At 38.4% G+C, this 1,153,433-nt stretch overlaps 5 protein-coding genes and 1 pseudogene across 5 annotated transcripts; 2 read left to right on the forward strand and 4 right to left on the reverse strand.

Annotated features, from left to right (window-relative positions):
- Nucleotides 1-206,146: 206,146 nt before the first annotated feature.
- Nucleotides 206,147-800,422, reverse strand: ZNF804B (zinc finger protein 804B). The gene is made up of 4 exons (XM_036760257.1): nucleotides 800,315-800,422; nucleotides 288,080-288,223; nucleotides 216,714-216,844; nucleotides 206,147-209,837 (listed from the first exon to the last, which is right to left on the reverse strand). The coding sequence occupies exons 1-4, from the start codon at nucleotides 800,420-800,422 to the stop codon at nucleotides 206,147-206,149; spliced, it is 4,074 nt and encodes a 1,357-aa protein (XP_036616152.1).
- On the reverse strand, nucleotides 305,402-307,159 carry LOC118850685 (40S ribosomal protein S15a-like). The gene is made up of 2 exons (XM_036760261.1): nucleotides 307,088-307,159; nucleotides 305,402-305,683 (listed from the first exon to the last, which is right to left on the reverse strand). The coding sequence occupies exons 1-2, from the start codon at nucleotides 307,157-307,159 to the stop codon at nucleotides 305,402-305,404; spliced, it is 354 nt and encodes a 117-aa protein (XP_036616156.1).
- Nucleotides 347,400-347,837, reverse strand: LOC118850684 (60S ribosomal protein L30). Its single transcript, XM_036760260.1, has one exon. It carries the CDS (start codon nucleotides 347,770-347,772, stop codon nucleotides 347,425-347,427), a length of 348 nt encoding a protein of 115 aa, XP_036616155.1. The 5' UTR covers nucleotides 347,773-347,837; the 3' UTR covers nucleotides 347,400-347,424.
- LOC118850682 (serine/threonine-protein phosphatase 6 regulatory subunit 3-like) lies at nucleotides 487,632-490,284 on the forward strand. Its single transcript, XM_036760258.1, is given in 4 exon segments — nucleotides 487,632-487,895; nucleotides 487,897-488,189; nucleotides 488,191-488,387; nucleotides 488,390-490,284. Coding segments are annotated over 4 exon segments (2,598 nt in total). The 5' UTR covers nucleotides 487,632-487,682.
- Nucleotides 579,432-580,071, reverse strand: LOC118850686 (annotated as a pseudogene).
- TEX47 (testis expressed 47) lies at nucleotides 749,057-749,980 on the forward strand. The gene has a single exon (XM_036760259.1). It carries the CDS (start codon nucleotides 749,057-749,059, stop codon nucleotides 749,978-749,980), a length of 924 nt encoding a protein of 307 aa, XP_036616154.1.
- Nucleotides 800,423-1,153,433: the final 353,011 nt, after the last annotated feature.

Genomic DNA, 1,153,433 nt, shown 5'->3' on the forward strand with positions numbered 1-1,153,433 from the left:
ACCTTGAGAAAAGGGAGGGATTGATAGAGCCAGAGGCTACCTGATGGTCATATAACTAGTTTTTTTGGCTATATAAAAATAGTTCACATAAGAAATTGTAAAGGGAATCCTCTAAAATGAAAATAATTTTTGAAGGCAGGCAAGCTTGTGGAGAAGGCTGAACTCTCAATGGATGCTTGTTCATCCTACATGGATCTACCATTGTGTTCAGACAGCAGGTCCTTTATTCTACATGGGGGCCTGTTACCTAGAAAGTTAGCTTATTTTCCTAGCTTTGTTGTTACTTCGATGAGAAGTTCTGAAGTGAAATTGTCAGCCTATGAAGGGTATTTGCACTGTGTTTAGAACTATTATAATATGTTTATTCTCAGATCTCTACTGTTACTAGAACCAACACTGGCTTGTCTAGTGCCATATTGTCAACTGGGGAAGCAGGGGTCGAAAACTTGAACAGATTAATAAGTTATTAAGTGACAACCTAGCTCAGGGATAGGGAAAGTATGGCCTCAAAACCATATGTGGCCCTCTAGGTCCTCAAGTGTGGCCTTTTGACTGAATTCAAGCTTCACAGAACAAAGCCCCTTAATAAAAGAATTTGTTCTGTAAAACTTGGACTCAATCAAAAGGCTGCACCCAAGGGCCTAGAAGGCCACATGTGTACCCAAGGATGCAGGTTCACCATCCCTGGCCTAGCCCCTAGCTTAACTCTAGAGACTGGTGAATAGAGAAAAGGACCAACTTTATCTTCTGGAGAAATTTCCGAGCACTTGCCTAGGTTACCCATGCCTATTGTTGTAGTGAATGAATGTAATAGATGATTATGTATGTGGAATAACCAGGAGAGAGAAATGTTTTTTTTAAAAGCATTTTATACTCTCTAAAAACAATGGCTTTTTGTATATTCACTTATTATACTGGAGCATTATGAGTTATGAATAACCGAATGTATTCTTAGCCCCACTGCAGTCTCCCTGTGAAACCTTGGATATTTGCTAGTCATATTAATTTGCTATAATAGGATGTAAAGTTCTTAGACCTCCAGTGTTGTCTTTCATATATAAATATATTGATTTTGGCCTACATTCAGTAGAATCTGCCTTGAGTTGTTTTTCTAGGACTGGGAATGTATTTCCCATGATCTATGCTATGGGGAGGCTACAGTTTAACTGTAGAAATGTGTTGTTTGCAAAATATGTTTTAATGTTTAAAATTGTTCAGAAGAGAAATGTTCTTAAGAAATCAGCTTGGTTAAGCATTTTCCGTCAGCAAAAAGCCAAACCAGTGAAATCTATGAACTGCAGGATTTCCAAATAAACAAACTGACTTACTGGAGTACTAGGGAGCTCTGAGCTCTGAAACAACAGGGAAAACTGGCAAGAGCAGAGTCCTAGGAATGATGGTAAAGATCCAATACTCTGGACGGGAGAATAGCCAGAAGAAGATGGACTTCGGAAAGGGATTCAATAAGTGTCATTTTTTTTTCAGATTGGAAAGAGAAAGAAGGCAAGACAGATGAAAGAGTGGGCCTAAATATCTACCATGTTCTTGCCTTTGAATACAATTTAGGTTTAAAGCAAATGAAGCAACTTCTTTTTTTAACAGGTCATGTTTTGGAATGAATGGCCAATATTTGAGGAATTGGAGTTAATGAAAGATAATTCAAAGGTATAAACACCTACTACATCCATGATAGGCCAAAGCATTATCAGAGTGGTAGGGATGGGGTGAAGGAAGGAGAGAGAATACATAGACTCAAAAAAGGTTCTGATTGAAAGAAGCCAATTTGAGTATTTTTGTCTTGGTGATAGGAAAATAGCAGATGTTTACTTCAGAGAGTGTAGAGTGATTAAAAAGCTCTCAAAGCTAAAATTATTTTTTAAAAATTTTTAGTTTGAATTGGTATGTCACCTTATAGCTTTTTAAAAATAGAGATACCAATTAAACCTTAGATTTTGTTTTTAATAAAAAGACTAAAAATTAGGGGTTTCTATCAGTAGGAAATTTATCAGTCAGTAAACAAGTGTTTATAAATCGCACACCATACTCTAGGGCTAAACACTGGAGACATCAAAAAGACAAAAAACTAGCTTTGAGGTCCTCCTCTCAGGAAGCTCACAGTATAATGGCATCTGTGACAAACATCTTAAGATTGTGGTATATACTTTCAGACTAATTGCACTGTTTATTGGGGTTTACCCTGAGCAATGGGTGTAAGTATATTCTATATTTCAGACTCTGGAGAGTGTGGCTGAGGACTTGCAAAGCTCCAATGATATACACATGCAATAAATTCATGTATGTCTATATGTCTGTTTATGTATGTATACATCTTTTACAAAATGCCCATGTATGCATGTATGCATTGTATATATGAGTATACATCGGCTCATGTACATGTGTGTGCACATGCATATATTTCTAACATTCTGTAATATATTTTGTGTAGTTTGTAGAGTGCATATAATGCATATGTGTGTACACGTACATACATCCATGTATAATCCTTTATTTCTCTCTAATAGTGTGAATTTGTAGACTTGACTAGAACTAGGAACATAACTGAATGTGATTCGAAAAGATATAGTAATTATAGATAATACAATGCTATAAAAGTTAATAAGTTTGTTGTAGAAAATTATAAAACTACTCGGGAATTTATTATTTATTGAAATAATGTACTATTAGGTATAGCTAGAAATTGAGTATCTGACATATGGGGTGGTATTCATATGTAAAGCCCAAATAATTTGGTAATGGAAAGTCGTAGAAGCAGTGTCTGTAACTAGGTTGAAATGTAAGAAAAGGATACCACAATTGAGTTCATAAACGAGTGCAAGTTTTCTCCCCAAGGGAAATGAAATGAAATGTTGCCCTCAGCAGCAGAGGAAAATTATGTTTTTATTTATTAAAAATATTAATTGACTGCTTTTCAAAGAAGATAGGCTCCATATTGCAACTGACAGTGAGCAGAGAGAACATGGTCATTGCTCCTTTTTAAATACTGGGATTTTCTAAAAACCCATCTTGTAAATTCTGTAAACTAATCTATAGGGCAGTAGGTATGCGTTTAACCATTCACAAAGAAAGAAAGCACCAGTTTTCAGATTTTCCTATGAAGTAAAAGCCATCAATAATAATTTATTATTAAATGTCTACTGTGTTTAGGGAGCTCTGTTGAGCATTGGGGACAGAGATAAAGTTTGGGTATGACATAGTCCCTACCTACATGGAGTTTAGGGCAGGAATAGAATACTGATCCGGGGTCAGGAAGACTCATCTTTCTTAGTTTAAATCTGTCCTAAGACATTTACTGACTGTGAGACCCCGGGCAAGTCACTCATCCCTCCTAGCTCCACTTCCTCATTAGTAAAATGAGCTGGAGAAGCAAATGGCAAACCACTTCAATATCTTTGCCAAGAAAACCCCAAATGGGGTCACTAAGAGTCGGACATGACTGAGAAGGGACTGAACAACAAGAAGCTTGGTTTTTATAGTGGAGGACCTGGATAACACATTGGAGAGAGATATAATGTATAATTATTACTAAATAAGCACATTATAGGTTACAAAGGAAAGTGTTGTGTGAGGTCTGAGGGGAAAGTAGTTGCCAACTAGGGAAATCTAGGAAGCCTTACTGGAGAAGGTATTAGAAATGGGTTTTAAAGGATGGGCAAGAGTTCAAAAAGAGGACATGGGAAAGGATTTCATTCTAAGAACAGGAGGTAGCCTGAAAAAGGCAGAGATGTAAATGTACAATGCATATTTTGAGGCAAATAAATTGTGTAATTAAGTTGTACCATTTAATAGGATCTGAACAGATGTTCACTATGAGTTAAAGCTGGAAAGAATGAGTGGTACCAGGTTAGAGAGGGTCCATTATTTATTAAAAAATATGAATTGACTGCTTTTCAAAGAAGATTGGTTCCATATTGCAACTGACAGAATGGAGAGAAGATGATCTTTCCTCATTTTTGAATACTGGGATTTTCTAAAATATACATACCAGGAATACCAGGCAATTCAAGTATCCAACTTTACTCCTATACTTGAAAATCTTCTGTGGCTCCCTATTGCCTTTTAGGTAAAATGATTGCATCTATGCATAGGAATGATTTTCCGGTAGAAGACTGAAGGATGGATGGGTGAGGGGAGACAGGATAGGTAGGAACATCTCTAAAGATGTTGCTACAGTATTCTGTCTGGGTGGTAATGAGATGTTGAACTAGGGTGATGAGAGGATGGATTTAAGAGATGTTACAAAGGGACTTAGACTTAATAATTTATTGAATTTAAGAGTTGAGGGAACAGCAATGGTCATAACCCTAAGGTAATAAACATGGCTAAAGGGGTGATTGATGATGCCATAGAAAGAAAGAGAGAAGTCAAAAAGAGAGGCAGGTTTAGGGAGAGAGTGAGTTGAGTTTGGGGCATTATAGTTTGAGTGGGACATCCTGTTGGAGTTGTCCTGAACACATGTGGCTTTGGAACTCAAGTGGTTATAACTGGACCTAGAGATTTAGGAACCATCTGCTAAGAGTTGCTAGTTGAAGCTGTGTGAGTGACTAAGATTGCCATGGGGAGGGGAGAGAAATTGATGATAAAAGGGCCAGGGCCAGATCATTGGGGTCTGTCAATGAAGGAAAAAGTGAAAGAGTGATCAGAGAGACTGGAGCTGAGCGAAGACTATAAAAGAACTAATTGAAAATTTTCAGGGGACCCAGTGTCTCTGCTTAGTCATTTTCTGGGCTGGTATAAGTTTGGGACCTGTATTTTATCAGTGTCCTAAGGCAGATTTTCCACATGACACTTTTATCACCTACTATGCTTCTATCCTTTCCTATAGTACCTACAAATAAGAAGCAAAAAATCAGTTTATATTCCACTCAGGCTGACTAAGCGGAGAAATCTAGTAGGGCATGGTCTGATGAGTAAGATTGATGGTCAGTGCCTTCCCTTGCTGAAGATTAAGTGTATTGTGTCTGCAATTGTCCCAATTCCCGAGCGATCTGAGCAAGGGGCTTCAGGTTGAACAAACCTCCTTTTAATTTCTGGCAGTAAAACCAACCCTTATCATAATCTGTCAGAACCTGTTTGCTATAAGAGGAAATGGAACTATACATGTCAAAAAATGGAACTAAAAAGAGTTCTACTTCCACTTCCTAGGTACCCTAGCTCTTTTCAAGGCTCTATCCAGGTCCCATTTATTTTAAAGGAAGCACAATTTAGAGCTCAAGGGACTTTTAGAGTCCATAGTGTCCAACCCCTCATTTTACCAGTGGGGAAAGTGAATATGAAAGCATTTAAGTGACTTAGGAAAGGCTATACAGTTAATAGACAAATGAAGGATTTGAACCCAGGCAAATTCAGTGCTTTAGCTCTCATATCAGACTGCTTTTCCTTAGTCTTTCCTTGAAGAGGCTTATCTTAATCACCACACTTGTTAGCTGTGCCCTTCATCGTTGAATATTTCCTATATTTACTTATCTGGAAACACATAAGTTCCTTGACTGTAGGGACTATTTTTCCTTTGTATCTCAAGTACTTGGTATACACTAGGTGCACAATAAATACTTGTCATTCCTGTGAAAACTTGCATTAGAAATTAAATTTGTAAATGCTTTAAAATTTAGAATTCTAGAATCTTAGAGTTTGTAGGAGTCACAGATTTCATTTAGTGTAATTCTCACATTTTTTAAAAATAAGCATTAATTAAATGCTTACTATGTGCTAGGCATTGTATTAAGCACTTGAAACACAAACTCAAGTATAAAGAAAGATAATCCCTCTCCTCAAAGAGATCAAATGCTAATGGAGGAAGACAACAAATAAAAGAAAGCTGGAAATTTGATGAGGGGTTCATGAATGGACAAGGGTACAAGACATAGGGATGCTCCTGTAGAAGAAGTCTAGAGTGAAGCCTGGACAAGAATGAGATATGACTGGCCTGGTGATCTTAAATGGAGCTTATGGGATGTGCAGCTAGTGAGAAGAAGAGGCCTAGGGACTAGAGGATGCTTGCAATATGTGAATTCCAGGGCTGGAGTCAAGCTTCAGGATAAAGAACAGGGACATGGTAAAGAAAATCTGGAGTGAAGCTTAGAGAGTACTGAGGATGCATGAAGTATGCATCCCCTTAATTATATCTCTAGTAAGTACTCATCTAGGCTCTCCTCCACTATTTCCAGTAAAAGGGAACTTACTGCCTCCTAATGTAGCACTAATAGGCCTTACAGAGCTAGCTTCAAAGAATGGAAGACCTTAGAAGACCTGCTTCTGACACATATTGGCTTTTTGATCCTAGGCAAAGCCCTTCATGACCCTTTGGTATTCTAGGCAAACTCTCTAGGGCTGTAAGTTGCAGAAGAGTTACTTAGCTGCATTACGGAGGGAGTTCTGTGGTGCAGAGTTCCTTACACTGATGAGGTAACAGGTCTGGACCCCTACTTTTTTAATTTAAAAAGTGTTAGGAAAAAACTTGATGTTAAGCTAAAAACCAACTGTGTAACTTTCACCCACTAGCTCACGTCTCCATAGCTACAAGCAGAATGAATTCTATCAAGTAATTCAAAATAATAATCAAATATGCTGGTCTTTCCTTCTTCAGGCCTCATCAGTATCAGATCAATACTCATGATATGGTTTTGAGTTTCTTTACTATCTTGCCTTCTCCTTGACAAATTCATGATGGTCATGGTTCCATCTAAACATAGGATGCAAAGCTATAAACTCTACTACTTGAACACCCAACATGGTGGGTAACCCAGGGAAAAGTAGCCCAGGATAATGCATAGTTCACTAGACTTGGTGAGGTTCAAATTCTTCTTCAATGCCTAGGAGATCTCATCGATCAGTAAGCATTTATTAAGTGCCTACTATGTATCAGGCACTGTGCTAATGTGAGTACTTTCTCCCTCAGTGCAGGTTATTATCCATATATGCCTTCTCATCCAGTGTGATTCTTGTCTATAACCTCCCATAAATCCCCCATAGACAATTTTACCCAATGGGTGAGACCTTCCTTTAGGTCTCCTGACATTGCAATGGTACCACAAGGACATATTGTTATCATTATATAACTAGTTCACCTCTTTTCAGGTCATATATGCCTTGGATGACGTTCTTTACATAGCTTCTCCTACTAAATCTTTCACTACTAACAGATTAGCACCTACTCATATTTGCCATATGCCTCTGCATTACCCTTTGAGGCCCCTGAAGTTTTGTTTTTATGTTTTATTTATTTTCTTTTTAATTAACAAGCATTTCCATAACATAATATAATAAAAATAGATGATTGCACATGAAACTGCAAATCTATTATGAACAACTTGCTATTCCTTTTAAATATATGATAAAGTTATCATGTAAATTTATTTTTTCCCTATGCCCTGCCATAGAAATATCTACATTAGGGAGCAGAGTGAGTGAATCTTACTCTCATTGGAATCAGCTCAAAGAGAGAGTAACATACACATTCAATTGGGTATAGAAATATATCTTACCCTACAAGAAAGTGGGAGGGGAAGGGGATAAGAGAAGTGTTGGGGTGATAGAAGAGAAGACAGATTGGGGGAGGGGGTAGTCAGAAGCAAAACCCTTTTGAGGAGTGACAGGGTAAATGAGAGAGAAAATAGAATAATTGGCAAGCAATAGGAAGGAAGGAAATACAGTTAGCAATGGTAACTGAAAAAACTTGAAGCAAGTTTCTCTGATAAAGGCATCTTTACTCAAACATATAGAGAATAGAGTAAAATTAATAAAAATAAGCGACATTCCGCAATTGATAAATGATCAAAAGATATGATATGATTGGTTTTCACATGAAGTAATCAGAGCTATCTATAACCATATGAAAAACAATGTTCTTACTCACTATTGATTGGAGAAATGCAAAAGTAAAACAATTCTGAGGTACTACCTCATATCTATTAGATTGGTTAATAGGACAGAAAGGAAAATAGCAAATGTTGGAGGAGATGTGAGAAAAATGAGACATTAATGCATTGTTGATGGAGTTGTGAACTAATTCAACCATTCTGAGAGCAATTGGGAACTATGCTCAAAGGGGTATAAAACCATGTATACCTTTTGACCTAGCAATACCACTACTAGGTCTCCATACCAAAAGAGAGAAAAAACAAAAAAAAAAGAAAAGGACCTTTATCTACAAAAATATTTATAGCAGCTCTATTATGGGGCCAAAGAACTGGAAATTGAGGGGATGCCCATAAATTGAGGAATGGCTGAACAAATTGTGGTGTGGGATTATGATAGAATACTATTGCGCTATAAGAAATGATGAGCAGGATGCTCTCAGAAAAACCTGAAAAGACTTACATATGTTGTGTACAAATGTACTGTGTACAAAACAACAGCCACATTGTAAGTTGATCAGCTATGAGTGACTTAGCTATTCTGAGCAGTACAATGATCCAGGACAACTCTTAAGGACTTATGATGAAAAATACTATCCATCCCCAGAGAAAGAACCTATTGTGTCTGAATAGAAAGTAAAACATACTTTTTATTACATTATTTTTCTTAAGGTTTTTTTGCCTTTTCACAACATGACTAAGATGGAAATATTTTGTGTGACTACACATGTATAAACTATACCAAATTGTTTGCCTTCTCAATAAGGGAGTTGGAGAGGGAGGAAGAGAGAGAATTTGGAACTTCATGTTTTAAAGACAAATGTTAAAGTTGTTTTCACATGTAACAGGGGAAAAATAAGATACTAAATATTTTTTTTAATTTAGAGTAGGAAAAAAGAAATGGCTACCATTAGACCAAAATGTATGTGTGTGCAAGCAAAATCATTCTATACATCTATTTATCACTTTTTTCTCTGGATGCAGATAGCATCTTCTTTCATATATCCTTTATAGTTAATTTGGGCATTTATAATGTTATAAAGGCCCCTGAAATTTTAATTCTTTTGAGACTATAGTATTCAATTACTCACAATATTATACTATCAGAAAAATCATTGATAGTAAAAAGAGGCTTTTACGTCAGTAAGAAACTTGGGGTGATTTAAAGCACTATGCAACCTCTCAGGGGAAATTCTACCCACCTCCTTTTTCTATTCATTTCTAGAACCACTTCAGTGATCATATGCTGCTTCTATCTAAGATTTATGGAGTGACAGGCCAACTATATGGACTGACCATCAAGCTGCATATTATATTCTGAATGATGGACATTTTTTGTTTATTTCATTTTCCTTCTGTGGAGAGAATTAGGCTGGAATCTTTTGAGTGATTATGGATATCACTTAGAAGTCTCTGCAATGTTCCACACTAGAAAGAAAACACAATATCAATTACAAATAAGAGCATCTGGAGGATCACACAATCTACAGGGAATCCTTCTTCCATTTGTACTCTGATTTAGACATTCCTTATGACAGTGATGAAAGACTTTGGTGAGAATATATCTCCCTGTTCTGTGCCTCATTTATTATTAATTATTGCAGTGCTATCTAACAAAGTTATCTACGTTGTTTTATCTTTCAAGAAATCTTGTATGATATTAGTACAAGCTATTAAAGTTTAAAGCTGCACTAAGATTTGGCAGACATCCTGTATGTATGGGAGGCACATTCGGAGAAGAGAGTTAAAGTGCTTTTAAAAATAATCAACAAATAATATTCTAAGTGAGATCTTGTGTTCTCTATACATTTCAGGGAATTGTGTAAGAGGAGAGATGTTGGATAATGTAGGATATCATTAGAATATCCTTAATACACATGTAGACAATTACCTAAAATATTTTAGTAGAAAAGCAGACATATGGTTAAATGTTATTGTTATTTTACAAATCACCCCCATACCTTGGGAATAACAAGACCCATGATTTTAACTAGACATTTGGGAATCATCCCTTTAATGTCCCCTTTATCTTAGATTTCTTTAGTGTTATTTCTTCTTCACACAGTACTCTGAGGATGGCGGTGTTAGAGTCCAAATGTACGAGGGTTTCTTATGCACATTTGACAGATTGTTTCCATGTTTCATGTTTGCTGCCCTTGTAGTTTCAATCTTCAATGCTGTTTGTATGATTGATTGAATTGAGTATCTTGCCAAGTTTTCTGTAAACAAATTTTCCTTATACTGCTTTCCACTACTTGTGAAGTGATTGCATATGCAAATTTCCATCATCATCCTCCAGATGATTTCACAGAAAAGTTTCCATTCTAAACTAGTGTTGTCCTTGGCTGCCTTACTTCTTAACTTGATAATGATGGCAACTATTTATTGGATGTGGTTGTTTCTAGACTACTTCTAGTCTCCTTTTGTAATGATTGACATCAGTAAAACTTTTTAGGAAATAGTATTAGTCTGTGTTAGGTTCTGTTCTTATATTCATTTTCCATTTTATGTGTCAACAACTTGTTTAAACAGCATGCTATATTTTCTTATTTTTTAATTCTAATTTGGTATTGGTTTTGGTCTTTGTCCTACCAAATTGATGATCTCATAGTACATAAACAGTAGATGCAGAAATTATTTCCACATTGTTAACCAGTCATTTCTTGTTCATTAAAATATCATTTGTTATAGTTTTGTGGTGTTATTCATTGATCACTATTTCTAGAACATCTTGTGTCTTCTAGAAGAATGCATTCTTGATAGCTGGGAGCATTGTACAATGGGATGAAATCTATTCAAGAATCCTCTCAGCCTCTTTCCGTATATCTGCAAGTTTATTTCTAAATATTAAAGTTGATCACTGAATATTAAAGCAGGTATTGATTTAATTTTATAGAATTTCTCTACTTCCTCATCCTACATAACAGATATTGGTACATAAGTTGCTACCACCTTCATACTTATATCTTTTTAAATGATGATTTCTGCAATATGAGATGATCACGTATTCCATTTAAAGATGTTTCTTGTTGTCTTTGTTATATGACCAGACTGACTCTTCTCATTCTTTTATTTATCTCTTTAAGGAGAACATTTGAGCTATGTTTTTTTGTTTGTTTTTACTTACACTATCATCTATCTCATGGTTTTGTATATATTGAGAGTCTGAGATCCTTTAGAAAAGAAGGCTATGATTCATATAATTCTGGTATCCTAATAGTAGGGACAGGGATAGGGACATGGACTAGACTTTTGATTTTTATTGGCATGGGGGGGGGGCTCTAAGGTGAGGCACCTTCTCTGTATGTTAAATGTGGGAATTAGCTTTGCTTGATTAAAAATACTGGTAATATGGGTTTTGGCTTTTTTTTCTTTTCCAGTTGAGGGAAAGAGGTATGAGGAAGAGAAAATAAATACTTGCCAATTGAAAAATAAATTACTTTATAAGAAAGAGTACCAGGAGGCAAAGTGCCTTGCCCAGAGTCACAGAGCCAGTATATTTCAAAGGTGGAACTGGAACCTGTGTCCTCTGGACTTCAAGGCTGCCTCTCTACCCATTACATCAAACTGCCTTTCGCTTTTTGTTCATGGGACAAGAATTTCATGTCATAGTCCTATTAATACCAGCTATGGTTGCAGTAGCTCTTTTGGCTTACAAATGAAAACGTTGCCAGGAAAAGAACTCAGGCACTCCTTTTGGGGAGAGAGGAACATTTTTATTACCAATAGTGAAATTGGCAAAAATAATTACATAGTCAATGAGAGAGCTTGCATTAGTCTTACCCTTTGTTATGTGTTTACGAGGAATAGCATTCATAGCTTGACTATTTAGACAAAATCCATAGACTTCTTTGGAAAGGTCTATTTGCTCATGTCCTCTTAGTTCTTTGAAAGAAGGTCTGAGCAACTTGCACTGTGTGTCAGTTGTACATATTGAGATCTGTATGATGCTGGAAAATCTATTTGACATCTATGTCTCTCAGGCAACTCCTTAGTATTTACCCTATGTTCATTGCAATGTGTGTTGAATATATAGTGAAAACAATGGTAGATGCTTTGCTTGTCTGCTTGAGTATCATTGAAGGGATTTACTGTAAAACCCTGGCCTAACGTTTTGTGAGCCACACTAGTTCTTCCTTAAGGACACTATAAGGTGACATAAATAAATACAGAAAGAGACAGAGAGAGGAAAGTGACAGGGAGACAGAGAGAAAGACACACAGATGAGAGAAAGACATACAGAAAGAGAAAAATAGACATACAGAGAGGGGAAGGAGAGGAGGAGAATGAAAAAAATGGAGGAAATAGGGAAATATATTTGCCAAGAATTTCCTATATGCCTGGGCACAGTCTGGAGATGAACAGGAATTGGTATGGAGGCCTGGTTCTAGGCAGGATAGCCTTACCTGTCAGGAACAGGGTACCTAGGGATATAATACAAAGTTTCATTTGGAAGAAGGATGAGAATGATAGTTGGAGCATAGGTGGAATTCTGTAGAGATGGCCAGGAAGATGTATAGATATATGACTGGATGATTTCTGGAGTAAAGTGGAGATAGAAAAGAATGGAAAAATTTTGTTTTCTTGCATTAAGATTTTAAAGATAAGAACTGCTGCTGATGAGAATGTAAACTCATTGAAGGCAGGACTATTTGCTTTTGTCCCCGTTGTATCCTCAGCCCTTAGCACAATGTCTGACACATAGTAAGCACCTGAGCCATGCATTGATGCTTCTCGATCAGTAGGAACGGCTGTAAAGCCCCAAGGGATGATTAGCATGCCCACAGAGTATGCTTTTGCTGTGGATATTTCTCAATTTATGGGATCCAGTCACAGTTTTCTGTGCGTCAGCATCACTACCACAGCAATTGGCTTCTCAAAGCAAGAGATAATCAACACACATTTATTAAGTGCCTACTATATATGTGAGGCACTGTGGATACAAATACAAACATAAGATAAGAGAAAAAAGCCTCCAGAATCCCATTTCCCCTTATCTTTTCTCTTTCTCTCTCTTCCCTATTTTGTTAAATTTTATTAACTTTAATCACTAAAGTATAAATGGCACTGCATTACTATATACAATTCAAAATCAAAACATTTTTAAATGCCCACGAGGAAGGCACAACAACAACCATGCCAACAAGTACTTATGGGTTATGTCAATACTTATTTCAACAGGAGCTTTGGAAAATCACAAACATTTAAAATAATGGCTTTAGTTGTCAAAGTATACAAGAAGGAAAGTGAACTTTAATTAAATATGCATCTTACTGGTGATGCTGGCAAGGGTGGTGGTTTTATCCAATGTTATTGCTTCTCTTTCAACAGTCTCCCGAGAATACTCATTGTGAAGGATCTGAAAGAGTGACCTGTTTCCTGCAGTCTGACATAATCTGGGGAGACTTGGGGGTGATGTTCAGAACCCCTTCAGATCAGGGCTGGAGGAAGGGAAAAGATGAAACCAAACATCTAATTCTTCAGAATAACCTATCTTTCTGGATCACCCAGGGTTTATATACTGTCTGTGTAATCTGGCTATTTAGTTCTATACAGGCCTGTGGTTTAAGGTGCTTTGACAAGCGGGGAAATAAAACAGTTGCATATGTTGGAAAGGAGGCAGTCCAGGTTCTAAATGGGAACTGTGCATTTACCTGCCTTTGCGAGAAACACCATTGTCCTGGGACTGGCACGGAGAGAGATAAGCAAGCCTGGCCACCCCAGAAGTCTAATCACATAAGTGACTCAGAAGCAACTTCAAAGCTGCCAAAGGAGCTGTTTGAAAAGCCTGCCAGGGCAGCAGATCCTGCTGCTAGGGAAATGTCTTTCAAAGGCTGGCATCTGGGTCCTGTAATTGCGATTCCAGGAGGGCTGCGGCGACTTTGTAGTTTATCTCTGGTGATCAGGAGCTTGGGCCATTACCGGGCTATTTGGACGATGATGTCTTTGTTGTCTTCATTCACTATAAAAGAATATCTTGTGGTTTCACTTCTGAATGAGCTTCTGTAGAATGGTTTCCCCTACCACTCCCATCCCCCAGACTTTATTAGCTTAGATGTGTGTGCGCGTGTGCATGTGCATGTGTGTGCACACATGCTTCCTGCTATGGCTAGCAGTCTCTCTTTCTTCATAGGGCATACATTACAAAATTTGTCCATATGTGTATTTATAGATGCATGTATACACACAGGTCTATATACACATTGACAGATACAAAATAAATTTCTCTTAATCTATGTATACATATAAATTTCTTTAAATATGCACATGCACACACATGTGCACATATAACATACACATACCATACATGTGTGCATATACACATTTTGTCCTTCAGTCATTTCAATTGTGTTCAGCTCTGTCGTTCCATTTGGAGTTTTATTGATAAAGGTACTTGAGTGCCTTGTCATTTTCTTCTCTAGATCATTTTGTGGATGAGGAAAATGAGCAAACAGGTTTAAGTGACTTGCCCAGGGTCACACAGCTAGTATGTGCCCGAGGCTGGATTTGACCTCAGGTCTTCCTGACTCCAAGCTGCACACTGTCCACTGTGTTACCTAGCTGCCTACATATTGTGTGGTTTTTGTCCTTCATTCTCAAAGAGGGCCATGATGTCAAGAAGATGATGCCATGACTTGCAAGTGAATTGGATTACAGTGAGGAAGGGCTGTGCAAAGTCACCAGCCTCACCTTCTCCTCCACAGTCATCTGGGTCCAGGGGCCAGATATGGATCAGGCCAACTGGAGATGGCCCAGGATACAAGCTGCCCACACATGCGTATACACAATACATATATAGATAAAATTCCAAATCCACCTAATTTGTTCTCTAATAGATAATTAATGCATACATATACTTCTTTCTCTCTTTACATGAGCATGTGTATTCACACACACACACACACACACACACACACACACACACACACCAGAAAAGAGGCTGATGCTTGGTCAAGCTTTGGCAAAGAAGCCAATAACTGCAGATAGGGCAAGCTCAAAACAAAGACATAAAGGAAGAGGTCTGTGAGCAGTTAGAGATTGGAAAGGAGAGAGTCCTTTCCCTGCCAAAAAAACAAACAAAAAAAAGGTATGCTTTCAGCTTACTGAATAATGTCATCCATGCTTTGACAAATATTTCTCACTTTTTCTGGCTCTGGCCCGGTCTCTACCCTAGAGACCATGGATAATGATCATTGCAGTAGAGTTGAGGGCCATTAAAGTTCTCTGAGAGGATTTCTGCTGCCTTGTTTTATTTCACATGCATTTCTGCAGATCGAAGTCACTTTTCAAAGTTTAATCTGCAGATCACGGGGCCAGCTATAGTCTTCTGGGACTCCAGAGGTGTTGGAAATGGAGGGACAGGAGTTGGAGTGCAGGCAGCAGATTTAAAAAGGCCTTCATTTTTGTCCAGGTACTTCCTCAAAACAAAAACAACCCTAACCCATGACCTGAAAATGTAAAATAAAGATAGGCAGCTAAATTTCATCTTATCTACCTTTTAACCTTCTCTTTCATATGCTCTCACCTCTGACACAAGAGGAAAACAGCTTAGTCATCGTTTCAATAAGTCTTGCGTTCTCTGTTTTCTGTGTTGGAAAATCATCTTCTATATTTATTTCAGGGAATTGAATTGGGAAGCATGTAATCTCCCTGCCTGCTATCCTCCCTATACCCAGAGAATGTAAGCGATTTGAGGACAGAGGCTGTATCTTAGATCTTTGTATCTACCCCCACCTAGTACAGGAGCTAGTACTTAATAAATACTTATTGGATTCAATTGGGAGAAAGATATGGCCAATGGTGATTGTTTTAAGGTGAAATGCTCTCCCAAATCTTGGAAGCTGGAAACATTTTGATCATTGCCTATATATCTCAGATAGTTTGTTCCTCTGCTAATTTCTCTCTTTATATGTGCTATTTTCTAGTCTCCAAAGTTGTTTCTACTTCTACTCATCAAAGCCATTACACTATTTCATATAGGTACTATCCTCAGAACTCTTCCTCCTCCATCCCCAAATTCTCTTGTTGAGATTCACTTAAGACAAAATAGCTCTTGTCTTACTCAAAACACCTCCTCCTCTCCCCCCGCCCCCCTTCTGACTCCTAGCAGGTGAACATTTCAAATAAAAATCTTTTTGATTAGGAAAGTGTCAGAGGTATATTATTTTCCCATCTGTACACAATCTTCCCATTAGAGTTGTAATGAGTGGGAACCAAGTATTTCTTTGCATAGCTATTGTGTATCTGCAGTGTGGATCCAGAAGGAAGCTGATTGGAATTCGCAAATGAGCTGCTCAGATTGAGAAAGCTAACAGAAAAGGGAGCAGCTGTTCCTTGCTCCCTACATCTGGAAATATGTTCCCATATGCGCGATTGTCTATGGTAGGCAACAGTTGCTTAGTATTTCCCACTTTCTTTTATGTATGTTCATTTTGCGTCATTTTCTCTTTTACGATACAGGGAAGGATAAAACAAAGGATTGTAGAAGAAATGAAGGACAATTTAAAATGGGAACTTTTAATCAAACTTAGAATCAGGAAGATCAGAGTTTCAGTCCTCTCTCAGATTCTCCCTAGCTGGGTGGCCCTGAACAAATCACGTAACTGCTCTGATAGCACCTGTTTTCCAGGGTTGTCGTGATCATCAAATCAGTTAACATATGTAAGATGCTTTACAAATGTTAAAGCACCGTATAAACAATTATTATCGCTAATATTATCATAGCTAGTTCAAAGTATATATTGTTTTCTCTGGGTCTTGGCATGAGGCTTTTCCTGATCTCTCCACTGCTAGTGCCCTCCTTCCCTAACTTTCTTATTTTAACTAATATATATATATATATATATATATATATATATAGACACATATATGTATATATGTATACACATATATACATATCTATAGTCATATGTATATAATGACTTTAGATTTTTGCTTTATATGTTTTGTATACTCACTTCCACCATTAAAATGTAAATTCCTTATTAGTAGGCATTGTTTCATAATATGAACTTATATCCCCAATGCATAACACAGTTCCTGCCACATAATAGGCACCTAATAAATGCTTAGCCCTTGACTGATTGCCTCCCTGCAAAGCCAGATGCATTCTATTTCATTGATCTCTTAGCTAGACAAGGGCGGATCTGAATCTCCACCTCCCCTCCATTCCGTACTCTACCACTATGGTGTCTCTTTACAAATATGTGATGGAGAAGGCCATGTCTTTACCTCAATTTCCTTTTCCTTTTCCTACCTTCCATCTTGAAAATTGCCCTCTTTCTTCCTAGCATAAATTCTCCAAACAAAGAATTGTTTTAGCATATGTTTACCAAGGTAGTACTTTGCAATTTTCTCCAATTGCTGAGATATAGTCCCTAAGGAACTGTAAGTCACATTTTTTGTTTTGTGAAAACTTTTTGGTCTATGAAGAAAATCACTGTTGCATCATTAAGAGATGAATCACATTACTACTTCAGCTCCAGAAAACCTAAAATTTTATTAGTGGAAGAGGCATTGAATTAACCAATAGTCAATCAAAAGTACTTACTAAGCCTTTAAAATGTATGAAATCACCCTGCTTGAAATCTTTATTTTTCATATGAATAACTAGAGCACAGAAAAGTTAAGTGAGTTGTTCGATTTAGTTAGTAGCTAGATTGGGACTAAAACCCAGGTCATCTGACTTTAAATTCAGTTGTCTTTATACTACACATTTCTGACCCCTTGCCAGTAGTTGAACAAAAAAGAGATAGGAATGATGTAAGCGTCCAGAAAGATTCCACTCATGTATCTTGGTCTCTCTGATCCTACATATACAGTCCTATGTGATTCTACCTTATTTTGGAAATGGAACAATGCAGAGTAGTTGAGGCAAGGAGACTTAAAATTACTCTTTTTCACACAGTTTTCTAATGAATTGACCACATTTCTGAGTCCTTAAAGCAATGTAAGCTTGGGAGATCCATGCTTGTGTATGAGGATTGCAAATTGATCATATCATAAGGCATCATTAGGTGTTATGTTTTAGATCATATCTAATCTAAAAGATCAAAATCTTCTGCATGATAACAGAGTTCCTTGGAGCTTACTGGAAGGATGGTGGAGGTAAAAAAAGAATGAGATAGGGATAGACGTTGCAGGTAGAAACTCAGCTCCAAGAAATACGGATTTCACAGTAGACAGACGTCCTATTTCCTCTCAGATGATGGATATCCTGGGTGGTCATCAACTTGCTTGACTTTCTGTTGAAGATCTTCCCCTTCAGAATCAGGCTGAAAAGAGTCACTTCTAAGGAGTCTATATAGTCTAACTCAATAAGAGCAAAATCGTTCAGTTTTCTTTACTCAATTGACACCATCATAATTCTTTTCCCCCAGTTGCCTGACACTTGCATTATATCTCTGTAAACTGTAGTTTAGGCAGCTACATATGTTACAGTTCTTTATATAAATTATGTATATGCATTTATGCTATGTAATTAATTTGTAGTTGTAGTTTCATGACATCTAAACAATTGAGTAGAAATTTTAATATATAGATATGTGTTATTTAACATCACATCGATAATATTGAGGCACTGAATTTGGAGTCAGGAAGGCCTAGGATTAATTCTCTGGGCAAGTTAATTAACCTCATTGGCATAGTCTCTATCTCTGCGAAGAGATTGGATTCAATTACATCTAAGATCCCTTTTGGCTGTATGATTTTATGAAAATTAACAGTAGTGCAATTTAACCATTTTAAAACCAAATTCAATGAATGTTATATGCTTGCTAAAGGCAAACAATGCCATGTACTATGACAGTGACTACACAATACTAATCAATCGTGTTTGTTTAGTGCTTTGCCGTCACAAATGCTCTATGCATATCAGCTTATATATTCTTTTTGAAACCTGGATAGCACTTTTTCACACTAATACACTCTGGGCATTTAATAAATATTGTTGACAAAGCAGAGGCAGTTTTGTTTTGGGGAGGCTTGTCAAAGTGAACTGGGTACAGGGCATTTTTTCTTCATTTCTACTCTCATCTGATACTATGCCCTCTGCTCTTTACCATATGGGAAACTATGGAAGCAGCAAGGAGCCGTCCGCAGATGAAATTTAGTCAGAAGACTTAGAGAGGTAGATTTACACGCCAATGCTAAGGATCACCTAGGGGCAGCTAGGTGGTGCAGTGGATAGAGCACCGGGTCTAGAATCAGGAGGACACATCTTTGTGAGCTCAAATCTGGCCTCAGATACTTACTAGCTGTGTGATTCTTGGCAAATCATGTAACCCTGTTTGCCTCGGTTTCCTCATCTGAAAATGAGCTTTAGAAGGAAATGGCAAACCATTACAGTATCTTTGCCAAGAAAACTCCAAATGGGGTCACAAAGTGTTGGACATGACTGAACAAAAAAGAGATTGGAAGGAGGTAAGCGTCCAGAAAGATTCCACGCAGCGGTATTCTTTTATAAAACTGAACTCATTTGCATATGTGCTTTATTGGATTCTCGTCTGGCCCTAGAAAATATTACTGACTTGAACTCTTCTTGTTGGCACTTTTGAAACAGTTTCAATTTTTTTTCCAGAAAGGTCAGGGAAAATTAGCACTGAGGAAAAGAAAAAGACAACAACATTGGACTTGGCAATTAGGAGGTCATTAGCAAGTATGCCTTGAGTGGCAGCATGCCATAGTGGAATGATTTCTGGACCTAGAGTCCAAAAACTTGGCTTCTGATCCTTACTGTGTCACTTGGTATCTGTGGGACCTTTTCCTTATCTGTAACATAAGGGGTTAGGACTAGAGAGCCTCTGAAATCTCTCAGCTTTAATTCTAACTCTACAGCCCTAGATAGATTACTTAGCCTCTCAGTCCTCTAGACCAGTGGCATCAAGCTCAAATAAAAATATACCTAAGTAACCTTACAACCACATTTTGATTTAGAAAACTACATATCAACATCATCTATGTTTTGTTGTATTTTAATGTATTTTGTTAAAAGTTTCCTAATTTTATTTTTTTTCATTTATTTATTTTTAATTTATCAAATAAAACAAGAATTTCTATGACACGGTATAATAAAAAGATGATTGCACGTGAAACTGCAAATATATTATGTACAACTTATTATTCCTTTTAGATATATAAAAAGTTATCATGTAAATTTCTTTTTTTTTCTTTCTTCCCTCTGACCCTGACCTAGAGATGGCTACCATTAGACACAAATAGGTATATTCTATATATACTTCTCTTAATCACTTCTTTCTCTAGATGCAGATAGTATCTTTCTTCATATGTACTTTATAGTTAATTTGGATATTTATAATAATCAAAATGACTTATTTGCTCAAGGTTGCTCTTAAAACAATATGGCTGTTGCTATATACGATGTTTCCTATATCAGTGAAATCACAGATGACATCCTTATTGCTATCCTATGCTCTATTAGTCATTTTCCTTTGACCCCTTGCAGACTTGGAATCTTGAAAGGACTGATTCATTGATTTGAATGACCCACTGATTGCTTCTGTGTGTTTGCTTCTGCAATTATTGGTGCTGCTGACATCCTAGCTTTCGATATTTAGATCTCTCAATTTTAGTCTCTAATCTGGACTGTTCTGTCCTCCCTCTCAAATCCTACCCCCAGGCATGACCAGAAGGAGCAGCATAGCTCTGGGAATTTAGGAAATCACAGAATCATAGAATTTGAGAGTTAGAAGGAATTTTAGCAACCATTTATTATGCGAAAAGCACACCACACCAGTAGTTTTCAGCTACTACTTGACCTCCAAGAAGAAGAAACTTAATACCTCCTGAGGACATCCATTCCACTTTTGGACAAGTCATTTCACCTCTGGCCTTAGTTTGGCAGGACTCAACATAAACAGAATACAGATGTGCTTCATGAAACAGCTGGTTACTTTTCTATAGTGCTTTCAAGCTTAGAGATGTTTTACGTGGAGTATATTATTGGATCCTCACAATAACATGGCAAGGTAGGTGGCATTATTACCACTAGTTTACAGTTGAAGCAACTGAGGCTTGGAAAGATTAAAGCTTCCCTGAGGTTACACAGCTAATGCATGTCTGAGGTGGGACCTAGGGTTTTTTTTTTAATTCATTTCTGATACTCTATTCACTACACCATATTGCATGTCTAGATGCATTAATGAAATAATTCTGGGGGGAGCTAGGTGCCACAGTCAATAGAGCACCAGCCCTGGAGTGAGGAGGATCTGAGTTCAAATGTGACCTCAGACACTTAACACTTACTAGCTGTGTGACCTTGGGCAAGTCTCTTAATCCTGATTGTCTTGCCTCCCCCCTCCCAAAAAAGAAAATAACTGTGGATCATTCTGGATCATAAGTATATTAAAAATATTTCTAGGTATTTATTAGTTTTAATTTCTGTGCCCCAAACTCTAAAAAAAAAACCCAACAAAACAAAAAAAAATCCAACTAACTCTAAGAGGAAGCTAGGAAGCACAGAGGACATAGAACACTGAACCTGGAGTCAGTAAAACCTGAGTTCAAATCCAGCCTCTGATAAGAGCTATATGAGACTGGGTGAGTCGTTTCACCTTTCTTTACCTCAGTTTCCTCAACGGTAAAGTGGGAATCATAATGACACCCACCTACCAGAGTTCTTACAAGGGTAGAATGAGAAAAATATTTAAAGCCCGTGACACAATGCTTGATGGTAGTATGTGTAGTAGTAGATGCATAGTAGATTAGTTAAGTGTGGGGTTTTGGTTTAATATCTGAGTGCATGATGTGAAACCTAACTTTTAAAGCCATTCTATTCATGCAGCAGGAGAAAATTTCCTTTTTTGTCCAGTTTTATTCTCTGGGATGGGCAGTCTAAAAATCACTATTTCTGCTAAAGGTTTTCTTTTCTCTAACCAAATGTTCAATGGAATGACTAATGTGATTTGTGTCCTAAGTCTGTCTACACCAACCGAGTCTCCTCAGCCATCACAGTAAACGGTCCTTGCACATCTTTTTGCCGTAATCACTTTTAATTCTGAGTTCTAAACAATAGCAACTAATCTTGGACCTTTTCTAGGGCACATTTTCTCCCTAGACTTTTAATCTCATCTACCCTCTCAGAGATTTCACTTTTTTGGCATGGGTGCTCCATAGCCTCTGCAAAGCAATTCAGTGCTTATTCCTGGACCTAATATATTCTCAGACCCCAAGATGTAGATTCAGAATTTCCCATTCCTTTCAAAGTTTCACTCTTTTCAACAAGAACCACTTGTATTGTCTAGCATGTTTTGTAATTGAGTTTCTTGAAGAATGCATGGCACTTTGTGACCTAGTATAAAGGTATTTCAGAGTTATCCGTTCCCAGTCCCTTCATAATCCTCTAGAAATATGTTTTGCTGTCTCCTGTCCATGTTTCAGGAAGTCCCACCAATCTCATACTTTTTAATCTGGTTTTATTTCCTTCTCATCAATTTGAATTTTCAGGCTCTAGCAGAACCTGGTCTTCTTTGAATAATGTCACATCCATAAATCATTATCTCTGCTGATTTTCCCCAATGTTCCTTTTAGGCCCTAAAAACTTAAACACCTGGAATATTTTATCCTTGGTAGCCAGGATTATAGGCGACCTTTTCATTGCTACTGACTAAGTTTGCACTTAGTAATCCTGGACTGACCCTTGTCATTTAAAGAGGAATAATGAGCAGCCCTGAATGACTGTTGGGAAATGATAGAAGGAAATCAACATTAAATGAGACATTGCTATAAAAGTCAAGGGTGTTCCTGTTGGCATCCCCTCCCCTTTTATTTAACCTATCATACCTTCAGTTGCTTTAAGTGACTAGTAATCTTATAAACTGGGCAGCTAGGTGGCTCAGTAGATAGACTGTTGGGCCTGGAGTCAGAAAGACTCACTCATCTTCCTGAGTTCAAATCCAGCCTTAGACATTTAATAGCTATGTAACCTCGGACGAGTTATCTAACCCTATTTGCCTCAGTTTCCTCATCTGTACAATGAGCTAGAGAAGTAAATGACAAACCACTCCAGTATCTCTGCTAAGAAAACCCCAAATGGGGCCACAAACAGTTGCACAAGACTGAAATGATTGAACAATCTATAAACTCCTCTAAACGATTGTATCCTCTTGGAGATCTTAGAGGGAATATGTTTTGTTTTTGTTCTATGCATCTATCACAGTCACTTTCACTTTTTTGTTCTGTTTTGTGATTATGTCCTTGTAGGGAAACTCTCCATATGTAAAATTCTACCCAGGCAGATTGGTCAATCCTATATGACTCTAGATCTCAGAGAATTGCCTGGGGCAAAGGAGGAAGTAGGAAAATCAAGCTTTTACTAAACATTTACTCTGTGTCAAGGCACTTAGCTACAGATATGCAATCCAATCCAATCTCTGCCTTCATGGAGTTTATAATCTATTGGATGGAGACAACATATGACCTGCCACATTCACACATCATTAAATACGGGATAGGTACAAAATGAACTCAAAAAATTTGCAGGGTGGGGGCACCTTGTATTGACAGAGGTAGTATGATGCAGCGGCACTCAGCTAGTCTGAAGCAGAAATAGGAGCAGAATCTGGGTTTTCTTCCCTCAAAGGCTGACCCTCTCTCTATTTTGCCATATTGTAGGAGCTTAATCAATGTTTGCTGAAATAAATTGATCACGGGCTTCTTTCTGAAAACACCCAGTTAATATGAATTTCAAGTAAGAACTGGAAAAAATAAGTTCTCGGGATGTTATTTCAGGGAACTAATTTTCGGCAGGCATGGACTGAAAATGTACTGGAAACACATAGATGTTCACATACAATAGGGATGTATCATCCCCAGATAGCTCAACATAGAAAGTGTAGAGCAGTTAAACTTCCCACGGAAGTTGTATAATAGTTTCTTAGGACACCTTTGGAATAGATTTACCTTTTCTTTGAAAACATATTTTATTTCTTTTTTTAAAAAAAGTTAAACTTTGCCTCTATAGCCTGTTGGACCTGCTCAGCGAGCATAAATACTATTAGAACAATTGATGGATTTCCATCTTACCCACCTTCTACTGTGTGTGTGTGTGTTTGTATGTGTGTGTGTTTTTAATGATTTTCTACCCTCCTAATTCTTCAATTCACATTTCCATCACAATGCCTCAGTGCCTAGTGCATGGTAAGTCCTTAATAAATGCTTATTTACTAGCTATAAGCTGTGGCTATTCAAAGAACCTGGATGTTGTACTTAGGTTTCTATAACCATATAGCACATAAGATTTACAAAAAAGCTTACGTGGTCTCATCTGACTTTTACAATAATCTTTAGAAGCAAATGGGACAAATATGTCCATTTTACAGGAGAAAGCTAAGTTTTAGAGAAACAAGGTGACTCACTTGTTCAAGGTCACAAGTCTAATAAGTGGATGAATCAAAACTTGAACCTAGTCCTTCTGGTTGAACTTTCAGTGCTCTGATTAGACTGCATTTCATAGAAGAAAATGTGGGCAAGTAAGTGGGCAGTAAGCCTTGATTTAATGAGATTTCGATTAAATAAGTTATGCTTGCTTACTTGGGTTGAAATGTGAGATTATAATCTATTTGAATTGTCTGAAGAAAATAAACCTTTAATACATATCAGAGTTGGCCAGAAACCCGAAACAGAGTGAGAGAATAACCTTAATGACAATCAATAAAATTACCAAAGAAAATATTTTTGCCCATGTGTGCCGCTAAACAGAATATGCAATTGTGCTCTACAGTCTATCAAAACAGGCCTCAATTCTTGTTCTGATGGGATTTCACATACAGAGATTGCTTCTGGATGGAATTGGTGAAGTAATGAATTTGCAAAAACAACATAGACTTTAATATCTTTGTGACAGTCTTGGCAAAGTTCTTTTTCTTTTAAATCACTGCCATATTATATCCTATAAACAGTTTCAAAATCGGGCCCTTTTCTGGTTTTAGCCTATCCGCAAGTGTTTACAATGTGTGCAGCATGATGCTGTGTGGGTACAAAGGTACAAAAGAAGTAGAGGGAGGGAGAGAAGAGAGAATAGGGAGGGAAATATCCCCCCATTGCAAGGACCCCAGACATGTGAAACTTTGAATGGCATGACATTCAGTGGGCCAAATTGTACATTCTGAATTCCTATTCTTCTACCCCAAGGAGTTCAAAGATAGAGGAAAAGGTTTCATTTATACTGAAATATTCATAACATTTTTGTGGTAGCAAAAAAGCTGGAAACAACACAGCTTTTCATTGACCAGAGGGAATAGCTGAACAAACGTAGTGAGCTATTCTCTCACCACAAGAAATAATGAATATGAAGAAATCAGATAAACTCAGCAAGATTTCTTTGAACTGAGTCTGAATGGAGGAAACAGACTCAGCACAACAATAGATAAATAACTAAAATAGTTTTAAGGAAAATAATTCTAAAATTATACCAGGATTTCAAATAAGACAATAGCAATCCTTGACCTTAGACGATTGATGATGAAACAACCTGCCGTCAGTTTAGTAGAGACTCCTGATTCTGAACGAAGTATGCATTATTCAACATAATATGTCTGTTTGCTTTCCTTAATATATACCTTGGTTACATTTGGGAAGGTATTGAGAGGTGTAAGTAATGTAAGTAATAAAAATAAAATAATGTAATGTGGTGGCACGTAGGGTGGGACTTATGCTGTTTTTGTTTTGGAGTGTTTCTCAGCAGTAAGGCAATCAAGGGCCTTTGAGTCTTGCCCTTGTTTCAGTCAAGAGTCTTTGATGGAATCAGGTCTTTGATGACTTGCTTACGTCACAGGAAGGCCTATGTCACATGGGTTGGAGTTGCATGGTTGTGATGCCCTCTGACCCTGAAGAAGTGCATATATACTCTGAGGTTAGCATTTTGCTTGGAGGCTCACTCATTGGAAGAGTGTTCCCATGACTTGGCCAGACAAAAGTCTGGGTAGTTGTTACGGAGCGCCCCTGGCTTTGAAAACCCAGATGTTCGTGCTTCTCTCTCTGCTAAGTATGTACATATGTATTGCTATGGACAGATAGTTAGAAGCCCTCTCTGCTTATTTCAATTATTTGCTCTGTTTATATAATTTCTGCTTCTATTTTCTGTTTATGTTTTCTCTGAAGTTCAGGGTGTTGACTTTTTCCCCTGCACTAACTGAATGATATGTGTATCTTTAATTAAAGTGAGATTGTAAACCCCTTAAAGATGCTTTCCTTAGAAAAGCAGATCAAAGAACCTGTGCTAGCAGCCCTTCTGTGTGCTGGTGCTATTGGCCTTACACCTCCACAACAGCTAGCAGCATTGTTGTTACATGTAAGTAATGTAAAATGTAAGTAATATAACTAATGTAAAATGAAACATGAAAATGAGCATTAACCACATATTTTAAATATACATGTGACATAAATTTAAGGCACTGTGAGATAAGTTACGGGATGTTACTCTTTGACAGTTCAGGGAAGACTAGGATATTCTCCAATTTTCACAGAATCATAGAAGTTTAGCATTGGAAGAGATGTCAGTGGCAATATGGCAGCATACCCTATTCCCTCCAACAGTAGTTATCCCTCCCTTGTCTTGTCTTATAGAACCTTCTACATCTCCCATGCTTTTATAGGAGAGTCTCCTTCAGAGTTACTGTGTGTGTTTATGTATGTATGTATTTATGTATGCATGCATCCATGGTATTCCCCCTGGTAGGCTACATGCTTTATGAGGTTAGGGACTAGAATGTAATTATCAGGGTTAAGTGTCCAGAGTCACAGAGCTAGTTAAGTGTCTGAGACCAGATTCGAACTCAGAAAGATTAGTCTTCCTGAGTCCACACCCAGATCTTGACTCATTGTGCCACCTAGTTGCCTGTGGATGGAAGGTAGCACTTCAATATTGCCGTGGCACTATGGTGTATTGGAATGAATTCTAATTTTAGAGTCAGAGATTATGGTTTCTAATCTTGCCTCTATAACTACCTCTGTGATCTTAGATAAGTCATTTAGCACTATCTCCTCCCCCAGTTCTTAGTTTAAAAGTTGAGTGTTGGACAAAATGGCCTCTAAAGTGCCTTCTAGCTCTAGCTCTATGAGTCTGGTGTTTTTTGTTGAGTCATTTCAGTCATGTCTGACTCTTCATCACCCCATTTGTGTTTTTATTTTGCTTTGTTTTTTGGCAAAGATACTGGAGAGTTTGCCATTTCCTTCTCCATTTGCCATTTCCTTCTCCATTTGCCATTTCCTTTTCCATCTATGGGTCTGTAAGTGCATAATTTCAATATTTCAGTGACTCCTGAGATGTAAGAGTATGAATATTCCCTCTATGGAAGCTTTGGTAAGACAATACCCCTACATCCAAAGGGCATCAATTTCACTTTTAGCTTGTTCTTAGAAATACCATATTTCCTTGGCCCTTGATACAATAATTCTAAATCTGTCATTCTTGTCAGTGTACCTAGTTTTGCCCTTTGAGGCCAAGTAGAACATTTCTAATCCCTATCTCACATGACTTCCATTCAGATAAATATAGATAGGTTTGATGTCCAGCCAAAGATGAACTACATCCCTGGATTCTCAAAAAACTGGAGGACAAACTTGACTTCTATTTCTGGCAAAATCTAGAATATAGTATATATAGAATATAGAAAGAGAGGATTAGTAAGCCTCTGGAAAGGGGAGAAGTAGACACCAAGCTCCAGCAAGATTTCATAAAATTCATGCCAGACATATTCCTTTTCTTTGACATCCTACTAAAATAGTTTCTAGGATAGAGAACTATGAATTAGAACTGGGATGGATATTAGAAGTTTTCAAATCCAACCACCTCATTTTACTGATGAGAAAATTGAGGCTCAGAGAGACTGGCTTATTCTGCATCACACAGCTAGTGTCTGAGACAGGATTTGAACATAAGTCTCTGACTCAGGGAAATGCTATACCTGCTATACCTACAATTACCTAGATTCTTGTAACATATTTGATAAAGTCATTTTGTGTTACTTATGTTAAAGAGATGGAGATTTGATAATATGATTAAGTAGATTTGCAGTTGTTTCAATGGTGGATGTACAGAGTAGTTATTGTTTCATGTGAACATGGGAAGAAAGATTGGGTAGAGTGCCTCTGGAATCTGTGCTCAGTCTTTAGATGTTCAATATTTTAATTAGGTGAAGGGGTAGACAGCATGGAGATCAAATCTACAGATAACAAAAAGCTGAAAGGATAGCTGACATACTGCATGACAGATTCTGGATTCACAAAGATGTTTGTATGTCAGAATATTTGGTTAAGTCTCATAAAATGAAATATCCTATGAATCAATGTTAAGTTTTTATTTGGGCTCAAAAAATCAACTTCTCAAGTAGACAATGGTGGACTTCATGTCAAGACAGCTATTTGGCTGAAAGAGGTATGATTTTAGAGGAAGATAAGCTCACTATGAGTCAAAAGTACAATATGGTGGCCATGAAGGTTAATGTGATCTTAGGCCTCATTTAGAGAGATGTAGATCCTAGGAATGAGGATGGGAGAGCACCACTGGACTCGATGAGAAGTCGTTATCTGCAGTATCAAGTTCAATTCTTGATGCCACAATTTAGGAAGGACAATGACAAAGTGGACAGCAATCACACAAGAATAGGGAAGGACCTTAAGCAATTACCATATGAAGATTAGAAATGAAAACATTTACAGGTGGGAAGGAGGAGGCATGATACTTTCTTTAAATATCTGAAAAGTAGTCATGTAGAATATAATATGTTCTGTTTGGCTCCAGAGAGATCTAGGAGCAAGGGGTAGAAGTTGTAAAGACACAAATTTAGGCTTGATGCAAGTAAAAACTCCCTAAAATGTGGAGCTGTCCAAAAGTGAAATGGACTTCCATTGGAAGCAGTATGTTCCCTGTCACAAAATGTCTTCCTGCAAAGGCTTGATGTTGATGTTGTAGTGGGAATTCATTTTCCAGAATTAGTCAAATTGGATCACTAAGGACATCCCTACCAGTGCTGAAATTCTACGATATTTTAAAGACTTTAAAGCAGGGACTTGCTTAAGCTCTTCCCCAGATCCTTCCAAACACCTGTAAAGAATGGCTCTGAACAAATTCTAGAGCTGTGGAACCCACAAAATAGCAGAAGGAAGCAGGTCTCCAGCCCAGGACAGCCTGTATGGTTGCTGGGAAGGGTCTAACACATGGTGCTGGGAGAGAAGCACTGCCACCAGGACAGACCAGACCAGAAGGCAGCCAAGAGCAGGCCTTAGGGCCTTGAATCTTTGAGCTGCGACAGTTACTAGACTTCTCAACCCACAAATGCCAAAGAACACAGAGCAGGTTAGTGGGAAAACTGCTAGATTGGGTTAGAATGCAGTCTGGCCCCAGCCCTAGGGGTGGTGGAGGTGGTGTGTGGTGGTGACAGCAGCAGCAGGAAGCCCCTGCAGCTGCTTCCAGAGATCTAGCATCATCTGCTCCCAGAGTCCCTGGGAGGAATCAAGTGGCAGACCAGAGTGGGAGTGCAGGACTTGCTTTGCCCCGCATAGATCTGAGTAGCATTTCTGATTGGCAGTTTTTGGGGGAGGAAGAGCAGTGCTATGGCAGAGCTTGTGGTGACAGTGGAGTAGAAGTAGCTCTGAAAACAGCAGGGCAGCCCCTAAAGCTTGGGACAAAGCACTCTGTACTCTACAAGCAGTCATACTCTGACAAAAAGCTCAAAGATTGAGTAGTTGACTGGGAATATGGCCAAGTAGCAAAAAAGGAGGCAGACTCAGACTCTAGAATTTTTTTTTTGGTGACAAAGAAGATCAAAACATAAAGCCAGATGAAGTCCAGAAAATCATAGAGCCTACATCAAAAGCCTCCAAGAAAAATATGAATTGGTCTCAGGCCATGGAAGAGCTCAAAAAGGATTTGGAAAAGCAAGTAAGAGAAGTAGAGGAAAACTTGGGAAGAGAAAGGAGAGAGAGGCAAGAAAACCATAAAAAACAAGTCAACAACATGCTAAAGGAGACCCCAAAAAGTACTGAAGAAAATAACACCTTAAAAATAGACTAACCCAAATGGCAAAAGAGCTCCCAAAAGCCCATGAGGAGAAGAATACCTTGACAGGCAGAATTAGCCAAATGGAAAAGGAGGTTCAAAAGACCGCTGAAGAAAATACCACCTTAAACATTAGATTGGAGCAAGTGACTTTATGAGAACTCAAGATATTATAAAACAGTGACTTTATGAAAAATCAAGATATTATAAAACAGAACCAAAGGAATGAAAAAATGGAAGACAATGTAAAATATCTCATTGGAAAAACCACTGACCTGGAAAATAGATCCAGTAGACACAATTTAAAAATTGTTGGACTACTTGAAAGCCATGATCAAAAAAAGAGCCTAGATATCATCTTTCAAGAAATTATCAAGGAGAACTGCTATGATATTCTAGAGCTAGAAGGCAAAATAGAAATTGAAAGAATCCACTGATCACCTCTTGAAAAAGATCCCAAAAAGAAAACACCTAGGAACATGGTCACCAAATTCCAGGGTTCCCAGGACACGGAGAAAATACTGCAAGCAGCCAGAAAGAAACAACTTGAATATTGTGGAAACATAATCAGTATAAAACAAGATCTAGCAGCTTCTACCTTAAAGGGTCAAAGGGCTTGGAATATGATATTCTGGAGGTCAATGGAGCCAGGATTAAAACCAAGAATCACCTCCCCAGCAAAACTAAGTATAATGCTCCAAGGCAAAATATGGATTTTCAATAAAATAGAGGACTTTCAAGCTTTATCAGTGAAAAGACTGGAGCTGAATAGAAAATTTGACTTTCAAACACAAGAATCAAGAGAAGCATGACAAGATAAACAAGAAAGAGAAATCATAAGGGACTTACTAAAGTTGAACTGTTTTTTTTGCATTCCTACATGGAAAGATGATATGTGTAATTCATGAGACCTTTCTCAGTATTAGGGTAGTTGAAGGGAATATACACATATATAGACTGAGGGTACAGTGTGAGTTGAATATGAAGGGATGATATCTAAAAGAATAAAATTAAATTAAGGGATGAGAGAGGAATATATTGAGAGAGGGAGAAATGGAGAGATAGAATGGGGTAAATTATCTCACATAAAAGTGGCAAGAAAAAGCAGTCCCTTGGAAGGGAAGAGGAGGCAGGTGAGGGGGGGGAATGAGTGAATCTTGCTCTCATCAGATTTGACTTGAGGAAGGAATAACATACACACTCAATTAAGTATCTTACCCCACAGGAAAATAGGGGAAAGGGGATAAAAAGGGGGGATGACAGAAGGGAGGGCAGATGGGGGAGGATGTAATCAAAAGCAAACACTCGAAAAGGGACAGGGTCAAGGGAGAAAATTAAATAAAGGGAGACAGGATAGGATGGAGGGAAACATAGTTAGTCTTTCACAACATGAGTATTGTGAAAATATTTTACATAATGATACATGTGTGGCCTATGTTGAATTGCTTGCCTTCATAGGGAGAGTGGGTGGGAAGGGAAGAGGGGAGGGAATTTGGAACTCAAAGTTTTAAAATCAGATGCTCAAGAGAAAAAGTTGTTTTTGAATGCCACTGAGAAATAAGATATATAAGGAATGGGGCATAGAAATCTATCCTGCCCTACAAGAAAGTAAGGGGAAATAGGGTGGAGGGGGAGTGGGGTGACAAAAGGAAGGACTGACTGGGGAATGTGGCAATCAGAATATATGCCATCTTGGTGTGTGGGGTCTGGGGTAGAAATGGGGAGAAAATTTTTAACTCAAAATCTTGTGGAAATTAATGTTGAAAACTAAAATATTAAATAAATAACAAAATAAATTGAAAAAATAAATAAAATTAAGCAAAAATAAAAAGTAAGGAGGAACACAGAAATTTCAAAATAGCAAACAAAAAATGTACATCTTTTTATAAATGTAATGCTCCTTGTGACCATGAGCTTCCTCAGTTGTATTTGCCATCTTAGGTTTTATACTCCTTTGGCATTTTCGGTACCATGAGTTTCTTTTTGGGAGAAATCAGAACTGTACTCTAGCATGAGGAAGACACATCAGTAAAGGTACTGAAACTCTGACAATAAGTAACAGCTACAGGGGTGATTTTTCCAAAGAAAGCCCATGTATCAGTGAGGATTAAGCTGGCATTGGTTTATCGAAAGAAACATTATTGAACAAGAGTATGAAATACAAAGATGCTTCTGACCTAAGAAAATGGTGGGTGAGGGGGAAAAGACAGGCAAGAGTAATTGCTGTCTCTAAACCATTTAGTAGATTTGTCGTAGGACTGTAGCTGTAGATTACTCTTATGGAGTTATTTTCCACTCTGTAAGTCCCCAAATTTTCCACATAAGGAATGTCTGTTTGGTGTGTCTCACTTTTAATCTGGTTTTTGTCTCATGGACTTCTAGTTTCTAGGAAAGATTTCTTCTCTGTGTGTAAACCAAGGATTGGAGTAAAGGTGATGCAAGTTGCCGGAGGGATCAGGAAAAATATTTCTGGAACGTTCCCTTGTTATTTTCCCTGGGCCTATAGTTCTTTATGACATGAAAATATAAAAATCGCTGGGCCTGTTAGGGGAGCAAAACAATGTTTATGAGTCTTCAGTGGAAGGGGGCACAATGTTAAAAAAAAAGGAATGTAATAACTCAGCAGAAATTACATGAAAAATATTGGTCTGGCAAAAAGAGGAATTACTGACTTGAATCAAGAGACCAAATTAAACTGTTGGCACTCCCACTGACTCACATCACTTAAGGCAATTGCTTAAATTCCCTGTTTCAATTCTCCTACCTTAAGGGAAATTTAAGTAATGAGATGTTGGTCTAATCATTTAAGTTTATAAGGAGACTGATGGTCTCAATACATCAACAATATTTATTGAAATACTATTACCAGGCAGAGTAAATACAAGGTAATATTACTGAATTCTGTCACTGACAGTATTGGCTTCTCCTTCTTCTATTTATGTAATGGTAAATATATTCAGTAGACTATGTACTTATATTGTGTTTTATCTTAATTTTCACTATTCTTGTCCAGGCCTACGTGTTTATTGTATCTTGTCCTATTGTTAAAAATAATAATAAAAATAACATTAAAATAATAGAAATTATTATAAATATTAATGCAGGTAGTTAAAATGTCTGAAATGATTATGGGTCTCATTTAGGCAAGTTCAAAGACCTGATTCATTTAAATCAATGTCATACATAATCAATGGCTGGTTCCCCCTCACCATAGACAGGAAATCTCCCTTTGAATTGGCCTATGTGCAGAGTATTTTCCATAAAGGTAACAAATATCCTTAAGGAGCCTACCACAACTTTTGTTTCCAGGGTTTCCAGATAGTAATAGCCAGAGAGCTGTTGAACACAGCAGTGAGTGTCTATTGAAACATCAAAATACCGATATTAGAGCTTTCTTTATTTGCTTCCTCAGTTTTCTTCCTTGATTCTTCACTTCCACAGTTCTCTATTTACTTTGAAAATTCGTTGTTTCCTTTGCCACTTCCTTTTGTTCACCCTTCCTCCTCATCATTAGAAGTCCCCAGGCTGCCTGATTTCAGTTATCACCTCTGATGATGATTCCTAAATCTGCATCTTATTTCCCCGTGTTTAAACGTCCTGTAGGAGATCTTCACGTGAATATCTTTCCATAACTTCAAGGTAAATATGTCTAAATTTGAACTCACTCTCCCTTCTGCTGCATGAGCAATGAATTCTTCCTCCCAATTGTTTCATTTCTATTGACTTTTGATTCTTTTGATCTTTCAGTATAGAAATATGAGCATCATTTTAATTCTTCCCCCAAATCACATCACCTATATCCAATCTACCATCAAGTCATGTCGTATCACATCCTTTGAAATACCTCCAAGTGTTGCCTTCTGTTCTCTGTTCCTACAGCCACAACAACAGTCTTATCCTTCTCTCCCAGATTACTTCAGCAGCTGGGATTTTGCTTTCTATCTACTGCAAGCTAATCTACATTCAGCATAATGAGGCTGAAATAGTATGCTGGGGCCAGATTAGAAAAGGCTTCAAATCGAAACAGAAGAACGTATGTAAGGAACAATTTGAGTTTATTGAGTCAAGGAGTGTCATATATATTCAATAAATAAAAATGTTATCCAAAAATTATCTTGGATTCATAGCAGCTTTTGATCATCATATATTTTCCTCAGTCAGATAGAGCAGCCATTATTATGTAAAGGGTACCCATTAGTTTTGATGGTTAAGAAAAAGGGACCTTCATAATTGAAAAAATAAGGGAATCACTACACTACGTTTTCTGTTTGTTTCTTTAAGCTTGGTAGAGATGAGGTATCATGTATGAGACTCTATAAAGGTTCTCAAAGGATCATAAGCTTAGCACTTTTGAAAAAAAGTCTGGTAGAAAGAATGCTTGGTGGATTATTTCACAGAGTTTAAAAGTTCTGGAAGAGCATCTGTAAAGAAATAGATTTTTTGGCTTCTTCACATTTTACTGTTGACATGATGATGTACTTAACCCTAAAGAATCAACTAAAATTAATTGAAAGGATTAATAACTTTAGCAAACTTGCAGGATATAAAACAGATTCCCAGTAGACCTCTTACTGACGGGTAGAGCAATGGAAGAGATGAGGTTGAAGGACCAGGAGTTGAGACTAGGTTTCTACTGTGAACTTTGACAATAATTAGCTGTGTGACTGGACAGATCACTTAACCACTTTGTGGCTCAGATATTGCCTTAAGGCATTTGAATAGATTGCCACATTCCATTTCAACTTTAAAAGTTCTATTATACCATGACTTTATTCTTCTGTGATTCAGTTCTTGCGGGATTTCGTTGTGATTTCATTGGTATAGGGGACTCCCAGGTAAGGAAATTTCCTCTACCAGTGGAGGTTGGCACCTTCTCTGCAACTTAAAGGCTTAAAGAGTTACCTAGAGTATTTAGAGGTTGGGATTTGCCCCAAATCGTACAGCCTCTATGTATCAGAGGCAGAACCCAAACCCAGATCTTCCTGACTTCAAGGTCAGCTCTTTATCCACTATAACATGCTGCCTAACTTTCTTCCTCTATAAGATAAGCAATATTGTCTATATGCAGGGGTGGGAAACTTGTGAGTGAGGCCTTTGACTGAATCCAGGTTTTACAGAACAAATCCATTTATTAAGAGGATTTGTTCTATCACATTTAGATTCACTCAAAGGGTACTTAAGGACCTACAGAGCCCCATGTAGCCTTCCACCCCTGGAATAAAATTCTTCTATAAAATGACTAATATTATACCTGACTAAGAGACTCGTTCTCCCCAGTATTATTGATTAAACTCATGTGACAGAGGCCTTCCAAAAGGAGCATTCTTATTTTTATCTGTATTATGCATTTTATGCACTGCTATGTGATGATGAACTCAGTTTACATGAAAACAGAATGCAAAATTTGACCTGATAATAATTTCCAGTATAAATAGATCAATTTTTGAAATTTGGCAAAAATGGTCATTTATAAAATATCTTTCTTAGGTCCTGGATCTTGGGTCCTAGAACAGGAAGAGACTTCAAAGGCCTTTTAGTACAGTTCCCTCATTTTATAGCTGAGGAATCTGTGGCCCTAGAAGAATTAAGTTACTTGACCAAGGCCATGTAGGCAGTAAGGATCAGAGGTAGAATTTGAACTCAACTCCCCTGACTCTTGAAGCATAATTTTTGTCCCTGTATCATGATTAGTTTGCTTTGTAGTCCACAGTTTTCAAGGTGCTATGGAACTAAATATTATTAAATTGAGGTAAGAAATATTCCTATCAGTTATAATCATTGTCTTTATTGTATTTTTTTTATAGCTCTAAAGAATTGTGCTATCAGCGCTGGTCTCTTTAATCCTACTTCTCAACCTCAAGAAGACTGCCAGAGACTAGCTTTGGTTGAGAGAATAATTTCCTTGAAGTGACTAAATAGATCATAGCTATAATACTTCATTGCAAAGGTACATCCACAAAGAAGCTTAAAAAGTTCCAAGTGACAGTTCAGCAGGGAATGCTGGGAAGGAAGGAGTCTTGACTCATATTTCTCAACTCATCAGAAACCACGGTTCTGTAGTTAGGACTGATGTCTACAAAATCAATCCCATAATTCTTTAGTAAAAGCTTGGGAAGTCCATTTGAAAGTCCATTTTATTTCAGACAAATTCTAGCAAAAGTTTTTTGCCATGTGCGCAAGAATTATAAAAAGCATTACAACCCCTTTGTCTGTGTATCACTATAGAAACGCAATCATTAACAAATAGAGGATTACCCCTTTGTTAGAAAGCAAATTAAAATTGTGTTTCATAAAGATGGCTTAATGGAAAATTGTTCTCTTGATTCAGTTTTCCTTTGAGACAGATGACTGGGATATGTTTTTTTCATGTGGGTATTACAAAGCAGAACATTTCTGTCCTGGGGCAATTTGAATACCACATGTTATTGTGGGGAATTAATTTTGCCAAAGGATAAGGTTTCTTTATAATGGGAAACTGAGGCATGTGGCAGCTTCTTGACAACTACAGTCAGATGAGAGTTATGCCAGAGAAAGGTTTGTATATTATCATTGTTGGTATTTTCTTTCCTTTCTTACATTTATTTGTGTGGCAGACTCCCAAGTAATCTTAAGAATAAGCACAAAGTTGCTATTATCATCTTGGAAGTGAGTAAAATTTAAAACTAAACAGCTGGACCTCTGAAATTTGATTCTTCTGTAATTCAAGCCTGGTTTTGTCAATGAATGCTTCTACCTATCCAAAAGTATGTCCCTCATGGCCCAGTTGAGGTGCTTGAAATTCCCACTCTTGGAATCATGCTGTTTTTGAGTCATTTGTCAATCCTGTCTAACTCTTTGTGACCCCATTTGGGGTTTTCTTGGCAAAGATACTGGAGTGGTTTGCCATTTGCTTCTCCAGATATTATTTTTGAGTTTGGTAAAAAAAAAAATGGTCATTTGTAAAATATCTTTCTTGGGACTTAGATCTAGAGTGAGAAGAGACCTCAAAGCAATCATAGGATAATTAATAATAACAGAGTTAGAGCTAAGAAGATAACCTTAGGAGGTCATCTCATCTAAAGCTCTCATTTTGCAGATCATTAGATCGTAGATTTAGAGCTGAGATGTCAGAGGCCTTCCATTCCAGGCTCCTCATTTTACTGATGTAGGTGTAGAGGTGTGTGTGTGTGTGTGTGTGTGTGTGTGTGTGTGTGTGTATACATATGTACATCTTGCCAATGTATTTTGAGTCTGCATGAATCTGTGTAGATGTGGCTCCCTGCAGAGGTTTCATGACTTGTTTAAGGTCACACAGGTAGTATAGAAAAGCCAGGATTTAATCCCAGGATCAATAACTCTAAATCCATTGCTCCCTCCTTTGCATTGACATTATGTTCCCCAAAAGCCCATGTTAAAATATTGATATGTTATTTGTGAAGAACAACATATGAAACCATCTATGCTCATTCACACATAATTTATACAAATGAATCAGTTGTCATTTAGAAGTGAGCAGAGGCCTCTGAGGGGAGAAGGAAAAGTAAGGCCTTAGAGGGTGGGGCACTGGGAGTAGATGATCTCTGGGCAGGCACCTCAGTGGAGGATTCTGAATAATTAGAGTGATGGAGGAGGCGCAAAGAAATGGAAAGGTCGGGAAAGAAATGAAACTTATTGATAGGGGTGTTGAAAGGAAAATTCTTCCTTTGGGCTTTCACTCTGATTAACAGAGGCAAAACTCAGGACAAAGAGAATTAAAAGGATTTCATTCTAAGTATGTCAAGGGAGCAACACCTTAATGGGCTGATCACTGAGGATTAGCAATGGCTTCAAAGTGGAGACAGCTTTTATAGATAGCTTTAAGCATTCAAACTCTACTGCAGAGAGTGCAACTCTGATTGGCTGACCATGTTGTTATAATGCCAAAAGTATGCTTGCCAAAAAGACTATTTGATGGAGATTTCACATAGGGCAAGCACTCACATGGTGGTCAGAAGAAGCAATACAAGGACACTGTCAAGGTCACACAATTGATTGTGTGACATGGGAGACACTGGCACAGGACTACCTAGCATAGCATGCCCTCATCAGAGAAGGGTCTGTGCTCTATGAGCAAAGCAGAAGTGAAGTAACTCAAAAGAAATGCAAGAAGCACAAATTTAGAGAATCTATCCCAAGAGTTCACATGGACTATTTGTGCCCAACTTGTCATAGAGCATTCCAAGCTCATATTGGTCTGATCAGCCACAGTCGGACACACTGTACCTTGACTCTAGTATAGTGATGTCATTTCAATCCTCTTCGAGAACAAAGGACAACAACCAGCCAACAACCAAGATTATCCAGATATGTCCACCTCAGCAAAAGCAGTGGGGCCCTTGAATCTCAGTTCTTCTCCAAGGTAGCAAGAACATGACAATTTGCAGGTAGGAGTATGTGACAAAGTGCGGGTGGTACAAAAACTAGTGACTTGGTGTCTGCTTCCCCAACAGTAGTCGATAAGCAGGGCTGGGAACAATGAGTAGCTGAGTCAACATAATTTTCAACAGAGGCACAGGCAGGGTAGGTGCTATCCATAAATGTCACCTTCTCAAAAAATGTTAAATGATTAACTATAAACAACATAGAACATCAGTGCATTCAATTAAACTTGTTTTGCTGTTTTTTGCATTTATATATACATATATATATATACATATATATATATATATATATATATATATATATATATATATATATATATATATATGAAATTCAGCTCATTTAACTGTCATAACAACTTCTTAGTCTCTCCTTCTCATTCACCTTTAGGGTTCTTCGCCCATTCTTTGCGATATCTGACTGTATAATTTTAGGAGAAACAACACAATTTTCCCACTGTTTGCTATTTGATTTGCTTGTAAATATTCCAGATCTTATAAAGCTTAGCAATAGGCTCATTACACACACAGTGCTTTAAAATGGGGGTGGTGGAGGAGAGCCAAAAAGCTCATCAAAAGACATGCAGTTGGGGAGTTCGCTGAAAGAAAGAAGTTGGCATCAAATGTCTCTGAAGAGAGATTAAGCTGCAGCTTTTTACATTTGGACAATCACAAATTTTATTAGCTTAAATAGACTCATTAAAGAAATTCAGCTTGAAGTAAGACTTCTGGCAAATTTCAGTTGCAGTCTAAAGCTCTTCATGAAGTAAAATCATAAAATTTAACAATCTAAGTGTTTTTTGAAATCCATGAAAATAGAGAATCTGTGATTTCATCAACATGGGGAAGTCCCTTCACTAATGTAGATTACAGCCAGTTTATGACTAAGTAGATAAGTGCTAGATAGTTGTTTGAAGAACACAGAGGATATTCTACTATCATGAACATTACAGGTGAGGAAACTGAGGCCAAGAGAAGTACAGGAAAGATTCTTACAAATAGTGACAAAGGCAAGATTTGACCCGATTAATATGATACCAAATCTAGTACTTTCCCCATTGTTCCATGCGAGAATTGATTTTTTTTTAAAATGGTTCATTGAATTTCATTCTGGAAGGTACTTTAGAGCTCATCTAGTCAAATGTCCTTCTTTAGTGGCATATTTGGGGGTTCGAGAGAATTGACAGAGAGAGTAAAGGATCTGTCCAAGGTCACACAAGCAGTAGGTCACAAAGCTGGAAATCGAACCACGGTCTTCACACTCTTAGTCTCATGTTCTTTCCACTAGCCTTTGGGTCAGTAATTTTTAACGCTTATTCAAAGGAATGTTTAAGTGACGGGCAACTGACAAAATGCAGTCGAGATACTAAATAACTGAGAGCACTAGAGGAAATAGCACAAACCATACTATTTCAAGACTTTGGCAACCTGCCCCCAGCCTAACTTTCAAACTTTGTGACACTTATTTCTCTTTATTCACACTACAATCCAGCCAAAACAGATTTCTTACTGCTTCTTTGTACAGGGTACACCATTTCTCATCTCCACGTCTTTTTTTCAGGGGCTGTTCCCCATGTCTGGAATCAGGAGTGTGCTTAACAAATGGCTCTCCAAAAAAAAAAATACTATGCATGCACAATTTTAAATTCAATCCATGTTGCAAACATTTTATCTATCACTTTCTTAATTAAGACAAACCAGAAAATCAAGAAAACAATAGATAATCAAGAAAACAATAAAACAAACCCCGATTTGTAGTGTTTGCAGATTTCTAAGGTGTAAATGCTCACACTGAAAATTTAGCAATTGACTGGTTCCAACAAACCCATGCTGTTTTTACAGGGAATGTAGTCCTTATTCATCTCTGCCTCTTAGCATTTCCTAAGGATTTCTTAGCATTCCTTCCTTACCATTCTTCCTTAGGATTCCTTAGGATTTCCTTCCTTACCCAATTTAGGCAACATCTTCTACATAAAGGATTCTTAGTCATTTTTTTTCCATGGATCACTTTTTGGATTCTGGTGAAACCTATGGATGGAAGCTCCTCTATGAAAAATGGCTTGAAATTAATGAAAATGGGAGTTCTTTCCCACCATCCAAATTCATCTACCCTCTGAAATCTACCCACAGGATCCATGGATCCCATGTTAAAAATGCTTTTTCAATAGAAAGCATTTCCCAATCTTTCCACATGCCAGTGGCTTCCCCTTTCTCTAATAGTAGCTTTTATTTTTTTTTGAGATAAATTTTATCAGTTTATCAAAATATAAGTACGTAAGAGTATCTATGTCTATCATCTATTTCTCTCTCTATATCCTATCTATCCAGTCTGTTTAGCTCTCTCTGCCTGCCCATCTGTCTGTCTACCTATCTGTCCTCTCTACCTACCTACTTGCCATGTCCCCTAGCTAGGTGGTAAGGTCTACAAGGATAGGAAAAATTTTCATTTTGTCTTTGTATTCTCACTGCATAGGGCAGTGCCAGATACAAGTAAGCACTTAAAAGTGACTGAAATCTTGATTGAATGATACCACTTGCTTTATTAGAAAGACAAGCATACTTATAAAAATCATTGGGTTTGCCAGTGTTGTTTTTAAACAATGTCACCAATGCATTATAAACGAAGTGCATCATAGCATTGCTGTACTCCCACTGTAACATCATTCCAAAGTTCACCGATTTTTAATATTTTTCCTACAGCAATATATGACCCTTGTATTATTGTTTCACCTAACAACATAATTTTTTTGTGGAGCCACTTAAGGACTTTAGGCATGATGTAACCCAGAGGAGAGTTCAAAACTATATTGTTAGGTTAGGTTTTTAACTATGAAGGAAATTGGGGAATGATACCAGTTCTCCAGAGCTTAGCTAATTCCTTTGTCTCTATCCTTGTCATAATTAAAGAACATACCAGAAATCATTGTTTTCAACTCTCATGATATTGTGCTTACATTTGCTAGATTTCTGATTGAGTACTGCCTACAGTAACAATGAAGGCAGATGAGCATCTCCAGACAAATGGAAAGCTTGCCCAGCCAAGGAAGAACATGCAATCCCATGGAATTTACTTGAAAGTTAAGTTGCAATTAATATTTATCCTTTTTGCCATGTGTCCACCTGGAAACCTGACCCAGTGAGGTTGAATTCCTGCAAACCCTGCCAATCTCCTGGTTCAGTTTCATGCACCTGGCAGGTGCTAAATGAACAAAAATGGTAGTGCCTGGCATTATCTAATGACCATGATTCAATGACTAAGTTTCAGAAAGAAACCAGTATGAGGAAATTGTATGCAAGTGCAGAGAGGAAAATCCTGAGTTGCTGATACTAGACATAAGTACAGGAAAACTACATACTTGGTATAGAGGAAGAGTTGATGACAGGATATGGTGGAAGGCTGTGTTAGAGAAATAGAGGAATAGAGAAATGTTAACATGGAAGGTAGTGTGGGCTTGTGCCAAAGCTAGATTGGAAGGTCACTTGTTTCAAAGAGGGAAGATGTGGCTGTAGATGAGGGCTACGGTGACCAAGCTGCTTTGCACCCATGAGGCCATCTCAACCATGCTCTGATTCAGTTAGAGAGCTGAGGTAAAGAGATTGAGGTAATCATCCCGTCAGGGGGGTTCTTTCTTCTACTTGCTTGATATAAAGGATCTAGCGTTGAGGGTGAAAGGTCAGTCTATCAGCACAAGGAGCAGAATTCCTTACAAGCCACATCCAAAAGCTCGATGGGAAGGAAAATTGCTGAACGGTAATAGGACCCAGATTGACCCGTCCCCCAGCAGACAGCAGTGGCGATGAGAAAGAACCAGCTTGAGCCATAGTGGAAGCCTGCTCACTGTACTGAATAAAAGAAGCACGGATGATGAGTTGAAATAATGATAGTTGTTGCTGCAAAATCAGGAACACTTTTCCAACTGTAGAATTTCAGAGTTGGAGGGGATACCAACAGTGATTTAGGCCAACCCATATCTGAAAAAGACTTGCCCTTATCACCCATATGACAAGTAGGCATCTAGCCTTTCCCTCAAGACCTCCAATAAAGGAGGGAAAACATTTCGTTCTGATGAAGATAATTTTACTTTAGGAGTGATCTAATTGAAGAAGAGAATAAGCATTTAAGTGTCTACTATATGCAAAAGTAGGGCAGCTGGGCAGTGCAGTGGATAGAACTCTGGGCCTGGAGTCAAAAAGACCTCGTTCAAATTCAGCCTCAGACACTTACTAGCTGTGGGACCCTGGGCAAATCACTTAACTGTTTGTCTCAGTTTCCTAATCTGTAAAATGAGCTGGAGAAGGAAATGGCAAACCACTCTAGTATCTTTGCCAAGAAAATGCCCCAGTAAGATCACAAAGAGTTGGACATGAAACAAAGATGACAACTACAACCACCACCACAACAATGTGCCAGGCACTGTGCTAAGTATTTTAGAAATATTATTTTATCTACATGTTGCTTTTAGTTTAGCTATCTATGATCAAACAAAATTAGACTAATCCTTCTTTCATAGAACAGCCTTTCAGATACTCGCAAACAATGGAACCAACAAGACGGAGGGTTAAATATTTTATCTGATTCTTCCAAATTTTCAAAACTGCACAAAATAAAAATTATACCCAAAAGGGAAGGTAATTTTAGCTGCTTCTGCAGCCTAAGAGGTAAGAAGCCCAACAATATGATAGTGTGATGAATTAACATCACAGAAGTCTAACTCCTAATCTCTAATGCTCCCTCAGCACCCACTTCCATGCCAGTCCTTATGCTTTGGCGGGACAGCAAAACCTGGTTCAGGGATTTATGCTCTGGCATCTAGACACTGCCATAGTAATCCCTTCTGGCAGCCACTCTCTCTACCACTCCTGCCCTGAAGCTTGATCTTCCTCGCACTACAGCACTTTATGACAATAATATTCAGCTGGAGTATTAAATAACTGAGGTACCTGGGGCAGGGTCTCAATGTGTGAATGAGGCTCTACCAGGCCTGACAAAAGGGGATGGTCATCCAAGTGTGGCCAATTCTGTTCCTGTAGAAGCCATCTGGGGCAAGGACTGAGGCTGATAAAAAGAACTCCCCACATGGAAAGAGATTGAAACAATTTTGAGGTTTGGGCCTCAGAAGAACTACAATCAAAGAAGAAACCAGATAAGGAGAGAGAAAGGGGAACAAAGAATGGAAATATCAAAAACTTGAGGACACCTACCATGTTCCCCCTCAGGGTTCCCCACTAAGGCTGAATATCTCCAGTTCCTTCAATGGGCCATGAACACTCACAATTCTGGGTATCCTCTTATAGACATCCTCCGCCTTATCGATATTCTTTTTAAACTGTGGTACTTGGAACTGAATACATTATTCTAATTATGATCATGCTGGAAGAAAGACAGTAGGACTTAGTAGGACTACCCCCAGAATCTTCTCTTAATGACTTTTCGGTCGAGTTACAAATTACTTTATACAATATCTGAACAAAGTCACATCTCCCCGAATAGTACATTAAAGTTATTGTTTTTTTTTCCTAATAGTTCCTCTAATATTTATAATTTTCATTTTTTGTCAACTTTGCTTACGTGATTGGTGTGAAGTACAATTTCAGAGTTGCTTTAATTTTCATTTCTCTAATTATTAGTCATATGGAGAATTTTTTCATATGGCTGTTGATAGTTTGGATTTCGTTCTTTGAAAACTTCCTGTTAATATTTTTTGACCATTTATCTCTTGAGGAATTGTTTATTCTTATATATTCAAATCAGTTCCTTAAATATCTTGGAAATGAGACATTTGTCACAGAAATGTGCTGCAAATATTTTCCCATTTGTCTGTTCTTTTCTAATTTTAGCTGTTTTGGTTTTGTGTAAAAGCTTAAATTTTTTATATAATCAAAAATTGTGCATTTCTTCTAAAATCTTCTCCATTGCTTATTTGGTCATTCATGAATGCGTCCTTCATCCCTGCTTGTAATATAAATTTTCTTTGCTCTTCCAGTTTATTTATGGTGTGAACTTTTAGATCCAAGTCATGTATCTATTTGGAGTTTAACTTGATATATGGTTTAGATGTCCCTGGATCTAATTTCTGTGAAACTGGTTTGTAGTTCACTCAGTAATTTTGCCACATAGTGAGCCCTTACCCAGGAGCAAGAGCCTTTGGACATATCAAACACCAGGTTATTAGATTTACTTACTTCTGTATATTGTATAGTTAATCTGTGCCATTGATTGGCCTCTTTTAAAAGTAGTATTAAATATTTTTAATGATAACTACTTTTTTCTACTATGAAAAATTATTTCTCCTGATATTCCTGACCTTTTGTTCCTGTATATAAATTTTGTTATTATTTTTTGGTTCTATAATCTTTGGTAGTTTGATTCGTAAAACACTGAATAAGTAATTTAGCCAGTATTATTTTTTTTGTTATACTGTCCTGACTTACTAATGAGCAATTAATATCTCACCAATTATTTAAGTTAATTTAGTTTCTTTGCTAATATTTTATTTAATCTTTTCACATAAATGTTTATTAGGGATATTGGTAAATAGTTTTCTTTCTATGCATTGTGCCTCCCTGGATTAGGTACCAAGATCATATTTATATCATGTTAAGAGTTTGGAAAAATCTCTTTTTTCCATCTTTTTTCCAAATACTTTATGTGACATTGGAATTATTCTTTGGATGTTTAATAGTATTTATTTATAAATCAATCTGGTACTTTTTTCTGGCTTGTTCATTTTTTTTTCTGATAGTATTTAACAAATCCATTTCTTGCTATTTTGATCTAGGTATTTTATAATTATGTGATTCATTTATTTCATCTAAGCCAGGTATCAGTTTTCCTGCCATATAATTAGCCAAAATTTTTCAATACTTAGCTTTATTTCTTCTTCAATAGTCGTTTTTCTATTTTAATACAATTAGGTTTTTCTCTGTGTATTTTTAATCAGACTTGCTAAATGTTCATTTATTTATTATTTTCAGAGAAACAGCTCATGGTTTTATTAATCAGTTCAATGATTTTTTTCTTCAAGATTATTAATCTCTTTTTAGAATTTTAGGCTTTTAATTTTTTTTGTTTTTTCTTTTCTTTTTTTCCTTTGTTGCTTTTTGAAAGTATTTTAGTAGCATTCCCAATATACTAATATGCTTTTTCTTTCTTTTGTTTATGTGTACAAAGTCATAAATTTTCCCTTAGTTAGGGATTGCTTTATATGTATCCCAAAGGCGTTGATATCTTGTCTCATTGTTTTCATTTTTTGATGCCATATCCTATATTTTCTTTTTTTTTTTAAATGCAATTTATTTATTTAACATATTTGGTTTTCAGCATTGATTTTCACAACAGTTTGAATTACAAATTTTCTCCCCATTTCTGCCCTCCCCCCCACTCCAAGATGGCGTATATTCTGGTTGCCCTGTTCCCCAGTCAGCCCTCCCCTCTATCACCCCCTCCCCTCTCATCCCCTTTTCCCTTCCTTTCTTGTAGGGCAAGATAAATTTCTACGCCCCATTGCCTGTGTATCTTATTTTTTAGTTGCATACAAAAAGTTGTTTTGTTTTTGAACATCTGATTTTAAAACTTTGAGTTCCGAATTCCCTTCCCTCTTCCCTTCCCACCCACCCTCCCTAAGAAGTTGAGCAATTCAACCTAGGCCACACATGTATTATTATGTATAACCCTTCCACAATACTCATGTTGTGAAAGGCTAACTACATTTTGCTCCTTCCCAACCCATCCCGCTTTATTGAATTTTCTCCCTTGACCCTGTCCCCTTTCCAAAGTGTTTGTTTTGATTACCTCCACCCCCATCTGCCCTCCACTCCATCATCCCCCTGCCTTTTATTTTTTTTTTATCTTCTTCCCTCTTCTTTCCTGTGGGGTAAGATACCCAACTGAGTATGTATGGTATTCCCCCTCAGTCCAAATCTGATGAGAGCAAGGTTCACTCATTCCCCCCTCACCTGCCCTCTCCCCTCCTCCCATAGAACTGCTTCCTCTTGCCACCTTTATGCGAGATAATCCACCCCATTCTATCTCTCCCTATCTCCCTCTCTCAGTATGTTACTCTCTCATCCCTTAATTTCATTTTATTACTTTTAGATATCTTCCCTTCATCCTCAACTCACCCTGTGTCTGCTCTCTTTCTTTTACATATATATATATATATATATATATATATACACATACATACACATACATACATATACACATAGATACATACATACATACACATTCACTGATATATATACTTAAACATATATATATATGCATATATATATATATATATGCATATTCCCTTCAACTACCCTAATACTGAGGTCTCATGAATCATACTCATCATCTTTCCATGTAGGAATGTAAACAAAAGAGTTCAACTTTAGTAAGTCCCTTGCAATTTCCGTTTCTTGATTACCTTTTCATGCTTCTCTTGATTCTTGTGTTTGAAAGTCAAATTTTCTATTCATTTCTGGTCTTTTCACTGAGAAAGCTTGAAAGTCCTCTATTTTATTGAAACTCCATATTTTGCCTTGGAACATGATACTCAGTTTTGCTGGGTAGGTGATTCTAGGTTTTAATCCTAGCTCCATTGACCTCCGGAATATCGCATTCCAAGCCCTTCGATCTCTTAATGTAGAAGCTGCCAGATCTTGGGTTATTCTGATTGGGTTTCCACAATACTCAAATTGTTTCTTTCTGGCAGCTTGCAGTATTTTCTCCTTGATCTGGGAGCTCTGGAATTTGGCAACAATATTCCTAGGAGATTTCTTTTTGGGATCTATTTGCGGAGGCGATCGATGGATTCTTTCAATTTCTATTTTGCCCTGTGGCTCTAGAATATCAGGGCAGTTCTCCTTGATAATTTCCTGAAAGATGGTATCTAGGCTCTTTTTTTGATCATGGCTTTCAGGTAGTCCAATAATTTTTAAATTATCTCTCCTGGATCTATTTTCCAGGTCAGTGGTTTTTCCAAGGAGATATTTCACATTGTCTTCCATTTTTTCATTCCTCTGGTTCTGTTTTATAATATCCTGATTTCTCATAAAGTCACTAGCTTCCACTTGCTCCAATCTAATTTTTAAAGTAGTATTTTCTTCAGTGGTCTTTTGGACCTCCTTTTCCATTTGGCTAATTCTGCCTTTCAAGGAATTCTTCTCCTCATTGGCTTTTTGGAGCTCTTTTGCCATTTGAGTTAGTCTATTTTTTAAGGTGTTGTTTTCTTCAGTGTATTTTTCAGTATTTTTTTGGGTCTCCTTTAGCAAGTCATTGACTTGTTTTTCATGGTTTTCTCGCATCCTTCTTATTTCTCTTCCCAATTTTTCCTCTACTTCTCTAACTTGCTTTTCCAAATCCTTTTTGAGTTCTTCTATGGCCTGGGGCCAGTTCATGTTTTTCTGGAGGCTTTGGTTGTAGGCTCTATGACTTTGTTGTCTTCTTTAGGCTGTATGTTTTGGTCTTCTTTGTCACCAAAGAAAGAATCCAAAGTCTGAGACTGAATCTGGGCACGTTTTCGCTGCCTGGCCATATTCCCAACCAACTAACTTGACCCTTGAGTTTTTCAGTGGGGTATGACTGCTTGTAGATTACAGAGTTCTATGTTCTACGTTTGGGGGGGAGGTGCCAGCTCTGTCAGAGCCACACTCCTCCTTCCCCAAGGACCCCCAGTCCAGACTGGGCTCAGATCTTCGGCAGGCTGTGCACCCCTGCTCTGATCTGCCACTTAATGCCTCCCACCAGGTGGGCCTGGAGCCGGAAGTAACAACAGCTGTAGCTGCCCCACCTCCGCTGCCCCCCGGGGCTGGAAGCCAAACCGCGAACTCCTTCCACTCCCGCAGCTTTTCCCACTAACCTTCTCCGCAGTCTTTGGTGTTTGTGGGTCGAGGGGTCTGGTAACTGCCGCAGCTCACACATTCAGGGCGCTAGGGCCCCCTCCGCCCGGCTTCTGGTCTGGATCGTCCACGCCGCTCAGGCTGGGCTCTGCTCCACTCCGTTCCCAGCTCCCAGCTCCCAGCTCCGTGTGGAATAGAGCTCACCCAGAGACCATCCGGGTTGTCCTGGGCTGGAGCCCTGCTTCCCTCTGCTGTTCTGTGGGTTCTGCCGTTCTAGAATTGGTTCAGAGCCATTTTTATAGGTTTTTGGAGGGACTTGGGTACGGAGCTCACTCTAGTCCGTGCTTACCAGCCGCCATCTTGGCTCCCTCCTATATTTTCTATAATTTATTTATATCAGTCTTCAATTAATTTTAATCTTTTCTTCAAAGCCCTTTATTTTAATACAATTTTATTACCTTATGATCAGTAAAGATGTACTTAATATTTCTGTTTTTCTCCATTTTTGTGAAGTTCGTATCTCCAAAATAATAGTGAATTTTTGTAAAAAAAAATTTTAAAGCTAAATAAATGTCTTGCATTCCCAGTTCTATTCCTATTTCATGATCATTAAGATTGTATCATATGTAAATTTCCAAAAGTTTTTTTTTTTCAGGTACTTAACTTTTTTGGTTATATTTTTGTTAGATTTGTCCACATCTGAAAGGGGTATACTTACATAACTAACTATTATTAGTTTTATTTTATTATTCACTTACTATTATTATTAGTTTTACTGTATATTTCTCCTTCCAATCCTAGGAAAACTCTGTTTTTCAGTATTTTGATGCTATGCTATTTAGTGAATATTTCTTTGTTGCTTTAAAACATTATTTACTTGCTTGTCTCTTCTTATCTAGTCTATTTTTACTGTTGCCTTATCTGAAATTCTGATTGATATCTCTGCTTTTTGGTATTTCACATGAAGCAGTATATTTTACTGTATCTCCTCATTTTAGCTCTGCATGAATATGTTTCAAGTATATTTCTTGTTAAAAATACTTAGTGGATTCTATGTTCTATTCTACTATGCTTCCATTTTGAGCGAGTATATAACATTTATTTCCATGGTTAGAATTGTTAATTGTGTAATCTCCTCTATCCTGTTCTCTTGTGCTTTTGCTATTCTTGTTCTTCACCCTTTTTACAAAAAAAAAAAAAAAAGGAAGAGGTAAAAGAGGAGTATTCTTTACTTTAGTGATCTAGAATCAAAGTGATCTGTTTCCAATCAATTGCTTCTCTTTTCTTCCCTTTGCCTGTTGTTTTTTTACTTTCTTTCCTTTCACATCCCATTCTTCATTTTGTGATACTAGAATTTGTAACTACTCCTTTTACTATCCTGCCCTTCCTCTAAATCCCCCTCTTTCATTTCTTTGTTGTATGTATCTCTATACCAAACTCTCTCTGTCTCTGTCTCTCTCTGTCTCTCTCTCTCTCTCTCATTCTGTCTCTCTCTGTCTCTGTCTCTCTCTGTCTCTCTCTCTGACTCTCTCTCTCTCTCTGTCTCTCTCTCCCCCCTGTCTCAGTCTGTGTGTATGTGTGTGTGTGTGTGTGTGTGTGTGTGTGTGTAGATGTGTATAAGTAAATTCAGTTTTCCATTGTCTGGTTCAAGAGAAAGTGAAGTTCACTGGATGCCCATTCCCTCCTGCCTTTGTCCTCCATGTTTTTCTTCTTTTTCTTTCATGCCTTTCTCCCTTCGAGAGACAGAAAGACAGGTCTCATGGACCTCCATTATATGATGTAGTAATTTTACTCTTCTTTTTACTTCTGCCTCGTATTAAATTTCCTTTTCACTTCCTTTTTTTCTAAAGGCCATAAAAAAAGAATATAGCCACTAGTATAGTCTCTCTTTATTTTTTAAAATTTTACTTATCTTAAAAACATTAAAATTTGGAAAAGATATTTGTTTCTTCTTCCCCTATTACGAGGCAAACAGTTCGTCATTGAATCAACCCTTCCAAATGATCACATGCCTTTATCTTTCTACAATTATTCTGGCTCCTTCATTTGCATTTCGAAGTTTCTACTCATTTCTTGCATTTTTATCATGAATACTTGGCAGTCATTTATTTCATTAAAGATCCATTTCCCCCTGTATGATTACACTTAGTTTTGTCAAATAGATTATTCTTCATGTAAGTCTTTTTTCATTTTTTTTTGCCTTTGGAAGATGGCATTCCAAGTTCTACCTCCATTAAAGTGTTAGCTAGCAAGTCTCTCATGATCCTTACAGTGACTTTGTACTTGAATTCTTTGTTTTTGTTTGCCAGGAGGCTTTTCTAAACCTAGAAAGTAGGCTTTTGCTATGAAATTTCTTGATATTTTAATTTTGCTATATATTTCAGAATCTGACTAGAGGACTATTTCTGTTTTAACTTTATCCTCTGGTTATAATAGAGCTAGACAATTTTTGTTAATGATTTCTTGAAATATGACATGGAGGCTTTATTTTTCTGGTCATGATTATAATATAATTTGAAGATTTTTGTCTTTGTTTTCCTTGACCTATATCCCATATCACTGTTTTTTGGTAGAAGATACTTTACACATTCCTTTATTAAAAAAAAAAACCTTTTTATTTTGTTTTAATATTTCTTGTCCCAGTGAGTCATTGCTTTCTCTTTGGCTTATTCTCAATTTCAAATACCTCATTTCCTGAGTAACTTTTAATACCACGTGTCCCAAGTTATAAATTCTTTTTGTCAGTCTCTCCTTCTTAGTTGGCATTTCTTTAACGATATAATTTCTATCTCTTGTTTCATGTCTTTTGGATGCTCTTATGGTTCTTGTGGAAAGGACATTCTATTCTCTGATGTTTCACTTGGTCTTCTTATGGAGTTCTTTTTTTTTCTCAATTTGTTTCTTAGCATTCTCTCAATCCAAATTATTTTCATTTGTTCACTGTGTTTGGCATTTTCTTCTACTTGCTCATCATATCAACAGTTTCCATTTATGGTTTGGGGATTTATGTTTGAGTAAGATTCTGCTCCCTCTCATAAACTTTGATGGTATGTTTAGACCTTGCTTGGCCATGAATGTGATAGCCAATGGTGCACTCTGCTTTCTGTAGTAATTTATGGCTTGGGAACAGTCTCCTAGTGATTCAACTTTTGTATTTTGGTGTCTTGAGTCCTCCTCTTTATCTTCCTTGTATAGTCTTAAACCTAGAATTAGCTCTAACCTTCACTGTGACCCTGATTGACCCTAAACAAATGTTGGTTGTCCTGGTAGCAAGCCCCCTGCAAGATCCCAGGTGATTTACTCCCCAGCTACTGTCATAGACCTTTCTTCTCCAATGGCTCTTCTATATCTTGGTCATGTGACACAAACCACTCGGTTGCCTAGCCACTAGTCAGTCTTTGTTTCCTGCTATAGTTCATTCCTAACTGCCTGAGCATTCTATTAGGCATGGACTAATTTGATGTTAGGGTGGGCACAGGACCCTCTCTCCTGAAGAAGCTGCAGGGATAACCTTTCACCAGACATTGTTCTGCCCCTACCTCCTGCTATGAGTCCAAGTTACATGCAAACTTTGTCCATATACCCTAGTCTGTCTCCCTTGAGAGTTTTGCAAAACTCCAATAGTTTTTTTCTACATAATCTTGGAGTGGATGGAGGACCTTATAGCTGCTTATCTTTGCTTTTCATTAATATTATTTGTCCTGGTACATTCTTAGAGCTTTACTCAGGTGTTGGTGGTAGCCTTGGACTTTTTCCATGAGCTGAAAATTTAGTAAATTTAGTAAACATATCATCCATGCCTTAGCCTAAATGGATATATCAGGTACCATGGTTCCATCTATGCTGAGCAGTAAGCAATGGTTCCAGAGTTCTTTGATCTTCCTCTTTCTACTATTTTAGTTTCAGCCTGCCAGCTTAGCTCGTTATGGGCTTTAGCACTCCTGACACTGTTCTTACCATACTCTGTCACAGTTTTGTATTCATCATCTGTTGGCTCCTCTTGTTTCCATCTTCTGTGCAAATCTTGTTAAAAATTTAAGTCTGTGGTTAATTCTCTACGCATACATATTGGTTTCTTTGGATAACTTCGATTTTTCTTCCTCGTTGTAATTCTTCCTCTTTGTGTACTCAGAATTTCCTTCTTGGGGGCTTCCCAGTCCTCTTGGGATGAATTCTCCCATAGAATGTTAAATCAAGGGAGCCCACCTACCCTTCCTCACAATGCAGTTTAATCCAATTCTATCAGTATATATGAAGTGTCTACTATGTGAAAAGCACTGTCCACTGGTGAAGATGCCAAGACAAAACAAAGTAGCCTATCTCAGTGTTTGTATGGATCATCTCTTCCCTGTTCCACTCCATACCTTCATTCTCCTTTCTCCTCTCCCACCATATATACACTAATGATAAATATTGTCATTAGTTTACCCTCACATTTAAACATGAAGAGCAGAAAAAATCTACTTTCTGCATATCTCCTAGTTATTTATTAAAACAGCCCCTAAAATAGAATATCTTTTTTGCTTTAAAGAGAATGAAGGTGGGGCATCTAGGTGGTGCAGTGAGTAGAGCACTGGCCCTGGAGTCAGGAGGACCTGAGTTCAAATCTGGCCTCCAACAGTTGACACACTTACTAGCTGTGTGACCTTGGGCAAGTCACTTAACCCCAATTGCCCTGCCTTCCTCCCTTTGAGAGACAGAAAGACAGAGAGACAGAGAGAGAGAGAGAGAGAAAGAGAGAGAGAGAGAGAGAGAGAGAGAGAGAGAATAAAGTAAAAATATATTTAAGAAAAAGTTAAGACCAATCTTTCAGTGTTGATTTTTAAGTAATTCAAGCAATGAAATATGCAATTAATCAGTATTAATGCAAACTAAGGAGGATAAAATTAATCCAATTTTGCATAATCCTAAATGATGTTAAAGGGAGAGAAACATCTTTTTCAGCATCTGTGAATGTGGCAGAATTCTTTTCAGGAAGACTTGTCATTTGCAAACTTCCCTCCTTGGCAGTTTGTTTGGTCAGTTACCATTGTCTAATAAGGTTGAGCCAATTACAGCATACGAACCATATCTTCGAAACTCGTTCTGCTGCCCCAAAGGTCAAATGTCTCAGCAATCTTGTGTTGAAATACATTGATTTTACTCCTTTGTCCTAATGAGCTTGCATGCCTGTTTTCCTTTGGAAGGCTCGATTTCCTGGGGATGGCTATCATAGTTGAAGACATTAATCCCAGCAGTTGGCTGTTGGCTATAGCAGCAGGAGGATTGGATTGGCTGCAAAGATGTTCCCTTCCCTAATTGCATTCCCCTGCCCCCATCATGGTATACAGCAACAGGTGGTCCTTTAATCACCTGGTGAGCAAAAGCAAAAAGATTTTCTAGCAAAAGGTGTTAGTCTTGCCTCAACTTGCAAATGTAATTCAGGAGAAGCAGCACCCAGTTAATATAGATCTCTTATCTTATTACAGAGCTGACACATTAATTTGTATTAAGTTTCCTGCAATTTCCTGTTGAAGTATTTGACATGCTGTTTCATTTGACATCACCTTGTCTCAAGTTATTCTGGCCCATCAAACACCCCAGCATTATTCTGCTTGCTATTTCCATATGGTGACTGTGCATTTCAATTGAACCTTAAGGTTTATCCATTTGCAGTTTGGAAGTTTCATTCAGAGATGTCCAATGTCTCAGAAGGATAGCATTTTAAAAGCATCTCTCTGAGGAGAGACAAATGAAATTGGCTTGAAGAAACGTTCCAGCAGATTGGATGAGAGGTCATTATTTCCTGTTGTGACCTGGATCTCCAGAGGTTGGAAAGTATCAAGTGAAAAATTCAGAAAAGCTGTATATTCATTTGTTGCTACTGCTGCTTGCTGTTTACAGAAATTCTTTCTCATTTGTGTGCATACAGATTAATTGCTCTTGCCAGTAATGGATGGTTAGATGAGTAATTATTCAGTACTGTAGCAAATTTGCGTGCAGACTGATATGGCTGCCAACTTCTCAAGTTGCTTTATAGTGGTCCTTGGGAAATATGATGTAAATTACTATCTCTCCTAAAAGCATGGATATGAGGAACATCTATATTCTGTGCTGACAGAGTGGAGGGATGGCAAGGACTGCATGAAATATCAGGAACATTCCCATAGCCTGGAGTTGTACTTCTGGGAGCCAGGATGGCACAGTAAATAGTAAATCACTGTAACTCTTCCATATTCACCTCCAAACAACCATAAAATAGTGCTCCAAAACAAATCCTGGAATAGCAGAACCAGTAAAAAGACAGGGCAAAACAATATTTTAGCTAAAGGAACCTGGAACATCAGCAAGAAAGGTCTGTCTCACTTGGGTAAAAGGGGCGGTAGTCCAGGACAGGAAGCATCCCAGTAAACCAGCAGCAAACCCCACCTCAGCAAACCATTGGGAGATCCTGAGCCCTGGTGCAGTGGATCAGACAAAAGTCGACACCAGGATCCCCCACATGCCTCAGCATAGCCAGGGGAATGTGCTGACTCCAGCTCAGAGAACTGCTATGTGCTTCAGCATAAACCTAGGGAAACAGACAGCCTCCAGCAGCCAGATCCCCATGTACTTCAGTGTAGACCTGGGAAAATGCAGAACTATCCCACAGGCCTCAGTACATGCCAGATACCACCACTAGGACCCTGGTTCAGCACCAGGTAAACTGCCAGAATCCTACGGCTTCCAGCAGCACCAGCCACCCTCCACCTGACCCCTTCAGCACAAGACACAAGGGTCCCCTGCGGGCCTCAAGGCAACATCAGTATAGCACCAGACAAACAGTACCTTAGGGTTCTGAGACAGTGCCCCTTCTACTCTGGGAGTACAGCTCAAATTGAAAAGAAAGGAAAAAGGCCAAAAAAAAGATTAAACAAAGCCAACAAAAAAGAATGCGTCCATAGAAAGTTATTATGGTGAGAGGGAAGATCAAGACACAAACTAAGAAGAGGAAAACAATGTCAAAACACCTTTGGACAAAACCCTAAAGAAAAACGGGAAGTGATCTTAAGCCAGAAAGAACTCGTGGAAGAACTTAAAGAGCTCAAAAATCATATAAAAGGGGTAGAAGAAAAAGCGAGATAAGAAATAAGAGTGATATAAGAGAACTACAAAGAGTCAACATCTTGGAAAAAGAAAACACCTGCTTAAAAAACAGAATTGGTCAAATGGAAAAGGAAGTTCAAAAGCTAATGGAAGAAAACAACTCCTTAAAAAATTAAACTAGCTAAATGAAAAAGGAAGTACAAAAGTTAGCTGAGGAATACAACTACTTAAAAGTTAGAACTGGGCAAATGGAAGCTTATGACTCTGTGAGACGTCAAGAATCAATCACACAAACTCAGAAGAATGAAAAAATAGATGAAAATTTAAAATACCTCATTGTAAAAACAACTGACCTGGAAAACAGATCCAGGAGAGACAATGTCAGAATCATTGGACTACCTGGAAGCCATAATCAAAAGGAGGACTTGGACAGCATCTTTCAAGAAATTATCAAGGAAAACTGCCTTGATATCCTGCAACCAGTGGGAAAAATAGGCATTAAAAGAATCCACCAATCACCTCAGGAAAAAGAGATACCAAAATAAAAGCTCCAAGGAACATGATAGCCAAATTTCAGAACTATCAGGTCAAGGAAAAAATCCTGCAAGTAGCCAGAAAGAAACAATTCAAATATCAGGGAACCACACTGAGGATTATGCAGCTGCAACATTAAAGGATTGGAGTTCCTGGAACATGATATTCCAGAAGGCGAAGGAGCTAGAACTAGAACTACAACCAAGAATCACTTACCCAGTGAAATTAAGCATAACGCTCCAAGGGGAAAAGTGGCTATTTAATGAAATAGAAGGATTTCAAGCTTTCATAAGGATAAGACCAGAATAGAGCAAAAAATTTGATCTCCAATAAAAAGATCCAAGAGAAGCCTAAAGCAATAAAAAAAGGGAAAGAAAACATAAGGGATTCAATGGAGCTAAGCTGTTTCCATCCCTACTTGGGATTGTATCACTAGTAGTACAGCTAGAAGGAATATTCATAAAGGGTATGGATATACTGTGAACTTCAGAGAATAGCACAAAAATAATTAAAGGATGAGAAAGAGGAGTACACAAAGGGTGTTGGAAGAAGGGAGAGGTAGAATGGGGTAAACTATTTCATATGAAGAGGCAAGTTCTCATCAGTAGTGGCTCAAAAAGGGAATAATATACACAATCAGTGGAATGTAGAAAAATCCTTTTTGAGCTCTTCCATGGCCTGAGACCAGTTCATATTTGTCTTGGAGGCTTTTGTTGTAGGCTCTATGACTTTGTTGACTTCTTCTGGCTGTATGTTTTGGTCTTCTTTGTCACCAAAGAAGGATTCCAGAGTCTGAGACTGAATCTGGGTCTGTTTTCGCTGCCTGGCCATGTTCCCAGCCGACTAACTTGACACTTGAGTTTTTCAGCAGGGTCTGACTGCTTGTAGACTAAAGAGTTCTATGTTCCACGCTTGGGGGAATGCGCCAGCTCTGCCACACCAGCACTCCTCCTTCCCCAAGAACCCCCAACCCGGACTGGGCTTAGATCTTCAGCAGGCTGTGCACTCCTGCTCTGATCCGCCACTTAATTCCTCCCACCAGGTGGGCCTGGGGCCAGAAGCAACTGCAGCTGTACTTCTGTAGCTGCCCCACCTCTGCTGCCCCCGGGGCAGTAGCCAAACCAGGAACTCCTTCCACTCCCACAGCTTTTCCCACTAACCTTCTCTGTTGTCTTTGGTGTTTGTGGGTTGAGAAGTCTGGTAACTGCTGCAACTCACTGATTCAGGGCCCTAGGGCACGCTCCGCCAGGCTCCTGGTCTGGTTGGTCTGCACAGCCCATGCTGGGCTCTGCTCCGCTCTGCTCTGCTCCCAGCTCCGTGCGGGAGAGACCTCACCCAGACACCATCCAGGCTGTCCTGGGCTGGAGCACTGCTTCCCTCTGCTCTTTGTGGGTTCTGCAGTTCTAGAATTGGTTCAGAGCCATTTTTTATAGATTTTTGGAGGGACTTGGCGGGGAGCTCACTCTAGTCCCTGCTTTTCAGCCGCCATCTTGGCTCCACCCCCCAGAGTTTGGAGTCTTAATTGTGAATCTAAATGGGTTGAACTCTCCCATAAAATAGAAGCAGATAGCAGAAGGGAGCAAAAATCAGAATCCTATAACATATTGTCTACAAGAAACGCACTTGAAGCAGACAGACACACAGAGTGAAGGTAAGGGGCTGGAGCAGAATCTATTATGCTTCAGCTAAAGTCAAAAAAAAAGCAGAGGTAGAAATCCTGACCTCAGATAAAGCAAAAGCAAAAATTGACCTAATTAAAAGACATAAGGAAGGAAACTACATCTTGCTAAAAGGCACCATAGACAATGAAGCAATATCAATATTAAATATCTATTTACCAGGTGGTATAGCATCCCAATTCTTCAAGAAGTTAAGTGAGCTACAGGTTCATGACCAAACAAGAGATAGAGAACATCACGAAATGGATAATTTTGATTATGTTGAATTAAAAATCTTTTGTATAAACAAAACCAATGCAACCAAGATCAGAAAGCAAGCAAAAAAGCTAGGAAACAATCTTTACAGCAAGTATCTCTGATAAAGGCCTCATTTCTCAAATATATAGAGAGAATACAAGCCATTCCCCAATTGATAAATTGTCAAAGGATATGAACAGGCAGCTTTCAGATGAAGAAATCAAAGTTATCTATAGGCATATGAAGAAGTGCTGTCAATCACTTTTGATTAGAGAAGTGCAAATCAAAACAGCTCTGAGATACCACCTCACTCCTACCAAATTGGCTAATATGACAAAAAAAAAAAGGGAACCTGTTAAATGTTAGAGAGTATGTGGGAAAATTGGGACACTAATACACTATTGGTGGAGTTGTGAACTGATCCAACCATTTTGGAGAGCAATTTAGAACTATGACCAAAAGGAAACCAAACTGTGCATACCCTTTGATCTGGCAATGCCACTACTAGTTTTGTATCTCGAAGAGATCATCCAAAAAGGAAAAAGGACCTAAATATGTGAAAATATTAATAGCAGCCCTTTTGTGGCGGAAAAAATATTGGAAATTGTGGGAATGCCCATCAATTGGGGAATGGCTGAACAAGTTATGGTATATGAATGTAATGGAATACTATGGTATAATAAGAAATGATGAACAGGCAGATTTCAGGAAAACCTGGAAAGACTTGTACAAACTGATGCAAAGTAAAATGAGCAGAACCATGAAAACATTGAACACAGTATCAGCAACATTGTATGATGATCAACTATGAATGACTCAGCTCTTTTCAGCAACACAATGCTCCAAGACAAGTACAAAGGACTCATGAAGGAATATGCTATCTACATCCAGATAAAGACTGGTGGACTCTGAATGCAGATCAAAGCATACTTTTTTCACTTTCTTCTTCTTTGTGTTTTCCCCCTTTTGATCTGTTTCTTTCACAAATGTGACTAATATGGAAATGATAGCACATGTATAACCTATATCGAATTGCCTACCATTTTCAGAAGTGGGGGAAGGAAGGGGAACAATTTGGAACTCAAAATCTTGTAAAAATGAATGCTAAAAATTGTCTTGACATGTAATTAGAAAAAAATAAAATATTTAAAAAACAAACAAACCCATAGCCTGTAGAATGATTGCATCTTTCAAACTCTGTTTTATAAATAAAGAAACTGAGATGTGAAGAGAAGCATCCTGCCTCATATCCCATAAGCTATGTGGTGAAAAAGAATTCATCCAAAAAAAAATCCAAGATTGCTAATTAACTAGACATCTTTTTTTCCATCAGATTTAATAGCTTAGTCATATTTAACTTAAACGAATATTAAAATTAAGGAGGGAGCATAGTTGTAGTGGATAGAGGGAGACTGAATCAAAAACACTGGCTTCAGGCACTCACTTTCACATATACTAACTAGCCTGGTAGCCATGGACAAGTCAATTAGTACCCCAAGCAGATCTCTCTAAGAATATAACCTGCACATAAGTTGATTTGTAATCTGCATTAAAAATCATAGTTCTCTATAACTATGTGTACATATCACATGTATCAACATGCATATTTGCATACACATATACACATACACATATACTTATATCTATAGCCATGATCTATTATTGATATCTACATGAGAGGCAGTGTGGCACACAAGACAGAGTTAGCTTCAGAATTAGGAGGACCTAGTTTGAACTATTTGGTCTTATACATTGGTAGGAGACTGTGTCTTTTGAGGCAGCTAGGTGGCACAGCCGATAGAATGCTGTACTTGGAGTCAGGAATACCTGAGTTTAAATCCAGCTTTATATCCTTACTATATATGACCCCAGACAACTCACTTAAACTCTACCTCAGTTTTCTCATCTGTAACATGAGGACAATAATAGCCTGTACACCCAAGGATCGTTGTAAGAATAAAGTGAGATGATATTTGTAAAGCTCTTTGTGAACCTTAAATTGCTACACAAATACAAACAACAACAATAATAATAATAGCATAATAATATACATTTGGAAGGAGAAATACTTGAAAATACTAATGCAACTTATTATTTTCATTTAACTGTACTAAAATTATTGTTAACTGATCAACCATTTGGAAAGCAATTTGGAACTATACCTAAAGGGCTATAAAACTGGGCATACCCTTTGATCCAGCAATACCACTGCTAGGTCTATATTCCCATCCAAAGACATCCAAAAAGAAAGAGGAAAAGGACCTATTTGTACAAAAATATTTATAGCAGATCTTTCTGTGGTGGCTAAGGATTGGAAATCAAAGGGATGTATATCAGTTGGGAAGCAGCCAAACAAGTTGTAGTATATGATGGCAATGGAATATTACTGTGCTATAAGAAATGACAAGCAGGATGATTTCAGAAAAATCCTGGAAAGACTTGTTCAATCATTCTCTTCTTTATGGGCATCGCTTCATTTTCCAATTCTTTGCCACCACAGAAAGAGCTACTATAAATACTTTTATACAAATAGTTCCTTTTCCATTTTATTTGATCTCTTTGCGATATAGACTTAGTCGTGGTTTTCCTGGGTCAAAAGGTATGCACACAGTTTTATAATCCCTTGGGCTTAATTTCAAATCATTCTCCAGAATGGTTGGATTAATTTGCAACTCCATCAAGAGGGCATTAGTGTCCAAATTTTACCACATTCCCTCCAGAATTTGTTATTTTCCTTTTTGGTCTTGTTAGACAATCTGATAAGTTAGAGGTCATGTTTCAGAGTTGTTTTAATTTGTAGTCCTTTAAGCAGGAGGTATTTAGAACATATTTCATGTGACTATAGGTAGTTTTGATTTTTTTTTCTTCTAAAAACTGCCTGTTTATATCCTTTGACCATTTATCAACTGGGGAATGGTTCTTATATTTATGAATTTGGCTCAGTTCCTTAGATATTTAAGAAATGAGGCCTTTATCAGAGAAACTTCTTTTAAAAAATTTTCCCCAGTTTCCTAATGTTCTTCTAATTTTGGCTGTATTAGTCTCATTTGTGCAAAAACTTTTTATTTCATGTAACAAAAAAAAAATCATCCTTTTTATTTCCCATGATCCTCTTTTATGCCTTGTTTGGTCATAAATTCTTCCTTTATCCATAAGTCTGACAGGTGCATTTTCCCATGCTCACCTAATTTACTTATGGTATTACCCTTTATCTAAATCATTTATCCATTTTTGACCTTGTTATGTTGGGTGGGATGTTGGATACCTAGTTTTTGCCAAACTACTTTTCTAATTTTTGCAGCAATTTTTGTCAAATGTTGAGTTCTTACCCCTAAAACTTGGATCTTTGGGTTTATCAAACACTAGATTACTGAGGTTATTTACTACTATGTATTGTATGGCTAATCTCTTTCACTGATCCACTACTCTATTTCTTAGCCAGTATTAGAATGTTTTGAGGATAGCTATTTTTTAAATACAGTTTGAAATTGGGTACTGCTAGGTCACCTTCCTTCACATTTTTTTTCATTGATTCTCTTGATAATTTTTATCTTTTGTTCTTACAGGCAAATTTTGTTATTATTTTCCTAGCTCCATAAAATAATTCTTTGGCATTTTGGTATGGCAATGAATAAAATCATAGGTAAATTAACTTAGCTTAGAATTATCATTTTTATTATATTCTTTCAGCCTTCTGATGAACAAATGATATTTTTTCCACTTGTTAAGATCTGTCTTTATTTGTTTGAAAAATATTTTATAATCGTATTCATAAATAGTTCCTGGGTTTGTCTTGGCAGCTAGACTCCTAAGTATTTCACATTTTCTGCAGTTATATTAAATAGAACTTCCTTTTCTATCTTTTCTACTGAGTTTTGATGGCAATATGTAGAAATGCTGATGTTTTCTGTGGGTTTATTTCATACCCTACAACTTTGCTAAAGCTGTTAATTGTTTCAAATAGTTCCTTTGGTAGATTCTCTAATGTTCTCTAAGGATACCATTATATCATCTAGAAAAAGTGATTTACTCATTGCCTATTTTATTCTTTCAATGTTTTCTTGTCATTACTACTGCTAGCTTTTCTAGTATAATATTGAACAGGAGTGGTGATAATCCAAGGGTGCCATCCTAGCTTTGCCCTTGATCCTATTGGGAAGGCTTCAACTTTATCTCCATTATAAATAATACTTGCCCTTGGTTTTAGATAGATATTACCTATAATTTAAAAAAAGTTCCAGTGATTCTCGTGCTTTCTAATGTTTTGTGTGTTACATTTTGTCAAAAGCTTTTTTCTACATCTATTAATATAATCATATGATATCTGTGGGCTTTTTTTGGTCTCGCTATGGCCGATTATACTGATAGGTTTTCTAACATTGAAGTGGCCCTGCACTACTGGTATAAATCACACCTTGTCATATGGTATGATCTTTGTGAAATATTGCTATAATCAGTTTGCTAGCATTTTAGTTAAAATTTTTACATTGATATGCAAAATTAATCTTTTTTTTTTTCTGTTTATTCTCTCCCTGGTTTAAGTATCAAACCCATTTTTGTGTCATAAAAGAAATTAGGTAGGACTTCTTCCTTACCTATTTTTAAAAATTGTTTATATAATTGTTCCTTAAATATTTGATAGAATTCACTTGTAAATCTATCTAGTCCTGAGGATTTCTTTAGAGAGGTCATTGATGGCTTGTTCAATTTCTTTTGTATAAGATAGGGTTATTTAAACATTTTACTTCCTTTTCTGTTAATCTGCATGGTTTATATTTTTGAAAATATTCATACATTTCCCTTAGATTGTCAGCTTTATTAGCATATAATTGGACAAAATAACTCTTAGTAATTGCTTTAATTTCATCTTCATTGGTGACACATTCACCATTTGTCAAACAGTTGCTCCTCAGGCCTCTTACTCCGTCTTGAACAAAAGTGCTCCTCATGGTCCTTGAACTGTGACCCAGAAATGGGTATAGGCAATGGAGTTGCCAAATAATATGTTGTCCAGAATCTAGTACTTGTGCAGTGGTCCCCTGTAATTTCTTTCTGACCCATTGTTAGATCCCTTTACTGTCTTGAGAGCTCTTGAAGCCGTTGCTGCTTCTGTCACCAACATCTGGTCCCACCACTGGTGTTTCATCCATCAGGGCTGATCCCTGCCCCCTTTTCACAGATCTCTCCAACTTTCTAAGTTGTCTTAGACTAGAAGAATGTCTCATTCTGACCTATTGTTGACTCTGCCACTCCTTCTATTTAAGGTGTTATTTTAATTTTTTTTGCGTGTAGAAGATTGTTGGAAGAGGTTGACTGAGTGCTTTCCCTATGCTGCAATCTTAGCTCTACTCCCAGAGGGGGAAAACAAGGTCTTTCCAGTGAGAAACCTTGAGACCATTAAAAGTACTGGGAAGTTCCCCAAATTCATTCTAGCCTGTTGTCTTCATTCTCTTTAGTCTCGAGCTCAGCTCTTTGTCCACTTATAAAGGTCCATTTACCTTTCCCAAGAGTAAGTCCTGACATCAAAAGTAGACCAATCATCTAAGTAGATGATTTTGTAGACAACAGGAATTTTCAATCAATTTAGTTTTTCCTATATGGGTTTTAGGCTGATATCTTTTGAGTATAGATGCAACTCACTGAGGAAAACCTATAATATCCCAAACCTTGATACAAACAGCATAATATCATTCAGAAACAGGATCATCAAAAAATCACCATGTATGGATCATTTCTTTTCCATTTGGACCTTTGCAAGGAAATGATGGACACCTGTTGGGACATGTATCTTATTTGTGCCTTGAATGAAAATATTCAAGAGTTTATTTAACAGTTATCTCTGTGATTGCATTTAGTAAGATTTTAATATATGCTTGAGACACTCTTTTGGGAGGAGACTTTGTTAGTATTTTTCTCCATTGTGTAAAGTGCTTTTTCTTAATAACAAAATAAAACAGTGGATTTTCTAATTTCTGCACTTTTTACTTGGTTGTGAGATAAAGATATGAACTGCCATTGAAGATCACTCTGAAAAGTTGCCTAGTTGAGATGTATAATGTCATGCTAAGACTTGTACATATTTGAACTTAGTTTGCTCCCTTAGTCCTTCCTCTAAGGACAAGGGCAAATGGAAATGCTGTCCCAGGGTATGCTAGCATGCTCAGCTAATATTCTATAAGTCCCCCAAATACCAAGAGCCTTTCCACAAAAGATAATGAACAAAGAAGTCATAGGGCATTTACAAATTATTAATGATTGTTTAAAATGTTGCTTCAAATCACTAATAATTGGGGAAATGCAAATTAAAGCATCTTATACCCAGTCAAATGGTAAAAAGGGCAATGAATTTGGAATTATCCACCAAGTGGCCAAATTGTCCATATCCTTTGATTCATAGGTTGCATTACAACAGATACCCCAAGAAATCAAAGACAGAGAAGTCCCATATGAACCAAAATATTCATAACCATAGAAAAGACCCAGGAGCAAAGCAGTAGCTCATCAATAAGGATTTTCTCAGTTGACTAAAACAAACTGAGGCATATTAATTGAAGGAAATTTATTTTACCATAAGGAGTTAAAAATATAAAGAAATGAGGACTTTTGTGAATTGATGCAGAAGAAAGTAGGTAAAACCAGAAAATAATATATGCTATGACTACAACAGTATAAATGGAAAAAAGCATACAACAAAGCTAAATCATACTTAGATATAATGACTGATCTTGATCCTTGAGAATAGCTAAGGAAATGTACCCTTCTCCTTTCATTAAACAAGTGCGGGGAGCGGGGGTGGGTGGGATTAAAAGTGTGGAAGGAGGCTCAAGGTTTTTTTGGTTTTTTTTTTTTTGCCCCTTACCTTTTGCTACTTGTTACAAGAGAAAGCTGAAAGGGAATCTGGAAATGTCTATGATATGTAAAACAAAGGCATCAATAAAACTTTCTTCAAAAAAGACTGCCTGTTCTCTTCTCATTTTTTTAACTGAAGACACTTTATAGACATGTAGATAATTCTCATAAAAATTTTATGAAGATGAGAAGTTAGGCATATGACTTGGTAGTCATTGATATTCTCTTAATTGTCTATTGGGGAACATTAATATCATCTCTGATTTGTCCCATTCTTTTGCTATCTTCTCCTCTCTGAAGACAAAGTTTTTAAAACTTTATGAAAAGCCTATAGAATATTAAAACAAATCGACCTCTGCGGGCTGCTAGAGCCACCATTTGGAACTCAGACTGCTGTCTCAGCTTCCTTCAGTTACTAGACAACATACGAACATTGGCTGCCTCTCATTTGTCACCAAGAGGATAGGGGGAAAGAAAGTCGCTTTGGTATGCAGCATTTACCATGCAATTAGGCAGCACTTTCTCCCAAGCTAATGAAGTTTATCATGTCACCTGTCAAAACAAGGAAGAGGAAGCTAAGTAGCAGAGAAGTCACATGCACCTTGAATTCCAACGATCACAGACGCGAGGGTATCTCCAAGTAGGAAGCAATCTCAGAGTCTGTCAAGTTAACCTTTACCTGAACTGGAATGTACCACACAAGTGCTCAGCCAGCCTCTATTTAAAAAAAAATGCTGAAGGGAAAAAGGACCTACCACCACCTTAGGCAGCTCGTTCCACCTCGGGACAGCTCTCATTGTTAGGAAGGGTTTTTTATTTTCCTCCTAATATTAAGCATCAATGATTGCTTATTGTGTCAAGTTGATATCTACCTCCTTGGAACTTCTACTTCTAATTCTGCACCCTGGGAATATACAGAGAAGATAGATTTCCTCTTCTGCATAATAGGCTTTCAGATAGTTAAAGATAGCTGTTATGTTTTCATCCCCACTTCCCAACCTCATAGCTTTACAGCTACAAGAGACCATCTATCAATTCATCTAGTTCATCCCTCTCATTTTACACACAAGAAAACTCCAGGTCTACAGAGGACGTGTCCAAGGTCACACAGGCAGTATGTGGCAGAGTTTTTTCAAATAATCCTCAATTTCCCTTACTGTTATAGTCACACCCCTTCTTGAAATGCTTCAGCCTTTCAATACTCTTCCTAAAATGTTACGCCAAGAATTCTATTTGAAAAGGACAAAGTAGAGTAGATCTATTGCCTTACTCTTTCTGGATACTCTGTCCCTTGCTGTAGCCTAGCCTATGATCATGTCCACTATTTGGGCTTCCATGTTGTACCATTAACTCATATTGAGTTTGCATTCCACTCACCTCACCCTTACTCTAGTGTGTTATCAAGAAAACTAAGCACTGAAATTCAATGAAGATAGAGTATGTTTTCTTAAGAAGTGCCTTGCTGGTGTCGGGAGAAGAATAACTACTGAGTCAATGTGGTATAGTGTACTGTGGACCTGGAGGCAGGAAAGCCCTGGTTTACATCCCACCTTCGACATCTACTAGCTGTGTGAGCATGAGTAAATCATTTAACCTCTCTGTCCTCAAATGTAAACTGGTGGTAATAATACTTCAGTACCTACTTCACAACTTTGTCATGAAGCTCAAATGAGAGAATGTACATAAAATACATTACAAATTTTAAAACACTATATAAATGTCAGGTGCTGTGATTAAATGGAGACAGTGTTGGCAGAAATATGTCTTTCAAAAAGGAGTTCAGCTTCTTTTTTACTGAGTGCCCCAGAAAAGCTGGATGTAGCCTCAGGGTCTGTCAAACCAAAAGTAACACATATGTAGTTGCTATATCAGCAGAGTGGGGATGATATAAGTCTTAGAGATATGGGATGCTAACAGAGCTCAGAAAAGAAGGAGGTGTTTTACATTTGGTCATAGATCAGAGAAAAGACAGAGGATCTCAAATAGAAGAGACAGTTAAAAGTGGCACCTCCTAGAGCAGAAGCCAGGATGGAACCAGGCAGCTATACACCCTTAATAAATGGTGGACATTTTTTGCTGACCAGATGGTGAAATGGTAGCCTTCTGAGCCAATAGTAACCATGGCGCCAACGAAATACTTATATAAAATCTGTGTTCTCTAAGTCAATTGAAATACTTATTAAATGACATATATACAAGGCATTTTCCTAGACATTGAGAAAGCTAGAAGTATAATACAAGATCTCTACCTCAAGCTAATAATCTAGCTGGTAAGATAAGATGTCATCTCATAGAAAATTAAATGTTGATATAATGAATGCCATATGATAACTTATAATCAATTACTTAAGGATTACTATAAAGAGTTTGTGCCATGAGAACATGGAAGGAAGAGGTCATTTGGAGTTCACATATGCTTTTTGAAAAAGCTGGAACTTGAGTGAAGACATGGAAAATGGATGTGAGAAATGGGAGTGAGAAACTCATTGTGAGAGGAAGAGCCTGGAAAAAACCATGAAAGTAAGAAGTAAGAATGTTCGGAAGACACTAAATAGACCACCTTGTCTGGTGAAGAGGATTTATATAGAGAAATAATTTTTCCTTGGCTCTTTCTCTGGCCATTTTCTGTTCTCCTCAGTCTCCCTTTGGCATAGACCCATTTATACTCCTCAAACTCACATCCTCAAATCCTGTTATATTTGTGCTTATTCTAGTTGTGCTCATTTCTCATGCAGAGACTGCTGGGGCTGAGAACTGACCTCTCCATGGGCTCTGTCCTCAACTGTCCTCAAATGCTAAAATCTTTCCATGGGGATTATCAACAGGACCCAGCTCATGACAAATCCTGTTGGCTGTATGTATAGTCTGGGGGCTCCTGCCCCTATATATTTACTTAATTTTCAATCACTTTGGGGTCCAAAACATAACCTTCAGATGACCTAGGGATTCCCAGCCCAACACCTCTACTCATCCACAGCAAGCTATGAGCTCTGACTCATGCATCTTCTCTCAAAATCAGGTCGGTATTGAAGCCAAACAATAATTCTCCATTTACACTGTATTCTCTATACTCTGTGCTCCATAGTTCTTGAATTTCTGTCATGAACACCTAGATCCTGGCTTCCAACCACATTTACTCTACTAGTTGCCAGCATTGACAAATCATTCTGATATTCCTTTAGAACCTAGAGAGCAATCAATCACTGAGACTGTTGTGAGACTTCTTCTGCTAATACCCACACTTGCTACCTTCTTGGTATTTATCACCCTTGGTATTTATCACCTTGGTATGCATTACCATAGCATTACCATAACTCCAGTGATCCATTTCTATGCAGATGATGGTCAGATCTAAATCACTTGTCTGGCCCTTCCCCAGAGCTCTACTTCCATATTTTGAGATGTCTCTGAAACATTTTCCAATGAATATCACACCAAAACTTTTCATTTACCATTTCCAAACTTATCGCCTTCTTTCATAAACCTTTCTTAGTTTTTTTTTTCTTTTTTACAGATAAACCACTATTCTCATAGTAACCCATGTTTAAAATCTAGAAGTTAACTTTGATTCTTAAATATTTTATTTCCTATATTGAATTAATTGTCAAATTCCATAGATTAGGCCTGTTTAGTATCACTCTTAACCATGTTCTCTCCTTTCTGCAGGACTTCCACTGCCTACACTATCATTCAATTCCTCATGAACTCTTACAAGGACTTTTGTAATAGCTTCTTAACCAGTTACCCTGAATCTTGTCTTTCCACTCTCCAGTGTACTCCAATATATCCTTCATATTGTTGCCAAAGTAATTTTCCTAATGGACTGGTCTCCCTTACTTGAAATCCTTCATCAGCTCCCTATTGCCAGGAATAGAAATGGCTTAGCTTAGCATTCAAAGAAGTCTATAATCTGGATCCAACTTTCCTCTTCAGACTTAATTTATTGAATTTCCTTTCACAAATGGTATATTCCAGTTAAGTGAGCTTACTTGACATTCTGTGTTCTTCTTTAATTCTCCTATGCTTCTGGATATTCCTATAGTTAACCATTGCTGAAGTGGATTTCTCTTACGTATTCACGCATTAAAATCTTTCATTCTTTTTCAATGCACACATTAGGTGCCACATCCTCATGAAGCTTTTCCTTCCCTCTGCTGACAGAAAAAAATTCACTCTCCTTTCATCTTATTGCCTTCTTTTTCTTCCTTTCTATGAATGAATTAATGAATGAATGAAAAGCCTTTATTCCTATGCATTTCACCAAATTAGATTCTATTTTAGCTATTTGGAAATGTGTCTCCTAATGTTACTAGATTGTAAGACTCTTGGAAATAAGAACTTTGGAATTTGGGTATATACAACACCTAGCACTTAGTCTTAAACATGAGTCACTTAATAAATGTTTGTTATGTTAAATTAAAGTAGTGAGAGATAAAGCTAGTGAGATAGAATGGGAATAGATGTAGGGTGAATGAGAATGTTAGGCTACAGCATTTGAATTTTATGAGGATCCAGAGGTTGTGAATATGAATTCTAGAAGGGCTGAGACACCTACACCTTTGCAAATTATGATTGCTTGGCTGAAACCTGATAACTAGGATAAGATCCAGCTGGCTGACTCTAGGAAACTGTCTTTGAGAAATCGGATGCCAGCCAGAGAGAAGGAAAAGAGGAATCATGGAAAAACTAGACCTGGTTGCCTATGAATGCTTATGGGAGACAAGGATTGACGATGAAGATTTATGCAACTTCGATAACTTCACCCTATGACTGAGTTTACAAATCCCTGTTTGTTTACATGTAGTGCTTGATAGAACTAAAATTCTTAAATAGACCTTTTCTTTTAAAAAGCCAGTTACTGCCCTTGAGTACCAAGAATACAGAAGGTCCTGAATTTTCTACTGAAAGTTAAATTAAATGTGGGGGCCTAGTCTGAAGAACAAATAGTATCTTTTGAGGAAGTCATCTTAGGAGTGGAAGATAAAAGTGTGCCCTTGGGCAACAGTGGTTGTGTCTGAAGCCCTAGTGTATTTCAAGAAATAGGAAAAGGAATGAGTGAAGACAAGAGGAGGATAGAGAGGGAAGTGAAGATGGAGGATATGGGAGAGAAAGTTATTAATTAGGGCAAAATAGAAATTGGCAGAATCCACCAATCACCTCCTGAAAAAGATCCCAAAAAGAAAACTCCTAGGAATGTTGTCGCCAAATTCAATATATTCTATTCATTCTATATATATAGACAGAGGGCACAGGGTGAGTTGAGTGTGAAGGGATGATATCTAAAAAGATAAAATCAAATTAAGGGACGAGAGAGGAATATACTGAAAGAGGGAGAAAGGGAGAGATAGAATGGGGTAAATTATATCACATAAAAGTGGCAAGAAAAAGCAGTTCTGTAGGAAGGGAAGAGGGAACCTTGCTCTCATCGGAACTGACCTGAGGAGGGAATAGCATACACACTCAATTGGGTATCTTACCCCACAGGAAAGAAGGAGGAAGGAGATTAAAGAGTGGGAATGACAGAAAGGAGGGCAGATGTGGGGAGGAGGTAATCAAAAGCAAACACTTTTGAAAAGGGACAGGGTCACAGGACAAAATTGAACAAAGGGGGATAGGATAGGAAGGAGCAAAATATAGTTAGTCTTTCACAACATGAGTATTGTGGAAGGGTTTTACATAATGATACGCATGTGGCCTATGTGGAATTGCTTGCCTTCTTAGGGAGGGTGGGTAGGGAGGGAAGAAGGGAGAAAATTTGGAACTCCAAGTTTTAAAAGCAGATGTTCAAAAAAAATTTTTGCATGCAATTAGGAAATAAGATACATAGGCAATGGGGCACAGAAATCTATCTTGCCCTACAAGAAAGTAAGGGAAAAGGGGATGGGGGGAGTAGGGTGATAGAAGGGAGGGCTGACTGGGGAATGGGGCAACCAGAATATATTCCATCTTGGAGTGGGGGGTGGGTACAAATGGGGAGAAAATTTGCAATTCAAACTCTCATGAAAATCAATGCTGAAAACTAAAAATATTAAATAAAATTAAAAAAAACTAAAAAAAAAATCAGTAGATATGCACAGAAATGGGGAAGGGGTGTTTGCTCTTGGATTCCTGGTAGTGGATGTAGCAAGGGGCCTTCTGTTTCCTCTCAGGTTATCCTCTCCAGGGTGTGCCCCCACACCTATGATGAAAAACATTGCAAAATCCCCAAGGCTTAGTCATAGACCACAGCAAGGCAAATATTCTGCTAGTAATTTCCAATCTGCCTTTGTTATAGCAGTATTGAAATGCTTCATGCAGCTTCAAAACTCATGATTTGAATTTTGTAGCAAAAGTAAAACCAGAGGGGTGCTATCCCCAGATATTTCCCAAGATCCATTTGTTCGAGGCCTCTTTTATTCCTCCATTTCTTTTTTTTTTTTCCCCCTACACTGACAAATGGCTTGGATTGGACTGAAACCACTGTGTGTGCTTTTAGGCTTTCCTGGAATTGTGATTTGTGGTTAAATAAGTTATCCTTTCTTTCTTCCTTTGATTTAACATTTCATTAGTCAGGTCATCCACTGTTGTACCCGCTAAACCTTTCATTTAAATTTACCAAAGGGCCAGGTTGTTATGAAAATATGAGATGCTATAAACCATCCTCACTGAGTGGGTAGCACTGTTTAATTGTGCAGAGCCTAGATCCAATCTCCTTGAATGTACTTCTGCACTGGCTGGGATAGCTCGCTATTATTGCCAAGTAAATTATGTCTGTGTCTCTAGCACATGAGAATGTAAGAATATAGCATATCTATTTTTTTACATTTATTTTCTCATTGCTCATGACCTTGATTTGAGGACAAACTGATGGGTACAGCAAATAAATGCACTGTGCCTAACCCTAGCTATCCAAGCCTAACTGGGAGAGGAATCTAGGAGCTTCACGATCACCAGTGATAACTTTAAACTTCCCTTTGCTGGCTTTTAACTCTTTGTTAATTGATGACTAGACAACTATCCAGATTGTCTTGATGCATAAATCACATGCTGGTAGAAATTACAGATGTCTAGGCTACCAAAAAAGTGTTTTGTGCAATGCTTTGGTAATTGATTCAACCTTTTCAGAATGGTGGTTATTGTTGTCCTTTATTTCAAATAAGCTATGACTTTTGCACGATTATCTTAAAGATATCCTTTGTGGGCCTAAGAGAAAGTTGATATAATGTGCCACCATCATAAAGTGATGAACTTGGGAAGCAAAGATGATAGGTGAATTCACTTTCCTCTAAGGAATGATTTCACTTCTATGTATGCAGCTAAGTATTTGCCTTATGGTGATGAGGAATGTTTTGCAGTGTAAGACAATTGATTCATGATCAAAATAAAACAGTAATAAACACCAAGATAGCTGCATCTCCTTGGTGTTATGTTGTTGATATTCAGTTGTTTCAGTCGGGTCTGACTCTTTGTGACCCTATTTGGGGTTTTCTTGGTAAAGATACTAGTGTGGTTTGCCATTTTCTTCTCCATTTTCTCTATAGATGAGGAAACTGAGACAAATGGGAGTAAGTGACTTGCCCAGGGTGACATGACTAGTAAGTGTCTGAAGCCAGATTGGAACTCAGAAAGATGAATCTTTCTGAATTCAGGTTTAGTACTCCATCCACTGCACCACTTAGCTGCCCCTGGTATTAAGTACATGCATTTAACTAAACAATGTACATGTTTATTAATAATAAAAATAGCCAGCATGCAGAAAGAGCTTTAATGTTTGTAAAGCTTTATTTGATCCCCCCCCCCCATGTGATGTAGGTGCCATTATTGTCCCCATTTTGCAGATGAGGAAACAGAGGCAAACAGAAGTTAAATGAGTTACTCAGGGTCATTACATACCCAGCATCTGAGGCTGGATTTGAACACAGGTCTCTATGACCCCAAGTCCAGTGTGCTATCCACTGCACCACCTAACTGCCATCATTACCACGGAAAAAGGAAAACAACTGTAATCCTAATTCATGAACTAAACCGAGGTCTATATTCTACAATACTGACAAACTACCACCTTTCCCTCCTGAAAGTATGGCCTCTTGTCTTTTCATATAATTGTGAAATTATCCGTTAAGTTACACAGAATGGGTACCAAATTTTGGAGAAGCTAATTTCATAAACAAAACCAGTTTTTCCCATGGGGAAACTTTCCAAATATAGAAGAAAAAAAAATCACATTTCAAATTGATTTATCCTGCTTCCATGAGTATTACTTTCTTGATTGACTATTAATAAGTCACCATAAAATAGCTTTCTCTAACCTCACAAAAATTCTGTCAGAAAAAAAAAAAAGAATGATGTTCTTACCAGAATTTTTAAAAAAGAAGGCAGAGCCAAGATGGCAGAGAAAAAGAAGCCGCTTGCTTGAGTGCTCCCCCAAACCCCTCCAAATACATTCAAATAATGACTAAAAGCAATTTCTGGAGTTCCAGAATCCACAAAAGGATGGAGTGAAATAATTTTTCAGCCAAAGACAACTTAGAAGGTCAGCAGGAAAAGTATGTTGCACCTGGGTGCAGCACAGTCCAGGGAAGATTGTACCAGCACAGCTCCAGCCCCAGCAAACAAGGAGTAGGCCTTGGGAGCCACTGAATCAGCTGTGGCAGCAGCTACTTCCAGAGCTCTCAGCCTACAGACTGTAAGGGGGTCAAATAATCTGAAGAAGATTATAGGGGTCTTTTTACTGGCACCAGGGGCAGGACTCCATTGCTTTGCCCGTACTCAGATCTAGGTTGTAGTCATGGGCGGCAGTCTGAAGGCGAGGAGGAGCACCACCACACCAGAGCTTGCAGTCTCAGGGATCAGAGACCCTTCTCACAGTTCCAGGGCAGAAAAGAGTTCCTGTGGTCACCCACAGACCAGAGCACAGGCCAGGACAATAGTCAACATCCTCTCCTTAGATCATACCACCTTGGAAGACCTAAAAACTTAGCGGTCCCTGGAAGTATCTCTGAAAACAGCTTCATAAAACCTCTGATGCTTGGGACAATGCGCCCTCCATCCTAGAAGCAGAGTCCCAGTTTAACAGAGGGTTAAAAGTCAAGAAATAGACTGGAGAAATAAGCAAACAAAAGAAAAATATCTAACCATAGACAGTTACTATGGTGACACGGAAGCACAAAACATGTACTCAGAAGATAACAATGTTAAAGTTTCTACATCCAAAGCCTCCAAGAAAAATATAAATTGGTCTCAGGCCATGGAAGAGCTCAAAAAGGATTTTGAAAATCAAGTAAGATAGAGGTAGAAGAAAAATGGGAAAGAGAAATGAGAGTGTTGCAAGAAAATCATGAAAAAAGAGTTAGCTCGATAAAGGAGACACAAAAAAATTACTGCAGAAAATGACACATTAAAAAACAGACTAGGCCAAATGGTAGAAGAAGTACAAAAAGCCAATGAGGAGAAGAATGCCTTGAAGAACAGAACTGGCCAAATGGAAAAGGAATTACAAAAGCTCACTGAAGAAAATAATTCCTTAAAAAGTGGAATTGGGCAAATAGACACCAATGACTTTAGGAGAAATCAAGAAACAATAAAACAAAGCCAAAGGAATGAAAAAATAGAAGACAATGTTAAATATCTCATTAGAAAACTGACCTGGAACATAGACCCAGGAGGGATAATTTAAAAATTATTGGACTACCTGAAAGCCATGATCAAAAAACAGAACTTAGACATCATCTTTCAAGAAATTATCAAGGAAAACTGTCCTGATATTCTAGAACCAGAGGGTAAAATAGAAATTGAAAGAATCAACAATCACCTCCTGAAAGAGGTCCCAAAATGAAAACTCTCAAAAATATCATAGCCAAATTTCAGAGCTCCCAGGTTAAGGAGAAAATATTGCAAACAGCCAGAAAGAAACAATTCAAGTATCATGGAGCCACAGTCAGGATAACACAGAATTTAGAAACTTCTACATTAAAGGATTGGAGGGCTTAGAATATGATATTCTGGAGGGCAAAGGAGCTAGGATTATAACCAAGAATCACCTACTCAACAAAACTAAGTATAATCTTTCAGGTGAAAAAAATGGACATTCAATTTTTGAAAAAATTTATCCTATTTCAATATAGCATAAATCTCTGCTGTAGGTTGGCCTCAAATACAGGATTAATTCTCATTTTCATTCTTTTTAACCAAAAGAATTTGAATTACTTTATTCATGGCTGGGGTTTATTTTAGTTGTCATCATCTGAAAAAATAATCTTGCTGGGGTCAAAATAGTTGGAATCCAGAAGGGGAAAGTCCTGGGCCTCCCTTACTTTCTCCTGCAGCTCTGTCTCCCTCTAGGCCTATTCCTTCATCTTGTTGTCAGAGAGATAAGTCCCAAAGGTAGAGCCTGAGACAATGGCAATAGATAGAACACTACTCTCAAGTTCTGGAGGTCCAGTCTCAGTGGAAAAGTCAACTAGAATAAGAAATAATTCCTGACCTTGCTAGAGGGAAAATAATGTGTCTTAGGAAGAAGGAATGTGATGGTAGTTACTTCTTTACTCTGGTTGCATTAAAAAAAAAGTCTCTAAAGCATTAATCCTGCTCTGGTCTTTCAGTAGGAAATATCTGAGACAATACAAAAAGGTAAAGGTGAAATGCAGGTGGAAAGAGATCTAAATACCAAGAAAAATACAATTTTTGTTATTTTTTAGGTGGGATGCATTCAATATCTCAAAGCAGGGAAGTACTTAGAATTTATTAACACTCCCTTCTTACAAGATATTTAATTAGCCCAAGCTTTCATCATGAAAAAATAAATTGCTAAAAAGCTCTTCTTGAATATGATTTCAGCCCACCATTTTGGAAGAACTATTGGCTCTGCTCAGACTGTTTGTTTTTCTCTACTGTATATCCACTCCTATGGTCACACCTTCTCATAGGGGCACCACCTTCTGTGTCCTTTCCGGCTATTTCATTTGAATTTAGAAAGGCATGTTTTAAATGTAGTCAGGAAAGTAATTGGTCTTGATTCTAAATGCTTTCTTCATTTTTGGCGAAAACATATAGGCATCAGAATGTGTGTCAGGTATAGTGATTGCTTTAGTAACTCAATCACTTTTGAGCCCATTGCCAGTCCCTTGGTTTTTGTCTTGCTACTGGACTCTGATGACTGTGGAGAAGAGAGTGAGGCTGATGACTTTGTGTAGCTTTGCCTCACTTAAATCCAATTCATGTGCAAATCAAGACACCACCCTCATGATGTCCTTGGTCCTCTTTGAGAATGAAGGATAAACAACAACAATAACTCAGGAGATTTAAATTCAATAAACATACAAAAGCAAAAGTAGTCCCTGTCCTGGAGAAGATTACATTCCCAGGTGGTCCTTGTTGTTGTGTTTGTCCTTAGTTCTGGAAGAGGACCATGACATCAGGAAAATGATGACATGACTTGTAGTTGACTTTGATTTGAGTGAGGGAGGGCTGTGCTAGGTCACCAGCCTCACTTTCTCCTCCAGAGCCATCTGGATCCAATGGCCTGAGGGGGAGGAGATATACACAACTAATCAAATGCAAAACATATACAAAGGAACACAAAAGAGTCCCAAGAATGTGAAAGAGGAATGCTAGTTCTTTTAGCTACTAATTCTCTGATTGTTTTCATTTTATTTAACTTTTCCACAGCTTTTGATACTGTCAATCCTTCCCTGACCCTAGACTAATCTCTCCTTTCTTGGCTTTTCTCAGAATGCTGACTTTGAATACCTTTCTTATCTGTTTGACTTTGCATTCTCAGTCTCAATTTGCTGGATCATCTTCCTGCTCCAAGCCACTAAGCATGGACAGTCCCAAAGGACCTGTCCTTAGCCCTCGTCTTTCTTCTCTCTATCCTTTCTCTCAGTGACCTCATCAGTTCTCCATGGGTTCAATGATCACTTGACAAAAATGACTTTATATCCATCCCCCACCTCTCTTTGCAGTCACATGATACCGGCTGCCTGCTTCACATCTCTACCGTGATCATCCAAAACTTCATACATTCAAAACAACTCACAATTTTCCCTTCTGATCTCTCCCTCTTCCAAACATCCCTGTTTCTGTTCAGGGTACTACTGACTGTCATTCCACTCACACAAGTTTGCAATCTTGGAAACATCCTGGGGCGCTTCTCTATCTTTCGCTCCCATTAACCAAACTATTACTTACCTTCACAAGAAGTTCTTCTAATCTTTGTCATCTCTCCCCTCACACTGCCCAAACCTCAGTTTGACTCTATAGAATCTCTGCTTAGACTATTGTTTTACCCTCCCAAATGTTCTCCCTGTTTCCAGACTCTGCTTTGTCTAATCCATCCTCCAAAAAACTGCCAAAATAATCTCCCCAACACATATATCTGACCATGTCATTTGGTCAAATACCTTCTGTAGCTCCCTAGTTCCTCTGGGATAAAATATAAGGCTGTAAAAAATAGGTGCTGCAGAAGAGTCTGTTGAATTGAATGGAAAATGGCACTGCCCTAGCTTTCCCCCTTTATTTCAGATGATTCTTCATTTATGCCAGCTCTAGCCAAACTAGACTGCATTTGTTCCCTAAACTCTACATTCCATCTTCTTCCTCTGAACATTTCCATAAGCCATTGTCTTCCCTAGAGTGGTCTTTCTCCTTTTACTCAGTTCCCTCTTTCAAAGGGGACTGTGAGAGTCTACAGGATTCAGCTCAGCCTCAACTTTTAGCCATAAAGCTAGAGGCAATGCTTTCCAGTGGAAAGAATATTGGCTTAGGTCAGAGCAGGATATGAACTCACAACCTCTGACTTAAGTCAATCTATCTGTGTGATTTTGGGCAAATCACTTAAGTGCTCAGGCCTGGACTTAGTTTCCAGGATTGTAAAATGATGAGGTTGGATTAAATGGCCTCTGAATTCCATTTCAGCTTTTGATGTAGACATCAGCTTTTAGGTCTCTGTCCCTTCTCGAGTTACTTTGTGTTTCCTTAATCGCATACTTATTAGAACTTCCTTTAAGGGCTTCATTTTTTCCTTTGCACCATCGATGGATGGTATAGAAACTCCTACCCCCCCAGACAATGAATTCTGGGTAAAGTAAAAATTGCACTTGAATTTTTGTAGATCTCTATAATAAATCTACCAACATATTTTTCATAAATATGATGAGATTTATGTAGACATTTGGTAATATCTTTATGAATTAAAAGAAATGATAAGATCAAGGTGAGATTAAACCAAGGAGGTTCATTTGTACCCTTGCTGTTTCCTATGGCCCTAGAATTAGCTTAATAAAAAGAAAAAATGGAGAAAGTTGGCAAGCCATGCATGATGGATGAACAGAGAGCATCACTACTGACTTATACTGATGGTACAGTGTTAATGAGTGATAAATGGGACAGCATGAATGATCATATCAGTAAATTAGAAGTATTCTGTTGTCTGAGTAGAGGGAAAATATAAACTTAAAATGGCAAATTCTTTATGATTCTCATAGGGTCATGGATTTAGAGCTGGATGAGGACCTTGGAGCCCATCTAGTCCAGCCAGATGATAAACTGAAGTCTAGAAGGATTAATGACCTGCCCAGGGTCACACAGCTAGTAAGTGATTGAAGTAGGATTTGAACCCATGCCTTCCTGACTTCATTTCCTGAGTTTTATCCACTCTACCATGTTCTGACTTGACCAACAAAAGCCATATGTAAAAGTCCTTCTGCCAAGTTATTCCAAGGGAGCCTAAAATGCTAAGAAGAGAGTCAAATGGATTACATATCCAGGCCCTGAAGAACCATTTAGCAGCATACACTTTGGACCAGAAGCTAGTCTTTGAAAGACATGATTCTGACCCTACATTCCAAGTAAGATAATGTAAAAACCTGGTTGCATAATACTGGAAGTTCAAGATTAAGGATATGCCAAAACTGAGCATCTCAAATAGCACAATGCCAAGGTTTTATTAAAAAGTATCCGTAGAACAAATTTAGCTAAACTCTACAGAGTTATTTGATTGAATATTAGTAATATCTTTCTCTAAAGTGCATATTTGGACTAGGGGAAAAGTAATCCAGTTTAATTCTTGGATCTGTGGAAACATTCTCATTAATGTGCATTGCATCTCACCTTTATCAGTATTCTAGAATAATAATACTGTAATTGCTAATTAAAGCAATTTCATAATGAAACACAAGTGCATATGTGTCTGATAAATGCACAGTGAATGGATTCCTGATGCTGCCTGCTGCATACTGTGTGCTGGGGAAAATGTACTTTTATTTTTCATTTATTCTTAAGTATCTGGAGGTCTATTACTTACCTGAAACTATTTAGTTGGTATCATCTTAAATGCGTGATTAATCAAGCTTGTTTTCCTATTCTTTCATAATGAAAATCTGTAAGATAAGGACTTTTCTTGTTGCTGGGTTAGAAATTTGACAGAATCACCTGTTTCAAGGGGAAAAAAAAGAAAGACTTGCCCAGGGAAACTGGTATAAAAGAACAGCTCAGCTGAAGCACCAGACCTGAAAGTTTTAGCAAAGCAGACGTTGGCTTGGTAGTTGGTCCCAAAGGATACTAAAGAAAAGTATATGTGCTGGTTGTTTTTTGTTCTTCACATAAAATCCATTGTATACCTAGTTTGAGGGGAGAAGGAAGAATTTAATTTGCTTCTGCAGGGTCAAAGTCATATTCCCCTAGGTACTGAGCACAAGACATTGCATTGAGTAAGCACTCAATAAATATTTGTTGTTTGATTTGTTTAGAATCTGGAGTCTGGGGTAAAAATTTCCCGAAAATCTCCTGAGCAGTTTAAGTGAAGAATTAGGCCTTGAGTGGGCAGGGAGGGATCACAAAGATGTTATTGGGACTCCCTCCTAAACATTTACACTGATGTCTTATTATCATGTGAGGTTGAACCTGGGGTCTCAGGATAAAAGCTGTCAGGACCTACCAAATGTCAAAGACTTCAGATATGAACTCCAGGTGTCTGTCATGGGAGTATCCTTATATTCTGTGTCAAGGTGGCAGAGGGAAGAAGAAAGAAAAGAATGAGGGAATGAAAGGAAGGAATGAAGAGAGGAAGAAAGAGAGGGGAAAAGAAAGGCAGGAAGGAAGGCAGAGAGGAAGGCAGGAAGGCAGGCAGGAAGGCATGAAGGAAGGAAGACAGAAGAAGGAAGGGAGGAAGAAAGAAAGGCAGGCAGGGAAGGAAAAAAAGGCAGAAAAGTAGGTGGGAAGGAAGGCAGGAAGGAAAGAGAGAAGGAAGGAGGGAAGGAATTTAGCATCTGCTTAGTATCTGAAGCTACAAATGCAAAGAGGTTCTCTGCTTTCAAGGAAGTTACATATAAATGGGGAGAAAATGGGTAATTGAGGAGTGGTAGCAGGAAAGGTCTGGGGATTCAATCACAGGGACTGTGATGGGAGCTATAGGGGAGTTAATCACCACCCTTTTTTAAATAGGAATGCTGGTATTAATTTATTAGTCATGGAGTAAGAGGTAGAAAGGGGCAGAGAGAAGGAGTAAGAAGGGGACGCAAAGGGATTCTGGGCAAGTATATATGAAGTATCACAGCACCCAGTAAGGGGCCGAAGAAGGTTTCAGTTTCTTGGTGGATTGTTGCTGTGTGCGATGGTCCCAGATCCATGAAGAAATCAAGCATGTTACTCTGCTAAAGAGCCCCAATCATTTCCCAGCTGTTCTGATTTCAATCTTGTTAGCATATTTACTGTACCCTTTCTTTTGCAAGCTACCAACTTTACTGAGCCAGGTGTTGGGCCACCTGGTCCAGGTTTGGCAGGGGAATTCAGAACCCTGCATCATCTCCTTGCTTTAATATTGGATGGTTTGCATTTGGCTCGTTTGTTGCTTTGTTTTACTTTTCTTAAGTCACAATTCCTCCCAAATGTAAAATACAAACTGTGACACGCTAGGAAAACACTGTCTGATAAATTATAGAGTACATTCTGTTTGAGGTACCCCCAAAACAGTGCTTGTCACATACTAAGCACTTAAGAAATCTTTATTGATTGATTAATTAAAACTAATTTTATAAGAAACCAATACTAAACACAGACAGGGTAACTTTTTCTCTAGGGAAGAAAAATAACTTCTAGACCTTAAGCCCAAAGTTTTCCTGGCCAGTGATATATGTCTGAGGTTCCTTAAGGATAATGTATTTGTGTGATATGTTCCCTAACTACAGGTACTTTAGGAGAAAAGCCTTTTGTTTTCTAAGAGGGATACTTATAGAAGAAAGGTTGGGAGTTAGAACTTTATTGGCTTTATGTATTGAGAAGCAGCAAGAGTCATATATATAGAGTGGGCCTTGGTGTCTAGAAGACCTGAGTCTGACATCTACTGATTGTAGTGCCCCAGGTAATTCTCTAAGAATCATTTAACACATAGGTTCCTCAAGTGGGTGGTACCACCCCCTGGGGGGTGCTGGAATGATCCAGAGGGGGTATTAGTACCATTGGGTGCAACTGGGGGGCATTGAATAAAAATAAGGGGACAGTGGAAGCATAAGGAAAGAAGAGAAGATAAGAAAATTTTGAAAAGCCATCCATACATGTTTCATCTGTTGTGTAACAGAGTTAAAGTCATAGTGATTATATTATTTTCCAAATAAACACACAAAATGCAAGTTATAACCTTTTAGTAGTCAAGTCTGCTGACAGGTCTTAACAAGCAAGTGTCATGCATTGTTGGGAAGTCCAGCATGCATTGGCAGGAATATGTGCATGTAATGATTTGTTTACAATATTATACAATTACATAACACAATATTGCATCATCAAAATTTCAATGCTGGAAAAAAACCAGCAAATTTACAGCAAATTATTAAATTTAAGATTTGTCAGTTAAAAAAAATTGAAATGTTGCAAATTTAAAAAACAAAACAAAACAAAAAATAACGTTGAAGTGGTAAGGAAAGTAGATTTCCAGGGGTGGTGGTGCTGGGTAATTTTTAATTTTTTGAAAAGGGGGCAGTAGGCCAAATAAATTTGGGAACCTCTGACTTTACTTCTCAGGCTGTTTCTTAATCTGTACAATGGGGATACTAATCACACTTACCTCTGTGGGGGGGGGGGTTATTGGGATGATCATATATGTAAAGCACTCTGCATACTTCAAAGCATATATAAATGCCAGGTATGTGATGATGAGGACAATGCTGATCATGATGATGTCTAGTTGCCCTGCCATTGCCTATCTATGTTGCTAGAGGGACTTTGCTCAGCAATAATTTCCATAGCAATGAAATCATAGTTCCAGACCAAAAAACAAGCATAAATATTAGTATGGCTTGTTTTGCCTCATTTCTTAGCACACTTTCTTAGCAGCACTAGTCTTGGAGACAGGAGCTTTTGAGTCAATTTCTGCCTTTGACATTTGCCAGTCATGGGGCCCTGGGCAGATCATTTAATGTCCATGTGCTTCAAACTCCCAAAGACTTATCTACTAAGTCATAGATGTGTTAACGATCCATGTTGGTGAAGGGAATTCCCATATAGGAAATTCTCCTATGCAAAGATCACTGTGAAGGTCAAATGAAAAAATACATGTGAAGTGCTATATGTATAAATTGTGTTTGGATAAGGATATTTCATTGAAGGGAGCTGAGATTATATTGATACTGGGAATTCTTAGGTAAGAAAACTACTTCTACCCTTGTAAGCCAGCACCTTTTCTGAATGTTAGTCTTGGAGAATTGCCTGGATCCCTGAGATGTCAAGTGACTAATTCAAGATCACACAGTCAGTACTTAAACCCAGCCTTTTCTAGCTTCAAGGCTAGCTCTTTAAGATGCTTCTCTAAGACAATGAAATTTCCCCTAATTGTATTGTGCTTCTACTTTAAAAAAAAAAAATTCCAGCATTAGGAGTTACAACCCTTCTCCCTTAAAGTGTTTTTATTCCACCTGACAGTGCATCCTTACAAGTTGCCTCCAATGGAATTAGTGCCACTATAAATATCTGTAAATATATTTTCTACATTCCCTGCTGTCATATTCAACAATGGATCTTTGTCAGTGGTAAAGAGCCACCTAGCAGTGCCTTAAGTGATTATTTCCCGTTCTAATTGCAATGTGCCTGTTGTGATCTGGCTGCATAACCAGTTAATTATCCATTAAAATAATGTTCAGAGCTCCTTAGGGTTGTTCCGAAGCTTTGCCATGTAGTTTTTCAGACAAGCCTTGTCTCTGACATAAAGCACAATGGTTGAACACATTTCGCCATAGGACAAGCTCCTTTTAACAAAGTGAAAATACCTTTTTCTCCCATCACTGTGCACTACCATTGACAAGGAGGAGTGGAGCTGGGCAAACACTCCTTAACAGTCACACGAGGGAAATCTGTAGGAGATTTTCTATCCCTGGAAAGAGGCTTGGCATGGGATTTTCTTAGCATGACTTTCAGATAGTGTTCACTTTCTGCCATCTGCTTCCAATATTTAGAACTGGAGAGCCATTTCCAAATCAGATGACAGAAAGTCTTAGATCTTCACAGTCTTTGTACCTGGGAGACAGGTTTGAATTAATCTTGGATTGCTTTGGCTTGAATGAAATGAATCCTGAGAATAAAACTGAATCAACTGTATCTATGTTTTTTACAAAAGTGTATTCAGAAAGAAGTAAATCTAACATTTTTTTTCCTCTCTTCCTCCAAGGCATTGGGGTTTAGAGCTGCTTATCATGTCTACTTCTTTTCTTTTTCCAAAATACCACTTCACTTTAAAATATCTATCTGTTCAGATTCCAGTGAGTTATTTAATTTTCTTATTCTTCTGTAATCATCTTGCCTGATATAGCTTTCTCCTTTGTGTTCATGGCATTTAGGAGATAGAAGTAACCTCAGAGATCATCTAGACCAATTATATTATTCTAAAGATAAGGGAAATCACATTCGGTTAAATGACTTGTTCAAGATCACAAAATTTAGATTACAGCCAGTATATGAAGCAAACCAGAGAGGAATTATCATGAAATAGTGGAACGAGCGCTGGCTCTGGAGTTAGATGACATGGGTTCAAATCTAGCCTCTGCTACTAATTGCCTTCATTACCATGGACATGTCATGTGACCTCTCCAGGCTTCCTTTTCCTCTTCTGTAAAGTGAGGATATTAGAGCAGATGGCCTCTGGGGACTCTTCCCATTCTCTAGCTATGATTGTGTGTTACCTGACTCCAGGTTTAATCAAGCAAACATTTATTAAGGCAAGGCACTGGGCATAAAAGGACAAGAAGTGTACATGCGACTGGCATGTATGGGTTCAAGGTGCTTTCCACATCGTTGACCCTTCTGCCATTCCTTTTTCATTTATTTCTCATATACTTCATTTTTTGATTTCTCCCATCAATCTGTTGTCCTAAATCACTTCCTGTGAGAAAGTGCTCACTAAAGGCAGAAACTATACTCATCTTGCTTTTGGACAAGTCTAATAAAGTTTTTCTTTTTCCTTATGTCATCTTACTCTGTCTGTCTGCAGCTTCCTCTCATGATTTCTAGTTCTGCTTTGGGAGTGGTGGGCAGTAGTAAAAGTTATGCCAAACAACAACAAAAAATGAAAATGCATTAATGAAACATTTTTAGAATATACAGAGGAGAATGAAATGAAATTCAGAAGAGGACGCAGATGAGCAGATCAGTGTGGGTGCTACCATGTTAAATTTAGCATAAAAAAGTTTTGTGTAATATATTCATGGTTTTATGGACAGTCACCACTTTCTTCTCTTCTGTGTACATAGAAATGCTCATATATACTGATGATTTTCTAGTTCATAATAATGAAAAAAAAGAAGATTTCTAAATTTGAAAATGACAGCTTAAAATACTTGAAGAATGTTATCTAATTCTTTTATAAAAAGGAAGAAAGTATTTTCTTTAAATTGTTGTCTAATGGGTTTGACTTTTTCTGTCAAGTTTATAGGATGTTGCCATAGGAATCATTTGTTAGCATTTAGAAAGAGGAGATGTAACTAAGAGACAACATATGTCATATGACAATCACTTGATTCAGCCTGATGAAGAAAAGACTGGGGAGGTGGGAATGACTGTGTTTAAGTCTTTGAAGAGCTGTTGTGTGAAGGGGAGGTTAAACTTATTCTGGTTAACCCTTGAAAGCAGGAGCAGGAGCAATGGATGAATGTTGCAAAAGAATTAGCATTTTAAGCTTCAAGTCAGAAAGAAAGAAAAAAAAACAACAAACTTCCTAACAATAAAAGCATAAAAGTGGATTGGCTTCCCTCAGGAGGGAATAGGTCGCCATTCCTTGCATGTCTTCAAGCAGAGGCCAACTGACTGCCTGCCAAGAATGTTATTGGAGGGTTTCTTCTTTTATTTAAGTTGAACTAGATGGCCATTGAAGACCTTTTTGACTCTTGAAATCTATGATTCTGTAACATAGGTTTCTTAAAAATAAGTCATATTCAGCTAAACTCATTGGACATTTTTATGGGGTTCCTCAACTAGTAGATCCAGAAATATAGTGTATTTGGACATAAGCCAGGAATTTGACTGAGTCTCTCATGACATTGTTGTGGACAAGAAGCCAGTTGTATGAAGGTACATTCAGGCATATTGAGAACTGGTTAAATGACCAGACCAAGATAGTGGTGATTAAAGTATTAATGTTGACCTGGCCTAAATGTCCAGTGGGATGATCCAGTAATCAGTCAACCAATAAACATTTATTAAGTGCCTACTGATGCACTTACTCTGTGCTAAGTGCAGGGATGCAAAAGGAGGCAAAAGACAATCTATGCCCTTGAGGAGTTTACAGTTGGATGGAGGATCTATCCTTGAATTTTTATTGTTTAATACTTGCAATTGTAGCTTTGATATTATGCTTATCAAGATTGTATATGACACAAAATTAGAAGGAGCAGGGGCCAAAGCCCAGATATCAAAAGCTGTCAAATGGCTAGATTAATAGGTTTACTATAACAAGATGAAATTTAACAGACATATATGCAAAAGTCAACACAGGCACAAAAAGTCAGCTACAATATATGGGGACATGTAATCAAACTACTTATTATTTGAAAAAAAAACATATGGGGCCCATAGTGGACTTTGATATCAGCATAAATTCTTAGCGTATGATGGAAGCTTAAAAATAAAATGAGTAGGAACAATGTAACCATACTATATATTCAGATGAAAAATGTCCAGAATTAAGAAAATTATAGTTCCACTATACTCTGTCCCGGTGAGATCACATTTGTATATTTTTTCTGGATGCCAGAGTTTTAAATTGTATTGACATAATGAATTTTATTCAGAGAAAGATTAGTAGAAGAGTGAGAGGACTGGAGATCTTGCCATCCAAGAATCAATAAAAGAAACTGGGCATCTTAGCTTGAAAAGAGAATGCTTAGGAAGAATGGAGATTATCAGTCTTAATATCTTTTTGCAGTTGTCACTTAAACATGGGATTAAATTTGCTTTATTTGTCTCCAAAAGGCCAAATTAGGAGAAATATGTAGAAGTGGCAGAGAGGCAGATATAGGGTTTATGAAATGAAAGCTTCCTATTAGAAGTATCAGAAAAATGAAATGGGTTGCCACTGAAGTAGAGTTCTTTCTCATTAGAAGTCTTCCATGGGAGTCTGAATGACACTTTGTTAGAGATGCTTGTGTATAGATACAAGGACAGGTAATTTTCCTCATTGCAAAGGCACCTATACTTACATAGGCATTAGGAAGAGAAAGACCATACCCTCTTTCTTTCCAGTAACTCAGAGTGTGATCTCCGCATTAGACACTAGGTGGCTCTCCGAGCTCCCAGTCCAGGCCTCTTAGCACACCTGAGAAGAGGTGGATGGATCTCTGCTCAGGTACAGTAAAGTCTTCCCTTCTGGATCTCTGTAGCATCTAGCTGGAATTTACTGTTTTTGCCACTGGTGTAGAGGGAACAAAATGGCTTCAGTTCTCCATGATCCCATGCTCCTAGGACATGCCCACTTTCTACCTCATTTATTCTAGGGTTTAAAATTTAAAGTAGATATCATACAGTAAGAAGAAAGAAGTTTATCTCCCTTCTGATTTCAGGTGATGGAAAAGAATTAACTTTTCTGAGCCTCATTTATAAAATGAGGAGTTTGGACCAAGTGATCTCAAGGTCCCATAAATGTCTATATGTATGATCCTATGACTCATAGATTAGAGCTCATATATTACAAATTAAAAATAATACATTTTAACCCAACTCCCACCATGGAGATGGTGGAGGGATACATTGTACTGTTAACTAAATATGCAAAGTGAGACATGACTCCAGATTGGTAGAGAGAATGATGAGTTCTATTCCACATACCTGTTGTAAGAGACTGACTTGAGTGGTATCAGATATAGTTTGCAGTAGAGATATAAGGAGAAAGGAACTCCAGGGAGGACTTTGAGAAACATAGTCCACCTGTAGACCTTTGAACCACTGGGACCAGGACCCATACTTTTTTTGTCCTTTAAAGCCTAACAATCTAGTTAATGTTGAGAAGGGACCGTTTCCCATACCCCTACCCTAAATGAGATCATTCTTTCTTTCCTAAAGAGCTCATTTATCTTGTGTATTTTCTTGTACACCATAATCTATATAACTTCCATTTTCTACTTTACTTAAAGTGATTTTACTCACTATATATAATTTGTGATTGTGTGTGTGTGTGTGTGTAACTCGAGTGTAGTTGGGAAGGGCTAAGATGGTGAGTATCACTTCAAGGCTATTTTTTTCTCTTAAAAAAAATCTAGAAAGTAGCTTTCCTTCTGAACTTCTACCACTAGACCAGAGATATTAGTTCTCCTGTGGAATAGGAACAATCCCCCATTTCTTTTTCTTTTGAGAGCATTCCTTTTTCTAGTAACACAAGCTGTAAGCTTCAGTACTATCCTCAACTCTTCCTTCTTCACTCTACATATCTAGTCAGTTGCTAAATCGGTCACTTTCAACTTAACATCTCTTCCTTCCATCTGTCTCTTCTCCATCTACCCAGCCATCACCCAAGGTCAGGCCCTAATCAGTTCTCACCCGGATTGTTGCTATAGCCTCATAACTGGTCTCTACGCCTCACGTCTGTCCTCACTCTAATCCACCCTCCACATAGCTGTCAAAGCTGATTTCCTAAGTACCATGTCATTGCCTTATTCAATAAACTCCAGAGGACCCCTATTGCCCCTAGGAGCAAATATAAACTCTTCTGGCATTTAAAGCCCTTCACAAACTGGCTATAGCCTACATTTCACAGCCTTATTATAGGTTACTTCTGTGTATACTGTGGTTTAGTTAAATCGGCCTTACTGCCGTTCCTCAAACACGGCACTCCACTTCCTCTCTCCATTCCTTTTCATTACTTTTTCTCTCGCCTCTGTCTCTTAGAATCCCTAATTTCCTTCAAGGCTCAGTCTCTCTTTTCTTCGTCCCTGTTACTCTCATCTCCCCAAAAAGCATCTTATAAATAACCTTTTATCTATTTTGCATATGCTTATATGTGTGCATGCTATGTTCCCCCAATGGAGAATGTGACAGCAGTGTGGTAGTGCATAGAATGCCGGACCTGGAATCAGGAAAGCCCATCTTCCTGAGCTCAAATCTGGCCTCAGACATTTCCTAGCTGTGTGACCCTGGGCAAGTCACTTAGCCCTGTTTGCTTCAGTTTCCTCACCTGTAAAATGAGCTCCACTTCACTCCACTATTGTTGCCAAGAAAACCCCAAATGGGGTCACGAAGAGTCAGACATGACTGAAAAGCAACTGAACAACAGCAAACATGGAATGTAAGCTCCTTCAGGGACTATTTAACTTTTCTAAAATAAAAGAAAATGTTGGTATCTCAACAGCTTACCAGGCAAGATAAGCCCCTGATAAATGCTTGTGGCTTGACTGATAAATACTAAACGAATGCCAGATACTATTACTGAGTTTTAACACTACCCTAATTCTCTTTTTTCTTCCTCTGTGCTCATTACCTTGCTCTCACCCCCTCCTCTGAAGCTCCCTTATTTCACTCAGTGTGGTGCCATCTCTTCCTTTACAATATGTTTGATTCCCATTTATAAAATTTACTTGAGGGTATCCAAAGGGTCCTCTTTCAAGGACTTGGTGGGATTTCTCCTGAAAGACTATTAGAATGGATTTCAACTTTAATGTAGCACCCCTGCAGGGGTGGACTAGCCAAGTATCGCAGTACAATCTAATATTAATACAGAGTATTACAGCTCACATCAAAAGCCCCCTGCATACAGTTCCGAATGGAGCCTTTCAGCAGGTTGCCATTGCCAGCCAGGCCATAGAAATGGAAACAAACTCAGTCTGGTGAACACACTTCCTCTTTCAACAATCTCCTTATTTCTAACATTTTTTTCCCTCAGACAGATTCTGCTGCCACCACAGTCCTTCATCTCTACTTACAATTGTCCACTAAGTCTTTTTTGGCCAACGGTTAAAAGTAAATTATCGTTTGAGCTGTAAGTCAGATTCTGCCCTCCCTCCCTCAAAAAAAAATCAGCTGCATTTACCTGGAGACATTATTTCATTAAACTGTATTTTTTCTACACCTAAATTTAACCTTCTACTTAGCTAGGACATTTCCTTCATCTGAATTCAAACTTTTACAATCTCTGATCAATTTGAGACATTATCTATCTATCATCCATCCACCTTTCCTCCCTTCTTTCTTTCCTTCCTTCTCTCTCTTCCCTCCCTCCCCTCACTCCCTCCTTCCTTCCTTCTGTCCTTCAGTCCATCTGTCCATCACATCCATTCATCTATCCATCCATCCATCCATCCATAGACACACACACACACACACGCACACACACATACACACAAACACACGTTGAGCTGGAAGGGACTATTTAACCCCTTTGTTTTACAAATGAGGATATAGTCCCAGAGAAGTTGTCACTTGCCCCAGATCACACAGGTACTATGTGGCAGAAATGGAGGTCAAAGGCAGGTCTTGGCATCCATACCCAGAGCTCTTTCCACTGTACACTCCCCATGCCAGATGGGAGCAAGAGTTCACACATTCATTCCAAGGTCAGAAGGTACTAATGGAGGTTAAAGTGGCTAGCAAAAAGACAAAAGAGAGAAAGCATCTTCATCTTTGCTATTAAGAGAACGAGACAAGGGGCAAAATGAGGAGAAATACACATCTTCCTCTTCATTATCCTCATAGCTAGCATCCATATAATATTTTAAGATTCACAAAGTGCTTCACAAATATCTTACATTCCCCTCACCCTGGGAGATAGGTGCTATTATTATCCCCATTTTACAGCTGAGGAAACTGAGGCAGGCAAAGATTAAGTATTTGCCTAGTGAGTGTACGAGGCTGAATTTGAATTCAAGTCTTACTGACTCCATTTCCAGGGGTTCATACACTTATTTGACTAGTACTCACTTCACTGAACTTGGACCTCAGATTCTTGCTTCCACATTGAGAAAGTCTTAATTTGAGAAATAGAAAGATTTACCATCATTTGATCCTTGTCAGCAACTTGCTGTCTAATCATCTGCTTTCTTAAATTCTCATGACATAATGTATGCCTTCTGTACTTTTAAAAAATCTTCAAAATTATCATCGCACCCTATACCAAAGTCCTTTTTAGATATCTCATCATGACGTAGGTGTTGTTCGGTTATTTCAGTATCTGACTCTTTGTGACCCCATTTGGAGTTTTCTTGGCAAAGATATTGAAGTGGTTTGCCATTTTCTTCTCCAGCTCATTTTACGAATGGGGAAACCGAGGCAAATAGGGCTAAGTGACTTGCCCAGGGTCACATATCAATGAGTGTCTTAGACCAGATTTGAACCCAGGAAGATGAGTCTTCCTGACTCCAGGGCTGGCAGTCTATACGCTGAGCCACCTAGCTGCCTCCTAATCATGCCCTAGAGTTTATGCCCTATCCTACACCAATAGTACACCAATTTTCCACCAAGAAGTGAGAGACATTTTCTTTATTAGGCATCTGGTGCTTTGATGGCTTGTTTTGCTTTGTAATATTATGTAAACACAGAAGAACCATATCTACTGTAGACTGATTTACAAATATTAGCTGATTTTGACTTCATATCAACCTAGGCTAATGACCTGACCTTTGTGTTTCCTCAGTTATAAAATAGTGATAATAATGTCACCTACCCTTTCTTTTTGCTTGTATTTCTATTCCTAGTGCTTGGAACATAGGAAGTGCTTCTTGTCTAGCTCAGTTAGGGATCAAAGAATACCACTGCTTGTCTCTTCTTTTCATAATCTTCTCAAGTTGGCACTTAGGGATTCTCATCTTGATTTCCTAGATCCTGAGAAACTTGTTGTGGGTCTACAGCTCTGTCCCAATATGGGAATAATCTCATGCCTCTTTTAGCACATCAAAGGTTCATTGGTCTTTCTTTTTTCTGTTTATCTCATTCTTCTGCTGTCCAGCTTCCAATTACAGATTTGGAGTGCCTTTTGCCTCTTAAGACTCTTTACTTTCTCTCCTGATCCCTCCCCCCTCCCCCTTCCCATTTTAAAGCATTTCTGACCTAATTTCAAGAAATATTTCATATGTTTTGATAATCTAGAAATTTGAAAGAGAGTATAGTACGGAGCAGTAGAAAGAGGAATGAATTCAGAGTGAGAGGATCTGGATTTAAATACCACCTCTGTCAATTGCTCCCTGTGTGACCCTGGGTAAGGGAAGTACCTTACAGTGTCACATGGAGTAATTTAGGTGAGTATTTAAATCCAGATCCCCTGGGCCTCGGTTTCCTATCCTGTAAAATTAAGGTGTTGGATTAGGTTGGGTTCTAAGGTCCTTTCTAGCTCTAAACCTATGATCTTATAATGTGTGGGCTCTTTTCTGTCTTCCCACTGGGAGAATAACCATAGTGCAATTGGAAAAAAATGAATTTCTAGTCTGATGACCTATGTTTGAATACTGGTTCTGCCATTGACTGCCCATGTGATATTGGACTACTTATGAATTGCTCTGGTTTTAGCTTCCTAATTTGTAAAACAAGAGTATTCAGAGTAAGTGACCTCTGAGGTCGTTTCTAGCTTTAAATGGAGTTGACGATCCGGTAAGGTATAATGGACAAAGCTGGCCTTGGAGTCAGCAAGTCTATGGTTAAAATCTTGCCTCAGCATTTGCTAGCTGTGTGACCTATGGGAAGTCACTTAGCTATTCTGACCCTTAGTTTCCCGAAAAAAAATTAGGAGATAGGAGGGGATAATGTCCAAGCTCTAAATCTATATTCCTATGTTAAATTATGATCCTATAAACCTACCCTGCGTACACAGTCATTGTGTATATAAAATGTAGTCATTATGTGGAACAGAGAGAAACAAGGCACATACTTTGCAGGTCACTGAAAAATTACTATTGTCATTCATGCCTATTAGAATAAGAATAAAAATATAATAATAGTTAATTCTATATAACACTTACTACAGGCCAAGGACTGTGTTAAGCACAATACTTACAAATTTCTCATTTGATCTTTACAGCAATTCTGGGTGGTAGCCATTATTCCACTATCTCCATTTTACAGATGAGGAAACTGAGGCAAACAGAGGTTAGGTGATTTGCCCAGGGTCACACTGTTAGTAAAGTGTCTACAGCTGGATATGAACTCAGTTCTTCCTGATTCCAGGCCTGGTACTCTATCCGCTGTACCACCTAGCTGCTCCTAACTTAGAACTGAGGACCCTAGCTCTCTAACATTCTTGTTGCTAGCTCTTGTGGCTAACTCTCATATCAACCAGTCTGTTTACCCCACTGGGGAATCTTAAGCAAAGCTTTCCTGGTAGAAGCCATTTTTCCCTCCTTCAGAAGTTTTGTCTCTGTTATTCCTGATCCAACATTACTTATTCACTTACTCAGCCATATTTGACCCATTGTTAAAAATGCTGGCTAGCCCTAGTGCCCAGAGCAACTGTCTATGAGATCTTATGTAGAAATCCAACTTTAAGTTGCAACTTCTGTTCTTCCTTTACCATACTCTTTAGAATCTGTTGCCTCAGCACCTTCTGTCTTCTTCTGTTTATGTGAATGATGGACTAACGAGATGGGTTGTTGCTAAACATTTTACATTTGCTAGGTCCACATTTACAACTTAAAAGGAGCTACAGGTGGAGGAAGGAGGAAAGATAGAAATTTCTGGAGAGAGAATTTATAGGTGAATCAATCAATAATCTTTTTTTGTGTGAGGTTGATCAGAAAACTGGAGATCATCAGCGCTAGAGTCTGAATATGCTTAGAGAACCTCACATCTTCCCTTGAAGAGAAAATGGCTAAAAGGATATTATACTAGTAATGTAGCAATCTCAAACAGACCTCACAAATATTAACAATATAGAGTCTCCCTTGGGCTGTTATGAATCCTGGTTATCATGAATATTCTTATAGATAATGATAAAGACTGGACTTGTGAATTCATTGGATTGTTGGGGCCTGAGTGAGAAGCTTCCTTTATCATCAAAACTGCCCTTTAATTTGTAGACTTAGAAAATTGTCCACAAATCAGGTGACTCGCCCAAAGTTATACAGCCTTTATTTGACACATTTCCTGACTTCAAAGCTACCTGTCTCTCCAATATGCAATATTATCTCTACTTTTTATCATTCTTAATATTATTATGAATTAGACAATTGACTTAATTAGTTTAGAGAATACTTTGGGAAGAAACTCCTACTTATTCATACTGGCAACAGCTCTGCAACCTCAAAGTGGTGAGTCATTTGATCATTATATGATTTAGTTTCCAGATCAGTGAAATTGAATTTATAGTGATTAGAAGGGCAGTATTGATATTGTTTAGTCATTTCTGTTGTGTCTGACTCTTTGTGACCCCATTTGGGATTTTCTTGGCAACAATAGTGGAGTGGTTTGCCATTTCCTTCTGCCGTTCATTTTACAGATAAGGAAACTGAGGCAAATGGGGTTAAGTGACTTGAACAGGGTCATGCATCTAATAAGTGTCTCAGGTCAGATTTGAACTCAGGTGTTCCTGACTGCAGACCTGGTGTTCTATCCACTGCGCCACCTATCTGCCCAACATTGCCTGTGATCACAACATTAATCTATAAAAGATAATTATCTCACCCCTTTCACTGCTGTACTCACACCTTATCTTCATTTCACTTGCCTCCTCATGTAATTAAAAATAATTTTTTAGCATTTTCTAAAGTGACACTTTATCCCACTGTACTTTCATTAGAAAACTTGGACAAGTAACTTCACCTCCATTTCCTCATCTGAGAAATGAGTGACCTCCTGGCTCTGCTTCTGATTTTCTGGATTTCTTGAATACCACACACACACAGTATAACCCTTGAATTTCCATCAGCTCCTGGGACCTCTTCATCCTAGAACATCCTTCCACACCACTGAAGCCTCACACTCTAGAATATCCCATTCTCTTTACTTCCCCTTTCTCCCATTGGTGAATTCCTCCTAGGACCACCATTTTGGAAAAGGACCCAAGCCAGCCAAGCTTCATTCTGCTTTTGCCTCTAATTCTGACTCTTCTAACTTCACTGACACCACACCCTTAGTTTGTCACCATGTTAAAGTTTAATTAGCATTTCCATTCTGAAGAGTTTATTTTCAGGGCTCATGAATTTAGAACCTGCACAGGTGGAGAGCTAGAATCTTCAAAGAGACAACAGTGGTGTTCCTCGGATGCTTGCAGCTGGTTCTGCCCTGTTCAATGCTAAAACCAGTAAATATGCTATAATCATGTGTTATGCACAACTCATTATACATCCTCCTTTTGAATCATTAAAGTAACAAAACAATGAGCTTTCTCAAAGGAAATCGCCAGCTGTGTTTTGTATGTTGGAGTGCAGAGATTTGAATGTGAAAGGCAATAGAAAGGATAATAAAAATTAGTAATGAAATAGACCAGATAAATTCCCCCCAATTTAACCTTTTGCCAAAATTGCATTAATGCCTACTTACAACATCTGAAAGTGGGTACATTGCTTAGGAGCAGAGGAGAAAATCTCGATGAGAAGGGAGATTGTGTTTATGGAAATCAACCTCCCCGACTCCCCTGCCTAAGCAGCCTACTTCTCTCTCTTCCTGTTTGCCCCCTTTCCTTTCTTTTCTCTCTCTCCTGACTCTTTTGTTTCCCTGTTTTTCTTCATTTCTTTGGTTCTCCACGAAGGATGAATGCATACACCTATGTTTCTGTCTCATAGGAGAAGGGGAGGTCAATGAGTCTAGGTTGCAACATGGCAGATTTATGTTTAAGGAACTGAAGGAAACACTTCTTAATGATAAGAGCTCTCCAAAATTAAGGGAGACTCCCTCAGGAGTGGTTCCCACCCCCTCTTTAATCTCTGGGCTTAAATATGGGACATCAGTTTGACAGGAAAGGCAGGCTCTCCTCTATTTCACCTGTCAAACTGTGTTTCCAATCCCCTCTTCATTGTATCACAAAACATTTGTTATTCTCCCAAGCTAGAAGCCCTCAAGGCATTTTTCAATCTTCCTTCTACTGTGTTTCCTCCCTATAGCTTATTACTAAGAATTTTGGTGCTTAAAAAAAACCCACAACAAATCTCAGTTAAGTATTCCATCCCAATCCTCGTATCACTAATCACCTCTCTGTTTCTATCATTTGCACACACATACACACACGGATGTACACATGCATGCACATCATGCCTTTTTCTAGTTCCATGTTTATGCTCATGTATGTCTTTCTACATCCTTCCCATACTTCAAAGCTCAACTGCTGCCACACCATTGTTATGAAGTCTTCTCTGAGTGCCCCCCCCCACTCCCAGTTCTCACTAATGGTCTCTTTTTAAAGTTTCTATTGCTCTGAAAGGCAGTTCCCCACAGCTTAGTGTTGATTTCTCTCTCTCTAATTTTTCATGTCTTCTGTCTTCAATTGTCTTCATACTTTTCAAACCCATGGTTAGGCTCAATCTTCAGAACCTCTCGAACATCTTTTTTGCTCACTTTGTCCTCGCCCAGGATTTCTTTTGAGAGCATCCAATTTTGACTGATTTTTGTCCTGAGAACCCTCAACTCCCATCAAACTCAAGAAAATATCATATGTGGGCCTTAATGATCATAATAACAGTGATAACAGCAACAAAGCCTGCATTAACATGGCATTTTAAGGTTTTCAAAGTGCTTTTCATAGGTTATTTCATTTGGTCCTTACAATAATCCTGTGAAATGGACATTATTATCCTCTCCGTGTTACAGATAAGGAAACTGACTAAGGCTGAGACTTGCTTGGCATCACAGAGTTGTTGAGTGACTGATATAACCCAACAGAAAAATGCAAAATGCTTGTCCTGGGACCTATAAAAAGTCAATAAAATTCACTCTCCTCTGATTGGCTGGCATTCCCCAGGGGATACCTGGGGTACACACTCCCCACAGAAGGAACTAACTCGAGGATGCTAGAGAGTCAAGCAACCTACTCACTTTATTGGGTCCAGTGTCATAATAATAACCACAACCATTAACAACAACATTTATATAGTGCTTACTATATCTCAGACAGTACGCTAAGTGCTTTATCATCATCTCATTTGATTCTCACAACAACCATGGAAGGATGTAGTATGATTACACCTGTTTTAACAGATGAGCAAACTGAGGCAAACAGAGGTTAGGTGACTTGCCCAGGGTCACATAGCCAGAATGTGTCAGATTTGAAATTAAGGCTGCCTGAGTTCAGGTACTAGTAATGGGACTGGTGCATTTCATGATTCTCTGCTTTGCCATTCCTCTTGCTATTTCTATCTGGTGAGAATGCCATCTGTCGTTCATTATTTCCACAGTCCTTTTGATCTGTGCTTCACCATTGGCCTATGTCTCCATCTGGTTTCAATCCCTCCTCTCCTGGGTTTACTAAGGTTGGAACCCAGATATGAGGTCCAGTTTTGAACCAGAGACAGTGTTAGAACCAAGGCCTCCCAAGCAGGTCAATGAGGCATTGGGACACTTTGCTTAGGTAATTTACACCTTGTCAATGTGATAGAGGAGGGAAGAAGGCCTACTTGGCCACTATTGGGCCTTCCTTGAGCATTGCCTTTCACAGCTTCTTTCCTATTTATCACAGTGACTAGCACAGTATGGGGGAACATAATAAGTGCTAAAAAAACATTGTTGGTCAAACGATAGCTCAAAATTTAGTACAAATAATTCGCACGAAGACATTCAAAATTATTATAATTGTTTATTCTTAAATGTAAAAGGAGGAATGAAGACTTTCAGGCTTTGAGACTAAGGCATATATGTGATTTAAGGTCATGTTGGGTAAATTCTTTGACAAGAGACCAAAGACAAGGGTAGCCATTATCCCCTTTGGTGACATTTCTCTTTAAAGTTACAACTCACCATGTTTCTACCTGCTGTTAAGGGTCACTCATGCTAGAAGTGACTTCCTTTCCACAAGACATCAAAGAAATATACATCTGTCAGATGGAGTAGAAGAGTTTATTTGTATGAGTTCAGTATGAAGTGTCAAGTTCATTTGGTTGCCAGTTCACTAGTTAATCATTAGAACTCACTGCCTCAGATACAGATATACACTCGGGTGTGTGTAATGTGCATATGTGTATATACACATATGTATGATATATGATATAAATATGTATACATACATACACAAGTACACACACATATGTCTATATGTATGTATACACAAATCTATATATAGAGAGAGAGTTGCTGTTGCATTGCTTATATTGTATCCAACTATTCACGACCCCATTTGAAGTCATCTTGGCACAGATACTGAAGTGTTATATCTTCATCAGGCACAGTGGAAGAATGCTAGGCTTGGAGTCAGGAAGAACCTGATTTCAGATTTGGCTTTAGACATTTAGTAGCTGTCTAACCCTGGGCAAATCACCAAACCTCTTCCCGCCTTAGCTTCCTCAGGCATAAAATGGGTGTAGTAATATCACCTAGCTCCCAGGGTAATTATGAGGATAAAATTAGATAATAATTACAAAGCTCTTAGCATGGTGCCTGGCACATAGTAAGCACTTAATAAATGTATGTTTCTTTCCTTCACTCTACCATGGGCCAGACTAAAATCTATTTCATTGGTATTTTCTTCTTACTTCAGTTTCTTCATTACTATGGTATACAGTTATGGCCAAGTATGAGCAGCCTGGGATTTACGTCAATGGAGGGGAGGGACTACCCACATTAATGAAATTACAGATCCATAGAAATTTCACAGAGTCCCTCCACTGATACAGATTGCAACCCTTATTTGTCACAATAGAGCTTTTAATGGGTTGCTTTGACACAGAAATTAATTTGGTGTACCCAAACATTTGGAGATGAATTTCTGAATTTAGCTAGTCGTTAGATGACAAACACAGTTGATCACACAATTAGTTGAGTCAGCCCTTAGCACAGTGTTTGGCACATAGTAGGTGCATAATAAATGCTTGTTGATGCACAGTTTGTATTTGAAGTCTGTCAAGCTTTCAATCTTCCAGAAGTTTCATTTCATTTTCAGAGTGTTTGAGAACCTGGGATCAACACCATACCACCATGACGTGGCAGAGATGGCTTTTGGTAGAGGGTTTTCTTACCTATGATACTAATTCCCTGTTAAACTCTACCAAAAAAAGAATCCTTCTAAGAGGAATTGAGACCATTAAGGTAGATTTGTGAAAGTTGCATAGAAGCTGTGTGATGAAGTAGATAGAAAGTTGGTCTCAAAGTTAGGAAGATTTGGATTCAAATCCTACCTCTAAAACATACCTGCTGTATAATCTGGGGCCAATCTGTCTAACCTCTTAGATCCTGAGGTGGTATCTACAACTATAAATTGAAAATAAGGCACCAATTTGCTTTGGTAGAGGGAGTTCCTCACAAGGAGTTCTCCTTGCTTTCTGTTCCTCTCAATTCCTCCTCTACCTCTATATACTAACCACTGTGTCTAACAATCATGAAGCTACCTACATTTTCCCCATTCTCCTGCAATACTTTTTGCCTCCAGGTTCCTGATGTGTATCAGGGAACATAACTCAGTGTCTCTATACTATGTTATAGGAATGTCAGATTGGTTGGCACCTAAAGACATGTTGAGTTCTGGAGGGTGATTTTTAGAAAAACTGAGCTTCTCCCCCTGCCCCCAACCATCCATTTCTAACCTGGACATATTTACATTTAATTTCCAAAGACTAATAATGACATACCAACATTTTATTAATAACGTTCAGGTTATATATCTCTGGGTGATAAATAAACAATTATTTGTTTTAACAGTCTCTTAAATCATTTTTATGGCATTCCACAGTAAAATACATAAATTGTATATATTGAATCTCCTGATGAATATACATAGGTTGAAAAAGTTAGGTACATATCATTTCTATTTTAGAGTATCTAAAGCCCTTAATCATTTGATATAAGTTGAAGTGAATTATAAATCTAAATTAGATAGGCCTTTGATATCTTTAAGTTCCATATGCTACAATTTTGTTTTTTAAATTACCTATAGGAATCTCCTTTTCCAATTGGTTGATTTTGCCTCTTAGGGTGTGATTTTCTCTCTCTAGATTCTGAATCTCTGTAGCCATTTCGCCAATCTTTTTTTCCATATTTTCTTTTAGCTCCCTAATTTGGTTTTTAAAATCCTCCTTTAGCTCTTCCAGCAGTGTTTTTTGGGCTGGAGACCAGTTCATATTAGCTTTTGAGGTATCTGAAGTATCTACCGTGTCATTGCTATCCTCTTCTATGTTGATATTTTGATCCTGCCTGTCTCCATAAAAAGAATCTATTGTCCTCGGTTTTTTTGTGTTCTTCTTCATGTTGGTTTGCCTTTTGCTGGCTTTACCCGGAATTTCTAGCTTTGGGCTCTCTGTCCCAGCTTTCTTATTCTGGGGGTTGTGAGTCTAGAATTATAACCTACAGTTTCCTGAGGTGTGGGGGAGGGGTCTGGCTCCCTGGCGTCTCACTCCCTATGGGTGCTCTCCAGCACTTGCTTTTCAGCAATGGTCTCAGCTGTTTGTTGTTTGAGGTGATGTCTGGCACTTCCCCTGGGGGGCAAGGTTACGTCTGGGCTGTTGGCGTTGACCCCTGCTGACTCTGCCCCTCTGGGACTAATGAGCTTCTAGTATTTGTCCTGTGAGGCCCCACTATTTTCTCCTCTGTTTCAGTTCTCTTTTTTTTCCCCGAGGAATTCTCTGGGTGAGGGGGGGAGGGATTAGAGCCTTTTACCTGGCCATTGAGTCTTCCGGAAGTTCAAGAAGCTGAGTTCCTGGGTTTTGCAAGCGTCAGGAGTGGGTGTTTTCACGGCCGGTGGCGTTGCGCTGCCTCTCGTTGCTCCCACAGACTGCCGTCCTGTGTTGGGAGTCCTGGGGATCTCTGCCGGTTTCGGGCGCAAAACCACTTCTAGGGTTGTATCCCAAAGAAATCACACAAGTGGGAAAAGGACCCATATGTACAAAAATATTTATAGCAGCTCTTTTTGTGGTAGCTAAGAATTGGAAATCAAAGGGATGCCCATCAATTGGGGAATGGCTGAACAAGCTGTGGTATATGAAGGTGATGGAATACTATTGTGCCATAAGAAATGGGGATGATGCAGACTTCATAACAACCTGGAAAAACCTACACGACATAATGCTGAGTGAGCGGAGCAGAGCCAGGAGAACGTTGTGCACAGCCACAGATATATGGATTCCGTGAGGACCAACCCTGACATACTGCGCTTTTCTCAGCAACCTATGGGGCAAGGACAACTCCAGGGGACTCACGATGGAGAATGCTATCTTCATCCAGAGAAAGAACTGCGAAGTTTGTATACAGATCGAGGCGCACTACATGCTCGCCTTTTTTGCTTCTTTTCTTGTTTTTGCTTTTGGGTTTTTTTTTTGGTTCTGTCTCTTCTTTCTCATGATTCATTCCATTGGTCAAAATTCTTCTCCACGACTTGACTAGTGCATAAATTAATTCAATGCGAAGTTATACATGACAGTTATATGAGGTTCCATGCCATCTTGGGGAGGGAGGGGGGAGGGAGGGGAGAAAAACTGGAACTCAAAACCATGTAGAACTGTGTGTGGTAAACTAAAAATAAATAAAGAAATTAAAAAAAAATTACCTATAGGAAGGTGGCTCATTAAATATCTGAAGATGATTTAAGGTCCAAGTCACTTTGCTTTGCTGGGGCTCAGAGAGGCAGCCTGGAATAACAGGTACCAGGAGGCCTGGGTTCCAATTCTACCTATGTTACTTGTTAGCTGTGTGACCCTGAGAAAGTTGCCTAGCTTTTTTGTTCCTTAAGAATCTTACTGAGGTTACATGCTAGAGAGATAGATGCAGGGGTGGGGAACCTGTGGCCTCAAGACTACAGGTTCCCTACCCTTGGTTAGGGTCTAAACCCAAGGAGAGAACTTCTAAACAGAAGAAATCATAGGAACTAGATGTATTGACCTAAAATATCCCATGAAAGCGTACACAATCATATAGTTTCTCAGTTCAAGAAAACCTGGCATTTTAAAAAAATAAAAATGCACACTTACCAAATAGATCAACTTTGGTGAGTAATTATATCATAAAAGATTTTTTTTTTACTTTATGTAATATTTTATCAAAGGGTAAACAGGAAAGAACTGAGTGATTGCATTTGTTAATGGGTAATTCATTCCAATAAGGTCCTGCTTGATAGCTCAGCCTATGGTGGCGGAGGAAACCCTGTTTCTCAACAGCTATAGCAGAGAAATAGAAATGTGGGCAGGTGGGAGCAAGATGGCAAGGCTCTGATCATGCTCAGGGGATGGTTCACACAGCTGAAGAAGAGCCTCGCTAAGTTTAAAGAGACTAATCGCCCGGTTGGGCAGCAAGTTATGAATTTTTCATCTATTGAAACTCTCTAAAACCGTCTTTGCCGTTTCAGAGGGATTACAGCATGTGTCAGTGGATTAAGTCCCAGAGTGGATCCAAAACCACAATCCCTGGCAGTGTGGAAACAGCTACAAAGCAGCAGAGTTTATGTTGTAGCAGACTTTTCAAATAATAACTCACGTTTCTTTAATGCTTTAATGGCTTTATAGGGCTTTGCTCATGAGAGTCCTGTGAGGGAGCTAGGGACGGTCTTATCATTCCCATTTTACGGATGACGAACACTTTCTTAGGCTCTTTCTTATCATGCCTCTATCACTCCCGGTCTTGTAACTAAATACACACGCACACACACACACATACACGTACCTACACACATATGTACACATACACAGGCATACACATACACATGTACACATACACACACACACACACCACACCAGTTCAATTCAGTAAACACATATTAAATGCCTACTATGTGTGAGGCATTGCACGAAGCACTGGGGATACAAAAAAATACAAAGTCTCTGCCCTCAAGGAGCTTCCATTCTAATGAGGGAGACACATGCAAACAAACATATACAATACAAGTTAAATGCAAGATAAATATAAAAATAATCAACTGAAGGAAGGCACTGGAATGAAGCGGGGTTGGGGAAGTCTTCTTGCAAAAGATGGGATTTTAGTTGAGATTCAAAGGAAGCCAGGGAGGTCAGTAGTTGGAGTAGAGGAGGGAGAGGGTTGCAGGTATGGGGGATAGTCAGAGAAAAAGCCCAGAACTAAGGGATGGAGGGTCTTGTTTGTTGAATAGCCGGAAGGTCAGTATCATTGATCAAAGAGTACATCTTGGGGCATAAGGTATAAAGAGACTGGAAACGGAGGAGGGACTTTGAATGCCAAGCATTTTATATTTGCTCCTGGAGTTTTTAGTCGAGAGGTGACATGGCCAGGACCTTGGTTTAGAAAAATCAGTTTAGTAGCTGAATGGAGGCAGGCAGACTCACCAACCGGCTATTACAGTAAGTGAAGCATGAGGAGCTGAAGGCCTGCACCAGAGTGGGGGCAGTGTCAGGAGTGACAAGAGATGCTGCAGATGTGAAATCAGGCCTCGGCAACAGTTTGGATGGGGATGGGGTGGTGGTGAAAGATAATGAGGAGGCCAGAATGATTACTAGTTCGTGAGCCCAAGGGACTGGGAAGGCAGTGTTACCCTTTATATACAATCGTATCATATATTTGTATAATATACAACAAATGATAAATGATACACTACAGTACATAATAACATAATATGCAACAATATAATATACAACAAATAACATACAACAATTATGTTGTGTAATACCTACAACTATGTGTATTTGTAGACATAAAAATGTTTTACATGCATACGTATACATACATATATGTGTATATACAGACGCATATCTGATGCATATATGCATATATATGTATATATGTGTGTATGTGTGTGTGTGTGTAGTGAGAGAGAGAGAGCGTGAGAGAGAGAGAGAGAGAGAGAGAGAGAGAGAGAGAGAGGGAGAGAGAGAGAGAGAGAGAAATATATACATGTGTATATATTTAATACCAGTCAGTCCTCACCAGTAGAATGCAAGCACTTTGAGGATTAGGGCTATTTAAATTTAAAAAACTTTCCAAAGAGACCTTAAGTGCCTACATTGTGTAAAACGGTATTTCAGTGTTGTCTTCTCTCAAGCTTAGTACAATACCTTGCATAAGCACATAATATGTGTTTAATAGATGTGTATTGAATAGAATTGTGGCTCCAAGAGATGATGTGACTTACCTAAAGCCTCAGTGCTATTAAGTAGAAGGGCCAGAACTCAGGTTCAGGTCTTCTGCCTAATACTGCATCCCTGAGAAGGGGATAGGCGCCTCTGAAAATACCATGGGAAGTAAATTTGATTTATAGAAAAGTAAAATATTTTCTACATAATTTCTCTAGACAGATTTATTGTGCTTCAGAGAAATATTTAGAGAGAGAAAAGTGGCCATTTTTTAGTACTAGGGCTGAACGTTTTGGTCCCCAGGACGTAGGGATGGCCTCCTGCTGATGTTCAGACAGAGCCTAGGACTGGTACGTACTCAGAGAAATTTAAGTGAATTCTAATATTAGCTTAAAGAAAATGAAAATAACCCCAAATTCAATCCTATTGCAAAACACCAGACGATACCTTTCAAAGTTGTAACAGATGACTTGGGGGAATGTGTCTCTTTTGGTTGGTACTCTTCTGTTTCACTGATAACCAAAATTGATGCAGCTAGGTTTTTCAGTAGATTTCTTGCTATGCACCGTTCTTTCCAATTGGAACATTTACCTTTTCTCTTCTTATGAGGTCTGGGGAAAGAGGGCCTAATTTTCTCTGAATGTTTCTCTGAACAGCCTGGTTTTGAATCTCTCAATTTCAACTTAAGGGAATTTGAGACCTGTCACTTCCCACTGAGATGCTCTGTAGCTGTTCAAAAACACTTATTCCTGCCCCCACTTGTACCCATCAGGTCCAATGTTACAATTGCTAAAGAAAGAAAAGAATTGTCCCTTTTACTTTAGAGTCCTGATGGGGTTATCTGAGATCAGGCAATTTGGGAAGCAGCATTTTTAGAATCCACAGAAGTAGTAAAGACCTTCATTTGTGGTATTAAATGCATGAAACCAGTGGTCTCCAAAATTTTGTAGTCATTCATCTCTATTACTGACTTTTTTTCATACTGGTTAGCTTGGTAAGGAAGGGAGGAGGATTTTCCCAATGATATAAGTCCAGATCCTGCAGTAGATGCTAATCTTGGGATTGAGTTAAATCTGCTCAGAGAGACTGACAGCCTTTTTCAGAGGGGAAAGTTAGGAGCTTGCACATAGGTGGAATTGGGGAGTGTTGAACTGTAATGGGTGAAAGGTCAATGCTATTGTGTTAAATATTAGCCCCTTGATTATCTGCTTTGAAGAGGGTAGAATATCCAGCATCTTCACACCCTCCAATTGGTTGATCATATGCCTCTTGGGGGCCAAGTCAGGGCTCATTTCATTTAACTTTGTTTCATTTCTCACTTGATTTAGAGCTAGAAGGGATTGTTGACATATAGTCTAACTCATTCTGATGAGGAAAATGAAGCATAGAGAATAATTTGCCCAGGGACACAGAAGTAGCAAGTGTCTGAGGTGGAATTCGAACCTGGATCTTCCTGACTCCATGTCCAGCATTCTTCTTCATTACACCAAGAGATCCCTTGGTTGTACCATGCCCATTCCCCAGAGAGTCCTGGTCCCAACTTTGGAGACTGCTGTCATAAAGGGATCTAGAGACAGAGCTGGGTTTCATGTTTGTTAGCATTTTCAAATCCTCCTCCAGTGTCATTTTAAATGGCTTTGTGCTTGATTCTTGTGTGAAGTAATAATTTCTGTTACTTCAGTAATAGATCGCATTGTCCAGAGCCCAGTTGGGGATTTTCTTCTCATTTGTCCTTTTTCTGAGTCTATTAAGTGTTTCTATTATTCATTAGACTTTTATCTGTATGCTGTTGACACTCCTGGTGAGCCAGTTACATTTTCAAGAATATAAATTGAAGTGTTCAAAGGTGGGTCTTAAAACTGACATGGAGATTCTTGTCCAATATTTGTAGGTGTGTGCGCGCGCGCGCATGTGTGTGTGTGCAAATGTTTTGTAGCCCAGTATGTTTATTTTTTTCCCTGCTGGATGTTTGATGTTTATTAAAATGCTGAACTCATTTTTAAACTCTTTTCAAACACTCAAAAAATTGTTATCCACTTATGAAATAAACAAACTAGAGGAAGAAGCATTTCTGATCTTCTCCCATGGAACTCTCTAAATCTGGCTGTGACTCCTTGAGGTTTGTGAGAAGGGGAGCTGAGACAAACAGGGCACCCTCCTGTGTCACCAAATGTGTGGCCACCCAGGTTGCCTTTTTTTTCCTGTACCCCCTGTGGAGTTCCAGTTGGTTCCAAATAGAGCTCTATGGGAGGTGGAAAGCTGGAGGAGAACTAGGTAGTGTTTATGAGAAGGACAAATGAAATCAGGGCAGAATGAGCCAGTTTCTTGTCTTTTACCTACTCAGGATGTTGGGAATAAAAGACAAGGTTGTACTTATAGGGGCATCCATAAAGCCAACTTCAAGTGTTTTGGTTAGAAGTCTTGCTACCCCTCCCATGGGTTCAAATTCTCTCTCTAATGATTATTACTTGTGTGACTTTGCATAAGTTATTTTTCCTCTCTGAGCCCATTTCTTCATCTATAAAATTAAAGTCTTGGACTTGATGGCTTCTGAGGTAACTCCCAGGCTAATTACATGATTCAAAATCAGTAAACCAACAAGCATTTATTAAGTGCCTACTATGTGCTAAATACTGCACAAAGTTCTGGGTATATAAAAATGAAAGAAAAACAATCTCATAGAATATATGAGAAAACATGCACATATGTACAGAACATGTATAAAGCAGATTCCAAGAAATCTGGCATGGGGGAAGGAACTAGTAGGTGAGAAGAATCAGGAAACATTCATACAGAATTTGGCACAATCTAAGTCTCTAAAGAAAAAAAAAGGATTCTAAGAGTTAGAGGTAAGAAGAGAGGGAGAATATTCCTGGATAAGGGTAGCTGGTACAGAGATGCTGAGACAAAACATACAGAAGTGTTGATGAGGGCCGGCAGGAAGACCAGAATTATCAGGTCATAGAGTTAGCTGGCACAGTGGATAGAGCACTTGGTTTGGAATGAGAAAGGCTCATCTTCATGGGTTTGAATCTGGCCTCTGACACTTACCACCTGTGTGACCCTGGGCAAGTCACTTAACCCTGTTTGCCCCAGTTTCCTCATCTGTAAAATGAGCTGGAGACAGAAATGGCAAATCACTTCAGTGCATATGCCAAGAAAACCCCAAATGGGGTTGCAACTGAAACAAATGAACAACAAACATGACCCCCAAATGGAATCATGGAGAGTCGGACATGACTGAAATGACTTAACAAAGAGTTTGTGGAAGGCAATACAATGTCACATTCCTGGTCCAGGTTGTCAAGAGCTCTAAATGCCAAATGAAGTTTATCTTTATCCAAGATTCAGGTGATAGGGAGGGAACCACTGGAGCTAATTAAGCAGGGGAGTGATATTGTAAGACTGGTACTTAAGGAAAATTACTTTGATAGGGGTGTCAGGATGGATTGGAGTGAGAAGAAGAACAAGGCTATTGAAATGTCTAAGCAAGAGGTGATGAGAGCCAGAAATAGGGATGTGCCTGTGAATGGAGGAGGGGACAGGTGTGAAAGATCTGTAGAATGGAGATAAAAATAACTCTAGTAGCTACTTCATGGGGTTATGTATGTAAAGTGATGAGATAATGTATGTAAAGTGCTTTATAAATGACTTAAATGTCAACCACTGAAATTATAGTATAGTGATGCCCTTAGGATCTACTGTCCTATGCCTGGATTAACTTGTCCTTTCACTGTGGTTCTCATATTTCTATACTATTATAATTTGTATTTACATAATACATATAACTTATATGTTATACAATTTATATAATTATATACTATTATAGTTTCTATACTACTGTAATTAACACTTCCACTTTATCCTGTCCAGGGATGGCATTTGGTGGTGTTTGTGGCTTGTGCTTTGAGGATTTTTCTATTTACTTCTGGATTTCCAGTTGTGGCTAGATGTACACATATTTGTAAATGATTCTGAGCTCCTATTACAAGTAGCTGATTCAAAAGCTATTTCTGTTTGACAATGTGTAAGCTAAATATTTTCTTTTCCTTTCTACAGGTTAAACCCCCCTGGTTTTTTCTGATATGTTTTATATTTCTATCCCTTGGGAAAGCTATCTAGAATCCAGAGGGTCATAGGGTCATAGGATTATAGATTTCAAACTAGAACTGACCTCAGAGATCATCTGGTTCAGTTCCTTCTTTTTATAGATGAGGAAATAGGAGAGCAGGGAACACATCTTATTCATCTTTGTACATAGATTTAGATCAATAAAGGTGAACTTAAGACCAAGAGGGGCAGGGAAAGAAATTGCATTGTACTAATATCACAGTTTGTATAGAAGTAAAAAAGGATACCAATAGGAATCTTGTTGGAAGGAGGGCAGTTTAGAGGTCCATAACACCTTCTCTAAGTTTAAGCTGTGGCATGGCTTACGGAGTCTTGGGAAGTTACTATGGACTACAAATCTGTCTTTCTACTCTTTCCACCCTCCTTCCCTTAACACTATGTGTTCTATTTCTATCCATATTGCTTGTTAGATAGAGTTTGTTAAATAGAGATCTTCAGCTTAGCATCTTACTCGGGGAGACTGTCCAGAGTGATCATTAAAATATTTTTGTTTTGTTATTCAGTCATTTTTCAGTTGTGTCTGACTGTGACCCCATTTGGGGTTTTCTTGGCAGAGATACCAGATTGATTTCCTTGTCCAGCTCATTTTATAGATGAAGGAATGGAGACAAACAGGGTTAAGTGACTTGCCCAGGGTCACATAGCTAGGAAATATCCAGGGCCAGATTTTTACCCACAAAGAGGAGTCCTTCTGACTCCAGGTCTGGCATTCTATCTATTGTGCCATCTAGCTGCCCAATAGTCTTAACTTCTTGTGTATTTAAAATTGTGTAATAGGGGGAAAAGTGGCATAAAGAGTAGAGGGCTGGTCTTGGAGTCAGGAAAACCCACGTTCAAGTCTTGTTTGACATATACTGGCTTCATTGACACGGACCCCTTTGAGTGGCTAGCGCAGTGCTCAAAGATTTTTATTTATGGACCAATTGACAATCTGCAGCAGCGGAGAGTTTTCTTACTGAAAATATTCTACATGGACAAAGTCACAGATGTGGATGAAAATAAACCAATGAAAATGTGGGAGCATATAATGATTTTCATTGGGAGGAATGACAATTTGAGGGGGGGAATTCAACCCCTTTTATAAAGTTTTATAAAGTTCTATATTGTAGATGTATTTTAGTCCACAGTTGGGTATTGAAATTTTTCTCTATCACTGTGTTGGGCTTAATGTGGGCAAATGGATATACCTGAGAAATCTCTAACTATCCATTGGCTTTATTGTATTTTAATGTTCATGATCAAATTTTAGCCCTTAGTGCTATTAGAAATGGTATATCAAATGACATGTGTGATATGGATCGAGGAAACTGAGCCTACCAGTGCATTATGGCATGCTTAAATTGGGTTGTGGAAGCAATGGGAAAATATTTAACTTAAGAGACTTTTCTAGTTAGAGCAGGTGGTGTGTGAAACTTGCTAAAGAGATGAATAATGAGCCCTTTCTCCATCTGTCTATATTTAAACTAACTCACTTTTCTGAGTCTAACATTTTCCCTTTCATCTGGCCAGCTTTAGCTTTCTAAAATACAAATGATTGATCTCATAACCATTTACACTCATCTCAGTTTTCTCACTCATTACCAGAAGGGATTCAGAAAGTCTCACAGCATTTTAGATGAACCCCAAAGAAAGAAAAAGAAAGTATATTTCATTCATTAAAGTTGCAGTTTCTTCTGTACTCTTCTGGACTCTCGGGAAGGCCTTCCGCCTGGCTCTAGGCATTTTCTTTTGCGAATTCGTTTTAGAGCTTGCTGATACCCAGGGAGAAGCTTATTGCCCTGCTATACCCTGTGTGGGGGGGAATTCACATGGTGAACACTGAAGAATGAAGTAGCCTCAATTTTTACCCCAACTAGATAACAAGAAGAAAAAGTTTTGTCTTTAAAGCCAGGATTATGTTCAACCTCAGTTTTTCCTGGGCGTGGATTTCGAGGAGAATCATTCATTGGCCATTGCTTTATTTCCAAAACTACCAAAAAAGAGAACTTCAGACACAAACATATGCTTTGGTTAATTATTCATTTACAATTGTCTAGATAGCTGTGAGTATAGTTCAAATACCCATTACTTCCTAAAATCTATGAAATTCAATTTTAACTGCTGCAGAGAAGCTGCTAGAAGAACATTTTGACTGGAATAAAAAACTTCATTTATCTTATTTCAAACTCTCCTTATAAAGATTCTACATGTAAGGAATAAAGAACTAGGCAAGTAAAATGTATTATTATTGTGCAATATTAAAATGTATCTTTCTTATGGGTAAGGGTAGAATAGAGGCTAATGTCTTCAGGGAAAACCAAATGAATAATTAGTGCACAGTTTAGACCTCTTCCAGCAAAACTAAGATTAATAAATCAAAGTTATATAGAGGCATATTTTGGCTTAACCTCAAGTAATTCCTTTCTAAGAAATTGCATGGTCCTGCAGTAGAATATACTTCCTTACCTATCTCCAATTTAAAAAAAAATAGAATGCATTTTACATTATATTTTGCTCACAGTAACCTCATTAGGTATTGTTATTTCTTGCTGACAAATGAGAAAATCCAAGTTCAGTGATACAGTGACTTTTCCAGGGTCACACAATTTGAAAATGTCACATCTAGGGGATAAGACAAAGTATTTTTCCAGATTTCAAGTTGAAAGTCTTTGCCCAACACTATGTTGCTCCTTGACACATACAAATAAAAATCCACATCTTACAAGAGATACAAATTTTCTATATTTCTTTGTTGTATTATTTGCAAGAAACAATATGTGTATACATGTATAAATATATATGTAACTACATATATCAGATATAATATATATCATCTGCATGATACATAATACAAAATAAGATATGATACATGTATGTGATATATGATAATGCATCTTGTTATAAATAGGTTCATATGTGTATACATACAAATGTGTGCATATGTCTATAAATCTGTGTATATATACATATAAATGCAATGTATGTACAAATAAGATATATGCACATTCAAATGTATACATATAGATACATATGCATCCCATATTATCCCTGACGTGGCATATAGCAGTATTTCCACAGAGCTGAGCACCTTCATTTCTTGTTTGCCCTTGTTTGGCAAGCTAAAGAATATAGTTACTTAGAATATAACTGAACTTTTCAGTACTAATTTGCTTTCTGCTGAAATACTGTGGAAGCAAGAAAATTATCTGGACCAGCTTTTCTCTTAATGTGTCCCTTTATTTGAAGGCCATGTGAAGAAGGTTAAAACATTATAGTTGCATTTTTAATGGACCCATGATTTCATCATTGGCGGTAGAGAACTCTCAGTGAAGAACATCCTCTGTGAATGCGCATCAGAGCTTTTTTTGCAACTCAGAGCCTGAAAGATTGGCCCAGAGCATTGAGATGTTAAATGACTTGCCCAGGAATTCATTGCTAATTTGTTTCAAAGTCATCATCATTATCAGCACCATCATTATTATTCATTAAGCACCTACTATGTGTCAGACATTGTGCTAAATGCTCTTCCACATGTTATTTCATTTGCCCCTCATAGCAAACCTGGGGAGTAGGTGTTATTGGTATTCTCATTTAGTGGTTAAGGAAACTGAGGCAAGCAGATGTCATGTGACTTGCCCAAGGTCATACAACATGGTAAGTGTCTGAGGCATATTTGAACTCCCTGACTCCTATCCCAACACTTTATCTATGACTCCAACTTGACCCTAGGATTGTTTAGGTTCTGAGGGCCAGCTTTCTATCCACTATGCGAAGATATCTCTCAACAAATCTTTCAGTGAATCATTCTAGCATCAGTAGTTTCAGATGATGTAAATATGATTCCTGTTCCCTGTCCCAACTTTTGTGCATTACTGCTTTCTACCACTCTTTGGTAAGCAGAACAGGAGGGTAGGCTTATTAGCCTCATGATCCATTTTCAGGAACAGTTCAGTTCTTGACAACTCAATTCTACTCAATAAACTTTTTAAAGTTTGAGTCTGGGGATCATATTTTAGCCCTTAGTGTGATTAAAAATGTCATGGCAAATGAAGTGGGTGCTGTGACTCAAGGAAACAGAGCTCACTAGTGTATTATGACATGGGAGCACAAATTGAGTAGGAAAATCATATTTTAAAAATTCCATAACATTTTCATCTCATAGATCATGGAATGCATAAATGGGAGGCACTTCAGAGATCACCTAATACAGCGACCCTATTTTGCAGATAAGGTGAGGGATACAGAATTTTAACATTTTCTGATCAATATCTGCCAGCTAGAGAGACACAATTAACAAAACCATATGATAAGGTAATATATGTCATATCACAAACTTGCTGATCTCATTCTCCCAGGTCTATATGTGTACACCTTTCTCCCCCATATTTACCTGATCTCATTACAAAAAATAGTAATTGGCCAATCAAAAGCTTTTTTAGGACTTCCCAAGGCGTTAAAGTACAGGCCTATAGCAGATGGTACGCCTGTTGCCTGAGCGCAATAGTGGTAGTACTTCTTTAATGAATATTTCTTTTAATTGAATTGAGTAGCAGAGTTGGTCATAGCTCACAAAGCAGCTAGACTAGGTAAAATCAGTGGCTCATCCCACCAAGGATGGCCAGTGCATGCTGTAGTACTTTTTGTCCTAGATACACTAATTCATAAAGATGGTTTCTTAAGGTGTGGAGACATTGTGGAAAGAAGACCCACAATGATGAAATCATGGGATTCTTTGTGTTTTGTGGCCATCTGGGAGCATGTTCCCTTTCCTCTAAGGTCTGTAAGTGTAGGGGACAGCATCTGATATAAGTTCTGTATCTTCCCCAGTGCTGACCCAGTAGTATGTCCATAGGGATTGTTCAAGGATTATGTTTTATTTAACTGACTGAAGGTGGTAGCTTTCTTTAGGGTGGCTAAGTGGATAGAGTGCCAGGCATGGAATCAGAAATACTCCTCTTTCTAAATTCAAATCTGGCCTCAGATACTAACTTGTGCCCCTGGGTAACTCGCTTAACCCTGTTTGCCTCAATTTCTTCATATGGAAAAGGAGTTGGAGAAGAAAATGGCAAACCACACCAGTATCTCTGCCAAGGAAACCCCAAATGGGGTCATGAAAAGTTAGACATGACTGAAGGAAACAACTGAACAACAAAAATATCTTCCTTCAACTCTTTTCACCCCCCACAAAGCTATAACACACCAACCCCCATCACCAGAAAAATCCAGCTAAGCTGTAAAACCAATCACCAAAATTGCACAGTATATATACATACACACACACGCACGCACACACACACACACGGTTGGAACTTGAAAGACACAGAGGGAGGGTGTGTGCAAGCTATCTTTCCTGCTATTTTCAAAATAATTCTTCGTACTTACTACATCACAATAATTATACCACCATATCATCGTGGCTGTCTTATGGAATATGACCTCTATATGCTAATTGTCATCTCTAAATCTTTTTGTGTTGTTAGGAGACAGCAACCATTGTTGGGGATAGCTCAGTTTAAAAAAAAAGAACGCCATAGAATGTCTCTAAGATGCATTTAAAGGCTTCATTTCTTCAGCAGTGTAATACTAGGCTGGTGAGTTGTTGTAACAATAGCATCACATCGATGCAGCAGCAAGATCTGACTACAATGGAAGATGTTCCCTGCTCCACAGAAACATAGTAAGGGCAGAAAGAAATATGAAGGCACCCAGGAGTAGGTAATTAAAGTCACTTAGGTGACTGGAGGCAAATAACCTGTAAGCACCAAATACTGGAATAATAAAGAAAGACCACAGGTCTAGATCCACAGATCCTTCTTCCAGATGAGTTATTTACGTTGATGGCTTTCTAAATGGTCAATCTCAAAATATATATAAAATTTAAAAAATAAAACACAGAAACATCCTGGATATTTAGGAATGATGTTTTTTTCCTTGATGAATAAATATATAAACAAACAGTAAATAGTGTGATCTACTCTTGGCTTTCATATTAATTTCATCAGAATTTCTGTGTTAATTCTCATCAGTTATTTTGTCTTTTCATCATACGGTTATTTTTTGAGCACTTGATTTGTAAATACTTTAAGCGCTCGGGTATTTATGACAAACCTTGTCAATGGTTCCATATGTATGTGTATGTATATATGTAGTTTTTAATTCAACTATTGATGGGAATGTGTACTGCTAATTTTTATATAGAAAGAGGAATGATAAGATTACACATTGCTTTTCATCATGATCTTTCTTTTTTTCAAGAAAATGAATATTTTAAGTACAACAAATGTATTTGGTTAGGTACTCTCCATGTCATCTCCCACCATTATACCTTTCTGTAGTCTCCTAAAATCCCAAGATCACTTATTTCAGATGTTGCCTCCTGCAGGATATCTCCAGATGTTACGCTGTTCCCTTAAAATGGTGTTGTAATTATTATATGTTTGACATGTAGCATCCCTTCACATAAAATAAACTCCTTAAGAACAGGGTCCTCTATTCAGTTTTCATCTTTGTCTCTGCAGAACTTAACAGTGCCTTGCACAGAAGCTTGCTTAAAATGTATTTATTAAATCAGCTTGTCTGATATTATAGGTAATAATGAAGATTCCTATTGATTATTTTGGTACCATAAAGTCTATATAATTTACTATAAAATTGCTCTAAGGAAAATGATTCATGGAGGTCTCCTGCTTACATTGAATCATTTTTTGGATCTAGACATTCACATGATTAAGGATTTCATAGTTGGACTTACTCCACAGCAAAACTCAAGGTATAATATGGAGACAATTTGTTTTTCATTCACATTAAAGACTACTAATGATAGTCTACTAAAGCTGTTTGAGCCTATTTAGATGAATAAGTAAAAAAAAACAATGAAAGAAAGCAGACTTGAACCCAGACATTTTTGGAGACTTGAAAAATTTTGAGATCAGTACACGTTCCAAAAATGGAGGTATATTATATGCAATAAGCAACAGACAAGTGCTATGCAGGATTCTGAGAGAAGGAGAGAAAGAAAGAGAGAGAGAGAGAGAGAGAGAGAGAGAGAGAGAGAGAGAGAGAGAGAGAGAGAGAGAGAGAGAAAGAAAGATAGATTGACTCAAAATTGGAAATTGAAGTATGGAAGTCATAAGCTCATAGTACGTTAGAGCAGGAAGAGACCTTAAAGATCATCTAATTTGACCTCCTCATTTTAAAATTGAATAAACCAAGACCTCATGATAAGGGCAATAGGTGAATAGCTAGAGTGCATGACTGGTATCCTTATGACCTCAGGACAATTCAAGGCAAGCCACTAGCATATTGGACAGACTCTCCACGATGAAGCTATGGGAATACATGGTCAAGAGTTGCATGGGATAAGTAGACATAGATGGATCTGTGCCATTGGAGAGAATATTTACATTGATGAAATCTCAGATCTAGTCAAATAAACTGAGACCCAAACTTGTCCAAGGTCATAGAAGCAGTCAGCCTGTACTTTTTGCAGGCAATGGCTAACATAAGCAAATCTTGAAAATGAGCTCTATAGCTTGGGCCTGAACTTGGAAATTCCAATAACCAAAGAGTTTCATAGCCTGTTGAGGAGTGATGCCTCCTTGCTAAGGGGTAGGAGAGAAAGCATATTGTTGTTTTCTCTCAAGCTCTTCTTTTATTTTTGTATCTGGTTCTAAGCTTTAAGGAAGACTGGAGATTATATTATGAGTTTTCCTCCTCTATTCCTCAAATCCTTTGTACTGAGAGAAACAATGCAAGATTGTACATGTAATAATGTTTATTTGGGAATTGCTGTCTGATTCTTTTGAATGGGATATTTGGGGGATTTTTAGATTCTTAGCAAAACTTCTATTGTTTAATTACTCAAGCTATACCCATTGCTTGCTTAAAATGTGCAAATTCAGTCCCTCTTGGCCATGGAACTGAGATAACTGCCAACATTTCTCCCTAATTTGGACTCCATACAGTGCACACTGTGAGTAGAGTTGATGTCTGCAGCTTTTGAAATTTGAAGGTCAAGAGAAATTTCATTTTATAGAGCTGACCTTTAGGAAATACCATAAAGTTTATAAAATGCTGCCTATAGATTTTCATTTGATGCTTACAAGAACCCTCACAGGTAAGTAGCATCATTATTATTAGTATACCCATTTTACTGGTAAAGAAACTATCAGAGAGGTTAAATGATTTGCCACAGGACACATGGCCAGCGATAGTGGTCAAGAGACTGACAACTGACACAAAGGCTATTTTCATCATCCGTCTTGAGGATCAAAAGTAAATGATGAATTTGAAAAACATCTGGGGTCCTCAAAATATTTCCAGGATAATACACCTCAGTTACAACACACCATCAAAATACGAAATCATGAATTTTGCTGCAAACTCAAAGTAGAGGAGAAATTGAAACAATTGTCCATTTTTTTCATGCAATAACCTTTAAATACCCCTTCCAAATGACCTGCTTCTCCACAGTCAAACACTAGTTATTGGAACGTACTTTCTTATCTACATTGTTCTCACTAAACACTAAGTTTTTGAAACTTAATAACACTATTGATACCTGTTCAATTCTCCTTTTGGCAGTCTCCACTATCCAATTGTGGGTCTCCAAAGAATGGGGGTAATTCTTTTGAGACTAATACTAGTGATGATGACAAACATTTATATAGCACCATACAGCTTGCAAAACTCTTTATGATCTCACTATATTGTCACAACAACCCTCTGATATACAAATTTACAGACTGGCAAAGGGTTAGTGGTTTGCCCATAACTAGTCACATAACTAGTAAGGTTCTGAGGCAGAATTCAAACTTATTTCTCTCTGAATTCAAGTCCAGCCCTCTGAGGCACTGAACGTGTTCTCTTCCTCCCCAAAACATCCTCCATTTAATTCTAAAACTACCTACCATGTTTTTATTCCAGGTGGGTACAAATCAAACCTCCTGATTTTTCATTTCCCAACAAGCACCCAATGATTTCAATGAGTGACTTTGTTCCGGCAGGCAAAAAGCCTATCAGGTTATTATTAGTTTTAATTAAAGAATTCCATTCAAAGACAAGGGCCTCATGAATGAGGTTCTTGGTAAAGTGCTCCAAGGATGGTGAGGCTGAAATATGCAGAATCTCTTATAATGCAGTTTGCCTCTGAACTTTTCATTTATCTCCCAGGTGCAGGAAGCAACATATTTTGTTTTGTTTTGTTTTGTTTTTGCTATTTACCATCTGCAATTCTGGGTTACTCCTTAATTAGTACTGCGGGTCTTGTTTTGGATTCATCAAACACCCTATTACTTATTGTGCAACCCAATCGATGAGGACAGGAAATCGTTGCTGGCTGTGATGAAACATTTTCAGCGTCTATGCTTTCTGAATACATACTCTTGAAAGAGTGGTGGCTTTACCCCAGCAGAGGGAAAGCAGATATTGGAGCCAACCACTGGCCTCTTATATTGATAACAGGAATTCAGAGGAACAATGTACAGCTTCTGATTAGGACAGAGATACTTAACTTGGTATCCCTGAACTTGTTTGTTTCAATATTTTGATAACTGCATTTCCATATAATTGGGTTTTTTTGGCAGTTAGGTGGACTTTATTTTATGTATTTAAAAGCAATACTCTGAGAAGGGGCTTTTTGGTAGGCTTAACCAGACTGCCAAATGGGTCCATTACACACAAAAGGTGAATAACCCCCCAATTAAAGTTCGTTTAGTGAGCACACGATGGTGCCCTATTCAAGTAACATATTTCCAGACATATTCCATGTTTGTAATCTGCCTATGTTACTGCTTAGCACTTAGGCAAGAGGAAATGATGCTTCAGCAAAAGCTGTGTGATCTTGGGCAAGTCACTTAACCTTCTATTTGCTTCAGTTTCATCATCTGAAAAATAGGAATGAAAATATTACCTACCTTACAGGGTTGTTTGGAGGATCAGATGAAAGAATCTGTGTTCTGCAAATCTTAAAATGCTATATAAATGCTGGCTCTTCATATTTAAAAAACTGTAGTGGAGAGAAGAGCTATACCAGACTTGTGATTTCATCATTTTAAGACAGTCCTGGTGTGAAAACACCGTGCACTAGTTCAGATCAGTAACTGCCGAAATTTTAGTCTTAGAGAATCTTCTGTGGTGCTGGGAAATTAAATTAGGTCAGAGAATAATTGTGGGTCAGGTCAGAAGCAAGACTGAAAGCAACCTATTCCTGACACCAAGGCAGGCCTCTATGCATTCTTCCGGGTTGCCTCATTTTTGTTTTAACCTAACTATCTGTAACAAAATGGGCACAGGCCATTGGGTGTCAAGCACATACATTCCCTAGGCTTTTACAGGAGGTCTGTTTTTGTGGTAGTTGTAGGTTAGTGTAAGAAGTTTAGAGGCCACCTAAAGCAATGCTCTCATGTATTTATCAGGATAGAACACATATTGTTGGTTCACTAGGTATCAATATGATCTGGAACACCCCTAGGGGTGACAGGAGGTTGGTTTGAATTGTCTGAGGCATTTGGTCCCATCCTCTGGGGTCTGTATTAAACCTTCAAGCTGGTTGGAATCAGGATTCCAGCGCTTTGCAAAGGAGAAGAGGAGGTGTTCCTGCTAAGCTCTTAAGAGAGAATAGATTTCTCTGAGTCTCAGTTTCAATGTCAGTCTCTTGCCCCACCCCTCCTGAACTTTGAAAGGTCAGGAGGATTCGGGCTTTTCCTTCAGTGTCCTAGGATCATCCTCAGAATGGTTGATGGCAGTGTCTGCATTGGGAGCCAAAGACAGACTGGACAACATGAAGAAAATAAATTCAAGGCTTTTTTCTATAAAGAGCTTAGCAGGAGTGCTATCTACAGCTTATCTAAGGGGAATGTCTTGAGGACTCCAGCAAAAGGATTTCCAGGAGATGTGAGTTATCTCCTTGGCACATTTACTTTCTAAGTGTGAGCCTACTTTCCAGGCTCTGTAATATGCACACGTGAGAGAGAGTTACAGACTTAGAGGGAGAATGTTTCATACCAATGATGCTGACATGCTAAAATACCTCTTTCTAAAAACTAATTAAGGTCTGTCTTGCTAACGGGTACCAGTTGATAATCATAGGAGGCAGCATAGAGGTGGGAGCTGGTGAGCTACAGCCCCAAAAAAGACTCTCCTCAGGGTACCCCTATTCTCTGAAGGGACAAGTAGTACCCATGCCCTGAGGACACAGCCTGCCAGGAGGCGTGGGTGTGGGGAGAGAGTTCAGAATTTGTTCTACGCAAGCTTGCTATTTTGAGGGTGCTGCTGCTTCTATATTGAAATTGGAAATGAAAAAAAAACAAACTGTCAATCAAAAGAATTTGGGGGTTTTGAGCATTTTTGTTTCATGCCCTCCTTTGTATAAGGAGAAGTAGCAAAATCTAAAATACTGTATTGGAAAACAGTGAGCATTCTGAGATCTAACATGGCAATGCCAGTGAGCAGATTCATATCCATAGACATCTGTATCTGGAATGATTTTGAAGGGTTAGGAATAGATTCTAATAGAACTTCATATGGAAAGGCCCTTCTCTGTTGTTCTCCCCTCTTCCCCAAGCTGGATGTAATATTTTCAAGTTCTGATTTGTATTATTATCATGCTCCAGTTATCCACCAAGATAGACTGGAAGGTCCTTCAGGGAAGGATCTAGGTTTCTCCTTGGGTCTCTTCCAGAATCTAACATGGCATATTGTAGTCAGTCAATAAATATTTATTAAATGCCTACTATGCACCACACACTGTGCTTTAATCATACATAGCAAGAATTAACAAATGTTTGTCGAATTTTAATTTGGAAGCAACATGTAGACTTCCTAACAGAAAAGAAAAAAAAGCTTTCCTGGGAAATTTCATTAATATTTTATTAAGAAAGTCCATTCAAATGATATTCTACTTATTGTCTCTTTCTTTTCTTCTTTTTCCCTTTCCTGTCTTCCTTTTGCCTTTCTAATCCCTTTCCTTTCCTCCCTTTTTGCCTTACACTCTTCTTTCTATCCTTTCCCCTTCCTTCTTCTTCCTCTTTCTTTGTTTTCTCTTTTCTTCCTCTTCCTATTTCTCTTCCTCTTCTCATTGTCCTTTTTTCCCTCCCTTTCACTCACTCTCTCTCTCTCTCTCTCTCTCTCTCTCTCTCCATCTCTCTCTCTCTCACCTTTCCTTTGTTTCCCTTTTGCTTTCTTTTAAATTTTTTCTTCCATTCCCCTTCCTTTCCCTTCTTTTGACAATCCCTTTTCTCTCATGCCTTTTCCTTCTTTTTCCTGTTCCCTTCTTTCACTCCCCCTTTCCCTTCCCTTTCCTCTTTTCTTTCCTTTTCTGTTTCCTTTCCACATTCCTTTCCTTGTCTCTTTCCTTTGTTTACTTCCTTCATTTGTTTTCTTTTGATCACCTTTTTATTAATGTCTCCCTATGAACCACTTACTTTGATGTCATACAGTGCTAGTTGGTGCGTTACTGATCTTGACCCTTTAGACTCAGCTGCCCTGGCTACATCAATAGGCTCAGATTTGTGCACCTTTTCCAAAGGATTGCGAATGTCTAAAGGAAGAGTAGCCACCAGCTATCTTTAATCCACTATCTTGTTTATTCCCTTGATGACTACCGTCAGGTGAGGACAGCTTGCTGGTTTATTCCTATCAACATTCATACTCCCAGGTGCTTTATAAAGATAGGAAAATCTCCGAAGTTTGAGGTTTAGTTCAAAACATAGTCAAAAGTTTTGATCCTTATCATGAGCTAGAAATCTCTCAAGGTACTTCTGGATAGGAGCAATCTCCTAAAGGTTTCATGGGGATCAGCTCTCATTTCTGTCTGGGTGGATATATTTTCTAAATATTTGTTCCCCCAGAATTTCTGCTCCTGTTCTTGGGAGATATGATGAAACCCAGACACAGCTTTCTGTGTTGTTTTAAAGTGTTAAGTGGATTTTTCCATATGTCTAATTGCTACAGATTTTCATTACTTCTTCTGATTAGTTTTATTTCTGCTGTATTGAGTATTAGCAAAGCTTTCATTTTGGATTTGTAAGGATGACTTTTTGATGTGTTTCTTTCACACATTGTTCATATTATCAAAGAGAATTAATACATGTGCATTTGATTTGTTACCAGGTTGGGGGTGCAGGGAGGGAAACCCTAGAATTGATTGAGCTACTTGCTGACTCCAATTCCCTTTTTTCTCCTCTTAGGGTAATATATTATAAACTTACTTTTCATAGGACTTAAGATCTAAACCTGGTAGAGGTTATTTAGGTTGGTCATCCTCATTCTCAGATGTTGAAACTGGCATGCTGAGGTAAAATAATGTAAAATCAATTAAGTTGGGTGTCTTTGATTGAGTCTTACTAGGGGCTAAACCCCAGGCCCAACTCCCTGTCTACTAGGTGCTAAGCCTATGTAGGCGTGAAGCCCTCAGGGTCCTAAGGGGAGTTGCTAAGACCAGAGCCAATAGTATGAACCTGAGTTCTGGTCCCTCAGATGATATTTGGTGATGGCTAAAGAGTGTATAAAAAGAGAGAACAGAGCTATTTACTTGGGGGCTCTCACTCTTGAAGATGTGTTGATGTGGAGATTCTGGGCAGTTGTAGTTAAGAGCCCGCCAGCTTGTAAACCTAGATGTTGGGACTTTGTTAAACCCTGGTAACTATGCATTGAGATTTGAATCAGACAAGATCTGTCTGCTGATGTTTGTAATTTGATTGTATTTGCTCTGAAGTTCAGGGTGCTGGCTTTTTCTCCTGACCTAAGTGAATGATATTTGTATGCTGGATTAAAGTAAGATTGTTAACCCCTTAACGTTACTTTCCTTAGTAAAATAGATCAAAAGAACCTGTGTTGGCAGCTTTCTGTGTGCTGGTTGGTGGGTCTTGCACCACCAAAACAGCTGCTCGCAGATTGTTGCAACAAATAACCTGGCCAAAATCACACACATAATAAGTGACAGAATCAAGATTAGAACTTGGATTCTGTAAGTTCGGTACTACTCTGACTATATCATTACAATAATTTAAATTCTTAAAGATATTGTCATAGACTTGGACCTCTTTTCCTCACCCCAAACAAAAAAAAAGACCTTAAAATACAGAAATCTATGGTGAGTTATCAATCCATCCCTACCTTCTGGGTCTCCTTCATTGTTTCATGTATAAGTTCACTCCAGGATTTATATAAATGTTTTTCTTTGAAATAGTAAATTTTAGTATATGCACTAATCTTATATGTCTACCTTCTTTGCATTATTTCATTTAGGCTTTTAAATTTATCCATTTCCCTCACATTCACCATTTCAATTGTGTTATAATGTTATTTTTATTCAATTCATCATATATCTTTAATTCCCCACCTTTTGCCAACAACTGTACCAGGGCTGAAATTTCAAACACACAAAAGAAAAAGCCCTCATCTCAAGAAGTTTACATTTTACTGGGTGAGTGTGGTAAGATAAGGCACATTCATGAACAGAGAGCTATGAGGTAGAGGAAAAAGAGCAATAGACTTGGAATTCGGATGACCTGAATTCTACTACTTCCTCAGACAATTACTGGCTGTATGACCTTGGTCAAGTCATTTAAACTTTCTCAGTGTAACAACAATGTTGCTTGCCTCTGCTGTGGGGGTATAAAATTTGTAACACCAGCACACAGGAAGGCTGCTAGCACAGGTGCTTTGATCTGCTTTTCTAAAGGAAAGCAACTTTAAAGGGGTCAGCAATCTTACCTTAATCAAACAGATGTCGGTATCTATGTATCTATCTCTGTCTATATCTATCTATCTATCTATCTATCTATCTATCTATCTATGTTCATATATATCATTCACATAGTTCAGGGAGTCAGAACCCAGAAATTCAGAGCAAAATACAAACAGAAATTACAAGCAGAATTTATATAAACAGAGCAAATAACACAAACCAACCGACAGGGCTTCCAACCATCTGACCAAAAGCAACACATACATAGGTACCAGAGAGAGAAGCACCAACATCTGGGTTTTCAAAGCCGGGGTGGGGGAGCTCCTTAACTACCCAGAGTCTCATCTGGCTAAATCACATGAACACTCTTCCAATGAATGAGCCCCAAAGCAAAATGCTAACTTCTGAGTATATATACTCTTCTTCAGGGTCAGAGGGCATCACAACCCTCTTGACCCAGGCTCATGAGACTTAGACATCTATGTGACTTAAGCAGGTCATGTGGGCCTATTAATGGATGGGAAACATCTTCCCATCAAGAAATATACACATACACACATACACACACACACACACACATATATATATATATATACATATATATACACATATATATACATATACATATACATATATATATATATATATATATATAAACAATACCGTCAGCTCCTGTCTCCTCACTGGTAAAATGAGTATTTGTTGTTACTCAGTTGTTTCTGTTGTGTCTGACTCTTCATGACCCCATTTGGAGTTTTCTTGGAAAAGATACTGCAATGGTTTGCCATTTCCTTCTCCAGCTCATTTTATAGAGAAGGAAACTGAGGCAAATAGTGTTAAGTTGATTTGCCCAGGGTCACACAGCTAGAAAGTATCTGAGGCCAGATTTGAACTCAATCTTCCTGACTCCGGACTTGGAGCTCTATTCACTGACCCTAAAATGAGTATAGTAGTAGCATATACCTCACAGGGTTGTTGTGAGGATCAAATGAGATAATACCTGTAAAGTGTATTGCAAACCTTAAAGTTCTATATGTATTCAGTATTAGTATATTATAAAATAAATATAGTACAAGAAAAACTTGAGGAAGGAGAGAACACTCATAACCTGGGAGAAGGGAAGATAGGAGAAAAGAGTTCTTGGGGGAGTCTGCACCTGAGAGGAGCTTTGAAAAAAGGCAAGCCTTCTGAAAGGTGACAAGGAAAGATTCATTCCAGGCACAGAGAATGGCTCCTATGAACACACTGCATTGGTAACTAAGGTGGGACTTCCTTCCTGTTTTAGAATGATAAATTAAGTCTCTTTGATTGAGTCTTACTAGGTGCTAAACCCCAGGCTCTCACCCTTTTACTACTAGGTGCAAAGCTCCAGGCTGGTTAGCAAACTGGTTCCCTACTTTGAGAGGGGCAGGAAGCCCCCAGGGCCCTAAGGGGAGTTACTAAGACCAGAGCCAATAGCAGGCACCTAAGTTCTGGTCACTCAGATGACATTTGATGATGTCCAAAGATAAAAAGAGAGAACAGAATTATTTGTTAGAGGCTTTCACTCCTGGAGGAGTGTTGGCATGGGACTCTGGGCAGCCACTATAAGAGCCCCCCGGCTCATCAACCCAGATGTTGATGGTTTCTTGGTAACTATGAATTGTATTTGGTCTGTTTATAATTTACATCTGTAATTTGTTTGTATTTCCTCTGAAGTTCAGGGTGATGGTTTTTTACCCTGAACTAAGTGAATGATATTTATATATTGGATTGAAATAAGATTGTTAACCCCTTAATGCTACTTTCCCTAGTGAAGCAGATCAAAAGAACTCGTTCGGGAAAGTATCCTTGTTGGGCTTGTATTGGTTTTTCACCCCCACAGCAGCTGCTAGCCAAATTGCTGCAACACACGCTGAAGGAGACAGAGTATCAATAGTGGTCCAGTTTGGCTTGAAAATACATGTTTCAATCCTATAAAAGTGTGATGGGAGGAAGATTGTAGAAGGTCTTCAATGCCAGACTAAGGGTCTGTATTTCATCATGGATAATGGGGAACCGCTGAATGCTAGCGCGACGGGCCTGGAGTCAGGAAGCCCTGAATTCAAATGTGACCTCAGGCACTTACTTCATGTATGACCCTGGGCACTTAACCCTGTTTGCCTCAGTTTCCTCATCTGTAAAGTGAGCTGGAGAAGGAAAGGGCAAACCATTTAAGGATCTTTCTTTGCCAAGAAAATCCCAAATGGGATCCTAACTGAAACAAGTGGGAAAATATAATATTTGGATTTGTGTATTACGCAGTTGTTTTCTGTCAGCTGAATGGCAGACAGGTTGAAGAAGTTAGTATGGAAGCTGAGAGATTAACCAGGAAGTTACCATAATTTTTCAGTTGAAAGATGAAAGCCTCAAACTAGGTTAGTGGATGAAAATTAAAAAAGGAATAGTTGCAAGACTATCCAATGACGTTAAATTGGTGATGATGGATAGGGAAGAATCCAAGATAACAAAAGTTATGGAAGTGGGGGAATCATGTAACCAGGGTCCTTCAAAAGATATAAGACAGTCTAGAAAAATAGGTTTTAGTAATAAGTAAAAAGTAATTAGTTTCAATTTTAGCATGTCAAGTTTGAGATGTCTATAAGACTTCCAGAAAGCCAGAAATGTACCTATTTTTGCCCAGCCATGTATTAGCCAATTGTTGGGCATGTAAGTTACTTCTAGTGCTATATGTGTATATATTTGAGTTTATGTGTGTATATTTATCTACATAGATAGATACAGATATATATATATATATGTATGTATTATGTATGTACATTTATATACACATAGAAGCTATAGATAATTTTGAACAAAAATAAATTTGATAATGTTCTTGGTATATATTCCTATTATCAATTTATTAAATGAGACATTAAAAATTTTAAAGTATATAATTTTTGAAAATAATAAAAATAATTCCTAGAGTTTCCTACAGGATTCCACTCCAATAGCATTCCTCTAATGTGAAATGCATGAATGAATCTCTTTTTTCATAGCCTCAGTTACATTGAGGCTTATCATTAAAATCACATTTTCCCCCCAGTTTGATGAGTGTTAGATGATACTTCAGAGTTTTTCTTAATGTCTGTTTTATTAATTATTGGTAAAGTGGAAAACTTCCTCAAATCACTGCTTTTGAAATTTGTATAAACTATTTAACAAATAACCTGTTCATACTTTGACCATTTATCTAAAAAGGAAAAATACATCCTTTGAATATTTTATCAGTTCTTTGTGTATGTTCAATATAAATTTTTTAATATGTCATATTTGCCCCAGGTATTTTTGCCAGTCTCTTTTTATTTATTTTTATTTTTATACATATGTTGTTGTACAGACTTTAAAAAAGATTTTATGCAATCCGATCCATTTACCATTTCCCCTATAATTTCTCACTTTTATCCAATAGATAAAAATATCTCACTCCTCCACAGTTCAGATAAACACTATTCCCTTTTCTTCCAACATTTTTAGAGAAAATAACCTTTTTTGAATGTAATCTAGATATAATTGAATATGTTCATATGTTCAATCCAATTAAATACCAAACAAATATTAAACTGATTAGATTAATTCAAATAAATAGTATAGGATATCAGGGATGGATCTAAATTTGTTTTTTTCAATGTAGGTATCATAGCTTCCAAACAATATTTCTTAAAAAAATTTCTTTTAGTAGCTTTTATTTTCAACAGGTTTAAAAATATTCACTTCTAAAATATACATTGGAATCTAATTCTGATTATTTTGTTATGTCCTCTTGTTTTGTTCATTCCATTTCTTTTCCAATAATTGATAGCTCTGATAATAACTGCCATTTAAAAATCCTGGTAGTCAGGACTACCTTCTCCACATCTTTAAACATGACTTAAAAAATACTTCTTTATTATTTCCCCCATATACCTTTTGAACTAGTTCTATTTAAATCACAAACACATGCATTTTGAATAGATTTCATTAAATCTGGAAACTAATTTAGGTATTGTCTTTTTAACTATGCTGTTCCATTTCATCTATTAACATTTCAAAGTAAGTTTTATTTATTTTTATCACCATAATTTCCCCTATGGCCCCTTCCCAAATCCCTAGCCAGAGAGTCATCCCAGATAACAAATAATATTTTTGAGACAAAAAAAGAAGAGAAAAAAACCCAGCATCACTTGTTAATACATAAAAACCTGAAAACTTATGTAATGTATAACACCCTTGCAAAAGGGTGAAATCAAGGCAGAGATAGGATTGCTATATTTTCAGTTTGGGCATTTCCACTTTGGAAATTGGAAAATTATTCAGATTAGGGCTGGATTGATTGTTTTGTTGATTTGTAGACTTAAGAAAGCAATGGAGAAAATGTTAATAAATCAGATTGAATATAAAAGTGTGCTCTCCACCTCTAGAGAAAGAATCGATACATAGAGCTATGCACAGTATGGATTTTACACACTTACAAAATTACACAAATGCACACATATTATATATACATACATTTTACATACATATATAAACACACACACATCTATATCAAATGGTGGCTTTCTCTAGCGTAGCATGGGTAGGGAAAGAGGAAGATAGTTCAGAACTTAAAATGTAACAAAAATAAATTAAATTTAAAAAAATTCTACTTGGAAATGAATAAATTTTGATGGGTTCCTATATTCTCTTACTTCATTTTTCATTTAATGCACTTACATCTTTGTTCATTAGTAGGATTGATTTATAGTTTTCTTTCTCCAGCATTGTCTTTCAACCAGTCAATCAAGAAGAGTTTAAGTGCCTATTATTTGCCAGGCATTTTACTAGATGCTGGAGATAAAAAGACAGAGATGAAAAAATTATTGTGTATGAGAAGTTTGCGTTCTATTGTAGAGAGACAAATTATAGCCATGTAGGAATATTCAAGTGTGTGTGTATATATATATGTACATATACACGTATACATACATGTATACATACATGCAAACACATACATGTATTTAATCACACAGAATAGGTAGAAGACTATTTCAGGGTCAGTATTTGGAAGAGGAGTTTTATCAGGGCCCTTTTTTATTATTTAATTCACTCAATTTTTTCCATCTTCATGTGCAGTAATTTTCTCTATTAGAAATAAAATAACCCTATAAGACTTATTTTTCTTTTCTATCTTTCTTGTTTTTATCTGGACTAATGGGTGTCATTATTGGTGGTTTGAGGTGACAAAGGGGAACTGGACTTTATCTTGGCCCCTCATTCAATAAGCATCAGAAAAGGCCTTGTGAAGGAGGTAGAGTTGGAGCTGAGCTTTGAAAGAAACTAGGAATTAGAGGGTTCTTTCATAGATTTGGGGGGGGGCAGCAGGATAGGGGTCGAGATCTGTTATTCCATCTGTATGTGGAGCTGTCTATATGGAAATCCTCTCCAGCAATTCGCATCAGAAAATCACATTAGTCTTATAACTAGGTTAAGGTCACAAGGGTATTTTCCCAGGGTACAAACCTGAGGCAGGCATTCCCTTTCCCATCTCAGTGCTTCCAGTTTCCCTCCTGTGTTACCACAAAGATCCTGTCCTTCTTCTATGTTGGTATCATGTCTAGGCTTGTGTGTCCCCGTATTTGAAAGGATTGGCTCCTCTCCTGGAACCCTTCTATTGCCACCACCTTGCCCATGTCTTTTCTGGCAGTATCTTCTCTTCTTCACTTTCTTTCAATGTTTTGCTCTATTCTGGTGAATCATGATGGTCTTAAAATTTAAATTTATGGACTAAAACAAGCATTTCCATAACAGTATAATAAAGAGATTATTGTGCATGAAACTGCAAGTCTAATTTGTGTATATATACATATATACACACAAAAACGTACACATAACTTGGTATTCCTTTTAAATATACAACAAAGTTACTATTTACATTTCTTTTTTTCTTTCCCCCCACCCCTGCCCTAGAGAAGGCCACCATTAGACACAAATAGGTATATATATATGTAAAATTATTCTATACATCTATTTACAAGTTCTTTTTCTGGATGTAGATAGTGTCTTTCTTCATATGTCCTTTATAATTAATTTGGTTATTTATAATAATTAAAATAACTTGTTCACTCCAAGTCCTTCTTAAAACAATATTGCTGTTACTATATACAATGTTCTCTTGGTTCTGCTAATTTCACTCTTCGTTATTTTGTGCAAATCTTTCCATGTTTTTCCAAGATCATTGAGCTCATCATTTCTTAAAGCACAGATAGTCTTCCCTCTCTTCTTCATTCCACCTTCCACAATGAAGAACCCATCCTTTTGCTTCTCTCTGCCATCAGCCTACTCCACTCCATGCTCTTCAAGAAATTGTCCTGCATGCCTAGAACCAACAGGAGTGACTATCTTTTGTGTTCTATGGCCTGTCACCATTATTTCTCCAGAAGGTTATCAAAATAGCAGTTGGGTTTGGGCCTCATCTCTGAACCTTAACCAATTTCTTCCTCCTCCTTTTCCCCAGAGATTATCAGTAGAACTGCAATGAAAGAGGCAAGCCATCTTTGAGCCCTTATTCCTTCTCCACCCCCCACAACTGTTTGGTTGGACTACTCCCAAAGGGTCCCATCTTTTTTATGGGGTCAACCTTCACCAACTAGTATGTTCCTGCCTCCCATCCCACCACTATTTATCACCTGCGGTCCTCCCTCTTCTCTCTTTACCTTCTTCATGATGTTGCCCATCAGGACTGGGATAAGCAAACTGTTTTTATGCCTCTCACTCTTTTCTGTGACTTCCTCTGAGAGATTTCAGCACCATGGAGGGATTGTTCTCTGTGCTCCCTTTCGCCCACTGACTTTTAGGGTAGAGCAGTCTTCCTAGTGTGACCAAGCTGCACCTATTTATATTGTTGTCCTTTGCATCAGGTCCCTTCTCCCAACCCATGACTCTCAGTCCTAGACTAGAGAAGCCTTAGTTTTAGAGCAACGCCTGCCTGGGGAACTAAGAAGTTAGATGGATTATCCTCGATAGAATGCTTGTTGATTGAATAATCTAGTTTTTTATGGTCACACAGCTAGTACATGCCAGAAGTAGCACTGGAAGCCAAGTCCTCCTGATGCTGAGGCTATGTTTCTAGCCATTATTCTCAGGTGCTTACTATGGGTATAAATACGTCTCTTAAAAATTCCTGGCTACATATTACACATTATTACTAATGTTACATAATATTTAATTCCAAACCTTAGTTTGCTTCTTTCTTGAATTTCTTTTTTAAAAACATATGCCTTAGTTTGTAATTTCCACCATGCATAACAAGATGGCATCCTATTGTTTTTGTTGGGTACTTATCACTCCATTGATTTGGAGTCCTTGGATTCCTTTTCTTTCTTATTTTCTAAAAGATTGGGGGTCTCAGGCATACCCAAGCTAACTATTCAGGGGCTACTCATAGCCCAATCCAACCCTGCTCAGCCTAAGACCTCAATTTCTGACCTGGACCACTTTGCAACCTAGTAGCTACCCCTTCTTGGGGAGCCATAGGAGGAAATCCCAAGGGATATTCCAACCTCAGCTTCCACATCAACTGGACTACAGATGTGTACCACCATATCTTCCCCTCTGAGTTCTCAGTGCTCTTTATATTATTTCAAACTTTGTCTAAAAAAATCTTTGAGCTCTTTATTATTTTTGAATGCCATCATCCTGCCTTTAATCAGAATACTCACATTTACTAGGTGTTTCATTCTCACTTCTGAACCGTTATTTTTTACACCTTTTTAAAAAAGATTTTTAAAAATCAGCTTTGTAGTCTTTATGCTTTTGCTGAGAAATTCAGAATAATTTTTGAAAAATAATTTCTCTATTTTTATCTTAATGCTTGAAAAATTCTCTTAGTCTTTAGTTTTGTGTTTAATAATTAGTTGTCTTAGAGATTTTGTTTTAGCTTTCCTATGAACTCTTTCCAGTTGTGAATTATTACCTGTTGACCACTCAGAGAAATTTTACCCAATTAGTTGTTCATATATAGCATCTAATTGGTTTTACGTTTTTCTCTACTTTCCAAGTTTCCCATTAATCTAAGGTTTTAGTATCTTGATTTTTCCTACAAATTTCTTGATGACTGCTACATTGACATTAATTTTTTTTAGGTCTGGTGACTTTCACAATTTTATCTATTCCATTCTTATTAGATATTGATTTTTATACTTTTGTGCCTTTTTCTTCTCTCATTAATATTTTAATTCTTTGTTACTTTTCACTTCATAAATTGCTTCTTTGTCTCTAGCTTGAATTCTGTTGTTGAATTAAAATATTCCTCTAATTTATTTAATGTGCTCATTTTTCAGCTCTTTAAGAATTTTGGCATTTATTACATCTTTTCGAATAATTTAAGGTCTTTCAAAAGGTATTTCTTTTAATCCCAGTGTCAACAATGGTGTTAAAAAGGATGATGGTGTATTAGAGCTTGAAGGGGCTCAGAAATGATGAGGAGGAGGAGGAGGAAGAGGAGGATAATATTAACTAGAATGTATATGTATATTAGTTCTGCAATGTGATTTACATGTTATCTCATTTATTTTCACAACGATCCTATGAGAAAGGGTCTCTTTTCCATATGACACCATGAGACAAAGCAAAGCTTGAAACTGAGTCCAGTTGTTCTGCTTTTCAATCAATAGCTCTTCCTACTATTTGTTGTTCTGTCCAACTTTGTGACCCTTTTTGGTGTTATCTTCGCAAATATACTGGAATATCTTTCATTTTATTCTCCAGGGCATTTAAATGATGGGAAAATTGAGGCAGTCAGGGTTAATTGACTTGGCCAGGGTCATACTTAGTAAGGTCTGAGGTTTGATTTGAACTGGGGTCTTCCTGATTCCAGGTTGGATATTCTATGCCTTCTAGCTCTTTCTATTATTAGCACACAATTGCAGAATTTCTCCATCAGGTTAGAAATATTTTTATTTTACAATAATATATGAAATTTATGTTTTGAAGGGCAAATTAAACTTTGCACATGATTGCATTAAGATGTAAATGGTGTAGTAGGTAGCCAGTTGATGTAGTGGATACTGGACCTGGTGTCAGGAAGACTTGAATTCAAATCTAGCTTCAGGCACTTAGTAACTGGAGTAGCAATTTAGATTTGAAGATCTTTCCCACCCATTAATAGGCCATGCAACCTGCTTACATCACAGGAAGCCTAAGTTACATGGTGGGAGGAGCTTCCTGACAGGAAAAGGAAGTTGTGTCACAGGAAAATACTGAGAGAGAAAAAGATGTTATGGCTGCTAATGGCCGCCATATCTATAGAAGATATCCAGGCTTCTGTCCTTCACTACCTTACAAGAGGGTTGGAGGCAGATAAATGTTTATATAGTGCATATCATGTGCCAGGCACTGTGCTAAGCTGTGCTAAAGTCCAGCACCTCATTTAATCCTCACAACAACTCTGTGGAGTAGGTACTCTTTTATCTTCATTTTATAGCTGAGGAAATGGAGGCAAACAGAGGTTAGGTGATTTTCCCAGGGTCATACAGCTTGTGTCTGAGGCCAGATTTGAACCTATGTCTTCTTGACTCTCAGCCCAGTGCTCTATCCACTGATCCACCAAGCTGGAGGAAAGTCTACTTTTGGGACAGCTCACACTTCAAATTATCTCCAGAACCTCATTCTGCAAGATGAAATCAGCTCTCAAACTCTCAGCTCCTCTGGTCATTTTCTACTCCAACTACAGGACTTCATCATACCCCCATGTAGCCTCCCCTCTCAGGCAGTCCTGTGTCCAATATCCAGCCCCTCCCTTCATAATCAGAGTCAGTATCCACAAGGCATTGTACATCTCAGGATGCAAAAATGTCAATGACTCTCAGTCAAGCTATCAGCATGCTTGCCAGTGTTCTTCTTTCATAATACTTTTGCCTTGGCACATACTAGGCACTAAAGGATAAGACTCACTACTTGGAAATTTTGGTTTATCATTGGGTTAATAATGGACAAATTGGATGTCCTCTCTTCCCTTTCATCACTAAGTCATTTTTTTCTTGTTGAAACTCATCTAAATAACATTCATGTTATTCCACTTGACAATAATAATTACTTGCATTTCTATAGTGCCTAATGATTAAAAACTTCTGTTACTTACGTTTGCTGCTTTGACATTTATATCTTAGCTCTCATCCCCTTTTGCAGATGAAAAGCTGAAGCTCAGTGAGCTGAAGCAGGTGTCCAGTGTCATAGGCTGGCTCAGAACCGATACCGTCTAATTTTCAATCCTACCTCTTCCTTCCCTGCTCTCCACCATGCTGCACTTAACATTTTAAACAAGGTTTCCCATTGAGCTTCTTTTTGAAGTCATTTAGTTTTTTCAGCCTCTGCATCTGAGTTCAACCAGAGGTAGGGTCAGGACAATGGGAAAGTAGCCAGTCTTTTCTCATGAAGTCCACATTCAAGCTCTTTTTTTTTCTCGATGAACATTGTGATGCTTAGGACAGTCTGTTTCTTCTCCATGGAAATAGCACACCAACTATCTAAAAGCCATTTTCTTTGATGATACGTCTTTTTTTATCTCAAGAGTCTTTTCCCAGATTATAATAATTTAGAACTGAGATGATCTTTCTTTCCTCTCAGTCATTTTAAAGTTCTTTATGGAAAGGTACTCATGAAACAAAGGGGCTTTTTATTTGCACTGGAGTCTGGGAGCCCTGAAAGGGAAGGAGCACTCTGCTTAAAGCATTGGCAAAACTGGATTTCCATCAGGTTGATCATCTATTGACAATACTGTCTATTAGGTTTTTTCCCCTCTTTTCTGTGTAAGTATATTTCTTATTTTTCTTCTAGTAAAAAAGAGAAATAATGCTTCAGGGATCCATTTACGCATTAACATTTATGAAATAAAAGTATGTTTTCTAATTCCATTGACTTGACTCTGAAAGCTTCCCAACTCAGACAAAGGCATCGTCTCAGTGCAGAGATCACCTGGCAACAGTATCCAGGTGGAATCAATTTATTTTTTAAAAATATTTTCTCCTTTAATTTGTTTTTCTTTCTTTATGTAAAGCTATTACTTTGTTTTTCCTAAGTGTGTACTTTTCTGCCTCTAGTAATACTCAGTGACATAAGAATGGTAGCTTTTCCAAGTTTATTTGGAATCTAAAGGCACTCACTATGCTTGTCCTTTATAGAGAAACCCATGTTCAACTCACTCTGAGGAGTTGCATGCCCCTGAAAAATATTCCCTTGGGTGTAAAAAAAGAAGAGGAGAGGAGTTGGATTCATGTTTCTACCCTTAATTCTTTTTTAATTACATCTTTTCAATGAAACATAATTTATTTTTTTTCCCTCTCACTGGGGAAAAAAGGAAACTAAGACCCTTGAAAAAAAATACAGTTAAGCAAACCCAATTCCCACATTAGCCATGTGTGTGTTATTTAGTATATTTATTCCTTCTCCAGTTTTTCAAGGGGGCAGTTAGACGGCTCAGAGGATAGAGCACTGGACCTGGAGTGAGGAAGATCTGAGTTTAAATCTGGCCTTAGAAACTTACTGGCTGTGTGATCCTGGACAAGCCACTTAACCTTATATGCCTTGGTTTCTTCTTCTGTAAAATGAGCAGGAGAAGGAAATGGTGAATCATTCCAGTATCTTTGCCAAGAAACCCCCAAATGGGGTCACAAAGAGTTGGATGTGACTGAACAACAACAACAAAAGTATTTCAAGAGACAGGTATAATTCTTTATCATCAGTCTTCTAGAATCATGATTAGAAATTGTCTTTTAAAGTAGTTAATTTCATTTTTTACAATATTGTGGTTATAGTGCAAATTGTTCTTTGATTCCAGTCCCTTTACTCTGTATCAGTTCATAGAAACATTCCCAGGTTTCTCTGAAATTATCCTTTATTGTTTCTTACACCATAATGATGTTCCATCTTATTCATATACAATAATTTGTTCAGCAATAAGCAGAGTTCTGATTCTGGTTGTCTCTGACTATTTGGTTTCTAATCTGGGACCAAGAAGTGCACACCCTTTCTCTGTTTGTATCCCAAACAATTATCCTTTATTCTGAGTCCAACACACTAGGATATTACTACAGATATCATCCTAGTGTAATAAAGTAGAGTAAGTAATAATTGAATGCCAAACTGGGGAATCGATGGAGAACTCTACATATGCAAAGAACTTGGAATTGAAAGGTACATCTTGTAATATTGGCAATGATTATTCACAATCAGTCTTTCTATGATGTTTAAGAACTGGGTATGTAGAATTCAAGGAAGGATAAAGTATAAATGAGATGACAGGCAACAGAATTGAAAGGAGCCTTAGAGGTCTAATTCAACTCCTTTATTTTATAGCTGAGGAAACTGAGGCAGAGAATTATGATTTATCCAAAATCGCACAGGTAGTAAATGTCAGTGTTGGGACTCAAACCCAGGTCTTTTGACTTTAAATACTGTGTGCTTTTGCTATTCCACAAGCTAAAATAACTTTCTCATTCTTTATAAATCTACCCTTGAAATGCCAAGGAATTGAAGAGGAAAGGAGATAGAAGGTAATCTCTATACACCATTCAAAAAAGGCAATGGATTTGTTTGTGAGAGTTTCCCTTATTTTAGCCTTAACTCCACAAAGTAGGTGACATCCTGACAACAAGTAATCATTGAAGAACATCCACAGTCAAGAAGGGCTAACCAACTGCTGAGCAATAATAAGGCATTCACAGGAGTCAATCTCTGACTGCTGCTCTCAGCTGTTGTGCCAATTATGTAGGTATATGGGGCCATGATCTTTTCTATTGCTGTTCCTCATGGGACTCTGTCATCTTTGTTACCACTGGAAGGAGTTGTATGAAATCAATAGATATAGGAGAATAGCAGAGATGGTAAATCACCTTACAAAGTCTGACTTTGTGTTTTCACTGTTGACAGTGACCATGATGCCCCCCCCAGTCCAATTCATAGCTGAAGATGAATTTATTCTATTATGCAGCAAATGGTTATCAGCCATTCTTTGAAGATCCCCTCCAAATAGAGGAGAAACTGTTCCCTCCTGAAGCAAACCATTCCTCTTTTGGTTAGCTCTAATTGTTAGGAAGTTTGTTTTCTTAAACAATCCTAAATTTGCCTCTTTCTGACATTAAACTACTGCTGCTAGTTTTGCCCTTTTGGTGGTAAATAGAATACATCTAGGCTACTTATATGTGGGACTCTATGCCATTCAGTTCTTGAAAGACAGCTATCATGACCCTTACCTTCCCAACACCAGTTTTCTCCACCAGACTATCTCTACTCCTTTCAACAGATTTTCATGTGGCATGGACTTGAATCCTTTCAATATTCTGGTTGTCCTCTGCTTGAAGATCTTCACTTTATCAAGTTGCTTCCTAAATTATGTAGTCTTGAATCAAACCTAATACTTCAATTATGACCTCCATTGGGCAGAATATAGTCAGGCTAGAACTTCCTTTTCCCTGGCAGTTATGAGTCTCAACAGAACCTGAGATCACATTACCTTCCATGACTACTGTACCACACTGTAGACTCCTATTGTAATTATAAAGCATCAATCTCCACAGATTGCTTTGAAACAACTTTTTTTTCTAACCGTATATTCCCCATTCTATAGTTGAGAAGTTAATTTTTTGAAATTAGGAATGGAAAGTTAATTAGATTTATCCCGTTGAAATTTTATCACTTCAGTTGGCACAATGCTATAAATTGTCAAGATCTTTTTGAATTCTTACTGTCATATAGTTTTTTAGCTGTGCCTACCAACTTTGTGTACTCTACAAATCTCATAAGCTTGTTATCCATGTCTTCGATGACATTCATCCTTCCATCCAAGTCACAAGTAGAAATATTAGCATAGGGCTAAGCCCAAACCACTGGAAATCTTCTTTCAAGTTGAAATCCAAGTGGGTTGGTGGACTGATCAGCTGCACTTTGAGTACTTTATACAACAAAATATAAATCTGCAATAATCTGCCAAGCAAGGAACAAAATGTCTACATGTCTAGGATCTTGTGATAGTGCCTAACCTACTTTGGGATGATGTCCTTGCTGGTGGTGCCATGTTTCACTTCTTTGAAACTCAATTTCCCTGTCTTTAAGATGGTCCCTATTTCACATCATTGTGAAGATAGTACTTTTTAAACTTTGATCGACATTCCATGTAAATGTAAGCTTTTCCTGTCACTGTAGGAACTAGATGAAAATAGGGTGGAGAAAAGGACCACATTGCCAAAAATGTGGCAACAGATAAGAGAAGGGTGAATTTATCTCTGCACCCAGAAGAAACATTTTGAGCATAATCTTTAACAACAATCTTTTTTCCAGAGAAATAAGGCCACAGAACATAACATTCCTCTATAAGTAACATTTTTGTGTCTAATTTCAGTACGAAAGAATTTTAAAAGAGAGGAAGACCAATGGCCAAATTGTTTTGAATGACATGTAGAGAAATCTCTTTTTCAATTTACCCTACTGACATATTTTATTTGTCATTAGAAAATGGTTGAATCTCCCAGCATGCCCTCCCAGGGTCCCTTTGTTGACCCTGAAATATAGTATATTGTTCTCTGAACTCATTAGTTTAAAATGCATTGTTATAAGATTATCCATATGGCTCATAGACCATTAAAGTGATGATGCTAATGGCCAATGAGCTGAAGACTTTATCACAGGGGTATTTGTGTGATTTAATTGATTTGAACTTTGGAGCTGAAATTGTGCCATAATCAACTTTCTTTGCTATCGCTAGCAATTATTTCATCAGGGGACAAAACAATCTGCCTTTCTGGGACATTGTCTCCAGAGTTTTCTATTCTGAGAAAACAGTTACATATCATAAAATGTTCTAGCCCTTGGCAAAACCTCCAGAGAAATTTCATTTCATTGAGAAAACAGAATCTCTCAGGTGTTGTTCCACTGAATGTAACTTGTTGCTTTATTGATTGAGGAGAGGATATTGCTTATGCCTTTAACACTAGGCAGGTCTCATATATGTTCTCCTGCCAGCTGCCCTACTTGGAGCTTGTTTGCCCAGTTGTTTCATTATTTCTCTCCAATTTGCACCATAGCTGGCTGTCTCTTGTTCCAAAGCCAAGCAACAATATGGCACATCCTATGAGTACCCAGCCTACCTGGAAAAGGTCACCAATGGTTATTGCTTGATTGTCCTTTGCTAGAACAGAGTGACTCATTATCAGTGAGATTCTGGCTAATCGATAAGTAACTGAATTCCTCTCATGCTGATTATGTGGGAAGTCTTTTCTGAGGTTAATGCAGAACTTACTCTGATTTGCAGTGCTGGGCCTTCTCTTGACTTTGGTTCAAGCTGAGCAACCATATCCTGGATGGCTTTACCTTCATAGATTCTGTCATTGCCTATAGAGATATTTTATTGCTTCTGACTGGTTTCTGTCATGTCCTTGAAATACTTTGCTGGTCATCCTGGTCAGATCTATCCTTCCTTTCTCCCCTTAAACATTCTGTTCTCATTAATTTTCCTCCCATGCTATCCCTGACAGAGATTACTTTTAATGATCATTCCTTCAACTCTGAGGGAGTAAAGGCATTCTGGGACTAACTTGTAGGGATTTAATCACTTGGTGCTGAGTACACTGCATAGTTGATGGCAGGGAAATTTAGCTACCAGCTCTGATGTGGCTAAAAGTTTCATGCTCCTGGCTCTGAGATACACAACTGCTTTGTAGACCTGGAAATCAATGTCTCAAAATTGCGGTGTGGTATGGGAAGAGAAGAGAAAAGAGGAGAGAGGAAGAGAATAACGACAACATTCAGTTACCACTTTAGGCATTAGGGTGAGCATCATCTTCCTAGAATATGTTGACAACTCATATACATGGAACTCTATAGCTTCTAAACTGGGGTTCCTTAACATTTATTGTCTCATGGTTCCATTTGGCAGTTTGGTAAAACCTATGGACTTTTATATTTTATATATTTTATATGGACTTTTTTGGAATTTTATATTTAAGTGATTAAAATAAAATACATAGGATTACAAAAGAAGCCAATTGTTTCCCTGAAGTACAGTTATCAAATATTGTTTGAAGTTCATGGCTCCCAGGTTAAGAATCCCTGCAAGAATTTAAGTTAAGGATTATCCAATGGATGGTGGAAAGATTTAAAGTGGACAAGAACAGGATATAATGTATTATTTGACAGGGATTGTGGGATGAAGTATGTAGTCAGATCTAGGGGGTAAAAAGGTGGACTTTTTTAACCTAGTAAGAGTGAAAGATAATCAGTGGACAGTCTGTGCGCTACAGTGGTATGTCAAAAGAACATGACCAATGCTCTTTGCACCCTCTGTCGTAGAGTCTTAGGAGGACATGCAGGAGTTGCAATCTGTATTTTAAGAGGGGGATCCACACTGAGGAGGTCATAGATCTATTGAATTATTAGGAACATATTGCTAATTGGGTTGTCTTTTTAAGGCTTGTTCTCAGATATCTCACTACTTTTCTAAAACATTCATGGAAAATATAAGTGGCCAATGGCTTCAGAGTTTGGGGCTTAGGGTATTAGACAAATTGTTGCATTTTTAATAACATACTTGGAATGATTGAATCTCTATGTTGACTGGGACCTAAGATAAAATGCAGTCTAACCCCCAGCCACTCTATAACATCCTTGACAAGTGCTTATATGTAGATCAAGCAAACATCTTGATGCTTAGTATTAAAAAAATTACCAGTTCCCATTTGCTCATAGCCAGGATCGAATAACAATAGAAAGACGTTATATAAGACACTTGGTGGCCAAAAAAAGAGGAGGAGACTTTGGGGAAATGCCAGCATCTTATTTGATCTGTGCATCCAGCATGTTACCAGCATGGGGTTAGCAGTATCTTTAAATTCCTGGTTAGAAGAAGCCAATCCCCTAAAAACCCCAGGCATGTTTAACAATTAGAAATGAGATCTTTTTCCATAGTCTCAGTACCAAGAAAAGATATTGATCTCCTTGTGGAAAATGGACTATTTTAATATTACATCAACTAAAATAGGCTTGGATTATTTAGGGAAAATGCTAATGATACATTATTAAGATATGTCTAAAATTTCTTACATAGATGAAAAACCTGTTAATTCTTATCTCATATGTGTATGTGTGTGTGGTTGTGTGTGTATGTGTATATGTGCATATATTAGCACAAATTCCAAAGACTGAGATATAGTCCTTTGTTCATGTATATATGAGGATTGCATTGTATTTTGCTTCACCAGCATCTCAATGCCAGGCCTAAAGGCTGCTGGTCATACTATGACAAGCCTTGGGCTTCTGTGCAAACAGAACAAGACTTGAAGCTCTCTGAGGTCAAGCAGAGCATAGATTGGGCAGCCTTAAACCTGTGGGAGCTCTCCCATTAGTTGTTCCCCAAGATAACAGAGCATATGAAGCTAAATCTGGAGTCATTGAAACCCAGGAACGATTAAAGGCTGTTGTGGGAAAAGGAGGAGAAAGAGGATACAAAGGACAAAGAAAAGGAAGGATGTGGGAATAAGAGAAGAGGAAGAGACCTCCAGGCCTGCACAGCTCATTGGAGTCTATGGAGAACCTTGTTTTGCTTAGTCTATCTAGAGGGGAGAGGAAAAGGTCCTAGTGAATTTATCTTTTAGTCTTTGAAATTCCATTAAAAGTTTATGCATACCTTCAGATACATGTTCTGTCGAACTACTGGGACATCTACTTCTTGTGCCCTGTTTTAGTGAATGAATTGGACTAACATTGAAGAACCCTTTCCTTTGGGTAACTTCTCCATAGCTTACTGCCCTTGACCTCTTCCTTGTGGCCATGATTAGAAACTGCATCTTCCATCTTCCAAACTCCATGCCATATCAGATTGCTTGCTTCATTTAGGCAATGCTGCCCTTTAAGTAACATGGCTAATTGGTGTCAAATGTGTTCTGCCTTGTCATCAGCAGAAAGCTGAACTTTGATTCACCCATACATTACAGTAGTGCTCTTTGCCTGAAACCTACCATAGCTGTCCCTTTTGATTTTGGCCCAGATAACTGTTTAGTGAGATCTCAATTATGAGGAAAGAAGCCAGGACCAGTCAGCATGTTCCAAGGGATTGACCTCTTTTTAAAATTGAAGCCGCAGTTTCTTACCAACCCTGAGAGACAGGCAAGGATAATAGTGCCTATTTTATAAAAAAGGAATTTGAGCCGTTGACAAAGGTAAAGTGATTTGCTAACTCACATGTGGCTATCAGCATTATAAGCCAGGTCCTTGGTCTCCCAGACTAATTAATGTTCCCTTCCACCTTCCACTCTCCCTATGTGGAGTGAGAATAGGACCTGGGTAAAAAAAAAAGTTAATGAAGGAAGTGGGATACGGGGTGTGTGTGTGTGTGTGTGTGTGTGTGTGTGTGAAAGTGTGTGTGTGTCTATATTTCTACCTACCTATCTATCTCATGGCAATATCACCAGTGTTGTACAGATTTATAGCCCTTTTGATTTGATACCAAAAGAATGTTGAATAACAGAAGATCACCTGAAGGGAGGTCTCTAAGGATATTATACAGATTTTTTTTTAAATTGCCATCTCTCACAGTCAACGTTTTTTTTTTTTTAACCAGTGACTTGAAAAAAATAAAATATTCAGGACTGGATCTCTCTTTCCCTTATGTACCTACCTGTGTACAGATAGGCCATCCAGTATCAAGAAGAGTCTGAAAGCCTTGTCATATAATGAATGTTGGAAGCAAATGGGACATTTAGTATAGATTGGGGAAGACAGCGGGTATGTGTGTGATCATTCCAAGACAGTGTAATTATTATGATATGTAGGTGTTACAGACAGTCCACATTTGGCCAATGTAAAGGAAGAAATTTTTGAAAATTAGGGCTATCTGTTAAAGAATGTTCTGACTTGAAAGGTGGCAGTATAATGGAGTTTTCATGCAGATGGCGCATCTGGGGTCCCATTGTCCCTGTTCTTTTCCATTGGCCTCCATTTGTTTTCAGATATTAAGTTCTAGAACTTTCTCACTGGCTCCCCTACTGCTTTTTAAAAATCTTATTTTAGATTTAAATGCTAAAATTTAAAACATAATGCAAAAAGAAAAAGAAACATAAGCTTGAATATTAAATATAAAATAAGAAGGGAAAAATGTCATGCATAGCAGAATATAAGAGGATTCAAAATATGACAATAAATTTCCATTTCAATAAAGCCTATATAATAAATACTGCATATTGTGTTGAGAGCTGTCCATCTTTTCTTTTCTTCCTTGTAGGTTTTCTTTTGTTCTCTGCTGTACACATTTTATTTTGTTCTTTTTTTCCCCTTCCCCCTCCCATTAAATGTCCATTTTTTTCTCATTCAGAATTATGCTGGGTATTATATTTTTGACTGGAAGCCCAATTCTTTTGCTCTCCAATATATAGTGTTCCAAGACCTCCATTTTTCTTCAACTATTAAGTTCTAAGACTTTCTTGTTGCCTCCCCTACTGCTTTAAAAAATTTTTTTGATAACCTCTCTGTTTTTTTCTCACTAAAATACTTTCCTCACATACCCCATTATTATTCTTGTAGAACCTTCCCCTATAGCAAAGAAAAACTGGTAAGCAAAGCTGAATTACATAACAAGAGTAGGCAACTTCCAGAACCCACTAGGACTTATTACCCCCATACCAGAAGGAAGAGGTGAATTTTATCATCTGTGCTCTGGAACCAACATTGGCCATCGTATTTAACTGGAGAGTTATAAAAGTCTTTGTTGATACATGTTTCAAAGAATCTTGCATAAATTTAACATGCACATGGGAGATACTTTTTTGGAAGAGAGAATTTAAGAAAGCATTTTCCTATAAAAGTCACCTGCGTGCACCCCCCCCACACACACACACATTCTTCTATTGCCAGTAAAGAATAAAGGAATGTTTACAGTAGGATTTTGTATTCTCTATCCATTTCAGCCAACTAGGTCACTGTAAAAATGTGAAATGTTTCCTGCTATAGGTTATTATTTGTAAATACCAGATTCTTTCCTTATCAGAATTTCATTAATGATATCATTAAAGTATATGTGTCTATACACATATATGTGCATAATATATATATATGTATATATATATATATATGTATGTATATATACATATATTTGTGTGTGTGTTTTCCATGAAGGTTTTTTTAAATGGGAAAGTAGGTATATAGATCAGTGGCCACCGATGTTTTCTCGTTTATCTTTAAATAAATAAATATTCCATATAGTTAGGAAAAATATCCTTCCCATCAGCCCTCACTGCAAATAGAGCTTTAGACAAATCAAAAATACCCCCAAGTGGGAAATTGATAAAATAACAAATAGCAGCTTAGAGTAACACCCTTTCCTAAGGAAGCTTAAGTGATGTATGTCAGTTGCTACTTCAGCCAGCAAATATTTGATCTTCCTGCCAAATGGAGAGATATGGCAGCCAAGTGTAACACTAGCTTTAAATATAACCTCATTGGTAAGATCTTATAGAAGATGGTAGAAAATTGTGATCAGTGTTTCCTCATGACAAACAATGAGGAGCATGGAGCGGAAGAGGTCAAGCTTGTAGAAATCTGGAGGACATTTATTGACAGAAGTGTAAGAAGAACAAGCAGGCAATAAAGGGAATTACATAAAAAGATTATATCACAAACTCCTTTCTTCATCAATGACTGTGGAGCCATCACATTTGGAGTCTAGCATCCTAGTTCTTGATGTGTTCTATAAGAAAAAAGAATTTATGTATGTGTTTATATGTGCATATATATATGCATGCATATATACATATATAAACACATATGTGTATGTATTTATGAGAGAGATTTTTCCCTAAGTGTTTCTTAGTTTGCCTTCTCAAATATCTTGAGAATCAATCCCAATGTATTCTCAAAACTATGCAACTGTTAGTGAACACCCTCTGTGTATATTTGACCTAGACTGTGTGTTCTGTTCATATTTGTCTCTTTAATGCCATTTCTGCGCCCTCATATAGCACACAAAAAATCTAATCAACATACAGAAATCTCTGACATTGTTTTCGGTGTTCCACACCCATGGCATCTCTCTTCCCCCCACCTCTGTAGATGAATGGGTAAGTTGGCTTTTTAATTTTTTTTTATTTGGGAACAAACATGTTCATTATAATTTCACAGCACCCATTTTTAAACTGTTTTGCTGTTATTGCTCTTTCCAGGTATACATAATGTGAATGTATGTATACACACACATACACACATACACACACACACACACATACAGGTTCTGTATATTGCATTTAGCAGCACTTCATATAAATCTTCCCATGCTTCCTTGTATTCACTATGTCAGGAAAGCCACAGCCATCTCAACCTCACCAATCATGCTCTCTTACCCATCTCCAGTTCTGAACCATGAATCGTGATAATATAATCTCTGCCATTATTCCTAAATGGGATATGTCTGTCTATTACCCTATATCCGCATTCACCATCACTGCTGTAACTGGCACCAAACTGTTCCTTCAGGTCTACCATCCCCTATTTGGATGTAATTTCCTAAGGAGGAAGGACTGTCTTTACTTTAATATGTTTTTTCCTCTGGTGCTTATCATAGCAGTTTAATAAATTATTTTTGCCCTCTATTTAGTCATTCATACCCATTTATTCTCACAGCAAAGTGACATTCCATTGTATTCATGTAGCACAATTTGTTTAGCCATTCTCCAATTTGTGGGCATTTATTTATTTCCATTTCCTTGCCATTACAAAAAAAAAGTACTACTATAAACATTTTGGCATAAATGGGACATTTATTTTTATCACTGGCTTCCTTGGAGTATATGCCTATTAATGTCTTTTCTGAATCAAAGGCTAAGAGAAACTTAGTTACTTATTTTGCATAATTCCTAATTGCTTTCCAAAATTACTAATTCAGATCTTCACCAGCAATGCATTAATATTCCCATCTTTCAAAACCTTCTAAGACTGACCATTTATATTTTGTCATCTTTTTTAATTGACTAAGAATGTTTGCTTTAGAATATTCTTTCATATGGTCATAATTTTTTTAATTCTTTTTTGAAACTTTGTTTATATCCTTTGACCATTCGTCTATTGGGATCTTATTGCTTGACACACAGTAATACAAACTCTTTTATCCACCTCTCCAAGAAGAATCTGTGAGCTATCCTTCCTTTCAGTTATACTTTCTTTTTGTGTTTTGATTTCATTTATGGCAAGAATGGAAAATTGCATAGCAAGAAGAATGTTGGGGTAAGTGTGCTTTTGTTTGAGATAAATTCTGTGATTTGCTGCCCTACAGGGTGGGATGTAATCCACACTCCAATTAGCTGATCACTGACCCTGTGGAGTCATGCCAAGCCCCTTTTAGGATTTTGCTGCTGCCTCTACTTTAGAAGCTTCTACATTGAAAAAATCACACAACTGGACCAAAACAAATACAACATCCTTAGAACCTGTACTCCGTAGCTTCTTAATGAATATCTACGGAATTGAATTGATTATATATACATGTATATACATATATATATATATACATGTATATATATGTATATATATATATATATTATAAACCTCAAAATCTCATTTATGCAGAGATAGATAAAATAGTAACAAAATTCATCTGGAAGAACAAAAGGTCCAGAATATCAGGAGAATTAATGAAAAGAAATGCTAGGGAAGGTGGCCTAGCCATACCAGATATTAAATTGAACTATAAAGCAGCAGTCATCAAAACTACTTGGTACTGGCTAAGAAACAGAGTGGTAGATCAGTGGAATAGGTTAGGTACATAAGACACAGTAGTCAATGACCACAACAATCTACTCTTTGATAAACCCAAAGAATCCAGCTTCTGGGTTAAGAATTAACTATTTCACAAAAACTTCTGGGAAAACTAGAAAATGGTAGGGCAGAAACTGGGCACAGACCAATATCTTACACCATATACCAAAATAAAGTCAAAATGGGTTCATGATTTAGGAATAAAGGCAGATACTATAAGCAATTTGGGAGAGTAAGGAATAGTTTGCCTGTCAGATTTATGGGAAAGGTAAGAATTCATGGCCAAACAAAAGATAGAGAGCACTACAAAATGCAAAATGGATAATTTTGATTATGTTAAATTGAAAAGTTTTTGTCCAAACAAAGCCAATGCAACAAAGATTAGGAGGGAAGCAGAAAATTGGGAAAGAACCTTTACAACCAATGTCTCTGATTAAGGCCTCATATCTAAAATATATAGGGAACTGAGCCAAATTTATAGGAATATAAGTCATTCCCCAGTTGAGAAATGGTGAAAGGATATGAACAGGTAGTTTTCAGAGGAAGAAATTAAAGATATCTATAAGCATATGAAAATGCTCTAAATCACTATTGATTAGAGAAATGCAAATCAAAGCAACTCTTAGGTACCACATCTCTCCTGTCAGATTGGCTAACATGACAAAATAGGAAAATGATAAATGCTGGAGAGGATGTGGGAAAATTGGAACATTTTTACATCATTGATGGAGTTGTGAACTGATCCAGCCATTCTGGAGAGCAATTTGGAATTATGTCCAAAGGGCTATAAAAATATGCATACCCTTTGACCCAGGACTGGATCCCAAAGAGATCACAGAAATGAGAAATGGACTAGTATGTACAAAAATATTTATAGAAAAGAATTGGAAATCAAGGGGGTGCCCATCAATTGAGAAATGGCTAAACAAATTGTGGTCTATGAATGTAATGGAATACTATTGTGCTATGAGAAATGAGGAGCAGAGGGACTTCATTTTAACCTGGAAAGACTTATATGAACTGATTCAGAGTGAGGAGAGAAGAAGCAGGAGAACATTATGCATGATTACAGACACATGGTATCTGTGAGGACTAAGTTTGATTGACTTGGCTTTTCTCATCAATGCAAGGTTCAAAGACAGCTTCAAAAGACTCATGAGGGGAAAAGCTATGCACATCCAGAGAAAAACTTACGGAGTGTGAATGCACATTGAAGCAAACTATTTGCTGTCTCTTTTTTTTCCTTCCTTTTTGGTTGTTTCTTCTTTCTCATGATTCATTCCATTGCTTATAATTCTTCTTTACAACTGGACAATTATGTAAATAAATTCAATGTGAAGGTATATATAGAATCTATATAGGATTACATACCATCTTGGGGTGGGGAGGAGAGGGAGGGAGAGAAAATTTGGAACTCAAAAGTTTGTGCAACTGAGCATTATAAACTAAAAATTATATATATATATATATATATATACACACATATAATGTATTATATATATATTATATATATATATAATACAAAAATATCATTCAGGTATGATCTATTATTATTGGTTTCTGTGGCTCGGTTTCCCAAAAAAGAACATTTGGCTATGTCTTCTATAGTACAATACCCAGTGCTAAAATGCTCTTGTTTTATTTTTCTGTGTCCTTCTTTGGGGCTTCTATATGCAATTTACAAATAACAAAAAAGCCACAAGATAGAATGCAATGCAGCATACAATTACCAAACAGTGTTCCCTGCTGATTTTCACAAACTACTTTGTACAAATGACCTTGGTAGGGCTCAGTCAAGCCACCAGAGTTGATGATTTGTAGATTATAGCAATTTTTAAAAACTGAATTGTGTTGTCCTGAAATAGTGAATTCCTAGGAAAAAATAAGGCACAGTGATTGAATGACACATATGACTTGACAGGGCAGTAATGCTCCATGCAAAACCCAGATGCATCCATCTGGTACACTGACATTTAATTCCAAGAATCCAAAGCCACCTAAGCAGTAACTAGATTTGGACATTTACCTTGTAGAATCTGGGTGATGAGTATTGCTGCATGCTTTTTAACAGCATCAAGCCTTGGTCTGTAACAGCTTGTAGGGATCAGGCAAGGTTTTTGGCATTCCCTTTTCTTTATTGTTCCAAGATTTTCACTTTTAAATTAAAACACACACACACACACACACACACACACACACACACACACACACACCATCAACTGATAAATCAAATGACCAGCAATCACATAAAATTAGAGTGGGCTGACACTTTCTGTGGGTGTTCATCTCTTGCTGCTTTTGCCAAATAATCTACATCCTTCCACCCCTAAGAAATAAAACCCTGGTGAAAAGGAGTGTGGGCTCCCTATGCTGTCAGTAGCCAGAGCCACAAGACCTGACATTTGAATGGAAGAGAATCCAAGGGCAGGGCAGGGCAGGGCTGTTTCAGTTTTGTCTTTGTATGCCTAGCATCTAGTACAGGCCTTGCTGAGTTACAGTTCCTTAATACGTGTTTTTGGAGCTAATTTGCTTAGAGGTTTAAAAACTGCTTTTTATACACATCTTACCTCATGTGATCCTCACAACCTTGGGTAGTCAGCTCTTAGAGAACTAGAATGATGTTTCTCATTTGTTTTCTTTCACAGGAAGTACCTAGCACAAGGTCTTGTACAGAAAAAATTGTTTAATAGATATTTAATTACCTTAATTATTGGCTGACTGGGGCTTTTTACCCCCAAATATCCCAGTTGCCTCAAATGCACCATTAGAGAGCCTCATTCATTTCACTTGGTATTTTTGTCTTCCATTAAATTATGAATCTTCTTAGTAGGAGAAAGTGGCTTCTTATATGTTTTATATATCTATCTTTGTATATATATATATGTATATATATATATCTTTTACATATATATACATATATACACAAAACCACACACATATGTATCCATTTCTATATATAAAAAACACATACATATATACATATATATACACACATACCCACATATATGCATATATATATAGATAAAAGTAGGAGAACTTGGCTTCTTATATATGTTTTGTTATAGATAATACATGTAACATAATATATGTAACAATATATAACATATAAAAAGACACCTTCTACACACATGCATGTACACTTATATATGGGTGTGTATATACATATACATATATTCATATGCATATATACACATATACAAGCTAGGTGGCACAGTGGATAGAGTGCTGGGCCTAGAGTCTGGAAGACTCATCTTCCTGAGTTCAATTCTGGTCTCGGACACTTACTAGCTGTGTGACTCTAGGCAAGTCACTTAGTTCTGTTTGCCTCAGTTTCCTCATCTGTAAAATGAGCTGGAGAAAGAAATGGCAAACTGCTCCAGTATCTTTGCCAAGTAAACATCAAATGAAGGTACAAAGAGTCAGACATGACTGAAAACAACTGAACAAATATATGCATACACATATGTGTGCAGAAAACTATATATTATATATATATATATGTAACTTCACCTCTCATTGCCATATTTATTTCACATAAAGAATGCATTATATCAGATTCTTTCCATCCTGACTGCTGAAAATACATATTAGATAGTGGACATATGAGCAGAAACATAAACCTGTTCACTAAGTTGAGATGAAAGTAGGGGCAAAAACAGGGGAGGCTGGAGAGTATTGAGGGCTGACTTTGTCTCCATGGTTTGTATCAGGTTGACCCTGATTGCTTTGAGACAAGGTGGCCCAGAATTATACATGGGGAAGCAGTATGATACAGTGGACCAAAAGCTGGACACAGAGACGGAGAGAGGCAGTATGGCTAGAGCACTGGACTTGCAATCAGGAAGACGTGGGTTTGCATTTACTTTGTGTGACCCTGGAGATATCACTTCATCTGCCTGGGCCTCAGTTTCCCCATTTGTAAAAATAAGGACATGGGACTAAGTGACTTCTGAGGTTCCTTTCATCTCTAGAGCTATGATCCTATGATCTGGGTTCAAATTCCAGCACTCCTATTTACCGCATAACCTTGGAGAAAGTTACAACCTAACTGAGGCTCAGATTCCTCATTTGTTTAAAACAAAACAAAAAAGATTTTGAACTAGATGACCTCTAATGTTTCTTCTAGCTTTAAGTCTATGGTCCTGTTTCTTCCTTTAGTAGCTTTAATTCCTTTCCCTGGCCACAATGCAGAGTTTTCCTGGAATCTCCTCCAGCTTCTCTTCTTACGTTTTCTCCTTCCCTTGTCTTCTACCTCTACTACTCCCTCCTACAATGTTTTTCCCCTTCCCTCTCCTCCTCATCTCTTTCTCTTTTACTGATCTGTATCCTTCCCTCTCCCTTTTTTTTTTCTCTCACAGCTCCAAAGCCTAAGGAAAAGGAAGAGATGCTAAAGTTTGGAGACAAGGGCGCTTTTCCATAGAAATATACTGATATCTCTTACAACTGGAATTAAACTTGAAAGGTCATCTTGTCCTGTTTCCCCCCTTCAGCAAGGTAAGGATTTTATTTTTCACTTTTTGGAACCTAGCACAATTCCTTATAACTTTTACTGTCTTCTAACTACTCTAGAATACAAGGTATAAAGGACACCTAAAGCGACAACATTGGGGAACAGATTTCCTCAAGCAGAGATTTCATTGGTTATTTATCCCAGAGTAGGATAGCTAGCATAATTCCTTAACTTGAGTAGATGCAAAAAAAACCTAAACAATGGTTTGGGTTCCCAAGTTCCCTTCAGGATCCCAGGACTAAAGTTCAGATAATCTAAACGTCATCTCTAATTTGCATATCTAAGTACATGTGATATTGAACTGGCAAAAAGCAACATGGCCTGATGAATAGAAAGCCACTCAAAGGGAAGAACACCTGCATTCAAGTCTTGACTGTGATACATACTGGCCATGTGACCGTGGGCAATTGATCATTTAACCTCTTGGTGTTCTAGGCTATTCTCTAGAACTAGAGGTTGCAGAGAAGCTACCAACCAGCAGGGGTAGAAGGAGATCCCATACCTGGATGTTTCCTCAAGCACTGAAATCACAGGTCTCATTCCCAATTAGAGGGAACCCTTTTTAGTCTACAGGTTCCAGTGTCTGCAGAACCTCCATGTTATATCCTTGAAAAACCTTGAACGATGATCAGAATTTGGGGAGAGCCATGGCAGTGTCAGAATGAAGGTTTAGTATGTTGCTTTCCCAGTAGGTTAGAAGTTTAGAAGTCTGTGAGATGATCAGGGATTTTGTGTATCTGAGGGTGGACCGGGCACTTTGTCTACAAGAAACTATTTCAAACTTCAAACCAGTTGCAGAAGAAGCAAGAAAGGGGGAAAGGAAGAGAAAGGAAGGAGGAAGGCTATAAGCATTTATCTAGTGCCAACTGTGTGTTAGGCCTAAGTTAAATATCATCTCATTTGATCCTCACAACAACCCTGTGAGGTAAGTGCTGTTATTACCTCCCTTTTCCTGTTGAGGAACCTGAGATGGACCGGGTCAACTGCCTTCCCCAGGATCACCCAGCCAGTCATAATAATAGCTTATTTATGTAGTGCTTACTCTCTGCCAGGCACTGTCCTAAGTGCTTTACAACTATCTCATTTGGTTTTCACAACCACCATGGGAGGTAGGTGTAATTATATCCCCATTTAATGGCTAAGGAAACTGAGGCAAATAGAGTGTAAGTGACTTGCCTAGGAATCTAGTGTTTGAGGCTGTATTTGAACTCAGATCTTCGTGATTCAAAGCCCAGAGCTCTGTCAACTGCTAAGAAACTACACATCTCTTATATTCCAGAAAGAGAGAACATAGCTCACTCTGGAAGAGCTCAAGCATACTATTAAACTCCCTGGGCCTCAGTTTCCCCTCTATAAATTAAGGGGGTTGGAAGAGATCTCTAAGGTCTCTGTTAGATGTAACAGTCTGTGCCTACGATGATGTGCTTAATCCTTCTTAAGTGGAAAGTTTAGGCATTTCCATGATCTTGCCAGAACGAGCTTTAAACAGTCCCAGGGATGCACTTAGAAGACAGGCACAAGAATCAAACATGGAGAGAGAAAAAAAGCAGATGTTGGGAACTTGATACTCAAACATTTATTCTAGCATTCACACATGGAGTATTTCCCATTTAAGTTTCTGTGTCCATCACAACCCTTCCTGGGCTAATCTCAAAATGCTTTCTCCTATTCTTTTTGTGTTTTTCTTGTTCTCTGACTTCAAAATGTTATCTTCTTTATGATTCATAAAGATAGACTGGAGAGTTTCTATTTCCTTTACAAGAGAAACCCATTTTTTAAAATCTAGGAATAGAGATAGAAGGAAAGAAGAGGACCAAAAGGAGAAAGACTTTTGCTAAGAACTCCGACTTAACAAGAATCTAAAAACATTCTGATTTTCTGGTTTTGTTTCAGTTTAGTATATAGTTTGAGAAGAATTTGTTTTGTTCAGACTTGTGATTTCTTTGGAGTAGGGAGTATTTGGTTGAGGAAATTTCCACTATAGCTTGACTACCATTCTGCAAACCATAGTCTTAGACCAGCCAGTTAAGATCAAATAGAAAGAGGGGCCATTAATCCATACATAAGGATCCCTCTGGGCTGCATATCGACTTAGTTTTAAAATGTAATATTATCTGTTTTATTGTATTTTATTTATTTTGTTAAATATTTCCAATTAGATTTTTATCTGGTTCACCTGCAGTTGGGAGTGTTGCAGAGGGCCAAGACACTTCTGCCTTAGAGAATTCCCCAGGGCACTAAGAGGTTAAATGCTATGGCCAGGGTCCCACTTGTCTAGTTAGCCCAAGATTTGACTAGAACCCAGTCCTGATTCTAGAGCTAGTCCTCTACCACTACCACATTTCACCCCACTTGAGAAAATAAGAAGGTTTGATTTCAGCTGGTGCCGGGTTACTGCCTGGATGCCTTGTTGTTTGTTTGTCTTAATTAGAGTATAGTTCACGGTTGAGAAAAATAAATGAAACACTTGGGTTCCATTGAGGGTTCCAGGATTTATTTAATTAATTGCCAGTTTCTGTTCCTGTCAGGTTCTTTCCTGTTGCAGAAAACAGTGCTCTACATAGTGAAAATGGTGGGAGGGATAGGGAATTGATGGTTCCACCAGCTTGGTTCAGTCTCGAACTTTCGATTCAACTACTCCGATTCCCTTCTAAGTTGTGCGATGTTGTAAAATGAAGGACTTTGGGGAGAGAAGACGGCTTACTCTTTGGGAGCCAAGATTCAACTTAAATAACAAGGATTGGGAGAGAAAGAGGTTGGATGAGTGGTTAAGGTCCTTCTTCCTGCTTGGTGGTCTTGGCAAGTGGTGATGTGGCAGATGTTATAACTCCAGCTCATGGTGTCTTGGCTAAGCCAACAGTCAATAGTCTAGGCAAGAGTTTTCACCCTCTGTCAGACAAAAGAGCAGGGATAGGAGAATGGGGCATAGAGAAGCAGTTCTGTGATTAAGAGCAGGGAGCTCTTTTGCACATCTGGTGGTCTCAGTGGGAAACATAAGGCTCTTGTTATACTCCATGATTGAGAGGCATGTTTTGTTTCCAGTTATTTGCTTCCATAAAATGCAGCTATAAATATTGGGGTATACAAGGGGCCTTTGTTGTGTGTTTTTGACCTCTTTGGGTGTATACTCCCAGTAGAGGGTTTTCTGGGGCAAAGGGTATGATCAGTTTATTTTTTTTAATTCCAAATTATTTTACAGAAAGTAATTCCTCAACCTATCAAGAGTCTATTTATGTTCCTGCAACTTCTCCAACATTGACAGAGCCCTCACCTTTTCTCAATTTTGCCAATTTGCTTGGCATAAGGTAAAACTTTAGGGTTGCTTTAATTCACATTTTTCTTGTTAGCAGTAATTTGTAATTTATGTTCTTGGACTTATTGGATGCTGAGTTATTGGGCTCAATTGTTTCTGATTTAGGCTTATCTAGTATTTAAAAAAATCAAACAAGACACTCTGGCAGATTTCTCGATAATTGAAGTACCCCATCAGTAATATATCATACCATTAAATCAGACATGAATTCTCCTTTCCAAGGTGTCTATAATATATTCAAATGAAAGTGTCAGTTTGGTTTTTTCTTTGTTGATCTTCACGCAAATGAACTCTACCATGCTTCCTTCCTCCAGTGACAGGTTTTCCAAGCATGAATAGTTCTTCTTGATATACAATAGCATTTTACCTCTTTATCTATTCTGTTGGCTTTTTTGAAGGTATACCTTTCATTATTCTAGTTATCTGTCCAATTCCACCAAGTCTCAGTGTGTACCAGGGCTGAATTTGCCTCTTTGTATTAGCATTTTAAAGTCACTCTCATCATAATCCATACTTTATTCAATTTTGTATAAACCCCCAAGGCCATGGGAATTTTTTGCTGTCTCTCTACTTGAATTTTTCTCTTCCATGAATTACTGGAATTTTCTAATCATATTATTTCTGTATTGAAGCCCTTACATCCTGTGGCATCTGAATTGGTAGACTGTATTGGTGTTTTCTTCATTATAAGTTTTATTGATGCCTTTTTTATATAACCTAGTCATTTCTGGAAATATCTACCTTTCCATGCCTCTAAATAGGGCTCTTTTTTCTCTCAAATTAATTTTATTATTGTTTTGTGTAGTTCTATAAAATATTCTGCTGGCAATGTGATTGGCATAATTCTAAATCTGAAAATGTAGGTAACAAATTCGTCTTTGTTGAAATGGAATGGTTCAACCATGAGTACCAGGTATCCTTCCAACGACTTTAGTCTTCATTTATTTCAGTAAAGGATATCTTATAATTTGAGGCAGTATAGAACAGTGCAAAAAAAGAAAAGCTTCTTTCTGAGCTAGTAAGACCAGATTTAAAAGTCCCTGCACTGGTTGTGTGATTCTGGGCAAATCACCTAACCTCTCAGTGTTTTAGAAAACTGTCCAAGGTTCTGAATTTTAGAGAAGGTCATGAGCTGCATTGGTCTAGGGCAGGGGTAGGGAACCTTGGGCCTCAAGGCCACATGTGGCCCTCTAGGTCCTCAAGTATGAGGCCTTGAGGCTGCAGGCTCCCCACTCTTGGTCTAGAGACTTTTCTCATCAGGAAATTCCATATACCAGCAAAAAGAAATGATAAGATTTCTCTATATCTCCTATTTATTCATTCTTAGAAATTTAAAATGGAATTTCTTTTTTGAAAAAAAAAATAAAAATAGAGAGCAGATATTTGCTTTTATTGGCATAGAGAATTGCCAGGTAAGGACACTGTCTACTCATTCATTCAGGTTGGCACATTTTCTGTAACTAAGTCTTAGAGAGTTTGTTTGGAATACTGAGAGGTTGAGACTTGATCAGCGGCTCAAGGAACATAAATACAGGACTTGAACAGAAGTCTTCCTGGCTTCAAAGCCAACTCTCTGACTATTGAGCCACACTGCCTTTTTATTGTTAATATGCCAATGATTTGGATCTTGCTGCTTTACCAAAGCTTTTAATCATCTCTGTTTCTTCGATGCTTCTCTCGAATTTTTTAAATACAAGACCACAACATCTACAAATATGGATATTTTGGTCATCTCCTTGCAAATGTTTTTTTTATTTGGTTCTCTTGTTGTTATAGTTAGCATTCTAAGCTATGATGAACAGTATTGTGGAGCAGAACCACCTTTGCTTTGTCCCTATTTGTCCTCGAATAGCTCCAGGTATTTCTCCTCATGCAATTTTTTTCCCTTTAACAAACAATTCTCATTCTTGGCTTTGGACAATTTTGCTTAAATTAAAGCTAAATTAATTAACTACATTAAAGCATAAATTTGGTATCTATGATTTTTGTGGTTTTTATATGAATGAGTGCTGTATTTTGTCAAAGACTCTTAATGTATAATTTGAAATAACCACTGGGATTTTTGTTATTGCTGTTGTATTTTTGTTGGATCCAAATATTGAATGGACATACTTCAGAGATATTGTAGGTTTGGTTGCAGACCACTGAAATAAAGCGATTATTATAATAAAGGGGGTCGCACAATTTTTTTTATTTCCCACTGCATATAAAAGTTATGTTTATACTGAACTGTAGTCTATTAAGTGTGCTGAGCCTTCAATGAGTAGTAATCATTTTGCTGGTGGAGGGATCTTGCCTCACTGTTGATAGTTACTGACTGAGCAGGGTGGTGGTTACTAAAGGTTGGAGGGGTTGTGACAATTTCTTAAAATAAGACGACAATGAAATTTCCTGTATCAATTGACTCTTCCTTTCACTTGAACACTAGAGACCATTGTAGGGTTATTAATTGGCCTAATTTCAATATTACATCTCAGAGAATAGGGAGACCAGAGGAGCTGGAGAGAGACAAGGGAACAGCTGGTCTGTGGAGCAGTCAGAACACTCACAACATTTATGACTTAAGTTTGCTGCCCTCTTATATGGGTGGGGTTCATGGCTCCCCAAACAATTACAATAATAATGTCAAAGATCACTGATCACAGATCACAATCACAAATATAATAACAATGAAAAACTTTGAAATATTGTGATAATTAACAAAAGGTGACACAGAGACATCATGTGAGCATATGCTATTAGAAAAAGGCACCAATAGACTTGTTTGATGCAGGATTGCTACAGACATTCAATTTGTCAGAACAAAAAAAAACCCACAAAAACAAAAAAAATAAAAAATGCTATATATGTGAAGTGCAATAAAGCAAAGCATAGTAAAACAAAGTATGCCTTTACTCAGAGTCCAGAACACCTGAGTTTCAATCTTGCCTGAGACCATTTATGTGATTCTGAGCAAGTCATTTTAATCTAAACCTGTTTCCTCATCCATAAAAATAGGGATAGAATAGGATATCTTAATGGATATCTTGTAGTAAATAGATATTGATTGGTTAGGGTAATATTATATAGATAGCTTGTCGCATTACCATACCTTATAGGGTATCTATGAAGACCAAATAAGATAATGTATGTAAAGTACTTTTCATACCTTAAAAACACCATATAGACACTAGTTATTTATTTTTTAAGTATGAGGATAGGGACTTGTGATTTCAATGGTATAGGGAACTCCTGGATGAGTAAATTCCTCCTGCCACAAGGGTTAGCACATTCTCTATAACTTTACTCTTAATTGCCTGGAGTCCCAAGAGGTTAAGCAATTTGACCAGGATCACATACGCACGTATGTCTCAAGGGAAAGTTTTGAAATTAGGTCTTTCTGGCTTCAAGGCCAGTTCTTTCCTTACTCAATGCCATCTCTCATTTTTTTTCTTTTTAATTAGCTATGTTTTTTGTTTCTCTAATGTTGGACTGCCTTGCCATGGTGACTTTTTTGCTATATTTCTATAGTCTTTGAAAAAAATTCTATTTCAAATATTTCCCTCAATATTCCTTAGTGAAATAGGTCTATAATTTTCATTCTCTGCTTGTTCTCTCCATAGTCTAGGTATCAGACATGTATTTGCCATGAGAAAAGAATTTGACTGAGTGCCTTCTATTTTTGTGGATGATTTCTATAGCATGGTTTTTAATTGCAGTTTAAATATTTGATAGAATTCACTTGTCTGTTCACATGTCCTGGAGGGTTTCCCCCTCTTTGGCAGTTTATTTATGGCATCCTCAATGTCTTTGTTTGATATTCTGTTGTTTGAGATCCTGTCTTACATGGTGTTGTCACATAATCAGTAGACATTCTTTTCATTCATTTATTCATTATATTTCTTGTTTTGTTGATTTGTCAATTTGGGATTTTTAGATACTCATCCACTTCCTTTGAATTCTCAGAGTTGCAAGAAAGTAATTATGTATAGTCATTTCTGATAATTATTTTTATTTCCCTTGTTGTGAATTCATATGGTTCATTTTATTTATTTTGATAATTTGACTTTCCTCTCTTTTGTGCTTAATCAGGCTAGCCAATCATTTACAATTTTGTTGGTACTTTTATACACTTCTTCTTTTTGTAAATAAATTCTATAGTCTATAGTTCTTTATTTCTTATCATAATAGCTTGTCTAATAAAATGTTCAAGTTTTCTTCTTTTGCATTTTGTTTTTAGCATTGTTAGTTTATTTTGCAACATGTCTAACTGTGTGATACTCCTCTTTATTATTTTGCTAATGTAGATATTCAGAGCTATAAATGTTCTTCTGAGGATGGTTTTTGCTACATCACAATATGAGGTTTTGCTCTTATCATTATCTTTAATATGAGGCAGCCAGTGATACATTGAATAAAGCTGAGTTCCAATCTGGCCTCAGATACTTACTAGCTGTGTGACCCTAGGCAAGCAACTGGACTCTATTTGCTTGTTTCCTCATCTGTAAAACGAGCTTGGAGAAGGAAATGACAATATCTTTGCCAAAAAAACCCTCAAATGTGGTCATGAAGAGTTAGGTATGTCTAAAGTAACTAAACAACAACATAAAAATAGATAGATAGATAGATAGATAGACAGGCAATAAATCCGTGGGAGTTGAGTAAGTTATTGTGAGAAGGTATAGAGAGAGGAGTGAGGGACTTAAGACAGAAACTTGAGGAAGACCTGCAGCTAGGTGGTGTAATTAGCATGATGAACCCACAAAGAAACTTGAGAATGAGCGATCAGGTATGGAAGAAGAGAATCAGTAGAGAGTAGTCATAAAAGCCCAGAGGGGAAAGAGTACTCAGGAGGGGAGGACTGAAAAAGATCATCAGATCTTATATTAACAATTAGAGAACTGTATGACCCTGACAAGTCACTTAAAGCCATTGCTGGGAAAAAAAAACCAAACAAATAATTAGAGAAACTATGTACAAAGTCATTTTTATGATTAGATTTTTCAAATAATCTTATATAATTTAGATGTATGCATGGGAGATGTCTTGTTGGAAGAGATATTGAAGATAGCAGTTTGCTCTACCAAATTATGTGCTATTTCATGTGTTATCTAAATATTTAACCTAGACGGACATTAATAGGATATGAAAGAGAGTGGGTAACATAAAACATTGCTGATTGAGAAAGATCAGTCTTAGCAGGAGCAGGGTGTGCACAATCTCCTCTCTTATGGATTGGTTAGGTTCAGTAAGGCTGCTTGTGATGCTAAAACTCTCTCAGCATTCAAATGCCCTTGATTGCTACTGAAAACACAAAGAACTGTTTTCTTGAGTTTTGTTTTCTCTTTTCATTGGCATTTACTAATTTAAAGTTACATGACCTGTCTGACAGAATAGGGTGATGAAAATGAAATTAGTGACAGTTCTCCCTGTGCCCAACTCCCAAATGTGCATAGCCTAGGACTTTCTCATTAACTTTTCAAAGCCTACCAACTTTTGTGGAATCATTGCAGCAAGTTGTAAATGATGTATGAAATGAAAAGCTCCCATCCAGTCAAGATTTGGAGAAGCAGAGGATGAGAGGCAGAGAGATGGAAGTAGAAACAGACATAGCAAATGAAAACAACGCTTTATAGGGACTTTCTAGCATTTCCATTTGCTCAGAATGTGTTAGGAAAGTTAAAGGTTTTGTTTGTTTGCTTTCCTTATTCACTTATCAGTTGCAGCATCAAGAAGAAACTAAATTCAACATTTAACTAACCTCAATTGACAATTCAATTAAATTGAACAAACAAGAAGTGCTTACCTACTGTGTGCAAGATATTTGAGATACAAACAAAAATGAAATTGCTTCTATCCACATGGACTTTACATTCTATTGGGAGGAGATGAGGGAGGTGATCAAGATGTACCTAAGAAAGTGTGCTAAGCATGGAACGATGGGGTAAAGGGGAGATCCAGACAAAATGGTCTAGGGAATTTTAAAGGAGAAAGTATTTTCCAGGAGTTAGGGAAAGCTACACAGAAGTAGTCTTTAGAGACTGACAGCTGAGAGCTCAAAGAAGACTTAGATAGGGACACTCATCACCATCATTGACATTCGTTCTGTGTTCTGCCAGTACAGAATTTAGTTCTCAGGTTGGGATTAGACTGCAATTATATGTTGGAAAGGGGGCAGCTAGATGGCATAGTGAATAGAGTTCTGGATCTGGAGTCAGGAAGACTCATCTTCCTGAGTTCAAATCTGGCCTCAGATACGTCCTAGCTGTGTGACCCTGGGCAAGTCACTTAGCCCCGTTTGCCTCAGTTTCCTCACCTGTAGAATGAGCTGGAGAAGGAAAGGGCAAACCACTTGAGCATTTTTGCCAAGAAAACCCCAAATGGGGTCATGGAGAGTCAGACATGACTAAAAAACAAGAAGGATTGGGAACTAACTGGTGATAAAATTCCTTTTGCTAATGCAATTAGTCAGGAACCTTCTCTGTAACTTTGCAGTCTTAGCGACTTAGTTACCTACCAGTAGTGCTAAACTCAAAAAGGACCATGACTCATTAAATCATATGTAGCTCGATATTGACTTAGAAAGCCACATATTAGCATTATCTATGTTCTATTTTATTTTTGTTTCTTTTCTTAAATATTTCCCAGTTATATTTTCATCTGGTTTCAGTCACACTTGTACAGGCTGCGTGTTTGATGTTCCTGCCCTGGTACACTGGAAGTTAACTTGTCTAAGGTCACATAATGAGCTTGTGTCACATGTAGGAGCTTCACTCTAGAATGCCCAGCTCTGATTTCTATCCATTACGTCAAACTATTTCTCATAACCCGTTTTTGTAAGCAATAATATTATTAATATTATAATAGTGTTAATAATTATATCAATATTAATGGTGACATTATACCTCATTTGGAGATTACACAGTGTTTTCCTCTAAGTGATTCCAAGGAAGAGCCCTGGGTTTGGATGCAAAGGATCTTAATTTGGATCTCAGCTCTGCTCCTTTCTACCTAGTGGTCTTGGGGAAGTCACTTAACTGCTCCCAGCCTCATTTTCTTCATCTACAAAATGAAGGGGAGGCAGGGACTACAAATCCTCTGAAGTCCCATCTACCTGTTGATCGATGATTCTAGGAAACTTCACAACAGTAGGTTTCCCCACTGCACAAAACAATTTTAGGGATGGTTGATTCTTTACATCTCCATTACTTGAGTCCTTCTTACTGTTTTCTCATGCAGAATAATGGAATCACCTAAGGTCTGATCAGAAAGAGACTGTGTGGATTATCCAATCCAACATTGCTGATTTTATGGGTGAGGAAACTGACATACAGAGAGGTGAAGTCATTGGCCCAAGGTTTCACAGCCAGTTAGTGTCAAATCTAGGAATTAGAGCATCCATCACTTTGTTTCTAGTCACAGGATTACATCTGGAAGGGACAGTCCCATTTTACAGAAAACTGAGAAGCAGATGGCTTAAATGCCTTGCCCAAGCACAAAGGTCATTTACTGATTCTGTTTCTGTCTAATTTCATTTCCTCAAAAGAAAAATAGCAAATGGGTAGGTAGGTGTGGCTTTGTTGGCAGAGTCTGTATGACTTTGGTGTATGTGGTACTTAGAGTCATAAATGATAAAAGGATATGGGCAGGTCTGAAGTAGGTCCCAAGAAACACTTCTGGATTTTTTTCTCATATTTAAATGTAAATCACCTAGATATTTCAAAAGTCATAGTATGAGAGAAGCTAGTTAAAGTCACATTTGTTATTCTGCAAAAGTTAGAAATAGTGGGGAAAAAATCATGACCCTGAAATCAGAGACAAAAACTGGGCCATATGCTTGACCAAAACATCATTAGGCTGCATTGGGATTCTGGCTAGTCACAATATGGTGTTCTTTGCCCCAAGACTGTTTTCCCCAAAATATCACTTCTGCTCTTATGAGACCCAGAAAGACATGTCTTGGCCAATCAGTGCCAGGAATTTTTGCTCAAGACCTAAGTTTAAATCCCAAGTCCCTCCCTGCCCCACTCCACCTCTTCCCTCTATGTGACCTTGGGCATGGTAATCACTTCCCTTGGCTTCATTTCTCTTAAACAAAAAAAGGAAGAGGTTAGATTAGATAGTGTTTGAAGCCCCTTCCAACTACATACAGACACACACACATATTCACACACACACTCACACGCACATATACACATAAATACATACATACATACATACATATATATACCAATCTTGCCTTATTGATACAACACACATATGTATGTATGTATTTACATGTATATATGCATATTCACATATATACATATATACACACATACACATATACATATACATATGTATGAACTTATGGTCTTCTAGGAAGTACTACATCTACTCCTCTCCACTATCCAGGTGACAGAAAGTAGCACAGACTTTGACAACCAACAGGATGCACTTCTGGTATCAGGGCAGCAGCAGTAATCCAGGAGACTAGACAGGATGAATGCAAGAAGTCAGGAGAATATAAATAAATTTATTTTTGCCAGTCAGCCCTCCCCTTTTTCACCCCACTCCCCCCCATCCACTTTCCCCTCACTTTCTTGTAGGGCAAGATAGATTGCTATGCCCAATTCCCTATATATCTTGTTTCCCAGCTGCATGCAAAAAACAACTTTTTAAAATTTTTTTAAGCATCTGCTTTTAAAACTTTGAGTTTCAAATTCTCTCCCCTCTTCCGCTCCCACCCACCCTCCCTAGGAAGGTAAGCAATTCGACATAGATCACACATGTATCATTATGTAAAACACTTCCACAATGCTCATGTTGTGAAAGGCCAACTATATTTCCTTCCATCCTATCCTGTCCCCCTTTATTCAGTTTTCTCCCTTGACACTGTCCCTTTTCAAAAGTGTTTGCTTTTGATTACCTAATCCCCCTATCTGCCCTTCCTTCTATGATCCCCACTTTTTTATCCCCTTCCCCTTACTTTCCTGTGGAGTAAGATACCCAGTTGAGTGTGTATGTTATTCCCTCCTCAAGTTGGTTCTGATGAGAGTATGATTCACTCATTCCCCCTCACCTGCCTCCTCTTCCCTTCCAACAGAACTGCTTTTTCTTGCCACTTTTATGTGAGATAATTTACCCTATTCTATTTCTCCCTTTCTCCCTCTCTCCATACATTCCTCTCTCACCCCTCAAATTTATTTCATTTTTTTTAGCTATCATCCCTTCATATTCAACTCACGCTGTACCCTCTGTCTATATTCCCTTCAACTCCCCTAATACTGAGAAAGGTCTCATGAATTACACACATCATCTTTTCATGTAGGAATGTAAACATAACAATTCAACTTTTGTAAGTCCCTTATGAATTCTCTTTCTTGTTTAACTTTTCATGCTTCTCTTGATTCTTGTATTTGAAAGTCAAATTTTCTATTCAGCTCTGGTCTTTTCAATGTGAAAGCTTAAAGTCCTCTATTTTATTGAAAGCCCATATTTTGCCTTGGAGCACTATACTCACTTTTGCTGGGTAGGTGGTTCTTGGTTTTAATCCTAGCTCCTTTAACCTCCTGAAGATCATATTCCAAACCCTTCGATCCCTTAATGTAGAAGCTGCTAGATCTTGTATTATCCTGATTGTGTTTCCACAATATTCAAATTATTTCTTTCTAGCTGCTTTCAGTATTTTCTCCTTGATCTGGGAGTTCTGGAATTTGGTAGCAATATTTCTAGGAGTTTTCTTTTTGGGATCTTTGTCAAGAGGAGATTGGTGGATTCTCTCAATTTGTATTTTATCCTCTGGTTCTAGAATATCCAGGTAGTTTTCCTTGATAATTTCTTGAAGGATGATGTCTAGGCTCTTTTTTTGATCATGGCTTTCAGGTAGTCCAATAATTTTTAAATTATCTCTCCCAGATCTATTCTCTAAGGTAGTGGTTTTTCCAATGAGATATTTCACATTGTCTTCCATTTTTCATTCCTTTGGTTCTGTTTAATAATATCTTGATTTCTCATAAAGTCACTAGCTTCTGCTTGCTCCAATCTAATTTTTAAGGTAGTATTTTCTTCAGTGGTCTTTTGGACTTCCTTTTCTATTTGGCTAATTCTGCCTTTCAAGACATTCTTCTCCTCATTGGCTTTTTGGACCTCTTTTGACATTTGGGTTAGTCTATTCTTTAAGGTGTTATTTTCTTCAGTGTTTTTGGGGTCTCCTTTAGCAAGTCTTTGACTTGTTTTTCATGGTTTTCTTGCATCTCTCTCATTTCTCTTCCCAATTTTTCCTCTACTTCTCTTACTTGCTTTTCCAAATCCTTTTTGAGCTCTTCCATGGCCTGAGACCAATTCATATTTTTCAGGGGGGCTTTTGATGTAGGCTCTTTGACTTAGTTGACTTCTTCTGGCTGTATGTTTTGATCTTCTTTGTCACCAAAAAAGGAATCTAGAATTTGAGTTTGAGTCTGAGTTTGAGTCTGAGTTCATTTTTGCTGCCTGTTCATGTTCCCAGACAAATATTTGACCCTTGAACCTTTTGCCAGGATATGACTACATGTAGAGTAGAGAGTACTTTGTCCCAAGCTTTAGGGTCCAAGCAGTGCTGTTTTCAGAGCTACTTCTACTCCACCGTCCCCCCAGGCTCTGTCCCAGCAGTGCTCCTCCTCCCCCAAGAACCACCAACCAGGACTGCAATACAGATCCAAGCAAGAGAATCTGTCTTTGTGCTCACAAAGCTCTCCTTGCACTCCCACTCTGATCAGCTGCTAGATTCCTCCCACTGTATGAGCCAGGGACTCAGGAAGCATTTATGCTGGAGTCCTGGAAGCAGCTTCAGGAGCTTCCTGCTGCTGCTACCACCACAGCTGCATGGCCTCTTCCACGCCCAGAGCTGATTGCCTGGACTGCTCTGAACTTGATCCTGCAGTTTCCCCCTAACCAGCTCTTTGGTGTTTGTGGGTTGAGAAGTCTGGTAACTGCCACAGCTCACTGTTTCATGGCCCCAAGGCCTGTTCTGGCTGGCTGATTCTGGGTCTGGTCTGTCCCAGCAGGTCCCATGCTGGGCTGCCCTCCACTCACAGCACCATGCGATAGACTCTTCCCGGCAACCATTCAGGCTCTCCTGGGCTGGAGATCTGGTTCCCTCTGCTATTTTGTGGATTCTACAGCTCTAGAATTTATTCAGAGACATTTTTATAGGTGTTTGGAGGGATTTGGGGGAGAGCTTAAGTAAGTCCCTGCTTTCCAGCTACTATCTTGGCTCCACCCCAAGAATATAAATAGATAAATGGGTAATCTCATTATTTAGGAAGGGGATTGTATGGTACTATGATTGCATGGCTATACTCAGAGCCAAACAATGAGGTAATGGTGGAGGGTTGATGGGCAGGCAGGGAGTGTGGGGAGAAGAAGGAAGGGTTAGGAATATGCTTCACCTCATTAGGTACTTAAACGCCAGATATATCCCCCTTCAAATCCTTCTTGGATTTCAAATCCATGCCCCTTTCACTGCATGACATTGATTAAAACCCCCTTCAGGGAAATTTATGACCAAGCAAGAGATGGAGATGATCATAAAAAATAAAATAGAATATTTTGATTACATGAAGTTAAAAAGCTATTTGCACAAACAAAATTAATGCAACCAAAATTAGAAGGAAATCAAGAAACTGAGAAATTTTACAGCAATTTTGTCTTTTCAAGTCCTCATTTCTCAAATATATAGGGAAGTGAGCTGAATTTATAAAATTAAGAGCCATTTTCCAGTTGATAGTCAAGCATATGAAGAGGCAGTTTTTAGAAGAAGAAATCAAAGCTATCAATAGTCACATGAAGAAATGTTCTAAATCACTACTGACTAGAGAAATGCAATTTAAAATAACTCAGAGATACTACCTCACATCAGATTGACTAAGATTACAGAAAATTAAAATGACAAGTAATGGAGTGGATGTGGAAAATTAGAACACTAATTGTGTTGTGAACTAGTCCAACTATTCTGGAGAGCAGTACCCAAAGAGCTATAAAACTGTGCATGCCCTTTGACCCAGCAATACCAAAGAAGGAGGACCTATTTGTATAAATATATACACATATACATGTATACATATACATTTATATACATACACAGAAATGTATATGTATACATATACATTTATATACATACACAAACATATATATATGTATATATATATATATAATTTTTATGGTGGCAAAGAATTGGAAATTGAGGTGACACCCATCCGTTGGGAATGACTGAACAAGTTGTGATATATGATTGTGATGGAATACTAATGTGCTACAAGAAATATTGAGCAGGATGTTTCAGAAAGGAAGACTTATATGAACTGATGCAAAGTGAAGTGAGCAGAACCAGAACACTGTACACAACATTATTGTAAGGATAATCAACTGTTGATTAAGACTTGGCTATTCTGATCAAAACCATGATGCAATACAATTTCAAAGAATCCATGATGACAAATGTTATCCACCTCCAGAGAGAGAACTCATGACTCTGAATGGAGATTGAAGCATATTTTTCATTTGATTTTTTAACTTTACTTTTTGCCTGTTTTCTTTCACAATAAGGTTAATGTGAAAATATGGTTTGCATGATTCAAATGTATAATTGATATCAAATTGCATACTTTTCAAGGAGGGGGAGGGGCAGAAGGGAAAGAGAATTTGGAACTCAAAATTTTTAAAAAAAGGTAAAAAAAATTTACATGCATTTGGGAAGTATTTTACAAAACAAATAAAATATATTTTAAAAACCCTTCAGGGGTTAGTGTGATGGTCACTGTATAGTTGGTACAACCAATATTTCCTAGTTTTGCCATGGTGGTAATGATTATGACACTGGTTGGCTCTTCTTTCTCCCACTTGCACTTCAGAATAGAATTGTGATCCTTGCATCTTTGGCCACTTCTGTTCATGTAAGACCCAGAAAGACATGCCCTGGGCAGTCAGTGCCTGGAACTTCCACTGCCTCTCCTTGGGTGAGGTCCTCTATAGATGTAGCATGGTACAAGGGAAAGAGCACTCGTTCTTGGTTTCCTCACTTGTGAAATGAGGATTAGGGGGCTGGACTAGATAACCTTTGACATCCTTTCCAGGTCTAGATCAGCAATGCCATGAAATGAGTTCCCTACATGATAATTTTGCAAAACATGCTCCAGTAAGGGAGTAGGAAAACCATTTAGGATTATAGAACTAAATTCTGAAATTAATATGCACACCTCCAATGACAGTATGGGCAAATTTCCTTTCATTTGTTTATGTGTCAAGTTATTGGTAAGTGAATCTCATAGCAAATGACCCAGCAGGATGGAAACAATGTCTAATATATCTACTTTCAACCATGAATGCTAACAAGTTTAAAAAATAAAAAAGAAAGAAAAAAAGGGAGAAAACCTCTAACGCCATGCATTCCTCTCTGGAGAAACATTACTGTTCACTACTGCAATGGATTGCCAGCTGGCCTGACTTATGCTACTATAAAAGCAAAAACCTTTAAAAATGATGAGAAACAATAGAGGTGGCCACAGTGCCAGCTGCCAAAATCCCTCCACTCACAGCGTCAGGCCACAAACAAATGGTGAGAGGGAGCCACCTGTGTTATGGGCCTTAAAAGGGAAAATGCCCTAAAATAAAAATAAGTCTCAGGGAAAATAAAAGGCCCAGGCAACCTGAAGGTAGTTTGGGCTTTACCAGTTTAGGAGAGTAGGCCATATTGCTCTCCTGAGTAGGCCTCAATCCTGGAGTCTATTTCCCCTCCAGGTTCTATCATTACTTGAAATTGACAGGAAAGAGAATTATCTATATTTTGTCTTGGACCAACAAAACAAAACAAGTCTTAAAACCTTTTTGTTAATTTGGAAGCCCTCAAGTATGTATTTCTTACTGCAAAGCAATCCACAGAATTTAATATTTGACATTATTAGTAGAATATATTACTAAAACCAATGAAAGCAGACATAAAAATTATTATGCCATACATTTGAAATCCTATGTGGAATAGCTTAGTTGTCTTTCCAGCATGTGACACAATAAAATATCAGTCTCAATGACTTCAAATTCATGCCCTGAGGGAAATGTGAAAGGTGATTTCCTGGTCTCTTTCTTTTAATGATGCATCAAATTATAGAGAAATTTGATCAACTCACCAAAGGAGGAAGACTCAAGGTGAAGGATGGGGAACCTTGGTCACCTGCAATGCCTGGGCTCTGGTAGGATGATGATTAAATAAATTATTTGCATGTTAGGGTGATGTCCTGAGTGCCTCTTTCTATGACTATCAAATTCTCATTCCAAGGATTCTCTCTGGCATTAAAATATGGTGGAGTTACTTTTGAGCTGATAAATTCAACCCCAGAGCTGCAGGTACATTGTGATCTGCTTTCTCTTGCCTTATTAGCCTGCTTTCCCGCTGTGTGCAACTTTTCAGGGGCAATTCAGCTCAGGAAACTTGGCCTCATTCTCAGTTACAAAGGTTTCATCTGTATCAGGCCAGAAGAGATCAAGTCCATATGTCCTTACACTAAAAGGTACCCCGGGATTTATCTTGGGTCTTTTACAAATACTGCTATTCCACCTTCCTGGATAGACTTAGCTTTTTTTCCCCCAAGAGCTTCAGCTAGGTAGCGTAGTGGACAGAGGGCTGAGTGTGGATTCAGGAAGACCTGAGTTCCAAACCAGCCTCAGACACTTTTTAGATGTGTGACACTTGGCAAGTCACCTCTCCTGTTTGTCTCAGTTTCCTGATCTATAAAATGAGGATAATAGCACCTATTTCCCCAGGTTGGGAGACTCAAATGAGATATTTTAAAAAGTGCTTAGCATAGTACCTGGCACATGGTAAGCAACATAGAAACATTAGCTGGCTGTTGTTGCTGCTGCTGCTGCTGCTACTGCTATGACTACTACTACTATTACTACTATAACTACTACTACTACTTTCTTCTTCTCCTCCTCCTCCTCCTCCTCCTCCTTCTTCTTCTTCTTCTTCTTCTCCTCCTCCTCCTCCTTCTGCTACTACCACTACTAAATTATCTTTCTTCTTCCATTTTGGAACATTCATTCATTCATTCAATATATATTACTAACTTCCATTAGATTGATTGGATTTGAGTATTTTTTTAGTAAGGGATCTACTCTGTTTGATTTTTATGTAATTGGTTGGATAGATTATTAATACCTATAAAGGAAAAATCTTATTAATACTTATATTTAAAGTCTGTGAAATATCTCGGTTATTTTAATCAAATGTAATACTATAAACAATGAAGAAACATAACCTCCATAAAGAATAAAGGTGGCTTCAGAGTCAGGAAGATCGAGGTCTAAATGCTATCTCTGATATATACTGATACGTGATACTGGGCAAGTAATTTAATTCTTAATCGACCCAGGCATTGACTCACTAAGATTCTAAGTGTTAGGGAAGGTGTTATTCTCCTTTGGTAGAGGGAGTTCCTCACAGGACCTCCTTAAATCAATGAAATCACAGTTTTGATTTAAAAAATTAGACACTTCTAGTTTTAATAAGTGTTAAATCATGCTGCTGCTGCTGCTACATAAGGCATGCTTCTAGGTACTGAAAAGACAGAGAAGACAGAGATGGCCAAGTTATTTGGGGAGGAAATGGAGGATCAAAGAAGGGATAGGACCTTTGGTTGGGGTGGATGGACAATGACTAATGATAACAGAGAGAAGATAGCTCAATTCAATTTTGTTTCCTTTTTTTTTGTAAAAATGACTGACCTTTACATTGTAAATTACATCATAAAAATAATAGTTGACACCCAAGATAAGTAGAGAGAGTAAGACCGTAAGAGAGAACTTGATGAATTCAAATTGCCTGACCCAGGATCTGAAGGAACTAGAAGACCTGCAAGATGTGATCAAGGAGCCATTGGCAGGGATATTTGAAAGATCATGGAAAATGGAAGAGGTAGTGAAAGATTGGAGAAGGGCCTCTGGCAGTGGAGAAGACAGCCAACTATAGATTCCAAACAGAATTGACTGTGGCCCTCAGCTCAAGATGTAATCATAGCTAAATAGGGGGAAGGGAAGGGAATAAGCATTTATATAGCACATACTTATTCCGGGCACAAGCGCTTTACAAATATGGCATTTGCTCATCACAATAATCCATAGAGGTAGGTGGTATTATCCCAAACTTACAGTTGAGGAAAACAAGACCGAGATTAAGTGACTTGGGAAACACGACTAGTAATAGATAAAGGAGGTATTTGAGATACTGCTAAGAGGCATTAAACTTACTTTAAAGAGCAATATAAAGATAGAAAGTAAAGGAGAAGGTACAGAATTAGAGAAAGGTATTAATAATGTGTTAACAAGGTATAAACATTCTAATACATCATTACCACTATAGAGTTATCTCTGAAGGATTTATGGGAGCAGATTGCTATTGACTGTTGGATTGACCATACTCCTGGACCCCATTACAGAGCTAGCTTTCTGAAATCTGTATCCAGTCTAGGCAGGAACCAGTAGTTGAAGAAGAACAAAGACTCTGAGAGAAAATCCCTCTTTAAATCTTTGGGGAGGTTGATTCCTCTTTCCTCCCCAACCCTCATTGGCCATGGCATCTTTAAGTGGTGATTCAGTAGGAGCCACAGTTGAAATTCAAGTAGGGTGCCAATCTCAATGGTGGCATCAGAGAGGAAGCACCTTCAAAGAATGAGAACTCTGGCAGTAGAAGAGATAGTCAACTATGGATTCAAGAGAGAATCAGTCCTATAGATTGAGAGTTGAATTGTAAAGAAGAGAGGAATGATTTTTGCAAGGCCAGCAGAAATACACACATTAGGACACGGCATATGGACCCCATAAGAAGAGAAAGGGCATCAGGGTCCTGCAGTGACAGAAGTTAAGTGGCTTTGGTCATACATGTATCTTACGCAGTGATCCTTTCCACATTGTGGGGGTTGGAGGCATGGCACCCCCATGATATAGAAAATCCACATAAAATCTTTTGGCTCCATCTTCATAGCAGAGAAGAACTCTGATTTTTTTTCTTTTTTTTTACAATATCAAAAGATAAAATATGTAGATATTATGTAATACTATGCCTATATTTTAAGCATTTTTCTTTGTCATGTGTTAGCATTTGTATGTCATCTTCAGCTTTCAAAAAGCTCCCCCCAAATTCTCAATTTCTTATGCTAACTTGCAATATATCAAAACTGCAATGGGAAAAGTAGCAATGTGGAAGCAATAATTGTATACATATATCTATATGTCTTTGTGTATATATGTATATATATGTATGTGTGTGTATATACATATATGTGTGTGTATATATATATATATATATTTATATATGATGTGTATTACTACCAGTTTACTCTAAATTTTCACCAACTCTTACCATGGGTGCTGTGTGTATCAATGAGAGACCATACCCCAGGGTTATGGGAGGGAATATTTGTAGCCACTGTACTTAGTAAATGCCATTGCTTAGTTTTTGAAGTTCTAGTTTTAAAAGACCTGCAGGTGACTTAGACCTTGAGAGGTGCAGGTGCAACATAAGAGTGTGAGTGCAAATGGTAGGACTAGCCTGGAGGAGTACAACCTGTGAATGATTTTAACAGGGCAAAATATAAGTCCTGTGTGAAACTTTGTAAATAATAACTCACATTTCTGGTATCAGGTGCTTTAAAGTAAGAGGTGCAAAACACATCATCTGCGGCCACATGCAGTCCACAATGTTTCCCAGAGTGGCCCAAACCAGATTAAAACATAATTGATGAACATTTAACAAAATGAATAAAAATATGATCAAACATGGATAATATTACATTTTAAAATTGTTAGCATGTGGCCTGCAGGGGTCTCTTACGTGTAGAATTTTGGTTGTTGTTCAGTCTGTTATGTCGTGTCTGATTTCCTGACCCCATCTGGGGTTTTCTTAGCAAAGATTCTATAGTAATTTGGCATTTCCTTTCTTCCCCAGATCATTCTAAAGATGAGGAAACTGAGGCAAACTGAGGCTTAAGTGGCTTGCCTAGGGTCACACAGCTAGTAAATGTCTGAGGCCAGATTTGAACTCAGGAAGATGAGTCTCACTGACCACAGGCCTACTGTTCTATCCACTGAGCCACGTAACTGCTTCTTATGTATGGAATAGTAGCCATCATTTCTATTTGAGTTTTATGCCACTGCTTTAAAGTTTAGAAAGCCTTTGTCATATAACAACTTTGTAAAAGAGGTGGAATCATGATTCTCCCCCCCAACTTGTTTGAGATAAAGAAATTGGGGCTCCAAGAAGTAAAATCATTTGCCCGTGATCACACAATTGATTTGAAATAGAACCAGGATACAAACCCAGATATCTAGATTCCAATTCTGAAAGTCTTTCAACTACACCATGCTGCCTCACCAAAGAACCATATGAACATAAAAGATACAGACAGTTTTGGATTGGATGATCATAAATGGCTTTTTGGAATAGGTGGCATTTAAACTAGGACTTGAAGGATTTTAACAAGGCAGGATGATATGGAGCAGAGATTGGCAGGCAGAGGGAGGTGAGGGAACATACTGAAGACTCCATGCAGAGAATAACATAAGCAATTACACAAATAGACAAAGATCTTAGAGAACACCACAGACAAGTTGGCCAGTATGGTGGGCCTGCACACTAGGCATAAGGAAGTACAAGGAGGTAACATGGCATAGTAGATAAACTGCTTTGGAATCAGGAAGATATAACTGAATCTCACGTTAAGTATTTGGAAGGTCACAGAATCACAGAGTTAGAGAGTTGGAAGGGAGCTCAATGGCCAATGTAGCCCAGACTAATATAGATAGATAGATACATAGATACATAGATAGAGACAGATATAGATAGATAGATATCTATATCTATATATGTATAAATCTATATCTATATCTCTATCTATCTATCTACCTCTATATCTTCATGATAAGGGACCCAACTAGTCAGCATCTGAATGCTCTCTGAGGATCGTCAAGGATGGGGAACTCACCCAATAACCCATTTCACTTAGGGACAGCCCTGATTTTTAGAAAGTTTTCCCTGACATCTAGTTTATATTTGCCTCCATGAAATGTTCAGACACTCTTCCTGGTTCTGCCTTTTAGGGATGTTTCACACTCCCTAACAAACTGGAGTATGGAGAAGCATTCTTAAATTATTCCACCTTCTTCTCCAGGAGGGAGACCAGCCTACATTTGGAACATATACCACAGTCATTTGACTGTGACAGAAATATAAATATCATAGATTTGAAGGACATCACGATGCCAGTTTCATTACTTTTTATAATGGTTGAGATTTTCAGCCTTGCTTTTTAAAAATACATTTGTGGAGTGGGGGAAGAAGGAAAATAGTCAAGTTATTCAACAGTATTATAGGTTAACATTTAAAAATAAGTTTCCTTACCATTCATTAAATTATCTTTATAATAATATGGGGTCTTTTATAAATTAAGTTTTATTTCTTCAATCTATCTATAGTCTCATCAATATGGGTACTATTTCCAATGGTACAGGTTATAATGCTTTCATGGGCCCTTGCTTTCTTTGGGATTTTTATCTATTTCCTTGCAGATATCCTCCCATTGTTCTGCAATTCTTCCTCTATTTGTGTAGACATTTTGTGAATTCTTTTTTTTATAAAATATATTTGTTTATTTTTAGTTTTGAACTCACTTTTGTAAGATTTTGAGTTTTAAATTTTCTCCCCATTTGGTGAATTCTTTTTTTTTTTGGTTTTTTACTAGTGCAATTGGGATTAAGTGACTTGTCCAAGGTCACAGAGCTAGTATATGTGTCAAGTGTCTGAGGACACTTAAACTCAGGACCTCCTGACTCCAAGGCCAGTGTTCTACTCACTGTGCCATCTAGTTGCCCCCATTTTGTGAATCCTAGTGGAACATTATGCTATCTATTGGTAACACAACTCTCTACATGATTGCTTCCCCACGCTCCCTTTTCCTCATCATATCTCTCTCTGATGATCCTTTACTCCTTGTGTCTTGCTCAACTCTTCCTTGGCGATATTCTGCCCATCACGCACTTTTCCACAGAAATACCTAACAGAATACACTAACACTTCTTCCCTCCCTTATTGCCTTCTTACAGCCTTATTGCACTTTGTTGATCAATTTCCAATTCTCTACCTTGTCCCCTCTGTACCAGTTCATAGTGTTGTGGCCACTCTGGCCTCCTACTCTCACTGGATCCCTGGAAGGTAACTGGGTACTTTTGTACTCAGGGGTGCCAGAGGTAATTTTGAAGAAGTAATGTTGCTCACAAAACCCTATCCAATGTGTTTCTGATTAATTATCTGTTAGCAACCAAATGTATCCGCTTTCTATTAGAGTAAACAAATAGCTTTTCACAAAGGGAATTTAGTGAGAATGGAATAGTAAGGACAGCTATACCAAAACATAATCCCCTCCTCCAAAAATTATTCTATACACTTTCCTGTAATTACATACAAGATTCATGGAGAAGGTAAGGTCAGAGAGCAGCACATTTAGCAAAGGGATAACTCATATCTCCTAATAACTGAAAGTCCTAGAATTTACACTAAAGAAGTTTTCTCTACAATGTAGTTCAGCACTGTTTCATTGGGACAGCTAGGTGGTGAAGTGGATAGAGCACTGGGCTTGGAGTCAGGAAGACTCATCTTCCTGAATTCAGATCTGACCTCAGATACTTACTAGCTGTGTGACCCTGGGCAAGTCATTTAAACCCGTTTGCCTCCATTTCCTCATCTGTAAAATGAGCTGAAAAGGAAAGGGCAAACCACTCCAGTATCTTTGCCAAGAAAATTCCAAAATGAGGTCACAAAGAGTTGGGCATGACTGAAAAATGACGGAATAACAAAACAACCATCTCATGGACTTAAAGTTTTTGCAACGTTCTAGGGCACAGCTAAGTAACTTCCCCAGGGTTCACAGCCTGCATAAGTCAGAGGCAATATGTGAACCCATGTCTACTTGACTCCGAGGTCATCTCTCTATCTACTCTTTCATGCTGCCTCTTAATAATGTTCATTGCCTTAAATATGTTAATAGCCTAGCTACTGGTTTCTTTGCAAAGCAGTTAGGTGACTCAGTGGATAGATTGCTGAGCCTGGAGTCAGGAAAACCTGAATTCAAATCCAACCTCAGATGTTTCCTAGTCATGTGACCCTGGGTGAATCGCTCTGTCTACTTCAATTTCTTGAACTCAAAAATTGAAATAATAATATCACTTACCTTCCAGAGTTGTTGTGAGGAACAAATGAGATATCTGTAAAGTGCATAGCACAGTGCCTGGCACATCGAGTACATTTATTAAAATTCATTTTCCCAATATAGAGTAAACCACACTTTCTCCTCAAAAACCTTTAGTAGCTGCCCATAGACTAGCAAATAAAATGCACCTTTACCAGGCTGGCATTTAAGGCTTTTCACAGCGTAGCTACAATGTCCATTTCCAGCCTTATTTTATACTACTTCCCTTTACATGCTCTATGTATTGTCTACATTGTATTGTTCCTTGATTTGGCCCTTCACTTTCTTGCCTGTGAGCATTTATTTAGGCCATTCCCCATGAAAAATTCCCTTTGCATCTGTATTTCTACATATCAAATCAGTCTCTTCCTATAGGACCCAATCCAGGCGCTGTCTTCTCCATGAAACCTTCTCTGATCAGATCATATGAAAGTGATCTCTTTAACCTCTTATTCAGTATCAGAGAATTTAAGAGTTGGAAGGGATTTCTGTAGCCATCTTATCCAACCTACATTCCAAGAGAATCTCTGACATAAACAACATAACAACTTGGAAGTATCTGTCTAGTTGTCTGTTGTGACCTATCCTTTGTCCTTATCATTGTCTACTTTGCATCACAATACCTTGTGTACATGTAATATTTAATGTATTAGATTGTAAGCTTCTGTGGAACAGAGACTACCACAGTTTACAGCTTTATATATGTATCATCCAAGACAAAGACATATGCATAATAATAATTTAATAAATCTGTTGAATGGAATTGGTTGACTCCAGAAGGAATATGTTGGGCAAAAGATGAGGTGCTACAAAGAGGCAGATTTCAGTTAATTATAAAAAGATTTTCTAATAGAATCTTTTTTGTAATAGATTGGGCTGTCTTAGGAGTTAGTGAATTTTGTGACCAGAGAGTTGCTGAAACAGGAGTTGGATGGCTATTTGTCAGGGATATTATAGGATTCACGCCTCAGGTTGGACTGGCTAACCTCTGATGTCCTTTCCAACTCTACAGTTTCCCATTATCTCACCTAAAAGGAGCTCTAGTTTCTGTTATGGAAAAAATACTTGCTCAGGAAACAAAAAAGAAAAAAAAACTGCTCCTTCTCATTGGTTTGAGACGTCTTGCAGTAATACTTTGCCCTCATAATTAAGTACCTTTTTTGATCCTCTCTGAATAGATGCATCTTTTATAAACATTCTCTAAATATTATACATCCCTTGAATTACCAGCAGTAAGCCAAAGGCCAGAAATCTCATAGAATTTTTCTAGATGATATGATACTTTTTAAAAAACACAGTCTACTAATGTGAGACGTACGAAAGTTCAGGGTGATTGTACAATATTGTAGTTAAATGTTAAAATAATCCATCATTTTGGTGCCATGTTATATGACCCGAACCACGTGGGAATAATGTTGCTTCTATTTAATTCATATTCCTTTTCTTTCTCTCGGCTTCCATGGCTCATCTCAGAGTGCTTTCTTCTGGTTCTATTTTCCATTCTGCATATTAGCTAAAGAGAGTAGATTCCCCCAAAACCACATTTTTGTTTTAAATAGATAGTGTAAGGGACACCAGGATGGACAGTGATGAGGGAAGTAAGGCCTAAAAATAGATTAATCATGGATAAACTCAAAAGATTTGGGGAAATGAAGTGGAATATTAAGAGAAATTCAATTCAAATCAATGATGTCTAAGTGCCTATTGCTGTATATACAAGGCACTGTGCCAGCTGTTGAAGCTACAAACACACCCACCCACCCACCCACACACACACACACACACACAAACTAATAAAAAATAGTTCCTGTTTTCAAAGAACTTTTACCATCTACTGGAGGAAGTCTTCACCAAAGACACATTATAGTTATCTTTAGCTAAGTAATTAGTTGAGGGGGAAAAAGCTAGTTCTGGTTCCAATCAATAAGTAATGCATCTAAATAAAAATGTTAGCTTTTCATTAAAGTGGAATATTTCATTAAGAAATAGAGAAATTTTAGTAAAGTTACTTTTGATTGGAACCAGTCGCCATCCAGTGATCTGGGCCTGTGCCTTTGCACAGTGCAGCCGTGCCTTTGGCCACTGCATTCCCTAAGTGTGCAATGCCCTTTCTTTCTTTCATTCCAACTATTGAAATCCTAACCATCTTCCCAGAGTCATCTCGATCACCTCCTCCTTTATAAGTCTTCCTCTTCTGAGTACTCACTTTATGCCTCTTTTTACATAGTCATCACATTCTGTTTTGAAGTGCAGTTATTTGTGTTAACATGCCATTTCTTCCACTAGACTAAGTTGCTTGAGGGCAAGAATTATGTTTTATTTATCTCTGTATCTCATCTAGCGCCTAGTATAGTGCCTTGAACAAAGCAAACATTTGACAAACATTGGAGTAATTAATGAGTGAAATGAATGGACGATTAGTTGATGGCTTCAGGGATATAACTTCAGAGTAAATTTTGACCTTTATGTAAACTCTTGTTCCTTCAGATGCAGTTTCAACTCCTCACTGAGAAATGGTTCCAAGAAGTTTTCAAAGCATAAATTTTTAAAAATGCATTTTACTTCTAAATGAGAACACCATGAATTCAAAGGAAATTCATAAAATGCTCACTAAGACACTACCCAACTCGAGATTGCTTTTATTGTTCTATTTCCCGTTGATTAGCTCTCTGCAGCGTACATTCAGTTCTTTAGCCAGAATTCAGAGAATGGGGAAGATGAACTTTTAGCTACCCTTCGCACATGATCATTAGAGGGACTGGCAAGTTAAATTTATACTTGTGCGATGTGCTTTGCATAAGATAGCAGCATCTTTTGCAACACATCAGGACCTTACTATTGTGTGTGCGTGCGTGTGTGTGTGTGTGTGTGTGTGTGTGTGTGTGTGTGTGTTTGCATCATATCAATAATGCACCACCTAATCTTTTCATCTTTATATCAGTGTGTGAAGAAAAATCTATGCATTTCAGTGAACAGCAAGACTTACTTTTTCATTTTTTCTTGAATTAAAACAAAAACACAGCTAGGAAAACTATCAAGATGATTAATTATGCACCTCCTAACTCTTCAGTTGTAGGGAACCACCATAGTGGACTGGAAAGATTTCAAAATCAAAAAGATCTAGATGGTAATGTCCATGGTCCATTGCCACTTTTAGATTCTGCCTCTATTACCCTAACCTTCCTTGCTTTCGGTTTCATTCAATTCATATTTATTACCAAGATTCTGGTAGCTGGTATCTACCAACTTACTCAAACCCTAACTCCTAAGATATTATCCTTCCTTCTGAAATGAATTCATTGCCTACTTCACAGTCTTTCTTGTCACTTCACTATAAATATTATAATTCCTTCAAATATTCTAACTTCCTAATTCCTTTATCTACTCAATTCCCACGACCTCTTTCTCCACTCAAACTCAGCATCCTATAGATCTTGCCATCACCCTCAAGTGTCACACCTCTGTGAACTCTGAAATTCTTTTTTCTGGTCATAATCTTTCATCATTCCATCTTTCTTTCTGCCTTATGGCCACCAAACCCTGTTCATCCTCAAAGTTATATACAAACACTCCAGCCTTCATTTCTTTGATAATCATCAGCCCAGCACTGGTTATGCTCTCCTCCCATTACTATCTCAACCCTTTGGCAAATCCATTCATTTTGGTGCTTTACTCTAAAGTCTAAATCTTCTTTACCTATCTGCAATATCTGACACTATTGGTCACCATCATCTACTCTACACTCTAGTTTCTCTAGGTTTTTGTGCACTGTTCATTTCTGGTTCTCCTCTGATTACTCATCAATCTCCTTCCCTAGATATTCCTCTAGGTTATGACCTCTAACTGTTGGTGTCTCCCAAGGATCTGTCCTGGGTCTTCTTCTCTTCTCCATTTACCTCTCTTATTTATTTCATAAGTCCCTATGTGACCAATCACTAAGATAATTTATTTATATGTGTATATATAATGTATATATACATATATGCATATATACATATATATGTGTATGTATATATGTATGTGTCTATATGTATACATGTATGTATCTCCCCCAACCTCTCTTTTGAATTCCAATTTCACATCACCAATTAAGTTTTTGGCATTTTGAACTTTGTCTCATAAGCATCTCAAATTCAAGATGCCCAAGCTGAAGATATTAGCTTTCTGCCCATGCTCCCTTCTTCCAAACTCACTTATTACCGTCAAAGGCAAAACCATCCTTCTAATCACTCGGGTTTGCAGCCTCAGCACCATTCTCAACTCCTCACTTTCACTCACCGCACATTATCCAATCGGTTGCTGAGTTTTGTCATTGCTTCCTTCACAACATATTTCGTGTGTGTACCCTTATACCCACTTATACAACCATAACCCCGGTGTAGAACCTCATCGCCTCATGCCTGGACTATTGCAACATGTTGAGAGTTAGTCTCCCTGCCTCAAGTCTTTCTCCATTCCAATCTATCTTCCACTCAGCTGTCAAAATAATTTTCCCCTAGCATCATATTACACCATAATTTAATAAACTCCAGTGACTCTGTACTACCTTCAGGCTCAAACTGAAAATCTCTTAGGCTTTTAAAGCCCTTTACAACCTGGCCCCTTCCTACCCTTCAGTATTCTTACATTTTAGTACACTCCATGTACTCTAGGCTCCAATGGCACAGACTTCCTTGCTATTGCTCACACATAACTTTCCATCTCCTAATTCTCTGCTTTTTCCCATGCCTGAAATGCTCTCCCTCCTCACCTCTGCCTTCTAGCTTTAAATCCTCCCTTCTACGGGAGAGCTTTAAGCTTCCCCTCTCCCAGGGTTAGTACCTTCCTTCAGAGGTTACCTTCCATTTTCACTGCATTCATCCTGTATGTACGGTACTTTGAATTCCATCTACCCCATTAGAATGTGAGCTCCTTGAGGACAGAGGCTGTAATTTTGCCTTTCTTCATATCTCCAGTACGAAGACTTAGTACCTGGCACATAATGGATACTTAATGCCTGATGACTCTTTGACTGACTTATAAAAGATACTTTTATTTAAAAGAAATCCTTTATTAATTGAAATATAGGAATGAAGCCTTAATCACAGAATTTCAATAATCCTCTCTGGGTCTCAGTTTCCTTATTGGTGCGATGAGGGATTTGGGCCAAATTATTTTTAAGGCCCCTTACACTTGTACATCTATTGGGTATAGCAGAAAGTAAACTGGTCTTGAAATAAGGGGAGACTGAGAGTCTATGCATTTAACACTTATCAGCTGTGTAACTAGAAGCAAGTCACTATGTTTTCTGATTCTCAGTTTCCCCATCTGTAAAATGCAGATGATAGTAATACCTGCTTCACAGGGTTGTTATGTTATGTAATGTTTCAAATTGCTTTAAAAATCATAAAACATTATATGAATGTTAACTCATTTTTTCTCCTCCCTCCCTCTCTCTTTTGCCTCTCTCATTCCTTCCTCCATCCCTCCCTCCCTACCATTCTTCCTTCCAAATCTAATCAGTCATCTCTCATTTTACAAATGAGGAAACACAGGCCCAGAGAGTGTTGACAACTTGCCCAAGGTAATTCCTCCCTCCCTTCTTTCGTTCCCTTCTTCTTCTCTCCCTCCCTTCCCATTTTCTTCCTCCATTTCCTTCCTTCCTTTCGCCTTCCCAGTTCTAATTCTTCTATTGCTATTTTTATCAGATTAGAAAGACAGTCAGATAAGTCTTCCCAATGCTCATAAACTCATATTCATAGGTGGTCACCTATGCTGCCTAGCCATGTCTATCCTTGACTTTATCTCATATTGTTTTCCTATAGCCACTGTGTTCTACATTAGTCACGGATTCATAAAGTACTGGAAAGGGAAGCGATCTTAGATATCATTTCGTCTAGTTGCTTCATTTTGCAGTTAAAAAAAAAGAACGTGACACATGAAGTGACTTCTGGAGATCAGCTGAGCATATGATTCAGCCCTCCCAGACTCATATGTTTTTCTCGCACACCATTCTGAATCTTGAGGAATAGTCTTAGCCTGTTGCAGATATTTTAACATCCATGCTGTTACATTGTACAGATGCATTGCTGGGGTGTTGTGCTGGATATTTTAGAAGAAAATGTGACTTTAGAAGAACCCTGGAGGCTACTTGGTTATCTCACAGACTGTGAGGTTTAGGGAATTGTTATTTGAAACAAGTGATTAATGGGTAGCTGTTGAAAAGGGGCATAAATGTCTTTAGTTTTCAAGCCTTTGTTTATGTACAGACCACACTGACTCTAGCGTGGTTTTCATTAAAAAGTTGACATTTATCTTGTTGCAATATTTACCTTATTGAAGCAAGTGGCTGTTTTTGTCTTATTCCTGCAGTGAGGTATTATAGCAAGATAAAGTAGGCAAGACAAGTTAAATGCCAGATTTTAATGGAACTCACCAGTATGTGGCATGCATACCCATATGCACAAACACTCACCCATAGAGAGAATTTAGCAGGTATTAAAAATATCTATGACCATAAAACAAACTATAATTTTAAGGTACAGGTGAAGTTAAAAGGAACCTTGCCAAAATGAAAAAATCCAACTCTCTATTTAATGATTTTTGTAAGTGTTAGAAAGAGCCCTGGGCTTGGTGTCAAAAGACAAGGTTTGAATCGGGGACTTGTTTTGTGGCCTTGGAGAAGTTTCTAACTATCTTTGGGCTTCTGTTTCCTCATTGTAAAATGAGAGAGTATGGAGTAGAGTTGAGAGAAACTTCAGAGATAATCTAATAATTCAACAACCACATTTTATAGATGAGAAAACTGAAGCCTAAATAGGCCAAAGAAATTGTCCAAAGTCATAAAAGTGAGAAAGAGAGCCAGGATTTAAACCCCAGTTCTCCAGCTGCCAATCTAGCCTGCTTTCCATTGTACTAAAGGTGCCTCTCAGAGGCCTGGATTAGATGATTTCATAGCTTTCTTCCAGCACTAGCATCTTGCGATACATCTTTTAAATGTAATGTTCACCAACCAATGTTGCATAATGAAAACTGGATGTGGGATTTCAATCATTCAATCAATGTCTATGAGACTCCTGCTAAATGCCTGGCTCTGTGCTAGGCACTAGGTAAATAAATCCAAAATGCATCAGCCCAAGCTTTCAAGCTTATATTGAATTACTTGAGTAGTTCCAAAAAGGTGAGGATTTTGGGCCAGATTATACAAATCCTTGTGCAACATAGAGCAGAATTAGACCATAAGCCGGTGAGATGTCTTTGTTTGTTGTTAAGTAAGACAGATAACACTAGCACACAGGATAGCTTCTAGCACAGGTTCACTCTTGATCTGACCAAACAGGAAAGACAGCTTCAAAGGGGTTAATAATCTTACTTTATTCTAGTCTAGTTTTCTCACAAGTTGTTGAAAATGAGCATAAACTCCTACAGAATTCCCTAATCACCCTTTTCACAGGGGCCAGTGAGAAGAGGCGGTGGGGTGGGGCAACTACCCTTATGTCTCAATGGGGTGAACTGAGACAAACACAACTTGTGTATTCCCCTAATCCCCTCAAGCTTCAATGGGGACCAGTTGAGGCAAACACTAGATTTCCCCTAAGCCTTGATAGGGGCTGATCAAGGCACACATAGCATTCCAGTTTGTGCATTCAACCCTCAGAGTTCCCCATTCACTGACCAGTGCCTACCTGCTTTATAGGGCAACAGGCAAGGAAGGCATATTTCCAACAATAGCCTCACAAGTTTATATCACTTCATCCTACATCTCACTGTGCAGTTGCAGAGGATCTTTACAATTTTAAGACACATGTTTATATTATCAGTATATAATGCTGTGCAAGCATAGCGGGTGTGTTCTGAACCATGAGCCAGGGAAACTGAGATTGTTATGGCCATGGATCCTGGGAAACTGAACTCTAAGAAATAATAATAAAAATCTACTTCACACACACACTAAAATCCACCTTACACTAAAATCTACCCTACTTACATGTTGCATTCATACGCATGTTGGATTGTTTTTGTTTTTGTTGTTGGCTTATTAAGATTGCAGACAAACTGAATTTTGTCTTCTTAAAATTAAACAAAATAGACAACAATTCAAGATTGGAACAATTAAGTGATGTGGCAGCTTCTGCAAAAGGAGACCAGTGCAAATCAATCTCAATTAGTAACAGAAGTGTGCAATGTTTCCTTTCCATCTTGTGTTTCCAAAGCAGCATTAGCCAACTGTGCCCAATTAAGAGATGCTTTTTTCACCACTAAGTTTGTAGATTTAGGTGGAGATAAACATATTCATAGATACTGACACACGCTTTTATCAAATTGGAAAGTGAACTGATCATTACCTGAGGGATAAAATTACTAAATGAAGTTGGTAACCACTATGGCCCCTGACTTCTACCTACATGAATTTTTTCTGCCTTCATTACTGAACCTTATTTCTTGGGATAAGTTTTTTGGTGACCTTTCTTTCTAACCTTTCCCTCAGTCTCTCATGAAGTGGTGGACCTTTTCCTTTCTGAGCCCAGTATCTCTACAAGTACATTTGATCTTATATCCTCAATCTCATCCCCCATCTCCTGGAAGTTTCAACCTCTCCCTATCGACATCTTCTTCTCTACTACCTTTGAATATGCCCGTATCCTCCATTCTTAAATTAATAAATAAAAGACCTTCGCTAGATGCTACCATCTCCTCAGTTTATATATCTCTTTTCCATTTCTCAGCCAAATTTCTTGAAAAAAAAGTCTACATGCAATGCCTCCATTTCCCTTCCTTTCATTCATTCCTCAGGCTTTTGCAATCTGGCTTTCTTCTTTATCATTCAACTGAAATTGATCTCTGAAAAATTATTAATGATCCCTTAAATTTTTTGGTTAATTAAAAGAAAATCTACTTTCTTTCCCTTTCAACTTCTCCTCAGCAAGAAAAAAAGAAACCCTTGTCACCTGGATTTAAAAAAAAAAACAATCTTACAATACATTGTTTACAAGAAATACATTCGAAGCACAGAGACACACACACAGAAATGATAAAGAGCTTGAGCAGAATATGTCACACTTCAACTGAAGTAAAAAAAAACCCAGCAGGGGTAGCAATCCTGATCTCAGACAAAGCGATAGCAAAAGTATATCTAATTAAAAGAGACAAGGAAGGAAACTACATTTTGCTAAAAGGTAGCATAGACAATGAAGTAATATCAATACTAAACATGAATGCACCAAATGGTATGGCAATAAAATTTCTAAAGGAGAAGTTAAATGAGTTACAGTATACTAGTGGGCTATCTCAACTTTCTCACCTCAGAACTAGATAAATCTAACCACAAAGTAAAGAAGAAAGAAATAAGGAGGTGAATAGGATTTTAGAAAAGTTAGATATGATACACCTCTGTAGAAAAATGAATAGGGAGAGAAAGAAATATATCTTTTTTCAGCGGTACATGGCGCCTACACAAAAATTGACCATGTTAGGGCATAAAAACCTCACAATCAAACATAGAAAGACAGAAATATTAAATGCATCCTTTTCAAATCATGATGCAATAAATATCACTCTCTTGTCATCTCTACCCTCCTTGACCACTGTGGCAATGGACCTCCTACTTGATACTCCTATACCCCTTTACTACTTTTTTTGTATTACACGTTTATTTTTTTTTCAATTCATGTATCAAAACTTCACTGTCATGATTCTCCTACTTGCTATAGATTCTAATATTTCTCCTACCCTCTAAGAGTGGCTGTTCCCCAAAAATCAAAACTAGGCCTTTCTCTTTTCTATTTTTATATACTCTGACTTATTTAACTATACACTTAAACTTGCCTCTCCCCCAACTTCTCTATTGTATGCACCTGTGTATCTATCTGTCTGTCTGTCTATGTGTAAATGGCTGCACTATCCTTCCAATGTCAGGCTGGTAACCTTGAAATAAACTTTGATTTTTGTTCCTATCCCTAAGAGCATATGTGAATGGATGAATGGCTAGCTGGATGAATGACTGGATGAATTGCTGAATGGATGAAAAAAACTATTAGGCACTTTGTGCAAAGCATTGTGCCAAGTATTGAGGATATACAAATAAAATTATGGTGCTTGCTGCTGACAAAGAGATTATATTCTAATGGTAAGAGACATTGTATATTGAAGTTTTCAATTCTAGCTGGATGGATAGATTCCTTGGTCCTATCCTATGGTAATGGCAAATCATATGATAATATATCTTCTTTTACCTTCATTTCTATAGATAAAACCCAATATTTTTCTGATGCTGAACCATTTGACAGTGCCAAAGACTCTGGTATTTCTTTTCTGAGGCTTTAGTAACTATGGTTGCTGAGGAGCTGCCAGTCGGTGGCAGTTGATAGTTGGTGGTGTTCATACTGATTTGGCATCAATGGTGCATGCTGTTGCCAGATTCTTCCTCAGGATGAATTGCTGCTTCTGCTAGGCTGATTTGTCTGCCCCACAGGTGGTAGTTAGTTGGCACTTGATGGAGATGATTAGTCTCTTCTCCACAGGAGTTGCATCCCTAGATGATGACTGGAGATCAGAGTCTGACTGAGAGAGCTCTTATTCCCAGGGTCCTCGGGATTACCTGCCCAAAACACTATCCTATCTATCTTTCCAGTGTATCTCACATCCAACCTGTCCCCTCCTTCCTACTGTAACCAGCATTCTAGAGTAGACCTTCATCTCTTTTCACCAAGACAATGACCTTTTATGTATGTCTAATCTGCCTCTTGTCTATTCTTTCTCCAAATCTCCTTTATACAGCTTCCCTAATAATTTTCCTAAAATTCTATTACAATTATATCATACCTTTGGTGGCTTCTCATTATCTGCTGAATAACTATAACTTCATGAGTCTGAGATTCAAGGCCTTCTTAATCTAATTCTAACCTACTTGTCCAGTGTAATCTACAGCAAATGTTCTTAACCTGGGGCCTATGAATTAGTTTAAAAGAATACTTTGATGACTATTTCAGTAAAATTGTTTTCCTTAGCAATTCTATGTGTTATATTTTATGCATTTACAAATTTTCTGAGGTTCCATTGGCTTCACCAGACCACCTAAGAGGTCTATGACCCCCCCCCAAAAGATTAAGAAATGCTGATCTATGGTTCTAGCTAAAATGCAATCACATCTATTCCCTCTTCTCCTTGCCTTTCACATCTCTTGCCTTTGCTTATAATATACACCATGCCTGCAATGCAATCATGTTTCCCCATTTCCATTTCCATTCTCCTAAATGAAACTCAGGTGCTATTCTGTGAATCCTTCCCTGCCACTTTCAGCTGGAAGTATACTCCCCTTACTCAACTATCTCAAAGCAATTTGCCAAGATCTAGTCTTTATATTTATCTCATTCTCCATTACGTAATAATTGTTTTCATATATGTTATTTGTTCCACTACGTTGCAAGCTCCATTAGAATAGAGGCTATGTTTTATCTATCTTTTGATTCCCGTTGTCTAGTATAGTACCCTACCTATAGTATATGCTTAATAAAATGAAGAAAGACCTAGGCATGAATGACAGCTTTCTTAACTTACTATATGAATTTGGATAAATTACTTTTCCTTTCTGGGCTTTGGATTTCCGATCCATAAAACAAGATTTGAGTCTATATTACCTACAGGATCTGTTCTTGCTCTGAAAATTGTGATCCTATGATATTTTTTAAATTATTGTAATCATACAAAGTCTCTAAAATATAGAATGAGAATAATTTTTAAAAGCTATATTAATCACATTCCAGAGACCCAATTCTTTTCATTAGTCATTCCTCACAGTCACCTTGGGAAGTGGAGTAGTTTTTAATATTTCCATTTATAGGGGAAGAAATAGGAGCCCAAAGATTTTAGACCAATTGCTCAACCTCACTCCTAAAATATCATCAGTGAAGTCATGGAGTATTTTTTTTGTTCCATTTCCTGATCATGATAAAAGGAATCTGCCTTGATACCAAAGTTTTTCACAACAAGGACATTCTCCTGGGGACAACATAATTTAAAAGTTAAACAAGAGGGAAAAAATACAAAGCTTTATTTTTCAATGAGAAATAGAAATAGGAGCAGGTAAACATTCTTGGTATTTCAGCTCTAAATGATGCCAACGAAGACAGCTGAATTGCCAGAATCTCCCTAGAAGTGACAGATAAATTAACTGGGCTGGATGAGCTAAACTCTCAGAATTGCCTCTGATCTTCATTTCAGGCAAGTTATTGCATTTCTCAAACACATGGACTTATGTCATATCTTTTGAAACTTAGAAAGTAATTGCACACATAGCCCCATTTACCATGGGCCAGAATAATTATTCCTTCTCCTCCTCATCCTACATCTCAACTTCAAGCCCTTCTGCAGTGTGGAAATTGCCTTGCCAAAGTCACTTTTTTTTTGCTTGGCTTTAGGGAAGGATCAATCTCCTTGAGCTAGTAGTTTGACATACATGCAATTAGCACTGATTTTGGAATTGTCAAAACTGCAAGGCCATATGCTGGCAGGAGCTTAATGCATTCTTGTTAATTGATTGACAGGAAATATGTTGAGAAGGCCATATTTGAAACATAACTCTTGTAAGTTCAACTCTGGACATTTAATTTCTAAAATTTCTGCTTGACCTTGTTTCCTATTGCCTTGAAGAAACCACTCCTTGAGCTACAGTATGCAATTACAGTTACTTGCTGAGCTGTTCTGCTGCCCTTAGAGCCAACACTTTGGAAGTCTCAGTGTTAGTCCCTAACAGCATCAAGAGAAGCAATAGAAGCAGGGCATGAATGCAAGAATGAGGTCTTCTCCTTCCTCTCTCTTCTCTTCCATATTATTCTTTTTCTCTTCCCTTTCTCTGTCCTTCCCCCTCTCCTTACTTTCCCCCTTCCTCATCCTTTTCTTCCTCCTCTCTTTTCTCTCCCCTTCTATCCTTTATCTCAATGCTCTTCTCCCACCCCCTTTCCTTGTTCTCCTTTTCTCTCTCCCTCTTCTTTCCCCTCCTTCCCCTTTTCTCTCTCTCCCTCCCCCTCTCCTCCCTCTTCTCCCTATCCCTCACCTTCACCTTCTTCTTCTTCTTCTTCTTCTTCTTCTTCTTCTTCTTCTTCTTCTTCTTCTTCTTCTTCTTCTTCTTCTTCTTCTTCTTCTCTTCCTCTTTCTTCCCTTCTCTTTTCTCCCTCTCCCTCTTTTCATACATAGAACAAGAAGAAAATCAAAAGCAGATGGGGGATAGTATTAGAGAAATCAAGGCAGCAATCAAGGAACTTTAGGGAAATGCAGCAATCAGCAGCTTGTGAAGACTTGGTTTCACACTACAAGAAGACCTGGGTAGCAAAGTGGATTTTCAGAAATAAGGGGCACAATGAGCACTAATCAGAGATGAGTGATTGTTCAAAATCATATTTCCAAAATATGGATGTGCTTCTATTTCTACTCCTGCTGAGCCAAGATCACAAATCCCATCCTAAATATTTATTCTACATTCAAATTTTAAAATGCAAAAGGTCTTTTAAATAAAAATAAGACAAGTAATACTGGGAAAGCCTATTATTAGGCAACTTACCACATGAACCACGCATTTGTGAAATGAAAAGAACATTGGAGATGGAAAAGACCTGAGTCTTAATCCTGACTCCAAAACTGTACTCTGTACGGAGTTTGACCAAATCCAAAAGTGCTGGATAAATGCTATCTATTGTATTATTACTATTATTGCTACTACAGCTACTGGCCAAGTGGCTCTGGGTAAGTTATTTCATCTGTCTGAATGCAGGTAAAAGAGTAATAAAAAATAATTCCCCCATTTACCTCATAGAGTTGTTATGAAGATAGATAAACTTGTTAAACCTTGAAGGACTAGAGAATTCTTGGTTGTTATTACAATAGTTTTTAAAACTTGATATGAGACACTTGGGCTATTTTATAGGAGTCCATTACATTTAATTTTACATGAGGAACCCAGACAATTTTATGCACAGCCCAGGTTCATCACTGCTCCTTTTGGGTAGCAAAAGGAAAGCAAACTGTCACAAGTACAAAGACTTACATTGTCTCTTAACAAAAGAGGATTTGTGTCTTAAACAAACTGGATAGAGATGGAACTGGCATGATCCAGGGAATAGCTTCAATTATCATGTATGTCAAGGTTTGCCCACATACTCGTCTGCCCACATCACAGCCTTCTGGAACTCTATGGTAGGAGGAAGGGAGGAAACAATCATTTACAAAGGACCAACTATATGTCAGGCATTGTTCTATGCACTAGGGATATTCCTGAAAAGATATATAACTGAAAATAGCAATGGACAATGAGAATCAGTGGTGCAGTGTCCAAAAAGAACTGATTTGAGATTAGAATTATGTAGGGTCAATCTCTTTAAATCTCAGTATCTCCAAGAAGATATACATCACTGAAGGAAGTTTTACACAGGGGATAGTCCCATTACTATGAAATCACAGTTCTGGGGGCTTTACGAGGTGAAGAACTAGATAATAGTAGTATAAATATGATTGGTGATTATAACTCCAGTCAAAAGAGTGATTGTTGATAGTAGCACCCACCCAAATAACTAGAAAGGAACAGAAATAGAAACAAGTCATACAGTGCAAAAGTTTTGATTTTATGTAATGTGGAGGTGAGGGACAATACCTGCTTTTGTCAGTGTGAAGAACTCCTGGTGTTGAAACTCCATCTAGCATTCAACAGGACTTGGCAGCAGGTTGCGTGATTTTGAGGACAATCATACAAATATTAGGAAGAGAGGAGGATTTGGGGAGGAAAGATAATGAGTTGAGTTTTAGATATATTGAGTTTAAGATGTCTAAGAGACCGAGTTTGAGATTGCCAACAGGCTGCTGGAGATGTTAAAATGGAGAGTAGGAGATAGATATATTCGAAATCTATCAGGCTAGAAATAAGTCCAAGTAGATTTGAGAATTATCAGCATATAAGTGATAACCGAATTATGAGATTACCAAATACAATAATATGAAGGGGAAAGATGACCCAGGACACTTCCCATTACTGAATGTGACTTGGACAAAGATTGTACCTTTATAACATCTCTAGTATAGTCCTTCTTGTCTCCTGTGGCACTACAGCCACTCTGGTGCAGACCCTCATCACTAATATCTAAACAAATACAGTAACCTCCAATAAACTTTGGTGGTTACCTATCACTACAGGATCAAATATAAAATACTTTGACCTTCACAGTCTGTTATAGCTTGGTCCTCTCACCTTTCTAGTTGTCTTAAACTTTATACTCCATGACATTCACTTATTTGCTACTTCTTGTACAAGATATTCCCATCTTTTTACTATTAGTATTTTCGCTGACTTTCCCCCTTCCTGTAATTCTTTCCCTTGCGTCCCATATTCTTTCGAGTCCCAGCTGAAATCCTATCTTCTACAAAAAGCCTCTCTCAGTCCACTTTCATTCTGGTGCCTTCTGCCTATTAAATATCTCCAATTTGTCTTCTCTATTCCCTGTTTGTACATCATTGCTTGAATATTGTCTTTAAAATCAGACTGTGAGCTTCTAGAATGAGAACTTGTTCTGTCTTTGGCCTTTCTGTATATCCCAGGTGTTTAGCACAGTGCCTGGCACATAGACTGACTGACTGGCCAGACTCCAAATTATCTCAATAGGTTGTCAAGTAAAGAGAGAATCTTAAAGATCTAAGGAAAATAATCAAGGCAGCACCCTTATAACTCCAAGAGTTATTCTGTGGCATCTTGTATGGTGGGTGGAAACATGGTACACTAGAAAGCCTTGGATTTGGAGTCAAAGTACCTGATGTTGATTCCTGGCTTCATTAATTATTTTCTATGTGACTTTGAACAAGTCATTTATCTTCTCGGGGGGCCAGTTTCTATATCTGTAAAATGAAGGACTTCTAAGTATGCTCCCAGCTTTAAATCTATGATCTATGATCTAGGGGCTTCTGTTCTCAGACCAGCCATACATCACCAAGAATATCCTTGATAATAAGCATTACACAACCTCTATGGTTTCTTTTAGCTGTGAATATATATGCCTATGATTTTAAGTTCTAATAATCCCCAACAAGTGATTGTGTAGTCTTGACATAACTACTTTACAGGAGGGAAAACTCCCATCTTGTGACTTTGGGGAAATATTTCTTTACATAAAGCTTCAAGTTTCCTCTCTGAAGTTCCCATCTAAGCTCTCTTCCAAATTTTATCCCTTCAAGTATTTGGAGAAAGCTATCATATGCCCATAAAATACTCTCTTCTCCCAGATAAATCACCGCAGTAAATTCAACTGATCCTTATATGCCATAATCTTGTCACCATTCACCTTCCTGGTTGCTTTCCAGAAGCTTGGCAATTTGCCAGTGATCTTTACTAAAGTGCACTTCTAAGCACAATGCAGATGTGGATCTAACTTGGAAAACAAGAGAATCCCCTCCTTCAATCTGGACATTCTACACTCAATGTAGCCATCAATGGCATTAGCTATTTTTGGCTGCAATTTTATGTTTCGGGCTCATATTGATCTGGCAATCCACAAAACCTCCAGATCTCTTTCACATGTATTGTTGGCTAGCCAGGCCTTTCTGTCTTCTAGATGTGAATTTATTTTTAATCCAAATATAAAAAAACACAGAGATATTATAGAAAAAAGATCATTTGTATACATCATTAAAATAAGAAAATAAAGGTGCCAACGACATTAAGGGGTTTACAGTTCGAATATGTGCGTGTCACATATATGCATACTTACACACACTCCACCCTCCCACCCCCAAAGCCCCAGAGAATAGAGACAAGGTTTTGTTTGAGAAGGGTGCTTTATAGCATTACGTTTTGGGGCTGTGATCAGAGAAAAGATCAATGGAACTTGCTTTCTCTGAAAAAGTTTGGCTTGCTTGTTCAGTATTTCTGAGAACTGGAAGATTTAGCAATTCTCTTGTTCTTTGGCCTAGTAAGGAATTTCAACATACTCCAGAAAGAACAATCCAACAAAGGCTTAGGGAAGGTGCTTCTGTTGTTCCGTTCTGTCTTCTGAGAAATTTGTTTGGTGAAAGTTGCAGCCTGCACATGTCACCAATGTTTTTCTTTGTGTATGGACCTCTTTTCCCTCTCATTATCATTAGTCCTGTTCATCTCTGCCTTACTGAATCTACTCTGCTTCACTATTAAATTGTTAGCTATATTCCTCTCAGAAAGTAGTTGTCTGACTGAGCCAAATATCTAGTGGAGAGTTGACACTGAATAATTCTTGATCTACTACTCTGCTTTATCTGTGGAGTACACAATGTTGGAATTTCTTACTCTATCTTTGACTATCCTCCAAGATAATAATGTAAACAATTGTTGAATTTTTAACAAAATATATCTGTCACTTTTCTCCATATAAAGTATGGATAAATATTTTGACTTTATCATTTTAATTCCTAAGAAAATACTGAGGGACCTGACTATGAAAGCAGGACAGGTGGGAAAAGGACAATGAATGGAATTCCTAAAATTTCTCTGTAGTGAGTGAAGCAAGCAATTAATTAATGACATGGTAGGATTTCATTCTCAATTCTGAAGCCTCAATTCTACAACCAAGGGTAAAGAACTTAACCTTGCACTCTCTAAATCTTCCTTTCAGGAAGATGGAGGCTATGAGACAATGCTTAATTTGTTTGTGAGATGCGCCCGTGAGGATGCTATAAAAAGTCCAGCCTTATTATTAATGTGCCAGTTCTGCTGAGTGGCTCTGGCTTATTTATTGCTATGTAACTGCAATAAGTGCTGCTGTCTTTCTTCTCAATGAATCAAGGCATAAACAATTCACATTTGTGAATTCAATTAATCCTTCCATGAATAAGAAGGTTTCACTGCAATAGTATGGGACTACCATTGATTTGGCAGGTCTGTTCAAAAGTCATTCTCTCTATCCTCTCTATCATTCTTAATTTCAAGTGGTAACCCTGTGAGTTGATTTCTTCTGGGAGTAATAGATCCATTCAAAAGTTTAAAAAGTTGTATTTATAAAAAAAAAACTCTGGGAAGATGCTGAAATCTCCCATGTCTACTAGAGTTGGGAAAAATATTTCTGAACCTATTTATAGGACACTGTTAGGGCCATTTTACAGTACTTGATCATGTCTTATGGAAAAATCAGCAGGTCCACACATATGTGCACAAAATATCTCAGCAAAGAACACATCCATAGAACTTTTAAAGTATTTTTTTATTTTTGATCCCATGAAACAACCCAATTTTAACACTAAAATTTTAAGAAATAGTCTAAGAAATTTCAGCTTTTAATATATATATAATATAAATATATACAGTAATAAATTAAATTAATTTTCTCTTCTGCAGATTAAAATACAGAATACTTCCACACCATTTTGCATTTGACTTTGCTCTTATATTTTGGTATGCTTTATGTTCAAAATACGTGACTGACACTCATACCATTTAGCCTTTTATTGAAAAAAATATTATTGCATTTAACTACATTCCCAGGAATTCCTTGAATAACCTAAAAAAAGCTGCATTGCATATACAATAGTGCAATTTACTTAGCTACTATATAATATAAAACAGTTTGTACAGAATACAAAACAGAATTACTACTTTGTATATTATACTATCCAGAGTATTATCCAGTTCATATACAAAATAAACATTTTAAAATCAATTGAGTCATATGGAAATCAATGGGTAAAGAACAAAAAAACAAATGTATATATTAACTATTTTACAGCAATCCCTTCCCCCAGTGAAGAAATGAATACTTCAGCACCATGGATAGGGACCCTTGGTATTAAAAATGAGGTGGATATGGATATATGTGGATATGGTTTGAAGAACTTTTTAAATGTAATGTCCGAACACGTGAGCAGAACTCAAAGTAAGGATCATGGAGGGAAGGGAAGGAAAAAGTAGGGGGTGGAACTTAAGGGAAAAAGGAATTGGGGACTCTCTCAAGTTAGGCCTAGGGCATTTTCATAACTATTGCAAAACAGAAATGGAAGGGGAGGGGGGTGGCGGAAGCCCTCTGGCTTAACCCTTGAATATTTGTGTACTCTGAACTTAAATCAGTTTAGTCACAAGATCCATTTTTAATATAGCTTCTTCAGTACAGAGCACAAAACACCCTTCAAGTGTTTTACTAATAAAAGTAGTAGTTATCAATTCTGCTAGACAGAAATTAAGACCATTTGAAATCCTCTAGACACAAATGATGGAGGCAAAATTCATATTTTTACACTGGAGGATTCCATGTGGTGAAGAAATTTCAATTAGAGTATCAAGGTATAATTAACCACTTCTACTTGAATTGGGATTGAAGTTGTCATTTATATGTTTTTAATAATATTCACATGTTCTAACGAAGGCAAATTTCGCTTTGAATGGCTCATCCAATTTGAAGAATCAGTAATAACCTCATCAAGAAGACTGCTAGACTAGCCATAAATTCTCAACTTCATCAGGTCAATTTCACACATAGCCACTTCAGCTGCATGCACTGATGTTGAAGATTTGGTCCCTTAAATTGAACTTTCAAAAAATTGGAATCAATACTCTATGTTTTCCTTCTGAATATCAATTAGGACTTGTGTTAGGGGGCCAAGAGCATTACACAGATTTTAAATCACATTGAACCTAATTTTATCCATCAGTATGATGCCACTTGTACAGTGTTGGGAGGGGGTGGATGGGTGAGTGATACTGATGTGTTCACACCATGTAGTATTTACAATTTTGAAAGAAGTTTTATCTAAGTGGTACCTTAGAGGATTATACTTACACACACACACACACACACACACACACACACACACACACGCACATGCACACAGGAGATGTCATGTCCACAGGTGACATGATTTTGGACCATTTCTGTTAAATGTTTTATTATTGAGAGCATTTTATATTATCTCTTTAGAAAAGTTTTACTGTGAGATTATGAAACAGACTCTATTCATTCCTGGAAGAGGCCAGAGAAAGGGAAAGACTGTCTAAATCTTTGGATGACAGTGAGAAATTTCAGATTATGGGTATACAAGATGTCTACTTTGTAATCAAACCCAATTAAGGAAAAAATATACATATATACACATACATATATGTACATGTATGTATGTATACACTTATATATACACATACATGTATGTATATATACATACATATGTATTTTCTCTGTATTTTAAAATATTTTATATTTATCATTTGATTATATATGTGGGGATGTCATAAAGAACCAGTTCGGTCTAGCCCAATGAATCCCAATAAATCTATAGCTGGAGAAATGCTGTTTATCCTTTACTTAATATAAAAGGAAAAAAAAATCACACCTTTCCTTAGTAATCATTTCAGTTTTAAGCTATTTTGGTTCAGAAATTTAGGGTAGGCATGAAAATATATAATGCTTCTTTTACTATGTCCTAAGAGTAATCAGGCTTGCCTACTGAAGCTTAAGTACTTAGCATAAACTATTTCTAAAATTAAAGTTAAATTTTAATTATCTTTTGATATAAAGGCTACACTAGTTGGGTGGGCAGCTTACTGAGATGCTACTTTATCTCATTAATCTACATATTTTAAAGTATTTATAACAGGAAGAAGCAAATATAATAACTTAAAACATTGGGTTTTTTAAAAATCCAACAACCTTGCATATTTCTGCTTTGTTTGAGAGTAGCAGATAGCTGTCCTCCACCATCAAATTTTCCTTCTTAGATATGTTTTACCCAAAATAATATTAAAGGTAGTTTGTGTTCTGCCTGCAGATACTGATGGGTGGAAGGGTATAAATAGAGAGATGGCTTAAAAATATTCTATGTGGCAGGCCAAATCCAATTTGTGATTAAACATTTTTGGTCTGTAAGTCATAAATCAAACTATATCAATATGTTCAAATTGAAGCTCATTCTCAACTTAAGGTTGAAACTATTCTTGCGAATACATGTAACATGTAAATTTATTCTTGATTATGCAACCTATTACTGTCTTTTGGATTGTTTAAAAGCTGAATTGAAAAGTCCTATGTGCACTTAAATACCTTGTTTCTTTTCTCTCTTTGCTGGGTTCTCTTATGATTCTGAAATCATCACTCCTTTTAAGAATTCCCAATCAATCATAAGCTGTCTTTTGCTTTTAGAGATTCTGTCCAATGAATCATGATTATCTTTCCTCTGGACTTTTTGGAATTTGATTTCCTAATATCCAAAGTGGATATTTGATTATGTCTATTCCTCCCTTTCTGTGCTACCATGACCTCTGAGATGACGTAAGGCATTTTCTCTCAAAGTTCCCAAGACTTCCATTTCACTAAATTGCTCTTCCACATTGATCATGATGCCTGAATAGAAGTTCTGGTCCTTGAAACTTTAAAGAGATAAAATTGTCGTTTGGGGAAAGTATTTATTTTTAAAAAGGTACACATGAAAATTTGAATTGATTTCTAGATAATTAAAGTCCCACTCATCATGTCTATTATATCTCTTTTTCTGTGCTGGTTTATGACATTAGGAAGTTATATTACATATCCTAAGTATATCTACAATTGCTGTTTCTACTTTCTTACCCCCCATTTATTCCACCACATCTTATAGTGGACTGAAATGTATCTCAGAATTCCAATATTGCAAAATATCAAGGACTTCCTTTTCTAAATTCAATTATTTTTCCCTTAGTATTTATTCTCCTTGACCTTTCTGCAATACTTCTTTATTGATGCTCTCTCTTTTCTCAACTTTCCTGATGTTACATTCTCCTTATGATCATTCTACCTTTATAAGTTTCTCCTTTCCTTTCTTTTCCTCATAGTTATTTCACAATACTGTGTCTTTGGCCAACTTCTTTTTCTCTTTCCATCCTTTTATGACATCATCCATTCTCTCAGTTTACCTATCATCTGTATGCAAATGATATCAAGTATAGATCTGTAGCCTAAACCTTTCTCTTCTATACTCCAAAGTCAAATTCCCAAATAGCTACTAGGTATTCTTTCTTGGATGTTCAATCAACTCCTTAAAGTTAGTTAATCTTTCCAAAATTAATTCACCATATTTCCCCTCTAAACCTGTCAATTTTCCTGGTTTTATATTTAACTCCATTCACACAATCACTAAGGGAAATACATCCAGTCTTCTTTGAATTGTCCCTTCTTCTGGCCCTCCAAAGACTATCGGTCACCATACCCTTTCTCATGCCTGTTCTCTGAAATATTTGAAATATTTCTTAGATCTGCACCCTCATTTTGAGTCTCACTGCTACCACTTTAGCATAAATCCTCATTGCCTCTCAGATGAAACGTTGTAATTGTCTCCTAATCAGTTTCCCTAATCTTTCACTGCTTTATCCATATAACACATCAGTAATGAATCAATCATCTTAATGCTCAGGGCTAATCATTAAGCAAATATTTATTAAGTACTTATATTCATAAGCATTGAGAATATAAAGGTTAAACAAATACTCTCTTCTCTCATGGGGGGGGCGGGTTAAAACCTAATGGGGGATATAAAACAAGCACAAAGATATCATAAAATAGCTTGATATTATAGTTAAAAGTATAGGAGAAGTCAGAATGGTATGAAAAATTCAAAAAAGGAAAGATTGCTCCTACTTTTGGGATAAAGAAAGGCATCTATGGAGAATGTAGCACCTGAGCTGAAACTTGAAGGAAGAGAAGGATTTCATAAGGCAGAGAAAAGGACACCATTCCAGGCATGGAGGCTAGTTTGTGCAAAGGCACACAGGCAAATGTGAAATATATAGCCGAGGTAGCATTGACAGAACATGTCTACTGAGTGGACGTGGATGGAGAGAGGAGTCCAAAATGACTCTGAGGTCTTGAGGCTGGATGAGTAGGAGAAATGTGGCTTGATCAATAAAAATAGAGAAGAGGCTTTTGGGGGAGGGTAGATGATGTCAAAGTAAAGTTCAGACTTCTTATTTGGATGTTTAAGTCCTACTCAACTTACTCTGCTGAAATCTGCTTCTAATCTCCCATTCCAGACTTAATTCACAGCATTTTGCAATGGCCTGTGTTTCAGACAAACTAGATATGATTGTCCCCACTTCAAAAATCTTTACTCACATTGTCTCCCGTGGCTGGAGTGTTTGTCCTCATTACTGTGAGTTCAAATCTTACCTATGCTTCAAAGCCCATGGCACAAAGGTGATTTCTTGCTCACCCTTTGTAATTGTAATCCGTATCATGTTACTTAACACCATTTGTCTGTTTCTGTGATATTTCATATAATGTTTTTGAATGTGTCTTCCCCCTCTTGTATGGTACTCAGTGTGCGTATGCATTTGTGTGTGCGTGCGTGTGTGTGTGTGTGTGTGTGTGTGTGTATTGAACTGAACTGGTTTTCCCAAAGAGTTGTGTCACTTTTAATTTTCTCATATTTTATTGTCACCCAAGTTGTACATTTTCATAGAGGGAATGTACCTTCTTGACACCGGGCTATTCTCCCACTTCTTAGATTTTTCTGGACATTTCTGTCTGTTCTAGTCATAAGTTCCATCTCAAAATGTCTTAGTGATATGTATGGAATCCTACTGATTGAAATTCTTTTAGGAAAGCCAATTCAGAGGGATGGGGGATTTTTAAGGATAAAATTCTTATGACACAAAAAAGGAAACAATCATGTTGAGGAAGAAATCCTGGAAGTTGTCTGAAGAATTTGAAACAAATTACATTTTTAAAAGTTATGAACAGAAAAAGGAAGCCAGAAGATATATTTTAAAGGATGAATAGAAGAACGTGGCATAACCTGATAAAAATAGCATGAGGGATTCTAAAGCTCAGGCTAGTGAGGAAAATAAAGGTCAACGAAAGGGGGGTTAATTATATTGCAGAAAATATGAAGAGTAAAGCAGGCATATGATCAGTGCTTAGTGTGAATGTGATGATGACTCCTGCTCAATTTTATTTCTTTTCCTCTGGTGAAGAGAATGCATGTTGGACAGCAAACCACAAAGCAAAATGACTACCAGGGAATTGGTAACCAAGAGAAGTAAGGAAATAGTAATGACACACCTGCCCCAGATGAATTACATCCTCAAGAAACTGAAAGAAATGGTGGATGTGATTACCTGGGTCACTGGCAGTGATGGTTGAAAGTGTGGAGAACTACCTAACTGCCACAGAACTGGTGGAGGGCGTACGTTGTTAGGAGGAGGATGAGAAGGGAAGGAAAGAATCTGCAAACTATAAGCTAGTGGTCTTGACTTTGATTCTTGGAAAAAGGCTAGAATTCATTATTAGAGATTCAGTCTAGAAAAGGAAGTGAAGGTAATAGTCATATAAAGGTGACAACAAACTAAATTTGATTTGTGTAAAGGTTTTATGGGTGTGTCTATATACGTAGACAAATAAACATTAAATTTTTATAATATATTATGTAATATATATTAGATATTGGTATATAATATATTATATATACCCATATATACATTGTATATGAAGATGTTTATATAGATTTAAGCAAAATTATCCCAACTGTTATTATAAAAAAGAAAGATATGGACTGAATGATAATACAATTAGATTTGAAAATGGTTGAATGACTGTACTCATACATTACTTGTTAATGCTTTAACAACATTAACTAGGCAGGAGGTGTCCAGTGGAGGTCCCTTAACATCTGTGCATGTCCATGCATCGTAAAACATTTTAGTTAATGAATTGGATGATGGTGTGCATGCCATACTTATCACATATGCTGATGACTCAAAGTTGGGATAAATAACTAACATACTGTATTATACAGTGTGGATTTTTTTTAAAAACAATTTGACAGGCTGAATCTAATAAAATATGACCAAGAAAAAAAGTTTTATATTTGGTTAAAAAAATCAACTCAAAAAGTATTGGATGGAGTAGGCATAATTACTGTTTAGTCATTTTTCATTCTTGTCTGATTCTTCATGACTTCATGTGGGCTTTTCTTGGCAAAGATACTGGAGTGGCTTGTTATTTCTTTTTCCAGTATACTTTAATGATGAGGAAACTGAGGCAGAAAAGGTTAAATGGCTTGCCCAGGGTTACAGAGTTATTAAGTGTCCAGTACCTGACTTGAACTCAGGTCTTCCTGACTCCAAGCCCAGCATTTTATCCACTTGGCCACCTAGCTTCCTCTGATGTCATGAATAGACTTTAGATGAAAAAAATCTGGGGGCTTTAGTAGATTGCAAGCTCAGTATGAATAGTGATGGGAGAGTCAAAAAATATCAATTCAATCCTGGGCTACATTAAGGAAAGCATAACTTAAGGGAGATCATAATCCCTTTTCTTCTCTGCCTTGATCAGACTGTACCAAGAATACATGTTTAGTTCTGGATCCTATAGTTTAGAAAGAACATTGATTAACAGCACAGTGGCCAGTAAAGGCTAGGCCGAATGAAGAGGTGAAGAGCCTTGAGATTAGATCATCTGAATAGAAGTCAAAGGAACTAGGGATGTTCAGCGTGGACCAGAGAAGACTTGGTTTGGGTGGCGTAGTGTGGGGCAGATATGAAAACTGTGTCTGGGCATTTAAGGAAGAGCCATGGAGAAGAAGGAAAACAATTCTTTTGTTTGGCCCTGGAGAGCAAAAGCTGGAATAAGAGGTAGAAGGTGCAACGAGACAAATTTAAACTTGACAGCAGAAAACGAAGTGAGCTGTTGATAAGTGGAATGGTCTCACTTGAGAGTGGGTGGGTCACCCATCTCCCTCATTGCTAATTTTCAAGGACAAACTGGATAATCAGTGGTCGGATATATTATAGTGATTCTTTTCTGAATATGATATGGACTAGATAGCTCTTAAAATTCCTTCTGGGTCTTAAATTCTGTGATTTGTGATCATTTCAGTGACTTTCCAGCCAAAAACAATTCCTCCAATTGACTCTAGTCCACTTTTCAGATGTTTTTAGGTCTGGGCATCAATTATGCTATATTCCTCAAAACATTATATGTAGCCAACTGTTTACTCTCTGGTTACCTCCATTCTTTCATATCTGCCCCCAGACATTCATCCCCAAGAAAAACTGGTCTGGCAGCTCTAATGGGGACAGCAGTCTGCTGATTAAAGGTTTCTTAAGATGATATGCTTCAAAAAGGAGCAACACAATCTCCTGCTATCTGGGAGGTGTGAAACTTCAGATCATTTTAGGCTGCAGAAAAGCTAGTCATTTTTTGTAGTAAGATGAAATCTTAGCTTCTTTCAAAGATTTCTGGTTTCATTTTTCACATCTGCTGATATATACAGGGGCACAGGTGGTAAATGTTCCCAAAAGAGACCTAATTTTGAATCCTGTATAAAAGCACAGGCTTATAATAATGTGCTTTGTCAATTATATAATCTACTTTTGTTGAAACTGTCAAATTGCCAACAATAAAATATATAGGAGAAAAGAAAAGCTCTATTCACCTCAAACTTAGAAACTCTTCTAACTGAGCTCTAGCTGATGTACTTTCTTCATGATGGGAGCCCTGGACCACCATCAGCATAGGTGAGAAGAAAAAGGCCTGGATTTGGACAAAGAGAACTAGGATTCAAATCCCAATTTTGCCACTTATTACCCATATGACCTCGGGCAAGTGATTTAACCTTTTTCGGACTCAGTTTCCTCAATATAATGGGCAGAGTGTATGACCTCTAATATTCTTCCTGCCTCTTAATCTAGCATCTAGAAAGTGAAGTGTAGGCTAGTTGAAATACCACTATTAGGCAGTTTTCTTGTTTTCAGAAGATGTACTTTATAGGATTTTTCTGGAGTTATGTTGTTATCTGTTGTGTCAAAACAACATAGCACTGCATTTTTAAGGTGAACAGTTGACTCCATATACAGTGTTGCGGAATATGATGTGTTTTATGAATGCTGGCTTATGAGAATAGAAAAAATTAGTGAACAGGCCACTTAATATATCTAAACTTCAATTTCCTTGTCTGCAAAATAAGAAAAGAGGGTGCTGGACTAAGTGATCACTACAGATTTTTCCACTTCACAAGTTCTAAAATTCTTCAAGTGTCCCAGAGATGTAGCTTTTGAAAGGAAGAAAAGACATCTTCCATAGCCACAGGTCCTCTAAGATCACTGGTGATTCATTTGAGACTTCTCACTGTGCCATCTATTCCTATATAAATCAATCTAAGTGTGTGGTGGTTGGTATGTTTCATAAATAAATGGAGGACTTCCAATTTTGGAAGATTATACACTTTCCCGTAGGTAAGTAAAGTTTACACATGAAATCACATCTGTACCTCCCAGTAGAAAATGACCAAATGCTATCATCAGTCTCTTCCATTTAGGATCAATAGTAGAATGATGCAGTATAATTACTAGAATTGGTGAATCCTCCCCACCCCAGCCCACCCCACCCTGACCCTGACTCCCACCGGAACATAGGATTCAAATGCTTTTTCAGAAAGTCCAGTTTCACCTTCTACTGGAAGATCCTCATACCTGTTGTAAAACTCTAGTGATACATATTGTCATCTTTTTCCTCTTCTGTGTCATATTCTCCCATTTGCCAAATTTTTAACCTTAGGGTTGCTTCCCACTCCCTTGGAATCTCTCCTTGCCTCCCTCTCAGGGCTAGTTCTATCCCATAAGAAACTTTCCATGAATATAATGACCTAAAGAAGTTCCTGAAGTGCTTTCACTCTCTCTAGTTCCAGAATCCACCTGCATGTAGCTTGTGTAATGGGTAATTACTTCTATTTCTCTTGTTTGTGATTCCATCAAAGTGCTCTTTCATTCAGGTGGTACAAAGAACATTGGAAGGAATAAGCCATATTTTGTTCCTGCTGTTACTAAACTGATAGGTTCCTTTGACTACTCTTGAATAAAAGGATTCAGATGAATGAGCTGAGCTGTGACTGGATTCAAATCAGGCCTAAACAGAATTGGAATACATGCAGAATGAGGCAATGACTGGACAGTGAATTGGGATGGGTAAATGTGGGTGGTGGGGACTAGAAGGGAGAGGGGAGGATACCCAGCCAAGAATGTGGGATATGTAGGGACGAGGGCACAATCAGAGGTGAAAATAGATACAGGCAAACTGTGTTTAAGAAAGGGGATGGAGGATATTTCCCTTTTGTTCTGATTCTTCTTTCACAACATGACTAATGTGGAAATATGCTCTACATGATTGTTCATGTATAACCTATATCAGATTGCTTTGTGTCTTAGGGAGGATGGAGGGGAAGAAGGGAGAAAAATTTGGAACCCAAAATCTTACAAAAATGAATGTTGAAAACTATCTTTACATGTAATTGGAAAGAAATAAAATACTATTGAGGGGGATGCAGGTATTACCCCTATCTAACAAGGGGCAACATTGGATGATAATGATAATTTGTATTTATATCATACTTCATAATTTATAAAGTACCTGCTTCAAAACAGCCCTCTAATAAGATAATCTAGTCACCATTTTACAGATCATGACACTGAAGCTCAGAAAAGTTCTGTGGCAGGAGCCAAGATGGCGGCTGGAAAGCAGGGACTTGCATGAGCTCCCCACCATGTCCCTCCAAAAACCTATAAAAATGGCTCTGAACAAATTCTAGAACTGCAGAACCCACAAAATAGCACAGGGAAGCAGGGATCCAGTCCAGAACAGCCGGGATGGTTGCTGGATGAGGTCTATCGTGCACGGAGTGGAGGGGAGTGGAGCTCAGCGTGGGAGGCAGCAGGACCAGCCAGACTAGGAGCTGGGCAGAACAGGCCCTAGCACCCTGAATCAGTGAGCTGTGGCAGTTACCAGACTTCTCAACCCACAAACACCAAAGACAACAAAGAAGGTTAGTGGGAAAAGCTGCAGGAGACAGAGTTGGTAGTTTGGCCACCACCCCAGGGGCAGCGGGAGAGGTGCAGCTACAGAACTACAGCTACAGTTACTTCCAGCCCCAGGCCCACGTGGTGGGAGGAATTAAGTGGTGGATCAGAGCAGGAGTGAAGAGCCTGCAGAAGATTTGTGTCAGGTCCAGGTTAGTGGTTCTTGAGGAAGGAGGAGTGCTGGGGTGGCAGAGCTGGCTATATAGAAATAGCTCTGAAATCAACAGCACATCCCCTCAAGCTTGGAACAAAGTACTCTTTGCTCCACAAGCAGTCATACCCCACTGAAAAACTCAAGGGTTAAGTAAATTGGCTGGGAACATGGCCAGGCAGTGAAAACATGCCCAGATTCAGTCTCAGACTTTGGAATCGTTCTTTGGTGACAAAGAAGACCAAAACGTATGGCCTGAAGAAGTCAACAAAGTCAAAGAGCCTACACCAAAAGCCTCCAAGAAAAACATGAACTGGTCTCAGGCCATGGAAGAGCTCAAAAAGGAGTTGGAAAAGCAAGTTAGAGAAGTAGAGGAAAAATTGGGAAGAGAAATGAGAAGGATGCAAGAAAACCATGAAAAACAAGTCAATGACTTGCTAAAGGAGACCCAAAAAATACTGAAAAAATATTGAAGAAAACAACACTTTAAAAAATAGACTAACTCAAATGGCAAAAGAGCTCCAAAAAGCCAATGAGGAGAAGAATGCCTTGAAAGGCAGGATTAGCCAAATGGAAAAAGAGGTCCAAAAGACCACTGAAGAAAATACTACCTTAAACATGAGATTGGAGCAAGTGGAAGCTAGTGACTTGATGAGAAATCAAGATATTACAAAACAGAAACAAAGGAATGAAAAAATGGAAGACAATGTCAAATATCTCATTGGAAAAACCACTGACCTGAAGAATAGATCCAGGAGAGATAATTTAAAAATTATTGAACTACCTGAAAGCCATGATCAAAAAAGAGCCTAGATATCATCTTTCAAGAAATTATCAAGGAGAACTGCCCTGATATTCTAGAGTCAGAGGGTAAAATGGAAATTGAAAGAATCCACAGATCGCCTCCTCAAATAGATCCCAAAAAGAAAACTCCTAGGAATATTGTCACCAAGTTCCAGAGCTCCCAGGTCAAGGAGAAAATACTGCAAGCAGCCAGAAAGAAACAATTTGAGTATTGTGGAAAAACAATCAGGATAACACAGGATCTGGCAGCTTCTATATTAAGGGACCGAAGGGCTTGGAATACGATATTCTGGAGGTCAATGGAGCTAGGATTAAAACCAAGAATCACCTACCCAGCAAAACTGAGTATCATGCTCCAAGGCAAAATATGGATTTTCAATAAAATAGAGGACTTTCAAGCTTTCTCAGTGAAAAGACCAGAGCTGAATAGAAAATTTGACTTTCAAGAGAAGCATGAAAAGGTAAACAAGAAAGAGAAATCATATGGGGCTTACTAAAGTTGAACTGTTTGGTTACATTCCTACATAGAAAGATGATGTGTATGATTCATGAGACCTCAATATCATAGTAGCTCAAAGGAATATGCATATATATATATATATATATATATCTGCATGTATACATATATATATATACATATGTGTGTGTCTATGTATGTATATATGTAGGTATACACACACACACACACACACACACACACACACACAAAGGTCACAGGGTGAGTTGAATATGAAGGGATGATATCCAAAAAAATAAAATCAATTTAGGGGATAAGAGAGGAATATATTGAGAGAGGGAAAAAAGGGAGAGATAGAATGGGGTAAATTATCTCGCATAAAAGTGGCAAGAAAAAGTGGTTCTGTAGGAAGGGAAGAGGGAGCAGGTGAGAGGGAATGAGTAAATCTTGCTGTCATTGGATTTGACCTGAGGAGGGAATACCATACACACTCAATTGGGTGTCTTACCCCACAGGAAAGAAGGAGGAGGAAGATAAAAAAGGGGGGATGATAGAAAGGAGGGCAGACAGGGGGAGGAGGTGATCAAAAACAAACACTTTCGAAAAGGGACAGGGTCAAGGGAGAGAATTCAACAAAGGGGGATAGGTTAGGAAGGAGCAAAACATAGTTAATCTTTCACAACATGAGTATTGTGGAAGGGTTTTACATAATGATGCGCATGTGGCCTATGTTGAATTGCTTGCCTTCTTAGGGAGGGTGGGTGGGGAGGGAAGAGGGGAGAGAATTTGGAACTCAAAGTTTTAAAAACAGATGTTAAAAAACAACAACATAAAAAAGTTTTTGCATGCAACTAGGAAATAAGATACACAGGCAATGGGGCATAGAAATTTATCTTGCCCTACAAGAGAAGAAGGGAAAGGGGGATGGGAGGGGAGTGGGGTGACAGATGGGAGGGCTGACTAGGGAACAGGGCAACCAGAATATATGCCATCTTGGAGTGGGGGGAGTGTAGAAATGGGGAAAAATTTGTAATTCAAACTTTTGTGAAAATCAATGCTGAAAACTAAATATATTAAATAAATTAAAAAAAAGTTCTGTGGCTCACCTATGGTCATAGAGTAAATGAGCTGGAACTAGAACTTAGTTTTTTGTCTGACTTTGGTGCCAGTATTCTTCCCATTACATAACAATTTCTAAATGGGGAGAACTTAGATTTTGTGAATAGAAATAATTATTTTTGACTAGTGGCTCTTGACAACCATATATAACGTCTGATTTGTAGTTATGCCATTTGTGAAACTTTCAGCGAGTGGGACATTTTGTATTATTTATTGTGAAACAATGGAATAGAATTTTAATGGTTTACTTATTTTGACACTATATTGAGTCCTTGTTTCTTTAAAATTTGTCTTCCTTTGTGTGTGAAAATGACTTGATGTTAATTTTGTAAGCACTGTTAGTATTCTAGATAGAAGAGTAAAAGTCTATGTTCTCATTCCTTACAATGAATGATGATTATCACACTTTTATCCCAATTATAATTTATTTTATATAGCTTATGGAATATCAAGTACTAATTAGTTGTGAATACTTGTTTTCTTAGGAAATGATAGATATTAGGGTCTTTTGGTGATAGAAGAGCATCTGAAATTGACTTGACCAAACTTTTTGCCATTGCATATGGTCTTTTTCTACCCAAGCAGAAGATGGTGAATTAACAGTGATTTAAGGAATCTAGCCAATGAAGACAACTAATATGTCAAAAGATACTTACTTTTATTTGAATTAATTACTTTTTAAAAAAATTACCACTTCCCTTTGCCTGTGTAGATAGATCCATTGTTTGTTTGGGTTTAAGAGAACAATCAACATTTAGCATTTTAGTGGAAGAATTGGTTCATTGCTGTTGTCACTAAACTGATTGGTTGCTTTGACTGAGTACTCTATTCAATCAAGACAATCAGATTGTTTGTGCATGTCATATATATAGTTCATTATTTGCCATTTTGTCTTTGAATGTTAACACTATGCCTAGCAGTTCATCCAAAATGTAACATTGCCTCCTCATTTGTACCTCCTTTTTTGAAGAAATTATTTTAAAGTTAATGGTACTGTTCTTTCAAATGAAAAACTCATCTAAAAAACTGTGGTGATCAAATGCTTAGTAATTCATATTTATACATGAACCTCAATCTTGACAATTTTGCAAGTCCCAACAACTTTTGATTCTGACCATAATCACATACCTTGTTTCCAAAACATCTTTCAGTAGGTAGACACAATCTCTTCTTAAGACACAATCCCCACCCCCAGAATAGAGAGGTAATTGTTAGTTCAAGTGAGCAGAAACATTCAACACTTCTTTTACCCGATTGAACTGCTGGATTTGACCAGAGCATGAATGATGACAAAAGTCTTGCCCTTGAAACACAGGTTGAATTAATGGATTCAGATGAATGATCGAAGCCGCAACTGGATTCAAGTGAGGCCTGAACAAAGTTGGAATAAACGCAGCATGAGGCAATGGCTGAAGGGCTATGTGGGGTGGGTGAAGATGGGTAGTGGGGACTAGATGGAGGGGGTGCCCAGCCAAGAATGTAGGGTGTGTAGGGATGACAGCAGGAGTCAGAGGTGAAAATGAGATAGGGGTAAAGTGAGTTTGAGAGAGGGGATGCAGGTGAGCTATAGGAAGGTGGCCTCCATGAGGATTCATGGAAGCAGAGACAGCAAAGTGTTGCAAAAGGGTGTGATGGATGGTTGTGATGGACGTGTGCTGATGGACTGGGACTGATGGCATCCCGGTGGTAGAGGAAAAGGCAGGGGGACCTGTGGCTTTAAGATGTTTGGACAGGAACTGCTTCTGCATGTGCTGCTGGGCTTGCAGCTGAAGTAGCCTATATTTGTCTATTTCGTCAGGTGTAAATGTTATGGGCTGCTGTGTTAAAGGCGGGGAGATGGATTTGTGGTAGACTTCCCTTTCTGTTTCACCATACTTCTGCATAGTACTGTCAAAGTAAGAGTTGATACTCCCTTCTACTTCATTCATGTCCATGCTTACATCATGTCGCTCTAAGATTTTTTGTTCCTCTTTGGTCTCTGTTGAATTAACAACAGCAGAATGTCTAATGGATGGCAGAGCACCAGGGAAATTATTTGCTACTGGATCAGAGCTTTCTATAAAAGGTTGGGTTCCACTAATTGAGGGGCTCACTTGTTCTTTTGGAACAGTGTTCATTTTTATGTTTGGGGACCGATAGTCTGTTCCTATTTGAATTATCCCTTTAAAAAGACAGTTCTCATCGCCAGCATCTGACAAAGCAACATCATTCTTTGTCTGTGATCCTTCATCCTTGTCTCTCTCAGCACTTCTTTGAATCAAACTGCTTTTATTCTTGGTAACTGTACTTATGTTCTGTGTTTCTTCCAACAAAGGGAACACTGGTGGGCTATGTACGGGTGCTGGGAGTTTAATTGCAAAGTGACTTTGGGAGGGATCCTCCACTTCCATCTGGCAGCCATCTGAAAAGACCTCGCCCTTGTCTGTTTGTTCCTGACATTTCTCTGGGTGCTTTCCATCCAAAAGCCTCAGGGCTGGCAGTGATGTTTTGTCTCTTTCTAAAATGGGCAGCCCAGAGATCCTTGATATTCCACTGTCTCTGTCTTTCTGTGGCCACTTGATCAGTTCAGAGGTATACTGAACGAAGTTTACTTTTCCCAGGTTGGAACCATGAGGGTTTTCCACATCCTCCTGAATTGCAGCGCCTTTGTTTGGATAATCAGTTTTCTCTCTTAAGAAAGAACCTGAATTTCTGTCCCAAATTCCTAGATTTTCAGGGGATCTGTCACTGCTTCTAGAATGCCTTGAATGCAAACAACTTTGGGTGCTAGGGTCCCCAAGAGGTATACCAGCTTTGGGAGCTAGGCATAGGTTTCTAGTCTTCCCCTGCCTTGACTTATCCCTGTTATGAGTATATCTATATTTTGGTTGTTTTTCATTTCTAAACCCACTCCAGAGTTTGCAGTTTCCCTCTCTCTGACTTTTTGATGGGAAATGGCTGCTCATTTCATCATCATTGGAACAGTGTGGAAAGTTGTGCTTCCTAGACCATTCTTTGTGCCCTTCCTTGGCATGGCATTCCTTTCTACACACATAAAGCAATGAGTCTCTGCCATTTTCACTGGACTTGTGACTTGAACAAGTGCTTCTGTGGCTGCTTGTGCTATAAAGAGAGATGTCAGAAGAACTAGACTGTCTGTCCAGGGATGACTTTGGAGAGGAGGATCTCCAACACCTATCAGAACTTCCATTCCTTTTGCATTCTGAAGCCTCTCTGAATGCTTGAAGATGATTTTCACTCATAATTCCATGGAAGTCCTTCCCACCATCACTTGCATCACTAATGCATTCTGCTAGACTGGAACTGAATGTCCAAGGGTCTTGGCTTCCACATTTGTATCTCAAATGAGTATCCCATGTAGCAGATTTATGCTTTTTAGTCCTAGAGACATAGGGAGAAAAGCACTTGACCTCGCTGGCATTGTTCAGGGTTACCCTTTGGCAACCTTGCAAATGGTCCTTCAAAGGTCCCATAGATTCTGTTTCACATGGATGCCTCTCTACTGTACAATCCTTTTTAGAGGCATCAAGATAAGCAGGCACTTTAGGATTTTTTTCACTTAAATCATTTGTACTATATTCCTGTTCATTCACTTTTGGCTCAAAGTTATTCAGGCCTGATTGATATTTTTTCAGGGAACATTTCTCATCTAGATTACATTTCATCTTCTTTGGTTTCAGTGACTGATTATCTTCTTGTATCACTATTCGTTTGTCTTTGATTAAACCTGAGGCTTGGCTCTCCTTTTCTGTCTTAGTCCCAGAAGGCTCCATACAACATTCTGCATTCTCTTCATTCTGTTTATTACCTCCTTTTGTGTTCCTGGAATGTTTGAAATCAAAATACAATGGGTTACAGCCATAAGAGAGGCAAGGTTTTGTTTTTGTAAATAACAGAAGCTCTGTTGGCCACTGGAGGTTGGTGGTGCCATCTTTACTGAGCACATGGAGAAAAGGTAATGCTTTGGATTCTTCTCCATGGATTAATGTATCTTTTACAAATGTGTCCACATTTCTTTTAGCTGTCCCTGCTTCTTCAATTGATTTTATTCTGTTGTCCATTCTGGAGCTGGGATTTAGCTTAATTGAATGCTCTTGTCCCGTTGGTGATGGAAGCTCATCCAGACATTCAAATAACCTATATTCACTGTGCTTATATGTGTTCTGTGGTGTGCAAAAGGTATTTGTTTGGTACAGGTGATAGCTATGGCCTTTTGGAGAGTCCTCAATTTCATTCATTTCTTTTCCATGTTCTTTTTCTCTAAATGAAGAATTAAAGTCTATACCTGAAAGATGAATATGAGATTTGGACATGGAAGAATGGATGTTGATGGCATCTTGCAGTATTCTATCATTAGTGTCATTTTTGTCTTTTAAAACTTTAGTTCTAATGGGAACAGTGTTGGAGATCATTTTTTCTATATGACCTCGGGGGTTATTTATTACTTTCCCCCCAGTGAGTGTCATGTCTCCATCTGCAAATGTACAACCTTTCCAGCTTGCTGTTGCTTGTTTTGTTTTACGGGTGGGTGATTTGGCGCACTCACATGTTTCTTCCGTGTTCTCGTTGAAAACCGATGCCGAGGACTCCAATTTTAGGTGAGCCTTTTTGGAGAAAGAGAAAGAAACACCTGTCCTATGACAGGGATTGCTGCCATCAGAAAGTGGTTGTAGGACCCGACTTCCAAACAAATAATGTCTCTCAGCTTGGAACAAGCGCTGATTTTGCGTAACCTGACGTTGTTTGCTGGAAATGCTTCTAGGGATGTTTTTACCTTTAAGGAGAACAGAGCTCTTCACATATCCTGCATTTCTGGCATCCTTAAAAGGGATAACTTCTTGTTGGAACTGCTTTTCTGGGGCCACTCTTGGTGCTTTAAATACTGGTCCACTTCCAGAAACACTAAAAATGTAACAAATATGGTTTCAGTGACTCAGGAATTAAATTCAATACCATAGAAATTTGAGTAGTGCCACAAACATCTCAGGGAAGGATTGGACTGCTCTTTCTGTTAACCAGAGTTGTTCTAACAAATCACTTGCTCAGTTTTACAGACTGCAGGACTTTTCGCTTTGTAATGGCAACTTCTAAGCAACCATCAGGTCTCCACTCTCACCTTTATTTTTTAAATAGCCAATTACACAAAAGATAACCAGACCTTACCCTATCTTTTCTTAGAGCTCCAAGGGAAAAACAAAATATTTCCATTTTTTTTTTTATAAAATCTCCTTCAGAATTATAACGGGGCCTTTGAAAAGAGCTCTTAATTCATTTCCTGGGAACTAAGAAAAAGTTGTCCTTGGAGGAAGCAACAAAAGGACCTTAATAAAAAGAATTGCATCTTAGGGATATAAGGCTTGTTCATTTCTCTTTTCTGCTTCTTAATTAGCTTGCATTTTGGGGCATTTCAGTTCTATTTCTCACTCATTTTTTAGATTCATTTTTGATGAGGTGGTCTTGTTTTCTGACATGCCAGGGTATCAAATAGATGGTATTAGAAATTATACCATTCACCTAATAGTAGTAAAATCCAATAAGGCTCTGAGAATACAGAAATCACAAACATAACAAAAGCCCTTCCCTCAGGGAGGTGATATTCTTCTACTGTTGGGAATTTCAGCATCTGAAATATCTCTTTCTGGAATGTTTCCTTTTATTCTGTATTTGTTCCAGTGCTCTTTTTCTTCAAATTTTATACTATTTAATTATAAGTTGGCCTTTATGCCCCCAGGCTTTAGCATAGTGCCTGGCACATAATATGTACTTCAATGCTTGTGGACTTCTAAGTCTTATATTCCTAGTAATTTCTTTAGTTCAATTGATTCAAGTTATCTGGCTCAAGCCTACATTTCCAGGTTTGCTGAGCATAACCTTCCTTCACATACGTACTCTATAAGGCACCTAGGTGGTTCAGTAGATAAAACATTGGACCTGGAATCAGGAAGACCTGGGTTCAAATCCAACCTTTCACACTTAGAAGTTAGCTGTGCAACTCTGGACAAGTCACTTAACCTCAGTCTGACTTAATTGTTTTATCTGCAAAATAGGGATAAAGGCCCCTTTCTCCTAAGGTTGTTTGAGGATGAAATGAGATGATGTTTGTAAAGTACTTTGCAAATCTTAAAGTGTAACATAAATGCTGGCTATTATTATTGTTGTTGTTGTTGTTGTAGTCAATCCTGCTGTCTTTTCCCTCTTTTTGTATCTCCAGCTCTTAGCATAGTGCCTGGCACACAGTAGGTACTTAACAAATATTTATTGACTCTTATTATTACATTCTAGCCAAATTAGTAGGCTTGCTCTTCCCTATATAACATTTAGTTTCATGTTTACAAGCTTTTGTGCATTCTGTCCCTTAGGCCTTTAACGTACTTCCTCCTAATCTTTGTTGCTTAGAATTTCTACCCTCCTTCAAAGCTCAGTTCAAATTATTCTTCGTATAGAAACTTTGGACTTGAGGAATTTATAATCTAATGTGAGGAAATGTACTTTAAACATGTTAATATAAATATATTGAATATAAATATAAATTAATGAATTATGTACGAAAAATATAAAATAATTTCCAGAGGGAGCGGGTAAGCAATAACACACTACCTCATGCATAGGCAATGTTTTGTTTTTATTTTTGTACCTAGGGCATAGAATGGTTCCTGGCACATAAATGAGTACTTAATAAATGCTTGTTAAAAGAATGAATGAATTTAAAAATATGGTAACACAATAAATGAAACAGTAGCTTGAAAAAAAAATAACTGGCTCTGGTCCTATAGTTGGTGTGTATCACAGAAGCAACCATATTGTTGTTTTTGCTCTTCAGTTGTTTCAGTCACATCTGACTCTTTGTGACCTCATTAGGGGAACTTTCTCAGCAAAGATACTGAAGGGACTTGTCATCTCCTTCTCCAGATAATTTTACAGATGAGGAACTGAGGCAAACAGGATTAAGCAACTTGTCCAGGGTCGCACAGCTAGTAAGTCTGAGGTTGGTTTTGAACTCATGAAGATGACTCTTCCTGATGCTAAGCTCAGGGCTCTGTCCACCACACCACTTAGCTGCCCAGAAGCAACCACACCACTGCTTTTGTACAATATGTTATAAATGGATATTTCCCCCAAATCCCCAATTGTTTTTGTTTTGTTGTTATTATTGCTTTTATCATGCTGAAAGAAACATCTCTGGTTAAGGACCATGAAGTGCAAGCCATGGGTTAAAATTTAAACAAAACCCATTAAAGATATTGGTTGAAAGTTGGTATGTGGGCCAAGCCCACTGAAATACTTGGCAATAAAAATAAAGACCTGTTTGAACCCAAGTCCTTTGACTTCGAAACCATTATTCTTCCCACTACATCATGGTGCCTCTTCACAAAGTAGTGAGTTCCCTGTCATTGGAGGTATTCAGGCAGAGATTGTAGCCCATCTGTCAGGGGGTAATAAAGATGAGTTTCCTACACTGGAGTGAGGATAGACTTAGACCAGGGCTTCTTAAACTTTTTTCACTCATGACCCCTTTTCACATTTAGGCAGTGTTTTTGGGGCTGCATGGCATGATGGCACACACAGTAAAAAGTTAACTAAAAGTCCCACATGGAGTTGACACATTAAAATAAGCTAACCACAATTTCACTTAGAATGAATGCCTCAAAATGGAAACATTTTCCTATGAAATAAATCTGACTACTCTTCAGTAGTGATGTAATTAAGTCACTTACTACGAAGATTGTCTACCATTCATTTAAGCAGCAAATGCTTTTTACTGGGAAAGTGTCATGCATTTTATAATTTATCAGGTTGGTAGTGCTAAATTAATTAGCAACATTAGTGTTCTACATAATGATTTATAGGGTACACACATCTCAGCCAATAAATTAAATGGGTTTGGAGGAATAACTTCTCTTTTCTGAAATATTCAGTGAATGTGTCATAAAATCTCTGTTTCTTAGTCACAATGGTTTATTAGTATAACTCTTGGTTCCTTATAATTATTAATTTAGCCAGCACTAAGAGGAAAATGTAAATGAAGTAATTACATCTCTGTTTGTCATCCAGCCATTGATAATGACATTTATTCAAGGGTTTGAGTGAATGTAAAGTGATGTTAAAGAATTTACAGAATAATCAAAGAGATATTACCATTCAATTTTCTTCTGATGACATAAAATAAACCAAGTAAATTATAGTACTCAATTTATACTAGGAAAATATAAATTTAGGTCAAGTTAATGAGCTAAATGCTATTATTCCAGAATCATTCCTTCTTTCTTTCTTGGGGGATAGATTAAATGAATGGTTTTAGAAGAAGGGAAAATCCTGAAATGACAAGTGATCCATTTAGGAACTTTAAATATTAGAAGCATTTATCATGGTTCCCTCTCTTCTTTGCCAGGATGGTAGACTGTGGGTATGAGATACTTCATGTACTTTGGGGATCTTTGAAGAAGTGAGAGGAAGGATATATTTCAAAATGAAGGTGAGGTTAAAAAACAAAAGATATTGACACATGCACACATATTTACATGTATACATGTGTGTGTGTGTGTATACATATATATATATATATATATGCATGCATTGTATAGGTATATATGTGTATGGATGGCTATACTGAGCCAGCTAGGTGATATAGAAATTCAAGGGTGGGATAGTGGATATAGCACCTGGCTTCAGGGAAATCTGAGTTCAAATATAGCCTCAGATACTTACCAGCTATGTGATCCTGGGAAAGTCACCTCACCACTGTCTACCTCAGTTTACCCATCTGTAAAATGGGGATAATATCTCTCCCAGTGTTGTTGTGAATATAAAATAATATTTGTAAAGCATTGTAAACCTGGAAGCACACGAATGCCATATAAATATTAGCTATTATACATACATACACATAACACATTCATTATTTGGTGCTATTTCATGGGGCCCATGTGCATGGGTTTGAGCTGCTTGAATAATGTTATCATTGAGGAAAACCAAAGCTTTAAAATGTCATATGAGGGGGCAGAGCCAAGATGGCAGCTGGAAAGCAAGGTCTTGCTTAAGCTCTCCCCCAGGTCCCTTCAAACACCTGTAAAAATGGCTCTGAACAAATTCTAGAGCTGCTGAACCCACAAAATAGCAGAGGAAAGCAGGGTTCCAGTCCAGGAAAGCCTGGATGGTTGCTGAGAAGGGTCTGTTGCACAAAGCTGGGAGCAGAGCAGAGTATAGCCCAGCATGGGCTGGGCCAGGAATAATGTGACCAGGAGCCAAGCAGAACAGGTGGTAGGGCCCTGGATCATTGAGCTGTGGCAGTTACCAGTCTTCTCAACCCACAACCACCAAACACAACAGAGCAGGTTAGTGGGAAAAACTGCTGAATTAGAGTGAAAGGAGTGCATGGTTGGCCCCAATCCCAGGGGTGGTGGAGGTGGTGCAGCTCTAGGGCTGCTCCCAGAGCTCCAGCTGCAGCTGCTTCTGGCCTCAGGTCCACATAGTGGGAGGAATTAAGCTGTGGATCAAAGCAGGAGTACAGAGCCTTCTTGGATCTGGGTTGCAATCCTGGTTGGCAGTTGGCAGTACTTGGATGAAGAGCAGTGCTGCTGTGGCAGAGCTTGCTGTGTAAAAGTAGGTCTGAAAACAGCAGCGCAGCCCCTAAAGCTTGGGATAAAGTACTCTCTACTCTACAAGCTGTCATATCCCAACAAAAAACTCAAGGGTCAGGTAGTTGGCTAGGAACATGAACAGGCAGTAAAAATGGACTCAGATTCACACTCAGACTTTGGAATCGTTTTTTGGTGACAAAGAAGATCAAAATATACAGCCAGAAGTAGTCAACAAAGTCAAAGACCCTATATCAAAAGCCTCCAAGAAAAATATGAATTGGTCTCAGGCCTTGGAAAAGCTGGAAGAGGATTTAGAAAAGCAAGTAAGGGAACTTGAGGAAAATTTGGGAAGAGAAATGACAGTGATGCAAGAAAATCATGAAAAACAAGACAATGACTTGCTAAAGAAGACCCAAAAAATACTGAAGAAAATAACACCTTAAAAATTAGACTAACTCAAATGGCAAAAGAACTCCAAAAAGCCAATGAGGAGAAGAATGCCTTGAAAGGCAGAATTAGCCAAATGGAAAAGGAGGTCCAAAAGACCACTGAAGAAAATATTACCTTAAAAATTAGATTGGAGCAAGTGGAAGCTAGTGACTTTATGAGAAATCAAGATATTGTAAAACAGAACCAAAGGAATGAAAAAATGGAAGACAATGTCAAATATCTCATTGGAAAAAACACTGACCTGAAGAATAGATCCAGGAGAGATAATTTAAAAATTATTGGACTACCTGAAAGCCATGATCAAAAAAAGAGCCTAGACATCATCTTTCAAAAAATTATCAAGGGAAATTGTCCTGATATTCTAGAGCCAGATGGTAAAATAAAAATTGAAAGAATGGCTTCTTGAGAAAGATCCCAAAAAGAAAACTCCTAGGAATACTGTCACCAAATTCCAGAATTCCAAGGTCAAGGAGGAAATACTGCAAGCAGTCAGAAAGAAACAATTTGAGTATTGTGGAAAAACAATCATAATAACACAAGATCTAGCAGCTTCTATATTAAGGGATCAAAGGGCTTAAAATATGCTATTCTGGAGGTCAACGGAGCTAGGATTAAAACCAAGAATCACCTACCCAGCAAAACCGAGTATAATGCTCCAAGACAAAATATGGATTTTCAATAAAATAGAGGACTTTCAAACACAAGAATCAAGAGAAGCATGGAAAGGTCAATAAGAAATAGAAATCATAAGAAACACTAAGGTGGAACTGTTTTGCTTACATTCCTGCATGGAGATGATGTGTGTAATTCATGAGACCTTTCTCAGTATTAAGGCAGTTGAAGGGAATATACATACATATATATAGGCAGAAGGCACAGGGTGAGTTCAATATGAAGCGATGATATCTAAAAAAATAAAATAAAGGGATGAGAAAAGAATGCATTGAGAGAGGGAGAAAGGGAGAGATAGAATGGGGTAAATTATCTCACGTAAATTGGCAAGAAAAAGCAGTTCATTGGAAGGGAAGAGGGGGCAGGTGAGGGGGAATGAGTGATTCTTGCTCCCATCAGATTCGACTTGAGGAGGGAATAACATACACAGTCAATTGGGTATCTTACCCCACATGAAAGTGGGGGAAGGGGATAAAAAATGGGGGAATGATAGAAGGGAGGGCAGATAGGGGGAAGAAGTAATCAAAAGCAAACACTTTTGAAAAGGGACAGGGTCAAGGGAGAAATTTGAATAAAGGCGGACAGGATAGGAGGGAGGGAAATATAGTTAGTCTTTCACAACATGACTATTTATGGGAGTATTTTTCATAATGATACATGTGTGACCTATGTTGAATTGCTTGCCTTCTTAGAGAGAGTGGGTGGGGAGGGAAGAGGGTAGAGAATTTGGAACTCCAAGTTTTAAAAGTAGATGATCAAAAAACAGTTGTTTTGGCATGCAACTGGGAAATAAGATATACAGGCAATGGGGCATAGAAATCTATCTTGCCCTACAAGAAAGTAAGGGGGAAAGGGATGGGGGGAGGGGGAGTGGGGTGACAGAAGGGAAGGCTGACTGCGGAATGGTGCAATCATATGCCATCTTGGATTGGGGGGAGGGTAGAAATGGGGAGAAAATTTGTAACTCAAAATCTTGTGGAAATCAATGCTGAGAACTAAAAAATATTAAATAACAAAGTATGGGATTAAAAAATAAAAGTAAATAAAATAAAATGTCATATAAGCATCTCATTCTCACCATTCAGACTGCTGCCTTAATTCAGCCAGCTGATGTAGCCGCTTGAGTGCTTTTTCTTGTTTCTTCTCATCTTTCCATGACTTAGAAGCTACATTTCGAGCAAATTCCCGTTGTTTTAATTCTTTCAGTCTCTGGGGGAGAAAAGTTAAAATGAAAAGGAGTAAATAAATACATAGGATCATAATGTTTGTTCTTCAAACTGAAAGTCTTGTTCTCGTCCTTTTTTGCCTGAATGTGTTGTAGCCTTCTTGGAATGAAGAGGATGAAGATCTTTCTTTTTTTCCTTTCTTCTCACTGTCATTCTTCTTCCTGAAGTCCAGACAGAGGTTAATAGAACTGACCCTGAGCTCTATAAAGAGCTCAGGGATCAACCTTCCTCCTCCCTTCATTCTTATGAATCCCCTCACATTAAAGATAGCAGGCATGATATTCTGATGAAGTATGCGATTTCATCTAATCCCCTGTTCTACAATGAGTAGCAATCCAAAAAAGCTTGGATTTAGTGCCTATGGTTTTGCAAGGCGCTAGGTGAGCATCAATGTGTGGAACAGTGGATAGAAAGTTGACCAGAATCAGTGTAAGGAAGGCTTCTGCTTGCAATTCACCTCTAACATATCAGCTGTATTATCCTGGGCAAGTCGCTTAACCTCTCAATGCCTCAGGAAACTAAGAATAGAGACTTGTATGATAATTTCCATTGATAGAAGAAATTTCTTCACAAGTTCTCTGAATCAATAAAATCACAGGTTGAGGCCAAATATATAGATACACACATGTATGCACACATAGATTTGTAAATAGATATATTGATATATAGCCACAATTACACACATACACATATATATATACATACATGTATTTTTATATACATATATGTGTAATTATGTACATAGTGCATTGCACTGTATGAATTATCAGTAGATGCTAAGGATATAAAAGCAAAACCAAAAATAGTTCTTGCCTTCAATGAACTTATTTTTTCCTACTTCCTTTTAGCCTTTCTGCCAGAGGAAGAAATTTCAATTGCTTAAATTTAATTGAGAAAGAAAAAAATGTAAGGATAAGTACAAGAACCCAGGCAACTGTTAAAATTGCCCTCAAAGCATTTAAAGTGATTTGTTTTGTCTCTAATGTCAAGATGGCTTGGTATTTACATTCAAGGGCACTCCTTCCCTGCTCAGCTTTCTACCTCTTGGTCCTCTACTAAGCACAGATAATCATGTTTAACCCCGAATGTCACCAGGTTTCCATCAAAGATCAAATGGACATCCCCTTAGCTCTGGGCTTAGGCCTAGATTTGTAGCACATTTGAAGGTCAGTCTTTCTTAACCCAAATAGAGAAGTTTAAAATTCTCACTGCAATCTGTGAGCATTTACTCTATCTTTTTTCAAGGGCAAATTTAAAGAAAATAGATAGGCATCCAGATATAGTAGAATCCTCCGGCTGCCAGGTGAAATGATCATGCTATGGAGGCTTATTCCCTACCTGGAGGACAAAGGTCAAAACCTTTAAAGAACATTAGCTTCTTCCTTAAGAGAGTTAACTTGTGGGGAATTGCTGTCAAATGACTGTGCCCCAAATCCCAGACTGCCACTACAGCAGCAGAAAGAATAAGTTATAAATATGAACCTTTTAACGTGAGAAGTGTAGTGGGAATTCATGACAAGAGAGTTTACAGAGACCAGAGAGTAGCCACAGGGGAAATGGCGGTGTCAACCTGATGGTATAATATAAAAAATATACTAGCACCTCCTTCAGGAAAGAGAGAACTGGTAGAAATAAAAAGGTGGCCTATGTATTTGATAAGAAGCTTTAAAAAAAAAAACATATTTCATTATAGCATTGTCTTTAGGTAGGCCCAGAACCCTCACTAGCAGAACTTCCCTGTCTCTATTGCTATCAACATAGAGATTTTGGATAGCCCCAGAGGAATCATTCCTATGGTGCGCACCAGCCCTATGTCTTGTCTCGTTGCTCTATGCCAGCCACCCCTACCTATCATCCAACTATTGAGGGATAATTAGGGATTGGATTGACCTCTTAATCTAATTTAAATGTCTGATATTCTCTGCTTCCTGTTCCTTTCCCCTGCGTGATTTGAAGGAAAAATTCTGAATCTGGGATCAAAAGACCTGACCTCAAACCTGTATGGATGAACAAGTCACTTAACTTTTCTGTTTTCATTTTTTTCATCTATAAAATGAAGGCATTAGAATAGATTGCCTCTAAGGTCCTTTTCAAGTCTTAGCCCATGAGTTTAATAACCTTTTTATTGAATTTTTCAAGGTCACATAAGTAGGAAGTAGGAGAACTGGGACCTGAGCCTAGGAACAAGATTCTTTCTGTTAAATCACATTGCTTCTCCTAACAATATTATGATGATGGCAACCTTATTCCCATTAGAAGAGATACCTCAAGATTTAGTTGTTTGCAAAAACATTAAATTTTTTTGAAAAAAAACACATACATTTGAAAAATGCAATTTATTGACACTTGTAATATATCTGCAGTCACTAGAAAGTACTCTGGGGCACACATTCATTTGGGAAAACAGAAACCATTTCTACCTGTCATGGAGAGCAGTGTGGAAAGTAAGCAGGGTATTGTGGGAGGCAGGGAGTGAAGAGGGATGCCATTTCTTCTCTTGACAGTTTGAATGGTAATCAACAAAGCAAAAGGAACAGCTCTAAGAATAGAAAGGAAAAAAAAAACACAACGACAAAAACTAGCTGCATTTTCCCTTCTAACAATGCAGGGTATATGCCAGAGAAGTAGAGGGAAACAAAAAAAACTCAAATTATCACACTCAGAAGTTCACAAACAGGTATTTTGGGACTTGAAAATGAAAAATTAGGAGTCTGACCATTAAACAGCCATGTGACATTGGGCATGTCTTTAAATTCTCTGGATCTTAGTTCCCTTATCTGTTAAATAAGGTATTTAGACTGGATACATCTAAGATCCCTAAATCTGTGATTTTGTAAAACATAAGAAACAACAACAAAAAAACACATGCTTCTCTCTACTAGGCTTGGCTTGATCTCTAAGACAGTGGCAAACAGCTGGTATCTTCACAAAGGTCTCTAGATATAGAGATGGAAGGGACCCTCAGGTCATCCAGCCAGTGGTATCAAGCTCAAATAGAAACAAATCCCTGCAGGTAGCATACTGACTGAGAAAATCACAAATTCACATCATCTATACTGTATTGCATTTTCATTTATTTTGTTAAACATTTCCCAATTACATTCTAATCTGATTCAGGCTGCTCTCCTTAGTTTGGCCAGTGATAACAACAGGCAGGAAGTTTGACACCTCTCATAGACCCACCTAATCATTTCAGAGTTGAGGAAAATAGGGGGCCCAGAAAAATGAAGTGATTTGATAAGGGTTACCCAGACAGACCCCGCTTCTTGCCTTATAGTTCTCTGCCAGTGGCCCCTCCTGAGTTCCAACCAGTGGGGTTGGACTAACCCAAATGCCAGAACCAGAATTTGAATCCAGGTCTAATGACTATATATCCAACACTCTTTCATTGCATCCACCTTTGTTGGCCCCAAGACCACTACTGTGTGTGATCTTAATCCTATCTTGAAATAGACCAACTGTCAAAGGGCACTTCATCAATTTTATTCTAATTATCTAATGGGGGCGGGGGGAGAGAAGCAGGCTGTTCTGTAACATTTGGCATCTGAGGCCAAGAAACCAAATGTTTCCTTCAAAAAAAGCTTCCCAGAGGGCAGCCTTTACCTAGGATCTTTCTGTAGCATTTTTCATTTCGACACCTCAGACATTTTTTTTTTCAAAGAGGTCTGGAAACATCAATTATGTCTTTGGAAACTTTGTTTTAGTTTCTTTCCAAGAATAAAGGTTAATCTATATACAGATCTTCTCCTCCACCACCAACTCTCCTTTTCCAGTATAATGTCTGACACAATAATAATAATTATTAAAAATAATGGAGGAACCCTGTGAGAAGTTAAATGCTAATAAGGTGGTTTCCTGTTTTCTTTTAATTCTCTTATTTTTAGAAAACAAAATCGCATCTGAAATATGCTAGCTAATGAAGAGTAGAAAAATTAAGTTAATGAAAGAAGGATTGGGCAATGCTTTTAATCTCTCCCAGCCTCACTCTCTTCACATGTAAAGTGAGTATAATATGTTGATATTAATTATTATAATTATTAACAATAATTATAGCATTTATATGTCACTTTAAGATTTCCAATGTACTTTACATATATCCTCTCATGATGTGATAATAGCTCTGTGAAGAGGTATTGATATTATCCCAATTTTACTGATAAGGAAACTGAGGCTAAGAGGGTAACGGATTTACTTGAGGTCACATAGCTTAGTAACTATCTGAGGTGGGACTCTAGTACTCTATCCACTATGTCACTGAGCTGTTTGATAGACTCGATGGCCCCTTCCAGCTCTAAATCTATGACACTATGATATTTAGGATGCTATCATGGTAGCATCATTTGATTTGACCCCACAAAACAGAAGTAGAAGTAAAACCAGTGAAAATTAAAAAGATGGCAGGATAGCAAATAACAACCTTCTTCACAATCAGAGCTCTTCAAAACTGGAATGGGCTACATTAGATGGGGGTGAGTAGAGGGGAGGGAATATTGGGTTCCTCCTCATTGGAGGTCTTTGAGCAAAAGCTAGACAACACTTAAGCGGACACTTTGTAGAGGGAATTCTTTGACTAAATGGTCTTGGAAATCCCTTCCAATTCAGACATTCTCTGATCCTAGTTTTAACTACATTGGGCCCAGATCCCAGCCTTTGGCCAGTTATCTTTCCACACTGGCTTGTCTGCCTTTTCCTCCTGCAGAGTGCCTGGTTGTTTCTATGTCATGGTCCTTTATGCCTCTATCTCTTCCAAGAATAACTAAAACTTTTGGCAATTCTGGTGACTTCTTTTTTGTCCCTGTGACTTTCCTCAGTTAAGACATCTACCCTCCTCTCATTGAGAAGCTTCAGTTCCTCTTCAACTATCCCCCATGAAAAATTGATAAAACAAATTTTCTGCCAGCTCCAATTTCTTCCTCCAAAGCATCCCATTGACAGCTCTGATTTCTCCCCATCTCTCCACAAGTTAAAAATACTTAACTAATAAATAATAAGTCTGTTGGCGGGCCCAATTTTTCCGCCACGTCTTTCCATATTACTGCCACTTTCACATTTTATGCTCATGGGAACATGCCAATCAACCTGAAGAAGCAGTAGATACAACGTACCAGGAAAAGATGGAAAGGCCAAATTCATTCTATGAGTTTAGAAACAGACCTTTATGCTTAACCTGATCATTCATTCTGGGAATCTGGCTTTTGTATTAGACTATTTAATCACAGAAATGGAAGGCTTCATCCAGGGAGAATCATAGACTCTCAAAACCAGAAAGATCCTTAGAGTTCATTTAGTCAACCCTCTTTATTTTCCAAGTGAGAAAATGGTAAGTCTAGTAGTGATAGTCAGAATTAGAATCTAGATCTTGGAATGATCACTTAACTTTGATGGGTCTCAGTTTTCCTATATGACAGAAAAAAAATTAAACCAGAGTAGATGGCCTTTAATGTTCCTGTCAGCTCCAAATCTGCAATCCTATATAGTGCTGATTCAAGCCCATATCTTTGGACTCCAAAGTCTGGGCTTTTTTTTTACCATACATGGTAACCATTGAAAAGGAATACTATTTAGTGTGGGTTAGAAACTGTAACTGAATGACAAACAATGCCTGAAACAACTGAGCAATTCTTTACAATATCACCCCAGTGATGAGAAGCCAGGGGTGTGCTGGAGCCAGCTCAGTGAGCTATGAGATCTGATTTTTAAATTTTCAGTGTGAGCATTTACAACTAGGAAATCAGGAAACACCACAAATCAGGATTTGACTTGCATTTTTGATTTTCTCTATTTAAGAAAATGATGGAGAAAACATTAATCCTGCAGATTAAATTTGAAGGTGTGTCCAACATACTTTTTTTTTGTAGGGAGGGGACAACCACTTAAATATTTACCAGCACTCCCCTGTATGAGGCCCAAACAACCTTACTTTCAAAGGATGTATGTATATACATACAAACACATATGTACACATTTACATATACATATATGTATACACACACATGTGTATGTGTATGTGTATACACATATATATATATATATATATTTCAGAGAAGTCCAAAGACTTATTCTCAAATCTAGCCAAAAGTAATATTTTAAAATGTCTAGCTTCTGCCATATATCTCATCTTGTGGAATACCAGCAGCTGACAAGATAACATTACATAAAATTTACCATTCCTCGCTTTCCCAATCGGAGCCTAAATGTCAATCAAGCACTCGTTAAATACCTACTATGTGCCACTGGGATACAAAGTAAAAAGTGAAATAACCCCTGCCTTCAGGAAGCTTATATTCTATTCAAGGATGACACATGAACACATATAAGTACAAAGATATACAGAGTAAAATACAGGGTACATTTGTGGGAGAGACACAAATAGCTGGGGAGGGGGAAAGTCAAGAAAGACCTCATGTAGGAGACGATATTGAACTGAGCTTTAAAGCAAACCAGGGATTTTATGAGGTGGAGAAAGGAGTGAGTGTATTCTAGGCAGAAAGGAAAATTAGAGAAATATATTGAGTAAATATGAAGATTCAAAGGCATGGAGTTGGGAAATTATAAAGCAAGTGATATAAAATTCTATCCTTTTCCATTAAATATAAAGGTGATGAGCTTCAAGCTCCTGGAATAAGGCTAGGTGAACAGACATTGAGAGATGATTCCATTAAAGTTCTATTAGTGTTGAAATACACTGTTATGGAATACAGCTTTTACATTTTAATAGCCATCTCCAGCCATGAATCTTACAGTGCCCTATCCATAACCACCTGGGTCACGCTGGGCCATCTATCATCAGTGACTCAAAAGGTAAATGATGACAAACAATAGAGATTAATTTTATAGGACTGATATATGTTCACATCATGCTTAGCTTAGTTTTGTTTGGCAGGAGTACAAATGTGTGGGAATAAGGAAAACTGTGGTTTAAAAGAAACAAACAGAAAACCTTTAGGCTAAATCCCTTCTCCATCTTTGTTTATACTCAATTTCAAATACCAAAGGTCTAAATGCTAAATATAATTTAGCCAGCTCTCCCAGGAATCTTATTACTTGCCCTAAGCACAAAGAAACTGTGGCGAGGTAACGAGTTGATAAAGTTTTCTTATATAGGGCCTATTATCGTCAATGAAGGTTGAGCCAGGGATGTTTGCCCCAAAATGACACAACTCCACTAATACCTAGCTTGCAAGAAGATCCCGTAGGTTCTGTTTATTTAACATGGGACCTAATGGTTTTGTTTCGTTAGTTGTTGCAACATCTGAATTTTGTCATTTTACCAAGTTATTTATCCTTTTTTAGGAGGGTTGTTATTTTCATCAGCATAAGGAAAGCTAAAATTATTTTATTTTAATGTTGGGAGCAAAAGGAAGCTCTTAGAAGATATAGGGTTTCTTCTTAAGATGGGAGAGAGAGAGAGAGAGAGAGAGAGAGAGAGATTGAACAATGGAGGGAAAGCCCAGCTCCTTGACTTTTATTTCCCTTCTGTGTTACCCAGATTTCAAACTCCATGCCACTTTCAACTGCTTATTCTCACTTACATCTGATATTGAATATATTGTCAAGACTTGTCAATTCAGCTTCCACTATATTTCCAGTGTCCATCCTGTTCTACCCTTTGAAATAGCCACCATCTGAGTGGAGACCTCATCACCTCCCTGCTAGAGTACTGCCATAGCCTCCTAATTAATATGCCTACTTCATGTTTCTTGGTGTCCAATCCATCATCCAGTAGACAAAGTCCTGTTTCTAAATCTCTTGTCTGACCACATTAATTCCCATGGGTTCCCTGTTTCTTCTAGTTTACTCTGCAGTTTGAAATATAAAGTCTTCATAATCTGTCTCCAGTGTGCCTTATGTTTGGAATGCAGCCTCATTTCATCTCAAACACCTTTCTTTTCTCAAAGCTCAACTCATGTGCCACCTCCTATATAGGGCAGGCATAAATCCCTATGAAATAGAAAGAAATATAAAATTTAATGCTTGAGTTAAAAAAAAACTCCCCTAACAAATATGAGGGAGAAACACCTAGATAGCCATTCCTTGAAAAAAAATGATGATTTCGGTGGATTGCAAACAGTCAAAATCATGACATGGTAATCCCCCAAAGCTACTAAGATCTTACAAGGCATAGTGGGCAGGAAAAAAGGAAATGATTGGCCAGTTGTCAGAGCCCTTAAGGGAGATGGTGTTGAATTTGGAAGTCCATGTTTTAGGGACAACATTGAGAAACTCTAACATGTTCAGAGGAAAATTATCAAGTTAGTAAGGGGCCTGGACACCAGGATAGAGTCGGGGATATTTAGCATACAAAAGAGAGGAAGGCCGATAACAACTGCCTTCATGATTTTGAAGAGCTGTTACATGGAAGCAAGATTACCCATATTCTTCCTAGTCCAAGGAGATAAGCCTAGGAGCAATGAGAAGCTGCATAGCTTCTCATAGGTATAAGGAACATTTCTTTGGATGCAGATTGGCTAGTAGGCCTAGTAGAATCAATGACCTCAGGGCCTTTGGCAAAACCATGCTTCAGGCCAATGAGATGTGGGAGGGTAGAGGGGGAGCTTCAACCACAAACTGGTTTCCCTAAGAGATGGGGTATGACTAACTTGTATGGCATAAGATGAGGGCTGGGGGAGGGAACTTGGGAATCTAGTCCTACCACTATCTTTGGTGGCTAATATTTTTATGCCTGGGCAGCTAGGTGTCACGGTGAATAGAGTACCAGGCTTGGAGTCTGGAAGACTCATTTTCCTGAGTTCAAATTTGGCCTCAGACACCCACTAGCTGTGTGTCCCTGAGCAAATCACTTAACCCTGTTTGCCTCAGTTTCCTCATCTGTAAAATGAGCTGGAAAAAGAAATGACAAACTACTCCAGTATCTTTGTCAACAAAACCTCAAAAAGGGTAATGAAAATTCAGACACGACTTAAAATGACTCAACAACAATTTTCATACTCTTTTTTTTCAGGGCAGCTTTTAAAAGCAAGACTTGCAAACTTTTGCCTTGAAGGTTCCACTGTAAGCATATTTGCCCTGGGTCTAGAACAGAGTACATGATGGGATGTGAGGCAGTGCTGTACAATGATCATTGAACTTGGGCTCTAATCTTGACGTAGGTACTATTTGTTGGGCATTAATTGAATCCTGACCAGGCTTAATTTCTTCATCCATAAAATGAGGTGACCGGATGATCCCTAAGGTCCCTCCAGCTCTAGACTGTATGATTCTCTGACCTGTGGGGACTCTTCCAACTTGGGCATTCTGTGATATTTCAAAATAACATAGCTGACCATGCAGATAGAAAACAAGAAATGTGAAAGATGATATGATATAAATACAACATTGGGAGAACGACTACAGAGAGTATGGGGGGGGATAAACACAACAAAAACAAAAACGGGGATCTGGAAAGTTTATCCTGACTTCAGTCTTTGAACTTGTCAGATGTGTCACCTTTAGCTTCACACCATAATCAATAAAGCTTTAGCTTACACACTAGATACACAAGATCTGGATTTGCACGGGCATGCTTGGGTTCTATTTTTATTGCACCATCATGGAAGAGAACCCTTTAACATTTCTCTATTAAGTAGAGCAGTGGAAAGAGTGCTAGATTTGAAGTCAGGAAGACCTGAGTTCAAATCCTACTTCAGATACTTATTTACCTCTGTCTGCCTTAGTTTCCTCATCTTCAAAATGAAGAAAATAATAACTCCCAGGATTGGTGCAAGGACAAAATGAAACATTAGTAAAATGATGTGCAAATGCTAAATAATATCATTAAAAATAATTCCAATCTTTTCTTCAATATCTTTATGAAAGCTTTTCCATATATTTCCTATGAGAATAACAGGAACCAATTCCAAGCATGGATATCACATAGATCATAAGAAATCCCAAGAAAAAATAGTTATACCCGACCGGAAAGGAGTGAAGGAACAGAGACGATAGATATCAAGGAAACAGAGTTAATGTTGGGGAGTAGTAGGAGATGTTTGGATAAGTAAGGTAGGGTTACATTATAAAGGCCTTGTATGTCAGGAAGACAATTGTGGATTTAATTAATATGGAGAGAGGTCAACATAAAAGGGCCTGATATTTTTTCTCGGGGATGAAGGGCTAGAGTTGTTGGCATCAGAGATATTTTACAGAGACTGAGATCATAAAGTAATAGATAAAGAGCTAAAACAGACCTTAGCCCTCTCTTTTTACAGATAGAGAAACTGAGACCTAGGATGATTAAATGACTTTCCTCAATTCACAGAGATAATTGCCATCAGAGGTGAGTTTTGAACCCAAGATCTCTGATTCAAAAGTCAATGACATTTTCACTGAGAATAAAACAGCAAGGAAAGGCATAAAAGGTTCCTTCTTCTCTTGAAGGTACCATAGGAGCCGAAGGTTCAGAGACTGCATAGAAAAGATTAACCCAGGATATCTGGAGAAAAGATAAAAAGAGACAGTGACCACAGTGGAAAAGGATCTCAATACTTGGCAAATTTGCTATGTTCAACTTTTCACAAAACATATCTGCAGAAGCTATTTCTTGAGGGGTAGAATATGAGTTTTGCTGCCTATCTTTTAAATGGCCCCATAACCAAGAAAGAGAGCAGTATGCAGTGATATACTAGGAATGCAGACTCAAAGCTTTACCTGTTCTTTCTCTTCTAGGGGATAAAGCACATGAAGAAATGCCCATTGAGGGCATGTGAACTGTAGGAATTACATAGGCATCTATTCCCCATTGTTTCTTCAAGGAAATTCAAGGAAAACAGCAGGATAGATAGATAGAATACAAGTCTCGGAGGGCAGGAGCCATTTCATTTTGTTTGTCTTTGTAGCCCCCAAACCAAGCACTGTGCCTGGCATATAACAGGTGCTTCGCAAACAGTTGGTGATTGATGAATGATATTGGCAAAGGCAAGAGGGAAAACAGTTGTTCTAGCTTCAAGAAAGATAAAGATAAGGATCAATGTAGAAATAAAGTTTAGAGGCAAGAAGATATTCCTTTACTGCTTCTAACATAGAATTTCTTCACTATCTATTTCTCCTCTAACAATGTAGTAAAATTCAGCATGGCATAATGAATGGAGGGCAAGATTCAGAATTAGCCAGACCTGAGTGTGAATATTACCTTAGGAACTTACCAGTTGTGTGACCCTTAGAGAGTCAGTGGACAGTTGTGAGACTCAGTTATCACACCTGTAAAATGAGGAGGTTGGACCCAATGATCTCCAATATTCCTTCCAACTCTATATCTATGGTCTAATGATCCTATGAATTCCTCTCCAGCTCAGGAGGGTTTTAGTCTTTGCTATGATGAAGATTTGTGACCCTGGAACCAGCCTGGTGGTGATCTTCTCTGACCTTTCCTGGGTTGACATCAGATATGAAGTCTACCAGAAGGCCCACATTATGACTCATTAGCAAGGCCGATGATTGTGCTTTGCTGATACATCCTTTGAGAAAGCAGGGTCACACCTCCAGGCCACAAAGGAAAAAATATTAAAAAAAATATTAAATTTTAACAGCAAAACCGTTTGATTGTAGACGTTTGTAAAACATGTTTCAATAATCTTGGTAGCATTAGTTATAGGATAAGTTACTGATTATTTTTTCAAAATAATTCACTCAGAATCATTACCTTGGCCAAGTTTCTGATCAGAAAGGTGAAACTACACTGAAATTTTATTTTAAAGAAAAATATATTACCTTCAAGTAAGAAAGTATGCCATGTATTTTGCAAGTCCGATCCAGCTCAGAATATAATAAAAAGGAAATTGAGCAGATAACTCAGTCTCTATGTGTTTAGAATAGCAGTATTCCTGATATTTTTATCACTAGAAACAAGCAGGTGCTTGAACTCCTGCCTACCTTACACACTACCTTCTCTGCTTGGTATCACTAAAGCCAAAAATACATATGGCCAAGATTTCCTCCAGCTGATTTATTTCTTCCCTCTTAAAATTAATCATTGTTTCTATTTCTGCACCTTTTATTTACAGATCTCAAGGTGCTTTGCAGGCATTAATTAATTCTCACACCAAAACAGGACGTTGATGGGGGGGTGGGTCAGTATAATTAACCCCATTTTACAGATGAGGAAATAAACATTAAAAAAGTAAACAATTTGCCCGGAGCCACATGGCAGATCTCCAAAGGAGCTGATTTGAAATCAGGAACCTAATTCTGAGTTAGGTGGAGGAAAGAGTCAGAGAGCACAAACATGGGAGATTCAACACATTGAAAAGATTTCCATTTTCTCAATCAAAAAATGTCTTGCCCAAGATAGGTTCCTCAAGATGATTTTTTAAAAATTATATTTATGGGTCGATAAATAATCATTCTCAAATTTAACAAATTATACTTTAATGAGTACAGTTAGTCATCTGAGTCATATAAATATGTTTGAGTATATATAAATTGATCATTATTTCTTAAGGTCTCAAGAAAAAGTATTATTCACCTTCGACTGCCATTAAATTCTTGTTGCTAGAAAAACTCTGGGTTTCCAGAATCACAATGCTGCAGAGTTGGGAGGGGCTTCAGCAATCCCCTAAACTTATCTCCATACCAAATATGAATCCTGTTCTATCTCACCCTTTAGCATATGGTCACCTAGCCTATGCTTGAAGATTTCAGTGACAGAGAGATCATTCCCTTCACAAGTGGACCATTCCCTTTTGGGGAAGCTTTGGAGACATTCTCTATATGCCGGCTTCATCCAAAAGGCTCCCTCACTCCTACAGACTTCTTTCTGAGACCTTGAATTTACAGGTGTCTTTCTTGAACTCCAAACTCAGAAAAAAAAGGACTCTCCTCTCTCAAGCTTTTACTAGGTCCACCATAAAGCACTGAGTAATCATTATCTTGACTAAAAAGGAGAGTTTTTTGCAAATGTCCAGGCTTGAACTTTTGGTTACACATCTGTTTTGGGGAAGTTCTTCCTTATAGTAAATTGAAATATATCTTCTCATGCTAAGGGTTTATCTCCTGAGTCCGATTTCTTTTCTCTAGCAGAGCATACTGAATATCCCTTCTAGGAATCTCGTCCACATTAAAAGGGTAGCTCCATACCCAAAATAATCTAGAACCAACCTGTTTCTCCTAGAACCCTCCAAGTCACTGTTGTTGTTGCTGTTGTCCTGGTCTCACTTAAATCCAATTCACTTGCAAACCAAGACATAAGCCTCCTGGTATCATTGGTTCTCTTTGAGAATGAAGGAAAAACAAGTCACAGAGATCAATTTAAGGAGAACTTGTGGATTTTAGAGAAGTCCTGGAACAGACCCAGATGGAAGGGTTATATATCCAAGGAAAGACGGTACTGCTCCAGCCCAACCTACTAGCTGGGCCATCGTCATGTTATACCCTTTTTCAAAAATCTGGAAATATAAAAATACACTGAAATCGCAAATGTGGTCCATTCATGACTGAGAGATATAGGTGCCCTAAATTCTCCATCTTTTAGTTCCTTTCTCCAATTCAAGTCTGAGTGACATAGCAGGTGGGCAAAATGACTGTCATTAACACATGTGACTTTTATTTTCTTTTAACTGTAAGGTGAATTAATTTCATGAAATGCATGAAATCGATAATAGCCAAAGCTTCTAGTCACATTGCAAAGTTATTATGCTCCTTAAGGCCAGGAGAACTCCCTAGTCAGTCACCCAACAAGCATTTATTAAGCATTTACTGTGTCCTAAGCACTAGAGATAGAAAGAAAGACAAAAAAAATCATTCCTGCCCTCAGGGAGTTTCCATTCTAATGGAGGAGACAACATGCAAACAATTATGTACTTACAAGATATATACAGCATAAATGAGGGTATTCTCCCCAAATCCTTCATGGAAAAAAGTCAAAGGAAAGAGAGGTGACTTTGCGCTGATCACTAAGAACAAAAATTTAAAAGAAAGAAAGAAAGAAAAAAACATCCTAGAAAAATCCATCTTGCTCCCAGGAGAGTTTGTAGCTCTAGTCATGATACTAGCTATATTTAGAAGGTTATTATCTCCTCTGCAACTTTTCTTGCCCAGCTAAGGGATCTTGATAGACACACCCTCCACATTCAGTCCATAAAACAGAACTCGACCTCCTACACCCTTGACCCAGCTATCCAACTGTTTCTTTAAGAGCAATTTCTTGTATTTCAGTTTCTCACACAGCCTAACATTATATTGATTTTTAAAAGCTCTTTCAATTTCTACTTCATCCTCCCAGTCTTTCATGCCCTAGTTTAGGGTCAGTGTTACCTGCTGAGAATATCGCAGGCAAAGGTATTTAATCTGAACCATGCCTACTAATGAAGACTCAATGCTGAAGTGAAAGCATTCTTGGCATTTCATCAATTTCTCCCTGGATGGGAAACCCAATTTTTTTAAAAATCACATTCTATGAGAGATAAGGATTACAACACTAGCATAGCAATGGGACTTGGAATTAATGAAATAAATGGTTCTAAGAGTTGGAAAAATCTGACTCAGTCAAGAAAGAGAAATTTAAAAAAAAAAAAACAAACAAACATAAAGCTTGCTTTGTCTTGCCAGTAGTGAAAGGCAGGTACAGCTACTCTCTCAAATTTATGGTCTCCTCCAGGAACAAAATCTCCCCTCCACAACCACTGAATCATTGGTTTATAAAATAGAAGACAACTATTTGGCCCAACATAGGGGAGGTTCCAGATGGTTTCTAGCTGTATCTTCATGGATGGTTTAATTAAAATCCTTTCTCTCAGACGATCAATGGAGGCTGACAATTTGCTGAAAAACAGGGTATCACAGAACAGTTCCTGTCCTCCCTAGGGTAGGCGCTTCATCCTGTATTTACTTACCTAATGGTTCCTTTTACTTGCAGAGTCAGAAAAAGCATCACAGGTATCAGATTGGGGAGGAGCAGTCAGTGGAGAAAAGTGTATGTGAGTGTGCATGTGTGTGTGTGGAGGGGAGACATGGAGGGAAAATGAGCCTTTTATCTCCCTACTAGAAGTCCCTTTTTCTGTCACTTTTTTTTTTCTTTTTAGAGGACAATAATGGGAAGAACTAATGAGAGTAATAATATTGTGATGTCTTATTAAGTTTGCTTCATCTTACCAGCAATCTATCTCTCCTTGTCACAGAGTCAGGCTTTTTTCATTGAATGAAAGAGCAGTAAATGACCATAAAACAGGAAGAAGCTACCAAAATCCACTGAATGCACAAGAGATAGTTGATCCACAAGGCTGAGTCACAGAGCATGATGCTTGGGTTCAAATTCTGCTTCTGACTCGGTGCATGACCATGAGCAAATCACAACTTCTGAGTTGCCCCTTACTGCAACCCCTTAGTACAATAGTTAAAATCAAGCTGGGTTGCTGATCTATATCAGCGGATGGATTTTCTACATCAGGAGTTCCTTATACCAATAAAAATATGAATCCAGGCCAAAATAAGTAAATAAAAACAAGCAAGACCAAAGTTAAAAACCACATTTGGAAGAGAACTAGGTAGATTTTAAGTTTTATGCCATCTTCCTCCCAAGTCCATTGTCTGAAATAGAGCTGTTGAAAAAGAGGCAAAAGACAGAGATGACAATAGAAAGGGCCTGGGAAGTCTGAGAACTAAATGAAGAGCTGAATAACCATATGATCCCATAAAGCCAATTGTAAAACTTGTCTGCTGAATAAATATTTGGTAGCTCTCTTGATTTTGGTTTTCAAAACCAATGTTTTAAATATCCCCCTTTCAATGAGATGAAGGTGCCATGCTTCCCTCCGGCTCTAGAAGGAAGAACACAAAAGGAAGCCATAAAAGGGAGAAAAAGTGCCTTCCATTCCTCTCCAGAGCCCTCTGTTCAAAATGGGCTTCTTTGTTGGCCTAAGTGAGCAGCCTTTGGAGCTCCTAGTGAGTTCCGGCTGAATTTTGTTTTTTTAAAAAATTTATTGATGTGTACGTTTTCAACATTGCAAACATTTATAGAACACTCCCACTTCATCATAAGTTTCTCATAATAAATTAAAACCAATAGTGCCGTGACCTCATTTGAAAGTGCCCTCGACTTTTTAAATGAACAGAAATATATGTTCTCTCCCATCCCCACTTACTTAAAAATAAAAGAAAAACACATTTCTTGTAATAAACATGCATAGTAATTAAGGAAGAAAAAGTCCCCTCAGTGGGGTGTATACATACATACACATATGTGTGCATGTACACAGGTATGTGTGTACATGGGTTTGCATAATATACATGTTTGTATATAAGTGTTTGTGCATATGTACATGTGTGTTTATATATGTACATATTTGTATGTGTTATTCTACACCCTAAATGTATCACCTCTCTTTAAGGCATAGCAAGTTTCTTCATTGTTCCCCTGGAACCATGAATGGTCATTATATTGGTCATAGTTCATGTAGCTTTTTTGTTGTTTTTGTGGTATAGTTGTCACTGCATAAATAGTTCTCCTTGTTCTGCTCCCTTCTGTCTATTCAGTTTGTATAAGTTTTTTTCCATGTCTTTCACACTATCTCTTCTCTCACAGCATAATAGTATTCCACCTCTTTCATATAACACAGCTTATTTGGCCATTCCTCAATTGATTGGTATCTTCTTATTTTCCAGGTTTTGCCAGCATAAAAATAACTGGTATAAATATCTTTGTAGATATAAGACCTTTTCCTCTTTCTTTGATCTCTTTCAGGTAGAGTCCTAGCAGCAGTATATGACTGGGACATTTTAGAGAGAGTCAGTGAACGATTAGCTGTCCACCTTTTAGAATACTGCATATTCCAGAATGCCAATGATGAAGAGAGACAGGGAGGCCATGGCCTCAAGATTCACAATGACCTGGCCAATGCAGGAATTTCTTTTGCCTGACTATGCATTTCTTTTGCCTGATACAAATATTTTGGTTATCTCCCTCTTCCTCCACCACCCCTCACTTCAGTAGAGGAAAGTGAGTTGGGAACAAGTTCTCTTCATTGCTTGTTAACTGAAAGCAAGGATATCAGGATTTCCATGTGAATGGCCACACTCACCTGAGCTCTTCCTACACTAAAAAAAGCCTATCAGAGTCTGGTCAAGAGAATCTACAAGAACTGCTTGCACTGCCTAGCACACAATAAGGACTTAATAAATGTTTGTTGACTGACTATACCACATTTTACAGATAAGAAAGAGGAAACTCAAGCAGGTTAAGCAATAGGATTATCCAATTACTAAATGTCAGAAGCAAGATTCCAGCCCAGGACTTCTTGCACTAGACCCAATAACCACTTAGATATCTATGCATGGGGTTCTGTTGTAGTCCCTTACATCCTGTGGTCCAGGAAAAAGGATGACATAAATGATGTGTTATTTCATTTCAAATCTCGAAGATTGTCGTATCAAAGTGTTTTAAAAGTAACTCATCCACTTTTATAAACTGCCTAATTTTTCCTTTCCCTCATCATTATCCCTTTTATCCCAATTCTTTCCTTCCCTCAAAATGAACTATGTCCCAAATAAGAAGTAGAAGAAAGTCTTGGAAACTTGTTTTTACATATGTTTCTTTTCCTTTTTCCCTTTTTCTCCTAGCCTTCCCTTCCTTTCTTTTCCCTTCCCTTTCCTGTCCTTTCCCATTCTATCCTGTTCTTTCTTTTCCTGTTCCATCTCATCCTATCCTTTCCCTCCTTCCCTTCCCCTTCCCTTTCCCTTTCCCTCCACTTCTCTTTCCCTTTCCCTCCCCTCCCTTTTCCCTTCTCCTTCCCTTTCCTTTCTCTTTCTTTCCCTTGCCCTTCCCCTTCCATTTCCCTTCCCTATCCCTTGCCCTTGCCCTTCCACTTCCCCTTTTCCTTCCCTTTCCCTTTCCCTCCCTCTCCTTTCAATTTCCCTTCTCCTTCCCTTTCCCTTCCCCTTCCACTCCTTTCCCTTTCTCTTTCCTTTCCTGTTCCCTTTCCCTCCCTTTCCTTCCCCTTTCCCTCCCCCTCCTTTCCCTTTCTCTTCCCTTCCTTTCCCTTCCCCTTCCCCTCCCATTTCCCTTCCAACCCTTTCTTTTGTCCTTTTCTTTCCCCGTTTTCTCCTTCTCCTTTCCAACCCAGCATATTTCAATACCTTGCAGAGCAGATTTCATTCAAACTTAGAATCACCAGTGCTGTTATTTCTTTTTCTCAGGGCCAGAGTCACTTAATATCACTGCTCCAGACCCAATAAAACAGGAAAGAAGTTAGGAAATATGTAAACCAGTGAAATATTATACCTCACCTGGGACTTTTTCCACAATGCCACTGAGTCTAAAAAGGGTTGTTCCTCCGAATTCATCACCATATCAGAGCTTAAAAGGCAATTTCTAAACTATGAAATGGACTTCAATAAATGCCAAAGCATCAGCTCCATTTTGAGAAAGAGAATGGAAAGTGAAACTTAGAAAGCCAAATAGGAATCAATCAATTGTGAAATACAAATCTATCAGTGTTAGGGTAATGTTTCGGGTGCACATGGAATGCACATGCATGCGTGGGCACACACACACATACACAAACACACACTCACATATTTTTCTATTTTTTACCATCCAAATGAGCCTGGAACTGTCAGAGGAAATGTGGATTGAAGTGGTCTTGTCAGTATAATCTCTTCATCCCAATACTCTCTGAATACTATACTTGGACCCTTTGCATTAATAATGTACACATTCCACTCTAATTTGATTTCAGGGGAAAGTGAACAGATGTCTCAATTTGGCCAGAAAAAAATAATCATAAGAGATTTCTTCTCATGTCCAAGTTTACCAGCTTGCTATCACTATGTTTGTCATAGTCAACCATTAATCTCTCTTTCACCCTCTGATTTAATCATGGGACTGCTCTGTGGAAAAGGTATAGAACCTCTCTTTTAATTGGAGATGTACTTGTTCTTTTTTCCATGCCTCTGAAATGCTGTCTTTAAAGGGCTTTTCAGAAAGTGATTTTTCTTTCACTTTGCAAACTGGAAAATGAGGCCTAAGGAAGATCGTATCTTTTGTCAAATGTCACACTGAGAGTCAGGAGCTGATGGGGAGTGGGGTCTGGACTCTGTGGGCTGTGCTTCAGATATTAGGCCTCCCTGTAGCACTATCAAACCAAAAGCCATCAGCGGGAAAGTCTTCGAGGACCAATATTCCAATACATTCTTATTGTTGAGTGTCTGAGGGTGACAGGCACTGCTGAAATATGATCATCCTAAACCATTAAGAAAAAAGATATAAATGGAAAGCCTTTAAAAGAACTGAATCTTAACTCCCCTTTAGCCCATTTCACTTACAGTATCCTGCTTTTCATCACAGCTAAATGTCTTGGAAAAGTTGTCTACACCCATTACTTCTACTTTCTCAGAGTCTACTCTCTCTTCAGCTACCTTCAGTTCCCCCTACTACCCCCCCCAAAAAAAAACATTCATGGAGCATTTGTTAGGCACCTACAATGTGCAGGACACTGTGTTAAATGCTAAAGATGCACAGACAAAAGAAAATGGGCCCTAGGACTTCCATGAACTTACATTTGAAAAATGATAAGGGTGTGGCTACAACATGTAAAGAGAGAAATATGTGCATGAAAATGTGAGGAAAAGGCAGAAAGACTAATAACTAGGGGATCATGAAAGGCTTCCCAGATCAGAGGTTCCGTGAGCTAATCCTTGAAGGAAGCTAAGGACACCTACTTCTACAGAGGCAGAAGTGAGGAAAGAATTCATTTCTGGCATCAAGAACAGCGCAAAGGCTTGTAGATGGGAAATGATATACTGTATTAGGCCAGTTTAGCTAGATTTCATAGTGAATAGACATACATAGTTTGGGATGGTCTTTTTTCAGATCTCATCATCCTGGAACACTTTCAGTATTTGATGTTATTGACTTTCTCCTTTTATTAAATACGTCATCATCGCTGGACTTCAGACACAGCACACTCTTGTGGTTCTCTCTCTACATCTAATGCCTTCTTTTTTTTTAACAAAGACCGACTCAATCAGAGAAGCTCAGGTTTGAAAGGGAAGGCAGTCGCCATTTAGATTAGATATCCCCCAAAATAATCACTCCGCAGCCTGCCTGACACACACCAATTCAGCCTGCAAAGAGGAGGTATCCACCATCCTCCAAGGAAACCCACTCCAGTCCTTGACAAATTTAATGCTTAAGAAATATTTCTTGGGACAGCTAGGTGGCACAGTGAGTAGAGCACTGACCCTGGAGTCAGGAGGACCTGAATTCAAATCCAACTTCAGACACTTGACACACATACTAGCTGTGTGGCCTTGGACAAGTCATTTAAGCCCAATTGCCCTGCCTTCTCCCCTCCAAAAAAGAAAAAAAAATATTCCTTTTTTTTAATTTATTTAATATATTTAGTTTTCAGCATTGATTTTCAAAAGAGTTTAAATTACAAATTTTCTCCCCATTTCTACGTTCCCGCCCACTCCAAGATAGCGTATATTCTGGCTGCCGCATTCCCCACATATCCCTCCCTTCTGTCACCCCACTCCCCTCCTATCCCCCTTTCCCTTCTTCTCTTGTAGGGCAAAATAAATTTCTACACCCCATTGCCTGTGTATCTTATTTTCTAGTTACATGCAAAAACTTTTTTTTTGTTTTGTTTTTGAACATCTGTTTTTAAAACTTTGGATTCCAAATTCTCTCCCCTCTTCCCTCCCCACCCACCCTCCCTAAGAAGGCAAGCAATTCAACATAGGCCACATGCATATCATTATCTAAAACCCTTCCACAATACTCATGTTGTGAAAGATTAATTATGTTTTGCTCCTTCCTAACCTATCCCCCTTTATTGAATTTTCTCCCTTGACCCTGTCCCTTTTCAAAGTGTTTGCTTTTGATTACCTCCTCCCCCTGTCTGCCCTCCCTTCTATCGCCCCCCCCTTTTTTATCTTCTTCCTCCTTCTTTCCTGTGGGCAAGATACCCAATTAAGTATGTATGGTATTCCCTCCTCAGGTCAAATCTGATGAGAGCAAGATCTACTCATTCTTCCTCACCTGCCCCCTCTTTTCTTCCTACAGAACCGCTTTTTCTTGCCACTTTTATGTGAGATAATTTACCCCATTCTATCTCTCCCTTTCTACCTCTCTCAATATATTCCTCTCTTGTCCCTTAATTTGATTTTATTTTTTTAGATATCATCCCTTCATATTCAACTCACCCTGTGCCCCTCTGTCTGTCTATATATATATATATATATATATATATATATATATATATATATATACACATATATATGTATACACACACACACACACACACACACACACATATATCCATATGCATATTACTTTTGGCTACTATGATACCGAGGTCTCGTGAATCATAAACATCATCTTTCCATGTAGGAATGTAAACAAAACAGTTCAACTTTAGTAAGTCCCTTATGATTTCTCTTTCTTGTTTACCTTTTCATGCTTCTCTTGATTCTAGTGTTTGAAAGTCAAATTTTCTATTCAGCTCTTGTCTTTTCACTGAGAAAGCTTGAAAGTCCTCTATTTTATTGAAAATCCATTTTTTGCCTTGGAGCATGATACTCAGTTTTGCTGGGTAGGTGATTCTTGGTTTTAATCCTAGCTCCACTGACCTCCAGAATGTTGTATTCCAAGCCCTTCGGTCCCTTAATGTGGAAGCTGCCAGATCCTGTGTTATCCTGATTGTTTTTCCACAATACTCAAATCGTTTCTTTCTGGCTGCTTGCAGTATTTTCTCCTTGATCTAGGAGCTCTGCAATTTGGCGACAATGTTCCTAGGAGTTTTCTTTTTGGGATCTTTTTGAGGAGGCGATCAGTGGATTCTTTCAATTTCTATTTTGCCCTGTGGCCCTAGAATATCAAAGCAGTTCTCCTTGATAATTTCTTGAAAGATGATATCTAGGCTCTTTTTTTGATCATGGCTTTCAGGTAGTCCAATAATTTTTAAATTATCTCTTCTGGATCTATTTTCCAGGTCAGTGGTTTTTCCAATGAGATGTTTCACGCTGTCTTCCACTTTTTCATTCCTTTGGTTCTGTTTGATAATATTTTGATTTCTCATAAAGTCACTAGCTTCCACTTGCTCCAATCTAATTTTTCTTCAGTGGTCTTTTGGACCTCCTTTTCCATTTGGCTAATTCTGCCTTTCAAGGCACTCTTCTCCTCACTGGCTTTTTGGAGCTCCTTTGCCATTTGAGTTAGTCTATATTTAAGGTGTTGTTTTCTTCAATATTTTTTCAGATTTTTTTTGGGTCTCCTTTAGCAATTCATTGACTTGTTTTTCATGGTTTTCTCACATCACTCTCATTTCTCTTCCCAATTTTTCCTCTACTTCTCTAACTTACTTTTCCAAATTCTTTAGAGCTCTTCCATGGCCTGAGGCCAGTTCATGTTTTTCTTGGAGTCTTTTGATGTAGGTTCTTAGACTTTGTTGACTTCTTCTGGCTGTATGTTTTGGTCTTCTTTGTTACCAAAGAAAGATTCCAAAGTCTGAGACTGAATCTGAGTGTGTTTTCGATGCCTGGCCATGTTCCCAGCCAACTTACTTGACCCTTGAGTTTTTCAGCAGGGTATGACTGCTTGTAAAGAGTACTTTGTTCCAAGCTTGAAGGGATGTGCCATTGATTTCAGAGCTATCTCTATACAGCCAGCTCTGCCACACCAGCACTCCTCCTTCCCCAAGAAACCCCAACCTGGACCTGACACAAATCTTAAGCAGGCTGTGCACTCCTTCTCTGATCTGCCACTTAATTCCTCCCACCAGGTGGGCCTGGAGCAGGAAGCAACTGCAACTGTAGTCCCATAGCTGCACCACCCCCGCTGTCCCAGGGCAGTTTTCATTCTGCCCCAGCAGCTTTTCCCACTAACCTTCTCTGTTGTCTTTGGTGTTTGTGGGTTGAGAATTCTGGTAACTGGCACAGCTCACTGATTCAGGGCGCTAGGGCCTGTTACACCCAGTTCCTGGTCTGGTTGGTCCTGCTGCCGCCCATGCTGGGCTCCACTCCCCTCTGCTCCATAAGCGATAGACCTTATCCAGCGACCATCCAGCCTGTCCTGGGCTGGATCCCTGCTTCCCTCTGCTATTTTGTGGGTTCTGCAGTTCTAGAATTTGTTCAGAGCCATTTTTACAGGTTTTTGGAGGGACCTGACAGGGGAGCTCATGCAAATCCCTGCTTTCCAGCCACCATCTTGGCTCTGCCCCCCCACCAAGAAATATTTCTTGACATCAAGTCTAATTTTCTCTAATTTTTTAAAGTGCTACCCTTTGCTGTGACTTCTGCTGGTAGGGCCAGAATTTTAATCCCTCTTTCAAACACCAACTCACTTTGCTGGCCTGTTGTCTTCTTCCTGACTCCTTTGGGGTGGCTGGCATCCCCAGGTCTGTTCTTGACTCTTTTTTTCTTCTCTCCCTTGGAAATCTCATTCACTCCTATAGCTTTGACTCCTACTTCAATGTAGAAAACTACCAAGTCTAGCTATCTTGCCCTCACTTCTCTTCTGTTTGCCATATATTTCTTGCATTTCTGCACTCCTCTCCATGCACATGGCTACTAACATACTTGAGGCAGCCATTACTTTTGTTGACCACAAGTTCTGTGGTCACCTGAACATGTACTATCTGTCCCTGAAACTCCTGGTCAATATCAACAACAGATCACATATGACCAGGGGCTTAGAGATGGAAGGGATCTTAAAGGTCATTTAATCCAAACCCTTTATTTTAAAAATGAAGAAACAAATCCAGAGAGTTGAAAATGCCTGTTGAAGACTTTGCAGGAAGTAAGTGTTAAAGCCACTCATCCTTTGTCAATCTTTTGTCCATGCTCTTAAACAAATCTTCCATGTGGGCAGCCCCAAAATGCACAAAAGACCTACACAGCACAGTCTCTCATCTATTGTCCATTCCTCTGATCGTGTGACTGGCCTATTTCCTTTTCCATCCATAGATCTCTTTGAGGATATCTTTTCATGAGGTGGTGCAGTGGGTAGAGTGCTGGGCCTGGAGTCAAGAAGAGCTGATTTCAAATTCAGTTATAAACACTTAGCTGTGTAACCCTGGGCAAGTCTTTTAACCCATATCTGCTTCAGTTCCCTCAACTGTAAAATAGGGCTATTAATAGCACCTCCTACTCAGGGTTGTTATGAGGATCAAATGAGATAATATTTGTTAAAAAGTGCTTAGCACAGGACTTGGCACAGGATAAATGCTCAATAAATACTTTTTTCCTTTCTTCCTTTTTTGCATGTATATAATTCATCTCTCATAACATACTACAGCCTACTTGGGTCCACAATAAAACATTCTACTGCTTTGAAGGTGAATCACAACTTTTTAAAAATTTTTCAGAGACTGTGATATTCCATGATTCACAGCCATAGAATTTTGGTGCAAAGAGATTTGTGTTATTGTTGTTGTGATGTCAGACTCTACCTTTCTATCTTTGAAAGTGCTAGAAAAAATGCCCCAAATTATCATATTCCCTTTCTCCTATTCCGTTTTAGTGCCAATTCATTTTCTTTCCAAGACATATGTAATGATGGGCCAACTTTGAGTGTTGTCTGTCTAATTGTAATGTAAAACATTTTTCATCTACTTATCTTTGTTTTTGTTTTCCTTTGTGGATAGTTAAGCTAACTCTTGGGTAATTGTGGATCTCATTTAGGAGATTCTGGGGCATGATGCAATTAGTACAATAGTATCCTCAGGCACTTATCATAGTGCCTGGCATATAGATGCTCAATAAACACTTGGCTGATTAATAAGGTTGTCACTACCCACAAATGGTTGGAGCTACCATGAAAATGTCAGAGGCCCAGAAACAATAATTGAAAAAAAGTTGTGCCATGTATACATTTGACCCAATTAATAGCAAAAGCAAAACTAGAACTTAGAACTCCTGACCAGTTGTTGAAGAAAACCCTGGTTCTTTCTGTTTCCATTGCTTCTCCATATATAGAAAAGTATGTCCTTTCTCCCATTGGGTCCCATGTTGGAGTGATCATCTGGGAAAAGGATATATTGAGTAACTTAGCCTGTATCAAATCAAGTTTGAAGATAGAATCAGAGTGGAAAAGAAAATCAGTCTGGGGAGGATATTCCCTTAGCCAAGAACCTCTCATGCTAGCCATGGCTGGAGTCCAAAGAGGAATCATGCTCCCCTTTCTCCACATGGGATAGCTAGGTGGCATAGCGGATAGAGCACTGGGCCTGGAGTCAGGAGGACCTGAGTTCAAATCTGACATCAGACACAATTTATATGACCCTGGTCAAGTCATTTCACCCTGTTTGCCTCAATTTTCTCATCTATAAAATGAGCTGGAGAAGGAAATGACAAAGTACTCCAGTATGTTTGTCAGGAAACCCCCAAATGGGGTCACAAATAGTCAGACATGACTAAAACAACTGAACATATTGAAGAAAATTTGTTTCTAGCCTATTTTCAGGCTTCAAGGAGAGAGTCAATGTCTTTCTGTGATATGTATTAGAAACACACATTTTATTGCTAAGAGTATACACATGGAAATACCCTTTTTCCCCTTCCGCAATGGTGTAAGGTAGGGGGAAAAGGGAGAGAGATAGAAAATTAACTTGGATTCCTAATGCATCTTCCTTGCCGACCTCTAATTGTAGCATTCATCCCAAAATAAAAACACAGTAGCATCACAAAAAGGATGAAAAAAATTGCCATGATCAGAGCAGCATAACTCAATACCTTGTAATGTTGAAATACCTCTATAGTAACTCAATCAGTAAAGTGGTACTTCTCAACACAATATGAAATTTCTGATGGTCTGTTAAAAAATGTGCATTAGCATTTGAAGTCTCTTCATTAAAGATCTGTCTGGCATCCACCAAAATCATCTTGGCTGTAATGAAATCACTGGGTATTCACGTAGATGGTGCCTAGATTTCCTTAGGTGCCCTCATTGCAATTCAGTATTAGTTTGGGGACAACTTAATGAGTTATCAACTGATTCGATATAAGAGTTGTTGACATTCTGTTATTCGGAAATTGCTAGGGTGGTAAAATAAAAATTAGTCCAGAGTTGTCTTCCTATTCCTGGGAGGCAAATAAATGATTATTAACATTTGCAAACAACTTTTTTTTTAAAACTCCAACTAAGCTAATAGTTTGTAGCCATCACCATAATAAAGATGGAGGGGTGAGGCAGAGAGAAGGGACACCTCTTAAAAGAAATACAGCAGGGAGAACATTTTTCTAAGCACTGGGATTTATAGTCAGCATTACTTGAAAAGCTCCATAGGACTCAATTATGCATCTAACTTTTCAGCATTAATCACTAAATGAAAGATGCAGCTGGGAATGGTTTATTTGATGTTAATAACAGAACACCCATAGTTATAGAGGGCAAATTCAATATATCACATGTAGGTGAAGGTAGCTCATGGCTCCAAAGCTGGTCCTATTAGAAGTCTTGGACAGAAAATGCTGACATAAACGAATAGTGATGATTGTCATTGGACGTGCTTGGATACATTGGTAAGTTGCCCTTAAGGGATACAAAGCCAAAGTCATCAATGATAAGTGAAATTTAACAAATGAGCTTAGGTACTTGTGTGTGCAAACATGTCCACGTGTAAACCGTGAACAAGGAAAAAAAGAAACACCTCACTTCAGCCCAGAACAGATCCCCCTCCCAAAAGAAAGGAAAGCCTAAAAATAGCCTTGATGAATTAGAGCCTTAGTGACTGAGGCAGACTGAGAAAAGAAAAAAGCATGAGCCCATGCCTGAGCCTAAAGAGTGGAAGAATAAGATACTAAAATCAAAATTTTGTTCTAAGGAGAACATTTGACTAAATTATTTGCATATCAAAAACATCTGGGGATCTGAAATCCTAAAGTATTTAAATAACAATCAGGTAAATACTACTTCTGATTATTTTTGCGAGATTGGCTAATGTTCTAGACTTTGAATTTTTTAAAAAAAAAATTAGGATACTGTGATTCCATTTACAAAATCATTACAGTTATTTTAATGTCTTTTCTTTTTCTTCTACCAATTTCCCTCCTTCCCTCTCTCCCTCTCTTCCTTTCTTTTTCTCTCTCTTTCTTTCTCTATTCTTTCTTTCATCATTTCATTACTGTCATTAGTAAGATGAAACAAAGTTTGAAAAAGAAAAATCCTTTAAACAACTCACAAAGACTTAAGCACATACTCTCACAATGAAAATAATGTACTATACATGATGTCATAAAAGCTCACAACAATCTATAATTTAGAGATTATCCTTCATGCATTATCCAGGGGTGAGGAACTTACAATCTTGAGGCTACATGTGGCTCTCTAGTTCCTCAAGTGTGGACTTTTGACTGAATCCAAACTTCAGAAAACAAATCCTAGGATTTGCACTTGAGGACCTAGGGGACCACAGGTTCCCCACTCCTGTCTGTACTCTCTATGGAACACACAAACAATTTCTGGTCTCTGGTAACTTACATTTGAAAACAGCTTACAAAAAAACACACAAGAATAATAGAGAGTAATCTTGCTTGTACACTTATGCTCTGTTCTCACTCTTTCTCCCTCCCAAAATTTTATTTGTATATAGGACCAAATTGATCAACACAGACCAACTACATGCCAGGCACTGTGAAAAGCACACCAAGGACACAAAGACAAAAACAAGGTTGTTCTTGTCTTCATGGAACTTATATTCTGTCAGAGGAAACAGTGTGTACATATATAAGTAAATACAAAACATGGCCAACTAATTTGGGGGTCAGCATTAGCATTGTGGGTGATAAGAAAAGGCCCCATGTTGGATGTGGCATTTGAGCTGAGCTTTGAAGGGGAAAAGAGATGCTTAAGAGGTGAAGTTGGAGTGTAATCTAGGATTGGAATATGGCCTATGCAATGACATCAAGACAGGAGGAAGAATACTGTGCGTGAAGAACAGCAAGAAGACCAATCTGACTGTAATATAGAGTTTATGAAGGGGAGTGATGTGTAATTAGCATGGCAAGGTAGTCTGGAGCAAGGTAAGGAATTTAAGTGCTGAACACTGGAGTGTATATTTGATCTCAGAGGCAAAAAAGGGCTGCTGGAACTTTTAGTAACATGATCATAGCTAAATGTTAAAATGATATTGATGAACATATTGCTTCTGGGGCTCTGTGCAGTAGCTTTGGAGAGGGGAGTTATTTGTAGCAGAAAAATCAATTAGAGGGTTACTACAGTTCTGCAGATGAGGAGAAATGAGGGCCTGAACTAAGGGTGGCTGTGTGAGTAAAGAGAATGAGATATACAGAGGTTGTATTTACAAGGCTTGAAAATTAATTGGAGGGCAGAGTCAAGATGGCAGCTGAAAAGCAGGGACTTGCTTAAGTTCTCCCCCAAATCCCTCCAAACACCTGTAAAAATGACTTTGAACAAATTCTAGAACTGTGGAACCCACAAAATAGCAGAGGGAAACAGGTCTCCAGCCCAGGATGGCCTGGATGGTCTCTGGAAAGGGTCTCTTGCATGGTGCTGGGAGTGGACCGCCGCCCAGCGTGGGCCCCACCAGGACAGACCAGAATGGGAGTCAGCCTGAAGCAGGCCTTAGGGCCATGAATCATTGAGCTGCGGCAGTTACCAGACTTCTCAACCCACAATTGCCAAAGACCACTGAGCAGGTTAGAGGGAAAACTGCTACATCAGGTGAGAAAGCAGTCTGACACCAGCCCTGGGGATGGTGGAGGTGGTGCAGTCGGTGGACCTCCAGCTTCAGCTGCTTCCAGGAGTCCCTGGCTCACAGGGTGGGAGGAATCTAGCAGCTGATAAGAGCAGGAGTACAGGGCTTGCTTTGCCCTGCTTGGATCTGGGTCGCAATCCTGGTTGGTGGTTCTTAGGGGAGGAGTGCTGCTGTGGCAGAACTTGCGGTGACAGTGGAGTAGAAGTAGCTCTGAAAGCAGAAGCACAGCCCTAAAGCTTGGGACAAAGCACTCTCTACTCTACAAGCAGTCATATCTTGGCAAAAAGCTCAAGGATCAAGTAGTTGTCTGGAAACATGAACAGGCAGTGAAAATGAACTCAGACTCAAACTCAAACTCTAGATTCCTTTGTTGGTGACAAAGAATATTAAAACATACAGCCAGAAGAAGTCAACAAAGTCAAAGAGCCTACATCAAAAGACTCCAAGAAAAATATCAATTGGTCTGACACTGTGGAAGAGTTCAAAAAGGACTTGGAAAAGCAAGTTAGAGAAGTAGAGGAAAAATTGGGAAGAGAAATGAGAGAGATGCAAGAAAACCATGAAAAATAAGTCAATGACTTGCTAAAGGAGACCGAAAAAAAATACAGAGGAAAATAACACCTTAAAAAATAGACTAACCCAAATGGCAAAAGAGCTCCAAAAAGTCAATGAGGAGAAGAATGCCTTGAAAGGCAGAATTAGCCAAATGGAAAAGGAGGTCCAAAAGACCACTGAAGAAAATACCACCTTAAAAATTAGATTGGAGGGGGCAGAGACAAGATGGCAGCTGAAAAGCAGGGACTTGCCTATAGCTATCCCCCAGGACCCTCCAAACACATATAAAAATGGCTCAGAACAAATTCTAGAATTGCAGAATCCACAAAATAGCAGAGGAAAGAAGGGCTCCAACCCGGGACAGCCTGGATGGTCCCTGGGTAAGGTCTATCACACAGAGTGGGGAGCAGAAAGGAGCAGACTCCAGTGTGGGCTGCGCCTGGACCAACCAGACCAGGAGTCAGGAGGCATAGGCCTTAGGGCCCTGAACCACTGAGCTGTGGCAGTTACCACACTTCTCAACCCACAAACACCAAAGACAACAGAGAATGTTAGTGGGAAAAAAAACTGAGGGGACTGAGTGAAAGGAGTTCACAGTTGGCCACCACTCCAGGGGCAGCAGAGGTGGTACAGCTCTGTGGCTGCTTTCAGAGCTACAGCTTCAGTTGCCTCTGGCCCCAGGCCCACCTGGTGGGAGGAATTAAGTGGCAGATCACAGCACAAGTGCAGACCTGCTTAGATCTGAGTCAGGGTCTGGGCTGGCGGTTCTTGGGGGAGGAGGAGCGCTGGTGTGGCAGAGCCTGTTGTGTAGAAGAAGTAGCTCTGAAAACAACAGCACAGTGCCTCAAGCTTTGGACAAAGTACTCTCTACTCTACAAGTAGTCATATCCCGACAAAAGCCTCAATGGTCAAGTAGTTGGCTGGGAACATGAACAGGCAGTGAAAACATTCTCAGATTCAGACTCAGACTTTGGAATCTTTCTTTGGTGACAAAGAAGACCAAAACATACAGCAAGAAGAAGTTAACAAAGTCAAAGAGCATACATCAAAAGCCTCCCAGAAAAGCATGAACTGGTCTCCGGCCATGGAAGAGCTCAGAAAGATTTGGAAAAGCTAGTGAGAGAAGTAGAGGAAAAACTGGGAAGAGAAATGAGAGTGATGTGAGAAAACCATGAAAAACAAGTCAATCACTTGCTAAAGGAGATCCACAAAAATACTGAAGAAAATAACGCCTTAGCCCATGAGGAGAAGAATGCCTTGAAAGGTAGAATTAGCCAGATGGAAAAGGAGGTCCAAAAGACCAATGAAGAAAATACTGCCTTAAAAATTAGATTGGAGCAAGTGGAAGCTAGTGACTTTATGAGAAATCAAAATATTATAAAACAGAACCAAAGGAATGAAAAAAATGGAAGACAATGTGAAATATCTCATTGGAAAAACCATTGGCCTGGAGAACAGAACCAGGAGAGATAATTTTAAAATTATTGGACTACCTGAAAGCCATGATTGAAAAAAGAGCCTAGACATCACCTTTCAAGAAATTATCAAGGAAAACTGCCCTGAAATTCTACAGCCAGGGGGTAAATTAGAAATTGAAAGAATCCACTGATTACCTCTTTAAAAAGATCCCAAAAAGAAAACTACTAGGAATATTGTCAACAAATTCCAGAGTTCCCAGATCAAGGAGAAAACATTGCAAGCAGCCAGAAAAGAAACAATTTGAGTATTGTGGAAACGCAATCAAAATAATACAAGATCTAGCAGCTTCTACCTTAAGGGATCAAATGATATTCAGGAGGTCAAAGGAGCTAGGATTAAAAGCAAGAATCACCTACCCAGCAAAACTGAGTATAATGCTCCAAGGCAAAGTAAGGATTTTCAATAAAATGGAGGACTTTCAAGCTTTCTCAGTGAAAAGACCAGAGCTGAATAGAAAATTGACTTTCAAACAAAAGAACCAAGAGAAGCAAGAAAAGGTAAATGAGAAAGAGAAATCATAAGGGACTTACTAAAGTTGAACTGTTTTGTTTACATTCCTACAGGGAAAGATGATGTGTGTAATTCATGAGACCTCAGTATTAGGGTAGCTGAAAGGAATATACATACATACATACATACATACATACATATGTGTGTGTATGTATGTGTATAGACAGAGTGCACAGGGTGAGTTGAGTATGAAGGGATGATATCTAAAAAAATAAAATTAAATTAAGGAATGAGAGAGGAATATATTGAGAGAGGGAGAAATGGAGAGATAGAATGGGGTAAATAATCTCACATAAAAGTGGCAAGAAAAAGCAGTTCTATTGGAAGGGAAGAGGGGGCAGGTGAGGGGGAATGAGTGAATCTTGCTCTCATCAGATTTGACTTGAAGAGGGAATAACATACACACTCAGTTGGGTATCTTACCCCATAGGAATGTATGAGGAAGGGGATAAAAAAGGGGGGATAATATAAAGGAGGGCAGATGGGGGAAGAAGTAATCAAAAGCAAACACTTTTGAAAAGGGACAGGGTCAAGGGAGAAAATTGAATAAAGGGGGACAGGATAGGATGGATTGAAATATAGTTAGTCTTTCACAGCATGAGTATTGTGGAAGTGTTTTACATAATGATACATGTGTGGCCTATGTTGAATTGCTTTCCTTCTTATGGAGGGTGGGTGGGGCGGGAAGAGGGGAGAGAATTAGGAACTCAAAGTTTTAAAAGCAGATGCTCAAAAGAAAAAATTGTTTTTACATGCAACTGACAAATAAGATATATAGGGAATGGGGCATAGGAATCTATCTTGCCTTACAAGAAAGTAAGGGGAAAGAGGATGGGGGGAAGTGGGGTGACAGAATGGAGGGCAGACTGGGGAATGGGGCAATCAGTATATATGCCATCTTGGAGTGGGGTGGAGAGTAGAAATTGGGAGAAAATGTGTAACTCAAAATGTTGTGGAAATCAATGTTGAAAACTAAAATATTAAATAAATAATAAAATAAATTGAACAAATTAATTGGAAATGAAATGGGGTTCAATAAGAATAGGTAGAGACTTGACAATGACACTGAGATTGTAAAGTAGGTGGCTGGAAGGATGGTAATTGCCTTAACAGAAAAATTACAGTTATGGAGAAGGGTGGGTTTTTGTTGAACAATAAGGAATACAATTTTGAACATCTTGAGTTTGAGATATGTATGTGATATCCATTTACAAAATCCAACAGGCAGTTAGTGATAGATTGAGTGGATGATGGGGTCAAGTGACAGTCCCTTAAGGATGGAGGATAACTGAACATGAACCTAGGCAGCAGGGAAATTGAAAAGAAGAGAGAAAGAGATGATTATAAAGGCAATTTCCATTTGGGATAGGAAATTGGAATGAGAAAGGAGATCACACATACAAGTAAATGTATTGGCTTTGAGAAGGAGAAAGGCCACTTCTTTATTTGACACTGAAGAAATGAAGTAGAAAACTGGAGATGATGACAATATGCTTCAAGATGTTAATTTAGGGAGGTGAGAGAATTCAAGGCAAATGGCCTCTATTTTCTCATTTAAGTATGAGATGAAGTCCTCTGGATGGGGTGTGGGGAGTGATGTAGAAGGTTTGAGAAGAAAAGCACAAAGAGTCAATCAAATTGCACAAAAGCATAAAGAGTCAATCAAGGAAGAGTAAAAAGATTTTCTCAAGGTAGGGCAGGTGAAGTTGAGATTGTGTAATCAATGACTAAATTAGGAGATGGACCTAGTCAATATAGTTGTTTGATTTTCTCCCAAGTTTGGAGTTTGTGAAGTCATGACCAAAAAATAGGACAACAGGGGAAGGCAACAGAGAGTTCAAGGCAGTGTAAAATTGAAGTGGGGAAATTTGGGATATAGAGTCAAGATAGAGAAGATAAGAAATTAAAACCAATGTAAGGGTGATTGGAGACTTGGAGGCCATGGTGAGACTGAGGAATAGAATTAAGATGACTGGGACATGGGGATAGAGGGAAAGAGGGGAGGTTCTTGTTGGACAGAGGAATACCCCAATTCATAATCAAGGAAGTAGAACACTTGCAAGTGATGGTGAGACCAAGGATGTGACTTTCCTTCTTGGTGGCTGAGGTGAAATGAAAGAGGAAGTCAAAGGAGTCAATGAGATTCATGAACTGAAGTCCAGAATATTTAAGAGAACATTAATACGTATAATGAATTCCAGAAGTTTAAGGGCTGAGGCTAAGGTGTAGAAGAAGACTACAAACCAGATATTTGATGACTGAGGAAAGGAGAAAGAAGAATTTGGGCTCAATAGATAACTACCAGGCTTTTGACAGGGTGATAAATGTCATCTAAGTAACAGTTTAGCAAAGTTGAGAGATAATCACTATGGAAGACTCTCTTCTTGGATGAAGTTTCAAGGTTCAGAAATTTGTGAAATAATTTTTCCTTGGAGCATGATACTCAGTTTTGCTGGGTAGGTGATTCTTGGTTTTAATCCTAACTCCATAGACCTCTGGAATAGCTTATTAAAAGCCCTTCAATCCCTTAATGTAGAAGCTGCTAGATCTTGTGTTATTCTCATTGTGTTTCCACAATACTCAAATTGTTACACAGCCATTTCTGCCACACCAGTGCTCCTCCTTCCCCAAGAACCACCAACCCAGATGGGGACTCAGATGTTAAGCAGGCTCTGCACTCCTGCTTTGATCTGCCACTTAATTCCTCCCACCAGGTGGGCCTGGGGCCAGAGGCAACTGCAGTTGTAGTTCTGTCCTCAGAGCTGCACCACCTCTGCTGCCCCTGGGGCGGTGACCAAACCACAAACTCCTTTTACTCTATCCCTGCAGCTTTTCCCATTAACCTTCTCTGTTGTCTTTGGTGTTTGTGGGTTGAGAAGTCTAGTAACTGGCACAGCTCACTGATTCAGAGCACTAGGGCCTGTTCTGCCCAGCTTTCAGTCTGGTTGGTCTTGGCACAGTCCATGCTGAGCTCTGCTCTGCTCCACTCCCAGCTCCATGCAATAGACCCTTCCCAGGCTTTCCTGTGCTGGAGCCCTGCTTCCCTCTGTTATTTTGTCAGTTCTGCAGCTCTCGAATTTGTTCAGAGTCATTTTTTATGGGTTTTTGGAGGGATCTGGTGAGGAGCTCACACAAGTCCCTGCTTTCCAGCCGCCATCTTGACTCTGTCCCTCTTCTTTTTTTTTTCAATGAACAACATTGTCATTGATATTATCAATATTAAAAATATTTTGGATAAAAATGAAAGGAAATTGTCCTGTCCACTTAAAGAATTATAATCAACACCATCACCATCATCATTCTCAAAGCTAACAATTGTATGGTGCTTTAAGGTTTGCAAAGCACCTTATATCTTATCTGAAATGATCCTCATAACAATTCTGGGAAATGCAACTATTGTCCCCATTTTACAGACCAGAAAAGTGAGGCTGAGAGAGGTCAAGTGACTTATCCAGCATCATTAAATGTCTGAAGCAGAATTTGAACCTAGGTATTTCTCTGCCCCCAGCTGCCTCAGAATCATGGAAGGTAAAAGCTAGAAGGAAGTATCGACATTTTTAGTCCAAACTCATTAATTTCCTGAGTAAATTGAGGCTCAACCAAGGTCACACTGCTAATTAGAGCAGAGTCCTCACTGAAACCCCGGACAATGCTTCCAACTATATCACACTGGGTATTCAATATTATGATTCAGCTACCTTAAATCAGTTCAACTTAGCTTGGAAAGTCCTTGCTGTTTGAACAGAGATCTCTGGTTATAGCAAAGAAAAGCCTTTACCCACTCACCCCACCTAGCCGATTACATTTGGCTTTCATCCGTAACCCAGGAGATGTCATTAAAAATCCAGATGAAAGCATTCTTTGACCAAGAGAAAAGAGACTTCATATTTTCCTTTCATTAGTCATGGCATGATTTGCTCTGTGACGGTTTGCTTGTGAAACAGCACTGATTTGTAATTGTGTAGCTCAGGGTCACTGCTTTAGTGTGTGCCCTTTGAAGCTGACATTTTCTTTTTAAACTCTATTTTTGGTCAAAACTCCCCCTAAACTGAACTATGAGTAGAAAAGCTTGTGTTTACTCTTGGCTTCAGGACTGTAATGAAATGTGAGGGACATCTTTGCTGTTACCTACATGGAAGAAGTCTATTTATTTAGCTATTAAGCCATTTTCCAGACTCATATGGAAAATAGAAGAGGTCTGAAAACTGCAGAATTTATAGACCTTTGGGAATCAACTAGAAACATTCATTTTCTTTATTAATATTATCAGAATTTCCTTTAAAACATGATCAGAAAACATGCCAGGATAATACAGAGAAATTTGTCCAAAAAAAAGCCTGCATATTCCAGAATATTGGGATAGGCCCTAGTATCAGATGCTTAGGAAAGCCTAAGAAAGTTGATTATATCATAGTTTCTGCTTATCTCATTCATTCTTTCTGATCATGGTTCAGGCTATTTGCCTTCACCTCACCTACATACAAACAATTATTTCCTCATAAATGCAAAAACAAAAAGGAGAGTATATAGGAGGAGTGAGTAGGCTTCCTTCCCCTCTGCCTTCCTTACCAGATGGTTAAAATAGTTTGGTTAAAGGATCATTTCCAAAATTAATCATTACATTGAATACCACCTGCAAAATTCATCCAGGTTGTTTGTGCTTTGGGCAAAAGTCAGACTGCTGCAATAATCAATCTGGGTCTTCAAAGACCTGTGATTTCATTGGTGTGAGCACCCTGTCACTGGTACATATTGCAAACCTTCCACACTGGCTATCACAGAGAATCTTGTCCTTGTTTGTCCAAAAACTCTTCACCTGACACACTGCACTAGAAACCTTCTTCTGATACTTTTAACAGTTTGAGGATACCAATGAGATATTGGGGCTGTCCATCTGTTATCCCTTGTTCTTAGTAGATGATCAGTCCATTCACTGTTCTATGTGTAAATGTCTTAAAGACATTCTTTCTTATCACTATCCTTGAGTAAGCCATCATTGGTAATATACTTAAAATTATGTGCTGAAATTATATTGACCATAAGGTCACCAGAACTTTTGCTTCTTGTTAGACAGTAGTGTTCCCTGACTGTAACCATATAGAATCACCAGGAGGAATATTGATATTAAAAATATCGGATTTTATGGTAGTGAGAAGCTTAAAATCATTGAAAGTGCTGCAAAATTTCCCAAATGTGACCTATCTTACATGCTTCCTCTTATCCAATTCAGTTGCTTTTACCTGCCCAGAGTGAATGTCTTTTTAAATATTAATTTTAATTTTTATTTTATCATCATCTTCATTTCCAAATCTATGTACCCCCGTCCTACCTGAGAGCCATTCCTTGTAAAAAGAAAGGAGAGGGGGTGAAGGAGGGAGAAAAGGAGGAAGGAGAGAGACAGAGACATAGACAATGACAGACAGAGATACATGAACAAAAGCAATTCAGCACAATTGGCCAACACATCAACCAACTATGACAGAATATACACTTATATACACAGTCCCATTTCTGCAAGGAAGATGCATTTTATTAAACTTCTCTGGTGCCAAATTTGTTCATTATACTTACAAAATATTTTAGAAGGGTTGGGGTTTTTTTGCTTCCATTTATATTATATACATATTATTTATATTATATTGTTTTCCTGGTTCTTATTCTACTTTGCGTCACTCCATGTAAATCTATCCATATTTCATTATATCCTTCATCATTCTTCTAGCACAGTAACCCATTATATCAATGGACCCCAACTTCTTTAGCTATTCTCTCAGGTGATGGGTGTCTACTTTGTTTTCAATTCTTTGCTACAATGAATGTGTTATGATAAATGTCTTGGTGTAAATGCGGTGTTTCTTTTTGTCATTGACCTTGAGGAATATACCTAGCACCGGTATCTTTATGTCAAAGGTATGGGTATTTTAGTTACTTTCTTTCCAAAATTCCAATTGGTATCCAGAATGGTGAGAAGAACTCTCAAGGCCCCTCATGTCATATTTGCTAATTTGCTGGATGTACCATTAAAACCTTAGCATTGTTTTGACTATATTTCCCTTATTATTAGTGACATGGGACATTCTTCCATTTGGCTATCGATAATTTGTAAATCTTCTTTTGAAAACGGTTTATTTCCTGTAAACAGTCAGAATTTCTCTCGTCTTCCAAGATATAACCCAATCAACCCCTTCTACGCAAAGCTTTTCCTGATCCATCTTAGTGCTAGGGCCTTCTCTCCCAAACTACCTCGTATTTATTTGTATTTATTCTCTTTTTATTTACTCTGAATATACTTGCACCTAGGCTTATTGCCTCCCCTGTTAGAATGTAATCTTCTAGTGAGTAGAAATTTTTTCATTCATCATATTTGTATCTCTGGCACTCAGCACAGTGTCTGGCACATAGGTGCTTAAAATGTACATGTTAAGTAACTGGTTATTGGTTATCTACTAAGAGATGATATTTGGCCTTATATATTTGTGTAAATTTCCTTTAGAGCATGGATATCAGGACTTTATTAGAGACAATTTGTGCAAAGATGCCTCCCCTCTGCTCCATCAATAGCTTCCTTTCTTATCCTTCCTGTATTAATTCTGCTCATGCAAAGGCTTTTGATTTCATGAATTCAAAAAGATCTATTGACTCCATTCCTTCTCCTTAGATTAAGCTGCAAAAGAAACCTGATCTTATTCTCTACTAATTATTTTGAGGTATGACCTTTTATATTCATGTCACTTATTCATATAAGTTGATGGTTTAAACCAGGGATCAGCAAACCACTGCCTACAGGCCAAATCTAGCCCACCTTTTACACTTACATTTGCAGACACACACACACACACACACACACACAGCTCCCAGGCCATACAAAAACAGGCAGTAGGCCATGCTTTGCAAACTCTTAGTTTTAGCCTAATTTCTGCCAAACTATTTTCCCCCAAAAACATTTCTCAATCAAAACAATATTCCTTTTTCTGATCTTACATCTGGCCCCTTCTCCTTCTTTTATAATCAACAATTCCTAGGCTGAGTCACTCATCATCACTTGACTAGACAATTGCAATACCCTCCTAATTGGACTGTCTTATCACTATCTCTCTTCTTGACTCCATCCTCCACACAGTGCCAAATAACATTCCTATTCATATCTCCCACCATGCCCCTTGTGCCTCTAAGATAAAATAGTCAGGTTCAATGACTTTACGTTTGCCATTTTCTGTTTTCTTGAAGTCAATAGCTTTCTAAACAGGTCAGATTGGAGACGTAATAATTGCATAAAATGTTTTTCCTCATCTTTATCCTTTCTTCAAGTTTTATATTAGTTTTGACCTTTGTTCTAAACAGCCAATGATCTGGCTGTCAATAGATTCTAAAATGTTTCTCACATCAGTAACCACTCATTTTCTAAGAGGTTGTCTATATTATTTTTATAATGTTGTTTAGTGCTTTTTATATCCAACACATTCTGAATCTATTCCTGGAGCAAGAATGCATGAAGTGCAAGTGTGATATTTTTATTCAAACAATCAATAAAGGTCTGTTAAGTGCTTACTATGAGCCAGTTACTACATTACAGGCTAGGGATACAAGTACTAAAATCAAACAATACCTGTCATCAAGGCCCTTACAATCTAGCCAGATGAGCCAGTATATACATATATACATATGTACATACATACATACACACATGTATGTATGTATATGTGTGATGTGTATATATAGACACAATACATGTATGTATGTATATACACACATACAAATATATATACACATATATAGTTATATATTCATATATATAGTTTTACATATACACACATATGGATAGATAGATGAGAGAGAATGAGAAAGAGAGAGACAGAGAGAGAGACACACTATGGGGGGAGAGAGAGGGAGAGAGAGAGAGAGAGAGAGAGAGAGAGAGAGAGTGAGTGTTATGGCTATATAAAAAATAGATATAATTCAGGAAAAAATACTACCAGTTAGAGAGGGGGCACCAGAAAAGACTTCACAAAGAGGTTGGAGATTGCTTAAGCCGATACATGAAGACTATAAAGAAGATATTTAGAGATTCTAAAATGGAAAGGTGAAGAGGAAGTATATTCTAAGAATGGAGCACAACTAGTAAAAAGGCCTGGAGGTGGGATGGAGGGCCACATATGAGAAATAGTATGAAGATCAGTTTATCTGGACTATATTATACATGGATGGGACTGTTAGGTAATCAGGCTGGATAAATAGGTTGTGGCCAGGACTTCATAAGCTTTAAATGCCAAACAGGAGTTTAATGAGTGGAGGAGTGATACGGTAAGACCACAGCTCTAGCAACTCTCCAGGCAATGGCTGGAAGGGAGAGAGAGAGAGAGACCTGAGGCAGAGATTAGGAGGCTATTGCAATAGTCCATGTAGGAGGTGATAAGGGCCTAAAGAAGGATAGTGGCTGTTTGAGTAGAGACAAAGGAACAAATGGGAGATTTTTGTGGAGGTAAAAGTGATAAGATTTGGCCATTAATTGGATATATAGGATGAGAATGAAGATTCTTGCATAATGTTGAGATTATGGACCTTGTTGGATGGAAGGATGGTGGTACCCTGGACAGAAACAGTGAAGTTCCTAAGAGGGATGAGATTTAGGAAGAAGATAGTTGTTTATGTTTTGGACATAGTAAGTTTGAAATGTCAAATAGGTAGTGAGTGATTTGGAACTGTAGCTCAGGAGAGAGGCGAGGACTAGCTATCTGGATCTAGAAGTCATCAGCATACAGGTGATAATGAAACCCATGGTTGCTGATGACTCAGTGAGATTACAGAGAAGGAATAGTTTGCAAGCTAAAAGGACTCTTTGATTTCTTAATCTCAAAATATATATTTTTTTCTAACACGGTTTTTACCATCTCCCCTTGTACCTATCTTCCCATTGAAGTGTATTGAGGCTGACCTAGTTCTATGAATCTCATGAAGTTCCCCATAGGCTTCTCAGCTTCTTTGTGTTCTGCAGCATAAGGTTAAATAATTTTCATGGCAGTCTGTTTTCTTACATGCATAATAAGTAGGGCAAGTTTAGACTGTGTCCCATGGAATAAAGCCTTATTTTATCTTTGAGGACATGATGAAAGCAACTCCACAAAGTCATTTATTTCTCTCTCTGAGGAAGACCTATTCCCTATTCTTCCACTTAACCACATCTCTTTCATATATTTTTTGATTCATTTATGTTAATAATTCCAATATAAATGTGATCCATCTTCTCAAATAATTTAGCAACTCATTGGCTACTGGACAAATATTGTACACTAAAATGCTTACAATTAAATGAATGTTTACAGATATCCTAAGAACATGATGATTTTTAGCCCGCGTAGTCATTTGATGACCCCTATCTCTATCACCAACAAAGTGAGTGAGACAAAGTTGTCCAACAAATGGTCAACGTAAGGTCAGTTGTTGTATTTTTTTATTATTCCATAAAGTCAAGCATATAATTCCTCTTACTTACTATTGGACAATGTTTGGGTGATGAGCCTCTCCATACTCAATGAGATTGGCTTTCATCAATAGACATCCTCTGTCATAGGACCCCTGCTGTAAGTCTTTTGAATTTAGTAGAAATTATCAGGGCTACAAATCCACCAGGATATCCTTCAAGAAGCCATCTTATAGTGAGATATGGGTGAAATCACATTTTGTAAAAGTAATAGCAACAATAAAAGCTTAAATATACATGCAGCTTTGTGGTTACAAAACAGTTTGCATATGCCATTTCATTAGGGGACATGAGTGGGGAGTGGGAGTATTATCATTCCCAGCTGAGGAATTTGAGGTTTATAGAAATTAAGTCACTCATCACTTGACAGACAGTTAATAAGCATCACATTGAGGTTTTATCTAGCAAATCTAGTGGTCTTTTTACCACACTGTGCTCCAAAACAGTATGGAGATTTTTATAAATCCTAAATACAACTTTAAGTACCTGGATTCCTAAATATTAAATCAAATTTACCTTCTGTATATTTGGCAATAGCTACAATTAGCATATTGCAAATGGGTGTATAGGTGCTGGAAGGTTTCATCCTCACAGTTAATGTCAATTCTTTTTAACCAATAACTGTGGAATTAAGGGAGCAGTTTTTATTAATAAATTAACAGATACCAACAGCCAGCAGTAAGAAAAAGCCATGTAGATAAACTTATTAAGTGTAGCAGCTTGGAAAATTACTTTCCAGGAAAAGCAATTGTCAGCAAATCTTGACAGAGTCCCCAGTGAAAGAGTGAAGGAGTTAGGTGGTGTAGTGGATAGAGCATGAGGCCTGGAATCAGGAAGACTGGAGCTCAGATACTTATTAGCTATGGGACCTTAGGCAAGTCATTTAAACTCTGTCTGCCTCCATTTCCTCACCTGTAAAGTGGGGATAATAATACCACCTACCTCCCAGAGTTGTGAGGATCAAATAATTGTAAAATGTTTAGCACAGTACCTGGCACATAATAAGCACTATATTAATGTTAGTTGTCTTTATTGGTATAATTATCATTACACTTGGTCCTAAAGAAGTGTAGGAGCTGGTGTGGTAGACCTTATATTTCATTTTTCCTCAATGATATACCTCTCCACCCCCAAGTGGAGGTTTCTGTCCAGGGTACCTCCATCCTGCTACCCAACCAGGTCCACAATCTCAACATTATACAAGAATCATCATTCTCATCCTATGTATCCGATTAATGACCAAGTCTTATCACTTTTACCTCCACCCCAGGTTTCTTTTAATTTCCATCAAATGTCTTTGAGGTTTTCAACTGATAGCTCTATGCCAACTTGCAAAGTAAGTGTTTTAGAACTATTTTAGTGCTTGGAGCTCCTGCGTGCTCTTTGGAAAGTCAATATACGGCCATGGCAGTGTGTAGTTCCCATAGATGCTGAGTGAATCCTCTCATGGAAGAACCAGGGGGATGTCTGTAGTTTGGGATATCCTAGTACTGCAGGTTCTCCCAGAAGGCTTATAAAATGGCAATGCAGGTGAGAAAAGAATTTGCCTGATTTACTCATACTCAAACAGGGAGTCATTCTTCTGACAGGCAGGCAGAATAGTAATAATGCAAATTAAACTCTTGGAAGAAAAGCTTAAACATGAACTTGTATTTGGATTGAAGAATCCTGATGCCATTCTCTCTTTTTTTTTAATCCTGTTACTACCACTGAATAAGGTATAGGGATGACAGCAAGTTTGGGGCTGGCAGGAAGGACAAAAGTCACTATCAGTCTTGCTAAATGGCACTCAGGAAGAATAGTTTTCATGGAGTGGCCAAGGGCATCATGGGAGCTGAAAGAGGTTGAAAGGAATTTTCTTATTCCATCTTAATGCTGACTAAATTCAAGGAATGGAAACCAAAGTCTATGAAAGCCAGCTTTAATTCCCAAGGTTTTTTTTTTCTGACTGGCTTACTTGTTCTGGGGCTGAATAATAAAAGTTCTGAGATAGTCCCTAGAGCTATGAATTTAAAAAAGAACTGAAAGTCCCTTTTTTTAGAGGCTATATTTCAGCTAGGTGGAGAGAGTACTGAGCTTGGAGTCGGGAAAATCTGAGTTCACATCGGTTTTGAGCACTTCCTTATTGTGTGACTTTGGGCAAGTCACTTAATCTTATTTGCCTCAGTTTCCTCATCTGTAAAATGAGCATATCAATAGCACATACTTCCCAGGGTTGTTGAGAGGATCACATGAGATATTTTCAAAAACTGCCTGGCACATAGTAGGTGCTTTATGCATATTGGTTATTATTGCCAGTTATTACTATGGGGCAGATGCAATTCAGATGGCAGCGGAGAGATACAGAAGACAACAGGTTATTTCCAATGTCAACATTTGGCAACACAGAGTAGAGGATAGCCCAGCAGAGAAACTGCACTGTGCAACAGTGGAGAAAGCAGCTGATATAAATCAGCAGCTCTGCAGGGATACAAGCAGCAGCATCAACTGCATGGAAGTGTTCCAGGGGTGATGCTTCCCTTGGAACATGCATTCTTGTTCTTGCGAACATGCTCTTGCCATACATTTGTTCCCTATATATGTCTCTTTTCCATCAGTAGTGTAGTAATCTGTAGAGATAGGGGACCCATGGGTTCTAAGAAAGAGATGTTCCTTTTCATTTATTTGGTTTTGATGATTTTTAAGCTATTACACATCTTTTGCTTTGAACTAATGTATCCTCTGGTTGGTTTGGTAAAAAAAAAAAAAAAGCTGGTGGGAGCTCTGAGTTAAAAAAATAATTCATTGGTGCCATTTGTTTCAATATAGATTGCCCCCCCCCCCGCCCACAGCTATATCAGCTCCCACCATGAGCCCTCCCTTGTAACAAAGAAAAACAGTTAAATGAAGCCAGCTGTCACAGTAATCATGTTTGACCCTATAGTCAACATTCCATTACTACAGTTTTATCTCTCCACAGAAAGTAGAGTTACTGAGTAATGGCAAGAGGGAGAGCATCCAGAAATGGCAATGAAGAAAAAAGGGAATTCCAATTTCTCCTACTATGACGTCATGAATGTGAGTGAAAGTACAGTTAATGATAAAAAGGAATTCCAGAGGTTTCTGTGTTGTGTGTTTTTTTCACTCTAATCATTTTGACTATGGAATTCTGTTGGCCTATAGACCCACTTCAGGTATTATTCAACTTTGCTTCTTTACAAAGATGGTGGTCAAAGTCATTTGCACAGAAGAGATTCTTTAAGATACTGAGGAGATCATGGACTTCCGGCTTCCAGAGCCTGCCAAAAGGTGCCCATGCACTTGCCTGCAGAATTCCTCACACCATATTTTTTCCCTGCATGTAATAAAAGGTTGTAAATAAAATGTCTAGCAAACCTTTAAATCCCATATAAATATGAGCTACAAGTACATGACTAACAGCAGCAACAGCCTTTTCTGGCTGTTGGTCTGTATTTACTAGTGTCTCAGACCTTCGCCTGCTCTTGGGTTCATGATCCCACTTGTTCTTTCTTATTTTTTTTATTTCCATCTGTATATTCTATCTCCTTTCCCTATTGCAAGAGACACTGACTTTAGGCAGTCAATAAATGTTCCTACACTTATAAATAACCTCATCAGAGAGAACAGTCACCACTGTGTTTGTGGATTGAGATAAGACAAAGGAGTGATTCAAAGACTTCGATGGGAAATTGAGGAAGCAGAGATAACTTTTCCTAGGGGAATCAAAGAAAGCCTCATGGAGGATGGGACACCTGAACTGAATGTTGATGGATGACACGGATTGCAACAGACATAGATGTGACTGGGACACATTCCTAGCATAGAGGACTGCCTGTGAACATATCTTGTCATGAGAGAATGTAAAATCAGCTCTTAGAGTAACGGGAAAAAATACTAGCAACGTAACTTAGAGCCATTTCTGAGCAGAGGAAGGATATGCTCACACCTGTGTACAAGGTAAGTGCATTGAGTGGCTATGTGAAGAATGGGATAGAGAGGAGTGGGGCTGGTGGCAAGGAGACTTTTGGGGCTGTTCCAGTAGTATGGCTGAAAGGGGATGAAGGTTTGAGCTCAGCTGGTGATCTTGTGAGTAGAGGATAGAATAGGTGTAAAATAAATAGCAACATAAGATCAACAGGACTGGGCACGGATGGCAGGAGGAGAGAAGAAAAAATTCAAGATGACGCTAAGGTTTTGAGCCAGGGAGACTTCTAAAATGGTGGCACCATCTACAGAAATGTGAAAGTTGGGAGGTCAGGGGCAAATTGTTTTGTTTTTTTTTTTTGGTTCGGGGAGGAATGAGGTCAGTTTTTTTGTGTTTGAGGTTCCAATAAGACATCTAACTGGTAGAGCAAAAGAGAGATGGATTTGAAGTCAGAGAACTTGCTTGTGAATCCTGACTCTGCTACTTCGTATCTGTATGACCTCGGACAAGTAATTTCACTTTTTGGAGCTACAATTTCCTCATCCATGAAATGAGAGCCTTAAAGTAAATGACTACTAAGGTCTCCTACATCTCTAAGCAAATATTTGATCTTATGTTTAGCAAGCAGTGCAAGACGTAAAATTGCAGCTCAGGAGCAAGATATTTAGATTTGGAAAATGTTACATAAAAGTGATCATCGAAGGCACAGGTATCCAAAAGGCAAAGATTATACTGAGAAGAAAGAAGGAATGAAGAAAACTTTTATGAAGCACCTCCTATGTGCCAGGCACTGTGCTAAGCACTTTACAAATATCTCATTTGATCCTTACAACTCTTGAAAGTAGGCACTGTTATTGTCTTCATTTTACGGTTGAGGAAACTGAGGCAAACAGCAATTATGTGACTTGTCCAGGGTCACACAGCTAGTAAGTGTCTGGAGTGGAATTTGAACTCAGGTCTTCCTGACTCTAGCATCTGTGCGCTCTTAGCTGAAGAATGGGAAAGAGAAGAGGAGAGGTCAAGATAAGAGTCTGGGGTAACATCCGCACCAGAAGGTGTGAGGTTGGTAACATAAAAAAGTAGTCTCAGGAATCTAGTGATAATTCAAAAACTAAACTGAATCCAAGGTCAGAGACAGCCCAAGCACCCCCAAACAACCTGCTTGTGTTACTTCTAAGCTGTGGGACTTTGAGGAGGACATTTAACCCATCTCGCCTTACCCTCCTCCTCTGCAGAAGGAAAGGTGAAGTAAGTGAAACCAAAGGTCCTCTTTTAGTTCTGAATTCTGTGATCCTTCTCTTCCCTGGTGTTCCCTATCCTTAGCCTGTGGAAAAATGTCAACAGCAATTCCCTGGAAGAACAACTACAAAAACAGCCACAAAATCCCAATATTTCAGTCCTGTCAAGAACGCTGACTGTGGTGGGTTTCCAAAGATAGACAGATATACATGCATGGTACACAATTTCATAACGGACCAGAAATCAATTGATACCATGAAAGCCACCTCCAAAAAGCTATGTCAAAAGTTCAAACCTCTAACAAATACCTGGCTGAGGAAAACAAACCAACAAACCAATGGTGCAATGTATAAATTCCCTCCTTTTGCAAATGATTTTGGTGGCTTCTCCTTCTCAATTCACAATGTCCTGTGCAGGGGTGTGATCAGAAAGAAAGCCAGTCTCTGCCTAAAAGAATCTTAAGGGGGGAACTTGGGTTTTAGGCGCTACTGAGAATTCGTGGCAGCTGCTCCCACTCCAGGGCCAACTCCTCTATCTTTGCCAGTAGCCATTGCCAGAGGTCAACGAACAAACAGATGGTGTGTGGCACTGCAGACAGAAGATGTATGGCTCCTTCTACAACAATTTCATAATTAAGGCTGAAGGATGCTAGACCTACAGCAGTCTCCAAAAGCAGCCTTTTTTTCCCCAGCAGCATCAGGGATTATAAGGAGTGAGTTATAGGGAGACAGTGCAGAGAGGAATCAGACCGGAGATATTACCATTTCCCCACTTCATCACTGCTATTTTTCTCTTAGCAGTCATGAAACAGAAGAGATTAGACCATCGCGATAGAAGGAGTTTTCCAGGAATTCTTGTTCTTGGAGTAGTGAGAAGTGTATCAGACTAAGCATTTGAGGGTGTGTGGTCTCTTCCCAGTCGTACTACCTACAATTTGTATGATCTTGGGCAAGTCACAGTCTGGATGAGCTCCAGTTTACTTCTCCTTAAATGGGAATAGTAAAACCTTCCCTGGATACTTCACAGTTTTGTAATTTTTAAATATTTCTTTGAATTCCATTTCTTCCCCATAAGTTTTATTTTCCATAACCTTTTTCTTTTATAATGGCTCTTTCTTTTTACACTGTGTGGATAGAGGGATAGAGAGATAGACAGATATATTCTCTCATCCTCCTCCCACCCATGTCACATACACATAGATATACAGACACACACACACAATCCTCTCTTTTAACAAAGGACACTAGTTAAAACCACCAGAAACAGAAACTGCACTCAACAGCATCACATACTTTCCTCCACCTCCACCTCCCCACCCCCACCCATACAAAGACTGGATGCATATTTATGAAGCAGATTGAATTCCTCCAATAACTTTATTATAGGAGATATGATACACTTCAACTAAATTATCAGTTCTTAACCTGAGGTCCGTAGGACTCCCAAGGGCTCTTTTGATAGATTTGAGGGGGTCCATGAACTTACACTAGAAAAAATAATTACACCTTTATTTCAGTATAACTGATTTCTTTTGTGATCTGATATGTTTTATTTTTGCATTTAATGACATTATTCCAAGGAGGGCCTGACCAGATTGCCAAAGGGATTCATCTTTCTCTCTCATATACACACAAAGGTTAAGAACCCTTATCTAGATGGTACATTTCACAGAGCAGAGATTTCAAATTGTTTTTTTAAAGTTTTGTGTGGGACAGCAACTTCACCCAAAATTAAACTCAGAGGGTTCTCAAGTAGAAAGTAGAAATGAATTTTATTACTATCCTGTGGGAAAGGGCAGTCTCCCAAAAATAGACAATCAGTAGGGAGAGGAGGTACTCAGCTATATACCCTAGCACAAACAGCCCCCACCCACCACTGACCTTTTATTCTCATTGGTGGAGTTCAGGCTCACAATCTAAACATGGAAATCTACTACCCCAGGTACAAGTAACAAGAAAACGCTAATTTAGCCAATACCAACTCTTAAGAACTTTTATCCTTATTTGGCGAGACTTGTACTGGGGGAGGGGGAGGGGGTCAGGCTGATCTAAGTTTTGGATTCCTACAGGTCCTCCAGGTCAGGTGATTTTTAATAACTCGAAACTTAGGCCTAGCTGTCAATCAGAAGCCCTGAGGCACATTAAAAAGTCCTCACTTTTATTTATCCCACCCAATTTACAGAAAGGCTGAGGTTTAGATTTTATGAGAGGTCTTCACCATCCCACTCAGTTTGGTGAAATTTATATAATATGGACTAGTACATATAAAGGCTGAATGGAGAGAAGTATATTAGGCAGTTTAGAGCTCCTTTATTTTGTAAGCCCAAGTTTTCATCAAATCTTACTTTTTATAAGTACAGTTATTATCACTTAGTACTTAATCCATTTTAATCCTCTCATTCACTCTGTAAGAAGAGTTACTGAAAAGCTGACCCCAACTTGTACTAAAAGCTTAGAAGTCAGTCCCTGACTTTTCTGTTTGACCTAGAAAGGAAAAGCAAAGTATAGAAAAATAGGAGACTAAAAAGTGTATAAATCTACATGGGAATGCTAGGGAAAGGTGGATGAAGATTAGGAATTGGAGAACCTGGGTTTGAATCCCATCTGTGCTGCTTGCCAGTTATGTGACCTTCAGCAAGCCCCTTAATCTTTCTGAGACTTAGTTTCTCCAGCAGTAAAATGATCTTTAATATTGCTTCAGGCTCTAAATCTATTTAGCCTTGGCCCATAGTTTACCTTTCTATTAATTTTCAAAAGCTGAATTTCTCTTCCTTTCACTCTTACTCCTTAGTGATGAAGAATGGAATAGGATAGAATGGAAAAACATTTACTAAGAATGTACTGTGGTATTTAGCAAGCACTGGGGTAATGCCTAGGAATGACAAAAAGAAGAGGGAGCCCATTTTTGCTCTCAAAGAGCTTGCATTATAATTAGAAGAGACAACAAATGAAGGAGGGTCAGCTTCAGGTCATCTGGCAAGGCTATTTATGTTCAATTTCTGTTTCAATAGAATACAGAACCTAACCTGAGTGCCCTATTAACCACCCCATTTACCCCAAGCAATTTATCTGACTGATAGGATTTCATTGAATAGGAAGGAAAGGGAATGGCAGAGCCTTTCCTCACCTCAAATTTCTATTAGACTTCCTAGAAAATTGGTAACAGTAGTGATGGGGTACTTGGACCCCAGCCCTAGTACCATACCTTTCCCCAGCCCAAAAATCCTATCTCTGGCAACAACTTATGAGTGGGCCCCAGTGAGGCAAACTATCTCTCCCTGTTACAAGAACAAGCTGACCTCTATAGAATTTCCCCTGTATGAACAGGACTATCTTGTACCAGCAGAACTGTCATGTACTAATTCCCACAGTTACCTTATACAATCCAGAGGTGAAGCTGATGTGGTATAGAATCTGGGAACCTCCTTGGACTCACCTTGAATCTTCCTACTTTATCTGGCTTTTCATGTCCAAATAACCTAGCCTAGCCTTCCATTGTCTGATAACCTCCACATTTCCTCCAGCTGTTTCCCACTCTTGAGCTTATCAAAATATCTATATCCAAATTTGTTACCCTAGCCCTCTATTGTCTGTCATCTCCAGGTAGCCTTCAGCTATTTCCCACCCTTAATGCCTTTCTTGGAGTTTGACCTCAACCCAGTCCCTCCCCCACCCCAACCCCACCCCCATCACCCCAGTCCCATCAAGATCCTCCCTAAACCCCTCCTCCCATCACCTTTAGATCCATCCCACAATCTTTCTGTATATAAGTCTCATCTTGCCTCCATGAAGGTACTCAGATTCAATCTAGCTCAGCTCAGGTTGTTCTGATCCACTTGTCAATACAAGCATCACAAGTGCTCACGTTCCTTAAGAGTCTGGCCAATATGGCAAATCTTTAATAAACTTCGTTTTTCTTTGGATGTAAGAAGACTTGGGTCGAATTCATTCGAGCAGGACCCAGCATAGCGTGCCAGTATTTTGGGGTCCTGAGCACCCCTATAACCCTTAAACCTCAACAAAGCTATAGATGTCAATTCTCAAGGCTACCTTGTTACAGACTTAGCAGACCAAAAACACATCCCTTAGAAGCCCCCTTCCCCCTTTCAAGGGTTTCTAGTAGTAAATGATGCCTGCACCCAAGGTACAAAAACTTTATGTTCCTTTAGGAGCTAACCATTCCTTGATCCCTCCCCATACCACCTAACTATCCTACTTGGCACATTCACTGAACTTTTTCTATATCAGCTTTAACATCACCCTCATTAAGTTTCAAGTTCCCTAAAGAGATCTGCCTGCTTTATTAGCATTACAATAAATGTTTGCCACTTGACTCTTGAGACTGCTTGAGTCTACAAATTCTTTCTAGATTGTTACGGGCAGAGTTAGAGCCGAGCCCTGCCCTCCTTGGACCTCCACGTCCAGGGGCCTGCTGAGATAAACTCAGGACCCTGAGATATGGGTGGAGCCAGGAGGAGGGGTCTCGCCTTTGTTGCCTCCCTAGCAATTCCAGGTCTTTGCCCGGACCTGCCTGAGCACATGGAACTTCTGGCTCTCTGTCTGGGCTTGCCAGAGCACATGGAACTTCTGGTTCTTTGCCTGGACTGCCTGCCCGCAGGGAGCTTCGGGTTAGCACGGGAAGAGAAGGGGAGGAGAGTAGGCGGAGTCGGGGCGGTCCTAGTATCCAGGTGTTTTGATTTTTACCTGTCCTTGACCCACGTAACCAAAGAATGTACCTACGTCACTAAAGATATAAAAATGCCGCTTGCTGAAACAATAAACGGAGTCATTCACCATCTTTCGGCTCCTGCCCCATTCATTCTCCGTGAGATCAGGCCTTTTGCTAGGCAAAGGCCTGGGTCTTGGGGGGAACCCCGAGAAAGTTGCGAGGCCGAGCCGCAACACTAGATCACTCCACCCTGTACTTGATAGTTTTGGGGTCCCTGCACCCCTAACCACATGAATAGCAGTGACAAACAAGAAGGGATACCATGTGTCAGTAGTTTAATTTTTTATATATATATACATATATATATACATATATATATATACATACATACATATATATATATATATATATATATATATATATATATATATATATATATATATATATATAATACAAAGTCAACTTTGTTGAAGCTCCCTGTGAATGGGAAATAGTCATGTTTAGTTTTTGTGCCCCCAGGACCTAGCACAGGGTCAAATACCAAACAGTTGCCAGATAAATCCATAGGCACAGGGACAGGGGCTAGAACATTTGTAAAAAAATTAAGAACAGGGTTCAGAGAAAATCATCAGCCAACCAACAAGTATTTATTAAGTGCCAACTACATGCCAGCTGCTGGGAATACAAATACAAAGAATGAAATTATCTCCACTTCCAAGATGCTTATGTTTTAATGGGGGATATGAGTCCATATCTCAGTATATAGAGAATAAATATAAATAAATACAATAATTAGAGAGGAGAGGACTAGCAGTTGGGAGGATCAGAAACAGCTTCATGTAGGAGACAGTGTCTAAGATGAACCTTGAAGAAAGAAAAGCATTCTATGGGGTTGAGGTGAAAAAGGAGTGCATTTCAAGAATAGTGGACATCCACTGAAAAGATCCTAGGACCAGAAAGAAAGCACATTTGGCAGGATCATAAAGTGCAAGAATGTGAGTAATATATAATGAGACTGGAAAGATAGTTTAGGGTGAGGTTGTGAAAAAATCTTTCAAAGGAACACAGAGGCATTTCTATTTTATCCTACAGGCAATTTGTTGTTGAGTTATTTCAGTCATTTCTGACTCTTCATGACCCCATTTTGGGGTTTTCTTGGCAAAAGTATTGGAGAGTTTGCCATTTCTTTCCTCAGCTCATTTTACAGATGAGGAACTGAGACAAATAGGGTTACGTGACTTGTCCAGGGTCACCCAGCTAGTAAGTGTCTGAGGCCAGATTTGAATTCATGAAGATGAGTCTTCCTGATTCTAGGTCTGGCACTCAAACCACTGTGCCACCTAGCTGCCCTAGAGGCAATAGGAAACACAAAAATTTATTACCTTCAAGAATGGCATGGTGAGATTGTACTTAATTAAAATTTCATTGAACGCTATGTGAAAGACGGACTGGAATGGAGAGAGGTGAAAGGCAAGAGACCAATTCAGAAGTGATCACAAGAGTCTAGGTGAAAGGGCCAAGGGTCTGAACTAAGGGGATAGCAGGATGAGTAAAGAGAAAGGCTGGATGTGAGAATGTGGTAGAAGTGATGAAAAAGAGAGGGAATCCAATGGGGCTATTCTGTTGCATTATTATGCTCAATTATTAGATTCTACTTGAGTTTTTTTTTTTTAATCCCAAGTTGGATTTAATGATTTAAATACAGGGTGTTCCTAAAGTCCAGACACACAGGCAAAAATGCATATTTTCAAGAAATAAAATGAATGAAATTTTCAACCACATTTTATTTAATAAGAATATTAACAAATAACATCTTCAATATGATTTCTATCATTTGTGATGCAAAGGTTGATGCACTTTGCAAGATTCATGTGAACTCGATACAATAACTCCACATTGCTGTCAGTTTTAGCACATTCGCTCTTTATGCATTCTGTCAAGTGTGTTGCATCTGTGATTTTCATTGAGTATACCTTCTTCTTTAGCTTACCCCAGAAAAAGAAGTCAAGAGGGTTAAGTTCTGTTAATAATCCAAATATCTCAAAATATGCATTTTTGCCTATGTCTCCAGACTTTAGGAACACCCTGTATAACCTGAAGTAATGCTTTTTTAAAAAGCGATGAAAATATTCGTACTCTGTGACCTAGAGATCCCACTGCTACACACAGATTCCAAGGAGATCAAATGTGGAAAACAAGGTCCCACATATATCAAAATATTCATAGCAGATCTTTAGGTAGCAACAAAAAACCCAGAAACAATATAGATATGAATTAGTCAAGGAGTAACTCAATAAACTGTGGCATTTAATATAATACAATAACTTGTGCAGATCAATACAAGCTAATACTGGATGAATTAAACAGAGACAGGAAAATGAAATATACAATGGCTACAAAAATGTAATTGGAAAGAATAACCCCCAAAATGAAAAGAAAATGAAACAAAACTGAAGGCTATATAGTTAGAAAGGCAAAGAAGAGGTGAGAAAGTAGGCCTCCTTCCCTTCACTGTAGAACTATGGCTCCCTATGGTTGTGGAATCCTGAACACTCTCTTAGATGCTGTTGATATGCTGGCTAATCTTTGTTATAAGAGATCACTGGGGAGGGGAGAGGGAGAAATATATTCAAAAGCAAACTGTATCAATGAAAATAAGATAAAACTCTTTTTTCTTAAATCTAAGCTGAATATAATTATAAAGAATCTCTAGGGGTATTTTGCTTATTTTTGCCATTCCTCCAGAGCTAGCCTACATGTTGTGATTGAAAAGAAACAAAAATTGTCTTTGTAGTTCAGAAATCTATGTGCCTGCCTTCCTACCTGAAATTTCCAGTACTACCTCCTAAAGGCAATATGTAGGGAGAATACAATATGTAGGGTTAGCATTCATTTGCATTTTAGCTTGAATTAGCATATCAGATTAGACAGACTTTCCTCCCCTTCCCTTTTCCCCAACCCCAATGGACTTTCACACAATGCAACAAAGACCTGTTTTTAATTGATGAGTGGAAAAGCTCAGAACTTGGTATTGCCCAAGCTGGACAAGTCTGGTTGGAGTACCTTAGCATAAGGGTACCAGGTTCCTGAAATAGTTAACATTGAAAGAAGAGAGGGAGTGAGTACCACAGAGGGGCAGTAGCACATTCTGAGGGACCAACTTCACTTATATTAGCATTTCTCAAACTTTGTTCCGTGTTTTGTGAACTACGAATAAGAGAGCCATATGACCATTTCAATGTTGTTTTTCTCCCTGAAATAATATGGAATTACATTTTAAAATAATTATTACAAAGTATAGAGTAAGTATCAAAAACTTGTATTTTATGTAGCAAATTTCTAGCACAAAATAGGCATATTTTTTTCTATTTTACTCCAAGATTTCCTCAATTACCTATAATCTGATCTTCAGGACATCTGGACCTCTATTTAAGGTTTTTTGTATTATACTGAAAGCCCCAAAGTCATTTTTAAAATTGTACTATATTTTATGTCTAGGCAATCTTGTAAGCCTCTACTACAACAGGATTTTGGAGGCAAAAGACTTGGGTGCAAATCTTGGCCCAGCTACTTACTACACATGTGACTATGGGAAAGCTATTTTATGTCTATAGACACCCCAGACCTCAGTATTCCCTCATTAGGGAAACAGGGTTAGAAGAAACCTGAGTCTGAATATTGCTTTTGGATAATCATTAATCGTTTTAGTATTTATATAGTATTCTTTAAAGTTTGCAAAGTTCTTTACATAGGTTATCTCACTGGATTCGAGTTTTGTGCTATGATTAGCAAATAGTTTAATTAACCTCTCCAGGTCTCATCTGCAGAATGGGGACAATAAATATTGGTAGTACTTCCCTCCCAAGCTCATTGGGAGGCTCCTATGCAAAGGACTTAACTTAGGAAACTTCAAAGTGTTATGCAAATGTCAACAATTACTTCAATGGTGATGGAAGTATTCATTGACATTTCCAAAGCTTACTAAAGCTAGTGGAGGGGTTCCCTGGAGATGGCATGGTCCTCTACACGTCTCCATTGCATATAGCGTTTGTTACAAACTCAAGTACATTAAAGAGAGATCCAGGATCACTCAGGGGAATTTGGTTAAACAAAGGAAGAAAATCAAGTGGGTAAAGACTGTTGTACAGATGATGACAGGCCAGCTATGGTTATTTCTAAATAGAGGCAGTCGGACTGCATCAGTGGTGTCAAACTCAAAGAGAAACAGAAAATGGGCCATTATTCCGTATATAAGGACCCCTGAAGGCTGCTTATTGACTTAGTTTTGACATGCACTATTCATTTTGTTGTATTTTTATTTATTTTGTTCAATTTTTCCCCAACACATCTCAATCCAGTTTGGGAGCAATCAGGAGACACAGGCAATGTGTTTGATACTTCTGACCTGTATGATCTCTAAGATTCCTCTGAAAGTAACATTCTAACAATTGAACTCAATAGTCTAGTGTTTGATAGGAGAATAAAAACCTCTTAGAAGGATGTTTTTTTGGCAAGCTGTTGAGAAAATTTGTCCAAAGGAATATAGGAATCTTCTTACCTGTGATGAGGGGGAAAATTCTTAACCAAAGGACAGAGTGAATTACAAAAGGTAGAATAGATAATTCCAATTATAAGAAGTTGAAAAGGCTTTGCACAAATAAAATTAATACAACTATGATAAGAAAGGAAATTGTCAAATGGGAGAAAATCTTTGCATATATCCAAGATACAAAGGGAATTTAAATGAATATATATGAACAAGAACCTTTCTCTACTGCTGATCATAGACAAAGGATATGAACAAAGTCCTCAGGAACAACAGAGCATTTCTAATCAGGTGGAAGATGGGACCAAATCTCTACTAATAGAAGGAATGCTAATCAAAACACCTCCCACCCAACAAATTGGCAAAGAAGACGAGAGGGAAAGAGTCAATGCAAAAGAAAAGGCACCAATTTTAAAAAGATCTTATTCCAGGTAGATGGAATTTGTAAAAATATATCCATCACAACAGAGGCATCTAACCTGGGATACAAGTATCCCTAAGAGATTTAGTGATAGGTTTTGGGCCATCTCTGATGTTGGATATCTAGGGCCTGGAGTCAGGAAGACTTAAGTTCAAATCCAGCCTCAGACACTGACTAGCTATGTGACCCTGGACAAGTCACATAACCTGTTGCCCTCAGTTTCTTCATCTGAAAAATGAGCTAGAGAAGAAAATGGCAAATCATTCTAGTATCTTTCCCAAGAAAACTCCAAATGGGGTCATGAAGAGTCAGATACAACTAAAATGACTTGTACAACAAACTTGGATGGGGGGAAAAATTATATCCTTTAAGGTTCCTTTCTCATCCTATTTTATTTTCTGCATTAAAAATTATTCAGTGAGGGGTCCATAAACTTCTCCAGACTGGCAAAGGGATCCATAACACACTAAAAAAATTAAGATCCCAATGCACTGGAGGATATTCCATAGCATGACTCTGGAGATCATTGTGATACTGAATTCAATAAGTGCTTTATTAGAGCTAAAACATTCCCACAGTAAGACAAAGTCCATTGTCTCACTATGATTCAACTCAATATATGTACAAGATGCAAGAAAGAGGGCAGAATTTTGTTATTCAATCATGTCCCATTTGGGGTTTTCTTGACAAATGTACTAGAGTGGTTTGTTATTTCCTTCTCCAGCTCACTTTACAGATGAGGAAACTGAGGCAAACAAGTTTAAGGGTTTTGTCCAGGGTCACACAGCTAGTAAGTGTCTGAGGTCAGGTTTGAACTCAGAAAGATGAGTCTTCCTGACTCCAGGCCTGGTACTCTATCCACTGTACCACCTAGCTGCCTTTGAGAAGAGAATGCTATTATATAAACTCTCATCATAAGTACTGTTGAGCCATGCATAGCAACAACTTCTCAAACAGAATCACCTGGCCATCACTGGCATTTTTTCTTGGCATTATCATATGTTCTTTTAAAATTTTATTTTATTTTTAATTTGTGGAATAAAATAGACATTTCTGTAACATAGTACAATTAAAAAAAACATATACTCTTTAAAAAAGAAAGTCACATGTGCAAAATAGCCCATGCTGAAACTGATGGTCCAAGGCGTATTACACATTATGGGATACAGATATGTATGCTGCTTCAACCTTCCCAAATGTGGTAGGTTGTTTAGCTATGTTGCAGGTGAGTGTTACGTTATACATTTTCAACCAGATCAAAATGGTTTGATTAGACATCATTGTAAATCCTCATTTTTTTTTTCTGATTTCAAATACAGTAAGAAAAAATACAGACACATTAAGGTAATTAAAAAGAAGTACAAGAGAAGGTGTTTCCCTATGAAGAAATTATTCATGAGGGGCTGGTTAAAATGAAGAAAACTTTCCAATTTATCTCTCTTACGGTCAGTGGTATGAAAAGTAGCCATAACACTTTCCATTGAATGAACTTGGCCCTGAGCTCTTCAAGCTTGGTCTACAACCACCAAAGGGTAGGTTTACCTTATGGATTTAGGGTCAAGATAACCTAAAGTCAATATCCATTATGAATACACTGCAACAGAATATTGAAGGGACTAAGGATCACAGTTGCTTTCTTTTGCTTAACTCACTGACCAATATAGAGCCTGTGCCCCCAGCCAAGCGTTTTCAGAAAAAAAAAATCTCCTCCCTCCACCTCCATCCCTTGTCTTTGACACAGAATGGGATGCCAGCAAAAAGATTCCTTATATTTTTATTTCACACTCTCCATCCCCATTGTGGTTGTTTATAATTTATACTGATTACTTTTTTTTTCTCCTTTGCAGGGAGAAGAGAGGTCTGGACCTATGCTTTAATTAACATGAGGAACTCCAGATGTGGAACTCTCTCCACCAATGCATATTGGAGGATCACAGATCTACCACTGGAAGAGAGCCAAGAGTTTATCAAATCTAATTCCTCATTTTATGAAAAAAGAAACTAAGGGTCAAGTGCAGTAACTGATTTCCCAAGGTCAGACAGGTAGTCAGCATCAAAGGCTCTTTAATCTCTACACCAAGGTTGGCCCTCTGTCCTGTACCACTCTGCCTCTCACCCATTCCATATTCACTTACAGGATCAGGCTGTTATTTTTTTTAATTACCTGATAAACCTAGAAACTTAAAGCACCCACTCCTAAATGTTAGCATTTCATAACTCAAATTTATGTTATGACTATCAATTCAGCTTCATAGAGAATGTTTTTATTCTTATGCTACTGGTCTCTACTTTATTATGAGTAATGAGATAAAATGCTTTAATTAGTTAACATGGGATTTTGTGGAAGAGCAGGTGTTTACATAAGGGGATTAATGAGGAGGGGAATAATTACTAGACTTCCCTCAGCCATGCCAGCTGAAAATACAATTCTCATGCTTTCCACTGTTAATCCATAAAAAGAAGGGTAGGGAGGAAATGGTCCCAGATCTGCTATGCTGTGAGACTCTGGCCAATTTAATTCCTCTCCATGTTCATGTAAAGGGATTCTGTCAATAGTAGGGCTTCCCCATAGGATGGCACTTCAGTGAGGGGTTCATTATATCCTCCTCATCACCCAAAATGCATGCTGCCCTATGGGGCGGTGGGCTGTACAGACCCAGGGAAATGTCCAGAGTATCCACCCACAGGAGCTGTATCTCTGCCAGGCATCTGCTCTCTCTTGACCTTGAACTCTCAAAAACACAGCTTTTTTTTTTCCCTTGAATCTTAATTCAAAAGACAACTCCTAATATGCCATCCCCCAATCATTACTGTTCTTTCCCAACCTCCATTTTCCTCACACTCTGCCTTTTTGTGGGGGTAGCTAGGTGGTGCAGTGGATAGAGCACCAGGCCTGGAATAAGGAATACTTTTATTCCTGAGCTTAACTTTGGCCTCAGACACTTCTTAGCCCTGTGATTCTGGGAGAGTCACTTAACCCTATTTGGCTCAGCTCCTTATCTGTAAGATAGAAAGATAGAGCAAATAAATAAGTAAATAAACAATACTTCTTTAAAAAAACTGAGCTGGAGAAGGAAATGGCAAATCACTGCAGTATCTCTACCAAGAAAACCTACAATGAGGTCATGAAGAGTCAGACATAACTGAAAAGTAACAATAACAAATGTCTTTTTATGTGTATATCATATTCTCTAGGTAGAATATAAGACTCTGAGGGCAGGCAAGCTTTAATTTTTTAGGACTAGATCTATCAACATAACTAATATAGAAATATATTTTGCATGATTGCACATGTATTGGATTGCTTATGATCTCAGAGAACTCAACATTTCGAAAAAATGAGCATTAAAACATGCCTTTACATGTAATTGGGGGAAAATAAAATATTATTAAAAAAGAAGCCAGATCTGTAATTTTAGTGGAATAGGGACCTCTCAGTGAGGAAATTCTCTCTCCCATTCCAGGTCAGTACCTTCTTTATAACATGTAGTAATAGAGTATTGGCTGGGGACACTGAGAGTTTAACCAATTTATCAGAGTCACAAAGCCATTGTTTCAGAGACAGGAATTCATGCATCATTCATCCTGACTCTGAGGCCAGCTCTCTATCCTCTATGTCAGGGCTGTCCAAAATGTGGACCTCAGGCTGAATATTGCCCTGCTGCAATGCGATTTATGCAGCCCGCCTACAAGCAGAGTAATTTACATAAATGCTTTAGCAAATGAAGCTGATCTACCACAGAGCTCTCACTAAAATGGCAAATCAAAATATATTGTCTATTGTTTCAACAAAAACCTAAGGTTGAACAGCCCTGGTCTATGTCATGATGCCTTATACATATAATTAATATGGTATCATATAATAAAATATAATTAATATACTATAATGGAATATAAATTATATATTCATTTAAATACCTAAATATAAATTATATATTCATATAAACATATTCATACATAATAATAAGATGATGATGATGATGATGATGATGATGATAATGATGAATACATGTTTGTTGGCTTGAGTTGAATCAAAGTCCATTCCAGGTCTAAATCCTGGGACCCAATAATCTCTGGGACAGGGTCAAGGCAAGAGGGAAACAGGGCCTGAAATAGGTATTAGCTGGTCCACTATATAGAACGAGAAAACCAGAACAGATTCTTTATCTGCCTCCACACCTATCAAAAGGGAAAAAAATCATAATCTGTGACCGGGGCCTGGCCTGCCAGCAGGGCCTCATGACATACCCCTGATGTAGAAATTCACCAGCTTAACCTAGCCGTTGGTGGGCTCTGAGCAGAGCAGAAAGTCAAGTTGCAGAAAAAACTAACAGAAAATATTCTTTCTTCTGACAGAACCATCTGATTCAGGCTCTATTTTAAATGTTCCAATCTGATCCTACATTTCTGTAATTCCTTGCATAATGAAATAGTAAGAATTGTCTTACAATCATTTGGCCATCATTAACAACTATGAAATTAAGTGTCCCCTGGGTTTTTCCAATTTAAAGGGGGTTAAATTGCTCATTTGCATGTTAATTAGCATTCACTTTAAAGAATAGCAAGTGTAAGTCTTTTGCAACTAACATTTAATGACAAATTTAGCTTATCTAGCCATTAAATTTAAAGGAATCTCCACATTATTTCCTAGAGATTTCTTAAGTACTAATGATTAAAGGAATCTCATTATTCTAAACAACATGCAATTTCCAAAGATGAATACTGCTAATTTGTCTTCTTTGCTTACCAGGATCAGAAAGCAGAAATGCATTCATAGGGCACCTGGTGTAGCAGATTTTAATGAAGCCCACTGGACTTCATAGACTTGTGGCATTAAAATAAAGAATCGTGCAAGTTGACATTTAAAATTGGAATTTGTTGCCTGAAGACATGAGCCTGTGTTCAATGGCATTTGAAAATTCAGTTTCTGCTACTGAAACATGGCTATATTATATACAATTATTTCATGAGAAAGTAAAGAAAATCATCAGGTAGGACCATCAAACTAATAAGCTCCATGCCCTGTTATACCAGAAGCGAGTGAGACACTCCACAGAGTATAAGTTTTAAATGGAGAATTTATTAGCTGGCGGCCATCGGGGTGCTACCCAAATCAATGGCCCCATTTTGAGGTGAAGGTGTGGGTTATATAGGAAATTTACGTGCCAGGTCACAGGGTGGTCTGGGGGTACAGGAACAAAGGTTCTGACAGATCACAGATTCCGACTGTTTATCGTTAAATGGGATAATCTTATCTATTGACATTCCTTGGAGGAGTCAGGGAGCCCCAGGAACCTTTGCCAGACTCCAAAAGGTCTGAGTCCACTCTTTATTATGCAAACTGGGGTTTGTAGTTAGGGGCTGGCGGCAAGGTTTTTCTAGCAATAGCTGGCTACTCAGGTATCACAGACTGAACCTTCAGAAAATTAGGCCCTTATATTAGAAAATTATCAAACACCATGTCAACCTGGGAAGAGAAAAAGAATGGTAGAATTTCTATCACAAATGCTTTACCAAGGATATATGCTTTTCCTCTAACGTAGCGATCACTTGCTTTTTCCTTAAGCAGAGATACAATCTAATTTCAAGAGTGCATTATTTTAAAATTGAATTTGCTATAATTTCCTGGGTAGTACTACAGTTGAGGATCACCCAAAGGGTGAACAGAGAGGCGCATAAATGATAGGCCTAAGTAGATAGCACTATATCACAAAGAAAAGAATCACTCGGAAAAAGTGTTATAAAAGAATGTCCTCAAGGAAATGTATGATTGAAAAAGATGATGACTCAGTCATGTCACGAAAGGAGAGAGAGAGAGAGAGAGAGAGAGAGACAGAGAGAGAGAGAGGGAGGGAGGGAGGAAGGAAGAGAGAGGGAGGGAGAGAGAGAGAGGCACGGAGGGAGGGAGAGAGAGAGAGAGAGAAAGGGAGAGAGGGAGGGAGAGAGAGAGAGAAAGAGAAAGAGAGAGAGGGAGGGAGAAAGAGAGAGACAGAGAGAGGGAGAGAGGGAGGGAGGAAGAGAAAGAGAAAAAGAGAGAGGGAGGGAGAAAGAGAGAGAAAGAGAGAGGGAGAGAGGGAGGGAGAGAGAGAGAGAGGGAGAGAGAGAGAGAGAAAGAGAGAAGGAGGGAGAGAGGGAGGGAGAGAGAGAGGGAGAGAGAGAGACAGACACAGAGAGAGAGACAGAGAGAGACAGAGAGAGAGAGAGAGAGAGAAGGAGGAAGGGAGGGAGGGAGAGAGAGAAGGAGGGAGAGAGGGAGAGAAAGAGAAAAAGAGAGAGGGAGGGAGAAAGAGAGAGAGAGAGAGAGGGAGAGAGAATGCATGCACAGTCCTCCCATTTCGTTGCTATCCTTTTGATGGAGGAGAATGCAAAGAAGGCTTGGAGCACACTGGAGGAGCCCTGTGGAGAACATATGGGCCGTTATGGAGAGCTGCACAAAATGTTTAAGCATGATTGGATTGAAATTTGTGTCACTGAAAGGAATACTCCCGCTGATGAAACCACACATCCACTGGGATATTGGGCTTGGGAAAGGGAAGGGAATAAGCCTTTCTGTATTGCCTACCATGGGCCAAGTCCTATGCTAAGATATTTTTTTTAAAACTATGACATTTGACCTCACAACAATTAGGTGTTGTTATTATCCCTATTTTATAGACGAGGCAAACATAGTTCAAGTGACCCGTCCAGAGTCACACAGCTTGTAAGTGTCTAAGGTCAGATCTGAACTCAGATCTTCCCGATTCCACGTGCAGAACTCTAAACTCCATACCACTTAGCTGCCTCAGAGTATTGGAGTATTTACTGTAGTGATTTATGTTTGGGATATTTAAGATAACTGAACGTCTCCACCCTCAATTCTGGTCAAAAGAAGTCAGAAATCATACAGCACTGGAAAAACATTCTCCTTGCAACTTGGGTAAGTATAACATTGGCAATACATAGGAAAACAGAAGATGCAGATTAACCATTATCATCCTATCTCAAATTTGCATGTTACTTAAAGTGTTTTCCTCACAACTTTGTGAGATTATGATCGTGATGGCAACTTTGAGGTATCTCCCCCATTTACAGATGAGGAAACTGAGGCTTACAGAGCTTAAGGGACTTGCCTATAGCCCAGCAACTAGTACATGTTAAACTCAAAATTCAGACCAGGTCTCCTGACTCCAGACCCTATGTTCTATTCACTAAGGCAATGACTTTTGTCAACGTTTTATACGGTTCCTTTCTCCACTGTGTTTATATGAATATAGTTATTTGGTTTACACTTGCAAAGTGTACAGGACTATGAAAAAACCAATCATTCATATAGATGCCTCAGCTAGAAGAAAAGTTGCGCAGAGGAAAAGTTCAATTTGGTATCAGGAAAAACTTCCTAATAATTGGTGTTGTACAAGAGTAGGATTTGGGCAGCAAGATGGCACAGGCATGTAGTAAGAAAAACCTGAGTTCAAAACTGGCGTCAGAAACCTAATTGCTGTGTGACTCTTGGCAAGTTACTTCGCCCTGTTTGCCTCAGTTTCCTCATCTGTAAAATGAGGAGATGGCAAACCTCTAGTCCCTTTGCAAAGAAAATCCCAAATAGGGGTCAGGCACAACTGGACAACACAGAGTAGGATGTGCTGCCTTGGGAGGTCAGCTGGTCAATCAATAGAGATTTATTAGGTGCCCACTATGGGCTAGGTAGTGGCTTTGCTCTCACAGGAGGTCTTCAAGCAAAGACTGGTCAAGTAGATCACAAAGAGAACCCTTGTTCAGGAAGAGACTGAACCACATATATCTAGAAAGTAGCTAGATGGCTCAGTGGAGAGAGCACCAGGCTTGGAATCAGGAATACCTGCCTTCAAATCTGGCCTCAGAAACTTACTTGCTGTGTGACCCTGGGCCAGTCACTTAACCTATGTTTGCTTTAGTTTTCTCAAGCATAAAAGGGGAATAAGAATACCATCTACCTCCCAAGGTTGTTGTGAGGATCAAATGAGACAATATTTGTAAATGCTTAGCACGGTGACTAGCATATAGTAGGTACTATATAAATGCTAGCTATTACCATTACTATTAAGTTGCTTTCAACTTTCGAGATTGATCAACTATATATTGTAATATGATACTTAATATATGTATATATGCATATATAACATATATCGGTTAATATATAACTCATAATGTTGCAAAAAGTATTTGTATTACACTTTTTAAAGCTCCATATGGAAAAGACATCTAAACCCCAGCTGATTGTTCATTTATTTCAACTATTCTGTGAATAAAGCAAAGGTTCATACTATTACAGAATGTGGAAAGTGCCTTGGAAATCATTGCAATGGGATTGTACTACACACACACACACACACACACACACACACACACAGATATGACTGTAAGCATTTGTATATATGTGTGTGTGATAATTACTCTACAGTGGGCTAATGTCTAATCATTACTCCAATGTTCAGTGTCAGGAACACGAGAAAATCTTCCTTGAAATGCAGTTTAACAATTGATCAAACCAATGACTCCAGAGACTATCAGAAGATCAATTGAGATACTCTGAGGTGGATGTTTTCTCACATGTTTCTTCACGCTGAACATCAGACAATTTGGGGGGTGGGCATTAACACTGATCATTAGCTAATGATTCGACATTAGCTGGAACACAGCCTTCCAGCCCTTATTTCCAGAGGTAACACTATCAAAATTTATGTGCACGGGCTGCTAAAACTAGAGCATCACCAATGGTGTTTTTCCTCCTTGTCCATATATGAACACAGTTATTTGATTTACATCTACAAGCTGCACAGGGCTAGGAAAAAGATAAAGAATTTATATGGTTCCCCTCAGCTACCACAAAAGTAGCATAGATGACAATAATTTTTACAATGGCTATCACTGTGTCATTCAATGATGACATTTGGCGTATGAAGGCTCAGAAGGGGTCTGTTGCTGAGGAGACTGCATACTCCGTTTCCCAAGCATACACTGCATACTCAACTCTCTTTACAATATAAACCATTAGTCACTAGGGATCCAGGTGAGAGAGAGGGTGATTCAACATAATTCATCCCCACTACCAGAAGAATAAGAAAAGGTTATGTCTTTCTGACAGCAGAACATCCCTATCTACACTCATGTTTTCAAACTCTAATAAACCTTATTTGCTCTCTTTATGTGGGTGAATGGAGTAGAGTTGGTAACAGAGACATTATGCTCTCTGGATAAACCTGCTTACAGAAAGTTATTCCTATCTAAAGCTTGAGTTTCATTAATAACCCAGAGAATCTTCCTCATGTAGGAAAATGGAATAAAGCTAAGATTAATAGGAAGACAATGGCCTTGGAAGGAATTCTAATTCACATGAACACGAAATGTTTTTTTTAAATATAACTTGGAAATAGTCCTTCCTCTCCCTCTTCCTCTCTCACTCTTTTTTGGAAATCTGGAATTGGCTGGGATTTCCCAGCGAAACGTTACCTCTCTGTTTCCGCCTGATCCCTTGAAGATGAGTAACAGCGGCTCATCACCTACAGTAGCCATTTTATTTCAGTATATGAAGATGTCCTGAATCACAGTCTGGAGAGATTTGATTGTCTCACTATTATGGAGTCAGGAAGAAGATGAGTAACAAAAGGAGATACATGAAAAGAGGGGGTTAAAGTAATAGGAGGAGAACCAGGAGAGTATGATGTCTCAGAAGCCAAGAAAGGAAAGAATGAACAAATGTGCTATTTAAAAGAACTTTGTAGAAAGGATTACCACCAATAAATGGATGGCTGATGGTGGAATTTCAGTAATCAGTGAGCAAGATATATGTTGGGTGGGCAAGAATCCCTAAAGAGACTTAGGATCTGAGGATCAGACATTCAGAGCTAAAAGTGGCATTAGAGGTCAGTGAATTCAGCTCCCTCATTTCACCTATGAGGGAAATGAAGTCAAGGGAAGTTAAATGACTTTCTCGGAGTCACACAGCTACCAAATATCTGAGGTGAGATTAAAACCCAGATCTTCCTGCCTCCAGATCCAACACTCTCTCCTCTATACTGTGCCATAAAATCCTTAATTTTAGAGTGCCAAAAGATGAAAATCCTCTCTAGAGAGGACTACTTACTCTTAAAAGATAATTTCTCCCTTTTTCCCCCTTCTAGCACTCAACAATTATCTTCAGAAAGTTAATTTGCCTGACCAATGAATCCTTAACAGGAGGGAATGCACAGTACTTTATTTCCTTCTCCTCATCATAGAATCAAATATAAACTAAGGAGTGGTTTTTTTTCTTAATTTAACATTGTCTTCTCAGACAAGGGCAATTGATGAAAAGGAGAAAAAAAAAAGATGACATAGAATGGCTCCATAATAGCAATTTAAGTAAGTTTGTCATCAAGATAAAGCTGCAAATAGAAATGGACAAAACAAAGGAGAGCCATTACTGGCTTTAAAGCAATTCTGTCAAGTACATTTCAGATGACCAAAAACTTATCTTCCTGAAATCCAGTGGGAAAACACTATCGTAGGGAAGGACAGAATACAGAAAGTTAAAGTCTTAAGCAAGAAATTATTTTCTGCCACAGTCTCCCACCCTGCAAGAGTGTAATATTGTAAGAGATACATGAGGAACAGAGGGAGGACAAAGCAGGGGAAGCTATAGTAAGTTAAGAGAAAATGAATCTGAGTTCAGAAAAGCCAGTAGAGACGTACCTACTATGAAGTGAAGAACACAAGTCAAAAACAGAACCTAAAATATGTCCATTTACAGCAGAAGCAAAAAGTGGATGAAGTGGGAATTTTGACTACATGATTGCTAACAGACTTCACTCAGAAATACATGATCCCACTAGCAACACTGTTAATAGTAGACTGACTTTTTTTTTCTTTATCCTCAGAGGTAAGCCTATAATATTGAAGCCAGAAGCATGCTGCTTCTGTCTGGAATTCCTTCCGAAATCTTCATCTGTTCACTTCTTACTCATCCTTTAAGTCTGAGCTCAATTTCCATCATTTCCATAAAGCCATCCCATGCTACCTTAGCCAACAGTGATCTCTTCTTTCTCTAAACTAAGGTCAATCATTTAACTCTCTGGTCTTGGTATATTGCCATCTTGCTGTTCAGTTCTTATTATTTCTACTAAACTCTTCAACCAAACCTAGAAGATGGCTTATTGAAGACATTGGAGAAAGGACCCTAGGTCAGCTACAGGTTAAATAGCCTCTGCGGTCCCTTCGAATCAGAGATTCTGTGGTTTGGTAGTAACATATTTACTCATCCACTTTTACCACCAATGCATATCACTGAAGGGCTGAGGCAGAGTCCATGGCTTATAATATTTGGGATCTGTTCATTCCATTGTTATAAACTTATTACATTAATCAACACCTTATCTATAGTGTCAAGGGCTTTTTCTAGATCCTTACACCTGACAAGTATTTAAAAAATGTAAGTGTTAAGCATCAGGATCATAGAGGTAAGATACAAAATTAACCTTAAACAATGGTAGGAGAGGCATTATTGCTATGTTATAAAGGACTGATATGATATTCAACTCAGGCATCGTGGAACTGTAACAAAACAAAAGTCAATACGGTATTAGAAAACTGGGACATGGGCTAAAACAATGTTGAAAGGAACGGTGAAAGAAGAAAAATCATAGGCAAAGATTTTGCTGGGTTTTTTTTAACATCTTCAGGGTGTAAGAAAAGAGAATATATCCAAAATGCCTTGTAAATAGGTCAACAGGATCACCAACTAACATTAGACAATGTTTTCCAGGAAAAAAATTAAAATAATAAATGCTTAATTACATAACAGATATTAATGAGGGAATTGGACTACTAAAAGAAGAAATCTAATACAAATATAGCTCTAAGAAATTTTATATTTATGTTATATTTCTTGAAAAATACAGGGAAATTTTTTAAAAAAGAAATTGAACCAGTTGTCTATGTAAAAGAAGAAACAGTTTAGGGCATGAGCAAATGTAATAGATCTTATTATAATTTGCACAACCAGATCTGGCAGTTTCTCACAGTTCCACCTTTGTATCGGACATAGACAAAGGAGAGACTAAAATCAACAAATCCAAATTTATAGAGAATAAAGGCATGAACTCTGGGCCAAGCACCTGTGGTAGATTCTTATTTCCCCTGATATCAATGGTAGTTTTCAATCCTTGTCTAAATTTAATCTAAGATGGAAGATACTCTGATAACTAATATTGTGATTCATTCTTTTATTCACCAATAACTACCTATCAGGTGTTCACTGTATGCAAGGCACTATGCTAAGAAAAACAAAAACTTCACAAATTCCGAGAGCTTTCCACACTATCTTGTCTGTGTTGTTTTGCAGTCTTTTTTCAGCCATGTCCCACTCTTTGTGACCCCAATTACGGTTTTCTTGGCAAAGATACTAGAATGGTTTGTCATTTCCTTCTCCATCTCATTTCATAGATAAGGAACTGAGGCAAACAGGGTTAAGTGATTTACCCAGAGTCACACAGCTATGAAGTGTCCGAGGCCAGATTTGAACCCAGAAAGATGAGTCTTCCTGACTCCAGGTCTGTTACTCTATCTTCTGTGCCATCTAGAAAAAGCCCTGAATTTGCAACCAGGACACCTGCATTAGAATCCCAGCTCTGACACTTAGAAAGTGTGTAATACTGACCAAACCATTTCATCTCTTGAAGTCTCCATTTCCTTATCTTCGAAATGGTGCCACTGATACTTCCACCATCTACCTCACTGAGTCTTAAAACACATTATCAAAAATAAGTTATTACTGTTGTTGTAATCTATCATTTCATTACTGTTCCAGGCTGTTGTCTCAGAGAACATTTTGTTTGGGTCTGATATTAAACTACTGGCTTTAAAAATCAGCAAATGAAGATAAATGGTTACCTGTATTAAATAGCAAAAACAAAGAACTTTATATCTTCCTGTCTTCCTTCCTTCCTTCCATGTGCATTTCTAGTATTTAAAAATTCCCTATATTGCTTTAGAGCAATCCAATAATGGGATGGGTTAGGCCAGGGGTGGGGAACCTGCATCCTCAAAGTCACCTTCTAGGTCCTCAAGTACAGGCCTTTGACTCAATCCAAACTTCCCAGAACAAATTCCCAATTGGGATTCAGTTAAAGACCTGCACTTGAGGATGTAGAGGGCCACATGTGGCCTTGAGGCTGCAGGTTCCCCACCCATGGTTAGGCTCTCCAATGGTAAGGTGTTTATCGCTAGAAGCATCAAGCAGAAATTAGATGATGTACAGGAAATCCCTGTATCAGGTGAGAGTTTAGCTTCTATAACCATAAGGATCATCTTTAGTGTCAAGATTCCATTGATAGGTTTTTACCCAATTAGCACAAATCATAATTCAATCCATGTTCCCAGCTTGAACCATTTGAACCATTTGAACAAATTTGAAAGTGCAGGAGAAGTCAAATTAAAGGAGATATTTTTACCTTGCTTAGTATAGTGCCTTGAACGTAGTAGCCAATCAATAAATATTTGTTGAATGAATAAAAGAAAGAGTCATAATACTAGGTAGAGACTCTGCATTCATGTAACCCCATCCTAGACTTAGATACAGAACCTTACATGCTCTTATACCTTCTAGGATAAAGCTTTCTACCCCTCTCCTCTAAAAGGCCATAGTAGAATTACAGAACATGGCAGGCTCCATCCCTTCTGATTTGTTAGAGTCCTGTGCTTCACATGCCATAGAACCTGAGCTTCAGATGTGGAGCCAGGAGGCAGATTAGAGACAGAACCATGATCTGGCACCTGGAATTACTAGGCATTCAGTTCTGCCATGCTCTGTTCAGCCATTGCTAACGGATTCAATGGAAATTTAAAGGCAAGATAGTCCGGCCTGTTAGTACCATCTCTTTTCATACACCTTTTTGATTCAAACACTCAACTAAACAGCAACCTGGGTAGATAGAACCATGTAGGGCCGCATCGCAAACCAGAGCAAATCATAATAAATGACAACAGAAATCATGAACTAAATCAACCTGCCCACTTTATCCCTGTTAGACTGAATTCCTTCTATGGGTTATAGGTCACTGCACCCTAGGTTCAGCACATTGAAACAGGACCTCTTCTGTGCTAAATCTTTCCAAGTAGACCAGCACAGGCATAGTAGGATCACATGTTTTCAGAATGGACTGGTTTGAATTCTGAGGCCTGACACTGAAATGAACCACTTGAGGGGGAAAACAAATCCTTTTGTGAGGCAAATGGAGATTATAGGGATTAGCTTCATATGTGGAAAAGCAGAAAGTAAATGGCTTTTGTATTATGAAAGACAGTTTTATGTACTAATTGAACAGGAGCTGAAGCAATTGGTTTTTTCTAATTTGAGATGAACCAGGCTTTGTAGAGGGCAAAGAGGGACTTCTGCCACTCTCGACTATAATGATGTAAATGCTACCCTCAAAATTGCATGGGGTAGGTAGCATAACTGTTCTTTTCTGGAATATGTCCATCCCTTCTCTCCTCTGACACTGCCATCTCTCTAGTACAGACCATCATCACCTCATGTCTCAATTACTGCAAGAGCCTGATGGTAGGTCTGCCTGCATCAAGTCTCTCCCCACTTTAATCCTCCCTCCATTCACCCACTAAAGTGATTTTCCTAAAACATAGGCCTGATCATATCCCACCCCCCACCTACTCAATAAACTCCAGTGGTTCCATATTGCCTCCAGAAGCAAATACAAAATGTTCTGTTCGCATTCAAAGCCCTTAGTAACTAGTCCCCATCCTACCTTTACGATCTTCTCACACCTTCTCCTTCTCCTCTCCACCCCAGGCAATACATGTTCTTCAATCCAGTGACACTGGCCTCCTCATTGTTCCATGAACAAGACCCTCCATCTCTCAGCTCAAGGCATTCTCTCTGGCTGTCCCCCATCTTTCAAATATTTTCTCTCCTCCACTCCATCTACTGACCTTCCTGGCTTCCTTTAAGTCCCAACTAAAATCCCACCTCCTACAGGAAGCCTTCCTTAAGCTCTTAACTCTAGTGCTTTCCCTCTTTTAGTTATTTCCTGTATAGCCTGTTTATAGCTTGCTTTGTATACATTTGTTTGTATGTTTTCTCCCCCATTAGATTCTAAGCCCCATGAGGGCAGGGACTGTCTTTTGACTATTTTTGTATCTTCAGTACAGATACAGTGCCTGGCACATAGTAGGCACTTAATAAGTGAATTGAAGTGGCAGAACTGAGTTGCAAATTCATATTAAACATAAGGGTTCCAAGGGTTTTACTTCAAAATGGTTTTTGTTGTTGTTGTTGTTGTTTTAAATAGGTTTTATTATAAATTTGAAGAGGATACTTAGAAACCACTTTTATTTTTGGAAGTTAGAGCTTTCACTTTAAGCGGTTGGAACATTAGTAATTTGATAATAAAATTTGATTTTTCTTGAAATTTATGTGGCCATGAACCTAGGTTATGAAATGTCACAAGGTTTAAAGAAGAGGACTAAAGTATCATCCAACCTCCCTTAAGTTCGTAAATTTCTTTAGTAGGGTTTATTGAGGACTTATGCAAATCATACCTTACAGCAAAAGGACAGACCTATCTGAAAATATTTCTAAGCCAATATGACATGTGATTAGAAAAATGAAACACAGCAGTTTTTAAAACAAAGATATGCAGTGTTTTCTTCACCAATTTTGACATAAAGAAAAAGTTAAGCAGCTTTGATGGTGGCCTGAACTGCTTAGTAAAAATGGCAGTTATGTTCCATTTCAACTTACCTGCTTGTGGGCGTGGTCATAAGAATTAATGTGATTATCAAACTCCTGATGTTTGTGGTACTGCTTGTCACACAACTCACAGTAAAAGTTTGCCTTGACATCTTCCAGAGCCTTGGCTGTGGCCTTCTCCTTTTCAGCATCATCCTGAAAAGACAAAGGCTCTGGTTAGGGTTCTAGTTAAACAGCTTTACCCAACCCTGATCTCAGATGAATTAGCTGAATGATTAACTTGGTTGTAATAAGAATTTGTACAATGGTGAGAATCAATAGACACTTGGGATCACTTTCTGAGGTTCACTGTTCTAGAAACCTATGACAATGGGGAAATGGATCAGACCAGCATTTCCAACCCAATCAACTGTATTTCACACCACGTTGTAACTGAGTGTATGTGCCTCTCTCTCCTCTAACACTGCCTCCACCCTCGTGCAGGTCCTCATCACCTCATAGAATACTGTGATACCTGATTGGTTAGTCTTCCTGCCTCAAGTCTGCATCCATCCTCATCCATCCCCCACTTAGCAATCAAACTGATATTCTGAACCTATCACCTTCCCATTCAACAAATTCCAATAGATCCTTATCACCTCCAGGATCAAATATAAAATTCTTTGTTAAGCACTGAAATTCCTCCACATCTTGATTCCTTCTTACCTTTCCAGTCTCCTTACACCTTACTTCCCTGTGATACAGTGACACTGGCCTCCTTGCTGTTCTTCTCCCAGGACACTCTATCTTGTGACTCTCTGCATTGTCACTAGCTGTCCTCCATGCCTGGAACCTTCTCCCTCCTCATGTCTGCCTCCTGGCTTCCTTCAGATCTAAAGTCCCACCTTCTGCAAGATGCCTTTCCTAGTCATTTTCAATCTAAGTGGCTTTAATCTGAAATTATCTCCATTTTATCCTTTGTGGCTGAGGTTTTTTCAATCGTGCTCAACTCTTCCCATTTGGAGTTTTCTTGGCAAAGATACTGAAGTGGTTTGCCATTTTCTTCTCCAGCTCATTTTACAGATGAGGAAACTAAGGCAAACAGGGTTAAGTGACTTGTCCAGGGTCACATAGCCAGCAGCTGTCTGAGGCCAGATATGAACACAGGAAGACGAGTCTCCCTGACTCCAGGTATGGCACTCCATGCACTATGGCACCACCTAGCTGCCAACTTTATCCTATATATATCCTCATTGTAAGAAGGTGGTCTTCCCCATTAGACTGTGACCTTCTTGAGAACAGGGGTTAGGTGTTTGCCTTTGTATTCCCAACATTACACAGTATTTGGCATGTAAGAGCACTTAATAATGCTTCTATATTTGACATGACAAATATGCTCCAATCTGTCCCTTTCCATTTCTAACCTACCACCCTCACCCCTGTATTCTCCTTCTTACATGCATTGTTAACAAAGTAATAAAATATAGAAAACTCTAAGATGAAGAACCTCCCTCTACCAATGCAGATCAGCACCTTCTCTGCAACTTATAGAAAGAGCTGCTTAGAGCAAAGAGAAGGTAATGACTCAACCATCCTCACATAGCCAGCATTTGGTAGCAGTGACATGTGAACCCAGGTCTTCACAGCTTCAAGGTCAATTCTTGACACATTATACCACATACTGCCTCTATGTTTGCCTTTTTCGGAGTACAGATGCTGATAGATCTGTTTGTCTATCTATCTATTTATCTTTCTATCTATCTTTATTAAGTACCTACTTTGTGCCAAACACTGTTCTAGGGGCTTGGGATAAAAAGAAAACAAATAAGAGGAAAACAGCCCCTGTCACCAAGAAGCCTACGTTCTACCAGGAGAGACAAATATTTTTACATATAGGAATATTAGAAATATGTATAAGATAGAAGGAATTTTGTGCTTATTCATTTTTGATGTATATGTGGTAGAGAAGATTAGGACAGACCTAACATAAAGGGTGATAAAGAAGCATCAGTGAAAGAGGAAGTGTGTTCTGGGCTTACAAGATAGCCAGGGAAAGGGAATATCCATCCATCTGCCCATGTCTATTTATCTATCTGTCTGACTTGTCCTTCCGTCCATCTGTCTGTCTGACTGCCTGCCTGTCTGTCTGTCTGTCCGTCCATCCATCTATCTATCCATCCATCCATCCATCCATCTATCCATCCATCCATCTTAGCCTGGATCTATGATTTTTATCAATGTGAAGAACTCTCAATGTCGAGACTCACTTCACCAATGAATATTGACAATTCATTTAAAACTTAGATTCTTAGAGAATGGTCTCAGCCACTGATAGTTCACTCTAAATAATCTACCCATGATCACATGACCAATATGTGTTGGACTTGAACTTAAGTCTTCCTGACTCCAAGACTATCTGTCCTATGCAAATTAAACTGTTTTTTTCTGTGGATGAAATGCCCATTCTGACATTTAATTTTGGATAGACTATCCAATGAAATAAGAGTATTCCCTATTACCAAGTAAAATGTAAGCCTCTCACCTTCTCCTCAACAGTAGAATGGAAGCTCTCTGAGGGCAAGGGTAACCACTGTTATACTGGAAATTCCTCTGGTCTATGGGTTGGACGGACATGATGTTCCTTTTAATTCTCAAATCTACAATTTTACTATTGCATTTTTGTCTCTGTCTCTTCAATACCTAGCACAGTACCTTGACTGTAGTATGGGTATAATTTTTGAATATTTCAGTTCATTTGAAAAAGAAAAAAGGAAGTGATAAAGTAATGCTTTCCAAATATCAGAGATTTTTACATATATTCTTCTGATATTGTTAATAACCCACTGGTTGTTTTCAATTGAGTCTTTTCAGATAATCCTTCTCACTAATTCCTAGAGGAGACAAGTTTTAGTAGCTCATGTTAATATAAGCAGAACATTTTTAAATTAAAAGAAAACTTCTTGTTATCCATTCTCAATGACTCATAAAATGGTTGAAAAATGAATTATTCAATTACTATGATAATTTTCTTAATGAAATTAATTTCAAATGATTTGGTAATAGTGGTTCTTTTTCATTATTGCAATTTTGTATGAATTCTTTGGCATTACATTTCACAATTAATGTTTGGGGGAATAGGGTTAGAAAAAATATATTTGTCTAAGCAGGGGATTTGGTATTTACAGAATCATCGATATGGAAACAGAAGGAATCTTAGAAGATATCTAATACAACCCCATCATTTTATAGATGAAGAAATCGAGGCTCCAAGTGACATTGTCAAAGTCATACAAGATAACACTTAGGGGAGTCAGGATTTAGTCTTCTGACTCATTCTCATACAGAAACAAAAGAATCATGCCAGAAATCCATGTTAATTATTTAGTAGACAGACATATAGGATCTTTGATTGAATTATTCACTTTTTCTTCAAAGTATCAAGGCATATGGACATAGATATAATTTCTGCCAGCCTCTGATACTGGTAGTAGAAATATCGGGTTGCAGTTTGGGGTTGTTCCATCAACTCACTGAATGACCTTGGGAAAGTCCCTTTGCAATGCTGTTTTTCAGTCTCATCATTAATGAAACAGAACCAATGCTATCCAAACCATCTCTTCACTCACAGAAAGAAGTAAGAGGAGTAATCACATTGTTTCAAACAATTATGAAACCTATAAAACTCCTGAGCCCCTTGGAGACTTCAGAGATACAAGGTAGAGGTATCATTTCCAGTGATACTGAATATGTGCTGAGTATGAAACTGAAGTAGTTGGAAATCAATTTCTGTACTTCATATCTCTTTGATGGTAATACCAGCTCAGAGCTTTGAGGATTGAATTCATATTCCTTACATGAAAGCCCAGATTTGACCTTTTACTCTTATGTTCAAGGGACTACTTCGCGGATTCCAGCATAATCTAACTTGGCCTATTATCTTCGCTTCCCAATAAAATTGCTTGATCTTACACACACACACACACACACACACACACACAGAGAGAGAGAGAGAGAGAGAGAGAGAGAGAGAGAGAGAGAGAGAGAGAGAGAGAAAGTGATTTAGAAATAGAACCAATTCTCTCTTCAACTACAGTTTACTCTGGGAAGGAACTAGCTCAGGAGGCTAAGGAAAACCAGCTATGGAGAACAGTACAGCAATGGAAAGGAGGGAAGAACCAAAGATTTTGGAGGAAACCAAGAGAAAATCAACAGAAATTAGGAGAAGGCTTTAAAGATCAAGGGAAAAAGTCCACATCAAAAGCTAGTTCACAAGAGGATTAATTGGAAAAGAAACTCATTAAGCTAGAAGGAAAAGGGGGGGGGGGGAATGAATATAAACTCAGAAGCCAGAACAGAAGGAAAATGAACCAAAATTTCCTGATCAAACAGATAGTTCCGAAGACCCTATAGGAGTTATAGAACAACAGGAGCAAGGAACTCCAGAAGAAGGAAGGAACAGATAGAGGGAGGAAGGGAGGAAGAAAGGGAGGGATAGAAGAAGGAGGGAAGAAAGGGAGAGAGGGAGAAAAGAGAAAAAGAAGAGGAAAGAAGGGAGGGAAAGAGAAAGAAAGAAGGGAGGAAGGAAGGAATCAAAAGAAAGTATAAGGAATGAAATAAATTGGAAACAAGAGTTCTCAATCAATGCAGTATTGGAAAAAAAATAAAGACCACAGAGTATAGAACTTATAATTTATGACAGACATTCTCACCAAAAATGTGGAGGCTTTTAGAGTGGAAATAACATTTGGAACACAAAAATACAGGAATTGAAGAAAATTAAGCAAAATGCAACAATGTTAGAAGAATTAAAGAAATATTTTCACAATTTTCATGTGTTTTGAAATCAAAATATTATGTTCATAGATAAGTAATAATGCATTTCCAAGGAGATATGTTTAACTTGTTGAGGAGGTATGAAAAGAACTGGGTTTAATCACCAGGGTGACCTTAGGCAGCTAGAGTTAGGTCAGAAAACCCATTGTTAAATTTTTAGTGCAAGCATTTATAACATAGAAATTGGCAGGCACTACAAATGAGGGCTTGATTAATCGCTTTGTTGATTTTGTAGACATAAGAAAATGTTAATAATGCAGATTAAATGTGTGATTTGTACTTTTTTTTTTTACCCAGAGAGCCACTTGTTAAACATTTACTAGCCCACCCTTGCCTTAGGGCATCAATTTCACTGATTGTCAGTTGAAAAGGGTGGACATGATGTTTTCCAAGGCCCTTCAACATCTGATTGTGATGTGATAGAGCTCCAAGATATCTGACATCTGACTACATCACCCAAGGTGGAACAAAAGTGAGCCTTTGTTCAGATGGAGAACCCTCCACTTGCAGCAGCAGAACCATAGAACTTTAGATCCAGAAAGGGCATTAGAAAACATCTAACCAGCTCCCTTATTTTATACATGAAGAAGATCAGAACTTGAAATATCAAGAGTCTTGCCCATTAGAGTACAGCTAGTAAGTTACAGGGTCAGGACTGGAACTCAGATCTCCTTTCTTCTAGTTTAGCACTCTTTTCCTAACTTCATATCCCCTGCTTTCCGTATGTTTTTCCTTTGAAATGGGAACACAGAAGTGGAAAACACTTGCTAATTTTCTAATTTGCTCCAGGCATGCCTTTTTCCCTAGTGACCAGACTTTTAACTTCCTGAGCTTGAAGGGAACAACTCACTCTGGTCCAGGCATTCATGATTCCCTAAACCTAAGGGAAAATCATGATACCTAAATTTAAGCCTACATACAAGCGCAGTGAATAGATGAAGATTTCTATGGACAGCAGGATTTAGGGGCAGCTCACTTTTCCTTCTGAGATGGAAAGAATGTAGTTTCTGACTTCGGGGCAAGTTTCCAGGGCTTTGTTTTTGATTTTGTGTGTGTGTGTGTGTGTGTGTGTGTGTGTGTGTGTGTTTTTTCCCTGCTCATGGATTGACAAATGCTTAGTATTTGCTTATGTAATTACATAAATCAGAGGAACTCTGTAATTGGTGGAGGTTGAACATAAGAGATTATTTTTGAGAAATACATATTGCGCTGAAACTGCTGTTCATTGGCATTCTCTCCCACCAACTTCATCTTCCTCAGCATAAATGACTACACAGCTGGTCTACCAGGAAGACACTTTAGAAAAGACACAAGGCATTTCCCAGGTGCACCCTAAGATAATCACAGAAGCAGCTACTGCCTTATTGCTTAATTATGCTTGTCTGCCATGGGAGAAAAAAAAAGATAATTTCCTGCTTGCTTATCGATCAGATACAGATGCCGCATCACACAAGTTGATAAAGGTCAAGGATTGCTTCCTAGAGTTGTTTAACAGGCAGTGTAACAATGAATTGCACATAGGCAAATGAACTCCCATGTCCATAGCACTGGGACCAGCTCCTTTGAGCTGCAGAGAATACTGAATCCTTCTGAGGAGAGCTGCTAGGCTCACTCCGTTGGAGCTGGTCTCTGAAGGGTTTGCAGGATACCTTTTGTAGTGAAAGAGAAGGGAAAGTGCTTTGAGCTGGTTTACAATTTTCCCTCCTGATCATGGTAGAGACTTCACCTATCAGAGGATAGCTTCTGTTCTCTTTCATTAGTAGCAAGGGAGTAGAGGGAAAATGTGTTCCATGATAAATAGAATACTCCTATGTTTCTTGCAGTATACAGAGCTGGAATTTAGGCAGGGTAAAGGACAGGTGTGAGCCTGTAGATGGAATGGATGGAAGACTTTCAGCAACAGACCAATAAGTAGGATGGGACAACCAGAGCTTTGACCTATAATTCCAAGTCCTTGACAGCATCCCTCTAGGAACATTTCTTGTCCTACCCACTCTACATCCAGGGCAAGAGCTTCGGCAAGGGACCCTTTTCTCTGCCCACCATGACATCACAATGGTCTCATCCCAGAAATACTTCCTACTTCTTCAGTGATACCCACCAACACCTCCTCCCTCAATCAATCAGCAAACACTTATTAACTGCTTAGAAGGGACTGTTTTAGGAACTACCTGCTACTTGCCCTAGGCAAAGAAAATAGTGGTTATGGGACTGTCCAGCATCCGGTCTTTTCCTCTCTGGCCCAAAGAAGCAAATTGCTGTCCAAAGTCGTGCACCCAAAACATCGGGCTGCTGAAGAGACCCTATCCTCCGTGCTTTGGCCTATCAGAAATCAAAGGTAAATGTCTGTGCAAGAAAGGGAGCTTATAGAATATGCTGCTGTGTGGGAGTGAGAAATGTGAAACCAAAATGGGTTTTCTTCCGGAAACCTGCAATACTGTCTCATTTATAAAGATGGCAATTACCACCTCATCAATTCAGCCTACAGATCTGTATAATGGTAATGAATATAGACATGTTACATTCATCTAAATTGAATACGTTTAAATGAATACATCCATTGTGCATTAGACAGGAAGTGCTTTCATTTAGCTGTTACTCCTGCTGTAACTGCTTATTGTGAAAATGCAATTAATAGTTCCTGACATTTCATTTTCTAATATACGGAAAATCAATGAAAAATGTCACGAAGCTAAGTTTTCAAGAAAGTTACCGATAATACCTACTCAATTAGGAGCCATTTATTATATCCAACATTTGTAAGAGATATCTAATAGAGTAGCTGGCCATTAAGCAAAGCTGACCTAGACATTGTTCAATTTTTACTTGAAAAAAGTGATTGCAAATATATTCTCCATTCACGCCCACATGGGTATTCTCATATATTTCCATAGAGCAGTGTCTCCGGTGTCAAACATGCAAAGAATGAGTCTGTAGCTTCCTGTGGTGATGAATGAGTTAAAATAGTTAAAAGCCAATGATTTTGCTTTTAGAGAATGGCAAGGCAGATAAAGGCCAAACAGGGCAGGTATTCCCTCTTTTCTCCTGAACACTGGTTATCAGACCTGAGAATAAAGACACTATATTTGGTCTACTTGTTCTATAACAAGGGATGTTTAAAAAGTTATTGTGCTCACAAAGGCACCCCATTATTTCTAATTGGCTGTTCCAGGCTTCTATCAATTGAAATTCTAATAGGTAATTTACTTTCAGACTTAGAGAAAACTAGCAATTGTAGAAGAAATGTGTTCTATGCAAGTGCTACGCTTCAGATCTTGAAATATTAACTTCATGTTGGGAAAATAGGTCCAAGTGGGGTAAGCCTATTTAAAGGAGGAGCTTTATTTGCTCAGAAAGGCATTCCTATGGGCAAAAAATGAGAACTATCAATTCCACGATCTCCATTTCAAGGTCTTGACCCCATTTTGATGTTACCTAGTGAAAACATGCATTACCTAACCTTCATCTATTAGCTATCCACATTGCTAGTAGGTTCTGAAAAAACTTGTTACTACATTATGTGGACCTCTCAGAAAGGAGAACTGTATATCAGTCTTGAGGATTTACAAGTCCTTCTTATGGGGGAAAAGGGGATGGAGACTCATATTAAACCAACTGTCTTAGTAAGGGAAAGAAAGATAAGACCAAGTTCCTACAAGACTGCTGGAAAGGTAAGTTAACTAAAGTAATCCCCATGGATGGCTGCTTCGAATCTATAAGGGAAAGAGGTTTCGATAGCTGTTTCACGAGTTTATATTAATACCCACAAAATCAATTCAATACACGCATTAAGTAGAACATGCTTTTGTTTCCTCTATCCACCCTCCACACCCAAACTATGTATATATAATATCTTGTTCAGGACCAGTAGGAGAGAATTTATTGGGACATTAGAAAATAATCCTAGGGGGAATAGTAGACTCATACGAATCTATGATGATCTAAGAGATCATATAAGCCATCCCCTGCCCCCCTTCTACAACTGAGAATTTTGGGGTCAAGAGAGAATCAGTTATATATCTAAGGTCACTCAGTAGGTCAATTGGGACTCAGGACTAGCTCCTATGTTTCCAGACCTCTGGTCTTTCTGTCTCTCTGTGGTCTTTCCATCACTATGTTATATAAAAGAAAATTTTGGCCTTATCCTTAAACTTACAAAACTCAAGTTTCACAACAACCATGTAATGTAAGTTTTACAGCTATATTATCCCCATTTTGCAAATGAGGGAACTGAGCTTGTCATGCAACTAATAAGTTTCAATGTCAAGGTCAGAATTCACATTCAATTTTTTGTTGTTGAAAAAATTACATTTTAATTTTTATTTAACTGTGTACCAGATACTGTGCTAAGTGTTGGAATAAAATATGATTTTAAGAAATGATCCCATTTGTACCCATGAGGACCTATTATTTAAAGAGCAGACAACATGCAAAATCTGGGAATACAAAGATAATTATGGCAAAAATAGATGAGATAACAGTGATATCCTTTTATGCTCTTTTGAAACAAATGCACCAAAATCAAGATACAACAAACTTGGAAAAATTTTGTACTCTTTCAATCGTGAGATGTTTAAGATGTGGTCTACTGTGAGATATGTCCAGGGAAAAGTTGATTCTTCCCTACTAAAAACCCTCATTGACGCATGTGAAGCAAATTCTCATAAATATTTTATGTAGGTAAGAAATGTATACTTAAGTTTAGGCATGATTCATACCAGCGATTGGCCTGTTCAAATTTTTAGTACTTTTCTGGCTGCTCCACCAGAAGCCTGTGTCATGGATGACAGTGGTCCATTAACCACTACTTACTCTTTTTTATGATGGCTGTTCAACCATCTATTATTTAATCTATGTTTCTGAACTTATTACATAAGGATATTATAAAAGATTTTGTCCTACACCTTGCTGAAATTCATAAAGGCATCCCCCTGTTATCAATCTAATAATCTTATCTAAATGAGAAAGTAAGGTTAGTTTAACAATTAATCGATAAACATTTATTAAGTGCCTCCTATGTGCTAAGTGCTAGAGTAAGTTTAGCCTGACCTAATTGTTGCTTAATAAATCTAGTCTGTCTGTCTGTCTCTCAGTGATTATTAATATAACTAGACTAATCCAGGTTAAATTAACTCCAGTTCTTCTAACCCATCTACATGCAACAGTCTCTTTACTCTCCTCTGGGCATGTTCTAATGTACATCCTAAAATAGCACCCACAATTGAACACAATGTCCCAAATATGGTCTGGCTAGTACAGAGTCCCATGAGACTTTCACTTTCTTTGCTCTGTATAGTATACTTCTCTTAGAGCCGTAACTAAGGAAGGAACACCGGAGCCTTGCCATTGGAAGGAAAATTCCTTGAGGACAGGAAGTTTGGGAGATATCAAGGGATATTCACAAAACAATGTTATTGCTCTAAGGTAGAATGTGACCGGTCTGGGCCTGGAATGGGAGTTGAGGTGATCCTGTGTCCCAGCCCAACCAGCAGCAAGATGTTGAGACTAGAAGAAGCAGGAGCACCTTATGACTGAAGAAGAAGCTTCATTATGTCATAGGATTTCCCTGAGAAAGGCAGAAGTTGGCTGGCAGGACTCACATGAGAAATGGGAAGGAAGAAGGCCAGCCCTGCCCACTTGCCCAACCAGCCCAATCCTGCAGTGTCAAAATGGGCAGATCAAAGCCTGCCTTACAACCTTGACTGGGGAGAGGTGACAATCCAGGGGCCAGAAGCAGTTGCTAATGCATCCCCCTTTTCCCACATATGACTGTCCTAACACAGGGGAGCATCAATAAATGTTTCTTGACTAACAGAGAGACTGTGGCTGCAGACAGGTGAGCCAGTCAGATGGGTCACAGCAATGTTGTGAAAGGGAAACACTGCCTCCACTGCTGCTGGAAAGTCATGCCCTCCTGGAGACACAGAACCCATCACTGAGCTCCTTTCCTATTCAGAGATTACGCATCTTAAAAAATATCTCTGTGTTACTGATATCTATTTTTTGCAGTCTCTGTCATACTAATGCTTCTTTACTGATATGAGCCATGCCGTGCATTTTGCCTGGGTTGTTCATTCTTCTTTTTATGTGTCTGTTTTAAATTTGAGCTCATCAAAATCCCCTGTCCAAACATGGCGCTATTTCCTTTAGATGACCTTGACTTTTTCCACTCAATGCTTAGCTCACATGCCACGTTCTACAGAGGGCCTTTTCTGGGGTCTACAATGCTAACACATCTAAGGTTATCATCCATCTGCTCTTTGTTTCTTTCATATACATATTTTTTCCATGTTGCTTCCCCCATTAAAATGTTCACTTCTTGAGGGCACAGACAGCTTATGTTTTTAATTTGTATCCCCTACTCTAGGCACACAGTGAATGCTTAATAAATGCTTGGTAACTGACGGATTGATTCTTATTCTTCTATAATCATGTCCCAGTTTGGGTTTTTTTTTTTTCATCCGTGACATCATGTCCATCACAATCTGAAAATTTTGAAGGATATTTTCTAATTCAACAATCATTTATTAAGCATTTACTATAGGCAAGGCACTGTGCTAGGTCCTGTGGGTATACAAATTAACATGAAAGAAGATGGCGGCTGGTAAGCACGGACTAGAGTGAGCTCCATACCCGAGTCCCTCCAAAAACCTATAAAAATGGCTCTGAACCAATTCTAGAACGGCAGAACCCACAGAACAGCAGAGGGAAGCAGGGCTCCAGCCCAGGACAGCCTGGATGGTCTCTGGGTGAGGTCTATTCCACACGGAGCTGGGAGCTGGGAACGGAGTGGAGCAGAGCCCAGCCTGAGCGGCGTGGACGATCCAGACCAGAAGCCGGGCGGAGGGGGCCCTAGCGCCCTGAATACGTGAGCAGTTACCAGACCCCTCGACCCACAAACACCAAAGACTGCAGAGAAGGTTAGTGGGAAAAGCTGCGGGAGTGGAAGGAGTTCGCGGTTCGGCTTCCAGCCCCGGGGGCAGCGGAGGTGGGGCAGCTACAGCTGTTGTTACTTCCTGCTCCAGGCCCACCTGGTGGGAGGAATTAAGTGGCGGATCACAGCAGGGGTGCACAGCCTGCTGAAGATCTGAGCCCAGTCTGGACTGGGGGTCCTTGGGGAAGGAGGAGTGCGGCTCTGACAGAGCTGGCACCTCCCCCCCAAACGTAGAACATAGAACTCTGTAATCTACAAGCAGTCATACCCCACTGAAAAACTCAAAGGTCAAGTTAGTTGGTTGGGAATATGGCCAGGACGCGAAAACGCGCCCAGATTCAGTCTCAGACTTTGGATTCTTTCTTTGGTGACAAAGAAGACCAAAACATACAGCCTAAAGAAGACAGCAAAGTCATAGAGCCTACAACCAAAGCCTCCAAGAAAAACATGAACTGGCCCCAGACCATAGAAGAACTCAAAAAGGATTTGGAAAAGCAAGTTAGAGAAGTAGAGGAAAAATTGGGAAGAGAAATAAGAAGGATGCGAGAAAACCATGAAAAACAAGTCAATGACTTGCTAAAGGAGACCCAAAAAAATACTGAAAAATACACTGAAGAAAACAACACCTTAAAAAACAGACTAACTCAAATGGCAAAAGAGCTCCAAAAAGCCAATGAGGAGAAGAATGCCTTGAAAGGCAGAATTAGCCAAATGGAAAAGGAGGTCCAAAAGACCACTGAAGAAAATACTACTTTAAAAATTAGATTGGAGCAAGTGGAAGCTAGTGACTTTATGAGAAATCAGGATATTATAAAACAGAACCAGAGGAATGAAAAAATGGAAGACAATGTGAAATATCTCCTTGGAAAAACCACTGACCTGGAAAATAGATCCAGGAGAGATAATTTAAAAATTATTGGACTACCTGAAAGCCATGATCAAAAAAAGAGCCTAGATACCATCTTTCAGGAAATTATCAAGGAGAACTGCCCTGATATTCTAGAGCCACAGGGCAAAATAGAAATTGAAAGAATCCATCGATCACCTCCGCAAATAGATCCCAAAAAGAAATCTCCTAGGAATATTGTTGCCAAATTCCAGAGCTCCCAAATCAAGGAGAAAATACTGCAAGCAGCCAGAAAGAAACAATTTGAATATTGTGGAAACCCAATCAGAATAACCCAAGATCTGGCAGCTTCTACATTAAGAGATCGAAGGGCTTGGAATGCGATATTCCGGAGGTCAATGGAGCTAGGATTAAAACCTAGAATCACCTACCCAGCAAAACTAAGTATCATGTTCCAAGGCAAAATATGGACTTTCAATAAAATGGAGGACTTTCAAGCCTTCTCAGTGAAAAGACCAGAACTGAATAGAAAATTTGACTTCCAAACACAAGAATCAAGAGAAGCATGAAAAGGTAATCAAGAAACGGAAATTGCAAGGGACTTACTAAAGTTGAACTGTTTTGTTTATATTCCTACATGGAAAGATGATGAGTATGATTCATGAGACCTCAGTATTAGGGTAGTTGAAGGGAATAAGCATATATATATATGCATATATATATGTTTATGTATATATATAAGTGAATGTGTATGTATGCATGTATCTATGTGTATATGTATGTATGTGTATGTATGTGTATATATATATGTAAAAGAGAGAGAGCAGACACAGGGTGAGTTGAGGATGAAGGGAAGATAGCTAAAAGAAATAAAATGAAATTAAGGGATGAGAGAGTAACTTACTGAGAGAGGGAGATAGGGAGAGATAGAATGGGGTGGATTATCTCCCATAAAGGTGGCAAGAGGAAGCAGTTCTAGGAGAGGAGGGGAGTGGGCAGGTGAGGGGGGAATGAGTGAACCTTGCTCTCAGCAGATTTGGCCTGAGGGGGAATACCATACATACTCAGTTGGGTATCTTACCCCACAGGAAAGAAGAGGGAGGAAGATAAAAAAAAAAATAAAATGCGGGGGGATGATGGAGGGGAGGGCAGATGGGGGTGGAGGTAATCAAAACAAACACTTTGGAAAGGGGACAGGGTCAAGGAAGAAAATTCAATAAAGCGGGATGGGTTGGGAAGGAGCAAAATGTAGTTAGCCTTTCACAACATGAATATTGTGGAAGGGTTATACATAATAATACATATGTGGCCTAGGTTGAATTGCTCAACTTCTTAGGGAGGGTGGGTGGGAAGGGAAGAGGGAAGGGAATTTGGAACTCAAAGTTTTAAAATCAGATGTTCAAAAACAAAAAAACTTTTTGTATGCAACTAAAAAATAAGATACACAGGCAATGGGGCATAGAAATTTATCTTGCCCTACAAGAAAGGAAGGGAAAAGGGGATGAGAGGGGAGGGGCGTGATAGAGGGGAGGGCTGACTGGGGAACAGGGCAACCAGAATATACGCCATCTTGGAGTGGGGGGGGAGGGCAGAAATGGGGAGAAAATTTGTAATCCAAACTGTTGTGAAAATCAATGCTGAAAACCAAATATGTTAAATAAATAAATTGCATTAAAAAAAAAAAAGAAAAAAAAAACAAACAAATTAACATGAAAAACAATCAAAGCCATTGGGAAGCTTATACTCTATGATACAACTGAATATACATGCCTGAATCCTTCACTCTCCTTAGAGTCATCTGTTATAATTTTCCCATGAACAAAAAGAAAAACTTTTTTTTGATCCTATCCTTGCCCTCAAGATGACTTAAAATATGTATTCAAATTATGCCATTTCTCCAGGTACAAGCCAAAGAGAGATTTTTGAGAGACTGAACCCAAGTAGGAGCTATTTAATCCCGAGCTGCGTTTCTGGGCAAGTGACTACATATGACAACTGGATATGTGGGTAGCTGCAGTAATATCATGCTCTGTGAAAATGTAAACTCCTTGAGAGCAGGGGTTCTTTGACTCTTCGTATTTGCATTTCTAGTGCCTAGCACATAAGAGGCACTGAATAAATGTTTACTGATTACATATCATATTTCTGTGCCAGGTTTAAAAATCTGTCTCCAAACTCAATCAATCAACAAGCATCTATTAATTGTTGACTGGCAGAAACTTTGCTAAGCACTGAGGATACAAACGGGTTAACCTAGCCTGACAGGACTTCTGTAAGGTTGGCAAAGTCCTTTACATATAATATGATCTCATTTGGGGCTCCCAACACCCTAGTGAAATACATGCTATTATTATCTGAACTTTACAGATGAGCAAATTGAGTTCAAGAGAGATTGTCACTTGTCCAGGGTCATACAGATAGCGTCTGAGGCTAGATTTAAATCCAGGAGTCCTAGCTCCAAGTCCTCTATCTATTATGTGCTCTCTCTATTATGCCCTCTGGCCACCTTTCCAGATTGGTAGAATATAACAGAGACTGTCATCTTTTGGGAAACCTCTGAGAACATAGGCATGCTTTGATTTTAGCAGAATTTTCGACTGCATAGCCTACAATGAATAGAGGTACTTGGCATTTATTCCTCTTAAATTCATCTTATGAGATTCAGTTCATTGTTTTGGTCTGTTGGTTTTCTAGCTTTCTAGATGTAAATTCCATCATCTACTTTATTAGGTATCCCTCCTAGCTTCTTGTCGATCCAAAATTTGCTAATAATGCCACCAATGCCTTCATCAGAAAATATCATGCAGGGCAAGGACATAAACCTCGGAGGCAGAGAGCTTCCAGTTTTTCTTTATCCTTTAATCAAAATTAGTTGGATCTAGCCAGTTGATCAATTCATAAACCCCTCATAAATGCTCTCTCATTCCCATCCACATCTCCCAATATTATCTACAGAGCTATCGAGAAAGACATCATTAAGTGAATTATTGAAAAAAGCATGGATGAATATGTTGTGTCTTGTTTTTGTTGTTGATGTTTTTGGGTTGGTTTTCTTTTGGCTTTGTATTCCAAGGACTTTGTACAGTACCTGACATACAATAAGTGCCTAATAAATGCTTGTTAACTAATGGTTTATTATGGATGTCTACTGGAACACCAAGACAACGTTCAAAATATATTTGGCAACAGGAGCAAAAAGAACAGGAGCAGAAGTATAGTAATAGTGTAAAGGAAAAGAAAAATTGACCAGGTTAAAACAGAAGGGCTGTCATGGAGAATAACTAATAGTACATTTGCATTAGAGAGGAGAGGAAGAGGAAGGGGAAGATATGGCAAATTAAGAAGCGACCTTAAGTGCCAGGCATTCTAATTTAAATTTGGTCTGATCATCACCAGAAAGCCCAAATTTTCCTCCATACATGCAAACATGCACTATAAGCAAATAAAAAAAACAGCCAGAAAAAGTCACATACTATTAGATTTCTCCCCACAGGGAAGAGATGTAGTTTTCTGCGTCCAACTGAGTGAAACACTAGGCAGCTGACAAGATTTTATTCTTGTGGGACCAGTCTTTGTATTGCAAACTGAATAAAAAAATCAGACTACATAAACAAGTGGAAGCCTCAGCCAGACACTTAATCACAATATGATGAGGGCACCAGTGCCCTTACTGCTGACTCCTTTATTTTCCAACTCTCCATGGTGCCGTACATGGTATAAGTATGCTTGTTAGAAATAATGCCCCTTATGTTACACATACATTTCCTCTTTTTATAAACAGGCTCTACTTTATAACAGAGAGTGGATGGTCTCCTGGCATGGCTTTTCAGCAGCTTAATGCCTTTAGCCACCATGCACAAGAGTTAATGCCAAAAGGACACTTTTGTTATCAGAAATAACTTTTCCTTTTCTACTTTTTTTATTAACAATTACTAGCTATTGATGAAAGCATATTCTTTTCTTACAATTTGCAATATCTAGGTGCCTGATGAAAATGTTTGCTCAACACACAACATGAATTCTATCAATAAATTAAGTTGTGCATTATAACTATTTCTTGAGCAATTGCCAAATGGATCAAAAAATCTCATTTCTTTGGAGCAACCCAGGGGAGAGTCTCATGTTCTCAAGAGTTACAAAATGAAGCAAATATTTGTATAATAGGAAAGGAAACTTTTTTAAAAAGTATTTTGTTTATACCTTTGTTCACTTCATTGTATTAGTCCTTTAACTGATGTCACCTATTCTCAAAAACATCTTACCATTTTTTAGCTGCCATGTCTTGGCTCATGTACTTAGGGTCACAGGATCCTACAAGGACAAATCCAACCCTCTTATTTTAGAGATGAGGAAACTGAGACAGAGAGAAGTTAAGTGACTTGCCAGCGCAAGAGAGCTAATAAATATATGAAGTGAGTTGTCTTGGTGTTCCAGTAGACGTCCATAATCAACAATTAGTTAACAAGCATTTATTAGGCACTTATTGTATGTCAGGTCTTCCAGACTCCAAGTCCAGTGCCATGTCTATTGGGAAACTTGGCCTCATATCTTTATGTGTAGGATGCACAAACTTCCTATGTGAAAATTTTCTTTTCTACTATGATCTTAAAAATTAACATGAACATTTCATTTCAATGTACAAAGAATAGATTTGTATATGAAATGGAACTTGCGTCCAGTTTTCTTTTTTCTTTTTTTTTTGTCCATTGGAGCATTTTATTTATATGTATGTTTTACACCCTTAGAAAAAGCATCCCAGGATTTTTCCTCCTGTGTGTTTTCATCTTGCTTCCTCATGGTCCATGATGCCAGCTGAGGTTGTAAGCACAATAAACCCAAATTGATGGGATGGTAGGAGATTATTCTGCCACTTTTCCAGATCTTTCAATTGAACATCAAATCTGGGGCTGATTACACCACACTTGTTTAATATGCCCATGAGGTTCATAACAATTTTTCCTACTCTGTGATCATCAATGATCTCAAATTCGCCAGTATAACCATGCTTCATCATCACAGTTAAGAACCAGATGATTACTTTGGAGCACGGCCTAATGAGAACCTGGGTTCATGATTTAGGAGTAAAGGCTGATACTATAAGTAATTTGGGAGAGCAAGGAATAGTTTACTTATCAGATTTATGGAAAAGAAAAGAAAAGAATTCATGACCCACCAAGAGATATAGAGCATTACAAAATGCAAAATGGATAATTTTGATTATGTTAAACTGAAATGTTTTTGGACAAAAAAAGCCAATGCAACAAAAATTAGGAGGGAAGCAGAAAATTGGGAGAAAATCTTTACAACTAGTATCTCTGATAAAGACCTCATTTCTAAAATATACAGGGAACTGAGCCAAATATATAGGAATACAAGCCATTCCCCAACTGAGAAATGGTCAAAGGATATGAACAGGCACTTTTCAGAGGAAGAAATTAAAGCTATCTATAGGCATATGAAAAAATGCTCTAAATCACTATTGATTAGAGAAATGCAAATCAAAACAACACTTAGATACCACATCTCTCCTGTCAGATTGGCTAAAATAACAAAGCAGGAAAATGATAAATGCTGGAGAGGATGTGGGAAAATTAGAACATTGTTACATTGCTGGTGGAGTTGTGAGATGATCCAGCCATTTTGGAGAGTAATTTGGAACTACACCCAAAGGGCTATAAAAATGTTCATACCCTTTGGCCCAGCAATACCACTTCTAGGGTTGTATCCCAAAGAAATCACACAAGCGGGAAAAGGACCCATATGTACAAAAATATTTATAGTGGCTCTTTTTGTGGTAGCTAAGAATTGGAAGTCAAAGGGATGCCCATCAATTGGGGAATGGTTGAAAAAGCTGTGGTATATGAAGGTAATGGAATACTATTGTGCCATAAGAAATGGGGATGATATGTACTTCATAACAACCTGGAAAAACCTACATGACATAATGCTGAGTGAGCGGAGCAGAGCCAGGAGAACATTGTACACAACCACAGATATATGGATTCTGTGAGGACCAACCCTGACAGACTTTGATCTTCTCAGCAACACAAGGTGCAAAGACAACTCCAAAGGACTCACGATGGAGAATACTGTCTATATTCAGAGAAAGAACTATGAATTATGAATGCACGTTGAGGCACACTCCACGCTCGCCTTTTTTTCCGCCTTTTTTCTTCTCTTTTGTTTTTTTGGGTTGCTGTTTTTTTTTTTTTGGTTCTGTTTCTTCTTTCTCATGATTCATTCCATTGGTCATAATTCTTCTCCACAACTTGTCTAGTGTATAAATTAATTCAATGAGAAGTTATACATAGTAGTTATATGAGATTCCATGCTGTCTTGGGGAAGGAGGGGTGAGGGAGGGGAGAAAATCTGGAACTCAAAATTATGTAGAACTGTGTGTTGTAAACTAAAAATAACAAAAAAAAGAGAACTGGGTGATTACTTTGGAGCATGGCCTAATGAGAACCTGGTGTTTTCCTCTCTTTTCTGCATTGTTGATGCTTTTGAGAGCATCTGCCAGGACATTCATGCGCACCATAGTGGCAGCGCTGCAAGATGGCAGAAAGAGGTGTAATGTATATTACAATTAAAACAATTAGTAACAAAACTATCTGGCTTGTTTGTGTCCCCTTATGGACTTCTACTCTCTTCTGTGTATTTTTAACATTTCATTGATACTCTTTTCTTTATTTGTGTATCACCATCATTATCCATTTCTTCCCAAATTTTCTGCTAATACCCTCAATAGAAGCCCTGCTCTGGAGTAACTAGTGTAGTCAATCCTAGAATCACACATTGGCCATGTCTAAGAATGTTTATCTCATTCTATAACTCTATCCAATCCTTCTCTGTTAAGAAGTAGGAGACATGATTTACTACTAATCATCTTAAGTCTTTACTAGTCATTGCATTAATCAGTTTTTAAATTTTTCATGGTTGTTTTCCTGTAGTTACATTTTTCTGGTTCTTTTTTTCCCTTTCTTCAGGGATTTTTAAAAAAATATTCTCTCTTTTCATTTTAAGTTCCATATTATTTTTTTTCCTTCTTTCCTATCTCCCTACTTGAGAAGGCAAGCAATTTGATATATTTGATGCCATCATGTAAAACATTTCTATATTAGCCACATTGCAAGAGAAAATTCAGGATCCTTCCCCCCTCTCCCCCCAAAACACAATCCAATAATAAAGTTTAAAAGTATGCTTCTGCATTCAGATTCCATCAGTTCTTTCTCTGGAGGTAGATAGTGTTTTTCATCATAAGTCCTTCAGAATTGCCTCAGATCATTGTATTGCTGAAAAGAGCTAAGTCAGTCATAGTTGATCATCACACAATGTTACTGTTACTGTGTACAGTGTTCTCTTGGTTCGACTCACTTTGCTTTGCATCAGTTAATATAGGACTTCCCAAGTTTTTTCTGGAACTATCTCCCTCATCATTTCTTAGAGTAATAGCATTCTACCACAATCTGTTCTGGTTATCCTTAATACACTCTTCATACAAATCTTCACAGATTTCACTAAATCCATCTGTTTGATCATTTTGTACAGTGTAATAATATTATATTACATTAATAGGCCTTAACGTGTTCAATTATTCATGCAGAATAATTCGTTCAACAATTACATGCCTGATGGGTACCCACTTTATTTCCAGTTTTTCACTAAAAACAACCAAAGAAAAGACTGCTCTAAATGTTTGTACGTATGGGTCTTTTCCTCTCTTTATCCCTTTTGGCAGTATCACTGGCTCATAGGGTATACACAGTTTAGTGACTTCTGGTATATTTTTCCAAATTACTTTCCAAAAATTTTGGACAAATTCATAGTTCCACCAACAATGCATCAGAGTGTCTGACCTCCATCAGTTCTCCAACAATTACTTATATCCTTTTTGGTTGCCCATCTGATAAGTGTGCAGTACAATATCATAGTCATATCAAGTGGTACTTTTCTTATTGTTATGATATGAAACAGACAGGCTAAACCTGGTTGAAGGCAACCAACAAGCCTCAAACCTATGAGTGAATTAGGAAGACGTCTACCCCAAGTACGTGAAGACTTCCCTCAGCAGAATGAGTGAATGAGCTCAATTTGTTCCAATGGCCATGATGGTGGCTGAAACAGGTGCTGTGAATCACTGAGAGAATCATCATTAGATATCATTAGATATCTAAAGGTCATCTACTGCACCCCAAGCCATTGCCAGTCATCTTGATTTTTGTCATGACACTGGATTTGGATGACTCTGGAAGAGAGACTGAGACTGACAACTTTGCACCACTTTGCCTCACTTTAATCCAATTCATATGCAAGTCAAGATATCACCTCATGTCGTCATTGGTCCTCTTTAAAAATGAAGGATGAACAATAACAATGACATGAAGCATTTTTTTTGAAAACTTCCTATGCACATCCTTTAGCTATTTATATTAATACACCCCCACCTTAATTGCTTATGTATCTTGGGTATTATCAGATGATTATCAGAGAAATTTGCTGCCAAGATTTTTTCTCCAGTTAACTGTTTCTTTTCTAATTCTAACCACACTGATTTTTTTTTGTACTCAAGATTTTCAATTTTATGTAATCAAAATTGTCCAATTGTCTTTTACAATTTTCAAATTTTACTTTTTTTGGGCCAAGAACTCTCTGCCTATCCAAATTGTGAAGCATATCTCTTTCCCTTCTTTAACTCAAAGGACCTTTTATCTTTAACTCATGTGGGGAGTAGAAGATTATAAACATTTAAATGCCTACTATGAGCTATGCACTGTGCTTACCACTTTATAAATATTTACTTTGATCTTCACAACAACCACAGGAGTAGGTACTATTATTATCTTCATTTTACAAAAGAGGAAACTGAGGCACACAGAGATTAAATGACTTCCCATGGGTCACATAGCTAGTAAGTGTGTAAGGGCATCTTGAGCTCAGGTTTTTCTGACTCCAGGCCCAAAACTCTATCCACGATAGCATCTGGCCATAATACTGTATTAGGTGTCTTAGGTGTGAGTTGTTGGTCTAATTTTAAACCTAATTTCTGCCAAACTGATTTTCAGCTTTCCCTGCAGTTTTTGTTGAATAGTATTTTTACTAAGTCTTATGCTACTATGTTTATTTGCTTCTGGGGCTTATTTACTTAATCTATTCATTCCATTAAGCAAATTTTCTATTTAACCATTACTCAATGCTTTTGTTGATTATAATTTTACAGTATAATCTGATATGCCACATTGCCTGGAGGAGAACTTACATCTTTTGATGATGGCAATGATGATGTCCCTTGATGTCTTGATCCTCCAGTTGAATATTGTCTTCCTGGAAATGATGTCCCTTCCTTTAAACTCCTATAAAACTTATGCCCTTATATTCTTATTTACTTCAAGGTTTTAAGAATCTGATTTTAGTGTAAATTTTCCTTTATTGGAGCAAAATATAATCCCTCTGTGTTAGGGCCTTCTAACCTAGAACCTGAGAACTTTTTAAATATATATGTATATATATAAAAAAACCGTATTTTAACCTAATTTATTTCTTTGAAATTCTATGTATTTTTTGCATTTAAAAGCATTATTTGAGATTCAGTCCACAGGCTTCACCAGACTGCCAAGGGTCCACAGCAAAAAAAGAAAAAAAAAGCTAAAAAAAACAAATAAATCATTAAGAACCGCTGATCTACACCCTCTATGGGCACAGACCTATAGTCTTTGAAAGTTTCTGTGGATAAAACCTTGTAGTCAACCGGCTATTAAGCCTTCCCTACCTTATACAAGCTGGACCTTAAATAAGAGGCATAAAGTTCATCACTAGGGCTATCCTTAAAAACATTTTTTATTTGGTAGGGTATTTATGACTAAGCTCCACTAACATATTCTTCATTCCATGAGGAATCAAATTTTTATTTGGATTCTGATTTGCCTTCTGTTTTCTCTACATATTGTACATAATCTCATAAATAGGACAGGCTCATGCATTATCTATCTTTATACCTCCCTCAGTGCGTAGTCTAGAATACAGAAAAGGCACTCAATAACTCTTTCCTGAGTTGTTGAAGTGAATCAGATATGTTTATTTTCCCATTCGAGACTGTCAAATAGCAAAAGATGGTAGAATTAGCAAGGCCATTGACTGCTTCCAATTATCACCTACAACAAACATATTTACCATCCTATGCAAGAAAATTTGCTGGGCTCTATCACTAGAGCCATTTCTAAGTAAACAAAATGGCACTGAGATAAATTAAGAGACTTAGCTAGTGTCACAGAACTAGTAATTATCAGAGGTGGGACAGGAAACCACACTTCCTTGACTCCAAGATAGTACTATGCTGGGAACAGTACTGTTCTTCATTAACTAGTTAATACTACTGAATGGTCCTTAGTATAGGTGTGATAATTAGTTTATATACTTTCATGCAACTCAAGCATCACCTTAGGCACCTGTAAGGCTAATCCCTCCAATTATTAATGCTCTTTCTGCAAACTAGCTTGAAATGAAATACTTGATATTTATTACCTTTATATTTATTCTGTATGTATTTTCATATGTATTTGTTGTATCTCTGTTGGAATGTAAGGTCCTTGTAAGTAGGAATCATTTCATTCATTGCAGTTGCACTCCTAATGCTCTGAATACTGATTGAGTGAACCCCCCCCAAAGAGGCTCTTTCCCCAATATTTAGCACTATTATTAAAAACAATTCTAATTCTCTATGCTTTCATTTAGCTAAATCAAATCCAGTTTCAGCAATCTATTCAGAAACAGGTCTATTGAACCAAAAACCAAGGTTCTAAGCTAATGCCTCTTTGAATGCCTTTATGAATACAAATGAATTTGCAAGTGGTCAAATACACTGGACCGAAGAAGATGACTTCAGATTTCCATTTCTTTGCAATAAGAACTCTAAAAGCTTCTGGAGTATTCTTTTATTCTATGTGAGAGTTGTATAAAATGGAGAACCATGGAAAATGTGGCTATTAACAGAGAGTAAACAGGAGGTAATAGAAAAAAGGAAAAGAAAAGAATATTATTCAGATTTTTGTTCATGATGTAAGTAGACAATAGGGAGGGACCACTAGCCAGTAACTAATTCCCTCAAATGTAAATGTTCTCGGATTTTCATCTAACAGACAACTATACCAGGCAGCTCAAAGACATGGAATAAACTCTTAAAATGTTCTCTTATGGCAGCAAACCAGATGCAGAGCCAGTGTAGCCTGTCCTTTTTCTGTCGATAGCCTGAATTTATTTTCATGACTTCAGCAAGAGAAAGTGATACCATGGACACACTAAAAAATAGCCACCTGTGTCCAGAACCATTTACAAAATTGACAACAAATGCCATATTGTGCATGCCTTTGGAAATTTTCTCTTTTTAAAACCTAGTCATTTTTAGCTACCATTAACTATTCATACAATCCTGTGGGAAACTGTCCAGTTTTTAGCTGCTGTAGAGGTTGCCCTTGAGTAAATCTGAAATAGGTTTCACTGATACTAAATTGATGCCAAACTGAGAAAGACAATGAACAGAAGTATGGTGAAGCATAGCAGTTCTCAAACTTTTTGGTCTCAGGACAGGACCCCTTTATATTTTTAAAATTATTAAGGACCCTCCTGAAATGCTTTTATGTGGGTTTTATCTATGGATATTTATCATTTTAAAAATTAAAAGTCTTGGTATTTTTATGAAAATGCTTTTGATCCTGTAGACCCTTTGAAAGGGACTCAGAGACTCCAAAAGGTTCCCATAACACACACTGAGAATAATTTTTTACAGTGAAAAGAGCTCTAGAAGCCAAGACGGAATATTAGGGGAAGCCAACCAGGTTGAACTCTTCCAACACCCCCCCCCCACCAAACAACTTTAAAATCGAATTTTGGAGTGGCAGAGCCAACAAAAGGTCAGGGAGAGACATTTTTTTCTGACTCAAGCAAACTTAAGAGGTTGACAGGAGATGCCTATGGGAGTAGCAGGAGTCATGATGATGACTGGTATTCCGTTGCATGATATAGAGCAATTTCAGTAAGAGCTACAGTGTAGCATGCAGAGCACAAAAGCAAGGGAGATTCCAGATCTTGGAAAGGAAGAGGCAGGCAGCTATCACCTTAGTGGTTCTTGGAGCCTCACCATAGTGGTTTATCAGTAAGGACTTGATTAGCTGGTGCCTTGAGTTTAATGGCAAGTATAATGGAACCTTTCAGGGCAGGGAGAAGAAAGGAAAGTGCATTCACTAGAAGGCAGTATGTAACAACTCCCTTGCTAGCAAAACTCAGATTTGCATCCCATTTCTGTCCTTTATGTGCCTTTTAACAAGCCTGTTCTGTGTCTAAGTCCTTACTGTTAAAGTAGTACTTGAAGTGGAACTGAGCACTCTTAGCAGCGGGGTAGAAATAAGTTAAAATCATGTTGCAACATAAGGATTCAGATCTGGTTGAATTACTGGAATCAGAGTTGCTCCTAATAGCTTAGGGTCAACATGGTGGGATGTCTCAAGTAGAATACCTCAGGGATCAATCATTTTTATCAGTGGCTTGGATAAAATCATAGAAGTTATACTCAGCAAATCAGCAGATGGCGCAAAGCTTGGAAGGAGAGCTAACTAACATAAAATATGATAGAGCTGGGATTTGACAGGCTAGAACTTTGGGCCAATCTAATAGGAGGAAATTCAATAAGGATAAATGTAAAGTCTTGCACTTGAATATAAAAAAAATTCAAGTCAATCAACACAAGGTAGTAGAGATAGAAAGCAACTGTTTGAGAAAATGCTTCCCAACAATTAGACCTATCTAAAAGTGGAATGGCTTTCCTGAAGAAGCAGTGGATTCCCCCTCCTTGGAGGTCTTCAAGCAGAGTTTGGATGAGACTTGTCAAGAATATTATAAAGAAGTTTCTTTGAATAGGAATTGGACTAATTGGCTGCTGAGATCTCTTCCAACCTTCAAATTTTGTGATTTTGTTTTCTAGTGGCGACCTGAGTGGGGACCTAAATCTTATTGAGTCTTTACTGGGAGACCTTCAAGTTGAAACACAGTCTGTGTGAATGAAGAGTTGTGGTTCTGTGCTGTCTACATATGCGTACTCAGTGATGACATTAGAAGGCTTTGGTCTATGTATAGTATGTTCCCCCAAATCTTCACCACAACACACTATAGTAACTAAGGAATTTGATGTGGTTAGTCAGATTTCATAAACTGTCCTACTTCTCATAAATGGAATCATTCAAACTGCCTTCTTATGTGAACAATTTGTAATTGTGAAATAACAATCTAATCAGACCTTAAGGTCTGAGATTTTCTAATCTATATTCTACTCTTATGGCAATTGTATTTTTTTGAAACAAACCTTAGGACGTCTGGTTTCACAAAGGAATTGTCATAGTCATTATTAACTCCTGGTGCAATCAATTATCTTTAAAATTGGAATTGTCCTTAAAATTATAGCCTCTCCTAATCAACACATTAACTCTCTCATCTATTTGGAAAGATCTCTGGACAGGCATTAGACTCACACATGACACCACCATTACTATTTCCTTCAAGTAGATGGCTGATTCATTTTCCACTCCAGCTGCTGAATCTCTTTTGCATAACTTTATGGAAAACTCAAGATAATAATTTTGTAGATAGATAAAGTTTCATCACACCAGGAAAAGCTTTTCTGAGATAGGGGCAAGATTTCATGCAGAAAACATGCTGTGTTTGTTCCCCTGGTTGTTATGGGCAATCCAGAGGACACTTATTTCAGAATTTTTCTCTTGCCACCTTGTTGCAGTTCTTTGAATTTCTGCCATCTACATAATGTCCCCAAGCACTTTCTTCTCTTGTACCATGCAGGGCTGTTCATGCTGTCTCTTCATTTCAATCTATCTTTCGGGAGATAGTGGAGAATGTTTAAATGGTTGATGTTAATGCCACTTAATTTTATCTATGTAACTGAGGGTCAGATGTTGCTGTGTGTTTTTTTTTTCTTTTTCTTTCTGGTAAATAATTTTGTTGATTCCCTATATCTCAGTTTGGAATCTTCCTAAAGAGCTAAGAAGTCTTGCTGTTGATGAGATAGTTAATTTATACCCTGCAGACACGACCCTGACACCTGATGAGGTCCTCTGCATTCAGGTGAAACTTCTGTAATTTGGAGGGCAATTTCTCACACTTTATCAACATTGATGAGGCACTAATCATGTTCAGGTGATGCCCCTGTGAGAGGAGAGGTAATTATTTGTACCTTATAGCCTCTTGAAAGTGGACCCTTTGCAACCTGGTTAATCAAAAATGATTTATACAATAGATTTAATAACAAACCAACCTCCTTTACTGAACGATAATGAATACGTCAGGGTAGTTTTCAAAAATCTTTTGTTCTTTTAACAATTCTCATTGACAAATATTTGTAATATTTTACATTTCCTTTTTTGGTGGGACAGGGGGGAGGTTACAGGTTTTCCTCTGGTTTTAGATTCTATTGGGATCCATCAGGGTTCACTTATTCTATTCCATGGTCAGAGAAAGTTCCATCTTGCCTGGACCTCTCTGCAGTCTTTGACAATGCTGATCCCTCTCTCTTCCTCTTTAGGTTTTCACATCTCTGCTCTCTCAGGTTCTCCCCCCACCCATCTGACTGTTCCTACCCTCAGGGTTCAGTCCGGGGTCCTCCACTCTTTTTCCTTATAAACTACTGCACTTAGTGATCTCATCAGCTTTCAAAGATTTAATTACCATACCATACTGATAATTCTCCAATCAATTTATCCTGCCTCAACTTCCCAGTGACCTCCAATCTCACATCTCCGATTACCTTTCAGACATCTGGAGCCACATGTCCAATAGAAATATTAAACTCAGTATGTACAAAATAGAACTTCTTATGTTAATGGAACTCTCCCCCACACACATACACCTTCTCTTTTGCTATATAATACAACACCATCCTCTCAATCGCTTAGGTTAACATCCTAGGAATCATCCTGGATTCCTCACTATCTCTTACATCCCCATTTTCAAGCTGCTGCCTGGCCTGTCAAATTTGCCTTTGCAACATCTCTCAGTTATGCCTCCTTTTCACCCTCACACCTGGATTATTACAAAAGGGGTGGGGGGAGGTGGCTCTGCCAGTCTCCAGTCTCTCCCCATTCCCATCTAGCCCTCAACCAGCCACTAAAGTGATTTTCTTTAGCACAGGTCTGATCATGTCACATTCCTCCCCCCACTCAATAAACCCCGGTGGCTTCCTGTTGCTTCTAGGTTGAAATACAAAATTCTCTGGCATTCAAAGCCCTTCATGACCTAGACTGCTCCTACATTTTTTGTCTTCTGATACACTTTATTCCCCAAACTATTTTCTTTAATCCTGACACTGGCCTCCTTCCTTTCCCATAAACAAGACTCTCCACCTCTCAGCTTTGGCCATTTTCTCTGGTTATCTCTCATGCCTGGAATGCTCTCCCTCTTCTGCTCTCACTGTTCACTTCCCTTGCTTCCTTTAAGTCCTAACTAAAATCCTGCCTTCTACAGGAAGCCTTTCCCAACCCCTCTTAATTCCAGTGCTTTCCCTCTCCTATTTATCTCCTATTTATCCTGTACATAGTATCTGTATGTATTTGGTTGCATGTCATCTCCCACATTAGATTATAAGCTTCCTGAGGGCAAGGATTATCTTTCGCCTCTTTTTTTTTATCCCCAGTGCTTAGCATAGTGCCTAGTATATAGTACATGCTTAATAAATGTTTATTTATTGATTGATATATGTGAACATCTGGCTTAGAAAACAGCTGGGTGAAAAGGAGGCTAAGTGACCACATCAGGCCAAAGAACTATAAAGATTGTCTGGTCCTTGCCACCATCTTTTAGGATCCCTATTTCTAGTCAAGATTCAGCTAGTGTCAACTACATAAACGATAAAATATTAACTAAGTGCTTACTACGTGTGGGTCATTGTGCTAAACATTAGGGGCACAAAAATAAGCAAGCAAGGCAGCCATTGCCTTCAAAGATATATATTCTAATGAGGAAAGCCAACATTTAAAGGAGAATGAGAAGGGGAGAGGGAGGTTAATGTGGGTGGCACAAGAAGTGGCCAGGAAGTGACCAAAAAGCTCGGTTTTGAACAGGATGATTAGAAGCTGGCCTATCAAAGGCCAATGTGCCAAGGAGAGATTCGAGCTTCCAGTGGGAGAGGGATAAGGAAGATGATCCTAATGTGGATGACATCTTACTAAAATCACCTAGAAGCCTTTCACGATCTCCCCAGCTGCTTGATCCTTCCTCCACCCCATCCCTATATTTTCTCCTATTTATTTTGTATGTGTTTCATTTATGTCCATATATATATACATATTGTCTTTGCTGAAAGGATATAAGCTCCTCGAGGGTGGGGTCTTTTCATCTTTGCATCCCTGACAATTAGCACAGTACTTAGAAAATAGTAGGTATTGAATGAATGCTTATGAATCAATAGGTTGAAAAATTAATGATGAGTCACTAGTGTTAAGATTACAGACACAGAGATGATCACTGAACATATATTTGAAGCCTTCCCACCTAATAGCGTTGCAGTATTTTTGCTCCACTTGGCATATAGACTTAAGAGGCCAAGATTCCCTTTATGCCACAGCAAGGCATCGAACAATGGTTTTGGTGTGTAGTCCATTTTTAATATACCCCTTTTAGTAAATGTATTCATAGTCATCAAAGAACTAAGCATCTCTAGCAGAGTGAATGAATCAGGCTACTGGATATCATTTTAAGTGTCTGAAAATTAGTCTGTCTAGCCGGCCTTTCTTCCTTCTCAGCCCAGAGCATCTCCAAAGTAAATAAAAGCAATAATTGAGATAATGCACTGTCACATTTGCAATCTGCTGGTGAGATGAACATGATCCTTTAGAAAATTTAGGGTAGAAAATAGATTCTTTTTCTTGCTTGTGAAAATCTATGTTCCCCAAATTAGGATTTTTTTTCTGAAAGAATTGGAAATTGAGAAGATCAATTCTAACCACTTAGAGGCAAGGTTAATTCCCTGTCAGGACCCCATTGAATGCAATGATTAGAGATGTTATGCCTTTGCATTTCAAATGGAGAGCCCAAAAACACAACATTCAAAGACAAGTGCAAAGTTCTTGGCTATGTTTTGTTTTGTTTTAACTCAAAGGACTTTGGGATTTGTGCTTCTGCAAATAAAATGCTAGAAGTGACTTTGGAATTACATTCTGAGACAGTCATCAAGGTTGACAGAATCTATCAGATCTTTACTAAAAGACCTAAATTAGAAAGGCAGTGGGTTGCAGGTTTTGCTTATCTATTGAAGTTCTTGGGCCAATTGATTCCTTAGAGATCATTTTGCAAAGAGTTTTCATTATTTTCAAAATGCAGCTTAAGAAAAGTGATTTTCTGAGTCCTCAAAAGATGTATTTATTGATGCAATAAAACAATCCAGTTACCTCACTGTAGTTCTCCTGGGTGTACAAATCTATTGTGCTATATATTTTTTAACACCTTACTGTTTTAACTAGAGATTACTATTCATGAGAAAGGGAGAGAAAACCTCCATGTTCCAAGATACAATGACTAGCATATAATTTACATGAGTTCTTCCCAAAAGCAAATGAAGCAGTTTGTCTTGGAATATAACACAGAAACAAATGAACCAAGCCTTTAAAAACTCAAAATTCAAGGGAAAAGAGAAAATTGGTCAGCATTTGTTATGAGGTATTTGACTTTGTGCATTTGGTTCTATAACAGGGAGAATTTTTTTTTCCTGTATGAACTTTCAGTCCCTACTTTGGGATGGGTACTTCTGAAAGGAAGAGAGTCAGACAGATTTTATGATATGTTGTTGAAGATATTAGCTAAGGTAATACAAAGCCCAGTTCTTACAACCAGGTGTCTTCTTCCTTAAACCCAAACAAAAACTCCCATAATTCACAAAGGAAATTCACTTCCCCCCCAAAAAAGTCTTGTTTGATAGCAAAGTAATCTGAGATTTTTTTTCAGGAGAGCAAGAGAGAAGAAGAAGAAGAGAGAGAGAGAGAGAGAGAGAGAGAGAGAGAGAGAGAGAGAGAGAGAGAGAGAGAGAGAGAGAGAGAGAGAAAGAGGAGAGAGAGAGAGAGAGAGAGAGAGAGAGAGAGAGAGAGAGAGAGAACCATCTAAGTAGTTCAATGTCTCTGCCTCAATACTATCTGCTTCTACCGGTGGAAGAAATATTTTATTTTAACAATAAAATATCTTTCATGCCCACACTCACAGAGATATTTTCATTTGTTTGGTTATTTGATTGCATGTGTCCTATGTATTCATACCAAAAAACTTGAACATTGATTAAACTCTTGGTACAAAATTACCACTTATAGTCAAATGATTAATTCCACCTCCCATCCCATTTCGGTAAAGTTTAATTCAACATTTTCTAAAAACATAATCAATTGTGTGTTCAATATGTTACAGGCATTGTGTAAGCTCTAAGAATATAAAGAAAGGCAAAAACAATCCCTGCTCTCGAGGAACTCATATGAGTTTACATATTCAGTATCATATCAATCAAACTCTCAGAGAACTATTTTTTATAGAACAACAAAAACTAATGACCTAATCCATCTGGATAAATAAAAGGTCAAGAATAACAAAGGAATTATGGCAGGGGGGGCAGGAAGAAAGATCAGCAGTACTAGACCCCAAATTATACCACAAAGTGTTATCATTGAACAAATCTAGTACTGGGTTTAAGAAAGAGAGAGGTTGATCACTGCAACAGATCAGATATAATAATATGTATACAGAAACAAATGAGCTCAGTAGTCCAGTGTTTGAAAAAAAAAAAACAAACTAAAGATTCCAACAATTGGGGCAAGAACTTGCTATTTGACAAAAACTATAAAGCAATCTGGCAGAAACTAAGGAGATACCAACATAGTGTACCTTATATGAAAACAAGCTGCAAATGGCTACATGACAAACATAAAAGGTGACATCAGAAGCAAAGTAAAGGAGTGTAGCAGAAATTACCTGTCAGATCAATAGATCTAGGAAGAGTTCAAGACAAAACAAGAGATAGAAGGTTCACAAGAGGTAAAATGGACAATATCGATCGCTTAAAGTAAAAAAGATTTTGCATAAACAAAACCAAAGCATTCGGAAGAGAAGCAAGAAACAGAAAATCTTTACAGCAAGTTTCTCTGATAAAAGTCTCCTTTCTAAGATACATAGGAAACTGAGACAATTTTTAAGAATAAGAATCATTTCCCAGTTGATAAATGGTCAAAGGATATGAATAGGCAGGTTTCAAAGGAAGAAAGTCTATCTATCTATCTGTCTGTCTACCTTTTTCTCTCTCATCTATCTATCTATCTATCTTTTTCTCTCTCATCTATCTATCTATCTACCTATCTGGCTAATGGTGGAATTTTTTTTGTTTGACTAGACATTTTTGTATACTGTCATTTATTCTTACTCTCTCAATAGATGGGAGAGGGGGAAATGAGGAGACAGTTAAGAATTGAAAATAAAATATATTTTTAATGGCATCAAGATTTTTGGAACACCCTGTTCTAAATTCTACCCAACCTTCTTGAAAGTTTTCCAAAACCTTACCGTGCACATTGTCACAGAGATACTTCCTAGACTCCAATAACACTTGAATTCTCTAAGAAATACTTGGCTAGACACAAAAATATTGTTCTCAGACCATTTAAAATTTTTTTTCATCTTATTTTTTATCCTGAATCTACAAAACATCAAATAAGATAAATATTTCTGTATACACTGCAGAACAGGATAGGATTGTACTTAAGATTGCGAATTTCTATTATGCAGAGCTTTCTGTCTACTATATAAGACTGGCTGTTTGCCAGACCTGGAACACTCTCCCTCAACATCTTTTCCTCCTGGCTTCCTTCAAGTATAACCTGAAATCTCTCCTCATATATGAAGCCTTATTCTGTCCTTAATCTTAGTGTTTTCCCTCTGAGCATCTTCAACTTTCTCTGGGTATACTATATCCTTTTGGTACATAACAGCTCACATGCTGTCTCTCTCTTTACATTATGAGCTCCTTGAGAATTTTTGTCTTTCTTTATATCTCTAGCACTTAACCCAGTTCTTGTGATATAGTAGTCACTTAATAAATGGCAGTTGTCAGACATAAAAGGTGGATATTCATCAAAGCTGAAAACTTGAGAGGAGACAGAGAAATAGTTATTCCCTACTTTCTCCAAGCCTCCAATGGAACAACACCTGATCACAGCTACATGTGAAAGAAAGAATTTCATAAATACTCAAACTTCCAAACAGCAACCAATTCTAGTGTTCAGCTATGGGAATGGAAAAGTTGTGCTTCCTTTCCTCTCATCAATATCTTACACTCATATTATTTACTGAAGTCTGGTCTAGCTCTAAAATTCTAAATTCTAACTCAGGTGCAAAAAATTACATAAAAGAACAGGTTTATTAATAGGTACAAAAGATCAGGGATAATTTAATCATCACTCAGGTTCTAAACCCGGAAGTTATATCCTAATTTTTCTTCTCCTTCATCTTCCATATCTCATTAGTTGCCAAGTCATGTTTACTTTACCTTCATGACAACTCTCATATCTGTCCCATTCTCTCCACTCTGATGGCCCCCCTCCCTTGCTCATGACCTCATTACCTCACCTGGACTACTGCAATAGCTTCCAGGCTCCCCTCTCTCCAATCTGTCCTCCATATAGCTGCTGAAGTAATTTCTTTTTTAAAATTTTTTTAAGTTTATTTTATTGTTAATTTATGGAATAAAAGAAGCATTTCCATAGTGTAATAAAAAGATGATTGCACATGAAAATGCAAATCAATTTTGTACAACTTGCTATTCCTTTTAAATATATAATTAAGTTATTGTGTAAATTTCTTTTTTCTCTTCCTCCCCACCACTGCCCCACTTTAGAATGGCTACCATTAGACACAAATAGGTAAATATATGTAAAATTATTTTATGCATACTTCTATTGATCAATTCTTTCTCTGGATGCAGATAGCATCTTTCTTCATATGTCTTTTATAGTTAATTTGTGTGTTCATAATAGTCAAAATGACTTATTGCATACAATTGGTTCTGCTCACTTTGCTGTTTACCATTTGGGGCAAGCCTTTCCATGCCTTTCTAAGATTATTGCACTCATCATTTCTCATAGCACAGTAGTATCCATCACAATCATACACTACAACTGCTTCAGCTATTCCCCATTTGACGGACATCCCTGTGATTTCCAGTTCTTTGCTACCACAAAGAGAGCTGCTATAAACATCCCATTCACATTCAGAGTTATAATTGCCATCTGTGAATTTCCTTCCATCTTATTTTTACTCACAGTTTTCTTTCTCAGACCCTTTTTAAAATCAATATCAAAAGAATATATCACTTCCTAGTCCAAAATACTTCAAGAGATCCTTCTCACCTTTACATCAAAATACAAACTCTGGCATTCGAAACCTTTCAAAATCCACCTTCAATCTAGCTTTTTAACTGACTTCAAATTAGCACCATCCCCACCATGTTTCACTGAAACTGTCTGTTTGCTGTTCCTGATGCATGAGATTTCATTGCCCACCTCAGTGCCTGCTGATAGACGATCACACTTCATACCCCTCACCCCCAGGGCTCTCTCTCCTCATATCCACTTCTCAAAATCCTTCAATTCAAGGGCCAGCTCATTAATGAGATCTTTAGGAGCAGTGCTACACTCATCCACACAAATTTTGTATTTCCTTTTTATAGATCACATATATTTTTAAGCTGTGTACATGTTGCATCCTCCCTACCAATACAGTGACATTTTTTTTGTCTTTGCATTCCCAGAACTTAACATAATGTCAAGCATGCAGTAAGGCCTTAATAAATGTTTGTTAAATTGAATTTTATTTTTAAATTATATAGAAATTAAAAAAATAAAAACTCTTGCTATTACATCTCAGGGTTGAAAGGGACCTCAAAGGCTAACCCTATGTAATTTAATAATTGAGTACTCACAAAAGTATTTAAGAACCATGATTCTATTTCTGAGTCCTCCAGTGCTGAAGATTTTCACTTGCCACGTGTATATATAATCATATGATAATATGGACCATGTTATTAACAGTGCTATTCAGAACAGACCTCTACAATATCCATTTTGCAACTATTAGTATATGTCTGCCCCATTATAATTTGGTTGGGTGCATCTACTCAATCAAACCTTTCCTTGTAAAAATTGTAATGCTTTAGCATTGCATTTGGGTTTGGGAGACCTGGGCTTGAATCCCAGATCCAAAAGTTACCAACTGTATAATTATTAGCAAGGTCCTTAAATTCTCCAAGCCTCAGTTTCCCCATCTTTAAAAAAGGAGAATTAATATCTGTGATAGTTGACAGGTTAAACTGTTGAAGAAAGTTTTTCATAAGGCTTAGCTTATTTGGTGTTTCTTAAAAGACAGGTCTCAAGAAGCCAGTCTTGCTGAACTTTCATCTTCTCAACTGACCCTCTCGGTATTAATGCAGGCTCAGGAGTGGCAGCTACAAGGATTTTTGCTGAACCCCACAGTTCCTAGGTATCCCAGAGAATATATCTGATGAAGTAAAATCACAATCAGAGCCAAAAATGCAAAGGGAAAAAAACCTGCAACATCCTCAAAATGTCTTAGCCTGAAGGGGAGTCATTTGGAGGCAGGACCCCATTGGGCAGAATTTGACAGTATGACTCCCTGAGGACAAAGCTCTTTGCAGATCCTGGACCCCTCAAGGCAGTGTGCAGAGCTATGCAGTCCAAGAGCAAGCAGCTGAACTTGAAAAATGCCAGAGAAGCAAGAGAGACGAGGAGAGGTGAAGGGCGCTAAGGGATGCTTCGCAAACATGAATCACACTTGCCCTGACTTCCCAGGCTATTTTCAGGTTCAAAATCAGTGTCAAAATGAATGTTACTTCCACCTTTCCAAAGCTTCCTGCTTTCCTTTAACTGTGCTCCCTTAGGAAAACAGTCTCAGGTAAAGTTATCAAGTGGAATTCAACCTGATCAGGAGGCCCCAATAGAAGATGATTCATCAATTAGGGGACTCTCAGAGTAATGGTTTCAATTAACATTCAGTTGGGCCAATAAGCTTGAGGGGAGATGTATTCTATTCTCATTTGCCCTCAAAAGTGAATAAACTATAAATATCAGAAATGTTTTCAAAAGGATGATGGGGTTCAGGAGAAAGTTTGTAGCAAGTGGCCAGACAGTATCCACAAAATGGCTCAAGGTCTATAGGATTTTAGAGTTAGAAGAAGCCACAGAGATCATCTAGGCCAGGGGTTCTTAAAAATTTTGTGTGTGTGTGTGTGCATGCATGTGTGTGTGTGTGTGTGTGTGTGTGAAAGAGAGAGAGAGAGAGAGAGAGAGAGAGAAAGAAGGAGACAAGAGAAGGAGACAAACAGAGCAGGAGGATGAGAGAGACAGAGAGACAGACAGAGGGACAGAGAGAGACAGAAAGGGGAAGAGGAAGAGGAGAGACACAGAGAGAAAGACACACACACACAGAGGAGGAGAGAGACAGAGAGAGACTGACTGAGAATCTTCTCTGGTAGTTTAGTGAAGCCTATGGGACCCTTCTCATAATAATATTTTTTAATTGAATGAAATGATAAACTTTAGTTAAACATTAATGAAATTAAAGATGTATTTTTTTTCCCATTCAAGTTCACAGACCATGGAGTTCAGGCTAAGCACCCCTGATCTAGTCTCAATTTTCTCATTTTACAGATGAGGAAATGGAGACCCAGGGAAGGAAAGAGACTTGGCCTAAGTTGATAGAGATAAACTGTGAAGGAGCTGAGATTTGAAGCCAAATCTTCTGTTCAAAATCCAGTATTCTTTCCACTACAGGCTGAATCCTCCAAAACTCAAAGAAAGGATTCAGAAGCTAGCTTCTGGATGTTCCAGAGTGGCAGATTCCATAGCTTAGGCAGCCGTACCAATTGACCCCTCATTTACACTTATGTATATTAGGTCACTAACCCAAAAGTTCTATTTTCCTGTCTCCAAGGTTCTACAGAGAAGCCATCTGTGACTCACACTGCCTCATCCCCCAATCCAAGATGGCAACGTTCTATCTTCCTGCCAATGTGCCTTGAGCATTATCTGCATCTAGGCTTTGTCTCCATCACATTCTACCTTGGGTCATCCATATTTGTGCACAGGCTGCAGCCCCTCTAGGATATCCTAAGCTTTTTGCTAGTAGGATAGGTTTTTATTTATTCATTTTTTGTCCTTGTATCCTTATCAATTAGCATTGTAAACAGTAGGTACTTAATGTATTCTTGATGTATGTGAACAACTTGCTATGCCTGTTTTTATTGTTATTTTCCGTCATTTTCAGTCATGTCCAATTCTTTGTGACCTCATTAGGGGTTTTCTTGCAAAGATCCTGGAATAGTTTGCCATTTCCTTCTCTGGCTCATTTTACAGATGAAGAAAAACTGGCAAATATAATTAAGTGACTTGCCTAGGGTCACACATCTAGTAAGTATCCGAGGCTGGATTTGAACTCAGGAAGATGAGTTCCTGACTTCAGCCCTCCCTCCCCACCACCACTATGCACTATGGCTCCCCCTAGCTGCCACTCTACCTGTAATAATAACAGTGATGTAGCAATGGATAGGGGAACATCCTTGATATTACAAAGATTTGGGTTTAAGTTCTGTTGCTGATACATCCTAGCTGTGTAATGTAAGTGTGTCTAAATCACTCAATGCCCTCAGCATGCAACTCTCTAAGAAAGGTACTCGTGGAGCCCGTGTATTGGTGAGGGGAATTCCCTCATAAGCAATTCCCTACATCATCACATCATAGACTTAGAGCTGGAAAGGACCTCAGAGGTCATCTAAAGTGACCCCTTTCTTTTAGAGCTGAGGAAGTTGAAGCCCAAAGAGGTTAAGTCAATTGCCTAGGATCATTCAAGCAGTGTCAGACGCTGGATCCAAACGCAGGTCCTCTAACTCAAGAACTAGCACTCTTTGTCTGGTACTATATTAAGACAATGAAGTCTCAGGTCATGTCAATTAAAATAAACAATCATTTAGTAAGTAGTTGTTATGTTTCAGGCTCTGTGCTAAGTGCTAGGAATAGAAAGAAAGGTAAAAACAGTCTCTGTGCTCAAGGAGTTTGCGATTGTGAGACAACATGCAAAAATTATGCACAAACAAGATATATCCATGATACATGGGACATAATCTCAGAGGGGAGGCCCTTGCACAGAGGGGGAGCAGGAAAGGCTTAGTGCAGAAGACGAGATTTTAGGGGCAACTTGAAAGAAGGCAGAAAAGCCAGGAAGTAGAGAGGGAGGGGGAGAACAGGGAGAGAATTCAACATGGATAAGCTCACACTGTACCCCAGCATTTCCATATAGAGACTTGGGGTATGAGACTAATCAGAAGAATTGTGAAATAGCCCAGGTGAGTGGTGATGGGGGCCTGCATCAAGGTGGTGGCCAGTGTAAATGGAGAAGAGGGGATATATAGGAGATTTGTTGGGCAGGCAGAAATAATTAGCTCTGGCAACTCACTATATATGTGGGATGAGATAAAGTGAAGCAGCAAGGAAGACGTTAACATTGTTTGTCTGGGTGATTGTCAATAATATCATCCTTTAAACTGGCAAGGCAGCAAAGGCTATCAGAAAGTGCTGCACCCAAACCCCCCAAATAGGCCAGATACTGTGCCACAAGACAAAAATAAAGGTCCTCAAGGAGCTTACATTCTTTTAGAGGGGATGTGTAATACTGATCAGTAATTACAAAATACCTTTTTAAAGCACACACAAAGATATATGGGGAGTAGGGACCTTGTTGTTCATCCTTCATTTTCAAAGAGGACCAATGATATCACAGAGTGATGTCGTGACTCACATGTGAATTCGTTTAACTGATGTAGAGTTGTGTAAAGTTGTCAGTCTCAGTTTGTCTTCCACGGGCATTGAAATCCAGTGGCAAGGCAAAAGTCAAAATGATTTTTGGGATGCAGAAGATGACCTTGGCATCTTTGAGGTCTGACCAAGCTCTAAGCTTTTCATAGCACCTACTTCAGATGCCATCATGGCCATTGGAACAGTTAGTTGTTTTTTTTTTATCTGCCCATTCCTCCAGGGCAGGAGGGAGCTAAGATCTATAAAGATCAGGAAAATTCTGGTGTGGAAGGTAACTTGAGCTAAGTCTTGGAGAAAAGTAGGGATCATTAAAGAAAGGGGTGAAGAGAAAGTGCATTCCAGGCAAGAAGGGGAGGAATAGACTGTACAGAGTATTGGAGATGGAAAATGAAACTTCATGTCTTGGGAACGGTAAGTAGGCCAGTGTGTCTAGAATACTGACCATGCCAAGGAGAGTAATATGTAATAAGTCTTGAAAGTTAGGCAACTCAATAGACAGCCAATTCCCTAAGAGTTGATGATCTGCTTCTAAGAAGAAGTCTGAATATCAGGAAGTGGTCACTGTATTAATTAAACCATTGCTATTATAAGAACTGCACATGTTAAGTTAGACTTAGTGTAGTGGAAAAAGCTTGGACTTACTAAACTATGCATTCAGATCACACTTCAGATAGTTCTTTGTAACCTTGGACAAGTCATTAAATTCACTCTGTGCCTCAGTTTCCTCATCTGTTAAGTGAGGGGTTTGGACTCATTGGCCCATACATAGCTCCTTTCCAGCTCTAATTCTATGATCTAGTGATTCCATGGCAATGTCCAGTAAGAGCAAAATGATCATTGGAGCTCTCCAAGAAGTATAGCTTGATATTTATTTAAAATTAAAGCAATGGATATGTATCCTCCCTTTCAATATTCTAAAACATAACTTTAGTATCTGAATCTACCTCAGACCAAGAGTTTAAATAAACATGTTGTTGAGCCAATAAAATATACTCCATTCCCAACTGCCCTCCAATGAATAACCTATAAAATGTAGAGCTAATTCTATTATAGCTACTTGGTGAGAATACATTACCCAGACAGTAATGAGCACTTCTAGAGGAGCCGCAGAGACCCGGGGCTTCCTGAAACAACAATTCCAAGAGCTGATTACAGTTTGATGCTGCTTCATGGGCCCTCCTGGGGCGCCAATTAATCCCTTGAACTCATCCTGTTCCACATTTATTTACCAAAAGGACCTGAAATTAATGACAAAAATGTCTCTGTCTCAGAAAGATGATCCCTGTCTATCAGAAATAAGTATCTGTGGCTCCACCAGCAGCTTACATCAATACATAACAAGTCTTTGATTCAAGGTTAAAAACATTTAACTTTATAATTTTTTTCTTTAGAAAATTCCATGGGTTGTCTTTATTTCCATGAAGGTATTAATTCAAAAAGATCTGATGCTATAGAAGTATCTGGATCCTCTCTGGGCTTCACCTGAGATTTCAAATGAGTCATTTCAGAATGTCTAAAAAGGAGTATAAAATATTGAAAATCACATTGGTGTTAAATATGTTTTATTTAAAGCCTTTGCACCACATGCAACCTACTAGAAGACCTGTTATATGCTAGTTTACTCCTTATTAGCTACCCAATTGATAGCATGTTTCTTTAATGATTAAATCTGGAGGCTCTCTAAGTAGAGAATTAATTGAAACAGAAGCCACAATGAATTAACATTGAACCGATGACATTTAATTCCAATTGAACTATATAAGAAATAACCCATTCTGGAAGATGACACTATGGTGGGCATTTTTAATCATGAATGGTACTATTAATCACTAGTTTATTCATCTTTTATTTTTTGTTTTAATTTTCTTTTCAGAAACCTCGTTTTGTGGCAAGCTTGAAGGATTCCCAAATCAAGAATACAGATAATCAAGGTCATCAAGGTATGACTCATATATTTTCCTCAAAGTGAAACTAAACTAGCTAGACGTGGTTCTTATCAGGAATTCATATTCAAGAAATCTAACTTATATTCCGTTCATGGGAATGTTAATGGGGATATCTTGGTTGTTGCTCTTTAGTCATTTCAGTCATGTCCAACTCATGATCCCATTTGGGGTTTTCTTGGCAAAGATACAGGAGTGCTTTGCCATTTCCTTCTCCAGCTCATTTTACAAATGTGAAAACTGAGGCAAACAGGGTTAAGTGACTTGCCCAGGGTCATATAACTAGTAAATGTCTGAGCCTAGATTTGAACTCAAGAAGAAGAGTCTTCGTGACTCCAGGACCAGCACTCTATCCCCCGAGCTTAGTTCATCAGATGTCATGATACAGTAATCCTATACTGGTACAGGAACATGTACTCTCAATGATATATGCATACTTGTTTATGAATGCTTGCACACACACACACACACACATATATATATATATATATATATATATATATATATATATATATATATATATATATATATATATATGTATACCTCTAAACTACTTCCAACTACGTCTCTTAATTCCATGCTCAGTGTTCCTTCTACCACAGGATATGTTTCTTGATTTGTTAATCACCCAAGACCATTATCTCAGTGCCACCGTTGGCTCTTTATTCTTACTGATCCCCCTAGGCATTCCCCAGCTGGGGTTATTTTGCTATAGCTATAGCTGTTATGCTTACATCTATAACTATACATAGCTAAAGATTTGCTATCTGAATGGGAGCATCTAGTAGATATGTGAGGTGAGGAAGAGGGAGGAACCAATGATAACACCCATATAGTGAGCTTCTGTGATTAAGCCAGAAAGAGCTTTATGTATTAGAAAGAACACCAAACACAGAAGAGAAACCAGGCTTCAGTCCCATCCGAAATAATAACTACTTACAAGAATTTGGGAAATTCATCTAAGTGGGACTCAGTTTCCTATCTGAAAATGAGCAGCAATTAAGTATAATTTTTAAAGTATGGACTTTTTCAAAGGGAGGAGTTCTATTCTTATTTTATTTCATTCAAAAGTTTCTTTCTAAAAGCTTATTTAGGGGAAAGCACCCAAAGGACCAGGTACAGCAAATTCCACCTCTGAATCTAATTTGGAATTCTCTTAATTTTCCAATAATATACTCTTTGATGGCATAATAGTTGTAACAAAATTAGCCAGAATTATAGTACTCATTTTATGATGAAAAATTAAAAAAATCAACAACAGCCAGTTTTATTTATGTCGCCATCTGCACAATCGCTAAATCATTCTGTCATTTAAAATCAGAAGCTTACATTGTGTGGGTTCTAATTGTCAAATATACCTCCAATGATCCTAATTAAGAATTACCATCAACAGGGAGTCAAATGCACTCAGGTAAAATAAAGTATTAAATGCCTTCTCATTGCTTCCACGATTCAAAGCCAGTCTAGTCTAAGTCCCAAAGATGGAGTTGAAATCATGGAATTTTAGAGCAAAGATGAAACTAGGGACTTCCATCCATTAACTCTTATTGTCTTTTAAAATGGTGGTGCCAGGGGGCAGCTAGGTGGCGCAGCGAGTAGAGAACCAGCCCTGGAGTCAGGTCAACCTGAGTTCAAATCTGGCCTCAGACATTTGACATATGTACTAGCTGTGTGACCTTGGACAAGTCACTTAACCCCAATTGCCCTGCCAAAAAACAAAAAAAAAACAACAAAAAAAATGGTGGTGCCAAACTCAAATTGAAATGGGAGGCCAGTAATCTATATGTAAGGAACTCTATCGATTACATATTGACTTAGTTTTAAAATGTGTTATTATCTATGTTTTATTGTGTTTTTATTTTGTTAAATATTTCCAAATTACATTTTAATCTGGTTTAGTCAAGCATGGCTTGTAGCCTATGACTTTGGTCAAGTCACAACTTCTCAGGCAACTCTCCAAGAGCCGTAGAAATGGCGCCTATCTAAATTGATAAAGTGACTTTCCTCTTCAGGCATTCACTCAATCAATGGAATCAAAAGTCTAATCCGAAGCAACAACAACAACAAAAACAAGCTTGACTGTTATTCTCTATGACCAAAACAACTGATTTCTAGAGGCATCATAGCATGGTGAATAATACCGATCTTGGAGTCAGGAAGATCTAGGTTCGACTATTGCCTCTGAGGCTAGCTGTGTGACCATGGTGAAGGTTCTGAATCTCCCTGAACTTCACCTTATTAAGTTATTATAAGGCCCCAGTGAGATAATGTATATAAAGACCTTTACAAACTTTGATATACTGTATAGATGCCAATTGTTAGTATCATTATTGCTTCTTCTTTATTAATATTTCTGGTTTAGATCCAATCTGGGGTAAGAGCAACAGTTTACTTCGGTCCAAGCCTTCCTATGCTTAAACTCGATCTACTGTTATATGGATCCAAAGGTTTGCTTTTGTTTAAGATCGGACTTGGAATCCCAGGGATTCCCCCATAATGAGGCCTCCAAACAACTTGAGCCAATGGTGGTCAGAGCGTTCTGGTGAGAAGCATGTCAAGCTCAGTCTGTTTGCTCAGACATGTACTTGCACAGTGATGGTGATTCTGCATTAAAACCCCTAAGATGATTGATCCAAGTTTTATCCAGATTTCTACTTTGTACTTGATACAGATAGTAACGTCCTTTGAAAGTTCTCAACATGGCAGGAATGGGTGAGGAAGGGTCTAGCAAAGTTTGATCTACGAAATAGTTGAGTGACTGATAAGCCCATTAAAGTGAAGGGGAATGGAATGTCTACACCTAACTCCTCTCTCTTCACCAGCTTCACCCCACCAACCCCATAATGACCACTCACATACCAAAGTATACACAAATAAAACAAACTGCCTTCAGTGCTCATTTATTTTAAAGGGTCAATAATATTATCTAGTCTGAGATGACTGGTCAGTATATTCCTGCCCCAGTTTTACTCACTCTTTTTACAAAGGAAAGACACAAGGAAATTTAAGCGAACATGCATTTCACACTCAGATGATCTCAGTTAAAGAGGAAAGCAGGATGGAATCCTATAAAGAGCTGAATACATTAAAAGCACAAGATACAAGTTCAGTAATCCTCACTATAATTCTAACCTGTACAAACATATTGTATATATTTCTCACATCGTAAAAATTATAGGACAAGAAGTTCATAAAACGAATTGCCGAAATGAATATTAGAGGCTGTCAAGTTGAATTTTATCATTATTATCACAGAAAAGTTATTTGATTTGACTAAGTCACAAAGCTAGGAAATTTCTCAGGTGAGATTTAAATCCTTGTCTTCCTGATTCTAGGGGCAGCTAGATAGAGGGCCCAACCTGTAATTAAAATGACTCATTTTCCTGAGTTCAAATCTGGCCTCAGACACCTGTGAGCTGTGTGACTCTGGGCAAGTCTCTTAATACCGTTTACCTCTGTTTCCTCATCTGTAAAATGAGGCAAAGAAGGAAATGGCAAACCACTCCAGATCTTTGCCAAGAAAATACCAAATGGGGTCATGAAGGATCAGGCATGACTGAAACACTAAACAACAACTTCCTGACTCTAAACCCAGAGTCCTATTCACTTTGCTATATATGTCCCTCTAAGTCCTCAAGCATAACCCTCAGGGCCACATGTGGCCTCAAGGCTGCAGATTCCCCACCTCCTCACTCCCTACCAAATCATCTCAAATTTCAAATGGAGATTTTTATCTCCATGCAGAACTTCCAAAGGAAAATAAAGCCCACATTTTCATTCCACTAACCAGTAACATCTCACAACTGCCGTTCCCCAAGTCAGCTCAGTGTTGGGTTTAGGAAGAAAAAACTTGGAGAGGAAAACATGCATGAAAAGTCAGTAAGAACTACTTTCTCACTTAACTCAAGGCTCTATGAACAAGATTCAGAAAGTCTGAAACAAATAGTACATGAGACCCAGCACAGAGAAATGAGCTCCAAGTTTTCCTTCGCAAACCCAAATATAAAATTTTAAAATATCAGCCACACTCCTGGCTCAATTGACCAGCTTCTGAAACTACCAAGAACTTAGAATGAATAAACACTCCAGGGAACCTCATTCTGGGTGGGAGGCTTCAGGTGTTCAGCTGTTCATTATAGTGGTACAACCACTCAGGTTTACTTAGCAGGAAGAACTTCCATATGATCTTAGAGTAATTAGTATGTAACAACTATAAAAACAAATGAAAGGAAGAAGTCCATCTTGAAAGAAAGAGTGATGGTACAGTTATTTTTGTCTGTGACCCAGGCTGACTCTATTAATGAGGATGTGAATTCCCCTATCGTTTCCTTGAAAATCATGCTTAAATCCAGATCACTACTATGCTTTGGAATTAACCATTAACCCTGATTTTGCTTGAACAAGTGCCATATATTATCATTAAATGTTAAAATTTGTACCTAATGACTTAAAACTTTATTATTATTGCTAGAAAAGGTGTCTTTTTGTGGTTTCTTTAGTTTTTATTTAAAGATGTAATAAAAAATGAGGCTACTTAGCGTAATCAGTGAGTTTATGACCAGTTGTATAACTTAATGATCAGTACTTGTGTCCCTCATTTTCGAGCTGAGATCTCAGCCCAGCTTAATAGCGAATGTCAGCATTTGCCATCCTACCTAAGACAGAATGTGCATAGTTCAATGAACCCTAACACAATTTTATAGTAGGGTTTTTTTAATTCTTCTCATAAAAATCATACTTTAATTCTAGCAAATCTTATCCTAACTATTCAAGATCTCTTAAGAGAGCTGCAGTTCTTAAGTCTTAAAGACTCTAATCAATGCAATAACCAGTTTGATTCCAGAGGAAGGAAAATAAGATACTTCATCCCTGTGCTATCAGGTTACCCCTCTCCTGATGGAAAGGTAAAAGACTCTAGATGTGAAATGAGACCTATGCTTTTGGATGTGGTTGGTGTCAGTGGGACTTTGTTTTGCCCGACTCAGATTATTTGTGATCAGAGCTTTGTTTTTTGTTTTGTTTTTTTTTCATTGGAGGGACTGGGGTGAGGAGAGAAAAAATGCATGTAAATTTAAAATAATTAAAAAGATGGTTGTAGCAGTAAGCAGGTGCTGGACTGCCATGTATGATGAAGTCATGATTTCTTTAAGACTTTGAGGCTTTCTCCAAAATGCAAATAGGCTCCATGTTTGCATGATACAGAGGAGCACATCCTGAGTCAGAAAATGTGCACACACTATGGCGGGTACACCACAAAGCAATATGAAAAACAAAACAGGAACCCAACAACAGCAACAAAAAATGCCCTGTTAATGGGTACAGTTATAGACTCTATTTGCAGGGATGCGATTTAAGGATTATTTTTCCTCCCATGAAAATGCTCATGAAGCTGAACTAAAATGTGAAGTGTGTGGTTACGTTGGTTCTTAATAAATGCCCATTGATTGACTGACACGCTGATTCTCCTCAGCCCCCAAGGGAAGAAGTTGCAAAGGAGCAAATTTAAATTTAATGTGAGGAAAATATTTCTAAAAATTAGAGCTGTCCAAAAGTGGAATGGAGTGCCTCAAGATATACTAGATTCCCTTTATTTATATCAGGAATTCTTCAGGTTTTTTTTTGGATTGTAGACCCCATGGCAATCTGTTGAAACCTTCTCAAAAAAAGTTAGTGTGTGTGTTGCCCTCTCCCTATATATAATGTATATCTGCATATATACACAACTATACATATGTATTTATATATACACATGTATATATGTGTGTGTATACACACAGAGAGAAAGAAAACAAATCATTGAAGTTCAATAACCAATTTTTTAAAAATTTTTGAGCACCAAGTTAAGGACCCCTCTCTTATTTCTTTAAATAAAGGCTTCAGGTATACACATGAGGTATGTGCAGAAGGCATCCTTATTCAGGTGTGATTTGGGCCTACTGGATCCTGAAGTTCTTTCTTATTTTGAGATTCTGTGGTTCTTATGTTTCCTCAATAGAAGTCACACAGAGTTAGAAACAATTCACATGGAAACATTCAGAATTCATGGCATGTTTCAAAAAGCACAAAGAAAGACAATAGAGAGGACACATGGTATAGAATGGTAAGAGCATTGCATTTATAGTCAGAAAGATCAGAGTTCAAATCTTCACTCAGACACTTTGCTCTTTGACCCTGAGCAAGGGCCATCACTTCTCTGAATCACAGTTTCCTTACCTAAAAACCAAGGATAATGATAATAACTATATTACACAATGGGACTGTTGGGACCTTTGTCAACCTAAAATGGAAGGGACAGTGAGTAGACCTACGAATGTGTACATTTGTGTATACAGGAACTCCTGGGTCAGACAGCTCCCTCTGTCAAGGCAGATCCAAGCATTCTCTGCAACTAGGGTTAACTCATTTGACTAAAGCCAAATGCTGGCGAGCTAGCTAGCTATTATTTCCTGCCTCCAAGCCATGCCTGAAACCTTAAAATATTATATAAATTTTAATTTAAAAATTAATGGGCATCTATTAATGGCCTACTATGTGCCAGGCTCTGTGTTAAGTGGTTTTAGAAATGTTTTCTGTCTCATTTTATTCTCACCACAGCATTGTGAGATAGGGGCCAATGATACTGATAATTTTTTGGATGAGGAAACTGAGGCAAAGGCAGGTTATGTGGCCTGCCCAGGGTTACAGGTAGTAAGTGTCTGAGGTTAAATTTGAACTCAAAATGCTATTCACTGTGCCACAAGCAGTCCCTAAATAGGGGCAATTAAAGGTAGTTAATTTCTAAAGAGTAGAGAGGAGGAGCGAAAAGTTCCATTGCCTATTAAGAAATGCCAAGCAAGTTGTAAGTAAAAAGTAATATGTATCATATTCTAAGATGAGCTTTTTTCCCCTAAAGGTGATGTTGACCCATTGGGCAATAAACTGATACCCAAATCAACTCTAATTTGCTATGTCAGAAACACTAATAATCACCGATAAAATGGATGCGAAGTGGTTTTCCCTGGTCCCTCTGTGAGCACACACTTGTTATCACTAGTATATGAGTACTTAAAGAGAAGATATGGAGATGGTGGCTTTCTTCATTATCTGCAGGTTGGTTGTCAAACAGAAGGGAGATTAGGCTTGTCCTGCCTGAGCCCAGAGGGTGGAATAAGGATTCATTGATGAAAGTTGTAGAGAGGAAGAGTTAAGGTTCCATGTAAGAGTTGAGAGATATAAAGATTCAACTGGGCATTTTTGTTCCAAGTGAGGAGTATTATGCAGATACTCCAGAATGGAAGTCAAAGTTCAATTAGAAAGGACTTCCTAATAATTAGAGATGTTCAAAAGGAGAATGGTTGGCTTACGGATGGGCTATGTTCCCTCTACCTGGAAGTGTTTAAATAGAAGCCAAATATCAAGGATATTATAGATGGGTTTCCTGTGTAGGCAGGGATGACATTGGGTGGCCTATAAGTTCCTTTCAATTTTGAGGCTTTGCTTCTCTAGATTTGGCTTCAGAGGCCCTGGATTTGGGTCCTGTCTCTGCCGTTAAGTAAAAGTGGTATGACCTGGGGCAAGTCACAACCTATATGTGTCAAGTCACAACCGCTCTGGGTCTGTGTTCTTTGTAAAATAATGAAGCTGTAGTAGATGTAGTAGATGACATCTAACATCCTTTTTTGCCTCTAAATCCTATTGCTATCTACTAGCAATTATATTTAGAAAATTGTTCCTATCTAGAAAATTTTAAAATCCACCACCTTGGAGTTTAGGTAATTTATTTTTACCCAAACATCATGATACATATTTTATATTTCCTAGAAAAAGAAGTAAAAGATACTTGCCTTAAAAAAACTGTACCCCATAGGGTTAGGCTATATCTTTTAATCCAAAATATTAGAAATATTTTTTCAATACACATCAATTTCTTCAGGGAATCTATTTAGTATATCAGTTGCCAAAGTAAATATTGATGAGCTTTGAAGACTCCATGCTATGATGTTTTGCATATGTAAGTTCTGAGCTCCTGGTCCTAGGTATATCACTGTGCTTTTAGTAATAAAAGACACATTTCAGGAGGCTTTCAAAGAAGGGTGGAGTTGGAGTCAGAGTCATGGTTCCCAGATCATTGGAAGTAGTTAATAATTAATAACTGTTGGATGACCTGATTGAGAAGACCCAGTTCTAAAGCCTAGTTCTACTAATTTGCTACCTATGTGACCTTTGGCAATTTCAACATGTCACCTCTTCATCTGTAAAATGAAGCTTGATTAGATGACCTCTTAGGTTCCTTCTGGCTTTAAATCTATGATCTTATGAACCTAAGCAAACAAGAAGAGAGACTTTGATGGACAATTACCCTGGGCCAAGTAAATGTTATATCACGGTAATATAGGAATCAATTTTCCTAGCTTAGAACCACTTGTCACTTTTTAGATCCAAGAATGGAACTGACAGAAAATTTGCTCAAAGAATTATGGCTTAATATGTATAGCCTATATCAAATTGCTTGCTATCTTGGGAAGGGGAGGAAGAAAAATTTGGAACTCAAAATCTTTCAAAAAATGAATGTTGAAAATTATCTTTACATGTAATTGGGAAAAAATAAAATATTATGAAATAAAATAATTATTGCTTACTCTCAAAGTTACTGGATCTAGGAAGTTTCAGTAATAGTAGTAACAATAAGCCTAGCTAAGCAAGGAGTAGTGATAACAAGTATGGCACTTTCATTGGGTCTCACTATGTTTTTCTTACATCCTCATTATTAGGTGCTATTATTATAATTATTTTATAGAGGAAGAAACTGAGACAGAGAAGGGCCAAGTGATTTGCCTAGACTCTATACAAAAACTCTAGGCAAAAACCAAATCCTTTTATTAAGGGGATTTGTGTTGTGAAGTTTGGATTCAGTCAAAGGGCCGAGGACTTAGAAGGCCACATGTGGGCACGAGGCCGCAGGTTCTCCACCCTTGGCCTAGAGTCACACAGCAAGTAAGTGTCTGAAGTAGGATTGGAGCTCTTCTTGCCCTCAGCCATCTCTCCATTATTCCACTTAGAAGCCTTTAGTAATATGTATTCACATAACAAACTAATGAATCAATAAGGATTTATGAAGAACCTACTATATTCCATGTGCCGTGCTAGACATTGAAGATACAAATACAAAAGATAGTTCCTAAACTCAAGAAATATACTTTAAACTCCAAATAAATCATATTAGAACAAAAAATATTCGATCACAGGCTCGAAAGTGCTTACCAAACAGCAACGGATTGTTCAGGGTCATGATTTAGCCATTCTTGGTTAACAGAGCCTCAAACAAAAATGTGTTCTATGAATTTGATTATAGTCTGACTTTTATTACACTCATCAAATAGTCCTAGGCCACAAGCCCAATGAAGAAAGGGAAAGCCCCTTGTCCCATTTTCTGTCCCCATCAACTAACATAATGCCTTAAAATGCAGTAGAATTTACATGAACATGTTTTGAAATGTTGTTAAAGGTAGGTTAGAGACCTCCAGGGTTACATGTCAAGAACTAAAAACTGTAATTCCTTCTTTCAGCATTCACACAATTGATGCTTGTTTCAGAAAGGAGGAGAATAAAGGAGAAGCAAGGAAAACAAAATAGACTGAGCTTTTTACTATTTGATGGATTGTTTTCCCCTTGTTATCAGGGCCTCTTACATCTTCTGTCTGCTCATATGAGATATTGACACTCTCCAAATCCATCTGAACACAATGGTGACGATGAAAAGCAATTAATTTCATAGGCTGAGGATAGTCAGAAGATTAGATTTTCAGGTTTTGGCCCTGCTGAGATCACAAAGGTTTTGAGTTCCATGTAGCATCATTCCTAGAGATGCTCTGCTTTTATCTTTCTCTGCTGTGTACTACTTTGGCTTCTATCTAAATCTAACTGTAAACCTTCTTCAAAGATTCAGGGACTAAAGCCCTAAATGTTGCTTTTCATGGATCGAAAGTTTTATTTCACTAGAGTCCTTTTAACTTTGTGAAAGCATGGCTAAAGCACTGAAAGCACCATAAACAGGATACTTTAAGTATATTTCCCAAGGTGGCACCATTGATAGGGATACAACACCCTATCCTCTAGCATTGTTCATTTTATTAACAAGATAATAGAATGTGGATAAAATTGACAGCATTAAACCTGAGTCCTTGCGGGGGATAAAGAAAAAAAAATTACAAAGAATTTGTCTTAGAATAGCAGGCAACAAAATCACATTTTTCTCAGGCTAAATTAAATGATTAAGAATAATTATTAACAAAGCCCCTTTTAAAAGACTGGTTATAAAGTCAGTGACCTCATCTGTAAAATGATGGTATTAGAATGGTATCATATTAGGGAGAGCGTGCTGGATTTGGAATGTAGATAATCTGGATTTGAATCCTGCCTCGGACACTTATTAGCTGTGTGATTTGAGGCAAGTCAATACACTTATCTGTGCTTTAGGTTCCTCATCTATAAAATGAAAAGATTAGTCCCTTTCAGCTTTAAATCTATGGTCCCATGATACTTTTACTAGATGATCTCAAAGCTGCCTTCTTTTTTTCTAAATTTATTTAATTTAATATATTTAGTTTTCAGCATTGATTTTCACAAGAGTTTGAGTTACAAATTTTCTCCCCATCTCCACCCTCCCACCCACTCCAAGATGGCATACACTCTGGTTGCCTCATTCCCCAGTCAGTCCCCACCTCCATCACCCCACTCCCCTCCCATCCCCTTTTCCCTTCCCTTCCTGTAGGGCAAGATAAATCTCTATGCCCAATGCCTGTGTATCTTATTTCCTAGTTGCATGCAAAAATTTTTTTTTTTGTTTTCGAACATCTGTTTTTTAAAACTTTGAGTTCCAAATTCTCTCTCCTCTTCCCTGATGCCTTCTTTTCTTTTTTTAAAATTTATTTATTATATTTAGTTTTCAGCATTAATTTTCACAAAAGTTTGAGTTACAAATTTTTTCGTTTCTACCCTTCCCCCACTCCAAGATGGCATATATTCTGGTTGCCTCATTCCCCAGTCAGCCCTCCCATCTGTCACCCCACTCCCTTCCCATCCCCCTTAACTTTCTTCTCTTGTAGGGCAAGATACATTTCTATGCCCCATTGCCTGTGTATCTTATTTCCTAGTTGCATGAAAAAACTTTTTTTTTGTTGTTGTTGTTTTTGAACATCTGCTTTTAAAACTTTGAGTTCCAAAATCTCTCTCATCTTCCCTCCCCACCCACCCTCTCTAAGAAGGCTGCCTTCTTTTCTAATGGGGCTCTGAACTTTTAAAAAAAAACTATCAAATCTATTATCGAGTCACCACTTCTCTGATGTCCAACAAGGGGGAAACTGTGGTAAGAGTAAACTTTAGTGTTATCTCTGAAGAGCAGCATATTAGAGAGAAGTAGAAGTGTTCAGGCAAATCAGTGCATTTATTTGAGAGTGTTTATACAAATCACTTGGCATAAAGGCTCGGCCTTAGTTGAGTTAACTGGCAAGTCCATCAGGATTAGGTGTGAGTGTATGTTTGTGGCAGAAGTTCGGGATATATTCCATGTCCTAATTTCTCCTTCCCCCTCCCAATGCAGCCATATCAATATTGAGGAACTGTGCTAATTCCCCTCACCCCCACTCACAATTTTTTTCTTATTCTACTGACTCTAGAAGGAAGAACTAGCAAAAATAACTGAAAGTTGATTAATACAAGGGATTCTTGCATGGGTATGAGATGAACTGAAGGGTCATCAAGATTCCTCCAAGTACTAGGATTCTGTACACCTACATATTATTCTATATTACCACATATATAGCCCAAGGTTCCAGCTCGGTACATTTCTGTGTGAGGAGATAGAATTACTGAAAGCTTGGGAGAGAAATCTTCTTGATTTGGGGTCTGAGGCATTCCAGGCTCACTTCAGTAAGAAATCTACTAGAAATAGGGACATACTTTTTAAAATCTCTCTCTCTCTCTCTCCCTCCCTGTCTCTTTTTTAAAGCATATGTAGAGATGAGGGGAAATCATCCCAGGCCCAGGGTCCTAAGTCATATGGTACAGTCATAGGCAGTGAGCACTCCCTCCTTTTGGCTTGAGTATAGAGGACATGAAGGGGACTTTTGGGGGAGAGCTATATTTGGAACAGCTCTGTGGGACAATGCAGGAAGATAATTATCCCACAGTGATTAATGAAACCTTTTCAAAACCATGTAAAACAACACTTGAAGTGTGGCAATTTTCTGACATCAAAGAAGACTTATCAAGTGATTCTTTTCATCAGGTTGGGAAAAAAATGGTGCGTGTCATTACATCTTCCCAAGTAACACCATATTCATCATAACCCTGTTTTAGGACATTTTTGCAGTTTCAAATATGAAAGATGATAGCAAAAACAATGAATAGGCTTCACTATTTTGGATAAAAAGTGATATTGCCAGGAAAGCGAATCACTAATTAGCTTGGCAGATCTTGACATTTCCCTTTTATTAACTAGGATGTATTAATTTGTGCTTCAGGATTCAAGTTTTTGAGTTCAAGAGATTTCAAAGTTGTATGGGCAATACTTATGTCTACCCTCTTCTATATGAGAAGCCACCCCTGCTGGGTCCATCAGACAGGAAAATTTCTTGTTGACATCACTGAGATCTCTCCCCTCCTTCTTCTTACCCTTCTTGATGTTGTTTGACTGCCCTTGGCAATATCCTAATTATCAACTGACATTGAGCTACTTTCTACAGGAATGTCACTCTTCTCCCTGGGATTCTGACAGAACTCTTATTGACACGTTGGTCTCAAGAGAGTGGACTAGAAAAAACCATGTGGCTAAACAGAGAGTTGCCACTTCAGTCATTACAGATCCTCCTTGAACATAGGCTGTTTGTCCCTTGAAAAAAAGAGGACTTACATCTGGCACAGAACTTCTAATGAAGAAAACTCTCCCATTGTCTCCAGGTACTAAGAATAGGCCTAGATCCCACCAAGAAGAAATATGATTAAAAAAAATCCTAACTAGACCATATGTAGTTTCTGTGGCTTATGTATCCTCTTTATGTTAGAGAGAATACTGGATGCAAAGATCCTCTGGTGAGCAGAAGAGAACCCACTAATAGCTTCTCTCTCTTCTCTACTTTCCTCTTTCTTCTTCTTCTCCATCCCCTATTCTTGGTTTGAAGTAAAAACCTAGTCTATATCAAGTTGACCTCAGTAGGCCCAGGAGAGGCAATTTAATTTCATCCATTTTTCAGGAATGCTTAGGTGTCATATCTTTAGGGTTATTATTGAAAGCTTTCATTTTAATTCATCAGGATAGGATTGTAAGTTTATACTGAGCTAGACACTTTGCTCAAACTCCGTATGCTTACTAGTCCTCATTAAACATCTCTTCCCCATCCTGAACACATTTCTTCATTTATGCAATGGGGTTCAGGTTTCCAAGCATTCTTGGTAAGTTACAAATAAAGTTGTTCATCATATCTGATTTCTTTTGCGGCCCTTTAAAACTATCTTATTGTTTACAATTGTGGTCAGTTTTTTCGTATACTTCTTTTGATTGTGCCCTTTTACTCTGCATTGCTTTTACAGGATAACTCATGTTTCCTTAAATTCTTTATATTCTATTACAGTCATTGAAACAAACTTGGAAACTGTTGCAGAATAAAGAAAGCAAAACTAGGAGAACCATTAATAAAATATCAACATTTAAAATGCAAAAACTTTGAAAGATTTAAGAATGCTGACAAAAACAATGACCAATCATGATTCTGGAGTTCTCATGATGAAACATGTTGCCCACCTTCTGAGAGAGTAGTGATGGATTCAGGATGCAGATGGAGACAGATTTCTTTTGACATGACTAATACAGGAATTTGTTTTGCTTGTATGATGAACCCAAATACTCCAGCTTCTGGGATAAGAGCTCACTATTTGACAAAGACTGCTGGGAAAACTGGAAAATAGTATGGCAGAAACTAGGCATAGACCAACATCTTACACTGTATATCAAAATAAAGTCCAAATGGGTACATGATTTAGATATAAAGGTTGATGTTATAAACAAATTAGGAGAACAAGGAATAGTTTATCTGTCAGATTTATGGAGAATGGAGGAATCTGTGACCAAACAAGAGTTAGAGAATATTGTGAAATGCAAAATGGATAATTTTGATTGTGTTAAACTGAAAAATTTTTGTACAGATAATGCATATCTGTTAAAAGCATTTTGTTTTTCCTTTCTTTTTAAATGGGATAGAGAGAAAATAGATTTAACTAGGGAAAAATTAACTAAAAAAATTTAAAATTTTCTTGGATAATTATAAATTATTTTCTAAAATTGTTGGGCAAATTCATAGCTGTATTAGCTGTGAATCATTGTGTTTATTTCCTATGTTTCAGTCAATATCTACTTTTTCCATCTTTTACCATCTTTGCCAATGTTAAGGTTTGCTTCAGGTTTCTCATACTTTGTATTTCTAAGATTACTAACAATTTTGAGCACTGGTTATAGACATTTTGAATTTTTTTTTTGGAAAACTATTCATATCAATTAGCTACTTTTCTTTTGGAAAAGGTTAATTATATAGATTTGTGTAAATATATATGTTAGAAATCACATATTTGTCGGAAATGATTAGTGAAATGAATTTCCCTTATCCATATATTTTATTCTTATTCTACCTGCATTGTGATTAGTTGTGCAAAATATGCTGTTACGTAATCAAAATTGCCTATTCTTATTTGTATTCTTATTTTTTTTATTCATCCAATATTCATTGTTGAAAAAGACAGAACATTTTATTCTCCTCTAATTTTTATGGTGCCCCCATTTCAATTTAATTAATTTCAAATTTATTTGGTTTTTAGTTTCCAATGCTGACCTTGGCCTATTTTCCACCAAATAATAACCCATTTTACTAACTACTCCTTTTTAAATATGGGTTTTATTTCTATGCACAATGTATTCTTTAGGGTTTATGGAAGCAGAGACTGTGGTGAGCCTGGCCTTCAAAGTCTCATTTCTAACCTGCTTCACTTAACAGCTTAAAAAACCTTTTATTCTGTATCAAAGCGCGTTGACGATCATTGCTTTATAACATAATGAGATTTAGTATTGCCAAACCACATTCATTTCTCCTACTTTTCCCTGACCAACTATTCTCCTTGATAGTCTATTTGTTTTTTCTACATACAAACTGTATCTCCAAATAATTGTGCTATTTGTCTATTTCGGAAGCATCTATTTGGTCATTTGATTGAAATAGCACTATCTAAATTAATTTGGGTATTATTATCATTCCTACTACAATGGAATAGCCAATTCATGAATATTAAATCTGTTCAAGGTTTTGGTTTTCCTTTATTTCTTTGAAAAAAAAATGTAATAGTTGCAAGAGTATTAACATTTTAGTAGTGACAGCTAACGTTTATATGGCATCTTCTAGGTGCCAAGCACTGTTAAGTATTTTACAGATATTATCATTTTATCCTCACAACAACCGTGTAAGGAGGGTGCTATTATTATCCTTACTCTACATATGAGGAAATTGAGGCAAACAGGAATTAAGTAACTGGCCCAGAATCACACAACTAGTAAGGTTCTGAGACTAGATGCGAATGTGGGTCTTCCTGCCTCCAACCAAAACACTCTAACTAATGCACCACCCAGCTGTTTATAAAATGTCTTTCTGTGCCCTGGCAGGATAACCTCTGGACATTTATCTATTTTGTTGCTATTTAATAGGCCTTTTATTTTTTTCCCTTCTTTATGGTTTTTATTATTACTATGTAGAAATGCTGATGATTTTTTGTGGAATTAGACTTTGTGAAGCTATTTAAAACTGAGGCCCTGTATCATGGGTTAAATAGAATTTTGTGAGCTTGTTCTAAACTCAGTTATCATTTATAACATTGTTTCCATGGGAAAATATTTTCTGAATCCCAATCAAATGACTTGCAAATGAACTTCACACATTGGAACTACCTGTGGTTGGAGAGTAAGAAAATGTGGTAAGTTGCTGAGGTGAGAAAAGCATACATCTCTTTATCCATTACAAGTTATTATTTTTAATCATGGATATGGCACACTTAAAAAGGGGTACCAAATTTTGGTTACACTGGACAAATTTCTGAATATAATGAACATACAAACTCAACTTTTAATTGGTCCAGAAACTTAAGTCACTATCTATTTACGTAGCTTTCCATTCATCAAAGTTATATGAAGCCTGATATAGGAGCCAGCCTTCAGGCTTCACAGACACCTAGATGATACATGAGTCAGCATAGTTGATCAAGTTAACCCACTTGACTGGGTACAATTCCTTGCCTTTACAGAAATAAGAGGAGCTGCATCCAACTAAACCAACATGATGTCTTTGCTCAATGCTCTTCATATGTTATTATCAAGTACAAATCCTTATATAAAATTTTAAATGTTTTACAAGTGTCTTATTTTGTTCCAATCCAGAACTTGAACCACCACTAGACTGGCTTGAGTCAGACCTTCCCCAGAATACTAATGATGGATTAAGCAATTGAATCATTGGAAATTGACATAGAAAATGTTAAGAATTAGTATTAGCAAAGGAATCACAATTATTAGTCCATTCTTCCCAACTTATTTAAATCTTTCATGCACTATGGTTTTATGGAACCATAGATTTAATATAAAAGGGATTCTATCATGGATTCTCACAACACTAAGAGGTAGTGAGTGCAGGAATTACACTCATTTGAAAAAAAGAGGAGGGATCCAAGATCCAAAGAGGTTGAGTCATTTGATAAAGTAATACTTCCATTAAATGGCAGACCCAAGACTCTACTTTGATCCCTGAATACTTATTCCGCTGTTTGTTTTTAACCATGCCATGCTTCCTGCAATTAGAAACGAATGTAGTATAACAGAAAAAGCACTGGATTTGGAGTCAAAGGACCTGGCCTTCCCACTTTGCTATGTGACCTTGAGTGCATCATTCCCGTTCTCTAGGACTTAGATTCTCCTGCATGATGAGTGATTGGACTAGATAATCTCCAGAGTTCTGCTAAAATGATTATATTGCTATCCCTTTACCTCTCTATCTGTTCTTTCCATGTCTCCATTGGCCAGTCACCCTCTTTATGGAGTATACTGGTGTTCCTCAAAGGTCTGCCTTATTGCTCTTCTTTTCAATCTTTACATTTTTTCCCCTTCAGCAATCTCATTTACTTCTATGGCTTCAGCTCTGACCTTTATGCAAATGACTCTCCAATCTATATCTTTGGGCCCTAAACTTTTGGAATACTTGAACTTTTTTCTCCATCTACCTCCTGAACACATTTCCTTTTTTATTTCTCTCTAGAACAATATGAGCTACAATATGAGCTTATTATCTCATTCCCTATACCTGCTTCTGTTGGACACCACTACTTCTGTGGCATTGCCAATAATTTGGTGTTATTTTTGATCCTTGAATCTCCCTTATGTAAAACATACAACTAGTTTCCACGTTCTGCTAATTCAATCTCAGCCTCCTATTTCATATTCAGCCCCCCTTTCTCCATTTCCTTTTCTCTCACTCTAGTGTCAATCCCCATTAGTATCCACATGCACCATTACAATGGTCTTCTAACAATTGTTTCTTCCTCAATTCAGTCTTTCAAAAAAAAAGTAGGATAATCATTCTTACACATAAGTGTGGGTTCAGTCATGTTTCTGCTTAAAAATCCTGGATTTTCTACTATATTTTTAGGGAAGTTCAGATTCATATGCCTGGCATAGAATGATCTAGAGCCACCCAACTCCTTACATTCCTTTAATCTTCTCAATGTTGCTAACCCTTCAGCCAAGCTTGTTTGATCTCAGCTTCCCCAAAGTGCTATGACACTTCCACCTCTATGTTTTCGCTCATTTCCCCTATATTTGGAATTCCTTCCCTTCTTCAGATGAGTTCTTCCACATTTTTTAAAGCCCCATATATGTCATGTGTTTGGGAAAACTTTCTTTGATCCCATTCATCCCCAAAAGCACTACAAAAACATCCAAGTCAGTAACAACTATACCCCTCAACAGTACACTTACCGAAAATTCATATGCACCTATACTGAAATGTATATTATAGTTGCCTGAGTTTTTTATTACTTTATTTGATTATAAGCTCAACAAGGACAGGGACTCTTTTATCTAAATTCTGACAAATGAGATAATATAGGTAAAGCCCTTAACATACTTTAAAGCGTATATACATGTTCATTCTTTTTATCATTATTATAGACATTATTTATTTCCTTTAGCACCTTCGACTTCGTTTTACATATAGTTGCTGCTGGTCCCGCAGACAACTCAAAATCAACATGTCCAGAACAGAGTTCTCCCCACCCCAAATCCATTTTACTTAGGAAGGTTCTCATTAATATCATTCACCACCCTCACAACCACCATGTCATTCTCCATCCCTCATTCTCCTATATCCCACATAGTCAATCGCTTTTCCAGTCTTATTTCTTTGTCCTCAGCATTCTTTCTGACCATCCTCTTCTTTTTACTCACACAGTCATCAACCTAATTCAGACTTTCATCACCTCTCACCTAGAGTCTTACAAAAGCCTACTGATTAGTCTTCCTGCCTCAAGTCTCTTCTCATTATAATATGCCCTCCACACAATTGCCAAGGTGATTATCCTAAAACCCAGATATGATTATGTCCTTCTTAGGCTCAATAAGCTTCATTGGCTCCATGTTACCTTGAAGATTCAATATCTACTCCTCTGTTTGGCCTTTGAAGCCCTTCACAATCTGATCCCAATTTACCTTTTCAGTTTAATTACCCATCTTTGCCAATTATTCACTCCAATGTCCAGCTATTCTAGCTTTCTTACTTTATCTCTCATCTCCTTATATTTGTATATGGCTATCTCACACCTTAGCCATGCATCAGCTCTTCCTTTCTTTTTTTTTTTAAAACAAGTTTTGGCCCGTTTATTAAAGTATATTTTTGTACAGTTTACTTCTCACTGGTCTGTTCTGGCATGCTTCTAATGATATCAGAATCACCTGGATCAATGATAGCCAGTGTACATACTCTGTAGTACTTCCCACATGCTGTACCCAATTCAATGTTATTGCCACTGTAGTGATGTACACCAGTTTTGGCCAACATAGCGTAATATTCAATCTCTGATTTCCTCAAGGCTGGGCAGTTGTTGGCTAAGATGACCAACTTGGCTTTGCCTTGTCGGATCATTTTCAGGGTCTGTTTGTAGCCCAGCACGTATTTGCCGCTTTTCATGACCAGCTGGAGCCTCGAGTTGATGGACTCCAGTGACTTTTTCGTCTTCTTTGCGGCCACCATCTTCCTGCCTGCGGTGCGGGAGGACCCTCAGCCAGAGACCTGCCGCCAAGATGGCCGGGAAGCGAGAAAGGCTCCTCTTCCTTTCTACCTCTTAAATTCCTACTTTTCTTCAAGGGTCAGTTCAAGTACTGCTTGAGATATATGAAGCCTTTCCTGATTCCCCAGCTTCTAGAGCCTCCCCCACCCAGTTCACTGCATATCTATTTTATGCACACACAGATATGTACATTCTATCTTCTATGTCTAGATTGCAAACTCATTGAAGGCAGAAGTTAACTATTTCTTCCTTGTCTGTGGCACAGTGCCCAACAAGAAATAGGTGGCTAAAATAAGCAGATATTGTTTCGTTATAAATGATCAAAACATAATGCACAAAGCGATGTGAGAAGTTAACGGTTGTTGATGAAGGTGTCAAAATTGAATTCATTACTTGGGATATCAGTTATTGTATCCAAAGTCCAAAATATTTGGTTCTCCTTCATTGGATCTTGACTCTTACATTTAATTTCTTCTTTAAAGAATGAATCAGCATCAACTAGAAAAGATTTCACTTTATTTCAACTGGTTTCTGGGTGCTTAGGCTTAATTTCCTTTCCCTTCAAGACACGTAGTTCAAAGTTCTCTAAGGAGATGTAGTTCCCATATATCGATTCAGGTCGTATTATTCAATTGCAATCTATTCTCCTCTATCTTAATAAATGCTAAGTAATGAGCCAGAGTCTCTTAGAGCCTTAACTATATGCTGGGTACTGAAGCAGTAAGTCATTGAATAAAAGCTTAAGAGCCAAAGAAAGTTAAAACAATTTCCCAAGGTACCTACCAAATTGTCAGGAAATAGCTTTTTCCACAATGAGCTTCAGCAGAACTCAACAGCCTAGTATCTCCAAACCCATCAAAATTGTCTCTTTTTTTTTCTTTCCATGCTTTCTCGGTATACATTTATTGGAGTACATTTCAATTCTCAATCCTGTCTCTTGAATATTATAGTCATTCTTGATGGCAATAGAGAATCATAGTTTTAACTAGAAGGTGCTTTGGAGGTCATTTAATTAAACCCCATAATTTCGTAGATGAAGTAACTGAGGCCAGAAGAAGTTAAGTGACTTGTCTAAGTTCACTTAGTTAGAAACAGAGCCAGATCTATAACCCAAGTCTCCTGGTGTCCTTTCACGGATGTGATGTAGCCTCCTCTATGGCACTAACAGGAAGTGAAATCACAGAGCTAGGTTGATGTTTGGTTTTCTTTTTTCCATTTCTATTAATGTCCTTTCTTTTTATATTAATATCATTCCCATATATATTCCTTCTACCCCCTTACCCAGAAAGCCATCTCTTTTAGTAAAGAATTTAAGGGTGGGGGGAACACAATTCAGCAAAACTAACCAAATGAGATGTAAATGTTTGTAAGAGGAGAAATTCCCTGGATCTAAGTAGATATACAAGATCATAAAAATAAATTTAAGAACATTCCAACAGAGATTATGCATATAGTTTTTACCTTATGTTTATGAATGGTATGGTTAAAGCTTGAGATTTTCCTTAAATTTCTGTAATGAGTAACTTACTCCACCATCTCCATCAGATATTTTCCTGTATAACTGTCCTCTCTTTTAATGTCACATTATTGGAAGTAATCTTCTACCTCCAACCTCACCATCAGCCCAAGTCCTAAGGCTTTGCTAATTCTTGACCCCAACTCTCTGAAATGCCTTTCTCCAAAGACATCGATGATGTGTTAGCTGCTAAATCCTGTGGCCTTTTCTTAGTTCTCATCCTCTTTGGCTTCTCCACAATATTAGGTACCAACTATTTCTGCTGGATACTCTCTATATCCTTGGTTTCTTTCACATTGTGCTCTCTTAATTCTACTTCTTATTTGTTTGCTACTTTTCTACGTCTTTTGCTTAATCATTCATCCTTCTCCTGACCCCTTAGGATGGATGTTACTCAGGCCTCTGTTCTGGGTTTTCTTTTCTTTCTACATGTGTTCCCTTCTCTTTTCTTTCTAGATAAAATCTCTTGAAGATATCATCAGCTCCCACAAGATGAAGTATAATCTATATGGATAATCCTGAAATCCATATGTCCAACTTTATCTTTCCCATGAAGTCTACATGTGTGACCATCTGCCAATTGGAAACCACCTCCTGATCTTGAACTAAATCTGTCCAAAACAGATCTCATTACTTCCCAACTCATCTAAACTTGCCCATTTCTAATCAGAATACTGGCATCCTCCTAGTCACCCAGATGAACATATTTCAGATCTAACATTGATTCTTCCCTATCCTTTACTACCGTATCCAATTAATTCCCCAGGTTTTGTGAATTCTACTTATACAAGTCTCATACTCCATTCATATGGTCACAACTTTAGTAAAGGTTCTCAATAACTCTTACTTTGATTGCTGTAATAGCCTTCTAACTATTCTTCTTACTTCTAAGTATCTCCATTATCCAATCTGTCTTCTCAGCAGCTGCCAAAACAATCTTCCTAGGGCAGAAGTCTGACCACATCAGTGGCAAGATAATATTAAACTCCTTAGCATAGCATGAATTCACATTTTCTAACTTCAAGTGGGCACTCACTGCCACAAGGTAGTCTATTTATTCCTCCCTAATTGAGTCTCTATATCATTTTCCCTTGGAAACTATTCAAATCATCTCTTCTTAACTCAAGCATTATACATCTCTCCTCTAATCTTTCAGCTGAGGACATTGCCACTTAACTGAGAAATTGAGGTCATTCAATAAGAGCTCCCTCTTTTACTGAGAAATTGAGGTCATTCAATAAGACCTTCCTCTTTTCTCTATTCATCTTAAAATCTGTTCCCCAACCCCCTTACACCATCCCCAACCACTTTTCTTGTCTTCCATTCTCTGACAAAAAAGACATTTCTTTCCATAAACAACCCCTCTACATATACATTTCATCCTAATCTCTCCCATCTTCTTCAGCATTTTGCAACCCCAACCATGATCCTGCTCAAATCTTTAAACTTTCTCTGTCTCCTGACTCTTTTCTTACTGTCTCCTCCATCTGTAAAAATCTTTACTTGATCCTACCATCCCCTCAAGCTATTATTTTGTTTCTCTCCTCCCTTACTCATCCAATTTCCCTGAAAAAGCTATCTGTACTTTCTCCTTCCATTTCATCTCTTCTTTCTCACTTGTCAACCCTCATCGATCTAGATTCCAACTTCAGCACTCATCTGAAAATGCTCTCCCAAAGGTACCAATAATCACCTAATTGCCAAATCTGAAGGTCTTTGCTTAGCTTCATTCTTCTCAACCTAACTGCTGCAAATGACACAGCTGACCACCCTACCCGCCTAGACACTTTCTCCTGTCTCAGTATTCTTCATAATATGTTTCCCTGGTTTTTCTATTTTCTGAGTATTCCTCCCCCATGCCCTTGATTAATTATATTCCATATCATTACCCCTAACTGTGGGTACAAGGTTCTGTACTAGACTTTCTTTTTTTTAAATCATTATTTTTAATTAACATTATATTTATGTTACAATGTAATGCTTTTATTCTTGTCATTTTAGAGTGAATTAATAAATATTTTAAAATTTTGTCAGTTTTTGTTTTTAACAAAACAGACACAAATTTGTATAATCCAAATAAACAAAAGCTTTTTGTGATCCTCAACAATTATTGGGAGGCGGGGTTGTTCTTTATTTATTTATTTATTTTTCCCCTTCAAATTTATTTATTTATTTTTAGTTTACCACACACAGTTCTACATAATTTGGAGTTCCAGATTTTCTCCCCTCCCTCCCACCTTCCACCCCAAGACAGCCTGGAATCTCATATAACTACCATGTATAACTTCGCATTGAATTAATTTATACACTAGTCAAGTTGTGGAGAAAAATTATGACCAATGGAATGAATCATGAGAAAGAAGAGATATAACCAAAAAAACCAACCAAACAAACAAACAAAAAAAACCAAAACCAAAAACAAAAGAGAAGCAAAAAAGGCAAGCATGTAGTGCGCCTCAATCTGTATTCAAACTTCACAGTTCTTTCTCTGGATGAAGATAGCATTCTCCATCGTGAGTCCCCTGGGGTTGTCCTTGTACCTTACGTTGCTGAGAAGAGTGAAGTATGTCAGGGTTGGTCCTCACATAATCCATATATCTGTGGTTGTGTACAATGTTCTCCTGGCTCTGCTCCGCTCACTCAGCATTATGTCGTGTAGGTTTTTCCAGGTTGTTATGAAGTCCGTATCATCCCCATTTCTTATGGCACAATAGTATTCCACTACCTTCATATACCCTTGTCAACCCTCATCGATCTAGATTCCAACTTCAGCACTCATCTGAAAATGCTCTCCCACAGGTACCAATAATCACTTAATTGCCAAATCTGAAGGTCTTTGCTTAGCTTCATTCTTCTCAACCTAACTGCTGCAAATGACACAGCTGACCACCCTACCCGCCTAGACACTTTCTCCTGTCTCAGTATTCTTCATAATACTTTTCCCTGGTTTTTCTACTTTCTGAGTATTCCTCCTCCATGCCCTTGATTAATTATATTCCACATCATTACCCCTAACTGTGGGTACAAGGTTCTGTACTAGACTTTCTTATCTCTCTATACTCTCTCTTGTCAATATCATCAGATCTCAAGGATGCAGCTATCATTCCCATACAGAGGATCCAGAGGTTTATATCCAGTTGCAGGCTCTCCCTTGAGCTCACTCAGGTCCTGCATCATTTATTTCCTCCTGGACATTTCAAACTCGATGTCTGAAAGACAACTCACACTTACTATGTTCCAAACTCAACTTATCTTTCCCCCCAAACTCTTCTCTTTCCAAATATCATGATGCTTACATTTGTAACCTGAGCATCATTCTGAACTCTACTCCCCTCACCTCAAATTAATTCCCATTATAATATACCCAAATAGTCATCCAGCCTTCAAGACTTTCAAACGGAGGAATCACACTATCTCCTCCCTCCAGCAGTAGACCTTTTCCTGGGTCCTTCTTTCCCACCCATCCCCATCCCAAATCCTGGTGCTTCACCTTTCAGAATAACTAACATCTACTCTGTGTATGTCCTTTGTGTACACAGTTGTGTGCATGTAGACTTTGCCACTCAGATGCAGCCTCTTGAGGGCAGGGACTAATGTTTTTTTTTTCATTTTGGGAAGGTGGGTATCCAGAGCACTTAGCACAATTCCTAGTACATAGTAAGCACTTAATAAATGTTTGTTGCCTAACTGACAACCTCTTAGAGCAGTTCATTTCAATGATGTATCATTCTCATTTTTGTGGTTCTTAAATTTTCCTCTTTGCTCCTTCCATCCATTATCCCCCTAATTCTGTCCCCTGGGTCCAAGCATAAAACAATCTCTCTTCCATGTGATTGTCCTTCAAATAGTTTAAGACAAATACCATGTCCACTTAAGTCTTCTTTCCTCTACTTCTTTCCACTGATTCTTATCTGGCAATAGATTGAAGAATTTCACCATCATGGCTGCCTTCCTCCAAGAACTCTCCAGCTTATCAATGTTTTTTTTCTAAAATATGCCACCTAAATTTCAACATAGTAATCTAGATGTGATCTGAACATGGCAGTGTTTTACACATATTATTTCTTCTGCTAATATCTCATAACTTCTCATTGGAAAGGGAAATGGCAAACCGTTCCAGTATCTTTGCCAAGAAAACCCTAAATGAGGTCACAGAGTTGGACGTGACCAAAACAACCAAACAACGACAACGTAACTTTTCATAAATCCTCCAACAGTCCTCCAAATGTGTTAGGAGCCAATTCAACTCAGAGACCTCATTTACTTTCCATCATTTCTGCTGTCTGACCCGCTCATTTTCTTTTTCAACAATTTAGGGGCTTTCTTTGTCATGTTTTAACATCTTGAAGGTAATAGTAATGTCACTGAATTCACTAACATTACTTTAATAAAGTTCACTGGCTTATGCTTTGTAGAATGGGTTGTCTTTCTTTTTTAAGTTTTTCTTTTTGAAAATAAGGACAGCTGCCCTCATCCTATTCTGCTGTACCTTTAACTTGCCCCATGATCTTCCAAAGATCACTGACAATGCCCCGATCCTCAAACCTGCTAATTCTTTCAATACCCTAAGTTCCAGTTCCCCTGAGCTCATGACTTGAGGCAGCTGATCGCTCTCAAGTTCTTCTTCTTCTTAACTTCATGACCATTCCCTAATGAGCCATTTTGGTTCCGTCGCTACCAAGACAAGAATCATTCTCAGCAGAGAAATCAGAAACAACTTAAAAGTTGGATAGTCCTACCTTCTTTCTTTTATTCATTATCATAGCTTTGTCCAGGGCAACAGTCCCATCTCTTCCCTGATCTTCCAAATTTTCCTAATATAACTAAAAACAAATGGAAAATAAAATACAAGAGCTTTCCTGTCATCCTTAGCTTTCATCATGAGCCTATGCATTGCTGACATTTACAGAACCATATCATGCTTTTGCATTCATCCTTTGTTACCTATCCTACTCACCTGCTTTTAACAAAATGAGGTTGGTTGGGTTCACAATTATGTGTTATGTGTTAGCTTTGTGACCTTGGGCAAATCATTTATCTCTTCTAGGCCTTAGCTTACCCTTTTGGAAAGTGGGGGTAATACCACATGCACTACCTAGATCTGCAGAGATCAATCTGTAAATGGTAAAAGACCCATTAGATAAATATAACATGTCCCTAAAGCCTTAGTTCAATTTTAAAAGCTGAAAACTACACTAAGACTTTTGGGACACAATGTATAGAGCAAAAACCAGGGGATTTGGAGTCAAAGGACCTGGGTTCCTTCCCTGGTTCTGCTATCTAGGACTTGTTTGTAATCTTGAATTTACTCATTAGGGCTTCAGTTCACTTACATGTACCACAGGGGGATTAGATCTAGTGGCATCTAAAGTTCCTTCCAGATCTAAATCCATGATCCTACTACACCATCAAGGGGAGTCTGAGACAGAACATATTGTTTGCAGTTGGGTAGAATGAGGGAAGTCATGATGAAGGAGAGAATGCCTGAGTTAGACCCTGAAGTATGGGAGTGAGATTTAGGGAAATATAGATATAAAGCCGATGCCTACCCCAATACCTTGCACATAATAAGGCACTTTATAAATTATTGGTTGCATAGAATTGAATTAAATGTAAGTGTGGAGGTGGCAAAGTGTAAAGATGCTAAGTAGCCAAGATTAGCTAGAATGTAGTATGAGACAAGAAGGGAAGGGAGGGGCAAGGAAACAAGCATTTATTAAGTACCCACTGTGAAGCAGCTAGATCGTGCAGTGAATTGAAGTCCTGGAGTTAGGAAGACTTGAGTTCAAATCCATCCTCAGTCACTTACTAGCTATGTGAAAGTGGGCAAGTCACTTAACACTGTTTGCCATCTGTAAAATGAACCAGAGAAAGAAATGGCAAACCACTCCAATATCTTTGCCAAAAAAACCTTGAACGGGGTCACCAAGAGTTGGACATGACTGAAAAATAACTGAAGAGCAACAAGCACCTATTATGAGCCAAGTGCTGTGCTAAAAAAGCTTTACAAATATTATCTCGTTTCATTCTCACAACCACCCTGGAAAGTAGATGCTTTTTGAAAATAGATTTTTTCACAGATTTTTATTTTTTAAATTTTAACAGATTTTTAAAAAAATTACAGATGAGGAAACTGAGGCAGACAGAAATTAATTAACTTACTTAGGATTATACAGCTAGGTAAGAAGAGAAAGGCAAGTCATTGCCCAGTGGTGGAAGGCATTGGATTTCAAGATGAGGAGTTTAAACTATTTGGTAGAAAGGAGAAGCCACTCAAAGGTCATGAGGAGGAGGATGATATGATCAGAGCTGCAGGCTAGATTAATCTGGCAGTGAGTGTAACACAGTTTAGATCCTGGAGAGACTGAAGCTAGGGAGGCTGGTTAAAAGGCTAATACAATCGTCTCAGCAGGAAGTAATGAGGGCCTGAGGTCAATGTCTCTGACACCAGTTTTAGCTTTCTTGCCACTGAGTGATAAGCCCTTCCCTAGAATAACTGGGTGCTAAACCAAAAGCAGAAAATTAGTCTAAATCCTATTAGGGGCAGGTACTCGGTGGTTCTCCCAGAAATTGATCTCGATAGACCAAATGTTCCTGTCCTTACGTATTTAACCGACGGGTTTGTGGTATAGATGTTCTCTTTGCAATCTAGAGAGAGGAGGGGGAGGGGGGAAAAGAAAAGATACTAAAATAGAGACTCTGTAACTAGAAGATCCATCAGAGAAAATAGAGCAGGACACTTAAGAGATTGAGGTGAATTCACTTAAGAAACAATTCATCAATAGATGCAGTCAGTACAACGTAAGTTATTAGATTCTTCTAGGTATTGTCTGTCTGAAGCAATGGTCTGTGGAGTGTGATTATTCTGAATTCTATTAGTAAATCCCTAAGTGCCTGCATTTCTGTTATGAAAGTTTTCCTGTGTAAGCCAGGTCTTTACCTTATTCTTTAAAGGGATCATGGATCTAATTTTCATTTTATCTTAGGAACTACTGATCATAGCTCTCCAGGCACATAAGTTTATTAGGAAATCACTCAAATGGCCTCATCCAAACGTTATTTTTGACTGGTGAGCAGGGTTAGGAGTAAGGTAAAAACGAAGCTCTGAATTTTCCCAGGAGAAGCACTTTGACTTTTTCTCCAGTGGGTAGCCAGATTGATTTCTGTCTCTCATCAGTGACTCACTTTCCATTCCACTTTCTGGTAGTACTCCAAGAAAAGGACCACTGGCCCAATAGCATGACTTTAGGTACAGTCATCCCCCACTCCCACCTCTGGGAGATCTGCTGAATGTGATTATTCAACTGTAGGACCTTCATGCCACATTCCCAAATACCCCTAGGGACATGGGAATCTTTCACATGGGCTGGATATTTCAGAAGCAAAAAGTTAAGTGCAGAGGAGTCTGTCCTGCTTTGTTGGGCTACAACATATCAATCCACAGGCTACGCCTTTGTTAGTAAGGCTTCCCTGTGCCAATACCTCAAATGTTTAACTCCTGATTAATGTATATGCGTCTTTCCTCCTGACATTAATGATGTTCCTATCCATTCTGCCCTGGCTACTCTTTCCTTCTTAAAATTGCATATGATATAAAATACTTGGGAGTCTGTCTGCTAAGAAAACCCAGGAACTATATGAAAAATATTACAAAACATTTTTCACACAAATAAAGACAGATCTAATCAATTGGAGAAATATTAATTGCTTATGGGTAGGGTGAACCAATATAATAAATATGAAAATTTGTTCTAAATGAATTTGTTTATTCAGTGCCATGCTAATCAAACTAAGAAAGCATATTTTATAGAAGTAGAAAAAATTGACAAAATTCATCTGTAAGGACAAAAAGTCAAGAATATTTAGGGAATCAATGAAAAAAATATGAAAGAAAGTAGCCTAGTAGTATCAGATCTCAAGTTGTACTACAAAGTAGTAATCACCAAAACAATTTGGTTCTGGAGAAGAAATAAAGGAGTAGATTAGTGGAATATATTAAGTATGCAGCACATCTTAGGAAATCACAATAGCAATCTAGTACTTGATAAAGCCAAAGATCCAAGCTTTTCAGACAAGAACTCATGATTTGACAAAAACTGCTGAGAAAACTGAAAAGCAATTTGGCAGGAACTAGATACAGAACAACATCTCACACCATATACCAACATAGGGTCAAAATGAATACATGATTAAGACATAAAGGGTGACAGCATAAGCAAATTACAGGAGCATGAAAACCTTTACTTGTCAGAGCTATGGATAAAGGAAGAATTTATGACCCAAGAGATAGAGAGGATCAAAGATGGTAAAATAGATAAATATGAGTAATTAAATTTAAAAGTTTTGTACAAACAAAACCAATATAGCCGAGATTAGAAGGAATGTAGGAAGCTGGAGGAAAACATTTTACAGCAAGTTTCTCTGACAAAGGCCTCATTTCTCAAGTATATAGAAAACTGAGGCAAATTTATAAGAATATGAGTCATTCCCCAACTGACAAATGGTCAAAGGATATGAACAGGCAGTTTTCGGAAGAAGAAATCAAAGCCATCAATTTTTGTTGTTGTTTAGTTGATCAGTTATATCCCACTCATCTCCTTCTCTACTTCATTTTACAGATGAAGAAACTGAGGCAAACAGGGTTAAGTGATTTGCCCGGTATTGTGCAGCTAGTAAGTGTCTGAGGCCAAATTTAAACTTAGGTCCTCCTGACTCCAGGGCTGACAGTGCCACCTAGGTGCACCTAAGCTATTAATAGTCATACGAAAAAATGTTCTAAGTCACTTTTGATTAGAGAAATGAAAATTAAAACAACTCTGAGGTACCACCTCACACCTATCAGATTGGCTAATATGGCGGAAAAGGAAAATGACAAACGTTGGTGGGGATGCAGAAAAATTGGGACACTAATACACTGTTGTTGTAGTTGTGAACTAATCTAACCATTCTGGAGAGCAATTTGGAACTATGCCCAAAGGGCTACCAAATTGTATATACCCTTTGGCCCAGAAATATGACTACTAGGTCACCATTCAAGAGAAATCAAAGAAAAAGGACCTATATGTACAAAAATATTTCCATCAGCTCTTTTAGTGGCAGCAAACAATTGAACATTGATCAATTGGAAAATGACTGAATACGTTGTGGTATATGTTGGCTTAGAATACTGTTGTTCTCTAGGAAATAACGAACATGATGTTTTCAGAAAAACCTGGAAAGACTTACTTGAACTGATGCAAAGTGAAGTAAGCAGAACTAAGAGAACACTGTATACAGCAACACTGCACCATGATGATGTGAATAATAGCTATTCTTAGCAACACAATGATCTAAGACAATTTCAAAGGGCTTGAGATGAAAAATGCTATCCACCTTCAGGGAAAGATCTGATGGAGTCTGAATGCACAATAAAACACTCTGCTAACTTTTTTCTTGCTCTTTTGTTTTACATGATTTCACATGTGTAATTGATATCATGTTTCTTGCCTTCCTAAAGGATGAGAGAGGACTAGGAGAAAATCTGGAACACAAATTTTTCAAAATACGTTAAAAATAAATAGATGATTTTTAAAAGAAAATCACTTTGAGGATGATTGATTCATGGATAGTTTTCTTGCACTTCAGATATACACTTGAACGAGAGAGTGAGGGAGGGAAGGAGGGATGGGGGGGAGAGAGAGAGAGAGAGGGAGGAAGAGGGAGAGGGAGGGGGAGGGAGAGAGAGAGGGAGAGAGAGAAAATCAGAATGAATGAGAAATAGAAGAGCAAAAATAACATGATCAGACTTCCCGGAGACACACTAATTCCACAGAGTGTCAACTTGCAGAGACTATCCTCAAGCCTGCAGCCCCTGTTGGGAGCCATGTAATATCAGGGGAGCCACATGGCCTCAGGAATGTTGGCTAACAAGGGCAATGTTGCAGTGATGATGAGTTTTTGGGCCAAGCCAGAAGCTGGGGAACAAGGGTTGGCAACAGCAAAGTGACAGTGGAATGGCAAGAGTGGTGCTGGCAGATCAAAATATAGGTTTCCCAGGCACACAGGGAACATCTTGGATCAAGGCTGCTGGAGAGAAGAGGAGGTTTGGACCAAACCGATGAGTTTGGGAAGAGAACAACAGTCAGAGTAGCCTGCTCTGGAGAGACTCACAATGTGGCAAAATAAACTTAGATCTTGTCCTTCACTAATCATAAATTTTGCAGGGCTAGGATGAGGGAAGAAGAATTGACTCTATAGTAAGTCAATGCTTTCTCCTGAAGGGATATCTTCAACCCTAGCATACTATAGGATTACTGTATTTTGGTTCTTGGGAAGCCCTTGGGAGAAAGAAGAATTTTTTTGGGGGGAGAAGGAAGAGGAGGGTTGTTAATCACTTAAGGGTTCTCTGGTCTTTTGAGGTTTATTTTTGTTGTTGTTATTGTTGGTTTCTAAGGATCATAGTGGAATGGAGGACTGGCCAAAAGACTCAGTCCTGAGACCATGCGTGCATTTGGCAGGCTCTTCAAAGTGTGTTATAATGTGAATTGGAGGGGCCCCACTTTCTATTTCAGAATTCACAGGTACACTATAACTGTTTCTAGCTCGTTTACCATTTGATGAAGAAATAGGTTTTTGACTGGCTGCTGGGTGTGCATTTAGAAGGCATGAAGCAGGGTCTTTCCCCTCACCCTGACTCCAATGGTGATCAAAGCAAGGACTAATGTAAGCCTCCAAATGTAGTCCCTGGTTACACTAGACAGGCAATTTGCACAAGGAGGTCACTGCTTCCACTGCTATGATCTCTCTCTACCCAAAAGCTCATAGGAGTCTCATAATGAGAAAACATCTAGTGTAATAAACTATCCTCATCTGTAAAGTGAGTATAATAATAGCACTTTTCTCCCAGGGTTTTTGTGAAGCTCAAACAAGACAACAATTGTAAAGCACTTAGCATGGTGCCTGGCACAAAGTAAGTATCATATAAATGTGAAGAGGAAGAGGAAGAGGAAGAGAAGAAGAAATAGTAGTAGTAGTGGTGGCAGAAGAAGAAGTAGTAGTAGTCGTCGGTGTGGTCATCGTCATTGTTGTCATCATTGTCCAACCCATTCATTTTATAGAAGTGAGGATTGAAGCCCAACAGGTTTAAATGAATTCACCAAAGTAACACAGGTAAATAAAATCAGAGGGGAAAAGTGGACTCAAATCTTCTCACACCAAATATAGCCTTTTCTACTAAAGACATTTCTATAGTTGATGTATTGTTAGCCCTAATGCTTGCATGGGTTCTAAGAGCCTCTTCCTTTTTCTCATGGGGACTCAGATGTATGCCAAATGCAGATGCTCCTACATGAAAACTTTATTGAGGGATGTGAGTAAAAGAAGACTTTAACTAAGACAATCCCAGGATTGAACTCTGTCCATGAAAACATAAAGCCAAGGCTCCAGTCCAGAGACTATACAGGTTTATGTATGTCTGGCAGACTAACCACAGGTTAGGAAAATCAGGTAACAATTGCTTGATATTAATGGAAAATTAGGTAATTCTAAATAAATGAAATTGGTATTTCTGGCTGCCATACAAAATCATTACTTTGATTTTTAGTACAGTGGGAGAAGGGGAAAGGGGGAGAGAGAGTAAGAAAGAACTGAGTTACAGTGACCAATATGTCATAGCTACCCCCTGTAACTGACACATAGCTTTATTGATCTCTGAGCTAGGAAAATAAACTATGGTTCTTTGTTGTCATGGTTTCCATGGTTTCCAACAAGTTCAAGTTTCACTAGCTCCTTAGAATTCCATGGCTGCCTCTTCTGGAGATTATCCATTTCTATGAAATTCTCATTTTTATTTTTGAAAAATTATCTGTTAATTGCTTAATGCTTTCTTAATCATGGAAACAATTGAAATGTAAGGAGTGTTTTATATGTGTGAAACCTTTACATATATTATTTCATTTTTATCTCACAAGCACCCTGTGAGGTAGATACTACTCGATTTCAGCTCTATTTTGCAGAAGAGGACACTGAGTCTTAGGGAGATTAAGGGATATGTCTGTGGTCTCACAGCCTAACCACCAGAGGCAAAATCTGAATCTAAATTTTGCCTGGTACCAACTCAAGCATTCTTGCCACTACTTTATTCTGATTCCATTGTATTTCCATGGATTTTTAAAGGTTTTAAAAAGGGAAACTATAGGCAGTTTATTTTGCATCACCACCTACTTACCAACCAGGAAGGTGGAATTGACTGAATTTAGTGGTCCTACTTTGTGATAGGATAAATATCTACCAGAGTTCTGTTCCCTCTCAGGGAGATTAGGCTAGTATTTTGTCTGAAAGTGTAAAAATTCTTTTGCAAAAACATTTGACTTTCCCAGGGGAACAAGTCTCAATGTTGCCATGGAGTCTTGGTAGACTCAGGTCATGTTGAGCTATTCCTGATCTTTGAAGGACTTAGAAAGACCCATCTACCTGGAGGAGAGGACCTTCAGACTTGTCAGATATATCAAGGTTTTAGAAGTCACTGTCTTGCCCTAATGGTCAAACCATCTATGTTTGGAGACTATGGTGAGGTAGGGGAAACATCTACCCAAGCTGAGTGCTACAGCCATGAAACCTTTCTTTCGTTAACTATTGAATCACCTATGGAACATCCCACTTCCTTCCAATATTCGACTTAAGCCATCATGTAACAGACCTACATAGACCTATATAGGTCTGACCATGTGACAGACCTGATATAGGCCTAGCTCATGATGTACTCTCTCCTTCCTTATTTCAGCCTGCCCCCACCCAGGGGCTTCCCTGACTTCCTTCAAGTCTCAGCTAAAACCCCAGCTTCTTCTGTAATAATATTTCTTAATGCCAGAATGTTCCCTTTGTTGAATATCTCCAGTTTATCCTGCATACACCTTATTTGTACATAATTGTTCGCATGTTGTTTCCCTCATTAGACTGTAAGCTCTTTGAGAGCACAGACAGCCATTGGCCTTTATTTATATCCTCAGCACTTATCGTAGTGCCTACAGAGTATATGCATAAGATGCATTTTATAAATTCTAGTTAAATGACCAGCTATTAATACACTTTAATAGGATTTTTAAAAAGAGATAAAAACATTGTTTGGTCATTCCCCATACCAAGACGATCATAACCCTTCCAAATGAACTCATGCACTCGTTCTGTTCATGAGTTACTTTGGGAAAAAGTAAATTCCTTACTTTAAGATTCAATGAGGGAGGGAAAAGGGCCAAAGGGAGTTCTTTTGCATTTCACTAGGCTGGTCCTTTTGATGTGTGGTCTTCCCCCTATCAGAATGTAAGCCCCATGAGGTGAGAGGCTGCCTCTTTTTGCATGTATTTGTATCCCCATCACTTCATGTATTGCCTGACACATGAAAGAGCTTAAATAAATGTCTGTGCCTGCTTGATTGCCTGGTCTACAGGCAATTTAGAACAATTAAAATAGACTTATATCAAGCAACACAAATAGATGAAAGTTATGTGACCAATGCTTTACTTTCTGCTGTTAGTCCTGTTCTTGAAGCTTTTCTGTCCCTTTGTGTCTTGGTAAGAACTCCCTCAACATGCCCTTCAGAAAGCCCAGGTCATGTTCACACCACAAGGAGGCAGCAGAGTAAGATTTGAGTCAAGACTGTCAATATGAAATTTCTTAAAGATTCCAGATTGGGTTTTAATGATTTCAATTACTGTACGTCTTTTGCGCACAGCTAGATAATCTTCACATCCTGATACTCTCAGAAGTAATTCTGTAGTTCGACAGGTACATTATCACATCCCTCCAAGAGGGATTAGGCTATAAGACCCTCTTACAGTCTCATTACTGACAAACATTCATTGATTTTCTCTTCTTGATCATCTTTTGGGTATGTTGAAATTCACGAAAAGTAGATTCCATCAACATCCCTGACCACGTACTGATGTTTACAGATGTTACATGGTAATAATGCTCCTAGGGGATGATGGTTTAATGTCTCTCTGTTGGAGGATAATGAGTTTAAACATCATTTGGAAGCTCAATGATCTCTTTATTTGGAGACTGATTCAGAGCATGTTGAAGATCCCAATTCATTCTGGTTCCCTGCCAAAGGCTTCATGAAAGGGGCTAACACAACATAGGATGCAAGAAGTAAAAGGAAAATATGTTTCACTTTTGCAACTTTAAATTGGAAAACAAGAACATTCAAAACATGTCCTAGCCTAAATGAATCTGAGTAGATAATTTTGGGCATTGGATCTTTGACCCTATAGCTATTTGAATTAATTTTCTCATTGAAATTACTTTGTATCTACATGCTTCTGGATTAAAGCTATCTTGTTTTGAAAGTACCATTAGTATTAAGAAAATCACTTGTTTCTCTCAAAGTGCTTGTAATTCATTTTAAATATAGTGAACTGTCTTTACAGAAACCAGAAATAAATTGATCATGTCACTGAATTTCTGAAATTTTGTCTACGTGGTGGTCTTAGGCTCAGTGTAGATCCAATTTTAATCATCCTATATGCTGAAATCAGGATTGAAATATAATTGTTTCACACTAGTGCAACATTTCCCCCTCATGTTTTCTAATTTATTCATGAATCTTTTGTTCCATGACCAAATGAGATATTGCAAACCCTTTGGCTAATAAAAGATCGGTGAAATATTAAACACAAGAGTTCTAAATATTATTTACTTCTTAAAAATATTATGGCATTTTGGACCTCAAATCCTTCTTAAAAATGCACATAACCCCAGATCTGAAACATTGTACTTCTTACCAAGGATAGAAGAAATGGAAATTCTCATTTATATGTCTTTTAGTTTTAATACAATTGTTCCTTTAAAATAAAGCTAAGATCCTATGACTTAATTTATTACCATATATAAACTATAGCAATTGTGGAGTTGTTTGTCTGGCTAGGAGGAAAAATAATAGAGCCAGGTTAAGACCTCTTCAGAGCAGAGCTATGAGGCACTGGGTAATTTCCCTTGTGTATCTATGTTTGAGGATATTTCCCAAGGGAAGTCTTATGCATTATAAGCTGAATGGGGTCTTGGACACAAAAAACGCTAAAGAGCTTGGGAAATGATGACTTTGTGTCTCAAGGTCAGCAGCCGCTGGGTTCTTGACTGGACGTAGCTGTTTTAGAGATCTGTGGACCATCAGTACAGGTCATGACACAGATAAGCTGAAACTGGAAGAACTCATCAACTCATTTCTAAGTAACTAGAGAAAGCTTCATTGAACCATGTCCCTTGTCCTTTAAAGAAGAGCCTTCAACTACAAATTCAGAGCTATTTGATGAACCTGAGGCACAGGTTATCACAGAGCATTCCCTAGGTATCCTATATGGGGCAGCAAGCAGTATGGCCACAGAATAGTCAGATGCTTAAGGGTTCTAACTACCATAGGCTCACTTACAACTATGAAGGGAGGTGATCAACAGATATACAGATGGAAGCAACACAAGCAGGAAACTCAAGGGCTGATACTTATTTTCAAGATGATATGATAAGGATGTAGTATCCCTAGTTGGGATGTTTTCTCTAGTCTGAATTATCAGCTAAGAGTGTTGGGCTATACATAGAAGTATACACAGGAAGGTTTACAACTAATTCGGTTCATACTACATTCTACACTGGGTTAGGATGGGTGGATGGATGGATAGATAGATAGATACACACACACACACACACACACACACCACCAGTTCTTCTCCTTATTCCCTATATAAGTCAGTTTCTGATATCTCTCTCATCGAGTACAACTAAGCAGGAGGAGAGACAATTCGTGGTTTCTGTTAGACATGAACATACTGAATGATGCTTACAGATGATAAAGGGACAAAATATATTTTTCATAACCAAAGCATATTAAAAATGAAGTTAGATAGTAGAAGCAAAATGACTGCAAATATAGAAGCTTCATCTTAATATCGTATATTTCGGTACTGGATACCACACCTGTTTGTTTTTGAAGAGAACAAGGGAAAAAAGAAAGATGCCTCTCATATCCTTTGGGCTAATGTAACTGAGCAAATATTAATTCAAAAAGTACCTCTGAAACTTGAGTTTCCTTATAGGTATAATAGCTACATGGGGAGTGGGCACAGAATTAAAGAGTATGGGTTGGACACAGGGCAGATCTCTTTACTTTTTTTTTTTTGACAAAGCCAAAATTTTATTTTCCTGTTTTTTTAAAATTTATTAAATATATTTAGTTTTCAGCATTGATTTTCACAACAGTTTCAATTACAAATTTTTCCCCATTTCTACCCTCCCCCCACTCCAAGATGGCATATATTCTGGTTGCCCCGTTCCCCAGTCAGCCCTCCCATCTGTTACCCCACACCCCTCCCATCCCCCTTTCCTTTCTTTTGTAGGGCAAGATAAATTTCTATGCCCCATTGCCTGTGTATCTTATTTCCTAGTTTAAGCAAAAACTTTTTTTTGTTGTTGTTGTTTTTGAACGTCTGTTTTTAAAACTATGAGTTCCAAATTCTCTCCCCTCTTCCCTCCCCACCCACCCTCCCTAAGAAGGCAAGCAATTCAACATAGGCCACATGCGTATCATTATGTAAAACCCGTTCACAATACTCATGTTATGAAAGATTAACTATGTTTTGTTCCTTCCTAACCTATCTCCCTTTATTGAATTTTCTTCGTTGACCCTGTCTCTTTTTGAAAGTGTTTGTTTTTGATTACCTCCTCCCCCCGTCTGCCCTCCCTTCTATTGTCCCCCCTTTTTTTATCTTCTTCCTCCTTCTTTCCTGTGGGGTAAGATACCCAATTGAGTGTGTATGGTATTCCCTCCTCAGGTCAAATCCAATGACAGCAAGATTTACTCATTCCCCCTCACCTGTACCCTCTTCCCTTCCTACAGAACCACTTTTTCTTGCCACTTTCATGTGAGATAATTTATCCCATTCTATCTCTTCCTTTCTCCCTCTCTCAATATATTCCTCTCTTATCCCTTAAATTGATTTTATTTTTTTAGATATCATCCCTTCATATTCAACTCACCCTGTGCCCTTTGTGTGTGTGTGTGTGTGTATACACACACCTACATATATACATACATAGACACAAATATGTATATATATGTATACACACATATGTATATATGCATATTCCTTTCAACTACTATGATATTGAGGTCTCATGAATCATACACATTATCATTCTATGTAGGAATGTAAACAAAATAGTTCAACTTTAGTAAGTCCCTTATGATTTCTCTTTCTTGTTTACCTTTTCATGCTTCTCTTGATTCTTGTGTTTGAAAGTCAAATTTTCTATTCAGCTCTGGTCTTTTCAGTGAGAAAGCTTGAAAGTCCTCTATTTTATTGAAAATCCATATTTTGCCTTGGAGCATGATACTCAGTTTTGCTGGGTAAGTGATTCTAGGTTTTAATCCTAGCTCCATTGACCTCCAGAATATCGTATTCCAAGCCCTTCGGTCCCTTAATATAGAAGCTGCCAGATCCTGTGTTATCTTGATTGTTTTTCCACAATACTCAAATTGTTTCCTTCTGGCTGCTTGCATTATTTTCTCCTTGACCTGGGAGCTCTGGAATTTGGTGACAATGTTCCTAGGAGTTTTCTTTTTGGGATCTATTTGAGGAGGTGACTGGTGGATTCTTTCAATTCCTATTTTACTCTCTGGCTCTAGAATATCAGGGCAATTCTCCTTGATTATTTCTTGAAAGATGATATCTAGGTTCTTTTTTTGATCATGGCTTTCAGGTAGTCCAATAATTTTTAAATTATCTCTCCTGGATCTATTTTCCAGGTCAGTGGTTTTTCCAATGAGACATTTCACATTGTCTTCCATTTTTCATTCCTTTGGTTCTGTTTTATAATATCTTGATTTCTCATCAAGTCACTAGCTTCCACTTGCTCCAATCCCATGTTTAAGGTAGTATTTTCTTCAGTGGTCTTTTGGACCTCCTTTTCCATTTGGCTAATTCTGCCTTTCAAGGCATTCTTCTTCTCCTCACTGGCTTTTTGGAACTTTTTTGCCATTTGAGTTGGTCTATTTTTAAAGTGTTGTTTTCTTCAATATTTTTCAGTATTTTCGGGGGGTCTCCTTTAGCAAGTCATTGACTTGTTTTCCATAGTTTTCTTGCATCATTCCCATTTCTCCTCCCAATTTTTCCTCTACTTCTCTAACTTGCTTTTCCAACTCCTTTTTGAGCTCTTCCATGGCCTGAGGCCAGTTCATGTTGTTCTTGGAGGCTTTTGGTATAGGCTCTTGCACTTTGTTGACTTCTTCAGGCTGTATGTTTTGGTCTTCTTTGTCACCAAAGAAAGATTCCAAAGTCTGAGACTGAATCTGGGTGCATTTTCGCTACCTGGTTGTGTTCCCAACCAACTTACTTGACACTTGAGTTTTTCAGCAGGGTATGACTGCTTGTAAAGAGTACTTTGCTCCAAGCTTGAGAGGATGCGCCATTGATTTCAGAGCTATTTCTATATAGCTAGCTCTGCCACCCCAGCACTCCTCCTTCCTCAAGTACCACAACCCAGACCTGGCGCACATCTTCAGCAGGCTCTTCACTCCTGCTCTGAAACACCACTTAATTCCTCCCAGCACATGGGCCTGGAGCCGCAAGTAACTGCAGCTGAAGTTCTGTAGCTGCACCTCCCCTGCTGCCCCTGTGGCAGTGGTCAAACCGTGAACTCTGTCCCCAGCATCTTTTCCCACTAACCTTCTATGTTGTCTTTGGTGTTTGTGGGTTGAGAACTCTGATAACTGCTACAGATCACTGATTCAGGGTGCTAGGGCCTCTTCTGCCCAGCTCCTGGTCTGGCTGGTCCCACTGCCTCTCATGCTGAGCTCTGCTCCCTTCCACTGCGTGCGCGATAGACCTCATCCAGCGACCATCTAGGCTGTCCTGGGCTGGATCCCTGCTTCCCTCTACTATTTTGTGGGTTCTGCAATTCTAGAATTTGTTCAGAGCCATTTTTTATAGGTTTTTGGAGGGACATGGCGGGGAGCTCACGCAAGTCCCTGCTTTCCAGCCGCCATCTTGGCTCCACCCCCGGAAGTGATCTTTTTACTTTTTACAACTACAAGTCACTTAAAATTTCAGAATATTTAGAGGATCATGGAAAAGTTTGACATATCAGCCTCCTAAGAAGAGAACTAGGAATAAATGTTTAGTACCAGTGGGCATTGGGACAGGGGGAGAATAGAAAAAGAGAGATTAAGTAAATGGTACATTAGTTTCAGGGATGGATAGCCATTGAAAAGTAGATGGAGAAGCTTCCTAAGATATCAAGCCAAGTCTCCATTATTGTTTTCTACTGAGACTTCATTGAGGTATAGAGAGATCTCTGGGCTCTCTAGGACTATTTCAGAGGAGCATGAGTCAAATAGGCAATTAGTATGGACCTGTTAGTCGACCATAAGTCAGTAATCTTAGCACTACCCTAGCTAAGGGTAGACATGTTGATGAGGTCAGGGATATATGACTGTATTAAAGTACTCATTAAGAAGAGTAAGCCTAAGTCAAGGTGGCAATTGACTCATCTAATCCACTGATGCTTTGATGTCTTTAGAAAGCCAACTTTTGACCAGAAAAGGGACAGATATCTTCCTGTGCTTCACATATTATTCAGAGTGAATTAAAGAACAAATGTAGAACATTTACCAAGAGCTTCCTAAGAGCCTTCCTCTCTAAGTAATTAACTAACAGTATTTGGCTGTAATTCAGCAAGCATTGATCAATTGTGTACTAGGTGCCAGGCACTTGTTATGTGATGGCGATACAAAGTCAGAAGTGAAATAGTACCTACCCTCAAGGAGCTTATATTCTCCATTAGAGATATATAAAGAGAATAAGGGTGTGGGGCAGGGGGGAGTTACAGTCTGGGAAATCACAAAGAAGATGAGCAGAGTAGCTTTTCCAAAGATAGTGGAAGTGCTGATTTGACTACTATTCCTTCAAAAGGAGATTGGAGGGAAGGAGGACAGTACAGAACCTTAGACTTATTTTTATATCACCTACATTTACAAATGTATTTATCCCTATTCCTCTAACTAGCCATGTCTTTTAACAAAAAGGGGTGGGGGAGCAGTTCAGTAAAAGTGACTGAGACTTTACTCTAGTCTGACATTGTATTAGTCTACACTCATTTTTCCCTACCTTGGCAAAGAATCACCACACACTTTCAAATATAATTTTTCATTATCAATAATATTAGGGGTAATTACTTTCCTGCCTAAAGTCAGAATGTGAGCTCTGTTCCAAGCACCCTCTGAATCAAGCAATATCCATACATAAATAGCTAGCATTTATAAAGCACTTTAAGGTTTGCAAAGTATTTTACATAAGTTAACTCATTTGAACCTCATAGCAAAACAGGTAGGTATTATCATTCCCATTTTAAAAATAAGAAAACTGAGACTAAGAGAAGTTAAGAAATTTCTTAGGGTCACACAGCTATTAAATGTCCAAGGCAAGGTTTTAAAATTAAGTCTTCCTGACTTCAAATCCATCTAGTGACCTAAATAATGCTATACAAATAATTACTTGTGTGTGTTAGGGTGTGTGTGTGTGTGTGTGTTGGGGGTGGGGTGAGGGTAGGGGGTAGGAATCATGCAGGAAACACCCAAGTTAATTCCTCAAATTTATGAGTTATTTCAGAGAATCAGACATTGATTCCCTGAATAAATCACTCACATTAGAGAAAGAGATCAGAGAAAGATGTGTTGCTATACATCCTACCAGCTCTACTCTGTCAATGAGACAATTCTAACAATCAGTAACTCAATTTCCTTGTCTGGGAAACTAGAGAAAGCAGTCCCTACTTCTTCCTTCACGTGGGCATTCAAAGGAGTAATGAGATAGTGTCTTTAGAACACATGGAGTTCCCTGAGGAAAGGCACTATATAAACTCAAATTACCACATCATTATGATTTATCTCTCCTTTATATAACCAGATTACCATCCACTGCAGTTTCCTTTCCAAGACTTTTTTATGTTACTAAAGTGCATTACACATGATGCCCATGCTTCCCTTCTTCTTATAAAGGCTCTGAGGCGATATAGCATTGGAATCACAAAAAAAATGCAGTAGGAAAAATGGTTCTCTTGAAGGACTACTGCAGCTCTCTCCCTTAAGCAATTTCTGTGGGGTAAGGCCACCCATAAAAGGTGAGTAGAAAATGCCAAGGGGCAGGCTGAAATACAGCTTATAGCAATATACTAGACATTGACTAATTACGAAAAGGGGCCGAGCAGATAGACCAAATAAGCAAGCACACAGGCAATACTTCATTTTGAATAATAACAACAGCCATTTATATAGAAATTTACTTCACAAAACACTCTTTGTACATTGTCCTAATTTGATTTTCACAAAACCCAGGAAAGACAGTCCTTCTGCTCTTGTTGTACACATCATACAGATGAGGAAACAAAGGTTGAGTTTAAATGGGACACACTGATATAGCTGGGAAGTGCCTTAGGGAGGGTTGCCAACCATTCATTCACTCACCCATCCATCCATCCATCCATCCATCCATTTATCCATCTATCCAATCGCTCCTCTCTACACATCTGTAGACAACGAAGTAGCATGGAAAGAGTCAGGAAGTGCCCTAAAGTCAGGAAGCCTGAAATCCAGTCTTGACTCTGCCACTCACCAGCCATGTTACCATGGGCAAGTACCAGCCTCTTTTCCCCTTAAGTTTCCTCATCTTTAAAATGGAGACACTGATGTGCATATTACCTACCTTAGAGGCTTGTTCGAGAAAAGCAATTAGTAAATCTCAGAGTGCTATATAAATATGAGTGATCATCATTAGAACAATTCCCACTCTCATTTTGTTTTTTCCCCCAGATACACATGTGTGAGTATGATGAATGTGGAGGATAAGAAGGCTGAGGTAAACTCTGTCAGTAGAATTACTATTCCCTAAGCCATTAAGGCTCTAGACCTTGCTCTTATCTTTCATCAAATCTTCTCATTTGTCATCTATAGCAACATACTAGACATTCACTAATTATGAAAAGGGGCTGAGCACATAGACCAAATAAGCAAACATACAGGTAAATTTCATTTTGAATAATAATAACAGCCATTTATACAGAACATCACAAAACATCCTTTTTACGTTGTCCTTATAATTGTCCCTTTTTCCCCCACCTCCCCCACACTAGTTCAAGCCTGGTCATCTCATAATGCATTCACTACAGTAGCCTCTTGCCTGGGTCCTTGACCCAACTAAGTCTCCTTTCTCATCTCTCTTTTATTTTTCCAATTTTTAAAGCATTTTTATTTAAAGTTTTGAGTTCCAAATTCTATTCTTCCCTCACTCCCTCCCTTCCCTTACCTCTCCCTGAGATGGTAAGCAATCAGATATAGGTTATACATGTGCAATTATTAAAACATTTCCATATTAGTAATTTTGTACAAGAAGAATTGAAAAGAAGAAAAAAGAAAGTAAATGCAAAACAGCATGCTTCAGTCTGTATTAAATAAATTTCAGTTCTTTCTCTGAGGGAAGATAGTATGCTTCACCTTTAGTCCTTTGGGATTGTCTTGGATCATTGTATTGCTGAGAATAGCTAAGTCATTCACAGCTTTTCATTGAACAATATTGCTATTACTATGTACAATGTTCTCCTGTTTCTGTTCATTTCACTTTGCATCAGTTCATGTAAGTCTTTCCATGTTTTTCTGAAATCATCCTGTTTGTCATTTCTTATAGCACAACAATATTCCATTAAATCATATACCACAGCCTGTTTAGCCATTCCCCAACTGATGGACATCCCTTTCATTTCCAATTCTTGGCCGCCATAAAAAAGAGCTGCTATAAATACTTTTGGACAAATAGGTCCTTTTCCCTTTCTGTGGATGTCTTTGGGATGCAGACCTAGTAGTAGTATTGCTAGAGCAAATGGTATGCACAGTTTTATAGCCCTTTCAGCATAGCTCCTAAATTCTCTCCAGAAGGGGTGGATTAGTTCACTACTCCAACAGTGCATTAGCATTCCCGTTTTCCCACATCCCCTCTAATATCCAACATTTTCCTTCTTTTTCATATTATCCAATTTCATTGGTGTGAGGTGGTACCTCAGAGTTGTTTAAACTTGCATTTCTCTGATCAATAGTGATTTAGAGCATTTTTTCACATGACTATATAATCTCTTTTGTACCACAGTGAGAACAATTGTACAGGATATCTCTTTAAGTGTGCGCTTCCTCTACTCAAAATCTTTAACAACTTCTGAAATTCTATTCCATTAATTACATTCTCTGTTCCTTATTTTTCTTCCTCTAAGAAAAAAAATTTCTAAGGTTTCTTTTGATTTAATCTAAATCTTATAAATATGAACAGTGTACTAAGAACAATATTATCTACTGCATTCTCCTGCCATGCAGACTGGACTAACTTTTCTTGAAAAATCTGCCCCATGAAAATCAGAATTCTTTTCCTTTAAAAAGTACTGAAACTCTCCTGAAAATTATATCCCTAAAAACATGCATTAATAGGATCAGGGTAAGAAAGAGGATTAATGGACTAGAGGCAGCTAAGTGGTTCAGTGACAGAGTGTTGAACTTGGAGTCAGGAAGACTTGACTTCAAATATAGGTTCAGATATTTACTACCTCTGTGACCCTGGGCAAGTCATTTAACCTCCCTTTGCTTCACTTTCTTCAACTGTAAAATGAAGATAATAATAAAACCTACCTCCCAGGGCTGTTGTGATGATCGTTGTTATTGTTTTAAATGATAATATTTGTAAAGCACTTAGCACAATGCCTGGCACATAGTATGTACTATATCAATGCTAGCTATTTTTATTATCAACTGCATATGCATTTAAAAAACTAGAAACTCAACAAAGAAGAACCCTGAAAAAAGCACAAAAATAGAGAAGAAAATGGATAAACTCAGAACTACAAGACACTGGAAATAATAAAAATAAAAATTAATGCTTTGAAAAGGCTAACAAAATTGATTAATCCTCAGCCAATCTGATTAAAAAGACAGAAAATCAAATAAAAATAGCAGAGAAAGTAAAACCACATCAAAGTCAGAAAAAAATAAGACTCATCAAAACCTACTATCCAGTTTAATGCTAACAATATTGAGAACACAAAAGAAAAAAGATGATTCCTTTGAAAAATATAAAATGATCAAACCAACAGAGAACCAAGTAGATATCTTAAATACTCCAATTTCACTAAAAGAAAGAGAATTGTAAAGGAACTACCAAAAGGGGCACAGGGGCAGGAGTACCTGTTCCAGATGAATTTACAAAAGAATTCCTCTGGTACCCAAATTACTCAAGTTATCCTCAAAAAATGTATCAGACTCCTTCCAGGAGACAAATATAGTATTCATACCAAACCGAAGAGGAATAAAGTCAAATTGACTATAGCAATGTTACCAAGAAGTTATAAACAAGTTGGATTTACGCTAGAGATGCAAGGATTGTTGAACCTTAAGAAAACAATCTATATGATTAATCATAGTTTTTATTTTTTTTTATTTTTTTTTTCATCAAACTGCATTTATTGAAGAACAATTTGGTGGCATAGTGGATAGAAGACTAATGCTGGAGTCAAGAAGACAAGTTCAAATGTGACACTTACTAGCTGTTTAACCATGAGCAGGATAATATTTGTAAAATGCTTTGCATACCTCAACAATGCTATAAAACTTTTAGCTATCATTGCTGTTTACTGAGCTCCATTTGAGGTATTCTGTAAGGCAGTGAGGATATAGCTAAAAAATGTCACTTTTCCTATCTTCATGGAGCTTACCTTTTTTTAAATATTTATTTTTATTTTTAGTTTACAACAGACAGCTCTACATAGTTTTGAGTTCCGGATTTTCTCCCCTCCCTCCCCACTCCCTTCCCAAGACGGCATGGAATCTCATATAACTACCACGAATAACTTTGCATTGAATTAATTTATACACTAGTCAAGTTGCGGAGAAGAATTATGACCAATGGAATGAGTCATGAGGAAGAAGAAACAGAACCAAAACAAAACAAAACAAAAAAAAACAACCCAAAAACAAAAACAAAAGAGAAGAGAAAAAGGCGAGCATGAAGTGTGCCTCAATCTGCTTTCAAACTTCATAGTTCTTTCTCTGGATGTAGATAGCATTCTCCATCGTGAGTCCTTTGGAGTTGTGCCTGCACCTTGTGTTGCTGAGAAAAGTGAAGTCTGTCAGGGTTGGTCCTCACGGAATCCATATATCTGTGGTTGTGTACAGTGTTCTCCTGGCTCTGCTCCGCTCACTCAGCATTATGTCGTGTAGGTTTTTCCAGGTTGTTAAATCATAGTTTTTAAATATAAATCATATAAAAATTTTAAAAAAAACATAAAAAATCTAAAACATGCAGGAAAAACATCTGATGAAAAATATCCTCTAAAGTATAGGCATGGAGGGACCTTTATATGTCACAATAAATATCTAAAACTAAATACAAGCATTGTGTGCAATGGGAATACAATAGAAGCTTTCCCAACAAATGAAGGAATAAGACAAGGAAGCCCACTCTCACTGTGATTGTCTGATCTAGTTCCAGAAATGCTAGCTGATATGTTTGCCATTAAATGTTTATACAAATAAATCTGACAACCTAAGTGAAATGGATGAATATTTACAAAAAATATGAATTGCCCAGATAACAGAAGAGGAAATAAAATGCCTAAACCCCATTTTAGAAAAAGAAATTGAATAAGCCATCAATAAACTCCCTAAGAAAAAATCTCCAGGGCCAGATGGATTTGTGAATGAACTCTTCCAAACATTTAAAGAACAATTAATTCCAATACTTTGTAAACTATTTGGAAAAACAGGCAAAGAAGGAGTCCTACTGAATTCCTTTTATGACACAATTTGGTGCTGATACTTTAATCAGGAAGAGCCAAAACAGAAGAAGAAAATTATACACTAATTTCCCTAATGAATATTGATGCAAAAAATTTAAATAAAATATTAGTAAAGAGATAACAGCAATTTATCACCAAGATAATACACTATTACTAGGTGAGATTTATACCAGAGATGCAGGGCTGGTTCAATATTAGGAAAACTATTAGCATATTGACCATATAAAAACAAAACTAACAGAAATCATATGATTATCTCAATAGATGCAGAAACAGCTTTTAACAAATTACAGTACCCATTCCTATTAAAAACACTAGAGAGCATAGGAATAAATGGAACTGTCCTTAAAATGATGAGCAGTATCTATCTAAAATTATTGGTGAGTATTATCTGTAATGAGGATAAGCTAGAAGCCTTCCCAATAAGATCAGAGATGAAACAAGGATGCCCATTATCACCACTATTATTCAATATCGTACTAGGAATGTTAGCTTTAGCTATAAGAGAAGAAAAAGAAATTGAAGAAATTAGAGTCAGCAATGAAAAAACAAAATTATCGATCTTTGCAGATGATATGATGGTATACTTAGAGAATCCTAGAGAATCAACTAAAAACTAGGTCAAATAATTAGCAACTTTAGCAAAGTTACAGGATATAAAATAAACCCACATAAACCATTGGCATTTCTATATATTACTAACAAAGCCCAACAGCAAGAGATAGAAAGAGAAATTCTATTTAAAATAACTGTAGACAACATAAAACATTTGGGAATGTAATTGCCAAGACAAACCCAGGAACTGTATGAAGACAATTACATAATGCTTTTCACACAAACAAAATCAGATCTAAATAATTGGAAACATCAATTGTTCATGGGTAGACTGAGCTAATATAATAAAATGACAATTCTACCTAAATTAATTTACTTATTGAGTACCATACCAATCAAACTACCAAAAATATTTTACAGGGCTAGAAAAACTAATATAATTCATCTAGGAGAGCAAAATGTCAAGAATATTAAAGGAATTAAAGAAAAAAATTAAAGGAAGGTGGCATGGTCATACAAAATCTAAAATTATATTATGAAGTGAAACTCATCAAAAGTATTTGGTACTAAGAAATAGAGTGGTGGATCAGTGGAATATAATAGGTACACAAGACACAGTAGTAAATGATCATAGTAAACTAGTGTTTAATAAACCCCAAAATACAAGCTTTTAGGATAAGAACTCACAATTTGACAAAAACTGCTGGGAAAACTGGAAAATAGTATCATAGAAACCAGATATAGACCAATATTTCACAGTGTATCTAACGTAAGGTCAAAATTGGTACATGATTTCAACATAAAGTGTGATACTATGGACAAATTAGGGGAGCATGGAATAGTTTACCTGTCAGCTCTATGGATAAGGGAAGAATTTGTGGCCAAACAAAAGATAAAGAGCATTACAAGATGTAAAATGAATAAATTTGATCATATTAAATTTAAAAGTTTTTGCACAAACAAAACCAAGATTAGAAGGAAAGCAGAAAGCTATGGGGAAAATCTTACAAGTGTCTCTGGAAAAGTCCCCATTTTTCAAATACATAGAGAACTGAGTCCAATGTATAAGAAAATAAGTCATTTCCCAATTGATAAGTAGTCAAAAGATAAAGAGGCAGTTTTCAAAGAAATCGAAGCCATTTAGAGTCATATCAAAAAACACTCTAAACATATTGATTAGAGAAATGAGAATTAAAACAACACCTGTCAGATTGCATAATAAAACAGAAAAGGAAAATTATCAATATTGGGAGGATGCAGGAAAATTTGGACATTAACGCACTGTTGGTGGAGTTGTGAACTGATTCAACAATTCTGGAGAACAATTTGGAACTATGCCCAAAGGACTATCAAACCGTGCATACCCTTTGACCTAGCAATACCACTATTAGATCCTATTAGATCTGTATGCCAAGGAGATTAAAGGAGGTGGGGAGGGGAAGACCTATTTGTACAAAAACATTTGTAGTGGCTCTTTTTATGGAAGCGAAGAATTAGAAATTGAGGGGATGTCCATCAATTGGGGAATGGTTCAACAATTTGTGGTATATTATTTTGATGGAATTTTATTGTGCTATAAGAAATAACGAGCAGACAGATTTCTGAAAATGTGGAGACATTTATGTACTGATGCAAAGTGAAGTGAGCAAAACCAGGAGAACGTTGTATATAGTAATAGCAATTCTGCATGATGACCAGCTGTGAATGACTTAGCTGTTCTCAACAATACAATGATCCAAGACAATTCCAAAGGACTCATGATGAAGAATGCTATCCACCTCCAGAGAAAGAACTGATTGTTTTAACAATCTGGCTAGCAGCTTCTGTGGGGGTATAAGATTCACCCCACAGCCAGCACCCAGAAAGCTGCCAACAGCACAGGTTCTTTTGATCTGCTTAATTAAGGAAAGCAAGGTGAAGGGGTTGACAAGCTTACTTTTAATTCAACATACAAATATCATTCACTTAGTTCAGGGGAAACAGCCAGCACACTGAACTTCAAAACAAAATGCAAACAAATTACAAACATCAACAGACTGACTTTGTCTGATTCAAATCCCAACACATAGTTACCAGAGTTCAACAAAGTCTCAGCATCCGGGTTTACAAGCTGGAGGGCTCCTTAGCTACAGCTGCCCAGAGTCTCCTCATCAACACCATCTCCAGAGCCCCACACAAATGGCTCTGTCCTCCCTTCTTATAGGGCTTCAGACATCATCAAACATCATCTGAATCACCAGAGCTCAGGCTCTGGTCATTGATTCTTGAGTTGGCCCCTCCCCTTAGGACCCTGGGAGGTTCACATCCACATGGATTAGGTTAACACCTAATGGGGTTTGGGCCTGGGGCTTAGCACCTAGTAAGACTCACTGAATTACTCAAAGAAAACAAAGGCCATTTTGCTTATCAACACACTGATGGAGTCCGAATACAGATGGAAACATACTATTTTCATTTTCTTCACTTTTTTCTGCTTTTTTGTTTGTTTTTGGTATATGTTTTCTTTCACATGTCTAACCTACATCAGACTCCTTACCATCTCAAGAAGCAGGGTGGGGGGAGAGAGAGGGAAGGAAAAAACTTGGAATTCAAATTTTTTTAGAAAAATGAATGTTAATTGTTTTCAGAGGTGTGGAGTTTACAATTATGTGACATTGCATAGCTAGTCAATTTTTTCAATACATTGATCAGGTTTGCTGATTTTTTTCTATTTTCTTTTTTTTTTTAATGTTACAGGTAATGGCTCTCTGGGAGAGGGGAGAGAGAAGAATATAGCAGAAAATGTAAGCTATTTAAAATAAATCAATAAAAATTCATTAATGAAGTAAAAGAAACCATCCTGAATATTTGATTGGCTTAGTGGACTAATCCTCACTCTAGATATGCTTCCTGACGTGCATGTGGAGCTACAGATTTGGCAGATGGCTCACAGCAAAGTGAGATACTACATTTTTCCCTCCTGAGCAGACCACGAGAGAGTGACCATATCTAATAAAGACATATACTACATATGTCTTTTTTGAGCATCCTTCAAGGAAGCCTCCTTTTGTTAACTATTAAATGAATGAAAGTGTTGTATTTCATTACCTCTAAAGTAATAGGGGACCAGATAAGGCCCGGCTTATCACAAATGGACTGTTCCACACAATTTAGCACTTCATCATTTACAATCGGGTTGCACAGTGCTATCTAGAATCTTAGCACAATGCCTAGCAAAGAAATGCAAAACAAATGATGGATTAATTCACGTGTATTAGTCCTGTCTGTTCATCTGATGGTAAGCTCCTTGATGGCAAGGATTCTCTCTTATACCAACAAAGCTCCCCCTTTTGTCTCCAGAGAAGTTAATATAGGCTCACGTTGTTTTGGTCTCTTTCTTTATTCTTTAACATACAGGGCAATCAGTCTCACTGATTCCTATTGATTCTTAACTCCTGAGATTTCAGAAAGCTAATCATGCCAAACCTCCAGACAAGGGAGGAGGTCTGCCTCTCCCTGGTTCTTTTTTCTTAATCCACTCCTTTATAGCAAATAGTCATTCAGAATGCAATAAAAATGAGCTTATCTCTATCTGGAGACAAAACCCATTATAAAAGTACACAGGAATTAAATGAAGCTTAAAACAGCAGTAAATGGAGGCCAGTTGTCAGGGCAACAATAAGGCAAGGAGGAGGGGGATGAAGACCAGGTATGGTCAGCCAAATAGCAAGTTCCATCCTCACATTTCTCAAGTAAGCCAAGTAAGCTTCCAGTTACTCATAATAGTAGTCAGTAGCATTAGCAGCATCCTTCCTTTGTGATTAGCTCTCACTACTTTTTACTTTTTTCTGCTTTTTTGTTTGTTTTTGGTATATGTTTTCTTTCACATGCAAGTCCACTCAACACCATGCAACCTGTGTCGCTCCCCTTATCCCATCCCATCAATCCATAGTCAAACTCTGAATTCTCTCCCAATCTCCTGTTCTTTTTTAAAAATAATAATAATTAATATTTATTTTAATACAAATTATGTCTTCATACTTTTTTTTTAAATTATTTTGTTCCACAACATATGTATTTTAGCAATCTAATAATTTCAAAACACAAGTTATCCTATTCTTCTTTAAAGCCACATGATGCCTATCTAGGGTACAAACTCTCTGCCTTTCGAGGTATTGAGGATCTTCCATTCCTCAGCTACATTATACTATATTTTCCCACCATATCTAAGAAAGTGCTGAGCACATAGTAGGTACTGGATTAATAATGGCTAATTACAGGTTGGGTTGCACATGTGAGGTTTGGTCTTTGCTGACAGAGTTCTGACCTTCGTGTTATAGACTAAAAGTAGATGGAGTACTCTCTAAATTCTCATTGAAAAGCATCCACTGTGGAGGTACTGTGGTAAGCTGGAGGTATTTTGGAAAAGGTAAGCTTCTTAAGGGAAAGAGCTATTTTCTCCTTTTGTCTTTGTATCTCCAGTGCCTAAATTTTAGTATCTTAGGGCTAGAGATAAAAGGGACCTTGGAGACCATCCAGTCAAGCCTCCTCATGATTTAGATGAGGAAATTAAAGCCTAGAAAGGCCAAGTAATTTGTCTAAAGTAAAACAAATGAAAAGGTATAGGATCTTTGGATCATAGATACAGAGAGGGAAGGGACTTTAGAACTCCAATCCCCTGCATTTTACAATTGAGGAAACTGAGGCCCAAAGGGATGAAGTGACTTACCAAGTCACGTACATATTAAACAGCAGAGCCAATATTTCAATCCAGGCCCTTTGGCTCCAGACCTTGCTGGTGTTTAATAATGGGTTATTTAATTTAACTGAACTCTCCATTCCTCCTGGAGAGTTGAAGGGTTGGTGACAAGTAGAAACAACATCACTGAAGTCATCGTTGAATACAAAGAATGACCCACAAAGTACTTAGCCTTTTCAAATTTAATGTGATTTGAGAAATTCCCATTTCCTAGGGAGACAATTTCCTCTGGGAGTCTGACATTAGCAAAGTTCTGACCACTGAGTAATTTCCCCTGACATTCATTTCAGATCATCCCTTTTCCCCTTTATCAGATGGCTCCCATTTGTATCTCTTGGTGCCATGCTCAGGACTTCCTGTCCCCTCCTCTGTGATTATACCCTTCAAACATTTGCAGACTGTTATGAAGTGTACCCTTTAATCAACATTTGTCCAATGTATGCATATCTGCTTCTTTTAATCTCCAAGAACACATGTTGTGGACACTGAGCTGGCCATGCCGACTAACAACATTTTATTACTTCTGACTCATCTCAAGATGTCTATGCCAGCCGTGATTTCACTTGTAGATTGAGGCTGGCGGCCTTTCCAGTTTCCAAATAAATCAAACTAAATCCAAAGCCATGTTTACTGATATATTTCCCACTGTGTTTCGGAAGTTTGATTATCCTTTAAATTAGTACAAGGAGGGGCTTAGATGTCTTGGCACAGGAGCTATAGGAAACCAATTTCAACCCTATGTTCACTCAAATCAAGAAGATCTTCACAGCTGGGTGAACTTTCTTTTATCCTGTAAGGGGAGAGCAGATTTAATCCCATTGACAGAGTTCTTCTGTACCTAATACCTAGATGACAACAGCCTAAAGGACAAGCAATTTAGAGAAAGTGCAGGCAGAGTCATAACAGCGCAGAATAATTGGGGCTGTGCCCCAAGGGGCTGGATTTAGAAGGTGCAGACAGCTTTTGCCCACCCTTTAGCAGCAACAACACCACAAACATTAGCACAGGGGTTGTTGTTGCTTTTTTCTTTTGATTTTATCAGTGTAGAAGAATTCCCTCTAATAATGCAAAAGGGCATTTTCTTTGCAATTTATAATCTTGGTCTTAGAGCTGTATGGAATGCCAAGAGATTATTAAGTGACTTCCTGAGGGTTAAAAAGCTAGCATTAGTCAGAGGCAGGATTTGAACCCAGATTTTCCTAGTCCTAGACCAGGTCTTTAACTACCACACCATGCTTTATCTCTCCTGCTAGGGGTATAATGTATAGGTGGGAGGAAGGGGGACAAAAGGTACTAAAATAAATACTTCCAATATTTTGGAATGGATTTGTACAAGACCAAGACAGACGAGTATGTAGACCACATACTATTCAGAACTCATACGAGGCAGCCAGCTGGCAGACTATTGCTCATCCTAACTATTCAGCCACTAAGAGAACTACAATATTCTGGTGCGTTTACATTTTCTCTGTTTCGCTGTTTCTCCAGATTTCCAGATGCTATGAAAACATTTGGGAATTAGATGGAGAATACAACCTGGTCCAAAAGAATATTCTGCTCTGTACTTTTTCTTTCCCCCTCTCCCCCACTATGACAGGAAGCATTCAGGACTGCAACAGAAAGACTGCTTTTCTCCTGTGTCTGCTGCACTGCTTCAGAGATTTTTCATTCTAAACAACTCTAACTTGGATCAAAAAGAAGACTTGAAAAAATTGTTTTGGAAGCTGTACTCTTTGAATGTTCTAGGACAAAAAGAATGATAAAACAACTTAAAAACAAAAACAAAAACCACTACCCACCTCTACCCCTCTTCATGTTTCCACTGGGGTTTACAGAAGTAATTTCTAGAAGAGCTGATGTTCAAATTTTCAAGAGACCCCCACAGACACAATCACATCCATATTTACCATGTCCTCACTACTATGTTTTCCAAAAGGGGAATAATGTTTTCTTTCAATTTTCAGCCTTAACACAATTTATATTTGAGCTATTGCATTTCTTTCCAAATATTGCACAGTTGCCCCTTGATGGTATCAAAGATGAAATTTCAAAATTGGTCCTCTTTAAACAGACTAGCCATTACTTCAATAGAGCTTTATTTAATTTTTAAGAACATAATGATATAATGTATAAGGTAAGGTGAAGTATACTATGATATAACACATTATAGTAATATAAGACATTAAAGTAAGATAAATCCATACATTGAGCATAATTCTTAATATTCCATGAAGTAATAGAAAATACTTTCTCCCAGATATACCTACAACATGATGAATACCACTTAGAATTCACTCTCTGAATCAGATCTCTACCTGAAGCTTAACCCAGCAGATGAGAACAATGGATATGACCGGTCCAATTTGTGACAGAGTAAGATGGCTCCAGGAGTGATGAGATAGATGTTTCTGTGTTCTTATTAATCTCAGGGCCATGGGTAAATGACCTGGTCCTCTAACCACATTTCATTTTGCTAAGAATCATAACCATAATGTTACCAAGTAAACAATTTTTTAATCAATAAAATACCTATTTCTCATCGTTTTTAAAGATTGCCAATTGCCTTCCACTCCCAAAGTCCACATTTTTAACAATAATATACTCTTGGTGATGATATATGGCTAAGAATCATTATATACCACATATTCAGAGGAACCAATTTACAAACAAGCCCCCCAAAACCAGTGAGAATGTTTCATGGGCTGGGTAGTAGGTGTCATGGTAAGCAGAATTATTTACTATAACTTGCATACAAGAAGTAAAGATATAAAAAATCATGATGGAAGATATGAACAAGAAACTTGTGTGATCATTATTGAAAATGAAATATAATACATTTCCTGTGTGTTAGATTTGTACCTGATGAGATACTTACAAACAAGAGGAAGACCTCCAGAGCATTCAGTAGACTTTGATAGACAATGCATGGGAAAACATCAATGAGAATGGAATGTGATCATAAGGCGCAAAGGGAATAAGAGGTACATTAATGGAAAAAGTACTCACACTAGTAAAATCACTAATCTATTTAAGAATCAAAATAATAAAAGAACAGATTTTGGTCAAGTAATTTTTTTTAAAAAAGATAAAAATAAAACAAATCATAAACAGGAAAATAGACACATTGTGATAGTTAGACACTTGAGGACATTATGATGAGGTCTCCTTATTTTGAGAAAATAATGATTTAGATTCCCTAAAGCAGCTGAACAATTCTACAATCAAGTCAGGCACATCAGAAAGCATTGGCAGTAGCCACTTTTAATTTACACCAAATACTTCATGAATAGGTAGGGCTTCATCCACAAACACAAATGCAGAGTCTCAAAGTGCCAGATTTGCAAGTGGAAATGAATCTGACTGAAGAGGATTTTCAAAGCTTGCCACTCATTAAAAAAAAAGTATGAAAACATTTGTGACCTTCAGTGCTCTTGAAATCATGGGGGCAGCTCAAGAGTTTATTTTAATGTTTACCAAATAGGTTGCATAAAACAAAAGAACTTCAACAGTCTTGAAAATACCAGTGCTATATAAGTATAGAAAATAATAATAATAAATAATAAAGGAATGATACAAGGAAAAGGCCACTGAAGATTTTATCTTTCAAAGCATTTATAAAAAGACTCTAGTGACTGATGTTCAAGATTAGGAAGCAAACTGTAAGCTTGGAAACCCATTATATGCATGGGTATTACTCCATCTAATCGCATACTTTTAGGGGTACCAACATCTGAAGGGCATGCCCTATGATTTCTTGCAATTCTTATACATGTGACTGGAATCATGGCCAAATTTGCTACATCAGAAAAGTAAAGTGAGGGCCTTGAGAGATGTTGTCTTCCATGAAAACGTTTGTCCAGAAAAATAACCTTTATCTATCAATATGCATAATTAATATAGTTGTGGAAAGTTATCTGCGGGCATTTAGAGGTTAAGGAATTTGCCACGGTTCAATATATATCAGACATATACATGGAACCACGTCTTAACAACTCCCTATCGACTACACCATGGTGCTTCTTGCTAAATCACCCTTAGTCTGTAGCTTTGAAAGTTACATGTTGAACTGGTTAGGTGGCATTAGACTGGGAATCTGTTCAGAGAAGAGACTCTTTTTGCCTTCCTTTGTGTCTCCCCTGCTTAGCACAGTGGCTGCCACATACTAGACACTTGACAAATGCTACTTGAATGATTGACTACCTAAAACAAAAAATGCCACACATAATACAGATTCACAATTTTGTGGACAATCTTCTTTCTCTGTTCTACTTTGCATATGGAAATGCCAATTTTCTTCGGTGTTCATTGAGTTCAGAAGTTTTCAAAAATAATTTAAAAAATTTTCATTAGTACATTGGGTAAAATAAGTAAATAAATAATGCACACTCCTTTAGTATCTCACTGCCAGGCTTACAGTCTGGATATCTGGGCTCAGCACATTTGCTTTCTAAAAACCTAAGGAGCTTTCTCTATAGGAAAGTACCATTTTCCTCGGGAAAATGTTTAAGGGTGGTTTATACATTTTTATTTATATGCCTATAGAACAAGATTGCACACCTGTATCTTCTGCATGTGTGGAATGATTTTGTTTTTGTTTAAGGGAAGCGAAAGCTTTGTGCAGGAGCCTTCAGGCCTAACTAGATTAAGGACAGATTATTTTGTGGATGTAGGTCTTAAAAAAATAAACCATGGAATGGCTGCACCTGGAGCTGGAGCTCTGTTCCCAGCAGCATTGTCACTCGGCCCCCACCTTGGCCAGCTGTGTTAATCACCCATCACAATAAAAGCTCTACCTCCCTCCCCACCAACTGTGCTGATATCATTTCAGGAGGCAAGTGTTTTTGTTTGGGAAATGCCTGCTCTGCCTCAGCAGCAGAGTTAATTGGTTTTCCCAGGCAGTCATGTCCCTTGCTTCTACCTCCTAGGAGAGTCTGTCAGGAGGAAAGAGGGAAGGAAGACAGGACCAAAGAAATAAAGCCTATTTGTGAATAGGTAGGTAGGAGGTTTTTTTTTTTAATTTGTTTTTGTTTTTTACAATGTAATTGAGTATATGGGGTGAAAACATGCATAAAACACATACATATATATGTATATATATATATACACATATATACACACATGTATAAATGCTAATGTTCTTATTTCTTTAAAAAGGAATTGGAAGTAATTTATTTTTCAGCATGAGCAAGTTCTTGTCAAAAAATCATCAGATCTCCTGCTTTGATCTAGTCACTCATTCAAGGCAACTGGATTTCTGGTTTCATGTAAACTGGGCTTAAAGAGGTGGGGGGAGGGGGATGGGAGAGTGGAAATCACTGAACCCTTCCCAGACCTGACATATCCTCCTCCACCCTGAATAGAATGTAAGCTCCTTAAGGGCAGAGATTTTGTCAATTTCTCTGTATCCTTGTGGACTAGCACAATGGCCAAATCTCACTACATATTTATTGGATTCAGGGCATGCTTAAGGTGCCTTCCAGGTGCAAAATCTTATCATTCTATGGAACATAGACAAGGAAAAAAAGTCACAGAACTGAAAGATGTTAGATGCCATCAAGTGAAGCCTCCTTATTTTAAAGATGAGGAAACTGAGGGCCAGAAAGTTGAAATGTCTAAGATCGCTTAACTAATAAATTGCGGAGCTAGAAATCAAACATATGTTTTGTGGTTCAAAGTTGAGTATTCTTACCATCATACTCCAGATCATTCATTGTGATTAGTCATCTCAGAGATACATGCGTTCTGGCTGTGTGTTTTTTTTAACTATATATATATATATATATATATATATATATATATATATATATATATATATATATATATATATATATATATATATATATATATAAAACCAATTACATGGAAAAACAATTTCAATATTTTTTTCAGATTTTGAGTTCTAAATCCTCTCCCTCCTCCTGCCCCCTCATTGAGAAGGTAAGCAATTTGACATTGGCTATACATGTGTAGTCATACAAAGTGTTTTTTTTTAATAATAAATTCTAGCCGGTATATCACACAAAACCCTAGTATGGTCACACTTGAAACCCCTACAACACATAATCTGAAAGCTTATACTTTACATAAAACCTTGCTCCTTGGTAGTTTATCATTTATTTTTTTAAAGTTAGAAATGTATATTATTAATGCACAATCAGTTCCAACATTGACTAGTGTTTCTGATGAGTTCCATTACTGCTTAAAGTCAGCTTTGATTACACGGTAAGAGTAACTGAAAATACCATCCTTTCGGGACTACTTTGTTTTCTCTTCGCATCAATCATTTAGGTCTTTCCATATTTCTCTGAATTCCTTGTAGTCATTATTCTAGTAACAATGCATTGCCTTAATGTGCCACAATTTTACATGATCTCTCAATTTCTTTGTTTTTGTTTTTGGAGGGCAAGGCAATTGGGTTAAGTGACTTGCCCAAGGTCACACAACTAGTAAGTGTGTCAAGTCTCTGAGGCCGGATTTGAACTCAGGTCCTCCTGACTCCAGGGCCATTGCTCTACTCATTGCACCACCTAGTTGCCCCAAAGGTAGGATTTTAATTGTGAAATTTTTTTTTGGAGTGGGAAGGCAAAACAATCGGGGTTAAATGACTTGCCCAAGGTCACACAGCTAGTAAGCAGCAAGTGTCTGAGGAGAGATTTGAACTCAGGTCCTCCTGACTCCAGGGGCTGGTGTTCTATTCACTGTGCCACCTAGCTGCCCCATCTCTCAATTATTAAGTACATGTCCCCACTAAATCTTTGAAACTGTACAAAAGGGCTGCTTTGAATAGATACAATAGTGAAATCATTGGATCAACAGGCATGGAAAATTTCATAAGTCAGCTCATATTATTCCTAATTGTTTTCCAAAATAGTTGGATTAATGCACAGTTACACCAGTGAATCAGTGTTCCTATTTTCTCACATTCTACCAATACTGATGTTTCATTTTTTTAAATCAGATACTGTCCTTGCAAATTGAATGTGTACAATTTGTTATCAGAGAGTCTAATTTGCAATTCTGAGCATTTATTTGGATAGCTATTTATAGTTTGTCCTTCTTATTTTGAGAGCTCTTTATTCATATCATTTGACCACTTCTCAATAGGTGGATGGCTCTTAATTTTATGGATTTTTTTAATTTAATTTTTGGATGTCAGGCTTTATTGAAGATATTTATGCAAAATTTTTGCATTCCACATATTCTCTTATTCTAGAATTTCTTTCCTAGTTTTTCCTTTTATTGATAATTTTAATAAATTAGTATTCAGTGTTATAATTTTAAAGTTTCTATTCACTTCCCTTAAATCCTAAGGTATTATCTCTTTTGTTTTTAACAACCTAATCTTACTCTCTGTGGTCACAAACAGTTATTACCTATCTTCATTCACCTATAATACAAATAAAGTTTATCTTTCTTTATTACAATACTGTTTTAAGCCCTGAAACCACACACAACCCACCTTTCCTCTCTGAATTCTCTTACTGATATGATCTTTTTATAAAAATTGTTTTTCCTAGCTTAAGCCAGATACAAAGGTGGTTTAAGAGTCACCTTCCCTCCCACATCCCAGAACTCTTCTGACACTCTTAAAAAATATTATTTCACTTGACAACTCTTCCCTTCTCCTTGGTCCCTCCAGATGATTTAACGCTGTCATTTCCAATTTCAAGAAATTTTTCATTCAATTGTCTAGCCTTTTTTATTTTTAATGACCATCACACTAAACATGACTTAAAAGCTGTAGAATACTTATAGCTTACAAATGGTGTCAGCCTTTACTTGTTATATGCAAATTAATTCAGTTTATCTTAAGTGTCAGATTATTTAGTCTCTCCATGTTAAAGACCCTACCTATCCGTCCATTTCTCAATAGGAAAGAATGAAAACTCTAACATTTTGGAGAACTTTCATCTCTCAAAAAAGAGTACCCTCCATTTTAAAAGACAAGTAATTTGAAAATTCAGGCTAATTTCCCTCATATAGATGCAAATATGTATGGATACATATACATAAATAATCACATCTAAGGTCAACTATGTGTTGACTTGTATTTTCCATTTGATATCAAACCAATAGCCAAATAAAAAAGCATGTTAAGCTTTCAATTTTAAAGAGGGTAAAGGAAAAGGGAAAAACATGATGAATCTTGAGAATATATCAAAAGCATAACATAAATGTATATGTGGATATATAAATATATATTTCCAGCCTTTTCAATTTTTCATTAGTATGATTAAGCAGTTTTGTGAAATTAGAAATTCTTACTTACTTTTAAACTGTTTCTTTCTGAATATTAAAAGTCGTTTTAACACAAAAATCTGCAATATGGGCATTTTTAGATTAGTTAAATTTGGGGTTCTCTGTCATTATAGTACAAATTCTATAAAATTTTACTTACCATTCTGTCTCCAATACTTCCAAACATTTTACTTGAATGAATATTTCCTTGTATTTTTCTGGGAGATCAATAATTCTCAGAATATCTCAACAAGCTCTATTCTCTAGCTCCAGTACATTGGTTTGTAGAAATCTAAAGCATTCTCCAAATTTTGCCATTTTTATCTCAATCTCTATTATTTCTCCCATTGCTGCATTTCCTTTCTTCCTGTCTGAATCACACTGCTCCTTAGACAGTCCACTACTTTACTGAAAGATCCCTCTCTCTTTCTTGGATTGTGAATTCTCATGTGTGTCTTCTCAAAGTCTTTCCATGATCTTTTTATCTAGCCTTATAGGTGCCATATATTCGTTTACATCTCTTACTGTGATTCACAACTTCTTGGATGTTCTTGGGTTATGAATACCTTTTTTCCTCAGTGAGGTGTAGCTGAATTCTCATTCTTAATTTCTTTTATCCCAGCAGTAATTGTTCATTGTGTTGGGAAGTTGTTTTACTCTTTTCTTTAATCAGCTGGCTAGTTCCCTTATGATACTTTTTCCTGTGATAGCCCTCTTTTCTTCTCACTTCTATTTGGTTTTATTTTATTTGCCATGTTTTACTGTTTGCAATAATGTGGATGGGCTTAGTCATGTGCATTCATCTGCCATCTTCCCCAAGCAATGAGCAGGTGAAACTCTAATGATTTTTAACTTGAAAATGAGGAAGAAGACCAATGTACAATGAGCATCTGAACTTTCATTTGAGGAGATGACCAAAAACAAACAAACAAACCACAAACAAAAACTCTACATTAGAGCTTTTCAGTGGCTAAATTTTCTTTTACTTTCATGAGTGAGCCAAAATGGATTTAATATGTAACTACCTCTGTCGAGCACTTGGTGGCTATACAGAAAGAGTATGAGTGCTCTCAATTAAATTCTGATGAAAGTGAGCCAATAATTAAAATATTCCTGGTTTCCTTCAAGACTTAACTGGACCATAATGCTCCTTAAAAGCAGTCATTGCTTCATTTTTCTTTATAATCCTAGTGCTTATTACAGTGTCTAGAAAATAGTGAACGTTTAATAAATGCTTGATGACTTGACAACTCAGCTCAAATCTTGCCTTCTACAAAAGGCCTATCTTGGTCTTGCCCTCTCCTTCTCTCTGTCCCCCACTGCTAAATCCCTTCCTTCTGAGATTTTTCACATTTATACTGTATATGTACTATAGGCACATAGTTGTTTGCATGTTTTAAAATATATGTAAATTTTATATAAAATAATATACTATCTTATCTGATGATTATGAGCTCCTTGAGGCTAGGGACCATGTTTTTGCCTTTCTTAGCACAGTAACTATCATATATTAAGTACTGAATACTTATTGATAATGATAATTTTAAAAATATGTGAAGTGCTGCAATACACAGGAATGAATATTATAACTTCTCTTGTCTGTCTTAATTATCCTGTCAACGTCAGAGTAGGATTAGAAAATAGATCTCTGTCTGTCCCTATAGCAAAATTTTCAAGAATTTAGGGCTATTGTTGTTATTATTTGAGAACCCCAGACTCCTAAAATATTAGAAACTTTAGTCCAAGGGTTCATAACTGGTCTATTTTTAGTAACCTTTTGTCAGTCTGGTGAAACCTCTGGATCCCTTATCAGAATTAAATACACAAAATACATAGGATTATAAAAAATATATTCATATACAGTTGTCAAAATATTACTTAACACAGAAAAGGTTGTGGATTCCAAGTTAAGAACCAATGGTCTAGTCTCATGTCTTTGTCTTAGAAATTGGAACTTGAAGACTAAATTAGTGAAGTTACTTGCCTAAATTCTCATAGATACCTGGGTCCATTACCATTCTAAAAATGTATAGGCCTGTGCCTCATTTACACATGGGATTATAAAGTACTTTATAAACAAAACAGTATGGGGGACAAATATAGGATCTCAGAATTCTATAATCTCTGACAAAAGGGAATTTAAACATGTTGGCATTTCAGCCAACTATTAAAATCATCTGGAAGTAATCCATAATTTTTGAGTGGCTTTGGGATAGAACTTTCTGGTTAAGGACCTAAGGAACTTAATTTAATAGCATATTAAAAGTGAAAGGGCCAGGGGCACATTATGTGGTGGCTATTTTTCCTGTGCAAAACTCATTACATTGCCTTTGAAAACTCAGGAGATCGCATGTTGTTTTCATTTAATCAACTTTGTGCCCTTGTTCCACTATATGCTGAACATGGTGACTCTTTTCCTATTGTTTCAAAAAGAAGGTAGAAATTGCAATACACACAGGGAATTGAAATCCATTTTCCCCTCCTGCATGTAAAACAAAAATTAAAGTCTTAGAAGCAATAGGGTTGCTATGCTAGTTATTTGGTACCATATTGTTATATAGATATTTAGTTATATTAGAGTTAGTGCATTGCTACACATGTATCTCATTCCTTTTGAGGACTGCAAGCTTCCTGAGAGCAGGGTCTTAGTCACATTTTCTCTTTGTAATCTCAACAACTAGGACAGTGCTTTGCATAAAGTAAGTACATAATAAAGTATTTTTGAAATATTTATTTATACTTTGCAGAGGAAGATCCAGCCTTGTATAATGCTTAAGGACCATCATTATCATCATAATAATAGTGATAATAATTATAAGACCTAGCATTTACATAGCACCTAAGGTTGGCAAAATGCTTTACAAATATCTCATTTTTTTGTTATGGTTAAGTCATTTTTCAATCATGTCCAAATCTTTTTGACCCCATCTGGGATTTTTTTGGCACAGGTATTGGAGCAGTTTACCATTGCCTTCTCCAGCCCATTTTACAGATGAGAAAACCAAAACCGAGGGAAACAGAGTTAAGGACTTGCCCAGAGTTACACAGCTGAGGTGTGCCTGAGGACAGATTTGAACTTAGGAAGATGAGTCTTTCTGGCTCCAAGTCCAGTGCTTTTCTACCTACCCCTACCCTCACATGAACCCTGGGAGTTCTCTAGCATTGTTATCTCCACTTTATAGACAATGAAACAGAGAGAGGTTAAGTGACTTGCCCAGGGTCATACAGCTAGCAAAGTGTCTTCAACAAATTCGAACTCAGAACTTCCTGAATTCAAGCCTAGTGCTCTATCCACTGTGTCACATAGGTACCTACTTACTAATAAAATCAATGATCTGGGGTTGGAAGGAACTTCAGAATCCAAATTACTCATTTTGTAGATAAGAAACTAAGGTCCCAGAATATTAACAGTGTTCCCCAAAGGAAGATTTCAGAGTTGGGATTTAAATCCTGGTCTTCTGACACAAGTACAAGTCATTTTTTTTTGTTTTGTTTTTTCCACTGTATGTTGTTGCTTTCAGATTGGCCTTGGGATCAGCCAGACCTGGGTATATGTGACCTTGGACAAATCATTTACCCTCTCAGTGACACAGACTATATCCTTTAAGGCTCTAAATTACAGATGAGGTATTGATCCTTATTAGTGAGGGGAGTTTTCACTCTGGGATTTCCCCCACACTGATGCAATCCCAGCTCTGATCAAAATGTGAGTTTCTATGCTGGGGGATGTAGAAGACAGAAATAATTAAGTCATGGTCTCTATCCTAGAAGAACCAAATTCTGCTTTCAGTGGTAAGGATAGGACATGCAACTAGAACGCACACATACACAAACACACGCATACACATGTGAGTGTATGTATATGTGTATATGTGTGTATATTTGTATGGATACATGCATGGATATATACATATGCATATATACATGTATACAGTGTATGTGTATGCATCTCTCTATACATACATATATATATATATATATATATATATATATATATATATATATATTTCTCATTAAAATTTTGTGAGGTAGGTACCATCATTGTTCCCACTTGAAAGATGAAGATACTGAGGCTGGAAAAATAAATTCTCCAGGGTTGTACATATAGTGTCAGAAGTGGGATTAGAAAAACACTTTCTTCTAATTTCCAGGTTCAGGACTCTTCCCACTCGCATCTCTTTGACTTATAGTATTATAAGGACAATGCAAATCAGTTTTGAAGGGCGAAGTAGAGAAGCAGTCAAAGTTCTAAGAAACTTTGTAAAAGGAGAGACTGTATTATCTGGTAGAATCAAGGAAGGCTTCATGGAAGAAGTAGTCTTGATGGAAAATGTAGTTTCCGAATGCAGAAATGAAAAGCGAACACATTCTACTTATGGGGCATCCATAGAGAAAGCGAAGGTTAGATAATAGCTAGTTCTCCAGTTTGTCTAAAACGTGGAATAGATGGAGGATTTTAATGTGAAATAATTCTGGGAGGGTAGGTTAGAGAAAAGTTGTAGGAGGCCTCAAACAGCAGCTTTGCTCCCTAGCAATAATTAGGAGCCACTGGTTTCTGATTAAGGGAGAGGCATGGATAGATGCATAAAAATGACATTATTTTGGCAAATGTGCAGAGGACAGGCTGGACAGTAGAGACTAGAGGAAGGGAGACTATGTTAGGAGGCTAATAATAGCCAGGAGAAGGAGAGTGAGGGCCTAACATATGTGGGGAAAATGAGGGGTGAATGTCATGTTTTTATGCGGATCTACTCCCATATACAAGAATATTTTCCATTTGAAATCAAACCAATAGCCAAATATAAAAGCATATTAAGCTTTCGATTTTAAAAAGGGTAAAGGGAAAGGGAAAAACAGATGATGAATCTTGAGAATATATCAAAAGCATAACATTTTCAAAAACTTTCTATGTAGTTTTTGAAACCCAGTGCTATGACTGGCATTATGTTCTAAATATGAATTCAGATACTATAGGCTTTGAAATCTTATCCTTTAAACCAAATAGACATATGTTGATGGTTGTACATATATATGTATGTATGTGTATTTTTTCATGCGTATAGTAAGCTTAATAAGAAGTATCTGTACAGTCAAAGATGCCGTAACTTCATGATACCTATATCACTACGAATAACGAAGTAGGGCATCGGTAGTAGAATTCAAAGCAATTTGAATATTTTTAACCTTAATCCTATAAAGCAAATTCCTTGAACTTGGCCAACCATGTGTCTCTCTGAATAATGACTGCTCTTATGTTTCTGATTGAAAAGATCTTTCACAAGGCAAATTTTTAATTATTTAAAAAGGTGTCCTGGAGTTGATCAATTACCTCATTTGAAGAATGACAGTAGATAATACAGTTAAAATTGTAGGGAAAACATCAGCACTTTCTCATCTATGTGGTTTTAAATTTAAAAGAAACACAAGAGAACGATAATAATGAACAATTTAATAATCACCTGTGCCCTGCAAATGTGATTTTTCTCCATAGTTGTCACATGATCCTCATCCGTTTTAAAACATATTTCTGTAATAGGAACTAACTACTCATTGGCCTGCCAAGCGGGAATTAAGATCAGAGATACAAGAATCAGAGATACAAGAACATAACTTGTTTGACAACGGAGTAATCTCAATTATATACGTGATAACTGAGAGAGAATAAATGTATAGCCACATAACTGAGAGCCCATGTGTCAACACTTCAAAGAAATGCTAAAAGTGTACTCTTTAGTCCACTATTTATTTAAGCATGCATATATCTCATAAAATTACTTGTTTGTAAATTTTTATTTCCCTTTCCAGAGTTTACGTATCACATGACTATTCTAGAGACTTTTGATTCGGAAGTCTGTAAAAAAAGAAAAGGCATTGTTTTGGAAAAGGAATGGATGGGCAAACATAACAAAAGATGGGATGGCAAATATGGAAGGGGTTTTAGGAAAACAAGAACATGAATGTGTTGATGGATCTATGGATTGGTTCAATCATTCAGGAAAACCCTTTAGAATTATATTTGAAAAGTCACTAAATTGTGCATATCTGTTGACCCCAGGATATTGCTACTGGGACATTTAAGGCAGAGGAAAAATCCAAAATATCCAAAACTACTTACAGTAGCACTTTTTATAGCAGCTAAGAATTTGGAAGGAATGTGAGCACCCATCAATAGGGGAATAACTGTACCAGTTGTGAATTCTGGATGATTCGCAATGGAAGATTATTTGAGCCATAAGAAATGGTGAATATGAAGAATTCAGAAAAACACAGGAAGACTTACACTTACACAGAGCAAAGTAAGAAGAAAGAGACCAGTTTATATGATGAATACAAACAATACTGAAATAACAGTGAAAGATCAGAATTATGGTCAATGCCATGACCAATCATGACTTCAGAGGAATTAGGGTGAAGCTTGTCTCCCTCCTTTCAAAAAAGAAAGGCTGAGCTGTCCATGCAGAATGAGGCACACATTTTCAGGGTGTTGATTTGTTCTTTGCTTCTCAGTTAAAGGCAGCCAGGTGGCACAGTGGATTGAGTGCTGGACCTGGAGTTAGGAAAACTCATCTTCCTGAGTTCAAATCTAGCCTCAGACACTAACTGTGACTTACTGGCTAAACCCTGTTTGCCTCAGTTTCCTCATTTGTAAAAATGAGTTGGAGAAGGAAATGGCAAACTACTCTAGTATCTTGCCAAGGAAACCCCAAATGAGGGTTTTCAGACATGGCTGAAAATGACTGCCCAGCAACAATCACTTTTTAAAGGGTGGTTTCCATTGTAGTAGAAGGAAAGGCATTGGAAAAGATATCTTAAAAGATATCCAGAAAATAATTTTAAACTAGATCTGGGAACACTGCTGCTGAATTCTCCAGGCCCTGACACAGCTCCTTTTGCATATTCAGTTAGGGAAAATTAAATTAGCTTGTCTTTTGCCAATCCTTTTAATTAACATGCTAACCTAAGATTCCTAATAACTATTCATGTCACAACCCTTGTACATGTTGAACCATAGGAAGCTCAAATATTTTATTCAATAAACATGTTCTCTCTTCTCTCAACCCTTTTTATTTTAAATTTGACTGTGGCCTTTGAGCCTCTAATAACTGTTTCTAAGTAATATTAAATACTAATGATGACAGTAATAAGCCAAGTTTGACCCTATCTTTGGCCTGTGGACCCTGGACTTTATGAGTTTCAGGGTTTCCTTCTACAGTCTTACCTTTATTTTAATTTCTTAACAAACCTGTAATAGTAGTGGGTTTATGTTCAGGAAAATAGAAAGAAACCAAAGGAGAGATACAGATGCAAGATTGCACACACGAGGATTCATTCCATTGGTCTTATTGAAAAATAAAACCTACAACTACAGGGGTTGAAAGAAATAAAAGTTTGATAGCTTGGGCAAGTGAAGACATATGCTTTGGGAAATTTCTTTCATACTTTTTTTCCCAGAAAAAGAAAACATAGTACAACAAATACAAAGATGCAAAGAGGACAAAAATTTTACCAAGAGTAATATTCATCATTGGTCAAAGTATGAGTCAAACAGAAGTCAGCAAAATATCATCCAGAAATGGATGTGCACCATTTTCAAGAGAGTTGTAATTTTGCTCTGATCAGGGATGCTAAGATCCTGAAAAAATATTTTTCTTGTCCACGTTTGTAAATGCATTTGAACACAAACATATATGTATGTACACACATACATATACGTGTGTGTATCTACATGTCGGTGTACATAGGAGGAGCAAGCCTCTTCCCACTACCTACTGCTTTGTTCTAAATGCTACAAGAACAAGAACTAGGGTGAGGTAATGTAGGCTTTGCCCTAGAACACCGGATTTAATGACCCTTTCAATATTTCTTGTCCTTCAGGAGCATTTGGCATAACAGAGTTTAATATCTGATTAACAAGAACGATTATATGTACACACATGCATGGATATGGATTTGCATGTGTGTATAGATGTATGTTATACACGTATGTATATGTTCCAAAGCTTATTTCATCCTAAATAAAATAACTCCTGTTAGTGCCAGAGAAAAACAATGATTTTAATAAATTGCTCTTGGGTATCATAAATATGAAAATATCAAGATCTGGTTAAATTTGCATCATTTGGCTATTAAGTCCACATCTGGACAAGCAATAGAAACGAAACATTAGATGCATTGAAAGAGTTTATAAATGCATTGTAATTCCTATCTAAAAAGACTGTATAAATTAAGGAGGGGTAAGGTTTTACAGCTACATAATGACATCAGTAAAATGTTGTATAGATAAAAGAATGACAAGAAAACATGTAAGAAACCTACCCCCCAAGCACACACAGACACATATAAAATGTTAGTGATGTCTTTGTTTTTACAACAATCATTTTCAAATATCCACCTATATGCATCCCCAACAAACCCTCTGTGATTTTTTTCTCCCCAGAGAATTATTTCCTTTAAAACTCCACAGAATACAAAATGGATCCTAAATAACAGGGTATTTCCACTCGCAGCATTCTTATTCCACAATCTTTCAGCAATACTTCATATTTAAAACACATGCCAAATAATTTAGAAACTCAAAACTCCTACCATTATGTATCTATAAAATCTCTCCCTCCTTAATTTATATACTTCTCCAGGATGTAAATTATAATACATTTATAGCCTCTTTCAAAGCATCTGATTTTTTTTATTTCTTGCCCAGATGTTGGACTTAACAGCTGATTAATGCAAATTTAACCGTTTGACATTTTTATATCCATGATGCTCAGTGACAATTTATTAATTCAATGTTTTTCTCCTGCATGACCTACTTCAAGTTTCCCTAAACTCCTTTCAAATAAACTGATGCTATGTGGGAACCGTGTCATATGAGACCAAGCAAATATTTATGTTGTATATACAGCAGAATAATGCAAATTTAACCCTGTCCTATTTTCATACCTATAAAACTTAATCATAAGCTTTGGAGAGAAGCACTTTAGCATATTCAGAGCTGGGCTTAGAATCAGGAAGAAAGGGCTTCAAGTACTGCCCTTGATACGTTCTGGTTGTGTGACAAATCATTTGAACCATCAGTTCTCCTAATAAGTGTCTAAGATTATACATCATAGAAAAGGCTCTAATCCATACTCATGGAGGAAATTTCTCAATCAGTTGTTCATTAAACCAACAAAATCACAACTGACAAAAAAACAACTTTGCAGAGAAGGAATCATTATTCCTGAGTTACCAATTCACCATTTACCAGTTTTGTCTTGACCCAAGACCACTCCAGGACACTTTGGGGCAAATCTGATCCCACAAGATTGATCTCATGTTTGGTGTTGACAAATGAATAAAGTTAGCCTCCTTCCACCATATCCTCCAACCCTAGCATAAGAAAGAATCAAGACCAAAAAGTATCCTCAAGAGCTTTTGCATTGGCAGAAAGGTCTCCAGCCCCCTAAGAGTTCCTTTATCCCCAACCCAATGAAACTCCCATCCCTATCCTTCAATTCATCTGGCCCTAATCCCTTCCCAATATTTTTATACCTGCCTTAAATTCTCCAACCATAGATGGAGTCTCAAAGAGATTATTATCAGGGACTTAAGAGTTGGAGGATTCTAGTGCGTAGTTAGGAAAAGTATTCAATTCCAGTATGATGGAGGAAAACTGGGTTCATGTCATGCTGAATTGAAACTCTGAATGCATTTTCTTCTAGAACAATGATTCCACCTGGAGGTTAGGATGTATATATCTTAGCATCCTTAGTACAAGATTATATGTTTCTGCTGTATTGGAGGTAAGTCTGCATTTATGGTCAAACCTGGGAACATAATAACCCACTAATCACTAAATTCAAGGGTTTCTTTATGGTTTTCATCTTAGCCAAACCTTCTTAAATGGATGCGGTATTAAATTAATTTTTTTCTACATCAATACATATAAACATGATTTTTTATTCTTGTTATTAATATGGTATTTTATGTTTGTGATTTTGTTTTTTTTTAACATTGGATCTACCTTGGATTCCTAGTATAAATCCAATCTAGTCATTGTATATGATATTTGTAACGTCTCGGTACCTCTTTAAGATTTTAAGCATTTGATACTCCTCACTTCCTTCCAGATACCCAATCCTCTCTTGGTTCCAGGGCCATCATATTTTCTGAGTTTCTCCTTGCTCCTCAATCTCTTTCTGACTTCTTATTCTTTTCTGAGTCCTTAGAGTAGGCCTTCAGTAATCCTTTTTATTTTTTCTCTTCACATTTTTTTTCTCTTCTCTCTCCACACTCTTCAAACCACACTCTATCACAACAATTTCACTCCTTTTTAAAAGGATGACTTCCAAATTTATATTTCCATGCCTGATCTTCCAGTGGAGATCCAGACTTACATGCATTTCCCAATGGCAGCTCTGGCTCAAAATGATTTAAGAAAACAAACATGTCCTCTGACCCACTTCCTCTTTCTGATTTTGCTAGTTCTGCTATTGGCAAAGCTATTCAGTGAATTACTGGTGTAACTATTTTATTGCTTCAGATTTGTGAATAAGCACATTTGTTTAATTGTAATAATAGTTGGAATCTCTATATTAGCTTTCAATTAACAAAGTGATTTGCTTATACTATTGTATAGTTTCTCTCAACCACAATCTGAAGTGGGTAGTGCAGGTGTTATTCTGAATATCCAGAGGAAGAAATAGTGGGCCAAGGAAGAGGAGTAATGTGATCCACCATCTACTAAACTACACACCTGGTACTCCAATCTAGTTCTCTCATATTTAAATGCACTTGATATATTACATCACATCCTTTAGCCTGCTTCCTGTGATTCAGAGAACAACGAATAAGTATTGATGAAGCACTAGTCATGTAGAGGGTCAGGTCTCTACTGAGCTCTGTAAAGTGGCCCTCATGGAATTTATAAACAATATGGGGAGACAAAACTAGCTCATATGAAACAACAAAAGAATACTGAAATACGGAATTGTGTAGTGCTTTTTTGCTGGAAGAGTAATAGGATTCAGAGAGAGCTATACCCTGGAATGGTGATTAAGACATCTTGATTTAGCCAACATTACTCAAGGCTATAATTAGCGGTGGATTAAATGCACATCCAGCAATTTAGGTAATCATCATTTTAGATTGTCTGTGGCCTTTTTGGGGTCACCTCAATGACTCTCCAACTAATCCAGAGGAGAGATTTTTATAGGCAGTAATTTTGAAGATAGGTGACTAGGTGTTGCAGGGGATAAAGCATGACTTTGAGTCAGGAAGACTAGAGTTTGAACCCTGTCTCAAATAATTACTAGATGTATGCCTTTGGGCAAGTCATTTAATATCTATTTGCCTTGGTTTCCTCATCTGTTTAGAGAGGATAATAAGAGCACTTCATTCCCTGAGTTGTTGTGAGAATCAAATATTTATAAAGCAAAAGTGATATGCTGGTACTCATTCATTTCAGTTGTGCCCAAATCATTGTGATCCCCTTTGGGGTTCTCCTGGCAAAGATAGTGGAGTGGTTTGTCATTTCCTTCTCCAGCTCATTTTACAGATGAGGAAACTGAGGCAAACAGAGGTGAGCGACTTGCCCAGGGCCACACAGCTAGGAAGTGTTTGAGGTCAGATTTGAACTCAGAAAGATGAGTCCTCTTGATTCCAAGGCTGGGGATCTATCTCTTAAGCTACCTGTCTGCCCAAAGTCATATATAAATGCCAGTTAATAATGTTGTTGTTGTTTTCATTATTATCATTGTATTGAAGCATCATTAATCAGGTAAATTATATTGATGTAAGGAATAACTAGGGGATTTCTCTAGTCATATAGATATGTAAAGGAAAAATCAGTTGGTCATTTCAAAAAGATCCTTCTTCCAATCTCAGTCCTAGAGAGGCAGCATGGTAGTGGGTAGAGAGGTGCTGCAGAAACAGGACATCACATCCCCCTTCTGACAAAAACTAGGAGTATGACCTGGGCAAGTCATGCAACCACATAGGGCTCTAGGCATTTCTCTATGATTCTAAGTTGTAGAAAAGGTGCCCACATACATTGGTAGAAGGGTTTACCTGATCATGGAGTTCCCTGTCCCAATGAAATCACTCATCTAATTTCTATCCCTATTGTACTTCAATGCTATCCCAAATGATAATATAAAATTTAAACTTCAGTTTTAATTTAAAAGAGCTAGCTAAATTTTTAAAAAATCCTACCTTCATCTCTTTTGCAATATTCCAGGAATTCTGCCAGTCACTGTACCTCGATGCATGATTCATTTCAAGGGCTATTAGTAGATTAAAAATATTTCTACTTGATCAATGCTCTTTTTTACTAATTATATCCAAACGATTTATTTGACTTATTAATATATCACAACTATTAAGTGGACACCTTTCACCCTTACCAATGCTATAATTCTAGTTAGGTGTCATTTTATTTTTCTTTTAAAAATCCTAATACATTAAATAAGCAATTCTTCAACCCTCTAACACCATACCTCTTTCTCATCTTCAGCCTCTTCCTCTCTACAGGTTTCTCCGTTTTTAATCTGTGAAGGTTTCCTCAACTTTCCGTTCACCTTCCTTCACCTGATTCCGCTACCCCATCTAGCATCTAAGCTTTTGCTGCAATAATTCTTGAGCTGAACTTATTGCCTTCATTTTCTTATCACTTCTTCCCTACTTAGAAATCATTATGCTAAGTGTTGTCACCATCACTACTGAAACAGCTTTGCTAAAGGTCACTGGTGATACTTTCCCAATCAAATCCAGTGAAATTATTCTCCTTAGCCTTCTGTGGCATTAGACACTATTTAAAGATGCCTCCTTACAAATCTCTCTTTTCTTGGGTTCCATTATTGCACACTATCTTACTCTCCTACCTCTCCAGGCACTTTTCCGTACGCCACTGAATATACTATTCCTCCTTTTTCAATAACTGCACATCCCCTCAGTCTTTGTACTTAAATGGTTCTCTTCTTCTCCCTCTATATGTTTATCCTTGGAGATCTTAGTAATTCTCAATAATTTGATTTTTGTTTATACCAAGAACTCCAATGGATACCTCTTAAAATGTGACATTAATCCCTAGGAAAATCATAAAATGGATATTCAAAGGAATAGTTATCGACCATATAGGAAAGTTGTGACCAATAGTAATCATAACTACTTTATCAACAACAGGGTATGTCAAACTAACCTCATTGCCATGTTTACATAGAGTAGACATAGATTTCATATGCTTGAATGTTGTCTCCTCCATTAGATTATAAGTTCTTGGCAGGGACTGTCTTTGGATTCTTTTGGTATCCCCAGAGCTTAGTATAGTGCCTGTCACATAGTGGGTGCTCAGTAAATGTTTATTGATTGATTGAAAGTTGGAGAGCAGCCACAGAAATTCAAACGCCTGGTGTTTATGCCAGATGAGGATACCTTAAATCAGAAGAATGCATTCGGGGGGAAAAGGTAACTACCTTCAAATATGTGAATGTTACCATGTAGAATAGAAATCAAAGCCTGTATAATATAAGTTTCCTGGGGATGGGGCTGGATTGTCTTTTCATTTTCACCACCTAGCACAGTGCCTGGAACATAGTAGGTGCTTAATAAATGCTTGTTAAATTGAATCATTTTGCTTAGCTGGCCCCAGAGAATGGAACCCTCCAAAATTTGCATAAATCACAGAAAAATTTAGGTTTAGACTAAAAGTAAAGAAAGAATGCTTTCACATTAAAGCTATCTAAAAGTGAAATAGACTGTCTTAGAAGTGAGCAGGTTTCCATCACTACACACCTTCAAGTGAAGGATGGATCACCACTTAGAAGAGATGTTGTAGAGCAGATTCTTATTCTCCTATGAATTGGTCAACAAAATGTTTAAGGTCCTTTCCAACTAAATTTCTATGATCATCATTCTATGAACTTTTTCTGAGCTCAACCTCAATCTACTTCCAATCAATCTACTCAATCTTCTTATTTATTTTATCTCCAGTATAAATTTAAACCTCATGTATACCAAATCAAACTCACTTCTTCCTCCTTCTTCCCTTCAAAACAACCTCCTTTCCCAGATTCTCTATTTATATCAATATTAGACCACATTTCCAGGTTCCCCAGACTGAAACTTTGGAGTCTTTAGATTCTAACTTAGCTGGTTACCAAGACCTATATATTTCTTCTGTGAAATATCTCTCATAGCCACTCTTTTTTCCTACCCTCTCACTGCTAGAACCATTACTGTTGTGGTGGTATTACTTTCTACTCTACTGTCCAGTCCACACTGCAAGATATGAATCCTGTGAAGTCTTTTCATTCTTCAAATTTGCACTATTCAAAGTCATCAGAATATGTAAAATATAAGTAATTGGTTCCAACCCAATGGAAATACGAAATGAACATTCAAATAATGATACAATTACTAGACAAGACCTTTACTGTTGTGACAGTACTACTTTCTGCTCTACTGTCCAGTCCACTCTGCAAGATAGACCAAGATTAGCTTAAAAAAATAAAAACCTACTTTCATTATGTCAGTGCCCTGCTCCTGAATATACAATATTTCCTCACTGCTTGTAGGCCCAACTCTTAGTTCCTCAGTCTAGTACTCAATAATAGGGCAGCTAGGTGGCACAGCGGATAGACTGCCAGGGCTATAATCAGGAAGACTTGAGTTAAAATCTGGCCTCAGACCCTGACTAGCTGTGTGGCCCTGTGCAAGTCACTTAGCACCATTTGCCTCAGTTTCCTCATCTATAAAATGAGCTAGAGAAGGAAATGGCAAACTACTCCAGTATCTTTGTCACAAAAAGTCATGAAGAGTTGGACAAGATTGAAACAACTGAACAACAACAAAGTATTCAAAACCCTGCATAGTATAACTCCTGTCCTTACTCATTTTATCATCTTTCATGATATGTACTACCAAAAACTATTTTTTTTTCAGTCAGGCTTGCCTCAACATTCTCCCATGTATCTCCCATGCTCATTCCTTCCTCCATCCAACCCTGTTGTTATCCCTGCTTGGAAAGCTAGTCCCCATCCTCTGCTCCCTTTGAAATTCATGACTTAGTTTTAGCCCCAACTCATTTATGAAGCTTTCAGTGAATACTGAAGCCCTCATCTATGATTTCTATGGCTTCTAACATCTAAACGAGGCACTAAAGTCTAGTCACGGTGGTGTAGTATAAATTGTGGAAAATGGGAAAGGTTCCCAGGACTGAAGAACAACAAATGTTATGCCAAAAGTCAAAAAATAGAAGAGCATAAAGTCTCTAAAGTATATGCCAGTGAACTTTATTTCTTTTTCTGGGAAAACTATAGAACACACTGTTAAAGCGATTTTTTTAGTATAATCAGTGATCATTATAATGCAGCATAGCTTCATCAAAGGACACATGATCATGACCTACTTTATTTCCTTTGGTGAGGTAGAAGATGGGAGAAAGAAGGGATATTAGATCAGAGAAATGGCATAACCTCTTTAGACTTCAACACAACATTGGACAGCACTTTTCTTACTATACTAGAATGAAGAGGAATCAACTCAAAGTTCTACATCACAGTTCAAAAAAACAACTTCAAAATTGTGACTGGAGGCACCTTGGATAGAAAAGAATCCCTGTGAAAAATTATATGTTCATTTTAGTAGCTTGAAAGTACAATAACAGTATCATATCTCAAAAAAGGTAAATATTCTTTTGAGAAGTGCTGAAAGAAATAATGTCCAGATGAATGCCATAAAGCAGTATCATTATTTGAATGTTCATTGCATATTTCCATTGCGCTGGAACCAATTACTATATTTTACATGATCTGATAACTCTGAATAGTGCAAATTTGAAGAATGCAAAGACTTCACAGGATTCATCTCTCCTCGTTTGCACAAATCATGATTTAGCTTTACTGTATTCTAGTCATACCACATATGGAGTATCACGTTCAGTTCAGTGCACCACATTTTAGAAAGGACAGGGGGATAGGTTGGTGAGAAAAGTCTACCACACTAGGATCCCCTGAAGCAACTAAGGGCAAAGAACTAAAGGAGAACATATTATTGTCTTCAAATATTTCCAAAACTCTAATAATAATAACAATAATAAATATTATTAATATTATAGCTAGTCTTTTTATATCATTTACTATGTACCAGGCACTGTGCTAAGTGCTTTATAATTATAATCTCATTTGATCCTCACAACAACCTTGGAGGTAGGTACTATTATACTACTATACTATCCCATTTTTACAAATGAGGAAACTGAGGCAAAGGTTAAGTGACTTGTCCAGTGTCACACAGCTAGTGAGTGTCTCGAGTCAAGTTTGAAGTCAGGTCTTCCGGAATCCAGGGCTAGCAGTCTATACACTGCACCACCTAGAGGAATTCAGCTTGAATGACTTCTCCAAGATTTGACAATTCCTCCATGGTAGAGATAGTATATTAACTCATGGCTTCTGATTCCTAATTGAATATTCTTTCCACCATGCAAGGCCGCTTCTCTGTCTTCTATGTTTCTCTATTTCCCTAATCTAGTCTATATTTTATATTATGATTCGGACATATTCCCAAAGAACAGAATATAGACTATGCTATTTGTTTACTTTTCCTGAATCTGGGATTTCATCAGTGTCTGGAACTTCCAACAAGGGAAACTCCTACTTAAAGAGTTTCCTGGTAACACTGAGATCTTCAGCACCTTTTTCATGGTTACAAACTAAAATGTTCCCAAATGAAGACTTGAACCTGGGTCTTGATGTTATAGAAAAGTGTGGAAAACAGTATAATGCAAGGATATGCTATGTAATGTATGTGATGTATACCTAAGTGTATGGATGTAATAGAAATGCATATCTGTAAAAGCATAATGTAAAACAGAGTAATGCAAGTGTATGATATGTAATATATATATATATATATATATATATATACATATATATATGTATCTGAGTATGTATATAATATAAATGCAGGATATGTAAATTGAAAATAGTGTAATGAAAAAAGTGTATTGTCAAAGGTCAGGACTTGAACCTAGGTCTCAATGCTATGTACAGCAGAAAGGGCACTTACTACTTTTGGAGTCAGAGTTCTGGCCCTGGGTTCAAATTTTACCTTTTAACCCTACAACTTATATGACTATGAACATGTCATTTCACCTTCTGACACCTCATTTTCCTCATTTGTAAAATCCTGGGGTTGAACTAAGGTCTTTCTGCATCTAGGTCTAAGAGCCTTTTAACAGATCATGTACGTGACCTTTGGAAAGCCTCCCAATCTCTCTGGATCTCAGGGTCTTCCCCTATAAAGTGAGGAGTTGCCTCTCCATGTAAAGGATATACACTCAATAAATATTCCTAATTGCTTGGCAAATATATGGAGCAATATAGGAGAGTGGAAACAGGTCTGGTTTTGAAGACAGAGAATCCATCATTAAGTCCTGAACCTGCCACTCATTACCTGTTTGACCTTGCACAAATTAATTAATGCCATTGAGCCTCAGTTTACCATTCTGAAAAATAGGATCAGATTAGATCTCCTCTGAGATACATTTTAGCTCTCAATTTCTGCTCCCCTCTAACACATTATTACTAGAACTAGGATGCTGCAAATCTAATCATTTGCCACAAATTGGAGGAAGCAAGGGCATGTGTTTTCCATTTCACCTTAATATAGTTGTATCAAGGTCATCATTTTCTGCTTTTATAAGCAGAGATCATTGTCTCAATATCTAGTCCTTCTTTGGAAAATCAGTTTCTAGAAATAGGAATTCCTATTCCTCATAGGCATATACTTAGTGGATTTTTATAGTTTTAAAAGTAGAGAAGGATTAAGAAATTTAAAAGGTATAAAAATTACTGACCATATAATTTAAAGGAGAGGGCAAGTGTATAGGGCCACCATTAAAACTACACCAAAAGCCCAGCTAGAGCAGAAAGAAGTTTATGTGGTATAATATTTCATATTAAGAGTTTCTAAGGAAAATTAATATGGTAATAAACTAAGCATATCTGATAAAAATGCAAAATCTTCACTTTGGATGCATCTGCTTTGAATACCAACTTCACCCAACTGGTGAAGTGCACACCATTAAAAGCCGTTTCTTGAGAGCTGAGTGTGCCTACTATAGGAGGCTGCTTGATGTAATGAATACAGATTACCATGATTTTCAGTAAGTGACTGTAAGCAAACACAGCATCTTTGAACGATCTCATGTACATTAACAAAACTGTGACATTAAAGTAGTTCTTTCTAAAATTGCACTGTATTTTCTTATTCATTAATGAATTTTTGTTTGGGAATAAAAAAGAGAAAAGACTGGATTCATGTCTCCTGAACGTTGGCTGATCTGAATCCCAGTGGAAATTTCCTGGCAGAGCAAAAGCAAATCATGAATCTAGTTACTATATAAACTTGATATATAGATTGTATATGACAGTGGAATCACCCTGATAATAATATACTCTTGGGCTTTTTTGCAAAGTTAAAAAGATAAATAATTCAAGAGTAAAATGAATTTGTCTGGAAAACTTACTTTAATAAATGCCAAGTTGTTTAAATATAGCATATTGAACATGTAGTACACAAGAGAGAAATCTAAAAATCCAGGCACTAATCTTCTACTCCTCTTTATCCCATTTGTTTCATGGTATCTTTTAATGCCCTACTTTTCAAGAAATAATTATAAAGTCTTAAACTGTGTCCACATAGGTACTAGTTACTTGATTGCTTAGGCCAGGGGTGGGGAACTTGTAGCCTTGAAGCCACATGTGGCCCTCTAGGTCCTCAAGCGTAGCTTTTGACTGAATCCATACTTCACAGAATAAATCCTCTTAGTAAAAGGATTTGTTCTGTAAAACTTGGACTCAGTCAAAAGGCCACATACAAGGACCTAGAAGGCCACATGTGGCCTTGAGGCCACAGGTTCTCCACCCTCCTGACCTGGCCTAAACCTTCACCCTTCTCTGAACTTCCTAACAACCTCCAGAGTCCCATGGTCATTATACCTCTCTGGAGCCTTCCCACAAAGATCAGAGAAGAGGGCTTCCTGTCTTCCCCCACTTCTCCTGCTGTAATACCCATCCTAACTTCCCACCCTTCAGGGAGACAACTGGAATTGGTGCAAGATCAATACAGGAGACAAATTACCACCCCTTCTCCAATACTTGCCTAGTCCTGCCCCACTCACTTAAGGATGATCTTGGTCTCTCTTTCTAGTATACCCAATAAGAGCCTTTCTTTTTCATAGGACAGAGAAAAATAACTGGCCTTACAATTAAAAAACCTGAATTCAAATCAACAAGTTCGGTCACTTAATACATATGTATCCCTGGGAAAATGTCAATGGACCTCAGTTTCCTCATTTGTAAAATGAGAGAGATGCACTAGGCTTCCTCTAAGGTTCCTTCCTACTCTAGAGTTATGATCTTAGGATCCCAGGCATCTTGCTTTCAAGGTCCTTCCATCTTGTGAGGCATACTTACAGCTAGTCTACTCTTACAGATACTGTATCTCTTGGCATGTTCTCCAGGGCTGGCTCCTCCTTCCTTCCTTCCTTCCTTCCTTCCTTCCTTCCTTCCTTCCTTCCTTCCTTCCTTCCTTCCTTCCTTCACACTCCTTCATCCACAGGACCTCTCTAATGGGCATGGTCCTTCTTTTCTATCATTATCATCTGACCATCCCTTTTGTCTTTTCCAGATGCTTGTTGGTATCATCTATGGAGCTCAAGGTCAATCTCTCTCCTCCCCAATAAGTCTGGGGACTCTTGACTTTTAATCTTGTGGGTTTTCTCCAGTCTAATGCTTTCCTTTCAATTGTTACTTTCAAAATGCCTTGAGGCTTCATGAAGCCCCCATCTTCTCCAAGATTAGATTCTAACCTTTCCTCCTCTCTGCCCATTGTACAAAATGGGACCAAACTGATGGAGGGAATTATACAGGGTATCCATAATGTCTGTGTGCAATTTAAAATAGTTGTAACTTTAAATTGCACATGGAATTTATGAACACACTGTACTAAAAGTAGTAGACAGAAACTTTATAAGGACCTTACCTACAAAGTAATTCATTCACCTGTCTGTTACATGTTGTTGAATAACTGAGATATACATTAACTTGAAATCTATAGCTCAGTCTCCTGTCATTAGAAGCTCTCCCCAAAAAAGTGTAATTATTTCCCTCTCCCCAAAGAGGAAGGAGTACCTACTTCAACCATACCCTTGATTCAATATTTTGTGCCAGTGCCTCCATATTCCAGAGGGGACATGAGTAAACGAGTTGTTTGCTTATATAAAGTGGCACAAAATAGTTGATCCATATTATTTTGGTTAAGAATTTTGGTTCAATCTGATTATTAAGATGAAACTAGTCTGTTTTTAGGTTGGTATTTTTCTGTCTCATAGACACAACTATAAATGTCTATGCCCTACTGAGAATAAACCAAATGCTCTTCTGATTTAAATAAATTCCTGTAAAATTTGTAATTTCAAAATAAATGTAGTTAAAGATGGAAGCAATTCTGTAGACCCTTTGCAATTTCATGGATGAGATGGAAAACTGTAAGGCGGATTATTGCTAGTCAGTAAATCAATAAGCATTTATTAAGTGCCTACTGTGTACCAGGCAATATGCTAAACACTGGGGATACAAAAATGGCAAAGGACAGTCCAAGTGCTCAGGAAGCTCATGTTTATAACAAGATGGAAAACATGAAAACAACTATATACAAAAGAGCCATATACAGAATAAATTAAAGATAATCACCAAGGGAAGGCACTAGAATTCAGGAGAATTGTGAAAAGTTTCTTGTAGAAGGAGGAGGGATTTTAGCTGGAACTTGAAGGAAACCAAGGATATCAGGAGGGAGAGATGAAAGAGAAAATTCTAGGAACGGAGGATAGCAGGTGAAAATGCCCAGAGTTGGAAGACACATTCAAGGAAGAGCAAGGAGAGGCCATTGTCATTGGACAGAAGAATATATAAAATGTAAGAAGAAAGGGATGTGAAGGGGGAGCCAAGATGGTGCACTAGGGGCAGCCACATGGCTGAATTCTTCTAATATTCCCTCCAGATAACTTTAAAATCATGTCTCAAGTCAAATTTTAGAGCAGCAGAGCCCCAAAGTCTAGGTGAGACATTTTTCCAGCCTAAGGAAACTTTAAGAGGTTAGTAGGAGACATCAGTAGTACCGGGGTAGAGGTCTGCCTGGAGCCCATGTAAGCAAGGTTGGCAACAGCAGTCACAGAAACAACTGCAGAAGCTTCAGAAGTTCTCAGCCCAGAGATAGTCAAAGGGTCAGAAAACTGCTAAGACAGAAATTACAGGGGACCCTTTGCTGGCACTGAGTATAGCTAGGATTGATTGACAAATCTATTGTATATACACAATTCTGGTTCACAGGTCCAGGGTGGAGAGAGGGAGTTGGTCACAAGGGAGCAGGGGCTATGCTCACAGTTCAAAGGTAAAGAGGAACGCTAGCACTTGGGACTGTAGGGGACCAGGGATCCTTCCTAGGTAGAGACCAGAGAATAGACCACGAGAGCAATGACCATACCGCTCCCCAAATTGCACCACCTAGGAAGCACCAAAAATTTGCATACCCCCAGAACTAGCTCTGAAAATAGCAGCACAAAAAGCCCTGAAGCTTGGGACAGTGTATCCCCACCCACAGATGAGCAAAGCTCAATTTTAACATAAAGTTCAAAGTCAAGAAATAGGCTAAAAAATGAGGAAAGAACAAAGAAAGAAATTGTTCATAAAAAGCTACTACTGTAGCAGGAAAGGCCAAAACATAAACTAAGAGGAAAACAACAATGTGGAAACAGCTACAAAAAGCTCCCAAAGAATGTTATTTAGACCCAAATCCAACAAGAATTTCTGTAAGAGTTCAAGAAAGAGATAAAAGTAATAAAGGACAAATTGGAGAAAGATGAGATTGATGCAAGAAAATTATGAAAAGAAAATGAACAGTTCGGTCAAAGAGGCACAAAAAATACTGAAGAAAATGATGCCTTAAAAATAGAATTGGCCAAATGCTAAAAGAGACATAAAAATCCACTGAAGAGAAGAATTCCTTAAAAAGCAGAATTAGCTAAATGGGAAAAGTCATACAAAATTGAAGAAAATAATTCCTTAAAATTAGAATAGGACAAGTAGAAGTTACTGATTCCATGAGACATCAAGAAACATAAAACAAAGTCAAAAGGATGAAAAAACCAGAAGGAAATATGAAATATCTCACTGGAAAAACAACTGGCCTGGAAAATAGAGCCACAACAGATAATTTAAGAATTATTGGACTGCCTGAAGGGCATGATGAAAGAAAGATATCATATTTCAAGAAATTATCAAGGAAAACTATCCTAATATATTAGATCCAGAGGGTAAAACAGAAATTGAAAGAATCCACTAGTCATCTCCTGAAAGATATCCCAAAATGAAAAGTCCCAGGAATATTATAACCGAATTCCAGAGCTCTCAGGTAAGAAAGAAAATATTTCAAACAGCCAGAAAGAAACAATTCAAAGAAAAAAGAAAAGACCTACATGTATAAAGCTATTTATAGCAACTCTTTTTGGGTTCTAAAGAGTTAAAAATCAAAGGGATACTCATCAATTAGAGAGTGGTTGAACAAGTAGTGGCATATAATTGTGCTATAAGAAATGATGAGAGGGGGTAGTTTCAGAAAAAAAAAAAAAACATTGCAAAAACTGTATGGACTGATGCAGTGAAGTGAGAAGAACCAGGATATTGTGCAAAATAAAAGCAATGTTGTAATGTTGATTAACTGTGAAAGATTTGGTTATTCTGATCAGTACAATGATCTAATTCCAAAGGATTCATGATGAAAAATGCTCTCTGCCTCCCAAGACAACTGATGAACTCTGAGTGCAAACTAAAGTATCATTTTCTTTCTTCATTTTTCTTGCTTTTTCTTGCAATTTGGGTAATATGGAAATATGTTTTGCATGATTTCACATGTATAATTTATGCCATATTGCTTGCTTTCTCAATAGGTGTGGGAGTGGGAAGAAGAAAACTTAAAACCCAATTTTTTAAAAGAAGTGAATGTTAAAAATAAATAATAAATTGAAATGTTAAAAAAATTAACCTAAAAAAAGAATTAAAGGATGGGGCCAACCAGCAGTGAAGAGTTTTGACAGCCAAACAGAGAACTTTATATTTCATCCTACAGGTGACAGGGAAACATTTTTTTTATTTGAGTTTACTAAATAGAGGCATGCTATGATCAGGAAGACTAATTTGACAGATGAATAGAAAAGGGATTGGAGTGAGGAAAGATTTAAGATATGGTCAACAACCAGCAGGCTATTTCAACTGTTTAGGAATGTGTATTGGTAATTAAGGTGGGACTTTTTATGTTTTCTCTTTTAGAAGTGCTAAAGTAATCAAATGCCTTTGATTAAGCCTTCCTAGCCCCAGGCCCACACCTTTTTGCTAAGTAGGCTCTGCGCCCTCAGGGCCCCGAACAGGATGTAGAAATGCAAAGGTTAGCATTTTGTCTGGGGCTCTCAGTCACTGGAAGAGTGGCATGGGACTCTGGCCAGCTATTTCAAGAGCCCCTGGCTTGTAAATCCAGATGTTGATGCTTTCCTGGTAACTATGAATTGTGATTTGGTCTGTTTCTAATGTATGTTTGTAATTTGTATTTGCTCTGAAGTTCAGGGTGCTGGCTTTTCCTTCTGAACTAAGTGAATGATATTTGTATGTGTGATTAAAGTAATATTGTTAACCTCTTAAAGTTACTTTCCTTAGTAAAGCAGATCAAAAGAACCTGTGTTAGTGGACTTTTGTGTGCTGGTTGTTTTACACAGCCACAATAGCTGCTAGCAAAATTGTTGCTACAGCATGAGGTGATAAGGGCATGCACTGGGATGGTTCCAATGTCAGAGTTCAGAAGAGGAAGTATACAAAAGAACACATGAAGGCAAAATCAACAGGACTTGGCAACAGGTCATACATATACCTATACATATATGCATATGTATGTATATGTGCATACATACATGTATACACACACACATATATATGTGTGTGTGTATAGATAGATATACATATACTTATACGTATGCATATGGGGGTGTGACAAAGTGAATACTTGAGGATGACATCTAGGCTGCAAGCCTGAGTGACTAGGAGGACAGTGGTGCCCTTAACAGAAATAGGGAAGTTCAGAATGTAGGAGAATTTGAGGGGAAAAGATAATACAAGTTGAATAGTCATAACTGAAGGTTTGTAATTTGTTATTTTATGTCTTCTTAGATTGAAGTCTCTCGTAGAGTGTCTCATTGATCGATACTTGCTTCTGGACTACTTAATATTTTTTTTTCAATAACTCAGATAAAGACAAAGATGCTTATCAAATTTACAGATACAATGCTCAAGGCATAGTCAACATGATGGGTGATGGCAAATAAAACGATATTGACAGGATAGTTGCTGTGACTAATCAAATAAGATGAATTTTAATAAGGATAAATATAAAGTCATAACTCCTTTGTTGAAGAAATCTGAAAGCTCTAAATTAAATTCAACTATAATTCATTAAATAGTCATTATGTAAAAGGTATTTTGCTAGTTGGTGGGAATGAAAAGACAGTGAGTCCCATGTAGGGGGTTTCATTCTCCTGGTTGAGTGGAAGTATTGGATCATGTGGACTAGAAAGTAAACACAAGTTATTCTGAGGCCAGGGAGCGCTGATAACTGGTGGGTGGGAAGGGAAGAGTTTGAGAAGGCTTAACCAAGAAGGTCATACTTGACCAGAGTCTTAAAGGAATGCAAGGATTTCACCAGGCAGGGATGAGGAAGGAATGCCTTCCAGGCAAGGGGAATTGTTTGTATTGAAGCAAATACACAGGAAATGGATTGATAAACTCTTGAAATAGCTATAGTTCAGCCAAACCAAACTACTAGAGCTGGTGGGGGTATTGATAGAAAGTATAACTGGAAAGTTATGTGGGAATCAGATCTCTTTGGCTACTTTTAAAAGAACCATAAAGTTACATAAGAGTTTGACCTAACCTACCAGAGAAGGAACTTTTTTCAATGATCTAATAAGCAGAGATATCAAAGAAGGAATAGCATTGGAAGGCATGAAGTCACCTAAAGTCTTTTCCACATGATTTGTGTGAAGGTCAAACAAAAGTAGCAGCATTCATTCATGACAAAGTATTTTCAGATGATCCTGTACTCACTGCACTGAAAACCTGAACACTGAAAAATTCTCAGCTGGCTATATACAGTGTGAACGTAGGCTCTGTGTGTATGTATGTTTGTATGTGTATATACATATATGCATACAATTTATATATGTATGTATGTATACATTTAAACATAAACACAAATAAACATATACAGGTATTATACATTATGTATACATATGCATATACATTTTATGCTGTTGTTCAGTCATTTCAGATGTGTCTAATCTTTGTGAGTCCATTTGGAGTATTCTTGGCAAAGATACTTGTGGTTTGTTATTTCTTACTCTAGTTCATTTTACAGATGAGGAAACTGAGGCAAATGGGGTTAAATGACTTGCCTAGAGTCACACAGCTAGTAATTGTCTGAGGCCAGATTTGAATGAAAGTCTTCCTGACTCCAGACCTGACACTCTATCCACTCCACCACCTAGTTGCCCTACACATTTATATCGATATCCATCTATACACCTGTATACATATATACACATACACATATATATGAGCACTATATAGTGTATATATATACATATACCTACTCTGCTCATATCACGACATACAGCTGTCCTGATGACCTTTTAAGTCAATCCATTAAAAACATGCATATCTTTATGAGTATGGTACGTGGATGATGAGCTTGGTCCAAAAATGAATAGCTTGAAGAGGTAAAATTAGAATCCTTGAAAGCAATTAGAAGTTTCACAAATTTGACCCAATCTTAATTTGGGAAACATCACATTGCTTTCAAGGATTCCAAACTACCTACTGCTGCTAAAGACCATCTCTTTTTTTAAACACCGACTTTTCCTAGTGACACTACTTGACTCCCAATCATGGAACACCACAGTCTTGGAGGAAATTAAACTTTGCTCAAATACTAAGGAAAGACACATATGGTAGATATAATGTAGATTGTGACATACTTGCAAAAGTGATTTATATTTGAGAAATGGTATAATAGACACCCACGCCATATACACCCAGAACAAAAAGACAGGCTGTTGATGTAGAAAAAATGAGAAATAACAGATCACTTATCTAAGTGTTCTATTTCTATTATGCAGACAGTAATGAGCCAGGCCCCCATGGCATCATCTACTCTTGATATAAGGTGGAGACCATCATGCATAAGAAAAATATGAGCTGAGAAAGCATGGTGAGGACATGATCCACAAAAGTAAAAGGAATATTCACAATAATAAAATCATATTTCCCAAAGAATCAGAAGAAAATAAGTTGAATGATGAACTAATCACGATTTTTAAAAAATCAAGAACCAGGAATTCAGTTCTGGTGGTTGGTATATGAGGGTTGAAGGTGGGGAGAAAGAGGGTAATGTATTAGATTGAGGGGTTATTCCTTTACAAGATTTCTCCTAACACCAATTATATTTTGCCCCACTAAATATACCAGCCAAGGTAAAAAAAAAAACTCCTTCCAAGTTTTTGTAAAGAACATTTTGGGAGAGGTATAACTGGTATTATATATCATAATGATTTTCACCTTTTTGATTAGTATCTTCTCCTTCTCAAGCCACAAACTATAATCTTATTTATATTCAACATCAGCTGCTCTTCTCGTTGCCAATAGCTTTGGTGATATGCCAAAGTAGCTGTCAAACCCTTTACCTTTTCAGCATGTTAAATCATTGTTCCACTTAGCAAACATTCCGTAGCTTGATTCTCTGCTCCCAGACAAATCATTTTCTGTGTGGCTCCATTTAAGTTGATTTGGTGTCGGCTGGCCCTGTCACCTAAACCCTCTTCTCCTTGAATCAGGTTTCATCGTCCCTCATTATTTTCCCTGCTTCCTATTTGAGGCTAATTTTCAGTTTCAGAGATTTTGTTTCAATACCTTCATCCAGCTCATTTATGCATATTATAAACATCCATGCTACTAAAATTGATCTTTAATCCAAGTACAGAAAAGTCAGTCGTCAAGTGACAAAGGGTGATGGCAAATAAAGAGGAAATGAAAGAAAATATGGAGCCTGCTTTAAAGCAATTGCTACAGCCCTGGAGGGCTCAGCTGATAAATGGGGCTAGCTGCAGGGAACACTAAGACACAAGTTCCACCTGGAGATGCGCCCTCACGTTTCCCATTAATTTGAGTTGGAGATCAGCTTCAGTTCCAATATAGGATTTAGCCCAAGGCCATCTTGGAGGCATTTGGAAAGTTAGTCCTACAACTGAGATGGTTTTTGCTTTATGTACAGATTAAAGATCAGAAATGTTAAAGATGAATTATAGGGAACAAATAATTCATCACCAGAGATATGAGGATGGTGTAGGAGAGGGAATATGGAGGTAAGAATTATAATGACCAAGTTATTGAGAGTAGACCGGAAAGTCCCCTGGATTTAAAAATAGAAGATTTAGGAGCAGCTGGCTGAAATTGCACAGTGGGATAGAACATCCGACTTGTAGTCAGGAGGACCTGGATTTGAATCATGCTTCTGATGCTGGTAAAAATCACCTAACCTATCTCAGCCTCCATTTCCTCATCTTCAAAATGAAAATAATAATACATCTGCCTCACATGACTTTTGTGGTGATCACATCAAATAGAATAATGTGGAAAGTGCTTTGTAAACCTTCAATCACTGTGTAAATGCTAGCTATTATTATCATCATTATTAAATAGGTTGAATTTATATTTTCAAATTCTAGCTTTTCTAATGATTCAGTGACAGACTGGAGGTTAGAGGCAACCCTCTGAATCTCTTTTACCAACTGTATTACATGACAGGGTTTGACTAGACACCTATGATTCTAAGCCATCTTCATTCAATGTTTTTAAATGAGCTCCAAAAAAGTTATATTTCTACATGGCAGTATCATTCCAGAACATGTTCACTCTCTCTCCACACACACACACAGGCGTATGCAAATATATATGCATGTGCAGGTATGTATGAATATGTATTTATATATACATGTATATGTACATACATGTATATGTACATACATGCTTGCTCTAGAAGACAATTACTTCTATGGCAATATCCATCATCCTCACCATGAGATACTTTGGCAAAACACACTGTTATTTAAAGGAGATATAGTTGGTAAGTTTTCAAATTTTCCCAACTCCTCTAAATGGCCCATCAGGTTGCCTGAGAACACTATCATCAGAAAATAATTTGGGCATCAGAAAATAAAAGGGCAGTGGAATCCACTTAGAACAATGCCCACATAGATATCTTGGAATCATAGGCAATGCCTACATCAAAGACCTAGAAGAAAGGAGATAGTTGGCATATACTGGAGGCCCTCTGAGTAGGCCAGTGCAATGGGTATCTCTGAGCAGGCAGAGGGTATAGTAAGAGCACTGGGTATCTAAGAGAAGTGAGAAAGGAAGAGGAATATAAAAAGGAAGAGGAGGGAACAAAATATAACAAAGAATGTTTGGATCTGAGGCAAGTGGTTGAAAGCTTACCTTGAATAAAGAAGGGAGATGATCTCTCAGCCTCTATACTCGCTTCCTATTTTATTCTCAGTATATTAAAAATTTCATTGATGTCTATTTTTTTAAACAACCATTCTCAGATATACCTATCCATCTGTCATTTTGATACATTTCCTTGTAACAAAGGAAAAAGGAAAAACAAAATCAGTTAACTAAGAGACCCTATTTGACAGCACATAGAACAGTCCATTCTCATAGACCCCCAGCCTCTCCATCTAAGAGGTAAAGGTATTTTTAATATCTTCTCCATGGTCAATCTTTGTCATTGTTATCATAAAACATCCAGTTTTATTTTATAACCTGTTTAATTTACATTATCGCAGTTGTTAGATAGCCCAGTGAACAAAGGGCTGTACCTGGAGTCAGGAACACAAGTTCAAATCCTGCCTCAAGATAGCAGCATGATCCTAGGCAAGTCACTTAACTTCTGTCTGCCTCAAGTTTCTTCATCTGTAAAATGGGTATAATCATAACACCTATTCTTGGTTCTCTTTATTTCACATTGTAGCAATTCATGGACGATTTTCCATTTTTGTATGAATTCAGCATAGGAACTACCTATTAAGGCATGATGTTCCATTCATATAAGATGCTTTGCATAGCCAAACCCTGATAGCAATAGCAGTAATAGCAATAACTGAAAATAATCATTGTTTTCACTTTTTTTGCTGCCACAAAACATGATGTAATGGCATACATTGTACCATTGACCTCCCCTGCAGTAGGTGTCTCCACAAGCTCTGGTCCACAAGCTATGAACAGTGCGGTCGCTGTTTTCTAACGACTTCAAATTGGTTGTTCAGTATGCTTGCAAAGGACAGCTCTACCACCGTGAACTATCTTCCCAAAACTGTAGCAACATTGACCCTTTCCATTTTTTCTCATCTCTGCCAGTTTGCTGAATGTGGAACCTCAAAGTTCACATTTAATTTAGATTTCCTCTTATTCTCCAAGTGGCTATAGTTGTGAGAAATAATTCTTTCCATTTTCTTCTATTTGTTTAGTTATATAGCCTTTTCTATTGAGTTTATTCATCATTTTGGAGTTTATCGTGGTACATGATATAACTTACTGGTCTAAACCTATTTTGCAACAAACAACTTTCTAGTGTTTTCCTACTTCCTCCAAACTCCAAATTGAGAGTCTTTCCCCAAGTAATTTACATCCTTGGATTTATCTAACATAGAATTACTGAGTTAATTTGTTTTTGATTATTGCTTCATTCCATGGACCTACTTACCTATATTTTAAACTAATGTCAAATAATTTTGATGCTTACTACTTTAAAATATTAACTTGAGGTCTGAAGGTGCCATCCCCCTATCATTCCTATTTTTCCCATTATTTCCATTGGGATTCCAAGTAATTTCTTCTTCTAAATAAATTCTGTTATCTCTTCTGGTACTATAAACTGGTACTTAATTATTTTATTATTATAGTATTAATTAGTATAAATTAATTTATATAGTATCATAATTTCCATTATATTGATGTGACCTAAAATTGAGCAAAGACTGTGTTCTCTCCAGTTATCTAAATCTTCCTTTATTTCTAAAAAATGTTTTGTAATTTTACTTAAATGTCTTGGGTATGTCTCAGTAGGTATTCAGCTTGTCATTTCGAAAGGGATGTATCTCTCTGTCATCTCTTCTTGTATTTTATGATTGCCATATAGAAATGCTGATGATTTCTATAGATTTATTTTGGATTGTTAATTGAGTCTACAAATTATTTCAGCTAGTTTACTGTAGATTCACTGGGATCTTCTAAGTAAGCCATTGTGTCATATTCAAATAAGGGTGTTTCTGGTTTTTGTTTGCATATGTCTTTGCTTACTCTTTTCTTTTTCCTTATTATCACTTGCATTTCTGGAACTACATTCAATATCAATGGAAAGAGATAGCACCTTTGAGCTCACTTGTTAAACATGGTAATTTTTCCCTATTGAAATTAAAGATGGATTATGTTATTATATGTATACCTTTAATAATATTAAAATAGCTCTGCTTAGTGTATGCTTTTGGGGGTTTCCAGCAAAATGAGTGCTGAGTTTTTTCAAATGGTTTTTACTATAAATTGAAATGATAATGGTACTATTGAAATGATAATGGTATTTTGGTTGGTTTGGCTTTTAATAATATATTTAATAACATATTTATTATATTTAATTTTAAATATATTATAAATATATTATACAATATATGTAATACAATATATTATGCATAAATAAAATGTAATAATAAATAAGCAATAATAAAGGAAAAATAAATAAAACACAAATAAAATAAAATAAAAATGTATAATATAAAATATATTATATTTAATAAGTTTAATTATATTTGTTATTTTCCTAATATTCAATCAACTCTGCATTATTCTTTTAAAACCAATATAGTTAGAAAAATTTTTGGCATATTTTGCTAATATTTTATTTAAAAGTTGCTGCATCAATATCCATTAGCTATTCTACTGTTCTATTTTTCTTCTTTATACCACTTTAATTTAGGTATTAGGATCATATTCACTTCTTAAAAGGAGTTTTGAAGTATATTCTCCCTCAATTACAAAGATTAATTTCTATACCATAGATATTAATTACTCTTTCAAAACTTAGTCTGTTAATTTGTCTAAAGTTTCTGTTCTTTGGTAGTTTCTTTGCATCTTCTTCAATTTCATTAAGACAACTCTAGGCCTTGCTTGGTTAAGTTGTTTGTTAAATAATAGTTTTATAGGTAATTACCTACATATAATGTATGTGTGTTTATATGTATGTGTGTGTGTATAAAATTAAGAAATAAGTTTTATATATGTGTGTATATATATGTATATATATATACACATATATATGTAATATATATCTACACAGACAATTCTGATAATTCTTTTGATTTCTTCTCTGTGAAGAATTCACCTGAACTACTTTTGATAAATCAATTTCCCCTGCTCTTTCTAAAAATCAGGTGAATGAAATAATTATTAATTTTGATAGTCTTTTCAAATAACGATTTTATCCTTATTGTTTTTATAATCATTTGGCTTTTCCTTTATTTCTTCTAATTTTCAAAATTTCACTTCTAGGGTTTATTTTGATTTCTTAAGGTGTTAAATTTTTACATGTTTCAGTTCATACTCTGTTCATTACTCTGTTTTGCTAATGTATATTTTCAGAGATGTAATTTTCCTCTGAAGACTGTGTTATCTTCATCACACAAACTTTGGTATTTTGTTTCATAGTTATTGCTTTATTACATAGCCATTAATTTTATATGATGTTTGTTACTTTGGATCTCTTCTTTTCTTTGTGATCACTGTATCAACTACTATTTTTATTGTTTTTATGGTTCATTTCTTTATTTTTTGTTTTCTTATATGTAGCAAATTTCTGGATTTTGTTTTCTTTACACTCTGCCATTCTCTTTGGTTTTATTGGATTGTGAGACCAATTCCCATTTAAGATTATGATTTTTAGGCTGCTGTTTTCTCACATTTATTTCTGTTCTATTGATTTTTATCCATATCCTCTTTTAAGTCAGCATTTTGTCCCTGTGATTATTGTTAGATGAATCATTTTGTCACTTATTGATTCTCACAGGTTTTCTCTCTGTTCCCACTCTTACTTTCCTGTTTAATTTTAACTTCCTTGAAAATATTTTAAATTTTACAGTTTCTTTCTTTCTAACCTTTTTCTTCTTGCTTTGTTTCCTCCTTCCTTCCTTCTTTCCTCCCTTCCTTCCTTTCTTCTTCTATGTGTTTGATTGCCTATCTCTCTTCCTTACTCCCACCTCTTTGAACTCTTTATTTTTTCCCTCCAGATAAACGTGTGCTTCAAAATTCACCCTACTAATTTTCCTTCAACCTCTTGCTTCAAGGAGCATTCCATTGTAGCCTTTTTTTTCCAGATAATTTTTCATTTTTTTCCTCTCTTTATTCTGTCCTTTTCTAATCTATCTGGATTCTATCCCACCATTTATGAGGATGCTTCTTCTTTTCTATTGTTATTCATGAGATATAAAACCTTTAAAGTATCAAATTTGAGTTCTCTTCTTTTCCCCATTTCCATGTTAGCACATTTATAGATCTGTCCACTATCTTTGCTTTCATCTTTTGTGTATAAGTGTGTTTCTTTTTGTTTTGGGTGGGGCCTTCTTACACTGTATGTTACACCTAGAAACAGCAGCTCATACAGGAGTTAGGAAAGCACCGTAAGACTCATTTTGTATCTCAATCATGAAGCCCGGTCCTACCCTTGTCCATACTATGATCACTCACTTTCCTAAGACCAGTATATACCATGCATCTACTATGTATGAATCTAATATTAATTCAGATCTAGTTTCAGACAAAGACTAAGCTGTGTGACCCTGGAAAATTCACCTAACCTCTGCCTCACTCTCCTCCCCTGTAAAATCACAACAAAGCATCACCCTCCCAGAGTTGCTGTAAGATCAAATGAGATAGTATTTTTTTTGCTACACTTTGCAAAACTTAAAGTGCTATGTAAACGTGATCATTATCATCATTGTTGTTGACTTCCCCTTGTATTTACACACACGTGTATCTTTATGTATACACAATACATACATGCATATTGCACATACATAATTGTAACAACAACGCCACTTGCAGGTACTATGGCTGTATAAGGCCAATAACAGCAGCACACAGGAGAACTGCTAGCACAGGTTCTTTGATCTACTTTTCCAAGGAACGCACCTTTAAGGCATTATCAACCTTACTATAATTAAGCATACTTATATCATTCACCTAGTTCAGGGGAAAAAGGTCTGCACCCTGAACTTCAGAGCCAATACAAACAGAAATTACAAACAGAGAAAATATAAACAGAGCAAATAACACAAATCAACAGATGAGCTTTTAGCTGTCTGACCAAAGTTATACATACATAGTTACCAGAGAGAGAAGCACCAATATCTGGGTTGTCAAAGCCAGGGGGGTGGGGCTCTTTAATGGCTACCCAGAGTCTCCACACCAACACTCTTCCAATGAGTGAACCCCAAGCAAAATGCTAACCTCAGAGTATAGATATAGATATATATAGTTTTTCAGGGTCCGAAAGGCTTCACAACTCTCCAGGCTTTCACACCTCTCAAGACCTAATTAGCGAAAGAGCTGTGGGCCTTCCTACAAACAAAGGCAAGACTCACTCAAAGGCACTTGATTGCCTTAGTGCTAACAAGTATTCCAAAAGAGAAAACAGCAAAAAGTCCCATTTTGCTTGCCATTACAATAAAACATACATATGTAATATAGGTAATGTGTGCGTTGTATATACATGTATATGTATATTCAGCTATAAGAGAGAGGGTGAGATTTAATGTACCATTAATTCAGTTTTTTCCTCCTATCATCTAGATTATTTAGGTCCCCTTAAAGGTTTATCCCTTTTGATCCTCTTTGTCCTTTTATGATACTTCTTTGTGCTTTTGCTTACCCTTCAATCCAGATTAAAAACAAACCAAAGGGAAAAAATGCAGGCTGGAAACATGAAGAAATTTATTCTATTGTTCAATCATTTCTTGATAATCATACTTTGTTACTCATGTGTTTGCAGTCTGAATGCTCTGCTCAACTATTTCTTTGCTATTGTTATTTTTTGCAAGAATTACTCGATATAGGTTGTTTCTGTTTAATATCTTTGAGGATTCATCTTTTTCATTGATTATTAGGCAAATCTTTGTAGGATATGCTATTCTGGACTTCAGAATGGGCTCTTCGCTTTTTGAAATATCCTACTTCAAGATTTTTTCCTCTGATTTCTTAAGGTTGTGGAATAATTCTGGACTAATTGATGTTCTTTCATCTTTTTTTTTTCCTAGATGCCTGTAAAATGTGTTTTTGGCCACTGAAATTTCCAAATTTAATGACTGATGGTTCAATTGTCATCACTTTCTCTTGAGCATGTCTGTATATTTGGCCAATCTACGTATTGTCCCTTCAAAACTTCTGGCATGTTTTCTTATAATTTTCCCCAAAGTACAGAAATCAGAGTTTTGTAACCTCATTATTATTCTGGGACACATAAGCTACGTATATGAATCCTGTTTTCAAGGTCTGTCATTTAATCTGGTATAGAATTCATATTGTGTGTATGTTTATGTATTTCAATATTGCTGGGTTTTGTCTCTCTTTTGTTCAGTTTCCTGCTACTTCTCAAATTTATCCGTCACTTTTTCAGAGCTTTTCTTTGTTTGAAGTTTCCATCTTGTCTTTTAAGTTATATGCACTATTTTATGTCTTCCTTATTTATACTTTGAGAACTACAACTTTTAGGTCAAATATCTATTTTAATGCATTATTTTAAAGGTGGTACTGGTTTTTTTGAACCATTCTGAAGTTTCTTATTATTTCATAAGATCTTGGAAGTGTGCAAAATTATCTTTGTTATTGAAGCTTGGGGGCAAATTTCTCTTTATTGTTTAATATCTATACAATGTTATATCAGTTTTAGATTTTTATTAATTCTCCTTTATTTGTGATTCTCTCTGTTGGCTTATTTGCTTGAGGTATAGTCTTGTGTCCACTCTCTTTTAAAATTTTCATGTTTCATCCTTTTTCTTACATTCCCAGTAGCTTATCTTGGTGGCTTCCTTCCTCACTATTTTGCTTTCCTTTTTCCATTTCCATAATGTGCACATACATTCTATCCTGCATAAACTCCTTGAGTTATGAACATAGAAATACCTGCAAGATCTGTGGGTTTGCTGGAATTCTCTGCACCTGCAGTGTTCATTTTCTTTAGTCTTACCCTTCCTCTCAGGAGAAATAGACACTAGTGGATATCCCAGTACACTTTCTAGGCCTGCCTATTAGACTTTTTTTTTGGAAAATACTTTTTAATGATCTTTTGTTTTTATATTGCCTATATTTCTCCCTCTCTCTGTTAATCTTCTTACTTCCAGAAAGCCAATCTTTATAATAAAGATTTTAAAAAGAAAAGAAAAAGGGAAAATTAAGAGAAAACATATTGATCAATGCATTGAATATATCTGAATACACACACACACATGCATAGTATTCCACACTTGTGAGTCCCCACTCCATCTCTGCAAATGAGTGAGAAGATGTATTTTCTCTATTCTCTTCTTCAGAACCAAGTTTGTTATTATTTTGCAATAATAACTTTCAACTGCTCTGTGTTTATTCTTTCCATGTACATATCTCCTTGCATGTGCTTACTTCACTTTGCATCAGCTCATGTATATTTTTGAATGCTTCTCTGTATTCAGAATAATATTCCTTCATGTGCACTAATCGTTTAGCCATTCACTAGCCATTGGGCATCTACTTTGTTTCCAGATCTTTGCTACCACAAAAAAGTGCTGCTATAAGTATTTGGTAAATGTGGAGCCTTCCTTTTTATCAATGACTTCTTATGGTATATGTCTCACATTGGAATCTCTAGGTCAGAGACTGTCAGTGTTTTAGCTCCTATATTCGCATGATTTCAAACTGCTTTCCTGAATGGTTATATTAAGAATATAATAAGACAATAAGACATTAGTTTGTATGTCTTTCCACAAATTCCCAACATTAATTGTTTTGGTATTTGGTCATCTCTGCCAATTTCCAAGCTAGGTTTCTAATACACTCTCTCTTTGATACAGAAGGCCCCTTTCCACCCTCTAGTCAACTCTGCAATACCATATCATCTCCCTTCCTCACTAGCACCTTTCCTTTGCATGGCCAAGTAAAATGAGTGTTTTCCACCTCTTATAACTAGTTCAGGCTAAGTCACCGTGACAGAGAGCCAAGCTAGCTAGATGCTGAAACATAAATTTGTGACTTTTCTTATATTGACTTCATCAGGCATGTGGAATGCAACAGTCCCAGATCCAAGCTACATGTCTCTGGTCTGTGAACTCCAGGACCTCCTACAATGCTTTAAATGCAACTGCAGACCCACTAAGTGTCCAAATTCACCAGACCTGGTTATGTTTGCTATGAGGCAAAGAAAAAAAAAGCAAAATTGCAACAAAAAAACACTACTACCATGAGGGTAGACCTAGGAGCACCTTAGACAATCTAACCATTTGCCTCCCTTAATAGACCTCTATCCATATATGAACATTCTGCTTGGATTCATTTCTCAATGGTTAGTAGACTTCCCCCACCTCAACACTCTCCCCATCCCAGAGATTCTGAATGTAACAAATCCTGTCTCCCATCATGAATTTCCCCACTCTCTTACTCCCATGCCCTCAATGGTATCTCCCAAATGTCCCATTCCAGATCTGCCTGCCCCTTATACTGTGCTCTCTAGAATGCCTATTCCACAACTAACAAGCTTACTTTCATCTTAAACCTTTCCTTTTTCCACTCCTTCCATCTTCTTGGACTCACCAAGATTTGGTTCCCTCCTGCTGTCTATTTGGCTACTTTTTAAATAACTGGTTGTATTTTCACTCTGCCTGTGTGTCCCCTCATATGAGCATTATCTCCTCCAATTAGAATTTTAGCCCCTTGAGAGCTGTACTGATTTTCTATCTGTATCCCTAGAACTTAGTATAGTGCTTGGCACAGTGAAAATACTTAATAAGTGCCTTTTTAAATCATATTGCTACTATTATTGAAAAACCATCCTCATCTTATTCAACTGGGTTCAGGTGGAAATGTTCCTGGTCCAAGCAGCTGTATGAAACTGTATGAAAATCACTCTGCAAGGTACAAGAGATAGCAAAATAAGAAGGAAAGAAGGAAAAGATATAGCAAATACCCAGATAAGTAAATATAAGGTCATTTTAGGGAGAAGAGACAACTCTCGTTGACTGCTGTATAACTATTAGAAGGTTCAGAGAACCTTGAAGGAATTGAAACCGGAGCTGTCTCTTGAAGGAAAACAAGATTTTTTGAGAAGTGGAGAGGGAGATACGGTTGAAGTGATTCCCAGGCAGAGGGATGGAATCAGTACAAATGCACAGAGATGGGAACTTAAGAAGCTGTGTGTCTTTTTTTGCCATCTTTCATTTGACCTGTGTGATTCAGCTAGGTTGTCTTCCCTATCAATTATAAGCACATTTCTTTCCAAGTCTTTATCATTCAAATATCACATTTTCCCATCATAAAACATATTTCATCTGCTTCAATTAGTAGAATTGTAGAGCTAAGATTCAATAAGGTTCTGCTGATAATCCAAGACAAGCATTCTTTCTATCTTTTTCATACTTCCTCTATTGGTGGATGTTAGAAGGTGGAGGGTAGAGATGAAAGGAGAAGCAGCTAGTGGCAAAAGGGAGAATTAGGCTCAATGCTTACCAGACAGTCTTACACGTAAGAAGGAAAATAATAACAGGAACATATGAGCATGAATATATTCATGTACTATGCCAAACCTCTCAGTATAGTTAATAGTACTTTTAGTTACATAGTTGTGCTTAAAAAATAAAACATCACCCAGAATATGATAAAATAACCAAATTATGTCATAATAAAGCTCTCAACTGAAAAATTGGAAAAATTAGCAAGTCGAAATTATCTAAAAACAAACCAGAATATAATCGACAATTTTCTTTATCATTATTTGCACATTCGAAAAATATCTAGTAGGAAAATGTATTCTGTAGATATAAAATTACATCCGATCCATACTTCTTTTTAATGTACTTTTCCAGTGCTCATAAACAGAAAAGTTGTAATAAGCAACATGCCAATAAGATCACCAAATCTTTCTACTGAACTTTAAATGAGAAACAATAGTTGTAATGAGGACAAGGATTGCTCATCTAATTCACCTCAATATTTTACTAACGAGTTTCTATAATTTAAATCCTCTTAGTTGCATTACCGAAAATGAAATCCATTTAATCTACCAAGGATACTTCAACAGGCAGTTACTTCCCTGATAGAGACTAAAAATCAATAATACACCTACTCCTTTGAAAAGTCTGCCTTCTTTCATTTCTAAGGTTCTCTGCTGTGCACAGTAAAGGAACAATTTGGCATGAATTCTATTTCGTATGAAGACAAATGCCTCTTATAACTGCATAACAAAATTACTTATATACAAGCTTCCCGGCAAAATTAACTCATTGCAACAAACATGCAATAGATCACACTTTATAGAACTTTGGGGAAAGAGCCTCATAAAAGGTTGCATCCTGTAATTCTACCATCTGCTGGTAGAATATCAAGCATAAAACCATTGCCAGATACTGTTGTTAAATAGTTCAGTTGAACATGCATCCTAGACATTTGTCTCCATAATGGATTAGACCGAACCCACAAAATGGATGGTTAACATTTTCTTCCTGAAAAACCCAATTCTAGAGCTGTTTCTTTACCTTGCAGCTATGAAAACATTAGAACATCTTACTCTGATCTCTAGAATTCAGCAATGACCATGTTCCCTGTAAAACAGACTCATGGTTAACACGAGTAATACAAGAATGCCAACTGATCACAGGACATGCATTTGTACCCAAGTCACTATGACAGTTTTTTAGGATCCTACAATGATAGCTTTTTAGGATCCTACACAAGTTCTTTCTCAAATAAATGATGCCTGAAGGCCTGAACCTGATGTTTCTATAGGCTGAAAACACAAAGAGCTGGGCTTTGAAACAAAACACACTTTTACAGTAATACAACAGACCTTGACAAATTTCACAAATATTTTTTTCAATACCTGAATCATCTGTTAGCCGAGTGGCACAGAGGGAGCCTATCGCTTTTAAGTAGGAAAGTCAAATCACAGCAGACATGTAGAACAGGAAATGGTAACAGGTTCTCTGCTAGCTGCCTCTCCAACTGTCTTATATTTAGTAGGTAGATTAAGGCAAGGAAGATTAGAACAGAAGCTTGCTCAGGGCATGTATGAAAGGAGCAAATGCAAACACGTTCCCTCCACATACACACGAATATGTAACATGCAAAACAGGAAAAGCTGATTGGAAAAGTAATCATCTTTAAAATGTCCCCAAAGACTATAAATATCCCTCGATTATATTTTATGAAGTATCTCCATGGTATGAAGACAACCCATTAACTCAATCAGAATAACGACAGGAGGGCCATCAGGATGATAAAGCCAGTCTAATGAAATGCAGACAAAGATTAAAAAGAATTAAAAGTGACAAGTAAAATCCATTAGAGAACAGCCTTTAGCTACTGTAATCAAAGGATTATTACTTACCTTGTCAATTAGCAGCTGTGGGCCTCTTGTATTGTTTCTCTCAGTGGAAAAAAGGCCTCCACTAAGTGCCATAAAGGCATTGGGAAGTTGCCTCAACTGGAGTTTTGTACATAGCATGGTCTATACTTCTACCAATGTATAGAAGTTACAAAAATCACAATCAACTGGGCTCTCCTGCATTCATAGCATTTTTACAAATGGAACATACTAGAGAAAGGAGGTATTTATCAGGAGATCCAATCGTACCTTTATCAATCACTGCTAAGAGCTACCTTTCACCATCCATAAAGGCCTAATGATGCAAAAGTTTTATGTAGCGGAAAAGAGCCAGGCAAGAATTTTAAGCACACAACCCAAAGGAAACAGCAAGTTCATTTCCCCTTGCTTGATGTCTGGAAAACAAAACAAACCAAAAAAAACTCATTCTTTCATCCTTAGAAACACCACAGCAAATGGTGAAGAGGGTGAAAAACGTAACACCCAAGTTGAACGTCACTAATGCACAAACTGTGTCCATTGATAACTACTGGCCACAATTGAGAAGGCACTGATTCTTCAAACAGGTTTTGATTTTGACAGTTATGTTCTAAATGCACAGAATGAATGTTGAACAAGTAATTTAATTTGTGAAGATTAGCAGAAGAAAACAAGGGAAAATGAAATTGTGAACTAAATCAATCCATTCCCCTGAAATGAGAAAGCCACATTACTTCCCACCCCAAGTCAATATTTTCTTTTTTTATCATTCTAATAAAATGATGGTATGAATGACTCTTTACAGAAATTTTCATGTTCCAAGCTATTTAGAACAATTGGAAATCAATAACATATTACCTTGTACTAAGAAGTATTCTAGTTTGAATACTTTTGAAATTAATGGCCAACAGAAACATTAATCACTAGTCATTTATTAATTGTCTACTACAGGCCAAACTCCATGTTGGACACCAAGAACAAAGGCCAAAGAAAAAATAATCCTCAAGATATGTATGTTCTTTGTGGGAGGGGACAGATGGATGTAATGAGATATAATATGTATTGTGGATAAATTAATTCTACAGCCTTAAGATAAGCAAGCACATTCCAAATATGAAGGCATCTCCTGTCTCTTTAAACAGAAGGTAGAAAATAATGAATGAACCAGAACAAGTTTCATTAGAACATAAAGTAAGCCAAGAGGAATAATGTGTAATAGTGCCTTAAAAATAGGTTGGAGACAGATGTAAAGGACCTCAAACTCTAAACAAAGGATTCTGTATTTTATCACAGAATTACTGAAATTTTGGGTAATGAAACAAATATTAATTTAAATTATTCACTTGCCAATAAACACAATGCATTTGTTAGTATGAATGTTGGTCCTTCATTATCTCTTTAATGGATCTGTGATCTCATTAACTGAGGAGTTCCCTCCAGGATGCATATGGCAACCTCCACCATGAATGCCCATCCTAAGTAACTCTATTCCTTGAGCTCTCCAAAGTTGACCACAGGTGGTCTGCCCAATGAGGTAGAAGCCAAAGGTACCAATGAAGTACCTGTGATTGATTAGGTATCACCTCCAACTCTTGGCATATGACCAGCTCATTTTCTTTTCCAGTCATTATGTCTTCTTGATGAAATCTTTTACCCCTGTCCTTTGGAGTTCCTCAGTGATTATACATTAATATTATACATGTTCCCACTTGACCCCCTCCCCACTCTCCTTGATCTCCTTTAGGCCAAAGATCTCTATTTAAGCCAATAATACTGATACAGAACGAACTCACATTTCCTCAATATTTTGGCTGTCTTCCTCTGGGCACTCTCTAGGTCATCACTGTATTTCCTAAAGTGTGATGACCAGAAAGAACCTACTATCTAGATTTGGTTTGACCAAGGAAGGATACAGGAGGATTACTACTGTCATTTGATTGATAGAAGCTTCCTCTTTTAACGTTCCACAAAATCACGTGAGATTTCTTTGGTTGCCGAATCACACTATTTGTAACACACATGCAGCTTACCAAAACCACATATCTTTCAGATAAAATGGTTGTCTGAATTTCCCCCATCACAAACACACTTGTGGAGTTAATTCTTTCAACCCAAGTATAAGACTTTACATTTATCTCTATTAAATTTCCTCTTATTAAATGTGGCTTAGTATTCTAGATTTTATTAGATCCTGTCACCCAGGGTTTTAATTGTCTCTCCTGACTTTGTGACATCGCTAAATTTGATTACAAGCCATCTACACAATTCAATGAGGAAAAAAATGACCTGCAATGTTTATTATCTTTGTCATCTTGGATGAGACCTTTAAACTCTCTACGCTTCAATTTCCTCATCTATAGGTTGAGGTTAGGGTCCTGTTTTTGGCAGAGCTGAGGACTGTGGGTGGCTTGAGTTTGGGAGTTCTGAGCTGCAGGAGAGTAAAAGCATTCTGGTGTCTGTGCAACAACATAGTAAGCCCTCAGAATGGGGGCCAAAGTCTAGCCTGCCTAAGGAAGAGCGAATTGAGCTACGTGTCAAATGGAGCAGGTCAGGCTCCTGGATCTCAGTAATTCATATGTACTAACATGCTTCTACCTCAACATGACGGCATACCCATTAATTCTCAGAACTTGTGCTGCTTGTCTGGTCGGGGCAGATATTTGTTTTAGGCAACAACCAAAATTTGTGAACTTTTCCCCAAGTGTAATTATCCTAGAATACTCTACTCTAGCTCCAGAAAGGTCATATAATGGTTAAACAGGTAGGAAGGAGCAGAATTTAAATGTAAATCTGAATCCTCTCTTCTCAATAAGCCAGTTTGTATGAGAAAGAACTAGTGAACACTATATATGAGTTCCCTGAGAGCAGAAACATCTTACAGTATGTGGGACATAGTGGGTGCTTAATAAATATTAACTGATTTAACAGATCCAGTACCAGCACAGTACCTGATACAAAGGACATGCTAAATAAATAACATTAATTAAATTGAACTTAAAGAAGAAAACTTCGCTTTGTCAGCCATTCATCCTTTGTTTATTTCACAAGGTTGGAGAAAATTCTTTCATCCACTTTGTTTACACAGTGTAGGTTATAAAAACACCTTGGGAAGAATATTAAACTTGGTCCATGGTCAGTACCTGTATACCATAATTGCCAAAAGCCACTGGGCTCCCAGTATTATAACTGAAATGGCCAAGATCACCTTATCTTCTAATGTCTTCATGGAGACACACGGCCCTGAAAGAGGAACACCAGCTGACATTGTGCTTAAAGGTTTACAAAGCACTTTGTATGTGCTTGATACAATCCTCTGAGGTATGTGTTATTATTGTCCTCATTTATAGATGTAGAAACTGAGGCTGAGAGAGCTTAAGAAGATTGCCTTGGTCACACAGCTAATATTATGTCTGAGGAAATATTTGGACTCTGGTCTTCCTGACTCCAAGTCCAGCATTCTATCCTAGCTGCCTAAGCAAACAATTCTTTTTGACCTCATGAAACAAAGGAGTACCATCAAGAGCAGATCCACTTAAGTTTTATTACTGCCAAGGGATGAGGACTTGAGGGGATCAGGAGGAAAAGGAGCATCGGTTGAATCTGAGAGGTTGCAGAAAAAGGCTAACCCTCGGGTCTATTCAAGAGCATCAGGGAGTACCATCAAACCTGGTGTTTGTTTCATGGAATAGTCAGAGATTGGCCCAAGTGTGGGGAATATAGGAGCATGAATAGAGTTACTCTTTGGGGTCAGAGTGGTAGAGGTAGTGCTCAAAATGTGAATGGTGACGTGATTAGAGATTCAATTAATCTGAAAGGGTTCTGACAATGACAAGAAGCATAGAGTGATCCAGTCTGCACATGAGGCAGAAGCGGAGACAAGCAGGGAGGACATCAGGGTACATACTGACCATTGCAGAGATGGAGCCCCAATGGTCCACCGCTACCTGCAAAGTGAGAAAACCTATCTCCCCTGGGTCCTAGTGCTCCCAACTCCACAGCATACCAACAGAGAAGTGATGAAAATCTATAAAATCAGATTTACTCTTATACAACCTGAGTCATAAATTTATGAGCTTCTCCTAGTTCTGTTATAGGAAGAACACATCTGAGAGGCAATGGGATAAGGGCAGAATGCACATGTGACAGTCTCATGGCAGTAAAAGCCCACTTTTAAATGTGTTCCATTGGATTAGAAAAGTAGGCAGAGGGAAAGGATTGGGGCAAAGAAGAGATTGGCCATTTAGAATCCCTCCTCCCAACCCTCAATTATTGTATTGCTTTTCCAGTCATACAATGTGAGGATGAAATAAAATAAGAGATATTTCTCAAATCCAGAGAAATTCTCTAGGTGACAGATGGTGAGGAAAAGGGTATGATGAGTTAAGTATTGTCAAAAAGAAAAGAAAATACAACTTAACTAAATAATAATATTTCTTTGATGTGTACACTAGAACTGTATTTCACTCATTAATTTAACCAAGTTTTCACTAATATTCCAATGGGAGGAGAGTGGACTTCCAACCCAGTTTTCATTACATATGTTTCCCCAGTGTTTCAGAAATAATGGAACATCAAAATGTGTATAGAACAAGTCTAATGTAGTCAGCTCCCCAAAATCGTAAACAATTTCATTTTCTCCCTAATATATTATTTCCAGTGACTGATACACATATCCTTAGAGCATACAGAAAGTTAGCAGCAAGATCAACACATTCCAAGACTCTTAATTGAGCATTTCCTTTGAGATCACAAAAGACCAAAGGGAATCTAAATGTAGTGTGTTCTCTTCTCCTTCCACATAATGCACTGATTAAACTTTATTCTCTTCAGTGCCCAAGTTGCTGAAGCAGTAATGTAGTGAAGAGGACCTTGGGGGCTTGAAAGAGTTAATATGCTTTGCTCAGTGTGTATCTAACTTACTATGGGCACCATGGAGACTCTCACTCATTCTGACCTTAATAGTATTGTAAACATTTGATGATACTTGGTGAAATCATACCCTGGTGACTTTCTGTGGCTGAAGGGGTATAAAAAGAAGACTTCTAAATAGGGTCCTTATTGATTTTATTTACATAGGAGTATGTGGGTAAATATTTAATCATACGCTCTTCAAAAAAAAATGAAAACAACCTGCTACATACTTTTAAATTTAATCTGTATTAATTTTCTCCATCTCTGTAAGTCAAGACAATCAACAAAGCAATAAATCAAGCCCTGATTTGTACTGTGGGACAACTTCTGAGGTATAAATGTTCACACTGAAAATTTAACATTCAGCTCTCCAGTTGGAAATAGTTCCAGAACACCAGTGATATGAACTCTGACTCTTGCTGGGAACATGTGTACACACACGCGCGCGTGCACACACACACACACATATAGAAAGATACACACACTTATACACACCTGATATATACATATAAATATATGTGATGTATGTATATATAACATACCTGATATAAACATATCTATCTGACATATATATATCTCTGAGATATATACCTGATGTATATACAATATATATGCATATATCAGATATATACCTATATCATAAATATATATATATATAATATCTAGATCAAGATATCTAGCTATATACCTAATCCTAAATAATTGTGGTGTGTGAGCTCCCCTGGAATCTGAGAGTAAAACTTGCTGTTAACTCTTTCATGAAATAATCTTTTACTGTAGTTACAGCCCCCAGCTCCTCTCTTTTAAATTTGGGGATAGAGTCAGTCACTTTTTCTGTGATATATTCATCTGATATCATCCAGAAAAAGAAAACAGTTTAGAGAGGTTCATGTAGATCCAAATTTTGGAAAAAGCACTAGCTACGCAGTGAAAGGGCCTGTTTTCAAATCCCACCTCTGACACTATCTCTGTGACCTTAGCTAAGCTATTTAACCTTCACAAGGCTGAATATACTTATGTGTGAAATGAAAGGATTGGAGCAGAGAGCCTTTTATATCTCCTCAGTTTCTAGATTAGAAATTCTCAATTCCCATCCCTAATGTTATAAATGGAGAAATAGAGTCTCAGAGAGATCAGACTTGTTTAAGATTACACAGCAACACTATCTCTAGTGTTAGGAATTTTAGAAGGAAGAGAGGGAGGGAAGGAGAGATAGAGGAAGGAAGGAAGGAAGGAAGGAAGGAAGGAAGGAAGGAAGGAAGGAAGGAAGGAGGGAAGGAAGGAAGGAAGGAAGGAAAAAACAGAGAGAAGGAAGAAAGGAAGGAAGGAGAAGACTACTAAGCATTTACTACTGTGCTAAACTCTGGGAATAGAAATATAAAAAGTAGACAGTCCCTGTCCTTTAGGAATGTACATTCTAATGGGGGAAACAATAGATACAGGAGAATAGGGCCACCAAAGGGTGCTTTCACTTGGGAAGTCACAAGAGGGGATGGCTAGTGAAGCCATAGGGGAGTCTACTGACACGCCCTTCCAGGTAGCAATTACAGTACTGATTTCTTGGATTATCAGGGCAGAGATCATCGTGATAAAAAGATCATATGGTCAAAGACAAGTTCAATCTGATTGTCCCTATCTGATAATTTTTTTGAAGCTGACTTAAACTCAGAGTATTCTCTTTCTGGCATGAAAAAAATCCTTCCAGTCTTCCTCCTTCATCTGTCTCTTCAGTCTCTCATCCCCTGCCATTTACCCTAATTACACTCTCCAGCATCCTGACCCCTCACTCTTCTGAGTCCATCTTCTCTACTTTGTAATCTCTTGAATCCGCACTTAGCTGTAACTCATGGACCACCATTTTAATGGGTTACTATCTAACACACTGGATTCACTTACCCCCTAGACCTTCTGCTGTTGCCTACTCTAGTTACCTCTTAGGTGCCTACTCTATACCCACCACCACCATGATTCATCATCCGTATTTCTGCTTTTGGATTGTCGAGTGTTGCTGCAGAAATTAATGAAACCAAGCTGATTTCACATACTAAAAAAACATGGTGCATAAATAACCTCATATACCATAGGCAACGTGGGAGTCATCAAGGATGCTAAATTGACAGCTTTATACATGAAGAGACTAAAGCTCAAGGAATTGAAAAGACTTGGTCAGAGTTGTGCAAAGAGGCAGTAGGAGAGGTGAAATTAGAACCCAGATCCTCTAATTCAAATTCTAGCCCTCTTCTCACTCTGTTACAGTATTATGGAATAAAATAATGAAGGAAGGCGCAAAGAACGACATCAAGCTGGAGACGGTCCTCTATGTAAAAGGAAGCCAACCTTAGAGACCAGAGGAAATAAGGGCAGGTCAAATATGCCCATTGAGAAAGGCAGGAGAGAAGTGGAGTGAGTCTACAGGGAATGGCGTCAATATTCTGACTAGAGTAGTAAGGATTGGGACTTAGACTGTGATTACCCTGGTAGAGGGCATTCAAGGTGAGGAAACTCTACTAATAGAAGTTGCCAATCTTGTAGGTTAAGTTCTCAAAGGAGAAAAGGCAGAGGCAAAACTTGTACCCAGATCTTTCTAACTTTATCTACTCTGCCATATTGCCTCTCCAGTGCCAAGGTAATAACAGTCAGCACCTAAATGGTACTTTAAGATTTACAGAATGCCATATATATGTGTATATGTGTGTGTATATATATGTATATATACACACACACACATATATGTACATATACATATATATGTAATATCTTGTTAGATCCTTATAGCAATCCTGTGAGGTTTGCCAACCATTTTATAAATGAAGAAATGGGGTCTCAGAGTTATAGGGAGTAAATGTCAGTGTTAGGATTTGAACTCAGGTTTCTTCTGATTGCACTTCCAGTATTCTTTTAACTGTACTATACAATTTCTCCAGCCAGAGGAGGCAAAGTCATCTCCTGAGAATTCCAAGGCCTGAATGTGAAGGTAGAGACTGGGAGAGAGAAGGGCAGGTTTAAAAATACCATTGGAGAGAACACGATAGAGAGTCACTAAGAGATGGGGGGGGAAGGAATTGCTTTGTTCTATTTTGTACCTTATCAAAATGTTTAAAAATGTTCTAAGAAAACAAGCAGTGACACAAGAAGAGGAAGAAACCATACCCTTAGAGCTTAAGGGGACAACTCTAGCCTGAGGGAAACAACAGGACTTGGTTATGGCCACGCCGTAAGTACTACACTTCAACAAACCAAGTCTCTTATAGCTGGACACAGAAAGAGGAAGCCTTCTTTGAAAGAAGTGATTTTTTTCCTTCCCCAAGCACAGTGATGCTCATTATGGATCTATCAAATTATGGATGAACTCTGTGGAATTTAAATTCTTTGTCTTTTGTCTTCTTGCCTATGCTATGCTATGGTTTTGCTTCTTGTGCGCCATTAGGAAAATGTCCTCCTTACTATTTTGGGTCCAGCCCATCCTTTTTTCTAGATTAAACGTTAACAATGTTCAGAGTTTCCCAATCACTGGGCTTCAGGGCAAAGACTTCACTTTTCTTTATTTTAGGGGAGATTCACATAGTTCTTCATAAAATGCCTAGATCTCATCAAAGCTTTATTTTTATTTTTTTCCCTTAGAACTCAATTTTTACAATAGACTTTCAGAGGCCTGTTGGCAGATTTCTAAGAGTTCTTAAAATTTCTGGTTTTTCCCGTTTAAAGTCTCTGCAGACTAACTAGCTTCACCGCTAGCATATTTCTAAATCATATGTCCTTGGGCTATCTGCAAAAAACTTTTAGAAGTTGTAGAGGAAATCATTATTAGGAAATTTCACAGACAATACCATGACTACCTTGTAATTGGGGTTTGGCAATGTATGGTATGTGGCACAGAATACACATATGACATAGACCTTGATTTTTAGGAGTTGCATCATGCATACATGTTATTGCTCCTACATGGAAATGCAGTAGACAGAATTCTAGCATGGTGTTAGGAAAGAAAATCAACCTTGGTGTTGGAATAGGCTATATGAATTGTGTCCCCCATTCTGCTGTACAGACTGCAAATGCAAAACTACCTCCATCTTGTTTAGGCTAAAAACTGGAAACCCTGCTGCACACAGTTGGAACACAACCCCACAAATATTGTGCCCAACATACAACTAGGGACTTTCCAAACCAACTACTTCATAGTGAAGGATTGCATACCATTAGTCCATTCAAATTATGAGTGTTACTGTTTGGCTTTATACATTAAGCAGGGCCTGAAAAGGCTATAAAGGCCAAAATCTTTACCCAGAAAACAAGCTTCCTCAGTACACTAACAAACATCCTTTCAATCCGGCATTCCCCTTTTTGACCTTTTGTCTTACAGTTCCACTTCTGGATGAGATTCTTCTTGTGCTCTCTAGAAACCCAGTGTTAAAAATTCCCCAACAAAGTCAGGAGGATCTGGGTTCAAATACTATCTCTGATACTCAATAGCTATGTGACCATATGCAACATTGAACATCCCTCCACTCCACTTTCCTCAACTATAAAAGGAAGGGGGCCAGACTAGTTGACTTAGAAGTCGCTCTGAGCTCCATATTGTTAATCCTGATGATCCAAAATGTTTTTGCTTTGTTCATGACTTAGACATGAAGACATTGTGATTAAAATCTGCGAGAGGAAAAACAGTACTGATATCAATGAAATCACAGGTTATGCAGAAATAGGCATCCAGATATCCACAAGCAGTGGCCACAATTCCTTCTCCAGTAAGATGGGAGCTTTTTGAGAGCAAATTGTTTTATTTTTGTTTTCGTCTCCACAGAAATTAACCCCCATGCTTTACAACTACTGCTACTGCTACTGTCACTGCTACTGCTACTACTACCACCACCACCACCACTAATGACAACAACGCATGTAATGTCAACTATTTTGCCAGGCACTATGCTACGTGCTTTATAGCTATTAAACCTGAGTTTAGTCTTCATAACAACCCTGAGAGGTGGGTGCCATTATTATCTCCATCTTACAGATGAGGAAACTGAGGCAAATAACTATTAAGTGACTTCCCCATGGTCATACAACTAGTAATCGTATGAGGTCAGATTTGAACTTGTCTTCCTGACTCCAGGCCCAATGTTCTATCCACTGAAGTAAGTTATATAAATAAGCACCTAATATTTGGTTGCTGAATTGAATAGAATTGGATAAAATTGGAATGTAGGAAAAGCTGACTATCATATTGTAAACGATATCTGTCAGTATGGGACTTCTGTCTTGAGGCAGATTTCCTATTCCAAAAGCAAATCAGCTGATCAGACTTAGGGGAGTTAGAAAGAACTGAAGAACGGATACTGGTAGTAAATACAACTCATGAAGTGCTGTCCTCACAACAACCCTGGGAGATATTTGTGGCAAATATTACTATGCCCATTTTATGGACGAGGAACCTGAGACTCAGAAACCTTAAGTGACTAACTCAGGACGACAGCAACAGGGTCAGGGCTAGGCTTCTTTGCAGATCCTGTCCAGAGCTCTTTCTGCTATAACAAAGCCTTCAGAGTCAACGAGGCTATTATCATTAACTGCTAATGTTATTTCGTCTCATCTATACCCAACCGAACCATGATAGGATTTATATCTTCCCATATTCAACACTTCTCTTCCAATAAAAAAAATGAGGAGGATGTTTACAACTTTTAAAGCCCAGAACAATGCAAGCTTTCCTGAATAGTTTGGAGGAATATTCTCTTCTTCTGCTCACCTTCACATAATTTCTCTAATCAATTTTCTAGATAAATAGTTTTTAATTTGTTGAGGACATACATACCAGATGAGCAGCAAAAGACAGACTAGAAAAGAAAACTTGATGAAGAAAACTGATAAAATGGATAATCAATCAGGGATTCTCCAGAGCAGGCTGTGTAGACAGTGAATGGATATTGTCACTTTCATTTAACCTCAACTATTTTTAAAGTTCATTAAATGCGATTAATTTTTGTTAAGAAATTGAAGGAAATGGTGCACTACCACCACTCTTTGCCTTAGGAAGCCAGTTTGAGATGTGAAGAAAGCTTCTTCAAGAAGCTATGGGATGGGGCAGCTAGGTGGCGCAGTGAGTAGAGCACTGAACCTGGAGGCAGGAGGACCTTTGTTCCAATCCAACCTCAGACACTTGACCCACTTGCTAGGTTTAAATGTGTGACCTTGGGCAAGTCACTTAACCCCAATTGCCTTGCATTCCCCTGCAAAAAAAAATGAAGCTATGGGACATATAATTGCATTCAATTCAACAAACAATTCCTAAGCCCCCACTTCTCAAATGTTAAGGGATATACCAAATTAGTATAGTATAACGAATTAGAACAGCCCTAGCATTTGGGAAAACCAACAATCTACTTCTGCTAAACCTACAAGAAAAAGAAAAATTCTGAAAAGCAAAAACTGAAGAGGGAATCCTTTTAGGCATGAGGAATAGACAGCCTTTGGAAGCACACAGACATAGGAGAAAGAATATTGATTTTCGGGGAACGTCTAGTAGTTTGGTTTGGCTAAAACACAGAGGATGAAAGGCAAGTAATGAGATATGAGACCGGAGAAAGTAGGTTGCATCCTGAATGGCAGGTTAAGGACTCTTTTCTTTCTTTCTTAAAAGAAAATATGAAACCATTGAAAGTTTTTGAGCAGAGTACAAACAAAATAAATACAAATGGTTCAGGACTACCAGGAATTTACAACTTATTTGCTGGAAGTAGGGGAGGCAGAGTAAGATATATAGATGCATACAAACATACGCACACATATACACACACACATATATATATAATATGTGTGTGTGTGTGTATATATATACATTATATATATATAACAATTAGCAAATCACATTATATATCTATAAACATCCATATTATATTCTGATATAAATGGATACATTATATGCCAAAGAGAATATAAGAATAGAATGATATTAGATAAAGAAGCTAATTATACAGTGTAGACAATAAATGCAAAAGGATCAAAATTGACGGCTATAATGTTTGGACCCAAAGAAAAGATATGAGATGGCAACTTCTCTGACTTTTTGTGGAGATGGGGGGCCTATGGGTATGGAACATTGCACATAGCGTTAAAATTTTTTAATTCATTGGTGAATTTTACTAAACTTTCTCCCCCTCTTTTTTATTCTCTGTTATAAGGGCTTGTTATATAAGCGCTGTTTTTTGGGGAGGAAAAGGGGATAGAGTGAGGACATATTGGGAAATGCAGATGATGTAAAAACAAAGCAAAGCAATAAAATTTTATTTTAAAAAGCACACATGGCACAAAGCCTAGAGCATGGGCCTTGCAGTTAACAGGACCTGAGGTCAAATCCAGCCTCAGACACTTATTAGCTGTGTGATCTTGGGCAAGTCACTTAACCTCAACTGCCTCCAAAAAAAAAGTACACATGCAGTCAGACAAGAAAGAAATCAGTATGGACTACAGCTTTCCCAGAAAACTGCAGAGAAGCTGGAATTTGAGCTAGTTCATTAGGGATGGAAATAAAAAGGCTGGAGAAGGAGGCGATCCAGGCGGAGGGAACAGCATAAGCAAAGAATAAGGAGACTTCCCTGAGGAAAGAAGGTTTATGTTTAGGATGATGGAAAACGAGTACAAAATTTAAATTTAAATAATGAAGGGGAAACTCTATCATGAAAGGTTTTGAAAGTTAATCAGAGAAGTTTAAATTAGACAATAAAGGACGGAGATCAATAAATGCTTATCTCAGTTTCCTCATTTGTAAAACTAGAAAATAACTTTCTCAATATATTTTAACACAGGATTACTGTGAGGAAAGAGCTTTCTACAGCTTAATACACGTGTGTGGTTGTTGTTGTCACTCTTAGTGAATAAAGGGAGCATTTTAGTAAGTTTAACCTGACAGTGGTATGCAGTATGGGTTAGGATGAAAAGAGAGAGTGAATGCGGAAGGAATTCTCTGAATAGGAAGACTTGGCAGGGATGGATCTGCTAATTGCCTCCAGGTATCTGATGGTCTGTCATATGGAAGAGGGATTAGGCTTGATCCAGGGGCACAAGGAGGAGCCATGGATGGAAAATGGGAGAAGCTCAAGTTCCTGCCAGTTAGAGTTACAGAACATTGGGATGGTTTACCCCAGGAAGCAGTGAGATCCCCTCCCAACAGGAGCAGGACAGCAACCTCTCTGGTTTCCTTATTTCATTTCCAATGATATTTGCAGGAACATAATGGCATAGCTCTAGAACTCGAGCTCTCTTGCAATGCTTCATTTTATAAGTGAGTTAAACAAGGCTCATGAAGGTTGAATGAAATCTCCAAGGTGACACACAGGTAGATTTTGAACTCAAGTCCTCTGACTCCGTTGTCAATGGTCTTAAGAGGAAGTGTGACCGTATGGATAAAGAGCTGACTTCAGAGTCAAGACCTGGGTTCGATTCCCAACGGTGACACATACTGGCCATGGCAAATGCTACAGTTAGCTCAAATTAGCCCTGTGAGATAGGTAAGACACGTATTATTTGCATTTTGGAGATGAAAAACACTAAGGCTCAGGATGCTTGTTTCTTGCTCGTCATTATAGAGTAAATTGAAGGAACGGATGGAATTAGAACCCAAGGACATGTAGACTACACGCCTAGTGCTTCAGGATACAGTTAATCAGGTTCTGGAAATTGTTGGTACAACTCATTCCCGGGTAAGGAAAATCCCTCTACTCAAGTGTCACCTTCTCTTCAACTTAGAACTTTAGGAAATTATCTAAAAAGCTAGTATGTGTCAGAGGAGGAGCTGAACCAGGCTATCTTGGATTTAAGACCTGTTCTCCAGACAGTATATGAGTATGTGTAAATGCACACACACATACATTTATGTGTGCGTATTCGCACGTGTGTGTACATAAACACACAGATACATAGTATATATGTGTGTGCATAGATATACATACATGTATATGTGTGTGCACATGTATGCATAGACATGTGCGCACATTTGTCATGTTTACATAGGTAATGTCTGTGTGTGTATGTTTACAATGCTTCCTCCTCCTCTCAAATTTAAGTGGGCAAAAAGTGCCTCCTGAAATTCATGACAAACAACCCGGGAAGACAAGCTATTTTGCATCATCCTTGCCTCCCCTCTCACCCATCTACACACCCACCCACGTTAATGTATTGCAGAGTTCATAGAATCCTAGATTTAGAGCTGGAGGAGGTTTAGACGATAATTGAACTTTCATCCGCTAATATGATGACCGTAGGCAGTGGGTTATTTTATGGGATCTTAATTATCACCACATAGCTCCCCCTGATTCCCCCATGGTTACCTTGTGTTTAAAAACACCCAATTTGCATCTTCCTATTCACCCCCTCCCCCATGCATACCTGTGGAGTGGCCACTAGAGAAGCTTCAGGATTATCAGTCCCTGTTCAGCATAACTCAAGGGGAATGAACATCTGGTCACCAGAGAGCAATTTGGCCACGAAACAACAATCCTAGGAGGTTGTTAAAGTACGTCATGTTGTCTTACACCAGTGGAGTGTGGCCATTCATCGTTAAACTTGCAGCATGTGCCCAGGCTTCCCTCCTCCCTTAGAGTATCATGAAGGCCAAGGTACTGGGAATTTTAAGAACCCACACTTTCTCTTTAGGTAAAATCAGGGTTAAGTTTGCCCAGCAGGAGCAACAAATGATTGACCCAATTCCCAGATATAACAGCATTAAAGGATAATAATCAAGTGTATGCAGGGGTAAAAAAAAAAAGGAAATCCATTAAACTGTTTCCGCATATCATTTTTATGGTGATAGTATCAATATAAAATTATGTTATATCATAAAAGCTCTTTTTCTATCTTGTACTAAATTTTCTGTTTTATGATCTTTAACAATTAAAAAAACATAAAGGTAGAGACCGGATGACAGTAATCATGAAGACGTCATTGGAACCATTAACCTTTACTCTACCTAAACCATTTTGAAAGTTCACTGTATTCTCTCACCCCTAGGACAGTACCATATATCATTTGGAGCCTTCTCCCTTTAACATAGCCTTTTTCTAATGAGAACAAGGCATCCATGTCACTGCCAATCATCCTCGGCCAGCAAGGGGTATTAAGACAGAAATCAAAATGCGAGGCTATTTTAATATTCCTTTGGCTTTTTATTAAACCAGCCACCTTGACAAATGGGCCTCCCTCTGAGAGCACTATAATATCCCCTGGTGTCCTTCCAGATAAATATCAAGATAAATGCCTAAATTTCCTCCTTTGCTCTATATGCATAGACAGACTCATAATCTCAATTAATTATTTTAAAATAATGATCTCCTTGGGTCTTTGCTCTGACAGTCCTCTATTCTTCATAATGGTGCTTATTTAATTTCCACCTATAGTGTTATCTTGTTCTTAGGTAGGAAGAACGGGAGGAGGGATAAATCATTGACATACACCATGGAGGGAATCACGGGCTCATGGATTGAAAGTTGTAAGTTGCAGTTATCTAATCCCTCCCATTTTAGAGATAAGAAAATTGAGGCTTGGAGAAACCAAATGATCACAAAGTTGGTGTAAGGTCAGAATCTGAACTGAGGTTCTATGACTCTAAATACAACATCTATTCTACTATGCTACAGAATAGTACAGAACATTCTAACCAGCCTAAAGGTAAAGAGGAGAGTTGGAATGGTGTAACTGGAGGTAGTTTAAGAGGCTGATCAGGGTAAGTCAGCTAACTGAAATTAGAGACAGTTGTCCAAGAGCCCTTTGTCCCATTAAGTTGACCCACTTCCCAGACAGGGATTATTTCGCTCTCCTTGAAATCCCAAAACAAGAACTCATCCTTCAACTATCTGGCAACCTCACTATGGGAAAGAGATGGATGTTCTCATCAAAGATGCATGTAGATACTGCTCTCTTCTTGCCCCACTGCTTACACACCTGCCTTCCATATTTTGAGAGTCTGACAATTAACCCAAGAACAACCTATCAGGACCCAACTCTTTAGACACGTATGAAACTAATTCTGGTTATTTTATGTCCCCAAGAAGACTGGAAACAAACACAGTGAAGAAGTAATTACCGTAAATGATGAATTCTGCAAAGTGATCACCTTCTTTGAACCTGCACTATCTGAAGGTAAAATTATTAGTAAAATGTCTTAATTGGTTCTAGTCCAATGGATATATGCAACGAAAATCTGAATAATGTGACCAGATTCACATTCACACTAGCTATTTTACAAAAGAACGAAATGTCTGCTTTGCTTCCCTCTCTGTTGTCATTGGTAGAATGGATTTAGAAACATCTCCTTATGTAGATATTGTGCTAGGCCATTTAGCCTGGTGCACAGAGCACTGGCTTTGCATTCAGAAGACCTGGGTTTCCATCCAACCTTAGGCATTTATTATGGTTAAATAATTCCACTACTGAAAACCTCAGTTTCTTCATCTGTAAAAAACACAGGTAAAAATACTCATTATACCTCAAAGGGTTGTGGTGAGGAAAACACTTTGCTGATGACTGGAATTTAAGCTCATGGAGGGCAGTTGTGTCTCACACTGTGCCAGCACATAGTAGGCATTTGGTAAATATGATACTTCACTGTGATGGTGCAGTGGACAGAGTTCTAGGCCAAGAGTTAGGAATGACCTCAGACATTTACTAGCTGTGTGATCCTGAGCAAATCATGTTATCTCTGTTGGCCTCAGTTTCCTTAATTGTTAAATGGGGCTACTAATAATCCTTACGTCCCAGGATTATTGTGATGATCAAATAATATATGTAAGAAGTATCTGGCACACAGTAGTTGCTTAATAAATGCTTGTTTCCTTCCTGATTAGATAATGAAGTCTAGTACCCATGGGGCCTACTCTACTAATGATGGCATAGAACCTTCTTTCTGATAAGAGTTGGGTTTCAGTAGAATCAGGCCACGGTGAATGAAACCAGCTGCACAGAGAACATGGAACTCAACAAAACAACACTCCCTCTGAGCAGGAGAAAATGGTCCCTGTTAACAATGGCAGTCTTGGGGGACCAATCTGGTGAGAGCCTTACTTCCCAAAGAAATGGGAGGCAGGAGTACCTCAAGGCAGTTCAGTGTGGACTGGTTAACCTTAGACTTATACCATATTTAGAATCTCCTAGCGCACAGGCAAATGGGGTAGTGCTAGGCTGACCATGTTAAATTTGAAATACATAGCTATAGATGTAGAGATATTATTTAAATGTATTTTAATTATTAAATTTAATTTTAGCTAACATTTATATAGTGTTCGCTTTGTGTCGGGCACTGAGCTAAGCATGGCACAATTATCTCATTTGATCCTGATAACAGTGCTGCGAGGTGGGTGTTCATATTATCTCTGTTTTATAGATGAGGAAACTGAAGCAAACAGTGGTTAAGTGACTCGCCCAGGGTCACCCAGATAGTAAATGTCTTAGGCATATATACACACATGTATGTACATATATATGTGTGCATACACAATATACATATATGTATACATATACATACATATATACAGAGACAGTACACATACATATATGTGATACATTCCCATATGTACGATAAATGTATATATATATATAATTTTGCACATAATGTGCGTATACATATCCATACATGTGAGCACATCTATACACATACTTTATATGTGCATGCATGTGTGTGTAAATATGTGTATCAATCTGAGTATCTCTGTATGTATGTATATATTTATCTTCAAATTCAGCATGGTTATTCCAACACTGCTTTATTTGTCTATGTCCCCAACATGGGAAAGTCAAAAGGTCCCAGGCCAGCAACTCATCTACTCAACACCAGCCCTGCCTTGACGCCTTCTCTGTCCCTTTCTTGGGCTCTATTATCAAAAACCCTACTCCTGACTTATCCTTTGCTAAACAACATTTTTTCCTTTCTAGAGAGGCCGTTGCTGACAGGAAAAGCATTGTCTCTAATGCCTTTTTCATTTTATATGATTCTTCCTAGATTAGAAGTGCATAGAGCTGCATCGATGGCCATTATCATTATTTTATGGCTAGTTTTGCTGTTGTCATTACCATATTGGAGACTGGCTCTTCTTTTCTCCAATAGGCTGGAAGGCCTCTCATGGGCCCGATCACACTACTCACTAGCATGGGAACTTTAAATTCTTCTCTTTCTAGTCTAGGCCAGTTCACTCATCCTTAGGCAGCTTGGTGGACCCTGATCCACATCATATTGGTGCCACATGAGTGCATGCACCTGATTAGCTTAGCTCGCAGCCGCTCAGGATTCCTGAACTCAAGCAATCCACAGTCTCAGCCTCCCAGGTAGCAGGGCTTGCAAGGAAACACCACCACATCGGGCCTAAGCATTCATATTCTATGCACTCAAATGCATAAAAATCAGATTTGCGGCTATGTGGGATGCCAGCTTAGGAAGACATTTAAAGAACAAGACACTTAGTTAAAACTGAAGATTAGGAATGCAAAGATGATACTGTACTATCATCAATATCCCAGGTCCATGATACCCCCTCATCTCATCAGGAAAATTCCTTCTCTCTATTTAACTACAACTAACTATCTAGTACGGTGTCTTTCAACGGTTCTTAACCATTTTTGTGCCATGGACTCCTTTGGCAGCCTGGTGAAACCTACAGAACCCTTCTCACAATTATGTTTTTTAAGCACATAAAATACTTAGAAATACAAAATAAAGCAATTACATTAAAATACAGTTATCAGAATATTTTCTTTTAATATTTTCTTTTATACACCCTAGGTTAAGAACTCTGAGCATAGTGCAAAGATGACTGGGTACTAGTGCCTACAACTATCTGTGACCGTGGAGCTTCTCTGGCCTTCAATTCTCTCATCTATAAAATGAGGCAGTTGGGGTAAGTAGTCTCTACAGTCCCTTTGGGCCATAAAATTAAATAGCCACAAGCAAAGCCACTGCTGCATCCTAACAATATCCTGTAATAGAGGCTATGGGAAAGGCAAGTTAGAGGCATGGTTTGGTGGAAAGAGAGCTTGGCTGGAAGTTGAGGGAGAGTGAACAAGAAGGAAGAGAGAAAGAATCCTGATGGAGGCTTAGATTTGAGGGATTGGGACAGTGTTGAGATATTTTTGTATTGAGATTAATCAGCTTAAAAGTAAATAATTACTAAGTAAGGTTAGTTGTTTCCATTTATTTTCAATATTAATAAAACACAATTGAAATTTGTTGTTCAGTTGTTTCATTTGTGTCCAATTCTCTGTGACTCCATGTTGGGTTTTCATGGCAAAGATGCTGGAGTGCTTTGCCATTTCCTTCTCCAGTTTATTTTACAGATGTGCAAACAGGGTTAAGTGACTGGCCCAGCATCACACAGCTAGAAAGTCTTTAAGGCCAGATTTCAACTGGGGGAAGATGAATCTTCCTGACTCCAGGCCCAATGCTCTATTCACTGTACAACCTAGTGCAATTAAATACAATTTTTTTAAAAAGTATTCTAGGGGGAAGCTAGGTGGTACAGTGAGTAGCACACCGGCCCTGGAGTCAGGATGACCTGAGTTCAAATCTGTCCTCAGACACATGACACATTTACCAGGTGTGTGACTTTGAGCAAGTCACTTCACAGTTTTATCCTGCTTGATCGTTGTCTATTTCTTTTAGCAATTCTTCCTAGGGGATTCAGCAACAATAGCTCACTTTCAGCTCTTCCAACATGGCACTCAGCGTCCTATCTCTGAGTTTTGCACACCTGGAAATATTTTACCCCCTCACCTAAGCTTTTTGGTTTCTTTGACTTCCTTCAAGACATCTCCAACCTTACCTGTTCACAAAGGCTTTCTCCAGGCCTGGCCAAGAAGTCAATGCCTTTCCTTCTAAGAGCACCTTCGATATATTCTGTATTGATTCTTTTTAATCTGCCTAGTTGTTTATTTGTTGTCTCTTCTATTAGAAGGTAAACTCCTCGGGAGAAGGAGCTATCTTTTTGTCTTTCTTTGCAGCCTCAATTCTTAACATATAGCCTGACAAAAAGTGAACACTTGGTAAACGTTTGTTCAATTGACTTGACTTGACATAGGCAGAGATTCCCAAAGTGGGCAATACCTCCCCCTGGGGCGGGGTGGGGCCCTGGAACAATCTGGGTCAGGGTGGGGGTGATAGTAGCCTCAGGTACAATTGGGGTGTTGAATAAAATAAGGGGCAGTGGAAGCATAAGAAAAGAAGATAAGAAAATTTTGAAAACCTGTTTGTACATGTTTCATCTGTTGTGTAACAGAGTTAAAGTCATAGTGAGTACATTATATTCTAAACAAACACACAAAATGCAAGTTATAATCAGTTGCTGGTCAAGTCCCCTGACAGATCTTAACAAGTAAGCATCAGCAGGTGAGTGTGTCACACGCTGTTGAGAAGTCCAGCATGCATCAGCAGGAATATGTGCGTAATGACTTGTTTACAATACAATACTATACATTGCAAGATGCAATATTGCATCCTCAAAATTTTAATGCAGGAACCGCCCCCCAAATGTACAATAAATTATTAAATTTAAGATGGGTCTTTTTTTTTAAATGATGCAAATTTCAAAAAAAAATATTAAAGTGTTAAAGAAAGTAGATTTATGGGGAGACGCTAAGCAATTTGTTTTTAAAAAGGGGGCTGTAGGCTGAATAAGTTTGGGAACCTCTGTCCTGGGAACTGTCCTCTGTTTGTTGTTTCTGGTTGTACACACCACTGCCACACTCAGACTGTCGGCCTTTTATCCTTCACTCTATCTCCTTTGTTAGGCATTTTAATACCAACACTAGTAATCAGCTGACTTTATAAACTACTTTTAAGACTTACAAAGTGTATTCCATACATCAAACCATTTAGACCTCATCAACAAACCTGTTAGGTAAACACAATGGGTATTATTGTACCCTTGGGCAGCTAGGCAATGCAATGGATAGAGTACCAGGCCTGGAGGGAGGATCCTGAGTTCAAATCTGTCAACAGACACTTACTAGCTGTGTGACCCTGGGCAAGTCACTTAAACCCATTTGCTGCAGTTTCCTCATCTGTCAAGCGAGGTGGAGAAGGAAATGGCAAACCACTCCAGTATCTTTGCCAAGAAAACCCCAAACGGTGTCATGGAGAGTCAGCCATGACTGAAATGAGTGAACAACAAAAAATTAGATGCTATTTTATAAATTAGGAAACCGAAGTTTAAAGAGCCTCATGTAACTTGGCAAAGGACGCCAAGTTAGGAAATTTCAGAGGCGGAACTTGAATTCTGCTCTCTCAACTTCAAATCTGATTCTCTTTGGTGTTTTTTATGTAACTTATTACACACAAGTCGACCTTGTTGCTATCATTGGGAGAAATAGCAAACAGAACAACAATAATAGATAGCATTTGTGTAGCGCTTTTAGGGCTGCAAGCACTTCATACGTGTTGTCTCCTTTGACTCTCACTGCCCTGTGATGAAGTTGTTATCGCTATGTTATTATCTCCACTTTGCTAATGAGGAAGCTGAGTCTGGGCTATGTGGACTTCTTCCACCGTGCCCTATGGCTGTGATGGCAGTGGTCGTAGGGGTAGCGGTAGTGGTAGTGGTGGTGGTGGTGGTGGGTGGCTGTAGCCTACTCATCTACAGCATATAGCTTTCTTTTTCCCTATTGGATGACTTGCAAAGTGGTTGTTTTTTTTTTTTTTTGCAATTGTGGCATTCTATGGGTTACACACACACACACACACACACACACACACACAAAATGTATATGTGTGTGCACACATACATGTATATGTTTATACCTATGTACACAGACCATGTAATTATGTGTTTATAACATGCACGTGCTTATTATATATACATATATATATATATATAAAACACATATGTATATATGTATACAATTATAGCATCTCTACAAAAATAACGGTGTTAAATATGAACTTTGGGGACCAAAAATAGCTTAGAATCACTGATATTATGCACACTTAATCTAAAAAGAAAAGCATAGTTCATAGAACAGATGTGAGGACACAGTCCCACCCTACCCATGTGCAGAGGCAGAAGGTTTACAAATACTGTGTACATTGCACATATTTTCAGAGTTTTCTGTTATCCTCATAACTTACGCTGTTTTTTCCATCTTTTCCTTTCTTTGTCTATAATATATACTATTGGGTATACATACATGCTGGGTTTCTGGGAGTGGGGAGGGCAATAGGTACTGGGGGAAATTATAGCTATGTTACAAAATACCCAAAAGACATTAATAAAAATTGTTTAAAACAAAAAACCCCAAAAATATATTATGTACTTTTTGAAATGAAATCTGGCCTGACCTCTTCTTTCTGTTGAATTCTGAGCCCAGTTCAGCGTCCATCAAAGGTATAAACTGGCACACAGGTTACTTAGGCACAGGTTTGTAATCTAGATTACATGCATTTTTCATCTGCTTTGTTGTTGGTGGTGATGGTGGCAGTGGTGGTGATGGTGGTGGCAGTGGTGATGGCAGTGGTGGTGGTGGCAGTGGTAGTGGTGGCAGTGCTTTCCTGTTGTGGAAAGTTAGGGCAATATGTTTCCAGTGACTCTGGATCTCACTGAAGAGGCCTTCCAGGGTTCTGGAGACAGTGCCATCTGTCAAAAGCAGCTTCTGAACAATTATACCTCCTATAGGGAATCCTTCTTCCATCTGAACTCTTCACACGATCTTTTACCTGACAGTAGTGAATACATTAGATGAACATATGTCTTCCTCTTTCATACCTTGCTTGATTTTGATACTCAGTGGATTGCTGAACAAAGTTATCTCTCTGGTTACATCTGTCATAAACTCTCATATGAATTTAATATATGCATAGAAGACACGTAGTTGGAGAAGAGCCTGTAGCTCTGATTTTTTTTTTGTTTCTTCCAAGTCAAATGAATTTTTTTTTCAGATCAACAAAAAATAACATGAAGTAGGGGAAGGGATTCTCACTTTAGAATCAGAAGATTTGAATCCTGGCTCTGCCACTTGCTACCTATGTGACCGTGGGTAAGTCATACACATTTTTCAGGCCTCAGTTTCTTTATCTGTAAAATGAGAGATTGGACCAGGTGACCTCTAACATCTGACAAAGTCTATATCCTTCCTTACTTAGTAGTCTTTCCCTCTTGAAATTAATTGGTTTCTCCTTATTTTTTAAACTACTCATTCTCTTGTAGAATGTAAGCTTCTTAAAGGCAAAACCTGCTTTTTGTTTTCCTTTGTACTCTGATTTAAAAAGCACACTTTCACTCTTTAATCCAGAGATAATGAATTCTTGTTCTTCAATTAACAAGCTAGTTACTCTATCTCTCAGCTCCCAGCATCCTCTCTAGCTTGTCCTCTACCTCCCTCCTCAACTCTGCTTCCTGGCTTCCGGTGCCTTCTTTAAGTCCCAACTGAAATCCCACATTTTACAGGAAGCCTTTTCCAGCTTCTCTTAATGCTAGTGTCTTCCCTGAGGATACTATGCCGGAGGGAATAAATGCTATCACACGAGGAAAATCACTCAGGTTTATTTGTCCCACTAAACACATTCATTATTGCTTCTCCTCAGCACCCAGACTACGCACCCTACATAACAGTGATGTAGCAAACACTTCCTGAATTGGAATAAATGCTAAATCTGGCTAAAAGCATCACATGTTGTCATTAAACCATTTTAAATGCATGCTTGTACACACAATGTGCTTCCTATGCCACTCCTAGGGAAAGGGTAAATCAGTCCTCTATTTAAGGAGAGTATCATCTTTCTCCTTTATAAATATGCTAAGTTTTACATGTTTCTTTTTCCCCCCATAATTTGTGGTTTACTTTTATCTCTGCCTCAGTTTCTCCATCTGTAAAATGGGAATGATAATAGCACCTCCATCACGGTGTTTTTTGGTGAAGATCAAGTAAGATAATATTTGTAATTATCTCAATTTGTAATGATTATGTAACTGCAGTAGGCCGTGTAGCCCAAATGCCAACTGTACATTTTCCTAAGAGACTACTGAACAGAGAACTTACACAAGGCAAATTCTCACATGGAAAGAAGAAGGCATGGTGGAAGGATACTCTGCACGTCACTCTGAAGAACTTTAGTATTGACTGTGAGATGTGGCTGATGCTGCCACAGGACCACCCAGCATGACACACTGGTATGTCAAAGAAGGCGCCTTGAGCAATGCAGAATCACAGGAGCACAAAGGAAAGTGGAGACACGCAAATCTAGAGACATCTCCACCCCAAATGCTCAAATGGACTGTTTGTGCCTGACCTGTGGAAAGTGGGGTACTTTCCAAACTCCTAATCCACTGATCAGCCGCAGTCAGACACACCGGATACCCTGACGTCAACATCATGATGTCATTGGTCCTCTTTGAGTATGAAGGACGATGAACAAAGACAAGCAGGTCCTATGTGATTGTTAATTATTATATTACTAGTTTTAATTATGCTCTCAAATATTCTTTCTAGATTCTCAATGCTTAAAGAAAAATAATATAATACAATACAATATATAACATAACATAAGTGATATGATATGATACAATATGGTACAATATAATATATAATATAATATAATATAATATAATATAATATAATATAATATAATATAATATAATATAATATAATATAATTCAATTCACCTCTCTCTTCTAACTCACATAATTTTGTTGATCATGGCAAAAAAAATTTAATCTATTTTTAGGAAAATTTGAATATTATTTTTATTTTTTTTTGCTTTTTGGCAGGGCAATTGGGGCTAAGTGACTTGCCCAAGGTCACACAGCTAGTAAGTGTGTCAAGTATCTGAGGCCAGATTTGAACTCAGGTCCTCCTGACTCCAGGGCCGGTGCTCTACTGACTGCGCCACCTAGCTGCCCCTTGAATATTATTTTAATACTTTTCTGTTCCTTCTCTCCCAAGACAAAGATCTCTCAAGCCTTGTTTTAAAAGTCCACCCAGTTTTTAAAACTTCTACATTTCCTCCATGTTCTCTTTTGTATCATCCAACCTTTCTAGTTACTAGCCTGTCTCCTGACCTATATTGGCATTTTCAAACCTGACAAATGACACTCACTAGATCTTAGGTACTTTCTGGTCTTAGGATTATTCATCATACATGGCTCATTTCCAGTTATTAGATCGAGAATAATCTATGTCCTTCTAGCCCATATGACTTATAACGTAATGAAATAATTCTCTTCTTTCTCAAAGAATAAGTATCCTTTTACTAGTAAATATCTGGACAGTTAACATCCCATATAACTGCCTCTCTGACATTTTTACAGCCTTCCTTATTTCCCAGCCCAACTTTTTTCATTCCATTGAAAAGATTTATAGCAACATCCAAGTATCCCCCTTTTATTCTTTATATTCATCGAAGCAGGCTCTGCTGTGTTACACAGGACAGCAATACCATAGCCTTCATTTGAAAATTTTAATTCTATTCTTAAGGAATTTCCCTTGAAATGCCTACTGCATCTCCCTCCTCATGGCTTATTTTGACTTAAACTTTTGCAAATGTTATCCTTAAACACAATTCCCAGTTTTAATGCATTGATTCTATTAGATGCATAACTTTTTTTAGCATTACTGAATAAATATATAAATTCTCTTTTTCTCTCTTTTAAAATTTTGCTGTTGGTTGCCTTCTTCTTATCAACAACCTCTCTCTCTCTCTCTGTGTATATATACACGTATATATATACGTATATATATATATACGTATATATACATACATATACACACCCATATATGTATATATACACATGTATGTACGTATATACATATATACAACTGCACACACATACACATAGGTGTGTGTGGATAGATAGATGTGTACACACACGTATATATATGGACACACACATACATATATAGTAAATAAATAAATACATCTATATATATTTAAAACCATATTCTATAACCGTACCGATTGCAGATGTAGAGACATTAATCTGAAACCAATTTTCTTCTAAATATATAACTTAATTCTGCACCAGAAACAAGTGCCTAACTTCCTAATTTAGACCTCTTTTGTCCACTGGAACCTGAAGAAGAGAAGACTTGGTGCTAGGGGATGGTTATAAGATTTGCAACACTTGGAGCCAAGAAGAGTTGAGTTCGAATTCTACCTTAGACACTTTCTAGCTGTGTGAACCTGGGTAATTTATTTCTCCCTCTCTCTCTGATTCACATTTTTCATCTTCAAAATGGATATAATAGCGCTTACAGTCAAATGAGTTAAAGCATGGAAATCATTTTGCAAACCTTAAAGTTCTAGATCAAGGCTAAGAATAATAATAACAATAATCCTATCATTAATAATAATTTACTAGTTATTAATAATAATAGCAATATTATTATCATTGTCATTCTATCTTGGAAGTCATAAGGAAGTGTTAGATCAGTGGGGTGCCACTGTTAGACCTGTGTTTTAGGAAAATCGCTTTGGAAGCTGAATAAAGGATGGATTGTAGTCAGAAGAAGTGAGAGGCAGGGAGATCAATTAGAAGACCATGACAATATCCCAGGTGAGGGATGGTGAGGACCAAGACAATTGTTTTATAAGTGGAAAGAATGGGACTTCTTATGCAAGAGTTGTCATGCAAGGTCAACATCACATAGGACTTTATAGGATAGTCTGTTTTGTTTTGTTTTTAATTTTTGCCTCCATTCTCTCCCCTCTCCCTCCTTCACACAGCAGCCAAATGGATATTCTTAAGTCATTGATTGGTCTGATCCTGTCCCTCTCTTGCTTAGGAAGCTTCAGTGTTTCCACATTGCCTTAAAATAAATACAAACTCCCTGCTTTGCATTTAAAGGTCTTTACAACCTGGCTTCAATAAATCTTTCTAGACTGATTTCCAAATTTATTCCTCACACACAAAACTTTTAGCAAAGCTGGCCTATTTGCTTTTCTCCATGTATGACATTCTATCTCCTGCCTCCATGGTTTTTTATAGATCCCTACCCACCTACCAACTCCAATGTCCTTTCTATTTACCTTTGACTTTTGGAATTTCTAGTTCTAGGTTCCATTTTAGGACTCTATATATACATATATATATATATATATATATATATACACATACACATATATATATATGTGTGTGTGTGTGTGTGTACATGCCATATATATATATATATATATATATGCACATATATACATACCATATATATGCATGTATCTGTGTGTATATACTTATTGTGTTATATGTATATACACACATATATTAAAAACCGTATTCTATAACTCCACCAAGTTATATTTATTCTGCCTTTTTTGATATAGTTAAGTGATAGCTCTTCTGTTCTATCCCATCCCACCTTTTGAAAATCTCTTTGTATAAACTTTGTGTGTATTTGAAGCCATCATACAAGAAAATGTAAATTCCTTGACTATTGAATTGTTTGTATTCTTATCTTAGCTTGGCCCATTGTCTGGCATAAGTAGCTGCTTAACAAATACTTGTTGAGTTAAGCTGAAATCATCCCAGAAATACACCAGAACTGTCTTAACACTAGAAGAACTAGGTGAGTTAATTCTATTTAAAATAACTTTATTATAATTTGAGACAAATTCTACTCTCTTTGCAAATGCACAAAATACCAATAATTAAATGAAGATATTATAATTTGACTTTGAAATAAATTTTTTTCATCCTACTATTCCTATTTTCTTTGCCTTATGTATGAAAAAATAAAAGTACTCTATCAATTAACTTAGCTTTGTCCTTCTAAATATTATTTTTAATACTTTCCAATTATATGTAAAACAAATTTTAACATTTATTTTTTGTAAAGAATTTGTTTTTATTATGGATTTAATGAACATCAGCAACGTGCTCATTTTCATGTACAAAGAACAGATTGTGTATGAAACCACAAATCTCTGTAACAAAGTTTTTTAAAAGCAGAACATTCTTTTTAAGATTATCTTTTTTTTCTTTTTCCCCAGTTACATGTATTAACATGCATTTAAAATTTTTTTGAGTTTCAATCCTTTCTTTCCCTCCCTCCTCCTCCCTCTCCCTGAGATGGCAAGCAATTATTTATAAGTTATACATGTGCAGTCATGCAAAACGTATTTCCATATTAGTCATGTTATGAAAGAAAATACAAACCAGAAAAAAATAAAAAAATTAGAAAAATAAAGTTTTTTAAAGTATACTTTGATCTGTATTCAGACTCCATCAGTTTTTTTCTCTGGAGGTGAAAAGCATTTTTCATCACAAGCCCTTTGGAATTGCCTTAGATCATTGTATTGCTGAGAACAGTCAAGTCATTCACAGTTGATCATCATACAACATTGCTATTACTATGTACAAGGTTCTCCTGGTTCTGCTCACTTCACTCTGCATCAGTTCATGTAAATCTTTCCAGGTTTTTTTTAAATCATCCTGCTCATCATTTCTCATAGCACAACAGTGTTCGACCACAATCATTTACTACCACTAGTGCAGCCATTGATAGGCATACCCATAATTCCCAATTCTTTGCTATCACTAAAAGAGTTGCTATATTTTTGTACATAAATATCATTTTTCCTTTTTTTGAATCTCTTGTGATATAGACTTAGTAGGGGTATCACTGTGTCAAAGGGTATGCATAGTTTTATAGCCCTTTGGGCATACTTCAAATTGTTCTCCAGAGTGGTTAAATGAGTTCACAATTGTACCAACCATGCATTAATATCTCAATTGTCCCACATCCCCTCCAATATTTGTCATTTTCCTTTTCTGTCATATTAGCCAATCTGATAGGTGTGAAGTAGCACTTTAGAGTTTTTTTTAATTTGAATTTCTCTAAACATTAGTGATTTAATTTTTATATGACAATAGAGAGCTTTGGTTTCTTAATTTGAAAACTGCCCAGTCATATTCTTTGATCATTTATCAATTTGGGACAAGGCATTCTTAAACTTAGCTTCAGACACTTCCTTCTGCCAACCCTAGGACACTAAACCTTTACCTTCTTCATAGTTTTAAAAGAACAGAAGCCCAAACCATCCATTAAAGTTGCAAATGCCATCACCACTGTTACCACCATTAACTTCTTTCATCCCTTTCTTAGCATGAAAAGTTAAATTACAGACCCTTGGGTTTTGTCTAAGTCAGAGCACATATTTCACACCTTTGCAATTTTAGGAAAAATGGTAAATATAACAAATAGATAAGCAGAAATGCCTGGGGGCAGGGGGAATTGGCAAAGAATTGCCTAAAGTAATAAGATTTATATTGAAATTTCCTTTGGTCCTTGTAACAAATGGGTTTGCAGCTGCTAATATTACTCTTTATCTTAACAGCTATAGAGATTGAATATGAATATTTTATGTCTGAATTTCCTCTTACTGACTTTCTAATATAGGATAAACTATTTTATGTATGCTTTCTATAGAGCAGAGAAGTCTTGATATGAGAAATAAAATGACCAGGAACACCTCCAAGTTGAGCCACAAGATATCAAATGTCTGTGAAATCAAAAATTATGCAGAGTAGATACAAAGAAGATGAGGAGTTAATGTAGTATAAGGACATGTTTTGGATGCAAGGAATGTTATTTCTTCATTTTCTTGTCAGAAGGAACTCCTAACAGTCCATTGCTACTGAAAATCCAAACCAAAACATCTTTGGCAAAATTCTTACACAAGAACCAGAATCCATTTAATTTAAAATAATGCATAAGGCAAAGCCAACAGCTTTGTAACTAAAAAAAATCTGAACCATTTTGGAAGAGATAGAGGTAGCCTACTTTTCATTAAAATAGTAATGTTGTAATAGTATGCAATATGTATTTCATAACAATAAAACTTACTAGTATTTAATAATGCTTTATGGTTTGCAAAGCACAACGTATTTTATCTCATTTGAGCTTCACAATAGCCCTGTGAGATAGATTGTCTTGTTATCATCCCCACTTTACAGATAAGGAAAATGAAGCACGGAGAGATTAAATGATGTGCCCAGACTCACAGAGTTAGTGACCCAAGATTTGACTTGAGATTTCCTGACTTCAACCTCAGATCTCTTATCCACTTGGCCACCTAGCTCATTACATGTTACTTTAATAAAGAACTAGTAACAAGTATTTTCTTTAAGATCTCTAGCTATAAAATGACTATCAGAAATCTAATCTGCTTCATCTTCATTTAATTTATTACGGAAAGTTTGTGAATCACCATGTTATACTCTTGGCCAAAGTCTTAGTCATGCTGATTTAGAGGGCTCCATGTTGTGGCAAGATACTTTGGAATTACTCCAATCCAAAGTTGCTGTCCTCTGAATGAGGCAGAGAGGCATTTACTTTCCTCCTCAAACACCACCATGCACCCACAGAGACACAAATAAAGCATAAGTGACCCTAAATTTTCATCTACTGACGGAGGTTGGAGGATAAGATGACAAGATAGAAATAAGGTCCATTGGGTCAAAAGAGGCACCACGAAGGGAAAACAACCACAAAGTATTTTGCTTGATTTTTGAAGTTTGCATATTTTGTTTAGAGAATTTCAGACAGCTTTAAAGTTCCTATTTACAGGTCATTATTTACTCTGCTGAAGAATTCGTATGCTTGAGAAAGTAGAAGCCTCCTAAATTGTATTCTACTTTGTCTCCTCTTCCATTACCCACGAAGAGTATGGCTCTCAGGTTATAAATGGAGTCTTGTGTAAATAGAGTACCTGTTTTTTCTCTTCGAGAAATATCTTACTAACCAGTGTCCTAGGGGAAAGGGTATTAATGTACTTTTACAAATCTGTATTCTACTCCCCAGTTACCATTAGCAACTTTAAAACACCTTCAAGAAGAATGAGATCTCATAAATGTAGGTCTTGATGGAAAAGTGAACTAATAGAATGACCCTCTGATAATCAGTGAAATGAATCTGGGGATCAGGTTTGTGTGGAGTGAAGAATTAGTTGAAAAACTGCTAACTCCAAAGCAAGCATTGGAACCTTGCCAGCCTCTGATTTGAATTTTATTACAGACGGAAAATGGTGTGGCTTTGTTTTACAGGCAGCAATTATTTCAGACCACATGAATATTGATTAGTTTGAAGATTTTGATTCTATGCTTTCTTATGTGGCAATAAACCATTATCCTTTTTTTTAAATCTAGGACTGGAAAGGAAGTCTTATGGGAAGTTCATGATACTGCATTAATGGATAAAACTCTGCTATCTAAGTCCCTTGGTAATAACACTAAAATCTTTTTCATCTCCATTAGAACTATAATTCTAAGTTTCTAAAAGTCTAGCTTCTTCAAAATAGGATTGTAGACAGGCAGAACCATAGTTCCTGGGCAATATGGTGGAATAGACAGAGAACTCAAATAAAGTTGTTAAAGTTCAGTATTTTCAGTTGTGTCAGACTCTTCATGACCCCATTTGGAGGTTTCTTGACAAAGATAATGGAATGATTTGCCATTTCTTCCTCCAGCTCATTTAACATATCAGGAAACTGAGGCAAACAGGGTTAAGTGACTTGCCCAGAGATCACACAGCTAGTAAGTATCTGAAGTCACATTTGAACTCAGGAGAGTGTCTTCCTGACCCCATACTCAGCACTCTGTGCACTAAGGCGCCATCTAGCAGTCCAATAGGGCAATATTAATTCTGTGCAATTGTAGGCAACTGTTCATTCTGTCATAATGCTTCAATTCCAGTACAATTCATTGGTTGACTTCTCAAGGATATTTAAAGTGTGTACTTGTAGAAACTTAGAGAATATGTCAGCATAGAAGTAATTGCAAAGAAATATCTGTCTTACAGATTTGTTTGTTAAAATGGAGCTGTTTATGATAGCGATTCAGTCTCAGGTCCTTACTAGCTGAAATCACAAACGATTGTTCTAGCGGAGGTAAGGCTTTGTGGTGAATGTAGAATCTGCAAAGAAATGGTTTAACTGTGTAACACATAACTTCCGGCTGCAAAAATTTAGCGTGCACCAAATATCTACCCTATATGACCTGGTAGTCAGAATTATACATGAGAAGCTATTTGTGGAGAAGGGATGTCTGCTTGCTCCAAAAATATTTGTTTAATTTATTCAGTGTGTGCTCACAGAATGTCTATCGATCCTCTTTTCTAATTTTTGGTGACAAAGTTTTAATCTTTCTATAGCCCCCTTAGGGTGATGGGCCCTGTTGTTATTGCCCAGGTTTTGATTAGAATACTTTCAAAATCTGCTGTGTTTCATTTTATAAATGACTTTTTTAATAATAACATTTTACAGTGGCTTGCCTGAAGGCGACCAAGGTATTTGTAAAATGTTGCCTTCATCTACTGGTTAAATTTGACCTCTAAGTTCAAGCCTGAAACCTTCTCTATCTTTCCTTGTCTACATTAAAAATGTTATGCTTATAGAATACAAATTTAGTGTTAATATCTCATTGAGGCAGATTATATGAGGGGATGGAATTTTTAAATTTGTTTCTCAGTAGAGAAACTTGCTCTTAACCATATGCATTACATGATTAATAAGATGTTTTGGTTCAACTTTCTTAATCTGTAAATCATATTTGGTTCTATTTGGAAAAGATAAAGGATTTAAGACTGGTAAGTACCATAATGGGTTTAAATTATCTCTCTGAGAATGCAATATTTTTAAACAATTATTCTCAACTTTATTATGTTGGAGGCAGGTTTGTAAAAAGAGATCAATTTTCCATAAGGATACAATATTTCCATCAAGTACTCTAGTATTACTGCTATACTTTTATTTGTAGAACATAAGCCAAGAGTTTGTGATAATCAAGAAAGTCAGAGTAGATGTTATAGCACTTTGGGACCACATATAAAAAGGCCACAAGACTTTTACCAGGGTGGGAAAATAAGGACTTTGTCCCAGGTCACCGAAAATTTTGTGACTGGTGAAAGTATTTGTATTCTTTCTGTGGAAGAAAAAAATAAGTTTAAAAGATACTCTGCAAGAATAATTAATGTTGAAGATGTGGGAAAATTGGAACATTAATTCACTGTTAGTGGAGTTGTGAACTGACCCAACCATTCTGGAGTGCATTTTTGAACTATGACCAAAAGGGCTATAAAAATATTTATAGCAGCCAAGAACTGGAAATTGAGGGGATGCCCATCAATTGGGGAATGGCTGAACAAGTTGTAGTATGTGACTGTAATGGAATACTATTGTGCTATAAGAAATGATGAACAGGTGGACTTTAGAAAAACTTGGAAAGACTTATGTGAACTGATGCTGAGTGAAGTGAGCAGAACCAGGAGAACATTATACAAAGTAACAACCACTGTGTGATGACTGATTTTGATAGATTTAGCTCTCCTTAGCAATACAAGTACCTAAAACAATTCCAAAAGACTCATGATGGAAAATGCCATCTACATCCAGAAAAAGAAATATGGAGTCTGAATGCAGATCAAAGCCGACCATTTTCTTTTTTGTTTTGTTTTTTATTTTTCTTTCTCATGGTTACTCCCATTCATTTTGATTCTTCTGTACAACATGACTATTGTGAAAATATATTTAATAGGAATGTAAAAAAATAATCATTTAAAATAGCGAGCTACCCAATAGTCCACTTTCTTCTCTGTCCCTAATGGGCCTCAGAGAAGCTTCTCTGCCATTTAACCCCACTGTCGGCCTCCTCAGAAGCAAACTCTCAATGTTCCTGGGTCTCTTGACTCTTTGTCTCCCTACCACAAGCAATGTTCCAGAGCCTCTCTGTCAATGTATGTAGTCATCGGAATGACTGCATGTAGGATGTTATTACAGCCGGTTACTTTTGGTACTGAGAGAATAATGCTGCTGATAATAATAATAACTAGCATTTACACAGCACTTTAAGGTTTGCAAAGAAATAACATATGCTATCTCAATTGGTACTCACAACAATCTTGGGAGGGAAATGTTATTATTAGCCCCACTTGACAGATGAGAAAAGTGAGGCTGAAGGAGGTCAAGTGACCTGGCCAGAGTCACACAGCTAGTAAGTAAATGATGACAGATTTGAATTCAGGTCTTCTTGATTTCAAGTCTAATGCTCTATCCACTGTTCCATCTAGCTACCTAAAAGCTTGACTTTCCTTGTCCATTTCTAATTTCTTTCATATATATCTGCATGGGTTACAGTAAAGGTAAGCTTTCTTTTGCCCAACCACTGCTAATAATTAGGATACTAGAGGTATGCACTGATTAACCAAGTTAAATTAAAAATGACACTGTGTGTGGCTTTTCCTGTCAGTAGAGTCCTGGATTGGGCTAGCAGCCTTGTCCCCTATCGTTAACTCCTTTTGAATAATCTTGGATACATCAAGTAAGATTCTTTACTTAACTCACTTCGTAGACTACCATTAATTTGTAGATAGCATTTAGTAAAAGTTTTTGAACAATGGAAAATGATGCTGCTAATGAGAGATAGCATTTACTACATGATATACAACCCGGTGAGTCAATAAACAGCACCTGCTATGTGCCAGGCACTGTGCTATGCACTGGGGATACAAAAAGAGGCAAGAAACGGGCTTCAAGGACCTTACAGTCTAATAAGGGAGCCAACAAGCAAGCAAATACATACAAGTTATATATGGGATAAATAGGAAATAATTATGAGGAGAGGGATTAAAATAAGACAGCTTGCAAAGCTCCCTGTAGAAAATGGGGTTTTAGTGGGGACTTAAAAGAAGCTAGTAAGGGATGAGGAGGAGGGAAGGGGTTCCAGGCATGGAGGACAAGCTGAGAAAATACATGATACTGAAAGATGGGGCATTTTGGTCATGGAACAGTCAGGAACCAGTGCCACTGGATTGAATAGCATGTGTTGGGGAGTAAGGTGCAAGAAGACTGAAAAGCTAGGAGGGGCTAGGTTATGAAGGGAGCTGAACACCAAACAAATGATTTTTCATTTGATCCTGAAAGTTATAGGGAGCCACTGGGTTTTTTTTTTTTTGAGAGGGTGAGAGCAGGGGCTGGGGGAAGGGTGTGTGACATGTTCAGACCTATGCTCTAGGAAACTCACTGTGGTGGGTGAATGGAAGATGGATTAGAGTGGGAAGAGAATGAAATCAGGGCCACCCACCAACAGGCTACTGAAACAGTCTAGAAGGGAGATGATGAGGCCCTGCACCAGAGTGGGGACAGTGTCAGAGGAAAGAAAGGGGTGTATTGAAGAGATGTTGCAAGGGTAAAATGAACAGGGCTTGGCAACAGCTTGAGTATGGGGGGCACGAGAGAGAGTGAAGAGTCTAGGATAACAGCTAGGTTGCCAGCCTGAGGAACTGGGAGGATGATGATGCCCTCTCTAGTAACAGAGAAAGTAGGAAAGTGGAGGGCAAGATGAGGGCAAGACAGTTAAATCTGGGGATCATCAGTACAGAGATGTTAATTAAATCCATGGGAACTGATGAGATCACCAAGTGAAATAGTATAGCCAGAAAAGAGAAGATGGCACAGGACTGAACCCTGTGGGACACCTACAATTAGAAGACGTGATCTGGATGAGGATCTAGCAAAAGCCACAGAAGAGGAGAATTGAGATGGGTAGGAAGAGATCCAGGAGAGAATTATATCCTGAAAACCTAGGGGGAAAACCAGATTGCTGTAGCTCAAATCATCCTGTATTCCTGTGGGGTGCAGAGTGATTTGAGCTTCAGCAATCTTACAATAAATAGTTACCAATTTTCTGATTAAAAAAACATTCAATTTTACCTTATCAGCAATTATTTATGTAATGGCTTGCCATTGAAACTATAGTAGAGGGCATGGCAATTTCTCTACAACATTCATATTTAAGAATGAACTGGGCCTAACAGAAGGGGAAAAGCAGTGGATTTCTCATCAGAAGACTTGGGTTCAAATCCTATTTCTGCTACTTGCTATGTATATGATTGTGGGTGAGTTACTAGATCTGAATTCGTGGTTTCAGTTCTGAAAATAAAAGAATAGGACTAAGTGACCTCTAAGTTCTCTTCCAGTCCTAAATCTCAAGGTATCTTTTCTATTTGTTGCTATCTCACCACTCACTCAGACGCCTTCCTGCCAAAAGCTCTTATCACTTCTCACTTGGACTACAGCTATTGCCCCACCTCAAGCCTCTTCTCCCTCCCATCCATCCTCCATTCAGCTGCCAAACAGATTTGCCTAATGTGCAGATCTGACAACATCACTTCCCTACTCAGTAAATGCCAGGGCCCCCAGGTACCTACAGGAGTAAATTTCAAGTCCCGTGTTTAGTATTTAAACTTCACAACCTGGGCCCTTTTCATTTTCCAGTCTTCTTACATTCAACACTGGCCTTCTAGCTGTTCCTTCTGTACCTTGGTTCTAGCTTTCCCCCATCACCTACTTCTTATTTTCACTCTTCACCTCTGTCTCTTAGCTTCTCTGGCATCTTTCAATACTTGTATTGAAGCTCACTTTTCTTAGGAGAGTCTTACCTGGCCCCCTCAACTGCTAGTCCCTTCCACCTTTGAGTTTGCCTTCCTTCTTAGCTGTTTATATCTTACATATACAAATATGTCTGTATATATGTGTTTGTGTGTATATAATATATACATACAGAGATAGAGAGGGAGAGAGATGGAGAGAGGAGGAAGAGGGAAGGGGGAGAGAGTGAGTGAGCGAGAGAAGCAGAGAGAGAGAGAGAGAGAGAAAGAGAGAGAGAATATTGAAAATATTGTGTGTGTATAGTATACTCCTGGTCATTTATATGTGCCCACCCAAGGCCACTAACTCATGATTTCTCACTGGTCTCAACTCTTTTGGACTTTGGATCTCATCACCCAGCAATATCACTCCAACTCTGAAACTTGCACTTCCTCCGTGTCTGGGGCCCCTCTGTCTCTCCCTACCTCCCTCTGATTAGAGGGAAGAGAGTGTGATCAATGGAGAGTTTCTCTCAGCCAGATTCTTCATTTAAGGAGGATGCCCAAAGCAGTCATCTCAACATTTCCCAGCAGGCTGCGCTCCTCTGATTTTATAAAGCCCCACCCCCACCAGGGACACCCCTTAACTCCAACCCCCTTTGAGCTTCTTTTATCTGTTTTCTCCCCCATTCAATTGTGAACTTCTTGAAGGCAGGAATAATTTTTTGACTTTGGTGTCCCCAAACTTAGCACAGTGCCTAGAACATAGTAGCCACTTAATGCTTTGTTCTGGTTTGTTTTTTACTATTATTGACTATTATCCTTGTCTCCTCCATTATTTTGTGAATTCTTTCAAGAAAGGAATTATATTTTTGTGTTTGTTTGTATCCCTAGTGCTTAGTATAATGGCTGACAAATAGCAAACATTTAAAAAAACACTTGTTGACTGGCTGAATAATTGTCATCTTATAATATGATAGAATTCCTTATTAAATACCTGTTATGAATCATACTGCTCAGTGATAATATGGGAGAGTGGGTCTGGAATCAGGGAGTTTGAGTTTAAACCCACACTCTGGCATTTTTCATGGGAATTTGGGGAAGTCACTTAACCTCCCTAGACATGTTTCCTCACCTCTGAAATGAAGATATTGGACTACAAGACTGCTAATGTCTTCTCTGTCTCTAAATCAATGATCTCATGATCCCCCTTTTCATTTAAAATCTGAAGAAGAGGTAGGCAAATTCAAAACTAATGTCATGCTGAGAGGAAATAAGAAAGTGATTGTTCTCTCAGAATGGAGGTAAGGGTTGGGGAATAGCTTATTGGGTATCATGCATAAAATCCGGGAGGCAATGTTGGTATTTTATCACATCCAGAGAAGAACGGCTGCTAGCAATTTAGATCACCATGCATCAATGGTAAGTCGTTTCTGGGTTGGAAGATGTTTCACTAACTTTCAACCTAGTAGTGGCTGAATTTCCCACTGAAATTGCTACCTTAAGCATTTATACATAAAACACTGAGTTTGCTGCATTACAGAGATTGACCTTTATTGATAAGGCACTTATACACAAGGTTTGTTGGCTGTTCTATATATTTTATGAGATGTTGTAGTGGATATATGAGCATAATCTACTTTATGCTTTCATGGAGATCCTTGGATTCAGTTACTACCTGCTATTACTTTGTGGGATAAATTCATGTGGTGAAGTATATGGCTGTTATTGAAATTTCTATTAATGCTGATAAGTGGTAATATGTTCCTTTTTACAATCTATATTAAACAAATGTTAAAGATTTTTAGTAGATCTATTAATTGTTGCTATAAATAGAAAGCTAATCTCTTTTGTTTCTTTTTAATCAGCAGAGGAGACACAAAGCATTTTTCTAGCTGAAGGTAGTATTGATACAAAATGGAAACTTAAAGAAACACTAATCTTGGTCATCTTGAGATGGAGAGAATGTTAGAAAATTTTGCACTTATTCATAGTAAATCTTTAAAATACACGAGCTTCAGTATGATTTGATGACTCTTCTAGTTGGGGTAACATTTTAATCTTTTTGTCCCTAGTGTCTAGCACACTTCCTTACACATTGTTGGAGCTTAATAAATGATCGTTGATGGATTGATCTGAATTAAAATTAAGTGGGATCTTTTTTGAACTTTTACAAAATTAGGAAATTAACTTGTTAGAAATGCCAATGTTCATGAATAGAATATATGACGTGTTACTACTAATTTGGAACACATACAAACCATCAAAACAGACGCTTGCAACAATCATACATAAGGTCATTAGTGTTACCATTTCAATGGAACATTTTTTTAAATTACCATCTTCCATGAAGAGCTACTTTTTTCTCTTCCTTCATTTTCCAACAAGTAGGAGGTCAGTCACTTAAAGATCTCAAATAAGTCATCAGCTGGAAATATAAATTTCTTTACATAATATTTTTTCCACAAGTAAGAAATGGTAACATGAATTTTGCAAAAATAAAACAAATTTTAAAATCGATCTGTGATCATGCTGATTCAATGTGTCCTTCAATAATGCAGGTTGCAACCGATCCAGGCTTGCCAATCCTATGAGGCTCTGATCCATGTTATCCCAAATGTTTGACACGACCTGCTGGAGACAACCCCGATTTCTCTTACTATATCACAGGAATTGGAAAACTTGGGTTACCTACCAGTCCTCCTTCACTCATGACATGTGAGGTGACATTATCAGCGCGCGCGCGCACACACACACACACATACAATTTCCTGAGTTGATAACTTTTTACCGTGAATGCCACTATATGTGTACTGATGAATGAAACCATTTTCCCTAGTGAATGGTTTCTAATGAACTTTGAATATTCATATTCCTTTGGAAAAAAACAATAGAGGCACTTAAAATCTGCTTAGATAAATTAAACAGTCTTCCAAAAGCAAACAGAAATATATATTTAATTAAGGCAAAAGAGTTTCAGTAAAAGTTTTGAAGGCCCATTCTCTCAATATACCAACTTCAAAATACAAGGCAATGTGGTGTAGCATTTAATTTTCATCTATATTGTTTATGTCAGCTGAAAGGTAATTACCTTACAACAGTGTTTTTCAAAAACAGGTAAGGCAAAGTAATTTATTTAAATTATTTATATTTTCCAAAGCAGCTCCGTTACTTTGTCTCAGAAAAAAAGATTAAAAACCGATTTACATTGATCAAATAGAGTATATAATAAACTACAATATGTTGGCATCCGAGGGTAGCTTGTATCCTTTATAGCTCTAAGTTTAGAATATGGAGATGAAACTCTATAGAACGAAATATTCATTATCTAGTGGAAAGGTCTCTGGGTCTGGAGACACATGACTTGAATTCCAATCTTAACTCTGTCATATATTGCTATCTGGGTGACCCAGGGCAAATCAGTTAAACTCATAAGTTCTCAGTTTCCACATCTCTAAAATAAGGGGACAAGACTAGATAGCCACTAAGGGCCCTTTTACCTCAACATCTATGATCATATCATCCTAAGAGGTACACACAACAGATTATTTAGAACATCTGTTTAAGAGACACTTGAGCACCCTTGAATTAATTCCATTGATTATGCTTTGTACATATATACTGTTATATATATTGAAAGTTTATGTGTGGATATGGACAGATGGATGGATGGATGGATGGTTGGATGATGTCTATTTTTTCCCGTGATAACTTTTTACAAAGGTAATTAATGTTCAAAGTATTAAGAATGACTTCATCCTTTATCCTTTCCTCCAAAAGTTTTTTTTCCTCCCAGTTTTTGTTCAGCCATATCTCTTTGGCACAATTTTAAAAATCTATTTTATTTCTATGCTTAGTTTATAAAGAAATACAGCCACGTGCATTAATGACCTTTAGCAACAACACCTTGGAACGTTATATGGTGACAGATGAATTGTTATGAGATAATGTTCTTCTACTTTGTCAGGGATGTCATTCTTGTCCAATTTACAGATGACCCAAAGCTAGGAGGGATAGCTCATAGGTTGGAGGACAGAGTCAGATTACAAAAAGTTCCTGACAGATTGAAACACTGGGGCAAAATTTATGTATGGATTACTAAAAGCAACTGCACAAATACAATATGGAAGAAATATAATTATAAGAAAATTGTCTGGGTAAAAGAAGTAGGAGCTTTTAATGGATTTTAAGTTCAATATGTCAACAGTCAGATGAAGAATTAAAAAAAGGTAATGTGATCTTAGATTGAACTAAGAGAGGTGTAATGATGAGAAGGGAAGCAGTGCTCTTGCTGTACTCTCTCTTATTAATATAACAGGAATATAATGTTGAGTTACAAGGACCTCATCTTTAGACACTAATAAACTGGTAAGTATTGAGAACAAGGTGACCAGTTTGTTGAAGTGCGTTGAGGGTTTATGAAATGATGATAAGCTGAAGAACCTTGGGGATTAAAAGACCTGGGGGAGTGTGGTAGCCATCTTCAAATATTGAAAATTCTTCAGATGAAAAAGGAATTAGATTTCTTCAGTTTGACCCCAAGGGGGAGCACCAAGAGTCACAAGTAGAAGTTATGGAAGGCAAGTTAAGGCTTCATATAATAACACTAATACTCAAAGTGAACTTAAAATGACATTATATGGGGCGGAGCCAAGATGGCAGCTGGAAAGCAGGGACTAGCATGAGCTCCCTGCTGAGTCCCTCCAAAAACCTATAAAAAAATTGGCTCTGAACCAATTCTAGAACTGCGGAACCCACAAAACAGCAGAGGGAAGCAGGGCTCCAGCCCAGGACAGCCTGGATGATCTATGGGTGAGGTCTATCCCACACGGAGCTGGGAGCAGAGCGGAGCAGAGCAGAGCCCAGCATGAGCGGCACAGACCAACTAGACCAGGAGCCAGGTGGAGTGTGCCCTAGCGCCCTGAATCCGTGAGCTGCGGCAGTTACCAGACTTCTCAACCCACAAACACCAAAGACGGCAGAGGAAGGTGAGTGGGAAAAGCTGCAGAAGTGGAAGGAGTTCACGGTTAGGCCACCACCCCCTGGGGCAGCGGAGACAGGGCAGCTACAGAAGTACAGCTGCAGTTGTTTCTGGCCCCAGTCCTACTTGGTGGGAGGAATTAAGTGCCAGATCAGAGCAGAAGTGCACAGCCTGCCGAAGATCTAAGCCCAGTCTGGGTTGGGGGTTCTTGGGGAAGGAGCAGTGCTGGTGTGGCAGAGCTGGTGCATCCCCCCCAAACGTGGAACATAGAACTCTTTAGTCTACAAGCAGTCATACCCCACTGAAAAACTCAAGGGTCAAGTTAGTTGGTTGGGAATATGGCCAGGCAGCGAAAACGCACCCAGATTCAGTCTCAGACTTTGGATTCTTTCTTTGGTGACAAAGAACACCAAAACATACAGCCTAAAGAAGCCAACAAAGTCACCGAGCCTACAACAAAAGCCTCCAAGAAAAACATGAACTGGCCCCAGGCCATAGAAGAACTCAAAAAGGATTTGGAAAAGCAAGTTAGAGAAGTAGAGGAAAAATTGGGAAGAGAAATGAGAAGGATGCGAGAAAACCATGAAAAACAAGTCAATGACTTGCTAAAGGAGACCCAAAAAAATACTGAAAAATACACTGAAGAAAACAACACCTTAAAAAACAGACTAACTCAAATGGCAAAAGAGCTCCAAAAAGCCAACGAGGAGAAGAATGCCTTGAAAGGCAGAATTAGCCAAATGGAAAAGGAGGTCCAAAAGACCACTGAAGAAAATACTACTTTAAAAATTAGATTGGAGCAAGTGGAAGCTAGTGACTTTATGAGGAATCAGGATATTATAAAACAGAACCAAAGGAATGAAAAAATGGAAGACAATGTGAAATATCTCCTTGGGAAAACCACCGACCTGGAAAATAGATCCAGGAGAGATAATATAAAAATTATTGGACTACCTGAAAGCCATGATCAAAAAAAGAGCCTAGGTACCATTTTTCAAGAAATTATCAAGGAGAACTGCCCTGATATTCTAGAGCCACAGGGCAAAATAGAAATTGAAAGAATCCATCGATCGCTTCCTCAAATAGATCCCAAAAAGAAATCTCCTAGGAATATTGTTGCCAAATTCCAGAACTCCCAGATCAAGGAGAAAATACTGCAAGCATCCATAAAGAAACAATTTAGGTATTATGGAAACACAATCAGAATAACCCAAGACTTGGCAGCTTCTACATTAAGAGATCGAAGGGCTTGGAATGTGATATTCCGAAGTTCAATGGAGCTAGGATTAAAACCTAGAATCACCTACCCAGCAAAACTGAGTATCATGTTCCAAGGCAAAATATGGATTTTCAATAAAATAGAGGACTTTCAAGCTTTCTCAATGAAAAGACCAGAACTGAATAGAAAATTTGACTTTCAAACACAAGAATCAAGAGAAGCATGAAAAGGTAATAAAGAAACGGAAATTGCAAGGGACTTACTAAGGTTGAACTGTTTTGTTTACATTCCTACATGGAATGATGATGTGTATGATTCATGAGACCTCAGTATTAGGGTAGTTGAAGGGAATATGCATATATATGTATATGTTTATGTATATATATAAGAGAATGTGTATATATGTATATATCTATGTGTATATGTATGTATGTGTATGTATGTGTATATATATGTCTGTTTATATATGTATATATATGTAAAAGAGAGGGAGCAGACACAGGGTGAGTTGAAGATGAAGGGAAGATATCTAAAAGAAATAAAATGAAATTAAGGGATGAGAGAGCAACATACTGAGAGAGGGAGAAAGGGAGAGATAGAATGGGGTGGATTATCTCACATAAAGGTGGCAAGAGGAAGCAGTTCTGTGGGAGGAGTGGAGAGGGCAGGTGAGGGGGGAATGAGTGAACCTTGCTCTCATCGGATTTGGCCTGAGGGGGAATACCATACATACTCAGTTGGGTATCTTACTCCACAGGAAAGAAGAGGGAGGAAGATAAAAAAAAATAAAAGGCGAGGGGGATGATGGAGGGGAGGGCAGATGGGGGTGGAGGTAATCAAAACAAACACTTTGGAAAGGGGACAGGGTCAAGAGAGAAAATTCAATAAAGCAGGACAGGTTGAAAAGGAGCAAAATGTAGTTAGCCTTTCACAACATGAGTATTGTGGAAGGGTTATACATAATGATACATGTGTGGCCTAGGTTGAATTGCTCGACTTCTTAGGGAAGGTGGGTAAGAAGGGAAGAGGGAAGAGAATTTGGAACTCAAAGTTTTAAAATCAGAAGTTCAAAAAGAAAAAAGGTTTTGCATGCAACTAAAAAATAAGATACACAGGCAATGGGGCATAGAAATTTATCTTGCCCTACAAGAAAGGAAGGGAAAAGGGGATGAGAGGGGAGGGGGGTGATAGATGGGAGGGCTGACTGGGGAACAGGGCAACCAGAATATAAGCCATCTTGGAGTGGGGGGGAGGGTAGAAATGGGGAGAAAATTTGTAATTCAAACTGTTGTGAAAATCAATGCTGAAAACCAAATATGTTAAATAAATAAAAGAAAAAAATAAAAAAAAATTACATTATATGGGGTGGAGCCAAGATGGTGGCTGGAAAGCAGGGACTAGCATGAGCTCCCCTCTGAGTCCCTCCAAAAACCTATAAAAAAATTGGCTCTGAACCAATTCTAGAACTGCAGAACCCACAAAACAGCAGAGGGAAGCAGGGCTCCAGCCCAGGACAGCCTGAATGATCTATGGGTGAGGTCTATCCCACATGGAGCTGGGAGCTGGGAGCAGAGCAGAGCCCAGCATGAGCGACATGTACCAACTAGACCAGGAGCCAGGTAGAGTGTGCCCTGGCGCCCTGAATCCGTGAGCTGCGGCAGTTACCAGACTTCTCAACCCACAAACACCAAAGACGGCAGAGGAGGGTGAGTGGGAAAAGCTGCAGGAGTGGAAGGAGTTCACGGTTAGGCCACCACCCCCTGGGGCAGCGGAGACGGGGCAGCTACAGAAGTACAGCTGCAGTTGTTTCTGGCCCCAGTCCTACTTGGTGGGAGGAATTAAGTGCCAGATCAGAGCAGAAGTGCACAGCCTGCCGAAGATCTAAGCCCAGTCTGGGTTGGGGGTTCTTGGGGAAGGAGCAGTGCTGGTGTGGCAGAGCTGGTGCATCCCCCCCAAACGTGGAACATAGAACTCTTTAGTCTACAAGCAGTCATACCCCACTGAAAAACTCAAGGGTCAAGTTAGTTGGTTGGGAATATGGCCAGGCAGCGAAAACGCACCCAGATTCAGTCTCAGACTTTGGATTCTTTCTTTGGTGACAAAGAACACCAAAACATACAGCCTAAAGAAGCCAACAAAGTCACCGAGCCTACAACAAAAGCCTTCAAGAAAAACATGAATTGGCCCCAGGCCATAGAAGAACTCAAAAAGGATTTGGAAAAGCAAGTTAGAGAAGTAGAGGAAAAATTGGGAAGAGAAATGAGAAGGATGCGAGAAAACCACGAAAAACAAGTCAATGACTTGCTAAAGGAGACCCAAAAAAATACTGAAAAATACACTGAAGAAAACAACACCTCAAAAAATAGACTAACACAAATGGCAAAAGAGCTCCAAAAAGCCAATGAGGAGAAGAATGCCTTGAAAGGCAGAATTAGCCAAATGGAAAAGGAGGTCCAAAAGACCACTGAAGAAAATACTACTTTAAAAATTAGATTGGAGCAAGTGGAAGCTAGTGACTTTATGAGGAATCAGGATATTATAAAACAGAACCAAAGGAATGAAAAAATGGAAGACAATGTGAAATATCTCATTGGAAAATCCACTGACCTGGAAAATAGAACCAGGAGAGATAATTTAAAAATTATTCAACTACCTGAAAGCCATGATCAGAAAAAAGAGCTTAGATATCATCTTTTAATAAATTATCAAGGAGAACTGCCCTGATATTCTAGAGCCACAGGGAAAAATAGAAATTGAAAGAATCCATCGATCGCCCCCTCAAATAGATCCCAAAAAGAAAACTCCTAGCAATATTGTCGCCAAATTCCAGAACTCCCAGATCAAGGAGAAAATACTGCAAGCAGCCAGAAAGAAACAATTTGAGTATTGTGGAAACATAATCAGAATAATCCAAGATCTGGCAGCTTCTACATTAAGAGATTGAAGGGCTTGGAATACGATATTCCGGAGGTCAATAGAGCTAGGATTAACACCTAGAATCACCTATCCAGCAAAACTGAGCATCACGCTCCAAGGCAAAATACGGATTTTCAATAAAATAGAGGACTTTCAAGCTTTCTCAGTGAAAAGACCAGAGCTGAATAGAAAATTTGACTTTCAAACACAAGAATCAAGAGAAGCATGAAAAGGTAATCAAGAAAAAGAACAAGAAAAAGAAATTGCAAGGACTTACTAAAGTTGAACTGTTTTGTTTACATTCCTACATGGAAAGATGATGTGTATGATTCATGAGACCTCAGTATTAGGGTAGCTGAAGGGAATATGCGTATATACATATATATATGTTTATGTATATATATATATATGTATGTATATATATATATGAATGTGTATGTATGTATGTATATATATATATATTATATATATGTATATATTATATATATGTGTATATATATATATATATATATATATAGAGAGAGAGAGAGAGAGAGAGAGAGAGAGAGAGAGAGAGAGAGAAAGAGAGAGAGAGCGCGCACAGGGTGAGCTGAAGATGAAGGGAAGATATATGAAAGAAATAAAATCAAATTAAGGGATGAGAGAGAAATATATTGAGAGAGGGAGAAAGGGAGAAATAGAATGGGGTGGATTATCTCACATAAAGGTGGCAAGAGGAAGCAGTTCTGTGGGAGGAGGGGAGAGGGCAGGTGAGGGGGGAAGGAGTGAATCTTGCTCTCATCAGATTGGGCCTGAGGAGGGAATACCATACATACTCAATTGGGTATCTTACCCCACAGGAAAGAAGAGGAAATAAGATAAAAAAGGGGGGGATGATGGAGGGGAGGGCAGATGGGGGTGGAGGTAATCAAAAACAAACACTTTCAAAAGGGGACAGGGTCAAGGGAGAAAATTCAATAAAGCAGGATGGGTTGGGAAGGAGCAAAATATAGTTAGTCTTTTACAACATGAGTATTGTGGAAGGGTTATACATAATGATACACATGTGGCCTATGTTGAATTGCTTGACTTCTTAGGGAGGGTGGGAGGGAAGGGAAGAGGGGAGAGAATTTGGAACTCAAAGTTTTAAAAACAGATGTTCAAAAACAAAGTTTTTGCATGCAACTAGAAAATAAGATACACAGGAAATGGGGCATAGAAATTTATCTTGTCTTACAAGAAAGGAAGAGAAAAGGGGATGGGAGGGGAGTGGGGTGAGAGAAGGGAGGGCTGACTGGGGAACAGGGCAACCAGAATATACGCCATCTTGGAGTGGGGGGGAGGGTAGAAATGGGGAGAAAATTTGTAATTCAAACTCTTGTGAAAATCAATGCTGAAAACTAAATATGTTAAAGAAATAAATTTTTAAAAAATGACGTTATATGTCATTTTAAAGTTTTCAAAGTGCTTTACAAATATAATCTCATTTGTTGTGAAGGGGAGAAAATTCCTAATTAAGCTGTCACAAGTGAAATCTAACAAAAAGGTGAACTGGGGCAACTATACAAGCAAGATAACACTTTATTAACAGGGTGTCATACCTATCAAGAAAAGGGGTCAATGGATTGCCTCCTTTTACTCCAAAGACTAGATTGAAGATGGAATTCATTTTTATAAGCATAGAACAAAAAACATCCAGCATCACAGGGATGAGGGATTATGATTGGTTACATTTTTGAAAGTGGGTATAGCTCCCATGTGGGATGAAGCTACCTTTCTTTATCTCTAAGGAATATTTTTTGTAAATTTGGTGGGTTTTTTCTGTATCCTGAGGTCACTTATAAGGACCCAGGTATATAGACTGGGGGATTAGATAAGACCACTTTTTTAATTGCTAAAGATGGGAAAGGGTCAGTTAGTCCAGCTTCTCAAGCAAAACACACAAACCATGCAAGAAATGCTTAGATAATGCTTTATTAGAGTATTGAGAAAAGTTTTTCTTTACCGATCAGTCATTGAGGGACAGCTTAAGACTTTGGTATCTAAGGAGACCGAACTTTTGCACAAATGAGCTTCCTCACTGAGATCCAGAAAAGAAGCTTTGGGTTTGTTATTTAGAATATAGAACATGGTTACAGAATAAAATCATTACAGAGTAAAATCAAATCTAAAATGCAAGATCAAAATTAATTCTCTCAAAGCTAACCAAAAGAGAAATAGGATGCCTTAGTGAGTTCCAAGCCACTATGGTGAAAGCAGGGTGACCACTTGTTATTGAGGGAGCTCTCAGTTGAATACAGGTTGCATTGGATAGTTATTCTCTACAGTCCATTCCCACCTTGAGACTGTCAAAGACTGAGACTGTCAGAGAAATTCTTACAGTTTCTGTTGCTTAATAACAAAAGGGCCATCCATGTTATTCAACTGGAATTTCACCCACTGACATCTTCTGACCTGACATCTTATATGAACAGCTAAGGGACAGCACACGATAGGTCAACCATGTCAAGGATTCTATTTTTTATGAGAGTGGAATGAGGAGACTTGCCATATTAAGCAATAGCTGTCCTCCATTATGTCAACCTCAGAAGGTAAAGTAATATACATTAAATATGATCAGTTTCTCTTAACAATTCTTTATGATCCCAACATTCATGAAATATTTAAGTCCCCACCCCCACCCTGCCTTCATTTTACCTCTCACTAGTTGGAGTCAAAAGATGTGGTTGGAGTCACAACTCTTCTAATTACTACCTGTGGCACTGTGGGAAAGTCACTACATTTCTGTAGTTCATTTTCCAGTTTGTCTTTCCTGAGGGATAGGATGGTATACTCGATCAAAGGTGGCAAAAGGTAGCAATCGATCTAATGCTTGGAGACTACAAAGAAATAAAAAAGGAGGGAGGGAGGAAGAGAAGAAGGAAGAAAAGAGGAAGAAAAAGGGAGAGAGGCAGGGAGAGAAAGGAGGAAGGAAAGAAGGAAAAACATGGACATAAGTCATCCTTCCAAAAGGATAAAAAGGCACAGAATGATTGAAATCTTCACCACTGAATGGGATGTCTACATCGATGAGATCAGAGATTCAATAATGTAGCAAATTAACCACTTTACATCACATCTAAGCACTCTTCATCTCCTTGGACTATTTTCTGTCCACTCACAGACCCTCTTAAGATCTTCATGTTCTTCTTCCTTACCCTACTTCTTGACTTTTTTCTATCCAAAAAGGCAGATATTTTATCATCTGAAAACTTAGAGATCTATTTACTCCTTCATCTTGATAATTTAAAAGGTTGAATTAGGCCAGAAATGAAAGAGCTGTTATTGTTGCTGTTTCTGGGGTGGGTAGAATGAGGGGACGTTGTTAGACCTTTACAAAGAAAGATGTGAAGTCAGGTCATGAATGGATAGCTCATCCACTGTTGATTTCAACCAGCGTAGAAATAGCCATGGATCATGGCAACAACTTGATAGTGTAATTAATCGACTTGAGTCTTCCCTCTTTGTCTCTTTCCCTCCCTTCCTCCACCCTCCTCTGTCTCTTGCTGCCTCTAATTTCCCTCTCCCTCCCTCACTTTCTCCTGTCCCTCTGTAATCCCTCCGTCTATCTTTCTTAATCTACTTCTGCCCTTCTGATCACTGTGACCTACCAGCTATACTCTTCGAACAGCTTCACGTTGTCCTTACTCTTTTCTCACAGACATACCCCGCCTCCTCCATTCTATTTCCACTACAGTGGCACAGTTCATAAGGTAGAAGGTACCTGAATAAGTCAGAGGGTCACCAAACCCTCTGAATGTGAAAATCAGCAATTATTTAACCCTCTTGAATATTTCACTTGCTGTAGTTCACTGGTGATCTTCCCATTAGCCAGATCAGCAGATACATTGAATTGTTATTGCTTTTATAAATAAAAGCACAGCATAATTGTTAGTGTGTGTCCTCATAACGATCTATGGAGACAGAGTATTCATTTCCCAAGTGCTGGTAATGGGGTCCTTTGTATGGCTCCCAATGCATTTACTTTCAACTGTTACTCTTTATAGTGGGCCCTATACCACAAATAGTTTCAGGCTCTTTCTTAACTAATTTTAGTCAACAACCCACAACTGAAAATATAATTCAATTTAATTAAACATAAAAATAATTAGTTGTTTGTAATTAAATCTGGAAGTTAGTTTTGTTTAGCCGTATTTGAATCAATGAAGGTTGATGATGTGTGATAATATGAAAAGTGCTCTGCCTAATGGTATAAAAACCACAATGAAGCAATTTGCATGACAGGTTGTATATATTTGTGATTAAGAGAAAAAAATACTGTCTGCATATCTTTAAAGTGGTCCTCATTTTACTTCCAGAAATGTGGTTGTTACACTGCTATCATGGCACCCCAGAGAACCTTGATCTTAATCAGTAGAAGCATCAGGTAAGCAGAAGTACATAGTCTCCATTGGCCATGGTTTTCCCATTTGTGACATCCTGCCTCACTCTCCCAGATTTTCCAATGGCTTTAGTTGAGCTGTGACAGTCAACTCCATCTCCTCTCTTCATTATAAAGCAGTATGGTACAGGGGATAGAAGACTGATTCTAGAGTTAGAGGTCCTGGTTTAAAATCCAGCCTCTGATACTTGTTACCTATGTCATCTTGGGTAGGTCACTTAACCTCCCTCAGCCTCAGTTTCTTTCACATATAAAATGAAATGGTTGGGCCAGATGGTTTCTATGGCCCTTCCAGTTCTTGACCTATGATCCTCAGAGACTTCAAGACTTATGTGAACCATGCCTCCAAAAGTCTGGCCATTGTTCAACCTAAATGGCTTCAAGGACTTCCTCCCCTACCCCGGCTCAATCACACCCTAGTACAATCATTTCTTAGAATCTCAGATGGGCCACCTCTAATATTGTAGCCTATTACCATATTCTCCTATCCTTCCATCTCTCTCACTTTTTCAATCACACTAAAGTTTGTCCTTGATCTCGTTCTGACTTCCAAGCACTTGAACCCTGCAGATTCTTTCAGATCATCTTTCCCAACATGGCTTCATTGTCATCATAACCAGCCTTGAGACCATGGTCAGCCACTTTAATGATTCACTATGATGAAATTTCCCTTTCCACCCCTTCTTGCTAATCTTCATTCCTGGGTCACCATGATAAAATTGGTTCTGCCAATTCTGTTCCTGGGCATCCCTGGAGAAAGAAAATATTGAGCTTTCACTCAGTAAAAATTTATGGGCATAACCTCAGCAGGACATTCCTTGCTGCTCAGCAATCTCCTCACTACTCTCTTATTGACTCCCTAGCTAATTAGCCATAGCAGCAGGTCCAGAGCCTTCCCTCTTCCAAACCACTCAATCACCCCATGATCCTTATTCTTGAAGCAGAATACTGTGACTCCTATTTCACAGGAGAGATTCAAACTATCTGAAAAACCTCCTCAGTCTCTTCCTGTACTCCCCAAAATTCCTTAGCTGCACCACTGAATTCTACACCCTTGATCCCAAAACCTTTGCACTTCCATCAAGCAACATTTATTAAGCACCTACTATGTGCCAGACACTCTATATAGTAAGTGTTGGGCCTTCCTCTAGTGCCTTGTTCCAAAAATAATTCTTTCTTTCTCAGGTACCTTTAATCTCTCCCTACCCACTGGCTCCTGCCCACCTTTCTATAAATGTTCATATATCATTTTAAAATGTAAATTCTATTCAGTCCACCTAAAAAATAGTCTATAACCTATTCATCCATTTCTTTATCACCCAGTGTCTCCTCAATCTTTTGAAATCTGGTTGATGCCCACCCTATCTACCCCCGCCATTCTACTGAAACTGTTTCCCCCAAGTCACCAAAGACTTCCTTATGAGAGAAATTATTATTAATAACCAATGATTTGGGGAGATCCAGAGTTCCCTCTTTTTCTATAGTCCTCATTTCAAAGTTCAGTCTGTTGAAGTACATTACTGATGATGCTGTTGAATTAACTCTCCTCAATCTGGGTCAGATCCCACCCAACCTTCTACTCAGGTTTGGGTGGGGATAAATTCTTTGAACAGATTGAACAAGACAGGGGTGGGGTGGTGGTGGATAACTTAGAAGTAAATAACATAGTCAAAGTTCATTAGCATAGGTCCAGCCCCTCAATGTAACATTCATTTTATCATTAATTGTTAACCAATCAGAGCTGATTGCCACCCTCTTCCAAGGGCATATAAACCATGAGCCTGCTGCCATGACTACCTTTGCCATTTGAGAGTGATGTTGACCTTTTATGAAAATGCTAGCATTATTAAGAAAATGACTAATCACCCAGAAATTGTCTTTCAAACTTTTTAAACATCACTCTTATCACCAAATCTAATTCAGATTTTTTTTTCCATTTCTCAAAGTTACTAACTTTTTTACAGGATTTGACACTATTGAAGCACCCCCTCTTCATTTCATATTCTCTTTCTCCCTTGGATTTAGAACATAGTCCTTTCCTGGTTCTGAACCCCACCAACCACCCTGACTGACATTATATAGTAGTATAGGTGAATTTAGTGTTGGAAAGATCTGACTTCAGATCTTCCCTCTGACACCAAACAGTTGAATGTCATTTCACCTCAGTTCTCTTATCTGTAAAATGGGGGCCATAATATCCGTAGTACCATCCTTACAGGTTTATTGTGAGGATCAAATGAAATAATGCATTTAAAGTGGTTTGCAAATTTTAAAGCACTATAGAAATACTCGTTATCATTTGTCATTCAGTCAACAAACATCTATTAAGATTTTATGATCCAAAAACTATGTGAATCTCTGGAGATACCCCAAAAAAGGCAAAAACAGCTCCTACCCTCAAAAAGGTTGCATTCTAATGGGAGAGACAATGTATAAATAGCTAGTTGCATGTCAGATGCATTTCATATAAAAGGATGATAATCTCAAAAATGAAAGTACAAGGCTCTGTGAAGACAGGAAAAAGTTCTCCTACAGAAGGTAAGGATTTGAGCTACCTCTTGAAAGAAGACAAGTAAATGTGCAGGCCAGGGTAAGGGGGAATGTTGCTTTCTGGGCATAGAAGACAGGCGATAGAGGTATGTCCTGTTCCCTCCCCCTTGATATGAATGTTCTCTAAGGTGTCTGGTACTGGACCACATTCTGTTCTCCCTTGGCAGTCTCATTCACTTGACTCCCAATGTTTTACCTATGTTACACATGACTCTCAACTCTGTATTCCTGCACTTGTTCTCTGACCTTCAGACTGACAACTCCAGCTACTACAGGCCATCTTTACTTAGAAATCTCAGAAGGAGATCAGATGCAATATGTCCAGGACTGACCTGATTTTGTTTCTCCTCCTCCTCCTCCTGACTTCATACTTAATGTGAAGTATCATTGTCAAGCATTGCCATTTACTTCTTATATGTTAAAATATTAAGATCATCTAGAACTCTTCCTTTGCACTGCTCTCTTATATTCAATGGGTGACCAAGTGTTCTCAATTCTTTCTCTATAACATCTCATGAATCTGTTCTGTCCTTTCTAATTCCAATGCTAACACTCAAGTATAGTACAACAAACGTGGACCACTGAAATACCCTAATAAGAGCATTTCCTTTAACTATTTCCACCACCCCCCATCACCCTTGAGTATGACCTTCATACTAGTGCCAGATCATTTTTCCTGGTATGTTAAGCAACATGCTATAATACATGGAATGATAGGCTTGGATTCAGGGAGACTGAGGTTGCTTCCCACGTCCACTTAGCTGTGTCTATAAATAAGTCACTTAATCCCACTGAGCCTCAAATCCTTTATCTGCAAAATGGCCATAACCATAACTATAGAACTCATTTCTCAGTATTGTTGTACAGATTAAAATCAAGGCACCTTGATGTCACACTGCATCGAACATTGGGCCTGGAGTCAGGAAGACTTGAGTACAAAACTGACCTCAAACACTTTCTGTATGACTATGGACCAAGTAAATCACTTAACCTCTGAGGTCTGCCTCAGTTTCCTGATCAGCAAAATGAAGACATTCATAGCACCTACATCTCAAGATAATAGTGACAGTAATGAGATCTTATTTGGAAACCATTAAAAGACTATATAATGCTAGCTAGTATTTTATCATCATGAAATATTGGAAGAAAGAGAAAAAGATCGCATATGTTGTAGGGAGGAGGGGAAGAACCACTGACCCTAAATCCAGCAGTCTTTCCAATAGATCCTAATACTAATGATTCTTATTCTTCTAAATTTTGGAGTTGAACAAAGTTTCCCAGTTCAAAATCTGAGATTCCCCCTTGTTTCTGAAACCGTATGATCACAGATATTAGTCTACCTTCCCAATGCTTAATCCCATTTTATTTGGACTTTTAAACAGGTGAATAAAGACTAAGAAATGCCTGGATCCCTAATTGATGGCTAGAGATAAAAAATGTACCACAAAGTGAAAAACAGTCATCAAACATGTGCCACTCTAAACCAAGCCTGGTACATATATTTTGTGTTTTCAGACTTTCATTCCGAAGATTTATATCTTACTCAACTTACTCTGTTCATGGTGTATGGGACATCTATATATATAACTCCCTAGCTATAATCATAATAAAAAGTCAGAGCAGCTGATAAAAAGAAGGAAAAAAAAAACAATACGCGCTTTTGTTTTGCTAATAGTGAAACGGACTCCTGTGGCAAGAAATCAGAAATTGCACCCTGGGGAGGCTTCCGAACTATAATGAAATGAAATTAAACTCTTTTCATTGTTATCAACAGAATCTATCCAAAGAGTTCCTAACAAAATTGCCTTCACATCCTTACTTGGAACATCCTATCTTCATACATAATTAAGGCAGCAATTAGGGTTTGCTCCTTTTAAGCAGTAAGACTTTTCTAACTAGGTTGATTAATAAAAATGAGTGATACTTTATTTAAGATAATTACTCAAATTTAAAGCTCAACCCTACCAACATATAAAAAGCAACTTTACTTATGAGTGTCTTCAAAAAGAAGACATAAAAGGAAAATACTACAGTTACAATCTGGATCTACCACTCTATGGAAAATATAAGGGCCAATGAGCTATCAGCCAGGTAGCATCCCTCAGGTTTTCATACCAGATCAAGGAAAAGGAGATGGCTAAAACCAGCACCAAATTATAGGAGTTCCCTGAGTTTTACTTTAATGTGGTATAGGAGAGACAGCATGGCATAGGGTGTCTAGAGCTGGCCTTGAGATACAAATCCTACCTGTGAGACACAAAGGCTGTCTGACCCTGGGTAAGTCACTTAGGTAAGTGGTGTTAAAATGAAAATAGAAATGAGAGCCATTAAACCTTACATAAGGATCCTTGTAGGCTGCACATTAACTTAGAAAATGGCAGATTAACATTATATATGTTAATATATATTATATATATAATATATATATATAATATAATTATATTTTTATTTACTTTGTTAAATATTGCCCAATTACATTTTAATCTGGTTGGGCCACACTCAGGAGTGTTGCAGATTGGCAGGCATGTTTGGCACCTGTGGTCTAGGGAACTCTCTACACCTATTCATTTCAGAGATGCTCCTGGTCTACATTGAAAGAAAGCATCCTCTATACTAATAAATCACTGTCCAGTCTCTATCTCTATTCCTTAAACCATATGTGTGTGTGTGTGTGTTATGGAAAATCATGGGATTGAATATAGGAAAACCTGGGTTTGGCCTTGTACTTCTGCTGCTTGGTAGCTGGGCAGCCATTGGACAGTCACTTCACCTTCAAGAGAGGCAAGCTTTCTAATCCATGAAAGGAGAGCTATAACACTTGAATGATCCACTTCACCTGATAGTTGTGAGAATCATAGCTTTCAAGCTGGTTGGAACCTTTCAGGCTTTCTTGTCCAACCCCTTCATTTTAAACACAAGGTCACACATGTAGTAGCAGATGAAATCAGTTATATAAAAGTATTTTGAAAATCCAAAAATACTAAAGAAAGATAGGCATCCAGGTGGCACAGCAGATAGAATACTGGCCCTGAGGTAATGAAGATGTAAGTTCAAATCCAAACTCAGCCACCTAGCTGTTTAAACCCAGACAAGTAATGTAATTGTTGTCTTCCTCAGTTTCTTCATCAGTAAAAAAACTTATAACACCTATATCTCATGACTATTGTGAGGATCAAATGAGGCAATGTATATAAGGCATTCCACACATCTTAACGTACTATATCAACGCTAGTCATTATTATCATTTATCATCACATCTTTATCATTGTTATTATAAAATATTGTGTGACATGAATTAAAGGATAAACTTCTTTCCTTCCATAGAAGGGGACCTATATCATGCTCATAGCCATAACTAGAAAAAAATATTCAGGTGGAACTACAGGATGGGATTGCTCACCTTTGATGAGATATAACCTAGAAGGTGCAAAAGCTTGTACCTGGGAACGCTAAAGTTTCTGCACTGCTCAGGTATTAGAAATAAAGGGGTTGCGACCTGCTATACTGCCAGGGGTAAGGGCTGGGTGGGGAAGTAAGCATGGACTCAGCAGGTTGAGGGAGAACAGAAATATATTGGACTACAAGAGGTGAGGTTGGGCAGAGAGAAGAAAGACAAAGGTAGAGGAGACCTGTAGCAGACTCCCAAGTCTGTCATTGCTGGAGGCAGGATGGGACATAGAAGCAAGAAGGCTGCTAGATAAGGTCAGTAGCAAGGTAGACAAAAAGAAAGCACCTACATAGAGGGGCTGTTAGCATCTTCTAAATTTACTACCTTGAGGCGAAGCCTCAGCTGTCCTACCCTAGTTAAGGCACTGATGATGACTTTCTTCAGCACTATAATACCCAATGAATACTATTCATGAAAAAGGAATGAGTAGATGAAAGGGAAAAAAAAGATTTCTCAAAGACCTAAGATCTTTTGCAACACCAATTCTATTTTTATGTGGATAAATGAAAGGGACAATAAACCCTTTCCAGTTAGAAGCTTGTGTGAAAATGTCATAAAGCTGCATTAAAATGGATGTAAAAATGTTTCGGATGCTAGTTGATTCTGATTAATATTTATAATAATATGATTGAAGAAAAAAACTATAGCAAAAGAAAAGAAAATAAGGTGGTAGCTCTGAGGAAAGGGTGAGATACGTTCCTACTCAATGAGGAATCACAGAATATAAAACCAAATCCTGTCTTCTCCACACTACCTTTGTAAGCTTGGGAAAGTTACCTAAACCCTCTGGGACTCAGTTTCCTCATGTGTAAAATGAGGTTGTTGGATGACCCATCCTTTGAAGTTTCCTTCTACTCTAGATTTGTGAGCCCTCAGTTCCTAATATAAGCCTCCAAACCCTTTCTCCCTCTTAAAACTGCCTTGATCCCTGGAGCAACGAGTCTTTTCTTCATCCTTGTATGATTTTATTCCTACACAGAAAAAAAAATTGTTTTCCTCCCATTGGGCAAAATAAAACATTTTAAATTGATTTTCACAAGTATGTGTTAAGATTGTGATTTCAAACAAGAAATCAAACATAGTACATCATTTCCTAGGGTGTTGAGAAATACTGTTCCTATTTCCAGGTGTGTCCTGATTTCTCAGTCCTAGCCTTTCTTAGAAACTCCTGCTTACATTGCAGTTCATTCAGTTTATAAATTGACTTTCACTCTCACATTTTAAGCTTGTGAGGTAATTAAGGCTTTCCCTTGAGAGTGGTATAAATTCACCTTTCTTTGTACACACAACTTTGCCTTGTAAATGCCATGTTCTGAAAGGGATTCAGTGGTATTCAGAAGTGACAATTTTTTTATTCTTTTTGACCAAAGGGTTATGGAAAAGGAAATAGCAACTAATATATGAATATAAATATAGCTATATAGAATAGAGGTGGTATGTCATGGTGAAGAGAACGCTAGGGTAGGGGTCAGATGCAAATCCTGGTTATGACACTTACTAGAGTGCATGCTTCTAGGCAAGTCACATAATCTCTTTGGCCTCAGGCAACTCCCTAGGATTTACAGGTCTGTTCAAGGTTACACGGGTCGTACGTGGTAGATCCATCTACTCCACATTCAGAAGGAAAGGTTAGATTCTTGGATATGGTACAGTATGTTTTGTAGGAGAAAAAAACATTTCCACAATGGGAGCTCAATCATGTTGATGAAATTACACATCCTTTGTATATTCACTTATATATAGCTCGGAGCATTCTGGATAGAAGACTGGACTTTGAGTCAGGAACATCTGAATTCGAATCTTGCCTTGGATATCTATTGCTTCTTTAACCCTGGGCAAGTTACTTAACCTCTCTCATCTTCAGTTTCTTGATGTGTAAAATGAGGATAATTTTTAAAATTGTCACAGAATAATTTTTGTAAAAATCAAATGAAATAATGTATGTAAAGCTATTTGTAAATCTTAAAGCAATATATACTTGCTAGTTATTCCTTTTATTGTTGTAACTATGTGTATCACTCTTCTTATATATATGTGTGTGTATATATATGAATAATATAATTATATCTCTATTTAATATTTTCTTACACATAGAATTCCCTTTGGGGAGAGAACAACTTGGTCAAAACCTACCTATGTCTGAGACTCCCCTTATGTCACTTTCAAAAAAAAAATCAGTTCCCTGGAATGTATTATAAAGAATTTTCAGGGCATCATTTCCACATATGAAGCCACAACATTTTTGTCCTTTGAAATATTTATATCACTATGAAATGAAAACTATTTTTCCCTTAAAGTGAAGAAAAAATTAGTTTCCTGGAAATGTTGCAAAAGATAAGCTTAGTCCTACCATATCATGCAGCTTAGGGCTTATTTCAACAAAAGATATGTCTTAGGTGATCAGGGCTAGAAAGTTAGCTAATATATTATTCATTCTTCACAAAGAAAACTTAGCAAAGAAGAGAGAGATTGCTGTGTCTGCCTTGGAGCCACTGAACAGGTTGCACTAGAGAAAGCTAGTATAGAAATATATCAAGCAGAAACCAAAAAGAGGGTAAAGCTAGTGATACCAAACAAATCCAATGCCTTTAGGGAAGTCAGCCATGGATCCCCCATGAGGCTACCTCTTCTCCTGAGGTGTGAAGCAACCTTCTATATACCTATTCTTTTAGTATGTTTCATGAGAGCAGAGACTATCTTATTTAATAACTTGGTAACAATCCCAGCATCCTTCACATAGTAGGCTGCTCTTTTAAAAAAAAAAATCCACCTTTTGTAGAAGCTAGCCTAGGGGGAAAAAGCAAAAAAAAAAACCAAACCTCTAAAAACAACACTTTAACCACATGCTATTTTTTTTAATCCAACTCCTTATTCCCCCCACCACCTCCATTTTCTTTCTTATAAAAAACATTGATTTATCTCAACAGGATGCTCCATTTGGACAGCTCCCTACACTTTATTCATCTCTGCCTACAGAGTTTAATTAACTCTTTCTCTTTCAGTGATGACTATTTTTTTTTGGCAATTGACCACAAAAATGACCCATGAACCTTTTTTGAACATCAATAATGAACTACTTCGTTTTGGGTGCTTGGCGGATGGTATCAGGGAGGGCGCTTTGCACCTGAGCGCAGCCAGCGGCGGGGCTGGCAAGCCATCCTTTTGAACAAGCTTAAAGAAGGAGAAAAGGAGATCTTCTGCCTGCCGCGTCCACCTTGGTCACCTTGGCCAGTCCTGCTTGATTCTGCACCCCTAGGTCCCTGCTTCTGCAATGAAGGAAGTTGAGCCCTGTGTCCCTGTGTCTTCACCCCTGCTAAGCTGCTAATGCAGTAAAGTGGCAGATTGCTGTTCCCAGGATACCCTGTAATGGTCAAGGAGCCACAAAGTAGAACATCGTTCTTTTACTTTTTAAGCTTTGGTTTGAAAGACCAGCATGTTTTGGAAATTTGATCTTCACTCATCATCCCACATAGACACACTTCTAGAGAGAGAAGATGTAACATTAAAGGAATTAATGGATGAGGAAGATGTTTCACAAGAATGTAAAGCTCAGAATCGCAAACTTATTGAGTTTCTGTTAAAAGCAGAATGTCTTGAAGATTTAGTCTCATTCATTATAGAAGAACCACCTCAAGATATGGATGAAAAAAATCAGATACAAGTACCCAAATATAGCTTGTGAATTGCTCACTTCCAACATCTCTCAGATGAACAATAGATTGGGAGAAGATGAATCTTTGCTAACTAAACTGTATAGCTTCCTCCTGAATGATTCCCCTTTGAACCCATTACTCACCAGTTTCTTCAGCAAGGTGCTAAGTATTCTCATTAGCCGAAAACCAGAACAGATTGTGGATTTCTTAAAGAAGAAGCATGATTTTGTAGACCTTATCATAAAACACATAGGAACTTCTGCTATCATGGATTTATTGCTCAGGCTACTGTATTGAACCTCCACAGCCCAGGCAAGATGTGTTGAATTGGCTGAACGAGGAGAAGATTATCCAGAGGCTCGTGGGAATAGTTCATCCATCTCAAGAAGAAGACCGGCATTCTAACGCCTCGCAGTCCCTCTGCGAAATTATCCGCCTCAGCAGAGACCAGATGTTACAAGTCCAGAACAGTCCAGAACCAGACCCCTGCTCGCCACTCTAGAAAAGCAAGAGATTATCGAACAGCTTCTATCAAATATTTTTCACAAGGAGAAAAATGAATCAGCGATCGTCAGTGCAATCCAGATACTGCTGACTTTGCTGGAGACCAGACGGCCCACATTTGAAGGCCACATAGAAATCTGCCCACCAGGAATGAGTCACTCAGCATACTCAGTCAACAAAAGTGTTTTAGAAGCCATAAGAGGAAGACTCTCCGCCTTCCATGAACTCCTGCTCGAGCCACCCAAGAAAAGTGTTATGAAGACCGCATGGGGTGTATTGGACTCTCCCATCAGGAACACTTGATTGAATGTCATCCGGCTGATCTCGAGCCTCCTATACACCAACACAAACAGTGTCAACATGGACCTCATGGAACTTAACAGCATTGGCGTGATACTGGATATGTTCTTCACATATACATGGAATAACTTCTTACATACTCAAGTAGAAATCTGTATTGCCTTGATTCTTGCAAGTCCTTTGGAAAGCCCAGAAAACAGCACTGTTACTGATCAGGATTCCACTGGTGACAATCTTCTACTGAGACACCTGTTTCTTAAGTGCCAATTAGTGGAACGAATACTTGAAGCCTGGGAAATGAATGAGAAAAAACAGGCCGAAGGAGGAAGACGCCATGGTTACATGGGCCACTTAACGAGGATCGCGAACTGTGTCGTGCACAGCATGGACAAGGGGCCAAACAGTACGCTTGTGCAGCAGCTGATTAAAGAGCTTCCAGACGATGTCAGAGAACGGTGGGAGACCTTCTGTACCAGCTCATTAGGGGACACGAACAAACGGAACACAGTAGACCTGGTTACAACCTGCCATATTTATTCATCCAGTGATGATGAAATTGACTTTAAAGAAACGGGTTTCTCGCAGGACTCTTCTTTACAGCAAATGCAACAAATGACATCCAATTTTATTGACCAGTTTGGCTTCAATGATGAGAAGTTTGCAGATCAAGATGATATTGGCAATGTTTCTTTTGATCAGGTGTCAGACATCAACTTCACCCTCAATAAAAATGAAAGTGGAAATATTGCCTTGTTTGAAGCATGCTGTAAAGAAAGGATACACCAGTTTGATGATGGTGGTTCTGATGAGGAAGATATCTGGGAAGAGAAGCACATTGCCTTCACTCTGGAATCCCAGCGATGATCGAGTTCAGGGAACACAGACAGTGAAGAAAGTACAGACTCTGAGGAAGAAGACGGAGCAAAACACCATTTATTTGACTCCAGCAATGCCAACCCAGAGGACAAGATGGAAGTGGATCTGAACGAACCACCTAACTGGTCAGCCAACTTTGATGTACCCATGGAGACGGCACATGGTGCCAGCCTTGATTCAGTGGGGTCTGATGTTTGGAACACAGATGAACCGATGCCAGCTAAAGAGACTGGGTGGGCTTCATTCTCTGAGTTTACATCCCCATTGAGTACAAAGGATTCTTTAAGGAGTAATTCTCCAGTGGAAATGGAAACCAATACTGAACCGGTGGACCCGTTAACTACCAGTGCTGTTTCACTGACGGCACCACCAGAGGGCCCAGGTAGTGTTGCTATGGAAGGCACTTCTGATGGAGAAGATGATATAGAAAATACCGACAAGGTAACTGAGACAGTGATGAACGGCAGCATGAAGGAGACGCTCAGCCTTACGGTAGATGCTAAAACTGAAACTGCCGTCTTCAAAAGTGAAGAAGGAAAATTGTCTACCTCTCAAGATGCTTCTTGTAAATATGTGGTGGAGGAGAGGACAGAAGGTGCTTACACCAGTCCTGCTGCTTCCCAGCCGGTGGGCCTGAGCCCAGAGCAGATGACTGATCAGCTAAGCCTTTTAGGAGAAACCTCTGTTAATGGCCCTGTATGATATGTAATGTCTCCTGCTGTTGACTGAGGTCTACAGACTGATAGCCATGGGTTAAAAAATGGTGTTTCTTGAGGATTTCATCCAGAGCCTGTCCAAGCCAGTCACTGCTGCACTAACTTAGCAAGGGATCAAGACCAGCAACGTTTATATTCTAGATTTTAAGACATTGTACAGAGAAATTCAGAAGTGTAAAACTCTTGCACATTGACAAATACCAAGCATTTTTGCCTATGTTTATATTGTATTGTCATGAATCATGGGTGGCCTGTGGAAGAAGACCTTGCCCCCCATGTAATGATAGTAGGAATACTAGAGTCCAAATGGCTGTAAGATTAGTTTTATAAAAGTGAATACACAGATCCATTGTATTGGAGACATAACTATTGGACGGTTAGTGTGACCAAAGTCTTTAGGCCATTTTCATACATTTTTTCACCTTGCACAAGATTCTGAACTCATTGTTCTTCCAGGTTGGCAAGAACCTGTAGGATTGAAATGCCCTCTAAGGGTTCTTTTGGTTGCTCTGACTCTCAAAAGTGATTTTCAATAAGAAATTTGGGGTGTTCTTTTTATAACCAGTTTTAATTGTTAACTGTTTTCTGTATTGTTTTAAACAGATCCAAATGTAAGTCTCTTGGTAGAGATTTTAAGTATTTACTACTATGACTTAGTTGACAAATTGATGTAACTGTAAAGCCATATGTTCTGTTCAGTCTTGTTTGCTTGCCACGATTCCTCACGCCGATGAAACACTAGGTTATTTGGAGTTGATGTGGCTTGTGATTTGGGGTTGGGGTTTGTTCTTTTTCTTTTTGGTAGTTCACCTGCCTTTTAACCCGTTCATTCACCAAATTGTACCTTGTTAACCAAGCATTACAAATGAACATTTCAGAACCATCTGCATATTTATAATACGCTCCTCATAATAGGCAAGCCACAGGAGTCAGTGCACCCACTGCTAATAGAATTAGCATGAGGTCGTTTTTTGGGCATAGCATTTTAAAAGTACAAATCAAAATTGGACACCTGAGCATGTTAATTGTTTTCCTGTACCTTGTGAAGTTTTCACTCATAAATTCTAAGCCAGTGTATTTTTTTAGACCTGGTTTGTGTATATATAGTGATTATGGATACTAATTCATTGTAATTTATACTTTTCTACGTCAGTATAAAAACCTACCCGCCTTCTCCAACAGCAGAAGCGATGGGCTGCATGTCGCTGTATCGTCCGCCTGGTGAAGGGGTCACTTCAGCGTTATCTCTTGTACTTTTAGATGCAAATCAATTTTTCATTTCTGTAATAGAAAGTTCTTCACCTATTTTTATGTCATTTGTTTTTTCCTGACCAGTATTTAAAACCAAAAGGATGCTCTGAATGATGGCCAACGATTTTTTAGAAATAGCCTCCCAAGCAGCATGCCTAAACATTACATTACATACAGAAATAAAAAAAATCAAACAGAAAAAAAAATTAAAAAAAATAATGAACTACTTCTTTCTATACCATCACCATGGTTCATGTGACACAAATGGCAAAAAAATTACTAACAGATTATACATTCAAAACTCTTGTCCTATTAACTCCTAGTAATCACAGAAGTTATATTACCATAGAGATTCTTATCCCTGTGACCATCAACTTAAAAAAATATGTTGGTCATTATATTTCAATACACTTCACTTCTTTTGTGATATTATGTATTTTAGTTTATGTATTTAAAACATCATTTTGAGATGGTGTCAGTATGTTTCAACTGTATCAAAGAGGTCCATAATCCTAACAAGATTAAGAACTCTTATATTACTGAATGGAGGGGCAAATTAGAACAGAGATTAGAATGTAAGGGAACTAGAATCTAAGAGAATTAGGACCTAAGACGCCATTTAGCACAGCTGTTTCATTTTGCAAATGAGGAAACTGAGGCCCTGGGTGGCAAAATGTCTTGATCTAGGCCACAAAGACAGTAATTATCAGAGGCAGGATTTGAAACCAGATTCTCTGCCTCCAGACCCTGTACTTTCCACCTCTACCACACTGGTTTCTTAAAAATATAGTAATCTTGCTCAGGAGTTCCTTTTTCAAAAATGTTAAAGTCTTGTTTCAAGCCCTACCTTGAGGTCATTAAAAGAATTCTGAAATTCCCACAAGGCAATACGATCCCTCTCTTCCCCTTTAACTATGTACCTAGCTCATTATAACAATGGAATGCAAGAGATGGGAAGAGAAACTAAGAACACCATGTTGGTTGGACCATGATGGGTGAATTTGTAGGAGGACATGGGTGAGAATCACACAGGTTAGTCAGGAATATACAGGATCTATCTGCATGATTGAGATTATTGAAGTGGTAGTGAGGGACCTGAAAGCTTTAGAGATAAAGAATCCAATCCATTGATTCTTCTTCTCTTTCTATTAGTCTTTTTTTAAGGAGAGGGAAAGAGGAAACCTCAAAGGTAATGAACTGTGAAGAAACTGAAGGATCAGTACCACACCCAGCTTATCATTTGGAAGCCAGTATCTATTATATAGTGAAATGCAGAGCCCAGAATATTGTTCTATCTTGTAAAATGTACCTTCTTAGAACAATTCAGCTTGAATTTGGATTATAGTGAATTTCTGCAACCTTTCATTTAAAAAAATGAGGCTTTTAAAGCTATTTCTTTTCATTATGAACTTTACAAATCTGGTAAGTAATTTCAAAGGCATTTTTTTGCTGGTATCTTCTTCCTTGGATCAAATTTGAAAATGTCATGAAAATTCAAGCACATATTAATAGAATGATTATATTCATTACCTCATAGCTTCCCAGGCTCCCAAGATAAGCAATGATTTCATGCCATCCTTCCACTCTGATTTCTCCTATAGGAATTTTTCTTCTATTTGTAAATAAGAGCAAAATTCCTGGTCTTTGGTTCACTTATGTTCTCCATACCTGGTCCTTTCTGTTCCATTTAAGAACACATGCTTTTTTTTCCTCTTGGATATCTCATTTTAATTTTCTGTGATGTTTGTCAGATTTAAAACATTCTGAAGTCCTATTAGCTCATATTCGATTCATGGTGAGTTGAGAATAAAGTATAGCACAACTAACGGCCAAGTTATCATTTTATCTCCGACATACCACTCTGTGACAGTCAAAAAAGAATGCAAAGTTTCAAGAAAGGTTTATTTTTTAGGACTATAAATAACGAGAGATCTAGTAATATCTGAGAAAAAACCTGCATGCAAGTCAAGTAGGGAAGAGGCTACCAACCAGCCTGTCATTTGCTAGTGTCTTCCCCTTCCCTTTCGCCTCAGAAATGACTATCCATCTGCTCTGTATATCTTTTTATATACCTAGGTATTTAGATATTTCCCTCATTTGGATATAAAATTATTGAAGGAAAGTCCTGTTTGTTAAAAATTTCTCTTTGTAGCACCTACACTTAACTCCTGACAAATAGTAGGTACTTAATAAATGCTTGTTGATTGAATCATTCCTTTCTTCTTTTTGTTTTGGATACTACAAGGCTCCATCAATCTAAAAATATTTCCCACACTGCCATTCTTACTCATAGATTCTTATCTTTGAATTGTAGTATTAACTACAAAATTCTCACTGTATAAAATTCATTTTACCAGGAAGTAGTAATATGGTTCAATCATTTTGAAGTCATGTCCAAAACTCTTCATGACACATTTGAGATTTTCTTGGCTGAGATGCTGGAATGGTTTGCCATTTCCTTCTCCAGCTCATTTTACAAATGAAGAAAATGAGGCAAACAGGGTTAAGTGACTTGTCCAGGGTCACGCAGCTATTAAGTCTCTGAGGCTGGATTTGAACTCATGAAAATGAGTCTTCCTGACCCCAGGCCTGGCACTCTGTGTTCTAATTTCACTTGGACTCTGATAATATTCCCCTAATTAGTTTCTCTGCCTCAAGTCTACGGGCTTTTTATCTTTTGTGTATGTTGTGCACCTCTCTGAGCAATCTGGTAAAATCTATTGACCGTTTCTTAGAATAATGTTTTAAAGCAAAAGGAAACATAATTTTATAAGGGAACTGGCACTTTTCTAGTTGCTATTAGGACAACATATTTAGCATCCATACTCTAAAAATGATTAATTTGTGCTATTAGCAATAAACAAAATATTTTACTTTAAATATATGCATATTTCATGTACTAATTTTATATTTTTTTCATTAAGTACAGTCAGAATACTATGGAAATAAAACATAGGAAAGGTAAATTGTAATTGTGAAGAATAAATTTGATGTAGATTTTTAATCTTGCCTCATTCCCAGAGAAGGAAGTCTGGATGGAATGTGGGACCTGAAGAGCCTGGAGACAGTCAATATAAAGTCCTTTGGCATTGAATATTTCCATTTCCAGGTCTCACTGCCTCATAAAGTTACTCATTCCTTTGACTTTAAGTTATTTTTTACATCAGTGTTTATATTTATGTGTAATGTTTACCGAATAGTTCTGGTTCTATCTCCTGGAATAAAATAAAATGATTCTTTCTTCTATATGACAGACTTTCAAGTATTTGAAGATAACCATTACTTTATAGGAATCTTGTGTATACAGCCATATGAGGACATCTTGTCTTTGTAGTAGTTTGTAAGCTTCTTGAAAGCAGGAACTATTTTGACTATTTCCTTCATTTTTGCTTAGCCTAGCACTCAGAAATAGTAAACATGATCATGGTCACCATCATCACCACCCTCACCATCCTCTTCATGTTCATGATAACAGCTAGCATTTATTTAACTTTTTAAGGTTTGCAAAGTGCATTACAAATATTATCTCATTACAACAACTCTCAAAAACAGGTGCTATTATTATTTCATTTTACAGAGGAGGAAACTGAGTCCCACAACTAGTATGTACAGGGGAACAATGGATGATATGACCACAAAGTGAGACTACAACCAACTTGTCCAGGAGAGGCATTTGTATTTGACCCTATAGGCAACTAGGACCCACAGGACCTTCTTGAGAAAGTGACGCTATGGTTATACATGTGTTTTAGGAATGGTAACTATATTGAAGGATTAGAGAGGACAGAGAGACAAGAGGCAGAGATTCTTAACCTTGGATCCATGAATGTTTTTAAAGATGATAACTATAATTCAATGTTCTTGGTTTCCCTCATAATCCTATATGTTTCATTTTGCTTTAAAACAATATTCTAAGAAAAGGTCAATAGACTTAACCAGACTGTTCAAAGGGGTGCACGACACACACAAAAGGTAAAGAGCCCCTAGATTAGAAGCTGAGCAATTAATTAGGAGAATATTATCAGAGTCCATGTGAAATTTGATGAGCGCCTGAATTCTGGTGGCAGATGTCAGATTGGAGAGAAGAAGATGGCCGAAAGAAATGTTATGGAGGTACCACCACATGGAGAAGCGAGGGCCATATGTACTTCATAATGAACCATGTGATTAGGACAGTGGATAGCTCATGATGACTACAATTACGGCAACAACAGAAATCCTAAAGGAGCCAGGATGAGAAGCAAACTTCTGAAGCTGGATTAATGGCAGGCATAAGGATGTTTGCAGTGGTGGGACTGGTTATATAAAAGTTAAGTGGCAAAGGTCATGTGGAGACTTCAGGCTTGCTGTGAAGAAGAACCATTCTGTCCAGGTATTATCTGGGAAAGAAAAATGAGGCCCTTGACCATGTTAGAGCTTTGGTTAACTGCTTGTAAAGGATGTGTATCTCTTGACTCTGTACACTGGTTTTCTCAGCATGTACTGGGAATGAGGCAGATGATTATCAGTGAGAAGAAAAGGCTGAGATTATTACAGCAGCAGAAGAAAAAAAAGAAATCTCTACAATCATCCACTGGCAAGAGCAAAGCAATGAAATATTCTGCTCTCTGTCCTCTATGTATTAGCTGGAAAAATAAACAGTTATCTGAGATTGGAAAGGAAAGTATGGGGTTGACACTGTCAGGAGGAAAAACAATGTGCATGTCGCTCTTCAGACAGATGAAAGGTTACTCATGGCTAGGTTTCACCAGGTCGAGGCAGTAGCTTGTCTAGTCAACGCTCTGTTATTAGAAGAGAACCTCACAAAACCCACAGCTGCGGCTATCAAATAACTCACTGTTCTGAATGGATCATTTGAAGTCTATAAAGAGTCCAGCATTGGATGGTGATGAGAAGACCACAAAGGGAGGGCTGAAGTCTAGCTCCACACATTGTCAGTGTGGCTGGGTGACTGGCCACAGTCTGGCTGGGAATCTGAGGTCGACATGAGCCCTGGTATTTTTTACACTTTATTCTGAGACAAAACTTTCCTATTCCAAGGGGGGAAGTGAGAGAGGACAAGGGTAGCAGGAATGGGGCTATCATATCACTAAGGAAATTACACTGAACCATATACCCAGAGCTTCCAAGGAGGGGTTGGCTGAACTGATATTGAGCATGGGGCTTATGAAAGGCTCAGTGGGTCTAAAGGAACTTTAATGTATGCTCCCTCCCCTTTTGCAGGATTCTCACATGAAACCACGTGCGAATCCATAGAGAAGCCCTGAATATTTTTGCAGTGGACATATTTATATTTATTTTGTCTGGGGAACTGAGGAGCAGTAGAGCTTAGCATAGTGATAATTACATACTAGATCCTCAACAAACGCTTGATGAATAAATAGTATTAACAATTCCCACAGCACAGCTCTTGAGTGTTCATAGAGCACAGCCCTCCCTGGTGAGGTAAGGAGTGTAAATATTTAATACTGATTTTACAGATGGAGAAACTGAGGCTCAGAGAAGTAAACAAGAGTGGGCATTTTTCTAAAGAATTAAGGTTTTGTATGTACTCGACACACTGTACTTCATTTGAGCTTCACAACAACCCTATTACAAAGGTACTATTATTCTCCCCGTTTTGTAGATAAGGAAACAATCTCAGAAATAACAAATAATAAAATTAAAATAATAGCTTGACTTTATATGTAAGGCTTTACATTTATACAGAGTGATCTATGTACATTATCTCATTTGACACTCATGATAGTTCTGTGAATGAAATGTTATTATCATCTCCCGTTTCAGAGATGAGAAACCTGAGGTTAAAGGTTAAGTGACTTTCTCAAGCACTCACAGCTAGTGAGCATGTGCCTTAGGCAGGATCTGAATCCAGGTTTTGCTGACATTAAGCACAGTACTCTATCCACTGTACCATATGGCCTCTCTAAGTGACTTTCCAAGGGCTAAACATAATAATTTTATTTGACTTGATATAAAATGATTGGAGGAGAGGGTATTATCAGATTGGAAAGAGGTGATACTCAATTTGCCAACATGCTATGATTTTTGTTGTCTTTTATACAACAAGGGTATTATTTTGTTTTCCTCTAAGAAGTTAGAGACAACATGAAACAAATATGCATAACTTCCAGGGAAAACAAAGGTGGAAATGATCTGATTAAAAAAGCCATTTTTTTTTTTGTTCAGTCACTTTAGTCAGGTCCAGCTCTTTGTAACTACATTTGGGGTTTTCTTGGCAGAGATATTGGAGTAGTTTGCCATTTCCTTCTCTAGCTCATATTGCAGATGATGAAACTGAGGCAGAGTTAAGTGATTCCCCCAAGGTCACACAGCTAGTAAGTGTCTGAGGCCAGATTCCAACTCATAAAGATGATCTTTCTTGACTCCAGGCCCTATACTCTATCCATTGCACCACCTAGCTGCCCCTTTATGGCTAAAGAGCCATATCTCACTTCAAATATGTTTGCAAGGGTAGAAAATATGAAAAATATTCAATAAACAATATGAAACCTCAAGGGAAAATTATAAAAACTAAATCTCAAAGCAGAAACAGAAAAGTAAAAACATCTACATTGTCACCTGAGATCAGGAGAGAAAACATTTTATATGTAAAGCTGGTTCTTCAAATACATGTGACCATACAATTGAACCATGGCCATAAGGAAAATAGCAGTATTTCTGACAAAATTGATGTCTCAGTTTGAAACTCATCTATAAAGGAAAGCTGTTCACTGGTTACTAATCTTTCTCCAGGGAGCAGTAACCTTCTAATTCCCCAAAGACTCTTGACTTTTTAATTGAACTCATGAGTACAGCTAACTTAAAACTGCTATTCTCTGATAAAAGCACATATTTCTTGGCAATAGTGCTAAAAATAAGCATATCAGGTCCCAATAAAAATTCTTGTTTGAATTCTTTTCCTTTCAACTCAGTAATCCAGTCAACATTCTTAAGGCATAAAGAACACTGCACTAGGCACTGAGGGACATAGGAAAATAAATATAATTTCTGTCCTCATGTGGATTATAGTCTAGTACAGAGGAGTCCAGTACTCTACCCTCAGGTAATTTAGTAATCACATTCCTGCGTGCATTAAAATGTAATTGAGACAGCCCTCAGGGATTCTTCTATGTGTTTGAGGTACTACTGTTTCTGTCTGAGTTTGAGACTACTGGTCTACTAGATCTATTATAGAACACAATGAAGGAGCATTCTTTTCACATTTCATTAATGAATTAATTAATTTAAGATACTGTTAATTAATCACAAAATAAATGATAAACAAAAATTAATAACTTTTTGTTGCGTGGCTCTTATGAGGAAGTTGTCATAGCCACTGAAATCAAATGTGTTTATAAATACCACTATCCATTTCCCCAAACTGGGTTAAGGTGACAATCAATTCTATATGACCTCAAAAGCATATTCAACTGCTCTTGTCTAAAGCAGGTAACAATTGCAAACCCTTAATAGCACAACAAGCAGACAGCCCTTTAAAAAAAAGCACTGGCTTTATAATATACCTTGGCAGCTCTTGCTGGGCAAGAAAGTATTGCTTTAGGAAAATAATTGTTTTCCTGAAGTTGCCATGGACAGAAAGAAAAGCAAGAGATTCTCCAGAGATGAAACTTTCAGGGGAAATGGGGTGATGCTTATTCAGAGGGCAGGGAACCTGTAACAGGCACTGAAGGTGATCCCGACCTTGGTTTTCAAATGTGCTTTCTATGTTTACTCTCAGGATCCTTGTCTTTATTCAGCAGTTCTCATGCTACCTATACTCAAAATCTCTAATGGTAGCTGGCATTTACACAGCACTCCAAGTATGCCATGCACTTGATATACATCATGCTATCTCATTTAAATCTTACAACCAACAGAAGAGGTACTTAGCATGCATATCTCCAGACTCATATTGCAGACACGGAAACTGAGGCTTGCAGGTATTAAGTGACTTACTCATGATTAAATGGTTTATAAATGTCACAAGCCTTCCTAATTCCAATTCCAGACCAGTGTATTGTTGTTGTAGTCAAGTCATTTTAGACGTGTCTGACTTTTTGTAACCCCACGTGGAGTTTTCTTAGGAAAGATACTAGAGTGGTTTGACATTTCCTTCTCTAAGACCAGCCTGCCTCAAAGCAAATGAAAGAAAGGGAGGAAGGAAAGAAAGAAGAGAAAGGAAGGAAAGAAGAGAAAGGAAGGAAGGAAGGACAGATGGACTCCTGGTCCTGCGAAAGAGAGCAAGTACAGGGTTACAGCCTTAACAGTTGAATGCTCTAAATTAATATCTTCAGTTTAAATCTATCTTTCATTTGTTTATTTCCAGTGAAGACTACCCATTCACAGTACTGACGAGAGCTTAGGGGGTACCAAACTATGTGAACGGGTGCTGTAAATGGTAAAGAAGTGCAAGAGATAGAATGACCATAAAGAACACATGGTCCAGAGGCTCTTAGTATTTTTTGTGTCATGGAACAAAAGCTATTCATTTTTGTTTTTTAAAACAACTTCATAGACTCCAGGTTATGACCTCCTCCATTCCCCTCAATTTTTGCATTTGAAGAAACTGAAACCTAGAGAAGATCATAGATTTAGAGCTGAAAAGGACCTCAAAGATCATCCAGTCTAGTCTCCTCATTCTATAAATGAAACAACAAAGGCCCAGATAATTAAATAATTTTTTTCTCAATCACCCAAATAAAAGGTAGAGCTATGATTTGAACGTGTGCCCTTTAGTTCCAGACTCTTCTTCTTGACTTCAAATCTGATCTCAGACACTTATTGGCTGTGTGACCCTGAGCAAGTCACTTAACCCTGTTTGCCTCAGTTTGTTCATCTGCAAAATGAGCAGGAGAAGGAAGTGGCAACCTCTCTAGTATCTCCGTCAAGAAACCCCAAATGGGGTCAAGAAGAGTTGGATATGGCTGAAAAATGACTGAACAACTACTGTGCACCAGGCACAGTGATAAGTACTAAGGTTAAAAGCAAAGTAAAAACATCCCCTCTACCCTCAAAGATCAGAGAAATATTATTAAAGTGCTTGGGGCAAAAATCAGATATCAAGGGTTAAGAGGGCAATTTATGGATAGGAAGTGGAGGTAGCATGTATTATACCCTAAAAGGCAGCATAGTGCTGTAGAAATGCCAGATTTGGCATTTGAGGTCCAGAGTTTAAATCCATGATCTTCTACTTACTGCCTTTGTTTCTTTGGACAAATCTTTCAACTTCTAGCAACTTATTTCCCTAATATGTATAATGAAGGGGTTGGACTGGATGATCCATAAGGTTTCTTCTGGCTATGTATCCTGATGATCCTTAGAAGAGTTTGTTATTGACTGAAGAAAGAGATTAAATGTTAACTAAGTTGAGCAGGATCAAGAAAGGGATTTTGATAGTCTTCTTTTCTCTCATGACTAAGAAGACCAGAACGTGTTTGAAAACTGAAGGAACGAGGTTGATGGAAAGCAAAATATCAAAAGGATTAGAGTGGAAATAGTTAATCATTGAATCAAAATTCAGGAGGAGGTGGGAAAGGGAAGAGGTCCAGAGTATAGGTGGAAATGTTACCTTTAGAGAGGAGAAGAGAAATCTCTCCCTCTGAAACTAGAAGGATAAAAAGGGGAAAAGACAGGATTGATATATTAAAGTAAAGGTGGAGGTATCCAAAGAGCCTAATGTCAGGTGGTCTGCTTCGCAAAGCCCAAAGCAACCTGGTAAGGATGAAGATGTTTTAGTAAAGAGGAAAACATGAAGAGTACTAAAGATGAGAAGCAGGCCCCAGGGAGAACCTCCTCCGTATGCTGCTGTTAATACTGAATTTCCTCCCTCTATTCTCTGATTTGCACCCCCAACTTGAGTTTTCTTCAGCTGGCTCTGATGTGGAGTGGGTAGAGAGCCAATGAGAGGTAAGGGAAAGGGGTGATGAGCTGCTACACCCCAAGATAAAGCCCAGCAATATGAATTGCCAAAGTCTCCTCTGTCCTTTGTTTTTGTTTGTTTGTTTTGGTTTTTCCCCAACAGCCCTTATACCCATGGTATAAATTCCTGGAGGGTAAGGACTGTCTTTGTTTCTTTCTGTGAATATCTGTCTTCAGAGCTCAGAAGGCTGCTTGACACGTAGTAAGATTCAATAAATGCTTTTGGGTTTGATTTTACTTCTATTCTTTGTTTTTAATTAACAGGATTCTTAGAAAGAAATTCTTGTGCAGAGCTTTGAGGAAGTCATCTCCTCTCTGCAGGCCACTATTTCAGTCTCTCATAAATGAAAGGGTTGGACTAGATGACCTCTAAGTAACCTTCAAGTTCGAACATTTTTGCCTCTATAATTCTAAGACTGTTATCAATTTTTTTATTAACTTGAAATATACACTTTAAGAGGGCAGAGCCTTAATGGTCTATTCCATCTCATTCAGTCTTAAACGTAGGTATTTTATATCAAATGATTAGAATGGAAATTTTTTTTAAAGATTTCACTATCTCCCCCACACCCAAATCAAACCGAGTCATTTGAAGACTATAGATTGAATGTGTGTGCATATATGAAGGGGGGGGTAGGATTACCAAAAAAAAAAACTTTTGAGCTGTCCTACCTATAGTTTAGATGACATGTCCAGAAGACACAAGTGGAATCCTTCTGAGAAGAATTCTTTATAAGCAGAAAGACTTAATGACAGTAGCTCAACCACAAGCTTGTTGACTGTGGTGACTGTTAAGTAGAACAAAGACTGAGGACCAGTACTTGAGAAGGAAAGAGAGAAAGGAAATCTCCATGGTTTATGGCCTTTGGGATGTGACAATAATTTTGGATCCACACCGAAAACCTCCTACCACAAGGAAGATAATAGTTCCGTCGGACCTTATTTTCTTCAGATCCCATCTGGAGTACTGTGTCTACTTCATGGCACCATATTTTAGAAGAAACATTAAGAAGGTAATGCACAGTCAAAAGGGAACAACCAGGATAGCATTATGCAAGTACCAATGGAGGGAAATGGGGATGTTTAGCCTAGGGAAGGGAGATTTAGAAGACATATCACAGCCATTTTCGAATATCTGAAGGTTCGTCAAGTGAAAGAAGGATCAAGGTTCCATGTTTTAGTGTGGTAGAGAAGAACTCTGACTGGTGGAAGGTAGAAAGAGAACTTTCTGCTCAGCGAAAGAGGAGAAGAAAAGGCAGTTTTATCTAGTGAATAGAATGCTAACCTTGGAACTATGAAAACCTGGAATCTTCTTGACTCTGATATATACTAGATGTACAGTCATGGGGAAGTCAGTTATTTAACCTCAAACTGCCCAATCTAATTCCATAAAACCTGTTTTGATTACAGATTTTCATTAAGGGGAGAGTTTTTCAATCAAAGAAATCATAGATACAGACATAAACATTTTAAAGATAAAGGATTTACTGGATTACTCATTCTCAGAAGGGAAGGGAATCAGCATCTATATAACAGCCACTAGGTGCTAAGGATTGTGCTGAGTGCTTTTTTTACAAATATTATCTTTTTTGATCCTCACAACAACCCTGGGAGATAAGTGCTTTTGTTATTCCCATTTTAACACTTGAGGAAAGTGAGACAAACAGAGGTTAGGTGACCTGCCTGGGGTCACAGAGTTAGCAAGTATCTGAGGCTGGATTTGAACTCAGATCCTCCTTACTCCAGGCCCTTCAAGTTCTATCCGCTACACCTGGTTCCTAGATGCCAAAAAGGCTTCAAGTAGAAACTGGATGACCTTTTATTAGGGATGTTATAAAAAGAATTCAATTTGGGGAGGGATTGTACTAGAGGACCTTTAAGATTTCTTCAGTAATGATATTCTATGACCTCAATACTGAGATTCTCTGATCCTATGACTGCTTTTGAGTCTAAGTTCAAGGGAAGGCACTAGGGAAGAGACTAATATCTACTACGAGAAACATTTTCAATATAGGAAAAAAGGAAGGAAACTTGATAGCAGCAGAACACATCCATAAGATTAATCAGAGGAGGTGTCCCCAGGTGTAATACATGAGCTGAACCATTTGTCATTCAAATCTGGTAAAGTCATTATGCCTCTGATTTCTAATTGGTTAAGAAGCAGTCAATTGATGTTTGCAAAGTGGCCACTGGACACAGAACACTTTAAGACAGAAACATCCAAAATTAAAAACAAAGCTTATGGCTTAAGTAGTGCTACCCAGAAAATATATGTTAAAAAAAAGATGACCTTGTTTATGAAAAATAGCAAATTGATATAACAGTAAGAGAATACATGAATTCAGAGGGAACAAAAACAGAGGATTAAGGGGAATGAGACTAAATGAGTCAGAGATAGCAGCCACATGGAAGTACATTCTGAAGTGGATGTTCAAAGAATGGAGGGATATAGATTCAGGAAAGATGCAGAGGGTAGTTTTGGCCATAGGAGTAGAAGACCACAAACTGTTACAAAGAAAATTAAATTCCTCTCCTGGATCTTCTGACTCTGGACTTACCACCATACCTCAGGTGACCTCTGACCTTGGAACTTCTCTCATCAGCTGTGGCCTTCTCACCTGGGAACATCTCTTAGTCCTGAAGCCTTCCCACCCAAGAGCAGGCTGGCCTTTACTCTTCTAGACTCCCCATTCCTCACTGCTGAGCCAGAAATACCATTTTGAAGATGTGCCCCGGCGCTACCTGTCATCCTTCATTCCTCTCCAGGCTATGCTCCTGAATCTCTAGACCTGAATACCATGCTCACATTCAAGAACATCCTCTTCCTGCCTCCACAGCTTTTCAGATCTCTTTGAAGTGTTGTCCTCCCCCATTAGAATGTAAATTCCTTGAAAACCAGGACTGTCTTTCTGCTTGTTTGGATTTCCATCTCCCCTGCTTGGCATTAACTGCTTTAGAAAGTCTTTGTTTGATTTTGGTGGAGCTGAGAATCAACAGCAGAGAGTGATAGGAAGGAGCTAGGTGAGATGGGACTGTCCATTGGATATAGGAAATTTACATTAGCCATAACAGAGTGTTTGACCAGGAGGGTAAAAGATAATAGGATTGTTGAGGAAAACTCTTCTAGCAGTAAAAAGCATAATGAATTGGTGGAAAGGGGTGCTAAGTTATAGCAGAGTAGATAGACTTAGAATGAAAGGAAATCATAAACCATCTAGTCCAACTCCCTCATTTTTCAGATTATGAAACTGAGTCCCATAGAGGATGTAATAAGTTGCCCAGGGTCCAAGTGAGAAAGCTAGAATTTTGAACCCAGGTCCTCTGACTCCAAATACTATACCTTTCTCACTATACCACACTGACCCCCTAGTAAACTGGAATGAGCACTGCTTCTGAAGTCAGGGGACACAGGTTTAAACCCCACCTTTGATGGTTCCTACCACTGTGACCTCAGGCAGGTCACTTGACCTCCACAGGCTTTAGTTTTCTTATCTGGAAAAATGAACGATTTGGGCTAGATGGCCTTCGATATCCTTTTCAACTCTATATCTGGCAAAAGCAAGAAATGATATATTTGCAATAGCTATGTTGATGATCCTACACTTTCTTTGGAAAGAGAACCAAAGGGCAAGAAATAAGAAATACTTAGGAGGAAAATATTTGCTAAGACTTAGACAAGTAAGGGAACTTTAAGGATAAAGAAGAGGAAGAACCCCAAAGTCCTGGAACAACTAGGAGGATGATTGGACCAATGACAGGGAATATTTTTCCCTGGACCAAAAAAATTCAAGTCTCCTATTTGGCATTCTAGACTTAAGCATTTGAAATGGAAACAACACTACAAAATTATGCAAAGTTACCCCTTGAAAAAGACTTATATTTTAGATGCTTTATTAAAAAACCACCAAATAATAGGAACACTAAAAATATTCCCAGCTGCATAAAAAAGCAAATGAATGAAACAATAGTAGTCGTCATGGTTACCTGCATGCCATCATCACTCTATGATTATACAATTCATTCCAATGAATAACACAATTATAGACTAACATAATACACAACAATCTTGCAAAAAAAGAAAAAGAAAAATTGCAGAAGCTATTTAAATCAATTCCATAATATAGACTCACACTCCTGACATGAATAATCCAAGTACTCTGCATGAGCCCCCTCAATTTCAAGATCACACTTCATGTAATAGTGACTAAATTATTCATGGAGGCCCAAGGTTCACAAAGCACTGGATAAAGCAAATGGAAATATAAAGGAAGCAAAGAAGGGCCAAATTCAGAAGGGAATCTACAAATAAATGGAGTTTTAGTGCGCTAGGTGTTTTCATTAAAGATGATTAAACTTTTATTTATGGGTTTTATAATTTGCATTGACTCCTTTTGATTTTTGCATCAATCCTTTTTTTCACAATTATCCCTTAAAATCTGCAGCCAGAAGGTACCAACATGCTGTCTATTTTCTCTTGATCATAAAGTTTCTAGCATTTTATTTCTAAATTCCCCCTTTTGTGTTTAGATGGCAAAGGAGGAAGTTTCAGTACCATACTGTACAAGCTGAACTTCATATATTGTCAGGCAACTGTTCATTTTAAAAATAAATTTTAAATTATGTTAAAATACCTTTCGTGAAATGGTTACATGGGGGCTGAAGGGGTTGGGGTCATGAGGAACATGTTGGCTAGCTATGGGGTCTGCTGTTTGATAACTACTACCAATATAATAAGTAGTTCCTTAACTAGTTTTCCCTCTAAGATGGCAAGTCTTCATCCTATTGATAAGAAGACCTGATGACTTTAGCCATGTGAAAGTAGGATGGCCCCTCTTGTCATCAACCCCTTAAAAGGTAATGAGCTCCCAGTACTTGGAGATATTCCAATAGCGGTTCAGTGACCACTTTGGGATTTATGTTGACTGGATTCCTGTTTTCAATAAGGGTTGGACAAGAGCTCTTCTAAGGAATCTATGATTACCACTGCCCCCAGTAAATCAAGGTGTGGTTAAGGGGATGAACTGAGGTACAGTGAAATGAATGTTTGATTTGGATAAAGAAAACCTGGGTTCAAATCCTGACTCCATCACTCATTACTCATGCGATCTTGGCCGAATCACCTAACTCCTCTAAGCCTCAGTTTCTTTATCTGTAAAATGAGAGGGTTGGACTAGATCAATGGTGTCAAACCCAAACAGAAACAGAGCTACCAAATCTTACATAGAGATCCCCTATGGGCTGCTGCATAGCGATTTCAATTTAAAATGTAATATTATCTACGATCTATCATTGTTGCTGTGTAGTTGTTTTCAACTTTTTGTGACTCCATTTGGGGTTTGCTTGGCAGAGATACTGGAGTGGTTTGCCATTTCCTTCCCCAGCTCATTTTGAGGAACCTGAGACAAACAGGGTTAAATGACTTGCCCAGGGTCACACAGCTAGTAGGTGTCTGAGGTCACATTTGAACCTAGATCTTACTGACTCCAGACCTAGTGCTCTAGCCACTGCACCACCTAGCTGCTCCATGACTTATTATATATCATATGATTTAATATATATATTAATTTTGCTAATTGCATATTAATCTGGTTTGACTGTGGACCAAATGTGGCCTGCAGGGTGCACCTCTGAAGTAGATGGCCTCTGAGGTAGATGGCCTCTGAGGTTTATTTCAGTTCTAAATTGATGCTATGATTTTATGAAATCAGTGAGAGCAAAGATGAGAGGACCAGTAGGATGATACACGTAGGTGAGGAAACACCAGACTAGTAATTAGAAGACCTAGATTCCACTGTTGCTTCCAACATTAATCAAGTCTGACCTTGGGCCAGTCACCTGATCTTGATGTGAACTGGTTTTCTCTTTTCTAAAATGAGCAGGTTGGCCTAGGTGGTCATTACAGTGCCTTCCAACTCTGATATCTTCTGATTAATTGAAAGTGGCTCCTCACACAGGCTAAAGATACTTTCCTCCTTTGTGAAATACCCCCCTAACGTTTTCTGTTTATCAACTGGTCTCAGTTATTATATTACAAACTGTCCAATGGTACATTGTGAGCCCAGAAAAGTTAAGCAATATATGCCAACAAATTGATATGGTGTTCAAGAATACCAGCACTAAACATGAAGTTTGAGCAACATGCTTTAAAAACAGAGATGCCGAATAGGTTGCTAGCTGGCTTCCATACTCCCAAATGGATCAACCAAATTAAAATGTAAGTGGGAAATAGTTAACAAAATTAAAATACAATAGAACATAGGTAATGTTACCATGTGGTTTTCTAAGTCAATATGTGGTCCCATAAGCATCCTTATATAGAATTTAGTGAGCTCTTTCCTATGTGACTGTGACACCACTGCTTTAAGGCAAAGAACCCTAGAGGCAGTTAGAGGACCTGATGAAGTTCCGCCGCTGAGCAGTGGGGTCCCTTGGGCAGCAATTTAATCTCTCTGAACCTGTTTCCTTGGGTGTGAAATGGGAGTACAGCCCTTTTCATTGCCTGCCACACTACGTGCTAAATGAAGATTGAATCATTGAAGATCTAAGGACAGAATATAACATACTACATGTTAAGTTTTAAGCCTTACAACGAGTACAGGGATATAGAGATAGTAATTATAGGGTGTGGTTATTGTTGCTATTTCTGTTATAACAATTTCATACTGGAAGATCTTGGCCAGAGTGGGAGTGGGGGTGGGGTGGCAAATTTTTCTCCTATTTTGTCAAAGCCATTTTGAGGACTAGTGAATTGTATTCAATTTCCTTATAGTAACAGAGACTAGTCACTGATATCCATTCAATACTTGCCTATTAGAGGAAACTTTTCTCAATAATGAAAATCTATTAGCATTGAAATACACAGAACTAAAGTGTATTTAATGATGCTTTCCCTCAGCATTTATATGGTGGAGACATCACTGGATTTTATGCTAGAGAACCTGGGTGAAAATCCTTTGTCTGCCACTTAAATTGAATGACTGTGGACAGATCATTTAACCAGAGGCAGAAACCTGTGGCCTTGAGGCCACATGTGGCCTTCTAGGTCCCTGGGTGCAGCCTTTTGACGAAGTCCAAGTTTTGCAGAACAAATTCTTTTATTAAGGGTATTTGTTCTGTGAAGTTTGGATTCAGTCAAAGGGCAGCACTTGAGGACCTAGAGGGCCACACGTGGCCTCAAGGTCCCAAGTTCCCAACCTGTGAACTAACCTCTCTGGGGCTCCATTTCCTATTCTGTAAAATGAGGGGTTTGCCCAGGCCTGCTGAGCCTTCCACATCTGTAATCACAGCTACAGGGAAAGCTGACCGATTTCTGGAGCTTGTGAGTTGTAAGCTGTCCTGGGTAAGTCTAATCACACGTCTATATTAAGTATAGCATTAATAATCCTGGGAGCCTCTGGAGTGGGGGAAGGGTGGTTGTAGGGATCGAGCGAGATAATACGTTTAAGAGCTCTTTAGTAAACTTCAAAATGCTATATAAATATAATCTTTGTGTGTGTTTATACGTATATATATACACATATAATTTTCTAAGTTCTACTTTACTGTTCTGCACCAGTTCATACGTGTGAATGTCTATGTGCATATACACATATACATATATGTTTATGTACACACACATATGTAGTATACATATATGCGTTTGAGTGCGCCTCTGTGCGTATACACATACATACCTGCATGCATACTTTTCTTAGTTCTACTTGCTTTATTCTGCATCAGTTCATATATGTCTTTCTATATTTCTCTGAATTTGTCCAATTTGTCATTACTTACTATTCAATAATGTAACATTATATTCCATGTAACAATTATTTTTAGCAATTCCACAATGGGAAAGGAACACACTTTGTTTCTGATTCTTTGCATCCACCAAAAATGTTGCTACAAATATTTTGGAATACATGAGACATTTATTTCTGTCTTTGACCTAGCATATATGCCTAGCCTAGGATGCCTGGGCCAAAATTTAACATATTTTTGTCTTTTTTGTAAACAATTGAAAATTTTTTTTCCAGAATGACTGAACCAAGTTACTACTCTACCAACACTCTATCAGAAGATCTGCCTCCTGACATTCCTTCTAACATTGATTTTCTCCCCATTTTCTGTGTATGAAATGAAACTTCAAAGTAGTTTTAATTTTCATTTCTCTTAGCATGAGTGATTTGGAAAAAATATTTTATGGTCATTAATAGTTTGTAATTTTTCTTTTGCATGTTAATTCCTTTGATTACTTTCCTATTAGTTTTGTACATTTCTAATAAATCCTTATATATACTATATATCAGAAACTTAGAGAGATTTGATGAACTTTTCTCCCAAATCAGTAGCTTTCCTCTTGTCCAAGCTTCTTTGGCTTTTTGTTCGTGTAAAAGCTTTTCAGTTTCCTATTACTAAAATTATCTAAGACTACAGGCAAACAACTATGCACAAATAAGAGACAAGGAGAGAGAGAATTTCAGGCATTGAGTACAACCAGTGAAAAGCTTGGAGCTGGGAAACAGAGTATCTTGTGTGAGAAACAAATGATTTGGTAAGGTGTCAAGACAGTGGCAAAGGATTTTAGGGCAGAAGACTGCGTTGAGCTGAGTGGTTAACAAAAGCATGGAATATTTCTGGGTAATAAATAGATCGATGGTATGACTGTCCCTGTGTGCAGCTAGTTGTAGGTGAGGAGGAAGTCATGAGAGATGAAGCAACTGAGGAACTGGGAGGTAGAACTTTTGAGAGGACGTTAACCCGTAGGTTGATATTCTCCTAATTTAAAGGCAAGTGGAGTTGGAGTGAAGACAAAAGTTACAAGCAAAGCACTGAATCCCTTGAGAAAGGAGGGAAAATATTTTTGGGTGCGAGGGTGCACACCACAAAAAAGAACTACGCTTAGAATTTTGAGTGAATCCTTCATTTGCAATGTCTGTCCCCCATCCCCAGAATGTTCTCTCTCCTCATGTCTACTTTCTGGCTTCTCTGGCTTCCTTCAAGTCCCAAATAAAATCCCACTTTCTATAATAAGGCTTTCCTGATGTCCTTTAATGACAATGCCTTCTCTCTATAACTTTGTACATCTTGTTTGTGCACATATTGCACACACATATGTATATTTTATATTTATATTTATATTTTATATATCTTGCATGTTGTCTTGCCCTTTGAACTGAGTTCCTTGAGGTTGGGATTTTTCTTTTGCCTTTTTTTGTAACTCCAGAGTTTAGAGCAGTATCTGGCCCATAGCAGGCACTTGATAAATGCTTATTGACTGACTAAATAGTAAATTGGAATAGAATGAACTTTAAAGGAGGAGAACTTGCCAAGACACAGTGGCAAAAGGAGAATGAGTATGTTGGGGGGAGCAAAGAGTAGTCTGCCTTCCCCTCCATGACCAGGTAGAAAGGAGAAGAGGAGAAGGGAGGGTATAGCCAATGACATATAGACAAGAGAAGCAGTGTTACCTGGGGAGAGGGGAGATGGGATTGAGGATTCATGGGAGTAGATGTAAGGAAAATGACTAAAAATGCCCCCCACATCAATAAACAAGTGAATTAAATCACCATCCTTTTATCAATACTGATACCAAGTAATCAGTTTGAGAGGCTTTCTCTCTGCCTCCTGCCCTTTTGGCTAGCTTTTAATCATTAAAAATAAACAACTTCAAAGTTTCCTTAAAAGCAAGATGAGAAAATGATAGTAATTTTGAGTTCCTACGGGTTATACCAGCATCCTTCTTTAGATGAAATAAATAATGTTCAGGGTGGGGGGGAAATGGAACCTTGGAAATGTTAGATTTGGATGTTATTTTTAATATGAGACATAAAAAATTATTCCATGAAAAACTTTTTTAAAAATAAAATCCATATGTTAACATTTTGGCTTAGTTAAATTCAGCACTGAGCTTAAACCTTAGGGTACACTTAACATAACACCCTCAGAGCCTTTCTTGCACAGCATTTCATTTGTAAATGCTTTGAATTTAAATACATTATCAAATGAATTTTTGACATTTTCTGAAGTTGAATAGGTAGAAAGTTGGCATCACACTCCCACAGCCTTTCTGTAGCTCCCCAATGAGCAACATTTCAATGTGTTTGGGTAAAGAACCCCAGCCCTCTCTTTGGAGCCAAATGATGGAAAATGGCCTGATGCCTCTATTCATCTGGTGGTGGTTTGAGAGGGCCTACTTTACGGTTTCAATCATCCACTCAATTTCTATTGCATGAACTGTGATTTCTCAAAGGAAAACCACCTAACAAATGGGACTCACCTTCTGTAGTACCATAATTTTAGCTGTGGCAGGGACCCCAGAGGCCATCTAATCCATTCGCCTACTTTTACAGATGAAGAAACTGAGATCCATGGAAACAAATGACTTGCTTATAATCATATATCTAGTGACTGTCAGAGACAGATCTGAAGAGGTCTTACTGACTACTGGTTCAGCACTCTATGGACTAAACTACCCACCCTTCTCAACAGTCAAGAATGTTTTTCCTGAGTGCCACGGTCTTGAATAGTGAGGTAGATTCGTCTTCAACTCATCAACATCCTCCTTAGGGACTATGAGGTGGCTTTCATTACATGGAGTGTGTTTCAAACTGCCAGGATAGGCTTAATAACCTAAAGTGACAAAATCTTGTTTAAATATATGCTTAGCCACATGTTTCTTCCTAAGTTATCATGCTTAGCTGATAAATTTTTGCTATCATCAGCACAGCAAAACTAATAGATCATGCTAACTATAAACCTCAAGATTTCCACCTTTCTTTTTAATGGAATCAAGAAAACCCCACTCAAGTTTTCATGAAAGGATATTATCATTTGTAATCTATGAAGTTCATGGTACAGTTTGACTTGCAAAGGCTATTCTAAGCCTAAATTAGAAGGAGTTGGGACAATTTAATTTAGACTTCCAGAAGAAAGAAGTTTGATAGGCTATATACACTGAGTATAGGATGGGGAGAGGGATTGAAAAGGAAGCCCTTTGAAACGGTGGGTATTTGGTTAAATAAAAAATTATCCTTTTTTTTAGAAAATTGGATTAGTGGTAGTAACCAAAAGCTTGTTGCTTATCTAGAAAAGTTTATTGCCTTCCCTGACCCAGCCTATGACCCGTCCAAAGGAAGTTCCTTCTTCAATTGAAAGGGAAGCATCCTCTCCACCTTGTATTCAAGTTAGATCCTCTAGAAAGATCACTGGGAGGAGCCACACTGATTCCTTGGAGGAAGTGATCCAAGAGAAATGGGATGTCATGTTAACCCAGACTAATTTTAAAGTATCTTTTCCTTCTTCAAGATTTTTACAAATGTTACCAGAAATCTTGAGGCAGTTTAGCCATGTCTCACCAAGCTAGAAATGGCTTGGGTAAGGATTAATGATGAACTAAATAAAATTGTTTGTGGCAGACAAGGAAAAATCACAGAATATAGTAGTAGTATTAATATTTTTTTCTTCTATACTAGCCAACACTAACATTTGCAAAGTCCAATCCTATTTTTAGGCCTCTAATCAGATTGTAAATGCTTCCTGAGATCACCTCACTATCTGAGAAAAGTGAAACATTTCTATTTTCGCTGTTGCATAAAATTCTGCTTTAGATGAATAACTGTGACGGGTGAAAAATCACTGATAATTATCATTGAAGGTGTTGGGTTCTCTTCACTGGAGATCCTCAGGCAAAGGCTAGATGACCTGTCAGTAGGCCATCACAATTCTTTTTTTTTTTAATATTGTTTTCACTAGAGGGCCACTGAAGTTTCTTTTGGAATGTAAACTCTTAAAAGAAGGCACTGATTTATCTTTGATTTTGGTCATTGCTTCCCTAGCAGCCTAGAACAAATGCCTCATACAAAGTGAAAGCCTGGCCAGTGTTTGTTGGGTCGAATTCCATCCACGTGAATTCAAACTCTGAGATACTAGGATTCAGTTGTCGTGTAAGCAGAAAAACAATTAATACACATTTACTACAAATCATCAACACCACATACATCCACCCTTAGAGAGCCCATTTTTACAGAACAGACCATGATGAGGAATTGAGGCCACACATGCATCTAAAGTATTCAACAACATCTTTTTCAGCTTCTTTTCCCTAGACTTACATACATACAACCACATTGAATACATAGCCTAGCCAAAGGAGGATACAACCCCTGTATCCTAACTTTTCCCTAACTCTTTCTAACTCTTAAAACCTTCCAACTCTTCTCTTAGCTCTGCTCTAATCAAAGTTAAAACTGTAGTCCATTCTGGTCAGATCTGACTGCCAAAACTCTCTAGCAAATGTCCCAGACAATTCCACTTTCCTCATCCTGCATAGACTTTCCTAGTTGAGTTTTGGAAACTCTCCCTCTCTTTTGCTATGGGCTCATGCTCTCTCATCTCCCTGGTTAACTAATGACATGACAGCTCCCAACAGGGATCCTTTGTATAAAACCCTCATGTAACCCCGAGCCCCTGGAAGCTTTATGTTGGAGAACACATCCCACTATTTGTCCATACCACCACTAAGTATACTGCCTGATGAGTTGATCAGTAAGGGAGGCCACATTTGACTCCATCTCTGACAGCATCTGTCCCTATCTTGTCTCAAAGAATCAATAAACCTCACTAACCAGTATGCCTAAACTATTCACCTGAACCCTCCTTAAATTTACATGGCAGTCAGTGAAGTGAAACAAAGCACGAAAAGGAAAAACTAATCTTGTAAATCATTTCTGCAAATTCGTATATAACCCTTTTCTGGATCCCAATGAGACACTTAGTGGTTCTAAACCATAAGCAACATGTCAAGTGTCCTTTAGATAGTGGCTCCTTACTTTTCATTTAGCAATTTCTTATTTGTGCTAATAAAAATGGGTCAAATATAGTTAAAATTATATAGAGATCTAGCATGGCTACTTTGTTGAAAGAGTTTTTTTTTTCTGTTTATCTATCATTGCATTGTCCATCACCACAATCTTGCCCAACTTATCTTTTCAGTCTCACTATTTATTACTGGAATCTAAACAAATTGGTCTTCTCTCCCTTCCTTACCTAAGACATTCCATCTCCTGACTCCTCACACACTCCACTCCATCTCCTAATTCTGTACTTTTACACTTGGGCTCTGCCCTTCCCCCACCTCCATGCCTTGAATGCAGTTCCTTCCCCATAATATCATCCTCTTCCTCCAAAACACACTCAAGCACCATCAAATTCCTGAAGACTTTCCTAATTCCTACAACCACCAAATGCTAGCACTCCTCTTCCTCTGACACTACCTTGTATTTAACAACTTTGTATTTTTCCTCTCTCTCTCTCTCTCTCTCTCTCTCTCTCTCTCTATATATATATATATATATATATATATATATATATATATATATATGTATGTATGTATATATATATATACATATACATATATATATATAAATTATGTATGAGTGACTAGAATGGATAGAGTGGCTGGGCCTGAAATCAGGGAGACCCATCTTCCTGAGTTCAAACCTGGCCTCAAACACTTACTAGCTGTGTGACCCTTAACCCTGGTTACTTCAGTTTCCCCATCTGTAAAATGAGCTGGACAAGGAAACAGCAAACCATCCCAGTATCTCTGCCAAGAAAACCCCAAGAATCTGACATGATTGAACAGCTGAACAATTATTATATATATACCTATATACATAATATATGTGTTATTCATATATATGAACAAAAATTAGGTATGTACTTATATTTTGATTAGTTATATAAATATATTTTACATATTTATGTATTACATACTTTGTTATCTCCTTTGTTAGAATGTAAACTCCTTGAAAACAGAGTTTGTTTCACTTTTTGAATTTATATCTCCAGCACCTAATACATAGTAGGTGCTTAATAAACACTTAATGGATTAGCAATGAAAACCACATATCTTAACACGTTGGATCCAACAGTATGCTGCAAAAATTATAGAAATAATTTTCTTTTTGGTAACGTACTGCTAGTCTATCTATACCATCTATATCTATGTATTTATAGGTGTAGATACAGCCATACATGTATAAACGTAGACAAGTGACTCTACTAACTCTTGCCAAGTTCTTCAAAACTATTTTTAAATAGACTTTCTTTGAAAGAAAAAAAAATCTTTTAATGTATCAAGTCACAAAAAATGTCATTTAAATTTCAAACACTCTTTCATTTATTCCCTTCTGAAAGATTTCCAACTTTAGCTAGCATAAGGCAATAAAAACTCTATGATTACAACAATTTTCTTTTTTATTTAGAGAATTAAATGAGATACAGAATTCTCTAGCAGAGAAACAATACTCTAAGTGGCAATAATCACAGAGCAGCCGATAGGCACTCTCTTGAAAAAACTAATGTTCCCCTTTCCACCTATTCCTCTTTCTGCCACCCCATTTTTCATAATCACATTGCAAGAACTCAATCAGAGATGATGTATAACCAAGCCACGAGACTCCTAGCTCATGTTGTGACAGCCACTTTGGGAGATTCGATTCTATTCTATAAGCTAAAAGAAGAACTGCAAATTTACTTAATGTTGATAAAACAAACAGTGAGTCTAACCTGGGAAACATACCCTTCCTTTCCTCCAGATTTTCATTTGATTTGGTTCTGTTTGAGATTCTGTGTCTCAGGCAGCCCTCTAAGATTAGAGGTTGGGAATGCTTTTCTGAGATTAGTGATTGAGACAGTTTCTGTTTTGGGGGAAGCTCCCCACAAAAACAAACAAACAACTAAAGTCCAGACTCAAAACAAAACCAAGAAATCTTGACAGTTAAATTAAGTAGGTAGTACCCACTGTAAAGACTGAAATGATTTTTCCCCTAAAATTCTTAGCCTCCTATACTGAGACTGATTGATCTAATTCTTACCTGATAGACAGGATTATATCCCCTTGTTGACTTGGCACTCTACCCTTGTCAAACCCTTCACAGCTAGGTGATAGTTACTCCCCCACAATATACTCCTCACTTTAGAAAAAAATCTCAGCAAATGTTTATATGCTACTTTAGTTTTTTTTTTTTTTTAAAGCAACATTCCTTGCAACAACCCCCTAAAGTAGATGATGCAAGTACTCTTATTCCCATTTTAGAGAGGAAAAAACCTGAGGCTACCTCTCTATCACTTCCACTGCTGGCAGTGTATTTCACTATGCCATGGTGTACTATAATAATTTTAATAAGGTCCAAACAAAATGGCATGAAGGATCTAAGAAGGGGTAAGATCATTTGTAGCTAAGGGAATCAGAGAAAGCTTCATAGTTCAATGACATATACTGGCCACTATATATTAGATTTAAAAGTCACAGAATCACAAAATTTCAGAGGTGGAGGGACTGCCTGGTCCAAACTATATCCAATAACAGATCCCTTCCACAATATAAGACCCAAACTTTGCTTCAAGACCTCCTAAGTGGCCTTCATTACATTCCTTACATCCTAAAATGGTCATTTCCACTTTTGTACATATCTAATTGTTAGAATTTTTTTGAATTCCATTCTTTATTATTTAATATTTTTTTTAGATTTCAGCATTGATTTCCACAAGATTTTGAATTACAAATTTTCTCCCCATTTCTACCCTCCCCCCCACTCCAAGACGGCATATATTCTGATTGCCTCATTCCCCAGTCAGCCCTCCCTTCTGTCACCCCACTCTCCCCCCATCCCTTTTCCCCTTACTGTCTTGTAGGGCAAGATAGATTTCTATGCCCCACTGCCTGTATATCTTATTTCCAAGTTGCATACAAAAACATCCTTTTATGAGAATCTCCTTTTAAAACTTTGAGTTCCAAATTCTCTCCCCTCTTCCCTCCCCACCCACTCACACTAAGAAGGCAAGCAATTCAACATAGGCCACACATGTATAATTATGCCAAACACTCCCATAAACAGTCATGTTGTGAAAGACAAACTATATTTCCTTCCATCCTATCCTGTCCCCCTTTATTCAATTTTCTTCCTTGACCCTCTCCCTTTTCAAGTGTTTGCTTTTCATTACTTCTTCCCCCATCTGCCCTTCCTTCTATCGTCCCCCTTTTCTTATCCACTTCCCCCTACTTTCATGTGGGGTTAGATACCCAATTGAGTGTGTATGTTATTACCTCCTCAAATCAAATCCGATGAGAGCAAGACTCACTCATTCCCCCTCACCTGCCCCCTCTTCCCTTCCAATGAACTGCTTTTTCTTGCCACTTTTATGTGAGATAATTTACCCCATTCTATCTCTCCCTTTCTCCCTCTCTCAATATATTCCTCTCTTATCCCTTAAATTGATTTTATTTTTTTAGATATCATCCCTTCATATTCAACTCACCCTGTGCCCTCTGTCCATACATATATATACATACACAGACACACACATATGTGTATATATATATATATATGCATACACATATATATGCATATTCCTTTCAGCTACTATGATATCGAGGTCTCATGAATCATACACATCATCTTTCTATGTAGGAATGTAAAAAAACAGTTCAACTTTAGTAAGTCCCTTATGATTTCTCTTTCTTGTTTACCTTTTCATGCTTCTCTTGATTCTTGTGTTTGAAAGTCAAATTTTCTATTCGGCTCTGGTCTTTTCACCGAGAAAGCTTGAAAGTCCTCTATTTTATTGAAAATCCATATATTGCCTTGGAGCATGATACTCAGTTTTGCTGGGTAGGTGATTCTTGGTTTTAATCCTAACTCCATTGACCTCCAGAATATCATATTCCGAGCCATTCAATCCCTTAATGTGGAAGCTGCTAGATCTTATATTATCCTGATTATTTTTCCACAATACTCAAATTGTTTCTTTCTGGCTGCTTGCAGTATTTTCTCCCTGATCTGGGAGCTCTGGAATTTGGTGACAATATTCCTGAGAGTTTTCTTTTTGGGATCTTTTTCAAGAGGTGATAGGTGGATTCTTTCAATTTCTATTTTACACTCTGGATGTAGAATATCAGGGCACTTCTCCTTGATAATTTCTTGAAAGATGATATCTAGGTTCTTTTTTTGATCATGGCTTTCAGGTAGTCCAAAAATTTTTAAATTATCTCTCCTGGATCTATTTTCCAGGTCAGTGGTTTTTCCGATGAGATATTTCACATTGTCTTCCATTTTTTTCATTCCTTTGGTTCTGTTTTATAATATCTTGATTTCTCATAAAGTCACTAGCTTCCACTTGTTCCAATCTAATTTTTAAGGTAGTATTTTCTTCAGTGGTCTTTTTGACCTCCTTCTCCATTTGGTTAATTCTGCCTTTCAAGGCATTCTTCTCCACATTGGCTTTTTGGAGCTCTTTTGACATTTGAGTTAGTCTATTTTTAAGGTGTTATTGTCTTCAGTATTTTTGTGGGTCTTGTTTAGCAAGTCACTGACTTGTTTTTCGTGATTTTCTTGCATAACTCTCATTTCTCTTCCCAATTTCTCTTCTACTTCTCTTACTTGCTTTTCCAAATCCTTTTTGAGCAGTTCCATGGCCTGAGACCAATTCATATTTTTCTTAGAGGCTTTTGATGTAGGCTCTTTGACTTTGTAGACTTCTTATGGCTGTATGTTTCGATCCTCTTTGTCACCAAAGAAAAGATTCTAAAGTCTGGGTTTGAATCTGAGACTGTTTTTGTTGCCTGTTCATGTTCCCAGCCAACTACTTGACCCTTGAGCTTTTGTCGGGGTATGACTGCTTGTAGGTAGGGAGTACTTTGTCCCAAGCTTGAGGGGCTGTGCTGCTGTTTTCAGAGCTACTTCTACACAGCAAACTCTGTCACAGCAATGTTCCTCATCCCTCAAGAACTGCCAACGCAGACCACAACCCAGATCCAAGCAGGCTATGCACTCCCCCTCTGATCAGCTGCTTAATTCCTTCCACAGGGTGGGCCTGGGGCCAGAAGCAACCACAGATGGAGCTCTGGAAGCAGCCCCAGAGATGCACCACTTCCGCCCCCCTGGGGCTAGGACTGACCCCACACTCCTTTGAATCAGATACAGCAGTTTTTCCACTAACCTTCTTTGTTGTCTTTGGTGTTTGTGGGTTGAGAAGTCTGGTAACTGTCACAACTCAAGTATTCAGGGCCCTAAAGCCTGCTCTGCAGGGCGCCTGTTCTGGTTGGTCCTGGGGCGGCCCATGCTGGGCTCTGCTACACTCCGGTCCCAGCTCCATGCAATAGACCCTTCCCATAGAACATCCAGGCTTTCCTGGGCTGGAGTCCTGCTTCCCTCTGCTATTTTGTGGGTTCTGCAGCTCTAGAATTCGTTCACAGCCATTTTTTCCAGGTGTTTGGAGTGACCTGGGGAAGAGCTTAAGCAAGTCTCTGCTTTCCAGCAGCCATCTTGGCTCCACCGCTAGAACTTTTTGCTTTTTAAATCAAGGCTAAATTTGTAACTTCAATAATTTTTATTAGGTCTTTTGCTTTTTTAAAAACCTAAATTGTAATTTCATTGGCTTAAAAAACTACTGGTAAAATAACTCTGTCTACCAATGCAGATGTTCAAATGCTCTAAAATTTAACAGTTGGCCTGGGCCCTGAAAGGGTCACACTGGCATTATGTCAGTGGCAGAACTAATATTCCTTACTCAACAGAAAGGTCTGACTTTCTACTATCCTATGCTGCCTACCCTAGGTAATACTTATTAGGTTAAAATGAATCAAACAAATAGCATTTACATAGACCTTTAAGGTTGGCAATGTATTTTAAATATTAATTAATTTGTTGTCATTTCAGTTACGTCTAACTTTTCACGACCCCATTTGGGGTTTTCCTGGCAAAGACGTTGGAACGGTTTGCCATTTCCTGCTCCAGCTCCTTTTACATATGAGGGACTGAGGCAAACAGGGTTCAGTGGCTTGCCCAGGGTCCCACAGCTAGTAAGTATCTGAGGCCATATTTTACTTCCGGAAGACAAATCTTCTTGACATCAGGCCCAGCACTCTACTCATTGTGCCCCACAATTCTGTGAGGTCAGTATTATTTATTTTTACAGACAAGGAAACTTATCCTTGGGTTAGGCAGCTTCCCTCAAGTCACTCACACAGCTAGTAAGAACGTGAGGTTGGATTTGAACTCAGACCTTTTTGACTTCAAGTTCCATACTCTGCCTACTGTGACACTTGGCTCTTTTGGAATAAATTCCCAGATGTTCTGGGATTTTTGTGTGTGCACTAGAATTATGAAAAAATATTTCATAGAAATATTTCACATGTATCTTTTCTACCACATTCTTATCAAACGCACAGACGCACACAGACACACAATAAATCCCCCAAAGGGAGTTCCTTCAATGGTTTCCTTCTTTCTACAGGAGATTTTATACAAGTTTTGTTCTTTCCCACACTTATAAATAGTTTCCAATGTACAAAAAGACTGGGCTTCAAAAGTTTATTTCCTAGTTGTTTGAAATGCAAAACATTTCACTGTAGAAGTAATGATGATTAGGGTCACAGGCCAGCTGGAAATAAATGTCTGTCAGCTATAATGTCACTGAACTATTCTACATCTGCAATGAAAGATAGTTGGAAAACGCTGTTACAATATGAACAATTATAAAAATACAATTAAATGGAAAATAATTATATTTATATTTTATTCTGAAGCTTAAGCAACAATAACTATAAAGAAAGATAAGGAAATAGATGAAGAAGTTTGTGGGGATTTTGAAGGGGGCTCCTGGGTATTTTTAACAGCTTCAAGGTTTGCTACAATTGTTCCTTTGTTATTAATAATTTGACTTAAATCATAGACATTCTACACTTTGATAGAAGTATACTATTAACACAACTCATTCAAGTCTACCATGATTCGTGAGTTTCTGGAATTCAAAGATGGAAAAAAAGAAAGGAAGAAGAAAATAGGAGGTAAAAAGAAAAATCCTAATGAGGGCATTTTATTAAGGTAAATGAACAGAGGCTGGAAAAGAGAAAAGTTGGAAGTCATTAATAATAACAATAATTCTCATTTACATATAGCTTTAGTGCTTATGAAGCATTTTACATACATGAGTCCATGAAATCCTCACAACAGTTCTATGAGGTAGGTACTATTATTATCCATATGTATACATATATATATATATATATGTATACACACATATGTATGTATATGTATATACTTACATATGTAGATGGAAAATAAGGTTCAAAGATTTTAAGTGGCTTGCGCAGGGTTGCATAGCTTATATGAATTTGAGGAAGGATTCAAATCTAGGCATTTCTACCTGCAAATCCAACAATCTTTCCACAATGCTGTGTTGGAGATATGAGTCTAGATATGAGAAGAGTTGAATGGCAAGAAACTGATTGACCTATGACCAATTCAAGGGAGAGAAAATGGGGACTATAACTGGAGAGGAAGGGAAAATGTTGTGTTCATAATCTACCTGAGGAGGAAAAAAGATGTTTTTGAGAAGAGACCTTGGTTCAGAAGAGCTGATAAGTAATAGTGGCCACTCATTGCTGTTAGGACAGGGCAGCTTGGTTGCTGTCCAGAGATAACAAGAAGGAAGGGGAAAGTAAAGGAGAATGGACATGGGGGAGAGTTGAGTAAGAGGAAGGAGAAGCAGTGTGCTAAGAGAAAGGCAGACAGATAGGCAGAGAGATAAAACATTGACAAGTCTGCTCCTCATAACTAAGTGAAGGGCACTGTAAGTGCTTTTGCAATAACTTCCTTCATCATGTTAATCACGAATTAGGGAACTCACATGCACAAATAAGTTAGGCTGTCTTGGTTCTACATCAAAGGACTTTATGGATTATTTATATGTCTCACCGTATCTAGGCCCACGTGACTGTTCATTTCATAAATTCAAAATCGGCTTTCCATCTAATGTACTTGAAAGCATGATAACAATGTCAAATCTCTCTCATGATTGAAAATAGGTGACTACTCAATATGCATTTATTTTAATTATAAATTATTCTCTATTGTTATCTCCACAAACTGTTTCCTACTCACTTTCTACTCTTTTTCTCCTCACAAAACCACTGAACTACTCAATAACTTCCATTGACTTGAACTTCATATAAGCTTTCTCACTCTCATTCATTTACTTTTCCTCCAATGCACCAAACCTATTGTCAATCTTTTTGCTATTTTGTTGGACTAGAAAATGAACCAATTAAATTAGTTTGTAATTCAAAGCCCAGCAATAATAACTGCTGTTATGTAGCATTTCAAAGTTTGTAACTTTCTTCATATATATTGCTCCCTGTGTTGGTAAGCAAAATGGGCTCTTAGCACTTAAGCGCCCTTGAAGAGTTTGGTTTGTTTCCTTTGAGTAATTCAGTGTATTTCATTGAGCCTTACTAGGTGCTAAGCCCCAGGCCCAAACCCCTATTAGGTGTAAAACCTTTGTGGGTGTGGACTGGTAACTAAGGTGGGGCCCAAGGTGGGGCTAACTCAGGGGAGGGCCTAGTTTACAAATGACTTTGAGTGATAGGTTTGGGACATCAGAGGCTCTTAGACCACATGGGTTTGAGTTGCCTCTTTGTGACAATTTTAGGGCACGTGGGTGAGTCGCATGTGTGACTCACCCCTGACACTGAAAAAGATATAAAACCAGGGGTTGGCCTTCTCTTCTTTGGAGCTCTTTCCCACAGCAGTGGTGACACGCGTGACTCTGGGCCAGCCCTTGTTCTGAGCTCCCGAGCTGAACCTAGATGTTGGTAACTATGAATTGTATTGCGTCTGTCTGTTTGTAATTTGTTCAGGGCTCCCACTCATGATGGTGCTGATGCAGAGATTCTGGGCAGCCGTAGCTAAGGAGCCCTCCAGCTTGTAACCCGGATGCTGGGACTTTGTTAAACTCTGGTAACTATGTGTTGGGATTTGAATCAGACAAAGTCCGTCTGTTGATGTTTGTATTTTCTTTGTATTTTGTTCTGAAGTTCAGGATGCTGGATTTTTCCCCTGAACTAAGTGAATGATATTTGTATGCTGAATTAAAAGTAAGCTTGTCAACCCCTTCATGTAGCTTTCCATAGTTAAGCAGATCAAAAGAACCTTGGTCTGTGCTTTTGCAGTGTGTTGGCAGCTTTCTGGGTACTGGTTGTTGGTGGATCTTGCACCCCCACAGAAGCTGCTAGCTGGATTGTTGAAACACTCCCTCTGACTCTCAAAACAAACCCCCCTGGGCCAAGCACTTATAGACATTATCCCAATTTTGTAGAATAGTAAGTAGAAACTTAGAGCTGAAGTGACTCAATCAAGGTTGCAGTTATTATGCAGGGTGTACTGAAAGTATCAGAAGAGTTTCAAGCTAGCTTAACTAATGCATCCTGCATAGTTTAATTAAAACTCAAACCCTGGTCTGATTCCAAATCCAAAACTCTATCCACTAACTCATATGCCCTCTAATGCCTATTTGAAGAAATCTCAGAAAAGGCAGCTTTGTCCTGTTTCCCTCTTACATAAAACAAACAAGCAAAACTTAGCTGGACTGCTTGCATCGATCCAATATTCCTAGGTGGTGATGTGATCTCACTTAGTTTTTCCAACCTAGTTTCAGTTGTACACATAGAATGACAGAATCAGGATTCAAGAAGATATTGACTTACTAGAGCAGTGGGTAAATCCTAATAAGATGAAACTTAATAGGGAGAAATGTAGTATTAGATTGGGTTCAAAAAAATCAGCTTCAGTAGTATAACATAGGAAAGGTATGAATAGATAATACTTTATGTGAATAACAATTTTAATAAGTTAACATTTGCATAGCCATTTAAGAAGAGCAAAGCATTTTGCATCTCATTTGATTCTCACACCAACCTTGTGAAACAGGTGGTATTATCTCCATTTTACAGATAAGGAAACTGAAGCTGATAAAGGGTGGAGGGCACACTGTTCCTAGCTTCAGGGGTTTTGTGCAGCTGTTTTCAGAGAGACTTCAAGGGACCTGTAAGTCTTCATTTCTTCCAAAGTGGTGTCTTCTAAGGAGAGGCATCTACTCCTCTCCTCTCCTGTACTCTGATCTGTGAGTGACCACAAGCACTCTTTTCTGCCCTGGAACTTTGAGGAGGGTCTCCTCTCCACTATGGCTGCAAGGTCTGGTGTGTTAGGGCTCTTCCTCACCCTGGGACTGCCATGCAGGACTGTGACCCAGATCTGAGTATGGGCAGAGCAACAGGATCCTGCCTCAGTACTAGCAAAGAGACCCTTATAATCTCCTCCTGACCAGTTGTTTGACTCCCTTCCCATCTATGGGCTGAGAGCTCCAGAAGCAGCTGCTGCCAGTACAGCTGCTGACTCAGGGGCTGCCAAGGCCTGTTCTGGGTTTGCTGGGGCAGAGGCTGTGCCACACATTGCTCCACTCTCACCCTGATGCAACAGACCTTTACTGCTTACCTTCTAAATTGTCTTGGGTTGAAAAGTTATTTCATTCCATCGTTCTGTGGGTTCTGCCACTATAGAATTTGTTTAGAGTCATTATTTAAAGGTGTTTGTAGATGTTTGGGGAGAGGTCAGGCGAGTCTCTGTCTTTACTCCACCATCTTGGCCAAGACAACTATGGGTCATTTTTAAGGGCAAGGGATTAAGTAAATGGCATGAATTTCTAGTAAATATAGACTGCACTTATAAAAAATTTCAAATATCCGTATGAAAATGTTAAAGTTCAGGCTTTTTATATTTTAAGTATATAAATGTTGGATATTATTCATGCCAATCACTATTTTTTTAATTCTTTTCTATATATGTCTTGGTAGTATGCAGTTATGGTCAAATACTTCTATTACAGGTCATGAAAAAATGGTTTCTGCTTTCTGAGACTATTTCATCATAGATATAATATCAGGCTGGTGAATTCAAACAACAAAGAAAACAGATGTAACCTGGATAGATTTTTGGTTTTTTTTTTTTTTTGGTGACCAGTATGTAGGTGAATCTCCCTACATAGTCATATATATATGTGTGTGTGTGTGAGTGTGTGTGTGTGTGTGTATGTGTATGTATATATATATATATGTGTGTGTGTGTGTGTATATGTATATATATATATATATATATATATATATATATATATGACTATATAGGGAGATTCACCTACATATACATACACACACATATGGGTATATATTTAAATCTACATATTAAAATAAAATATTTCAAAATATACTTTGGATCTCTTATTCATCTATGCAGTGGTTTGTAGTTATAATATTTCCTTTTCACTGTTGTTTGAAGTCCACCAAGTTGGAATTTTAATTCAATTTAATTATGTGCATACATATATATGTCTCTGTATATATACATATATATACATACGTATAATGTATATATACATATACACATGCATGTGTATATATATATGTATATGTGTGTATATATACACATACATACACATAATAAAATATATACACACATACACATTATATATATATAAAAATGAATCGAGTAGTTGAAAACACTTTGGATCTCTAATTCATCTATCTAGGTTATAGTTTTCCTTTCTTGGTTGTTCAAAGTCTTTCATGTCAGAATTTTAATGCGTGATCACATATAGGTCTAAAGTTAGAGACTGGTTCACATCTGGTCTATGACACACATAATCTGAGAGATGGGTGTGCGGGGGGGTGGGGGATAGGCCAGAGTCAGGAGGACCAGAAGAATTTTCAAAACTCTGAATCTAAGTCCTAAGGTTGGTAGCAGTCTTTCTCAGGAGGACTTTAAAATCAGACGAGTCGTACTTACTAGGAAATGATTTTATAAATAATTTGTACTTTTAGATTTACAGTTAGCCAAAGGGCACTGACAAATCACACAACTGCGAGCTTCCCTTATCTAATGGGAATTTTGTAAAGGAGCTTCTATAGAAATAAATGAACCAAAATGATGTATTTTTATTATAACATTGACATTAAATCGTTATATAAACATGTAGTGACATACTAGACTGCAAATCAATTCCAGAATCACCTGCATTAAACAGGAGGTGGTTAATATTAAAGGAATTGGGAATGTAGAGGTATCATATGGTGAAAGAATTAAATCATTCACAAATAAGACCATTAACTCAAACAGAGAAAAATTAAGAGTAAGGCAACATGTCTTAAGGCGAGGTCAAACAGGGAAGAAAAAAAACAAATCAAAACAAACAAGGCAGCAATGGCCAAAAAGCATTTATTCAACACAAAATATGTGCCATGTGCTAAATACCAGATGCTAGAGATTCCAGAGCAAAAGTAAAAGTCTCTACTAGCAAAAAGATCTCTTTCTATTGGGGAGAATAGTGACAAGTAAATATATCCAAAGTAAATACAGTGTATTTTTCCATTTGTTGGGTACGGTGCTATTAGTTGGTGGATCTCAGAAAAAAAAAAAGAGTTAATGGCTAACACATATAATGTTCTAAGATTCGCAAAGCATTTTTAATATTTCTTATTTGATAATAATCTTGTAGTTGTTTATCCTGATTTTATTTATAAAGAGAGGCTAAATCACACAGCTAATAACTCTGATTATGACAACTCAGGTTTTCCTGATGTGAAATCCATCATTCCATCCACTGTGTCACCGAGGGAAAAAACTTCTTTGGCTGAGTAATGTCTCCCTGCTACTGCTGGAATCAGAAATAAAGTCTTCTCTTTGCTGTTGAAAGACCTTTATTATCTGGGCCTTTCCCACCTTTCTGGTCTTCTCGTGTTATTTCTTTCTGTTCCCTCATTCCTCCTGATTTCTCACCTGGCTACATCATTGTGGGATATCTGATTTTTCTACCATGTCCCAGGAAGCTCATTATTGAGAAAACCTCAACACCCTGAAAGATCCTATCAGCCTTGATACTCCACCTTATCATCACCCTATGTCCTTCTAATTGGAGGGTGGAACCATGAGCTACAAAATCTCCATTTAAGGACGGAGTCCAGCTCAGAACATCTCCTCATTTCTTACCTGGATGATGGAGTAGGAAGAGCGTTTGTAAACCCTAAAGTGCTATAGAAATTACAAGAGAAGATGGAAGGGACTAGGAAGAGAACTAGGAAGGGACTTGATTTAGAACTATATGTCCTATATGCATTAGCTGTGTGAACATGGTCAAGTCTCTTAACCTTCTCTGAATTTCATTTTCCTCTGAGCAAGTGTTTATCTCATAGGCTTGTTATCAGTCTCAAATAAGACAATGGATGCTACTCTCCAGAAAGGGATTCATAAATGTGAATAATAATGGTGGTGATGGTGGAATAAGAGGCAGAGTGTTTTAGAGAGGTGGCCTCAGAGTCAGAAGTCCTGGCATCAAGTATCTCAAACATATTAACACTGTGGCCCTGATCAAGTCTATGGTAGCAATGATAGGTGGTAGTAGGTGGTAGTAGGTGGTGGTGGTGGAATTTAAACAAAAAAAGGCAGAGAGTGTGATGACAATTTAGAACTGAAGATCTTTCCCACCTATTAATAGGCCATGTAACCTGCTTACATCACAGGAAGCCTAAGGCACGTGTGGCAGGAGGAACTTGCTGAAAGGAAAAGGAAAGTATGTCATCGGAAATGCAGACAGAGAGCAATTAGAGGTGAGGGAAAGAGCAGACATGTGCTGTGCTGTGAGTGTTGCTGGTGGCAAGGCTCCAGCAGTGAAGCAGATGGCTTTGATATGGAGTGGTTCCCTGCTGTTATATTGTACATGGAATTCTTTGCAGCTGTGATAGATTGGACTTAATGGTTTTGAGATCTGGTTCTCTGGTGTCTGAATAAATGGTTTACTTCTTCTACCTTCTAAGTGGATATTCTCTTATATTTTGTGATACAGAACCACATAGGCATTTGTATTGGTAATTGAGGTGAGACTTTCTTACTGTTATAGAATGCTAAATTAATTAAGTGTCTTTCATTGAGTCTGACTAGGTGCAAAGCCCCAGGCTGGTTAGCAAACTAGTTTGCTAGTTTGAGAAAGGCTAGCTTAAGAGAGGCAGGAAGCCCCCAGGGCCCTAAGGGGAGTTGCTAAGACCAGAGCCAATAGTATGTGCCTAAGTTCTGGTCAATCAGATGATGTCTAAGGACTGTACAAAAAGAGAGAACAGAGTTGTTTGCTTGGGGCTCTCACTCATGGGGGAGTGTTGATGTGAAGACTCTGGGTGCTGTCATTAAGAGCCTCCCAGCTTGTCAAACCAGATGTTGATGCTTTCCTGGTAACTATGAATTATGATTTGGTCTGTTTATACTGTATATGTTTGTAATTTGTTTGTACTTGCACCAAAGTTGAGCTTATTGGCTTTTCCTCCTGAACTAAGTGAATGATATTTGCACGTTGGATTAAAGTAAGATTGTTAACCCCTTAATTTTACTTTCCTTAGTAAAGCAGATCGAAAGAACCTGTGCTAGCAGGCCTTGTTGGGTCTTACACCCCTACAGCAGCTGCTAACCCGACTGTTGTAACAGCATTTTGACAATTATCGTCTATACTGTGATTATTGCCTTGCTAATACAGGGGATTTCCCTGATTCAAAGTTTAAAGAGCAGGTTTCTTCTGCTAATTTTTATTAACAAAAGTTATCTCCATGATGATGATGATGATGAAGGTGGCAGTGATTATTAATATATTAAGGATGTTTGTACTAATAATAGCATCTATGCAATACCTTAAGGTTTGCAAAGCATCTTACATGTCATATTATTTGATAACAATGGAGACAGGTAAGTGGCTCAGTAGATAGATTGCTGGGCTTGATGTCAAATCCAAGACCTGAGTTCAAATTTAGCCTCAGACAATTACTAGCTTTGTAACCCTGGGCAAGTCACTTAACTTGCTGTCTTCCTCAATTTCATTGACTCTAAAATGGGGACAATAATTGCACTTACTTCTCTGGGTTGTTGTAAAGATCAAATTAAATAATGTAGGTTAAATACTTGCTATATAAATACTAATTATTAATATCATTATTACTAGTATTATCATCATCATCACAGTCATTATTATCTTGCAAAAACAGTGGCCCCCTTAACAGTGCTAATAAATTCAAAAGCACAAGGGGCAGGAAATCATTCAGGCCATTCCCTCAATTCTTTGCTCTCTAACAAAAGCAAGACAGGCCAGATTCATCAACAAAATAACATAAATAAATTCAGCCCAACATAAAATGGTTCTTCCTATCGTAACAATTTCTGAATTTTAATGAAAATATCTGTAAATAAGAGCTCTACTTGCAGTATTTTGAAAGTTGACATCAGATTCCTCTACTGAGAAACAGCACATATGTAAAGAATAGCACGAGTTAAATATTTATAAGCCACTATTTTTCCTAAGAGATACAAGGATCTCTTGGTGTTTTGAATCTTTTTTTGGTTAAATCATTAAATCATTTCCTAAAAAAAAAAAAAAAAAACCTCATAACTTTTAACAGTAGAACTTGAGAAGCAGGAAGTGTTATTATAAGACAAAACTCATTTCTATATAAATAACAGTTAACAGAGAGTGAGTATTATGCTCCAACAGTATGCTCACTGCTCCATAACACAGTAAGAAAAATCCTTCCAAAGATGAAATCTACCAACTTCTGTTTTAGGTGGCACCTCTTAAATTGTGGGTTACCAGCTCATGTGGAGTGGGGGAAATTTTAAAAGCCCTGATTAGAGGACTGTATGAGATATTGAGAGGTTGTAGTGACTTGCTTGTAGTCACATAGCTATATGTGTCAAAAGCAAGTCTTGAACCCAGACCTTCCTAACTACAAGCCCTACCCCACAAACTCTATATCATGCTATCTCTCTTATAAAGCATAAAAGGAGAAAAAATTTAAACTGTTCATAAATCAAAATAAATGTTTGGATTGGTTGCGTGACATTTTCCCATTTCTCCTCTATGACTTTCTTATTACTGAAGCAAAATGTTTGGGTTTTTCTTAGGTTGAAATGTGTCTTCTCACATAAGGTGTCATGACCACAGCTATAGAAGCAGCTGACCACCGAGATAGTGGCCAGCAAACGACTGAAGGTTACCTAGCTCAAACTCTGCCTACATGAACTAGCTATTTGGTCAAGCTTCTTTAGAGTCAATTTAGTGAAAACTGGGGAAGGGAAGGGGAGGAGAGAGGGAAGGAGGAAACAAGCATTTATATAACACCTACTATGTGCCAGGCATTGATTAAAGAATTTTATTAGTATTATTTGATTCAAACAACAAGCAAGGGAGGCAGGTGCTACTATTATGTTCTCAGTTTTAGAGTTGAGAAGACTGAGGCAGATGGAAGTTATGTGACTTAGAAGACCAAGGTCATTCGGTTAGTAAGTATTTGAGGTTGGATTTGAATTTAGGTATTCTTGACTCAAGACTCACCATCTATCCATCTAGCTACCCCTAATAGATAATAGATGCTTGTATGTATGTATACATATATGTTTGTATACATAAATACATACAAACATACACACATAAAGTGGGAATGGTGGTTTCTTCCCTGTAGAAACTCTCCCACATAATGCAGATGGGCTATTCCTTTTAATTTATCATCTTAGAGAGTTGCTTGGGACACTTTGATATTAAAGGACTTACACACAGTCACTTAGCCAGTACGTGTCAGGGACAAGTCTTGAGGTCATGCCTTCTTGACTTCAAGGTAGTTATCTCTCCATTCCACTATGCAGCCTCTCATGATGAATGGGTGGATCATGAAAAGAATTTATTTATAGAGCACTTTGTTTGCACAGTGCTTTTCCATAATCTATCTCATTTGATCCTAACGACCATGTAAAGCAAATACTAAAATTTAACCCCATTGCAGATGGGGCATCTGAGGTTCAGAGAGGGCTAAGGGCATACAACTACAAGTCTGAGGCAAGATTGGAACCCAAATCTTCCTTTCCCCAGTCCAGAACTTTATCCTGTACTTTACACACCCTCATTAATAAGAAAATCCAGCTCTCTGAGAGATGCTCTAAGTGTTTCTCAGAGACTTTCTAGCTTAATTTCATAATTCTCCTAGCACTCCAATGAGGTAGTAGCTAGTGTGTGTGAAGTAAATTTGCTATCAAAAAGTCATGTGAGCAGGATGCTCCAACCTTGCCTTCCATCTTGAAGCCATTATCTCTAAGGAGGAAGTAGGGGAGAAGATTGATGGGTCACACCTGGCATAACTGTAGGACAGATATTTTATTATAGTTACTTCTTCTCACCAGGACTCATTATACTCTGAAAATTCTGCTGAAGCCAGTCTTCTCATATCCTTTCCCCTAACTAGAGAAGGAAGCAAGTGACCTTACAGGCCCATTGGAATCATGTGACTCTGGTTGTTGTCAAAGAGTAAAAGCAGTAAGAGAAGGGACACTCATCCTCCATTCCCCCACCTTGTACAAATTAAGCAAATGCACAGATTTCCAATATCATATAGAGCCTTGGAGAGAGCCCTCAGGAAAAGAGTCCAAATGTACTTGCTGGCTCTCCCATAAGCACTATTAAGAATGCCATCCTATTTTCCCCTTCTCCGACTGGGGAAAACAGGGTTTGCTCACATCCCAAGATGCAGAGGCCACAAATGGGACATAGTTCTTTTCTTCTGGTCTTTGGACAAACCGTCTAGGCCAATGTTTACTCATTTGCAGGAAGACTAAATAAAGCTGGCTTCGAGACAATCGGACTGCGGAGGCCTATCGGAAATGCTGCGGATCCACAATGGAAGCAAATTACAGCCCTTTTGTATTATCTATTTTGAAAAGATTTCTTCCCAGCTTCTGAGTCCCCTTTTCACACAAAATTTTCATAGCTTCCCATAGAGGTAGCCATGCTCATTCTTTTTTAATGCCCTCTATTTCCATAATTGCAAAAAGTCACGCTTTTACAGAGAAAATAAAATAAACAAATTGAGGCCCAAAGCCCAACAAGATTGCTTTGTGAAGGCATCAAAAGCCATCATAAGATAATATTTTGTATTATGCATAATTACCTCTTAATAAATACAAAGCACACTGTCTGCCGTCTTTGCCCAATCCCCACTGCTTTCCCTGGTTGTTCTGATGGTTCTGTTATTGTAATTAAAGTGTTTATGCTGTGTACACAGCTCCACCATTAGGCCCTCCCCCTCTTTGGGAATGGGCTATAAATTACACACACAGATGATAGCTAATGCCATTATATGCAAATGAAACAGCAAACATCTCCCTTGTTCACAAACATTAAGGCAGGAGTTTCCACATTTTCTGAATAAGGTTAGCTTTACTTAATCCCCATGTGAGTGCCCATTTTTATTCCAGGTGTGTTGTTTTAGGCCATGCTTTCAGGATGTATCATTTCTTCTTATGCCATGTCAAGAAATCTGTGCATGGTCCTTTCATTCAATAAGATGCAGACATTGTAAGAGGCACAGATACAGAACACTTTCTAATGGTGACACTAAAGAGAAAGCAAAACATGAATGATCCAGTCGACTAAAGTCACATGGGCAATGTGTCAGAAGTTGTATTTGAACTCAAGCATCCTTGTAAAATCAAGTCAGAAAGCATTTATTAAACATTTGCTATGTGTGCACCTAAGAGTCAAGAGTGCAGTGTGGAGAAGAGTGACCATTGCTGGTCTGATCACTTACTCAAAATAAAAGTTCTGGGATAAACCCATTAATCAAGTTGTATTCAAAGTTATCTTGGTTTATTTCCAAGGGTATACAAAATATTAAAGACAGTTTATCATAGTTCCCATGCTAAAGCAAGTTATTCATTTCTAATTCTCTTTTATCAATGTAACTAAATTTGTGTCTGTAAGTAAATATCTACCTGTATGATCTTAGTACATCAAAGTGTTCCACACACAAGTTGTATCTACTACAAAATTAAATATATGATTAGAAACACTTGGCATATAGATCATGTTGATACTGTTTTGTCTTTCATCAAAAGATGTGCTTAATATTTTAGAAAATGACATTAAAATATATACGTAATGAATATAGGTTGGCCAGTTTCCCTTGAAGACACCTTTTTTTGCTTCCGTGTGCCATTATTACTAGGACATGAAAATCTTTCTAAGTTTCAAATTCAAGGATTCACAGCCCCTGGCATGAGATGTTTATATTTCCAATAGGACAAGATGGGGAACAGAGTAGATACACTGTAATTCAATGAATATTTAAAAGGGACTTGATAGGAATTACTAAAGATATAATCAAGTGTAAGCGAATGAATGAAAGAAATGAATGGAAAGTATTTAAGTGGTTACCATGTTATAGGCACTATGCTAAGTCCTGGTACAAAAATGAGACAGTCCCTAGCCTCAGGAAGCTCAAGTTCTAGTATAGGGGTAGGGAACCTTAAGTCTTGAGGCCATGTGTTAGCATCTAGCAACAAGGCTAGCCATCAAGCATTTATTAAGTACCTACTATATACCAAGCACCATGTGGAAAAACAAAGTACACAAAAGAAAGTAATATGAAATAAGTCTGGAAAGGTAGACTGAAGCTAGCCTTGTAAGCAGTTTTAAATACCAAATAGGTACATTTGAATTTTACCTTAGAGCCAATAGGGAGCCACATAAAATCCTTGAGCATTTAGAATTTCTTTTTCTTTCTAGCTTCATGTTTGAAGGGTTATGTAAGTTTCTTAGCACCATTTCAGGTATAAAATAGGTGCTCAATAAATAGATTGATTCTAGAGAAAGGCAGCTACTGAAATTTTGCAACCTTAAATTACCCAATATTCCTATGGCCTCCCGCCTCCATTTTTTGTTGACTGATTAGCAGCCTCCAGGGCTGGTTTTTCTGGGGTGTCTCGGCCAACTATTTTGTCACTGTCACCATTTCTTCTCTTGATCTATGTTTCTAGTTACCCAGTTTCACCTAAAGGAAAAAGATGCAACTTTCACCTGTATCCATTGAAAATTCTGGAAAGATTTAGCACAGATAAGAATTAGGGTGGGATTTTTAAAACTGAGGTCAATTAACTTTTTAAAACTATTATTATATTTTAAATTATTATATTTACACAATCATTAATTATTTAAAATTATAATTATATTATGATTACTAATATATCATATTATAATTATATTATGATCATTATATATCATATTATAATTATAATATTCAAATAACTTTTAATTTAATTATTTAATTATAGTTCAGTATAACTATTTTCTCTTGTAATCCTCTGTATTTTATCTTAGACATTAATATCCTGAGAAAAGGTATCTAGGCTTCCTCAGATTGACACAGGAGTCTCTGACACAGAAACAGTTAACATTCTCTGTCTTAAAGGGAAATGATCAAATTTCTTCAAATATTTTAGGGGTTTACAGGCAGCAGGAGTTGTCCTTGTTCTGTCTGTGCCTGGCCCCACTACAGCCTCCAGTAGGAGGAATGACAGATTAGACATAGAGGGAGACAGATTTCAGATCAAAATATACCGACAATTAGATCTGTCCAGAAAATGACTGCCTTGGGTCATAGTGAGTTCCAAGTAACCGCAGGGCTCTGAGCACGGGTGGATGACCACTTGTCAGGAATTCCAACGCAGGATTTCATGATGTGGGTAAAGGTTGAACTCACTGACTTCAAAGGTCTTTTCCAATTCTAGCATTCTTACGCTTCCTGTCTCTTTGGTTGTGCTCACTGAAAAAAGCAAATGACCCTTTCTAGTTTTTGAAGGATTTCACTCCTAAATACTGCAGGGGTTTAAAATAGTAAAGGGAGGGGTGTTGACAAGTTCACACAGCTGTTGATGTTGCACATAAAACATAGTCCTCAGTCTTACCTGGGTCACTGTTACTTATTTAGCAACCTGTTCTTACAAGTCTTGCCTTAGTCAGGGCTGTCTGGGTTGGATGCTAGATCAAGCTTCAGATTTCTAGTAAATAAGTTTGATTTGAGACGATGCTATGAATCAATCCCTCTAGAATCTCTTTTTCCAAGTTGGTAGATAGAGACCTAGGCTTGGAGTCAACACATGAATCCAAATCCCACCTCAGATATATCCTTAACTATATGACCCTAGCCAAGTCAATTAACTTTGTGTTTCTATTTCCTCATCTGTGAAATGTTAGGGCTGAATTCAGATGGCTCCAAGTTCCCTTCGAGATCTAACTCTATGCTCCTGTGATCCTGTAGAAGGAGGAGCCCCAGGCTTTTGGCAGATACCTCTCTCTTTGGTTCCTAAGTTAAGCCTTTCCTGGGATTTAGGTCTGCAAGGTACTTATAAAAGCTCCCTTCAACAATGTTGTTGCTGGCTATGGATCTCCCTAAGTCTTTTCCTTGCCTCCTGGTCATGTGAGGAGGAAACATTTCCTTATTTGGCTTCTAAAATGTTCTTTGTGTGAGCTTTAGGCCATCCTGCATTAAATCCAGACTGTCACATCCTTCATCCTCCTGGAAATCATGTTTCTGGCTGCCAAGAACATTCTCTTACACTTGGCCCATCAACTCTCTCCTAGTTGATTTTCCTGAAATGGATTTGGTAGACCAAAATAACAACTGGTTTTTCTATCAAAAGCTCCACAGGTGAAGTTTTATAGATAAGCAAGGCATTGGGTCTCACAAAAATCTAAATAGACAGGTACCATAAGTATCAGTGGAAGGCAGTGAGTTTGGAATCAGAGGGAGTGAGTTCAAATCTCAGCTCTCCTTTTAACTTCCTGGTTGATCATAGCCAAGTCAATCCACCACTCTGGGCTTCAGTTTGCATATCTATAAGGAATGACAGTGTTGACCTAGATTACCTCTGATGTCCCTTCCTTCCACTTCAGAATCCTATAATCCCTGGTTATGCATCAGGGAGGATATGGAATTTGAGATAGACATTGAAAGATGCTTAAGAACTGGTCAAACAGAAATGGGATTAAAGAGAAAGAAAGGGAAGAATATCTAGGTGGGGCACATAGTCTGAGCAAAGGAATAAAAGGAGAGAAGTAAGGAATGATTTTAATCAAAAGGTAAATTTAAAAGGTTGACTAGTAAATAGGGTAAATAAAGGGAAATATTGAAAATAGTGGAATGGTGGTTGGATCCAAATTAAAGAGGGTCTTCAATGCCAAGCAGTTCAGATTTAAATTTATAAAAAGATGTGAATGTCTCCATTATATGATTGACTTTTTAATTATTGCTGCTAAGGTAGCACAGTGGATAGAAAGCTTGTCCTAGAGTCAGGAAGACTCATCTTCCTGAGTTCAAATCCAGCCTCAGACACTTGCAAGCTGTATGACTCCGGGTATGTCACTCAACCCTGTTTGCCTCAATTTCGTTATCTGTAAAGTGAGCTGGAGAAGGAAATGGCAAACCACTACAGTATCTTTGCCAAGAAAACCTCAAATGGGGTCACAAAGACTTAGACACAACAGAAACAACTGAACAACAATAACACATTTGCAGAGAAAAGGTACTATAATAGAAACAAAAATTAGCACATTCTCTTCCAGCCTATGTAACCCACCAAATGCGTAAATAAAACTAAGATTCATCCATTTTCTAAATTATATAAAACACGATGCTAACCTAATTTTGACAATCCCGATGTCTGTGTGATTCAAAATGAAAGTTTGTCCCTTGTTTTAAAATTGGTAGAAAACAATGAATGATGAATAAGTTGCAATGAAACAACTATATTATGGGACACAGCTCTTCAAAAATCGTCTCCCTTCTTAGGCAAACAATCATGGGAATGACATGTAATGGTAACTAATAAAACGCAAAGTGTTCTGAGGCAAGGTGTCATCTCCTGCAATTTATTTGTTCCTTAGACTATACAAGTAAAATGAGTTTGACTTATGCTCCACTGTGGAACATTCGGCGTAACAGCCTGTCCTCCTTGTTGCCTTCCTCTCACTTCCCCCATATCTGACTTAAAAGTGAAAGGGTAAGAAATGCTATTTTAATGGTAATAATTGTTGCCTAATGGCAAGCATGCTGTCAAATTAACTGAAATACCCATTGAACAGAAAACTTGTATGTGGTTTGCCAAACTATTAGGGCTATTATGGGAAACATGAAATTGATTTATTTTGCTCATTGCATTAACCTCATCTTGCATACTCATCAGTTCTTCATACAGGGCAAAGTAAATGCACCTTGATGTTTTAAAAAATTAAATTGAACATAAAGTCGTTCTCTTTTAAAAGCTAGACATTACTATAATAACAAGAGGGTGACTAAGCCTGCTGGAATCTCCATTACTCGTAACTAAATGAAGCTGTGGTAATAGAGTCCTCATGGAAAATAAATTTTGTGTCACTGTACACCAAATGTAATTAGTAGCATGCAGGCTTTATTTTTCTGGGTTATGGGATCTTTGATCCAGAAAGCCAAGAGACAGGCACTTTTTCACCTAACTACAGGCAATTTAGGGGAAAATATCAGCTGTCTGAACAAAAACTCAATTTTGAATTGGCAATTGCAAAGTAAATGATGTGGTCTGGTAATTTTTGATATAACAATGAGTCCATACACAAATGCACATAAAATAAGTGACTCAAAGAAAAAAAAGTTTAAGAGGTGGCACTCTGGAAAATATACTTCATGTATCAAAATAATTCCACTTTCTGAAGTGGTTAATCAATTTAAATTGTGCTTGTCAAGTATTCCATGGTATAGTCAACTAATATGCTGCTACTGGTCATACTCTTTTGTTGGACAGCTGTTCTGGATTTAATCTTCCACCTGCCATCCTTTGTTCCCCAGGCCAATGTCATTTTGAGCATGTAAATAAGCATTTGGAAAGAAAGTTTCTCACTTCATTTTTTAAAAAAATCTTATTTGTTTAATATTTTATAGGCAAAAGTACGTTTATACTAATTTGCTCATTCAGTTAAATTTATTCAGTGCCTTTGGCATACAATACACTGTGGGAGAATACCAAGATTCATAGGAAAAGTGCCTCTAATGCAAGACAAACATAAGGCATGTATAGAAATAAGTATGCTAAAAGATAGAATATATGAAATTTCATATAAGTAGTATGGTTAATAAGTGAAAAAGGAGATCAAAGGAAAATTCAATCACTTCAAGCAAATCTAATCAGGGAAGATTGAATGGAAGAGATAGCATTTGCTTCGAGTCTGAAAGTATGGATAAGTCTTTCGATAAGCAGGAGTGGGGTAGAAGAAGGGAAATGATAAAGAGATGAAATGGAAAATCACAGACTGTTTATACGATAGCAAGTAGACCACTGGGGTTACCAGTAACCAATAATGGAAGGATGTAGTAGGATAGAAGTCTGGAAAGGGGCATAGAAATGAGCCCATGGAAATCTTGAATGCCAAGCTTAGCATCTGGACTTTGTTCAGGAGGAAGTCACTGAAGACATCTGAGCAAAACACAGTTGCTGTCCAAATTGCATTTTGGGGAGATTAATCTCGTAGTAGAATATAAAGTAAATTAGAGGCAGGAATCAAAGAGAATCTGGCTGAACCTAAGAGCTGGAAGGGACCTCAGAGGCCAGTTAGTCCAAGTCATACCAGACTCAGTATACCCTCTAAAACATGTAAAGCATGAAGCTGTTGGTTGGATAGCTGTCCTTCATTCTCGAAGAGGACCAAAATGGCATCACTAAGTTGGCATCAAGGTACAGTGTGTCCAACTATGGCTGATCAAACCCATAAGAGCTAGAAAAGCTCTGCCACAGGTCAGGCACAGATAACCTATATGGACATTTGGAGCAGAGATGTCTAAACTTACACATCTTATATTTCTTTTGAACTACTGCAGTTCTCCTTCGCTAATAGAACACAGCATCTGCTATGATATAGGTATGCCATGTTATGTGGTCCCATGACAGTTTCTCCCATGTCACACAATTGATTCTAAAGCTCTTCAGAGAGACCTTGAAGGTGTCCTTGTATCACTTTTTCTTATCTCTGTGTGAGTGCTTGCCCTATGTGAGTTATATAATAGTCTGCTGCATCTCACCCTCAGAGGCTGCACTAAATAAACAATCGTATGTGAACAACAAAATCATGAACCAACTTGTCCTCTACTTTAGTTTTGGCTTACAGCCTTTTCAAGGTAAATAATTTGCTGTCAGTAGAGTAGCTGACCTTGATGCCATTTCTGTTCTCATTGAAGGTATCTGATAACGTTGCTGAAAACATGATGCTAAAAAGCATGGAAACAAACACAAAGCTCTGCTTCACTCCATCATGAATGGGAATGTACGAGAATGTCCATTATCCAGAACCCATGCAAACATACCATCATGAAATTGTTGTACAATACCGATGAACTTCTGTGGGCAACCACATTTTGCCATCATTTTCCACAAGCCGTCATGACTGACAGTATCAAAGACCTTAGTCAGATCAATGAACAATGTGTACACACCTCTGTTCTGCTCCTGGCAGTTCTCCTGGAGTTGTTGAGCAGCAAACACCATAGCAACTGTTTCTTGGCTCTTTTTGAAGCCATACTGGCTCTCAGGTAGGTGACCATTTTCCAGGTGAAGGATCAGCCTATTAAAATAGACTCTGACAAGAAGCTTGCCTGTAATGACTAAGAAAAAGACCACACCACTGTGATTGTCACAGGACAATCTATTTGCTTTATCTTTATAGAGATGGACAATGGAGGCATCCTTGAACTCCTGTGGGATAACCTCTTCTTGTCATACAACCCGGAAAATTTCAATCAGCTTTTGTATGAGCTGTGGGTACCCTGCCTTGTAAATCTTAGCTGGAATACAATCAGCACCAGATACTTTGCCACTTGAGAGGAGTCTAATGACATTCAAAACTTCTTCATCAGTTGGAAATTTAGCTGGAGAGGGATTGACTTCAACCTGAGGTAAAAGGTCAATTACTGCAGCACTTCTGATGGTTTGTTAATACTATGGAAGGGTTCAGCCCATCTCTCCAGTATCATGCCCTTCTCTTTAATCACTGTGGTTCCATCAGCAGTGAGCAGCTGAAGTTATACCATAGGTCTTTGTCCCATAAATAGCCTTCAGGACTTCATAAACACACTTTGGATTATTAGCATCAGTGGAAAACTGAATTTCACCTACCTTCTTACTGGACAAGAACTCAGTCTCTCTCTAAGTTTCACTTGCACCTTACTTTTAGTGGAGTCAAATGATGACTTCTTAAAGATGGATGAACTATCCTGCTGATTAATCCTGCAGAGGTCTCATTTTTCATTTAGCAGATTTGGATTTCCTCATCATTTTGATCAGGCCAATCTTGATTTTTGCAAGTGCTCAAGCCCAGGTTAGTAAATGTGGTGCTATAGACAAGATCCCTAAAAGCTGCCCTTTCCTTTTCTGCTCCACTGTTGCCAAGTGTGTGTCAGATCAGCTTTTCCCCAAAGTTAGCAATGAACTGTTCCCACTCAGGGAAGCGTTCTAATCTGTTGACATTGTCTTCTGACAGTCCTCCTACCTTGGGGCCACCACTTTTGTTGAAAGTAAATATTTAGCTTGGAGAGGATAAGTCTATGATCAGTCTAGCACTCTGCTCCACACATCACCTTCCTCACTCACATCCTGTCTGTCTCTTATCTTTACAGTGTCAGAGTCTGCTGAATGCCAATGTTTGCTGTGAAGGTGCATGCACGAAGTTTTATAGTGCTTAGGTAAATGGAAGACAGCATTAATGATAAGATGATGAGACACACAAGTCTTCAGTAGTAAATGACAATTGTTGTTGCTATTTCTGATTCCATTCCTCCCAAGGATTCCCTACCATATCTGGTAGTCTGTGCCTACTCCTACATTAAACTCATTCAGAACTATAAGTTAGTCCTCCTTTGGCATATTAATGATGAGGGTCTCCAGGTCTTTGTAAAATTTTTCTTTGACTTCATCAAGTTTCATCATAGTGGGAGCATACACACTGATCATGGTGATGTGGCACTTTCCTGCAAGTGATAACCACATTGTCATGAGTCTATCATCTATTCCTTTTGTGGGCATAAAAGCTTGTTGACTAAATTAGTTTTTACTGCAAGACCTATGTCAGTTTCACACTACTCTCCTACACTGTGGCTACTCCAGGGAAAAAAGACAAAAACATGTACCCAGCTCTAACTTCAGGAATCTGGCCTTCATTTGTCTGCCTTGTTTCACTCAGGGCTGGTATTTAAATGCTATAGCTGTTGATTACGACAAAAGATGTTTGCCTTTCAGGTCTATTGGATTGTGTGTTGTCCATAAATGTGCTCACATTCCACGTACTGATGGTGAGTGGAATTATCTTTGCAAAAGATTTTGTTTGTTTTTTGTGCTTCAGTCATAGGGTGGGATCCCTGCCTACTGTATTAAGCAAGCCAGAGTTGGGCGAAGAAGAAAATTTTTAGGGAACCTTTTTTCTAGCCCCTTCCCACCAGGAGGTAAGCAGTGTGGTCCTTTAAAAAGGCTACTCAGACACCCAAGAGACTGCCAAACCCCACTGCTGCTTCAGCCCTTTGAGAAGAAAACCCTATGGCCCAGGCCGTCTGTATGCAAGATTGTGACCACAGCTCCCAGTGTATCTGCACCTGCTGCTTCATCATTTGCCTGTTGCCACAGGACTTTGAGATAAGTAAAAACGGTAAAGTGGTACAGGTGATATCTTTTCATTTGTGCATAAATTGTATTTAAGTGAGGCAGAGTTGTGCAAAGTTGTTGGTCCCATTCTCTCTTATGGAGTCATCAAAGTCCAATGGCAAGACAAAGTTAAGACAACTGATGGTGGTTCAGGATGCAGCGGAAGATCTTGGAAGATCTTTGATGTTTAGCCAAGCTCTAAGTATTCCATAGCACCTGCTTCAGTCACCTTTGAGGCTATTGGAACAGATTGTTCTCATCTGCCCAATGCCTGGCACATTGTAGGAACTTAATAATTGACTGACTAATAATTACTTATTGTACAGGTTCTACTGAAAGACCTGCAGTAAGGAGGCAGTACATTCCATTCTTGAATAATTATAAAGAATTTTAATCTTAAAGGAAACCAAAATTATTAATTTCCACTATTTTTCCCTCTCCTGCTATCTAGTACCAAGTAAGAAAAAAATTTAGACATTTTCAACATGATGAGCCTTGGAATTTTTGAGGGCACATATCATATCTCCACTGTCACTCCTCCAATCTGAATGTCTTAAGGTTCATGCAACCTTTCATTGGACATATGACATAGTCTCCTATCTTCTCCTTATCCTTTCTACTCTTTACCAAGAATGCTTCAGTGTGTCTGAATCAATAATCCTGACATGAAACAATTATAACAGGAATGCTCAAGAAGAAGGAAGTCTTTGGAAGAACAAATAGAAAAGCCTCAATGACTGATTGTATGGGTGGGATGATAGAGAGGGAGGGGACAAAGATAACTGAATTTTTAAACCTATATAACTTGTAAAAATGATTCAAACATTAATAAAAATAAGGAAGTCAGGAGAAAGTGAAGCTTGGGGAGGTAAAAGGAAGGAAACAATAAGTTTAATTTTATGTATGCTGAATTAGATGCAATATAAAGATATCAAGGTATAAATATCCAATTAGTAGTTGGAATTTATTGTTTCTAAAAATAATAGCCCTTTAAAGTTTGCAATATGCTTTACATATATTGTCTTATTTGATTCTGTATAGAACTATGGTTTGGGAAAGATGTCAAGACTGATATCAGATTCAGGAATCATGGATTCAAATGAATATATTTTAGGAAACCAAACCAATGAGAGAAAATATACATCAACATCTTAAGGTATAGAAACTGGACCTACAGACATAACTTTATTCAGTGGGCTCACGTACCTAGTTGGAAATAGAGCTGTGACTGTAAAGTCATCCCAAATGCCCAAGCAAGTGTTCTTTGCAAGTAAGAGTTCTGGAAAGAGATGAAGAGAGCTCCAGGGGAGAGGAAATACCAAGATAATCCATGTAAAGCTACTCTGAAACCTTAAAATGTTATATCAATGTCAAGTCTATTATTATTTTATTCTTAAAATCTGCAATGACAAAAAAGAAGGCTGCCAGGCAACTTTATGTAACTTCAGTGGGTAGAGTGAGAAATGGACATCATTTATAACTGAAAATTACAGAAATAAACTTAAGAGGAAAAGGCAAACCGCGAATCAGTGATGATTTTATTATTGAATGTAAGCTTAATATAAAATTTAAGTGAAGTTCTAGAAAAAAGAGGAGAGAAAAGTAGAAAAGAGGGAAAGGAAGAAAAGGGAAAAAGAGGAAGGTGGATAAAGGAAAGGAAAGGAGGGAGGAAGAAAGGAAAGGAAAGGAAAGGAGGGAGGAAGGAAGAAAGAAAGAAGAAGGAAGGGAGGAAGGAAGGAAAGAAAGAAGGAAAGAAAGAAAAGAGAAAAAGTGACAAGGGGAAAAGGGCAAGGAGAAAAGAGCTGTGGTCGATTTTATGTGCTAGCAATATGAACAAGACCCCACCTATGAAACTACGACCCTTCCCAGCATTGGGTTATCCTGGCTATACCCTGTCCTTGACTTTGATGTAGAGGCCCATGATGTCTTGGTAGTATCCATCTCTAAGTGCTACCATCCTGTGCTCTTACTTCTAAAATTTCCTTAAGTCCAACATTACACATACTAAACCATACATAAAGGATTATTATTTATATTAAGCATATATTGGCCCAGCTGATAAAAGTTTTGTAAAACTTTGTGTAACTCTCAAAATTACCAAAAACAGCTGGGAAAGTCAGTTATTGGATGATAAAACCCAAAATTAAGAGGTAGCAGCAGTAATCAAAGGAACAGGAAAAACAATGCAGATATTCTAAAGAAAGAATAATTAGTAGTCAGTGAATGATTGAATATGTACTATGATGGAGAAAAATGAGTCATGAAGATATGCCCTAACTAATATTACCAAAAAGTTTGTAGATAATTGCATCTCTCACATTTTAATACTTTAAAATGACTGTGGGAGTATTCCTTTATCAACTCTTTGTTTTGCTAATAATGGGTGAGAATGTACCATAGACAACCAAGCCAGTGGGAGGAAATGGATGAGACCTTTAGGAATATAAACCTGATATGGAGGCATAATTACTTGTTAGAAGATTTTAAGTATCTAGGACTCTGCTGGAACTCTTTATGCTATAAGCAGAGAAGCTGAAAAATTCTTGAATTTCTTTAATGATTTCATTCTTTTAAAGGCAGCAGAAACAAAGAAAGAGGACTTTGGTGCCTGAGTCTAACCAAGAAGAGGGAAAGGGTTGTTGATTTATAAATAACAGGAACCCTGGGAAGAGGTTCAAGATTCCTTTTATTCTTTATTACAGATAAGGGAGAGATAGTATGATAAATTTTAGGGAACACATACTGAAGTGTTCAGGGAAGGTTTAGGTGAGATCTATGGCCTGAAGTTCTTTTTCAAATTAATTAATTTACTTTTTGTTTTTAACATTCATTTCCACAAGATTTTGAGTTCCCAATCTTCTCCTCATCTCTGCCTTCCCCCCACCCCAAAATGTCATGCATTCTTATTACCCCTTCCCCCAATCTGCCCTCCCTTCTATCACCCCACCCCATCCCTTATCCTCTTCCCACCTACTTTCTTGTAGGGTAAGATAGATTTCTGTACTCCATTGTACGGCCTGAAATTTTAAAGGAGAATTAGTTGGCCAAACCTTTTTTTTGCTGTTTTTTTGGTGGGGAAAAAAAACCTAACAACCCCCAAACAAATGAGTTTGACAAGGAAGATTCTGTCTAAATTGAATGACTGATCCTCAGGGTATCTGCCAATTATATGAGACTTTTTAAAGACCATTCCAGAAGATGTCTGCAAAGGCAGGTAATTGAGGAGGAATAAAAGTTGGCACCATCCTCTAAAAAATGTGTCAGTATCCAGAGTATTAACTCACAGAATGAGCTCATACTAGCAACGTATACTAAGAGTACCTGAAACAGCTTAAAAAAGAAAATGATGTCATAGGCAACAGTGAGAGAATGGAAGAGAGGAATGGTGTTCACAATAGACTATGGAAAGACTATAGAGGCAGAATCACTGGGTTCAAGGCCCAAATATGTAATTCCTAAACATATGACCCTGGGCAAGTCACTTAAAATGTCCAAACCTCAGTTTCCTCATCTGTGAAATGATGATAATAAAACCTTGTTGTGAAGAAGGTGCTCTGTAGAGCTTAAAGCACTACATACATATGAACTATTACTTGAACTTCTTACCATCCTGTGAGACAAGCATGGTAGAGATTATTATATGTGTTTTACAGATGAGACAATCTAGAGACCAAAAGGTCCTGAGAAATTTCTCCAAACTCACAATTAGTAGCAGTGCCATGACCAAAACTTAAGCCTCTAGATTCATAGTCTAGCGTCCATTGCCCTGAAATACCTTCCATATCCTATCTGTTTAAATTATATCAATTTCTTAAGCCTATTGGTTAGACTGTTGGCCATGTACTAACCTAGTTTATTTCTTTTATTCCACTTAGCAGAGACACTTATTCTCTTTTATGTTGGCACTGCACAGATTCCTGTGTCAGTCACTTGTGCTATTCTTTTTTTTAATTATATTTTTTTATTTTTAGTTTATAACACTCAGTTCCACAGTTTTGGGGGTTCCAAATTTTCTCTCCCTCCATTTTCTTCCCCCTCCCCCAAGACAGCATGTAATCCAATGTAGGTTCTACATATACCTTCACATTGAACTTATTTACATAATAGTCCAGTTGTAAAGAAGAATTATAACCAATGGAATGAATTATGAGAAAGAAGAAACAAAACCAAAAAAGAAGGAAAAAAAAGAGAGCAAATAGTTTGCCTCAATCTGCATTCAGACTCCATAATTCTTTCTCTAGATGTGCACAGCTTTTTTTTTTTTCCATCATGAGTCTTTTGGAGCTGTCTTTGAACCTTGCACTGATGAGAGGAGCCAAGTCTATCAAAGTTAGTCTTTACAGATACTGTGTGTTCATAATGGTATATAATGATCTCCTGGTTCTGCTCCCCTCACTCAGCATCAGATCATGTAAGTCCTTCTAGGTTATAATGAAGTCCGTCGGCTCCTCATTTCTTATAGCACAATAGTATTCCATTATATTCATATATCACACTTTGTTTAGCCATTCCCCAATTGATGGGCATCCCCTTGATTTCCAGTTCTTTGCCACCACAAAAAGAGCTGCTATAAGTATTTTTGTACTCCATTTCCACTTGTGTGATCTCCTTGGGATACAGCCCTAGAAGTTAACCTAGTTTATTTCTGATATGAATGCTAAATGCTACAGCATCTTTTTTTGCAATTGCTATGGAGACTTTCTTTCCCCTGTTCCAGATCCCTTCTGTCCATGCAGGGGAATGAGCAATTGGTGCACCTTTACTGGCCCAATGGTATAAAGTTGACCAGTTGCCCATGACTATCCCCTTAAGGAAAGGCACATATTTGAATATTGTGCACCTCCTCTATATAAAGTCAAGCATGTTCTATGAAATATGTGAATGATAATTTCATCCCCTGGAAAGCATGTATAATGACCTTCACATGAATCCTTGCATATTAAAACATTCATGTACTGATTCCCAGCCCTCACCTTGATTCTATGTAGGAAGGGAAGAAATGAGACCTATCATCTAGAAGCCAGAGCTAAAGTGTTGAATCTTAGGGCATTTGGGAAAGGTGAAATAATTCTGGGGTTAGCAGCGCTTTCAAGTTCCTAGATTCTTTGAGTTTCTTAAAGACAAATGTTGCCACATAGAAAGGAGCCATTAATCCTCATAATTGTTAGATATTTTCAATGCATGGATCTAGTCCAGAAAAATAAGAGAGTAAAGAACAGCTAGGGCATTCAGTCATAAATGGCTTGTAAGCACAAAACTTATGGGACTTACAATGCTCTTGGATTTCAATTTATGTGATTGACGTTTCCTTCAAATGTTCCACGATTCACATAGACAGAAACAGATGGGCCATCTGTTTTCAAGTTTTGCATCTCTTTATAGCTCAGATGTACTAGCAATAGCCAAACATAGAGAAAAATGACATCCTCCACATGTGATTTGCTATACTTTACAATCTTTCTTCCTACAAGACATTTTTATACTAATGCCACGGAGGGATACTGACCTATCCCACAGGAGAGAATTCTTTCTGCTAATGAGCATTATCAACACAAGGTGACCTCAAAGTAGACTAAAGATAAAAGAGCTTCTGGCCAGCATCCTAATCAAATTCTCAAAAATATCAGACCCTAAGTGGGACTTCTGATGGGGAACTTCTAGGAAGGATATAATGTCACTAGACCCAAATTCATGAATGTATTTTTTAAAGAACAAAGAGATACACATGAAAATATATAAGTAATGATAAGAAAGTGTCAGGGAAAAGAGAGATTTGTAAGAAACAAACCCACATGAAAAGAATAACTACATGTTATTGATAAGAAAAGCCTCAAAACAATTTACAGAAGCACTATAATCTGTACTAGAATTGTTAGAAAAAATCATTCAAGACTTTAAAATGATTATGTAGAAATATGAGAGCTCTAGAGAAGAGAATGGAAAAGGAAATGAAAATATAAAATTTGAAGGAAAATAAACAGATTACTATAAGAAATATGACTCCTTAAAAATTAGATTAGACTAGAAGGACATAAATGTTTCTTTGAGACATTAAGGAATACAAGGGGGAGGAAAGTTTTAAAAATTTTTAAAAATCAGAAAGTGTAAGGTGTAACTTATCCCTTCTCAAAACAACTGAGATGAAAAATAGGTCAGGGAGAGATAATCTAAGAATCAACAGACTACCTAAAAATCTCAACCATTAAAATCCTAGATACCATAGCTCAAGAAATCCTGAATACAAACTGCCCAGACCTATTAGAACTAAAAAGAAGAGTAAAAATAGAAAGAATACATGGGAAGAATGCATCAGAGGTTCATCTAATGAAAGAAGCCTCAAAATCAAAACTTCTTGGAATGTCATAGCAAAATCCTGGAATTTTTAGGTCAATGAAGAGGGAAAATACTGTGAATAGCCAGGGGAAAAAAATAAAGTTTAAATACTAAAGAATAACAGTCAGTATTACAGGAAATCTGGCAGCTACTACCATTAAGGAGAAGAAAGCCTTGAATGCAATGTTCCAGAAAGGAAAACATAAAAGCTTACAACCAAGAATAACTTGTATTCTAAAGCTGATTATAAACTTAAAAGGGGGGAAACAGGGCTTTAATCAAATAAAGAACTTTCAAGTATTCCTGATGAAGAGAATGGAGCTGAGTAGATGCTTTGAAAGGAAAAAAAGGCAGTAAAAGAAACATAGAAAGGTAAATTCATCTGTGCAATTAGAAGACATTATACACTGATGAAATGCTTATATTCTAAAAAGGAGAGAAGAAACAAGTTACCCTGCAGAACCAAAGTGTCATAAACTGAGTAAATAAGGAAAAGAGAATAGGAGTAGTTTTGTTATGTTTTTGTAATCTTAATCTTTAAAAAGTAGAAAAAAGAATCAAGTATCAAAGAAAGAAAGAAGGAGATAGAAATTGCTTCCATAATTAGATGTGTGATAAAACAAACCAAGCACTGAGAAAGTTGGGTTGGAAGAAGCAGACTACATGAGCTTCACTTTCATCTCAACCTGACAAATGAGGATTGAATGTATACGGGAGTGCGAGCATGCACACATGCGCACACACACACACAAGTTTCGTGTAGAAATACACTAAACTCAAGAGGGACTTAGGGACAAAAAGATGGGAAAAGGAAATCAAGAGTGAATCAATTCGTGGACAAATTAGTTAAAACAAACTCTTACTATGGAAGATAGAACATGAAAAGAGAATGAAAGAAAAAATGAAAAGAAAAGGCAATAATCCAATCAGGAACTAGGCGAGGGAAAGAGAAAAGAAATAAAGGATCAGAAGCAGATTTCATTAAACATAAATCACTAATGTTGAGCATATTCTTTTTTTATATAAGGACTTTTACTTGATAATAACATATGAAAAACATTGAGCAAAGACGTCATGTTGGTTTAGTTGGATGCAGTTCCTCTTAATTCTGTCAAGGCATGGAATTTTTTGTATTTTTTATTTTTTTTAATTTAAATTTATTTATTTAACATATTTAGTTTTCAGCATTGATTTTCACAATAGTTTGAATTACAAATTTTCTCCCCATTTATACCCTCCCACCCACTGCAAGATGGCATATATTCTGGTTGCCCTGTTCCCCAGTGAGCCCTCCCCTCTATCACCCCTCTCCCCTCTCATCCCCTTTTCCCTTCCTTTCTTGTAGGGCAAGATAAATTTGTACACCCCATTGCCTGTGTATCTTATTTTCCAGTTGCATGCAAAAACTTTTTTTTTGTTTTTGAACATCTGTTTTTAAAACTTTGAGTTACAAATTCTCTCCCCTCTTCCCTTCCCACCCCACCCCTCCCTAAGAAGTCAAGCAATTCAACCTAGGCCACATGTGTATCATTATGTATAACCCTTCCACAATATTCATGTTGTGAAAGACTAACTATATTTTGCTCCTTCCCAACCCATCCCGCTTTATTGAATTTTCTCCCTTGACCCTGTCCCCTTTCCAAAGTGTTTGTTTTTGATTACCTCCACCCCCATCTGCCCTCCCCTCCATCATCCCCCCGCCTTTTATTTTATTTTTTATCTTCCTCCCTCTTCTTTCCTGTGGGATACCCAATTGAGTATGTATGGTATTCCCTTCTCAGGCCAAATCTGATGAGAGCAAGGTTCACTCATTCCTCCCTCACCTGCCCTCTCCCCTCCTCCCACAGAACTGCTTCCTCTTGCCACCTCTATGTGAGATGATCCACCCCATTCTATGTCTCCCTATCTCTCTCTCTCAGTATGTTGCTCTCTCATCCCTTAATTTGAATTTATTTCTTTTAGATATCTTCCCTTCATCTTCAACTCACCCTGTCTGCTCTCTCTCTTTATATATATATATATATATATATATATATATATATATATATATATATATATATATATATATGTATGTATGTATACATATACATACATACACATATATATACACACACATAGATATACACATACATACACATTCACCTATATATACATAAACATATACATATATATATGCATATTCCCTTCAGCTACCCTAATACTGACGTCTCATGTATCATACACATCATCTTTCCATGTAGGAATGTAAACAAAACAGTTCAACTTTAGTAAGTCCCTTGTAATTTCTGTTTCTTGATTACCTTTTCATGCTTCTCTTGATTCTTGTGTTTGAAAGTCAAATTTTCTATTCAGCTCTGGTCTTTTCACTGAGAAAGCTTGAAAGTCCTCTATTTTATTGAAAATCCATATTTTGCCTTGGAGCATGATGCTCAGTTTTGCTGGGTAGGTGATTCTAGGTTTTAATCCTAGCTCCATTGACCTCCGGAATATCGTATTCCAAGCCCTTCAATCTCTTAATGTAGAAGCTGCCAGATCTTGGGTTATTCTGATTGGGTGTCCACAATACTCAAATTGTTTCCCTCTGGCTGTTTGCAGTATTTTCTCCTTGATCTGGGAGCTCTGGAATTTGGCGACAATATTCCTAGGAGATTTCTTTTTAGGATCTATTTGAGGAAGCGATCGATGGATTCTTTCAATTTCTATTTTTCCCTGTGGCTCTAGAATATCAGGGCAGTTCTCCTTGATAATTTCTTGAAAAATGGTATCTAGGCTCTTTTTTTGATCATAGCTTTTAGGTAGTCGAATAATTTTTTTTAACCTTTTTTTTTTCCTTTTTTTTAATTATTTTTTTTTATATCTTATTGTATTTTTATTTATTTCTTGAATATTTTCCAATTACATTTTTTTAAAATGCAATTTATTTATTTAACATATTTGGTTTTCAGCATTGATTTTCACAACAGTTTGAATTACAAATTTTCTCCCCATTTCTACCCTCCCCCCCACTCCAAGATGGCTTATATTCTGGTTGCCCTGTTCCCCAGTCGAATAATTTTTAAATTATCTCTCCTGGTTATATTTTCCAGGTCAGTGGATTTTCCAATGAGATATTTCACATTGTCTTCCATTTTTTCAGTCCTTTGGTTCTGTTTTATAATATCTTGATTTCTCATAAAGTCACTAGCTTCCATTTGCTCCAATCTAATTTTTAAAGTAGTATTTTCTTCAGTGGTCTTTTGGACCTCCTTTTCCATTTGGCTAATTCTGCCTTTCAAGGCATTCTTCTCCTCATTGGCTTTTTGGAGCTCTTTTGCCATTTGAGTTAATCTATTTTTTAAGGTGTTGTTTTCTTCAGTGTATTTTTCAGTATTTTTTTGGGTCTCCTTTAGCAAGTCATTGACTTGTTTTTCATGGTTTTCTCGCATCCTTCTCATTTCTCTTCCCAATTTTTCCTCTACTTCTCTAACTTGCTTTTCCAAATCCTTTTTGAGCTCTTCCATGGCCTGGGACCCGTTCATGTTTTTCTTGGAGGCTTTTGTTGTGGGCTCTATGACTTTGTTGTCTTCTTTAGGCTGTATGTTTTGGTCTTCTTTGTCACCAAAGAAAGAATCCAAAGTCTGAGACTGAATCTGGGCGTGCTTTCGCTGCCTGGCCATATTCCCAACCAACCAACTTGACCCTTGAGTTTTTCAGTGGGGTATGACTGCTTGTAGACTAACGAGTTCTATGTTCCATGTTTGGGGGGGGGAGGTGCCAGCTCTGTCACACTGGCACTGCTCCTTCCCCAAGAACCCCCAGCCAGGGCTGGGCTTAGATCTTCAACAGGCTGTGCACTCCTTCTCTGATCTGCCACTTAATTCCTCCCACCAGGTGGGCCGGGGGCCAGAAGCAGCAGCAACTGTAGCTGCCCCACCTCCGCTGCCCCCGGGGCTGGAAGCTGAACCGCGAACTCCTTCCACTCCCGCAGCTTTTCCCACTAACCTTCTCCACAGTCTTTGGTGTTTGTGGGTTGAGAAGACCGGCAACTGCTGCAGCTCACCGACACAGGGCACCAGGGCCCACTCCGCCGGGCTCCTGGTCTGGTTGATCCACGCCACTCAGGCTGGGCTCTGCTCCACTCCGTTCCCAGCTCCCAGCTCCCAGCTCCGTGTGGAATAGACCTCACCCAGAGACCATCCAGGCTGTTCTGGGCTGGAGCCCTGCTTCCCTCTGCTGTTCTGTGGGTTCCGCCACTCTAGAATTGGTTCAGAGCCATTTTCTATAGGTTTTTGGAGGGACTCGGCAGGGAGCTCAAGCTGGTCCCTGCTTTCCAGCCGCCATCTTGGCTCCGCCCCCGGCATGGAATTTTTTTAAATTATTTTTTTTTATTTTTAGTTTACAACACTTGGTTCTTCATAATTTTGAGTTCCAGATTTCCTTCCCTCCCTCCCACCCTCCCTCCCCTTCAAGAAGGCATGGAATCCCATATAACTTCCAGGTATAACTTTGCATTGAATTAATTTACACACTAGTCAAGTTGTGGAGAAGAATCATGACCAATGGAATGAATCATGAGAAAGAAGAAACAGAACCAAAAAAAAAAAGAAAGAAACTGAAAAAAGGTGGTGGCGGGGGGGAGGCGAGCATGAAGTGTGCCTCAATCTGCATTCATACTTCATAGTTCTTTCTCTGGATGTAGATAGCATTCTCCATCATGAGTCCTTTGGAGTTGTCTTTGCACCTTGTGTTTTTGAGGAAAGCAAAGTCTGTCAGGATTAGTCCTCACAGAATCCACATATCTGTGGTTGTGTATAATGTTTTCGTGGCTTTGCTCCGTGTTGAACATATTCTTGATCTCTCAATACTCTTATATTTAAAAAAGAGAGGGACAGAGGGACAGGGAAAGCTGTAAGAGAATAGTATGGAGGTAAATATAAAATTAATCATTATAACTGAATGAATAATCATAACTAGTAAAGTTATACCCATAAAATGGAAGACAGTAGCAAAATATATTAGAAATCAGATTTCAACAATATGTATTTACAAGAAATACTTAAAATAGATTAACACAGAGTTGAAATAAGGGACCAAGGAAAAATCCATTATCCCCCAAGTGAACTAAAAAAACAAAAAGGGTAAGTCAATTATCTGACTGGGTAGCAATCATAGTTTCAGAGAAGACAATAAAAATAAAATTTAATTTAGAGAGATAAATAGAAAAACTACATGATGCTTAAAGACATCACAGAGGATGACTTAATATCAATATTTCCATATATTTCTGTGTATATATTGTATTTACCAAATGGCATAACATCTAAATACTTAAAATGTAATCGATTTTATAGGAAGAAATGTACAATAAAACTAATTGTGGGGATCTCTATATGCTTCTCTCAGATGTGGAGCTAACCAAAAAAAAATAAGAAAGTTAAAGATCTAGACAGAATTTTAGAAAAAGTTATATATGATGGGTCTCTAGTGATTACTGAATATGAACAGAAAGTAGCTTGCACATGTTTCAGCCATTCATCACACCTTTATAAAAATGGAAAATGAAAGCCCATCGCTTATCATTGACAACAAAATAAAATTAGATTCAATAGAAAGCCTATGGAAAAAGGATGAAAATTAGCTGGAGAATTAATTTTAAGTTCGAGGTCAAACAACAAATGATAGAAACAATTGAAAATTTCCTCAAAGAAAAGCAAAGAGAAAATAATGTCAGAATGATAAAGAAGAAGATGAAGAGGAAAAGAGTTATAAATGAAATGGAATCGAGTACCTAGACATCCAAACCAATCCATACAGAAGATAAATATTTGGTGAACCTAGAAAAAATAAATATTGGGGAAAGGATTCCTCACTGAAAAGTATTTGGAAACTTGATTAACAATATAATATGGTAGGAAATAGATTAGAAATCCATCTTACAATGTATGCCATGTTGAACTGTAGTCAGATAATAAACAAAGCATAAAAAGTAACTATACAACAATTAAATAAGATAAAATCATATACTTATCTTAATTGTAAAGAGGACATAAATATGTTGTCTAGTAAACATTTTTATGGGGTGGCACTTGTCTGGACTTGTGATTTCATCAGTGCAGGGATTAATTTCCTGGTGTGGGAATTCCTTAAGTCAATACAGATCATCAACTTATCTTTAACTTATGGCACAGCGGATAAAGTGCTGGGCCTAGAGTCAGGAAGATTCATCTTCATAAGTTCAAATTTGGTCTCAGACACTTATGAGCTATCTGACCCTGGACAAGTCACTTAACCCTGTTTACCTCAGTTTCCTCATCAGCAAAATGAGCTGGAGAAGGAAACGGCAATTTGACATTTATCTTTTGTTGTTGTTGTTGCAAGGCAATGGGAGTTAAATGACTTGCCCAGAGTCACACAGCTATTAAGTGTCAAGTGTCTGAAGTCGCATTTGAAATCAAGTCCTCCAGACTCCAGAGCTCTATCCAGGCCACCCTGCCACCCCTTGCCATTTATCTCAGCCAAGACAATGCCAATGGGGTCACAAAGAGTCAGACATGATTGAAAATGACTGGACAGCAACAAACGGTCTTAGAGAGTTACCTAAGAACCGAAATGCCAAGTGACTTGTACATCCTTATATAACTAGTTTGAGTAAGAAGCAAGACATGAACACAAAACTTCCAGGGTCCAAAACCAATCTTTTACCCACCATGCCACACAGATATTTGCTAGACAAACAAAGAAATAACTGGGAATAAGATAGATTTCTTTGACTTCATTAATTATTTTGAAATTTTTTAAAAAGAAAGATTGAATAAAAAGAAAAATAAGAAAGGAAATTGGTTAATAAGACTGATAAAAATTTTTAATTTTTAAAATAAGCAACTGGTAAAGAAACTATTCAAATGTAAATACCAAGTTCCTAATGAATAATGATCAATGGGTATAAAAAAAGTAAAGACTGTTAAAAATCATTTTTTAAACATACCCAACCTCATTGATAATCAAAGGAATACAAATTAAAAAAAAAACTTCTTAAGTATTACCTTACCTCTATCAAACTGCAAAAATAATTAAAAGTAACCAAATTGTTGTAGAAACTGATGCATTCATCTACTATTGGCAGAATTGCAAACTAGTGGAATCTTTAAAAAAAAACAATCTGGAAGCCTGCAGAAAAGCTACAGATACTGTGTAGGTACTTTAATGATTCCATCATCAGAAATACATAGAGAAGTTACCCCTGCCCCAAATGAAAGTTACATGTTGAAAAATATTTCTATTAGCATTAATTGTAATTTCAAAAAATTTGTACCACCTACAGGTTAAATAACTTGTGGCACATGACTCCCTACTTTCCAGTCATCTTCTCCATAGCCTTGCTGTCTCCTTCCATACACTTCGGAAACTTCTTCCCCTGGACTGCTACTTCAGGAAAGTAAGAGCATATTTTATTTACTTCACTCAGTGTCCTTCGTCTCCACAGCTTCACTTCAGTATGCTTATATCCTACCCCACCTCAGTTCTATAATCACAAACTACGATAATCAACTCCACCACTTTTCCTGATTAAGTATGCCAACAATTTTCCTATTGCCCCACTAGCCACCTTTGTAATCTTCAGTACCAAGAACACTTCTTGACTACCACTCCCTGTGTATTCTCTTCCCCATACGAAAGTAAAGTCCTTGAAGGCAGGCATAGCAATAACTTAATACATGCTTTTTCATTCACTCACATTCATTCAAGTCAATATTATAATGCAGTTAGTATAGATAAGAACAAGGAATATGAACAAAACTGGAAATAATTTTATTGAAGTCTACTGAATAAGAAAATAAAAACCAGAGCTAAGTACACATTAACTTTGACCATGTGAAAGTAAAAGTGAATGAGAATTAACAGAAAATTAAGGCTCATAGAGATACAGAAAGTAATGATTGATAAATTGCTATGGAAATTTTAAATGTTGAAATTCATTTTTTAAATGTGCATAGTTATAACCAAGTTCAGTTGGCTATGTTGACTTTCAACTGTTTGCTATAAAGTATTTTTTGAAAAAGCTAAAGTAAGGTAATTACATCTATTCTTTCATTTTGCCAATGAAGAGGTTAACTCTTTAGCAACAATACAAAGACAATTATTATTTTTATCTCTATAGTTACTGTATGTGAAAATTTCACTATCCTAATTCCATTATTTGAAAGTGTGTTTTTTGTCCAGAAAAAAAGTCACATCACATGTTCCAGAAAATGCAGTTTTCAATTCCATTAATACACTAAAACAAATAACTTTTGCAACCTTATTTTACATCACTCTCTTTTTCAAACTCTAAATTTCAGCAAAACTGAAGTAATGGGGATTTACTGACCTTAGACTGTCCTAATTGCCTACAATGTATTTACTTCTTATCTCCATCACTCCAAATCCTTTTCTTCCTTAGAAGCCCAGCTTTGGTGCAATGGTTTCTATGAAGTCTTCCTTATTTCCCCCAAATGAACATGTTTTCTCCCTCCTCAAATTTTCTAAGAACATTTTGTTTGGATCTTGCTCCTTTGTCTCCTTCTCATTACCCCTACCTTGAATCATATCCTGCTATGTAGTAGCATATTACCTCCTTGAGCTTACTGGCCATTTTTTATCTGTATCCCAGCACCTCAAATACTGCATTGTACACAGTAAGAGCTTAATAAATAAATGCTCGGTGAATTGAAACTCCACTACAGCATTCCTAAAGCCCTCTGTAGCATCAATTGGCTTATCTCTGAAAGCATAAATCTTTGCATGGTGGCTGAAGCAGTACTAGAGTCCCACCAACATTAACACCCTTGTCTACTTACTATCCCATGTTTAATTAATCTTGTTTCTATGGAGCTGCCCCCTTTAATGTTGTCTCATCCAGCTCTATGGCTTCCCAGAGGCAATCAATTACTTAGATGAAATACAGATCATGTGATCATAAGCACCTCTTTCATAGGTAACTATACATCACATTTCATAGGAATAATAGATCAAAAAGTAGATGGGACCTCAGAAGTTCATTCAGTTTATCCTCTTTATTATACAAACGATGACAGTAAAGGTCCAAAAGTTTGGGTGATTTGTCCAAGGTTGCAAGGATTCAAACCCAGGTTCTCTGACTACAACTATTTGTGTCTAGTGTCAAGGTGGAATGCTCTTCTCTAGTAAGAATATTAATTCATTAATTACTACTGGAAATGCTTATAATATTTAATAAATGAGGCCAATTGTCTATACAAATAAATTGCATGGGGCAGTTTGGTGGCACAGTAAATAGAGCACAGGCCCTGGAGTCAGGAGGACCTGAGTTCAACTCCAGCCTCAGACACTAGCTATGTGACCTTGGGCAAGTCACTTAACCCCAATTGCCTTGCCTTACCCCCTCCAAAAATAAATAAATTGTTAGCTATCCATGTTTGCCCATCCTATGCAATCTGCCTTGTTGGAGGGAACATCCACACAGAAGAGACCAGAGATCCCTTTGCATATTCGAATCCTGAAGTTTGAGTGGTCTTTGAAAGAACTGGCTGACAGTGTTGGCACCACCCCACTTATACATGGGACTTGCTAAGTTGATTGCAAGGGATCTCATCAAATTGAACTTTCTGATCCTTCACCAAAATGAAAGTGCTATTCATTGGGTCCTGTCCTAAATCTCTAGGAATAATCCCCTGTTCATTGGTAAACCTTGACAATCTGTTGGGAAATCTTATGTGCTAAGTGCAAAAAGGTCAAACATAGATTGACCATGGAATAAGTTCCACCTAATTGTCCTGGGAGCTGAACCATAAAGAATACATTCTAGTTGGACAAGTACCTGGAAGGATTCTAAGATTCCATGCAGGACAATTTAAAGAGACTAGAACGTAGGATCTTGCCTGCCCTGATCAATCAAAGCCTTCATATTGAGGAATGGCAGAATTTCTCATCTGAAGCTGAGAAAGACTGGGACCTTCATTCTATTGATTTCCAAGCCAATGATAATTGGAGCAGGAAGGTCTCTCTCTCTCTCTCAATCTCTCTCTCTCTCACGTTTCTCCCTTTCTCCCATTTTTCTCTCTCTGCCTCCCCAAAAAGAGAAAGATCACCATACTTGCTCCAGTGTGTGCTATTATTAAGAACAAATGGGACCTTATGTGTGCCTGCCCTTTTCTACTACAAATGGAAGAACCTCACTGGGCATGCTATAAGGCAGGAGTGCCAAATGCTCACAATATTCTAAGTTTGGCAGATTAAAATATTTGGAAATGTTTAACAAAATAAATTCAAATACAACCTAGAAAATGTATTTATGTTTTTTAAGTCAACATGAGGCCCACACAGGTCCATTTCTATTGGTGTTTGACGCTGCTGCTTTAAAGCATCTGCAGCAGGGTGACCTAACTATCATGGCCCCCACATGTGCCATAAGGCTTTCCCCTTGTTCCTCCCTAATAAGAGATAGCTGGTGGTGTGATGGATGGAGTACTGGGCCTGGAATCAGGAAGACATAAATTCAAATATGGATTCAGACCCTAACTAGCTGTGGGACACTGGGCAAGTCACAACCTCTGTTTACCCTCTCCATTTCTTCAACTGTAAAATAGGGATAAAAATGCCACCTACCTCATAAGGGTTGTTATGTGGACTAAATGAGTTTATATTTGTAAAAAGTGCTTAGCACAGTACCCAGCACTTTGTAGGCATTATATAAGCATCTTATGTAAGCTCTGTAAGGTCAAGATAATCTGTCTTATTAGGTCTCAGAATACAATGATGGCATGTGTGTGTGTGTGTGTGTGTGTATACATACACACATATATCATCATCATCATTTGGAGTTGAGATACAATAGCGTCCCACTGATCATCATAATATTGGTCTCATTGGATCTCAGCAAATGACATAATGATAAGATATATATGTGTGCGTATACATATATTATCATCATTATATTTTATTCCAAGACACACACACACACATATATATATGCACATAATACACATATATGTAAAGTTATCCTCCTCCTCATCATTATTATATTGTATTCTGAGACTCAATGAGATACCATTATATTGATCAATGGGCCCAGCATTTCCACCTGAGCACCAGCTCTCCAGAGGAGAATATCATACTTGACATGGCTCTTCTATCACCTCCCTGTCAAGTGACTCAGGTCATATACCACAATTATCATGAGGCATGGCAGCAAGAGGACTTTTCCTTCTAGGCACTGCTGCCCTTTCCACAGATATGACCAGCAGCTTTTGAACGGCATGACCCATCTCTCAACTCTCACCAAAGTCCTCCCCAAACCAAGGCCAGCTTGCCAAAGCTTCAGCAAAACCAAAAACTTCTTCCCCAAAGTACAAAAGATTATCATTTACAGACAATCATAAACCTTCAATAGATAATTCCTTATTCTAAAGAAAATGAGCTAAGAAAGTGACTGAACTGAACAAGTTCTGAGAAACTATTTAAATAAAATATTCAATACAATAAACGTAGTATCATGTTTCTCCAGCACAATTAAAAACATTGTAGTCAGGTAGATGAACATTCCTGAAAGCCAATGTGCTTACCATCACATTTAGAACGCTATCTATAGAACTGGCCCCTGTGATTTTGATTCGTCTGGCCCCATTCATTCTCAGAACCAGTAATGATTTTGGTAGACTATGTCTATATCACCAGAAACAACTGTAAAGCATCTCTTTCATACGTCACCGTATAGCCATTTTTGACACTAAGTTCTTCCTGCTCAGAATTTAAATAGAATGTTCATTTAACATATGTAAAGTGTTTTACAAACTTTGAAGTGCTATATCAATGTTAGCTATTATTATTAAAGTACTAATACACAAATATTAATACTTAGTTTGTTAATGATGGTAGTTCTCTGTATAGATTCAAATGCAGAGTCCATAAAATGTAGGGTTTCTCTATATCTGAAATGGTCCCCCAAATATTTGCAGATACTTCAAGTATATTTCAACAATATTCAAACATTTTCTTATGCATGAAAGCAAACATCTCAGTCACCTTTGTAAAAACACATCCACCAATGCATGAAAGCAGGTTTTTTTTTTTTAATGACCTTATTTCTTCCCAATTAACTCCAAACCTCCCATCACAGTTTCCAGGAGAGAGAAGTATAAATCAACACCGGGGCAAATGTGCCCTTCAAGAAGCTGGACAATAAAACTGGGCAGCATGTACAAATGCAGGCTTTCCTACTCAGCATAGTATGTTTTAATCAAATTTCACCTTAAGAGTTTATGCACTAGAGGGCAAAATCTGAAAGAAAATGTAAAAACAGGCCCCTTTTGAAAAATCAACTGCTTGGTATTCCCTAAGTGACTGTGAAGTCCCCCTTTCACAGGAGATCTGGTTCCCCAAAGATTTATGAGATGTGGCAGGGCAGCTCAAGGCATGAGAGTCATTAATTTAAAAAAGACTTTCGTCTTCTCAGTCAGGCAGAAACTGCTGAGTCATCATCATTTTTCCCTCTACCTTTGGCTTTTGGTGATATACTCTGTCAAGGCAGGATCAAAGTTCCCTGACATTAATTATACACAACTAGAATAAACTTTTTTTCCTTAAATCTCATGCCCATGAGGGAAAGTTTTGTTTTTTGGGGGGTGGCGGAGGGACATTCAGGCTAAACAGAATGAGCAAGCTCTTCTGGAGGAATTTCGCTTGTGCCCTATACGTCGCACGCTAAGGTTCCAAAATCCTTTCATTTTAAGAACTTAAAGAGGTCACTGCCATACCCAGGGTAACATACAGCAGAAAATCTAAAATATTAACTGATCCAGTGTGAGAAGCAGTTCTGAGCCCAATTCACTGATGAATACCTGAGACATCAGACTTAGACATGCCTTCCCTCTCCTCCCCATATCCAGTCAGGTGCTAAGTCTTGTTCTTTCTGCTTCCAGAAACATCTCTCAAATGTGTTCCCTTTTTCTATCCACAAAGCTACCAGCATAGTTCAGACACCTAGACTACTACAAAAGCCTCCTACCCCTCTCATCTTCTTTATTTTTATTTATTCCAATCCTTACCCACAGCTGTGAATCCTAAAGCCCAGGTATGACCGTGTCACTCGGCATTTAACCACATGATTCTGGGGAGTCTATTGGCTTCAGCAGCCCTGGTGCAAAGTCCATGACACATGAGGTTATTATCCCCTGATTCAAGTACTCTCCTGAGAGATGTAGATTATAGCCATTCTTATGAGATGGTTTTCAGGAGTTATACACAAATAGCTTTAATACAAATTAGGAAAAATACAAAAGAGAAACTTATGTATAGTGGCATGAAAAGTTCAAAGAAGGAAAAATCCATTTCAGCTTCAGAGAGAGAAGAACAGGAAAGGCTTGCTGTAAGTGGAATCTGAGTCCTGTCTTGAAGGAACACAAAGATTTCTCTCTTTTTTACTAGTTAAAAATCCATTTACTCAGCAAAAAAGTGACTCAGAGACACCAAGATAAGCCACTTGGAGCTCTTTATAGTCAATTTCTCTTAGATAAGAAGTCACTTCACCCACTCCTCTGTTGACTCCAAAGAATTCAGTATAGTGTCTGTGTATGGCCCTCAGAGGTCTCCCCCCAGCCTCCCCACCAAGGACAGAACCTGCTCTAGAACACTGTCAGAATAAACTGATTCCAAAATGTGGCTAGGCATTGGGCTTGAACCTCCAGCTGTCATCCTTACTGAGGATTCTATGGACTGTGTACCAATGGGATGATGGGCTTTTTACACATCAGTGAAAACACCAAAAGGACTTCAGCTCCTATTCTGTGAGGTCTTTGATATCATGGGTAAAGACTTTAGGACCCAGGGATATCTTAGCAAGCCCATTGTGATGTCCTTTCCAACTAGGCTATTTTTCAATTTCCTTTCCCATAGAACTTATTTCCATAATTGACATAAAGTATACTTCCTTTCACTAAAAGAGAAAAGAGATGGTCTCCTTCCTACCCTAAGTAATGGACCAGCTCCTCCATGAAGAGCAACACAGTGGCCCCACTCTTGAAGGACTTGGCAACTAACTGGATTTGGGAACACTTGAATTCCAGTCACCTCAGATAATTACTAGCTATATGACCCTGTGGGAGTCACTTAGCTTCTGCTGGCCTCAGTCTCATCATCTGTAAAATGGGGATAATGATAGACGCTCTCAGATTGTTGGGAAGATCAAATGTGAAAGTATTTGTAAAGCATTTAGCATGTTGCCTGTTGTATAGTAAGTTCCACTTAAATGTTAGCTGCTGTTGTTGTTATAGTGTGGCAGCTGTGTTAGACAGGCTTGGGACAAGTATCAGCATTAGCAAGCATAACCACAACTCTAGTAAGTAGCCACCATGGTAAATGATGGAAGGTATAGGGGAATTAGAGTGTGGAGGGGATCAGGGGAGAAAACAGAAGAATGCCCACAGGCAGAAGCTGGGGAAGCTATGCTCCAAAAATCGATCACTGAAATTTATAAGAAGCTAACTATATATGAGGTGTCTGGGAGCAGACCTGGAATCAGCAAGATTAATCTTCTTGAGTTCAAATCTGGCCTCAGACACTTACTAGCTGTGTGACCCTGGGCAAGTCCCATGACCCTGTTTGCCTCAGTTTCCTCAACTATAAAATGAGATGGAGAAGGAAAGGGCAAACCACTCTAGTACCTTTTCCAAAAAGAAAAAAACCCAGATGGGGTCAGAGAAGGTCAGAGACTACCGAAAAATGACTGAATGACAACAACTATATGAAGATCTGTGGTATACTCTAAGGGTAAAAAGAAAAAAGTAAAAAAAAAAAACAAGTTCTTGCCCTGATAGAGCATATATTCTAATGAAGAAGACAGCATGTATATAAATACGTACATACAACATACATACTTAGAGGGAAGGTAAGCTTGAAGGGGAGGCATTTTCAGTTGAGCAGAGACAGGCAAGTTTTCTACAGAAGGTGGTATTTGAGCTGAACCTTACTGGAAACCTGGGGAGGTGAGTAGGAAGAGAAGTGCAGGCATGACATGGACATGGGAGACAGAGCCATTTCAAAGGCACAGAGGGGAGATGGGACATAATGAGGAAGAGAACATAGGATTGTAAAGTCCAGTTTGTCTGGAAAGTGGAGCATATTGAAAGGAACTAATATGAAAAATGGCAGTCTATAAAAATCTATGAAATAACACCCTGGTTCCCAACTTTGGGAGTATCCCTAGACTGCAAAATGATCTAAACCTTTCTTTTCATTCCTGTGCTTGCCATAGACCTCTATCACTTTCATCCTGTGCTACAGGCTTGTCATTGCACTGATCAGAATTCTAAAGTCTTAACAACACTGAAAGACTTTAGAACCATTAACCCAATAATCAATCAACCCAATGGTGAAGAACACTTTCTCTGTCTTGGCAAAAAGATAAGGGACTAGAGATGCTGAATGAGACACATACTATTACTTATTCTTATTATTAATGTTGGTATTGTGTTCATATAACTTGCTTTCCTTTAATTCTTTATTGGGAGGCTGTGGTAAGTTAGTGGGTAGTGATAGAGATTGTGGGGAAAAAAAAACAAAGCATCAATACAATAATAAAAATACACCGATGAAAAAAATCCAGGTGAAAAACACACAAAAATTTTAACTTCCTTTCAAATTTAATACTTTTTAATAAGATACTGTTCATAACATAAATCTATCATTTCATATATGAACCACTATTTTATTCTTTGAATATTAGAACATGTAAGTTTCCCAGTTATTAAATTTAAATGCAATAGACACAATACAATATGATTCTTTCATATGAGTAAAATATAGAGCATTGGCACATCCTCTAAACTAACATGATGCCAGTCCATAGAAAATGTGTAATTTACGTATTGTTGGGTTATCTTCTTTTTTTCCTCTACAACACTCAACTTTTCTCCTGGAATCACAGATTTTGAAATTAAAGAGATATTGGTTATTTTTAAGTGCTACCCCTTCTTTTACAAATGAGGAAACTGAGGCAAGGAGCAATTCAGTGACTTACCAAGGTCATTCAGATAGCCTGTTTCAGAGGGAATATTCAAAACAAGGTATTCTTAACTCCAAGTCCAATGTCCAAAGCATTATACTATGATTAGCTAAAAACTATGACAAAACATTTGAAATGTAAAAAACAGTGCTCTGTGTTTAAAAATTACAGTTGCTAAAGTCCATTTGAGATGTTTCCTTATTTCTAGCTCTTTGACACTTGACTTTTGGAAACTACTCGATGGTTAAAAGTAAAAAGGAAGGAAGGCAAACATTCTCTAGGGTAATTAAAAGTCAGGTCATGTAGGACTTCCTATCCAGAATATCCCTAAGATTATATATGTGAACGGTCTTTCTCTCCAAACACACCTTAAAGGGTAAACTTTCCATAAAACACTGGTGACACGGAAAACATTTTCTACGAGTTCACAACAAAAATCTATGAATCATAGTCAGTCTGAAGGAAAATATTTCAAGGAGAATGATCTGGATATGCAAATGAGAAGTCAGGAACTAGATGAAAGCCTAGAATGATGGAAACCATATTATAGTAGGCTAAGCTGAAAATGCCATGCATTTGAGTGATTCACATTACAAAAGAGATTGAAATCTTTTTTTTTTCTCCAGTCACAGTTGAAGGAAGGCAAGACTGGCCACTACGTTTCTATCTAGGAACTAAGATCCCATTTACAAGGACATCATTTGGATGCTAGTGCCCATCTTGCAAGTACCCAATCTAAAAAGGAAGAATCACCACCTCCCTCCCATTTTGCAAATTAATGCAAAGTACCTTGGACATTCAATCAGGAGAACCACTCCTAATATCTGCACTAAATAGATCTATGACTAGAGCAAGTCACTTAACCTGACATTCTGTTCTTTTCTCTGTCTGGGACAAAGAATAATAATGGATCATAGACTAAAGAGGCAGAAGGGGCCTTAGAGGTCATTGAGTCCAATTTTCTCATTTCATCGATAAGGAAATGGAATCTCAGAGAGATGAAATGACTTGGTAGGTCAAACACTGCAGTATATGGCAGAACCAAAGGCCAAACCCAGGACCTCTGATTCCAATAGTAGGTTACTATTGTCTCTACCACATTGTTTTATAATGAGAATTGAGGTGTGTAATGTAAAGGATGCTATTGAATACTGCAGCGCAGAACAATGGAACAAATATTACCCTAAGAGTGCTACGTTTTTATAAAACAGAGTTTTAGTGCCAGTTCTGCCACTTATATACTACCTTACCATGCCAAAGTCACAGATGAAGGAAGGCACAGACCTCAGTTTCCTCAAAGGTAAAATAAGAAGTTTAAATCATGCAACCTCTAAGATCCTTTTAGTTTCAGCCATTTTTATGGTAGATATAATACCACATTCCCTAGAGCAGAATTTAAGGGCATATAGTATCTACCTTTAAAAATGTGAGGTGATGGTGATAATGTGTTCTCTGAATGTTATGGTCCGTCATGGTGCAATGTGGCCTGCTATTTGAATACTGCTGAGTACTATGACATCTAAGAGAGAAGAACATAAAGTGACCTCATGATATCAAACATCACATCTGAGGGTGACTTTGTGGGTCACACATCAGGCCAACTTCTCCCTCAGTGAGCCATTGAGTAGATGTATTCGACAACAGCCAAAAATATATCATTTAATACCCAGGTGACCTTAATCAAGTCACTTAACCACTCAACCTCAGTTCCCTCTTCTGTATATTGAACTTGTGCTACAGTAATTTTAAGGTCCCCTCTACCTCTACTGTGATAAAGACAAAATAAAGAATCTTTCCAAAAGAATGATAGAATGCAAAAATGAAGCATTAGCATTATTTTAAAAATATGTGCTTAGGTGTGAATGTATATGCATGCATTTGTACAAGAGACGTAGTGAAACATGAATGATTTAATAACGATACATATCCATAATGAATGACTACATACTAAATTTTTATTTATGTATTTTGGTTACCTTTAATAACATGATAAAATATCCATATAATTAAAATGGAAAAAGAAAAAGATAATTTACCACCTATTACCACGAACTGAATGTTTGAGTCAATGTCTTTGTTTCACGTTTTCGTTGTTGACTATGATTTTCTGTCGTACAATTCAAAGTTTCATTTGCTGAGTTGGTGAGTCACAATACTGTTCATACTCAGACATCCCAAAACACAATGCTATAATGTCAGTATTATTGCTATGAGAAGACTAGCTGTCTATGAGAAAAGGGTGGGTCTGCTGTTATTCAATAGTATTTGTATCGATAACTATAGGATATAGTTTTCTTTTTTCTAAAAACAAAAACCAAATCGACACTGAAGAAAATTTGATTTATCAGGCCCAAATATATAGCCTACTTTGCCTTTAAATATGGTGCTACTTAGCTTATTGTATGCAAGGATCATTATGTCATTTCAAGCCCAAGTGACAAATTGGATGGCTTGTTGCCTATGAAACCACGAGCAAATAACTTAACCTCTCTGGGCCTCAGTTCTTCATTTGTAAAATGATGGGGTTTTAATTTGTGGTAGACGAGGTCTCTTTCAATTCTTAATCTATGATCCTACCAGCATAAAGAACAAGCGTATAAATTAATTAGTGGGATCATAGGATTTGAAACCAGAAGAGATCTTTGAGACCATTTAGTTCAATTATTTCATTTTACAAATGAAGAGACCCAGAGAGGGGTGGAGAACCTTGGGCCTTGAGGCCACATGTGGCCCTCAAGGTCTTCAAGTGTGGCCCTTGACTGAATCCGAACTTCGAGTTCAGTCAAAGGGCAGCGCTTGAGGGCCACATGCAGCCTTGAGGCCAAAGGTTCCCCAATACTGGTAGGTGACTCAACCAAGGTTTTACAGTTACATAAGAAACAAAAGCAACATTTGAACACAGATCTTTAGACTGCAAATCCAGTACTTTTGTGACTTTGGCTTGAATTTATCACTCCTGACACTGCCAAAACTTTTATCTGAATTTCTTTTTTTTTTCTTTTTTTGATGGAAGTTTTAGTTGCCTTTGGAATCACATTCCTACAATTAACAAACTTAGTCTAAAAAGTGAAAGTGATTTTTATTGATTTTCTTTCACAAATATTGCCAAAAAAATCTCCAAAATGACTTTTCATCAATTAAGTTGTTCAAGAACTTGAACATTTTACCTTTTCCAAGTGTCATATCTCAGATGAGGCAGACTTCATTTCCCTTGGATTGGCGATATTTACAAGGCTATGCAATATCAGGGTATAAATGTATTTTAATGCAGAAGGCAAGTTATGTAGAAGAATCCACTTTAGACTCTTTATTCTATGGAGAAATATGTACCTATTGATGCAAAGAGACTCATTCTCATAGAAAACTTAATGTGATCACTTTTAATCCAAGGTTCCTTAAGCACTAAAATGGAAAGGAAGCTAAGTTTAGGATGGCCCACTTAATGCCAGGACTACATATCATTTTACCTTATCATACTCCTTGAGGTGAAGAGATAGTAGACAGATACTAAACCAATTGTTATTTCCATTTACGGAGAAAGAAATCATAAAGCATGAGGGATGGAAGGCACTTAGAAGTTCCCCATTTTAAATAGACCACTTGGTCTAAACACTAAAGGCTGGTGACAAGATGCTAACTTAAAAAACTCAAGGCAATGAATATAAATTCTCATTATTAAAGTTTTTGTCTTTCACAAATCTTGGTGTTTCAAGGGAAAATTATGTTAATTTAGGGAATCATAGGAGACACAGAATAAACTTGTTTGCAAGAAGAATTCTTGGACTATGTCAGGAGGAGGAAAGTGTTAGCCCTGCTTACTACGAGATATATGAGATATTTAAAAAAAAACAAATCTTAATCATAACTTCATGCCATGGGGGAAAGAAAAATAAAGATGCAATACAGCAAACACAATGTAGCTAGAATGTGTGCAGCACTTTGGGAAATTACTGAATACAAAAGCAACTTTCAAACATAATCCTCCACTCTCATACTCTTACAATGGATCTCTAAGCAAAAATGTAAGCTTAATTTTGCTTACTACAAATCCCTCCTTTCTACATTCCTCTGATCTGTTTTCCTATATCCAGCTGTGTTATCTATTCAGGGAAAAGTTGGACTTCCTGAGAGCCAGTATTGTCTTTGTATTACTTTGGCTCAATCAAGCAATCACCAAGCAAGGTACTGTCTGCTTTGTACCAAGCAAGGTACAAAGTGCTGGGGCTCCCAAGACATAAAAGCAACAGTCTCTGACTTCAAGGAACTTCCATTCTTTCAGGAAAGATGGAATGTATACATAAAGTTTATACAAACTATACATAAAATAGATGAGTTAATAGGGGGATACACCAATAGTGCAGTGGAGGGTTGGTAGGAAACTGATCGTGTGGGGGGATGGCTTTTGATTGGAGCTTTGAAGCAATCTAGGAATTCTAAGAGACATAGGATGTACATTCCCTTACTGAATTTATGTGAAATAGCATGTGCTAGACCACACCACCAGAAACAAAATCCACAGTCCCTTGGGGAGTTAATAAACCAACTAGGATATAGCTATTTTGATTGGTTAGGAAGTATTACCATCTCCCTTACTCCATTATATCTAACTAGCTGCAGATCAGGCCATACTTCACCACCATTTCCATCCATCAGTTAACTCCAGACATCCTTTCCATATCTTGCTTTGGGCATAGTAATCAAATACTACAATTTTTTCTGGAAATCATGTGTCATTCTTTTGCAATGATAAGATGGACTCATCATCTCCATGACAAGCAAAACAAAACTCCTGACCTTGACCACTATGTCCCTCTATGTGTTGTCTCCCACCATTAGACTATAAGCTTTGTGAAAGCAGAGAGTGTCTCACTATTGCATTATTATCTTAGCACTTAGCCTGAAATATATGATAAATGCTTTTCATTCATTCATTTATTCATTCTAGATCAGAATGAATCCTAAACTTATGTTTTTGTAAATCCTTGCAAAACACATAGAGATGGGAGATAAGCATGTTGTGTTCCTGAGGAAGAAAAGATGGATAGTTTGGCTGATTTTCAGTTAAATGAAGCAGAATAATGTGTGATATACATAGAAAGGTAGATTAGAACCAAATAGTTAGGGACATTAAATTTCAAATTAGGGAGTTTGAATTTGATCCTAGAGGTCAAATGGGACCCCTAGAGATTATTTAACAAGCCAATGACATATTCACGCCTCCATTTGAGAGATGTATCACTTTGGAAGCTATATAAAAGGATGGGTAGGAGAAGGAAGAGATCAAACAGAGACAAATTAGGAGTTCATTTCAATAACATTAAGCTATTAAAATAGTGAGCAGTCATATGGTCATAAACTAGGATAATATCTGTAGGAGTGAAGAAAAAGACATAGGAAAGAAATGTTAAGAAGTTGGAATCGACATAATTTGATTGTGAGAATGAAGTAGCAGGTACAACCCCAATGATATGATCCTGGGTAACTAGAAAGATGGGGGTGGTTTTACCAGAAACATTGAGGTTCTTAAGAGGAGTGGGCCAGGGGAGAAGGGTAGAATGTTCTGTGTTCTGTTTTGGACATGTTAAGCTTGATGTGCCTATTGGATATCCAATTTGAAAAGTTACTGGTATGATATGGAGCAGAATATATAGACTGAGTGACATTCAAATTGAGATTATAAAAGAACCCACGGGAGCTGATGAGGTTATCAAGTGAGAAAGTAAAGAGAAAAGAAGGTCAGGGCACAATCTTACAGTATAGTCACATTGAGGGGGCAGGATATTGCCATTGGATAAACATCACTTTCTGGTTGCCAGGATAGGTTTACTCAAAGCAGCCTAAACTTAAATAAGCTTCCACAAAATGGGAAATGTCCTTTAGGAGATTGTTCCAACCAAGTTAACTAATCATTAATCAATAAATGAGGATAAAACCAATAAACCCTTCAAGCTTTTAATAAGTGTTTACTACGTGTCAAGGACTGTGTTAAACCTTGGAGAATCAAAAGCATAAAAAGTTCCTGCTATCACATAAAACAAAATGTGTGAATAAGCAAGATGTCTGTTAAGTTCAAGATTCCCTTATTACCAAAAGTGGGATATCATAAATGCTGAAACAAAAAAGTGGCTAAGGTAAACACAAGGATATAAGGGGCTCCAACGGATCATATAGATTGAGGGGTTTCTGAGGCTGGGTAAGACCTTCCAGGGCACCAAAAAGTAAAATATCACATGTTTATGAGAGAAAAATGTAAAAACTTAGTTAGATGGTCAAGTATGTTCCCTAACAATAAATCTAATAAAGGGCAATTTCAAAATAGAAGTATTTAAACCAAGATGATGTCTATTGTCTGGATGATGGAGTAAGGAAGAATCAAACAACTGTCAGATAGGATGAGAAACAGCACAGAGTAGTATTGTTAAAATCCAGGGAAGAGAGGAAAACAATGAACTATTCAATTAGGAATTGTAATGGGAGAAATCACACCTCCCCCTCCCTCCTCAGCTTCCCCCATCCAAAAACAAAACATAGTCGTATTTTGAACATGAAACTATATTTTATAATAGAGTTTTAGAAATGGAAAGGAACATTATTTCAAATGTTCCTTTGAACAGCACTAGAGAATTTATTGTAAGCTGAAAGGCATGGAACTATGGCAATAATGGATAAAACTTTTGCTATTGGACTATAAGCTCCATGAGGACAAGGGCTTTTATGTCTTCCCATTCTTTGTGTCTGACAATGTCTGACATAACAGCTCACACAGGGCTGGCACACAATTAGTCTACGTTGAATTGCAGTAGTGAGACAGACCTCTGGGAAATGGTAAATTATATGAGTTTTGCTGTCATTAATATGTCCTAAAATCATAAAGATAAAGGAAATGCTGAAAAGCTTTCCTCTATCCTCCAGGGCACATGATAAAGCATCTTGCTTTCTTTTTGTTGTTGTATCTTTGAAGGCAAGTGTATACAAGCCTGAATATAAAAGAAAAAAATTACTTTGTTAAAACAGGATAGCTAAAAGTCGATGATTAAGCTTGATTCAGACAAATGAGTTAGCAAATGATACTTCAAGGACTCAGAAGGCCAAAAGAGAAGTTGGAGATGGAGCTAATGACTGATGGGCCCAGTCTTCTAATTGGGAAGAATGAGGCAAGCAATGCTTGTGAAAATCACATTGATGAAACTGATCTGACTGAAAAACAAAATTAAATGAGCAACAGTCTGTCACTAGATATTCTCACAGAGTGGGGAGAAGGAAAAAACCCTGAGCGACATTTCTATCTTTGCTGTTACGGCATTGATAAGTTGATATGAAATCAAAAAGTATAAAACTATTTTACCGATAAACAAAATTTTTAAACTGTTGTGTAAATTAGGTCAGAAATCACAGTCTTCATTTGGCTGAGTACAGGCATTTCTAATGATATAAAACTATGTTTAACTCAACTAAACAAACATTTATTTAGCATCTATTTTAGAGAAGGTATTGCTATAGGATAACAGTATAACTAAAATCCCTTGCCTTCAAAAAGCTTACAGTCTAGCACAAACAATAAGATACTGTATAACTGAGACTCATTTTTTCATATCTAAAGTGAATATAATAACTACCCTGCCTGCCTCACTGGTTTGCCAAGTGGATCAAGGGGGATAATATCTTTGAAAATGATTTGTAAATTGTGAAGTCCAAAAGGTATAATTAAAAGGAGCACAGAGATATGGAATCCCCCTTGGGTAAGGAAAATTTCCTACCAATATACTTTCCCTTCAATTTAGTCTTATGAAGAGTCTCTTTAGAGGGTAAATCACTCACACAAGGTCATTCAGTCATAATGTATCAAAAGCAGGACTTGGGAACACAGGTATAAGGGGGGATTAATTGAATAGATAATGGCACCCTACTTAAAGAATCTACCTTAATTAGCTGGGAACACTTTTGCTGAATCAAAGGAACATCTCTATTGAATCCATCAATCAAAGCTATCAAACTACATGTGAAAGGTTTAATGAATTTGGAAGGAATTGAAGCCATTGGGTGAAATAAATTGATGCTACACAGAAATTATATTAGGATTGGCTGAAGAGATTCAGTCATGTCCTGTAGGATTTTTTAACAAAATAGCAAACCAGTTATGAACATAATGTTTGAGTGATAGGTAAGCTCAGTGTTGGAAGCAGTTCCAGGGAGCCCCTGAGACTGAAATGCTTGTGGGAGGAGAAACTCCATTTTTTTCTCTTTCGTCCCCTACCTTTGATTAGAAAGCTACCAAGTGAACTTCAAAAAATTGGAAGATTTGGGACCTCCCATGAGGGTCCCTAGGATAGTACAGGCTAAGGCAATACCAGATACCTTGAGGAAAGAAAGCTTCAGGACTCTAGAAGCAGCCTAGCAGGAAATTACATCATACCTAAGTACAACTTCATGAGGGAAGGGAAGGGCTTTCAACAAAAGAACTCCCAGGAGTTGGGAATTCTCCCATTTGCTACACATATACTCTAAACTTGAGCCCACTTTTCCCTGGGGTGTGGGTATACTTGTGGCACAGGGGGCCCCCAGTTTGGGGGGGGGGTGCTTTACACCTTAGTCAAAGCTCCCAGATAATCCTTTTCACTGCATCATGACAGAATTCAGGAGAAAATGTTAAGACTTCCTGTTACATAGGGGTAACAACTGCATCCACTGAAAAAAATGAAATAAAAAACATATTTTTTTTTAGTTTTAAGAGATATTGGTGATCATTTAACCCACGGATTCTTACCCATTTTTTTTATGTCATGGAGTCCCAGCCCTGGCAATCTAGTGAAGCCTATGCATTCCTTCTTAGAAAAATGTTTTTAAATACACAAAACAAAATATATAGGACTGCAAAGGAAACTTAAAATGTTGATTCATAGTTATCAAAATATCTTTAAAAAGCAAATTTATGGACCCTAGTTAAGGACCCCTGCTCTAGTCTAATCTCCTACTCAAGGCAATAATTCTGTCTACGTCATGCCTGATGAGAGCTCATTAATTTCAATTAACGGGGATGTTGAAGTTTCACAAGACATCATACCATTTGGAAAGACTCTACTCATTAGGAAAGTTTTGCTTTCCCCCTTCTATACTGAACAGTCATGGTGCTAACCCACCAATCTCAGCTTCTTACTCTAGAGACATGCAAATTTAAACAGATTTTTTTTGAGATGGGAACACTTGAAACAACTATCATGGTGTCCCCCGACATGGTAAACGTTCCTAATGTGAATGATGCCCAGAACTGGCCAAAGCATGCTGTAAAGTGACCAGGGAAAGGATGGTGGGACAATTATCTATTTTGTTCCGGATGTTGGGTTTAAAAAAGGAAATCTGGTGGGAAGTAATTCCAGGCAGAGTGAACACTATTAGCAAAGAGAGAAGCAAGTCTCACATTGTACAAGGGTGGGGAGAGGGGGTGGAATCCAGCAATCAACCACTCCCTACCACTTTACAGGTTTGAGTGATTCAACTGACCCCTTTCCCTACCCACCCTGACAATTGTATTAACTTTTTTTGGCTTCCACATCATAATGTTGAATTTTATTGAGTTTCAAATTATCTAAAAATATAATTATTTTGTAATTTGAATTGTTTAAAAAGTAGCTCTCCTACCCACACAAATAATTTTAACTCTATCTTCAGAACTTTACTTTCATCCTAATTATCTGATTTTTCTTGTTGGTTTCAGCACATCAAGAACTTTTTGGATTCCATTTCAATTCTCTAATGCATACTAGCTTTATGCCATCCACAAATTTTGTAAAAATACCACCCACGTACCCATTTTAATCAGTGACAAAAAGAGATGAACAGGACAGAGGCTAGGACAGCATGGCCTAGCTAAGCTAGCTTCAATTTATTAATCAGCTATGCTTGGGGAAAGATGTTCAATTCAAAAACACAAACATTTATTAAGCACCTGCAACAACGCTGGGAAAATTAATTATGACAAAACAAACCAATTAGATTCACTGACATAAAATGAACTTTAAAACTGTTTCCATAAAACCATCTTTTAATGTTCTATATTCCATTTATTTCCCAGAGTTGTTGTGAGGATCAAGTGAGGTAATATGTGTGAAGCTCTGAGCACAATGCCTGGCACATAGTAGGTGCTTAATAAACATTTTCCCTTCTCCTTTCTTTTTCCTCCCATATGTTCTCTTAATAAAATCACTTGTTTTTTCATGATTGACACATAGTCAAGAAAATTATGACATGTATTTTTAAAAATTCTTCACACAATCAGATTTTTAGTACTCTGGATATTATGTGTACCTTTGATGAACAGTTCAGTCTATTTTTCAAAGATTTTAAATAGACTAAGTCTCAGGACATTGTAGCATGTTTATCTCTAATCCTTGGAAATATTCCTTAACCTTTGATGACATGTAGAAAGGTGTAAAGTCATTTGTAGTATCCCATCTCCAACTGGGAAACCAACCAATCTTGAATAGGAGGAAAAAATACAGCCAGCCCAGCTCCCCCTACAATTATTCCAACAATGGCCTAAGATGAGAGCCAACCAAGTAGTGATCAGGGAAGATGAATGAAAAATGCAGTAAGTTATCTTCCCATCCCGTAATCACAAATTCAACCCGCGAGCAAGTGACCAGGGCAGGAACTGTGGAACAAAGGTGAGCCAAAATCATGCACTCACATCCAGGAACTCTGAAGAGGGCTGGACTAGCAACACAGTAGTAATAGTGGATCTTGAACTTGTCCCCAGGTCCAGAGAAGAGACAGGCCAGCAGCACTCCCAGAGTGGATCAAGGACTCAATCCTAGGTCCCAAAGAGGGCTAAGTCATCAGTGTGATCTCTCTTAACCTGTTGAGATTTCCAGTTCATCATTTGATGAAGATTACAAGATTTTATTGGTTTACCTGGAATTTTTCTGACAGTATAGACTTGAAAAAGTGGACTGCATCAATAAAATACCACTTGGTTTTTGGTTTGTTTTCTTCAATCTCTGCTTCTCTAGTCTTTGTATTATCTTCCCCAGTGACAAGCCATTTTCTTCTTAGCAATAGTTAGTGACCAGTTGTTTTTGTGTTGGCCTTACTCACTTAGAACTGGGAGACCACTTAGTAAAGGGACAATGCATATTTTGGGTTGGTTGATTACATTGGGGGAATAGGCATATAAAATATATTCCCTTCTCAGCAAGGAGAAATGTGAGGCTTATTTCTGTTGCAAAGTATGATCAACTATTGTGTTTACAAAAAATAACTATAGTTCATTTTTAAGGGGAGAAATTGAATTTTCAAAGTAAGTTTAGAAAGCTTCCATGGAGGTGTGTGTGTGGTGGGGGGAAATCACATTACAGCTTTGCAATTATGACTTCTGTCTGATGTATTTCAAGTCTAGTTTCCTATACACCTATTAGTTTAATAGTAATGTACTAAGCAAGAGTGAGGGAGGGTGATGATCTGAAATGATCCACGTTCCCATTTTGCTTGAAATGGCTATTGAGACAGACAAATTACCTTTGTCTGGCCCTTCTGAAAAAAAATCAATTCTTATTCATTTTAATAATGCAGTTAGATTGAAATTAAAACCAGATCTTTAAACAATTAAATTCCAAAACACATTCTGGACTTTTCAAAGGAGACAGCATTCTTCCTGTTGGATTTGTACTTTAAATACTTTTGCAATCAGACTTCTAAAAATAAATTGAGGTCCTTTCCCCCGTGCATTACTTTACTTCAATCCTTGGGTCAAATAGATTTTTTTTCAATTGTTAAGCATTATTTTTTTTTGCTTCCCACCCTTCTATACCCTAAAGGAAAAAGGAATACAGGAAGAAAATAAGGGAGGAAGAGAAGGAGAGAGGTAGAAGAGGAGATAGAGAGAGTCTTGGATCATCTTAGAAGATGATCCAAACAAAACATAGCTATCAGATTGTCAAAAATGACAAATGTTGGAAAGCTATAGGAAAACAGACACATTTATACCCTGTCATTGAACCTGTAAATTAGTCCAACCATTATGGAAAGCATTATGTACAGCAAGTTGCTAAACAGTGACCCAGCTCTACCACTACTCAAATGAGAGGAAAGAAAGACAGAAAGATCCTATATGTGCAAAAATATCTCTAGTAGCATTTTCTGTTGAAGCAAAAAATCCCTGGAAATTAAAGGGATACCAATTAACTTGGGAATAGATAAACAGATTGTGGTATATGAATGTGATGGAATACCATTGTGTTATGAGACATGGGGAAAAAGTTTCAGAGGCATGGAAAGATATATGAACTGCTGCAGAATGAAGAGAGCAAAATCAGAAAACAATTATAAAAATGAATAAATTTAATAGATAAGAACTCTGATTTCATAACTAACTATGATTTCAGAGAACTGATAGTGACAAATTTGCCCACCTCATGACAGAGAGGTAATAGTAGAATATACAAAATGAGGTCAATAAGGTACTCTCCACTAACTAAATTCAAATGAGCAGATTGTAACAAATGTGCCTTTTTCTATTAAAAAAATCTTCCATTTATATAGATTTATACATAGCTATTTATTTATCTGTTGTCTCCCCCATTAAAATGTAAGCTCTTTGAGGGCAAAGACTGTTTTTCCTTTCCTTGTATTTAGGCCAATGCCTGGCACACAGGAAACCTTAATAAATGCTTGTTCTCTGGCTTCCTGACCCAAGGGTTCAGTTAATCAATACTAGTCAGTTACCTAGCATTTATTAAGTGCCTACTATGTGCTAGGCACTGTGCAAAAGGGTTCAGTTAATCAATACTAGTCAGTTACCTAGCATTTATTAAGTGCCTACTATGTGCTAGGCACTGTGTAAAATGCTAAATTACCACACACTAAAGAAGCAAACTTCAAAAATATGGAAACTATATTCCTTTGCTTCTGAATCACATCCTTTTCTGCTCTTTGCCCTCGCTAACTTGGCTGCGAAATTACTATTACTATCTCTCTTTAAAATCACAGCTAAGTAGTGTTTCGGCCTGGACCCTTGCCAGCGATTTGTTGTGTGAGGAGCTCTGGAGGAGGACGAATACATATCAATGATGTCAATAACAATAATTGTATTAGAAAAGACACGGCGTCTTGCCAGGGCCATCACGATTCCACCTACAAAACCCATGCTAAAGCCATTGGAAATTCCAAGAACCAATCAATTTGAGAATTGGGCTTTATGCAGTCCTGCCAAGCTATGGTAATATTTCTAGCCTCTGCACTCGGTTACTCCTCCAAATGACATTTTAGAGCTGGAAACACCGTGGAGCTAAATGATAATTCCCCCAAGTATTGCTTTTCAGGACATGAATTTCCAGGAATGAGACACTGCCCACAGCCAGCTGGGTACCAAAGTAAATAATGGGAAATCTACACAAAGATCAAAGATAATCATTCTTAATGTTTAGAGATTTTGAACTTGTAGTAGTGGACAGTTTGTTGAAGATTCAGTCATTTAAAAAGTTACTCTGAAATATGTTAAAGAGAACAGGAATTGCTTACATTTGCATTAATTGGCATTTATAAAAATCTTTGAGCTAAGTGCAGCTGGTGAATACCTGATGGCCATTTTGTTTATCTACATATGCCATTCCACCATGGCCATATAAATTGTCTCTCAGAAACATTTTGCAGTGCAAATCATGCTGAATGTCATTTGAATGTAAAAACCATTACTTTCATATGAAATGAGTACACTAGAATAAAGCCTTCAAGATATTTTCCAAAATCCACCAAAAGGGATCTTAAAAGAAAGGCAGAATGAATACCCTAACATAGTAAAATAAATTTGAAAAGCAAGAATTGTCACATGACTGAAATCATCTTCTCAGTGGAAAATGTTGGTCACCATCATCTTCCATGAATAGTAAATTACCTAGTCAAGATCTGAACAAAATCAATCCAAGAAGTTAAATATAGTTACCAAAACTGTACAGTTGTGCCATAGGATCAGCCTAATCTTCCCTTTTTATGGTTAAAACAGTGCATGCTTGGGGCAGCTAGGTTGTGCAGTGAGTAGAGCACCAGCCCTGGAGTTCAAATTCAGTCTCAGATACCTGACACACTTACTGGCTGTGTGACCTTGGGCATGTCACAGACCCCAACTGCCCTGCCTTTCCCCCTCAAAAAACAAAACAAAAACAAAAAAAAAATAGGGCATGCAAGTTGTAAAAGGACAGACGAATGGTAGAGCTGAGTACCAACAAAGGATTCCTATTTCAGAACGTGTTTGGACTATATCCTCTAATGTCCCTTTCAACATATTTTAAAGGGCTAGATTGCCTTTTTCTTCCATTTGGTACAACATACTTCATTACCAATGAAATTGTTTATTTTTTCTGAATTAGACCCAGAATCACGGATTCTTGCTGCCCTTTCCCCAGGATGACTGGTCACACACTAATCTTGAAATCACAGAAAATACTGACAACTATTGTGTGACCCAATAGGGAAAAAGCTGAAGTCATGGAGAGTCAACCTAACCTTTGATCACATGGACATATCCATGACTCTTTCATGACAATTTTAATAGTTAAAATACATTCTAGAAGGTAACAAAGGCAGGCTCAAGACACTAGAGACCTAAAAATGACTTTTCCTACTTATAGAAACATGAAGTAGCTTTGAAAATGTCTAGACTTTTGGAAAGCTATTTCTTTTCCAATAAAGCACAGTGTATAATGGGCTAGAACTGGAGTCAAAAAGACTTAGGCTATCAATCTTGCCACTGACATTTACTAGCTTTGTGACTACTTGACCTTTTGGACCTCCTTTGGAAGGAAGGGAAGAGTTTCAAGACTTATACATCATCATCCCTATCCACTACTTCCAATAAAACAAGGAGTTGTTGATAATTGTCATGCTTATAGCATTATAGGAGACTCCAGAACAATAACGTGGAGGACCAAGGAGAGGCCAGTTATTTCTTTCCCCTTTGAAACTCTATGAAACTTTTTTTTAAAAGACCACCCGAAAGTTTTACAGGATTATGATATCCCATATTTAGGTTACGTCTGGACCATAACCTGAAGAATACAGATCATGCTTATCTAAACTGCAACAATACTGTAACAATTATATTTCTTTTTTTATCAATAAAACAATATTTTTTAAAAAACTTCCTCTGACACTCCTCCTCCCCACCCATCTTCCCAGAGCCCCAGGTAGGGGAGGGAGAGGATCAGGCCCGGTTCCTTCCTTTGCCAGAGGTGTTGGGCAGAAACATCTCAGAGACGCCAACAAAGAACAACAGGGCAATGGGCTTCCAGGATAGAAAAGGTCCACTGGAGCCTGACTGGTGGAAGGCACAGTTTTACAACAGAGGTCCATTCACCCCTGGGTGGTAGAAGGCACAAAGATCCTCATAGCGACAGTGGCCCTTCGAGAAGTGTCTGCAGACAGGGCAGTTAGACTTATCTGTTCTATCACCTTCCTGGACTCCATCCTTGAACTGAGGGGCGTTCTTAGGCCACGGGAGTTTCTTAGATGGAGGGTGACTACTGCCCCCTCCCAGGTTTCTCCATCCATTGGGAGGACCATTCCTGGCATGGTCCCCATAGCCTGCTCCCCACCTAGGCTCTGGATCCTCACAGGCCCAATGGCCATGTAGGTATGGTCAAGGCCTGGGTCCTGGACCCCCTCTCATCGGGCATCCTCCCCAGAAAGGAAGTGGGAGGCTCAGGAGTGGTGGGATCACTGGTCCCCTTAAGCCCTGAGGGCCTCTGTGGAAGCCTGGATCAGGGCCACCAAACTTCCCATTGGCTATGGGGGGAGGGCCCAGGAGGCTGAGTGGACCAATGGGGCTCCCACTCTCCTCATCCCCACTCTCCTCGGGGTCCGGTGGCCACTGCTTTCCCCTCTTGGGCATCACAGCAAGCATAATAGCAGGTATCAGAGTCGGGGCTGGTGGGAACAGGGGGCGGTATATGGAGGGAGAGAGAATCCAGTTATTTCTGGTTCCGGCAGACCAACAATGATATTTCTAACATGCTTAACATAGTGCCTGACACATAGTGGGTGTTTAATAAATATTTTCCCCACCCTCCCCACACAATGTTCTGCTCATTTGTTCTTGTTCATTCGAATCCAACTCTTTATGAACCCCATTTAGGATTTTCTTGGCAGAGATTCTGGAATGGTTTGCCATTTCCTTCTCCAGCACATTTTACAGATGAGGAAACTGAAGCAAACAGGGTTAATTAATTTGCCCAAGGTCAAAAAGCTAGGCCAGATTCAAACTCAGGAAGATGGGTCTTCCTGACTTCAGGCCCGGTACTCTATATATTGGGTCACCTAGCTGCTCTGTTCATAGTAAATGTTAAGTGTTTCCTTATGCATGTATCAGTAACTACTTCCATTCTTCCTGAAGGGTGAGTTAGACTAGAGAGATTATATTGAATAAAGGGCATCCTGAAAATACAAGTTTTAAGATGAACAAAAGCTAGTAACTTTTCTTGGTCAGTTTCTGATCACTCTTGGTGATTGTTGCAATCACTTTCTGATTGTTCTGTCTGCCTCAAGTCTCTCTCCACTCCAATCTCTTCACCACTCCACTGCCAAAGTGACTTCCCTAAAACACTTGTCACCATAATTCCTCCCCTCCCCGAATAAACTCCTGTGACTCCCTATTGCCTACAAGATTAACTATAATACCCTAGTTTGCATTTAAAGCCTGTAACAGCCTGGCCTCTTTCTACTTTTCCAGTTGGCTTATACTTAACTCCGTTATATACACTAAGCAGCTACAGTCATCTACTTATTTTCATTCACTTAAGACACTCCATCTCCTGACTCCATGCATTTTTCCTGGCTCTTCCTAATGCCTAGAATCCTTTTCCTCTACTCCTCTGACTTCAAGCTCTCCTGCCTTGATTCAATATCTGGCTCAAATTCCACCTTCTACAGGAGGTGTTTACATCATCGCTGAGTTACCATCATCCACGCTAGAGGCTCTTAACCTTTTCTTCTCTCATGGATATCTCTGGCAGCCTGGCAAAGTCTAGGGAACCATTTGCAGAAATAAGTGATTAAATGCTTAAAATAAAATGCATAGGATTAAAAAGGAATCCAATTGTAGTTATTGATGTTTTAAAAATAAGTTTATGGACCCCAGGTTATGAATCCCTCATACTGTGCATATATCTGCATTCCTAATTGTTCACATGTTGTCCCCTCTATTAAAATGGACACTCCTTAGGGGTAGGGAGTATATCCCAAGAATTTAGCACAGCATTTTATCAATCAATCAAGTATTAATTAGGTATCTACTATTTGCCAGACCCTCTGCTAGGCTCTTGGGATACAAGTACAAAAAAAATGAAATGATCTCTATTTGCAATAAGTTTACATACTAATGGATGGGGGGAGGTTACAAGTAAATAACACACACATACACACATGTAATACACCTGGATATACATTTATAAACATATAGACAAATAATATATATACATAATATACATATATAAATATATACTAAAATATAATAAACATAAAATACATACTATAAAGAGACAAAGTAGTTAGAAGATACAATGGAAGGCAGGGGCACAGCTGGAAAAACTAGAATATACTTTTTGTGTTTAATCTGATTTAATCAACAGTTTCTCCATCACCAGTTTGGAACAGGCAGATGTGACCATCACATACCCCACTGTGGCCAATGGAAATTAAAATGTAATTGGGAAACACTAACAAAGTACATAAAAATAAAATAGAACATAGATAATGTTAATATGTGGTTTTCTAAGTCAAGAGATCCTTATGTATTGTAGTTTCTATTTAAGTTTGAAACCACTGGTCTAGACAATCAACAAAATTAATCAAATCCTAAATTGAAGCATTTCTGGATTTTCTAGGTGTAAATGCTCAACTGAAAATTGACCAATCAGGAGCCAGTATGAGCTGGCTCCTGCACACACCAGGATGGAGGGCTGAATCAAGAAAGGCTTCCCACAGAAGATAGAATTACATCTTGAAGGAGAACAGAGACTTTGAATTGGAGGAAAGGAAGAAGTGCATCAGGTATTACACAAGGTCAGAAAAAAGGCATGAAGATAGTAGATGTAGGGTCCTGAGTAAGGAAGGGAGAGAAAAACCAGTGTGGCTGAATCAAAAAAGAAGAAATAATGAACAATGAGGTTGGCACATAGTAAGTGCTTAATAAATACTTAGTCACAGAACCATTTCAGATTTCATACATCAGAAAATTCTGAATCCTATCCAAGTCACTGGTGACTGAAAACCATGTGATAATTGCTTGGTGGAACAATGAGAAATGAGACTGGAGACACAGAGTCCCATCAGAAACCTTTTCACTACTGATCCTTATTGGCATTATATTGGGGTCTTGCTGAAGTGACAGGTGTTAGACAGTGGCATACTGCTGAGAATCAGGTAATGTAGCACACACAGCACGCAGGTAAGGTTTTAGAGCACTGAGCAGACAGAAGGCCTATGAAATTTTTTAAAATCAATAGTGAGGTAGCCCTAAGTGAATTTTCTTAAGCTACAAAATTTACAGGGTATTATTTTTTGTGTATTTTCAGAGAGGATGTTCATCAATTTCAGGAACTTTACCTGAAACTGAATAGAATACAAGCAATCTTTCATACAATTCAAGAAGCATTTATTGAGTGACTACAATATACAAGGAGTATGAAGACAAAAAAAATCAAATAATCTCTGCCCTAGAAGAGTAAACATTTTACTGTAATATTTTCTTCAATTAAATTCCCTACATCCTTCCACCACTGGTTGTGATTTTTATTTTAGATCAGGAAATGATAATAGCTGTAGGTTACATCAGTATTCATGGCAAATCAGACCCATGAATTTACTTATGCAACTGTCATTCTGATCCTCTGGAGAGGACGCCATTAATGAACATTATTGCCTTTTAAATGTTACATGACTCTGGATCAATGCAGGTTAATATTGTCGCTATAAATGAGCTTGGCTGGAGTCAATGTCACAGCAGATTCCAGGGTGAATATAAAAAGGGACAGAATAATGAGGAAACTTGAAAGAGAATGAAAACATTTTTGGAAATAAAAATCTAGATGAAACAATAAACATCTTTGTACCCACAACTGCATGGAACCATAGGAAACTATCACTTCCTATGGCCTCCCACGAGGATAAGCCAGCCCAATTTAAAAGTCCATGGCCTTTTCAACCATTGGCATTTCTTTACTCTGAACAACACACTTTTAATGTATAGTTAAAGGTTAAATAAAACAGGTTAGTGGATTCAACAGGGACCTCGAGTACAAAGAAAACCTTAGGGAGAAGTATGATCAACAAAGAGCAAGAATCAAGGAACCATTATGGTTGAATAAGTACAATTAAAATTAAATGTAGTAGGAAGTTGAGGGTGAATCAAGGGGAAAGGAGTGATCAATTGATTGCCCCCAATCCATTGCACCCAGTTAGGTAACAGAGGCTATCAAGGGTAAGGATCGACCTTTCATTCTTGTAAGTCTGATTAGCCCAAATGAACCTTTTAAAATCCCCTTCAGTCTTTGATTGGCACATTCACACCTTAAACCTGGAGTAGCCCTAGGAGAACTCAACCTGCCTGGGCAAATTAGTGACATAAACCCTATAAAAATAATCTACTAGAGTTGTTATGAGAAAGGAAACTATGTATCTCTATGTAACTTATGAATTTATACTTTTAAAAAATTATTGCCATGCTTAAAATTCTTCCTGCTTCTTTCCTGCCAGATATAGTGAAATCTGAGAATTTAGTGAAATATATATTTGATGGGAATAAACAAAATCAAATGTATTCATTAATGCTCGTTCTAAAGTATACCTTTAGAATTAAAAACTATTCCAATCTTGTTTCTTTTATTGAACACCAAAATAGGAGGAAAGCAAAAATAAAATAAAATAAAAAGTTTCTCGATCTGACTTCCACCCTTATTTTAGGGAAACTGTTCTCTCAAAGGTTACTAGTAATCTCTTAATCACCAATTCTATTTCAGTGCACCTCCTCTCCGATCCATCTGTAATACTTGATATTATTAATGGCCTGCCTTTTCTCAACTCTCCCTTCTTCTTTAGCTTTGATGTCACCATGTTGTCCAACCTCTCTGACTACTTTTTCTTTGTTGTTTTTTACAGCTCTTCATTCTGTTCTGGATCCTTTAGAGTACACGTCAAACATTTTTGTCCTTAGATCTCTTTTCCCTTTATATTTACTCTCCAGTCAATCTCTATTCTCCCCATGGCTTTAACTTCTGCTTCTAGATGGATGGCCCCAACATCATAATCCTTATCCCTGACCTCTCTCTTGAGTCTCAGACCTGTCTCTCTACCTCAATGTCCCACCATGACTTCATTATAATATCTCCCATCTTTCCTTTCATTGTCAGTAGCACTACCATTCCTCCAACCCTCCATGTTGGAAGTCTTGGTATTATCATTTACTCCTCCCCTTTCCTTGCTTCTCAATAAAACCATTGTGGAGAGAAGGCAAACTTGGTCCAAATATAAATATCAATTAGTAAAGAATGTGTGATTTTGTTGGCTTTAGCAACTCCTGACAAAAGCAGATTGCTATCCATCTAGGGCTTAGAAAATCACTGGATAACAAATTTATAGTGGGAAGAGACCTTAGAAATCACATAATCCAATCCTCTCATTTTAAAGATGAAGAAACTGAGAGATTAAATATTTTTCAAGGTCCCATGAGAAGTAAATAACAAAACCAGTGTTCAAGTCCAAGGTCCTAAGTCCAATATGTATTTTTTTCTATTTCTTAGGAAGCTGCCTAAGAAATTTGATGTTAGGTTGAGTGGCATAGCACCTAGGTATCAGAGATAGGGGGCAACTAGATTGTTCAATAGACAGAGCACTAGATCTGGAGTCAGGAAGATCCGAATTCAAATTCAGCCTCTGACCCTTGCTAGCTGTGTGACCTTGGCAAATCCTTTAAGTTGGTTCAGTTCTTCGTCTGAAAAATGGGGACAGACTGGTGAAGGAAATGGCAAACTACTACAGTACCCTTGCCAAGAAAACACCATGGACAATATCCATGGAGTCACATAGAGTCAGATAGAGCTGACTGAACAAGAACAATCAGAGACAGGGATTAAACCTAGGTCCTCCTTACTTCAAGTCCAACACTTCATGCACTGAGCATACACATAGGTACCAGTAAGTAATATCCCCAGTCTTCATTTCTAGTTTTTTGATATTCTGGATGACAGGATTCTTTTTCCAAAGAAGTAAAACCCCAAAGACAAAGCAAAATGCTGTACAGCCACGATTTGTACTCTACATGTATTTCTCACTATGTAAAATAATAGATCTGACTTGCTGAGGCAAAGCATGGTAATAAAATCTCTATCCTAGTGATTAAATTGACAGGTACCATAGAATCTCCTATATTAGCAATTGTTGAATTCCTAAGTTGCTGACCAAAAATAAGAAAGTCAAGCTAGAATTGAATATTGATGTCTCCAACATCAAACCTTGCTAAGGTAAGAAACCCTCAATCTATCACTAGGATGTACAACATTATGTTATTTCATTAACCCAGAGTCTAGGTCTGAGATGTACAATATTATGCATATATGTTGAATGCAGGGACCCTTCTATGATGGTGGGAACCCAGGTGACAATTTTGTTCCTTTCCTGTTGAATGCTCTACTGAACAATCCATAAAAGGTCATGAAAGCTAGGACATTTACCTCTCCCTCCCCGCCTCTACCCACCATAAAATAAAGTTACCTATCATCCATGCATATACACGTAATAATTCTCATTAGTGTTAATGGAAGTTCAATGCATGCATCATAAAGATAATTCACAAGAAATAATTTGAAGGCTGTTTCAAGTATAGTCAGGGGTATTTTCTAGGAGTCATAAGCTTAGATTTATATCCAAATGCCATTTCAGCTAGAAAGAAAGTAGTCCTGATTTTGTAAGGTATATTTTTCCCCAACTATCAATCCATCTTAGAGATGAACAAGTTCAATCATTTTAAACACTGTCAGAGATTTAGCTGTCTATCTTGATGAAGTCAGACACTGGGACATCCTTACATTTCAAGTAGAAGTCATTACAGATCATACCATAACTGTTTAATTATCTTCAGATTACTTAATTGTTTCACTACTTCCCAAGAAGACAATCAAATCAAGTCTCTCTTCTAGTTGATCTTTGTGGTATGACAGGAGAAAAAAGTCTGAAAGATTTAAGACATTCCCCAATTTTATTATAGCCTGAATTCATCCCCTAGTGGAAACTGAATCCCAGATACTAGGTTTTCTGAGCTGCCCAAGAAATCCTGTAAAGAATAACAAGTGAAAGAAATTCATACATCAAAAAAATCATTATATGTACACTCCAAGCTTCACTGAATTTAACTTAAAACATCACCCATGTCCAATGCAAAATCTTTTTGCAAAGGTGCATGGAAATCATAGCAGATGTTATTTGCAACTAAAAATTCCTAGTCATCAAAAAGTTATAGTCTCCTTTGGAGTTATATATTTTTCTGTTTCTGAAACCAAGAAATAATTTTGCCTAAGATGAGTATCTTATGATAAATAACAAAGAATATCTGAAATATATTTCTTTATAATATATAGTAATATATTGTTATATATGAAATATTAATACATAAGGAAATGCATTTCAGGGATATATGGCTATATAGATCTATAGACATACCTATAGATTTACATCTAAATAAATATAGATCTACATCTAAACCTAGATTTTTTTGTTGCTACTTAGTCATTTCAGTCATGTCTGACTCTTCATCACCCCTTTTTGGGGTTTTCTTGGCAAAGATACTGGGGTGGCTTGCTATATCCCTCTCCAGCTCATTTAACAAATGGGGAAACTGAGGCAAACAAGGTTAAGTGACTTGCCCAGAGTCACTTAAGTGTTTGAAGCTGGATTTAACCCCAACTCTTCCCACCTCCATGCCCAGCACTCCATCCACTGAACCACTTAGATGACTGACAGGTAGGGGGTGGGGAACGAGAGAAAGACCTGTGTGACTTTGGTTGGATAAATCATTTCATTATTCTGGACCTCAGTTTCAACATCTGTAAAATGACTCTGGCTAGACAAAAGGTCATTTAAGGTACCTTTCAGCTCTGAGTATAAGACCTATGCCAACCTGACCTTCTAATGTTTTGTCCTTTGTTCCAAAGCATAAATTATTCCAGGAAATGGAACTATGTTTGTTGGTGAATCAATAGTATTTCTGTCCTCAGAACATTGCATACACTCTCAGATATGGTTCATGTACTGATTAGTTTTGCTGATCTCCCCCCACCTCCCACAACACACACACACACACACACACACACACACACACCCCTTTTATTCTTTGCTATAAAAGACAGTTCTCTAGACAGGGGAAATGAGAAGGATATACTGGGAAATGACAGTGATATAAAAAGAAAGGATGCAAAAATAAAGAAATTAAAATCTCAGCAAAATTTTCTAACTCTAAGTGAATACAAAAGCAGGTCATATCAAGAAGAGATTAATAAAATCTCTTCCTCTGAGAATTCATAATATCAGAAAATTTTCTAGACCTGCAAGGGACTGTATAAGTCTTCTAATTCAAAGCTTCCAAATTATCAGTCCAAAGAAAATTGTTACCAGTTATCCCAACCTTTTATTTCAAATAAAAATTTTCTATGTCTTACAACCAATAACACTGATAAATAATTTTCTCTCCCTGTCCTGCAACTCTATTTTCCCCCTTCTTCTCTCTGGCCCTGAACCCCACTCCCTAAGCTGCTAAACCAGCTAATGGAGGTCCATCATTGAAACTAGAAGAATTTATCAGGCTAAAGTATAATTGGAGTAAAAAGCACTAATTTACTCTAATCCTTCACTTTACAGATTAGGAAACTAAGGCACAGAGAAAAACTACCTGCCCAATTACTTGAAAATGAAGAGATGGGAGGGGGAGAAAAGTCAAAGTATTTTCAGCCCTGAAAATCAAATGCCTTTGCCTAGGAAATCAATGATTTTTAAAGCTCCCCTGTCACAAGGTATGAATGTGAGATGAAACAGTCAGCAGAAGTTTAGTGACCCAGCATACTTGTGAAAGATGAAGGTGACCAGCACCAGTTTTTCAGCTGATCACCTCCCAGTTTTCAGCCGGCATTAAATTTCTATTAATTAACAAACCTCAGTTAAACATATAGCTCAAAGGTATAACTTAGCCCATTAGCTTTTCTCTTACTTTCTGCAGCTTGCTACAGATACAGCAGACAACCAATAATGAATTTTCCCCAAAGTTTTTTCTTCAGTTTGGTTAAGAATTTTCTCTGGCGCCATTGGCCTTGGACCAGGGTAAGCCTACATATTGAAAAAGAAATGATGCCTTAGCTCAAATTGCATGTGGAACAAAGGTGGAAGCCAGACATAATGATGCTAAGGATTAGGATCTGATCTATCACGATAGTTGCACAGGGAAGTAGGAAGATTTCTAAATAAAATGTAAAGTGAGGTAAACTTGGAAAACAAGTCCTACAATTATTACATTTTAGAGAAAAACAACATTGACAGATTTGAGAACTCTGATCAATGCTGCATCCAGAAAATGAAAGATGAAGCGTGCCAATTACCTCTTGCCAGAGATGGGATGGATTTAAAATGCAGAATCAGACATAAATGATTTTAGACATGAATAATGTGGGGATGTGTTTCACTGTACCGTATATATTTGTTATGGGAGTTTTATATTTAATTATTTGTTATTGCTGTCCACTAGGGGCAGTGGGAGGGAGAGATTGTAATGATTGTAAAAACAAATAAATGTACATGCACACATATATACATGTACTTTTTGTGTTCAACTGTTTCAATCACATCTAACTCTTCATGACCCCATTTTGGGGTTTCTTGGCAAAGATCAGTACAGAGTGGTTAGCCATTTCCTTCTCCAGCTCATTTTACAGACAGGAAAACTGAGGTAAACAGGATTAAGTTATTTGTCCAGGGGTCACACAGCTAATAAATATCTGAGGCCAGATTTGAACTCAGGAACATGATTCTTCCAGAATCCAGGCCAGGAATTCTATTCACTAAGCCACCTAGCTGCCCCTATACATGTATATAAGTATATACAAGTATATACACATTCATTTTTAAAGAGGATTAGAAACAGAACTGATGCCAACAAGCAGGCTGAGGGTTGGACATTTGATTTTTTTTTCTGTTTATGTTGCTTGAGAATCTATTCAGTTACTTAGGCTGGTGATAGAATGTACCTAGTTTGAGGCAGATGTGAACCAGCCATTTAGAGGCAGCCAAAGCCCATGGTTTTATAAAAAACAGACAATAAGGAATGTTTCTGACTCCTTGATATCAAAGAATGGTACCTCCCATGGCATTCATGATACCAAATAGAGGGATGAAGCACTTAGGGCAAACCAAGTGATGGAATAACTGAATGCTGAAATTGGAATTTCAAGATTCATGTGTGGACACTATGTAGCATTTTTCATCCAGGGAGACTGAGACTGAGCTATGGAAGAGGAATCAAACCACCTCGAAGATGCCAGCCTCTGTTTGAGGAGAAAGGATTTTGAGGAGAAAGTCAGAAGACTTTGAGTATCAACTTGTTCCAGCATACCATTCCTTGTCCTTTTCTGGGAAATACCTTTAGATCCCTGGTGGTATCAAAGCATAACCTAAAAATAGCACACAGTAAAACGTGTGCCAGATGTAGCCGATCTGGAGCTTTTCTCACCCCGGGGTATTCGCCAGCTCCCACTTGACACATCCCAAACATTTTTAGCTCCCCAAAGTCTTTTACTTATTGCTTGCACAGCTGGTAGCTAAAAATACCTTCACTTGGTTCAGTGTGTATCATGCTACTTTATAAATCAGAGATTTTTTTTCCCTGTACAATTTCTACAGAGCATGCTGTCATAACCAGGGCTGAAGCTGCCTCTGGGTGTTCAAAGAAGGCATATTCTCAGAGTTGGACAAAGGATAGGCATGTAAACAAGGAACCAAGGTCAGAGAGGAGGAATCCTAGGGACAAGTGCACAGGAAGCCTGAAGAGAGTCCCCAGAAAGAATGCAAACTTTTTGAAGGCAAAAACTATTTTTTTTCTTTTTTTGTATCCTCAACCATGAAGATAATACCTTACATATAATATGTGCTTTACAAATTGTGGTTAGGAGGGCCAGGTGGGAAGTGAAAATTTTTAATAAAAAGATTCAAACTAACTAAAGAGTTGGGACGAAGCTCCCACTAAATGAATAGCAGTGGTCCAAGGACAAGACATCGAGTGGATGTCATCAAAGGATTCCAGAAAAGCACATCAAGGATGCAATTACAAGACAGGCCCGGAAATGTTCAAGACACTAGGAAGTGAGGCATGACATTCATGAAACTGGAAGTAATGCTAAGGAAAGGTCAGTAAGGAACACTGGCACTGAAGAACTTAGATACAGGGTTGCGAACCCAATGAAAAGGAAGAGGAAAAAGAATTTAGATATAAGTTAAGATCCCAAATTGTTGGGGAAATGAGAATCCAACTCAATGCTCAACTGGTGAACCGCTGACCTTGGTTTCCTTCTATTCCTCTTCAGCAGCACCAAGAGTAGTTTCAAAATATGGAGAAGGGCTGCACCTACAGGCAAATCTTTTGTGTTCCCAGGTTTGAAAGATAGAAATGTGTAGAGGTGAGGCATCAAACAGGTCATTACACAGGCTTAATTAATGACTTTAAATAGGTGGGGGGCACCAAGTTTAAATACGTTTGTTTTTTCTTTTTATGCACATACAACAACATTCATTCCTGCCTTTTTACTTTATAGATAATTCTCTCTTGTAAAAATCTGTTGTTCTGTAAAACCATTGTTGATTTAAAGGACCTCTCGGAATTATACCTAATTTTTTGACAATTTTATGTAAATTAATTTAATTATTCAGGGCCATACCAATTGAATTGCCAAAAATTATTTTACAGAGCTGGATAAAATAATAACAAAATTCATCTGGAAGAACAAAAGGTCCAGAATATCAAGGGACTTAATGAAAAGAAATGCTAGGGAAGGTGCCCTAGCCATACCAGATATTAAACTGTATTATAAAGCAGCAGTCCTCAAAACTATTTGGTACTGGCTAAGAAACAGAGTGGTATGTCAGTGGAATAGTTTAGGTAATAAGTTGCAGTAGTCAATGACTATAGCAATCTAATCTTTGATAAACCCAAAGAATCCAGCTTCTGGGCTAAGAACTCACTACTTCACAAAAACTGCTGGGAAAATTGGAAAATGGTAGGACAGAAACTGAGCATAGACCAGTATCTTACACCATATACCAAAATAAAGTCAAAATGGGTTCATGATTTAGGAATAAAAGCTGATACTATAAGCAATTTGGGAGAACAAGGAACAGTTCACCTGTCAGATTTATGGGAAGGGGAAGAATTCATGACCCAACAAGAGATAGAGAGCATTACAAAGTGCAAAATGGATAATTTTGATCACGTTAAATTAAAATGTTTTTGTGTAAAAAAGTCAATGTAACAAAGATTAGGAGGGAAGCAGAAAATTGGGAGAAAATCTTTACAACTAGTGACACTGATAAAGGCCTCATCTCTAAAATATACAGGGAACTGAGCTAAATTGATAGGAATACAAGCCATTGCCCAACTGAGAAATGGTCAAAGGATATGAACAGGAAGTTTTCAGAGGAAGAAATTGAAGGTATCTATAGGCATATGAAAAAATGCTCTAAATCACTATTGATTAGAGAAATGCAAATCAAAACAACCCTTAGGTACCACATCTCTCCTGGCAGATTGGCTAACATGACAAAACAGGAAAATGATAAATGATGGAGAGGATGTGGGAAAATTGGAACACTGTTACATTGCTGGTGGAGTTGTGAACTGATCCAGCCATTCTGGAGAGTGATTTGGAACTATGCCCAAAGGGCTATAAAAATGTTCATACCCTTTGACCCAGCAATACCACTTCTAGGGGGAAAGAGACCCATATGTACAAAAATATTTATAGCAGCTCTTTTTGTGGTGGCAAAGAATTGGAAATCGAGAGGATGCTCATCAACTGGGAAATTACTAAACAAGTTGTACTAAATGAATGTAATGGAATACCATTGTGCTATAAGAAATGGGGAAGATACAGATTTCATAATAACCTGGAAAGATCCACATGATATGATGCTAAGGGAGAGGAGCAGAATCAAGAGAACATTGTACACAACCACAGACATTGATTCTGTGATGACTAACTTAGATAGACTTGGCTCTTCTCAGTGATACAATGTTCAAAGACAGCCCCAGAGGTCTCATGATGGAAAAAGCTATCCATATCCAGATAAAGAACTATGGAGTATGAATGAGGATTGAAGGAAACTATCTCCTATCTCTTTTTTTTCTATATTTTTTTGTTTTTGTTTCTTCTTTCTCATAATTCACTCCATTGATCATGGTTCTTCTTTACAACCTGACTATTGTGTAAATATGTTTAATGCAAAGGTATATGTAGAACATACATTGGATTTCATGCTGTCTTGGGGAGAGGGGGGAAGGGAGGGAAGGGAAGAAAATTAGGAACTCAAAAACCTGTGGAACTGAGTGTTATAAACTAAAAATTAAAAAATTAAATATTTAAAAAATAATAAAAAAGGAAAAAAGAATTATAACTAATTTTTAGATCCAAGTTTCTCTAGACGGAGCCAAATCTAGATTGAAGCGAGTGGGCCTTTGCTTTTGTGTCACTATTTAATTTTAAATTTAAGTATATTAAATTTAAATAATTAAATGAATTAAATTTAAATATTATACTACAGAAAGAAGCAGCTTAGCACTCAGTTTTCAAGAATGGAGTTGATTACCTCTTCCCTAGCCCATCCCCACTTTTCCCTTGCTAGTTACATATGGTATCCTGGATTCTCTGTCTCTCATTCACAGAATATCATCCAGTTCTAATCTATCTAATCTACATCTAATCTATCTAATTGTAATGTATCTAATCTAATCTAATCTATCTAGTCTATCATCTAAATTCTCTCCCTGAAGTCTCTCTTCCTCCTCCTGCCCCTGAATTTCTCTTTAAGAATTTGAGGGAGACTCTTGTTGTCCATTCTCTGAATGTGTTTCTTAGTACTTGTCCCAGGTGCCAAAGTTACTAGCTATGACTCCAAGTCTTATGAAATGGAACTGACAAGTTTTCTAGCATAGTATACCAGTGCATGCTATCATTTTAATAATCAGCTCAAACAATGCTGAGCTTACATTTTGGGTTTGTATGACACCAGTCTCTTTTTCTTGGGAACTAGTTGCTTTCCTTCCATGGTTATGTCTCCATTGTGGCCCTGTCCAACTCCTTAGAATTCAGAAAACAAAAATTTCATGTTTCTTTCTGGAATCTCTACTAAGAAGAAAGGAAACAAACATTTAAGTATTTACTCTGTTCTAGGTGCTGTGCTAAGCACTGGGGATGATAATACAATAGAAATGAAAGGCATTTTCTGCCCTCAAAGGCCTTACATTCTAATTTGAGAACACAACACACAAAAGTGAAGAGGAGGAGGGAGAATGATGATATCTAGTGTGGGGAATGGCTTTTAAACTCCAGAAATCAGGAACAGGACTAGAAAGAGAATGAAGGCTGGCTTGGGACCCTTCACAAAAAGAAGCTCCCAGAGGAAGTCACCCATAGGAGAAGAGAGTGGGCAGATATTTCAGAGTGATGAGGCTCCAGGCACTGCAGGACAAAATAGCAGCAGAAGCATGCTCTTGAAGTTCAAAAATCAAGAAAAGGACTGGGAGGGGAAATAAGCCTGGCTTAGGTCAATCTTCACTCTTCACTGTCTCCAAATTCTTACAAAAAGTTTCACTCTTTTGAGAAGCACTTTTGTAACAAACTGCACTCTAATAAAAAAGCAGTTGTTTATTTTTTATTTTTTTTTTGTTTGTGTGCTGGCATAAATCAGACTTTGGTTTGTAATTTGTTATTACCTTAGAAATAAATGTGTAGCAGTCCTACAGAAAGAAACAAAATCATAGTTTGGGAAGCACATTAAAAAAGGGCTAACATAACTAGGGCCAATGTCACTGGGGTATTGTTATCAACTAGTGTGGGAACCAAGGTGGCTCCTACAATCTCAGAGCCTGTACTTTTAAATTTGTGAGCAAGGAGGTAAGGGAGAGAGATTTTTGGTATCATTCTCCATCATTATCTTCCTACTTATTCATTAAGAGCTCTGAAAAATACTCACAGATAGCTGGCAACTCATGTTCATTCACTCCAGTATCCAAGGCTGAGTCCCATACAAATGATCATGAGCATTTTCCAACCCAGAAATGGGTTACGTTGCAAGAGTTCATTTTAGATTCAGTTGTTTGGAACTAAGAACATATTTTCCTATAGAAACTGTGTAATAAATGGTGGTTACAGTTCCAGCTGGCCCACAGATGCCTATTTAACCCATAATGTATATTAATAATAGGATTATTTTTCCCTTATTTCTGTCAACTCTACTCTGCTGCACCCGGTCTCCTTCCTGCTTCCCTGTACCGCCCTGCTCATGGGAAGAAATTTCTCCTGATGCAGCAACAAGTAAGAAGGTAAAGATTCCAGAAGTAGCAACAATAGGTTTTATGGTGAGGACAGAGTGAAGGGGTGTTGGTGTGAGGCCTTACACGATCACAGATTTTTAGAAATGGAAGAGACTTTGGATATAATCCCCCAAAACCCTCATTTTAGAGATGACGAAACTGAGGCCTAAAGATAGATTAAGTGATTCGCCCAAAGTCAAACAGGAAGTACATGAAAGGGACAAGACTAGAAACCATTCCTCTGAGTCACAAAACCACAGCTCTGACTCCATTTCATCAATCTGCCCCTTGACTTCACCAGGCTCACAACCTAGTTATTGGTAAGAGAATGGACAAGAACCCAAGTCTTTTGACTTCCAGTCTTAAGTTCTTTACCGCATAAATCAAGACAAATAAGATTCTGGTAAGAAAGGCACTGGCAAGCTAAAACAGAAAGGACCTCAAACGTCGTTTAGTCTAACTCACAGCTGAAAAGGAATCAGCTCTAAACTCTAAAATATGCTTACAAAAATACAACTCAAGTCAGACGCTCATCTCCTGTATCAGAAATTATCATGTCTTAGTGGCAGAAGCTCACCCTCTTTGCAAGTGATGGAGAGTTGTTGAACAATATATACCCCCCCGAGCATGGCCAAAGAAAGAAGGCTGAACTTTGGACACTGCTATCTCAAACGATTGTAAGATTCTTCCTCCTAGTCAAGAGGAGTGAATATCCACAAGCAGCCATTTTTTGAGAGACAAAAAAATATTTCCCTTAATGTGATGACAGATTTAGCAAGAAAAACTACAGCATGTGGTGATTTTTGCACAGAGGGAAAAATGTACACATACACACACATATGCACACGCACACACAAATATATACACATATGCATGTGTACATATGGAACTCTGCATAAATATATACGTATACATTGTGTACATGTACACATATATACATATACGTATATATAGCAATATGTTCATTTACATGTTTATATGCATGTATATTGTGTCTATCTATGATTTGTGTACCACATTTCATATATACATATGTGTGTTTATATGTACATGTATTTACACATGTGTGTACGCATGTATGTATATGAAATTTTTAGCCTTAGTCAATGAATTCAATGTATATCTCCAGGTGTACTCCTTGCCATTCCATGAACTCCAGAGACCATGCTGGGGAAGAGCCAAGCTTTCCATTTTAATTCTGGCAATGGAACCATGTTTCTTCCCATTGGCTATTTTCTGCCCTTGAGGGGATCCTTAGAACTATTATCAAATTAGCCTTATTATTATTTAAATTCCCATTATTTGTTTTGCTTTTGTTTTATCCCCAGTGATTAGTACAGTGCCTGGCACACAGAAGTCAAGTAATAAATGTTTATTGATTGATCCATTGGCCTCTGGAAAGGGCATGTCAAGTGACTTCCCTGTCATGTCAAATGACCTCCACTCCTGTGATTTTCCAGTCTAAAACACTATTCTCAGTCACCAGTGTCTTCTTGTTTCTCTTTAGAGAATGCAAACTCCTTGAGTACAGGAATGACCTCACTTTCTATAGCCACAGCTTAGCACAGTGCTTGTGTAAGTGCTTAATAAATGTGATTTTATTTTCATGTATCCATCCCCAACTGAGCCCTCACAGCAGCAAGGCAGTCCTTTATTCTTCCCTAACTGATTCTCTGTCTCACTCCCCAGAAAAGCTATGTCATACCTGCTCTTTTCCTCCCATAGCTGACCTCTGCTCTTCACACATTGCTACCACCTTAGACCCTCTTACCTGAATTACTGCAATAACATCTTAATTGGTCTCCTTGCTTCAAATATCTCATGACTCCAGGCCATTCTAAACATTTGCTGCCAAAGCAATTTTCCCTAAAGACAAACTTGGCCATCTGACTCCCCTACTTAATAAACTCAAGTGGCTTCCTATTACATCTAGGGGAACACATAAATTTCACAGTTCAGCCTTTATAGGCCATGGCAATCTGGCCCCAGTCTATCTGTCCAGCCTCATTCATCAACAGACTCCATCCTGTTGCCTCAGTCAAAGTGAGAACTTGGAAAGACTTTAGTGTGAAAAGGCCAAGGTCTCCCACTGAATCCTGGACCATCTCCAGTCGTCCTGATCTATATCTGGCCACTGGACCCAGATGGCTCTGGAGGAGAAAGTAAGGCTGGTCTTTGCATGCATGGCCCAGCTCACTTAAATCCAATTCATTTGCAAGTCATGTCATCTCCCTGATGTCATGGCCCTCTTCAATAAGGAAGGACAAACCATAACAATTCAGTTCTGTAATCCAACCAAAAGGCCCATCTGTGCCCTTTTCCTGGCTGTGCTCCATGCCTGGAGAGTAATCTCTCCTTACCTCCACCTCATAGGACTTCTCTCCTCTTTCAAGAAACAGCTCAATCATCATCTTCTGCATGAAGTCTTCTCTGATCTCCTCTCCCAATTGCTAGTGCTCTTCTTCCCAATCTATTTTGTATTTAACTACATTGAATATTATAGATATATGTATGTATATATGTATGTGTATGTACATATGTATTCATTGGCTATTCATGCTGCATATATACATAAATATATATATATATATGCATTGTTATCTCCCCCATTAAAAGCTGAACTCATTGAGAATAGAGATTATTTCATTCTTTGTTTGACAGAACCTACCATAGTACTTGGCACACAATAGACGCTTAATACTTGTTGACTGAATGATTAATAAATGTGTGTTTTATTTTTAATTCATTCTTTCAAATTGACTTTGATCAATAAAAACAGGTAAACAGAATGACTGAGCCAATTGGAATAACAATACTTCAAGGAACTATAATTTTGTCCCTATGGTTAGCAGGCCCTCTTAATTAGTCTCCAAATTAATGGAGGAGACTTTGGGGATTCAACTGAAGTCAACAAACACTTATTAAGCCCCTACCCTGAACAATGAGCTAGAAAGAGAAAAACTTCTAAAGGTCCCTGCCCTTTGGGAGCTTACATTCTAGTTAAAGAATACAATCTGCACAGAAGTCAGTAAATCTAATTTAGACAAAATTATACAAGTGTGAAAAACTACTCACAATGGTAGGGGGCGGGGAAGAGGGGATGGAACAGAAGGGAGAAGAGATCAGGGAAGACCTCACTGAAAAAATGGCCCATGAGCTATACTTTGAAGAAAGCTAGGGATGTTACAAGGCAATGATTGGGAGGAAGTAAATTCTGGATGGATGATTTTGGGGAAATGTGCTTGGACATCAGGAACTTTGTGTGATCTAAAATAAAACTGTGGAAAACTATTGATTTTGAAACCCATTGCAAAACCATTTCAGGCAGTTTCAAACTGGGCAGTTTGTACCAATTGGCCAAGATAAGAGAAAGTTCCAAGTATAAAGAAAAGCCCATTTATATGCCTCAAGTGGTATTCACATCAATAGGCGAATGAATAAGGAAGTAATTGAGATTCATTCACCCCTTGAAACAAACATCTGCATAGCCCTTCTGGTTATGTAATGACCCCCTTTTCCTTTTTGACATCAACTATTCAGGAAACATGAATTTAAGAAAAAGGAAAATATTTATGATGAAGTCTATTTGTCTCTTGCAAAAAAAAATGGCAGAAACTTGAGTAGAGATAATTTGTCAAGCTACTTCTTGGTAAATTGCTTCCAACATTTCCAGCTATTGTACTTTTAAATAAATATCTCACCTTATTTTTAAAAATGTATGTTACTGACGAATGAACTAAGCTCACTAGGTAGCCCTTAATAAGGTTTATCAAAGAACTCAGCATAAAGAGTGCCTGTCACCCAGATGGTAGAAATCACACCACTGATTATACTTGAATTAGTTCATGATAAAGAAGCTTACGTTTTCCCCTATTGATTCTTGTACAAAATAGCGAGTTTGATTTATGCTATTTTTCTTCTCGAAGTTAATTGAATAATAGTTTATTTTTGGTATTTTTCGTTAGAGTCACAGGCTGCCTTGCAGTTGGCTAAAACTGTTTAGCTGAGAGAAAAAGCAAGCCTTTTGAATATAAATCCTCAATTTTCTAATGACTGTGAAATGCAATGTTTAAACCCTTCACATCTTTATCTTTTTACAACTGTTATACTCTCATCCGTCACCTCTTTTAAAATTCAATGCACTGTGGTATATGAAAATAATCGAATATTACTGTGCCATAAGAAACAGTGAGTATGAAAAAGACAAAGAAGTATAGGGAGACTTAGTATAAACTAGGGCAGAGTAAAGTAAGCAAAATCAAGAAAATGATATAGAAAATGACCAAGATAATATAAAGAGAACAACAGCAACAAGAATTGAAACTCATACTATAAAATTGTAATGACAAGGTTGGCCGCAAAAAAAGATATGAGAATGCAGTTCCTCCTTTCTTTGAAGGAACAGGGGATTATGGGTGAAGAACTCTACACACTATGTGGGACTTACATGATGTGTTTGTTGTGCATGCAAACCTTTTATTTTCTTTTTCATTCTTTGTTATAAGGGGTGATTCTCCAGAAGGGCTAGGGGAGGAAAGATATACTCAGAAATTAAAAATGAAAGACATAATTTTTTTTGGTCTAATACTATTCAGAGAACATTTTAACTCCTACTATAGACAGAACTCACATAGGGGTGCTCATGGTCAGCAATCATAAATAGTGATAGCACAAAAGGACATACTGTTGGACAATCACAGAAGTAAAAAGCAATCAATTCTTTTCCTGCTTTCCAGAACGGAAAGATTTACATTTATTTGAATATATTTTAACACCACTAGTTTCCTTGAGATAATGCCCATCAGAGTGACAAAAGCTATTCACTACATACTTTCCAGGCGTGGTAGGGGTGATTAGAGGCAGGGTAACACCATCACCTTTTGCACAGGGTTGTCTATTATTAATTTAGCTATACAAGATTGTCCCTCAAACAAGATGGGTACAACATCTTCTATTGTTAAATTAAAAAGAATGTTTGAGATTGTGATCCTACAGATTCCTCAGTGTGTTGGCAACCAAAAATGGGCTCCTTAGCACTTAGTCAACAAGTGCCCTTGACTAGTTTGCCTTTTTTCCCCTGAACTGAATGCTGTTTGTATGTTGGACTGGAGGAAGCTTGTCGGCCCCTTCACCTTGCTTCCCTTGCTTAAGCTGATGGAAAGAACCTGTGCTTTCCTGGTCAACCCCTTCACCTTGCTTAAGCAGATTGAAAGAACCTGTGCTTTCCCCGGCGTACCTTATACCCCCGCAGAAGCCGAATGGTTAAAAACAGCTTCTGTTAGAGCCAGAGGCTGCTATAGCTACAGCCACAGCCGAAGCTGAAGCTGAAGCAGGAGCTGCCAGTAGCAGAGCTGACCTACGGGAGGAAGCTGAACAAGGACTTGAGGCCAGTGGGTAATCTTTTTACCATAGAGGGGGAAGCATGATTTTGTTTTACACCATCATGCTTCTCTGTAGCCTCCTGGTTACTCTTGTGAGGCATACTTATTGGGCCTGGAAGCTTTTGATCAATATGTCAAAATGGGGATGCTGGTTCATGGGTTGGTTGCTGTGGAGCCTAAATATATGCTTTGATTGTTCTGCCTCCTACTTCGAGAGTTTCTTATATCCAGCGGTTCCGAACCTTTCAGACATATATATGATCCTCTTTGAGATTATAAACTCTGCCCTCCTAATACACTCAGGTATAAGCACACTTTACAAATATATTTCTATTCTACCAGAGACTGAGGCCTTCATTCCCAGGCCTTCTACCTCGTGCATCATTTTTCTTCAGGGAGCCATCATATTGCTTGTTTCCCCTTTTGCCAACTCTAGTCCCGTTTTTTTTGTTTTTAGCTTCTCTTACCTTGACTAAATCTCTCCAGTGCTGCCCTTCTTAAGCTTCTCACACTTCTGTTGTCACTGTTGCCCAGTAATGGCCCTAAGGCCAATCAAGTGGTATAAAATCCTTTAAATAGCATTTAGGATCTGGCTATCAACAGGTAGGATATGGTAGGAGCAACACCTGCACTATATGCCAGACCAGCAAGTCTTTAAACTGTGCTTCGTGACCCCATATGGGGTCACATGACTAAATGTGGGGGTCATGAAAAATTTGGCAACAATAAAAGATTTCTGAAGGTACAACAACCAAAAATTAATTCAAAATCATCACATAATAAATATGAGATGTTTCTGGAAGCATTTCCCTGTGTTGCATCCGCAACTTCACCGCAGTCTGAGTTCTGAACACACTTTGCATTTCTCATCCCTTCTCGAACGCCAACAAACACTGCCAGAAACACCTCAGTTTAGATTCAAGACTATTGTGTGGTAGGAACTGCAGTGCTTTTACTGTATATACAAAATTGTTAAATGAATTTTGGCTTGGGATTAAGACATAATTTCCAACAATTTTTGAAATGGCCTTAAACGTACTTATGCCATTTTGTACCATGTATTTATGCCAAGTGGGATTCTCATCATTGACAATTATAAAATCAAAATATTGATCAACTCTGAAAAATGCTGAAGATGCTCTATGGCCTGCAGTATCAATATTCTGTCAAGATTTAATTCTTCATGTAAAAAGAAACAAATACATCCATCTTGCTAGTATGCAAATTTGCTTTCGTCTTTAATAAATGGTAAAAGTATATGTATACCAAAGAATTGTTTTAAAATAAATTTCTTTATGATTTATTATCAGTAAGTTTTGATTTGTATACAGATTTTATATGCCTATATACCCAGACTCACGTAAAAAATTCTTGGGCCAAAAAGGGTCATAAGTGGAAAAAGTTTAAGAAGTCCTGGGCTGGACTATTTTATTTTTTCTTCCTAAAAGGTAGGTAAGCTCTCAAGACTTATGTCAATCAAGGTCTAAGGTTCAGCCACTCACTAAGCCTTCCAGCTGCCCAGGGCAGTGGTGTCAAATACAAATAGAAGTGGGGGCCACTAAACCATATATATATATAAGGACCCCTATCAAGTATACTGGAGAAGGAAATGGGAAGCCACTCCGGTTATCTTTGCCATGGGCAGTATTGGCATGCTATTGTCCATGGGGTCATGAAGAGTCAGACACAACTGAACAACAGGGGGCATACTGATTTAGAAATCTATATTAACTTAATATAATAATAGTGTATATATTATATATAATACATTATAACATGTTATATTGTATATAAAATATATCAACATATTTTATTATATATGATAATATATTATATAATATATAATAACATAATAAAACACATATTAACACATTATTTAGATTTTATTTTTTAATTTATTTTGCTAAATATTTCCCAATTACATTTTAATCTAGTGGGCCTCAATGGGACTACTGCACCTCATCTTCTGTCTGATACTTCTAGCACAGGATATAAAAGGCCAGCCCACAAAGAACCAATGCATCTCAAACTTACAAGATTTTTCACTGCTTTTTAAGTTGCTGTACAACATATCCCACTGACCAACCACATTTCTGTATGGGACGAGTGAGACCAAATCTAACTGAACCAAGGGTCAGACCTTACTGAATCTCCTTTCCATGCCATGACTAAGTAAACCTCCTTCTATAAACTATTAGATCATATGCTATTATTTCATTCCATTTCAACCCTAAAAATGAAACACCAGGATACCTTGAATGAAACCCAAACAACACACTGGGTACATATGGCTTATAATGAAAGTCATTTAATGGTTTTGTGAATTACTGAGTTAATATGAGTCACCATGGTAAAGTGGGAAACAACACTGGATTTGGATTCCGGAAATCTTGGTCGCAATCTCAATTCCATTACTTACTAACTATGTAAGTGGACAAGTCCAATAATCCTTATAGGCCTTGGTTTAATACTTGCACCTACCTCATTCAAGTGTTGTGAGGAAATCAATTAACCATTAAAGTAATACATAAATTTGATGACAATGATAATGATGGTGAACCATGTTTCCCTTACTGGTGATATACAGCCAATATTTAGAGGGTTCTTCATTGGAAGAATCACGTGAGGTGTCTTTTATTTGCTGTCTTACATGAAATAATGAGAAATTATCTCAAAATATCCATGGGTAACATACCTTCTAATGATAAATTATCCATCGACTTGCCTAATTTTTATGGGGATAATTTCTCCTAACCTAGCAGTTCCCAAGTTATACATTCATTACCCACTGTGTGAGACAGCATGCACTTATTATTATATGTATGTATCACTGAAACAAAGTTGTGCTTTATAACCGATGAAGCAATACAAATACGTTAACGTAGATTAGCAGCTATTCACTTTCTGTGGAACAAAGGGAAAAATATTTGGTATCTACATTTCAATCAACAGTCAGTTCTTCATCCACACTAATAAAAGGGAAAATAAAAGATGAGATAATCCATAATTATTTACACTCATGCACAATTTGAAATTCAGACTTCGAACAGAAAAAAATGAAACTTCCTCCTTTGGATTTAACTTCATTTATTTCATAAATGTTTGTTTGAGGATCACTGGAAAGCTTCTTAAGAAACTGCCTCCTTCATTTCATGGGTCATTTTTTTTCCTTAGCTGTCAGAACTATAACCTGGAGACCAATTTCTTTTGATATCCTTCATTCAAGTAGTGGGAACACTTTAGCTACCAGAGGGGGACAGGTAGAGTGGGGCATTCCCTTCCACCATGGAGCATCGGAAACTTGTTCACAAGTACCCTGCAGGAAGTAAAGAGGTCAAGCCCTGGGGCAGAGAGTAGGGAATGAAGTTGGTGAAAATTGTCTTCTTTAGGGCTTCCATTCTTGCCTTTCTATGGCCTCCCACCCCCAGTGCACCTCCTACATGATGATCTACCAATACCAGTGCCCTGAATCTTTCCTTTACTTTCACTCTGTTATCAAATCTGGTCTACATTCAAGATCTGTTACCAGTTGTATATACACATTTACAATGATGAATTACCTCTCCTAGTGGTTTTTCCTTATTGCATCAGATTTCTGGCTACAGAAGGAAAAGCTTTGACCATAACTAAATAACTTTCACCTTGTTTTTTTTCTCTTTCATTATTATGGGATCCAACTGGACAAGATGTTGAATTGTCAAAACATAAAATGGTCTTCCTAAATACAGGAAGTCCCAGGCAAGGTTGATTTGTGACAAAGGATGATGGTCATAGAAGATGCCCTACTCCTTCTTCTCTGGCCATTCCATCCATAGCCCTTTGCCTCTCATCCACTCTTTCTTCTAAGCCTAAATTGTTTATAAGAATTGTAGATAACCCTAAAGCTTTTTCTTTGCAGGAACACTTTTGGACCATTTTGGTTAGTAAAGTGTCCCGAGGCACTACATAAAAGTTGCCCTGACAATGAGCCCTATGATATATGTTTCCAGTGTTCTGCTCTACAAGTGTCTTTATGGGAGTTGGACCGGGGTTCAAGCTCTTTTACGGATGGTGTGGTGAGAGCAATATCCCAGCTCATTCCCGGTGCAAGTTATATTCACTTTTCTTTAAAGGTACTGAGAACACCCTAAAGACTTGATTGGCTTAGGGGACAAAAGGTTCAGGCACATGTTGACATCACTTCCTGATCATATGAGTACAAAACAGCCACCAGGCCCTCTAAGTGACTGATGTTTGGTTGGAGGACCACAATGGGAAAATCAGGCAAGGGAGTTTTACTGAGCTGAACTGCATCAAGGGTCCCCAAAGACTTTCCTTATTGAACATCCTTCTCTGGTTGTGACTAAGTTTATTCCCTTTTATTAACTGATAAATGACCTACTAGTGTTTGTTCTGTTTCTGTATCAAACACAACTTACCAGGGGACTTTCTCAAGTCGGGCACAGCCCAAGAAAATGTTGGCATAGCAAGAACTCCTTACTAACCATAGTAAGGGCTACTGGGTAAAGGATATGACAGTTGGAGCTACTTATTAGTAATATTCAGTTTTGGGGAGACTCCATAATAGTGCAGAGTAGATAATCCATCAGCAAATGACTGGAAGTTGACTATAGTAAGTAGTGCCAAGTGTACTACATATTGAAACCTGAAAAAGAACTTTGCTTAGATGCTTTAGTCTACATTGGGACTCAGGAAGACCTGAGTTCAAATCCAGCCTCAGACACTTATTAGCTGGGTGACCCTCAGCACTTCATTTAACTTCTGCTGCCTCAGTTTCCTCATTTGTAAAAAGGGAATAACAATAGCACTGACTTTTTAGAGTTTTGTGAGGATAAAATAAGAATATTTGTAAATGGTTTTATAAAACTTAAAGTTCCATATAAATGTTAGCTATTATTTTAATCATGATTATTATTAATATTAGGAGTAGTGGAATCCTCTCATTAGAGATCCTTAAACAAAGGCAAGATGAATTCTCATTAAAATTATTGTAGAGGGGACTCTTGAGGGGTAGATTGGACTAGAGATCCTATGAAATACCTTCCAATACATATTCAGGAATTCTGTAATTCTGTAAAGAATGATCATTTTTGAAGAGATTTCTAATAATTCATCTCACACTTAATATTGAATAAAAATCTTAATACACAAAAAAGCAACAGGGGGCCATGTTGCAAAAAAGTCTGATGCATGTGGATTTGGGTCCCCTACATCCTACTAAAGCCCCAAAGCTTTTCTCTGTATTAATGCTCTTTGATATTGGGCAAAAGATCTGGTAACTCAATGAAACCCAAGGTACTCCTGGGAAAATTAGTCTAAGTATGACATATTATAGTGAGTTTATGGCATCACGTCCCTATGAAAAAGGAAGCATATTTTCCCTTATTATTTTAAGCATTTCTAGTTATTTAATAAATCCTGGGCAGTTCAGTAAAGATATTAATTATGAAACCATACAAATCACACACAAAAAACTAAATTGATTTTTTATTAAATTATTTTTATTCTTAATATATAAATTATTACTACAGGAAAATATTACTCAATGTGGACCTCCTAATATAGCCAGGCTGTTCTTCCCTATTCTTCACACAGACCTTACTGCTGCCTGATTCCAAACCTTTGCTCATGGCATTCCCCCAACCTGGTACATTATACTCCACCATTCTGCCTATCCAAATCCTACTCAGCCTTGAGAACTTCCTTACAATCCCACCATACCACCTCATCTGCCAGGTGTTCCCCTATCACTCCAGTCCATGACAAGCTCCTTTTTTGAAAAGACACCAGAAGCAGTGAAAAAGCCAGAAAAATGTTCATTTATGCAATGAAGCGGTATAATAGGAGTCAGGAAGACATGATAAGAGTCTTGCCTTAGTCACTGATTCTTTGTATGACCTCGACAGGTCACTTCAGAAGATCACTGATCACAGGAAGACTGACCTCTCATTTAAATTTAAGACATGGAGAGGCTAAATGCCCTGTTTGGGGTCACAAGGCTAATAAGTGACTAATATAGTATTTCAAACTCCTACTTTACTCACTCCACTACTAGTCCTCAGTCTACCATGCCATGCTGCTGCACATTTAGCCTCTCTCAGCCTCAGTTTCTTCATCTGTAAAATGGAGATAATAGCTACTGTGAGAGGGTTATCACAGGGCTTTTATTAGGATCAAATATGATAATATACATGAGTGTTTTACAAACCTTAAAGCGTTTTGTCCTTTGTTAAGGTCATTATTTATCTATTCTGTATGTATTATAAGCATTACAATGTCTGAACAGAGAGTCCTAATAGTTTTGGTACTCTAAAGCTGGCTAACCCTTTGGTTTATGCTTTTTTTGTTTGTTTTCTGGCTTTTTGTTTATTTTGGTTTTTTTTAGTAAAGTCTTTGGCAATGAGCCAAAATTCACTGACACCCTCTTCCAGACTCATAGAGTCATATAATGTCACAGTGAGAAAGTCTTTGGAGAGTTTCTAGCCTGAAGTAAGAATTTTCTTAAAAGTAAATGGGGCCCCCCAGATTTAAGTGGACTGTCCAAGGGAGCACAGCTAGTTTGTAGTAGGACAAGCAATTTTTTCCCCTAGACCAAAGCACTCATGGGCCTCTACTATTCATTTTGGCATTTGATTATATATGCTAACCTATATCATTAGGTCACTGCGTCTTTTAATTTTTTATATACTCTCACCACCTTGCAAGGTGTGATATACTTGGCAATCACTCAAGAAACTCTTGAAATGAATGTTTTCCTGGAAGTTCATGTCTAAAGTAAAAGAGCTTACCAATACTCTTACAAGTTTAATTATGAAGTAGTATACACAATATAATGCAGGAAATTTAATTTCTATCTGAAGAAATTTTAAAATGAAGGAAAGACTTACAACATGCACATATAATATTATTTATATTGGTAGTGTTTGGGGGTGATAGGGTTAACTGGTTTTATAGTCTATGTTTCAGAGATTCATTTTTTTTGAATGAATTTTTTGGGGAGGTCATTATTTTGACTGTGTTATAGATGAATTTGTATAATAATAGGCCACATTATTATGAAATTCCTCTGTACAGTTCACTGACAGGAAAGAAGACCATTTCTTTAAAGGCCTTTCCATAAATATTTAAAAATTCAGTGGCATAGACAAGGCAAAATTAATTAAATTTGGGCAATGCATATAAAATAAGTAAAATGGAAGAAAGGAATTCTTGAGGGCCAAAGTAATTTTCCTGCCTCAAAGTTCCCTATGAACTTATTTTAATTATATCAATTCTAATTGAAAATTACTCAATTCTAATGTAATTCCAATTATTCCAGACTAATGTAATAATAATAACAAACATGGTATTTGAATGCTCTCAAAGTCCTTTTTATCCATTATAGTCTTGTCCACATTTTACAGATAAAAAGAAAAAACAAACATCAGAGATGTTGTGTCACTTGCCTGTGGTCACACAGGAAATGTTGGAGGTGAATTTGAACCTTGGTCTTGCCAACTCCAGGCCTAGCACTCTAGCCAATACAAAATGGTCCCTCAAAAGAAGGCTGTGTTTCATTTTTTCCCCTGAATCTCAATTTTCTTTTAAAAAAAGGAGCTTCTCCTAGAAGAATAAATTTTCTGAATAGTACTTTCATTAATAAATCAATGATATGGTTAATGTGGAGTTATTTTTAAATTCAACATTGCCCCTGGAGTGGCTGCACTGTTCCAATTTGTACTACATATTTATGTTGGAGTAGAACAAATTACCATATTCTACATTAATACAACTTCAAATAGCGCACATTTGAATATATAGGACCACTTCAAAGGAATCATGATTCACACTAATTGGGAACTAGATGTATAGTCAGACCCTTTAGACATATTGGTTAGTTTCACTGAATTTCTCCGTTTCTGAGAGAAGAAAATTAGACTGGCAGCTTCTTGAGAACAGGAATTTTTTGCCTTTCTTTGTATCTTCAGTGCTTATAGCACAGGGCCTGGCACAGAAAAGGTACTTAACAAATGATTGCTAAGTCGATTTTCTATTCATTTTATTGTTGTTGTTGTTGCAAGGCTTGGCTTGCTTCGTAGAAGGGGAAGAAATATATTCAGAATTAAAGTGATAGAACACCGTGACATTCTTTTAAAAATATATGAATGCAAAATAAAATCAAAGTTTTAAAAAGTATGCCTTGAAATCCCGTTAAAGACCTACTTCAATGTATCATCCTGGCATGCAAAGGATCCTGGGATAGCCAAGGTTATGTCATCAAAGCCAAAAATCTAGCAGGTTCTACCGAGTTGTATACACTTTGAGTAAGAGATATGTAAGGAGTTGTCCAAGGATTTAGATGAGCATGGACAGATTCACCACCGGAAGGTGGTAAATATCCCTGGCCACAGAGACACAACAAAGAGTCTACTATGGCTTAGGTACTTCAATCTATTTTGGCAGAAGGAGCCGCACAGTCTCTGAGATCACAGCTTTCTCAGCTACTGAATTATACGTCTCTTTAAAACCCAAACCTATAATAGTTTTATCTTGTTGATAAAAGTCAATATGACCCCCTTACCCTGGCTGAAATGATTTTTTTTATGTTCTCATTTTCTATATTAAGGACCAAATCATAACACGGAAACATTGATGCCTTAGATGTGTGTTTCTCTTTTGAACTTCTCTGAAGGTGATGCCTTCACTTTGGGTAGGCTGCTGCACTTAACACACATCGGAATACAAATGCAACCATTTTTCTTCTATACTGATCTGTGTAACGGTTAGGCCGTAGGAGGTACATGATTGACTTTTAGAATCACAAATGGCTTGGGATTTGGGTTGTTAATCAGACTTATTATATCAGGGAAAAACTTTTCACTTTTGAAGTTTAGAAATGTATTATTGCAGCCACATCTCTGGATCATAGCATCAATGTCAGAAAGACAGCTGCATCTCTATGACCACAAGCCAATGAGAAGTGGCGATAAAAATGTTTCAAGTCAGTCACCGTATGTGGATAGAGAGGTGTCAGCCTTACCAAATCCTCCCTAGGGATTAAAATAATTTTTGAAAAGTGAACTCCATTCTCTTGCAGCACACATGCACGGCATAAAACCAAGCAGGCTTCTTTTTGTAAGGTGGATATGTTGTAAAAGTTATCAAGCATAAGATTTTTAAGAATAAATCCCATCCTTTGGAAGGAAAATCATGAAGAAAGGAAAAGAAGGAAGGGAGGAAGGGAAGGAAAGAAGAAAGGAAGCAAGCAAGAAAGAAAGAAAGAAAGAAGGAAGGAAAGAAGAAAGGAAGGAAGAAAGAAAGAAGGAAGGAACAAAGGAAAGAAGGAAGGAAGGAAAGAAAGAGAGGGGGAAGGGAAGGAAGAGAGGAGAGAGTTTAATGACAATAGATTAAGTCATGTGTCTATTATAATGTACCAAGCACTACATATGGTTACATATATATGTATGTGTGTGTACATATACATACACATATACATGTGTATATACACATACACTTACACAAACATCCACCCCCTAAAATCCGACGCTGATGTTTCATCCTGGTGTAATGGTGCCCTTGGGTTCCAGAATGTAATACAAATGGAGCGCAAGCTCTGCCATCCCCATCACCCATATAAAAAGCTTCCAGCATGAGCCTAGTGTTTGAGTTCGAATTCTGCTGCAGACATTCACTAGTTTGTGACTTTGGGCAAGTCAATTAATCTTTTTTTTTCTGTCTCATTTTCCTTATTTGTAAAATGGTGCTAATTAATAGCACTTGCTTCACAGGTCTGTTGTGAAGATCCAAAGAGATAATAAACATTAACTGCTCTATAAGCTTTATTGCTAGCTAGTATTATTATTACTACAGTATTTCACCGAATCCTTCCAAAGAGCCTATGAGGTAGCATATGCAAGGGACAATATCCCTGGATTACAAATGAGAAGACTGAGGCCTGTGCTGACCACAGAACCAGGAAGGCTCAGTTTGAATCTTTACTGCCAATTATTAGTCCTACAACCTCTCTCAGCTTCAACTTCTTCATTGGTTCATTGGGATCAGTATGTATATTTGTACTGCCTACATCTCATGGTTGGTGTGAGGATAGAAGAGAAGATAAACCTTAAGGGAATATGTAAATGGAGGTAACAAGACTGAGGAAGATGGCAATGATGATGAATGACAATGGAACAGCAAGGACTTTGAGGATGTGACTTGCCCAAGATCATTCTGGGAAACAGGGGCAGTTGTGGGACAAGAACCCAAGTCTTCAAAATCCAAGCCCAATATTCTTTCTCCTACACAATTTTGCCTCTGTGCCTTGTTTTTAAATAAATATTTCATAGATTATAAAGAAAAGCAGAGTTCTTTCCCTCTTAAACAATTTTTTTTCAGTAGCAAATATCCTAACTTCCAGTCAGTTATGGGTCATGAAGCATTTATTATTATATGAAAGACAACACACTAGAATAGTGATACAAAAAAGGCAAAAATTCTTTCTCTGGTCTCAAAGAACACACATTCTAAAGGAGGAGACAATATGGAAATAAGTTTTGTGTGTCTATGTGTGTGTTTGTGTGTGTATAATGTGAACTGAATCTTGAAGAAAGACTACTTTTATTTCTACTTCTAGAGTCAGTCTTATTTCTTCTTCTATTCCCTGATAGGCAGCCATTTATAAATCCTTTTTTAAACTCTGTTTTTGCTTTTTTTTTTTTTTGCTTCCCTGTCACTTTTCTGCATCTCACCTAGTCTGAATAGAATCCTCCCTTCTAACAAGGAAGGACAGGTATGCAAAATAAAGCAACATACTGACCGTCTAACAAACATATGACTGCTATGAGTAGAAACCATCTCCTAACTTTAAGAAGCTGAAGGAAGAAAGTTTTATCATGAGTCCTCATTGAATCAAGATTGATCAATGTATTTACCTGTGTCCTATTATCTCTTCTCATTTCTTTTACATTTTCTCTTGTTTCTATATATTTTATTCTGCATCGGTTCAAACAAGTCTTCACATGTTTCTCTGAATCCCACATGTTTGCTACAATACTACAATAATACTAAACTACATTCATGTATCATAATTTCTTTAGTTATTGCCCAATCAGTGGAAACCCACTTTTCCCCATCTTTTGCTATCAGGAAAAGAAATGATGCTATGAATATTTTCATCTATATGGCATCTTGCACTCTACCTCTGACCTGCTAAGAGCAAATGTCCAATACTAGCCTTGTTGGGTCAAAGAGTATGGCCTCAGACATATGTTTGCCAGAATGGTTGGACTGATCCAGAATTCCACCAACAGTTTTTATTGAGTCAGCTTTTCTACTTCCCACAGTTGGAGGCAAGTTTCACTAATTTGGTCTTCTGTATCTTTGCCAGTTTTCTGAATGTGAGGGAAAATTTGAGAATGGTTTGAACTTGTTTTCCTTTCATTAGTAATTTAAAAAATATTTTCATTGTAATTGTTGATAGCTTGAATACCTCCTGTAGAAAACTTCATATGCTTTGATCACTTATGCATTGGAGAATATGGATTACCTTATATTAATATAAAAAAGCTGCTCCTGATAAACTATGATCTAAGGAGATTAAAGAGGAAAAGGACCTATATACATACAAAATATCTTCAGCAGTTGTTCTTGTGGTAGCAAAGAACTGGAAACTAAGGCAATGCCCATCATGTAGGGAATGGTTGAACAAGTTGTATTACATGAATGTGATAATATTATTGCACTGTAAGAAATAATAATAGGCATGGTTACAAAAAATCTAGGAAGACCTGTATGAACTGATGCAAAGTGAACAGAATCAGAACAATCGACATGGTAACAGTAATATTAGGATGATGATCAACTATGAAAGACTTAGTACCTCTGACCAACACAATGATCTACCACAATTGCAAAGGACTCAAGATGAAATTTGACAGAGAAATGATAAACTCAGAGTATAGATTGGACCGTATTTTTTTTCTCTTTCTTCCTGTTTTGAGAGGGTGGGGGTGGAGAGGAATGGGAAGGAGCATGGTGTGATAGCCATTTAGATTTGAAGATCTTTCCCACCCATTAACGGGCCATGTGACCTGCTTAGGTCACAGGAAGCCTAAGTCACATGTGGTAAGAGGAGCTTACTGAGAGGAAAAGGAAGTTGTGTCACAGCAAAATGCTGAGAGAGCACTGAGGGCAGTTGTGACAGAGCTGAGGGAAAGAGCAAGGAGCTGAGAGGTTTGGGGATGGCCAGGCTCCATGCTGTGACATTATGTATCAAATTCTTTGTTGCTGTGATGGATTGGGCAGATGGCTTATGGGATCTGGTCCTCTGGTGCCTGAATAAATGGTTTACTTCTTCTACCTTCTATGTGGAGAGTCTCGTATATTTCGCGATACAGAATCACAGAGGCATTTTGACAATATCATCTATAGTGTTATTCTTGCCTTACTGATGCACATGGCTATTGTAAACATTTGTTTTGCATGTCTATACATACTTGTAATAAGTCTTGTCTTTCTTGCCTTTTCATTGGGTAGAAGACAGAAGGGAAGGCAAAGGATTTGGAAATGGAGGAAAAAAAGAAGAAAGTCTTTGTGCTTTAAGAAATAAATCTAAATGAAAAAAAAGTACTGTCTCAATATGCTAACTTGGTAATCAATGGAAAATGACATTCATTAGGATGCAAATATGGCTCAACAAACCAGGGTAAGGCTTACAATACTTTCCACAAAAATGTGTTTTGCAACAAGGTCCAGCACTCCCTATGACTTCCTACGATACTTATAGTGAAATGTGGTTTCTGATCAAGATACTGAGTTATAAATTGAAACACAAATGAAATGGGAAATGACCATAAGTATCCAAATAATTTCAGGCAAAAATAAAAACAAAACAAACTATCATCACAATTATTGATAGGATTTAGACAAAGCTTTAATTAGAGGGGGTGAGAGGGCAGGGAAACCTAATGCTCTCAGCTCTTCTGTCTGGCATTTAAAGCACTTTACAATCTGGCTAGTCATTCTATGTAGGTTTCTTTCACATTACTACCACTCGTGAACTCTATGTCCTATCTAAACCAACTTCCCTTTGCCCAATATTCATTTCCCAGCCTCCACACTTTTTGCACAAACTGTATTCCATGCCAGAAATGCTCTCCTTTCTCTCTTTGCCCTTTGGAAATCCCAGGGCTCCCTTCATGCCTCAGCTTAAGTGCTTTTTCTACTCAAAGTCCTTCCTGAGCTTCTCAGCTGTTGTATTGCCACTTCCTCCCCCAAATTATTCTGTAGGTATTTTTTTAATTTACTTGTCTGTGTACATGTTGTTTACTCTCTGCACAAAGTAAACTCCTTGAAGAGATGGACTATGTAAGTTTTTTCCTCTCCATCCTAAATGTCTATTATATAATGTTCTGGCACATAACAGGTGTTTGATAATTGAAATGAACTGAAATTGTCTTTCCACATTACCTTTGTTTCTTTCCAATAAAATAATAATAATGATAATAACAGTTAATAGTTATATAGCACTTTAGAGTTTGCAAAGTGCTCACTTATCACTCACAACATCCCTGGGAGGCAGATGTTATTATCATGCCCATCTCACAGACGAGGAAACTGGGACAAGGAGAGGTCAGGTCACTTGTACAGGGCTGCATGGCTAGTTGAGTGTCAGAGGCAGGACTCATACTGAGGAGTTCCTGCCTCTAAGTTCAGGACTCTCTTCCCTGCACCACCTAACTCCCTGGAATCCCTACAATAAGATCATGGATTTAGAGCCAGAAGGTACCTCACAAGGTCAGCTAGTCTAAATCTTTCTTTCTACAGATGAGTCGACTGAGGGTGAGAGAAGGTGCAGAGGCACAAACCTTGTAAGTGCCTGAGATGGGTATGGAATTCAGGTCTTCTTAATTTCATTTTCAGTACTGTATAGGAAGACACATATACGTTAAAATTGAAGAAGATGGAAAGGCATAAGACATAGAGAGTAATGCAAATTCACTTAAGGCCTTCCTTTAAATTAGTTGCATTGTTAAATCTCCTAAAACAAACTCTGTTTTCTTCCAGGTCTGAGAAAAAAAATATTGCAGCTCTCTCCCCTTCAGTCTTCATACCTAGCCTTCATTACAGCTGCTTATAATGTATGCCGGGTCTCTCTCTCCTACCCCCAACAGACCATAAGATCCATGAGGCAGATATAGATCATTGTATTTGGAAATCTCCAGCACCATGCATACCATAAGTACTTGATAAATGGTTGCTGAGTTGTGTTCAATTTAATGAAACTTAATATACTATCAACTTTAAGGTCAACCTCTGCATAATTCTTTTGTACACACACACACACACACACACACATACCAGTATAACCAGTTCTACTAAACATTATTTAGCTTCTTCCATCCTAACTTTATTTCTGCTTTGTTTCTCTCTCAAAATTACAGGCAACTCACAGACAAATCTTGTCCTTACCATACCAAATCCAAGTACATCAGAAATGAGCTCTATAAAAAACATGAAAATCAATGGACATTAGCTGGTAATTATTTTTATTATTTTTGGTCCACCACTGTGATTTTATCATCAGTCTAGGCAACTCCTTCTACTTAATTTAATCTTAGTTGCCAGGCGGTACTGAGAGGTTGTACGTTGTGGGCACAAGGTCACAGAGCTGACTTTTGTCACAAGGAAGACTGAAATGTTCATTCTTGGACTTAATGGCCAGCCTTCCTCATATCACCCCACAACACCATTTCTTTAAATGTTATTTGATCACAATAGACCAAATGAGAAAATAATTATAAAGCAGTAACACAGTGCTTGGCACATAGTAAGCTCTTTATAAATATTAGGAGTTATTATCATTATTATTGATATCATTAAGTACCCAGTTCAAAATAAAGCTGTCACTGCTATCTGCTTATATATTCTTAGTCTGAGATTTTTTAAGCCTGAACTTTATTTTAATTACTTAATTATTTCATTAACATTGTTCTGAGATAACCATTTTTAGATGCGTGCTCAGAATTCCAAGTATAACCCCAGTGAAATAAAAAAGATACCCTTTTTTCTTAACTCAGTTCAGTACCAGACAACACAATAGAGACACTGTCAAATTTAGTACAACAGCCGTCACACGAATGAATCAGCAGAGAAACCGAATTCTGACTTCACAGCATGAGAAATCCAAAAGCACCTAATCGTATTGCAACTGAACAAAAATGTCAAGACAAAAATGTTTTTTTTTTCCAAATCTAGATCTTACCAAAAGAAAAGCAATTCTCAGAGGCTGAACTAGATGACCTCAAAGGTCCTTTCCAACTTTGAGATGCCAAGATAATTCTATTATTTTTGTATTCTGTCATTTTCCTTTCTGTTCAAATTGTTAGCCGATTTTTATGTTTCTTTCTCTGAAAATATTTATAGAACACTGAAACTTAAAAAAAAAAGAAGTTCCAGTTGCTTATCTGGTCCTTCCTATGGAGCCAAAGGAGGACTTTAGGCAGTTTATCCAACTGAGTTTTAAAGTGTCTTAAATGAAGAGAAATTCTGTTATCTTTCCTTAAGTTCTTCTTTTAGTGCTGAAGTTTCATTGTCAAGAAAGTTTTACCAATAACACTGCCCACATCTTCCTCACTGTAACTTCCTTCTATTATTTCTGGATAAATCTCAGGTTAATTATTCCTTTCTCTAATTGGTGCTTTCTCTTTCAAATAATAAGAATAATTTCCTATGTTCTCTTAGTCATTACTTTGCATAGCTATATATTCTGAGCTGTTCCAATCTTTACTGTCTCTGGATCCCCTCCAACTCACATTTTTCTCTCCATAGGGATTTTTTTTTAAAGTGAACTGAAGTCCAGGAGCAATTTCACCAAGATTATGTATGACAATGAGCTATTTATCACTTTTCCTGTGATCCAATCACTGCTTTGTGCACTGTGAGAACTTACATGTGATTTCCAATAATTCACTCATTCATTCTCACAAAGTGAGATGGTGACAACTGTTACAATTCTCCTCTTAGAGCTGAAGCAGGTAAGAGAATCAAACGATCACGGATGTGGAGCAGTCAAGGCTCTCAGGCTGTCTGAGCCAATGCTCTCACTTTATACATGAGGAAACTGAGTCCCAGGGTGGCCACGTGACTTGTCTGAGTTCATACATACAAATAATACATATTAAAAGCATCCAACACTTCTTTTGATTTCCCTACAGAGAAAGTTCTTCCCTGGCTATTCTTCTTTATGGTTACAGAGTGAGCTTCTCGAGGTCAGAGATTATATTGCTTATTTTTGTATCTCTGTCTTGTAGCACATTGCTCAGGATACAGTAGCAGGCACTTAATAATTTTTTTCACTTATTTTGATCATGTTTTCTGAATGGGTGGTGATTATTTCTTTTTCCACAATTCATTATAAAATCATGCTTCACAAGGCAATTGATTAAGATGTCCTTTCCATTAATGACAGTGTTGACTTGATTATTCTCATCCAAAGGTTTATAGGGAGATGAATGCTCCCCAATCAGAATTCATGGTCCTGATAGGGATAGAAGTTGGAGAACAAGCTACACAACATAGAGAGGGGTGGCAAGGGGCATGGCAAGCCTGAGGCCAGGCAACATAGGGTGAATGCTTCCAAACCAGAGGATAGGAAAGCTTCCATATGGAAGTCTAATCCCTGAAAAACAGCACATGCTGTCTAAGCAATATCTTAAGCAATAATACCATGTCTATGCCATTATTACCAGTCACACGTTTTTCCTTCCTTTACTTTTCTGGGTCAGGATTTTCTTAAGCAGTTGCACAGTACTGAAAAATGGAAAAAAATATGATCACCAAGTAGCCTTAAGTCAAGAGAGTATTCTGTTGCCTATCTCATTATCACCATTCACAAAGTTTAGCATTGTAGCCTTTAGAGCGGAATGAGACTTTAAAATAATCCAGTATAAGACCATTGCTTTACAGTTGGGGAAACCAAGGCCCACAAAGGAGTTGTGACTTGTCCATGATCATACAAAGAATAAATGGCAGAGCTGGGGTTGATGCCTGATTTTCAACCCACTACTTTGCCCTTGGTGTTTATGGTTAAATTACTCAAATTTACAGATAAATTGAAACTGTCTACGTCTCAGTTGCCCATATCTTGATCCCATCTTTAGAAGAATTCAAATTGGCTTAAGACTTTACTATTATATCTACTGTTGAAGGACCAGCCATATTCAATGCCAGCTCAATGCCAAGACAAGTCCACGAAACCATTTGGAAATTGAGTAGTCCATGCATTCCATCAATGGATAGGTTTTTGTTTTTCTATTTGTTTCAAAAACAGCTTTTGTAGTTTACAGAAACATTTTTGTCATGACTTTAGAAAACCTTTAAATTCAACTTGAAATCTGAAACACATATTATAAAAGTTCCCAGCAGGTAGGCCTATTTTGATTCATTCACTCGGTCAACAAACATTAATTGACCACTACATATAGAAAAATATCTTAAGTGTTGAGAGAAATACAAAGCTCAGATACCGAAAGACATGGCCATGGCCCTTCAGGGTTTACAGTCTAAAGGAATGTAAGTTACAGGCACAAATAATTTAGTACATGGCAATATATAAGTGCATTTATAGAACTGGACCACAAAATGCCTCCACAGAGTGGTTATTTCTCTTATCTGTATTAACCACTGCTGTTCTATTATAGGGCATGTGCAGCTATATTTGGGGCTTTGGACCCAGTACTGCTGGAAATCACAGTTATCACATTATTCCTCCTCTACCATGTATGTTTGCATCTGATAAGATTTCAGGCTTCATAAAATAACTCAGTTACTTGATAAAAAACAACTTATGTTGAGGAAACAGATCCTGGGATCTTGGACTCATAGGTTTTGACCTGGAAGAAACCTTGGAGATAATCTAATCTAAACCCTTCAAATGACAGATTAGGATATTGAGGCTTAAGGTTAGATTGTTATGCATCTTACACATAGCTAACCAGGGAGTAAGGGACAGAGATGGGATCTGAACTCAGCTCCTCAAAATCCAAAGACAATATTAATCCTACTACACTGCAGTTCCTGTCCTGTTCTTGAATAAATAAATACCCACAAATCTCCCTCCTCCCCTTGGTCACCTCCAACATTCCACTCTATTTATGAATTTTCTAATGTCATTGCTAAGTGCTATCACTGAAAAAAAAAATGTTTCTTCCCATCCTTCAATCTACATTTAAGGAGATAATTTTTCCCTGTGACAAAACATGTGAAGTAGAACTGTCCAAAAATCAAGTTTTGAAATTTAATTACTTTTCAATAAATTCATAGTGCAGTCTACCAGATACATGGGACAATTTTCTTCCATTATGGTTCCTTCCATTTTGTGAAAGCATAGGCTACCTCAGCCATTAAATTCAGACATATGTAATTTGGTCTTAATGTGTGCTCATTATTTGCTGGCTGGATGTGAAGTTAGAATTTCTGTCCAGAGCTTTTGTCTAAGTTCATTTCACACATCTTTAAAAAGAGGCTTTTTTAAAAATAGCACTGTCTCTGTGCTTGACAATACACATCCTGTGCACTCAAGTTTCAGGTACCAGCTTTGATAGCCCAAAAAGACAAAATGATTAGCTATTCTTAATTACAGAGACACCTTCACAGGTGATATAATGCATACTGCCAAAAAACGATGTGATATTATAAGTACTGTCTGAAAAAAGTTGCCAGGCTAGATCTAAATGTCTTCTCATTTTTGTAACTGTTTGAATGTCCAAATCTATGAAGTTTAAAAATAACTAATTTACCTTCTCCTCCTCCCCAAATCATTTCCTTACTTCTAGAAAGGAGCACTAGAATTGCTGCTAATGCAGAATATTTGGATCGTGGCTTCCTTCCGAAAGTCAGACAGAAGTTTAGGAGAATCAGTAAATGTACCTAGTGTATTAGTGCCAAAATAAATTGGATATGAGTTACAATGAGGTCCCTTTGGGATTCTTTTGGGACAAATAATTGCACAAGGGGTTAATTGACTGTGCAGCTTCCCCATTTGACTTATTCATTGCAAGTCATGCAAATGTCAACAAAAATTAAATGTGGCTAGTATCTTCTGAGCAATTATTATATAAAGGAATTGAGCAAAAATACCAAAGATGGGGGGAAGGGCATAGGAGTGTGAGTACTACTGTGATTGAAGAGTAACCATTCTGGCTCTACTTGAATATTTCCAAGAACAGAAAGCTCATATTTTGAAATGACCCTTCCATGAATGGACAGCTCCAGTTGTTAGATTATGTTTCTTTAAGGTGGCATAGTAGTGAGAGTTCTAGACAGTTAGGAAAACTTCCATTTGAATTCTGTCCCCAATACTTACCAGTTGGGTGTTCCTGATTAAAATACTTAACCTCTCTCACAATTCAGTTTCTTCATCTGTTAAATATGGATAATGCAATGGATAAAATAATAATTTTCTCATACTGTTGATGGGGGAATCAAATGAAATAACATATTTAAAGTGCACTCTGAATCTTAAACTGTCATATAGATGGTGGCTATTATTATGAACTTGAACCAAATCTGCCACCTCATCACATTTCTTTTACTGGCTTTGCCCCTTTGAACTATTTCAGAATATTATCTCTCATTCTAGATAACAATCCTTCAGGGGAAATAGAGCACAGTTAGGGGAACTTAGAACTGATCCAATGACTGAGTGACTACTGGGATACCAGCCTAAAGAAAGGTAACTAATGAGATTCCCCAAGGTTCTCTGCCCTTGGTTGTGATGTTCTCAACATGTTAAATTAATAGCCTATGAAGACATTACACAATGTTGCAAAGTTGTAGATCTCACAAAACTGAAGAGGGATAGATAATGTATTGAATGATTTAAAAAAAAACTCTTAAAAGAACTACATAATGAGCCAAAGCAAAAAATATATATTTAACAGGGTTATACTCAAAGTCCTATAAATGAGATAAACTTACATCAACTGCACAAGTACAAAATTGGTGAGACAACAAAAGGACGGTTCATAGTGAAAGATCAAAGGGTCTCAGCTCTTTGATTCTGGTTCTTTATAGCATCTGGACAGGTAGTGGACCTTGGTTTGTCATTTCTGACCTCCTGATAATATAACAATAATAGCTAATGGCTAACATTTATATAGCATATACTATGTGCTACAAATGTTATTTCATTAGATCTTCATAATAACCTTGGGAGGTAGATGCTAGTATTGTCCCCATTTTATTCACATTTTACAGATGAAGGAACCAAATCAAACAGAAGTTAAGTGACTTGCCTAGGGTCACACAACTAGTAAATGTCTAAAGCTAGATTTGAACTCAAGTTTTCTTGACTCCAGGCCCACGATTCTATCCACTGCACCACCAAGCTTCCTCTGATGTATTTACAAAATCAAGAGAGACAGGTTAGAGGGATAGCTGTCTTGACTCTTCCTTTTAACTGACAATAACTGACCCATTTGCCAAGTCAAATCTTTTAACAATCTGTTTCATTGCTGAAATACAGCCTGTGGTCAAGTATGGTGGCACCAACCTGTAATCCCTGCTCCTGGTAGATCACTTGAGCTCAGGAGTTTTGAGGTTCAGCTGAGCTAAAGATGATCATATGTCTGCACTAAGTCTGATATATGGTGAGCTTCTGAGAATGGGAAGGGCCAATGCTCTACCCATGAAGGAACAAACTAGCCCAGAATGGAAAAAGAACAGCTCAAAGCTTCCCTGCCGATCAGCAGTTGGGATCAGTGCCTGAGTGGTCACTGCACTTCCAGCCTGAATGAGATAGGAAAATCTAGTCTCAAAAACTAACAAAAAAGATATAGTGTGCTGTACGCATCACTGAAATAATTTTAATCCTCAACAAAATATATGATGGTCAGGGGTCATTTCACTTTTTATATCCTAGAGTTATGCTATTTTCTGTATAGTTATTGTATCTTGTACCTATTCACATGTGAATGAACTGACTTCATGGAAAGCATAATGTATTTTTGTTAAAAAAAAATAAACCACTAAATTTGATATGGTACTACTTAGGATAAAATAATTATAAAATTATTACAACATATAATTATAAAATGATTCCAACAACAACAAAAATTATATTATTAATCTGAAAGCTTGCTCTCAAAACATCTAACTGATTCAAATCCACCACCTAGGTTTTATTGTGCATCTTTTTTGGTCAAATGTCACTTTCATCAACTATCTACTAAGTTAGCAAAGGAAGTGTTAAAACTGTTATCCAAAGAAAATGAGAAGCAAAATGGTAAATAAACCATATGCATATTAAAAGTTGCAGCAGTCATTTCAAAATACTCTAAATCTTTATGCCTCTCTCTGTACAAAAAATCCTGTGTAATTTTTCAACAACCAGATAGTTTTTTTTCCTATAATTCCCTCTGAGGTTGCTACTTCAACTTCGTGGAAACCTTGAAGGAGAGGGCCAATGCATTTCTTGTGCTTGAATGAAATTAATGAAAAATTTACCAAACTGACTTTTCCCTTGGCTTAATTAGTTGCCAATAAGATCGTGTGTGCGTGTGTGTGTGTGTGTGTGTGTGTGTGTAAAATGATTCAAAATCAAGTGCCTTAACAAAATGAAGGGTTAAATGTGAAGGTGAAAAAATGTCTGAAGATTCATGAGAGTGATCACTTTGGACAAAATGGTGCCATAATCACCTTTGTGTTCTACCATTGTACATGTTGAGATCAATTCTGCACCTGGCTTTACAAGTTTGTTTAGGAAAATTTAACAGTTGTAGAGTCGATCATCAGTGCCAAGTATTACTATGGTATTAATATGGGATCATATGAAGGGTGTATGACTTTTTCAGTGGGAGGAACTCGTTCCACTGCTAGATATTGAAACTAGAATTTAACAGTACTCTAGGGCTCAAGTGACTTACATGCATGAATCACAAATATTATACTGGAAGGAACACTGGACAGGAGGGCCAACTAGTCCAGTCCCTTCATTTCACAGAACTCAAGTCCAGAAACTAAATGAATGGCTCAAGGTAACAGAAGCAGTAAGTGGAAAGCCAGAAATTTGAACGAAGGTCAACTGGACTCGAAGTACAGCACTCTTTATGTGACGTCATGCTATTTCTCCCATGGCTAGTAAGTGTTAGAGGCAGAATGTGAACCAAGATCTGCTTGACTTCAGGCCCAGTATTCTATCCACTATGACAGGTTAAGCTTATTGTAAGTAAAGAAAAAAAACATGGCTTCTGCTCCACAGGTCAGTAATTTTCAGTCACAGGTATGTTAAAAATGAATTGATGTGGCAGAAAGCCCTATTCATAGGGTAAAATTCAATTCTACTATATGAAGTTGTAAAAATTATTATGGAGCATGATTCTGTTGAGAAACCGAAAGCTTTCAACAGAAATTGACTATTCACTAGTGTGAATATTTGCTGTTACGTCTCCTTAGAAGGGACTAGCTTAGCCTTTTCTAGAGAGAGGGGACTGAACTGTAGTGGATAATGTACCAGGTCTGGAATGAAGACCAAAATTCATAGCCCACCCCAGGCATTTGTTAGCTGTGTGACACCTCTGTTTGCCTCAGTTTCCTCATGTATAAAATAAGAGTAACAGCAGCATATACAGCACAGGGTTGTGGTAAAGATCAAATTAAATGATATTCGTAAAGCATTCAGTACCATTCCTGGCCTAATGTAGACAGTACACAAATGCTTATTTCCTTCCTCCTTCCCTGTAGAGTCAAGTCAAGAAGAATTAATGCCTACTATGTGCCAGGAGCTATGCTAAGACCTGGAAATAAAAAAGAATAGAAAAGAAACAGTCCTTACTCTCAAAGAACCCACAGTCTACTGGGAGGGATGACATACAAACAGCCATAGACAAATGACATACAGGATCAACTGTTGATAAACTGGGAGGAAAGGCACTAAGACTTAGGAGGGCTCAGAAAAAGCTTTGTGCGGAATATGGAATTTTAGCTGCAACTTGAAAGAAATTATGGAAGTCGAAAGGCAGAGAAGAGGAGGGAGAGAATTCCATGCATGGAGGATAGCCAGTGAAAATATATGGAACCAGTGAAATGGAGTGTCTTGTGCTAGTAACAGCAAAGAGGCTAGTCTCACTGGATCACAAAGAAGAGACCAGATTCTGAAAACACAATGTTGTAAGGGTCAACCTGCTTCCTTGGAGTCAGGAGCCACCCGGATTCAACCCCTGCGCCTCTGAGTAAGTCACTGGAGCTTTGAGCCTCAACTTTTCCATGTCTCAAAAGATATCACAATACCTGCACTAACTCACTGGGTAATTGTGTAGAAAATAATATATAGATTATTATATAAAAGTGAGTTATCACAGTTCACAAATTCTCAAAGTTCTTCCTAACTCTGCCATTTATTTTTAAAGTAATAATGAAGTAAAATAAATTAAATTAAAAAATAAAATAATAGTGTCTATGTTTGTGTTACAGTTTTTATTTTCAGTGTGCTTTCAAATGTAAAATTATCTATATCATCATGAAAACCACATGGAAAACACGTATTGTGGTAGCTAGGTAGCATGGTGTATAGAGAGTTAATTGCTTTTACAAAATGAAGGGTTAATTTAAAGGTAAAGAAATTTAGGGTTAGAGTCAGAAGTTAGAAGACTTATAAGAGAAGTATGGCTGTGTATATTAGCATCACTATTCAGCCTTTCCGTGGCTGTCAATGACAGTATGGCACCTACTCTCCAGCCCCTTGTGGTCAAAACCGTTGGTATTATTGGCCATTGCTTCTCCCTCATTCCCAGTGTATGGCATGGAACAGTGGAAAGACCTCAGGATTTGGACTCAGAAGACTTCTTCTCTAAGGCTTCATTTTTTTCCTCTAAAAAGTGAGAGGGATGAATAAATGTCCTCTGAGATTCTTCCTAGCTCTAAATCCATGCTCCTCTGATTATGCCTTTCAGGCAGAATCCTGGCCTGTCTTCTCATCAGATGAAACCAGGATTAGTATGCAAGCTTCCTGGCTGGTCTCTCCAGTCTCTCCTCACTCCATTATATGCAGGAAAGAGCTATCAGTATCATGTTCTTCCAATGGTACTTTCATTATCAATCAGCAAATAGTTATGGAGGATTTACAACGTATCCTTGCAGTATGTTAGATGTTGTGGGTTAAGCATACAACAAAGACACACATCTCACTGCTGTCCAGAAAATTTCCATCTACTTAGAACAAGGAGGGACACATAAAAAGTTAAATTATAATGCATCGGATAGAAGATGGCGGCAGGAAAGCAGGGAGCAGTGAGCTCCCCGCCGAGTCCCTCCAAAAACCTATAAAAATGGCTCTGAACCAATTCTAGAACTGCAGAACCCACAAAACAGCAGAGGGAAGTAGGGCTCCAGCCCAGGACAGCCTGGATGGTCTCTCGGTGAGGTCTATCCCACATGGAGCTGGGAGCTGGGAGCAGAGCAGAGCCCAGCATGAGTGGCTCGGACCAACCAGACCAGGAACCGGGCAGAGCGGGCCCTACCACCCTGAATCAGTGAGCTGCAGCAGTTACCATACTTCTCAACCCACAAACACCAAAGACAGTGGAGAAGGTTAGTGGGAAAAGCTGCAGGAGTGAAAGGAGTTCAAGGTTTGGCCACTGCCCCCGGGGCAGCGGAAGTGGGGTAGCTACAGCTACTCTTGCATCTGGCCCCAGGCCCACCTGGTGGGAGGAATTAAGTGGCAGATTAGAGCAGGACTGCACAGCCTGCTGAAGATCTAAGCCCAGTCCGGGTTGGGGGTTCTTGGGGAAGGAGGAGTGCTGGTGTGGCAGAGCTGGTGCATCCCCCCCAAAAGTGGAACATAGAACTCTTTAGTCTACAAGCAGTCATACCCTGCTGAAAAACTCAAGGGTCACGTTAGTTGGTTGGGAATATGGCCAGACAGCGAAAGAAAACACCCAGATTCAGTCTCAGACTTTGGATTCTTTCTTTGGTGACAAAGACCAAAACATACAGACAGAAGAAGTCAACAAAGTGCAAGAGCCTATACCAAAAGCCTCCAATAAAAACATGAACCGGTCCCAGGCCATGGAAGAGCTCAAAAAGGTTTGGAAAAGCAAGTTAGAGAAGTAGAGGAAAAACTGGGAAGAGAAATGAGAAGGATGCGAGAAAACCATGAAAAATAAGTCAATGACTTGCTAAAGGAGACCCAAAAAAATACTGAAAAATACACTGAAGAAAACAACACCTTACAAAATAGACTAACTCAAATGGCAAAAGAGCTCCAAAAAGCCAATGAGGAGAAGAATGCCTTGAAAGGCAGAATTAGCCAAATGGAAAAGGAGGTCCAATGGACCACTGAAGAAAATACTACCTTAAAAATTAGACTAGAGCAAGTGGAAGCTAGTGACTTTATGAGAAATCAAGATATTATAAAACAGAACCAAAGGAATGAAAAAATGGAAGACAATGTGAAATATCTCATTGGAAAAACCACTGACCTGGAAAATAGATCCAGGAGAGAGAATTTAAAAATTATTGGACTACCTGAAAGCCATGATCAAAAAAAAGAGCCTAGAAATCATCTTTCAAGAAATTATCAAGGAGAACTGCCCTGATATTCTAGAGCCACAGGGCAAAATAGAAATTGAAAGAATCCATCGATCGCCTTCTCAAATAGATCCCAAAAAGAAATCTCCTAGGAATATTGTCACCAAATTCCAGAGCTCCCAGATCAAGGAGGAAATACTGCAAGCAGCCAGAAGGAAACAATTTGAGTATTGTGGAAACCCAATCAGAATAACCCAAGATCTGGCAGCTTCTACATTAAGAGATCGAAGGGCTTGGAATACGATATTCCGGAGGTCAATGGAGCTAGGATTAAAACCAAGAATCACCTACCCAGCAAAACTGAGTATCATGATCCAAGGCAAAATATGGACCTTCAATAAAATAGAAGACTTTCAAGCTTTCTCAGTGAAAAGACCAGAACTGAATAGAAAATTTGACTTTCAAACACAAGAATCAAGAGAAGCATGAAAAGGTAATCAAGAAAAAGAACAAGAAAAAGAAATTGCAAGGGACTTACTAAAGTTGAACTGTTTTGTTTACATTCCTACATGGAAAGATGATGTGTATGATTCATGAGACCTCAATATCATAGTAGCTGAAAGGAATATGCATATATATATATATATATATATATATGTGTGTGTGTGTATATATATATGTGAATGTGCATGTATGTATATATGTATGTATATATATATATATATATATATAGAGAGAGAGAGAGAGAGAGAGAGAGAGAAAGAGAGAGAGAGAGAGAGAGAGAGAGAGAGAGAGAGAGAGCGAGCAGACACAGGGTGAGTTGAAGATGAAGGGAAGATACCTAAAAGAAATAAAATCAAATTAAGGAATGAGAGAGGAATATATTGAGAGAGGGACATAGGGAGAGATAGAATGGGGTGGATTATCTCACATAAAGGTGGCAAGAGGAAGCAGTTCTGTGGGAGGAGGGGAGAGGGCAGGTGAGGGGGGAATAAGTGAATCTTGCTCTCATCAAATTTGGCCTGAGGAGGGAATACCATACATACTCAATTGGGTATCTTACCCCACAGGAAAGAAGAGGGAAGAAGATAAAAAGGGGGGGGTATGATGGAGGGGAGGGCAGATGGGGGTGGAAGTAATCAAAAACAAACACCTTCGAAAGGGGACAGGGTCAAGGGAGAAAATTCAATAAAGGGGGATGGGTTGGGAAGGAGCAAAATATAGCTAGTCTTTCACAACATGAGTATTGTGGAAGGGTTATACATAATGATACACATGTGGCCTATGTTGAATTGCTTAACCTCATAGGGAGGGTGGGTGGGAAGGGAAGAGGGGAGAGAATTTGGAACTCAAACTTTTAAAAACAGATGTTCAAAAACAAAAAAAAGGTTTTGCATGCAACTAGAAAATAAGATACACAGGCAATGGGGTGTAGAAATTTATCTTGCCCTCCAAGAAAGGAAGGGAAAAGGGGATGGGAGGGAGTGGGGTGACAGAAGGGTGGACTGAATGGGGGACAGAGCAACCAGAATATACATCATCTTGGAGTGGGGGGGAGGGTAGAAATGGGGAGAAAATTTGTAATTCAAACTCTTGTGAAAATCAATGCTGAAAACTAAATATGTTAAATAAATAAATTAAAAAAAAATAAACTGAGGCAAACAGGGTTAAAAGACTTGCCCAGGATCACACAGCTAGTAAGTGTCTGAGGCCAGATTTGAACTCATGAAGATGAATCTTTCTGATTCCAATCCTGGCACTCTATCCACTGAACCACCTAGCTGGATGGTATAGTAAATAGACCTCTGGACTTGGGAGTCAGGAGACCCAGGCTCAAACCCTATCTATCTCTGACATTTACTAAGTGTAGGATCTGGAACAAGTTATTCAGCCTTTCACATGGCCATGTACACAATGGGGACAATATTTACACTACTTATTTCATAGGTTTGTTATAGAGAAACCATTTTTTTGGCAAACATTAAAATACTATATAAATGTGAAAAAATAATGCATCGGATAAATAACACTTCAGTTCTACAATGGAAAACGCATCACAAAGCAAGACATGATTAATTGCTGAATGAGTACTACAAATCATAAGTACCAAGAGAATCCAGAGAGGAGAGAAAATGTTTGCTGGGACTCGGTAAAGCTTCACAGAAGAGACAGGATTTGAGGTAGATTTGGAAAAACAGGAGGGCATTTAAGTAAAGCTAAGAGTACAATGTGAAGCCAATGGAAAACTTACACATTACTTTCTTCCACAAAAATCTTTAGCATCTCCTTATTGCCTTTAGGAGAAAATGGATATTCAAGCTAGGAGCCAATCATCTCATCTCAAGTATCCAGCTTCATCTCTAGCTATTCCTTAAAGCAACTTCCCCATGTTCATAAGGACTCACTCTCATTTTTCTTGTTAATGTCTCACTTATTCCCATGTTTTATCCTTTGATTATGGTGGTTCTTCCCACTTCCATTCCTGTCTTTTTCCCTGTGTGAGGAATTCCTCTCCCACTTAAGTCTCCATACCCTGTGACCTTTAGTTCAACCATCTTATAGCCCCTAAGGAAATAAATTACAGAGTTTACTGTGCACACACACACAAGAAATAGATTTATTCATTTCAATTAGTAGTTATACATCTTCATAAGATTCCCTAGCATATGCAAACTCCAAATTGGGAATTTTTATTCTATTCCAATCCATTTCCATTAATTCTTATTAGATGTAGATTTCATTTACCCCATCTAGGAAGTTTTTCCTGGCAAACTCTGGCAGATATAATAATATTAGAAGGTGACACAGTATGAGTAAGCTCCTTGAGGGTAGAGACTCAATTTATTTTCTTTGTATCCTGTGGTTCTGGTACAGTACCTGACACAAAGCTAGTGCATGAAAAATCCGTATTAATTGTTAACTATCTCTCCCATGCCAGATCTTCCCTTATTCCACTTTTTTCTCAGAATTTGTAAGCTTTAGCCTTCATGTTGAACTTTTGTCTTATAATAGTAGGTTAGCTAGACTTTGAGTTTTATAAAAACAGAGACGATACAGAATCACAGATCACAGGAGCTGAAATGAACCTCAGACTATCTAGTCCAGGGGTGAGGAACCTGGGGCCTTGAGGCCACATGAAGTCCTCTAGGTCCTCAACTGTGGCCCAGGACCTAAAGCACTGCATGCGGCCTCGAGGCTGCCGTTTCCTCACCCCAATCTAGTCCAACTCCCTCATTTTACAGAGGAAGAGTCTGAGGCCATGACAACTTCAGTGATGTTTCCAACATCTCACAAAGAGCAAATTGCCAAAATAAGATGCTGTATCTCCACTTCCATTTCAACTAATCCCTGTAGTAACACAATGAAAATTCAAGTAAGGCTTACTACTGGATGAATATTTTTAATTTCACAACAACAACAGCTGGGTCCTTGATAAGATTTCCACATGGAAAGACACAAAACTCTCAGAGTTGATGAAATGACACTTTCACCATTCAATCACATCTGACTGAGGGGAGATCTGTACTGCAGGCAGCCTCTATGAGGTACCACGGTGATGGAACCAATCTCTAGGATACAGGGATATATACAAAGATGCATAGATTCTCAAAGATGACAGTCGGTATAATAATATAGACAGTGTTGTGGTTTTGTAGTCAAGAAGACCTTGGTTTTAATCTTAGCTCTCATTTATAAAGTGTGTGACCACAGGGAAGTCCCTTCACCTTGCTAAGCCCCAGTCTCCTCATCTGTAAGTTACAGTCCCATTTTATAGCTCTAAAACGAGGCAAAAACAACTCCAGTAATTATTGTACACAGTTGTTGTGAGCTTAAATGAGCTAGTATCAAAAGCTTTGACAATTTTAAAGTACTCTATAAATGTCAATTATTTTTATTATTAAGTTGAATTTTTGGAGCTACAAAATGCAGGCCACAGCATGTGTTCTGCTGTTGGAGGCAGAGACTAAAAATACCTGTTCATCTTTTTTATTATTATTATTCAACTGCAATAATAATTTTTGGAAATATTTATTATAAATGCTGTTTTTAGAAAACTGAGTTTCCATCTTTCCTGGTTATTGTCGAGAGTTGTCTCCATGTTTAAACATGTATTACAATGAAATGTGACAGTTCAATGGGGATAAGCATAGCATTTATCTCATCTAAGAGACAGGGCGCCATTCCCTCAAACACCTCTGAGAGCTATTAAAAGTACGGTGTTCTAAAGACGAGCATTTCCTCTTCATCTCAAAGCAATCTGAACTTGGGGGCACATGCCACAAATGCAGAAATTTGGGAGAGATTGCCCTGTTTATTGTCAAAGATGGAAATCACTTTCAGAAACAGAAAGTATCTTTAGTGACCTAGTTTTAGGAAGAAAATAAAATCCACAACCATTAGAGATAAACTTGAAGTGCAGGTTAAGTCTTCTCTGTGCTGAGATAGCCTTGGGCTGTGTCTCCACTTTATCTGTTTCTACCAACTCAGTATATTCTTTCTCCTACTTTTTATGTAGCAGGATTTTTTTTTCCCTCTTACTAGTTACTGTGGTGTTCTTAGAGATAAAGCAATACCTCATGTCAATATGTATATTTCTCATGCACCATGGGAACCTAAAGACAGCATGATTGGGGAGGCCTTATCACGTGTCTATGGATTAAGTAGGCAGTTATCCACATGAAGCCATGTAAAGACAACAACATCAAACGTGCCAGTAGAACAAAAGCCATATATTGACACATGGCAGGTAATTAGTCCCATTAAGGAAACGTGCTCTCTCAACAGGTCAGGAAGTAAATAGCGATCAGGGCCAAATTGACTGCAGAAGAAATAAAGAGGGGGAAAATGCAAATGAAACCCAAATGAAGGGAACTTACTGGGTCACATGATGAATATCCATGAGAGTAAATTGATTGCCAGGGAATAAGGACATTAACGAGGCAATCAAGCAGGCTCTGAGTCTTTGCAACATAAAATCTTCTGAATTAAAGTAACTACAATTCGACAGATGAATGAAAGCCCTGTAATATTTACAAAATGTGTGATAACTACAGTATTAGAGTATTCCACGGAAAACCATGAAACCTGCTGTGGAAAAATGGATCAGACAAAACAGAGATGATAATTTAACTCTTCGGGCCAGTCTTTAAATATTCTTCTGCCATCTCACTTCATACGAGGAACAAATAACACAAAAGTTAATGTTGTTGTTGTCCATTTGTGTCTGACTCTTTGTGACCCCTTTGCGGTTTTCTTAGCAAAGATATTGGAGCGATTTGCCATTTCCTTCACCAGCTCATTTTACAAATGAGGAAACTGAGGCAAACAGGGTTAAATGACTTGCCCAGGGTCACACAACTAGTGTCTGAGGCCAGATCTGAACTTAGGCTTTCTTGACTCCAGGCCCAGCATTTCATCCACTATGCCACCTAACTACGCACCCGAAACACACAAAAGTACTAGTCCTCATATACGTTGACCCTTCTTCCTGGAAAACAGCTAATAATTCAAATGTGAGTCACTAATAGAAAGGTAAAGAAAGCTATGGATGGATTCTTTAGCTAGAAAACCAGTACAATTTTTGTTGCCAAACTCTCATAACTTTTATAGCTATAGTACTATATAGCAATAATCAATATTTGCTATGATAACTCCAAGTTAAAGCAATATTCACAACTGCCCTTTGAAATCCAAACAAGACTGCTTTTGTTCAATAGAGTTGTCATGTTAAGTGCCTTTTACTGTATTGTGACATAAAAATTGGTCATCTTCATATGTATGCACAAAAATCCATATATGTATACACATATACAGATTATCCCAAAAGTCTTAGTACATTTGTACATTGTAATAGATTAAAACTGCCCTAAGACTTTGGGACACCTTTTATACATCACATGGTAGAAGATTCATTTAAGATAATCACAAAATTGATTTGATTAATCAGACATTCACTCAGGAAGAATATGCTATTCTTCAACCGTTCTCGATAAAGTGGAGTTTATCTTTTATATTTAAGATATTTATTCTGTTTTTCAATTATATCTTTTTACAAGGATTACATTTTCATCAAGCCAAATTTTTTTTAACTGATCTGGAAAATAATGAGAAAATGGTGATTTTTAACATCCACAATAAGAGATAAAGAGACAAAAAAGCAAAAAGATATTTAGATTTCTTTTATATTGTCCTCAGTCATTAGAAATTACTCCCTTTTTTCTAATGCATTCAAGTAGCTTTCTGGGCTATACTGTGAGAAAATCAGCACCCAAAGTGGAAAAAAAAGCCGCTCAGACCAGAAGGAAACTTTAAAATTTCTCCTAGATTTTTAGAGATATTTAATACTTGTACATGATGGATGGCAAAATAAACAAACAAGGAAGTTTTCTTAGTCTCTTGAGTTTAAAACACAATTTCACCCTCATTCAATCAGACAATAAAAGATATGCTTGCCAAAATTTGTGATCGTTGTTTTCAGTCATCTGTGAAATCAAAGATGCGGTATTTATTATTTTCTCCAATTTATAAAATGCATACATCAATTACATTTGCTAGAGCAACTATAATATACAGCAACAAAAATACCAGAAAAGGCAATATCCTGGAAACATCAGCCAGAACCAAGCTGTACTGTCACACATTGACAATCTGTTTCTACCAAATCAAATGGCCTTAAGAGGAAGAGGCCGAGTCAGACACAGAGGAAGAGAGACAGGGGCTGTGCATCATACCCTGAAGGTTGCAGAATATGACTTTTAGACCCATAATTTTAAAAATTTATGGATAAAGATTATAAGCTCTCCAAGCACTTTATATATGGGGCCTGGGCTCATCTCTGCTGTGTTTTCCCAATTTCTCAGTGAGCCTTCAGAAAATGTTACTAACTGGTTAATTGACTGACTCAAGAATTTCACCAAGGCTGCTTGTCCCAAACATTTACTTTATAGTAACATAGGCTACCTCTGCATTTAGCCCCAGCCACTTCAGTGTAACGCTCCAATACTTTCTAAGAGGTATGATTTAAATGGATGAATACTCCTTCCACTGATGCAAAGCCCAGTCCTTCCAAATTTCATCCTATACGATCCATGTTTTCTCATTAAATAGTGCCTAGGCAGGGACCTATTGTTGCCCAATCTATGAGCTCCAGAGTGAATTGGGTTTAAAGTTTGGTCTTTGAGAAAGAAGCAAACTTGGCAGCTTTTGGCCATCAAAATTCGCCTTCCTTTGAAGAACAGAGGGAGATGGAAAAGGAGATGAAAAGGTAGATTACCCTACTAGCTGGGTCACCATTCAGGCATCTTGGACTACTCACAGGTTGTGTTTGTCCTTCATTCTCAAAGAGGACCATGACATCAGGGAGATGATGACATGACTTGCAGTTGACTTTGATTTGAGTGAGGAAGGGCTGTGTAGTAACTGTTTCTCTTTTGGCCAGCAACACTGAGGGTCTTCCCGTCCCATTTTAATTTTTTTTTATTAAAAGGGACATCCCTTGACTCACTTCTTAAAGAGGTCTATTCACTGAATGGGCACTACCTCATTCAAAATGAGAACCCGAAAAGGCCTTAGCTTAAAAGGGCCAGGGTCTCCCACTCCATCTTGGGCCATCTGTAGTTATCCTGGTGAATATCTGGCCACTGGACCCAGATTGCTCTGGAGGAGAAAGTGAGGCTGGTGACCTTGCACAGCCCTCCCTCCCTCAAATCAAAGTCAACTGCAAGTCACGTGATCATCTCCCTGACGTCATGGTCCTCTTCAAGAATGAAGGACAAATACAATAAGAACAATGATGTTTTCCCACACTCTTTCCATAGAGCATCTACCCCAACTACTAAAGAGCTTTCTCTAGTCTTGGAAGTATCTAGTTTAGAGGTTCCCAAACTTATTTGGCCTACCACTCCCTTTTGGAAAAAAAAGAACCCCCCCCCCTACAAAAATCTGCTTGCTTTAACCCTTTTTTTTTTAAATTTGTATCATTTCAAAAAATTAAAATTTTTAAATATGATGCATCTTATATTTAACAATTTATTGTAAATTTGTGTTTTTTCCTGCATTGAAATTTTGACACAATATTGCATCATGTACAGCATCATATTTGTAAACAAATCATTACATGCACATATTCCTTCTGATGCATGCTGGACTTCCCAAAAATGTGCAACATACTTGCCTGCCAATACTTGCTTGTTAAGACCTCTAGGTGGACTTGACCACTGATCAGTTATAATTTTATGTGTTTTTATGCAAAATAATGTAATCACTATGACTTTAACTCTGTTACACAGCAGATGAAGCATGTAAGAATGGTTTTTGACATTTTTCTTCTCTTCTTTTCTTAGGCTTCCACTGCCCCCTTATTTTTATTCAATGCCCTCCAGTTGCACCTGAGGCTACTGCCTCCCATATGGATCATTCCAGCTCCCCCAGGGGGTAGTATTGCCCACTTTGGGAACATTTGATTCTAGCTAATGCTCAGAATAACCTAATGTTTTTTTTAAGTCTCATTACATGCCAGCAGACTCTTTTCTGGTCCTGAATATTTTAATCAATATTTTATTTTCACTATATATTGTACATAATTTGATACTGATAATACTGTGCATGAGACCAAACAAGTGAGTAGATGGAGATGTTTTTAACCTGAGATCTCATGAATTTTAAAATATATCCTGATAACTGTATTTTAATATAAATTCTTTCCTTTGTAATCCTAGGTATTTTATTTGATACAAGAAAACATATTTTGAGGTGTCCATAGGCTTACTCAGATTGCCAAGGGGGTTCATGTCACCAAAAAATGTTAGGTATCTTTGCAATAAAGAGCCAGTCCTATAGTCCAGAAGACAATTTCCAGTTCAGCCACTGACACATACTGGAACTGTGAGCCAAGACAAGTTATCTAACACCTGGGTGCCCCAGGTAACTCTCTAGGACCATAAATGCACTGAGAGATTCCCACATTGAGAAAAATCACAGTTTGGTCAGAAACAAAAATAAAATCATTGTATAACCTACTCATGACTCTCATCAAGCTTTCTATTGTCCTCTGGTTTACTGGTAATTGTAATTCTGACATCATGATGTTCCACCATTCAAAGCCATGTAGAATCGCCAGGAGCCTATTCAAAAACAGTCAATTCAGACAAAAACATCAAGATTTTTAAATAAAATTTAAAAATCGGTAAAACAAATACATATTTTTAAATAAAAACTGTTGTCTGAATGAATTAAATTGACTTTTTCCTTATTATATTCACTGCTGTATCTAAATTGTTAAATGAATATTTCATTGTATAATGAGGTCTAATTTAAAGTGCACATAGTGGACTCTCTCTCATATATTCTACTGTGACTAAAAGGATTGCAAAAGAAGTAGCTAAGACAATACCAACTTTAACTTACAGATGAGGAAACTGAGGCACAGAGCATTGGAATGAATTGTGATCACACAACTAGTAAACATCAGAGCCAGGATATAAACTCAAGTCCTTTTTCTACTACACAACACACTAAACCAATAAAAAAAATGTTTTACCCAAGACTAAACAAAAAAAATCATTTTAGTCAATCAGTTGGTAAAAGTTGCTTTACTGATAAAGGGGATAAAATAGAAAATAGGGTTTCAGATTCATTCTGAAAAGGTAAATGTCTCTTTTCACACCAGAAATTCATAGTCACATGGGAAGAAATGCTGAAAGAAGAACCAGAAAAAAAAATATATACAAAGGGCTACAATAATGTAAATGGGAGGAACAGCAAAGAAGCAATTATACATCATGTTTGGTAATTATAATGGAGAAACCTGGCCCTGGAGAAGAATTGAGAAAGTGCACGTCCCGCTTCCTGCTTTGCAGAGGTAGGCAATTATGTGTGTGCATATAATATCAGACATGGTTGAACTCTTAGTTGGTTTTGCTAAACTGTTTTTTTTTTCTTTTTCTTCTCATTTTTTTTTGACAAGGGATGGTTCATTAGGTATAGGAGGGGAAGAGATATAATCAGAAGGGAAGGTAATGTGAACACAAATTATATGAATAAAAATAAAGGTTTTCCTTTTTAAAGAAAGGAAAAGCTGCCTTTTATCTTTTTTTAAAAAAAATAAAGTATACCTGTATAATTGTTTTCACATCAAAGTAATTTCCAGATATTACCTTCTTTTGCCCTGTCTCTTTCCTAAGGATGTCATCTTTGTAAAAAAAAAAAAGTTAAGCAAAACCAATAGACAGAATAATGTTTCCTTTTATTAAAATTATTATTTATTTATTTAATATTTTTAGTTTTCAGCATTGATTTCCACAAGAGTTTGAATTACAAATTTTCTCCCTGTTTCTACCCTCCTCCCCACTCCAAGATGGTATATATTCTGATTGCCCCATTCCCTAGTCAGCCCTCCCTTCTGTCACTCCACTCCCCCCATCCCCTTTTCCCTTACTTTCTTGTAGGGCAAGATAGATTTCTATGCCCCATTGCCTGTATAACTTATTTTCTAGTTGCATGAAAAACTTTTTTGAATATCTGCTTTTAAAACTTTGAGTTCCAAATTCTCTCTCCTCTTCCATCCCCACCCACTCTCCCTAAGAAGGCAAACAATTCAACATAGGCCACATGTGTATTATTGTGTAAAACCCTTCCACAATATTCATGTTGTGAAAGACTAAGTATATTTCCTGTCCTATCTTATCCCCCTTTATTCAATTTTCTCCCTTGACCCTGTCCCTTTTCAAAAGTGTTTGCTTTTGATTGCCTCCTCCCCCTATCTGCCCTCCCTTGTATCATCCCCCTTTTTATCTCCTTCCTCCTTCTTTCCTGTGGGGTAAGATACCCAATTGAGTGTGTATAATATTCCTTCCTCAAGTCAAATCTGATGACAGCAAGATTCACTCATTCCCCCTCACCTGCCCCCTCTTCCCTTCCAATGAACTGCTTTTTCTCACCACTTTTATGTGAGATAACTTATCCCATTCTATCTCTACCTTTCTCCCTCCCTCAATATGTTCCTCTCTCATCCCTTAATTTAATTTAATTTTTTAGATATCATCCCTTCATATTCAACTCACCCTGTGCCCTCCATCTATATAAATATGTATATTCCCTTCAGATACCCCAATCTTGAGGTCTCATGAATTATACACATCATCCTTCCATGTAGGAATGTAAACAAAACAGTTCAACTTTAGTAAGTCCCTTGCAATTTCTTTTTCTTGTTCTCTTTCTTGTTTACCTTTTCATGCTTCTCTTGATTCTTGGGTTTGAAAGTCAAATTTTCTATTCAGCTCTGCTCTTTTCACTGAGAAAACTTGAAAGTCCTCTATTTTATTGAAAATCCATATTTTGCCTTGGAGCATGATACTCAGTTTTGCTGGGTAGGGGATTCTTGGTTTTAACCCTAGCTCCATTCATATTCCAAGCCCTTAGATCCCCTAATGTAGAAGTTGCAAAATCTTGTATTATCCTGATTGTGTTTCCACAATACTCAAATTGTTTCTTTCTGGCTGCTTGCAATATTTTTTCTTGATCTGGGAACCCTGGAATTTGGCAACAATATTCCTAGGAGTTTTCTTTTTGGGATCTTTTTCAAGAGGCAATCTGTGAAATCTTTCAATATCTATTTTACCCTCTGGCTCTAGAATATCAGGGCAGTTCTCCTTGACAATTTCTTGAAAGATGATGTCTAGGCTCTTTTTTTGATCATGGCTTTCATGTAGTCCAATAATTTTTAAATTCTCTCTCCTGGATCTATTTTCCAGGTCAGTGGTTTTTCCAATGAGATATTTCACATTGTCTTCCATTTTTTCATTCCTTTTGTTCTGTTTTATAAGGTCTTGATTTCTCATAAAGTCACTAGCTTCCACTTGCTCCAATATAATTTTTAAGGTAGTATTTTCTGCAGTGGTCTTTTGGACCTCCTTCTCCATTTGGCTAATTCTTCCTTTTAAGGCATTCTTCTCCTCATTGGCTTTTTGGAGCTCTTTTTACATTTGAGTTAGTCTTTTTTAAGGTGTTGTTTTCTTCAGTGTATTTTTCAGTATTTTTGGGGTCTCCTTTAGCAAGTCAATGATTTGTTTTTCATGGTTTTCTAACATCACTCTCATTTCTCTTCCCAATTTTTCCTCTACTTCTCTAACTTGCTTTTCCAAATCCTTTTTGAGCTCTTCCATGGCCTGAGAAGAGTTCATGTTTTTCTTGGAGGCTATTGATGTAGGATCTTGGACTTTGTTGACTTCTTCCGGCTGTATGTTTTGGTCTTCTTTGTCACCAAAGAAAGTTTCCAAAGTCTGAGTCTGAATTGCTGCCTGGCCATGTTCCCAGCCAACTTACTTGACCCTTGAGTTTTTCGTAGGGGTATGACTGCTTGTAGAGTATAGAGTACTTTGTCCCAAGCTTGAGGTGCTGCACTGTTGTTTTCAGAGCTACACAGCAAGCTCTGCCACACCAGTGCTACTCCTTCCCCAAGAACCGCCATGAAAAAACATTTGATAGAACGATCACATCTGACAGGGCACAGAACATTCTGCCCTATGAGCCCACTGCCTCTCTGCTGTTAAGAGGAATAAATGTTTCAGCTGCTCCTTTACAGGACCATTGATGGTTTGTTTTCTCTTACTGAGAGTTCATCTTCCTTTAATAGTTATCTTAAGTTTCACATTGTTTTAGTCATTTTATATATTATTCCTTTGGCTCTGTTTATCTCTGCATCAGTTCATACAGATCTTCCCATATTTCCTTGAATTCCTCACAATCATAACTTTTACTGCTCATTGTATTCTGCTATACAGATATACCATAGTTCTTTCAGCCATCCCTCTATTGATAATCATGTAATAAGCCAACATAAAGTATTTGGTACATTTAGACCTTTCGATTCTACACTTTGTCTCCTTGACATCTGTGCCCCATGGTGTGATAAATGGGTCAAAGAGTATAAACAGTTCACTTTTTTGCATGATTTCAATTCAATAGGCAGAATGGCTGGACAAATTTATAGCTGCAACACAGTGTTAAGGCACTAATCTTCTCATACTCCTCCATCATTGACTGTTTCCACTTTCTATTATCTTTCCCTATTTGCAAGGTGTGGCTGAAACCTAAGAATTATTTTATTTTCCATTTCTCTTTCTATTAGTTTAAATTTTCTAAATATTCATGAATAGTTTGAAATTAAAGAAAACAAACATTAATTATATCCATTGATTATGTATCTTTGGGAGAAAAGACCTTAGTGTCATATGTTTGCATCACTTCCTTATATAGCTTGAATAGCATACTTTCTTCTCTGATATTTTTATCACTTGATAATTTCTCTTCTTGTTATAGGTTCCTTGATTTTATTCATACAAAAGCATTTGAATTGTATTTAATTGAAATTATCTGTTTTGCCTTCTCTAATCTGTGTCACCTGTTTGCCTAATTCTCCTCCTAGCTAAGATTGTGAAATGTATCTTCCCTCCATCAACAAGTTTTTACCAAGCACCTAACTTTGAGGCAAAAACTACTCAAGCCTGTAGGCATTAGAAAACATAAAAGTAAAATAGTCCCTGCCCCCAAGGAGTATACATCTATCAGAAGAAACATCAGCATGTGAGTGTGAGAGTGTGTGTGTGTGTGTGTGTGTGTGTGTGAGAGAGAGAGAGAGAGAGAGAGAGAGAGAGAGAGAGAGAGAGAGAGAGAGAGAGACAGAGACACTGGGGGATGGGGAGAGCGGGATGAGAGAGAGAGAGAGAGAGAGAACAAAAAATAGATACACTATAATTTTGGAGGGAAGGCAATATCAGCCAGTGGGATCAGAAAGGACTTCTTTTAGAAAGTAGCTTTTAAATCACTCTCAAGGCAACTAGAGATTTTGAGAGAAGGAGTCGATGAGTATTTCAACCATGGAGGAGAGCCAGTAGAGAGAAAGGAAATGGGAGACAGAAAGCCATGTATGAAGAAGAGTCACAAGGCCATTTTGGCTAGACCATAGATTATGTGCAGAGGTGTGATGGGCAATAAAGCTATAAATATTAGCTGAACTATGGAGAGCTTTGTTTGAAATTACATTATTTAGCAACTGATTGGATATGTGGGGTAAGAGTGAGAAGCTGAGAAAGACACCAAAATTAGTTGAAAAAGAGAGTACCTCAGGAGAAAAATGGGATTGGGAGAGGAGGAAAGTCAAGTTCTGTTTTGGAAATGTTGAACTTGAGGACCTACATTCACTGTGTATTTTTTTCAGTGATATGACTTTTTATATTAATCTTGCATAAAAATTTTTAATTTTATTGTTGTATGAGGTGTTGGTTTCTTGATTTTATTGTATCATAGACCAATTTGGCAGTCTGTTGAAGGTTTTGGACTCCTTGGAATAATATTTTTAAAGGCATAGGATTGCCAAAGGGAATCAATCACATTGAAATACAGTTATTATTATTTTAAGTTTACAAGCCCCTGAAAGCTATCTACCTTTCAGGGTCCACGGTCTCAGGTAAAGGACTGTTGGTTTACATTCATTTTCTACCCATTTTCCCAGCAGTTCTCAGAGTCCTTCCTTCCCCTCATTTTTGATTGTTTTAAGTTTCTTGCTACTTTAGTTTGTTCTAGTAATTCTGTTGTCTCCGTTTTTCAGCAGGTAACAGATCATTTTGTTTTCTACTGTTTTACAAAGCTCTGGTTATACTTTGTCTTCATTCACACTTTCTCATCATTCCCTTGAGTTTCCAGATCTTTCTTTCTCCAAGTGAATAATGCTATGGTTATGTCTAGTTCAATAAAATATCTACATGATAATTTGATATTAATAGCTCTGAATCTGAAAATAAATTCGGGTAGATAATTTTTATTACATTGCTAGTACCCAACTAGGAGAACTGAATACCTCTCCAATGCTTTTTCCACCATTATTCTGAAATGCATGTGCTGCATTTGCTGTATGACTATTGTATGTATTTCAGAAGGTTAACTCACATTTTTAATGTATTTTGTAACACTGAATGAGTGTTCATATCATTTTCCCCATGTGTAGTGGGAGCTCTGGACTCACTCTTCCAACTCCTACTGAGACTGGCTTTTGTTCATATTATACAGAAATGCTGATGATTTTATGGATTAATATTTGATAAAACAATTTTACTGAAACTATTAATTATCCCACTCTGTTTCTTCACTAATTCTCTGGTAAGTACATCATTGGGTCATCAGCAAATACTGATAATTTTATTGTCTTTTTGCCTATGATTATAACTTTAATTTCTTCTCTTATTATTATGGCTAGGATTTCGAGAACTCTGTCAAATAACATTCATTGCAGGGACAATAGAAAAGACTTCTTTACTTTAACCAAGTTGTTATTAACAGAGATTCTAGGGTTATTGTTTTTGATTGTAAATTATGCTACCTTTTGGTTGTAAATACATGATGCTTACAATAAACATGGATCCTTAATGACTATTTTTATGTTTTTAAGATAAATAAGGACTTTATGTTATTAAAGGATTTTTCTTCATTGACTTAATTATATGTTGTTATTTTTACTGTCTATGTGATTGACTATGCTAATTATTTTCATAATCTAATTTTTAAAGTAGTATTTTCTTCAGTAGTCTTTTGGACCTCCTTTTCCATTTGGCTAATTCTGCCTTTCAAGGCATTCTTCTCCTCATTGGCTTTTTGGAGCTCTTTTGCCATTTGAGTTAGTCTGTTTTTTAAGGTGTTGTTTTCTTCAGTGTATTTTTCAGTATTTTTTGGGGTCTCCTTTAGCAAGTCATTGACTTGTTTTTCATGGTTTTCTCACATCCTTCTCATTTCTCTTCCCAATTTTTCCTCTACTTCTCTAACTTGCTTTTCCAAATCCTTTTTGAGCTCTTCCATGGCCTGAGACCAGTTCATGTTTTTCTTGGAGGTTTCTGTTATAGGCTCTTTGACTTTATTAATTTCTTCTGTCTGTATGTTTTGGTCTTCTTTGTCAGCAAAGAAAGAATAATTATTTTCATAATGAATCTTTAGTATGAATTTAATTTGGTCATAGTATATTGTCAAGAAATACTGCTGTTGTCTACTTGTGACAAATGTATTTTAAAATTTTGCATTATCATTCATTAGTGAAATTGGTTTTAGTTATCTTTCTCCCAAGTTTGCATATTAGAACCACATTAGTCTTATACAAGTACAATGCTTTTTACCTTTTTATTATGATGTTGCAGTATAGCGCTTACTGCTCTTTAAATATTTGATATAATTAAATACACCTAGCTCAGAGTTATTCTTGCTGTGTTTTCCCCTTTAGCAACATATTTATGACTTCTTCAATTTCTTTTTCTTCAACTAAATTTATGTATATTCTATAATTTACTTGTGCATTTTGTACTTTTGAAGATGTTTATCTACTTTTTTACTTTGAGTTCTTGATTTTGCTAGCATATAAGTTTGAAGAGCAACCTCTGATACGTCTTTCTTCTCTACTCTAAAATCACCTTACTCAGTGTTTTTTAAATTTAATATTTTATTTTATTTCTTATTTCGTGTTAATTCTAACTGGCCAGTTCTATAGTTTGCTAGCTTTCGAGTTTTTCCATTTCTCTCCAGTTTCCAAAATTCATACTTTGTATATGTTTGGGTTATATCAGAAGCTATCTAGAATAATTCACTTAATTTTCTTTTTTTTTGCTTTTTTTTAAAATTTATTTAACATATTTAGTTTTCAGCATTGATTTTCACAAGATTTTGAATTACAAATTTTCTCCCCATTTCTACCCTCCCACCCACTCCAAGATGGCATATATTCTGGTTGCCCTGTTCCCCAGTCAGTGCTCCCCTCTGTCACCCCACTCCCCTCCCATCCCCTTATCCCTTCCTTTCTTGTAGGGCAAGATAAATTTCTACACCCCATTGTCTGTGTATCTTATTTTCTAGTTGCATGCAAAAACATTTTTGTTTGTTTTTGAACATCTGTTTTTAAAACTTTGAGTTCCAAATTCTCTCCCCTCTTCCCTTCCCACCCAGCCTCCCTAAGAAGTCAAGCAATTCAACATAGGCCACATGTGTATCATTAGGTATAACCCTTCCACAATACTCATGTTGTGAAAGACTAACTATATTTTGCTCCTTCCCTACCCATCACCCTTTATTGAATTTTCTCCCTTGACCCTGTCCCCTTTCAAAAGTGTTTGTTTTTGACTACCTCCACCCCCATCAGCCCTCCCCTCCTTCATCCCCCCCCATTTATTTTTATCTTCTTCCCTCTTCTTTCCTGTGGGGTAAGATTCCCCAGTGGGTATGTATGGTATTCCCTCCTTAGGCCAAATCTGATGAGAGCAATGTTCACTCATTCCCCCCTCACCCGCCCTCTCCCCCCCTCCCACAGAACTGCTTGCTCTTGCCTCCTTTATGGGAGATAATCCACCCCATTCTATCTCTCCTTATCTCCCTCTCTCAGTATGTTCCTCTCTCATCCCTTAATTTGATTTTATTTCTTTAGATATCTTCCCTTCATCTTCAACTCACCCTGTGTCCTCCCTCCCTCTCTCTCTCTCTCTCTCTCTCTCTCTCTCTCTCTCTCTCTCTCTATATATATATATATATATATATATATATATATATATATATACACACACACACACACACACACACACATAGATATATACATACATACACATTCACCCATATATATACATAAACATATATGTATGCATATTCCCTTCAGCTACCCTAATACTGAGGTCTCATCAATCATACTCGTCATCTTTCCATGTAGGAATGTCGACAAAACAGTTCACCTTTAGTAAGTTCCTTGCAATTTCTTTTTCTTGTTCTTTTTCTTGATTACCTTTTCATGCTTCTCTTGATTCTTGTGTTTGAAGGTCAAATTTTCTATTCAGTTCTGGTCTTTTCACTGAGAAAGCTTGAAAGTTCTCTATTTTATTGAAAATCCATATTTTGCCTTGGAGCATGATACTTAGTTTTGCTGGGTAGGTGATTCTAGGTTTTAACCCTAGCTCCATTGATCTCCAGAATAACGCATTCCAAGCTCTTCGATCTCTTAATGTAGAGGCTGCCAGATCTTGGGTTATTCTGATTGGGTTTCCACAATACTCAAATTGTTTCTTTCTGGCTGCTTGCAGTATTTTCTCCTTGACCTGGGGGGCTCTGGAATTTGGTGACAATATTCCTGGGAGATTTCTTTTTGGGATCTATTTGAGGAGGCGATTGATGGATTCTTTCAATTTCTGTTTTGCCCTGTGGCTCTAGAATATCAGGTCAGTTCTCCTTCATAATTTCTTGAAAGATGGTATCTAGGCTCTTTTTTGATCATGGCTTTCAGGCAGTCCAATAATTTTTAAATTCTCTCTCCTGGATCTATTTTCCAGGTCAGTGGTTTTTCCAATGAGATATTTGACATTGTCTTCCATTTTTTCCATTCCTTTGGTTCTGTTTTATAATATCTTGATTTCTCATCAAGTCACTAGCTTCCACTTACTCCAATCTAATTTTTAAAGTAGTATTTTCTTCAGTAGTCTTTTGGACCTCCTTTTCCATTTGGCTAATTCTGCCTTTCAAGGCATTCTTCTCCTCATTGGCTTTTTGGAGCTCTTTTGCCATTTGAGTTAGTCTGTTTTTTAAGGTGTTGTTTTCTTCAGTGTATTTTTCAGTATTTTTTGGGGTCTCCTTTAGCAAGTCATTGACTTGTTTTTCATGGTTTTCTCACATCCTTCTCATTTCTCTTCCCAATTTTTCCTCTACTTCTCTAACTTGCTTTTCCAAATCCTTTTTGAGCTCTTCCATGGCCTGAGACCAGTTCATGTTTTTCTTGGAGGTTTCTGTTATAGGCTCTTTGACTTTATTAATTTCTTCTGTCTGTATGTTTTGGTCTTCTTTGTCAGCAAAGAAAGAATGCAAAGTCTGAGACTGAATCTTCGTGCGTTTTCGCTGCCTGGCCATATTCCCAGCCCACTAACTTGACCTTTGAGTTTTTCAGCAGGGTATGACTGCTTGTAGACTACAGAGTTCTATGTTCCACGTTTGGGGGAGAGGTGCCAGCTCTGCCACACCAGTACTGCTCCTTCCCCAAGAACCCCCAACCCGAACTGGGCTTAGATCTTCAGCAGGCTGTGCACCCCTTCTCTGATCCGCCACTTAATTCCTCCCACCAGGTGGGCCTGGAGCCGAAAGCAGCAACAGCTGTAGCTGCCCCACCTCCGCTGCCCCTGGGGCTGGAAGCCAAACCTCGAACTCCTTCCACTCCTGCAGCTTTTCCCACTAACTTTCTCCGTAGTCTTTGGTGTTTGTGGGTTGAGAAGTCTTGTAGCTGCCGTAGCTCACTGATTCAAGGCACTAGGACATGCTCTGCCCGGTCTTGTTGGTCCACGCCACTCAGGCTGGGCTCTGCTCCACTCCGCTCCCAGCTCCCAGCTCCATGTGGGATAGACCTCACCCAGAGACCATCCAGGCTGTCCTGGGCTGGAGCCCTGCTTCCCTCTGCTGTTTTGTGGGTTCTGCCATTCTAGAATTGGTTCAGAGCCATTTTTTATAAGTTTTTGGAGGGACTCGGTAAGGAGCTCAAGCTATTCCCTGCTTACCAGCCGCCATCTTGGCCTAATTCACTTAATTTTCACCCTATATAATGCTATGTATTTTAGATGCATTTTCTCATGAAGCAAATTACAGGGTTTTTGTTTTCTTATTTTAGTCTTTCCTCCAGTCTCTTTAATTTTATAGAGAAATTTAAACCATTTACATTTAGGGTTATGATCGTTAATATTGTGTCTTTTTTTATTTAAAATCATGTATATTTTTGTGTTGTGTGTATATCTATATCATCTTTTAAAATCATCATTTAGTCTCTGCTTTGTTTAAACTAAACCTGATCCCAGCCATGCCACCTCCACTCCACCTCCAACTTGTTACTTTGTCCGGTTCCTTCAGTTTTCTTTTACTGATTGTTTGTCTCTATGCTTTTTACTGTCTCTGTTTATCTTGTTTGACCATCACCTTTCCCAACTCAAGTAAAAGAGTAGTACCCAATTATTTTTTTTCCTCCACCTCAATGTCTTTCTTCGTTTCAATGTTATATTCATTTCATAGCTAAGAATCATAGAGGGACAAAGGAAACATAAGCTGCATATCCACAGTCACCACTCTAAATGTTTTAATGAGCTATTTGTGCCCAATCTGTGGTTGTACCTTCCAAATTCAAATTGGATTAATTGGCAACAGCCAAACACACTATACACTTATTACAATATCGTGATATCATTGGTCTTCTTTGGAAATGAAATTTGAACAACAATAATGCTTTAGAACTGGTTCCCAGTAATGTTAATTCTTTATAGAGGTATCAGGGTGAAGTGGTAGTTAAGAGGTCTTTAACCTGGATGCCCTGGGCAAAAGGATAGGCTATTTTTTTACTAGATTTTTTCTCAGGGACTCAGTCTTTTACAAACATCTTAAAATGATTTTGTCAAATATTTTGTCACTTAGATTTCATAGCCTTTGAAAAAGGAGAGAAATGCAGACTCTATACTTTTGATTCATTTACATTTAAATATGGTTTTTAGGGTATCTTGATTTGCTCATCATGTATTACTACTATTGCTGATTTTTTTAACCTAGCAGAAAATAAAATGAGATTTGGGGAAAATGAACTAAATGTTTCTAAGAAAAGTTGTTAAATTACTTGAACTTCACGTTTCAGACAGGTTTGAAAATATATCACTTTGATATGCTCTGAATTACTACCAGCTTGAATGTTAGATTTTTATAACATATTCAAGAAATCCTTATTTATTTTTCGCTTGATTTTACATTGGTCAAAGTGCTTTAAAAAGGCATTTTTTTATCATTAAAAATATAAAACAGAATTCATCTGACTTCACCACTGCTTTGGGAAAAAATTGCATGATAAGTAATATAGACAGGATATTTCCAATACATGCAAATAGCATTTCCTTCAAATGTTTAATTTCCCAAAGCTGGAACAAGGCATCTGCATACTCTTGGCAAGGTTTGAAATTGTCCCCCTCCCTTTCACCTTTAGTGACAGCAGTTAAATAATTTTACATCCAAAAGAGTTTGCTTATTTCCATCTCTAAAAATGAATTTGGTATTGGTACTTCAAGTATAGGATCCCAGAAGATCAGTGGTTGGCTATGTGCTGCTTGTCAATGACTTGGATAAAAGCATCGATGGAATACTCATTAAATTTGCAGATGATACAATCCTGAGAGAGATAGTTAGGATGCTGGATAACAGAACTGAAGTCCAAAACTCTTGGAAATTGACATTGGACCAAACTGAATAAGATAAAATTTAATAAAAATAAATATAAAGTCTAACACTTTGATTCAAAAAGACACCTCCATAAAAACAAGATGGGTCAGGTATAGGTATAGAGTGGTTAGTCTGTTAAAGATCTAGGGGGTTAGTGGGTTTTTTTGACCACTAGGTGGCACAGTCAATAGAGTGAAAGGCCTGAGTTTAGCTAGCTATGTGACTGGGCAAGTCACTCAACCTCTGTTAGCCTCATTTTTCTCACATGTAAAGTAGGGATAATAATATCATCCACATCCCAGTGTTGTTGCAAGAAACAAATCTGATAATAATTGTGAAATGCTTAGCGCAGTGCCTCACACATAGGTGTGATATAAATATTAGTTATTAGTGGACAAGCTCATAGCATCAGATAGAAACCAAAGAAAGTTATTGTGAGCTTAAGCTTCACTAAAAGTGAGCAATAGCCATACTGCACTCTCCCCAGGTTGGATCACATTACTTCAGTTCCATCAAGATTTATTATGTATCTACTATGTAGAAGTCGCTTTGTTAATCACTAGTGATATAAACACACACAGTCATACATGTGCACATGTATGCACATACGCACAGGCACTGTCCTCGAAAAGTTTATATTCCACACAGTGGATAACATATACACATGATTTACTCCAGACCAATGAAAAATTACTATTATTCATGTGTTAAAGAACGTTGATTAGAAGGGAAGGCTCTACCAGTCACAAAGCACACAATCCTCCCTCTGATCAAGAAGCAACCAAAAAATTTAAGGATTAGTTTGAATTCCTGGATTCCAAGAATACTTTCCTAATTCCTCTGTCCTTCATTCATTCATTCATCATATTGGCAAAAATGACAAAAAAGGAATTCATAACTTTTGAAGGTGTTACAGACAAACAGGTCCCATGATACTTTGTGGGTAATGATGTGAATTGTCAATTATTGTAAGATTAGAAAAATATATCTCCATATCTGAAACTATGTGAGATAGACACACTTTTTATCTTCATTTCTCAGAAGAAGTAACTGAGGTACAGACAGGTTAAGTGACTTGCCCATGGTTGCACAACTATTAAGCGCCTGAGGCTAACTTTGAACCCAGGTCTTTTCTCCAAGTCCAGCACCTTAACCATTGTGCCACATAGCTTCTTGAGACAGACTTTTCTCATTTGAAAGATAGACTTTGTAACTTTTCCATGTGTATTTCTAGCCCTAGCATAGAGTTTGGCAAATAGTAAGTGTTTAATAAGTTCCATTCCATTCATTCAATCAAATAAACTCTTTTCTTAATTTAAGTAAAACCCTCTGCTATGATTATGAAAGCATTAACTAAGCTTTGGCCATTGATGTAAAAGGAAAGATTCATTCATTCAACAAGTGATTGAATGCCTATGCAGGCAAGGCATTGTAGGAAATACAGAGAAGAATAAGATTATATCTACCCACAAGGAGTTTACTGTCCAGTAGACATTAGAGGAGGCAAGGGGAAAGACCAGGTCTGCCTGGTAGTGGTTCCAGGGAATCAAGGAAGGCTTCATAAACAAATAGCATTTGAATTAAAAAGATGGGTGGGAACCAGATAGAAAGAACCAAGGAGGAAAGCTATTGTAGGTGGAGAGAAGAGTCAACGAACCACCAACACCAAGGAAGGAAAGTCAGGAAGGAACTAAAGCAATAGAGTATGGGGTATGTAAAGAGGAGAAGTACGAGCTGTGTATAAAGGCAGTTTGAGGCCAAATTGTAGATGGCCTTAAATGCCAGGAAAAGGAGTTCAGAATTTATTCATCAAATGATGAGGAAGAGACTACGGAGAGCCAGCCTTGGAGTCAGAAAATATAAGCTTAAATCTTGCCTTTGTACATATTAGATAAGTACTCATGGTCAAGTCTCACAGCTTCCCAGAGTTCTAAGCATCTCTCTCTGAGGTTACAAGTCACAGAGCTGCCAACTTGGATTGGCAGAAGGAATTTCTACACTGGGAATTCCTTACAGCAACAAAATTGTTGTTCAGTCTATCAAGCACACCACACATTAACTTGTTCAAGATCACACAGGAAGTGGTTGAGCTAGAGTGTGAATCCAATATTCTTTGATCCATTGGAGTAGAGAGGCATTGAAGGCAAAGGAGACCCCATCAGGTAGTTACTGTGATAATCTTGAAGAAGGATAAAGATATGGCCTAATAGGGTAGAAGTGGGAGCACAGAGAAGCAGAAGGTTTGAAAGAGAAAAACATAGTTGTGAAATTTAAACAGTTTTCATTTACTCATGAGAATTGGTGGCTTTAATGAAGCCTTAATATAACTCGATTCATTCACACTAGATAATGATTAACCTTGACAATAGGAGTATAAACAGGCCCTTAATTAATTAAATATCCTAATTGTTCTTCCCTGTAGGCATTAGCTCCTTTCAGTCTTTAGTTGAAACAAATACACACTCCAATGCCACTGTCAAATATTGGTCAATATCACTTAATATCTTTTGTCTTATTTTGTAGTTAAATTAACATGTAACTTTTGTCAGGGCTAAATCTCTTTTAGAATAGTGTTTCAAAACTAATATTATTCTTGTCTTCATTTATTATGAGAGTAACCCAATCTATAACCTCATTCTATTCTCCCCTCACCTGTAAAATTCTCTCTAGGGATGATTCACTTGCAGATGCTTTCTGAACAGATGAACTGTTTTGCATGTATCCTTATTAGAGCTCATTTCATTCACCTCTGCTCATCCCCTGAGCCTTGTCAGATTTTTAAGCTACTCTCTATAGCATTAGTTACTGCTTGCAGCTTACTCTCCTAAAGAAACCAGAGTAATATACAACTTTATTTCTATTTGGAATGTTATGCATTATTACTGAATAATTATAGATTATGTCAGATTTCTAGGGTACTATTCAAAGCCCCTTTACATTTTGTCACAAGACCTTATATAATTGTTTTCTCTGCCTGACAATTAAGTCCCTATATAACCATTTTATAGGTCTAGTGAGTTCAGGAAATATATTTTTTCATTTTTTTCTCCAAGAATATCAAGTGGAACTTTTATAAATGCAACAAGAAAATCAGAGAAAAACACATTTCTGACTGGATGTGCTTTTTTCCAGGTTCATTTCTTTTATAATTATAATAAATTCATGCTGCTCACTAATAGCTGAATAGAGAAGTTCCTATTCCCCAAACAGGAACAACATAAAAGCCTAGATTCTACATTGTTCTGGAAATCATTCCATTTCCATGTGCAATGACAAAAATTTCTTCGCAAAAATGTACTTTTGTTTTTTCAGGCAATTAGACTGGAATGGGTCTGAACACATATTATTAAGGTACAAATTAAAGTCAGTTTTTTGAAATCTGATTTGAATATATGTCTACATTGATACATTACTTCATACCTTATTTCAAAGGCAATTCAACAAACTTTATTAAGTGCTGACCCAGTACAAGGGACTCTTCATTCTCTCATTTACTATTCATTGTGTACATCAGGAAATTTCAACATAGTGTTTTAGATTATTGGAACCTTAAAAAATTGCAACAGAGGCAAGCATGGAGAAGTGGGAAAGTAAGGGATATGAAATCAGAAAGACCTGAGTTGAGATCCCACTTAAGTCACTTATAGCTATGTGGCCCAAGCATTTCATTTTTGGTTTTTTTTTCTTCTCTGAGCTTCAGATTTTTCATCTATAAAATGGGGGTAGTTGTAGTATCTACCTTCCAGGGTTATTGGATGGATGAAATGAGATAATGTATAGCAAGTGCTTTGCAAACCTTTAAAAAGTCATGCAAACAAGCTATCAGCAGCAGCAGCATGTTGAAATAAAATCCTCTTTATTGCCTTATCCTTAAACGTCTTCAAGCAAGATCTGGAGAGCTACTTCTGACCCACTTCCAAGCCATCTTGCCTGCTCTCCAGCCTCTATCTCTGACCCATTTCTAGAACAGTGATTCCCACATTTGTGATCTTGGGTTCTGAAGGGCAAGATTTATCTTATCTTCCCCTGTCTCAGGATCCCCGTTCCATTTACTCAATATCTCCATACCATGTCACAGTGTGCTTAAACCTCCTCTCCTTTCCTATTTTAGCTGACAACAGTAATCAAATTAACCCCACCCTTCTTGGAAAGGACCTGCTAACCACTGGCCTTTTACTGGAATCAGCATTCTCTCTGACTTTACTTCCTCTCCAGCCACCATTCCCCTATGTTTCATTTCCTTATTAGAATGTAAACTCCTTGAAGGCAGGGGCTGCCTTACTTCCTTGTATTTCTCTTCCCAGCACTTAGTATACTGCCCATCGCATGGTCATCCTTTAATAAAGGTTTTCATTAGTTCGTTCATTCATTCATTAATTCATGCATTCATTCATTCATTCAATGGTTGATATCTGCTCCAAGCAAGGGTTGAAATAGACTTTTAAAGTCCCTTCCAACTCCAAGAATCTATGATTCTAAAAAAGTTTTTCTGCTGGTATAACAGATATTGAAACTAAGTTTTAAAAGGCAACCTCCATTCTTTTCACCAGCCACATGATAAACTAATTTCAACACATAGAGCTTTTGAGCTTTCAAATTATGCTAAAGAAAATCAATGACCAGTTTGAAATCCTTTCTTAATAATGTAATATCTAAATCAGCCCAAAGTATAGTATTCGCAATTACATTGCTTTTCAAGAGACAGAAGAATGAGAACTTCCCACATCTCCAATCCAGCATGTTGAAATCCTTCATTTTAATGGATGCAGACACTAAAGCTCATATAGAGGTAGGGTATGGGCATTTTTGTCTTTATATATACAGTTGCTACTATAGCCCCCATAATTGGTACTAAAAATAAATGTTTATTGAGTGATTGATTGAGGTGACTTGCCCAAGGTCACACAGATAGTAACTACAGAAGCATAACTAGCTTCTTCAGTCAAGCCTTCTGACTGTGGTCCAATGAGGCTAAGTAGTATAGTGGAAGGAAAGATGGATATAAAGTTAAAGCTGGGTTCAAATACTAAATCTGTGATTTACTTTGAGCAAAAATATCGTATTAGTACTCACAGCCTTACTTTCTCCATGTATAAAATGGGATGTCATACTTGAACTAGCTACCTCAAAGGGTTACAAGGAAAGCATTTTGTAACATTATTAATGTGATGGACCTTTGAACTTATCCACGTGGCTACCTGTCATCCATCCATAACCTTTCCTACCCTGATAACTATCAAGTGATTCTAGAGTCTAGGCAATGGAGTGTAGGCTCTGGCAGAATCTACCATATTGGAAAGACTTTGTGTATGGTCAAAAATTGACTATATTTAGATAGTCAAGGCCAGCTACTTACAGAAAAGATCACCAACAGGTTTAGTAATGAATTATTTAATCACTGCAAACCAAAATAAAAACAAACAAAAAAATATATGTGTAAACTGCTGTTATTTTTTCTAAAGATTTGTAAACATTTCTGATTTTTCTATCATTGCAAAGTGATCAAATACACAACTGGGCTATCCTGGTTCTTCTAGGGGCAAAAAGATTTTTCCTTTTCTATTAGCAACAAGGCTAAGGAATTTAGGCCCAAGAGGTGAAATTCATATACTATGTTTTGTTACCTAAGAGATCAGGTAAAAAATAAATGGTAACGGAAAAAAATAATTGAAGCTTTTGGCTAAAATGGAATTATGAACAAGTATTTATTAAAAAGTCCCCACCATGTGCTAGACATTGTGCTATACGCCAGGTTCAGTCCCTGTCCTAGAGGAAATTATATTCTTGAGGTAATGATCTCCATGGATATGAACAGAAACATCAATTACCTTAAATCACATCTACTTGGAATCAGAGAATCTTAGGGTTAGCAGAGGCCATCTAGTCCAAAGCAAAATGACATAATTAAATCTTTGAACCCTTTTTTACCCTTCCTTTCTCCTCCAAAGGACACTGACTGGACATTGACTACATTTAGCATGAATGACTGTTTTAATATGATTTTTAGAAAATTATACTACTATTCACTAAGAAATTGTTTTAATGGATTATAATTTATTGGACAACACTCTGAACTGATCCTGAAAGGTACAAATAAATTCACTTCTGTTCTAATAAATGCACTAATGCTGACTTTCATTTGGAACCCAAGTCTGGTCTTCATTTTTATTTCAAATTCCTTTTTTTTTTTTAGAAATTGTTTATCAAGCCCTATTTTCTTTGAAGATTCTAACCTCTGTCTTCTTTAAATTCTGTTTATTAACAATTTTGGCTGAGCAATAACTTCCCTGGCAGGTGCTACTCAGCTTATTCCCTAATGTGCCAAGTACAGCACATCAATTGCAGCCAAGCTGTATCTGTGTTTGTTCCCTCCTCAACTAACTCTCAGATCTATGGAGCAACCAGATCAAAGAGAAAGGCCTCATCTCTAGACCTAAAGCAGGTTTTCAGGCTAATCTTACTGCTCTCAAATGGATTTTTTTTTAATTTACATCTGGATTATTTATCTAAAAATGTACTAGCATCAATCGTTTTCTTTTTTTGCAAAGTGTATTAGCTTCACTATATAGCTGAGTTTTAGATTCTGAGACTTACCACATCCTTATTAACATATTTTCTATTCTAAAAATTTGACATTACTTACTGTGTGCATGTTTCTACCATATCCACAATGTATATATTATTTTGAAAATCTGCAAAATACCATGCTGAGACTAGCATTTTACCTTTTTCCTCTAGTTTTATGAGAATTTATAGACTAGAATGATGATTTGCACCAAGACATACACAGAGTGAAGTTATCAAATCGAAGGGGGATAATAATTTTGACAATGTAATGCTTTAGTTCCTTTTAAAATACATTAAGAAACTTTCATAGACAAGAAAGCCAGCAGAATAAAATCGAAATTGTTTCACATACCCAAACCAAATCACAAAACTGGGGAAATCTATAAGAGTTTCTGGATCAATTGTGTTTGTGAGGTTAACAAAAACTCTTTTTTATTATTATTATAAATTTGACAAACATGAACATTTCCTAACAGAGGACAGAAAAAGAAAACTCTGTAAGACACCATGAATTTCTATAAAAACAGTTCATTTTTAAGTGTATATTAAATTTAATACAGTAGTTTCAGCAGTGAATTTCTTGTCTGTGTGTCTGTGACTTTTTGCAATAGGGTGTTTTGTGCAGGACCCATGATTTCATTGGTATAAAGAGCCTTTAGTGTGGACACTGTCTCCATGGATACAGATCAACAATTCCTCTATAACATATAATCTCAGAGTGCTGCCTAGGGACTGAGAGGTTAATATAACTTGTCCACACTCACACAAAAAATACTAAATAAATACAAATAAATACTAAGATAAAATTAAAATCAGAGTGAGGACTTGAATCCAAATCTTACTGGATCTAAGCCCAATACTCTAACTCTACCCATCATGGCATGCTGCATCTCAATAATTTCTTAAAAGGTGGAACTCTTATAGTTTGATCAACAAAAAATTACTATGTCCATTTTAACCTTAGCAAAATATTTAAAAACTGATACAAAAGGTCCATAAGCCTTGAATACAGAAATAAAAGCGTTTAAGTGAGCTCCTGATCAATTATTCTGTCAACAAGCCCTTTTTTAGTTCATAGTAAGTGCCAAGTACCCTATTCTGGGTATTAGGGATAGAAAGACAAAAAATGTAATAATTTCTACCTTTAATAAGCTTATGTTCTATTAGGGGTGAGAGGGAGTTAAGTGCACATCAAAAACTAAAATTATAGACCAAATTAGTACAAGATAATTTGGAAAGGGGTCTAGAAATGCCACGAGAAGCTATAGGAAACAGAAAACAGAATGCTGCCCCAAGCTGAGTTCTGAAACAAACCAGGGCTGCTGAGACCATGTTTTTAAAAGTCTATCAACAGAGGAAGTGATGCATTTTTAAAAAGTTACCCAAAAGAACACAGATTTCTTTTTTGTCAGTGGGTTTCACTTAATAAATGTTTAATAAACATTTGTCAAATTGAATTGGAGCAAACGTTCCCTCATTTGGGGTCTACTTCCTGTGTACAGACCATTCTTTGAGGACCTCGCTCAAAGGAGATTCTGCATTAAATACCTGGGGGCGAAATGCCTAATGAAAAATCTCAAGGAGAGATTAAAGAAGGACAAGACCAGTTTTACTTTGCAGTCTGTCTTCACATAGGGAATCATCACAGATTCTTATACATAGATCTAGAATGGATCTTAGATAGCCGCTAATCTGACTCTCACTTATCTTACAGATGAAACCAGAGCACAGAGGGTCTCTCAAGTGTGTTGGCCAAGTAGTGACTGGTAGAGCTAGTATGTGAATTTATGTTTCTGAGTCAAAATCCAGTGGTCTTTCCACTGTATCCCACTAACTGCCGTGCATTGCAATATATTCTAAATTAAAAATAATGAGCAAACCAGCAAAGTCAACACAGCATAGCAGATAGGGAACTGAATTAGGACTAACAAAGACCTGATCTCAAATCTCACCTCAGATACTTACTAGCTGGGCAAGTCCAGAGCTGGCTAAGCCTCAGTTTACTCATCTGTAAAATGAGGATAAAAGCAACACTTCATTCACATGGTCAATTTGAGAAATAGGGGTTATTCTATGCAAAGACTTTTGCAAACTTTACAATGCCCTGTAAATTTGAGCTTTAAGATGATGTAATAACACATAAGAATAGCACCACAAAAAACCATTGTAAAACACTAACCAACAAGGATTTCCAGATAGTACAATGAATAGATTTGTCTCTCAACCTAGAAGTGAAAGACATACATAAAGGAAATATATAAAATTTAAAAATACTCTGACAGCCACATTTTTTCTTCAAATTATTGTCAATATTCCAATAATTGAGAGGTTCACAATTGTAGTAAAGTATCAGGAAATAAACAAACAAACCAAAAACATCAGCCTATCTATATGTTACCAAGCAAATTCAGCAGAAGGACCTAGGAAAAAATCCCATTCAAAATAGCTACAGCATGTACAAAATAGCTGAGAGTCCATCTTACAAAGACAGATATAGAAATTATATAAATACAATTATCAAGTGGTCTTCATAAATATAAAAAAGACAAATAAATAGACAATAACTAATTGTTCATGGTTGGATAAGGCTAATAAAAAACACAGTAATTTACATAGTTAGTGCTTTATGAAACTACCAAAAGAATGCTTTATAGAACTAGACAAAAAAAACAAAATTCATGTGGAGGAACAAAAGATTGAGAATGCCAAGAAAAATAATGAAAAAAAATGGGAAGAAAGAAGGATTATATAGTACCATCTTTTACATGACACACTAAAAACAGTAATCATCTCAACAATTTGGTACTGGTTTAAAAATTGAAGACTACATCAATGGAACACATTAGGCACACAAGATCTATAAGCAAACGAACATAATGGCCTAGTGTTCAATAAATTCAAGGACACCAACCACTGGGATAAGGACTTACTATTTGACAAAAACCTCCAGGAGAATTGGAAAACAGTTTGAGAGAAATAAGCTTCTATATACTAACATAATATCCAAGTGGATATACAACCTAGATACAAAAAGTAGTATCATATACAATCTACCAGGGGAGGGAAGGAGATATATTTCACAACTATGGATAGAGTAAGAGTTTCTGACAATACAAGGGATATAGAGAGCCACTGAAGATAAAACTGGTAATCTTTTACATAAATATAATCAATAAAGTAAGAATTAGGAGGGAAACAGTTAAATGGAAATATTTTGCAGTAATATACTGATAAAAGACCAAGATTCAAAATATACAGGGAGTTGGCATGAATATGAGTGGGGGAAGCCATTCTATTAAAGACAACTGGATGAAGAATAAGAAAAAACAATTTTCAAAAGAAAAATGCCAAAAAGAGATGCCTTATATCAGTAATAATGAAAGAAATACAAATTAGAATGACTCTGAAGTCCAACCTCTCATTAATCAGATTGGCAAAGATGACATAAAAAAGTAAAGAGATTATAGGAGCAAAACAGGCTGATGCACACTGTTGGTGAACCTGTGAAATGGTATGACCATCAAGTTGGAATTATACAACAAAAGAAGATGCCCTTTGATCTAGCAATGATACTACTGATTGTATATTCCCATAGAGATTTTTAAAAAGGGCAAAAGATTTATATGTACAAAAACTATAAAGAAAGCTCTGTTGATTATAGCAAAGAACTGGAAATAAAATATGAACCTAACAGTTTGGAAATGGCTGAACCAATTATGGTATATGGAAGTACGGTATATGGTATATTCTTTCATAATAAGAAATTAGAAAAGTTTCTAAGAAACTTGGTAATATTTGCAACCAAGATTAGGAAGGAAGCAGAAAACTGGGAAAGAATATTTACTAGTGTCTCTGATAAAGGCATCATTTCTAAAATATATAGAGAACTGAGTCAAATTTACAAGAATGCAAGTCATTCCCCAATTGATAAATGGTCAAAGGATATGAACAGGCAGCTTTCAGAGGAAGAAATTAAAGCTATCGGTAATCATAGGAAAAAAATGCTCTAAATCACTATTGATTGGAGAAATGCAAATCAAAACAACTTTGAGGTACCCCATGACACCTATCAGATTGGCTAACATGACAAAACAGGAAAATGATAAATGTTGGAGAAGATGCAGGAAAGTTGGAACACTAATTCATTGTTGGTGGAGCTGTGAGCTGATCCAACCATTCTGGAGAGCAATTTGGAAATATGCCCAAAGGGATATAAAACATACATACCCTTTAACCTGGCAATACCACTTTTACGACTGTCTACCAAAGAGATCATAAAAATGGGAAAAGAACCCACATGTACAAAAATATTTATAACAGCTCTCTTTGTGGTGGCCAAGAATGGGAAATTGAGGGGATGCCCATCAATTGGGGAGTGGCTGAACAAGTTGTCATATATGAATGTAGTGGAATACTATTGTGCTATAAGAAATGATGAACAGGTGGACTTCAGAAAAACCTGAAAAGACTTATATGAACTGATGCTGAGTGAAGTGAGCAGAACCAAGAGAATGTTGTACACAGTAACAGCCACAGTGTGTGATGACTGATTTTGATAGACTTAGCCCTTCTCAGCAACGCAAGGACCTAAAACAATTTCAGGGACTCATGATGGAACATGCCACCCACATCCAGAGAAAGAATTATGGAGTCTGAATGCCGAGCAAAGCAGACTATTTTTTTTTGCTTTGTTTTGTTTTTTTCTTTCTCATAGTTTCTGCCATTTGTTATAATTCTTCTTTACAACATGACTAATGTGAAAATATGTTTAATAGGAATATATATGTAGAGCCTATATCAGATTGCAGGCTATCTTGGGGAGTGAGGGGGAGAAAATTTAAAATTTGTTGAAGTGACTGTTGAAAACTTAAAACAAATAAATTAACTAATAAAAAGGAAACTTTGTAATACTTGTAAGAACTGATACAGAATGAAGTGAGCAGAACCAAGACAGCAGTCTATACAATGACTCCAACATTTCAGAGGCCAACAGCTTTGAAAGAATGAGAATTCAGATCAATGCAATGACTGATCAAAACTCTAGAACACTGATGCTAATGCATGCTTTCCACCTATCAGCAGAAAAGTGATGGATGGTAGGTATAGAATAAGATAAACATTTTCAGAGATAACCAAAACAACATAAATTTATTTTGACTACAGTTGTTTGATACATCAGAAGAGTTCAACTGAGAGAAGAGGGAATGTTGCCAGGGAGGAAGGGAGAGGGGGCAATAGCAATGAAAGAAAGAGGAAGGGGGAAGGGAGGGGAGGAGAGTGGAAAAGGGAAGTAGGGGGAGGAAAGAAGCAAGAAACAGGGAAGGCACAATGGATAGAGTGTTGGACTTAGAACCAGGAAGACCTGAGTTAAAATCCTATCATAGCAGTGTGCCAACAGGTAAGCCATTTAACCTCTATTTGTTTATCTATATAGTGGAGGTAAGAATAACATCTACCATATAGGACTGTTGTGAGGATCAAATGAGGTAACATATATAGCACTTTGCAAACTGTAAAGTTCTATAGAAATGCTAGTATTGATGATGATAATGAAGATGATGATTATGATAGGTAAGATGTTATGGTTTGTTTTCTAATATTACTAGTTTATTTTAAAATTTTAATATGAGGTAGAATATTTAATCCACTTAGTTTTGACTTCCTACCCTGGGGTCCATATCTACATCCAGATTGGTGAATGTTTGAGGACAAATTCAGATATCCAACAATATATCCCCAATATTCCTCAGAAGTTTCTGTCATCCTAAGACATTATAGTGCCATCCACCTTGCCACCATTTGTCCTCAGGAGATTATGTCACAGGAGACAAACCTATGAACCCCTACTTTAGGGTCTCTACTGATTGTTTGCTTGTATGCATGTGTGTGAATGCAATTTGACCCATTATTCCTAATGCTCCCCAGCCATGCCCAACCACCATTTTCTTATCAGCCCTGTCATTATACATCATCTTCCATTCCTCAACTCTGTCTCTTGTTTGGAAAGTATAATCAAATAAATCCTGCCATTGTTACTGGAAATGCCATGTTAATCAACTCTCCTTTGATTCTCTCCACTCCCAATCCCTGTAACATTCCAGATGAAAGTACCCTTCCAAGGCAACTACTTTGGTATATGTGTGGTCTTCCCCCACCCATTAGAATATAAGCTCTATGAAGGCAGGAACTATATAATTTTTTATATTTGTATCTCTAGAATTTACTGGAGGGCTTGGCATAGGGCCATTATTCAATATTTTTTTCATTGATTGAATGATTGATCCATTCATTCATTCATTCATCCATCCATTTGTGTATGATAAAATCCAGGCCTTCAGAGAAGCAGGGAGGAGTCACATATTGGAATGAGATTCTAGAGATAGATTACTAGAACCCAATGTCTGGGCTCACTGAAAGGCCATCAAACCAATCAAACTGTTTGTTTATGATCAATTCTCCAAATATACAAGGAACCCTAGATAATGAAAAATCAAATTAGCTTTTATTGAATCTAAAGTACAAAATAAATTTGTTCACAGATTAAAGGAACTTCATTTTATGGAGCTTCTTGACAATTTTGAGTTAATAAACAGTTTTGCCAATTTATATATTTCTAAAGTCATATTTTTTAAATTAGACCCACAATCTGCAAGTTATATGGATTTAAAAATATCCATGTGTAAATTTCAGAGGTTTGAATCTCTATTTATTTTACTCTGAATGGGTCGTTGTACTATTTGTCTACAATAATGTTCATTTGAGTAGGAAAAATACTGATTTAACTTGCAACCTAAAAGTATCTTCCATAATATAAAATTAAATGATGGATTAGCAAAACAATTTTCTTCTATATCTATGTGAATTTTTTCCATAGATATTTCATTCTGAAAGAATATTTCATTAAAGAAAGAAATACTTATTAATTGCATAAAAACGTCAAGAACTACCTTCCCAATCTTTTGTTGAATAAAAACGTAGTTGCTTTGGTGAACCACAGGTAAATGTAAATGAAATGGTCAAGTGGTTTCCTAATTCCTAGAACCTCTATAAAAAATTTCCCTACATAATCCTCAATCGAAAAATTTTCAAGAGTAAACCGAAAATCTGAATTACATTTTTAAGAGTCAAACCAATCCATTAGTGTAGTTTCTAGGATTACTTTGTTTTCCTAATTGATTCCATTCTTTTCCAAAATGTGGCTGTGAGATAATAAATTTAGAGAATGACAATAGAATATGCAGCTCACTACTCATCAATGACCAAGGTCTCAAATGAAATCTAGAAGTTGCTAAAAAAAAAAAAAGCATGTATAGGAATGACATAAAGGAAAATGCCCTAATGTCTATAAGTAACCAAATGGGCAATAGGTTGTTTGGGGAGGTAGGGGATTCTCCCTTACCCGAAGTCTTCAAGGGAAGGCTAAATGACCAATTTTGTCAAGAGGGGATTCTTGTTAGCTATAGCTTGGAAAGGATGCTCTTGATGGCCCTTCCTAACTCAGTGATTCTGTGATTTTATGGAAGGCACTTAGAAAGAAATAATCCTTGCAATGAGCCTGAAAAACATCGCACATCTAGTTGCCATTGCTTTTCCTGATTTTGATATGCCATTTACAAACATTCTACTAGAAATTCCTGGAGATGGGATTTAATGAGAGTAAAACCAAGGAGAGATGGGAAGATGACAAGAGCACTGGCTTTCATAGCAAGCCCACTGGCAAGGAGAGACAGGAAGGTTCCAACTTTGGTCTGCTTGGGTATGCATAGTCGTTAAAAGAAATAATTTTTTTCAGTGGGGTGGGAGTGGGAAGGAGGGAAAAAGATTTCTTTTAATTCTGAAAAATAGGAATGGGGGTGCTACAGAAGTAGAATGTTACATGCAATTTCAGATGAAATACCTGTATTATAATTTTACTTAACTACCAGAGAACTTTCACAAAGTCAGAGCGATCTGTAAATGTTTTAATGTAGAAACAAAACACATGAGTGAAACTTCTAAAAAAAAGAAAAGTCCCTACTCTTATCACAGTTTATAGACAAAGAAGAAGCAAAGCAAAGACAAAAAAAACTTCCTGATTCCCCATTCCAATCCCCATTGGTCCATTTTCCAATAACATTTTTAAAGTATTTATTTAAATGAACACATTCCTCCATGCCCTCTCTGACCATAACAGAACATAAGCCTCTTGAGGGTAGGTTCTTGGTTGTTTTTTTTAATATTTTTTGCTTCTGTATCTGCGATGTCTAACACACTCCTTAACATAATAGCTACTTAATAAGTGTTTGCTGAAGCTGTCCAAAGAAGAATTAAGTAATTTAAGCCAAGATGTACACACATAAATGCCTTATGAGCTGTGCAGCAATTGTTTATCACCACAAAATAAGGAAAATGCAGATATAATTCTGTGTCTTGTGAATTACTATGGAAAAGGAAAGAGTGAAAATGAAGATAATTTATGAAGGACTTAATAAACAGTTATCTCTAATGACAAGACAGTGCAATATTTGCTTAGTGTGCCTCTGTAAATACGAAAACTAAATTTTCATGACTTCTTTCCTCCCTAACATTCACCTCTATAAAAATCAAAATTTATGTAATAGATTCATTGTGTTTTAAGTCAATGTGTTTCAATATTTTCTCATAAATTCAAACATAAGTTGTTTTTAAAATGCTTGTTAAGCTGAACTGAATCAGCTGCCAACTAGGACTCTATAAAAGTGGAAAGCTGCCAACACCTTGTAACACTTCCCATGTTATTGGGTTGGTAGGAGCTAGATGGTATGGTGAACAGCACTGGACTTGAAATCAGGAGGACAAGCTAACTCAAATCCATTCTCTGAAGTTTATTAGCTATACAACCCTTGGCAGGTAACAACCAATCTCTGCATCAGTTTCCTCATCTGTCATGTGTGTATATATAAATGTGTGTATATATATGTATATGTATATATAAAATACCTATAAGCATATATGATATAAAGTTTCCTTGTTATAATAAGAGAACCCACTTGCTAAAATACTGAGAAGACTAAATGAGGAAGCATATGTAAACCTTCAAGCAGAACCTGAAATTTGCGAGCTTTTTAAATTAGTATTTTGATAACTGTACTTTAATAGGATTGGTTTCCTTTTTGATCCTATCCCTGCCTTAAAGGGCTGTATAAATGATAGCTGATATTACAATTAAGTACTACAGAAGCCGAGGACATCATGGGATATCAAACATGGACACTGTGCTGAGTTCTAAATATTACTATTTAGGAAGGATACTGACAATGAGGACTATTCCACAGAGATCAACCAAGAGGGTAAGGGCACTCACAACCTTTCTACACAAGTATCTGCTGAAGGAATTGGGGACATTTAGTCTGGAAAAGCAAAGACACACATAGGGCAGGTGATCACTGTCTTCTGTAAGTTGAAGAGATCACGGGGAAAGGGGATTAGACTTGTTTTGCTCACCCACTAGAGCAGAAGTAGGTGCAAAGGCAGAGGTTTCTGAACTGTAGATTTTAACTTCTGATATGAGGGGAAATATCCTAGCTATTAAAGCTGTTTAAAAGTAAAATGTAAGGTACTGTGTCTTCCATCACCAGAAGACTTCAAGCAGGGCAGCCCGGCCAGTTGGAAGAGCTCTTGTAAAAGAGATCCCTGTATAGATTCTCACTGGGGCCTTCAGGCCACACGTGGCCCTCTAGGTCCTTAAGCTCAGACTTTTGACTGAATCCAAACTTCACAGAACATAAATGTTCAAAGTGCCACACTTTAGACCTTAGAGGGCCACATGTAGCCTTGAGGCCGCAGGTTCTCCACCCCTGGACTAGATGGTCCCTGAGAGCCCTAAGATTTTATCCTTATACAACCTTGGTGAATATTCTGAATTTTCACTTTGCAGAGTTAACTTCTCTTCATTTTTCTCTTGAAAAGGGTATTTTTGAGAGAAACAGCCACTTTATATTCCAAATTTCCTATCCAAATGAATTACAGATAAAAAGCCCTTGGATTAACTTATATGTTAAATAAGTGATAAACAAACAGAGGCTTTTTGTAATTCAATTCCACTCAACTCAACAAAGCCTTATTACTACATGACTATGATCTATTAGGTGTTTTTGCTGGTGGTGGTGGTAGTGGTGGTTGTCCTTCATTCTTGAAGAGGATCAAAATGCCATTACTATGTTGGATTCAAGGGACAGTGTATCCGAATGTGACTGAACAGACTAATATGAGCATGGTATGCTCTACCATGAGTCAGGCACAAATAGTCCACATGAACATTTGGATTGGAGATGGATCTAAACTAGTGCATCTAACATTTCTTTTGAGCTACTGCCATTGATTTGGTGCAGGCACATCATGCTGGACAGTCCTGTGCCAGGGTACCCCGTATCTCACAACTGATTCCAAAATTCTTCAGAGACACCTTGAGAGTATAGGCATTTTAAATACAAAGACTCCCTGCCCTAACAAAATCTATTTTCTATTATGCAACAAAAGGACTCATAGCGCATATAAACAGACGCATCCACATTTATGCTAACATTGTATGCTAACTTAAAAATGAAAATAAAAAGTTTTTTTGTTTTTTTTTAGTGTGAAGAGTTGAAAAGTGCAGGATTAGCCCTAATATCTACCAGGGCCTAAATTCCACCTAAATAACATTACAGAATTCATTCACTTCCATGACATGATTAGATATATGGGACTGGCCATAATGGAAGTGTATCGTATTTGTATATATAAATTGATTTAAATAAGAAGATGTGTTGCAAATATCAGTTGAAAGAAGTAGGTATATGTGTTTCAGAAAAAAGGGGCAGTTCAGTGGTACAGTGGATAGAGTGCTGGGCTTGGAGTGAGAAAGAAATGAGTTCAAATCCAACTTTAGAAATTTCCTAGCTGTGGGTCTTTGGGCAAGTCACTTAACTTCTGTTAGCCACTAGAAGAGGAAATGACCAACCATTCCAGTATCTTTTTCAAGATAGAAATTGACAGAGGTCCACTGGGTCACCACTGAAGAACAAAAATTTTAGAAACAAGAAGACTTGGGGAAGGGGGACATTATAGATATCTTCAAGTTTTGAAGAGTCAAAATACAGAAGCACTCTTAGAATTATTCTTCTTGGCTACAGAGAAAACAAGAGCAACAGGCATCAGCTGCAGAGAGAGAGAGAGATTTAGCCTCATTTAATGCGGGGGGGAGGGGTTGGGGTGGGTTGAGGAAGCTAGCAGTTAGAGCCATACCAACCTGAAATAGGCTGGTAATGGGTTCTACTTCATTAAACATCTTTGATGACATTGAAGATGTTAGAGTGGAAGCTCCTTACCAGGCCCAAGTTCCCCACCCCAGTGCCTGGGCAAATCAATTAACATTTCATGGCCCTCAGGCCATTGCCTAAGACTACAAAATGCAGAATAGTTTACTCAGGTCAAAGGATATGAACAGGCAGTTTTCAGAGGAAGAAATTAAAGAGATCTATAGACATGAAAAAATGCTCCAAATCACTACTGATTAGAGAAATGCAAATCAAAACAACTCTTAGGTACCACATCTCCCCTGTCAGATTGGCTAAAATGACAAAACAGGAAAATGATAAATGCTGGAGAGGATGTGGGAAAATGGGAACATTGTTACATTGCTGGTGGAGTTGTGAACTGATCCAGCCATTCTGGAGAGCAATTTGGAACTATGCCCAAAGGGCTATAAAAATGTTCACACCTTTTGACCCAGCAATACCACTTCTAGGGTTGTATCCCAAAGAGATCACAGAAGTGGGAAAATGACCCATATGTACAAAAATATTTATAGAGTCTCTTTCTGTAGTAGCAAAGACTTGGAAATCAAGGGGATGCCCATCAATTGGGGAATGGCTGAACAAGTTGTGGTATATGAAGGTAATGGAATACGACTGTGCTATAAGAAAAGGGGAAGATACAGACTTCATAATAACCTGGAAAAACCTACATGATATAATGCTGAGCAAGGGGAACAGAGCAAGGAGAACATTATACACAACCACAGATATACGGATTCTGTGATGACTATCCCTGATAGATTTTGCTCTTCTCAGCAATACAAGGTTCAAAGACAACTCCAAAGGACTCATGATGGAGAATACTATCTACATCCAGAGAAAGAACTATGAAGTATGAATGCAGATTGAGGCACATTTTATGCTCGCCTTTTTATCCACTTTATTTTTTCTCTCTTTTGTTTTGGGTTTTTGTTTTTGGTTCTGTTTCTTCTTTCTCATGATTCATTCCATTGGTCATAATTCTTCTCCACAACTTGACTAGTGTGTAAATAAGTTCAATGCGAAGTTATACGTAGAAGATATATCGGATTCCATGCCATCTAGGGGAGGGAGGGGGGGAAGGGAGGGAAGAAAATCTGGAACTCAAAATTATGTAGAACTGAGTGGTGTAAATTAAAAATAAAAAAATAAAATTTAAAAAAAGAATAGTTTACTCATGTACAACATGGAGTTTTCTTCATGGGAAGCTCACTATGCCAGTGCAATTAATAGTAGTAAAGACAGAGACTAGATCTAATATGTCACTGAAGTAAGTAACTCCCAGACATGCAAAGTCACTCTCCCAATGCATACTGGCATTGTATTTCTAACTTAGAGTCTTATGATAGCTTTCTAGAGCCTTTGAGAAATTAAGTAACTTGCCAGTATGAGTCAGAGACAGAACTAAACTCAGGTCATCCTGGTTTTGAGATTGCTTTAGTGTTGAAAATTGGAATGCCAATTTTATGGTAATCTTTTGATTACAAAAGATTATTAATCAGATAAGAAACCAATTCATGTTCTCAGGAATTTGGGTAATCTCTACAAATACAAGTCATTTGATATCATTTCATTCTTTTTTGATGCATCTCCACATACTCACAGTAGGTACTTAAATGCTTGTTGACTGATTAGTCGATATCAAAACAACAATGATCTCAAACATCTGCATGAGAGAAATCATACATCAAATTCAGTCAATAAGAATGCAATGACCTTTTTTTATGTGGATGGAACCTAGGAGATAAGGTGGCTACAAAAGAAATTGTAATCAGTCTTGTCAAGAGAAAAATAGCTCCAAATTCTCTAAAGATTTTTCTGTAATTACTTAAAAATCAAGTAAGATTATATAAAAGCAAACTGACCTCATGTAAGCTTATTTCAAATCTCAATAGGAAGGAATAGTGAATAGCTTACTTTTTATTTTAAGTACTAGCTTGTCTGCCTACTATCCAAGACATGAGTCTGGGATCAATAACACAACTCCCCATGATGCTATAAATGATAATGAAAATACCTTTGTACAGTCAGAACAAAAGATCCTAACACATTCTTTTCTATTTCGAGAAAATCTAAGCAATAACTTAAAAATCATGACAAAGATTCCATTCTTCTTATCTCACGGTACCTAGCTGATGTCATCAACTAATTAAATGTGTCCATCTTTATGTCATGAAATATATTTCATGTGTATTCAAGGCTACACAATCAGTTATTCAGTATATTTTTAGGAAATAGTATGCTTACAGATTGAAAACATTGTCAAACTTCATGTATAGTGTACAAAAAGCATAAGAACTACCTTCAATATTCAAATTCTTGGAAAAATAAGGGTTGATTCCAACATTTATTAAAATTATGTGATCAGGCATCTCTTTGAAAAGAATATAATGCTTTTGGCTGAAAGGCACATTATAAAACTTTCCTGCACACCAGGCTGTTTAATTGTCCACAATGAGTAAAAATGTAAGTATTTTTGACAAAACTAATACACAAATTTCTCTGGTGAATTTTACTTTGAGGTTAAAATTAAAGCTTCATTTATTTGATAAATTTGTCTCAATAAAATTAAAATAAAAGTAGGAAAAATACTGAGGTACCACATTAAATCTATCAGATCAGCAACATGACAAAACAGGAAGATGATAAATGCTAGAGAAGATTAGGGTAATTGGAACAATAATGCATTGTTGGTGGAGTTGTGAACTCATCCAACCATTATGAAGAGCAATTTGTAACTATGCCCAAAGGCCTATAAAAATGTGCATACCCTTTGACCCAGCAATACCAATTCTTTTCTAATAATTAAGATTTTTTATTTTTAGTTTACAGCACTCACTTCCACATAACTTTGAGTTCCAGATTTTCTTTCCCCACCTCCCTCCCCAAGAAGTCATGGAGTCTGATATATCTTCTACATATAACTTCACATTGAACTTATTTACACAATAGTCAAATCGTAAAGAAGAATTATGATCAATGGGATGAATCATGAGAAAGAAGAAACAGAACCAAAAACAAAAAACAAATACAAAAACAAAAGGGTAAAAAGGGGGGAAAAAAGGCGAGCATAAAGTGTGCCTCAATCTGCATTCATTCAGACTCCATGGTTCTCTCTCTGGATATAGATAGTATTCTCCATCATGAGTTCTTTGGAGTTGTCATTGCACCTTGCATTGCTGAGAAGAGTGAAGTCTATGAGGGTTAGTCAGAATCCATATATCTATGGTTGTGTATAATGTTCTCCTTGCTCTGCTCCCCTCGTTCAGCATTATATCGTGTAGGTTTTTCCAGGTTCTTATGAAGTCCATATAATCCCCATTGCTTATAACACAATAGTATTCCATTACCTTTATATACCACAACTCGTTCAGCCATTCCCCAATTGATGGGCATCCCCTTGATTTCCAAGTCTTTGCTACTACAAAAAGAGACACTATAAATATTTTTGTACATATGGGTCTTTTTCCCACTTGTGTGATCTCTTTGGGATACAACCCTAGAAGTGGTATTGCTGGGTCAAAGGGTGTGAACATTTTTATAGCCCTTTGGGCATAGTTCCAAATTGCTCTCCAGAATGGCTGGATCAGTTCACAGCTCCACCAGCAATGTAACAATGTTCCCATTTTCCCCACATCCTCTCCAGAATTTATCATTTTCTTGTTTCGTTATTTTAACCAATCTGACAGGAGAGATGTGGTATCTAAGAGTTGTTTTGATTTGCATTTCTCTCCCACCACAACTATACCTATGGCCTATATGTCTTTGTGCTGGCTCCCAGCTGAATTTGTCCTGGATACAACAATTCCTATATATTCCAATACAATTATACCCTAAACAAAGTGTATGTGCCCTTATGGTCTTTACTTTCATGAAAAATTCCAGTTATGCAGTGAATTCTTCCCTTAACATATAAACAAATTTTCTGAAGTTCACTTAAAAGAACGAATCACCAAAGAGGGAATGGAAAGCTAAGACTGCCATCCTGGTGATAAGCACTCATTCTCTCCCCGGCACTGAATTGCTTTGTCTCTGGCATTTGTTGACAGAAGGATTTGGAGTAGCCATGCATTCTGGAGCCCAGAGTGGAAAATCATTAAGGACAAATTATTGGGAGCAGCTCTCTAGGAAGGAAAGATAAGCTGGCTAAAGCTAATAAAAATAATTGAAGTGTATGTCCAGAGTGACTTTCAGTCAATGGATGTCTGGTGTCCACATTCTGCAGAAAATTTCTTCCATAAAAAGATGAAAAATATTTGCGCATTGCTTATCATTACAAAGAATCTTCCCAAGAAATCTCCTATCTTGTGTGTTAAAGGGGGTGAAAGAAATGAAAAACAGAGCATTTCAAATTCCCATTTGGTATAGTTGAAACATCTTACTTAACTATCTTCTACATGTGCTTAGCCTGTATGGATAATAGTCCAAGATACGGGATATGCATCCTTCCATCATCAAAGCAGCAGTATATCCCTAGTCATTTAGATAGTTCAGTCTAAACCATTGCCCATATTGAAACCATTTATATCCTCATCTACTATATAAGTCAGGAGACCCTGGAAAGAACTCACTGCCAAATGGGAAGGAAATATGTAACTTTCACTTCACAGCTTTAAAATTGTACCCCAGAGTTATACCCTGACACATACTTCTATCACTAACTCAGTGTGACAATCTGTTATTCCTCAATGTTAAATCTAAAGACTTGTGGTCTGTGATAAAGGAAATGCAATCAGAATGCAATATATGTGTGTATGTATGTACATATGTATGCATGTGTGTATATATGTGTATGTGTAGATATATATGTATGTGTGTTCATGTATATACATGTGGGTATGTGTATGTGTGCATATAAAATTTATTCAAAAGCCAGCTTTCTGTCTGATTTGTATCAGCTGGACCTCTAATAGATGAGTTTATTTGGGTTGCTTTCCTTGTTAAAGGTATGACAGGTTTCAGAAAAGAGTGGCAAACATGATTATAGGGATGGAAACATGATTTGAATGGGGGTTACAAGAATTATCTTAGAGTGATTACCTTAGAAATGAGGCCATTGGTGGCTGGGTTACATGATTTATTGAGACTACTTCCAGCTCCTTTACCAGAGAATTTTAAGATTGTATTTCCTTCCTTAATTATTTAACTCACATAATCATCTTAGGGGAGAAATTTTTTCAATCATTTCGGTCAGTTTGATTCTTCATGGCCCCGTTTGGGGTTTTCTGGGCAAAGATACTAGAGTAGTTTGCCATTTCCTTCTCCAGTTCATTTTACCAATAAGGAAACTGAGACAAACAGGGTTAAGTAATTTGCTCAATGTCACATAGCTAGTAAGTGCCAGATTTGAACTCACAAAGATGCACCTTCCTGACTCCAGGCCTGGCACCCTATCTACTGTACCACCTAGAGGCCCAGGGGAGAAATAGATGTGAGTAGATATTGACTTTTATGGATATAATTCTTTTATTGTAACATGTTTTCCTTTTTGACTGCCACCATAAAATTTATAAACATAAAGATTGTTGTACCTACCTGTCTTGTGAAAATAAGCTGGTCACAAGAAATGCCTTTGAAAAAAAATTTTGAGGCTCTATATCTGGGGAGATAGTGACTTCTTCAAGGAAACACCTCAATAAAGCTAGGGAATTCAAAAAATGCTTTTTCCCCCTAGAAAGTTTTTTTTTTAACTCTGGGCTCAACAAAGCTATAATTCTTCATACAGAATATAATAGTAATCACTAAATATATATATTTCAGTATACAGAACATGAAAAAACCCCATCAATTATCTCCTTTTAATGAGATAATCAACCTTCCCCATTTGATTTTTTCTTTAACATTTCTTGAGTTTTGTTGTTACTGTTGCTGTGGTTATCTTCTATGTACAACTTTTTTTGTCCCATAATAAGGTACTTTGTATCTCTTGGCTTCCCTTCAGGATTATATTCGCCTCAATAAAGAATCAATATCTCTAAGAAGTTCAGAAGAAGAAAAAAATCTTTGGAAAGGAGTCACCAAGCCAACTCCTATAAGATAATTTTTCTTGCTCTACAATACTTCAGAGCTAAAAACAAATATCAAAAAACACTTGAAAACTTCTAGAAGCTTACTCCCTAATCAGTAGTATGATGTGATAAAAAGGGCATTATTCCATAAATCATTTTTAACAAGATTTTCCTATAATTCCATGAGCTTCACCTTTTGGTGCACTGCCAAATGTCTTCTGGTTCAGTTTCCTTTAGAAAAAAAGGAGTTTTCTAGAGGTGAAGAGAAAAATGAGAAAACAGGCACCGGTCCTTCCATTCTTCTGCAAATAGAGAGGTAAACGTATTCTTTCCAGGTTTGCTTAGATGGTCCCAGTGCTTTACTGTTTATCCTAAAGCATTTTAAAAGGAAAAAGTAATTTACAAAAGAATTTCTTCATTTATAAATTTTATCCAAAACCATAGTCAGCCATAACTTTGTATAAATGAATAAATTTAAGTTTCCCAGTATAAGGTACTCTCTTATATACTGTAAGTGACATATTAATAATTATATACTTTATCTTCACAATATCTTTCTGAGATATGGAGTAGCTGGTACAATTGCTACCATTTTATGTATGAGAAACTGAGGTACAGAAAACCCAAGTGGTAGCCCAAGGTTACACAATTAGACTGTGATGAATCTAAGACTGTCGGTCCAATAGTCTCATGACTCTCTTAGGCTACATCACTGTTGATCTAGGGGCTTGACACTTTTCCAATTAAAATGACACTTGCTGACCCCAATCAGCCACTACTAAGAAAGTACATGCTTTCTTTCCCTTCAAAAATGCAAAACAATAATTGCATTTTTAATCATGCTGTTAGAACTTCAGTTCGCAAATTTTCACCTTAAAAATATGTTCCCCTTGGTTTGACTGGCAACTCCTAATAAGCTCCTACGTAGATTCTCTCCCTATGTTACTCTACCAAGTCTGGATCCTGGAGTTATGCTTAGCCTGCTGTGGTTTCTACAATCATAATGGTCTTCATCAAAGACAGCTCCCCTGATGTAGCTTTATGCAGTAAAGCACTAATAGTCTGGAAATCTGGACTCCCTCAAATGATTACATCTCTCTGGAGAATTTCATTTCAAAAATTCCTTTAAGAAATCCCCATTATTGATCATAACTTTTAAACTAAACTATACACACACATATATTGCTAAAAAGAAATAGATGGTAGAGATATGACAGATCTCCATATGTGTAAAAATGTATAAACTATATATCCAAGTGTATATGTTATATACTACATACACATATATTTTGTTGTTGTTTAGTTGTTTCAGTTGTGTTGAACTCTTCATGACCCCATCTGGGGTTTTCTTGGCAAAGATATTAGAGTGGTTGTCCATTTCCTTTTCCAATTTGTTTTATAGCTGGGGAAACTGAGACAAACTGAGTTAAGTGATTTGCCTGGGGTCACACAGCTAGTAATATCTGTGTGGCCAAATTTGAACTCAGGGTGATGAGTCTTTCTGACTCCAGGTCCAGCACTCTAACCACTGAGCAACCTAGCTGCCCACACACATATACACATGTACTATGCCAGGATATCGCAGAAGCAGGCCTTGAATGCACATCTTGGCTTGGGGATTGCTTCCATATCCACTCTACCACATTACCTCTTTTGTATTTATTGACACCTTCCCCCTCCCCCCCAAATTACTTTATCTGGTGAGATCTACCAATAAAGTAGAGCCATTCACACCTAGACAAACTATTCAAATACTGTTTTTAGCACAGAAAATCAAATTTTCATCTATTTCAAAGTACATTTCAAAATCATTATAACAAAATGTTTACTATTAAAAAAAATTTACAAATCCCCACCACTGGTACAAATGTTCCTATGTTCATTTGCTCATTCCCTTTTGGGGGGGATTAGGGAAACTGGGCCTGTGAATTCATCAGCATAAAAAATTCTTCTGCAGATGAAGAGATAATTCGTCTGTAACTTATAGTCTTATGGAGCTGTCCAAGGTCCTGAGAGCTTAACTTGTCCATGGGGTGGTGGAACTAATAGGTATCAGGGGGAGATCTTGATTATGGGTCTTACTAGCTCAAAAGCCAGCCTTCTGTCAATGAACACCATGCTTGGCTCTCAGGCTTATGCAGAACAATACTTTATTGATCTGCTTGAAACAAAAGTCAATTAATCAGTATTTATCACAGTATGAGTAAGCTCACATCAACATGTTTAGCATTCTGGAGGACATAAAATATAAAATATGGTCTCTGAACTTAATGCCTTAGAATCTAGTTGGAAGGACAAGAAATAAGCACATGAAAAGTTAAGTAATAATAGATGAGCCAATTAATAATAGAAGACAACAATACATTATGATATAGCAGAAAGAATTCTCACTTTGGAGTCAAAGAGACCTAGGTCAAACCTTGGCAATACTATTCATGACTTCTATGACTTTGAGCAGGTAGATTTACCTATCTTGGTCTCAGTTTCCTTATCTGGAAAATGAGGAGATTTTACCAGATGCCTGCAGATGCCTTCCTGTTCTAAATCAAGTATTTATTAAGATTCTCCTACATCCCAGGCACTATGCTAGCAATTGATAGTAGCTAACATTTAAGATTTTCAAAGAAATATATGTATCTCTCTATTTTATACATGAGGAAACAGAAGCACAGAGAGATTAAGTGACTCTCCCACCTTGTAAAGTTGTGAAATAGGATTAAAACTGAGGTATTTGCTGAAGGGACCCAAGATGGCAGTTTAGAAGAAGCCACTCAGCTAAACTTTCCCAATATTCCCATCCAAACAACTTCAAAACAATTCCACAAATAAAATTTTGGAGTAGGGGAGCCAACAAAAATTCAGAGTGAGATATTTTCTGGCCTAAGACAATTTAGAAGGTCCACAAGAGGGGTACATAATATGGCAGTGGATACTAGCCAGTACATACTGTGGTAGTACCAGTGGTAGAACCTGGAGACAGCTATGACAGCAGCAGCAGCAACTTCAGGAGGTCTCAGTCCAGAAATGGTAAAGGAGTCAGACAACTGGTCAGAAAGAGATCATAGAGAACCTTTTGCTGGCACTAAGTGCAACTGGCACTGGGTACAGTGCTGAATGGCAACTCTATTGTTCACAAGCAATTCTAGGTCGCAGTTCCAGGGTGGAGAGGATCCAGTACTAGGGCAAAGAAAACTATTTGTGATTGGTCACAAGGGAGCAACAGCCTTGGTCACAGTTCCAAGGCAGAGAGTAGTGCCAGGTCTTGCAGCTGCAGGGGAGCAAGGACCCTTCTTGAGTAAACATCAGAACACAGATCAGGAGAGCAATGATCATACCTCTCCACCAATCACACCACCATGATCCCCAGAAGTATCTCAGAAAACAGCAGCATAAAAAAGCACGTAGCTTGGAACACTGCCTCCTCACTCCCAGGTAAACAGAGCCAAACTTTAACATACAGTTCAAAGTCAAAAAAGCAGACTGGGAAAATGAGCAAACAACAACAACAACAGCAAGGAATTGGACCATAAAAAGCTACTACGGTGGCAAGGAAGACCAAGATATAACCTCAGAAGAAGAGAATAAAACAGCTCAAAGCCTCACAGAAAAAGATTGGTGGAAATAAGCCCAACAAGAATTCCTGGAAGAGTTAAGAAAGAAATCAGAAAGCTAAAGGGAAATTTGGGTTAAAAAATGAGAATGATGCAAGAAAAACATGAACAGACTATTAACCACTTGTTTTTAAAAAAAGAATGGAAAACAAAAAATATTAAGGAAAATAACTTCAAAAAACAAAATTGACCTAATGGGAAAAAAGCACAAAAATTAACTGAAGAAAAGAACTCCTTAAAAGCAGAATTGGCCAAGTGGAAAAGGAGGCATGAAAGCTCACTGAAGAAAACTATTCCTTAAAAATTAGAATTAGACAAGTGGAAGCTAATGACTCCAAAGGACATCAAAAAGTAATAAAAAAAAGTCAAAGCCAAAAGGATGAAAAATAGAAGAAAATGTAAAATATCTCATCAGAAAAAACAAGTGACCTGGAAATAATTTAAAACTTATTGAACTACCTATAAGCTATGATCAAAGGAAAAGCCTAGACCTCATATTCCAAGGAATTATCAAGAAAAAATTCCCCTGAAATCTTAGATCCAAAGGGTAAAATAGAAATTGAAAGAATCTACCAATCACCTCCTAAGAGAGATCTCAAAGTGAAAACTCACAGGAATATTATAGCCCAATTTCTGAACTCCTAGGTCAAGGAGAAAATACTTCAAGCAACCAGAAAGAAACAATTCAAATATCATGGAGCCAAAGTCAGGATCACACAAAATTTAGTGGCTTCCGTGTTAAAGGGAATACACAAAAAGACAAAAATAGTCCCTGCCCTCAAGGAGCTTATATTTGAATTAAGTGAGATAGTGGGTAGATAAAAAGGTATAAGATCCATTTAGAGTAGACGAAAGGTAACCATATAAGTGAAGAAGCTAGCAGAATTCAAAAAAAGTTCCTGTTTCTGAGTGGTAGAAAATAATTGGGGTCAGAGAGCTACACACCTCAACTGAATTTAGATATAGAGAGTGGCAAAGCGATTGGCAAAACCAATCCTATATAGACTTGGATTAGATTGAAGGTCTTGCCTTCAGTTACCTTGCCCTGCAAGTCTGTCAATAAAATTCAGTTCTATGACAAGGACATTTCACAAGTGTGCTGTTCCCCTGGGTCTTGATTCAACTCTGGAGAATAGCTACCTTCCTCCCAAACCCCATGCTGCCTCAGGTTAGATATGCGTCAGTTATAACTGCTAATATGTGTTGTGTTTCCTTTAACCTGATCAAGCTTTCATTAATTTCACTAGCCTAAATTTTTGTTTTAATTAAAAACTCTCAAATAGAGTTGTCCACTTTGGCTGAAATTACTGTATTTTCCTTCCTGGCCCATTTCACATTGCAGTTTCTCTCACAAGTCACATCATTTCTCTCAATTAAAATCCACTTGTTTAACTAGTTGAAGGTTGCAACAGTCCTAATTCATCTCTTATGGCATCCTTTCGACACCCACAAACCTTCAAGTGTGCTATTCCCTACTGAATAAAGGCCAAACTCTTCATCCTAAGTTCAAGGTCATCTATTTTTAGATTCCAAAGTAGTTTCTCAGTTGTAAATCAGGAATTCTCACATGACACTATTCTGTAAAAACACGTTAGGCGAAACAAGTCAAAAGGCGATAGTTTCATTGGAGCAATGATATAAAAACAGCTGTGCTCACAATAGACACTTCAAAAATGCTTGTTGAGTTGAATTAAACAGTAAATAAACTGACATTCATGGGAGGAAAATGCTTCTTGGTCTCAAGGGCTAGCTCAAATTGTTACCCACCTTCCAATTTCCTTCACAGTTGATTGTCTCAGTGATATCACAGGGGGTGTGAGTTATAATGTGTTAATGATTTTAATGCAAACTACTAAGGCCAAATTATGTAGGCTGTCATCTCCCTCATATAATCTATGCTTTCTTTCAATTTACAAGCTCCCTTTGGCATGAAAAGCCCCTTCTAATCTAGTTTCATCCTTTTTTAACAGTAGTTTCACATTCATCCCCCTCCCTTACTCTATTTTCAAGTTAAACTGACATCCCCATACATGTCATCTCCTGAATAAGGTCTTTCTTGAATCTTCTCCCTTGTTGATATCTATTCATACACCAAAATGAATTTATAAATACTTTGTACACATAAGTATAAATGCTGATTTACCTCAGTAAATTGTAAGCACCAAAGAGGGCATGACTATTTCATCTTTCTCATTGCATTCCCAGTATCTAGCACAGTTCCTGGTATATAGTAAGAAACGGACTGTAATTTCACTGTTACAGGAAATTCTCTGATGAGAATACTCCTATTAATCCAGATCAGCACCTCCTCTTCATTTCAGTCAGTCAATAAATATTTACCAAGTGTCTACTCTGTGCCAGATGGTACTAAAATGCTAGGGATACAAAAAGAGGCAAAAGACAGACCTTGCCCTCAATGAGTTTACAATCTAATGATTTCATAGTTTTAGAAAGTTGCCTAGAGCACTAACAAGGACACAGAATCAATATGTATCAGACACAGATTTTGAACCCCATCTTCTTGGCTTTAAGGTCAGCCCTTTATCCAGCACACCATAGATGTCACACTTATAGCCAACTCCAGCTGAAACCAGATTAAAAGGTAATTGGAAAATGTTTAACAAAATAAATAAAAATGTAATACAATGTAGATAATGTTAACTTGTGGTTTTCTAGGTCGATATGTTTATTGGATTTATTTGAATTGAAACTGGACTACTGCTTACCACCAAACACATCCCTAACTTTCTTGTCTCTATGAAGTTCCCCAGACTGACATGCCCTCATCCATTTCTAACTCTTAATATTCTGCCCATCTTTTGAGGTTCAACTCAAATAACATCCTTCATGAAGCCTTTTTTGATTCCATCATCCAGAAATGACTTCTTCCTTCTCTGAAATTCCATTACACCTTATTCTTACCATTTGTATGCATTTATTATATTCTACTTGGTACTGTAGATACTTATGTATGTACCTCACCACCCTACAAGATTATAAACTCCCTAACAACAGGAGCTGTATCTTTGTATCTCACTGGTCACTTATACAAAGTGCACACAGTAGGTACTTAAAGGCCAGTTGCCTGATTGATCAATAGGTACAAAATTAATATCTGTTGAGCAAATCAAAGCAGAAAGGCAGAGCAAAATGTATTACATGTCAGGCAGTTTGAATTAAATACAATTAAGTTTATGCAAAATAGTTATTAACATGGGTATTTTTATAAATATAGTTATATATTCAAAATGAAGAGCATGTTCATTTCATGCATAGTACATGAAACATACAATCACAGGTCTCATATGACTTCTTTCATCATGCATTTTTTCTCTTAAATGAAAGGGGCAGCAGATCTCCAACTTATCATTATTGGCAGAGAGCTATAGATTTAGTTCCCCTTCTCATTTTCCATAAATCGATCTTTCTCTCCTTTAACCACTTTGGTGCTCTTCACTAAGTGCCCCTCCAATTTTTCTACAGTTTTGTTAATGAGTTGACCGATATTGAACTCAATGTTCTTCCATTGAGCAAAAACAGGAGATGGAGAGAATGTTACTTTCCATTTCATGCTCAATCAATACCTTGAGCCACTCAAAGCAGCCTTAGCTCTTTCACTCCTGCTTAGCCATAACTATTTCCCAAATTTCCCTCAAATAATCAATTGCATGCTTCAAGCAATGCTTCCAAGTTACATCTCATTTTGCTATTTTCTCCCTGTGCTTTTTTTCTCCCTATTAGCTACCTATTCTCGATGTGCTTCTCTTGACACCCACCTTTTCTCTTTTCTCAAGATTTAATGATGGTGGCTTTCATCCCCACTTACAGATTAGTTTGTGTTGCTTTCAATTTTTTCAATGGGGGTGGACACTATCTATTTCGATCTCTTTATATTATAGCAAAAACAAACATTTATTGAACTGTTTTTTTTTAAATTAGGCATTATGGTATATACAGAATAATTATAGAACTATGAGTCATGTCCTTAAGGAGTCTGTCTTTCTTTACAATGATCTGTCCCCTTGCATAGCTGCCATGAGAGCTGGGCTAGGAGTAAGTCTGGTGGTCTGGGGGAGACCAGATAAAGACACATGCTCTTCCAGGAAAAGGACATCATCAGGAAATTCATCCTTCTAAGCTTCAGCACTGGTACTCTCACCTAATCAGAAGCCTCAGTAGCTTCTGCCCCTCTGATGGGAGGGCCTGGAACAAACAATTCCCCTCAAAGCTTCCATATAAAGAGGACTGGGAAAGCCAGCTAACTCTTCACTCCTCCTCAATTCCACTTCAGGCTGAGTACTTTCTCTGGGACCCTTTCCATCTCCCCATTGTGTGCTGCCTTTCCTGATTAGATTACTTACCTTTAGGGCAGGGACTGTCTTTCTGTTTCTTATTTGTAACTGCAGTGTTAACTCAGTCTTTTTCATTTAGTTCCATCATTTTCATTTAGTTCAGACATTTTCTTTTTATGTTTATTTTTTCAGTAGAGTCCAGCTCTTCATGACCCCATTTGGGGTTTACTTGGTAAAGACACTGGAGCGGTTTGCCATTTCCTTCTCCAACTCATTTTCCAGATGAAGAAACTGAGGCAAACAGGGTTAAATGACTTACTTGCCTGGGGTCACACAACTAGTAAGTGTCTATAGCCAGATTTGAACTCAGGAAGAAATCTTTCTGACTTAATGCCTGCCACTCTACTGCAGCACCTCACTGCCCCCAAACAAGATAATAGAATCCCCCAGAATGGAGCTCTGTAGCCATCCCTGAGATAGAAAGTGACTATGCGGTTAAAGAATACAGAGTCCCTACGCATAAACTTAGCTGGCTCGGTGAATAGAGAGCTAATTCTTGAGTCAGGAAGACCTGAGTTTAAATTCAGGCTCAGACATTTATTAGAAATGTGACCCAGGGTAAGTCACTTAACTTCTGTCTGCATTCTAAGTATTACAAATATTTGAATCAACTAAAAAGGACCTATGAAGGCGCATCCTATCTACCTCCAGAGGAAGAGCTGATATATGGAACTACGCACTATATATAGTTTCACATGTTTATCTGTGTCAAATGTCAGCCTTCTCTAATGAGGGGTGGAGGCGGGAGAGAGAGAGTGAAATACCTCAGAACTTCAAATATAACAAAAAATAAATTTAATTTAAAAAAAGTATAGTAAAGCACAAATTTGCCTTGTGATACCAAAATGTTCTATTGCTGCCTTTTGTTTTTACATCATAGTTAATTCTGAAAATATCCACCAACCATTTTGATTTTTAAAAAAGCAAATAAAAAACCCTCATAAAACAACCACGTCTGACAGCCTTAGTAGTCCTCTACTAGGTGGCACTGTGGATAGAATTCTGGAAGGCAGAAGTCCAAATCTGGCCTCAGATATTTACTTGCTGTATGACTCTGGCCTAGTCCGATTATTAATACTTAGAATAGTGTCTAGATTAGTTGTTCATAATTATTATTCAAACAATACTGTTGTTACTGTTTACAACATTCTCTTGTTCTGTTCATTAAATTCTTCATGATTTCATGCACTTTTTTTTGTAAAAATCATCCTGCTTATTATTTCTTACTAAATAGTAGTATTCCATCACAATCATATACCACAACTTGTTTAGCCGTTCCCCAAATGGTGCGCATGCCTGAAATTTCCAGTTCTTTGCCACCTCAAAAAGAGTCCCTATAAATATTTTAGTACATAGAGGTTCTTTTCCTTTTTCCCTGATCATCTTGGGAAAAAAACCTAATAATGGTATCGCTGGGGCAAAAGGCATACACAGTGTTATAATTCTTCAGGCACAATTCCACATTGTTCTCCAAAGTAGTTGGATCAGTTCATAGATTTTACTATATTTTTTAAAGACCTCTACTTATATCTTATCCTGATGCCTCATTGTGGTATGGAGATAACCCAAGGTTTCTGAATACATGCACAACCTCTGGCATTCACTACCAAACTGGGAAAGGTTTGAGATCATGCCCATTGATAAATAAGATATCTGTCATACAAGGAGCAGCCTCAGTAATTTCAGAGAGGTTTATCACTACTTTTTGTCATAGAGTCAAAGAGGGAATGAGCCCTTTTGACCACACAAGCTCTCAGAGACTAATCTACTAAGAAAGGATGAGAATATTCTTAGAGGAGGGAAGACTCAAGATAATAAAATCACAGATCCTTGAGATATTAATATATATTGAATTATACAACAAAGTATGATGTACTTTAATTCTTATTATCTTCTATTTACTGAAGGCATGCACATGTCTCTTTAATGCTACTACTATTAATAATAATAATAGTAATAATAGCTAACACTTACATAGCACTCGCTGTAAGCCAGGCACCCTGCTAAGTGGTTTACAAATATTATTTCATTTGATCCTCACAACAACTTTGAGAGGCGGATGCTATTATTATTCTCAGGTGAAGAAACTAAGGCAGACAAATTTAAAATGACTTGCCCAAGGTCATACAGCAAGTAAATATCCAATGCCAAATTTGAACTTGTCTTCCTTATTCCATGCCCAGCATTCTATCCCCAGCACCACATAGCATCCCCAAATTGCCTTGCGGGTAAGCAATAATTCCCTATGGAGCCTTACATGCTATTCTTAATCTCTATATTGCCCCTTAACAGAATCATATTGTCTTATTGTAGTTTCTATATTGTAAAACCAAGTCTAAACACACAGTAAATTATTATGAATCACCAAAGTCCTACTAGAACAATGGCATAAATGAGTTGACTGGAAATTTCCTGAAGATAGGCATCCTAATTCCCAATGGGTCCCAAAGAAGCCTTATCAAGGTATAGTTCAGAAATCCAGGTCAAGGTCCCAGTAGTTGTTATGTATGATAAGGTCCAACAAGATTGAGTGAGTGCTGTCCAGTGCCCAGTACTGCACTAGCTGCTAGGGATAGAACGACAAAAAAAGGAAAATTCCTGCCTTTCAGCTTCCATTCTGTTGGAAGAGGCAAGGAGGGTGAAACAGATAAGGCTAGGGAGAGGGGGCGAGAGGAAGGGGTGGGGGAGAGGGAAAATGGGAGAGGGGGAGAGGGAGAGAGAAAGGAAGGGATAACAGATAAATATACAAATATATATGTATATATATATGTGTGTGTGTGTACATGTATGCACACATATACTTACTTTTCTCTGTTATATATTTACTTATCTGTGATATATCTATATAGAGATATATACATGCACATGCACACACACACAATCTTGATAGGTGGAACTTGGACTAAGCTTTGAAGGACTTTAGGTATGTTATAAGGCAGAGGTTAAAAGGGGTTGCATTCTAGATGTGGAGGAATGGGGGGTGCGAAGTATAGAGATGGAGAATAGAAAGTTGTATGAAGAGAAAGTTTTTCTGGACAACAAAGTATTTAAGGAGAGTATCATGCAGTAAGCATGGAAAGGTAAGTTGTATTCAGATTAAGTCTGTAAAGGTCAAAGAGGATTGTTTCCCAAGGGCAATGAGGAGTCACTAAGGCTTTTTTGACAGAGGAGTAGCATGGTTAGTCCTGCATTTTAGGAATATCATTTTGGCAACTGTGTGGAGGGTGGATTGGAACCAGGGTAACTGGAGTGGAGGGGGAGAAAACTCAACGAAGAGTCCACTGCAATGATCCAGATGGGAAAGGAAAACGAACAGATCTTAGGTGGTCATCAAATGAGTGGAGAGAAGGAGATGAATGTAAAAGAGGTACCAATAGTATATATAAGACTTGCCAAATGATTTGGATCTTAGGGGTGAGGGAGGGGAAAGAAAAGATGACTCCAAGGTTCTGAACCTGGGAGACTGGAAGGATTGTGGGACCTCAATAGAAATAGGATATATAAAAAGAATTAAGAATTAAGGGAGGGGAAGATAATGAGTTCTGCTTTGAACTTACCAGTTTTGAGATACTTTGGGAACATTCAGTTGGCGACATGTGATTAAGATTCAGGAAAGAAACTTGGATGGAAAAGGCATATATAGAGATCTTGGAGTCTTCTGCTTAGTAGTTGAACTTCTGAGAACTGATGAGGTCACCAAGAGAGAATATGTATGGAGAGGAAAGAAGAGACCACAGGACAGATGCTTGGGATACAATGACAAGGAGGTGGTGAGACAGAAGATAACTCAAGAAAGGAGACTGAGAAGGGACAGTCGGATAGGTAGGAGGAAAACCAAGAAAGAACAGTATCACTAAAATCTAAGGAATAGAAAGCATCCAGGAAGAAAGGAGTGGTCAATAGTGGTAAACGTTGGCAAAGGTCAGGAATAAAAAACTCCAAAAAGACCCTGAGATTTGGCAACTGTTAAGATCACTGGGTGAAAGCAGTTTCAGTTGCATGATGAGGCAGGAGCCAGTTTGCATATTTTATAACTTAGGTGCTCTTTTACTCCTAGGCTACAGTCATTTCCATAAGATATTTGTTAATTCCCAATTGGTTAAATCAACTTTGTCTTTATTTTTCTGTTATGGCTAGATTTAGAAAATTAGCTCATTATCCAAGTAATTTAAATTTATCATTAATTTCATGTTCCTCTTCATTTATTAAATGGCCTATTTCCTCTCCTCTGTCTTTTTTTACTCCTGGTAAATTTGTAAGAATTCCCATTTCTAGTTTTAAATCATCCCAACGGTTGTATTCTTTCTTCTCTTTTCTTTGTCTTTCCATTTGAGAGTCCACTAAAGAAACTTGGCCAATTTTTTACTTCTTAGTACTGTTCAGATCACTAAGATACAAAAAAGATGGTGGAATTCCTACTGTGTGAACTCCTTCTACCAAGGCAGATCACAACCCTTCTAGGACTTGATAGTTGATGAGTCCTAGAGGGTATCCAGGAAATACATAAAACAAAGGTTCCTAACCTGGGATCTATGGACCCCCTCCCATCCCCCTGGGATAGATTTCAAGGGAACTCTGAATTTAGATGGGGGAAAATATATCTTTATTTTCACTAACCTCCAACTGAAAAATAATATTACCTTCAATTATGATTTTTAAAAATTATTCTAAAAGAGAGCCCATACATATTATCAGACAGCCAAAAGGGAGAGGAGAGAGAGAGAGAGAGAGAGAGAGAGAGAGAGAGAGAGAGAGAGAGAATAAGAATGGCTGTTACAGAAGCTAAAGAAGTTGCCCAGGGTAAAGGGATTTGGATACCCAAGTCTTCTTCCTGACTTCAAGCCCAGACCCTGTCAATCAATCAATGAACCATTTAATAAATATTTGTGCTACTGCCTTACATAACCAAAACCCTATAACTACGTCATCAACTTCCTGCAGTTTTCTACACTCTCAATGGCTTTCATAAAACCACAGATATTACTTGTTTTTTTATTTGTTTTTTGAGGGTTTAGTAGTTATAATGTAAACTGAATTAACTGCCCTGAAAAAAAAAAATCTTGTTTCAGTTTGCAATCATACTGGTAGGTGGTAGCTAAGACTCTCAATTGAGAAGAAATCACTAATCTGATTGGTAAGGAGAGTTTTCTCACCAGGAGTGCCCTATAGGCCCAAGCCAATGAAATCACAGATTCTGTCCAAAAAAAATTAAGTAGTGAAGTTGAAAGGGTTTGCTGAGCATGTTTCTGGACACAGCTCCAAAGGACCCTCTAGTGTGCCCTCCCCTAACTTCACTTAGACCTTCATTACTTGCTGGATGAATCAAGTAGTTAATTAACATTTCCATTCTTGTGCTCTCACCGCATCCCCATTGCAACCTCTGCTTGCAGTGAAATTTCACCAAATGCCAGAGTTGAGTTTCCGCCAGCAAAACCAATCTGTCATCCTTGGGCTATTTTTAGCTCTCTGTGCCTTCAACCCACTTAACCAGCTACTTCAATTAACTTTAGGAGACAATTCTTGCTGTCAAAAGGCTGGTGGAAATGCTTGCTACCCAACTCTGAAGTACCACTATTGAAGAAGGCTCTTACCCCAGGTAGGTGGGAAGAATTATGGCATATCACTAGGAGAGTCATTTGAGAGAGGATTCAGACCATGGATATGGAATCCTGCACATGTTTCTTACACAAAGTTGCATCTAATAAATATCACTTGAAATGACATTGTTACCGGTACCACTCCAGCCTAGGACTGGCGTCTGATCCCCAGTCATGTGTGCCTGGTCCTTCATGGTGCCATCTTTGCATCATGTTTTGTTTTTTTTTTCCCCCACAAATACAAGCCTATCCATCTTTACTAGTTTCTCAGCAATTTCCCCTACTGTTGATTAAAGAAAATGAATAAATGGAATGCCCAAAGTTCATCGTATCCACCACAGTTTCTCCGTTTAACATTTTAAAATCATTTCAAGTTTACATTTTGATGAGTGAATTTGGCTGCCACTCTCTCATATCTACAAATGAATAAAAAGAAAAAACAAAAATACGATCTGGGTAATATTTCAATGACACTTGGTCCATGCTTTGATGTCTCAGGGATGTTGGTTTTCTCACATCTGAAGTTCTAGTATGCTGAGCTTTTGTCATTTTTAGCATCTTTATGCTACTAAAGCTAGGGGGGGAAATCATTCATGTGTAAAATTCCTTGAGTCACAAAAGCAGTATTGCCAATTTGAAATTCTCTTCATGTAGCATTCATCTGAGAGGTTTTTATTTTTTCCATCTCCAGTCACCTAACAAGAGAACAAGATTGAACATTAACGGAAAGAATGAAGAAACCAACTCATTGGGAACACACATTTGAAACTGGTAACCTGTTCTTCCGCCACCCACTTAGGTGTGGGATATTAAAAGGATATTAAAATTGAATAGGTAATAGGAAAGGCTTATGACTTTTATACCTCAGCATTCATAGCTCACCTACGCACAGGTGAAATGGCTCTTTATAAGAAATGGAGATACACTTATTTAAAGAGATTTCATTGCCAAGTCAGATTTTTACTGCTTCCACGACAAAATGAAATTAAAGACATGCTTATATGTAAAAGAAGGCTGAAAGACAACATTCATTAAAGGATTTGTGGAAACTAGAGACATAAAATTGACAATAAACATTAAGTCACTAAGCATTTGTTAAGACCCTACTATATGCCACAAACACTGAGGATACAAAGAAAGGCTCTTCCTCAAGGAGAAGCTCATGGTCTAATGTCTAATGACATTAAAGGAGCATTACCATTTGTTTTGCTGCTGTGTCCCAAACACCATAGGACTCTCCCATCTGACTTATGGCTAAAATTTTCCATATGTGTTTCCTACAACATTAGAGCAGGGACTGTCTTACTTTTTGCCTTTGCATCTCAGCATTTTGCACAAAGTGCTTAAAGAATGCTTTTATTCATTCAAATGTTTCATTCATGGGTCAATGAAATTTTGGGCAAAAAGATGCAAACGTTAATGTTCTTATGGGATAATTAAGATATTAACTCAGTTTTTCTTTAAACCATATAGAAATGACCCAGACAGCTAACTATTCAATAACAGGCAACTATGTGATGGGGCATGTAGGTGGCATAGTGGTAGGACTGTTGGACCTGGAGTCAGGGAGATCTGAGTTCAAATCCAGCCTTAGATACTTACTAGCTGCGTGAACCCTGAGCAAGTCACTTAACTTTCTTTGCCTCAGTTCCTAATCTGTAAAATGAGCTGGAGGAGGAAATGGCAAACCAGTCCAATATTTTGGCCAAGAAAACCCCAAATAGGATCATGAAGAATGAGACACAACTGAAGAACAACAACATGATGAGACTGTGATTCAGTAAATGTGGGAAGCTCCCAGTGCCAAAATTTCCTCCACAAATGTCAATCACAATTCATTTATGACTTAGTAGTTAAGAACTTAGTAGTTTTCTGGGGGCATTCAGAGTGTATATGACTTCTCCAGATTCACACAGTCAGAAAGCAGGCTCAGATTCCCCTTGTCCCCCACTCCAAGCCTACCTCTCAATGCTCTCAGCCATAGTGTCAAACTCAAAGAGAAATGGCAGCTACTGAACCACACATATGGGTAACTGTGGAGCACATATGGACAATTTTAAAATGTAGTGTTATCAATGTTTTAATATTTTAAAATTTATTTTGTTAAATATTTCCCAGTTACCACTGTTGCCATTTGACACCTCTGCTCTAGATGATTCTCTAAGTCTGTAAGTTGCAAAGTGCTGACCTGCATTTAAATCTGTACCTAGCAGTTCCCTATATTAATGAAATCATGGGTTCAGTCCCCATCCTTTGCCCCTATAACAGGGTTTTTTTGGGGGGTCCATGGACTTATTTTTTAAATATATTGATAACTGTATCAATAAAATCAGTTTCTTTAGTAATCCTCAGTATTTTATTTTATTCATTTAGAAACATAATTTTGAGAAGGGGCCCATAGCCTTCACCAGATTGCCAAAGGAATCCATAGCACAAAGTTAGAAATTCCTTATAAGGATAATCAAGTGATATATTTTCTATTTTATATTGTAACACATATAATCGTTCATAATCCTTGTTCTTTATTCAATTTTTGCATCAACACACAGAGATAGTGTGATATCAGAGAGAGATTTGGATTGAATAAGTTCTGAATTCAAGTTCTGACACATGCTATCTCTGCGGCCATGGACAAGTTTCTTTACCTTCAGCATCGACAAACAATTCTATATATCTTATTTTAAATTAAAATTTTATGTTTTTTACTTAAATGAAATCTATTTTCTCTCTCTTCTACCCCCCCATCCTATTGAAAAATATATCATTACAAACTCATACAGAAAATTTGAAGGTGTCTCCAGTTGGTTTCCCATATACCTGACTACAGGCTCCTATTAGGTTTCTAGCTAGGATGAACTCACATGATTTTTGTCCTCAGTACATACATTATAATAGTATGTGAAAGGGCTAAATTAGAGAAGGAAAAGCATCAAATATGTAAAGAAAGGGAAGCACATTCAGAAAATTATTCTTGTTATTTACCTTTAAAACTTTGTTTTTGTATACCTAGCCTAAATACTTAAAGGAACACACATATACACAATAGATAGATAGATATACAGATATATGTATATGTGTATATGTGTGTATGCATGTATAGATATGTATATCTATAGAGATATATCGATAGAGATATACATATCTATACATGCATGCATATTTATGTACATGTATGTATGGGTATGTATGTGTAAATGTATATGCATATGTATACATATATATGCAGGAATTGACATCTGAGGAGACTTTTGTTTCTTTTCAAACCAACATTTCAAAGGTCTTTTTCCCCTCCCTGAAATCTAGATTTAGTTCATCAGTTTCAACTACTGAATTCCAGAGCATCTCTAAATGACCCAGCATATTTGCCTGCCTTGTGATATGTGGTACAGAATCTGAGATAAATAAAGAACAAGAATAAGAAGGTGTTGGGTCCTGTAGACATCAATAATGGAAACCAACCAATCAAAGTTGGCAATCAAAGCCTGGAATGATTCAGATGAACAGCCAACAAACAGGGTTGCTCTACTAGGCAGAGGTTAAAAAAAATCATCTCTGTTCACAGCCTCTTCCATCCTGCTCTCAGTATATACAGTAAAAAAGTGACAAAATAACAGTAAAGGGAGTATTTTTACTACTTTTAAAACTGAGGGCCCAAAATTGTTGATTATACAATTAGCAGAGAGTAAATAATATGCTACAAAAAACTCACTGCTTCTTTATTCAGTATCGTCCTGCCTGAGGTTGCCAGAATCTTGTCCTCTCAATAAAAGGGCATTCAGATTCTCCTTGGCTACCTGAATTAGGAAACAACAAGTTTGGGACTGAAAAATGCTTAGCAATTCATTCTCACTAGGGTGGAGTACCTGTATATTAGGGAGTCAGGACATACTTAGAGCCGAATGATTTGTATGATGTCCCAGAACAAACCCTCTTTAGTTAAGGCCTGGAATGTTTAGCATTGTTTTGTAATATCAGAGCCGGAATAGGAAGGGAGACTGGGGGTCATCTACTCCAGCTCCCTCATTTTAAATATGAAAATATTAAGGCGTAAGACTATTAAATGATTGGCCCAAGATAGCCCAGGTAGGAATTGTCAGAGGCAGTATTTGAAGTGATTCTCAGATGCAAGAGATAGCTTTAGATGGCACAACCTAGTGTTGAAAAAATAAAACCACATAAAGTACCTTCTAAAACATCAAGATTAAGTTGTACTCTTTAAAAATTTGCCCTTAAAGTCCATTTTATTTTTTTCTATTTTTAAATGTTACATAACGATATGACATTTTGATTAATCTCTATTAACCAGAGTGTTTGGTTCATTATTCCCTAACCATCTTGGATAGCTGAGTTTACTGTATTAGTATGGTTCCATATATACTCAAGCGGAGCAAGGAGTCATACCTTAAATAAGCCAGTGAATGTCAAAGGAGCCAATATGACCTCACTATATTAACATTTATTATAATAGCATCTAAACTATGTAATGTACATATTTGTATATGACATATAATATCGTGCATATAATACATGAGTATGTAAGATATTATGCACATATGAGTGTATATTATTATATATATACATATAGAATGGGCATTGTATATAATAGATATCAGATATAATATACAACTAAACGTATATATTATCGATGTGAAATTATATATATAATAGCATATTATATACCTACACATGCATATAATCTAGCTGGTAGAGTAAATAAAGCCCCGTGACTGAAGTCAGGAATAACTCAAATCCAGCCGCAGACATTTAGTAGCTGTGGAACTTTGGGCAAGTTATAATAGCACCTACCTCCCAGCGTCATTGTGAGTAAAAGGTGAGATGATAATGGTAAAGTGCTTAGCCCAGGGTCCAGCACATAGTAGGTGATATATAAACATTAATAATAATAATCATAATAATTATTATTTCTGATATAAATAAATATATTAAAACATCAAGTGTGCCAGGTACTGCATTATATCTATATATCTATATCTGATAATAGATTTAGAGATGGATATTTACCTATCTTTACCTTTATTTCTATATCTAGATAGATCTAGGCGTCTATCTGTACATTTTTTGGCATGGCATCTCCCTCATTCTTTGGAGCCTCAATTCTTAGCACTGTGCCTAGCACGTAGTACACACTTATTGCTTGTTGTTTTTTGAGTCTGAAGAATGGAGGATGATGCTGAGATAGATAGTTTTCTCATTAATGCTGGGGAGATCTAGGGTGAAGGGGAGCATTGTTCTCGTTGGAAATTTCCGCAGACCAAAAGAGTTGCAGACTCAATTACTTTAAACAACTACTGAAACCTTATGCATGTTCCACTAGCGCTTCCTCATGGTGAGTCCTTTAACGCTCTTTATCCTCTTTATTTCTTCAAATTTCATTCTTTTTCTTTTTCTGAGAATCAAAATTTGTACTACGTAACAATTGTAATAATATCTTAGGCACAGGTGTATAAATACACAACTTTAGGTGTTAGGCCAAACAAGCATCTTACACACACTACCTGGAATTTAATTTTAGGTCATTTCCTATTATGGGCTATGGAAGAGAATTATGCTCTGAAAATACCAAATAACCAGATCAGCAAATGAGTGATCCCCAGCTGTGGATTCACAGTGTTCTAGGGCAATGTATCTCAAACTTTTTTGGTCTTAGTACCTCTTTATAATCTTAAATATTACTGAGGACACACACACATACACCCAACCCCTCCTGCAAAGAACTTTTGTTTGTGTAGTTAATATCTACTAATGTTTACTATATTACAAATTACAACATCTCTATGATTTTAAGTTGTATTTTATTTTCTCATGTAAAAACAATTTTTAATATTTCTTGGTTTCGCTTTTAACTTTTGAGTTCCAGATTCTATCCCTTCCTCCCTCCTTTTCCACTTCCCTGAGATGATAAGCAATCTGATACAGATTATACGTGTGCAATGATGTAAAGCATTTATATATTAGTTATTTTGTTCAAGAAAACCCAAGAGAAGGGAAGGAAGGAAGGAGAGAAGGAGGGAAGGAAGGAGAGAGGGAGGGAGAAAGGAAGGAAGGGAGGAAGGAAAGAAGGGAGGGAGAAAGGAAGGAAGGGAGGGAGGGAGAAAGGAAGGAAAGGAAGGAGGGAGGAAGGGAGGAAGGAAGGGAGGAAGGAAGGAAGGAAGGAAGGAAGGAAGGAAGGAAGGAAGGAAGGAAGGAAGGAAGGAATTCTTTTCAGGTTTTTCTGTGATCATCCTGTTTGTCGTTTCTTATAGCACAATAATATTCCATTACAATCATATACTGCAACTTGTTCAGTCATTCCCCAATTAATGGGAATCACCTCAACTTCCAATTTTTAGTTATCATGAAAAGAGCCACTATAAATATTTTAGTACAAATGGGTGAGTTTTTTGCTCTTTTATCTCTTTGGGATACAGATCCAGTGATGATATTATCATAGTATTATTTTGAAAATAGTTTTGACTTTGTGGACCCCCTGAAAAGAAATCCAGGGGCTACAATGGGACCCTGGGTCACACCTTAAGTATTCTGCCTAGTACAAACCAAAATTCTCAAAACAAAATTTATTTTAATTCACTTTAATTACAAAAATACAGGACCTACATCACTTTTTAAATGGGGGGGGAAGAATTTCATGAGTAAAAAGCAATTATAGAATTTCTAAACTGCCAAATGGGCTGCTAAATATAGATATTGTACAATATTCCAATATCAATAAGCCATCATCTTACAATTTTACAAATAATGCATTCACAGAAATTCTAAATATTTCATTCTAATTTTTGAAAATGTAGTTTAGATGAATGGCCAAATTCCCAGGGGTGGGGAATCTGTGGCCTTCTAGATCCTTGTGTGCAGCCTTTTGACTGAGTCCAAGTTTAATAGAACATTCCACCTTCTGCACAAATATATTCTCTATCCCTCTTAATGTTAGGGCCTTTCCTCTGAGGTTGTCTCCAATTTATCCTCTATATTTCTTATTTGTACAGAGTTGTTTGCATGTTATCTACCCCATTACAGAGTGAGTTCCTTTTTAGTTTGCTTTGCTTTTTTCCCCCTGTCTTCATATCCCCAGAGCTTGCATAGTATTTATCAAAAAAATAGTCACATAATAAAAACTTTCTGACTTGACTTAGGCTTCATTAATAGGCAGGAAAAGGAAATGGGCCAGCTATCAAATGAGAATATGAAATGAAAGGCAGGTATCCTGATTGCTACCTTCGTATCTTCAAGAAACTTAAAAAAATGAAAAGTCTCTTGTATGTTGATAAATCCTTTCTGAAGGATTTTAGTTTATAGGGGGAAATGGACGAGATATATGGAATGAGAAGGTATGGAGGGACTGCAGTTCACATCAACAGGAGGGTAGAGAATACTCAAGAGGTAGAAACTCTGATCCATCAAAGAATCAATTATACTGTAGCCCCCTAGTGCTTTCAGTGGAGATAAAGACGTGCTTACTTCCATTATCACTGTCTTAAATTATGACTAACAAAATACAAAAGCACTTTGACATTTGCTTTATATCAGCCCTTCCAGAACTAAAACTCAATCTTTTTGTGTTTGTTTTTGTTTTTAATTCTTCGTTTTAGGTAAGCATAATCTATTAGCAATTATTTCTCTTATGGCCATTTTCAGAGAAGTATCATTTGCAAATGGGCAGATTATTCCAGTCCAAATTCAATCTAGTTCCTCCTGTCTCCTTCCCATTAATGTTGCTGTCTCTGCACTAAAGTGGAATTAAAAAGGAAATAGTCTATGCATATTTGCTTTATATGCATCCCATGTGCAAGTAGATTATTCTGGAAACTATTCTTGGTTAGGAAGGATGGTTTATGTACATTCCGTAAACAATCATATCTAAACTATATTATCTTCAAAATCAACTGCCTAATTACTTATTCCACCTGTAAGCTGGAGGGACATGGAGCTCCAAACTCAAAGATATCAGATGAGATATTAGTAAGAGGTAGTAAACCCTGAATGACAGATTTCAGCTTATTCTTTTAACTGTTTTCTCAGTTGCCTCAAATAGAATTTCACTCTGTTGTGTATGCACAACAAAATGTCAATTTTCCTATGTCAGGTTTTCAGAAATAAAACAAGTTGGAAAAACTATACTTTTAAACCCGAGAAGTTTAACACTACAAATAAAGGTGAGGGCCTTTTTTACACAAAAGTTTGTATTTATTTAGTCAGGCAGGTGGAGAGGTAGCCAAACCTGATGCTGAGATGTCTGTCTGGTTAGAATTCTTACCTATGCAGTCGGTTTTTAGGGTGTTATTGCTTATATTTTATATATCTGAATAAAACACTTTAATAAGCATTCATAGAGCAGTCTCTCTATTAAAATACTACTCGTTCCATTTTAGGGGAGGGGAAGGCAGAAGAAAGGGGAGCAGAGTTGAGGGAGAATGAAAATTTATCTGGGTGTGTATATGTGTATGTACACATGTTAACATATGCACATGTGTATGTGTGTTTAAACATAATATAGATGTACACATCCTTCCAATTTATGCTTCTGTGGATCTGTGATTTCATTGTTGCAAATATTTCCTCCAACAGTACAGGTATAACTCACCCATTCTTTCTCATCTCGTGATTCTTATCTATTTTCTCCAATAAATGCAACCTAGAATTTCTTTTTTATTATTATTTTTTTTGGAGGGGGAAGGCAGGGCAATTGGGGTTAAGTGACTTGCCCAAGGTCACACAGCTAGTAAGTGTGTCAAGTGTCTGAGGTAGGATTTGAACTCAGATACTCTTGACTCCAGGGCCGGTGCTCTACTCACTGCGCCACCTAGCTGCCCCCTACTCAGCACATTTGAGATGTTCCCCTAGGACTTTTTAGCATTTCATGGGTGTCAATGCAACACTAGAACTGAGTCTCTAAAATATTTCCTTCTTTTCTGATCGCACATTTCCTGAATATTTTCCATGTCACTTTTTATTCACAAGTCACCATCATGACCTATTATCAATAACCTAATGGTAATAAAACAGGTCATATAACCTACATGCATACAAATACACACATGCCAATGAGATATCCAAAAGGAAGCCAAGACTTAATCTGTTTTCTCCCTTTTAATTAAATCTTAACACTAATGATGGGAAGACAGAGGAAACTAGATTTCTGTTTAAATGCATCTAATCTCCCCATGGACAGAGTCAGGATATTTGTAAATGGAGACATCTATGTAAACAGACCATTAGCCCAATTACTCCTTCTTGGTCTCTTTCCCTAGGTTACCTTTCTCCTGCTATTCTTTAAATGTGAGTGTGTCCTAGTCTAATTCTGTATTTAAATATTACTTCAATTTTGTACTATCAAAGAATTAGAAGCAAAGCAACTGCCCATTAATTGAAGAATGACTGAACGTATAATTATATATAAATGGAAGAGAATATGTATATATAATACATATAACATATATATCATATGTAATATATAATACAAATGAAATATCATTGTGTTCTGAGTGAATATGAAGAATTCAGAGAAACTTGTAAAGATGTGTTAACTGATACATAATGAATCGTGCAAAGAAAACACATCATACCATGACCACACAAAAAATTTAAAGGAAAACATTATTGAAAGACAGTAGAATGGTAATCAGTGGAATGACTAATCTTGACTTTAGAGGAGAGGTGCTGAAGAATTCTTCTCTCCCCTTTGCTGAGGGAAGATGAACTATAAGGTGTGGAATAAGACAGAAGCTAAAAGACATGGTCCGCGTGTTGGACTACTTCATTTCACCCTATTTTATTACAAGGGACAATTTTGGAATAGGGGGGGTTTCAGTGATTAGAAAGTGACAGCAATATGTGGGGAGTGGTTGGATCATAAATAAAATGTGTATTTAAAAATATTATCTAAGTCATACTTCTAGACACCATGGCTAAAGATAGGAGCAAAAAAATCATCAGTTTCATCAACAAAGGGTCATCATACTCATATATCATACAAGGACATCCCTGATGTAAAATAAGAAAGAAAGATCTAGGTTCAACTCCTATCTCCGACACACACTCTAGGCAACTTACTATGACAAAAAGTTTCAGAGGAGTTGCTGAACTATGGGAAGGGGGAGTTTCCTCATCTGAAAGTTGCCTACAGCAAAGAAATCTCAGGTCTATTTCCTGTGATGATTAATCATCTCAAACTTATCCTGTATGTTTCTTCTTTGTACATGGCTATTTTCATGTTGTCCCTCCCACAAGACTTTGAGCTCCTTAAAACCCAAGATTGTTACCTTTTTTGTAGCTCCCTAGATTGTTACAGTGCCTGGCACATATTAGGCACTAAATAAATATTTTTTGACTATGTGAGTGTGTGTATTTGTGTATGTGTTAAGAACTAAAACCTACATGTTTTCACATCCATTTGTCGGAGTTAATCCATGTATCTATTACAATATAATCTTTTTTAAGTTATAATATTACATTTAATCATATCAACTCCATGTTCATGCACACACTATTCACAATTCCTATAACTGTCTCTTCCCACACCTCTGCCTACTGAAATCAATTTTTTTTCTTCAAGGCTCGGTTCAGATGCTTACCTCCTCCATTATACCCTGTCCTTATTTCCATTCATCTATTTCTTGCGTGACATATTTTCCTCTGATTCTCCTCCACAATTTCTTGTTAGTAAAGTACTGCAGCCTGTTTATACCCACAATGCCCCTCTGCTTTGCCCTTTGCGTGAAACCCATTTTCAATATTTTGGAGACGATAATGTTCCATGACTCATAAAAATACAGCAAATCTCTTTCAAGTCTGTCTGTTCCTCTACCTCTTCTGCTCTCAAACAGCTCAAAAGCAGTAGTCTTGATACCATGTTATTAGCCCACAGTGGGAACACTGAGATGATTTAAATGATGGAATGTGAGCCATCCACACCTCCAAAGCACTAATTCTGCAGACAATGAAAGTTTAAACATGAGTCAGAGCATCCTGCCATCATTCTCAGACTCTGAGAACAACAACGTTCCTAATGGAAAAACCCATCTATTTTTAATCAATTTTCCCCTACTTGATAACTGACATGAGAGTGCTATCAGCAAGAATTCTAGCACGGAAAGAAGGATGTCTAGATCTAATCCCAAGCCCAGAGCCCCATCCACTATGCCATACTTCCTCTTCATTTATAAACATTTCCAGCAGGTCCTTTTCTATTTCTTTTCCCTCATCTATAAAATTTCCTAAAATAATCTCAGTAATAATTTCATATTATTCACTTTCAAATCTATCTATTCAATTTTATTACATCAACGTCAAGTTTCACGTTGTTTTCTTCATTTTAAGGGTTTCTGCTATTCCTCTCCCTTCTATTTCTTTCCTTTCTATGCCTCATCTCTAAAATCTTATGCACGTGTTCTTCGACCTTTCCCTAGTGTTCCTTCCACTGCTGTCAATCTGACAAGCTCTTTCCCTAAATATCCTTCTACCCGTTTTGTAAGAACTCTGAGCATCCTAACCACAGCTACCGATGGACAAGGTGGAGTGAACTTGAGGGCAAGGCTAGAACTAAAACTAACATTTTATTCATGGAATCTAAGAGTGAAAGAATCCAGACTACTTTAAGAGTGATACACACAGTAATCACAAGGACAATGGGCTTCCAAATTCTACGTAATTGTTGCTAGTCTTGTCGAACAATTACTTGCCATGTTTCTTCTGCCTCGATAAAATGCCAGCCAGTAAGCATTCGTTAAGCATCTACTACGTGCCTGGTACTGTGCTAAGTTCTAGGGATACAAAAAAGACAAAAACCATCCCTGCTCTCAAGGAGCTCACAGGCCACTGAGGGAGACAATATGAACCCAGACACATAAAAAGCTACATACAGGATGTACTAGGGACAATCAATAAAGGGGAGACTCTAGCATCAAGGAGGAAGCACGCTATGCCATGCTATCTTATGGAAGTACAATTTTTTTATATGCAACAAATAACTTCTGGCCAAAAAGTTTTAGAAGCTACATGAAATTTTTAAAAGTTGGATTAGAAACTGGTAGAAGAATTATTTATAGATAATCCATTGTATAAGAAGCACAAGAGATCACAATATAATAAAGCTAGAGAACAAATCTCCATGCACACCTCCCCTCCCCAAGGGAAAAAAAATGTTTTTACTCAATTTGAAGACAGGAAAATGGTAGGTGGCACTGTGGAGAGAACACTGAGGCTGCAGTCAGGAAGAACTAAAGCCCAGTTCAAGTCCAGTCTCAGATACTTTCTAATTGTGTGACTGTGGGCTAGTCACTTAATCTCTCTTTGCCTCAACCTCCTTATCTGAAAAATAGGGATAATAATAGTACCTACTTCCCAGGGTTGCTGTGAGGATCAAATAAGATAATAATTGCAACATGCTTAGCCAATTCCCTGGACCATAGTGGGTGCATATAAATATTAGCTGTTATAATTATTATGAAATGTATTAAGAAAAAAATTAAAAAGACAAATTTTAAAGGTTAAATTATATGTCCCTTCCTAAAAGCCCAGGAATAACAAGTTGAACTAAAAGACCTGTTACTACAGGGGAATACATACATATACATATATACACATATATACATGTATATATAGAAACACACACACACACACACATATATATACATATATATATGTATATATACATATATATATATATGTATATATATATATATATATATATATATATATATATATATATATATATATATATATGTCACGTATATATTCATTTACTTCTGTATATGCTACGTTTCCCCAATGGAATGTAGGCTTCCTGAAGGCAAGGACTACATTATTTTTGTCTTTGTATTTCCAAGGCATACTTAAATAATTAATAATCCAAGTCTCCTAATTCCAAGTACAATGATCTTTTTTTTTTCTATTCTGGGCTTCCTGATTTACCATAGTACTATGACATCACTTCCCAAACATCTCTAATCATACCACCTGGACTCCATTCAGGCCATCATCTCCACTCCAAGAGAATGAGATTGCAATCTTAGAACCATTCTGGTATTGACGGGCTAGCTCTGTTCTTTTTCTTAGGTCCAGGCTCCCACCCTCATCTTCTGCAGATCTCAAGCCATGTCATCACTATCTTCCCGTCACCTTCCCACCTCACCTTCCATATCCCCCTTATATGTTTTCTTTTCCTGTTAGAATGAAAGTTCCTTGAGGACAGAAACAGGGCTGCTTTTATTTGCATCCTTGCCACAGTGGCTAGCACAATTAAAATTCTTTAGTTATGTACCTCTCCATCTATTTGTACATCTATCTATCCAAGAGCAAATTAAACACTGATCTCTAAGCATAATCCCAAGAAAGACACCACAGGTTTATTAATTATAGCCTAGTTTCTCCCTGTCTCAGGACTGATCAAAAGTTTTAATGTTTAAAGGTGATTTTTTTAAAAGAAGAAAAGTCAAGCTTACTTTTTAAATATTACCTTTTTTCTTCTTCCATGAACACACAAACAAGTGCACACACACACACTACGCAACTTTTCATGTGGGAATTTTTTCAGTACCTATGATTAAGACATAAAATGTTTTGATTTTACCCCATGGATTTTCTTCCTACCTTTTACATTTTTTTCCACAAGATCGAAGGAAGCTTAGAAGGTCCTATTGAATTGACAACATTCTTCTTTTCTCCTCAGCTTTAGCCAAGTTTTTACGTGACCAGTATGGTCATTTTGCGTCTCTGTAGTTGAGACGAGGTAAGAAAATATCTGGACAAAGTTCAAAGCAGAGTAATACAAATTGCTGAAGATGGTCCCAAGAAAGAAAGGCCATGGGAAAAAAAAAACTAAATAGTATATGTCATGTATATGAAGAAATATTTTAAAGGCAGCAATGAATAACTATTCTGCATATAAATTAAGGATCGGTTTCCTGGCCAATCTGTCTCAGAACTCATTCTCTCTTTGCCCCAATCCACCCAAAACATAGCTACTAAAATAATGGCCCTCAAAGGCCGAATCCATGCATTTTTATCCAGCATAAGAACCACACAATGGCTTTCTATATTCTACAGAAAAAATTCTCAACTCCTATGCCTAGGATTTAAATATCCCTATCACCTCTTCCATTTATCTTCCAACCTCCTGGCTCATGACTTTTCAAGATTGGCCCCCACATTATTTGCCACATAAATTTATCTATTGTCCCCCACATACAAATTTGCCCATTTCCGATTATTGGCCATTTTTCCGACCTGAAATTCTCTGTTTGCTAAATCATGCCCATCATCTCCTCCAAAAAGCAACAGACAACTCCAAAGTGCCATGGCTAACTTCAAGAAATGTGAATCACTGTTCTAGTGTCTGCACTTACACCAACTTGAGAATGGTTCCCTGAAAAAAAAAAAAAAAACTTTTTTTCAATTAAGTATCTCTCTCCCTCATACTTCCCTCTTCTCCGGTTGAAAAAGAAAAAGGAAATAAAACCCTGGTAATATACATGCAAAGTCAAGCCCCCCCCCCAAAATCCTGCATTGGGATTGACTGTAAGAATGTATTTTTCATTCTGCATCTTCAATTGATTACCTGTGTAGAGATAAGTTGCCTGCCTCATCAAAATTTCCCTGGAATTGTAGTTGGTCACTGGATCCATCAGTTAAGTCTTTCAATGTTCTTTGTCTATAATGTTATCATAGAAATTGTTCTACTGGTTTTGCATATTTCAGTCTACATCAGTTCATGCAAATCCTCCCTAAGACCATCCCTTTTGTCATTTTTTATTGCACAATTGTATTACCTTTCATTCATATAATTTATTCAGGCATTCTCTAACAGGTGGTCACTCCCTTAGTTCCCAGTATCTTGCTTCTAAGAAAAAAGCTGCTATATTTTTTGTACACACACACACACACACACACACACACACACACACATATATATACATACACACACATATACATACATATGTGTATATATGCATATATACACATATGTATACATATACATACACATATATATATTTAGGGGTTTCAAAATTACAGTTGTCATGGTCTAGAAACAGAGTAAATCAGCAGTCACAGTACTACATATGTAGTAAGAGAACTGTAATTGAAAGACTCCCTGAATTAATGAAAAAGGGTGGGGTGGTACTAAGAAGCCAAAAGAGACTCCCTAAGACAGTTCAGCCTCATCTCTAATCTGTCCATTTTCTATTCTGCCACCCAGGAAGCACAGGGTGGCTCCTCCCCTCCCACTCAACCCATCCAACTCTCATCTAGAGAATTTTAATCAAATCTATTATTATCTGTGGAAAGGGATGGCAATTAACTACCCTATTGTTTTGCTTACCACCTTTTGTACTTCCAAGACTATAAATCCCCTCCCTGACCACTCCCCTACATAAATGGCCTTCCCATTTAAATGTAAGCCCCTCCTGGGCAAAGGCTGTCTCCATTTTGAGTTTGTATTCCCAGTGCTTAGCACACTGCTTGGCCCATAGTAAACAGGGGATAAATTATTCATTGATTCAACTTGAGGGATTTATATAAGTTATTAGAAAGAACCTCATTCTAAGGCTGCTAGAGGCTGTCAGGATTGTACCTCAACTCATCTTCTTTATCTATCCTTAATTTTATTTTATCCCTACTCACTGATGCGACTCTTCCTAATCCCTCCAAATGCTAGTGCTCTGCTAAAATGCAATTAAACTGAACTTTAACATAGTGAATTAAATTTTCACATATATTTATAATGCTTATTATAACATAATATATAATATATATTTAACTTTTAAGAGACAGAAAGACTATATATATGTAATATAATATACATAATATATAATATACATGTATTATATATTACATATATATGTGTGTGTACATATATATGTATATATACATATATATGTATATATATACATATATATATGTATATATATATATATATACACACATATACATACACATACACATACACACACACATTCATCCTTGCCTCCACCCATGAGATTGTAAATTCATGGTGAATAGGGACTGCTTCCTTCTTAAATATATGTGTCCCCAGCACATAGCACTGGACCTGGCACACCAATTAGCAATTAACAAATATTTGTTCATTGACTGACCAGGGGGTCTTTCTTCTAATTGTTTTTATGCTGAAATTCTCATTCCTATTCTTACATCATCCTCTCTCAGAATTTCAGTTTTTCATTGTCTAAATATGGTCAATGAAGCCTAACAAGTGAGGAGCCTGTCCTTTTTAAAGTGTTCAACCCTGTTTCCCAGAGATGTCCCTATTTGAATAAAACATCATCTCCTCAAAGTTGAGTGTTCCCTTCACATAAGTACAAGCTAAAAATCGTGATTAGATTACTAAGGATTGGTATGATCTCTCCTCTCTAGACATCATTTGAAAAAAAAAATAAAAACTATAGATTTGTTTTGTTTTGTTTGTCTCTATCTATTTGAGGCACCTTTCAACTTTATGAGTACATGATTCATTATACCTATTACCCAGGATACCCAGGAATAGAAAATCTGATTTTTCTATTCACCCTTAACCCAATAAAGGGAGGTTTCTCAATTTTCCAAACCCGAAGTGAAAGCTTCTCACATGGAGCTGACCCTTTTGCCACCATTCACACAAATCCTTGTCCCTTTGTCTGAACACCGATTCTCTCATTTGAAAGTCTTTTCTTGTCCGTAACCTTATCATACATAAGCGCATTGACATCTGCAACCTTTCTGAAACCTCATACCATCAATTTACCCTCTTCCCTCTGGCAGAAAACTTTCCCCCAGGATGTCTGATATTTGAATAGTTCATCATTCAAGCCAAAGAGTCAGTGGCATTCACATATCCTGGGCTACATTCAAATTTGCCTTTTTCCAGTTGAGGTCTTTAGCGTAGTACTATTCACCAGCTCTGTTCTCACCAATCTCAAGGCTTTTAAGGTCTATTTCAGCATTTATAATGCTTTTTTTTTCCTCTTCCTCATCGTGAGTGGCATGTTTTAGGAGGATTTTCACATTGGAAAATACATTGGTTCATAGATCAGAGCTGCCAGAATCACCCAGCCAAGGCCGCTCATTTTATAGGGAACTGGTATATCTATAGAGATGACAAACCTGCCTGAGGTTTCAAGGATTATAAGCAGCAGAGTTGAAATTTGAACTTGGAACCGCTAATTCCAAATCATGTACTCTTTCCACTGCATCATAATCTTTTTACCTGCTCTCTCTATCCCTTCCCTGTCACCCTCAACTTCATGGCCAACGTCATACACAAGGTTTTATAATCACAGGAAAATACTCTTTTTAAAAGCCTTTAATGTTCAGTGTATACACACACACACACGCCATTTTCAAATGCCTTATTATTCTATAGCAATCTATGCAATGCAACAGGGATTCTTAACTTTTCTGTATTGTGGACCTCTTGGTCAGTCTGGAGGGGCCTAAGGAACTCTTCTCAGAAGAACATTTTTAAATGCATAAGATAAAATACATAGGATTGCAAAGAAAACTCATTTGATTGTCACATAGGAATGATTGAAAGGACATTTTTAACAGATTGATGGTGCCCAGATTAAGAACTTATGTACTAGGAGCACATGATTCTGTCCCCTACATAGGGGAGATGGGGCTGGGATGTTGAGGGGAGAGAAAGGTAAAAGATGGAGAAATGAAGGGGCAAGGAGAAAAAGGAGATAACAATTACTGAATCTGCACCTGTGTGCTGATTCGTGTTAGGGAGTGGCATCTTCATTCTCCCCCTTCTTCCAGCCCCAACCACTGCTAAATGGGCAAGTCCAGTAACATCTCACCCTGATGAAGCTGACATTAACAACTGAATTGTATATTCTAAAGCTAACCCCATAGATCAGATGCAGTCAGGAAAATCCAAGTTCAAATCCTGCTTGAGATACTTACTAGCTGTGTGATCATGGGCAAGTCGCTTAAACTCTGCCACCTAAAGTTTTCTCATCTGTAAGAAAGGGAAATAATAGTACCTGTCTCACAGAGTTGTTGTAAAGATCAAAGGAGAAAGTATGTTTAAAATTACTTTGCCAACCTTAAAGTGCAACATAAATGATAATAATATTATTATTAATAGTAAAAGTTTGCAAAATGTTTTAGTGCATCTTATTGTTTTGTAGCTGAGAAAAAAGAGACATGAATTTTGTTTTGTTTTGTTTCTCCTTTTTATTTTTCTCTAGATTGAGACTGCCCTGCTCAAATAGCAAAACACAACAGAATACAGAGGGGCTAGCCAGTGCACACAATTAGATTTTCCAGCCAGATTTATGCGTTCCCTGGAGACCATCTGCTGTCTTCCTTAAAAGTATATAGCAAGAGCCCTGGGGCCATTGCATAAACCCACGCAAATGAAAATAAGACTGCAAGGGGAAAAGAAAAATTAAATGAGAAGTCAAAATGAGAAAAAGGCAGTAGAAAATGGGATGGGGGATTTTTTTTTCTGGTTACGACAATATCAAGCCTTAAAATACCTCCACTCTATTTTTTAAACTCAGGTATCCTATCTTAAAACAAAATTAAAACTCATAGGGAGAAATTAACTTTCTCAACACTTTACATACTCTCTGTACAGGTTTAAAGTCAGAAATTCCATCGTTAGACATTCGTTCCTTTGCCATACGCCATGGCCTTCCCAGGAATCTTTTTAATATGTACTAGCTTGAATGAGCTTGTCACAGAGTTGTCTAGTTCCTTTGGATAGTGGATAAGGATAACTTGTAAGTGGTATATGAATTGAATATGTGTAAAACAGAATCCTTCTAAAATGCTTGAAAACTTTGTTTTGAGCATTTTATTTGCAACCTTTCTAAAGTATAAGGCTCCTGGATTTTATAAGTACCCGGTAATTGCATAGTCTTGCTTCTTCTGGCAAAGTCCAAGCCCAGGTCAACATGTTCGTGGAAAGTCACCAATAATTAGAGAAACGTAAACTAAAGCATTTCTGAGATTCCACCTAACATCCATTAAATGGGGAAAGATAACTAATAGTGGAGAGATTGTGAGAAAACAAACACATTGGTGCACTATTGGTATAGCTATGAAGTGATACAACCATTCTGAAAAGTAGGATGGAAATATAACCAAAAAGTCACTAAACTTTGCATATCTTTTGACACAACTATAACACAATTAGGCATTTCCCCAAAAAGATAAGATAAAAAGACCAATATGTACAAAATTATTTACGGTAACTCTTTTCATATTGGAAACAAACTAGAATCTGAGGGAGCGCTCATCGTGGGGTATGGCTGAACAAATTATATGTAAATGTAATGGGATACGATTGTGCCATTAAAAAACATTGAAAGAAGAATGATTTCAGAGAAACCTGGGAGAACTTATATGCAGAACTGGGAAATCTGGGAAAACTAATGCAGAATAAATTGAGCAGGGAGGTGGAGCCAAGATGGCAGAGAAAAGGCAATGACGCTCCTGAGTTTTCCCCAAAACCCCTCTGAATACCTTTAAACAATGCCATAAAACAAGTCTTGGAGTGGCAGAACCCACAAAAGGGTGGGGTGAAATAATTTTCCAGCTCAAGATAACTTAGAAGGTCAGCAGAAAAAGTCTGTTGCACCTGGGGGAGGATGGAGCATAGTCCAGCACAGGCTATACCAGCACAGACCCAGACTGGGCCACAGCAAACCAGCAGTAGACCTTGGGAGCCATTGAATCAGCAGCAACAACATCTGCTTCCAGAGCCATCAGCCCACGCAGATGGTAAGCGGGATGAACAAATGATCAGAAGGGGATACTGGCACTGGGTGCAGGACTCTGCTGCTTTGCCCATACTCAGATCCAGGTCACAGTCCTGGGGGACAGTCCCAGGGAGAAGAGGAGCGCTAGCACACATTACATTGTGACCACAGTGGAACAGGGACCCTTGTCATAGTTCCAGAGCAGAAAAGAGTGCTTGTGGTCACGCACAGGCTAGGCCAGAAGAGTAGTAAACAACCCTCTTTTTAGATCATACCACCCTGGAAGAACCGAAAACTTACAGAACTCCCAGGTCAAAGAGAGAATATTGTAAGCAGCTGGAAAGAAATAATTCAAGTATCATGGAGCCACAGTCAAAATAAGACAAGATTTAGCAGCTTCTAGATTAAAGGATCGGAGAGCTTGGAATATGATATTTTGGAAGGCAAAGGAGCTAGGATTTACAACCAAGAATCACCTGCCCAGCAAAACTGAGTACAATCTTTCAGGGGGAAAATAGAAATTCAATGGAATAGAAGGATTTTCAAGCGTTCTTGATGAAAACCCCAGAGCTGAATAGAAAAATCAGATTTTCAAATACCAGGACTCAAGAGAAGTATGAAAAGATAAACAAGAAAGGGAAATCATAAGGGATTTAATAAGGTTAAACTGTTTACATTCCTACACGGAAAGATGATACTTATAACTCATAAGAACTTTCTCATTATTAAGGTAGTTAGGAATATATCTAGACTAGGCCAGCACAACATATAGCCCACAGGAGGTATATTGTGCAGGCCTATTTTACATTTTTTACATTTTTCAAGGACTATTCAAAATCCTTCACAGAGTACAAGAGGCATGCAGCCATACGAGGCCCACGGGCTGAATATTGTACAGGCTTGAGCTAGACCAGGGCACAGGTATAAGTTGATATTAAAGATGATATCTAAAAATATAAAATTAAGGGGTAAGAAAGAGAAATGCATTGGTAGAAAGTGAAAGAGAGGGGTAGAATAGGGTAAATTATCTCACATAAGGGGGGCAAGAAAAAATTTTTACAGTAGAAGGGAAGAGAAGGGTTTTGGAGGGGGAGTGAGTGAAACTTACTCTCATCAGAACTGGCTCAGAGAGGGAATAACATTCCACCTACTCCTACAAGAAAGTAGGAGGAGAAGGGGATAAAGTGGGGTGTGACAGAAAGGAAAACAGATTGGGAGAGGAGGTAGTCAGAAGCAAAACACTTTTGAGGAGGAGAGGGTAAAAGGAGAGAGAGAGAATAGAATAAATAGGGGTGGGGAATAGGATGGGGGAAATACATTTAGCAATTGTAACTGTGGAAAAAAAATCTGAACCAAGTTTCTCTGATAAAGGCCTCATTTCTCAAATATACAGAGAACTGAGTCAAATTTATAAAAAAAAAATTGGAGATACTCCCCAATTGATGAATGACCAGAGATATGAACAGTTTTCAGATGAAGTAATCAAAGATATCTATAGACATATGAGAAGGTGATCCTAATTACTATTGATTGGAGGAATACAAATTGAAATAATTCTGAGGTACTACCTCCTACCTATTATATTGTCTAACAGGACAGAAAAGGAGAATGACAAATGTTGGAAGGAATGTGGGGGGAAATGACACATTAATACATTGTTGGTGAAGTTGTGAACTTATTCAACTATTCTGTAGCGCAATTCGGAACCATGTCAAAGGGCTATAGAACCATGTATACCTTTGTCTTAGCTATACCACTACTAGATCAGTATCCAAAAATAGATAAAAAACAAAGCTGGGAAGGACCCATATATATGGATGTATTTATAGCAGTACTTTTCTGCTGGCAGGGAGCTGGAAACTGGGGGGATGGACATCAACTGTGGAACGGCTAAACAAATTGTGCTATGTGACTGTGATGGAATACTATTGTGCTGTAAGAAACAATGAGCACGATGCTCTCAGAAAACCCTGGAAAGACTTACATGAACTGATGCAAAGTGAAACATATTATCTACAAAGTAACAGTTATATTGTTAAGTGACCAGGTGTGAATGCCTTAGCTATTTTCACCAATACAATGATCCAAGACAACTCTGAAGGACTTATGGAGAAAAATGCTATCCATTCCCAGAAAAAGAACTGATAATGTCTGAATGCAGACTGAAACATACTTTTTTTTACTTTATTTTTCTTGAGGTTTTTTTTTGGAGGGGGGTGCTCTATGTTTTTTTTTTCCATAACATGACTAATATGGAAATATGTTTTGTATGACTACACATGTATAACCTATATTGAACTGCTTGCCTTTCCAATGAAGTGGGGTAGAAAGGGAGGAAACGAGAGAATTAGGAACTCAAAGTTTTAAAAACAAAGGTTAAAATTGTTTTTACATGTAAGTGGGGAAAAATAAAATACTAAGAATTTTTTAAAAATTTAATTTAAAAAAGAATGAATTGGGCAACAACCAAAATATATATAACACTGTAAAGACAAATAACTTCGAAATATTTAAGAATTCTGATGAACGGGCTGACAAAGCATAATTCTAGAGTACTGATGGTGAAGTAGGCCACCGACCTCCTAACAGAGAGATGAGGGATTCAAGATATAGATTGAGAGTGGCATTTTTGGACATGGCCAATGCTCAAGGCGGTAATTCATTTTGATTGACTATGCGTATTTGCTACAAGAGTTTTCTTTTTGTTTTTCCATAAGGGCAGAGGGGATGGAGAAAAAAGTAATGTTTTTTAATTGAAAAGAAAAAAAAATTTCAGGAAACATATAGCCTTGTCCAGGTTATTACTTATGTTACTACATTCTTCCCACTAGAACTATATATTGGCTATTAATTCAGCAATTCATCAATGGCTAACTACTAGCAATTCACCAAATAGCTAGAGATTTCTAGGGGAAAAAAATCTTTGCATGACCTCCCCTCTTTTTTCTTTTTTTTTAACAAATCTCCAATGTTTGTGCTCCATGGAACACCAGCCATTACTTCAAAAGTAGCATCAAAATCCTTAACGTTTTCTCTACCATGAGGCCCAGGTCATCCGTGAATCTTTACAGTTCTGTAAAGAAGAATTTCTCCTTGGCATTTCTGCTGTTGAGCCTACATTATAAAAACGGCAAGATGCTCAAGAAATAATACGCAAACACTGTATAAAAATTTGAAAAGGTACCAAGCGAGTTTTCCCAACAGATTTAGGTTAGAAATTATACTGTTGTGCAAGGCAGCACAATTATTTCTGATATATTTTCTTTGGAAACAGCGGGCCCCAACAAATCTCTGGACTATCCCTTCTAGAGAACACAGCATGTTGTTTGAAAGTCTCAGTTTCCTAAAACAGCTGATTTCCTTAGCTGGCTGCCTAAATAGGCAGATTATAAGCAGGAAGGTTAGGTAGTGACCTTCTTTAATTGATGCTAAGCCACTCTATTATTATCTAACTACCATACTACCATTCATACAACTATAATTAAAGTCCCAGGATTCCCATTTCCACCCCCAGGTTTTTAGGGCTTTTGACCCGCTTGTAAATGCCTGCTCCAGGCTGAAACCCACAGCACAATGTTATATTAATAATAGATTTGGGATATAACTGTGATGGAGGCTTGATGCCCCTACAGGGCTGGCAATTTTCCACTTCTTAGGGGTCAGCTTCCCTTAGAAAGGTAAAGTCTGGAGCTAGATGGCAGTGGTCTAATCCAATGGAACCAAACCATTTGGCTGATGCCAATCCGCTTTACAATAGACACTGGTAGGGACATGCCAAAATATCACCACTCAAGAGATCCCTAGGAAGAGAAAACAAACCAAAGTCTGGGATCCTGCCTCAGTATGACCCGAACTATTCACCCAATTAATCAACACGTATTTACAAAGCATCTACTGTGGGCCAGGCCCAGTGTTAGATGCTGGGGGTACAAAGACAAAGGTCAAACAGCTCTTGCTTCCAAAGAGCTTATAATCTAACCAGAGGACGCAATATGTACTTACGTATACAAAATAAATGCAAGATAATTTGGGAGAGGACAGTGCTAGTAGTCGGGGGGAAATGCTTTCCTGCAGAAGATGGTGCTTGAGTGGAATCTTGAAGGAAACACAGGATCCCAAGAGACAAAGGAAAGGAGCACATTTCAGGCATGGGCAAAAGACACAGGAAATGGAATGTCATACATGAGAACACCAGCATGGAAATCTTAACTGTTCATAGATAGAAAGATATAGATATACACTCACCCGCTCTGTGTGTGTGTGTATATATATATAGACACACATATATGCACATACATATACATATGTGTATATATGTGTACATATGTATATGTGTGCATATGTGTATGTGTATATGTGTATGTATATATGCGTGTGTATATATGTATATATGTGGCTATGTTATTATATTATATATACACATTATATACATACACATGTATACACACATACACACACATATATATACATATATATATACACATATATATATCTCAAGTACAAAAACTCTAGGCACTCAATAATCCTTGTGAATGGACTAATTAATGTTTTTTTTCCAAGAATTAGAATATGATCAAATAGTCAACACTAAACCTATGAATATGCAAAATTATGCACATACACATACGTATACACATAGGGTATCCTGGATGAGGTTTGAGGAAGTTGAGCTTGTGTAAGCAGTATATTATAGTTGATAACATCTCTACAATCACAAAATTGACTAAAAGCCGTAAAACATATAAGTTCCCATTGTATTCATGGATTGTTGATTATTGAAACAAAACAAAAAAAAACCAGTCTGGCAAAATGCTGGCTCTCCTCCAAGAGAGAGAGCCTTCATATGTCAGTCATATAAGAGATTCCTTAAAAGAACTCACAGCAGAAATAACTTTTAACACTCTTCTAATGCTTAACATCAAGAAAGAGAATATGAGCACACACATACACACACACACACACACACACACACGAATGTTCATGACATTTAGAAATATCCTCAATCTAGTGAAGTCCTCCTCATGTTCTTCTCTTTGAAGATGGCATTGTGTTCATTTTATCAAGTCCAGAAACATGGCAGACTCACTAAAAGACATCCATAATTAATCAATTGAGTTTGGTTTTACTATCCACAGTGGAAAAGCATGCAGACGAAGACAATGCATTGTCCACTATGGCGTGAAATCATACAAACTAATCATAAAGTTGGTCCTTGATTAACTTGAGCATCCACTGCCAAGAGACAATGAGCTAGGCCCAGAGCTGAAAATAAAGAATAAAGTGGAAGGAAATGCCTTTTGGAAATTGTGCATGGTTTTTTAATGATCCCAAGCATTTCTCTGAAATGGAGATATATTTTTTAAAAGCAATATTCTCCCGGAAAAGCCATATGGCTATGAGTCATGGAATCCAACAGTCTCTGAAAAACTAGAGCTTATGGCCACCCAAAGGACAATGGAGAGGGGCACAATGGGGGTGAGCAGGTTGCAATGTTATGAATGAAGAATTACACAGCAAATATGGAATAAAGGATGTCACTGAAGAGATCTGTGATGGCGGTGGGGAGGTAGAAAATACTGGCCAGGCACACAGTGAAAGTGAGGGATGACACATGAACTGCCTATGTGATCCATCTAAAGAAAGGCCTGCAGCATGCTGACTTGGATCCCCTGGGAAAGATTTAACTGACAAGAGACACACAAGTTGAATAGGCATAGTTCAGTTGCAATCTACATTGCTAGAAGAAAAATCACAGATCTATCAAAGTATAGAAATTAGTCACAATAAAAATATACTGAATTTACGTGAGTCTCTGGGTGACTCAAATGTTACTTTAGGATCTGTCTGGAAGCCAGTTGTTTCAGATTTTATTATGGATGTCAACTGTCTCTGTATTTATTAGTTTGGAGGTGCCAGTTAAAAGATAGGCCCAGTTGAAAGAATGCCAAGTGCCAGAGAGTGTACTGCACTATATAATTTCCAGATGAAGACACTGTAATGGACTCTTTTGGTAGTACAACATTACCATGTACAATGCTATATCAATAAGTGCTCTATTCCCTATCTATAAGTGTTTTATTTAATTTGATTAATAAATCATTCACAGTTGAAACTTCTGAATACATTTGTAATCTAAACCAATCCTATTTTGACTCGATTTTATGGGTGTGGCCCATATTGCCATTCAAAAATTATTGTTTGAAATTACAAATACATTTAAAGACTCTAGCACTGGAAGATTTACTAATCAAACTGCTCAGTTTTTAAAAAAATGTTCATAGATCAATTCTTATCCTGAACCATCTCCTAACTCAGTAAGATTCCCTCTGTTTCCTATCCCTGAGAAGATATCTCACTCTAAAATAAAACTAGTGTTTAACAAGTGAACTATAAACAGGCAAATGTTTTAACATTATGGGCTGTTGTGTCTAATGAGATCCAATACATGCCCTAGTGTCCCCCCCACCCCCACCATGTTTAAAAATTCTTCCCCAATAGTATTAATGTTTGTGCATAAGTAACATAATTATATGACGGAACTCTGATGAGAAACAGAATACAAAGCATTTTTGTTTAACAAGAAAAAATTGTGACTGAATATTATTCCTGTTTCAAGAAAGATTCCATTTAGAGAACATTCATCCAGATGGGAAATACTCATTAGTGAAAGACCACATAATAGAAATGAACAGGATGCCAATCAAGGGAATGACTACCATGATAATGTTAATTAGGAAAGGAAATACTATAGATGAATAGTTAATTGTGAAGTCATGCAGCCAGAACACAGCTTTTCAAGTGAATATAAATGAATAGTAATATTAGACTCTTTGGAAAGGCAGCTTGGCACAGTGGATGGAGGGCTGGCCTAAAAGTGAGGAAGACCTGGTTTTGAGCTGCCTCTAAGACATACTCATTGTGTGGCAGTGGCCAAGTCCCTTAATTTCTCAGTGCCCCAATCAGCATCTAAGACCAAGATGCAGAGTAGTTGCCAACCTGCACAGGTGGAGAGGATTTTTTCACTAGGAATTGCCTATAGTAGAGAAATATCATCCAGATTCCCCCAAATTGAGGGAAATAGAGGACTGATAATCTTATTCTACCTCTGTGACTTCAGGATACTAATAAACTTGCAAGAATGATATCTCCAATTCTGGTACCTTTTAGTTTGCATGGTATTTTACATCCTTTATAACATGTAGGCATTCGCTATGAGGTGGCCAACATGCCAGAGATTGCAATGAGCATTATTATATAATTGACACAAATGACTTGAGAAAATAATTGCTAATTTCTGAACTCTCCCCTCATGGGGAAAAAAGGCTTATCCATACAATGAATACAACTAAAAATAAATAAAATAGATCTATCTAAATAAATTTTAGATGTGTATATCAATATCCTAGTTGTCTACCTAATTACTCTAAGATATTAGCTTCCTCCAGACTTAGACATTCGATCCAGTTGGTTGGATCTCCACAGATGACTACTTTGAAGTCTCCTCCTGGCATAGAGGAGACCTCTATGGTCTGTATTCAGAACAAAAGGAGAGATTTTTTATCTTGGGCCTTAGGGGATAACTCCCCCCCAGCTCCTGGAACACCTAAGGCCAATGGTTCCCATCTTCTAGCTCCAGCTCTCCTCAGCTTACCCCCTGAAGAGTTCACACCCTACTCCTACAAAATCATATTCTCACATTCTAATACAGATTCTCATTCATGTGATTATATTATGGAAAGGGGAAAGGGGTAGTCACCTCTTTCCCTCAGCTGTCTCCATATATGTACCATTATACAGACCCCTCCCCAAAATGAGTTCAGTTTGTAAAAAAAAAAATAAACAAAAACATGGATTACAGAAAATGTCCCTTAATACACAAAATAATATATATTACCATCCTCTAAATCAAACAATGATCATTCAGACTATTGCTATACTTATGTTGCAATATATTTGAAAATACAAGCATATAACCTGTCTTCTGTCCCAAAATGAAATTATCGGTAACCTCCTCTATGATTAGCAATGATGATGCCCCTTTACAAAACTTCTTAAATTCCTTAGTAAAACCAAATTAGGTATTTATTTCAAGACTACAAAAATGTTTTAAATAACTCATGTTATATTCCTTATATCAAGTTGATTTATACAAGTAGAAAGTAAAAATTTTAAAAAGATAAAATAAAAATCAATAATAAGGAAGATGAATGTGAAATAGATTGAAGGTATATAAATGTTATAAAACCTAGAAGGAGTTAGATGATTCAGAGGACAGAACCTCAGACACTTACTAGCTGTTTGATCCTGGGTAAGTCACTGAACGTCTGCCTCATTTCTCAATGAAGTCTTCATTGAAGATATGACAATGCTTCCCATTTGCTACTTCCTACTTCCTCAAGTCAGAATTAAATATGGTGCAATGAAAAATTTCCTAGTAACTAGAACCACCTGAAGATGGAATGGGTTGCTCCAGACCATCACTGGAAGACTTCAAGTAGATTGTAGAAGGATTCATGTTTAGGCACAAGGTCAGTTACCTGCTCCTTCCTAACTCTGGGATTCTCAGTCACCTGATATTTGAGAGGTAAATGTCATCCATTCAACAATAGCTTAATCTAATAGGAAAGTGCTAGACTTGGAGTGAGGTCTCTTAAGCCTGAATACTAGGCTCAGTAATAACCAACTTCCCAGCTGTAAACAAGGCATTCAAAGTTTCTGAACCTCATCTGTAAAATGGAGGTAATAATATACCATTCACCTCAAAGGGCTGTTATAAGGAAAGCATTTTATAGACATCAAGGTGCCATAGAAATGTGACATTATTATTCTAAACAGCTCTCACTGCCTTGCCATTTCACGTCTCATGTGGTAATTCCCCATTAGACTATAAGCTCCTTGAGGGCAGGAATTGCCTTTTGCCTCTTTTGGCATCCCCAGTGCTTAGCACAGCACAGCATATCACAGGTGCTTAATAAATGTTTACTGATTGAGTGACTGATCGATATGCTGCTCCCACACTGAATCCAACCCTTGTTGTCTCTATCGAACTCCCTCTTTACCAAGTCTATCACGACCCCTCCATAAATTTAAGAGATACATCCTAGAGAACTATGTGAGGAGCAGAGGGGTTATATGGTGCATCCACAGCCACAAAGATAATGTGTGCCATAGAATAGATTCAGACATGAGTTTCAGTCGGAAAAGCCCTAGATTTGGAATCAAGGGACCTGAGTTCAGATTTTGATTCCATTACTTACTACCTACGTGACCTCGGACCTCAGCTTCAACACTTGTAAAATGAAGTGGTTGAACTCAATGAAACCCAAGATGCCTTCCAGCTCTACATACATATTCCTGTGATCTCTATGGGAAATCTGAGACCCCAACTGAGATCTGATCATCCTATCATCGGAATGACAGCCCATGGTCAAAGGGCAGAGCTGCAGAGCCTAGAATATTCCCAATATTCACACCTCACACTGGGACCTATATTCTTGTGTACAACAAAATATAGACCTATATTCTTGTGCAACCACAAATAAATTTGGTGTGAATATCAGTGATTTGGAAGGAGTGCTTGCCTCTTCCCACACAACTTCACTTTAAACAAAAATCTATTTTTTTTTTTCATAACACCAGCACTGACACTCAAGGTAACTTGCCTTCTGAAGTTAAAATTTTCTCTGCTCATGGCTCCCCTTGTGGAATGCTGCTTCAAAGCCCAGCAGGCTAGAGGTAACCGACATATATTATTAATAAACAAAAAAACAAAGGCTGTAAAAATGAGCCCCTTTTCCATATCTCTGTGGACTTTTTCCCCCTTAACATCTATTGCAATCTTTACCTGAAAAAGGAACTCTCTTCATGCTTACAATGGCATTTCTGCTAAATGATAATAAGGAAACATAAGCAGCCAGGTAGAAATACCCAAAGAAGGCCTTCAAAAAATGTCACACCCATAAAATCGCTGAGCCAACTCCTGTTCCTGAAGGGAATCGTTCTTTTTTTTTTTTTTAAGATGTGGAATTCTTCACTGACATCCTATTGTGAGGACTCATCATGCCTGGGGATGAGCCTGGGTCCATGCAATGAAGCACAAACTCAGGAACACCCTCCCAAAGCAGAAGGGCTTTGTCAATAGGCCATCTTTATCTCTGTGGGGGCTCAGCCACTGGCTGCAGTACATCTGTGAGATGTGTCACAGATTATTTTATTTTGTAAATGTCTTCTCTCCTTCACAAGGTTATTAAATCCTGATCTAGCACTAAATTATTAGGTTATATTCTAGTCAGTTAATGATGAAAGAAAATCTGTGCGGTGTAGGGAGTTGGCTGCAAAGTCGGGAAGATCCAGGTTCAAGTTTCACCTGGGACATACTGGTTGTATGACCCTATGTCAGACTTCTCAGTGCCCTAGGGCAACTTTCAGCAAAATGTGGTCTGGGATCAAATCTGACCTGCAGTTTCAACTAAGGATGATTTTAATATTTTAAAATAAATTTTAAATAAAACTGTATTTTTACAAATGTAAAAACCATTCTTAGCTCAAGGCAGCTAAGTGGCACAGGGCTTGGAGTCAGGAAGACTCATCTTCCTGAATTCAAAGCTCATTGTGTGACCCTGGGCAAGTCCCTGTTTGCCTCAGTTCTTCATTTGTAAAATGAGCTGGAGAAGGAAATGGCAAACCACACTAGTATCTTTGCCAAGGAAACCCCGAATGGGGTCATGAAGAGTCAGACATGACTGAAAATGACTGAAAAATAAAATAGTTAGCTCGGTATGTACAAAAACAGGTGAGGATTGATTTTGGCCTTCTGGCAGTAGTTTGCAGACCCCTGACCTGGGCAATTCTTTAAGATTATAAATTTGAAAGAGGAAAGAAAAGAAGGGAGGGAGGGTGGGAGGGAAGGAAGGGAGGGAGGAAGGGAGGGAGGAAGGAAGGAAGGAAGGAAGGAAGGAAGGAAGGAAGGGAGGGAGGAAGGAAGGAAGGAAATACATACCAATCTACATTGGTAGAAAGAGTTTACTCATCGAGGAGTTCCCTGGACCACAATCTAATCTCTTTCCCTAATAATAAAAAGTATATTAGTATCTCCTATGCTCCCTTAATTCTAATGCTTTCCCTCTATCAAATATCCCTCATTTATTCTGTAGATATCCTGCATGTGCATAGTTGTTTGAATGCAGTTTCTCTCATTAGACTGGGAGCTCTTTGAGAGCAGAGATTGTCTTTAGCCTTTCTTTGTATTGACAATTCTTGGCACAGTGCCTGGCATTAGGAGCAGCAAACAGGAAAACCAATGAATTCATACATTCTCTGAACCAGGCTAAATCCAACTCCCCGGGATCCAAATTTGAGGATGATTTTGCAAGTTTCTTGAACAGATATAGGCATGGAAAGCCCTCAATACAATTAATAAAATTCAAACAACCATTTTATCAGTTTCTCTCCTCTGGGCATTCATGCCACCAAAAGGGTCAAGGAGAGAGGTACAAAAGTCTCACTACAGGATTTTTGGAGCAAGAAGGGATATCAAAGAGTGTACAATCACAAACTTGGGAAATCGTGGCCCAGAGAAGCTGTCATCTACTTAAGGTGACGCAGATCCTAAGTTAGCACAGCTTGCCATTCAACCTTATTGGCCGCCATATCAGATATCTAATCAAGACGTAATCTAATTCAGCAGATTCTAATTGAGATTATACTTTACTAATACCCACTAGGCCTCTTTATTTTTCATATGAACTACTCTCTAGTTAGTCTTCCACCATTTTGTAATATTAACTTGATTTGTTTAACTCAGATTTAAGACTTTTCATTTTCCCCACAATACATTTTATCTTAGATTTAGCCCGACATTCTAGCCTGGTGAGATTACTTTGGATTCAGAATCAGTTATTCTTTGTGTTAGCTATACCCCCAAGATTTCCTGCAAACTTGATAAAAGTATCACTTTGCACTTATTTAACTTATTGATAAAAATGTTAAACAGCACAGAGCCAAAGGTACTTCACAAGAATACCCTTTCGTTGTTGTGGGTATTCTTTCTAGAAGTATAACTCACAGCTTGTCCATTTCTTCTCATGTTTTTTGCATTTCTTACCTAACATTTTCCATAAATATTCCATAGAGTATCTACCCAATACTACGTAAACTTTCCTCTTTTCTTCCATATACCAGTACAAAACCTGGGCTGCCTCTCTGTTATTTGCTACTCTCATTTACATGATCAGCCCCCTTCCTTTTCTCCTCAATGCGCTACTTTCTGCACATAAATCATCTCTGTCAATGTACATAGCTACTTTGTATCCGCCATGACTCTTTTTGTGAGAATAGTCTCTGTGTTTCATCCAGAATGGAAGTACAGTCTTTGTTTTTTTATCACTTCCTCATATACCCCAGTTGGTAAGCAAGATGGAGAAGTTCCATGGTGGTGGTCCAACTATCGCTAAGGATAAGAAAGGATGGTGGATACAGAAACATTAATCAATCTATTCCTTTCCACAACTTTCTGTTCCTCTTCTACTTTCATTGATAAATTTCCTTGAGATTTCCTAGCTTAGCTAGACCTCATGCTAAGTTTTTCTTTGGGTTCTTTTTCACATTCCAATGATTATGATTTGTGTGAAGCAATATTATACTCTTTTAATGAGCTTCTCTGTAATATTTTGCAGATGAGCTTATACTTGAAGCAGGTATTGCCTTAGACCACCATGTCTCTCCGCTTTGCAAGATTAAAGGTGTGGTAATGTATATGTATGTGTATTGTGTGTGCATGTTCACATATATGTGTTACTATACATATGTACATAAGTTTTGGGGGGGACTTTTGGCCTCCCAGTTATATTGATTTATGCCAATGCATGCATTAGTTAAATTTTTCTAAGAAATAATGTTAATCTGACAGTATTGTTAAGCTATTTCCCATGTTCCAGAGTAGTTAAACAGGTTACCTAAAAGCTGCTCTGATCACATACAATGTCTCATCTTTTATCCTTTATTCCTTTCTGATTTGGATTTTGACCTTTGCCCAAAGCAGACAATGATCTGAGTACACATCTAAGTACACATCTAAAAGAACTACTACTTGGGCAACCGTAAGTTTCTTGTCTTTTAATATATAATTTCAATGTGGTGTGTGTGTGTGTGTGTGTTAATCAGTGCACTCCACGTATGTAATTTCCTGTCTTCCTTCTTGAAGCAAGTATTCAAGTTAGGTGTTCATATTCCCAGCACCTAGCACACTGTCAGGCACATAACAGGCCCTTAATAAATGCTCAGCAGGTGATTGACATCGACATCTAAGGTTTCCAACAGTCTATAAATTTTGGGGTGTTTCATAATCCCCAGCAACATTTTCTCACATATTTTCCATCACTCACTCTTCTTGTTCCCTCTTTCCGGGACTATCAAGATATATGTTGGCTAACTTTGGAGGAGATTGCTAAGCTTCTTCACAGACTTTCAAACAGAAGGGTCTTCTAAATGTCCACTAATGCATGTGACAAACAAACACTCATCGGTCACATTTTTAAAACAAGGACCCACTCTATGGGAAACATTGGTAAAACTTTGACTGGACTATCCTTTAAAATCCTTCCTTCTGATCATTATGAAGCCCAAAGCAAAGAGATCTTAAAATGTCATCAACGTAGACAGCTAAACTGAGTAATTCGGTACCATAAATTATATTCTTGATATAAATTGGGTGTTCTCTAACACCCAATTTAATTTGTTTTATAGAAGTCCTATAAAAATAAGTAATTATAATATTTTATTTTTTTCTTCCTAGCTCCATCTGAGCAAAATGATTAAAACAAATCATATGAACTAATTACTAGAAATGTCAGTGAGCATAATAGAGGTTGTGTAACCATTAATCAGCTGATGAAATATCAGATGAACCTTCCCCAAACAGCAGGGGCATATTAGTTAAGAGTGAATTTAATGGGCATGATCCTCAAAAACTCCAACTAAACTAAAATGATTGCCATCAGTGGCATAACTGAATGTTTTATTAAGCTAATACTTGTATGAATTTTTGAGAGATATTTGACTACAATACAATAAAAGAACTAAACCATTTTCCCCTCTGTCAAATAAGAATACTCCAAGGTGCTATAACTAGGGATTGAGAGACTATAGTGATTAATAAAATACAAATTCTTTATACTTAAAAAGAGTGGGAAACAATAAACCAGGGCTCAATTTATAAGCCTGGGCATCATTCTGAAGTATTTTAGAAAGGAAATCAACACAGGAGAATCTAAATAGGATTTTTAGAGCCACATACTCACAGATCCAGATCTGGAAGAGATTCTGGAAACCAAGCAGTCCAACCCCATCATTTTACAGAAGGGGAACTTGGTCCCAGAGAGGTTAAGTACTTATGTGTTGCCACTGGGCTCCAATGACTCTGGAGGAGAGAGTGAGGCTGATGACTTTGCATGGCTCTGCCTCACTTAAATCCAATTCACTTGCAAGTCAAGACATCACCCTCCTGATATCACTGGAACTCTTCAAGAATGAAGGATCATAAACAACAACTTACCCAAGGTCACTCAGGTAGATAGTTCGTATTTGAACACAGGTTTTCTGACTCCAAATGACAAAGTTCAATATCTTGTCAATGAGCATTTATTAAGTGCCTACTACATATAAGGCACTGTGCCACGGTTACTATAGGAACTTATGTTTTAAAAAATATATTTTTCCTTGAAGACCTTGCTTATACCTTGTTTCACTGTGGGATGACATGACCTCTGTTTTTATTGCCTTTTAATACTGCCCTAAGTAAGCTGTTACACTGCTAGAAAAGGATCTTTTATTACACAATGGTACACAGTAGGTTCAACCAATGGATTTTAAATTACAAATATAATCAGCGTAGAAACTACTTTTTTTTCTTAATATGGTAGCAAGACATAATGCCTGAGTTGTGTTCTCACTGGTTTCCTGCCCTTGGAGAAAATGAGTAGTCATTGTAAGGAATCCCAAAACTACCTTTCCATTCATATTACACATCACACTACTTCATGCACTCCTTAGTCCAGCCCAACTGGCCATCCATGATATGTTCACCTCTTATCTCCAGGACTTCCCCCTAGCTGTCCTTCATTCATAGAATGCACTTTCTCCTCCACCTCTTGCAATTTCCAGTTTCCTTTAAGATTCAGCTCAAATACCACCCTCTGCTAGTGTGTCCTGCTAATGCTAACACAACTCTGCCTCAGTCCTACAAAAATTATTATTCAATAATTTTTGAGTTCTAAAGAAGGACAGGGAGAATCTAGCACCTGGATGAAAGGGCACCAGGTTACACAAGTTTGAAAAAGAAATCCTGTGAAAGAAGGTAAAAAATAAACCGACCTTCTAAGACATATAGGCTGCACAGGGAATAGAACACTACTATACATGGAGATAAGAAGACATAAGTTCAAATCCCCCATCAGACACTTACTAGTTGTGTGACTTGACATGTTGCTTAAACCTTTTGGCCTCCATTCTGCCATCTCTGAAGTCATGATAGTATTTGTAGCCCTTTCCCCACAAGGTTGCTATAAGGATCAAGTGAGATGATATATAGTATACAGGGTATCCCTAAAGCCTTAGTGAGGTTTGAAATAGCTTAAAACAGTGCTAAGAATTTTGGGACACCCTCTACTCTCTATAAATGTTTTAAACCATTTTAAACCTTAACTTGTTTGTTGTTGTTGTTTCAGTCACTCTTCATGACCCCATTTGGGGTTTTCTTGGCAAACATATTGGAGTGCTTTGCCATTTCCTTCTCCAGCTCATTTTATAGAGGGTTAATTGACTTGCCCAGGGTCACACAGTTAGTGTCTGAGGTTGGATTTGAACTCAGGTCTTCCTGACTCCAAGGCCAGTGCTTTACCCATTGTACCTTAAAGCAAACCCAAAATCTAGGGCTGCTTCTAGAATCACATGCAATAAAGTACTTTGTAAACTTCCAAGTAACATCTGGATAAAAGTCAGCCTAAACAAAATCGAGGAAAGACACAATAAGCTTCCTGGTTTTTTCATGATAGTGCTTATGTGTTTGTGAGTGACAACAGGATTAAAAGACAGACTTAAAAGGCACCAGCCTGAATTGGGCTTAGATACTGGGGGACTTTCCTTAACTATACAGATTGTGAGAATTCACATCAAGCTCCTAAAAACGGTTATAGAATATGTTTTCCTAGAGATGTTAAGGAAACAAACAGAACACAAAATTTAACAGATGGAAGTAACCTCATCTATAGCAGGGGTTCTTAACCTTGTTTGAGTCACGAACGACTCCCCAGAATGTTTTTACATGCATAAAATATAACACATAGGATTGCAAAATAAAACAATAATATGGAAATGTATTTGTTAAAATATTATCAGACACAAGCTCACAGTTTCCAGGTCAAGAACTCTAGGTTGAGTGAAAGCAGGGCAGCTGAGTGATGCAGTGGATAGAGTGAGGGCCTGGAGTTAGGAAGTCTTATCTTCCTGAGTTCGAATGTGGCCTCAGACTCTTACATAACTGTGTGATCCTGGACAAGTTGCTTAACCCCATTTACCTCAGTTTCCTCTTCTGTAAAATGTGGAGAAATGAGAAAGGAAATAGTAAATCACTCCAGTAGCTTTGCCAAGAAAACCCCAAATGGGATAATGAAGAGTCAGGACTGAAATGGCCGAAAAAAATAGTTAGATGAAATCTGCCTAGAAACAAGATTAGCTTATAATTTCATTTCTGGGTTTTCCCACATTCCTTTTCAAATGTTGGATCAGGAGGGTGGAATTGGAAGGAAGAGATTAGATCCTGCCATAGAAGAGGATTTCAGATGCCTGAAACCTGGAAAACTGAGTTGGATTTCTGAATCCTCCATAAAAATCATTCAAATAAGACCAAGGAGCGGTAAGCTAAAGCTAATCAAATCTAATTCAAAGTAGTCAAATACCCCCAAAATAATTTTTGGTTAGGCTTTCTGTGCTTTTGGAACCTAACGTCTTCAATTTACATACTTGCCTGCTAGGAAGAATTTTATTCTCCAGGAATTTTTTTATGTCTATACAATGGCCATCAAAGAGTAGGGAAAGTTTTTTAATCTTGTCCCACCCACCCCTTCTTCCTGCTTCTCAACTGTCCTACATACTCACACCCTTTCTGCTCTCTCCTGCAACACTTACTAGCTCTTTGTCTGATGTAACTTAGGTTCCACTCATAGATGTGGTATGTAAAAGATGAAATGGGGGGGACCTCACTTAGGGGGAAAGCCGCTCCATGGACCATGGCCAGGGAAATATGAATAAACAGGAGCTGATTAGCAGGTTAGTGTTGTTTCTATGCACTCAGAATTCTCAGTATGCTGGATAGAACACACACATGGGCACATATGGTTGGAGGTATGGATAGAGAAAGAGTTGGATCCATAAGTATGTCAGCAAATCCTCTCCAAAAACCCAGGACACGCTCATTACCATTTTCTCCTCCACATTCCTGAGTCTCGACTATCAACACAGCAATAAATCAAGCCCCATTTGTAGCCTTTACCTGCTTCTGAGGCGCCAATATTTACACTGCAAATTTAACTATCCAGTGACCCCTCCAAACCCTGGTAAGACTATTGCACCCCTGAAGAGGAGAAAGGAAGGAAAAATAAGTTTTTTTCCCCTCCATATCTTCCCCATTTCTTTGACTCAGTATCTCCTAGCTAATTTGCAGGTGTCGCTGACTGAAAAAGACAGGCAAACATTGAGCAAGATCCTACCAAAATAGTAATATTAGGGTTGTGTAAGTGCTTTTAGAAATCATCTATCCCAGCTCCCTCACTCTGAGGAGAAGGAACCTGAAGTTGGCCTGCTTAAGTACAATAGCTCTGGAGTTAAGAATCAAAGGGCCTGGGTTTGAATTTTAGTCGTAACACTAAATTTGTGATGTTGGATGAGATGATCAGTGTTTCCAGGACTAGGTTAAAAGACTAGATAATATTGAGAAAAACAAAGCAGTGGTGTTAATAATAATAACAAAACAGCAGGTTCCATTTATATAGAATTTTGAGGTTTGCAGAGCACATGACATATGCTATCTTATCTGACCCTCGCAACCACTCTGGGAGGTAGGTGCTATTCTAACCCTCATTTCACAAATGAGAAAACTGAGGCAGAAAGAAGTTAAGTGATTCGTCCAAGGTCATACAACTAGTAATTGTTCAAGCAGGATCTGAAAGCAGGTTTTCCTGACTCCAAGTCAAGAGCTCCACCCACCATGTTACTTAGCTAATATATTACCAGGCTTTGAATCTGGAGGGACTAACTTCAAATCCTGCTTTGTGGCACTAATCCTGTGACTAGAAGTCATTGAAACTCCAAGGGCCTGTGAACCTCAGTTTTCTCATCTACGGAATGGGAATAATATTTCACAGGGTTATTGCGAGGTTCACAATGAGATGATACATCAAAAATACTCTATAAAGTGTTCTATAAATGTCACTTATTATTGTTATCTCTAAGCATCTTCTAACTCTAAAATCTATTGTTTACTCAATGTCCCATGGAATGTTAGTGGAAGAGCCAAAAATTGGCTCCTGGTCTCCTAACTGGACTTCAAGCCTAATATGCTTTCTGCTACACCAGGGAAAGCGAGTCAGTCGATAAACATTTATTGAATGCCTACTATATGTCAGGCACTGTAATGAACTCTGGGGACACAAAAAGAAGCAAAAAAAAAATGACTGGGCTTTCAGGCATAGGAGTGTATTTCCTTGTGATTTCCTTGGAATAAGGACCTCCCAGGTGAGGAAAACCCCTCTACTGGTGAACAACTTCTCTGCAACTTATTGTCCTAGAGGACAGTTTCTTAGTATTTTTATATAATGGACCCGTTTGGCAGTCTGCTGAAGTCTATGTGCCCCTTCTCAGGGTCATGGTTTTTACAGATGTTAAGATAAAATACAAAATATTACAAAGGAAACCAGTTATATTGAAATACCATTATCTATATGTAAATATATACATGAGCCAAGAGATGGATTGTCTTGTGTCAGAACAGCAAGGAGGCCGGTGTCACTGGTTTGAAGAGTTTGTCGTGAAACATAAGGTGTAAGAAGACTGGGCAGGTGACAGGTGGGGGTGCAGGGTGGGGAGGGCAGCTAGGTAATGAAGGGTTTTGAGTGCCAGAGAATTTTGTATTTCATTCTGGATTTTTAGTGTGTATGTGTGTGTATACACACATATGTATAAAATATACATATACACATATATACAGCTACACATACATATACATACATGTATTGATGAGTATATATTTATATATGCAGATACCATAGAGAATACATACATATGTGTATGCCATAAACTTAGTTTGCTCATTTTAAAATGGTGACACTTTACATTTTATTATCCAAATGAGGCCTAACTCTAAAAGAGAATAGCAAAATTCTACCACTTAAGACAAATGAATAAGTTAAACAACGAAAAGTAATCACAGCTTCCAATAGTTGCTAATAAGCAGGCCTGGAGAGCATGCTGATACTGCAGTTCCACTGAATAGAAATTTTAAAGAAAATATAAACATATTATACACATATATACATATGTGTTTATATATATATATATATACATAAAAATTTACTCTATATAAATGTGTATATATGTACACATAGGAATATATGTGTATATCTATATTATTACACACACATGTGCACACACACAGTTCACAGACCCCAGGTTAATAACCTTGTCTTGCAGAGCTGGTCAAGGCCAGTTCCCAATCCTCTGCATTATGCTGCCCTAGATCTCATTATACCAACTGTCATCAAAAGGCTTTCTCTTGCCTTTCACCAGTCAGCTCAGAACTCCATACCACTGGACATAAGAGGAGAAAAGAATGTATTTGGGTACAAAGCTAGTTATACCCCTCCCCCAGCAAAGGCACGGGGCTGAGTGCATCTGCGGTCACTGCTCAGGCCGGCAGCTGACCTCGCCGTTAGAATAAGCTGAGAATCTGCAGAGCCGGTGGGTGGGCAAGCTTCTGACCTCAGGGGCACATCTTTCCCTTGCAATTTCCACAAGCCTGACTCCTATAAAGGCTTGGAAAGCAGGAGGGAGAAAAGAGCTTCCTCTCCTTCATTTGGGAGGAAGCATTTCCTTACTCTCCTCCTCAGGGCTGAGAAGTAAATTGGCCTTGGTGGTCCCAATGGTTTTATCCTGAACCCAATCATTAACCAACCTCAGGATCCCACATGATGTATAACACGTAGAAAGCAGTTAATTTTCCACCAGGATTTAGAGCCTGTGTCCCTCTGTATTTTACAGTTCTCACTAACACAAGAGAACTCCAGTTTTATCTACAGCATGAATAAAAAGGCATAGGCATCCAGCACCAGGATATCATGTGCCTACTCAGAAAATGATTAATTTAAGATAAATAGGCGCTGGTTTCAGACACCCTGATTGTATTCCCCATCCCGCTGCCGCAGCAACAGTATTTCCGATGCGATGTTATAAAACATATGCAGGAATCATTCTTTCCCACTCACCCACCACAATGCATCACAGATTTAATCTAACTCTCCACACTCTATGCTGGGACTTAATTTTACTTTGCCATCTCCCAAGTATACAAAACACTTCCTATTTAATTTTAACACATAAGCCATAAACTTAGTTTGCTCTTTTTTATTGCCTAACTTTATGCTTTATTATCCAAACATGGCCTAATTGTAAAAGAGAGTAGCAAAATTCCACCACTTAAGACAAATTCATAAGCGAAACAAAGAATGACAATCACAGCTTCTAACAGTTGCTAATAAGATAGGCCTGGAGAACACACTGATACTGTAGTTCTGATGAATAGAAACTACAGAAAATGATATTGGTTTTTTTTCCTTGAAGATCAAATTTTTAGCACAATAAGGGGAGGGGTGAAGAGGGAATGTGTAGCTCTTTTAGGCCTAAAAGATTATTGATTTTGTGTTTTTAATTCACAAAGAAATTGAAAGGTAAAAGTAGCACATGACATGTACTAGAATGGAAATGTTTGCTAATATCCCCACATCATAAAATAAAAAAATGACCAAGTAGACTTTTTTCTCCTTTTGCAAGGCATAGGTCTTGGAAAAGGATCTTATAAAATATTTATGAATGACCCTGCTCTCAAATAGATCACTAGAGGCAAATTTCTAACAACTAGGAATGAGTCATAGAACAAGTCTCACACCGCTGACCTCTCTCTGGAAATTTCAAAGGTCTTGCCTTCTGAAACTCTTCAGCTAAGGAACTGAAATTGAGTCCTCAGTTTGATCAGGAAAAAAGGCAAGACACAACAGATAAAGCGCTGGCCCTGGAGGCAGGAAAATCTGAGTTCAAATCCTGCCTCAGACAATTAGTAGCTGTTTGATCCTGGGCAAATCACTTAACTGGTGTCTGCCTCTGTTTCCTGGTCTGTTAAATTGGGATAATAGCACCCACCTCATTAGAAGAAGCCTCTAGAATGAAGATGAGTTGGTGAAGGCTTCCTATAGGGGATGGGATTTTAGTTGGGGCCTGAAGGAAGCCAGAGAAACCAGGAGGTGGAGATAAGGAGAGAAAGCATTCCAGGTGTGGAGGACAGCAAGAGAAAATGCCCAGAGCTAAAAGATAGTGTCTTCTTTGAGAAATAGCCAGGAGACCAACGTCACTGGATTGCAGAGTATGCGGCAAGGAGTAAGGTATAAGAAGAGTGGGAAGGGAGGGGGCTGGTTATGAAGAACTTTGAATGCCAAACAGAGCATTTTGTATTTGATCCTGGAGGTAGGTGATAAGGAGCTGGTGGAGTTTATTGAATAGGGATGGAGCTGAAATTTAGGAAAAGAACTTTGGTGGCTGATAGACTGGGGTGGGGAAAGACTTGAGGCAAGCACGCTCCCTCCTCTCCTAGCAGGCTATTGCAATAGTCCAGACATGAGGTGATGAGGGCCTGTAGCAAAGGGGTGGCCGCGTCAAAGGAGAGAGGGGGGCATATTGGAGAGATGTTACAAAGGCGAAATCAACAGACCAGGGTAAGAGAAAATGAGGAGTCCAGGATGATTCCTAGGTTGTGAGCCTGAGGGATGGTGAAGGATGGGGATGTTCTCCATGGTTCTAGGGAAGGTGAGTGGGGAGGGCCTGAAGAGGAGAGGTAATGAGTTCAGTTTTGGACATGTTGATTTTAAGACGTTTACTGGACCTATATGGACATATCTCAAACTCCCACCCAAAAACCATATCACCTGCAATGTGAACTCAGAAATTCCACCCTCTGACCACAATGTCCTGTCCTTTTACTTCCTCTCTTCCCTTGATATACCAGAATCTATTTTTAATGTCCTGTCCTTTGCTGCTTCAGTCTTTTCTCTTTCTGCCAGTCTTTCTGTTCAGTTACTCATTCATGTCTGATTCTTTGTGATGGCATAGATGTTTGTCGGCAGGGTTTTCTTAGAAAAGATACTGGAGTGGTTTGCCATTTCCTTCTCCAGTGGATCACCATTTTGTCAAGTGATCCATGAGGCAAAGAGAGGCTAAGTGACTTTCCCAGAGTCACATAGACTGAGAATGGATTTGAACACGTATCTCTTTGTCCAGTGAGAATCCATGATCAGCTTCTTCAATGATTTAGTTGCTGCCACCTTAAAACTCAGATTTAGAGCCTTCTGTTATGCTTGTCCTCAAACCAAACCATTAAATTGATCTGCCCCATTGCCAAACTACTATAAGCTCCTGGAGGAAATCACTAAACATGGCCAACTGGCCCACTACAAATCTGTGCCATATATCTTCTGTTCTATCTAACCTCCCTGTAATTGATATCCTATTATAATCTACCACACTGGATGTTTCAAACATTCTCCTTTCTCAAGCCCCAAAACTCTAAGTATTCAACAGATGAATCATCACCCTATGATGAAGGCATCTACACCCACAGTTTAACTTTTGTTCAGTGCACTCCCAAATTCCCACCACTCTCCTGGGATCCAAACCTACCTTTCCAACTCTCCGTCAGACAACTCACATCTCTACCTGGATGTCCTATCACCACTACAAATCTGAAAGACCTTTCAAACATGAACACATCCTCCTCTTCAAATCCAACTGTCTCATGAACTCATTTTATTATTTTAATAGCATCCCTATTCTCCTATTCACTCGTGCTTGAAAATCCAGGGGATTGATTCCTTGCTATCAGCCTCTGCTCCACATGATGTGCTGCTAACCCTGCTTACAGAATCTCTCTCTCAAGTGTCCCTTCCTTTCTATCTCACATACTTCCACCCAGTCTAAGCTTTCCATTTTCTCTTGCTGAAATTTTCGTAACAATTTTTGTTTTGTTTTGTTTTGTTTTTAATGAACCTCTAACCCAGGGATTCTTGGGTAGAATTCAAATCTACCCCATTCCCCTCCGCCACAGGTCTGCGCACTGATTTCAGGAGTTCATGAAATTGGGTGGAAAAAAAAAACAATTACTTCTTTAGTTTCACTAACTTTTGATTTCCTTTGTAATCCTATCACCCTGCTTTACTAACAAAATTATAGGCACTTTGTGGGCAAGAATTATATCCTAGCTACCATTGTATCTAAGTCATTGTCTCTTTGTATATAGCAGTATTTAATTAATCATTATTACTAACTGCTGAACAATAGATGTATTTAGGTTTTTTCCCCAATATTTCAACATCTACAATCTTAGAAAACTCTCAAAATAGCTAACCTCCAAGGCTACTCTGACACTGCCACCTGTGTGAAATGTCAAAGTTAGTATGGTTTTATTCATTAATGGTTCCAAGACAATACCTTCAATCAATACTTCTACTGATAATCATTATTTCTACATCAGAAAGAAGCAACAAGGGTTTAGATACTTCCCAACAGGCAAAGCTTTAGTGAGACCTGAACTGGAAGTTTAAATTTACCTAATGCTATACTCACAGGCATGAATGAAACAGAAAAATCTTAACTTCATAATAATTCAATAAAGATTTTCACATGTAGATAATTTGGATTCTTTTGATAAGATATTTGCAATTGGTTCATAAAGCATACGGTTCCAAAGCCTCTTTAACTATCCCAAATTTCCCTGCACTAAGAAGTGCCAAGGTCATTAATTTGGTTTATCTAAAAGAGAGTTTGGACTTTAGCAAATTCAGCAGCTTCCAAGTGTTTGGGCTGTGGAGGGGGGTGGTGCAGAGGAAGGGTGAGGATCTATTTCTTCACAGGTCTCTTGGTATCTTAATGATTTTCTCATCAATGATCTGACAGGATAAATGAGGAGAATTTACTTCTGGAAACTGAACAGTGGTCAATTTCTCCAGGGGTGGGGGAGAAGGAAGTTCTTAACAGTATAATGAGTTGCATTTTTGTCACCAGATAAACTTTATATGGATATAAAGACATGTAGATACACATACATGTTTATACGCATCGGTACATATACACATATGAATATATATTTTTTCTCTATGCTGTAGTCTCTCAAGACAATAAGACAATATCAAAACTCAACACAGGGTAAAGCAGTGGTGTCTGATTCAAATTCAAAGGGGGTCATTAAACTATATATAAACTATAAACAAGATCCTTGTGGGCCACTTAGTAACTTAGTCTTAAAATGTACCATTCTTTCTATTTACTGTATTTTATTTGTTAACGCTTTCTCAAGTATATTTGAATCTTGTTTGGTCTGCACTCAGGGTTATTGTGGGCCACATATCTGACAGTGTCAGCTTGGAAATCAAGAAAACCAAGTTTGTATTTCACCACTGAAATCCACTGCCCATGTGACCATGGCTACTTAAGCCATTTAAATCCTTCAAGACCTCATCTTACCTGTGGGGAAAAGTGGGAATAATGAAACTCAGTATGTCCATTTCACAGGGTGGATGACTATAGAGAAATGATTTTATAAAACTTAAAGTACTATATAAATGTGAGTTCTATTAAAGATTCAGGAACAAACTTATTAAATTTATTCCTTAGGGATATGCTTTTAGACCATTATCATTCAATGCAATAAAACAATGAGGCTGTATAAATGAATCAGACTGACATGTCAACTACTGTTAATGTCAGAGAGATGGGCTAATTCTAGAAGAAGTATGGAAAATTTGAGTGATATAGGCAGTTGTGGCTCAAAGCATAGCTAAAAGTGTCTGTGATCATTTAGAGCACAGGTTCTTAACCTAGGAACCATGAACTTGGTTTTAAAAAAATAATTTGAGAACTATATTTCAATATAATTGGTTTTCCCCAGAATCCTATTTATTTGATTTTATGCATTTAAAAATATCATTCTGAGAAGAGGTCTATGGGTCTCAGACTGCTAAAAAAAACTTCCATGGCACAAGAAAAGGTTAAGAACCCCTGTCTTAAAGGGAGGTTGTTAAAAATGCTTTTAAAAATGCCTCTCCAACTTTTGCTTATCTTACCCTATTTCCTTCAGCAACTAACGCTTATTAGTCTCCTTTTCACTGACAAAATTCATGAATGAGTTTAGAGTTTGGAACCAGAATAGAGTTTGACTCCATTCCGTCATTTGACCTTCTTCCTTAATTCTTAGAAGTTTGACCCATGCCTCTACTGTAATTGCAACTTTAAAAATCATCAAAAATGTCCTATTTCTTTCAAAAGTCCAATGACCCTTTCCCCATTCTCATTCCTGTTGACATCCCTACTGTAATCTGGAATATTCTCAAGTAAATGAATCACGCATGGCCAGAAATCTTCCATACCACATTCACCTGGAAAAAGGAATGTTGATACTGAAACATTTGCAATAAGACATTTCCACTTTGATATTTTGCTGTCACCACAACTCTTTATGTCTGAAGTGTATGTCACTGCTTTTCTTTACAAAGTACATCTTCCTCAATCATTTCCCATCGATGTGTTAAAGACACCATTCTCAAAGTTACCCAGATTCAATGGCTTATTATCATCTCTGATGTAACCCTCTCCTTCAGTTTAGATGGCAGTCTCCAAAATAAAAGGCACAGCTCCTTAAGGGAATATGACTTGAACCCAAAAGCTGTGTTATCAACAGCTGGAGAGTAGGAAGATGATTTGCATCTTACCCTCCCCACAATAGCCAATCACGGACTTGAACTGAATACAACCATAGCACTCCCTTTACCCGCTCCTTCACTCTACCCATGTATATCCCTTGGCTCCTCAGGGAATATATAACCTAACTACAATCCAGGCACCTGAATCACCTGAAGAGGCAAAATTCCTCACCCTACACCCAGCATTCCAGCTCCCTGACCTTCCTGCCCAGATTACTTAGTGGCTTCTACAGAGGACCTTTAGCAAACTGCCCTATAAAATAATGTTAGATAAGGCACTGCCCCACATCTATCACTTTTCTTCAAATTATTATAGGCATTAGACATGATCAGGTGTGAGTGGGTTGTGATCTCCATTGTAACTGTTTTAACAGTACAACCAATTCTTCTTTCTAACTTCTCTACTTATGTTGAAGCACCCCCAATCCTTTCAATCTCTCAGGTTCTCAACCTCTATCCTTGACTTTTCACTCAAGTGAAATTGCCTTCTTCAAAGGTGCCAGTGATCTCTGAATTGTCAAATCTGATGGCCTTTTCTCAATTCTTACTCTTCTTGACCTCTTTCCAACAATTATACTGCTGTTCACCCTCTCTTCCTGGATGCTTACTCTGTCTCTCAAAATATTTCACACATTAATCCCTTTTCTATTTTTACTGTCACCTCCTAGCCCAGAATCTTATCACTTCAGTCCTGAATTATCAAACAAATTCTTGGCTGGCATTCCATTCTCTAGTTTTTCTCCATTCCAATCCTTTCTCTCCCAGGATAATTTTCCAAAATATTGTTTTCTCACATCATTCCATCACTCAAAAGCTTTCGAGGGTTCTTCATTGCCAAGAAGATAATATCCCAATCATTCCAAGTGACTGCCTAGGCTCTCCACTCTCTACCCTCTTCTGACTCATCTAACCTTATTTCCTAACCATTTACAACATAAATCCTCAGTTTCAACTCCTCACATCCCTTTAACAAATTATATTCGTTCCCTCCTTTTCAATGATATTCCCCTTCCTGTGATGCCCATGTCCTACACTATCTTATGTTCCCTTCATGACACTGAGAAGTAGAAAAGTAAGTAAATAAATAAAAGCCACATTTGTATTCAGGGACCCTGAATGGCAAACAAGTGTCTGCTATTAATTACTTGTGTGACCTTGGACAAATCACATAATCTCTGCAGACCTCATTTTCCTCATCTATAAAATTAGAGACCTGAACTAAATAATTTCCAAGGTCCCTCCTATTCTGAGATCACCACTAAACACTGCCCAATTACTCTAGTCCACATCAATTTCTTTTCTCTAAAGTTCTATTATACTTTCTATCTGAATCACGTAGTAAAGAACTTGATTAAATACAGATTTGTATTGCTATTTAGGGCAGCTAGATGGTGCAGTGGATACAGATCTGGTAGAGTTAAGAAAACCAGAGTTCAAATATGGCCATGGACACATACTAGCTGTGTGACCCTGGATGAGTCACTGAACCCTGTTTGCCTCAGTTTCTTCATCTGTAAAATGAGCTAGAGAAGGAAATGGCAAACTACTCCAGTATCTTTGCTAAAAAAAAGAAATCCCAAATGGAGTCAAAGAATCAGAAACAACTGAACAACAACAAAAAATGTTTTTTATCCACATTTATTTTTATTCATACATACATACATATCTTCTTAGTTGAAATATACATATATATAAAATATACTACAAATGTATATATTATATAATTATATTTATATAATTATACATATATTATATATTTACATATATATATTTACATATTACAAATTACATATTACAAATTACATATTACAAATTACATATTACAAATATATACATATATTTACATATATTATATATACATCTGTACATATATACACACATGTGTACACATATGTATACATACATACCTAGGATGTAGGCTTCTCAAAAGGAAGGATTGTATCTCATAATTAACCCACAGTATTTCATATAGTGTTTTATCTCACCATGATAGGCCTGAAGTCAAACTAAAGTCCGTAGGTAAGAAATGCAACAACACTCCTCAGTGAGGTCAGCAAGGGCCTGCCATGTGTGAAGGAAGAAAAGAAGGGCCCATTGACAACAGAGGAGCAAAGGCAAAAAGAATCTTCATCACTGATCCACAGTTCAAAACTACCATCAACCAATCAAGAGAAAAGAGAAGGCCCTCTAACCTGAGCCAAGAAATCTAAATAGAAGCGATAAATATCAGAAAACACATCAGAGCAGCGGTGTCAGGGGAAATGTCTAAGCTCCCAGAGGAGCATGACAAATTTTAAATATAACCTGAATTATTAAGATTTTCTTCATCGCTTCCTTAATTCTACACAATCAACAAAACAATAAATGAAGTCCTGAATTGTATTTGCCCATTTCTAAGTTAAAAATGTTCATACTGCAAATTTAACCATCAAGCTCTCAAAAGCCCATTAGAATCAGCTCCAACACACCCCTGATTTAGGGAAAATTAAGGTCCAGGTGCAAATTCATGACATATCAACACCAAAGAGATAAGCAAAATCAGACTTCTACTTCACATTCCAAACCCCACCCTCTCTTCTGCACAACACTCACAGGAGTTCTTTTTAAAAACCAGGCCAATAACCAAGTCAAGAAGCATATGATTGATATGATTGCATAATCATTGATTTAGCATTGGATGAGACCCCTAAGTTTATCTAGTCTAACCCTGTCTTTTCATAGACAAGGATAGTGATGCTCAGAGGAATTGTAACTCGTCCATGTCACCAGCTATTAAGCAGGACAGATAAAATGAGAACTCCAAATCCAGTAAGCTTTATGCTCTACCATGTTACCTACTATTCTTGTGCATGATTTTCTAAGACCTTCCAAAATGCCTTCATTCTGACTTTTTAGCTTTATTCAATGTTGTTCATTATACCTGGAATGTCCTCTCCTCTTTACTAAAACTATTCAAATTCTCTTCATCTCTCAAAGCCTTTTAAAGTCCCAACCATTCTATGAATTCTTCCCTGAGACTTCTAGACCTCATGGATTCATTATATTGGACGCTGGTTTCCAGAGGGTCTCAGGGACCTTCACTTTACCCTGCACTATATACCATTTTTATCAATAACTTGGATAAAAGCATCAAAGGAACTAGTAAAGCTTAGCCTAAAGAGCAGAAGGCTTTGCGGGAAGGGTATGGGGAGATTGAGAACTTTATACACATCTATGAAGAGCTGCCATATACAAGAGGGTTTAAATTTGTTCTTCTTGGTACCAATTAGTAGACATTAAAAACGAGTCACGGTTAACCAACTTAGCCAAGTAGAAGGAAGAACAACCTAGAAGCTTAAGAGCTATTCAAATGAGAAATGGACTTCTTTAGTAGGCAGTAACTTAATTGGAGTAGGAAATGGCAAACCACTCCGGTATGTTTGCTAAGAAAACCCCGTGGTTACTGAACCCCAATTTCCATGAGGTGGACACAAGTAAATGACTGAACAACAACAAATTTCTCTTTTTTGTGGGATTTATCTTTTTCACTATAAAGCAATCATGGCATAGAAGGGATACGTCTCCCAGATTAGGTTGAACTAGATGGCCCCTGACGTCCCTTCCAACTCTGAAACCCGATGAAATATCAGTGACTCTCTCCCTTTATCCATTTCTGAACCAGCTCAACATTTATATTGACCCACCTAAGTTAGCCAACAATAACTGTAATAATAGAGACTTATAAAGGACCTCACAAATTATCTAGTCAAATGCTTTCATTTTATATATAAGCAAGCTGAGGCCCACCTAGGCTAGATAGCTTGCTTGAGGTCACAGATTCATAGGTCTAGAGCTAAAGAGTTCTCACAGGTCATCTAGTCCAATACTCTTTTACAAATTGAGGAAACAGGCTGGGGGACATTAGGGGACTTGTCCATGATGACAGAGGTAGTCAATATCAGAGGGGATTTGAATCCATAGCCCATGACTCCAAATTCACCATTGCTTCTATCATACAATGCTTTTACTGTTGTTCAATCCTTGAGTCATGTCCGACTCTTTGTGACCCCATTTGGGGTTTTCTTGGCAGAGATATTGGAGTGGTTTAACATCTCCTTTCCAACTATACCATACTACTTCTCCTATAATTACAGGAAAATATTGAAAGTTCCTAAGACACTTTGTATACATCATCTTCTTTGCTCCTCCCAGCTAACCCTTATTATTGTATAACAGGGTTTTTCTTATCTTTCTTACTCTAACATAAGCCTCTTGAGGACAGAAAATCCGTCTTTTCCAATTAACCTCCCTAGACCTCAGGAGGATGAAAAAACTGTATGTTTATTAACCGACTGATTACATTACATAGTATAACAGATGTAATCTGGACTATTTACACGCACTAATTGCAAATTTTAGAATAGTACATAATCTCATTTACATAGCATATTAAGTTTTAGCACTTTACATTTAACAAAGTGTTTTCCCCACAATGACCTTGTGAAGGAGGTAGGATAAATATTATTTTCCCTACTTTATGGACTGGGAAACTGAGGCCTAGAGTGGTAAAATGATTAACCTAGGGTCACATGGAAGATGGGTTTTGAATTCAACTCAAAATTCAGCAATTTTATTGAGGATTTTTTTAAATTGTAAAGAAATTGTGCTAAGGGGTGTGTGTGTGTGTGTGTGTGTGTGTGTGTGTGTACAGAAAGCACTTTCTCCATATACCAAGGAAGGGAAAAAAAGCCATCCAAAATTAAATTAATTTGTGTGAATGTCACCTGACATAGCACATGCCAAGTGTGTTAAGGAGTCATATCTTGTTATAGCAATGCCGTCTGTCCAAGAGGCAGAAAATAGACTTGGTAACAAAGAAAAAATAAACATAATTAGGAGCTCAGTGGTTATTTTGTGTTTTTCAAAACTCCTTTTATACTTTTGCTGAAGCATTTGAAGTTTCAAGGGCTTTTTATAGCACACAATGAAGAATTCTAAAACCAGGCTTCAAACCAGCTACCCAGGGGAATCCACATTCTTGGCAACAAAAGCAGTAGGGAAAACAAATAAACAGAAAAACCCATTGTGTCCATGTTCAGTTGGGGAAATTAAGATCCCTAGCTCAGACCACCATCACCTCTTGTCTATCACCTTCCAATGTGGCTTCTTGCTTCTAGGATGCCCTCTTTCCAATCCACCCTTTCTACACTCAGCTGCCAAATGAATACATATGTCAAGTACTTAAAAAGTTTTGGCAGCTCCCCATTGCCTCTAGGTTAAAAGACAGACCCTTCTGGACACTGCGTCTGGCCTCTAAAACCTTTCATAGTCAGTCAGGGTCTAGCTTCTATTTACTCATGAGCTTTTTGGATCAGCCCAAATGGTCTATTTCATCTTCCATCTCTGGGATGTTGCATCTCTCATCTCCATATTTTGGCACAAGCTGCCCCTGCCATGACTGGGGTCCTCTGCCTGCTCACCTCCAGGTCATGGTATCCATAGTTCCTTTCAAAACTCAGGTCATGTCAACTCATACATTATGTCTTTCCTGACTCCAGTCCTGGCCCCCATTCCCTCTTGAAACTATTTCGCATTATTTTATATATGCTTTGTTTTTACCTCTCTCTGCACATTTCAAAATTTGCAAAGCACCTTACAGACATTATCTCAATCCCCCACCCCAAACCTTATAGATATGTTTATTTACCTCCATTTTACAGGTTTGTTACAAAAAAAGAGTATGCAAAGAAACAAGAAGTAGGCAAAGTCATTGGTCATATGTTAGTTCCCAACTGAGTGAAGACTAGAGCTATTTATGACCCATTATCTCCACTTAGAGCTTAATGGTGGTGACCTTCTCACTCACACTTTTTGCTTTCCCCTCTCTGGTTTAGAGGGAAAAATACAAATGGGAAAGCGTTTTTGGCTTGGTTTTTGGCAGCTGTTTTGTTGAATGGGAAGAGATGGTGAGATGTAACTGGATGATACAGGATTCCATCAAGTAAAGAGCTGGCTAGCATTCACCTTGCTCGAGAGTCAACTTGAGATGTTTTACTTTTAGTTCCAGTTTGAGGATCTCTCATTGGACAATACAACATCCTAGTGAATAGAGAGCAGGCTGGTCTGGTCTATGGTAATCAGAGATAGCCAGATTGTTGAGCTTTTAAGTTCACTGCCTTAAAGTGAACTATTATCCAAATCAAGAGTGTCTCAATCTCCTCTTAAGAGTGATTGCAAATTGAAAGAATCTGTAAATTGGTGTTGCTTTGAGAGATGAGGCTCTGCCCAAGTGTGAAAAGCAGAAGAGAAAACAAGCAGACAAGCCGTAAACCAATGAGGAGCTTTGCATTGTGCAAATGTTCCCAAATGGACCAAAAATATCAAAAACTATAGTTCAACCCTAAACATTTGGGTTTTCTTTCTTCTTGTTCTTCCCTGCTCACTTTCCCTCACAAATACTGAGTGGACTGATGAGAGAATGTGACCCTATTTCCAGTGTTTTATATTTTGATTTTAATATATTTATTTGTTATGGTCTCCTTTGGGGGTCCTTGACTGGCAAGGACCTGTCTTGGTACACGATGAATGAGGCGAGAGTCAAGATGGAAGCAACTCCAATTTATTGGGGGAGATCATCCCTTCTTATAGGGTTTGCAACGCATGATTATAAGCAAGGGGCCAATGATTATGACGATGATAGCATGGGAAAGAACAGAAATGTTTCGGTACAGGTATCCTCATGGGCATGGGAATAATCAGGCGTGTTACAATACAGGCAGCATCTCGTGCTGTATCAGAGCTACATGGACTACGTGAGACATGAGGCAAGATGTCCCAGTAAAGTATCAAAAGATGTCCTAGTAAAGTAACAAGGCACTGCATTAGGTAATGGTTCAGAAGCATTAGGCAATGGCCAACTGGGTCTCTCCTTCGCGGCTCATGTCTCCCTCGTGGACAGGCTCTGCCTGCAGGTATAGGTAGACCATAGGGGCTTCCCAAGGGTGGAGGCCCTTCCTCCGGGCGCCATGTTGTTCCACTCCTACTAAGCCTGTCTGGTTTACCCAGGAAACAGGCCAAGTGCTAGTGGTCCCACCAACCCCAGGGTCAGCACCAACCACTTACATTTATTATTCCTGAATTTACTTCAACATGGAGGTACTTAGAATGTTACTCTTCTTTCAACTTATTGCTATGTAGATGGTTATGTTTCAGATTGAAAAGCATTATCATTATTATGAGTGGTTGGTTTATATAAATGGCTGCACATTAGGTCGGGCGTGGGTGGCAGTGAATAGGTTGAGAGTCACAACACTGAGTAGCAAAGCGTGTGTGTGTGTGTAAACACACACACACACACACACACACACACACAAAACAGGGTTACCCCAAGGACCCTGAGATAACTTGAGTGTAACCTTCTCTAGAAATTTAGATTACCATTGTGTATCAGCAAGTACCCTAGCACACCCAGGATGGCCTGCTAGCACGGGTTCCTTGATCTGCTTTTCTAAAGGAAAGACAGCTTCAAAAGGGTTAATAATCTTATTTTAATTAAAGATATGTAAGTGAAGAAGGTTAAGGTCATTCACTAGTTCAGGGGAAAAGTCAGCACCCTGAACATGGAGAGAATACAAGCAGAGACAAATTAGCACAGAGATCCAATAGACAGGGCTCCAACTGTCTTAACAAGAGTAATACATCACCAGCCCAGGGAAGCACCAACATCTAGGTTCACAAAGCTGGGGGCTCCTTAACAATGGCTACCCAGAGTCTTGTCTGGCCAAATCACAAAGACCTCACATAAGCATCCTTCCCATGAGTGAACACCAAAGCAAAATCTCACCTCAGAATATATATATATATATATATATATATATATATATATATATATACATACATACATACATATATATATACATATATATATGTATACATATATATATATATACATACATACATATATATATATATATATACATATATATATATATATATATAATGCTAATAGGCTCAGAGCCAGAAGGCATCAAAACCCTCGTGACTCAGTGCCTAATTAGTTTTGTGTTCCTAATTAGTTGTGTGTTCCACACACCATAAAGTGTGAAAGCCTTCCTGCAAGGAAGTCGCCCCATAAGCAAGCTTCCCCTAAGCAAGTTTCCTCTTAGGCAAGTTCCACCCCCAGTGGGCTCTATGTGACACAAGATGGATCATTGCTACAAACTGGGTTGGAGCTCAAAGCAGCAAGACATCTGTGGTTGAAATACCTATGTATCTTTACACCTGGGAACACGGCCCCTGTTCCAAGAAATGAAGGGGAAATATGTGGTCACAGAGGCGTATTAATGGAGGGGGGAAGATCTTATATTCCATTAACCCTACACATTGTGAAAGCAGTTGGAATGTGGGAGTCAGCCCAGAGAGTGAGTAGGTATGTACACACTAACGTAAGAAGCATGAGGCAACATAGTGTGGGTTTAGACATACCATACAGGTGTTAAATGAAGTGAATTTGAACATAACATGCTGCTCACAGCACCAGCTTCTTCTTTTTGCTCTAAAACATAATTCCTAGATGTTTGTGAAAAATGAATACACTTTCTGAAGCCCATTTCTTTCTGTAACTAGCAAGTCCACCTTTTCTGACACTCTGTTTAAATCTATAATTTCCTTATTATTTATCCTTTTGTGAATTTTGTCAAGTTCTAAAGGAGAAACATTAAATTCCCCTACTATTAATACATTAATGTCTAGGAATATTTTTGCATTTCAGTTAGACTTTCAAGTATTAATTTGTTACAACATTCCTTGTATAAAGGTATAATATTGATACTGTTTCATTACTTGTGGGGCTTTCAAACCTAATGGAAAATGGTTTTCCCATTTGCCTTTTCTTTCTGGATGTGGTTTGTATTTCTGTTTTATCCAAAATCATGAGTGAATTAATGATTTCTTAGATTCAGCTGAAATATAAAACATTCTAGGTCCTCACTTTAAATCCATATATGCTCCTTATACTTTAGGTATATTCCATATCATTGGGTTATTCTAATCCATCCTGCAACTCTTTGTTCATTACAGGATAGCCTCATTTAACATTTGTCATTATATTAAGCTTTGTTTTCATCAGCACAAGGTATAGCAAGTCTTCAGTTGCTTCTACCAATCTAAATCTAGTCTCAAAACAAAGACATACAATACTTTTCTCCTCTACTCACATCACAGAGCTTCCAGGATTCTCCCTTTTGCTGATGTATGTCCTCAATTTTCCTAACCTTACCTTGGTACCAGATAGGAATAATAAAGTTTAGGAACCATCTTCTCTCTATCCTACCCCACCCCCACACCTTTGTTTATTCTTCAGTTGTAGACACTGTATTCCAAATATAGTTATCCTCTCCTCCCCTCTATTCCACTTATGTGGATTTTCCCTTAACTAATAGTTTCTTTAATGTCAATTTTTCCATCAAAAAGATTTTCACTCACTGTAGCATACTATGAATCATCGCTTATTCCTTCCTTTGGTCTTGCTTACCGTGTTATGCATCTGATTTGTGGTCAGTTTACAAATCCAAGAGCACAATACACTGAGCTTTTTTATTTTTTTTAATTTGACTTTGGTGGGAAGCTGTTGAATTCTTTGATTAAAAGCCTTCACCTTTTTCTCATAGAGGAATATTTTCAGTTTTCCTGGATAGGCAATTTTGGGGTGATAGCTGATTTCCCTTGACTTTTCTTTTTAGCATGTTTTACACGTCTTCTCATTTCTGGTCATGAATGAGTAATCATGTGGAACTTGAATGAATCTTTTTTGATGTGTAACTTGTATCTTCATGTCTGCTGCTAAGGCTTTCTCTTTTCACTGAAGCTCTGGAGATTGTCAGCTACTTTTCCAGATGTTAAATGTAGGGTTCCTCTCTAATGTTGCCCTGTGGATAATACTGATCTGCACTTTGTCCACTGAATTCAGTATTGCCCAGAAATTTATTTTGTGTGATTTCCTGAAATACTGCAGTCATTATATCTGTTTCTTCACATTGGGAACAGTAGTCTTCAAATAGGTCAGTCCTCGAAATTTCTTGCTTCCATCTGTAGAGATCATAATCTTTTCAGGTATGCTTTTTTTGTTGACTTCATTTTCTTTTGCTATTTGATCTAGCACATTCTGGTTTTCTACCTGGTACAGTCTCTTACTTAGAGAAATGGCTGATTTGTTTAGAGAGACTGCTGATTGTTCCAAACAGTCAAGTCTCATGCTCATCTTTCTCTGCTCTCCTTCCAATGCTTTTACATCCATTTTTATCTGGGCCAGTTCTTCCCTCATTTCAACTACTGGGCTGATTAGCCACTCCAAATCTATTTGCTGTGGACTTGGATTTGATTCAAAGCATGTTTTGGTAAATGATGTTCGATTACTTTCTGTTCCTGGAGACTTCCCACTCTCCTTAATAGTATCATGTTTATAAGAAGCATCAAATCCCCCCACTCTTTTTGGCTCATTCATTTCTTCAGTCATTTTTTTTTTCATTTTTCTCAGGGGTGATTTTTATCAATTAGGACATCACTCTTGTTTCCTTGTCACTCTTTTAATCTCATGTGTTGCCTTGGCTGTGTTTTTGAGATGACAAAAGGGAACTGGACTGTACATGACCACTCACTCAGCTGTTTTGTCAGAACTGCTCCTTCCTCTTGGGTTGTTTCTATGGCGATATCATTCATTAGCTTCCTGGGGCTTGGAATACAGGGGACATAATAATGAGCCCCACCCCCATTATGCTTTAGACATAACAACTAACTGGTCTTGAAAAGTGGGGCAACAATATTGACATGTAGACTTTCTGATAAGATGATTGGATCTCCTTGACTCAAAACTGGGTTGTTCCTTCAAAAGAGACAGTACACGTGCAATGGCCTTCATATCTGGCATATAAGTCTAAATTCAGAAGCAACAGTTTTTCCTTTTAGCGTCAGAGGACTCAAAAGTTGATGACAGAGGCACTGAAAGAGGGAAGGTGATATGATCCAATATATCTGAAATAGTGGGAATAACATAGAAGGGTTTCATGTCTAGTGGAGTTATCATGTCTTCCTTTCTGTCCTCTCTCCCTTCATTTTCTAACAAGCAGAACAAGCTCCTACAGTAAATGACCTTCTGTCCTCGTCTTTAGGTCTAGAAAGTAAAGAAAAAACCTTTTGGTCACAGGCTCACATCCTTGGGAAATTTATCAACTCCTCAGTCTCACACATACCATATAGCCAATCCATTATCAAATCTTGTTTCTACCTTCAGATCTGTCCCCTTCTCTCCACTAGCATGACCACCATTTTTGCTAGGTCCTCATCACCTCTCAACTGGATTACTGCAACAGTCTTCTACCTGGCATCCCTAGCACAAGTCTCTTCCCCCATCCTCCAGTCAAATACAAAAAAAAAAGATTTTCAGAAAAATTTAATTAATTCTAGTGTCTCCCTATTGCCTCCAGGATCAAATATAGAGTCGGTTTGTTTGTCACATAAAGTAAACTCCTCTCATTATACTCTTTGATCCAGCTACAATGGCCTACTTGTTAATCCTATCACATGACATTACATCTCCTGAGTCTGTGCCTTCTCTTTTCCTCCCACAGCTGGAATGCTCTGTCCCTCTTACTTCTGACCTTGGCTTTGCTGCCTTCAAAAATCAGCTCGAAACCTACCTTGCTTGCCTTCTGTAGGAGGCACCTCTTGATTCCCTTAACTGCTAATGCCTTCCTCTCTCAGACTACTTCCCATCTACTCTTCATATTTCCAATATACAATTAGTAATTTACATGTTGTTTCCCCCATTACAATCTGAGTTCCTTGAGGGCATGGACTTTTCAACTTTCCATTGGTATCTCCTGTACTTAGGTTAGTGTCTGATACATAACAAGTACTTAATAAATGTTTGTTGACTGACTGTGAGTCTCTTCATCCCCTGACTTTGGCTCTCCTCTCCTTCTCTAAACATGTGAAGATCAAACCACATCTAGAACAGATACTAACTAGTGATCTGTATCTATCCTATTTTCCAGAAAGTTTACATGTTGGTTTCTTTAAGCTTCAGAATAGTATCTTCAGCAAATCAAAGTTATTTTCAGTGATTCTGAATGTTTATGTTGAGTTAGAGATATTCCTCAAAGTGTATTTACAAATTATTATTAACTATTATCACCCCTCCTCTGAGGAAAAAATGGTTGTTCATTCTAGAAGCATTGGTCAAGGCCAGACTGCTAAAATCCATTGTCTAGAAATGTAGTTTTCAAGTTTCATGATGGCATGTTTGCTGCGGTCCTGGATAATGGATGATGCTCTTGTGCCTTCCCAGTCACCAATGAAGTGAAGCAGAGCTGTGTGCTTGCTCCCATGCTTTTTAGCATGACATTTTCAGCAATGCTGTCAGATATCTTCAATGAGGACCAAAAGGGTGTTAGGTCAGCTACCATACTGATGGTAAATTATTTAACTTGAAAAGGCTACAAGCCAAGACCAAAGCAGAGGGAGTACTGGTGCACGGTTTTGTTTGCAGATGATTGTACACTCAATGCAGCCTCTGAAGTTGAGATGCAACAAAGCATTTTCTGCCACTTCTATTAATTTCAGTCCGACAATTAACACCAAGACAACATAGGTTCTCCACCAGCCAGCACCACATCCATATGGGGAACCATTGGTCACAGCAAATGGAGAAATATTGAATGCTGTGGATAAGTTCACTTACCTTGGCAGTACCATGCATGTACAAATAAATGATGAGGTTGATGCATGCATTGCCAAAACTAGCTTGATGTTTAGGAGGTTCCAAAGGAAAATATGAGAGAGAAGAGGTATGATACTGCTTACCACATTGAAGGTCTACAGAGCCAGTGTGCTGACCTCATTGCTGTATGCCTATGAAACCTGGACATTATACCAGTGACATTGCAGGGAACTGAATCTCTTCTGTTTGAATTGTATTTGGAAGATTCTGAAGATTACATGGCAAGATAAGGTACTGGGCACTGAGGTCCTTTCCCGAGCTAAATTGTGAAGCATTTAAAGTCTACTGCAGAGAGTGCAATTCTGATGGGTTGGCCATGTTGTTTGAATGCCAAAAGTGTTTGCCTAAAATACTATTTTACAGAGAACTCACACAAGAGAAAGTATATGAGGACATTCAAGTTCTCTCTGAAGAATTTTGGACTTTATTGCATGAGGCGGGAGATACTGGCAAAGGACTGCCCAGCATGGCGTGCCCAACATCAAAGAAGGTGCCATGAGCCATGAGTAAAGCTGAATTACAGTAGCTCAAAAGAAACACAAGATGTGCAAATTTAGAGATATCTCCAGTCCGAACGTTCATACAGACTATTTGTGCCTGACCTGTGGTATAGCATTCTGAGCTCATACTGGTCTGATCAGCCACAGATGGACACACTGTACCTTGGCTCCAACATAATGATGTCATTTTGGTCCTCTTTGAGAATGAAGGACAACAACCAACCAAAAAGAGATCATTTGCATTCCCACATTTCAAATGAAGTGGTGGTGTTTTTAAACAAATATGTTTCACTCAATTTAAACTTTTCTAGTCAGAGCCTTCAGTAAAATGCTACCAGATACCAAACCAATGTTATCACCTAGAAGAGAGGTTAGAGTGATATAAGCCCAGAAGATATAATTATGGCTGATGATCACATTCCTCACGGACTGTTACCTATACCAGTGAAATCACTGGTGGGGAGAGGAGATGGGAGAGTATTCATTCTATAAATATGAGCTGTGGTTATGATAAGGTGACCACACATACTTACAGTGAGTTTGGGTCATAAATGCTGATAATATTATTTTGAAATGACATGGCTTTGCATGGAAGACTAACAAGAGACCTACAAATTATGCACTTTAAAATAGCTGGGGAGTGGGAAAGGGATAGAATAAGCATTTATTAAGTGCCTAGTACATACCAACACTGTGCTACACATTAACACATTTGATTTTAAAAATAACCCTGACAACTAGGTACTATTATTTTCAATTTAAAGTTGACAAAACTCAATCAGTGGTTAAGTGATTTTCCCAGGGACATAAATCTAGCGATTATGTGCAGCAAGATTTGAACTTAGGTCTTACCAATTCTACTCCCGGTACTCTGCCAATGACACCAGAACCTGCCTCTTGTTGGCTTTAGGTGATTCAATAGGATGAGATTCTTGGAATGGCCAAAGCAGAAGAGGAATTATTTCCTGGGTAGGAAGCCATAGGCAAACAGTGAAAACTCCAAAATACAAAGGGTGCTGGCAGGAGACCATAACCACTAGAGTTACCAATTGATGGAAACCACATTAGCTGATCAGAGAGGATGACTCAGCCCTGCCCTTCTCAGGTACTCATATTGTAGGTCTCCTCCTCACCAACAAAGAGTCTACAACTCACTCTAACTTGAATCACTACAATAGCTCTATAGCCTTTCATTTCCACTGAATACTCAAGGACTAGATTGGAAATCTTGAACCTGCTGCCACATGAAGAATAACTCACAATACTTCCTGTTTCAAGATCAAATTTCGAGTCAAAAGAGACCAGAGAAGCCAACTAATTTAAATTTTTAACAGCTGAGGAAACTGAGGCCCTGAGAGGTTATGATTTGTCCAAAGCTAAGCAGGCATGACTTTGAAGCCAGCTGCTCTGAATCCAAATCTCCAGCAATCTTTCCAGAGCCTCAGCCATTCATCATCTTTAAATTTCCAGTGGGACTCTGCCCAGGCCTCTGGCACTAGGAGCTCCTTAGGAATAAGCCTCAGAAACCAATCCAAACCAAGAAGCCAGTGCATGTACTACACACAGTGTTATCTTCCCAGTTTGTATTGTCTGCTACTTTGGGTTGAGAAAATGGGCACAGTGCAGAATGTGAGCTCTGATAGGCTCTGGGGATCTGACCAATGTGTATTTATACTCTGAGATGCCTGACTCAATGTCTCTTCTATTCTAAGGTTTTAGAGAAAATAAGTTGATTCCCCATCCTTTTATCATCAGAGAACTCTTTAACAAGGGAAAGCTCCTGTTCCAGATTAAATGAAATAATGTTTATAACATGTTTAGAACAGTGCTAGTATGTAGTAGTTACTATATAAATGCATATTCCCTTCCCTTCCTACCCCTCCTTCAGCCAAGCCCCAGGTTGGGGATATTTCCCATTCTCACCCACTATTGATTTTTGCCTCCTCTGTTTTCCCTCTTTCCTGTGCTCTGTGTACACCCCTTCCCTTGCGCCTTCTGGAATCCTGTTCTAGCTTTCAAAACTTCCCTTCCCCTTCTTTCTCCTGCACATCTCCACATTCTTATATACACAGAAACCTAGATCTCTTGAGGAGACATCATCCTTATCTAAACCCATACTGTCCCTTCTTTTGTGCCTCCATTGGATAAGGAAGAATAATGGGTAGAGTCTTTGAAGGAACAATCTCTCTTTTAAAATTCATTATAACTATATCACTGTGCTCAGTTATTGTTAGAGGCATCTACCAGCCCCAAAAGAAGGCATTCTTACACATTTCTTAAGATAGTCAGTAATTGGCCCTCAGTTACCTCATCAGTGGAAGTTATCGACATAACATGGAACACATTACTTGTCTTTTGACATATTATATCTCCCAGTAGAATATACACATCTTAAGGGCAGGGAATGTTTTTCATCTTTGTCTTTGTATTCTCAAGATGAAGCAAAGAACCTTGCACGGTAGTAGGTGATTAACAAATGCTTGTTAATTTAACCTAGATAACCTAGATGGCAGGAATCCAAAAACCAAACCAAAGAAATCCAGATACAAAAAGGACACTTTGGCAATAATTAGGTTAAAGAATTTAATCAGATTTTTTTTCCTAGGGAGCAGGAATATATATGAAAACAAAACCTAACAATTTGATGCATATAAAAAATTTAAAACCAATATATGTAGAGTTCAAATGAGAGGAAGATAAGAGCTACTTCAGGAGAGTCTTTTAAAAAGCAAAAGTTATGATAATCAGAATCTTGGATAAGGCAACAACAAAAAATGATAATGCCAAAAGAGATAAATGTGGAAATTACATTATGCTCAAAGGCAACACAAACATTGAAACTTTTAACTGTACATAGACCAAGTGGTGCAGCAGTTAATTTCATAAAATCTAGGTGGATTAAAAAACTATATGACTACTAACCCAAAAATAAATAGCAGACTTTAATAGTCCTATCGCAGAGCCAGGTAAATCCAAAAGAAAGATAAAAGAGAAGAAAAATTTAGAATTGCACATATTATTGAAAAAAATTGCCTAGTCTAGATGGGAATCTTAATACACATTTTTCAGCATCTGATGGTATTGTTGCAAAAACTGATTCTGTGCTAAAGCATGAAGGTATCAAAAACAAATATAAAAAGGCAAATTTGATAAACATTCTTTATAGACTATAAAATAATACTAACAAAAATTAAGTGAAATGCGAGGAAAAGATGCAGATTAAAAGGTGACTAAATGATGATTTCCTGAATAATGAGTAAGTTGAGGAAAATATCATAGAAATAATAAATGATTTTATCATAGATAATGATAACACTAAAAAAAACAGTAAACAAAAAACAAAATACCAAATTTTGGGGGGCATAGCTAAAGTAGTTTTCAGAAAAGAAAATGTCTCCAAAATGTATTAATAAAATTTAAAAAGAGCCTCAGTAAATTGAGAAAATAATTTAAAAGACTAGAAAACAAATTAGCACTCCTAAAACATGAAATACTTAAAAATCTTGAAAATTCATCCAGAAATACAAAAATTTAGAAAATAAAAAGACCACTGAACTAAGAAACAAAATTGAGTGTTTTTGAAAGGCTCTCAAAGTTAATAAATCATTAGCCTGTCTGATCAGGGAAGAGCAAAATGAAACTATAAACATAAAAATGAATGCAGTAAATTCGCCATAGAGAGGACATAAAGAGAATCATCAGCAATTACTACAGTGAATTATTTGACAAGAAAAATTGATCATTAGAAGGAAATTAATGAACATCTCTTTAAAAAAATACAACCTCCAAAAATATAATAGAAACCTTAATCTATCCAATCTTAGATGCAAACCATAAATGAATTTCTGAAGGAAACAACTTCGGAATTCAGGGATTTATAAGAGAACCATACAAAACAGTTAAAGTTAATGCCTATATTATAATATTATAATAAACTATTTGCCAAAATACAGAAAGTACTCTAAACAAACTCTTTTATGAAACAAATATACATTTGATACTCAAAGAAGATAAAGAGGACAATGAGCCACTTTCACTAATGATTAGTGCTATAAAATATTGAAATTCTCACAAGAAAGCTAAAGAAATATAGTTAAAAAATAATGCGCCATGACAAATTTTTAGCCATACCAGAGGTGCAGAGATGGCCCAAAAAAAAATCAAAGTTTTTTTTTTTTCCATAATAGGAGCAGTGATCTTGGGCAAAACACACCACCCATTTATGTTAAACAAACAAAAAAAAACCTTAAAACAGTTTAAAAGTGGAAGGCCCCTTCTTAAATATTATTTTAAAAAGCAAATAGCTAAAACTAAGAATTATCACTTTCTGCAATGAAGAAACACCAAAAACTTTCTCATTGTCAGCATGTGACAAACAGTATCATGATGTCTGACCCACCAAACCCGCTTAACCAAAAGCTACCAACAAAGAAAAGAAATTCTTGTTTCCCTGCACCAACTGAGCATGAAACTGTTTGTGTATTTGTGTAGATGTGTACACACACACAACCCAACATTCATGGAAAGATTGATAGTGTAAATTCAGTACTGGCCCTTTAAAACTTGCTGGAATTTCTCATCAACTGAATGGTCCACCAATATATGGAATGGAATCTAAGATCAACCAGCAATACTTTGGGATGCTGGCAGTTGGAGGTAAGTGGAAGGGTAAGTTGAGTCTAAGTAAAATATCTAGCAGAAACAAATTGAAGAAGCTTGCCTGAAGGTGTATGAGAATAAAGACAGAAATGAACAACAAGGGGAAGAAGGGAAGAATTTTTAAGAGAATAAATTAAGGATTTATCAAACACCACTAAGTACTTAGAAGGGGAAAAACAGATAAAAAGCAGTCATTTCAGGAATTACAGTGATGGTGACCAGTAACAAAAGTTAGAGTCTCAGTTATCCTATCATTCCATAATAAGAATTCAGTAACATAATTTGGTTTTAACGTCCTGGACCAAAGATTAAAAATCAGATGGTCCACCATCATCGGCAAAGATAAGTCTGCTGAAAGCATCTGTACTTGCAAAGGTGGCTATTCTCACTCTTTAGGATATAGTCTACAGCTCACATAATTCCTCAGCTGATTCCAAAGCCCCAAGAGAGAATTTTGCAAGATGACTAGATACGAAAAATTAAAAAGGTCAAGCTAATATTGCTCTTGATTGTAGCCATATCTGCTCCCCTTGGATTCTTTTAGAAATTATTCCCTTCAACTTATTCCTGAACTCCTACGCAGAGTAGTGGGTTGTGACAGTTTATCAAACTACTACTCTTTGTAGTTGATGAATTAGCCTATATCAGATGCCTACTACATGCCAGGCACTATGCTAAGCACTTAGGATACAAAGAAAGGCAAAAAACAGTCCCTGTTCTCAAGGAAATCACAGGCTAATGGGAGAAACAATCTGCAAAAAAACACTATGTACAAAAAAGATATATGCAGGATAAATTGAGAGTAATCACAGAAGGTAGGCATTAAGATTGAAGAGGACCGGGCAAGGCTTTTCACAGAAGTCCCATCTATTTTAGTTTCCTCTCATTTATCAAGTAATCGTTTGTCATTATAGTTAAAATTCTTACTATGTAACAATCTTGATAAAATATCTGGAGCTCTGTGGCTCCTTGTCTTTTTGTCAGACAGGGACAAACCTGAGTCCTTAACTGAGAAGCTAACCTGACAAGATGAATGTCGAAAGGAAAAAGACATCACGGGCACAGAGTGAAGGCTATTGGGACTATGTTGGTTTCTCTGGGATCCAGCGTGGGACCCTCCGCGGATCCCAGCTTGGGCCCCCCCGCGGGTCCCGTGGGGTCCAACATAGCCTCCAACATGGCTCTCGCGTTAGCTCATCACACCCTTTCCACCACCACCATCTAAAGCATGGAGGACGGCACGAGAAGATAATAATCCCACAAGTTCCACGAAAAAATTACCTATATTATCTGGAAGAGAAACGAAGACTACAATTCAAGAAATTTCTCCTCCACAGAATGTTTCTTGTGGCCAAGATATCCCCAAATGTGGAGAAGAAAAAAATTATTGAGTACTATGAGCAACTACACCAACATATACTCAAGTTTCACCAGGGAGAAAATGTTACTGGGATCATCCTTGTCTATCCTACAACCATTCTCCATGTCATTGAGAGCTCCACTGGGACTCTTTACCGAATTCTTCAAGACTACGTTTCTCACGAAGAAGACGAACCTAGATTTTTGCTCTGTGACCTTAAAATTCTAGTTATGTCTCATAACATTCCAACAAGACTCTTCATGCAATGGTACACTTCTGTGATTAATGTACCAGTGATGTACCTGGAAGATATCACACAATCGCAATCTAAAGATGAGGTGGTTACTGATTGCCTCACCCTGGTGCTCAAGCTTGGCATGTATCTTTCAAGGAATGTTAAAGTAGGCACTAAAGGACCAGGAGATAACCTGCACAGCCTTGTGCCTGAACTTCTCCTCCCTGAAGAAATCATAAAGTATCTATGTAGAGCTGAAGGCTTCCTGACCCCCGCAGAGTTTTTAAGAATGTATAACAAGCCTATTCATGTGACGTTGGATGCAGAAGTTGTGTGGCCTACCCCCACACCTCTTTAGGATGAAGATGTATTGCTTTTAGACTGTTTTAGTTCTCTCCAAGCATCGGCACATTGACATAGTATATAACATTATAACTAGGGCATTTTTAATTACTTGTAATAGAGTAATAGCTTATAACAGTCACCTATCCACTGATGTGGGTAAATAAATTCATATAACATAGCAAACTATATTTATTTCCTTTTTACTACCTGCATAATTTCCATGAAAAAATTTTGCAAAATATGTTAACATAGCAATTTTTTCACACTTATTCATAAACTCAGACTTAGACAATAAAGATAAGAGTTAGACTGATGTTGTCGTTAACTTGTTTCTGACTCTTCAAGACCCCATTTGGGGTTTTCCTGGCAAAACTACAGGAGCATTTGCCATTTCCTTCTCCGGCTCCTTTTACACATGAAGAAACTGAGGTCAACAGGGTTAAGTGACTTGCCCCGGGTGACATAGCTAGTAAGTATCTAAGGCTAGATTTTAACTCCCAAAAATGAATCGTTGTGACTCCAGCCTCAGCACTCGGTCTTAACACCACCTAGTTGCCCAAGAATTAGATTATGTCGGACTTAACGCTGAGTGAGGTGGGTGAGGAAAAAATCACACTTATCCACCTAAATATTCTTTTCTCTCTAGTTTTTTTTATAACACTGTCTCATAATTCAACTCCTACCTATAAAACTGCTCCTCAGTCTTCCTTGTTGGTTAATCATTCACATCATATCCCTAATTGTGGGTGCTCCCTGTGATTCTGTCCTATATTCTTTTTCTCATTTTCCCCATACTCTTATCCTGGTAACTTCATCAGATCTCATTTGATTAACTATCATCTCTAGGTAGATGACTCCCCAGCTTATATGTCCAGCCCCCAGAGTCTCTACTGTGCTTCAGACCTGCATCACTAATTTTGCCTATTGGACATTTTGAACTGGATATTTGAGAGACATCTTAACGTTCAAAAACTGAGCTCATTGTCTTTCTCCCAAATCTTCTCCTCTTATATCCTTATTTCTGTAGGAAATACTACCATCCTAGATGGATAATCTTGACGTGATCTTGGACTCCTCTCTATGTCTCTCATACCACATAGCCAAAAACAGTTACCAAACCTTATTATTTTCAACTTTATAACACCTCTTTTCAATCTCCTCTCCCACGGTACAAATACCCCATCAGTTCCAGCTCTCCTCATTTCTCACCTAGAGGACCTCAGCAGCCAACTAATTGTCCTCCCTTTCTCAGGTTTCATCATTTTAATCCATCCTACACACTAACAAAGTAATTTTTCTTAAGCACAGATCCAGTCATATGACTCTCCTACCCAACCAACTCAAGAGACTTTCTTATGCTTCTAGAAAAGAATATAAACTGCTCTATTTAGCTTTTAAAACTATATAACCCGATCCCAAACCTATCTTCCTAACCTCATTGGATACCGCTTTGCCTTTCTGAACTCTGTGATCCAGTCAAACAGGCCTTTCTCTATATCTCACAGAAGAAATTCCATCTCTCATCTCCATGTCATTGCACTGGCCATCCAACATGCCAATTATGTACTCCCTCCTTCCCGCCACCGCATAGTCTCTTTCTTCCATAAGATGCAGCTGAAGTACCATCCTCTACAAGAAACCTTTCCTGATCCACCCCAATCTACCTTGTATTAAACTACTTTGCATTTATTTATCTAATTGTGTATGTGTGTATATGTACTACATATATTTTATACATAGCTTCTGTCTCCCCCATTAGAACATAAGCTCATTGTTTGTACCGATTGTATCATTTTTGTATTGGTATGTCCAGTGCCTAGCATACTACTTGACACATAGTAAGCTTTTAATCAATACTGATTGATTTATTACATGTAGCAGATGCTTAATAAAATAGTTGACTGTTTAGCAGTCATGATGATAACATGAAACAAATATTAACCACTTATAGCTAAGATCAGATTAACCAGTAAGACAATAGAACAATTTCTCTGACAGTGAGATTCTTTTGTGAAAAGCCTATTTTAGGTAGATGCGAGATGCTGTAGGGACCCTCTATATTTATCAGCACTTCAAAGGCTATTTACTCTCAACCTCTAATGAACTGAAGAAATTCTTTTGATTAAATTGATTATCATAGACCAAGTACCCATAAAACACGAAATAAATGAGTAGTTATCAATAACGTAATTATATGACTCCTCACATAAAGAAAAATTCATTGTTGGGGCAAGACTGCAAAAAATATGCTTGTTTGGTGTCATCTGTTAAGAAAAGATTAAGTGGGAAAGAGAAAACCAGGAAGTCAAGGGTACGGGAGCAAGAGAAAAATAATTCAGACAAAAGTGAAAAAGTACAAGTCCTTTGAAAGGTTAAATGTAATGTCATTAAAGACTAAGGATCTTGAAGGGAAATAATAGATAAAACAATTAATACAACTTTGAGTGAAGATGGAGTTGTTATGTTTAGAAATATATTTGTTTTGGTTGATTTATTAATGAAATCTTATTTTTCCTGGGACATAAAATAATCAAGAAAAGAGATATTTATCTGATTTTTCGGGCTTAGAAATGACTGTTTTTTTTCTCTATCCTGGTCAAAATACTCCCATATATACCTTTTCCCATATTTCAGGATATGAGGAAAGAAGAGGAAGTTTCTCATTTTTGTCATTCCTTGCTTTTTGTTAATTGTTAAATTAGAATGAGAAATTAAATTTTTATGAGTTTTGTTGTTTTTCTTTATGTCCCCCCAAAACGATTTGCATAAGTACACTTTGCATTCATCAACCAAAGAGCAGGGGGAAAAAAGATTGCTTTCATGTACTCATTTCATTTCTATCACAATTCTTCACCAATTTCCATGGAGATTTGGATGTGAAAAATCCATACTAAGAATCCTGCATTCAGACCACAGCCATGTAACCTTTGCAAATAAGTTTCAAAATCACTTTCTCCAGACTGCATAATCAAGCATCATTTGGGAATGTTTATCTGGAAACGTAATGAGGCTAATGGCTTATTGCAAAGCCAAGGGACACAATAGCTCATTGAAAGCTACCAGAAGGTAGGCTGTCAGCTGGTTATTTGACTTCTTGCAGGAGTTATTTCTAACCAGCCATAGTCAAATAATATGGAAATTAGTCATTGTCTACCAGCTTCCATTTACTACCTTCTGAAGCAATTAAGCAAATATTGGTTCTGCCTGACCACTTTTCAAAACCAAACTTTTCTTTAACAAAGGTCGACATTTATTTGCAAATTTTATCATATTTCTCGTATCTGCTTATATAATTTTAATGAAAGCAGCACTTTGTCAACTTCAATGATTATCTCTAAAAGCACCTGAATAGCTTACTGGATAAAATTAGTCTTTAATGGAAATATATTATTTCTCCTTTGACAGTCATTTCTTTAGAGAGGCATCGTTGGGGTAACAGATCGGGCACTACACTTGGGGTCAGGATCCCCAAGTCCCCATCTCCTTTAAGTCACTTACTTTAAGGTAAATAGCGATGGAAAAAAATTTACTCTCTTTGATCTTATTTCTTCATCCTTAAAATTGGGGATAATAATATTTCACTTCATATAAGTGAAAACAGTTTCATAAACACGTACTTCAGTTAAAATTATTATTATTGCTTTGTCCTTTGGTTGCTTAATTTGCTTCCAAAATCCAGAAAAAGAGACCAGTTTGCATTTAAATTTCTTCACTTGCCCTTAGTTCTGTGTTATTCTGTGCTGAAATGAATTCTCTTTTTAATAAAAATTTTTTTGGTTTGATATTGCAAACGACTGTTTTGCAAACATATAGGGGCCATGCTGAGATTTCTTTCCACCTCTCTTCTGTGGGAACACATGAACATCTCCCAAGGTCCTTTGAGTCATAGGGGTCCCTGCAATAAAAATTACATGACCTGTTACCAAAATGCAGGATACAGACAAGATGTGAATTTTTTAAAAAGGGAGGCAATCAATGTGGGAGATGGAAAGACTTCACAAAGGATTAGAAGATTATATATTGAGAAGTCATCTCAAACCTGCAGCCCTCCGAACTCCTAGGGCCTGAATCATATTAAAATATTATTGAGAAATATTTTTAAAATAAAAATACAATAGGACATAGATATGTAATTTCTAAGTCAATATTCACAATGATTTTTACGTACAGCTGAGTGGCCCTGTTTCTATCTAAGTTTGACATCACTGATCTATGTCCAACATCCTTATTCTAAAGTAGTAAGAAATTGGTTTGACCTTTAAAAGATGGGGATAATTTGGATAGGTAGAGAAGAGGAAAGGAAGCCCTTTCAACTGGAGAAATGTTATGAACAAGGAAAGGCAAGGAGGTCAAAATGAATACAACATGCTCATGGGGCAGTGAGGAGTTCAGTCTGGTGGAAATGATTAGTCTGTTCTAGGAAGCGATGTTCAATGAATTTGGTTAACTATGAAGGGAGAAGGTTATAATGAAAGAAACATTAAATAAGTGTATCTATGTCTGGAGTACTGTAGTAAGTACTAGAATCTAAAGATAAAAATGAAACATTCAATGGAAGAGAGGGGTAATAACTCATTTTTTATTTCATTGCCATCATCTTATTCAATGGAATTCAGAAACTACTGGGACAAATCTCCTTCCTGCTATTCCTCTTCATGTTTAGTATTCAAAAACCATTGTACCAGTAGATATGTTGATTGATTGTTGTAACTAAATAAAAATCCTGGGATTCAAGCTCATCTTGAGTAGATAAAAACTTGAAGCATCTTTGGGACAACTCCAATAGTGGACTTGACAGTGGGAATCAGGTCAAGATGACAATTCTTGCTTGTATGTTTGCGAAGAGAAGGGACATGATGCAAGAGGTTCTGGACTTGAGTCTTCATCTGGATAGAGATCTCCTAGTGTAGAAACTCCATCGTTACAGAGAAAAACTTCCTCCTAACTTAAAAGTTTAGAAATTTGCCTGGGCATTTATAATTTAGTAATTTATCCAGGGTCATATGGCTAGTATGTCAGAGGTAAGATTTGAATCCAGTTCTTAACTCCAAGGCTTGTCCTCATCAGCTCTCAATTCAACTCCAGCTCCTACGCCATTACATATTACCCATAATGAATTGTAGGTAACAAGTGAAACAGAAAAAGAAGACGTCATCCAAGAAAAGGAGGTGGGCTGGTCATGCAGGCAGAGCAAGGGATTACAGTCTAACAATTTCTACTGGTAGCCACAGAAAGTTAAGACATAGAAGTGGGCTTCTAAAGAACTGGGTAAACTTTCTATACAGAATTTATTGGTTAGAGGGAAAATCACCATAGAGAAGAATCACATAGGGTGAGAATAAATAAATAATAATGACAACTAGCATCTGTATAAAACTTTAAGGTTTACAAAGCACTTTACAAACATCTGCTTTTGCTCACAGCATCTCTAGGAAGCTGGCACTACTATTATATTCCCAGTTTACAGGTGAAGAGATTGAGGCAGAAAGAGGTTAAGTGACTGGCCCAGAGACACACAGCAGCTAATAAAGAGTCTGAAGCTGGTTTTGAACTTGGGTCTTTCTGACACTAGGTCTAGTGCTTAACCCACTGCACCCCATAGGCAGAGGGTTTATGATCTGTGCTGTTGGAAGGTGTCATCGTTTCCATTGCCATGTTGAAATATATTGTCAACAGTACTAGGGCATAAAAACCTCACAATCCAGTGCAGAAAAGCAGAAGTAGTCAATGCATCCTTTTCAGATCATGATGCAATAAGAATCATTTTTAATAAAGCACCATGGAAAAATAAGCTAAAAACTAATTGGAAACTAAATAATTTAATTCTAAAGAGTGAGTGGGCCAAAGATCAAATCAGAGAAACAATCAATAATTTCATTCAAGAGAATGACAATAATGAAACAACATACCAAAACTTATGGGATGCAGCAAAAGCAGTTCTTAGGGGAAGTTTTATATCTCTAAATGCCTACATGAATAAAATAGGGAAAGAGGAGATCAATGATCTGGGCATACAGCTGAAAAAGCTAGAAAAAGAGCAAATTGAAAACCCCCAATTAAATACCAAATTAGAAATACTGAAAATCAAAGGAGAGATTAATAAAAATGAAACCAAGAAAACTATTGAATTAATAAATAAAACAAAGAGCTGGTTTTATGAAAAAACCAATAAAATTGACAAACCTTTGGTCAATTTGATTAAAAAAAAGAAAGAAGAAAATCAAATTACCAGTATAAAAAATGAAAAGGGTGAGGTCACCTCTAATGAAGAGGAAATCAAAACAATAATTAGGAATTATTTCGCCCAACTGTATGCCCATAAATTTGACAACCTTAGAGATATGGATGAATATCTACAAAAACATAAACTGCCCAGACTAACAGAGAAGGAAGTGAAATTTCTTAATGACCCCATATCAGAAAAAGAAATTGAGCAGGCCATCAACGAACTCCCTAGGAAAAAATCTCCAGGGCCAGATGGTTTTACATGTGAATTCTATCAAACATTTAAAGAACAACTAATTCCAATACTTTGTAGACTATTTGGGAAAATAGGAGAAGAAGGAGTCCTACCAAATTCTTTTTATGACACAAATATGGTACTAATACCTAAACCAGGCAGAGTTAAAACAGAGAAAGAAAATTATAGACCAATTTCTCTAATGAATATTGATGCAAAAATTTTAAATAAAATATTAGCAAAAAGATTGCAGCAACTCATTACGAGAATAATACACCATGACCAGGTAGGATTTATTCCAGGAATGCAAGGCTGGTTCAATATTAGGAAAACTATTAGCATAATTGACCATATCAACAACAAAACTAGCAAAAACCATATGATCATCTCAATAGACGCAGAAAAAGCCTTTGACAAAGTACAACACCCATTCCTATTAAAAACACTAGAAAGCATAGGAATAAGGGGAACCTTCCTCAAAATTATAAATAGCATCTACCTAAAACCATCAACAAGCATTATTTGTAATGGGGATAAACTAGATGCATTCCCAATAAGATCAGGGGTGAAACAAGGATGTCCATTATCATCCCTATTATTCAATTTGGTACTGGAAGCATTAGCTGTAGCAATAAGAGAAGAAAAAGAAATTGAAGGAATTAGAATAGGAAAAGAAGAAACTAAATTATCACTTTTTGCAGATGATATGATGATTTATCTAGAGAATCCTAGAGAATCAAGTAAAAAACTACTTGAAATAATAAACAACTTTAGCAAAGCTGCAGGATATAAAATAAACCCACATAAATCCTCAGCATTCCTATACATTACTGACAAAGCCCAACAGCAAGAGATAGAAAGAGAAATTCCATTCAAAGTTACTGAAGGCACTATAAAATATCTGGGAGTCTATTTGCCAAGACAAACCCAGGGCCTATATGAACATAACTATGAAACACTTTTCACGCGAATAAAATCAGATCTAAATAAATGGAGAAATATCAGTTGCTCATGGTTAGGCCGAGCTAATATAATAAAAATGACAATTCTACCTAAATTAATCTATCTATTCAGTGCCATACCAATCGAACTACCAAAAAATTTTTTTACTGAGCTGGACAAAATAATAACAAAATTCATCTGGAAAAACAAGAGGTCTAGAGTATCTAGGATATCAATGAAAAGACATGCTAGAGATGGTGGCTTAGCCACACCAGATATTAAACTGTACTACACAGCAGCAGTCATCAAAACTGCCTGGTACTGGTTAAGAAACAGGGGTGTGGATCAGTGGAATAGGATAGGTACACAAATAGGTGAAATCAACAAGTTTAGCAATCTACTCTTTGATAAACCCAAAGAATCTAGCTTCTGGGCTAATAATTCACTATTTCACAAAAACTGTTGGGAAAATTGGAAAATGGTAGGGCAAAAACTGGGCATAGACCAATATCTTACACCATATACCAAAATAAAGTCAAAATGGGTTCATGATTTAGGAGTAAAAGTTGATACTCTAAGTAATTTGGGAAAGCAAGGAATAGTTTACTTATCAGATTTGTGGAAAAGTAAAGAATTCATGACCCAACAAGAGATAGAGAGCATTACAAAATGCAAAATGGATAATTTTGATTATGTCAAATTGAAATGTTTTTGTACAAAAAAAGCCAATGCAACAAGAATTAGGAGGGAAGCAGAAAATTGGGAGAAAATCTTTGCAACTAGTATCTCTGATAAAGGCCTCATTTCTAAAATATACAGGGAGCTAAGCCAAATATATAGGAATACAAGCCATTCCCCAATTGAGAAATGGTCAAAGGATATGAACAGGCAGTTTTCAGAGGAAGAAATTAAAGCTATCTACAGGCATATGGAAAAATGCTCTGGATCGCTGCTGATTAGAGAAATGCAAATCAAAACAACTCTTAGATACCACATCTCTCCTGTCAGATTGGCTAAAATAACAAATCAGGAGAATGATAAATGCTGGAAAGGATGTGGGGAAATTGGAACATTGTTGCATTGCTGGTGGAGTTGCGAGCTGATCCAGCCATTTTGGAGGGCGGTGTGGAACTATGCCCAAAGGGCTATAGAAATGTTCATACCCTTTGACCCAGTAATACCACTTCTAGGGTTGTATCCCAAAGAAATCACGCAAGCGGGAAAAGGACCCATATGTACAAGAATATTTATAGCAGCTCTCTTTGTGGTAGCCAAGAATTGGAAAGCAAAGGGATGCCCATCAATTGGGGAATGGCTGAACAAGCTGTGGTATATGAAGGTGATGGAATACTATTGTGCCATAAGAAATGGGGATGATGCAGACTTCATAACAACCTGGAAAAACCTACACGACATAATGCTGAGTGAGCGGAGCAGAGCCAGGAGAACGTTGTGCACAGCCACAGATATGTGGATTCCGTGAGGACCAACCCTGACATACTGCGCGTCTCTCAGCAACCTAAAGGGGCAAGGACAAATCCAGGGGACTCACGATGGAGAATGCTATCTTCATTCAGAGAAAGAACTGCGAAGTTTGAATACAGACTGAGGCACACTACATGCTCGCCTTTTCTGCTTCTCTTTTGTTTTTGGTTTTGGGTTTTTTTTTTTTGTTTTGTTTTGTTTTTTTTTTTTTGGTTCTGTTTCTTCTTTCTCATGATTCATTCCATTGGTCAAAATTCTTCTCCACGACTTGAATAGAGCATAAATTAATTCAATGCGAAGTTATACATGACAGTTATATGAGACTTCATGCCGTCTTGGGGAGGGAGGGGGGAGGGAGGGGAGAAAAACTGGAACTCAAAACTATGTAGAACCGTGTGTGGTAAACTAAAAATAAATAAAGGAAAAAAAAAAGAAAAAAAAAAAAAAGAAATATATTGTCAACAATGACATTGTGAGTGAGGACTGGTGTAAAAGACATGAGCAGGAAAAGACATAGGTCATCCATTTAGCCAGCTTGAGAGGCAAATGATGAATAGCCTGCATGGTGCCCTGGTACTTCTGGGATATTCCAAGAAGCCAAAAAAAAGTCTCAATCTCATTGGGTCAATTCTCTTTGGAATAAGGAAAGATAGAAACGAGAATTTCACAGAATGAGCAAGCATGGAGGTATTAAGACCTGTCTTGTAAAGGGAATAAATATAACAACAAAACATGAAATCCAAGATCTTCCAAAGTGGGAATGGCCCACAAAGATAGAGCCGTAAAAATGGTGTCAAATCAGGCTCATATGTAAAGGAATGAACATCTTTCCTTTTTTTTTTAACAAACCCATAAAAACTTGGCAATCAAATAAGTGTGAAGGCAGAGACAATTTTATTTTGGCCTTTGTATGTACCTAACACAGTTCTTGGTACACATTGTGTATTTAATAAATTTTAGATGACCGATTATATCTTTTAAACCATGGGAAAGCTACCACTGATTAGGATCACTACCACTGATCACCACATCCTGGATCAGAACTAGTTTATTGGTTGCCTAAGAATTCTCTCACTGCTATGTAACCATGCCACTTTTGGACCAAAAACAGGATCTCCCACTTTATTCATGGACTTTGGTTTAGAATGATTTTTGGCCATTTCAAAAATCAGATCCATCTTCAAGGAAGATTTACCCCCACTTAGGGTATTTAAAGAATAAGTCATAAACATCAGAGCTGGAAGGGCTCTAGAGATCACCTACTCTGGCCCCCTCATTTTACTGATGAACAGCACAGTCCCTTTGGGACAGAACTCAAATCTAAAATTCTGGAATCCCAAGCCAGTGTTCTACTAATCCTGCTTTGAGGGTAAGCCTGAAAAAGAAATCCCCAAAATGCTTTCAACTAGAACAACATAGCTGGGACAACTGCTTTGCTTCTCAAGATGACTTCTTTTGGCAACAATGTTCATTTGGATGCTTAAATTGAAGTAATTTTTTAAGTCAGTCATATAATTACTTCTATATAATAGAGTAGAAAACATGACATGTATCAGAAGGCCTTGGTTGGAGGTTCTGCTTGATGAAAATCCAAGAGCAATAACGAGCAGATATTGCAAAGGAATAATGTTAGGAAACACTTCTTAGCAATTAGAGCCATCCAAAAGTGAGATGGGCCACCTTGAAATACCATGGATTTCCCTTCCTTGGAAATCTTTAAGCAGAAGCTATACAACCACTATGTCTGTTAAGTTATAGCGGGGATTTCTTTCACATATAGATTGGACTAGATGGCCGCTGAAGTCCTTCCAGCTCTCCAAGTCTGGGTCTCTGAGACCCTCCTTTGCAATTCAGCCCTTATGTGATCCTTGCTAAATCTCGGCCTCTCTGCATCTGTTTCCTCATTAAGAGTATTAGTAAGTGTCAGATAAGGAACATAAGAGCTTTGTAAATTCTCAAGAACTATACAAATACACATTATTATTGATATTAATAAAGTTAAAATTATTGTGCAGCATAATAGAGAGCTTGACCCCAAGTCAGGAAGATTTGGGGGTTCAAGTCTTAATCCCTCTGTGTCCCAGGCAACTCCTTGAGAATATAGATTGCAGAGAAGAATATGACTCACATTGGTAGAGTGAGTTGTGTACACCCAGTGAGGTCACAGGTCCAATTCCTATCCATATCCCTACAATTATAGCACAGTTGAATGGGAGCTAGCTCTGGAGTAAGGACCTGGTTCAAATCTCACCTCTGATGCTTTCTACTCTGTGACCATGCACAAATAACTTTTCCTCTATTTGCCTCAGTTTATTTGTAAAACATAAGGGTTGGACCAAATGGTTTCTCAATTCCCTGTCCATCCTATGATTATGATCCTCACAGATCATTTCACATGATGTAAGAACGAAATGCCCAAAATGTTAAAATTCAGAGAGCCTTTTAGGACAATTTCAAAGGCATGTTACCCGTGTGCAAGTACTAGAGCAGATAATGTCCAAGCAAAAAATCAAATCAAGCAAAACATCATGCATATGTAACATTAACATTCATTTTAATTATGAAAATTACAATCAAATTACAATCAAATCCAAAAATATCATGAAATTTCTATTTAACAGAATTGATTTTGCTATTGAAAAACTTATTTATTTGATTTGAGTAAAGTCTAAATGATATATTGTCAACTCACACACTCAGACAAGTTGTAGAAGTGTTGTGTGGTGGTTCATTTTTTTCTGTAAATGAAACATGAATTTTGTTTGAAAGGGAAAAAGATACCTTCTTGAATTAGAAAATTCTATTGTCTTCAAATTCACTGTCATGAAAGGAGACGTCAATACCCTTCTGTGAACATGATGACATAACAAGACATATAATTTTTGTTTCTGTGGTATTTCTGCTCAAATAGTTAAGCCTGTTGTGGTCGGTAGGATTTACCAAAGGGAAATGAGGCAGCATATTACAGAATTCAAACTTACTCATCCTTCCCTTTAGGTTTTACACATGATATTAAAAGTGTGCATGAAGAATTAGAGTTCTCCCCCTTGTGGTCAATTATTTAAAAATTGCAATTCCCAGCTTTAGATTCTGCCCAAGATAGAAAATTCACATATGAAAATTTTCAACCTCCTCTATTTGGACAATTTTTGGACAATTTCTCCATGAAGTTACTGCATCCCTTATTCACGACATATGGACTTGTAGTCTATAATGCATTTTATATACACATATAGAAACTGCCCAGGGACATCTGAGATTGGCCTTTTTCCTTTCTCTGTTGCTGCAATTTGTTTTACTCACTAAGATGCCAAGCTGAATGACTTTGGCTATTTAGGTTAATACCACTCTCTAACAGGAGGACAGAACAGCTAAAATTCTGATCAGTACTACATGCCTGCATGAATAGTGCACCAAGACGACCATACGGTTAATATAAGACCAAAAAGATAGCTCCTCATTGTAAATAGCCAGAGAATTTAGACAAAAGGCCCTGCTTGGACTTTAGCTTCCTGCTAAATTTCCTCTATGATCTCTTATTAAACTAAACCCAGAGGCTTCCTAGCAGATCTTTTTAACAAGGTCTCCAACAAAGATGGAAGGGAGGAAGGGAGAGAGGAAGAAAGAGAGGGAAGAAGGAAGGTGGAAAGGAGGAAGGGAGGGAGGGAAGAAGGAATGAAGGAGGGAAGGAAGGAAGGAAGGAAGGAAAGAAAAAAAAAAGGAGAGACTCTTGAATCTATAGTTTCCTTCGAGACACATGCCAAGCCTAATCATGCACATGAGGCCTTTCTTGATCTGTTTAGATTCCAGTCTCTTCTTCTCTAAGGCCACCCTGTATTCATTTTCCTATTAAGTATCATATACTTATATTTACATGTTATCTTCACCATTAGAATATAAGTTGCTAGAGAATGGGGATTGTTTCACTTTCATACTTTTTTTAATGTCCTGTGCTTATCAAAGTACCAGGTGCATAGTAAATGTTTAATAAAAGCTAGTTAATTGATGGCATAGTAGTGGATAAAGAGTCATCCTCAGAGCCAGGAGGACCTGGGTTGGGCACATACCAGCTATATGACAGTAAGCTAAGAAATGAATTTCTCAGAGTCCTCAACTCCTTGAGGAAGAAGTTTACAGAGATTTGGAAGGAATTTCCACACCAGAAGTTTCCCACACTAATGAAATCATGGGTCCAGAACAAAGGCCATCCTTGTCTGGGTGTGCAATTTCCCTGCTGTGGGGACTTCTGGTAGGGAAGGCCCCTCCACTGGTGCAGAATGGCAATTTGGGTTAGAGGCTGGACCTGTGATTCCGGACCAATGTATATATATATATATATATATATATATATATACAGCTGGGTGGTATCATGTACTGAGTGTTGGAATTGAAGTCAGGAAGACCCAAGGTTGAAGTCTGAGACACTTTTACTTCCTTTGTGACTTTAGAAAAGTTACTTTAAGCTTCAGTGTAATGGGAATAATAATAGAGCTTACCTCACAGGGCTTTTATGAGGATCAAAACAAATAGTGTCTATGTATGTATGTATGCATACATGGATATACGATCATGTGTGTCTATGTGTCTTGTGTGTGTGCATTTCATAAGTGCATATATGCATGTGTATTGTGTGTATATTATTTATTGTGTGCATGCATGCTTATATGCATGTGTGTATACGTGTATGTGTATATGTATGTATGTGTGTCTATACACACAAAGTGTGTTACAAATCTTAAAGTACTCTGTAAATGCTAGCTAGATATTATATGTATATGTGCCCAGAAGGGTTTATTAATCATTCCCTCTGTATACCCTTGTCTTCAACTCTATTTTCACAAACAATTTTTTCCTCTTTTTTATAGTCAGTATAGACAAATTTTATCATAGGCCGTGATTACATTACAAAAGTGTTGCAGCATTTCTCTATAAGGCACATTTTACTTGACAATTCCTTAAGGTAGGTGCTATTATATAGGGTCAGCTAGGTGGTAAAGCGAATGCAGCGCTAGGCCTGGAATCAGGAAGACTCACCTTCCTGACTTCAAATCTGATCTCAGACACTTATTATCTGTGTAACCCCGGGCAAGTCACTTCACCCTGTTTGCCTCAGTTTCCTCATCTATAAAATAAGTTGGAGAGGGAAATGGCAAACCCCTCAAGTATCTTTGCCAAGAAAACCCCAAATGGAGAGTCAGACACAACTGAAAAAGGAACAGAAACTGGTGAGCTCCTAGCATGAAGCAGGGGCACAAAGATGAAATTGGAAGACTGAACATTTATACAACCTTGGGCAAGTAAATTTACCTCACTGGTCCTCAGTTTTACCATCTGTAGAATGAGAGGTTTATACTAGAAGTGACCCCCCCCATCCTTTCCAGATCTAAATCCATCATCATACCAACAGCAAAGCAGTGGTAGGGAGCGTGGGTAAAAAAAAATAGCCAAAAGAAGAATCAGTCTTCTGGCTCCCAGATCCTTCTCCCTTCCAGGAGGCCACGGGCAGAAAAATAGACGTGGCCATGCTTTCTAACTCCAATAGTGGAGACATTTGCTAGCTCCCAATGGGAGTGGCCATAGGTGGTGGTGGATTTATTGTGTATATTCCTAAACCCCTCATTTGAGGCCATGCCTAAAAACTGATCAGGTCTGCCTACAGTTTGTGCAGAACAGCCACAATAGGCAGTGCATGTAGCAATTGTTTCCTATATTTGATTTATTCCTTTAGCTGCTTTAGTCACAAAAATCGTATAGATAGCCTACACTTGTGTGAGTGACTATACTATGTATACTATACACAATATACCATACTACTTGATTAGTATCAATTAAAATACAGCAAGTAGGTGGGTCAAGTTTTTCCTGTAGGGAAAGACTTTGGCCAAAAGAGACTAATTAGACAAATTCACACAGACAACACCCTTAGGATAATGAGACCAGTATTATCATTAGGGCAAGAGTGGAGCTGGAGGTTACAAGCTCTATGAGAATCACAGAAAGATGAGGATTGCCTAAGCACCTGTCGGGGTGAGTATGAGGATGCCCAGTATCTAGCACCTGTTGTTGCACAGGATCAGGCTAGGGACCAACAGCAGCCCCTGGTGTTTTTTGTTCAGCTTGATTTCCTTCATTTGAATGTGGCCATATGAAAAGTTGATTTGTTTTTGTTTTCAAATAGATTAACTTTTATTGTGATCTTTTGTTTGTAGGTCAGGTGTATCCTTCTATCTCTCTCCTTCACAGACAGCCATCCTTTATTTATTTTAATTTTAAGTCAATCAATTGATAAACATTTACTAAGAGCCTACTATGAGTCAGGCACTTGCTAAGCCCTGGGGACACAAAAAGAGGCAAAAGAAAGTCTCTAGCCTCAAAGAGATTACAATCTAGTAGGGGAGATAATGTGCAAACAAATATATACAAAGCAAGATATCTACAGGATTAGTAGGAAGTAATAGAGAGAAGGTACTGGCATTAAGAGTAGTTGGGAAAGATTTCCTGCAAAAATGGCAGAGCTGAGAGGAAGAGTGTTTCCAAGTATGGGGGGACAGCCATAGAAAATGTCCCTTAGTACACTTTACCCCAGAGATGTCAAATACAGAGCCCAAGGCAAGAAACACTCTGGAGTGCATCCTTCATTTTGTTTTTTTTTAAAGAAGAAGAAATAGCAAAATCAATGGATACATCAAAATGGAACTTTAAAAAGAACATCAAACCAAGACTTTTAGCATATTTGTCCATATAATTAAAATCCTAAAGCTAAATATGCTCAGAACTAACCAGAACACAACTAGTCAGGTCATCTATGTTGTATGATCATCTTAAATTCCAAGCAGTATTTCTAATAAAAAGCAGCCTTGCTAATTTAGACAAGAGTACAAAGTAGATCTTCATTTAGTGATTTGTTTGTTTCTTACTGAATCCCACATTCTGGAGGTAATTCCAATACACAATCAATACTAAAATATCCCAATATGTCTGCACAGTTTTGTGAATCTTGGTTGTGTCCTCTGATAAGTTAGTAAGGGAATCCCATCATGCAGTCATTCTTCCTCGCTTTCTCTTATATTATGAGAAAAAGAAGAGTACATGGCTTGTCCATGGATTATACTTTGTTCATAATCACCATCTTTTTTCCTCCAAACCTTCTTTTTTGCATTCTCTACTCCGAGTCTCCTTTATAGTTCCTTACCTGTTCTCTGTTGTAACCTACTCATTCCCTCCATTGCCCTCCAAGTGATACTTATTTTAATGTTTTGGAGTCAGGTGTATCCCATGACTAATAGCCATTTAAAAAAAAACATGAGCAGAATACTCAAAGTATTCAAAATTTGGATCTTTGTTTCAAAGAAAATTTGGGGCCATTAAAGGAGATATTTGTAAGTAAAAATATCTTTTCTGATACCAAATTATATTTTGTCAGAAAGTAAATACTTAAATAAAAACAAAATAAAATAAAATAAACCAAAATCAAAGGTGAGTAAAACAAATGAATAAAATAATGCAAAAGTGTCTTTCATCCTATATCCATTAGCTGTATCTTCATTTACTCATTCGGCAAGAGCTAGGACTCAAGCATCTGGTAGATACAATAACCATATGTATTTAAGCCAAATTCTCCTTGGCTATAAATTTTTTAATTCCCTCATTATGTCAACTGACTAGCTAATGAGCCAAAACAACCATTCGTCAGCATACTGTAACATGCCCTGGAAGTTTAAATGAAAAGGTATCAATCTCTTGGAACCAAAACTCACTTGCTTATCCAATGCTTCGGGAAGATTTCTAGTGGAAGTCATTATGTGGGCAATTAGTGGTGATACTAGAACATTGGGAAGAGTGGGAAGACTTGGAGGTTATTTTTTATAATTATTTATTTAAACATTATCAAGCCCCTACTCATGTGCTGCATTCAGCACAATTCAACATTTATCAAGCTCCTACTGAATGCAGAGTACATACTGGAGGACATACAAAATTTAGTTGAGATGAAGACATGGGACTAGGGATGTAAGGTGACTCACCAAGTCACGTGGTAAATTAATGAGTGAGCCAAGAATAGACCTTGACTTTTCTGACTCCTACTATAATACTCTTTCCATTACACTGCTCCCCCAAATATGCAGTCTCTTTCATTAGATAAGTAATCCCTTTGAAGGCAGGGATTGTGTTTGCTTTGGTATTTGTGACCCCAGTGCCTAGCCCTGAGAGGGTTTGGAGCTTAGTAAGAGATCTCTAAATCTCTAAAAATTTCTTTTTCATTCATCCATTCATTCATAACACCAAAAATGAGTGCCAGTGTAGTTTAGCAGATGGAGGGCCAGCCTCAGCATCAGCTAGACCTAAGTTCTGAAGTCTTACCTCTGACACATATTGACTGTGTGACCCTGGACCAGTCACTTAAACTGTCAAGGCTCCAGGCAATGTGACTCTCCGTTGCAAGAGAAGAGGAGATCTGCATGGGTAGAGTTAATTTTCCCAAAGGGAGTTCCTTATACCAGTGAAATTACAGCGTAGCCCTATCCCAATACCACAGTACTCCCCTCCTAAGATCCTTAGGCACAACAATTCTGTCTTCTATTTGTCTCTATCCTTCACCCTGACTACCACATTGCAGCAGTCAAGTATTCAGTAAATGTGTCTTCATTGTGTTCCAGGTTGAAAAGGCCTCTTTTTCACTGTCAAAGCACAGAGACTTCCACTGAACTTTTTCTTGAATTTTCATGCCATATCACCTCATGGAGGTGACCCTAGATTCTCAAAGGTTATGCCAAGTGCATGTCAACTCTTATAGGTCCCAGCATGCTGAAGAGCCTTCATGTGTGGGCTGAAGGGTGAATAGCTAGATGGTACAGTGAGTAGAGCCCTGGGCCTGGGGTTAGGAGATACTTCCCAGCTGTGTGACCTTAGGCAAGTCACTTAACTTTTGTTTGCCTCAGTTTCCTCATTTGTAAAATGGGAATAATAACAGCCCCTACCTCTAGTGTCTGTTTTAAAGACAAAATAATGTCTATAAAGCATTTTACAAACCTTAAAGTGCTAAATAAATCCTAGTTATCATTATTATCAATTGTTCATCTTCTCATTATGTAACTCTAATCCAAGCACCAGCCTAGCTAAATACAGTCTTGTACTAGGACCTTGGCCCACAGTTTTTTGGCTAAATCAAATGATGAAAACCATGTCCTAAGACAGAGAGATGCTAATCTGTTTCAGTGGAGTAAAGACCCACACAGGATAAAATAATGGATTTTTTTTACTATATTTAAAATTCCATTAAAAACAACATGGAATAAAAAGTAAATGACAGTCCATAAACATTTATTAAGCACCTACTGTGTGTCAGGTACTGTACTAAGTGCTGTGACTATGAAGACTGGGTGGGAGTGACGGAGCAGGGGTGTGGAATGGAACATGGTCCCTGCTCTCAAGGAGACGACATTCTAATACGGGATATAATGTGCAAGTAACTATCCACAGCATAGACAGACAAGATAAGTAGAAGGTTGTCTCAGGAGGAAGGGACCAGAAGTCGTTGGCCACTTTGAGCCCAATTCTACCTTATAGCAAGAAGGGGCAGGGAAAACTCCAAAAAAATGGTGAAACACAAAAAAACCTAGCATAGCAGTTGGGACTTGAACTGAGCTTCCAATGAGAGAAGCCAAGGACTCTAAAGGGAGCCTGAAATCTGCAATTCAGATAGTCAAAAATTGGCCATTACCCCAGCATTAAACTAAGCCAAACATGATTAGGAAAATCGTAACTAAGCAAAATATATTCCACCCTCAAATGCTAGTCACATCCCATATAAATAACCTCTGGATCACACACAACATCATTTTGTCCTGCCATCATATTGGACGGTTGATATTGGACATGATGGGCATTTGTGGAAATTGAAGATTTGCCAAAGAGTTAATTTGTAAGACCACCAGGAAATTACAGATTCAATGGGTTTTCTTTGTTTTTTTCCATAATTAATACTTTGCACTATTTCAATAAAGAAATAGTCCAGGAGAAATGTCGTTGGCACAGTAAAAATCACACTGATAAAGTTGGAGGAGCTATGTTCAAATCCCACCTCCAACATCTACTGCCCATGTAACCTCAGAACCTCGATGAGTGCCAAATTCTTCACCTATAAAACAGGAGTGCTGTACTAGATGGCCTTCTGAGCTTCCTTTCAATTCTAACTCTATGACTCTATGACTTAATTAACATTTTATCATGAATAGCACTCTATAATTTTCAATGCTTTTACATGCATATCTGATTTGATCTTTACAACAATCTTGTGAAATAGGATGGTTATTATCCTCCACACTTTACAGATGAGAAAATTGAAACACACTTAACCAAGGTCACATAGCAAATCAATACTGGAGCTATTATTATAACCTAGATCTCCTTATACTTACTCTAGTATGCTTTTCACTAGCTACTTTCGATGTAGAAAGGAGAAACGGGCAGCTCCCAAAGACTACAAATTGCAGAACTCTTGTTGCTCTACACTGATTAATAGAAGGATATTTATCATTTGGCATCCCCATGCCAATAAAGTCACAGGTGACACCGTACCTTCCCTCCTCCCAAAAAAAATAGTTCCTGGGCATAGTCAACATGTGCAAATCCAATAGCATCTAACAGAATTCCAATGCATACTTTTCTAGTGCCAATCAGATGATTAAATTTGATTGCTAGAACAAAGAGGGACTCTTGGGAAGTGATAGGGACCAAATCTTTCCCTACCCACCAAATACTGAACCATGTTCATATCGCCAATCTAATGTTTTAATGATACTACATAGTACCACAAGCCTAATACAATAACAACACTTTCCAATTTTCCTTTGCCAAGCTAGCCTGGGTTGGTTAACATCATGCAGCCATGTGTGCAAATCAAAAAGGGAATTTATATCAAGCAAAAAGCCTTTGCAACTGAAAAAGTGTTGGAAGCTATCATCAAAATTCACCATAGAAGGAAATACATGCTTTTCCTTCATTATTTCCTTCCATGGGGGCCTTCTAGGAAGGTCATTTACCCCACCATCCCTTCTTTCAAAGATCTGCCAAATGTCACAAAGATCGCAAACTAAGCCTGATAATATTAAAGCTTTTTTAATTTTACATATAGGAATAGTCTATAGACTGCAGCTCTATTTCTTATCTCTAGTGCTAACTGGTACCTCGCTTCCATTATTAGCTTGACACTGGCACTTTAAGTAAAAAGACATGAGTTTACAAGAAATTCGGACAATGAGGGCACTTCCTCCCACTTCTGTGTGACCTGAGAAGCATAGGACTATTTCTTTGATTGCCTGGGGATGGTTCCCAGTGGATTAACATGTTTAAAATACCCACATGTGTAGAACTGTAATTGTTTAGCCATTATCACTCTTAAATCGCTGCTAGAGAAACCAATTAGGATTCAGAGGACTGCCCCCAGTCAAGTGGAAGGACAAGGGTTTTCAGCTGTCAAGAACATTAAAAAAAAAGAAGCTGCCACATCCCTAATCTTACTTTCACCTACTAAGCTCCTTAATCTAAGCTGATTAGACTACTTTCAAAGAGAAATATTCAGTTAAAAGAAATGTGTGGACATCACTTTTTTAATGTATCCTATTCAGAATATCAAAATATGAAAAGTGACTTTTGACTTTTTCTTATTACAGCTAACAGTAAATGACTATATGGTATAAATAACTTTCCTTCATACCACAGACACAACTAAAGGTTCTTTTGCCTTTGTCAAAAATAGTTGGGATATAAAAGACAGTCCAATTGTGGACACTGGGAGATAGATCAGTCTGGTCCCAAGAGACCCTTGAGTCTCCATGCCTTCAGAAGGGTTGGAGGAGAATCATTTAATCAGCAAACTATGATAAGTGTTACATAAAGAGGCACAAAATAATCCCTATCCTCGAGGAGAAGGCACATCTTGATATAGAAGCAACATGGTGACAGGATCCTGGGAGTGATGGCCTGTGGGTAGGCACACCACTGAGTGGTAAAGTGAAGAAGATGACTGTGATATTCAGGGCCAATGGTCACCACAGGGAAGAAGCTTACCCTCACAGGATAGAATATTGCCCTGTTGGATATTAACAATCTTTGGGCAATGCCTTATTCCTACCATACCAGTTCTTCTTAGTACACAAAGAACAGCACTAAATATGAACAAATTAGCCAAGACATAGGCAAACTTTGGTACGACTTTGAGTGTGTCATACAAATCGTACTTAATCATACTAATTTTCCAGCCCATTGTGTCTAAACTATTATCTGGGCATTACCTTCTGCAACACTAGTTAATCTTTCTTTTATTGTTCAGATACTCATTCACTAAAGAGTTTGAGTATAATAAATAATTTATGTATTTCAGATAAGGAAGGATAATAACTTAGCTTCCCTTTTTCTTCTGGTCTTCCATCAGTGTCCCAGCCACATGCCCTCACCATGATCCTGGGCCTCATTTCTTCTTGAAACCAAATGCCTGTCACCAAAAACAATGCCTGGCATATCATGAGTGCTGAATAAATGCTTACCAATGGATGAATTCAAAGACTAGCTTCTTAAAGGAGGTAACCCTCTATTTTCAAAGGCCAATAAAATAGAAATTAGAAAGTGTCTCCAAAGTATGGCCCAAGGATAGACAATATATACGCCTGGTTTCTAAAGACCAGCCCAACTAGGTTGAGAGAAGTTGATGTCCAGAATATCCATTGGGGAATAAATTTTTGAGGCACAAAAATTCTTAAAGAGCATGTACTGAGGTGTAGAGCGGTCTATGTTAATGACTGAAGCACCCAGGCTAACAAAGTTACAAATCCTCAAAACATACAGTCATTTCTGACCCTTTGTAACCCCATGGACCATACTGTCCATGAGGTTTACTTGGCAAAGATAGTGAAATGGTTTGCCATTTCCTTCTTCAGTGGATTAAGGCAAACAGGGCTTAAGTGACTTGTCCAGGGTCACATAGTAAGTGTCTGAGGCTGGATTTGAACTCAGGTCTTCCTAATTCCAGGCCCAGCACTCTTTGTCACCATTTTCACATGGTATTTTTATTCAAGTACATAAGATTCTTACCAGAAAGAAATAGTAAAAAAATAAACAACTACTATTGTATTTTTACAATTTGAACTTCTTGAACTTGCTTTTAACTAAAACAAAAATTCAACTCCTTTCCAAGCAGATGAAGCAAAATCATAAAGGTGAGGTCAACCTCTTAAGCAACTGCGTTACTAATGAACATATAAACGGGTAACCTACTATAGATGTTTAAAAACAAACACATTAAAAAATGTTTAAATGTACTGGCTCAGGGTCAAATGACCTGAACTAGCATTTTATTATAGATGATATATTTAGCCCGCGTCCCTTAAAAGGTTACCCAGACACCACCAGGGGGAGAAAGCAGCAGCAACAGCCAGCTGACAAATCAGAGAGACTTCTCCAAAGAATGGCGCCCATCTGTGGAAGTCACGGGATGTTCTGTTTCACTCAAAATCCATTTAGCAGCCTAGCATAATGGAAATCTGTCCAGATTGTTGGTCATAATCCATCAAGTCTTGTACATCAATACCACAAAAGATGTGCATCTCTACTTTGAGAAGCCAGATTTAGTAGAAAAGACACTGGGCAATCAGAAAACTCCTCGACTCTGACTCTTCACAGTTGCACGAGTTTCGATAAATCATTTAATGCCTCTGAACCTCTGTTTCCTCACCTTTAAAAAGAGGCAGAATGACGTATCAGCTACAACAGTGGGCTTCAAATCCTACTATAAACACAAATGGGAAAGCTAGGTTGCACAGCGCCAAGCCTGGGGTCAGGAAGACTCATCTTCCCAAGTTTAAATCTGGCCTCAGACACTTACTAGCTCTGTGACCCTGGGCAAGTTGCTTAAATTCTGTTTGCCTCAGTTTCCTCATCTGTAAAATGAGCTGGAGAAGGAAACGGCAAACCGCTCCACTGTCTTTGCCAAGAAAACCCTGAAAGGGAGTGACAAAGAGTTGAACACAACTGAGAAATGACTGAACAACAGCAAATGCCAACTAGCCATGTGACCTCAGGAAAAGTTTGTGTTTCAGTTTCCTCATTTATGAAATTAAGTGGCTGGACCTGATGACCTCTAAGGTCCCTTCCAGCTCTAAATTCACGATCCTCTCATTAATGTCTAAAGTCACTTCTAATTTCTTAAAACTCAGTTGAAAAGGAGAAAAAGTACCAAGTTTGTAAGCTAACTGCAGAATCTACGAGTCTCAATTACATTCTTTTAGTGTCTGACTGGGGATAAGAAGTACATAACTTAGAAGGCTGGCAAATCAAGCTAAAAGTTTAGGGAGAAATTGTGCAAGACTATTTAAGTCAAACAGATAATCTGCAGTTTTAGATCTGTAGTTCCTGATGACCTTTACCCAAGAGAGTGAAAGAACCCTCCCATATTATTATGGGATTCCAAAGCATCTTTTTTTAAACAGAAGAAGGGCATAGAGGGAATTAAGAATAGGAAAGTAGCAGGATGTCTGTCTTTTATAAAGGGAAAAGGAGTGACCCTGGAAGCAGTTATAGGTTTAACTTTTTATACTCATTTTTTTTACCTGAATTTGTAAAGCTCTTGAAGAAGACTGGGATCTGGGTACCATCTAGAGGGAAGCAACGCTCTTAATCATCCTCAAGGGCAGAGTGAGAATTTGGTTTGGCAAAAAGTGATAGATGTTATCCATCTTGACTTTTTTCCAAGGTTTTTGATTCAGTCTCCCTTGACATACTACTCAATAAACAAAGAAAATGGAGTCTACAGGACACAACTTCAGCGTGATACAAGTGCTAAAATAAAATGTTTATCAGCATCATTTGTCGATCTGACAAACCTAAAGTATAGGGAGAAGTTCCCACAACCTTAGAATTCCTCCCTAAGGTGGCGACCCTTGGCCAATTTAAATGAACAAAAAGACTTTGCCATACTGGGACCTTCCACCCAGTAGTCTATGGCCAACATCATTCCCCATGGCCATGCTACAAAAGAGAACTGTTGCCCTGACAACCATCTTAAAAGTGAAGTTGATGGCAACTTCCCTTAATGGTCATTGGCATCCCTGTCATTCATTAATTTAAATGAACTCTTTTTTTCCAAAGGCTTATTGTTTTGTTTTTACATCACAAATATATCTATTAGTTACCTCTACTTTGTGAGAGATCTTGTCAAACAAAGTAAATAATTAAGTAAAAGTAATGACACGCATAGGAAATATATACAATATTCCACACCTACTGCATCCCCCATATCTCTTTATTTTTTTAATTAACATAAAGCTTTCTTTTTCCCTGTCTCTCACCCCATTCCTTGGAGAAGAAAAGAAAAACAAATTCATTGGAAACAACATGCATATTCAATCAAAACAAATTCCTCAGATAGCTGTACATGTGTATATGTGGCGGGGGGAGGTGTATATATGCACACATACATACACCCTACACATATATACATATATGCACATACAAACATGTTTATTCTGTAGGCTCTGAGTTCTCCTCATCTCTCTGAATTGGAAGAAATTTTTCAAAAAGACACATGAAGATTTATATAAACTGATGGAGTGAAATAAGCATAATCATAAAAATGTATACTACAGTATCAATATTATAAAAATAAGCCATTTTAAAGACTTTTGTAAGTTGGTGAAAAACGAATGTGCAGAAACAGAAGGACTCTATATATATGTGTGTATAAGTATACACACACCTATATATACATACGTACATATGAAAATATGTAAATGTGTGTACATGTGTATATAAATGTGTGTTTGTGTGTATATATATATACACACACACACACACACACATATATATATCCCCGTGTGTGTATGTATGTGTGTGTAAAATTTCCCACAAGGCTGCCCTCCTCTGAATTTCTCCAACATGCTCCAGGAACTTCTTCACACTAGAAGATCACTTCAGCCCTGGAACTCACGCCTTGTCAGTACCCTCCCTGACCTAAGGTCCCTCCTAGAACCTCCATTTCAGAAGCAAGCCAAGGCCAGTTTTTCTGCATTTCTCCCCAGGCTGTACTCCTCTGGACTTCTCAATCATGTCTCCTCCATACCTTCTCCTCCCTCTTTTTTTCTCTCTTTTCTATATTGTATTCCTCATTGGAATGTTAGCTCCTTGAGAGCAGGAACTGTCTTTCCTTTTGCTTATAATCATATTTCCAGCATTTAGCACAGTGTCTGGCACATAGTAAATGCTTAGTAAATGCTTGTTGACTGACTGACAGAACAATAGCACTATAAAAACAAACAACTGTAAAAGTGGTAGTTCTGATTAATACAATGACCATTTGTGTTTCCAGAGGAGTGATGATGCATGTCCTGATTTTGAATTGCTCCTTATTTCCCACCAGTATTGTCCCTGGAGCAATTAATAAGTTCCATGAGTTTGTTATACAGTTGTATGAAGTAATATTCCTCTTATTTATCTTAAAATTAACTTCCGTTTGCAAAGATGTCTCTTGACCTAAGTATCTGGTAAATAACGCTCCATTCACCTCATCTACAGCATTTGAGACTTTACAAGACTTCAGCCTTGTCCCTACTTAGCCTTCATCTCTTTAGGACAAAGAATCTTTTTTTAGCCCATTCACATATACCTACAAACATTTTAGCAGTCAAATGTGATGGAGAAACCCAGTTTTATTCAAAACTTCCTGATGCAAATATTTTCCTTCTCACTAAGCACCTAATTCCCTCCCTTGCCCCCTTCCTCACTCCTCCCCCTCCATCTCTCTCTCCCCTCTCTCCCCTCTCCTTCCCCTCTTTTCCTTCTATATGATGCACCAAATGTAGGAGCTGGAGAAATAAGTGGAATCACAGTAGGTGCTCTTCAATTGGGAAACGTATGAACAAACTAGGGCATGTATGAACCTAATGGGCTATTATTGTACTGTAAGAAATACTGAATATGAAGAATTCAGAGACATTTGGGGAGATTCACATAAACTGAAGCAGAGTAAAGTGAGCAAAAACGTGAAATTAATGCAATGACATAAAAATTGGAATACAGATCATCAGTGCAGTGACCAACTCTAACATCAAACTTCTTACTGATGGCAAAGGATGTCTCCCTCTTCTGGGTGGAGCATTGATGGACTCAAGAGGCACAGAACAAGGCACATGTGGTCAGAAATGATCAATGGGTTAACTTTTGTTCTTAGCTACACTTCTCTGTTACAAATGAGGTTCTAAGATGAGATGTGGGAGAAGAGTCATTAGAAAGTGAGGATTATGTTGAAAAAATTCTTTTAAAAAATTAGAGCTAGAAGAAATCATCCTCTGATCCACTACTGTCTACTGCCAAATTTTTATTCACAATCATTTCATCATTATGCTGAACCTCCAAGACAACTAGACCTTTTGGGAGAAAAGGGGGGAATGGTATTTATTATATATGCCACTCCTCTCTCTAATGAAAACTACAAGTTTAAATATTATGGATATTTTCTTCAACAGATTTTTAAAAAAAATAAAATTATATCCATTTCCAAAACACTTAGTAGGCATAATAAATGCAAGTTTTAAATCAAGTATTTATTTGTCCATTTGAAATATAAGCTTTTTAAAACAATAAAACTAAAGGAATTATTTCATCCAAATCAGTCAAAACTTAAAACACTAGGTTGTGAAAGTAGCTGTAGCTCCCTCTTTCTCTTTCTGCATATAATCGTTTGTTTCAAAGCATCCAAGCTCTCATCTGTGCAGGTACACCCATCAGCAAAGCAGATAACCCATCATGGAAACTGTCATTTTTTTTGTCCGTGTTCTCCCAAAAATCCTCCACAAAGGATCCACCCAATGTGCTAGAGACCTTCTCTGAGTCTTTATTACATCGTATAAATATCATATATGTATGTGTATATATATATATATATATATATCATATATCACGTAAGTACCTGTGCAGTACTTTCCATCTGTTTGCTTGTCTCTCAATACATGACCAGCTTTTGTGATCCTACATTTCCCAGAGAATATGTTTTATGCTACTTTTAACATGCAACAGCCTATTTATGCCAACTCTACATCTCTCCCTTGCCATTTGGGTAACCTAGAGTTTTGATTCTTCAGAAATTGTATTTTCCATGATTTACATACGTATAGAATTGTCAAGGTACTGTTGTTAAAAAAAAGATGCGTTGTTTAGAGGAGCAGTTTAGGACGACAGGATGGACCATGTAATTTTCCAAATGTAATCAAACCTACTCACTTCCCCTTGTTAAGGTCTAGGACAGTACTGTTCATTAACCATCTAACGTGTCCAGCCACAGTCCATACCCTTTAAGCATGACTTCAGTAGGTGGTCAGTCCATCCAACTATACATACACATACACACACACACACACACAGAGTTGTGATGACACTAGTAAAGTTCAGTAATGTTCTGATACTTCATTCAGTCAACATAATGTCATCTATAAAAAAGGGGCAACTGAAGGAGCTCATTTTCTGCACTGGACAACATCCATTAAAGGCCAAACACCTCTGACAAGGACACCTCTCCCTGTTTTATGCCTCACTTGATTTTTATAATCAGAGGATCACTAAAAAAAAGTTCTCTGTTGTCTCTGTTGAGGAACATTATATGACCTTAAAATGAGTACAGGAGATGCCTCATAGGAAGAGAGCCCTTAAGGCTATGTTTTGCTCTAGCAAGTCAAATGAATTATATAATCACACAATAAGCCCAGTGGGATCTTGGATTCTTTTCACCTTTCAATCGACTGTGAAGGCTATGAAGATATGATTTCTGCTATAGAAAATAATTAATATTTTAAAGGCCTAAAAAAGTGTAATTGCTAGCATCCTCTTCCTCCTTTTGTGCTAGTCCAGCACCATTACTGCCAAGCTAGAAAGAATCCATGAATTGAGAGCCAACTCTCAACTCAGAGAACCATTAGGAGGCTCTCGATCCAAGATGGACTGGATCACTGATGGTCTTAAAAAATCGTGGTTCAGGGAACAACATCAGGGAATCACAGTTTAAAAAAAATGCAAGGTAATTGTGTGGGGATCAATGATAAGCCCTTTGAACTGTTATGAAAAGCAGAAAGAACCCAAGCTAAATGCTCAGCATTGGACCCCAGAATCGGCCATTCCTAACATTTCCTTCAACACCTCAACCTTCCACACATCTTGTAGACTAACTGATAGAAATTAATTTCATAAAATGAAGTGGCAAATATAAACTGTCTTTGTTGTTGTCATTTAGCTGATCGGCTATACCCAATTCTTTGAGAGCCCATTTGGGGTTTTCTTGGCAGAGAAATGGGGTGGTTGATCATTCCCTTCTCCAGTTCATTTTATAGATGAGGAAACTGAGGCAAACACGGTTAAGTGACTCCCTCAAGGTCACACAGCTATTAAGTGTCTGAGACTGGATTTGAATTCAAGTCTTCCTGACTTCACCCCCAGCACTCTAACCACTGCACCATAACTATCTTTAGCTAATTGTCTTTAGCTGCCTTTTGGCTAAGGTCTTGGTTCCTATAGGTGTAACTTAAGGGATCTATTTGTAGATAGAATCTTTGTTCATACAACCTCTTTTTTTTCTCTCCCACCCCTCCTCAGGAATGCTGCTGATAAAAAGAGAGCTTTTGTTTTACGGGGAGGGAGGATGGAAATGGAAATTATAAAGCAATATTGCTTAGGCAGCCTGAACTGTGGCAAAGCTGCGTGACTGATGCATGGAGGTGGGATAGGACACACTGGGATCATTAGTTGCTACAGGTCCTCCAGGAAAGGGAGACAATCAGGCAAATGAGCATCAGCTGCATTCCCCTGGTTAATCAGAATTTCCAAAGACAGTAGAATTACAGCTGAAACTACTGTGTCTGAAGTATTTTGGAGTTTTTAATCCTTATAATAATTAGGGAAAGGGACTTCACCTGTGATTTCATTGGTACAGGGAACTCCCACAAAAGAAAAAAAATTCCTTCCCCAATGTCAGCACTTTCTCTGTAAGCGACAGAATTTCCTAAGGCAATGTGAAGCTAAAGTGACCAGCTCTGGGTCGCATGTGTCTGGGGAAGATTTGAACCTAGGTCTTCCTACCTTTTTCCACAATGTCATAGTACTTCTACACTTATCTCAATCTTATATCAAAGACACAATATTTTAAGTTTAATTTTGAGAAAGAGGGGAGGGAGGCAAGGAAAGGGAAGAGAGGAGGGAAGGAAGGAAGAAGTAGAGAATGAATTCTTTCCAGGTTGCATCAAGATCACAAAGGAATATTTTGTCTCTTTGCCTTAACTGCATAAAGTGAAAAACTAAACATAGGAATTGTGCAAGAGGAGGAAATTTAAGCAAATATTCATTAAAACATCACACATCACATAGATCTTATTTGAAGTAGAAAAGCTAGTCCCCAATAGGTAAGTGCCTAGAATTTTTTTGTCTACCTTGCATTAACAAAGGCTCATTCATTAGTAAACATATGCACATATCCCTGAGAGCTCAAGCAGCTTCTATTAACTGACTTGTCCTTGCCCTGGGTGTCAATATTGATCTGATAATGTAACTGTCTCTACTATTCAGAAATTAGACAATTATTCTCTACAACCAGAATCATTTATCATGAATTTTGTGATCTTTTTCAGTAAATAATGGTATGCAATTTCTCCTACAAAGCCTACATTTATTTGCTCTTTTTTGTCTGAATGATTTCAGAATTAAAAAAGAACAAAAAAACCCTCAATCCTCCTTACATTTTCATGATAGAAAGGTAATCTGTCAATAAGCCCAGTCAAATAACATGGCTTCCTTAGATTTAAGTCCCTGGAGGGCAGGGAATGCTTTGGGCTTCTTCCCCCGCCATCTTAGTATCCCAAGTTTCAAGCACCAAATGATTGGTATCTAATGAATGTGACTATATGACTTCTTGATATCCAAGAACTAAGAGATGAGTTCAGTATATTACAAAGCCTAAAATAATATATACTTAATTTACCTAGAGATTTACAGTTGTTTTTTTTTCTTATGGGGGAAAAAAGCATATGTGAGTACTGTAGCCTGTTGCTCAGATAATTGAGATTAATGATGACCTGACTACAGTAGTCGTTTACCACTGACGTGCTTATGAATAATTTTCTGGTTTGTGTTTGTACTAGAAAAGTAATGACTTCATGATTTCCCAACACGATTAACAGAAATTGACTAGGTGAACTTTCACCTTCAGCAAAGAGAAATAAACTAGAGCAGGACAAAAACCAAACGTTTAAGTATGAACATTTAATGGTCCCTAGTAAGTGTTTTTTATTTATTTCTTTGTTTTACTGGACCTGTGATTTTGTCAGTGTAAAGAGCTCCCGGTGAAGAATTACTTCTTCCTATCCAGAGAGGTTCCTCTTCAGTCATTTTTAGTCTTAGAGAATTGTCTGTGGAACCTAGAGGTTCCTGAGGGACTTATCCAGGGTCACATACCCAGTAGGTGTCAGAAGTGGTACCTTTTCCCAACCCTAAGACTATGTCTCTATATGCAATTCCACACTCCTCCTACCAATGGACCAATCCCAACACAAAAGACTTATTTTGATGTCTCATTGTGACATGGAGAGGAACCTTTCTCCAAAGCAGCATGTTGCTCCACTTTCTCTACAGATCTGGCCTCTGGTAATGCTTCTGACTGGGGACCTAGCCTAGTTTAGTAGGGAAAGACAACACTAAGAAGCTGATCTCTAAGTAATGAATTCTTTGGCCATGCTTTCCCATAGAACAGAAAATAAATAAAACTCTATCCTCATTCCTGTGTTGCCCTTTTTCATTTCTTCAGGAATGGAGAAGAGTGATGAAAAGGCATGTAGAAAGTGATTCGAATCATAGTTTTTAGACATTAAAGAAACAATCATCCATCTGTTGGTACTTGCACTAATCTTGAATGTCTATCTGCTGGCTGTTTCCTGACTACCTAAAAGAGATTCATGCCTCCTCCATTAAAAAAAATACCTCCCTTTACTTTACCACTCCCACTGTCCCATATTTCTCCTCCATTTCAAGGCTAAACTCCATGAGAAAGCCACCTATTTTGGGTGTCTCCATTTCCTTTCCTCTCATTAGCTTTTAAGCCTTTTGGGTTTAGCAAACCTTCCAAATTAAATCAACATAAACCTCAATATGTCTCAATCAGACCCACCAAATTACATCAACATACACCTTAACATGTGCTGACTTTGGTGCAAAAGGGGAAAAACGGAGGACAGTGAAAAATATGGACCATGACCAAGAAAATGAAAAAGGTTAATATTTTATAGACTATTCATAAGCCTCAGGCCTACATATCATACTTCCTGAAGTAGAGAGCCAAGAGATGAATTTGCTAAATCCTGAGCTACAATACAAAAATAAAATAACTGTCTCAATAATGAGGAAATAGTCATCCATTTTGGAATCATTTCCACATCAGCTGCTTGTCTCAAGTCAGACCATTGACACATAGAATCAACATCAAGATTAACACCAGATTACAAAGCTAAAAATGAAAAAAAAAACAATATGGAGTAAAACTAAAATAAAGTACAACTTATTTTTAAAGCTATTTGCACCAAAAATTATGAAATGTAAAAAGGAACAGATATGGACCTGATCACCAGTTCCTATAGAATTTTAAGCAATGTAAAGCAATTGCTACAACAATGAAGGCAAAAGAACCAAGAAATTGCTTTACCCAATAAATATGTGATCTTGCCAAACAGAGGAATATGGTAGCCAAGAGCAATACTATCCAAATATAAACTGTTTTGCAAAAACTGACAGAGTAGAATAACAGAAGATTATGTACAGTGCTGCCTCATAAAAAAAATAAAATAAAATTAGAAGTGATGCTATCCTTTGCTAGAATACCTCTAGAGAGGACAAAGCTATAAATTCCTAAGTTAGTATATTCCACTTTTCTAAAATTCTACTTAAGAAACTTTTTCATTATATCAAACCTAAATTTGCACCTTTTCCTGCTCCCCACAACTTTCTTCCATTGTTCCTAGCTTTGCTCTCTGAGGATCAAGCAGAATTATTTCTCTTTCCTATTATAACCTTTCAAATTCTTGACAAAAACAATCAGGTTCTCCTCAAATCTTCTCCTCTTTAGAGTAAACTTCCCCCCTTCCTTCATCTGATCTTCTAAGAAAAACTTTAAACCCTTAACTAAGGTGCCCTCATCTGGATGGTCTCCAGTTCACCAATCACTTTCCTAAAATGTAGAGTCCAAATCTGAACTACGGTCCTACCAGAAAAAGGTATAGGACTGTAACCTCCTTATGTGTCATCACTTGCACACTACATATTTTAGCCCATCCACTGGGCCATTAACTTCCCTGGTTGCCCTATTTCCCAACTGGCTCACTAAGTTTGCTGTATATATAAAACTACATTTATCCTAACTGAATTTTATCTTATTACATTTGTGTTTTGCTTTGTTTTAATGAAGGAAGGAATAATGAATTTGCAGAAAGCTTAGCTTGAGACCCAGTGAAGCCAGGACATCCTGAAAACACGTAAAGATGAAACTTGAAGGAAGACAATGAATGGATGGAAACCAGAAAATATTTGTGAATATTTCTGTAACTAATTTTTTTTTCCATCAGCGACAGGGGAGGCCCTGCATTTAGATTCTAACCTCCCAGTCCCAGATGGCTGAAGAAGTGTAAATGGCATCAGTGAGAATAAAGACATAAAGAACACAGATGGACCAGGTCAATATATACAGAGGAAGTTTGTGCCAGAGACGACAGAATTTCAAGGGCGTTAAGGAATCGATTCTCAAAATGTATGAAAGAGGCAAAGGTAACGGATAATGGGATAAAATAATTGGTGACATTACTATCGAAAAATGTATCATCAAGATATCAATAGTTATCAACTTGTATGTCCATTTTCTTACCGCTACAAAATCCTTAACATCTACCTACACTTGGAAATCCACGAAAAAAAAATGTGAGGAAATAGGAGTGCTTTCACAAAAGATTCTAAAAAGGACTCTATCTTTAGAGTCACAAACCTATCAGAAAAGTGTAGGGGACACAAAATCCCAACGTGATGTTTGTTTGTCGACCAAAAAAACATTTGGCTCGATCAAGCAAAATGTAGCCTTTAAATCTCTTCTTCAACAGGTTCTATCCCACATGTGCATGATAATTACATAAGATTTCTTAATGCGACAGTATCACCTTTGTTCAGCGATCCTCTGATTACCAATATTAAATAAAGCCTAGAACAGGAAAAATGTATTCTTGCCAGATGTTCATCACCCCCGTTAGTTTACCCAGTACAGAGTCCAAATAAAGGAAGTATTCCCTAGAGAAGATGAGGCCCTCTACATAATCCTATTTGCAGATGACATTGTGCTAAATGCCTTGAGCTCTGGAATATTAATTTCAAAGACTCCTAAATGAGATTCACAAGCCTTCAAGATTTTAGTCTAACATTTTACACAGGAAAAATCAAGTTGAAGAATGTCTATAGACCAGATTGGTTGGTGGTTGAATGTAGAGCCCACTGAGTTGGTCATCAGCATAGATATGTTGAACAGAAATAACAGATGGACAATGAGTTGGACCTAGAATTAAACAGGAAGAGGAAACATGGTTGAGTCACATTTGAGAGACTGTGGAATGCTTTCTATAATAACAAACTTCTCTCCCATGCCAGTATCCTACCAGTTATACCATATGGCTACAAATCATGTCATTCCACAATCATTGAAAAATCAAAATGGTGGACCACCTGAAGGGGAATAGATAGAAGTGGTGGGTAAAGATGGGCTGCAGCCTATGATTAGTGATGCCTTACAAGCAACAAGTTGCATAAACAATATCAAAGAAGTTAGCCAGAAAAGGAGGTATACTGGGTGTGTGTGTGTGTGTGTGTGTGTGTGTGTGTGTGTGTGTGTGTGAGTGTGTGCGTAAACATAGATATAGATTGGTGTATGTATGTATATATGTGTGCATGTATACTTATATGTCTATGTGCACACACACACCACTAAAAGGAGGTAGATATATAAATATCTAAGTATAGATATATAAATATAGATGTCTCAAGAGAATTGAATAATATTTGGATAGACTGCATGCTGCAATGACACCCAGACAATGGTAGGATACCTAGACCAAGGCCTTTAGCATGTCAAACAGACACCATGAGGATTTAGAGAAGGACATGGAACAAGAATCACTTAGCATGACAGAGAAAGGAGTGTATTATCATCTCCACCACTAGGTGGAGGACTCGAGTTAAGGAGATAAGAGATCCAAGTCTATCAAACAGAAAAGGTGCTCACATTCACCTGCCTTCCACATAGGGTTTTATATATAAAAATCAGCATGGCATAGCGTGGCGTTATCAAACACACAGCTAGAGTGAGCCTAACAGGATGGGGAATATTTAACAAGATAAATGCAACACAACATAGATAATGTGAGTTTGTGGTTTTTCTAAGTCATTATGAGACCCAAGGATCCGTTTCTACTTGAGTTTGACGTCCCCAGGCCTGTGAATCGAAAGCTGGCCTTGAAGCCTGGAAGATCTGACATATATCACTGTGTTAGTGTGGGCAAGTCACTTAACCTCTGTGTTGTAATTAAGAGCTATCAAACATGCATGCAGTCAACAACACTCCCAGCCTGTGGTGGCCCAGACCTGACAAAAATGTCATATTCCAGTCTGATTTTAATCTGTTGATATATTAATTTTAAAAAAAGAAATATACAAACAGATGTGGTTTTCTAAGTCAACATATGGCCTCCAGCGTTCCTTATATACAGCTTAGTGGCCCCTTGTTTTATTAGGGTTTGACACCACTGCTCTTGGACAGGTTCTGACCTGCTCCCCAGGGGTTCCCTAAACCAGTGAAATCACAAGTCATAGCTCTCTCAATCTCTCCTACATTTAAAAATATATGTGTACAACTAAATTTATATACACACATAAATGCACATCCACTTCTTCAATGCAAGGCCATCCCTAGGCAAATTTGGGGATGGCTATATTTTATCTTTAGCAGGCTTCCCTTCCTTTTTCTGCTCCCTTTCCCCCTTTAATGCCCTTCTATTTTGATTAATCACCCCACGCAGCCCACTAGCCTGGTCCTACCCCCCAGGGCTGCCCATAAATATAACTGTAAAACAGACAAAATTTGTCTTGGGAGCCCTAATATCCCCCATTCTTTCCCTATCACTATCACCTCTATCCCCTCCAGACATGAAGCGCCCCCATCCTCTCTCTCCTTCCCTCATACATGCTCCCAGGTCCTTCATTCCCATTTACTGGGAGCCTGCTCCAAGACTGCCGACCTCTTGGGGACAGGGAAGTGTCTTGCTTATCTATGTATTGTTGCCCTCAATCTTGACAGTATCTACCTTTGTGATTCTCACAAGCCTTTGGAATTAGAATCCCTCAAAGTTTGCTCCACGTCCACTAAATGAAATGAACGATAAAAATTTCAAATGTTACCTCTGGGCTCCCATCAGCTGATAAATGGCTAAACAGTACATAAAGGTAATGGAATATCACCATATGATAAATAGCAAGGAATACGATATAGAGAAGCATGGGAAGATACATGAGCCGATGCAAAGTGAAATATGCATATGTACCCCATAATTACAAAGATGTAAAGAGAAAAAAATTAAATAACCAAAACTGAATGATGCAGAATCATAAATGACCAAGCTTAATCTGAAAAAAGATATATGAGCAGGTGCTTCTCTCTAGTGTTTGCAAAAGCAATTGTGGGTATGGAATATCGCAAAATAAAGTTAGGCCTTTTTGACATGTTGGAAAGTTTGGTGGAACTGATTTTCCCCCATTTAAGAAATTCTTTATTATATAGCATCCTTGGTTGCAGCAGCAGGGAAAGGATATTTTGGGAAACTGAGATAATATAAAAAGAAAAGATAGAACAACTGGGTGGCACAGTGGATAGCATCTGGCCTGAAGTCAGGAAGACTCATCTTCCCGAATTCAGACTTGGCCTCAGACACTTACTAGCTCTATGACCTTGGACATGTCACTTCACCCTGTTTGCCTCAGCTGTCTCATCTATAAAATGAGCTGGAGAAGGAAATGGCAAATGACTCCAGTATCTCTGCCAAGAAAATCCCAAAGGGGGTCACAAAGAGTTGGACACGACTGAAACAACTAAACAACAACAAAAAGAAAAGACAACGCTTTTTAAAAAATTTAATTTAAAAATAAAGAGATGCTACTGGAGTTCCAATATTGCCCTCAGTAGTATTTGAATTCTAACAGGAAAGAAGATTTTAGTTTGTGCTAAGATGATTCCAGCCCAGAGTTTCTCCCTACTTTAATCGCCTGCCATAATTCAATGAGGAATATGAATAAGATTGTGCAAAGAAGTAACCACAGAATCTAAGCTGGAAGGAACCTCAGCCACCACTGAGTTGTGCTCACTGATGAAAAACAATTCTCTCTGCCATCCGTCAGACAATTCCCTCCGGCCTTTGTTTGAGATCTCAAACAAAGCGAGGGGGAATCTATACATTTAAGAAGAACCTCATAATGCTTTGGGACCGTTCCTGTTGTTAACAGGTCTTCCTTCTATACAGCCAGAATTTATATTTTCAACTTCTACTCTTTGCTACTATTTCTACTGTCTCGGGCCAAAGAGAATTCTAATTTTTCTTCTATATGATAGGCCTTCAAATACTGCATAGGCTCAAAGAGCTAGAACTGGAAGGGAAGCAGGAACCATCTTGTCCAAATTCCATTTCATGAAAGAGCAAACTGAAGCCCAGGGATATTAAGCACCATTCCCCCAAAAATCATATAAGCAGTAATTAGCCACTTGAAGATAGCTCCTATGTGCCCCCTAAGTCTTTCTTCTCTAAACGCAATATCCTTAGTTCCTTCAAGTAGTCCACCTGAGCATGAGCTTGAGGCATTCCACCATCTTGGTTGCCCAGTGCTAGAAATCTTTCAGTTCATCAAGCCCTTCCTAAAATGTGATTTTCAGGAAAGAACGAAATATGTCAAATGTTATCTGGCCAGGGCAGAAAATAGTAGGACTATTATTACCCGCTTTTTCTAGTAAGTCATACACCCTCACACACAATGATTATAACCAAGATTCAGCCCAGCAACATCATTTTTTATTGTTTAGTCATTTTTCAGTTTTATCTGACTCTTCACAACCCCATTTGGGGTTTTCTTGGCAGAGATAATGAAGTGGTTTGCCATTTCCTTCTCCAGCTCATTTCACAGATGAGGAAACTGAGGAAAACAGGGTTAAGTGACTTGCCCAGGGTCACACAGCTAGTAAGCCTCTGCGGCTGGAGTTGAACTCAGATCTTTCAGACTCCAGCCCTGGTATTTTATCCACTTTGTCACCTTACTGCCCACAGCATCATTTAAACATCCTTTATTCAGACAGAAAGGGATAAACATTTCATCCTAAAACACGGTTTGATAAACATCAAAATTCCAGCTGACATGAACTAGGATTAACAAGAACATTATTTCGAATTTTTGCAAAATTATCTTAGTAATAATTCCACTGACTTATTTTGTAGGAAGAATGGAAGGAAACCAGTATTACTGAGCATCTACTATGTGCCACGTACTGTTCAAAGTGCCTTACAAGGAGTCTCTCATTTTATCCTCACTACAAGAGAGAGATGCCTCACTTCACACTGGAAGAAACTGAGGCAGAGATTAAGTGACTTGCCCAGGGTCACACAGCTAATAAGCGTCTGTGGTAGGATTTGAGCTCTGGTCTTCCTGACTCCAGGACCAATGCTCTGTGCACTACGGCACCACCTAGCTTCCTCTTTTATAGAACCCTTTCATTTATGCATCAATGCAAAATTTTTCTAATCAAGTTTATATTTAGTTCACACACAGTTCACCTTTCTATAAAAAGTCAAAGCAGTTAATTTACTGTTGAAACCAGCAAGCTCTAGTCTGCCCCTAAGGATGGAACTTATTTTTCTTCTCAAGTAATTCTCAACTAACGAAGACTCGATAGCCTCACTCATCGCCACTTGGTCCGGGCCTTCTTAAGATATGTGATTGTGGGATCCTTGAAGTTCAACTGAATGTTAAGGAGAAGATAATGAAATACTTCACAGATAGAACCATTGATAGAATCCATATGTCTTATTAACATATATCTACTCATTATCAACCTACTTGGTATTTTATTTTACATTTGTTTCAAATGGTTAACAGCATGACTTAGGCCGACCAAAGTGAAACAGAAAGTTGAATAATTATCTTTTACAGATGGCCAATTTAGATAGAATCCAGTCCAAAAAATGACCTTAATTCAGCAGACCTCAGGCAGATATATGTCTTTGATTCAAAAGTACCATTAAACCTGAAAGGGCAGAGATGGTTATAATAGCAATTCATCACAGAACTGAATAAAAAAAATACTGATTGTTCCTATTGCTACCGCACCTTTAAAAAAAAAACTTAAAGTAAGGCCTCTCTCCTGAGGACGCTAAACGGACTAAATCATAGATGAAATATCTTTGAGTCTAGGTCACATATCTTTGTAAAATATCAGGGGAGTTTTCTACCCTTTGGGGCATTTGTCTGTACTTCCCAATCGAAGGAGCATTTCTGAAAAATGTATGTAATATTAAAGGAAGCTGACCTCTAATTGGAAAAGGCAGAGATAATGACACAGATCTCCCTCCTCTGAGCAAAGGAATGTGCAGTTTCAAGAGCAGAATGTTCCATATGCTGTCAAACAGTCACTGCACTGGTCATTTTTAATATATTTTATTAATACTTAAAAATGTTAGAATTGGACAATAAAATGCCACAGGTTAGAACAGCCTGGGGTCCTGAGGCTCTGACGATCCAGACACAATGCCCTGTCTCTTCCCCTTACCTTCTTCATCTCCTCTGAAACCTCTCAGAAGCAGCTTATGGGACTTTGATTTGGGGAAGGCATTGAGGCAGGGAGACATTTCCTTCTATTTGTTGAAAAGGCCATGAGAGGCGGATAGTCAAGGGATGGTTTTCTGCCCTCCGTACCAACCCAGACAAGAAGGGGAAGAACAGACTCAGTAATTCCTAATTTTCATTTCCTGTCTTTGACAGTTATAAAATATGAGTCAGTGGGCAGCACAATGGAACTAATCTGTGTGGGGACTTCATCAGCTTATGCACACAACACATTTTCATTCTCTTCTGGTGTTTTCCACAAGATGTTCGGGAACAGTGAAATGCAATAAAATACACTGTGGTTTCGATTAGTAAGAAGCATTAAATTATACTCGAAGCAATTCACTAAATGAATCTTTGTAGGTATTAAAGTGAAAAACATAATCATGATAAAAGGACTACCCCCCCAAACAAAATCCTACCCAAGCTCCCACTCTGACAGACTCCAACTGGCTGCACAAAAATTACCCAAGAAAAGTGTTTTCTTACACACCATGGAAATGGAGCTGCCACAGGGGCAGAGCAGAGCATATTTATAACAATCAACAGATGCACAGGAGAAATAGTTTGTTTTATCGAAACTATAGAGTTAATTTCATTAGACATAATGAAATTATCCAAATGGGAATCTAGCCAGAATGTTAAAACTCCCTTTCCCCCTCCCCCTACATTCCATTAGGTAGAGAAATATATAGATGGACAGACAGACAATAGGCTCATAGATTTAGAAGAAGACAAGAGGGGTGATCTAATTTAACCCCCTTGGTTTACAGATGAGAAAACTGAGGCCCAAAGAGATGAGATAGTTTGCTTAAGGTTACAGAAGTAGTTGGTGGTAGAGGAGCAGGGGGAGGGTGAGGAGAAGGAAGAGGAGGAAAAGGAGAAACAGAATGGAGAAGGAGAAGAAGAAGAGAAGAAAAGGAAGAGGAAGAAGAAGAGAAAAAGGAGGAAGAGGAAGAGGAGGAAGAGAATGAAGAGGAAGAAGAGGAAGAAGAAAAGAGAGAGAGAGAGAGAGAGAGAGAGAGAGAGAGACAGAGAGACAGAGAGAGAGAGAGGGAGAGGGAGAGAGAGAGAGAGAGAAAATGAACAATACCCAAAATTAAATGACATTGCTAGAGACACTATTTACTCTATCATTCATTCTGGAACAAAAATAGTCAAGTCAATGGAATCCATTTTAATTCTAGAACCACAAGCAAAAAAAAAAAAACCACAGTGGTTTCCTTAACTTCTTTGAGACTCCAGTTTTTCTTCTCTCCAGTGGGGGTAGCCATACACACTCCCATCTAGCTCACAGGTTTTTTTCTTTGTGAGGCAAAGGCTTTGTAGAAGTTAAAGCACTGTATGTCATCATTCCTATTTGTGCTTAAAAAAACCATCCTCCAAACCACCCTCTCTCTTCGGGGGGTAGCGTTTCAAAATCAGAATCTCCTTTGAACTATGCATTTATTCTAAGAAGATGTTAAGTTACAGGGATAGAGTGCCAGATTTGTAGTCAGGAAGACCTAAGTTCGCATTCTGTCTCAAATGCTTACTAGCTATATGACCCTGTGCAAGTCGTTTAACTGCCACCTGCCTCAGTTTCCTTAACTGTAAAATGAGCTAGAGAAGGAAATGGCAAACCACTCCAGCATCTTTGCCAAGAAAACCTCAAATGGGGTCATGAAGAGTCAGAAATGACTGAACAACAACAAAACGTAAGGTAGGCGAATGATTTCCATCATTTGTAAGAGGGTGCCTCAAGTTCCTTCCAACGATGAGCCTGAGACCTTCAGCTAGCAGCCACCCCAGTTAACATTGAGTAGGCTGAGTTCTGGCCTTAAAACTGTAGGATCATCAAACTGGAAGAGATGCTGTGCTCATGTACTGGTTCCTCCTTTTTAGAGATGAGGCAACCAAGGCCCAGAGAGGTTACTTAAGTGACTTGGCCGTTTTTCAAAACCAGAGTCTCCTTTAATATAGATAGATAAATATATATGCATATATGTGTGCATATGTATACATATAATGCTTTGTAAACCTTAATTTTTGTAAGTTTATTATTATCATTAATTTATTATCATTATGGGGCAGCTAGGTAGTACAGAGGCTGGAGGGCCAGGCCCAGAGTCAAGAAAGACTTGGTTCCAAATCCAGCCTCAGATGTTTGTTAGCTGTGTGATCCTAGGCAAGTTAGTTATACTCTGTTTGCCTCAGTTTCCTCAACTGTTAAAAGGGAAAAGAATAGCACCTCTCTCCCAGAGTTGTTATGAGGACCAAATGGGATATTAATTTTTAAGCGCTTAACATAGTACATGGCTCATATTAGGTACTATAAAAATATTAACTAGTATTATTGTCAGGATTAGTCTTAGAAAAGATCTTTGAGATCATGTAATCTAACCTTTACAAATGAGTAAAATGAGGCTGACTTGCCAAGTCAGCTTGAGTGACTTGCCCCTGGTCACACAGGTAATAAGGAGAAGAACTTGGATGTACACCCAGGTTCTTTGACCCCAGATGCTCTTTCCACAGAACAAGGCCACATGCCCTCATCTGGAACCACCTCCAAATTCAACCTTTCTACTAGACACATTGTCATAAACATATGATTAGCCAATGTTCTGACTTGGGAGGAGTCACACAGTAGGTTTCTCTTTGGGTCTGACTGGACAAGTTACTTTGGAGCTGACTGAACAAACATGGACCCTACACAGTAACAGAAGCTATGCTATTTTCATCACTTCTTATCTCAAATACAAAAGATAACTAAGAAACAGAGAATATCTTGGAAGGCACAATGTGAGCAGGGCCTCATCTCATTCCCTAATCTAGGGATTCCATGGTCCATTCCTTCTTATGTGGTTCTGTTGATTTACTAGAGTTTGGAAGAAAGGAAGACAATTTTTGGTTTCTGAAGCAAAGGGGAGGCAACAGAATTAACCACAAGTCAGTAAGAAACTGAATAGCATGAATGTGGTTCAAGGAAGGGGTAAGTTGAGAGGTACTGAGTAATAGCTTTGGGGGAATGGATCAGTGCACCTGTAAGAGGTACTTTCTATGAATTTGGAGGAAGCTTTGTGGGTTTTGAGGGAATTCAGAGTGCACAGTCATCATGTCTAGTGGGTATGTGTTCTGAACAGGATGTCTTTGGAAGGGGCCGTGGATGCAAATATTAGCATTTCACCTACAAATGCATTTGCCTTAAAGGAAACAGGGATAAAGGTACAGGAGAATCAAGAGTGATGGATGTAACTACTTTTAAAAAAAGCCTGGCAATTGCCACGTATAACTAAAGTATCTTTGGATTCCTTCACCCACACAGAAATGAAGTGGAATTTGCCCAAAAGAATTTGCCAATCTACAAATAAAAAAAATTGGCAGGCCTAATTATAACTGAACACAATGAACGTACAGCATAAATCATCTCAATGTTGTCCAATGCCCCATTCCAGGGCAATGGTCCCACAAGTGGAGTTTGAATGGAGGCTTCCAGACAATTAAAGAATTATCAGAGTTGAAGGACACCTTGGAGGTCATCTAGCCTAATCACATGCAGAAGTCCCCTTTAAGACATCTCTAAGGGGCAGCTAGGTGGCGCAGTGGCCCTGGAGTCAGGAGGACCTGAGTTCAAATATGACATCAGACACTTGACACTTACTAGCTGTGTGACCTTGGGCAAGTCACATAACCCCAATTGCCTTGCCTCACCCCCTCCAAAAAAAAAAAGACATCTCTAACAGGTCACCCACCCTCTGCTTAAATGCATCCAGTGATATGATGGGTAACTCATTACAGTTATCCCTTCCACATTGCCATGGTTAGGGGTACAACACCCCCTCAATCTGGAAAATCCACATAAAAATTTTTGACCCTGCCTTTGTACCAGAGAAGAAGTCTGATTTTTCTCTTTTTCTATTATGGGGTGTTTACAGCACCTTATTGTAAAATTTGGGTTGACATCATACAATAACACACATATATTTTATGCATTTCTGAGTTTCCTAACTTTTTCTGTGTCCTCTGCTAGACTTTGCGTGTTGTCTGCAGCTTCTGCAAAACTCCCCAAAAAGTCCCATTGAAATTTTATGCCTATCCAAGATATATTCAAATTCATGATGTGGAAGAGATGATTGTACTTCTTAAAGGAACTCATTCCATTTTTGAACTGCTCTAATTGTTAAAAGGTTCCTCTTCATATGGAGTTAAAATCTCATTTATTCTTCCACCACCACCATCATCATCATCACCACCACCACTGCCACCACCGCCTCTTGTCCTATTTATATCCTCTGAACTACAAAGAATAAGCCTAGATGCTATCCCTTCAGCTATCTGAAGATAACAACAAAACTCTACCACCCACTCTCCCCAAGCATTCTTTTGCACCAGCTAAACATTCCAAGTTCCTTCCAACATTGCTCATATGGCTTGATTTCCTGTGCCATCTCCATCCCGGTGACTTTCTTTTAGAGGTATTGAGTCTTCAATGTCACTCTAAAATTGAATGCCTAGAATAGAATATATTTACCTGACTAGCACTAAGCATAGCAAGACTTTTACCTCCCTTATTCCAGAATGAAAAGAAATGGTTTAAGATTTCCCCATCAGTGATGCAACTCATAAGGCTCAAGATTGCTAGTGAGCACAGCAGGAATGAAACAAATGAGACTTTTCCACTAGAAAGTTTGAAATAGATAATGTCATACATATTGAATTTTTCCTTGAACAGAACAACAAAACAAATGATTTATTGAATACCCATTTTGCACGACATTATGTAAATCCTACTTTCCACGATTTTCTTAAAAGTACAATAGATGATAGTGTACCTTTAACTTGAATAAAGCCTAAAATAACAATGGTTCCCTACATTTCCATTCCTGCCATAGTTCATGAAAATATTCACCAGTTTAAAAAGATGTTCTCCCTAAACCTATCCTCAACATCATTTGGGTAAAATTAGTTTAAATGGAAGGCTAAGGGATGTCTAGTTCATCATTTGTCATTTTGTAACTTTTTTTCTACAAAGAAATACATTTGATTGGAAACAAAAAAAAAATTTTAAAGCAAAGGAATATTTTATAACCCAAATTCAAGTCACTTTGTATAATATGGCACTCAATGAACATACAAATACAAAACAAATTTCTACGAAAGGGGATGTTCTGAATAAAGCAGGCTCATACTGAATTAAATGTGATAACGTTATTTAAACATTCACCTTTCTTGTTCTTGACATGGCCTTAAGCCTACTGGCATTTCCAGCTCTGTTAATATAGGACACACATTATTCATCAAAGACTACATAGTCATTCATGAGACCATGCTATTTAAGGGTAGGACTGCTTAATGCTACAAATGATCAAATCCAACATTTAATGTTATTCCATATTTAGCATATAAATTAACTCAGCATGTGATTTTGTTAGTTTTATTTTATTTCCAAATTATAAGAGCAGAATCATAGAGCACAGCACTTATTTTAATTGAGTACCTAAGAGTAACAAACCCAAGCACATTATTGCATCAGATATCCTTGTCATAAGGAACAACACAGTGTAGTCCATTAAAAATTCACAAATTGCACCACTGAAACATAGTTTTCATTCTTCTTATAGCAAAAACTTCTTTAAGCTAGCAGGATGCAAAATCTGAAAGACCAGGACATTCTTCTAGTAGGCATTTAAATATCTATTGTGGTTTTCCTAGAGCAGAAATCCTTAAAACCAGGGTTCCATGGCTGGTTTGGAGAGGATGGGGAGCTTTTGGAGTGATGTGGTTGGAAAAATAAATGGTATAATATCCAACATAGGGCAAAATAATATGTTTCTAATCAATTGCAACCATGTAAGCTGCATTGAAAATATAATCTTACAGAGCTATTTAGAGACCTCAGAGGCCATCTAATCCAACCCACTCATTTTACAAATTAGGAAACCGAGAGACAAGGAGGTTAAATGATTTGCCAAAGGTCACAAGGTAATAACCATTAGAGCAGGATTTCAGCTAAGTCCTCTGACTCTAGAAATAGTGTTCTTCCCACTGGACCACAATGCCTATTCTACTGAAAGTTTCAGTTGAAGAGAAATTGTTATTTATTCATATATCCAAACACGGAAGATACACTAAAGCATCTTGGCATAGTAGATAGATCATTAGAGAGAGGGAGAGCTAGGTTCATAGCTGGCCTCCAGCACTTACCTACCCTAGTCAAGTTCCTAAACTTCTTCCAACTCTTAGTTTCCTCTTTACTACAATATAAAGGGAGATAATAATAGTACCTACTTCTGACGATTTTTGTCATGTTCTTAAGATAAGGATATAAACTGCACATTTTAAAATACACATAGGAGCAAAACATTCTAATAATAATGATTGGGATAGGGAAGTGTCTATCTTTAAAGTTACATTTAGCACATTCAAGTCTGCATCAATTTGAGGACATTTTGGAAATATCTTAAAAAGATGTCTGTTCATTATAAAGAATGTCCCTAATTCAGACCAGGCATTAGAAACATGGAGAACATTGCCAAAGTCCACAATTTCCTTGACATGAGGACATATTTGAGGTGGATACAGCCTCAAAGTAATCACATTTTTCCTATAATTTTACATATATTTGATTTGAACATTTATAAGATTTGGTATATTTAGAAAAACCAAGGATATGCAATGAGCAAAAGATGCCAAGATTTTGATTTGGGAGAGAGAACTCCCTTTTGAAATAGGAGCTGGGAATCTAAAGTCATAGATTACATTGAGACTCTCTGGCTAAGAGAAGCCCAAAGGAGACAGAAAGAGTTGGGGTTCCCTACTCATGATTAGAGGATCACCTTCCTGGTGTCATGGTCCTCTTTGAGGACCAAGGACAAACAACAACAACAAGAGATATGTCAGAGCTCCTGAAAACACACCATAATTTGTGTAATGATTCAATCCACACACATTTCTCAAGCATTGACTATCTACCAAACACTGTGCTGAGTATTGGGGGTAAAAATGAATCAGTAACTTCTGCTTCAAGAAGACTCCATTCTACTGGATAGGAGAAGCCACGTGCAAGAAAAAAACAAGAGAAGAGACAGTACATTAGTTGAAGAGAACATTTTCAGCTAAGATGTTCATGTAAAGGTATATGGAAGAAATGGCACTCAAGTTGGGTCATGAAGAGTAAGTGCCTTTGAAAAGTGGTATTAAGGCCCAAATACCATTGGTCCCAACCAGGAACTGAGGTCTGCATGCTCCCAAGAGCCCCTACTCTTGAGGGTCTTGGATACTTCTTCAAATGAAGATACCCAATTTCTCATTCAAGCTTACAGAGAGTTAATAACACAAAAAGAGACAGTCAAGTTACAATGACAATTACATAATAATTTGTCACATATAAATTTTATTTCAAAGATGTCACTCCTTTAACTCTTCATGCATCAAGCAAAATAAATCCAAACTCATTCTTGTATATACCGTATTTCACTTGACCTATGACTTCATACATTTAGAGAACCCCTCTCCTGTAGCAATATAGATCAGCACCTGCTTAGCAATTTATATTCTTAGTGAGTTGCCTGGGAATATTGAGATTAAGTGACTTAAGGGTCTCTCCTAGCCTCCATACCACTGCCTCTCATTGATTATTAATTTGAAAATAAAGACTTTTTTTACATCAAAACAAAAGACTACCATTACAAATTAACTGAAATACACATTTTTCTCTCTAAATTTCCTAAGCTGGAGGAAATTTGTTTGGCTTTCTGAATCCTGACATGGCAATAGAGGAGCTTTCTTGGCCTGCAATAATGGGTTTTATCTCTGAATGGATTGTTCATTAAAGATTGTCTTTTACTGCCTTTCTAAAACCAAAACAAGGAGGCATTCTTAGTATAGCAATGGTAAAATAATGTATCACTTTCCCATATATCTTGTGAAATTATTAATAATAATACAATAAAGGTATGTTTGTGTCTTTTGAGGAAATGTGTACACAATTTTAAAGATTAATTGATCACAACTCTTAGGAATTTGTGAGAGTTTGTTTTTTTTCCTTCTTACTTGCTGATTCTTCTAAGGCAGCTATTTGTTGAGGTTTATTGGCAGACAGGAACAAGAAAAACATCTGAATGTTACTGGGATTGCGGAGGAACATGGAATTAGGTATCTATATAGGAAGAAGGGAGGTGAGAATTCCAATTTTCTGTCAAAACAATGAAAAATTTTAATAACTCCTCTTTTTTTTCGTTTTCTTTATGCTATGACAGAATTCCAACCAACATGCTTATTAGAAATAAAGGCAGTATGCTATACTTTTTACATACACTTTCCAACAAGTAGATAAAGCTCAACCTTCAAATAAACGCTTTGCATTGATACCCTTGGATGAGAAGAGTCATCTTTTACTTTAACTTTAGGATTATGGCTCAATAACTTCCAAATATTTTATTATCCCCGCAATTCTCACTAAAATATAATGTAAATGTCCACTGAAGTAAATACTCTGAAATAAATAGCATAGAAAGAAAAAAATGCTGTGCACAGTAGTTTTGACTATAATAACCCACACTAGCAAACACTAGGGGCAAATGGAAAACTGTGAAAGTACATTTTTAAGAGAGCGACATTTTATACCTGGAGCATTTCCAGATATTTCTTTTAAAAATAACCACCCAAGAAACACATTTTTATGTCCACATTTGATTGTGCCTCTGTTATTCTCTCTGGTAAAGTAAGTTGGTGTATATTTTAGTTCTGAGATTCTATTATATGGGAGTTTATTGGTATTTCCCCTTTTTTATATCATCTCTAATTTTCAGGGAAAAATACGAAGTTATGAATTTGAACAACCACAAGTAGGGTAGGGCGGGAAGCCAGTTGTAGTCAAATGACCAGGCCCTGTTGAACAGCTACAAAAAAGGTTAATAGTCACTGAAATTAAAAGGAACACCTAACCATTTCTGAGAATTCCCTGAGGACTAGGAAAGTACTTCAATTTGGAAAAAAAAAAAAACAAGACCATTATGGTGTTTTATTTTTTTAAAGGAAAAAGGCATGACCTGTCAATTGCAGATCTGAAAACTCAACATCTATCTTAAGAAAAACACTAGGGGGAGGAAGGAGAAGTGCTAGAAGGAGGAGGGGAATCATTAAATCAATATGAAAATACCTTAAAAAGAATGAGACACAGAGCTTAAAAAAAAGTTTGACTTGAGTAAAGCCTCTGATTCCATCTCTCAAAATGAACTCGCTAACAAACTAGGGTTAAAAAAACCAGCCTAGATCTGAAAACAATCTCGCTGGGGGCCCAAAGGGAGCTAGATGACCAATTTAAAAAGAAAGGAGACAAACCATTATTTGATGATCTGTAAGGGTCGGTCCTCGACCCCATGCTACATAATCTTTCCATCAATGACTTAAACTATAAAATGCAGAATATATCCATTTCAACATTTTCAGTTGCCATCCAGTTAAGGGGAGAAATGTCTTGAACCTCGGAAGACCTGTTCAAACTAACAGGGACATTAACAAATTGGAGTGGTGGTCTATAGTAAGCAGACTAGAGTTCAGCCTTAACTGAAGGGAGGTGGCCCGGGGAGTAAAAGTAAACTAAAAATAAGTTTGGGAAAGACTAATTTGTAAAGTTGGGACAAAGGGGTCATAGCATGATGGTCAACAGGGTTATTAAACTAGCATTTTCATTTTAAAACCAAACACAGTAATGGATAAAACTGTTATTCTCTAAGTAGGATAATGCTATTTGGCCACCCACCACCAGTAGGACTTCTATTTTATGAGAGATTGCTTTAATACTCTTGCATCCTCTTGGCCAAGATTCCTCTTACTCAAAGGTATGCATTTGGGAAATGACTAGCCAGGGTTCTGAATACAATCTGTGGCCACCTAGCAGGGCTTCTCCCCTCCCCCTCCCAGCCCTCAGGAACCCAGGACATATAGCATATACTAATTCCCTGAGGGAACCCACTCAAACTGAAACAGGAGTAAAAGCAAGGAACCAGTGAAGTACCCCTTGCTTCTCTCCATATACAGAACTACTCAGGGGTTTATTGGAATAACATGTCCAACTCAAAGCAATGTTTGGAAGAGTACCACAAGAATGATTGAAGGCTGGGAAAATCCCACAAATGGTCTTCATTTACAAAATGACAAATTGAAGATTAATACAAGAATGATTTCGCTGACACCAAAGACAGTCAAACATGTAAGCAGCTTACCAAGGAAGCTTATGGGGTCTCTTATTCTCAAAGACTTCAAAAACCGGGGAAATGCAGAGTTGGAAAATAAAACTCAAGTACCCAAAGCCTCATACAACCCTAAGATTCTATGACTCAAAGCTTTGATTCATGCCATGATATCCTATATCTAACTTCTTTTGTTCAAATAAATGAGGGGTTTGCAAAATCAAACTTTTTATAGTGGATAATCACCTGCAAGGCAATACTCTCCTTCCTAACTTACGCTTCAGTTCTGTTTTTGCACTGAACACATTTTAAGTTTCATGAGCAGAGCCTATATCCAACATAATCACAGATTTTTCAATATAACACTTTACTAAAAATCAATTCACCCACATGAAGCATTAAAGTTCATACTGGAAATTGTCTATAAAGAAAAATGAGTCTAATGTCTAAAGCTATTCCTCTCCATTTCATTGTATATTAATTTGGCTTTCTCTACCCTGAACCAAAAGTATATTGTTCCTTGAGTTCATTTACCTACTAATAATGCAGGTATAATATTTCTGCATGATTCATACTTACATTTTCTTGGAATATATTTGCAGTCTAAAATATCATTAGTGTATAGCATCTTCCAAGGATATAATTAGCATTTAAATCAAAGCCCCCATGCAAGCTCAGTTTCGACTTACCAAAAGCATGGTTTTTAAAATGTTCAATTCACTTAAGAATTATTAAATCTGTTGCATTGCAAGATAAAAAGCCAAACAAATCCATGTTTATTTTTTTTCCCTTTAATGCTACCTCATGGTAAAACACTAGGTGAAATCATGTTACAACTCTCAGCACCTTTCAATGCCTGAGACTTGATGCATCCATATCCTTTAAAAACACCTTTTTTTCCTTCCCCACAGAGTAAATCTTCCCAAGGCACAATATGAAGTGTCACCCAAACTTTCCAAACTGGTCCAAACTGGCAGAATCAAAATCTGAACCACCATTTAGAATGAATCCTAAGGAAATCTATACCTCCACATTCCTGCAGCTGACTGCATTCCGTTATTATTTACACATTGAGAAATAAAGCTCCTGACAACCATATGGTGTGAGTACAAACGTAAACAGTTGCATGCCCCTCTCTGTGCGTGGCAGATTTCTAAACTCCATAAACAGACAGTATGGACTATTGATAAGAGAGGCTGTAGGTGCTTATCCCCCAAGTACCATACTTACACATAGCCACCCACACAACACTCTTCCCCCTCTGTTTATTTGGACTCTGTGTGTTTGAGTGTGTGCGTGTTAGGGGGTTTTGGGGGAGAGTTACCGGTGAGGGAGAGCCGTTCTTGCATAGGGGTCCTCTGAAAACTCCTTTAATACCACGATAATGCCCATTCCTGAGATGTCTGGAACTGATGACCAGGTAACAAGCCATGTGTGTCCGACCGTCCTGGAGGGAGGCGCAGAGTCTCAACTCCTTACTTGACTATGGGCTGGGGGAATGAATGCGGGCCAGCTCCAGAGGCAGCAGCAGACGGAGAAGGAGGAGGAGGAGGAGAAGGAGGAGGAGGAGGAGCAGCGACTGCTCCCCCCCACAGAAGACACCATATAGCAGAGGACGCGGCAGCAGCAGTACGTCCCCTCTCTTCATCCAGTGCCCGGGAGACTGCTGCCAACAGCAGGCTATACTGAAGGCAGCGGCGGACAGGGACGCAGCAGCAGCAGCGGACGCAGCTGCAAACACAGAGCATTGAAGAAACAAGGGAAGCCAGTCCACATGCTGTTCTGACTATGTGCCTGCTAACCAGTCTCTCCGCAATTCCACCCCCACCTCCCCCCACCCCTTAAAGGACAACTTCCTGCAGCTGGGAGGAATTTGGTAATTCCCCCCACCCCCTCCCTTCCAACCTTCCCACCAAGTGCCAACCCCAGGAGCTCAAGAGAAGGATCCTCCGAGATCAGCGCAGGGTCCCCAGGACCTGGACGTTCTGGAGGGGTCGTCCCCTGCCCTTCGTTGCCCCTCTGGTGCTGAGCTGGGCTGGGGGCAGTGTCGCCCCGGGGATCCAGCTGCGCTGGCAGCGGCAGCTGCCTGCGATGTGAGTAGTCAGGAGTCCTTGAGAGAGCCTTTTTTTTGGTCACATCCTGCAGACGGTCCTTGTCACCTTAGCTAATTTCAGGACGGGAGAAGCGGGGGGGGGGGGGGGGGGGGGACGGTGGTTGGAAAGCAGTGAGAGGAGGAGGGAGGCAGAATTGGGGCGGGGGTATAGAGACCCCAATTGGGGTCGGGTATCACTCCCAAGCTGGGTAGGTAAGTTCACATCGCCGCTGAATCCTGGTGGGCTGGACACCTGCGCGGTGTTCAAACTTGCCCCCTGGACACGCCCCAGGGGAGTTGTTGGGGAGCCGGGGGCGGGGGGAAGGAGGAGGGTAGGAAAAAAGGACCAGCTGCTGGAAAGACAGAGACTGCCCGAGGGCGCCCCGGCTGCCAAAAGACCTGCTCATGGGTTCTGGAGGTGGATGCGCGCTTCCCGGGAGCCTGTCTACCCCTCTGCCCTTCATCTTGGCCAACTTTCCACCCCCTTGTAACTATGGTGGGGGGGGAGGGAGAAGACGACGGAGTGGGTGAAAGCGGGGAGATTGAGAGGAGGAGGAGCTCCCCTTAACTCTGTCTGTCTCTTTCCTCCAGAATCACTTGGGTGCATCCGCCGAAGGAAGCAACAGCTCCCCAGCTGGCTGCAAGTGCGAGCTATACAGTCCTAAATAGGGCAGATAGATGTGGTGTATGGCTAGGCTGTGTATGTCTGTGTGTGTACATAGACCTAAGTAGTTTTAGAGAGAACGCTTCACACAGGAGAGAGAATACACCCGTCTATGCACTGTATTCTGTGTCTATGCAGATATAGATCCATAGATAGCTATATCCACAAATATTTATTAAAGAAATTGCTGTCAAATTTTATCTATTCGAATTTGTATGCGTCCTTAAAGTTGTATACTTTGTATGTATAAACACATGTATATTTCCTCGCAGGCAACCTTAACTTCTCTCCGCAATGGGCCCACAGTAAGTGGCATTTAAGTGAGATTATCTCATTTACTGGAAAGAAAGCCACTAGGGAGCAGGCTGAGCTGAGAAAAGGCTCTGAGTACAGATCTTCGTAGACAGGCGAGGAAAAGCCCTTCTTCCCTAGAGTTGTAGTTGGAGGTTCTACTCCCCGGCATCTTCTGTAGCCCAAGCCTGATTGTAGAGTGGAGAAACCTGTTCCACTTGACCCTGATTGTGCTGCTGGGGAAAAAGATGGAGGAACCCTGTGATTTCCTCTTCTGTCTCAGCTCGTAGATTGATTGAAAAGAGATTCTTATTAATGTTCCCACTCCTCTTTTCCTGCCCTTTTCTTGGTTCTTCCTTTCCCCTCCCTGCCCCCTCCCATGCTCCGTGAAAATCCTAGTTCAAATCCGGGTATGAAAATTGGCCCTCTTTGTAATGCTCACTGGCGTGTCTAAGGAAAAAATTGAGGTGTAAATAAAATGACTTGAAAGTTGAACCAAAAGCAAACAACAATGGAAAACAGGTGATAGTTCAGATCCTCTCACTTGGGAACTTACACGATTACCCAGCCCCCCCCCCAAAAAAAAATCTGTTTCATTTGTCAGTCACTGTGGCTTCCTCAGTATTACAGTAAATACCATGCTTGGTCCATTTTATACTTTAACTCTTCTTCTCAAAAATGGTATCATAGACTAACTGGCTGCTTCTAGTTCCAACGTATTAACAATTTACACTCTTACTTACAAGCCATAGGAGTCATTTTACAGACCAATAGACTGTCTGAACTCCAATAAAAGAAAATTATTCAAACCTGCAGAACTAATTGAAGGACTTTGAGGGTTTTAAATGTTGTGACTCAAATATTTCATTCCCAAGGCCTTTAAAAAAAAGAAGAAAAAATAGAGTGGCTGTTTTATTTGAAAAATACTCTCTGTTCTTTATTGAAATATGGGTTTTTTAACAATGTTGTTGCTATAAGAGCTTGGAAATAAATAAGAATTAACTCATGTAGGCACATTATTTAATGTTGCAGTACCCCACTCCCCAGACAACTCTTTGGGTCTGTAACTTACAAATAAGTTGTCCAACTGCATTGGGAAAATCCATACTGAGAATATTCCACAGAGATGAGATCACAATTCTGGAAAGCCTCACACACCAATGTGTGAATGTATTTAGGGTTGGAGGGGAACTTAGAAGTTAGTAGTCCAGTGCCTCATTTTACAGAAGAAGAAAAGTAGCAAATTCAGGATCTGAATCCAGAACCTTTGGGTTCAAACTCAACACTATGATGGCCTGCCTGCCATATTAAGATATTAGGAATTATTAAAACCAAGAAATTATTAAATACTTATGCAAGTCCCGAAAGTTAGTAAACAGTGCAAAACTATGTGAAAATTATGTATATATTATAAATAAATATGTGTATGTATGTGTGTATATATATATATGTATGTGTGTATGGAGAGAGATAGAGAGAGAGAGAGGTTTAAAGATGTGGCATTGGCCCTTCTTTGATTAACCACCATTCTGCCATTTGGGGAATCCAAGGGAGGAGAGAATATCATGCCTGGGTCTATTTTATAGGCATAGGCAACCTGTAATGATGACAGCCTGAGATTAAACAGTCCTCAACTGGAACAATTAGGAAGATTAATTATGTCACAACTTCTCAATAGCATGTCAAGGATACAGTCCCTTTTCATTAATCAAAAATAATTCCAAATTAGGAAGCTAAATTATGTTTAAAGATTACTTATACTGTCCCTAAAAGAAAGTGTTGATTAAAGTAATCAAAAGCTTTTTTTTTAAATTCAAATATATAATCCCACTGTTCTTTATTTGGTCCAAAAAACTGAAGGCTCTGAAAGCTTCCATAGCATTCGTGTTCCTTTGTTCAATTAAACGCATATCCTGAATACATTCCGATCTTCCACCATAGACAAAGTCATCTACTCTATAACCCTTCAGTAGATGAACACAATTATTAAATTAGTCTTTGGCCACTTTTCTTGATAACTGAATGACCTTTACTACTTTAACCTATTTTTGTACCATCTATCATCATTAATCCTGTCAGGGATTTCTCATTTCCCAACTTTACCTAAAAATACTTCTATCTTTCGGTGGATCTGATATCCTATTCAAAACCCTCTGATAGTGTAATCAATCAATTGCATTTATTAAGCAAGCATTTATTAAGCTCCTATTGTGAGCCTGGCACTGTGTTAGGTGCTAGGTATACAAATATAAAGAATTAGAGTGATCCCCTGATCTCAGAACATTTACATTATGATAGGGCATACAAGTACATCTGTATTTATATACACAATACATATCAGAAGAATAAATTCAAAGTATATCTATAAAAGGTATTTAGGAAAACAGAGCCATAGTGGTTGGGAGGAGGGATTAGGAAAGGCCTCCTCTAGAGGATATTTTTCTCCAGTTATGTCTTGAAGGAAGAGATTTCATGAAGTGGTGGTGAGGAGACTGTACATTTTAGTATATCCTGTATCTTCAGTCAGACTGTAATTTTGTTACAGGCAGCAAACCTGTCATGCCCCTTTCCATTCCCATGACCCGGCACAATGCCTTACGCTGTCTTTCATTCTATATGTTGTAACAAATGAAAAATCTGAGAGACATAATTTCTGGGTATTTAATAACCAATTTATTAATTATGGCTAGCAAATAATAAAATGAGGTCAGTGGCATTCTCAGAAGGGGGGCCCGCAGTGGGGGGGGGGGGTGCGCAGGGGCCAGGGCACCAGCAGCTGGATGTTTAAATACCTTCAGAAGAGTGGGTGTTCCCAACAGGCAGAAATCAACTCTGGTTGGTTAACAATTAATGAGAGAATAAATATTATAATGGGAGGTAGGCTTATTCTTATGAGGGGGGAAAACCCATGACTTCGATTATGTCAATCTTGGACAAAGAGACTCATCTCTACCCAGACCACCCATACCTTGGCTAGAAAAAAAGGATCCATTCTCTACTCAGTTTTACCCAAGTAGAACCGTGGTGAGGTCATTTAAGAATTCCACCTAGATAATATGGTCTTTACCCTTTAATCAGAACTAAGCTTTCCCGGTTGGGTGGGGTCCCAACCAGGATTGAACCCAATCTCATCATCAGCCCCATCCTTCAGAGGCTACCTTGACCCAGTAACTAAAAGGAAGTAGGGGGAAAAGCCTGGATCTCCCCATCTTAGTAATTGGTTATTAATAATTTCCCTCAATGTATTTGTTGAAGATGGCTAATGACAAGTCATTTCTAGAGCCTTTTAAAGTTTACAAAACATCCATATAAAACTCCTTTGAATTAATGAGTCCAAATTTCATTGTTTCATTTTCATAAATAAGGAAGCTAAGGCTCAGGGATGTCAAGGGACTTGCCCATAGTCACACAGCTACTGTCAGAGGCAAGATTCAAACCCAAGACTCTCCTAGCTCTAAGCATGTCTTTCTCCTACTACACAATGCTACCTCACCAATGATGGCACATCAATCAGTAGGCGCCTATGAAGTGCCTACTATGTGTCAGGCACTGAGTCGTAGCTGCTGCTGATGGTACACGTATGAATTCTTTGATACATGCCTTACAAGTTTGCCTTACTAAATACACTTGCTAAGTCTCCTTCAACCTTAATCTTTTTACCCATAAAATGTCTAATATCAGCTCTATGTAAATGTGCTTAGGAAAGTTGTACCATGTGACACATATAAAGTATTTTTATTATATTCAAAGAACCTAAAGTATTTCTGTGAAACCTTTGAATATGACCTAATGAATCATCCTAATGCACAAAATTGTCATAAACTCATTTCGACCAACAATTTGACCAACATTTAAGTATTTTCCTCTCTTTGCCAAGTTCTATTTCAGACTGAAACTGGCATAATGATGATTGTCTGGTTTAGAACCAGCTGTTTTAGGATATGTGTACTATTGTGCACTAAAATCTGGGTTATCTGATAGAGGTCTGGCATCCAAGCTGTGACTTTTGGTGTCATTGAAATGTATTCACAGAATTACAGAATTGGATGAGATTCTGTCGTGTGCCACAGTTGGAATGCCAGAAGGAAAATGTGAGCCAGGCAGTCCATCATCCCCAAAGGTGAAGTACTATCCCATTTCTAAATTGTATGAGTTAGCATTGCTCCCTGTGAGGCTGATCACTTGGGTCTGGGAAAAGGGAACCACCAAATCTTACCTGTATTCTTGGGAGAATAAAAATCCTTTGGAAGAGTCTCAACCTAATTTCCTTGTATGGATAAGCACCTATGATCTTCACCTGGACGTTATCTAATCTGGCCAGTCTCAGATGTGAGATACTATCCAAGATAAGTATATATCTATAAATATACTGATGATAGAGTATAGGACTTAAGGCTCAGATCTAGGTTCTGCGTTCCTCAGACATTAACTGCGCAATCATGGTCAAATGCTTCCACTTCTTCATCTGTAAAATGAGGAGAAATAATATTTGCACTACCTGTCTCTTAGGGCTGTGATGAAAAATTATTTGTCAACCTTTTGGCAGTATGGAAATGTGAGTCATTATTTATCATCATCAATATCACACTGACCTTCACTTGGACATCATCTCATCTGACCTGTCTTGGACTATTGGTGCCATGCCCATAATGCACCATCTTTGGAATTTCTCCCGTCAGGTCACATACTGCCCTTCAAACTCACAGCTTCAGCTATCCCTGGAAGGTCTGTAGCCCATGATACTCTTCAAGCCACACTTGACCTATGTGCCTGGAACTATATTAGGTGCTAGGTATACAAATATAAAGAAGCAATTAGTAGTAGTGATAATTAATTATTAACTAATAATTATTGCTGTAATAGTAGTTGTTGCAACAATTATAATAGTAGTGGTAGAACCAGTAGTAGTAGTAATAACAGTAATGGTAATTATAGCCGTAGTAATAGGAATAGTAGTAGCCCTGGTAGCTGTGTAGTCAATCAATCAGCAATCATTTATTCAATGAAGATATTCCATCTGATAGTGTAGTCATTCAATTAGTAATCATTTATTGAGCTTCTACTGTGTGCCTGGCACTATGTTATGTGTGAGGTATACAAATATAAAGAATGAGAGTATTTCCCTGATCTCAGAGTGTTTACATTATAATAGTAGTAGTAGTAATGGTAGTAGTGGTAGTAGTACTAGCAGTGGTAGTAGTACTAGTGCTAGTATAAATCCAGGGCCGTGCTATAACTAGCTTATACCTGGCTCTGAGAGATCATTACATTTTCAGTGTGAGCATTTATACTTCAGAAATAGCCAAATGTTGCAAGTCAGGACTTGAATGTTTTGTTGGTTGTCTAGACTTAAAGTGAAGGAGAAAATGTTAATAATGTAAAATAAACTTAAACATGTATCGGAGGTACATTCCCTCCTACCCACCAGAGCCAAATATTAAATATTTCCCTAAAGGTACCACAATCCCTGAATGTAGCAGAACTCTTCTAGAAGGACAAGGACCCAAAAGGAGCCTTCTCACCCTCCACCTCATGGCTTCTTCTTCTGATTGTTCCCTTTGTTCTGGAACCTCCGTTTTTTAAGGAAGTGCCCTGAGCAGCCATGTTCATTTCCTCATTCCTCTCTGGGATCCTCTCTGGACTTCTCCACTAGAGAGGGAAGGCATCCTCCCTGGTACCTTTTCATCTCCCCTTCCCCACACCCAATCCTTTTTAGCTCCTTTTATGGCCTGTCTTCCCACATTGGAATGTAAGCTCTTCGAGAGGAAGGACTCTTGTCTTTCATTCTGCTTGTGATTTGTATTCCCAGCCCTTAACACTGTACCTGGCACATTGTAAGTGTGTAAAGGCTTCTTTATGTGACTTAAGGAACCTGAGAAGGCATCTAGTCTGGCCCCTATATATTACAGATAAGGACATTGAGACCAAGGGAGTTTAAGTGACTTGCTCAAAGTCGAACACATCTTATGTGCCAAAGGGAGGCTTTAAACCCAGCCTCCCTCCCTCAAGAGTTTATGCTATTTCTATTAACCCTTATTGCCTACACATTGGGACATCTGGGAATAAATAGACAGCAATGTAAAATCCCATTTATGTCTTTGGTTGTTAAAAAATTATCCATGTTTTTAACAGCAATATCCTAAGAAATAAAAGGGTACAATGCTATCTGGACCTCAGTTTACCGTCTGTGAAATGAAAGGCTTGGCTTAAGATGACCTTTACTTCTATGTTTAAAATCTCTGATCTTGTGACATGATGAAGTTGCCCCATGAAATTAATGCAAGTGAGTTACAGAGTGTGTTGAAACTGACCTAAAGGTTGAAGTGCCAACTGATGCTGAAATAATAGGATGCTTTGAATGCCACGGAAGTCAAAGGGACCTTCTCAAGACGGTGCTGATAAGGATATTTTTAAGGGCAAGAAAAGTTAGGAAAAGCCTTCTTTGGACATTGCCTCAATAATTAATTTTGCAAAGAGGCACCTAAGGTCATGCTGCTGCACATTCTGCACTCCACTCTTATGAGAAAGAGATAAATAACAAAAATAAAACGTATATTGGGGATTTATTGGAGAAATTGGTGCAGAGGTCAGTGCAGATTCAGCCCAATGTCCCAAATTGCCTACATCTACCGCTCAGTAAAACCATTGGGGTTTAAAATTATGACCCTGAATCATCATGAAAGGATTGAATTATGTTCCAAATGCTGTTTAAATTAAGCACAATGATTCACACAAAGCCCAGGACCCCCCCCCAAGCCATTGGTAGACCCCACAGCTTTGCCATGATGCCACCCTGCCTCCCAGTCTGCCATGCTCCTCTCTCAAAAAATCACAAACTCATAGTTGGAAGGGGTCTCCGAGGCCATCTGATTTAATCAGTAATTAACCATTAACCCTCTAAAAATGTCTCTAACTATGGTCATCTAGCTTTTGCCTGAAGACCTCTCACGAGGTCTCCCTGGAGGGAGGGAACCCATTTCATTTTGAAAATCCATCCTCACATGGACCCAAAATCTGCCTTTCTGCAATTTCTAATTATGACTTTAGTTCTTAAATTAATTAGTGCATTTCCTAATTGGCTGAGGTTTCCAATGAGTAGGTGAATGCCAATAAACCTCTATTATGGGGCTGTAATATCATCATCATCACTCATTCTAACCCCAAATTCAGGCTCCTATAGTTCATTACAAATGGAAAGGTGTTATCTTCACCCCTAAACATACCTCCTCTCTATTTCTGTGGAAGGGACAGTTAGCCAGCTTTATGACCTAGGAGTCATTTTGACTCTCTCCTCTCCTCCTCTCCCATCTTTGATCAGTTGCCAAGTCTTGTTGGTTTCCCCATACATGACATCTTGGCCATCCATCACTCACTCAACCACCTCTCTAATTTAGTCTTTCATTCCTCCCTGCTCACTCTGCTTCCAGTGTCTCCCCTCTCCTACCTATCCTTCATGCAACTGCCAAAATGCTCTTCCCAAGGCACAGGTCAATGTTCCACTGCTCAAAAACTTCCAGCTGCTTTCTATTGCTTCTAGGATAAGATTCAAAGTACTCAAAGCATTCCATCCACTGAGGACAGGGGGGACTGCTGTAACCAGAGAGGGAAATGTGCCCAGTAGTTAGCGAACATTCCAGTCTTATTTTATGTTCCATGTTCCAGCCAACTGAGCTACTAGTTGCTCTGAGATAACAGTGTAACCTTAAAGTACTGTAAAAATGCTCACTCTTATTCTTACTCCCTGAACTCAGCATTCCATATCTCATCTCTGTGCTTTTGCACAAGACAGTTCCCAAGCCTTGAAATACCCTCTCTCCTCATCTCTGAGTAGTACCCTATTGCAACCAATTCTAACAGGTAAGGGAAAGACTTGAGAAGAATTTCATTGACATTGGTCAGTTCTGAAGGAGCTATTGGAATCCAAGTCAGAGGGCAGAGGGTTTTTGTTGTTGGCCATTAGGGGGATTTTCTGTTTTTTTTATAGCCATAATGAGTGTTTTTGAATCTCTCTGGTAGAAACAGAGGGAAAGAAGTGCAGAGGACATAACCACTAAGGAGAAGGTAAGAATAGTATTGGGCCTTCCCGGCCCCACCAATGGGTGAGGTCTTCCATTTACTTGGCACACATTGGACGGCTGTAATGGGAGTGTGAGTTGGTCCGGATAGTTGATGAACTTTCCCCTGGCCATGAATTCAGGCAGTTGGGGGAGTGCTTTTCTTTCTCCTATTTCTTTCTCCCTACTTTCAGACAGATATAAATCTATAGCTGTCTGTTCTTTTTAAGTCATTCATCTGCTATTTTCAATAGTACTTTAAAACTTTAAGTAAAATTAAGATTTCATGCCTTTTGGCTCACAGATTACTTCCTATACAAAGCTTTCACTTATCCCCTTGCCCCTGTGGTTAATATGTGTGTGTATGTGTATATCCATACATGTATGTATGTATATGTGTGTATAATATATATATATATAATTGTTGTTAAGTCATTTTCAGTCATGTCTGACTCTCCATGACTCCATTTGGGGTTTTCTTGGCAAAGATATTGGAGTGGTTTGCCATTTCCTTCTGCAGCTTATTTTACGGGTTATGGAAACTGAGACAAACAGGTTTGTGACTTGCCCGGGGTCACGCAGCTACTAAGCCAAATTTGAACTCAGGAAGATGATGTGTCTTCCTGACTTCCCACACACATATATAAATATTTTTTAACCTGTGTACATGTTGAGCTACCTAATAAAATGTAAGCTCCCTAAGGGCAGGGACAATTGCATTTTTGTCTTTATATCCCCAGATACCAGGGATGCCTGATTATAATACCTGATCCTGTTTGATCAGTCTTTGGTTAATTGAACTGAATGTTAAGTGGCTCCTCACAACATCATTAAGGACCCTCTCAGTAAGTGCCCAACAAATGGTTGTTGAAGCTCATTCACTTATCCAAAGTCACACAGATTAAGCACCATATTTGAACCCAGGTCCTCTAACTCAGTGTTCTTTCTAGTGTATCATGTTTTCATCCATACTAACACTAGCATTTGTATAGCACTTTAAAGTTTGCAAAGCACTGTATACATACACACACATACACACACACACATACACATACACATACACACACACAAGTATAGATATATTATCTCATTTGACCCTCAAAACAACCTTCTGAAGTTAATGTTATTATGTGCATTATATAGATGAGGAAGAAAAGTTGAAAGGAAAGTTTTGGCTCTTCTGCTTTCTAGAACCCCTCTTTCTCTGCCACGCTGAATAACCAAGAAACCACCATAGGCAAAATTAGAGAACCAATGAGCCTAAAATGTTTTCAACTTTAAAAGTAAACACTATCTTAGAATGGAAACTAACTGAAATAGCTACAGACATTTCATCGTTGTTCAGCAGTCATAAATGCCCAAGAAACTCCCCAGCTGAGCATTTGAGGTTTAATCTAGTTGTCTATGACTAATAAATCCACACAGGGAAAGGGGAATGCTGCTCTCAGCTCTCATTCGACAGCATCTTTCTCCTCGGACTCATTTGGAGAGGCTTCACATGAGGGGAATTCGTTCATGAAGAGCTGTCTTTTTAGTGTGGATCTTTGCTATGACCATTCCAAAGTCCTGATGCTAAGTTTTGGTGAAAGAAAAGAAAAAAAAACCCATATGTGACAAGGCTCTGGAAATGGAGTTGTCAGCGGCACTAGGAAAAAGTACAGCATCCGGCAAATTTCAGAGCCATAGAAGCCTCACACAGCCAAATCTTTCCTTTTCAGCTCTTCCTAGAGCACTGCCTCGGGACGTTAGAGAGCAGGTGCCATTCTTGCCAGCTGACCAGGTCTCTGCAGAGCATCGTGTACCTCTGCTCCCTCCTCCCAGCTGGGACAAACAAAACCTGGCAATGTCAGGTCTTCGTATTTCACAAAAACTTCAATTGATTTTAAACCTAGTGGGTTGGGTTCCTCCCATGACACTGGGGAAGGCATTAGCTGTGTGAAGGAAAAGCCATTCTGTCCCACCTCGGGTCCCAACATGTATGACATACAACATGTATGACATACAATATGTATGGCAAACCATCAGGGAATAGTATTTGAGTACCCCTTATGTTCAAGGTCCTGGGAGGTGGGAGGATGCTCAAAGAAGTGTCAGGGGACCACTTCTGTACTGGAGTTTCTTACGAACTAATTAGGAAAATAATAACAACAATAGACAGTATTTATATAGATCCTTAAGGTTTATAAAGCATTCAACATACAATATCTAATTATAGCTTTATAATCTGCCTGTGAGGTAGGTACTATTATAATCCCCATTTTACAGTTGAGGAAAGTGGGACAAACAGAGGTTAAGTGACCTGCCCAGGGTCACACAGCTAATAAGTGCCTAAGGCAGGATTCAAATTCAGGACTTCTTGACTCCAAGTCCAGTGATCTACCTCAGTGCTGTCCAACCTTAGGTTTTTATTGAAACAATAGACAATATATTTTGATTTACCATTTTAATGAGAGCTCTGCGGTAGCTCAGCTTCGTTTACTAAAGCATTTATGTAAATTTCTATGCTTGTAGGTGGGCTGCATAAATCGCACTGTGGGCCACATGTGGAAAAAGGAGAGATGCATTTAATTTTTTTAAAGGATAATTCTTAATGGAAGGCAATGCTGTTTGCCGTAGATAGCATCTGTGGCTGCTTTCACAATATTGTACAACAAAATTTTCCAAAAGCCCCTTTTGCTAGACAGGGAGAAAAAGGTCTCCTTTTAGGCTCTTCAGGCAGGTTTGTATTACAGTCTGGCACCCCCGTGTAACATCCTTGTGCTCAAATGTGGGAGAAGAAATATGGCCTCCCAGCTGTGTTAACAGAGAGAGGTTTTCCTCCTTTGGGCTTACAGCAGACAGACCTTTTTCTCTGAAGTGGGGAAGAATCAATTGAACTATTAAATTTACTAATATAACTCCTTTTTTATAGGGTGGCAGGATCATTTTGAATTACTACTGCAGACACTTTCAACTGCCTATTCCTTATGTTTCCATCCCAAATATAAATTGATATTTCAATTATATTTATTGCATGACTAGATCAGGTCATATTTTCTACCACATGCAAAGCATACCAAGCCCAGTCATTGAAATGTAATTTGTGCATATGATATAAATTGGAAAGATTAACAAATTTATCCATGTGGGCTGTGTACATTCAGGTACAATTTCTGTTAGTCTGTCTTGTTGCACTAAAATTATGTACCAGCTCTAGGTACAGGTGGATGGGTTGGTCAAAGGATAAATGGATGATTTTTAGATAGGGATGTCAAGACTGAATTCAGAGTCTGACTTCCTGAAGAAGGCATTTGGATAGCCTTTTTCTTTTTCCTATGTGTCCATAAGATACTTTCCTTACTAGCCTGTCATGTAGGGGAGCTGTCCATTGTACTTTGAAATAGTAGTAATTCCCTAAGTACATAGATCAAGTTGATGAATGAATGAATGAAAGAAATAACAAACAAATGAATGAATAACTGAATTAATAAATGAATTAAAAAGCATTCAGTGTTTAGTATATGTCAAGAACTGTGCTAAACACTTGGAAACAAAGGGATGATAAAGAGGGAAAGAGGGAAACTTGCATTGATTAAGATCCTACTATGTGCCAAGTACCATTGGATCCTTACAATAACCCTGGAAAGTAGATTCTATCATTATTCCCATTTTTACATTCAGGGAAATCGAGACAGACAGAGGTCAAATTACTTGCCAGGATCACACAGCTAGTACATGTCTGAGGGCATCTTTGAACTCAGGTCTTCCTGACTCGAAATCCATAATACCTCCTCCCAAGAAACTCACACTCTAATTGGGTGAGACAGCACCTAAAAGAAAACTCAGCTGTTGGGCATATGGAAAAGTCTAGAATTCCTAAAGGTATAGCCAAAAAGTGGGCTAGGGTTTCTTAAGTTGCATAGTTAGGTCCAATGACAGTGTCAGGGGTTATCAGGGCGTAATCAGGGCGTAGAGAAAACACATATGGTTATTGTTTAGATGACCTTAGGAGATAGTGGCAAGGCAAATGCTAAGTCTTGATGGTTCTCCATCTCACCAGAAGGAACAAAGCTGGCGAATCCCACAAAATCCAAACCATATGAGCAGCCTATCAGCCTGGACGATTTCATAATGGTGATGTGGGAGAAGAAGGAAAAGCCAAGTAGAGAGGGAAGCCTGTGGAGGTGATCGATTTTTCCACCATGTACTCTTCATTTTATTGGTATGGAAAACTCCTGAGTGGGGATGGGTTCTGGGATGGATTCTGGGATGCCCCATGGAAGGGAGGGAAGAGTAAAAGGAAAGGGATATCACACCCCACATGTCTCTTCTTCTAGTGAAGACTAACTATAAAGTGTTTGCTGCATTACTGAATTTTATATTTGTTTTATGTTTCCAAATTTAGGACATAAGCTCTTTAAAAATGTAGAAGTAGTATGTTTGTGTGTTTTAGGGTAGGATAATTTTTTTATATCCTTCTAGTTGCAGGCCTGGTTCTTTAGTCACTGTTCATTAATCATGCACAAGAAAATGGCCAGGAAAATATTCCTAATAAAAATAATAATAATTACTTGTTCAAAAAATGTTTGCAATACAGTAACTCACCTTGGGTAAAAGGCATAATATCAAATGAAATTCTAGGAATGTGTAAAGTTTTAGGAATGTGAGTGTATGTGTGTGTGTGTGTGTGTGTGTGTGTGTGTGTGTGCACGCACAGGGGAGAGAAGGGGAGGGTGAAGACATTGCATCCTCTCTTCTCAAAAAGTCCAAAGCTTCAATGCCCCTCCCCTCCAAACAAGAAAATGCTGAACATCAAACCAATTAAGTTATAAGGAGTCAAGGCCGTGAGTTTCAATGTACCCAGTGGTCTAGGAGAAGCAGTACAATTGAAGGAATAGACAAGCTTCCAATCCCAAAGAACCTGTGTTCAAATCTCACCCTGGCCCATAGTTGTATAGCCCAGGACAAATCCAGTCCCAATCTTGTCACCTTATCTTCACAACATGTCTCCTAGCCTCTCCTCTCCACTCATAGAAGCTCCACCCTGGTGTAGCCTTCCTTTACCTCCAAATTGAACGACCACCAAACTGGTCATTCTGCCTCAAGTCTCTCCCCTTTGCACTCCATTCTCCCCTCTGCTGCCATGATGATTTTTTTTAAAGCCAAAATCTTCTTATGTCACCGTACCCTTCAATGAACTCCAAGTATTTCCCTATGACCTCCAGGATCAAATATAAAGTCCTCCACTTGGCATTCAAAGCTCTTCACAAATTGGCTTCTTCCTACCTTCCCAGTCTTCTTATGTTGCCTCCCCTCTGCTCACTCTACAATCCAGGTCCACAGGGCTCTGACATGACACTCAATCTTTTCTAGTTCTGCCCCATCACTTTTGCCTCTTAGCTTCCCTTTACAAGCCAGCTCAAACTCTTACCTTCTGCAAGAATCCTTTGCTGGTCCCCCTTCTGCTAGTGCCTTCCCCTCTCTGATGAGGTCCTAATTACTTTGCATGTATCTTGCCTATACCTAGTTATTTTCATGCTTTTCTCCTCCATTAGAATGTGAGTTCCTTGAATTTACCTTTCCTTGTATCCCCAGCAGTTAGTCCAGTGCCTGGTATATAATAAATGCTTATTGACTGACAAACTTCCTCTGTGTAACTAAGACAATTCTTAAACTGGAGTCCATGAACCAATTTTTGTGAAAAAAAATTAATAAATATACAATACAATTAGTTCCCTTTATAATCATATGCATTTAATTTTAGTTTATGCACCTTAAAACATTATTCCAAGAAAGGGCCCATAACGTAAAATTGTTTAAAATCCTTGCTCTAAGACTTTAAATTGCAGAGAGGGTACCAACCTGCATTAGCAGAGGGAATTTTCCCACCCAGGAGTTTGCCATACCAATAAAACCAAGATTAGTTCCTATGCCTCTCCAAATTTCCTAAACTATATGCTTAGACTCCTCAAGGCCAGAGGCTGTTGTTTCTGGTTTTGCATTCCCAGTGCATAGTACGGTGGCAAGCACATAGTAGATGCTTAATCCATGTTTGTCTAATTAAATTTGTTTGATTAAAAAAAAAGCAGAAACTGAACTCAAGAAGGCACTTGATTTCTAAAGTTGTAGTATTCTACAACCAGTACTCTGGTGTTCCTTTGAAGCAAAATAAAACAAAACAAAAACATTCAAAAAGAACTCAGTTTTTTTATTTTTTATTTTTTTGAGATTTCTATCATAGAAATAAAGCTCTGTTTTGTTGAGAGTAAGATTCCCAGTTTTCTTTTACAGTTAACTTGTCTGAAATTTAAGTCATTATTATTAAATCTTTATATTCCTCAGTTTTATCATTTTAATATTCCAGAAAATGGGATGCTGATTTTCAATGAAGCATTTACAGAGGTAAAGATGAATGGAAAAACAGAGAAGAAAGGGGATACAAAGGGACCAATTAGTAAACTATTTTGGACACATTCCGTTTATTTGTAATTGTAAAGAGTTTCAAAGGCTCTTTGATTCCATCAATGTATGTATGCTCAGCGATAGTGGCAATCAAAACCTATCCATTTGTGGCTTACAGTCTATGGTGACTCTTGCCCATGTCCTCCCACAAATCTTTCATGAGGATTTCACTAAGTGTGCTATTACTCCTTCCATTAGGACATCACTAGAGCTGCCTATCTTTTCTCCCTAGCTCTCACTACAAGAGCAAACTTCCTGATCAAATGAGATATTTGTAAAGTGCTTAGCACACTTTTGACACATGATAGGCACTTAAAAATGCTTGTTCCCTTCCCCTCTTAAGCATCCATTTCCTGGATGATATATTTTATGCTACTTGGTACAAGTTATAATTGGGACTATATAATAATATAGTTGGGACTATATAATATATAATATAATATAATAATAAATATAATTGAGACTATATAATAATATAATTGGGACACCTTCAGCATAACAGTCCCCCACCATTCTTTAGGTTACCCACAGTTTGGATTCTCAAGAGATTGTGATATTCCATAATTCTCAGCTATGGGTCAACACAGTGAATACCGTGGTGCAGTGGATATAAGAAATCAGAGGGCTTGTGTTCAAATCTCAGGTCTCTCAGGTCTCTGTGTGACCATGGATGGATAACTTCCCCCTCTGGGATCCAGTTTCCTTATGTGTAAAATGAGTAAGTTGGATCTGATGACTTCTAAGATCCCTTCTGCCTCTAAATCTATGATTCCATGGTATTTTTTTTAAATGGGATGTTGTTTCAGAGAGCAGCTTGGGATCATTGAAGATGTTTTTTTGTTTGTTTGTTTTAAACCACAAGATGGAGAAACAGTTGTTAATGTGGGTTTAGTTGATTTGGTTTTGATCTCAAGTCAAATACATAATAATTTTTTTTAAAATGAATAGACCTTCCTCCATTTTCTTCTTTTTATCTTCTACCTGGTCCTTTCTGTAGAATTCTCTGCATATTTTTTTTTATTTCTGAGAGATGGTAGACTCAGAAAAGGCTGCAGGAAGAGAAACAAACACAGTCCCTGCAGATTCAAGACAGGGGAACTGTGAGGAAGGAGACAAGGGTTCCCAATATGAGGACCACAAGTGAAGGCAAATAAATGTAGAACTGATGTTGGGTAATTAGCAACAGGAAGGGAAAGAAGAAATAGATGATGTGATATGAAAAAAATTAGAAGAGAAGAACAAACAGGACAGTGAGGGAAGTAGAAGGAATATGGAAAGAAATATTTGCATCAAAGAACTTTAGCAAAGGAAGATTTCAAAAATCATCTCCTCAGTAGAATATAAGTCCCCTGAGGGCATGGACTTTTTAACTTTTATCTTTGTGTCCCCAGGGCCAGCTCAGTTTCTAGTATACAGTAAGTACTTAATAACTGCTGGTTGAATTGAACTTTGGAATCTACCACAACCCACTCATCTTCTACAAAAAAAAGTTGTAGACCAGCACAATTAAATTAGTTAACTGGACTACAGATTACTATTAAAAAGAACTAAAACTAGAACCCAGCTTTCATTTTTACAAAATAAGGCTATTTATATTGCATCTCACTTTCCTCGAGTAAGTATTTAATATGGGGTGGAAGAGTACAAAAGATAGAAAGCTGAGGAAAATAAGGACACATTTTGTAAACCTTATATTTATATAGCATTTTGAGGTTTACATAGATGCTTACTCATCACATACCTTGCAAGATCGGTAGAAAGGGCCGTTAGTCTGGTTCTACAGAAAAGGGAACTGATTTCCAGAGGAAGTGACTTGTCCACAGAGACAACTGGCAGATATAAAACACAAATCCAAGTCTTAAAACTCCTGAGTTCATTGTTCTTTTTGCTCCTCCATGCCCCAAACCTTTAAGAGAGAAGAGGGAGAGGAGAGAGGTCAAGGGAGGAAACAGAAGGAAAACAAGGAAGGAAATAGGTGAAAACAAAAGGATTATGGAAGCCAATCCTACCTATATCACTCTCAGGTGATCCTTGTGGCATTGATCCCCACCTATAAAAACCCACTGGTTGTGTGGCTCAAGCACCACCTTCCTTATGCTTACAGAAAGAGAGAATATCATTGTATTAATTATCCTTGGAGGAAGTGCAAAATCTGAATTACCCATGCATTGCACTGTATTTGAGTTAGGAGCCCACCTAACTTAAAAGGTTATTCTCTCTAGTCAACACATGAAATAACCATTTCTTAATCACTGTTGACCACAAGAGGGCACTAAGCCTGAAACTGTCTACAGTATGGAGGTATCACCAGGTCTACAGTGACCCTAAGCAGTTTTAACAATCCTTTCACTGGCCAAGCTTGAAATTAATACAGGGGATGAAATAGAATGTTACTCACAATATTAAAGTATTAAATCTACTCTTAGCTCATGAGCCCCCATCCTATCCAAGTTTCATTCTCAGTTTACTGCCTACTAAATGTATAGATTCCAGCACTTAGCAAGACACCATCACCGTTTATTGTATGTAGAATAAAGTAAAAAGGGAAATATATCAACTGTTCCTATATGGAGAAATTCAGCTCTAACCATGTCTTAGAACTCTTCCTGATTCCTTTTCCAAATTCTGGGTGTAGCTTTAGGAAATTCTGACCATAGCCCCTTTAGGCACATGGGCAAGGATAGGGCAGAGGGGCATCTGTTTCCTGTCTTAGGATCACAGTCTAAAGATGGAAGAAAGTGACTGAGGAAACTCAATTCTCCAAATGGAATTCACAATAGCTGGCAGTCTTAGAAATTCCAGATCTTTACTCCTCCCAGCTCCCAGACCCTGTTTCTACTCTAGGATAAGATCCTTCCTTTTCACCTTGTTCATCCTTCTCTGTTTGGAAGCTGTCTTAGAAGTACCGGCTTCTGGTCACCTCGCTCTCTTGGTGCCACATCTTCTGACCAGAAGTGGCCATGTATCCATACTTCTCCATGGGCTCTGACCTCAGGGCACTCTCCTACCTTTTCTAGAAGTCCAAATGGCAAGATCAAATGAGGGGAAGATGGGAAGCCCAAAGAGAGTGCTACAACATAAAGATAGTGTAGTCCTATCCCAAATATGACTTCTGACTCCCAATTATACTTGAGGCAGACTAATTTCTTTGGGGATTTTTATCCCCACTTTTACAGATAAAGAAACTAAGGTTCAGAGAGGTAACATATATAGCACATCAAGATTGATTTATTTCTAGGAAGTAACCTTTCTTTCTAACAGGACCTGGATTAATATTTATTTTGCATCGAATATTTTGGAGAGAGGCCAGTAATGAAACAAAACTTCACTGGGTTTTTTTTTTCATTTCTGACAAATTATCTGTGTTTTTCAGTATCACCATTAATTTTGTTTGTGTGAATTAAGAAAACCTACAAATATCTCTCCTTCTAATATGGGGAAAATTAGAGAGTGTGACTTTGTAAACCTTATAGCCATCCATTCTATTTTTAAATAGAAGGATTTTTTGTGTGTTTTTTTCTGGATGATGAGATGTGAAGGTGATGAATATGTAATAATGTTTTCATACACTTGCCAATTTAATGTGTTTGCATAAATATTTAATACATCAATCTTTTCATGAAGAAAAAAACCATGATCTGCATTTTAATTTTTTAAGCGCATGAGCCTACTGCTACATTCCCCTGAGAACACTGCACTACTTCATGCCCACTGGAAAGACAGGTAATACGGGTGCCCTAATTTGAATCTTTAAAGATGTGGTGAGAGGCAGCATGCCAGAGTGGAGAAATGGCTGGCCTTGGAGTCAGTCAATCTTGGTTCAAGTCCTATTTCTGACACATACCAGCAATACGACCAATAGACAAGTCACACCATTTCTCAGGACTCCCAGACAGTTCTCTAAGACTAAACATTGCAGAAGAGTGGCTTATATGCATCTGCAGAAGGACTTTCCAGTCTACGTTGGTGGTATCACAGGTCTAGACTCTTCTTCCCCCTCTACCGCCAAAATGAGAGGGATAGAAACAGACAGAAACAGAGATAGAGAAGCATAGTCTTAGTTTGGGCAGTATCGTACATTTGTTCTGTATTCATCATCTATAACACAAAGATGAGAATCATTTTGTTTATTAATGCCTAAGTAAAGGGATAGCTTTATCAAATATTTAAAAACAAAACAAAAATTGACATACTATTAAATATAAGACAAATGCTTTCAGATGATATAAGCAAAAGACTTTTCCCAATAACCTGAAGTCCCTTCACTGGTACCGAACCACTATCTATTGGACTATAATTTCTGGCTTGCCATTGGTTGGTTCCCTTCTTGGGTGGGTTCACTTCATAAGTGTCCCATCTGCCCCCGATAATAATGAATAACAAATTTTCCAACTGACACTTACAGGACGGGCAAACCAGTATAGATACAGGAAAACCTGAGGTAATGACAGGAGGTAGCATGGACCAGACAGGTCAAACCCATATATCCACCTCAACTACCACCTCCCTTCAGACTCTGAGAAAGTTTACCCACAATCATCAATCCAAGAGCCTTGGGAATAGCAGCACCCCACACACTACTGGTCCTGCTTCTAATCCAGCCCTTCCCCCTTATATTGTGCTATTTTCTACCATAGATATTTGTGAACTACTAGACTTTAAGCTCCATAAGGATAGGGATCATACCTTAATGATGCATTTTTTAAAATCCATCAGTACCTACCCAATGCCTTGCCTGTACTGACTGCTCAAAAAGTGTTTGCTCCACCAAGCAGAAAAGGAACACTCCTTGTTAATTTTACCACCACATCTTTAGCTAGATGGGAAGTAGCTACTACAAAGCATACAAACTTTTATCAAGAAATTCTAGCCGAAATTCCAAAAGACTCATAATGGAAAGTGCTCTCCACCTGCAGAGGAAGAACTGATGGAGTCTGAATGCAAATTGAAGCTTACTACTTTCACTTTTTTTGTAGTTTTTTTTTTTCCTTTTGAACTACTTCTTATTTTACGACATGACTGAGATGGAAATGTATTTTACATGATTGTACAGATATAATCTCTATAAAATTGCTTCTTGTATTGTGTTTGTCCTTCATTTTAGAAGAGGACCATGACATCAGGGAAATGATGACATGACATGCAGTTGACTTTGATTTGACTGAGGGAGGACTGTGCTAGGTCACCACCTCACTTTCTCCTCCAGAGCCATCTGGATCCAGTGAACAGATATTCATCAGGATGACTGGAGATGACCAAGGAGGCAGTGGGAGACCCTGGCCCTTTTAGGTTAGACTAAGGCCTTTTCATGTACTCACTTAGAGTGAGGAAATGCCCATTCAGTGAATAGGCCTCTTTAAGAAATGAGAAGCTTAGTGTCTTAGGGAGGAGAGAGAAAAATTTAAAGCTCAAAATTTTATTAAAAATGTTTAAAAATTATTTTTTTAAAAAAGAGAAATTCTATAGTCTAGCCATAGTTTGAAGTTCTGATAAGCTAAACAATATTCCCTCTTGAGCTGGTTCATTTTAAACCTAATTCTAATTCAATAACTATTTCACCGCTCAGAATCTCCCTTGACTAATCACGTGTCTGAACACTCCATTCATGCCAGGATCCCATCAGCACCATGAACGTAGCTCCTTGCAGAATTCACAAAAACACTGAACCAAAGACTTTTAGAGTTTAAGATATCTCAGTGGCCATTGCGTTCAACACACACCCCCTCAAAAGAATCCCCACCACATACAGCATGCCTAACAAGTCATCATTCAAAATTCACTTAAAGACTTCCAATAAAGAAGAACTTGCTAATTCACTGGAAATTGCTGATAATTCTTTGAAATGATTCTTTTGATCTTTTCTTCAGGGATGATTTGGCCAGTCTCACATTCAATTGCAAGCTTTTTTCCCTTGGCATGTTAATGTGATAATCTGGCATAATAATGTAAGTGACATAAAAGTCACAAATCACTTTGCATACATAATTTCATTCAGTGTCACAGGTTTATGTGGTAATAAGATTAATAATAATAATTAGTATATATTTTATTTTTATACTTTACATATAAATGTATATTTTACATATAAATAATATATTTTATTTATATACTTATACATTTACATATATTTATAATAATAACAACTAGTATTTATATTATGCTTTGAGGTTTACTAAGCACTTTTACATACATTATTTCTTTTAATCCTTGCAACCACCCTTTGGGTGTAGATATCATCGTTTTATAGACAGAGAAACCAAGACACAGAGAGGTTAAGTGACTAGCTCATGGTTGCCCTATTATTATTATTGCACTATTATTACATTATACTATTATTGTATTACACGATCATTATATTACACTATTGCCTTAGGGTCAGGATTTCTACCTTGTTCCCTCCAGATGTCCAATATAGCATCCTTCCCATTACACTGGACCACATTTTACATTTACTTTATAATTCCTCCTACCAGTTGATAGTTGCCACACAGCTAATACTCAAGCTATCCCACTGATTGTTGGGTTCATTGACCCAGCCTAGGCAGCTTGGTGTTCCAATGAATGAAATGGTGGCCTTGGAATCAGGAAGACTAAATTCAAATCTTGTCTCAATTATTAGATAAGTCACAATTTCCTTGAACCTCAGTTTCCTCATCTGTAAAATGGAGATAACAGCACCTACCCCCATGGAGTTGTTGGGAGAATCGAAAGATATAACATATGAAAAAGTGCTTTATTAACCTTAAAGCTATATATAAATGCTTGCTGTAGTTGTTGTCAGTCCAGCACCTCTTCTAGAACTTAACAGAGGGGAAAAGGGAACAGGAATGTTTACCCTCTACCAAGTGTGTCACATGTTTCCCAACAGGGACCAAGCTCCCTTATAGGTACATTGACTTCACAGCTGGCAGGGACTTAAATGAGGTCCCTGACCTTTCTGGTCCTCGGTTTCTTCATTTCTAAAATGAATAAGTGACCTCTAAGGTCTCTTACTGTTCTAAATCTATGATCAGAAATGCCTTCATTTTGAGAGGGAGGAATAAATGTGCCAAGAGTCTAAGTCCCCAAGGTCACACAATCCAGCAATCAACCAAACATAAATTACACACCTATTATCTTCCAGGGACAGGGAACAACAACAAATGTAAACAGTCCCTCCCTTCAAGGAGTAGGCAGTCTAAGGAGAAAGATAACATATGCAAATATAGGTACAAGTACGACACCAGCAAAACAAATAAAGGTCACTTTGGGAGAGAAGGCCCTTGCTGCTGAAGAGCAGAAAAAGGTCTAATGTAGCAGGTGGTACACGAGCTGAGTCTTGAAGGAAGCCAAGGACTTCAAGAGGTGGAAGGATGGGAAGTTGGGGGAGAACAAGACTTGTGCTTACTAATTCCCCCACCAAGAAAGTTCTGAGTGGGACTATAAGAACTGAGTGGGTTAAATCTGCCAGGGCCTGGACTTAGGAGCTCTGGTGGTACAGCATCAGTAAGACAGACAGATGTAAAGGAGATGGCCATGGTAGAGAAAATTGTCCTAGTGGTCTAATGCTGAGCCAGGTATCATAGGATACCTGAGTTTGCACTCACTGACTCACCAATCCCTTATTACTGGTGAGTATTAATATACAAAGGGCTGCTTAGAAAACTCTGCCTGAGGAGTGCCTTACCATCCCTTTGCATATATTAATAACTAAAACCAAGAGGGCAGACTAGAAAGAGAAATTCCACTTAAAATATCAAAGTACATTTAATATCTAGGATTTCCCTTACCAGAACACATACATAGGATTTTTATAAATATACACACAAAGCAAATTTTACTATAATAGAGGGAAACCTAAAAAATCAGAGAGATATTCCAAGTTTATGGATGGACTATGCCAACATAGTTGAAATAACATTGTTATGTAAATTAATATACAATCTTTTACTATGCCAATCAATTAATGAGGGGATAGATATTTTATTTTAAAATTATATAAACTATTTTCTAATTCTAGAATTGCTTCTATGAGAAAGAGGTAATAAGGAATAGTGGAGAGCTTGAAGTCAGGAAAACCTGGGTTCAAGTCCTACCTTCTGACTGGTACTGGCTCTGCGACCCTGGAGAAGGTGTTTAACCTCTCAGGGTCCCCAGGAAGCTCTCTAAGATTATATATGGTAAAGAATGTGCTGCATTGACGGAAGGAGTTTCTTCACAGGGCATTTTTGTGCCAGTGAAATAATAGTTTCAATCTCTCACTCTCCTTTCCACCGACCTCCAAAAAGTCATGAATAGAAAGGAAAAATAATTTTTAAAAAATAGGAATGAAAGGAGCTTAGTACATCTCAAATTACATTACAAAGAAAGAATTGTCAAATCTGGTGTTGGATTTAAAATAGATAAGTAGATCAGTGGAATAGATTAGAAAAGCAAGACCTAGAAACAAATGTGTCCAGTGATTCAGCATTCAAAAAATCAAGAATACAACTCATTAGGGAAGGAATTCTTTCTTAAACAAGAATAGCTAAAAACAGTGGAAAAGTTTGGTAGAAAACATTTATTATGTTTTCTTAACACCATGTACTGCAAAAAACTCCAAGTGGACAAATGAGCTAAATATAAAAATTCACAATATAGATAAATATATATATATATATGGATATATATGGAAAATCATTTTTTCACAGCAATGGATACATGAGAAATTGATAACTAGATACTGCTTTTTAAACTAACATAAAAACAAAATAGACAGTTTAGATTATGTAAAAAATAAAGGTTTTCCACAAACAAAATCAATATATACCACTTTAAAAGAAAAATGCAGATTGCTTAAGCATAGCATATTATTTTATGACCTAAATGATACTGAATGTGGATGTATCTATCATATTTCAATGAGAAATACTTTGTTGAATAATGGCCTTTAAGGATGTATCTACCTCTTCTGAGTTACTTTTTTTTAATACAATAAGCAAGGTGGGAATTTTGTATTTGCTATTCAATTCAGTTAGAACTGTAACTATGAATATGTGACCCCCTCATAGAAAGTAATCTAAGAAAATCTGGTTAATTCATTATCATATTTTGACTATTCTCTCTCTCTCTCTCTCTCTCTCTCTCTCTCTCTCTCTCTCTCTCTCTCTCTCTCTCCCCCTCTCTCTGTCTCTCTGTCTCTGTGTGTGTGTATGTATACACACACACACACACACACACACACACACACACACACACACATATATATATATATATATATATATATATATACATATATATATATATATATATATCTGCAATTATGTACATGCATAAACTACATGATCAAGTGTTCCGTGAAGTAACATTTCATCTTGCCTTTAGGCAGGCATCCACTATAACTATTCTTTATGTTCAGTTAGATGGTAGAGTGGACAGAGCACCAGGGCCTGAAGTCAAGAAGACTTTACTTCAAATTCAGCCTCATATGCTTACTAGCTGTGTAAGCCTTTGCAAGTCACTTAACCTCTGCTTGCCTCAATTTCTTAAACTATAAAATGGGGATAATAAAGCACCTGCTTCAAAAGGTTGTTATGAGGATCAAATGAGATGTATTAGAATAGGGCTTTTCTGTAGAAATAACCAAAATAAATACTACTATATCGTAGTATAGAACGTTATAGTTTATAAAACATGTACATACAAGCAAAGGAAAGAAACAAGAATAATGATTTCTCAGTACATTTTCAGCTCTTTTTTTTAGAAAGTTCTTACCACTATAACTCTGTGTTGCCCTAGGCAATCCCACAAGAGTAATAACTCTACCTCCTACCCCAGGGGAGGGGGAAAAAAGGCGCTACAGCATCTGATGACCACTCTTGTAGATGGCAGTGTCATGGACCACACCAAGGAATCTGTGATAATTAGAACTGAAAATCAGGGGGAAACAGCTATTTCCTGAGTGACAGACCTATGAGAGGTGTTCAAGCCATGATATAACTTTACACAATAGGGAAAATAAGTTGTTTGGGGGAATGTAACCTTCTGTATTGGCATGGGAGTCCATGGGAGATTATACACCTTCATGTATGAAAGAAGGATTCTATTACTTGATTTTCTCTGTTGTTTACTTTTCTATTCTGTCTCAATTAAATGCTTTGCTATTGGACTTATGGTTCTTGTTTGGTCTGTTGGTAGAGGATGCACTAAATGGGGTTAGAAACATAATACCTAAAACCCCTCACGTAGAATCCAAGATAGTAAAGGTATACCTGATACACATGTCACCCATGGGCAGAAGGAGGGGAAATGGGGCAGAGAGAGAGATCTGTAATTTCATTGGCATAGGCAAGACCTGGTGAGCATATTCTCTTTACCATTGCAGGTAAGTAAGTCTTCAGCAGTTTATAATCTCAGAGAATTTCCCAAGCCACCGAGTGGTACTTTGCCCAAGATCAAACAACAAGGGTCAGAGGCAGGATGTGAAGCCAGGTATTCCTGACTGCAAGGCTGGCTTTCTATCTACTAAACGACCCTGCCCTTTGGCCCCCATTCTACACATAAATTATCTCATTTTAACCCCACCACAACCCTCTGGTGTATACATGGAAAGTAGTATTAGTTTCATTTTATATATGAGGAAAATGAGCTTCCAAGTGACTTGCTCCAAGACAAAAAGTGGCAGACCCAAGTCTTCTAACTGTGTGTCTAGTACCCTTTGCATCATACCATCCTGTCTCCCAAAAAACACTTCCCATCACTGTCTGGCCACCTTTCATCAGTTCTCTGTTAAACAGAGCAAGGAACAGACCTCCCATGTGCTATGATTTGAAGCACTAAAAAGTCAGCCTCAGGGGGCGGAGCCAAGATGGCACTGTGAAAGGAAGGAATCGCAGGAGCTGGCTCACAAATTCTGTCAAATATGTCTAAAAAAGTGAATCTGAGCAGATCTGAGAGAGTTAGAAGCTACTAATAGACTGAGAGGGGCAGGAGCACCAGGCATATGGCACCAGACCAAACCAACCAGGAACAGCAGAGGAAGCCAGCCAGCGTGTGGGTCTAGGAGAGCACTGGGTGAGGGAAATGCTGGAGAAGGAACAGGCCCAGGGTGGAAGTACCAGCTACAGCCACGATCTAGCCCCAGGACTCTCAGCCCAGGACAGGAGTCTGTCGGAGCTCAGAGCCTGCATCAGCAGGAGCAGCTAGCCTGAAGGCCTCCAACCCACAATCTAAAGGTTTGAAACTCGCCTTCTTGAACTTCTGGGAGCCATGATGTGCAGGTAAAATGGCTTTTATCCCTCCCTTGAATAAACCCAGAGAATAATACCTCAGGAGAAACAGAGGAGCAAGAAGCGGGGTTTCAGTAGCAAGAGAAGTGGTGGAGAGGGCCCTTCCCATGGTGGTGGAAGGAGACTAGTGCAGGAAGAGACGTGTCCCAGCAACCCTCATCTCAGCAGAACAATAAGAGTAACTGAGGCCCAGGGGGTGGAGCTAACTAACTTCAAAGCCAGGATGCCAGACTTGGCTTTGCATAGCCAGGGGAAATGGCAGACACCAACACAGACAGGAACTGAGACCATTCATGCTGTAGAACAGTCCTGCAGAAGAGGAGACTCCCATCAGCCAGACCGCCCCTCCCCTACACCTCACGAAACCAGGGGCCGTAGTACATAAGCTAGATCCCAACACAAGAAGCTTGGGACACAGCTCCCTGAGCCCCAGAAGCAGAGATCCACTTCAGAAACCAGGAGAAAAAAAACACCATGAAAAAGAATAGTAAGAAGCCTTCAAAGATAATTGATTGGTATTATGAAGACAGAGAAGATCAAAATACCAGTTCAGAAGAGGACAGCATGGACACTACACCCACATCTGAAACCTCAAAAGGGAGAGTGAACTGGTCTCCAGACCAAAAAGAATTCCTGGAAGAACTCAATGAGGACTTTAAAAACCAAATTATGGAGGTAAAAGAAAAATGGAAAAAATGGAAAAATTCAATGAGGAAAACAAATCTTTAAAAGGTAAAATCATGGAATTGGTTAAGGAAAATCAGAACATAAATGGAGAAAATGTCTCATTGAAAAGTAAAATCAATCAAATGGAAGAGGAGACAGAGAAGATAATGGAAGAAAACAAAACATTAAAAATTAGAATTGGGTAAGTAGAAGCTAATGACTCTATGAGACATCAAGAATCAGTTAAACAAAATCTAAAGAATGAAAAAATAGAAGAAAACATGAAATATCTGATTGGAAAAACAACTGACCTGGAAAATAGATTCAGGAGAGACAATCTAAGAATTATTGGTCTACCTGAAAGCTATGATGAAAAAAAGACAGTATCTTCCATGAAATCCTTAAGGAAAATTGCCTGGAGGTCCTAGAACCAGAGGGTAAAATTGTCATTGAAGGAATCCGTTGATCACCCCCTGAAAAAGATCCCAAATTGAAAACTCCAAGAAATATTATAGCCAAATTCCAGAACTACCAGGTCAAGGAGAAAATACTGCAAGCACCTAGAAAGAAACAATTCAAATACCACAGAAGTACAGTCAGAATCACACAGGATCTTTCAGCTTCTACATTAAATGACAGGAAAAATTGGAATATGATATTCTGAAAGGGAAAGGAGCTAGGACTACAACCAAGGATCAACTACCCAGCAAAATTGAGCATAATTTTTTCAGGCAAGGAGATGGACATTCAATGAAATAAGGGACTTCAGACCTTCCTGAGGAAAAGGCCAGAGCTCAGTGGAAAACTTGATCTCCAAATACAAAACTCAGGAGAGACATAAAAAGGTGAATGGGGGGAAAACCCTAGTTAATCAATAAAGGCTAATTAGTTACATCTTTATATAGGATTATTTTGTTTTATATATGTGTGTGTGTGTATATATATATATAATATTAATCTTGAGATAGCATACTTATAACAATTGAAAGGGATATTCATAGACTATGGATATCAGTATAAAATAACAAATTAATGCTAAAAATATAATTAAGAGATATAAATGGATGGTTCTTGGAGAAGAGGTAACGAGGTAGTAGAAAAGGGTAAATTATATCACATAAAGAGGCACAAAAACATACTGTAGTAGAGGGAAAAAGGGAGGGAGAAGAGCAGTATTTGAGCTTTACTCTCATCGGATTTTGTTCTAGAAGGGAATAACATACCCTGACAAGTATAGAAATCTAACTCGTCCTACAGGCAGTAGGAGGGGAAAGGGGAAAAAAGGGGAGGGGGGTGGTCAGAAGGGAGGGAAGAAGTAGCAAGGCGAAAATGGTAAGATAAGGGAGGGGAATCAAGAGGGAGGGTAAATTGAGAAAGGCGGTGGTCAAAAGCAAAACTGTTGAGGTGAAGAGAAATAAAAGCATAAATAGAGTGGAAATAGGATGGAGAAAAAGATACAGATAGTAATAACTGTGAATGTGAATGGGATGGACTCTCCCATAAAACGGAAGTGGATAGCAGAATGTATTAAAAACCGTAATCATACAATATGCTGTTTACAAGAAACACATTTGAAACAGGGGGATACACACAGGTAAAGGCAAAAGGCTGGAGTAGAATATATTGTGGCTCAGCTAAAGTAAAAAAAGCAGGGGTAGCAATCCTAATCTCAGACAAAGCAAAAGCAAAGATAGATCTAATTAAAAGAGATAAGGAAGGTCACTACATCCTGCTAAAAGGCACCATAAACAATGAAGCAATATCATTATTTAACATATATGCACCAAGTTGTATAGCATGCAAACTCTTAGAGGAGAGGTTAAGGGAATTACAGGAGGAAATAGACAGCAAAACTGTAATAATGGGAGTCCTCAACCTTCTCCTCTCTGCACTTGATAAATCTAACCTCAAAATAAACAAGAAAGAAGTTAAGGAGGTGAACAGAATTTTAGAAAAGGTGGATGTGATAGACCTCTGGAGAAAACTGAATGGGAATAAAAAGGAATATACTTTTTGCTCAGCAGGATATGGCACATACTCAAAAACTGAACATGTACTAGGATATAAAAACCTCACAATTCAGTGCAGAAAGGCAGAAGTAGTTAAAGCATCTTTTTCAGATCATGATGCAATAAAAATTATTAGTGACAAAGAACCATAGAAAAATGAGCTAAAAATTAATTGGAAACTAAATAATCTAATTCTAAAGAATGAGTGGGCCAAAGAACAAATCAGAGAAAGAATTAATAACTTCATTCAAGAGAATGACAATAATGAGACAACATACCAAAACTTATGGGATGCAGCAAAAGCAGTTCTTAGGGGAAGTTTTATATCTCTAAATGTTTACATGAATAAAATAGAGAAAAAGGAGATCAACGAATTCGGCATGCAACTGAAAAAGCTAGAAAAAGAACAAATTGAAAATCCCCACTTAAATACCAAATTAGAAAAACTGAAAATCAAAGGAGAGATTAATAAAATTGAAATCAAGACAACTAATGAATTAATAAATAAAACAAAGAGCTAGTTTTATAAAAAAAACAATAAAAATGATAAACTTTTGGTCAATTTGATTAAAAAAAAAGAAAGAATAAAATCAAGTTACCAGTATCAAAAATGAAAAGGGTGAATTCACCTCCAATGAAGAGGAAATTAAAACAATAACTAAGAATTATTTTGCCCAATTCTATGCCCATAAATTTGACAACCTTAGGGATATGGATGAATATCTACAAAAATATAAATTGCCCAGGTTAACAGAAGAGGAAGTAAAATTCCTCAATAACCCCATCTTAGAAAAAGAAATTGAGCAAGTCATCAATGAACTCCCTAGGAAAAAAACTCTGGTGCCAGATGATTTTACATGTGAATTTTATCAAACATTTAAAGAACAATTAATTCCTGTGCTTTATAGAGTGTTTAGGAAAATAGGTGAAGAAGGAGTCCTACCAAATTCTTTTTATGACACAAATATGGTACTAATACCCAAACCAGAAAGAGTCAAAACAGAGAAAGAAAATTATAGACCAATTTCCCTGATGAATATTGATGCAAAAATTTTAAATAAAATATTAGCAAAAAGATTGCAGCAACTTAACACGAGAATAATACACTACAACCAGGTAGGATTTATTCCAGGAATGCAAGTCTGGTTCAATATTAGGAAAACTATCAGTACAATTGATCATATCAACAACAAAATGAGCAGAAACCATATGATAATCTCAATAGATGCAGAAAAAGCCTTTGACAAAATACAACACCCATTCCTATTAAAAACACTGGAAAACATAGGAATAAATGGAGCCTTCCTTAAAATTATAAATAGCATCTACCTAAAACCATCAACAAGCACTATTTGTAATGGGGATAAGCTAGATGCATTCCCAATAAGATCAGGGGTGAAACAAGGATGTCCATTATCACCCCTACTATTCAATTTGGTACTAGAAACGTTAGCTGTAGCAATAAGAGAAGAAAAAGAAATTGAAGGAATTAGAATAGGCAAAGAAGAAACTAAATTATCACTTTTTGCAGATGATATGATGATTTACTTAGAGAATCCTAGAGAATCAAGTAAAAAACTACTTGAAATAATAAACAACTTTAGCAAAGTTGCACGATATAAAATAAACTCACATAAATCCTCAGCATTCCTATACGTCACTAACAAAGCCCAACAGCAAGAGATAGAAAGAGAAATTCCATTTAAAGTTACTGTAGATACTATAAAATATTTGGGAGTCTATATGCCAAGACAAACCCAGGGCCTTTACGAACATAATTGCGAAACACTTTTCATGCGGGTAAAGTCAGATCTAAATAAATGGAAAAATATCAGTTGCTCATGGTTAGGCCAAGCTAATATAACAAAAATGACAAATTTTACCCTAACTTAATTTATTTATTCAGAGCCATACCAATCAAACTACCAAAAAATTATTCTACAGAACTGGATAAAATAATAACAAAATTCATCTGGAAGAACAAGAGGTCTAGAATATCTAGGGAATTAATGAAAAGAAATGCTAGGGAAGGTGGCCTAGCCATACCAGATATTAAACTGTACTAGTAAAGCAGCAGTCATCAAAACTACCTGGTACTGGCTAAGAAACAGAGTCATGGATCAGTGGAATAGCTTAGGTACACAAGATGCAGTAGTCAATGACTATAGCAACCTACTCTTTGATAAACCCAAAGAATTCAGCTTCTGGGCTAAGAATTCACTATTTCACAAAAACCGTTGGGAAAATTGGAAAATGGTAGGGCAGAAACTGGCCATAGACCAATATCTTACACTGTATACCAAAACGAAGTCAAAATGGGTTCATGATTTAGGAATAAAGGCTGATTTATAAGCAATTTGAGAGAACAAGGAACAGTTTACCTCTCAGATTTATGGAAAAGCAAAGAATTAATGACACAACAAGAGACAGGGAGCATTACAAAATGCAAAATGAATAATTTTGATTATGTTAAATTGAAACGTTTTTGTATAAAAAAGCCAATGCAACAAAGATTAGGAGGGAAGCAGAAAATTGGGAGAAAATCTTTACAACTAGTGTCTCGATAAAGCCCTCATCTCTAAAATATACAGGGAACTGAGCCAAATTTATAGGAATACAAGTCATTCCCCAATTGAGAAATGGTCAAAGGATATGAACAGGCAGTTTTCAGAGGAAGAAATTAAAGATCTATAGGTATATGAAAAATTGCTCTAAATCACTACTGATTAGAGAAATGCAAATCAAAACAACTCTTAGATACCACATTTCTTCTGTCAGATTGGCGAAAATAACAAAACAGGAAAATGATAAATGCTGGAGAGGATGTGGAAAAATTGGAACATTGTTACATTGCTGGTGGAGTTGTGAACTGACCCAGCCATTTTGGAGAGCAATTTGGAACTATGCCCAAAAGGCTATAAAAATGTTCATACCCTTTGACCCAGCAATACCACTTCTAGGGTTGTATCCCAAAGAGATCACACAAGTGGGAAAAGGACCCATATGTACAAAAATATTTATAGCGGCTCTTTTCGTAGTAGCAAAGAATTGGAAATCAAGGGGATACCCATCAATTGGGGAATGGCTGAACAAGTTGTGGTATATGAATGTTATGGGATACTATTGTGCTATAAGAAATAGGGAAGATACAGACTTGATGATAACCTGGAAAAACCTCATTATCATATTTTGACTATTCTCCCTCTCTCTCTCTCTCTCTCTGTCTCTTGTGTGTATGTATATATACACATATACATATATATATATATATATGTATATATATATATATCTGCAATTATGTACATGCATAAACTACATGATTATATAATGCTGAGTGAGTGGAGCAGAACCAGGAGAACGTTATACACAACCACAGATACATGGATTCTGTAATGACTAACCCTGATAGATTTTGCTCTCCTCAGCAATACAAGGTTCAAAGACAGCTCCAAAGGACTCATGATGGAGAGAGCCATCTACATCCAGAGAAAAAACTATGGAATCTGAATGCAGATTGAGGCACACTGTTTGCTCGCTTTTTTTCCCCCTCTGATTTTTTTTTGTTTCTTCTTTCTCATGATTCATTCCATTTGTCATAGTTCTTCTTTACAACTTGACTGTTGTGTAAATTAATTCAATGAGAAGTTATATGTAGAAGATATATCGGAGTCCATGCTGTCTTGGGGAAGGAGCGGGGGGCAGGGGGGGGAGGGAGGGAAGAAAATCTGGAACTAAAATCATGTGGAACTGAGTGTTGTAAACTAAAAATAAAAAATCTTAATAAGTAAATAAAGTCAGCCTCAACAAAAATCTCCTTCCTAGTCTCATCGATTTGTCATTTAAAACACACTGATATTTTAGCTTCACTAATACACTGGGTGTAGGTCCTACTCCCCTGTCTCATCATGTAGTCTTGACAGTGATAGCTACAGAACACCCACTCTGGCAGCTTCTGCTAGACTGAAAAGGTTCCCTGGATTATCCAAACAATGACTGTTTCTATCGCCTGGGGTCCTTACTAAGGTCAAAGACTCATTACCCAAAGCTGACTAAGATGAGTCGAATTATTTCTGCCATAGCAACTCATGAAGATAATGGAGTAAGGCAAAGGGCTGCAGTCTGCAAAGGGGAGAGGAATCTCTTCACTGAAAAACTTTTGTGGGGACTTGAAGAATTCTACTTTAACTTAATGATCACCTTATGTAATCTACTAATTTAACTCACTAACATATTTTACCTTCCAGCAAAACAAACAAACAAACAGGACAGGTAAGTTGGGTATCTAGGAAGGAAGGGGGAAGCTGCATTGACCACTGAAAGCATAGAGAAGGGAGGACAGGATGAGGGAGGGCAGCACAGTTGACCATCCTGGGCAAGCATGACACAGCATGAAACCCTGGACCCTTTCTTGGGGCAGGGAGGGTGGAAGAATAAGGGAACTAAAACAGGCTAGTAGCTCCCCTAAAGGAAGAATGCAGAAGATACAAAGACAAATTTCACCATTCTACACAACTTAGCATATAGCCCAACCTCAGATACAAGGATGAGAATATCGAGGGATGGGAACTATCCTGCATGCTAGGCCCCCTCCCAAGCTTTCTTTATATTGGATAGTTGAATAGAATAATATGCAAGGGAAGGGGACCAAATGAAGCATGTGTATAAATGGTGGACTCCGAGGTTATTTCTTATCTTGTTCTGGTACGACTTCTGTATACACATTGATATCACACAAGCACCACTGAGAAATGTTTGAAAGGGACTGAACAATTGTTTTGGCAATAAATCATATAGTGCCTGAGTTCAAATCTGGCATTCCTTCTATTCTCACCCACAACTTTTACTTAAATCTTTTATTGTTAGTTAATTCATCATATTTTATGTCTCTTATCCCCAAGCTACTTGGTGGCAAGGACTGTATTGCTTACCTGTATGCCATACAAGACCAGCACAGGAAAGAGCCTTGAATATATCAGACATTCAGTAGATATTGCATAAATATAGAGAAGTTTGGAACTGGATAACTAAATCTGAGACTCCTCTGCATAGGGATGACCACTGAATCCATGATAGCTGATGGAATTACCAAGGAGGATAGTATATAGAGAGAAGAGGGACAAGGATGAGAACACGTGCGTCTAGTGAGTAGGGTCTGGAAGAATATCCAGCAAAGACTGAAGAGAGGTCCTATAGCAAGGAGGAGGACCAGGGGAGAAAAATACATGTGTGTATGTGTGTATACATACATGTATGTATACACATACATGTATGTATGTGTTATGTTATGATGTTATGTCATGTCATGTCATGTTAGATTATATTCTCTCACACACATATGTATCGCAGAGCAGAAAGTAGTGACACAATGAAAAGAGTCCCTAATATAAGCCATCCAAATTTTGACTTTCACATTCCAGTGTGACCTTAGGAAAACCATTTAATAATGTCTCTGAGCTTCAGCTTCTTTATCCATAAATGAGAGGGTTCGACCAACTAGCCTCCAAGATTCCTTCCACCTCTAGATCTATGAGCCTATAAATTTATACTTTTTCTTTCTCTAACTCTCTCACCCTATATGCACAAAAGGGGGCTCTGGGTACTTTATATAAACAATAAATAATCCATTGCAACCATAAAAGGAACAGAGGATGAAATTTCTGTTGATCTCAAGTGGAACATTTTTTCTATGCTCAACTTCCTGAAGATGACAGGAAAGAAAGGCTATTTTTGATTGTGTAAAGGTTTTGAAAATATATGCTTTCATGAGCCACTACAGTGAAATCACGAGGCTTGCTATATTATGCCCATCAAAATTTTATTCAGAGACTATAAATTTCCTGCAAACTACACCCCATATTCAAATATGGAACTGTACTTCAAAATTAAATTTTGATATACACATGGCCATTACATCACATGTGCGTGAGCTAATATAATATGCTGTCTTCTACCTAGATACTGATTTGTTTGAATTCAGCCTTTATGTCATTATAGAAAGTGTGTTAAGGAGTCCGTAAATTAACAGAACTTCTGACAGCTTATGTCATTTGAAATTCTAATGTAAATTGTATATGGAAGCTATTGTACCATGCTACATTCTCTTTCCTAAAAACAATAGTTCTACTTTAAGCCAAATTTAAAATAATTTGTTTTTAAAAGTTTTATGAGTGCCTTTTTTATATACATTTATTTTCTAGCTATATACCATCTCTCTGTAGCAACAACAATAAAAAAATTAGGCAAATATGGTGCACAAAATGACTACATTTGCATATACAACATTCTGGTTCTCCCAACTCTATTACCAACCAACTTCCACATACAGGGCATGGAAGACAGACTAGCTAAGCAGCAGGGCACCCTAAGAAAGGGCCATGAGGCAGCATGTGCCGGGCAAATCTAACTACATCACTCCCTCGGTCACCATCTCCCCTTAGATCCTGACAGACAGGCCAGCAGCCTTGAGAAGAGCGATGCTTCCGGCCAACTCTCTGAAGCTATCATCCCAGGAAGCAATCGCCTCTGGAGGCAGCCTGGCCACTGCTCCTGCAGGTGCCATAGCCCCAGCTCCTGAAGACCCAGAAAGGAAAGTTCTAGTCACCAAAACCTCAGCACTGGCAAGTGATTCAACATCAGAAGCTGATATGGTTATACCAGTTTAAATAACATTAAACAATAGGTATCGCCATCTGCTTTGCCACCATACCCTAAGGACCAGGGGATCTTTCCAACTAGTTTGTACCTGAAACTTTCCTTATGGGTTGTCTCCCCATTAGACTGTGAGCTTCTTGAGGGTAAGGATTGTCTTGCTTTTCTATTTATAAAGTCAGCAATTAGCAAAGTATCTTATATACAGTAAGTACTTAATAAATGCAGCTAAATCAGGATTAATGCATATTCAAAAAATGCAGAATTTGATTTAGTGCAAATGATAAAATAATACCAGGTCACATTAAATTTGAGACAAAATTCAATGAATACTTCATGCGCCGGCCACTAGGTCTTCAATCTGTGCTTGCCTACTGTCATGTGTGGATGTGATGTGTACCGATAACTGTGTTATTTTTAAAGAGTCCTTAACAAGATGGACGAAGGAAAAAATACTTCAGATAGAAATGCTTTCAAAGAAGAGGAGGAGGAGGAGGAAGAAGGAGGAGGAAGAGGAGGAGGACAAAGATGGGGGGATGAGGGGGAGGAGGAGAAGGAGGAAGGGGAGATGGAGAAAAAGAAGGAGAAGGAGAATGAAGAGGAGAGAGAGGAGGAAGAGGAGAAGGAAGAGGAGGAGGAGGAGAAGGAGAAGAAGAAGGAGAAGAAGAAGAAGAAGAAGAAGAAGAAGAAGAAGAAGAAGAAGAAGAAGAAGAAGAAGAAGAAGAAGAAGAAGAAGAAGAACCTTGTTATTATATTAAAACAACAATTTAATGTAATTGAAATAGCCTGAACAGTGGTCATAGTAACTCAAAAGTAGGATGTGATATTGCAATACCTAAATCTAGGGTACAGGATATTATAAAACACCCAGATGAAATAACAGAATATGGCAAAATTACATCATCTTTTTGTGTTTTGTAAACAATCACAAGAACAGAAGAGCGAGAATGATAGAAATGGAGTCTTTTAGCTGTATGGATGGAACGTTTCACAGGCAGCCCCAGCCCCCAGCCCCTCGGGCTGACAACTAGGAGTTATCCTGGACTCTTTACTCTCTCAGCCCCCATATCGAGCCTCTTGCCAAGCCCTGTTGATTTCACTTTTGCGATATCTCCCCAAAACTCCCCATTCTCCGCTCATATGGCCACCTCCCAGCGCAGATTCTCATCAGCTCATACCTGGACTATTCCAATAGCTCCTCAGTTCTCTCCCCAGTCCAAGCCACCCTCCCATGAGCCACTAAAGTGACTGTGCTGAAGTGCAGGTCCGACCATGTCACCCCTGCTACTCAATAATCTCCAATGACTCCCTATCACCTCCAGGATAAAATATGAAATCCTCTATTTAGTGTTCAAAACCCTTCATAACCTCCCCTCCCCTTTCAGTCTTCCTATACCTTACTCCCCACCATGTAATCTTCAATCCGATGACCCTGCACTCTTTGCTTTCAGCATGAACAAGACCCTCATACCTCTGCTCTGGGCACTTTCTCTGGGTGTCCCTGCTTCCTGGAATGCTCTTTCCAGTCATGTCCACCTCTGGGTTTCTCTATCTTCCTTCAAGTCCCAACTAAAATCGTACTTTGTACAGGAAACCTTTCCCAAACCCTCTTAATTCCAGTGCCTTCTCTCTGTTAATCATCTCCTATCCAACCTGCAAATAGCTGGTTTGTACATGTTGTTCGTCTTGTTGTTCATGTTGTCTCCCCGATTATACAGTGGCCTCGTATCAGACTGTCTTTTGCCTCTTTTTGCATCCTTAGCACTTATTGCAGTGCCTAGCACATAGTAGGCACTTAATAAATAAATGTTTATTGACTGGCTGACTGACTGTGAAAACCCATTCCTCTTAACAAAGCAGTCATTCAGACAAAATCTCCAAATTTATTTAAAATAGTGAAAAAAAAGACAGAAATGAAATGTATAGTGAAGATACTCTTAGTGCAAGCAGAGAGGCAGCCAGTACAGAAGAGGATGCATGGGGCTACTAAATATATTGGTATTTTAATTTAAGGAAAAAAAGTGAAAAAAATTAGGGTTTAGGTTCATACACTGACCAAAACATTTCTTAATGTGGATGAAACAGGTTTAGTCTGGACAAGGAGGCCTTCTCAAACTCTCAAATCTGAGAAAGAAAAACCTCAACTTGGATTTAAAGTATCTAAGGATCCTCTAGAACATTTATTGAAAAGCAACACAGAATGTGGCTCAAGAGCAGCTAGGTGGTACAGTGCCAGAGACAGGAAGACTCATGCTCCTGAGTTCAAATCTGGCCTCAGATACTTCCCAGTGGCACAAACCTGGGCAAGTCACTTAATGCTGTCTGCCTCAGTTTCCTCATCTGTAAAATGAGCTGGAGAAGGAAATGGCAAACCACTCGAGTATCTTCGCCAAGAAAATGCCAGATGGGCTCACAAAGAGTCAGACACGACTGAAACAACTGAACAACAACAGCAATGTGGAAGAGAATTTTAAATTAAAACCAATGCTTGTTTATCAGTCTCAAAATCCTCTTGCTCTGAGAAGCTACCACCATTGATTGCTTCCAGGTCTTTGGTTGCGAAATAAGAAAGTGTTCGAAGACCAGTTTTCCAATTATTTTAGTCCCACTGTTGAAAAATATTGCAAGGACAACAATATCACATTAATATCCTTATCGATTTTTTCATAGGTCAACCAACTACAATTGGGTCATTGCACGTGAATGTAAAAGTTGTATTTTTTTGCCACCAAATGCCACAACTTTATTGCTGCCTATGGACCAATGAACCATTACAACATTTAAGGCGCTCTACCAAAGAAAAACTTTTGAACAGGCAATTGCTAAAATGATAAGAAATGATATATTCCTTCAGTGACTTATGAAAAATGTTAATATCTAAGATTCAATCAAAAATATTCACCATGCTTGGGGGAGGGGTGGAGCCAAGATGATGGCCAGAAAGTAGTGACTTGATTAAGCTCCCCCCCACCCCAGGTCCCTCCAAACACCTATAAAAATGGCTCTGAACAAATTCTAGAGCTGCAGAACCCAAAAAATAGCAAAAGGAAGCAGGGCTCCAGCCCAGGACAGCCTGAATGGTGGCTGGGAAGGGTGTATCACAAGGAGCTGGGAGTGTAGTGGAGCAGAGCCCAGTATGGGCCAAGGCAGGACCAACCAGACCGGGAGCCAGCGCGGCACCCTGAATCAGTGAGCTGTGGCAGTTACCAGACTTCTCAACCCACAAATGCCAAAGACAACAGAGAAGGTTAGAGGGAAAAGCTGCTGGCACAGAGTGAAAAGAGTTCCCGGTAGGCCACTGCCCTGGGGACAGCAGAGGTGGTGCAGCTCTGAGGCTGCTTCCAGAGCTACAGCTGCAGTTGCCTCCAGCCCCAGGCCCACCTAGTGGGAGGAATTAAGTAGCACATTAGAACGGGAGTGCAAAACCTGTTTTGTCTTGCCTGAATTTGGACCGCAATCCTGGTTGGCAGTTCTTGGGGGAGAAGGAGCACTGGTGTGACAGAGCTTGCTGTGGAGACGTAGCTCTGAAAATAGCAGCACAGCCCCTCAAGCTTGGGACAAAGTACTCTCTACTCTACAAGCAGTCTTACCTGGGCAAAAAAAACTCAAGGGTCAAGTAGTTGGCTGGGAACATGAACAGGCAGTGAAAACGTTCTCAGATTCAGACTCATCTTTCTTTGGTGACAAAAAAGACCAAAACATACAGCCAAAAGAAGTCAACAAAGTCAAAGAGCCTACATCAAAAGCCTCCAACAAAAACATGAACTGGCCTCAGGCCATGGAAGAGCTCAAAAAGGATTTGGAAAAGCAAGTTAGAGAAGTAGAGGAAAAATTGGGAAGAAAAATGAGAGTGATGCAAGAAAATTGTGAAAAACAAGTCAATGACTTGCTAAAGGAGACCCAAAAAAATACTGAAGAAAATAACACCTTAAAAAATAGACTAACTCAAATGGCAAAAGAGCTCCAAAAACCCAATGAGGAGAAGAATGCCTTGAAGGGCAGAGTTAGCCAAATGGAAAAGGAGGTCCAAAAGACCACTGAAGAAAATACTACCTTAAAAATTAGATTGGAGCAAATGGAAGCTAGTGACTTTATGAGAAATCAAGATTTTATAAAACAGAACCAAAGGAATGAAAAAAATGGAAGATAACATCAAATATCTCATTGAAAAAACCACTGACCTGAAGAATAGATCCAAGAGAGATAATTTAAAAGTTATTGGACTACCTGAAAGCCATGATCAAAAAAAGAGCCTAGATATCATCTTTCATGAAATTATCAAGGAGAACTGCCCTGCTATTCTAGAGCCAGAGGGTAAAATAGAAATTGAAAGAATCCACAGATTGCCTCCTGAAAAAGATCCCAAAAAGAAAACTCCTAGGAATATTGTCGCCAAATTCCAGATCTCCTAGATCAAGGAGAAAATACTGCAAGCAGTCATAAACAAACAATTTGAGTACTGTGGAAACACAATCAGGATAATACAAGATCTAGCAGCTTCTACATTAAGGGATTGAAGGGCTTGGAATATGATATTCTGGAGGTCAATGGAGCTAGGATTAAAACCAAGAATCACCTACCCAGCAAAACTGAGTATCATGCTCCAAGGCAAAATATGGATTTTCAATAAAATAGAGGACTTTCAAGCTTTCTCAGTGAAAAGACTAGAGCTGAATAGAAAATTTGACTTTCAAACACAAGAATCAAGAGAAGCATGAAAAGGTAAACAAGAAAGAGAAATCATAAGGGATTTACTAAAGTTGAACTGTTTTGTTTACATTCCTCCATGGAAAGATGATGTGTGTAATTCATGAGACCTCAGTATTAAGGTAGCTGAAGGGAATATACATACATACATACATACATACACACACATATATATACAAATACATATATACATATATATATATATATATGGAGAGAGAGAGAGAGAAAGAGAGAGAGAGAGAGAGAGAGAGAGAGAGAGAGAGAGATTGAGAGAGAGAGAGAGAGAGACAGAGTGGGCACAGGGTGAGTTGAATATGAAAGGATGATATCTAAAAAAATAAAATCAAATTAAGGGATGAGAGAAGAATATATTGAGAGAGGGAGAAAGGGAGAGATAGAATGGGGTAAATTATCTCACATTAAAGTGGCGAGAAAAAGCATTTCGTTGGAAGGGAAGAGGGGGCAGGTGAGGGGGAATGAGTGAATCTTGCTCTCATCAGATTTGACCTGAGGAGGGAATAACATACACACTCAATAGGGTATCTTACCCCACAGGAAAGAAGGAAGAAGTGGATAAAATGGGGGGGGGGGGAATGATATAAGGGAGGGCAGACAGGGGGAGGAGTTAATGAAAAGCAAACACTTTCGAAAAGGGACAGGGTCAAGGGAGAAAACTGAATAAAGGGGGACAGGCAGGAGGAAGCAAAATATAGTTAGTCTTTCACAACATGAGTATTGTGGAAGGGTTTTACATAATGATACAAGTGTGGCCTATGTTGAATTGCTTGCCTTCTTAGGGAAGGTGGGTGGGGAGGGAAGAGGGGAGAGAAACTGAGACTCAAAGTTTTAAAAGTGGATGTGCAAAAAAAAGGTGTTTTTGCATGCAGCTGGGAAATAAGATATACAGGCAATGGGGCATAAAAATCTATCTTGCCCTACAAGAAAGTAAGGGAAAAGGGGATGGAGGTGTGGGATGACAGAAGAGATAGCTGAGTAGAGAACAGGGCAATCAGAATATATGCCCTCTTGGAGTGAGGGGAAGGTAGAAATGGGGAGAAAATTTGTAATTCAAACTCTTGTAAAAATCAATGCTGAAAACTAAAAATATTAAATAAAAAAAATTCATCATGCTTGACAATAGATAAGCATAAGCAACACATGTGTGGTATGGAAGCATATTTTGCCCCATTTTGCAGAGAGTAATTTTGAAGGTTTGACTTCTCAAAAGCAGACGGTTATAGAAGAAATAACAAACGTTGAAAAAAATCTTGGTTTTGATGACCTAGAAAATGACATCATCCGGGATTTTCCCAATTCTCACTCCAAAAAACTAAATAATGATGACCTTCTTCATTTAAATCAATGTGACAATGCATGTTTGAAGAAACTGACAGAGATGCCAAAGAGGCAGATAATGCACAGATATGGAGAGCTTCAGTCTCAAAGGATTTGAAGATATCTTTTGAGCTATAGAAGGCATGAAGCAAAAAGCTATGGATGATGGATGCTGAACCTAAAGCCCAATCTGTGCAAAGTTGTCAAGATGCAGATAAATCTCTCAGTATATATATGAAGATTTAAAGCATATGTACGAAGCATATATATATGTACATATATATATATAAAGATTTAAAGACAAAGAATACTATACCACTAAAGTGTAGTAACAATAACAATGTTCGTATTTTTTGTCATATCATCAACATAGGCTTATCTTTAGAGACATAGAGTATTTTTTTTATTTTTGCTTTCTATAACTACTTTATAATGTATCAGGAATACATTTTTCTCATACTTTGCTATTATGTTACATTAATAAAGAGATAAAAACTTAAATATTTTTAATTTCGTATTTCCATTGGGCTGGAACCAATTACCGTATTTTGTAGGGTGGGGGAAAGCTTGGGGAGAGGTCGCTGCTTCATGGCAATACTGAATTGTCTAATAAAAATATTTCACAAAGAATATTTGTGTTACTAACTATTGTAACTTCTTGCCAAACTGCTTAAGGCCTAATCAAGAAAGTCCAAATGATGAATAAAAATAAAACACATTTACATAAAAGTCTATAGTTTATAAAGCAGTTTTGTCCCAATGACCTTAGGGTAGTTGGGGCTAGGGTGCTTAAGGGTAGCTAGGTGACACAGTAGATAGCACACTGAGCCTGAAATAAGGAATCTGAGTTCAAATCCAGGCGCAGACACTTACTAGCTACATGACCTTGGGCAGGTCATTTAACCACTTCCTACCTATTTCCTCATCTCTAAGATGGGGGTAATAATTCCACCTACTTCCCTAAGGTTATTGTGGGATCAAAAAAATAATAATTGTAAAGTGCTTAGCACAACGCTTTGCATAGAATAAGGACTATATAAATGTTTCCTATTAGCTATCATCAGTATCAACACTACCACTTTACAGATTAGAAAACAAAGTCACAAAAAAAGCTTAAGGGATACACCATTCCTAGGGATAATAAGTGCCAGACAGAGGACTCAAATGCAGATCTCTTGACTTCTACACTCTGCTTTCTCCAATAGTCACTGTGATTGGTGAACAGTGACAATGACTGAATCACTACAGGCGTCCGCTATTGATGAAACACATGTAAGGATGAATGGTATCATACTGAGTGTGCCTGTGAGGCATGGACAGAGCCTGAGGGTCCATTTTCAGTAGTTCTCTAAGAGCAAATACCAACAGTGAGATCAAGTCTCTGGATCCATGTTTCCAGTTGGGTAGTTACCTGGAAGATTGACAGCTGAAGCTACATGATTATGGCCCATGTTCTTTTGCATAGTGAAGTAACTTAAAATACTGATTCACTGTAAATATGTAGATAGTCTATGGATGATTTGTTTGGTCGTAGGCTATAGACTCTATTGTAGAACCCATATCCAATGTCTAAAGCCAAATCTCCCGGATATAAATCCACAAATCTCACTAAAGAGACCTTAAGGAAAAATGAGGGCAGATTTTGTACATGTATGTATGTGTATATGTGTGTATGTATCTATATATATATATATATGTACACATATATATATGATTAATTGTATCACTGAGCAAAATAAAAGATATCTCCCAACACCAATTATTTGTTCATTTTTTGTCTCTCATGGCTTTTTTGCTTTTTCACTATGTAGACAAGGAGGAGAAAGCATTATTGAGGAAAAGAAGTAGGGAATGAGAGTAGAATATTTGGACCTTCTGCAAATTGGCAAAAATGACCCAAGAATGGCAATAGTCAATGTCAGAGGGATTGTGGAATGGATTGATATATTATTTGTGGAGCTGTGAAACGGTACAACTATTTTGGAATTATGCAAATAAAGTTACTAAAATGTCCCTAATCATTTGAGCCAGAGACTCTATCACTAGGCTTATACCCCATGGAAGCCATCAAGAAGAAAGTCCCCAGGTACAAATGGGGGGAGAGGGGGAAAGAAGAAGGAGGAGGAGGAGGAGGAAAAGTGGAGAGAGAGAGAGAGAGTGTGAGAGAGAGAGAGATCACCACTTTTTGCAACAGCTAAGAATTGGAAGCAAAGTAGATAACCATTAATAAGGGAATGGCTACCATGGGTGGAGAACTGGCAGCCTTGAGACCACATGTGGCCTTCTAGGTCCTTGAGTGCTGCCTTTTGACTAAGTCCAAGTTTTGCAGAACAAATCCTTTTATTAAGGGGATTTTTTTTGTAAAGTTTGGATTCAGCCAAAGCGCAGCACTTGAGGACCTAGAAGGCCACATGTAGCCTGGAGGCCACAGGTTCCCCACCCCTGGAACAAACTGCATTACACGAATATAATGGAATATTGGTGTATTGTAAGAAATGAAATATGTGATGAATACAGAAAAGCAAGAAAAATTCTACATGAATTAATGGAGTGTGAAGTAAGCAGACCCAAGAAAACAATCTATATAATAACCACAAAACTAAAAATGGAAAGAATGCTCACCAAAAAATCAAAAGTAAATGTAATAAAATTATAAAGATCAAGCAGGACTCAAGTGGAGAAATACGAAAAAGTAACCCCAACCTACCCTTTCATGCGTGTGGGAGTTCTTCAGGTGTCAAAAATTGCATATATTTTCTGACTCTGTTGAGTTTTCAGACTACTGATCAGTCGTGCTGATACTTTGATTTCTCTAAAAAAAATGCTGTGCGTCCTATGGGGTGGCTCTCTGGGCAGGGCAGGGGTAGGGATACTTAGGATAACTATGATGAAATGAGAAACAAAAAAATCACTAAAAACACTTTTTTAAAAAAGACTAGGTGGCCCAGTGAGTAGAACACCAGCCCTGGAGTCAGGAGGACCTGAGTTCAAATCTAGCCTCAGACACTTGACACACTTTCTAGCTGTGTGACCTTGGGCAAGTCACCTAACCCCAATTGCCCTGCCTTCCCCCACCTCCAAAAAAATAAAAAAAATGAATAAAAAAAGATTATTTGGACACAAACTATACATACATTCACATACTTGTCCTACAGAAAAATGATCTTAAAATAAGGTTTTGAAGGTGTTCACATTTGATCTTATGAAATCAGTTTTATTCACATTTCTTTGTTATTCTTTGGCACAGGATGAGTCAGAAGAAAGGAGTCATTTTGCAAAGACATAAACTTTTTCAAAAGGGACCATTTAAGCCTAAAATATGAACAGCAAGATTCAAGTATGCCGTTGAGTAGCAGAAAACTGCTTTGTGGTCCGGGATGTTATAGCAGTCATTTTTTATGAGCAGAAATAAAATATATGTTGGAATATAAATTCTGCCTGGCTTTCTGCAGTCATTGTGGGGTCTAATTATAACAATCTAATTTATAAACAACACATGCGGAGGTTCTGACAGTGAAATTCTGATGAAACCCAGGGTACAGATTTTAATTACATACAGTTCTAATACAGTGAACACTGCAGCATTTCTGTCATCTTTGAAATGGTAACAAAATGGGGAAGAAAGTTTTTTGAAATATGAGCATGAAGGTAATGAGATCAATAAATGTCAACTAGAAAAAGTAATCACAACTCCTGAGACTCGCTGACCTTTCTACAAATTCCAGAAATAATATAGTAGCTCAGAATGAGGAATTCTTTAACAATGAGAAACCAATACAATTATAAGAGGGGGAAAAAGGGGAGAAGGAAGCAAAGATCGCCCCATGATACCCTAAACACTGCCTTTCCGGGTAATTTTGACAAAATAATTTATTCCCTTGATTTTCCTTCGAAGGTCACCACCGATGGAGATCATAGATGTTTTTTCTCACAGACAAAATTCCCATTGAAGTCTTTTGGGTGTTGGGAGGTCTGGGCCACAGGCTTTGATCCTGACCTGTGCTTTCTCAACATCCTAATAAGGTTTAATCACAAAGATGGAGAATTTAAATGTCAAAAGTGAAAAATGTGCTACGTTTGCTGTTAAATCACTGAGTTCTTATGCACTCTACTGGAACCTGTGTATAATTTAAGCAAATTCAGCATTTGAAAGGGAATGAAATACCAACTGGAAAGTTGATACCATGTTTTACTAGCCTATGGAAAGATTTCATGACTACTAAATACTTAATTATATAATTATATAAAAATATATAAAATTATATAATTAAATCACAGTATAATGGTCAGAGAGGCACCATGGCATAGTAGATACAGAGTAAGCCATGGAGTCAGGAAAACCTGGATTCTGGTTTTACCTCAAAGTGACTACATCACTCTGGGCAAGTTACATATATCTTTGTGTGTGACTTTGTGCATACATATATAAAGATAGAGATATATAGATACATAGAGATCTTTGTGTCATCTACTACTACTACCACTACCACCATCTTCTTAGCAACTACCATGTTCCAGGCACTATGCTAAGCACAAGCATTATATCATTTTATCCTCACGATAACCCTGTAAGGTAGTTGCTATTTTTAATCTCCATTCTACAGATGAGAAAACTGAGGAAAACAGAGGTTAGGTGACATACCAAGGATGACACAGCTAGTGTCTGAGGCCAGATTTGAACTCAAGTCTTCCTGAGTTCACTGTTTTACCTAACTACCCTAATCTAATATTAAGAACCCACTTTTGGACCCAGGAAGGCGGGGATAATCTCTCTCTACCTTTCCACCCATGTATCTCTGGCCCTGGAATATAGTGCCAGAAGTAGGTGTGTATTCTATCAGGCCATTAATAATAAAGAAATTTTCATTTATATATCACTCCATGGTTTAAAAAATGCTTTCCTCAAAGCAGCCCTCTTTGTTTAGCACATAAGGAAACTGAGTCTCGTAGGGGTTAGATGGCTTGTTACGATCAGATATCTACTGTTATTTGAAAGCTTAAAATCCCAGTCTTCTGACTTCAAACACAGGGCTCCCTCTGGCCCAGCACACTGCTTCATTAGCAGGACACTCTTTAGTGGTACCAGAGGATCGTAAATGTCAAGCTGAAAGGGACCTTGGAGGCCATTGAGTCCAACACCTTCATTTTACAAATGAGAAGAGTGAGACCTAAGGAAGTTGTGACTCACCTGTGTCACATGGCTATGTCCACCACTCTATCCAATGCGCCATTCTACCCCTTTCCTAGAGCATCTTGTAGTGGTACCAGAAGAAGAAGGTACTAGCAGAAGAAGGAAAGATGAATATTTTTTGAGGACAAGCCTATCCCTCTTCTCCATTAAAGTCCTGCTATACTGTCTTATCTTTGTAAGGAGGTTTATTAACATTACGTCAGAAGAATACGAGGCCTAATGGTCCAACCTGAGTTGCAATGGCTTTGAGTACAGGCCTTGTACAATCCAAGAACAAACCTTGCTAAGTTCACAAAGGCTCATTACCTGGTTGGATTCAGAGAGACTGCATAGACTTAATGGTCCATATTTCCTTTGAAAGATATTAAATTTTGAAAATGAATGAATAAAAAACAGATGGAAGGAAAGAGGAAGGAAGGAAAGAAGGAAGGAAGGAAGGAAGGAAGGAAGGAAGGAAGGAAGGAAGGAAGGAAGGAAGGAAGGAAGGAAGGAAGGAAAGCAGGAAGGTAGAAAGGCAGGAAGGCAAGAAGGAAGAAGGAAGGAAGGAAGGAAAGAAGGGAGGTAGTCTAAGTGTGAAAAATCCCTTCATCAGTGCAGATCATCTGTCATTTATATCCTTAACTTTGGGCGGACACTTGGAGGTCGCAACTTGTCCGTGTTGACAGAGTTAGTATGTATCAGAGGAGGAGGGACATAATCCCACCTCTTTCTGATTTTCAACAATGCTTCTTTAGAAATAACAACAACAAAAGAAAGTCCTCCCTCCCTTCCTCTCTCCTTCCCTGCTTTTTTCCTTTCCTTTTCTTTCTTCCTTCATATGTCACCCTCCCCACCCCCCCAAAAAAAATCCCTTTTGATGACTATCACTGTGTACATACCAGGTAACAGGAAGTAAATTTTGTTTTGTTTTCTTTTTTGTCTCAGAAAGGCTAGAGGCTAACATAACGATTTCTTATTCAAAAGCTATTTCTGAGTTTTCACCAATGATGAAAATAAGTTCTCTTTCACAGTAATGATAGAATATTAAGGCTTGCTTGTGTGCCTAGTTTTCCTGGGAATTCTGTTCATTTAAATCCCTACTTCGCTAAGTGGGGATAATTGCCTGACACACATCCAACCTCTAAAGGACCTCTGGAAAGAACCACATACATCAATCTGTCACACTTTGATTTCTTGATAGGTCAAACTTCACTCCTGATGGCTGGTAAAGTGCTGAGCGTATTGCCACCTGCTCCCTAAGTGTAAAATAATATTAACATTGATAACAATCCTGCCTCCGTCCTTCACTTGGAGAGACTTCATGGTAAATCACAACGTTTTTCATGTGTCTTGGTTTGTCCTTCTCCAAAGTGGTGACAGTGACTTATCTCCTAGGATATCCACAATTAACAAAGGCTTAGAGATGATTATAAATTGACAAGTGATTGTGCTAAGAATGACCCAGTGCTATGCTTTGTCCTTCTCTTATGCCCTCCACGTGGTGTATATCCTAAAATATCCTGGGTAGGTCTTTTAGTGAATTTCCATTTACTCTTAAATCCAAGGGTATGCTGGAGCCAGCTCTTACAGGCTCCAGAGAGCTGATTGTTAAATTGTCAGAGTGATTATTTATACCTCAGAAACAGGTAAAAACTCTATACAAATCAAAGCTTGATTTATTTTTTGTTGATTGTCTAACCTTAAGAAAGTGAGGAAGAAATATTATTAATAAAGGTTAGACTTAAAAGTGTGTTTTACAGATAGATATAGAAACATAGAGATAGATATAAATACAAAAATAGATATTGAGAGCCAGTTGTTAAACATCCACCAACATAAGGATAAAAAATTACAAGTCATCTTCTTTTGGATGATACTTAAAACATGACTACACCACTGGTAGATTATTAAAGTAGAGTCACCAATAGCAACACGGATTCATAGAATGATTACACTACTTAGTGGAGATTAATTAACACAAGTTAGAGTCAGAGTTAATAAACATATATCAAGTGCCTACTATGTGGCAGACTCCACGATAAGCTCTCAGAATGCAAAGAAAAGCACAAAGTAATCCCTACAATTGAGGAGCTCACAATCTAATAGGAGAAGCCAGTACATAAAAGGAAATTGAAAAGCGGAGGAAGAAGAGGTTACCCACATGATGAAATCCTACAGCCAGACCAATTCATGCAATCTCAATGACTTGCTGAAAGGTAGCAAGGTTAGACCATGCTAACATCTAGTCATCAGAAACAGTAGGACACAACGGACCCATGAAAACAAGAGACAAAAATGCATCGATGTCAGCCATTATAGGCATCCACTAAATTGGAAGGGGGCGGGAAGGAGGAGAGGAGATGACAGTAAATCACAGCCAGACATTTTAGCCATACCCACAATTTATACCACCATCAAAAGTGGCATTTCCAAATATAAATAGCAAGTTATGTACACAGATTATACATATTATATATAAAAATGTATACATAACATGCTATTCAGTATATTTCTATTTATACATGGAATAAGAGAGCACAGAGAAATTAAGTGGCTTGTCTAGCTTCACTAAGCAAGACAGTCATGCAGCTAGAACTGGAACTTACAGGAGAGGAAATTTATAGCTTCTAGATAACTGAAATATGTCTGATAGACTGTATAACAGCGATTCCATGCTGAGCTACCATTTTACTCTCATTGTGGGACAGGAAAAATTTCCACATGCATTAGAGCTTTGAGATTTTTTCAAGTTCATAACTATTGAAAACTTACACTACGAAAGTTAATGAGACACTTTACCCCCATTGTTTATCTGGCTTTTGTTTTTAAAAAATCAGGTTCTTTTGAATAGACATTATCCCATAAATGATAGAAAAATCATGTTTTTTGATACCTTAGTTCAAGTGGCAGATTATTATTCCAAACGCACTAGGGGAGGGGAGGAGGGAACTTAGACACTAAACCAAAACTGTCTTATGAATATTTGCCAAAAAGATTTAAAAGCCTGAAAGACCAGAATGCATAAAAGTATTTTGTATTATAAAGCTTTTTATCTAGATTTCAAGTGCTGAAAATTTTATAATGCTGAATAAACCATGGCTGCCTCTTCCTTGTTGTTATTATTAGACTTCTGTCTTAATTTATTTCTATAATATGAGAGATAATCTGGCACAGTATACAGAAGCCAATCTTGAAGTCAGGTGGACCTGAGTTCAAATCTTGTGTCGTAAACACAGCGACTGTGTGATCCTGGAGAAGTCATTTAGCTCTTGGTACCTCACTCTCTAAGACTTCAAGTTATAAAACAGTTGCTAGTCCTCATGGGTGAAGGGAGTTTCTTCAATGGAAAATTCTTATGCCAGTGAAATTCACAGCTCTAGATCTAAGACAAAATGTGTGATCATAGAGCTAGCCATGGAAGAGACCTCAGAAGTCAACTTAGTCCAACTCTTTCATTTTACAGGTGAGGAAACTGAGTCTCAGAGAAGTTGTGACTGACCCAAGATCACACTGCTTTTAAGCCCCAACAATAAGATTTTAACAAACGAGAAAGGGGCTCTCTGGCCATACTAGTTTGCCCCGGTTTCATATCATCAAAATGACCAAAATATGTTTGATAATCCTTGTTAAAAAATGTAAAAAAAATGCCATTCCTTAAAAATAACTCAATTGTTCATACAAAAACCAGTATTTGAAAGGACTTAGATTAGCTCAGCAACACATTTGGCATGACTCACTCTCTTTCTGCCCCATCCCTAAGAACACTGAAGAAGCAATGATTTCCCATGAGTCCCTCACCTGCTTCTACCCTTCAGAACTGGAAATGGAATATAAGAGAAAGAACAGTGGGAAAATTAGAGCCTGAAAAAGCCAGGATGCTTGCTTTGGCCACCCTTGACTTAGAAGTCTAATAACAGTGATCCCTAGACCTGGACACAAACAAAGGTCTGAGTAATCTGGAGGAGGAGGACAAGGAACAGGAGAAGGAGGAGAGGAAGAGGAAGAAGAGAGGAAGAGGAGGAGGAGAAGGAAAGGAAGAGGAGGAGGAAGAAGAAGAAGAGAAGGAAGAGGAGGAGAGGAAGAGGAGGAAGAGAGGAAGAGGAGGAGGAGGAAGAAGAGAAGGAAGAGGAGGAAGAGGAGGGGGAAGAGGAAGAGAAATGATAATAATAACATCAACAAAACAAAAGCATTTCCATAGCACTCTAAGGCCTGCAAAGCTTTTTTTTAATATAAATGTTATTTGATCCTTACAATGAGAAAGAAGACTGTATAAGAAACTGTGAACTTCTGTAATATAAACATATATGAAGCTCAACAAGATTATAACTAAATGGCTCTATTCGCTTGTATCTCCTGAATTCTTTTCTTTTCTGTGCATCTTTTCAAAAATATTTCATTGATGTCCTTTTCTGCATAAGTGTCACAGCCCACTCATGCAACTCACCCCCATAGAAGTCTAACTGTGAAATAGATACGTGTGCTATCTGTTTTCTAAAGCTGTTATATGAAACATGTAAGAGAGTATGTGTTGGAGTAGAAAGATCCCTAGATTTTTGATTCAGAGGATGTGGCTTTGAACCTAGCCCCATACCTCCCACCTGTGTTACTGTGGGCAAGTCATTTAACATTTCTGGACCTTAATCTCCTCACCTACAAAATAAGTAAGAGGCAGGGCTGGACCAGATAGCCTTTGAGATCCCACCTGACTTTAGGACAATGAGCCTATAAAAACAGCATGCTATCTTTGGGTATGTAGACAATGGCAGGTACACCTTACTAGGTATATGTTTCCCACAATGATGTAAAACCTTTATCACTGATAACTTCATGCGCTCCAGGGTCCCTGCCAACTTGAAAATTCTATTAGCATGTGATTCTATGACGTTCTTGCCTTGTAGTCCCTCTACCACAATTTTAACATGGGTATGTGGGAGACAGATTGAAGTCACACCAGGTTTATTGACTCACAGGTAGCTTCCCCACTAGGTGACAGTATAGCAATATACTCAATTATACTTAATCCTGTAAAAAAAAGTATCTTTGGAGTACTTCCTGGGCATGTACATTTCTGTAAGAATTACTTTTTATTTTATAATTGACAGTAAACCTATTGTTTAATTTTTATTTTTTGGTAAATAGTGTTATATTTTTTCCAACTTCATGTACAGACAGTTTTCAATATTCGTTTTTTGTAATATTTTGAATTTCAAATTTTTTCCTTTCTCCCATCCCCCTCACCAAGGTAAGCAATCTGATATAGGTTATACGTGTGCAATCATGTTAACATATTTCCACATTAGTCATGTTGTGAAAGAAAAAAACAGAACAAAACGGAAAAGCCACAAAAAAAACAAAACAAAAGAAAAGTTAAAATAGTCTGCTTCGATCAGTATTCAGACTCTGTAATTCTTTCTCTGAATGTGGATAACATTTTCCATCATGAATCTTTTGGAAATGTCTCAGATCATTCTATTGCTGAGAAGAGCTAAGTCTATCATGGTTGATCACCTCACAATGTTGGTGTTACTGTGTGCAATGTTCTCCTGGTTCTGCTCACTTCATTCAGCATCAGTTCATGCAAGCCTTTCCAGGTTTTTCTGAAGTCCACCTGCTCGTCATTTCTTATGGAACAATGGTATTCCATTACATTCCTATACCACGACTCGTTCAGCCATTCCCCAATGGATGGGCATTCCCTCAATTTCCAATTCTTTGCTACCACAAAAAGGGCTGCTGTAAATATTTTTGTTCATGTAGGTCCTTTTCCCTTTTTTATTATCTCTTTGGGATACAGACCTCATAGTGGTATTGCTAGATCAAAGGGGATGCACATAAACCTCTCATTTTTTGAATGTTGATATATGGTAGAAAGTGTTCTAGATTTGAAGGCCATGAATTCAAATCCTATTCTCTTACTCTCTGTAAGACTTTAGACAAATTACTTTAACTTTCTATTTTCACAGTTTCCTCTTTTGTCAAATGACAGAGTTGAACTGGATGGTCACTAAGGTCACCATTCCAGCTTGCAATCATGGTCCTAGACAGTAAATGGCAGAGCCATGTACAATTTGGATTAACTCTAATCCCAACTCTAACCTTAATTCCAAGGTATCTGAATCTCACAACTCCATTGGGACTCTAAAATCTCGATCAGAATTCTGAAGGCTTTCGATGTTGTTTTCCTTGACATGACTCTGGTCGTTATGCAAATTGCTTTCCTTGTTCTGATTACTTAGTTCTGCCTAAGTTCATATGAGCCGTTCCAAGTTTCTGTGAATTCTTGTTATTTGTCATTTCTTACTGTGCAATAGCATTATTCTTTATGGAGCGCTCTCAAATGCATTACCTCTTTTGATCTTCGTAACGACCCAGGAGGTAAGTAGGGCAGCATTATTATTTGCATTTTTCTAGGTGAAGAAACTACGCATTAGGAGGGACTTGCTAACCATATACAATCAATTAATGACAGTCACAGAATCACAGAATCTCTTGAGAGTGAGAGGAGTACTCAGTGGCCATCTATTCCAACCCATATCCAGAAGAAATCCCTGCTGTAATATACATGACAAGTGGTCCTTCTGCCTCTGCTTGAAGACCCCCAACAAAAAGGAACCCACCCCTCCTTCTTAGGCAGCCAATTCCACTTTATTTTTGGAAGATTTTCCTGACATTAAGCTTATCTTTCCTCTTTGTCACTAATCTTTGTCTTTGTCACTTTGTCTTTGATCCTAGTTCTGACCTCTGAGGTCAAATGGGAAAGTCTACGCTCTCTCCTGTATGACATTTACAAGTCTTTGAACATGGTGATTATGTCCAACCTTCCTCCCTTCAATTCCACTTTTTTTTGCAAGCAAAAAAATCCCTAGTTCCTTCAATGGGTTCTGTCATGGTCTGCACTCAAGGCCTTTCACCATTCTACCTGCCCTTCTCTTGACACTCTCCAAGTTATCAATGTCCTTAAACAGTGGCACCCAGGACTAATATTCCAGATGAATTCCAGACAATATTCCAGATGAATTCTGACAAGAGCAAAATATAGTGGGACTAACACCTCTTTATTCCTGGAAGCGAAGCCTCTCATAATACTACCCAAGGTCACAATAGGGTTTCTCAGTCCCACATAATGTTGTTGAGTCATTTGAATATGCAATACATTTATATCTTTAGATCTTATTTGGACAAACTGCTTTCTTGGCATGCCTCCCCCATCTTGTACCTGTGAAGTCAGTATTTTTTTTAACTTTACTTTAAGACTTTATATTGATCTTGATTGACATCACATTTCTTACCTCCTTAATGCAGGGGTGATGGGGGTGGATGGAGGGAGAGAATTTGGACCTAAAACAAAAATAAAATTTAAAAATTAAAAAAAATTTATCCTTATTGAAATTCATCTTATTATGTTCATCCCAATACTCAAAACTGTCAAGATTTTTTAAGATCCCAATATGTCACCCAGTACATTAGTTCTCCCTCTCAGCTTTATTTCATCTACAAATTTGATGACTCTGCCATTTATCCTTTTATACAAGCAACTGATACAAATAAGTGTTAACTGGCCGAGGAGCATGGGAAGAAGAGCCCCAGGTACTCCAATAGAGACCTACAATATTGACATAGAACTACCGATAACTCTGAGTCCAGCCAAATGTATTATTATATCTCCTGAACAAGAATAGTACAAAATACTTTATCAAGAGATTTGCTAGCATCCTGGTGAACTGTATCTATAACACTCCATTTATCTACCAATTTAAAAGCCTGTCCAAAAAGAAAAAAAAGAACGAGCTTAATTTGATACATCTTATTCGCTTTCTGGATGTTCATCAACCATATTTTAAATCATCTATTCTAGAATGTTCCATCAAAGTCAAACTCACTGGCCTCTAGTTTGTGGAGCTTATTCTCTTTTGATTTTTGAAAAGTGAGACATCTGCCTTCCTTTGGTCTTTCAGCTCCTCTTAATTTTTCACAATCTTTCAAATATCATTTACATTGCAAAGCAATAACATTGACCAATCCTCTCAGTACCTAAGCAAGAGGTTCCTTTGGACCCATTGAGTCCAATTCATCATGGGCAACGAGCTGCCATCTTATGATCCCTTTCCTTATTTGAGATATCTACTCCCAGTTAGCCACTTTGGTTCTTTCATTTCCAATTCAAAGGCCATTCGGTTTAGCAGAGGGAACGATAGCAGCCGTGGTAGCAGCAAATACAGCAAACATTCAATAAGGGTTTCCTATGTGCTGGTACTGTGCTAAGCACTATGAATGCAAATACAAATAGAAAGACAGTCCCTGTTCTCAAGGAGCTTACAGTCTTACGAAGGAGGACAGCACATAAAAAGAGGCTGAAAACATAAGAGCTGAACACATCTGCCTTCAATCTTTTGCCATTTATTATCATCCCATTAGTCCTGGGGCAAAGGTCCTACCCCTCTTTGAGCATCCCTTTTCTCTCAATATAGCTTAAAAACAAACTCATTTTGTTGTCCCTGGCTTCCTTCACCAGCCTCAATTCCTGCTGAGATTTAGCCCTCCTTAGAGGATATTTATAAGATTGAGCCACAGTCATATGCAGTTTCTGTTGGGATTGGACAGGTAGTCTGACTCTTAGTTCAATTCTCCTTCTAATACTGAATTGATCTTACTTAAATCTGGCATGCAAACCTAAATGCAATCGATAATTGCATTTTAATAAGACAATTATCATAAAAGTGCCAAGGGTGGAAGAGAGAATAGTGATGATAAAAATGAATAAAACATCTTTATGTGAATTTAAAATTCTCTCTATACATATATATACATATATATAAACTTTTCAGGATAGACATATATATGTATATGTATATGATACTTTTCTATGTATACCTATTTTTTCCCCTTTCAAACAGTGCTCACTTGAGAGAGAGGTCTATTCAAAAGAAGTACCATATCAAAAATGCAGCGCATGGGAGTTCTTGGATCAAAGCCCTACCAAAAAATTCCCTCCTGAGAATAGAACCAGGGTAAAGATTGGATAGACAAGAGTCTGACTCAGTAAGTACTGCAGGTTTACCCCTCAGGACACATAAATGCACAGATGATGTGGGGGAGTACGGAGGCTGGGGAGAATGGGTCACAACTCAGGGTGAAAACAGCAGCTTTCTACACCCTAACAATGATGATGATGATGATGCCATATTTGTAGGGTGCTTTTAGGTTTCTAATATGCTCTTCTCACAGTAATCCTGTAAGGCTCATAGTATAACTGTAGTTATATCTTTTACAGATGGGTAAACTGATGCTCAGAGTATGTAAACGACTTGTCAAAGATAGTACAGCAGGTAAGTCTGGGAGCCAGGACTCAAACTCCCTGGACCATAAATTCAGTGTTTTTTCTTCTTCCTGGAAAGAGGACCAGCAAGAGTGAAGTTACAAGTTATAAAGATAATTAATAGCAATCTGAGTACAAAGAAAAGATGAGCCTAATTAGAGCAGAGCGGTATGTGTTGGGAAGTGGTAGGAAATGAGGGCAGGTTGGTAGGAGGATCAAAATGGGGGGGGGGAGCCTTGAAAAAACAGGAAAAATTCAGACTTGATATGGCAGGAAGCAAAAAGTCACTGAAGGCTTTCAAGTCAAGGAGTGACATAATTAAAAGTATATTTTCAGAAGATTAACCTGGCAGTAGAATACACAATGGATTGGACTGAGGGGAACGCAGAAACACATTGGCCAATAAAGATAATTGCCATGGTCAGCAAGAGTTGATGAAGGCCTGGAATGAAGCAATGACAGTAGGAAAAGAGATGAAGGCATGGATATGAGTGACATTTCAAAAGTAAAATCAAGAGAACCTAGTGACTGTCCCCACCCACTTCTGCTATCTCTGCCCAGATAGGATTACTCATCTGTGACAGAAATGGCTTGGCAAGTTATGCCTGATTCATCTGGGTAAAATATATATGAGTAAAAGTATTCCACCTCACATAAATCCACCAATGTTTTCCATTTCATAGAATCCAGCTATCTGTTACAACCAGAAAGGGCAGTTTCATTTTGTTTTATTTATGAAACAAGATTAAAAGTTATGGTCATTATCATCAGAACCTGAAAACTTTCCCCAGCAGGAGAGCCTACAAGCAATGGTTGAAGTATGAACTTATAAATTTTCTGAGATTCACTATAGCTAGTGGGAAGACTACTTTTTGGTTGTGAATCCTGGAGTTAGGAATACCTGGGTTCTAATCCTGGATTGGTCACTTACTACCCATGTGACTTTGGGTGAATTTATCCTCCCTAAGACTCATCTAGAAAATGATAGTTAACATGGCTCAGTAGACAGTCATCCTCAGAGTTAGGAAGTCTTGGGTTCAAGTTCAGCCTCCAGAAGATGATAGCTGTATGACCCTGGGCAAACCTATTAATCTCTAGGTCCCCCAAGAAAATTTCTAGGATTATAAGCTGTAGAAAGGGCGCCACACTGCATTGTTAGAGGAAGGTTCCTTTATTGGGAATTTCCTATAACAAGAAATTCATAGATCTGGTCTCTTCAAAAATCAGAGGGTTGGACTCATTGACCTCTAAGGTTTCTTTCAGCTCTAACTCCATCATAATATGAATTTTGATCTTAGCTAGTCCTAAATATTCTGGTCTCTCACATAGCTCAGCACTCCCAAATCTATTCTTCTTCTACAGAATAATAGAAAAGACTCTGCCTTTATTCAGAATCAGGCTGCAAATCACAAAAGAATGTTGGTCCTGTCTGGCTGATATAGTATTTTCCATGGTCTTCCTGCCACACTGCTGGTAGAGCAATGGTAGGCCTATTCATGAAAGGAAGTCAGAGTCACAAGGAGTATTTACCTACATAATGAGTTTCTCTTAGCACAGAAAGGTGTTGAGGTTTTTTGGTTTTTTCCCTGTAGTTTTAAAACTTGGTGAAAATCAATTGTAGCCATTTAAATAGCACACCTATAAAGAGAGTCTATAGTATGGATGAAAAGATTTTGTATTGTGACTATTAAGAGTAATTATTATTATTAATATTAATATGTCTGAGTACATTGAAAATCAGAGGGAAGCACTGTCAATTTTCAACTTAATATTTAAGGGGATTGGCAATTTTAAAAAAACCTTTTTAGAGCCATTTCCCCCTTAATTTTCAAAACCTTCTATTTTCAAAGAAAATGTAAACCATGTGGTTGTGAGTCAATTACTCGTAACAATCTATTTTAAATTCAAATAAATCTCCCACAACCTTTTTTATATAGTTCTTGGGGGTGAGCTGGAGAGGGCTAGAGGTGAAATAAAATAGCAGGTAGTCTGATATAGCTACAATATTTAAGACCAGTTGAGATCAATGAGGTAGGGGCTTGGGAGTGAGGGGCAAGTTGAGATAGAACCTAGCATAATCTTGGGGTGTATCTCCTGTTGGAATACTAACCAGTGACTAATGAATATTGTTGATAGCAGCTGCAATGGTATTGATCTCCAAACCTAACTCAGACCTTTTATTCTTCATTTTCAGTGCTAATGTTGCTACAAGCTAACCAGCCATGCTGGTCCCACCACCTCATACCCCATGGTTCGTAACTGAGTTCCAATTTGTCCAGTGAGTATAGAACAAGGTACTCTTGACATGAAGGTCCCAGAGTATGGCAGCGATGACAGTCAACATCAGACACCAATAAGAGACTAGCCACTGCTACCAGCCCATTCTAATCTCCAAGTTGCCAATAGTGATGTAGAAACTGGATATACCAAACTCAGGGCATGCTCTGACTAAAACCCCTAGAATGGTCCTTGTGGACGTCAGACAACCAAACTCCCCAAGAGTCCAAGCCACAAGCATGCATTGTGTTAAGGGGAGGGTTGAGTGGTCAGTGATCCTTGCTTGCACAAGATGTCAACACAGCCTGTTCCTCAAGAAACACCAATTATCCTCTTGGCAGATTATATTCTCACTTTTCCTGGGCCCTGCTTTTGTTGACTTATCTGGTTACTTTACACTTATGATGACTTTGACGTTGGTTCCACCTCACACATGGGGCTGGTAGAACATAACAGCATTAATCAACCAAGCAAATAAGTAATAATAGGGGACTTCAATGATCTTGACATCTGCTTATTTAAATGCACTGTGAAAGGATAGAGTACTAAATTCTCCAAAAATATAAACAAATAATATTGGAATGAAGTACTGGTCAACGAGGTTCTAAGTGGAATTTTACTCTTCCTAGACTATTTTTTAAAATATGTATAATATTCTTTGTTGTTGTTTAGTGATATTCAACTCTTAGTGACCCCATTTGGGGTTTTCTTGGCAAAGATACTGAAGTTATTTGACATTTTCTTCTCCAGCTTATTTTATAGATGAGGAAACTGAGGTAAACAGGGTTGAGTGACTTGCCCAGGGTCACACAGCTAGAAAGAGTCTGAGGCAGGAGTTGAATTCAGGAAGATGATACTTCCTAGCTTCAGGCCCTGTACTCTATCCACTGAGCCACCTAGCTTCCTTGAAATATTCTTTGCTTTGCTTCAACTCAATATTTGGAGGCTTGGTGAGCCTGCTTAAGGCAAGGGTAAGGTAGGGCCCTTCGTCTAAGTTTCAGAGCATACTCACGTAGCCTCTGATTGCTTCCTGTCCAGACATTATGTGATGATAAAAAGTCTAAGAGGAGGGGCAACAAGTCACCTTATTGCTCCACCTGACTACCTTGAGTCCCCCCCTCCCCCACCATGTGGTGTATTTCTTTTGTGTTTATTCTTTTCTGATCTTAAGTGAACAATTACTCAGAGAAGGAATAGACCAGGAATAGACTCTGAATTTCTAAAGGCTGGAGGAGCTATCTGAAGGCCACTCCACAACAGTTGGTAGTAGAGATACCCAAAATGATAGCAGCAATAGCTGAGTCCAAAGGAAAGTCACCCCTAGAAAGTGAACTGTTTGACCCTGCTCAGCAGTGGACTGATGGGTCAGCTGAGCTATCAGTTAGGCACTATTATCATATCCATTTTACAAATAAAGGAAGTGAAGCTAGGAGAGGTTAACTGACTGGTCTGCAGTCCCACAGCTAAGTCTCTGAGGTAGAATTTGAATTCAGCCCTCCTCTTTATCTTTCTCCCCCTCCCCGCTTCCAGTCCTGCCTGGCTCCCAAACTTCCAGATCTTGCTATCTCATCCTGGAATTTCCTTCAGCACCTGAAGTCTCCTCAAGCTAGGACATCCATCATCCCCTGCAGTCTTCTCAATTTGAAACATCCCTCTGCAAAATCTATCTCCTTCTATTGGTGAGTTCCTCCCGGAGCTTCCTCCATTTTGTGGAGGGACCAAGGGGAGACTTCATTCCCTTCTTGATCCTCTTCCTGGTTTGGACTTCAAAACTGCCAAACCAAGCACTTCCCTCCAGCCCCAGCCTTTTTATCTCCCTTCTGGATGCTATCTTCCTCCATTAAAATAAAATCTCCTTGAGGGCAGGAACTATCTTTCTTTTTGTTTATCACTTACCACTTGGTGCCTGGCACCTAATAAATGCTTAATAAATGCTTGTTTCCTTCCTCCCTCCCAGACTCCAAGGCCAGCACTCCACTAGCGGTTCCCTAACTGCCACTAAAACATCAAACAGGTGACCTAAACAATCTCTGAACCATGCTGCCCGCTCCCTAGCCCATCTCTGTTTCCCACTGGAATTCATATATCTACCAGACCCTGGAAACCTGGGCTTTCACTTTATCCTGCCCACGGCCAGGCCACCACACTACTTCCTAGCCATCTTTAAACCGTGCTGGGTAGTCCTCTTTTCAATTGGTCTTGCCCTAGTCAAATGTAAGTTCTGTGAGGTCAAGGACTTATCTCATGTTTATATGTGTATTCCTAGCAGTTAGCACAGTTCTGGGCTCATAGTAAACACTTAGTAAAATGCCTTTTCATTCATTTATTCATCTGAGGATGACAAATTGAGAAAGCTCTTTAAAATGCCCAGAGACAGACAGAATTAGAAGTTAATTATATCAAGCCTTTAAGGAGAATAATTTCTGTGCTGCATCTACTGTTTTTAAAAATAGAGAAAGAAAATGCTCATCTAAATTCCTCCTATAATGCTAACATGGCACTAGTTCTCAAGCCAGGTAAGGATAAGTCAGAAAAATAGAAATACAGACAAATGTGTTTTGAGGCAACAATATTAAATAAAGTATTGACAAAGGGATTACAACTTAAGAGACAAAACACACTCCTTATGATCAAGTTGGATAGAAGGAAGGTTTGCTCTTAGGAGAACTATTAGCATAATAAATCATCTTAATAATTAAAAATAATGAAATAAATAATTATATAGATACAAAGTTTTTGAAAAAACATAACACTCATTTATATTAAAAAAAACTGAAAAAAAAACCAAAAGCATCTTCCATTAAATATATTCAAAAACATTTATGTAAAATTAAGAGCTACTGCTGCTCAGAATGGAGAAATCCTAGAAGCTTTCCCACTAAGATCAGGACTGAAGCAAGGCTACCAATTGTTAACCATTATGATTTGAAAGAGGACTAAAAATGACAGCTATAACAATGGCAGGAAAATGGAATTAAAATAACACTTTAAGCAAAGAAGGAAAATTCTTTTTATTATAGATAATATTGTGGTTTACTTATATCTACCTTGACATAAGACCCAGAAAATCCCCCAACTACTTGCAGGATAGCTGGGGGGAGGGAAAGGTTGGTGGGGAGGAGAAAAAGAACTCCAATAAACTGCCAATTACTCCTCAGTCTAACAAAACAGGAGTTCTTCTGTTTATTCCATAGATAGAGACATTCATAGAGTCTGAGATGGGTGTAGGTTTGTCCTACCCAATCTGTATGCACACCTACAGATATAGCAAAAAGTGATGATACTCCCTGTTCCTCGGTCACCCAAGAAAAGATGTAGGCCAAGAAGGCATTGATTTATGCTCAGTTTCCTACCTGGAAAAAAGAAAGGAAAGGGCATCTCCTGTCCACCAGTGTGAGAAAAAGAACAATCTCAGAAATTCTGTGTCTCTAAGCCCTACCTCCTACTTTCATCTGATTCATGTTCCTAGTGATTTTTTTTTTCCTCGATAAGATTAAGCCCTACTCAACTTTAACTTTTTGAGGACTGGAAGAAATAGTATACCCTCTACTTTCTCATCTTTGACAGAGCTAAAGGTCACCAGAAAGGTATCTTTTCTGAAGAACAAGTCAGTTTTGAATCAAAAGAATCTTGCCCTTTTTACAACAGACAGTTGCTTTCTTGGTCCCTACAAAATGACTTAGTATTGACCCCTCAAACTGGCAGCAATGGTCAGAGGGGGGTTGTTAAGGCAATCAGATTTTTCCCTGTTCTTCCCTTTTGGGATGCCAAGACTATCAAGTCTCCCCTTTGTTTGAATTGGTGGGAAACCTTTTGCTGTCTTTGGGAATATTTCTCAGTTATTTCTCAACACTGAGGCAATCAGGAGTCATTGTCTTGTATATAATGTGATACTGGTGATGGGGAACTTTCACACACCCAGCCTGGGTGAGGTTACAGCCCTCAGGGCTCCGAACAGGACGTAATTGGGGGAAGCTTGGTGTTTGACTTTTGGGGCTCACTCATGGAAGGAGTGTTGAGACTCTGAGAAAGCGGTTGTAACGGCCCCCCAGCTTTGCTAACCCAGACCAATTGGTTCTTCCCTGGTTAACTATGAATTGTGGTTTGAATCAGGCAAGGTCTGTCTGTTGATGTTTGTAATTTCTGTTCGTATTTGTCTTGAAGTTCAGGGGGCTGATCTTTTCCCCCAAACTAAGTGATATACGTTTGATTAAACTGAGATTGTTAACCCTTTAAAGTTGCTTTCCTTAGAAAAGAAGATCAAATAACCCATGTTGGCAGCCCTCTGTGTGCTGGTTGTTGTTGGTCTTACACAGCCACAGTAGCTGCTAGCAAGATTGTTGTTACAAGGATGAATAAATGATTATGCTTCCTACTCAAAACAGGTAGGAGACAATTTATGGCATTTGATAACTCTCTTTTTACCTAGGATAACAAAGCAGAAAATCTTCTAACCCTGGAAAATTCCTCATGTATGGTCACCATACTTATTACTAATACTTCCCTCAAGCCTCACTCCCACTATCCCATCAATTTCATGACTGTTATCTACAATTACCACTTTATGTGAAAACCCTTCCCTCTTTTATCTGTTCTATCAGTTTCCCATTCTTATGTCTAGTCAGATCAGCCTTAATCCTCTTAAAGTTCACACTTCAATAGACTTCAATAGTCAATAGACTGTTCCTCCAATAGTCCTGGTTACTATGTCCAATGATGCCCTACAATCCATACCCCTACATACTCCATTCTTTCCATAAGTATTAGTTCCAGCTCCTTGACTTAACTCTATCCTATATTTCCCCAGACCATGCCATTCCCCTCAAAAAACCTTTTTCAGAGGTGGCCAGGACTCCTCCAACATAGAAAGGTTTGTATCCTCCTTGCTTTCCATTGGTATATCCAGGTCATTTTCAGTAACTATCTCTTCAAAAGGTTTCCTCTTTTATAGCCCATACTACCTCTTCCCATCTGCCTTGCCATCATCTATTGACCTTTCAGACACTCCTTCACAGTACTGGATAAATTCAGTCCTTGTTTTACAGTTTTATTTTTTTTTACCCTATCCTATTTTCTCATGGTCACAGCTAAGCCCTGCAAGAGTCTTGGTTCACAATTCCTTCACATTGACTCCCAAAGCCTTCATCTGCCTTGTATTTTGACCACAAAAGCATGGCCATACCTAGGGCCACATCCAGCATCAAAGGCTCTACTTCCAAGACACCAAACTCTGAAATTTCCCTCTCTGACTATGACCTATTTTCTTTCCATCCAATTCTCTTCACCACTCCTACTAATCCTTCTCTTTCTCATCACTGTGATCACCACAGTTTAGACCTATCTTTTTCTCTCTTGCTTTACCTCTAGCTTCATCTGCCTTCCTATGTCCCATGGTTGACCATTTCAAGTCTGCTCTACAAAATCTCTTACCCTTTTTCTTTCCAGTGTATCTGCTTTACCATTGTCTAGCCCTGGATACGTCCTACTGCCTGCTTTCTGTTCTCTTGCTCCTAATCTGCAGTTTTGCTGGAGAAAAAATCATGAAACAAGGCCAACTGGCTCCATGGCAAATTCATGCAATCTAACCTCAGCTGGTCTCTCAGAATTGTTTAGCAATTCTTTTATTCATCACAAGTTGACTCCCTATTCCAGTACTCATAGCATCTGTTCTAAACTTTTATTCTCCACCCTCTTCAAATCCCTCACCAACATCACTACCCACACTGTCAAAAATTACTTTGATTCCTACTTTACTGGGAAGAGAGAGCTCTGCAACATGAGCTCCTTCTCCATTTAATTTTTTCTGTGTCTTCATTCATCCTCTCTTCTTCCCTGTTGTCCCACTGAGTTATGGCTTGGAAAAGAGGAGGCACACATAAATAAACTGCTTGAATCCCAAGTATCAGTCTTTCCAACTTGTTTAAATATCTTTCTCCTTCAATTTCCCCTGCTTTTTTCAGAATCTTTACTTTCTTCCTCTCTATTTAATCTCTCCTCTCTGAATTATAAGCATACAAAAGTATTCCTTAACCTAAAAATAAAATCTTGATCCTATTATCTCCTCAAGATGCTCAACCATCACATTCTTTCCTTTCACTACCAAACATCTTGAAAATCATCCACACTCCCTACCTCTACTTTTTCAAAACCTTTCAAACTGGATTCCATCCATTCTACTCTACTACAACTGGTCCCCCAAAGGCTACCAATTGCATACTATTTCACAATTCCAATGGCCCCTTCTAGGTGCTCATCCACCTTCATAATTATGCTTCATTTGATATAATTGACTCACCATGATGTCTTAAAATGCTTCATGATTTTTTCATCACAGTGTTCTGTCATGGCTCTTCCTTCTATCTTTAAATATTCCTTCTCTATCATCACTTTTACTGATCATCTCTTTTATTCCTTTTCACTAAATCTGGTCCCCTCTCCTGTCTCTGTTTTTCCCCTTGGGGATTTTATCCACTTCCACAATTTCATCTGTGACCTCTGACGCACAAATCTTTATCTTCAGCATGGATCATTTTTTTCTGAAAACTAGATTTATGGTTCTAATTATCTGCTAGACATCTCCCCTTAGATTGTCCTGCAGGAACTTCAAACACAGCCAAAAAATAATTTATCAGAAAAGTTAGGGGAAAAAAACATTTGTGGTACAGTGTAAAGAACAATGGGTTTGGAGTTGAGTGCTGGGTTTGAATTCTGTATTGTTTGTCACTCTTAGCTGTATCAGACAATGAGGAGGACTGTTTTAGGGCTTCATGGGAGGCACAGAGATCAAGAAGCGTCACTCAGTTGAAAGGAGTTTGGGAATCTAGCTGTAGACCAATATTCAGAGCCTGACTCTACCACTTCCTAACTGTGTGAACTTCAACAAGGCACTCAACCTTTTCTGGACCTCACTTTCTTCATCAGAAAAATGAGAGGGTTGAAGTAGATAATCGCTAAAATCCTACCCAACTCTAAATCTCTGTTCCTGTGATTCACTAGAATGTCAAAGGGTCACCCCAACTAAAAGACTAAGTTTAGTTTCCTTGGAAGGAAACTACTTTTTTTCTCCCATATCTGTTTATGGGTTTTCTATATCTGTTTATAGATCTTATGAATTTTGGGGTACCTTTTATATTTCTGTACTTGTTCATATGCTTTTATGAATCTATTGCACCTTCTGCAATTTCTGTGCAATGAATTTCTATACTCAATATACAATAGATCATACACACACATATATATGTATATATACGTATATATGTACATATATATTCCATGCTAAATATACAATATATACCATGGGTGATTGTATGAGATATGTGGGACCCCTTTGCCCAAATTGGTAGAATCTTAGACACACATATATTTTGGGATTGTGAAGAGCAAACCCTTGGCAGGTATATGATGATCTCAAAAGAATATGATCCTTTGGGGTTCATCTTGAGATCAGGCCAATCAAATTCATGTGAGCCCAGAGCCTGGGAGTTCCTAAGCCATGGGTTACATTTATTTTTATTTTTAAAATGCACATAAACATAAATGTCAGATTACTATATTTGTAATCAGCATTTGATGAATATCTACTACTACACATTGGCATACAACCATGGTTCATTCACCCACGCTCTGCCCCTCTCCCACTTCTATTACTATTTACTGCATGGAAGGCAGCCAAGAGTATCATCTATTACTGTTTGAAACAGCGGCTATCAGCAAGAAAGTTGACTACAAATAAGTAAAATCAGAGTCTAAGAAGATATAAGTTGGTCATTAGAGAACTTTGAGAAATAGCTTATAGAGACATCATTAATTAAAGAGCAAAATGCTCATTCCTCACCTACTTTTCCATTCCCCAGCTCTGACAGCCATAGAATCATTAAGAGTTAGAGGCTAGGGGAACCTCAGAGATCAGAAGAGCCATGTCCTACTTCATGTATTCTAGTTTACTGATGAGGACACTGATGCTCAAGGAGAGTCATCAGTTAACCAAGATCACATAGATATTTGGTGGTAGAATCAGTGGTTCAATGTTTGAATCCAAGTCTCCTGACTCCTGAGTCAATGCTCTTTACATTGTACCATATTATCTCTCCATTGCCAGTGGTATCTTGTTCCCTGTGGGCATACTGTCTTCTCCCAGATTAGCATCATGTTTCCCCCAGTAACATTATGGCTTCTTCATGTGATGAGAAGGCCCACGGACTATTTCTGTGGTTCACAGCAGAAGCTGTGGTGATGTGGGGACCTATTGCCAAAGATAATTTCTTGGAGAAACTTCTCAGTCCTAGACCAAAATTCTGTGCCAGCACACTGGCATTCTGTCCCAGCTTCATCTGCGTGGTTTGCCTCCTGAGATTCATTACACTTTAAAAGAGGGCAGATGGAAAGGTGGCTATGTTGGAAAGAAAGCACAAAGGACTTTTGAAAGTGAAGAGGGGGAGAGTTAGAAAATGACAGTCAGCCAAATGGTGCCCTCTAGCTGTTTACCCAGGCTAAGATTTTAATAGCAAAGGTATATTCCCTTTGGGGCGTGAACCTGTGTCATACAAGTAGAGTGGACTCAGGAGTCATGTCAGAAAAGTGGCTCCCAGACTGGCACAAGCAGAGATGGACCAGAGGCAGCTACGGTCACACAGGCTCCCGCTCCATCCACCCTATCCCTAAGCACGGTCATACTGGTTGGCAGTGAGAGGTAGGAAAGAGAAAAGAAATGTAGCTTAGGACTTAGGAGAATCACTTGACTCTCTTCACAAGAAACACAGTATTTACATAGTAAGGGAAGCCATTTTGCTTTGTCAGATGCACTTGAGGCAGATGGATTAATTAGCAGGCTGCTGAAATAGTCCAGGTGAGCGATGATGAGAATCTGGTAACAACAGAGTGAGTAAGGATTAGGGGTCAGATGTGAGAGATGTTATGGAGATAGAAATGGCTAGATTTGGCAATTAATTGGATACGTAGGATAAGGGAGAGCGAAAAGTCAGTAATGACACTAAGGTTAGGAGACCGGAGACTGGGAAAATGGGGTTATCTTCACCAGAAACAGGGAAATCTGGAACAGGGCTGGGTTTTAGGGGAAAGGTAATGAGTTCTGTTTTGGATATAATGAATTTGAAATTTCCGATAGGCAGTTGATGATTTGGTACTATGGCTCAGGGGAGAAGCTGGGGCTGCATATATATGTACATACATGTGTATATGTATGTATATATACATATACATATATATATGTATATGTATATGTAAATGTATACACATCTCGGTCATCTGGATAGGGATGATAACTAAATCAATGGGAGTTAATGAGGTCACCAAGAGAGAGAATATGCAGAGAAAGAAGAAGTAAAGGACTAAGTCAGTGTTTGGAGAAACTTCTTCTCTAAGAGGGTTCAATTCAATTCGACAAACAACAGCTGTGCTTAAGGAATTTATCATCTCAGATATATAGATACATGAAATGATAAAACAAAAAATGTGATGTATTCAGGGACATGCTGAAGCCATTACAAATTGATTGTGAAATTTTCAGTGTGAATATTTATACCTCAGGAATCAGCAAAAGCTACAAATCAGGACTTGATTTATTGTTTTGTTTATTTTCTAGACTAGGGAAAGTGATAGAGAAAATATTAATAATGCGGATTAAACTTACAAGTGTTTCATGTGTGCATTTTTTTCAAAGAGCCATTTGTTAAACATTTACAAGAACACTCCTGGCTGTTATTAATAGTTGGAATCAGAAGTCAGGAGAGATTAATGCATCTGAGAAGACTTTTTTATAGTATTATACCATTCATTGCTATCCCTGATTTGGAAGGACTAGAGGAAATTCTTGAATGATTCCTAACCACCCCCAGTTTCCTTTTTGTTGCTTCTTCCATAGCTGTTCAAAGGGAAGTAGAGTTTGTGGTCACCATATACAGAGACATCTAAAGAATATGTAAGGAAGGAAGGGAGATGGACAGTTTAGGGATGCTGGGCAGACCAACAGGTGTGTACCTATTCTTTTTTCTCACAGTTCAACAGCTCCTTCTCACCTCTTACCCCCTTAACTCAAAGCTGATCTACCTACAAAGCTCTGGACAGGGTAGAAGATATCAATGGATAGCCAGAGCTACGGGAAGGTACAATTGGGAAAAGCTAATAAATTGTCTGGATCTAAAATTGAGTCTGACTTAAAGCTGTAGGCATAAGAAATGTGGAAGGTGACAGACATGGGACCAATAACAAAAAAGGCATCCCCAAGGAACTGCCACATCTGGCAGAAAATGAAAGAGATCAGTTTGATAGAATCCATTCTATCTTGATGAAGAAATAGTGGCAGTGACAGATATACAGTGGGCAAAAGAAATAAAGGTTGAAAAATTCTGTTGAAATATAGGGATTATTCAGTTATGAGATATTAATTTCTATTTTCTTATGACAGAAGACTTCTCCTTTAGAGGGGGAAAAGATATAAAGTCCTAAGGCTCTTAAATTCATTGTATCTGAAATTCAATAACCCTGAAACTCTTTATTATCAAGATGCTCAATTTAGAGCAAGATTTAGTAAATGTGTGACCTTGGTCAAGTCACTTAAACTCTTTACTTGGATCAGATTATCTCTAAGGCTCTTCCTTGATCTGAATCCAATGAGTTGATGATAAAGAAAAGAACTTACCAGCCTGGGAAAGCAAAAGTAAGAAAGAAATTAAGAAGTATGAACAGTGTGTGGTTCAGAACAGGGATTAAGCCTAAAATGCGTATGAGCCTCAGAGAAAGTCTGACTAACATGTGGCTTCATATTCCATTTCTTGATTGACACTCTTTGGGGTAATCCATCCTACCTATCACATTCCTCATGCCCTTCTGTCTTTTACTTTTACTGAAGGTTTCAGGAGTCCTGGGATTATTGTCACAGTTTGAAAGCAAAAAAGTTTTTAATTATACAAAATCAGTATGCTTTCATGGTATTACCTCGCTAGCTATACATTTCAGGTGACTTCAGGCACCAGCTTTCTTTACAAACCTTAAAATTGGAGGGGAGACAAATGGAATTTGGTTTGAACACCATATTTTATTTTTAAAGATGCAGTACAGTAATGTGTTATTCCTGCTGTTTCTGTTGTGTCAAGTGACTCTCTTCTAAAAAGCTATCTACCACACTGACTGGATTCCAAGATACCATTTTTGAAGCAGGGAATCTGAAATTAAGAATCACAATTTTACAGTTTGGAAAGGATTTAAGTGGCTATTTTGTTTAATCTGTACCCCAAAACAACTCTACTATAACTTATCCTACCTTTACTTGAAGACCTCGAAAGACAGACTAAAAGCCACCTGCAAAAGCATTCCATTCTTCTATTCAACAGGTTTGATTTTTTTTCTAATGTTTTATGGATCCGTTATATTTTTATATTTCTGAAATTTACAGAGTTCCCCCATTCCATGAGAGGTCTCTTGTAACAAACTAAAATGATTAGAAAATTTGTTGTTGTCGCTGTTGCTCAATCATTTCAGCGTCCAACTCTTCATGACGTCATTTGGCAAACCATCTTGGCAAAGGCACTGGAGTGGTTTGACATTACCTTCTCCAGTTCATTTTTTGTAGATGAAGAAACTGAGGCAAACAGGGTTAAGTGACTTGCCCAGGGTAACACAGCTAGTAAGTGTCTGAGGCCAGGTTTGAACTCAGGAAGATGAGTCTTCCTGACTCCAGTCCCAGCATTTTATCCCATACCACCCATTAAGTACATTAAGAAATACTAATTATGACAGCTAGCATTTATATAGTGCTTTAATATTGACAAAGCACTTTACAAATGCTATCTCATTTGAGCCTCACAACATCCGTGGGATGTAGGTGTTATTACTATCCCCGTTTTACAGATGAGGAAACTGAGGCAAACGGAGGTTAAGTGACTTGCCCAGCGTCACACAGTTAGTAATAATACAGTGACCTTTTTTAAGCTCTTTGGGATGTAGACCTAGAAGTGGTATAGTTGGTTCAAAGGTTTTGCACTCTTTTGTATATAATTACAAATCACTTTCCAAAATGGTTTTGCCTATTCACAGGGCCACCAACAGCGCATCAGTGTGCCCATTTTCTCACAGTCTCTCAAAGATTCATAATTTTCTTTGTCATTTTTGCCAATCTGATAATATGAGGTCAAATCTCAAAAGTGCTTTAATTTGCATTTCTCTCATTAGTAGTGATTTGGAAAATTTTTACATTTGGCTACAGATAGTCTCAATTTCTTCCATTGAGAACTGTGTGTTCAAATCCTCAGACCATTTATCAATAATGGAATGGCTTTCATTCTTCTAAATCAGTTCCTTAAATGTCTTTGAAATGAGATCTTTATCAGAGAAATATGCTGTAAAGATTTTCCTCCAGTTAATTATTTCCCTTTTAATCATAGCTTTATTGGATTTGTTTGTGCCAAAACTTTTAGATATTATGCAATCAAAATCATCCATTTTATTTTCTGTGATCATCTCTATGCCTTGTTTGGTCATGAACTTTTCTCCTATCCAGAGATGTAAGAGATAATTTTTGTCTTTGTTTCTCTAATTTGTTTATGATGTGACCTTTTATATCTAAAGCACATACCCATTTGGAGCTTATTTTGGAATAAGGTTTGAAGTGTTGGTCTAAATCTAATTTCTTTCATCATGCTGTCCAATTTTTTTCCAACAGTTTTTGTCAAATAGTCCTATCCCAGTAGCTGGAATCTTTGTGTTTATCATATACAAGTTACAAGATATATTTTTCAACTGCATGCTGTGTAACTAATCTGTTCCACTGAGTAATTTCTCTATTTTTTAACCATTATCAAATTGTTTTTAAAATTACTGCTTTGTAGTCTTGTCTGAGATCTGGCATCACTAGTTCCCATTTCTTTTCATTACTTTCTTTGAGATTCTTGTCTATTTTCCCCTTCATATAAATTGATTCATTTTTAGTTCTGTAGTCTTTTTCTGTAGTCTTATATATAGTCTTTTTGTAATTTAACTAATATGGCATTGAATAAATTAATTTATGAAGCATTATCATTTTTATTATATTGACTAATCCTACCCATAAGCAATTAATATTTTCCCAATTATTTAAGTCTTTCTGTAAACAATTGTTTGTATCTGTTATCATATGATTCTTAGATGTGTGTTGGAAGGTAAATTCACAAGCATTTTTTACATTCTGTAGTAATTTTAGATGGAATTTCTCTTTCTGTCCCATCTTGCTAGGTTTTATTGGTATTCTATAGAAATGCTGATGATATGTATAGATTTATTTTGTATGTTACAAGTTTGCTGAAGTTATTATTTTAATTAATTTTTAGTAGACTCTTTAGGGTCAAATACACCATTGTGTCATATGCTAAAAGTGGTAATTTTGTTTCTTCTTTACCTGTGCTTAATCCCTCAATTTCTTTAGCTTGTCCCATTGCTATAGCCAGCACCTCTAGTACTATGTCAGACAATAATGGAGACAAAAGATATCCTCGTTTCACTTCTAATTTTATTGGAAAGATTCTAGTTTACCTTTATTACATATAATAGATGCCCTTGGTTTTAAGCATGCCTTTTATCATTTTAAGGAAAAGCCCATTTATTCCTGTTTTCTAGTCTTTTAACAGAAGCATTATATGTTGTCAAAAACTTTTTCTACATCTATTGATATAATAATATGATTTTTGTTGATTTTGCTATTAATGTGGTTTGTTGAATTCATAGGTTTTATAGTATTAAGTCAACCTTGCTTTCTTAGTATAAATCCAATCTGGTCAGAATATATAATCTTTGTTGTTTTAGATTCTTGGTTAATACTCTATTTTTTCATCTGTGTTCATTAGGGATATTGGTAAAGTTTTCTTTTTCTGTTTTGACTCTTGCTAGTTTATATATTAATACTATATCTGTGTCATAAAAGGAATGTGGAAGGATTCTTATTTTAACAAACAATTTCTCTAATATTGAAATTGCTATCTGTATGCTATCAAGTTTTACAGTATTCCTATATCAAACTCCACGTGCATTTTGCTCTCTTTGACTAGTTTAGATGAAAGTGAATTTCAAACAACTCCTACTTCACCCACTTCTTACTAGCTAAAATTTATATAGTGCTTTCCAAAGTCCTTTACAAATATATCTGATTTTATCCACACAACAACCTAGGAGGTAGATGAATGAGGGTACTGAGGCAGAAAGAGGTTAAGTAACTTGCACACCATTACCAAGCTGGTATCTGAGGGTATGTTTGAACTGAAATCTTCTTAACTCTGTGTCCAACTGTCTATTCACTGTGTCACCTGTATACCATTTTGTAAAATATAGTTCTACTTTCACAACTTGATTATGTGCATCAAGTTCTCCCCTAATGCATCCTTTCCTTCCCCTTTTCTTTTTTTCTTCTGTCATCTTTAAGACAAAACTAAACTTTTTCCCTAGGTCTTATGTCTCATTTTTCTATGTCTATGAACTCTTGAGACATTTGAATCCTTTCAGAACTTAATACCACCCCCTCCAATAGCATGCAAATAATTGAGCCATATAAAGTCCTTTCTGATTCTTCACTTTCAGTGACGTTTTTATTTTTTTCCTTGACTAATATATTTTTATTTTATAGTTTCAAATTAGCTTCTTTTTATCTAAAATGTATGAAATCCTATGTTTCACTAAAAGTTCACTTTTTTCTGGTAGGGTTATACTTAATTGTACTCAGTAAATTATTCTTGGCCATGGACCTTTATGTCTTTCCTTTTGCAACATCTCATTCCATGCTCTTTACTCAGTGATAGTTGGTAAATAGTGTGTAATCCTGGTTGTGATCCCTCAATATCTGAATTATTTCTTTCTGGTTGCTTGCATTTTTTTTCTTTTGTATGGAAGTGCTGGATTTTGGCAATATTGTTCCTTGAAGTTTTCCTTTGGGGATTTTTTGGGAAGTAATTGGTGGATTATTTCTACTTTTCCATTGCCTTCTTGTTCCAATACATATAGGAAATTTTTATTTAATCATGTCTTGAAATATAATGTCTAAGTTCTCTTTTTAGTCATGAATGTCATGATCTTATTTGTGTTTGAAACATTTGAAAATATCTGAAACATAAAAATTCACATGGAACACACTAATTTCATGATCTTATTCTTAAGATACCTCTTTTTATCTGTTTTCCAGGTCAGATGTTTTGGACTTTCCAAAGGCATATCAGATTTTATACCAACTTTTAAAACTGAGTAATTTTTTCTTTGGGGAAAAGTTAGCTAATTCCATCATGTTTTTCCTACAGTTAGTTTTGTACTCTCCTATTGACTTTCTTCTATTCCTTGAAAAGTTAATCAAAATGCTCTCAAATGAACCATATTCCTGTTTTATGATTATTTGACAAATGTGTTTGTCTGATTAGGGCTTAGCCAGAAGAGATGAAAATTTGGATGCACATAATAAGGTGGATGGAGGTTTTTCAAGGTTGAATATGAGAGCAAGAGAAGAAACCTCAAATCTCTGTCAAAGTGAAGCAATGACAGTATTTTCAGTGCTGTCCTCCATTAATTGGTTGGTGAAAGAGAGGCTCTTCGTACTACCACATTGTTCCAAGGAGGTGGAAAGGAAGAAAGAAGATACTTATTCACATCGTCACCTGCTGCCAAAGAATTTCAAAGCCCACCTGAGGGATCAGAATTGGGCAAGCTTTTACCAATCCAAGGCTAAGGGTCTCTGCCTTTTCAAAAGATCACAGTATTACCTCAGGGGGAAATATAAATTTATACTAAAGATGGAGGTGCCAAAGACTGCCATTAAGGAATCAGGAAAAGGTCCTATAAACAGAGGAGTCCAATGTAACATTAGAGCAGTCTCAATAGTATAATCAAATGGATTGTAATCCATTCAGCTGAGATGCTATGACTTTCAAAGAGTTAATTCTACACAGCCATGGAACAGCCTACCTTAGGATAACTGTGTTGCATGTTATGTTATGTCATGTCATGTCATGTGTTGTGTCGTGTTATGCTATGCTATGCTATGTTATGTTATGTTATGTTATGTTATATTTAGTCATCTTAGCTAAATTGTTAATAGGAAATAACAGGAAGATTCATGAGCTACATTAATAAAAGGAATGGCTATCTACTAAGGCTACCTTCAAACCATAAAAGTAGTGAGTTATAGCAACTGTCGTTTTTGGGAAACCCTGACCTTCCAGACTGGGTACACGTTGAGGGGAAACAGGGAAAGAGGGAGGGAGAGAGGAGGAGAGAGGTTTCACACTTGATGCCTGTTCTATATTAGCAATACTGATAAATAAATGGTGTTGTCTCAAATAATCACAAAGTTCTTTGGAGACTTTTTTTAATCGTTATTTATTTATTTAATATTTTTAGTTTTCAGCATTCATTTTTACAAGAGTTTGAATTACAAATTTTATCCCCATTTCTACCCTCCCCCCCACTCCAAGGTGGCATATATTCTGATTGCCCCGTTCCCCAGTCAACCCTCCCTTCTGTTACCCCACTCCCCTCTATCCATTTTTCCCTTACTTTCTTGTAGGGCAAGATAGATGCTTATGCCCCATTGCCTACATATCTTACTTCCTAGGTGCATGCAAAAACTTTTTTTAAACATCTGCTTTTAAAACTTTGAGTTCCAAATTCTCTCCTCTCTTCCCTCCCCACCCCCCCTCCCTAAGAAGGCAAACAATTCAACATAGGCCACATGTGTATCATTATGCAAAACCCTTCCACAATACTCATGTTGTGAAAGACTAACTATATTTTGCTCCTTCCTATCCTAACCCCCTTAATTCAATTTTCTCCCTTGACCCTGTCCCTTTTCGAAAGTGTTTGCTTTTCATTAACTCTTCCCCCTATCTGCCCTCCCTTCTATCGTCCCCCCTTTTTTATCTCCTTCCTCCTTCTTTCCTGTGGGGTAAGACACCCAATTGAGTATGTATGTTATTCCCTCCTCAGGTCAAATCTGATGAGAGCAAGATTCACTCATTCCCCCTCACCTGCCCCCTCTTTTCTTCCAACAGAACTGCTTTTTCTTGCCACTTTTATGTGAGATAATTTACTCCATTCTATCTCTCCCTTTCTCCCTCTCTCAATATATTCCTCTCTCATCCCTTAATTTGATTTTTTTTAGATATCATCCCCTCATATTCAACTCACCCTGTGCCCTCTGTCTATATATGTATATTCCCTTCAGCTACCCTAATACTGAAGTCTCGTGAATTATACGCATCATCTTTCCATGTAGGAATGTAAAAAAAGTTCAACTTTAGTAAGTCCCTTATGATTTCTCTTTCTTGATTGCCTTTTCATGCTTCTCTTGATTCTTGTGTTTGAAAGTCAAATTTTCTACTCAGCTCTGGTCTTTTCACTGAGAAAGCTTGAAAGTCCTCTATTTTGCTGAAAATCTATATTTTGCTGGGAGCATGATACTCAGTTTTGCTGGGTAGGTGATTCATGGTTTTAATCCTAGCTCCATTGACCTCCAGAATATCATATTCCAAGCCCTTCAATCCCTTAATGTAGAAGCTGCTAGATCTTGGGTTATTCTGATTGTGTTTCCACAATACTCAAATTGTTTCTTTCTGGCTGCTTGCAATATTTTCTCCTTGATCTAGGAGCTCTGGAATTTGGCAACAATATTCCTAGAAATTTTCTTTTTGGGATCTATTTGAGGAGGCGATCTGTGGATTCTTTCAATTTCTATTTTATGCTCTGGCTCTAGAATATCAGGGCAGTTCTCCTTGATAATTTCTTGAAAGATGATATCTAGGCTCTATTTTTGATCATGACTTTCAAGTAGTCCAATAATTTTTAAATTCTCTCTCCTGGATCTATTTTCCAGGTCAGTGGTTTTTCCAGTGAGATATTTCACATTGTCTTCCATTTTTTCATTCCTTTGGTTCTGTTTTATAATATCTTGATTTCTCATAAAGTCACTAGCTTCCACTTGCTCCAGTCTAATTTTCAAGGTGGTATTTTCTTCAGTGGTCTTTTGGACCTCCTTTTCCATTTGGCTAATTCTGACTTTCAAGGCATTCTTCTCCTCATTGGCTTTTTGGAGCTCTTTTGCCATTTGAGTTAGTCTATTTTTTAAGGTGTTGTTTTCTTCAATAATTTTTTGGGTCTGCTTTAGCAAGTCATTGACTTGTTTTTCATGGTTTTCTTGCATCACTCTCATTTCTCTTCCCAATTTTTCTTCTACTTCTCCAGCTTGCTTTTCCAAATCCTTTTTGAGCTCTTCCATGGCCTGAGACCAGTTCATGTTTTTCTTGGAGGCTTTTGACATAGGTTCTTTGACTTTGTTGACTTCTTCTGGCTGTATGTTTTGGTCTTCTTTGTCACCAAAGAAAGATTCCAAAGTCTGAGTCTGAATTGAGTCAGTTTTCACTGCCTGACCATGTTCCCAGGCAACTACTTGACCTTTGAGTTTTTCATGGGGGGTTATGACTGCTTGTAGAGTAGAGAGTACTTTGTCCTAAGCTTGAGGGGTTCTGCTGTTATTTTCAGAGCTATTTCTACACAGCAAGCTCTGCCACACCAGTGGTCCTCCTCCCCCAAGAACTGCCAACCCGGCCCTGACTCAGATCGTAAGCAAGCTGTGCACTGCCGCTCTGATCCACCACTTAATTCCTCCCACCAGGTGGGCCTGGGGCCAGAAGCAACTGCAGCTGTAGTTCTGTCCTCAGAGCTGCACCACCTCTGCTGCCCCCAGGGCAGTGGCCGAACCTCAAACTCCTTTCACTCTGTCCCTGCAGCTTTTCCCAGTAACCTTCTCTGTTGTCTTTGGTGTTTGCGGATTGAGAAGTCTGGTAATTGCCACAGCTCACTGATTCAGGGTGCTAGGGCCTGTTCTGCCCAGTTCCTGGTCTGGTTGGTCCAGGTGCAGCCCACACTGGGCTCTGCTCCCATCCACTCCCAGCTCAGCGGACCTCACCCAGCAACCATCCAGGCTGTCCTGGGTTGAAGCCCTGCTTCCCTCTGCTATTTTGTGGGTTCTGCAGCTCTAGAATTTGTTCAGAGCTATTTTTATAGGTTTTTGGAGGGACCTGGGCGGGGGAGCTCACACAAGTCCCTGATTTCCAGCTGCCATCTTGGCTCCACCCCCCTCTTTGGAGATTTTGATTAATTGAGTACAATTATTTCATCCATGTAAGATGGATGGATTTCCACTGTGGATTCTCCCTCAACTAATGGAGATCAGCAAGTCACTTGTAACTTCTAATCTTAGAGCACGCCTAGGGCCCTAATAGGGCCTGATAGGTAAATTTCCAGGTGTTGTATAAAAGGGACAGGCCTTGAACCCAGGTGTTTTTAACTCCAAGGCAAGAACTCTACACACAATGCCATACTGTTTCTTTGGAGTTATTATAAATGATTTATCTTATGGGTCCAGGCTATGGAATTAACTTCATTAAACTAGAAACAATGCCAAGATCCCTATATTGGTGTCAATACTTGATCTGGCCATTCCAAAGAAGACTCTAGAAATCTCTCTAAGTATTATTGCAGATTTTAGAGCAAGGTCCACCTGACTCATTTAAGGATGCTGAAGAATAAAACTCTTGACCCCGAGAGAAAGTTTTTAGATTTGGGGCAGGCATTTTGAAACACAACCTCAGAGAGATCTAGGCCAACAGTCAAGGTTCAACAGGATGGATGTCCACTAGTGATTAGGCTGTTGTTGTTTTAATCAGTATCTGTATAAGCTCCAACTAAATGCCCCAACTCTTACATTAGTCCAATGGCACATAGGAAGAGCAGCAGTAAGAATCTCAGCTAATTTTTAGTTCCTCTTCCCCAGTTGCAGACTGATCTGGTCTAAGGTTTATATAGAGTAAGTAGGTGGTGTGATTTCATGGGTGCTGGCAAGGCCTTCTTCCCACTCTAACCCTCCCACCCCCATCTGCCTAGCATTCCATCAAAATCGGGCGCATGTCATTCTGAGAGTAGAGATAATGCCCAGAAGGCAAAGATTCTTGTCTTTGAGGAGACAACACAAATTCACCAAGGTCTACATGACAGTCATAAGCAGATGAGAAAATAGCAGTGGAGACCTGAAGTTGGGAAAGGGGAAGGGTTATAAAACTGGGGGGAGCATCAGAATAATTTTTCTTGCTTTACAATTGCCCCCAGGGTCAACCTTGACCAGAGACGCCACTAGAAAATACATAAGGAGCTGGAAAGTTACTAATTGTCACTGACTGTCCTTAGGCATACCTTTGTGTCTCAAAAGACAGGATAGGGGGACAGCTGGATTAATTTGAGGGCTATTATATTAGCTACATAAAATTATCTCGTCATCACAAATAAAGTGCTGGGCTTGGAAGCTAGCAAGACCAGATTTCAAATTCAAGCTCTGGCACTTGGTGTGGCTCTGGGGAAGTCAGTTAAGTTCTTTGTGTTTAAGGCAATACTTTAGAATGTATCTACTAAGGAGCAGATGGGTTGTAATCTGATTCCATGGAGGGAGTTTCCACAGGAGGAGCTCTTTATGCTAAATAAAATGCAAAGCTTTTGAATATTCATATTATAGACCATCTGAATATTCTAGTAATTATAAAAGACAATTGTAATTTTCAAACCTGTCAAAATCCTACTGATTGCCCAAACTCATTATACCTTCCGGTCTAAAGCTGAGCAACTGATCTGATTGTGAAGAATCTGATTCTACTTCAACAAAGTGACTTTTTTCCTTAGTGTTCTAATTTTCATGGGGCTTGACTGTACTGAGGGACAAAATAAATGATTAAATGCTAGGAAAATTTCAAGCCGGGTCATCATCTACATGGTGCCATTTTGGTTGGAGTTCATGACCCTGGAAATATTGAAGAAAAAAGAATAAGAAAGAAAAGTCATATTTATTTAAAATGCATCTTAAGCAAAAACCAGAATGGAGTGTCCCATAAATCTCTGACTTGAGTGTTTTTCAGGTGTTTGACAGTTATAGAAAGAATTTGGAGATTATAGAGGTATTGTACCACCAACTGCAGCCCTCTTCTGGTTCTGGTGTGAAGGTGATGCTGGGCTCCTGAAAATTATGCAAGTGGAACACAAGTTCTGGTAACTACTACTAATCTGGAAATGCTTCAAATATGGGCCATTGCAATGGTGGACCATATGTTAGCTGAGAATGAATTTAACTAAATTAAACTAATTAAACTAAGTTTGGGCAGCTAGGTAGTAGAGTGGATGGAGTACCAGACCTGAAGTCAGGAAGACTCTTCTTTCTGAGTTTGAATCTGGCCTCAGATACTTTCTAGTTGTGTAACCCTGGGCAAGTCACTTCACCCTGTTTGCCTCAGTTTCCTCATCTGTAAAATGAGCTGGAGAAGGAAATGGTGAACCAGTCCAGCATCTCTGCCAAGAAAACTCCATATGGGGTCACAGAGTCAGACACAAGTGAAATGACCAAACAACAGTAAAGTTTGGAGAGGATTGTCCCCAAAGGGTGGGCCAACAGCTGACAGGGGGGTGGGAGGGTTGTCGTTTTGTTTCATTTGGGTTTTTATCATAACAACTAACGTATACAAAAGTATGGAGAACTCGTGGTCTGTGCAGATAGAAGAAGTACTCTTGTCAATGAAATCACAATTCCTCAAATTACTGAAAATACTTCCCCACCTAGTCACATTAATGGAAGACAACTAACACATATGAAATTCTTTAAAGTATTTTCCAACAATGTCCAAATGGGGACCTACAGTTTAAAAAAAACACCCAAAATAGTGACTTCTGTCACTGATCAAGAGAAGAACAAGTTCGGAATATGTTGTTCCTTCTGTTCCAGGTAGGTAAAAGAAAGAAAAAGCTTTGAACCACTATTGAAATCTTCCTACAAATAATGTTGGATCCCATCAAGATTAAAAAAAAATTAGAGTCATAGGATTAGGGCTTGAACCAACTTATAAGCAATATTTCCTATCTGGTTAGATTATTCAATATTCCAGGTTTTCAGATAGAATATCTGGCAGAGACAACATGAGGTCATTTTTTTTCTTAGTTACAAAAAAAAATCAGAGTGGACAATTAAAAAAAACATTTCAATCACTTTATGGTCTTCTGCTATATGTTTCATCATAATATCCCAAACTAGTTATCTATGAGGACAGGGTCAAGGAATTATTAGTTCCCACCATGAAGGCTTCCTGATTACTTACAATTAAATGGAAGCAATTCTGAGGGCATGTAACCTTTGGTTACATTTTACTAAAACGTCCCACAAAGATGACCCCATTTACTTCTCTTTCCTCTTTCTTATATGGTGCTGAGACAACTTCAAACTATGCTGTGGTACTTATTAATCAATACTGCTATGGAAGCCAAAGAGTTAAATTGGCTGGATTGCTGAGCTATCAGGGGTAGGCCTAGACAAGAATGGGGACAGAGCTAATAGCACACCTGGTGGCTTAGGGGAAGGTGTAAAGGCTGTTCATCTCTCCCTTCCCCAGCCCTGCTTAGTAGGAATTGTGGTCACATTGTAAGGTTTGATTCCTACTTACATGGTACCACTGCAGGATAGACTGGAGAAGAAAGGAACCCTAGAAAATAATAGTAAAAAAGAAAAAATATTGAAACTGCATATTGAGAAATTATGAGCAAGCCAGACTGCAAAGAAGAGAGATGCGAAGGCATCTTTCCACATCTCTTTGGAGAGGTGAGAAACTACGTGTGGAGAACACAGAAAAGAGTGTCAGACTCTCCATGTTCATTTTGCTGAACTGGGGTTTTTTTTGCCTCTTTTTATCCTTTGTTATAAAAGACAGCTCTCTGAGAGCGGTAACAGGAATGATACATTAGGCAATGCAAGTGGTATAAAAACAAAAGAACAATAAACATTTATTTTAAAAATAAATTATAGCTACTGGTGAAAGAGAGAAAAGAGAGGACAGAGAGAGAAATACAAAAAGAGAAAGGAGAAGGTGGGAAGAGGAGAGGAGAAGACAAGAAAAAAGAGGAGAGGGGAAGGAAGGGGAGGGGAGGGCAGAGAAGCTTTGCTGGCAGAAGGTGAAAACTGAGCATAAAATGGATTACAGTGACTTTTAGGTTACTGTATGTGTGAGGTAAGAGGTGTTATTCCTTTATGATGGTTACTCCTTTAGGAGTCCATGGTTAGGGGCTTGGGAATATGGGATGGAGGTAGACTGGATGGGATAATGCCCGTGTACATCAGAGATGTGCGATAGTTGTCTCTGCATTTGTAAGGGGCTTCTTTTTTGTACGATTTCTTTTTTTAAACTTTTGCTTCTTTCTCTCTTACTGTTCCTTCTTTAGGTCAGCTGCACGGTGGACCATGCTAGTTGTGACTATGCCTGATGAGTAATAAGACCAGAAATCATTGTGAGCCTATTCCTCCATGGCTATGGTGGCCTTGGCCCTGTTCAATTCAATTCCCTTAGACCAACATGTTTTAAATCTCTATCATGCAGTAGAGATAACACTTGGACATCTAGGTTGTACAGTGGGGCCTGAAGTTAGAAAAAACCTGTGTTCAGATCCAGCTTCAGACACTTGTAGTAGCTGTGTGACCCTGGGCAAGTCACTTCACCCTGTTTGCCTCCGTTTCCTCATCTGTGAAATGAGCTTGAGAAGGAAATGGCAAACCGCTCCAGTATCTCTGCCAAGAAAACCCCCAATGGGGTCCGGAAGAATCAGGCAGAACTGAAAAATAGCTAAACAACAGAGACAGCACAGTATAGCACATGGAGCTCAGGATTGAGAGTCAGGCAGACCTGGGTTCAAATCCCACCTCAGACCTTTATTAGCTGTATGACCTTGGGCAAGTCACTAACCATAACTATGTCTCAGTGTTCTCATCTCTAAAATGAGAAGGTTGGACTTAATGGTCTCCGGGTCTGGAGCCACAGCCCCTTATCATCTGTCTTCTCCCCCCTCCCCACCGCTTTATAATTATTATCTTATTTGATTATCACAATAATTCTTGGAAGTGGGCATTATTATTATTTTTACTATTATTATTGTGCCTATTTTACAGATGGAGAAACTGAGGCAAAATGGGTGGTGGTGGTGTTTTAAGTGACTTGCCCTGGGTCACACAGCTAGTAAGTGTCTGAGTCTGGATTTGAACTCAGGTCTTCCTGACTTCGAGCCGGGTACTCTATGCACTGCTCTGCCTAGCTGCCCCTAATGGCATATACTCATGAGTACTTTTGAAGGGTTACAGCAGGATATCCAGACGGAAACTTCCCATGAGCATCTGTAAACTGCCTTGAGGAAAGAGTTCAAGATCTCACCAAGCTCTGTTTATACTTTGGTCCTTTTTTTCCATAGTTCATTCATTCAACCCCATATGCATCACCTTTGGCGAGGGGGCAGGGAGAGAGAGAGACAGAGAGAGACGGGGGGGGAAGGGAGGGAGAGAGAGAGACAAAGAGACAGAGACACAGAGACACAGAGAGACAGAGTGAAGCAGAGAGAGAGACAGAGGGGGAGAGAGAGAGAGAGAGAGAGAGAGAGGAAGAAAGGGAGGGAGGGAGAGGGGGGGAGGGAGGGAGAGAGACAGAGAGACAGAGACACAGAGAGAGAGACAGAGAGACAGAGTGAAGCAGAGAGAGAGACAGAGGGGGAGAGAAAGAGAGAGAGACAGAAAGAGAGAGAGACAGACAGAGAGAGAGGAAGAAAGGGAGGGAGGGAGAGGGGGGAGGGAGGGAGAGAGACAGAGAGACAGAGAGGGGGGGGGAGAGAGGGAGAGAGAGAGACAAAGAGACAGAGACACAGAGACAGAGACACAGACAGAGACAGAGAGACAGAGTGAGGCAGAGGGAGAGACAGAGGGAGAGAGAGAGAGAGAGAGAGAGAGAGAGAGAGAGAGAGAGAGAGGGAGAGAGAGAGAGAGAGAGAGAGAGAGAGAGAGAGAGAGAGAGAGAGAGGAAGAGAGGGAGGGAGAGGGGGGAGGGGGGGAGAAGAGAGGGAGGGAGGGAGAGAGACAGAGAGACAGAGAGACACAGACAGAGAGACAGAGAGAGACAGAGAGAGAGACGGGGGGGAGAGAGAGAGAAAACGTTTACTAGCTGTGTGAGCCTTGTGGGACTACTTGCCTCAGTTTCCTCGTCTGTAAAATGACAATGATAATAGTACCTATTAACAACCAGAGTTGTTGTGAGAATAAAATGAGAGAACATTTGTAAACTGCTTTGCAAACCTTAAAGCAATAAATAAGTGCTGTTATGATAATAAACACTTGTTGCATCATTGAGTAATGATCACAATGAACAAAAAAGCTGAATAAAAAAAATCACAATAAATAAAGAAGCTCTTAGATAGCCTCACGTGAAATTCTCACTATAGCTAGAATTATGATACATTTATTCCATTGGTGAGTTTCAATTAGTATTGCGAGTTGCTATATATATTATCTCTCCCTTAGTGCCACCTTTACTTAAAAATTCTTAATTTATTATAGGAGCATAGCATTGAAGTAAAACAACACATATTTAGCTCTTTTGATTATTTCTTCAAAACTAGACCTACGTAATACTATCTTTTGTTAAGTATCTCTCAGTTACTACATAACATTTTTCCAGACTTCATCTCTAGCTCTGCTATTTTTCAGTTGAAAAGTTCCCCACAAAAATTTGACAGTATGAAATTGATCTTTCCTTGTCTTGTCTTTTGAGGTTACACTTAGCAGTTTTCAAATCCAATATAATTTCAATCAATTTTATTGGACTTACTAAAATACTATATCAAATGCTTTACTAAAATCGTAAACATAATGAGTTTCCTATTTGTGGACCAAATTAAAATTCTCCACAAGGACTTTCTTTTACTAAGTTAAACCTCGAGTAACTAGCCAATGTAATAAGGAGTCTCTCATAATATATTCATTGTTTGGCACCCAATTATTTTTAAGTGTAGAAAATGTATGGGACTGGGTAATACTTCAATGGCCCCTTGACCCATAAAGTGGTAGAAAATATAGGCTGTACTTTTCTCCAAAAGCTGGCATGTATTAAATCTGAGGACAACCTATAATTGGAATTATTTTTCAGTGTAAAACTATACATATTTGGACTAAGGAGATAGATTTTTCTGACAGTAAAGCAAATAATCTCCATTTTCCTAAAGCATGTAAGATATCATCCTCTAATTGTTTTCTCAGGCAAGCCTGGTGAAGTTTTCTGTATTAAATTTCAAAGAAATCATCTAGACCAGATAAACTGCAATCTAACTAGATTTACAATTTTCTGCTTTTTCTTCCTTCCTTTCCTCCTTCCTCCTCCTCCTTCTTTTCTTCTTTCTTTTTCTCTCCTCTTCCTTCTCTCCCCCACCTCTCTCTCTCATCTTACTGAGGCTGGAAGTAAAACAGGCTAATCCTTCCTAACTGGCCCAAAAGTTTTAACCTGTTCCATTTCCAGTGTGTGTGTGTATACTCTCCCCTCCTTAGGCAGCATGGTGCCCCCTGTCTCCTACTCTATGTTCAAGTGATCATACTAAGTACTGGTGATAAATAATTGAAACTTATGCAGTCCTGCCTTCAAGGAGCTCATACACTAATTATAGGGTAAATTTAATACCTGCTCTTTAATCCAGCTTCAATTTTGCTGAAAAGAGGTCCAGTTTCTCTTTTATTTCTAAATAAATAGCCTGTACTGTCAATAAAACCCCTCCTTTCCACTATCACTGCAACCAGCATAATTAAAGCCATCATTACTTTTAGCCTGTACTTTTTATCGTTTTTCATCATTACTTTTAGCCTCCTCTCAATCTTCCTGTGTCTAGTCTCTTTTGCCCTTAATTCATCATTCTGGTCTTGTCTAAAAAAACCTTCCCAATGTCAACACTCTGATGATGCTACTGCACTAAAAAAAAAAAAAAAACCACAAGAGGCTCCCTATTACCTATCAAAAGAATATATAAACTTATATTTGTGGCAGTCAAAACATTCCACAATCTGCCTCCATACCACCTTTCCAGATTTATCTCCTACTAATCCCCTTGAATAGTCTGTGTTTCAGGCAAACTGGACAATTCTGCAGCATTTTCCTGTTTCTATCTTTCCCTCTTCTTTCTCAGTCCCTTAGTTCCAAAATGGCACATCCTCATACTCATCTCTAATGGCTGAAGCCAATCTCTTCCTTTTAGGACCACTTTACTGCTGCTTGGGCAGCTAGGTGGTACAGTAGATAGAGCCTGGGCCTGGAGTTAGGAGGATCTGAGTTCAAATTTGCCCTCAGACACTTACTAGCTTTCTGGCCCTCATCAAGTCAGTTAACCTTGTCTGCCTCAGTTTCCTCATATGTAAAATGAGCTGGAGAAGGAAATAGCAAACCACTCCAGTATCTTTGCCAAGAAAACCCCAAATAGGGTCACACAGAATCAGACATCACTGAAAAGACTCAACAACAACAAAAACCATCTCAATAGGGTTATCGGAGTAAATGCTTTCCATTTCCAGCACCAAGAAGACAATGGAATTTGTAAAACTTTTGTCATTTGCTTCGTAGCACATTCAGCACAGAAGGGTTGAAGTGGGGTGGGAGCTCCATGGTACTGGCAAAACAGTTGGAAGCTCAGTTTAAAGGCTCTGCCTTCAAAGTGAACACAACAACATTGACTCAGAAAGTGCAGAGGCTCGAGGTGGTAAACCACAGAATACCTCCAATGATACGTCAGCTGGCTGTCGGCTCCTCTTCCACCCTAGGCCACTCTTCATTCACAACTACCCAGTCAGGGAAATTCAGGAGCATGGCTATAAACCTGCTCTTTCCCCAAGGGAAACATCTGTATTCTCCTGTACTAACCACTCCATATTGTGTCCCCATAAAATAATGAGGTGTAACAACTTCTAGTAAATTAAATATATCCATTCTTGTTTCTTATTTCTATTTGTAACAGCACATTTTTGGTAAGTCAAGACAGATAAGGAAAGTAATTATGGTATAACTGTCAGCCTGAATTGATAGAGGAAATTTCTTTACTGGGAGTTTCCCAGATCAATGGAATTACAGGTCTCAATAAAAAATTATGGCACCAAAATATGGACATTGACATTAGCATATTATGGTTTTGAATTACATCAATTAAAAAAAATAACTTCAGAAGCATTTTTAAGAGAAAATGGGCTACTAATTCACACGATTATGTTATAAATACTGCTGAATTACCCAATTTGTAATGATTTCCTAATATAGACACATTGTTGATAAATGAAGTCTGAAACCTTTTACACTCTTCATAATATAAAATATGGATAACCTATCAGATATTTTAATTATTCAAAATAGATATATATCTGCAGGATTTATTAGGTTTCACCCACCAAGACAAAAGCTGTTGAGGACGACTGCCATGAATTTTGGTTAAAAGGGGTGGGGGTGGGGATGGGGGGCGGCTGCCTCCTTTAGAACACTCTGTCTTTGAAATGGCAGATCTCCTGTTAAGATCAAAATGTATTAATGGCTCTTTAGACCTTTTTCATTTGTTGCCCAGGGAAGAGCTATGAAGATAACTGTAATCCAGCAAGAGCCCTCTACAAGGTTAAGAAGAAAAATGCAGAACAAGGATAAAACCTTTGTGTCACTAAGTTATATAGCTGATAGCAGCTAGAAAAATACAGTGCAGACCTTCCAGAACTGGCATCTCCGGGACCCTTTGTGTATGACTAACTGCCTTGATAAACGGCAATTACATTTCCAGTGAAAGGTCCTAGGGAGGCAAGGTATTGACCCATCGAAATGAAAAATCCCAAGGCGCTCTTTGAAGGCCATTTGTTGCTGTACTTAAATAATTTCAGCATAAGCCTGGTGCCTTTAACCACATCGTGGTTGGATTCATCTCAAGAGCAACAGGCTTGCCTCTGGCTTTGTCCATTTTTAGCTAGAGGACAGTAGCTACTTTGGAATAAAAATGATAGCTCACATGAATATAGAGCTTGAAGGCTTAGGCAGTGTGTTTGTTACAACAGGATTGTAAAGTAGGGGTGCATATGCATCATTAACCCCTTTATACAGATTTGAACACTGAGGCTCAAAAAGCTCAAGGGATTTCCCCATCGTTGCACAGTTTGTAAGAGCCACAGACAGGATTCAAATACTAGTCTTCTGACTCCTGAGCCCAGAGCTTTGTTCACAACACCAAGCTGTCTTGTTTTCAGTAAAATAAATCAGTGTTTTTGAGTCTTTTATCTGTATATTTTTAAGGCAAAGATGATTGATTTATTTTAAATGAATGAACCGTTGTTGTTTCTCACAAATGACTCTCTATCTGGCATCCCCTTGCCTTTAGGGCTGGTCTAGGTAAACTAAAGAGAAAAGATGCCCTCCTCAATTCCACCTCACAAAATCTCTCATTTCCTACAAAGATCAGCCCCAAGAACCATCCTCCATAATGCCTTTCCCCATCCCCTAAACTGCTAGCACTTATTCTCTAAATTACTGGGAGCTTATTTTGTATGTGCTATGTATATATGTACATATTTTCCCCCAGAGAATATGAGCTCTGTGAGGGTATCTTTGTCCTATATCGCTTGTACCTAACCCAGTGCCCGGCACATTTCAGTCCATATTTAGTTGTATCCAACAACTAAATGATCCCATTTGGGGTTTTCCTGGCAAAGATACTGGAGTGGTTTGTCATTTCCTTCTCCAGCTCATTTTACAGATGAGGAAACTGAGGCAAACAAGATTAAGTGACTTGCCCAAGGTCACACAGCTAGTGTCTGAGACCAGATTTGAGCTCAACAAGATAGGTCTTCCTGACTTTAGGTCCAGCACTCTATTCACTGAGCCACCTAGCAGCCCATCCGGCACATAGTAGGTACAAAATAAATCTGGTTAATTGTCTAATTGATAGAAGCGTTTCACTTTTCTTCATCAGTGCATGAAGATTTATACACAAGTAAACTCCCTTAACACTATAGTTTATTCCTTGGACACTCAAACTTTAAGCATTAACTATTATTGATGGAAACTTTTTTAACCTTGATATATATTTTTTTAATCAGAGCATACTTAAAATCATTTTGTCTTCTGAAATTCATTATGACTCAGAGTCATTAGCAACATCAATTGCTGTAGTAGGCTATTATACACTGATGCCCTCAGGAGTTTCTGACTGTGCCAATCTATTCACTTTCACACTAAGGGACCCCAAACTCTTGTTCTCTTGTAACCGCTTTTTACGGTTTTTCAGTATTGTTCCTTCATTGTCAGTTTTCATCCTGTGCGTCCTTGCTGCTGTCTTCAATCAGCATATCTGTCATACATGTGTCTGGGTATAAAATAAGACTCAAGAGAGTTCACTTCCCACCCTCTCCTAAGGAATAAAATGCATGATCTTTATGACCATTCTTCCATTAAAATTCAGGAGTCTCTACTTTGTTGTTGTTGACGTCTAGGTTTAATCACTGTGCTCCTGGATAGTTGTAAATTTCACCTCCAAATAATTGGGGTTGGAGGGAAAGAGAGAGAAACAATTTTCTATTATTTTTCTAATCCATAGAAACAGTGTATACTGCACAAATATATATATATTATATATGTGTGTATGTGTGTGTGTATATATATATACATAAATATATATATATGTTTTGATTCAATTTTTAGGTCCTGATTTGCAAGCCAGTCTGCTAGATAAGATTTGCATAAACTTGTAGAGGGAATCATAGCCATAATGTTAGCATTTTTTAGAAATGAGGAAGAACAGAAGTGAAGGCATTGAAGGATAAATGAGCCAGGGTAGACATTAAGGAAGCCACACTCCCTAAGACAAAACTTTTCGTTTGGAGGAGTGTAATGGCTGTCTAAGGCGTGTGTTCGATCATTTTTCTTCATGCCTGACTCTCCGTGACCCCATTTGGGGTTTTCTTGGCAAAGATACTAGAGTGGTTTGCCATTTCCTTCTCCAGCCCGTTTTACAGATAAGGAGACTGAGGCAAACAGGGTTAAGTGACCCAGCATCACAAAGCTAGTTAGTGTCTGAGGCCAGATTTGAATTCAGGAAGATGAGTCTTTCTGACTTCAGGCTCTGCCCTCTATTCACTGTCCTACCTGGCTGTCCCAAGTTTAATATGAAGAGATCATACTGCAGTTGGAAGAGTGATTCTGATTCAGATCTTCCAACTCCAAACCCAACAGTCTTTCCACTGTGTCACCTAGATTTACAAATACAAGAAGAAAATCTGTAAACTCATTGAGTGCTGGAAACCTTTAAGGATTAAGAAATCCACTAAATAGGATATTCCCCAAGGGTGAAAAGGAAGGAAGAGGCATATCAAGGCATATTTACTAGGATTCCAACTATTATTTGCACAGAGATATTTTTCTATAAGAGCCAGTTCAGATCCTGGGGGGTAGGGAAGGGGAAGGATATTTCAAGATGAAGGAGAGAGGAACCATTGACAGGGTAAACTAGAAATTCTCCCAGGGGAAAAGCTTTATTTTCTACCTTGTCATCTCACTTCAAATGAACTTAATGCTCTGCTATCCTTCTGGCAAGCTGTATCTCCCAAATCTGCTTGAAAGCGACTGGAGGATTATCTTCCCCTTCAACTAGGTCTGAATCTGGCTAATTGGACACATGCCCAAGTCCTGGAGTCTACTTTTATCAATCTAGGGCTTTTATAAATCTATGGCTGGGCATCAGAGGCCATCTGGGACAAATTCCTATTTCGCAGAAAGTTAAACTAACCAAGGGAAGTTATGTGACTTATCCAAGGTCTGTCAGGTAGTGACTGTCAGAGGAGGAATTGGAATCCAGGACCTCTGACTCCTGAGCTAGTGCTCTTTCTATCACACCAAACTACCTTCCGAGAGTAGCAGAGGGAGAGATAGACATTCCACACTGAAGTCTTAAAGCTAGCACTTCTCAGGGTCTTAAAGGGAGCATTTGAGCCTTTATTACTTACTGAAGCTAAGGACAGAGCTGCATGGGCATGATTCTCTTCCTGCCAAAATGTGTCTAAGTCTCTTAAGATGATAATTTAGCCTAAGTAAAGGATCTTAAACAAAACATCTCAATTAAAGCTAGGGACCAACTTGTGAGCACCATCTGCAGTGTTTGTTACTAGAACATATATTTGTGCGATCCTAATAACCACACACAGTGTCTGTAATCATACAAGAGCCCTTTACCCATCAGCCCACCCCAAACCAGCCAGCCAGTGAATCTCATGATGAACAGAACAATTAAATGCATCTCAGAGGACAAAATAACCCAAGGCTCCTAATCTTTGCTTCTATCTATTTGGGTTTGGTTTTTATGATGGTTTTGAAAAGATATCTTATTAACTCAGAATAGAAAAGTTTTATTTCTAAAGGCAATGTGACCACAAACACTCATTAAAAAATTTCCTAAACTTTGTGCCGCTGAAGGGATATTAACCACAAAGTCCTGGACTTATCTCAACAGAAGTATGGTTCACCTCCTCAAAGTCCTTTGGATATGAGGATCTTTTTAACTATAGTCAGTCAATAAACATTTATTAAGGATCTACTATGTGCCAGCCACTATGCCAAAAATTACTTTAATTATCTTCTGTTTATTTTGCAAATGCAACACCAGCTACATACACATATGTTTACCCTATACATATAAATGGGCATGTCACCCCCAAAGAATGAAGGCTCTTTGAAGGCAGGATTATTTCTTTTTGAATATCCAGCATCTGGTATAATGTCTTATATATAATAGATACTTAGCAAATTCTTATGAATTGATTAGTGCATAATATAGAGATGAATAGATTAATAAATAGATGAATACAATTAGCTGCCATGAAGACTTCCCATGGTCTGTTGAGCAAATGAATGAAGGAATGAATGAATACATGAGAAAGCATTTATTAAGTACTTACTATGCAGGGTCAGGGGATAATACATATAGGACATTTAAGTGTGAGTTAGACTGAAAAGTCCTATGGTCATTTTAGTGTGGTGACAAGGTACGTCATTTCCACTAATAAAAACCACATGTATTTCTAAAGGGGGAATCATTTGATAATGCCAAATGGAATTGTGGAGATGAAATTACCTCCATTTTTCACCAGCACCTAATTTATTAAGTGCTTTGGAACACTGCTGTGTAGATGTAACCTGATTTTTTAAAATGTTTAATTGTTAACATTACTGAATAATTTTATCTAGTCCTAATCACTCAGGAATCAATCCAACCATTCCTTCATCTTTCCTTCCTTCTGTATTATTAAGTATCCATTTCACGGGTTGAATACCCATGTAATGTCAAGTGCTCTAGAGGGAGGCTGCCAGTTTCTTTGAGTAAAACTATTGTGGAGAATTTATAGGAAGATACGGACAAAAATCACAAAAGATGGGCAGATATGTATGGGTTGCAATCTGAACCACTGGCAGGAGGATCCACATAGTAAATTCATGGATCTATTGAAGAACTGACATGGAGTTGGTTATATTTGTCTTTACCGTATCCTGGTAGTATCTATAGCCATATGTTTCTACCTGGCCTTCCTCTTCTAACTTATCATAAGATCTTAGAGAACTGGAACCAATATTTCACTCCCAGTACAATTCCTCATGCACAACTTGTGGATTGTTTTCACTAGGAGAAGTGTTCTAAGTGTATCAGCATTAGCAGGGTATTCACAGGACAGCCCACATGCCAAAGAAAGGATATTTTTCCTCCCATAAGCAAGAACTCATTGCCAAAGGAGTGATATACTTCCCTCAAGTCACCATAGTATTATCCCCCATGGGAATATACACTAAAAACCTTAAGTTTTAAAAATGATTTTTCTCACCAAAATAGATACTTAGGTGGCATCCCTCAAATTCAACATAATATGTTCATGTTCCTTTTCACAATAATATACTTAGAAAAATAAGTCAAAATTTCCTCATCCTTGGATAATGCTATTTATGTCAAGAGAAGGCTTACTAATTCCCTTAATGATTCATTCCATGCCCAACTTCACAGACAGCAAGAGTTGAAGAGAAGGTATCATTCTGTAATAAATGTCAAAAGCATGTTTTATCTAAATAGCTCAACGTACAAGACTGACAAAATTTAGTTACAGATAATTTATACCCTTCAGTGGCCAAAGTAATCTATGGCTTTTCTCAAATTGCTTTTGTCTATAAAATAAACTCAATTTGCTTTAGCGCATGAAGCACAAGTTTAAAGCAATATTTCATAAATCTCTGTCACTGCAGATTAAAGTAATCTTTAATTTACAAATACGGCTAGCGACCTATCAGACTTACATTGCTGCACTTTGAAAATTGAGTTAGACAAAATGTAGCTGATTTTCTACCTTACCTGTAACTGAAGGCAAAGTTTCTAATAAAATAAGATCACATAATTCATTATAAAGTGTCCTTGAAGCTCTCACATGTATACTAATGTGGTTCTAGTCTCTTCTAAAAGTACAGAATTCTTTAAGGAGCTCAGGAAATGAGTTATTCAAGTTATGCCTTTAGGCACCTGAACGCTTGGTAGATACAAAGAAGCAGCATGACAGAACCAACTAGAAGACTGGCCTTGTAGGCAAGTGCTATTTGACAGCTAACCACGTTGTGACTATAGGTAAGCCACCATGTTGGTTCAGAATCCACACCATAACCACTAACTATGAACTTACGTACCACAAGCACATCAAACTCAACACACCCAAAATGGAACCCACTATCTATTTTTCCCAACCATAATCCTTTTCCTTGCTTTCCTACTTCTGTCGAGAGTATCACAATCCTATAGTTTACAATCCAATCACCCTTGACCATCTTCCCTATTTACTTGCAAGTTTTGTCATTACTACCACCATAATATTTTTTTTTCATTCATCCTCTTCTCTCCACACTATAGTGACAATCCACATTCAGATCCTCATCAGTTCTTACATGCAAGAGCCTCCTAATTGGTCTCCCTGCCACCAGTCTCTCTCTTTCACATAGCCACCAAAACTGTATTTCCAAACCACATTTGTGACCCATATCTCACCTTCTCAAGAAGTTTCATTGCCTCCTTCTTATATCTAGGATAAAATATAAACTATTTGATTTAAATTTAAAATCCTTCAAAATCTGGCTCAAAATGATCTTTTCAGATTTATTTCACATTGACTCCCTTTCACACATTCTGAGTTCCTCTTAAACTGGTCTACTTCCTGTCCTCTCTCTATGATATTCCATTTACAACTTTGTGCCTTTGCAGAAGCTGCCTCCCTTACCTGGAATTCTGTCCCTCCTCACTTCTGTCTCTTGGAATCCTTACCTGTCTTCAAGGTCCAGTTCAAGCTCTACTTTCTATAGCAGACCTTTTCTGGTGCCCCTAAACAGTTAATGCTTTCCTCATAATTTATTTTATTTTGTAGATTATTTATATTCATTTATCTGTGCATTTGGTTGTTCCCTCTAGTAGAATACAAACTTCTTGAGAACAATTTCTGGCTTATTTTTTTCTCTTGATGTCACAAGCACCTAGTATGATGTCTGGCACAAAATAGATATGTCATAAATATTAGGCAAACTGAACTAAATTGGTTGGCACTTTTCTACCAAGGACCCAGTGATGGACCTGGACTTTGTATGATGCCTGTTGTCTGAGAGTTGTACTAGCTGAGTGCAATCTTTATCAATCACATCAACTAGTTTATGGTTTCACTGACATACTAATACTTAGAACAGATTTTACCCCCTCTCTGGGTATTATTTCTGTTGGTGACTGCTAACAGGAAAGACTAATAAATTCAATTTTCAACTTTAAGAATGGATATGAAAATATTAACAGATCATCAGACTTTGATGATGCATATTTTATAAGTGCATTTTAATCATCATTGTAAATATCACGAGACAGATCGTTTAAAAAATGAATGCAAATATCATGTAACAGTTTCCACTTTACTGCATTAAACATTTAGACAGTGTCTTTTTAGATTAATTACAATGTGATTCTTACAGAGCACAAAACCCTTTTCATTACTATACCTTTTTAATAATTTATTCATGAAAAGTTGTCATGGATGAAATGACTGATGTCTTCATAGCTAAGGAATTTAATGCATTTTCTCACGTGCCACCATTTATAGTCCCAAGGTTACAGAATGTCTCTCTTGGTGCCAGGGGGAGACTCCTTTATAGAACCTCTCTTCTCTGTGCCACATTCCATTGACTAATGGAGGACATATCGTTCCAGAATGTCTCAGAAACATAGGTACATTCTCTAGAAGCAAAAGAGGTTTTCCCAATGAAACTTCTGGTTTACCTTGCAGCCATCTACAGAATTTGAATGGGAAGATTAAGTAAATCATTCACCTTACTCAAGTAGCATTTTAGACGTTGGAGTCAATTATTGGGAGCTACTGCTAACTAAAAAATATTAAGACTAGACCCCAATTAGATTCATTCAACACCTTCCTTTCCTCCATTTCTTCTCTTCTACAATATCAACACCCCCTTCCTCCAGTATATCCTATATTTCATCAATTATCTTGCTATCCAGAACTTTCGTTTCTTTCTTCAACTTCAGTAATTATTAACCACTAGAGAAAAGAAAAAGAAGGAATGTGAATCCATTAATTTTGCTTCTAGTAAAATCTCTTTTTCCTTTTGGTCTGTTTGGATAATGTGGAAACCAATGTGATATAATGAAAGGATCATGGGACCTGCATTTGAGTCAGTGCTCTGCCACTAACTACCAAGGTGACCTTGGGAAAGACAGTTAATGCTTCAATTTCTTCCTCTTTAAAATGAAGGCATTGGATTATCTGATCAATTTCTAAAGTTCCAATATGTCCTCATACCTTATTAAATATCTGAGTAAATGAATGGACTTTCTGTGCAAGCCTAGACACAGCTATGTGGATATTTTAGCACTCTTATCAGAAATTCATGGATGGTACATAGATGCCACCAATGCTGATTTATTATTGGAAATCACGTTTCTTCCTGTGATGGTTATATTTACTTCAGTAATACTGCAAAGACGTTCATAGAACTTTGAGAGATAATAACTTTTGCCTTAGTCTGGCAGATAAGATCACACTGTAGAAGGAATTTGGATCAAATATGCTAATACATGCATATATATATATATATATATGCATGTGTGTATGTATATATATATATATATATATATATATATAACCTCTGTTCCATATAATCTAACATTTGAATAAAACATGATGTTCAAGGCAAAGTTATCTATATCATACATAGGATGTGTACCCAAGAACTTAGAATTGTGGTACCACTTTACTGATTCCCAAACCAATTATTCCAAGGAGTAATCAATAATTTACATGTCAGAAAATTAGTTTCTAAAGGAAATTCTTTTAAACTGTAACATAGGTTCACTATGTATTTTCAAAGCAAGTGTGCAAAATGGGGATAAGGAAAAATGTTGTAAATATCAATCATTCTTTTAACAGCTATCACCACTCTCTTCATAGATTTCTCAGGGAAAATGTTTATGACATAGTAAATGCTACGAAGTGTCTTAAAAAATATACCAAGTGATTTTCTTTCATTTTTTTATAAATTACTTATTTAGTATTTTGTTTTTTCCCAGTTACATGTAAAAACAATTTTAACATTTGTTTTTTAAACTTTGTGTTCCAAATTCATGACCCTACTCCCTCCCCACCCCCCTCATTGAGAAAGCAAAGCCATTCAGTATAGATTATACATATATAGTCATGCAAAACATTTCCATATTAGTCATGTTGTGAAAGAAGACATAGACCAAAAAAAAACCCTCAAGAAAAATAAAAAAAGGAAAAAAGTCTGCTTCAATCTGCATTCAGACGCCATCAGTTCTTTCTTTGGGGATGGATAGCATTTTTCATCCTAAGTCGACCAGAGTTGTCTTGGATCATTGTATTGCTGAGAATAGTTAAGTCATTCTGACCATCTTACAATATTACTGTTACTGTATACACTGAACTTTTCTTTTTGTACGCCATCATAATCACATATCACAATTTGTTCAGCCATTCCCCAACTGACGGGCATCCCCTTTCTGGCTGCTAGTAATTTTTCTCCTTGACCGGGGAGCTTTGGAATTTGGCTATAATATTCCTGGGAGTTTCAATTTTTAGATCTCGTTCAGGAGGTGATCAGTGGATTCTTTCAATTTTCCATTTTAACTTCTGGTTCTAGAATATCAGGGCAGTTTTCCTTGATAATTTCTTGAAAGATGATGTCTAGGCTCTTTTTTTTTTGATCATGGCTTTCAGGTAGTCCAATAATTTTAAAATTATATTTAAAATTATTAAAATAAAATGTTTCCAGGTCAGTTGTTTTTCCAATGAGATATTTTATGTTGTCTTCTATTTTTATCATTCTTTTGGTTATGTTTTATTATTTCTAATTTTTAAGGAATTATTTTTTCAGTGAGCTTTTGTACCTCCTTTTCCAAAACTTTTTAAGTTTTTTTTTTCTTTAGTGAATTTTTGTGCTTCTTTCTCCATTTGGCCAGTTCTGTTTTTCAAGGCATTCTTCTCCTCATTGGCTGGACCTCTTTTACCATTTGGCCTAGTCTGTTTTTAAGGTATTATTTTCTTCAGTACTTCTTGTGTCTCCTTTACCAAGATGTTGACTCATTTTTCATTATTTTCTTGCATCAATCTCATTTGTCTTCCCAATTTTTTCCTACCTCTCTTACTTGATTTTCAAAATAATTTTTGAGCTCTTCCATGACCTGAGACCAATTCATATTTTTCTTAAAGCATTTGGATGTAGGAGCTTTGGCTTTCTTATCTTCTCCCGAGTGTGTGTTTTGATCTTCCTTGTCACCATAGTAACTTTCTATGATCAGAATTTTTTCTGTGTTTGTTCATTTTTCCAGCCTATTTCTTGACTTTCAACTCTTTGTTAAAGTAGGGCTCTGCTTCTAGGATGTAGCTGTTTTCAGAGATACTTCTAGAGACCTGTAAGTTTTCAGTTCTTCCAAGGACTTATGATCTAAGAAGAGGTGGGTTTATGACTCTCCTGGCTGATCTGTGCTCTGGTCTGTGAGCAACCACCAGCACTATTTTCTGCCCTGAAACTGTGATTAGGGCCCCTGTTCCACTGTTGCCACAAGCTCTGCTGTGCTAATGCTTTTCCTCGCTGTGGACTGCCACCCAGGACTATGACCCGGACCCAAGTATAGGCAAAGCAAGAGTCCTGTCTCAACGCTAGCAAGGAGACCCCTGTAATCTCCTTCTGACCAGTTGTTTGACCCCCTTACCATCTATGGTCTGAGAGCTCTGGAAGCAGCTGCTTCTTTCTAAATTGTCTTTGGCTAGAAAATTATTTCACCCTGTCCTTTTGTGGGTTCTGCTGCTCCAGGCATTCTTTTATGGCATTATTTAAAGGTGTTTGGAGGAGAGTGCTCAGGTGAGTAGCTGCCTTTTCTCTACTGTCTTGCCTCCACCCACACCCCTGCCAAATTATTTTCATCTGTCATAAAATGACTAGTAAAAAGAAGTAAATTATATGTGGGGGGGGGGTGTTATATGCATGCTTTGTTTTTTTAAATCTCTTTGCAGTATTGTTCAGAAAGTAAAAGGTGTATCTACATGACTCTTTGGGGGAACAGTCAGATATGTGATATGAGGGCAACACCACACCTAAATTGACTAGATTGATTCATTTTCATCCAGATGTCTAACTGTCATTTAATTCAATACAAACCATCCAAACAAATTTAAAGAATGTGTTGAGAGTTCCAAAAGATGTGAATTTCCTAGCATAGCAAATAAAAAAGACAGACTTTAGAAAAGTAGATGCAACACAATATGGCAAGACATCAAAAACTTTTCATTTCATCCTAATTGGAACATCCTAGGTAGGAATGCCGTCCCCAAAAATGGATATAACACAAACGTAACTATATTTCAGATGGAAAAATAATCTTGAGTTTCTTGGAAGGACAGATTCAATTTAGCAGCATATTAGTCTATGACCGTCATACACATACATAATCATACACATACACATACACACCATATACAAACAGTGTTCTTGTACTACATTGCCATATGGACTTGTCCTTTGAACTATTCTGCTAAATATTTTTACATTTAAAATATCTAAATATAATTTAAATAAAATATTTAATAATTTAATTAAATTTAAATAAAATATTTAAATATTTTATGGCAGAATAGTGTAGCCCTTTGACTGAATCCAATAGATGAAGGCTTATCAAATTTTCAGATGATCCAAAATGAAGAGACATAATTAACTCATTGGACAATAGACTACAGATCCAAAAGGAAAACAGTAGACTAGAATTATTGGCTGGACATAATCAGATATAATTCAATAAGGATGAAAAACATCTGCTTTGTGGTTCAAAAAATCTACTACTGATGTACAGGATTGGGAAGGCACACGTGTGAAAATAGTAAGTTAGAGTAAGTGTGAAAATTATCCAGAAGTTTTAATGGACTTAAGTCAACAGGTATGACAGTCACCATGTGAATTTAAGGTACATTCAGAAAGGCAAAGCATCCAGGACATGATAGATGACAGCCAATCAGAAAAAATCTGGAATATAGTGGAAACCAAATATGCCCATAATGAAGAGCCAGAAGATAAAACTTGGTGGGGATATCATAGTTATCTTCAAGTACTTGAAGGACTGTCAAGGGAAGGAGAGATCAGAGTTGTTTTGGGTTAGTTCCAGAATGGGTAGGACAAGGTACAATGGGTGAAAGTTTCAGGAAGACAGATTTTAGTTTGATATGAAGGGAGAAAAAACTTCCTAATGATTAAAGTTGTCCAAAAATAGAACTGGCTGTCTGTGTTCCACTCAAATCTTCAAGGCTCGGGGAGGCACAACAGTATATTCCCAACACTGGTGGTCTTCGAGCGGTGCCCTTGTCAAAGATGTTGTGGAGAAGATGTCTCTTCAGGTACAGTTGGACGAAAGAATTTCTGAGATTCTGTTATCCTAAAACCTCATGTTTAATTTGGAGGCATGTGTTTATTGTTTATCTAAGGGCTCAGTACAAGAGAATTTAAAGAAGAGCAATTCCTTTGATACTCTCTTTCTAATTTGAATAATTACAAGACAGAAATTAGACTGGATTACAACTCTTTCAAGGAAGAGAAACCAATTTGGAAGACAGGATAAAGATGCGATAACAAAATTTTGGCAGGACAAATGATTTTTTTAAAAAAATACCCTTCACGAATATTTTTTAAAATACCCTTTATGTACTCTGTACTTCTGCCAAATAGGATTACCCACCATTACCCATATATATTCTAACTCTTCTACCTCCATGTTTTTACTTTTTTTTTGGAGTCGAAAAGGCAGGGCAATTGGGGTTGTGACTTGCCCAAGATCACACAGCTAGTGAATGTGTCAAGTGTCTGAGGCCGAATTTGAACTCAGGTCCTCCTGACTCCAGGGCCGGTGCTCTACTCACTGGGCCACCTAGCTGCCCCTAAGGTTTTTTTTTTCCCTTCATGTTTTTTATCAGTGGTCCATATATCTAAAAAATATTGTTCCAGACTCTGAAATACCGAGACCAACTAAAACATCACCTACCCAATAAATCTCTCCTGATCCTGCCAGTGAATAATAGTAGCACAATTCTCCAAAACAAAGGTTTTTGTGCACTTATCATGTATTCTCACTCAGTACAGATATTCGTTTGTTTGCTTATTTATTCTATTAACATATTACCAGGGGTGGGGAACCTGCGGCCTCAAGGCAACATGCAGCCCTCTAGGTCCTCGGGTGTGGCCCTTTGACTGAATCCAAGCTTCACAAAACAAATCCCCTTAATAAAAGGATTTGTTCTGTAAAACTTGGACTCAGTCAAAAGGTTGTACCCAAGGATCTAGAAGGCCACAGGTGGCCTCGAGGCTGCAGATTCCCCACCCCTGTAGACTATGAGTTCCGTGAAGCTAAACGTGATTGACCTAAAACACCTCATGCAATGTTCTGTAAATAATAATGCTTAAGAAAGACTTATTCAATCAAAATATTAGGATCCATCCCCTGAACTGCACATTTTCAATGGCAGGGAACTTAAATCTCCCTAAGATAACCTGTTCTGTTCTTGCCTATTCAAAAAATCAAGTGATTCTGGGTTTTCATCTGTGTCAAGGAGGATCGTGGATCCCTTGGGCCGTCTGATGAAGCCTCAGGACCTTTGTGTAGAATAATGTTTTAAAATGCATAAAATAAAATACACAGGACTACAAAGGAAATTAGTAATATTAAAAGATTGTTATAAAAATTTTTAAACAAGTTTATGTACCCCACCTTAAAGCATCTTTTATGGGGGCAGCTAGATGGCTCAGTGAGTAGAACACTGGCCCTGGAGTCAGCAGGACCTGAGTTCAAATGTGACCTTAGACACTTGACACGCTTACTAGCTGTGTGACCTTGGGCAAATCACTTAACCCCAATTGCCTTGCTTTTCCCCCTCCAAAAAAAAATTTCTTATGGCAGCTAAGTGGTTCACCGGATAGAGCATGAGGCCTGGATTCAGAAAGACCTGAGTTCAAATCCAATCTCAGACACTTAATAGCTATGAGACCCTCAGCAAATCATTTAATCTCCGCTTGACTCGGTTTCCTCATCCATAAAATGGAGATCATAATAGGACCTACCTCCCAGCGTTTTTGCAAAGATCAAATGAGATGAGATCTGTAAAAGCAATCAACATAGTGCCTAGCACACGACAGGCACTATATAAATATGAGCTATTATTATCTGTAAATGTTCCCTCCTGTATTTCACATCACACCTCACCCCTGCCTCCCTATCCTCTAGGGCACCACTTATTGCCCTTTGGGGCCCTTCTGACTCAGAGTAAATATAAATAGTAACTGTTTCTCTTTTGGCTAGCGACTCTGAGGGTCTTCCCCTCCCAGTTTGGTTTTTATTTTTGTTAAAGGGGCCATTCCTTGACTTACTTCTTAAAGAGGCCTATTTGCTGAATGGGCATTGCCTTACTCAGAGTTAGAACTTGGAAAGACCTTAGCTGAAAAGGGCCAAGGTCTCCCACTGCATCCTGGGCCATCTCCAGTCATTCTAATAGATTTCTGGCCACTGGACCTAGATGGTTCTGGAGGAGAGAGCGAGGCTGGTGACCTTGGACAGCCTTCCCTCACCCAAATCAAAGTCAATTGCAAGTCATGGCATCACCTCCCTGATGTCATGGTCCTCTTCGAGAATGAAGGACAAACCACAGTCACGACTGCCATCCATGTCCTCCCACTAATTCACTACAGTGGGAAGAGGGGAGGGTTGCAGCCTCCCCATTGTAGGGTCTTCTTCATTTTCCCTTGACTTTATCAGTTTATCAATGAGTGGAGCACATGGGCTATATATACATTGACTGTCCATTTTTCTAGCACAGATGTCTATAAGAAGTTCTCTTAAGTTGAGCCCAAACCTGCTCACACCATCCCACTTTTTAAATTTCTCTCATTTCAAGAACTAGGCATGAATTAAAAGTTGGCAGTAAGAATCCAAAGAAACAACACATGGAACCATAGCTTTTCCAAGTTTGGGCCTTTTGTGTGGCTTAGTTCAAATAGGAAGGAAAGAGACTAAGACTGCAATGTGCTTTTGGAGGGGAGGTAAAGGGAGGGTCACCGAAGAAGGGTACCCTCACCTTCCCCTCATGAAAGACCCAGAAAAGAAGCCATTCTTTGACTTAGTTCTTAAAGAGGCCTATTCACTGAATGGACGTTGCCTCACTCAAAGTGAGAATCTGAAAAGACCTTAGGCCTTAGAACTTGGGCCTTATTGGGAAGAAATTTTGGCTCAACCCTACTTTCTATGAAACAGTGAGAAGAAACTTTCGCTCTATGTCTCTCACCCTCCTCTCAGTGAAATGGCCAGGAAAACATTCTCACTAACCCTTCTCCCTTTTTCCATTTCCCCATGGAAGAGTAATGGGCGTGAAGAACGTATTATATGTAAACTTCATGCTTGTAAAGTAATACATACACATATATACATATCTATATATCTATAGTTATGTATACATACATAAACATACATATACACATATGCTTCATGTGCATAAAGTTCATATATGTATATGTATGTACATGCATATACATACATGCAAATATACATGCATATGTGTGTGTGTGTGTACACTTCATGGTTGCAAAGCACTACGTACTTTGCAACCATGAAGTAAAAATGTATCTATATGAAGTATATACGAGAATTATATATAAATAAATGTGAAGCATATATATACAGACATATACATATATATAAATACATATGAAATTTTTTTTTGGCAGTTTTTAAATGCAATTTATTTATTTAACACATTTGGTTTTCAGCATTGATTTTCACAACAGTTTGAATTACAAATTTTCTCCCCATTTCTACTCTCCCCCCCCACTCCAAGATGGCTTATATTCTGGTTGCCCTGTTCCCCAGTCAGCCCTCCCCTCTATCACCCCCCTCCCCTCTCATCCCCTTTTCCCTTCCTTTCTTGTAGGGCAAGATAAATTTCTACGCCCCATTGCCTGTGTATCTTATTTTTTAGTTGCATACAAAAACTTTTTTTGTTTTTGAACATCTGATTTTAAAACTTTGAGTTCCAAATTCCCTTCCCTCTTCCCTTCCCACCCACCCTCCCTAAGAAGTTGAGCAATTCAACCTAGGCCACACATGTATTATTATGTATAACCCTTCCACAATACTCATGTTGTGAAAGGCTAACTACATTTTGCTCCTTCCCAACCCATCCCGCTTTATTGAATTTTCTCCCTTGACCCTGTCCCCTTTCCAAAGTGTTTGTTTTGATTACCTCCACCCCCATCTGCCCTCCACTCCATCATCCCCCTGCCTTTTATTTTTATTTTTTTATCTTCCTCCCTCTTCTTTCCTGTGGGGTAAGATACCCAACTGAGTATGTATGGTATTCCCCCTCAGGCCAAATCTGATGAGAGCAAGATTCACTCATTCCCCCCTCACCTGCCCTCTCCCCTCCTCCCATAGAACTGCTTCCTCTTGCCACCTTTATGCGAGATAATCCACCCCATTCTATCTCTCCCTATCCCCCTCTCTCAGTATGTTACTCTCTCATCCCTTAATTTCATTTTATTTCTTTTAGCTATCTTCCCTTCATCCTCAACTCACCCTGTGTCTGCTCTCTCTCTTTTACATATATATATATATATATACATATATATAAACATATATATATATACATACATACACATACATACATATACACATAGATATATACATACATACACATTCACTTATATATATACATAAACATATACATATATATATATATATATATACATATGCATATTCCCTTCAACTACCCTAATACTGAGGTCTCATGAATCATACTCATCATCTTTCCATGTAGGAATGTAAACAAAACAGTTCAACTTTAGTAAGTCCCTTGCAATTTCCGTTTCTTGATTTCCTTTTCATGCTTCTCTTGATTCTTGTGTTTGAAAGTCAAATTTTCTATTCAGTTCTGGTCTTTTCACTGAGAAAGCTTGAAAGTCCTCTATTTTATTGAAGCTCCATATTTTGCCTTGGAACATGATACTCAGTTTTGCTGGGTAGGTGATTCTAGGTTTTAATCCTAGCTCCATTGACCTCCGGAATATCGCATTCAAAGCCCTTCGATCTCTTAATGTAGAAGCTGCCAGATCTTGGGTTATTCTGATTGGGTTTCCACAATACTCAAATTGTTTTTTTCTGGCTGCTTGCAGTATTTTCTCCTTGATCTGGGAGCTCTGGAATTTGGCAACAATATTCCTAGGAGATTTCTTTTTGGGATCTATTTGAGGAGGCGATCGATGGATTCTTTCAATTTCTATTTTGCCCTGTGGCTCTAGAATATCAGGGCAGTTCTCCTTGATAATTTCCTGAAAGATGGTATCTAGGCTCTTTTTTTGATCATGGCTTTCAGGTAGTCCAATAATTTTTAAATTATCTCTCCTGGATCTATTTTCCAGGTCAGTGGTTTTTCCAAGGAGATATTTCACATTGTCTTCCATTTTTTCATTCCTTTGGTTCTGTTTTATAATATCCTGATTTCTCATAAAGTCACTAGCTTCCACTTGCTCCAGTCTAATTTTTAAGGTAGTATTTTCTTCAGTGGTCTTTTGGACCTCCTTTTCCATCTGGGTAATTCTGCCTTTCAAGGCATTCTTCTCCTCATTGGCTTTTTGGAGCTCTTTTGCCATTTGAGTTAGTCTATTTTTTAAGGTGTTGTTTTCTTCAGTGTATTTTTCAGTATTTTTTTGGGTCTCCTTTAGCAAGTCATTGACTTGTTTTTCATGGTTTTCTCGCATCCTTCTCATTTCTCTTCCCAATTTTTCCTCTACTTCTCTAACTTGCTTTTCCAAATCCTTTTTGAGCTCTTCCATGGCCTGGGACCAGTTCATGTTTTTCTTGGAGGCTTTTGGTGTAGGCTCTTGCACTTTGTTGACTTCTTCAGGCTGTATGTTTTGGTCTTCTTTGTCACCAAAGAAAGAATCCAAAGTCTGAGACTGAATCTGGGCACGTTTTCGCTGCCTGGCCATATTCCCAACCAACTAACTTGACCCTTGAGTTTTTCAGTGGGTTATGACTGCTTGTAGACTAACGAGTTCTATGTTCTACGTTTGGGGGGGAGGTGCCAGCTCTGTCAGAGCCGCACTCCTCCTTCCCCAAGGACCCCCAACCCGAACTGGGCTCAGATCTTCGGCAGGCTGTGCACCCCTGCTCTGATCTGCCACTTAATTCCTCCCACCAGGTGGGCCTGGAGCCGGAAGCAGCAGCAGCAGCAGTAGCTGCCCCACCTCCGCTGCCCCCGGGGCTGGAAGCCGAACCTCGAACTCCTTCCACTCCCGCAGCTTTTCCCACTAACCTTCTCCGAAGTCTTTGGTGTTTGTGGGTTGAGAAGTCTCGTAACTGCCGCAGCTCACATATTCAGGGCGCTAGGGCCCCCTCCGCCCGGCTTCTGGTCTGGATCGTCCACGCCACTCAGGCTGGGCTCTGCTCCACTCCGTTCCCAGCTCCCAGCTCCGTGTGGAATAGACCTCACCCAGAGACCATCCAGGCTGTCCTGGGCTGGAGCCCTGCTTCCCTCTGCTGTTCTGTGGGTTCTGCCATTCTAGAATTGGTTCAGAGCCATTTTTATAGGTTTTTGGAGGGACTCGGGTATGGAGCTCACTCTAGTCCGTGCTTACCAGCCGCCATCTTGGCTCCGCCCCCCCTACATATGAAATTTAATTTAATACTCACAACAACCCTGTGACATAAGTGATATCGTTGTGTCCACTTTACGGGTAGGAAAACTGATTTAAGAGTTTGAGTGACTTGCTCCTAGTCACACAGTTGTCAAGCATCTCTGGCAAGATTCAAGTTCAGCGCTTTTTGACTCCAGCTCTGCCATTCTAGGGGAGCTAGGTGGTGCAGTGGATAGAGTGCTGGGCCTGGAGTCAGAAAGACTCCCCTTCATGAGTTCAACTCTGGCTTCAGACACTTACTAGCTGTCTGACACTGGGCAGATCACTTAACCCTGTTTACCTCAGGCTCCTCATCTGTAGAGAAGGAAATGGAAAGCCACTCTAGTATCTCTGCCTAGAAAACCCCAAATCGGGTCACAGAGAGTCAAACCATAATGACTAAACATCATTCTATCAACTATGCCATTCTTTCTGAGAAAGACAAGTCAGGTAGCATGGAGATCACAACAGCAAGTGACCAACATGGAGCCTGCAGAATGGGAAGCTAAGCAGAGACAGATTGCAGAGCCAGCCTGAAAAGACAAGCAGGAAAAGCAGGTGGTCTTTCACTCAGTTCACACAGCAGTACCCAATGCATTCAGAAAGTCACTAAGCACATGATTTCATAGCTAAAGTCATGAGTCTAGAGGAACCTGAACCTCTCCTTCACCGGGGTGTGTAAGGACACTCTACTCATTCAAGAATCCAACTGATACTGATTCCTGTTCTGATTAAATTTCAATGCTATTTTTTTTTGGTGTGGATTATTATTAAGGTGAAAACTCAGGTTCAAGTTAAAGTCAGAAGTTTCCAGATTAAGAACTAGGTAGGGGCAAAGAGCTAAATTACCACTGGGTTTGCACATTTCAAACAAGTCCATGAGAAAGTTGGAGAATTTCTCTATCTGAGCTCCTAGAGAACCCAGGGAGGCTCTCACCCACCAGAAGGTCTGCATGGGATAGAAGTCAAAAAAAGTGAGTTGTCAAATTGGAAACAAATTTATTAGCATGCTAAGTAAGATTGCTTCTAGGTAGCAGCTTCTAATTCCTAGGGTATAGATTTGACTTAGATAATTTTTCAAGTGTATAGATAGATAGATGGATAGATAGATATGTGTGTATACATATACACATACATACATATACATATATGTATGTATATGTGTTCATGTGTATATATACATGTATTTATGTATGCATGTATACATCTTTGTAAGTATATGCCCTAGAATGATGGGCTTGGAATGAAAAAGATCTGAGCTTGAATCTTGCCCCAGAGTATACAACCAGTCAGCAGCATTCTGTAGCATTCGAATGGTGCAGTGTAGTAAAATCTGACCAAATGATCTGGAAAGTTATCCCTTGGAACTGGGGACAATATTTGTGGAGTCAAGGACAACTAAAGAGTGCCTTATGCAGTGAGTGAGTGTGTGTGTGTGTGTGTGTGTGTGTATTCATCCAAAGCAGGATGGAGGCAGCTGGGTCTGGTTTTGTTCATCGGTTTACAGAAGAAAAGGAAGAAATTCAATCGGATTATATTACTTAGTCTGTAGCATCATAGGAGGTTGGGGGACGGCAGGTGTCCTTCAGTCAAACAGTATATTCTGATAACAAGGTTGTCGTTGTCTTTTTTTCCTCCACTGGGGTCCACAGGGAAGGCGGAAGAGGAACTGAGCTAGCCCCTCACAAGTCTGAATTCAGCCTTCAATGTAACCAACAAGCCAACGTATAATAGCTAACAAGAACAGTAATGATAATGGCTAGAATTTTTATACTACTATAAGGTTTGCAAAGCACTTTACATATGTGAATTCATTTGTAACCCAAGGAGGTAGGTGCTGTTAACATCTTCATTTTACGGGTGAGGAAACAGAGGCACAAAGGTTTCGTGACTTACCCAGGGTGACATAGCTACTAAATGTCTAGGGCTGGTTTTGGACTCAGGTCTGCCTATGCAAAAACAACTTCCCATACATGTGCAAATGAGTTTACTCTCAAACGCTGCGGAAGATCCCCACAGCCCAGGAAAGCTGAGCCAGAATAATTAAGAAGCATCTGTATTCTACTCTCTAGCAGGTTAAGAGAAAGAAGATGAGATCACGGTATAATCCAAAGACTCTGTTTTGGGCCTACCAGGTCATTCCAGCCAGTCCTACCCATTCCTTGGTGGCCGTATGAACAGACGCTCTCAGTACCTTCCCTCTACTTCACACACCAAGAGCAATACCTGCCCTCAGTTGTTGTGGTGGGCATCAAAGTAAATGTGCCTTGACATCTTTGAGAGGTAAGTCCTGTAAAAAACAAGGCAGCCAATATTAATAGTGACCTGAGTATCTCCACGAGAACCCTGAGTGCATCAGGCTGGACTTTAAGAAAATCAAAAGCTAGGACCTTGAGAGACTTTATGAATAAGCCACCATAATTAAAATATGTCCATCTGGATGATAAAAATAACATTCCAAAGTAATTTACATAATGAAGGGGCTTCAAACAGAGAAAAACAAATGACTCTGACTCACAGAGTCTGAGGCTTCCTTCGGGCAACAGGACCTACTGTAGCTCTTTGATGCTTAGATAAGACAAAATTACTCGGAAAGGACCACATAGAAACTCAGGGTGCACTTTTTGAAGTGTCTTATTATAAATGTAATATTAGGCATCAATACAACTGATCAAACTCACTTTGCAGTAATTTACATTTATCATTTTTCACTACTCTGTGTCTATCAGAATTCTTTGTCTATTCCAGCAATAGGGAACCTGCAGTCTCGATGCCATATGTGGCCTTCTAGATCCCTGGGTGTGGCCTTTTGACCGAGTCCAAGTTTTACAGAACAAATCCTTTTCTTAAGAGGATTCATTCTGTGAAGTTTTGATTCACTCAGAGGGCTGCACTTAAGCACCTAGAGGACCACATGTGGCCTCGAGGCCACAGGTTCCCCATCCCTCGTCTATTCCTTCCAGTCAATCAATTAACAAGTATTTATTAAAGGGAAGGGGGAAGGAATGAGCATTTATTAAGCACTTACTATGTGCCAGCCACTTCACTAATTACTTTACAAATATTATCTCATTTGATCCTCACAACGACTATGAGAGAGGTAGGTGGTATTATCCCTACTTTACACTTGGGGAGAATGAGGCATGCAGAGGTTAAGTGACTTGTCCAAGGCCATAGAGGTAAATAAGTGTCTGAGAATAGATCTGAACTCAGGTCTTCCTAACTTGATGTCTGGTGCTCTATCTACTGTACCACCTAGCTGCCAATTTATTAAACACCTACTGTGTGTTAGCAACTATGTTAAGCACTGGGGATACAAAGAAAGGCAAAAGATAGCCCCCGCCCTCGAGGAGATCACAATCTAACCCATTCAGTTTTCTTCCTCTACAGGATAGCTTAAGTGGATTTAGACCAGTGGTTCTAAACCTGAGATCCATGGACCCCAGGGACCTGTAGACAGATTTCAAAGGGTTCATGAATTTGGAAAGTGAAAGAAATTACACCTTTATTTTCACTAAAGGGGAACTAGGTGGTGCTGTGGATAGAGCACCAGGCCCGGAGTCAGGAAGACTCATCCTTCTGTTCAATCTGACCTCAAACACTTATTAGCCATGTGACCCTGAGCAAATCACTTAATACTGTTTGCCTCAGTTTCCTCATCTGTAAAGTGAGCTGGCAAAGGAAATAGAAAACCACTCCAATATCTTTGCCAACCCCAAATAGGGAGGAGGAGGAGGAAGACAAAGACAAGGAGGAGGAAGAAGAGGGTTTTATGTCACAGAATTGCTAAAAATGGTACCTGGCACTATGAAGCTAAAAAGTACTCCTCTCCTGTTAAAAGAGAAGGGTAGGAAGGAAGTGAAACTCATCAGAGGAGAGTATAGATTCCTTGTAAGATTCCACTTCCCTAATGATGGAGTGTTAATTTATGGAAACTGTGCTTTTGTAAGTATAGGGGAAATCTTTCTTGTCACTTACGCTCTGATGCTTAATTCATTGTTAATCAATCAATAAATATTTATTAAGCACCTAGTTTGTGCCAGGCACCAGTTCAGGAGAGAGGCTAGGCCTATCTATATAAATCTGGGAATGATCTGTGTGGAGATATGTTTGGTTTTTGTTTAGTTGTCTTTCAGTCATATCTGACTCTCTGTGACCTTCTTTGGGGTTCTCTTGGCAAAGATACTGGAGTGGTTCATCATTTACATTAAGATGATACTTAAATTCAATTCTTCCTGACTCTAAGGCCACCTTTCTGTCCACAATGTTATACTTCCTCTTGTTACGATTCTATATTGTGTTATGGGAATTTCTGTCTTAACTTTCTTACTGCCATTTACTTAAGATGAGAAAGCCACATAACTAACTAGAACCTACAAAGTCAAGCTGGAATATTAAACCATCTCCCCAGTGTTAGATGGTTAATTTGCAAATTCTAGCTTGAGTTATCAGCTACACCTCCAGTTAGTATCCTATCTTACCTGATACACATTTTCCCCTTTTTATAATCTGGTCTTTGATGTGTAAATCATTATCTTCTCCTGCTTTCCATAAAACTCCCTTGTGCAGATCCTGCCTATGTAACCAAAACCAACACAAGGTAGTTTAAGCTGCTGCTCAGGGCTCACTGATTTTTGTATACAGCGAGGTTATGCTTTAGGCATGATAAACTGGTTTTTATTGTATCTCTACATCCTTGATAATCTAGTAGGCAGCAACACCTATCAACAGATCCTCAGATCATTTTTTCACAATACAAATATGAGGAATTATTAATGTAGATCTGCTTGATTATATTAAAATTTATAAATATAAACAACAAAATAATATAATTTCAAGAAAACCACCAGCCTGAGACAAAAATCTGTGGTAAATATGCAGACCAAAAAACTATGTATCTAACATATGTAAGGAAGTGTTTAAAATTTACAAAGGAAATTAAAGCTATATTTTTAGGTGACCTAGAAATTCTTCCTTAGATAAAGTAAGAGGAAAAGAGTATCTTATAGCCTCTGGAGTTTGAAATGTACCAACAGAATGCAAGCCAGCCATAACTTTAGGTAAAGAGACAATAGCTAACAGTGTGACCAATTCTTCAGAACAAGAAATGAAATGGTGTCCTATCTATGGTAAACCACCCTCTCTTCAACTTCAGCAGAGTGTCATGGAACTATAGAAACACAATTTCCAGTCTGGCCTTGGGCTTCTCAAATTTCTTTTGTAGATGTAATTATCACCATAATATCTCTGATTAGAATGAATAGGGGGAATGAAATATTGCTGTCACTTTAGCCTTTGGTCATGGAATTCTAAATACATATCCCTGGTGACCACTCAGTAATAATAATTGCCCACACTGGTCTATTTCTTTACCCTATAACCTCAGCTAAAATTCACCCTTTTGGAGAGAATTTAGTTACTGTTAGTATACCTTTATGAAACAGGTGACAGAATGTTGAGAAATTCCATCTATAACTATGCATGTCTTACTTGCCTCCCCACATTATAAGGTAAGCTCCTTGTGAGGAGGGATTGCCTATTCATTATATTTTCCAGGGTCAAAACAGTGTCTGGCACATAGTAGGTACTTAAGAAATGCTTATTGATTGGTTGTGTGATTGACCAAATCAGTCAACTGCAAGTCATACGTCACTTCCTTGATGTCATGGTCCTCTTCAAGAACAAAGGACAAACACAACAACAACCACCCAATCAGTAACAGCTAAGCTGCCATCTTTGAAAGAATCTGTGAGAGGAACAGAGAGAAGATCAAGAGAATGTCTTTGCTGAGGAGACTTGAGAAATTAGCTACCACTGATACATGAGGAGACTGTGAGAGTTAACTTTCATCCTTCTGGAAAGACTGAATTTAACGCTTATTCGATGGAAAAGACTTCCTGAAAACATCCCCAAGACCCTGACTACAATCCTGATAGAACTGAATTGTTGGTTCTACTACTTTTGAAAGAATCAGCAGTTGTGGCCGTTGGGTCAAGGTGACTGTTGGTGATCTTTCTCACAATTAATTGCACTATTTGTTACTATTACTAAAGTATATAGCTGGTGACACTAATGTTTGTCCAAGCTAGGGGTGGGGAATCTATGCCCCTCTAGGTCCTTAAGCATGGCCCTTTGATGGAATCCAAACTTCACAGAACAAATGCCCTTAATAAAAAGAGAGGGGAGAGAAAGTTGATAAGTAAAGATATTTCTCCAATTTTTATAAATGGGGGGGGGGCTTGAAGTTAATTAATGAGAAAAATGTTGTGACATATCAGAGCATACTCTTTGACTGCCTTTGAACCCAAGGTGAGAGATTTAATAAGATAATGAGTAATCAGTCAATAAGTATTTACTAAGTGTCTACCTTGTGCCAGGTACTATGCTGGGTGCTAAGGATGCAAAGAAAGACAAAAAATAGTCATAGCCCTTAAGAAGCTCACAATAATAAGTCATGTAGCAGGATGAGGCATAAGGCTTTGGCTTAATTTGTCCTTAAGAACACCTGAAAACTATTACTCTTACTTTGCAACACATGCCTACACCCTCGTATGTGAGATTGTTATAGGTGGGTTAGCAACAAAACCTTCTACAATGCTATTACAAAATGTTTTCTTGACAACAGCCCTATGAGATAGACAAAATAACTATGATTGTCTCCATTTTCAGGTTGGGAAACTGTGACTGGCAGAGTTTGAAGAGCTTATCCACTATCCAAAGGACAGTGAGTAGTAGGGTTAGGGCTTTGGCTTAGGTCTTTTGACTCCAAAGTTCCCTCTATTTTCCCCCCATTTGGGTCCTTAGCCATACCCAACACCAACTCTCCTAATTTATACACAGTTATATAAACAAGTTTAGATAAAAAGTGTTAGTACTATTGGTTGGCATTGACCAAAAAAAAAGATTAGAAGGAAAACTGTAATAAATAAAATATAATTTAATTTAATAAAAATATAACAGAAATGAAAGCCACCCCCTAGAAAAACCAGAAATATGAGCATGAACCATTCAGTTCAGTTTAGGAAACTAGGCAAAGTCAAAACAGGAAAGTTTGTTCAATTGTGTTTTTTAACAATTAAGTGGCCCCAGATAATGCACTAAGACTTTAAGTTGCAGATGAATTGGAAATTTGCGTTGATGGAGGGACTTTCCACATGAGGATTTCTCTGTATGGATTAGATCACAAGTCCAGACTCCCCACTACCCTGCCTCGCCAAGAAAAAATCTTTAGAATTCAAGAGCTTACGCTTGAGTCATTATAATTTTAAATAAAACTAAATTATGAACTAGAAGACCAGTACTGTACTTTTCCAGGTTGCCAATGTTCTCCGGCAGATGTATGATCAGATACATAATGGCTATGATTGTCAAGGAAAAATGTCACCATCTGGTAAAAATAAAATAAAATAAAAAGTGGTGGGCTGCTTGACTTATTCTAAACTTTTTGGCAAGACTGTCTTTGATAAGCAGACTGAGAGAAACAGATCTAAATAGAACTTGATCCTGCCTTCTTATTTGAGTAATTCTAAGAATGGGGTGAGGGGTGGAGGGTGGGGGAAGAAGGAATTTTAAAAAAGTAATGATTGTCTTACTCTGTTTTTAGTATTTTTATTGATTATATTTAGCAAATCACAGAAGTTCTCACAATGTTCAATGAGGACATTCTATCTGGTATCATATTTTTTGTGTGTATACATGTCTTAATCTGTCTATAAATAGAAAACACCTTAACATCCAAAACTGTTTCATTTTCATCTTTGTGTTTATAACTACAAAATCTACTGAAAGGTGTAGACAGCTGTGAGATTCCACTGTGTTTATTGTTTGTCTGTTTGGTCCTCTCCTTCCCCCCAACCCTTGTAATTATGAACCCTCTGAAAGTTACCACAATGTGAAGACACTCTCTGGGACGGCCTCCATTCAAAACCACAGCTAATGCTTTCCCACCCTACAATGGTTCTTTCACCAGGCAAACCAGAGGATGTTGTAGTTCATAGTCAAAGGCATGGAATTAATTAGACCATCAAAACAAATAAGAAATTCCTCTCTTGCACACAGGTATACAATGCCCTAGGAAGACAGAACCAGTGGGAGAAAATACTTATGTGGCCAAGGAATCTGCATGCAAAAGGCCAGTATGACACGTGGGAGAAGACATACATAAGGAACAAGTACAACCATGGCACGTGTGTAACCAAAGCATCTCATATTTTTAGGATGTCATCACTGCTGGAACATCTACTTGCCTTTAATTCTGTTTCTTACTTCCCCATAGAAATTCTAATGTCATCTTCTGATCTGTGACATCATTGGGCTATGCTTTTTCAGCCGGTGCATATTGTTGCTGTCTTCCATGCATTTGTTCTCTTGGTGGCACTGACAGTTATTGTTGCCTGGGCTGAGCAGCTTTCTGCTGCTTCCCCACTGAACAGCAGTTGCTAAATGACATTTCCCCAGAGGGAATAAAGTGATATCACTTCCTTTATTCCATAGCTTCAGCTTGTATTTTCAGTTCTTTTGTGAGTCATACTCACAGTAATAGACAGCCAGCCACTCAGCCTATTCAAACAGAACTGAATAGGGTAAAGAATGAAGACCAGGTTGTTTTGGAGGATTGTGGAGTTTTTTCATTTACCCTAAGCTTCTTCCTGAAAAAAAAAACAAATAAAAAACCATCCTTGTAATACCAATAGTTTTCAAGTGATACTATAAGGCTGTGAGTCTTTAAATACCACAATCTTTGAAGAATTGATATTGGACATTATTTAAATGGCAATGGAAAGAAAATGGTGAAGGAGCTTATGAATGGGTTTCATCATGTTACCAACAAGAAATTTCATGCAAAAAGGCCTGTAAAAATATCAAAGGATTGCATGAATGGAAAAGCAAGTGGTCAAGTCAAACAGCAAGTATGAGGCAAAATGGCTGGATGACCCACGTACTAGGTTGGTGCCCATGTAATGTCAACAGAACACTACTATACCTGTTGGACTCTTGGGATAGGATTGTCATCAAGAGAATAGGAGCAAAATTCACCCAAGATAAGAAGTTGTGGTTGGATTACATTGTGCTCCAAAGGAGAAAGTGCTCATATCAAGGAGATCACAGATGCAGTCAAGTCTGGGCATATAAGTATTCCAGAGCCTACTATAATGCCTTTTGCATAGTACTTAATGAATGTTAGTTGAATTGTATTATTGAGTCAAAAGTGAGTTCCTGTATGTATGGCTCTGTACATGTTTACATAATTTGGAAGCAATTCCTCTTCAATCTTACTGAACATTTGTTCATTTAAAAATATTCTTTCCATGATGCTCCGGTAATGCACCTCCAAGAAATTTTAATTATTCCAAGTCAAAACTTCACTAGTAGCTTTTTTTAAATGTCTGCGTATATGTGGTTTTTCTCTCTCTCTTTTTTAAATCTACATTTTAAAATATATAAAAAAATTCAACTCCACACAATAACATTCCAATTCTGAATCTTGGCATTTCATCTGGATGGAAGCCATTTCACTTTTCCTACTCTGCATTTATCATGTTTAACTGGTAGTGATAATCATATTTTGAAGTTAAATGGCTGTGGGTGATTAATATCCATCATTACAGGATTGTGACTGAATTAAAATCAATAGCCTTTTTATTTGCTGTAGATATCTACTGTTACTTAATTGGTGATTTAGTAGTTAATTGAGAAAATCCTTGTTAATGATCTGATGTGGCTCTGGGGGATTGCTAATGATATTAGGGTTCTTCTCCAGCTGAAACATATTTCCAAATCACACATTTGCCTTTCCAAGAGAAATTTTGGTGTAGGGAATGATTGACTAATGCATAAACATTATATTCCTTAGGTAGCTGTTAACAAAAGTCTCCTTTATGTTAATGTACTATTCATTTTGATAAATCCTTATTAAGTACCTACTATATGCCAGGCACTGTTCTAATTGCTAAAGAAAAAAAAGGAAACGTCCTCCCCTCAAAAAGCTTCCATTCAACTGGTGGAATAGCGTATACACTAGTAAATAAGTACAATGTAGATGCAAGGTGAGGAAGCTAGGTGGCACAGTGGATAGAGTGTTGGGGCCTGGAGTCAGGAAGACCTGAGTTCAAATTTGACCTTAGACACTAGCTGTGTGACCCTGGGCAAGTCACTTCACGTTTTTTTCCTCAGTTTCTTCATCTTTCAAATGAACTAGAGAAGGAAAGGGCAAAGCACTCCAGTACCTCTGCCAAGAAAACTCCAGAGGGGGTCAGCAAGAGTTGGATATGACTGAAATGACTAAATAATGACAGATGCAAGTTAATACAAAGTAATTTGCAGGAGAGCACAGGAATCAGGAAATGCCTTCTGCAGGTGGTATCACCTGAGCTGTGCTCTGAAGGAAGCCAAAGTAGAGCAAGGAGGGAGTACCTTCTAGACTCATCCTACTTGGGCAAATACATGGAGGTGGGAAATGGAATATCTTATACAGGAAACAGCTTGCAATCATGGGTAAATTGCATCCTTCTATCTCCCCCCCATCACTTTTTTTAAAGAAATATTTATTTTAAGGAGGAAGCAGGAAGACAAATTTTCCCTGGAACAAATCTTGGAGGAGCATATGGAATATATCTTAGAAGAGGACATCTTTTCCAAGCCCATCTGTCTTCTTAGTTTTGCTTTTCTTCTCTGCCACTAAATGCTTACTTTGCTGCTGGAATCATTGCCTCTGGTGAGGAGACTGTTAATAGTTCTGGCAACATAAATCTCCAGAATAAAACAGCTGATCTCATCTGTCTCAAACCCCTTTTACTAATTTGAGAATCATTGCCCTTCACAGCCTTTAGAGAAGAGTTTGTCATTTTTAATGTGTGTTATTTGTAATGGCGATATCATCAATTGCTATTTTCTACAACAAGCTCCAATTCCAGGGAACAATTTAGAATAAAAATCTTTTTTAAAAAATGGTCTGTGTCATCTATCAGTTTCCCAGTAGTCAAACTGGCAAGAACCAAGGGGACTGCATACCAGAGAATTCAATGTCCCTTCCCTTCTACAAGGAAAGGTCTAAGACAATAGCTGGAACCTGGAAGGTGAGCTCATCTGACACAACCCAGAAAAGGTAAGAATCCTTCTATTGTTGTTCAGTTGTGTCTGACTCTTCACAACCCCATTTGAGGTTTTCTTGGCAAAGATAATGGAGTGATTTGCATTTCCTTCTCCAGCTCATTTTACAGATGAGGAAACAGAGGTAAACAGGGTTAAGTGACTTGCCCGGGGTCACAGAGCTGGTAAGTGTCTGAGGCCAGATTTGAACTCAGGCAGATGAGTCTTCCTGACTTCAGGCCTGGTGCTCTGTGTACTATGGAACCACCTAGCTGCCCAAGAATCCTTCTAGTCACCATCAACTAAATGAAATGCTACAATTTAAGATACTGAGGCATGACTAGATCATATTGCTGAACCAAAGACTCAATGTGTCCCAAACAGGACTCACTGTCTTCCCACCAATATCTGTTCTTGCCTTCACAAGTATTTATCAATAGCACCACCATTCCATGCAATTCATCATTTATAGCTCATGCTGCTATGGAGCTTTGATAAGTGTTGGGAATATGAAGATGAAAACAATGTGAAATGATCCCTTCCCTCAAAGAGCTTATGTTCTACTGGAGGAAAGCAACAGAGAAGCCAAAACACTCTTGAAATATGTGTGTGTGTGTGTTTATGTAGATCACAGAGTGAGTGAGTGAGTGAGAGTGGCCACGCTACCACTGAGGAAGATCTGGAAAGGCTTGCCTCAGTGGAGGCCCTTGAGCTGAGCCTTGAAGGCAGCCAGGAAGAGGCTGAGGCTAAGAAGGAACCCATTCTAGGGATGTGGGACATCCTATCCAAGGGTAGGGAGGTGAGAAGATGGAATGCTATGTATGCTGACCAACAAATAGACCAGGGTGTCTGGAACAAGTCATGCATGAAGATAAAATCATTCCATAAAGACAGTCTGGAGCCCAATTGGAAAGGCCTTTAAATACTAAACAGAGGAGGTTTTATTTTATCTTAAAAGCATTAGGGAGTCACTGAAGCTAGAAAACCTCAATATCATCATTGATTATTCCATCTGGCTCGTCCATTCTCCATGTATCAGTTCCAAATGCCAAATTATAACCTGAAACAATAATCATTAGAATTATTTTATACTTTTTTAAAAAAAATTTATTAAGTCAGTGGAACTCACCAGATAAAGCAGACAGGAAAGGAATAAGCATTTATATAACACCTTCTATGCACTAGGCACTGTGCTAAGTATTTTCTAAATAGTATTTCATCTGATCCTCACAACCCTGAGTGCCAGATGCTAATATTACCCCCATCTTACAGTTGATCAAATTGAAGCAAACAGAAATGTCTTGTCTTGGGTCACACAGCTAGTAAATAGCGAGGCTGGATTTGAACTCAGGTCTTCCTGACTCTTAACCCCACCCTTCACTATACCATGGCCTTTGAGATTCTATGATTCCTCTTAAACATATGCCTTCCTTTCTTCTTCCATACACACTCATTCCTAACGAGAGCCAGTGCCTTCCCCTTTGTGGACATTCAATAAATGTTGAACCAATACTTTCTTTTGTTTGAGTTTTTATTTACGTATAAATTTAAGTTTTTTTTATTTTTGTCAAAAATGTTAATATTTAATAATTTATATGCTGAAATATTATAACTAAAAGACTCAGAGCAGAAGGAACCTCAAGGATCATTTCATCCACCATTTTAGAAATAGGGGAATTGAGGGCCATTGAGTTTAAAGTGACTTGTCCAAGGTCACACGGGTAGGAAGTAGCAGAATGACTATAACTTCAGGACCAAGAACGTCATCACTGAAGAGAAGAGAACTTCTGCGAATGTAAGACCAGCGAAAGTTTCTTTTCTTCCTATAATTTCTAATGTTTAAATCCCCCGAGGGGAGCTTTCCTCTTGTTTGCCATTTACTGTATTTTGTTCTTTGTCACTTTCAGAATTTTCCCGATTTGAAGGCTAAGCTTTTCCTCTTACTCTCATCTGATTATTCTAGTCACGTTTCTTTGTGGCTTTCTAAAGTCATAGCAGAAAAAGAGGTGATGTCGGGGTGCATTGTCGAGTTAGCGATTGAATGTTTAAAACTATTCCATCCTTGGAGAAATTAGAGGGGGCCAAGACACAATGAACATCCACATTATCAGTATTATTGTGACTAGCCTAATCACAAGAATTGCAATCGCAGGCTCAAAACACACTGACTGATTGTGTTTAAACACCTGTGAGTCAGGCACCCTAGCTAGCCGTTTTTTGAAAGGTGCTTTCAAGATAATTTGTCTTTTCATGGACATTCCAACCAGACGTCTTGTTCTTTTCATTTTGACCGTAGGCCTCTTGTGTCTTTCCCCGCCACACAAAACTGCAAATATGTTACTGGATATCGTTCAAGGTTTCCAGAGGGACAGAGTCAGAGGTAGTGGAGGGAATGTGAACAATAAAACTTGGATATAAAAATAGTGCATTTTAAAATTAAACCTCCTGCATTTTTAACAAAAGCAGGCAGGATTTCTCTCCAAACTGACATTAATTACAGCTTAAGTAAATTCCCTCCCCCTCCAAAAAAAGACTCCAAGAAAAATGTTAACACCTAATAAAATGAACCAATGGGAAAGTTCTTTGTGAGGCCTTTTGTCTAAGCCTCCAACGGATGTCAGGGAAGAGAATTAGCCTGAGCATCCTGCCATAACAAAAAACCAATGGCCCCTTGATGTGGTGACCATTTCAAATTTAGGCAAACCATATGCAAGATTCTCATTAGTGAGTTTTTTAACATAATGCCAAACACTCAAATTATGTAATAATGATAGGCATTCAATTTGCTTTATGCCTTTTTTTTTAAACAAATGTAACTTCCGGAGCAGTTTTGACAACTGAATTCGATGGCAGCTGTGAAAACATAGCCTAATTCTTCCCCTATGATGATTCCCCTTTCCCTAGACATTTACTGTCTACTATCCACTCCTTAAATGATCTTTAATAAATTATCTGTCTACTAGCCACTCCTTAAATGATCTTTAATAAATTATCTTGTAATTTCAAGAACTTCTAAAGAAAATGACAGAAATGATTTCATTACAATAAGTGAAATAGGTTACTACATATATTGTCATTTTTAAAAAACATCCTAATTTTCCCATATTCCAGCCATTTTGTCCCCAAGCACTGTTTCCCAAAGGTGAATCAGGGGAGAAGGTGTATTTGTTGAAAAGATCTTTGATTAGAAGGAGTCAAGAATTCTAGTTAGCTTCCTTTTCCAACTCCGCCATTAATTTGCTCTGTGTCCTTGAACAATTAACTGACCTCTCCGTGGCTGAGTATCCTAATTTGCAAAGTACACCCACGCAGAGGCAGTATGGTTTACTGAAAAGAATGCTGGTTTTGGGGTCAGAGGACCTGGGTTCAAATCCTACCTGTGCTAATTCCTACCTGTGTTACTTTGGACCGGTTATTTGACCTCTCTGGGCCTCAGTTGTTTCATCTATAAAATGAGGGGATTGGGGTTAGGTGGCCTCTAAAGTCCCTGACAGATGGTCAGGTCCAGCCTTACACAAAGGAGAATAAGTGACTTCCTAAGGACTAGAAGACCATAGACTTAGACCACCTTAGTGACCACGGGACCATAGAGCTGGAAATGGAAAGGACCTTACAGGCAGCCAGCTAGTCTTTATAGATGAAGAAGTGAATACAAGGGAGATTAAGTGACTTGCCCAGGGTCACACAGCTAGTAAGCATCTGAGGCTGAATTTGAACTCAGGTCTTCCTGACTCCAAGCCCAGTACTCTATCCACTACATATATGCTCCCTTTCCATTCCACAAACATTTATGAAGTGTCTACTATGTGTTAGGCACTGTGAATATAAAAACAAAAATGAAACAGTATGAAAACACTAAGTTAACTTGGGATGGTGGGGAGAGGAGCAGTTCTCACCAATGCGGGGAATGGATGGGTGGGTAACTAAAAACAAACTTGGCTTTTGTTTTCTCTTGAGCCAGCCTTGCTCACAACTTTATTAAAAGGACCAAAGGAAAAAGAATCCTTGAATCTTAGAGCAGAAAGTAGCCTTAGGACTAGAGGCCCTCTGGGGCCCCTCCAAGCTCTATCTCTATGATCCTATGATCTAGTCCCATCTCTTCGTTTTATAGATGAGCACAAAGGCAGAAGTGTGACTTCTTCCAAGTCACACAAGTAGTTTTTGACAGAGCTGGTAATATCCAATTCTCTCTACTACAATGCTCATGACTATGAAAGGGCTTTGAAGCAAGAATAAATATTAATATTTGACTGCTGGCCTGATTGCCTTCTCTCATAGGTGGAGCGTGGCCAAGCACCCACCCTATCCTATTGTCAATTCCCATGCCCCACTTAAATCAACTCATGAAAAGTGGAAGGGGAGGGCTCCCCAGAGTGCTGGCTTCCCAAGAAACTGCTCTAAGTTGGGGAAATGATATGTTTTTATCTGTTTCTATCCTGGCAAAGTGAATCTATAATTAACAAATACTCCAGATAGTATTGTCTGCTTTCTGTAAGAACATGGTGAATTATTTGGAAAAGTTCTTGAAGATTATTTTGGCTTTTTGTCTGGTAGCTACCACACCTGTGTTGAAAATAGACAAGTTGCTAGAATTTAAGTAAACAAGGGACTCCACCTTGCCAGGGTAGAATCTAATTCTGTGGTGCTTCTTTTTGGCTATCTCTGTAGTTGGCTGTTGTCATTTTTCTTCTGGGAGAAACAGATGGCCTCCCTTCCTGATGGCTTCCAGCTAACACTGGGATCACAGGGCTGTTCCAAAATGCCTGTGTTCCCTTGGTCCTATGTCATATTGACTATCTGCAGGTATTATAACTAAGCCTAAATGAAGCTATTTCTGATAAATTATCAAACACATTTCATTATTCTGTAATGCATGCAGACTCTGGGGCTACCAAACCCAATTCAATAGGCAAGTTGGTCCCCAAAACCCCTCAGAGTCTCAGGTTTTGCTCTGAGGAGTTGGGAGCAGGAAGTGTCTTTCAAATGCAATAGTGCATGAGCCCCCACTAGTGTGTTTCTTTCTTTGATTATCAGTTGATATCAGTTAGTTACCCAAACTTAATTACCTTTTAGAAACAGGTATTTACCTTGGTGGTGCAAAACATCCCTCTAAAGTGTGACATTCTCTTTCAGAAGTATATACAGAGTCCAGGGGAAATAGGCTCAAGTTTAGAGACTACATCTGGCAATGGAGTGACTCTGAGTTCCTTATTACAGGATGTTTTTTTCCTCCCCTTTGCTAGGTATGCAGGAAATTTCCTTTAGGAATGATGTAACTCTTCTGCTGGGCTCCTTGCTTTTACTCATCACATCCAATCTGTTTTTGGTTTCCAATGAAGACACTACTGATAAATGCTGCTGCCTCAGGGATAATGTTAAGATACTTATGGACAGATGGGAAGTTCAAATTCCTCCAGACCCACAGAAGCTCAAAAAGTCCTCATCCAGCTGGAGGAGAAGACCAAAACTAAATCTAAGATCCTCTCCCCCCTGCCCCATCCCCCATTTGAAGAGACTCCTTCTCAGGGGCTTGGCTAGAACGGCTCTCTCAGCTTACCACTTGAATCTTGCTTTCTGAATTGGCCTGTTATTTTCTACAAGACCCACAGAGCATGACCAAATTCCTTAACTAATCTGAACAGATTTTTTATCATTCCAGTTTATCCAATGGCTCTTAAGGACTTTTTATTCACAGTCTAAATTATTTGATTGATTCAGGCATGTTCTCACCTGATTATATCGGGTATATTATATAATCACTTTAAAAGGAATACCATAAATTGATTGATCAATTCAATTACCATCCTCTCCCCCACTCCATGCCTTGATTTTCTTGCATATTACTTTCATAATTACTGAGGGATCAAGATGCTTACTTCCCACCAGTAGGGACACTGAAAAAAAATCCTTTTTCTTTAAAAAAAAAAAAAGAAATTTTTGAAGATGGTGGCTAGAAAGCAGGGACTAGCATGAGATCCCTGCCTAGTCCCTCCAAAAACCTACAAAAAATGGCTCTGAACCAATTCTGGAACTGCAGAACCTGCAAAATAGCAGAAGGAAGCAGGGCTCCAGCCCAGGACAGCCTGGATGGTCTCTGGGTGAGGTCTATCCCGCATGGGGCTGGGAGCGGAGTGGAGCAGAGCCCAGCATGGGCGGCACGGACCAACCAGACCAGGAGCCAGGCGGAGCAGGCCCTAGCACCCTGAATCAGTGAGCTGCAGCAGTTACCAGACTTCTCAACCCACAAACACCAAAGACAACAGAGAAGGTTAATGGGAAAAGCTGCTGGGGACAGAGTGAAAACAGGAGTTCGCAGTTTGGCCACTGCCCTGGCGGCAGTGGAGGGGGCACAGCTACAGAACTACAGCTGCAGTTGCTTCCAGCCCCAGGCCCACCTGGTGGGAGGAATTAAGTGGTGGATTAGAGCAGGAGTGAAGAGCCTGCTGAAGATCTAAGTCCAGTCTAGATTGGGGGTTCCTGGGGAAGGAGGAGTGTTGGTGTGGCAGAGCTGGCACATCCCCCCAAGCTTGGAACATAGTTCTCTAAACTCTACAAGCAGTCATACCCCGCTGAAAAACTCAAGGGTCAAGTTAGTTGACTGGGAGTATGGCCAGGCAGCGAAAGCACACCCAGATTCAGTCTCAGACTTTGGAATCCTTCTTTGGTGACAAAGAAGACCAAAACGTACAGCCTAAAGAAGACAACAAAGTCAAAGAGCCTACAACAAAAGCCTCCAAGAAAAACATGAACTGGTCTCAGGCCATGGAAGAGCTCAAAAAGGATTTGGAAAAGCAAGTTAGAGAAGTAGAGGAAAAATTGGGAAGAGAAATGAGAAGGATGCAAGAAAACCATGAAAAACAAGTCAATGACTTGCTAAAGCAGACCCAAAAAAATACTGAAAAATATACTGAAGAAAACAACACCTTAAAAAATAAACTAACTCAAACGGCAAAAGAGCTCCAAAAAGCCAATGAGGAGAAGAATGCCTTGAAAGGCAGAATTAGCCAAATGGAAAAGGAGGTCCAAAAGACCACTGAAGAAAATACTACCTTAAAAATTAGATTGGAGCAAGTAGAAGCTAGTGATTTGATGAGAAATCAAGATATTATAAAACAGAACCAAAGGAATGAAAAAACGGAAGACAATGTCAAATATCTCATTGGAAAAACCACTGACGTGGAAAATAGATCCAGGAGAGATAATTTAAAAATTATTGGACTACCTGAAAGCCATGATCAAAAAAAGAGCCTAGATATCATCTTTCAAGAAATTATCAAGGAGAACTGCCCTGATACTCTAGAGCCAGAGGATAAAATAGAGATTGAAAGAATCCACCGATCACCTCCTCAAATAGATCTCAAAAAGAAATCTCCTAGGAATATTGTTGCCAAATTCCAGAGCTCCCAGATCAAGGAGAAAATACTGCAAGCAGCCAGAAAGAAACAATTTGAATATTGTGGAAACATAATCAGAATAACCCAAGATCTAGCAGCTTCTACATTAAGAGATCGAAGCGCTTGGAATACAATATTCTGGAGGTCACTGGAGCTAGGATTAAAACCAAGAATCACCTACCCAGCAAAACTGAGTATCATGCTCCAAGGCAAAATATTGACTTTCAATAAAATAGAGGATTTTCAAGATTTCTCAGTGAAAAGACCAGAGCTGAATAGAAAATTTGACTTTCAAACACAAGAATCAAGAGAAGCATGAAAAGTTAATCAAGAAAAAGAACAAGAAAAAGAAATTGCAAGGGACTTACTAAAGTTGAACTGTTTTGTTTACATTCCTACATGGAAAGATGATACGTATGATTCATGAGACCTCAGTATTAGGGTAGCTGAAGTGAATATGCATATATATATATATGTTTATGAGTGTGTATGCATGTATATATGTATGTGTGTGTATATATATATATATATATATATATATATATATATATATACACACAGAGAGAGAGAAATTGAGAGAGAGAGAGAGAGCAGGCACAGGGTGAGTTGAAGATGAAGGGAAGATATCTAAAAGAAATAAAATCAAATTAAGGGATGAGAGAGGAATATATTGAGAAAGCGAGAAAGGGAGAGATAGAATGGGCTAAATTATCACGCATAAAAGTGGCAAGAAAAAGCAGTTCTGTAGGAAGAGAAGAGAAGGCAGGTGAGGGGGAATGAGTGAATCTTGCTCTCATCAGATTTGACCTGAGGAGGGAATAACATACATACTCAGTTGGGTATCTTACCCCACAGGAAAGAAGGAGGAAGAAGATAAAAAAGGGGTGAATGATAGAAGGGAGGGCAGATGGGGGTGGAGGTAATAAAAAACAAACACTTTCGAAAAGGGACAGGGTCAAGGGTAAAAATTCAATAAAGGGAGATAGGTTAGGAAGGAGCAAAATATAGTCAGTCTTTCACAACATGAGTATTGTGGAAGGGTTATACATAATGATACGCATGTGGCCTATGTTGAGTTGCTTGACTTCTTAGGGAGGGTGGGTGGGAAGGGAAGAGGGGAGAGAACTTGGAACTTAAAGTTTTAAAAACAGATGTTCAAAAACAAAAAAAAAAATTTTTGCATGCAACTAGAAAATAAGATACACAGGCAATGGGGCGTAGAAATTTATCTTGCCCTACAAGAAAGGAAGGGAAAAGGGGATGGGAGGGGAGTGGGGTGTCAGAAGGGAGGGCTAACTGGGGAACAGGGAAACCAGAATATACACCATCTTGGACTGGGGGGGAGGGTAGAAATGGGGAGAAAATTTGTAATTCAAACTCTTGTGAAAATCAATGCTGAAAACTAAATATATTAAATAAAAAAAGAGAAAAAGAAAAAGAAGTTTTTTGGCATCTTTTGTTTTTGTATCAGCCACAGTATCTGTCACTATCACCACTCTCTCAAGAAAGTAATTCTTTATGATTTTTTTTAAATTAACAAGGAAGAAAAAATCAGCCATAATGAAAAATCAATAGGGCACTACAGGCAGCATTCCATTTCCATGGTATTCACCTCTGCAAAGATGTAAGGGGGATGCCTTCTTATAGCTCATCTTTGGGGCCAAATTTGATCATTAAAATATTGTGTGAGTTCCACCTGTAACTCTCCATTTTACCTCAGCAGCTCAACTTGGTTTTTACTCCACAGAATATTATTCCTCCTCTAAGATAATCCGATCAGCTGAAAGGCCATCACCATGCAGACTGATTCCATTTTTGATACCCAACACCTTCATAATTTCCCCAGTTCCCTCTCTCTCCTCTGATTGGAGGGCTGGAAGTTGGAGCAGTAAATTCTTCCTAAAGTCTTCCCTTATACAGGGCTCTGAAACTTCAGAACTTTCTAGGCAATTCTCCATTTTCTGACTTCATGGGACATCATGCCCCCATCCCCTTCCTCACTAACTTTTCAGCTTCCTTTTATCTATTGTCTTCTCTCATTAAATCGTAAGCTCCTCCAGAGCAGGGACTATCTTTATTTTTCTTATTTGTATCTCCAGCACTCAGAACAACAGTGCCTGAAACACGTTCAGTCATGTCCAGCCCTTCATGACCCCATGGACCACAGCACAGGGTGCCTTGCTGCTCACATAAATATCCCCAGGCTTCATTCATCTCACACAGTAATATTCCAGTACATTCATTTCCACAACTTCTTTAGCCAGTCCCCAGTGGATGGGCAACTACTTTGTTTCTTTTTTTTATCTGAAAAATGGACTGGCATAAATATTTTGTTGTATATGAGACCTTTATTTTTGTCAATGACCTATAATCTCCGGGTCAAAAGGACATTTTAGTCACATCATTTACATGATTCAAAATTGCTTTCCAAAATGGTTGAACCAATTTCCATCTCCATCAACCCTAGGTCAGTCAAAGGAAGAATTTTATGATACAATTTTGTAAATACTTTCCAAGGATATATGCATATACATTGAGAATCATTCTTTCATTTTTATATATCAATTTAAAAGATCAATTTCGCCAATGTACTATATGAGACAGAGCTATTTTAATTGAAAAGCAAAAAGGATTCAACTCTCTCACCTCTCCATCAGGAAATAAAGCCAGATTATGAATGCAGGGTCATTCAACCAATTAAAATCTGTCATCATTCAAAGGAAGGGAAAAAGCACCTATTCAGAACCAATATAATATTTGTATTCCCTTCCTTCCAAAAGGGCATTGTTTTTTGTTTTTGTTTTTCAAAACAGATTCTGTCAAGTAAAAATCTGAATATAACTGGGGAAAATAAGGATTTTGGTAACAAACATAATAAAAGACCTGATAGAGCCTGGATGTGGCCTTAAAGGACATTGGGTCAAACTCTACCTTTGACACTTATGATCTGTGTAACATCGGGCAAGCCACTTCCTTCTCTGGCCTCAGTTTCCTTATTTATAAAATGAGGTTATTAGAGTAGTTGGTCTGTAAGATCCCTGCCCACTCTTTAGACACACACACACACACACACACACACACACACACACACACGCACGCGCGCGCACGCGCACACACACACACACACATATGCACACACACACACACACACACACACATGCACACACACACACACATACACACACACACACACACAGATATTACCTTTCCAACATGCCTTTTAAAAAAAATTGAGGAAAAAGTAAAGTATATCTAGATACTTAGATATTTTCTGCACAGGGGCGGTAGATGATAAAGAAAAATGTTAGTGTAAGCTTTAGGTTTGTCATAAATCATTCCCTGTGGTTTTTTTAGAAAACACTCACAAAAATCGAGTTTGAGCTTACCTTTGCAACTTCTTCATGTGCATCTATTGGGCACTTAGTAGGCATAAGGTGTGGTGCGTGAGCCATTCGTCAGCACATTTTACCGATGACTTGAGGATACTGAAGTCCAAAGAGGTTACAAGGACTTTTAAAAATAAAATAAAAAGCATTACACAAATACCTGGTCCTGGTTTTCTTCTTCCTCATCTTTGCTTCTTAGTATCTTCAACTACTTTCAATGACTTAGCTCAAGTGGTATCTCCTACATGATGCAGGTTGTGAGCACTATCCCCTTATTCCTTTGTTGTTCAGTCCTGTCTGACTCTCCATGACCCTGTTTGGGGTTTTCTTGGCAAAGAGACTGGAGTGGTTTGCTATTTCCTTCTCCAGCTCATTTTACAGATGAGGAAACTGAGGCAAACAGGGTTAAGTGGCTTGACCAGGGTCACACAGCTAGTAAGAATCTGAGGCCAGATTTGAACTCATGAAGTTAAGTCTTCCTGATTTCAAGCCAGGGGCTCTATCCAAGCTGTCCTTGAGTATTATCCCTTTCTACTTCACACATTACTCTGCACTGACTTTGTACATATTTTGCTTTTATATTCAGTGTATATATTATTCTCCCTATTATAACAAAATTTTTTTGCTAGTAAGGACTGTTTAATTTTTATCTTGATATCCCAAGCACCCAGCTTGTCTTAAGTACCTAGTAAATGTTTGTTGACTGAACAAACACTAATAGTAACAGAGGGTTAGGGTTATAGGGGAATTCACTTGTCAAAATGATCAATGTTATTGAAAATTCCTATCTTCATCTTACTTGGTGTTTGTTTGTGTGGATGTTTTCCTTGCTGGACTGTTCATTCTTTGTTGCACATACTGTACCCTGTTTCTCCTCACATAATGAATATTTAAAGGAGTAACAAGCTCCTTGTACATGCAAGGCAGCCTAAAGTCCTTGTTAGCCAGAAGCCATTGTCCAAATCAATACAAAGAGTTGTTGTAAATTAACCCAGGGCCTTATTCTGCTGCTGTATTGTAGTGATAAACAATGTGAATGATCTGATGAACCATTCATCAAATGCTGCTGAATAAATTGCTAGATGGACCAAACAGGCCACAGTGAATATGTACTTGGGAAATGGGAATATCACTGCTACGGAAAGAAAACATTTTAAGAGCAAACATACATATTGATGCCTGTGGATGTGGAGCTGCACCCATGGAGGGCTGTCAATATACATTATGGATTATCTGTTAATGGCTAATATTGAAAATGTGTTCTAATAGACCATGCATCCCCTGTCTTTTCCTTTGATGTGGTATTCTGTCATTCTCACCCAAATGAACCAGACAGATCAATAAAAAGCAAGGGTTGGAAAGAATTCAATCAAATACAAATACGGAAAGCAACATGTATTCAAATTCAGTTATCCTGGAGTTTATATATAATCAACTATGAAATAAGGCTCTTTGTTTTCCATAAGTAATCTGCCCCTTTCTGCTTATAATGGCGGGCCCTGTGCTCCTAAGGAAGCTAAAATTTGTCTCTTCATATACCCTGGGGAAGACAACCAACAAGCCTAGATCAATTTACTTCCCACCATGAGACAGCAGAAATCTTCTTCCTTTGGGGGTCTTATGACTTGTCTAAGAGGCAGGAGGAAGAAGCTCTCATCTCACCTCAAATTTGCTATCTGTCTGACTTTATCTAGTCATTTTGGTTCTCTAGGCCTCCATTTCTACCTCCATGAAATGGGAGGTCTTGACTCAGCATTACCCATAAGGTGCCCTCCAGCTCTCAAATTCTACCACAGTTCTACTCAATCAAAATAAAGAGAACCATTGGACTAAATAACTAAAAAATATTTTTTTTCTTTTATTACTAAGGCAGTGTATTATGAAGGCAGAATTTATGATTTCAAAGAGAATCATATATATGCCTGAAAGGTTCGGAACCGCAGGATATAAGGAATTCTCTAGGTAGAAGGCAGAAAAATTAAAGCATGTATTTAAGCTCCACAGTAACAGACCCACGAATCAGCATCCCCATTTTGATATTTTGATCAAAAGCTTCCAGGCCCAATAAGTCCGCCTCACAAGAGTAACCAGGAGGCCACAGAGAAGCATGATGGTATAAAGCAAAATCGTATACATGCTTCCCCTCTATGTAAGATTACCCACTGGCCTCAAGTCCTTGCTCAGCACTCCTCGGTCCACATGTGGGTCAGCTCTGCTACCGGCAGCTCCTGCTTCAGCTTCAGCTGTAGGTGTCTCTGGCTCCAATGGAAAGGAAAAAGGGCTCTTCAAGCTGTCTTCTCTCCTCTTATAGAGTTTTAGACATCATCAAGCGCTGCCCGAATGACCAGGGTCAATTGGTTCTTGAGTTGGCCCCTCCCCCCAGGACCCTGGGAGGTTCACATCCACTAGACTAGGTTAACACCCAATAGGGCGTGGCTCTGGAGTTAACACCTCCCCTCAGCCAGCCCCATGAATCATCACAGAGGAAGTTCTCTGCTCCCCGGCATGGGTCTCTGGGCTTCCTGCCCTGGAAGAGAAGCAGCAGAGCCAGCACCCAGCAAGGTTCAATGAGATAAACCGAGTCACTCAAAGAAAACAAAGGTCACTCTGGCCACAGGCAGTTTAGATAAAGATGCATTTATGTCTGACTTAATTTCACTGTCAAGAAACATTAATTAAGCACACTTAAACATAATATTTATTCAAGGCACTCACTGTTAGAGGAGCTAAAGATACAAGGACAAAAACTTTTGAAGGTGTACCTGCCTTCAAGGACCTTACATTCTACTTGAGAAAAAACATACCCACATAAGTACACAATGTATGTGCACATATAAGTAAATCTCAGGTAACAACTGGGAGAAGATGAAATCATGCAAAGCCTCAATAAGTGAAAGTGGACAGTTAAAATTACTCAAATAATTTCCTCACATGCATGAAGACTATGGTTGTCTGGGAAACCGAGACACATCTCCCCTATTCCTTTCACTCTGGACCAATCCCCTCAAAATCACCTCTCCCTACCCCCATTCAGATGAAAGCCCAGTAAGAATTTGCACATGTGGCCATGCCTTGGGGGCATCTATCTCCAACCTTGTTATAAGACAGCTCATTATTACACAATTTGGTTAATTTGGGTCAAAAGATCTTCCCAGAACATGACAGATATGTACAGCAAAAGCCAGATAGGACACAACCCATGAGGCAGGTATTAATGCTGTCACCAATATCAATGTTACAAAGGCTTTGCACTCTAATTACCAGCACAGATCACCTTACACTAAAAAAATTAAGTAGAGGTTTGTCAGGCAATAAATACTATAAACATTTCAAAATGTGCTTTTTAAAAAAAATTGAGAATTCTCTATTTAAAGGACTCCTACTTTGTAAGGCAAACAATCACTGTTCCATCTTTAACATAATAGGGGCTCACACACAGTAGGCTCCTAAGACCTGTTTGTTTAGTTAAATTGAATTGTTTGCTTTTCACAGGTGCTAGAGGCAGAGACTGTGTGTTACATTTCTGAATCCCCTCCCCCATGAGAGATGCTCCAAAAATACTTGTTTAACTAAATTCAACCAAATTGAAAACACCTCAGAGGCATCCTTCTTCATATTGCCCGTTTGCCACAATATAGTAATAATAGTTAACATCCATATTGTGCTTTACGAATTATTTTATATACATTGTTTCATTCAGGACTCTAGGTATTATTTATAGAAATGGAAGCTCTTTGAGGTTCAAAGGCTCATCGTGGTTCCACAGTTAGTGACTGAGAAGGGTAGGACTTGAATACAGGTCTTCTTAACACTAAATCCAGTACTCTTTCCTCTACCATGATGCCTCCCTAATAATAAGTTACAAGCAAAAATAGTTCTGCTTATGCCTGAAAGTAAACATTAAGCCTCAGAACATGACAAAAAAAACCATCTTACCTGCTTAAACAGTTTTCATTTTAGTACGTTGGGTATATAGAATGGCAAGTTTTGAGGGTGAAAGACAGAGATTGGTTTTACACAGCAAACTCCCCTTTCAGCAAGGAACAGGACATGAATAACTCTCAAACTCAAGTATATTTCTCAGTGCAAAAACTAGGCTGGGACTTTGGGTTGGGAAACAGAGCATTCCTCCACTATGGCTAGTACTCAAAGCTTTACAATATCTCCCTGATGCTGGTGACAACTCTCTAACAGTGGCTCTGGGCTACCACCATTCACAGGAGCTTCACTGTTACTGTGGGTTTCTCTCCCAAGTCCTAACTTGTCCCACCATCACACCAGCCCAACTGTAGATTATCTGCATTACACTACTAAGCCCAAAGACTCACTTTCTTTGGGACACCAAAGTCAACAGATGCATCATTGAGGATGGTGGCCCATACCATTCTTCCAGTAGTAGGGTGGGGGTTTTTCTTTTTGTTTTTTTGGGGAGGGAGGGGAAAGGGGCTAGTCTTCACTCCTCATCACTAAATTTTTCCCCAGGGCTGAAATTCCCATTTGGCTTAAATCCTAGATCCTCTGATATCTCTGTAACTTCCATATGACAAAGTTATGTTTCTGTCAATAATTTTCATCTATGGACATCATTTTTATCTCAGCTTTTTGCTTTAAATATCCCATAATCAGGGCTACCTGCTATCATCCTAACTTTTTTTTGGTCAAGTATACCATAGAACATTTTCTGAATGCAAAACAAGAGACACTTTCAGAAGACATTCTTTTAAATTAAGGAAGAAAGGTGCTATTGATCATACAAAAAGCTAGCAATTTATATTGTGTTCCCTTTAGTAGCACTTTGGTTTCCAATGGTAAAATTCAAATGGGAAACAGACATATAGCTTTTATCAACAATATGGATATGTGGATACTTAACAGACCTAGAAGCCTATGCAACAGAAAATTTGGCAAATGATTTTAGTAGGATTTCTATTTCTACTCTAGACATTGATATAATTGAAACTGTATTCCCAGAAACCTATCTAGCAGTGGACCAGCAGTAATAATAGCAACTCACATTTATATCGTACATACCTCACAGGCCTGTGAGGTTTTTATAGAGGAAGAAATTCATGCTCAAGAAGATTTAATGACTCACTCCTCATCACGAAACTAATATTGGAGTTGGAGGTGGGACCCAAACCTAGATCTCCTGACTCCTGGTCTGGCACTCTTTCTATTCTGCCGTATTCTGTCTTAGTAAATCCACAGGAAGGAAAGAATCAAACGAAAAATAATTCCAATGGGTCAATGTGTATAAAGAAAATATCAAGACTGCCTTAAAGTGGAAAATACATACATTGTTTCCTGTATATGGTTGGTACTCAGCCCATCAGTTCAATTCCTTCCTTCCTTCCTTCCAGAGGCAATGGGATTAAGTAACTTGCCCAGAGTCACACAGCTAGTAAGTGTCTGAAGCTAGATTTGAACTCAGATTCTCCTGACTCCGGGGCCAGCACTCTATCCACCTAGCTGCCCCACCCCACAATCTTTCAATTAAGAGAGTTAAGGAGGATGCAGCCAGGTGGATAATGCAGCAATCAGAAGGATTCCACTAAGCCCATTTTAGTTGTTTTGCCCAACAAGGAAACTTGCAGAGCTTTGTAATGGCATTAGAGAGAAAAGGATAAGTAGGTCTTAAGGAGCATCCATGGGACACCTTGAAATGAAAGGTGTGTACAAAAACCATAGGGATCGAGGGAGCATAGAACAATATTCCTCCTCAAGCCTAATTGCTCTACATTGCCTATGATTCCATGCTCTCCTGCCTTTCAAATTACCAACCCATTCTCCCCACCCCCATCTTCATTGGCTGCTTTCCATCTTCTCACAAACAGGCTTAGGTGTCCCTAACCTTTAAAAGGAAATGACAAAAACCCCTTCCCTCTGCCTTATAGTTACACCTCTCCTCTCCCTTGCACTCACAAACTTCTTTAAAAAGTAGTCTAGAACCCAGCTTGGTAGTGCAGTGTCTAGAGTGTTGGGGCCTGGAGTCAGGAAGACTCATCTTCCTGAGTTCGAATCCAGCCTCAGACGCTAGCCTGTGTGAAAGGCACTTAACCCTGCTTGCCTCAGTTTCCTCATCTGTAAAATGAGCTGGAGAAGGAAATGGCGAACCACTCCAGGATCTTTGCCAAGATAACCCCAAAACGGGTCACAAAGAGTTGGACACAAATGAAACAAATGAACAGCAACAAAACTGAAACCCAGAGTCATCGTGTCCTCACCAGAGACTTGTTTCTTAACCCCCAAACCCTGTCCCCAATACTTTATTGCAGCTTCTCTCTCAGAAGTCATCCATGACCTCATCACCAAATCTAAGGGCCTTTCTCAGTATATATCCTTATTTACTTTGCAGCTAGGCACTGTTAATTACCCTCTTCCTTGCTGATAGATATCCCCTCCTCCCTGGGCTTTGGAGATAATACAGTTTCCTATTTTCCTACTTTATTAATCACTTCTTCTCATCTCTCTTCACTGATTCCTTCTCCTATATCCTCTCCATGTTGAGGCTCCCAAAGTTTCCATCCTTAGACCTTTCTTTTCTCTACAATCTTTCCCTTGGCAGCTTCATTTACTCCTACAACTCTTATCATCATTTCAACGCAGCTGACTCACAATTCCATCACCATCCTTGAATTTTCCAAAATGGATGATGGAATAGTCTACCCAGGTGACTTCCCATCACCACAATTCAAAGCATCCCAACCCGAGTTCTTTGTCTTTCCCCAGACTCATGCCTTCCCCCTCTGCCTTCCTCACTTCCTTCAGTAATCATTCTCCCAGATGGCATGTTGGAAACCCTGGGATAATCTTAAACTCTTTCCTTCTCCTTACTCCCCACAGCCACCAAAACCTAGTGTTCAATACCTTTCTCATTTGGCCCTTGTTCTCTGTTACCATGGCCCCCACCCTAGGTTTAGTCCTCATTTTCACTCATCTGAATAATTGTAATGGGTTCCTGACACATCATATCTACTGCCTTCCTTCATCCTGCAATCCGTCCCTCATATTGTGGACAAGATCATCTTTCTTATGTATGTGCATCCCATCACAACATGGCTCTGTTCAAAACACTTTAATGGCTTCCCCACCATCTATCAAAAAAATTCAGACTCCTTACAGTGGCATCACTTGGCTCCTCCCTACCTTTCTCACATCACTTCTCTTTATCTGCACTGGACACGGCCAAAGTGTGTTACTTAGCACATCCTTCACCATTCTGTAAGGCCCCATCTCTGCACCTTTGCTCATGGAGCCCTTACCTTACCACTCATTAAAACCCTATAGTTCCTTTAAGACTGATCAGAAATGCCACCTCCTCCATGAAGTCTTCCCAGACACTTCACACCTTAGATTGCCCTTAGAGTCTTCTTTTAGTCCTTGTCCTAACTCATCATGTATCGATTTTGTCTTATGTCTACACAAAAAAGCAATTTGTATGCATGCCTCATTCCCCTATTAGAAATGACCTCCATGAGTCTAGCCACTGTCCATTACTTAATTTTTGCATCTTTCTCAGCACTTAACCCATCATATGATAAAAGAATAACATTTGTAAGGCACTTTGCAAACCACAAATTTTATCTATATGTATGTATATGTGTATGTGTGTATATATTATACATATATGTATATTGTACATCTATCTATCTCTATTTATGCACATATCTACCTATCTACATATGTATATGTACATATATATTAGCCATTATTATTACTATGAATACAGTCGGCCCTTCCTCAGGCTTTCCTAAAGTCAAAATATAAACGATCATATTCAAAAATGCCAATGACGAGTTCAGAAAACTGAAAAAAAATCAGAAATAGAGTAAGAATTAGCTTAGTACTTTTTCTCTTGCACTGGCATTGATTTTAAGATTTTTTAAAATATCAAGGAAGGAAAACTGAAACAGCACCCAGAGCATCAGCCAATTTTAAAACAAAGCTGACTTTCAGGGGAGGCCGTGGTTCTTCTCTCATTTCTCTCAATTGCAATAAATTCATCTTGGTGCCATTTTGTTCTTTCTTTGCAAAAACTTGCTGTTTCTGGAACAAGATGGGAAAGTTGACACAGACAGAGGTTGACTTGACCAGGCTCAAAAAGCTAGGAAGTATCTGAATCCAGATCTGAGCTCAAAACTTCCTGACCCTAGAGTGGAGCACTGACTCTATACCACCTGTGGCACTGTTTCTAATGTGCCATCTTGCTAATCTATTTTATATGTACATAAGCCTCAATGGGAACTCGGATAATGTGGGGTGGAGTTGTGATTTGTTCTTTCTTTGTATCCCCAGCACTTAGCACAGTGCCTGGCACGTGGTTGGCATTTGCATTCTTGTTGACTCATTGATTGCTTGAGTGAATAATTGATTGACTAGGGACTGGCTTTGCAAGATCACAAACCCGACCTATTTCCAGTGTGAAAAGGGGAGTGGAAATAGTTGCTTTTAACTTCAGATGATTGTAAACATATGGCAATGAATCCAAGTGCTAAATTGGAGTGCGTGTTGTATCACAGGTACAGTCAAGTTAATTATCACTTCACAATGAAAATAAGCATGATGTTAGATGCTTCATAGGATCCTCATTAAAAAGCACCTTGGTTGACTCCTCTGTGTGGTAACCGAAACATAGGAGTATTTCTTCAAGTTCCAGTTAAGAGTTATATAGGCCTAATTTAACAAAACTCAGTGGTACACCTATATGCTTTAATCATGCTGTCAGGAATTTATAAGGAATTAAATGAAGTGTGATAATGGATTTTAAGTGAATTTGATATGCACCAATGAGGAATAGTATTAATGACACAAGTCAACATTTATTGAATGTCTTCTCTGTGCTAAGGATAGGGGAAGAGAGAGAAAAGAAAGAAAGGAAGAAAGAAAGAAAGAAAGAAAGAAAGAAAGAAGAAAGAAAGAAAGAAAGAAAGAAAGAAAGAAAGAAAGAAAGGAAGGAAGGAAGGAAGGAAGGAAGGAAGGAAGGAAGGAAGGAAGGAAGGAAGGAAGGAAGGAAGGAAGGAAGGAAGGAAAAGAAAGAAAGAGAAAAAGAAAAAAAGAAAGAACAGGTTTGGATAAGATGGCCAAATAGCCCAGAAGGGCGATTTCATCTCCAAGATTTTGAAGTTACCTCAATGGCCCATAGCTGAAATGTCTTTATTTGCTATATCTTTAAATCCTCTCTACAATATTCCACCAAGTAAACAGCCCAGTCTTTGAATGACTCCAAGAAAGGGAAACATGCTGCCTCCTGGGGCAGCCCATCCCAACTTTGTATAGTTCTACCTCTTAGAGAGTTTTTTTTTTCCTTCCACACATTTTAAACCTACCTTTCTACAATTCTTCCAGCTATGGTCCCTAGTTCTGCCACCTGGGGCCTTGTTTCATATGACACACATCCCTCCAAATACTTGTAGATAGTTGTCATGCCTTCTCTGGGTCTTGTCTTCCCCGTGTAGAACATACCCAGTTCAAAAAATCAAAAAATTATAGGATTTTCCACTTGGGAGGGACCTCCAAGGTCATCTAGTTCAACCAATTCACCCAAAAAGCATCTCTGCTCCACCATACTTATTAAGTGTTCATCTCAGCCCTGTCTGAAGAACTCCAATGAAGGGAAACCCACTCCCTCCTAAGGCACCGAATTTTACTTTGGACAACTCTAATTAGTGTTCCCTTATATCAAAGACTAAATTTGTTCCTCTGAAACATCTACCTACTGCTCCTGGCTCTGCTTTATAGGGCACAACAAAAGAAATCCAATCCTTTCAGATGAAAATCCTTCAAAGACTTGAAGACATCTATCACTTCCCACCCCTGACCCACACACATAAACACATACACACACACACACACACTCATCTCTTCTAACTTCCACTAACCACTTCCAGTTTCTTCAGCTGATATCAATAAGGCATGCTTGAATTTCAAACCCTTTACCACTGTCTGGCTGCCCTCCAGTTTATCAATGTCCTTTCTAAAGTTCTGTGCCCTGAACTGAACATGATTTTTCAGATGTCGGATCAGAGCCAAGGATAGCAAGAGCATCACCTCCTTATTGCTAGACACTATGCCTCTCTTAATGTAGCCTAAGATTGGTCACATTTGTTTTCTTGGCTACTATACCGCATGTTTGACTCATGTTTTGCTTGTGGTCCACTAAAGCCCTCAGATCATTTTAAGACCAACTGCTGAGTAGCCAAGCCAGCCTTTTCCGGAATCGTGATTTTATGGCTCAATGAAAACATACCTCCCCCGTCAAGGAGTTTACTCACATTGGTAAACTTATTTGAAAACACAAGGTAAATGAGTGTTTGATAAATTATTTCTACGCACACATATCCCAAAAAAGAATGAGATACAATCTCCTAACAGTGAATATTGGATTTGATAGAATTATTATTGAGAACCAAGACCGCTAAAGACAAGTCACCTGATGGATGATAGATAACTGCTGAATGAAGCATTCGCTGCTCTGGTGGGGGGAAAAAAACTCACTAATTTCTAACAACACTGATCTGTCAGAGTATAGATTAGAAGTGCTTTTGCAAATTTCCATTTTGCCAAATAGAGTCAGCACAGCAGAAGAACATTCTCTTGAACTGGCTGATAATTATTTCATAATTTAACATGTGAGATTGCTGAGGCTGCCTCTGACATTCAGGGGCATGGTGCCCTTCTTTGGAGGCAACAGTCTCTACGAAGGAGGGCAAGTGTCTTCTGAAACATTCGTTGTCCCCACCCCAACACCCAGTGTTTCCTCTAAGTTAGCATTTTGTAAAAACTTGGATGTAAAAGTTCTCCCTGAAATGACTCTTTTGAAACGCCTGAGGACAATGTGTTTAGTCCGAGTCAATTCGCCAATATGTTTGCATTTGTTTTAAGAGCTGATAAAAGTGTTTTGTTTTTGTTGAATTATTGAAATAGCAAAACAGAAGAATCACTCACTGCCTTTGGAATGTGTCAAATAAAACCTTCCTATAGCCTTAAGTTTGGATGGTGGTGGTTGTTGGTTTTTTTTTTGGGGGGGGGGGGGTGTTTAATACCTAGAGGGTGAACTCCTTCACAGTTGTTAGGAAAACTACTTTATCTTGGACAGGAGGCTAATTGTGATCATAAATGAAGTATTATGCATGACCACCACTGTGGCCCTACTTCAATGCCTCATTGCTACACGGAGGTGACCCTGGGCTCTCCCAAGCCATGTTAGCAGAAGATGAGCTCTGGCAGGCCCTGCCAAGGTAGAAAGGCTTTCAATATAGGCCTGGCATTAGTATGCCTATCTTATGCCAAGTTTGGAGATTCATCAGCAGGTGGGCCGCAGGAACTCTCAAAGAACATCTTCTAATTTAGAAAGGGGGTGGGATCTGTGTTGACAGAGTCCTTAAACCGATGAAATTACAAATCCTTGAAGGAGAAGTAAGGTTTGCAAAATGCTTCACAAATATTATTTCATTTGATCATCACGACAGCCCTGAAAGGTAAGTACCATTATTATTCCCATTTCATAGATGTGGAAACTGAGGCAAAAAAATGGTTAAGTGACTTGCCCAGGATCGCAGAGTTAGATCAGAGGCTGCATCTGAACTCAGGACTTCCTGATAGCAGGCGAAGGAGGAGGAGGAGGAGGAGGAGGAGGAGGAGGAGGAGGAGGAGGAGGAGGAGAAGAAGAAGAAGAAGAGAAGAAGAAGAGAAGAAGAAGAAGAAGAAGAAGAAGAAGAAGAAGAAGAAGAAGAAAGAGGAGAAGAAGAAGAAAGAGGAGAAGAAATAAGAGAAGGAGGAGAAGAAAGAGAAGAAGGAGGAGGAGGAGGGTGGAGGAGGAGGGGAAGAGGAAAATTAGCATTGCTAATAGAGTACTATGTCCCAGGCATAATGCTAAGCATTTTACAAATAATGTCACAAATATTATCTCATGTGATCATCACAACAATCCTGGGAGAAAGATACTTTTACTATCACTATTTTCTAGATAAGGAAACTGAGTCTGAGAGAGGTTAAATGACTTCCCCAGGGACACACAGCTAGTAAACAGCTATTAAATAGCCAGGATTTGAACTCAGATCTTCCTAACTCCCAGTCCTGCGCACTCTTACCCATTACACCACCCAGCATCTACCTCGAGGAGTTGTTGTGAAGCTTGAAGGAGATAACATTTATAAAGTGCTTTACAAACCTTAAAATCCTGTATAAATGTTGGCTATTCCCCGTGTCTCTCCTTAAAGGGTACATTCATTATTTCTAGCTGTGAGGCTTCTGAATAACCTACAAACTTTGACCTCTTCTAGTTTTTGACAGTGAACCATGTTTCTCACCACTTTTTCCCATCCTTAGCTGTGCCCAAATTTGCAATCTAATTACTGAGCATCAGGACTCCTGTCAGCTAAGTCTTGAGGAGCTTGTCTGGTACTTACAAGAATTTCCCTCTGCTTCATCATCCTCTTTGGGGGATTTTGGACCACGAGCTGCAATCATCAACATGGAGGTCTTTTTTTGGCTGTGACAAATTAAGTGTGGCTCTCCTATGACATCATCTCTCTGGTTGCCTTTGGGTGCACAATGAAACCTACTCGCACTAATTCCTTTATTTGCCTCTCTGAGCTCTGCTTCTATGTCGATATAGCTTTTAAGTCTTCTGGTTTTGTTTACAGTGAAAATGTTAATATAACCATTGACTAAATATTGCTTCCTACGCAGTATCATCTGTGCACATGTGTCTGTAGATTAGACTGTAAATTCCTCAGGGAAGGTACCGTATGTTCTACTCCATTTGAAGGTTCCAGAGTACCTAGCACAGTGCTGGGCACAGAACAAAAGTTTAATGAATATTTGTTGAATCTAAACCCATAACCAAAGAGGAGAAATCCAGGAGCAATCACTTGGATTTTCTTAATAATTTCCTGTGCATTCACACAGACACACAGACACACACACACACACTCACACGCGCGTGCGCATTCAGTCACTCACACACTACAAAGATCCTTATATTTTCACCTGGATAAAAAACCCCAGAAACTCTAGTACCTTCCAGCTTTTCAATTATAAGAAAATAACTCAGTGGAAGATCATGGAAATGATTTTTTTGATAACTTCTAAAAATGTTATTTATTATAACTACTGTCCAGGACTTTCTCTTGGGGAGGGTGATTTAGGATTAAGTGCTGGGGCTCTAGAATTTGAGTAGAATATTGATTGTTCTTTTGATAATATTAGCACCAGCTAGTAGGGCTGGTAATGTCATTATAAATAGTGAAAAGACTGGGGAGATGATTGTGTACTGTATTTGAAAGCCAAAGTGTGGCCTATTGAAAAATCACGCAGACGTGCGATACCTTCAGCCCAATTTTCCCAGCTGCATTTTGAAGGGCAAGCTTTTACAAATTCACAGGTTACAGCACTTCATGGACATGTAGGAGGGGCAATTGGAAGGCAGGGAGATTTTTCTAAAGGGCTGCTTTATTTCCATTCACTCCCACAAGGTGCTGAGTGCGGCAGGGGCAACCCACAGGACTGGAATAATTGTTTTTTTCTCAAATTTCTCATTATGGAGTTTTCTACTTACTTGCTGACTGGTTTTGGTTTGGGATTTTTTTTTTCTGAGAGCAATGCCATGACTCTACAAAAGTATGCTCATTCTTTAGAATCTATTCATTGACCCATAAAAGTGACTAATTCACCAACAAGAGTTTGGAATACATCAACCTATGGTCCTTCTAGGACTTAATTTGATTCGATTTAACATGCAGTTATTTAGAGGATTTGTTATAAATACAATATTTATTTAGAGGCAATTTTTGTTTTGTAAGTACTGTGTATTTATTCTGCATAGACTTGTCTCTCCTGAAAGAATGGAAGTTCCTTGAAGGCAGGGGTTCTTTCATGTTTGGCTTTGTCTCCACGATGCCTGGCACATAGTAGGTGCTTAAAATGCTTGTGGATTGATTGGTTGATTGAAAACACTGGCTACAGAAACCAAAAAGAACCAATCTCTGCCCACAAGATGCTTGCGTTGGACTCTATCATAGCCAACATCATATTGATCTTTCAAGTCTATTTTTCCTTAAAAAATGCTATAAACAAGAAGCTGCCCATTTTTAGATATTGGAAAAGCCCATAATAACATTCTCGGTTCGGGAAGCATGGGTTTTAGGCAGGAGATGGGGAGTCTTCAAAATGATTTAATCACTGCAGTAACTACTACGGAAATCTCTGCAACCTACAAGGAACTCAAAAAATACCAAACCACCAAGAACACAAAAGGAATAGTAACATTACATTACACCAACAATGCATACACTGTCTCTCTTCAGACCCTTAACAACCCTAGGAGAAAGTTACTACAGTAATTAGCGCACTCATTTTGCCAGTGCTAGAACTAAGACAATGGGAAGGAAAGTGATTTACCCAAGGTCACACAGCTAGCAAATGTCAGAGGGGGAATTCAAATCTGGATCTTCTTGACTCCAAGGCTCTATCCACTGCAAACACCTGGCTTATCACGATACAGGGGAAATCTGTGCCTTCTGGGAGCAAGAAAATATATAAACTCTGCAAGAAGCCTAATGTGAATGCTCAACAAGAAAAGCTAAGTGACAAGAATACAGGCCTTGGAGTCCTATTTGCTCCACAAGTCAAATGAAAAACTAGCTTAATTATCCCTTCAGAGCACCCGTAATTCCTGCAGACATCCAGAACCATCTACAAGAAGAAGGGGCTATCAACTGCTTACTCTTTAGATGCCATCAATGCTATTTGGTTAAATTAACGTTGAATAAATCACGTCTTCTTTGTTTTCTTAAATGGCATCTCAGTGAACCAAATGAGTCAATAGACTCCCAGCCAGTGAACAGCTTCCCTCCCTTCAGATCCGTGGAATCAGCCACAACATAACATCCAGGGAAAACAATGAGTGCCACTTTTGGATGTATGTAATGAGTTCGATTACACTAACACCAAATTAAGCCCGTTTTCATTTTGATATTATAAAAAAGCAGCAGGAGCCTTGATAAGATAACGTAGTTTTATTTTATTAAATTCGTTATGTTACAGCTGGCTGGATTCAGTCCTCCCTGGGAGTACATTAAGCACTTTGGGGCCATGTCTTTACACGCAAAACAGTGGGTCTCTAATTTTTGGGAGGAGGTGGGATTGCTAGTTTATTTCACTCTGGCCCAAAACTTTTCTTCCTGAGAGAGGGGAAAAGCCCCTTCAGCAAATTTTCTTCATTGTACAAAAATGTTTGTTTTGGGGTTTTTTTTATCACCCTCCCAACTAGAACCAACGGGAATGCAGAGTGTCAGCAATAGAAACCAAAGGCCACGAAACATTACCCATTCTGGGTCATTCCTTCATTCAAAAAGCGTTTATTAAGCACCTACTGAGTTTATACTGCCGAATAATATTATAATCTGGCATTTTATAGGTCTCTAAAGTCTGTAAAGCAGTTTCCATTATCTTATTTCAGTATCACAACAACCCCGTGAGGTAGCTACTACTATAAGATATTAACATCACCAATTTACAGATGAGGAAACTCAGGTTAAAAAGAAAACCAAAATGACTTGCCATGACCAAAGAGCTAATAAGTGTAGAAGGTAGGATTCAAACCCAAGCCTGCCTCTAAGGCCTTTTGATTCACTCTACCACATCATCTCTCACATTTGGAAACTGTCCAAAAAGGCATATTCTATTGTAATCATCTCAGTTACCAAGAATCTTGTCAGCAGCCCTAGCTGGTGCATCCTCCAGTTCAGGGGTTCTAAATCCAGGGTCCGCTGACAGATTTAGAGGGGTCTCTGCACATGGAGAGGGAAAAATTACATTTTATTTTCTCTAACTGAAATGTAGCATTTCCTTCAATTATTTAAAAACATTACTCTAAGAAGGGATGCATAGGTTTCTCTAGACTACCAGAAGAGACCATGATACAAATAAAGTTAAGAATCCTTTTTCTAAGACTGTCAGTCAAAGACCAATTGCCAATCTCTACTGGTAGAGGGAGTTTCCTCATTGTTCCCCCAAAACAACTTCTCAGATTTTATAGTAGTCAATGAAAGAGCCAAAATTCCAGAATTCCGGGTTATTTGCCTCTCAATCCAGTGACACATGTCCATACATTATCCCATGGTCAGGAGTCACGTGATTTCCCATTTCTCAGACTCTATGTCTGTGCTGATCTAAAATTGGAAATAGAGTTTTGTTGTTTATGTTGTCATCTGGGATGCTAGGAGAGTTGGACCTGCCAGGGACACATGCTGCATCAAATTACAATTTTTACTTTGCTCGGTTGTTTCCAAATCTGCCATCAAGTTAATGGCATCATTCATAAATATTAAGAAACGAAAAACTCAAGCAAAGCAGGAAAACTTCGAATAAAATTACAGCCCCTATGAGAGACCAGCTTTGTTGTACCAACTCCTGCACAGCCTCAGGTCATAAAGAGAAGCACCAGGGAGTTGATTAACTAGGGCCATAATGGCATGAAGATTGGAAATACGTTTGCTCTTCAAAGGGAGAGCTTTTGATAGCTCTGTGTGATACAGTGCCATACCATTTGCTTCATGGACACCAATTTAAATCCAGGCAGGGTCAGTTGTCAGAGCAGAAGTCATTGGTCCTCAATAGTTATTTATCGGCCCACACCGAATGCTTTGATGTGCTAAGTCTAGCTCCAAGGGGAATAAATGGCGGCCTCACAAAGAACACCACCTGCCTCGCTCTTCATGACTCCCAGAGTGAGCATCCTTGCTAGGTTGTCCCCAGAGAGCAGGCTGGGAAATAAGAGGCGAGAACAAAATTCTCTTTTTCTGGACTCAATGTCACAACTCAGTTCTCAAGGAAAAAGAAAAGGCAAATCACCAGTCGGATAATTATGACAGAGCTGAATTCTCCAGATGTATTCCCCAATATAGAAACATATTATGCACACACAAAAGTATGAGGCACCAGCTAGAACCTGTGTTGGGGGTAATATTGTTAATGCTGGATCCACACTAAATAAAATGTCTGACTCAGTGCTACTGTGAAGACGTGCTCAGTCAAGAAATTAGGTAATGACTAAGGACAGAAACTGAATTATTCTCTCTCTGTCTCTGTCTCTCTCTCTCTTTCACACACACACACACACACACACACACCCCAAAAAGAAGATGTTAATTTTTATTCCTAGGTTTCACTACCTTAGAGAAGACTTTTATCATCTCAGAATTGACCATCTTCCACTCTCAAAGTGGCTAAACTCTATAAGGAGATATGTTACAATAAAAGCTAAAATAAAGAACATATCGCATGAGATCAGGATTCATGGCTGATGGATAGATATACTTCCAGATGCTTTCACCCTTCCTCTCCTTCTGTGTCTAAGATAATTTAAAAAAAACTCCTTTGAGTTTACAGGGGAGCTCTCTGAGACCCAAAAGGCTCACTAACGTACCAATTGTTTTTGCTCTGGACATACCTGCCTTTTCTAGTAAACCCCATGTTCTGGGCTCATTTACTTTATTTGATTTGTCAGATAATACGTAGCTACTCACTGTCTGGGGCATCAGAGATGGGAAGCCAACCAAACTTTGAGTAAGAACCTGATTCCTCCTGGTCAAACCCATGGTTCTTGCCTGCCTCAGTAAGCTGCCTTGAGGAGACAAAGAACTCAGAAGTGTTTCGATCATAGGACACTACTTGCGGTGTGACTTTGAATGAGTCACAAACTTTGTGCTTTCAGTTAACCTGTTAAATAAAGAAGATGAGCTAGATGACCTCTAGGGCTGCTAGGTGGCACAGAGCACCAGGCCTAGAATCAGGAAGACTCACCTTCGTGAGTTCAAATCTAGCCTCAGACACTTACTAGCTGTATGGGCAAGTCACTTAACCCTGTTTGCCTCAGTTTCCTCATCTTTAAAATGAGCTGGATAAGGAATGACAAACCACTCCAGTATCTCTGCCAAGAAAACCCCAAATGGGGTCATGAAGAGTCAGACTTTACTGAAAAACGACTGACCAATAACGGATGGCCTCTAGATTCCCTTCCACCTCCAAATCTATGATTATGATATGAGCTAGGCATAGAAACATAAGAATGCATAACATAAACATAAGAAAAACATAAGAAACATGCAATAATTCTCATTGTAGGACTTGGTCTAATTAGATGTGGCAAGTTCAAAGGTGGTTCTTCTGAAAACCATCACAGAAATAAGGCTCCAGCAACCTCAGTGGTTCCATCTTTTTCTGGATTACCCCGATGCCTTTAGTAAAGCAGTCCCCTGCTTCCTTACCAAAGCTGACCTATGGGCCCTTGACTCAATTTCTCCCCACCCCCTTCTGGACATTGCTCTTCAAAAGACCAGATTCATCTCTGCTGCTCACAACTTAAAACTCCCTCCTTCTATTAGTTCTTTCCTTACTCAGGTATCCTTCAATTATCCTAAAATAACTTTCCCTTGACATCACCACCTTTGTGAGTGCCAGCATTCTCTCATCTTCTTTTTCTCTATCAAACTTTTTAACTGGGTTATCCCCCACACTCTCTGCTCTGTTGAAAGCCCCCTCTCAAGGTCACTAATTGACAAATGGAGTGGCCTTTCCTCAGTCTTCATCCACTTTGACCTCTCTGTAACTGTCTCATTCTGTATATTACTTTTTCTTTCTTGAGACCTCCGTGAGCTTCACATGGCATTTTCATGGCTCTTTTCCTAACCCTCTGATGGCTACTTCTGTGTCTCTCTCACTGGTTCCTCTCTCCCTCTCTCCCTCTTCTTCTTTCTCTCCCCCTCCCCCTTTCCTTCTCCCTCTCTCTCTCTTCCTCCCTCCTTCCCCCCTCACTTTCTCTGCCTCTCTCTCTCATTATCTCTTTCTCCCTCCCTCTCCCTCCCCTTTCCCTTACCAACCCCCCCTCCAGACTGGCATTCCACCATCTAAATCCTTCTCTCAACCTTGTATCACACACCTTCCCTTGGCATTCCTATACACTACCCATCAGTCATTGTGTTTTTCCACTTCTATGCCACTCACGTACTATGTATAGAAGAGCTTCCTCATTACCACCCTCATTTGTGGAATTTCTAGCTATCCTTCAAGGCCCAGCACCAACGTCACCTCCTCCATGAATTCCTTCTAGAACTTCCCCTTTCAGAAATGTGATCTCTTTTCTGGGTGTTCTTCCAACACTTTTTATCTCCCCTACATACTTAACAAATTCTACTTTTTATATTTATCTACATGTCTTATCTTACCTACTAGATTATAATTTCTGAAGGGCAGAGAAATTTTTTTGTGTTGCTAAGTACCTAGAACTTAAGCCCTCTGCACCCTATATAATAGTTATTCAATAAATATTTGAGTAAATCAGCGTGCATATCAGGAAGAGGGGTTATTATTTATAAGGCCATATAACTTTATATTTCCATCCTTCTTAAACACTGTTACTCTATAATGCAGTCAAACCGGCCTCCTTACAGTTTCTCACATAGGGCGCTCTGCTTCCTGTCGAAGGTCTTTGCATTGTCCTTCGTGGCGCCATAGTGCACAGAGCACTAGGCCTGGAGTCAGGAGGACCTAAGTTCAAAAGCAATCTTGAGCACTGACTAGAGCGAGTTACTTAACCTCTGTCTGCCTCAGTTTTCTCAACTGTAAATGGGGGTAATAATAGCACCTTCCTCCCAGGGTTGTTGGAAGGATCAAATGAGATAATATATTTGTAAAGCACTTGGCACAGTACCTGGCACGTAGTAGGTGCTTCATAAAAGCTTATTTCCTTCCTGCCTTCCTTCCTTCTTTCCTTCCTTCCTTCCTTCTTTCCTTCCTTCTTCCCTTCTTTCCTTCCTCCCTCCCTTCCTTCTTTCCTTTCTTCCTTCCTTTCCTTCCTTCCTTTCTTTCTTTCCTTCCTTCTTCTTTCCTTCCTTCCTTTTTTCCTTTCTCCCTCCTTCCCTTCCTTCTTTCTTTCCTTTCTTTCTTTCTTCCTTTCCTTCCTTCCTTTTCCCTTCCTTCCTTCCTTCATTCATTCCTCCCCACCTTCCACCAGAATATCTGGAATGCATGCCTTTTTCAGCTTCATCTCTTAGAATTCCAAGATTCCCTTCAATTACCCTTTTCTTCAGGAAGCCTTTCATCACTCCAGCTGCTGGTGCCTCCCATTAATTTTAATGTTTTTATACCAATATAAATGTCTTCCACAGAATATCCTCTTTGAGGTTAGAGACTTTTTTGTATAAGCAGTGCCTACCGCTGTGTCTGGCACACATTAGGAGCTTAATAAATGTTGATGGATTCCCTTCTTCTCTTCATTGGTTACTCTCTTCCCAGTACCACCATTTCATGAGGGAGCCCGGTTATTCCTCACCTCATTCACATACCCTGATAGGTTGTGTTTCCGTTAGAGACTAAGCTCATTGAGGACAGAAATTGTCTTGCTCTCTTGTAGCATATAGTAGACACTTAATAAGTGCTTTATTTAATTCCATTGTTACAATAGTGATTTCCACCAGGTCTCTAAATCCCTCCTGGAGACACTCTGTGTTTCTTTACCTGTATTCATATTATATGCTTCCCCAACAGAATCTAAGTTCCTTGAGGGCAGAGACTGAGTTTTTCTTGGTGTTTCTGTTTGTTTGTTTTCCTTTGTACCCTAGCCCTAAGATACCTTGCACATAATTACAGTTGTTTAATTGATAGTGACTGAAGGGGTGTTCAAGGACAAGCACCACTGGTGTGATGAGTGATCATTCTGAGCCCTTTTCAGGGCTGCTCATGCACCTTTGGAGTCCACCTTTCACCCAACTCTCACCTGTGGCTCCAAGAAGCCATAGCATGTGCAGCAGCCACACCCCAGTCTAGACTAGATGCTGAGGGTAACTGACAGAAAGGCCTCAAAACCATTGGTGAGTTAGGGGGGATATCAGCCCCAAACATGTGAAGACTTCCCAGGGCAGAGTGAGCAGATGAGAAAAAAAATAGTTCCAAGGGCCATGAAGGCAGCTGAAACAGACACTGTGGAGCACTTAGAGCCTGGTCAGACATCAGAGATGGCAAAACTGCACCTCTGCCCATCATCATGACTTTTGTCTTGCCACTATGATATGGATACAAACAGTGCCCTGAGAGTTAAAAATAATTAAAGGTTGATTTTGTGAAGCCCCTAGTTTACTCTCTAACCTGAAGGAGTCCTAAAGTCGCTTATCTTGAAATACCATAAAATCCTTGTCTCCCCCCATCCTGGATCATAAAATTACCCCTGTCTCCTTTATCTTGTGTCTCCTATCCTGTCATCCACCCCCCTCACCCTGTCCCTAATCTTCAACCCTCATAAAACCTCAAAAACTACATCATCATTGTGAAACCTCTATATAAGCATAACTCCCCCAAACATCGGAGTCTTCTTTAGCTTTCTTGCTAAGGAGACCCAGGATGCTTTTTCAAGTAAAATAAAAAGCTACCATTGGCTAAAAGAGAAGATTTAAGTGAAGTTTTTGACATCTGAACCAGCTGTCCAAACTCTGACCTCAAAACTAGATTTCATTGACTCTAGAAGAGAGAGTGAGGCTGAAGACTTTGTCTAACTCTGCCTCACTTAAATCCAATTTACACCAGCGGTCAAGACATCACCCTGCAAATGTCATCAGTCCTCTTAGAAAGAAAGATAAAGAACAGTGACTGAAGAGAAGGGATCAACTTGGGCAGGAGGTAGAAAGGGGAGGGCACAGATCTCAATGCCACCAGAGCACCCTTTCCCACTCCCTTCAAGGAGTGTTGCTTCCTCCCACCCCAAACATTTCACCTTTGTACCCTACACCCCTACAGGTAAGCAACCAGAACATGGATGAGAGTCCCTGCAGGCAGGCAGGTAAAGCTTTCCTTTAGGGGATGATTTTTCTAATGGCTGCTATCATCTTGTACTCCCTGAGAAGCCTTTCTCCCTCTCTTCCTCCTTCCCTCTCTCCTCTCAAGGGAGAAAGTACAGAGAGGAGAAAATAAAAGGAAGCAATTGAGAGAGTATTTTTAACCATGTGCCAGCATCAGAATATAATCTAGGGAGCTGCACACAGACTCAAGAGGCTGGGTTTATTCCCACGTCTCCTATCACTGAAATCACGTGCCTTTGAAAAAGCTGTTTAAATCCCCAGTCCTCTGATTTCTGTATTTGCCAAATGGGCATGATAATACCTACTTCACAGGACTGTTGGGAAGCTTAATTAATGGTTGTAAATGATTTTGAGTTCCTTGGGGTGGGGGGGGGAAGAGAGGAGAGGCATAAAGTACTCTTTACTCTTCATCGAACTCTGGAGATAAAAATATAAAATAAGGAGACAGATTCTTGCAAAAACCAACTTTTCACAAGACATTTCTCAGCCAAGCAGCAATATATTATCGATCTCTCCAGCACAGAAGATTTCTATAACCTTTTCATATTTGTCAACCATTTTAAAATCATTTCTTCTCATTTTTCTGGCTACATTTGTTTTGGAGATAGAGATGGCGAGGGGCAATAAAGTTTAAAACCTTCCTCCTCCAAGAGGACATTCAGAATTAGTCTACATACCAGAACAAATTAGAAATTCAAACTCGGGATCCAGCGCAAGACTCATTGGGGGTATAGACCAGACAGTCAGGGCTCTTGTGCACTGCAAGTATGAAGTCAGAGAACAAATTATGTCAGTCCCATTCTCTTAGAAAACCTAGCCCTCCTTTTTAAAATAAAACCTATGAAATGTCTAATATCAGTTGTTAAATCTTTCTTTTAATAAAAAGTTTATGTCAGAGGTGTGGATAGAGAACACGGTCCAGAATCAAGAAGCTGTGGATTCAAATTGCGCCTCTCAAAAATACTCTGGCTATGCGCAAGTCAATTAACCTCTCAGTGTCTCAGGCAACTCTCTAAGGGATTCTTGCCTTGGGTTCCATTGACAAATGACTCTGTGGATGATTTCATAAGGTTTGTGAATATGGAAGGCAAAAAGATTACATCTTCATTTCACTGACCTCTAGCTGAAATGGGGCTTTTCCTTTAATTATTTAAAAACCTGATTCTGAGAAGAAATCCACAGACTTCACTAGATGGCTGAAGGGTGCATGACACGAAGTAGGCTAAGAAAAACCTGTTCTAAGACCACACGTGGAAGACCAATAGTCAATTCGCATTGGTAGAAGGTATTTCCTCACTGAAAGTTTACCTAAACCAATGGAATCACAGGCCTAATTTATTTAAAATATATGTATGCCAAAGAATGTCAAGGCTCTACGGCATTCAAACCAGCATCTCTAAAATTCATTCCTTCCTATCTCCTTTCTTTTCTTCCTACCTTTTGTCTCTTTCCAGTCTCAGCCAGTCTACCATTATCTGTATGATAATTAATAATAATAATAGTGATAAAAATGATAGCGAAAAATGATAAATAATAGCGATAAAAATTTTAAAAATTGACATTTATAAAATGCTTTAAGATTTACAAAGCTTGCTACATATATAATCTCATTTGATCCTCACAACAACCATTAAGGTAAGTGTTATTTTATTATCCCTATTTTAGAGATGAAGAAACTGAGGCTGAGATTATCCTTAAAGAATCGGTGATTGTTCCAGCAACACATAGATAACAAGTGGCTGAGGAAGGATTTAAACTCATATCTTCCTGAATCTAAGTCTAGCACTCCATTAAAGCACAACTTATCTTTCGAGAAATCTTGAGCCCTTGGTTTTCATCCTGCTCTATTCCCTCTTTTAGGGAACACCTACAGTTTCAGTTACTACCTAGACCCAGATAAGTTACAAATGCATTATTCTTCATTGCTTCCCTGGCCACAGAACACTTGCCCTGAAATGGCCCATCAACCATGAAAGGAGACATGTTTGAAAATGAGACACATTATCCTTTGTAATCCACCATACAGTTTCTACTCTATCAGATCATCTATCACAAGGCATCAGTGGACCCTTGCTACCTCCCTTTATTAATTATTTAGAAATATTCAGGAACTCTACAGCTTATCTTAAAAATCTCCATTTTCCCTATGTTTTGTTTCTGGGTTTTTTGATTGTTTTATTTTGTCTTGTCTTGCTGTTCTGTTGCAGTTTTCACAGTTCTCTAAGAATTTTTTTTTTAGTTCATTCAATCAAGTTTGTTGATCTTGCCAATACAAAATACAAACCACTCACATTTTCTCCTCTATTTTTCCAACTGCTTCATTGCTCACATTCCCTTTAATGTTTTTGGGGGGATTTTTGTTTGTTTGTCTGAGGGAATCTTGCCTTCTGCTCCATTGGGCAAATGCCTGGGTTTTGTCGAGAAGGTCATAAATGCATTCTTAAAAGTTCGTTGTGTCAGGAGTTTTGATTAGCCTGGATTCTGGGCCCCCTATTGCTTGTTAGCAAAACAACCTATAATGATAGCTCCTCCTTATACAGCCCTCCAAAGCAGTTGACATGCATTATCTTATTAATCTCTATATGAAAGCCATCATAAAAAGTTTTTCTCCCCAATATAATTACAAAAGCTTATTTCTTCCTTGTCACACTTTCATGAAGCATTCATTTTGTTCCTTTGTGCATAAGTATACTTATGTATGAATACACATATATACACACATATACAAATGTATTTTTCATATACATGTGTGTGTGCATATGTGTCTATAGATAGATGGATGGACAAACACACAGACAGATTTTCTTTAAACCTTCCATGACTTGGTTATATTTAAATATACTTAATCAGGTCAGCCTGGGATTGGAAGAGAAGGAAATAAAGGACTCTATGCCTACCTTACAACTCCTAAAATAGCAGATAGCTTTCAATTTTTTTTCTCCATGATTGCCAGACACTCAAAGTCCCTTTGTTCTTAAAAAAAGAAATTTTCTAAGAGCCTCATACCTCTTCATTGCAACGCCTATGGTCTAACCCCAAATCCTTCATGTTAAGCAAGTCTGTTTAGCATTCTTGGTCATTGCAAATGTGCAAGACTCAGAAGAACATTGAAAATGCCTGTAGTTTCCAAATACCACGTAGGCAAATTCTGTATTGTGCTGGTCAGAAACAAACCTTTCAATACTAAAATGCTGAAGCTTTTCTATGTTTCCCTTTGAGCCCACCCTACCGCTAGAAATCAATCAGCAAGTATCGTTACTGATGTCACAGTTCCAGGCACTGTGGGAAATATGAAATCAAAGTCCTGTCAATTTTACCTCGATAGCATCTCTAGTATCCATCTACTTCTCTCCACTGACATGACCATGACCCTAGTTCACAGTCCTATTGCTGCTGGTCTTTCCTATTGTCATAGCTTCCTAAATGAACTCCCAACTTTCTACCCCTCCTTTTTCCAGTCTATCCTCTCTTCAACTTCCAAAATCATATATCAGTATATGTCAGATCATGTCACTTCCCATGCTCAAAAAACTTCAATGGCTCTCTAATGCCTCTGGGATAAAACAGAGACTGTCCAGCTTGTAAAGCCATTCATAATATAGCTTCAACCTATCTTTCCACCCTTATTCCCCATTCCTCTCCTTGACAAACTCTATGTTTCAGCCAAACTGACCTACTCTCGTCTTTCTGGAACCTAGCTAGACATACCTAATCTCTGTGTCACTGCACAACTTATCCCTCATGCCAGCAATGCAGTTCCTTCTTACCTCTGCCTTTTCAAATCTCTAGCCTATTTCAAGACTTGGTTCATTTTCCATATCCCACAAGATTCTTTTCCTGATTCCTCTTAGTTATTAGTCTTTTTAATAATTCTCATATTATCATACATACATCTAGGTCTTCGTTAGTGCAAATAATCAGTCACCTGTGGTAAATGAAGTACTCAAATTCAAGCTACATATTTCCAGTGGCTGGAACCAACGAGAATATTTTACATAACTATAGCTTTGAATAGCGCAGATTTGAATACAAGGGACTGCGTCAGTTATTTTCACTCAAAGGAACCTAGCTGTACACTGATCTATATCTCTTCCCTCCCAGTAGAATGCCAGTCCCTTGAGAGCAGAGACTTTTTCTTTTTCTCTGTATTCTGAATCCATATCATAGCACCTCAAATATAGTTGATATCTAATAAATGCTTATTAGATTGGAAAGGAAAGCACAAGAAAGGAAGGAAGAATTGCTCGTTTCTTACTTTGCTTTCTTCTCATCTTTGGACCAGAAAGACCAGAACAAAAGTGACTAATGAGAATTGATATCCAAGATCAATAAGGATACGGTAACAACGCTCCTGGGCAGCTAGGCGGTGCAGTGGATAGAGCACTGGGCTTGAAACCAGGAAGACTCATCTTTCTGAGTTCAAATCTGGTCTTAGCCACTTATTAGCTGTGTGACCCTGAACAAGTCATTTAATGCTGTTTGCCTCAGTTTCCTCATCTGCCAAGTGAGCTGAGATAGGAAATGGCAAACCACTCTAGTACCTCTGCCAAGAAAACCTCAAATGGGGTCAGAAAGAGTTGAATATGACTGAAACAACTTAAACAACAACAACCCCAATCTTAAGCACAAATGTTCTGCCAATTTTCCTTTAAAAAAAGGAAAAAAGGGAGGCTAAAAACCGCACTCCTGTGGTGCTAAACTCAGTGTCTGGCAAAATTTGAGACCGTATTATGAAGGACATAGCTAGGGAACATCTAGAAAAAGAAATACTAATCCCAGAGAGCCTGTGTGGGATTCCAGAACTAGTTGAGATACCTTTATTTTTTTGTTGTTTTTACAAAATTACTGAGCTGCTAGATCAAGAAAACGGGGTCGTCATATTTTACCTAGATTTTAATTAAGCATTTGATGAAGTGTTTCCTGCTATTTTTATGGAAAAGGTGGAAATATGGTGTTAGATGATTGTTAGATGACGGTTAGGCAGGGTCACCACTGATTGGTAGGACTTAAAGACAGAGCGTTAATCATGGGAGGTCAGCCTTAAAGGTGTCCAGCAGAGGTGCCCCAAGAATCTGTGCTTGGCACCGAGCTATTGAAGATTTTTTTATCAAAGACTTGAATAAAGGTATAGATGGCATGTTCATCAAATTTTCAGATGGCACGCAGCTGGAAGGGAAAGCTAACATGTTGGACAGAATGTCAGAATTCAAAAAAAATCTGAATAGGCTAGAACCTTGGCTTGAATCAAAAGAGAAATTAACTTCACAAAGTCAAGATGGGGGGGAGGCATGGTTAGATAGCAATTATGTGAAAGGTCTGAAAGTGTTAGTGACTGGTTAGTAAAACAGAAATTTATCATAGGCAATATATCACCAATTCGCACTAGAACAGGGGTTCTTAACCTGATGTCTCTGAACATTTAAAAAAAAACTAGATAACTATATTTAAATATAATTGATTTCCTTTGTAATCCTGTTTTATTTTATGCATTTAAAAAGATTATTCTGAAATGAGGGTCCATAGGTTTCACTAGACTGCCAAAAGGGTTTATGACACAAAAAAATTCAGAACCCCATGGGCTAGGCCCAGGAAATTCTCTGGCTTTGATACACATTCAAGATATTCCTTCATTTGTCAATCAGTCCACTAGGGTTTATTAAGCACCTACTATGTTCTAGGCCAAAAAAATGTCCTGATCCATATCTTATTCTCTTATTCAGCCAAATAATATATTGGGTGCCTACTATCTATAAGGCATTGTTCTAAGGGTTGAAGTAGAAGTCTCTTTTTGGGGCTACAGTTAGTCAGAGCTTATGGAATGAAACCTTTAAGGCCTCTCACAATAGCAGACTTAATGAATGTTTGTTGAATGAAAAAAAAGTAACTTTCTCATCCAGTAGTGAGTAGTGTAAAGGCCTGAGCTAACCAGCTAATTCTTCTAATTTGTATATGCACTGTGTAATCATGACACATTGTTGTTGGGCTATGATGCATATGCTAATTACCAGGGTTAGCCCAGAGAGTCCAGTCCCAGTATGGCATCTAACTCCAGAGAAAATCTTGCATTCTGCATTGGGTCATGTTTTTTTCTGTAGTCAGGCTAGCTTTGAAACAAATAAAATTACAGATAAATGCAGCCCTGAATTTTATTTCCCCCTACAGGTTCTCAATAATTTGGCTCTAACTCTTTGGGGATGACGTTCATGAAAAACCCTATAATCTACCTTATTATATTTCTCGGCTGCGGGTACTTCCAAAGCTGTGATTTATCTAAATTGTATTTTTGTCAAAAGGTTACAAATGGTATAATGTGTGAGGTCGAATGGGATATTGTTAGGAAATTTAACAAATTACTTTGGGTTTCCAGTTAAACCAAATGATTCCAACACCTAGCCTCTGCTCTTAGCTTTTGGCAGGGCAGGGTCACATTGAAGACTCTTGAGGAAATCCAAGCTTATCAGGAAGATGAAGATTTGGTGTTTACTCGGATAAGGTCATCTAACCGGAGCTCTCGGGGAGAGCCAACAGGATGGAAGAAGGATCAGACCCCAGAACCTATAAATCTAGGCTCGACCATTGCCTCCAAACTTGGCGTTTTAATCAGGAGATGTTAAACAATCTTCAAATAAAGGGGCCACTCTGTAGTCTGTGACTCACCCCATGGAACCCACTCTGGCTGCTGGGATCGGATGATTATTATTAGCAATATGCTAATTATTAGCAATATGCTAATAATAATAACAAGTTTACAAGGCGCTCTACAAATATCACATTTTATCTTCACAAGAGCCCTAGGAGGTTTATCCATCCCCATTTTTCTGATGAGGAAACTGGGACAGACAGAGGTTATGTGACTTACCCTGGTCACATCTCTAATAAATGTCTGAGGCTGAATTTAAACTCAGATCTTCCTGACTCAGGGATTAGCACTCTATCCACCAAGCCACCTATGTTAATTTTTAGGGACTCTGTATTCATTAACAGCATAGTCACTTTATACCTCAGGGATGGCCATTGAGCTCCTTTCTGGGGGGTTCTAGTATCCTGTTTGGGGGCGGCTAGATGCTGCAGTACAGTGCCAGGTGTGCAGTCAGAAAGACTCATCTTCCTAAGTTCAAATCTAGCCTCAGACACGTACTACTTGTGTGCCCCTAGGCAAGTTGCTTAACTCCATCTGCCTCAGTTTCTTCATGTATAAAAAGAGCTGTAGAAGGAAATGGCAAACTACTTCACTATCTTTGCCAAGAAAACCCCAAATGGGGTCACAAAGAGTTGGACATGACTGGAATGACTGAACAATAACTAACAACCAAAGCAAACACTTAATAAATGCTTCATTCATTCATCTCAACTATGCAAAACATAGGTATGGACACTGAATGAAGGGGAGAAGTCCTGGAGGAACAAACAACTGTCACACAGCCAAAGTTTTAGACTCCAAGGAGCAACTCTCCTCTTCTAAAGCTACTAAAGGGCTATGCGTCATCAAGCACACCCCACGACTGGAAGGGAGTATCCATTTAACTTTCCTGCAAACTATATGTTGAGCTAATCTGTTAAGCATGATGCATGGAAAAGACTTCCCAGTAATGAATTGATTTTTGACCTGGACCTGTGGTTTCATTCACACTGGGAGCTCCTCGTAAGGAACCTCTCTCTACCAATGTAGAATTGCCCCATTTTGTGACTTACAGACTTAGAGAGCTGTCCTGTGACTTGTCCAGGGTCACAAGAGGCAACACTAAACCCAGGTCTTATTTCAAGGCTGGCCTTCTCTTCACTACACCACACTTCCTATAACTGATGGTTATCACAATAGATTTCCCTGATGTTTTTACACTTCATGCATCATTAAAATTTAGTAGATTGCAGTCTTCCTACCATGTGCTTTAAAAGTTATGGCTGATCACTGTGGGAAATTATTGGTTTCCATAACATTTGTAGATTTCTTTTTAGGACGCAATAGGTATGAAGAGCTGTTAATAGGTATTTGGCATAAAATATTTTAGATCCTATCAGTAGTAATAAGTTTGAATGTTAAGCTCATACTTCAGAATCACAGAGATACTGAGAGTACTACAGATGCCCTTTATTCTTCCCTCTTCAAACTCTTCTGGAGATTTCATCTCCTCTCATAGCTCCAACAACAAAAAATAGAAAATTTTCTCTACAGCTTTTAGAGCCCTTCATAACTTGGCTCCTTCCTATCCTTCCAGTCTTTTTTACACCTTAACTCTCCCCTGAAGCGCACACACACACACACACACACACACACACACACACGCACACACACACACCTATACTCCACAGTCCAGTGACACTGACCTTCTTACTACTCCTCCACAAACAAGATACTACATCTCCTGACTCCAAACTTTTTTTTTAATTTTTATCTGCTTTATTTTTAATTTATGGGATAAAACAAGCATTTCCATAATACAGTACAATTTATACCATAATTGCACATGAAACTACAAACATATTATGTACAACTTGCTATTCCTTTTAAATATATAATAAAGTTAACATCTAAATTTCTTTTTCCCCCTTTTTTCTTTTTCTTTTTCCTTTTATTTCTTCCCTCCCCAACCCCTGTCCTAGAGATGGCTACCACAAAGACATACAAACACACTCCTATACGCATATCATACATACATGTGTATGATATGCGTATAGGTGTGTGTGTATGTATATATATACATATAATATATATATACACACACATTTCTCTCTGTTTCTGTATAGATATAGGTATGAATATAGATGTAGATACAGATACATGTATGTATGTAAGCAAAATTTTCAATGACTGTCCCTGGAATTCTCTCCCTCCTCAGCTCTGGCTCTTGGCTCCCTGGATTACTTGCAGTCTCAGCCCATGTCCCACCTTCTGCAAGAAGACTTTCCCAGTCCGTAATCTTCAGTGCCTTCCCTCTGAGATTCTGTCCTTTTTTTTTCCTTCACATATCTTGTCTGCATTTTTTCTTCCTCCATTAGACCCTGAATTCCTTGAGAACAGAGATTGTTTTTTGGTCTTTTTTTATATTCCGAGTACTTAGCACAGCACTTCATATCCATAGGGTGGGTACTTAACAAATGTTAATTTACTAATAATGACTGCCTCCAACTATCACTTCAATGGAGATTGTTCCTAAATAGCTCTGACCTCTCTCTGGAGCTTCTGTTCCACATATCTAGTCACTGACTAAATGGATCAGTTGTGGTCACTTCAAACTCAACATACTGTTGAAATTTATGTTGATTCAGTTACCCATTGTTCCTAGCCCTGTCCGTTAACCAGTGTAGGGGGAGGCTCTGATAAAGAAGGAGACACCAAGTCAGCAGCTTTTGTATTACCTTCTCTTTGTCACGTACCTCTACCTGGAAATTGTCAAATTACTGCTACTTTGGGGAAGAATTGAGATGCAAGGGCCAGATCTCTTTTGATGAGGTGGACCTATCAAGATTGTCTTAAGTCTTAAGCCTACCTATAAAAAGCTTACCTATATACCCCCGCTTTGATCTTCAGTAATCAACCCATCAACATGTTTCTACCTTGATATATTTAAACTCCTTTTAATTCTCTTTGTCCTGAGCTTTGCCTTATTAACCAGAATTGAAAACTCCAATGAAGAATTTTCCTTTCAACAATATGTCAACAACCCAACCACTGGTTTTCAGACACACTCTACAAGATCCGAATTGTGTTCTGATTTTTTTTTGTTCTTTATTTCATTTGTAAACAACCCTTGAAATAAGATTTGGATTAATATCTATATTTATATGTTTTATTATAAAATAAGATTTCTAGCTTTTCAAATACTGCTGGTTTATCACGTATTGTGGACACTTCTGTTCCTTTTTTGTTGGCTCGCTATTCAAATTGTTTTAGCTCTTACATATAAAGATTCAGATATTACTAAAGATAGAGATATTTATCAACCATAGAGATGGATAGATGTGGCTAAAGATAGACTTGTGGATGTAGTTATAGAAATGGGTTGACATGGACAAAAGTTAATCTGAGCAGATATAGAAAGAAAGAGGGTGGGCAAAAGAATGTCTGTGTAGTCTGAGAGTATAGGTGTGGATATGCATGTAGAGATGGAGATATAGGAACAGGTGTAAGTAGATGAAGTAAGCTAATATTACCACACAATGGATTCTAGAAACCTGCCCTGCGGTTCTCCCTGCTGCTAATTCTAGTTGAACAATATCTGTGACTAAAGCATCTCAGAATGTCAGAAGCGCCATGTGCCAGGATGAGATCCTGAAGTCCTTTTACAGGCATTTACATGCTTTTGCTAAGTCCACTCACCTGGGGCCCATTTGTTTGCAGTGCTTTTGGGGGTGGGGAGAGGAAAGAAAGCCCACCTGTGAAACTCCATTCCTCTGGTTTCTGCAGTCTCTACTTCCCTGCTGGGTCTCAGAAGAGATCTAGCCTGAAACCTTGCTCTCTGAGAGCAAAGCCAGGGTATTTTCCATTGTACTTTTAGGGCTGTGAAACAGGATGTCTGTGTTGTCATTATGGCTTTTTGAAGGGTAGAGAAAACAAACAAAAAAGGTCTCATTTGCCTCCCTCTCAAAAGCCTGAAATCTCCTACAAGAGCCTTTGTTGAGCATTTAATTCCTTCCTGACAAAAGACTTTTTTCTTCATTTTCCTCTTAGTTCTTTGTATTAACTGTGCATTAATTGCTGCCCCACTCAAAATATCAACATTACAAAAGCCCCTTCCTTCCCTGCCAACACTATGGTGTTTCTCAGTTGCCAATGGGCGATACTGCCTAGATGGTGTTGACCTCTGAGTCAAGGCCCGATGTGTATGTTTTTTTCTTCTCGTGGTTTAATTTTTTTAATGGGTGTGCTTCTGCCAAGCCCCCCAACCCAAGGCCAGCTTGAAGAGAGGCCCCTTCCAGAGATGCCCCCATTTCAGTAAGCCTGCTAGCTTCTGTGATGGTGGTTGACCTCCTGTTGGTCAGCACTCCCCTCCTGGCATCCTTCTCAGCCATTTTTTTCTTTCTTTTATTCCCCACCTCTGAGTAGTCTTGGTCTAAGACTCTTCTCTGCCCTGACATTCCATTCCACAAATGGCTGCAGTTTAATGAGTTCCTGATAAAAAATTTCACTGTCCCTGCTAAGGCTCATTAAGCAGTTGGAGGCTGGAATAGATCCACCCATTATTATTTTGCCGAAGAAAGCAGCTTGATAATGCCTGTTATTTATGAAATGTTTATGATGTCACCCATATATCATCACCAACGCTCAGCCTTACACAACTGCTCTGAGCCTGCCAGATGTTTCGCCACTCAGCTCTTTAGCTTACAAATAACTCACATTTTCATCATTTTCTTCTCTCGCCTCCACTGATCCTCGTTGGCCCCACAATGCATTCATCGATCTTCAAAGTAAAATCTCATTACATCACTGGTCAAACACAGCACCAAATGTACAGTGATAGACTGCGTTCCAGAAACAGGTACGGGATAAGCAGGCTACTTTCGTGGGCAGGTTCTCTTGGTCAGCTAGAATCACATAGGAGTGAAAGCTTTAGACTGAGAACAAAAGCAAAGGAGCTTAATTGAAGTTGTCTTTGAACTGGTCACTTTGGACCCGTTTGAACACTCCTGGTGCAAAGGCAGGTCTTTGCTAAACTACAGGTGAGATAGCTCTTCTTTGGAAGTCATTTTCAAGGGGTCTCCTTGATGAATGCCTTTCAAGAACAATAAAGGATTGGCACAGTTTCAGACAATGCTCCTGGAGATAGCCATGAGTCTCCCTTTGTGCTTTAGGGTCAGAGCAGTGGGATTATGCACAGACTTAGACATGAAACTAAGTACACCAAGAAATAGCACAGCTAGTAGTCTCTAGGCTAGGGCAGCTCAGACTGACACAGTGGAAATTTGGTAGGGTCTGTGTGTGTGTGTGTGTGTGTGTGTGTGTGTGTGTGTGTGTGTGTTTGTGCAGTATATATGTGTGTTGTATATGTGTTTGTATATATTGGGTGGATTGGAGTTGGGGATAAAGACTAAGGAAAAAAATAGGAGAATGGAGCTTGAGCATAATTATGTACCTTTTGAATTAAATGACTGGCCAATAGCTGGGATTGAAAAACACAAAAATGTGGATTTATTAGGTCAAGAACCCAAAGGGTGTGTGTGTGTGTGTGTGTGTGTGTGTGTGTGTGTGTGTGTGTGTGTGTGTTTTAAGACAGGATTGTCTTCCTGGGTAAATTAATTTGCATCCATTTTAAATACTAGAATTCCAAGTCTTCAAGATCAGCTTGCTGTAATGAAAAGAGCCTTGGTCTTAGAGTGGGAAGACCAGGGTTCCGGATCATCTCTGCCATTCATTAGCTATGTAGCCTTGGCCTAGTTATTTAACTCCCTGAACCTTACAGATGAATTCCCTCACCTATAAAATGGGAAGGATAATACTGATGCTACCAATCTCACTGAGTTGTTATGAGGGTCAAATATACGAAAGGTACTTTAGAAAGTGTATCATTGCCTGCCATTATCACATAACCCAAGGTTCAGGCCCATTTGCATAAGACTCTCCTCAGTGGTAGAGAATAATTGCTTGAAGTTTTGTGCCTGTCACCCCACCCAATTTCACTTATATCTACCAGAATTAGTTTAGGGTTTTTTGTTGTGTTGTTCTATTTTCAATTGTTCATTAGGAATAGAGAGAATTATGTTGTAGAATTTTTTTAACCTCTTTCAAAATTCTAGAAGTTTCCAGATGTGAAAAGAATTGTCCAGATGAAGCCTATCATCATTACAACAAATGTTATTAATTCAAAGCAAAATCAGCCAACTTTGCTCTAACCACTCAGTTGTTTAGAAACCAAGGAATTGTTATATTTCATTGTGTCTTTTCTCCTTAAATTTCAACAGACTTTAGAAAATAAACACTTTCAGATAGAAGTGGTGTGACCAATTGCCTGATATTATTTTCTTTCAGAGATCTACTTTGATCAGTCTGCTCACCTGGACATGTTTCAGATGTGGACACAGGGATGAGCCGGCACCAACTCAGCTCAATTTGGAAAGGGTCATCCCCAGACATCTGGCCAACCTTGGATTATATGTTTATTTTATTCTTTTATCCACCATAGCAACTCATAAAGATTACCTTCTCAGGCATGGAGGAAGTTAGATTACATACTGATGAAATTATAGAATGTTTGAAGCAATAAAGTAAGACTTAGAATTTGAGGAGGGAAGATTGACATCTCAATCATAGTACTTATATTCCTCTGAATCCTCCAGATCAAATCTGAAAGCATAGTAAATTTACTCTGGCATGGAAGTGAGAGGTTCCTTTGAATTTATTGTTTCTTAGTGGGATGTATCTGTAAGGGTGGGGTTGATTGATTTATTCCATCAAATTACCCCACCCCACTTAACTAAGTGATAAGATGTCCAAACAATCAATATCAATCATGGGCTTATATGTCACATATAGCTAAGTATGAAAAGTCCTTGGAACTAGAGTGACTTTTACAGTTCAGGAAACCTGGTTATGCCTCAAAGACCATCTATAAATTATTGAGCCAGTTAGAAATAGTCATTAGGGAGGTAGAAAGAAATACAGCATCCCAGTAACCCCATCCCCTAGAAGGAATGTCTTGGTGAAGAAAGGAGAAGTTTCACCTCCAATCTTGACATAGATCCCTTGCCATCCCTCCATTTTGGCCAGAGGTGGGTTTTGTGAGCTTTAGAAGGTGCAGGAGACTTGGGATTTCCTACCTTTCTGTCAATATCACCCTGAGACAGCAGTAGCTGGTGGCAATGTTTGCCTTGGGAGCCAATAACTGACTGAATACTGCTTCACCAGGCTTAAGAGGAACTTCTTGAACATTCCATGAAGGAATGACTTCCAGCAACTTGGATCTGAGAATCACCTTTTTGACTTTGGAGAGTATTTCACACTGATGTGTGATGGGATGTCTTTACCAATTGTTCCTACAGTATGGCCTTAGTAAATATCCCTTTAATCAAAGCTAGTTGACTAAATGATTCTCAGTAGATAATCTTGGCTAGGGGGAATCCACTGGTGGGAGGTTTGAATGGACAACATTAGCATGTCATCCCCAGCTCCTTAGGAACATGTCCTAGAACCTGATAGGGAGATGTAACCCTGCTCTGGAACTCAAATCTTGTTTGAGAGTATGAAAGTTAGAATAAGGATCCTCAGAACTTAAAAAAGGCTACACGTCACAAGTGGCAAACTTGGATAAACTACATATGGTACACTGGAAAGAACATGAGACCTGGAATCAAATTCCACCTCTGAGACTTACTAGCTGTGTGACCATAGATAGGCAAGTGACTGAAGCAGTCTGGTCTCAGTTTCTTTCCCGGTAAAACAAGGGATTTGTATTAGATAGTCTCCAAAATCTCAAATAGGGTTCTACTAATCACAATTTTGCCAAGGAAAGTCATTTATTAGATTAAGAAAGGACCCATTCATAGGATTATATATTTTGAGCAAGAAAGGTCTTTTGAGATTTCTAGTTCAACCCTCTCATTTCACAGACAAGGAAACAAAGATAGTAGGTAGTGTGCTTGACTGAGAATCAGAAAGATTAGAGTTTAAGTCTGACCTTAAACATTTACTAGCTGTGTGACCCTGGGCAAGTCACTTAACCTTGGTTTGCCTCAGTTTCTCTATCTGGGATAATAATAACACCCACCTCTCAGTATTACTGTGAGAATCGAATGAGATAATATTTGTAAAGCAAATCTTAAATTGCTATATAAATGCTAGCTATTATTGTTGGTATTTCTAGTCTTATTCTTATTTCTTATCCAAAGTCAAACAGCTGGTAAGGAGCTAAGCTAACAATTGAATTCAGGTTTCCTGACTCAAAGTCCAGGCCTCCTTCAATAACACCATGCTGCCTAGCCTGCCCCTTTGTGAAAAAAATGAATGAACAACCATAAAACATAAAATGGTTCACTCGGCTCATCTATACTTATGAAATCCCAATGCACTACTACCTCCTGAGAGAGAAAAGGCTATAATAAACTGAGGAGAATTCACTTTAAACAAAAAAAAAGATGCTTTAGTTGACGACAGAAATATAAATATGACCCCAATTAATGAATCTGTCAATGTTCCCTTTTCCTGGGAATTAGCCCTGAAAGGATCAATTTATGTTGTTTAAAAAAATGCATAAAGAGAAGGTTTGGGGTGATGTTGGCAGAGTGAGAAGAGATTATATTTTCTGTTTTAATGACTCATCATTAACTTTAGAATTTGTACTTTATTTTCCTTGTTATGTTCATCTTCTCTTCCACTTTCCTTGGAAAATTTACCCTATACTTCATTCTGAACCAAGGCTTTGGGCCTTTACTCTCTCCAATCCTGTACTCTGGGTGTTACAGTGCCAGTAATTGGCTGCTTATCTCTCTTTTTCACCCCTGCCATAGATTTTTCCCAGCCATGAGTGTCAATTGCAGAATGTGACCTTTGTATAGCTTTCTTTTCATGGAGGATTTTTTTTCTAGTTTGGTTTAGAATTAAAACTAATAGGAAAATTCTCGTAATCATCAGAATGGATTCCAGCTACCAACAACATCTGTTGAATGACAAGAACAGCTCAGCAACTCTGTCCAGGTTCTTTGTCTATCCCAACGTTTGCGTCCCTGCGGCTGATGGGAGTTGGTAAGCATATCCAAATCCTGCTAGGGAGTGAAGGAAGGAGAGGCTACAATTAAGGCCAGGTACATTCAACCCCATCAAAGTTATCAAACATTGACCCTATCTGTGCACCAGTGGAAATTTTCCCACATTCAATTCCCAATTGTTGTGTGACTTCCCAAATCTGAACCCGACCCTCTAACCCCATATGGAATATCATTGTATACAAATTCGTGTACAAATTACTTATAATTTATATATTTTTAAAAGATTGCTGCAGGGCATGGTGCCTGAGTTGAGTCTTAATGGAAGCCAGGGACAGGAACTAGGAACATTCTAAGTGTGAGGAGCAGTCAGTTCAAGCCATGGTAATGGGAGACAGAATTCTGTATGCAGGGAACAACCGAATGGGCCATTGTGATTAGATTTGTAGAGTGCTTGGTGGGGAGTGGAATATGAGAAGGTTGGAAAGGCAAGAGGGGACCAGGTTATGAAGAACTTTAAATTTAAAGGACTTCATATTTGATCCTATTTATCGAGTAGGGTGGTGGTATTGTCAGACTTACGCTTCAGGAAAATCACTTTGACAGCTGAGTGGATGGTGTAGTGGAATGGAGATAGACTTGAGTCAGAGAAATCCATTTTAAGGTTATTTCAATAGTACAGTTGAGAGATGATGAGAGCTTGAACAAGGCTATGGCTTTGTGAGTGGAGAGGAGAATATATATAAGAAGTGTTGTAGAGAAATACATCATAAGTGCTGGCAACCGATGGGATATATTGGATGAGTGAGAGAGATGAATAGAGGATAATACCAAGGTTGTAAGCCTGGGTAACTGGAAGAATGGTGGTACCCTCACCAATAATAGGAAAGTTAGAGAGAAGGGAGAATTTGGGGGGAAAGATGATGAGCTCTGTCATGCTTGAGACGTCTATTGTACATCCTGCTTGAAATGTCTAAGAGGCTAGGGCTGAATAAATAGATCTGCCAATATCAAGCATGGAGATAACAGAACCCGTGGAAGCTGATGAGTTCACTAAGTAAGAGAATGAGTATAGAAATAGAAGAGGGTTTGGGAGAAAGCTCCGGGGAACATTCACGACTTGTTGACGTGACACTGATGAAGATCTAGCAAAGGGAATTAAGGACAAGTAGGAAGAGAAATGAGACCACTGAGTCAGGAAAAACCCAGAAAGGAAGAGAAAATTCAGGAGGAGAAAGTGGTCAACAGCATCAGATGTTTCATTAATCATGAACTCTTGGATCCTTGAAGATAACTTTTTTGTGTGTTATAGTGGCAATGGCCTATTCCTGAATCCACAAACAAATCCCCATGATTCGACCATTTGCTCAATGCTTTGTGGACATATTGTTGACATATTGTTGGCATAATATAGACATGTCACCTATGGAAGGCCTTTGGAATCCATTTTGAAGGTGATCCATTTCATAGGCTGCATTTGTACTGAAACAACTGTTTTTGGTTAAATTCAACACAGAGGTACTACAGACTCTAAAGACAAACAGTCACTATTGAGGTTAAACAAAATCAAGACCATGGGTCAAGAATATCCATCATCCTTTGGCACATTAGTCAAAAGCCCATTTCCATCCCATTTGGAGGAAGAACTGCTTCAACCTAGCTTAGACTCTTACTTTCTATGTTATTCTGTGTTATTCCTTATTCCTTTAAAACTCTGTATTTCTCCAGTTCTACACACACACTTAACCATGGGAAGTGGTAGGGGGAAGGGCAGCTGAAAAGGTGGGAAGCTACTGGGGTGATGCTAGAAGTATTTTATAAACTGCTCAGAAATTGGGGACTTCAGCTTGAATTTATCATTGTCATTATTATTACAATGGGAATATTCTGGAGAAAGAGAAACTCTTAATAAGTCAGTGTGAATTCATTGATTAGATAACTTTCTTGGGCATCCTTCAAAGGCTCTGCTAAGACCACATCTCCTCCTTGTAACCTGATTCCCCCCATCCTTCTTCAAATGCTTGTAGCACTTGTCCAAATGCTTCTCTTGTACACTTTCAAATATCACTGCATATTCTTTTAATTTCTAGCATCATAGACCATTGGACCTAGAAGGGGCCTTCCTTCTGGGTTATCTATTCCCTCCATAGAGGGAAAATAATTAGATTGCTAAATCCTTGAAGATTCAGGTGATGAGATAATGCCTATAAAATACCATATAAATTTCAGTTACTATTGGGGTTTTTTCAGACCACACATGCCATTTCATTCATATAGGGAATTCCCAATGAGGAAATGCCCTCTGCCAATGCAGATGGGCCCCTTTTCAGTACCTTATAGTCTTAGAGATGTGCCTAGAAGAGGCATTGAGAGGTTAAGCAATTTGCTCCATTAAGCAATTTGCTCTGGATCACAGAACCAGCTTGCATCAAAAATGGGCCTTGAACCCTGGGTTTCCTGACTGAGGTTAGCCATACTTCCTGTCACCAGTTATTATAGTATTAACAACAATAATGATAGTTATAAAATTTTAGGTACTGTCCCTACAGAGTCTTACACCAATATGAACATAATAAATGTTTGTTGGATTGTACTGAACATAAAGCACCTTAGAAGAGAGTCATGGAGCCATCTTGGCATTTGGGATAATCAAGGGAGACACCACCAAGGAAACTCCAACATGTATCTAGACTTTGGAAGGAAGCACAGTTTTCAAAAAAGGAATCAGAGGAATGATCAGCCAGCAACTAACAGAGAACAAATGGGCTGACCAAAGAAATATTAGACACAAATGCAGTTTCCCAGAGAGAGAACCTCTAAACTTGGGCTCAAGTACAATAAAATTGGAATCTGAAGCAATCTGAGCAGCTGCCATTTCAGAGGCACACCAGGGATCCGGGAGATAACTGATTGACTTATTTCTTTTTATAAATCAATTCCATCTGGTTAACTAGGTAAGGGGGAATTCTCCAGGTCTCATACATATCATCTTTTTTTATTTTTTTAAGTCATGCTGTTAGATTTTAAAGAGGTTTTCTGCAGTGTCCAGGCAGTGTGTCCAAATTCACAAGTAATCATTCTCCATTGACCACATTTACATGATTTAAATAAACATCTATCTCATGTAAGGAATGTATTTTCATTTATACTTATGACTGGAAAATAAATACTATTTAGATAATAAAAAGTCATCAACCGGGGTTCTAAAATGCTACCCCTCACCTTGCCTGTTATTCATGTCCTTCTTTTTTCCAATAGCAATGAGAAAAGTGTTTACCTTGCTTTTGAGGTGCAAGGGGCCAAATGGAGGCCTATGGAACTCCCCTGTGGTGGCTAGACGACAAGACACTGTATTACATTTGTTGTTGTTCAGTTGTTTCGGTGATGTCTGACTCTTTGTGACCCCATTTAGGGTTTTCTTGGCAAAGATACTAGAGTAGTTTTGCCATTTCCTTCTCCAGCTCATTTTACAGATGAGGAAACTGAGGCAAATGGGTAAGTGACTTGCCTGTCATCACACAGCTAGCAAGTGTCTGAGGCCAGATTTGAACTCAGGTCTTCCTGACTCTAGGCCTGGCATTCTATCCAACTACCTGCCCAAAAGATACCTCTGCTTTATACTAAGGGCATGCTGCTGATGGCTCTCCAATGATGAGCCAGTAAATGTTTAACAACTGGTTCTCAAAAAAAAAGATGGGGTGGGGAGGAGCTGAGTACAGAGGACACGCTTTTAAATTTAAAAGTTTAATTTGTATTATAACCATTTTGCTCCATCACTTTCTTAAGTCTAGACAATGAGCAAAACAATCAATCAAGTCATGATTTGCAGCATTTGCTGGTCTCTGAGGTGTAAATGTTCACATGGGAAATTTAGCATTAGCTCCCGTGAGCCAATCCAAGCTGACTCCAATATACTCCTGAATCTCTCATTTAGTTAGACATTGAAGAGGAGCGCAAAAAAGGACCTTACTCATATGTTCCTCCTTTCACAATCAATTATACCCCTGCTAGAAACAATGACCAACATTTTCCTCAAATTCTATTATGGTGCAAGTCAACTTCAAATCACATACATTAACATCCACTCAAAGACCCTACACCACCAAGATCTTGGAAGTTTTGTTTGCCAAAGGAGTCAAATCACAAAAAAAAGACTTCATTTCAACTAGAGAAAAAAAAATTTAGTGCTATCCATCATGATTCCCATGTTATGTCCTGGTACCTTAAGGTCTTTGAGATCTAATGTGAATTATTAGACCTAATCAAAATACCGCCACACAGTCATGGCCAGGTCCATTCAGGCAGCATGTGCTATTCCTGCTCGGTTTCATGATGAGTGAAACATGAGAATAATCCCCCTTTCCATCCATCATAAGCCTCCATTTTGAAGTTGTTGGAGAGTTGGATGTTTAGCCTTTCTCCCACCTACATTCTCCTTTTTAGAATATTTTTTTCTTGAAAGCTCTGATTAAAATTATCTTTTCTACCTGCTTCTTTGAAAGAGAAATTTCTTATTGTACACAGTATAAAAGCCAAGTTATTAATTCATTGTTGGTTGCATTCAGCCCCTTAAGGGCAGGGACCGTCTTTTGTCTTATTCTGTATCCCCAGCACTTGGCACATTGCCCGGCCCATAGCAGGTGCTCAATAAATGTGTATTGACTGACTGGTCTATGACCTCTCCCAACGTTCTATCTGCGGGTTTTCTTTTCCATTCTGCCAAGTGAACCATTACTAACTCCGTGTCCCAGCTGTGGAGTGTGCTCACCTGCCCAGCTCGCTAAGATGCCTTCCTGGCACCATTCAAATAAGTCTTGGAATCTCACCTGAAATGCCACTCAGTGTAGGTGTAATGATACCCCTCCTCATTATTTCTGACATCTCCCTGCATAAAAGTCATTGGTGTAGAATGCAAGGGCATTGTTTATTTATTTGAAATGCATACACTTGTTGAGCTTTCTCAATGTTTTCATACATATTTCCCCCTTTATTTTCTTTGCTTACTATTATAATCCAATAGGTCAGAGAATACGTGTCCTTAAATTGCACAACACACAGCTCAATGTCATAAATGGTTGGGCATTAGGTGAGTGTCCGATGAAGATGATGATGATGGTGGTGGTGGTGAATTTTTAAATTTAATTTATTTTTTTTTTACTTATTAAGACCCTGGGCAAATCACTTAACTCTTCACTGTCCTTGGCAATGCCATAAGTCTATATGTTGCAGGGAATGCGCCAAAGAACGTGCCAACCTCCTCCAGTAGAGGGAATTTCACCAGGGAACTCCCTATACCAGTAAAATCATAGCTGCAGTTCCTTTCCCCTACGTACAAAGCACTGTGCCAAGTACTGGAGACAAACATGACAGTCTCTGCTCTCAAGAAATTCACATTCTAAAGGAATGTGAATGCACATGTAGGAGATTTCAGGTGTAAAGCAAATGGAAAGTCCCCATAATCCTGAGGGTCAGTGGCAAGGCAGATGGTAACAGCTTTAGTGTTATTTCCATTAATAAAACTGTATCAGTTTCTAATATTGAACTGTGATGGGATCAAGGACTTTGACAAAGAGAATTTTCTTTTCTGGGTCTTCACTGGGTCTTCAGCTGTGTGATGATGATGATTGAAGATAATGGCAATGGGGTAGCAAGGTGGTGAGGTAGATAGAGCTCTGCATGGAGGCAGGAGGACCTGAATTCAAATTTGGTCTCAGACACTGACTAGCTGTGTGACCCTGGGCAAATCACTTAACCCTGTTTACCTCAGTTTCCTCATCTGGTAAATAAGCTGGAGAAGGAAATGGCAAGCCACTCCAGTATCTCTGCCAAGAAAACCCCCCAAAAGGGGTCACAAAAGAGTCAGGCATGACTGAACAACAAAAATCTGCCAGTTACTTTGTGCCTCTGGAGAAGTAAATTTCTCCAGGGTTTAGTTCCTCAGTTCCTTGGGATAGATGCAACAAGAACTCAACCATCCACCACCAGGGGTATCTGGAAGACCTCAACATTTGCAATATGAATCCTTCTTCAACTTTGACTCTGCTAGATCTCCTCCATGACAGTGGTAAAAGCCTTAGGCACATGTTTGCTCATTTGGTATTTAGTTTTTAGGGGTCATCCAATTAGGCTATCTGTGCTACTGGTGCTTTAAGGGAATCTTTCGATGTGTGCATGGGAGCTGCCTTGTTGGGAAAGATCCTTTAAGGTAGTGCTTTACTCTATCCAATCAAGTGAATCCTGTTAATAAACAAAAAACAATTAAGTACAGTGATTCTTATAGTCTGTACTTCAGTTGTCAATCTGTGATGGCAGAGATGTGATCTATTGTGGGATACAGCTTGCAGAAGATTCTGCCTCTTTTCTATTCACACCCATACACTCAGGATGTCCCCATGCTCATAAAATTTTGTATTAATGAGAAAGTAGGAATATGACCCAGTTGTTTATTCTGTGTTGGTAGTAATAAGCTCTAAGATTTTTCTATTCTTTTTCTATTCTATTTCTATATCTTTCTATTCTTCAGGTAAATTGAGAAATGATCTCTTAATGCCCCCCAAATTCAGTGACTTCTAGGATTGAGCTCTCTCGTCCAGTTGCTTTTCCCAACTTTATTTTCTTCACAACCATTCCCCTTTCTTCAAAAAAACAAAAGCAACATCCAAGGCATTTAGAGTCCAACCACACTAGCTCTCCTGTCCTTGGTAAAAAGACTCATTCTGAAGACGTTGGCATACTTCTTCTCATTTTTCATCTGTTTCTTGTTCTTTCAATTTCATCTTCAAATGCCCTTGGGATTATTTTGCTTAGTTGGGTCTCTCACCACACGTTCTTTAAACTCATTTTCCTTTCCATTGCTTCCTGCTGTTTTATTACATGATCCTGTTCTTAATCTTTCACCTCCCCTTTCCATAACATTTTGCAAGCAACTTTATATTCTAACCCGGTGTTACCCTTGGCTGACATATCTTTCTGCTCTGAAGATAGTTCAAGTGTATGCTGATTAAGGCAGTTTGAATACTCTTTTAGCCTCCTTGTTATGGCAATTGATTTATTCAGTTAAACTTTTGTACAAAATTGTTATACCTGTTGTTAATGTCCTTTACTCCACCCATTTCCCATTTTTAGTGTCAGTAATTTACTTAAATAGGTCAGGTTTGGGCTTTATTTAGTTACCATGATGTTTTCTGTGTTTTGTCCTTTCTTCAAGTTTTATATTAATTTTGGTCATTATTATTCTAACATCAGTGATCTGCTTGTATGAACACATGAATGAGCTCTACATGAATCAAATTAATCATTTCTTAGCTGCCAAATTATTATGTTTCATTTTTGTATCATTTGGCGCTCACCATGTCTACCACCTTTTGATTATCGCTGCAAAGAGAATATCCATGATATATAAGCATGAGGCCTCATCACAAAAATCACAAGACCATTGACTTGGGACTAGAAGGAGCCTTTTAAGTCATTGATTTAATATGAAGAGTCTTGATGGAGTTTCTCCTAGAATGTTGTAGAATTCTTCATCTGTGGCAACATATGCTGTTCCATGAGCTGCAATTATTTTCCTAGTTGTCTTTTTTGGAAAATATTTATCATGATCTCGATATGAGATGGCCAAATTCCTCAATGAAATGTTTCTTGTTGCCCTTGGATATACAACAACAAAACCAATGTCAGGAGCTACTTTATGTCTCTCTCAAGGAGAATCTAGGAGCCATCTGAGTCCCAGTTTTCAATATCAGTAGTTTTCAGATGTATGAACAAACATTATCTAAAATGGACACGTTCCTCCTTGTTCTCCCATAATACTGTCTCAGACTGCAGCAATATACCTTCTCTACCAATCCTCTCAGGCTGTTGAAAACATGGGATTTGGGGCGGGGCGGGGCGGGGAATCTCTTATCAAAAGTTCTCCCAACACTGTACACACTATACACAGCAACACTGTACAATGACCAACTTCAATAGACTTCACTCTTCTGAGAAATGCAGTGATCTAAGACAATCCCAAAAGACTCATGATAGAAAATATTATCCACATCCAGAGAAAGTACTATGGAGTCTGAATAAAGATTGAAGCAGACTATTTTCTCTTTTTTATTGCTGTTGTTTTGGGGTTTTTTTTTTCTTTCTCGTGGTTTTTCCCTTTTGTTCTAATTCTTCTTTCACAACATGTCTAATGTGGAAATATGTTTAACATGATCATTCATGTATAGCCTATAATAGATCGCATGCTGTCTTGTGGAGGGGCGAGTGGAAGGAGGTGGAAAAATTTAGAACTCACAATCTTGTAAAAATGTATTTTGAAAACTAAAAATAAATAAATAAACCTTAAAAGCGCTCTCTCTCTCTCTCTCTCTCTCTCTCTCGCTCTCTCTCTCTCTCTCTCTCTCTCTCTCCCTCTCCCTCTCTCCTTCCCTCTCTCTCTCTCTCTCTCTTTCCCTCCCCCTCTGTCTCTCCCTTCCTCCCTTTCTCTCCTTCCCTCCCTTCCCCCCTCCTTTCCTCCCTCTCTCCCCCCACCATTGTACAATAATTTAATCTCAAACTCAGAAGGCAGAGAATGGTGACTGTTTAGGTGACTATGATTACATTCTTCATTAGCACTAGTCACTTGTTAGCATTTCTAAAATTCGAGGGGTCCCAGCTATGAAGAGAATATTTTCATACTAATTCCTTAGGTTGTAATTGGCAATCTCACATCTATCTACATGACAGGTTGTTATTTTTTTAACCATAGTGATGATAAACCATTGAGTAATATGCAAAAAAAATTAGATGTATTTGTCTGCCTATGACTCTAAGAAGCAGGATAAATCTCATAGAAAAGGTAACTCCAGCAAAGCTTAAGTATTCATTTCAAAGCATCCCCATAAAAATTCCCACAAGCATGTTTCTTCAATTCAGTTCTATTACATTTTTATTTGGGCCAGACATAATATAAGAATTAATATTCATACCTTGTTGCTACCCAGTAAGGCATAGGGATTTCATTCAATCTATGATCTTTTTTAGCAGTTCAGCAGTTCTTATGTTTCAGGGAAGATAAAGAAGCAGTAGTCAGATCACCGTCTTTCCTAAAAATGGGATAATTAATGGAGGTTGTCCTTTGTTATCCTTCTACCTTCCATTCCGGGTTGGGGCAACATCTACCTCCTTCTCTAAGTTTTTGAGCATATCCACATTCGTCTGGTTTCCTCTCCTTCTATTCTGCAGGAGGACATAGACCCAATTAACAGAAAACAGTGTATAAAACATACACACATACTCACACAACTTATATCATGGGTGTAAAGCAAATGAGAAAAAATTTGAGGGAATGAGGAGAAAAGAGCATGACTATGTAATACCAGGATTATATAATAACTAGGATTTGATTCTAGCAGAATGTTATTCTTACTCTTTCAGAGTGAAATTGATTCAAAGGATTAAAAAGAAAAGTTCATATGCTGTTAATCTAATGCATTTTTAATCTGTGGTTTAATGATGAACCTGCCTGTCATTTTTCTTTAACTTTCTTTTTCATCAACCAATCTATGGATCAACAAGTATTTGGCGAAATCTTCCTATGCACTATACTCAGTACAGGGGGCAGAGGGCGGTACAAAAACAAGAATAAAGTAGCCTCTTTCTTCAAGAAGTTTCTGTTCTCTCAAGAGGCAAAACATGTACCCATACAGGCCTATACAAAAGAGATGCAAGGTTACAGGAGTAAGGGGAAGGCATTAGCAGCTGGGATGGAGCGATCAGGAAAGGCTACATGTGAAAGGTAGCATTGGAGCTGAGTTCTGAAGGAAGTTAAGTGTTCTAAAAGATGGCAGTGAGGAGAAAGTGCATTCCAGCCACAGCCAGTGAAAGAAGAAAGGAAATGAATCATTTTTATTTCTGCAAAAACAGTAAGAAAGTCAATTTTATTGAATAATAGGGTGTGTGAAGGGGAGTCATGCGTAATAATCCTAGAACTATAGGCTGAGGCCAGGTTATGAAGTGATTTAAGTGGGAAACAGAGAAGTTTATCCTTGCCCTGGAGGTACTAGGGAGCTGTTGGAAGTTGGTTGAGTAGGAAAGGATTATCATCAGACCTGCACTTTCTGAAACTGGCTTTGGCAGCACTATGGAGGACAGATTGGAATGAGGAGAGACTTGAGATACACGAAGAACAATGAGAAGGCTTTTGGGGTAGTTTTGGAATTGAAATTTTGGAATAGTCCGGACAGTCACTTATGACAGTGAGATGGTTCTAGTGGTGGCCATGTTGGGAGGGAATGTTGTGGAGGTAGAAATGATATGATTTGGCAACTGATTAGATAAGTGAGAAGAGAATTCAAGGATAGCACTAAGGTTGTGAGCCTGAGTGACTAGACCTGTGATTTCATCAACAAGTGTCCAGATTTGTGATTTCATTGGTATTGACAAAGCCTGTACCAAAGGTGGTCCACATCTTATCCCACCTGGTATTCTTAGAGGTTGATTAGGGCATTGAAAAGTGAGAGCTAATATGTGTCAGAGACAGGATTTGAATCCAAGCCCTTGTAACGTCTATCCACCATATATATAGTAGCTTTAATATTAACTATTTCTTTAAATACTTTTACCTTTGTAACACAAGAGAGAAATCAGGAGTACTGTCCTGGACCCTCAAGATACTCTAATTATCCTCAGATCTCAAAATCTATTGCCTTAATATATGTATGGGCAAGAATGTTAAGTTCCTAAACAAAGTGACATCTTTCTACCTTATGTGTATGTCTTTTTCTTCTTATAAAATCATGCTCTTTGCAAACTCAAGGTATATTCTTCCCTGGAGAAGGAAATGGCAAACCACTCCACTATCTTTGCCAAGAAGAGCCCAAAAGGTGCCATGAAGAATTGGACATGGTTGAAATGACTAAACAACAATAAAACATCCTTCCCAGGACTACTTCTCCTACTCATCTATGCTCATACTTCAAGTCCTCCCTCCCTGCCTTTATACAATCCATGACCCATCATATCCATTTTCCCTCATGGATTACTACAAAAATTAGATTTATCTCTCTGTGTTTATATTGATTTCATGTTTCTTGCATTGGATTGTAAGCTGCTTGAGGAGGGGAGTCATGCCTAATCACAAATTTATAACTAGACAGTTACAAATGGAGTGGAGTGGAAAAACTACTTATCTTGGTAAGGGATCCTGGGTAAATCATATTATGCATTTTCCTCAACTGAAAAATGGGGACAAAAATACTTGTACTATCTAATTGCAACCTTAAAAGGGCTATTGTAAGGAAAGCATTTTGTAAACTTTAAGGTGCTATATAATGGAGTTGTTATTTTTAGTTCAAGCATCTAATATAATGGTGTCTACACTGCACCTAACATCACATTGGTCTGAATTAAGAGGCTCCCCGCCAAAAATATTAATAAAAGTTTATTGAATGGAATTGGAATACAACTAATGCTTCTAAAATGAGATATCTTTTACAAGAAAAAATTCCATCAAAATACACTGAATTTGGGGGTGGGATTGGAGTCTGGACCTGTGATTTCCTGGATTTCGTGGAGTAGAAACTCCCTAATGAGGAAACTCCCATTAGTAAGGCCTCCCTGAGCTATAAGCGACAGATCAGCAATTGTTTTGCAATTTATTGTCTAGTGGAGTTGCTTGGGTCATTGAGAAGTAAAGTGACTTGCAAAGATAGACTCACACACTCAACATAGCCAGAGGCAGGATTTGAACCCAGGTCTTCCTGCCTCAATGGCCAGCCTTCTACCCATTACAGCACACTGATTCTGACATTGAAATATAATGACAACAATACCTGTAAGGATAGGTTTGATTTGTCACCCCACCACTTAAAATATATAATAATGCCATGATGAAGTGGAACATGTCTCTATCAACCAATCTGTCAATTACTTTAGATGAAGTGTGAAATGCCCTTGAATGTACTAGAATGATGTTGAACACAACTAGGGTTCTGATTGGCTGAGGAAACTTGGTCACAACCTGTTGGTCATCTCTAAAATTGAAGAACGGCTTGGAACCTAGTTTTGGAAGCATCTGGCAGAGATGAGTCTAGCAACTGATGAGTAAGGATGGAATATTCCATCTATCTCCTCCCCTGAAGAGGCACTTGGGAGGAATAGGATGTTCTTTGGACTTGGTTTTTCCTCCTCTCCCCCAGGGCCTGTCATTCAGCAGAGTAGGACCTTGTCAACATCAGAAGTTTGGAGGACACCCCATCTCCATCAGTATGAGTGGTGGTTGGGATAGCAGTTTCACAATACTGTTACATACAGTATTATCATTACTCTTTGTTATAGAAAAATAACCATACCCTTGGACTCAATATGCTGTTACTGTTGTGGTTCAGGTATTTCAGTTATGTACAACTCTTCACAACTCCATCTGGGATTTTCTTGACAAAGATACTGGAGTGGTTTGCTATTTCCTTCTCCAGATTCAGTATAGCAATTCTGCTGAAACAGCAGACAGTCAGGACAGTATCGGGAGCTAAAGATAAACTAGATACAAACTGATGGCTCCACCAGGATCCCAGAGAACAAGCTATGTTGTGCCTAAGAGAAACTTCTTGAGTACTCTACAAATGGGAAGAAAGGGGACTTCTAACAACCAGTGACTAGAATTAGAACTTTGTTCCATGCATTCTCTACATTTGAGTCCACTTTGCCACACATACAGTATGTACTTGTGGCAAGTGTGTTGCAGACTTTTGGGGGAGAGTTTCAGGGAATATTTTATAGCTAATGTTCTTACTATTCCACTATAGTAAATAGCCATTTCCAAAAGCTATAGCACTTAAGTTGGTTGACTATATTGATTTGCAATGGATAATCATGGTGAAATTCACACTAGTGGGATTCATGACCTATATGGCACAATAAAATATGCCCCTGAATCCTTTAGGGGTATTCCTAGAGGGAAGCCACATATTAGCAACACTCCAACGACTCCACTCATCAGTGTGAGTGGCAGTTGGGATAGTAGTTTCAGAGTACTGTTAAATATATTACCATACAAAATTATTTATTATCAAAGTTAGAAAAACAACCACACCCTTAGACTCAATATGTGGTTATTTTTGTTGTTCAGTCATTTCAGTTATGTCCAACTCTTCATGGCTTCATTTGGGGTTTTCTTGACAAAGATACTCAAGTATTTGTCATTTCCTTCTCTAACCTCAATGCACCTTGAAAGTATTGCCAAAATATACATCCAGAATGCAATATACTCTGAAAACATTACCAAAAACAATGAAACTATAGGTTTTTGTAGTAGCATTGTATGTTATTATAAAAACTGGAAATAATGTGAATGAACAAGAATAGGAGATAATAAGTTGTAGCGTGTTAATGTAATAATAGAAGATGATAATGCAATTAAGACTGACAACTATTGGAGGGGATGTGGGGAAAATGAGACATTAATGTGCTATTGGTGGAGCTGTGAACTGATTTAACCATTCTGTAGAGCAATTTGGGACTATGCCCAAAGGGCTATAAAACCATATATACCCTTTGATGTAGCAATACCACCACTAGGTCTGTAGCCCAAAAGAGATTTAAAAAAACAAAAAGGAAAAGGGCCTACATGTATAAAAATATCTATAGCAGCTCTTTTCTGGTGGCAAAGAATTGGGAATTGAGGGGATGCCCATCAATTGGGGAATGGCTGAACAAACTGTGGTATGTGATCATGATGGAATACTATTATGCTATAAGAAATGATAAGCAGGACGCTCTCAGAAAAACCTGGAAAGACTTACATAAGCTGAAGCAAAGTGAAATGTACTGTGTACAAAGTAACAGCAATGTTATACAATGATCAGCTGCGGATGACTTAGCTCTTCTCAGCAACACAATGATCCAAGACAACTCTGAAGGACTTAGGATGAAAAATGCTATCCATCCCCAGAGAATGAACTGATAGTGTCTGAATACAAATCGAAGTATACTTTTTACTTTATTTTTCTTGAGTTTTTTTTTCCCCTGGTCTATGTTTTCTTTCACAGCATGACTAATATGGAAATGACTTTTTATGACAATGTATGTATAACCTATATCAAATTGCTTGTCTTCTCAGTGGGGGGGGGGAGTGGGAAGGGAGGAAGGGAGAGAATTAGGAACTCGAAGTTCTAAAAAACAAATGTTAAAAATTGTTTTACATGTAATTGGGGAAAAATAAAATGCTAAATTTTTAAAAGACTGATATCTATAAGGAATAAAGAAAAATCTGGCAAGACACTTGTGGAAATAATAGAGGCAGGGATAGGGACTAGATTTCTAGATTTCCCAAACAAGGAGGCTCTCTCTACTCAGATTATTTTTAGTCTTAGAAAGCAGTCCAAGTCAGAGGGGTCAAAGAACTTACCCAGAGTCACACAATCAGTATAGGTCAGAGGCAGGAGTGGAACCCAGGTCCCCAGAAATTGAGGCAAATTCTACCCCTTACGACACGTTGTGTCTTATGGAAATGTTGCAAAGCAAAAAATAGCAGACCCATAAAGGTACATGCTAACTACAATAACATGAGGAAACAGAAATGAGAATGAAGACACAAAGTATTCTAATGGGGTCTCGAAAGAGTGACTCAACGACATTGTTATACGTTTAGTCAATTAGTCACGTCTGACTCTTTGTGACCCCATTTGGGATTCTCTTGGCAAAGATATTCGAGTGGTTTGCAATTTCCTTCTCCAGCTCATTTTACAGATGAGGAAACTGAGGCAAACAGTTAAGTGACTTACCCAGGGTCACATAGCTAGTACATGTCTGAGGCCAGATTTGAACTCAGAAAGATGAATCTTCCTGACTCCAGCCTGGTTCTCTATCTACTGAGCATCATGTAAAGCAAATGTAAAGGGTGAGTTTTTGCTAAGCAAGCCAAGTCATCTTTATTGATATAAAATGTTTAACTAAACATTTATTATGGAGGGATCCTTTTGCATTTACTGGCGCTCATATATGGATATTTAATTAAATGTTCTCATTTCTATTTTCACTTTGTTCTTTTTGTTGTTGTCCTTTTACTAAGAAGAGCATAACTACAGGCAACAAATGGGTTTTGTATGAATCAGATTTGAGTGGGAAGAGGTCAACATGTGACCTATCTAACAATCATTATGGTGAACACCCCCAACCAAATATCATGGGGCATCTGGCAGTTTTTTTTTTCAAACCAGATTGTGCCCATGGAATCTGCAGACCTTGCTATCTCTTCCTCTGCACAATGCTGTCTCTCACACAGTACCTTTTAGCAAAGTGAATGACATATCACAAGTTGGCTGTTTAGAAGATGACATATTACCAGCAAAGCAATATGACTGTCAACAAGTTTAAGGTCCAAACTTATTTCTCACTTTCCTCCTGCTGATTCCGTCACAAAATACTGAAGTCCCAGAGTGCACTTTGTTGAGGTCCATCTGTGTATGAATAGATTCTGCCTCAGTGTGTTATCTAAGAATTAAATGGAGTGGCAAACTCACATTGGCCATTCCTATGTCCATTAAAGGTCCAAAAAGATCAAATGAATTAAACTTCTGTCGTTTGCGCATATGTGTGTGTGTGTGTGTGTGTGTGTGTCTTTGTGTATATAACCTTTACTAGAAGGGGGATGGACTGGTTATAGATTACAGGATTATGTGATGTTAGAGCTGAAAGGAATATACCTAAATATATATAAACATTTTATCAATGACTTAGATGAAGGAATAGAGAGCTTGCTGATGTTAGAGCTGAAAGAAATATACATATATACTATATACATAAACATTTTATCAATGACTTAGATGAAGGGATAGAGAGTCTGCTTAGTGAAAAATAGAGAGTAAAGGCCTTAGTGGACATCCAAACCAACCTTTATACAAAAGGAATCTCCACCATGACATATGCAAGGGGTTGTCTAGTATCAGCTTTATGAGAATTTGTATATGATCCATCCAGGAGAAATGGCCCACATATTGGACAACAGAATCAAGATCCTCAGAAGTCTTAAAAGGTGAAATATGCCAAATCTAAAAAGGTGAAATTTAATAGCGATGAATGCAAAATCTCCCTCTTGGGATCCAAGAAGCCAATTTCACAAATATGAAGTGGGAGAGATGTGGCTAGACAGCTGAAAAACACGTGGAAATTTTACTGGACATCATATAACATCATATAACAGTGTGTTACGGAGGTCAAGAAGGCATGGAGAGGCAAAATGCTCGGGATTAAATGCTTACAGTATTGCTATATGTTGCCCTGGTCAAGCAATATGTAAAGTATTGTGTTTGCATCTGAGTATCACATTTTATTTCATTTTTAATTAGTGGACTGGAGCAGGTCCCAAGGAGAGCATCCAGGATAGTGATATTATTGGAGAACACGTCATATGTATATTGTTAGAATAAGAATGCTTAGCCTGGAGAAGAAAAGAAGATTTGGGGAGAATATGACTGCGAGTATTTTTAAGTAGTTGAAGGCCTATAACCCTAAATAGGGATTAATCTAGTTCTTGAACCTAAGTGGCTCAGGGGATAGAGAGTTGGACTTGGAGTCAGGAAACACTGAGTTCAAATCCTACTTCAGACACTTATTAGCTACATAATCCTGGACAAGTTAATCTCTATCTGCCTGAGTTTTATCAACTGTAAGATATGGATAATACTAGCACCTAGCTCAGAGGGTTGTCGTGAGGATTATATAACGTATGTAAAACACTCTGCAAACCATAAGTTTCTATATCAATGCTTATCCCTCCTCCTCCTTTTTCACCCCACTCCCGCCCCATTCCCCTCAGCCCACCCCACAGACAGCAGAACTAGGAACGGTGGTGGTAAGAGTTTGAAAAAAGTCAAATTTAGGTTCCCTAACAATTAGACCTATTGAAAAGTAGAATGGAACTATGAAGGAGGTAGAGGGCCCCCTTCACTCCCATAAAGGCAGGAAAACTGAATGGACTCAGGACAGGACTCAGTTGGACTTGAAGCTTCTTCCAATTTAGGGATTCTGGGATTCCAATACATGATTTTCCCTTTCCACCCACCCCCAAAAAAGAGTAAAAGCATATGGAACCCTAAAAGAAGGGGAAGGGAAATTAGGGGCAGAGTATGTTACATTTCATTTGGCCTCCCCGACAGATTGTTATTAGGCCTGTCATCTGATTCTTTATAGGCACTGGGCAGGAGGACAGCAGCTTAGTCTCATGGCTAGATTAGCCTGTCACAGATTCCATCTCTTGGGACACGCATGAAGGCAGGCATTTGTATAAATCTATATGAACATTTGATTACAGCCAGGCTCCCTTCCTTGTCCTCTGGAATCTGCTTTATGAGACAATGAAGAAAAATGAGAACAGGAGCCTGCATGTGTGATTATTAATCAACATTGATTCTGTAAGGCTCCTCGCATAGTATTCATTTCACAGTTTTCTGGCTGAGATACGAACACTTTCAGAAGATAAGCTATTTTCTAAAATTTTACTGTTAGGTTCCCAAGAAGCCTTTAGAAATCACTATTTAAATTTGGAATTTTATAAGAAAAGTGGCTCATACTACACTCATAGGAGGTAGAGCTGGAAGGAATCTCAGAGGTCATAGACCCTAGTTTTCTGGTTGGAAGAGACATTAGGGGCTATTTAATTCAGCTCCGTTTTACAGAAAAGGAAGCTGAGTCTCAATAAGATTAAATCATTTCCCCAAGTCATACACAGCAAACAGCAGAGATGGGATTTGAACCTAGATGCTCAGAGGCCAAATCCAGTGCCTTTTCAACCATGAAGCTCTAGGAAGTTCATTGTTCACACTGTTTAACCCCACGATTTCACTCTTGGATATAGACTCTAAAGAGGTCAAAGACCAAAAGACAGATCCCATGTAAACCAAAATATTCAGAGTACTCCTCTTCATGGTAGTTTAAAAAAAAACTGGAAACAAAAAGGTTCACATTGACTGAAGAATGCCTGAACATATTGTGGCCTAAGACTGCAATAGGGTATTACTGTGCAGCAAGAGATTATGAATATGAAGAATTCAGAGAAACATCAGAAGATCTATATGGACTGGTGTAGACTGATGTAAGTAGAAACAGGAGAAAAAGATACACAATGACTACGATAATGAAAATGAAAAAAGCACTAAAAGGAGTCAAGCTCTGAGTGATTGAGATAATTGATATTAGCACCAGAGAATGGATAAGAAAACATGACTCTCTTCCTTTAACAGAAAGAAGGGACTATAGGGGTGCATTGCAAATATAGTGAGATAAAGTCTGCTCAGTTGGGTGGTTTTGCTTGACAGCCATTCCTGTGTCCACCAAAGGTCCAAATAGAGCAAATGAATTTAACTTGCATATGTATGTATATACACAAGGACATATATGTATATGTACATATATAGCATTTTTATCAATGACTTAAAATAAATTAAGGGGCAGAGGGTCTGCTTAGTGAAAAATAGAGTGTAAGGCCTTAGTGGCCACATTCAATTCAAACTTTGTACAAAAGGAATCTCTGCCGTAACATATACAGCAAGGGGTTGTCTAAGGTCATCTAACGGCTTACGGAAGGGGAATATATCTGAAAATGGCCCTGATGTCAAAAAAGGCATTAATTAGACTTATTTTTAGAAAGAAATCATTGCTTAAATTTTGTCCTAGCCATAATTCAAATATCATTATTTACTAATATTATTTAAATGATATTAATAATTATTATTTAATTTAATTAAAAATTAATCTTCATCCATAGATGATGTGGACTTGAATTACTCTTATATAAACATTGAATTTTAACCAAAAAAAATACAGCATGGCACAGTGGATAGCATGCTAGATTTGGAGACAAGACCTGGGTTCGAATCCTGCCTTGATCGTGGGCAAGTTACTTAACCTCTGTCTGCCTTAGTTTTCTCATCTGTAAAATAGGGATAATAATAACACCTCCCTTATGGAGTTGCTGTGAGTATTAAATCAGAGAATATATCCAAATCTCTTTGCAAACCTTACAGTGTTATGTTAGCTACTACTACTACTACTACTATGATTATTACTGAAAATCCATTTTTATGGACAGAACCAGAGGAGCAAGGGCTATTTTAACAGACTATAGATAAGATTAAAGGAGTCCCAGAAGGAAGAACCATCTTGTCAGGTATGAGACCAGCCTGTCAAAGATCCTTACCTTCTCTGTCTTCTCTTTCTAGTCCATCCTCAACACGGCAACCATAATCCTCTTCTTAAAGCACAAATATGATCATGTTATGTTCCTGCTCAAGCGCCTTCAATGACACCCTATTGTCTCTACTTACAAGGCAAGCACTCACATGGAGGTCAGAAAAAGCCACACAGGGATACTCTCAAGGTCTCTCTGAAGAACTTTGGAATTTTGTGACATGGGAGACACTGGCACAGGACCACCCAGTATGGCGTGCCCACAACAAAGAAGGTGCTAGGCTCTATGAGCAAAGCAGAATTTCAGTAGCTCAAAAGAAATGGGAGATGTGAAAAATGTAGAGACATCTCCATTCTAAATGTTCACATGGACTATTTTTGCCCTACCCATGACAGAGCCTCCAAGCTCGCATTGGTCTGGTTGGCCACAGTTGGACACACTGTACACTGACCCTGACACAATGATGTGATTTTGGTCCTCTTTGAGCATGAAGGACAACAACCAGTTGTCTCTAGTATCAAACAAAAACTCCTCAGCTTGGCCCTTCACACCCTTCACAGTATATATTCCTTCTTGTTTTCAAAGCTAATTTCACTTTACTCACAATCATTTACTCTGTTGCAGCTGAAAGGGCCACTTGCCATTCCTAGAACTGAACATTTCATCCCCTACTTCTATGGCTTTGCCTAGACTCTCCCTCACCACTGGAACATGTGTATATATATATGTATGTATGTATGTATATATAGATATATATGTGTGTGTAGGTATGCACAATACATATATGTGTGTATATATATATACATATATGCATACATATATACATATATACACACATACATATATATTTTGTATTTACCTGTGTACATGTTATGTCTTGCCCTTCCTCCAGCAGACCACGAGTTTCATGAAAGTCTGGAATGTTTTTCATTTTGTTCTAGCATCCTCAGCACTTTGCACACACTAGCTTTTAGCAATGCTTGTTGGATTAGATGGGATAGAATGCATTGATGTTGCATCTGAGTAGTCAGAAGACAAGTATTTTAAGATATTAAGGTTGGCCAATTCAAATCCAAGTAGAGGAATGTGCTGTTATTAGCAAGACTTAAATAGAAAATTTCCCCTCAAACCAAAATTATGTACACTTAAAGCCTAGGCAGTCTATCATGGAATTGTGCAATTTGGTAGCCTTTCAGCTCTAAATCTACCTCTGTTTGCCTCAATTTCCTCATCTGTAAGATGGGGATAAAAATATCACCTACCTCCCAGGATCATTGTGAGGATCAAGTGAGATGATTATTGTGAAGCACTTAGCACAGTGTCTGGCACATTCATAGTAAGCACTATATAAATGATAGCTATGATGATAATGGTGATGATCCCATAGATTTTATTTATTTGATTCTAAAGAATACTATAGAATCCTCAAGAATTAGTCATTTCATATCTACAAATTTAATGATTTTCAAAGGGTAGGTGAACCTTCCTGGGTAGTAAAGAGAAAATATGGAGAAAGCTTCATTGGGTTCTTTTTGTTCCAGTTATTTCAGTCATTTTCAACTCTTTGTGACCCCATTGGAAGTCTTCTTTTTTTCTCTTTTTTTAAAATTTATTTAATATATTTAGTTTTCAGAATTGATTTTCACAAAAGTTTGAATTACAAATTTTTTTCCCATTTCTACCCTCCCCCTCACTCCAAGATGGCGTATATTCTGGTTGCGCCATTCCCCAGTCAGCCCTCCCATCTGTCACCCCACTCCCCTCCCATCCCCCTTTCCCTTCTTCTCTTGTAGGGCAAGATAAATTTCTATGCCCCGTTGCCTGTGTATCTTATTTCCTAGTTGCATGAAAAAAACTTTTTGTTGTTGTTGTTGTTTTTGAACGTTTGTTCTTAAAACTTTGAGTTCCAAATTCTCTCCCCTCTTCCCTCCCCACCAACCCTCCCTAAGAAGGCAAGCAATTCAACATAGGCCACATGCGTATCATTATGTAAAACCGTTCCACAATACTCATGTTGTGAAAGATTAACTATGTTTTGCTCCTTCCTAACCTATCCCCCTTTATTGAATTTTCTCCCTTGACCCTGTCCCTTTTTGAAAATGTTTGTTTTTGATTACCTCCTCCCCCCCCACTCTCCCTTCTATCATCCCCCCTTTTTTATCTTCTTCCTCCTTCTTTCCTGTGGGGTAAGATACCCAATTGAGTGTGGATGGTATTCCCTCCTCAGGTCAAATCTGAAGAGAGTAAGATTTACTCATTCCCCCTCACCTGCCCCCTTTTCCCTTCCTACAGAACCACTTTTTCTTGCCACTTTTATGCGAGATAATTTACCCCATTCTATCTCTCCCTTTCTCCTTCTTTCAATATATTCCTCTCTTATCCCTTAAATTGGTTTTATTTTTTTAGATATCATCCCTTCATATTCAACTCACCCTGTGCCCTTTGTGTGTGTATATATATATATATACATATATATATACCTACATATGTACATACATAGACACACACATATGTATATATATATGTAGAGACACACACACATATGTATATATATATATGCATATTCCTTTCAGCTACTATGATATTGAGGTCTCATGAATCATATACATCATCTTTCTATGTAGGAATGTAAACAAAACAGTTCAACTTTAGTAAGTCCCTTATGATTTCTCTTTCTTGATTACCTTTTCATGCTTCTCTTGATTCTTGTGTTTGAAAGTCAAATTTTCTATTCAGCTCTGGTCTGAGAAAGCTTGAAAGTCCTCTATTTATTGAAAATCCATATTCTGCCTTGGAGCATGATACTCAGTTTTGCTGGGTAGGTGATTCTTGGTTTTAATCCTAGCTCCATTGACCTCCGGAATATCATATTCCAAACCCTTCAGTCCCTTAATGTGGTAGCTGCCAGATCCTGTGTTATCCTGATTGTTTTTCCACAATATTCAAATTGTTTCTTTCTGGCTGCTTGCAGTATTTTCTCCTTGACCTGGGAGCTCTGGAATTTGGCAACAATGTTCCTAGGAGTTTTCTTTTTGGGATCTATTTGAGGAGGGGATCAATGGATTCTTTCAATTTCTATTTTACCCTCCGGCTCTAGAATACCAGGGCAATTCTCCTTGATAATTTCTTGAAAGATGATACCTAGGCTCTTTTTTTGATCATGGCTTTCAGGTAGTCCAATAATTTTTACATTATCTCTCCTGGATCTATTTTCCAGGTCAGTGGTTTTTCCAAGGAGATATTTCACATTGTCTTTGATTTTTTTATTTCTTTGGTTCTGTTTTATAATATCTTGATTTCTCATAAAGTCACTAGCTTCCACTTGCTCCAATCTCATGTTTAAGGTAGTATTTTCTTCAGTGGTCTTTTGGACCTCCTTTTCCATTTGGCTAATTCTGACTTTCAAGGCATTCTTCTCCTCATTGGCTTTTTGGAGCTCTTTTGACATTTGAGTTAGTCTGTTTTTTAAAGTGTTGTTTTCTTCAATATTTTTTTCAGTATTTTTTGGGTCTCCTTTAGCAAGTTATTGACTTGTTTTTCATGGTTTTCTTGCATCATTCTCATTTCTCCTCCCAATTTTTCCTCTACTCTAATTTGCTTTTCCAACTCCTTTTTGAGCTCTTCCATGGCCTGAGACCAGTTCATGTTTTTCTTGGAGGCTTTTGGTGTAGGCTCTTGGACTTTGTTGACTTCTTCAGGCCATATGTTTTGGTCTTCTTTGTCACCAAAGAAGGATTCCAAAGTCTGAGTCTGAATCTGGGTGTGTTTTCACTGCCTGGCTATGTTCCCAGCCAACTTACTTGATCCTTGAGTTTTTCGTCGGGGTATGACTGCTTGTAGAGCAAAGAGTGCTTTGTTCCAAGCTTGAGGGGATGCACTGTTGATTTCAGAGCTATTTCTATATAGCCAGCTCTGCCACCCCAGCACTCCTCCTTCCTCAAGAACCACCAACCCGGACCTGATGCAAATCTTCAGCAGGCTCTGCACTCCTGCTCTGATCTGCCACTTAATTCCTCCTACCACGTCGGCCTGGGGCCGGAAGTAACTGCAGCTGTAGTTCTGTAGCTGCACCTCCCCCGCTGCCCCTGGGGCAGTGGCCGAACTGCAAACTCTGTCCCCCACAGCTTTTCCCACTAACCTTCTTTGTTGTCTTTGGTGTTTGTGGGTTGAGAAGTCTGGTAACTGTCACAGCTCACTGATTCAGGGTGCTAGGGCCTGTACTGCCCGGCTCCTGGTCTGGTTGGTCCTGCTGCCTCCCACCCTGAGCTCTGCTCCCCTCCACTCCATGCGTAATAGACCTCATCCAGTGACCATTCAGGCTGTCCTGGGCTGGATCCCTGCTTCCCTCTGCTATTTTGTGGGTTCTGCAGGTCTAGAATTTCTTCAGGGCCATTTTGATAGGTTTTTGGAGGGACGTGGTGGGAAGCTCATGCAAGTCTCTGCTTTCCAGCCACCATCTTGGCTCCGGAAGTCTTCTTGACAAAGATACTTGGAGTGGTTTGCCATTTCTTTATCTAGATCATTTTGCAGATGAGGAAACTATGGCAAACATGGTTAAGTGAGTTGCCCAGGGTCACACAGCTAGTAAGTGTGTAAGGCCGGATAAATTTGGGTTCTAACCTTGCCTCTATCTCCAGGCCTCAGTTTCCTCATTTGCAAAACAGAGATAAGAGTTGGACCCAATGGCCTCTAAGGTCCCTTTATAAGCCTATGAAGTAGGCACAATTGGATGTGGACTAATTTAATCCCATCCATATAATTACCATTTGTCCCTAAAAAAAAATCTAATAAAGTGAAGCCAGTGGGCATTTGGTCTGGCACTGCTGATTTCATTAGCAGGAGGAATTGTCTACTGGGTAATCTAGCTTTTTCCAAGTTATTGCTTTTTATCACCCTACAGGTTTCTTCGGGTTGAAAAGTCACACCTACGGAAACACCTCCTCCTAAAGAATTCCCACAAAATACCAAGACAGATATGTGATTTCAAGATGATTAAATAAATCAGCAGAATAAATATTAACTTAGTGAATAATTTCTGCTATCTGGTGGCAAGGCAGGGTGGGGGGAGGAAGAAGGGAAATCTTCCCTAAAAAGAGAGAGAATGATGGCCATTGAAACCTACAGTTGGGTTTCTTTCTTATTTCTTAATCTCCTAAGTGTCAATAGCAAACAGAGTTCCTTGGAGCCAGGTTAGTTACCTTCCGTGCATTAGTATGGAGTCTGTCAAATATGCAGGTGTAAGGAAAGCATACGCACTACTCAGGGGTCATCTGTTAGTAATTACACCTCTGGGGAGGGAGAAACAGTGATAGACAATTACCAATGACATATAAAAAAAGCAGTGTTAGCAGACCAGTATCACTAGTGATTTGTAAACCAGATGTGTTCATTCTGCTGGGCCCCATGAGGGTACCATCGCAAACAAGTGCTTTTAGGAACAATACCTCAGCAGCTAAACATGGGATGTGGATTTGCAACTGCAATGCAAGATGGTGCCAGGTTGTGTGCCTTCAGCACAAGTCCGTATGAATTGGACGACAGCCTGTGGAATCTGTCCATAGGGCTGAACACTCAGAGAGGTATTCTACCAGCATGTATCTCTGTGGTTTCCTACGCACTCCAATTCAACTGCTCCCACCTATCTTAGAGAAAGACAATAGATGAGCTCCTGACTCTTCCTCAAAGAACCACTTGAGTTAAGAGGCTTCGTCGAATTTAGTCTCAACTAAGATAATTCTCTTCTTCATCCCAGTAGAGTGTAACTTCCTTTTATTCTTGCATCTCTAAGCCTGGCCCCTTTTTAATAGACGCATGTTGGACTAGAAAAACCAAGGTTTTTCAGACCATGTCTGACAGCGTCTGCCTCATTCCACCCCGTAGTTCATCTTTCTACTGTGGAGAGGTATGTCTTTATTGTCTTTTAGTGTTGCTTTTCTTTCCATCCGTGTTGTAAACTGTTATCTTGGTTCTGCCTGTCTCCCAGCTAGATTTTTCAGCAACTTCTCTAATAGCTAAAATTATCTTCGTGTACTGAGCAGTTTGGATTAAAACTACATTTGTTGTTCAGTCATTTTCAATCATGTTCGACTCTTCATGACCCCATCTGGGGTTTTCTTGGCAAGAATACTGGAGTGGTTCGCCAATTCCTTCTTTGGCCTATTTTATAGATGAGGAAACTGAGGTAAACATAGTTAAGTGACTTGCCCAGCTAGTAAGTGTCTGAGGCCAGATTTGAATTCAAGAAGATGAGTCTTCCTGACTTCAGGAACCACCTAGGCATGACCTAGCTGCCCAAAACTAGGCTAAGACAGACATAATGGAGGTTCGATAATATGCCAAGCATCACACAGGGAACAATCCAATTACATACATTAGACATAACTTATGTTCACTTAGAGAGAAGAAAAAAGAGTAAATAGCAAAGTATCCTAAATTGTGAGCTCACTTTATTTTCATGGTTTGCTACCTAACATTTTTAATTCCTGATGGACAACCAGCACTTTGTAAACAATAAAGTCTTTGAAGCAAGACAGGAAAGAGATGGGATCTTAAACTGGATGACTGTGTTCATACTGTTACTCTACATGTATAAAGGGCTTCTTTGCCAAATTGCATACCGGAAGAGATATATAATAGCAATTACCAAGACTGAACTCAAGCTCCATTTAACCATCACCATTGTGACAGATGAATAAGGCAAAAGGCTATAAAGAGGGAAGGTTAGGAGGGGGCACTCTTCTGTTTTCCAGTTAACTGGCAAGAATTATGTCATTCATAAGACAATGAAAAAGACATGAGGACACTTATTTAAAGTGCTGGATGCTTCCAGAAGCTAGTAGGTCAGACGGCTGATATCAGCCAGCCAGCTTCCTAAAGACATGTTCTGAACAGGCAGGAAAAGTCCCCCAGAGAGAAGGTCTTAACTGCCTGACTCAGATCCTTCATGCTCACAAGACACAAATATCTATATTAACACCACTAAATAACAGATACACACAGAGAAGACAGAGCTTGATTTTCTTGGTGCCATCTTGATTATATAAGAACAGTACCATCTTCTCCCTGGAAAGTGGGACAAGCATGGGGCATAACAGGAAACCCCCACTATTTATTATCAAAGGAAATCTCACTTTTCTAATGCACCTGCCTTGCTTCCCTATTGATGCCTTCCAAATTCAGGTACCCTCCTAATAACCGCAGTGATTCTTAATATCATGTTTTATAGAGGATCTACCTCAAAACCATTCAGTGAATAAGTAACGAGTTTTTATCCCCATCTACAGATATCGGAATAGAAGAAGAGGTAAAGCAACTTGTTCACAGTCATATATAAATGGCAAGTGGTAGACCTAAGTGTCAAAGTCAGGTTGTCTCATTGTGCTTCTGAAGTCTATGGGAGCAGGAGAGTTGAAGAAGCAAGCAGGGAGAGGTGATTCAACTTGAGTTACAGAAGCAAGCAGGAAAGGTTAGAGAGCTTTGAAATTATGAAGTTCAGAGGCTGAATTTGAGTTATAATCTGGCTGGAAGATTTTAGGAAGGATGGTGATAAGATGGAGGGTTTCTAAAAAGGGGCAAGCAATCAGAATGATCAAAGAGCTCTGGTTCAGGACTTCTGGGGATTGATCGAGGCACAGAGATATTTAACCTAGGAAAGAGGAGACTTGAAAAGGGTTTGATAGATCTCTCCAAGAATCTCAAGGATCCACGGCATCATAAATGCAGTACTATGAGGGATCTCTATGCCTCTGAACTGGATGTCACCCATGCTTGGAATGCTCTCCCTCCCAACCTATATCATTTAGAATCTCTGGTTTCCTTTAAGATTCTGATTGATGACCACCTCCTGAGGATTTTTTGGCCTTCCTACCTCCAATTCTAATGCTACCTTCCAGAGACCTTGTATTTATCATGTATGTACTGATTTATATAGGATCGCATATTTACATTGTTTACTCAGTTCAAATGTAAGTTTCATGAGAACACGGATTGCGTTTTTTTACCTTTCTTTGCATCCCTGCACTTAGTATAGCTCCTAGCACATAGTAAACACTTAAAATGCTTATTTATGGATTGATTCAAGATTGAATCTTTTACAGATGAAAAAAGTGAGACCCAGAGAGATAAATGACTTGCCCATACTAAGTAAGTATCTGAGGCAGAAGGGCCAGAGAATAGAAGAGGGATTATATTTGTTCTGCTAGATCCTTGAGGGTAGAATGAGGCAGAAAGTAGGAAAAGGAAAACCTAGATTTCACACAAAGAAAACCTTTCAAAAGATGGGAGCTAAACAAGCCTGGAATAGGTGATATAGGAAGTAGCAGAAAGACACCCCCTCCCCACACACATATGCACGTATATAAGGACTTTAAGAAAAAGCTATAAGACTGCTTACTAGGGGTGCTCTAGAAGGAGTTCTTGTTTTGGTACAGGTTGGAATGTATGGCCACTGAGACTTCTTCTAGCTCTGACATTCTAAGAAATCCCATTTTCTGCCTCTAAACCTAAGGTCCTTTCCACATCACCACTCTGCTTTCTTATCTTAAGATAGGGTATCTTAAGATGTATGAAGCCAGAGTAGCAGGACCTTTTTAACTTTCTGAGTCAGAGAACAAATATTTTGAGAACCACTAAGGGTCAGGTCAGGTCTGTTTTTTCAAAGTCAAGTAGAGAAAAATACCATAGGCAGAAACAAATAGACTGGCAAAAAAAGAAGGCTGTCTAGTCCACAAGTTCTTAACCTGGCATCCACAAATTTGACTTAAAAATATATTTTGACAGCAGTGTGTCAATATACTTTGTTTCCCTTATAATCCTATGTATTTTAATTTATGCTTTTAAAAACATTATTTTGAGAGTCTATGGGCTTTACCCAACTAGACTGTCAGAGGAGTCAATGGGACACACAAAAAGGCTAAAAACCCATCCTCTAGCCAAAATCTAGTCTGGCTGCTCATACCTAATAAAAGTGAAGATCATCTTGGAGCTCACTAGAATCTATTGAATAGGGTATAGGGTGGAAGGTCTGGCAGAAAGGATGTGACATGGTCAGACATATCCTTTAGGAAGTTCACTCTAATATCTGAGTGAAGATGGACTGGACTGCGGAGCTATTTGAGGCAGGAAGACCAACCAGAAGGTTATTAGACTAGTTTAGGTGGAAGGTATTGAGGGCCCACGCCAAGGTGTGGCAATGTCAGAGGAGTGATGTTAGGTAGGTAGAATCAACAGCACTTGGCAACAGATTGGATATGGAGGGAGTGAGAGAGAATGGGGAGTCAATGATGAGACCTACTTTTCAAGCCTAGGTGACTGGGAGAATGATAGTACCCTCAATTACTTCAGTAGATTAAGATGGTAAGAAGAGGAGTGGAAGGGAAAGCTGATGAATTCAGTTTTGATTATACTGATTTTAAGATGTCAATTGGACAACCAGTTCAAGCTGTCCAATAGTCAGCTGGAGATTTGAAACTGTAGAAAAGGAAAGAGGTTAAGCCTGGATGGGTGGATTTAAGAATAATCAGCATAGAGATGATAATTAAAACCATGGGACATGATGAGAACACCAAGTAAAATAGAGTGTAGAGAGGGAAGAGAAGAGAGCTCAGGACAGAACCCTGCAGGACACTTAGCATTAGCAGGTATGACCTGGAAAAAAATCTAGCATAGTAGACTGAGAAGATATAGCCAGACAGGTAGAACCAGAAGAGAGTAGTGTCACCAAAGTCTAGACAGAAGAGATTATCAAGAAGGAAGTATGATCAAGAGTGTCAAAGGCTACAAATAGGTCAAGGAGAGTGAGGACTAAGAGCAGGGATTGTCTATCTCTCTGTAGATCTTTTTATTTCAAGAACTTAGCGACATGACATTATATTCTCCTAATAATGCATTTTCACTGGCTGATACGCAAGCCTAGAATGCTCTCCTTCCTCATCTCTGTCTCTTGGCTACCACAGTGCCTGGAACAGAGTTAGGACTTCTTAAATGCTTCATCAAGTCTAATCTTTATCTTAAAAATATAAAATAATTACAACTTAAATGTAAATAACAAAATCTAAACAACTGCAAAACAATCAAAAGTGAATGTTGCAGAATTACAAAAAACAAGCATGGCCTTAAAGTAAAGATATGAGAAGACACTTCCCTCCCCTTCTCCTTTGCAGAGAATGGACAGCGGTCAGCAGTCTTGAACATTCCATGTATTTTCATACCTTTTCAATGTAATCATTGGTCTTGCTAGAGTTTTTTTTCTGCTCCTTCCAATGTTTCTTTTTCTTTAAAAAAATTATTTGTTATATGGCATGACTTTCTGGGCAGTAAAAAGGGAAGGCTACAGGAGAAATTTAGGTGATAATAATCCCCCACCTACAAAAAAAAAGAGAGTAGGTAGCAATGAGTGTTGTAATTGTCTTTTTTTCCTCCAGCACCTAGGACAGTGCCTGGTACAAAGCAGACATTTAACAAATGCTTGTTACATTAAATTAAATTCCAAGTGACCTTTATACTGGTCCATTCTATAAACTCTTCCCCATTCCTCCTTTCATGTCACCCCACCCTCAGTCTTACAGGGTAGGAAAGCTCAGATTCATTAAGTGCTGTGATACCCTGAAAGTTCCAGTAAAATATATCATTGCAAATTCATTTGCCAAGTTCTAACTATAATTCACATCTACAGATGTCCTAGCTTTGCCCTGATCCACAGTTTTCCCAGAATGGTGGCTAAGTGGTTGGTCAATAGAATATTTCTATTCTGTTCATGTCAAAATTTTGAACATCTTGAGGTTTGGTGGGAATCTAAGTGAAGCCACAATAACCTGTCTTTATAACCTCCTTGGCAGCAGACAGAGACGTTTACTAAGTGCACAGACCTCCTCTAAAAGCATATATGGTCTCTGCAGAAATAGGAACATCCCTCTGAAGTCATTTGAAATATCGTCTGAACCTTTCAGACCTGGATTTGCTGGTGTAGCAACCGGCCACATTTTTCTTTGTGTTACTAAGGGAATGATAGGGGAAAACATTTCTATTTACAGAGGTGGGGAGGAGAAGCTTACTTCCCCATTCCCTGCACTGACAAAGTAACTGAGAGTATATTTCAGGAAACTGATCTAAAATTCATCCTTTGTGGCAAACACTTGGGATCAATCCATTTATATGCAGAAGATTTATTGTCCAGAAAAAAGTAATTAAGGCTATACCATCATAAGTGAAAAGGTTGCTATGGATATGTATGTGTGTATGCTATAAAGCTCTACGTTCAAAGAGGATGGATGGTGCCTCAGGGATGGACTCCAGATGGAGCAGCTACTCCCAGTCACTGTTTACTGTTGCTCCAGTCTGCTTCATGGGCTCCTCAGAAAGAGGAGTCACTTTTACTGGCATGGTCTATTTATTTCTGCTGACTCACAGATATCAGAGGTGACACCATTGTCAGAGGTAGACTGACATAAGAGCCCAAGGGGTGGTTCCAGGCAGAGCCAGGACTAGGAATTATGTCACCTTGGATAATAATTGGGCAAGACCAGGGATGATCATCACTGTGAAGAGGACACGGGGAAGCCTCAAGATGGGAGCAGCTCAGACAAAGCTCCATTCACTCCAGGCCAGACAAACTTCAGGCCCTAAGGCCCCCAGGCTTCCTTCCATAGTCCCATTTTATATCACAAAGGATGTGTCCTGTGACTGTTGTCCCAGGGCTCTGGTGATTTTAATCTGCCTGAGTCCATACTTCAAGCTCTTCTCCACTGTGCCGCTGCCATTCCTTTCATTCTTCTGCCTCCTTTGTTTTTTGCCTTTACCAATCAATCTATCAATAAGCCAACTAATCAACAAGCATTTATTAATCACTTGCTATGTACCAGATACTATGCTAAGCACTGGCAATATAAACACAGATAGTCCATGCCCTCAAGGAGATTACATTCTAATGGCTGATGACAGCACATAAAAGAGAATTTAAAAGGGGGTTAGGGAAAGAATGCTGAAGGTACCCAAGGGTGAGGGACATGTTAGAAAAAATCCTATGAATAGTTACGAATGCCTAGAGAGGAATGCAGACATTAACCACCCTCCTTAAAATGGAGGATCAGGGAGGAACCAGCTAACCAAAGGGAGAGAATCCAGGGAACGGGGTTGGAGGCTACTTTCAATGTGAAATCCAAGGGTGGAGAGAGCTTCCAGGGTCAAGAGGTTTCTATGCCTTGGTGGATGAAGTCCTATGGAATACAGCACCAGAGAGGAATAAGTAAGCGTTTGTTAAATGTCTATCATGTGCCAAGCACAAAAATAGTCCTTGCCCTCAAGAAGCACACTTTCTAATGAGGGAGATGAAATATATATAACATGGTACATACAAGCTAAATCATAATTGCTAACATTTATATAGATACAGTGTACAAAGCCCTACCCTTCCAGTCTTCTCCATCTTATTCCCCTCCACCTACACTGATTTCCTTGAGGGTCCTCACCTGACACTGTTCTCCTAACTCTATACATTTTCTGGCTGATACCCAAGTCTGGAATGTTCTCCTGCCTTATCTCTGTCTCTTAGCTTCCTTCAGGGCCCAACTAAAATCTCAGCTTCAACAAGAAGCCTTTCCCAAGTCCCCTCAATGCTAGTACCTTCCCCTTGTACCCTGACTCTCTCCAATGTACCCTGTATATATCTTGTTTATACATAGTGATTTCCATGTCTCCCCCATTAAAGTGGGAGTTGCTTCAGAGTAAGGACTATGGTTTGTTTTTTCCTTTCCTTGTATGTCTATTGCTTAGTCCAGTGTCTGGGATATATTAGGTGCTTAATATATGCTTGTTATCTTGACTTGAAATCTATTTTTCTTTATTTAAGCCACACAACATTCCAGGGAAGTTGGCACTCTAATTGTTCTCAATTCACAGGTGCAAACTGAAGCTGAAATTAAGTGACTTACACAAGATCGCACAGCTATTAATTATCCAAGGCCAGATTCTAATTCAAATCTTATTCCTGAATCCAAGTCTGAAACTCCATCCACCAAACATATGGAAAGTATTCTTAGAGGTGAAGGCACTGGCAGCTAACAGGATCAAGAGAGGCTTCCTTGCTAATTCTTAAAGGCAGTTAGAGATCCTATAAGCAGGGTTAAAAGGGAAAGACTCCAGGTATGGGGAACAACTGATACAGAGGAGATGTACTTCATGTAGCTAAATTCAAGTGAATACATACACACACACACACACACACACACACACACACACATATACTGCATATATATTATATATGTACATATATATAGTTTGTGTGTATGTATGTATATATTGGGTGTCTACCATGTGTTCAGTACTGTTTTAGGCACCATGGCAGAGCCAAAAGAATTACATGACATGATTTTTGTCCTTAAACATGAAGTTCTGTTAGGGAGACAACTTAGACATATTTGGTGGATGCAACTGATGAATTTTATTACTTCAGGTTTTCTGCCCACCGCTGCAAAGCCAATCTCCTCTTTCTCATCTTGTATCCCAGGCTACATAGAGAATTTGCCCAAAACAATAGAAGTGTTTTCTACATTATTTTAATATTTTTTTTGGTTACCAAGGTATCACTTAAGCTCTGTCTCACAATCTCACTCCAGCCATACATGGGATCAGAGGACTAAGAGCTGTAAGTTACCATAGAAACCATCTAGCGCAACCTCTCTCATTTTACAGATGAAGAAATTGAGGCTCAGAGGGATTAAATTTCTTTTCCAAGGTCCAAGAAGCAAATAACGGACTTAGAAGTCAGGGTCTTCTGGTGTCACTGTCCTCAATAACAACTCTTACATTCTTCTTTCATGTAAGACTTCGGCATTATGAAATGTGACCCATAGAATAACTATCAATGAAATAATTAGATCTGAATTGTTCAAGTATCATCAACTGCTCTTGGCTTGATTCCTTCAAAACAGTGAAGCTTTCATGAGTGTGATGATGGAAAAAATTATATTAAAGCTCCTAAATTCAATTACTGATGAGGTTTTCTTTTGTTTTAGTTTGTTGTTATATTTTGTTTTTTAGCCATTCTATGGTGAGTGCATCCCCAGGCTGCTGTGATGAGTTCTACAGATAATTGTGACATCTAGAATCTACAGGCATCCTCATTACCGAGCAGATTGACTGATAGCCTTGTCTGTCAGTCAATAAGCAGTTGTTAAGTGTATTAATGTACTACTGTGTGCCAGGCACTGTGCTAAGTGTCGATGATACAAAGAAAAGCAAAGGACAGTCCCTCCACTCAAAGAGCTCATAGTCTATTAGGGGGGACAACATGAAACAACTACATAAAAACAATATGTGTGTATACATACATATACATTATATACATGCACACACATACATATACATATAATATTATAAACTGGAGAGAATAACTAGATAAAAGGCAATAGCACTAAGGGGGTTCAGAAAAGGCTTCTCATTGAAGATGGGGTATTTATTCACTGGCCTTGAAGAAAACTAAGGAAGCCAAGAAGCCGAGATGAGGAGAGAAAGAAAATTCTAGGCATGCGGGATGGTCAGTGAAAATGTTCAGAGTTAGGAGAAAGAGTATCTTTTGAGAGGAAAAGCAAGGAAACCAGTGCCACCGGATTACAATATGTGGAGGGCAGTTTGTGAAAGGCTTTGAATGTCAAACATGATTTTGTATTTATGCTAGTGGCCATAAGGAGCCCCTAGAGTTTACTGAATGGGGGAGTGGGAATGACATGGTCAAATACATATTTAGGAAGACTAATTTGACAGCTGAGTGGAGGCTGGACAGGAGTGGGGAGAGATTTCAGGCAAGGAGACCCTCCAGCAGGCTGTTGTAATGGTTCCATTATGAGGTGAGGAGGGCCCTTATCAGGGGGGTGGCTGTATCAGAAGAGAGAAGGGGGCATATACAAAAGATGTTAGGAAGGTAAATTCTACAGTAAATTGTTAACCTGGCCGAGAACCAAGTTCATTAGGTACTATTCGAGTACCGGGATAACTTCCCAAGACCTGCTGTTTCCTTCTGGTTGTTTAGTCATTCTTCAGTCATGTCTGACTCTTCTTATCTCTTCTGGAATTTCCTTGGCAAAGATACTAGAGTGGTTTGCCATTTCTTTCTCCAGTTCATTTTACAGATGAGGACACTGAGGCAAACAGGATTAAATGACTTGATAGTTAACACAGCTAGTAAGGATTTAAGGTTGGCTTTGAACTCAGGAAAAGGAGTCTTCCTGACTCTTGGCACCCTTATCTACTGCACTACCTAGGTGCCCATCCATTTCCTTGCTCCATGCTAATTAACCTAAACAATTCCCCCTGGAGTGTGCAAAATTCAGTAACAGTTTTTGACCTTGTGAAGGTTTCTCAGTTAGATGTAACATGCCCCATGCCACAAAGTTAAGAACTATAGACAGAAATCTATTTCGGTTTGGGTTTTTTTTTCCTGATCTGCTAATAATTCATTCTTCAGTGAAACTGGAAAAAAAAGACTAGTTTATTCCCAATTCCTGTTAAGAAAAATCTCCAAGTCAAAAAACAAATAAATCTATACAAAAAGCTGAATTTTCAAATTCATAAGGAATTGAAAATATTGGGAAAAGTGAGTATGGGGAGAAAATATGGAAAAGTAGGATTTAGGAGAAAGAAATGAGAGAGGCTCAAGACTTACAGATTATTATTTTTCTTGATTTTAAAAAAATATAAGCATTTTTAATCTTATTCCTCTGATTGCCCAGCCCCACTGTATAATAAAAGGAAAAAAAAGAGAGAAAATCCTCCTAACAATCCTCCTATGTATAGTCAAGCAAAACAAATTTCCACATTTTCCATGTTCAAAAAACCATGCCTTATTCTGCCTTTTAAGTCCATCATTTCTCTGCTAGGCAATAAGGAGCATGCTTCATTTTAGGTGCTCTAGAATCATAATTTATCATTGCCTTCTTTGATCAGAGTTCTAAAGTTTTTTCAAAATTGGTTTTCTCCACAACATTTTTGAAGAGGGAAGGCAGGCGAACTGGGGTTAAGTGACTTGCCCAAGGTCTCACAACTAGTAAGTGTGTCAAATGTCTGAGGCCAAATTTGAACTCAGGTCCTCCTGACTCCAAGGTTGGTGCTCTACTCACCGTGCCACCTAGCTGCCCCTCTATAACACTATCAATATACAAATTGTTCTCCTAGTTACGCTTATATCACTTTGGAAAAGTTCCTCGAGGTCTTCCTAATGTCTTCTGAACCTATCCCTTTCATCATCCCTTATGCCACATTCTCATAGTACATTCACATATCATAATTTATTTAGCCAGAACCCAACAGGTTAGCATCCACTGCATAAGAACTGTCATAAATATTTTTCTATATATAAAGTTTTGGGGTTTTTTTACCCTCTTTCTGTGATTTCTTTGGAGTATGTGCCTAGTAGGAATATGGTTGGTGGCATGTTGTCCTTTGGGCTTGGAGAGTCTGGATCAAAGGGTATAGACTATTTAGTGAATTTTTAGACATGGTTCTAAACTGCTTTTCAAAATGGCTAGCACCATTCAGAGCTCCACCAGCAGTCCATTACTAAACCTGTTTTTTTTCCCCCACAGTCCCTCCAACATTGTCATTTCCTCCTTTTTATCTTTGTCAGTCTGATGGATAAGAGGTAGAATCTCATCGTTATTTTAATTTGCATTTCTTATTATTAGTTATTTCAAGCTTTCTTCATGACAGCTTTCAGGGGTGGGGAACCTGTGATCTTGAGGCCACATGTGACCCTCTAGGTCCACAAGTGTGGCTCTTTGACTGAATCCAAACTTCACAGAACAAATCCTCTTATTAAGGGTCACATGTGGCCTCAAGGCTGCAGGTTCCCCACCCCTGTACCTCATGCTTCCATATCATGTATACTTACTTCAACAAAAGAATTGGCAAGTGTGGATATGCCACCAAAGAGCATCATAAAAAATGCTACTAACTACATTTTAACAGACAGGAAATTATTTGCTATAATCATGGAATCCTTGAGTCAGCCTGTATGATCACAGGCAAACCACCAGCTTGTTAGAGTTTATATCAGAATTTATAATAAACAAGAAGAATGGTAATGAGAAAAAAATATATGGCATGCAATTCACAAGATTTAACTATATATTATATAAACAAACTATCAAAATAATTTAAAAATAGGGAATGGACAACAGAAATGATATTGGCATGGACTATAATAATTTAATCTTAAAGTTAAGCTAATTTGTATGAATTGCTACAAGGAGACCAAAAACCCTGGAAAATGCCTTAGTCAGCAATTATTTGACTTGCTTAACAAGTGAAGAGTGTTAGAGGAATTTTTTATTTATTTTCTATTATTTCGGACTTAGGGCCATTCTTCCTGTAAATTTGATTAATATTAACCTCATCTAACCAAAACCTGCCCTATGTGATATAAAAATTTACTTAAGAGCCTTAATTATTCCTTAGATAAGAAACCAGAGAAAGAATCAAAAACCTGGACTGTCCCTGATACCTCTATGACATGTAAATCCTCCTCCTCAATCAGCCTAATTGTGAATCCACTAAATGTAGTTTAAACTATAACCTGTTAGTTTGCCTATTGCTTGACAGTTTGTTTCCTTGGGAGATATATGAGATTATGACTCCATTTAAATTAAGTTTGTTCAACTTTTATAACATTGAAGGAAGTATAGATTATAGATCTATTTTCTCTCTCTTTTATGTTCTAAGAGGAATATACAAGATTGAAATAAGTAAATGAAGTATTTCTCTGTCATCTTCATGTAATTTTTTTTATAAAAAGTCTTGTCAGAATCCTCATTATTGTTCAGATTTTCTTTGAGGCTTGAACCTACACTTGAGCATAAAAATAAAATCTAGGTTTTTATCTCCATAATTTCTGGCTTGTGATAAATAGATGTTCGACAGCTGTTACCCACCATGTGAAATCAAGGAGATATTTCTCCCATAACAAGAGTGATGGATGCCAAAGGCAACACTGGATTAGAATAACAACTCACATGGAAAATTATAAAAGAATGATACTCAATGATTATAAGCAGTATCATCTCATAAAAACTGAGAGGAGTAGTGGAGGGTAAAAGATGTCTAAATAAAAATTGGCAAGACACTCGATATAAGAAATGTAAAAGAAAGTAATGTTTGAGAGTTGAATAAAAATTAATTACTTTTATTTGGAATTGCAACAAAATTTAAAGCAAAGTCATCCTATAGGCAAAGATGAAAATGGAAAGAAGACTACAAGAGAAATAAAAATAAAGGAAAAGATTTGAAAAATTTTTTCAACAAACTATTTTCTCCATCAAAGATGGTGAAACCACCACACTTGCATCCTAACATCACAGTTCCTGAGGTGTTTACTGAGGAAGTAGAAGCAGCTCTAAAAAGAACAAAAGTATAAAAAGTAGTCACATAACATGAAGATTTGCTTTGAAAGTAATAGTACTGGGAGAGTATTGTGGGAATGGATTAACAAGGTATTTAAAGGAGGGAATGATACAAAAAAGCATGGAAGTAATCTCTGACCTAACTCATTCTCAGAAAAAGTGACAAAGAAAACATCAAGAATTACCAAATGATATACTTTCTGTTCTATCTAACCAAAATCTTTATAGGGGTTATTTATCTGTGAATTGAAGGCATCCTCAAAGAGGGCATTACAAGGAAAGGAGAAGGCTTTCCACAATGGGCCACATCTTGACCATCTCACAACTGTTTGAAAAGTGTAAAATTATATATACGTATGCATATACATACACATATGCTCTCATTGCAGAATATTTTATAGGTGCATTATTGGGGACAATGAAGAATCTGGAAATGGGCAATTGGGCTGTGGTCAAATAAACTGTGAATGTATCATATTAATATAATGGAATATTATTTTGACATAAGGAATGACAAAAGTGAAGGCTACAAAAAAAGCACCAGAAGATATGAAAAGAGGCAGAATAAGATGGTAAAACTAAGAAAATGAACACATTGACAACTATTAAAAAGACAGTATCGAGCAGACATTTGTTTTAAATAGCATTGACTGCCCTCAGTAGCATCGATGCCTTTGCTTCTCTTAATGCTCAATAAACAACAGATTGTGGTTGTCTATAGAGCATTTGCAAACAGAATGAGTAGAATGTAACCTCCTTAAGGACAAAGAAGATTTTGCTTTTATCTTTGCATTCTCTACATCTGGGCTATTTGATTAACTATTCCTCTGGGATTTTTTGCTGTTGTTGTCAGTTGTTTATTTCTTGTTGTTACCTGTTGGTTTTGCTTTTTTGTTTTTACTTGTTCTGCCTTTTTTGTTCCTATTCATATATTTAAATGAGTGCTCATGTCAGATATTAAAACAAAACTTCCCACATTTTTTTCCAAAAAGCAAACAAATGACCTAATGTCACTAATTCTGACAGGTCATTATTACTTTTTTTTTAATTCTAAGAATGTACTTAATACAAAATAACTAATTTACATAGAAAAAAATCTACAGACTTCCAGGATCAAGAAGCTTTTAAAATATTCTTTTAAAAATTTATTCGATACCCTATTCAACTAACTATTGAGGTAAGTGTCACTCTCAGGAAAAAATGGAGTCAGCAGAGTTATTTTGTTAGATACCCACAAAATATCTCCCTTTTTCTTGAATCAGTCAAAAGATTCATTTTCTTCTCTCTAAATCTCACTATCTTGTAGACTGGGCAATTAGGTGGCTCAGTGGATAGAGCACCCAACCTAGAGTCAAGGAGACCTGAGTTCATATCCTGCCTCAGATACTAACTAGATGTGTGACCCTGCACAGGTCACTTAATCCTGTTTGCCTCAGTTTCTTCTCTTGTAAAATTAGCTAGAGAAAGTAATGGCAAACTACTCCAGTATCTTTGCCAAGAAAAAAAAAATAGGTCATGAAAAGTTTGAACACTATCTCATAGACTGGAGTAGAGATAGGGTAATAGATGAGAATTACAGAAATTTAAAACTGAAAGGAACCTTCCAATCATATAAGACCTTATCTAGAGGAATTTAGGTGCAAAAGAATGAGTCAGGAAGACCTGAGTTCAAATCTAGCCTCAGATACTGCCTAGCTATATGACCCTGGCCAAGTCACTTAACTTCTCTCTGCCTCAGTTTCTTCATTTGTAGAGTAGAAATCATAACACCTTCCTCCCAGGGTTGTTGTGAGGATTAAATGAGATAATATTTATAAAGCATTTTGCCAAACTTTAAGCACTATATAAATGTGAGCTATTATTGCTATCAATATTCAAATTAATCTGGAATGACTACCAGAGTCATATGCAAATGTATATACATATGTGCAGTTAAAGGCTACATGTTATTTGACCGAATTTTTTTAATTAATAAGCTATAGGCAGAGTGGAATTTTCTAGTTATCACCCACAAAAGGCTGCTTGTTCTCTTTTGTGTTTTCAGCAAGAATACTGTCAATTTTTATATTTACCATTATAATAAAGATTTTTCGTATGACATGAAGCAGACTCTGTAGAAGGAGGCTGTGGGTCTGGTTAGCAAGCAGGGCTGTATTCAGGGTCCTCTTTTCCAGTTCTGTCCTGAACATGGGTGCAGAAGAGAGGGCAGGTCCTGGCCCTGGCCCTGGCCCTGGCCCATGGAAAGTAAGGTAGAGGGCAAGGTCCCCTTTGAGAGGGTCAGAGCTCCCAGCTGAGGAATATCCTTCCATTCAAGATTCATGTTGGTCTGTCCTACATTCAGCCCCCTCAAAGAGACAGAGAAGGAGCAATCAAGGGGAAAGATAGGAGATCCCATAGAAGGACACAAATGGCCAAAGGTTGGGAATTTTAATCCTTTTTCTGCTCATTCCTTGTTGTTACTATTCTCTAAAAGCTAAAGAATCCTAGTCACAGGCTTTCAAGATTGGGGAATAAGAATTCACTCCAACACGTGATATTTCTGAAGAAATGAAATCACAAGAAACAGTACTAGAAGGGCTCATGGGAGAGGATTTCCAGGGGCCTGAGTTTTGAGAAGGCTAGAGATCAGAATATAGAGACATCAGACGAGCTCCCCAAAGGACAAACTATGGAAAGGAAGAGAGACCAGGAATAAAACACACTTTTAAAATTTAATATGTTTTCGAATTCTCTCATATAGCTTAGAGATCCTATAGGTAAGAGGGCTCATCAATGTGATAGATGAGACAAATGTTTCAGACAAAATTCTGAACTAATTAAACATCAGAGAATCCAAATGAGAGAGAGGAAGCATATGAATGCAATATATGTGGAAAAGCCTTTAGGCAGACCTCTGCCATTACTGTACATGAGAGAATTCACACTAGAGAGAAATGTTGTGAATGTAAACAATGTGGGAAAGTCTTCAGTGATAACTCAAAGTTTCCTGAACACAAAAGAGTTTGTGTGGGGGGAAATCATATACATGTGATACATACGGAAATGCCTTTAGTCATACATAGTTCGGTCAGTTTTTCACCTTCAAAAAACTCCATATTTGACAAAAAAAAAACCTATAAATGCAGGAGATTTAGGATAGTCTTCAGGGTAAACTGGCCTTTGAGGGAACACAGGTAATTCATAAAGGCGATAAAGCCCAAGAGATAATAAACGCAAAGTTCTTTGTAACCATTAAAGCACCATGCAATGACAGTAATTATCATTGTGGCAGTGGTGAAGGTAAAGAATGTGAGAAAACCTTTAACAAAACCTATACTTTATGGAACTCCAAGTAGTTTATATGCAGAAAACCCTTCACATCTAAAGGAAGAGAGAAAAGTCATCAGTCAATTCATCAGAGTTTATTCAACACCCTCATGTTTATACTGGAGGGAAATCCTATGAATATAAGGAATGTAGGTTTTAAATGCACCAATAAGGCAGAAAAAAAGATGAAGGCAAAAATGTGGGAAAGTCTTCAGCCAGAATTGAACGTGCATTCAACATCAAATTATTCAAATGGGAGATAAGTGCTATTGTGTAAGATAATATTGATCGATCTTCTATCATCCTTTAGTAGACTATAACTTACATTAGTATGATTATACTATTTATACTTTAAACCACTATTATCCATGTCTCCTATGGTTTTGTTCTAGACAAAGAGAGCAAATATTTGCTGGTTGATATAGTTTCCAGACTGCTTTGGGCTTCCCATTGTGATAACTATGTTGAATGGGTTCGATTTCCCTAAAAAAAAAATAGATTCTTAGCTTTTAAATTTTTGTCCATTTCCCACTTTTCAGTCAGTAGGTTATTTATTAGATATTACCAAAATAATGTTCTAGAGTAAAAAGGCGAGTACAAAAATGATACAATTCTATATAATTAATAAATTATTAAAGTAAATATAAATTTTCTTGTTTGCTTCCATTTATTAAAGATACTTTTAACAATTTGAACCTAAACTTGCTTGCGGTTTTAATTCATCAAAGGATTTAATATTATCTCTTCTGTTCATATATGCCAACTATCATTAGATTTTAGAAAAGTACTTTCTTTACTTCCATAGAAATGTTTTTGTTTTCAACAAGAACCTGACTTTTAATTAGGTTATCTTCAAGTGCTCCTAGTAATTAAAACATGGATAATTACATATTCCTGTCAAAGTTGGATTAGTTTTCACTTGGTGTATTAAGTGAGTATAGAAGTTATTTTTATGTATTTATTACTGTGTGAAACTTGTGTTTTGTGGATTATGAACTACAATAGGCTTTTCTGGTTTTGTTACATAATCCCAGGATTTGCATTTTCATTATAGAAAGTGGGATCTTTTTTTTGTTCTCTCTCATTAGCTGTGATAAACATTATATAAACAAATCTAATCTTTCACCTAAACAGTGAAAAAGCTCTTGTAGTTGTATTAATTAAGCATAATTTCCATTATGCTGTGCATATAGCTGCCTATGACCCATCAGCATTTCTAGGGCTTTGAGAACAATGCCTCATGCTTTAATATTCATTTTCAAAGATTTTACTCAAAGGAGAGGAAGGAAAAAGGCAGCCTAAAGCCATATCTAAATTCACAACTATCCACATACATAAAAGATGGAACTTAGTAGGGATTTTTCCCTTTCTATCATATTCAAAGGATCTTCTTAAAATGAATTTCATTGTCTTAAGGTCACAATGGCCAAAGTATCTGATAGTTTCTATTGAGAAAATACAAAATTGTCAAAACATTTTTAATAAGCCAACTAGTAAATCAAATAACCACTAACACATCAGAAGAGATATTTCCACCCACCAGGCAGGGATACATCCCCATGGGATCAGGAGCCACTAACTTCCATTCCCCCTCTCCATCAAAGTACTTATATCACCTCATATATCCACTCCTTCCCCTTTGGCATGCCAGAGCCCCAGGCAATTCTGAAGATTATTAAGATAGCAGATTGACCTTTAGTTCAAAAGGCTAGTGCTCACCAGGACTGGTAGAATGTGTCCACATTTGCACAGCATCAGCCCATATGTAATTTCACTGGAGCCTGTCAAGAGCAAGTCGAGACATCACCCGTGAAGGACGAACAAGAGCCTGTCAGTAACTGCAAAAGGAAGTCAGGATGGTAATTATTAATTCTAATTTGCAAATGAGCAAACTGGCCCAGAGAAATTAAGTGACCTCTTCCGGATCATATCACTGGTCAATGAAAGAACAATGCTCTCCGGCAGCTCATCCAGGACTCTAATGCCACAGAACCCATGAGGTTGAAGTGAATACTTTTTTAATGATATTTTGCACCAAGATGTCCTGACATAGTTATAAAGCAACTTTCTGGCCTAAATCTGTATTGCATGATGTTTATACTTCAAAATACTGCCAGCTTACACAGAGAACTCGGGTTTAAATCCTCGTTCTGATACTTAACCTCTCTAGGATCTTGGGTCTCAATTACCTCATCTGAAAAATTAAAGGGTTGGGCCAGGGATATCCTCCAACTCAGAATTCAGCTACTATCTATATTGACAAAAATCATAGCATCCTAGATTACAGAGACAAAGAATCCTTAAGAGATGCCACTGTGTCATTATCATGTCGTATTGGGTGAAAGAAAGTTTTTCTGTTTTTCTTTTCAATACCAAATTTCTTCCGGGATTAAATTCTCCCTACAATTTCTAGAATTAGTTTTAGTATAAAACCACTTTTGAGCCCCGTTGTGTATAATTACTATTGTGTTCGAAATGTGTGTGGCTGTTTCTAGGACTGGAAGGAAATGATCAAGTACAACGGGGAGAGAAAAGTCTTCTTATAATTAGACCCCTGTGAAACATTTTCACTGAAATTCAAACTGCTTGAAGAGAGCTCCGCTTTGGCTTTACACCTGAATTTGAAATCAGGAAGGCTTCGTCTGATTAGTTCTAAAATAGAACTTGGGATTAATTGCTATTCTCAGAAGTTTGCAAGTGAGGAAAGTTCAGCTGATCCACTTGGAGATTCAAAAGTAGCTGATCAAACCTGTAGTCTACAGGGAGTCTCTACCATCGGTCAATAGGAAAATAAAAATGATTGCTGGTCAGCTGTGTCAGCTTCAAATATGGAAAAGAATGATGCAATAAAAAAAAATCAGAGTCAACTTTTTCCCCCCTTCTGAGTCATTTACAAGGAAGCAAATCACATAGTTAATGATGTGTGAACTTCACTGGCCAAATTCACATGATCTTAGGTTGCATGCCAGAGGAAAACAATGTGTTGAACAGAACTTCATAAACCAACTTGATATTTTGGAAGCATTTTCTGAGGTTCGATGCACTCTGCGACATTTTCCTTTGGTTTTTCCTCAGAACCACTCAGTTTTCTTAATCCCACTGGACTTGGTTTGATTGACCATAAGAGGAGCCAGGTCAATGACAGTGGGTTTAGGAGGCATTCTGGTATTAGAATTTACTACTCTTGCCTCACAGAAGTGTTACAAGGCCAAAATGAGAAAAGCATGATGCCCTTTGAAAAATCTGATGGCCTAAACCAAGGCTTCTTAACCTGGAACTCATGGACCCCCAAGGGGATACAAAAATTGGATGGGAAAAACATTCCATCTTTATTTCCACTAACTTCTCATTGGAATTTAGCATTTCTTTCAATTACTTAAAAACATTATTCTGAGAAAGGGTCAATAGGCTTCACCACACTACACACAGGAAAAGTTAAGAAATCCTGGGCTAAACCAATATACGTTGTGATTTCTTTTTGTTGTTGAGGCACTTCAGTCACGTCCAACTCTCTGTCACCCCATTTGGGTTTTCTTTGCAAAGCTAATAGTTTGCCCTTTCCTTCCCTAGTTCATTGTACAGGTGAGGAAACTGAGGCGAACAAAGTTCAGTGACTTGTCCGGGGTCACACAACTAGTTATTAGTAATAACTAAGAGTATGACATATATATTATATATGTATTTGTGTATATATATATGTATAAATATATTATATATATATGGTATGGCTTATAATGAGGCAGCATGGTATGGTGCTTAGGAATTGGCTTTGAAGCCAGGAAGACCTGGGTTTAAGTCTTGCCATTAACACATACTGACTATGTGACCCTGGGTAAGTCCTACCCTCACTGGAAGAACAGTTGCTGATCTGCTTTGGTAAAGGGAACTTCCCTACTAGAAACCAATGAAACCACAAGTCTGTTCCCCTTTCCCCCTCAAAATGATTTATAATAAGCTAATTAGTTAGGAATGCATTTATTAAAATGTAAAGTTGTGTTTTAACACTGATAGTTAACATTTATATCGCCCTCGCCTTATCTGAGTCTTTCATGCATCCCTCATCAAGCACTTATTAAGCTCAAGACTAGGTGCTAGCACTCTTTCCAATCCTTGTAGTGGGTACAACTGGCCTTGGAACCAGGAGGACCTGAGCTCAAGTGCTGCCTCTGATATATATTAGCTGTGCAACTATGGCCAAGTTGCTTAGCTCTCTCAGTGCTCAGGCAACTCTCCAAGACTAAGTTTCTGAGAAAGCATTGACTTGCCTTGGTCAAGAGAGTTTCTTTAATGGTCAGTTCCCTATGCCAATGAAATCACAAGTCTTGTCCCTATCTCTATCCTTTACTATGTGCTAGATAAAGACGAAGACTAAGACGAAGAGGAGGAGGAGGAGGAGAAAGAAGGGGAAGGGGGAGGGGGAGACAGAAGGGGGAAGGGCAGGGAGAGGGGGAGGGGGAAGAGGAGGGAGGAGGGAGGTGGGGAAGGAGAAGGAGGAGGAGGAGGAAGAGAGGAGGAAGAAGAGGAGAAGAAAGAGGAGAAAAAGAAGAAGAAGAAACCTGTGAGAAAGGTATTAAAGGCATTACCATTTTGCAGATAAGGAAACATTCAAAGAGGCTGAAGGATTTTCCCATAGTCACACTGCAAGCAATGGTGTTAATATTAGTATTCAAAGCAAGGTCTTCCTGACCTCGGTTCCAACATTCTTCATGATACCACATTGTTAAATACATTTATTTTTTCTTTTGTGATGTTTGGGGCTCACCATTTCCAGTGCCTCAAAATCTTTACTCCAATCAATCATTCAGCGAGTATTTATTAAGCACCTACTATGTGCCAAGGACTGTGCGATAAAGCATCTATAATGTATCAGTGCAAGGGTTCTGTATGCTTCATAAACCTTTGTGCGCTCTCTCTCTCTCTCTCTCTCTCTCTCTCTCTCTCTCTCTCTCTCTCTCTCTCTCATTCCTGAATCATAACATCCAAGGTGTTGTTTTGTTTTTTTGCCATCTTTGCCTACATCCAGCTTCGCAATGAACTTATCTAATGAAAATTAATTCTCTCAAAAGAAATCGTTTTGAATGATGAACAAGAATTTAGGCACTGTATCGTTCCCCTCTTTACTTAGCATGTCTGCCTCTTTCCCCAAGATCTGCCATCTGCCTTTTTAGTGGTCCAGCCAAACAAATGTATTATCTGGTAATTTTTTTCCCATCAGTGTCAGTTGTGTGCATATCCTCTCCAATGTGAGAAATGTCCTGCTGCTTGTCCTTCCAAAAGCCTGGATTCTTAGGTAGGAAATTCTGGTATTTGTCACTAATACCTCTAGGCCCCATTCATCTACAGCAAAGTTCTAGCTCTAGGATCTAGCCAAGAAAAAAACGTTCTTCACATTCATGCCAAAAGGGATAGTAGACCATCCATAAAGCAGCTTAAGCCAGTGTTCAAGAGATGATGTTTCAAAAAAAAAAGAGAGACACATTTCAGCCATATCCATGACTTATTCACATCCTGCCTTCATATACCTGGGAACCAGCACCTGCCTTCACAAAAACAAGGTGAGCTTTCCAAGAACAGGGCATCCTTACTTCCCAGGATGTATAGTCAATCTGCTCCCTGCCTACCCAAGATTTTACATATCTTTCAGAACTCAGAGATCGAGATATAAAATGCAGCCGCAGATGTCACCTGGATTTATGACCTTCTCTGGAGTGTTGCACGTCTGAGGCCCCATGCAAGTATTATACTCATCCATATATGTAGTTTTCTCTTCTGTGGCAGATGTAATATTGATAGCTTATTCAGCAAGTCACTCAAATGCAATTCAAGTTCCAGATATAAATGTGAAACATGTTTAACTATTTCATATGCTGAATATGAAAGAACCCCCTAAACTAAACGCAAAATGCCAGGCAGCTTTTTGATAACTGGTAGCATTGTTTTGCAGTGAGATGTCCATTTTGCCATGGGATTTTTTTCTATTGGCCTAAGAAGCACACTTGTGCCAAGTCCACATCATAGCCCAAAATCAACAGTTAGGGAATTCAACAGAGCTCACAAAGGAGCAGCAGACATCAATCTGAAGCCAGTGCTGCCCAAGAAAATGCTCCCTGAATCCACCCACACTGGATCATTCCCTAGGGTAAAGGTGTCTCTGAGGCACCCACAGGCTTATCTTAAAATAGTACCATAAACTCAGAGCTGCACAGCACTATTTCACCCCAAATCCCATTCCCCTGCTTGCCGCATAGGCAGGTAGAATAAGAGAAAAAAAGGATTTGGATCCCATTAATACAACAGAGTTAGGATAATTCTACCTCACAAAGGCAACCTCATCAGCAGTCAACATGAAGCAAACACTGAAGTACCCAGCTGTACACAGGATACTATGGTAAGTTCTGGGAGATAACAATTTATAGCTGAATTGTTCCTGTCCTCATGGAGCTTACATTCTATTACAGAGGTAAGACACAAGCACACAATGAAGATGTTTAGAGAAGGATGTTTTCTGGTCCCTCCAGTATTTTAGTGGATATAGAATATGAATATAAACCACTATTCTTTCTCCATGCTGAACCTGGCCTTACTTCAAGGTTCATCTCAAAAGCCCAATACTGTGGTTTTTTTTTTTTAATTCTGCCAGTCATGTCTGTCTGTCTCTCTCTCCTTCCTCCATCCCTCTCTCTCTCTCTCTCTCTCTCTCTCTCTCTCTCTCTCTGTCTCTCTCTCCCTCTCTCTCTCTCTCTCTGTCTCTCTCTCCTTCCCTCCCTCCTCCATCCCCCTCCCTCTCTCTCTCTCCTCCTCCCCCCTCCCTCTTCCCCCTCCTCTCTCCCTCTTTTTCCCTCCCTCCTTTCTCTCTCTCTCCCTCCCTCCCTCCTCCTCCCTCTCTCCTCAAATTACCTTGTGTCTACTTAGATGTCCACATAAACCAGTAAGGCATAAGCTCCTTGAGGACAGGAATCATTTCTTTTGTCTCTATATTCCCTGTATGGAGCCTAGTCCTTGCTTTATAGGAGTCATTTAATGAATGCTTATTAAATTGAATGAGGTCTGCATTTGGACAACACATTTTTCCTAATAAATCAAATGAAAAAAGAATGACATTTAGTAAAGGTTTAAGTGTTGCTAACAATGTACCCTGGACCCATGGCCTCATTTTCTAAATTTCCATGAGTTTGACCTTCAACATGACCAATCAGCGTCCTGGGAGAAAGGAATGAACGTGTGCTCTGATGTTTATTACAAAGGATTCAGAGTGAGAAGGGACCTTATGCAACAAATCAGGAAACTGAGGCCCACCCAGAGACGTGATGCAAATTCCCCAAGCTTGCCCAGGCAACAAGCAGCAGAACTAGAGTCTGATCCCAAGGCTCAGGCCTCCAAATACAAAGCCTTTCTCATATCTTCAGTACTGAGAGCAATGATTGACACACAGTAGAGGCAGTTAGTATTATTAAGCACTTATATAGCACTTTAAGGCTCACAAAGCACTTCACTAATATTATCTCTTTTGACCCTCACAATAACCCTAGGAAGTAGAGGCTATTATTGTATCCCTATTCTGCAGATGAAGAAACTGAGGCCCGTGGAGATTAAATGACCTGTCTAGGGTCACACAGCTAGTCAGTGTCTAATGCTGGATTTGAACGCAGGCCTCCCTGACTCCGGGTCCTGAGTTCTGTGCATTATGGCTCCCTCTAGCCGCTCTCAAGATCCTTTCGGGCTCTAGGATTTAGCTATGATCTCAAGTGCCTAAAATCAAATTGAGTCACAGGAGATAGTCCTAGAAAAAGCAACTCCTCATTAGTGTTATCAGAAGGCCCCCTACTGTATTAGCATCCCATTTAAAGCACCATTTGAGGTCATGCTGTGTATTAATGACTCACATATAATTAGATGGGAGGTAGGTAGTTAAGATTATTTGTTCAATCATTTTAATTGTGTCTAACTCTTGGTGACCCCAATTTGGGGTTTTCTTGGTTTGCCATTTCCTTCTCCAGCCCATCTTACAGATGAGGAAACTGAGGCAAACAGGGTTAAGGCACTTGCCCAGGATCACACAGCTAGTACGTGTCTAATAGGGTGGGATTTGAACTCAGGAAGATCAGGCTTCCTGACTCCAGGCCCAGCATTCTGTCCACTTCACCACCTAGTTGCCCCGGTTAAGATAATTACAATCCAGGTTTCAAAGATAAGGAAAAAGTCTCAGGGAAGTGAAACAGATTACCTGCAGTAACACAGGTAGTAAATGTTACAGCCAGGACTTTATCCCAGGCCTTTAGGCTCTAAAGTCCAGTTCTCATTATATGTCTGTCACTTTCCACATAGACAAAATATAAAGATGTTAGAAAATATGTTTGACCAAATGTGATATGTTAGGAAGGCCTGCCTCCCACTGACATAAGCCAAGCTTCCCACAAGAATCTAAGTCCCATTCAAATCAAGAGTCTTCACATACATAATCTATATGACCCAATTAAGTAAATACTCATCAAATCCACAGTCTCATATGCCACCCAAGAACTTGTATCACCCCATTCTACTGATGGAAACAAGCGAGGCCTGAGGAATAAGATGATGACTGTCTTAGCATATCAGATGTGAGATTGAGTTGGTTAGTTTAAACCATATCACTGTTTAGGACTGGAAAATATCTGAGGAGTCTAGGCTCTATTAGTCTTCATACCAAGCTCCATTAAAATATCTAAAATCCAGCATAAGATGTCTTCATATTTTTCCTATTACATGTGTGTATGTGTGTGTATACATACACACACACACACATATATATATATACATATATATGTATGTATATATACATGTATATATGTATATATATACATATATATATGTATATATATATATATAATTGAATCTTCAGATACTTCATTGTCACTGATATCTTGGGATCATAGATTTAGACCTGGAATAGGCCCTACAGTCATCTAATCCAACACCATCATGTTACAGATGAGGAAAAGCTGAGGCCCAGAAAGGTTACGCTGCTTTCCCAGGGTCACACAGCTAATAAGTATAAAAGAAAGGATTCAAAATCAGATCCTCTAGCTCCAGAGCAAGAATACATTCCCCTGTACCATATGGCATTCTATCAGTCGAGGCAACATCTGTTCTGACCAAGAAACCTCTGTTTCACTAACTACTCAATGCAGACAAAGAAAACATGAGACTTAAAATGGAGGTCACCTCTTGGACCTTAAAGGAAGGGGAAAGGAGAGGAAATAAAATCACTAACAGACTGACACCCGACGCCATATTTGGTTTCTACAATTGCAGAAGAGCCACACCAGGGAATAAAAGAACACAAAAAAGATAAAAGTATTGGTTAAATGCATGCATCATGCCAGGTATACCATCAGTCAGTGCATCGACTAAGCCCCTCTGCCCATCGAAGAGACGGTGAGGATCAGGAGGAGATCTACCTTGTGTTGACTCGTTCCTTACTCCACTGGGCTGACTTGGTGATCAAAAAATGTGTTTCCATGGGGCAGCCATTTCAAATCTGAAGGCTGATTCCACTAACCTATATTTTACAATACCAACTGTGGCACCGATATAAACAAGTATGTTAAGTGCATGAATCAATAGAAGCCACATGAATAAACATATCCATGTGGCACTTGAAGCAAGTACTATTGAAAGGAAAGGAAAACATTTAAAGAAAAAAGCTCTAGTTAGAGGGTGGGGGTGGGAGGTATTTACATGCAGCAATTTTTTAAATGAATTCAAAAGCTGCAAGCAATAACATATATTACTGAAATGGTAAATGTTTCTGCACATTTTGTATTGATGTGAACATTCTCTTTACTAAAATATGTCATAATTATGCACTAATGGGCACAAGAATCCCAAAATCTCTTTATTTGACTGTAATGTATTGACTTTTCATTTCTCCCTCTGCCCTCCTTTGCCAAACCCTACTCTTCATCCATACCATGACTTCCAGTTCCTAGAGGCCTTAGCTTTCTCCCAGGCCACCTCCCCTGCACTGACAACTGTCTTCTTTTCCCCATTTTGACCCCTTGGTGAACCAGTTCAACCCTACACTGTCCTGCTATGTTGAGTCCCTGGCCCCCTTATATTGCTGACTATGCCCTGACAAATTCTAGCCTTGGAGCACTCCCATCATCATCCACTTTCTCTCTTATGCACATGCTACTGAATGAAGATGGAAAAAAATCATGGAACCATCCTGACTTGGTTCACTGCAAAGTTCTCTTAGACAACCACAGCTAGGCCCTCACTACTGCATGGCAATCTGTCTCCCTTATCAACTTACCATCCCACTCTTCCTTTTCTCCCCTCTTCCTCATCTCCCATCACCCAGGTGCCTTCTGCCACTGTCTCCTCTTTCACTCTGGACTCCCATGAAGAAGGGATCCTTCTCCTTACTAAGGCTAACTCTTCCAGTCGTTCAAGTGATCCCATTCCACCCTGTATCCTCCAACAGACTGCCCTCTCTGTGATCTCCACTCTGTCTCTTATCTTCAATCTCTCCCTATCTATGCCATCTATGATCGGTGCTTCCACTTTCTGTTCTCCTGCTGTCTTCTGAACCCCTTACTATCTGACTTTTGGCTTTTCATTCCACTGAAACTGCTCTCTCCAAAGTTATAATGATCCCTTAATTGCCAAATGCTGTGTCCTCTTCTCAATTCTTACTCTCCTAGACCTCCTCTGCAGCTTTTGACCCTGTTGATCACTCTCTCTTCCCTCTAGGTTTTCAGGTTATGTTCTCTCCTACCCATAAGACCCCTTCTTCTCAGTCTACTTTGCTGGATCCTCATCCATAACACAGCCTCAGAATTCTGTCCTGGTCCCTCTTCTCTTCTACCTCTATGCTATTTTGCTTGGTGATCTCATTAGCTCCTATAGATTTAATTACTATCACTAACCTGATGATCCTCAAGTCTATCTATCCTGCCCTTACTTCTCTACTGACTTCTAGTCTCACATTTCCAGCTGCCTTTCAGACATTTCATACTAGATGTCCAGTAGACGTCTTAAATACGTGTCTAAAACTGAACTCGTTATCTTTCCCCCTAAACCCTCCTCACTCTGCCTCATATCTTCCCAATTACGATAGAGGGCGATTCCATCCTCTCAGTCCATCAGGTGCATACCCTCCAGGTCATCTTGGCTTCCTCCCTCTCTCTCTCACCCTCTATATCCAAGCTGTTGCCAAGGCCTATCCATGTGCAACATTCTTTGAACATACCCTGCACCTCTCTTCTGTCACTGCCCCCACTATAGTACAGATCTGTACCATCTTATACCTGGACTACTGGAATAGCCCGCTGGTGGATCTGCCTGCCTCAAGATTCTTCCTCTTTTCATCCATCCTCAAGTCAGCCACCAAGGTGATATTCCTAAAGTACGGGTCTGATCATGTCACTCCATGGCACAAAAGCACTATACAAATGCCAGTCACTACTGTTGTAAAATACTTAGTAAAGTGCCTCCCTTCCTACCTCATTGTTGCTCTTGCTGACAATTCCATATTTTTTCTCATCCCAATTTTCTCTAACAACATCCTTTACACTTCTTCCCCTGCCTGATTCCTCACTTATAATGTATTGCAACCTGCTTACCATTCACTATTATAAATAATGATAAGCCAAATGAGATATCAGATTGGTCGTGGCTCTTGTTGGAGAATATCATTTTAATGTTACAGTTTCATACTGGTTGAGCAGTTTTAGAAAGTATACAAAAAGTCCTATTGCTAACAAACCCACTGGAGTTTTCTTTGTTTAAGAAATGGTTTGGTTAATGGGTCAATGAAAATGTGACATATAGAATTGGTTTGAGACTCAGCAAAAATGGTCATTTGTTCCAGTTTTCTGTTCATAGTTCAATTTGGTTCAATTCCCTGACCATAAACTCTATTTGCAGAAAATGTAGAATGTATAGATTTCAAACATGTGGCCTCATTTAAAGCAAAAGTCCTACCACTGTTAACCGATGTTTTGACATGGTCAGTGAACACAGCCTCTCAGTTTTTGATGTTCCCTACACTGGTGCTTCCCTGGGGCATGATGCCCACTATTCCAACCTCAAAATAAAAGGAGGAATCACCATATATTAGAGTCGGAGGAACTGAGCAATCGTCTATTTCAACTTCTTCACTTTACCATTGAGGAAAATGAGATTTTGAGAAGGGAATTAATTTCCTCCTCCCCACCTCCCCCATAGGATTGCATCTTCTGCTCCTCCCCACACTTGTGGTATAATATTTGGCAATGTAATTAAACCACTAATAGATTTACATGACAACTCACTTGAAATATGCCGTCCTCTCTGGGAGAGAAAAGGAAAATATTGGGGATGGTTTAGTTTCATTTTTTCTTTATCATTCTCAATTTGATGCCTCTGGGGAGGTGAGGTGAGATAAAAGGTGAAGGAGACATATTGAAGCACTTACTAGAATTCTTGCAACCAGGGCCCAGTCTAAACTTTCCCTTCTGTGAACAGAGTGATTGAAAAGGTTGAAGAAAATAGATGTCCTGCTTTGCCTTAGAGGAATCTCGTTGTCTTGTTTCTTTGAATCTTATTACAGGATGGAATAGGAAGAACAACCTCATAGCCATCCCCCAAGTCTAGAATGCTCTCACTCCTCATCTCTGTCTCTTGGCTTCCCTGGCTTCATTCAAGTCCCAACTAAAATCCCATCTTCTATCCATAGCCTTTCCCAATCCCTATTAATTCTAGTGCCTTTCCTCTCTTAATTATCGCCATTTTCCTGTATATAGCTTGTTTGTACATATTTGTTTGCTCATCAACTCCTTCATTTAAATTGGGAGAACTTTGAAGGCAACAACTGCTTTTTGCCTCTTTTTGTACCCCTAGCACTTAGCACCTTTGCATACAGTAGGCACTTAATAAATGTCTTTTGATTCATTTAATGACTAGCTTTGGGGAAGCCAAGGAAAAGGTTATGTCCATTCAGATTTTTCTAACCACAACATTTCAAGACCAAGATTTTGATCAGTTCTGTCTTGTCTTTTCCTTCTTGCCATCTGGCATTTAGCACAGCGTCTGGCACAGAGTAAGTACTTAATAGATGGTTGTTAACTTGACTAATTTCACTTGTTTATTTGAGTTAAAACATTGAAAGTAAAACACACAAGTGCCCAACAAAAAGAAGGAAGATGTGAATGACCAAAAAGCCTTAAAACCAAAGGCTAGAAAGAAGGCTTTATTTTAAGGAAGGCTGTGTTTTAATGAAGAAAAGTATGTTAAGGACACAGAGGAGGTTTTTAAAGAGGAAATTGACCTGATAAATTATAGGAAGGACTTATTTTCATAATTATGTGGTGTGTGATTTCATTGGTATGGGCACTCCCTCCACTAATAGAGATGGCAAATCCTCTTACACCCTTATAAATAGTCTTTTGAACTGGCTTTGGTTGAATAACTCTTCATCTCATGCGCAACTCTCTGAATTAGGCTGGTCCTTCTCTGACAGTACCTCACAAGGCCCAAACTCCATACCTTTCCTTTCTGTTAGGACCAACAATAGCTTATATGCCTCTATGTAAGTCTTTGAGAATGTAGGATCATGTTCACATGGACACAATGATTAGGTATTAGAACAGGGAAGACTTTATGGAGGAACTGAACACAAGGAACACTTAAATACTGAGATGAAAGGAAATGTTCTTCTAACAAAAGTGTTATCACTCCCAAAGGATGTCTACAAATTCTTTCAGAGTTTGTATAGTTGGAACAAACACCAAACCGTTGCTATTGAGCAACACAGGATTGATGGCATTATACATTTTATGTGTTGCCATCTGGTCTTTCCATCTTCCTCTTGCTGTATGCCTCATTTCATAGGTTCATTTTGGTAACTCTGATTCACTTATGAACTGGCTCAGAGAAATACTTTTTTTCTTTTTACACAAATGGTTTCTTGTTAAGGGAAGGATTGGGGATGTTTTACAGATCCAGATACCACATGCATGATTGTCACCCTATATTCAGTTGGTCAGCCATTTCTGCCATCATTATTCTTCATTAATTCAGTGGATCCATGGCATAGACATTCCTTCCAATGGTGCAGATCCTAGTCTCATTCATGCCCCCTCATCTCATAAAACTCTTTTCCATATGCTCCTATAAAGACTCCATTGAGGGTCTACTCAATATACTGGAAGACTTTCTCTAGATCTTCTGCCATTGTGTGTGGGCCAGCACAGCATTCAGGCTGTTTATTATTATTATTATTTAACTCTCCCTCTGGCTATTATTGGTTCAATTCCTTCTTTAATCATATATCCCTTGGATAAAAATTTTTACCCCACTTCTTGAACTTAAACCATTGTTAGTAATAAGCCATAGGCTATTTACTCACTCCATACCATTCATTATAGGCTTTCCAAAAGGCTTAGTGAAGTTTTAAGCTTTAATAGCTTTAAACTAAGGGCAGCAGGATAGCACAGTGGACAGAGCTCAGGTCCTGGAGTCAGAAGGACCTAGTTCAAACCTGGCCTCAGGCACTTACTAGCTCTATGACCCTGGGCAAGTCACTCAGTACTGTTTTCCTCAATTCCTCATCTGTAAAATTAGCTGGAGAAGCAAATGACAAACCACTCTAGTATCTTTGCCAAGAAAACCCCAAATGGGGTCATACAGAGTCAGATACAACTGAAATGACTCAACAAAAAAAAAAAGAAAGAAAGAAAAAAGGAAAGAAAAAAAGCTTTAAACTAAGTTTTTATACCTTAAAGCTAAGACTTCTGGGACACATTGAATATGCAATTTAATTGCAATTTTGATTTTTCAGAGAAGATGGTACAGCTATGTGGTATCCAAAGAAGAATATTTGTGTTTAAAAGATAGATTTTTTTGCTTCAGGAAATGGTTTGCAAGTATTGAAATACTGTGCAATTTCCCAGACCCAGTATGACCTCCTCTTATTCCTATTCAATTCTATGCTCAATTCACAGTGCATCTGCAGTGTCTATTTAGTTCTAATATATAAATCAATAAGGATTTATTATTTAAGCACCTACTATGTGTTAGGCACTGGAGGTACACATGCAAAGAATAAAATAATCCCTCCTCTCAGAGAGCTTACTGATAGACCAGCTTAAGAGGTCACGTTTCCATTTCATGACACAATCCGGGCAACGGGACTTTCAGATCAACTTGGTTTTTCCTGTGTGAGTAATTTGGTTGATTTTTCTGACTGGTTACAGATTCACTTAGAAGACTCCATAGTGTTTGTTAGTGACCATGATACAATCAGCACAACATCATCCACAAATTAGAACATTAGGAGAACCCTGCCATCTAACTCCTTTATTATACCCTACATGTCCTCCATGACACTGGCAAGCCCCTTTGGTGAATATATATCTCCCTGTTTTACCTCACTGGATAGTGATAGTGAAAGCTTCACTAAACAAAGCTATCTACAGCTATCAAAGACTCTCTTATGGTCTTAATACATGCATTAAACACTTCTTTGGAGGAAAAATTACAAAGTTGAATTTTCCTCTACCGAGTCAATTTTTTTAAATAATCAACAAAAGCCCAGCAGTGTCTTATATTCTTTCCACCCGTTAGTCTATTGTGTGAGATACAAATATATGGTCTGCTTTAGAATAAAATTTGCAAAATCCTGCCTGTTTCTTTTTTATGTTTTCATTAAGGATAATTTTCCTTGATATTTGCATAAATCATTGCCATAAAAGCTTTATAGAAATGAAGAAGTTAGCATAGGATCACAGATATGTTCTTTATCACTTTTTTAGCATTAATACCATTTGTAATTTATTCAATAATTTGTTTTCTTTCTTTCATATATCTTGAAAATCAATCCTTTAATGCCATCAAAATTGTGTCACTTCTAGTATGAGTTTCCCATGATTTAGAAATGCAATGGATCTTAGAGATTATCTGATCCAAGCCCCTTAATTTGTAGGTGAATAAACTGAGGCCCAGATAGGGAAAGTGAGTTGCCTAATATGTCACAGGATATTAGCTACAGAACTCAGCTCCTTGGACTTCAAATCTAATACTCTTTACATTATATCACACATCCCCTCCTCTGTGTATACTTGATCCAATATGTCTGTCCTTCCCGTCTTTGTTTTCTTTAAAGTAATTTCTACTTCCTCATATACTACTTCAGGGCCAGATTTTAGAATCCATATGTGGGGAATCTGCTGGTACTGTTAAAGTGTTTAGTATGGAAGTGCTGAAAGAACAGCTCCATTTTTTGTTAGTTTCATTTCCTTTCATTTCTTTTCTTTAAAGGTCCTTGAAATGAGCTGGTTTAAGTAGACATCCTGCTAAGCTTTTCACAAACTTGCTGCTCCTTTAACACATCTCACTATTATATGATGGGATACCGTTCATAATTTTCCACCATTCTTCTTTGCAAAGCTTTGCAAATGAGGTTATTTTCTAAACTGGTGTTGCCCTCACTTGTCACATCTCTCAACTTGGAAATATCTAGTGTTTGCTGATTTAAGCAGTTTCTGTGCTATTTTTGGCATTTTCTCTGGGAAAACTAATTTATACCTTTAGCTGGAAATGGTGAAAGTTTGTGTCACTGTCTTTTCCATTACCTATTTTCAATTTTTCAGCACCAGTGTCTTACTTGTATTGGTCAATTATATATCATCCCTTCTCATTTTTATATTTTCTTCTAAGTTGCTGTTGATTGTTATCTTTGCTCTACCCACATTAGTGGTCTAACTAAACATGAGCAGCTGATTCATAAAAGATGCTTACATTGGTAAATAGCGCTTTCCTTATCATCAATACAATTTCATTTTTGTGATGTTGTTCTGTGTTTCCCATGTCCAGTGTTTCTCAATGAAAAGATCAGAGTTAAATAGAAAATTTGACTTTCAAATGCAAGACTCAAAAGAACCATAAAAATGTAAACAGGAAAGGGGACTTAAGGTTAAACTGTTTACATTCCTAACATGGGAAGATGATACTTACAATTCATAAGAACTTTCTCATTAATAGGGCAGTTAGGAGGAGTTTGTATAGAGACAGAGGGCACACATGTGAGTTGAATGTCAAGGGATGATAACTAAAAAATAAAATGAAGGGGTGAGAGAGGAATGCACTGGGAGAAAGGGAGAGATAGAATGGGGTAAATTATTTCACATAAAAGAGGCAAGAAAAAGCTTTTGCAGTGGAAGGGAAGAGGGGGAAGGTGAGGTGCACTGAGTGAACCTTACTCTCATCAGAATTGGCTCAAAGAGAAAATAACATACACACTCAATTGGGTATAGAAATTGACCTTACCCTACAAGAAAATAGGAGGGGGAAGGGGATAAGAAAAGGAGAGATGATAGAAGGGAAGGCACATTGGGGGAGGGTATAGTCAGAAGCCAAACACTTTTGAGAAGAGACAGGGTGAAAGGAGAGAGACAATAGAATAATTGGGGGGGGGGGCAATAGGATGGAGGGAAATACAGTTAGCAATAGTAACTGTGAAAAAAATCTTGAAGCAACTTTCTCTGATAAAGGCCTCATTTCTCAAACATATAGAAAACTGAGTCAAATGTTTAAAAATAAGAGCCATTCCCCAATTGATAAGTGATCAAAAGATAGGAACAGTTTTCAGACGAAGTAATCAAAGCTATCTATACCCATATGAAAAGATACTCTAACTCACTATTGATTGGAGAAATGCAAACTAAACAATTCTGAAGTACCACCTCATACCTATTAGATTGGCTAATAGGACAGAAAAGGAAAATGACCAATATTGGAGGAAAGGTGAGGAAAATGAGACATTAATGCACTACTGGTAGAAGTGTGAACTGATTCAACCATTCTGTAGAGTAATTCGGAACTTCGCCCAAAAGGCTATAAAGGCACAAACCCTTTGATCTAATAGGTCTATATCTCAAAAGAGACAAAAAAAAACCAGAAAGGAAAAGGGCCTATGTGCAAAAATACTTATAGCATCTCTTTTCTGGTGGCAAAGAATTGGAAATGGAAGGGATGCCCATCAACTGGAGAATGGCTGAACAAATTGTGTACAATACAATAGAATATTATTGTGCTAAAAGAAATGATAAGCAGGATGCTCTCGGAGAACCCTGGAAAGACTTATGTGAAATGATACAAAGTGAAATGTACTGTGTACAAAGTAACAGCAGTCTTGTAAGATGATCAGCTGTGAATAACTTAACTCTTCTCAGCAATACAATGATCTAAGACAATTCTGAAGACCATATGATGAAAAATTCTATACAGCCTCAGACAAAGAACTGATGGTATCTGAATACAGATTGAAACACACTTTTTTACTTTGTTTTACTTGAGGTTGAGGGTTTTTTTTGGTCTATGTTTTCTTTTATAACTTGACTATTATGGAAATGTTTTGCATGACTACACATGTATAACCTATATCAAATTGCTTACCTTTTCAGTGAGGTGGAAGGAGGGAGGAAGAGAGGGAATTTGGAACTCAAAGTTTCAGAAACAAATGTTAAAAACTGTTTTTACATGTAACTGGGGGGGAATAAAATACTAAATTAAAAAAGAATTTATCTACCTCAGAATTCACTGTCATATTGGTATATAAACTGCAATTATCTCTATAATGCTCTTTTTGTCCATGCTTATTAAGAACATTGCAAGGCAAGATAACCAAATGTCCCATAAGACATTTTATTATTGTCTTTGGGTACATAGTGAAACCAAATCAACCAACCCTTTAATTTTCCTCTCCAAATAATTCCTCAAGCCATCTTTCAATTTAGTAGCCCCTTTTTTTAATAGGATGTCACAAAAACTTTATTGTAATTCTAAGCTTTAACAGCTTAGACTTTGGGGACATCCTATATAATCTGGTTTTATTTATAATGAGATTATAAATATTGCCACGGTTTCATTCTTTTAGTAGTATGTTAACTCACTGGTCGCAGGACAAGGGTTTCACATTTAGAACATTAAGTGTTAAATTAATGTTTATGGATGGTCTAAATATCATGTTATCCTTAGAACCCCTTCCTACCACTCTACCACAGTCACTCAAAGGAAGAAGGGGGCTGCAAGAGACAGAGATCTATTGTGAGTTTTTCTGTCCTGGTCCAAGAATCTATCACTCGGTTAGCAGCCTACTGGTGATGAGCCCTACTGTACCAAAACTCAGCCACAACAGATTCAGTGCTTTGCTGGAATTAGACTGGATCTCTTCCAGCAGAATCTGCCAGACCTTGTACTTGGTTAGCAAAGCTTTCATGAACCAGTGACTTTCCTAATGTCCTTCTTAGACAAGCCAACCCCACGTCAATTTCATTATATGAAGACTGAATCTAAACCTCAGAGCTCTATTCTGGCTTGCTAATGTCTTCATTAAATGACAGTTTATATGAGTTTGATTAAAGGGTTTTTGTCATTGATGTTTTTGTGGATGAGCAAACAATACTTTCTTTGGTATCAAGGCCAAGTATCAAAAGATTAGGGTAATTTCAAGGTTTCTAGGGCTTTTATAACAACTGTTAGCAACCTCAATCCAAGCTTTTTCCTATGAAAGCAGGGTATCCTTCCTTAGTATATCCTAAAGTTTTTGAAACTGAGTATGATGCTGTACACAGACAAGGAAAGGAAAACCAAAGCTATGTTTGGAGACACTTCTCTAAAGAAGTATTTAGGATAAACATTTATAAAGTATATCTGCCATATCTGCCACTGGAAGAGAGTTAATAGCAGTAATACCCCAAGGTTTTCCCAAGTGCTTTAATAAAGTACATACCTCATTTCACATTATTTTGGAGGGACTACCGAGTCCATCCATTCAATCTAACACACTCCTAAAAAGTAATCCTCTCAACGACATAGCCAATTTGCACCAAAAGCCTCTAGTGTAGGAGAACACATGACCTTTGGAGGTCATCCATTTCACCTGTGGACAACTCTTAATATTAAGAAGGTCTCCCTTAACTAGGGATCTAAATCGGCCTCTATAACTTTCATCCCTTGTTCCACCCTTAGTGGCCAAGTAAAACAATTCTCATCCCACTTTCACATGACAACTCTTCAAATACCTGAAGATAGTGATTGTGTCTCCCTCAAAGCTAAGTTCTATCAAACAATCCTCGAATGCAGTCGCATTCCTCTGGGTGATCTGCAGCTCATCAATGTCCCCCCTAAAATGTGAGACCCAGAACTGAGCACCAGATATGATCTGACCAAGGCATGGCTAATATGTCCTGTTTTCTAGACGCCATACATGTCTTAATGAAGCCTAGGATCACATTCACTTTTTTGAGGGAGGGAGCTGACAGATTAGACTATCAGGTCAGTCATACTGAATTTGCTGTCCAGTAGAGTCATCAAAGTCCCTTAAAATCCTTTTCTATATTGAAGGTGCTCCTCTGGCACTGGGAGAGATGCAAAAATAAATAAGGCATGGTCATTTCTCTCAGAAAACATTTGAGCCTCATAAAAATTATTCAGATATTATGGCTAAGAAGAAGACTCAAAGAGTTAAATAATTTGTCCAAGGTCCCACAGGAAGTGGGAGAACTAGAAATAAAACCCAGGACTTGGAATCCTAATCCAGCTCTTCCAGTCCTACTATTATACCTCTTGTACCATCTTCATTCTTTTTAAATGTATTTATTTAGATGATAGATACACTTAATATTAATATACACATTTATATTGTTTTAATTATAGTATTTAAATTTATATTTTGTTTTGCTTATTTTATTTTTTTCTCAAAAGAAATGTTTTAAATTAGGAAGAACTAGAACGATCTCTGAAGAATAATTGTCTAGCTGGTGCTCTGCTAAAAGCATGGCCCTTTTTTAGATAAGCAAGTTCATGTTCGAGCTCTCACCTGAAGCTCAAATTAACTAATAATCATGCAGAGGAACCGACACTATTGATTCAATAATGAAGTCAAGTGAAAGTACAAGGAGGTCAGCGGAACCTTGACCCTGCACTCATGTTACTGCTTTTGGCATCGGAAATGGTTCATGTCTAAATTACTAACTGAGTTTAGAAATAAATTAATACAACCCGAATCTCCAGAAGGAATCTGTGAACAGTATTTATTGCTGAATGACTTTCCATAAAGCCAATCACTATTAAACACCTTTTCTACAGTCCTCTATGACCATCGGAGGCAGATATGGATTGAACTAAGGCGATAATTGCCATTTTTTCTTCTCTGCCTTCTAAGAGATGCATACCAAGTAAAATGAAGTGTGTCATTATCAGCAATAGCATAAAAAGTATTCACTAGAATGTAGTGCTTTGAGTTCATAGAACCTTTATCAAAGTCTTGTTCCTGGCTCTGCCATTGTTGTGTTATTTGAATTTGGCTAAATTAATGAGTTTATTTCTATATTCTCCAACTGCAATATTGGCAGAAATCCATTGCATTCATGCGAACTGAGCAAAACCAGAACATTTGGGTCAGTAAGTGGTATTTTAATCCAGGACGAGTGGTTTCTCTATCTTTTCAACACATGGAGATTTTACACTAAAGCAAAATTAAAGTGAGAGACATTTATACAAAATGTCTCAAAAGTCTTAGTGCAGTTTTAAACTTTTGTTTCATCTGCACTGAATTTTGAGACACTACATCATTTTAAGGTTCTGTCTTAGAATGACACTATCTGGCATGGGACTAGCTGACATAGGGTCAGCTAGGTGGCACAATGGATAAGGCACTGGGCCTGCAGTCAGGAAGACCAGAGTTCAAATTCAGTCTCAGACACTTACTAGTATCACCCATTTGCTTCATTTCCTCAACTGTAAAACAGCACCCCCTCACTGGGTTGTAGTGAGAGTCAAATATTTGTAAAGTTAGCATGGTTCCTGGCACATAGTAGCCATAAATGTTAAATGTTAGATATCATCATCATCACCATTACTGAACTTAGAAATTGTCATTCAGTCATTTCAGTTGTGTCCACTCTTTTTGACCCTGTTTGGGGCTTTCTTGGCAGAGATCCTGGAGTGGTTTGCCATTTCCTTCTCCAGTTCATTTTATAGATGAGGAAACTGAGGCAAACGGGGTTCAATGACCTGTCCAGGGACACACAGCTAGTAAGTGTCTGAGACTGGATTTGAACTCATATCCTCCTGATTCTAGGTCTGGCACTCTATCCTCCACACCCAAGAAGTAGGAGACCTGGGTTTGAATCCCAATTCTACTACTTTCTGCCTCTCTGACCTTGGAAAACCCCTTAAATTCTCTGGGTCTGTCCCCTCCTCTGTAAAATGAAAGGGATGAGCCAGATGATTACTGAGTTTTCTTCCAACTTTTAAATAATGGTCCCAATTGACAATGATGGCCATGGGATGGAGCAGTTAGGTGGCGTAGTGAGTAGAGCACTGGCCCTGGAATCAGGAGGACCTGAGTTCAAATCTGACCTCAGACACTTGACACAGGTACTAGCTGTGTGACCTTGGGCAAGTCACTTAACCCTAACTGCCCAGCCAAAAAGCAAAAAAAAAAAAAGTGATGGCCATGGGGTTTCAGTCGCATTGCACCTGAGATATGTTTGGTTTTATATAGGTGAGCCCCTGTAATTTTGCATTGATGGTCAGTTATTACAGAAGCCTACCAATGGAGAGGGTGATATTTTTGCCAAACCTCACCAATCTCCCTAAGATATGGTCAGCCTTCTTTCACTTGAATGCATCCAGTGATGGAAATCTGCCCAGACCAGTAGGTTGTGCCTTCTACTCTGGGATATCTCTCACTGTTAGGAAGCTCTTCCTTATACTGATTAGTTCCTTTGGGTCTGCCTGTAACTTCCAATTGCATCCGCTGATCTTTGTTCTGCCCTCTGAGTTTCTACGGATTATGTCTAATCTTTTTAAGTACTTCTAAAAGAATAAAACAGAATTAAAGGATGATGGAAGAAGCAGGACAGAGATGATGAAGCCTTGAGCTGATTAGATTAGATTTTGGAAAACTGAATTTGGGCCTGAAGGGACAGGACCAAGGGAGAACAACAATCCAGTTTTCTTTTGAAAGTTTTTCATTTCATTCTTCTTAGGAATCCTTTTGCATTTCTTCCTTTCCCCACCCCCTGTCGCTTAAATAGAGCAGTGAATAGAACATTGCACCTGGACCCAGGAAGACCTGAGTTCAAATCCCATTCCAGACACCAGCTATGTGATCCTGGGCAAGTTACTTAACCTCTGTCTCCATTTCCTCATCTGTAAAATGGATATAGTAATATATATATTACTATATATATAGTGTATATATATATATATGTATATATATATAGTGTATATATATATATATATATGTCTATATATATAGTGTATATATATATATATATATATATATATATATGTGTATATATATAGTGTATATATATATATATATATATTTATATAAAAATAGTAATAGGACCGATTTCCCAGGATTGTTGTGAGGCTCAAATTAGATAATATTTGTAAAGCGTTTTAAAAAACTAAAGCCCTATGGAAATGGTAACTATTATTATTGGGACGACTTGGATAAAAAAAAATCCTATCTTTGCCTAACTGTGTGATCATGAGCAAGTTGCTTAACCTCTCTAAGCCTCAGTTTCCTCATCTGTAAAACGGGACTAGGAGAACCTGCAGCACCTATCCCACAGGGCTGCTCTTCACGCTCAAATGAGACCGTCTCCATGGAACAGTTTTTAAATCTCAAAGTGCCGCATAAATGTCAGTTTCCTACAATTCCTTCCTCTTATAGTCCATTTCTCTGCCTTTTCTAGATTCTAGGAGGTTGAAAGGAGAGCCAGGGATGGTTATCAGGCAACTAAGAAGGAAAAGAATTATCCCATTTCCGGGTCTACCTTGACCTGCCCTAATCCCTCCCCTCTCCTCCCACCCCAGTTGATAATGCTTCCTCCTCCTTAAAATGACTTATATTTACATGTATGTATATGGGTTGTATCTGCCCAGTCATCTGAAAGCTTGAAGGTGGGGGCTGTTTTGTTTTTGTTTTCCTATGCTAGATGTCTAGCACCATTGCCTAGCATGCGATAGGTAGTGTATTACTACATGCTCGTAGAATTAATTGAACTTAGAGGCAAAAGATGGTACTACTGATATTATATATGCAGATTACTGATTACTTGTTTCTCTTTAGCCAGTTCCATCATTTTAAGACAAAGCAGATGTCTTCCAGGAAGAAGGCTATGATTTTCCATGGATTAAAGAGGCATCTATTTTCTCATATGCATTTTTCCAATTAATCTAGAATTTATTTCCACAAAACCTGGTGGCATTACATAGTTGAGCCAAATTTCAGAGGGATTAGGTTAGACAATTAAATATATAACCTAAAGCTGTACTGCTGTTGGGTCAGAGAATAATGGGATCTAAGGCTATATGGAAGCAAATGCCAGACTTCCAAATATGAATTGATCAACCAGAAAAGACCAAGAGATTTTTCAATACACCAACAATCAATGTGTATGTGCTTCGTTGTCACATTTCATATGGATCTTAAAATACTGAGTCAAGTTCACTGCCAGAGACAGGAATGACAGGCAATAGGCTTTCAGAAGGAAGGGAAGCCTGCATTCGGAACATGGAGGGCAATGGTGCTGAGGAAATGATTCATCCTGGAAATATTCTGAACAAATGCTTCTAAAACGAACATCAGAGTGAGCAGAACCCTTGAAAAGGGAGGTAGGAAGTACAGTGAAGAATATTCAGGCAGACTTGGGTTCAAACCCTTGTACCTGGAGGTGAGGAGATATCAGTTTCAGGCAGACCTGGGTTCCATGCACCAGGCACCATCTTGTATGTACCTCAATATAAATTAACCAGTTGTTATCTCCCTAATACCAAATAGTTGACATCAATCCACTTTTGCAAAGGCATATTTATTGAGGAGTTATAACAAGGATTGAACCACAAAAACATCCTCCCTCCCCCCAAATCTGAGGGTACACTTTCCCCTTAGGAGAGTGAGCTCAAACTAAAAAGTGGTAGGTGCAAAATATTCCCTCCACCCTCTCTCTCCAATGTAAAGAGTACTTGCTAGGAATCCTTTTCTTCTTTCTCTGAGTTCCCACCAAGTGAACTTGGTGAAGCATAGCTCATGGATCAGTCACTCCCTTGTTCAGCTCTCCTTTCTTCCAGGTTGATTTATTGCTGGGCTATGTCAAGCAGGTCACACATCAGAGCTGTACTAGAACACTGGGATCAGCCACTGCTGCCCACCAGCTTCAAGATTCCATTTGTCTGGGGGACTTTGGATGGTCTTGATGGATCTCCTGGTATCATAGTTCACCTGGACATTCCCACCTCAAGATATTCATTCACTACAATCAGGAAAGAACAGACACAATCCCAGATCTCAAACTGTACTACAAAGCAGTAATGAGAGAGAGAGAGAGAGAGAGAGAGAGAGAGAGAGAGAGAGAGAGAGAGAGAGAGAGAGAGAGAGCAGAGAGACAGAGAGAGAGACAAAGAGAGAGACAGAGACAGAGACGGTACTGGTTTAAAAAACTAAAAGGCCAATCAGTGAAACATTTTAGGTATACAGCATACAGAAGCAAACAAACTTAGTAGCCCTATATTCAGTAAATCCAAAGACCCCCAGGTAGGGGAATAAGGACACATTATTCAACAAAAATTGGTGGGACAACTGAAAAGCATAAACATATACAACATATAACCAAATTAGTTCCAAATGGATACATGACTTAGGCCACATTATAAACAAATTAGAGAAATCATGAACAAATTTTCTTTCAGATCTAAGGATGGGGGGAGGGGAAATGGAAGAGGTAAGAGTTTATAACCAAACAAGGAATAGAAAAGATCACAGGGGATAGAAGAGATTACTTTAATTGCATAATTTTTTAAATTGTACAAACAAAATCAATGCAGCAAAGATTAAAAGGGAAATAAATAACTGAAAATAATCTTTGTAAGTTTCTTTGCTAAAAGTTTTCTAAGATCTATAAGGAGTGGTTTCAATTTATAAGAATAAGAGCCATTTGCCAATTGATAAATGGTCAAAGGATATTAATAGGCAGTTCTTAAAGGAAGACACACAAGTTAACAACAAGCATATAAAAATGTCTCAAATTGCCAGTAATTAGAGAAATTAAAGCAACTCTCAGGTTCTACCCCAAACCCATCAGATTGGCAAAGATGACATAAAGGAAAATGACAAATGTTGGAGGAGCTCTGCCTATAAATATAAACGTACTGTTGATGGAGCTATGAGCTAGTACAGCCATTTGGAAAGCAATTTGGAAGTATGCCCCAAAAGTCATCAAACTTTGGATACCCTTTGACTCAACAATAACTTTAGGAGGTATATAACCCAAAGAAATTGAAGTGAGAGGGTAAAGACCCTTATGTAATATATGTATGCATGTGTGTTTCTCTCCCTCCCTCCATATATGTGTATGTATATACATATATATGTACACACATATGTTTCTATATTCATACATATACGTTTTGTGTTTATATATGTGCATATATTAGCTCTTTTGTAGAGGCAAAATATTGGAAACTAAGAAGGTACTTATCAATTGGGGAATGGATGAACAAATTATATAGTAATTAAATACTATTATACACTCGGAAATTACAAAAAGAATGGGATTGGGGAAATCTGAGAAGACTTGCATGAATTTATGCAGAACAAAGTGAGGAAAAAACAAAAGAATATTTTTTGCAATAAAAAACAACACTGAAAATCAAATAATTTTGGAATAAATAAGAAATCTAATCAATTCGATGACCAGCCAAGATTCCAGAGACTAGATAATGACCTATGTAACCCACCTCCCGATAGAAAGGGGACAGATTCAAGATGAAGAATGAGACGTACGTTTTTGGACATGTACAACGTGGGGATGTGGTTGATTTCGTGACCTCCCTATACTGCATCCTTGCTGTTCATCTCACCCCAACTTTAATAGACTAGTGGCAAGAATGTTCGAGAATGACTGAGCCCATATACGGGACAGTATGAAGAATGATCATGCTGAGGGATGATCAGAGATTATATCAGCATGCAGCTGACACTTAATTCTAAGAGAGCACAATACAAAGAAAGAGGAAGAAAGGTCAGAGGAAAAGGCTCTGCTTTGCGGGGTCTCTCTCCCTACAGGGAGAGCAGCATATTGTTATATTCAGGCAGTCCATCAATCAACAGGATTTATAACCACATACTATGTACCAGGTGCTATGCTAAGCTCTGGGGATACAAAGAAAGGCAAAAACACCACCATCCACAAAGCCCATCCCTGCCTTAATAAAGACAATAATAACAGCTAGGATTTGAGGAACACATATTCTTCTATGGGAGACAACATGCAAATAATTAGGTGCATCTGAGACAGAGAGGAGATGGAAAGTATTCTCAAAGGTGAAGGCATTGGCAGCTGGGGGTAGTGGGAAAGGTCTCGTGCAGGAAGTGTGATTTGAGCAGAGTCTTGAAGGAAGAAAAGATGTGGAAGTCTTGAGGGGAGGTGCAGTGTTGTGGGGGAAGTATTGCAGGAATGGGAAGGCTGATGGGAAACCAGCACAAAAGAACAGAGATGTGATGTGGAGTATTGATTTTGGAGAGGCCAGCAGTGTGGCTGGATGGTGGGGTGCATGAAAGGGAATAAAGTGTGAGAGCACTGGAAAAGCGAGACACCAATAAGATATCAGACTCTTAGATGTTTTCAATATGAATTTGTGTTTTCTTAGTAACAGGGCAGAATAAAAATGAATGAAAATAGTAAGGCAGCTAGGTGATGCTGTAGTGAACAGAGTGCTGGGCCTGGAATCAATCAGGAAGACTCCTCTTCATGAGTTCAAATCTGCCCTCGGACACTTACTGCCTATGTGACCCTGGCCAAGTGACATCACCCTGTTTGCCTCAGTTTCCTCATCTGTCAAATGAGCTGGAGAAGGACAAGGCAAACCACTCCAGTATCTCTGCCAAGAAAACCCCAAATGGAGAGTCATTCACAACTAAAACAACTGAACAACAAACTTATGAAAAGTTAAATGTTAAGAATACCTCACATTTCTATATCTCCTTAAGTGTTCTTCCTCCAAGGAAGAAGGTATGAGTATAATTATTCCTTTTTCACAGATGAGGAAACTGAGTCTGGGAGAGGTAAAGTTCCCCCCACCCATGGTCACACAGCATTTGTGACAGATGAGATTCAGACCTAGAACTCTCCATTATTCTACTGTCTCTAGTATAATCAATGATCCAAGCTAGAACTCAGCTGGGTATTCCAGATATTTCACATCACAAAAATTGCCCTAATCAATTGAATTGTACAGAGTAAGGAAGGAAATTAAATTACATTTCCCATCCTTCTAAATAATAATTGAATGGAGAGGGCACAATTAGCAAAACAGATCATTTACCTAGGGGAAGAGTCAAATTCTCATAACCACAAGACTTCAGTTCTTTGCTCTCACTTCTAAACTTCTAAAGCTTTTTAAAGGAATTGGGCCTGAGAAGAGGGGGAAATGAGAGGAAAGCTCCTACTTTTGCTGACAGGTAGCAATCTGCTAAAATGGGATTTCCAGGGAAAGGATTTCATCTCTCTTAAGTGCATCCCCCATGGAATTAGCATCTTTGCCCTGCTGTTGCAAGAGCAAAATAAAAGATTGCCCAATCTATCCATGCTCTTGTATAAAACAGAGCTCTCTGCAATAATTCAGGGTCACACAGTGGAAATCATACAATTTTTTCAGGAACTTAACACATGTGGTATGTATGTAGCTAGGCCTTCAAAGGGGCAAATGAATCTCAGCGAAAGCAATTTTTAAACAACCAGAATACCCAAGAACTAATACATAAAAAAGACTTCTAAATCATTCTCTCTCTCCTTGGTGATTTGTACCAGAACAATAATAATAAAATACTGATTCAAATGACCTTTTCTTCTGTGACTGTCTACCTCACAAGGTGGTTGTGAGGGCCAAATGAAATAACATTTGTAAAATGCTTGGCACAGTGCCTGACACATAGTAGGTAATTAATAAATTCTTGTTCCATTACCCTTTTCCCCCGTGCACCTCCTCAGTTAAAGTTCACATTCATAGGTGATCAAAAAATCATTGATCCAGAACTCAAAATGACCTCAGAGGACGTCAATCCCAACCACATATTGTTGTAATTGAGGAAACTGAGTCTGAGGAAGTTTGACTTTTCTCCCATCATAGTTAATTAGCAGCAAGGTTAGGCTTGAACTCAGGTCCTCTGACTTCATCACTAGTGTTTGTTCCTCCATTTCTCCAGATGCTCCAACAGGAACATTCTAGACTAGCCAGATGCCTGCTAGAATGATGTTCTATTGCTTATGTCTGGGTTTGGGTTACTGGGCAACTTGAGGAACCTAAGGGAAGTAGTTTGCTCAATATGGTGGCTCTCTGTACCAGTTGGCATAGGAGGGCATGAAAGCACACTGAATACTTAGGGGGTAGAGTGTAGTTCGGTATGGCCAGAACTTTAAATAAGTACAGATGAATAATAAATAATAAAGCTAGATATATATGGTGGCAGCAGATTATGGAAGGCCTTGAATGATGGACCATGGAGTTTAAACTTTATTTAGTAAAGTAAGAAAAAAACAACAAAGAAGATTTTTGAGCCAAAGAACAACACAAACACATTAGCAAATAAGAATGTTTATTTTGGCAAGACTGTAAAGGATAGATTAGAGCAAGGAGAACATGGAGGCAGGAAAAGCTATTCTATTGTTGTAAAAGTCTAAGTTAGAGGTGATAATAATGGCCTACACTAGAGTGGTTATGACAGAAATCGAGAGGACTCAAGTGTGAGAGATGTAAAAGTGGAATCAATAGAACTCATTAATTAATTGGATATTATGAAAAGGATAAACAAGGGTCAAACATAGTCTTCAAGTCATGAACTGGGCAATGGGCGCCATGAATGGTAGTCCTACAGACTGAAATTGTGACATCGGAACAAGGTTTATGAACAAAATGGTGGTTTTGATTTGGGAGGTGTTGAGTTTGAGGTAAACGTGCACATCATACAGGACGGGGGCTTTGAAGGGAGCTCAGGGCTGGAGATACAGATATTGGAGAGGGAACATCTGCAGAGAAGTGAGAGAATGCCAAAGTGTGTGTATATTCAGGGTGTTCCAAAAGATTGAGTGCAGTTTTCAGCTTTAATGCTTGAATGAACAAACAAGGGCAAAATTAAAAAAATAAATAAAAAATCAAATGCAGGAAGTATCCGAAAATGTGAACGTTCAGGAGAGGGAGTAGTGGTGGTGATGAAGATGACAAAGTAAAAATTAAATTCCTCATGAGGGTCTGTGTTCCCAGGAACACAGCACTGCAGCATTGCAGGGAATTGCTAATTGTGTAGCCCACAAAGAAAGCTGATTAAACGCAAGAAGCCAGCAGTGAGATCTACTGCGGCTCATGTCGTAATTCATGTCTTCTCCAGCTACTGGCCAGAAGGACTTTGACAGTTGATGTGTTCATTGGAGGGAAGACAATTCTCAACCTCAGACCCCTTCAGACTCAATTCACTAACGATATTGATTTCCTGATGGAATTTGACGCTGGAGAGGAATTTAGTTGATTGACATCCAAATTGGGGGGGAGGGACAATAATAGTGACTGCCCTGACAATCAGAAGAGTGCCCCCATTCTGACCCCAAAGATGAGTTCCTCTGCCTTGGAACTGTCTTGGGAGCAACCAACAGATTGGCCGGAGATTCATGCTACTCAGTCCTGCAGTCGTATTTCTCCTGATCTTAATATATGTATCTTTCTTCTTTCCTTTGTATTCATCACATTTGAGAAGGTGTCAGGAATTGCATTATCTCAAGATGAGGTTTAATGCTGACAGAAAGGTACAGAGTCATCGATTTCTTCCTTTTTCCAATTTTCTCCGAGAAGAATGTCAGCTCACTGCACAGCCAAGAAGTCCTCCAGTGGCTCTCTATTCTATTTAAAAGAGGACTCGGTCTTTCCTTATCATTCTATTTTCCATCTGGTGTGGTGGAGACGAGGGAAAGGAGATTATTTCAGGGCATTTTCCAGGATTTAAAGTCTTAATTAAGGAATTTTAGCAACTAAATTAGAAATGATAGCTCACACTACCGTGGGTAGGTGGGACAGGGATGGGGGGTGGGGAGTTGTGGGGAACAGGGCTAAAGGAGTTTCTACCTTTCCACTAAATGTGTTATCTTTCTGACAGGATGCCCTCAGGCTACTGATCTCCCTAAGGTCTCTAACAAGCTTGGCCAAGCCTGTTATACTCTACTTAGATTACCAAGGCAGTTAATGGCATTCGTCTGGGTCCTGTCAGAATCTTTAGACCTCCCCTCCCAGGTCTTTATTAGGGAGTAGATTCAGAGCAGTAACTAAGGCAGGGTGATGTGGGCTCTACCCCATGGTGTAAAATAAAGGGTTCAGATTTTAGAGAATACTGACAGCATTTACAATCCTTTCAAGAACCTAGAGACCACAAGCCTTATCAGTTAATTAGCAAGTGAAATTCCTTAACAAAACCAGTAACTACCTGATGGTGGGCAGGTTGAGGTTCCCCATTCCCCAATCTGGTTTCTCTCCACCCTATGCAGGAACCTCCTCAGAGGCAGCCTTGCACAAATGGGTCTTGTCCCAGCTCCAGCCCCACACACCCACTGCACTATATAATATTTATCCCAATTCCAAAATTCCCAGTTGTAGTTCTGTCTGTACTATGCCTATTTCCAAAGAGGACCATGACATCAGGGAAATGATGACATGACTTACTGTGGCCAGAGTGGCCTTTGTTTTCTTTGAGTGACTCAGTTTATCTCATTAAGCCTTGCTGGGCCATGCCTGTGAGCAGAGAACTTCCTGTGTGATGAGTCATGGGGCTGGCTGAGGGGAGGTGTTGACTCCAGAGCCACGCCCTACTGGGTGTTAACCTAGGGGAAGGGGCCAACTCAAGAACCAATCGGCCCTGGTCATTCAGGCGGCACTTGATGATGTCAAAAACTCTATAAGAGGGGAGAGGACGGCTTGAAGAGCTCTTTCCTTTTCCTGTTGGTGTGCTTTCCTGGCACGCCAGAAGCCTCCTGGGTGCTGGCTGGGGCGGGAGTGGGGGGGCGGGGATCTTACGCCCCCACAGGAGCTGCTAGCTGGATTGTTAAAACACTTACAGTTTACTTTGATGGAGGGAGCCATGCTCCATTCCCATAGCCAAAGGCTGCCTCCTTAATTGTGGGGCTACTGGTTAGATTTCTCTCTCAAAAACCAAGCCTTAAATCCAATTCACTCTGGAACTCATAGATTGGATAATAGGTCCCTGCCCAGCACAGAGTGAATGTAACTACCAAATAGTAACTGTTTCTCTTTTGGGCAGGAACCCTAAGGGTCTTCCCCTCCTGGTTTGATTATTTTTTTGAGTTTTGATTAAAAGGGCCACCCCTTGATTAACTTCTTAAAGAGGCCTATTCACTGAATGGGCTTTACCTCACTCAAAGTGAGAATCTGAAAAGACCTTAGCCTGAAAGGGCCAGGGTCTCCCATTGCATCCTGGGCCATCTCCAGTCATCCTGGTGAATATCAGGCCACTGGACCCAGATGGCTCTGGAGGAGAAAGTGAGGCCGGTCACTTTGCACAACCCTCCCTCACTCAAATCAAAGTCAACTGCAAGTCACGTCATCATTTCCCTGATGTCACGGTCCTCTTCAAGAATGAAGGACAAACACCACAACGCGCACTTCCATTTGCCACGTCTTTCTCTGGAGGTAGACAGCATCTCTCTTTATAAGTCCCAGTCTTTCCATGTTTTTCTAAATCACTAGGCCATCATTCCCTATACCACAGCAGTATTCCAAGACAATCACATCCTATCTGAGAGATTGTGTATGAAAGCTTTGCCCCCAATGTTCTGCAATCCTTCTATTCTTGGCTACATTACTTATAACAAGAAATTTTTATTTATTATACTTCAGCAATACTCTTATAATTTAAGGTCTAATATTGCTGAATCTCCTTCCTTTACATGTTAGTTTCAAAGCTGTCCTGCTGCATAGGTCTCCCTCAGAATTATATACTTTCTGTTCTCTTCTGTGAACACTCTAAAACATCCCAATGACAATTTTATCTTTCTTTTGCCATCACTATCATCCTCATCACCACCTTACCCCTTCTCTTAAATTTCATCACTTCATCTTCAATCAATCACTCCAATCTCTCAAGATCTCTCTGAACGTCCATCTGGAGTCCAGCCTATGAACTAACTCTTAAAATTCCATTGAGACTTTAACCTATCACTCTATTATCTAAAACCAAGTGAAAGAGGCTTTCAAAAAAACAAAACTGGGTCAAGAGAGTCACTTTTGACTGAAAGGCATTATCACTTTTGGCTAAACTTCACATTTTCCTTCCCACTTAGTTCAGTGTTCTGCATACAATAGGCATGCAATAAATGTTTGTTGAAATAAATTGAAAATGTGTACTTTTAGGTTGGGACAATCAGGTGATACAGTGGATAGAGTGCTGGGCCTACAGTCAGGAAGACTACTCTTTATAAGTTTAAAATCCAGTCTCAGACACTACGTGACCCTAGGCAAGTCGCTTAACCCTGTTTGCCTCAGTTTCCTCATCTGTAAAATGAGCTGGAGGAGCAAATGGTAAACCACTCCAGTACCTTTGCCAAGAAAACCCCAAATGGGGTCAGGAAGAGCCAGACACGACTAAGAAACAACTGGACAGCAACCACCACCACTTTTAGGTTACCGGCCAGTGTGACTTCAAACAACCCCATCGATTCCTGGGGGGAAGAAGCCTAATTTTAACATTTTCTTTCTTTTGTAGAGAAATCATAACCAGTGCAAAACAAGCCTCTCAGCTCTCTCTTTCTCTCAAAAAAAAAAAGTGACAGGTGAGGAGAGGCAACTCACCATGTTGCCTCAAATGAAAGTCTCACAGCTAAAGCCCCACATGCTGCTTTGAAAATATGCCCTGATGTTTTCAGTCATCTCCCTTCTGCCATCTGCTTTGAGTGAATCAGAGTACTGCCTCCCAAAAAGAGCCCCAATGCCTCAACAACTATAAACCCCAGGGGTCCTTGCCTCTTGTCACCACTGGTCATCGCGACAGGGTGGCAACAACAGGCATGGAAAGAAACAGAACCATAATGTGCCATCATCAAGATCCCTCCACAGAAACAAGGTCACTCTCCTGCTTGCATGGGCATCAGGTATACATGGGTGTAAAGCTTTGTCTTTCAGCAAGAAGGGAATGCAATAGTAAAAAAGCATTTTTTTTGAAGTATTGAGGCTGGAACACTCCATCCTCTGCTGGCTGGGCTCATTTTCAAGCTTGTTTTCAGTTTCAGCCCCTCAGGATCAATGACCTGGACCTAGCAGGGACGTCATTGGCCATCTAGACCAATGTCCTCATTTTGGAAATGAGAACACCAAAGCTTAGGATGGTTAACTGATGTCACAGATTCGAACCCAAGTCCTCTGCCTCCAAGGTCAGTGCTCACTCCCCTATACCATGCATGCCAAATACATGTACATTTTTCCCCCAAATTGGCAAGCACTTATTAACCCCCCACTATTATATATTTGTTGTCTTTTTTCCCAGTCATGTCTGGCTCTTCGTGACCTCAGAATTTGGGGTTTTCTTGGCAAAGATACTGGAGCGGCTCGCCATTTCCTTCTCCAGCTCATTTTACAGATGAAGAAACTGAAGCAAACAGAGTGAAGTGACTTGGGGTCACACAGCTAGTAAGCATCTGAGGACAGATTTCAACTTATAAAGATGAGTCTTCCTGACTCCAGACCTGACGCTCCAACTGTTGTGCCACCTAGCTGCCCCTACTAAGTATAAGGCACAAAAATAAAAGTAAAAGTCCCTACCTACCCCACCAGAACTGACATTTTACCTGTGGGATGCCCCATGTACACAGAATACATGTGTAAGGTTGTAGTTAAGGGCAAAAGAAAAATTAAATCAAAGGACTTAGGAAATGTCTGCCTTGGGGGGAATCACATACTTCTTTATTAATTAATTAATTTATTTATTTTTAGCTTTAGTTTACAACATTCAGTCCCTCAAGTTTTTGAGTTTCAAATTTTTCTCCCTCCTTCTCCTCCCCGCGCTCCACCCAGGACGACATGCAATCTGATATAGGTTCTACATATACCCTCACACTAAGCACATTCTCATAGTCAAGCTGTAAAGAATTATAACCAATGGAAGGAACCACGAGAAAGAAGAAACAAAACAGAAACAAAAACAAAAAAATGGAGTAATAATTTGCCTCAATCTGCATTCAGACTCCGTAATTCTTTCTCTGGATGTGAATCGCTTTTTCCATCATGAGTCTTTCGGAGTTGTCTCAGAACCTTGCATTATTGAGAAGAGCCAAGTCTATAGAAATTAGTCATCAGAGATACAATGTGTCTGCCATCATGTACAATGTTCTCCGGGTTCTGTTCCCCTCACTCAGCATCAGATCACCTAAGTCTTTCCAGGATATTATGAAGTCTGTCTGCTCCTCATTTCTTATAGCGCAACAGTATTCCATTACATTCATATCATACTCTTTGTTGTTTCACCCTAAAGTTCAGGAAACATTTTCTACGCTACCCAGGGTTCCTTTTCCTTCCTTTTTCAAACTCAAACAACTTGTTTAGCCATTCCCCAATTGATGGGCATCCCCTTCATTTCCAATTCTTTGCTGCCACAAAAAAAGAGCTGCTATAAATATTTTTGAACATATGGGTCCTTTTCCCACTTGTATGATCTCTTTGGGAGAAAACCCTATAAGTGGTATTGCTGGGTCAAAGAGCATGCGTGTTTTTATAGCCCTTTGGGCATAGTTCCAAATTGCTCTCCAGAATGGTTGGATCAGTTCACAACTCCACCAACAATGCTTTAGTAGGGAATCACATAATTTCAAAAGAGCTCTTCTCTCAAATAAGTTTAAACACAACGTACGAGTCTGAACTGAAGTTATTTCTGTTTGTTTTTGAGACTAGATCGCCCTATCTCACCAAAACAGCAGACCCCACTGCTGACTGGAAGGAAGTTGACCTACTCCATTCCTAACCTGGGCCTTAATCCTTCATTAGAAAGCCTAGTGGCCTTTCACTCTGCAGGGCTCACCATATTGGGGCCAGGTCTAGTGTGGACTTCCAATAGGATTTAGTTCTCCTGCCACTCAGAACTCCCTCAGTGAATTTTTTTTTCCATTTTGTCAACTGTATTTTTAAAGGAATTGTTCAACTTTTCTTCTACCTCTCTAATTTGCCTTTTAAAATCCTATGCAGATCTTAAAACACTATATAAATGCTATATTGCTGCTGTTGTTTTGTGTTATGCCCATAACACCAGAAAACAACTAACTAAGGCTTTTCTTTGGGTAAGAAAAACGATGATGGTGGCGATGATGATAGCGGCAATGATGATATCTGGTATTTACGAAGTGATCTGAAGTCTGCAAAGCACTTTACAAGTATTATCTCACTTTATCTTCATTATAGCCCTGGGAGGTGGGTGCTATTATCCCCATTTTAAAGGTGAGGAAGCAAGCCACTGATTGACTGAGTTGAGCTGAAATCGGATGCTTCTATCTTTTCCTACTCAATATCCCTCTGTCTTTTTATCCACATCAATAGTGGATGGTACAGTCAGGAATGAAGTGAGTTTCCCTTATTAATTCCCCTGTTCCTCGTAAGATAACCCCTTCAAGTGCTTTCTATGGGATCACACTCTTTGTTGTGTGTTGTTTTACCCTAATGTTTAGGAAACATTTCCATCCTTTTTCAAACTCTAATTCAGCCAGGGTTCTGATTAAACGGCCCAAACGTTCTTGTTAAATAGTTTGTTTGAACGACCACACTCCCTGTGTATCCACTTGTTAAATTCCCATATAATGTCATGTTATAAAATATTTGCATTGAGATTAGAGAATGAGCATATGGGTTGGGAGCTGCTGTCTTCCGGACAGTTTCACTTTTGTACTATTATCTACACACACGTGCACACGCACGAATATCTCCATTCTTTTAGGTTCTCCCCTTCTCCGAGGCATTTTGAAAATCAACAGTGGAATGTTTTTAGAATCCTGTCACTTCCACTAGACTTCCCCTACATGTCAGATCCAACTGACTTTCCCATCTATACCTGCAGCACCATTTCCACATCTTCATATAACACAACAAGTGTTAGAACCCACATACGGTGGCCCCGCTATCACCAATATCACTGAGGTATCAAGGAAGCGCAGTGGACAGAGGGCTGGGCCTGGAGTCAGTGAGACCCAAGTTCAAATCTGGCTGCTTAGACACTCACTACCTGTGTGACTCTGGATAAGTCACTTAAGTTTCTGTTTGCCTCAGTTTCCTCATCTGTAAAGTAGGGGTGTTAATAGCACCTACCTTGGCAGCGTTGTTACAGGGATCTAATGAGAAAGTATTTGTAAAGTGCTTAGCACATAATAGACCCTGTGTGTCTGTTCCCTTTCCTCTCTTTGGCCCGCCTGTTCAGCTAGTTCAAATCCACCTTGGCATACTTTCTATCCCGACCCAGCCTCTCTCTAGGCCCATTTCTTTCTCTATATTTTACAGAAGAAGGATAGAATGATAGATTCTGTCAGATATCTAAAGTGAATTATACCTACCACAAATTTCCTGATTTGCAAACATAATAACTCTGTCACACAATGAAATGAAGTGAGCCCGGTTTGACCCGTTCTTTGGAAGTCCTGCTGGCTTCGGGGGATCATCACTCCCTTTTTGAAATGTTCACCAGCCATCTCTTTAATAATACATGGTCGACTTTTCGCAGGAATCAAAGTCAAGTCCTCCCTAGCCTAGAGTTTGCAGATTCCATTCCCTATCTCTAAGGAAAGAAAAAAAAATTGAGACATTTGCCCTCCTCAAGTCTTAGGGCACATCTTTTGTTCCCCAGCATCTTTCAAAGATAGCGCTGCTGGGGCTAGTTATCACATCTGCCAGCTCTTTCAGGAACTGAGGAGAATGCAGTTCTCCTGGTGACCTGAATTAATCAAGGGCAGTGAGGTTCTCTCTTTCTATCTCCTTCCTCATCTTGTGTATCAACTCCCCATTAGCCATTTTTGTTCTGTCCTTTTTGGTCCAAAGATCCTTTTTCCTTGACAGAGAAAACAGAAGCAAAGGAAAGCTTGAGCAGCTGGACTCTTTTTCTCCATTACTATTCTTGATCTAACATTGTAAAAAAAAAAAAAAAAGAAAGAAAGAAAGAAAAAGTCCCTCTTTGTTTCACCTATATATTCCTTCATGAGTTTCAGGTCATTCTAAACTTGAACACTCCTGACACAATTCTTATAGGCTCCTGTAAGTTCCCTGAGGGTAGGGAAAAATTCACTTGCCTAGTGTTATCTATAATTCATAAGAAGTACAGTATCTGGCATTTGCTATGCTTAATAAATGCTTATTATTACTAAATTACCTGACCTTGCTTTGATTTTCTCTCCATATCTCTTTTTTATATTTTTTATTTCGTTTTTAATTTATGGAATAAAACAAGCATTTCCATAACATAGTACAATAAAAAGATGATTGCATATGAAACTAAAACTCCTTATTCCTTTCAAATATGCAACAAAATTATCATGCAAATTTCTTTTTTTTTCTTCACTCCCCACTCCCAGCCATAGAGATGGCTGCTATTAGATACAAATAGGTATAAATTATACTCTTAAAAATATGAATTAGTTCCATGGCTTCGTTGCTTGCTGGAGAGTGTCCTAACATTAGGTATTGGGATGGGATAAAGGATTGATGACACACAAACATGAGGGTTATACAAGAACAGAGACACTTAATTTGAAAAAAAAAATACATTTGCCAAATACAAGGTAAGGATATAAGTTGGTGGTTGTGGTTCGGTTTAATTTGATGCTAAGACCTTCCCTTGTTTCCCCTTTTTTCTTTATAGAAATGAGGCTGGGATGGTGGTAATAGTGGCTGCACAGGCTGGAGAATACGCCAGGTCTGAGAAGGCAGGAAGCTGCCATAGTGGGTTGGGGTGATACAGGGGGAACTTGTCACCAATGCAAAGCCTCCTTTTATGAATGAAACAGAGAAACCTTCATGCCCTGCTTATATATGTTGGAAAGGACTATGGTGTGTCAGCATCCTCCAGCAGATAATGACTTGTAAGCCTCTCTGTGCCACAGGCTAGGGCCTCCCTACTTTGAAATTCTATCTGCAGCCCAGCCCAGAATCTTTCCTCTAGAAATCCTATACTGCTTCCATCAGGCTTCCTCCCTCATCACAGAGCCTGGCTCTAGCATATGCCATTGGTCAGCAGGCTCATTGTGTATTTGTCAGTATTTCCTCTTGCTCTACGTTAGAATAGTTTCTCTTTGTGTCTTAGGAACTTCACTCATAAAACTTTCCTATTGCTCCTGGACTGCCATCTCATAGAGAAATTCATTCCATTCAATCAAATCTGTAAAGTATTTACTAAGTATCTCCTAAGGTCAGGGTAGGCAAGAATTAGTTTGTTTCTACATACCAGGCCTGGAGTTAGAAAGACTTGAGTTCAAATTTGATTTCAGGTATTTTACTAATTGTGTGTTCAGTTTCATATCTGCAAAATAAGCTGCAGAAGGAAATGGCAAACCCCCTCCAGTATCTTTGCCAAGAAAGCCCCAAATAGGGCCATGAAAAGTCAGACACGACTGAAACAACTGAACAATAACTAGTAGTTTACGTTGTACTGTAGTGTATAAATAAGGAAACAAATAAATACAAGACTATTAGGAAGGAGAAATTACTAACCACTACGAGCACCAGCAGCAAAGCTTTTGGTAAGCAGCGTCACATGATCTGAGACTCAAAGGAACCCAGGGATTCCAAGAGGCCAACGGGAAAAGGGAGCATATTCCAGGCATGAGAGGAAGCCTGTGCAAAGGCAGAAAGGGGGAGTAGTAGGTTATGGCATAGGTACTATGAGAAAGCCGCTTTGTCTGGACTGCTGCATGGATAAAAGGGAGCAACATATAAGAATCTTGGAAAGGTTCATTGCAGGCGGTTTGTGAAGGGCTTTAAATGCTAAGATGAAGAGTTTCTTATTATATGCTAGAGGTAATAGGGAGCCACTGAAGATTCTTGAGCAGGGATATGATTTTGCCAGACCTGTGTTTTAGGAGAAGTTTAGGAGAATGGACTGGAAAGAGGGAGAGACTGGGACCCATGATCCTGGAGAGATAAGGTCCTGAACTAAGAGGGCAGTCATATGAGTGAAGGGAAGGCTATATAGATAGATGGATAGATAGATGAATGGATGGATGCAGAGAGGTGTTACACAGGGAGACTGGAGAAGATTTGACAACTATTTGGACTGAGGAGTTGAGGGAAAGAGAAAAGCTGAGATTGTGAAGCTGTGAAAGTGGATAATTGGGAGAATGGTGGGAAAGAAACAAAAGAAAGAAAAGAAGGAAGGAAGGATGGAAAAGAAAGAAAGAAAGAGAGAGAGAGAGAGAGAGAGAGAGAAAGAAGGAGGAAGTAGGAAGGGAGGAAGGGGAGAGGGACGGAGGGAAGGAGGGAAAGAGGGAAGAAAGGAAGGAAGGAAGAGAGAGGGAGGGAGGGAGGAAAAGGGAGCGGGAGAGTGGGAGAGAGAGAGAGAGAGAAGAGAAGAGAAGAGAAGAGAAGAGAAGAGAAGAGAAGAGAGAGAAGAGAAGAGAAGAGAAGAGAAGAGAAGAGAAGAGAAGAGAAGAGAAGAGAAGGAAGAAAGGAAGGAAGGAAGGAAGGAAGGAAGGAAGGAAGGAAGGAAGGAAGGAAGGAAGGAAGGAAAGGGAAGGAAGTTTGGAAGTATGCTTGTCACATTTTTTATATTCAAAAAGTTTCTTTTCGGTTAAAAACTGTTATATGTGCACCCTTTGAAATCTGCTCTCCATAAACCTAGAGTATGTGTCAGATTATAGCCAGCATCCCTCTCCTTTTCTATAACAAATTAAAGGCTAAAATGGTTGCTTCCTATAAGATTCATATCAATTCTACCTCAGCAATCAATTTCTCTTTCTTGGTGAGAATCAAACACATGTTAGGGCTTCCCTTCATTGATTCATGCAGCTTTTGAAGGATGGGGCTGTCATTAAAGCAGGACAAGAAATGTGATCCAAAGATTCCACTGCCAGGCATATGAGTGTATGTATGTATGTATGTAATATATTTGTGTATACATACACATGCATAATATATACATACGGCATATGTGCATGTATATGTAATATGTGTTGCACACATAATATATGCACATACATGTATATATTTCTACGTGATATATAGCTTATTCACATATACATGCATGTATACATATATACATTTGTCTACATACATATCTATGCACATGGATGTACACTGTGTTTTTATACACAGTGTACATCTCTACATACATATACACACATAGCCCTGAAGGAGGTCAAAGAAAGCTCCCATACTTACTAAAACATTCATGGAAGCTCTTTCGGAAATAAAGTAGGTATCCGCTGATTGAAGACTGGATAAACAAATTGTGGTACATGAACAGAATGGTAGAAGAAATGACAAATACTAAGAATTCAGAGAAAAACAGGAAGACAAACTGATGGAAAGTGAGTAGAACCAAGAAAAAAATACACACAGTGACTATTGTTGAGTCATTTCTATTGCATCCTACTCTTTATGACCCCATTTAGGGTTTTTGTGGCAAAGAGACTAGAGTGTTTTGCCATTTCCTTCCCCAGCTCATTCTACAGGTAAGGAAACTGAGGCAAACAGGGTTAAGTGACGTGCCCAACGTCACACAGCTAGTGTCTGAGGCCAGGAAGATAAGTCTTTGTGACTTCAGGCCCTGCACTCTACCTACCACACCACTTAGCTGCCCAAATGGAGCTGAATACAGTGTAATTATAATAACCAAGTTCAATTGTCTCCCTTTGTTGCAGAAATGGGGAGCTGTGGGTATGGAATAGTATATATACAGATATGCTATTTAGTTTCACTGCATTCATATTTTCCCTCACTTCTTTTTTAATCTTTGTTACAAGTTCTTTTCTCTATGTAGGGGACAGGGAAGGATGTACTCAAAAATGAATGTGATTTTACAATAAAAGGCTTATCAATTTAAAAATTAAAAAAAACAGTTTCTTGAAGTTTTAAGTATTAGAATATAAAACACACAGCATCTCATTTAGGTTCTCCAGTTGAATCAATTAACTTAAATAACAAGATTTTCTATGGCATTTTAAGTTTTACAATGTGTTTTCCTTCAAAATAACCCCAGGAGGTAGGCAATGAGGATCTATGCACTGTTACTGGAAAGTGAAACCCAAATCATCTTTCTTCCCAGAAATCATGGGTCTGAATTTCCAAATAGAAAGTGAATGCCACATACCCAATAAAAGTCCTTAATTTACTGCAAATTGAAGTATGGAACAATTATATGGCCAGATTCAAAGGATACCTTCATTCCTTCCTTTCCCTTAGAGCAAAAATAGTCACAAATGCTTCTATTTCAGCAAGGAAAGCTGTTCTCTACATAAATAAGAACTCCAACAAGGCTGGGTCTATGAAAACAAGGCCTTTGATTCTGGAAAACCCTCCAATCATGTTCAGTTACCCAAACTTTCAGGACTCTGTAACTACCATTGGATCATAGATTGAAGCTAACAGGGACCCTAGAAGTCAACAATTCCAAGCCTCTCATTTTACAAATGGAGAAACTGAGGCTATAAGAGGGTAAGCAGCTTGCCAAAGGTCATTCAGGTAGGAAATGTCTAAAGCACCAGACCCATTTCCTGATCCCAAGTTCAGGTCTCTAATGATTATTCCCCCCTGCCTCGATCGCCCCTCTGGTTGCATCTTGGAAAAATACATAGTCCACTTCCACTTCAAAATTTCCCTAATTTCCAGAAACAAGTGAAAGAAAATAGTTGATAAAAGTGATAGTATTCTTGTAGTCTTACAAGGTCTATTCTATCCATAACACGTATACCCGAAGGGCTGACGTTCAGAAGGTACTTTTTCTAATCAAAATATTTCTACCAAAATGGAAATCCAAAGACACTAACATCTTTTGGAAAACAAGAGAAGGGTGTGTTCTGGTTTCCTTGACCTGGAAGACTAAAATCCTTTTAGCTGGGTAGCTTTAAGAGAAGGATATAACAATTAAATGTTAGATAAAGAAACTGTCTTTTTTATAAGATCAGGGATATAATTTAAGCTTCTGCCTCCTCAGTGCCTACTCATTTACTACCAGAAAGTGGTACAGACTTGTAGGAAGATTTTCAAGGCATCAGAGATATGAGTTCATTGGGTCACCACAGAGACCACAGCAATCAAACACACGATGAGCATCAATTTATCAATTAACAGGACTGTGTAAGGGGTACTCAATAACATGATTGGTGTTGTGAAGAATACAAAGAAATGTAATAGATGGTCCCTGTACCACATGAGCTAAGAGTCTGAGAAGACAAGAAAATGATCATAGATTCAGAGCTGGATAGGACCTAAGAGCCATTTTGTATTTTACAGAAACTGGGGCACAAAGAATTTAGTTGACTTGTCCAAGGTCACCCAGCCAATAAGTGCCCGAGGCAGGTTTCGAACACAAATTCTGTGCCCTATCCATTCCAATAAACATTTGAAAAGTTAAGAAACAATAGAAGGGCTTAGGACAACAATGGCCATACACACCCTGACTGACATGGTAAATTGTCCTGCCAAATACTGCAGCGGGAGTTGTTTGTTCCAGAGAAATCATGCAAATGAGGAAATCCCTCATAATGCCATCAGACTCTGCCATTCTGGAATTGGTTTTGTAACACACACTCGGGCATCACACATTTAGAGCTGGGTAAATGCCATTCCTATGGAGGATAAGTTAGACCACAGGCAATGATTTGTGTACAAACAGTGGCATAAGGGATAGCTCTAGACCTAATCACAGAAAGAGGAATGAAAACGTGGATTAAAAATGACTAAAAATTCCATCACTCCAGGTGAACAAGTACCTTGAAGGAAATGAAAGGGCAACAAAATCAGAGGAAGAATGATGAGCCATACCTTAAGAGGATCTAAAAGTCAGCTGTCAGTCTGGGCAAGATCATATTTGAAAAGGAAGCCAGTTCCTGGTGAAATAATAGAGTTCAGAGAGCTGGAGAAGAAGAAGCTGTGAAAAGTCAAGTAGAACTGGGAGAGAAGAAGCTGTGGCCAAGAGAGGGGGTGAATTATGTTGCTCCTCTTCCCCCTCCCCCCAGGTCAGTTGATGTAGTCACAGGAAGTAGTCACAGAGGAGGAGGAAAACACACCTGCCTTAGGGTAGCATAAAAGATGTCATCACAAGTACGCATGAACAGAACAGAGATGAGCTAATTACGCGGCAAAGACAAGGGATAACCTATGTGTCCCTGCTATTTGTGACCTGAGACCATACCTGGGAAGAAGACCTAAGCCACATAGCTCTGCCCTTCCTAGGACCATGAATCCTCACCTTCATCCTAACAATTTTCCACCCCGCAAGGATGTGCGCAGCCCACCTTTCAACTCCTCGCTCTTTGAGAGCCGTAATCATATCCACCAGTACCATTGCCTCTGGATAGAGAGTATCAATGAACTGCCCTCCTGCTCCTCTGGCCAACCCTGAGCCTTCCAAGATCAAAAGACCCTTGCCTGGCCACCCCTCCTCCTTAAAACACAAGCTCTTTGAAGGGAGCAACTATTTTCTTTTGTAAAGTATTTTGTCATTACTCTTGTAAAGAGACTGTCTTTTATAAAATATTTAAAATTGATGTTACTTATAACCCAAGTGCTTAAGGCATTATTTGATACACAGTAAGGGCTTAATAGCTGAGACATTGATCTAAATGGTAGGGCTTAGAGCACTGGGACTTGGAGACAGAAATAGCTCAAATAGTTCAAATCTTGTCTCTAGTGTGAGTTTAGTTTAAAGGGCTTTCAGGTTTGCAAAATCCTTTCCATACATCACCCCTCATCTGAGCATCACATCAACCTTTATTGTTGCCATTTTAATTTTTTTTATTTTCATGTTAATATATTATATATAATATATACTTTAAAATTTTTTCCCAATTGTGTGTCAAGATAATTTTTGAGCATTCATTTTTACAAGATTCTGAGTTCCAGATTTTTCTCCCTCTCCCCCCTCCCCTCTTCCTAAGATGGTAGGCAATTTGATATAGGTTATATATACGCAATTATATAAAACATATTTCCATATCAGTCACAGTTGTGAAAGAAAAAACAGATCAAAAGGAAAAAATATGAAAAAATAAAGTGAAAAAATATGCTTTGATCTGCATCCAGAGTCTATCAGTTCTTTATCTGGATGTGGATAGCATTCTCCATCATGGGTCCTTTGTACTTACCTTGGATCCTTGTGTTGCTGAAAAGAGCTGGGTCATTCGTAGTTGATCATCATACAATGTTGCTGATACTGTGTACAATGTTCTCCTGGTTCTGTTCATTTCACTTTGCCTCAGTTCATACACATCTTTCCAGTTTTTTTTTAATCTGCCTCCTCATCATTTCTTATTGCCCAATAGTATTCCATTACATTCATATACCATAACTTGTTCAGCCATTCCCCAACTGATGGGCATCTTTTCAAATTCCAATATTTCACCACCATGAAAAGGACTGTTATATTTTTATACATGTAGGTTCTTTTCCCTTTTTTATGATCTCTTTGGGATGCAGACCTAGTAGTGGTATTGCTGGATCAAAGGGTATGCACAGTTTGGTTGCCCTTTGGGCATAGTTCCTAATTGCTCTCCAGAATGGTTGGATCAGTTCACAACTCTATCAACAGTACATTAGTGTCCCAATTTTCTCACATCCTCTCCAACATTTATTAATTTCCTTTCTTGTCATATTAGTCCATCTGATAGGTCTGAGGTGGTACCTCAGAGTTGTTTTAATTTGCATTTCTCTAATCAAAAGTGATATAGAGCACTTCTTCATATGACTATAGATAACTTTAATTTCTTCATCTAAAAACTCCCCGTTTGTATCCTTCGACTATTTATCAATTGGGAAATGGCTTGTATTCTTATAAATTTCACTCAGTTCTCTATATATTTGAGAAATGAGGCTTTTATCTGAAATATTTGCTATAAAGATTGTTTCCCAGCTTTCTGCTTTCCTCTAATCTTGGTTGCATTGGTTTTGTTTGTTCAAAAGTTTTTAAATTTCATATAATCAAAATTGTCTATTTTACATTTTCTAATGCTCTCTAGCTCTTGTTTGGTCATGAATTCTTCCCTTCTAGAACTAACAGGTAGACTATTCCTTGCCCTTCTAATTTGTATTACTGACATTTTAAAAATGAAGCAACTGAGGATCACAAGTTATAACCTGCCCATGGTACATCCAATCAGAGATGAGCCTTCGAACTGGCTCTTCCTCACTCCAAGTCCATGGTTCTATCCCCTAGGTCATGCTGGCTCCCACGTACTAAGACAATTATTATAAAATTATGAATAGATATGCCTGTGCAAGAAACATCATGAGGTAGTATAGAATAACATTCTAAGTCACTGGTACAGAAGATAAACTAAATAAAAATTCAGAGGAAGTAGAGATCACTGCGGGAGAGAGCAGCCTGGAAAAGTAAAAGAAAGCTTATGCTTTGGGTACCTGTTTCCACAATCCGGCTAGGAGCTGTTGTGGGGGTGAAAGACCAACACAAGCCCAACAACAAGCACACTACCAGCATGCTGCAAAAGCACAGGTTCTTTTGATCTGCTTTTCTAAGGAAAGCAACATTAAGGGGTTGACAAGGTTACTTTAATTCAACATACAAATACAATTCACTTAGTTCAGAGGAAAAAGCCAGCCCCCTGAACTTCGGAACAAATGCAAACAAACTACAAACATCAACAGACAGACCTTGTCTGATTCAAATCCCAATACATAGTTACCAGAGTTTAACAAAGTCCCAACATCCGGGTTTATGAGCTGGAGGGCTTCTTAACTGCAGCTGCCAGGGAGTCTCCACAAGCCACCAAGAGTGAGAGCCCTGAGCAAATGGCCCTGTCTTCTCTTCTTAAAGCATTTCAGACTTTGTCAAAGTCATCTGAATGACCAGAACTTAGGCTTCTATGATTGGCTCTGGAGTTAGCATCTCCCCTTAGTTAGCCCCACCTTGGGCCCCACCTTAGTTACCAATCCACACCCACATAGGTTTTACACCTAATAGGGGTTTGGGCCTGGGGCTTAGCACCTAGTAAGACTCAATGAAATACACTGAATTAACAAAAGCCAAACTCTTCAAAGGCAGTTGGTTGAACTAAGTGCTAAGAGCCCATTTTGCTTACCAGCACAGTACCATTGGTTTGGGGGATGGGGAAGGAAGGACATGCTCAATAGGAATGGTTTGGAAATTTTCTGGTTTGGGGAAAAAGATTGAAATAGGCATTCAGGATCTGAAAGAACACAAGTTCAAGCATGGAGTTCTATTTCATTAAAATATTAACTGACCTAAAGTTTGACTTATTTTTATCCTGAAGCTTTTGCTTGCATAAGTAATTAAATCCTCTTTTCACCTTAATTTAATCAATTGAACAAGAAGCATCTGTTGTTTATATCAATCACTAAATGTTTATTTAAGTACCTACTATGTGCCAGACACTGTGCTAAGTGCTGGGTATACAAAAAGAGGCAAAAGACAATCCAATGAGAGAGACAACATGCAAACAAATACCTACAAGACATGCTATATACAAGACAAATGGGAAATAATTAATAGAGGCAGCTAGTGGATTGAGTGCTGGGCCTGGAATCAGGAAGATGAGTCTTCCTGAGTTCAAATCTGGCCCCAGACACTTACTGTGTGACCATGGGCAAGTCACTTAATGCTGCTTGGCTCAGGTTCCTTATCTGTAAAATGAATTAGAGAAGGAAATAGCAAACTACTCCACTCTGTGTTGGTCAATAAGAGGCAGACATGACTGAACAATAACAATTAACAGAGGGAAGGCACTAAAATTAGAGGGATTGGGAAAGTCTTCCTATGAAGGATGGGACTTTAGCTAGTTCTTAAGGAAAACCGCTATGTGACAGGTACCACGGTAGAGTGGAGATAGATCTGGTCTCAGTAAAGAAGATGTTGGTCCAAGACCCACCCAGCACGCACCATGAACTGGGCAAATCACCCTCCCTCTTATTTTCCCAACCATCTCTTAGATCAGAGCTGACGTGCACTGAAAGAGAATGGTGATAAAATCATAGGCATTATCCCAGAGAGGGCAGGGGGTGGGGGGAGAGGAGAAGATGCACTGAGCACTATGTTAGTCACTCAGGATATGAATACCATCATTGCTCATTTCTTAGGGTTTCTGACTTTTCAGCTGGATTCTGAGCATAAGCCTAAACAGACAGACCCTTTTGTGCTTTGAACAACTGGGTTATATTAAAGGCTTGGGAGGGGGCTTTTCTAAATTCAGAGATGAAGTGATACCTGATGTTGGCATTATCAGAGAAAGACCTCTGTTTTAATATTTACTGAAACTTTGACACTTCTCAGAGGCTAATAAGCCCTTCTAATGAGTTTGTGCAATACTTAAATAAAAGAGTAAGCGTGCCTGCCCGATTAGCTTTCGTCTGACTAGTTCAGATCTCTTCAAAAGACATTGAGCCAAGTTCTGACCAGTTTCTCAGTCATTTACTTCCTGGAGGTAATCTAGGAAGAACAGAACAGATTCAGGCTTCCAGGATTCTCAGAGATCCTTTCCTGTCTATGCAGTGATGAACGGAGAGAACGAAAAATCCTTGAGAGCACCAATGGGCAGGTAGCTACCTCTTCCCTCCGTTTGAAGTGGAAAAGTCAAGTTTACTATATTAAAAAAAGAAAAAAGAAAGAACAAGGACGAGTGGCTACATTTTAGCTTTAGTGAAGCCAGCAGAGTCTCTGCCTGGAACTGAGAGGCTCCTATGTTTAAATGAGTTATTTCTTGACTAATTAAGTATGTCTTAGAAGGACTTCCAACTGTGACTATAAGTCAAGTTTTAGTGAGTAGAGGTTGGCTTGCTGATCAAAAACGGCCGTTGCAAAGACATGAATCTTTACCAGCTTCCAAAGTGTAAATCTCAACAAAGCCACACATAAAGTCTGTGGATCTGGGTTTTCCCATTAATTGTCTGTGTCACAAGCTTTGATTGGGTTTCTCCTGTCTTGAGTTTGGAGGATGCTTTGTAAGGAATATGACTCACTCTGAGGGCCTCCTGCAGACCCTGGAATGGGGTCTGACAGACATATGCTATTGGGATCTGGAAGGCACCTCGGAGAGACATTTAGCCGTGAGGAGGTGGAGGGAGACAAGCGCCTGCTGAGAGAAGGAAGAAAGAGAGACCCAGCTTCCAGCCCAGGAAGGTGCTTAGTGAAGGCAATGTCAATTCGCATTCATAAGGACCAGGAATGATGCCCTTCAACTAGCATTTTGGGGACAGAAAAAGCTGTGAGTGTCATGCTTTACTTTGTTACCCTAGTTGGCAACATCGGTTCCTGCCAGATGTGATTTACAATCCAAAATGATTTAGAGAAGGCTGGTTGGCAGTTTCATATCTTAACCTTTTAGCAGCATCAAACTACATTTGATTGGGATGCCATAGTCGAGAGATAGGGAGGAGTGTTGGGGATGCTTTGGATCTGAAGAAGAATGTTTTCTTTCTACTTTCTTGGCTTGTGGTTGCATCAGAAGTGACAATGAAAAATAATCTTCAGCTTTTTAAACATTAAACTTTTTGACAATTAACAAAAATCTATTTTTTTTCTTCTTCCCAACTCTTATCCCCATTGAAAAAGAAAAGAAAAAAAACCCTTCTAACAAATATGCATAGTCAAGCAAAATGAATTCCTACATTGGCTACGTGTGAAAAAAAATTGTCTCTGTCTTCACCCTGAGTTCATCACTTCTCTGTCAGGAGATGGGCAGCATGTTTCATCATGGGTCCTCTGGAATCATGGTTGGTCTTTTTACTAATTAGTCATTTGATGGATCAGAGTTCTCAAGTCCTTCAAAGTCATTTGTCTGTATACATTATTGTTATATAAATTGTTCTTGGGGTTCTGCCCATCCTACTCTGTATCAGCTCATACAAGTCTTCTCAGGTTTTTCTGAAATGGTCTCTATTAGCATTTATTACAATACAATAGTATTCCATTGTATTCATATGCCATAATTTGTTTAGCCATTCTCCAATGGAGGGCCCTTAATGTCCAGTTCTTTGACATCAGAATGAAACAGCTTCTATAAATATTTTTGTGTTATATGGGTTCTTTTCTCCTTTCTTTGATCTGTCTAGCTCATAATTTTGATCTTTAAAACAAAAGATTAAATGCCTCTTTAGGAAAATAATCACTTTTTGGCAATGGGCTGCCAAAAGGTGAGAAAGAGATATGAATAAACATTTCTTTTTAAAAGAATTGCAGGGATAGTCAGGGCGGAGCCAAGATGGCGGCTGGTAAGCAGGACTAGAATGAGCTCCGTACGGAGTCCCTCCAAAAACCTATAAAAAATGGCTCTGAACCAATTCTAGAACGGCAGAACCCACAGAACAGCAGAGGGAAGCAGGGCTCCAGCCCAGGACAACCTAGAGGGTCTCTGGGTGAGGTCTATCCCACACGGAGCTGGGAGCTGGGAATGGAGTGGAGCAGAGCCCAGCCTGAGTGGCGTGGAACAACCAAACTTGGAGTCGGGCGGATGGGGCCCCTAGAACCCTGAATATGTGAGCTGCGGCAGCTACCAGACCCCCTCAACCCACAAACACCAAAGACTGCGGAGAAGGTTAGTGGGAAAAGCTGCGGGAGTGGAAGGAGTTCGCAGTTCAGCTTCCAGCCCCGGGGGCAGCGGAGGTGGGGCAGCTACAGTTGCTGCTGCTTCTGGCCCCAGGCCCACCTGGTGGGAGGAATTAAGTGGCGGATCAGAGCAGGAGTGCACAGCCTGTTGAAGATCTAAGCCCAGCCCAGGCTGGAGGTTCTTGGGGAAGGAGTAGTGCTGGTGTGACAGAGCTGGCACCTCCCCCCCAAACGTGGAACATAGAACTCGTTAGTCTACAAGCAGTCATACCCCACTGAAAAACTCAAGGGTCAAGTGAGTTGGTTGGGAATATGGCCAGGCAGCGAAAGCACACCCAGATTCAGTCTCAGACTTTGGATTCTTTCTTTGGTGACAAAGAAGACCAAAACATACAGCCTAAAGAAGACAACAAAGTCATAGAGCCTACAACAAAAGCCTCCAAGAAAAACATGAACTGGCCCCAGGCCATGGAAGAGCTCAAAAAGGATTTGGAAAAGCAAGTAAGAGAAGTAGAGGAAAAATTGGGAAGAGAAATGAGAAGGATGCGAGAAAACCATGAAAAACAAGTCAATGACTTGCTAAAGGAGACCCAAAAAATACTGAAAAATACACTGAAGAAAACAACACCTTAAAAAATAGATTAACTCAAATGGCAAAAGAGTGCCAAAAAGCCAATGAGGAGAAGAATGCCTTGAAAGGCAGAATTAGCCAAATGGAAAAGGAGGTCCAAAAGACCACTGAAGAAAATACTACTTTAAAAATTAGATTGGAGCAAGTGGGAGCTAGTGACTTTATGAGAAATCAGGATATTCTAAAACAGAACAAAAGGAATGAAAAAATGGAAGACAATGTGAAATGTGTCCTTGGAAAAACCACTGACCTGGAAAATAGATCCAGGAGAGATAATTTAAAAATTATTGGACTATCTGAAAGCCATGATCAAAAAAAGAGTCTAGATACCATCTTTCAAGAAATTATCAAGGAGAACTGCCCTGATATTCTAGAGCCACAGGGCAAAATAGAAATTGAAAGAATCCATTGATCGCTTCCTCAAATAGATCCCCAAAAGAAATCTCCTAGGAATATTGTCGCCAAATTCCAGAGCTCCCAGATAAAGGAGAAAATACTGCAAGCAGCCAGAAAGAAACAATTTGAGTATTGTGTAAACCCAATCAGAATAACCCCAGATCTGGCAGCTTCTACATTAAGAGATCGAAGGGCTTGGAATGCGATATTCCGGAGGTCAATGGAGCTAGGATTAAAACCTGGAATCACCTACCCAGCAAAACTGAGTATCATGTTCCAAGGCAAAATATGGACTTTCAATAAAATAGAGGACTTTCAAGCCTTCTCAGTGAAAAGGCCAGAACTGAATAGAAAATTTGACTTTCAAACACAAGAATCAAGAGAAGCATGAAAAGATAATCAAGAAACAGAAATTTCAAGGGACTTACTAAAGTTGAACTGTTTTGTTTACATTCCTACATGGAAAGATGATGTGTATGATTCATGAGACCTCAGTATTAGGGTAGCTGAAGGGAATATGCATATATATATGTTTATGTATATATAGAAGTGAATGTGTATGTATGTATATATAGAAGTGAATGTGTATGTATGTATATATCTATGTGTATATGTATGTATGTGTATGTATGTATATATATATATATATGTGTGTGTGTGTGTGTGTGTGTATATGTAAAAGAGAGAGAGCAGACACAGGGTGAGTTGAAGATGAAGGAAAGATATCTAAAAGAAATAAAAGGAAATTAAGGGATGAGAGAACAACATACTGAGAGAGGGAGATAGGGAGAGATAGAATGGGGTGGATTATCTCGCATAAAGGTGGCAAGAGGAAGCAGTTCTGTGGGAGGAGGGGAGAGGGCAGGTGAGGGGGGAATGAGTGAACCTTGCTCTCATCAGATTTGGCCTGAGGAGGGAATACCATACATACTCAGTTGAGTATCTTACCCCACAGGAAAGAAGAGGGAGGAAGATAAAAAAATAAATAAAATAAAATAAAATAAAAGGGGGGGGATGATGGAGGGGAGGGCAGGGGGGTGGAGGTAATCAAAACAAACACTTTGGAAAGGGGACAGGGTCAAGGGAGAAAATTCAACAAAGCGGGATGGATTGGGAAGGAGCAAAATGTAGTTAGTCTTTCACAACATGAGTATTGTGGAAGGGTTATACATAATGATACACGTGTGGCCTAGGTTGAATTGCTTGACTTCTTAGGGAGGGTGGGTGGGAAGGGAAGAGGGAAGAGAATTTGGAACTCAAAGTTTTAAAAACAGATGTTCAAAAACAACAAAAAAAAAGTTTTTGCATGCAACTAAAAAATAAGATACACAGGCAATGGGGCATAGAAATTTATCTTGCCCCACAAGAAAGGAAGGGAAAAGGGGATGAGAGGGGAGGGGGGAGATAGAGGGGAGGGCTGACTGGGGAACAGGGCAACCAGAATATATGCCATCTTGGAGAGGGGGGGAGGGTAGAAATGGGGAGAAAATTTGTAATTCAAACTGTTGTGAAAATCAATGCTGAAAACCAAATATGTTAAATAAATAAATTTAAATTAAAAAATATAGTCAAGTAAAAAAAAATAAAATAAAAGAATTGCAGGGGTTGGAGCCAAGATGGTGGCTGGAAAGCAGGGACTGCCTTAGGCTTTCCCCCAAATTCCTCCAAACCCCTGTAAAAAATGGTTCTGAGCAAATTCTAGAGCTGCAGAAGCCACAAAATAGCAGAGGGAAGCAGGTCTCCAACCCAGGAGAGCCTGGATTGTTCCTGGGAAGGGTCTATCACATAGTGCTGGGAGTGGAACACAGCCCAGTGTGGGCTGCACCAGGACAGACCAGACCAGGAGTCAGCTGGAGAAGGCCATAGGGCCATGAATCATTGAGCTGTGGCAGTTACCAGACTGCTCAACACACAAGCCAAAGGCCACAGAGCAGGCTGGTGGGAAAACTGCTAGAAAGGGTTAGAGAGGGGTCAGAACCCAGCCCTGGGGGGGGCAGAGGTGGCGAGGCAGTGGCAGCAGCAGCAGAAGCAGTGTGAGCAGCAGGAAGCTCCTGCAGCTGCTTCCAGAGCTCCGGCGTCAGCTGCTTCCAGAGCTCCAGCGTCAGCTGCTTCCAGAGCCCCTGGCTCACATGGTGGGAAGGAATGGTGGATCAGAGCAGGAGTGCAAGGAGCACTCTGCTGGTGCAGAGGCAGCTTTGCCCTGCTTGGATCTGGGTCACAACCCTAGTTTGCAGTTCTTGGGGGAGGAGGAGCCATGCTGTGGCAGAGCTTGCAGTGACAGTGGAGTAGAAGTAGCTCTGAAAACAGCAGTGCAGCCCCTAAAGTTTGGGACAAAGTACTCTCTACTCTCCTCAAGCAATCATACCCTGACAAAAAGCTCAAAGGTCAAGTAGTTGGCTGGGAATGTGGCCAGGCAGCAAAAAAGGATGCAGACTCAGACTCAGACTCAGACTTTAGAATCTTTTTTTGGTGGCGAAGAAGATCAAAACATACAGCCAGAAGAAGTCAACAAAGTCAAAGAGCCTACATCAAAAGCCTCCAAGAAAAATATGAATTGGTCTCAGGCCATGGAAGAACTCAAAAAGGATTTGGAAAAGCAAGTAAGAGAAGTAGAGCAAAAACTGAGAAGAGAAATAACAGTGATGCAAGAAAATCATGAAAAAAAGTCAATGACTTGCTAAAAGAGACCAAAAAAATACTGAAGAAAATAACACCTTAAAAATAGACTAACCCAAATGGCAAAAGAGCTCCAAACAGCCAATGAGGAGAAGAATGCCTTGAAAGGCAGAATTAGCCAAATAGAAAAGGAGGTCCAAAAGACCACTGAAGAAAATACCACCTTAAAAATTAGATTGGAGCAAGTGGAAGCTAGTGACTTGATGAGAAATCAAGATATTATTAAACAGAACCAAAAGAATGATAAAATGGAAGACAATGTGAAATATCTTATTGGAAAATCCACTGACCTGGAAAATAGATCCAGGAGAGATCATTTAAAAATTATTGGACTACCTGAAAGCCATGATCAAAAAAAGAGTCTAGATACCATCTTTCAAGAAATTATCAAGGAAAACTGCCCTGATATTCTAGAACTAGAGGGTAAAAGAGAAATTGAAAGAATCCATCGATCGCCCCCTCAAATAGATCCCAAAAAGAAAACTCCAAAAAGAAAAGAATTTTATAGCCAAATTCCAGAGTTCCCAGGTCAAGGAGAAAATGCTGCAGGCAGCCAGAAAGAAACAATTTAAGTATTGTGGGAACACAATCAGGATAACACAAGGTCTAGCAACTTCTACATTAAGGGATCGAAGGGCTTGGAATATGATATTCTGGAGGTCAAAGGACCTAGGATTAAAACCAAGAATCACCTACCCAGCAAAACTGAGTATAATGCTCCAAGGCAAAATATGGATTTTCAATAAAATAGAGGACTTTCAAGCTTTCTCAATGAAAAGACCAGAGCTGAATAGAAAATTTGACTTTCAAACACAAGAATCAAGAGAAGCATGAAAAGGTAAACAAGAAACAGAAATTGCAAGGGACTTACTAAAGTTGAACTGTTTTGTTTACATTTCTACATGGAAAGATGATGCGTATAATTCATGAGACCTCAGTATTAGGATAGCTGAATGGAATATATATACATACATATGTGTGTGTGTGTGTGTGTGTGTGTGTGTGTGTGTATAGACAAAGGGCACAGGGTGAGTTGAATGTGAAGGGATGATATCTAAATACATAAAATAAAATTAAGGGGTGAGAAAGGAATATATCGAGAGAGGAAGAAAGGGAGAGGATAGAATAGGGTAAATTATCTCACAAAAAAGTGGCAAGAAAAAGCAGTTTTGTTGGAAGGGAAGAGGGGGCAGGTGAGGGGGAATGAGTGAATCTTGCTCTCATCAGATTTGACTTGAGGAGGGAATAACATACACACTCAATTGGGTGTCTTACCCACAGGAAAGTAGGGGGAAGGGAATAAAAAAGGGGGGATGACAGAAGGGAGGACAAATAGGGAGAGGAGGAAATCAAAAGTAAACACTTTTGAAAAGGTTCAAGGTCAAGGGAGAAAACTGAATAAAGGGGGACAGGATAGGATGGAGGGAAATAGAGTTAGTCTTTCACAACATGAGTATTATGGAAGTGTTTTACATAATGATACATGTGTGGCCTATGTTGAATTGCTTGCCTTCTTAGGGAGGGTGGGTGGGGAGGGACAAGGAAAGAAAATTTGGAACTCAAAGTTTTAAAAGCAGATGCTCAAAAAAAAGTTGTTTTTTGCATGCAACTAAGAAATAAGATATATAGGGAATGGGGCATAGAAATCTATCTTGCCCTACAAGAAAGTAAGGGGAAAGGGGATGGGAGGGGGAGTGGGGTGACAGAAAGGAGGGCTGACTGGGAAATGGGGCAATCAGAATATATGCCATCTTGGAGTCACGGGGAGGATAGAAATGGGGAGAAAATTTGTAACTCAAAATCTTGTGGAAATCAATGTTGAAAACTAAAATATTAAATAATAAAATAATTGTTAAGAGAAAAAAAATTAAGACTCAGAAGATGGGATTTTAGTTGAGACTTAAAAGAATCCAAGTAAGGCAAGAGGTAAACATGAGGAAGAAGAGAATTTCATGCATGCGGGGCATCTAGTAAAAATTAACGGAACAAGGAGACAGCATATTGTCTTAAAGGAGCAACAAAGAAGCTAGTGTCTCTGAGTCTGCATCACTAGCTTGGCCTGAGTTAGATTAGGCACAAAATAAACTTCCTCCCAAAATAAAAAAAAGAATTGCCAATTATTGATAACCAGAAGAATGCTCCCAATCATTAATAATAAAAGAAACATGAATTCAAACAACTCTAAGGTCATAAATCATGGATTTGGACCACAAAGGGACTTCAGAAGTCATCTAGTCCAATTCTATCATTTTATAAGGGAGAAACTCAATCCTAGAGACAGGTTGCAAATGACTTGCCCAAGGTCACACAAATAGCTGAGCTGGGATGAAGTCAGGTTGTCTGACCCTAAATCAAGTGTTCTTTCCACTGTTTTGTCTTGTATGCCACAAATTGGCAAAGATGACAAGACATATAAATAGACAACATTGAAGAGAGTGCAGGAAGGCAGGCAGTGGAAAGAGCGCTGAGCATCTGAGGGTATCCAAATGACTTGAGTTCGAATCCAGCCTCAGACACTTACTAGCTGAGTGACCCTGGGCAAGCCACTTAACTGTTTGCTTCAATTTATTCGTTTGTAAGATGGAGATGACAATATTACCTACCTCCCAGAGTTGTGAAAATCAAATGAATTGATATTTGTAAAGCACTAGGAGCAATGCACATCCCATAGTTGACACGTAGTAAATGCCTGTTGCCTTCCTTAATGTGAAGTGTTGTAACTATTATGGAAAACAAAAGGGAAATACACAAGAAAAGTCACAAAACTTTACACACCCTTTGATCCAGAGATCCCAATGCTAAGCAGCTCAAAGAGAGGAAGAATTGTCCCATATATAAGATATTTCTAATATACTTAGCACAGGGGCAGCTAGGTGGGACAGCCTGGCGTGGAGTCAGGAAGACCTGAGTTCAAATCTGGCCTCAGACACTTACTAGCTGTGTGACCCTGGGCAAGTCACTGAACCCTATTTGCCTTAGTTTTCTCACCTGTAAAATAAACTGGAGAAGGAAATGGCAAACGATTTTCTTTGCCAAGAAAACCCCAAAAGGGGTCACAAAGAGTAGGACACAACTGACCAACAGCCACAAATAGCACAGTGCCTAGCATGTAGTAGGCACTATACAAATATTTTTCCTTCCCCTCCCCCAACATACGCCAAAATATTCACTGCAGCACTTTTTGTGGTAGCAAAGAATTAGAAATAAAGTGGGCACCCATTATTTGGGCAAATAGTTAAATAAACTGTGGGTTATAAATGTAATGGAATCCTATGGTACCATAAAGAAAGATGAGTAGGAAGAATCCAGAGAAACATGTGGAGATTCATCTGAAATGATGATTGAAAAAGGGTGTGTATGTGTGTGTAGTATATATATATATATATATGGTGTGTATATATATATATATGGAGAGATGGGGGGAGAGAGAGAGAGAGAGAGAGACGGAGAGATGGAAAGAATAACATAATGGCTATAACACACATAAAAGAATACTAAATGAAAAGCTAAATAATAAATAATTATATTAGATGACCTTGGCACCAGAGGGAAAAGGAAGAAATGTATTTCTCTTTTTTTTTTTACATTTTTTTCAAATTTTTTTTGAGTTGCAAATTGTCTGCCTCTTTCCCACCTACAAAGAGGGCAAGCAACATCATATCCTTTTAACAGGTGATATCATGCAAAATATATGTCTATATTAGCCATGTTGCAAAAAAAAAACTTTAAAAGCAACAAAAAAATTTCAAAGTGAAAAACAATATGCTGATTCAATCTGCACTCAGAGTTTATGAGATTTCACCATGGAGGTGGGTAGCATTTTTCATCATGAGTCCTTTGAAGTTGTCTTGGATCATTGTATTGCTCAGAATTGCTAAGTCATTCACAGCTGATCATTGCAATAATGTTGTTACTGTGTACAATGTTCTCCTCGTTCTGCTCATTTCACTTTGCATCAGTTCATAGACATCTTCCCAGGTTTCTCTGAAACCACCCTGCTCATCACTTCTTACAGTACAGTAGTATTCCATCACAAACATATATCACAATTTGCTCAGTCATTCCCTAAGTGATGAACATCTCAATTTCCAATTCTTTGCAACCATAGAAAGAGCTACTATAAAATATTTTCGCACTTATAAATCTACTCACCTCCCTCCTTTCAAAGTTAAGGCTATGAGTATGGACTATCGCAGACAGTGTCAGAGGCCTCTGATTTGTTGGTTGGTTTTGTTGAACTGTTTGTTTATCACTAGGGAAAGTTCACTAGGATTGGGTAGAGGAGCAGCATTTCTGGAACTGAGTGATGTCAAAACAAAAGACATTTTCAAAAATTGTGTACCTTCTGGAAAATGTAATATTTTTAATCTGTTGACAAGAGGTAAGTTATATAATTATCTTTACTAGGGTTTCAAAAGCACTGAAACTTATTGATTACCAATTATTCACTGATTACTGATCACTGATACTTATATAGTGGTACTACACTAAGCTGGAAATCTCACTTTTGGTGATCTCATGAGTTCCATAACCATCTCTGCAAAGATAACTCTTGGATCTATATATCTTGCTCCCAAACTCCAATCTCCCAATTATCATAAAGGTACAGCTGGCAATCTAGTAGTAATCTTAAACTCAACATATCTAAAATGGAATTCATTATCTATCCCTTCCCCCTCCCCCAAAAATCCATCTCTCTTCCAATCTTCCATATTTCTCTCGAGTGCCACCATCTTTCTAGTCATCCAGGTTGGAATTTTGGGTGTCACCCTTGACTCTCACTTAGCCCACATATCCAATCAGTTCAGGGTGTTTTGCTACTTCCAGCTTCACAATATCTGCCATATAAGTTCCTTTCCCTCCACTGACATAGCACTCCTTCCTGTTCAGTCCCTTATCACCTCTAACCTGTGTTATTAATTCATCTTCTTATATGGTTTCCATGCTTCAAGTATCTCCTCCCCCCAATTCATCCTCTGAGAGCCACCTAAATTACAAGTCTGACCCCCTTTCTCAGTAAACATCAGTGGGGCCCGATTGCCTCCAGGATCAAATGTGAGTCCTCTGTTTGACCTTTATAGCTCTTTACAGCCTGCCCCCTTTCTATTCTTCTAAATTTTTTTCGAATGATAATCCCCTTCTCACACTCTACGAGGCAGCTAGATGGCACAGAGGATAGTGGTCTGAAGTCAGGAAGACTCCTTTTCATGAGTTCAAATCTGGCCTCAGACAATTACTAGCTGTGTGACCCTGGGCAAGCCACTTAACCCCATTTGCCTCAATTTCTCAATTTCCTCATCTATAGAATGGGCTGGAGAAGGAAAAAGCAAACCACTCCAGGATCTTTGCCAAGAAAACCCCAAATGAGGCCACAAAGAGTCAGAGATGACCGAAAAACGACTGAACAGGAACACGCTCTACAACCTAGGTGAGAGGAAAAAAATTTGCTATTTGATCCTTAACCTCTAAGTGCTCCAGTGTCCCAGAAAGCTTCCTCTGCCTCCCTCCTCTCCTCTCTTCTCTCCCTTTCTTTTTCCAGGGCTTTCCTTTTAGTTCTGGCCTCATCCCAAACTATGAGATGCTTCCTTGCCTCTAGAGGAGAGCAAGACACAAGAAACAAAACCTCCAAATCCCAGAAGTATATACAAGACCAGACCATCTTTGCCCCATGGCATTACATAAGGCATTACATAAAAATACTGACCTACTCATGTTTCTACACACACAGGGTACTATCTTCCACTCCTATGTCTCTGCCCTGGCTATCCCTGATGCCCAGAATATATTTCTTCCTCTCTTCTCAGAATCTCCTGTTTTCTTCAAGATCAGCCAAAGTGTTCCCTTAGACATGAAACCTTTCCTGATCTCTCCAGCTGCTAGAATACTCCCTTATTTTCATTTTCTCTATATTTCCACATATAAGGTGTCTTAAAAGTCTTTTGTTGTTCAATCATGCCCTACTCTTTGTGACCTCGTTTGGGGTTTTCTTAGCAATGTTACTGGAGTGGTTTGCCATTTCCTTCTCCAGCTCATTTGACAGATGAAGAAACTGAGGCAAACAGGTTAAGTGACCTGCCCAGGGTCATACAGCTAGTTAGTGTCTGAGGCCAGATTTGAACTCAGGAAGATGAGTCTTCCTGACTCCAGACCCTGCACTCTATCCACTGGGCCACCTAGCTGCTCCCCGCCCCCCTCCAAAAAAAGGTCTTAGTGAAGTTTAAGCCTTAAAACTTTTGTAATGTTTATGTATTTATGTATGTCCAACTTATTTCTCCTATCACAATATAAGTTCCTTGATTTTTTTTTACTTTTGCCTTTGTTTCCCAATGCTTAACACATAGTGCACATCACATACTATTTTAAAGATCCTGGTTGATTGATTGAAATCAGTTCCCCCAGATGTCCCAAACCTAGAAGACTCCAAAGGGGGGAAATAGGCCTCAGAAGCCCCCAAAGAGCTACCAAAAGTCCAAGGACTAGCACCATTCACTTTAATATTTAGTTGGTCACCCAGCATTACATCAACTCATTTAATGAGCCTGTTTAGTGGGTTTTTCAGGCCATGGCAAAGTAGACTAGAAGTACTCTCAAGTGATGGCAGTGAAGACAAAGACAGAACCATGGCAGCCAGTGGTCCAAATCCTAGGGAGCAGAGGTAACACCAAAGGGCAGATCAGAACCACCTGACCACCTTCTACGCTAATGGATAACAAAAATCTATAACTGAAAGGGACCTCAGAGGTCATCTCATCCAGCCAGCTCATTCTGCAGAAGACTAAGTTCAGCCACAGAAAGGCTAAAAGAGACTTATGGAAGGTTGCATAACAGTGTCAAAGCCTAGCTCTTCTGACTCCAAATTCAATATTATTTTTCCCCAACACACCCACTGGACATTCATAATAATAAAATAGAAGATCTTTGGGGGCAGGAACTGTTTTTCTGCTTTGTCTATGTCCCCAGTGCCTGGCCCATAGAAAATATTCAATAAAGACTTACTGACTGAATAAATCATTAAGAAAAGCTCCAATTATATTCAGCGTGCTTTGCTTAAGAAGACAGGAAATTACACAGTGCATTTTAGCAAGATTTCCCTCCAAAACAATTCAAGCAAACAGTGTTTTGGTGCTTGAAGGATTAAGTTCCAGTTATCTGGACAGCTTATGTGAACTCTTCATTACTCGATCAGAGAAAAGAAGCAATGGTATAGGCCTCATGGAGTGATTGATATCCACAGCCAGAAATGAGCTAACTATGCTCTGTTTAAAAATAACTATAAACTAAGATAAACCCCAAAGCTGCATTCTGCCACGGTGCAGTGCAAAGGTACTCATTTAGAGGATCTAGGTTCAATCCCTGTTTTGCTATTTGTTACCTCTATGACCTTGGGCAAGTCAGTTCCCAATGCTCTGGGGCTTTTATCCCTTGTAGGTAAAATGAGGCAGCTGGAGTACATAATCACCAAAGGCAATAAATGGATGATCCCGTGGTCATAAAATGAATGGAAATGTTTTCCCTAAGTCTTCAGGTATATTGCTTACTCTAACGTGCTAAAACAGCATTTACAGACGCATTAGAAGCTCATCGTAAATCTGAATATAAACAGAAAGTGAGGCTGACAAGTCATTTCTAGGGCTCAGATGGAGCACTAAAATAATTAGCCATCCGATTGGAGGAGAGGCATTTCTCCCTATAAGTGTTTAGTGCACGTGATGCCTCCTAGATATACGCACTCACAAGCAGAGATTACATATGCTATCCGTAGCTACAGTATTATTAGAATATAAATGATATGGATAACTAATCTCTATTTTTTTTCTTTGACCCTGGACATTTTTCTACTCTTTCAGCACCTAGGTGAGTTGAGCCTGGGGGCAGTGATACTTCTGATCTGTTATTCTCCCCTAAAAGTGAACACCCTTTAATCTGCTCTGCAAATAACCATATAATTTAAGACTTGCAGTAGTCTTAGCCTATAATTTTATCTTGCCCTTCCTTGCCTTTATTTGTGGATAGAGCTCTACCTTAGAGCCAGTAAAGCTTGGGTTGGAAGCCCACCTTGTACACTTACTAGGTGTTTAAGCCTAGTAGCTTATTTCCAAGATATAAACACTCACATGGAATATTGAGCTCCAGGACATCCCCATTACTCTCCATCTTTCAATAAGATGTCAACCCATCAATGTATCTCTATTCCCTCTTGTGTCCTCAGACTTTCTTAGTACAGGCTCCTTTCCTTTCATCTAGGAACATGCTCAGATCTCCCTCTTCCTAAAAGACTTTTCTCAGCCCTCCTCGACCTTCACATCTCTGCAGCATTTTATGTGGTTCATCACTCTCTCCTTGAGGCTACTCCTCTGGGCTCCCCTGGGGCTCCACTTACCTCTCCAATGGAAGGAAGCATCCTCCTCCCGTTCAGGCTCCTTCAATGTAGGCATTTCTGTAGGGTTGGATGCTCAGTCCCCTTCTCTCTCTGCTCATCCATAGAGCAAGATCAGCCATTTTTAGAGCTACAAGCATGACTTCTATATGAAGGTTCCGAAATTGCTCTGACCTACAGCCTCAAAGGAATCTTGGAGTCTTTCAGTCACCACAACTTGGTATGAATTCCTTTACTCAGGTTACCAGGGCTTCTGGAGGACATAAGATAGAAGGATACCACAAGGTACCAACAAACAAGATTTGGCTCGCTCTGAAATGTGGGAGCCTGGCAAAAAAAACTTCCCCACTCACAGGCTGCTGAAAATGAGCTCTGAATTCCATCATGTTTGCATAATATGTTGCTGACAAAGGATTTAGGCAACCAGAACCTCATAAAACTAGAAAAACTAATTCAGAGAGGCAACTACTTTGTTTCTTTTTTGTTTTTTAAGTATTAAACTGCCTAACTAATTGACAGAACTGTTGGGCAGATTAGACTCAAAGCCATTTTGAAAGGAGCATCAACCTGCCTCTGACCCAACCCCGACCAGCTGAACATCATTCTCTTCCCACCACCAGAAAACCTCCAGGTGAAAGCAAAACTAATTAATCACACTGGTGAGGCCTAGAGAGGAGAAAGGTCCATTAAAAAGTAAGATTAAAAAGTAGGATGTGGGCCTCTATGTTAGGTGAACAAAGTTTCCCAAAAGATAATAAGCTAACTTTCAAATAGGCATAACTAATATGGGGAAAATCTCTTTTCTCCTCTATTTACCGATACATCATTTCCCAAGGAAAACAGAATGAACTCTACGATGGCTTTGCAAACAGCTATCATTTTGACGTGGTAATTTGTGCATCCAGATTATACTCAGCAAAGCATGAATCATATAGATCCCATTATGTGATTATGCAAATGAACATTAAATATACAATTACAAGCATACATGGGCAGTGAAATTTAATTAATTATTATGACTTAGTTAATAAACCTGCATTCAGCAAGTAAGCCAACCGTCTACAGATGTGATTCCCCCCTTTGCTTCATTTACATTTTAATATTATGTAGGAATGATAAATTATTGTAGCAGCAGATGATAAAAACAGATGGAATAAACATAATTGAACCCGAGATGATTTACACAGGTTTCAATTGAACAGTTTGTGTATTTAAGCCCACGTGAAATGCTTCCTTCCATGATGATGGTTAGTTAAGAAGAAACTCTGCTCCTTGCACCACAGAGATGAAGACAGAGATCCAGCCCATGGCATTTTAAAAAGTGCCCTTTTCAAGGCTGCTGAATAGCTAAGCTGCTAGCATTGATAAATAATAAAAAGAAGGCCTATTCTACGGGGACAATTTTAAAAGAAAGGGGTGAGCAAGATAAAGTGAAATTAGCCAGTCACAGTAAACTCTAAGCATCATTAGTGAAAATAATCAGTTCAAACTCCTGATAAGTGTAGGAAACATTTGGCAAACTGCTAGAAGCAGCTGAAAAATCACAGCTACTCCCTGAATGCATTATCCCCTGGAGGTTTGCATTTCAAAATTAAAGAGCTGATGATCTTTTAAAAGTGGGGAAAATGATCCAAAACAGGTAAAACAACAAATAAGTGTATTTGAATGTTAAGTCGGTCGTTAAAGATTCATTTAAATTAACCGTGGCAGACTTGCATCACTCCTAGTGGTGAAAGTTTCCATGAAACATAATTGAATTTTTTTTAATATTAAAAGACAATCTTCAAGGACTCAAAATGGACCTGGGGGTGCCATGATATGTGGGAAAAACTTGTTCCTAGGGGTCCAAAAAAAAAAAAGAAATTTACACTGAATGGGCTGCGATCTAAGATAAAGACAGATATCTACTCAGTAGAACAGGAGAAAGGAATCTCCTCCCGGCTATACTCGTGGCCTCCTCTTAATCCGGTGGTCTTCTCCTTTGGCGATAAGGCAGAGAATTATAGGCTAAAATAACTCCTTGCTCCATCAGCATGTTTTTGATGATAATTTCATTCCCAAAAGTGAGGTCCCCTTGCTTAGTCTATTTTTTTTAATTTCATGCTACTTTTAGTAGCACATTCAGCCCGTCAATAAGCATTTATTAGGCACCTACTATGAGCCAGGCATAGTACTAAACGCTGGGGAGACAAAGAACGACAAAGGGCAGCCTCTGCTCTCAAGGCACTTACAGTCTAATGTGCAAACAACTACATACAAACAAGAAATATACAGGATCAAGGGCAGATCATCAACAAAGGGAAGGCACGTTGGCCTAGCTCTTTAAGGCATACTGTCCTCAAAACAAACTGGGTCAGACAGTAAACAATTATTTAAGTACTTACTATATATGAGGCATAGGTGGTACCATAGTGCACAGAGCACCAAGCCTGGAGTCAGGAAGACTCATCTTCCCAATTTCAAATCTGGCCTCAGACTCTTACTATCCACGTGACCCTGGGCAAGTCACTTAACATGGTTTGCCTCAGTTTCCTCATCTGTCAAATGAGCGGGAAAAGGAAATGGCAAACCCCTCCAGTATCTTTGCCAAGAAAACCCCAAATGGGGGTCATGAAGAGTCAGATATGACTGAAACAACTGAACAACAACAATAAAAATACATACACACACACATATATACATATATATGTGTGTATAATGTGTGCATATGCATATATGTATATATATGAATATATACATATAGCTATAGATATACATACATAGATTATATTGATATAGATATCCTTTGTGTCAGAATCTCCCTACTGAGACGAAGGACAAGGCATATTTGGGGGGCTTTATACATCTCTTCCAGGGTAATGTTGCCCAATTGGTCTGGGAAGCCCAATAGCTTACACACACATCCAGGGTATAGTCACCCACTCCCCTGAGAGTCAGAAAAATTCACAAGGGTCAAACTGAGGTACATAGAAAGAACTCATAGGAAAGAATGATAACCAGTTAGCCTGTCTCCCCTATGGAGTCTTCTTCTGCTGCTCCACCCACATTAATGCTCTGCCCCCGCCAGCCTCCACCAGTGTTGGGCAGGGGGGCAGTATAGCGTAGGGTTGGACTCAAGGCCTCAGTGTCCTCATCCATATGATGAGGGGGTTGGATTCAGTTACTTCTCGAGTCTGAGTTCAATGGGGATGATGCCCTATTCATTCATAACTAATCCCTGCCCTTGTTCTCCATTTTGGGGCCGTCCTTCCTTCCATTTTCTCTCTTTACAGATCTCCACAGCCTCCAGTAGGTTAAACCAAATATCTCATTCACTGTAGAGTCAATTTTATGACTCAAAAACACACCTCCAGGCCTGGGTAGCAGCCCTCACATCCGGTCTCTTTGGGGCCGCAGGAACCAATTCCCCTTGACCATGACAAGTAAGCCTTTCTCCCCAATTCCATGATGGCATGTTATAGTTGTATTCCCTCACCTCCAGCACTCAGGCAGCAGGTCTCCCACCTGAATCTTAATAATAGTTTTTCAATATTTATTGACCTAGGAGCGAAAGGTGGCCTGATAGAGATGCAAGGAGTAACAGAAAGAACAGTGAACTACAAAATAGGACACACAATCTGTAGCATTTGAAATGGCACATGCCCACTCTATCATCTTCTCCCAGCCCCTTCAACAATATGTGTTTCAATGAGGTCTCCAGAGAAAGGATCTGAACATATGCTTTACCTCAGGGATCAAACAAGTAGCCTGTAGTGGGGTATTGTCCAAGGATCAAAGTCAGAAAGGAATACAATTAGCAAGATTTAGAAATGGGGAAGAGGGATAGGCAGGAAAACCTGGAATAGGCTCAGAAACAACTAATCAAATCAAAAGTCAAGGGGAAACTACATGATGTAGTATCAGAGCAGCAATCCAGAGGGAAGAACACAATGAATTGGCCCCATTATCTCCTTCACCCTCTCCTCCACCCCCACCTCAACAGAGGACCATGTGGCTGTGAGTTTAGACAATAGCCCAATGCCACCTTTGGTGATTTCAACACTTCAGGAAGTCTTTTCAAGATTCCAAGACTCCATAGCATAAGGCAGTGGGAACCAGTTACCACAAAGTTGTCTCTTTCAAGGAATTATACTCCTGAGTGCTTTGAAGAAAATTTTCAACATGTATTTATTATCTGTTCATCGAAGATGCCAAGGTCATCCACTGCATCTTGGGCCAATGCCAGTCATCTTGACTTCTGTCCTGCCACTGGTCTTCGATGACTCTGGAAGAGAGAGTGAGGCTTATAACTTTGTGCAAATCTGTCTCATTTAAATCCAATTCACGCACAGATCAGGATATCACCCTCACTATGTCATTGATCCTCTTCGAAAACAAAGGACAAACATTTGTTCAATAAGAACATCACACAGCAATGGACAAGCCACTTGGGATATGCTACAAATACAAAATAGTCTTTGTTTTCCCGAAGCAAAAAAGAGAGAGGTTCTATAAGAGTTATTGATAAAAATGGGGGAAAAATAATAGAAAACTCTCAGCAACAAAAAAAGGTTTTTCCCTTTGTGATTTTTTTTTAATTTTTTGTTTTAGCAGGGCAGTTGGGGTTAAGTGACTTGCCCAAGGTTACACAGCTAGTAAATGTGTCAAGTGTCTGAGGCTGGATTTGAACTCCAGTCCTCCTGACTCCAGGGCCAGTGCTCTACTCACTGCACCACCTAGCTGCCCCTCCCCTTGTGATTTTTAAAGGTATAATTGAGTCCTTATCATAGTAATAAACCAGTTGAAACCAAAGAAATTTCACTCAGGTCCAAAGTGTTCTCTGACTAGCAGAAAAGAAATTCACAATCATGCAAGGCTATAATTAAGGTCCCCATTGGCACCACCACCAAGTTAATTGAGTTAGAACATTCAGTCGTGTCAATTCTAGCAGGATGGTGCTGACCAAGGTATGAGGCCTCATGTGGGAAGTCAGAAACCAAGGTTTTCTTTGGTCCTTTGTATTTCCTTCATTGAGGTCTTGTCCCTGTTACCTAAGAGAAAAACTCTAGAGAACAGACATCATTACCTGACAACACAGTGTAAAATATTTCTCCATCCTGGCTGAGTTAAAGTTCATATTTTTCATGGAAATGAAGCCAGCAATTCAAGGAGAAAACTCCAGGAGGTTCCACGGTTCACCTCTTCCCTGGAATGGGAACAATTGCTTTGTGTTCACTTTTTTGAAGCCTACTGTAGAGCTGCTTGCCAAAAATCTTTAATAGACCCGAGGAGAAGCAAAATTGTCAGCTATAATAGCAGACCATAACACAGGAATAATATATTTCCAAGTTAATTGAGTAATACCATTTGTCCATGTCTGTCTTATTTTATGATTTGTATGATTTGTGGACTAATAATGAGAGTTCTTAATTATGAGATTTTCATTTCTCAGTTCTAACAAAATTCATATAAAAGCTGTCTTTTTCTTCCATTAAAAATAAACACTTTAGGAAGGAACAAAGCTTTTGGTACTTCTGGGGAACTGGGGGTCCTAATAGTCTGGTGGACACTTACATACGCCTCACACTCTGGACTTCACCTCCTCACCAGCAGCTTTCTCACCTAAGTATTGCCTCCATTTTGAAGCCTTCTCCTTCAGTTGGTGAGTCCCTGGCCCCTACCGTTCCATGAGGTGTTTAGGCCATGCTTACTTCTTTCCTGGCTTCTCTCCCTACTCTCTGGTATAGCCAGAAACATCCCTTTTCCATCCATCCCTCTTCTAGCTCCCCATCTCTGTCTTCCTCCACTAGGATGTTAAATTCCTTGAAGGTAGGGACTGTCTTTCTTGTGTATCCCCAATGCTTGGCACATTGCATGGCACACAGCAAATGCTTAATAAATGCTTCATCTAGCTAGCTATCTCCTGCGAGTCACCAAAGACCCACTCCTATACCTTATTACAGCATAGAGACACTCTTGATTCTCAAAGGCTACAAGAGCAGCAGGTCTGACAGGTCCTCTGTCAGGTTCTGCCAAGCTGTGAGTACAGGCGCAGTTATCTGACTGTATGTCTGTTATCCAAGAATGAGCTGGAGGAAGTTAGGAGCTCATCACCTGGTTGATTGCAGGGGACCCAAAATTTTTGGCCACAGTCACGGCTCTGATGATCTCCTAAGAATCACAGGATCATAGCTTTAAAGCAGGATGGGACCTCGGAAGTCACCTCATTCAATAACCTCGTTTTACCAATGAGGTACTGTGGGAACAGAGAGGTTTAAGCAATTTCTCCAAGGCTGCATAGATAATAAGTGGCTGAACTAAGTTGGAAATCCAATTCCTCTGAACCCTAAACTAGCATGCTTCTCATGGCCCTACACTGCTACCATTGGTGGTGGGGGAAGAAAGACACACACACACACACACACACACACACACACACACACACACACACGCACTTTACAAAACTCTGAAGTTTTAAATTCTAAGTATGCTCAGCTCCCATGAGATGTTGTAGCACAGAGGACAGAGAACCATCCTTGCATTTGGGAAGACCTAATTTCAAATTCTGTCCTGCCTGACATATGCTAGCTATATGAGCCTGAGGGGATGGGGAGGGTGTTAATTAACCATTCAGGGCCCCAGGAAACTCTCTTTAGTCTATAAGTTATAGATGACTTGGCCAAATGAATTGGAAAAAGTAGCTTCCAGGACTTAGCACAGTGCCTGGTCGATTTGAATTTCCATAGGTTTGGAGTTCCCTACACAATGAAAAAACAAGTCTTGACTGACCCTCTCCCCAAAAAGTATCCATGCCTGGATACTAGGAAGCCCATTTCTTACCCTGATGAGGAACACCAACCTTTCCACCCCCAAGAAAATGCTTTCCTTGGTATGCGAACAAGAATCTGATGACTCACTCTCAATGCGATGTGCAGTTTGGGTTATTCTGGGTTTGTTGGTTTGTTTTCCAGCAGAAGAGATGAATTGCCTTTTCTCCCCTTCAAGTCCCTGTGACCAACCAAAGATTTAGAATTTATGAGAAAACTGTCAGTGGCAAAAAAAAATAAAAGTAACTGGTCCCTTCAGAGATCAAAAGCCAGGTTTGGCCTTCATGGGATTCTTCCCATTGGAAGGTAATCAAATCTCCAGAACGCTGGTCAAGATTTCCATCCATTTGACATCCTGGATAATGCGGCTTCACTGATTATCAGCCATGTGCATTAAGAATGACCAAGGGTCCCCTGCAATGCTAAGAAGCCCACAGTGGTCCCCAAAGGTATTTAGGCATGCCATAGGAAGTATCACAGGGTTCTAGGGGCAGCCAGGTTACGTAGCCTAGAGTGCTGGGCCTGGAGTTGGAACAGATCTGAATTCAAATCTAGTTTCAGATATTTATTAGGTGTGTGACCCTGAACAATTCACAATAAAGTCTCTTTGCCTCAGTTTCTTCATCTGTATAATAGGGATAATAACTGCACCTACCCCCCCACCGTTGTTATGAGGATAAAAGGAAAGAGTATTTGTAAAGCACTTTATGTTTAAAAAAACTAAGCTATTATTATTCTGGACAGAGCTTGAAAGGATTTTGAATGTTCCGACTCTACTTCTTTACTCTCCAGACTCTTCTAATCCTCAGCAGCCGCCTTACTCCTATGCAGGTGTCCCTCCCCAGCTCCCGTCTGGGGGCTGCCTTCCCTCATTAGAACATAAACCCCTTCAAAATGAGGACTGTCTTTCTGGCTGTGTTTGTATTCCCAGGGCTTAGCGCACTGTCTGGCAGATGTTAAATGCCTAATAAACGCCCTGTCTATCCTTCGGTCCATCTGCCTTTTTTAACAAGCGAAGAAATTGGGGTCCAAAGAGATCAATTAATTAATTAATTAATAACAGTATTGATAATAATAGCCACAATTTATATAGCACTCACGACATGCCAAGCACCATGCTAAGTGCTTTACAATTGTTATCTTATATGACCCCCATAACAACTTTGGGAGATAGATGCCACTAATATCCCCATTTTCCAGATGGGAAAAACGAGGCAAGCAGAAGTTAAGTGACTTGCCCAGGGTCATACAAGCTAGTAAGCATCCGAGTCAAGATTCAAGCCTGGGACCTATTGATTCCAAATGCAGTGTTCTATTATTACATCACGCTGCCCTAAAAGGTTCCTTTGTAAAATTAAGTTTCGGGGCCAGAATTTTAATGCATGCTATAAGCCAAGGCAAAGGGTTAAGCTGAGCCTAAATCTTTTGTATTATAGAAGTAGAAAGAAAAGAAAAAACCTTTTACCTGGAAAGGTCTCAGAAATATCCATTATATAACTAGCTATATTGGGCTTTTCCCTCCCTTTCATCTTTCAGAAAAGATAAAGGTTTTGTTATTAATTATGAGGCTTTCTCTTTTTAAAAAATATTAAGGAAGCTCATTTATTTTAAAAGGTCATGAGGAGACAGTACAAAGAGCCCGTCAGTCAGGGAAATGTAAGGTTTCCATTGGAGCATCAGCCACATAGGCCTTGCCTCCGATCCATCCCAATGCCAATGACAACAAAAAGCGGCCTTGGTCCTCCATGCCCCTTCTCCATTGCTTGGTGTGCCTGCTGAATGCTCGAGATGTGGGAGGTGGCAAAGACATGCCTGAAATGCCTTTCAGGTTTAGATGTTTGATCCAACTCCCAAAAGTCATCAATATATAACAGACCCAAGGGTTGCCTCGAGCCTGGAATGGAATGCGGAAACTCAGCCTGACAAATGCTGCACTTCCTTTAATTTCCCTTAACTCTTCTGACTCTGAGAGTCTATGATTCCATGAGATAAAAAAGTAAAATACCCTGGCAATAAACCTTAGATTCAAGGGAAGGTTACCAAGGGGAGCCAAAATCATTCTCAGAAAGAGGAATGACGTTTATGCCATACGGGCAAAAGATAAACTTCAGATCAGGCAGAATCACTTGGTTTTTCAGACCAAGTGTTGAGCTTAGGTTTCAGGGTTATGGGGGTAGGGCACAGACACATTGTCTGTTGGGAATCTGATGAACTGGCAGCCTCCATAAATCATCCTTCTTGGGGGTTCGTACGAGATTGCAATGCATCTGGGGTTAGGAACTTACCACACATTTCTGATGGAAAATGTCAGACAAAGCAGGATCTACATCAGCTCCCAGTCTTTACCACATACTTCCTGACCTCGATTCACAGTGAGGTTAGTTGTGTGAGGACAAAAAGGAGGTGATGAAATGGGGTTGTCATTCCCCTCATGGCAAGAAGGAGCCAAGTCCCTCACCTCTAGTCTGACATTTGCCAGCGCCACTGCCTGGTTTTGGAAAGATTTGGATAAGTAGGCTAGCTCCAAGTTTTCCTATAGGCTCTTGTACATTGAGCCCAACACATGTTGAGCATATGTTTAATAAGTAGTGTGGTGCACAGGGAAGAGCAGTGGATTTGGAGTCAAAAGACAACGGTTCAAAGACCATCTCTCTTGCCCGAGTGACCCTGGGTCACTCTATCTCTCTGAGCCTCAGTTTCCTCATATGCAAAATGAACACATTGGAGTAGATGAGTTCTCTTAGAGCTCTAAGTCTTATGAGCAGAAATGCTTTTGGAGCATTCCTAATTCCTTTCTATGTTATGTGTGTGTGTGTGTGTGTGTGTGTGTGCGCGCGCGCGCGTGTGTGCGTATGATATTCAAAAATATTTTTCTGTTTTGAATTATTTTTCCCTCTCAACATGATTTTTAAAAATTCTTTTCTGATCAGCCATCACAGTCCCTAGAATGACTATTCCAAACCTCATCTCTCATGTCAGCAGAGAACCTCTCTTACTTTACTGAGAAGATGGTGGCCATGTTCTACAAATGGCCCCCTATTCTTCCCTCTTCCATCCTATATCATCCCTTATTTTTAGCTCCTTTGCACCAGTCCCTGAGGACAAGGTGACCTTCCTCCTTTCTTTCTACTCATACCCTTAACTTCATCTCCTACATGGGTAGGGAACCTGGGGCCTCAAGGCCACATGTAGCCCTCTAGGTCCTCAAGTGTAGCCATTCTACTGAACCAAACTTCACAGAACCCCTGTCCTACACTATTTCTTCTGGGAACCTGACCACTTAGTTTCCTCTCCACCTCTCTGTCTTTCTCTCAGCATAGTGCCTAGCACATAATAAGCACTTAATGAATGCTCACTCTCTGTCTATCTATCTCTCCATCCATCCATCTACCAGATATCTACTTATCTAGCTATTAATCATCAATCTGTCTGTATGCCATCTATCATCTATCTGTCTATATATCATATAACTACCTATCATATATCCATCTGTCTATCTATCAATCATCTGTCTGTGCATCCATCCAAGTCACTCACACTCATACACGTTACAGTCTTGGAAAAATACTTTAGACAGGTAATACTTTAGACATGATAACATTTATCATGTATTAATATTATTTGAACCTAGCTTTACATGGCTAGAAAATTGTCTAATCCAAAACTTATTGTCAAGGCCAGGCTGATCTCAAAGCCACTCCAGGGAATCCAATGGCTGTAAGGAATGTTTAGATTTCACCCAGTGTTTGTTTTAGGTTCCCTCAGTTCTCGTTTTGGGTTCCCCAAATTAGACTGACTTACCTGCTTGTTATACATCTCAAACTTCCCTTCTCTGGAAACTACCTACAGCCTATGTGAGGCCAAACAAGGACTCAACAGGAAGCCACCTTCTTCTGGCTTACTCCTTTACCAAATGGCCAAATAAATTTCTTTCTAAAGCTATTTCAGCTTTCGGGTTTTTTTCATGACTAACACAGTATAGGAATGACATTTGTTCTCTCCGCCTCTGTGGCTCTTTCCCTGTCTCTCTCTCTCTGCATGTCTGTTTCTACCTCTCCTCTCCTTCCCCTACTCTCTCCATCTCTCCCACTCCCTCACTGTGGATGCTACAGATCTCTCCCCCAGAGTCAGGCTCACTACATCTCCCTCCTGGGGTTCTCATGTACTCTGAAGGGCATGTGGGTGGTTTTTCCCTCTATTACTGCCTGTGTTACTCCCATTTGTGGTGGCCAAGTGACTCGCGCTCCCTTCCTCCAGTTCCATTTTACCACTTAATATCAACTGGTTTGTAAAAAGCCAGGGATAATTACTTCAGAAATACAGCAAGAACAAATACACAAACTTTTCCTCCAATACCTTGGGAGTATAATCCTCCCTACCCTACCTTGGGTCTCTGGTGGGAGATTAGGCTCAAGACTCAGCCCTATCCCCATAGAATATAGGTCCCATCAAGTTCATGTTCAGATATAGCATGACTGCCAGATGAATCATTCCACTAGGCTGGGATCTTGAATGTCACTCCTAATGTCCTCAGTATATTGATGTTGGTCTGGCTGTGATACCCAATCTGGTTTTTGACTCTTAGGTTCCTCTGCCTCTGTCTCTCTGTCTCTGTTTCTGTGTTGCGCTCACGCTCTCTCTCTCTCTCTCTCTCTCTCTCTCTCTCTCTGCTTCTGTGTCCCTCTGTCTCTGTTTCTTTGTCTCTGTCTCTCTCTGTCTCTATCTCTCTCTGCCTCACTATCTCTCTCTGCCTCTCTCCCCCCCCTCTGTCTCTCCCTGTCTCTCTCTGTCTCTCTGCCTCTCTCTCTCTCTCTGTCTCTCTCTCTCTCTCTCTTTCTCTCTATCTGTCTCTCTTTGTCTCTCTCTCTCTCTGCTTCTGTGTCCCTCTGTCTCTGTGTCTCTGTTTCTTTGTCTCTGTCTCTCTCTGTCTCTATCTCTCTCTGCCTCACTATCTCTCTCTGCCTCTCTCTCCCCCCCCCCTCTCTGTCTCTCCCTGTCTCTCTCTGTCTCTCTGCCTCTCTCTCTCTGTGTCTCTCTCTCTCTTTCTCTCTCTCTGTCTCTCTTTGTCTCTCTCTCTCTATTTACCTATCTATCTCTTTCCCTCTCTTATGGATGGAGATTCCATTCCCTGTCCCCAGAATAGGAAAGAATGAATTAAAAAGCCAAGGACCCACACCAATATAGACTCAGAGGAGGAAACAGGGCCCAAATCCACCCCACTCACCACATGGTTTCTCAGCAAATGACATGAGTGAGTCACTGAGCTCCTGCAAGCTCAAATGAAGGAAACAGAGGTAGCCCAAGCTGACTCAGGCCATTTTGAAGACTCCAACAATCCAGGCTATTCAATTAATAGAACAAAGCTCTTCCCAACCACTAACTAAAACCAGTTCTAAAATGTCCACACATTCTCCAGTGTCCACAAGACACTTTCATTACACTTCATGATGATTCTCCCAGAAGCACTCTCACTACTGTCTGCCAACTAGAGAGATGTCATCTGAGACAACTGTGAATGTGTCAGACCCTATTACATCTCATTATTCACTGCCTCCTTCCCTCTTGCCTCCAAATAAAACAAAATTGTCCCTATCTTCCTGCTGATTCTAGTTGCAAAATATCTCTTGCATCCATCCCATTCTCTCCACCCGCCAAATCACATCCTACTTCAGGCCCCCAGGACGGCTACAACGGCTTCCTAATTGTTCTCCCTCTTTCCAGTCTCTCTCCTCTCTAATTCAACATCCAGACAGCTGGCAAAGTGATCTTCCTTAAGTTCAGATATGACCGTGCCATTTCCTTACTCAATTTTTAAAAATTCTCCTGACCCCCCTCCATTCCCTCAAATGATGCTCCTCTCTCTCTTCACCTTCTTGAGAACTGCCAAACTCTGGAAAACAGTCATCTATACTCATTGCTTCCAGTTCTTTACCCCTCTTCCCCCCCACCCATTCTCTTCTCAATCTGACTTCATAACACAATCTGGCTTCCAACCATCTTTGGACTCCTCCATCAAATGGCGTTTTCTCAGGATTCCTTTTACCTAATTACTGAAAACTTTTATACTGTCAACTACTCCCTCTTCCCAGGCTCCTTTCTCTTTTGGCTTTGGAGACACTGTTCGAGTGAGTGTCCTTCAAGAATCAATTCCGAGCCCTCTTCTTCACACATATAGCAAGAACAAACACATAAACCTTTCCCCCAATATTCTTTTTTGCTACTTGGAGATCACATCAATTCTAGTGAGTTTTAGCTGTCATCTCTATTCAGATGACTATGAAATCTGAATCCACAGTGTCTACTGCCTCCCGGATATCTCCACTTGGAAGTCCAATAAGTATCTCAAACTCAACATGTCTAAAAGAGAATTCATTATCTTACTGCCACCCCGCCCCAAACCTGTGCTTCCTCCAAACTTTCCTATTTCTGGTCATCTCAATTTGCAACCTCAAAGTCATTCCTGAATCTTTCCATATCCTCGATGGCTGCTCCTTCATACACACTTCTAATGAGTTTGTAACAAGGTTGAATGAGCTTGTAGGGCCCATCTGAAGGAACATGCATCCAGAAGGCCCTTGGTGACTTTTACCCTCCCTGTTTATCCTTATTCGGCCCCTGATAACTCTTAGACTCCCTACAAGTCTCCCCTCATGATTCTACCTTCACAACTTGCCTGGATCCACCCTCTTCCTTCCATTTACATCAAAACTTTCTTACACTCTCCACCCAGTGAACCTGTCCCTTTTCCAATAGCCTCATAATTGATCTCTCCTCTCTCCAATCCAACCTTCACATGGGTGCCAAATTATCAATCCTAAAACATATATCTTGTTGTGTTGCTCCCCTGCTGGAAAAATCTCCAGTGGCTTCCCGTTGCCTCAAGGTCTTTTAAAGCCCTCCGCAGTCTGGTTCCCATTGGCCTTTCCAGGCTTATCTCATTTTGCACTCTCTAGATTCTATTTTATTATTACATTATATTATGTCACTAAGGATTTTTATGTTCTGTGTAACATAGGTGTTACCTTTTATCACACTTATTTTCTCCACCTAGCTTTCCTCTTTGCGCTAAGATTCCTAAGACTCCTACGCATCCAAATGCACTTTGGAAAACAAGGGAAATTTTGTCTGCATAATGCCTTTGGGATTGGACTCTGACTATCTTCCCTGTTTTAGTCAATTACTTCTTCCTCCAAACAGCAAAACCACATAATTGAGTTAAAAAGGGTTATTTACAGTATTTTCCACATAACTTCCTTTTTTCAGCCAATCCATTTGTACCAGTACAACACTGCTAATTTATACTAATGACCAAGTGCACACTGGAGATTACAATTTAAGGATTAGCAAGTACCACAAGTGAAAGCATGTAATTAAAAACAATTACCACTTCCCCATCACAGAGGGACTTGGTTATTTACCTCCAAGTATTTGTGATACTGATTTATACTGCATCATCAATTATTTGGTAATGAAACCTTTAGAGTATGGGATTTTGTCATTAGCTTTTATGAAAGATGGACAAGGCTATTTTAGCACTGGTTAAGTTTATAGCATATTTATTTGTTCAACCATTTTTAGTGTACCACTAATAATACTAATAATACTGCACAACTTACACAGCACGAGGGTTTTTGTTTTGTCCTGTTTTCATTTAAAGAATAAATAAATGAACAAATGAAAAGCATTTACCAAGCACTCACAATGGGCCCCGCACTGGCACAGGGCTATGGTTGAAAACACAAAAGAAAAGCAATTCCTGTCCATAAGAACATTTTAATAAGGGAGACAATGCGTAAAAGGCAATGGTGGCTAGGGAAGCCCAGTCACACACATCATCTTTGATCCTTAGAGGAATCCTTCCTTTTAAACTTTGTATGTCTCCAAAGGCCCATCACAGCGATCTCTGGCTAATAAGGGTTTAATGTTTGCTGAATAAATGAATATCCTATGGGCAAGGTAGTATGAGTACCTGCCATCATTATCATCAGCCAGTGACTTGCCCAAGATCACAGGTCTCCTAAGTATCAAAAACAATTCTCCTCTTTCCAGATCTTTCCATTTCTTATTCTAAGTCTAGTGTTTTTTTTTGGTGGGGGGCGGGGGGTTTGGTTTTTTTTCTTTGTTTTTTGTTTTCCAACCATAAGCACAGATGCTTACAGTGGGGGATACCAAATTCTACTTGATTCCAGAAGAAGAGTTCTTAACCTTTTCTGTGTCATGGATCCCTTTTGGGCATCTGGTGAAGATCCCTTCTCAGAATTATGTTTTTAAACTCATCCAAGAAAATGCGAAGGAAAACAATCATATTAAATACAGCTATCTAAATATTTCTTAAAAACCCAAGTTCACAGACCCCAGGTTAAGAATACTTGCTCTAGAGTGAAGTGTCTACACACACCCCTTGGGTATTAATGTCTGACTTTGACTTATTTCTTTTTTTTTTAATAATATTTTATTTCTTCCCAATTACATGTAAAGACAATTTTAACATTCGTTTTTAAAAATTTTGAGTTCCTAGTGTTTTCCCAGCCTCCTTAACCTACCTCACCTCCCTCCTCTCTGTTTGACTAAATTCTAAAACATTTTTCACAAATTGTATTTATAGCAATCTTAAAGAGTTTCCCAGAGGTTAAAAAAAAAGCCCTTTGATAATCTGTCTGTCAGTGTTCCCATCTTACCCTACCCATACTTCATTCTCCTGACCCCGGTAGACAGGTCTTAACTTGTCTTTTCTGTCTTCTACAGCTCTGCGTAGGGAGAAGGGGGAAGGTTAGGGAATAAAATTTTGTAAATGAATGTGACAAAATGCTCAAAAGTGAGGTTATCTGGAGGAGCCAAGGAGGTTCACTTTTCCAAAAAATTCTAATTAATATGAAAAAATTTTTACAGGAAGCTACTAATACCCTACTCATGTTCAAGGGAGAACTCAAAATCTAACCTTGCCTCATTCCAAATACCATTCTATCGGGCCTAAATCTCTTCAGAACACAAAAAGCCAAGGTTTTATTGTAATGTCTCCAGCAACATTAAAACCTTAGTCAACAGAGCTGAGTAAATCTCATTCAGCATGTCTATAAAGTATGCAGGAACTTAAGGCGTTGAAACTACCACTAGGTTACCTGGGCAAAGTTACTTCTCTCTGGGCCTTGGTTTCTAAATCTGTAAAATGAGTGAAGGTGCTCCTTCCATCCGGTGAGTGATCCTGCTAATGACTCCTTGTAAGCCCTGCCAGAGCAGTTCTTGCCCTTGGTCCCATAAATCCACCTGAGGAGGTCCTACCCAATGTACCAGCAGGTCCTCCTCTTGGAAGAAAGATGCCGTAGCTCAGTGAGCCTCTGGTGTTTGCTTGAATTGTAGCTTAAAGTCACTGCTCCATTGGGCCAGGTTTACCTTTACCCGTGGACTTCTGGTTGGATTGTACTCTTCCAATTGTCAATCACAATGACTCCGAAAATACAAATTGTGCTTAAGTTGTTCGGCAGCACAATATTGATGGACTTTCTGGAATTGCTGAAATGGAGCTCAAGTCAATGGCTGGACCAAAATTCCATTCAGCTCTCTGATTGAGATAATAACAGTTATAATACCGAATGTTTACAAAGCACTTTAAGGTTTTCAAAGCACTTTAAAATTATTATCTCATTTACCATCTCAACAGGCATGGGAAGCAGGGGCTACTGTTACCCCCATTTTACTGATAGGGAAACTGAGGCAATCAGAGGTTAAGTGACTTGCCCAGAATCACAACGCTTCTGCCTAAGGCTGGATTTGGACTCGGGTTTATCTCAACTCCAGGACCCGCGCTCTGTCCACTGCAATAGTTGTCGTTGTGGTTGTTTAGACATTTCAGTTGTGTCTCACTCTCCGTGACCCCATTTGGGGTTTTCTTGGCAGAGATACTAGAGTGGTTTGCCATGTCCTTCTCCAGCTCATTTTACAGATGAGGAAACTGAGGAAGACAGGGTGAAGCACTTGCCCAGGGCCACACAACCAGTAAGTGCCTGAGGACACATTTGAACTCAGGTCTTCCTGACCCCAGTTCCAGCATGACCCATCTAACTGCCCTAATAGAGAGCACTTAGTCCCACAATCTCACTTAGTTCTGACAATATCTCTGGCAGATAGGTGTCTGTAGTCCCATTTTATAAATAAACAAACAAACAAATAAATAAATAGAACAGGTTCAAATTCTGGCTGTATCACGTACCACCTGAGTGTCTTTGGGCAAGTCAATTTTCTTCTCTTGGCCTTAGTCTCCTCATGTGTTAAATGAATCGATTGAACTAGATTATCTCTAAAATCTCTTGGGAGTCTAAATCCATAATCTAGTATTTGCTTGCAGTCACACAGCTAACAGGTATCAGAGGTGAGATTGGAACCCAGTTCTTCTTAACTCCAAGCCTGGGACTCTTTCCATTACACCCCAAGGCTTGTGGGTGGCACAGGGGTTAGAGCGCTGGTCCTGGAGTAAGGAAGAGCCAAGGCCCAAAGAGTTACATTTTCAGTCTTCTTTTGGGTCCATGAAAAGCTCCAAAATAACAACTCTCCCTGCCATCGCTACCATTTCCATTTCACAGATGAAGGGAGGTAGGGGATCAGCCTAAGGTGATACAGCAAGCAAATTTCTGAAAGCTCCTCCAGTCTTTACTCTGAAATGTCCCATCCACTACCTTAAATGAAGAATGAAGTTTCCTCCGAAAGGAACAGATGGGGTGCAGTCAGTCTCAATTGAAGCAACGGGTTCCGTACTTGAGAATAATTGGCGCTAATTAATGTGTCTAACAGCTTCAAGCTGGCTGTACATTCGCACTGCTCCCCTAAAAGCTTCCTCTCAGCATCCTCTGCTGGGTCCCTAACAGCCTCTTAGAAATCCTTCTTCAACAGTCTTGATGGAAATATTTTGCCCAATTCTTCAGAACGTGTTAATGCTCTTGATGGCTCTAGGAATATGGAAACCACGTCTCTTCTGATAGAATCAGGGACTCTATTACAATCAACTCATTCTACAGATGAGGCAACTGATTTACGATGACTGTCCACAGGTAGACCCATGTGAGTCTTTTAGCGGGATCTGGTGCTCAGGACAAAGAGGTGGAGGAAGCACCTTTACATAAGATGATCATTATAATAAACTCCCTTTAGAGTTGGAAAGCTCAAATCTATAATATTATATAGATAAAATATATTAAATTATATTAAATATATAATATAATATTTAATTAAATAAGTTAAATTTATTTTTATTTATATAATATATAAATATGTAATTATTTATAAATTAATTCAGAAATTAACTAAATTAATATTTGATATAATAAATATATATATATATATATATAAAATATATAATCTTAAATCTCTATAATCTGGAAGTCATCCAGTTCAACCCCCTCATTTTACAGACCTGGAAACTGAGGCTGAGAAAGATTGGCAGGCTTTGTCAAAAGACACATTCTACACTTGCTATAGGGGGATGGGGATTATGTAGTTTTAACAACCAAACAGGGAGGGAAGATCAGGAAGCAAACCCAAAATTCCTTTTCCAAGACAGGCCTAAAGTGTCCCAAGTAGCCAGGATTTGAACCCCAACTTGTTCTGCCTGCAATCTAACATTCTTTCTAGTACACCACACTGCCTCCATGTTTGGATACTAATACTCTTCCTCTCCCTAACCCCCACAGCCTTAAGCAAGTATGATGTTTATCATAAATATTCTGATGGTAGATATCGCTAATACATTAGTTCCTTTCGTTACTGAAAAGGCTTACATTAAAAATGCATGTGTTTTCAGCAGAATGTTGTGGTAATGTTCTAACTAAAGTCATAAATCTGAGAATCAGCAATAAAAGGGATGCAGTTTCGTCCCTTCCAGTTCAAGAATCGATCCCTTCAGTCTATTTCCTGGTGCTGTGGCCAATGTATTACTGCCTCTAATTATGTTCCCTTGGGCTCCATAAGCAAAAGCATGAATAAGGCAAATACAGAGAGGTCTTTCCTGGAAGGTGTCCTTTGTGAACACTATGCCTTAAAAGGGGCATCCAGCATTCATATGTATGGTCCGTGGTCATGGCCCGATGGGATACAAGCTGATCACAAGAGCATAGGCTCATAGAGTCATTTCAAGCTGGAAGGGGACTTACTTAGGAATCATTTCATCTGAAAAGGAAGCTGAAGCCCAGAGAGATTAGGTGACTTTAATGAAGGTCACACATCTAATAAGTGATATGAGAGGCGAGATCTGGACATAGGTCCTTTGACACCAAACTCATTCCTGCCTCAAGCACATACTCCAGGAAACAGCAGTTCAAACCATAATCAGTAACAAAGGGTTCGACCATGGTCTGAGCCTGCTCTGGAGATTTACATGGTCTTAGGCATGAATAAGCATAATAATAACTAACACTCTACAATGTAATGCTTTAAAGATAACATTTGTTATCTCATCTAACCCTTATAAAAACCCTGTGAAGTAGGCAGTGTGATTATCATCCTCCTCATACAGAGGAAGATGCCTAAGATAACAGAAGGGTCTCAGGCAGGAACTAGATTCAGATCTTCTGAACTCTACGCAATCTTACTAACAGACCGCCTAATCACAACCAAGTTCCCTGTCTGGGATGGTGTTTCTGAGAATTCACTAAAGTTGCTTAGAAATAATTAGTGGGCCCCAGGACTTTATGACTTTCTCCCCTATAGGGGTCCCTGAACTAGGGGATCACACTGGCCCAGGAACAAACACATCCTTTCCCTATTCCTCAAAACGAATAAATGATGACTAAAAAGACTGAAGTTCTCAAAGATCATTGCAGTCTCATGGTGGCCCTTAGGTCAATCTCAGGGCCTCCAGGGAGGGGGGTCAGTGGTCCAATGGGAGGCTTCTCAAAGCACTGGAGTCATTGGTAGCACCAGCATCACTGCTGAGTGTGGCCAGAGATCTCTTACTCCCACAAGACAAGGACACTTGGTGACTTGCTAAGGGTCGTAAGTGGAGCTCGGGCTGAGTATCCGCCTCTCATTTACTTGGTAACTTTCTTCCAATCACTTTCTCCTCCATGGAGTTTATGTTTTCCATCTGCAATATAAAGATAGTGCTTATTGCCTTTTTCATGGATATGCCAAAGAACTCATGAAATCAACACATGCAAAGGCTTCAGACTCCCTGGAAGACAGATTTAAATGCTGCAGCAAGTTAAATAAAATATGCTTTTATATTTGAATTCCTTAAATATTTATGTTTCCAACATCATTTATTCAAATGGTACATGCTTATCCTTCTTATTTACATGATTCAATCCCACTTCACCCAGCATCCTCAGTTGTTTCAATTACCTTTTTCTCCAGTTCCCATCATTTTGTTAATGGCACATATATCTTTTTCTGATATTCAGCTGCCAAGAAGTAGACATAGCATTTGGACCAACAGACCCCTCCAATTAATCCACAGAAATGAGCACAACCTCCTGTGAGTCCCAGGTTAATTCATGAAGGGTTTAGAAAAATTCTTCTTGCGGTCTGGGACCAGAGAGGAAAGGAACAAATCACTCATTCTCCATCTCTTTGGTAGTAAAGTGGTGTGGTGTACAGAGAGCCAGACTTGGGAGTCAGGAAGACCTGAATTCAAATCCTGCCTGGGACATTTATATATTAGCAGAGTGATCCTATCCAAGTCGTTTAACTTCTCAGTGCTCCCAGGAGACTCACTAAGATTTTAAATTGCAGAATAGTTGCTAATATACATTGTAGAAGGAGTTTCTTCTCCATTGGGATTTCCCAACTCCAATGAAATCATAGATCTGGACCAAAAATACTGTTGTAGGGCTGTAGGATCATAGATTTAGAGCTGGAGAGAATCTTAGGAACTCATCTAGAGCCAAGGATAGAGAACCTGCAGTCTCGAAGCTACATGTGGCCCACTAGGTCCTCAAGTACGGCCCTTTGACTGAACAGAACTGTTATGGCCTCGAGGCCGTGGGGTCCCCACCCCTGATAAACCAACCCTTCCCCCTGCCTCAGTTTTCCAGATGAGGAAAATGGGGATCACAGAGGGAAGCGATTTGCCTGAGGCCACACAAGTGATAATAAGTAGCAGAACAGGATTTTCATTGCAGACCTCTGGTCCCAACTGTGATGCTCTGCATCACCATCTCATAGGGGATAAATAGAAGTATAAAGAGTTTGGTTTGTAAAGGATCAAATTTTATCAAAGCCCCTACAGCCTTCTCATTCTGGAAGATCCCTCCACGGACCTTGCAGTCCCTCTTCTGATGGGTGAGAGATTCCTCATGGAACCTTCCATTTTTCTTTGTTTTTTTTTTTTTTTTTGCAGGCAGTCAGGGTTAAGTGACTTGCCCATGACCACACAGCTAGTAAGTGTCTGAGACCACATTTGAACTCAGGTCCTCCTGACTCCAGAGCTAGCGCTCTATTCACTGTGCCACTAACTGCCCCTTGGAGCCTTCATTTTTAAGTAAAGGCCAAGGCCAGCCATGTTCTCTCCTTCACTCCTCTCCAACCTGATCTTGACCTGCCATACTTTTTTCTCCCCCATCCTCCCACTATAGGTACCTTCTCCTTCCTCCCGCACCTTTCTCAGCTTCCTTTTATGTGTTTTCTTGCCCCAATGGAATGTAAGCCTCTTGAGGGCAAGGGCCGCCTTCTTTTTTGCTTGTTTATATACCCGGTGCTTAGCACAGTGCCTGGCATATAGTAAGTGCTTAATAAATGCTCTTTGACTTGGTATTTTCATAATGTCAAGAGAAAGGAAGGAAGGCCCATAGCATATCTGGCAGCTCCCCTATGACCAACTTAAGGGAATACATAGATAAGATTCTCCCCTCAAGTAGAATATAAACTCCCTGAGGACAAGAACTATTCACTTCTGTCCCTGTATCCACAGTGCCCAGAGTAATTCCCAGAATAAAGCAGGAGCTTAATAAATTCTTGTAAGGGGCAGCTCGGTGGCATACGGGCCCTGAAGTCAGGAGGACCTGAGTTCAAATCTGGCCTGACACTGGACACACTTACTAGCTGTGTGACCTTGGGCAAGTCACTTAACCCCAATTGCCCTGCTTTCCCACCTCCAAAAAAAAAATTCTTGTAGACTGATTGACAGGAAGAGTAGTCACAAACAAGTTGCTTCAATGTTGGGTACATAGATCAAGGGCAGGACATGGAAACAGGAAGACCTGAGTTAAAATTCTGCCTGAACCATTTGTGTAATCTTAGGCAAGTCACTTAACCTCTCTCAAACTCAGTTTCTATATCGGCAAAATGGGGATAATAACAGTACTTACCCAGCAGGGTTGTTGTAAGGATCAAGTGAGATAATCTTTGTAAAGTATTTTATAAATTTTAAAATGCTATTTAAATATGAGCTATTACTACTACTACCAGTATTACTATTACTAGTACACAAAAGGTTAGAGATCTATTTGAGGCATTTAGGGTTAGGGTTACAAGATTTATTTTTTTTTATTCCATAACTACCAATGATCAGGTACAATTACTTTCACCCAGGTGTTTCTAACTTAAGCAATCTAGTGAATACATCATTCTACCTTCTTAACATTATCGGCATTATTCACCGTGTCCTATCATGTGACAACAGGGAAGGGAAGGGAATGGAACAAGCATTTATTAAGCATCTACTATGTACCAGGTGGCAACTAGGTGGTGCCATAGAGCAGAGTGGCAGGCCTGAAGCAAGGAAGACTCCTTCCTGAGTTCAAATGTGACATCAGACACATACTAGCTGTGTGACCCTGGGCAAGTCACTTAACTCTGTTTGTCTCAGTTTCCTCATCTGTAAAATGAGCTAGAAGTAAATGGCATATTTTTACCAAGAAAACCCCAAACGGAGTCACAAAGGGTGAGACACAACTGAAAAAATGACTGTTCAGTTATACATTTCTGTTCACTCTTCCCCCAGTGAGCAATCTCAGAGAAGTGCGGATACCCCATCTCAAATAAAAGTATTTTCCCTGGCTGTCCCCCGTACCTGGAACGCTCTCCTTGCTTATCTCTGCCTGCTGGCTTCCTTCAAGTCACAGATAAAATCCTGCCTCCTACAGGAAGACTTTCCCAATCTCTTCATTCTAGTGCCTTCCCTCTGTTGATTATTTCCAATTAATCCTGTATATAGCTTGCTTGTACATAGTTATTTACATGGAGTCTCCTCCATTAGACTGTCTTTTATCTTCTTTGTCTTCTAAGAATTTAAGCACATAGTAAGTGCTTAATAAATGTTTCTTGACTGACTAAACACGTAAGACTTGAAGGAAGACAGGTACTCTTGGGGTACTCACACATGAGGAAGGGGAGCATTTCAGACAGTAGGGACGGCCTGTCCCAAGGGCATGGATGGTAGTAGGGGTTGGTATATCATGTAAAAAGAAGCATTTTCCCTACTCTTCCTGCAGAAGATTAAAGCCTTTTGCAAACCACAAAAGTTGGCTACAATTCATGCAACAGAACATCTAGAGAAGTAATTTCTTTTCCCCTTGGTCTTCCCAATTCTTCATCTTGATTCCCCTTTGTTGGAGGTCCAGGAGCTGGAGAAGTTTTTTCTCCGAGCATCAGCTGGAACAACACGATTAACTCCAACACAAATCAGAGAAGTGTCTTTTCAGCACATCACTGAATTAAATCAGAGCAAGCCAGTCCAGGGAGTGATGAGGTAGCACTTTGCCATCCTCATCACATTGGCCCCAAACAGATCCCTCTGGAGGCCTCGAAAGTCACGGAACTGCTTCTGCAGTTAGTCTGGAGTACAAATGAAACCCCTACCTTTAGAGAGAGAAACGAACCAAAAAAAAGAGGAACAAGCTTTTATTTTCTCATCAGTCTCTTGTAGCACAGATCCCCCAGCATATCCAAGAAGCACCGAGATGCCACCAGGGGAAAAAATGGTTATCACTCGCTATCCAAGAGCAGTTCTCTTTATTGAGCAGAAAAATCCCAGGGTGCACTCAGCACATCCATGAATATGGCTCCTCGCACATTCTCTGTATGGTACCTCTGAGGCAGAAAGGGCTCTGTGCTCTCCCCCTGTCTAAAAGCCCATGCGTGTGCGCCATTTTTTAGGGTCTCTTCCAAGGTAGGAGCCAAGCACAATCCTGAATAATGGAGCCAAGGACATTAAAACACACATTTCAACTTTGGACTTGCAGTGAAATCCCCAGCACAGCAGGGTACATGTCTAACGATGAACGCTGCTGAAACACTGAGTTCCCACATGTTTCCAAAGTCGCTCATGAGTCGGAGGCTCCCTGTGGCACTCGGTTAATTGGTGAGCCGTGGGGGTTTAGACGGTTTTGTTTGATGTGGATGGTGTTTTTTTTTCTTTTCTTTCTTCCAGGGAGAATACATATTGTCATTCTTTAGGATCACTATGAAGGGAGCTAGCAATTAATCAAAAGTGTGATATGTGTGTGTGCGTGCATGCGCACGTGTGTGTATGTGTGTGCGCGTGTGTGTGTGTGCCTGCCAGAAGCCAAACTATCACTCCCAAGGACAATGGTAGTATTTTAATAGGAAATTATAGAGGGCAAAATAGATAATGTCATACAACTCTCTTTGTGATAGGTACCAGATGGAGAAAATAATGATAGTGGGAAGACAAGTTGGAATTGAGGAAGAAAAAAAGTAAAAAGTAAAACAAGCAAGAGCTGCCACTATCTGGGGAGATAATTCCATCCTAGGCTCTTAGGTCCTCTGTTAAAAGGAATGGAAGGTCAGACATCACTAAATAAATTACACAAACTACTGCTTGCCTACTAAGACACACATTTCAAACTGACTTTTAACTTCCATGGTAGTGAAATTGAAGAATGATAACATGTGCTTATAATTAACTAAATGAATGAATGCAAAAATAAATGAATGAATAGATAAATGATAAATGTTGATAATAGATAGATTCAAGAATAGATAACTGATATTGTCAGGGTGATGTGGTTGGCTGGATAGATATATATAAATGAACGATATATGGATGAATGAAGATATAGATACATGACAGATGGATGATAGATGGATGGATGGATGGATGGATGGATGGATGGATGGATGGATGGACGGACAGATATAGATGACAGATAGCTAGAAAGGCATAGATAGATATAGATAGAAAATAGATGGGTGGATAGAGGGATGGATGGATAGATAGATAATGGATGGACAGATAGATAATTGATGGGTGGATGGATAGGAAGGTATAGATAGAAACAGAGAGAAGATAGTAGGTGGATAAATGGATGGATAGGTATAGATGGTGGACAGCTATAAAGACAGAAGAGGATGGATGGGTGGATGAATGGATGGATGGATAGATAGATAATAGAAAGATATAGATAGAAGATAGATAGATGGTTAGATAGACAGACAGATAGATAGATAGATACACAAATAGATAGATGGATGGATGGATAAACAGATAAGTCCCATCAAATAAATGGCATGATGCGGTGGAAAAAGCAGTAGATGTGGAACCTGAGGACTTAGTTTCCAATACTGTCTCTGTTACTCAATTCTTGTGTGAGCTTTGGGGGGGGTGTGTGGGGCATGAGGGGTGGGTGAGGCGGGTCTCTCCAAGCCTAAGTCTCCTTATCTATACAATGAGGAGGTTGGAGGAGATGACCTCCACGGTCCTTTAAAGCTCCAAAAACATACGCTCCTATTCCAATCAGAGCTTGGGGAGACATTAAAGAAAATTTTAGTCCGATGCCTTCATTTTACAGATGAGGAGACTGAGCCTCAGAAGGGAGAAGTGACTTTCCCAAGGTCACACAGCTAGGAAATGGCAGGAAAAGGACTTGACATGAGGCTTGGTGTCCTGAGATCAGCACCCCTCCCACTATAGCATGCTGTCTCCTTGGGACATCCGTGATCTTCTTCGTGTGAATGCTCCCTTCACTGGTCACAGATCGCAACAACTCCACAAGTTCCCATATTTATTTCTTCCCATAAATCTTCTTCCACAGAGGCTCAATCAAAAAGCATTTATTAAGATCCTACTGTGTCCCAGGCACTACGCTTTGTTGGTGATTCGAGGACCGAAGGGACATAGCCTCGCTCTCTAGAGGCTTACGTTCTAATGAGGAGACAATACGTACAGCTAGGCAGGGCAGCGGATAGGGAGCAAAAAAGACCTGAGTTCAAATCTGGCCTCTAACACTTACTGTGTGACCTTGGGTAAGTTGTTTAACCTCTGCCTCAGTTTCCTCAACTGTGAAATGTGAATCGTAACAGCAGCTGCCTCCCAGGATTGTTGCACAAATCAAAAGAGATATCTGTAAAACACTTAGCAGGGTGCCTGACACATAACAGACACTTAACAAAGGCCGATACGTATGTGCGTGTATGTATGTACATATAGACATATATATATATATATATATATATATACACACACACACACAAACACGGTTATACAGTCATACATATGCACAGATACATACACGTATATGCCCACTTAAGTGTCTGTATATAGTTATGTGTGTGTGTTCGGGCAGCTGGGGGACGCAGGTCTAGAGTCAGTAGGACCTGAGTTCAAATCCAACCTCAGATATTCACTACCTGCGTGATCTTGGGCAAGTCACTTAACCCTATTTGCCTCGGTTCTTCATCTGTAAAATGAGCTGCAGAAGGGCAAACTGCTCCAGTATCCTTGTGAAGGAAACCCCCGGTGGGGTCACAGAGAGTTGGACACTACTGAAACGACTGAACAACATTAATAACTATATATATGTGTGTGTGTGTATGTGTGTGTATGTATATGTATATACACACATATAGGCATATATACACATACGCATACATAGAAATTGTGTGTGTATATATATATATAATATGGAAGGAAACATACATTTATTAAGCACCTATGTGCTAAGAACATTGCGAAATGTTTTATAAGTATTATCTCATTTGAACATACATATAGAATACATACATATATAAACATATACATGATGTTCATATGTAACATTAATATATTTTATATATAATATATTTATTTTATATTATGTGTTACATATAATATTTAGATATGTAAATATAAATCTATAAAATAAAAATATATAATATAAATATAAAATAATGTAAATATACACTATATGTATATGTGGAAGGAAACAAGTATGTATGTAAATATATCCACACACACATGCATTGTGGTTGTATATTATGTGTACATATAAACATATATGGATTTATGTGTGTACATAGGTATAAATGTACACATCTATGTACACAGGCATACAGAAGTCAAATACAAGGAAACTTCGCAGAGAATGTCACTAGCATCCTCTTCTTCTGATATTAGCTAGGAAACTTTCAAAGACCAGAGGGAATAACAATTAATTAGAGAAAAATAATTCTTGGGGACAGAAAAAAAAAACAAAACCCTCCCTGTAACATTCAAAGATTATGCTGCTCCAGAATAGTCTGCCCAAATAGGCACAATTCTGAACGTCCAATTATTTCACCAGCATTTCATAACCTTATGGTAACCTACTGTTCCAAGTGTAACAAAAAGGGAGCAAGGCATTTTGCAGACAGATGATAATGGTTTCCGATGTTTCTCAAATTGGCCCAAAGCCCACGTCACATAAATTGCTAAAAGCCCCCATGAAATGCTAAGGTTCTTATAAGCCACAAGACTCTATGTGCTGGTAATAATTACACAGGCTGGGTAATTAACTTCTGACTTAAAGAAATGGAAAGGGGGGCTAGAAGGGGAGAGGGGGCTTATCAACTCTTACTTAAGTGAAAGGCGCTTACCTTTACTAACTCCTCAGGCATTAACTGGGGAAACTGCACCATCATCTCTTTGTATTGGAATGGTAGGAAATTTCCTAAACTTTGCTAACAGCAATCCTTTTTACAGGTTATCTGCATTCTTATTTATTTTAGTTGGTGTTGGCAATGTCTGGCCCACTAGATTGGGTACTTCTTGGAGACAATGTCCATGCGTTCTGGTACAGTTCCTCCTCCACCACCACCATCATCATCATCATCACCATAACTAGCATTTATATAGGACTTTAAGGTTTATAAAATGCCTGACAAATATCTCATTTTATCCTCACAAGAACCCTGGGAAGTAGGTGATATCATTATCTTCATTTTACAGGTGAAGAAACTGAGGCAGAAAGCAGTTAACTCACTTGTCCAGTGTCACACAGGTGTGTGTACCTGAGGCCAGATTTGAACTTTGGTCTTCCTGACTCCAGGCTCAGGGCTCTACCCACTATACCATGTGGCTGTCCCCTACAGACAAGGGGAAGTAGAGATTCAAGCAAAGCTATTTTTGACTTGCTGGGATGCCTCCAGTACAACCTTGGCTCAGCCTCTGGGCTCCAGAATTTAAAGTTCCCTGTGAGCAGATCTTTTGGATCTGTTATTAATGTATTTGTCATCTAATTAGCCAAAACAACCAACAGGACTTGTACCAAGTAACATAATTGAGCAACAAAAATATAAGAGATGAGGAGGTTCGGCAAGAGCCAGACCTCAGCATGACAGTCAGACAGCTATGACAGAGGCCAGAATGTGAGCCAGAGGGAGAGACAGCAACCACTCTGCCTTCTCCTTAGCTTCTGCGATTGATTAGATTCCCTCACATGCCAAATCCGAGAGGCTGTCTGGAAGTTGTGCAGTCCCAGCCTTCACACATCTGACACAGCCCCAAGAAATGGACTGTAGGTAAACAGAATCCCCTGTAAGGGGTTAAATAGGCATGGGGAGGAATTTCTAACCTTAAGTCAGAGAGGAGTCTGTGAGAACAGATTTAGCTTTAGCCTGAGACATGGACCCTCCAAAAAATAGTCCTAATCTTAGCCTAGTGGCACTGTCTGACTTTTGGTTAAGAGGTCTTTAGCTGAGGACAGCTAGGTGGCACAGTGGATAGGCACCACAGCTGGAGTCAGAAAGATTCATCCTCGGAAATTCAAACCTGACCTCTCACATGTGACCCTGGGCAAGTCTCTCAACCCTGCTTACCTCAGTTTCCTTATCTGTCAAATCAGCTGGAGAAGAAGATGGCAAGCCACTCCAGTGTCTTTTCCAAGAAAATCCCAAATAGGTTCACCAAGAGTCAGACATAACTGAAAACTACTAAGCAACTACTAGCTGAGGCTGGGGGCTCATAGCCCTAGGGATGAATACAGAGCTGTCAGCCTACCCTTTTCAGTGAGATATTTCCTGGGACCTGTACCTTAGCAGATGGGGGCCAAGATTTTCAGAAATTATCCCTAAAGACATGGAGTCCACAGTAGGCAGCCATGGGAGATCCAGGAACCACAAGGACCTACAGAGATGGCCATCAGAGACAATACAATGCCCAGCAGAGAATGAAAATTCATATCCCAGCGTAGAGTGAAGATGCGACACCCAGCTGAGAGCAGCATGAAGACATTACCAAAGAACTCAGCACTTCTGCAACTTACCATTTTATTTGTTCTGCTATTTGATTAAACGTATTTTGTTTGAATTAATGTGTCCTCTGGCTGACTAGAAAGAAAAAACACAGTGATGGGCTTTCCTAAGTTAGGACTTTGAGTGGCTGCTGATCCAGGAGAGTGACTCAAACCTGGAATAGTTTTATTGGGCGGGGGTCCCACATTAGAGAGGGGTCGACTCAGAGACTACACCATTATTATATAAATCTATACACAGAAGGGATCAATACATAATCATAATGATAACTGCCAACACTGATATAGGGCTTTAGAGTTTGCAAGGAATTTTACATTTATTATCTCATTTAATCCTCACAATAACCCTGAGAGGCAGATACTCATATTTATGCTCATTTTACAGATGTGGAAACTGAGACACAGAGATATTAAGTGATTTTGCCCAGGGTCACACGGTTAGTAAATGTCTGATGTTGGATTTAAGTTCGTCCATGTATTATTTATTTGAACATTAGTTTGATAAAACTTTCATGTGCCCTATTCAGCATTTGGCATTTTAAATAGTAATTAAAAACACTGATTTAGAAAACACTTAGAGAGAACAGCAAACGTACAAATAAAATCTAAATAAATTGGCTGTAGAAGAGAAGGTTTTGGGTGATCTAACATACAAAGGAAAGGGATTTCGTTTGGACGAGGCTTAATAGCTACTTGCCTCCTTCCCTAAGAAAAATGGTGGCACACTGGAATTATACCTGGAGGGATAGAGGCTAAATGCATAAGCAGGGATGTGCGGGAGCCAATTCAAACCAGCTTGTACCAGCCAACCATTAAATTTTCTGCATGAGCATTTACACCCTGGAAATCAGCAAATGCTAAAAAATCAGAACATGATTTATTGTTGTGTTGATTGTCTAGACCAAGGCTGTCAAACTCTAATAGAAACCGGGGCCGCTAAACTATACATAAGGATCCCTGCAGGCCACATATTGACTTAGAAAACCACACGTGTTTATATATTTCTTTTTTTATTAATACATCAACACATTAAAATCGGATAGGAACTACATTTTAGAATGGTTCAGGGCACACTTGGGAGTGTTATGGAATGCATTCAGCCCATGAGGTGTGTCTTTGACACCTCTGGTATAGATTTAAGAAAGCAACCGAGAAAATGTTAATGATGCAGCTTGTGCTTCAAAGTCTGTTCTATGTACGTTTTTTGGCCTTTTGGGGAGACAGTTGTTAAACATTTTCTAGTACACCACCTACAAAAGGTAGGGATTATTGAACGCTGTAATGAATTATTGAAGGATATTGTTATCTACTTTTCTAAAAGCTTTAAGGATTTTCAGAATACCTGAAGTCTGGAAGTCCTGAAATCCTAACTGAACACTCCTCTCACAAAGTTAATTTTTTGGACCTAAGTATAAGATTTCAAGCTTATTTTTATTAAGCTCCATCTGAGATTCAATCCATCATTCCAGTCTGTTGACACCTTATTGGCTTCTGCCTAGCACCGTGTCCTCTGCAAAGCAGAGAGCCTTTGTCTAAGTCAGTAGAAGGGACAAGACGATGAATGAGCAAACCAAGCGGCCAAAGAATTCTTTGGGTCTCTCCACTAGATTGTAAGCTCTCTTTGAGGGTAGGGACAGTCTTTTACCTCTTTTTGTATCCCACAGTGCCTGGCACATGGCAGACACTTAATATGTGTTGCTTGATTGACTGATTTTCATTCAAACAGTTCTAAATCTACCTATTATCACCTAGTCAGTCCACTTTTCTCCATCCATAAAAAAACCATGAGGAAATCTGTCAACTGATTTGCTAAAGTGGTAAAGTGGAAAGATTGAAGGATTTTAAGTTGGAGTTTGGGTTGGGTTCGAATCCTGGCCTTGCCATTTATGTTTTGAGTGAATATAGGCGAGTTACTTAAATTCTCTGGGCCTCAGATTGCGTATCTGTAAAATGGGGACCCTAGGCTTAGGTAATAGCCTTTGATTTCTATGGTCCATTCCACATCTAAATCTATTACCCCATACTTTAAGGAAACTTAATCTATATTCCCTGATCCCCTTGATCTATCATTTCCCTAATCAATCAGTCTAGTAAACCTGTCAAAATATGAAATGGCATGTCCTATTCTTAAAGGCAAGCTGGCCCTCTACGATCTCTTCTTAGGTTTCTAGATAGTCATTAACTATGACTTTAGGTCAAAAAGGAATTCCCCATGGATAATGAGGTCCTCCAGATTCTCTTGTCTATCAAGGGCATTGTGGCAACTGCTTCAAGCTCCTAAATGTGGCAGAGCCTCCTAGAAGAGATCTGTAACCCCTGGATGGAGTTTGGCCTGCCATCCACAAAGGAAATACCAAGTGGATAAAAAGAATGTCTATTGCCCAGATTTCAACACACATTTGGATAAATAATCTACAGAGCTTATCCAACAGTATGTGTATTTTAGACAGACAAGACAGATAGACAAGGTGAACTCAGAGTTGAAGAGGAGGAGAGCAGGATGAATTGCTTTCAGGAAATTGCAAACATATTTTCCCCAAGCTTCCCACGGGGCAGCTAGGTACAGTGGATAAAGCACCAGGACTGGAGTCAGGAATACCTGAGTTCAAATCCGATCTTGGACACTTACTAACTGTGTGACCCCTGGCAAGCTTCTTAACTCTGTTTGTCTCAGTTTCCTCACCTGTAAAATGAGCAGGAGAAGGAAATGGCAAATCTCTCCAGTATATTTGCCAAGGAAACCCCAAATGGGGTCACAAAGAGTCAGACACTACTGAAATGACTGAATAACAGCAAAAGCTTTCCATGAAGGCAAAGGCCTATCTCTTCAATACAAAGATCCTACCAGTGCTACCATATGTCAGCAAGCTATGGAACACAATTGCCTCTGAGAGGCCAAAAACGAGTATCACACAGAGGGCAATGGAGAGATACATGGTGGCTATAAACAGGTTGAAGTATATAACCAAAAAGAAAAGCCAGAGAAGAGGAGCAAAAGATGCCATAAAAGAATGGTATAATAGAAAAAAATGAGCTGGTCACATTATGGAGTTGGGGGGAAGGAAGGGAGGACAGCAGGGATGTTCTTCTGGTTTTCTCACAATGTCAGAAAAGAACAAGGAAGGCTTGTATCGCACTGAGTGGCAAATTTTGAGAAGGCTACAGATGAGAGTCACAAACCAGACAGGCAGCTATGAATGGATTGGGATTTGCACCCTTGGAGATAACTTCCACTTTGATCCTTTTGAGTACTATCCCCTTAATAACCTATTCTAGAATGCTACCAGGAGTCCATATCAACCTCAACAGACTTGAAGGCTTTCTCTTTTTCCCCTTTTTTGAAATTCATTGTTTTTGCCCTTCCCTGGGACCCATGAAACCTGTTTTGCTCTTCAAGATCTTTCAAAGACTATTAATAATCAGCAGTTACATCTTTACACCTGCCAGTTCTTTCAGTTCCCAAGGTCATATCTTATCTGGGGTCAGGTGACCTGAATTCATCTCTGAAAACCTCTTTACTTATCTTGGGTTTCTATTGCCCATTAGACATTTTTGTTCAGTCTTTCCTCATTCAAAAGCTATTCTCCTTGGCAGAGAAAACAGAAGACAGCTTAGGTCTGTAATCCTCAGTTTCCTCTTTTGTAAAACATTCAAAATGACATCCATCCTACCTGCCTACCAGGGGCTGCCATGAGTTTCGTTTCAAGAGAGAATATAATAGCACTTACCTTAAAGTACCAAATAAATGTCAGCTACTGTTATTATTTGAAATTGACAAGGCTGCCACCATAAAATGAACATTTGAAAGAAGCAAATGGTTTTGATCAAGAATTATAGACACACACTCCAGACAAAAAGGCAGGTCTTTTGACAAAGAGAGGCCAGATGACAGCTTAAAAATAAAACCACATTACTAAAGTTGGCCTTGATGCGATAAATAAAATATGCTCTTACTATAACACAGGCTATGTTATATATTTCCCCTATTTTTTACATAAATTTATTGACATATCTATCGCTTCATCTTCAAAAAACAAACTGCAGCAAATGCATCATCTTGTCCTTCTGTTGGTGAAAAGCCCCACATAGACACAGCCTTACAAAACAGAATCAATTCTTCTCGTTAATTGGCAAGAAGAGAAGAAAGAAATGGGAGTAAGCCAGAAAGAAGAGAAAAGTAGGTAACTCAGAGATGGAAGCAAACAGACAAGGGACCATACTGGCATCCTTCTCCCTGATGAAGCTCAGAGCTGGAGTAGAGTCCAGGGTATCAGGGATGGTTTAGCAAAAAGGAAATCGATCTTGCCCTGGTCCTGTGCAACGGATTTAGATAGCCTGCTACAAGTCCCTTCCAACTCAACTGATTCTATTCTCAGATTCTGCAAACGTGCCCAGACTAGGAAGCATCCAAAGGAGCTGCTGTGGGTCAATAGAGTCATTTCAGATTTTGGACACAGATTTTTCTCTAGGTTATTTTGGGTTTTTTTATCCCATGCAATCATATTCCTGTCACCTTCATACAATTTGATTAATTCAATTTAACATGCTTTTTGTTATGTGTTTACTGGATACTAGTCACTGTGGATTCCATAATAAAAAATGGAATAAGCCCTGCCCTCAATGAGTTTACATTCTCTTGGGAGGAGATGGGAGGTATCTACACAAATAAGTAAATACAGAACACATCCAAGGTAAATTTCAAGTAATCTGATGGGGGAAGGGGGCAGGAAGCAATATCATCTGAAGTGATTGAAAAGAACTCATATAGCAAGACCCACCTGAGACCAGAAGGGTCCTAGGAAATGTCACTTCTATCAAATATTTACTTGCAATTTTTTCTTAAAATGAAGCATATAATAAAATCCCCCTCTAGATTTGTTTGTACTTATGTTGAATCTTGTCTGTCCCTCTCTTTATCCCCATATGGTGATAAAGAATTCATCTCACTTAAGACTCTTTAAGCCTGCACATCCAATGCTATCTGTGGCATACGTAAGAGTGCACAACTGTTTCTAATTATCTAACTGATAGTCACCCTGCTCTACATTGGAAGGATATTATTTGAACTCATTTCTAATGTTTTAGAAATTTTGGGGACCACTAAGTGGTACAGCAGATAGAGTGTCAGGTTTCTCAAAGCACTACAATAAATATGTATTACCAATTACATTCAAAAATCACTTAACAAGTGCCTATCATGTGCAAGGCAGTATCACCATCATCTTATAAAGACAGCCTGACTTGCCTACATTTTTTAAAAATGTCTTTGTGCTCTGCCCCTTTGCTCTATTAACCTCATCCTCAACAATCAGCAAGAGTTCATTAAGGTCCTACTAAGCACCTGGCACTGGCCTAGGACAGAAGTTTGACTTTCTTTTTATCTCCAGTGCTTAGCACAATGCCTTTAATTAATAAATTAAAATAATTTATTTTAATTAATTAAAATAATTATAATTAGTTTGTTTTACTTAAATAAATTAGAGTAATTTATTTAATTAATTAAAATAAATTAATAAATTGAAGCAATTTATTTTAATTAATAATGCTTGTTGATTCACTGACTTCTCTCTCGAAAAAGGGAAAAGGAAAAAGGGCACCTCCCCTAAGGCTCAAAACTGACTCTACACCCTTAGAATGCAAAAGGTACAACACTGTCTTCAATCCTCAGCAGAGAGATAAGAGTGGGTCTGCAGACTCTGCCATGGGAACTGACTAAAATGAAATGACACGAATAGCTCGAGGATAGTCTTTTGAGGTCTGTGTGACCCTGGGTAGATCACTTATATATTCAGTGCTTCCAGGAAACTCTCCAAGACTTTCAGCGAAGAACAGCTGACCTGCACTGACAGAATCTCTTCTGTAAGAACTGGTCATGATAAAGAAATCACAGGTGATGGCTAATTACATAGGAGGAGGAGTAGCAGCAGTAGTAATAATAATAATGCATTTGCTAGTGCCCGTCAAATCTCTCTCCCTCTCCCTTGAGCAAAATTGCCTATTTAATAAGGCTCATTAATCCTACTGTCCAAGATGATGTCTTCACTGGCCTTTAAACTGATGTGGCAGATGCGGCATATTTGTGTCTCAACTGTAGCAGAAATGAAGAAATATTAATTATTCATTGCTGAATCGTACTGATATAGTAGAAAAAAAATACTACCTAAATTAATTTACATATTCAACAAACAGGCAGCTCTCAAAAGAATAAAAGTAAGCTATCATAAAAAATATTCCAAATCCATAAAAATGAGAAATATAAATTAAAACAACTCTGAGGTTCTACATGACACCCATCAGATTGGTAAAGCTAACAAAAAGGGGAAAGGACAAATGTTGGTGGTGCTGTGGGAAGACAGGCATAGTACTGCACTGCTGGTGGATCTGAGAAGTGATCTAACCATTCTGGGAAGCAATTTGTAACTATGCCCTCAAAGTTATGAAACCATGCATACCCTCTGACCCAGGGATGCCACCAAAGAGGCCAAAAACAGAGGGGAAAGATTCATATTTACAAAAGAAATTTGTGGCAGCAAATTTAGCTGTAGAAAATAACTGGAAACAAAGTGGGGCCCCCTCATTTGGAGACTGGATGAATAGTATATCAACGTAATGGAATGTTCCTACATGGTAAGAAATGATGAAAGGGATGAATACAAAGAAACTCGGGAAGATGTGAATCTATTGATACAAAGTCAAATGAACGAGACCGGGAGAATGATGTATATGACTACAGTAATTTCAAGGAAAACAACTTTGAAAGATGGAGGAACTAGCATCCATGACTCCAGAAACTGGTGGAACATGCCTCCCACCTCTAGGCAGAGGTAGGCGTTGGACTGGGGGTGCAGAATGAGGCATGGGTTTTCAGACACAGCCAATAGGAGATTTCATTTTGCTTGACTATATTTACTTCCTACAAAGGGGGGCTTTTATTGTGGGTGGGGGCAGAGTTTGGAGGGAGAGGAATGACTAGTGATAATGATGTTTGAAAAAAAAGAAAGGAAAAATGTTAATGAAGCATTAAAAGTACGCAGAAGAGAGCAGAAGGAATTTCAGAAGGAGGCAAAGATCAGTAGGTTAGTGTTGGTATTATGGTATTAAATTTAATATATGCTCAAAAAATAAGCTATATGTAATAGAGATTCATGACTTCATATGTAGTCCTTTTTTCTGTTTTTTTGTGTGTGTTTCTTTATCTGTGAAATGGGTTTCAAACAAGCAATGACAAAATATCTATAAAGCACTATGCAAATCTTAAAGCGCTATTATTATATTGTGTTTGCGGTTATCAAAATATATTGTTTATATTTAAAGAAAGGATTAAAAATAAAATTTAATTTAAAAAGTGATTAAGGAGCCTACTACCAACTCTGATGCTCACAGCTACAGCTCGACATTTTTCTTCCCTCATTTACTGATCAGTTGGTCAGCTCGCATTTGTCAAATGCCTACTATGTGCCAGGAAGAACACACAAAGTGGCGGAGTTCCTGGGCTGTAACAGGAGATGAGGGAAAGCAGCAAGAGAGAGTGTTAGAACCCAAAGCAGCCAGAGGATGTGAGTGAGGAGGCCAAAGGTCCGTGACCCTGAGGAATTGACATGACTGATTAATCACTTCTGCTACTTTAAGGCCTTTCTCACAGGAGCTCGAAATCTTTCATAAATAGAATTTTATTAATCCCAACCACTTCTCCTTAAAAAGAAGCCTCAAAATATTTTATTTTATGGACAGAACAGCTAATCACAAAGTCTCATAGAATTTCAATCCGAGGGGCCTGTACAGTTTCTTTCTGGTCCAACTCTCTTATTTAACAAATGAGGAAACTAAGACCCTGAAAGGAGCAGCCGGGTAGCCTACTGGGTAGAGTGCTTAACCTGGGGTCAGGGAGATGAGTTCAAATCCAGCCTTGGTCACTTACTAGCTGTCTGATCTTGAGCAAGTTCCTTTTAACCTTTCAGCCTCAGTTCCCATATCTCTTAAATGGGGATAAGAACAGCCCCTGTATCCCAGGGTTATTACAAAGATCAAATGAAATGCCATACGTAAAATTCTTTGCAAACTTTAAAGAGCTATATAAAAGATAAGTATCATTATTATTATTTGGTCACTTGCCAGAGTGAAAAATATTGAACCCCATGCCCAGTCTCAGAATGGGACTAAGCCCTGTTCTACATGTTCATGTATCACTCTTCCCAATAACAATACAGAGCCTCCATGTATGTGCCCACTACATTACTCAAATTATCTTTCCTCTATGATTTGTTGATTAAAATTCACTCTTGTGTCCAGATGCATCCCCAACAGAGGGCTCTGCCTATGGAACCCAGCTCCCCAGAGCACACTGTGGGTCCCAGCAGAGGTGGCCTGTCCCCACAGAGAAGCTATCTTCTAAGATCACAAAGACAGATAACTATAAAGCCTTTTTCATTGGGAACCATGCCAAGACCTTGGCCTTTCTAACCCAATGGAAGAATTGTGGAGAAACTGAGAGGATGGACAGAGTCCAGCTCCAGGACCTTCCGGCCCCCCAGAATGAAAACCATTCAACAGCATTTAAATGGTTTACCAGTAACACAATTAGGGCTCCCAAAGTAAATAGTTTCATGTCTATTTCTCCAACTGTGAAAGAGGAACAGGTCCTTAGCTTGTTAATCTTCCAAGAACTAAAGAAATACAAGCCGGAAAAATAAATCAGAGGTGAGGGGTCAAGAATAATGTTTCTCTTTTTAAAGAAGCAAAAATTAAAGCAAAAGCTTTTTCAAAAGCAAATATATATATACACATACAAGGAGAAGAGAAGAGAGGAGAAGAGAAGGAAGGGGAGGGGGAGAGAAAGAGAAGGAAAGGGAAAAGGAGAAGAGGAGGAGGAAATGGAGAGAGAAAGAGAGAGAAAAAGAGGCAGAAGGAGAGACAAACAGAGACAGAGAGAGGGAGGGGGGAAAGAGAGAGAGGGAGAGAGAGAGAGAGAGAAAGAGAGAGAGAGAGAGAGAAACAGAGGCAGAAGGAGAGACAAACAAAGACAGAGAGAGGGAGAGAAGGGGGGACAGAAAGAGAGAGAGAGAGAGGACAGAAGGACAGGGACAGAAAGAGAGTGAAGAAAAGACAGAGGGAAAGGAAGAGAGAAAGGGACGGGGGGAGAGGTAGAGAGAAAAGAGAGGGAAAGAGACAGAGGGGGAAGGAGAGGCAGAGTGGGAGAGACAGAGACAGAAGGAGAGAGACAGAAACAGAAGGAAAAGAAAAGAGACAGAGGGAGAAGGAAAGAAAAAGAGTGAGAGAGGGAAAAGGAAATGGAGAGGAGAGACAAAACTGTTTTGAATAGAAGGGTTCTTCCATCAAGTTCAATCTTTTTATTTTAAAGATGAGTAACCTGAGGCAGAGGTTAAGTGACTTGTCCAGGGTCAAACATCCAGTAAGTGTCTGAGATGAGATTTGAACCCAAGTCTTAATGACCCCAAATCCTTTTAGGAGGCTTCTAAATTTAAGGCAGTCCTCTGGGAAATAGACATTAGTGGGCCAGCGCTTTACAATCATCCCAATTGTTATCGTTTCGCAGCAATAGTACTACTAATAATAGGCACATTTACATAGCATGTTATGGTTCTCAGAGTGTCTTCTCCATAACAGCTTTGTAAGGCAGGAGAACATCAGAGACCACAGTACTACAATTCAAGCCTGACGCCTCCAATGCAATGGACGAAGAAGCATTCGTTATAAAATTCTGGAAAAGGGAGGCACTAAGGACTGATAACCCTCGTGAGGTTTTGTGAGGAAAGCATTTTAAAACTTAAAGTGTGAGGTAAATGAGAGTTATCCCCATTTTACAGAAATGGAAACTGAGACTCAAAAAGCAGCCCCATAGCTAGTGAGGAAGCATTCAAACAGATACTAAAACCAGGCGCCCTGAACCTGAGCTCTCCTCACACACCACATTCCTTCTCATAAATGACTGGCAAGGCCTGGGGCTCTCATGACAAAAAAGACTTAAAGAATCTCCAACAAGGAAAAGTCCTCTCAAGCCTGAACAAGCTGTTGTTTTAGTGCATGCTTGCCAAAATAAAAAAAAACCTAAAAAGAGTTTTTGAAGTCAAGGGAATGTAACGCAATCAAGCCGCAGGTGGTAACCTAAATAAGACAAAATGACCCCTGAAACAACGGAGCTTTGGGATTTAAAGCCGTCTGAATCATAGGTAGACAAGTAACCCAAGTGATGGTAAAAGGCCTATTGTTACTGGTGGAGGTATAGAATTTAGAGAGAACTGATTCATCCCTGACTTTGCTTAAAGACTGGACACACACACACACACACACACACACAGAGCAGATAATAATCTTATGGATGAAGTCTTCCTCTCCACCATCCCCCGATCGTCTATGTCAGGTAACCACACATCAGTGTCTTCTCTGTGTTCATCCCCTTATCCATAATCTAGGCTGGAGACCTAATTCCAATGTATTGGAATCCCAATTGAGTCTATATGCCTTCTTCAAATGAACCAAAATCAATTTCCCCGCAGCAGACTTAACAGCCAATCACCATCAGAATTGATCGGGTTCTGTTGTTTAAGCCAGTCAAACTAACCACAGTGATTATTCTGTGCTTGGTTATTTGAGGTGTCTTAAAGATAGAATCAGACTATTAAAACTGAAGACAAAACGTTCTTTCCCACATCCCCTGCAGGGAAGGAGGCCCAGTCCATCCCACCTTCCCACAGGCTACATTCAGAGGACTCCTCTGGGTCACCATTCACCTCAAACTGCTTTTGGGGCTACAAACCTGGCTCCACAGACTTACGCAATGGAGGGGACTTGGCTTTGGAGACCCACCTTCAAACAGCTAGAAGATATTCTACTAACCTCCATACCCCAAACAAACTCACTAGAAAAGAAGGAAGGGCTCGAACCCCGGACTTTAGGCCTCACTGACTCTCAGCCAGCTTCCTGTGGGACCAGTATCTGCATTCAGAATCATCGGGGAAACCTGCCTTCAGCTCCCAGGGCCCACTAACATTTACTTACTACCATTCCTAGATATACAAATCTATTTTGGGTCCATATTGAGCTTCTGGACCCTAGAAGGCATTCAGTCAGTCAACCAGGCAATAAGCATTTATTAAGCGCCTACTATGTGCCAAGTCTAACACTTCCCAACTTCCAGATGAGGAAACTGAGGCCCAATGACTGGACCAAGGTCACATAAGGTGGTAAGTGGCAAAGCTAAAATGTAAACAGAGGCCCTCTTGAATCCAAATCCAGCACTTTTTCCAATTTCTAATGTCCCTTCTTATATTTATCTGGCTTCATCCTCAACAACCACATACTCCTTCTCATCCTGGCACTCCAGATGGACCTAGCTACAACCACTTCAATACCCCCTTCCCCTGCTCTAAGCCTGCCCGATCCTTCACCTATCTTACTCAGTTCTTTCCCTGCAACCCCTGGTACCAACCCTGGCTTTGCTGACCAGATCTGCCTATTGGCCCATTTCTGTTCCCAACGCTTTTCTTTACCTCATCTATCCCTTACTAGACAGCCCTGTGGCACCAATTTCATTTAGCCAGAAAGCTTCAAGGCCCCAGAGAAGGCAGAGATTAACTTATGAAAAACCAGCTAAAAATCCACAGCCTTGCCTGCAAACGGATGACCCAGGAAGTCATAGAGACATGGTCTTCTTGGTGAAAAGGAGAGAAGATGCGAACATCAGTGGAAATCTGAAAGGACAGCGATAACCATCATTCTATATCCTTACCAGATCTATCGATACGTTTCTGAAGGTGGGTCATAGGTCCAGTCCTCACAGTCTATTTCCTCTCTAAATATCCAATTCCCAAACTATAGCTCACATTTGTCTCTGTTATATTTTAAAATGGGTAAGTGCCATCTTGTCTTCTCATTTATTCAAAGGAGAGAGAGGCCAGGTTCAGAGTCAGAAGCCCTGGGTCCAAGACCCACCCTGTCAATGTCACCCAACCCCAGGCTCTGTGTCACTTAAGTCCAAGGCTGTTTCCTCATTTGTAAAATGGCTACTTTCCTAACTCACCAGGTTATTGTAAGGCCAGCACCCTCAAAACTACAAATGAGGCATTTTAGGCTCTCTAGAAAATTCCTAGGAGTAAAGAGTCCTAGCTCAGCTGTTTGTTTTGTGTTTTCTTCCCAGGAAGGCAGCCTAAATCGTTTCCAAATTAGCAGGTCTTCACAGAGTCACCCTTCTCATGAAGTGACTTTAACCACAAAGCAATTCTTAACTCTGAGCAGTAGCCACGGTGTACATGATGCCTGAGAATCATGGATTCCCTTTTGGGGGGGGCCTCTGTACTGCCCATCCCCCATGTCCTTCTCACACATCTGCCCAATTATGGAATCTGACTTTTCTTCAAGCTACAACTTCCACCACTCTCAACTGCTAATGCCTTCCCAGTCTGTCAAATGACCTTGGATTTAACTTTTTTTTGTATCTATTCTCTTTCTTTTAATTCTGCATATACCAGGTGTCCCAAAAGCAGCTTTAAGCTTTGGTAGCTGAAAATGGCACTAAGACTTTTGGGACACCCTGTACTTACATGTTTTTTTGTTTCCATCGGAATGTAAAGGCCCTGAGTTTGTACTTGTGTTAGAAATGCGCTTGACACTGGAATTCAGGTATCAAGGACAAGTTATTATTATTGAGGAATCCAAATTCCTGGCCAGGAGCGGACCTCACCCTTCTTTAGGAAGAGGGAGTGGAGTGTACAGGAGTGAGACCAACTTTATTCTGTTAGACTGACATAGACTGATGCACCATCAGCTCAGTACCTCCCTTCAGAGAACGGATTAGTCTGTTCCCTTCTGGATTACAATCTTCCCTACACACCCCCCACATGCAACTCCTTGGTATGTTCCCCCCACCTCAACATATGTCCCATGTTCAAAAACGGCAGAAAACTCCTCCCTGTGGGTGTGTAAGGTGATATTTAATTAGCCAATTAAGCATGCGTGGTAGCCATTTGACCCAGTTTTCTCTTCAACCCTGACCATTCTCTGGCCAGTTTAGACCAGTTTTCCTAAGATCCTGAATCTGTGGTTTCTGCAAAACTGCAAACTTCATTCTGATTGGCTGGGATTGCTCATCCTGGTTAATTTTTACTCCTTCTTTGTTCAGGCTGACACTTCATTAATTATTCTGTGGAACTTGATTAACTCTTCTGTGGAAACCTAACTCTCCCTAACTTTTACCCATCTCTCACACTTGTGTCCCCAGAACCTAGTACAGTGCCCAGGTGTAAAATAAGCCCTTGGTAGACCCTCACTGGTTGAATAAATGAATTACCAAGAAAAAGGTAAAATACTACACAAAGGTAAGCCATTATTACTTCTAATAACAATCATGGGGAGGGGCTTGACGAGGTGCTGAGGAATGCTTCTTTTGTCTCCTGACTGGTGTAAAACCTGACAAAGATCAATTCCTCCTCAAGGTGACTCCTCATAAACCGGGTTAATCCAGTGGCTGCCTTTGCCCTGACACTGTTGACATCCTCTTAATAAGGTGTGAACTCACTTTCTTGGTCCTTTGATAGGAGGCACAGGAGAATCGATTGATTCATGGCCAAGTTGTGCACCTGAGCCAAGACCTTGAACTTGGCCTTTAATAGGAAGAAGGCTATGAAGTCTGAGTCAAACAGAAGGAGAGAACCACGGCAGATATCTACTAGAGAGAAAGCCATTGCACACAGACTCCAATTCCCCGGAGGGGACCGCATTGGTCCCAGAAATGAAAGCAGCAATTGAGTAAATAGAGGACCCAAGCCAATGAAATCCAACTGGTAGAGGGCCCTTATAGGGCAACGTCCACAGGAAACCTCATTTAAATCTCAAATGCTATGTTCCCAATGGAAAATAATGGAGCAAATTTCCCCTTGGGCAGAGAGCTTTTGACACTGACAACTCGGCTGCAGCCTCTGTGTTTTGCAGGAGTCGTCTTAGCCTGTCTCAAAAACGTCTCAATTCCCCAGATAAAAAGGCTACGGTAAGAGGTGCATCATCCCACGCTTGCTCCTGTTTCCTGCTCTCTCTGACACTGACCCTGCCGGCTACAATCAAACCAACGGGGTGCCCTTAATGGGGCAGATACCTGGAGATGGGTTAAGAATAGCACTGGAGTTTATTTTGAGCCCATGTACTCTGGGCTTTTTTCCTACCTGACAAAACTCACTTCCAACCACCCCCCAGGTTAGGTCGTAGAGTCTCCTAAAAGGATCAACCTACCACATGCCAAGCATCGTACAAGGGGCTTGGCCCCAGAGAACAGAGACATGGGGTGAAAAATGCACAGAGGCAGATTTTAGATCAATATAAGAAATGGCTACCTAAAAATTGGGCTGCCTAAATGTTCCTTCACAAGGTTGGATTCCTCCTCAGTGGCAGTGGTTTGCTTTTCTCTCTCACTCCATTCTCCATCTGTTTGTCTGTCTCTCTCTCCTTCTCTTTGGCTCTCTCTTCTCTCTCCTTCCCTTCTCTTCCCTTCCTGTCTCCTCTCCTTTCTCTTCTCTCTCTCTCTGTCTCTGTCTCTCTCTCTCTCTCTGTCTCTCTCTCTGTCTCTCTCTCCCCCTCTCTCTTTCCTCTCTCTCTCTCCTCTCTCTCTCTGTCTGTCTGTCTGTCTGTCTGTCTCTCTCTCTCTCTCTGTCTCTCTCTTCTCTCTCTGTGCTCTCTCCTCTCTCCTCCTTCTCCCCTCTCTTTCTCTCTGTTTCTTTCTTCCCTCTGTCTCTCTAACTCCATTCTTGTCTTCTCTCAAATGGGTCTCCTTATCTCACCCAGGCTGGAAGTAAAGGAGTTAGTAAGGAGCCCAGATCCACAGAGGTGGGAGTTTTGACCCGCTCCATTTCTGACCTGGAGGGGTTTCCCCTTTCCTACATAACCTGGGCCCCGCACCCTTCCAGGGGATCATCATATGAATGATGAACTCTGGACAGACATCCAATCACTTTCAGACACTGCATCTGGAAATTTCTGGAGATCTACCAGCCTCAGCCTCCCAGTCAGCTGGGGTCAGAGGCATGTCACCACCACACCTGGCCACTGGTGGTTTCCAGGTAGAAGTGGATGGCTGCTTGTGAACCAGGTTGAAAAAGTGATTCCTGGTCAAGTACGGCTAAGCTTGGATGGCCTCTGAGGCCCCTTCTGACACTGAGACTTTGTGATCTCTTTTGAAGCATATAGTAGGAGAAAACTTGAAAAGATCTTGCAAACCCAGTCAAGATGTGCTTGATAGGGGCAGCTAGGTGGTGCAGTGAGTAGAGCACCGGCCCTGGAGTCGGGAGGACCTGAGTTCAAATCCAGCCTCAGACGCTTGACACACTTACTAGCTGTGTGACCTTGGGCAAGTCACTTAACCCCAATTGCCCTGCTCCCCCTCCCAAAAAAAACATGTGCTTGCTACTGAGTGACTTCAATGCCACAGTGGGGGGAGGGGAAAATGGTGAAAATCCAGCTCTGAAAAAAAGACCACAAAGGCTTGTAGACAAAGAAAGTTCATCCTGGAACATCACGCATACTCTCCTCAAGAAAAAAGAAAGTTTTATAAGCATTCATTAAGCACTTACTGTTTGCCAGGTACTAAACTAGAAACAAAGATAGAAATAAAAACAGTCCTTCCCTTTAAGGAAATTACATGCTGTCAAAACCCCGAATGCCCTCACAAAAATGATAATGGACTAAATCTTTTATTAAAGAAGAACTTGTCTATGATTTAGGAGATAATGCTAGGGGAATTACCTAAAGCACACAGCAAGATCCGTGCAGGTAATACTTGTGAGAGTGGGATTCGAACTCAGGTACTCCTAAATATAAGCTGGATCCTTGAACTTTTTGTGTCATAGACCCGTCTGGCAATCTGTGGAAGCCTGTGGAGCCCTTCTCTTAAAAATAAAAAGTTTTTAAATGCATAAAGTGAAATAATTCTCAAAATATTTTTTAAAAAATCATTGCTCCTGGGTTAAGAATACCTGGTTCTCTAGTCTCTATAGCTTAATAGAAAATGAATGGTTATTAACACGGGAGTCATTTCAGAAACTGTCTATGGTACTAGTTACCACAAAGATCAAAGTAAATATTCAAAAAATTCAAAAGAAGGGAGAAAGATGAGAAAAAGTCACTGCCTGCAACTACAGAAACTACAATAAGAATCACAAACTCCAAAAGCACAAGGCAAGGTGACAAAAGTCAAAGACATTAACTCTGATTGTCACTATTTTTTAGGTAAACTCAAACAATGCAAAACAGATCACCACCATAGGAAAATGGAAACAGTCCATAAATTGCCTCTGTCGGCAAACACTAAATCTCTTTGCCAAATGGAAAGATGCTTTAGTTATTTTTAGTCACGTCCAACCCTTTGTAACCCCACTCAGGGTTTTGTTTTAGCAAAGAAACTGGAGTGGTTTGCCATTTCCTTCTCCAGATCACTTTACAGATGAGGAAACTGAGGCAAACAGGTTTAAGTGACTTGCCCAGGGTCATACAGCTAGTAAGTGTTTAAGACTGGATTTTAACTCAGGTCTTCCTGACTCCACACCCAGCACTCTATCCACCCCAACACCTAGCTGCCCTGGAAAGATGCTAATTAATCAATCAATGAGAATATTTAAGCGTGAACTGAATACAAGGCTCTGTACTAGAAATGGAAGCCCATAGGGCAACAGACTCAATTTTAAGTACAAGCTCATTTGTAGAGAGAGTTAGGTGGCACAATGCTTTGAGCACTGGACCTGGAATCAGGGAAACGTGAGTTCAAATCCTGCCTCAAACACTTATTAGCTGTGTGACCCCAGGCCATGTGACCTTTCTGCCTCAGCTTCCCCAACCATAAAATGGGAATAATCATACCACCTACTTCCCAGAGTTGTTGGGAGAACTGAATTAAAGAATATGTACAAAGCTCATTACATACAGTAGGCATTTAATAAATGCTTATTTCTTTCCCATAAAACTACAAGGAAGAAAGATGAATGACCAGGAGTAATCTCTACTCACAGTTGAAGAGAAAATGATCTTGCAAAAGTTAAAATCCTCTCCAGACCATCCAGTGATGATACTGGAAAGACAACAGACACAAAATGAAATCAAGCAGCTGACATTTTGAGAGTAATACATTTTTCAATGGCAACATGGCATTATGGGTAGAGAGCTGGCCTTGGAGCCTAGAACGTTTAGGTTATGTAACTAAGCCTCTAAGCAACTCTCCAAGATTCCAAGTAGAATAGAAGGTGAACTCCTGAATGGGTCAAGGGAATTCCATCCGTCCCAGGTTCCACCATTCACAGGCCCAGCCCCTACTCCTAACTGTAACGGAACCCTTTTGTCAACTCCCTATCTCTAAGAGGAAGTAGCAATAACTCTAAAAATGAAGATGTAAACAGGAGTTGGACTTAATTAAGGATCTGCAGAAGAAAACTGTCCCAGAGGTTACACAATTTTAAAGGGGCTAGTTGTTCGAGAAATCAAAGGCTGGAAGAGTCCAAAATAACAAAGATCATAAACAAGGGATTTTTTTTTTTTTTTGCAAAACAACCCTACAAAGAGACAAATGAGAACACATTAACAGCTATCGATCCACATCGTACTTGCTTGTTTGTATAAAATGTTCAGGAGAACAGTCTATGTGCATATCCACAGTGTCATGCCTGATGAAAATGTGAAAAGAGGATGGGCAGATTTTTGTAGGCCATTTTCTACAACAGGTCACATCTTTACACTCACTGACCACAAGGTGTAAAGACTAAGAAATCCTATTAATCTATTGTTAATTTAGGAGCAGCTGATCTGACACTTACTAGCTATGTGACCCTGGGCAAGTCACTTAACCCTGTGTGCTTTGGTTTCCTCATCTGTAAAATAAGCTGAGAAGGAAATGGCAAACCACTCCGCTATCTCGTCTAAGTCACTTAACCCTGTTTGCCTCAGTTTCTTCACCTGTAAAATTAGCTAGAGAATGAAATAGCAAACCACTTCAGTCTCTCTGCCAAGAAAACCCCAAAATGGGATCATGGAGGATCTGATGTGACTGAAAGCCACAAACAACAATAAAAAAAATTGTTTATTTTTAAAAGCATTTTGCTCAAAAGAACAAAAAATGGTATGACTCTATCACTATTAACAGATGACACTGTCCTAATCGCATCACCTTATGTTCTACCACAAAGACTCTTCTGCAAAATCTACAACATGAAACAGGGTTTTGCTTTATTTGGTTCTGTTGGTGTGGGTGTTTAGCCAAAACTAAGCAAAAAAACCTGATGCCGTTTAATGTGTAACAGACAGTCTGTACATGTTGGATGGGCAATGCTAACGAGCATTAAGCTGGGCCCAGAATTGAGTGGGAGAAAGAGCTCAAGGAGAGAAGTTGTTTAGTGATCCCAAACTTCGGGATATCCAAAAAGTTCATTTGATTTTTAAAAGGTATGAGGGGCTGTTGTTTTGTTCACCCCACACGTGCCTGTGTGTGCCCATAGGGGTGCGGGCGGGGACTCTGGGTGGGGGTTGGGGACACACACACAACACATGTGGTCCTCGTTCTCATAAGGAGGTAAGAATAGACATCTCCTCACCTTTCTCCAAAGGAGACTTTGATTTCTGCTAGGAGGGGAAGCGGAAGGTTGGGGTCTGAGGCTGACCCCTCTGCCTTCCTCAAAGATAAGGGGTACTGATCTAAAATTATATCTATCTGCTCCCTTAAACCTCGTCAGTCTACAGAAGGTAATCTTTAGGTTCAAGCTAGACCCCTGATTGTTGGTCCTTAATGGGGAAAAGGGATTCCCAAGCAGAAGTTTAGTGACTTGCCCAGTCAATTAAAATGCTTTTTGTCATCAAGAAATAAACCCAAGCAAACAGGGGATAATTGTGTATTCCCTGAGGTAGAGAGGAAAAGGACCCCTTCACCTCTAATTTCTGAGTTCAAATCCAGTTTTAGATACTTACTGTGTGACCCTGGGCAAGTCATTTACCCTCTGCTTTCCTCAACTGTAAAATGGGACATAATCAGAGCAACCACTTCACAGCATTGTTGGGAGGGTCAAATGAGACGGTATTTGTAAAGCGCTTAGCAAAGTGCATGGCACATAGTAGGTGTTTAAGAAATGCTTGATCCCTTCCCTCGGTCCCTAAAAGTAACAGATGAGAACTGCCCTAGACAGAAAGGTATGGGTGAATTTTGATAGACATTGGTGAAGGGAGTGACCACAAAAAAACATAATCATGGATCCATTAATACATCAAAATAAGTGAATAAGTTTAGCAAAACAGGATATAAGTAATAATTATAATAAGCAACTAATAGCATTTATAAAGCACCAGTTACTCTGCTTAACACGTAAAGTACTTGTAAAATATTTTTTAATTTGTAAAATATTTATAAAAAATATTATTTCATTTGATCCTTATACCAAGCATTATTAATAATTGTTCAGTTATTTCAGTTGTGTCCAACTCTACATGGCCCCATTTTGGGGTATTCTTGGTAAAGATATTGGAGTAGATTACAATTTCCTTCTCCAGCTCATTTTACAGATAAGGAAACTGAGGCAAACAGGGTCGAGTGACTTGCCCAGGGTCACACAGCTAGGACGTGTCTGAGGCTGCATTTGAACTCGGGTCTTTGTGACTCCAGGTCCAGGGTTCTATCTGCTGTGCCACTTAGCTGCCCTATTATTAACTGTCCAGATCCTATGCAAGCTGTGCTCTGAGCACCCACCCTGTGGATGATCCCAGCCACAGCAAAATCCCAGAACTGTTTCACATAATTATCGTATGGCTTTGACCAGCACCAGGCATCGTCTGAGCTCGGACAAGCACCAGCCAAGTTCCAGTCACGACTCCCTGCTGTGAATCACACTGGTCTCATTGTTGCTGTTACCCCTCATTGTCAGGGCTACAGCTCATGCATAGCCATTGGTGTAAAGACTGAGATCTGTCCCCCACTGCCTCGGGTCCCACCACTAGGGGTGTGGTCCTGGCATATGTGTCTAATCTGCCTCCTTGCTTGTAAAACATTTCCCTCACTTTGAAATTAAACTTCTGTTTGATTCCTGACTCTGCTCTCTCTAGCCTGCTTTGTTGGGCTCCAGCCATCCACAGGTTAGAGGCTGGTTCCGTCCATTTGGCATAATAATAGCTTATGTCTATGTAGTGTTACTATGTGCCAGGCACCGTGTTAAGCACCTTACAAATATTGTCTCATTTGAACCTCACAACAACCCTGGGACGTAGGTGCTGTTTTTTTAATTCCTATTTTATATTTAAGGAAACTGAGGCAGACAGAGGTTAAGTGACTTGCCCAGGGTCATACAGCTAGTAAGTGTTTGAGACTAAATTTGAAATCAGGTCTTCCAGTCTCTGGGCCTAGCATTCTATCCACTGCACCAGCTATCTGACCTAATTACTTATCCCCATTTTACAGCTAAGAAAACTGAGGCAGACAGAGGTTAAGTGACTTGTCCAGGGTCACACAGCTAGTAAGTGTCTGAAGTCAAATCTGAACTCAAGTCTTCCCATCTCTAGGTCCAGTGGACTATCTATTCTGTTACCTAGCTATGAATACTGAGGGAATGGAAGTCTGGATTAATGGAGCCAAGGAATAAAAATCTTGAAAGTTCCTCTTGCTTGTGGCACACTCCACATGAATCTGTGTTGCATTTTCTTATCTGTAAGTTGGGTTTCCTCACAACAAGCTCCTTGAGGGTAGGGCCTGTTTTCGTTTCTATTTTTATATACCCAGCGCCTCTGGCACAAGGTAAGTCATGTAAAGGTGGCTTACCGAGTTGAACTGAAATGAATGGAACTGAATCAAACGAAATTAGATAAAGTTCAAGCCTTGCAGTGGCTGGCATGAGGACAGTGGACATGCTTGGATGGTGGTGGGGACAAAGGAAAGATGAGAAGTATCAGGAAGAGAGGGAAAGTCCAAGACAGGGAAGCCAGAAGGATACCCCAAAACAAACTTGGTCCACTTTATAATTCTGCTGAGGACTAGCCATGGTTAGAGCTTAAAGAAAACAGGAGTGACAACAAAACACACCCAGGAAAGTATTTTCTCCCCCAAGAGTATTTGCAATATAAAAAGAATACACTTGGGGAAGCAAATCTAAAAATCAAAGAGCTTTTTTTTCTTTAAATATAATTGTTATATGGGATGTCACTCCTCAAGGGGGGAGGGGGAGGTACATTGGGGGAAATTTTGGTGAGGTAAAAAGACAAATAAAAATTCCTTTAAAAATTAAAAAAAATGGTAGAATCAATACACACGGGTTATGTATTTGGTGTATTTGTGTCCCTCTCTGGGTGCCATTTTGCCCTCTTAGAAGTCCTGCGTGGAAGACCATCATATCATTTACCTGTTCTCTCCAGTGAGTGGGCTGCTCAAGGTAGTTAATGAATTCTGTAGCAGGAGATGAAGAAAATGGAGAAACAGAAACCTTAGCAAGTTCAACTTGTATGTCACAGAGACACCACTGGTTACTTTAACCGTGCAAAGAGTATTTCTGAATTTGGAGAGAAGGGAGGCTCATCCAAAAGGGTGTATTGGGAAGATGGCCCCGGGGGCATTCAGGAGTAGGCTTTTGAGTACAGTAAAACATTGACGAAACCATTGTGGGTCACTCTAGGTTTCAGGGATGGCAACATCGTTGACTAGATGACCACATAGTCTGTTGATTTACAAATCTAGACACACAGGCAAAAATGCATATTTTGAAATATTTGGAATATTAATAGATCTTAGCCCCCTTGACTTCTTTTTCTGGGGTATGCTGAAGGATAAGGTGTACTTAATGAAAATCACAGATGCAACACACTTGATTGAACACACAAAGAGTCAATGTGTTAAAATTGACGGCGATGTGGAGTTGTTGCATCGAGTTCATGTGAATCTTGCAAAGCACATCAACTTTTGCATCACAAATGATGGAAATCATCTTGAAGATGTTATTTGTTAATATTCTGATTAAATAAAATGTTGTTGAAAATTTCATTCATTTCATTTCTTGAAAATATGCATTTTCACCTATGTGTCCAGACTTCAGGAACTTTAGATCTCACTGGATGAAGGAAATTAAAAGCCATGACAGGACAAGGATTTCAAATACAAGGTATCCATAAATGTGCTTCAGGTATCATGGCTCTAGAGCTACAAGGACATTACGAGGACTGTCTAGAAGCTATAAGGACTGTCCAACCTTCTTGTTTTACCAAAAACTGAGATTAAGTGACTTGCCCAAATCTCACAGGCAAGAAAGCAGCAGAGTCAGGATTCAAGCAGGGGTCCTTGGAGCCCAGGCCCATCACATTTTCCCTGTGCCACGCCGCCTCCCTTGCCAAATAAATTCTCCATCTCACCTTGTCTATTGATTTCAGTGAGCATAAGCGTATTAGGATGATTGGTCCGAGTCATCCAGACATTAATGGAAATGCATCTGTCCTTACAAGAAGCATTTCATCATCGTCTATTCCAAATATGGTGTTTGTGTCCTAAATGATGTACTCGTTGGTCATGTATTGATTGGTCGGTACATAATGTACCGTGTAATTATACGTACGACATTCAATTACGATGAGTTATTCCTTACACGCCATCTGTAATTTGTGCTACCTAATTGCACCATTTAAAAAACCTAACGGTATTCACATAATTGTGCGGTTTTCAACATACGCATTCCAGACACGGCATTAGGAATCTACTGGCCTTGAACAGACTCACGGTTTTTTACCATCTATCGCTCTCCCACTTTTCTAGTGGGCTTCGTTTACGGGGACCTAAGGGTCACTACTAGCTGGAAAGCTCAGACTGGGAAAAGAACTTACAAGGGATGAAAAAAAAATAATAGCTCATACTGTTACAAAAGCATAGCTCTGTGTGAGCTCCTGGGCCGTGGGACACTCACAGCCCATAAAATTAGTAATAATGACAATAATGATGACCAGCATTTATATAGCTCTTTAGGGTTTGCAAAATGTTTTACAACCATTAATTCATTTCATCCCTACAACAAGTGGGGGGTAAGTGCTATCGCCATTCCCATTTTACAGATATGGAAACTAAGGCAGAGATTAAGTGACTTGCCCAGGGTCACACACCTTAGGCCAGATTTGAATTCAGGTGTTCTTGATTCCAGGCCCAGCACTCCATCCATTATGCCATATCACATAAAATAAAATACACAGAATTACAAAGGAAACCAATTATATTGAAATCCAGTTGCCAAAATATTTTTTTTAAACAAGTTCATAAGCCACGTGTTAGGAATCTCTGGGAAATGCAACTCTGCCCAGCTATGTAGCTAGTGATGACATTACACAAACAGAACAGGAAGTCTTAGGCTTTATATGGCCACCTCTGTTTACAGATGAGGAAAGGAAGGCCCAGACAGGGAGATTTTCCCAACCATTCTACAACTGAGTGTGTTTGATTTTCACAACTGGAAATAATTTGACAAGGGTCCATAGCCAAGCTGTGATGAGCGGTATCATCAACCTCATGTTATTCCCTCCCAATGATACTGCTTGCTGAAATCTTATTCCGTGATTGATACTGGATAATGATTGAAAGTGAAATGTATTGATTTTTATTTCTGTGTTGGACACCACGCATCATGTCTCCTTAACCTCACAGCCTCAGTCTTAATCTTCAATTTGATTTGACAAACATGTACGAAAAAGCTCCTCATCTGCAAAATTGAGGGGTTGGACTAGATAGCCTCTGAGACCCCCTTCTGGCTCTCATCTATGATCCAACGATCCCCTCCAGGCAAGGTGGTCTAATAGTTACAGCATTTTGTCCAGTCATTTCAGTCATGTCCAACTCTCCACAACCCCATTTGGGATTTTCTTGGCAAAGCTATTGGAGTGGCTTGCCATTTCCTTCTCCAGCTCATTTTGCAGATGAAGAAACTGATGCACACAGGGTTAAGTGACTTGTCCAGAGTCACACAGCTAGTAAGCATCTGATGCCAAATCTGAACTCAAGAAAATGAGTCTTCCTGACTCAGGCCTGGCGCTCTGTGTACTATGGCGCCACTTGGCTGCCCCCAGTGACAGTGATATAATTATTAATAAGACATTCTGAGTTTGGCTCCTAGATTAGGATTCTAAGATGTGGGTACGAGTTCAAAAAAAAAAAGCTTTAAAAGTATCTATTAGGTCCATTTTAATTCCAATTCAAGACATTGGACTTTACCAGAAACTGTTTACCAGAAATGCAATACATTTCACTCTCAATCATTATTAACCAAGTTTCCTGGCTTTTACTGCTTGCCTGACTTTATACCTACCTTGTGGTAAATGGCACTGATGGTTTTTTGTGGATCTTCTTTGTCTCAGAACAGCCAATACTATCTGCCGCTCACCTGCTGCAGGGAGCTTCCCGGTACCCAGACAATGGAATACCCTAACAACCGGCAGTTACTTATTAGTTACAAAAGTAAAAAGTTAGGCTACTTGCACGATACAAAAGAAGAGCCATTTGGATATGCTCTTCAGGGTAACCATCGTCCAGGTGATCAAAGGTCTCAGTGACAGCATATGCGGTGTGGCCCTCCAATGACTTCATTTCCATGATCAGTGCATCTCTAAATTTTCAATAAGATCTTGGTGGGAGGAGGGTTCAGGGTAGAGGAAAAGAAACACAGCTCTTCGACTAACTTTATTTGCATTTGCCTTTTAGAATCTACAAAGAGTGATGCCTATGCCTCTGGGCCTAGTGGTGGCACAACAGTGACTCAACATTTCGACCAAATTAGAAAGACTGAGTGTGGGCCCTCGATTATGGACTTTGTGTCTGTCATTCAAAGATCAGCCTAGCTGTTTGCAGAGAGGCTCGTCACCAGACGACAGACTACCGGGTGATGAGTTGTGTGTTCTGTTTTCTTTTTTGGGGGTGGGGTGGGGAAGAGGGGAGGTGGGGAGGAAATAGAAATTTCTGAATGTCGTCTACTGAGAGAGCCAGGAGAAGTACTCTAAGTCAGTGGAAGGAGTATTAACAGGGATTAAATTATTGGTCTTTTAACTCAACATAAATGTCCAAACAAGCACCCAGACAAGTATACCGCCCCTCGAAATATTTAATGAAAGCTCACACTTGCATAGCACTTTAAGGTGTACAAAGCACTTTGCATGTGTGACACGTCTGAGCCTCACAACAACCCTGTGAAGTAGGCACTATTATTATCCCTATTTTACAGATAAAGAAACTGAGGCAGGAAGAGGTTGAAATGACTTGCCCAAAAGTCACATTTCCAACTCTGGTCTTCCTGACTCCAAATCCAGCACCATATCCACTAAACCACCTATTGGTGTCCCAGCTATTAACACTAAATTTCTCCAATTATTTAGCTCTTCTTTTATTTCTATAAAAATCGTTTTTAGTTGTTATTTAGTCATCTTCCATAGATCACGGTAGGTGAATTCCCAGATATTTAACGCATTTTATTATAAATTAAATTTATCTTCCTATCTCATCCTCCTGAGTTTTGTTTGTAATAGAGAGAAAAAAAACCTTTTAAAAATTGCTTTCATATCCTGCTACTTTATTGAAGGCATTAATTGCCTCAATTAATGAAGATAACGTTGCTTCCTCTTTACAAGCATTATCATCTTAATTTATTTTTCCTGTCTTATGCTATAGCTAACATTGTTCACGCTGTTGTCAAGAAATAGTGGAAGCAATAGGCATCTTTGCCTCATTTTTTATTTTGTTTGGCAAATTTCCTGTGCTAATGCTTGATTTTAGATCTGCTTTTGATCCTTTTAAAGAAAGCTGCTTTGATTCCTATAGTTTTCAATGTTTTTAACACGATTAGCTATTATGATTTATCAGAGGCTCTCTTTGCACCTACAAAAAAGTCGGGTGATTTTAAGACTTTTTGTTACTTCCCCTGCCTGGGCCTCAGTTTACTAAACTGTAAAAAATGAGGGGCTGGGATTACACGACCTCCAAGGTCTCTTCCAGCACTAAATCTGTGGTCCAAGTTGGGGGAGGAGGGATAGGAGGAAGGGAAGGTCCCTAATTACTGGCTACGGGGCAGTCAGTCAATAAACATTTATCAAGCACCTACTATGCCCCAATCCAACAGTATATGTTATCCCAGGATGGGTGGCAAACTTACCCAATGGCCCAAGCCAAGGTGTCCACAGTCAAAGCGACAGAATGGCTGAAGAATCCTGTCCAGGAAAGTGGGAAAGGTAGGAGGTACTGTTTTCTTTTGCCAAATGGTCAGGGTAATTTGGTAGAAAAATTGTCCAACTCTGCGGAAACTCCATGCATTAAAAGGGAGGCAACTCTTTTCCCAGGGACGTCTTGCTGATCTGATCTCGAAATTACAAAATGCTTATTAATATGCCACCAAATAGCTTCCTCCTCCTGGAAACGTAAAATCACAGCAGATATAGCCTGGCACAGTGGGAAAGAATACGTCAAGGAAATTCAGCTTAATCCAGCAGTTAGGAGGAGGGAGGGTGGTGTATTGTACATAATGAAATTATTCTGGTTTATCTATTCATACGTAGCTTCCACGTAGACCACACAGTTCTAATATGATGTCAAATATCAAACCTCTCAAGTCATGAAGAGATTCAGCTTTTTGTACTCAATGTGTGAACAATGCCCCCAAGCTTGCTGCCCCTTCCAATCCCAAGGTTCTAGAGCGTGTGAGTATGGGGTTCTACGGTGTGGGGCTCAGCAGAATGAAACAAAGCAGCCTGGAAGACATTTAGATAACAAAGACTAAGAAAGCCCATACACAAATATAATTAAAGACTGGGCCTACAGTAGAAGAAGGAGGACTCCAAAGCTTGCAGTTCGTTTTGAAAACAGCAGGATCCATTCCAATTAAAAAGATGGCAGATCAGAAAAAGTCTTCCACTATTTGTTTGTTGTTGCTTTTAATGACTTCTCAGGTTCTTTTTTTTTTTTCCCATCCTGTCTGTAAGATGACTTTTCCAAAGTGGAGGAAGGCCTTGCCTAAAGAAATGCTTCTAAGTGCTGTAATGGGGTGGGACTGTGCAATTAGTTTAACGAAGGCAAACTCTGGGCCTGGATGAGCTCCTGCTGGAAGGTGCCACACTGCTATCGAGTAGTGTATGACTTAGTAAAGTCTGATGAAGATGACTTCTGTCCACTTGAGAACAGCGATCCCCTGACATGGCCTATGAGGCTGTATCTCCAGCTTGGCAGAAAGAAGACGCAGGATGAGTCTGGTCCGCTCACCCAGCCCTGAAAAATAATGGTGAAACAGAACAATGTTGTCCTCAATATTTTCCCATCTCCCCTTCCATTTCCTGTGGGCTTTCTCTAGGTTCCCAGTGACCAGGGTCCCTTGTGGGATGTCGTAGACAAAGTCCTGGACTCAGCATGAGAAAAGACCTAGATTCAAATTCTATCTCCAATTCAATTCAATCCAGTTCAATCCCTGTCTTCCTACTTGTTTTCTACTCTATAAAATGGGAGAATAATATTTGTAATGCTTACCTCAAAAGGAGCAAATGGGGTAATGTATGTAAAACATCTCGCAAACCTTTTAAGGTGCTTTATAAAACATGAGCTGTTATCAGAGGTACTTTGGCCTTACTAATAGCAATCCATACTACTGCCCTTTCCTGTTCCATCTTCTTTTCCAACTCTCTAATCACAATTTGCCCAGCTTGCCCCAGACACTCAGGGCCCTATAATAGGTACTAATGAATTAATGCGTTACAACTCCCAGGCAATATCATTTACATTTGAATTGAAGCTTTTTTGAAATGATGCTTTAAGCAAGAGAAATTATTTTTAAGGAAAGAATTTCAGGTACCTCCACCATGTAGAAGGGGTACCTTGGAGAACTGGGGCCTTTTAACATTTCTCAAATCATGCCACATACCCCAACTAGCCATAAAGGAGATGCTAGTCTTGCGTCACCAGAAAGATCATTGCCCTTTGGGAGGGGGACTGTGAATAGGAGAGAAGTTGTAGTGATGGGAAGGCAAGGCAAGGGAAGGGAAGGCAAGGGAAGAGAAAGGAAGAATGAAGGGAGGGAGGGAAGAACAAAGGGACGGAGGTCAAGGGAGGGAAGAAAGGAAGGAATGGAGGAAAGAAGAGAAGAAGGAAGAAATGGAGGGAGGGAAGGAGGAAGAAAGAAAGGGAGGGAGGGAGGAAGAGAGGGAAGGAAGGATAGTTGAATAGCTGCCTTTAATTCCCTCTTCCATTGTATGATTACTATTTGTCCTATCTCAATCAAATAAACAATGCAAATATTTTCTGAGCATCTATTACATACATGACACTGTGGGAGAATTATAAAGTAATTAATGGGAAATGTGGTCCTTGCCCTCAAGGAGTTTATAATGTAGCTGGGGAATCTCAATTGACTCACTTGGAAAGCTGAACAATAATTGATTCAAATAAAAGCCCATGACAAGAGAAAAGCTGTTTCCAGGCAGTGTATGATTAATCAACAAATTAGCTGTATGGCCTATTGTCCTAACAGTGAGAAGAGAGAAAGAAAACCTAGTGCGCTACCAACCATACCAGGAATGAGGACTCCTGGGATCTTTTTAGGTCTTGGTCTCAGTTCCGCTGCAAAACTTAATCACACAAAATAACTACCCAATGTTGCTCCAAAAGGAGAGAGGCTGAGGGGGAGTCTAGCTGCACATACGCGACAAGGGAATTCTTAGCTCGGTAATGAACATGCCAATCTAGTTGAATTACCAAGCCCATGAACTAATAATTCAACAATAAGCAGACAGATCTATCAAAAATGACTTCCGAATAATGAAAATAAATTATTTAACAATAATCCCAAACATATGATGTTTGCAATTATTAATAGACGAATAGACTTTTTTTCTTGTCTCAATAGGATGAACCTGAACATAAAGTCACATGGAGTTCCTAATTACTAGGAGAAGAGAAGAAAGGGGGAGAGAAGAGGATAGAAAAAAGGTGGGAGGGCCACAAGTCAAGGCTTCTTAAACACCACAGAAGCAGGACAGAAAACCAGTTCAGCCTGCCCCAGCAGGGGAACCAAGAGGTTCCCACTTCTTTGGCCCCTGGGAGAGAGAGGAGGGAGGGAGGGAGAGAGGGGAGGGAGGAGGGAGAGAGAGAGAGAGAGAGAGAGAGAGACAGAGGGAGGGGGAGAGACAGAGGGAGGGGAGGAGACAGAGTGGAGGGAGGGAGAGAGAGAGAGGGGCAGCACCCTGAAGTGACTATTCTTGTCCCACATTTGAAGACACTAGACACTAAAAATGAGAGCAATGCCTCCTTTGGCTCAACTCCAGGAAACACAGAGAAAGGCTCAATGGGAGCCACGAGGCTTCCAACTTCCTCAGGTACCAAAAGGAAAGGGGGAGTCTCTTGCTCTCAGCCAGAGAGGAGAGAGACGGGTAACCAGATCAAGCCAAAAATTCCAGAAATCCTGCCTGCTTGCTCAGGTCCCACAAGATGCCAGCCTTGCTGCTGTGACCCAAGATTACACCTCAGCCCTACCTCCTTCATCAGACAGTGGTGAAATTCCTGGCTACATTGGAAGCTTGGTCAGTAAGGAGTATGAATAGGAAGGCATCCCACTCAGGCTAGAGCTCAGGAAGGCTGGCTGGAGTGGATGGTTCAAGAAGATAAAGAGTTGGAGAGAAGGCTGGAAATGATGGAATGGAAGTAAATCATTTTATAGAATAGAGCTAACAGAACTTAAAAGCCCAGCAGCTACATGGCATGAGTGCTGGACTTGGAGTCAGAAAGACCCGAGTTCAAATCCTCTGACACTTACTAAGTATATTACCCCGGGGGGGGGGGGGGGCGGTGAGAATCAGGTTCAGTTTCCTCGTTCATAAAATGGGGATAAAGAAAGCAACTATCTCAGGGTTGTGGGGAGGATCTAATGAGATAAGAAATGAAACACTTTCAAGCGTGCAAACCTTAAAGGAGTGTGCGCTCTCGCTCTCTCTCTCTCTCTCTGTCTCTCTTCTCTCACTCTGTCCCTGTCTCTCTCTTCTCTCACTCTGTCTCTGTCTCTCTCTTCTCTCACTCTGTCTCTGTCTCTCTCTTCTCTCACTCTCTGTTTCTCTCTCCTCTCTCTTTCTCTCTCTTCCCTCTCTCTTTCTTTCTCTCTCTTTCTCTCCTCCCTCTTTCTCTCTCTCTTTCTCTTTCCTCCTTTCTTCTCTCTCTATTTCTCCCTCATTCGCTTCTCCCTTCTCTCTCCTTCCCGACCCCCTCTATCTCTGTCTCTCTAAACATATATGCATAATATATGTATATATACACACACTATCAATACTACTATTACTTTGAATAGCCTATTGAATTTGAGGCAATGGTGGAACATCCAGGCAAAGAGATCTTACAAGCAGGCAGAATGTCAGAACTGGAGATGACAGACCAGAGACAGAGATTTAGGAGTCCTATTCATAGAGACGATAGATGGAGATACGAAAGTAGACAAAATGATAATATTAATAACAGTAATAGCTACCATTTATACAACTCTTAAAGTTTGCAAAGCACATTAGATGGATTTTCTCATTTGATTTTCACAATAATCCTATGAGGTAGATGTTATTATTATCCCCAGGTGAGAAGTTAAGTCCTCGCCCAGGGTCACCCGAGTAATGTCTACAGATGAAGCAGGATTCAAATTCAGGTCTTCTTGACTCCAAACCAAGTTCTCTATGGAATAAAAAGAGATAAAGAGACCAGAAGATTAAACCTTGGGGATCAAGCTCACATAAGCATCAAGAGAAGAAAGAGGAGCTAGAGAAAAAGTAGTCCAAAAGGTAAGAAAATGAGTGCAGTGGGAGGAGAAAGATTCAAGAAAGAAGTGAGTAAGGAATGGTGTACCACTGATAAGAAAAAGGACCTTAAAGGCTTAAAAAAAGTAGCAACTTTCACGATTGACATTTTTAAACAGTACAAGGAAAAGGAGCCAGCTTACAGGAAAGAATGGAGAGTAAAGAGGAGAAGCTACCGGTTGAAGGAGATTGGCAGTAAAAAGAAGGACAGAATGGGGGGGGGGGTGATGGGGGTGCAGGGACAGGTAATAGCAACAAGGAAAATAGACAAGTGGACAGGAAGAAAGTGAAGATGCCATATAAAAGCCATCCAATATTCATGTAAGATGAAGTTAGGCGTAGGAAGATTTTCAATCAAAATTACAAGAGCTGTATTTCACTACTCCATCAAAACAACACTCAAGCAATAGGTAACAACTGAATTCTCCAACTTAGAGATTTAGGAGTCCTCTGATCACCAGGAATCAATCTGCCACAGGATGCTCGTCACTTTTGTAACTGCAAGGAAGGAGACAAAGCTTCGCATTGTTAGGGTAAGTTGAGTAAGAACAACACAACTGACAGACGTGGACAGCAAAGGCATAAGAAGCCACATACAGACCTTTGGTGTATCTCCCGGGCACCCACTGGGTCCTTGACTTTGTCTGAACCAGGAAAGTGAAGATGCACACTTGCAGAAGGTTGGCTCTTCCCACCTAGGAATGGTTCACCAAATTCTAGGGTCTGTGCCGTTGTACACTAAATTAGGCAAAAGGAGCTGGTGCCTTTAAAGGTTTCAACCCAACGATTATCATTTCAAGTACCTAGTATACCCAGGGCACTGTATAACAATAACTAACATTTATGTAACGATTTAAAATTTGCAAAGCATTTTATCTATCTCACATAACCCTTACAACAGCCTTGTGAAATAGGCACTATTATTATTTCCATTCAATAGAGGAGGAAACTGAGACTGGATGAAGTCCAGTGACTTGCCCAGGGTCAAACAGCTAGTAAGCATCTGAGGCAGAATTTGAACTCGGGTCTTCTTGATTCAAAGGCTAGAACTTAGTCCACTTTGCTACCTACCTGCCATACAAAGACAAAAACGAAAAACAGGACTTGTCCTCAAAGAGTTAACATTCTACTGGACTGGAAGGGAAAAGACAACCTATCCATAGATAAATAAGTAAATGAGGTAGGAAAGAATATAAACAATGAGGTAAAGGAGTATTGTCAAACGCACTTTAGATGAAAAGTTGAGGCCCAGAGTTTAGAAGGGACTTGACCAAAGTCATTTATTGAATCACTTTTCAGTTATGTCTGACTCTTCCTATTTGGGGTTTTCTTGGCAAAGATATTGGAGTGGTTTGCCATTTCCTTCTCCAACTCATTTTATAGATGAGGAAACTGAGGCAGACAGGGTGAAGTGACTTGGCCAGGGTCACACAGCTAGTAAATGTCTAAGGCCAGATTTAACTCAGGAAGATGAGTCTTCTGGATACCAGGCCTGACGCTCTATGCACTATGATACCACCTTGCTGCCCTTGCCAAAAGTCACACAATGAATCAAATAAATCAATCCTGTGTAGGTCAGAGAAATCTAGACACAAGGGTTTGAAAAATTCCTTTAAGCTTGGAACTACAGTGATGAATATTCATTAATCACGCTATGTCTCTCCATCTGTATTATCTCCCACCCCCTCTAGATAAAGGGATTGCTCTAATTACCCAGACAGACTTCAGGAGATCCAACCTTCCACGATATTTTCATTGTATGGAATGGAACATACTTAAAGATTCATCACTCTTTTCATCATCAGAACATTCAGAAGGAAGATCTCATTGTCCTCTTGGAACCACACCCTCCATGTTGCTTTGGAACGCTATTGAAGGTTGGTTTATAAGGTTACAGTCCCAAATAGACCAAAATGAGGGTCCTCTCAGCTTACAATTGATTCTCTCCATGAATCTAGATAATTATCTTCCCCAGTTGGGAAGAGGCAACTCCTGATCTGCTAGATCAGTCAGTGAAATTTTTATTCTCATAATGATCAACTGACGATATCATGACTTTTCCAATGCTACATGCTATCTGGCAGGCATTTTTCTAGAAGCTTGAGATACAAAACTCTAAGCAGTGGGGCTTAGAGGCTACTGCTGTTTACATATTTTGTTTAATAGACACATACTTTTTTTTTCCTCCAGTGGTTCTATTTCTTCACAAACTAACACGTTTTTATTACCTGAATAGACAACTTGCTTTGTTTTTCTCAATTTCAATTTCCAGTCCTTTCATTTCCCTAAGAGCTGGTCTTTCATTTGCAGATTTCACTGAATAATGGTTTCTATCCTAAAGCTTCTTATCTCTTTGGGGATAGGATACTGGGTACACATTTCTATGTTCAACTATTACACAGAGTTGACCTTTACTTTCTTAATATCTGTTCATTTCTCAAAACTCCTGCTGCTTTGTGGATTCATTGGTTACATCAATAGTCAATTTCTCAAATACCTTACCTACAACCTCATTATATTTCAAGTCAACTGTGTCACTGACAAGATTCGGTCATTTTGCAATCTATTAGAACCAAATGGGGAAATACATTTTGCAGAAGCCTGGGGTTATGTCAGCTTCTTGTAACAAAAAAAAATAATACAGTGTGGGTAAGAAAAACAGATTAGGAAACAGTGAAGTTCCTCTTCTTGGTTTTAATGTGGTTTTCAATTACTGGTAATCAACTAGGTGTCTCGTTTTATTTTCAATAAATAAAAGTGACTTTAAGTCACGCTTTCTAATCAGGCAAAGACAAAGCAGACTTTTCTCTGATTTCTATTATCTTATATTATCTTATAATTATTTTTTAAAATGATTTGCCCATTCTAAAGCCTGCTTTGTGCTCCGGTGATACAATCTGAGATCCAAAAACAGACCATTTTGATGAGAGCTGTCAATATGTCCTATTACCTTATACTCATGTGTTGGTAAGCAAAATGGGCTCTTAGCACAGTTCAACCAAGTGCCCTTGAAGAGTTTGGCTTTTGTTTCCTTTGATTAATTCAGTGTATTTCATTGAGTCTTACTAGGTGCTAAGTTTCAGGCCTAAACCCCTATTAGGTGCTAAGCCTATGTGGGTGTGAAGCTCCCACAGTACTAAGGGGAGGGGCTAACTCAAGAGCCAATCATAGGAGCCTAAGTTCTGGTCATTCAGATGACATTTGATGACCTCTGAAAAGGTATAAGAAGAGAAGACAGGGCCATTTGTGGAGACTCCGGGCAGCTGTAGCTAAGAGCCCTCCAGCTTGTAAACCTGGATGTTGGGACTTTGTTAAACTCTGGTAACTATGTATTGGAATTTGAATCAGACAAGGTCTGTCGATGTTTGCAATTTGTTTGTATTTTGCTCTAAAGTTCGGGGTGCTCGCTTTTTCCCCTGAACTAAGTGAATGGTATTTGTATGCTGGATTAAAGTAAACTTGTCAACCCCTTAACATTGCTTTCCTTAGTGAAGCAGATCAAAAGAACCTGGGCTTTCTTGTTGTTGGGCGTGTGTTGGTTTTTCACCCCCACAACAGCTGCTAGCCAGATTGCTGAAACAACTCATTAGTAGAAGATATATATATGTATATATACACACACGTAGATATACATATACATATATGTATATGTGTGTATAGGCATATATAGGTCTATATATATATATATGTATATACATGTATATGCACATACACTAAATATAGAAACCTAATACATTAGCTTGTTAGTATCTACCATTCAAACTAGTTATATATGTTATGTACATATGTAACACATATACTTTGAAATATATATATTTAAATATATTTTAAAACTAGTTTTCATGTAGTTTATATACACATACATATAACTAGTTTGAATGTTATATGCTAATTTTTTTTGAACTAGGAATTGACTTTCAGTCCCCTCTATTCAGGCTTATGACTTTTAAAAAATCCAATATTTATATATACATTGGAGTGATAAAATATGATTCTCTAGAGATTATAATTCCATAGATGATAGCTCTGTCTTTTGCCACATTCAATGGCTGGATGAGAAGGATCTTATTATAAGGCATATTCATCTACAGGCAGTACCATAAAAAGGCCCCTGAGCCTATATTTCTCAGTACAACTACAATATCCTATTCTTCAGTGAGTCCTCATCAGAACACAGAATCCTTGTCAAGGCAGCAACACCAGGGGGCTTGTAAGGTGCATATCATAAGATCATAGATTTAGAGCTAAAAGGGATCTTAGAGGTCATCTAGTATGATCCTCTCATTTTATAGGTGAGGAAACTGAGGCTAATACTAGTGATCCTGTGATCCTGTGAAATCCAGAGAAATCCAGTGGAGAGAATATGAGCTTTGGAGTCAAAGAACCTGGGTTCAAATCCTGGCTTTGACAAGGACTGTCTGTATAGACTAGACTAGGTTCCATGTGAGGTTTCTTCCAGTACTACATCTCTGATCCCGAGATACCTGCACACTTGCTCATTTGGCTTCAAGGACAGGAATACGCCTATAACCTTTTGGTCCTAACCTCCACTGTCAGATTGGCATTGCAATCCTAATGCCTCTGTTAGATGAACCTGGATTACCAAGGCAAAGGAATCCCTTTCACCTCAGTGAAAGTGCCCAGCAGCTAATCTATGAGTCACCAGCTGCAGAAAATCTACTGACTAATAAGCCTAAGAAGAGGTGAATGGCGGGGGGATATGGGGTTTATATACTTTAAAACTAATTAAAACCACGGGCAAAGACTAAAAGCTGGTGACTGTTGTACTCAACAATTCGTGGACTACACAAAAAACTACTTCCAAAGATTTTTTTTTAAAAGTCCCATTTCTAAACTTTCCATCCCAACACTGGACCAGGGTTCACGGTTCAGGGCTAGACTGTGGATTTTCCCAGGGAGGAAAATAAACTTAAAGTTGTTTTATTACCAGAAAATTGAGTCCTTGAAAAAGGAGTCTGAAGACCTTAACAGTCATATCCCCAATTTATAACCTGAAGATCCCAGTGATGGACCTCCTGAGATGGCACATATGGATAGGAATGATTGGAAGTAGCTAGGACCAGGATGGCATATAGTTTATGAGTTAAAACCTTGAGTTATACTCCCACAGGAGATTGGCAGGCAATACACAGACCATCTGCAGTATATTTTCTTTTCATTTAGGCCCACCAAATGAGGAAATCAGCATACTCCCCACTAGCCCAATGTCTATATCAGCCCTCAAAAGAAGCCATAAGTTGAATACCTAATGGTCATCTGAGCCACATTATCATGAATTATATATCACTCTGACTTTCTATCAAGATTTTATAAATTTCTAGATAGATACTTTAGGGAAGAAATACATTTTTAAAAGAAATACATCTTTATAATTCCAATCTACACTTGCTTTTGACTAACATAAGCTAGAGAAAGGGGTGAACTTAAAAAAATATCCCACTGAGTGAACATGCCACATGAATCTGCCTCCCATACTAGCTTCCCGAAGCTGGGGTGTAACATGAGTCTCAGCATCTTAGTTCACAGAATCAGAGATCCAGAGCTGGGAGGGATCTCATTAATCCATCTAACACAACCTCTTATGAGGAAAATGAGCAACTTGTCCAAGATCACATGTGGCAGAAGCAGAATTTGAACCTTGGTTATTTGACCCAATCCTCTGTCCTCTGACCACACTGACTCCATCTAATAGTTTCAAGGTGCATTCCCATCCTGTTGTAGCCCAAACCCTCATCCTTATTCTAACCAATCCTAATTCTCCCCAAGCCCACTACAAACTGGCTTTCTCATCTCTGAGGACATTCCATTGAGACATTTAGAGACCCCAATTAATTCTCTACAATCTTCTTTATATCATCAAACTTTACAAATGGTATTCCTGCCACTTCCTCATTTTAACAGACACTTGACACCACATCCTGGGTAATTCTCTCCAATACATCACAATCCTTCTCACACTTCTTCCTATTCCCAGGGCCAGGACAAGGGATTGGCATGCTCTGTATTTCACAGTCCCACATATGGATCTTTCCTCTACTACCAACCCTCTTAGGAAGTATAGTACCTGTCTTCTTCTTTGCACATCCCTGGTTTTCATCCAGACATCATTCCCTTGGCACCAAAAACAGAGGTTAGAAGAAAGTCTCCAAAGCCGCAAAGTGATAGGACTGGAGCTTAATTATCATGTTGAAAAGAGCACTTAACCCCAAGACTGAGACACTTAAGAGTGCTATGCCAGTGAGAAGACAAGTACCGCACTAGGCAGGTGGGCCAGAGCAATATACCAGAGAGAGATGGCATAGCCAAGTAACTGGGAAGGAATCCTTACTCTCTCTCCTGTCACTTTTTTTGTCTTTCCTGGATATTGTCAAATCAGAGCTGGAAACCTGGAACTGCCACCAAGATGTCAAGGTTGACTCAAAAGGAAACTGTGCCTGAAATGCCATATGAATGGTGAGTTTGTAGCATGAGATCATGGGACTCCAGTACAAAGCTCTGATTTACAGTAAGGATAAATCCCCCAAAGAAAGGCTCAACTACAGTGGATTTTTATTGTCTTTGAATTTTCTGTCTTTTATTGTCAATAGAATGGGGACTTAATGTCCGATTTGCAATAAATTTATGAAATAAAATACAAACAATTTTATTTTTTATATATTTATATTTTATATTTTAAATCCCAGACTGAACCTGAGCCAAAGCAGTGGGTCACAGGCTTCACAATTAAGAACGCATCCTGAACTATCTGTAGCTATAGCAACACATGCGAAATCATTCCTTTGTCTCTGGAAATAGTCATAAAACCAGACAGATTTCACCCACCACAAATTTATGGTACATGACCTCATCTAGGACCTTGCTACAACTTCCTGAAAATCCTACTTGACCCATGTGGACAAACCTACCTCATTTCCCACCATCACTACTGCGATTCTCTTCCTCCATTGATCCTCCACCTCCCACATTTACAGCAGATATCCTAGCCTCCTTTACTAAGAAAATTAAGGCCACCCCATGTGAGCTCATTTTGTTCCTTTCCTCCATGCTGAAGCTTTTCAGCATCATCATTCATTCTCTCTTCCTTTCCCTAGTCACAAGAGGTATACTTACACCCTCAACAGAATTCCTTCCTGACTTCTCTAGGACCTTTCTCCAGCAATCATCTCTGATGGATTTTTCAATATTTCCCTCACCACTGGATTCTTTCATCTTTCCCAAACTATGTTCACTTCTATTGATTTAAAAGAAAACTTACCTTGAACCTCTACCCTATCCAATTACCATCCCTTCTCTTACCTTCCCTTCACTTCTAAACTTCTGGAAAAAAAAGTTGTCAACAAGTGATGTCACCTCTTCCTCAAATGCTTACCCTCCTCTTATCTCTTTTCCTGTCTTCTCTCTGAGGAGTTGCAGGTGACCTACTAGTCCTCCAATCCAATGGCACTTTTTTTTTTCAAACATCAACTTCCATGACCTCCCCACAGCTTTCAGCCCTGCAGACCACCTTCCTATTAGATAGGGTTCAGCAACATCACATTTTCTTGGTTCTTCTAACCTTTTAATGTGCTAATAAGTGAAGGGGACTAGACTAGCACAAGGCTGGCAGTGTCAGTCACCGGTCTACAGAATCAAATTATCAAGACAATTAGATGATATCCAATCTGCTACACTTCCAGCCCAGTGCCATCCGCCATCATCCTGGGAAGCAGTCCCTGTGGAGACAGCCTGGCAGCTGCTCCTGCAGGTGCTATCACCCCAGCTACTGAAGACCCAGAAAGAAAAGTTCTTGCCACTAAAGTCCTCAGAACTGTCAAATAGTTCAACATCAGGAAACTAAGATACTGATGTGATTTTGTTGCAGAAATCACATTAAAGAAGAACCATTACCATCTGCTTTGTGTCTATACCCTAAAGACAATGGGACTTCTCCATCTGACTTGCAATTGAAACCTGAAAGCAGAAATTATATTGCCTCCTCCATTAGAATTTTTCTGTTGGTGTCTCCAACACTTAGCATAGTGTTTTGCACACTGTAAGCACTTAACAATGCTCCATTCATTCATTTGTTCACTAATTCATTCAATCATTTAGAGACCTGTCAGGGAACAATCCTCTTTATTTTCCAATGAGACAAAGTTAAGCAGAAATGATAGACAGTTTTGGTCTGAAGCAATATACGGTGTTTAATAACTGAGGTACTATAATACACAAGGTCTCTAAAGCTTAAGGCAACAAATTCAAATAAAGGGAAAAAATTTTCCAATTTTTCCTTGAAAAGGCCAGCAAAGACAATATAATTAATATCCCTTTGGCTCTGAAATGTTTGCCAACCTACTGTGACCATTTTGTTGACAGTGAGCCTTTAGACAGTCACCTGAAGATGGTGATCAGAATGTGAACAGATGACAAAATGAAGCTCTCACTGATTCTTCTTGGATACTTGGGTTTGCTTCTGCCTAAGCTCTTTAGATTCTAGCCAGATTCCAGCCCACAGTGATTTTACTGACCCATCACCCAGCCCCTCCATTCTTAGTTCCAGTACAGACTTAACACTCTTATTTAAATTACTTTTTACAATCTTCATCTCCGCCAAAGATGGCATCAATCAAAGAATTGCTGGCCCGATTCTCCATATGCTACAATTTTTTTCCTGGCATACTTAACAGTAGTTAGGAGTGAGGGGCAACTAGGTGGCACAGTGAGTACAGCACTGACCCCAGAATCAGGAGGATCTGAGTTCAAATCCAGCCTCAGACACTTGACACACTTACTAGCTGTGTGATCTTGGGCAAGTCACTTAACCCCAATTGCCCTGCCTTCCCCCCTCCAAAAAAATTAAAATAAAAATCTATAAAAAAAACAGTAGTTAGAAGTCAAGCTAAAGTTTGTACTCAATTCTATTCAAATCATTTGGGGGGGTAAATATTTAATTTTTTAATTAACAAAAATTATTTTATCTCCCTTCCTCTCCTTTGAAAAAAAACTTTCTAACAAAACTACACCTTGGATTCTGTTGCTAAGATGCTGGGCTTTGATAAGTAAGTTTTCTCTTATTTTCCTTGGTACCAGGCCGCCATGTTCCTTCCTGGCCATCTCCACACAATGTCCCTGGATCCCTCACCATTCTAGCTCTCTCTTATGTATTATATTCCCTCATTAGAACATAAGACTGTCTGGCTTGCTTGTATTGGACCCAGAGTGCTTAGTATAGAGCCTCCCACACAGCAAGTTTCTAATAAATGCTTTGTCTATTCATCTTTACTATGGGTTAATAGTAGTGGGGAGGTGGTGCTATGAATAAGAAAAAAAAACATAGCCTCTCTCCTCCAGGAGTTTGTCATCCAATATGGTAAATATATGGTGAAATGCGCTAGAGGTCAGAGAAAGATGCAGTCCAAGTGCTCGAGGATGATTTAGGGACAGGCTGCTTTTGGCTTTTGTGGAGGTGGGGCAGAGAACAGGGGATGGAGAGGAGAAGAGGGGAGAGCATTCAGCTGGACCTTGAGGTTTTCAATAAGAAGAAGGAGGAGAGTCCATTCTATTCCAGGCTTGAGAGAAAAGGGGTCATGAGATTAGGGAACGATTAGACAAGTGGTTTGGCTGAAATGGAGCAGGTGACAGGAATAATATGAAACGTAAAGGCAGGTGGGAGCCACACGTCCCAGGAACTTAGATGCCAGGCTGAGGAGCGCGTATTTCATCCTGTAAAACACCAGCAGTCACCACTGGAAGTCCCCAGATATTCTAGAGCACAGTGACACGGTCAGGCTTGTGTATCAGTGTAATTAAAAGAGTATCTGTGGGGAAGGTGGGATGGAGAAGGTCTAGAGAGAATAGAGGCCAGGAAGACTATCTAGCAAATTACTCTGGTGAGTCAGCAGAGAAGAAACAAGGTCCTGAGCTACGTGACGGCAAGGTAAGTGTAGAGAAGGGGACAGATGAGGAGGACTGTGGCCCAGGACTCAGTGGGGAAGGGTAGAGTGTAGAAGGAAAGAGGAAAAGTTCAAGGATGATGCTGAAGGTTCAAATGCACATGACTGGCACCTTCACTAGATACGATCATCCCCTTAAGCTAATAATTAGAACAAGAACAAAAAGACCAAGAATAAGAACAAGAACAAGAACAAAAAGAACAGGAATAACAAGAACAAGAGTGAGAAAAACAAAAAGAAGAACAAGAACAAGAAGAACAATAATAAGAGCAAGAATATAGAAAACAAGAGTAAGAAGAACAAGAAGAACAAAAACAAGAAGAACAAGAAAAAGAACAAGAACAAGAACAAAAAGAAGAACAAGAACAAGAAGAAGAACAGGAAGAAGAAGAACAAGAAGAAGAACAGGAAGAAGAAGAACAAGAACAAGAAGAACAGGAAGAAGAAGAACAAGGGTAAGAAGAGCAAGAACAAGAACAAAAACAAGAAGAACAAGAATAAGAAGAACAAGAAGAACAGGAAGGAGAAGAACAGGAATAACAAGAACAAGAGTGAGAAAAACAAAAAGAAGAACAAGAACAAGAAGAACAGGAATAAGAACAAGAATATAGAAAACGAGTAAGAAGAACAAGAACAAGAAGAACAGGAATAAGAAGAACAAGAAGAACAGGAAGGAGAAGAACAAGAATAAGAAGAACAAGAGTGAGAAAAACAAAAAGAAGAACAAGAACAAGAAGAACAGGAATAAGAACAAGAATATAGAAAACAAGAGTAAGAAGAACAAGAACAAGAAGAATAGGAATAAGAAGAACAAGAAGAACAGGAAGGAGAAGAACAAGAATAAGAAGAACAAGAGTGAGAAAAACAAAAAGAAGAACAAGAACAAGAAGAACAGGAATAAGAACAAGAACAAGAAGAACAAGGGTAAGAAGAGCAAGAACAAGAACAAGAACAAGAACAAGAAAAAGAACAAGAATAAGAAGAACAATAACAAGAAGAACAGGAACAAGAACAAGAACAAAAATAAGAGTAAGAAGAACAAGAGTAAGAAGAAAAAGAAGGACAAGAAGGACGAGAACAAGAAGAACAAGAACTAGGGAGAAATGTGGGCCCTATATACAGCTGCAGAGACTCCACAGTAGCTATGAAAGCTTTTTTTAATCTCCATTCACATTTCTTTAAAACCTTGATGTTAACAATGAACTTGTCCCACAACAACCCTGTCCAAGTATTATTCCTTTGTGATCCCCATTCACTTCTCCAAGTCTTACAATGAGACTTCCAGCCATGCCACGCTTTTGAGACTGATGACTCCACAGTTAATAATGCCATCTCAACTTCGAAACGCCATGACCTCTGCTGGTCCTCATCTTCCTTGGTCACTCTGAAGCTTTGGACACTATCAACCATGCCCTCTTTTTGGATACTCTCTCTTTCATTGGCTTCTGGGGTGTTCTCTCTCCTGGTTCTTCCCTTACCTATGTGACTCCTCCTTTTCCATCTCCTTTGCTGAATTATCACCCATTTCCTGCCCCCTAAGTGTGGGAGTCCCTTAAACCTCTGTCCTGGGTAATCTTCTCCTCTTTTCTTTCTTTCAATCTTTTGATTTTGTTTTGATATTTCTTATTGTCTTGTGCAGTCATTGCTTTCAGTTTGGCCCATTCTAATTTTCAGGGAGTTAAATTATTGGGTAAATTTTTACTATCATCTGCTTGAAGCTATTAATTTTGTTTGCATTTCTGTCCTCCCTGGTTGTCATTTCATTTAGCATTGTATTCATTTCTTCTCATAGTTCTTCTGGCCAGGGTATTCTTTTTCTGAGGCCATAGTATTTCTTCATTTTATTGTGTTTCCTGATATCATGAGATTGGGGCTTTGCACTTGGGTCAGACTCTGCTCCCTCCTACACTCTTTGATGGGTACAAGGAGGGCCTGCTGTGTCCCAGGTGAGATGACTAAAACTACACCCCACCTCCTGCAGGAATTCCTGTGTTTCAGCTCAGTCTCCTGATGGCTGGACTTGAGTTCTGGCTCTTGCTCCTTCCTCTTTGTACAGCACTGAACCTGGAATTGTCTCTGTCCCTTACTGTGACTATGACAGGTCCCAATCAGATGTCATGAATCATGCAGGATCCCAGGTGGTGCCCCAGACCTTCCTCTGGCTGTAGAATCTGCTACGGCTTGGCTAGGGCATGGGCTCCCTGAGTGTCGGGCTGGGCTTGTCTCCAGCTGAGGTGCAGGTGCAGGGTGCCTGGGCTCTAGGATAGGCACAAGCTCCCTGTCTCCTGGGTCAGGCATGGGCTGCCTTGGCACTGGTGTGGCCCTGTAGGTATCCACTGCTTGTCTTCCCTGCCTTCTGCCTACCCTGGCTTATCTCTGCTCAGAGCCCATACAGGATCCCGGCAGGCTTCAGGCTTTTTGTACAGTTCTGGAATGAATGGAGTAGTTTATAGTTTCTTTTTGGTTTTCTTTATCACTGTTTCTTGAGGTACATTTTTATAGCTTTGCTGAGGGGTTTCCTCTAAGTCCTAACATCACAGTATCTTCCCATAATTCTCCCATCCCCTCCATCTTTTGGTAATCTCACCAATTTCTATGGATGTAATTGCCATCTCTATGCAGATGCCTTCCAGATCTATATAACCAGGCTTTCTCCTAAACTTCAGTCCTATATCAACAATTGCCTGGTGGACATCTCCACCTAAATATATCATTGGCATTCCAAGCTCAACATATCTGAAATATAACTCATGATCTTTGCCCCTAAAACCAAAAATTTCTTCAAATTTTCTCTCTTTCTTTTGAGGGTGCCACCGTCTACTAAGTCACATGCAGTGTTATAACTTTGACTCATCAACCTTGCATAATGATAACTATTATCTATATAGTACCGACCATGTACCAGGCACTTTGCAAATATCCTTACAACCTTGGGATTGTAGTATTATTAGCCCCATTTTACACATAGAGAAACTGAGGCAAATGGCAATGAAAGTGACTTGCCTGGGTCACCCAGCTAGTAAGTATCTATGACTGGGGTGGTTTGCCCTTTCCTTCTCCAACTCATTTTATAAGTGAGGAAACTGACGCAAACACGATTAAGTGACTTGCCCATGGTCACACAGCTAGTAAGTGTCTGAGGTCAGATTGGCAGCACTCTATCCATGGCGCCACATAGCAGTCCCAATGGTGTATGTAGTGAAAACGAGGCTGGATTTGAACTCAGTTCTTCCTGATTCCAGAAGCAGCACTGTATCCACTGAGCCACTCACCCACCCCCCTTTAATTATCCTTGACTCTCCCCTCTCTCTCACTTCCCCATATTCAGTCACCAAGTCTTGTTCATTCTACCTTTATAACATAATTTATATTCATTCACTTACCTCCACTCCCTGCATCCAATCTGTCTCCCCTCCAATTTACGCTAATAATCTTCCTAAAACACAGTTATAACCATTCTTACCCCTCCCCCCTATTTCAGACTTCTTACTTCCTCTGAGATAAAATTCAAATTCCTCAACATGGCTCTAAATCCATAATCAGACTCCAATCCACCTCACCAGCCTTATTTCACAGACTCTACATCCCAGCAGAACTGGCCCTTTCTCAACCGAAGCATTCATTCCATCTCCAGCTTCCACAATTTCAAATAAGGTATCCCTCATACCTAGAATGCCCCTTCAAACACCCCCCAACACACACACACCAAGCCCAATTCCACCTCCCAGAATCCTTATCCCTCCTTGCAAGGCTGTCGGCTCAAGCATGGAGCCTCCTTCATGCAGATGTGCCAAACTAGGTTGAAGGTAACCAATGGGCCAATGGACCTGTCAGTGAGTCACTGGGGTGCCTACTCTAAGCATATGAAGACTTCCTCCTGTGGAATGGGTAGAGGTGTTCCAAAGGCCATGAAGCCCTCCCTTGTTAAGGCACCCACCTTCCTCAAATTATATCCTATTTATTGATCTGTATGCATGTGGCATTCCCCTAGTAGGACATAATTTCCTTGAGGGCAGGGGACTATCTTATTTTTGTCTTTGCATCTCTGGTACCTAGCACAGTGATTTGTGTGCTTTAAAATGTTTGTTATATATAACCAGAATGTAATTGGCTGAGAACAGGGAGATTCCGAGTCATTGAATGTCTTACCTGGACCCTTTGGGCAAGAACGTGTTGGAGGCAGGACCCCAAATCTCCTGACTCAAATGTCAGTGCCCTTGCTACTACCATATGTCAAGGATTCTCCATTTGAAGAGGATGCAGGAAAAACTAGATGCTGCGAAACTTTAAAATTCCCAGTGGCCAGGAGAAAAGCAAGTGTGTTCAATTGTTTTCCTATCTCCATATCATCGCCTTCTTTCTCACCCCACTCCTTGGTTCCTGTACCTTCATTCTCTGCTGACCTCCTTGGATTGGATTGTCTTCCCGGTTTGGGGCCAACCTCCCCTTCAGAAACTGCTCTGACTTCTGGCCTCTTTGCTTCTGTGATCAGTGGGACTGGCCTGTTCCCAACCTTAGCATCCACTTCACACATTTCAACTGCCGTGTTCTTTCATTTCCAAAGCCCGCTTCCCCAGACAATGACCTCGGCTGGGTGGTCCTTGAGTCTTCCTGCTGTCCCTGTAACCCTCGCTATGGACTGGGACATACTGACAAAATCCTTGTCCCCATTCTCTTACCTTGTGAGGGCTCGTGATGGTCACAGCATGGAGCCTGAGGAGCCGCTGCTCATCTTGGATTCTGACTCCAGCCTCCCCCACTATAGAGCGGCTACATGAATCTGGAAGACACACAGAGGGAGCAATTAAAGCTATGGGAGGGAGAAGATGTAATCGCCAAAGAAGAGAGAGTAAGAGAGGGAGGAGAAGAGTGGCCCGAGATGGAGCTGGGGGGACACTTCTAGTTAGGGTACCGGGTGAAGGAGAGTAGTGATGGTGAGAGGAGGAGGAGGAGGAGGAGGAGGAAGGGGAGGAGGAGGAGGAAGAGGAGGAGGAGAAGGAGGAAGAGGAAGAGGAGGAGGAGTAGGAAGGGGAGGAGGAGGAGGAAGGGGAGGAGGAGAAGGAGGAAGAGGAGGAGGAGGAGGATGACGAGGAGGAGGAGTGGTGGTGGTGGCGGTGGTCATCCTCATCACTAGTCATAATCATAATAGTAGTAGTAAGTAGCACGTATAGAACTTTCGGATTACAAACTTAGAATATTGCCGTATAGTAACAGTACTCTAGACCAAATGCTATAGGGCATTACTAATACACTATATAATATTACAGCATTATATACTATATGATATATAGCATTACTACATATTACTGTACCATACATCATTAGTATATATCATAGAGTCCTGTAGACTATAGAGTATAATATACTATATACTGTATATAGCACACAATATTACTACATGTTACTGCGCCATACATTGTTACTATATATCCTATAGTCCTGTAAGCTATATACTTCATACTGTATACAGCATATGTGTATTACATGGTCCTATACAGTATTACTACGTAATATCTCACATGCAGTATTACAACACACTACCATATCCCATTGCCATGCACCGTACAGTATTTCCACACGCCGTAGTCGTCCATTCTTTGTGAACAGAACCAACGATACAGCGAAGGCGGCGTCCTGGCTCGTCCCGGAGTTGGATCGAAGGGAGGCAGAGTTGCGCACAGTCGTCGCCTCGCTCCCTGCAATCCGGCGGCAGGACAAAGGACAAGACAACGAGAGATGGCCGATGCCGAGTGCGCTGGGTGACCTCTAGCGCCTCCAGCGTCTGACCGAGCCCCGAGGGCCCCGCAGCCCCTGCCTCAGCCCCTTCACGGACGCTGGAACAAATGGTTCTCATCCGCCTGTTCTGACCCGGGAAGTCTTCACGGGCTTGGGATGAACATCCCCCTAACTCATCGATGGGTTTGAAACGCGTCAGTGACCCTCAGCCTGGTTTAGTCCGTCTGCAGAGACGCTTTATCAGGGCGGAGCCGCTGAACACGAGGCAGCTTCACGGAGCCACAGGCGAGAGCGGTATAATACTCCATGTTTTACGGTACTCCTATGTACTATATATATTATTTAGTATTTCCATGCAGTATTACTACATACTATACTATTTATAGCATATTTACCACATTTATAATGTATAAATTTATATTTATAATATAATATTACCATATACTATACAGCATGACTGTGTAACACTACGGCACTATAAACTACACAGCATTAGCATATAAGGGGCAGCTGGGTAGCGCAGTGTATACAGTACGCCAGGCCTGGAGTCAGGAAGACTCATCTTCCCGAGTTCAAAGCTGGCCTCAGACACTTACTGTGTGACCCTGGGCGAGTCATTGAACCCTGCTTGCCTCAGTTTCCTCATCTGTAAAACGAGCTGGAGAAGGAAATGGCAAACCCCTCCAGTATCTTTGCCGAGCAAATCCCAAGCAGGGTCACGAAGGGTCAGACGCGACTGAAACAACCAACAGCAACAACAAAACTGCTCCGTGATCCTACAGGGCTGTCCGGTAGCACAGGGCAGGGTGACTCTATCATCTCACGTGATGCTCGACTCCCATTTAAAGATGAAGAACGTGAGGCCACAAAAGGTGGATGATTTGCCCAGAGTCACACGGCTAGTAAGGGACTGAGATGGGATCTGAACTCCGGTCTCTCTGACTTCAGCTCAAGATATCTATCTATTGTGCTGCCCTCTAAGACAGGGGTTCTGAAGCTGGTCGGCCTACGAACTTAAAGAAATATTCTGATAACTGCATTTCAATAAACATTAGGGTTTTTTGAAATCATATACCTTTAAAAATAGTATTCTGAGAAGTGGTATATAGGCTTCACCAGACTGCCAAATGGAGTAACACACACACACACACACACACACACACACACACACACACACACACACACACACATATATACACACACACACACACACACACACACACACACACACACACATACACACACACGCAGAGGATTAAAAACTCCCGCTCTAAAAGACAAACCTCTAAAACTGAAAAAGGAACAGAGAAAGAATCTGGGGAGAACGGTGTCTCGGTGCCAAGGGAAGAAAATGAGTGTTGGTTAAGCGCCTACTATCTGATCCCAACAGAGTGATATCATATTGGTCCTCTCTGAGAAGGAAGGAAAATTATACGTCAGGAGTACTGCTAAGAGCTTTACCAATATTAGTTCACTTGATTCTGACTACCCTGTGAGGCAAATACTAAAAGTATCTACATTTTACAGTTGAGGAAACTGAGGCAAGCATAGAGTAAGTGACTTGCCCAAGCTAGTAATTGTCCGAGGTCAAATATGAATTCTGGTCTTCCTGATTCTAGGCCCAGCACTTCTATTCACTGTACCACTTCTCTGTCTCAGGGAAAAAAAATATGAAGAAGGAGTGATCGTCAGTACCCAATGCTGCAGAAATAATTAGAAGGATGAAGATTGAGGAAAAGGCATGGAGGTTGGCCATTAAGAGATCACTGCTGACCTTGGAAAGAGCCAAGGTCATTGATGATCCTGAAGTGATGAAAGCCATTTCGTGGGCAGTAGAGAATGGTAAAGAGGTGGAGACAGCCAGCATAGAGGGGAGGATAGAGACGTGTCATATGAAAACATGACTGATTATAGGGCCCTTAAGTAACCTCCAGTCACTTCCTAGAAGTTACAGCCCACATTAAGAGAACAAGGCCCAACTCTGACAGTTTGAACTGGTTGCTACTTCATATTGAGACAGGCAGATGACCAGCACTTGTTTTCAAAGGTTAACCCTGAAATCCCTCCTCCAGCAGCCTTAGCGAAGTCCTTAGAGCTGCCCACAGGCTCACCTTCCATCTGTCATTAGGATTCTGCAGTAAGCATGTATGCTATTTTGCTATTTGGAAGTCTTTATATCTGAAGGAGAAATAATAGGATGTGAGAAATATTGTCAATCCATGGCCTGAATGTCAATGTTTTAGATAAAGCAAAACATGATTAGGGGAGCCTGGGCTTGCTTTATCTATTTTGTTCTTCACTGTGTATGCTGTGAACAAAAATTCATTATTACATGGCGGCTAAAGCCATCATGGAATCCCTTTCTCCTGCTAAGTTATTTTAATTATTAGAATTGATTGTTGTGTCTCTTTTTCCCCCTTGCATTCTACTCCTGTGAATCAATATCAAAATGACTGTGAATGAAAGGCATAAGAACAAGAGAAGGGAACTGACAAAAATATAAAAGCCTCATTCTCATGCATAATAGACCATTATGCCACCCACATGAACAGTCAGGTGGCCAATTGGATTCTACTTTAATGGGGCACAAATATATGCGTGTATGTATAATATATGTGTGTGTGTATGTGTATATATGTATGTGTGTATACATACACATATGTGTGTTTGTATATATAAAAATTTCAGTCAAGCATCATTTGGGAGACAGAGCAATGAGCTGAAAGAGTATATAATTGGTAGTCTAAGGACCTGGGTTCAAATCATGATTCTACTAATTACTCTCTACCCAAAACAAGGTCATGAAGAATTGGACACAACTGAAACAGCTATACAACAACAACAAACCTTAGACAATGGGCAGCTAGGTGGTTCAGTGGATAGAGTACATGGCCTGGAGTCAGGAAGACTCTTCTTCCTAAGTTCAAATCCTGCCTCAGACACGTACTAGTTGTGTGATCCTGGGCAAGTCACTTAACCCTGTTTGCCTCAGTTTCCTCATCTGTAAAATGAGCTGGAGAAGGAAATGACAAACCACTTTGGTATCTTTGCCAAGAAAACCCCAAATGGGATCACAAAGAGTCATAAACAACTGAAACCTCAGGCAAATCGCGTTAACTTCTTTGAGATTTAGTTTCCTCATCTTAAAAGGGGAAAAGGGGGAAGAGAATTAGATCAGATGATATCTAAGGCAGCTTCCGGTTCCATTACTCCATGTATGATTTTGCTCAGAAGAGGCAGCAGCAGAGCTCTGGAAGAGCAGGGTTCAGGTCCTGCCTGTCTGTCACACACTAGCTGTAGGACCTGGGGCAAGTCCTTCAACCTCCCAGTGGCCCCCACAGTAATCTCTGAGACTATTAGTTGACAGGAAATTGCTGATTAGTAGGAAGGATTTTTCTAGCACTTGTCTACACCAATAAAATTATAGGTCTGAACCAAAATTGAAGAAAAAATGTTTTCACTTTAAATGTGTAAAGATTCTGAAAGAACCAATCAAGTAACAAGCATTTTATTAAATATTTTTTTTCTATTTGGCACATCTTAGCAAATGCTGGGGATACAAAGAAAAAGATAGTCCCTGACCTCAAGTGGCTTATAATCTAATGGAGGAGACAAGATAAATACAGTGATTGAAGACTTTGAGGGAAAGGTCATATGGAAGAGATGGCTTGACCTGAGTCCTCAAGGAAGCCAGAAAGTCTAGGAGTCAGAGATTAACTGAAGGAGCATTTCAATCCCAGGCGTCAACCAGTGCAAAGCGTCGAGTCTAGAGATGAAACACGGAGTAATGTGAAGAACTGTGACACCATTTGTTTCAGTGAGGGGCTAAGAGGGAAGGGGAGGAGAAAAAGCATTTTAACTGGTAATCCAAAGGTGAGGAACAGTGACCAGACCAAAAGCTGAGTCACTGCTTATTGGAATCAGTTGGCCAGCCAAGGTTTCAGATAGGCACAATTATACATGGTCTTGGATCAATACCCTTATTTTGAATATAGATCATGGCCAACGGTTGTCATGATCTGAGTATTAAGTGGGGAGAGGGGCCTAAGGTCTCTGCTTCTTCTTTTAATTTAACCCCAGCCTCAGACAAAGTAACTCAAACACTATTTCTTAATTAAAGTCTTTCATCCAAGGGGCTCTCCTCTGAAATTCGATCAAAGAATCCTGGAATCGTTAGGAACTCAGGGGTCTGGAGAGACTCGAGATTGAATCCCATCTCTGACATTTATTAGTTCAGGGATTCATATCCCTTTTTTGTATCATGGACTGCTGTGGCAAACTGGTGGGCCCCTTCTCGGGCTAATGTTTTTAAATAATCAAAGGAAATGCTAAATTTCAGTTAGAAGTTAGTGAAAATAAAGATGTATTTTTTTTCTCATCCACGTTCATCATTGGACCTCAGGGTTAGAACGTACATACTCTAAGTCACTTAAGCACTCTGAGTCACTTTTCTGATCTGTAAAATTTCAATTATAGGCTGATGTTATCGAAATCTAGAAGGAATTCAGAATCCATCTCATCTACCTCCCTTATTTTATAGACGAGGAAACTGAGGCCCCCAGGGACATTAAGTGACTTGTCCAGGGAGTATATACAAAAAGAGGCAGAATTTGAATCCAGTTCCTCTGACTCCAGAGTCAATATTCTTTCTATTGCATATGTAAAGCTTTTGAAAAACTTAAAGGGCTATATGACTATGAATTATTATGGATTTATAGGAACTCCAAAATCTTGTGCAAAAAAAAGAGATATTTTAATGCCAGAAAATTTACTTGGGTAGTCCCAACTTTCACAAGGGCCGTATGCTAACTTCTCAGCATGTGGCCTCCTTAGCTTCCTTCATTGCTCAGTTCCCAGGCCACCTCTTCCAGGAAGACTGTCCTAAGCCCACAGTCATCAGAGAAATATCTCCCATGCACCTAGTTAGTAGTGTTCTTTCCTGCCTTAAATTATCTTCAATTTGTAGCTCTATTTGACTGTTTCAGTCCCAACAGAATATAAGCTCCTGGAGGGCAGGAACTCTTACTCTTGTTTCTGTGTTCCCAGCACCTAGGAGAAAACCTAGTAAAGAACAGACACTAATGTCTGTAGGGCGCTACGTGGCACTGCAGAGGAGAGGGCTGGGCCTGGAGTCAGCTTATCTTCCTGAGTTCAAATTTGGCCTCTGACACCTACTAGGCTACGTGACCATGGGCAAGATCATTTAAGGCTGTTTGCATCAGTTTCCTCATTTGTAAAATGAGCTGGAGAAGGAAATGGTGAATCCCTCCAGCATCTTTGCCAAGAAAACCCCAGAGGAGTCACAAAGAGTTGGATATGAAAAAATAACACAACATATGTTTGTTGAATTGGCCTAAATTAAATGGAAATAATTCAATGGTTTCTAAGCTGGTTTCAAAAATAAAGAAGAAAAACAAATAACAATTAATACCTCAAAGAGGAGAAAGTAAGAGTTGGGTGGGGGAGGTTGGAAGAATCGGTACAAGGAATGGACTCATGCAGGTCATGATCAGTGATAAAGAGACTTCTGAAGAACCAAAGATCTTTTTCTTATAGTTTTGCAGCAGCAGTAGGGTATGCAGCATAGAAAATACAGGGTACAGACAAAATAAATGGACCTGAAGTTCATAACTACATAACGCTGTGTCAAGCATTTAATTCAATCCACAGCTGAAATTGACTCCCTCTCGCTTTGAACAGACAAAAGCGTAGAATAGATGGTATTTTTAAAAAACAGGAAAGCAGAAAACTGTCAGATCATTTCCTGACTCCAGTATTGTTAGCTGTTGCTAAATTAACAGAACATTTCCTACGTGAGCAAATTATCAAATCTTTAAATACAATTATAGTACCTTTATAAAAATATCACTTTTAATTATATTTTCTTTTGACAAAGTAATTATACTTCAAGAAATTATGATCGGAACAATTTTTCACTGCCAAATTTGAGAACAGAAGGTGAAAAGAGGTACATTTAGATTATTTTGTAAAGGGCTAGCTAAACTTTCTCTAACCCCCGTTTCCCAGCTTAATAAAAGAAAAGTTTAAAAATAGACCAGCAAAACACAAATTTTAATCTTCTTTCAAGTCACTTATTGATTTGTAATTTAATGTTCTTTAATACGATGATGGTCACATACTGGGGTTTGCTTTCCTCCTGGCCAACATTCATTCATTTGCTATTTGAAATCACAGGTCTAGGTAAAGAGGTTTTTGGTTATTAGGTCAGAATAAATGAAACTACCCCCAAAGGCTCTTCTTTTGAAGAGGAAATCATCGTGAGGAGATGTGCTGTGCAAAATGAATAGAAAAATTTAAGATTCAGGAAGCCTGAGTCAAGAAGACCTAGGCTCAGCCTCACAATGGACTAGGCAACATTGAATATTCAGGGCAGGTACCAATCTGCGTGGAAGGCTTAGTTCAAAAGAGGTTCCCCATACCAATGAAATCATTAGTTCTGGTCCCCCCAAAAGAATCCATACAGTGTCCTCAAGTATCCAGGTACCTTGGTTTTTGTCCTTCATTCCGGAGGAGGACCAAAATGGCATCACTATGTTAGAGTCAAGTTACAGTTACAGTGTGTCTGACTATGGCTGATCAGGCCAACACAAGCTCGGAATGCTCTACCATAAGTCGGGCACAAATAGTCCATGTGAACATCTGGAGTGGATTCTCTAAATCTGCACAGCTCACATTTCTTTTAAGCTACTTCAGTTCTGCTTTGCTCATACAGCACAGCACCTTCTCTGATGTGGGCACTTCCTGCTGAGGGGTCCTGTGCCAGTGTCTCCCACATCACACAATCAATTCCAAAGTTCTTAAGAGAGACCTTGAGAGTGTCCTTGCATTGCTTCTGAGTATTTGCCCTGTGTTAGTTTTCTGCAAAATAGTCTTTTAGGCAAGCATATGTTTGGCATTCAAACAACGTGGCCAGACCATCGGAGTTGCGCTCTCTGTGGTAGAGAATGAATGCTTGGCAGTTTAGTTCAAGAAAGCACCTCGGTGTCTGGTATCTCATCTTCAGAATCTTCCTAAGACAATTCAAATGGAAGTGTGGAGGAACATCTCTAAAAGCTGTTGGGCTCCCTGAAGCATCAGACTTGCAACGTGTCCGTTCACAAATTCTTCACACGTGTAGGGCCCCCCATGCAAGATCTGTTTTCCTGCTCATTCTCTCCACTGATGGTACTTATGTTTTTAGAAAAGTGTGTCCTAATTTTGTGAAGGAGATAGTGATCACAAATTATGATATTTATATTAAGTAACTTACTAGTTTTCAATACTTTTTCCTTTGAGTTAATGTTGTCCTCTGATTATTGAAAGGTTAAACACATTGGTGGGAGACAGAGAGGGAGTCACAAGGTGTATTTTTAGGAGTGTGGACCAGAGAGCATCCTGAACCTGGGGTAGCTACTCCACACCCCACCTCCAAGAAGATCCAACCAGTGAATATAAACTAAAAAAGGGCACTACGCTGTAGGTAGGGTTCAACATTTCAAACAAAATTTAGAGGAGTCTTTAGCTAGTCTTGTCCTCCCAAGACCACACAGCACTCTTTATCCTCAACCTTTCCCACCTTATAACTTAACAAGTACCTTTTAAAATATTCAGCTGTA

The sequence above is a fragment of the Trichosurus vulpecula genome, chromosome 5 (assembly GCF_011100635.1).
Source record: "Trichosurus vulpecula isolate mTriVul1 chromosome 5, mTriVul1.pri, whole genome shotgun sequence".
Classification (NCBI taxonomy): domain Eukaryota; kingdom Metazoa; phylum Chordata; class Mammalia; order Diprotodontia; family Phalangeridae; genus Trichosurus; species Trichosurus vulpecula.

Bases quoted from the DNA above. Each gene is read 5' to 3' on its own strand.
- LOC118850685 (XM_036760261.1), bottom strand. From the start codon at position 307,159: ATGGTGCGCATGAATGTCCTGGCAGATGCTCTCAAAAGCATCAACAAT. The intron at 305,684-307,087 runs GTTCTCATTAGG...TCATGAACCCAG, and splicing joins AAAAGAGAGGAAAACACCAG to GTTCTCATTAGGCCGTGCTC.
- LOC118850684 (XM_036760260.1), bottom strand. From the start codon at position 347,772: ATGGTGGCCGCAAAGAAGACGAAAAAGTCACTGGAGTCCATCAACTCG.
- TEX47 (XM_036760259.1), top strand. From the start codon at position 749,057: ATGAATGTCGAAAGGAAAAAGACATCACGGGCACAGAGTGAAGGCTAT.
- ZNF804B (XM_036760257.1), bottom strand. From the start codon at position 800,422: ATGGCTTGTTACCTGGTCATCAGTTCCAGACATCTCAGGAATGGGCAT. The intron at 288,224-800,314 runs GTAACTCTCCCC...TTGTCTTTTCAG, and splicing joins AGAACGGCTCTCCCTCACCG to GATGATGCTGAAAAGGAGAA. The intron at 209,838-216,713 runs GTGAGAATGAGA...TTACATTTTTAG, and splicing joins TTAAGGCAGCAGTCTGAATG to TGTTTCTGGAAGTGGACCAG.